The following is a 1,103,237-nucleotide window of genomic DNA, read 5'->3' on the forward strand; positions in this document are numbered from 1 at the left end:
CTAACAGAAATAAAACAGCAGGAGAGTTCAAAGAAGATTGGCACATTTTAAAGCAAGCAGACTGATTATATTTATGCAGGAAACCACACAGCTCACAGAGGAGCCTTGGCAATAGCCAAAGGTCACCCCCGCTGCATGCTGATGTGCCCCAGGGGGTACTGCAGGCGCTGGAGAGCGGATAGAACATCAGTGCCTTCAGGGTATGCTTTAAGCTGAAAGCAAGCAGGATGTTCTGCCAGGAAAACTAAGCTAAGAATATGCTTTCTGAAGGCAGGTGAGGAAGAAATAGAGACAAGCGGACAAATGGGAAATAAGAGGTCACTAAGTATTCATACCAAAATATCACAGGCAAGAGATCTTCAATCGTCCTCATTAAGCCATTGAAAGAATTAAGTAGGAAGACTTGGCCTCCTACATTTTAGCTGGCATGTGATTTACCCTACAGAAAACCTCTCTTTAAAGAGACATCCAGAAGCATTTTTTTTAAAATAAAAACAGAAACTGACAGTGACATCAGAGCCAGTGGCAGCATAGTCATATTGAGGCTATGCAAGTCAGCAGTATCCTAGAATGACATTAATTTGAATTAACTATCAACTTCTATATAGCTCTTCAACTTTGCAGATAAACCCATCTGTAGACATAAAGTTCAAGCCTGGATTAGGGGAGAATTTGCAATGTAAAATGTAACTATACTGAATTTTTTTTTAAGCATAGAGTTACACATAGAAGACAAAATCATGAGTGATAAGGCCCCAGGAAGTGCAGTACAAAGTATATGAGCCAGATGCCTTGCATAAAGCCAGGACGATCAGAATGGCAGAGAAAGATCAAGGTGACTTGATAACAACTTCCATTAACATGAATGAAAATAATCTAGAGGTTGCTTTGACAAAAAGATGTACATCTTGACAAAAAAAAAGGGGTCCTGTAACTACATCAGATTATTTCTCCCGTATCTGTGTTGAAAAATCATCTTGACATCTTTACTGAGCTATTTCTCATTGAAATTGTCATTGAAAGGAGAATCACAGAAATTCCATGTTACTCCAGCTAATGATACCACAGTTAGCTCCAGTGGAGATTCTGGTATTACACTACCCTTCACCATTCAACCTCCTAATTGAAGTGTGTCATTCTAATAACTCCAGAGCACATCCAGCAGTTTCAATATCAACTGCTATAATTTTGAGGCTGACATAGGGAGCATGGCATGGAAATACGAGAGCTCAATTTTAAATTGGCTAAAATAAAGTTTATTTTACTGTTACAATATATAATCTCTTATCAACACAACTCACAAAGTGTTTACAAAATAATCTCATTTTCTGCTGCATTTTAAACACTACTTTTATACAAACTTTAAAGGAAAATAGGAATTTGTAGCTAGAAATGTTTTTGTTACTTTTTTTAAAAGCATCACAAGAATTACTTCAAACAAGACTTTTTTTTCTTATGGTGTCACCTTCACAGACAAAACTGTATGTTTATTGTAAAGACCTGAGGAGGGATTCATGACAAAGGATGTCAGTCCTCTTAGGCTGACAGCAGCAAGTGCATTTTAGCTAGCTTAGGTGCTCTGAAACGCCTTACAAAGAAATCTCCCTTTCCCTACAGTGACTACAGGGAAGGAGAGAGCCTGGTGCACAAGGGTGGTGTTCATGAATCCCCACACTGATGACCTAGTATGCAGCAAGACCATAACACACAAAGCTCTGGTCCTTAATTCTGTGCAAGAAACCATGGGAATCTTAAACAGAACAAAATTTGAAGTATTACAGTTGTCACAAAACCTAGTATTTCAATATGTTAAAGTTACCTAATGTCTCTGTGAATCTGCTAGTAACAGGCAAGTATTACATGACTCAACCCTGGTCTCCACTACAATGCAGTAATACACATTAGAAAGAGTGGAAAAAGCCACCATTTTCATGGCTGCTAGAAAGATTTGTGCTAAAGTGAAAGGATTTATGCTCCTGCAGTCAAGTCAGTTGACAGATTTTACATGACAGCAGAATCAGGCTGACAGTGATTATTTTACATACATCAAGCAGGTAGAAAGAGGTGCTACTTTTTTTTTTTTCATGCATAGTTTAACCAGCTTACAGCCAGCTCATCTCCATTAAGACCAGAGATGCATGATCCACCATTTGGTATAAGACAAACTACCAGCAACTATATTTCCAGTGCAAACAAAATTGTCTTTCTTTGAGAAAAACAACTAAATTTAATGCTACTTCTCAAAAAACAATGCTTACGGTGTGTCATTTTCTACCTATTTTGGTCTGCATTTCTAAAGTTCCCTTCCTCTCCCCAAATCACATCCGAAGACAGATGATCACAGTACACTTTTTTAGGGAAATGACTGTCTCCTCCCCAGAATAAATTATACTGCCCACTGAAGATCATCCCTGAGAGCACTGTACTAGCTAGACACTTCGAAAGCAAGTAATATCTCATAGCTTAGAGGAAAAAAAAGGCTGTTCACGTCGTGAGATCTTGTGGTTTTAGAAAGCAAAAAAATGCAGCTACTCTGAGCATTTAAATTCCCTGAGCTGAGTGAAATTGGAAGATAGTAATTTGTAACACAAAGCATAGTAACATCTATAGCTGTACTTAAAGAAGCTGTAATTTTTTACAGTGGTAAAGTCAGACATTAAATTACAAGCATACAGCAGTTAGTGGTGGTTCCTTTTACTTGCTTCCTGTCACAGGAAATACGATAGCCTTCTTTGGTGAAAACAGCAGTGAAGAAGCTTGATGACTTCGGATTCTTTTGCCTTCTGATATCGTAGCAATCTTTAAGCTACAGGTAGCGGCGATACTACCAGGCCATAGTGCAGTACAAGTAAACCATCCTAGAGAGCAGAGAAAGAAACTGTATCATCATACCACTTCGCCTTCTCCGTGAGGTGTTTCTGTCACCACCAGGTATGACAGTCACTGCATGGCAGAACCTCAGCTTCAGTCTCACTCACCATTTTATACCATGCCCCTTCCATATGGTGAATGCAAGTTTTGAAATATCAAGGCAAATAATTATATCCCCCTCTCTTCAAGATAAAGCAGGATGTTAAAAAGAAGTATAATCTTTGTTTTTATTTTAAAGTTATAATAGAATTATCTTCATACAACAGGCTCTTGTTTATAACTCATGCTGCTTTCCACATGATACTGTGGGGCAGAAAAAAAAGTAATCAATTAAGTAGTTCTAGAAGGTGCTGCCAAAAGCTGTACTGTAAGAGTCCAGACTACCACTACATATTTATTAAGTAATGAATACAACAGATTAAAAAAAACAACAAAACCCCCCTATTAGTTTATTTCATGTTTTTCTTCTTCTGAGACTGTTCCACATTAAAAAAAAAAAATTTTACCTGTGAAACAGGACACTTCTGACTCATTAGTCTTATGTAATTTAATTCACACACAGTTGGTGAAAGGTCTAGCACTTAAGTCTGCTTTCACCACTGATCCGTCGGGAATCTGACTTGTTGCATTAGACCTATTGATATGGACAGGCTTCAATAACAGTGTTCTTTTGAAGAGAGAACTACATTAATCACAACTGACATGTTAGAACTTCTACCATATTTTGCTTCTGAAGTTTCTGTCTATTAACATACAGGATGTAAGATAATATTATGTTCCAGAGAAGTTACACAGTTCTGTGTGAGGTGGTATAACAGCATATTAAAAAGTTAATTACAAAACCAAACAGTAACAAGACTTTCACCCTTTACAGGCTCTGTATTCTAATACAGTAACAACAGAAAGTACTATATTAGTCTAAACACAGCATTTTGGAAAAATATAGATTTTTTTAAAAACAATAATTTGTTATCTGTGTAGAAATGCTTTTCACTGCTTGGTGTGGCCTCAACTACTCAAAAAAATCTGAGCCATTTTACATTGGAGGAAATTTAAGATTAAGAAATTGACCTCAAAAAGACTCAAGAGGACAGAATGTGCTCCTCCACACCTCTGTGACATGCTCTTTTTCTTTCCTTGGGAATTCTTTTCAGACAGTGCCTATCAACACTTCTATGTTCTGTCTGGAAGATGACCTCTTATTAGAAAAATAGCGTTGTTTTGCCTCTAGTGCCACAAAGCTCTTTCAGCAGAAAACCACCCTAACTGCTGCTGTGTATAATTATTTCACTCTCTTCTACCATTAGTTTCTTTAACTTTGGCAGCTAAATGGTGCCACTGGAAATAAAGCTACTGTTCTGGGGGAAAAAAAAAGTGCAGTATGTTATTCTCAAGGGAAAAAGAAAGTGGAAGAGCTATGGGAGTTTTCAAATGTGATGATGAAAGAAAACAGATTCCTAACAAAGCAGGAGAGATGTGCAACAGCAGTACTTTGATCAAATTAGCCAACATCCTCATTTAGTAAGACCTGAAGCTCTGCTTTTGGCTACAGATTTTGTGATTTATTTAAAGAGGAGAATAATATTCTAAGTCAGGAAAAGAAGACACCAAAAAAGGAGGCAAATAAAAGAAAAATTTTGAAATGTAAGGTCCTAAGAGTGGCCATACCAGGGCAGTCCAAAGGGCTACCTAGCCCCACGCTGAAAGCCTAATTAAAAATACACGAGAAGGGAAAGTATACTACCTCTCTATACAATTTTCCAATTTCAAAAGCTTTTCTCAGAAAGCTCCTGAGCCCTAAGTCAAAGTAGCTTTGTATCAAGTGTCTTCTGATGACTTTTCTTCTTTTTGAATCTACTAACTTCTGGCACCCACAAGTCAAAGCTAAGGGAAATCAAATCCAAATGCTTTGTATCACTGGACATGGTGATGTCAGTCTTAAGATCAAGGCTGAAGACCCAAAAAAAAGGGATTAACATGCAGGCACTGAGAAAAGTGGATCAAAGTGTTCTTTTATAAGAACCAGAAGGGTCATACTGGAAAAGAAGGATGGCACATTAAAACACCTACAGAAGAAATGATGGTCAGGCCACAGCAAATGTATGTGTCCCCTAACTCTACAGCTAAAGGTGATACAAACAACTTCAGAGCAACAGCCAATGTGCTCTGAGTCTCATGCAGCTTCTCTTTCGTTTAAATGATTCTTACAATGACACATGAGAGCCTAGCGTAGGGTGGATGCCAATCAACCTTAACTTCAATGGACGGGAATGAAAAAAACCTATTTTATTTTTATGTTATTAGTGCCAGCTCACTAACCTTCCTTCATCTTCTCATCCTGTTAATAACCAGAAATCCACTGCTAACTCCTAAAAGAACACAGGAGGAGACAAGAGCTTTAACTCACGTACTCAGTCCCTAGCATAAAGCAGGATGACGGCGTTGTGATATGAAGACAGGTACTGTGATAGCGCAGGTACTGTGAAGTTACTTATGAACCTCTCGGCACATAGTGTGTTGTTATACCTTCACAAAGGTATACTTACTCCTTGTGCCTGTTAGCTACTTCAGTAGAGAAAGTAAGACACATTCAAGCTTCCTTTTTTGGAGAACTGTGGTCAAAAATCAGTTTTTCCTCTATGGCAGAGTTTCTTAAAGGAAAGGAATACTTACACAGGAAGAAAATGCTACAATGTATTCTTTGATGAATGAGTTTTCAAATGGTACCTTTGGCAGTAGGACATTTAAAGAAATTATCTATCTACACAGGAAATATCCCTACTGAACCAAAGGCCAAAACCACTGCAATCCTTTCTGTATAAAGAGAAGCTGAGAATTAACCCTGTACTGGCACTGCTTACTCTATAATTATTCACTTTTAAAGTATTATACATTTCTATACATGTTCAGCTGCTTTCTCTAGATACTGTTCTTAAAAGGAAATCCAAACAGAGAATGAGCTCTCACTGCTTATTACAAATCTCAAATCAGGCTAACTCACATATACCCAAAAGAAAAGCAAGACTCTCCAAGCATTCTTTGCCACACATTTGTGAACCTGACCTAAAAAAAAAAAAAAGGAAAGGATTCCACCTGTTACTCCACCAACTTTAGAGCAGAACTGAGAGACCTAAACATCACAGTATATACAACTTTGGATGTTGCAAAAGCAGCAGCAACACAAAGTGCCCCACTATCCAAATTCAATATCCCCACAGCAAAGAGTAAAACACTTCCACAGCAGATGTGGGCTAGAGGGTCACAGTAATTAAATTAGATCACAGCTCTTACTGCCCAGCTCAGGAGACTAAAAAATACAATAGCATTGGGTTACAAAAAGGTGAGAGTTACAAAGAGACCATTATAATCTGCAAAACCTCTGTGGCAAGGGCCAAGGACATAAAGGAAGCTACTCTTTTTAGCTTTTCCCATGTGTGAGCTCATTACATCCATCAGTGATACAGGGCTCAAAGAGCCAGCTTCAGACAAGTCAAAATAACTAGCAGCTTGGATCATGTTGCATTTGTGCAGTAGAGGGGAGGAAGGTAATACAGTGAAGAAATTATATTCCCATATAGTTAGTAACAAGCTTCCTTCCTCAGCTATTTGATCAAACTCTTCATTACAGGCAGATCTCAATGCTTGATAACCAAGTTGAGCTTTTAAAAAATGTCTATCAGTGTCTTTGATCTCTCCTTTCATTAAATTCCACAAGTTTTACAGTATTTTAAGAATTAAGCAAAATTACTTTTTATATAAATTTTGTGTAGCAATTTTGGTTTTGCCCTAAACAGAGCTAGAAATCTTATGTTCAGCTAATTAGAAAGATTCAACCAACCACTCAATTTCAGAAATGTTAAAATATCTTGAGATCAACAAAATTAAACAAGATTTATTCCAGATTTTTTTTAGCTTTCTATCAACTACTCAGAAACTAACATGTTAATTGTTTACATTCAACCACTAAAATTAGCTACCTACTTACTCCAATTAAAACAACCCAAACACGTTACTGTGGGGCCAGTATCAGGAATATTTATTTCACCATCAGATCACACTTGATCTTCCCATGCTTGTTGGAAAGGCACATAGTTACTCAGAACAGCTAAAATCCTGCTAGCTTGCACCTACAGACTTCAATTTACTGAGGCTCTAAGACATCATTACACATTGTTACTCAGTAAGGAAAAAATCCCAACACCCAAAATCTTCTCAAAACAATCTTGAGCATTTAAGAACCATTCAGAAGGAATATAAAAGCCCCTAAAAAGTCACAGTGGTTATGATGCACTGCATTGGAAGAAACTTTCAATGTAAATGCTGTGAAAGGATGCATGTTAAAATTAATGCCTTTGGCAAAGAGAAACCTATCTGCATTTTTAGAATCACTTTTCTCAGCAAAAAGGGTAACTGCTGACATGAATGAACTTGCAAGTGAAAAATGCAATTCAGAAGAGCACTTATTTTTCTTCTCTAACAGGGCCTGTACTCATCTAAATAAATAACTCCTATGTTTATTCCTTTAAATGACTTTGCATTGCGTAAGTATGGAGCATCTAGAATGAATCTCAAACTAGTAAATGAAACGGCAGTTCTGAAGAGTGTTTCAGCATCCTAGTGAGAGCTGTTAGGGGCATTCCAAGCTCCAGCACTGGTTTGGAAAGGTTGGAAGGTCATAATGACACAAGATACCCTTGGAGCTTAATATAAAATCTATCAAGTGTTCCTCTGTAGTTGCACTCTCACTGGGCCAGGACAATCACATCCCTCAATGAATTTCAGGCCTTGGTGAAAAAGAAACAACCCTTACAGTTTTTAGACTTGATCTATTTTTATTTTCTGAATAATTATCTAAAAAACATTTTCCAAAATTTTTTAATCCTAGAAATGCATCCTCTTGATTTCTGAAAAATAATATGAGACTATAAAACATGAAAATGTCACAATCATTTCAATATCAAAAAAGGAGCAACTGTGGTTCATTTTCAACATTTCTACTGTAACTATTTGGCATCCTAAGAAGTTTTGTACCAAAATGAAGAAAAATTAAGGAAGTGACTATGAAAGCGCAAGACTTCACAAAAACCAAAGATCTTTTTCTGTTTGTTTGCCCAAGAGAGCAGGCTTGTGAGAATTCATCACTAGCATACTGATTCTGTAATAACGAGACTTGAAACATCACTGGAGAACGTATCCTGAGACAACTGTTCTCTTTGAGGAGCTGCTGACTGGTACTTAGCCACTAAACATCAATCAGGCAAACCCAATTCTGACAAGAAATGAAAGACCCTAAACGTCAACTAGGCAGATCCATTTCTGACAAGAAATGAAACTGATGCAGTTTTCCTTAAAGTGCTTCCCCAAGAGCATTTTTCATACAACAAAAGCTTTCATGCTAAGATGAAGTCTAAAAGCAGGTACCTTGGACTATAACCCTGGACTGAGAAATAAATCATGCCCCTGATACTTACTAAAGCTTTTAGTGGAGGGCACTTACACCACTATGTGTTGATTGCTCTATTTATCTACAACGAACTCATTACGTTAGAGCAAGTTTTGTTACCAGTGCCAGCTTCTGCCTCATTTCTATCCCCTGCTCCCCAAAGCGGGTTAGGGTTACATTTTCATTTTTAATTCATATTATTATATAAACAGCTAAGACATCAAGTATGGCATTTATTCCCTTTGACCGCAGAAACTGAGGTACACACCACAAGCCTCAAAGATTTTTAATGTCTGCCAACACTAGCATGAGCAGCATATATCTGCTCTGACTGTGGGATCTCTCTTAGTTATTCAAATCAGGTACAGGTGATGCAATGTCCAAGATATCTCGAAATCACCTTTCCACTTCTTGCTCCTGACACAGAAGCCCTCTTGTAGCACAAAAGGGCTCAGCAGGAAATTTAAACCTAAAAGACTGTGCCTATGTGTGCACAAACAAGTCAAGAGAACTGAATTTGACACTATTTTAGCCCTTCTTCCATCTGCTTAGATTGCCTTCCAAATAAAATACCAATCTAAATCCTATTTCTTCCCACTATATTAGATAAAACATCAACTTTTCAGACTTCCAAGTTTAGATTAATATACAGCTTACCATACATCATGATTTTATATCTGTATCTTACTATGCACTGGGCAAACTACTTCATTGATTTTGCTGCACTTCTAAAATGGTGTGACCCTTCCTATTACAAAGATGCTTGAAGAGATTCCCAAGGAAATAAAAAAAATGCTTCTTATTTGCAGAGCCAGCAGCACTTAACACAGTAAGTTATCAGTAAGAAATAGCTGGCTGTACACTCATGGTGCGACCAGGACTGGCATAATATACATCAAACATATTAACTGCATTGGCTACTCTGTACCTTTGGTTTGTGCTTTTATGAGTGCTTATTCCCCTGACCAGTCACAAGGTTAGTCTTATATAGGATGCTTCAGTCCTTTGATTTCTTGCAGAGGTGTAATCACCAGGGAGGAAAACAAGGAACATTAATTGAAAGAAAGGCTGGTATAATTTATCACTGATAAGATAGCAACTTGTTTCAGAATAGAAAAAAACACCACAAAAAACCTCATATCCAGAACATCAAACCATTTAACTCATGGTATACTTCTCAACTCTATTTACAATATAAAAAATATTTTGCAGAATCTGGAGAGATTTTCTAAGTGACTTCTTCAGGCAAGTTGGTCTTCCTGGTAGCTTAGTGTTCTATTTAGAAAAGAAAACCTGGAACAAAGCCCCAGCTGCCCCACATACCTGTACTGCACTCTCTCCTATGACTTGGCGAATTTCCCTCAGTGTCTGGTAGTGTTCTAGCAGATGATCACCACATATTATGTCCACCTGTGAAAGAACACAAACATGGTCAAGTTCAACCTACGTTTGGACTAGCAAAGCAGTATCCAAGTCCTTTAAATTTGTTTAGAAGAGTTGAATTCTAGCATATTGGGCATTAAAGCCACCTTTACCTTTGTCGTCCAAATGTATTTAGCAGGCACAGCACTACTGCACTGCCCTAATGCCTCCCACCCCATATCCCTGACCTGGGGCTCACTTCAAACAGAGAGAACAGTTTATTGTTTCACTCCCAGTTTGGTGTGTCTGCTGAAAAAAGCTGTTTAGTAATAGCTGTGATGAATTTAATGGGAATTTAGATCATGTATTAAAACTATCCCACAAACATCCAGAGTCATTCATCAGTTGCAAGAGAGGGCAAGTTGTTTGTGCCACTGACAGAAAACAAGCCATTGCTACCCTCATTCTTATCTTGAGTAAGAAAACACATGAATAAGTCTGCTTAACATGACTGTTTGGAAGGAAGTGTTTTAACAGAGAAGAACAGCTCAACAGCTCACTGTATGCCACTGTCAGCAATTACATCACACAGTCCTCCTTCAAAATGCAGTCAAACTTCTGTGATGCAAGTGAAGGGCATACTCAGCAATTCTAAGCAATGTCCTCTACTGCAGCTAAACTATGTCAATGATGTCTGCAATTCCGGAGGAGGCACTTGTGTTAAGTAACTGCCCATAAAAACAGTAACTTTGGGGAAAAAAAAGGAAATCATAACGAGGTATTCTGAATTCCTTGCCTTGACCTTGAAAAATAAGCTTCTCTGTAAAGTTACTTTGAACTTACTGTGCATAATGTAAATCCAGCCTCTGACATTCCGAATCAGAGCAGTTAACACAGCACCGTTTCTCTCTCAACTGCAGCTTGGTTACATTTTCCTTATGAGCAATTTCGAGATATGGAAATGAGAGTGCTCTCATCTGTGAATTACAATGATGAAACCTCAAAATTAAAGTTAAATGCATTGACAATGAGCTGCTCCACAGCTTTCTGCAAGGAAAATGTCTAAGCTCTGCCACTGCAGTAGTCAGGGAGCATACTGCAATATCATTACATATTCTCTTGTATGGCCACTTTTCACTATAGGATGCAGTCTGCGCTTCAGCTATTCATTTCCCCTGGATTTATGCTCTTCTGCATGCTGAGCCACTATCTCTCTCTTGTTCTTCATTAAAAGATTTAGGAAGATTTATGTCTCATGCTGGCAGACCGCGTTGTTCTGAAAATCAGAAACACAGGAATTCTAGTCCTTAGAGGCTCAAAAAGGGCTAATTTACTTCACCATCTGTATAGTATGAGAACAATGTAGAATACTCTGTTCACATTAGATTGACTCTTAATGTGCAGAAGATGCAAACTGCTTAGTATTACTCTCCTTTTAGCTTCTAGGAGGAAACCAGCAAGTAAAAACTAATCTGGATGTAACATTAAATATTGATCCATACACAGACCTAAATATGTTTAACATCAACATTTGATGTATTTAACCCAGAACGCAAAAGAAATATTTCTTTTTCTTTCTGAAAGTCAGTTACAGTTATTTCTGCCATTTCCCATGCATTTTAGCCTCTACAGTTATTACTGCAGGAAGACAGATGTCTGTTTTGCTTTCCAGTGATATATGAGTTTAATGACTTCTGCTTTATAAGCTTACTTTTATAATTTTATACCACAAGGCATTGAAAACTCAATCCTGCTCCCACTGAAACATATAAACATATACATTTTATATATTCTACAGAAATAGAAAATCTAATATATTTGCCCAATAGAGGATGCAAACATAGTGACAACTACTGACAGTCTTTCAAAAGAGAATCAGAATGCTTGTTTGAAAATATTCCACTGTTGATCCTGCTGCTCCCATTTCAAATGGTAGTCATTAAAGATCCAGTGTCTTCTAATAAATTGAGAAGAGTTTTCCCCATTTACTGTGTTAAGAGTGCTCTGAATACCAAATGCCTAATCTCCTCATTCCAGCACCAAGGTCTGAATTTCTGTCTGCTAATTGTTAGGCTAGGATTCATTCTATAAGGACAAGAGAATAAAACATACAATGAAAAAAATCCCAGTTCAGCGTGAAAATCAGATGTAAAATGTGTCTCAGAGGAATCCTTGTGCCATACAGAAATTAATATATTCCATTACAAAAGAGTCACCAGCAACACAAGTGCTATGAATTTACTACAACTTCAACCAACTGGTAAAACTGAAGCCAGCTAGTACTGAGAGCTAGTGAGACGGCAGTAAATACAGTTTGACTTTCTGCTGAAAGGAAATACGAAGGTGTAACTGCTGAACACTCAACCACTTCTGTTAAAATTATTAAAATAAAGTAGCCATTCCATTACGCCATTTATTTTCTTTAGGTGGCATGTTTGTGATTAGAGCTATTTCTCTAAATGACACTATAACAGACAATTATAAATTAATACTCACCAAGGAAGACAAAGATAAAAATGGAAAACTTACTCATGTAAGAGACATCCCACATAAGATTGATCCCAAGGGGGAATTTGGCCCAGAAAGCAGTAGACCTCAATCAATAGTTTCTATGCCTACCCATACTATCCAGGGAAGGACAAGCAAAACACGAAGTTTTAGAGATTAACATGAATATTTGGGCTAGTTATTCAAAAAGCTGGCAAAGCTTCCCATTCCCTCTAGCTGCTTTTTACTCTTCAAAGGTACCAGATACTTCTATACCAGGGTCTAAGACTGGCATAAAGAAACTGCATCAACAGCTACACTGTATGAACACAGAATTTCTTCCAATCTTTCCCCAGGCTGCAGTTTACACACACACACACTTTCAGGAATGTACATCTGATTACGGAACATTTCTATTCCATAAACTACATTAACGCATTCAGACCAGCCAAGCTGCAAGTCTTTCAGCAGTCTCTCTCGTCCTCACAGAATGAAAGGCAAGAAAGGATAATGCTGCTGCAGGATGACCTCAAAGGAAATAACACTTTAAAGAAAACTTCTCATTTTCTCCCCACTCTTCAGCAGAACAGAAACTATACAGATGGACATCAGATATCGAAGCCAAGTACATAATGGATTCCAAACACTATAGACTGTATTTAGCTCAAATGTTACCTACTTAGCTATTACTAGCAATTCCAGTTGCTCAAAACCTTTCACCCCCCAAAATAATTCCAGCAAGAATATTAAAGAGAAACCTTGTAATTAGAAATATATATAAACACATACAGAAAATTAATTGTTGCCCAAAGCATAGGGATCAAAACAAAGCACCAGAAAGAGTAAACTACAGTCTGTCAGCTCAAGTGGTAGATGAAAATAAATGAAGCCTTAACCTTTCAGATAAACTAGGAAATAATCCCCTTGCAAACTCAAATACAGAAGTCTGGAAATAATTTGAGGCTTCAGATTAGGAAAAAAGAACAAAGGCAGTGGCTTCAAAACTGCTTTTTAGACTTTTCTATATACTGTCACACAAGTCAGATGTCTTATTTCATTTTCATTAACCTCAATCCAACCCACTTGTGCAGGTCAATGAAGAAGGGCAAATACTAGCTAATATTCCACACAAACAAATTAAGTCAGAGGTCCAAGTACAGTCAGTAGTTCAGGAGAATGAGTAACATACTTTTTATCACTTGGTCACTGAATCAGCTTTAACAGGGAACAAGTAAGACATTCTCAAATAATACTTTTACAGACTCTCAAGCTAAGACGGTATGCCATAGGAACTGACTGCATTCACAAAATAACCACACCGAGCATCCTTACTAGAAGTTTCAAGTCTCAGGTAAGGCACAGTTAAACACTGTGGCAGTTAAGTTTTCTGCACATAAATGTGGGGAAGAAGACTATGAATGCAGTACATTTTAGCTCAATAGTGCCCGAAACGTGTTTCTGAAAGAAATTTCCCAGCTTCCCAAGGAAATCTAGTTCTTGGACTCCAGTCCCAAGTTGAGTGCACCAAACTCATGACATTTATATAAAAAATTGATTATTTCAGGTAATGAAGAGCTGGAGAGAGTTAGAAATCAAGACTAAAGAAATAATATTAAAATGAAAAGCTTGATGTCCTAAGTTAATATCCATTTCTCCTTTAACATACTTTGAGGAAGCCTACGGGAAATGAACCACTGCAGTCCTCAACTCCCTTCAAAATTTCTACAGCAAACTAAAAAAGCAGCCAAGCATCATCTACATTTATATTCTTTGCACGTACGGTTTACAACCTATTTCCCTAAATTCTTCTGCCTGTGCTAATTTACATTCAGGTTCTTCCTAATTTTGTTTTACATTTTCTGTTTTATTAGCCATCCTTGGAAGCTGGAGTAAGACATGATTCATTAGGTTTATTGATCTTCAGTGACATATCTGACACCTCTTTCACTTTCTGCATGTTTACCAACAAACCATCAGCTTCAGTTCTGCACACTACAATGAGAAGGTGACAACTCAAGACACACACTCCTTTAATCTTAAATCCCCATATGACAAAGAAATGATCAATCAGGATAGGAAAAATACTTCCTGCTTCATTTCCCTAATTCCCTGATCTTTTAAAAATAAGCCTGAATATCTTCAAGAAATGAGTCATGATTTGTGGCATGAAAATCAACTACGGGTTTTCAGTGACCAAAAAAAATACTCGCTTAAAAAAAAAATGGGAGCAGATCAGAGGGGAAAAAAAGCAGCAGCCAAAGGATCTGACTGTAGAAGAAATCAGATTTAACATTTCCTCCATACAGACAGGGCTTGCACAAAAGAGACCAAGAGATTAGCGCAAGCCAAGGACTGTACCTTACTCCAGAATGGCAAACTGGTTACTAGCAGAGACAAAAGTAACTGGGCCAGCATCAAGCAACATCTTGAGAAAGGAAGTCTATGAAATCATCAGCTTCTGAGACACAGTAACAGTTACCCACTAACAGCGGATCATATCCTGTCTGGTGAAGTCCAAGCAGAAAGTAACTAATGGTGGAAAAATTCTGAAGTTATCTCTATTATGATCTCAAGACTGCAAAATCTGAAAAACATCCAACACACAGGCCTAGCTTGATTTTGAAAGATGGGTAACTGCAGTTTCCGTTATGGATGTTCAGTGTTCCTGAAAATTGAGATTCCAATATATTACTACAGAAAACCCAAAGAAACAAAACAATTCCTTCCTCTCAAATAAACAACTCCTCAATTAATGCAAGAAATTTCTCCAGCCTCATTTTGAGGATACTTTTATTTGTTCAGAATATCAAGTTGCCACCACCTAAAAGCTACAGAGACTCTCAACTGAGAGGCAACTAGCAAATAAAAAGGCATTACTTCCTCAGAATGATGAACAATTTATATCTGATTTGCTTTGTCACCACTGAAAAGGCAAGCAGCATGAATAAATACTCTTTACTGAGGCACACAGTCATGCTGTACTGTCTCAGCCAGCTACTGCTGTATGAAAACACAGCCTTAACTCCAAAGCCACCACTTAACTTCCACCATTTGCCTATTCACATCAGTTTGATTTACCAATAATTGATAGCTTTAAGAATCATTTCTACCAAAATGGTTGAGAAATATGAAGTTAAATTATTTTGTACCATATTCTGCTCCTTTGAATTCTTATTTGGAGGCATATGCCTACATTTGCATTCATACCTTTCATTTCAACGCATCCATCCACAGTATAATTCTTTCTTAGCCCTTGTTTGCTTCTTCAACATTCAGTTAAATTTTACTGTTATTCAGCTTCTACCTGTCTCTGCCTTCATATCCCCCCCACACTCACACACCTTCCTGTCTACACACTCACGTTTTATCTTTGAAAGAACAGTTATCTTTTGGTTTTGAATTTCACCTACTGAAATCTTACGTGGCACTTTAGAAACTCTATACAAATATAAGTATTATAATGAAAATCTAAACATGTTGCAAATGAGTTGGGAGAGTTGTTCCTTGCAGATCACATTTCAAACACTTTATTTTCTAATCCTACTGCATTAAAAAAACCTAACATTACTTCTAGACTCTAAAGAACAATGGAAACGTTCTGTCTGAAGTGCAGGCATTACATTGATCACAGTGAACTTGTAAGTGCCACTACAAGTGGCATACCTGACAAGTAGGGTCTAGGTCCATTTTTCTTCTGAGGAATTTCTCCACATGTCCAATTGTTGCCTCCCCTGAAACACGCACAAACTTCTTCTCCAAAGGCTGCAAAGAATAAATGTAAGATTTTAAGACAACGTACATTTTTAGCCATCATTCATTGTAAACCCCAAACTCAAGTGAAAGCTCAGTTGAGGGACGCAGCTTAAATTTTTGGACCCTTCTCCAATTTACTTCCAGATTACCTCATAGGGAAAGGACTAAATATGTACTAAGACTTCAGGTTCAAACTTCCTGCTGTTTAAACCAACATTTAAAAATAACCAGCTACTGACTTCAGTCCTATTTGACTATGGAAGTACCAGAGAATGATATTTGCTATTAATTCTGCATAGAAATTAGCATTATACAGCAGTTTAAGACCTTCTCCCTCCACAAGCATTTACTCATCAGAAGCACATGAACTATTTCCTAAAGTTTCCTTATTTTCCCCAAATCAGGCTTGTATATCATGATTCAGATAACTAAACCATGTAATTTTATAATGCAAGGAGCTTAAGTCCTTTAGCACTCTAGAAGTATTATGGCTTGGGCTGAAATCAACTTAATAGTCCACAAAATTCCAGAATCAATTAAAATAAACTATGGAGAGCACAATGGCAAGACTGGTCTGAAATCTTTTTGTATCATTTCTAAATACTTTCACAGTGACAACAACAAGACCTTTCTTATGCCAACCTCAAAAATCTTAATGGCTTTCTCGTCTACGGATAAAATTTTAAACAGCTGACTGGTGATATGGGCAGCTAAGCGAAGAGGCACAAAGGCAGAGCAGATGACTGCATTCAGTATGATAAATGGATTACCTTTTGTGTCAATTAATTGGATTTTTATGTTGACTTCTGGACAGCTGGGATTTACTACCCAGGTTCATCATATTCTTTCAATTTGAAAGAAGGGTCAGAGGGTCGTGACTACCCTTGAATTCAATCATGAATTTAAATATGTATTCATGATAACCGTGGTTTTGGAACAATAGTTTCAGAGGAAGGGACAGAGTGAAGCATGGGGTTAACACACCGCAAGGAATTTGAAAATGCTGTAGAAAAATACCAATTAAAAGATGAGGTACTTAAAACTCACATAGATGATATGGAAGTCTAAATATGCACATAAGCTGAGTGGCACTTTAGTCTATGGATAGCAGGACTATTTGCAGCGCAGAACTATTCACTGTAAGTAATGGTGGGCAGTCTTTCATCTTCAACATGCTTAGAACACTAGAGTTAAAGTGAGCAGGAATATTTATGGCTGAGAAGGGAAAAAACCCAACCAAAACACACACAAAACACCCCAACCTTTCCTGAATCACAAGCACTCCTTAATAATGTTCAAACCAAGTACCTTTTTTAAAAGGCAAAACTACTCACATTGGAGTGGCATGTTTCAGAGGAAATAAGTGTCTAACAAATTTTAGTATTACAACACGTAAGTTAATAAAATAGTTGAACTGTCCTATAGTCATTCTTGTGTGGCCCAAAATGTACACGATAAAAAACAAAGCAGAAAGAAGGGCAAATATGAGACAGGAAGGATGTGAAGTGATACAAGGGCAAGATGATGAAAAAAACCAGTGTGAAATGTAAGGATAAAAAGAAGAAAAAATGCTGGGTAGGTGTGGGGGTGTAACAGATGAAGAAAATTGACTGCAGACATTTTCAGGATCATTGCCCCCCTTCTGCAGATTAATTCTGTTTTATGAAACTATACTGACACTTCAACTCTTTGTGAAAATTCTTATTTCTGTATTTGAAAGTTTGAAATTGCCTACTGAACTCTGCCATAACAAATGTAATTACTATTAAAAATAGGATGAATAACTGCAATCAAATCTAACAGTTCAGACTTGTGCCTGAAAATATATCAACTCAACTGAAAACATGAAGGAAATTAGTAAAATGGTACAATCAGGACAATTCATATTTAAGTTACTAACACACTTTTTTCTCAAGTTCTTCAACAGTAAAATTTTCCTGCTAACTGTACCAGTTAGGTGTCTCTTATATTCTATTATTCTGCACCATTCCATCTTTTGAGTCCTACAGTTCCAATACAATGAAAGATTAAATGCAACATATACTAAGTAATTTTAAATTACATCTCCTTCTTGCCGATGAGTAGTCTTGTTTTCTAAATGTTTAGCCAAAATAGGGGAATGACACACTCTGAACATCTCTAACTATGGCATATGAAATCATGAAGCCAGCAAACAATGTGCAGTTCCTCTATGAATTTGTACCAAAGCAGCTCAGTAAGAAGATCTGTACTGGACAAAGAGCCGTATTCTTTAGCAAGGATCAGGAACGCTGTTGCTTGTTTAGCAGAACAGCCACCGTTCAAGACAGCAAACGTTGTTAGTGAAGGGAAGGAGAAAAGAATAAGCTTTCTGCTGGCTAAGGAAGTATATCGTGCTGTCTAGACAATTTGGTTGGGTTTTTTTTTTGTTATATGTTTAAGCACATAGCAATTTATTATACCGTTGCTATACCTCAGGCTATGCTTCCTCTGAATAACTTAGGCAAGCTTTCCACTACAATCAGAGAATCTTCTTCAAAAAGCCAGTATTTTAGACAATGTCTATACCTTTGTTTAGGATTCCAGTAAAAGCCATAGTAGTGCACCTTTTGGAGAGATGCAAGAATAACAAGCTTGAATCACCTAGATGAAATTTCATCAGTATCATTCCCATTCTCCCAGCAAAACTTTGATTTTTAGCCTCAGAAGCATTCTTTTCCTATTCTGTGATGCTATACAACAATAAGTTTGAAAGTACACTAATCCAAGGTTGGTTAGTACTATGCTGATGAAAGTTCAGGCTGCACTCCATGTAAGAAAAAAACTAAATTAAATACACTCAGGTTATACATATTTCTGAAGTAAATCATAAGAGAAAAATGCAAATTATATCTGTACCTTAAAATTCCCTGTGCCTTCATTAGCTCTGAAAAACAAGAGAACAGTAAGCACAGTCAATATTGCTAAGGTTAACAGTTATTAACACCCTCAAGCTCTTTATTACAATAGTGACTTACTGATTTAGCAGTCTAGCATATCAAGCTTATTTTCCTAATCAGACTCTTCCTTTCATTAAAGTCTAATACATGAAGTAATATTAGACTGAGTTTATGTATCTTTCTCCTCCTCTTTATTTGTACTTCATTTTTCTTGTGAATTCAGCTATTTATGACTTTAAAGTTTGTCTACATGAAATGGAAAAAACACTCAACACAGCCTAAAGCCATTTTTAAACACAATATAACATTCATTTCCATAGAAGTAGGTTGTAGTATTAATGCTGCTTAAACATCCATACTTCATCATCCTTGATATTTGGAACCTCAACAGACAGTACCTAAGAAGTTGCTGACAGAACATGCCCAACCAACAAAGAGGCTTTCTGGGCCAGTTTTTGGCCTTCCAGACTTATTTATATCACAGGATTAATGCTAATGCTATATAGGAACTCAGGAAAGCAGCAGGTATTTCTCTGGAAGGTGAAATACATATAAAGGTGGTAAATGACCAAATTCCCAGTTGGCTTCAACAGAGGTTCACTGATTTGCACAGTCTGAGCATGTGATCTACTACTGATCATCTATACTCCACACCTCCATCTTGTAGTGCAATGTATAAATTCCACAATTAAGCAAGCCCAATTCATGATATTTCACTATTTTTGCATTGCATTAGCATGTATGTACATGAGAGGGGGAAAAAAATGCAGTACTTATTGCACTGGAGGGCAAAAATCAAACATCACTATAGATCAGCCATACTTCTACTGACCATTTGATACAGAAAACAAATGTATTTGTAATGTTTGTGCAGACCACACATTAGCATGGCACTTCAAGTTACTGTAATTGAGTATTTTCACCTCTAAATATGTACCAGCTATCAGGCAAAGTTAAGTAAAACTATCATCAAATTCTGCCACTGAAATGAAATTTAAAGTTACTAAGAAACAAACACAGAAAAGCTTTTCCACTACAGCTGTCATTTGCTTTGATACAGCTCCACAGCTGACTAGATAATATACTCTAAAGACACAATATAGACAGTCAGACTAACAAAGTAACAATTTCTGCTGGCTGGTCCAATCTATTCCAAGTTTTCTTCATCCAAAATGCTTTCTTAATCTCTCATCACCAAGATAAATTCTTTGATTTTGACTACTGAAGAGGAAAACATATTAACCTTTAAACATATAAAGCATAAAAGAACATCAAAGGTTAAAAAAGCCACTAAAATAAAATGCGAAGTAGGTGCTGTCAAGCCATCATCCTTGTTTTGTTAGAAACATTCTGTGCTTCCCTCCACATGAGTAACAAAACCAGTGGAGAGTTTCACATAGTATAGATGGTATTTGCACAATATTACCTGCTTTGCTGCCAACACTGGAATGGAAGCTTGAAATAAAGCTACCAGAAAAACAAATACAACACAGATTCAAAAGTCATCTCGTGTCACAGACAGGCAGATACATGTTTACTAGTTTTGAGGTTTAAGTTGCCTGACATATTCCTCTTGCTTTGACAACATACCTGCTGAGAATTACAGGACGGGGGAAGGTAACCAGGAGACTTTCACAGTGGAGATCTAAACCATTTTCACTACAGTGAGTTCAAACTGTATCTAATCCTGAAGTCAAGACAACCTAAGGAAGCTTTCCTAGAGTCATTAAGTGTTCCAACCTGAAAGGGACATCCTTGGTGCTAAAACCTAATTCCTGTTTTTTGACGTAATTTTCAGTGAGATTACCACCGAGACAGACGTGTGGCTGTCGGTATAAAAGCATGCTCCTATGCCCCTGCACTCCACGTGCTCCCTCTGCCACCTGCTGGGCCAGCACAGCAGCGGCCGGTACCCATCACCGGCATCCTCCAACCCCCCACCTAGACGGGAACTTCATGGGATACAGTCACAGCCAAGGCAATAAAACAACCGCATACACATTCTTAACCCAACATCAACGCAGGGTAAATAGCATTACATTTACTCTTTTCTACTGAGATTTTAGTCAAAGCATTTTACCTTTTGTCTGTATATATCCATTTAATCACGTTTTACACAATGGGGTAAAAAGCATGCTCGAGCATCAGGTCACTGGGATCCTGTACTAATTACATTCGGTTTATACCACATTCATTAAAGGGAAAAAAGCCTTTATAAGTACAATTAAAAACTAAATTAAGTTTCAAGTGTACAATACACAATGGTCACAGGCTGAACAGCTGTATAACGTCTTTGCTTTCCTCTCCTGTTCAACACATGGCTCTTGGCTCTACTGCTCTTAATGCAAAAGCATTAATTTCCTCAGCTTCTTCAACACATGAATGTATTCCCATACCATCCCGCTCAGCAGAATGGCAGTATTAATACCTTGTTTAAGAAGAGGAACCAAAGACAGTCTGTGTTGAAAGGTAACCAAGAACTGCAAGTGCCAATTTGGGACATCAAAGATTGGATTTGTCTGCAGAACACTTGATACTCCAGTTTTAGTCATGACTCTCACTGCTTTCAGCTGTGCTTGTGAACATTCAGCACTTCTGCAAGTCAGGCATAAAGAAAATGAACACCCAAATTAAGTCTGGTGTGTGTTTTCACAAGGATATTCTATAATATAGTCGGGCATTGTTCCTTAGAGGCATAGCTCCAAAACCTCTCTTTTCTTCCTGCAGTCCCACTCCTTGTCCATTTAAAAGAAATAAAGAAGCTGCGTGATGGGCAACATAAAAATAAAGCAAACAAAACAAAAAACCACACACCACCATCTACCTGACCAAAATTTACCCGTGGAGGATTACCCACGGAGGAAATTTGTTCTGTATTCTGAATAAAGTGAGACACAGTGGAGACACTGGACATAACATATAAAAAGACTAGGACATGATGTCTACAAAGTGTGAGCTGAATCAAGATAGTATGCTTTGCTGCTAGAATTTACCAATTTCTGAGGGCTTGATTTTACATCATTTGTGTAATAGTTTGCTATGACTATGTACTGGAGTTCTCTGAACATTTTGTTCAAAGTCAGGCCAAAAGCTGGCACAATCTGGGTAGAGGGGTCAGAGTTGCACAAAAGTCAAGCTGCTTCCCCCTCACAATTGATGTTCTGCACTGTGTGGTGCTAGCAGAGTAGTTACAGCTTTCAAACCTTTCTCAATTATCCCCTCTCAATCACTAACATACAAAACTGCACATGGCCAAAGCAATACAATTTCTCCTTCCTGTGTTCCTGAAAACAAATCAAGTGTTTGGGCTGGATTTCACCCCCACAATCCATGGCTAAAGGTGACTTCTCATACAAAAGCTTCAGCATAATTCATTAAAGTCTGGGAAACTGTCTGGCAAACTTAATAGCAGATCACATTATTATCCTCACCACTTAGGGGAACACTACTCTTGCTGCCCAGGTTGTAGTTGCAGTCCCTGAGTTACATGAGCAAGTCCTAGCATAGTCAACATTAAAGGTGCTGCCACCTATAGGGACTAAGGAAGTCTAAGAGACAAGTATTTCATCATTCAGTTTACTGAGACTACACTACTTCGTTAAAAATAAAATAAACACATGTAAATTTTAAAACTACACTTTTTAGGAAGCTGTTTTCATAGGAAGACACACATTTAATTATCTGCATCATCTAGCTACGCATAGTTGGCTATCACTATTGCACTCTAAGTTAAAACCAGCTCCCATTGCTATTCAAGGTGGAGGAAATGCACATTCAGTGAAAACTAAGAGCCAGTTAACCATCCAACACACACAAGCAGCATCCTCACGTCAGCCACTTGCTCTTACATTTGCCCACAACTCACCCGATGAATTCCAGAAGTATGGAGATGTCAAGTTCTGGTGGGATCCGGAACATAGAGCCCAGAACTTTTCGAGGTCTTCCTCTGCTCACTGGAACTGGCTGTGGGACAGCTAAAATATTCAAATAGCCAAAATGCAAACACAACTTGAAATAAAAGCAGCATAAAATGCTAATGTGCGCCAAGCAAAACAGATGAGCTCATAAGGAAAAAGAGCCCGTGTAATTCATCCTATTTTTTTTTTATTACTACATCAGCTCTTCATACATTTCATGCTGTGTATTTGAACCAGCATTTTATTAGCTTTCAGCATAGCATTTCTCCAAAGAGCTGTTTATTTGATAGTAAGACAAAAAATAATTAGAGTAATCCCTCATCTGACAACAGACTTTGAAGTTCTTATTTCTACTCCTTTGTAATATCTATTATTTATTAAGGGCCAGAAAATAAAATTAATGCACATTTAATATACATTTCCTGCTTGTAGGCAAAATACAATTTTGAAAAAAAAATCCAACCACAATCTGGGTTTAAGTGCTGCCAGTTTCATCTGGTTTTGTAATCTGAGAACTGTGACAAGTTACAGTAATCAGACAACCAAGAATCTCATACTTCCAATACTATCTTCTTCAGTTGTGAGTGAATATTTCAAGGAAAGCCCTTAAAAATAAATGGTATAGTAAATATTTCCTTAACAGTGTTCTCTAAGTGATTACAGCTCACCTGGTTTGGGCACTTCTAATCCTCTTTCTTTATAGAAATCATGCATTTGTTTTTTCTCTCCTGAAAAAAAAAAAACAAACCACGATACAGAACAGATTGGAATGTTTTTTCAGACGCTGAGAATATCCATAGTTTCCAATGGTCAGAGCAGTAAAAACTTTCCAAGTTCCTACAGACCTTCACCATCACTACTATTCCACATAAGGCTGGGACACTTAAGATACCAGACTAAGAGTTTGTTAGAGAAAACTGGGAAGAAATGAGAGTAACTGGCCATAAATCGTACTGAAATAGCTGCAAAAACTAGTAGCCTTCTGGCTGTCATGACTCTGTTTTTATACCAGCTACAGTCCCTATATATTCACTGGATGTGCATATTTCACTCAGTCCACCCAGATGGACTGTGCAGATTCACTGGCTCCCAAAGTTCAAGGTAAATGACATGAGACAGTGAACACATCTAAAATCAGAAAAATAAATGGGGCAGTGAGGAAAAAATAAAAGCATTTTGAAAGAATCAGTCTTAGCAACTTTTTTTCAACTGAGCCAAGTGAACTTGGAACGATGTTTTCTGTACTTATACAAAAATATGAGGCACAACTACGAAATATTATCTGGATGTTTATTTGGATACAGTGATGGCTATGATTCATGAGATGGGGTACATACCACTATCCATAACAGCATTTAGCAGCCAGAAAGATGCCAGTTGTCACAGCTAATTCATTAAGATTTATAACCAAAAGTTAGAAAACTATTTTAAAGAGCCCAGAACAGAAACTGGGCTTTGAATTACTCTGTTTTCTGTTCAATATTTTCAATCTCTAGATGGTAATAAAATAAAGAAAGGGACTTACTTTCCTCCAAATTGACAACTAATTTATAGACTATGTCTTGCAGTTGCCGGTCCAGTCTATTAAAGAGAAAAGACATAAAGCATTTTAGGCACAAAACTGAATGGTGTTCATTAAATTGTAACAGAGATGCCAAACACACCGTTGAAATGCAACGTACATAAAAAGACGTGACAGAGCAGCAATTCTGTATCTGTCTAAATTCATGTCCTGACAGCAGGGCTCCAACAGAAGAAGCCATGTAAAGTTAAAAGCATTCAAGAATTCATGAACAGTTTGAGAAACTAAAACTCAATTTTCAGAGTTAATAAGCATACCATGCCAACAAAGCTTTGTCTAAAAGGAAAACAAAGCAAATAGTTAAGTTCTGGTATCTCCTGTAACACTGAGCAAATGCATAAAAATACCCAGGGCAGGGAGTAATAAACCCTAGAAAGGGATACAAACTAGGTAAAACAAGAAATTGAGTATTTTTATCTTTACTATTGAGATGAAACTTAAAGAACACAATGCATTTCTTGTAACTGTTCCTTCATTTGAAATAAGAAACCACTATGTTTGTAAAACAAAACACTTAAAAGCAAGCAGCAAAACTTGAAAAAAATTATACCTATAAAAATGGATGAACTTATTACCTGATATTATAAAGGGGCTGTGTCTGATGTACAACGATATTGCATTTTGGACATCTGTTGCTATAGTAGAAGTGTCTCACTATGCAGCTTTTACAAACTGTAGAGAAAATAAATCCCATAGAAGTCACATGCCCATGACACAATACCATCTGTTTAAGCAAGAGGAGCAATTACACCCAGACATCTCAAATAAAATTTCTCAGAGACAAAATGAAGTTGTTCAATTTTCAAACTCAAGTAAACAGCAGCTCTCTGCCTGTACAGGATATAACAGTCCTGAATATTCAATTAATCCAACTGACGCAAAGGTAGGTGTTCAATGCTGTAATTGTGTTACCCAGAACAAGAGCAGAGCTAAAACAACAGAATATTGACTGCTGCAGACAAAATGTTTGCTGAAAAGCATCCTACAAACAATTTCAGTAGAAGAACCAAGGTAAAAAATTATAATTCTGCCATTTTCATTGTATTTTACATGTACTTTAAAAACCTCAAAGGAAACCTAATGCGTGGAAATATTCAGAATAAATAACCTACTATCAAATCAGCTCCATACCAGGCTGAACACATCAAACTTTTCCACAACATTTACCAGGAAACTTCTAAGACACCACCACAGTTGCACTTGCAACATTATGCTGCCCTTGCTAACAGCTGTGCATTTTCCTAAATTACAAGCTGCAACAAATATTTCATGGTATATATCAAACTAGTAAGCAGTGCCCCATAAAAGAAGAAAAAAAAAAAAAGAGGAAAAAAGGTTTTCCCTCTGTGTAGTGTTTACAGCTGAAAGGAGTAAGAAGCCAAGATTCTTGGACTCAGGTAGGAACATGGGTGTGGCTGAGTCAGCTTCACAGAAAGGGTTTTATTAGCTTTGAGAGAAAATAGTTCCATTAGCAATGGAAAAACTGGTAACAGAACACAAAGATTGAGAGGAAAAATAACAAGACAGGACCACTGAAGCCAGTATTTTATTATCCATCTGTTTCTATTCATCAGATTATAGACTAACTGTTCCTTGGGTGCATATAACTTTCTGTATCTGAACTGGTACTTCCACACAGCCACTTACTGAGTTTTGTGATTTTACAAGCTCATATCAACAACATTATGAGCAGAGCCACTCAGCTTTCTTTTCTCAGTTATATACTCAAAATTCCTAGAGCCTACTTAAAAAAAAATTAAAAAGTATGTAGTAGCTCTATTTTTGCTTTACTCAGGCTTTATCTTTCCCTATATCTTCTTCCCACTTAACCTGCCAAGCTAAACTGACTTAATGATTGATTTCATAGTTTTCTGATGCTTAAAATATCCACAAATATATTTTCCTTAAGGAACAGAATAAACACAACACACATTCACTTCAAACAGAAAATTATCTTTGTGAAGCCAGCATGTCTCAACAGCTTTTTGTTTGCATTTGCAACTAAACTCTTACAATGACAATGCTGATACTTACAAGTGTGCAGACATTCTGTAATAGTTGTAGCATCAATGAAGTAACCTTTGCAGATGGAACACAGGATGTAAGGAGTCAACTCTGCAAGGTTTATCATACGCTAAAAGCAAAGACAGTTTGTAAGAGTTTGAATACACAGGCTAAGCCATTAAATTTCCTGATTGCAGCTTCTAAAACATCACAGCCTTAAACCATGAAAAAAGTCTGGATCAACATGTTACAGAAACGTTTTTTTCTAAGAGATCTATCATTTCTCATATACAACTCTTTTCTAAAGATTTTCATCTAGTCTTCTGAACTGACCTTTTTGTGAATGGCAATCCAGTTTGTTTCATGAATCATATTTTGAAAAGCAGATTATAAACAATCCTTTTGGGAAAAGTTCCTTCAGAGAAACTCCTTAACAGAGTATCAAATAATCAGCAAGCTTGAAGGGGATACTGGTAGCAAATAATACCATTATTTGAAAATGCTCAGCAAGTGTGTTGGTGCCCCCAGTCAAGATATATAAGTAGTGCTGTCTCTTGTTTCTACACGTAGTTTTGGATTATACAAATACATACTGAAGCAAAGACTGAAATCTCACTGCTCTGAATTCTGGTTATGATGTACATTTATCAGGAATGCATACAAGTAGTTTCACAACAATTGTCCTGTGGAAGTCTACTATTTCAAAAAAGAACAAATTTCTTCTATAGCAATGGTCTGAGATCTGTCTGAAAAAGGTAACGTTAGATTGCTATGTTCTACTTCCTTTAGTCTCAAAGCCAGACCAAGGGGCTTTCTTTCCCTCAATGACACCATTCACTTCACCTACATGCCACTGTCTACCACCCTCTCAGCTACGCCAAAGGTTTGTAAGGGCTTCATTTAAATGAGGCAGATAAAATTAAATTGGGTAATAATAAAAAGCCTATTACTATAGAGCTTACATAGACTAAGCAGGTGTCCAGATTCACACCTGGAAGTTTTCACAAGTCCCCAAAAGCTCGTAAATTGACGTCCACTTCTTACAGGACCTGCCTGAAAACCGCGGACGCCCGCGGACGCGGGTCCTCGCCTGAAGACGTTCCGCTTCACACCCGACAGCCTCCCTGCCTCCTCGTGCCCTCCTCACGTTCGCAGCTCCCGCCCTCACCTCGCAGCCGCCCCCGCGGCGCCCTGACCCACTCCGGAGCCCCCTAGGCCGCTGCGGCCAGGGCCGCTCCCACCATCCTCGCTCCCGCCATCCCGTCCCCTCCCCAAGCCGCGGCCGCCCCACCACCGCGGCGGCAGGGTGCGCGCGCCCCCGCCCCCAGCCGCACGCGCCCCCAGGCGGCGCGGGGCACGCCGGTAGCGGGGCCTGGCGCGCGCCGCAGCCGTTGCGCCGGCCGGTGCGTGTGCCCCCCCGCCGCCCTTACCTCCCGGTCATCGTCCGAGTCGAGCTCCCCGTCGTCCGTCCCGAACCGAGCCCCGGCGTCTCCCTCGAGCTCCTCTTCCTCCATCTCCTCTTCCTCGTCGTCTTCGTCGTCGTCCTCATCGCCGCTGGACTCCGAGCGGCTCCGCTCGAACTCGAAGGGGAGGGAGCGCGACCCCGAACAGCTGGGAGCCCCCTCCATCTCCTGGTCCTCATCGGCCGGACCCGCGCCTGTTCCATCCCCACCCGACAGCCCCGAGACCACAGAGCCAACCTCCACCTCCATGTCCATGGCTTGGGGTGGAGGGCGGGGACCAGGGCAAACGCGGGACCGTCTGCTGGCCGCCCGCGGGGGACGGCAGGAGCGGCAGGCCACCAGCGCGGCCCCGGGGCGCCTGCGCGGGAACGGCGCGGGGCATGCCGGGAAGTGTAGTTTTAGCGGGCGGGAGCGCGCCAATGCGCATGCGCTGAGGCTCAACCGCCTGGTAAATTTTACCGCCTACAGCCTTCTTTTCTTAGCTTTTTTTATACTCGTCTCTCCTCCAGCTAAGAATTAACTCGCTAATAGGACACAGGCAAATGTTTGTCAGGAAAGCGCGTCAATCACAAGATACGAGTTTCATTCAAAATAAGTCTAATATCAACGAATTCGTATTTACCAAACACGAATAAAAAAAGCAGTATTAGAAATACCTGGAAAACCAAGTTACCCATCCGTAAGTAAATTTAATTCGGAGCAAGGCCCGTAAGGATACCCAGTCCCAAGGCCATCCTTGGTCTACTCCAAGGAGGGCAGCAGTATTGGCTTATTAACACCAAATAAACCATTTCTGAACAAGGTTTCTCGCATACGCACACCGCAAGCACTGCTAAGCTCTATGACTCATATCCGCACGGTTACTACCCAAAATCACACTTATTTAATGCCAGGACACCCACAGCGCAGCAGCCGCCTCAGAACCGCTCCTCCAGACTCATGCCACCCCCGCTGCCATAAAGCGCTTCTGGCAGCGTCGCAAAACGAAGCCGCGAGTGCCTAGATAGGCAGCGGCAGCAGCGCCCGTCCTTTGCCCTGACTGTCGTAAGAGCGGCCGCGCCTAGCGGTGGCCGCCCGCTACCGGCGAATGGAGGGCGATGCAAGATGGCGGCACTACCTGAGGAGCCGGCGGAGGTGGTGGTAAAGCCGGACCCTGATGCGGGGACGCCACCGCAGCCCCCTGCGGCTCCTCCAGCCGCCGCCGCCGCTCCCGCCGCTCCCCCGGCTGCGGCGGCGGAGGGGGAGGCAGTGGGGAGTGGTGGGGAGGCGGTGCCCCCTAAGCCTGCGGCACCGGGCCCGGCCGCCTCCCCGGCGGCGCTGGACCGGCAGACGCTCGTGGCCGTGCTGCAGTTCCTGCGGCGCAGCAACCTCCGCGAGTCTGAGGAGATCCTGCGCCGCGAAGCCCGCCTGCTCGGCGATGACCTGGGTGCCGCTGCCCTCAGCCCCGCCGGCGCCGGGCTTCTGGGAGCCCCGGGCAGCGATACGGACTCCACCGGCGGCGAGGCGCTGCTCAGCCGGGTCACCGCCGCTGCCGCCATCGCGATAGGAGGCAGCGTCGCTACTGTCGCGTCTTCCAGCCCCGGGGTGGCGGCGGTCGCCGCCGTGCCGCCGGGGAAAGGTGGGGCCTGCTCGGGGACTGCGGGGTCGCCGCCCGGGGCGGGTGGCCGCCCCCTCCCGGCGAGACCCCTGGGGACTGGGGCCTCTCGCAGCCCTGGGGGCTTTCCGTGCTGCTGGGGCACAAGGGCCGATGTCAGGTCGTGCCTCCCTTGGGGTGGCCCTCGCTGGGGCAGTAGGTGAGAGTCTACCCTGGCCTTCTCAGGGGACCCCTGGGTGTGTCATTCCCTCCTACAACTCAGGAAGAGATCAGGATCTCCTGGGGGTGCCCCCTCCCTCTCCTCCCCTGGATCAAGGGACCAAGTATCCGTCGTATTTGCAGGGAGCACTGTCAAAGGGAGAGGTGCTTCCCCTTGTCGACTGACAGCATGCAGGAGGCTGAAGGCTTCCTTTATAGTTGGAGATGATGGTTCAAGATGTGGCCACAGGGATGAGAATGGAGGCCTGATGTACAGGCTGCATGTTGAAGAAGATGAAGAGCCATAGGATACTTGTAGAGGAGGCTTTTTACATTTCTGAATCGAGTTGCTGGGTACTTGAGATGTCCTTTGAATAATTTGAGTCTTAAGTATTTTTAATTGTGGGGCAGCTTTGCAGAATACTATTGTGCAATTTTAGGAACTGATATGTCTGTATTCCAGTGAATGTATAGTGTAAAGTCAGCTTGTTCCTGCTATCACCTGGTACGATTGTTTTTATATAGAAGACAAAACAATGAAAATATTTAATGACTGCTATGTAGAACAGAGTTCTCAAGTGTTAGCAAGTGACAAAAAGTCACTGCCCTGTAATGGTTGTGTAGTGGTCTTGGTGAATTGTTCACTTGATGAACTTAGTTTGCTTGTTTGCTAGAAGCAAAATAATTATAGTGGATATATCTTACAGGCTTCGAAAGATTCTACTCCTTATTTGAGGGTTCTAGCCTTAGCAGTAAAGATAACTTTGGTGATGTTAGTGGCTTCTTCCTTTACATTTACAATCCTAGCTGAATTAGGCACTATGTTAAATAGGTAACTGTTGGTGGGGAAAGCGCAAAAAATGGCTGAAGGTGCTGGGAGAATTGGCTGCTGGACTGATTGGAGAGGATGTGCTACCCTCCTCTCACTTGTTGTTTAAACTTAGTGCTGAATAAGCACAAGACTTACCGGTGGAGTTGTTAGCCACTGTATATTTGCCAGCTCTTTCAGGCTGTCTTACAAGCTCTTCTCTTGTTATTTGCTAATGTTTTTGCAGTTGGAGGCGGCGTTGTTGTGGAAGATCAGCCAGATGTAAGTGCAGTATTGTCTGCCTACAATCAACAGGGGGACCCGACGCTGTACGAGGAATACTACAGTGGATTAAAACACTTCATTGAGTGTTCCCTGGACTGTCATAGAGCGGAATTGTCTCAGCTGTTTTATCCTCTCTTTGTGCACATGTACTTGGAATTGGTCTACAATCAACATGAGAGCGAAGCAAAGTCTTTTTTTGAAAGGTAATTTATTTTCATTTGTGCATTTGCATTAGTTTGTGTTTGCTACCTTGATTCAATCTGTAAGCTATAGTAGCATAGGTTTTTATATATATATATGTATTATTTTTCTTCTCTAACGTTGAAGAGATTTGGCATCTGAAGTAATGGTGCCATGGATTACAGTAACTGTTCTTAAATCGTTTTCCAGTCTCCCATGCTAGAAAGATGTGCTTTTGAACTATCCATGGGCAGATTTTGAACAATGTTTATGGTGAGCTGATGGGCTCCTTACTGCAAAGGTATCAATGAAGAGATGCTGCTTCTTTAGGAAAAAGACTGTGGGGTCATTTTTTAGCACTGGAAAATTACTCTCAGATGCCGAAGTGGTGTATGCTCTAAGTATTTGCTAATGTCATAGCATGTATATTCAAATTCTTCAAATTAAAGGAATTAATTTATGCCTATTCTATAATTTTCTGTCCTCAAACTATGTTTTACTTCTTTATCATTTGAGCAGAAAATTAAATTTAATTTGTTTTCTGGATTCAGACCAGTTATGAAATATTTCAGTCCAAAAGGATAACTTTGTCTCCTTCCAATATGATCAGCAAAAATGGTTCCTGGTTAAAATGTTCCCTGCCACAACTGTTTCATAGCATGGTTTGAGTAAAAATAGAAAATTCTAGACATATGTTAGCTATTACATAATGCAAGTGGAGAGTGAGAAACATACACTGTGAAATGTGCATATTCGCATAATGAATCAGATATAAATTCATCCAAGTAGTCTTGCATAATAAAAAATGCCCTGTACTTTATGATACCACAAAATAAGGTTTCACTTCTGTAAATAAACATGTTAGTGAAACTATTTACTTCAGGCGAGAACCCTTTGGGTGTATGAAATTCTGTGAGGTTCCATTTGTGTGTTCGCTTCACCTTGTTTTTTAACTGTTGACTGCTCTTACTGTATGCAGTAAGTCACTGGTGTGTCTTCCCCAGGGTGAAATTTGTTTCAGGAGAAAAATAATTCCATATGTAGTCAGTAGCTTCCAAAAGGTCCTTGCATAGTTGTTTCCTGTTAAAGTAATGTAAATAAGTGTGCACTTAGGAAATAATGTTTCTGTAATAAATCTTTTATCATATCTTAAATGGTTTCAATAGATTTCATGGGGATCAGGAGTGCTACTACCAGGATGACCTGCGTGTATTATCTAGCTTAACCAAAAAAGAACATATGAAAGGTAACGAGACCATGCTGGATTTCCGAACAAGCAAGTTTGTGCTGCGTATTTCCCGTGACTCTTACCAGCTCTTAAAGAGGCATCTTCAGGAAAAGCAGAACAATCAGATCTGGAACATTGTTCAGGAACATCTTTACATTGATATCTTTGATGGAATGCCTCGCAGTAAACAACAGATAGATGCTATGGTTGGAAGCTTGGCTGGGGAGGCAAAACGAGAGGCCAATAAAGCAAAGGTAGGGGAAAAAGGTTGTTGCACTTTTATAATTCTCCCTAGTTTTTCAGGGAGATACCTCTGGTATAGGCTGACAATTGTCACCTGAGATCTTAAAAGACATCATGAACAGAACAAAGGAAGAGAACTGTACAAATAGTTGTTGGCAGGAGTAGAGAGATCAAGATGTGTCGCTGTCTGGTAGAAGAAACTGTTGAACCTCTTTGAGAGACAACCTTGTATTCAGCCCACAGAACAAAACTTAAACTAACCCATTAATTACTCTGTGGTTTTAAAGTGGACACCTGACTTTGGCTTCCTCTTTTGTACAACAGATGTAATTCTTACCTACTGCTAGTTATTACTGCAAGGGCTGTTTGTGTAGATCTTGACAGTGTAGTACCACAGTGCTCTACAGATAAATTAAGTAAGCTGTAGGGATTCTGCTTTAAGGAAGTGCTGAGAGAGGATGCAAGAACTTACAGTTGTCCAGATCAGTTGCTGGGTAAACCAGCAGAACATGTAGTACATTTGTTACGGGCTAACCAGTAATGCATGCAGTAATATTAAACACAGTTTTAAAGGGGCAGCTCTATTGCTTGGACTATTATGTTGAAAAGTTCCCATTAAAAAAATTACTTGTCAGTAAGAACAGCGATTACTGTTTTGTCTGACGTGTGTTTTACTGGTTTGCAGGTTTTCTTTGGCTTATTGAAAGAACCAGAGTTTGATGTGCCTTTGGATGATGAAGATGAAGAAGGAGAAAATGAGGAAGGAAAGCCAAAGAAGAAGAAACCTAAAAAAGATAGTGTAGGGTCAAAAAGTAAAAAACAAGACCCTAATGCTCCTCCCCAAAACAGGTATCAAGGGAACAATGTGTAGAGAAGTCTTGTTAAATCCAGTCTTGTCATGTCAAATCTGCATCGCTGTTCACATGACATTTTTAGCGTTTTGGCCATTTCAGCTGTACACAGCTTTAGCCGTAAGACTTCTAAGGGAGGTAGTGGAAAGCTTAGCATATAACCTTTTGTCTTTGCCCTTCAAGTCAATCTAGCTTTCCTTTGATAAAATTTTACTCAGTTACTTAGTAATCTTTTCAGGTTATACTCAATTATTTATCTTGTTCCACTGCCTGTCTGAAATTCTTAAAGCTACTGGCTCTTTTTCTCATCAGTTAATCTTCTACATAGTCTTCCATTTTTTCTAATTCTCATTTCATGTTTGAATATTGAGGTATAGGGTTGCATGCGAAGGTTTCACTTTCTTCGTTTAGATTAGAAATATGGAAGGTGCTTTTAGTTCGTAAAAATGCGTGCTTCTTGTAGAATTCCTCTGCCTGAACTGAAAGACTCTGACAAGCTGGATAAAGTAATGAATATGAAGGAAGCTGCAAGGCGTGTGCGTCTTGGTCCAGAGTGCCTGCCCTCCATCTGTTTCTACACGTTCCTTAATGCTTACCAGGTTGGTAAAAGAAGAGTTTGGGTAATATGGAAAAGGGAATCAAAGTTATAAACATCACTCTTAATAAAGAAAGAAGACTTAACAGCATTGGCAATGGTTATTGGAGTATTTGGAGTAAACATTGCAGAGTTTACGTTCCCAAATGTTCAAAATTCTCTTTAAAGACTCCTTAAACTATGTAATTTCCATGTTCCTTGGTTTTGCTCTGATTTTTCCATAATGCCTTCTTTTGCTTTTCCTGTGGGGCCCTAACTGTATTCTACAGAATATGGTAGATGTTTTGCACGAAAATACTGAAGAACAGTACTGTTTTGTCACTATTGACTGTGCTTCATCCATGTAGCTTTATTTTTAATGGTGCAAGAATTTGTGTGTTTATGTCTATCCTAGAATAATTCCCTCTTATTTGTGTAAATAAGTCGAATTAATTTTCTTATTAGTACTTAGGATTTTGTAATATTTGAAATGCATCATGAAAGATAAAAACGATACTAATGGATATTTTATGTATAGGGTCTGACTGCAGTGGATATTACAGATGACTCTAGCATGATTGTAGGAGGCTTTGCTGACTCTACTGTCAGAGTGTGGTCTGTGACTCCGAAAAAGCTACGTAGTGTGAAAACAGCAGCAGGTAATTAAGACAATAACACTTAACATGAGCATGAATAACTTGTGACACCTGGGTTTTGCATGAACAAAGATGTCTGTGGCAGGAGAATTGTTTTCAGCAGTCATATGCTTTCATTTTGAAGAAAAAATATGTGCACAGATGTATGATCCCATCTTCTATACTACCATTAGAAACATCTTTAAAGGGATGAGAAATTTAGCTGTGTACACCTGCTGTGAGGTGGTCAGTGCATGGAGCTTGGAGCTAGCCATGACTAGTGAGGAACTAGCCATCTTGCTTCTTAACTTGCTGGTGGCTGCCAGGTGTAGTAGACAGTTGGGTTTAGGTGATCTAGGGGAGAGACTAGAGATACCCTGGGGGAAATTATAGGAGGGAACTCTGACAAGGGTGGAGGAAAATGTCCTGTAGTTCAACACCTATGCAAATTAATGGAAACCAGGCTTCTTTGATTCTGCTGTTTATGTAACGATGTGTTGCGGTTGAAGCTGGATACCACGCAAGTGTTTCTTAATCTTGATATATAACTGAGATGTGGTCATGATGTTCAGCAAACAGTAGCCTACAGACTAAAAGTTATTTTTAAGTTGTGCATAGTGGGCAGCTGTCAAAACATGTCTGCAAAGCATGTTTGTGGCATATTAACTTCCTGGGAAAAGGTGCGAAAATTTGGCATCTCTGTCAAGAAGATGTGTTTGGAGACAAAACAATATATGTATGAAAAATAAGACGTCATGATTAATTTATTTTAGCTCAGTGAAGACTTAAGAAAGAGTGATTATTTATGTAAAGCATTATTTTCACCTTTTACAATGGTAAAAAATATTTTAACTGCCATTGTATATTTCAGACTTAATTCCCAGGTACTTTGTCACATTCACATTATACTTGCCTCTTTTAGAGATAATTATTATTTGTTTTCTTGTTCATGGCATTTATCTTTGAACTTCTGACAGTTATGATGATACATGAACTTTGAAATATTGCAGACCTCAGTCTCATCGACAAAGAATCAGACGATGTTTTGGAAAGGATCATGGATGAGAAAACAGCAAGTGAGTTGAAGATTTTATATGGTCACAGTGGACCTGTCTATGGCACCAGCTTCAGTCCCGATAGGTAAAATAAGTTTACAAGCTAACTAGTTTGCTTGGCTTGAGTTTTAGTTGTATGCTACTGAATGCAAACATGTTCTTAATGCAGCTTTTTCTGTAAGGTTAAAGCAATTCTTGTTTATACAGCTTACAAGAAACTGTGTGCGAGCGTAAGTGCAGTGTTGGGCACTGTCAGCTGTTACTGAAATCAACTGGAGCTGAGGATGCCAGCACCTTTTTTGAGGTTCAGGACTTAGATGACAAAATAGACCATCTTTTTTGCAAACTGTACTTTAAGTTGGGTTTTAACTAACTGGATTGTAGAGAGGAAAAATACTGCAGGATTGATTTCACTTATAGTATTGCAAAACATAAAACCAGGCCGAGTAGTGTATCATTGAACTTCTTCAAGTTTCTCATATTCTACTGAGACTTCATTTTCAAAATGTATGGAATAGTATCTTTAAAAGATTTAAAACTGTTAATTCATAATTAATTAACTCATAATTATATGAGAGTCTGGACAGTAGAATGGAGGTTTAAATGTCTAAAGTTTTGCTTTTGCATGTGTCTAGTCAGGAAACAACCATCATAGAAACACAGCTTAGAAGTAAACTTTGTATGGAACATGAATATAGAGTCTATAATTATGAATTGAGAATGTGAACATGATATGAATTCTCTATTAGGGAATCCTGAAATTTTGTTTAGAGTTATATTAAAAGATTATTTTTTTTTTCATAGCAGTTTACTAGCAATTTTTTCATATAACTGGAATTCCTGAATAAAGACCAGCTCTGTGGGGGTGGTGTTTGTTTGTTTGTTTTCCCCTCCCCTCAGTATTGCTGTGAGTGTCATCAGAATTAGTCATCAACATCCAATTGTCTCTCTTTTTTGCATAAGGGCCTAGGACTGGATTATGCTTGAATTGGTTGTTGTTGCTTACCCCACCAAAATGCTGATTTATATGTGACATGCTAAACAGATGCTGTTCAGTGGACAGTTTTTCTTACCATAGACATCTCACAGCGTTTATGCAATAAAACATATTATACAGTCTGTGTTAAGTTTGGTATGTAAAATGCTATACTTTCTCCTGTGACAGGAACTATCTGTTGTCCTGTTCTGAGGATGGCACTGTCAGATTGTGGAGTCTCCAAACATTCACGTGTTTGGTGGGATATAAAGGACACAACTATCCAGTATGGGATACACAATTCTCTCCTTATGGTTATTACTTTGTGTCAGGGGGACACGACAGAGTGGCTCGGTAAGAAACTGGATGGGTTTTTTACTTGCTTGCGTCAATTTGTGGTGGATTAACTTTGAAAGCAATTAGCTCATATACTCTAGTCTGCCCTATTACTGGAAATAAATTTTATTTCATGTCAGTTAACATACTGAAAAAATGTTTTAATATAGGGTTATTTTTCTATTCAACACACATCAGATTATCTCATGACTAAAGAGATGGTGTCCTCTTATGTGACCATCTGATTAGAAGTATTCTCTTCTGGTTGACAGAATATTCTTTATTTTTCCTTTCTGAAAAGTATACTTTTCCAAAACAGATCCTGTTAATTTAGTAAACTGACCAGAAAGAAACCACTGCATAATTATTTCTTTTTATTTCTTACTGTGCAACAGATCATAGAGTCATAGAATGGTTTGGCTTGGAAGGGACCTTTAAAGGTCATCTAGTCCAACCCCCCTGCCATGAGCAGGGACATCTTCAACTGAATCATGTTGCTCAGAGCCCGGTCCAGCCTGACCTTGAATGTTTGCAGAGCTGGGGCATCTATCACCTCTCTGGGAAACATGTTCCAGTGTTTCACCACCCTCATTGTAAAAGATTTCCTCTTTATATCTAGTCTAAATCTACCCATTTTTAGTTTAAAACCATTAACCCTGGTCCTATCACAACAGGCCCTGCTAAAATTCTGTCCCCATCTTATGAGCTTCCTTCAAGTAGTGGAAGGCTGCAATAAGGTCTCCATGGAGCCTTCTCCAGGCTGAACAACCCCAACTCCCTTAGCCTGTCCTCATAGGAGAGGTGTTCTATTTCTCTGATCATTTTTGTGGCCCTCCTCTGGACCTGCTCTAACAGGTACAGATACTGAACTTCATTAGCATTCTTTTTATTAATAAAGCTTTTCTTTTCAGTCTCTGGGCAACGGATCACTACCAGCCTTTACGGATATTTGCTGGCCACCTTGCTGATGTGACGTGTACCCGATTTCATCCAAACTCCAACTATATTGCCACAGGCTCAGCAGACAGGACTATACGGCTCTGGGATGTTTTGAATGGGAACTGTGTAAGAATATTCACTGGACATAAGGTAAAGGCATATCACTCACAGGGTGAAAGTGATTTCAATTTCTGTGATGTGATTCTGGAGTGTAGTGTTGAATATGGCTTGACTGGCTGAACGTGAGTAGATTTAACTGTCTTGTTTGGTCCCCCCCAAATGTCTGTTCTAGGGACCAATTCATTCACTGGCATTTTCTCCTAATGGACGATTCCTGGCTACTGGAGCAACAGATGGAAGAGTTCTGCTGTGGGATATTGGACATGGCTTGATGGTTGGCGAATTGAAAGGGCACACTGACACTATCTACGCGCTCAGATTCAGTAGAGATGGGGAGATTTTAGCATCAGGTAAAATTCACTGGAAACAGTGAAGTTTCCATTGTGCTCCATAAGTCTGAAGAGGAATGATGTAACTGATTCCTTAAATTGAGGAAGACTAAGGAGAATCACTTGTTTAGTGAAAGCAGCAACTTAAAACTGCTGGTACAAGCCAAGTACTTCACTGGACTGTGAAGCATGACCCCTCGCTCTTCCAGGAGCTGAAGGAAAGGTGTCACGCAATTAGATGATAGTGAAGGCTGGGATCTGGGTACGGTGCTGGGTGTGCAATCTGAAGTTAAAAGTAACTCTAGAGTGGACAAGAAGTGGCTGACTGGAGAGGTGCAGGATGCTGGAAAGGGAGTGGGACACGCAGCAGGACTAAAAAGAAGAGAGAGGAAGAGACGGAAAGGAAGATGAGTTATCCACACCCTTAGTATTTCTTCATGGTAGATTTTTGATACAGAAATGTGCGTGTAATATTAACAATCAGGTCTATGAGCAGCAGAACTTGTGAGCCTGCTTGTTTTTCCTGCCTGTGCACATGGATTCTCTGGTGCCTAATATAGCAGAGCTCCTTTGCCAGCTTTCCCTTCACAAAGGCACAAAGTTTTGTCTCTCCTTATTTAGTGAACTGCTTTCTTAAAATGTATAGCAATTTAATGAATTTGAAACTTGTTCCGTCAACTGGTTGAAATTAGCCAACAAGTTCAAGTTACTGACAGAAGAAATGATGAACAGACTGTAATTACATCAGAGTAATTTCCTTATGAAACCAGGCTAGGAATATTCTAGATTTATTTAGTAGCACATTCCTGCATGCAGTGCAGTGAGAATCCTTGGTGAGCCACTACTGCAGGAGTGAAAGCTAACAGACACGGTACAGGTTTGATCCAGCCTGCTTGGTGGTTACTTCAATTTATCTACCAACACTCTGGTGAAAGCACAGGCCACTGGGCCTACAAAATTCTGCCGTTCTCCTTGTATCAAACAAAGAAACTTTTATTTTGTGACTTAAAATCATAAACATTTCCTGAAATTGACATCTAGCCCACTGAGTGGTCCTGCTTTTCCAGTGCTAGGTGATACAATCCAAACGCAAGTGTTTTGAGAGAGTAGTTCTTTGTGCTTCATCCACACGGAGTTCAGGTTAGGGTACAGAAAGCTGAAATCCTGGTAAGTTTAATGTGTGCATTCAGTATGTTAGAGGCTTGTTAAAGTCTGTTTCCTTGCAGGATGAGGGCATAAGTCTACAGTTAAGAGCAAACCTGCTTTTTGATCTTAAATTTCTAACTTGCTCACCAGTAATTTTTCTATTAATAAAAGACTTCAAACTGTTGTTCTTTTGTTTTTTAGGTTCAATGGATAACACAGTTCGTCTGTGGGATGCTGTGAAGGCTTTTGAAGATTTAGAAACCGATGACTTTACTACAGCCACTGGACATATAAACTTGCCTGAAAACTCACAGGACTTGTTACTGGGTACATACATGACCAAATCAACCCCGGTTGTACACCTCCATTTCACACGCAGAAACTTGCTGCTGGCTGCAGGAGCATACAGTTCACAGTAAATGGGGAAGCGCTAGGACTGACTGTGCCAAGTCATTGCAGTAGTGACCTCAGGATGTGAGATGAGGAGGAATGTCTTGTACAGATGGATCCCACTAGTTGCAGGAAAACCAGAACTATGTAAACTAATGCAAGGAGTGGTTTTCAATTCCACTATTTCATATTTATCCACAGTTTGAAAATGCTGGAGATTGACAAGACATCATGGCTGTAAAAGAAGGAATTGTTCATGGTGCTTTTGATAAAAAAAAAAAAAAAAAAAGAAGAAAATGACTGTCTCCTCTCAGAGATGGTATTGAGCTCTGCTGAAACTTGTGGAAAGTTAACAGTCTTGGTATGTGTTCTCAAATGATTTTTTTTTTAAAGCACTTAATTTATGGTTAGCAAATGTTTAATCAATCTCAAACACAAGCAAAAACTGTTCCGTTTCAGAAAAGAAGAATGTAGTTTAATCCACTATAGCCTGAGCTGGGCAACAGGTATGGTGAGAGTATCACAGCAACAAACAGGGCATTGAAAGAGTTGGTCCTACAGGCAGAGGCTTGTGGGGAACTCTCGGGAAGTTACATGTCTGGGTTTTATGCATCCAAGTACTAAGTCCTGAAAAGATTTCAAACTCCTGTGTTTTTCTGAGGTATCGGAAACACAGATCTTGTTACTCTGTTTTCACAGGTAGCCAATGCTCTAAGTGTTACAAGCAACCAGAAGTGCAGTGTGAACTTTACTTTCATACTTTAGTGTATGGGGCGGGGAGGAGGGGAGGGGAGAGGATTGAGGCACAGCTGAAATACCCATTATTAAAAAAGCAGGCTTAAACCCTTTTATGTTGTATTAGATCTAAAAGAACTTTAAAAACCCTTCTGCGTAAGGTTTAGTATGTCAAAATGTAAAAGAAATTGAAACGTAGTGCAGAGTAAAAGGATTAATCAGTCCTAAGTGTATTATCAGTTTGCTTTTGAAAGGCCAGCTTGTCTGCTGAAGTGACAATTTCCACCCACAAAAACACTGTACCCCGGTAAGTCCTCCTCGACAACCAATAAAGCTCAGTGCTTTATTTCTAAGGAAGAGTAAAACATGGAAAACACTGGGAAGTGTAACTTCTTTCTGGGTCTTCAAACAGAAAACACCACCACCAAAGGACAGGCCAGTTTGGTGTGGTTTTGGCTTTGTTTTGGTTTTTTTTGTCCTTTTTTTTTTTTTAAAAAAAAAGTATCTTACAAGCTGTATACAGGGAACTCTGCTTTGTGTTCCTCATTACTTCCTAGTAAGGGCTTGGACACTTGAGCAATCTGCTGGCTCTCTAGTGAAAATAAAAATCAAGACTTTACATTTCTAAGGTAAAGTAAATGGAGAACTACCTCCCCTCTCATCCCTTCTCTGAATCTAACTCTTGGAATAAAGATATATTACAGGCATTATACATCAAAATAAAGAGTGGAAAATTCATTAGGAAGCTCACGTGGAAATTTTCTTTAAAGCAAAAGGTTAAAATTAAATTATTACGGGTTTTTTTGCATAATGGTACTTCAACAGAATTTCCTAGCTCTCAATATGACCAGTTGGATTTAAGTACAATTATGGTGAATCAAACAAGTTACCTAAAACAAAGCATGTAGACTTTTGACAGTTTAAAGAAAACACTGCCACATTCTGCCTTTGTATTTTGTACAGTTTTATACTTTTGATATTATAATAAATACTAAAACCACATAGTTTGTGTCTTATCTGTTACAACAAGGTATTTTCTTCCCATCATGGCTGCAATGGAAGCAAGAGCCGTGTTTGTAACTGTGAGTGTTCTGCTACGAGAAACAGTAATTCAGAAACAGTGATGTTGAGGACTACCATTTCATGTAAAACTTGTTCTAAGGGCAGGTGATGGTTCTAGGTAATTAGATCTATTTACACTGTTACAACAACAATTATTCATCTGGAAAGTTGTATACATCAACTCATAGGAGAGGAAAAGGACTGTATTTATTCAGACGGCCCAGCATGTACAAATGACTCTAAGAATACATGCACTAGAGTGAGTGAGCACAAAGACCCTGTAATTTCTCTCTTTTTTTTCCAGCAACCTTGCCTACCTCCCGCTGCCCTCAGTTTGAGAAGTACATTTGCATGCTTTAGCATCAGAAGTCCCATGTTCAACCCCTGCTGCTGGCACCCCTCCAAGAAGCAGGGTGCTGTATGATCACATCCACACAGTAGCACTAATGTGACATCTAAGGAAGGTGATGAGTTTTAATTGAGATACAGAAAGACACTGTGGAGGACATGATAGACAAGTTTCAGTGTTGGACAGGGAGAGGGGGCTGCATATATCTAATTGTGGTAGGAACATCTCATTTATTAAGAGATCATGTCCAAGAAAAATAAGCACTGTTTATGAACATGCAGAGTTATGAAAGCTTAATATCAGCAAAGTAAGCCATTTTCTTTCTGGCAGTTACCTCTGCAAGAGAGGCCAGTAACAGAAAAAGCTCAACTACCATAATTTGATCAATCTATTTTGGGAGGTTTTTCATCAAAACCAGATGGGTTCTACGCAAAATGCAAACAACAGGCAGAAGTTTAATCTGCATTGCAGTAATAGTAGTGAAGAAGTCACTGTTTCCATGTAAGCTACTGGTTCGGAATGCAAAAAAATGGGAGTAACTAGGTAACTGCAAACCACATGGAAGCGTGGAGATGCTCTGATCAGCTCTAAGCTCTGGGCCAGTATTATCGTCCTGCTACTGACGTATTTCCTAGGTTACTACCAGGTGCTCAGAACACTTTAGGATGTGTTATAACAGCAAAAGAATTTAGTTAAGATAGTAGTAACAGAAATCAGCTACTCCATCACTACTACAAATAACTATTTTTGACAGAGGGAAAAAAAAAGCACAGTGCCACATTTTATGCTTTTTTGCACCATTTCATATTTCCAAAAACCTGAAGTAATTACTTATATTTTATTAGCCACAACAGGTCATCAGCTTGCATTACACTGACACAGATTCGAGGTTCGGACATGCTGGCAACCTGCCGAGAGAGAAAAGAATCAAACATAGCAAGTCTTGCACAGCGGTACTAGTAACCAAGCATCCCCCTTCGCCAAGCCCAAACAATTTTAGGCATGAGCAGGCAAATTTCAGTACACCCAGGAAGAAATGACTGATGTCGCTTTAGCACACAACAATGGTGCTCAAGATTATTGTTTTCTACCCCTTTTTGCAGACTATGAGGACAGCCCACAGGTTTTTTCAAAATGCCATGTCAGTGGCAATTTTGTATTTGAAAGTGACTCTAGAATTTTGTAACACTTGGTTGTTGCTTTACAAGAACAAGCCCAATCACTTCCATACGGGCCTTGCATAATCAGGTGTAACTGCAATATATACAGTTCCACTGTATAGTGCTCCTTTGTTCAAAGTAAGGTTTTAACAGACTACATTAATCTCTGCTTGGAATTCCATAATACAACTAAGAAATAAGGCCTCAAGTACTACTTTATTATTATTTCAATAACCTACAAGGGAACAGTTACCTCTATTTTACAGGAAAAGGACAGACAAGAGGCACCTAATAGTTGTAGGCAAAGCTTGATGTACCTAGATGCAACATCCTTCCATTCCTCTTTCCTTGCTTACTCTTCCTCTCTGCATGCTGTCCCTAGTCCCATTTACCATGTCAGAAGAACAAAAAGAATACTGGTATCCCTATTTTCTGCATCCCCCTTTAACAACGTACTTCATTCAGAATGCCCCCAAACAAGCTGATGCAATAGCTTAGCTGAGGTTTAAAACAATAAATACAAAGGTCATGTGCCCGTCTTTCTCTCTCTTTCTCTCTCCAAATACATTATTAGCAACTTGTCCTTTGTCACTCTTTCTTCCCGGGCTAGCATTGGAACATTTTGGTCCCAGAAGAACACCAGCCACTTACCATTTACTTATCTGCCACAGCAGGAGTTTTCTTTTTAGGTCTAAGCTTGAAATACAAGATGAGCATTGCAATACTTGTGTACGTTGCTATTACATACTGAAAAACATAAAAGTTAAGTTTAGTTTCAGTCTAAAACCCAGAAAACACCATTATTCCAGACTACAAAACTTAATATACATAATACATACATTCCTCCTGCCTGTGATGGTATAGGAATTGAAGTATTTCTGAAATCCAGTGAACTGGTGTTGAGATCCCGAGTCATGGCCAGCCATGGCTGCTTGTCCTAACAAGCAATACAGGACAGTTAATGAATTTAAAGTCAGTTGGACAGGATCAGTAGAAAAGTCAAACTAATCTCTACACTGAACTTAGTAATTTCATTGCCAGCTATTAAATCTGCTTTCAGGACATTCAACAGACAGTGCATACACAAAAGGAGCAGGCACACTCAGAGCACTGTATGTGAAGGTACAAAACAGGTCACACAGGAACAGATAAGCAAATGTGGGGTTCTGAGGGGAAGAACATTTATGATTTTCAGAATTCATTCAACCAACTTTAAACATGGGGAAAAAAAAAAGTCAGGATAGTAAAAGGGAAAATTCCTGAAAGCACTTATAAAGAGACCCTCCAGTCCTGCCTACACAACCATCCAACACAGGCAAATTTCTACCAATTAATTGTTCAGAAATCTGCAATACCTAATAAAGATAAATCTTTACTAGTTCAGCTAAGAAACAGCTTCAATTACATACTCAAGAACCTGGTGACAAGATTCAGACTAGACCACTACTCAGTTTTGTGATTCAAAATGCCACAACTTTTACACAGTATTAAAGTATCATTAATAAGAATTGCCCTGCTCTTGGTTGCACATTGCTATTGCATCTTGCCCACCTTGGTATTCACAGATCTAGGTAAAAATATACTTTTTTTTCCCCCTTCTGTTATTTTTAAGGTAGATCAGTAAGTTACTTGAACTAGCTACAAAGCCTCAGAAGTGCTTTCTCAGAAACAACAAAAACACTGAGTACAGGAGGGCACACTTCTGAGTTTTGGCTGTGTCTGGACCAAAGTTTCAGATCTACTGTAAGATGTTCATTAACACTAAAGCCTGACATGGCTACAGTAGCATAATTGCATATTCACTGAATGGTTGAGGTTGGCTCTCTAGAGATTGCACAGTCCCCCCCAACCTGCTCAAAGCAGGGGCAGCTATAGCAGGTCACTCAGGAACACATCCAGTATGGCTTTTAATTTTAATATCTTCAGAGATGAAGACTCCAAAACTGCTCTGGGGAACCTGTTCCAGTGTTTGATCACCCTTGCAATAAAAGGGGTTTTCTTTTTAATGTTTAGAGATATATTTTTGTTATGTTTAAGGGGGTTTTATGTTTAGGACAAACATTTGTTGTTATCTTGTAACTCACCCCAAAAGAAGCACACATGCCATACAGCTACCTACCAAACCAGGCAGATGCTGTAGCCATGCAGGTGCTACATTCATTAACACAGCTCTTATGCAAACCAATCCAGTAATGTATCTCTGGTGTATAATCCAGTGTGACTGTGACTGAACTGACTATGTAATGGCTAAAAATCTTAATGAAACAAGCACGCCAAACATTTGCCGCACATGACTTGGAAAGCCAAAGTCAACTTTTCTTATGCCTGACCGATGCAAAAGCCAGGAGAAGGGTCACTGCGTCCTTCCGAGGACGGCTCAGAGCCCACGCATGACAATACAAGTCTTCTTTTTCGGAAGAGCCCGCTGCCCTTGCCAGGTGCGGCCCGCCCCGCCTGCTGCCCCAACACCGGGCGCCACCAGCTGCCGCACTCGTCCCAGCCCCACACAGAAGCCAGACCCATCTCTGAGGCGCAGACAGCCGCAACCCCGGGGCTCCCTCGCCTCAGCTCACGGCGAGCCGAGGGAAGGGACGCGGCGGCGCCTAGTACTCAGAGAGGAGCGACGCCGCGGCTGAAGGTCGCGGGCGCTCCAAGGGACAGCCGCGGCTCGGCGCCGCAGAGAGCCGCTCTCCCGCCCAGCAGTGCAGCCCTACAGGAGGAGGCGCGGGCCATGGTCTGCGGCCAGGGCGCGCACCCTCCCTCACGGGCACACAGGGGTACCTCAGCCGCCGCCGCCGTCCCACCGCCGCGCTCTGTCCTTCGCCAGCGCCCTCCCACAAAATGGTGGCCGCCGAGCGCCGCGCGCAGCCACCGCGGGCCGCGCGGATTGGCTGCACGGCCCAGAGAGCGGGTTCTCTCCGCCCCCTTCCTTCTGGTTGACTGAGAAGCGTGTTCGTCACTTCCGCTTGCCCCTTGCCCTTTGCCCCACGTACTGCTTCCGGCTGGCTCGCCGCGCTCACCGCGTGCGGCTCCCGGGCCCCTTCCCCCTTCCCGGGCTTCCCCCTGGCAGCGGGTGAGGGGCTGCGGGGACCAGAGCGGCAGTGGCCGAGGGAGGTAAGGCCCTTGTGGGCAGAGCTCCAGCTCTGCCTGGTCTAGCTGTGTGCCGTGGCCGGTGCAGCCGGCTCGGTTACCGGTTGGGTTACCGGCTGTGGAAGGTGGCTCTGTTGCTTAGCGAGCCCTTTGATGAAGTGTGCCTTGATGAACTTTAATTTGTTATGTGCTTTCACATTTAAATGAGCTTTATATGTTTAACAGACTACTTTAAATTTGACAGCATAGTGCTTCAGAGCTAATTTATGTAGAAGTACTGTTCACTAAAGTATTAAATAGCATCTGAACCGTCACCTAATAAATAAGGTATTGGTTACTGATTGAAACATACTGAGGTTAAACATACCTATTAAATTTTTATATATATACAGCTTACACAAAGATACATCAAATTATATTAAACTTTAAGGGTGGTATCCAAAAAGTAAAAATGCAGACCAAGCTTACATAGTGTTTCACTCACAACTCTTCCCTTGATGGCCGAAGCTGGTAATTTAAGCTTGTCCTCTGAATATAATGAAGGTCTGTTTAGGAAACTTATGGTTAAAGCAGTTTTATTAATATCTATGTGATGCATCTAAATGCCTTAAAAAATAATACTTAAGTCTAGTAGAATTGGGCAATAGTAAAAAGTGTTAGGGATTCAGATATTTAGATGGACCATTGCAACACTTCAGTGTAGTCAAATGTTAAATACATTTGGACATGAGTTCCTGTTTCATCACTGGCTAACTGTAAGGTAGCCATCTGAATTCTTAGTTTGGAGGTAGTTTACTCTTACGTTTCCAGTGTTTGTGAGGATCGAGCGTAACAACTGCACATTTAATCACTGTTTTGTCATCTGTCCTATAGAAGTGAAAGTGTGGCAACCATGGAAGAAAACTTTCCTCGAGGAGGCATCCAGAAAAAAACCACAGAGGGAAAACCCCCCAACCCAAAGTTAGAGCGGGACAATTTGTTTGATGTATGTTGTTTGTGTGTTCTTGATTAACTTTTTTCAGAGCTCTTCCATTGTCAGAGTATGACCTGCAATCCTTCCTACCCCTTACCTCTATAGTAAACTATAGAAGGGACTTCCAGAAAGAGATAACTGCAGACATCCACCTTTCTTTTCATCTCTTAAAGATCCCTGATGTATGATGCATGTTGAATGTTATAAAAATAAATGTTCAATCCAAATTATCAATCAGACTTTTAAACTTTCCACAAACATCTTATCCCGAGGTGCTTGTGTAGTGAGGCTGGTGGTAGTGCATATAGACTAAGTTTCATCTTTCTTTTTCTGTTAGTAGAGTGTGGTGCAGATCACTTGCACCACTCATTTCCATTCCTAAGATTCACAGTTTTATAAATGATTAGCCCCAGCCCAAAGGAGATATTTTGGAAGACTTACATGTAGACGTATAGCAGTTAGCAAGGTTGTTCTCTTTCTTTCTCCAATTCTAGTATTTTCTTCTAATTTTATTCATGGCAGCAGAGTTCTGCCTTAGTGCAAAGTTCATCTCTTTATCTGCTTTTATTTTTTTCTCTCTCTGCTTATTATCTGCTTTAGGTTCATCATGAAGAAAAATCCCAGAAAAGAAAAAGGAGCCAAAGGGATCAAGGAAAGCAGAAAAAATTCAAGGCAGACAAAACAGTTGCTGCTAAAGACAGTGTTTTGAATATTGAACCACTCACAATTGAGGTTTGTGGATAAATGTTTGATTTTGTGTGCATCTCTCTCCTGGGCTAGGTAATATGGCATGTTCTTCCTCACTAAACCTGTAAAATATATCACTGATTTGGGGCAAAAGTGTATTTACCACTCTGTCACCACTGACTTGCGGAGATATCCACAGTATGCTATGCTTCTTGCTTTCCCAGGCGCTCTGTGAGGGGATGCTGCTCCTTGGTTGTATAAAAGAGGTCAGTGACTACGAGCTAGTCATCAGCTTGCCCAATGGACTTTCAGGATTTGTACCAGTCACACAGATCAGCGATGCCTACAGCAAAATGCTGAGCAAGCAGGTGGCCCAGGGAGAACTCCTGGAGGTGAGACCTTGGACTGGGACTGTGATTTGTGCCTGGGAGCTAGGGAGTGTTAATAATACCTCAGAACCAACCCTGAGGTCTTGCGTAGGAGCCTGGTTTCTGGTGTCTCGCAGCTGACTTGAATGTGGTTGCATGCAGCGCCTTAGCCTTGGCTAAAAATAGTCCTTGAACTTCGTGGACAGGCTGTTGAACATGGAGGGATTTGTGTTGCGTATCTACTGCTGAAGCTAAATGCTGATTGCTGGCTGTAGGCAATGATGGGAAGAAGTTAGTGAAGTGGTTGGAAAATGATGTGAGAGTGCAAGTGTTTCTCAGGGCATGGGGGAGTAGCATGGTGCTTGCAGTTTAATTGTGTGTTGGTGCATGCAGTGTGCTGCTCTGTAGTGCTGATGTAGATTGATCTTGGTTTGGAACTGGCTTTTCCAAGCAAACTCTGCAATTTCCTGATAATGCTGATTGCTAGAAAGAGGATGGAGTAATTTGTTACTCCGTCTCTCTGGTGTCAGCGCTCCATAGGTTTTCCCAAGGTGATGTGGAACGTGGGATCTGCCAGGTACACTAGCCTTTTGGTGGAGGTGTTTTTCTCTGCTAAAGAGGGAGGTGAGGTTAGGGTCACTGTTGGCTCTATGGATGTTTCCTCAGCTGCAATCTCCTGACTCTGGCCCACACAGTATTCTTTTTTAATCAAAGCCTACCAGTCTTGCTAACATCACGTAGTGTCATCCCTGCCTCTATATTGAGATCCTGGTGTTTGTGGTATTTCCTGCCTTTTATTGTAGTGTTGACAAAGAAACGTGACTTTCCTATGGGATTTTGATTTCAAAAGCTACTTCAGTAACAAATTATGACTTCCTTCTATTATTTAATACTGTAAAATTTGTATGTTTCTCTCCTGATCATCTTGGGCAGGACCTGAATTCACTCATGGACATGTATTCTCCAGGGACACTGGTCAGGTGCATTGTGACCAGTGTTGAGAAAAGCGCTGATGGACGTCGCAGTATCAAATTATCGATTGACCCCAAGAAGGTCAATAAGGGTCTGAACGCTTCAGCACTAACGTCGGGCATGGTAGGTGTTCTGGGTCTGCCACAGCCTCTCTAGGCTTTGGAGGTGTCTCTTGCACAGTGCATGGGGGAACGTTTCAGTTTGTCCTTGCATGGGATCAGAGCAGAACATGTTGCTGCTCCCAGCATGGAAGAAACCTGGGAGGAGAGGGCAGTATTGTGCCATGGTTCCAGGTTGTCACTCATGAAATCCATACACCTGATTCTGTTTCGATATGTACAGGTTATTTAATGATTTCTTTCTGGGTAGGTTTCTTTGTTATTTATGCAGAGAATAATATTTAACATGCCTTGCAGAGGCGCTTAGTTGTTTAGTTTTTGTGTTTGCAGCTGTATGTGCCTGCAATTAGAGCTCCTGCTATTTTTGAGCATCCCAGTTTTTTTCTCTACTGGTTTGTGAACTCCATGTATGCATAGTTGGATAAGGGTGGAGTTGAGAACCCACTGCCAGATGGGCTGTGTTAATAAGAAAGGATGTAGTGTTCTTTCTGCTTCTCTGGAGAACTCAGTTCTCTGTCCTTATGGAACACGTGAGTACTTGGGTGGGGAATCTCTTACCAGATGTGCATTCTTTGAAGACCCAGCTGTTTCATCGTGTTACTGAATTTCAGTGCTTCCCTCCCAACAGCTGCTCTCTGGCTTTGTGTCTAGTGTGGAAGACCATGGCTACCTCATTGATATTGGAGTCAGTGGGACTCACGCTTTCCTGCCCCGTCAGAAAGCCCAAAATTACATCAAAGCAGTGAAGAGAGGTAAGAAGTAGTGCAAGAGGAGCTGCTGGGGTTAAAATGGAGGTGAAGAATGACAGGGATTAAAGCTTGTTGTATCTGTGGCATGAGTGCACCTCAGTGAGATTGGGTCAAGGTGGAGTCTTTGCGAGTTGCTGAATACAGTAGTTTTATGGCTGGTCTGCAATAAGCTGTTGGGTTTCAGCCTGCTTTCTGACAGACTATGTTACTGTTCCAAGCCTATCCATCCTTGCTGGCAGTAGAATTCACTTAGACTGAGAGGAGTTCTAACTTCCTAAAATAGAGGGAACTCTGAAAAAGCTTTGGAAGGAGTGCAAGGGAATCTCTGAGTGCTCCTGGTGGAGGTTTTATGCTGTGACTTGTCTTTGTAGGGCCTGACTTGAAAATAGGCCAGAACCTGAACTGCGTCATTGTGGAAGCAAAGAACGAGGGAAGAGTGGTCCGTTTGTCCGTTGATCGATCAGAGGTTGCTGCATCCCTTGCAACAGAGCGACAGAACTGGACGCTCTCCAATTTATTGCCAGGGCTGGTGGTGAAAGCTCGAGTGCTAAAGGTAAGCTCTGGTTTGGATTTGTTTTGTTGGGTTTGGTTTTTGGTTTTGGTTTTTTTGAGCCTTGCTGATGGCAGGGAGACAGGTGAAGTAGAGATGGAAGTTTATGCCCTGGACAATTTTTGCCTGGGCTCAATTACTGTACCCTAGCAAACACTATTATCTACTAGACACTCCCTCCACTTCATTCACCTAAGCTCTGACCTCTGTCCTGGTTGTGATGCCATGAGTATAAATGCTTCAACCTGAAGTTGGTAATGAAGCTTGAAGGAGAACAGAATCCGTTTTGCGCTTCTCTGGTGTTTACCTAGGTAAAGTGTTCAACAGGTTAGCAGTAGTCTTCAGAGTACACACAGCATTATCAAAAAACTAAAGGGATTATTTTTGTGAAACAATTTAGAAAGCTGAGTTGTTAGTGGTTTTCCTGTCTCTTGTGATGTGTTTGTTGATTAGCACTGACAGTGCCTTTTCATGAAATGTGTGAATTGCTCTCAGTTTGAGCTGCATGAAAAGTGAGTGCAAATTTTTTTTTGACATCTTTTCCTTCCTCTTTCTAGGTGGCCCCACTTGGGATCAAACTGAGTTTTCTGTCTTCCTTCACTGGAATTGTGGATTTCATGCACATGGACCCAGAGAAATCCATGAACTATTCTCCAGATCAAGTGGTAAGGAGGGTGAAGGGTGGCTGGAGTTGGTATGTTGCTCACAGCATCTCTTATCTTCAACATTTCTGTGGAATAATCTCTGAAATCTTATTGATGATAACTGTCTTTCTCATTTTTTATTTGAATTATTATTATGGCTGCTTTAGAGCTGTAAAGAGCAAAGCCATTTGTGGGGTAATGGAAGACTTATTTGGGAAGCATGAGAGACTTGTGAGTCATATTAGAATTACTTGTGTGGTCATGTTCCCCTCACTACTTTGGTACCGGACTAGGCTGTAAACAACAGGCAGAGCAAAAAAACCCCCATTTGTGAAGCTGTTAGAAATGGAGTGATGTTTTAATAGTAATATTGGAAAGTGTTTGTACGTGGACAAAGAGTTCAGGTACCAAGCATAATGTCTAAAAACATGGGCAATGTGCCTTTCTCCTCTTTTGTTTACAAACTTGCATTTAATGAACATACTGTCTTCTCCCAGGTGAAAGCTTGCATCCTCTCTATCCACCCCACCTCCAAGGTGGTGCGGCTTACTCTACGGCAGGCCTTCCTCCACCCTGGGGGATCCCCAAACCAGCTCTCCAGTGATCGCATGGGGGCAGTGGTGGAGGAGTCGGCAGTGAAAGCTTTCTACAAGCAGTTTGGTGCCATCTTTGAACTAGATGATGGCACTCTTGCATTTGCACGGGTAAGTGCCAGGACGATGAGGCAAGTCCTCCATAGCTGTCAAAGCATCCTGGAGAAGGAGGCTAGGAGGAGGTTTTATTTTCTACCTTTATGTTCTACCTTTATGCTCTTTGTGAGACAAATACAACAAAATTAAGACAATGTCGAAGGTGTTTGCCAAATCATACCTCCCCTTGTTCAGGTTGGAATGTAGGAGGGTCATTGTGGAAGGACTGGTGAAATGTGCTACACACAGAGTATGTTAGAGGAACAGTTTTGTCAGATGCTACCACTTCAACCTAAGGTCTATATCAGTGCTTCCATCTTCCAGTCACTAAATTGTAATTTGTTTTTTCTAGTTGAAACATCTTTCAAAAACCAGAAAATCCTTTAAACCTGGGGCATTTAAGACAGGATGCAAACATAAATGTCGGATCATTGACTACAGCCTGATGGATGAGATGTGTATTGTATCTCTGAAGTAGTAAGTTTCATAGACTTTTCCAGAAAATTGGTTGAAGGATTAGAAAGGTGTGGCTGAGAGTGGAAAATATGACATTGCTTTGCTGGACTGGAACTTGCCATTTGGGGTTTTTGGCTTGTATCTCTATTGTCTCACATCAGGTTGTCTGGGCATCTTGCATATCCTCCCCATACTATAAGGAATTGGGACACCATATAGTTGGTGAGCTGAGGCACAGGGAGGCTAAATTACTTCTGCTGAGATTGTGTCAGAAGACTGGCTGAACAGGAAATTGATCCTTGATCTTCCAAGTCCCAGCCCATTTTGGTCCTCCCTCTTAGTATTTTCATCTATGCGACTTTAGGCAATGCAGATGGTGGGTTCCCCTTTCATGGAGCCATGGCTGGTGGCCGTAACTGTGACTGTCACCTAGAATGGAGCCTGGTGAACCTCCCTATACTTTATGTCTGGAGAGCTCTTTTGGGAGGTGGGTCAGCTGGAGTAAAACACAGAATTCTGGAGTTGTAGAGCACTAGTGTGTGGGATAATGGATATTTGGGATAAGGCAAAGAGGGGACTGTCTCCTCTTATCCTGGCTTTCCTTCAAGTTGGCTGATTGGTCATCTCTTGCTGTGTCTCTTTCCTAGTCAGATTATTGAAGCACGGTTTCTGCAATACAAGGATATCCACACAGGGGATGTGGTGCAGGTGAGTTTCTGAAGACTTACACAGCACTGTCTGGCCATTATACTTAGAACAATGATCTAGCTAATGTACATGTCCTCTGCCTAATATGCATGTTAAACTTCTGATCCAGGCTAGTGAGATGAAAATGAGGAGGAAAACCTCTCCTTGCGGGGCTTGATTAATGGAATGTGATACTTTTCTGTCCCCACTTTGTTTGGGTTTTTATTCATGATGCTGCCAAGGCAATCAAATTTTAGCCATGGTCAGTCATTTATTTATGGCCATGAATATGTTTTTAGAAAGACTTGAGTGAAAGAAACTAAAACTCGCCTTGCACTCAAAGTAAAAGTTCATGTATGGACCATCACAGTCAGCTGATGGGCAGAAAGTTACTCAGTTATGGCCATTCTTATGTCTGAGTCATGACTGTGTTGAATATATCTCTGGAAACAATTTTAGTTTGCCAGTGTCTATAGGGATTTTGCAGAAGTAGCCTATGCGTAAGGAAAAGAGGCTGTTAAACAACTTTATGGAATGTATAAAAGTTAATGGGTCAGTTTGGTTGGGTGGGTTGGACTAAGATTTTGTTTTTTGGAGGGTGATTAGATTTGGTGATAATAGGTGGTGCAGTGTTTTGACTGTTTCCTGCCTGTGCATGATCTGCTTTTCATGCCGAATTTACTGATCCTTTTCCCGATTTTCGGTTCTAGGGCAAAGTGTTTGCTTTGAAACCCATTGGGATGCAGGTGAAAGTGACTGATGGGATTAAAGGGCTTGTGCCATCCATGCATCTCGCTAATGGGATCCTGAAGCAGCCTGACAAGAAGTACAACATAGGAGATGAAGTCAGGTGTCGGGTGAGAGCTGCCAGACAAGGTCTTCAGCTGCTTTGCACTCTTGTTTTGAGTATTTAGCAGCTGGATTGGTCAGGCAATGGCAGATGTGCTTTTTGAACCTTCTTGTACTCCATTCTTGTAGGTGCTAGAGTGCAATCCTGCAGGAAAGAAGCTGATCCTTACTCTAAAGAAAAGTCTTGTCCAATCAAAGCTTCCAGTCCTCTCCAATTATGAAGATGCAAAACCAGGTCTGATCACACATGGCTTTGTGGTGTGTGCGAGGGAGTTTGGCTGCATTGTGAAGTTCTACAATGATGTCAAAGGTCTGGTACCCAAGAATGAGCTGAGCTCAGAACCCATACCTTTTCCAGATAAAGTCTTCCATGAAGGCCAGGTAATTAATGTACCTATGCCATGCCTTGTGTTCGAACGCAGAAGAGAAATCTGCAGTTGAGTTGGCTCCAGTGTGGGTTTTTCCTTGGAGGAACCAGCTACACCAAGAGATGTTTATGTCCTTTCACTTTAAGTAATAGTTGTGCTCCATTTAAACAGATTAGGCTGTGAAAGGGACAGCTCTCTGAGTATTTCCCAGGCCTGTCTTTGTTTTCAGGCTCTCTCTGTTCTGGTGTGCAGGAGGCACCATGGTACACAATATGGGGACTACACTTGGTTGAGTTACTGAGATCTTAGTAGAATTTTGGGGTTCTAGGCTGCAGTTTCTTCTGAGGATGTTAAAACTCTTACCTACAGAATCAGAAGGATGAGATTTTCTGCATTAGTATTATTCTGGTTTTCCTGTTTGTTTCAAATCCTGCACATCTTAACCAGACACTCTGGGAATCATGCTGTTCACCAAGTTCTGGTCTTTGTTGTGGGCAAGCTTGTAGAGATTTCAGCACTCTTTCTTATCTTTTTTTGGTGCTTTTGTTTGTCTTTAATCCTGCTGTTTGTTCGCTGGCTAGGGATAAGGGTAATTTTCTAGGCAAGATTTCTGACTGCAGATCTGGAGATCTGAATTCTCAACTCTGCTACAGACCTGCTACATACTTTTAGCAAGTCATTTAATGATTGTGTACTTCCATTTTCCATCTGTGTGATCAGAAGGATGTTTGTCTCTGGTTGAACCTGTTAAGTTACAGTCACTGGCCTGATATCCTTAGGTGTGAGGGAAAAGTATACTGTGTGAATTTCCCTGTCTCATTCTGTAGGTGGTAGCACACTGAGGAGGAGGATCAGCTGATTTAAACTTTTGTTTTAATCTTTCTTTGCTGCAGGTTGTTAAAGTAATGGTCTTAAAATGTGAGCCCCAGCAGGAAAGACTCTTGTTATCCTTCAGGTTATCAAGCAAGACTGCCCCGGAGGACAAAAAGGAATGTCCTCCAAAGAAGAAACAGGAAATGAAATATCAAATAGGAGAGGTATTGAATTCAATGACTACTCCCTTTTTGCCTTTTCCTACTTGCTTTCCAAATAATTTGGTAGCACTTTGAATGGCTTTGCTTCAAGAAAAGCTGTCAGTCATTAGGAACTAGCATTAAATGTGCGTTTCTTATTGTGTGATTGGTCTCCTGGATCAAAAACAGTATCTCTATTGTCAGAGGTCAGGATAAAGAGGTCACAGGACTGTCCTGGAGGTACCAATTAGCACTCCTACTCCTCTTTCTTCTAGATGCTGCTGATGTTCTCACTCCAAAAGCAGCTGCTTTTGCTCCTTGGAAAAAGACAACTTCAGAGAAATGTTTTGAAATGCTTCCCTGTTGTCTTTGGAATGAACAGTTTCAAACACCCTGCAGATATTGCTAATGCAAGAACAGGACAGTTTTAATCTTGTTTAAATTATTCCCTTCGCCCTTCAAATAAAAAGTCACAACAAAGAGAATGTTTCTAGCTCTTGATTTCTCTGGGAGCTGAGAATTACTTTTTATTTTACTATCCATGTTGGCATGCTTTTTAGGCTCAGCCCTGCTGACACGAGATTTTTGCATATATAGCAGGGAGGCGATGTCAGAGTCCCTGCAGCACAGCATTTGGTACCCTATGCATCAAAAGGGATGACTTCAAAGACACTTGGAATTTTATATCACTGTATTTGTTCTCTTTTCAGATGGTTGATGTGAAAGTCTTGAAGAAGAAAGATAATGGGCTAGAGGTTTCTATCTTAGAAGATGAAGGCAACGTAATAGCCTCGATTCCCACCGGGCACCTTTCTGACTTTGTTGCTACCTGCAAGCTCCTGTGGCATTGTCTTCAAGAGGGAGATGTCCTGCCCCGAGTTATGTGCCTAAGTGTCAAGGGAGAGCATATCGTATCCTTTGCCACCTCAACCAGTCAAAGCAAGCAGGGGAAAAGAGATACCTGTCAGGAATCCAGAGTATCTGCAACAAACAGAAGATATACTAGTTAGTGTGTTGAAGTGGAAGTGTCTGTCAAGCTAGCGATGCTTCAAAGAGTCATTATAACTTGCTTGTGTTAAAAGTGAGACTCAGCTGCTGCTCGAATCCCATCAGAACCAGGACTTGGTTGTGAATTGACTGATCTTACCCATCCAGCTTCTGGGCTGTTAATCACATCACAACCTTAGCAAAAATTTTGCTGGTTTTATACCAAAAATCAGAACTGAAATATTAGGAAATTGACATTTCTGCTAGTGTGAAGCATGCATCTTTAATTCTGAGCAGCTTCAGAGACACTGGTTGCTAAATTTTAATGTAGAGAGATCAAGACAGAAGTTGTAATTGCAGGACTTTGAGCTCCTGTACTGTCTAACCTGCAAAAAGTGCTCTAGCCCAGTGGTTAGCAGCACCAAGAAATTTGCTTGGCTTTGGGCTTCTTTCATTCACCTTTTCCCATTGTTCCTAACTGGTTGTTCAGATGTTGAGCAGAAAGTCTGCAGTGATTTCTGCTGTACAGGAGGAGCAAGTTGTGAGAAGTTTCTCTGAAATCCAGCCTGGGATGCTGTTGACTGGTTATGTTAGGAATGTGATGCCCTTTGGAGTGTTTGTGGAGTTTCCTTTTGGTGTGACAGGACTGGCGCCCAAAGTGGTGAGCAATGGATTCACTTCAGTAAACAGCATTTGTGTAATCAGGCATGCTTGAAACAGGGCTTTTGGCAAAGATAAGGTAACAAGGAGGGAACAATAGAGCTGCATTTGCACAGCTTCCTCCAAGTAGGGTAAAAGCTGCTTTTAGGTTTGTGTTTTAATTTGCTCCAAAATGAAACAAAGGACTTTATTCAAGTGAGTTTAGGCATCACCAAGGATTTCATGTGACTTCAGTAATTCATTTTAATTGATGTTTTTTTGTTAGTCTTTGTTAATTTCTCTTATGCATTTTCATGAAGTCTTAACTCAAACCCTACTTCTGAACAGCACTGCAGGTGGTTGATAGTTAGCAGCTGTGCTCAGTAACCCTTGCCCCTTTGTTTTCTTTGCACAGAGCATGAGTGACAAGTTTGTGACAGACACCAAGGACCACTTTGTGGTGGGACAGACTGTGATTGCGAAGGTGATGAGCATTGATGAGGAGAAGCAGCGTGTGCTCCTCAATCTGAAGGTGTCAGAGTGCAGCTCAGGCGATTCTGCTGCAGAGAGCTTTGCCCTGCTGAGTCAATATTTCAAGGAGATGAAAGAAATCAGGAACTTGTTGAGAAGAAGAGGTAAAAGATGCACATATTCTGCTGAAGGGGATCATATCACAAAAAAGGGGTGCCAGAGTAACAAAAAGGGAAAACCATTTTGTTTTAAGTGAAAGAAAGGTCAGTTCAAGCAAAGACTTGGCTTCCAAGAGGAGCTTATTAGGAGAAGGATGTTTGTGCAGTGTCTGCCATTGACAAGAAGAAACAACAGCAGAAAGTACAAGGATAATTACACTGCCACTAAAGTGCGTGTGATAACCCAAACCTAGTAGTTGCATGAGGATGAGTTTGTACAAATAGATTTGCCTGCTTGTATTACAGGTTTGTTGAATGAGTTCTCCAGCAAAGGTTTTCTCACATGCTGTTTTCCTAGTGTCAGGAATACTGGAAGTATTGCAGTTGATTTTTGTCAAAATCAATCTTTGCCTTTTTAGGTTCTTTTTATATCCAGTAGCATTTAATGTTCTGTTTCCTATAGTTGTGAAGTGACAGGTCTGTGTTGTGTTTTTTGTCTTAATCTATCTTGCTTTCACCTTTTCTATATGCGATGCTGTATGCCACTGTAAGATTGGAAAATGTTCTCTCCAAAGTTATCAGATCCTTAATGTCACAAAAGTATTTCTGCTTTGATTAACTCTTAGAATTTACTTTGTATTTCTACAGATTCAGGAGCCTAAACTTTGTTTTCCGTTATGTAGGTGAATATAATGCTTGTGCACTCTTGACCAAATGTGAAGGCTGTCTTTGTTTTGCAAATCAGCAACACAGGTAAAACTGACTTCCCACTTTTTCTTCCCTTTATTTAGGGGAGCCCAGCATGGCCCAAGGCCTTTGTGAGTTGGTGCCTGGGAGGGAGCTGCAGCTGGTCGTGCAGGATGTGAAGGAGGATGGCTCAGCACTGTTCAGTGGCAGCTGTGTCACAGGCTTGACTGTAACAGCCACTCGCTACCATTTGGGAGGTGAGGGTCTTTGCTTGCTTTGGTCTTCACTCTTGTATTTTGAAACCTCTGTCCTGAAATGAATTCTGCTGATGAGGAACTAAGACAGGAGAAGACTGATCAGAGTAGGGATGGGCTTTAAGACTAGTTTAGTTTCCTGATGTGTTGCTGACCCATTTGTGTGATTTGGAACATATAATTTAAACTTACCTTGCCTCTGTTACCCCATCTGTAAACCAGACCTAGTCCTGCCTCCTATCTTGGGCATCTTGTTAGGGTCTAGCTTGTGCTCTGAGATCCATAGTTGAAGCATACTGTATATAGACAAAGTATTAAGACAAGCTCCAGCTTTCTCGGCTTTTTTTCTTCCTACTTTAGAAATATGTTCCTTGGAGTATGCTCTATCTGTAACTGCTGTTAATTTTTCTTTTAAATCAATGTGACTTTAAAACAGGACTGCATTTTGTGTACTTTGCAATTCAAAAATTAAAGCAGAGAAGTGCTGTATTATGCAGAACCAATCAGTACATACTGAGATAATGAATAAACCAATGAAACCAATATAAACTGCCAACTTCAGCAGGAGTAGTGTCCCAGCACTTCTGTGTTCAGAAGAGTGTCTTTGTTTCCTCAGCAATAGACAGACTGATGATGGTTTTGTGCAAATGTTAACATAATCTTTTTCAAAACCCGTATTACCTTGAATTTGTGTTTAGTCAGCCTTGTCTGCATTATTTGAGTTGCATCTTCATAAATTCAATTTAGTTCTTTCATGAAAGCATCAGACTCTTCCAAATAAAAGCCTGCTTTTTCTTCTTTCTTGCCATTAATGTTGGAGGAATCTGTTCTTTTTTTAAAGAGACTTATTATATATTTGATACTAAGTTGACTTTGTTACAGTAACTTAGTTACAATTAGTAATTATGCAGTCTTTTTATCACTGTGGTCTTCAGGAATTAAACTGAACCACATGCAACCCTTCCTGTCCTGTCATGTGCCCCTAGCTCAGTTGCTGAAAATTCTTCACTGTCATCAGGAGATAATCTCCTTATTTTCATTTGTAGACAAAAATATTGTTCCTGGTGAGAAAACCAAGGCATTGATTCTTCATGTGGATGCCCTCACATCCAAGGTGTATGTTTCTCTTCGGGAAGAACTGTTAAAACAAAGAGCCAAGCAAGTATGTGTTCAGTTTTTGAATTTGTGTGTTTCTGTGCATCTAGCAAACTCTAGGCGATTAATTAATTGGGGGGGGGCTGTTTCTTCTTTTAGAACTGTGGGAGGTAGAGTGAAGGGAATCAAAATCTCAGCAGGAGAAGTCACTATCTCCATTTCTGTCTAGCAGCTCAAAGAGAACTCCCAGCACTCTGCCATCGTGCAGCACATAGCAGAAGAGTTTGCTGTCGTGTCTTTGGAAACAGGCCAGCTGGCAGCTATCCCCACAGCGTCTCACTTCAATGACACCTTCCGCTTTGACTCAGAAAAACTGAAGGTGGGACAAATAATCTCTGCAACCTTAAAAGTAGTGAAGGTGAATGACCACGGAGTCTTGTTAGCAGTTCAAGGCCCAGCAAAGAAGAATGTTTTTGTAAGGGTCCGGAATGAATCTGAGACAGCGTTAGAAGAGATGCTTGCTGTTGTGAATCACTCGCTTTCCCTGGGGGATATTGTTACTGGTACTGTTAAATCTGTCAAACCAACCCATGTCACAGTTGCTATTGATGACAAGCTGACAGGTTCAATCCATGCATCCCGGATTCTGGATGAAGTGCCCATAGGCTCTTTTCCAACGTATACTCTGAAAGCTGGACAGAAGGTGACTGCTCGAGTTGTTGGAGGCAGAGATGTGAATACTCACAGGTGGGAAAACATACATGTAGTATTATTTCTTGGGGAATGCAAGGGGTGAAACAGTTACTCAGTTCAGATGATCAAGGCTGTTCCCTCTGTCAACAGATGCTGTTACTGCTACCCTTGCTGGAGTAGTTGAGGCCTGAGGAAATCTGCTATTATATTCTTTCCCAGATCCAGGTTTCAGTGAATTAACTCTCTACCTGTGTCACTGTATTTATCTTGAGTATAAATTGCAGTAAAAAAATATTTCTAAACTTTTAAGGTGCAGTGGAAGCTTTAAATACAAGCAGGATTTGGCCCCAGGAGCTAAATTTGCTGGAGTATTTTGGTTACCTAAATTGCTACTGAAATAGTACTAGGAAGAACTGGAACTAGAAGGCTTTGGTAGTTTTAGAGGGCTTACACCTGAGGTTTTTTGCCAATGCAGAGGGATTATTACAGGTGGGTGAGTAGGGCCTGGGGAGATCATGAGAAACTTTGATCCTTTTCCTGTTCTTTAGGTACCTTCCCATCACCCATCCGCACTTCACACGGTCCATTCCAGAGCTCAGTATTCGACCAAGGTAAGTGTTGGCCTCTGTGCTGTCTGCAGATGCTTCACAGACCTTCCCTCCCTTCTTCCTCCCATTTGTGAAGGAGCTGGCCATGAGGAAGGACCTCCACATGTATGCAGTGTGGCAAGGTCTCTTACTCTCTCTTTCACACTAACTTGGGTCTGGGAGCTGTGTTAAACCTCACAGTGCTCTCCTAGCACGTGATTTCCTTTGAATGTCCTTTTGGCTTCAGGTTCTGCCAGTCTGGACTCTGGCATATCTGTTCATGTCAGAAGGATTCCCTCTTAAGCCCAGGGAAGAATTAATTCCCTGCAGAAGGATGCATCTGGAGAGGGGATGGGGGTGAATGTCACAAAGGCATTGTCACAGTAGTACTGGCTCACCATAATCTCCTGGGTTTCTAACTTGTATCTTCATCCAGATAGACCAAAGCTGTCTTACTGATGTCCTCTTTCTTTGTTTGCAAACAGCGAAATAGAAGGGAAAGTCACAGCAGTGCTGAACCTTAAAGAAGACAGTGCCCTCAAGAAACTTGGACTCTACACTGTTGGACAGACAGTCACCTGTTTTGTGAAAAAGGTGAGGTCACACTCTTCGTAAGGAGTGTGCTGGGGGAGGCAGCAAGTGAGGGTAATCTCAGGTGCCTTAGTTCAGACCTAAACACTGACACTACTATGGTCTTCGTTAACTGTGAGAGTGGCCCAGGCAAAGTGCAGTGTCTTACAGGGAGAGTAGGAGAAGGAAGTCACGTTTTCTATACTTGACAGAGTTGAGCTGACTCATCCTCTTTGACATGCCTGTTTGTTGCCAGCTAATGCTTCCTACCCTGCACTCTACTAAAATGGACTCTGAGAAATTGCATATGCCACCAGCACAAAGTACAGTCACTGCTGATCCCCCTGTGTGCACTTGCCTGTGAACCACAGCAACATTAGGCTTGTAAGAGTAGAAACCAAATCACCATTTTTGCTTGGTGCAAGAGCCAAGGCTGTAGAAGTTCTTTCTAACCTTAAAAATTAGTGAATCTACCAGAGAGGGGTTTTTTCCCAAGGTCTCATGCTGTCTTCTCTGGTTATTTGGTGTCTTCTCAGTATAACATCCTCAAAAATTGGCTGGAGGTAGAAGTGACCCCTGACATTCGAGGAAGAGTTCCTCATCTGCTGCTGTCTCTGAATACCAAGGTAAGAGGCCATTACAGATAAGCTACACAATTTTGTTTTCCGTGCACTTGGCTGCAAGTAGTGACTGCAAACACTTCTGACATCCATGTGAACTCGTAATCCAGTGCTCTCCCCTTTAGGCATCACTGTCCCTCACTGACAAGCAAGTGTTACGCCCATAGCTATTTTGGCTCAGGATAGCAGAGCCATTGAAGCAATGCTGAGCTGTCACTCAAGTGTACACATCAAAGATGTGTATAGAAAGTGTAAAACTTCACAGGAGACTGGACAATGCTTCTTTTCTGGTAATAGGTGGAAATCTGTCTTTTCTTTCAGGTCTTAAAACACCCAGAAAAGAGCTTCAAAAATGGCCAGGCAATATCAGCTACAGTGACTGGAACAGATGTCACCGAAACAAACCTCTGCTTGTCACTCACAGGTAGAGTGGAGCCTTAACAGCAGGACCCCACCGCATTTGATGCTTTACTCAGAGGTGGGCCTGCACTGACCCCTCAGGTGAAGATGTTATGCTCCAGAGCCAAGCTGTACCTCCCTGTAGGACAGAACTAACCCCTGGGACCATGACCCAGATATAATGGCAAGCAAGGCGAGAGAGGTCAAACTTTAGACTAAAGAATTGCTTTCCTACTGCCTCAGACTGAAGCCTTTCTCTGAGCCTTTTTGAATGTATTCCCTTCTCATCTCAGACATGAGATGGTACATTTGGCAACATTTGTCAGTTATTCTGGATCCTGGAACTGTGCAATGAAGGGACCCTGTGTGGGCTACCAAGGCAAATGTTGCTGTGAACTGAGAAGAGTGCATAGACTGCACCTTACCAAAAGTTGGTGGGTTTGATATGTGTCCAGACAACTAAAATCAGCTTCACTGACTCATTACCCCTGTTGCTTTGGTTGTGTACTTTTGAAGTATTATGAAGCCCTCTCCCTCCTTCACTTTTTCCAGGAACTCAGTCACTGGAGCAGGGCACCATCACTGTGGGCATGGTAACAAAGGTGACTCCACACATTGGTTTGACCATTGCGCTGCCAGGTGGGAAGACTGGCAAAGTCAGCATCTTTCACCTGAATGATATGTACGCGGAGAATCCTCTGGGTGACTTCAAAGTTGGCAAGATTGTCAGGTCAGTAATTCTCTTTCTTGTTCCCTCAAGCTGCAAGGCTTAGAAATATCTCCTTTTGGTGACAGGCTTTTCGCTGCCATAAGGTAATGCCAGACCTGAAAGGTTCAATCTGTAGTTAAGAAGTAATGCTGGCTCATGACCTTATATGCATTGGGGTGAAAGTCTTGTATTTTCCATGTATGAAGAAGCCCATTTTCAGCTGCCTTCTTGGACTGTGTTTTGAGAGTAGCTACTCTTAGCTAAGGTGCTAATGGGACCGAGTGAAGCCGGTTATCCCAGCTCTGCTGTCGTTCTGTGGGCTGTTTGGCAAGTCAGTTGTCTTTACGTTTGTAATGCACAAGTAATTGCATTTCCCTGCTTCACAGACTCGTTGGGAATGCTGGAGAGTGCAACAGGCCAAGTGATTCAGCTGTAACAGTCTTTAAGTCTTTTGTACTAGCAATAGGGACTGGGTAAAGCAAGTAGATATGTTTCAAAAAGCCCTTTAGCTGTTTTCATGAACTGTTGTGTCATTCCGGTTTGTGTTAGACAGGAAGTGTTCCAAGGGACAGAGTGGTTTGTTTCCTCTAGGGCTTCATTCTGCTAGTGAAAATATCTATTTTCTACATGTGGCTTTTTTTAACAGGTAAAAAAGCTTTCTGTTTTCTCCCCTTACTCTGCCACGCAGGTGTTACATCCTCTCCAATGAGCATGGCAAAATCCAGTTATCTCTCCGGCAATCCCGGTATGTGTCATCCCTCCAGTCTGCTGATCTCCTACTAGTGAAGAAAAGGGTAGTGAAATACAGTAACTGTTGGTTTGGGCAGTCCAGTGTGAACTGTTAAAAGGACAAGGACTACATTTTTTTAAAGGGATGAGACTTGTTCGTACTTCAGAAAGCTTTTCCTGTGTATTGGCAAAGGTGGAGGTGTCTGACAATGTAGAGCTGATCAAGTGGGTTCAGATTTAATTTCTGTTTATCACAGTTTCTAGACCTGACTTAACTTTTTGTTTGTTTATTTGGGAAGAAAGGGAAAGTTCCACCATTGAATTTGCAATACAAACATGTTTCTTTTCAATGTTCATCTGCATTTTAACCATTTTGATTAAATAGCAGACTTAGTCCTAAATGTCTCTTAAAAACTGAGCCTCTCGCTTTGTCTCCTCTATGGATCAAAAATGCATAAACCATGTGTAATGAAGTATCTTAGAAATAAGTGGGGAAAAAAACCCCAAGCCAATGCTGTGCAGAATTTCAGACATTTTACTCTCCTCATTTTCTTAGTGCCACAGGAAGCCAGGCTGATCTGTTTTGTTTGGCTTTGTTTACAGCAACGTCTATTCCCTAATGCTGTGTGTAGCTTGGCAGAGAGGTAGATAGTCCATTAGTACATTTGAATAAACTGAAGGGTGTCTCTGATCTGATATATTTTCCAGAAAGTACTAGCTGTTGTTAATACTGACTTATTTTTTTGATATCCAAAGCAGAATGTGGATTATTTAGACAAGTGCTTTAACTTCTGACCTCTCTTTTTCTTTTAGGCTAAACCCAAAAAGCAACAGCAAAGTGGAGGATGTTGAAATAACATGTGTTAAGGATGTTAAAAAAGGCCAGCTAGTGAGAGGCTATGTCAAATCAATCACTCAATCAGGTGTATTCTTTGGGTGAGTAGCATAAGAAAATTTTTCTGGGAAATGAGGGGTCTTGGAGAACTTTGAATGTATAATTCTGGAGTCTTGTTTGGGGGTGGTCTCTGGCATAATGTGTCACGAAAATAATTTCCTCCTGGGAATCAAGATGTCATTGCTGCTTTCTTGAGCCTATGAAATTAAAGTAGGGAAAATTTGTGTGATGCTATATAGAAGTGGTGGTGCCACAGATATAGTCACTGCACCCTTTTTTTTTCCCCCCACTATGGAATACTTATTTTTGGTTTTCCTCCTCTTCTCAGCTTGTCCACTTCTATTCTGGGCCGAATCCTGTTCCAGAATGTTTCCCCTTACTTTGTACAGAAACACTCCTTATATGAAAAGTACCTGCCTGAAGGAAAGCTGCTCACTGCCAAGGTGCTTGGGTAGGTCCAACGTTCTGTAAAAGGGGCCATGAATTAGTAGAAAGGAGATGGTGGAGGAGGAGAGAATGGAAAGAGGGAGGATAAAAGCTGGGAAGATTTGAAGGAAGTTCATATCCTTGCAGTCATTGTAAATGCTCTGATTTTATTTTTTTTCTCGTCTTCTCTCCTGTTACTCTTGGCAATGCACCACAGTGTAAATGGAAAAGAAAAACATATTGAGCTCTCCCTCCTGCCCGAGGACACTGGGATGCCAAGTGTCTTGCCTGAATCCCTGGGCCTACCACGATATGGTGCAGAGGAAGAGAAAAGAGAAGCAGATGACAGGGAAAAGAGAGAAGAGCTTAAGCTGAAGACAAAACGGAGAAGAGGGAACTATGAAAGTGAGCAGGTATGGATGTGATTGCACAGGACATGCTGAATGACCTGGTTGGCCCAAATACTGAAGGGATTAGGAAGATCCACTGGGGTTAGGCTGAGGAATTATACAAGGTAGGAAAAAAAGATTAAATTGCATTGGAAATTAGCAAAGATCAGAAACTATTCCATTTGTGTAGGAGTTAACTGAATTAGCAGCCCAGTTGTGTTGCCTGTGTGGCCCATCCTGTTGGTCTTGGCACCATATGTAGATGAGTATGGGTTTATTCTCTGTTGTCTCTGTTATGTGAGAGGATAATGAGGGATGCTGTGCCAGGACACCACCCTCCCTCTGCTGCCAGGCTCTTTACTTAGTGATCAGAATTGCCTTTATGATTCATCCCAGTTGTTGCTCTCCACCATCCCCTCACTTCCCCTTGTTGCAGGAGGCGAAACCAAAAAAGAGGAAGATCTGCCCAGCAGATGAAAATGACAGTGGAATTGAGGTGTATTACCGGGAGGAGGAGGATGATGACCAGGAGGAAGAGGCAGCTGAAAAGAAGTCTAAGGTGAGAAGTTTGGAGAACCTGAGCCTGAAATGACTTTCCAGCCCTATTGAGATGTGTCAGTTTTGACTTGGATGACAATAAGTATCACTGCTGCAGATAGCAGTGACACAGACTGGTGTTTGTATCATCTGAAAATGACTTGAGATGGACTGAGTTTAAATTACAGCAAAGGTGACCAGAGTTTTAATGTTTTTGCTGGTGGGCTGTTTGCACGTGTGAGAAGTCAATAGTACTGGCCACAGAGAAACTACAAGCAAAGACCAGTTGTCTAATCTCAGTGTAAAAACTTCAAATTAGGGCATTCCCTGTCTTCCATACAGGTGAGGAAACTTGGAGAAGCTCCCAGGCTGCAGGTTTCTGTGGGCTTCACCTGGGACGAGGACATGAATGCAATGGATATACCCGTGCTGAGTCAGAAGGAAGAGAGCTCAGAGAGTGAGGAGGAGGAGGATCCACAGGCGAAGGTACCGTGAACTAGTGTTGTCTGCACAGGAGACACCACATGGTGGCTGTAATGTGATGTCTTGGTATTTGCATGTCTGTCTGCCCCGTAGCAAAGACTTTTAACCCAAGGGAACATCTCTGACAGCTAATACAGAACTTCCTTAACTACTCTGAGCACTGGGCTTATCAGCAGAAATGTCTGAAGCACAGAAGAAAAGGCTCTATTTTAGCATGGCTGCATGAAAATAGGGCTTCTCTTGTTGATGTGCTAGAAGAGTAATTATTTAGGGTCAAACAAACATTTTCATGAAAATGAAATTTTTGTATTTGATGCCAGCTCTGTTTTTTATTTTTGAGTGTTATAATTCTACAGGAAAACCTGGAGATGAAAAACCTTTTCAAATTCTAGTCCCCTTATTTAGAAAAACACCAAAAAATTCTTTTTATATGCTGTAATTTTTTTAGAAGAGTTTTCCAGTGTGAGCAATTCAGAAACAAGCTCATGAATTGCTTTCATGTTTGCTCTTCAGGATTTCCCCTGTCCCTCAAAACTCACCTCTATAAAGGCCATGCATGGTGGATGCTTTGTTGCCCAAGGTATAGCTGCCTTGTGCAGAGAGCTACAGCACTGTCAGTTCCAAATTTAGACCTGAGTAACCCTAGTGATCCAGCAACATACTCCAGTCTTGCACAATTTCTCCCCGTGTATCCTGGATTTTTACAGAATGGAGGGTGGTGATGAGCACTGGCTAGGAGGGTAAAGATGGAAGAAAGAGAGGGAGGGTTGAAGTGTGAATCCTGCAGTTGGGGTGCAAGACTAGCAAAGTATTTGGTGCCTCAATGTATTTCAGTAAAAGAAATGAGATTACACTTACTGCTGCTCTTGGAGGTGTGAACTGTGTGTGAAGGGGTAGGGTGTGTACTGTTTTCCTCCTCTTAAACAATTGGCCTCATCTCTTCCTGTGAAAACACTGCATATCCTTGGACATACTGAGGTCTGGCTGTGCTTTAGCTGGGCCTGCCTATTCCCACATGAAGTGCCAGCTTTTCCCCAGTCCTTCTTTTTTGGTCTTTCAGCTGAAGAAACAAACAAAGAAGGAGAAGGAGCTAGAGAAGCAGAAGAAGGAGAAGGAGCTCTGCAAATTAGAGGCAGCTCTGATGGACCCCAGTCGACAGCCCCAGTCAGCAGATGACTTTGACCGCCTGGTGCTGAGCAGTCCCAACAGCTCCATCCTCTGGCTACAGTACATGGCCTTCCACCTCCAGGCTACTGAGATTGAGAAGGCCAGAGCTGTGGCAGAGAGAGCGCTTAAAACAATCTGCTTCAGGTAATACTGGGGCTCTGCCTTTCTTTGCCCCAAAGAATAAATCATGGTGGCATAGTTGTGGTAGGAGAAGAGCATTGGTAGCGTCATTGGTGTGTGTGCATGTGTGTGTGGAGTGGCAGAGTCTGTTTCAGTGAGCTCAGGAGGATTAAATGGTAGCAATTGTCAGCTGGCCCTTTGAAGGTCTGGTGTGAGTCACCACAGTTGGCCTGCAGCTGACTTGCTGCAGCTCATGAGCGCAGTAACTGCCCAAGTTATCACTGAGTGCAGGGACCTACTTCCGAGCAGTCAGAAGGGTTTGGAAAAGCATAATGTTGTCCTTAAATCAAAACATGAAACAAACTGTGAAACTCTTGTCACTTTTTCTGTAGGGCTGCACCCTTGTGTATTAAATCATCTCTACAGTATGATTAAGTATATTGTGCTTTCTTGAATCATCCTTGTGGTTTTTAATTACAAACAACAGTGATCAAAAGCTGTAGTGTGAAACAACTGCTGTGCTTTATTCCAAAAGCGGTGTTTCAGTGAGCAGTATGCCCCCTTCCTTTGTCCTGGAGGCAGGCTACAAGTCAGTGGCTTGCAAAAAGCTGATGAAGACTGGTAAAAGGCTAAATATTCTTGTTCACATCTGCTTTAAGGGAAGAACAGGAGAAGCTGAATGTCTGGGTAGCTCTGCTGAACTTGGAGAACATGTATGGTACTGCGGAGACACTGATGAAGGTCTTTGAGAGAGCTGTTCAATACAATGAACCTCTGAAAGTCTTCCAGCATCTGTGTGACATCTATGCCAATTCTGAGAAGTACAAGGTAAGACAGTGCAAGCAGGTCCCAGACACGTGTCCCATTGTCATGCCAGTAAGCTACCAGTGCTGGCTGTATAGGCTTCCAGCAGTCAGATGTTAGGCTGATCCTGTTCCTAACTGGGATTAATTGTTATGAGCTACAAGGTTTTATTATGAATCTGTGTGATCTAACCCAACTCTGCCCTTCCAGCAAGCTGAAGAATTGTACCACACAATGCTGAAGCGTTTCCGTCAGGAGAAATCTGTGTGGCTGAAATATGCCTCTTTCCTCCTGAAGCAAGGCCAGACTGAGGCTACACACAGGCTTTTGGAGCGTGCTCTCAAGGCTTTGCCCACCAAAGAACGTAAGTATCTCTTGCACATCCTTAATGCGGGCCATGTGTTGACAGGTCTCCAGTAGGACTGCTCTCTGATATCTCTGCCTGTAACAATGTTTGTAATAAGTGAAAAATGCAACCAGTTGGTGCTGAACATGCTGCCCTTGACTCTCAAGGGAGGGGAAATTTCAGCCTGGATATCAATGCTAAATTCTCCTGTAATAGAATTTTCTGTGATGGGCAAAAGCAACGCACCCAAAGCAAAGACACCTCTGCGTCTTACAGCCTTCTAGAAGAGTTCATCTGGTCTCATCCCAGGTTTGTGGGGCTGCCTGTGTATGCTGCAAGATGCATATTGAATCTAAGAATAAACTTCTCGTTTCAGTTCTCTGCAGGACACAGAAGTGAACTGTAACCCTTTTCTCTCCCACTCTGATCCCACCTTGGTCCAGAACCACTTTACAACAGAGACATTTGTCTCTGGGTAGAGATGCTGCTGTCTGTGTGTCTGCCTCTGTTCTGTGTAATTATCACTCATGTTTGTTCATAGGGAAGAGAGGTGCTGTGATACCCTAACATGTCATTACTTGTTCCAGATGTGGATGCCATTTCAAGGTTTGCACAGCTGGAGTTCCGTTTTGGGGACTCGGAACATGCCAAGGCCCTCTTTGAGAGCACCCTCAGCAGCTATCCCAAGCGGACAGACATCTGGTCCATCTACATGGACATCATGATCAAACATGGCAGCCAGAAGGAAGTACGGTGAGTTGTGCTACAGCAGGTTGGGAAGGGACAGAGTACAGTGCTTGAAGCAACACCTGAAAAGAGCAGAGGTACTCTTCAGCATGAGGTTGTATAGGGCTTCCCAGAGCAGAGCAAAAGAGAATTTTTATCACCTAGAGAAAGAAAACAGGTGTGTGGAAGTGCTTATCCTTGCCAGGTTTGAGGAGATTCCAGGGAGATCCATAGGGCAGAGGGAGGCTGATTTGTAAGTAGTGTCCTGCATGACAGAAACTGGAGGACTTGCACTGAGGTTCATCTGTCCCTCTGGGGGGATTGCCTTTTATCTGATGGGTGAGATCAAGGCCTTGTGTATCTTGTAATGTAAAAATGGAGAAACTTTTTTTTTTCCCTTTTCCTTTTCTGAGAGTTGACAAAAGGAAGTCCAGCTTCCCGCACTATGGGTACAGCCACATCCACTTAATGAACACAGGGTCAAATACAGTCACTGGATCTTAGCTTAGCTTAAAGTTCTGCAAGCAAATAGAAGGCTTCTACTTTGAGGTTTTGGCCCGGAATCTCTTTCTTCAAACACAGCACTTTGCAGCAGGTTGAATGTCTCCCCTGACTTTCTGTTCTTTGTTCAAAGGCAGGATACAGGGCTTGTACTGAGTGCTGTCACCAACACAGCGATCTGAATCACTTTGGTTTCTTGCAGAGACATCTTTGAGAGGGTCATACACCTGAGCCTGGCACCAAAGAAGATGAAATTCTTTTTTAAACGCTACCTGGATTATGAGAAGAAATTTGGCACAACAGACAGTGTCCTGGCTGTTAAAAGAGCAGCACTTGAGTATGTGGAGACCAAGAGTTCCCTTGCTGACACCTAAGTATGGCGCAAGTAAAAGCAGAGAGACTCAGCTGTCCGTGCAGTGTGGGAACTGAGAGGTGTGGAGTTCTGCCGTGGGTGTCCATGGACAGTGAGTTTCTGGAGGGTATTAGTCTATGACCAAACTGGAAAGAACAATCAATCAAAGGAAAAGATTTGATAAATGTTTGCAGCTTTGTCCAAATGTTACAAATAATTCTAGTCTGTTGATGACATTGAAGACATTTTTAAATATAGACTGTTTTATAATCAATACAAACATCAGTCATACCTTTTCTACTTCCCTGGGGAAATGGTGCAGTTATCACCCACTATTTTTAAGTACAGCAATGTCTTATAAATTGATTTCTCTCTGTTAAGATGGTAGAGAAGACTCTTGCCTTTTGGCTGAATTAACACTTTGAAAGATTAATCTCAAGTGCCTTTGTGCTCCTAGAAACTGTGTGCCAATTGTGAATTGTGGCATAGTTGAAGTTGGAAGGGACCTCTGGAGATCGTTTGGTTTAAACCCCTGCTCAAAGCAGGGGTCAGCTAGACAAGGTTGCTCAGGACCACATCCAGTTTGGGTTTGATTTCTCCAAGGATGGAGACTCCACAACCTCTTCTGGGCAACCTGTTCCAGTGTTTGGCCATGTTCACAGTAAAAAAAGTGTTCTCTTACATTTAAATGAAATTTCTTATATTTCAATTTGTGCACGTTTCCTCTTGTCACCGAGCACCACTAAGAGGAGTCTGGCTACACTTTTAACATCCTTGTGTTAGGTATTTATATACATGGATAAGATCCACCTTGAGCTTTCTTCTCAGGCTGAGCAGCCACAGCTTGCTCAGCCCCTCCTTGTATGATAGGTATTCCAGTCCCATAATCATTTTCCTGTCCGTCAGCTGGACTCACTCTAGTAAGCCCGTATCTCTCCTGTACTGGAGAGCCCAGTACTTGACACATCACCCCAATTTTCTCACCGGCAGAGTAGAGGGGAAGGATGACCTCCCTCGACCTGCTGGTAATGCTCTGCCTAACGCAGCCCAGGATGCTCTTGTCCTCTTCAGCTGAAAGGGCATATGCCTTTAAAGTCCACATCATCCAGTTGCAATGGATTCCCTGATCGCAACCATCTGTCATAACAAGTTGCCAGGGATTGATGACAGAAAAAGTAGTGATTTTCAGTAGTTGTTATCTCTTAAGAGAAATCAGTGAAGTCAAAAAACAAAAGTGTTTTTTCTGTGCTGAAAAAAAGTCATCCCAATCTAACCTTCTGCTTAGAAAAAGCCAGGTATCTTGGGTACTTATGTAAGCTCTGTCACTGGTGTCAGTGCCTTATGATCCGTATTCTTGTAACTCTCTGGTAAGATGTGGATGTGATCATCCACGTTTTACAAATGAAGAACTGAAGGCAAGGGGAAAAGCAGGGTGTGCAAACAGGTGTGATTATCCAATGCAGACACTGTCAAGTGGGTGCCCAGTTTTGAAATACCAAACTTGAAGAGTCTTACTCATTGTAGGTACTCTGAACTCAAAACCCGAGCTCTGCAGGACCCAGCTCTTCTGCCTCTCTGAATGCCCAGTGCTGGCAAGGCTGAATGATTCAGCATTTAATTCATTCACCAGTCCATTGGGATCCAGAAACAAGTAATTTCATTTCTTGCCCCCAGGGAGAGCAGGGTACCTACTCAGATTTTGCTTAATGCTGTTCTAGAGGAGGAGGCTGCTTGCAACATCCAGTAGCAGCTGCTGCTTTTTTTAAGAACACAGCTGCAATGATGGTGGCTTTTTCTTTTAGATTAATTAGTTATGTGCTAGAATACATAAATAAGCGTTGCAATAGAAACCAAGATCCCTTTGAGGTATTGTTTCTTCTTGACTACTGGGGTTATTATAGTCTCTACAGTAGTCAGCAGGGAAAATGAAAATCCTGTGTGTAATTTTCCATACTGGAGGAGCCTGGTTTGAACCCAGGTTGCTGCTGGGAAGTGTGCCCTAACTGACAACCTGTAGGCTGCTCTATGACGGGATTGGTTTTGGCCTCTGGAGGAAAAGCAGAGAGCATGCTCTCGCAGCCTGCATGATCCAGCATGTCAGGAAGACAGGCAGCTCGATTTCCCTCTTGGCATTTTGATGGGAAGCCTAGCCTGGTTGTTTGTGCTGGTGTGTAAAGCCATGTTGGTTAACATCCCTCACGTCAGCACCATCGCTGGTGGAGGATGAGTGACAGGGACAGCAGGGATATTCGTGAGGGTGCTGATGGGCTACAAGGTCCAGAACCCAGGGCAGTCTTCAGTGGGGGCCATGCTCAGGGCAGCAGAGGAGAGGAGGGAAAAAAATTAATCCCTGCAATTGCAAGCAAGTATTTCTGAGTGTGGTGGCTTTCTCCACTCCTCAGTGTCAGCTGTCCACTCAAACATGCCTCTCCAACAAGAAGGAGGGAAAATGGACAAGCTGGACGAGCCCCTAGCCCCTCCCAGCACATGGAAAGTGGCTGGAGTTAATGGAGAAGAGATGGGAGGTAAACAGAGCAAAACTGTTTTGTGCATATGGTTTACTCTTAGGATAAACAAATCCGTTCCCAAGCATTACGTGTCTTGCCCCTTTCCTTCAAAGGAGGGAAGGGGAGGAGAAGGAACTGGAGTGGAGGTGGTTCAAAGGAACAGCTAGGACTATCAAGGAGGAAGGCAGGGGAAGTAAAGGAAGTAAGAGGAACGCTGCTTTGTTTCAGCAAGTTACCTTGCATCTGCTGACCTGTGTGCGGGGGTGGCATGCGTGTCTGCATGTTCTCACTCGGGGCCAATGAGAAGAAATGCAAATGAACTCTCTTTCATCTCAAGTTAATGCAATTTCATTTAACTTGCATCTGATCGTTCCTGCAGATTAGCTGATGGTGAGGCTGGGAGCCAAGCCTTCCCACAAATGCAAGGCAAATCTGTAGAGAAGCTCAACAGGGATCCTGGGATACCTCACCCATTAAGCGGTGTTCCAGCCCCTTTATGCGAGGGAATACCCTCCAGCTCTTTCTGGCAAGGGGATGCATTTGTAAAAAAGTTTCTAAATACGTTTTCTATCCTTTGCTGCAATTGTGGATCCTGATGTACAACATTCGTGCTACTCACTGTAAGAATAACTAAAAAGCAATGTTACCAACTGGTAATATGTGGTAATACTTTTAAATTTCACATTCTGGGGTCATGTGTATAGGAGAGGATCTGAATGTTTAATAGAAAGAAAAAATAAGTTTCCAGTCCTTGAGTTCAAAGAGAATGTTAAAATTATGCCTTTTGTGCCGCCCTAATGAAGAAAACCTCAGAAGGCAATGAAAAATAACTCTCATTTAATAATTTATTTAAAATCTCCTTGTGTGTAAGCCCCTCTGAGTTCTGTGGGTTTGAATTGCTTTTTGAACAACTTAAGGCTTTTTGGTAAGTGGCACAGTGTAAAAGGAAGTTGTACCTGTAAAGAAATAGTACAAATAGGAAAAACAAACTTCATTGTCCTCCCAACTCTTGAAACAGTGTTGGGTACATAGGGCTGACCCTCAGGAGAAAATGGACCGTGCAGTGCCAGAAGAGCAGCCTTGAAGCTATAGTCAGCACAGTGTCATGGTGAGGGCAATAATTTTACACCTTTTTGGCTTTGCTTTCTCAGGGTATGATCAAGTCCATAAAAGAGACCTTCTGCGGCAGGGACCATTTAAGGCAGTGGAAAGAGTTTAAGAAAATTTAGTGGTAGAAGGGTAGGGAGAGGGTTGCTCCCCCCATCCCGTTCCTACTGTCCCCCACTGTCACTCCAGGGCTGCAGTCCCAGTGCAGCAGATGGGTGCATGTAATGTGGTCTTTTGTCTGGTAGCTTTCTCATCCCCTTTCCCTTGAAGAAAGATGCTCCATTAATACAGCTAACTAACTACAATTACATAGTATATACGCGCTATATATATATATCTGTATATATACATATATGTAAAACTAATGCTGGTTGAGGTCTCGTTGCAACTCACAACCCAAACAAGCAGGACTCATCCAATGGTTGGATGAGAAATGCAGTGAGCTGCAGACAGTGGTGTGGCTCACTGTGGGTACTGCTTCCTCTCAGCCTTCACCTCGCCTGAAAGCTATTCTGCTGATGGTGCCATCTTCTGGGTTTATAAACTCATGGCTGCGACCATTTGGGCTCATTAGAGAGTGCCAGGCACTTCAGTAAGAACAAAGGAAGTTTGGTGTCCTACCCAAATTCCAACTTGGTAATTACAGAGCGTCTTTCTGAATACTGAGAATATTGGTGATTCCTCTTGCCTTAGTCTCTCAGTTATTTGGTGTGCTGCTGTATTACTGACCCATTCCTTCCCAGGTGCTATTGCACCCCCTTGCCACAGGAATTTACCCACTGCTTCCCTCTTTTCCCTGCACTGCGAAGTCTGTAAAGTGCTCCGGGACCTGCCTGTGTAACAGGCACCGCACAACTGCGTAAGAAAATAACAATGTCAATAAAACAAGCAGGTGTGCAGGATGGCTGGGGCCGACCCTGCCATGGGGGACACAAGTGGGACTGAAGGAGTCACAATTGTAAACGTCGTGCCCATCTCTTGTTCCCCAAGGCTTCTGCTGGTGCATCAGATGGCAGGTTGCACTGGCAGCCTGGAGGTTAGGTGTGCATCTGCTCTTTGCTCCCCTTGTGCCTCTGGGAGCAGCAATGAGACGGTTGTCTCTAAGGGAGGGGTTCCCCAGCTCAGTGTATTGCTTATCAGTCTCTACCTTGAGGCTGTTGATCCCTATTTACCCACTGAGAGAAGTAATCCTGCTGGGAGGAATATTCCCAGTGAATCCCTCAGCCACACACCGATACTGGTAGGCCTGCCAGACGGTCTGGGGAACTGCTGCCAGTGTCTCACTGTCTTAGGAAGCCAAAAAGAGCATTTCGTGGCCTTCTGGGCTTGGCCCGTTCCCTTCCACCCCTTTGGCCCATTTGTGAAGCCGGCTGTAGAGGGGGAAGCCCTTGTTCTCCCGGTAGATGTAGACGCCTGTGATGGCGTTCCACTGGGGGCTCGGCTGGACGCCTTCCACCGGGAACTCCTGCACCAGCTCCTTCTCCTCCTTGTCCAGCGCCACGAAGCCAAAGAAGTGCTTCACATTCTTGGCTGCCAGGATCCTGGAGTGGACCTCGGCCGTGCGTCGGAAGAGCTTGTCCTCGTTGGAGCGGTACTGGGCCCAGTAAGCCTCCTGCCGGTAGCTCAGTGGCGAGCAGCAGTGCTTCAGGCACTTGGTGAGGAAAACCAGGACTGCGACGATGCCGATGAGCAGCCAGCCAAAGAGCTGAGAGAGAAGAGAGAGGCTGCGTTAGGACACAGCAAGGTGGTCTTACCCACTCCATGTGGCTTTCTCCCCAGCATGCCTACCTGGGACTCATATCTCAGCCTCCGCGTCACCTCGTCCCTGAACTTGGTGAGGTTCGCCGGCACATCTTTACAGGGGAATCTGGCCAGCACTTCGGCCCCATACTCGGCCGGGAACTTGTCGAGGGAGGATGGCCTGACAAACTCGCTGAGGGCGCAGATGTAAGCCTCCCCGCGCAGCAGCGAGATGACTGACCAGGTGACAGGCGCCACAGCTGCCCGGCCCATGATGGAGCCGAAGAGGAGAAAGGTGGCGGCAGCAGAGAAGTTCTTGGTGCCACGCTTGTGGCACTCAGCCACCAGGTTCCAGGTGTGGTTGTTCCAGATGACACCGATGAGGAAGAGGGCGAGGGCCGGGACACCGATGGCAGCCAGCCCATAGATGTAGTTGCGGGCAGGGGAGCAGGGGCAGTTGAAGGCAACAACCGAGAAAAGCTCCTCGCTTCCCACTGTGCCCAGGGCCACCAAACCATTGAAGATCATCACGTCTTTGCTCTTGAAGAACAAGGAGAGGAAGCGGAAGTTCTCAGCAATGAGGGCGGCCATCTCTTCCTGGGGGCAAGAGGAGGCACGTACTGCAGCAGGGGGCCGTGCTGGCCCACCTCCCAGCACCCAGGGACACACCAGTGGGGGGTGAAATGGCCTTGAGCTGGCTGATGTGCAAGAGGCTGCTCCAGGAGCACGACACCTTCACTGCTGTCCCTTCCTCCCACCTGTGTTCCAGCCTCTGGAACTGGTTGCTGATACCAGGTATACTTCAAAAAAGGCCGAAGAGAGATTCAGCATAAGCAATGTGTCAAACCTCAGTCATTTCAGCTTCCCACTAAGCTCCCAAAAAGCGTCTCTACAGTGAAGATTACCAATGGGACAGCTGTTCCTGCCCGTCATTTGCATGTTCGTTGTCTTTCCTTCTCTTTGGTTTTAGTCACCTCCCGCAGAGGTGATTACTGTCAGCGTCACTGCCAGACACTCGAAGATCTCCCAAGCCTACAACGAAGGAGAACGCCGTGTTACTGGGAAAACTGGACCAGAGCACTGGCACTAGGTTGTGTCCCCATCCCTGCCACTGACTCACACTAGCCCAGGCGCACGCGGCACGTGCATGCTGATGTCGTGCTGCCTTGAAGGTGCTGTGTGTGGCTTTCACCTCCTTCTTTAGACCTGATGAGTTAATATTTAGTAATAGGCAAAGGTATGTCAGGGAGGCAGCAAGAGGTGCTGTGAGATAGCCCAGCCGGTTTGCAGGCAGAGAGATGCAGCATGGGAGGAGCAGGCAGGAGCAGTCTCAGCTGACATGGGTGAGGGGATGCTCAGAGGCCGTTGCTACCAGCAAGAGAAGTTACTTTCTGGGAAAGCTGAGCTTATCTTGATGACCAGGATACAAACACCAAATGCCGATAGAGCTCGGTCAATTATGTAGGAGGTTTTGCTAGGATTAGGTGTGGCAGGATGATCTCCTCTCCCAGAGTCCTGGCTCAGCCTCTAACTGATGGTCTGAAATTGAGCCCCTTGACCTGTGTGCCTCAGTGCCAGAGATGCATTTCACTGCCCTGCCCCTGTGTGGCTTCCCCCAGCCCCTGCTCCCAGTACAACACTGGTTATACTGGGATGCCCATCCCACTGACAGGGCTGGGCTGTGTGGACTGCAGGCACTCAGGACCAAGCAGGGGAAGGCATGTGCCCTGATTTTTTTTGAAGGACAGGGAAATAACTGGGGAGTGTATTCATGCCCTCTGCAGTGATGCCCATTCCCCCATGCCACTTGCAAGCTGCATTTAATTAATTTCTTAGTTGACTTTCCATCTCTGCTGCAACCCCACAGGGTTTCATCTCAGGAAGCCCCAAGCACCTTGCTAGCTTTGGGAACCCTCACCCAAATGATGAAACCCGCAGGCCTCAGAGGAACTGCTGCCACTGGGGTTTGCTGGAGACAGGAAGGACCTGAGCACCCAACTAACCATCTCCAGCACCTTGCACAGTGCCAGCAGCATTGGTGCATGTCTGGGGCTCTTTAATCCTTATGCTCTCTTGTACAAATCTTGCTCATGTGCTATGCTTTAAATCACTACTCTGATTCGGTTCATCTGCTGCCCCACCACATCCTGTTTTACCCCCTTCCTCTATGGGGCAGTGGAGGGGAACAGGGGCAGAAATTTGGTCTCAGTTCCCTGTTGTCTCTAATCCAGGACAGTCCCTTTAAAGTCACTGTGGTATCGCTGAGTTCAAACACAAGCAGCTCTTAATGTCTTCCTGCATCTTCCCAGTTTTCCATATGCAAAACTCCCTCAGCAAAAGAGACAAACCAGCCAAAAACTGCAGCCACGTGACGGGGAGCCAGGCCTCCATCTCCGGCTGCCGCGCTTTGTGGTACACCATGTTTGCAGCCAGATGTTAAACCTGCAAACTTGTTCTAGTGCATGGGGTTCAAAAACCTGTTATCAGAGTTACCAGCAACTAGCCCTGATAAACAAGGCTCTGCGACCTTCCTGACAGTGCCTGGCAATGGGCAAAGCAAAAATAAGAGGAGCTGGCAGAGGGGAGTATGTCATTCGGGGCGGGGGGGGGGGGGGGGCTACTCTTCCTCTTCTTGGTGGTTATGGTGCCTATCTGTGAGAGAGAGGGGTGGGTAGGAGGGGAGGGGAAAAGTTATTTGCAGCAGATCATTTTTTAGCAGCCTCTGTTAAAGTCTTTCCCCGAAACACACATGAAAGCAAGAAAAAATGAAGTCACTTACTTGAAAAGTTGTTGAAAACAGTTCTAGAGCCTTCTCAGCTACTTTTGTGGTTTTTGCTCAGGCTCCAGCTGCGGGGGGTTCCTGGCAGCGTGCAGGGCTGTGCAGAAGTGGGGATGTGGCAGAGGCTGGCCTGATCGAAGTGAAAGCTGATGAAAACAGCCTTAAGAGTTTGGCAGCTTCCTTTTTCAGTCTGCAATGTGCCTTCGGCTGTCGGCTTTTGGGAGGAGGGAGGAGGTTGTTCTTGGGCCCTGTGCTTGGGTGGGGCGAAGAGCAGGCGCTTGGATTCTGCTGGGTGCAAGGCTGAGGTTGTGCCTTTAAAAAGAAAAAAAATAAAAAAAAAGGAAAGGAAAGGCTGAGAATGAGTCACTGGAAAAAGCACATCCTCCTTTTTCAGGCCTGTGGTGCAGCTGTGCTAAGGCTGGCTGGACAGCCTGGGATTTGCCTGGAGGATGGAAGCGATGTCGCACCTTACTGGGGTGCAACGGGGAAATGCTGGAGCCCCTCAGCCTGGGGGGTGGATGCAGTCCCCACAGTCCCCAGGGGATGCAGTCATGCATGGGAGAAGCCTCTGATCCCACATGAAGGGGCAGGGACTGCTGCTTTTGTGCATGGGAGCGGACTGAGCCAGCAGGGAAGACGTCAGCCTGGCTGGGTTTTTGGGAGAAGCAGAAACCCACTGTCACGAGTTGTGTGGGGCAGCCAGGTTTTGTTTCGCACAAGCTGGGACTGAGCATTGGGGCTGCTGTGGGGGCTGAGCAGGGCTGGGGGAGCCATGCGTGCGGGGCTGGGCACAGCCTGCGATTTGGCGAGCGTGGTGAATTCCTGCCTGGCTCAGCTTTTCCGCTCGATTCTTCCTCTGCGGAGTGATACCTGTGAGGCAGTCAAGGATGCCTTACTTTCCCCTTGCGTTGCTCCCTCCTCTCTGCCATCTGTCCCTCAGCTCAAGCTCCTGCCCAGCCTGTTGCAAAGGCCAGAGGCTCCATCCTCCTTCTCCAGCCTCCTCGTCGCCATGTCCCCAGGCTTAAACTCAGCCTTCCTCAGAGAATGTCTTCAGCACAGACAAATCTTCAGCAACACCCACATTCCCCTCCGCCAGAGCAAAGCTAAGCTCAGTCCAGTGTCAGCTGTTCTGCTGAGATTTTCAGACCGAGTCCTCCTTCTTACCCCCATATCTGAGGTCCCCGAGCGGGTTTCTGGAGCTCCCAGGTGTTTGGGTGTGGTGCACCCCTTGGCACTCCCACACCTCCGCGCCTGCCTGGGGCTGGCTCCCCTCCTGCCTGGCGCCTGCCGCCTCGGCTGGGGACCCCGGGGCTCGATCCATGCTCGGGGCACTGCCGCTAACCGGGCTCAGCACTGGGACTGCAGCCAGGCTGAAATCCCAGGGGCTGTGTGGAGTTCCCTACCAAAGGCTCTTCTCCCGAAGGTGATGAACGATGTCCCCAAAATCTAGCAGAGAGAGGACAGCCTGCCTGCTCTTTGGGGACTTTTTGCGACTGCTGAAATTGCCGCATGGGTGCAGAGCTCTGATCCTAAAAATCTAAATTAAAAGTCCAAAAGCTTCTCTTTGCAAATGCATGTTACTTTTTTTGGAATCTTAATGGCTCTGCTGTGGAGCCTGCCAGTCCTGAATGCTGCTCACCATTGTGGGTACCCTGAGTGGGCCTTTCTTGGTGAGCCATTAACAGTGCTGAACTGCAAATAATAGGAGTGGAAACTGCCTTTATCTTTTAATCTCCTTTGCTTTGTAAATCAGGTTTTGTGCCTACTAATTTCTGGGCAGGTGCCTTAATTAAAGTTTGGGGTGTGAAGATTAATGATAAATCTGTGTCACGCTCCTTTCTCCTGAGAGTCAGCCAGATTCAGCCTGCCCTTGACTATGGGCTTGCTAAGGCTCTCTCACAGCAGCTCGGAGAATTTCCTCGTCATTTTGGTCCTTTGTTCTCTCCCCACAGCCTCTGTGGAGTTACACACTGATAATTAGTGTTTATGCAAACGACAGTCACCTCAGTTACCAGCCAGCTGTAATAAGTCGGTTTAAACAAGAACGCGGCAGCAGAAATTTCAAGGGGATGAGCATTTTGAAAGGGACGCGGCAGGGGTAAAAATCATCTCTCAAAAGGGGTTTTCTTTCTGCGTATTGGTAATAAAATCAGGGCTGCTGGGGAACACTCTTCCGGGCTGCAATTTCCATAGTCAACTCGAGGGCCTGCATCCCGTCATCCTCAATTTGTATGGAAATGGGCAGCCACCTGGTATTGTGTAGGGTTGGCGGCACCTCCCCGGCTTCTTTTCCAAGGGACAGCTCCAGCTCACCGCTGGCTGCCACGCACAGGCAAAATGCACCAACTTGCATGGCCTCAGCACCCCAGGCTTGGCCCAGGGCCCCCCCATCCTTTTCATTGCACTGAAGTAAAGAAACACCAACAGCTTTTGTAAATAGCTTTTATAAATCCTTGTGCCTGAGCACAGAGCTTGAACAATAAGCCTGAATTATTTATTTGGCTCCTTAAACAAACACCCAGGTGGGTTTTTAACATCAGTCTTTGTGTCAGGGAGGAATCCAGGTAAAATGGCAAGAACAAAGTGTCCTGCAGCAAATTTGTGGCAAGGAGTTGGCCTGGCTGCCACCCTCCATGCTGCTGAATGATAGCTGCTCTGCTGTCTGGACAGTCCCTTTGAGGACCATCTCTGTGGGCTCCTCATTGAATAGTACCTGTGACACCAACCACGCCTCTCCCATCATGTGTAATGCAATATGGGATGTCTCTTCACTAGCTCGTTGCTTGGATCAAATTTATTTTAAAGGTTTTCTTGGCCTGGAAGCTGTGTGCGTCCATGGGGACATAGTGTGTGGAGGAGTAATAGGGAGACTTTTGGGGTTTCACAACTTAGCATGAGAAAGGGGCACCCCCAGCTTGTTTCCCACAAGGGGATTTTTAATACAGCCTAAACCCACATGTTCTGCCCAGTGCTGAGCACGTCGTAAAAGAAAGGAAGTTTTGCACATCTGGTAGTGTCTGCCTTGGCAACTGCAACAGCACAAACCTGGTGCTTGGTGATGTGAGATACATGGCATGTCTGTTTGGCTGCCACATTGCACCCTTCGGCATCCCCAGGGCTCGTCCATCATGACCTTGAGTAGCCCTCTGGCTCAGCACAAAATGTTGCCTGAATTACCAATGCTATAGGATTGGATGTGAGAGCAGATGAGATCACACTGGCACTGCCGAGCCCTTTGGATGTCTGTCCCCCTGCAGCCCCCATGGCAGTGGCCCTCACCTCTGTCCAGCTTGGACCTGCCTGTCCACCCTCTCTGCAGCTCCTCTCCCAACAGCATGACTCTGCTTCTGCACAGCCCTGCACCCCCTCACACCCGGCTGTAGTAGGCAGCCATCTCCCTTCGGGGCACGGCGGGGTGCGCGGGGGGCTGTTCTTCCCCTGCCCAGCCGTTGCCACTGGGGAGGGCAGGCGGGTGGAGGTGCAGCGGGGGCTTACATCTGTGCCAGCTCTTCAGGGCTGTGTTCATGGTGCCCTGGTCGGTGATGCCCAGGAGCTTCTCGGCAGCTTCCCCCACATCTGCAGGGGCTTTTCTGGGCGGGTGGCAGCGAGCGGACGCCAGGTCCGTGCTCATGCCCTCGAAGAACTGCTGGATGCAAACCTTGGCAAAGCTTCTGGCATGCTCCGCACACATCTCGTCAAACAGCTTGCGCTCGATGTCGATGTAGTGGGACCAGTACCTGCTCTTCAGGAAGGTGGCTTGGGTGAAGCAGGGCCGGAGGGATCTGACCAAGAAAGCCAGCGTGGTCATCAGCAGGACAAAGCACCAGCCCAGAGCCTGCAGGGACGAGGAGGGAACCGGACCTGTCATAGGCAGGCAGAGCACCCGCCTGGCACTTCCCACCAGCCGGCAGGAGCTCCCCAGGCTGCAAACGAGCCTGGCTCCACTTTGGGCTGTTTGACTTTTGGCTGCATTTACACTGCAAAGCTGGATGAGGAGACCCTACATACCATATCAGTGCATCTGCGCTGAAATTTTGTTCGCAGCACCCACATAGGCAGCACCTCTCCACTTCTTGCCTTGTATAGCATCAGCAGGCAGTGACCATAAATAACACCAGACTGAATCCTGCACCCATCCCTCAGTCCTGCCTCTGATATGACCACGCCTCACCTGGGTCTAGCTGAGTCCTCTGACTCGCAGCTAACGTTGTTTCAGATGCTCCCTGGTTAATAAACACATATTGGTTGTTTCCATGCAAGTGTCAGAGGCAAGTGGCATAGATGCTTATTAGCTGATTGCTTGCACATGTTGTAATAACCAGCAAGAGCAACCGTGGGCAACCAGTGGGTTATGGGAGGGGGTGACAGCTCACCGGCCAGGCAATAACATCCACATCAGCCCCTTCTGGATGCAAGATTCTAAACGAATCTCTTCATGCAGCTTGGCTTTGTATTGCTGCCCTGTGGCCCCAGGCTGCCCAGGCAGGACGGGGGACCGAATTATCAGGTGACCTACAGCTTCAATCTCTGCACCATACTGGAGGCATAACTCTCTGGAGCTGAGTCTGAACACCTCGTACCCTTGCAAAATCACCACTCTCTCCTCCTGCAGCTTGATTTCAACAAGGAGATTCCCTCAAGGGAAGAGCTAAGACTGGCAGTGCTTAACCCTAAACCACCAGCGAGGGCACAGCCATGATGCCTCTTACCTGCGAGATGCAGCGCAGGTACCTGACAGCCACTTCATTGGCTATGAGCTCCTGTCCATTGTAGATCTCCTTGCAGGGGATGCGGGCGAGGACCCGCTTCATCTCTCCCTGGGAGAGGCCGGGGTGGCTGGTGTTGCCCAGGGTCTCCACAGGCACCGAGGTGCAGAAGGCACAGGTGATGCACTTGCCATCCAGCAGCGTCACTGAGACCCAGACCGCTGGGGCGATCATGGCCCTCTGTGCCATGGAGCAGAACATGTAGCGCAGGACGGCTGGGTCCTTCCCTCGCTGGCCCTGGGGCCTCCTCCACTCCTCTGCCAGCATGGAGACATTGTTGTTCAGCACGAAGCCCAGCAGGAACAAGATGAAGGGGGGTACCAGGAGGATGCCCAGCCCATAGGCCAGGTTGTAGTGCGGCAGGCAGGGGCAGTTGAAATCAAAGGCTGAGTACATCTGGGCGCTGGCGAGGGCCATGATCCCACAGATGCCATTCATGAAGGATTCCTGGTTGGACTGGAGGAACTGGAAGATCATCCGAAACTTGTCCATCTTTCCTTGATGCGATTCCTTCCCCCACTGGGGTCTAAGATGTGGCCTCAGTTTACTTCTTTCTTTCAGCTTCCCTCTTCAAAGATGGGCATCAACAAGTCTCTGTGCAGTTCACTGATTTATTCATGCACTCTTACAGCCCCAATATTTAAAGCAGAAAATTAAAACATTTTCTGCAGATTTTGCTGCTTGCAAAAGTTCAGAGTTTGCTTCCTCCTGCTCTTCTTTTGGTCTGTGGGACCTGGGTTGTTTCTGGTTTGCTAAACCTGGCTTCATTCTTCTCCACATCTCCATTTCTGCAGTCTCCCAGCCACTGGTCCCCTTGCCTGGAGGGTGCAGGTGTTACCTGTGCCCTCCCCAGAGCAATCTGTACCCTGGGCAGGAAGGGGAGTTTGCTAGTTGGCCTCTGTGAACCTGTTTGCAAATGCAGGAGGTGGGTGCTCCTCCCATGACTGAATGGGAGGCCTCACCTCTGCGGTGCCAGTGCCAGCACACATGGAAAAGCGGGATGCCAGCGCTTCCCCCCTCCCTCCATGTCTGCGTCACATCAGCAGCATCTAATATAAATACCGTGCAGGTCTGCCAGCCCTCTCCTCTGTATCTGCTTTACTGGGAAATGCTTTTTCTGTTTTATTCTGCGGAGGGAAGGAGAAAAGGAAAGGCAGAGGAAGGAGGGATAAAGCTCTCAGTGCTCTGTGATGTTGTATCCGTATTGCCAAGATCTGCAAACATCCACGTTTCAGCCTGACTTAGAAGATGACACTTGTAGATCCTTGGTTTTCATAGCTCTGTGCTCTCAGGGCTTGCTAAAATACCCTACAAACTGTATTTTGGCAACATCCAGAGGCACAGTGCTTTTCCTGGCTTTGGGGCTAGAGAAAAATAGGCATAGAAAGGAGAGAGGGCTGCAAGGGTGCAGGGGATGCATGCTGCTCCGCAGGTGGGTCCTGCTGAGAGCACCTGAGCCCTGGGTACCTCTGATTTCTCAGGAGAAGCTCCCTGACCAGCAGAGCTCTGAGATTCAGGTTTTCCCCTGAGATTTCTTCTTTTCACCCACTTTCAATGAGCATTTCTGAAGGCCTTGAGTGCACTTTGCTCTGAATGACAGTGATGGAGGCTGAACAATTTTCTTGCAGCTGCCTCTTGTGGGTATAATCCCAGTCCCTTGATAAATTTGGGATGTGCAGGAATTGGGAATACAAGGAGGATGGGTAAATCCTGCCAGTGACCTCCCTGGCCCAAGGGCAGCCGCTGTTCCCTGAGGGACTGTGTTTCCCAGTGGTACCAGATCACCTGCAGGCATGGGCGGTGCAGAGCCCTTACTGCCCATCAGGCCAGCCAGTACCAGCAGCCCCGGGGGCTGAGGGTGCAGTGGAGCTGCCACTCCTCTGAAAGGGCAGAGCAAGGACTACCTGAACCAGCAATGTGCATCTGTTTAGCAGGAGAGGTTGGGGCTGGGATCTGGCCATATGCCTTGACCTGAAGCTAAGGTGTCTTAAGGGCACATTTCCTATGCAGCCAGTGCATGGTGCAGGGAGGACTGAGCTAGCTGGGTGCTGGGGTGGCTGGTCTGTACAGCACAGGGTTGCTGACAGTTTAGCCACACCACTTTACCTGGGTTTATTAATTCAGTAGCAACACCAGGCGATCTGGATCCAAGCAGACCTGAATACCTGCATTGCCCTCCCTGCTCTTTGTGCACCAGAAGCAGCCCAGGGCAGAGCCAGCTCAGGTCTGTGGTGGACATGTCCCACTTGTTGATACCGGAGTGCAAAGCTTCCCCATCCCTTCTGTCCCTCTCCCCTTTCGCAAGGACACAACTCAGTTCAACTCATTGCTGTCAGCTCTGCAGACCTGGGCATGTTCTGGTGCAGAGATCCTGGGCACATTTGCCAGCACAGAGCCGACCAGACAGACTCCTCCCCAGCTTGCCAGAACTGAGATGAACACTAATGCGATGTGATAGCTATGGCTGGGCCAGGCTTAGCTCCTACAGCACAAACCTAAAAGAAGGGGACTGTGGTGTTGGTGCCCTCCTGCATCTCTGTTCCAGTTCACAAAGCAGCTTTGATGCACTAGGTTCCTCCCTCAAGCTGGCCAAAAGATGGGGGAATATTGGGACTACAAGTGGCCATAAAACAGATGGTTGCAGTATTGATCACCTGCAAGGTGTTCAGTCCCTCTGATCCAGCACCACCTGTGCTGTTGACATGAGTATCAATATACATCTGACTGTCTGGGCACCAGCGTGGCTGTGAGACACGTCACCAAGGCAAGCTGTACATAGGTGGGTGGCATGTGGGAGATACTTTTCCCTAAGGTTTTGCAGTGTGTCAGTACAGAGGTAGGAAGCCAAACTGGGTGTTTTGATCATTAGTCAGCACTGCAGTTTCTGATGTCTCCCCCCACACCAGCCCCAGGGCTCAGTTGATAATACCAAGTTCACCCTTAGATGCCACCACACAGGTGAGCACAAAGCATATAGGTAATATCTGGGCAGTCTTAGCTCTGCCTGCTGTGGAAAGGTTAGTTGCATGATCTCATCAAACGGGAAGAGATTTGGCTGCATGAATATAGATGAGGCTTATAGTATTGCTAGCTAAAAGCTCAGGCTGGCTTCCCTGTTCACCTGGCGAGTGGCTGTTTGAAGGGCAGTTCACATCAAAGCCTGCATGAATCAAGCTCGTAAAAAGCAGAGAGCTTTTTGATCTCCAGGAAAACTCTGCCTTTCATTAAACATGAATGAAGGGTCTGAGCCTTCTTGGTGTACAGTACTGGCAGTCCTCATTGAAGCCAACAATAAATCAGTGGGATTCAAAACAGAGCCCATAGAAGCCAATGCCTGGGTCTTTCTTTCTGTGTTTCCTTGTTAGGGGGAACCTTGTTTTCATGAGCATGCCAACAGAAAGTTCACTCCAACCAATTTGCAAGAGAAGGCAGAGCCGGTGCTTCCTCCCATGATCCCAAAATGCTCATGCTTTGAAAACCAGGTTCTGGGAAAGATGGCACATGCCCAAGTCCCTCCCAGCATGGGGTCCTGCACCCAGATGCCAAGACAGACAGCAAGCCAGGGAGTCAGAGAGGGCTTTGCATGTTCCAGTCAATGTAGGATATAGAGAGGAGGGACATGAAAACAGTCACAATTCCTATCAGAAGAGTTTGAGAAAAGATTGGGGAAGTTGTCTTTGCAGCCAGCCTTGCTGTTTCACAGGCTCTTGGCAGGTGAGGATCACTGAGGACAACAGACATGTCTATAGGTCAGGTATCAGACCAGCCCTGAGAGACAGAGATCTTCTAAAGTTTGTGAACGACCCTCTCTGCTCCCACATCCACAGGAGGGTACATGCTCCTAGCAGAGCTGGTGGGAAGGGACCTCTGGAGATTATCTGGTCCACCCCCCCTGCTCAAAGCACACATCTAATAGGGTTGTGAATATCTCTATGGATGGAAGTGCCACAGTCTCTGGGCAGCCTGTTCCATCACCCTCTAAGTAAATAAGTGTTTTCTTCTGTTTAAATGGAATTTTCCGCATTTTGGGTTTGTGCCTGTTGCTTCTTGTCCTGTCATGGGGTGCCAGATACTGTTTTCCACGATGGAGAAGAGTTCTCTGGCTTTAAATGGGAACACAGCATGGGACTTGGGGAGACTGGGAGGATGAAGTCTCGTCCAGCTGGAGCTACTCCATGACCAGACTGCCCATCCCAGAAGTGTGTGAGCCTTTGTAGACCTGCAAAAGTCTATGGCAGCACCCTTAAATCCTCTGGCTTTCTCCCTCCCGATAGAGATAGCAAATCTGTTCCTCTTCCCCTTTTTTGCATTTCGTTTTGTGGCCACTCTGGGATGACTTAAAATCTGAGAACATGGAAAGCAGCATGCAAAGGGGAGCTGCTGACCCCTGCTCTGAGCTGGTTAGGAAAATAGCCAATTTGACTGGCGTGGAGTGGTGAGTCCAAACTGAGTCTCAGCCTGAGATTTGTGATGTTGTGTCTGATAAAAGTACACCAGAGATGAAATTCAAAGTGCAGTGCTGATTTCAAAAGAGAGCTTGTTAGAGAAGCTCCCTGGACCTAAAGAGCTCCTGGTGGGAAGACCACTGTGTTATTCCCAACCAGCAAGCATCACAGCTGGCTTTGTGCCCTCTCCGAGCACATCCAGGGGGCTCAGGGATTCGGCCGGAGCTGATTTTACTATGCAAATAAAAAAAGATCTGCAGCCCATCCCTCTGCACCTCATAGCTCCTGGCTGGGCCTCGACTGGCAGAGGAATGCAGCTGTCCACAGGTGGGCCATGGAGTTATTTGGCCTCCCTGTGTTTCGCCCAGCATCTCCTCCCTCCTTGACCCCCTGCACACAAACATCCTGGGGAGGAGGTGACCCACCTCCCAGCAGCTTGACAAGTAAATCTGGGGGATTAATATGTGTTTTCAATTCAACCCCTTGTTTTGGATTTAGTCACAAGATGGTGGCAGGTTTCTTTGCTCCTTTCCCACCCTCTTCTTTCCTCCTGGAGGCTCTGCTTGCCCCATCTATCCATGCATGGCCAAGGAGACATTTCTTCTTCACCCCCCCTCCTCACAGCCCCTCCACCTTGCACCCCTCACTCCCAGGGACAAAGTGGGCATCACTGTGAGCCTCAGCCTGGAGGAATGTATGTGTCTGTAGAGGGTTAGTTTGCAGTAAAGAGTTTAATGCATCCAAGAGGCAATACTGGACAGAAATATCAGTCAAACTGGTAACATGGTTGACAGGGGCTGGAAAAAGGCAGGTAGGAAAGTAATTAGCATTAGAGACTAAGAGATAAGGTTACATTCAAATAGTTTTGAAACTAAGGATGGAAATGCCCAACTAGGTGATGCAAGGACAATCTTCTGAATAGATCAGTTTGTACTAAAATCTAGCAGGGGAGTGTTTAAAATCTGTATTCAGACTTCTCAGGCAGAGTCAGTGTGTCCTTTCCATGGCCCAATGCCAGTGCTTAGAGCAGTCACCTGAACACCAGCACAGTCCTGTGGCTCTGGATATGTTAAGCAAAGCTTCCATCTCCTTTTCCTTCTGTAAATCCAACCCAATCCAGGGACACTTATCCAGAGGTATTGACAATTAAATTTATGCTGCTCCATGAATTTCAGTGTGTTGCCATATTTTGTTTTGAAAATGCATGGAAGTATTGACGGGTGTTAGAGGGAGGCTGAACAGTTTGGCAGCTGGGCTGGGGGCAGCCAGAGCTCTCAGCAGATGGGAAGACGTAGGAGGTGGTTTTGCCTTTTTAAGTAAACATGTTGGTGTGGTACTAAAAGAGTTGCCAATTAAATAATTTCAGTGACAGCACTGCAAACTCTCTGAACTAGGTTTCACTGACACAGGCAGGAGCTCCTCACACCTCTGTGAAGCTGCTGCTTCAGTCAGTTTGCATACGCAGCCAGATATTGCTGCCTTGGTTAAATCCTTCCTGGAGCCAGAAGGGTTTTATCACAGCTGTAAGGAGCTTCAAACAATTTAATATGACAAAAGTGCTATGCAGAGCCCTTGGTTGAGAAATGTCATTAACAGCGATTCTGGGACCTTTGGATTTTCAAAGCTATTTTATTTTGGAGGTTTTGCTAGCCACATGCTGGAGTGGAGCCTTTGGTGTCTGGGTTTTGGAGGACGATATGAACACCTCTGTCATCTATCCACTGGTACTTGCTTTGTGCAGACGTATGGCAGTGTTCCTCCAGCGTCTGCAGGACAAAGCCCCCTTCACACGCCAGTGTGCTGGGAGAATTTGTACTGTGTACACTGGTCTCGCCCCAGGGGATGCCTCTGGGTTGCCTGGCTGACATTCAGCGGAGGTTTCTCATAGTACCACATTTTCAAAAGTTTGTTCACCTGGTCCTTATTTGTGATGTCCTGGAGAAGATTTTCCTCTCCTTCAGCCCCCTCTCCCTCCCTAGGCAAGCTGAAGCTGTGCAGTTTCATCTCTTGCCGCATGCTTTCGAAGAAGTGAAGGATGCATTTGTGAGCAAAGAGCCGGCTGTGCTCACAGCACGTTTCCTCAAAAATCTTTTGCTCGATGTCAATGTAGTTGCTCCAGTGACGTGCCTGCAGGAGGGTGGCCTGGTTGAAGCAAGGTCTGAGCCAGCAGGCAAGGAAAGCTGCTACAATAAGGATCAACAAAATGCTCCAGCCGAGTGCCTGGGTGATAAGAAATAAGCAGTGGAACAGGAGCAAGACAGGCACAAGGACAGGCACGAGCTGTTTGCCTGTATCACTGATCAGGGAATCTGTGTGGCTGGAGGGGAGATGTGGCATATCTTGACTCCCATCCTTGATCTGTCCCTGAAGTCCAACACCCCCAAACTGCACTCAGAGGGTCTGTGTAATCTCCACCCAGTGAATATAGGACATTTATCTATGCAACAGTAGTTCAGTAGGGTCACTGTTTGCAAAGTTAGCCTGGAGCAGCCAGTCATTTCCTTTGAGCACAGGAGCACCCCAGGGGAAGGGGACTTCAGTGCTCTCCTTTGGTGCTCACTTATCTGCAGTGACATCTTCATCTGCCACCTACACTGGCTCCAGGGCCCAGGAGTCCCAGCAGCAGGGTGAAGACAACCCAGACTACATGCAGCTCCTTTGGTAAGAAGGAAGGGCTTTTCAATGTACTCCTACTGGTCCTAATCCCTGACCTGGCACTCCTGTACCAAGAGCAGGTGCTGGCCAGGCCTCCCCTCCCCGTCGTGTCCTATTCTATTGTTCCCGAGCAAGCTACTTTCATGTGTCTCAGCTTGCACTGTCCTTAAAACTGCCGGTCCTATCTGCGAGGTTGGCAGTTAGAAAGGTCTTCTGACACTGGACAGGGCCTTAGGAGACACCTATATTCCTTACAACCTACTTTTTATTATCTGGGTTTAGAAGTTGCTGGTTCTTCTAGAAACAAAGTTCTTTTAATTAAACCATCATTTATTTCCTTCCTTTTCCTTACCTGAGTGACTCTGGAGATTATCACTGAGGGTGACAACATCTTGGGGCATAAAGAAGCAAAGAGCAGTCTTGCTCCCAGCCTGAGCATGGTGAAGCAATGACAAATCAAGGAAGAGTCAGAGCAGATGGCACGTGCCCCAGGCACCTCACTGACATGGGGGGGCTCTGCCAGCAGTGACCTACCTGGGACCAGCAGCGCAAGTACCTGGACACTGCCTTGCGGGACGTGTTGTTCCTCATGAGCTCATCGTCCTTGCAGGGCACCTTGGCCAGCAGCTGCTGCACCTGCACCAGGCTGGCATTGGCAAAGTCCACAAACTTCTCAGGATCCACAGAGCTGCTGAAAGCGCAGATCAGGCACTTGCCATCCAGGAGGGTGACTATGATCCAGATGACAGGGGCAATCATGGCTCTCTGCATGATGGAGGAACACATGTACCTGGGGCAGGAGAGAGAGAAGTGAGTGGGTAAATGCTGGGAGCTTTCTCCTTATCCACAGTCTTGCTGGATGCAGGCAGCCCTATGCCAAGCATCCCTCCCAGACCCAGGGAGCTGAGTCCCTGGACAGTCCCCAGCATTGCTCCAGCTAATGCCTCTTCTGCTCTGGGATCAAAAAAACCTCAGCTGAAGGCAGGGAAACCACAAGGCTATCAATAAAGAATGACCGTGATGGAAATGACACTCTTTCTGCACATTTAAGTGGAAATGCCTTGTCTTTTTGCACGAGTAAGCTCCAGGAGAAGCCGTGTGTGTGCATGACAGGACGGGAAGCAATGCAGTTTCCCAGGGTGGCAGCATAAATCCAGCCATTAGTGTGGAGGCATTCCTCCCCTTGTTTGCTGGGATGGGATGACACTCTACCTTCGTTTCTGCTGTTGGAAATGCATTTACCATGCCTCTGCCCCTCCAGGCCCATGGGGAAAAGTCCTGGGAGCTGGGCTTAGAAGGAAGTTAATTACCAGGAGGATCAAAGCTATGGAGGCGAGACAGCTAAGCGGGAGGTTAAAGGAGGGACACCACTCCCAGTGCAAACCCCACCTGATGACAGCTAGGTCCTTCTTTCTGCACCCCTGCGGTCGCCTCCACTCCTCCAGCATCACCAGAGACTGTCTGTTGAGGATGAGTCCGCAGAGGAAGAGGGCAATGGGGGGTACAAACATGATCCCCAAGCCATATGCCATGTTGTACCAAGGCAGACAGGGACAGCTGAAGTCAAAGCAGGTATACATCTTTACGCTGGCCAGGGCTAACAGCCCACAGATCCCATTCATTACAGACTCTGAGTTGGACTGGAAGTACTGGAAGATCATCCGGAAACGGTCCATTGTGTTCTTTTGGCCAGGGGGGCTCCTCCTGGGAAAGCCCTGGGCTGCTCGGCACAGTCTGTCTCCCCTTGTCCCCGCTTCTGCTGCCACGGGGTGGGGGATGCAGCTCAGCCCACAGTCGGCTGGGGCAGGAGGATGGAGATGGAAGAGAGCTGCTGTGTCAGGGGGAAAACCCCGTGCTGAGGCTTCCCCACTGGCACACAGCTTTCACAGGTCTGTCTCTCACCCAGTGCTGATCTTCTAGGGCAGTTGGTAGCTTTTCTAGCTGAGCAGATGGATACAGCCTCCGGCAGATGTTTTTTCCACCCCGTTTTTCATTTTCAGGGCTGTCCCACATGACAACCAGTGACAGCCTGTGGTAGTGCTCGGTCCCTCCCTCCAGAGATGCTAATTCTCAATGGAGAGACATCGGTGGATGCCTGTGAGCTGCCCTGTCTGCGATTGAAGGCTGTTGAGCGATTCGTTTGCTGGGAGAAACAAGACGAGTCAAATGAGCTCATCTGTGTTACTGCTGTCACCCCATTTCTTTTTGGTGAAGCAGGTCCCCAGCCCTGAGCAGGGCAGGGGGGAGGCAGGGAGCACATGCCTGGCTCTGAGCACGCCACATCACCATGAGCTCAGATTTCCCTATGAAAATAGGCTGAAAGGACAAACCCTTCAGTCAGGAGGCTGTGAGAATCGATAGCTTTCAAAGCCTGGAAAGGCACTATGGGGCAAAGGCTGCTCTTGGCTGCACATCATACACATACTGTGACATTTGTACCATACCTACATCCATGTCCAAGGCCCTTGCACTGGGGCGCCTTCTTGCTCCCTGTCAGAGGGCATGGTGCAATCAGAGCAGCTGGCTCATTTGTCCCATGGGGCTGGGTTATCATCTTCTGTCCATTTAAAATATCCCAGAGGCAATTCCTCTTTTCCTCTCCAAAGTTTATTTTACAGATAAATACAGCTCATTGCCACAAGGAAGCTCAGTTTTTTTCTGACATATTCAACATAATTTTCCACTCCCCAGCTTTCATCTGAAAATATTTTCAGATTTCTTCTCAGCTTAGGTTTCCACATGCATTCAGGAAAGGGGAAAAAGAAAAGGTGTTACATTTACCTATTTTATTAAAAAAGAGAGGAACCATCTCTACGGAAGTACACTTGCTGCCAGCACTGAGGTTCTGCCCACGCCAACTCCCATTGCAGGGCTGATTGCCTTGATGGGATCACGCCGAAAGGCAGCAGCGAGAGGGGTACCTGTAGTTGCTCGCGAGCACGTACAGTGGGTGTGCGACACATGCTGACTCACAGGGCCACAATGTCATCTCCTCCGATCTAAGCAACGACTCACACAATTACTTTAATGAAATACAATTGCACCAACCATGATATTTGTGTTCTCCTTTAACAGCAAGTGGAAATGACTGTTAAGGTTCATCCATCAGCAATAAAAAAACCCGTGGCTAATCAGCTGATGTTTCCATTTTGTCATTACAGGACATCAGGACCCCTCCATTTTGCTGTTACAGGGCATCAGAACCCCTGGCTGAACTCCACAGGTGATTTTTAGCCAGGGTGCAGCCTGTCTCTGTTCCCAACTGCTTTAATGCTCGTTGAGTTTCTCATTTAACAGCTTGCATTTTTGTGCTGACTCGGGTTCAGAAAGTGTTGTGCACTCTCTGTAGAACAATTACTTTAGACAAATATTTTTGCCTTTCCAGCTCTCTTGGGCAAAAGCATAGTAAAGGCTAAATAGTTCCTCACAGCTCAGGAAAATAAGATGTAAAAAGAGTAGGAAGCATTCTCTGGATAGCACAAGCTACAAGGGAATTTTACTTCTCCCAAATGCAATCACCTGGCCTGGATGTTAGAGATCTGTAAAGGATGCCTCAGGGTGATTACTGCACTCTGTTGTGATCTGTGATCTCACCAGTAACTCAGAGCTGAGACACAGAGTTGTTGAATCATAGAAGAAAGGGAATATTCCTTAATTTGCAGCAAAAGATGTCAGGATCTTCCTGGGGAGAGAGAGAAAGGACCCTTAAGGTCAGTAAATTGCTAGACATGGGCAAATGTTCAGAATTATTCTCAAAACTAAACACATTTGATTATTCAGTTCTTAGGGTGAAACAAAGAGGAAACAAGGACTAAAATCATCTATCTCCTCTGCTCCAGCAAGGGGACCTGCCCCATGTCTCCAGCGGTGTAGTCACCCTTCTGAGCCTGGTGCGAGGCTGCCTACGACTCTCCTGAGCTGCTGGATAGGGGCACCATCCTCAGCAGAAAGCAGCTGCTCCTTGGCAGCAAATCTCCAAAATCACGCTGGAAGCTGTTGTTCTTCAGCACATCTTTTGGACATTCATGTTGGACAAACCTTTGCTTTTGCCTCAGCACTGCAGAACATGGCAAGAGGGAGTGGGACACCCTTCCCCTCTCCTTTATGGGAGTAAAATACCAGCCATAGGCTTTTTGCCTCTGATGATGGACAGGGTTCTGGGTACAGATGCAGGAAACCCTCACCCTATAGGTGAGAGCCCTTTTGGTGCATCACAGTCATAAGTCCCTCCTGCTTTGCAGAAAAGGTTGATTTCATCATCATCATCATCAAAATTTGGTCATTTGGTCATTTAAAATAGGACAAATTCAGCAGAACAATATGGTCAGTTTTGTGCCTGAGCCTGCAATGCTGGAGCAGCACTGGTGCTGTGCATGCAGCATGCATGCCTTCAGGGTGTGTGTATATCCAGAGCAAGCCCTTAAACGTATATTTAGGTGGGGAGCAGAGAGCCAGCAGTGCAGGTCCACTGTGTCTGGGGCTGCACCCTTGGTCTGTGCCACCAGCTCCACCTCACCATTGTGTCGGTCCCCAAAGGACAGAGGCAGGAGGGCTGTGGCTGTGCCAGTAATTCTGCTTGCTTCCTGGCCTCCCCTGAGCCCCAGCAATGAGTGAATGCTGGGGATATGTGTTGCTTTGTCACACTTTGGTTTCCCTTTTCTGTTCTGGGACTGGACCTTCATTTCCCAGGAAGGCCAGTGTTCAGGAGCAGACATTTCACCCATCCTGAAGCTTGCTCTGCTGGAAACAGGCCATTGCCACGAGCACTTGTCCCATCAGTGGGGAAGGGGCCTCAGGGCTCCGAAGGGAACACTCCTGGCCCATGTTGTGGGAGATGATGGGTTACCTCATTAGGAGCTGTTTGCAGTTGTTTATAACTTTGACAAATTATTTAATTATTCAGAGTGATTTTTTTCTGTCCTGAACATCTGCCTCAGGCAAAATATTTTTAGAAAACTGTTACATGGGTTGGTCAGCTGTTCCTGAGATGATGTAAGGGCAGAAAAAAAGAGTTATTTTCCCCTGTTAAAAAACAGGGGGTTGTGCAATTGATCTGCAAAGGCACAGCAACTCTGCCACCTGCCTCGAGGGCACAGCAGTGACTGTCCTGCTCCGAGTGGGTGCTGCAGTCGGGGTTGTCCCCCCCAGCACGGCAGGAAGCTGAGTTATCAGCTACCCCTTTTTGTGCCTCTGTTGCCAGCTGTGGAGTTACCCTGGGAGAAACCTGGATGGAAAAATGACCCAGCACATTCCCGAACTGGAGGAGATGGCTATGAAAGTAATTTAGCTCTGAATTCCTTCCTAGTTTCTTGGCTCATTAATTACTACACGAGGATGCCACCTCCACAGGGTGTTTGGTTAACATGAGCCCTGTATGGCCACAAGGAGCAGGTACCCAGCAATGTGTGTTCCTCACCTCAGTTCCCCTTTACAGGGGTAAGTGTGGATCCACATGGAGCCCCAAATCGGGTGTTGGGAGGATGAGTAAGTCACTGGTGAAATGCTGCATCCCTGAGGCGTGAGAGCAACTATGTTCTCCCAGGTCACCGCAGGAGGACTGTGGTCCAGTCTCTGTTTTCAGCACCTCTCAGCCAGTAAATTGGAAAACCCCTTCCACCTGTCTGTGTTTATTCAGAGGACAAGAGTTAATGTTTTTTCAAGGTTTAGAAAAAATACGTCTTCTTGTATTTAAGTGAAGGCCATTAACACCATAAATCACCTTTACCAGCAACAGTGCCTGCAGATGAACATCTTGTTCCTCTGTAGTTCAGGTGGGCCTGTTGCCAGTCCTTGGGCACACAGGTAGACACCCCTGAGAGCCTGCCTGCACTTGACCAGCAGGTTGCAACTGAGCTTTATTTTCTATTACCTTTTTCAGACAGTTTGGTGACCAGTCTCCCACTGGTATCTGAGGACAGTGGAGCAGCATCATCACCTTCTTTCTTTGCAAAGCTGGCAGAGGATTTTACTCCTTGCTGCCTAAAAATCTTTCAGCATCTTCAATTTATCATAGCAGAAGTCACCTTCCATTTCAACTGCCCATGAAGAAGGACATAGGCAGTATTTCCTCCCTCCAAACACTACACGAACTCCTGATGGTCACTGGCAGCAGAGACAAATTAAAGCACTGTTGGCTCTGTGGGGCAGGGACCACCTGAATCTGAGTATTTTTTCACAGTTGAGTACACTGCCCAGCCTAAGCAAATAGTGAGTAATGACCATTAAATGATTAATGAGATGCTAGCAAAAATAATGGCAGCATTGTGAAATGTAGTTTGTCTTCACTAATAATGTTCTCTGGAGATTAGATACTCCTGTGTTCTGCCTTGTAACTTCATTAAAGCACCAATATGCAGCTGACTGCCAGTGAGGAAATATATGGCTTAGTTATGTGTTGTTGTTCCTAAGAGCTCGTTATATATTGCTCTTCTGGCTGTTAGCACTTAGTTTTTTGGCTTACTTGGAAGCCCTGTTTCCTGATCTCTGCATTATCCCAACCTTGACCTAATTCACACCATTTCTGATTGAGAGAGCTTTTTGCAAGGCCATTTATCTGCTTGTCTTGGAGCTGATGCTGTGGTGAGATCATTTGAAATGGAGTCTCTTCTCATCTTGAGAGTGAATTAGAGAATAAGGTGGAGAATTAGGGAATCAGGCTGATCTCTTAATATCCTGGCTCAGTGATTTTCAGACTCTTTCTGATTTGCTAACACTCACATATCTTCCAACAGGGGTGAGGGCCTCAGATAGCAGATTTAAGGCTGGTGACATTTAACTAGCTTTTCTTGTTTTTTTTTCTCAGACTCTTAAAATTAAGCTCCAGCCTGGGGAGTCCACAGTTTACAGGCTGAAAACCACTGATAACAAACTCCTCTTGAGAGATCGGTTTGTGTTTACTTTGCAGAGATGTCAAAAGAAACTATTTAGGTGTTTAAAAGGAAATGGGGGTTGGGTGGGTGATGAAACACATCTCAGTGCCATGACCCTGAGCCTCTGCAGCTGATGGGGTTTGCGGCTGACACAGTCCTTGTCTGGTGTGACTACTCCAGGAAGCAGACCAAGTCCTTCAATAGCTGGATTTATGGCTTTTAAGCCAAAATATCTGTCTGCACTGTGTTGTTAATTCACCAAAGATGCTCAGGTGAGTTACAGTTAAAAGCTGATTCTGCCACCTAGTTTTTGCCACTGTCCAGAGATGCTCTTTGTTAGCAGGTGTATGAGCACTCAACTTGCAGATATTGGCTGCCAGTGCTGAAAGGCCACGCACAGGTTGGGTTACTGTCAGTCTTCTCCTGGCTGTTATGTTGACAGTAAGAAAATAAAATCTTTTTTGATATAACCATAGGGAATATGGCTTTATAAAATAACCTCCTGATTATGTTTCCATTTCTCATTATGAGTTGCTCCACATCGACAGTCAAGAACACATGTAATATACAAAGTCAACTTTCTGTTGACTCTTACCAGTGACTCAGGCAGTAACCATTTGGGGTACTAGATAAGGACTCTGGAATTTTAAAGATGTAATCCACAGCACAGATTTCTGAAAACACTCCTGTGGCTACAGATATGTTATTGTAACATGAATCTACCTGCACTGACTGTGATTGTGATTGAATTTAGTAATTCTGGGATGCACAAACAATGATGTATGAGTTCCCTAGAGACAAACTGATTAATGTCACAGATCTTTTGTAAAGAGTGAATCCTATATTTCTGTAATTTACATGTCAGGAATGGAAGAAGTTTGTAAAGGGAGAAAGAGAAATTTATTAGCAAATTTCACAATTCCCCCCCCCCCCCTTTTTTTTTTTTTTTAACTTGAGGCCTTAAGCAAAACTGACTGTGTTTTTGAGTCAGGAATAGAGTTACAAAGAAGTATCCCAGTGTCATTGCTGTACGTTCCGGTGCAGTAGAGCAGGACTTTAAAAATGGGGAGCGAGAGCTGTTTGCTCCCAGAGGGACTAGAGCTGTGGGGAGGGAAGAGAGGGGAGCAAAGCCTCTAAATGCCTTGGAAACACCTTTTCTTGGTGCAACACAAAGTGATGCACCAGTCTTATATAGCACATTTAAAAAGAGCGAGCTTGCATCCGTGTGCTGAACTTGCAGAGGGACCCATCACCACGGAGCGGTGCTGCGGCTCCTGCCAGCTCGCAGCCGCTTCTCCCCGCACTGCCGCACGCTGGAGGGGCTGTCTGTCCGTCCCTTCGTCCGGCTTCCCGTCGTACTCAGAGGCAAGAGGCAGATTTTCCAGGAATGCTGAGCATCCCTGGAAGTGTCGCCAGGCAGATGAGCACTGCCGGCCCTGCTGTGGCGTTGATCAGTGATACAGCTGTCAGAACTTCTGCGGCATCCATGTGATGCTGGAAGGTGAAGCACAAGCGCATTGTCATTTGGGATGCTTGGGCTCATCTCATTTTATGTATCTCAACTACAGATCTTTATTAAGTTTTAAGAGACATCAGCCCTTTTCTGGGCTAAAAGTGTGATAGAGCAATGTTAACTCTTTGTTATACACTGCAAATAAACTGGAGAGGTTGTACTGGTAACTGAGAGTGAAGCAATCCCACTGGCAGGGCTGGGTGGTCGTAAGGGTCTGCTCCTCTGTGCTGTAAACCATGAAACAGTTCCCAAAAAAAGTGAGGTGTGCATCAAGACACCATAACCAAACCACTACAGGTGTTTTCTTGTTACAAGAAAACGCAATCTCTCTCCACAGGGCTTAAAATTAATCTTGTCTCCACGTCCCTTGGTGCTGTGAGGTGGGAGATTTATTCTTCCAGTGCCTGGTGTAGTTATTTGCTCTTGTATACAGTGATGGTTAAAAACCCCTACCTCTGTGAGAGGAGAATGTGCATTCAGCGAGGCACGCTGTCTGCTTTGCAAAGGTGTAAGCCATCACACACAGCAGTATTTAATCTGGTCAGGGTTTGAGTTTGTCTCAGATTTCTTTCAGGCACCAGTGCTGACTCCAAACTTGCCTCAGAGTGAGTCACAGACAGAAAACTCAGCTCATTGTGGCATTTCTCTGCAGTGAAGAAAAAAAACCCAAACCCAAGCAGCGGCCATTTCTCATCAGAAGCTTTCAGTCACATCCTTTGACAGCCCCCTTTGCCAACCACCCTGGCCCCCGGCAGCACAGTCACAGGGGTGAAGCTTCAGCTGCTCCTTATCTGAGCAGACACGACCCCGCACGGGCAGCAGCTGCAGCTGCTGTCACCAGGGATGGAGCCCGTGTGGGAAGGATTGAGTGGCTCTGACATCTCTCTACCCCTTGCTGCTGCTGCTTTTCTAAAAGCTTTTTCTTCCAGATAAAAATCTATCTTGTTTTGTGGACTCATCTGGTTCAGAGTAGCTCAGCTGGAGTACAGATATCTTTTTAGGTGTCTCGTTCAAGAGTAGCAATGACAGGACTGCTTAGAAGCTGTGAAGAGGACATCTTAATCATCCAGGCACATATCAAAACTTTCTCTCCTAACTTCTCCTTACCTGCTGTGATAAAGGAGCTTTTTCCAAACATCTGGGGCTCAGACAACAGCTTAAATACGGAAGTTGTGAGAACTTGTTACCCAGCGTATGCACATACACACATTGGTTCCTCTGCTGAGTAATAGGTGGCCTCTGATCCTAAGTAAAATCCATGTTCTCATATGAAAATACCATTTCATTCTCACATTGATGCTGGGGCCACCTGACCTAAAACACATATCCCTGAAGCATTTAAAACTCAGTGCTTCACAGTAGCTGCAATTCATCTTTCAGCAAAATGAGAGTCCTGTTTCACAAGGTTGTCCTGATTACATTGTTAATCTTCTTCTCTATGTATATTTATGATATTTATATGGTGTTCGGTGTTTCCAGAATGCTGTGAGCACAAATGTGGTTATCTAGCTATGGCAATTCTGTCTTTCTCCCAGGAAAATACCAGCCTGCCTTAACCTTCTCAGGGGAGTCTCTTCCTTCCACCAGCATCAGATATTCTCTGTGATGACAAGGGACTTGTGAATGATCCCTGTGGCAGATTTCATCTATGCTTGGCCATGATAAATGGGAAACCAACAAATCCTTGGAATCTCAGGATGTTCAGACTCGAAGGTACAGTTTTTCTTTCACTGCCCAACTCTTATTTCTTCTGGCTCACACATTCTGATTTTGGAGCTTGTCTTTCAGCTTAAAAGCCTCAGAGCTTGAGCTCTAGCACCTTACCAGAGGGAAGATGGGAGGATAGAGGTGGTGCAGGTTGTGGGTTTACTGCTGCATTGCTGATCTCTGACATGTTCCTGCTCACTGTCCCTGGGTACATAATCATGAGTAGTAATTAATTCATGTCTTTAGAAGAGGCAGTCCCAAGAAAGCAATAAACTTCATCAAAAGCAGCAGGTCAGCTTATAGAAACTGTGTGGTAAAACCACCAAACATCCCAGTCCCCCCACAAACTCTTGTAGACAGTTAAGGACAAAACCATGCCATCATCAGAGACTGATGGTTCTTCACAAAACAGACTTTCCTCTCATAGTCCTGGTCCTCAGTGCAGAGCACAAAATACCTTTGAAAGACAAGATTATGGACTGCAATTTATAACTTTACTTAATACTAACAATCGTAGACTCAGCAGAAACAGTATTTTAAGGCATATTGCAATTTTCCATATTCTCTGTCCCAAGCTAAATCCTTGTGGTCCTACAGGCAGTAATTACCTGCTGTGCCTTATGTTCTGCAGAGGATAATCATCTTCTCACTTTGCCTTTGGTAACATCCTGTCTCTGTTTAACCACCCCTGCCTTTCTGAAGCAAATAGCTAGAATCACATCGTGTGGGTTGATAAGCAAATGGCTAGAATCACATCCTGTGGTGTCATAATAGCCACCCCTCTGCTCCTTTAGGTTTTATCTGCAGTAACAGGGCTTTGGGTATGGGCCTTTTCCAAGATTAATTTACAACAGCACATTAAATGCTGCATCAATCCCTGTCCCTTCATCAAGACCTTTCATAGGCAGACCCTCCTGTGCCCCCCGCCTCTTTCCCTCCCTTCTCTATAATGGGCACATGTCCCTTTGAGCCATTTCTTGTCTTTAAACCTCATTAAATTTTCCCTTTCCTTTAGCTGATGGCAGTCCACCTCTGCAAAATACCATGCTGTAGTGACTCTGAGGGGCACTACTGAAAATACTTGAATTTCATGTCAGAAACAATGATGGAGTGACAGTGTAGGTGAGTGAGAAGGGTCAGGACAACTGATCCCTCCTCGGCTTAGTCTCAGACAGGGTCCTCAGCAGTTAATGGCTGAGCAGGTTTCTTACAGCTAATTTCCCAACCATGAAGCATCACCTTCAGCTCAGCTCAGTGCCTCTGCATCATTTTTGGTATTCACCTCCACTTTCCTGGCCCTCTTCTTTTCATCTGGCCTCCCTGGATTCATTGCCAAGAACCACCCTTGTTCTTTAGGAGTAAATCATGTCTGTGTGATTGAAGCTGATTTTGGGGGGAACCAACACAGCACACAGTGGCCACAAAACAACCACAAACTGGCTTCACTGCTGCTGGTTACAAGCAGTGCCCAGAGCTGATTTAACTTCGATGTTTGCTGGCTTCCAGCCATGGCTTTCTGACCTGACCAGTGGAGCAGAACAATTAAGCCATATAAGTGCAAGGCAGGGATTATATTTTAGGTTATTTCAGATTATCAAATTCTCAATCTCTGTATCTGGCATAATAATTGTTTTACTGCCTGCGTCCTCTTTTAGTTAGAAGTGCGTGCTGGAAGCGGACAGAAGCATTGCAAACACAGCTCTTGCTATTGAATTCCTTCCCAAAATGAGGCTAGATTCCATCCTAAAGGGTTTTAACTACTGCAAAGATGGAGAGGGTGAAGATAAGAACTTTAAGAATTATATAAAAGCAAAAACCCTGCCTTGGCAATTGGCCTTAACTACTAGTAAGGCTGTAACTAGGACCTTGACCTGTTCAATTTGTGGAAAAGAAGGTTGAATGGTGGAACCACAGTTCATAAGTATCTACTTTGCCTGTTGGATCAAACAGAAAAACGAGCTCCACTGACATGGAACTTGCAGCTCAGCAAATTCAGACTGGAAGGGAGTTGTAAGTTTTTAACAGACAGCCATTTAAACTCTGCAAAAATTAGCCTAATAATTTAGTAGCTTCAATTTTAAAATTAAAGGAGAATTTGTTTTCTAAATGCCTCAGAGACACTGAAAATCTCATCATTAATTCACAGGCAGAGAAGCAAAATTTCCTTTTGAATCCAGTAGGTGTAACTCATGCAGAAGCTTTTAGAAGAGATAATAATGTCAGGAATATGTTCGTCAGTAAATGAGAGCTGAAAATCTGTATCTGTTTGTGAAGTGAGTAATGATGGGTGATGCTAGTTACTAGGCTCTAATGCTGCCTGCAGGATTTTAGTGACAGCATGAACAATATGAGTGGTGCAGTTCGAAATGGAGTATATATTCATACGGGAAGGGAGTGTTTAGTCCTTATGTTCACATTTATCAGAGCCCAGTGACAGTATCTGATTTCATATTGTGATCTGTTGTGCAGACTGGGAATTTTGAGAAAAGAACAGATCTGTCAGCAAGATTATTCAAATAAGCCCTGTCGGGGACTTGTGCTCTCCTCTGTTCCTCCCTGGTTTAGTTTATGCATTTCAAGATTACTGTTTTGAAATGCATGCTAGCTGTTCCTGCCTGTCAAGCCAAAATTAAGGCTGATATTTGTCTGTGGGGTTAGTCCTCACTGCTGGGACAGGACTGTACCCTTGGAAAAAGAAATAGTTGCACCTGTTTTGCTGAATTCAGCAGTGCCTGATATTCTCCTGGTGAGAAGTGCTTCCCATCATGAATGCACTACAAATCGTCTTTGAGAATTGATGGGGCTTTATGATACTAAACTTGACATTTTGAGTTTCTGGCTGGCTCCCACCATCTAAGTCAAGGAGCAGAGAAGAGAAACAGTGACTTCAAATGCTGCCAACAAGCTGCACATCCAGTGCCACCAGCAAGGCTCTGTAGACTGGGAATAGAAAGTTATTGTTGCAGTTTCCAGGTTATCTTTTTGAGATTCAGCCAACTTCAATGCAATCTGCTTGGGACTCCTCACAGAGGCCAGGAGGGAACTAATGAGCAGCCTGGTCAGCCTGCCTGGGGACCTCTGAAGGGTGTTCAGCTTCAGGAACTACACAGGGGCTGACCAACTTGGATGGGAGCTTGTCAGGAGGACAAGTACTGGATATGTCCTGTTTCTAAGATCAGTCTAAGGGTGAGTCTGATGTGGGAGGACCATCTTTCTTGGCTGGCTGTTTGGTACTGCTTTTGTCATGCTGCATGGTGGTGTTGGGGGGCTGTTTGCTGTCCAAGAGGTCTGCAGACTGGGGAAGAATGGGAAGTCAAAATCCAGACTTTTCTTATTTTATTTACGTTTATTTAGAGTTTGTAAACTTTGGAGACTGTGAAGCTGCACTGCTGCCCTGGAACTAGATGGTAAAAGGTTAAGGGGGTCTGGATGGGAATAGGATCAGGTCGGGCCATCACCATGCTAGCAGTGGAGCCAGGGGCTGTCATAAGCCCTTCCATTGATGAATGTGTTGAGAGGGAAAAGGAGCTGGACCAAAAAGATGTTAAAACATCACCAGTCCTCATGTGCAATATGGTTGGGAAACACTACCATAAAATAACTCCACCTGTAGGCAAAACAACATGTAGGATCAAGACATACTTAATACTTCGACAGCTGACTATTGAGAGGCATAGCAAAGCTGTTGGGTGCCTTCCCTTTGGTAATATAAACCACCATTTTAGGCATTGAGGATGTCAAGAACATTTAGAGGTACAGGCAAACAACCTTTAACACACTTCCCCTTTCTCTAACCAACCACGTTTAGTAAAAGTTTTTTTTTTCCCAATATTTCCTGAGGAGGCTGACTTCTCAGCATGATGTAAAGTTGGCTTGTGACGACCCAGTTAGAAATCTGGGCAACTCCACTGTTAATTTGGGCAGTAAATTTAATTAAAAGCAAATATTTGGATGCAGAAATAAGATATGAGGTTGGCACTGGCATCTGTCATCAAAGTCTTGATTTGTCTCTGCTTTAACAGAAACGCATTTAGATCTGCAAAAGAATGTAGGCAAATGTCCCTCAAACTCTGTGTTCTGCCACCTCAGTAGAAATATCCACCATCTTGACCAAGATGTGAAAGTGAGACTGAAAGGAAGGTCAATTATCCAAGAAAATGTTTCAAGGGAGAAATAACCCAAAAGTAAAGTGAATGGGAGAAAAAAAACCTGCAATACTGGTAAATCTATGGAGTTGGCAAATTCACCATAATGTGCCAGGGAGGAATCTCTGGCTCATATTGCTGGAAGAAGAAGTTCAGCCTGGCTGACAGACAGCGAAACTCCAAAGGGAAGAACAAAGGCTTGATTATTAGCTGTGCTAAATTCCTCTTAGATTTCTCTCATAGATCAAAGCACCCTTTAAAGAGGGAGGAGCTGATTCCCCTGGAAATATCCTCTGCTCAGTACTGGCCTTTCATGTAAGTCCCAGCTCAGTAATAAGATCTGGGCCTCTGGGATATGGCACAAATATGCCACTTGAAGCTTTCTGCTGTGGAAGGAAGCAGCCTTGGGGTTGCTCTAACATACACTTGGGGTTCAGCAGGCTCTGCCAAGTTTCCCAGTGTGAGAAGCACAATAGGCTTGAACCAAAAGGGACTTAAACCCTCCCCACCTAAGTATTGCATATTTGCATGCCAGATATTTGCATGCCAGAGCTCAAAAAAATATAAACACTATGTGTGGGAGAAATTAATATTTTCTAATCATCCAATTTTTCTCCCCTGTTAATAACTGTCTTCATATAACTGACTTTGAGCATAGTTCATAACAAATACATAAGCAACACTTTGAAAAATGGCTGCTAAAAAAATGTGAGGATTTCTCCAGCTTCTGCTTGTCAGTGCAGGGGTCAGGCCCTTGCTATGACCTCTGTCCTATAAGCAGGCTGACTTCATTCATTACAATGAAACTTCCCAAATGAATCAATTGTCCAAAGGAAGTGATTCTCTTTTTCTTGCTCTTTCATATAGTGCAGTTATTGGATTTTTATGTATTTCACACAAGCAGCTTCAGAGAGAATATAGCAACCAAGTGGAAGAAATGGAAAGTCAAAAGGTGATAATATAAAGGCATGTCTACAGCTGGATCTGGTTCTGGAAAACCTGTGAGAGGACAGGATTCCTTCATCTGTCAGATGAAAACACTACATGATGCCGGGCTTGGAAGTTCAAGTTAGCAAGCTTACAGTGGGACAGTATGCACACAATTTTAACTGTGAGGTCAACTGTTGTTGCTGTAACTTCTCTTGAGTATGAGATCTCTGTTATTGCACAGTGTTTTCAAGTCAGGGTGCATGTCTTCCTGAAAATGCTGCTATGGGTGAGCCCCACAGTGCTCCTGCGGTGGCAGGAATTGTGAGGTGGAATTTCGTATCCTCTGTGGAACCAGAGCGAGACGCTACTGGGATGCTGGATATCGTGTTGAGTGGTGGTCTCTGCACAGCTACACTGACTGCTGGGGAAGGCTTCCAGGGCACTGCAGCAGAGACTGTATTTGTTAATTTTTAAGACAGAGAAATGAAAATGGCTTTACTTACTTTTATGGAAAGTGTCTTCTAAACAGGAAGGGCAACATGAAAGAGCTGCCCTCCATAAAGCTGGTTCATGGAAAATTTAATAAGTGGTTGATACAACGCAAGAGATCTCAACCTAGCAGTTGCAGAGCATGAGAGGGAGGAATGTAGGAGGACTGGAGGAATAAGAAACCCTATGAAAAGTCCATGCAGTCTCTCTGTGCCTTTCTCTGTCTTCTTAAAATTTTCCCTTTCTGGCAGATGTGAAATAAAACATTGACTTTGAACTTTGAACATGGGAATGAGAGTCAACCAGGGCTAGGACAGGGTTTGCCAGAGCTTGTGGGGCAAGAAAGAATATGAATGGCATAGTGTGGGGTGCAGGGTTGGAAGTAGGCAAGAGGTTCAGGGTATATGAGTGGACTGGATGGAGTCTGTATGTAAGCATGGGCTAATTTCTACAGAAAAGGAGAAGGGGGCACAATGACAGACTAATGGATGCTGGCAGTCAGGGTTAACTAAAGACAGAAGTCAACCCTGTTGTCCTGCAAGATGGAGCTGGAGCTCTGAAAAGCTTAGTAAAGCAAGTCTAGTAGCTGGATGCCATCAGGAAGAGGAATCTGCTGGGCTGCACAAGCATCAATCCAGGAGAATGATTTTTCCAGCAGCCTCCAGGATGGATTCTGTGTATGTGTGAGGCACCAAAGTGTCATGTAAGCACTACTGTTGTTCTGCCTTGAGGGTCAGGCAGCAGCTTCTGCTCTCATGCAGATCCTGTGTTGATGAATGAGAGAACTGCTAATATACAGGTCAGAAAATAAACAGAATTAATCTGAAGTATCAAGCTGGCTGTACAAAACATGTTTTCCCAGTCTGCACACTGTAGAGCCAGTGTGTTAAGAAACATGGTCACTTCTTTCCTATCCCACTCAAAGAAAACAAATATCTACATTTCTTACAAAAGAGATGACCTAAGATTTAGCTTTCCCTGGGAACACCAAATTGGATGATCACCTGTCATGATCACTTTTTGTTGACTGCGACTAAGCATTTATAAAAATGTTGATGAGGCTTTACATCTACAGATCTGTTCCCCGTCTTCACTTTGAGCTAATAATTCTAGAAGTATCTGTGCAGACTGTGCTGGCTGCTGCTGTGAAACCTGTTAGACACAGAAACCTACAGGCAAGAAGTTGTTCACCTATGACTGACAGCAGACTCTTGTCATCCTCTCCTATTTTAATTCATAATGCTGAATTTGCTTACATCCATCTCTGCATTGGTTTCAGAGGTGACAGGAAAGGGGGACAAACCTTCCTGGTGTAGTGGCTGCAGGGCATTCAGTTTTGGGGTGACAGTGATGCATGTTCTGATCTGGCAATGAGCAAAGAGTCTGGGTTTCAGTGCAAGGACAAGTCTCTTTTTTCAAGTGAAACCAATCACCATCAAAAGATGAACAAACTCTATTTAGGTTTCAAACCTGATTATTCATGATACTATCATTTTGGGTGAAGAGAAGGAGGGAGCAATGAATTCTGGGCCACATCAAGAATGCCATTGGCCAACTGTCATTCAGGCAATTAAAAATACGTAAATTAGGAGACTAGCCCAAGAATTAGGTGCAGTGAATATCTCCCAATTGATCTTTTCTCCCTGCAGCATGCAGATCTGTACTTTTCATGGATAGGTGTGGCTTTTTCTTCCATATCTGTTGAAGTTCTGATGCCAGGCATTTAATTATAGCAAATCAAGCCACAGTTGACTTCTTTTGCAGATCCTTCTTCAATATATAAGGCAAAGAATTAGATTAACAGGTGTGTGAAATCAGCAGGGTCCAGTGTAACAAACCTTGCTCTGGAAAGGATGTGTGGCACATCCCCATCCTCAGAGTCTTTGCTGCTTTGAGTGCCACATATGCCAAATCAGCTTGTTGCCTCAGTTTCTCCATCTGGAGATGGAGGAAAACAGGAAAAATGAGGAAAACATTCACTCCTTTGGATTATTGTTGAGATTAATGTTTATAATGTGTGTAAAAGGTGGTCAAGACATGCTACGTCCAATTTCTTAGTGTGGCAGTGAGTGGTCCAGGCTGCTGGAGCCCATGAATTTCAAAGCCAAAAGGACCTGGGCAGCATCTACTCTCTGCTCTGTGTTTTATTCTGTGACGCTCATTCCCTGGGTCACACCTCCTGCTGTAAGCATCCTCTCGGGGTGTAAATGTGTAAATGTGTAAATGCATGTGTTTGCTCAAGTCTCTGGCAATGGTGGTTCAGGCTTCATGCGTGCTCCTGTTCTTGTGATTCTTCATAGTTAGACCTTGTTTGTGGTTGCCTGGTTTCTTGTATAACCCCTTGAGGGATGATGTACTTAGAAGGCACAAACGCAGGCTTTGCAAAGACAATTTTTAACCACATTTGCTTCATTGCTGCATAGCGTTTCAGAGATAGAGATCTTTGCAAAATACCCAGAGTGCTTAGATGCAAATGTGCTCATCTGATCTTGCCCCCTTCGCAGTCTGAAAGCATCCCTGTGTACCAAATCTAGCAGTCTGTCCGGTCATCTTTCTCCAGTGAGCTCTTTTTGCATGTAGATGCCACCCTCCAGCTGTCTCATGAATCCTCCTCCACATCCTGTCTCTCTCCTCTTTCACATATGCCTGAGCTGAACAGCTGGAGCTCATCCTTGCACCCGGCTTTTGGGTAAAGAATTCATGGGTGGTGTCGTGACTTAAGGCAGTAGATGTTTTTCCATGAGCAGATGTGACTGTGAAGTGCTTTCCTCCTTGTGTTTGTTCATAATGATAATTGTGATGTTAGCACCTTTCCCTGAGCTGATGCTCATCTCAGACGAAGTTCAGGGACTGACTGCACTGTCTCCATTGACTTCTAAGCACAAATTACAAATTAGTAGTCAGATGCCCACGCACAAATAGAGAAGGTGGAGAGGAATTACAATTCAGTGCAAACTCAATCTGCTCTATCACATGGCACGCTCTTTCCACCAGAACCCCCACTACCTGACAGGATCGATACCAAGAAATTTCATGTCCCTAATTAGCCAATTCAATTGATATCACTAATAGTAAGACACAAGGAATGTCCTGACTTACTGGCATGAAAGCCCTGCAGTTTTGGCAAGCTGTTTCAATGCTCCCTGTTGCTACAGCACAGGAAAAAGGCAAAAACCCAGAATCAGTGTGATCCTGTTTTGTCTATCAAGAGCATATTTCTCATCCTGCTCAACATTTTCTGCGGGAAGAGCTGACATAAGTTGGCAAGGACAGCATGCAGCCCCTCCTCCTTACTCCTTCTCCAACCAGTGTCAGGAGCAAATTCAAAGATTCTTTGATAAAGTGAACCAAGATACGATCACAGCAAAACCCTGGTGCTGTTCTGCATTCCTCCCCATGGTGTTAACTGCAGGCTACAGTGTCAGGCAAAATGAAGCCCATCCCTCACAGAAGCTGAACATGTTGCTAAGGCTGATCTATATGGCTTCCTCCTTTCCCTGATGTCACTATGCTTTACCTCAGTTCTCCAAGGTGAAAAGGGAGCTGGTTGAGCATATTATCTATCAGCCATATGGGGTATAGTTTAATATTCACACTACGGTACCAAGATTAAATTGGTGCCTGGTGTGTAAAACTCAGAGTGGATTTGGTGGAAGCAGAAAGCACTTGGTCCTTCTGGGAGCGGGTCTACCAGGCGGTGAGCTATCATACAAGGCATGATGCACGCATGAGCGCCTGTAATTTAATGGATGACTGCACAGAAATGTTCCCTGTGCTATTATATGGATGTCCCCTATGCCTCCAGTCCAAAACTCTGGTACCTTTCCTTTTCCAAGATCTCTTTTATACAATGGAAAGATGCCTCTTTCCATTAAAATTTGCCTTACGCTGACAGCTTTTTCTGCCACATAAAACATGAAGCTTCCCAGAAAAGTGACAGTCTTTACTCAAGACCTCTTACAATTGAAGGACAGGCACAGAAAGAGATTAGAGAAAAGGAATTGAGAAAGAACAGGGATTTTTTTGTTGGTTGCAGGCAATTAGGTTCAGCAGGATGGAAGGTATTGTATGATGAGGAGCTGGAGTTTTCCGTCTGAGGGCCAGTCTAGTCCTGCGTTTCTTCATCGGCTCACTGTAATGAGCTGGCTGGAAATACAATGTTCACAAAGGATTATAAATAAAGATGTGACTCAGTCTTACTTAATCTCTGTCCCACCTCTGCTCATGAGCTTCCTGCCTGTGGAGGTAGCTGGTCGACTGCTGGTCGACTTATCACGGGCCCAGAGCAGGACCCAATACACTGGGAGCACTGAACATTGAGAGGCTTGTGTCTGAGCAGGAGTTCAAGCCCTGCACTATCATGGCAGCACTCTGACTAGCATGGTCATCCCGTTCTGCTTCTAAGAGAATGAGAAAGGATGCAAAAACATGGTGCACATCTCACCAATATTGCAATCTAAGGCTGGGTAGGACGGTAATGATTCTTGAGCCCGACCTCCTGCATCACATGCACCAAAAGAAATCCTCATCCTGATTTCAGCATCAGATTTTGGTTGAGATTGTGAACGTTTCTTAACAGGTCTTACTATTTAACCTCAGAAGGCTTCCCCTTCTCCTCTGAAAGTTATGTACTTGAGTGGTTTCAGGGAATAGTGGGCCTTTTGGTTCTCTGAGTGGGGAAATTGTGGCAGTAACTGTTTTCAGGATGAAAATGTTCATGTGCAGTCCCTGACCAGGAAGGGCTTTTCTTACATTTACTAGGAGGTAGGAGAGGAAAGGGTGGAGGTGGATGGATAGATGGACAAAATTACTTTTTGGAAGGAAGCTGAATATTAAAGTTTTGTTCAACAGAAGGAAGGAAAAAGACATATTACAGCCCTCGACACAGCTGAACTGAAGCTGCCCTCAGTCTTCAGCATTTGCTGAAACTCCAGATGAAGCTTGTAAATGTGCGTGTCTCCAGAACATACAGTCCTCTTTAAAGACAAAGGTAATGTGAATGTGCAATAGACCAGCATCAGCTGTGGATTTATTTTAATGTGTTACCAACTGAACTCCTGGTCCTGGGTTGTGCTCATCATAGAAATCCCCGTATGGGCGAGGTGCTGCTGGGGTGAGGGCAAGGGGAACCTCACCACCCTGTACGGTCCTGGCTGCTTTTGTGGAGCAACTCTGGGTGGCTCCAGAGTGGGCAAGGCAGAGGGAAGCCCCACGTCTGGTGGTGGGCAGCCGTGGTATTAACCCAGGACCTCTTCTCTCAAGGCAAGAGAAAGCCACGTGGGCATGGCTTGTGCAGGTAGGAGTCAGTTTGTGTCTGCAGCCCAGCATGGATGCTCGTGAACACACAGCTGTGCAGAGGCTCATCTCTGCACAGAGGGCTCCAACCACACCGGGCGGTCCCAGTTCGTGTGGGATATGTTTATCTTGTAGCAGCTTTCAGAAGCCGTGCGTGCAGGCACTGCCCAGTGCCAGCACTTCCCCAGCACAAGCTCCTGACTCTCCACAGGAGACCTGCCAGTGAAGTGTTTCCCTTCACCCCGTTCGTACCCTACCCCACTTCCCTGAGCTTGACTTGGAGCCCCCCACTGCTTTGAGCCACCGGGGCGAGTAAAGCGGTGGGTGCAGGCACCCACCCACCTTGCTGGGTAGGTTGGGCACCAGTAAGGGACCTGCTCACCCCTCTGACTATCTGCCTTCTTATCCACCTGCCCCAGGGCTGGAGAAGGAGCTGCTTGCCCTTCTGCTTTGCTTTCCCCTGAGCGCTGCTGTGACATGTTTGCACGCGTGAGAATCCTCACTGCTTTAGGACAGCTGCATGCCAGCACAGCACGTCTGCCTGGTGGATGTGCACGCGTGAGGCAGCTTCTTGGAGGGGACGGGATTCTGGGGTCAGCCGCAAATTCCCTCCCTGGGAGGGTGCTGGGCTGGCCCTGGGGAAGCGGGTTTAGGGCCAGCAGGTGTGCGGGAGGCCCAGCCTAGCACCGGCCCCGGGAGGTGGAGGTGCCCCACGCCGCGAGGCGCTTTCCTCGTGGGCTGGGCAATAATGTCCCTGACCCTGCGGCTGCCCCTCGGGGGCGGTTTAAGGGGCAGCCGGGGCTGCGCGGCGCCCTGGGGGGGGGGTGGCCGTGTTTACCGCCCAGACCCCGGGGAGTCGGGACGGGGCGGCGCCGCCGCCCTCCCCGCGGGGCCCCCCGGTCGTGTGCCCGGGACCGAGCCGAGGGGGGGTGGGGTGGGGGTGTCCGGGGGGGTGTCGGGAGAGGGTCCCGCGTGCCCCCACCTGTCGCGCCAGCGGTGGCACATCTGGGCGGCGCGGCGGCGCTGCCCCCCCCCTCTCCCGGGGCGGAACAACTGTCTCCATGGCGACGGGCCGCGGCGGGGGGGCCGCGGTGCCGCCGCCCCGCCCCGCCGTACCGAGCCGCGGCGGAGCCGAGCGGAGCCGGCGCGGCCCCGCGGAGGGCGATGGCACGGCGGGGCATGGGGCCCGGCGGGCGGCGGGCAGGAGCGGAGCTCTCGGCGTCGGAGTGAGCGCGGGAGGCGCCGGCGGAACGCTGCGCCCCCGCCTCCCCCGGGGAGAGACCGTGCGCGGTGCCGCTCGGCCCGGCCCGGCTCGGATGCCGCCATGGGGAGCCGCTTCTCCAGCATCCCCGCGCTGCCCCGCGGCGGCCAGGGCCGCCTGCACCGCGCCCGCCACCACCACCTCAAAGGTACGGCTCGGCCGGCACCCGCGGCAGGAGCGGCACCCCCGGCACCCCCGGCAGGACGACCGCCCGCGGTACCTCGGGGCACCCGAAGCACCCGTGCAGCCCGGAGCAGCGTGGGTGCTCTGGGCACCCCAAGGTGGGATGGGCACCCAGGCAGGACACAAACCCTGGGCACCCGAGGGACCCCAAATTGGGATGAGACCCCTAGGCGCTCACAGCACCCTGAGCACCCCACGCCGGACAGGCAGCCCAGGCACCCTGGGACAGGCTGGGCTCCCTGTGCACTCCGGGCGGGTTGGGCTCCCGGAGCACCCCAGGCGCCTCGGGACAGGCTGGGCTCGCTGGGCACCCCGGGGTGGGATGGCTCCGTGCCTGGCACCCCATGCCCTCTGGCGCTGTGGGTCCCCCCGCTCTGCTCCCAGCCCTGCCGCTGCTTCCCCGGCAGTGCCCCATGGGTGGCTATGGGCGCGCAGGTCTCCCCGGGCAGTGGCACCCCGGGAGAGCAAGGGACAACATGTCGGAGGAGCTGGACCACTAAAGAGTCCCCAAGTGTTTCTTGGTGAACAAAAGCTTTGCTCTGGCGTATTTTCTGGGTGCTCCAGGAATGTGTGTGTGTGGGACTGTCAGTCCTATTTGGAAGAGGGCAGGGGGTGTTTGGGGCTCTTTATCCAGTTTACGTGGTTATTCTGTTCCTTATAAAGATGAAATCCCTTTTCTGAAATCCTGGGGAGCTGTTGGAACCAAATCGGATGGGGATGAGTTCTGTAAGGTGAGCAGGAGTGACTGCCCAAGGTCTCCTCTGTCCCTGCCCTCTTTTGCCCCCTTTGACTGTAAGCTGGGAGGGTGGTAGCAGAAAATAACCCATCATTCTTGAAAGGGATTTTCTTGGGCAGTGGTACACACCGTATGTGTTCAATGCTACCTGGGTACCTTTTCCCTAAGCACGTTTTCACAGCCAAAGGCAATGAATGATGCGGGTAGAGGATGTCAGACATCTCTCAGTAAGCAGGGAATGAGGGAAGGTGCTTCTCTCACAGCCATCTCAGATGGTGAAAACTTGTTGCAGCTTCTCCAGTGTGTTGCAGAATTTGCAGCCACCAGCATGGAAATAGGGATGTTGCTGTTCACCCTTATTTTTACTGAGCTTTCAAATGCTTCTTTGGCATGGTCTAGGGGACTGGAAATGGTTAATGATGAGCTGGGCAACTGGTTGTTATACTGAAGGACTTTCTGATACTGGCATTGTTCTTCTGTTACACCTCTCTGCTCCCTTCCTCCCTACTTGGATGATTCGGAACAGTTGCGTGAACTAAGGGTGATTATATCATGTCTTTTTTAATAGCCATGCAAGATGTTACGAATGCTTAGTGCTCTGTCATGGACAAAGTCAGTCAGAAACTCAGCCCAGACAATGGCTGTGCTTAAATTTAGACTTGCAAGGAGGGGGATGCTGATACCTAAATGGTGAACCGTCGTTCTCTATCAATTCAAACATGAAGGCACATGCGATGCTGTAGTAGTTGGTATGCAATTGTAAGCTGCCAGGGAGGATTTGTCTCTTAAGAATCATGCTGTCAGCTGGAAATCTTTCTGGAGCAACCTTAAGCAGATAAGAATTCATAAACTGGATCCAGAAGGGACACTGCCACTTAATCCATTATCAGTGGCTTACATGTGGTTTTGAAGATGCTCTGTATGGATCACCTTATTTTGGGGGGTGTGGGGTGTGTGTTGATGGCACTTTGTTTCTTTGTTTCTTCCTTAAATTTCCATTTTAATTAAATTCTACCTGTGTTGAGGCAGCAAGCAGAAATGTTCTCAGGACTGTAATGTAGCAGAGCCCTGAAATAATTGTGATTTGGAGTAAAGAGTTAACAAGGCATTGCCTTCTCTGTAAAACCCAAGCAACTGCCAGGGACAATATGTGCCTCTTCTGCCTTTTTTGAAACTGGTCTGCCTCAGGTCCTACATTTAAATGCAGAATAAACAAGTCTGATTGCGTCTGACAGGTTCTGGTAAAATGGTCTGGAGGCATAGCTGCGAAAGTATGAATGTCACACAGTTTTGTTACAGATCTGCCATTTAACATTTTGTGAAGTGTATTTTAATTGAAGATCCCCTGTTGTTCTTCCCTCAGTGTCCAGCTCAGTGTTAGGGATACTGTACTTGATAATTTGGCCACCGTCTAGTGATGACCTCTCCCTAACCTGGTGCCAGGGGTGATTTAGGCTCATTCTTGCTAAAGAAGCAGCTATGATTGCATTAAGTTTCCCAAGGTGGTCTGGGGACTCTGAAGACAGTCCCTGAACCTTACAAGTTCATCTCTGCTGTAGAAGAAATAAGACCTCTGTACATAGTAGAGCTGTTGCCCACATGTACTGAAAATTTTTATACTTTTCTGTTAGTCCTGCTAAAAATGGTCACCTTTAGTTAAGTAAATCTTCTGAAGACCATGTGATACTTTTGGTGGTATTGAAGGCACAACACAGAAATATCATTGAAGACTGACATGGCTGGCAGAATACTTGCTTTGCTTCTGATGATCTTGCATTCCTAAGAAGGAAAGCACCCAACTTGATTCTCAGACTTCAGCTGCAGTTTTAAAACCAGGTAGTTGAAATAGGCAGGCCTTGACTGAAGGTGCCTGCAACAGTAAACCTGTGACCCTGGGCTGATGATTTTAGAGTTGCTTTCAGAGTAGGACAGTACTTTAAAATATGATATGTCCAGCCCTTTATAAAAGGACTTCACATTGCTGTTGACTAGAAACTGCTAGGTACGAGCACTTTGGAATTACTGATTCCGAAGCAGTATGTCATGCCTGGATTGTTAATCCAGATTTTGGTGTCACAGTTGTGCCTGCAGACTTTGGCCGGTTTGGAGACAGTGAAAACTGAAGTCAGTGGAAACAGAAGTCCTCCAGGACTGCAGCTGATCAGATGCCATGGTCCTGATGTGTCTGATAATCTTAATGTCATGGCCAGTGGTTGGGAGGAGGTTGTCACTTGGTAATACCATGACGGGGAGGTTGAGGTGAGATTATTTTCAGCATTCCTGTGAGTATTTCCCTTCCCGTAACCCAGACATGGCTGTTTCTCTGGAGTGACGGAAGGTGATCCATTGTGTACTTTCCGAATGCTGAGCAAAAGATTATGATTATCTGGTAACAATCTCCTTAATGATGCAGCCAGATAAACTCCAGGAAATTTTTGCTGTCCACCCTCTCTGAAATATGGTTTGTGATAACTATCAAACAAGGTGTGTATGGCTGTTCGGAGTGGAACGGAATGGGAAAACTCCAGCCATATCTAATCTCCTGGATTCTGTGATTGAAAAGATCAACCTTTGCATCGGTGTCTCTGTGTACCGTTTATTTACTAGTGCCAGGGCAGTCTGGCTTGAACTGTTCCAACCAAAGAGATTTCTATTATTTCTCCAGACATACATCCCCAGTTCAACCCATCTCCCTGCTTCAGGGTTCTTCCAAAATAGTCTATTCAATCTCCTCTCTTAATTCTCCTTTATAATCCTGGTGTAGCTTTGTAAATTACCCTCATTGCCTACTGTTGCATCTTCCAAATCTCTGTGGCTGTTGCATTCCTTCCTACTGTTCAGCCTTGCTGGATGGGTTTAACTCTTCCTACTGTGATGTGTGGGCTGTGTACCCTGTTAGAGATTTGCTGGTCCGGGATGCTAGAAATGGAGTTTCTGCAATCCCTTGGGCCAGAGGTGAGGTACAGGACCTGAATGCCATCTCCCAAGCTCCATGCGCAAGCGGCTCTTTATCCTCACTTGTCTCCCTGTCCTTAGCTTCAAGAAGGCTTAGCCATTTCTGTGGACACCAGAGCAATATTACATTGTAAAAGCTAAGAAGCATTACTATCTTCTCTCTTAAATCCTTTCCTCCAGCCTCCTGTTCAGGTTTGCTACCCTTTCCTGAGCCCCCTCTTGCCTTGGAAGGTAGCTTTCCATGGTGAGTGACAGTGAGCAGGATTTCTTCCTGTCGGTTTTCTCACAGGTTAATGCACCTACGATATTTATGCACGCGCTATATTACAGAGACAGCCCGAGCTAGTCAGAGATACTCTTTTCAGCAGTGGCTGATTACTCATGGGTTATTCTTTATTATTTGTATTACAGTGTCATCTGGAGGCTCCCGTTGAGAGCTGAGTCGTGTTGTGCTGCGTGCTTCCATGGTCCCCTGTACTTAACTGCTCATTCATACAGATAGCTCTTACTCATGTGTCTGGGTGATCTCTGTGGGATGATTTGGGGTTTATATCCCCGGAGTATTGCATGAAGCAGACTGGCACCTTGGTAGGACAGTTCTTAGTCCCTTCCTTTGCTAGGAAACCTGAAGTCAGAGTCAGCAGTGGGTTGCTGAAGGGTGTGACTGTCTTTCTGGCTGCAGGCCCCCTGAAACACAGCCTGTTGTGCAGCCCTTTATCAAGGAGGCAGGGGCTTTGCTGCTTTTCCTGGCCCACGGGGGATACCAGTCATGATTATACAGTCTTTGCCTACATTTTTGCAGTTGCTGTTCCAAACTTTATATCCCACTGACACATAAATATGTCGGACTTTTTTATCTTTTCACTGGTATTTTATGAGCTTCTGAAATACATGCAGAAGATAGCAATCTGGCTGGTGTAGGCATTTCAATAATTGTATGTTGTTGATAGGAAAGACTATCCTGCTGCCAGCTCGATTTTGTGCACTCACTAGATAAAACTAAGTGGGAAGTAAAAGGACGTCAGCAGCTGATCATCATGGGGATTAGAAGTTGGGGTGCAAGCAGTGCACTGGGAGGCGATGCCAATAGTGATGCTGTGAGATAACCTCAGCTCCCACTGCTGTCATAATTGGTTCTTCTTTTAAGTGCTATTTCGTTTTCTTCCAGCCTTAGAGAGTTAGAAGTTTCATCATTCAAGGCTTTGAAGGATGCCTCCTGCTTCCTGCCCTTCTGCTTTCATTCTGTCCAGGATTGTGCTTGTTTCCCTCTGACCTGTCACTGTGTCTGGGTTGTAGGTATGAAATTTTTCCTGTCTGAGGTTCTTAGGTTTATATGACCTTCTTCCAAGTGCTAGATTTTTTCCCAAGCCACTGGACTTTGATGTATTGCGTTTAAACTGCCTAAAATTGCTCAGTGCTCCGAACACGGCAATTTGTCAATCTTACTTTTCCTTTCCCATTGTCCTTTTCATAGGGTGCTGAAGCCTCTTGGTGGAGCAGGTAATGCTGCAGCTTGTCAGAAATTTCCCAGAAAATCATGTGCTACTTTGCCCACAGGTGATGGTCAGTATTTCTCAAGGGCAGGAAAGGCTACTTTTGAAAACCAGTAGGAACCAAAACATTAGTGGGGTGATTGAGCTGAAAATGTTAGTGCAAGGCTCAGTAGCCGTTATAAAAAGCAAACAAATTACTAGAAATTATAAGGGAAGCCAAACAGAAGAAAACAGAGGCCATGACCAGATTGTTTTATAAATCTGAATATTGTGTGTAGTTCTGGTTCTTCCCCTTCTACCATCTTAAAACAGGAGAACTGGGGGTGGAGGGGGAAGGGGATTAATTTTATATAAAGAGTGATTGAATAAACTAGGACTCTTACCTCTGGAAAGAGGGACAACTAGGGTGGGAAATGACTGGCATGTAGAGAAGGGGCAGAGCTTCATTCTTCACTGTCTCTTCCAGAACAAGAATTAGGAGGATATCAAATGAAGTTGGTAGATTTCAGCTCTCTTTGAGTGAAAGGAGGCTGTAGCCATCTGCAGTGGCTAGTAGCTCTGTAGAGCTCATTAATAGTGGATGTTATGGATGCTAAAATGGGTCCAATTTTACGGGAGATTGGAGGAGGTCATGAAAGAGGAATCCTTTGAAGTTTGCTATATACAAAGACCACACACTTGCCCTGTTCGTATGGACTTCCTGAGGGCATCTTCCTAAGGCTACCTGTGTTTAGCTGATAAGGATAATGCTGAAATGAGAATTTAAAACTTCTTCACACCAGTGAAAGCTGGAGCTGGGTTGTTCAGACATTGCAGTGGTAGATGGAGGGATAGAGCCCGCTCTGGTGTTGGTTGGTCTCTAGATGGATCTATCCTCTTTTTCATGAATGTCCCTGCCCGGGTGTTTACAGAGCAGTTCATTGCCATGGCAGCATCAAGTCATGCACAGAATGTCCAGGCTTTATTTGGGAGGCAGTAGAGATTGTTAAGAGGTCCCTGTGCAAGCTTTCTCGGATGAGGCTGTGTCTCCTGTGTTTTGTGATTTTCACAAAGGTGCTTTTGCATTTGTGGGCTCTTTTGGAGTAAGAGAAAGGTCCTCTTTGCTTACATTGACCTCCCAAATGACAGAGGCCTGAGTAGCCCCCGCTTTGTTTCCTAGACTGTTGAAATAGCAGCTTTTGTGAATATCTCCATACCTGGGAAGATTTCTAATACAGAGGCTTGGAAGATTTCGGATTTGGCAGCTGTTCTTACCTACTGCTGCTAGGATAATTGCAGGAACCCGCTACTTCTGCATAGCTGAAATTGTTGCCCATGGCAAGTACATAAGTACATGTTGTTTTACTTATGGTGCATACCTTCATGGTGGCTACTTATTTCAGGCTGGGGATCCACACATGCTCTGACTTGGTCTGCTTTGAAATTTTAGGACATCTGGGTAATCCAATTCTGAACTGTCCTGAGGAGTGGGTCTTCAATGCCTGTGTTTCGGGATTGGCTCCATCCAGAAACGGTTGATCTAAGATTAACCTTAATCACAGCACTGTCTAGGTGCTCAGTGCTGTGCTGCGAACTGCCAAATCCCAAAGTAGTTTCTTACTTTAATCACAGCACTGTGCAGGTGCTCAGTTCTGTGCCACAAATTGATAAATCCCAAAGTAGTTTTGGGGCCAAGAGCTGAATTTTAACTGAAACTTAGCAATGGTTAAAGTTTCTGCTGTGACTGGAACATGTATACATGAACCTGAGCTAGTTTTTAACCTAGCTAACTAGGGTATTGCTAGCTGTGTAGCTGGGGAGGAGGGCAGACACTTGAATATTTACCCTAGGGTCTGGTTTGATGCAACTATGTGGTTAAATTTGAGCTGGGGTAGTTTTAATCTCCATTCATTCTTGGGGATCTCTAGCTGATAAAAGCATGTTGTATATAAGATTCCAGTTCATGTTTACATTACTGGTTATTTGACCTTCCAGTTACAGGATTAAGATAGGATTGTGTTTTAAAGGTATAGGGCTGAGGATGCCATGGTGGTATTATGTTTATACAATTCTCCATTAGTCTGCCTCAGCTCAACTCTTTGCTTGAAGCACAGGGAAGGATTCTCAGCTCTCAGAAAACTGTCTGGTTAAATCTCAGGGCTATTTTATGCAAAACTCTGAAAAGTAAATGTTAATAGTTCCCAGCCAGCCTCAGAGACAAAATACCGTGCAGGCTTTTTTGTCTTAAAAAAAATCCATTTAATGTAAACATTTTTTGGAAAAAACAGTATTAAAATTTTAGACAAAATAAATTCTAAAGTACTGACATTGCTTGCAGAGTTTCCTTCCTCAGTGTGTTCCTTCGTATTCAGTGTTTGGGTTTCATACTGGTAACAATGACACTTCCAGATGTTCCTGCGTGTGTGGGCTTACACACATGTGCATGGGCATATGCAGAGATTCCCTATTGACTGTCGAACTCATCATTTTTATGATAGGGCCAGAACACATCCTGTGCCTAGCATCAGGACTTGAGAAGATTGATTCAGCACAGCAATGGCTGGGGAGCTCTGTAACTGGCCAGTGCCAGTGTCAGTAACTAGTCAGTGGGGTAGCAAAGAAGGGGCCCAGCTTATGAAGAGCCAAGGGACCATGGGATGCTGAGCAGAGCTGGAAATCTGGGATCTTTTGTCCCAGTGGAATTAATCAGGGGCTGTTTTGGCATATTGGTTTCTTACTTGGGGAGATGGATGGGAGCATGAAAGTCTTCGTGTGCAGCCCCTGTCTGGACACCTGGCCTCACCTTTCTTGAAAGCTGTAGCTCACACCCTGACTCAGTCAGAAGAAACGTAATCATGTTATGTTTGATTCATTCTAATTTACATTGACTTCCCATATGTCAACATACGATTTAAAAACCCTACTGATTATCTTTTATCCTCTGTTAGGCATAAGCTCTGCTTGATTTCCCTTTAACTGCTACTTGGATGGAGACGTGACTGTTTTGTGCTCTGCTGCTCATCAACACCATCTAATGGAAAGCTTAGTGTTAGAGTCTTAATGTGCTACTGGACAGGCTTTTGCCAGATAAGCCAAGCAGCTGTAGATCCAGAGCTTATTTACCATCCAGATTCCAACTCTTCATCAGAAGGTTAGTTCAAATCTCCTCATTAAGGGATACCTGTTTAATATAGCATTTAATTGTATTGATAATACACCGGATTTCTTTGATTTGAGCAACCGGTGCCATTGTGTTTTTAAATATCTATCTGTCTATCTTGCAGGATCATTTTTGTCCATGATAAATGTCTGGTTTTTGTACTTAACAAGTATTTACTAGGTAGGAAGGGAAGAGCTGGTTTCCCATAGAAATATTGAGTCACTGTAGAAGACAGGATACAAATAACTGTAAATGGTGCAAACAGAATCTGTGTATTACGTGAGTGAGTGAGTCACTTGAATGGATGTGATAGAAAATGGCAAAGAGAAAATGTGCCTCACTAATTGATTATGTTGCAGCATTTCAGCAAGTGCTGAAAGAGGAGAAGTAGTTGAAATAATTTACTTTATTAAAAAATGCAGCAAACACATTATAAGAGACCTGGGTAACCTCTGATGTTAATACTAGACTTCTACATTCCCACTCCCATCTCTGTATATCGTTTAGTGTACCTGTTTAATGGTACAACCATTCAACAATTACATCCCTTAACAGGCATAAAATAAAATAAAGGTGCAGAAAGTTCTCCCTATTTAAATCCACGAATACCTTTTGGTTTTAAAGGTTTAGAGTTGAGATGCCAAGTGATAAGTACTGACAGTTGAGATCTTTGCTTCTCCACTTGACATCTGCCCTGCATCAGTTGTGGCAGAAAGTTCTCACCATCCGCTGGGTGCCTCCTGGCCTGTGGAGATCATCTGGTGTTCAGTGCATTTCCTTTGGACAGTTGCTCTCAGACCCTTTTGGCATGCACTGGAGAATTTAGCAGAGAGATTAAGAAGCAGCTTGAGGTTTCAACCAGAGAAATCCTGCAGGTGGGACCTGTAGCAGTGAATGGAGTGAGCTCTGGTTGCTCTTGCCCACGCAATGTGTGTTTGGTGACTGAGCAGATATTGTCAGTCTCCGGTTGTCAGTCCAACATGAAGCCCAGGAGGAAGAATTACTGAGCGATGGGTGGAAACAGAGACTGAGGGTAAACTCCCAATTTGAAATGTTAATGCTACATCCATTATTAATAACCCCACTGAGAAAGAAAAAATGCTTTGCTGCAAATGAAGCCGTGACACAGGGAAGTGGCAGGCAAAATTAAAATTTCATACTTGCCATGGTCTTACAATAAAAGGTTTGTGATACACACCCAGCAATGCCGCTATAAATAGTCTCGTTATCTAATCTTCCAACTCAGAATATGACAGAAGATTACAAGTAGGAAAACAGTTCAGTGTAGCTTTTAGCTATTTTCCCACTGCTTCCCTTGCTTCTGCTGAAGCATTATTGCTGTGCCCCTTGTAATTCATATGGAGACAACATTATTCAGAAGTACAGAATGTCACTAGGAGGAGGAGAGTTCAGATAAAACCCATAAGATTTATGACATTGTTTAGATAAGACCATGTAGGAACTGAGACGAGGGAAGTAATGATAATTCGCAGTCCAGTGGTGTTCTTTAGGGTGTGGTGAGAAATTCATGCCAACACCATTGGGTCAGATACGGAGCGGGGCATGTTTTAATAAGGTGCTCGACATGCTTGATTGCAGAGGGAACCCTTTTGCTAATAAATAATCCAGACACATCATACAGTATGGGCTCTGTCCACATGGTCTAGGACCTGATCCAAAACCAACAGAAAATCTTCAGAAAATTTCACAGGCGTAGTTAGTGCAGAGAAAACCTCTTTTTTCTTTTGATCTTATTTCCCATGGGAGAAGGAGGAGTCGGTTGGTGGCAAGGATGATGCCTCCTCTCCTCCCCTCTCTGCCTTGCTGCTGATGCAAATCCTCATTTTTGACCCTTCCTTGGAGCCCTCCCTGGCATGTTTCACACAGGGCACCTGAAGTCAGCAAGGAGAGCTGAGTCCTGGGAAAGCTCCCCTTGAGCAGGGGCAACTAAAAACGACCTTCTGCATCCTTTGTGCATGGACACAAATAACCCTTTCCCATGCAGGACTGTTTCCATGTAGGACTGACTCTTTCCATGTAGGATTGCTTTCTAAACCTTCATGAAGTTTTCTTGTGGCAGCTATGGGAGAAGGCACGAGGGAATACAGCTGTTGTAGATCAGAAACCCCGCGAGACTTGAGCCATCATCTTTTTGCTACGTGAGGGGAGTTAGGAAGACTTTGAGTATTTATTCAAACCCCAGCACTGCTTGCCCCCTGCAGGGTGGCTTCCCCACCATGTGGCTTGGAGAAGGCTCTCCAATGGCATCATGCTGGCGCATGTCCAGGCAGCTCAGCAGAGTGTGCTGGTGGGCACACACATGCTCTTCAGCCATGGCCACCTACAGAAATCTTCTGTGTCTCTATCACACCTTCTCATGGAGGAGCTAAAACAATGACAAAACATGAGGAATTGAGCCTCACCGCAGCTGTTGTGGAGAGGCGGAAAACAGAGCTTGACCCATCCCCTCATCCTAAAATAGGCTGATGTCTAGGGAAGTAAAATTATTTATATTTTGCACAACAGTTCAGCAGAAGATTCAGTTCATCTGTTGAACACAGTAGTCCTACATCCACCATTTCCCATGGAGTTCATGTGATCCAGACTCGGGATCCAGTTTTGCCTCCTAGGGCAATGCTGGGACTTGAGGGCTTCCCCCTGTGTTTCCAGTCCATCAGTGGAGCTGAGCAGGTGTTCACCTCCATCTGCCCACATCACCCCCTCCCTGCTCAGCAAAGCATCAGCAGCATCCTTCTGCAAGGAGGCAATGGTGTTCAGCTGCCACTGACTCACTTGGGCACTTCTGTCTCTTGCAGCCCTCTGAAAAGCATCCTTAAATATTATTAAAAGCACAAGAGCCAAAGGATATACCTGCCTGGCTGAACTGGGGCCCGATACTGCTAGCAAATTCTTTACCAGCCCAGATTCTGGTATTTCAGCTTAAATTCCCAGGCATAAGCAATTACAAGTGCTGGCAGGTGAAATGCTTTCTGGACATGGGCTTTTTCATGCTGTAGCCTATTCAGCAGGAAGGAGAATTACCTCCTCATGATTGGATTCTGTAGGCGGATCAAATTTGCTGTTGGAACAGAGGTTTTATATATAGTAAAATGCTCCCAGGTGTGCTTTTTAGTAGCGCTTCTGAGCTAAAGCAAGGTCTTATTAATAAAAGGCACCCAAACCATATTATGCACTGAAGCAAAGCTGGAACAGGGTGCTTTTGCTCTGATTTAGGGAGCTGATTGAATTCAGTGACAGATGCCAAGTATTTATGTCCTTGCCTGAGTTTATCTGTTAAATTTGAAAGTGTTAAAAGCAGGTGTTATTTTTGGAATAAACATATTAAATAGTGATGGAGAGTTCCAGCTAGGTATTGGTAGGATGGTGTTATTATGTGTGGTTGTCCAAAGTGTACTGCTCAGACCATCAGACTAGAAAGCTGTTGGGTTAATACATTGCTCTAGATTTGCACCGGAATATTTGAGTTGAGTTCAGAGAGCCTGGTGCCTTTGCTTGTGACATTGCTTGGTATCATGAAGAATACAATTAAATTATATTTATTGTATAGGTACAACTGCATATAATAGATTGTTATGCAATTGTAATATTTGCTGTAAAGTTCCAAACAGTTGTCCATATTTCTACATTAACTAGGGGGGGATTTTAATTTTAAGTCTGTTTTTTAGCATATTGACAACTGTCCAAACTCTAGAAAAGCTGTTACTTGCCTTGGAAACCATTGCAAACACACCTCTTGGTTCCTTTTGCTCAATCTCCCTTCTACCGGTAGTCTTTTGTGCTTCTTTGTTTTATTCTGTAACTTCACCTAAAATAGCCCCTGGCCTTTATTTTTGTTTATCGTTCTTAGTAGTTTTAAATTCTTTTGATTTTATTATCACCTCTCTAATGAGTGTTTTACCCTATTAGTCATTATTTAGCATTTTAATCTTTCCATGGGCCATCTTGAAGCCCTTGAATGGTGACTCTTTACAGCTGAACCAAGACTCAGAGTGAGGACGAACAGCTGATCCATAAACTTCAGGCAAGTTGCTGCATTTCCAGTGCCCCTGAGCCATCTTGTGCCTCAAAAATTAATGCTACTTACAAACTGCCTTCTGCCATGCTCCACCAAATACTAAGATTCTGTAATTATTTATGACAGTTAAAATTTCCTGATGTATTCAAATAAAAGCTAAACATATAGGGAAAACACATCCTGTGGAGGAAGGTTATAGTATGAAAGAAAAGATGGCTTGCTTTGTCTGCAGGTCACATTGACAGGCAAGCTAGAAATACATGGAAGAGATGGAGACCTAGATGTGCTAGATTTAAGGGGGAACTCTGTAGCTGCTGCCATTGGACTATTTTCAGGTGTTTGGATGAGTGAATGACCCAAAATTAGTTTAAGCCTGTGACTGTTTCATTTTAATAGCAATGCAAATAGGTAGGTGAAGTCTAAGAGCACTGCATCTAATTTAGCAGTGTTGCTTTAGCAACATCATGCAGGATGCAAATAGTCTCCTTGGTAACACTTCCTAAGTGTCATTAGATAAGCGATGGTTATAAACACGGAAGCAGATCAGAATGAGAGACATGCTCTTGTGCTGTGCCTTTTTATAGCCCCAGACATCACGATTAGCAGGATGGCAAAAGGAGAGAGAAAAGCTGTTTTGAGGATTGTAGTGCTTGTTAGTGTTTTATATATTGTGCTTTGGAAAAATCACGCTAGTGGTGATGGCGTCTTCTGATTTGGTTTAAATAAGGTTTTAAATAAAAAACCTTATTTAAACCTGCCCACTGATGGCACATGTCAGACACATACACTAAGTGTCATCGTGTCTCTCCGGGGGATGCAGATGTTAACCCTTCTGCCCTCTACCCTAAGGGCATACTCATGTCATGTTAATTTTGAATCTACAGGTTAGGAAGGGGAGATGAAAGGACACCCCAGAGCTCAGCATGAGTGTGGTCCTTCCATCTTCGCCCTGGAGATTGTGGAGGTTGAGGTGGTGGTGGAGGATCTGCTTCTGGGCTGGGATCAAGTACAGGATCTACTCTCCTGCTGAGCTTCCCCTGCCCCGATATCCAGATTTGGGTTTCTCTGTTGAATTCTCAAGACCCTTCCCTAGGGATCAGCAACACAATAGAGATGAAGGGGAGAAATGGGGTTACTTAGTGCTCAGAAACAGGGCAGCTGTTTCTGCTGTTGGCATTGTCATATAGAAAAGAGTCGTGAATTGAGGCAGCTTTTCTAGCTCTCGTGATAACTGATTTTTTTCCTAAAGCCTCAGCTGCTGGACTGAAGGGATTACATGAGAATCCTACCTCTTGTTTAAACCCCCCTCAATTTTCTATACTTCTCTGTTACAGAGAAAAGCTGCAAGGTATAAAAGGAACATGACCTAATGGCTCAAAAATCAGAAAGTGCACAAAAGAACCACCAATGCTTTTGTTTTCAACTGATCTTTATTTTAATCCCACTGGTTGATGCCTGAGGATCTCATCCAAGGAATCTGAATGCCTGATAATGTCAACTAGAGCACATGAAAGACAGGGGAAGGAGCCAAGTCCACAAGGGCATCAGAATAGGTTTACTCTGGTTTGGGATGAAAGTCTGAAAGAGCAGGTGGTTTTATTTTATCATGAGCTTGACCCTGCTTCAGTAGAGGCAGACAGTTGGTGGACTTTTGCATTTTTCCTGGAAATTCTCTGAACCAAAACTAAGCCAGACCCTTTCAGCCAAACACCTCCTGATCTGTGACCTTCAGGTCCACAACCCAAGTCCAGTGACTGGACACTGGCCAGTCCAAGGGTCCCTTTTTCATTCCAGCAGTGTTCAGCACCTTGCAATTTAGATAAGTGGCAAAAGACTGACTGCAATTTTTCCTATTCTAATGCAAAATGGAATTTAAATTACAGCAGTCTCTCTTTAGGAGGAAAACTCAGAATAAAAAAGCCGAAACAAAACAACCATCCCCCCACAGCCCTTTTTGGCTCCCAAATCCTCTTGGAATTCATCCATCTTCATATCGCTCATATCTCATGGCTTCCATTGTAAACATCAGTGCTAATTAATGAGACCTTGGTGCTCCACATAGTTAAGATGAGTAACAATCCAACGTTTGTTTGTGAGATGGGTGCCCTCACATCTCCCCTTCCCAGGGGAAGGCGCTGGGGCTGTTAGCCGTGTGTGTGACAAGCTGCAAGGGACAAAGTCCGAACCACCGCTCCACCTCTGGTGTCAAAAGCATGCAGGTGAAGCTCTCCTGAGCTGCGTGAGAAGTGTTTCCTAAACCTTTTAGAGATTAAAATGGAAAGTCTGGGGTCCCCTTACTGAATTGCCCCTATCCCATTCCATCTCATCTCTGTGCTGGGCTCCTGGGAACCCATTCAAAGGCAGTGGTGAGTTTTCTGCTTTGAGAAGGAGACAGTGGAGTTGCTGGACCATGGGATGCCATTCCAGCCCTAAGGCAAAATGTTGCTGCTTTCCCTGTGCAGCGTAACAGTTTTCATGCAGTGGGTCTTGGGACTGATTTGAAGGCAACCTTTGTCTCTGCATCCAAATTGTTTTGCAGTAGAGGGACTGAGCAGCTGTTCCTCACCACTATGGCCTGTGGCTTAGTAGGACATGGGAATTTGGACAAATGACTCTGCTAAATGGGAGCTCAGCCCTCTACCTGCCCTTCCTTCTGCTGTCTGCAGAATAGAGCGTTTCTCTCCAGGACAGCCAAATTGCTGTGCTTCTGCCACATGTGATTTGGATACTGAGTTCTTAAACATTTGCAGGCATCATTTTTTAAACCAGCTTGTGATAGGAAAATGATCTTTCTCCCCAGTATTCCTGGCATGTTTCTGCTGTAGAGAGATGGGATGAAGCTCATGCTTCCTAGGGAGAATCAAAGGGCAGGAGGGGTAAGTGAGGTTCTTCTGCATGCCCTCTCATGGCACTTTGGGATCTCCAAGTAAAAATGTATGAGGGACAAGAACAGACCTAAATCCTCTCCTTGTCATTGCTTAACACATGTCTCTGTGACTCTTCACTGAGCTCTGATTTTGCAAAACCAAACATATACAGGATAGTTTAGACCTGATTCTGATTTGGTCTAGCTGAAGAGCTGTCTGGCATTTTGTTCCCACAAACACCATGAAATGAAAAGCACTGTCATATGTGACATTAGCAGACTTTCTTGTTGGTCACAGCCCAGGGTGGAATTCAGCCTGAGACTCAGTTTCCATGACAGGTAGGACCACGCCGGCTCATCCGAATGCGTGCAGTCCTTTTTTTTACCTATGGGGATTTCAGGGGGGTACGCTGGTCTTGCCTAGTTCCCCCCAGCTCAGGCGTTTCTGCACTTGCACTCGTCTCATCCCAAAGAGCACCTCTGAAAGATGCCAGTTCACTGCCCGTTCAGCAGAAAGAGCAATGCTTTTGTATTCGCCGCCCTGCTTCCTGCAGCACCTGGGTTTTCCTTGGAGATCTCCCGTTCATGCATGGAGCCAGCCTTGCTTCTTGGGGCTGATGGGAACGCAGAGCCCTGCGGTGAGGCCGTGAGCCAGAAATCCCCCAACATCACCTTGCGCACCTGAGACCAGAGGGCTCTTGCTGTTGTGCAATTGCAAACTCCCTTTAAATCAGTGTTTCAATACAAGCAAGGCAGCTCTGGCTTTTCTGAGACCTTGTTTTATTTTTTTTTTGTCCATAGTGGGAATCAGGAGTTTCACACCCCATTGTGCCTTCCTAACCCACAAGGAAATCCCTTTTTTCCCCTCTTGATTAGTTAATGCTGTGGTTTTGCAGTGTAGTCTCAGTTAGAGATGGGAGAGCAGCGCGGGATCACACCATGGCTCTGACGAGGGATGCTCCGTCCCATCGGGGGCAGTGACAGACATTGCTCCCCAGCTCCTAACCCACACTGCTCCTGTCCCCTGTGCACTGGCTGCTCCGTGTCTGCCTGCCAGGCTCTCTGTGCCAGCCACCCAGGGCCGGACGCTGCCCCTCGCCCACCTCCTGGCAATTGGGGTGCTCTGTAGATGGGGACTGAAGTGTGTTCCCACAATAGGGGGGCATCCTTGTGCCCAATCCAGCAAATGAGACTCCTCCCTCTAATCCCCCCATTCTGACCTCTGGTTCTCCCTTTGCGGCTTGCTTCTGTGAATGTACTCCTTTTTGCATTTCTTCACAGAAAAATAGAAGAGATTGCAGCCAAAAATCCTTCCCAAGCAGCTGGGGCAGCCGTGGGGCAACAATCCCTTTGACACAGAAGTCCCTCATTCAGTATTCACCTCTGACAGTAGCTGACTTTTGGCCACTCTGTTCTTGCTTAGATGCAGGTGTTATCTGTAGCTTGCTGGGTGCTTCCTCTGCAGCTGGGAGCAGCTTTCACGCCCGTGCAGTCATCCATCGTGTCTCGGACTGGCACCCCTCTCTGTTATTTTTATATTTTTAGTGGCCTTCCTTGTGCAATAACATGAATTATCTTTTTTTTGATAAGAATCTTCTTAGCAGAATATTAATGTATATAATTAAGATAGTATTTGGCTCTTCAATCACACTGTTCATCCCAAAATTAGCTTAATTACACAGCTGCTTCTCTAGAATGAGACTGTTTGTTTAAAAGCTTAAATAGGGAGATAGGGGCAAAATTTCTTTCTCCAAGGAGAAAACCTCCATTTCAGATTTCTAGCTATGTTGAAACATGGCTTCTCTATTTTAAGGACGGGAAGAAGTCAAGGGAATGGTACTGCTGATTTTTGTTTTAATCCTCTACGTAGGGAGTGAGCCACAACCCCCCTTGATTTGTTATTTTGTTTGTTTGGTTTTTTCACTGCATTATTGAAGGTAAAAGCTTGAGGATCTTGCATTCCTTGGGTTGGTTCACATGCGATTCTTCTGGTTTTCCTCTCTCTCTGACATCGTGAAACTCAGGCATCCCTAACAGCCCGACAAAATCTGTTGGATAAGGCACATGCTTTTCACTAGCTTCCAGTTTGTGAACCATAAACCTAGCTTTAACAGCAGCCTTAACCTCTTGGAGTTACAACAACATGGAAGAAAAATGCCTCCAGACAAGGCTGCAGGATTACTTCAGCTTTCTGCGAGGCAGTTGAGAAGTTATGTTCAATTTTGCTGTCAATTCTTCCGCTTCAAACATTGCTGCTGTAAACTATCAGTCGCTCCTGCGAGTATGTTCGTGTTTGGAACTATGCAGTAAATCAGATTAGAGTGCCCTTTATTAACTCTGGTGCACAAGATTTTAGCAGTAGAGATTTGATTCAGAGAAAATGAATGAGGATAGTTAAAGTCAAATATAAATAGAGCTCATTAAAAAACAAACAAACCAGCCTCTGTTTCATTATGTGACTCTTAACTGCACCATGAGAATAGGAGTAGCTCTCATTAAAGTCCCCTGGCAGCCTTGTTCTCTTCATCTTCTGCAAACTTTCTCACAAACTCCTAGGAGCTCTTGGGGACATGAACCTAATCTGCACCTTGGAATGAGAGAGAGAGGGAGAAAGCAAACAGAAGAAGCCTGCATGCATGTGCACACAGTAAAATGAGCATAGCCCTGCCAGCACATCTGCATTCCATCCGAGCTCCTGTGTCTGTGCAGAGTACCACCGCTCCCCTGCACCTAAGACCCCTCTTCTATGCTCTCAGCAGCACCCTCTTCTCACCTGACCGGGCTAAACCAGAGGAGCCCCCCACTTTCTCCTCCTTTGCCCAGTGCCTTGGTTGGGGGTTGTGCTGTGGAGCCAGCTCCACGTTTCTCCTCCATGTACTGCTGCAGCCACCTGGTACCTGGGGATGGGCTGTGCAGTGGGGTCAGGATCGCTCCCCAGCTGGGGGGGAGAGCATCGCCTCTGTGCTCCCTTGACCACCACAGAAAAGCCCAGCATTGCCTCTAAAATGAGAATAAGCTCCTTATTCTTGAGCGCAGTCTGTGTGGACCCTCTGTCCTTTCATCACCACAGCTGTGAGAAAAGCTCAGAGTCTGATTTACACACTCACTGTCCGTGTGTAGGTGGGTTTGTTCATTTCTGGTGGGTTTTTAAGTACATATGTTTTGGGGGAAGGGAGAAGGTATAAAAGCAGTGATGTAGTCAGAGCATGGGAAAAATCCAGCTACGGTAACAAAATATAGTGTATAGCAGTCTGTGCTGAAGAAGGAGGGTTGCAGAATGGTACCCAGACCTTCCAGTTCACTAATATACAATCAACCATTAAATTGTTGAGGCTTCAAGCTGTTGCCTTAATGAATAGGACATGCTTACCTTCATGAGATCCTGAGCGTGCAGGTACAGTGAATGGGAAAAGAGTCCTGGAAAGGAGATTGGACAGCATTTGAAAGGAAGGCTTTTAGTTCTGGAAAAGGAAGCTACTTTAAAAGCAGAGTTAAAACATATTTTCTTTTAAAAAAGATCTATTAAAGAAAAGACTGCGTGAGTCTCATTACTGCTAGTGCAATAGCACAAGTGGGAGATTAATATCCTGCTTAAGGGAATAAAACTGCAGTATCTCTTGAGCAAACCTATTCCCACATGAGGGGGGAGCTCAAAAGCAAAGAGCATCTTTATGCTACTTACAATTGCACTCCTGGAACACATGTGGAGCCTGCAAGGGACCTGGCTGTAACAGTTGCACTTTTCTCATGATTTCCCCCTGTTACAAGCACCAGTTCAATCCCATCATTAAGGAGCACTGGGAACACGAGGTCATGGAGTCCTTGGTATTTTAAAGCAATGCATCATCTACTCCTGCTCCCTGCAAGCTTAACTGGCGTGATGCCTGAGCGCCTGCCACAAGGGCTCCCACCCTTCCAACTTTATGTGGAAAACCATTCCAAAGTTTTAATTAATTTTAATTGATGATTGCAGAGCAATTTGGTGTGTGCAGATGGAAATCAGTAGAGAAGTGTTAGTTCATCGTGCTTTAGTATTTTTTATGAATACATATGTTTTACAAAAAGAATTGCAGCTTACTCAGAACCTGGACTGGACTGTGCCCGACTGTTTAATTACTGCTCACACAGAAGTAATTTGCAAAGTGTCAATTTCCGAAATCAATGCACTCTAGTCCAATAAATATTTAATGCTTCCATCTGCCATTTTTAGGTTAGTTACCAACCCTGCTAGATGAAGTGTATGAAACAGTTGTCTGCTGTTGACATAAAGAAGGGTTTTGAGATCCAGCTTGCATGGAAACCTAGAAAAAGCAGATTTCCTGAACCCAATTATATTCTCTTTTCTATATTAAATATGTATAGAGAGAACATTGCATATGGAGACAGGTTTATAGCATGCAGGCCCTTATAAAATTTCATCTTAATTTTATGAGGGGAAATACATTGAGTCTTCCCTAGTGAGACTATGACTGCAGATCCTAGGTCTGAATTTTGGGACAAATCTAGCTGGAGCGTGCAGCATCTTTTCCAGTGGGAAAAGCCTCATAAGCAAAGGGCATGGTAGCCATTTCAAAGAGCAAAGAGGAGGTGGAGAAGCCCCCTGCCTGTGCAGGCAGGAGGGAATGCGTGGGGCTGCACAGGCAGCTGGGGCTCCCATGGGTCACGGTGGGATGTCGACCTCGCTTTCTGCTTAACTGGGGGTGGCAAAACTTGCCTCCCTCTGGCTGTGCGGCAGACTATTTAATTACTGATATTCATGGAGGATTTGGAACTCTCCGGATGGGAATGCCCTGTGCCAATGCAAATGTCACTGCTCGCGGTACAACACGGGGGCCTCGATGATTAGTTCTGTTTTACTGTTTTTCTAGTATAATTATGTTTAATTCATGTGTTGTTTCATCAAAATGTCTGTCACTCAGGGCTTGGCCTCATCTTCTTAAATAGCTGGGTATAAAATTACAATGTGTTCCTCCAGTGAGACCATATTTCCAGAACATCATGACAGCTTTATTATGACACAGGGCTTTCTGTTTAGCTGAACGGATACACTGAATTATCCTTTTAAAAAATCAAAATCTCTTGTGGTTGGATCATAAGACTTGTGCCATATTCCATACAGGGTTACTCTAAATCAACATAATAAGGATCTTGTGCGGTGGCCTTTAAGCTTTCTTGCTGGGTCATGGTGGACCAGTAGTTATGCAGGAGGCACCTTGCAAAGCACCAAGCAAAGCAGGGCTGATTTTCCAGCAGAATATGTTCTCTCTTTGAGTCCTCTCACAGCCCAGTGGCAGCTTCCAGGGATTATTCAGCAAATAGTGAACTAGTGGGAACGACCCTTGTGTCCCCACGGTGCCTAAAGCTCCTGTGGGAACCTGTAGGAGTGTTGCTGCCAGTACCACCACGCTTTGAATACCAGACCCCAAACCACCTGTGTGGGCTGGTGCGAGATGGGTGGAAGCCTGTTCCTGTAAATATGAATCTGTAGTTTAGATGATGATTTTAGCAATGCATTCAAATTATTGCCCAAAGCTATTCCCCACTATACTCTTGCATGTAAAAAGACCAACCTGTCTAAGCCTAATGGGACCCTAATGAAATTGTTTCCTGTAGCTTTATGCTGTGCAGCTGGATGTAATAACTCCAGCTAATGCACCAGGGACATGCAGCAGCAAAGTTCTCAGTGCAGTTGATGAAGTTGCTGCTGTAGTGGATGGAGGGCTTTTGGGATGAGTAGATGTGTCAATCGATCTATAATGAGACTTCTGGATTAAAAAAAATTGCTGGATTATGGAACAAGCTTTTGAATTGCTACTGTGATGGACTACCCTTGTGTAACCAGGTACCACAGTCTCTTTTTGGCTTTCATGTGGGTGGTGATGTGCCAGAAAGGGAGAAGAAAAGAGAAGCATGGGAAATTGTATTGGAAACATAATTTGCAGTATTGCTTTGGTACAAGTCCCTATTTTTTTTTAAAGATGGCTTTTAAACTTTGTGGGGCAGGTGCTGAATGGTTGCTCTATGGTTTGATTAAGCAGCATCTAACCTCAGGAAATCCCCAGTGTCTGGAAACAAATATTAGATTAAGCAATCCTTTTGGCTAATGGCTGTGCCCCTACTGCCAGTAAAGTTGTGTCCTGGGCATTTTTCTTGCTGCTTTTATCTGATTTCCTGAGGGAGCCAGGACCACTGCAGTCAGGTGAAGTGCAGGGGGCCAGGAACCATCTCACTGTTTCTTACTCTTGATTTCGACATGTGCATGGTGGTGGGGCAGTCCTAAAGAGCACAAGGCAGTTTCTGTCCCCATCATCTCCTTTGCAGCAACCTCTGCATGAGAACAGGATCTGAACACTGCAGAAATCTGCTTGTTAATGTAAGACAGCATGGTCTACTAGTCACAGCAGGGCTTAGTGGAGATAAATCCCTCTGCTTCATGTTCCCAGTTCTCCCATGCAGATACCAAGGCATTTCACCTCTCTGTGCCTCACAGTGCCTGTGCATAGGGACAAAGGAAAGAGAGACATACAGTTGCATTATTGTTGTTGTGGTCTAATTCTAACCAGAATCGAGCAGCAGGAAAGAGAGGCAGTTCTTGGTTCCTCCTGTCATCATTTAGACCCAAATTAGTGACTCAGTGTGAGTTCAAAGGAGGCTTGAGCTGATCAGTATGCTGCAGGCCCCCATTTCCTCCCCCACCACTGGTGGCCATGTGAGAAAGTTCATCTCTTTTGGTGAAAAAGCAATTCCTCTTCTCCTCACCTCTTATTTTGAATGGTTAGTTTTCAGCTGGATCAGCTCCCCATACGGTCTTGCTGTGCCATGTGATGTGTCCTGAGGCGAGGGATGGGGTGGGATGGTGTGGCGAGGGAGAGAAGCCAAGTCATCCCTGTGGAAGGATTATCTCATGTGGCTTTGCTGAAAATTAAACTTCATTGGAAGGGTTGTACTGAAGACTGAAGGCATGTTTGAACTCAGAGTGTGGGTTGTCATTTGACCAGCTTGTTGGCTTGATTTGATGAGCTTTTGTGTAATTTAGTGGAGAATCTCTTCCTGTTGACACCTCTTGTACTCTCTGTGACAGCCCTGTGCAAGCAGGACCTTCCTGGAGATCATAGAATCGTAGAATGGTTTGAGTCAGAAGGGATCTTAAAGGTCATCTAGGTCCAACCCCCCTGCCATGGGCAGGGACACCTTCCGCTAGACCAGATTGCTCAAAGCTCCATCCAACCTGGCCTTGAACACTTCCAGGGAGGGGGCATCCACAACTTCTCTGGGCAACCTGTTCCAGTGCTTCACCACCTTCACAGTAAACAATTTCTTCCTTATATCTAATCTAAATCTACCCTCTTTCAGTTTAAACCCATTACCCTTCATCCTATCCCTACACTCCCTGATAAAGAGTCCCATCTCATCTTTCCTTTAGGCCCCCTTTAAGTACTGGAAGGCCACTATAAGGTCGTCCAACAGCCTTCTCTTCTCCAGCATGAACAACCTGCTCGAGCAGGTCTGTGTCCTTCTTAGGATGGGGGCCCCAGAGCTGGACACAGCACTGCAGGTGGGGTCTCATGAGAGTGGAGTGGAGGGGAAGAATCACTTCCCTCAACCTGCTGGCCACACTTCTCTTGATGCAGCCCAGGATATAGTTGGGCTTCCTGGGCTGCAAGCGCACATTGCTGGCTCATATTCAGTTTTCCATCCATTACTGCTACTCCCAAGAGATGGCTGTACGCACACTGATTTGCAAGGCTGTCCCTCGCAATCTCCTGAAGGACAGTTTCCCAAGGCTCTGATTTTCATGTTTTTGTGAACCAAGAGTCCAGCTGTGCTTCACAAATTCACCAGATGAAACCAACAAGGCAGCCTTGTCCTACTGCTTGCATCCATGTATCTCCACCACAGGAGCTGATCTCCTGTCTTGCACAGAGGCTAGGCAGGACAGCGTGGTTTGTGGAAGAGCGGGCCTGTTGCAAGACACAGTACTTTGCCTCTTCATCATCTCACTACAGAGGCCTGATTGTGCCGTCTCTGTAAGCTTTAATTGAGGAACTGGCTTCCAAAGACCATATTAATATTCTGCAAAGAAAATGGGAGTGCTTTCTTCATTGAGTCAGCTCAAAGGACTAGTGTCTGTCAGCTGTTGTACGAAATAAAATGTCTGCTGGAAAAAATAAGCATTTTTTTTAAACTTATGTTCTGCACTGAATTATTTAGGTTCAAAAAATAAGTTGGTTTAAAAGGGTGGGGGCTGGTTCAGGAGAGCAGTACTGTGAGAGCCAGCAGCCCCCCACGCCTGCAGGGTGAGACCCCTGGGTACAGTTTGTAGTCTCCTGCAGGGCAGCCAGCACAGATCGAGCCTTGTGAAAGAGATAAGCAAAGCAAGCTGGGGAATAACAGCACTTCCATAATACTGCATTTCCTGGGTATTAGAGTAATTCTATGATACAGGAATTTAATAGTACAAATCCGGCTGATAACCATTTTGGTAAATAATAATGAAAGAGCTGTGACAGTTCAGCTCTAGCTTGACTAATGCAGTGATAGTATCTATCCTGAAGAGTAAAATGCAATAGCACAGAAAGTTCTTTTCTGCAATTTGCCAGGTCTGCAGATGTCATTGGGTGACATTCAGGTCTGTGTAAGGGACCAGCACACACTTATACACCTTTGGGTCTGTTTTAAACCTTCTTAAAAAACCCTGTTTCTGTGTCCTGAACCTTTATGCTTGATGCATTTCACCCACTGTATGGAAAGCAGCAGTTTCCTTCCCACATTTAATGTGGGAATTGCTTCTCTCTAACAGGTAGGAAAGAGTGAAATAACAACCCAGGCAATCTGTTTCTCCTTTACTACATTAATAGCATTTGCTAGTGTTAAGAGACCTCTGCAGCCCTAGGCAGCAGTATGGGTTGTGTGTTTTTCTTATTTAATGACCAAGAGGAGCCAGAGATAGGTGATAAACTTGGCTAAATATCAAGTGGTGAATGAAAGGGCTTAGCATCTGACCAGGTGGGAAATAGCAGGTTCGTTGTTGTGCCTTCCCATACTTCCCCAAGCATACCTTACATTAAAAACTTGGCATTATTTTGCTTTGGGTGGAGTTAATTGAAATTAATTGGAATGGGCTGCTGAATCATCTCCTCCAATCTGCATATTAATGCCACTTCACACAGTTCTTTCCCTCCCATCCAGTCTGAAAGCAGAGGGATGAGAAGACTGCCTGGCCGTATCTGCGTAGCAGAGGGTGGGTGTTGAAGCTCTGAGACCTGGCTTCCCTTGGCTGTGCGGTAACTGCTGGGAAATGCTCCCTTCCACTAACTTGTTTGCTTTAGGTTTGCCTCTTTTGGTTGTAGTTAAGGTACCCTACATCTTTCTCTCCCAGATAGACACTGTTGTTCTTGTGTGACTAGCTCAGGAGAGGTCTGCATTGAGCAACAAGGAGATGTTTGGAGCTCTGCTTTTAACTGCATGTGTGCAGTTCCTAATCTGTAGCCCAGATGAATTGTCAGCTGTATTTTCATTTAAATAATGCTTCTTAAGACAAAGAATAGAACACAGAGGCTAACCCTGCTCTCATTTACTTGGATGAGAACAGGCTGTGGCTTTCAAAGTGGTAATAACCAGTGTTGTTGGAGTTTATCTTATGGTAAGCCAGAAGTCCTAGCTAGGATTATGGTCCATGTGCCCTTGTGCAGTAAGAAATATGCAGGCTCTGTCTTGGAGAATGTACACCCTTCTTAAAATGGTCTCCTGTAGATTTGTATGACTTGCCTGCCAAGCTTTAGTTAGTTCTGTGTCAAAAGGAACAATTTTAAGTGCCCAGAAGTTCAGTTTCATTCTTCTTTCTTTTTGGTTGTTGTTTTTAAAGCATAATTAAATTAATTAAAATGGCCACTTAAGTAAGGTAATGTTATTTCCAGCTTTCTAAGAAAGTGTTGGAAAGGGAAAGTGAAAACCTTTGCTAGATTTGGCAGCTTGCTTGGAAACTCTATCACTGTGTGAGAGTGCATTAAAAATAATGCTCTCTGGCAGCTCTTTTGGAGCCTGGGAGCTGAAAGGTAGTAACCAACTCTGTATCGCGGACTTCTTGCATCTTCATTAAATCAGAAATCATGAATATCTCAGACTTACTACTCAAACTCATGGGGAGAAAAGCAGCTGGTCACACTTAATTTTAATGATGTTACAGTATTATGTTGTTCTTCCTCTTTCCCCAAGCCCTGCCATGAGGTGTTTGCTTTCATACAATAATGCAGGATGAACCTCACTAAGTCTCTCTGGCCAATTCCTGTGTGTAAGTTTGCTTGGAGCTTCTCTGCTGATGCCTGCTGCTATATTGTCTCTTCAGCTGGGACTCCATCCAAGTTTGTAAGCAGAGATGAGGCTCAGCTTCTGAGTTTGGACCTAGCTCTTGAGTTTTCCTGCAGTGCCAACTGGCCGAGTGTTAGGTACCAGCTGTACAACTCCCCTAATAAATCACATTATTCCGGGTGACAAAAATCAGTTTCTAAATCTAGGATACCAAAGAAAGTGGTAGCTGTTATTCAGTGGGGAAATAGATTTCCTCTCCAGTCTGATTTATACTAATCAGATGTGTGTTGCTGGAAACATCATCTTTATTTTTGTGTGTGTCTCTTTCCCTTATTGCATAAAGATTTATCCATTCAAAATTTATCACAGTGCAAGAGTATTAGTAAACATAAGCTTGTTGATATTTGGCATTCTCATGCTTGACTGGAGGAAAGATCTACAACTTAAAAGGGGGTTGGAATAATAAAACCCCAAGAGTAACCTATGTTTGGGAAATAACAATGGTTGATAATAGCCCTGAGGGTGTTGGGTTTTTCACTGAGCAGTGAAATGAGATCCTTGAATGAGAACTGTGTAACTGTGCTGGAGCTTTGTGTCTGGGGTTGTGGCTCCTGTTCGTCTTCAGTGTGACGTGTGACCTGAAGAATTGCTTTGCTAAGGACACTGAGAGGTGGTGATTTTACTGCTGTGTCTAGCTACAAGGTACCTCTGTGATATCCCTAAGTATAAGAATTGGTTTCTTCTCTGCTGCAGGCAGGGTACTTTGTCTTTTTTTTTAAACTGTTATCTTAACTAACAATGATAGATGTTTAACAGAAGCATCCCTTGAGGTCATGGTGTACCTCAAAAAACCATACTTTTCTCACTTTGCACAAATGTTTTATGTTAAGCAAGGCTGTGTGTGTGACTCTGGAGAGGAGCTGGAGAGAAGACACAAAGGCTGGCTTGACAATGTCATGCATGCAGTGGTTTAGTGACATGCACCCTGATTTCTCATGTTCATTATCCCACAACTGTTTCAGCTCCCTGGCACATGGCTTTGGGTCCTCAGCACGTGCTTTATTTCTAGCACAATGATTTGATGCTCTTTTGCAGTTGACTGCATTTAGTCTCTTGCATCAATTCTGGACACCTGGTTACTGGAAAGACTAACACTCAGAAAAGAATAAGTATATGGTTATCAATTGGACTGAAAAGATTGATTTTTAAGAGCAAAGATTAAAAGAGCTGAATATGAATATCTCTGCCAAATAAAGACTAGATAAGTAGGTATGTTTTTACTGTACTTGATGTGTGCAAACATGAGGAAGACTCATTCAAAGTGCTCACTGGATACAGCAAGAATGAAATGAGAGGGGAAGACTTGATGTGATTAGCATGTAAACTCTGAGATATCACTGTGCTATAGAAGTCACAGGCCTTGTAACACCAGACTTACTGATTCAGCTCTTGGGTAATAAATTCAGTCTAGGAACAATCCTTCTCTAGTAGAGAAAAATAATAGGTTTGTGCCTGTAGGAGTGATTCTGATCTGGTCCCTGCTACAGTAAGTCTTTTCCACCCTGAGTTCTCAGTGATGGTATGCAGCCAGGGGACCAATGCTAGCCTTGCAGGGAGTTGGCTTTTCCTGGATAGTAGGGAAAAAGCAATGAGATTTGTGGCAGAAAAGCACTGTATAATTGTCCAAGGTGGTTTATGTGCACTGCCCTACCTTTAGCATGTCCCCTGTTACAGTTTTCCTGGCTCTTGTGTGTTCTCAGCCTCAGCAGGTAACAGTGGGGAAGACCAGGTCTTCGGATTTTGATCCTCTTGGGATCTCCACAAGGGTTTAATGTTGCTGTCCTTTTCCCTGAGCTCTTGCCCAACCATCTTGCTTTGCTTTCAGCTTGAGTCCCTTTCTCTGCCCTTTGTGATGATGGGACAATGCAAGTGCTCTGTGAAGCAGAAAATATCCTAACCTCCTAAGGGATGGCACTGTCATCTTTTCCCTCTCTCCTCCTACACAGCTGCATGTGTACAAGGGTGTCAGTGCTTCTTTCCACACCCTCCATCACCCAACTGCCTGGTTGGGCTACAGCCCCTGTTAATTTGTGGCTCACTGCAGAGCCTCTCATAATTTAATAACAAAAAAACCCCACCCCAAAACCCCAACCAAACACAAAACCAGCCTGCAAAATAATATTTTTTTTTTCCCCCACCATTTTTCTAATTTTATTTCTAGGGCTCCGACTTTGCTTGCAGGTGGGTTGGGAAGCCCAGAGCCACCCTGCATGGAGCAGAGCTGTCATGTTGCTTTTGCTTCAGCAGCCTCTAGTGGGGAGAGAGATATGGTTAAAGCCAGGGCAGGATTCCTCCTGGGCTGTAACTCTTCTGACTTTGCAGACCCGCCAGGGGAGTGTTAGTGTCTGCAGTCTGAGATGAACTCTCTTTTAATCTGTGTCGTAAGCAAAGGCTGATGAGTAGAAGAAAAGGCTATTTTTTTTCCAAGAGGCCAATGTGGGAGATCTTTTTTTTTTTCATAAATTTCAAATGTGGGGGAAATAAAACTATCTGGAGGTGAATGAGTCACTTTCATGAGTCACCAATAGTGGGAAGAGGGGATTTAATATTTGTGAATCAGAAGCGAAAAGTACAATCTGTTCCCTGCTTGGTGTGAGAGAGAAAAAAGTGGACAATTTCAAAAAGCTATTTTCTCCCCAGAAGAAGAATAAGAATCTGGTTTTAAACTCTTCAGCATCTCAGGGTGAATGGCTGCCACCCTTCCTGGCAGGCACTTTGGTCCCTGGGCTGACTGTACCCAAAGGTGCTCGTTGCCTTGTGTGTTTTTCCAAACCTCGGGACTTCTGTCCCACTCTGCCGCTGGCTTTCTTGGTGTGATCTTGGGCATGTCTCCCCTCCACTTGTTGCTCACTTCTCCTTGATAATATGAGTACATTGCCAGTAAATTGAAGTTTATGAAGAGCCAGACATTGTGCCTTCAGCAGCCCATTTTCATCCCCACAGAAAGATGTGTAAGTGCAGGCGAGTGCCGCAGGGAGCAGGAGGGGTGGCAAGCGGGCTGCAAGGCAGTAACTCATGCCCTGGCTATGCTAATAACTCTTCCAAATGCCTGGTTGGTGCTGCATGTGAGAGTGTAACCACCAAAATCTCATCAGAGGGAGGGTGTACAGCCCTGGCGGTAAAAGCACCGGGGCAGGAGGGCTCAGGCCTGGGTGCTTTCTGCTCAGAGGGCACAGGACCCCAGGCACGCTGTGCGGTTCCCCTCTCCAACGCTTGTGGGTTTTGATTCAGACCAAGCAGAGGAGGAGGAGGAGGAGGATGCGTGGGGCTTTCCCCCCGTGTCCGCCAGCTGTCACTGTTGCCGCACACATCCGGGGTGACCGGTGCATTTTGTCTGGCTGTGATTTACAGCTGAGCCTTTCAACACTGACACCCCTCCACGCAGAACCGGCCCCCCTTGGGATAGACGTAAAATGGGCCCCTGTGAAATGCATAAGATGATGTTAGCTGCCCTGAAAGACTGAGGATGTTTGGCTCATCTGCGGTGTGAGAGTATTTAGCCTCATCTTAACAACCTGTTCCTAAAGCTGCAACTTTATTGCCTATTAAAAGGCTCTGTAAGAGCTCCAGAGATAATTTTAGTGCATACATATTTCCCCCCCTTTGGGTGTAACCATTTTAGAGTGGTTTTTTTTGACGGATTGTTTCAGAACTAAAACTCCCTCAAAGTGCTTCTCTGATTAAACAATGATTTGTAAAACTGAGGGGGGGGGGGGGGGGGGAAAGTAATAGTCAATTAGGAGTAGTGGTCCCAGCAGGATCTGGCAGGCTTTGGCAGCTGGCATACACACACATGGATATCCACATACCTATCTCTGTGTACATAGGCACTCAGCTTCTTCCACCTTGTATTCTGTGTGAACTTCCCTGATTTAGTTGAATTAATGAGAACTGCTTGTGCTTGTAAAGTGAAGGAGATGGAGTTTTGCCTCTCCAATGGGAAACAGCTCAGAGATGGAGGTGTTTCCGTGTGTGCTTGCTGAGGGCTGCTGTAAAACTACTTGTAGAAGCAGTTAGCATCTCTTCAAGGTATTGCACTTCTACCATCTGAGCTGATGAACTCAGAATTCAATTGGTACTCATCAACCTAAGACAAGTCGTCTGAAATTAGACTGACATTCACCCTATGGTTTAAGAGACCATATACCTATACTGTAATCAACTTTTGCTTGAATTCAGATATCCCAGAACTTGATACTTGAGAGGACTGAGTCAGCATAGTGTTACTTGAATTTACTATTGATGTACTTTGTGGTGATTATGCAGCAGCAAAACCCCACTACACCATGTTTTACATGTAACCTTGTTTTGGATTTGAGTTCCCAATACTTAATTGAACCAGATTCTGCTGTGAGAGATACAGATGTAAACTGGAAGTCATGCCATCCCTCAGTGGCGCTGCTCTAGACTTTCAGCAAAGAGCAGCATCTGACCTTTAAAATTGAATTCTGGTAAAAACAAGCAGCAATCTACACAAATGTCTCTATTTAGGTTAGATCCTGCCTCATACAAACATAATTCCGAGGAGAAAGTGAGCTCCTGGCAGAGACAGATGGATAATCCCAGCTCCTGCCTTGTGCTCACACACTTGCTGCTGTCTCCTTTTGAACCTGTGTTTTCTTGTTGGTTGTCTCTCTTGAAGCTAAGCATTGAGAACAGCAAATTGATGTTTTTCAATAGTTTTCCCAATTCCTGACTGGATTAGAAGCGCTGACTACAAAGGGGAAGAATTTGTGGGAACATGTGGCTGTGCACAGCCAGAGCTGTGTGAGGAGTCTCCTGGGAAGAGCTCGGTTGAGTTTAAAATGGATTTGCTTGTTTGCATCTGTGCTACTGTGTCAGTCAGACCTCTTCTGTGCTAGGTGGCTGTATGGCTGGGGCGGGGAGGGCATCTTTTCCATCTGCATTTCTGCTTTTAATTTGGCAGCGCAGAGGCCTGGTTTGCAGCCAGGTGAGTAGCTGTGCTTGCAGCCGTGCCTGCGCCATCCATGTCGCTGTGTGTCCGTACCACAGGCTTGGGAATGCAGAAGAGGCGAGTTATGATCAAAAAGGCCATTTGTTTCTCTAATAAGGTATTTACATGTGCAGTTCAAATAAACGCAACCAGAAATGAGGCATCCTGGTGTGTGCTTTGAAAACATCGCTGGACTTGGGGATGTGGAAGGAGGCTGATAAGGAGTTTGATCCTTTATGAGCTCTTCTTGCTGCCTCTCCTGCCTGCAGCTGCTGCTGCTCAGTGCTCCTCCAGACTATTTTTAATTGCTTTCTACTGATATGGTGACTTCTGACTAGATCTCCAGGGAGCCAGCAGCAACACAGGCTAGTGGTCGTGCTCCCTGCACAGCAGTAACAGTGGTCGGTCCTTAGCTGGGATGCCTCCTTGCTTTTCTGGCTACAACAGTCCTCTGCCTGCTGCAGCCCCAGTGCTTTGCATGTAGGGTGGGGAGCTAGCAGCCCACTGCACTGGGTTTTGGGAAGAACAAGGCCTCTCAATAGCTTAATTATGGGCGTAATGTATTTGTAGGATTGATGGAACTTAGTCTTGATTTATGCAAGAAGAGCTGGGGATGGGTTTCCTCTAAGTGTTGGTGAATGACTCATAGGACCTTCCCTTGTTTCTCTTCTGTCTCTCTCCCTCTTTGTTTAACCGCAAGCACTGTATTGAAATTCTGTTGGTGAATAAATGTCACATCCTTGGCAGTATTTGTTTTCCATATTTCTTTGCCACGTGTAGGCTTATCTTGTTTATCAGGTTTGAGTAAACAGCCTGTGGCTGTGCAGAGATGGCGAAAAGCAAAGGAAGGGTTAACCAGGCAATACCCAGATACTGTCAGCTGGGATGTGAGCATATGTCAGGCAGAGGCAAATTCAGTTTGCCGAGGCTGAACCTGAGTAAATAAGCTCTGCTGAGAAGTGGTAATATTAGGTTGAGCTCAGCACTGCACAAAGTGGTCATACAGCTTCCATGTGGCTTAGGGAACAGATAGAGTAAGGCTGCATTTGTTCAAGGGTGCAGCCTAAAAATACCTAAATCAAGCCTTGCTGCACTAAATAGCAGTCCTGATAGACAACTGAAACAGTTTAAGTAACGAGGGAAATAAAGTGACCTGCTCCTATTTACATTCATGACAGCAGCTAAAAGCAGGCGATATGGTGTAAGCTTGCTGCAAGCAGTGAAACTTCCCCAAATCTGAAATTTAATAGATAAGCTTAAAAAAAAAAATTATCTGATTTCTGCATTAGCAAAAGTAATGGGGAATTACAATAGAAAAACTGCCATGGGGCCACACATTAAGCCCGGTCCACATTGGGATAAACTGGAGGGAGATGGTGTGGTGGCCCCAAAGTGTGACTTGGCGCTTGCACGTCCTTACTCCTCACTGAATCTGTCCCAGAGACTCTGAAGAAAAAGGAGATAACCCGATGCCGTGTTCACTGTGGCGTGGTTTCCAAAAGAGGCCGCTAGCCGCAGGACTCTCCTTCATCTGCACTCTGGAAACAAACAACCAATTTTTCATTTTTAGTGGTTAATTCTGAAAATATGAAGGTCTGTTTAGTCTTGTCTCCCTAACATAAACCAGCCAGAACAAGGCAGCTTTAGGGGTTTGCAACAAGTTCCCTTATTTGGAATAACAGTCACTGCTGTAATGTGGCAGCTGTGGGACTCTCCCACCCCAGTGGGGCTCGGGGGGTCAGGCTGGTGTTGCGATGCATCACAGGGCTGCCTTGGGGGAACTGTGGCGGTGATGTACACGTCCTGAGCTCCGCCTGTTGGTTGCACCCGGTTTGTAGGAGCAGGTTGTGATGTGAATGGGTCCTGGAAAGATGAAATGCAAAAGAAAGTAAAATTTGTGTGGAACCAAACTTGTTCATCTAGCTTCCATGACTGATTTTCTGCTTTCCTTCTATAGGGCATAATGGCATCCTACAAGCTCTTCCAGGAAGAGCTGCTGTCCCTTGCCAGTCAGGTACTTTGTGGGCAGGTGCCGCGTTTGCAGGATCCTAGTGTCGTGGCCGTGAACACGCTGGTGCAGTGGCTGGATGGCTGTGGACCTGCCCAGCAACTCCCTATTGCTGCCCTCCTTCCTCCTCCTCCACAAAGCCGTCCTCACCCTGCTGCTCACAGTGATTTTGATCTTGCAGAAAGGACCACAGAGTGGCCCTTTTGCACATTATATTGTTCCTCATGTGCTCTCTTTTTCTCTACGAGCATCATATTTTCAGTAAGTTGATAATGGTGCAAAGTTGTAAGCCTTTCAAACTGAAAACTTTGTGTGGTCTGAAATGACATCCCTTCATCCTCGGCAAAAGGGGGAATGGTTTCTCTGAGCTCCTGCTGAAGGTGTGCTGGGAATTAGGGTTTGGTGAGCTGGGCTCTGCTTGAACTGTGGCATGTTCTTCATGTTTGAGGCCTGGTTACTATTTACCTTTGACAAAAGCAGAAAAAAAATTTAACATGTGCATTTCATTTCTCTATATGGCTTTTAAGTTGAGTTATTGTCACTTATGCTGAACTCTTTGTTTACACTCTAATGCTATCTTTTTCCCTTCACTGGTGGTATATAAGAGCCTTCTTTTGTTCAGCTGTTGATGGTGAGTGCTCTTTCTTTCTTCTATGTCTTCCACTGTTAAAACATCTTTATTTGTTCTCTTTGTTGGAACTGCATTGCACGTAATATTGTATGGCAGATCTAAGCACACTTAGAATATGATGATACTTGGATACGCATTCATCACTGAAAGAGCCTCTTTTTTATTTGTTCAGTAAAGCACTAATGACAAGTTCAGATCCCAGACAAATTCTGTGTCCTCCCAAGAGTTTTTGCAGTATCAATAAACTTTATTTTTAATGCAGCTGTCTTTTATTAAATCTGTTCGTAAATTTGGAAGGTAAACTTTCTTCTACAGGTAGATATTTATCATTTCATAGTCTTCTAACCAAATTTCCATAAATGGAGTTTTAAGTACTGTCTAAATTATTTCCATGCCATCTCAAATGTTTCACAGACCATTTTTGTGTCCTAATGATGATTTTAAGACAATGGAAATATGCATTGACATGAAGAAATGTTTCCTTTCGCACAGCTTTTTTTTTTTTTTTTTGAGTAGCTATAATAACTTGTATTCCTGCTCAAGGTGCTTTATAAATTCTGGATCTAGTTCAGCAATCCAACCCTATTTAACAAAGCATTTAAGTGCATATTTGAATTATACTGCTACAAGAGAATGAGTCCAAGTTCACATGTCAGGAACAGGAGAAGACCCAGAAGAACCTACTCCTTGGCCCTTGAACTGACTAGGGGATCTTGAGGCATTGCTGTGAGTGCAGTTACCTGTCCAGGGTTTCAGCCACATTGCCACTCACAGATTTCTTCTTGCATGAATTAAGATGGGATTGGGTGAGCCAGAGTTCATCTGAGACAGTCTGTTCAACACTTGTAAAATCAGTAAGTTTTGTCAGAATTGCTGCAGAATTGTTCTGTGCTTGGAGGATGGAGCAATGTGGGAGCTGCCCTTGCTCTGGGGATGGTGGCAACGGGGTGTTTCTAGGAGCTCCTTGGTCCTGTTCAGACTGTGTGGTCCCATGCCATTGTGGAGCAGCCAAGCTCTTTACTTTTGCCTTCTTACTCAGATGGGTGGGATGAGCTTTTGTAAATTTGCTCCTTTTTTAATATTTCCATTACTAACACTTGCTCTTAATTGACAATCAGAACCACAAGAGTTTATTCCCCCTTTCCACCCACCTTTCCCTTTAAAACTCCCACTTCCAGCTTGAGCAATTATTACAGATGCCTTCAGATTACTTTGCTCTCTCTGTAAACACAGAGCCTGACATCTGGCATATTTTGAAGTTACTTTATTGAATCTTGATTGTTCCTGTAACTAGGCTGTGCGTGTGTCATACCTCAGTGACAGTAAATAGATATATTTCTTCCTGCACAGACTGAATGGGAGATATTCTTCCAGGGAACTCTGTGGTGGCCACAGGCTGGAGGACTGATGGCCCCAGGGTTGAACCTGTGAAACAGGGATGGTTTCCACAAGAGTGGGAGGGTGTACACATGCTCATGACTACGTTGGTGTCAGGACACTGGTAGGAATGGATCATAAGATGGATAAGCAACACAGAAGAGACAAAATGCTGTTAGAGTTTATGGCTGAGTCAGTTTTGGGGGAAGCTGTGTTTTGGTAGACTTAGATAGGGATGGGCATGAAGCTCAAAGTATCTTTTCCAGATTTAAAACCTTTTTTTTTCTCCTGTGAACAGAAGTTCCTTGCTAGTGTAGTATGAAACTCTATAGCTTCCAGTATGAGCCAAGTGTTAAAGTAGGTTTTATTTTTACAAATTGGGAGATACTCTGCAAAGCTCCCCACATAGCTCTATAGTTGAAAAAACCCGAGAGCTTCTAGCATGATGGTGTGGAAATCCTATATGTATAGCATAAAATTCAAAGACAACCAATAGCATAGGAACCAAGAGAATGAACCTGATTTTTAATGTAAAGGTGAAGTCAACTTCTTATGCACATAGCAATCTGGATAATTGGTGCTCCTGGGTTTAAGATGGCATTTCCTGCCTCCTTATAGCTAAAAGTGGCCCTAAAAATCATGAACAGAGGCTATTTTCACAGCTTCCAGCTGATGTGAAAGTGTTGTTCCTAACTTACAGGTTGGGGAGGAGACAGAGGGAGGTGAAATGATTTGTCAGGGGTCATAGAGGAAGGTTTGTAGGATCAAGAATTAATCCCAGGTATCTTAAAGTCTCTTCTGACTTTTTGACTGTGTTGGGGAAATCAAATTTTCTGCACTTACTACAGGAACTGACAGAGGATAAATGTTTTTTTAAGTTACATTTGGTATAAACACAATTCCTTTTCAATACTTTGTGTTCGTGCATGTCTTATGACAAAGACTGAAATTTGTTATGAAGGGCTATAATTCTTGCACATTGGAGGGGGAGGAATGAAATATTTCACTTAATCTCTATAGCATATTCCATATTTTCCTTGCTTTGGTTACATTTTTTGTGAGGCGAACTATGAATTCCCTTGCCTATTATTAATTTATTGTTACTGGAACATAATAGTGCAGAACGCAGTTCGTCCAGGAAAAAGCTTCAGCAGGGAGTGAGTCATTGATGGTAATAAACTTCTGTCCCTCTCAATAGACCATAGGACCGTTTAGAAAAATGTTTTTGCCATGATTCCTGAATTGCTTGTGCTTTGTACAGCAGCTGGTAGAGATAAAACTGAATGGAGCTGGGCAGACTCCCTGTCTCCCCTCTATTACTATAGCATGTTTCTGAATCATACACAAAAAATGTTTTTGGTATGTAAAAGTGACTTCAGAAAAGCAACTCTGACTAGAAAACAGCCAGCGCTGCAGTGAGGATACACGATATTGAGTGTGATATCTACCATAGATATAGTGCTCAGGGAGTTAGCAGTGCATCGACCTACAGAGCTGAGCTCTCTAGCATTACCCTTCCGTGAGATGTGTTATCTCCTAGGAGCCCTGGGGCCTTCAGGAGGTAAATCTGAACTGAATCAGATAGTGTTTCACAGCTGCTCTGGTTAGGATGCAGCTTTGCACGTTACTGTCTGTAACCTCCATCTTGTTTGGTGTGCAAGACCTCAGCTGCAGAAGGCTGGTCTCTTGTTTGATGGATCTGTGTTGCATGTTCACTGCTCTGCTGGATCCAGGTACCCAGGAGCAAGTGCCCTGTTTGGGTCCAGGAGAGTAAAAAGTATTTCTGGCCATGATCCTTTGCTCTCCCCATGAAGAGGCAGTATGGTTAGTGACTGGGTAGATAATAAACATCTTTTGAGGATCTTGGATCTATTAAAAATGGCATTGCTGAGGTGTGAAGAGCATAAGCATTCCTCAGGCAGAGAACAGTTTCTGAGGCATGGGTCTTCAGTATGTGGTGGGAGGGGTTAAATGCTTTTAATATAATTTCCAGCCTTCTTCCATCAGAGTCCTTTCAAGGCTCCTGGTCCTCCAAGGTACTACCTGCATCCATAGGGAAGGGTGCATTGTAGCATTGCTTTCCAGAGTATTCAGGGAGTTGTGTTGTTATCAAGAACTGAGCATATAACCGCAAGGGCCAGATTCTGTACAGCTCATTAGATGGTGTATTTATGTATCTGTGCAGCAAGCTGCCCCCATCACATTAATGGGCTGAGTCACGTAAACATCATGACTGAAGGTTTTGCATCCCAGCCCTAAGTGAATGGGAAGGAGTTGGCGTAGCTGTCGTGTGAACTGTAGAGCTATGGCTGGACAGCCACTTTTAAAGTAGCCCAGTGCAAATGGGAAGCTACATTGCATAAACAGTAAATGAACCCAGCTTTGTCTGAATAATGCTTTTATTTCTAGTTTTATCATATGATGGCTTTAGCTGACAGATTTTATGATTCTAGCGAGTGCAATTGCTGTTATCCTTCAGGGCATGTTTTCTTTGTAAAGCCTGCAATTGGGTGACTTTTCTTGAGTGCTGTGGTGTTATCTGTAACACTGCCTATTGGAGTGCTTATACAAGCTTCTTTCCTTTTTTTTCAGTAGAGTAACAAGCCATATTTTATTTTTTTTTTTTTTTGCAGGAGATAATAAGGTATTATGAACTATTTCATCATTTTTATCAGTGTTTAACAGATTTCCAAATGTTCTTTCATTAGAAGCCTTGGTAGGTTTCACATATTTGCAAAAATTTTTCCCTTTATTCCTCCCAAGTGTCACACTGCTTCTGGAGTGGTGCACAGCAGCAGCGCTGCGGGTGGGGATATGCAGCATTCCCAGGTGAATGGCACACAGAGAGTCAGGCTATGCAGGTTCCCAGCCTGTCATTATCTCTCCTACAGGAAAGCTGTAGGAGAGATGCTCAAGTATCTTAGGGTTTATATCTCCTCTGCCAAAAGAAGATTTTTTTGTAATGCTATGACACTATCATGAGACTGGTGAAGCCTCACAAAAAGAACCACTTCCTTCCCACCTTCAGCAAACAAAGGCTTTTCCATATTATATATAAAGCTCCTAGCCTACAGTTAGGACTTGAACATCCTGCAGATACCCATGTACCTGGCCTCCTGTTATTTACTAGAATACACAGTCTGTATATCAGCATCCCGTGCAGGTCAAGGTTGCAGACAGACTTCTTGCCTCTCAGTCCAGAAGGTACCCTCCTAAATATTTGATGCTGCCCACTTGCTAGGGTTTTAGGCTCCCTCATGCCTGCTGCTGTGCTCTCCATCCTTGTTCTCTCCATTAGTATATTCAGGAAAGCAAATTGCCCATACATAAAAAAAGAGGTATTTGCGTTCACAAAATGAATGTTTGTTTGCACCACTGCTTGTCCTCTCAAATGCTTTCTCAGCTGTAGAAATGCTTGATACATCTCCACAAAACTGTGCTTGGATGTATCACTAGCTGTTGATGAGATAGATCCTCTAGACATGCAAATCCCACCTCCAGTGCAGAGCTGGGCATCCCAGCATTTTCTTGATGCAGACTCCAACAGCTGAAGACTTGGAGGTGACAAGTTTTGTGCTGTGCTACTGTAAGGGATCTTGGCAACTCACTGGAGAAGATAGAGCTGATGAGGAGGTTGCAGAGGTCAGAGCAGAGCTGGAGCAGATTGTCCTCAAAGCACCCAGCCTCAGCCTAGTGCAGTGCTGCCCACTGAGGGGGAATGATGTTTCTTGCTGCTTCTGCTCACAGAAACAGGTATCACTTGGGAGCTTCTCTGCACCTTGCTTGCATATGGTCCATCACGCTGCCTACTCTTCTTCTCTTCCCTAAGCCCAGCAGCCGAGCAGTGACATCCTCCTGGGATGTCTCCATTTCTTGAAACCTCCTTGCTCAGTGGGTGCCTGACTGATGCCTGCCTAAAATCTCATTGACTTCTGTGGAGTAATCCTGATTTGGTTTTACACAAACAAGATTGAAATTGGGCTGCAGCACACAGATTCTGAAATTGCAAATGAAATACGTTGTTCACTCTGTCTGGAAATCTTAGATGTTGTAGGTACAGTCAAGGGGGTGACTGGAGACCTGACTGCCAGGGGCTCTGAGCTCTTGGTCCTCTGCTGAAAGGGAATGGGAGCTGCACAATCACAGCACATTTAACAGTCAGGGACATCTGTGTTAGGTGCACAAATATTGTGGTTTTGACCAGCATCCAGAAGGTTTTTATTCCCTGGCTAGAACTGGCTTCATTTGTTTTATCATTAATTGTTTAATTTCTATTCTGGGACAGGCCAGCAGAGTATAAACAGAAGAATAATCCGAGTCACTGCAATTGTATTTAAACTGGTTGAGTTCATAAAGCAGAAGAAAAATTACTACATGTACTCCTGTTTTACCTAACGAGCTCAATGAGTGGCAGGAGAGGAGTGCACAGTGAGATGCAGGATGGACTGTGTGTGCTCCATGGTGGTGCTGATATACAGTTGTGTGGTTGTTTACGTATTTTTCAGTGCTCACATTTAACCACGAGACAACCAGGCTGAAGGCAAGGGAAGGAAAGGGCAGAAGGTAAAAGAAGACAGAGCATACCTTTTTTTGGACACCTGGATAACTGCTGCATTGATGTGCAGAAAGGGTTGTGCTGTGGGTACAGGGCATACAGTGTGTAAGTGTGAATTGCAAGTGCAGCGATACCCTCTTTCCCCTGGGTACATGCTGCATCACCAGGCAGTCTTGAAGGGGTTATCACAGACTCCTGACCAGCTGCAACAGGTTTGTAGAAAGCCCAGGAAATTCGGTGCCAGTTCTGAGTAGGCTAATGAATCTTAAAATCCTCGAGAGCTGTGTGGGGAATCTCTAAAGAAAATAAAAGTGGAGTGCTGCAGGGAAGGACGGCTGGATGCTGTCTGTCTGCTGTCCCTGGGTCTTGTAGGCTGCTGTATTCAACTGCCCTTGTAATCCATCAATCATCCCTGTTCCTATGGGATGTTCTCCTTCCTCGATCCCTGCTGACCACACTTGCAGGTTGCTCTCTTTTCCCAGCCTGTGCAAGCTCCCATGACCTCTTCTCGGTCACCCAAGTTCACCACACAGCACTGCTGCCATGTAATAGTAAAATGCAGCAGTGCCAAATCGAACAGCTATTGCATTGCTTGAGAGATACGAAAGTCCAAGGTCCTCTAGAAACATGGTTCATGCCAATGTTGTGGTTATACTGGGGAGCTTTTGCTAAAGTTGTGTTGCTCACGCTATGTTGAAAGAGCAGTCCATGCTATGATTTGGCTCCTCCACTCCAGACCCATAGCATGGGAACATCTACTGCTGGTATCGTACAAATCAGTGGAAATCTTGTCACTAAATTCAGCCCGGGCAGGGCTCAGCTGTAAAGTTCCTCCTTTGCAGGGAAGAAGGGATTTGCTAGGTAGACATTGTTAAGTTTTGTAATCAGATCAATATGTTTAATTTCTGCATTCTACTAAATATAAGGAAAACAAGTGCTGTCCTAATTAATTCTAGATAATTTTAGGTAATGTGGATATGTGGTGTCTGGCTTTGTTTTTTGTCTGCATAATTATTGGACATCTGGCCCATAAGCTCCCCTGGACATCTGTCCCAACCAAAAATTAGTAGGAAAGAAACTTTCTCCTAAATTTCATGTACTGCTAATTGAAGCCCCATGTATTTGCTTCCCTACAGAAATGGGATGCCTTTCTGATACAGAAATTACTTCTGTTGATTCTTATCCAATACAGATATTTTGCAGAACTTTTCTGTCTTCAGTGACTGGTATGGCTTTGCTATAAGCTTTTTTTTCCTCTCGTTTCCTACTTCTATGATTATCTGATGGCTGCAGCAGGCCATGGTCTGACTATCTGCAGTTGGTTCCCATTCTTGTACGTATTTTTATCCTTTTGAGCTAACACACAGCAATTGCTGTCATTTTCACTGAAAACTAAGCATACAAGTATCCATTGTTAGTTGTTCTCATTTGCTACCTATTCTTCAGAATAATAGCAGATGTTGAGAGATAGTTGGTGCTTAACACTGAACTCCATCGTGACCAAGTAGAGAGTGCTTGTAGGCTGTGAAAGGAGTTTGTGTTCCAAACAGCTTCCTAGTGGATGTATCTGGAGTTTACCCAGGTCACCTCAAGCTGTGTTGCAGGTTCAGCATAGCAGGTGTTCATTTAAAAGCCAGAGAAGTGATCTATTACATTTCATCGCAGAGCTCTTCCCTTTCAATCAAGTGTGAGTCGTACAGGATGGGTGAATAGTGGTAAGTTTGTATAGATATTGTGGAGAAGAGCTGCTTCTTGGTATCTCAGTTTATCTGCACTCAGAGGTGTTTTAAGCAGATCTGTGAGAAGTAGGTGTTGCTCAGTTTAACATGGCACGTTTGGTTGACACTGTGTTACATTAAACCTTAAAGAGGAGAATAAAGCAAAGTTACTGCTTACTAGCAAAAGCTGGGTTTCCCCCTGTGGCAGGCATCTCTCTCCAACAGGGAGAGGCTCTGTATTTTGTCTTTTAATGTTGTGTAATACACTTTAAAATCATTGCTTGCTTGTAAATATTTTACTGTTTGAATACACTTTAAAAGGCTGTTAATATTTAAATCTGCACCCTGAAATGTTTTCTGCATGGCAATTAGAGTGCAGCCAGAGAACAGTGCTTCAGCTTAATGGCTTGTGAATTCAAATTGTAGCAGTGCTGTTTTCTAACAAGTGTTTCTCTAATTTTCAACAGCAAAGACCAGTGAAAAGCTAAAATATTCACCATGTTGGAAAATATGTCTTTAATCAAGGAACTGTGGAATCTGAAATAATGATGTGTGACCCAACAGGACTTTATCGTGGGTGGGAGATCATTAGCTGGATGATATAAATTTAGCCTGTCTCAGTTGACTTCAGAAATAATTCTACTTATTAAATAAATATTCTTACAGATTTTCCACTCATAAGAATGGACTGGACTGGAAATTGCTGTACTGAACATATATTTCAGGTGTAATCACCATATATCATACATGATCACAGAGACCATAATAATCCACATCATCATATAGTCATCCAGTCCTCTGTAATGACTCAGGTCTTTGTGCTGGCCTCATTCACACTTGTATCGAATTTACTTTTCATTAGTGCTTGTTACTATTCTTCAAATGGGTAGGTTTCCCTTCCCCATGGAATTTATTTATTAGTGTGTATTTTCTTCAGGATGTACCACGTTTGTATCCTTGGGAGTCTGCTCTCCCTCTCCTGTCTTCTGCCATCTTTCCAAGTGTCTCTTGCTTATTTATTAATTCTTCCTAGTGATTACATTTCCTAATTAGTGTGTTCTCTCATTTCACTTAATGTGCTACGGCCCTCTTCAGGTGATATGACTGGATGTGCATCTGTCCATCAGGGATCTTGTGGATACCTTGGCTAACTTCCTCCCAAACACAGAGGCATCTGTTTTGTAGAGTGTAATTACTGGAAAACATCGTGAATATCCTCTTGGCTGCTGGTTTCTTCCTGTCAGCTCAGCTACTTACATCTGTTAATGGACTTGACTGATGGAATGTGCATTATTCTCAATCAGCTTTTAAAACCATTCCTCACTATTAAATTATTTAATAATTGTATCAAATTCCTTTCACCCACTTTTTCACATAATTTTGGATTTTAGCTCATTTCATTTATTTTATGAAACAAGTCTCTCTTTTTCTGAACAGGCTTTTTTCTGTAATTGTCACTTTTCTGACATCTGTTAAAATATATCCATCATCAGTCATATTTTTCCATTAATTCTCTTTCCCAGCTAATCTTGCTTGTAATTGCTTTCATTTTTGTGAGTTGGGTCTCTTTATCACATGCATTATTCTGTAATCACTGTTTTGAACTTAGTATATTTCACATGCCAAATGTAATCAAGTTGAGGAAGTGGAGCACCTGTCTGCTACTATTTTTATTCTTTAACTCCTCTTTCTGTGTGAAGATGAGATCTTATGTGGCATTTCTTATGCCCTTACTGGCAATCTCAGAAGGTGAACATTCAAATTACAGTTTAACTTCAATTAAACACTTGGGTCTTATGAGACATGTATAGGAGCATGTTGCTGATGGCATTGCTGGGTCAGGCTCTCACTGCTATGGCTCTGTGTTCCCAAAGCAGCTGCCAGCCAGGCACCCATACCCAGTGGGACCTTCCCTGTTGTCCTGACTGGAATCTCTTCTGCAAAAGTATTTGCTCTGTCTTTTCCCCAAATGACTTTCCTAGGCTGACAGCATCTGAGATCCTCACTGTGGATTTGAGGAGCCGAACACTCGGCTTGTGCTTTCCTTGCTGCAGCACCAGGAGTGCAAAAAATGTAGTGCTGCATCTGACAGCGTCAGGGGTGCTCTGAAATAGCTGGTAAGAAGAAATAGCCAGTAAGCTCCTTTGTTTTGCCTCTTCTCCTGGAGAGTCTTAAAATATTTGAGTTATTTGGTGAAGTAGTCTACTTGTCACAATCTCTCTGTATTGATTATCCTTTGTGTGATAATTAAGATGCCATTTAGGGCAGGCTCTTGATGCAGAAGATGCTTCTGAAATGAATATTGCTAACAAACCTTCCCTAAGGAATATAGACTCAGCTCCATGATGAGGGAAGCTTTAACATTTTACTGCATGTTTCAGCAAGCTGAGAGCTTGGACATCACCAATTAGAGTGGCTCACTTCCTGGAGGGTAATTAGTTAAGCAACTGGTTATGTGCCCGTGTCTTTAATCCTTTAACTGGATCAATGACCTAACCTAGCACAGCAATTCCTAATTCCTTTATGAAACTTTACTGAGATCCTGGACTCCCTCCAGTCCAAGAGGCTGCTGCTTTTTCATTAGTGGTTATCTAGGAAAGTGGCTAAGAGCAGCCTTTAGAATTGGTGTCAAGAGTGACGTTAAAGGAATATTTGTTCTTATTTGAGGTGCAATAAATCATTTTAAAAGCGATGAATTGGCCTGAGAAAAATCTCTCAATCGATCAAGTACCCCTCTGCTTGTGATATTGATCTTGCTCTGAAGAGACGAGCTCTAAAACAAAGATATGAGGTATGACTGCTGGTGATGACTTTTTTGGAAACTAATTTTTTCTAGTGACCTTAAAAATGGATAATTAACAATGTATCAATAGCTATATGTGAAAAGATTATTATCTGAAAAATGCCTGCCTGCGTGCTTTTAGTGGCTTAATAGCTGAGGCAGGCTTAAGTTCATACATGTCTTTGAAGGGAGTCATTTCATTTGAGTGAAATCTGCAGAAATGTAAGTGCAGTATCTGTTATACCAGTGGACCAGACCTGGAAGCTGCTTTCCTCACTAGAAGCTCAAAATAATCTTGATGATAAAGTTTGAGAAGTAATTTGGAGTTGGCAGATGTGACTCAATAGAGACAACAGCATAATGCTGTTCTCGAACAGAAGAATTTGTGGGTGCAGATGAATATTAGTGCAACAGGGATCTGGGAGGCAAATTCAGTGAGAAGTGGTGAGATTCTGCTGCAAAGAATGAAATCTTATTCTCAGGGGAATTGGCAGAAGCCCCAGAGCTAAGTGGGGGCAGTTGTTCCTCTCAGTGACAGGGTCTGATCTGGGATAACATGTCCAGTTTTGGCCAGCATGCTTCGAGAAAGATGTGGAAACACTTAGAGCCCAGAGGAGATGAACCAGAACAATGAGGCAGAGGGAGCTGTTTCCAATGAGAAAACTGTAGAAGTGGATTCATTTCTTTTGAGGAGGTGAAGGGAGGTGAAGCCTTCCTTGGAGAAGGCTATGAGAAAGTGCAGAGCAATCTCCTGTCCTTCAGCAGCAGAGAAGGGGCAACCAACTTCAGTGGAATGTTTTAGTCAAATATTTGGGAAAAACTTCTAGTGGTAATGGTAGATAAGCAGTAGGACTGGTTCCTGCAGGAGAAACCTGTTTCATGGGAGGTTTTAGTAACAAGTCAGACAACATCCACCAGGTCCAGCTCCTCACCATGCCTTGTGCCCTGTGCATGCTGCAGCTCACTCTGTCCCCACTCCTTCACATCCATCCCTGCATGCATGGTACACCCAGGCCTGTCCTACTGACGATCACAGGCTGAGTCCTGGCAGAGAAAATCCACCTCTAATTGGTGCAACAGGTATCCTGCAGGGGCACGAGTGGGATGGCCAAAAGGACAGTGATTTAATCCTGACCTGGTGGGACCACCTCAGGGGTGAAAAGGTGCTCAATCCTGTGGAAGAGTATTATATTATAGGATTAGGATTGGTTAGCATAGGGGTCAGTTGGGCAGTCCTGGATTTCTTTTAGGAAACCATAGGTGAAATCTAAACTGCAACTCTAGTTATAAAATCTAAAAGTGAAAAAGCCCCTATTTGTAAAATTCATAAAAGCAATTTATAGACACTTTGCTGATCTTATCTCTTGCCAATGGAAAGGAGGAAAAATCAAGATGGCTGGTCTACATGTATCTGAGTGTTCAAGAAGCTAAGAAAAGTAGAGAGGTTTTAGGTTTTGCCTTAGTGAATTTATTTTCCTTTCCTCTTCATTATAGATGTACCAGTTTGGTAGCATTTCATACCTCCATATGTCTGACACAATGAAGATTTTTCTGTCTGTGATATAGGAGTATATTAGGAATATCACTTGAGAGCTGAACTCTAAGGTTTAACTCATTTAAACTGCTAAATAATTGGTCAAATTTTCACAATCAAAACACTGCAGTCCTCTTAAATTCTCTCTGAGGCCTCAGGAGTTTGACTGCTCAGTGATATCCAGCCTGCTGTGAATAGCCAGCCTCTGAAAATCAGGCCTATTTGTTTATTTGCTCTGAGTGGTGCTGCTAAAAGTATTGCGTGATGGCTGAAGGTAATTGCTGAGCACTCAGAATACACCTGATCTGGTGCTCACCCTCCACCTGTATCCAACCCCCTGTTCTTTGTGAGCATCTGCATTATGCAGCAGGATCCCGTAATATGAGAAGTCAGGACCAAGCAGAAATGAGCTTTGTGAGAGCAGATAAGAGCGACTTGCACTGGAGCAGCAGTTGTGATTGTTGTTTTCTACAAGTAGATGATTCCCTAATCCTCTTAAGGACAGCCTGGGTAAAATCCCCTTTGTGACATTAGGTGCAGCTCTGGGACAGGTGGCCTCAGCTTCTGTCACTGGCTTCGTGAGCTGCTTTGCTCAGAGGAAACTCTCTGTGCTGCTGCTGAAAAGACACCATAGAAACAGCTGAGCTGCCAGGTGTGCGGGAAGAGCCCTGGGTAACAGCCAGCATCATGGTACAGCGAGACCTTTTGCTGAGTACAGCTAAGTGGTCCTGTGTGTTTTTAGGTCCTTAGAGCCTGTGGGTGTCACAGAAATGCTGAATGCCCTTCCTAGCAGTTACATATATAGGAGCATAGTAAAATATTGGGCAAAAATAAAAAGGGATGGCAGTGTGAGGTGAGGGATGAATGAGATAGTATGGGAAAAGCTTAATGGTGTGAGCTGAGCTGGCACAAGGAATATTTTGCAGCTCCCTCTGCCTTTCTCTAGGGAAAACCACACCTTTGACTGATGTCTCTGGCCTGTGCAGTTGCAGAGGAAGGTTTTTTCCATGTGGTTGGATTGTGACTAGTATGGTGAAGGAGAGGTCAGGAGATGGGATGGTGGTCTGACACCTGACATTATTTCCCTGTTATATCCTAGACTTTCTATGTGACCTTGGACAAAATATTTCATCCTGGAACATTGAAAGGACCCAAACTGTGTAAACAGTCTGAAACAAGGACTTGGAAGCTGGGACATTTCTCCCACTTGCCTTAGTTGATATTCCTTGTACAAGCCAGTAGTGACCTTTTAGAAAGTGTTATCGTCCATTATTTCATGCTTAATAAAACGTACCCTCATCAGAAGTCAAAACTCAAGCTCCATCGCATTGCTTTCCTTCTTCAGTGCTTTTCAGTACCCCTTCCCTCTCCCATCTCCTTGCACCACACTCAGTCACCAAAATCTGCATCTTGAACATTCCTCCATCTTAGCACTACAAGGAATGATGAAGACCCTGTATGAGTGTCATATGCCACCTTCGTATTTGTAGCATAATGCTGAAATTGCTGTAAAGATGAATGGCTTTGAGATTGTTGTCTTCCTTTCAGTTTGGTAGACACCACTATTTTTGTCCTTGCTGTGACTAGCCAAAGAATTTTGGTAAGCCAAAATTCATCTTTGGAATGACACAAAATGCATTGTGGGAGCACATCAAGGCTGTTAAGTTCTCTGGATTTTGGTGAAGATAATTTTGGAGGGTGCAATCCTGAGGTTTTTACTTGGGCAAATCTCCCACTGACTCATCCAAGACTACCATGTTAAAGTCATCAAGAGGAGATTATGAAAGGGTCTGAGACTGTACATGGTATGTTTCTGTAATACATTTTTTATGTGTCCAAAGCAACTGCTATTAGCTTTATTTTCATGTCTTCTGGTTTATTTTTAATTCCTTCACCACTCTTGCTTGTCTGTTGTAAAAAAGACCCTTCCTGATGTGAGAAAGGAGGCAAAAATTTCTGGTCTTGTTTCCTTTGTAAGAGATGGTGATGGCAGGGTCTAGGGTTGCTGGTAGTAACAACTTCAAGGGGGAGAAGATAACATTTTAGCCCAGTTAAACACAGCAGCTTTTCTGTGGTGACATGTACCACCCTCACTTAGTCCTTGTGACTCAAGATTCAATTGATAAAGCAGTTGGGGTGCTGGAAGCACGTCTAGGCTGGAAGATGTTCAACATCTTGGTGTCAGTCAACTACTGACTCTCTTCCACAGATTATATATGAACAATATTGTGTGGTTTGAGCCCAGAGGAAAATTGAGCACCACACAGCCACTCACTCACTCCTTCTCCCTTAGGAATGAGAAGGAGAAAAATACAACAAAAGGCTTGGGAAATGAGATAAGGACAGAGAGGGATGATTCACCCATTATGGTCACAGACAAAAGACAGACTCATTAGGGGAAGAAAAAGAACATCAATTTAATTAAAACACCACCACTGTTTAACAAACAGAGTAGGACAGTGAAAAGTATAACCACATCTTAAAAACACCTTCACCCCTCTCCTCTCTTCTTCCCTGGCTCATCTTTGCTCCCAATTTCTCTACCTCCTTCCCCGCCCCTGAGCTGCACAGGGGCAGGGGATGCAGGGATTGTGGTCATTCCCCCCTCTCCTTCCTCCTCCAGGGGAGGACTCCTCACACTGTTCCCTGCTCCAGCATGGGGTCCTTCTCACAGGAGACAGTCCTCCATAAACTTTCTCCCAACATGAGTCCTTCCCACTGGCTGCAGCTCTTCCCAAACTGCTCCAGTGTGGGTCCCTCCCGTTTGTCGCAATCTTCCCAGCACTGAACTACAACAGTGGAGGCTTCCCACAGAGTCACAGCCTTCTTCAGGCACAGCCATCTCCTCCAGCATAGGATCCTCCACAGGCTGCAGGTGGACATCTGCTCCACTGTGGATGTCCATGGGCTGCAGGGGCACAGCCTGCCCTCTCACCACAGGCTGCAGGGGAGTATCTACTCTGGCAAACATCTTCCCCTCCTCCTTCTCCTTTCTTCCACTGACCTCGGTGTTCTCATAGGTGTCCCTCTCACAACTCCAACTCCTCCTCCTAGATTCCCCTCCTTAAATATGTTACCACAGAGGTGCAGCTACTGTTGCTAATTGGCTCAGCCTTGGCCAGAGGTGGTTCCAAGTTGGAGCCAGGGACCTTTGAGAAGCTTCTCATGGGGGACTACCTCTGTAGCCCCCTCCCCTGCTACCAAAAACCCTGCCACACATAGAAACTCAACAGAAATGTGTAACATGCAAGATGTGTCAGTTCACGAAACAACTTTTCAGATACATATTGTGATTTGCTTGCTCTTTTGTGAGTTTAAAGAAACTTACCCATTTCAAAAGAGCTTCCCTCTTAACTGTGTCCTAACATCTGCCATGGAAGTCGATCCCCGTGGCCCAGTCATTCAAGCAGGAACAAACTGCCCTCTGAAGGTATTTTTCTCTGTTCAGTATTCTTCCTCAATGAAACTACTGTTTACAAAAACAGACTGCATGAAGGAAAGGAGTCTGGGGTCTGACTTTTAGATGTGGAAACAAGCATCTCATTGTTGAAATCTGGTTACCCCAGGACCTGTTCCTGGCTTTGAGGAGCTTCAGTCTTCCTGGGTTTGGGTGCATTTCATGAATAGGTAAAAAGATGATTAAGAAAAAAATCAAGGCAGTGTTTGTATCAAATTAGCTATTAACAAGCTGTAAGGCATGCGACTGTTGCAGCATTACATACTTTTTTGGCTTCAGTGGAGCTACTCCACATTTCAACTGATGTAAAGAAGATCTGAATCTGTCCTCTTGGCTGCTCCACTTCAGCAATTGATTCTAAATCAGCCTTGCTATCCAAACACGTAGAATTAAAGATTTGTTACTAATTATGTAGCTGCAATTCCTGACTATTTTTCTTCCTAGTTTAGTCAAAATCTTTCTGACATTTAGCAGATTGACATTCTCTTAGCATCTCCACAACAATCTGTCCAGTTTGTTTAAGAAGGCAACATTTTTGGAAGAAGCTGCAGCATCTCTGCTGGAAACTCAAGTACCTGGCAAGAGATGCTTGAGATACTTGTTGAGCTGGCCAAGTTCTGCTGCTATGCTTAATGATTGCAATGGACAGTTGTGTGACCTCATGTCTCTTCAACTGTCTAGGGTTCACCTTTTGTTTTTTTTGCTAGAAGGTTGGGAAAAAGCCATGTGGAGTTATAGACCACAGCAAGAGCCCTGTTGCCCTGGGTGGTTCATTCTCTGCAGTGCTGACTGCTCTCTTTGGTGAGAGGTGATTGATGCCAGCATGACACATGGTCATATTTCTAGTGTGTTTGCACATTTCCTCATTCCCGTGCTGGGGATAATGACTGCTTGCTGGTCAGATGTTGTCATCAACACTCAGTGAATATTTGACTCACTCACCTCAGGGAAGGTGTAAAGTGGTGGGTGATGGTTCCTGTTCCCAGAGGTCTGGAGAAGACTGGGGCAGGGGGAAAAGATTTCCATATTAAACTTGTCATTTTATGACTTTATTTCAAGGGTCTACCTAATTAATAATTAAATCTGTCCTAGGTTAAGGATACAGGACCTGTGTCCTCTGAAACCAAATAACTACTGAAAGGCAGTCATCACACTGAAAATAAACATGATGGTCAAACAATTTACCCCCTACCTGGGGGCTCCCAACTCTGCCTGGGGACTACATTTCTTCAACCACCCAGGCTGCTCTCTCCACTGCTGTCTAATAGTGCTCCAAGAGCCTCCTTGCACTCTTCCTTGTGATACGTGAATAGGTTTGCTCTGCACTTGATTTTTATTTCCACCAGTTAGTGGTGACGTCAAAGAGCCTTAACAACTGTAAAAACACTCTGAAGTGCATAAAAATACTTTTAAAGACTCATTCTCTATTGTTTTCTGTTGTGGGCTGCACTCCTCCAGGTGTTTACACCTGATACATTTCACATTTCAAAGTGATCATGCTGACCTCTGCTGATGCCTGTGCAGATCGAGATTGGGATGAATATGTGATGTGTGCTCAGAGTGAGGCTCAGCTTTTTTTTGTTCACTTGTTTGTTCTTTATTGCAGTAGTTTGGTGGCTGCAGGCATTGTTCCATCTTGTCAGGCACATCAGTTATTTTGCAGGATCAGCCATGCTCATCGTAAGGCAGAAGTGGATTGCGTCTGTTTTTTACATAATTTACTGCACAGCAACAATCGTTTTCTGTTGTACATGATGACAGGTACTGAATTCCAGGTTAGCCATATTGAAGTATGCACTATTTTTGCTACAGTCCTTTGTGGCCATTAGTGAAATGTAGTGATGACTTCGGGTGTTACCAACTGATTCAACAAGGGTTACTCAGAGTTCAGCCTTTTAGCAGATACTTAGCTTATCGGTACTTGTCCCTATTGGAAGATCACTGTTTATTCTCATTTTGAGCTCCATGATTTGGATAGCTTTTTACACATTGCTCATTATAAATTATACTTAGTGTGTTTCCATTTGGCCTGGATTCCTCTCCTTTTAAAAGCCTCTTCCAGGATTTGTTCACTATCTCTGTTTCATATTCAAGTGGCCCTTTTATAACCCTGGTGAGAATTTACATGTAATTTAAAGCCTTGTGTCCAGTTTCAGTTTACGGCCCCCTTTCATTTATGGCAAAAGCACAAACTTCATTCTGCTGTAGATACAGCAGTTAATGTTTTGAAAAGTGGTGAAGACTTGGTTGCAGAGACAACTTACTGGTAAACCAGTCACTGTCTTAATTTCAGAATGACAGCAAATACAAGGGCTGTGCTGAGCCAGAGCATCAGTGATAACACAGTAGCAATAAATACCTATCAACAAAATATTTGCTGATGAATCCCCGCTTGTCAAAACTTCGGGGTAAAAAAGGCTGGAATAGATAAAAAAGTCCTTTCCCTCATGTCTAGGGCTCTTTGTCTTTATCTAAAAGATAAGTTCTGCTTTGTTCTTGGTTGAAGAGAATGTATGACTTCCTTAGGCCTTGCTTACTCTGCCTGCTGCTTTGCTGTCTAAGAGGCCGTCTATTAAGTAGTACGCTGGCAGAAAATTATACTCTTTTATATAGCACTTGTCATTTGAAGATCTCTAAATCTGTCCAAAGTGGAGGAAATTTATCATCTCTATTTTGTAAATTTAGAAACTAGAAACAGACAGACACTCAAGGTCAGAAAACCATTGCCAGCACTGGAAATAGAACCCAGCTCGTTTGAGTCATGGTTTCTGATCTTGGTAAAATCTAGATCGCAAGTGGGGAAAGGAAAATGGTTTTTAAAACCACAATTGTTAATTTACTTCTGAACCTATTTTCTGTTGCAGTTAAGTTGCTAGGCTGCCATGGTCTCTTATTTACCCATGCAAGATAACAATATAAAGCTGTTTGTACAGTGTAACCCAAAACATTGCTTTACGTGCAGTGGCAGTAAACCACTGCATATCTTAGGAGTGCCCGTGCCTGCTCTGGGAAGGGTTGGGTCGTGTGGGCCAGCGTTGTCCTGTAATGCAGCTTCAGCTATAGAGCAGGATTCAAAGGAATAGGAATTGTCTACCCATAACTACGTACAGAGCCTGGCAAAATGATGTCTTCATCCTGCTTTGATCCAAGATGTTGCTGAAATGTAAATAGTATAATAATAGATTTTTAGATGCAAAGGCAGTGAATGTGTAAAAAGCAAATGGAAAATCCTCACATGTTTCAGCATCCAGTGAACCTGCTACGTTTTCTTGCTTTCTCAAGACATTCACACATACTGTTTCACTCACTGTTAGTGACTAGGAAGACACTTGCAAACCTAATTTGGAACCAAGTACAAGAGAAAAATAGTTCTTTGTGCAGAAGAGTTGCAGAGACTTTGTCTTCTGTATGCAGCTGTCTTGGAGAACATTACTGCTGCTTTTAAAAATACCAGATGCTGGCTTGCTGTGCGAGGCAGCATCTCCCTGGGAAAGACACTCTCCTAAATTCTACCAGTCCACAATTGGAGAAAAGGGTATTAATTTTTCATCCTGGTCTTTAGTGGAGTCATTTCCTTTCTGTGACTCACAACTCATCTCTGCTAGGGGTGGCTGCAGCCTTAACATAATGAAAAAATTTCAGTTGTATCTATGTTCATAGAATCATAGAATGGTTTGGGTTGGAAGGGACCTTAAAGACCATCTAGTTCCAACCCCCCTGCCATAGGCAGGGACACCTTCCACTAGACCAGGTTGCTCAAAGCCCTGCCCAACCTGGCCTTGAACACTGCCAGGGAGGGGGCAGCCACAACCTCTCTGGGCAACCTGTTCCAGTGTCTCACCACCCTCATAGTGAAGAACTTCTTCCTTACATCTAACCTGAACCTGCCCTCTTTCCATTTAAAGCCATTACTCCTTGCCCTAACACTACATTCCCTTGTAAAAAGTCCCCCTCTGGCTTTCCTGTAGCCCCCTTTAAGTACTGGAAGGCCGCTATAAGGTCTCCCCAGAGCCTTCTCTTCTCCAGGCTGAACAACCCCAACTCTCTCAGTCTGTCCTCGTAGGGAAGGTGCTCCAGCCCCCTGATCATCTTCGTGGCCCTCCTCTGAACCCACTCAAGCAGATCCATGTTTCTTATGTTGGAGGCCCCAGAGCTGGGGCCCCCCAGGTGGGGTCTCATGAGAGCGGAGTAGAGGGGGAGAATTGCCTCCCTCCACCTGCTGGTCATGCATCTTTTGATGCAGCCCTGGATACGGTTGGCTGTCTGGGCTGCAAACGCACATTGTTGGGTCATGTTGAGCTTCTCATCAACCAACACCCCTAAGTCTTTCCCCTCAGGACTGCTCTCAGTGTTCTTAAATTGTTTTCCATCACTGTGTTCAAACATCTGCTCCCTGGGGAAGACCATTTGCTTCAGTATTTTGATTTGGAAATTGTAGTGACGTAAATAGAAAGCAACATCAGATTCAGCATCTTGAATGTGCTTTCCAGTCTCTGCATATCTTTAGGCTATCTACTAGGAAAAAAAGATTGAAAATATTTCCAGTGAATTCACTTAGATGCTAAGTCATTTAAAATCTTAGACTTTTTAGCCACTGTTGCTACCAGACATTTGTATGATGGCACAAAGAAGTAGTGTTCACTGCTTCCCCCTCCACCTTCACCCCAGCGTGTAGTCAGGTGGGCTTGGGGACAACAATTTAATGGCATCCCTTTGTTAAAATGGGCAAATCACCTCTGAAATGGAAGGCATCTTAATCGGATTGGAGATGGTGGGGTTTGTTTTTATGGATTAATGCAACAAAGTGTTCCTGTGTCACACTGACGTAATAGACAACTTTAAAAATCCTTGGCTTGAAGGTGTATCAGGTGGCTGGTGCATCCAGCCACTCTAAGAGCGACCAGGAGCCTGAGAGGGAGCCTACCTCTTGCTTTTTTCTCTGTGACCGTGCTGGGAATATATTTTTCTAATTCTGAAATGGGAACTAATTGAATGTTGAAGACCATTTGTGCAAGCTGCTGCTGAAATGAGGTGATAAAAATTCCGGAAAGGTTTGTTAGTCTAAATCAAAGTGAAGGTGTCTGCTGTGCTTTGCTGCAAGATGTCCCAGCAGACCTGTTGTGTTAGAGATACCTTATGGAAGGGCTGGCCATCCTATTGTGTTGTCTTTTCTGTTTTATGTCATGTAACCTAAAAGTCTTTCTTTCACATTCTGTTGGGGTTTTTTGAGTTTGGGGTTTTTTTCCCCCTTTCAGTTTTGCCTGCTCTAGAAAGGTACTGATACAGGACACAGCGAGAGTAAAAATGAAATCTTGATGATCTGATGGAATAAAAGATTTTTAAGTTGAATGCTTGGACACTTTCTTCAATTAATACCCACTGAATTCCAAAATCCAATGGGCGGTTTAGATTCCTGACCTAGAGGTTAAATGCTTCTTGAATTCCCTTTGATTATCCTCATTGTGAACAGGCCTGGTGGCTGTCGGAGTAATTCCAGCAGCACAACCACCAACGGCCAGATTTCATACTCCTATCGTAAAGCTCAAAACCAAGCTGGAAACCAAAACAAGCCATTCTGTATTGTCCGGACTGCTGAAAGAATCAGGAACTGATGCTGTTCATGGTCCCACCTTTAGTGAGTGTTTTACAACTTATCAGTAGAATCTCTTTGAAGAAGTTCATTGCTCGTGTCCTGCTCATGGTCTCAGCTCACCTGATAGATGTGAAGGTATCTGGAAGGCTTTGAAGGACTGATATAACATAAGAAAAATAACATTCTGCTTGGGCTGGATCAGATAGTCTCTTGTATATTTATATGTAGTTTTTGTTCTGCAGGCCTGCTTGTCTCAAGGTGGATGCTGTAAGCAATAGTGAACAAATTTAGGACTAAGCTAAACCAAAGATGTATGTTTGGTGCTATAACTGTAGATTATTGTCTTAATTACTTCCAGCTGTGGAAGCATGTATATATTTGTAAGGTAGTGAGTACCTTGGTCTCTTAAGCTGTAAAACATTTAGCACCTGTGGGATTTAACAAATCACATGGCTCTTTTTCTCTCTGGCACATGTTGTTCTCAGTTTTATCAAAGTGTGAGAAATAGCTCATGGTTCAGAGGATGGCCTAGGTCTATTCTAGTTGTAGAAATAAGGCAGGTGTTTTCCATTGGTGCTGTATCTCTCTGTTTTGCCCCTCTAACTTCTCACTACTCATTTCCCAAATGAAGCTCCTGGACTAGAGGCTCTGGAGCTATCTGTGATGGAGGCACCCGCTGCAGAGGCATAGGGAGTAACATCCTTGAGATCAGCCACTAAACTCACTCACCTTAAAAGCAAAGTAAAAATGCTCTTCGTGTTGTGTTTTTCATTTGTGGGTTTTCGGTTTTTTTACCCTGCAATGAGCTTTTAAATGCCTCATTGAAATGTACTGCTTGGTGGGATTCAGCATCCACAGGATTCAATGCACAAGGAGAGGCAGGTCAACTGAACACACCAGGGTATCACTCTACAGCCTCCCCTTGACCTCAAGTCTTCTCATGCTCTTTCTGTAGTCACTTAATTTCCTCCATATAACTGCTGCTGGCAGCATGACCACCTCTTTCAGGCAATAGAAGGAAGGAAAGGCTGTGCCCATCTTATGTGTTTTCATCACCTCCGGACAGATCTGTTTATGAATAATATCACTAAACTCCCTACACTGTTCGCAGGGAGAAAGGACCCAAGCCCGGGGTGTGTGTCTGGAAGAAGGCTCAGTGTGGTGTGTTGCTTACAGTGTCATCCAGGGGTTGTCCAAAACAAGAATTACTCATGTGGTTTTATGCTAGTGTATATTTAGGAATCCTGAACTAGACTATGTGAGAGATATTCAAGCTAGATAGAGTATCACTGGCCTGGCAGTGCTGAGGGTAGGAGACATAATCGTGCTGGACTTCCTGCATCCTCCACTTAGGCAACTGCTTATTTTCTGCGGTCTCTGCTTTGCAAATGCTCCACTCTGCTTGGCAGGCTGCATGGTGAAACCTTGCTGTCTCGCAGGCTGCTTCCAAATGTCTGAGGTGTCAGATTGCAGCAATGCTAGCATTGAAAGGAAAAGTGTTAATCATGCTAATACCTACTGGATCTTTATGTTTACATACCAGAGCGTTGCACACTTTGCCTCTGTAGACCAAATGCATTGCATATACAGCAATTATTTATGGCTCTATATTCTTCTCATAAAGGTCCCACCTTTTCATCCTGTATTTTGGAAGCTTCCTGTACCCCTGGCTTAACACAAGGATTATGGGGACTTCTGAACAACATTTCCCTTCCTCTCCTTGCTCAGGGCTCTGTGTATCCCATGTGCCGCTTCCCACAAGTCATTGGTTTGTGTGGCCCCACTTCTCTCTCTCTATGGGAGAAGTCATGTAACTTGTGATTTTCCTATAAACTTTCTAGTGATGGGGGACAGAAGTGAGATGAAGAGTTGTCTTGGCCACCACTACTTGTTCATTTCATCTGCACGTAATTACAGAAGCAGCAGCTGTAGCGTCTGCGAGTTGGATGCAAACAGATCTGTGTTGCCCCTTTTTTTCCTTCTAATTTTTTTCTTTTCCCTAATGGTCCCCTCTGCCCCCAGTTGATAGCTTTCTGCCTTGTGGCGCCTGGAAGACTTCCTTGTATTTTGCGAGGAATCCAGCAGGATGTTGCAAAGTTGTTGTGCTCAGAAAGAGCAAACTGATTGCTTACGATCTGAGCAGAATAACTCGCTCTTCTCACCATTTTGAGTCAGGAAAGCTTTTATCTATGTGTTGTCCTTCCAAACATCTCTGACAGGCATGGGCTCTTGGGAGATGCTCTGGTGCAGTTTACAGCAATCTCTCTCTGTTGATGGGGAGCTGAATGAGGGATCTGTTTTGCTATTACTTATTTATTGAGCCATGGTAGAATGCTGCCTAGGAGCACAGAGCAGACTGTGGCACTGAGCAATGCAACTCACACCCACCCTGGATAATACAACGATTTAGAGGTGCATTTAGTTTCCGTGTCTCTTTTTTTATATGATTTAGCAAACAGTGCTCTGCTCCACAAATGTGAAAAGGCAGTCGACTCGGAGAGAAGGGGGCACGTGTAAGGAGCAAGCAGCAAGTGCTGTGGCAGCTGCCCCACTGCCACCTCTCCTCATGTTTGGAGGAGAAAGCTCTTCTCTCCATGGCTTTTCCTTGAGTCCCATTTGGATAGGGATGACCTTGTGCATCCCTGTCCCACCCTCAGAGCCACAGAGGGGTAAGCAAAGGCTGGTTTGGGGACGGGAGGAAAGTGGGCATGTGAACAGGCTCCGCTCCACATGGAGAGAGGAGCGATGACTGGTGAGCGATGACTCCATCTACAGCCTTGGTCTGACTCTGGCAACCACCACACCAGGCTCTGTCCTGTAAGAGACATTTTGTTCTTAAGCCTCAAAGCAAGAAAGTGCACTAGTCATGTTTTGCCAACAGCTGATGGTGTAAACACGGTGAAATGAGTGAGCTGCAGTTTAAGAGGGTGCTGTAGACACGTTATTCTCTATAGACTGAGCATAGAACAAACCCTGTAACTCTTACCAAGGGTTACAGCTGTGGTTTTTTTCAAGATTTCATTGCTGTTGACAGTCATTTATCCTCCAGAGTCCCTCTGGATGCTGAAGATAGCATATGCTGGCTAAAGTTGCTGTGTGGGTGACCCCTGGGAAAAGAGATTTTGCTTTTGATCCAGTTCCATTTTCACATCACAGGCAAGAAGAATCACCCTTGAAATTGCTGTTTTGCTGAGAGCGTGAGCAGAGAAGCCCAGGATGGTGGTGGCTACACAAAAGGTTTCCCGTAGAAGGTGGCCTGGGAACTGCGGGAAGGGTTTGCATGGGCTGCAGTGGCACCTCAAAGTGGGTGCACAGTGTGCAGTGAACAGCTTGCGTTGTCCCATTCCCTATTCCTTAATTGTCTTTGGTAAATCTGGGATGTTTATGTTTGTGTTTGTTATCTAAAGTTTGTCTGCTCCTGGTTGAACAATTAATTGCTTCTAACCTGTTAATGAGTTTTCAATCACTGCTCACCTCCCTGGCACATGACAGATCTCTTCAAGATAGTGCCTCTACTTACTGTTTGAGTGATTGTAGCTGTCTGGTTTGGGATGGGAAATACACTTTCTCCAAATATTCCTATTAGCACAGTTTTGCTTGTCTGAGCACTTATCAGTGGTGAATACAACTTATTTCTATGTATGGTGGATTTATATTTGCCATCAGTGTTTCAGAGCATTACAAATGTCTAAGGTCTGGTTTAGGGAGAATTGTGATATCATGGCCATGTTGTAAGGCTTGGGCAATGAGGAGAGGCATTCATGCTGTTTGATTTTTGCATTTTTTAACTTCAACGTAGGTTTAAAACAGTTGTGTTGTTTTTTTTTTTTTTTTTAATGCTATAAATACTATTTGAATATGAAGAAATAGCAAAAGAACTTGCTCCATCAGGGAAGCTTCCTGACGCAAACAGTAATCAGAAAAGATGCTGAACTTAAACCACATGAGATTTGCAATCTCTGGGGCTGGTAATGAGGAACTTGCCAAGTGTCACAGCTGGTCCATCACTAGTGACAGTCCATTAAAATGTTTGCTGCTTGGCTTGCGTCCCTTGCGCGAAGAGGGGCAAAGGAGCAAGCAGCTCTCAAGCACTGTGGTCCCAGTTCTGTGCATCTGGTGCTGGTTGCTTCTTCCATCTCATCCAACGTCTGACCCACTGCTGGTTGGGAATGGCAGTGTGAGGTCCCCAAAGGACTCGGGATCTGACCCTTCTGTGACATCCCTGGCTCTTGCTGGCCATGTTTAGATGTCAGATTCATCCAGCATTACTCTTCCTCCTCCACACCTTGCCTGATGTCAGAGCTCTCTGGTGCCTCTTCGTATTACTCCTTGCTTATTTAATAAGGGGGAAGAAAGCCAGGTGGTGTCAGGCTCCATTGTGCGTGTTGCGAATTCACCCTCTTACAGCCCTACTCTAATTTTTCATATGTGACTAAAGGGGAATCGTTCCATTACTGCTCCAAAATATTTTTCAGAAATTTCTAACAAGAGTGTAGAGAATAATTGATGAACCCTCACATTTTCTTCTTTTTAAGATGAAACCTCCACATTTTATTCTTTTGACTAAAAAACAGGAACACCTGACATTAGGTAGAAAACAGATGGCAGAAGCTTGAGGGATAGTGTGCACACACAAAACATCTGCTATGCAGATAGTATTCAGAAAATTATGATATCAGAGCCTGTTGCATTCTGAGGGTTGTAGATTGTGGAAACGTCTCTTAACAAACACAGTTCCCAGAACAGGACCTAACCCCGGATTTGACTGCCCTGAAATGCTAGACCTGTATGTAGTTGTGGTGACTTGATAATGTTCAGCTACTTACCCGAAGGTTAGTTGTTTGGGGTTAGTGGGAGATGATCCGGCTGAAGAATCTGCAGCCTTGAAGTTGGTGGCCAATCTATGTGTTAGGGGCACCTCTAAGGACAGTGTGTGAGTAGCAGTATGGGGGTGTCAAACAGGAATTTTAATAATTCAGTTGTGGACAAATTAGCAGTGTAGTTATGTGATTAGGTTTTTGTGGCCCATTCAATCTTGATGACTCTGGAGGGACTCTGGTGTGAGTGAGCTGTGATGGTGTAACCACCATGTGGATAAAGGCCCTCCAGTGGCATTTTACTGGCAGCATCTGAACAAGTGACTTTTTGGGGGAAAGGTGACACATCTTATCTACTATCCTGATCTCTCAAGATTTGTCTTTACTATGGGAATCTTGAAAAATATTTTTTTTGTTTTGTAGCTCGTCTTCCTCCTCATGGCTGGGGGATCGGTTGTCCTTGCTATCAGCAGAGACCGCTTGGCAGCTGCCTCCCTCCTGCAGATGCCCAGGAGAGGAGCCGCAGGGCAGACCCCATGCTCCTGGCTGAGACTTGGAGCTTCATTTACTGTGGTGATATGCTGAGTTTGCGCTGGGGGGCACAGGATGATTTCTTCACATCTCAGCAGTGTGGCCTTTTGCCATGAGGTTACCACTACATGGTAATGTTTGGGTCAGCCTCCATGCTAAGTGTAAGTAAGTGGTGCCTGTCTGGCCTCTAGCTTCAGCTAAACCCCCTGGTAAGTGAAATATCAGCAAAGATATAGCAGATAATTTTTAAGGATGTCAACCAACGTACAGCCTTGCAATTTTCAGTTTTGAAATGCTTCTAAATCAAACTATCAATAGTGAAAAAATGGATATGCTTAATGACTAGCACACTGCTGAATATCTTCTTGGCTCTGTCTCTGGGAGCTGCTACAATACCTGATGGTGAGAGAGATGAGCATTTCTACAGGTGCTTTCCTTCTGCAGTCATTAGGCATTTCCAATGCATCTGCAAAACTTCAGCCCTTGGAGTGATGCATCTGACACTTTCTGTGTCCTGGAACTTGGTCTGTGCACGTGCCAGGCAGACTGCCATTGCTGCCAGCCACAAGATGTGAAAGACTGGAAATACCCATGTGAGATACAGACTAGCTCGTGTTCATGTTGGTTTAAAATAAAAATGCACAAAATGTTGCTCAGTAGGAATCTGTGGGCCTAAAATACACTGAGCAAAATCTTCACTTTTTAAAGTAGTGGGAGTGGGACATGGAGGGTCGTGTTTCCAAGCATCTGCCATGCTGTCAAGGGTTTAATATTTGCAAGTCTCGTTAGGAAAAAGATTGGTGCCCCTCTTGCTGAGCTCTTTATAAAATATGACCTCCTTGTCTGCCAACTTGATGGGAGTCAAGAGCTTTCTGAAACGTGTCATCCCTCCCACCCCTTTTATTTCTTCTGTTATTTCTCATTCCTCTTCTTGCTTTTGGGCTGCTGGGTAAGTTGCTCTCCAGTTTCTCACCCCGTTCTTCTGCTGTTTCCCAGTGCGGGTCTGTTGCCTGCACAACTAATCTGCTGAGTATCCCTGGGTGTTCATGTGATAGTCCAAGTCCTGCTTCTCTGTTCTGCCTTGTTATCTTCATTATATGTTCTGTGCCCAGAGAGATATTAATTTCTGAATACCATGCTTTCCATAGTGACTGCTCAGCGGCCATCTCATTATGATCTTAAAGATACAAGTCCAGATGCTTTCATTTATAGTGGATAAGGAGTTTGCCTCTGAGGCTTATATGATCAGTTCCCAAACATTAATAATTTACAGAAATATTTTGCCTTTTACATTCCAAGAGCTTAAGTTTATGAGGGCTATTTCAACAATAAATTATTTACAACAAATGTTATCCAAATTTTTTTCTATTCTCGAGCATGCATCTTAATCTCTATGTTGTTGTGTTTGTTTTGTTTTTTTTTCCTCTCACATGTTCTTTTGTTTGGTGTCTTTATAGATTTAGCATGACTATCCAAATGGAAAATCTCTTTCTAAATATGACTCAGCATAAGCAGCCTTTACAAGCTTCAAAACTCTCCAGATCATGACACCCTCATACTGTGAAAATGGAAGTTTAAAACCATGCACTGCCTATGGTATATTATTTATCGATCTCATAGGCTATTAACTACAGCAATTTGTATGAATCTAACATAGCAAATGTCAGATGTTGTTTCCATTTCTGCTTTTGTTTTGCTTCACTGGCAAAATTCTTATTGATTTCAGTGGTGGCAGATTAAGCCCTGCATATGTTTCATTTTCATGAGCCAGCAAAAATGTCTTTCCTCTTTATTGTGCCCATCTCCTTTAAATATTTCTGTGCGTCTTTACACAACTCTCCCACTCGAATTTCAATGTCTTCCAAGACTCCTTCCTCAGCTCAAGTTGTCTAAATCCTGACAAGTATTGGCTCAGACTCTGGTCGTACCCAGATAAGCGTCCATCCCAGCGGTGTGATAGAGACACTGCTTCTGTTTACTAGAAGGTGAAATAAGGTATTGAATAAAGATACTTTTCAGTGACACCTAAGTTCTGAAGTCAGAGTGCTAGGTGTTTCACAGGCTTGCAAAGCAGCAGATAGCTAAATGGTATCAGCAATATACAGTAGGTTGTGCAGAAAGAAGTACAAGCTACTGATCTTTAGGTTTGCTTGCACAATATCCAGATGGAATGACCAACAAGAAAACTCTGGCCTCTCAGCATCCAGGGACAGACGGCTCCTCGCCCTCCTCAACAAGAGCAGCTGATTTGCAGGGGAGTTGCTGGGGTCACTGTGGTATGGGTTGCCCACATCTCATACATATTCTCTTAAATAAACCTCTGCCTTGACAGGTGGTACTGGGATTTGTCTTGAAGCAAAAACTTACATCTGAGAAGATCGTGAACTCCTCAGACACAGATCTTGAATAGACTTCTAACTGTTAAAAGGACCATCATCTGAAATAACATCATGTCCATCTAATGTACAGACCTGTCCTGCTAACACTGAACAAGCAGAGATATTAATCTTTTCATGACCATGTCTAATTTTCCTATCCTAATCTAGATGGATGAAAAAAGATTTATACTTCTAAGCTACTCTATATTAATGAAAAACGTTCTTCTGTTCTCCAAACACACACTGCAGCTGCAGCGGAAATAGTCTCTGAAGTGGGAGTGAGACCATGGTCAGACCTTGAATCAGGTCTTGGAAATGTTAGTGGTCTGAGTACATTGTATGTGAACTAGAAGTGAGTCACAGCACAATGTGATGAAGATCTGGTTGAAATTGGGGAGCACCGAGTGTCAAGTGTCTGTGTTTTCTCCTTGGAGGTGAAGGCTGGATGAGAGTCAAGTGGTGATTTCCCCTGGGAAGAGCAACAGTCTCCTATGGGCAAGGGCACACTGCTGCCTCCAAAGCTTTGGTATTGGCTCCTGAAGTTACAAGGCAGGAGATGTGTGAAAATGTCCACTTCTGCCCTGACAAGTCAGAAACGTTGGCAAAGAGTGTGGTGGCTGATCTACTTCCAGAGAGACACATGAAAATTTGCTTTAAACAGAGCAATCTAGCTGGATACTTGTTGTAAGCCTGGTTAAAGATCATATGTGCAATATGAAGTCTCTGTTGCTACAACTGTGTTGATAAAGCCATTGCAGATGGGCATTTTGTCTGTGTGGCTACAAAAAAGGTAAAGTGACAGAAGTTATTGTAGTTGACATGTAGCTGCACAGGTAAAAATGCTTTTGTGCAGATAAAACAACTCCAGGACATAAGAACAGCTGAGTTAAGATGGCCTGATAGGGAGGGAGGGATGCTCTGTTTGGGCTGATGTTGTAAGTGATGTCATTGCTGATTTTTACCAGCTTGGGGTATGGCTCACAGGTCACCTTAAGAAAGCAAATAGCTGCACAGAATAGCTTAGAGTTTTTGAGTCATCCTGTGGAACATATATTTTGGCCTTAATAAACAATGTTTATACCTCATTGAAACTCAAATTCTTTAGTTCTAATTCTGTGTAGGAATCACAAACATTATTTTTAGACCCTCACACTGAATGAAGCTCAGATGTAGTTTCTCTGTTCAGTGACCAGTTGTGTTGGGGTCAGATTCTGTCTATTATTAGGAATATGTGAATTTAATAAAATCTCTTGTTTTATCTAAGTTAACCATTTTTTGTTTCTCAGATAGGTGTGATTTAACCTATAATGTCCTGTATTAAAGACGTTTTCCTGTGTTCTCTCAAAAACAAATAATAGTTTGGGAAACTGAGAGAAAGAAGGGTGGGAAGAAGCAGACATCTAAGTAAAACATATGTTGAATGGGAAAAAAATCAGTCATCCTGGGTTCTGGGCTTGTGATTATTTCCACATGCCTGGACTGTATCGCTGTGCTGTGTGCCATTAATGTCATTAGATGCTTTATGCCAGAGTGGATTTTTTTGCATATGGTGATGAGATTGCAGGATTGGGATCTTGATGGGTAAAGGCTGCCGGTGCTGTGTCGGCACCGTGGGGGTGCGTGCTGCGTGTGGATGTCTGCATCCTTCCAAATCCCCTTCTTGTGCTGCATGTGTGGGCGCGTGCCCAGCCAGCCCAGCAGTCCCTGAGGTGTTGATAACCGCCTGGCTGGTTAACCAGCCTTTGGGCAGCAGAATTTGTCCTCAGCCCTTTTTAAGAAAAGCAAACAAGAAAACTGGCTAATCAAACCCCACCTTGTAAAAATGGATATTTTTAACTGGTGTTTGGTGCTGGAGGAATGCATAGTTAAAAATAAGCTTAATGTTCTTGTTCAAAGGTGCCTGTGTGTCGGGAAGAAATGCCAGCCTTTCCCCATCGTTTTTGTTGGGGCTGTTTTGTGAGAACATGAGACCTTGGGAGCCATTGCCATTCCCTTTGGTTCCTGGTGAAAGGAAAAGAGATTTGATTGCTCCCTCCAGATAAAAATACGGAGGAGTCTTCTAGGCCAGAAAACAACTTCTTTTTTTTCTTCTTCTTTCCTTTTTTTGTTGTCATTTGAGCCTGCCAGACTGGTCTGCTCTCTGCTCTCCAAGTGTGTGGGCGGCACAGAAGAGGATGCTGAAACAAAGAATGGGGGAGGGAGGAAAGAGAAGTGAAAAGGACCTTTGGATTGGAGGCATGGTGTATAGGAGGGAGAGAACGCAATGGCAGAGGCAGTGTTGTTTTGGTTTGCGAAAGTTTGCAGCAGATCAGAAGAAGCTGTGGTAGGTCAGAGACACTCAGTCTAGATGCTGTAGTGATGACTATATTAGCATGGTTTAGATCCTAGGCATAGAGACATTTTTCTGCGTTTGGTAATTTTATGAAGCTCATGTCCTACTGATCTCTCATCCTTCCTCCTGGAAATGAGGATGTCGGATGGAGGGAACATGACCATTCCTCTAGTCAGTACAGTATTTGCATTTTCATCTGCTTTGTGCTTTGATAAAGTAGGTCCAAAAGAAGTGGCATTTTGTGAAGGTAACACTCTGATTTTTGTACTGATTAAATCCTGTTTTCCTGAGCTGAAGAACCAAAACTCATTTCTCATTCCAATTATTGCTGCTCCCAGTCTACTGCATCTGGCCTGTGATCTTTCATGATACTTTTGTGAGACTGAGTTACATGCAAAATGTCTTTTAGTTTGAGTAATAGAAGAAAGGAGTTAAAAGATATAACAAGGGAAGAAGGGTAAATTTCAGATAAAGCTTGAAAAGCAACAGAGTCTAGGAAGGGAAGGTACAAGACAGCAGTATCTCGTGAGGCGGAGGAGGAGAACAGAGAAGGGTGAGCAACAAATGAACAGAGGGAGTGGGAAAGGGCAACACATGTAACAGGCATTACATGATTTGTTTTGTATTTACACCTGCAAGATTCATCTTGCCTGGGCTGGAAAATTCACCCTTGCTGTGCATTTTGCCCTTGGAGTATTTGACCTCCACCTCCTTTGGTTTCTTGAAGTCTAATGTAAAAGAGCTTGAGAAAGCAGCCCTGTGAGGACAAGTTTTGTAAATAATTCCCATTTCCTATAGGATGACTCTGTAGCAGGAGGCAGGGAAGCTTCAGGATGAGAAGGGATGCATGTGGAGTCAGTCCTGGGAGGGGATCAGGGACTTCCCTCTGTGACCCTGGGAGCCTTTCCAAGCCCAGGCTGAAACTTTGTGCGGGCACACACGGTGGGGGACATTGTCTCATGGATGGGTGGCATGTTCCTGCCTGCCCGTCTCACCAGCCTAGAAGGTTTCTTTTGGACCTCGCTGCCCTTCACCGCCCTCTCTGAAGGACTTTCAACAGGGTCATAAAAAGGTGTTTCTCTGCTAAACTAATATTTACATCACAAACATACGGTGCATTTGCTCGGTTACAAACATCGGTGCGTTCAAGTGAGAGGCTTTTCTCAGGAAGGGTGGGATGGGAAGTACAGAGGTTATTCTCTCCTGTCACGGTATTTGCTAAGAAAAATCTTTAGAAATTACACCTCTATGCCAAGGGAACATTATTAAGATTACAAAGTCAAGCTCTCAAAAGCTCTCATGTGCTGGAGTGGAAGTTGTCTGTCTAACCTTCATTTGTACCCTGGTGCTGTCTGATTACTTTATTTACCTCTTTGGTTTCACAGACATCCTGCCTGTGCTGTTTCCAGAAAGCATTGAATGAAGATTGTTAGAGCGAATTAACCTGTTGCTTGTAAGATCCTCGCTTAACTTTTTGCAGAAATTCAAAATATGCTTCTCTAGCTCAGGCAGAGGTGCATCACCTCTTCCTACAGGAATACTGTGAAAACAAATGTGGTATTTGCTCAACAGTCACATGTTAAAGGGAAGATGCCATAAAAATGCTGATGATTCCATCTGGTAATTTCATTTTTCAGTGCAGAGTTTGGATGTTGCCTATGATAAAGTGTGAATGAGCTACTTTATATAATATAAAAAGTATATACATTGTACCAGTATTCCCTCTAGCTCTGTATGGAAGAATACTATGCTTTTGTCACTAAAGGCTGTTGTAGTGCCTTATCGCATGGGATGATACTGTTTGAAGTTTCCAAACATTTAATAGCCACAGAACTGGGCTTGAAATAACAGATTTCTTGGTTCTGCCATGCTGTTGTTGTGCTGTGCCTCCAGCCAGAGTAAAAATACTCCCATGAGACTAAAGAAAATCTTTTCTTGAAGATAGAAACTTTAGTTTTCTTTCTGGTTCTTATGCTTGTTCTGAAAGCAAAAGTCAACTTCATCAGGTGAGTGTTACAAATCAGCATTTCTTTGTTTTTTTAAGTGACAGTGTTTCTTCTAGTGAGATGCTTTTTTCTTAAATTTCCATTGCATATGGATAGACCTAAGATTCTTTTGAATCTTGTTGTGCTTGAAGAGTTAGTCTGAAATGGCAGTGAGCAGCTAAGCTGCTAATATTAATTTATCATATAAACAAAGGTGAGGACTGGAAGCATTTGAAGGTGTAGTTGACGTCATGCACAGCATGATACTTTCCCTTGGGAATGGGCTTTGGGCAGATTCCAGGGGTATTGCCCAAAGCAGGCACAGGTTTTCTGTATCATCTAAAAGCTACTTTCAGAAACGCTGGTTAGCCCAATGCAATACTTTGTTGCAAGGCACATCTTATGTTGAATTCTGTCAATTCCAGTCTCTGCTACCTTGTACTGACCCAGAAGGTTTTTGCAATATATTATCCCAAAAGTATTCAAGGAGGAGGGGGCACTCTTGGCTTTTGGGTCATTAATTTCTTTCCTGACACCTTCACGCACTGAGTCACTGTCTTTGAAGATAAATCCAGCATCCAGTGGGGGCTTGCGAGCATTTGCATACTGGTGGAAAAATGTCATGCACCTTGGCCTGAGGTCAGTTCATTTCCTTGCCTTGGAAATCCTACTCATTTCTCAGCCTCTTGCCCCTCTCCAGCACTGCAGGCAGTTGCTCAGGGAGGTTATGATAAAATGCCGAGCACTGGCAGGATCAGAGTTAAGCTTGGGATGTCCGTGGCAGCTTTGGCTTTGGGTGAACAGGGATCACAGCCCCCGAGCAGTGACATGAGACCTCCGGCTCTCCTACCACTGCCGTGTCTCCTTCACCAAATCAATCCACATTCTGGACATCCATTACAACACCTTGCTGACGTCTTCATTGCCCTACCAAGAGGCAGCCTTTATCACTGTGCCGCTGCGGCTCCTGTCACTAAAGCAAATGCAACTGATGTCTCATTTAAGCTGAGTGCAAATGTGAGGTGGATAATCAGCCTAAAGATTTTCCCTGTCCTTAAATTCCCCTTCCTGCTGTGCCTGCAGAGACTTGTACTGGGATAATTGAGTGCTTGGGTTAGTGGTGTGGTGCTGTAGTTTGTAGGTGAGTGGTGATTTTGATTTTAAGAATTTCAGCCAGAATTTTGAATTTCCTTTGACTTACACATTGAGATTTGGCTTTCATCCAGAGCTGCAGCTTTATAATTATGCTTGATAATGACATAACTCATTATATTCTCAAATGGCTGCATAAGTGTCAACTAATCAGCATACCTTTTGCTAGGGCAGTATCTTTGCATTACAGATAAAGAATTGAAAGCAGAGACATGTCTTTCGTCTAAGCCCCCTCCATTAATGGCAATAAATTAATGTTAAAAGCAAGCATAGAATGCAGGATTTCCTAGCTCTGATTCCTGTTTGTTGTGCACTAGCGCATGCTGGTGAGATCTTTTCTCTTGGATGTTTTCCTGTTGAGAACATCATTTTTCCTCTGGAGTTAGAGTGGCAGAGGTTCCTGGAGGAAATATGTTTTCTGTACAGGTAAAATTTTCCCCTTGACAGCAGTCAGCGACTCATGCTGAAAAAAGACCCGAGAATATGTTCCTCTAAATTCTTCTGTCTTCCTAGATGATCTCCAGCTGTTTGCTGAGAGCTACTGTACTGAGTGAAAAAGGACAATTTCTAGTTAATCTGTTTGTTACCATAAAGTCAAGTGCAAGTGGTAATACAGAAATTGATGGCACATTTTCAAACATAAAAAGCATTAAGAGAAGATTCCATGTCCCTGGCAAATATCAGATTGATTTCCACAGCTCCTCCCTTTCCCCCATACTGATATTCAAGGAAACTTTTTGGACTGTTTCTTGGCGGAATGTGTCTACCTGCATCACCATTAAAGTTGGTGAAACTCCCACCAAGAGAGGTTTTATTGCTTGTTTTGTCATGCTTATGAAGAGTAAACTCCAGTTCTTCATAGAGCCAAATCCGGTCCCAAAAGAGTTTTAGCTACGTGAGGCTCACATGAACTGAAATTTCGTTTTCCTGTCCTGGCCTGTGTGTGTGTATAATCTTATCCTTGATCTCCATGAGATGGATTTTTCATTCTATCCTTCTTCCCTGTCTCTTTGTACCTTTTTCCTGTGTCTCCTCCTGTGCAAGGCAGGTCCCACAGAGCTGGCTTTCCCTGCCAGGGTTCCTTGGAGATATCTCTGCTGCTTTCCATCAGTTGGGGTGGAATGGGCTGTTTGGCCACATTGGGATGTCTTTTCCCAGATCATAGTGGGTCTTCGGCATCCTCCTTGCTGATTTCTAGCCTTATGACCAGGACACCAGGGAAGCAACGAAGGTGCTCATGACCCCTCAGCTTCATACCCAAACCCACTGCCCAATGACCAGGGCTGAGGGTTTTATCCTGGGAGGCGTGGGAGAGGTGCCCTGTTGTCTTCTCAAGGCTGCTTAGAATGATCCCAGGTTTTAGTCTAATACACAGCCTGATGACCCTGAATCTATCTACAGAAGTCATCTGCAGTCTCAGTGTCCTACTCTTGTGGTTAATAGGTATATTTAGCAAGATCAGACGCTGCCTCAAAATACTCCTGCAGCAGATTCCTCCTGGCTTGGACAGCAGCACTGCTGCTTGGCCAGAGTTTGCTGGACGCTGTTCATGAATGGGAATGGATTTAGGGGCTGGGTTTCTGTTGGGTCCAGCCCTAATACCTTTGTCAGTGATTTAGAAGGGAGCACAAATGGTGATGATATTGATTTTTATGCTTATTTTTATGCGTATTGTCAAGGGCAAAGAAATACCCCCAAGGGGACCTAGAGGGTATTGTCAAGAGAGAATCGTAAAATAGGAACAGGGTTATAGATAGGTTTTCTCTATGTCTAGAGCAAATCAGAAACATGAAAGACTGAAGAGGAATTTGGAAAAGGACAAGGTCTGAAATGGACTTGGAGGTGATAAGACCAAATCAGGAATAAGTTCCAGCGCAACATGGCTGTGAAGGGAAGATTTGCCATATGGCAAATGATCCTGGAGGAATTCTCATGGAACAGGTCAGATATAGGCTGTTTGACTACCATGGATGGCTCTCTTGTCTGCGTCCCCCAGGAGCTGCTCCACAGCAGTGGGGGAAGTTCAGGAGGGGGGTGCTGGATTTTTTCGGAAAAAAAGGGCAATTTTTAAATCTATTGAAATTGTTTATCATTTTCTGCCAAACAGGATGACTCATTCTGGCAGTCTGCCCTCTCCACCCTCCCCCTCAGACAAACAAACAAAGCCAATAAATTGCAAAAAATAAAATAATCTGAAAAGATAAGAATTCAAAATTTCCCTTTTGGTATATTCAAAACAAAGGGCTTAATGGTTTTTTTTAAGACATCAGCTCAGAGCTAGATTCAATGACCATAACTTGAAAAAATGAGGTAAAAATAACTCCAAAAATAAAATGCTTCATTTTGAGTTAAAGAAACATTTTGTTCAGCGAGATGCACAAAGCATTCAGTTTTGGGCCAACATGAAATGATTTTTTTTTTTCCCTAGCAATCTCTTGGTTGAGGCAGTGAACCAAGAAGTCAATTATTCACAGAGCTGTAGCAAGATTAAGGTAAGGATGGAAAGCAGAGCTGAAATGAGAAACTGAGGGAGAAAATTTGAGGTTGAATGACCGAGTAAATCTTCATTCCTCCGAGTGAAACATGGTAGTTGATGGCGTAAGCGCTCGGGACCCTTTGCTGTCAGCCCGAGTGCGTGGGCTGCCTGCCAGAAGACAAAACTGGCAATGTCCTTGTGGCATCCGTGGGTCCCCAGTGGCGTAGCAGGAGAGCAGGGTGCTGTGATGGGTTGGTGTGACCCAAGAGGTGTCCTCCACCTGTTGGGATGCGGGGACCATGCTGCGGTGCTCCTGGGGATGTGTCCTCACCCCGCACCACTGCTGCTGTAAATGCAGCATCGTCTGGGAGAGGAGGAGAAAAAAAAATAGAAGGAAAAAAAAAAAAAAGGAAGGAAGAGTCTTCTGCCAAGAAGCTGCCGTAAGCTCTGCAGAGTGTGACTTTGGGCAGGGAGGAGCGGAGCACTGCCTGCGTGCTGCTCAGCTAGGGAAGAGCTGCTGCTTGGCTCTGGGGTCCGGGTGCGAGTCTCCTCGGCTGGGCAGGCGGGAGCCAGTGGGTGAGCAGGTGGTGGTGCCCGGCTGCTGCTGGTGGGCTCGGGAGAGGCTCCTCTGGCAGGTTGGAAATGCTGGGCACAGCTTTCCTCACGCACGCAGCGTTAGTGCAAACACCCTGACTGTGCTTTACAGCTTGGGCTTTTTTTGCACTGCTCTTTTTTTTTTTTTTTCCAGAAGTGCTGAGACCTCAACACCCAGCCATCCTAAGCAATAATCCTTACAACACAGGCAAGAGAAAATCTTATTTCCCATTTTTCCGGTGGCAGAGTCGAGGCAGTGGGATGGCAGGATTTGCCCAGCACCATGGTAAGAGTTGGGAGGCAGAGCTGCACTTGCGGCTGCATAAGTTTGACTCCCGCTCCTTTGCAGAGTGAAGAGCGACTGCGGCGTAGCATAAAGATGCATGAGCTAGTTTTAAATGAGCCAACTGGGATATCCCATGGCCGGCTGTGGCAGCTCGGTGCCTGCTGTGTTAATTTGCCCTTAGAGCAGTGGACAGGAGAGATGCAGGGAGATGTGTGTGCGGGCAGGGGTATGCAGTGCTGGAGATGGAGAGGAGGGAATGAGCAAGCTCCTGCACGAACCGCAGGGTGCAGAGAGCAACCGAGGGACCAACCCTGGCTGCGGCACCCAGCGCACCTCCCTGCACCACCCTTGGCATCCCCCTGCTTTAGTAACACTGGCCGTTATCTATCAGCAGAGGTAATGAGCTGGAGAGCAGGAGGCGTTGTATCAGGGCTGAGCATGCAAGCCTCGCACAAAAGAGTTTACGGGGGGTAATGTTTTTATTATTACAGTCTGTGGCAAACCGTTCTGCATTTCAAGCACTTCTTCTTTGCTATTAAATAATTAATAATTAACCAGCAGAGGCCATTTGAAGACTCTGGTGCAGTGATGTCTGGTAATAATTTTTTTAAACTTTTTTTTTCTCCCCCCCCCCACTAATTTATTCCAGGGCTTTGCGCTAGGATACCGAACCACTGGGTAGCGAAAGTTTCAAATGGCCGAAGTAGTTTGATTTTATAAATGAGTTCTTACTTTTTTTTTTTTTTTTTTTTTTTTTTTTTTCAGTGGAGTTGGCACTGCCTCCTGCTTTGTTCGTGGTGTTGCCGGGCAGCCGGGTACCGCCGGGTTTCCAGCCCGGCCGGCAGTCCCCTCCAGCAGCACACAGCGAGAGCAGCATCGCGCGTGGATGCCTTTGCCCGCTGCGTCCTGCACTGTGGGACTGCGTGCGTGTGCGGGGGGAGTGGGGAGGGGACGGGGGTACACGCTGCATCGATGAAACGCCGGCAGCTATTTCAGGAAGCCGCGAAGTCTCCTCCTTCTTATGTAAATAAACATGACAGCTCCTAGGGCCGGTGCCGCGGCGGGAGGCGCGGGAGTGGGTGGAGGCAGCCGGCGCGGGGCAGCCGGTTCCCGCGTGGGCCGGGGCGGCGGAGCGGGAGCCGGCCGAGCCCCCGCTGGGCTGCGTGGCCATGGGGGGGCAGGTGACGAGGAGCCTGCTCTACGGTAAGGACCGAGCCGCCGCCACCCCTCCGCCGCGGCGCGGAGCGGGGGGCGGTGGGGGGGATGCGAGCGCTGCCCGGGCGGTGCTGCCGGAGCATCCCGCTGCCGGCGGCATCCCGGCTCGGGGTGTGCTCCCCGACTCGGGGTGTGCTCCTCTGGCCGTACTGCCGGGGAGGCGGACACGAACCTGCCGTGCGGGGAGCGCTCGGGGGAGCAGAGAAAGTGACTGTGTCGGGGTGTGCGCGGTCTGACAGCCCCCCCTCCCCCCGGGGAAACACCAGCTGAGCGATGGTAAAGGTTACTGCAAGGCAGCTTGGTAGGCTCTCGAAACAGTCACCTTATTTTTCCTTTCCATCACCAGTTTCTTCTTAACACAAATTCTGGTTTATTTCGTTTTAAATTGATACGGCTTGGAATGAACGTTGGTTTGAGTTGACTGATCTTAGACAAAGCTAAAGCCGTTGAGTGCAGCTTGCTGTCTGCGTTTGCTGGCTAATGTAAAGCGGGGGAGAGGGGGGAGCTGGAAAGGGTCTGGAATATCCTGCACAGGCCAACGTTAAACCAGAATTTGAATCTATAGGCAACGTGCGATACTAGCCATGTCCCTGTCTGCGCAGATCTCATGCCATAAATACTTCTGCAAGAATATTGTACTCCTTAATGTTAAACTTGCCTATTGCTCTGAAATGTTCCTGTTAACTCTGGATGTAGTAAATGTGCTGTGTGTTCAGTGCGGTATGAATGCATTTTCAGAGACACTTCCTTGTTACAGTAGTAAATATGGGTATGAAGGACGCAGGTAAAGCATCGCGTGGGCTTGGAGTATCTCGTATCCTTTCTCTGAATAGAGATGCATGAGGTATATATGCTTAGGCTCTGAATATTCACGTAACAGTCTTCTCATATTTTCCACCAAGTCCAAACCCTATAGTTTAAGGAACAAATGGACATAGTTAGGAAGTAGATTACTTTCTCCCTAAAGATACTTAGTAAGCATGTCTCAATAGAGATTTTTATTTGTTCGTTGTGTTCTGAAGTTTCTGTGGCCTGACCTTATTTCTTCTCTAATCTCATGATATACGTGTAATATGCAGAATGAGAGTACTGTTGGTCAACATGAAAAAAGAACTCTGGCTGTTGTCTTGTAAGTGCCTTTTCCCATTTGAAGCATTATTTGAATGAATTTGAAAAAAACCCAAAACTGTCTGGGAAAGAATAATAGTTATATATGTTTCCTGTGTGTGCCAGGGACTTGGCGTTCCTGCTTTCTCCTGCCTGCAGCCGACAGCGCACTGCACAGTAATCCTGCAACTTCTGCCTTTCAGCGATTCTACTCCAGCAAGTGTGCTTCTCTTTAATTTTTATTTTGCTGGGAGAGGGACACTAATGAGGAGATGTGGGTAATTAACTCAAATTTCCCTCTTCATACAGAGGGGCTACAGGCTGTTTTATACTCAGAGGTGATGCACTGCTGTGTTTAGCACAGTGATGCTTTAAAAAAAAATGGACATGCATTATATTTTTTAAAAAAAAATAACAAAAAGTCTTGTAACAAAGCACATTTAACAAAAATAGCCTGCATCTGCACTTGTGGTTTGTCCGTGGCTACTGTTCTTCCAGTTCCATCTTTCTGTTGAATATTTCTGTTTCAGATGTATCTCAAAATAGCTGGGGAAAGAGAACTGAAACCTTATCCATATCTCTGAAGCATAACTGAAAATGAATGTAAAGATACTGAAAGGAGTTGTATTGACAGCCCTGGGGGCTGCCATCCTTTGTTTTTAGAAAGCACAGGTAAAACATAAATTCATGTCCTTCAGACATTCCTGGTGACCTCTCTGTGTTGCAAGGATGGGCTGGAATTTTCACAAGTACCTAAGTAATTTAATCTCACTGAAAATTAGCTCAGATGGGGAGATACTGCACGGGCTGGCTGCTTGTGGCTCTGCTGAGCCAGTCCTGGGGAGGCAGCCTGTTTCCACAAGACGTGTGTCCAGAGCGGTGCCCCGGGTCCCTGCCTCCTCTGGGGCCCACCCTGACCTTGGCAGGGGTTGGAAAAGTAAATTGGGACAAAAGCTCCTGAAGTGGCTTCACGAGGGAGGCACCCTTTCAAAAAAGCGTAAAATCAGGGTGGTGATGTTTAAAAGCTGTAGGTGCTCTGATATAAGGACAGAGGTTTATAGCAGTTAAGTGCAATCATACACAGACTGTCATGATGAGGAACACCTGGCATCATTTTACCCTCTTTCACCCATGAATCTGCTTTCAAACAACAAAGCCAAGCCACGCAGCATTCCTGCTGGGCAGAGGACTCTCAGTATCCTTTGGCAGGAGGAAAGCCATGGGTGGGCGATGCGTCATGCGCAGGGATGTGTGGTCAGTGGTGGTGACGCTGGATGTCCCTGGGCCTGTGCTGCTGCTCAGGTCTATTGTGTGAAGCCCTGCAAGGTGGTGCTGTGCTGATCCCATCTGAGCCATACAGTGAGGTACATGTGTATTCACATGGGCAGGCATCTGCTTGAGTGAAAACGTTGCTTTCTCATTAATACAGTGGCAGTGCAGGAGAGCCACACTAGTCTGTCCTAATGGTGGAGTTAATGGGTGCTGAATGGCCCCTGAGTCACCTGAAGGAAGGTGTCCCACCTGATGGGACTGGGAGGAAAAATAAGCTTTGAACTTGGGTCACTGAAGGATCAGTTGCCTGAGCTTCCCAGGAGACGCCCACCTCCAACTTCATTGCTCACAAGCAAACAAACCCCAATGGGCTTGTACCATGAGAGGCAGCACCTTTGTTTTTGAAATGAGACATCTGATGGCTTGACATCTTGGGACATGGGAGCTGGTTGCTCTTCTCTGTGAAATGATGTGCAGTGCTGAAGTGCACTTGTGCAGTCTCCATCTGTGTCCCTGCACTTGGCACCGTGGCAGTCTCTGCTCCTATTCCCCATTCCCTCTCCCTTTCCCACCATCATCCACAGAAGCCCTTGGGGTGCTTTCCAGAGCTCTCCATGCAAAGAGAAGAAGAGTTGAGATAGGAAGTTCAAAGGTAACACAACCTTGATGGACAGGATGTTTACTTGCTATTTAAAAAGTAATATCTATACATATTTTAAACAGGAAATCTTAATATGATTGCTTGTTGTTTGCTTTAACAATATTTTAAACAGGAAATGTTAATATGGTTGCTTGTGTTTCATCTGAGGCTGGTTTCTTCAAGAATGACTGTATACTATGGTATTCCTATAACATAGGCAGAATTTACTAAATATTTATATTAAGCTACTTGCTACCTAATCATGCTTGAAACATATCTCTAATAGATGCATATATCATAATATGTATGTTCTTGTTATGAGTTTGATTCAACTGTCACCTACTGCAGTAATTTTTAATTCCTCCTTAAGGCTATGAGCAAGGAGCTATTTGCAGAAGATCCTATTCTTAATTTTAGTGGGCCAAATCCAGGAGTTTCTGTCTGAGGGAAAAGACCACTTAAGTATTCTTTATTCCTCTTTCACTCAGAACCAAACTGACACAAAGTGATGGTTTAGCCAAGAAAGCTGCTGCAATGTGCTGGAAGAGGGATTCAGTGTATGTAGACGTGCAGAGGTTAGTGATTGACTTGTACGCATCTCTTCAGAGGGTTTTGACTAGCTAGAGCATACAGTGGATTAATTCGTGTGCAGGGGATATGTGAGTCTGCACATTTGCTCAATAACCTTCCATCCTACAAGTCATAATTACTATTAAGTCCCTCATTGCAAGACTTCATTTTATTTTTGTTTTAATTACATCACAGGCATTCATCAGTGTTTTGCAGTGGAATAATTTTTACAAGAAGTGGGGAGAAATGTATCTCATGCCACATTTTCCAAACTGTAATTGTATGGCATCAATGTCGTTGCAAAGAAGTCCCTAGTGAGAGCACATCAGCTTTGTATCCTGGGAAGCGGTACTGATTGACAGATACGATTTTCAGTTTGAACGGCTGAGTTTTTAAGCTGCTTGCAGATGATGCTCTGTAAATTGTGGATACAATATAAATAATGGCTAGGGTGCCTTTGTGTGGTGTATGTAGAGGCTCATATAAGTATTATGCGTGGCCAGATTTTCCCCTTACCACATGTGTATAGGCCTGGTCAGCAGCGCAGCCACAGTTGCGTGGTTGTGCTGCAGAAGGGGAGAGGGAAGCAGGAGTTACAATGTGGCAGGACGCCATCCGTGCTGCACGGCAGTAACTTTTGGGTGGCTGGCTGGATTCATTTCCCATTTCATCCGGATCTTATTTTCCATAGACTTTCCTGCTTATTCCTGTGCAAAAGACGTGTGAAGCACTGGCATTGCCCTTCCTCTGTGTTTTGTTCTCTTGGAGAACAATTTCTGGGTCTGGCTCACACACGTTGGCGGGAGGTACCGGATGTTCGGGTGCTGTGTGGAAGCCCTCAGCCCTGGCGAGAGCTGCTGAGCTGCTGCTGTAGGGCTTTGAGAATAGCAGAGGGTGGAGGCCATTTCCCTAGTGTAAAATAGCTACTGTATGCAACATCGTTTACTCTTACTCTGCACAATAGAGCTCTATTTTTGTCTTTCTCTTAATTCATTGTAGTGTAGTGAATGGTATATCTATATGCAAGTTCTGAAATCAGCCCCATGCTTTGTTTCTCACTGTATATTCATTGTCTATACTGCAGTGACCATTCAAAATATCACGTTTCACGCTTGCAGTTAATATCACTAAACAACGTACTCCAGTCCACACTGCTGTATGCACCTTTGAATTTAATAATTTCCATCTTCTTATACCTAATTAAAACTGCAAATATCCCAGAAGAAACAAGAAACAACAATAACGAAAAAACAGAGGCCTGACAACACCAATCGTTAGTGAGATTTGTTTGCAAATTACTTTGTATTCTTATAATCTCTTAAATTATTGCCTAGTTTTTGGGGTAATTTATGGAGTTGCTGGTGATGGGATCAGCCTCACTAGGGGGTTAACATCTCCCATATTCTGCAGACAATTACTTGTTGAGAACTGATACAGAACTGGGGAGAAAAGGCTCTTTCTAAACTCACTCTGCTTTCAGCACAATTGGTATATAGCCCTGAAAGCAAATGAGTGTGTGTGTGTCTGTGAGAAATTAATCCTGCTCAGGGTTGGATTAACTGGTGCAGAAGACCCTGGGCAGGGTGCCAAGGCAGTGTTGGCATTTGCTAAAAGTGGGGCTTCCAGAGATTATTTCGGTTCATGCCTCTGACCTGTGGGTCACCTGCCAATGTCCAAGGTGGCTGATAGTAAAGTGTATTGACTGCTGACAACACTTCTGAAAATGAAGTGTGTAGTACCTCTGTATATAGAGTTTTAATGGGTAACCATGTTTATACTTGAAAACTGTTCAATTTATTGTGAAAAGCAAATGTCTTTTTCATTAGTTGTGGCAGTATTTGACTATAGGGGTCCTGCTACAAGTGGTGAGAGGAGAGAGCATCCCCGTTCTCATTTTGTCCTTTACTTTCATGGCCTTTTCCTGTTAATTTTTCTGTGTTGAATTGATGCTTTGTTCTGGTGGGACCTAGGGACTGAATGTTTTTTGTCAGATTTTGTTGTCTTATTTGTCTCGTCTTTGATCCTCTCCCTCCTCGATGTGGAAGCATTCTTACCTCTTGATTCTTCTTCACCTCTTCTTTACTTAACGCCTGTTTTCTTAAGAATTATGGGTGATCTCTTTAGCTATCATTCAATTAATTTAGAGGTACCACGTGTCTCTTCAGGAGGGTTTGTAGGATCCTCTGACATGTCCTAGGGAATCATTTGCATGCTTAATCAAAACAAGTACTCCCGCAGCCAGAAGATTCATGTTGTTAATAGTATAAAATAAATTTGCTAAACAAATACAATTACCATCTAGCAGGAATTAAGAAGAGGTGGCCTCTAGACATATATCTCAAAATCGATAGGACTGCTTTCATTTTATTAAAGAATTTTACATTAATGATATCCATACATGCAGATGGTTGCATTGAGATCAATCTGAAAAAGGATTAAGACTAAGGGAAAGGGAGTTTCCTGGAAAGTGAAAGCAAATCATTGATCCTGATCGATTGCCCTCGGGAATTGGCAGGGATTACTGATGGCTCAGCAGGGTACTGAACTGGAGGTCAGGAGAGATTTTGCCTCCCAGAGACTAAATAAGAGCGTGGCTGCCAGCTGCAAGCCTTGTGGTACAGGTGCCCATGGCCAGAGCATATGCTGCAGCCCTGCATATCTCTGTGCTGTGCTCTAGCGTTGCTCCCTATTAGCGTTGTTGTCCGTTCATTTTACTCCCCGGCCATCCCTCCTTCTAAATTATTGTTTTGCTTTGAAAATATATTTATCTGAGTAAAGCCGGTCCAAAATGAGTCAGAGCCACCTTCTCTAGCTCCTGAGTTAGTCTCTCCAATATTTCTGTTCCTTCATGCTGTCCTCGATTGTCTCTTGAAGGGACACTGTAATTCGCTGGCATTAAAAATAACATTCAAGATGACTGCAGTTGGTAGGGCTGAGGAGAGGAGTCCTTTGGTTTATCTGAGATTTACCGTGGGGTCCGACAGCACAGCAAGGGAGGTGGGCTCAGAGAGCCGTGATAATTGATTGGATGTATGAGCATATTTTTCCCGTTAGAAATGTTGATAGTACTTTTATTTTAAAGAAAAAGGGAGAATAGTAAAAAGGGGATGTAGTAAAAGCTGTATATGTTAATAAACATGACACAGAATGTAAACAGTGTGCCTCTGGTTGCCTTCCCCCAACAGCCAGTGTCAGCAGAAATCTGGAGTTCTTGCCCTGTCCATCAAGTTAAAATCACTTTTTTATGAGAAGCCTTTGTGATAAACCAAGGTCCCTTGCTATGAAAATCAGCTCCTTTTTGTGGTTCAGTTTACATCGTGTTCTGCCTATGCTAGTAAATACATCCTAATATGGAGGGGAAGCATGCGGGGTCAGGTAACACGAAGTACCCATGGTCTGAATTTGCCCCGTCACGTTGTACCTGATATGGCAGTTCTGTGCAGGGGCTGTGTGAGGCTGGTCCATGTGAGGTGACCTACCCAGACATGCTGGTTTAGCCCCCAGGGCTCAAGAAGTCACTCACAGCAGGCTTTGTTGATGAAGTCTGGAGAACAGAGAAAGACCCAACACTTGTCACAAGCAGGATGGATGTGCAGTGACCTCTCTATAAAATTTACCTGGATAGCAGAAACTGTTCCCATCTTTGTCTACCTTTGGAGTGAAATCCTTATGGATTGAAGCACACAGAGTCCTAACAAGAAAGTGCCCACAACTGACTTGCAGATGGCTCAGTGTGGCTCTGAAAATGCTGTTTTAGTCTTGCTGCAGGTAGAGTCTTTGGGTTGCTTGCTGCGATTTCATGAAACTTTCTCTAACACTGCCATATTTTCTCTGTGATAGACCTTGCTGTGCAGCCGTGTGGCACCGCATGGATACGACACTGGAAGTTTTTGGCCAACAGATTTGTCAGGGAAAGCAAGACCTGCTGTGAGATACCAGGGCAGGACTGAAAATGTGTTTTTCAAGGATCTGTGAGGCTTGTAGCCCGGCTTAGGCAGAGTTCAGGCATTAAGGCTGCAACCTCAAAAGCAGTGCTTGTTGAACGGGGAGGCGGTTTGAAGGAAGCATATGCCTGTGTTTGAGTTGCACCTTGGCAGGTCTGGAGGTTGGGGTTTTTTTGACTCTGACTCCTGCAAGGGCCTATTCTTCTGTTCCCTGAGGTGCTTCCTAGCAACTGAGCCCTTTGCTAGTTTTCTGAAGTTCAAGTATCCTCAGGCTACTGCAAGTCCCAGACCTGTGTAATCAGCCAGAGGGAAGCTGTGTAGCCTCAGGGAGGGTGGATGGGTTTGAACCTGGGAGAGCTCTTCCACCTGTGGGTGGGGAAGGTCCTATGCAAAGGCCTGCTGCGATGCTACCCCCTGCTTGCAAGTATAGAGGGGGAATTGAGCTGTAAACCACCCCGTGTCATGCAAAGAAGCCATTTTAATTTCAGTCTCTGCTGGAAGCACCACATGGAAAAGAAAATGTGATCAGTATAAAAAGAAATGTTTATGTTTCTAGGAGCAGAGACCTCCCAAATAATTAACATCACTTGACAAACTGCTGTTTAAAATGCAAGTGGTTTAAGTGCTGCAGCTCAACAGGCATTCGTCACAACTCTGGCCTAAATGCTGTGGATTGGTTGCTGCTTTAAAGAAGATTTCCGGTAAACACTTAAGGAAAATATCTTCGTGATTTTACTTTTTCTTGCTTGGAAAAGCTAAATGTTAGAAAACTGAACAAATGGCAACTTGATGGCAAGGGCATTGGGGATACAGTTTTTGAACGAGATAAATCCTGGATTTTAGCTTCTGTTGCACAGATCAGGCTTTCAGTCAGAAGAAAGACAATTGTCTTATTGGCTTTAGCTTTTGGGACGAAGAGAGAGAAGGGAAAGGGCTTTTGGGAGGAGAGTTTTGGAAGCTACAACTTCAGATCTGATCTGCCTATCTCTAATATTCACTAAAAGTACTTTAAATAAAACCTTACTTTTCTCTAGGGCTGTTGGGAGACTGACTGGAGTCGTAAGGATTGTCAAGAATTGGTATTTTTCAAAGGTTAAAAAATAGCAGCTTACAAAGAGACAGATAAAAAACAAAGTTAAAAGCAAAAAGTCTCTCTGGAAGATAGAAATATATGGGTGCCTATAATGAACTGAAGCATCCCAGATCAAAATGACTTCTGTCTTTGCACACCAAATAGAATCAGATTATCAAATATAAAATAGAGCCTTAAGAATCTAATTCCTTTTACAAAGACATTACTGATGCCATGAATTTCATGCAACTTGGAAAATTGCTCAATTTATTTTCTGGTTATCCTAAACTAGTTCAATGCCACCCTCTGATTTTTCACCGCCAAAGGGAAAGAGGCCGTCACTCATGCTGCTGCCTTGTTTTCCGATTCTGAGTGAAGCCAGGCATTTAGGAGGAGTGCAACTTTGGGAGTTCTGATGGGTGCTGGTCCATCTTACATGGAGCTGGAGCTGCAGCATGGTGGCATGGTAGGAGTTGCTGTCCTAGTCTTAATCCCTCTGTCCATCAGTGGCTTTGCAAAATTGTCTAAAGACACCTTGATCAAGTGGCACGGATGTGACAGGGTTCCTGGACAACCTGTCTCCTTTCTGTCCAGCCCAAGGCTTTATTGCTTGAGCAAGGGTGGGTGATTCAATACCTAGATATCGTGTCTCTGTATCTCATTGCCTGGATTTTGTGTGGTGACTGACTGTAAAATGATCTTACTCTCCTTGGCCTGTGCTATTCTGTGCATGGCTTCTAGCAGTCAGGTTTAGGTGGGAAAGGGGGCAAGTCTGTCTTTGGGATGTGGTAGAAGATCTTGGATCATGTTAGAAATGAATTCCTGAAATGGAGATGCAATGATTACAGCTCCCTGTATCATTCCTAGGCAGATGTGCAATGGCATTTGTCATACAAAGAATAAAACATTCAGGCTATCTATTTCTATGGTAGAAAGGATAAAATGCAGAGAAATATCCTGCAAATGTCCTACAAATAGATTTGAAAGAGTGTTAAAGTCATTCAGCATGTTTGCAAGAGATGACTGCAGTTCTTAACAATGCTTTTCACCAGAGATCCGGTAACCTCAGCCATTTTGCTGGAAGATGTTTCTATCCCATTATCTGTAAAGTGACTACCTGAGCTGTCTTTACCCACTCCACGGAGACTTTTCTGCTCTGAACCTTCATACAGCAAAGCTGCTCACTGGGGACGCCAGGTCATGCCTCATCCCAAGCAGATTGCAGCTTCAGACTGATCAGTGTGCTTGCTTGAAGGAGACCGAGAAATTCTTTAGCATGTGATAACTGGAATCTTTTGAGATTCATTGGCTATATATACATGACAATACACGCTTTGCATTTTCTCTTAATCCTATGCTTTGGGAAATCTGTGCTTGAACCCTTGTGGACAGACTTTATCCATTTTGTCTTTAGCGTGGGACAGAAGCAGTAGTTTTATGACATATATGTGCCTGGTACTGCTAGCTCAGTTGATGCAGGAGGAGGTGTGTAGTATTGTGTGGGCAGCTGTAAGAAAGTGTAAATATGTGCAAGTTACCTTAAATAACTTCAGTAGTCCAGAGAAGTGATTTTGCAGTGCATCCTCTGGGAAAAAATAAAAATTGATAGCAGTTCTGGATTTGTGCAACTTCAGTTTGATGACAAATATTTTGTCTTTTTCTTCTATGTACTGTATTTGCAGCAGTAGGTTCAGATTATGCATTGAGATCTGGTTTTAGGTGCAGAAAACTAATCAGGGAAATGCTTCATGGCCCAGAGGTCTGGATTTGCAGATTCCAGTTCAACAGCTGCATCTCTCTAGGAAGGAGCATCTGTCAGGGATGCAGTGTGGTTCTTATTAAATTATAATTTAGTGCTGTGGCTTAGAGAAACAGGTGGAATTACAGACTTAAAAAATAAAATCCAGTGGTCTTTGTTGTCAGAAGAAATGCCCCTTAGCTGGACAAAGACTAAAGGATTTTCCACAATTTTTCAAGCTACAAAGAGCAAGGAAAATGGATGAATGAATTGGCCTCCACACTTAATTGGTCCTTGCTCTTCTGAAATAGTGTAGGTGTCTTTCCACCAAGAGAATAAAGCCCCCTGAGCCCTTTAGGCTTGTTTCCTATTCACATATGACCTTCAAGGCAGTCACGCCATGAATGTGGCTACATCAGGAACAATGCTCTGAATTGCGTGACATCAAATTTCTTCCTCTTTCCACTCTTATCAATACCCCAATATGCAAAAATGCCCTTTTGCATGAATTTTAAAATAGTGTGTTGTTCCTATTCCAAGCTGGCTTGCTTTTCTAGCACATCTATCTTCCTTCAGCTATTTAGAAGTGCAGTCATGTTTTTATCATCATGATGTTGCTCCCGAGTCACCTGCTATATGTTACCCAACTTCAGTAAATGGAAACTGGTCATCTGAGTCAGGAAAGGTCATGTGAGTAAGTCTGCAGCAGTATAAAATGGCTGAAGACTGAATCATTGGGAAGTTTTCTTCTGCATAGCTTGCATACATTGATATTAACACAATTTCCAAGCTAAGGGTGGCAAAGTTTTCTCACAAAGTACCCTCTCACAAGAAACACTGGAGTAGTCTCCTCTACAATATGACTCCGTTACCCAAGTCATAAGAAAATAATAATGAAAGTTTATGGGAGTTCTATGAGGGCTTATAATGAAAAGCCTTTGAGTTTATAGTTTGAAGTGTATTTTTGCCTATGCAAATCTGAGGACTGGAGCTCTTTCGTATTCTGTTATGGTGACAGAAGTGTGGAGTCACCTCCCGCTGTCCTCTGGTGCAAGGAATTACATCGGCTGTGGGTATTGAACAGCACATGTTCTGACGGATTCATTCAATTCAACTGAAATTCAGATAAAATATACTATTACTTACAAAGTTATCTTCCTCTTAGTCCCATTTATTTGCTGGTTCTTTTCTTACATGCAGACTGTAAACAGTTTGGGGGCAAGACCCATCTCTTCTGTCTTTGAGATTCAGCATGAGGGGGTGGCTGCAGGTAGGATCATTTTTAAAGAAATAAAACATCTCTACATGCTCTTGTTCTCAGGCAATAAGGATTCGACAGCCTTGGTCTTTTACTGGCTGACCTGTTGCAGCAGATGCTAAGGAAAACAAGTTCCTGTATGGACTACTCCAGCAGCTATTTATAGCAAAATGTTAAGTAATAACTCCATGGGTCTGGCAGTGGAATTGCTAGGATGGAATAGGGTGATGGAATAGTATACATGCTTTTTCTTTGGAATAAGCGCCAGAGATGCTGTTTAACTTTGTTAAAATAAACTGTAACTTTATGCCCTGACTGGCTGTTGAAGTTTCATGTTTTAATTCAATGGTCCAGGTTCAGATGCTGGTCTGCTAAAGAAACAGGGTTAATTACTGGTAGAGGGTGTTTAAACTGGTGCAAGCATGTGCTGCAGAGCCAGATGAGAGTGGGAAAGTCAGTAGTTTAGATTCCACTTGTGACTGTGGTACAGAAAGTGCAGATTAATGAAGGAATGAGTGCGTGGATGGCCAAACTCTTGCGTAAAGGGAGAAATGTTGCCCTTTCTCCTGGTTTCGCCTCAGCAGTACTTAAATTATTTTCCTGGAAAAAAGTAATATTTTAATTGTGTGGTGGTTAACACTTCTAGTGCTACTGGAGACCTCTCTGGTCTGGGCAAAAGTTCTTAGTTATAACTTCTATTTGTGCAGCGAGAAGTTGCTGGAGAGCAAGGCTGGTGTCCTGCACTGGGCTGGCAGCTTTACTTCTGTGCCCTTGTGCCAGCTCTGCCAGGTAGGCTGGAAGTTTAACAGCTCAGTGGTGGGAGTCAGGTGTGGAGCTCCCAATGCTTTAATCCCAGCAATGCACCTGAAAAAATGCCATTTTGATGGCAAGCTCTGTAACCTTACTTAGTACCCAGTGCAAGTTACTTTGCAGGAATACCTCACCAATTAACTAGTGGGGGCTGCCAAAATAAATCCATCTGATTTGTGAGATTGGGGAGCCTCAGTTAATCACTAAGACCTGTTATGTTTCAGGAGAGGGGTGGTGTGTTTTTTTTTTTTAAATGAGAAGATACAAGGCATGTCTGTCTTGAGGAGAACAAACCAGGAGAGTGCAAGATTTAAAAAAAAAAAAAAAGGAGTTAAACGTAAGTGAGAGAGAAACGTTCTGGATAGGGTGAGGCCAGGGAAGGAAGTGGAAGACTTGAAAGAGGAAAGTGGCTGAGAAACTTTAATGCTTGTGACAAGGGAGGTGAAGGAGGAAGATGTTTTGGTGAGGAAGGGATGGCAAAGCAAGCAGAGGGGAAGGTTGTGTGTTCTGTGAGTTTTTCTCAAGGAGAAATGGGCAGAGTGAGACATGAGAGAGAGGAAGGTAAGATTTGAATAGAGAAATGGTGGAGGAGGAATTCAAGGAAGCACATAGCTCCTGTAGTCCTGAAACATTTAAATGTGTTAAACATGGCTAAATAGTAAAGGCAATAGTAAATTTTCACCTGCCTGATAAGTTGCTAGCTCTAATAACCCCATACTTTAAGGATTTATTTGCTGCCATAGTCAGGAAAAAAGCCACTGGAATCAGTATCTTTTGGATCTAGTCAGTGTGTAGCAAGACTAGAATTTCAGGTGCATTTTTCCTTTGTGAGCTAAGAAAATTCATGTTCCATTTCACAACAGCATAAACCCTGCAGCCAGGAGACCCTCGGCAGATGTATGTTTAAAAAACTTCCCTTTAGGATTGCTTTTGGACTTTATATTGAATAAAAATCTTTGATATTTGGGTAACTAGTGTGGGTGGAAATAGTTTGGAGACTGCACTGACAACAAAGTGAGCAGTACAATTTTCTTGTGCTGAAAAAGAGAGTTTTCTGTTGATCAGAAAGAAATGAGAACAGACAAAAAAAGACGTAGGAAAGACATACTGGGTGACAGTATATCTACAGCCACCGGTCTGCAGAAAGGAAAAAAGGCAATGGCCTGAATATGAGGACATCAACACCAGAAGGTTCTTGCAAAAGATTCAGAGGCCTGCTCACACAGCTAATTGTCCTTAGACAGAACTAAATGCTCACTCAGCCGGCTCCTGGAGGAACGTGGGCTGACCCTGAGTCCCAGTTGATGAGAGCAATGCAGTTGCAGAATAGATGCTGTGGTGGTCTGGAAATTCTTGGTGTCTCCATTGAGGAGTGGAACATCTCCATCACAGGACCATCTGTAGCTGGACATTGTCCTTTGGCCAAGCTGTCACCTGGGGGTGTCCCCATCTGCTCTGTGGGAAGGGGAGCGCTGGCTCTTGGATTTGGAGGCCAACTGTTTCACATGCACTTGCAGGCAGACATCAGTGGAGATGGTGCAATTAAACCACTGAAAGGAGGGAACAGGAGCATTTGGGCAAAGCACCACTTGGGCTCCAAAAAAGAATCACTACATCTCAGAAGTGCTTGTTAAGTTTTATATGCGGATGGGGTAAGGAGCTGCTTCTGGCAGGCATGCTCTCAAGAGACCCTGCAAGGAACAATAGCAGGGGACTTCAAGAGGAAGAGTGTGAAACAGGTATGACTTGAGCACTGCATTTTTAAACAAGACTAAACACGAAATGACCCAACTTTACAGTACCTCAAAGTAACTCTAAAGGGATGGTTTATATTAGGAAAAAAGGCACACTCCAAGTGTAAATGTCATGGATGTTAGAAGAAAAACTGCTTCCTGAGATTCTTTAGAAGTGGCATTCTGGCATAAAACTTCATGGTATGTGGTACTGAATGATAAACATAATCTACACTGTCCAGCTGGGTAAGAGGAGAAGTAGAAGAACAGACTCTGTGATATATATCCTGACCCATCCAAATGCTAAATTAAAGTGAGGGCATACACATATGACATTTGCAATAAATTCAAGCAGCAAAATGCAGAAGAGGCAATGAAGCCACTGGAGATTTCACAACTGCAGTCCAAAGTTTTCAACAGTGTTTCTGAACTGAAAGGAATACTAACATTCTGCTGTAAGGCAGGAGCACATCAGGGCTGTGCTGGGTGTACCTGTGCTGTGCACAGAGATAGGTATTTGCAAAGACACAAATAGCATGTGGATGCTGAATCCCCAGTGTGACTGAGCCCATGAGCTCTTGAGGAAGAAGCTCTCTGCTGTTCGTTGTGGTCTAAGCTCACCTAGCATGTTGGTCTCTAAGCTTTTTGTGGCTTTGAGAAACTGATAGTATTTGAGGGTTAAATTGCTATAATCTCAGGGATATATCAGTTAGTGCAACTCCAGAGTTTGCTGTGAGATGAATGGTGCTGGCCCTGTCTTGGAGTGTTTTCCAGGCTCTTTCTAGAGGCATCCTCCAGCACTCTTTGTTCTCTGCCTTGGAGCTACAAATAAGAGTCCAGCACCCATACCACCTTCTTGCAAATGTTGTCTCTGCAGAGATGTTCCTGCTTTCTGTTCTGTGTTGGGGAGCCTGTGCTATTCCAAGGTCTTACTGTTTACTTGCCTTATTCCAGGGACGCTTGGCAGAGTCAAAATTTTTGCAGAGAGCAAGGTATGATGGTGTCTCCAGCCTAGGACTTTTGTCTTTCTTGATGAGAGGTGGTCTCTGATTAGAGAGCTGTGCTAAACCAGACTCTTAGGATATGGGAGGTGAGAAACACAGGAGATTTTTGGCCACAGTGTTCTGCATCCCTAATGAATAGTCTCATGCACTGGGATGAATGGTAGAGCAGAGGAAGAGCATCCTCCTGTTGATGATCCAGATGAGAAGCATGATTCAGAGATGCTCTCCATTCAGAGATCCTCTTAAGACCCTATCTCTTTCCACTGGTGATAGAGGGAGTATAAAGAACAGCATCCTAATTTAGCTCATTATATTGTAAATATGCAGTGTGAGTAGCCTGCTGTGGGCCCAATTCAGCATCTTGAGTCTAGAGGGACATATTTGATTTTACACAGGTATAACTCAAAGCTAATTCAAGGTCTTGAGTTCAGAACCACAGCTTCTCTAACTTGCGTTTTGTTTGCATGCCTTTGTTGGTAGGCTACACAATTTTCTACCATCTCTTGGGTTTTGGTTCTACAGATCCATTTGCTTGCCTCTACCACTCTTACACTTGGTTTTTGCTGCTCGCCATTGCTCCTGCCTTCCTTCTTGTCCTGACAAATACTTAAAGTTTAACCTTGACAGGTTACTTCTCTTTCTGGTGAACTCTCAATATTCAGACTTCCAAGCTATTGCGCTGTACATGGAAAATATGCCCAGGATAGACTTTCCATTAAACTGTATTTAAATTGGAAGAGAATGCTGGCACCTCTACAAGTATTCCAGAATTAGATCCCAAAATACTGAGGCTAGTTAATCTTTTGGAAGAACAAAAACTCTTACTGATTTATATTTAGCAGAGGGAATGCATTTTAAAAACACAGTCTATATGAGGCCCCTTGAAGAAAACATCTTTTACATTGATTTGTAGTGCATGGAAATACTACGTGTCCATAAAATATTTGCAGTCAGGCTCTGCTTTTATGTAGCTACTTCTTTCGCAGTGTGAACTGTCATGAACCCTCTGAGAGTGGCTGCTCTACTGACTGTGGGCTGTGCAGGGCAACACGGCAACCTCTGGGGCAGCAATTTAGCTGGTCATCACAGCTGTGCCCGGTATTGCAGGAGGGGAAGGGAAAAAGCAGCTAGTGCTACAGTGGAAACACTAGCTCAATGAGGATGAGGCTTTGGTTCAAAACTGATGCAAGGCTTGTACATGTACTGCACCCTGGGACCTGTCTAGCCCAGGTGCCTGCCTCTGGCAGGGGCGAGGGGATGGGCAGAGCACATGCAGAGCCACGCTTTGGCCTCCTGGCAGACCCACAGGAGGACGTGAGTGAGAGAAGAAGCTGAACTTTCCCTCTCTGTATGCTTGTACGAGATTAGAGAGGGGTGGAGGTGGTGTTGGCCCTAATCTCAGCAGCACTGCTCTTAGTTAAATGTCTACAATAACTAGTTAGGCTTAGTTTACATGATTATAAATTAGGAGGAACTCTCTAATGTTAATGCAGGTGTAAAATGTTCTTGTCTAGTTCTGATCTATACTAAGAAAATGAGTAACTGGAATTACGGTAGGTGGGAGAGTTCTCTGGCTTGCCCCAAGTGGACAGTTTCTGGAAAAGGAGCTATGGCGGGGAACTGGTTCATTAACGCAGTGGGGCAGAGAAGCAAACATAATTTACTTTATAAAGTACACATAATCTTATGGCAAACAGTGTATCTGCTTATCTTTGAGAAGATAAGGATTATCAAGAGGAGGTAGCATGGAAAATTTTGGGTTTTTTTCTTCCTTCTGTCCCGCCATCTGCAGCACAGACAGATCAGCCATCACCCTGGACAAGCTGTTCCTCCTCCTCCCGAAGCATCAGATATTAGCAAAGGAGAAGATTCCCAAACTGCACATTCGCCAAGAGAAGGATAAACAGAATTTTTAAAACATCCCTAAATCTTAAACTGAACTGGATTTAATCTTGCTTTCTTTTGTTAGAAGACATAAATACGTTTTCACATTTCTCATTAGACTGCTGACAGACCTGACCTGATCACAGCAGAGCAAAAATGCTCTAAATCAAGAAAGATCTTGGATGCTTCCAAGAGCACAATTTTTTACTTTGATCTTCTCATTTCTTACTCAACATCTAACTTACGATGCCTTAGAATGATAATAAAGATGCAAAATTACCAAGATGCAAAGAGAGTAAGGTCAGAAGTGCCTTTCTGCTCTCTAAATAATTATATGGCATATGCAAGTCGCTCCTGCCTGTGGATCAGAGGAGCTGCTAGAAGATAGTGTGGGGAGAAGTGGCTGCTGCTGATGGAGGGATCTCAGTCTCCTTTTCATGGTCCTGGCTGGACCCTGAGCGTCGCAGCTTCTGAGGCAATTCATCCTGCTGCTGCTCAGCATCTTTCTGGGGGGCTGTTTGCTCCCTCTCTCCTTACCCAGCAGATGGGAGCATATGGCTGCTTACTTATGCTCTTGCTCTTCTTATGTGCTTAGCGGACTTATGGTCTGCAGGGGCTCAGGGGGATTTGCACAGGGAGAGGGCGAGGAGGGCGCCTGCAATGGGTGGGCTGCACCACTGGGAAGTGAAGCAGTGCTGGAGGTCTTGTGGCCATCCTCCGTGGCGTGCCATGTCGGTGACTGAATTGCTGTGAATGGCTGTGAGAGATGCTGAGTAAACAGTGCCTAATTAGAGACCAGGAGATGGTTAATGATTATAGAGCATCATTACTGAAGATGTGAAGTTTAAAAATTAATTTAGAAGGGGAAGGGGTTTCTCCTTGACAGCTTTATGTGCGTATAGAAATACTTATATGTTCACGCACGTCTCTTCTGATAGCTTCACAAAAAAAGGGTGCTTGGTATTTTTAAGTGCTTGCAGTGCCGTCAGCTGGATTGTTCCTCCTGTAGATGGTGTGTGTGAGGGTTTGCCTCCCCAGCTCAGTCCTGCCCTGCTGTCCTCTCCTTCTGCCTCTCCTGCGTTTTGAGGGTCTTCCTCACCTTCCTTTCCACATCTGACAGTCTCCTCTAGGCTCTGCCCAGGAACATCTTCTCATCTCTTTCTGTGTAATTTCAGCCACAAACATTAGTTCAGCCGTATCCTTCCTACAGTCAGTTAACAGATTCACCTCTCCTCTGTAGTACTTAAATCTCCTTTGCCCAACTTAAATTTTTGCTCTGGGTTTGTGTTTTTTTGTTTTTGCTTTTTTAATAAAATATTACAAACAACTCATGCTTAATATAACTGAAGCAGAGCTCTTATTCTCCTGCCACTCCTCAGCTCTTTCACCTTCTTTTTTCAAGCTTTATAAAAATTGCTACCCTCCTGACCTTTACTCATAGCCTCAGCATCGTCTTCAAGCAAGCCTTTGTAAAGCCTCACATCCCAGTTGTAACCAGGGACTTGTAAGTCAATGGGTTCAGCTGACTTTGCTAAAAAAGCCCCATACCCAGGTGATCCCTGGCACTTCTGCATCAGGAGTGACTGTTGAACAGGACACATCTCTGCTCCTCAGCTACTCCGCTGCACATGATGGAGGGCAAATGCACATCCCAGCTGAGCAGAGAGGCAGAGGAAACGGCAATCTGTTTCAGCTCATCCTTATAAGTCTGCTCAAACACATCAGTGTCCTGAGTCTTGCAGATTCTGCCTGCATCTGTCCCATCTTCAGGACACAGCCTTTCCCCTTCCCTTTCCTTTCTGCAAGCCTCAGAGTCTTTTCTGTTGTTGACAAAGTCTTGCCACACTTGTATTTATTTCAAATTTCTGCTCTCGTACCTGTTTTCCTGCCCTCTGTCCTTACTGTCACTTTTTGCATCTCTTTCACTAATTTTATTTTTCTCTGTGAAATTAAAAATTGGCTTCTTCACTTTGAAGGCACCTTGCAAAGTGACCACTCCCTACCACCCATCAGTCAGGTTTGAAAGATGGATGCATTGTAGATCATCCTTCAGTCAACTACAGCTTCTACTGCTCACTTTTTATACTGGGCCGGAGCTTCTCATGAATGTCTGTAAAACCACACTTGTTGTCTTTCAGATCTGTTAGTTTAAACACAGCTTTGCTTTTTGGTCTTAAAAAAAAGGGCACAACTCCAAGCCCCACCCTGACTGGTATTATCTCCTTTCATGTGCATGTGGTCTGTCTGCACCTGCCTCTTGTCTCCTAGTTTGCAATTTAAATGGAAAATCTTACACTATGTGCAAACTTACTCGCTTGATACATCTCATCACTGCTAAAATAGCACAGATGAAAATAAGTTACGTTTCAGCTTTGACTTGTTTTGGAGTCTTGGATGGGAGTGCTAGATCTGACCTGCTGGCTGAGATCCACCTTGTAGATATGTCCCTAATTCACTAAAGTTTAACCCAAGATGCTCTATAATTTCAGGTGTTCTGGATTTAATGCTCCAGAATTAATCCTTTGCATTTTCTATCATTGAATACCCCAACACCGCAAAGCTGTAGTCTGTCTTCATGGAAGAGCAAAGCTTTGCTTTTGCTTCCTTGTCATGTCGTCATGCCAAGATGAGTAGTTGACTGTGGTGACAGCAATCTGATTAGGGTCATTATCATTATAACAGGCACAGTGAGAGTTGGATATAAACTGGAGATACATGATTACTTATTCCTTCAAGAACAGCAAACACGTTTTTTAAAGGCAGTGAAGAAACCCTGTTTTTAATTTGCATTAATTTATGGTTCTTTTTCTTCTGTGCACATGCCCTGGGTCAGGCTGCATGTGAGAAAACAAGGTTTGCAACCCCTTTTCAGTTTCCACTGGTGTTAAGCTAATATTTATTTTTAGTAAACTGTATCTCAAAGTATGCTTTTAAGAATCCATTTGCAAAGCCTAGCACAATGAATTCATTATGTTTTTCTCCCTTTGAACTTTATTAACAAATGTAAAGGATTAGTGTAACTAGTTACACTGTATTTCACTGATAATTCTCAAAAGTATGGGACCACCTCAAAAAGTGGTAAGACTTACAAGCATTCATCTCACAGCTGTTCTTTTTCCCCCTGTGCTGCTAGTAACCACCCAGCTTTGGAAAGGCTGTGCAGGTACTCTTCCAGGGCTAGGGCTTTTCTGCTGCACCATGCATGCGTCCCTGGGTTCCCCACACCTGAAATGGTTTCCTTTTCTTCTCACAGTCCTTCCTTTTAAATGCTCACACAGTAAGGCTACTTGCCAGATAAAGCACTGTCTGTCAACCTCTTTTGATAATGTAATAGTTTGGAAACCTTTTCTCCTTTCATAGTGTGGTGTTTTGCCCTGTCCACTCTTTTCAGTGTCACTAGCCTGCGGGACAGGTATCTCTGTCACCACCCTCAGACCTCTCCTCTCCTTCTCCCCAGGTGGACAGGGATTTGTCATTCCCACTTGCTACTGCGTGTCAGTCCCTGGGCACTGTTTTGAAGTCTTCTTTACTCTTTCTTTCCATTCTGAATGCCACTTATTTCACATGCTCTAAGAAGTTTATCTTAAATACCTTGCAGTTAGTTTTCAGTCTGAAATGAGTTTTGACAGTATTCTGATAGGTGCCTGTCGAGATTTTTTTCAACTGGAAAAAATGTATTTTAAAAAAATTAAATCCAGTCATTTCTTGCAGCATTTAAGAAATCCCAAGCCTTTGAAATTATGCCTCATGTTTGCAGAGCATGAACACTTCTGGTGAAAACCCCTAACAGGCTTTGGGATGCATTTTGCTAAGCTGAGAACATCTAGTGCTGCCTTTTATATAGTGTGTTGATGTTGCTCAGGCCTTGAGATTCAGGACACCAGGGATATCTAATGTACATGGAGGGAGAAGTGTGCCACCTTTGAGGCTGTCTCAAACAGGGCTCTGAAAGGATGTACTTAGGTGTGGAACACGGACGGCAGAGCGGTTCAGACTGCTTCATGTTGCAGTTCATGTTAATGCCGCCTCCACCTTGGCTTACTAAAGGTTTCAGAAGATCCAGCCCACGTGCTTGTGGCTCAGGGGAACAAGTACTACGTTACCAGTTTTGCTGCTCTCTTGGTGGGGTTTATGGTATGAGGGGCAGGTTGTGTTCATGGTTCAAACAGCATCTAGTGTTGGGCGTAAATTGAAAACTGAAGTCTGTCCAATTTTTAAAACCATAAGAGTGAGCAGATGCTGTTCTTTTGTGACCCCCAATTGTGAAACCTGGAAAGCTGTACAGGGGTCCATGGTGCATCTCTGGATTTGTAGCCCTTTGACACAGAGGCTGTTTTCAGACAGGCTTGATTTTGCTCTTGTGACTTTTGTCACAAGATACCAGTTTGCGTAGTTCTGGCATGTTGTTACAACTCCTGCTTGTCAGGGGGAAGTTGTGTTATGTTGTGGCATGGAAAACTTGCAGTGCCCTTGAACATGGTCTCATATATCAGCCTTCTTTCAAATATTTATTTGTTTGCAATTTTTATTTCAAGCAATTACTTCACCTTTGTTAGGTGACTGATAAGTCAGGTTGTGGCAGAGGAGGAGTCTGGAATAGACTCTCAGTTAATGGAGTCTTGCATGATTGCTGTGAAATCAGAAGAATTTTTGCCTATTTTGCCAGCTGAAACTCTGGGTTTGTGAGTTTCACTCAATTCTTTTATATAAAGGAAAAAAATTGAAACCTACTGTAAGGGCCTCAGCTGTATCATACCAGTATTGCTGGTAGCAAAGGCTGAGGATGTCAAAATGTGTAGTAGTTTAAATAAGGGCATGGGAGAAGACTGAAGTCCAGGTCCAGCCCAGTGAGAACAAAAACTTTAAGCACATGATTTATTTTATTTTTAGCTGGCCAAGCAAGGACAGCAATGTATCTCACCAGCTTGTGTTGCTAAAGTGTCCCTATCCTTGTCTAAGTCCAGGCTTAGGTGTTTGTGTTGCCATCTGAAATTGCATGGTGTCTCCTCCTTTTGGAATGGACATGCTGCCCTGAAGAATTTGAGCAAAGGCCTTTGTATTTGACCCGTTGCTTTGTAACTTATTCAACTATTTGTAAGGTGTAAAACTCCATTATTAAATAGTGCACTTTTCAAAGATTAAGACCTTTTCTGGTCCTTACCTGAGTGTGTTCATCATGCAGGAGTCATTACTGTGTAAGATCATTTGGGAGAAAGAAGGAGGTCTCCCCATTTGCATTATCTGCCTCTGGAAGCTGGCCCTGGGGTGGTTTCCTCCATTCCCATAAAGCATGGTTGCCCTGTGTTTCAGCTGTCTGCGTGGGGGGCACTTGTCCTGCAGGCATTGGTCTGGCATGGGTTTGGCCCATTCTTACGTAGCAGTGTGGAACTGTCACAACAAATAAGCATTCCTCTAACATCCTTCCCCTGGGGTCAGGCAGGACCCTACGGCTCCCTAACGTTGGTTCAGCAGATGCTCTGGACATATGCGGTGTTGTTATCAGAGCCTGTTTTGAAAGCTGTGGGTCAGTTTTGGTGTCTTCATTACCGCATTTTAAAAGGGCACGATGTCCTATGGAGAGGTGCGGCAGCTATTATCACAGCCAAGTTATCTGGTAATATTAGAGCACTGAGATATGCAAACAGGTTAAATTTTGTGTGCCTTTGTGCTGGACAAGTTTGTTTTAGTGAGTGACTGCTAGCAAAAAGTTTGAGTGACAAAATTCAGATCTGGATGCAAAGATGGCATGCATTGAATGTATATTCACTGCTAGTTTATTCTCTTTCACATATATGCACCCCTAGAAACTATCAAAGAGTTGTTGAAAAGAACAATACTGGAAATGACCAGAAAAAGTTTTTCATATTTTTATATGAGTCCCTTGACTTTAAATTATCTCAAACAATTGATTGTATCCCTCAATATATGTCTTGTTTCAGAAATGACTGTGACTTTATATGTATTTAAGAGAAGCTGAAAAATTTAGGAATGGAAGGTTTTACACTAGATGTTTATTTTTAGTTAGTCTACCTGTAAAAAAGAAATATAGCAGAAACAGAGAAGCAGCTAAGAGATGAGCAATGAGGAGATCCAGCAGCCTGAAAAATTTATGCCAAAAGAGAGGCTGGGATGGTTTGCTTTGACCATCTGTCAACGGTCTTGTCCCTACAGACCAGCATGACCCTCTGGGGAGGTGGAGTGGAGCAAGGTTAAGTTGGCCACTTTTGCTGGCTCTGGCTCATAATCATTTGTGATGGTGAACAGCATCAGGTTTGTAGTGATAAAGGAAATACTTCATTGCAAAATACCATTAAGCTTGAGGGAACTCATCAGCAAGGTATCACTAAAGCCAAGGGCTTAACAGGGTTCCAGAGGGGTGATAGTAGAGAACATACCTGGTTTGGAAAAAAGCTAGTGATACTGGAAGGGCTTCAACTTCCTGTTCTTTTGGGCATAAGACAGCCTCTAATTAAACAGGTCTTAGGAGGTAACCTCAGAAGATTCTACCTGTGGGGCTGCTGCAGCTTGTGTTGTCTTCTGACCTCCCGGTCTGGACTGTGGGAAGAGACAGGGTGCACTGCCCTGGATCAGTAGCGTGCCCAAAGGGAGAAAGTCAAGCTTACATGAGCACCTTATTTCTCCTCCTCCATGTGTGAGGAACAGGAGAAGGAAGATGATTTATATTCCACATAATTTTAAACATCAAATAAATCTCAGTTGGTTCATCTCTCCCTTAAAGCATTAATGAAAGTATTTGAAGGTAACAGCCTTGTTTGGCCTCCCTGCTCTGTTCTGAAGGGATAGCACTGTTGCTGAAAATGGGAGAAAAAAACATGAAAGAGATGAGAGGGGAAGGCTGGCGTGACTGATGCTGAAGTTGAATTAAAATGTTCTCATCAGAAACCAGGATTGTAAGTTTTGTTGGTAGTTATTCAAGCTTGCCCTGATGATATGCCATTCCAACTTCACGTAGCTACAAGCTAAAACTACCCCAAAGGCTGGGAGGAATAGGGTCCAGGCTTTTTATTACAAAGCCAGAAGTTGCATGAGAGGTGTAAGCATTCTTTTATAGTAGGTATATAAAGACATAACTGTCAGCAATTAATTTCTGTGAGGATTGTATATAATTAGTTTCTATAGTTTGCATGTTTGAGGAATAGAGTTTTTAACCATAGTGTTTAGTCATGCATCTTTACAGCGCAAACTGACAGACTGTTAAGGTCATATTTGCTTTTGTTGCATCCCTGACACTATCACAGAATAATCCTTTGTTCTGTTGATACTCTGTTTCCAAATCTACGAGTATCTCCTCTCAAACATATGTGCATAATGGAGTGTGTATGTGCATACAAGGAAAAGGAAGCAGATGACTTGTGTTCAGTATAATGATTGTTTTGTGCTTGAACTGCTGCAGGCTCCCTGTTGAAAAGAAACTCATACATCCATTTGTTCATGAACAAAGCTGCTGTCATGATTACGTTGATCATGCATTGACTTTTTGTGTAGGGCCTTGGTTAGAGAAAGACGTAATCTCCTCCCTGTTTCATAGCCTTTCTCCCTCTTTGCTTTCCTTACTGTAAGTGTAGCGTGCTGATCAATGCCTTTGTGGTAAGTGGCATCTCAGATCAGGTTCCCATCAGTGGAAGAGAGAGGAGAATGGATGGTGGTTGGTGGAGGAATCCAGGTGGGTTATTGCTGAATGGTGTTTGAGTATAAATTAGCAAAGTATGTGCCTGACCTGGCACTTAGCACAGGTGGATAGGACAGCATCCAAACACACAGAGGCAAGGATTGATGGAGTTGCTCTTGCAAAGGAGGAGTGAGAGAAATGGTCAAGTTGTGTGGGAGTCCTCTGGAAGGGGAAGATTTTTCCCTGAGTGTGATGCTTTGATATAGCAACTTCACACATGCTTTCCTCCAATTTTGGAACCAATTCTTGCCTTCTCTTCTGATATGTGGCCACAAGGTTGGCCTGTGATTTCAGTGCTGAGCAGACTCTGTACCATCAGACTGTCCAGAGGGGAGCCTTCAGTATCCTCGTAGCCTTTTATTGTTCAAGATGCTCTAGAAACCCTTAGTGATACACAGAGTGGGGATTTGACTAACTTTTATTTTGTTCTGTAGTTCCCCTCTGAAGTACCCCTGCTTGTTTTGCATTGGAAGTTTTTTACTTATTACTCAGAGCAGATTTGAAACCCTTTTTTCCCCATTCTGCTTTCAGATTCCATAGGTGGATCGTTTTCGGCTTCCTCCCACCGATGCCACCACAAGCAGAAGCACTGTCTCCCCATCCCACAGTGTGGAGCTCTGTCCATCAGCCCTCTGCTTTTCCATCCTCACACGAAGGGATCCCAGATCATCATGGACACAACTCAGAAGGCAGTGAAACGCCAGGCTAGCTTCTGCAATGCCATTACCTTCAGCAACAGGCCCATCGTTATTTATGAACAAGTCAGGCTTAAGGTGAGTAAATGATACATTCCCTTATTGCCATGGGAGCTGCTGTGAATGAATGTTGAGGTGTACCAACCTTTGGTGCCTGCACCAAATCTTGAGCCCTTCTGTGAAAAGCACAGTAGTCAGATTCTGGCCTTAAAGATCTGTGATCTTTGTTGGTACTTCTGCTTTTGTCACTGTAGTTCTTGGAGCCATTTGTACAGACCACTGTAGAAACTGGGAACAAAAGTGAAATCCACACTCCAAAGGAGCTTATCTTGGTGTTAGACAAGGAACAAGAGATTAAGTTGAGATTGCTTGGAAAACAGGAACAAAAAAGGGCTGTATTGGTCATTCTAAAAGGCAGCCGCCTCAGTATGCCTCTAGCCAATGTGTCCTCTAGGCTTTGCATGCATCCTGCAAAGGAGTTTTACTGGGTGGGCTGAGGGAGGGTGAGGAGTTAGTTAAATGTTCAGTTCCACAATGAGCACTTTCCTTCCTGTAAACAAGGCAGTAATGAAGGCTGGTCTGATGGAGGTGAGAGTCAGCCTCTCCACAGCCAACAGATAGGAGGTGTAAAGGACCTGGAAGTGAAGGTGCTTGTTCATATGCTTGGCAGGGAAGATAAAAGGATTTGGCTGAAAGGATGAAAGGAGCTGTCTAAGAAAAGTATCTTTCTGGCAGTCTGCTGAGGACTTTGTTGAATCAGTTGCCTGATAACATTAAGGTCAGAGGAAAGAACATTGCAGGCATCACATTTTTCTTGCTGGCAGAGGCTTTGTGTCTGTGGTAGCCAGAAGGATGAAGCTGGTACCCCTTGTGCTGCATCTGGCATGGGAAGTTGTGCTGGTTTTGGCTGAGATAGAGTTCATTTTCTGCGCGGTAGCTAGTATGGGACTGTGTTTTGGATTTGTGATGAAAACAGTGTTGATAATACAGGGATGTTTTCGTTACTGCTGAGCAGTGCTTACACAGGGTCAAGGCCTTTTCTGCTCCTCACCCCACCCCACCAGCGAGTAGGCTGGGGGTGCATAAGGAGTTGAGAGGGGACACAGCTGAGACAGCTGACCCCAACTGACCAAAGGGATATCCCAGACCATATGGCATCATGCTCAGCATATAAAGCTGGGGGAAGAAGGAGGCAGGAGGACGTTTGGAGTGATGGCGTTTTTCTTCCATGTAACCATTACACATGATGAAGCCCAGCTTTCCTGGGGATGGCTGAACACCTGCCTGCTGATGGGAAGTTGTGAATTAATTCCTTATTTTGCTTTGCTTGCGTGCATGGCTTTTGCCTTGCCTATTAAACTGTCTTTATCTCAACCCACGAATTTTCTCACTTTTACACTTTGGATTCTCTCCCCCATCCCACTGGAGGAGAGTGAGCGAGTAGCTGGGTGGGGCTTAGTTACTCTCTGGGGTTAAACCATGACAGAAATTCAGCTTCTCTAAGACAACATGCCTCTGTATGTACTGGGAGCTGCTTCCTGATGAAGAAATTCATCAGCCCCCTTTGGAACTGAAGCACTTTTTAGGCTCTCAGCACCTTGAAGGTGCTTGGGGCCTTTTAAACTTCATCCACAGATATTTTGCAATCTTTATGCCCTCTAGTTTGTGGGACTGCATTTTTCCATTCTTAGCTGATTTTATGCCTCTCATTGGCACAAAGTAGGTCATCTTCTTTGACAACTTTAGTTCATGGCACACATGAAAGATCTGCCTGCAAATCTTTCATTTACGGACAAGGAGTTTTCCAGGGGTTTATCTGCAAATAGCTACTGAGTCTGAATGATCCTGCTGTTGCCCATTGCTAGAGATCCCAGAGTGCTGGGCCCTACAGCAACGTATCAGCTTTGCCTGCCTCTTCCCTTAGAGCCAGCAAAGGAGCAAGAAATTAGGAAGATGCCTCCTTTTGAAAATAGGTATTTCCTTTCCTGTAGAGGTCTTACTGCTTCCATTCAGACTAGAAACCCAGCAAGACTCACTCATGTTGCCTAATGGGATCTTTTTCCATGTTGGCCAGCAGTTTGGACAAACAACCACAAAAAACGATTTGGGAGGAGATGAAAGGAACATTTTGTTTTCGAAAACACCATCAAAGATTTGAGTGGGTTTAGTGGTTTAGGCAAAGTTTCTGGGTTATTTCTTCCTCATTCTGAAACAATGTAGCTATATCTCTGGAAATTCACACTTGTTTATCACTGTATATTTTAGGATTTTAGCTTGCATAACATATGTGAAGAGTATGCATGCAAATCTGCACAGGGGATTTATGAGCAGAGCTCCTGCTGAGTCCAGTGGGAAGGTCTCATGGGAATAATCAACAGGCTTCAGCAGAACTTGTACTCTAGGGATGAATGGAAATGTGAAAATATCTTTGCTTTTCTGATAAGTCCATCCTGCAGTTGCCTTGTTAGTGTGTGTGCCTGTGGAAAATGGCGTCTTAAACCTTCTTACCAGCTAAAGACTAACCATGAACCCCATCATTCAGGTCCTATAAAGTCTAAACTCTCTTTGGAAAAATAGAGGAAAGAAGTCAGGAGATTTCATTCTGTTTATTAGGTATTGTATCTCAGGTTTTATTCTGAGATTTCTTTGCAGCTTTGGGAATACCATCAAGCAGTCAGATTTCCTCTTTCTTTGCCTCTGAGGTATATGTCCTAGTATGATTTCTCCCATGTAATTCAGGGGACTGGTAGAGAGTGGTGTGAGGCTCAAAGGTGACACAAGGCACAGGGCAGTAAAGAGTAGGAGCCTGAATCTGTGGAAGCAGCCACGGCTTAGCAGTTTGGATGTAGATTGTATCTTTTTCCTCCCCTTCTGGTACCCAGTGGACCTCCCAAGCTTTTCTGCTAGCAGTGGCTGCCGAAGAGATAATTTGGTCCATCATTAACCATTGCCTTTTTTAGCAAAACTGCGTACCCTTTGTCCAGCTGTGTCTAATTCTTGGCAGGCTTTATACTAGATTTTAATTTGGATATTAATTTGCCTGTGGTCAGATGGTATTGAGAACTGTTTATAGGTTCTGATTAATACATGGAACATGTGCAGCCTTCATTACCATATGAATATTTACTTCATGCAGCCTGTGATTGCTGTGAAGTATTGGCAAGAGACAGTGAAAGAGTAAATTGTACAAATAACAATGAGGCCGTATTTATCTCAGACCCAAAAACTTTTAGGGCTTGCAGTAAATTTGCTACAATAAATAATCCAGGCTTCTTCTTGGAATGTGCGTATATGCCCCATTTTGTTATGTGCACATCCCATACACCCCCTTTCCGCTGGGGAGATGCATGATCCCATGTCATCCTGGCCGGCGTATAAAATAGCAAATCTGCTTCAGTCCTTTTTGGTGCCACCCCAGTGTCCATCCCGCAAGCAGGAGCTTCCCATAGTTCCTGAGACTGAGGTCAGTGCTCAAGTGTTTTATGTAAACAGTTTAGGTGCTTGGCTGAACTGAGTAGGGATAAAGAGCAGCACTCACTTAACCAAGGAACTGTCTGTTGATGACATTTTTCTGAAGCTCTGAGTTATTTTCTCTGATACGCTAATTATAAGGCAGAAATCTCTAGGCTTTGAACAATGTTTTTGTTGTGAGATTGTTGTGCCCCCAAGGGCACACGTTCCAGATCTGCCTTGGAGAGAAACATGTGAAAGAAAAATGCAATATTTACAAATGTGATTAGAAGAGAATTCCGAAGTCCAAAGAAAATGTCTTGGAGAATGCCTTGTTGAAAATCCTGTGCTTCCAAGCTGGGACACGAGGGGCTGCTGCCAGGCTTTTGAGGACAAAGTCCTGCAGTCCTGGGCAGTTCAGTCTCTGGCACTGCCACTCATCTGAGCCATTAGCAGTTTGGCAGAGCAAGAAATTACAATAAGGTAGCAAGTTTTGTGTGACATCTGGTAGGTGGTCCCTGTCGATATTTCTGCTGTTGTCCTTCAGTCAAGAGTGAAATTGCTTGAGGCTGCCAAGGCTTTGATGGAAGAGGGCTATCTCAAGTGCTCTCCTGTTTGCTGCAGGTTCAGTGCATGAGCAGAAACACCAATTACGTGTCAGCTGGCATGCAGGAACTGTCCTGGCCCCACATCAGGACTGGATCCAGGTTCCTTAGCTCTTTCATTTCATAGTCTGTATGCTGACAGGCTGAATCCCTTTGAGAGGAACAGTTCCCAGGAGGTTCATACTCAAACAACAAAATGAGAAGAAAAGTTCTCCAAGGGCATCATCTCGATCTGGGGACCATACTAACCCTGCTTCCATGGGAATAAAGAGTCCTTGTAACTGCGTGATGGTTTAGATGTGCTGTACATGTTTAGGACCCGCTGCCTGCTCCCCTTAGATCCCCTCCAGTCCAGGGCTCAGATCGTGTGAGAAGCCGATGGCTCTAGAGGCATCTGTGATCCTTTGTCCTGCTGTCTCTCAGGTGCAGAAGGGTGGATATGACACATGCACCATCCCAAAAACTATAGCAGATATTCTTGACCCCAGACACACTGAGTAACCGCATACTGACAGGTGGGGTGTAGATGTGCACAACATATTTTGAAAAACACCACTGGCAGCTGAAATAAATAGGTTTTCCCCAATCACAAGACAACATCTATCTTTGCCTCCTAACTGTGTGTTTAAATACAGTTAAATACTTTAAATTGTGCTTTCCCACACACAAGTTCTCTGCTGCAAGGCTGTGATTTCATCCAATCTGACAAGCTAAAAAGGGGTAAGACTGTCTTTTACTTGGCTGGGAAACCCAGAAAACCCTATGGTAGTGGCTGTGATCCTGGAGCCAGTGCTTTTCCCTCAGGTCATGAGAGACCCCATCATCCGAGCACTATGGGGGTAGAGCTCTGCTGCTGCAGGTGCTGAGATAAAAGCTCTTATGGCCATTTTTGGCACATTTTGTGAGAGGATGATTCTCAGGCCGAAAGGAATTACCCTAGAAATAGAAGTGAGTCATCATGCAGCTGTAATTACATTTCATCTCTCCACATAGATTTAATTTGATATTTTTTTTTTTAATATGTGCATTGTATCCTAAGTGTGCAGCATTGCTGCTTGCAGCTGAAAAAGCTACAGCAGTGTTTGGTGGGTAAAATGCTTCCTAAATCTAGTGGGCTCAGATGAGCAGTGGCTGTTGGTGCTTGATGGCATTGAGCCTGTAGTGTGTAAATAGATGTTCAAGTGCCAAACGTTGTTATTGCTTCTGTTATCTTTGCAGATCACTAAAAAGCAGTGTTGCTGGAGTGGGGCTCTTAGACTCGGGTTTACTTCCAAGGATCCATCGAGGATTAACCCTGACACCCTGCCGAAGTACGCGTGCCCTGACTTGGTTTCCCAGAGTGGTTTTTGGGCCAAGGCTCTTCCAGAAGAGTTTGCGAATGAGGGAAACATCATAGCCTTCTGGGTGGACAAGAAAGGACGGGTTTTCTATCGGGTGAACGACTCTGCTGCCATGCTTTTCTTCAGTGGGGTGAGGACAGCAGAGCCCCTCTGGGCTTTGATCGACGTCTACGGACTCACCCGTGGAGTGCAGCTCTTAGGTGAGTACCTGGGTCCAAATGCGCAGGGGTGATGCTGAGCTGTCCCCGGCAAAGGGCCAGCCTGCCGCTGCCTGCCGCCCTTGCTGTGCTGGGACAGGTGCAGGGAAACGGCCGTTGTTCCTCCCCAGAGGATCGCATGACCTCAGCCTGGATCGATGGGTGTTTGAAACTTAGCATGTAAATATAACGTGAGTGGGAGGTGGGAAACAACCACTACAGTATATCACTAGAAGCTATCTGTAAATAACTGGATTTCTGCTCAGGGGAGTTGCTCTATCACAGCATAGTCTGGAGTGTGGCATATACCTTGTAAAATTTTCTTTTTTATCTTATCTGCTGCTTTCCCCATGCTGAAGTGGGGAAATACATTTTACGTGTTATGGATAAATCCTTCCTGGATGGCGCTATTACGATTTTCTGGCTGGTTTAGTGGGCAGATTTGAAACATGGATATCTTCCAAATTACCTGGGAGAAGACGTGACTGTTTTTGCCAGAATGTTGCTTTCACAGAGGAGTTTGATTCCTCCTCTGGAGCCTGAAGGTTTTATGTGCAGTTGGGGTTGGAAGATGAGGAGTGCTGAGTGCCTGTGTCTTCTGCCATCCTCAGCTGAAATGGAGATAGTTTGGCATTCATGAGGACTCAATTTAGCCCCAAATGTGCAGGCTGTCAAGGTTTGGGCTGTTTGAGTTTATACATCTTAGAAGAACTGAAAAGAGTCTCCAAGGACCCAACTTAAGGGGCAGCTAGGTTGCTGGGGGACCAGAGGTGTCAGCATGCAGCCTTAGAGTTGGCTTTGCATTGTCACTGGTGGGCAAATAATGGCACTTCTTTATGTAACAGTAGTTTCATGGGTCTTGTTTTCGCCATGGAAAAGGTTAGATTGTACCTGCAGACCGTCATAAGCTGAAGTTCCTTCTGAAGATGGGATGATCTTGCTAGGCTGAGAGAGATCCTGGCTTTTTCCTGTTGTGCAGCTCTGTTAAAATGACATCTTCATGCTATATATCAAAAACTTGAATTAAGCTTTTCTGACAGTTCTGCCTCCTTTCTGCACTGCTTGCTTTATTAAAAAATGTGGTGGCAGGACTGTCTGTAGCAACCTACACGTCAGGGAAGAGGGATGTGGGTTCAGGAGGTGAAGAAATGGGACTGACCTCTTCTTGCTGCAAAAGCTACCAGCCCAAGATAGCACAAGGCAAAGGAATCAAACAATTTCTCATCAGCTTTTTGCTTTCTTTTAAGAGCAGAAAGATTTATCTTCTGTTGTGAATCAGCTTGAATCGGAGCCACTAGGCAACTGTTTGTAGGCCGAGGTGGTGATATTTGAATTGGGATCTAGAATTTGGGCAAATGTCATGCCAAGGGTTCAGTTAGAAAGAGCTGACAAATGACTCCAAGTCCTCCAGCTGTTCTTGTGAGATTTGACACCTTGGGACTCCTCTGCCTGATTAATGAGGGCCCATAACTCTGGATTATGTGTTTCCTTTCAAAACACCCAAGAAATCATTTCCTATTCATCATCCTCCCCTGCATTGTCCTAGCATCTTCCACATCTCCTTTCACAAGGAAAATGTGACTCTTGCCAGTCACTGCTTTGCCTCTGGTCTAACAGGCTTCGGACTCTCTGGTGGGTATAAAGTCCCTGAATGAAACAGGCAGCTTCTGAGTTTACACAGTTGGCGTGGAGCTCAGATACGTATTTATAGTTAGTTCCAGCAGCTTTCAGCAGGCTTTAAGCCTAGCAGTTGTGTAGAATGTCTTCGACTTGAGTCCTCTCTATCTCCATTCATTATTACACAGCACTAAAAGTCAGAGCAGGGAAGTAGTCAGCTGTGTTGCCTCTGGATCCTATAGACGTACCCACTGCAATGCTCTGCATGCCTGTTTTAGTGTAGCAGACCACACATATAGTACAGGACAACTTGCCAAAACCTCCTGGACTTGACAAATGAATTTCATAACTTAGCTACAAACATATGGTTGAATTCAGCCTGGTATGGCATGCAGGGCATCTGATGGAGGGTGGGGATGCTGGAGTGGTATGTTGAACAGAAGAGCCTAACGTTTCAGATTCCAGTTCAGTGAGTTATTCTATCCCCCAACCCCAAACATTTTCCTTGTTCTTGAGCCTCATTATTTTCCTAATGAATGTAGGGTTGCAGGGCCATACTGCACCTCTGCACTGTCTCTATTTGCTTTTGTGTGTATTTCAGCCAAGAATTGACCAAAAGCTTTACCATTTCTGGTGTCTGTCATTTTGTTTATTGCAGAATTATTCCATTCCCACTCCCAATAATGCAACTTCACTTCCAAAATCAGACTTGCCCCAAGGAAAGATATGCAGCAGTAAGTCTTGTGTCACTGCAAGATCCCAGCTCTGCAGGGGAATGCACAGGGTGCATTTGTGGCCCCAAAAGTCACAACTTCCAAAACATCACATTTGTGTTTCTCTTATCTGCATAACAGTAGCAGTTTCAGCCAAAATAAAGGTCCCAGTAAGGCAGAGCAACGACCAAGTCTAGTGACACTGTCTTACAGATTTAATGAAGAGGGACTTGAACAAAAGGGAGCCCAAAGACCGGGGGAGTTAAATGATTAGCCAGAGTTTATAAAGCAGTGTCACCTGATTCAAGGATGCTATCAGCCTTGTTGCCCAGCTCAGTCCTGCCTCCCTCTCTATCAGTATCACAGGCATTGCACAACACTCTGGCATCACTAAATTGTACCTGTGGATGAAAGAGAAACAGCTGGTTTGTACCTTAATTTTTTCATTTCCTTCTTATGGCTTTAGCCGTAGCATCAGCCTTACTGATAGTTACCCACATGTCATTACTGCTGTCAATGCACAGATTTATGTCGCTGTTGCAGATGTTCCTGGGTCTGACTGCCGTTGTTATAACTTCAGAAGCAGAGCCCTTTAAGCAGCATCTTTGCCTGCGTGATTTTGTTCTGAAACAGGTAGAAAGGGCTTGCACGGTCCACTGCATCTCAGCCGAGGGGAGGTCGGGAACTGAGTTTGGACCACGTCTTGCCTGTGACTGCTGGAGTGAATCAGAATGAGAGACTGGCTTAAATCCACCTTGAAGTGCCTTCAGTGATGAGGTTGACAGTGCTCACATGCTCAGTCACAGTTGAGAGGCTAGTCCTTGCTCTCCTCGCCTCTACCCATGTTATAGAGATGAAAAGGCTTAAAGTCACCCAGGAATCTGGTCTCCTCTGATCACATGGTCTCAGCTCGTTTCCTGCCACAATGTAAAGGCCTGCATAGGTGAGGTTGTTGCAATCCAGTGCATGCAAGTTCTGTGTTTTAGGGCATGAGTTTCAGTGTAGATGCAGGCTTATGTGACCTGTAAACATGCCCTTATACAGCAACTCTCCTGCCAACATGCTCAACTTGCAGGCAGGATGGTTTACAGCTCTGCTTCCCTTTTTGGGCAGCTAGTTTTGCACAAGTGCACTTTTACATTCCAGGATAATTTAAAGTAATATTTACTAGAAATGTGTCTTAGCCTTATGTTATCACTTCAACATACACACATGCTCATTCACACTTTAAAAAGAGTCCGAGAAAAATGGAATATATGCAATCTGCTGCCTCGCTGCTGTGATAAAGCATCAAAAAAGAAAGGGAAAGGACCAGCTGTTTAAATCCTGGGGTCCTCAGAGCCCTGGAGGAAGGATGGCAGCTCATGGGAACCAAATGGTGGTGTCTCACAGTAGCCTGCTTCTTGGCTAGTTAGCCTAGCATAGATTAAGAAGTGTTCATGTACACTTTCTGTGGACTCACTGCAGGACAGCAAGGGTGACGACTTTCTTCAGTGATGTGTACGTTAAAGCATAATGTGTGTTTTCAGCATTTTCCTGTACCTTTTGGTGGGGAATTCGAGGTTTATCTGTTCTATGGTGCCTTTTTGAAAATGTCACCATTTTTTTTGGCAGTGACATTGTAGCCCAGGATTGCAGAATGGTTAAGATTGGAAAGGACCTATAAAGATCATCTAGTCCTACCATCTAGTGTCTTTTCTTTCAAAGCACAACACGTGCTCTGAAAGTATGGAAAAATGGGACTGCAAAGAAATTATGATTTCGGTCCCCTCTACCCACCCTGTATTTCCAGTGGTCCCATTCATTACTAGCATGGTCGGCAACCAAACCCTTTTACTGCTCATTACCCTGTTCATGCTCTTCTCCCATCCATCTCTATTTTCATTCATGCAGTATTTCAGTGTAGTCTTGGTCTTTTACCAGCACAGACTTGAAAAACCAAGGATAAGCCACTGAGAGGCACCTGTTGAAAGCAAAGCTTCACCACCTCTTGTAAATATAAAATATGTGAAAAACTAGTAAGGCCTTGCAAACTGAGAAAATTTTAAATGCATATGTATTTATATATGTATTTAAATACATACATTTTTATGTATTAGATTTACCTGAAGTAGAAACAGTATAAAAATATACTTCAGTCATAAATGCATATACTGATCCTTGTAGAATTAAGTGGCAGCACTGTATATTATATTAGATAGTTGGGAAATCTTTTCTTTCTCCATATTCTCTTCCTAGCTTCTTATTGCTTCATGTTTGCGAAGTATCAGAAGTCAAGATGTGAACTGATCATGGATGGAAATGTTCCCATCTCAGGACTCAAGCTAGTGTATATTTGGCAAGGAAGTTGCACATTTTGTAGGGAAAGAAGGAAACATGTTTTTATTTCTTCACTCCTGTCAGTTTTTAGGTAAATTGAATCTCTAGCTCCAGGGCACCTTTAGAAGAAACATTAAATAAGCCTCAAATGAGGTGGATTTATGGGCAAATTTCAGGTGTGAATGGTATAAGACTGATGATAAATTTGATTTATTGCATGCATCTGGAGTTTTACCATGTGGTTATTACCATTTTATTTTCCAAGTGCAAAACTTATTTTCCATTGCCCACAGGAATCCATTTTTGTTGCTATTCTGACACATGCAAATAAGCAGACTGATCTGCTGAGAGTGCTTCACACTAAACAAAATTGGATAATCAAATATGACTGCAGTGTATTTTTATAGTGTACTGTTGAAAGTGGAAGCTATAAACTATTTACCCTCTCTGTGGAAGTCTGTGACTATCTGATGGAAAAGAATAATATGTGTTTAAACAGAGTCCTACTTAATGAAGGCAAAATATACACGACCTGCAAACAGTCAGTTGTCGTTGTTTCTCCGCATCTCCTAAGGGGAGAGAGAATTTAAATTGCTCATAAAGTTTTATTGTCTGTAGCTGTTATCTCTATGGCAGCTGCAGGAAGCTCTCTAACACGGCTAAAAATGTGAAAACATCTTAATAAATAACTCATCTCTTGCCATTTTAATTAATCCCTGCTTTGCCTTAGCACCTCTGGAGGGATGTATTTTTCCAGATGTGACAGATACCCAAAAGCCCACAGCCCAAAGGCAGGTCCTTGTGCTTGAAAGTCTGTCTGTCCTCCAGGTCTGTCTGTCTTGCTTATGATGATAAGGCTGCTGGACACAGCACTTTCAAGCAAGCCAGAGATCATCTTGGCCACATCAGTGCAGTGGGGTTTTTTTCTCTCTTTGCATTGGGTTGTAAACAGTGGAGAATTTGTGCCCATGAGCCTGGGCTGGCCCGAGAGCATCTCCCTGGCCTTGCCTGCTCTGCCCTCCCGCTGCCTGCGCTGGCAGCACTGCGGGATTCAGGCTGTGCAGTTGAATGGCAAATACCAAGTAAGTCAGAACAGCCAGAAGCCAAGTAAAATAAGGTCTCTGAGGGATCATCATTTCAGGCTTCACCAAGTCTTGATGAGGTGATGAATTGCAAAATTGCACAGAGGCTGTGTGTGTTACGTACATTTTATCAGTGTTGCTCGTCGGTGTACCTGTTGCTTTCACCTGAACCACCATTGCCTTAGCGGGACTGCTTGTGGAGCTAAGGCATTGCTGCAGGTGAACAGAAAGGACAAAATCAGGCACATGGTGTGCTATTGGGCACATTATATCCACAAAATGTCCACATCCATGTCAGAAGAGCCTGCAAGAGGACCTGGGTAGGAATGAATTTAAGAGGGATTAGTCTGGCTATTACTGCCCAGACTGGGAAAAACGAAGACTGTAACAAGACAGAATGACCAGTGGAAAAATTAATTCTGTGCTTTATAAAGTTCCTTTAGTTCTGGTAAGCTGAAATATTGTTCCTAACACAGGCAAGAAGGGCTACATAATAATATTTTCCATGTTACCCATAAAAGCCCAAGGATATATGAAAACTCTGACAATTGTAAGTGGTGTTTACATTATGGGTATGTGTACACTGTAGCTCAGATGCTGACACTGCAAAGATAGGCCCTTGTGTTAAAAAATGCGATGTCTTCATATTAAATATCTGCTGTAATGATGGATTTGGCTGTTGCTTTAAGGAGGTAAATATTGCTGGTTTACAGTAAGAAGTTTATCTTGCCTTTGCTAAGTGTTGTTATTTTTTAACAGAAGTGTGGAACCTGTAGTCTGGAAACAGAGATTCCAGTTAAAAGGGCTTTGACCTTCTTTTACTTCTATTAAAGGTATAAACTACTGGAATAATTGAATATATTACACAGCGATAGTTACAGAAGTTTCTGGTATAGACAGGGCCTTAGAGAGTAATAGCACACTGCTAATGGAACAGTGTATTCTTTTGAGAAGCATTTCAAAGAGTTCCTTATGTTAGCAAATATTTTGGTGTTCTGATTTAAACCATTACGATAAGATATCTATGCTGTTTTTTTAAAAAATGCATTCCCTTAACTGATACTTAACGCCACATATAATTGTATTTTCCTTAGTTTGTCTAATGTGATTCCTATTGTAATTCTGTACTAAGTGTCTTTAAAAAGAAAGGTGAAGAGAATATCTTGGTACAGGGTATTAATCTTTGCAGCTTTCTTAATGCATTTCTCCAAAATATTCAGCAAAATAATTTAAACTGTACAAACCTTGGTCTGTAATGCTGAAACCTAATTCTTCTTCATTTATAAAGCTATAGCTTGACAAAAAGAGTGCATTTACTCCAGCGTGAGACAGTTGGAGCTGGAAGTAAGGTTTGGATGTGAACTGAGTAGATGATATGGTAAAAGTATAACAACTTGTGCTAATCTTGCAATTCCAGCTGTTCCAGCTGTGGAGGCCCTTTCCCCTAAGCCAGTATGACAGATGATGGCTAAACATTGCTTATATGATAAAACTAAACACTGTCTCTGTACAGTATGTCTCTGCTGGTGTGAGATAGCACTTTGTCATTTCAATGTCTAATTTGCATCACGGCTGCTGAATACCCAATTTTCTGTACAGAGAATATGATTTTGTTATCCCTATAGGTGTCTGGGTTATTAAAAAAGTTTGTCACCTTTAATAAAATTAAATTGGCTTTTCCATCCATATCAGCAACACAGCTAAAAAAGAGATTATTTTGTACTCCAAAGTCTCCTTTTTTTTTTTTCTTTTCCAAGCTGTATAAGCAGAACTGTTGTTGGGCTCCATCTGGAAATCCTTACCTGTAGCCCAACTCTACTCTCAGTTTTACCAGCCTAAACTTGGAGCCACCTGTGGGGTCTCTCTGGTTTTACACTGTGAGCAGAATCTAGCCTTGGGTTTTTGCTCATTCATCACTTCTCTTTGGCCAAACACTGAGCAGCAGAAGCACCTCCAGACCTTGCCTGGCTTGTCCCGAAGAAAACAAAACATTTTGACTCAGGGAACCTGTGCTGATTCAAGCCAGGACCTCTCCTTCCATGTACCGTTCTCCAGTCCAGGAGAAATGAGCCTCTCGGGGTCTGTGTAACTGTAACTGTTCACAAGTGGCTGAAAGATGGCAAAAATGCAGGTGGCATCATCTGCTTGTGCAGACTCAGATCTTTCACTAGTGACTCGGGTCTGCACTCACTGCAGGCTGCTCTCCCAGCACTGATGGACTGGTGCAGCAATGCGCAACCCGGTCAAGTAAGCAGTGCTGCCTGCCACAGCGTTATATCGTGCTATCGATAGAACTGTTGCTAAATTCTTTGATACAGTTGCCCACAGCCGCCTCCTAGAGAAGCTGATATGTTACGGTCTAGACAAGTGGTCCATGCAGCAGGTGGGGATCTGGCTAACGGACTGCACCCAGAGGGTGCTGGTAAATAGTTCTTTTTCAAACTGGCAACATGTCACAAGTGGGGTCCCCCAGGGATCGATATTAGGCCCAATGCTGTTTAGTATCGTCATAAGTGGTCTGGATGATGGGATCAAGTGTACCCTGATGAAGTTGGCTGACGATACTAAACTGAGTGGGGAAGTGGACACTTTGGAAGGGAGAGCCACCCTGCAGGAAGACCTAGATAGGCTGGAAGAGTGGGACAAGAACCTGATGAAGTTCAACAAGGACAAGTGTAAGGTTCTGCACATGGGAAAACATGATCCAGGAGTGCAGCACAGACTGGGATCTACCTGGCTGGAGAGCAGCTCTGTGGAAAGGGACCTGGGGGTCCTGGTGGACAACAAGCGCAATAGGAGTGAACAGTGTGCTGTAGCAGCGAAGAAAGCCAATGGGATGCTGGGTTGCATCAACAAGGGCATCACCAGCAGAGATAAAGAAGTCATTATCCCACTCTATTCAGCGCTTGTCAGGCCACACCTGGAATGCTGTGTTCAGTTTTGGTCCCCACTATACAAAAAAAATGTGGACAGGCTGGAGAAGGTCCAGAGAAGGGCCACAAAGACAGTCAAGGGACTGGGAAGCCTGCCCTATGATGAAAGGCTGAGAGAATTGCATTTATTCAGCCTTGAGAAGAGAAGGCTTAGGGGACACCTTATCACCATGTTCCAGTATTTAAAGGGTGGCTACAAAGAAGATGGAGACTCCCTTTTTACAGGAGTCACATGGAAAAGATGAGGGGTAATGGGTACAAGTTACTCCTGGGGAGATTCCGATTGGACACAAGATGAAAATTTTTCACAGTGAGAACAATCAGCCACTGGAATAATCTCCCCAGGGAAGTGGTGGATTCCTCAACATTGGACGCTTTTAAGATTCAACCGGACAGGGTGCTGGGCCGCCTTGTCTAGACAGTGCTTTTGCCAGAAAGGTTGGTCCCGGTGATCCTTGAGGTCCCTTCCAACCCGGTATTCTATGATTCTAAATCGTGGTGCATTCTTGCATCAAAAAGTTATTGTCCATGTGTGATGCGTAAGAGTGTGCCTGATACCTGCTACCAGTAACTGGCCTTAGACACTAAGTTTCACACTAAATTATGATGATAATACATGGGCTAGAATGACCCATTTGTCATTTATGCCAAAAATATTAATTAGTTGGGATTTCATAGACAGAAAAAGCCTCTCTGCTCATCAGCTGTATGTGACTTTTCTGGTGGGTACAAAATGCAATTCACATGACTGTGTGTCAGTACAAACAATACAGTGCAACTTCGGGGTTGTCTAGATAGAGGTTGTATTGAGTCAAATGAAAGAATTTCTTAAAAAGTAGAATTTTCAGTGGTGCTTCTAGGGCGGGCAAATGCAAAGGTGTCACTGGTGCTCTGGGGCAGGGGTTGGGGTTGGGGAGAATGGGAGTGTGCATGGAGGAGGGATCCCTGTGCTGGCCCATGTGTGTGTGTGCTCTTCCCTGCAAATTTGCTTCACCCCGTGCTGGAGGCAGAGCCTGAGGCTGAGTGGGCCCTTGGTCTTGCACCACTCTTCTGTTCTCAGCTTGCTGCAGTCTTGTTCTCAGTCCCAGCCTTAGCTTGGGACACACACACTGGTTCACTGAAGGTCCACTGACTCCAGCGTCCTATCTCTGACAGTGACCAGCATCTCTAGGTCCTCCTTGGAAAAAATTTCTGCAAGTACAGGTGTTATTTTCTCCTGCCTTTCATCTTTAGTCATGCTGAGCTACTACTTCTGTTCTCTAAGATATACTACCTCTGTTGAATCAACTCCTGATTTTGATGCAGATGTTACATCAGCTCTGCTTATGATGCAGCTGGTCCTGCAAGGTGCTGTGCTCAGTGAGATGCTGGGCTCCTCTCTCCTGCTCAGACATTTAGGAAAATTCTTGCATTCTTCTGTCACACTCTTTTAATCACATTTTGACAATAAGTTCTTCTGACATTATTACATGTTTCCCCTATGTTGTGGCATTTGGTGAAAATATTCCATTGTACTGACATGTACTAGATAAATGCTTCTTCATATTGTCATGAAATTATAGCAGGTTACTGTTGGCAGAACTTTGCAAAATTTATAAAAAGCATTTCCATGTATGTAGGCTAGAACAGTATGTCCAGTCACAAGTTTTGATTAGCATAGTTTTTGTTAAAGGCTTTTACAGAAATATTTAAAAAGAAATTTCCACTCCATCTGCTCCTATTAGATTTTGAAATTAAACTTATTTGGGATTGGTAAATTTTTAGCCTGTAGCTGAGGATAAAAGATTGATAAATCAGATTGCTTGCCACTGAATCAAATCTTGTACCACTGACTATGGCTGGTGTGTTTAAGAAGATGAAAATCTCTTGTGATTCATCTGGCCACAAGTGTGACCCTTCACAAACAATTAATTCTCTTCAGGGAAAAAAAAAAAAAAAAGTGCTCTATCTTCTTTTAAGAGGATAAAGACCACTCCAGGGAAAAAGCCTTTAGAATCCAATAATCCTATTCTTGCACTGGTACCATGCCAATAGATACTGCACTACTTGCATGGAAAGATCTGAAGCCTCCGAAATCTTTAATGCAGTGTTCCCCCTCTCTCTGCATGCCCGAGTCCAGAGGACCCCAGCACCTCAGAGCCATGTAAGTGTTTACTTGAACCAAGAGACTGATGACAATTTGTTCGATGTGTTTCCATAGACATTTGCATTTCCTTCTCATTGTGTGGTGGTGTTTCCCTGGTTGATTTTCTTTGCCCTCTTTGGTGTCTGTAGGGAGCAGCCATCACTCTCCTGAGCCTTTCACAGACATCAGCAGACAGCTCTGTTATCCCAGCATGGCTTGTGTGAAAGTATGTTTTTGACAAAAACACTGGTCCTGTTGGTTTCTGGTTCTGTTTCTAGGCCTGGTTGGTTCTAGCTGGATGTGATTCAGTGACTCCATACACAGGAGTATACTCACGTCTGAGGTGAGCCTTGATGTTGCCAGCATTTGTCAAAACAGTTTTTTATTGCTTCTTTCCTAACATGGTAGAGTCTGCAGATCTTGACCGTAATGCTGCTTGACCAGGTGGAAGGAAATTGGCCTCATGCTGAAGGTCAGTGATAGAAGCAGCTGGAAAGAAAACTGAACTGATGGAGAATTTCACTGTGGAGCTGCAGGGACTGGCAATTGCAACTCAGCCTAATTGGTTCACTTAAGAGAAATACATAAATAATTCGATCTTGGGCCATAAACACTATTACGACTATTTGTACGATAATTTCTAGTGCTTCAGTTTTGGATGAGAGACCTAAAAGTCCAGTGCTCTATAAAAACTAGATAAAGACTCCAAAGAGTCAAAGTAACAATCTATTGGTGAAGGGTGCTGTACGTTTGCACGCTGAGGGATGAAAGCTGATGGAGGAGAAATTCAAGTGGGAAGTAAACCACTATTTTTTAAAGGTGTGTGGTTTCCAGCTGGACAGATTACCCATTCTCAGTTGCTCAGAAAAGACAACTGCATAGGCTGCAGGGGTGGTTAACTACTAACCATCAGCAGGATGGTTAACTACTTACCCACCTCTTATGCATATGTAGTTGTATCTGGTATGCCAGAAATCAGGTATATGCTTGAGTAAGTATGTTAATTCACATTCCTAAAGATAGCTATGTGCTTAAGTGCTTTGCTGGATCTCTTTCTTTGCCATCTGCTTGTTACTGGGTTCTGTGCAGGGCTTGCTAGGTCAAAACCATTGGTCTGTGGTTAATCAGTAATCAATGGTTATGCAGGGATTAGTCTCTGTGCTTAACGTTTTTTCTGAGAAGCAAAGACTCTTTTAGGAGGAGAAGGAAGAGGAGAGAGATGAGCATGAGCAGGGGAGTGTGGAATGCACTGCTGAGGTTGGAGGGGAGGTAGAGAGGTTGCCTCCCAGCAATGCTTGCTTTTCTTGAAAAACATGGCTAGTTTCTGTGTAGGAAGGTTTAAGAAGGGGTCCAGAAGCATGAGGGGAGCAGGAAGATGAAAGCATGGAAACAGGGTGAACTGCTGTCTGAAAGCAATGGAAGAAGGACAGGTTTGGCAAAGAGAGAGATCAGATTATATTGATGGAGAAGGCAAGAACAACAACCCAGTGACCAAGATACCATTCCTTTCTTGCCTCGTTTCTGCACTCATGAAAGGTTCAGTTTACACCTGTAAATCACTGGCTCATTTTGACTTTGTGGTGATAATTCAAAACCCAAAGGCTTTGGTTTCCTTTTTTTTTTTTCCTTTATCTGGATAGCACAGGGTGTTAGGTGTGTTTGAAGTGTTTTGCATGGGTCACTGTGGATGCCTGGCATATTCCTTGAAGATAAGTGAGCTCTTTTATCAGGTCAAGTACATACTACTGACACTCTATCAAAGGGATCGTGAAGATACAGGAGAAAAATGACACATGGGGAAAAATCTGAGTCAGATGTGTTTCTTACGTCCCAAATTAGACTGGTGGCTTTTTGTTCTGCTCTTGATAACACCTATTCCTCTTTGTGCAATGGGTCTTTTCATCATATAGATAATTTATTATAGAAGTCTTCTGCTAACAACCAACATTGACAAATCTATCAAAGGACTGTTTTGGATGAAGGTGAGCAGGCAGTGTGAGGAGAGAGGAGATACTCTTTTGTTTGGCAGTGCTTTGCAGTGGGGATTTCACACTCCTTAGTCTGTGTCTGGAATTTGCTGCCAGATAAACTCCTGTCTATTGAGTTGCACTTTAGAGTCTAATCTTCCACTTAGTAGCATCACTAGCTTGCTTGGCTGAGAAAAAAAACCCCAAACCTTGTTAAAATATGTACTGAGTGCAGTATTTTCCTGCAGAGGGTTTAGTTACAATGGACAACCTAGAAAATTAATGCAAATTAATTGCAAACATGGCTTTAAAAAGGACTAGTTATGCTAACCTGAATAATTTCTGTGGGCAAACATTTAGAATTGAAATAGCCTGACTTTGGTTCAGCTAGATTCAGAGTGAGCTCAGCTTTACTTTAAGAGTTTTGCTGGCAACCACAAAAGTGAGGAAAAAAAATCTTAGCCCTTCTCTGAGATGGGCACAGGGGTAATTGGCGGCCACTGGAGAAACCCAGGCATCCATCTTTTCCTGGCTTTAGCCAAAGGGTGAAAACTAGCAGTGAATGATAGGAGCTTCTCAAACTGTTCTGGGTAGACCTAAAGATAACTTCACCATCACTCCTGGAGATGTGTCACTGTTGGTTATTTTGGCATAAATGCAGGCTGGGGCATATTCGCAGCCAGCAGTCCCAGATGCTTACAACTGCTGTCCCCTCCTCAGGATGTTTCTATTGGCAGCTATTTGACCAAGCTATTATTTTATGGTATATTTAGTTCTTTTTTATCTTTCCTCACTGTCAGTCTCTCCAGCCCAATAATCGTGTTTTCTTCTTTACCACAGCCTCCATATCCTGCTGTCATTCTAAAAATATTTCTGTGATGTTAAATCTTTTCCAGTTATATGATGAGAATTAATTCATTCTGACACAGCCATGAAAATCTGATTCAATTCCTTTTTTTGGTATCTCAGTCACAGTCCTTGATCACAAATCAGCATGAGTCAGAATTTCCCAGGTTATTATTTCCTCAAAAAGGCTGATTGCAGCCCTGTCTCCATATTTAATATCCTTTTTCTGACTGGTGGAGCCAAGCAGTTGAGGCTGCAGTGATTTTGTTTGGACATGTGTCTGTTGTTCTGACATTCAATGCCGCTGGTGGAAAAGGTAACACCAAAGAGTATCCCAGACCAGTTTTAGTGTTGCAGTTTTCCATCATCAGGTAGTTGAGTCCGCACCGGCTCTACAACATAAAGAGGACTACAGAAACTAACAGGATTTATTCCTCTGGAAACTAAGAAATCTTGGGTCTCAGGTGGGGAGGGAACACAGTGGCTTTATCAGCTTGTGCCAGGACATGAGAATTTAGTAATGACGGGTTTTCAAACTGGCCATATTGTGCTGAGATCTTCTGCCAAAACAGACTGTCCTGAAATGTTTCAGATATATAGGGTTTGAATCCTTTTGGGTTCAACTGGTTGAGTAGCTTATCTGGAGTTACTAAAAGTAGACCGCAATGAAAAACAAGTGAGAAATACTCTCTTTGGGGCCATTATCATACATTTATTCTCTCCAATACATATTTGTCTCTCAAATTTTATGTCTGGAGGCCAGGACCACGTTGGCTGCCTATTGAAAGAGCGGAGTGCCGTCAGTCTGTTCAGCGTTGGGCTGTGCTGTGGCCAGGAGGGTTTGGAGGCACGAAGGAGGCTTCCTTTTCCTTACACAGAGCCTCTGCCTCTGGAAGCAAACACAGGAGGAAATCCTGCTTCCACTTGCTGCTGTACTTCCCCTTATTCTGAAGGATGTGCTGTCAGCTGAGCAGCAGCTGAAGGGGCTGCAGGAAGGAGTAGGCATTGCTTCTTGCAGGTCCCAAGAGGCAGGTGAGATCCCTGAGCCTGCCCCAGGGGGTTTGTCACTGCACAAATTCAATGTCCAGCTTGAGGACTAAGGAACCATTTCCATGTTTTCTATTGATTGCTGCAGTTTCCTTTTGCAGTTCTCTTGGGTTCTTCAAATAGGGCAGTAGTAGCTTTAGTACCCACTTGGGTTTTTTGCTTGCTTGTTCGTTTCCTACCAAGCTCTAGGAATATTTCTTTTACATGAAATATAAAAAAAATGCCCTGACAGATTTGTCCGTTATTTTTATGAGGGAAGACTATTTATTAGGATTTAATTGTGCAGGAAAAGCAACCAAGCACTGCCTGCAGGGGAAAGCCTTTACACACTGGTGTGAGTATATCAGATCAATAACTAATGGTTAACAGGCAGGGACAAAAAGTTATCCTTAATTTTAGTGGTAAAGGATTCGGCTCCTGATTCAGGCTCAGGTTGCTCATCTTCCTGAGACAAATCACACAACTGCCTGCTTTCTGCAGGATAGAGATACCACTTTTCTTCTTGACAGGGAACTGTGGGTTTCAACTCCTCTGAGTTATTGGATTCCTCATGTGCTAAAGTGGCCAAGCCAAGCTACTGGTCCAACTGAAGTGCTTTATCTTTGTTTGACTTGCGTGCCTGGTGAGTGTGTCTCTGGCAGAGACTTGAGTTACTGTTTCATGATTCGATTTTGTATTGTGTTGCACATGCCAAAGGCTGCACTGTGATGCTCCTACCCTGCTTGACACAATGGTTATTAAAGCTTAGGTGAGTGAACTCAATTTCCTCTAAAATTTCCAAACAGTTCTAGGCATTATTGGTGAGGATAATTAGGATAAGATGCTGGTACGCTGAGCAGAATGTGAGCCTTTGTGAGACTCATCCATTATTAATCAGCCATGTAATTTCCCTTAAGTGACAAGGTGTGATTGTTTTTTTTTTAAGGCCCAATTGCATCTTCATGCTATGAGCAGAGATGAAACCCTCTCGCCTGCATTATTGTGAGTTACCCATTTGGGAAATGAGGTTGCCGTAGGTTGGAGATACTGCCTGGGAGCTTGCTCGTGACAGAGAGACAATCAGATGCTGAAAAAGCAAGAAATTAATTCTTCCTTCCCTTTCTCCTTTCCTCAGAAGAGATGGGTTTGTTTTTGCTGGAGTTTTGCCTGCGTAAAGGCTGCAGTATGGCGCGAATGTGTGCTGTCACACTTAACCTTTGGCACTTTAGAAAGCAGTTTATGGTGGGGGCAAAAAGCTTTCTCTGATGGCAGTATCTGCTGAGCGAGCCTGCAGTGTGGGGGGGACTGGGGGGAGCCGAGTGCAGGGGTACCAGCCGCATTACATTAAAACATTGGAAAACAAACTCCTCACAGATGAAACAAATGTACTGATTTAATACAACTTAATAGTTGTGCTTCAAATGACTTATAATGAAGAACAAATCAGCATACTCTTTGTTAAAAACAGAGTGATAGCATAATAAACATAACCTTATTGAACTCAAGGAAGCATAAATCACTTGTAATTATAAAAAATAATTATGATTCACTGCTGAACTCTGTTTTACAGTCTGTGAAAACTTTTTATGTTTTGCTTTCAAAAAGGCATTTCTCTTAATCAAAGTTGTTGCAATTAGAGGGAGTGGTAATGATCCAGAAGATAGCTGAGTGATGTTGCCTTTTGAGGATCTCTACAGCTGCCATTTTCATAGCGTGACTAGTGATGCTTGGTGTTGGCGGAGAAGCTCCCATGGATCAGAGCTCCAGCAATGGGAAATGTTGTGTTTTGCAATACACCCCCATTCCCCCAAACCTACCATGATGTTGAATTCCATCCACTTAAAACACAGCCTATGTTTAACAATAATTTAAATCATTACCCTGCCTGTCAGCTCGGAGTTAAGGGGCTATGCAACTGTGATTCTCTGTTTAGAAACTGCCTGGAATAATAACTTTCAGATGTCTCAAATATGCACCACTTATCTATAACATCTAAATACAAATGTCTCCCCGCTGAGCAAGCCCGACACTGTTTACCTATCGTGTCCAAGCCATTCCAGAGGGTTTGCTTGGTGTGGAGCGGAAGGCCCTACATCCGCAGCTCTGACAGCGCTGTCAGTGTAACGTTTTTCAACTCCTCCTCACCTTTAGGTGATTGCAAAGAAAGAAACATCCTAAGCCCAGGGGTGACAAGTGAAGAATGTCCCTGCATGTGCATGCCCCCCTCCCACCCCCACTCCAAGGGTAAAAGTGCACGCGAGCCAGCCCCACGCTCTTGCAGACGGGATGATGCTCACGCCGTTGGGTCCCTGCCAGCCTGCTGTGAGATGATCCAAATGCTGGATCCCGCATGCCCCGGGCGCACTGGGGCTGGGCAGAGTCGAGGCGCTGTCGCCGGCTTGGGGGCCCCAGGCTCTTTCTCCATGTGCAGACCTCAGTGGGACCTGTCAAGTCTCATTGAACATCAGGCTCCGCAATTGGCTTGCGCCATATGCTCCCCCCAGCTATGGTGTGCCGAAGCCGTGTGCCGCGCAGCCGGATGGCTCTGCTGCTGCCTGGGGAGCTGCTGTGCTGGATGAGGGCACTCAGCATGTCCCTCACAGGGCTGCAGGGGTGAGGGTCTGTGGTGTGGGGCTGCCCCTGCAGCTCATCCATGAGTAATCAGAGCAGGGAGAGCTGAAAAAACCCTCCTTGCCTTGCTGTGGCTGGCCTGTGGCTTGTCATGGGGGAGCCCCTGTGAATTTGGAGGGCTCTTGCAAAGGCTGGGAATGTCTCACCACCCACACCTGGAAAGAGAGGAGCTCCATTGGGTACCAAATGGAGCTGGCATTGGGTACCAAAGGCCTCTGTACAATGCTGTGCAACCTAATGGGACATGCTACTTAGCCTCCAAATATCCCAGTGCATCCCAGTGAGCCCCATGCAGTGCTTGGGCTTTGCTTCCCCTGGGCACACAGAGCACCCTTAGCTGGTGTGCACTGTTGATGCAGCCTTTGAAGGTTAAGTAAGGAGAAATGAGAAGCATTTAACACATCTTTGCGTCATCTTTGGTCTCTAGGTGAAGTCTTTGTCACAGCTCTTATTTGGTATATCAGATGTATGCAAATGTTATTGACATTCTTCCTGGGTCTCTTATCCCTTTGCTCTCAGTTAACTCCTGCATTACCTGTTGTCCAGCCCCTGCAGCACTGCTGCTCTCCTCATATTACACAACAGCAGGATGTGTGAAAGGTATGTGTTCTGGGCATTGAAAATTGCTGTTATTTTATTAGTTTTTATAGAAAGCATGAAAGTTAGACTGTTAGCAGGGGTCAGACTTGGTACCAAATTATTTTATGTGGCTATGGTTATGGAGACAGGCCTTTTGCTTTGTCCAGTTTAGACAGCAGTTAGCATGTGTGTCCCCCCGCAGCCACCCAGGGCTGCCACAAAGGAGCACTGCTGATCTGCTGCCTCTGTGGCCAGGTTGAGCTCACGATAGTGTTTTTCAGAATAGCTGCAATTAGTGAAGTGTGCATAGCATTGGCTGAGCTCAGAACATGGTTTCTTCTTCCTTTTTCTTTTTTGAATACAGGCTTCCTTGTAGGGATGTGGCTTGGAGAGGAGTCCTTTATAGCTTGCTCTCAGCCTGCTCAGGAAACTAGATCAGTGAGGCTCAGTATCTGATGGCTTTTTTTATGCAGCATGCCTGCCTCCATGCACATGAATATACAGTCCAGTTTGCTTGCTTGAAATGCCCAAACTGTGTTTCTGTTCTTCATGAAATATTCATCTGCTTGGATGTAGCAAGCCAGGTTTTTCTGGTGGTGGCATTTCTGGACAGAAGCATGCGCAGGCACATGGCTCCAGTGCCCGCTCAGTTTGCTGGAGCTGCCTGTCCCACCTACCAGTCCAGCACGGTGGTGCCTGGGGAGAAGCTCTGTCTGGCGTGGCTCTGCCACACTCAGCTCTGAGGCCACCTTCCCTCCATTCATCCTCCCACTCTGTATGGTCCAGGGCTCCATCTTTATGGGCCTGTCCTCACATATGCCAGTGTCGGAGTGGTTGGGGAGGGGAGTGAAAGCAGCATGCAGGACCCACAGGCGCTCTGTCCTCAAGCTGGCTCCTCCTGCATGCTATTACACCAGTTACTTTATCATCATCTTGTCACCTTCTCAGCAGCTCTTCACTGACTTTCCCACCATCAGCCATGCCAGAGGGCCTGGAGCAAGCTAGCACAGCAGGAAAATTTAATACATTTAACCTGTTTATCCATTGCTTTGCTGTGTACTTGCACTGCTTTTGTGTGACAGTTGAAAGCTACCTATAGCACTTACACAGACTATCATCTTTACCAGGCGTTCTCTGATAATGGTTTGCAGCTTGGCCATGTATGCAGAAAAATAATTTGCCGGTACTGGAGTTGCCTTCGTGCTGTTTGTTGATCTGAATTTGTACTGGGTGTTTGCTGCCTGAATGAAGGCTGCAGTCCCGGATGCTGGCATCTCAGATGTCTTCAGCGAGAGATGACCAGTGACATGTTTATTCCAAAGTGTCATCCTGAGGTGACATGACAGAATGACAGACAGATGGTGTTAGGTTGCACAAGAAGCACTACTGGCCAAAATGGTATAAGCAGCTAGTGTGAAGCCCTGTGATCAGGTCCAGCCATTCTCTGTAAGGAGCCGTGGCTAGTTTCATTTATTGGGGGTGGGAATTGTTTGCTATAGTAAACTAAAGGTTCAAAGCTCAACTGAATCTCAGCTCCTCCAGAACCCCCAGCACTCTCCGATCTGGTGTTTTGATTACCTGAGCCCATTTTAAATGCTAGCTCAAGCATCAAGCCCTCAGATTTCCATTTAGCTGTTCAAGGAAAACAATTTTAATAGCTACCCGGCTATTCATCAGGATTAGGCCCTGCTGGACTAGTTTGGATAGCATGCAAGCTAAGTGTAGTGCAGTGCAGTCCGAGCTTAACTTGGAACATCCAGAGGCACGGAAAGACATTTGCTTCAGTAACTCAAGCGCGTTCCTCAGCCCCCACTCTTCATGCCGCTGGCCATGTCCCGGTACCAGGAGAGGAGGGGCTGGGGGAGAGCCCACTCTCCTGTTATTCCTGGCCCTGCTGGAAACAGGGAGAAGCAGAAATATCAGCAGGAAGTGTGCACTTTTGCAGCTCCCACCCCCGAGTCGATGTGGATGCAGAGGAGAAAAGCATCCTCATACTTGGGTGCTTACCTAGCTGTCCCCCATGGCAACAGCACCTCTGCCCATTGCTCACTGTGTGCATCCCCGCTGGCCCTGGCATTGCAGCATGGAGCACAGCAGCCTCCCAAAAGCACCTCTGGGATTCCAGTGGAGCGGGAGAAGTTAATTCTGTATTTATTGTCTAAGTTTAGATAGCTAGTGTACTGCTCTGCCAAGTGTTGAGGGAAAAATTCCTTGTTCCATCTTATATGTTTCTTGGAGTGGACCGTGCTGAGCTGAAAGCCCTTGGTCAGCCAGCACTGAGCTAGGTTCCATGTTGGCGCTGAAGATGCTGGTTTGTTGGTGGCTTCAAGACTCAGGGATGCATGCGAGTGTCCTCTCTTGTCCTCGTATCTTCACACAGTTCTGCTTACTTAATCTCCAGTATTTAGTGGGAAAATGGTAGAAAGTGTTCTTTTTTAAAAAGAAAATTAATAGAAGTTGAATAGATTACCATTGTTTCCATGCTGTAGCTGCTGGCTGGCTTTTTCCTATCCAGTCTTCACTGGAAAACATTGGAGATTCCTGCAAGAGGCTCAGGCACCCAAACAAATTTGGGCATTTAATTGCTGCGGTGGTGGGGACCTGTCAAGGGTGATACTGGCTGCCTTCTGTGTAATCGTTGAGATTTGGAAGTGGGAGTTGGGAATCCCGTAAGAATCTGGTTTCTTTAAGTGCTTTGACCCTTTGGATTGGCTGTGGAGGCTCCTGGGACAGCAAAATTTATGCAAGACATTTTGCAGTGTCATCTTTTTTTTTTTAGTTTTAGGAAATGTTGAGGCTGGATGGAGTTCAGCAGGGTGAAAGAAACGGTTCTCTTGTACTTAATAACTGCTGCTGCTTGTTTCTGAGGTGCGCTGGTTGCTTTACAAGAGGAGGCAGGATAGTATCTGCTTTCTATCTGGTAGGACAGCGACCATTTTATTCACAGAATGGCCTGAATAAAGATAAATTACTGAATCTCGTAGAAATCCTGATGCTGAGACAAAGCCCTCTCACTAGCTGAAAATAATAATGGATTTTTGAAAATCTCTATATAAATATTTACAGCTCTCTCTATGTATGTATGTAAAAAACAAGCAAAAAAAAACCCCAAACAAACACTGCACAAAGACCAGAAATCTTCTAGACTTTCACCATTTTCATGAAAATCAAGGGGAAAGTAATACATTAAATTGTTCACCGTTTTTTCAGTTGTCTAGACAGTGCTACACTGAAATAACACAGTGTGTCTAGTTGAAAAGGGAATTCACTTAGGACTGCGGATCCCATGCAGACAGCAAGGAGGAATTGTTGAAAATCTTTGCAGAACAGTGAGAGCAAGCTGCCCATTGTCCACCTGGGCGTTACGTCTCAGAAGAGGTGCTGCAGCTGAAAATGGCTGTCAGCTGTCCCTACTGCTCAGTGCTATCCTTGGCACCGTGTCCGTGGGAGGGAGCAGGAGTTCAGCTGGGACCTTCAGCACATCTGGAAAATACAAATGATACGGGAGAACGGGCCTCATCTCTGCTTCTCTTAAAAACAGAGAATTACCCATATTGAAAGTAAAATTACAAAGGAAGGAGTTTAGCTCTTACAGTTTATTGCCTTCACAATACTTTAAGGATCTGAAAAAAGGAGAAGAGTGAATTTGTTGTTGCTTCTGTTGTCATGGGACTGTTCTCCTGGCCCTGTGCTTCCCTGCCTTGCGCAACAAGCACAAGATGCAACTTCTGTATAGGGGGAAGTGTGGCAATTCCCTTGAATACTTAAATACCTCTTGATTCCTCTGTTGGACATGCAACATCATGCTCTTGTTGTTCTTTCCATCCTCCCCTCCCTGCCTCCTCAGTCAGGGAGAGACCCAACACTGCCAGATGAGCCTGGGCAGAGCTGGAGCTGTGCAGAAATATTCAGGCTCTCCCACCTGGGTGGCTCTTACAGCAGGAGCAAGTGTGAAGACAAACATCTTCTTACTGACTATGTCCTCTCTTCACCTTGCTTACCTTCAGGCATGGGATGAAACCTTTTCAGTTGAACACATGCAATGTAGGAAGTAAAAATCAGAGCAGGATGTGATGTGTTTGAATTTTAGGCATCCTAGAGTTTTGTAGCTCATAGCTACTCTATTTTTAATGTAGGCAGAAGATTCAGCACCATAACTCTGCCTACCAGTACAAAGTCCATCACCTATGGCAAAATGATCTACCAGGAGAACATTCAGGTATGAGCGGGGTAGACCCTCATGTTGGGAAGCACATTAGGAGCACTGCAGTATAGGATGGTAGATGCCCTCAATGAAGAAGCACTGAAAAGCTACGCCAAGTGTCTCCTTTCTATCTGTCAGCATCATCTTAACTGAGCAGCAATGTGTTTAAGCCAGTGCTTTGTATTTCTCTTTGGGGAGCCAGGAGATACCTCTCTGTGTACCTGCTAAAAGCAGAGACTCAGGTCTGAGCGTTTGAGTCATCAGACATGACGTCTCTGATGATTTTACTTAGATACTGGATGGTGACAACAAATTTGGCCGTTGTGAAAACTTAAAAACAGAGTCCTGGCTGGGGAGGGAGAGCTGATCCCAGGTTTCCTCCAAAAGTAGGGAGTAAGTGTCCCCTGCAGCCCTGGGAAGGCTCACAGGTATGTTGAATACACTTCATACTCAGCCACAAGAAGGCTGCTGAAGCAGCAAGGATGGGGTGGATTGTAAGTGACTGTCACTATGCAGTCTACAATAGATTTATTTAAAGTTTTATAGGCTGTGTTTCCCACTTAAAACCACACAGATTTCCAGGAGAAGTTCAGCTGCTGGCCATCTGCTCCTCAGAGAAATGCTTAAAAGAGCCCTTTCTCGCTTTTAACACCTAAAACATTTCAACATTTAACAAGGCATGCGTGGGATCTGTCACTGAGGGCTCCAGGACCTTGGTCCCCACAGACACCTGAGGGCTATTCAGAGCATCGCAAGCTCCTTGCAGGAGGAGGACTCAAGTCACAGATCATGGAGATGAAATGACCTCCAGAAGGCTTTGCAGGGAGGACAAACAAACAGGAATAGAAACTGGGGAGCCTGACTTTCCACCTCTTATTCTCAAGCACAATTAAAGCACAACCTGTTTACATGGTGCAGTTAGTGACTACAGATGTGGTGGGAGAGCAGTGGGAGGGAAGCTTTGGACAGGGGTGGGATGAGGAGAAGTGAGAAACAGAAGAATGGGGTGAGACGGAGGCAGATGGTTGTGGGTATGGAAAGAAGGGAACCTTAACGGTGAAAGCAGAGGTATAAACCCCACCAAAAGGGTCATTACAGAAAATACTCAATTTACTCAGTTTGGAGAATCCATAAATTGTTTTAGAACATGGTCACAGGACAACTCGCCCAGTGTTTCTAATCTGAAATCCTGTTGTCTAACACGTTTTTGGCTGTTAACATTTTCCAATCTATCGTGTAAATAGATTCTATTTTAACATTTTGGCAAACGGCTTCCTGGGAAAAGCCCGATTCCTCTGCCACTCCTCCAGGGTCCCATTGTCCGGGGTCTTATTTTTCCTTCCTGTTTCACATGAACGTGCAGAGCTTTGACAATTGCATTTTGTAGTCCTGAAATGTGAATGCCTTCCAAGGCTGGAAGAAGTCTCTCAGTTTTTGAGACTGACCTTTGATTTCCAGTGACAGCCAGGATAGATTTCTGTGATTTTTCATGTTGCCCAGGGCCTGACATTGACTAATAGGACTGGATATTCAGCAGGAATGGCAGGAAACCCTCAGTGATGAGATTTATTCATGCTGTCTATGCATAGTTTCAAAACTGTAGGGCTAAGTTCCTGTTTGGGGTGAGTAGAGCAGTGTTACAACAGGGATCAACTTAGACCATTGCTCCTGAAGGCACAGAGCAGCTCTTTCATTCAACCTCCCCTCAGATCTATCCGATCAACAGCAAGCAGTCTGTGCTGCTTCAAGTATTGCAATAACGACATGCAAAATTACATGGTTTTCTGTTGAAAACCAGCAGCGATCCCAATGCGTTTGCCTTTTGTTTATCTTTCTTAAGAAAACAGCGGATTCTGCCTAGTTTTACTGGAATAGTCCCTTGCTGGCTGGAAATTACTAGCTATAAAAAAAAAATGTAGCAAGATGTAGCTCACTGTATTTGAGAAAGGTTTCTACAGAGCTTCTGCACTGACTAAACAGGGGGACACATGGGGGAGACAACTCACAGGAACTGGGGGGCATCTGGAGAAACTATTTTGCGTTCTGGTTGTGTTTTTATGGCCAACTGGGTTGCCACCAGCATCCTCGCGACCCTCTCCCTTCTCCCCTGGATGGTTGGACTGGATGATCTTCAAGGTCTTTTCCAACCTAGACAATTCTGTGATTCTGATTCTGTGCTACAGGGCAGCTTCTTCAGGGCACCCAGGAGGGTTGTCTGTGCCACCAAAAAAAGGAAGGTGGCCAAGAGCCCATGCCATCCATGGTGGGGGACTCTGCGTGGTCTAGCTTCACCTTGGTGCTGCTTCATCTTTCCCAGTGGAGCAGATGGGGGCTGCAGGGGAGAGGAAAGAGAGGTTTTTTGCTCTGCAGTTAGTTGGAGATCTCTGAAGCTGATTGCAGTTGTAGATAAATGGGGTAAACAGGCCCTCACATGGAGCTTGTCTGCAGAGCACTGGTGATATAGTAGGACCTGGTTACATTGGGGTTCCTATTTTAAAATTCTTCACTCAGATCACTAAATGTCCATGAGTATAACTTCACATGATTAAAACAAAACTGATTTTAATAATTGATTCATTCTTACCTCTCTTCCATGCCTGGGGCAGGGAGAGTAAATGAAACTTTTTTTTTTTTCTTCTCCTGTTCGCTAGTTAACCTTTGCATTTAACCAGCACTGGTTGAAATTAGGGGAGAGTTAGATTTTTGTTTTTATATAAGTGAAGCAGTTTGTGAAAACAGTCCTCATTTACCTTAGGTTTTGTAAAAGGCTATTGCTACTTTTTACAAAACACAACTTTTGGACCGAGTTTGATCTGACAATATTGTTTTCAATCCAGGATTGCTTTGAGCCAGCCACTCATCCTCCTATGTCCTCAAGGGCACTGTGGTGGTTTTCACAGAAATTCAAAATCACATTTCCATCAGTTTAAATACTCTCAGCATCCATTAGGGGCTCTAACATGGCTCATCCCTTGTGCAGCAGCCGATGGCTTGTTTTGCTTTCTCCCTGCTCTGTATCACCTGGCAGGCAGTGTCTGGGCTGTGAATGCTGAGCCAGGAGGGAGGATGTCTTGACTGTCCCTCTGCAGTAAAACCCAAAGGCAGCACTCATGAAGCACAGCATTTTGCACCTCTTTGCAATGCTGCACGACCTTATCCTTTCTTCGTGGGTTCTGGCACTGAGCATCCTCCTGGCCTGGAGAGCATCTCCACGCTGTGAGCCAGCCTGGAAGCTCAGCAGTCCCTCCCAAAAAGGTCACTACTAAGGCATCAGCAAGCATTTTTAAGTGTCGCTTTCTGCCCCTTAGATCAGAATTTGACCCTGGTTCAGGCAAAACGAGAAATAAGCAGCTGCTTCTCCAGCATTTACAGCAGTGCACGAATTTTAAATCAAGTTCAAAATAAAGACGTTCAGATGACAATTCATTTGGGCATAAACATCACTCACCAAAGAAAGATCCTCAAAGAAATTTGGCTGCTGAATCCTTGACCTCCAAAGGACCCCTAAATATAGTATTGTGTGCAATGTGCTGCTTCTTGTGGGTGAGATATTAAGAGCTTATTTATTTATTAGAAAGTGGTTTACAATGTAAGTAAATTAGTGAGTTCCAAGGCCCTCTCCCAGCTGCCAAATGCTGGGAGGATGTTTATGGCCACTGTAAATAATTTCATAGCTTAATACAAATACATTTTGAGAAATCAAGGGCTGATGGCTTCATGTTTATGGTGGAGTTGAGGATTTTTCAATTCCTCCAGAACATGAGAAAGAAAACAAACAGTATTTCAGATATTTTAAAAATTCATTGAAAAGAAAAACTCCAGAGGTGTTCCTCATCCACGGTGCTGTGGGCTCAAGTCTGTACTGCTTTCACTGAGCTCTACCAAGTCTCATCAAGTCAGTGAGATCAGAAAACACTCAGCATCCTTCAGGACCCAGCCCATGCGTTTTGGAGACTGTGAAGCTGGAGCTTTAATGGTACAGGCAGGTTTCCTCTGCACTCAATATGTATTTGCAGATCACTTTGCAGCTGCTGAATGACCTTTGCCAAGGTCATCTTTAAATGACAGAAATCAGATCCTTCAGTCAGCAGGGCAGCAAGGTGGAGCAGCACAAGGGAGTTGCTTTATATTGTGGTTAAAAGGTAGTAAGGACTGAGCAGCACCTGTGGGTACCAGCAGAAGGGTGTCTCTGGAGGGAAACCTGCTTCCCAGACAAAAATAGGACATAGAATGAAAATGGGGCTGGAAGGAATTTCCTTTTTGAGGCATGTGTGCAGCGAGGAATTAGAAATTGGTGAGGTGACGTCAGAGCGTATGTGGGATGCTTGGTATGATTTCTGTGAAAAGTCTCGGTGCCTTGGGGAGGATCGGGCAGAAATGAAGTATTACAGATGCTTCATTTGAGCTTTAGGTCTATTTTCAGCCTTTGTGTGGATGGCAGTGGAGGGCCTGCAAATATCAGCAGAAGCTGTGGGCTGCTTCTGCCATGCGTTGTGGTGGCTGCACGTTCCCATGCTGCGCTCTCCATAGCAACATATTTTCAATGTAAAACCACAGAACCAGATGAATAGTTATGATGATGATGTTGAGCTGCTGTGAGGCTGAAATGGTCCTTGCTTTAAACTGCAGCCTAAGCTGAGCTTTAGGTCTGGAGTTGAAATGTAGTTTGATGATGGGAGGTGCTTAGACGCATGCACTCACAGGTGCCTTGTTCCTTTTGGGGAAAAAGTGACCCTCTTCTTATTACCTAAGAAGTCCACCAAGAAGCCCCTTGTTTTGGGGGTAGGAGACTGCCACGGGTCTACAGCAGGCCAGAGTTAGATGGCTTGACACAACAAGGTTTGCCCAGGCTAATGGTGTCAGTGCTAACTACAATTAATTCAGAGAAAAATAGATTTTTTTACAGTTTGAGATATCAGTGAATCCCAGTGTGACCCTGCCCCAGATCCAGCGGGCTGAGATTTGGGTACTCTCATTGCAGCAGTGTAATTTTTTGCAGCGAGTGTTGTCTGGCACCATCCTGAGCCTTTTCCTTGACGGTGCTAGATTGCCCACCTTGAATTTAGCTGCAGGGGCTGCAAGCTCCAGCAAAGCAGAGGTGGCTGTGCAGTGCAGACAGCCAGGCAGTGCACAGCCATGGACATGGCACCGAGATGGCCAAGGAGGTAAAGGGAAGGAGCCTGCAGGTCTCAGTGGCTAATCCTGGCCATGCCTGGCTTGCTTTTGTTTGTCCCTTGAATCATTCCCCTCCTGCCAGTTTCTGAAACCTGGGATATGTGTGCTGGTGATGGCTTTGAGGTGGTTTGGCAGGTGCTGCAGCAGCAGAGCATCCTCCGAGTGGGTGCATAGCTGCTGTCGAAGGAGCTGGCTCCTGTGGCTCTGCCTCCAGCCGCCTGTGGAGTAGACACACTCAGCAGGATGGCAAAGGCACAGAGACAGTGACAGCGTTCGACACGCCTTTGCTGTATGACTGGGAGTGCTGGGGAACAAGACTGCTGACCTGGAAAACAAGCCAAGATTAAGAAATGTCAAATTTCTGGGGAGAAGAGGGTTTCCCGGAGGGCTGAGAGGTAGAGAAAGTAGACTCTGGAGGTTACTTGGGATTGCTAATTTCAAATGGACCATGAACCCTGTCGTAGCACTGGTGCCTCTGGGAAGGACCACACTGACACCCTGAGCTGGGACTCACCTCACAAAACTGGGCGCTGGGGCATGGGTGGCAGTCGGCAGGAGGACAAGTGTAGAGGTGAGTGTGTCCTCCTGGGGACAGAGCTGGAGGGTGATGCCTTCTAACCAGCAGCCTTTGTGGAGCTTCTCTCAGGGTTACTGTAGCAGTGGACAGAATGAAGCGGGCACATGAGCCACACTGTCCCTTCTGACTTGCACCCATAGGCACTGCAGCTGGCTGGGCCCCAGGCAAAGCTGTCATGTAGCAATGAACTGGCACCCTCAGCTCTGCAGCAGCTTTACCTGTAGTTAAAAATCCTGCTAACCCCGTAGATGTTTTGATTGTAGTAGATGTAAAAGTGAACCCAGCAGCCATCCTGTTACTTGTTTCCTTATTAAATTCTGTTTTCTTCATGTTGCCCATAAATACGAATTTTCAAAGTACTACAAACCTCATCTGGGAAGGAATTGCATGGGCGACTGCGGTGGCTTTAACAGACCTGAGTGAAATGCTTCTGGCAGGACAAAGCATGAAATGCAGTGAATAGCAAAGTTGTCATTTATCACCATTCCTCCAGATGCATGCCACAGTGGCGATATCTGTTCATTTCTCTGCAGACAGGGCAGTTTTTCTGCTGCGGGCAGCTCTCCCAGCTGGCAGCACGGGTTGGGTGAACCTCACCACTCCCCGGTGGGATGCAGGGGCTTGGGATGCGCCACGCTGGCTGTTGACAAGCCAGCAGACAGAGACAATTTCTGTTCTCAGCACTGTGAGTCTGGCCCCCCTGCTAGTAAAATTTGAGTGGTGCATTGGGCGTAAGGAGAAGGCTATAGTAACCTGGAGTGTACATAACTCAGCTTTCTCTTTGCTGTTAAGTCCTGTTGCTCTCAGAACAAGTTCAGGCCTACTCCAGCAGTCCTTATGAGCCTCGTAATTTCTCCATGGCAATTCAGGGACTAAATGCTGCCCCCATTTCCCCCTAGATGCTAGAATGTGTTGGAAATGGTAGGTCTGCTGACAGCAACCCATTTGACTTGCCTGCAGTACAGCACTGCGACCTAGGGGAGGGACAATGCTTGGCCAGGGGGGATTTCATGGGCCTGGCAGCTCCTCAAAAAGGTTGTTTAGCTCCAGTGTTGAGGGTCCAGCTTTGCCTGGAGAGGCCATGGAGCCTGTCCCAGCCAAGGCTGTGTCATCACTGAGTGGCTGCAGCATAACAGACCAGCAGGACACGTGCAAAAATGAGCGGGGATGCAGAGTCCTTACAGTGTTTAATAGGAAGAATGAAAGAGCTGACAGGGTGTGTATGCAGCATCTCACCATCTCACCTTGACCCTCTCTTCCCTGTGTTTATCGTACCCTCTCGCTGTGTTATGTCTAATTTGGGCTGTAAGCTCCCCTAGGATGGGACTTGCCATTTTTAACTGCCAGGCGCAAGGCACACCTAAGCCACCTTATAAATAATACTTCTGTGCAGAGGGAAACTTGACCCTGGGACGTAAAGGGGTGGCTATGGCAACAGCTGTCCGGGTGATTTGTGTCTCCTATGGACACAGAGCAAAAGGGCCTGGTAACACTGCTTCAGCCCAGGCTGGAGCAGAGTGTGTATTGCTTCCTGGGCCCTTTCTGCCCGTATCCACTGGCTTCCTCCTGAGCATAAGTCATCTACACTCCTCTTTGGGATTTTTTCTTTTTTTTCCCCGTTGCTTACTTTGATATGAAAAAGAGTTACAGAATAGAAATACAGCCAGTAGTAACCCTTTCTTCTCTGTTTTAGATATTAGGATAATTTGAGCACATCATCTGCTTTTTATTCTCATCTAGCTTTCAGAAATGTGTGGATTTTTAGCTCTGCGCCTTCCCAGTACCATCCTGTGGTGGGTAAGAATGAATGCTAACATGAATTCTCCAGGCTTTTGCTCTGATGACTGGACTACATCTGTCTTTGGAAACAAAGAATATTTTCGCAGTTGTAAATGAAAAAATCAAGCATACATTTTTAAAGTCAAAGCTGTTATAGTACCAGAAATAGTGGGATCGTACTGAGCACAGTGGAGAGAGGCACCATTTTCCTCTGAGAACCAGGTCCCAGACAGACCTGGGATAGGTCCCAGATTCCTTAGGGTGAGCAAGATATCACTGGTGCTGGTGATGACATTTCAGTTGATGTAAGCCCAACAATTTTTATTATTATGGAGCAAGGGTTTGATAGTTCCCTACAACAGTTCAAAGTATGTGCAGAAAGGTTCACAATAACATTCTCACCAAATATTGCTTTAAACTTTGATGCTGAAGGAGGCAGAAGGTGAAGAGAAATTAGTCTGTTAATGAGATGAGAAATCCTTGAGTTTGGGAGAGTCACCCCTATATTAGTTACCATCTTTCTAGCCCATATAGATCTCAGAAAGGTTCTTGCCTATAATGTTGCTGTACTGGATCTTTTTGTTGCTGTTTATACCCAGTTAAGTCTAATCTTCAAAATTAAGCTTGTTCACACATTCTGAAGCTAAACTTTACCTTTTACAAAGGGTTGAATAGCTGTTTCCCAAACCAGAGAAGTATAGCATCAAGGGTTCAGGTAAATAGAGGATACAAATAAAGACGTGGGAGTTTAACAGATTGAAACTGGGCAAGTGGATGAATGAACACTGGTACGCATCCCTAGCCAAACTGGTGCAAAACCAAGTAATTACCAGCAGGTAAGTAAGATTTAGACCATGTGCCAGTCAGAAAGAGCGACCGTCGGCATAAACTGAAATGTTAAATCCTAGTGAAAATGCTTTGACCGTACAACAGGGCATCATGTGGCAAAAGTAAGCTGCTGAGAAAAGGCAGACATCTATCATGGCAGTTTAATGAGAGGTCAAAGAAGAAAAGGAAAATCACCCTGCGTAAAGTGAAAAAACCCACCTCACTGCATTTTTAGGTGTCTGTGTCTTACCCACCTCCCAACCCCTCCTCGAAAAGTCTCAGGGACCATTAATAGCACAAAACCAGTTGCAAAGTCAGACATCTCTCCAGTGCTGTGCTTATAGCTGGCACTTCACTGGTGCAGTGTTTTTGCTGGGGAAGCTGTGAGATGGTCAGTGCCTGGCTCTCATCAGACAGTCAGCTTTGTCCACCACAGGGGCTGTGTCCTGGTTTTAGGATCCAGTTTCCCTGAAAGACCATCCTCCCTCTCATCCCCAGGATCCCAGCAGGACCAAGCTTGTTCGTGCATAGAGTGTCGGGTGGGGAAGGGAGAAAGAGGAGGAGGAAGAGGAAGAAAAGCACAGTCCTGTGGGGACTCAGGGGGAGCAGGAACCTTTGGGAACCAAAGCCTCAGGTGTCCTTCATCAGGGGAGCGAGGAAGATTTGGTTACTGGGGCTGCAGCCGCATTTACCATCTGGAAGCGTACACTGGACCTTGTTCTCTGTGTGAATCCTGTGGCTTCAGCAAGGTTACACTGCCCTGACTGGCAGCCAGACTGTGGCCCTCTGGCTGATTCTTGTTTATACTTTCAATTTGCAGCTTCAGAAAAGCCTCCTGTCTTTCTGTCTAAACCTTTTGAGGCCACATCCCATGATCTGTACATTTAAATTAGCTTTACTGATGGCCAAGGTGTTGAAGCTTTCCCTTGGGGTAAGTGAGAGCAGAATTTGTCTTTTTGCTTGTTAAGGAGTTAGCTGAAGCTCTGGTATCAAGGTTCAGCTCTTTGGTTCCTTTAGATCAGGGTATCAAAATAATTCATAAAGAAATCACAAGCCTAATGGGAACTTGCTGTGGCAGAACATATGAAGAATTTATTGAAGAAATGAACTTTTCAATTATGTACCTTGGCAGAAGTGGGCATTAACTCTCTCTTTGATTCCCCCCTAGTTTTGTCCAGCTGTGACAGCTAGAGTGACTGATTTAGGGTTAATGTTTCAGGAAATCTCCTTTACTGTTCATTCCACTGGCACGATCCAATGGGACAGTGATGGAAAGTGGAGTTTAGCATAAGAACTTTTTGTTTTGACATGGAATGTAGTTTTTAAACCTTACCCTGTGCCCCTAATTTGGGACTATTCATATGCTCATGTGTACATCCCATTGCCTTCAGTGGGATATAAATACTTGTTTAGATGAAGTGGATGTTTTAAGTGCTGTCATGAAATGGACCAGACCTAAACATGTGCTGAACTTTTCTGAATTGGTGCAGACTGCAATAATTGTGCTATTTTAAAACAAGCTCATAAAACAAAGCCTTGATTTACTGTTTCCGTGCATAACTGCAGAGTGCATCTTGCAGACTGCACCAGTGGATGGGGTGTAATGGCTGCACTTTTATTTTGTACATGTGGAAAATAAATCAGAAATTTTTTGAGAGCTTCTTCATGCTGGATTCTGGGATGGAAATTCTCCAAGAAAGAGATATTAAAAGGAATTAAACCAAAATATTCTGGACAAGTAGCATTATGTGCATTCCTTCAGAAATATAGTTGTTGGATCTTTAGGTGGGGAACCAGCTTGGAGAAGAAGAGATTATATGTAAACTTAACTAGTTATGGCTGAAAAATTGAAACACTTTTGGCAAACTCTAGCTGTTTTCTTTCACTATTTTCAAAATTATATATTTCAATTTTAAGTCTTGAAATAACATGTTAATCTTGAAAATGGCAACAGTGATTTCCAGACAAGCCCCAGAAATCAACTGGAGAAACTCTTGGTCCAGTATTGATATGCTTTTATAAAACGAAGTAAGATAAACTGAGCACTTTGTTTCAGGTTAGCCTGAACTACTGTATCTTTCCAATTTATTTTACTTTTTTTCTTCAGGCAGTTGACTGAAATACTACGTATTGTCACTGCCCTTCACAGGTTGCATCTAGAAAATGTGCTCTTACCTCTGGCTAGTGAGGTAGCTGTGGGACAGCAAAATCCTTGCGATGTCTGGGCAATTTATCATTTAGCAGTGCCTTTGGGCAGCTCTGCCAAACCAAACAGAACTGCAACAAGCCCAGGAAGGTGATTGCCAGCAGTGTTTCTGAGTTTCCTAAGGAAAAGGGGGAAGACCCAATGATGGCGTTTATTCAGTGTAGTAAGCAATGGTGCTGAGTAAGATGCGGGACCCTGGGGACACCTTGGCAGGGATGAGGTGACTGGTGGTGGGTTGAATTCTCCCTGAGCAGCTGTCTGTAAAACTGTCAGTGATGGCAGGAGCCTTTCACTGGGAAATGTGGGGAGAAGTTGGAGAAGGAGTCATCGTCTCCATGCCTGCATGAAACCACAGCGGGAAATGAAAGCAAGTGAAAAAGGATAAATGCAGGATACATAAATACCACAGGAGAGAGGATGATGGATGGGAAGGAGGAAGAAGTACTTCTTTTGAAGAAAATTGCTGTGAGATAATTCAGGGGATAAAGGGATGTGTCTGATGTAGCTTGGGAATTGGCTGTGAGCACTGAGATGCTATGGAAACATTCACACAGTAACGTAAGGAGGATTGGAAATAGAGTTGTTGGAGGGCCCACAGCAATCTGCAACAAAGTACGTGACGGTAAAGTTATGGGCTTAACACTGCATGCAATGGTGAACTAGGTGAGACAAGAGGGTCAAAATTTCTAGGAGGAAAGGGGTGTAAAAGGGATGATAATTCCAGGAGTAAGCAATGGAGTCACTGGGTGTGAGAAGAAGGCTCTATAAAGTTGTTAGACAAACAGGAATTGCAATTACTGCCTTAATTTCCCATAAAGAAGAAAAAAAAAAGAACTTTTCTACAGAGAAAGTTACATCTTAAAGATCAGGAGGCATCAGATAAAGTGACAATTTACAGTCTCCAGGGAGAATTAGGTCTTGCATGGGTAATTAAAACAAGTAATAAAAGACTTGCCAGCTGTAGAAAGAATACGAGGAAATGGAAAGAAAAGGTGGGGCACTTTACAGAGAGAGACAGGACTGAGATTAAAGTAATGTCAGTATGGTCCTAAAAGTGATGATTGCTTTGCTGTGATTTTCAAGATGGATAATAATAGCTGATAGGAATAGTCTAGGAAGCCTGGGGCAATGGAGGTAGAAATCATTGCATTGGCATGGGAGTAAAGTTCAGAGGCTTCATGTGTGTGAGTGAAAGATAGATTAAAGAGTGAATAATGGGGATTAGGTGGTCTCCACAAAACCCAAGTCACATGATTTCTGCTCAAACCATATGTCTCTGACTGTGCGAGGAGTTAGTAAACATCAAATGGAAAACCCATGAACGCAATAGAGGGAATGAGGCAAGGAGGTGCCGACATACAGAGGTGGTTGTGGCAGTGGTTAAGCACATCTTCAACCTGAAGGACATTTGTCAATCTTGAGGATCGCTGTCTGAGGAGGATGAGTTTACCCTGAACAAAAAGCCATCCTGAATGAAACCCAAAATGTGTTGTTTGTAACACAGATGTTGCCAGCACCCTGCAGACTCTCTGAGCATTGGTTTTTGTAGAAAAGAAAACAAATCCACAACTGTAACACGCATATGGAAGTTTGTTCTTCATAATCTGTCAGACTCTTTCGGAACATCCATATTTGCTAAGGAAAACAGTAATTTATTTCAATTTTATGAGGCTAGTTATGCTTTTTGTGCCATTTCATATGTGCAAATCAATTTGACATGCTTACAGATGTTAGGCATAATTGTATGAATATTTGTTATGAACCAGACTGGCTCAGAGCACTTTATTAGATAGCACATGTCCCAAAACTACAATTTATCAGTCAGTACTCAACTTTTGTACCTTCAACTGCAGTCTTACTCATATATGAGATCGTATGCTTTCATTCCTTAAATTTTATTGAAGAATATGCAGATGATCAATTCAATTACTAAGCTGGCCTGGAAACTGCAATTGGTCATTCTGGCTTAAAAGGAGCTGCAATTCCCTACCGTTCAGGGGTTTGTATTTTTCCTTTCTGAATATTTCAACTTGGAGACTGGCAGTACATGAGCTCTCATTCTTTTAGAATTTGGATTTGTTTGTTTGTTTCTGATTTGTTTTGCCGTGATATTTTATCTGTACTATTGGTACAGCATTGACCATCCATGACAAGAAATCCGTGATAATCCCAGTAAGCCAAGGGAGAATATTTATATCCTTAGAAAAGTATCCTGAACAGATCCCAAGGGTTTCGTGAGATTCACCTGGGAGGACACCAGCTGCTCTGTGCCTAATGGGACAAAGGCACAGAATCACAGAATTGTCTAGGTTGGAAAAGACCTTGAAGATCATCCAGTCCAACCATCAACCCAACATTAACAGTTCCCAACTATACCATATCCCTCAGCGCTATGTCAACCCTACTCTTAAACACCTCCAGGGATGGGGACTCCACCACCTCCTTGGGCAGCCCATTCCAACACCTAACAACCCATTCTGGAAAGAAATGCTTCCTAATATCCAGTCTAAACCTTCCCTGGCGCAACTTGAGGCCATTACCTCTTGTTCTATTGCTTATTACTTGGTTAAAGAGACTCATCCCCAGTTCTCTGCAACCTCCTTTCAGGTAGTTGTAGAGGGCGATGAGGTCTCCCCTCAGCCTCCTCCAGACTAAACAACCCCAGTTCCCTCAGCCGCTCCTCGTATGACATGTGCTCCAGACCCTTCACCAGCTTCGTTGCCCTTCTCTGGATGCGCTTGAGTAATTCAATGTCCTTTTTGTAGTGAGGGGCCCAAAACTGAACACAGTAATCAAGGTGCAGCCTCACTAGTGCCGAGTACAGGGGTAAGATCACTTCCCTGTCCCTGCTGGCCACGCTATTTCTGATGGCACCATTCCCTTAAAGCAGAATTTGGTGATAAATGCCCACAGGAAGCCACCAGATTTGCACAATAAATGTATCAAACACCTAGCAGTTGATAAAAACTAAAAGACTAAGTTTATTCTCTTCCATCCCATTTTTTATCACCTCTCCCAAACTGAATCATGCAAACCAAATAGCTTTAGTGCTCAATCTCCCCCAAAATGCCTGGATAGAAATGCTGATTTTTATCCAAGCAATTGCAAACACAAAGCAGACAACTCCAGTGAGATGCTTGTTAAGCAGTGTTGATTTTCACTCATTTCTGTTAAAGTGGCAGATGTTTGTAGCCTTGCAATTGGTTCCACAGAGTCAATGGTCTGTCTTCTTTTGTAATCCAGCTTTAAAATCTGGTGACAATTTTTAGTGTAAACATGAATTATATCTCCCGCAGACAAACTCCAGCTTTGGGCTCTTTGTAACCCTTGGCTTGGACTTTGACTTCTGCCCCTTGGTTATAGCAGAAATTCTCTCAAATGCTTTCAGCAATATTGGAAAACCACCTGAGCATCTTGTCAGAAAGCTAATTTGGATTGTGTTGATCACAGGCAAACAAATGCAGCAAGTTGATTTAAATATCTGCCATCCCTGCAATGAAAATGGCTGTTATGAATAGCACTTAGCTTGCCTTCCAGATTGCAATGAGCAGGAAGCCAAAACTTGCATGTAGCTATTAACTCCTGCTTTAACCATGTGAATGCACACAAAACTATGTTTGCTCTCCATTGACTGTGTGGTGATACCAAGATGGTGTGTTGGTGAAGCAGGGATTCTTGAACAGCGTTTTCTATACTGACCATGGGGATCCCATAATGGATGAGGAGTCCCAAGTATGTTGAGTTTTGAGGTGAGAGGAGCAACGTGCACATGGAGGCAAAGGATTAGCAGGTAGAGAATAAGGCATTGAATGGAGAGTTAGGAAATGAGAGGGTGCACTGTGACAAGTGGGCTGGTTTTGTTGTGCACTAGGCTAAACCCCAAGAGGTTTCACTTAAGAGCTCTGCTAGAGGAGTCATCTATCCCCTTGGACTGCTTACTCCATCCCACGGTATCTATAAAATAAGAACATTAATTCTTCTTGCCTCCCACTCACCATTTATATATCCTTTCTGTTTACATGGTGAGCAGTGTCTTCTGCTGCAGAGCCCAGCAGCTGAGTCCTGATCTCAGATGCTGTTTGCCCCAGAGCAGATTTTACTTAAAGAGCAGCCTGGGCATCTTACATGTATAGCTGGTACAAGTGACATTGTCTGTTGGCTGTAGTTTTGCATATTTTCCTTTAAGTGTGTGCAAAAAGAGAGGAACCAGAGCAGCAAGAGCAGAAGGAAGCAGCTTTATTTGAAATGGGGTATTTATACTGTCAATGAAATAGAGACATGCACATATGCAGGTATTGTATAAGTAGGTATTTACTTAACTGATGTCCTTTATTTGATGTGGGTGTTTTCAAGGAGAAGGAATGGTTTATCTGAGGCAATAACTCAAGCAGTTTGATTTCTCGGTTGTTCATAAAGGGAAATGTATTTTGTAGAAGTGAATTCCTAAGTATATGGCAAAGGAGTTTTTTAGTCTGAATCATTCCTTTGAGGGATTTTAAACATTTGCCTCCCACATGCTACAATAATGCTCTGAAAGTGGCTTCGTTGTATGATCTGAGAAGCTGCATTCTGGCGCCTGATGGTTTATGAGAAATAAACACAATGGAGTGGTCTTGGATTATATAAATTCAAGATTTATCAGTAACAAGCAGGGAGTGGAGGAGGAAACCTGTGTGCAGCATCAGAGCAGAAGCATCCACCCAGGAGCATGGTCTCTGCAGCGTTACACTGAGCGCAGCAGAGCCCAGCCTTCTCTCCAGACCTCACATGGAGAGTGCAAGTTTGCAGAAAACCAAATAATTTTACAAGTGTCTGCTCAGACACATTGCCAGCAGGCAAGAGCACTTTGGACATGCTCTATGAGGGGAGCTTTGCGTCTTAATGACTGTGAGCATGGCCTCGGCTTTCTTCACTTCTCAATTTTTCTCCTGTGTTTATTTTAAGTAAGGGCGATTTTCACTCTCCTGTTTGCTTAGCTCCTCCTGGTGCAATAAAACAGCTAAGATACACGTGGCAGAGACTCTGAGAGAGCCTGGAACAGAACATCCCACGGTGGTGAGGACATCTTTAACACCATGAGTACAGCAGACTGCATAAATATCTACTTTCAGTCGCCCTTTAATTTGGGTGGATTTTGAACCCAGGGCCACACAGTGGTCTTTCTGTTAGTCCCGGACCCAGTCACAGCTTCTCTTCTTCTTGCCAGTGGAGGTGATGCTGTCATCCTTGTTTTAGGAGGGATAAATGAGAGTCTAAGTTGTTTCCATTTACCAAATTTTCAGTCCTCAGTCTCCTTAAAGTACATAATAAATTGAGCTATAAACAACATATAGAAATTGGTCTGGCTACTTCTGTGCTGAAGCGTGGCGGTTCCTCAGCAGTATACATCGGCTTGCTAGGACTGAGTCAGCAAAGGAGCAAAGATTGCCACAGCACGACACGGACAGAGTTTGCAAGGCAAGCAGCTGAGCTGGGATTAATACCTGCACTCCTACGATGGGGAGTACGAAGCTGTGAGTGACAGAAGGTTTCCAGAAGCACAGGTTTATTTCTTGTCTTATGACTGATTGCTTTTCCCAACTGCCTCTGAGTGTAGTGTTATTTTATGGTGTGGTACATCTGCATCATATTTCAAACATGTCTCCCAGCAATGACAAAGTCTTGCCAAATGGACTGTTAGCTGCCTAAATCTGCTGTAGACCGTGGAGGAGATAATGCCAGCTGTCCTCCCTGCATAACCTCTTGTGACAGGTAGCGTTGGTGGTGGCAAAAGGAGCCTTCATCTGCATTCCTGAGTAGGAATGGAGCCCCTCCAGTGTGATGGGAATAATGCAGTATACATCCTTTTGCAGTTGTATGTTTACATAGAATATTCTAGTAGGGGACGCTGACTTCAATACATCTTTTGGTAGCTTAGCACCTCTGGGGTTCCTTGGTCACAGAAGTTATACAGTGAGCACCAGTGCTCACTAAAAATACCATTACCCAGCAAAGTGAGGGGTTAAGAGAAGAAAAATGCACTTGTGAAGAAGTAAAGCAAAGAACAGAAGGAAGGAGAAACATGAGGCTTTGCATGGGAAAGGAGGGAGCATGCCAGCAAAGTTCTGACCTTACTGGTTTTTTATTCTTTGCTTAGTAGCTGAGGACAGAAATGTTCACCAGGTACAGGGAATCACTAGGTTGTTCCTTGACTTCTCAGCATTTCTCTCTCCTGGGAGGGAACATCATTAGAAATGGGATAGGTTCTTAGGTTATCAGTCTGATTCCCCAAATTTTAAGTTATTTTTTGTAGTAGTAAGTCTCAAGATTGGTTTATTTATACCAGGTCTTCCACAGCTCATTCTGGGGAGTGCTTGCAGCCCTCATACTTTGAGGAAGTACAATTCATGTGAGGCCATAGGATTGCACCAATTTCAGAAAAGTCATCGAGAGAAGGGCATCTGTGTTCCTAGAGCTTGCAGCTAAATATTGGACTCTGCAAGTTTCCAGCATGTGTGTGCATGCATGTTGAGTTTGCTCTGCTTTCTCGGATCCTTTACAGGTGTGTGAATACTGGCTGCTCATGACCTTGGAAAGTCAAGCCTTCAGGCAGGAACAGACAGTACTGAAAAAGAGGAATAATGATTTGACTCTCTGACAGCAACACATCCCCTTCGGGTTTGTGTAGGGCTGAGATCATCTGTGCATGCTGGTGGTTAGAAATGCATTTGTGTTTGGATGTGCATGTAGCTATATTAAATGTGCACGTATGTGATATCTATAGTAAATATGTATCATACGTATTATACATGTTTAAGGAAATGGATGATTTTAAGAAGATAACATTTGGCAGTGGTTCAGAAAAAAGGTGGTAGTGAAATACTTCTGATCTGGATGCGGTGATTACAGCTGTATCTGGCTGCTCACCAGCTCCTTGTAAGTGCTGTTTTAAAGTGTTACTGCAGTCGCATTGAGCCTGCATGAAGTGAGAGGCTCTTCCATGCCCTCTGAGCAGTAAAATGGAGAGCTTTGAAGCCTCTGGTCTGAGGAAGATACTTGAAGTTAATTGACTGTGTAAGGAATCAGCTGAAAATCTAAATTTTGCAGATAAACCCCGCTAAAGAGGAGGAGAAAACGGAAGATGGCTGAACTGCTCAAGTGCCCTTCATTTCTACTTTGCTAAATTAATTACTCCTGCTTGTTTTATTTCTTAAACTAAGCCAGAAAAAGATACAAAGGGATTTATGAAGTTAGGCATCCTTTACAAAAATTCAGTGTCTCAGATTCTCAAACGGGGGAGCAGACAATTTGTATTTAGTAGAAATCCTTTCACTTTGGCTATGTCTGTATTGCTACTTTAAGTCTCTAAATCCAGCATTAACATCATAACTGCACTGATGCAGAGCTCAGGAAAACCTCTCTGGAAAGCTACCTGGGCAGCCAGCCTGCATCGAGCTGCTGTGGTCACGGCCAGCTCGCTGGTGGTACCCCAACCAGCTGGGTTAAAGTTTGCTCTGGTGACTCAGTGAAAGCTGTGGTCTTCACTCACAAGTCTGTCTAGTCTCACCCAAGGAGGTCTCTCACCAGCTGACTTTTCCCAGAGAAACACTGTCAACTGCCTTATAGAGGAAATTATATAACTTTGAATATTTAATGAGAAGGGACGATTTCCAAATTCTTCAGGCTGAAGTTGGGCGATCTCCTCAGTAATGTACTGTTGGACCTGTTTTGTATTTTACAGTCTCGTCACATAAAGTCATTCCATCTTTTTGATGTGTGCTCCAGGGTTGTCTCTGCAAATATAAAAGTGCCTGAACACTCCTACATGGAGAGTCCCTCCTTTGTAAGCACTGAAAGTCAGTTGTAAATGTTCTGCAGGAGCATTATGGTTTAAGCCCAGAGGACAACTGAACACCATGCAGCCACTTGCTTACTCCTTCCCCCTCAGGGATGGGGAGGAGAAAATAAAACAAAAGGCTCGAGGATCAAGACAAGGACAGGGAGGGATGTTTCACCCATTATGGTCATGGGCAAAAGACAGACTTCTTAGGAGAAGAAGAACATCAATTTAATTCAAACACCACCACCACCACTTAATATACCAATCAAAGTAGGACAGTGAGAAATACAACCACATCTTAAAAACACCTACCCCCACCCCTCCCTTCTTCCCAGGCTCAGCTTTGGTCCTGATTTCTCTACCTCCTCCTCCTGCAGCAGCACAGTGGGGCAGGGGATGGGGGTTGCAGTCAGTTCATCACCCATTGTTTCCGCTGCTCCTTCCTCCTCAGGGGGAGGGCTTGTGACACTCCTCCCCTGCTCCAGTGTGGGGCCCCTCTCATGGGAGACAGTACTCCATGAACTTCCTCTGATGCGAGTCCTTCCCACAGGCTGCAGCTCTTCATGAACTGCTCTGGCATGGGTCTCTGCCATGGGCTGCAGTCCTCCCAGCAACAGACTGCTCCAGCATGGGCTTCCCTCAGAGTCCTGGCCTTCTTTGGGTGCAGCAATCTGTTCCAACATGGAGTCCTCCACAGGCTGCAGGTGGGCATCTGATCCACTGTGGACCTCCATGGGCTGCAGGGGGACAGCCTGCCCTCTCACCACGGGCTGCAGGGGAGTCTCTACTCCAGCACGTGTGTGTGTGTGTGTGTGTGTGTGTGTGTCCCTCCTCCATTCTTCAGCTGACCTCGGTGTTTGCATAGGCGTCTCCCTCACAACTCCAAATCCTCCTCTCAGGGTCTCCTTAAATACGTTATTGCAGAGGTGCAGCCACCATCAATAATTAGGTCGGCCTTGGCCAGAGGCAAGTCCGACTTGGAGCCAGGGGAGCTTTGAGAAGCTTCTCACTGGAGCCACGGCTGTAGCTCCCTCCCCTGCTACCAAAACCCCACCACACACACAAACCCAGCACAAGGAGTAAGGCTGCATTACGGGCCACTCCAGCGTGAACAGCTTGGTCTGTGTTTAAGAAGTGACAAGTGAAGCTTTAGTGGAAGGAAACACTAATTTCTGGGCATCTTCTGGTGAAAGAAACAGCTCAAAGTCACCTCATTTGTTTCACATTTCACCAGAATTGTTCATTCATAGCCTTTGGCCATTATCAGTTATTCTGGATAAATGACATTCCACAGCTCTTCCAACTTACCTACTACCCAAAAAGATTAATCCCACTTTTGATTTACTTCATATTCAATGGGATTTTTTTTCTTCTTTGGCTGGGTATTTTGTGATTTATAAAAACATAGAGCCCTGGAGCAGGCCAGCCTCGCTTAGAGATTCATCTCTCTAAATTTTCACAAACCTACTTCAGATACCAGTAAACTGCAATCCTTTCTTCCATGGGTATTTGCAAACATTAATGAACTAAGTGTCACAGCCAATCCCATATGCTTGAGACATCTTATCCCTTAAGAGGCTAGGCATCTGAGCTGCCGATGGATTTAAGTAAAACAGTTGAATGTGTAACCCTGGTTTGCTATCACTGCCATGTGTCTTGTCTGCAGAAGAGCTCCATCTCTCTTAACCTCTTTTCAGATGGAAAAAGATATTTTGTCCAGCAGCCAAAGGGAAATGCAAGCATCCTGGTGGAAAACAAGCTGTTTCAAAACCCTGGCTGCAAGCTACCCACACATCACAGTTGTCAGCCAGGCTGCACATGCATAGTTACAGGGAATAAAATAGAGAGGACCTTCTGTTCCTATTCAGAAAGGTCTTTACCCGTTCACCTACACCAAAGGATCGTCGTCGACTGCCAGTATTAATTTGTTCTCCTATGTAGGTTTCCAGCCAAAGGAGGGTAAAATAAGTCTAATTCAATCCAGCAGGAGCACTTGCAATGCAAATGCTAGCCCATGTATTACAAAGCATTAATGCGACCCACTTCTAGATTACTTGGGGTAATTTCTGATTTTATTTATTCCTCCTTTTCTTTAATTAACTTCTGGGAAGAGAAGCTGAAATATCAGTATGGGGAAAATAAAATATGAGAAACAAAGCCCATTTTTATTTTGAGACTGTGCTTTCCTTGTAATAGCAGTTTATTTAAAGAGGAGCCTGGAATAATCCAGTTTAAGCAAAGCAAAGAGCCCTGCTGAAGCCAAACTGTGTGTGGGTGTACTCTTGTCAGGGCTCCCAGAAGAGGAGGGCAGGAGAGGCTGTTAGTCAGACCTCAGATATGGCAGGAGATGTTGGTTATTCACTAGCTGGCATTTTTCCTTGACATACCAGTACAGAGCCACTACTGTGGTGCACTGGGAGAGGGTACATCCCATTGGGAAAATCCTCAGATAACCTAAGGTCCTGCTTTTTTGTTAGTGTAAAAGAAAAATCCCAAGGATACATGGCTGGAAGAGATGCCCACTGCAAGGGCCTGGCAGGTGGGCTAGGAGCAAGTCTCTACTCCTTGGGCTCTTCTTGTTGTTCCACATTGTGCTGTGTTTGTGGCAGGTCCCAGGCTGGGGTCTGGTGGTGTTGCTTTGTGCTACCTGCCCAGGATCGTGTCGTATGGGGTGGTTCCACCTCATACCATTTGGAACGAGGCTTGAAGCCACAACAGTCTTCAGGCATAGTTCCTGCAGAGGAACAGTCAGTATGGGTCATAGCTTATTATGTTTGCAGAGAATTACCCACATGCTGAATTTTCTCACAGTGAATAGTGTCTTGATGCTACGGGCTTCACAGAGTTCAGAAAGTCAGGCATAAGTATAAATCTTTGCATTATCTCGGCTTACTTTTATGATCTGTTTAAATACTTTTTTTTTCCTCAGTATATTGCTCTTTAAAATTTCTATGGCAACAGCACAGATAAGGATATGTTAAATAAAAGTAATTTAGGCATTAAAGGCAAGTGGTTATGTTCCTTAGAAAAAGAATCAACTAAATTGATGGTTAGCTCTTGAAACAGCAGGTGAGACTAACAAAGAGGATAAGGTGCAATTCTGTTTCCACTGATGGATTTGAATGTGTAAACATCATCTTTCTTTGTTACATATCCATGGATTTGATTTTTAATTATTTGGCTTGGAGATAATAAATGATTGTATGTTATTTATAGAAGACTGCATATTCCCAAGTTCTGCACTGTGAAATCCATATCTGTACTGGTTTGCAGTGAGCCCCAGAATACTAATGATAGTTATATACAGAAATATTAACTAAATTTCAAGTGATCGTAAAAAATTTAGAGCTGAATATAGCAATTTTTTTTTTTAAAAAAAAGTGTAATCAGATATTTATTTCCTAGACCTATGAGAATTACTGTAGACAATAAAGAGGGCATGAAAACTTGGACCAGTAGATACTGATTGGTATGTTCAGGGTATATTTCAGATATTTGCCCTCTGCTTCCCTTCTCCAAGGAGAGCCTCCCCTGGTCAGTTCTTTCCATCGATTTTGAGTCTGCCTGCTCAGAAGCTGAAAATGCTGGTGCTGGTGGGAAAAGTACAAGAACCGCAATCGATTGCAAATACATTTTTTGATACTCTGCTTCCATATTTTAAAGGGGAAAATTTATTAATGGCAGCAGCTCTCCGATTGTCCCTTTTAAACTATCAATCAAAGCGATAGCAATTTCCGAACTCCTAGATATTTTAATTTTCTCTGAAGTGACCCCTTTTTTGTTTTCTCTCTCCCCACAGACAGTGAAATCATTCCTCCTGACTGCCTGCGGCCCCGCTCGTTCACCGCCATCCGCCGGCCCTCACTGCGGCGGGAGACAGAGGACACGCGCCTCTCGGTCAGCCTGTGCGACCTCAACCTGCAGGAGGAGACCTTCCACGTGACAGCCACCACGTGTCCCATCCCACAGAACTCCCTCAACTCCCAGCACTCCCACCTCCTCCCCTCCCAACTGGAGAGTGACCTCCGCTTCCACCACCTCCGGGGACCCCACATCAAAATCCTCGACGACCAAACCGTGGCCCGTCTGGAGCATGCCCGGGAGGAGAGGACTTTGGTTTTCACCAGCAGACCCCTTCGGATCAATGAAACCATTTTTGTCAAAATCAACAAGTCCAACGCCGTGCGCACAGGGACACTGTCCTATGGGGTGACATCCTGCGACCCCAGCACCTTGCGCCCCAGCGACCTCCCCTATAATCCCGAGTCCTTGGTTGACCGAAAGGAGTTCTGGGCCATCTGCCGAGTCGTGGTGCCCCTCCAGAGCGGAGACATCCTGGGATTTATGGTGAATTCGGATGGTGAGCTGCACTTGAGTCACAATGGTGCTGGCACTGGCATGCAGGTCTGCGTGGACTGTTCCCAGCCCCTCTGGATGTTCTTCGTTTTACATGGCGCAGTCATGCAAATTCGATTGTTGGGTATGTTGGACCCCCTTTTTCCAAACCTCATGCACAAGAAAGCAAGGGGGGGGAAACATCACAGGGGAAGGCTGGAGGGAATGAATGGCTGCCTCCTTGCTCTAGGCTCAGGTACAAATTTTGGTTTTATAAAAGGAAAAAGAAATAAATACAAAGGCGCATAGGTAGCACATGGATATGAGTTAAAAGACTTACCTCTTTGCACTTCTTCACTTGATGGTCTCAAAGCTCTATTCACATAATGAAGCCTCAGAGACCTCCATTAATGTACAGATGAGTCACCACTGACCTAGGGGAAGCAAGGAAGGGGGAGAAGAGGTGCTTTGGGCTGAGCTAATGTAGGGCATAGCCAGCAGGAAAAATGAGATCTGATGCACTTTTCTGTCTGTTAGCTATCTGGCATGACCAATTCTCAAAAAGAGCCATCCCCTTGCTTTCCCCAGGCTTTTATGTGAGAGACAGGCTAGCAAGCAGAGAGGAATCCCTGTGCCTTATGATCACAGCGGTGCACCGAGCATGGCACTGATCAGCTCAACAGGAGAGGGGTTTCCTTGTCCTCCAGCCCTATTTAAGGTAGTGTAGCTCATACAGGTTGATGGATCTCTGAAGAGCTGTCCTCTTTCTCTTGATATATTTGCTCTGTTTTTAAGCTCTGTTAACTGAAGTACTTAGTTTAAATGCTGAAAATCATGTTTTGAAGGTGTGGAGGGAAAAGCCTTGAAATAGCATTTGCTCAGGATCAAATTTACTTTTGTGTGTGTGTGTGTGTATTGGATACAAGTGTAGGATGTGTTTGGCCATAAATTTGGACCATATCATGGTTCTCCTGGTGTCAGTGTCAGAAAGTAAATGATGGATTCAGAGAACATAATGTAATTCCTGTATTCCTCTAACTGGAGATGATTTTAAAACGCTCCTTTCTTGTTTATACCATTATATTCCTTTTTGCTTCAAATCCTCACTATAAAAATGCCCCTATTACCCAACAGGAAAAAAACCCAAATCCAAAAACCAACCAACACCTCCTTTTTTAGGATTTATAGACAGTCTTTGAAGATGAATTGTGGTGAACACACACATCTGTCTGCAGGGTCCAGTTCACCTAATCACAGTATGAAGTGTCCTATATGATTTGCTTAAAGTTGACCATAGGTCTATGCTGGGAGTGTTCTGTGGCTGTTAAAGGCTCACAGATGACAAATGTAATACTGCAATTTATTTCCAGGAGCCCAAGGCTCAATCCCTGATAGTTCAGCCTGATTACATTTGTTGTGCGTACTGTACATAATCCATGGCTAGCTCTCCTCTCCACCAACATGTCATTGTGATAATGGTAGGTGAAGTCAAACAGATCCCATTAAAGTAGGAGATTAAATGCTCCTGTATACATTAGAAGGAAAACATCCTCAGGTCACTGAGCTGCTGGTAAAACTAAGTTATCGACCAGTGTTTCCTTTCATATGAGATCACTAATTGTGGCAGTTTTGCACAGGGTGAATAGCCTGCTTGCAATGGGTCCTGAAACAGCGCAGCGAGGATGTGCCTCACCAAAGGGACGGAATTGTGTCCTCATACACAATTCAACAGAGCACAGACTTGAACGCAGGCCTCGTGCGTCCTGGGCAAACCCCCTGCTGCGCATACCCTGCGTATGTCCTCCCTACCAGCTCACAACTTCAGTCCAAACCAGTACACTCCCAGTGCTTGTTTTAGATAAATCTGCATTTAGATCTGTGAAATTAAATCTGCTGAGTTGGAAAACTACTCAGTACCTGTATTTCTGACTATATAAGAGACTTTTCTGGCCTCGGTGACTGGAAGAGAAGCTGAAAATGGGCTATTGTTCTTAAGTGAGATCTAAGTGAAAAGAACCGGACTTGCTGACCTTGCCTCTCTCAGGGAAAGGGTAGGACCCTGCAGGGTGTACAGCTTTATCCATGTCGCCTTGGGCAGCGAGCTGCTGTCTCCCAGTTAAAAGCTATGAAATTGGAGCTTGCCTATAATATTTAACAGGTATTAAAATACAAATAGAGCTTTTCAGACCTATGTTTCCAGTATAACAATGCTGGGAGCAGCGTAGTCCCCGTATCAGTACAGTGCAACTGCCCAGAGAAGAGCACTGATGCTGTCCCAACACTGCACATCTCTGCAACTGCAGTAATTATATGGATCACCAATATCCTGACAAAAGGCAAAGAAAATAATGAACTCCCATCTCTAACTTTTGCAATGTTATTAGGGAGGTGATGTGCACTGTTTGCACTGCAGTGGAACAGATTATGGTGCTTTCTATAATATCTGTCATCATAATATTAGAAAATGTCATCTTTCTAATGACAAGCTCCATCTTCAGAATGCAAACGAGTAATTTTGTGTGATCTGTCTTTTGTAGTTTGAGCTTTATATCACAGGAGAAGACATGTTTATAGTTATCTTTTTCTAGTTTTAATACAAAAAGCAAAGTTCCATATCCTTGAAAGAAATGAGACACAAATACTGCAAGAGGCATAATTGTACCAAATCTGCCTTAAATAGCAGATGTCATTCTATTTCTGGGGGCATGCCATTATTAGATTAATCAAAGCAATGTTATGCAGTGTTAAGGAAATGTCAGCACTACAGACAACTATAAAATGAGATTAAAGTTACTGGTTTTGCTTCTTCTCCAGCCTTTCTGTTTCGTTTGGAGGATGGCAAAGATGGAGAGCAGCAATGCCACTCTTGCACTTAGTGAGGATTTATTTTTGACTCAGAGAACAAGATGGCTCATGGTATTGATCAATGGCTACTACATTTCACACCTTGAGATTAGTTATTTGGTCCTGACCCAGAGCAGGACAAAGCTCAGGTCTCTCCTGTCTTGTGGCTTTACCACAGAAGCTGACATTTGCTGACTGCAGTTATTCCATGATGTTGGGGATACATTTATTTCCTAATCTAAATATCAGGGGAGACCATCTCTACCCAAGGCTGATGGTCTTACAGAATGCTGTAAGAGAGGAGGGCAGTGTGGGGTTGGTTTGATAGTAAAGAATTCTGACTTCTGTTTCCATGGCATCATATACTGGCAATATATTTGCTGTAGGAGAAATAAAAAAGCAGAAAATAAAGATGAGGCTGGAAACACTATTTTTCTTAATGTCATCCCAGCAAAGGGGAAATAATTAAACCCAAGCACCACTATAACATGGTGAGAGGCCACAGTCATCTGTAGTGGGAGATGGAAGGATGTAAATTTGTTGCAAAGGATAGGTTAAAAGGCAGCTTGACCAACATAGAGGGAAGATAAATTGAAGAGGAGGGCACTGTAATGTAGCAGATAATAGCATAAAAATATCAAGCTGCTGGAAAATGAAGGGACACAAATTTAAATTAAACATAAGTGAGGGTAATTAACTACAGGAACCAGCTATTGAGGGAGGCAATAGATCTTTTTGTCAGGATTGGAAGCCCTTCTAAATATTTTATATGTAAAGTGCTGGTCTTAATTCAGAAATTCTGTGGGTTATGCCCATAAAGACAACCAAACAGAAACCCAGATCATTAGGCATGTAGAAATGAAACAGTCTTTGCATATCCTTTAGGAATTCCATTAGTTCAGGCTTGGGTTATTTTTTTTTCAGGCATCATTCTTGTACAGTCGACAAAACCAGCCTATTAAATTTGATTTACTGCTTTCAGTTTTTGCTGGTAAGCATTTCAGCTCACACACAGTTTTATTGACAGCTCTGAAAGGTTGAAATGAGCCAGTCTGGATACATTGGTCTGGTTTTGGTCTGGTTTTGGTGGTGTAATTCATTTATGAAGTTAAACTGATTGACCCCATAAGGTTTTAAAATGTATGACTCATGTCTGGAGGAGCTATCACAGCAATAAGTTTATATATTTAGTATTTGGGGATCCAAATGGTTGGGGAGATTCTTTCATTTTCTTTTGTCTCAGAGTGAATCACCAGCATGTAAAACATCTTCCTTCATCTTTTTTTTTTTTTTTTTTGTGTGGTTTCCCTTGTGAATTTCATCCTTTCCAGTAATATTGAAGTTTCGTTTGAGCAATGAAATAACATGTTCCATCAATAGTCATACTAATGAGGCTGAGTTGCCAACTTATCTGTGTCTTTTCTATCCGTGCACTTCAATAACTCCAGCCCCACCAGAACAGCTGCACAATATTGCAGCTCTCTGGATGTCTCCTAATGCTGGCCAAGAGCCAGCATTAGGCCTGAAAAAAACAACCCAAGAGCCAGCAGTGTGGGCAAGTCTGTGTTTACATCCATGCTGTATAAATGCAGGGTGTGCGGACTAAGCTCTCCTGCCTCCTTTACTGTGAGCATAATGAGCTGGGACTCCTGCATAGCTGCCTATTGAAAATATTTAGAAAGCAGTTGTTGCTGAGATTTCCATCCTTCTTTCAGACTTTATTGAAATTGGTCAATGGGCTCAGAACTGGGGGGCATGAGGAAGTTAAAGAGCTGACCAGGGACATGCAAACAGAACAACTATGAATCCTTGGTTTCTTGGGATTTCTGACAACAGCAGTCGGCAAAGGACCAAATTGGGAGTTAGTACAGCAGAGTACTGTGGGACAAAAGGTGCTGGCAAAAGGCTCTTTAAGTCAACAGTGAAATTTGATTTGGAGTGGCCTCAGGGACAGTGTGTAGAGGCAAACTGCAGTCAATCTCATTACAGACAGGCTTACTCAAAGCTGTGTCCAGTAGGACTCTTAGGTCAATCCTAGCAGCCCTGGTAGTGATGTCCATGTTGCAACAGAGCCCTTATCCTGAGGAACCAACTAGGAAAGAGTTGCAGTTTCATGGGTGAAGGAAATAGTGTCCTGCTCAAGTGACACAGAGCAGTCAGGGGAAATTACTTTGCCTCCTTCTGTGCCGTTCATCACGCTGCTCTGTTTGGTTTTCTTTGACTTTAGCTCCATTCCAGGTGAGTGGCTAGTGCTCCATGGACCACTAATGATTCACAGGCCGTATCTGAGCCTTGAAGTCCACCCTCTCCTTTCTAACCAGGATTATTCCTCTGCACCCCAGGATTCCTCACATCTTGCAGATACAGTTCCTGTCTCCAGATTATCTCCAGGGGAGACTTTCTCCTCTTTTGTCTGGTCTCTGCTGCAGCAGCACTTGTATGGCCTGATCCTCCTAAGAATCTGTAGGGAGCCGATCTCATCTTACCCCCTCTCTTCCCAGGCTTTTGTCCATTCCTATGTAAACAGTTTTCTTAGCTTGTGGTTAGTCTTTGACTGTCCCAGGACTCCAGCATCCCATGGCAGAGTATCTGTCCCTTCCAAAAAACCTCTCCAGTCTGGGCACAGTTATATACTCACTTTGCACATACAATTATTGCAGCAAGCATACAAAATATTTAAATGATAATTGGTATGTACAGTTGTTATACTCACTGTCCATGGCACAGGCAGTAGGTACAGTTTGTAGAAGAGTATCTCACAGGAAAAAGAATCTGTGATCTTGGTTCTCCGGCTCTGAATTTATAAGCTTCTCCTGTTTGAAAGAAGATAGTTCTTTGGAGTAGTAAATCACACACCCTCATCTCTGAGCTCAGAGGTGGCTAGTATGTTACCCATTTGGGAACTTGATCCTTCTCCACCTTGGTTCATTCCAGTGATACGGAAATTGCTTAGTTAAACACAGCACAAGAGAAGCCTGGTAAATGTAAAACATTGTTGCACAGAAATGCATGTAGTGAATCTCTTTCTTTAACACCCATTCAATTAAAAGTACCCCAGAGTTTTATCCATGGGGTTTTTTTTATTATTTTGGAAATACTTCCCACTTGTATGGAAAATGGCTTCATTAAGCTGATTGGGATCTAACAGGTCTGTGTTGTGTGGCACTTAACTGCCTGGAGTCACTATGTACTGCAGGGTACGTGGTATTTTATGGTGTTAGACACTAGGGGGGAAAGAAAAGAGTTAATATTCAGTGCCTCTTGAAAAAAAATCCACTGTATTAATTGATGCCTCTCCATAAACCCGCCTGTCATGCATGGTTTTGTCTTTCATTGCAAATGAAGTACACATTACTGATGTTAAGTTATAAGAGCTGCACAAGAGCATTACAGCGTCCGTAACTTATGGGCTTGATTCTAGCACTGCACAGGGCTCTCCATTCACGTCCTGTTTTATATTCACTGTTTTAAAGGTGAATTAGCACAAAGAGAAGCTGTTGTGTTAGAGAGGACAAGTTACTTTATTACTTGTGCTTTGGAAAACTGCATGGTCACAGACAGTTGGATGCAGTCAAATGCTTGTCCCTTGTGGTCAGTGTCAGCAATGTCAGAGTTAATACCTGCTCATGGCACCTTTGTACCATCCCACTAAAGATCACAGGTGACACATAATTAACCCACACTTGCCACGGGTAAGTCAGTGAGCATTAGCCTGTGTACTGAGGTATCAGCCAGTGACTGGGTAAAGACTGGGTAAAGCAAACAGACCTCCTCTAAGTGACAGCCACAGGGCTTGCAAATGTCTTGTCCTCTCCACACTCTCCTCCACAAGAGCGGAAATGATTATCATCACTAGAATAATAAACTATCCCTGGCTGCAGTGAGATGTTCGTAGTAAGTGATGTATAGATCTTCCTTATCTCATAACGCCTTTGCCTGCCTACAATGAATATACAGGATATGGGATCATATTCCAGCCTCTTTGAATTGCAGCTTGGCTGTCAGGTCAGATAAAATCTGCCTATTCTTTGAACTAACACTGGCATGAGTTAGTTATTCTGGCTACTGTGAGAGTGACATAGCAGACTAAACTCTTTCTTTTCCTTCTTTGTCAGATGCCTTTTCGTCCAGCAGTGTCCCATAGAAATTCAGAGCAGTGCTGGCCAAGAAAAGTGAAAGTATTGGTTTCCTGTATGCATCTACCACCCTATTTATACATGTCCCTCCTGGAGAAGCACAGAGCTTGGAGGTGCTGGGTTAGGCAGTGATTTTCCTTTTGCTTACAGAACTGCTTTTGCTGTGGTCTCCCAAATACTCTGAGTCAAATGGCCTTTTTGAGATGGATCTGGAAAAGGTGCTGTTTATGAACAGAAACATTTTTGGTCAGGGTAATTAATACCTGTGATCTTTCAGAGGGCTTTTTGTTTTGTTTTTCTTAAACAAGATGAAAGCTCTAACTCTTGATTTTTCATATGGTTCAGCTCCTAAATCCAGGCTTCTCCTTTTACCTCTTCTTGATCTAAGCATCTGTCTGGGTGCTTTGTTGGTCTAGTATTTCTCAGGTTGAGAGATAGAGCTCCATTAGAGGCTCTTTCATTTCAGTTCAGCTAGATGTTCACTGTGTGCTGTCCAGGCCCTCAGGATTTTGCAGGATGAAGTGCTGAGTAACTGCTGAACTTCACCTGTCAGGTCAGGAAAGATATCCTGTAAGTTTGCTGCGTGCTCTTTGCTTTCAGACAACTTGGGCTTGGGCTGTGAAAGTTGCTGAATCAAAAACTTCTGTGGTGTCTGGAGCTTTCATGTTTCTCCTGCTTAGCTGGAATGTGTGTATGACTGCAGGAGGGTAATAGATGGGCTGGTGCCCTGCTGGACGCAGCAGACAGCAATGCTCCAGTGAACTTCTGATCCACATGAAAGTCTGAACTGTTGTTCTCCATGTGGCTTGGATCTAACTTTTACTTCCCTGAACAGTGGTTGTCTGACAGTCATCTGCAAACACAGGCCTTATGGATTGGCATGCGAAATCTACCAGGCTGCTTTTGACCTATTTCCGGACATTTCTGTAGCATCCCTTATGTTTTCATGGGCTTGTAAAGATCAAAATGTAATATTGTTCTATTCAAAACAGTTTTAAAATCCTCCACGAGATACTTGAATGCAAAGAACCCCACGGATCATCAACTGATGTTGGTCACCTGAGAGGCAGAGATGAGCTGCAGCACAGAGGCTGGGCTCTGAGAGCATAGTTGGCAAAAAATCATTGAGCCCAAGGGGAAGGAAGCTCTGGTTTCTGGTCAATGCAGTATTGTTCCCATCACCATGGGAACATAACAAATGGCTGTATACATACATGTATTTTATACCATTCAGAAGTGATGGATATGCTTACATCCTTCCCTATCATTATTGTTGATCTTTAATTGCCGTGTGCCCAGGCAGCAACAGGTGCTTTGTTCCTTTGTTTTAGCATGATGGATTCAAACGTCCCTGTTGGGCAAGACCTGGGTGGCCCTTGGGGACAGAATAGCTCTCCTGCAGCCTTGGCTGGAGGCAAGAAAATGTGGAAATGCATATGACTGCACTTTGGAGCAGAGGACATGATGTGGGGAGGGCTGTCATTTTAGCATTGAGACTATCTTGCTGAAACCGTCTTTGGTATTTGCAGCTCTCTATCTCTACGTTTGGTGGAACATTTGCAGTAGTAAAAACCAGTTACTGAAATAAAATGCAGAAGGATTTAGCTCTCACAAAGCTTGTCTTGATAAGACCCATCTTTTAGTGGATGTGCCACTGATGGAATACCAGGGTTTCTAGTATCAGTGTCAAGGGAGAGGCGTTAGTCTGACATCTGCCTGGGGAACATCCAAAGACAGAATCTTCGTCTTTCTGAGAGAAGACAGAGGGAGGAACCCAGGAGAGCTCAGTGCACTGTGTCTTGCCACTAGGTTGCAAGGTCAAGAGAATACACATTTAGTGTACTGTTCCAGGTTCCCCACTGCATCTTTGATATGGGCTTTTGCTCTTGTAATATGCAAAAGAGCTGTGTAATTCCACCAGTTTTCATTCTCTAATAGTTAAAAGTATATCTCTACCTTTTTCTGAAATGGGTGAATGAATACAGGAAAAAATAAAGTGGGAAAGTTCTACACAAGCTACATCCATGAGCAAAAAAAAAAAGGACTTATATACAAGATTTTTCAGTAAAAAAAAAAGTAAGGACCAAAATTGAGGTCCCAGTCCTACCAGTATTGCACATGATTATTTATCAAGGGTGTTCACATACTAATGGTCACTATAAAGCCAAAGTTATTAGTAGATTAGTTTAACCAAAGATATGACTCTTACAGGGTTTCTCTAGTATCCAGTCTCAGTAACATCACCGCCCACTCACACTGTAGCTCACGTGTTATGGGACAGACCTCCTCAAGCAGATGTTCATATGAGCTCAGTACCCACAATTGTGACAGAGTTTTGAAAGAACCTTGATCCTATTTAGATAACAAAATCAAAGGCCCTAATACATTGAGTGTTAAATGTGAGAATGGATATTGAGCAGTTTCTGAGATAGGGGAATTATTTTAGCTGACAGGGTTAAAAATCTGGCTCCTAATAAAGGGAAATCAAGTTGAGAGTTTTGAGGGAAATCAAGTTGAGAGTTTTGAAAGACATCTAAATGACTATGACTGTCAGGTGCCCAGTGCTCACTGGACTAAAATGTATGAGAAGTGCACAGCTCTCTTGAGCACCCTTAAATATGCCAGCTGAAGGCTGCAGCCAGATTTCAGCAGCTGTTCTAATCTTTTCCACTGTGTGCTGGAAGCTCTGGGATTTGTGGATGGATGGAACAAAACTGAAAATCTGTGATTACTATTGGTAAGTACCTGATCTTTATTAGCTGTCCTATTTATGCACCAAATCTCTTTTAAAAAGAGAAGGGGCTCTCAATGTTCTCAACATGACACTCAGCATATAGGCAAGTCAGTATGTTGCATAAGACTTTATCTTCCTTAGAAACTATGGCAGGAGGCTTCCATATTTTGTCTTTCAGGTACAATGTTTAGTTAAGATCCTGTCATAGTCCTTAAGACGGGTATGGGTAAGGAAAGCCCATTAAAAAGGTGAAGATGATCAAACTATGTGGACTGTGAGTTGGACAGTAGTGGTCATTTACTGACAGCATCCTGTAAGCCAGGAAAAACAAAGTTTAAGTTGAATGGGTTCAAAGGGGGAAAAAGGGGATAGCTCTGGAGTGCAGACTGAGTGGTTATGCATTATTTTTATAAATATAGAATTACAGAATCATAGAATAGTTTGAGTTGGAAGGCACCTTAAAGATCATCTAGTTCCAACCCCCCTGCCCTGAGCAGGGACACCTTCCACTAGACCAGGTTTCTCAAAGCCCCGTCCAACCTGGCCTTGAACACTGCCAGGGAGGGGGCAGCCACAGCTTCTCTGGGCAGCCTGTTCCAGTGTCTCACCACCCTCACAGGAAAGAATTTCTTCCTTACATCTAATCTGAATCTGCCCTCTTTCAGTTTAAAGCCATTACTCCTTGCCCTAACACTACATTCCCTTGTAAAAAGTCCCTCCCCATGTTTCCTGTAGCCCCCTTTAAGTACTGGAAGGCCACTATAAGGTCTCCCCGGAGCCTTCTCTTCTCCAGGCTGAACAACCCCAGCTCTCTCAGTCTGTCCTCATAGGGGAGGTGCTCCAGCCCCCTGATCATCTTCGTGGCCCTCCTCTGAACCCATTTGAGCAGGTCCATGTCTTTCTTATGCTGGGGACCCCAGAGCTGGCCACCATTCTCCAGGTGGGATCTCACAAGAGTGGAGTTGAGGGGGAAAATCACCTCCCTTGATCTGCTAGCCACACATCTTTTGATGCAGCCCAGGATACGGTTGGCTTTCAGGGTGTGAGTGCACATTGCTGGCTCATAGTCAGTTTTTCATCCACCGATACCTCCAAGTCCTTCTCCACAGGGCTGCTCTCAATCCGCTCTTTGCCCAGCCTGTGTTTGCGCTTGGAATTGCCTCAACCCATGCGCAGGACCTTGCATTTGCCCTTGTTGAACTCTTTGAGTGCGACCATCCAGCCAATTCCTTATCCACTGAGTAGTCTATCTGTCAAATCCATGTCTTTCCAATTTAGACACAAGAATGTTGTGCGGGACAGTGTTAAATGTTTTGCACAAGTCCAGGTAAATGACGTCAGTTGTTCTTCCCTTGTCCAACAATACTGTAGCCCCTTGTAGAATGCCACCAAATTTGTCAGGCACAATTTGCCCTTAGTGAAGCCATGTTGGCTGTCAGCAATCACCTCCTTATTTTCTATATGCCCAGGCATAGTTTCCACGGGGATCTGCTCCGTAACCTTGCTGGGCACAGAGGTGATACTGACTGGCCTGTAGTTCCCCGGGTCTTCCTTTTTTCCCTTTTTAAAAATGGGGGTTATGTTTCCCCTTTTCCAGTCAGTGGGAACTTCACTGGACTGCTACAGATTCTCAAATATGGTGGATAGTGGCTTAGCCACTTCATCCACCAGTTCCCTCAGGAGCTGTGGATGCATCGCATCAGGTCCTATGGACTTGTGCACCTTCAGGTTCCTTAGATGGTCTCAAACCTGATCTTCTCCTACAGTGGGCAGTTCTTCATCTTCCCAGTCCCTACCTTTGTTTTCTGTGTCTTGGGCAATGTGGCTGGAGCACTTGCCAGTAAAGACTGAGGCAAAAAAGTTGTTGAGTACCTCAGCCTTCTCCATATCCCGGGTAACCAGATCTTCCATTTCCTTTCAGAGAAGGCCCACATTTTCCATAGTCTTCCTTTTATCACCGATATACCTACAGAAGCTTTTCTTGTTGCCCTGACGTCCCTGGACAGATCTAATTGTATCAGGGCTTTGGCCTTCCTAACCTGACCCCTGGCTGCTCAGACAATTTCTCTGTGTTCCTCCCAGGCTACCTGCCCTTGCTTCCACCCTCTCTAGGCTTCCTTTTTGTGTTTGAGCTTGTCCAGGAGCTCCTTGTTCATCCATCCAGGCCTCCTGGCGTTTTTACCTGAATTCCTCTTTGTTGCGCTACATCGCTCCTGAGCTTGGAGGTGGTGATCTTTGAATATTAACCAGCTCTCTTGGGTCCCTCTTCCCTCCAGGGCTTTATCCCATGGTACTCTGCCAAGCAGATCCCTGAAGAGGCCAAAGTCTGCTCTCCTGAAGTCCAGGATAGCGAGCTTGCTGGGTGCCCTCCTCACTGCCCTAAAGATCTTGAACTCCACCATTTCATGGTCACTGCAGCCAAGGCTGCCCTTGAGCTTCACACTCCCCACCAGCCCCTCCTTGTTGGTGAGAACAGGATCCAGCATAGCACCTCCTCACTGGATCCTCTATCACTTGGAGAAGGAAGTTATCATCAGTGCATTCCAGGAACCTCCTGGATTGCTTATGCCTTGCTGTGTGGTCCCTCCAACAGATATTGGGGTGGTTGAAATCCCCCATGAGGATGAGGTCTTGTGAACGTGAGGCTGCTCCTATCTGTCTATAGAGGGCTTCATCTGTTTGGTCTTCCTGATTGGGTGGCATGTAGCAGACCCCCACTATAAAATCTCCTGTCTCTGCCTTCCCTTTAATCCTGACCCATAAACTCTCAGTCAGCTCCTCACCCATCCCCATAATGCTTGTGAAATAAACATTAAGATCCTAGACAGGTAATGGAAATAGCAGGTGAGTGAAACACCTTAAATGGTGTTTGGCTTTGCCAGAAAGCATTCTGGTGGCAGAAATCATGGTATTCATTCCTGTTTGCAGCCAGCAAACACTGGATATTGCTAATTAGTTTCTTTTCTACCTTGGAAACAAAGTCTTCAACTATGCAATACCGCATTTCCACTTCAAAACAGCAGGTGTTTTCAGACTGTGGAGCCTGGTTTCTGCAAGACTTCCACAAGCACAGTCCCAGTGCTCTGATGGAAACATTGTGCTTGCAGACCTTTTCTGTTAAGATCTGAAAAAGTGCAATAGGTCTATATATATAATGTTGAATTTAATTATGAGGGGGAAAGGGATAAGAGAGGGAGTCAGAGATTTAGTAAGGTGGATTGAGTCTTGCTTTTGACTCCTTATGAACATGAATACTCCTCGCCCATAGTGGGACAGTATGAGGAATGCCCTGGTCAAATCCCAATAAGTTACTGGGTACCTTTCACAGGCTGATGGATGTTTTTCATAATCCCATGGGAGTTCAACCTGTTGTCATTATTTGAGTCCCAGGAATGGCTCTGCCCCCCTATCACCTCTCTTCGGAATAGATACCAGATAAAGAAATGCGTTATGAACACCTTAAACTGGCAGTTTCCCAACCTTCAGTGATCCAAAGTCAACAGTAATAAGGAAGCAACATACTCTTTGGCAATACTCTACTTTTCTCTCCATCTCAGCTGTAGTTTGAATCTGGGAGTGTTAATATACTGCTTGCTAGCACCGGGTTGGGAATAGCTGCAGAACAGATTCATGGCAGCTACTCCCTGCTCTAGGCCACAGAGACGCCCTGGGGATTTACTTGCATCATAGCAAATGCTCCTAAGTATATTCAGAAGGAAAATGCAGACAGCACATTGCTCTTCCCACCTGGTTTTGTTGTTGTGGTTGTTTTCTGACTCCCTCTCTGGAGCCTACGCAGTAATAAGCAGGTCAGCATAATCACTTTGTTATGAGAAAGAAATGTAGAAATAATATTTTTATAAATTAATTAAGGGGGAGAGTTAATTGAAAAATTTCTGTATTTTTAGGGTGTATTGACTTTGTATCCAGCCTTCTTACCAACGTAAGTCCTTCAGCAGTGTGGCTCTCCCCAGACAACTGCCATTAAGAATGATGCTTAAAAGTTGGAACAGCCTCAGGAGCTATCCCCTGAGAGTGGATTGCAATGTTCTGGGAAACTACCCTGTTCACCACAATAGACACAGAGAGGCAAAAGCATCTCTGACAGCCACAGCTGCTGTATTTTGGTCACAGTCAGGACATTCTATAAAAGGGCAATTATGGATACAGATAACTTACTCTCATAAAAATCGTAAATGCTGGATGGGATCCCAGGAGACTACCTACGTCACCTTCCTGTTCTTAAAGTGCTCGAATAGGGGAGATGCCATGGTCTCTCTAGGAAGTCTGGTTTACAGTGCTTCACTATCTAGATAATGTCTAACCTGAATACCTTAGGAGTCTGAACACATGATTCATTGTCTTATCCAGAACTTTCATGAAGAACAGATTGTTTCTTCTCTCCTTTTAGCAGCCTGTGAAAAATATTGCCATCTAAAAATCATAGAATCATACAACATTTTAGATTGGAAGGGACCCCTGGGAATTATCTAACCCAACCTCCTGCTCAAAGCAGGGCTAACTTCCAAGTTAGCACAAGACCATGTCCAGTCAAGTTTCCAGGGACAGAGATACTACAGTGCCTCTAGGCTCCTGCTCTGGTCCTTAACCAGCCTCATATGACCCTGGATTGGTGCAACCTTTTCATAACAAGACAGCATTATTGATTTATGATCATCTGGTGACCTCCGGCAATCCTCAGGCCTCTTTCTGTAGGACAGCTGTATTTCTAATTGGATGGACTAATTCCCCATCCTGTATTTGGGTAGCTGCTTATCTCTGCCTAAGTGCTGCGTTTTGCATTTGATCATATTGAATACCATCCCATTTGTTTCTGATCCTATTTCCAGTTTGGCAAGACCATTTTGAATTACAAATCTTTAGCATACTAGCAGCCTTTCCTGGAATGATGTTGCCTGTACATTCCATGGTAATGCTCTCGTCTACTGAAAATACAATACTCTCTTTCCTTTTGTGGGTGGACATATAGGTTCATTCATTTGCACTTCTCCCAGAGCGATGACAGAAGTGCAGAGAAAACGTTGATCTGCATTGGATTTTGCTAATAATTGGACTTTGCAAAGATAAAACAGCAAATGGAATTGGTTCAAAATCCATTTAAAGGTGATTCCAGTGTGTTCAGCGTGTTTGAGATCAAGCGTGAGACAAATTAGCAGCAGAGACAATTTATCTGGGGACTTTAGGGAGAGGAAGAATGTTTAAATTGATTTAGAATTATTTAACTTTTTTATATCATGGTTTGAAAGCTAGCTCTTGGTGGGAGCTCTGTGCACACAATGAGCGTGTTTGGCCTTGAAACATGTATCTGGTTTTAGTTAAGCCAAGCTGGCCACACTCATTCCACCCTGCACATGATCTCATTCCATGTTCCTTGTCATGTATCTGCACACCATCCAGCAATGTATTAACAGCATGAGTAACGTGTCTTACGTTGATTATTCTGTCACCAAGGGAGAAGTGTGTCTTGTCTGGTAGGGAACTCTGATTGTTTTAAACAAATCTCTATCCTTATGCTGGAGAAAAGTCAAGAGCTACGCCTTGTGTTAGGAGAAAGAATTGGGAAGGTGTGTGCTGGGTCTTGGGTCTTGGGTAAGGCCATTTTGTGAGTCAGACCAGCTACAACCAGAGAAGATTGTGGTTCCTGCACTGACGAGCTCTCCTTGCACTGTGAAAAGGCCATTTGCACTGCTGCCAACATGCTTCAGCCATTCATACTCCATGACACTTTGGGCACCTCCAAATTCTCCTGTTAGGCACTTTGGGCATCTCCAAATTCTCCTGTTAGTCCGGGAAGAAAAATGCTCCTAATAGTCTTTATTTTGCATTTAATGAAATGACCAGGTTGGTGTTAGAAATGCAATGTGCTGTGTGTCAGCCAAATGGAAGAAATGTCTCCAGGCTGCAGGGAGGAGAGGGAAGGCTTGAAAAACTTGTTCAGCTGCTCAGTGTTCATATTTGTTCTGTGTGCAGTGAACAAGCTGAAATCTGTGCCCCTGCTGGGCCTGTTTGCAGTGTGTGTTACCCACAGGGCAAGTTTTCTGCTACAGTCATCTGTCATATTGGAGAGGAAAGGCCATTGCTAGTGGCTGTCATTAGAGGCTGCATCATTCTCTTTGCATATTTACTGAGCTAAACTCCAGCCTCAGCTCTCATCTGTGTGATAAAGGAGGTGCCTCTCTGCCTCTCTATAGCATCTCAAGTGTAAGAGCCCCAAAGCCCTTTATAGAGGCTAATTCAACTTCAGATTGTGCCTGGGAGAAAAGCGCTCCTCATTTGAAGAGGGGCAAAACCAAGGGACTGAAGGCTGAAGCTAATTGCCTCTTCTCCTATATGCAGTTCTCAGAACAGATTTTGACCCAAACATCCCTGCACCCCCCCCCCCCCCCCCCGCCCCAGTCCCTGTGCCACACTTAAGCTGCTCAGTCTTGTTCTGCTAAAAAGGGAAGGAGAATCTGACATTGGCTGCTGCTGTGCTTTTGCTTTTTTTTGCACAATCCACAGTTGGCATTTGGAGTCCTGGGTTCCCAGGTTTGGTCCTCCTTGGCTTGGCAGCCTCCCTGCAAATAGGAGCTGAAGGATCTTTCAGGCACATGGGGTTTTCCTGGCCTCCTACTGCTGCTTTTTCTCTGGAGAGTAGCCTCCGACTCATTGAGGACACTGCAGATCCAAACCCTCTGTGTCTCTCGGCTCCTTATATGGTAACATGAAGAAGTCTTAGCGTTTGAGTTCTGATTTGGAGTTACCCTGGTTGTCCTCTCAGCAGGGGAACTAGAAGTTTTAAAACCATAGGCAAACTAGTTCTTACCACCAAGAAACCATACTTTGGTTCATGCGCATGTATGCTGCTGTCTCACCACTATCTTACTGAAGACTAGGCTGCATCACTAACAATGAAATTCCCCTACAAAACCTTTGCATCAGCTAGAGTTTAAGCATTCCCATTTTTTCCCTTCTGGAAGGAGCTTTAAGGTACTTGTTGTTGTAACAGCAGAAGAAAGAGGCTGAGATGGAGGGAGGGGCAGAGCTGGCTCTTCTGGAAGACAGCACATGAACATAGAGGTGATGGTGGGCAGTGAGAGCGGAAGGTAATGGAGCTGGGGACACCCAGAAGGGACTTGAAGGTGCTCTGCACTTGAGCCATCACATTCAGACATTCAGGGAGTGAAGAGAATGTTCCTGAACATGGAGAGAGTTGTTCTTGTTCATCCCAGAGCCAAATACATTTTGGTGACTTATCCCCACCTCTGAGAGAAGCCACCCTACAAAAGAAGCACAACAGTGAGCAGAGCTAAGTTTTCCTGATTGCCAAACCCTTGTATTTGTCTCTGGGAAGTCCTTGAATGTCTTTGCGTGAATTTGTTGAAGCCTGGAATTATGCAGTTTTGCACTGGGTTAGCAAAGAGTGCTTTGACAAGGTGACACATTCTTGTGCTGGAGTCCAGCCCACCCTGCTGCAGGCTATGTCCTTTACTGGCTACAAGCCCATTGCTGGATATAGTGCTGAGGGTGCATATGAGCATGAAACCATAAGGAAAGTAACTGCACTTAATGACTTGAAACACATTTAAGGGCAGAAACAAAGGGTTTTGATGGCTAAAGGAGCTCCAGCAAATTTCAGGGGCTGTGGGAGCTTGATGTCTCTTCAGGGCCAGCTGCTAGCACTTAAAAAGGCATATGAGGGGGTTTTTTCTCCTTTTGCTCTTCCCTAGATTTCATGCTGATGAGACACAAATCCTGACAAGCACTGAGAGCTGCACTCCCTTGTCAGCCCCAATTTTTAAAAGTAACTATAGGTTTCTTTTCTCATGGTGCAGGTTCCACCATATTAGCTGAGCGGCTGGGACTGTCCACACCAAGCTCGCCCACATCAACACCCAATTCCCCCACTGTTCTCTGCAGCGGCGTCTCTGACCCCATATTGTCTACATGTGGCTCTGGCCCGCTCTGCAGTTCTATCAGTGGTAAGTGTGGTGGGATCCCCCCCGCCTTTGCCTCCCCCTGCCTGCTCCTGCACTGTCTCCCTTAACGGTCTCACACTTGTCTCCCAGAAGGACTTTAAAATCACAATGATCAACAGAGTCTTCTGTCAGCTCCCTTGGGGATGAAGGGAGAGCCTCTGCAAATGCTATTTTCAGTCTGGTTTACGTGGAAGCTGCTTAGATGCCTAGACAGCAATATTTCTCCAACCCTTTTCATCATGAAAGGTCCCAAGGGAGGCAGCAGGGTTTCTGTTATGTAGCATGGCCCTGTGACGCACAGCTCCTTCTGGAGAGCTGTGTGGCAGTGACATGTTGCATGCTAGCTTAGACTGGAGCTACGGGTATGCCTACAGCCCCCCTTTCCCTCTCCACACACCTTCAGTACCCTCTTCAGAAAAAGGCAGTATTGGTATTTCTAATATGCCAATGAATTCCAGTGAGAATTAGATAAAGGTACATGCAGTAGAAAATTATAGGCTGTTCAGCAGCGTTTTTAAAACCCCAGGCACCTGCATGATCCCAAGGCATTGATGGTAGGATATGTTACTTACCAAATCCTTTTAATTGTTGTCCAAACCAAGAGTGTTTTTTCACTGAAGGGACTTACCAGTCTCAAGTCTAATAACTGGTGACAGCAAACATTCAGATTTGTAATGGGTTTTAGGGAAAAAAAAATAGAATTTTTCTCATTGTCTTGCTACCTCATTGGCTTCATTGGTGAGGCCTCATTACAGGTGTGCCATGAGCATAATTACTGCAGCTCCTCATAGCTCTCAAAGCAATGACCCACTATGAGCTACATGCTGTCCATGCAGGTACCACCCCACCAGTGTCCTGAAGGATCCACACAGAGTGATTTGTAGCCAGGCATGGTGGTCCCACATCCCTGGATTGGCCCTAGAGAAAAGTGCTGCTTGTCTTGGGAGTTGCTGCCACCATGTGCCACCCAGCTTCTCCCTTTTCAAAGCAGGTGTCTTGATCCATCCCTCCTGATTTTTCCTCCTTTGTTAATATTTAGACAGTGGTTTGAAAACGTGAAACTGCTCTTTGTCCCTGCTATGTGGGAACAGCTCTCTCTTGGTCTGCTCTGCGTGGGCAGCAGATCCCAGAAGATGCTGCCTTTCTGCTGCCCTGAGCCTTGGCATGTGAACCAGGACTCAGCGAGTGGGACAGTAGGTCATAGGAAGGACCCCTGACCCTGGAGCATCCATTTCTGCTAGGGCATGGTTCCTCCAACTGCAGCTAGCTTCAGGGCAGAAATTACCCTGGGATGTCAGGAAGCCTTTTAAGCAGCATGAGTGACCCTGTTCTTTGTGTTTCAGGCACGGCTCCCAACTCTCCAATCAGCTTGCCTGAGTCACCCATCTCCCCATCCGTCTCAGGGCCCTGGGGAGATGAATGCACCATCTGCTACGAGAACATGGTAGACACGGTCATCTACTCCTGTGGACACATGTGTCTCTGCTATTCGTGTGGGCTGAAGCTCAAGAAGATGGCCAATGCTTGCTGCCCTATTTGCAGACGGGCCATCAAAGATATCATCAAAACATACCGCAGCACTTAAGAGCAGCAGCAGATGCTGTGGTGGGGACTGGGCAGGTGGGGAGGAGGCTGTGAAACAACACAGGTCTTGGTCTCTATTAATTATCCAGGAGATTCAAAAAACATCACCCACCACCACCCTGATCCCCTTGTCTGTGGACAACACATGAGACAAGCTTAGCTGCTCTTCCTCCCTCCAAGCAAGCCCTGGGGCTGAACTCCAGTGTGTCAGGGAAGTTGTGATGGACTAATCTCCCTTGTGGATTTTAAAATTTATCTCAAAAAAAAACCAGCTGGTGCAATCATCCTTTTTCTGGACCATGCACAGTGGAGGGGAGTCTCCACTGTTTAGCAGGGACAGCAAGCAGTAAAAGGTTCAGTGCTACACATTGCCTTCCAGAGACACCCCATGTGCAGAGGACAGCTTAGCAGAAGAGGAGAAAAGCTGGGGCCAGTGCAGAAAAGGACCCAGGATTTGTGAAGTGAAACCCACCTCTTGTCCATAGGCAGAAGAGCAGCCCCATCAGGGCTGTCCCCCACTCCTCCCTTGCTGTTTTCTGGCAGAGGCATTCATGGTGGGTTTGGCAGCCAATACTGGCACCGGTCTTGCTCCTCCCAGCGGTGTCCAGCCATCTCCTGTTGCCATCCCATTGCATGACAAGCAGCTCTCAAACCCCATCACCACCACTTTGTGTGTGGTCTCCACGCAGCACAAGGGATTCAGCAGCATCTCTGCCCCCATGGGCTTGTGGGAGAGGGAGATGTGTCTCCCTCACCTTTCCTCCCCTTACCATCCAGACAGCACTTGTGAGGGAGAAAAATAAAATAAAAAAACAAAAACAAAGCCCCCAACCCCACTGGGGAAGAATGTATAAACCCACATGTCTGCGGGTTTCATTTACTGGTAACTTTATCACTGTGCTTTAAGACAAAACCAGCCAGGTGGTACTCAGCCCTTCAGAGCCAGCCTGACAGCAGGACATGGCTGTCCTTAGTGTTACAAAGAAAGAAAGGAAAAAAAAAAAAAAACAAAGTAGCTTGAGGGGTTTGGTTTGCTTTGGTTTATTTAAATAAATCCCCTTCACTCCTGCCCCATTTGGGAACCCCACTGTCCCTGTGGCGGGTGCCTGCAATGGCAGCCCCCACAGTTGCTGTGATAACCACAGCTCCACCTTGGCCACTGGCCTGGCGCAGGGCTGCTGGCCCTTGGGCCCGGGCAGGGTGGCTCTGCAGCAGCAGGAGCTGCCTGTCTCCTCTCCAGCCACATCCTGCTGCCTTCCAGGGCCACACGGGAGGTAGAGATGGTGTCTGGGCCCTGAGGGGTGATCAGGGCTGGGGTGCAGCAGCAATGGCATTTGCCCCACCACGTTGCCCGCCAGGCCAGGCCAGGGAAGGCCATGGAGTTGTACCCCTTCTGCTGAGCCTTTTCCTACACCCCAGCATATGGCTGCTGACAGGACATGGGGGAACAGTGTGACATAGGGATAAAAGCATTTAATATACACAGCTGCTCGCTGCAGGGGGCATCATGCTTCTCCCACCCCCCCCCACAGGCAGCAGGTGGGTGAAAGCACTAGAAGAGGCTGCTCCCAAGAGCACCTGGAAAACATGTCCTTGCCCCATCCTCTTGAGGAAATGAAAAAAAGAGGCTACTACGAGCTGGAGAGCGCATTGTAGAGCCTTTTTCTAAAGGCACCACCATCACTGCAGCCTACCACAGGGGTCTGCAGCTACCCCACCCCCCCCGCCCGCCCCGGCGGGCAGTACTAACTTGAATGCTGATATTCTGGTTACAGGGATTTACGTTATTTCTTTGCATACCTCTCATGTACACCCCTAACACAACCCAGCCCTGCACTCCAGGCTGGCTGTTGAAAGCCCTAGAGCATCATGGCTCCTGTGCCCAGATGCCCTCACTGAGGGGTGGGAGGAGGCTGGGTTGGCACAAGTCTGTTGGAAGGCACAGCAGCCATGCCAGGAGCACAGCCAGTCCACAGGCACACAGCCAGCCTCCAGCTTGCTCGAGGACAGAGCCGTGACCAGCAGACACAGGGAGCCTGTTTCAGTAGTTACACAAACTCCAGTGCAAAGATTTCAGAAAGGACAAACCCAAGGGGTAGGAAGGCGTCAATGAAATAGTGGATATGGGGAAACGTGCAATAAGCAGCCTCCCGAGCCTTCACTACACCAGAGGAATCGGTTCCCCTCGGTGCAAGGGGTACACTTTATTTTTCAAGAAACTCTATCCATGGGTACCAGTGCAGTGGTGTGAATTCCCTCTTCACCTTTTTGAATTCAGAGTGTTTTAATATATAACTGTGTTTGTTTTACTGTGGACCAAACTCTAGGAATTAGTAGAAGCTGAAAGCTCCCCCATCATCAGAGCTCAAAAATTGGGGTTAAGTCCTGCTCCCAGCATCAGCTGGCCTCCAGTTGTGAGCAGGGAGGAGGAGAGCAAGTCTCTCTCCAGGGAGAAAAAAAAAAAAACCCACACAGCAAAAGCAGTAACAGTAACAACAATCCTAACCTTTTGTTTTGTTTGACTGGTGTAGGTTCCCATGTACCTCCGTGTTCTTGTGTCATTTGCATTTCATTGCTTTACTTTAAGATGTTTTGTGTTCTGTTTAAAGAAAATAACAACTCATTGTGAAAAATTGGATAACTGTGATTGTGAATAAAGTTGATTTAGGTATCCTGCAGCAGTATGGGCGACTGAGTATTTACCACTTCCACAAGCGTGGCGAAACATGATGGGCAGTGCAGTGGCGAGAGGCTGAGGTAAGAGCTACATTGGCATGAGAGCCTCTTCCTTGTGGGGAGCTGAGTGCAGAGAGCTCAAGCTTTCCTTTAGTGCTTGAAAATGAGGGGGTGTTGAGAGCTGGATAATGAATAGGCTCCTGATGGACCCCATACAAACATAAGGAGTAAAGGAAGTCACAAAAGTAAAAGCAAGGGCTAACTGTATTCCTGCAAGCTTAGGCCCCATGCTCCTGAGACTCTTCACACCCTCCCCAGAGAGAAGCCACAGCTTCTTTACTCTCATTGCCTTGTTTGCACAGTCTCCCAAGTGAGTGCCTGTAATCACAAATAAAAGCCCTCCACCAGCACAAGAAAGAGAAAGCATACTGTGAGGAAATGCAGGACCATTCTGCTCAGCCTGGTAGGGACCAGGTAACGTGGCTGAAGATGAGGCAGAGCAGTAGCAAAATTGCCTGGTGTCTGCATCCCAGCTCTGCAGAGATATGACAGTCCAACACCTGACAGGAGGATCCCAGCCCTGAACTGAGCAACATGTTGAGAAGGCCCACTGACAAACCATGGTCTGGCCAAGGGAGATGCTGGGGCAATATGCAGATGCTTCCTCAGCATGTAGCAAGGGACACAGGGACCCAAAGGGGATTTGGATTCTCCAGAGTCATGCCAGTTCCCCCAAAACCCAATAGGTCCTCTGCTGCAGGGATCTGCTCAGGAGCACACCTACACCACCACTGTGTGAGATTTCCTCCTCCTTTTTTTTAGCTATTCAGCAGATCAGAGACTGGCTGGATCACTCTCTCTTGTCACAGGACTGTTGGTATCTTCTCCCTCAGTGTGGGTACTCCATCTGCCAAGGGACAGGGACATCCCAGGAGAGGTGCCCTCAGCCTCTCCAGCTGAAGCTATTCCACTCTAACAGTTCCCCAGTGGCGTAAACCTTTCCAGGCTCGGTAAAGCAAAACCTCTTCTACAGCCCTGCTTTCTCCGACATCACCCTGAGGAGCTTTCAGCAGCTGTTGGGACAAGCCAAGTCTGCAGCACACACCTGCACTGCACTCCAAGAGCTGTGCCCAGCTTCTGCTTTCCAGGGACCGGGGGACCTCCAGTGGGTCTGGAAAACTCAGAGAGGCCACAGCCCAGCCATGGGAAGCCTCATCTCCTTGGGAGCAAGGGATAGAGCTGCACAACACAGACTGCCCCTAGAAACTGGGGACACTGACCTGCCAGACAGCCCCGCCAGGCGTGCTGAGCCCAAGCACTGCCACATATTAGGACAAGTGAAGTGCTAATGCTCTGGGCCAAACTCGGATCCTCCCCTCCCTTGGCATCAGCAAGAAGGACCAGGGCAGGTACCCTGTGTTTCCCCTCCAGCAGCGACAGCCTATTCATTCCCTCCTGCAGCTGCCATGTGCGATAGCCCCGGTGAGCTTTGCGTCCTCATCTGCTGAGCATCGCTGGGGTCACCCTGCCCTGACCTCCTTCCCCAGGCCATCACCATCAGCTCACCAAATCCAAACCAGATCTGCAATTTCACCATTGCTCCCAAGCTATTCTCCACGAAGACCAACCATGGCGCAGCACAGACCTTCCTTGGCGACGAGGCATCCCACCGCTGCAGCCCTCCCTCCCGCTGCGGCCAGGGCCATCCCCAGGGCTCGCCCGGCGGGGGCCAGCTGCGGCACAGCCCGCGGGCCCCGGGCCCACGGACCGCGCTGGGGCGGGGGGAGATGAGCAGGACTTGGAGGAAGGAAGGAGGGAGGATGCTCCGACAGTGGTCCAGGAGCTGCAGAGCTGGTCCAGCATCGCCACCTGGTGCTCCGTAGGCGGCACGGCACACAGCCTCTGCCTCGCCTTTCTTTTTTTAGTTTTCCCCCTTCTCCTAAGATTGATTTTACTCCTTTTCACTAATACTACAAAGACACATAAGTAGGACCAGAAAAATTTAGTCTTGAGTGCAGAACAGCTCTGGTAGTGGCTCTCAGAGAAAAATGAGGAATGAAGGGAGCAATTAACAGTGCGTTACGATATACAAGGGGATACATTAGTATATGGTGATTGCACCAGTCCGGAAAAACCCTCTCAACCCTAAACTGGAAACCCTCTCAACCCTAAACTGGCTGGTTCACTCTGCACACAGGGGCAGAGGGGGCACTGTTCCTAAGTCACTAAGTCTGTGCCTTAAAAAGCCCGGGATGGTGCGCTGCCTCAGATCTAATTCCTAGCATCCTTCAGAAAGCTGGAGTGCCAAAACAGCCCAAACAGACTCCTCACGCACCAATCCACCTATGTGCCAGCATGGAGGAATATCTCATGGGCACTGTCAGCAAACGCTGTGTCTCCACTGAGAGTTGGCTCACCTCAGGGCCTGGGGGTGACTCGTTGCTCCACAGGATGTTTGTGAAGTGCTACAGCACATGGTTGAAGGCATAGCCCCATGCTAAAATGAGGGATGCAGTCATGCAAGGTCACTCTCTGCTGCAGGAACAAAAAGTTGGGGATGGGCAACACCCTTCTGCAGTCCTGCCTTCCAAAGTGGCAGCCAGGCACTAGGCATGACCCCCCATTTACCTACAGATTTGCAAACTTCTAACAGACAATAAGGAGATGGACAACAACTTCATAGAGCGGTCCTATAGCCAAGTTGGGAATTGAAGTGCTAGAAAACACTTCTCTACTATTCTCTACTATTACATCCCCTATTACAACCCGCTCACCCATTATATCCCCTAATCTACTACCTTCTGCATGCCCAAGAGATGTCCCACATAAGGAGTGGAGATCCATTAGGAGAAGCTCTTCAGTTTTACCTGGCTGCTGCTTCACACACCAGAGAACTTCTACTTGAAGTATTTGAGGCCTCCAACCTTCAAACCTGGGTAACAGGAGTCAGCAGGGCCCGGCAACCTTGCAGGATCAGACCTTAATATCCCATGTTCACACACTGCCTGCTCTGCAGCCTGCATGCAGGGGTGTTAAGGGCTCACCCCAACTTTCAGAGCAACCCTTTCATCACAGAACCAAAGGGCCACTCATGTAAAAGGATGCTTTTCTTATTATTTTGGATCTGGTGCCACATCCCTCTCCAAAAAACATCCTGACAGAGTATTTTAAACCTTAAGACCTTGCTCAACAAGGACAAAAGGTCTTCATGTTTGAGGACAGAGGTGAGCAGTCCACAAGACTCTGTGGATTAGAAAAGAGACAAAAATACATCATACAGTAACAACTCAGGGCCAGGGGACAAGAGAAGCTCCTTTATCCATTTAAGCTTAAGCTGAAATTTGCAACTGCATGTATACATAAGTTGTAAGTTATTCTGCGAGAGCTAGATTCGGTGGTTTGACAAACACAAGTGGAATTAGTACTGAAAAACTTGAAAAAAAACCCAAGCCAACTGGATCACAATTAAAAAGGTCAAAAATTTATTTTTCCTTAGGGCGTAAGAGGCAATGTAAACAAAATACCAACAAACAAACAAAAAAAATAAGTCACAAGTCAATTCTTACAGTCTGCAAGCATTTGAAGATAGAGTACCCTTTTCCCACCTCCCCCCAGAACACTGCAAGCCTGCTCAAATGTTAACAAGCAACAATTCTGGACCCTGAAGGTCCAAGTGAGTTTTGCCATGTCCCAAGCCAGGACTAAATTTGTCATGTAAGAAGGACACTGCATCTGTTTTATCAAACACTTTAAAAGTCCAACAAAATATAAATATTACAGACAAAGATTAGATTTAGCACCACCTTTGGTCCAAGCAATCAATGAACTGGGAGATGACAAGTACAGTCTGTTTTGCAAGTCCTTTCTGCCTGAGTCTTTGAAAACATTAGAGGTTCACATTGCAAGAACTTGTAATAACTCTGAGAAACAGCCCTCAAACTCTGGCAGTCCCTCACAACCTCCCCAGGTCCTGTGCACAGGGAGAGGAGAGCATCACCACTGTGCAGCAGTGCACAGCGCCAGTGAACATCACTCAAAGCGCTTGGCAGAGCTGAGCTCGGCTCTATGGGACACAGTAAACACCGTGCCAAGGGTCTGATCCTGCTCTGGTGCAGCAGAGCTCTGACTTTGGGCATGGCTGAAGAACAGGAAGCACAGTGACAATGTGCCTCCTGAATTTCCCTTTCCACTAGCATTTGCCACCCTCCAAACCCGGCAGACAGCAGCATCTGCATGTTGTCAGGGAGTGTGATGGCAGATGACTGGAAGGAGCTGAAGTTGCCTAAATGCAAGTTTGGAATATATCTGTAACATGTAAATCAGAAGCTCTTCTATCAAGCTTAGTTTACTCCTTTTTAAGCTCATCTTTTCCAATACACACATGCCCATCACAGATGCATGGCTATGAATTTTTGCAGAGAGGTGTCACTACCCAGTTGCTGTGCCACAGTGCTAGTGTGGGCCAGGATACAGTTACAAGGATCTGTGACCATCCTAGAAGAAAAATTAAGTTCATAAATCACCTGGCAACATTCTACATTTATTGCAACTCCCTCTACATGTGTCCAGAACTCAGTTTGTCTTTTATTTTCCTCCAAGAGTTTTTGAGCAGTCTTAATTAACCATTATTAAATGCTGTTCAATTCCAAGGTAACACCAGCTCTAATAAATGCCCTAAGAGAAATGCCACGAAATACTTCTAGGCACAGCAATCTGAAGTTTTTGCTCTGCATCTTCACATGCACAACTGCCCGAGACAATTTGTGTTTCTCATTCCCTGTTGAGAGACCCATGCAGAGTTTTCACCTTTACAGGCACAAACATGATTACAATCCCCCAAACAAACATTTGCTTTCACTTCAATGCTTTACAATGTGCTGCTCTAGGGAAACCCCCCAAACCTCAGTTGCTTTACACTGTTTTGCAGTTCTCCGAGCAAGCACTCGGGCATGGCACGTGGCCGTTCGGCAGTCACAGAGAAGAGGGAAGCCCTCCGGTATGCAACCCCTGTCCCACACAGGGCAGCAAAACCCCAACCCAGTCACCCACACCTGTGTCATGAGCAGACACAGGCTGATCTGGTCATATTCAACCCCCTGTTTACTGCACTTGGCCTACGACATAACTGCGAGGACAGCTCTGAAACCAGTTCTGGACTGGGCACTAAAGTCAAGTAAAGTCTCCAAGTCTGGATGAGGGGGAAGATAATGCTTTGTGCAACTGTTTCCCCCCACCACTGTCATATACAGAGCAAATGAAAACATTGTGCTATGGTAATTCCATTAATTCCCACTGGGACATAGACACATTTCTACTGTCCCAGTCACAGAACCAGGCTCACAGTACCGTATGTATCAGCTAAATCATCACAGGTCCCCAGGTGATCTGTGCTAAAGCTTGAGGGACATTTCTACAGGGTCACTTGACAAAAAGGAGAGGTATGTTTTCTCCACTGATAATGCATCTTTTGTGTTAGCCCGTAGAGAAGTTACTCATCTTTGTTAACTAGTACTCTAATCTGTATCAAATCTACCATATTTACATGCAGACTCCAGGACTGGTCACAAAAAAGGTCTTCTGTTTTGTGCCAGTCCAGATTGGGGCATCTGACCCCTCATTAACAATAACTCTTGCCATCAACGGCAAAAGGTACTGTTAAGTGCAAAAAATGTCACTTTTCTGGGTTTCGATTTTACTGGGATGACTGAGAAAGGCAAAATTTTCCATCATGAACATGATTTCCTTTTCCAGGAAAGCATCTCAGAGACCCAAGCACATCTGGACCCTTGAAGTAGCTGTTCACTGTACAAACAGTTTTATCCAACTGGTCACCATCTCAAGTTCATTAAACAAAACTGGGACAATGCATGAGGCTGCAGTTACTATTTCTGTCTCTAGCTCACATTTGCTGTAGGCACATTAAGAAGTGATGCCGTGAATGTCAAAACACCTGTGAGCTCTGAAAGAATCAATACTTAGCCAAAAGCTCTAACATCTGCATGATGAACACTATTTATTCCACTACCTTCAGTGGAGCTAGATCGGCCACAAGAAAATATGGTCCAAAGCTGTTACCACAAAAGAGGGTTTCCACAGACTCATTTTCTTCCTCTCTTGGCTTAACTTGCAACCCAAAACAAACTGAATGGACTCCTGCCCATAAACTCTCTTAAAAAGAAAAAAAAAAAAAAAAGCTCTGTTATTCCTTCTCATATACACTGCAACAGAAACCACACCAACTTCTACACCTTTTCCCAAGCAGAACAGACAGAATGGTTCCCATGTTAAAAAGAAAACAAACAAATAAAAGACAAAAAAAGTGTCACCAACCTGACCACACACACTAAGACCAGCCACACATTTCTCTATCTCTGGTCACCGACATACTCTCCCAAGCTCCCACCAGGTACGTTCCCACCACTAACCACTAGAAAATGGAGTGCTACACCAACACAGAAATGACAACAGCTTCTAATATTCAAGGTCACATTAAGAACATCAACCACCCAGGAAACCCACTGCAAAACCTCACTTAGACCAGGCCTAGATTGATTTTTTTTTTTTCCCAAATACAAATTTGGGACAGCAGAACCTATAGGAGTTTCCAGTCCAGACACGTGCAATTGCTCTGCTAATGGAGGAGCACAACTGCTCAAACAGATTTCAACTTTCATTCAACAAGTTTAGGCTCCCAATAACTGCCTACCCACCATTTCCAGAGACAATCTGGGCTAATTAACAGCTCTGGAAACAGCTACAGATGTACATATTCAGCTGAGCTGCTTTCAACACCCACCTTGAGTTATCTGCATCTGACCTTTCGCCTAAGCAGCAAACTGCTGGCAAGACTTCTCCTGACATGAAATTTGATATTGAGTCTTAACTGAGGAGGCTCATCTGCTTGCTTCTCCAAAAACACTGCAAGCAGAGTAATGAGGACTGCTGTCTGCAATTAAATCTGCAATAAAGGAACAGCACTGATGTAATATGAAGTTAGCCAGACAGCAGAAATGCACCTACTCTGTACACTATTGACCCCACAATACTCAAGTTTGGACCCTCAATACAAAAAAGTCATTGTAATGCTACACACACTTTGCTTTTGCAGTACTCCAGGTTGGAACTCATCATGACTAATGAGCAAGTCTTTTCAGCAAGCCTATTCAGCATGCTGCAGAAAAATTCCTCCTAGAGACTGGAAACAATTATAACCCTCCTCCTGCCCCAAAAATCCGAGACAGGAAATAGTTAAGTCAGCCATTCACTGAAATATTTCATTTTTTAAAAGGTTTTTTTAAAATTCCTTTTTTATTTGTTCCAGTTTACTAATTGTTACAGGCTAATTCCAGTGACTGCACTATTCTCTTCTGTCCTGCTTCTACGGGACGGAAACAAACTGAATCTGGATGCTTTGGGGGACCCAGAGTCTGAACAGGATTTGATGCTCCCCCCCCAGTCTAAACCCCAAGGGTTATGATGGGATTTTGTTTATTACTACTTCCCCAGTGACCCAGAAGCAGTTCAAGAACAAGCTCTCAAACCACAAAATAACTGTTTGCACAGAGAAAGCTGCCATGTTGCTCAAATTTCAGACATCAAAATACAGAGTCACTAACACAACTTTGAAGGGGAGTATCTGCAGAAGCCTGAAATATTTAATATTAAATATTGTATTTTAAAAATCCTCCTACAGTGCCAAGTGATTCTGCCTCTCCTCTGTTTTTCTCCTCCACCAAGCAGGGACCAAGAAAGACAGATACCATTGTAACCAAATAACCCTGAGCATCAGGGAAAGATCACTAAACCCACCATTTTCCCAGAAGTGCCACTAGCGCAGCATTGTTTCACAGAGGGACAATGCGGGCAGACCTGGAACAACCACTCCTGCCCGCTCCATCAGCTGAGCCTCAGTGTATGCAAACTCCCAGACACACAAATCGCCTCAATTACAACAAACACATAACCCATGTTTGTCTTCCTTTGGTGGATCATTACCTTCAGGATACAGACTGTCATAGTATATCATGGAGTGACAGAACCTCAACTTTTCTCAATAATGAAAAATCCTAACACAGAGCAGTGATGTATTAAAACCATCTATACAGAGAAAGCACCTGCAGTGTCAGACCCAATAATTTATGGCCTTATTAGAAACATCTTTTTCCTCGTATTTTATCCATCTCTCCCCTGCCAATATAGTTACCTCTCATTTCTTTCCAAATTATCAACATAATTCCCATTATTTTGATTCAGTAACAAACAGGAGTCTCAACTCAGGACAGTAGTGGCTTATGCTGACAAGAACAGGTCTGTAAAACGCCAGTGTGAAGCTTTAAACCAAATTTATTTATTAAAAAAACAATCACAAAACAAAAAAAATTGCACTCTCCAACTAGAATCAACGCTACCTTGATGCAAGAACAAATGGAGAACATTATTGATGGGACCAGCCCAGTCCTGACATTATAAAATGGGAGACACTAATTTGTTCTGCCTACGCCAGTCAGGTCCGCACGCGGTGCGGCGCAGCTTTCGCTCCAGGAATCACTGTGAAGCCCTAGCCCTGATGTGAGGGCACCCCAGAAAAAAAGATCCTCTCATTCCACCCTTGGCAATGCATGCACACCCCACAAAACTGACACCCCAAATTAGAGTTATGGGTGACTTTTTACAGACATCTGTGCTTTGCTCCAAGTTGGGTCTAAGATGGAGGAGGAAAAGCAGTAATAGCATGTCAACCTAAAGTCAACTGACTGTGGGCGCTTCCGGATCTGGCCCTACATACAGTACTTTATTTGAAAATTACAAACACAACAGACAAGACTACTGAGCAGCACAGAGGGAGAGAAAGAGAAATACAAGCACTGGGCAGAGCTAGCAGAGGCCGTCAAACAGTTCAAGTGTGCAGACATACTCCCCATGCATTGCCGCATCGGTGGTCCCTGCTTCTACCAAGCAACTAAAAGCAAATGAAAATAAAATAACTTACACAAACATTTGCTCTCAGACCATCAAATTGGTACTGTTGGCAGCTATCAAACACTGCATTTACACACAGCACTTTGCTACATGGCTAAATAGTATCTGAAGTTGCCAGAGAAGGAGCTGCCGGTGATGGGAAGCCACCAGCAAATAGCAGCAAAGCTCCAGTTGGTTTTAAAAAGCTGAAAGACCTGCAGAGAAGTAGATCATGGCATGGCAGCACTGCAGCTCAGCAGTCCTGTGCACCCTTTGGAGGTGTAGGAACCGAGCGCATGGCGCTTGCTTCGGCCGAGAATGATCCATGCTGAGCGTCCGTGAGGCGCTTTGCTCCACTGCGGGTTTTCTGTCAGTGTAACTCTACTGATGCTCATGGACTTCTTGCCAGTTTAGACAAGAGTACGTGAAAGAATAAAGATGGCTCCTCAAAACCAGATTCATTTCTAATTAGAGGTTTTTCAAAATTATGTAATTGACACTATTTCAGTACAGCTGCAGAATTCAGTTTTCCTGTTTGAATGCAAAGGTCTCTGGTAATATTAAGGCTCTTTGACAAACTTAAGAACAGCAGGACAAAAATTAAGCAGAAAGATGAGGTACATCCCCTCTCCAGGGACATGAACTAGAGCCACAGGAGATGTACTTCCCAGAGCTCAGAGAATCAAGTGCTCTGGCTTTCACATTTCTCTTCCAACTTACAAAAACAGTCCAGTTTTTTAAAAGGTAGTAGTTCCTGCTGCTACCTGGAAAGTCACATTATTTTGGACAGATGGAAGTTCTCCTTCCATTCAAACAGAATTTAAGACAAAACCTCTTCTGAAGAGCAAAGTTTCTGCCCAACTTTATTTTGGACCTGAGAAATCAGCCTTTGCAAGCCAAGAAATAGGAAATCAATACCCACATCAGCTGTGAAATTCTGCAGGTGAGAACTATAAAACGGGGACTTTTTTTCTTAGGTTAACAATAAGGAAAGAAAAGAAATAAGGACCTGTAAAAATATTCCCATAGCTCTTGCCATAAATGCAAGTAACGATACAGTATCAAAACTTGGGACTGCACCAGCAGAATTATTTTCCCTTCTGAAGCGTAACAGAGGACGTAACCAGCAGAGACACACCAGAAGACAGTATCATGCATGGATGACATACAGAGTGTTTCAAGCATAGCTCAGAAGTCCTGTATTGATAATGCACATTCTATACATAACCCTGGCAACATGCTGCATAATCCTTATACTTTCAGTAACAGGTCATGTTTTTTTTGTGAAAAGCAGCCATTCCCACCCCAAACCACCCCAGCTATCCGTCCCTACCTACCTAAGGGTCCTGTTTTCATTCAGCCACCCCCTCCCCTGCATTTCCCCTTCCCCTAAGAGTGCATGAATAGAGAATTGCAAACATTTCACACTGCACGTTCCACTCCAAGTCCTGGATGAGGGGCCTGTTTATTCTATGAATATTGCACGTATCCACTCATTGGATTTGTTTTTTCTCAAGAATGCAGAGTATTTGGGGAAAAAAATAGAAAAAAATAGTAGGATACAACACAGGGAAATACGAGTTATTAACAAGCTAGCTATGAAGACCTAAAATTAAATAGTACTAGTTCTATTCTGTTAATACTAGTAATATGAAAATAATGAATGCTTTATCAAATTCCCTTGTTTTTCATATAAGATAAAAGCAGTAACTTTCTTTTTAACTGAGGAAAGCAATGAATATATATTACAATAAAATACGATTCATTAAGATCTGAAAGTGATGAAAACAATTATATAATGCCTTCGTCAAACTTTATAGCATCATAACGGAAGGAGTCTTTGGGGAGTGTATCCACAAGAGCCAAATCTATTTTTTAGCTATACCCGTGCAGACATGAAATTCACTTTTTAAGAGTTTAAATGTGAGCCAATTTCAATCCTTGATAATTGTGTATTTGCTATTATTGTACACATCGATTGAAAAACATCCTGTTGACACATCAGTCAAGTATCCTGACTTGTGCCCCATCATATCTTTTATCTTGAAAAGTTTGTCTTGCAAAGGACCGGTACATATGACTACACCCACCCACTGCAAGGCATGAGAGCTAAATCAGTTAATAGGAATTGCCTCCCACAGGGAAGGGCTGCTAACAAAACCGTATTACTCTTGCTGTTATGAGAAAGTGTTTTGAAAGGGGAGACAAGGGAAACCAGCAATGAAACTTTTCAGGCATTATATAAACCTCAATAACGAACTCAGAAGTGCTCATTATTATTAAAGTTGCAGTATACAGCAAGACACAATTTTCACATTCTTAAATTTTGTTCTCTGGCATTGGAGTCTGGATTTTCTGCTGGTCCAAATTCAAGACTTTATGGAAAGCACGGACAGCGGGTGAGAGCAACGTGGTGACAGCAGCCGCCTCTCCCCCCGGAGGAGGGCCCCCTTCAGCTGCAAATGGCTTTGCCCAAGCCCTGCAGAACTCTTCCTCTTAATAATCTGGTTCAAGAATAAACCAGAAAGAGAAATTTAAACAGTACTATTGATTTCTGCATTGAGTGTTCACTGAGGTGTACATTACATTTAAATATTGCTCTTGATCCAGTGTCAGTTTCGACAAATTTAGTAAATAAAGCTTAAGGCAACATTAACATTTTAGAAAAGAGCTAAAACACTTCTAGTACTACACTGTCCTCTGAGGCACCCTGCCAGGTTTTCCTGCCCTGCAGCCAGCTTTTCTGACATAGCTTAAGGCCTTGCACTCTGTTTCACAGCTAACAGTGGAAAGAGCTCGCTACTTCAGGTATCAGTGGAGCTGACCAAAACGAGCTGCTCACCGATGGAAAAAATAATTATTTTCCTGATGTCTCTCAGTTGAAAGAATCAAAAAAGAGATCAGAGAGAGATGCTGTGACAACACTAAGATGGGAGGGGGGAAAAACTGCACTGGGGAGGATTTGCTTTAAAAAGTGCCCTTTTAAACACAAGCAGTCAAAACAGCCACCAAATAAAGGGAAGCCCAAAACAAAGCTTTGGTGGCCCACATTCATTTCTAGCCCCAAGGAGGTAATTTGCACCCTTTCCTTTTCGCTGGTGCAGTTGGGGGCAGAAGGAGGAGGGAGGCCACGAGCGTGGCTTTGCGGCCCATCTACAGGGTCTGGCCTCTCCTCAGGGGACCACGAAGCCTCTGAGATAGGACAAAGGAGCAATTGAGCCATGGGACACCGAGCTGCTGCTTCAGAAAACCCTGGCAGTACTGCAGGCACCCTCACTCTGGGTCATCTCCTGCACTGCTTGGAGCTCAGCAAGCTGCCTCCCTGCAAAAGCCAGAGCTGGAGAAACAAGCCAGCAAGGTGGGAAGGGAGCTGTGGGACAGACCGACATCTGTTACAGAGCTGGCCCACGTTTCACAGGTAGATCCTGAAGCCCTCACACTAACCTGAGCCTCACAGCGAGCCTGCATCCACTGGGGACCAGCCTCATGCAAGGCACATGGTAGCTGGGCACCACAACCATCTGCCAAAAACAGCTTTGCCACCCCAAACCCTGCAATGACTCCTGCAGTTCAGAGGTGCTCTGGGCTCGGTTTTGCTGGATGCAAGTGCCAATATTTATAGTAGTCCAGGCTCTCCTGTCTGCGTGCTGCTTTCCTCTCCCTGGGTAGGGGCTCACGTCACACCACACCATACTCAGAGAATTCAGTGGCTCAATGCAGAAGATCTGGGAGCTGTGCTTTTACATCCCCCCAAAGAGATGACCTAGTGGGAATGTCTTTAAACAACACTTTAGAATATTTTAAATAATAAGTTAATTCTTAATAAATATGTGCTTCAAGAAAATGATAATTATATACTGCACCTTTAAATAATGCACTTAGTTCTCTGCATTGGCTTCCATTTTGGTTTCTTTTATTGTTAAAGTGCATTAATTCAAAATAATGAACCACTTCCGCATCATTATTGTTAAAATAAATCATAACATTAATATGAGTCACTAAGTCACTACTATTAGTACTGCAATCTAGCAGATAACTCTATGTATTGCTCTATTTAATACTGTCCAGCAGAAGAATATAATACTTCTATTATAATCTCACAACAGCTCCAGCAGTCTTTTATGGCTGCTACCATATTAGTACAACTAAAAATGGGGAGAAGTATGAGAGACAGGGCCACAATGCCTCAGAACACATCCAGTAAGATGTAGCTAACTGGACATATGCATACATATTATATGGTAAGACGTAAAGGTACAAAGAGGACCCTGCACACTGTGATATGAGCTGCTGTGCAGATACACCTCCTTCTCCTGCCACCACAATTTAAAGGGATCCCAACCAAACAGCCTCCCTCCCCACCTGGATGCAGATTGCTGCCCGAACCACAGCAGTTTGCAGCCAGTTGTGGCACCTGGATGTTGTTTCAGCTACCAAAAGGACATCAGTCAGGTTAGCCATAGGCAACTCTCTCAATATTACCATGGAAATTAATAAAAACCCCAAACCACAAAAAAAAGAAGACAAGAACAACGCATAAATTGTGTAAATTTTTTTTTGGCAGAGAAACATCCCCAGTAACACATGATATTGTTGTGCTATTTTACCCAGCCTCTTGATCCCAGCTGTTTTAAAGTCTTTATAACGTTTACCTTCCAAGCCAAATTGGTATGAAACTCTGGTGGAAAAAAGGGCATGTATCATTTTGTGTAAACCAGTAGTGAAATGGTCTGCCCCCTCCCCCTTAAAACAGATTTACAATGCTGCCTATTATTTAAAGGAACTAGATATTGATCTTGAGTGATTAACAAGGCAATTTTTTTTAAAAAAAGCATGACTTCCTCAAGTACAGTAGGGATTTAGCCAATGATGTTTACAGTACAAGAGTCGGCTACCTCATGAATAACTCCATATTCCTAGCCTTTTCCAATGGATGCCTCTTCCATTTCCTACCACGCTACCCCACCGTCTGCCATGTTTCAAAGCATGAGATAAGAAAGGCAAACAGAAATGGAACTAAAAGAGGCAGCTTCCTGGTTAGATGCATTGTAGACCTAATTGATTTGACACTAAATCTCTGAGCCTGAGAAGCTCAGGCACACTTTCCAGTACAAATGTACTTTTTGGATTCAAGTGGGAACAGAAACACGTATTTGGCTCCTACTTCAGTTTTAAGTCTCTTCTGGTAAAACAAGACAAAAAAAAAGTAAACCCAGAATGCACAGAAAAGACAAAAACAAAACACAGAAAAACAATTCCCCAAAAATATACAAATTAAGGATGTGCAGACTGAGTTTGATGGCTTTTTTCCCCCCCCCCCTTCATTGTAAACACTGATGTTGCAGAAGGTTACGGCTATTTCTAACTAATACCTTGGTGGGCCCTGCCAGCAGTCAGCACGCTTGGATTTGGACCAGATCACAACGAAGTAACACATTTGACAGCTTTGTCTTTAGTGTCTTAAGGGACTTTTGTACATTTTGATATTATGACAAGTTTTGAGAAACCCAACTCTGGGAAGAGAATCAACCAGGATCACCTGGTAGGAGTCAGGCACAGAACTAAATATGGAGCCTACAAAGTCATCGACGTGCTTAAGCATGGGGTTCGTAGGTTTGTGTTTACAAGCACCATTAGGCATCGCTGCCCGAGAACACCTGAAATCCCAACTGAAAGAACAAGACAGAACAAAAGGAAACAAAAAGCCCCCAACAAACACCACCTGATTGCCTTTCGGTGAGTTAGCAGTAACAACAAAACACAGCTGAAGTCAGAGACCAAATCTCTCCACGATGAAAAGGCTCCAACTCTGGACCAACCAACTGTTGAGAACATTAAAAAAAAAAGTGAACATCTCCAAAGGATTAGAGTCCCTCTGTGTTTCAGAAACTTCCATTTGCTTCTCACTGTAAGTTGTGGAAATGCATCCAACTCTTGGGTATTCCACGTACAGACAAGAACAAGGAGAAAGGGAGCCAAGATTGTAAAACAGAGTTTGGCACAAAACTCCCCAAATAGATGCATGTGTATTTCTCTCTCACAAAAGGCACACATTTGGTTTCCTATCAATAACGGGAAAGATGGGATGTCATACCCTGTTACACATACAAGATTATTAACAACTTCACAAAAAGGCATTTGACTATGCTGCATCTTCCTCATAGTTGCTTACAACACGTTAACCCCACAAACCTCTCCAGAACATGGCAGATTTGTCCTCAGCATAGACTCCTTTCTCCCTTTGTACAAACTGGAGCACAGGGAAACGTCTTTTTGTGTAGCAATTGTTTTTTCCACATGTACACAGCAGGAACAGTATAAATTAGGGAGGTTAAAGATATTGCAATTAGTTCTTTTTCTCCAAGTAATTTGAGGGCACCCAGCCTTTGAATGGCTTCACACCATTCATGATCTGGCAGTACCACCAGCCATTTGGGTTCCTTTCAAGGACCTCCATGCAGACACCTTCCTGAAACCCTGCAGTCTCCTCATCCCCTTCATAGTCTGCAATGGAAACATAGATGTCCTTGAGATTGTTGTGGATGAACTGGGATTTCTCAATGGGTTTTGGCCTGACTGTGGACACAGGAATCCCATTCCTCTGGGTAGGGAGGTTGGAGGTGGTCTCTGAGCCCTCTGTACCGGACCGCTCAGGCTGCTTTCCCTTTGCATCACCAGGCTGTGACCATGCGTTGCTGAAGGAGGAATTCCGACGGACGGTTCTAAGATGATCTGTAGTTGTTAAAGACTCATTTCTGCGCAAGGAGCATGACAGGTTGTTATCCTTTGGTGGTGGAGACACAAACACTGACTGTGGCCGGACAGCAAGCTGCCTTACACCATTCCTCATTTTGACTGGCCCTGATGGTTTTGAAAAACCACCAGGAGGTTTGCTTGGGATGGGTGGTGTTGCACGTTTGCTCTGGTTGATGGTGTTCAAAGCCTGAACCCTCTTCTCTATCTTCTCTAAACTGTTTGACTTGTTTTCATTTTTCCTGTTCCTGGCAAATGAGGCATCAGTCTCTGCTGATGTGGTTTCTCGCTGGTTATCAGGGAGAGCCAAATAATGGGAAGGAGCCCAGCCTTCCATGTCTCCATATTTCAGGTACCACCATCCACTGGCTTGCTTTTCCAGCACTTCTACTTCTACTCCTGCTGGGAAGCAAATTTCAGAATCCTGTACCTTTTGATATGAGTCAGTGGTCACATAGAAACATTTGGACTCATTTTCTTGCTCAGTCTTGACTGGATGGCTAGAGCAGAAAATGCCACGGGAAGGAGCTGTAATGAGATCAGCCGAGCTCCTCCTAACAGGATCGTCTTGGTTCTCAGCAGCTGTGTGTGGGGGGCTCTCAGATTCTTCACTTCTTGAACCTTTAAGTCCACCTCTGAGTTGCCCAGTTGGCCTCAGCTGACGCCTTAAAGTGCTGATATCCATCTTTTCTTGGCTCTGAGAGTCTGCCTTGTTCAGGAAGGGTTTGGGCCTAACGATTGGCTTTGCTCTAATGGAAGGACTCTGCCCAGGCTCTTTCTTCAGGCCTGTTCTTGGCATGCTACGCAAGCCAACATCTGAAGCTGACCTTGGTTTTGTCTCCTCGCTCCTGGAATAGTGACATTTTCCAAGATCGGGCTGGATGTTTTTGTCTGTTTTGAGCTTCACAAGTGATGATTTAGGAGAGCTGGAACAAGGAGAATTCCTTCGGATCAAGGAGAGAGAGGAGCTTTTCTGAGAATCTGAGTCTCCACTAGATTCCTTATTGGACAAAGCATCTTCCACATAACGCCTGAATCCCTCATTCTCATAGATGGTCTCTTCTTCGTGAGCAACATCTTCTGAAGACTCTCCTACTTTGAACTTTGCTTTCTGAAGTGATGACACAGGAGAGGGCTTGAGGGGCTGAAACAGTCGTTTTTCAGGAATGCCCTCTTCACGATGACTTTCACTCACTTCACACTCTGAGTCAAAGCCAAAGGCAGGCACATCATACTCAGGTTCTTCATATTTCAGCTTGTGGGGAGAGTCCTGGGTATCTCCTGAAGAAACTGTTCCAGCAGTTGTTCCTTCTTCAGAGTCTTTTGGTTTACTGGGAGGTGCTGGGGGAGGAACTTTTGGGCGGGTTAAAGTACTGGTTCTTCTGTTTAAATTAGGCTTCTTCCTTTTGTCAATGTAGGATGCTGGAGCCCATCCTTCCTTCTCTCCAATCTGCACGTACCACCAGCCGCCAGAGTTCTTTTCTATAACCTAGGAGACGACAAGGAACATGTTACTTAGACAAAAATCTCAACCAACTGCTTTCCACTCCTCCCCTTTCAATCCAGTCCCCTGCAATAACCAAATATTATAATTTTTCCAGCTGCACTGCTAAGGCTCACCTCTGCTTTTTGTCCTCCACGAAAGCTTATGCCATCAGAGATACATGACTGGAACTCTGCAATGGTGTAGTATTCCACTTCTACAGAGGGTGGCTCTGGTGGTTTGGGCAACTGAAAACCCTATGACAAATAGGAAGTTTTGTTCAATTAAACAGCAGTCTGAGAAAACATTTGCCTTTATTCACTAAAACTCTTCCTTCTTCCTGTGCTACTTCCTAATGATAACTTCCCAGTTCTCCAGAGTGGAAGCTGATGTACTGAGATGGGCCACAAGAGAGAAGCCTTTCAAAATACACACTGTTCATGCCGCCTTCACCAGCTATTAAAACTGTGATAATCTTTACCTGAACAGTAAAACATTTTACTGATGGGCCCTAAAGTGTGAGCTGCCATTCCAGTCACAGTAACAACAGCCCATTTACTCTAAGATTTTGTCCCGAAAGACTCAGTTCTGGATGGCTTGCCACAACTGCAGAAAACTGCATTGCAACAGGCTTGTAATAGATTCTGCCTATCATCAAATATGCTAATTTAAAATTTAATCCTAATGAATTATTATTAATCTGCTGCTAGATTTTTAAACAATCTGAAACAGTCAGTGATATAAGATAATGGGCTAATCTGTTGTAGCAAGAAACAAGGATAATATAGACCCCTATGAAGAGCTTTGCTCAGCTCAAGCGATAGGAGTAAGAAAGGACTTTACTATAGGATCAAAAGATTCCAGTTCCTCCCTGTAACAGAGACCCAGAACCTCTCTCAATCCCAACAACCTACATTTAAATTGCATAGAGGTTCCATGAGAAGCAGGGTACTGCTTTTTACAGCCATTCTGGCAGCATACCAGACTCCCCTAAAAGCTAAGTGCCTTTACATTAAGCTGTCACATTTTAGAGTTTGTTACATTTATTTTTAAGGTGATAAATGGGATGAGAGTCCTTTCAAGAATATCAATATCAAAAGCTTTTCAGATTGTTCATCAACAGAATGACCATATGATGCTGGAACTTCACAGCTTCTGCACTTCACTGCTTATGGTTCTAACACAAGAACTGCAGTATGTCAGGATCTCTGGAACAGAGGTCAGACCCGACAGACAGACACAGGACAGCCAAAGACACAAAACGATCCTAAGCCATTAATGGGAGAAAGGCAAATTGCATACTGTGCTTTATCCACATGCTCCTCCATTTCTAAGATATCCTTGTAACTAACAATCCATGTTTCATCACACACAGCACGTGGCATTTCACAGAGAATGCATCACTGCACCTTAGGAACCGTGTCTAACAATGTTATAATTGGATATTTCTGCACTATAAATGCTGAAATACAGCAGAAGTGCAGCATAATAAAATGCCTTCAGATAATAGGATGGTTTGGATTAAATGAAGATAATTGGAAACAGCAGACATGTTCAGGGTTTCACATATATTATCATTGTTATTTTTAGCATGGGATTAAGTGTAGTAGTCTTGCCAAAACAAAGTCTAATTGAAAATAATGCAAAGAGAAATAGGAAGAAAATGCTAACATGCTATTCATCTAGTTTAAGAGGCATCTCAGATGACACAGAAAAATTACAAGTCACATACTGCTCATAAAGGGTACGGCAAAGATTAAATATTATGTATTGCCTAGTCATAAACAAGTTACTAGCATGACTTTTGTGTAAATAGACTACCGAGTAGTTCCTATCTGAAGATGACAGTCCTAATCTCAAATTGGTTCATACTTCCAAAATTCTAGCTTTGAGGATAAACAATCATAGGCGGTCTCATTCCTGTAGCATACATTCTTCCATAGGTCACTTTAAACATACACAAGAGCGAAGCTTAGCCACCTCAGAGAAGGTAGCAATGGAAGAAGGGAAGACGTTCCCAGTTAAAGACAAGAGAAGGTCAAAAGATCCAGTCTGGGCTAAGGACACCCAGAGATCTTTAAACCTTCTGGGTCAACCAAACAGGCTTTAATGCTAATGCACATAACACAGTAGCTTTAGGATGCTCTCCCTTCAATTTGATACCTGCTTAGTTGGGGCAACATTTTTAAAAACAGAAAACCCCCAATTAACATTAGGATGTCCAAAGGTTTGCTCAATACTTAAACAATAAAATGAACAGGCACACAAATAAAAGGATCTCTCAGATAACCCCCACACCTTGTACAGCTGTAGAAAGTCTCATAAAGCACCCACACACCTAACCCACTGCTAACATATACCATAAACCAATACAAACCAGACTGGATTCTCTTCGTGGGGGCGGCCTTGTTCTTAGATTTGGAGAACCTGAGAGGGAGAGGGAAATGGAAGAGTTTATTTAACTTTAAGTACTGCTAAGCATATTTTTCAGCAGCTCTCTGCTGTTACACAGTTTGAGAATATTAGAGGTCAGTATTTGCAATATTTAAGGCATCTCTATGAAACAACATAGGAAACTATGAGGGTATATTAGAAATACCAAGGTAGCTTAGCTATTCATCTCAGCTAAGCCAGCAAATTTAAGAGGAAATCACTGCCAGAAAGTAGTGGATTGTATTTTCTGCTGGAACTGACCAGCTCCATTGGAGATTGGCCAGCAAAGAATTGGCCTAATACTTAGTTTTCCCCCCAGCAGTAAAAATAATCCACTAAATTAATAACACTCACACTGTCCTCTATCATAGTATCTTGCCATTCCTTGCACAGACTAGCGTTAGCATCTGCATTTTGCAGACAAAGTAGTAAAAACATTATAGTAACTTGCCCCCAGGAAAACAGCAGACCAAATGCAAGAGAAGACATAGGTGGTCTCTGACTTTAACACACCATCACATCACATTTTAGAGTGTTCAAAAGGAAAAAATCTTGTCTGGGAAAAAGAAAAAAAAGTAAACAAATACTGGCTACAATAAAGAAGAACCGGCCAGCCCTTGTATAAATTTTAATTTATACAAAGTTAAAAAAGTTAAATTTTATCGCTACTAATGAAGGCCCATATCCTGGAGTCCCTGCAGATCTACAGACAATGCAAAGACCTGCTTGTGTGGACTCAGCTATAAGGTCAGGACACATGGGACCTTAGCTGACAGACAATGCCAGGCCCAAAAGGCAGAAAACAAGAATTCATTGCAAGCCAGTGGAAACCCAGACTACTTTACCGCCTTACTTATTTGAGCTCTTTGCGGTGCTATCCTTGCTATGGCTGGGGATCCCTGGGCCAGTTTGGAAGCCTGCTTGTCTGGGGTCATCATGGCATTGCCATTAGAGTCATTGCACAGGATGGGCAAACTGATTTCCTTCTTGGTGATATGGGTTTCTGGAGTCTCATTTTCTGCTTGAGTTTCCTTGTCAGTGGATGATTTCTTGTTCAGCAGGTTACTGATCTCCATGATGTTTCCTATGATTTCCACTGGCCCAGTTAAGTTCTTTTTCCTAGATGGAAGATCATCTTTAGCCTTCTTCAGGTATGAAGCTGGGGCCCAGCCCTCTTTGCCTAGGTACCTGCAGATGCAAAAGGAAACATCATCACATCAAACACAGCCTTCTCACACATTTCAGGTACAGTAGCTAAGGCAAAAGTGATGGATGATAACATAAACCAAAATTTGTGGTTCTTGGATAAGCTTTTGTGGTCTCTGTTCATTTATTACGTATTGATTAGACATCTCAAAGTCAGCTGAGCTAGCAGCAAACTGTGGACTTCTGTTAAAAGCCACTAATCATCCTAATGAAGGAGTCTCTCTGGATAAGAAACACAGTTACTCACAAGGCAAAGGACTTCACCAGTTTGTTTTATGTCACACTTAGACAGTACCAGGCAAACTCAGTATTTTCCCCTACAGCAAAAAAGCAAACCAGCGAGTAAAACATTTTAATAGTTTTAATACTTCCTAGTGGTAACTCAAAATGGAAAAGGGCTAGAATAAGAGCCCAGTACAGTACAGAGTCCCTACATCTGCAGTTTCTAAGGCCCTTGTGCAAGCCTTCCCCCTTGCAATTATAATGAATACTGCCCCTCCTCCCCATAACTCCCAGTCCTGTATGATCAGCTTCCCTCATGAAGAATAGGGAACTCAAACTACTGCAGCTTCCTCTAGCACTGCAAAGTCAAGGAACAATTTGACCAAGTAAAAATGGCTTTGATGTAGACTCATTTTCCTGAACAAGCTAGTGGCTATTTGAAGAAATAAACTGGGAAATCTGAACAGACACCTGAATCCAGTATGTGTTCCCAGAGCACCAGCCTGATCTGCTCATGCTACACTTCAAACTGAAGTCATTCTTCCACAACTGGGCTTTTGGGAAGATGGTTTTTCTAACTCCTGCCATTCCTAACACTTCAGTAGGGATTTCAGATTACAATCAGACTCCAGGGAGGACCACGCAGATGAACTCTGCTTTCCCTAATGAAACCCTAACTTGCTGTGGAGTGAGTCACTGAAACTCTTCTCTCTTTAATCTCTCAAGATACCCAAAGCAGGCGCTTAAACTGTAAGCGGGAAAGCAGGCACCATTAAAATCCTGGTGCTCAGGAAATCTGCAGGAAATACAAAGGTTAAAACAGTAGGACTCTAAGGTTCTTTAATGAAAATGGAGACTTATTAGACAGGAGAGGAAGAAGATGGGGGTGGGAAAGGTGGAGGAGTATCAGCAAATCATTCCCTGGCAGATGAGCAACTTTGTTATGTCAACGCTTGGATTCAGAGGTTTGCAAGTGAGATTTCTACCCTGGGCTCATTTACCACATCCAGACACTCAAGAGTGGCACTGGGACTTGATGGGGAGAACAGGAAAATGCAGTGTAGGTTTGCTTCCCTGGACTTCTGCATTACTCTTCCTGTACAAAAGTAAATACAATTGCTGTACTTCTAGCAATGACCACAAGGACCTTTCTGTCCAAAATCTTGCCTTTTCCTCCCTTCCCATCTAGATCAGCCAGGACAATAGGGATGCTGCTTCTCCCTACATACCTGCCTTCTGTCACATGTGAAGGCAAAGATATGGGATCTCCCCTGCTCAGAGAGTTTAGCAACAAGTTTTTTCAAAGATTCTGGTGTCAAAGGAAAGCATCCAAACATCTCTGAGCTTTGTTTGCTGCATGGAGACTAACAAGTAGTAGAAAAATGGTAATGACTTGATTTGACTTCCAACAAATACACAGCATCCAGCCATTGATACCATGTCAAGATACAATTTGGATCTATTCAATCCTGTCCCCTTTGAGGCTTTTCTGATAAGCCTCAAGCCAACGCAAAAAAAGAAAACAAAAAAAAGGCCTCAATATGTGTCATTTTCTAGCCCCAAAGACTTTTGGCTTTACCCCCTTTTGCAGCAGATGGGCCTTTTGCAGAGCTATTGACCAATGCTTTCTGCTGCCTTTGCATCAGGGAAATTTTTTTAAAGGACATTTGTAACTTTACATGATCTGGAGATGTAAAGGTTTTCATCTGCAAGAAAGCCACACTGGCCAATGCACTGAGCATTCCAGTTCCAAAGGTTACTTTCAACAGAGCTTGATTGTGCAAAATCAGCAAGAAAGAACAGTTTACATCCATCTTAGTTTGTGGGAAACTTAACATGTTTAAGATTAGAAAGGCAGCTACAGACAGGTTCTGTACTGGCTCGTTAGTTCTCCTGTCAATGATACGTATTTGGATCAGCCCATATAACCCCGCTGCTTCAGACACCTCCGATCTTAACATAGTTTCTCCCAATGAGTAGTAGCACCAATAGGTGGACAGTTAATAACTGTGGGCAACATACCCTCAGTAGAAAGGCTGTTGCTAGTTATTTCTTCCTGTGAGTTAGTAAATTCAACCTAAAGTTAATGCTGAGCAGTAGTTGCCAGCAACTGCCAGTTTATTTGTGCAAAGTCACAAATAAAAGCTACTTATGTAAATCAAATTGGCTTACATTTTTCACCTTAGGCCTTGAATTTGGTTATCTCAAAGCCCTCCACAAACATCACCTTGGAAGACTACTTGATCTCCCCATTTTATAGGTGAAAAATCTAAGGCAACTGCTATCAGCTTCAGAGAAGTCCTGAGCTGGTAACAATCTTCAGTTCCGTCTAAGAGTTGAATCACAAGTATCCTTCCTTCATTTATATTCACAACCTACTGGAGATATTTCAAACCTCATCCTAGATTCCTCCTCATTTCAGTGCCACTAACACCTCCCAGCTGCACATCATTCACATGGGCTTAGGCTCAGAACAAACCACAAAATGAAGATGCAGGCAAATAACAAAAACTTTATTTAGCATATTGCTACTTACTTGGCCTGCAATCCACTGGGGCACCATGAGATTACCTCCAGGTGATAGTAACTTATACAAAGCAAGATCTAGGTAATGGATGCTAATGTCAGCTACAATCATACCAGGAAGCACAGAGATACACTGAACTCAGCAGAACAGTAAGAAGGATCCCAGGTCAGAGCCTTTCTTTCACTTCTTCAGAGTCCCAAGGACTTTTTTAAAAAGTGTGTTTTGCCCTGTGTGCATTATAAGGAAGACACCAACACTGCCTCTAGACTTTACAGCATTGAATGGGGAGGGTCACAGAAATAGGTGCAGTGATTTGGTTCCTCAGTGATTCCAAAACCCTCCCTGTTTATATTACATGAAGGAAAAAATGGATTCAATCCATAGGAATGTTAAAAAAAGTCAGAAGTGCCTCTGTGAGTCTGAGTCCGAGAGTCACATCTGCTTTCCAGCTCCAGAGCACTGGAATTACTCCAGAGGGAAGCAAACTAGGGAAAAAGAAAAAAAAAAAAAAGAGAAAAAGAAAAGAGAAAAAAAGAAAAAGAGGGACAGGAAATGAGGATCAGCACATGGCCAGGAATTTGGGGAAATTACATATTTAAGGTGGAACAAGTTAATGTCTTTAAGGTGGATTCCATTTGCAAGCTGCTGGATTTGTTTTTATTTCTACACATTGATGTGTGTGTTCAGTCTCTGCTACCCAGCCCAGCAGACAAAGCAGCAGGATTCAAGTGCAGCCTCTTCCTGCTCCCCCTCCCCTCACTCTCACTGCAGGAGTAGATGCTCTTTTTAAGGCACTCAATAACTCAGACATATTGCTGCAGAAGAGGAATCATTTTCTGAGTGGTACCTAACAGCATTCAGAGCAGTTTAATAAACAGCACAAGAAGTTGGAGACCAGCTACCTAGGCTGCAAAGTACCAGCTTGCAGTGATGGATCACTGCATCAACATTTCCAAAAGTGTTGCCCATGGGTAAAAAAGAACCTGTTTCTAATAGCAGGTTGATCCTTCAAGACTGCAGCATAGTGCTCCACAGCAGCAGAGAGGCTGATGGCTGACACCCAACACACTTGTCACACACATATAGGGAGCACCTAACCCACCTTTCAACAAGAGGGGTTGCTCAACTCAAAATGCCTCTTACAAAGAAGCCAAGGGCACACTCCATTCCCCAGCTACCACAGCATCCACTGTCCTTCCAGCAGATCATCATGAAGAAGCCACTTAAACCACTGCAGCAAGTGTCACTGCCCACCAGAACGCACTTCCGCTATATAGAAAAATGTGTGTTTTGGGCTGGCCTAAAGGAGCGTGCAAGGAAAAAAAAAGAAATTCTGCTTATTGTAGAACTGATAGTATGGCAAAGAGGAACCTACAGTAGTAATAAGGCTGCATTTCAGGAGAATATCAAAATAAAGTAAAAATGTCTTGCAATGTTTCTCCCCTCAGAAAACCTATGTGCTCTTGATTCCTCTATCTGCAACTTTGAATTCCACTTCTGTGAATGATTAAAGGAGAAAAAATGTGACCTGACCAAACCCAGGCATTTCTGAGTTCCTCCTATCTAGAGTGCCTTCCTGGCTCCACTGCTATCTTTATTAGCCTATTCCCTCTATGGGAGCATTAGATATAAGAAAGAAAAAAAATAATCAGTTTTCTAAGCAAGGGACATCAAGAGAAACAACAACATTGCTTCAGTCAGCATTTTCATAGTCCTCATTCACAGCTGATAAATCAAGCAGAATTCAAACAAAAGCAAGTTATGGCTTGGGGAGGGAAAGGGGAAAAAATAACCACTATAAATACAGGCTGAATGAAAAAAGATGACTAAATGAGATGTTTTGCACTGCCTGAGAGATAAACCTCTGTTTTTAAGCCACCTGTTGTATCATGTCTTGTTCAAAGAGAAATGGGATGTTACAGCATTGCCGGATTCACACATAGATACAAAACAAGGGGCAGAATCATAAAAGACCAGTAAAACCTAAGTGCTATGTGAACCTAGATGGAGAAAGCTCTCATTAAGTACTCATCCTGACACCTTGTATCACTGACACATATCTAACCTACATTCTCCCCATAAGCATTTAAAAACGGGATTCTTAAGTTACAAGTCTTCTCTATCACTGCTGTTTCAAATATATAAGGAAGTCTGATACACAATGATAACTTCGCTTGCCCTTGGAAACCAGTCCCTCTACATTAGGAATATCTAATGTGGACAGGCAGAAATCAGGCAAATTAGTTGAAACCATCAGTAAGTCTGGAAAAGGGCTATAGCCAAACTCATCTCTTATATCCCTCAAAATAGCACTACCTGACCCAAACAGCTCAAGAGATCACAATCAGCCTTTCAGCATTGCTATAAATAGATTTAAACATGTTGCAGAATAACTCTTATACTGAAAACACAGTAAAATTACATACAACAGAAAGCCTTGTTAGGTCTCACAGACCTAACTCAGATATGGGCTTTTAACTTGAAGGAAGAAAAAAAAAAAAAGAAAATCTACAAGTTCAGGAATTTCCCCACTGGAACGGTCCACAGCTTTTGCAGACACTGTAGTGTTACTTTAATCACCATTGTATCATCTTAGTCTTTTCTTTACATTTCTTCAAGAGGCATTATGAACAATTTGGTCTTCCTTGCCCAGCTACAGAATTATTTAAATGCTAAGATTAAGTGAATGATCAGAAAAGCTCATTGTCACAGGTTCTGCAGCAATCTGGCTGCATGGCTTCTTTACCTTATGTACCACCATCCTTCCAGGTTCTTTTGGATGACCTCCACGGTGACCCCTTTTTCGAACCCAATCTCATCCTTCCCCTGGCTGGCGTACGGCTGGATAGTGACATATTTCTCTTCTAGTGAGGGGAAAAAAGGCAACATCAGTTAGGGTCAGAATTAGTCCAGCTGTTTTTCTGTTCTGCTTGCTTTTAAACTGTTATGCAGTGATTACGTGGAGCCATTACAAAAGGTGGAGCCCTGCTCAGGGGCCCACTGATTATTTATGCTGACGACATGATAATCAGCCCCTTGCCACTATCCTGCTGCTGATAATCACAAAGTGTTTTCATGCCAATAATGACACAAAGTCCCCAGAGAGCTTCCCCCCCTTCTTCCAGCCCCCCCTCCAAGTTCCTCGAGCGGGTAAGGGAGAGGATTTGAAGCTGGACTTAACTCCCATACTGTAACTTGACAGAATCAACCCAGCTGCCAAATCAGCCAAGCGTCACTGCAGGAGCTCCAGCCAGTTGGCTCTTTTGAACATGCACATGGCTGCACAAAGCATTGTGTTACTGAAACTGGAGCCCTGCATCCTGAGAGGGACTGATCCTCCCCAACTCAGAGGGGCTGGGCCATCATGCTGCTCTCCTTGCACTTCTTGAACAGCATAGGTCTACAAAAATGAGCTGGAAACAGTATTTAAAAAGTGACAAAAGAATATAAGGGGGTTGCATTTGACAGGAGACCATACAGCATCTTGCATTTGTGGGTTGTGAAGTGTTTTGCAAACATACTTTTGCTAGACCTCAATCCAGAGAAATGCATGTGTAGCAGTGGTAAAGAGGGCCAGAACTAAGATACATAGTTCAAAAGCACAGGCTAGACCTCAAGTATGGTGGTTGAGCCAAAAACTTAGCATCCCTATTCGTCTCCAGCATCCCTTCCCTTCCCAGGCCAGCAGAGGTGAGCAGACTTGCTGAGAGCAAGCCAATGGGCAGAGCAGAAGAGACACTTTCTCAGCATCTTCCTCCACCCACCAGGAGTCATTTACTGCTGCATTTCCATCATGCTCAAAGTCAACCTCTTCCTCCGTTAGCTTAAAAAATTACAACTGGCATTGAAAACGTGAACTACCAGCCTTGCTCTGCAGCGACAGACATGGAAAGTGTTACTGAACCCCTTTCCTGAACCCAAGCTACAGCACATGTAACAGCATGAGTTTCTGTAGCTAGATCAAAGGCGGGGAAGGCAAGCAATAAAGCACACCCCAACTGGCCTTCCTAGCACTTTCTACTGGCAGTCACAACAAGGCACAGCCAGGAACAAATAGAGGGTTGTCAGTGCACAGGAACGGGCAGGAAATTAAGTGAATCCAGAGCTCCTGATCACTGCAGAACAAAGGAGCTATGAAAAGGTTGCAGCAGCTTGAGGCAAACACTCATTTGGAGAGAGAGTGAAGCAGACCCAACCATCTGTTTGGTTTTGTGGCTCAACTGCATTTTGTTGCTGGGCAAAGCATGGAAACTTGAAAGAAAAAAAAAAATCCTTACTGAGACAAAGTAAGAAATAATACCTCAGAAAGGGGAAAAAAATGTTGGTAGAGCATCTGATGGCAGAAAATCCAGCAAAGCTACATCTCTGAAGTCAACTGCCCTTGACAGGTCACATTTGGATCCTTCTAATTCTGGTGAGGTAAAACCTGTCAAAACCTTTGCCTCCAAGAGGAAAATACTCTCTCCTGCTCTCCCCTAGGAGGGCTGCTTTAACTGTCTTATCACTGGTAAGGAATTCCAGCTAGTTTGTAATTCGCACCATTAGGACAGGACATCTTCCCCACAGAAATACAAGATGACAAATGAAACCTGGCTTCGAAGTCACGGGACAGTTTTCCTAGCTGGGTTTCTGCTCTGTGCAGTAAGGGTGGACTCATTTTTCCTCTATTTCAAGTGACTGCTGCTGAAGGAGTTATGCACCCAGTCTCCACTTCATGCAAAGCCCCAAACACTAAACTGAACTGAAGAGGATCCCTAGGCAGCTAGATCTCGTCCCTGAGAGGAGAGGGCCAAGGGAAGGTTCAGGTGTGAAGGGCTGCACTGTCCAAATACACATTGCTTCGGACACTTCCAGGGATGTTTCTAGGACAGTAATAAAGAGCTAAGCCACATGTTTGCTGGGTGTTGGAAAAAGGCCCTGCTTTGTCTCTCCCCCATACCAAAGCTGCTTTATAACCCAGGCTATCAGAGTTCACCATTGCCACTACAGCTACAACAGAAGTTTCTCTATTTCTTCCACCACATAAGCAGCAGTCCCTGCTGCAGCCAAAGCCAGCTATTCAGCTCCTTTTGCTGGGCAGAGTGGTCTCACTCTTCAGGGATGTGACCTCCACTCTTCTGCAGAGGACAGGGTAGGAGGCTGAGTGAGGTGCTCACTCCTAGATTTCAACACAGCTTTCCAAACTCTTGTTCCAGTAGGACTTCTACAATGTGAGGAACTGAGACCGTGGTCACTCATCAACCCTAACAGCATTTGAGCCTGATCGTTCAAGGGAAATCAAAGCTTGGGGTGAGGGTCCTTTGCAAACTAGGATTCAATAACCTTCCAAACATTAGATCCCTTCCTGTCCCACACAAATCCATTCTCTCAATTCCAAATATGGATGAGTTGCTTGCCAGGGAAGAGGACAACAGATCCACACAAGCTACAATAGCCAGCAACTTCTGCAAACACAACTTCTGGGCCTGCAGCCCAGCTGCAGCATGTGGGCACACATCACTGCTCTACCTGTTCATTACCACCTGCCTTCATCACAGCCGCTGACCCCTGGACTTCCCTTCCAGTTAGTTTCAAGGTAAGGCAGAAGAGCAGAGATATCCTCCAACTCCTCTCACTCTGGCTTAAACAGGCCAGGAAGGACTGACCATGCTGTTGAGGTGGCACATTGAAAAAGCTGCTGCCAGCTGTATGGGTAAGCCACATCCTCAGCTGGGAGAGCTACAGCCTCCTTTCTGAGCTTTTCACGACTGCTTAGGTTTACTGAGGAGAGACTCTGCTCTTGAGCAGCATTCTACCCCCAGTACTGAGATTACTGCTTTGCCTGTTGCTGCTCTCACCTTGCTGCCTTGGACACAGCACATTTGATACTGCCCATCAGTGGCTCTGAATGACCAGAGACACTGGCCCACTCCAGAAACTGAAACACCGAGTTGCTAAGAAGGATGGAACTCCATCCAAGTACCATGACACTGGGATGCACGGATAAGGCTCTTCTGAACTGCCACTGTCTTACTCTGCCCATGAACACCTCCGTTATTTACACCTTCAGTCCTGTGGCTTTCAACTCAAGACTACTGCTCTTTGAGAGGAAAGCCCTTCAGGTCACACCTCCCTACATGAAGAAAGGGGGAAAAAAAAAAAAGAGACTGCATGAAAGTAGGAAGGGAAGAGAGAGAAAAAATTTTCCCATGAAGCAAGACAATCAAAAGTGTTAACAATCCACTTAGAAAAGAGGGTCCTACAATGTTTTTGCGTAGCACTTGTATTTTTAAGCCTATAGATCACAAACAAGAAGCCACCATTACAATTTCCCCTTGCAAAGTGCTTTCACAGCAAAAATTACAGCCATTTCCAAGATTACATACGTTTGGTTTCTTTCAGTGGTGCAGGGGCTACCACAAACATACATGAGGTTTGCAACTTAGACAGTGTTCTGGAGATACAGGCCCCCTTGCAACCAAAGTGTAATTCCATTTTGTTTCTCAAAGACTCTAATCAGTGGATGTTTTGTATGAACCAAGATTTGCTGTCAAGGGAGCAGTGGAGCTTTCAGTGGATGTGTCACTTAAGAGGATTGATGTAGCATTCAACATATCAGATTTCTATTCAAAAGTCTTTAGGAGAAGATATTTGCCACTTCATGACTGACACATAAAGTTACTGGAAAGACTTAACACAGATGAATGGTTTCCATGAGAGAACCAGCAGAGCATCAACCAGTAGAAAGACACTGCTCCAAGTTACTGACAAATCATGCTGGTTTCATTCAGATACTATGATAGGTAATGGCATGAAACACAAGTCAGTGAACCATCCCAGACCTACCATCATAGTTGTATTCCCACATCTACAGAGAATACAAGTGTTTCATTTTGATTCATTAAGTTTTGACTTAACAATTACCAGAAAAAAAAATGCAAAAAAAATGCAAACAAAAGTATAATTTGTATTCCCCAGCTGCAGCTTCCATTACATCAGCTTCACCACTGAGGTCAAGTGGGCTGAATAAACTTTACTACATGCTGCAAAGCACATACATCAGCTAAAAGGCTGCACTTTGGAAATAATGGGATAAGAGTCCTGCTCCCATTCAAGATGAAAATGGCATAAAGGCACCTCTGTTCTTAGCATGTGACACCCAGAGATCTGTTAATAGCTCAATTAGCCAACTTTACTTATATTTCTTTACCTCTAACTTGCAAGTCAAAGATACCTTCCCCAGCTGAACTGAGGTATCTCTATTGAAAATTCAGCTGCACTAGTAAATTTGAAGAAGGCACACATAAAGAAGCAAAGCCTGTTTGGCTCTTTTGGCAAAGAGCTATGACACAAGTCTGTCGCATCACGCATTACCCAACTGCAACCCACTTAGCTTGGAAGGAAAGGATTAGTATGTGTCATTCTCCCTCCTCCCCAGACACAAACACTATTTAAAACATGCACAACAAGAATTTCTGCACTGTTTGGACTACCCAACTCATACCACCCACTTGTAGCTGTGCTCTGTCCAGCCCTCCCAGACACCCTGGCAGCCCAGTGCTCAGTCCACTAGCTGTTCCAAACCCTCACTTCCCTATCAATCTTTCTCCTCTTTCCTTTTCTCCTCCCCAAAGAAAGGCAGGCTTCTCTTTCTCTTTTACTCTGTTTCTACCTAAAGCCTCCTGAAGAAAGACAGTAGAGGCTTGGGCCAAAATGTAGAGGCAGATCCTGGTGGATCACTGGGAACAGTGTGGACAGCAGAGGACAGATCCCATGTCCTTGTAACAGCCCACAATACTACAGAGAGTGCTTTTTATAGCAACTGAGATTTCCCTCCCAGCAACTGTAGTACAGGTTGTTGCAGTCCAGCTGGGAGGTGTGCATATATACAGAACAAAGCATCTGAGCTGTACAATGCCCTGCATTGCAGCTGTGTATAGTATGTGGTTTGTACAGATGTACACAAGCGTGTTATTTTCAACAGACCAGGTAGAAGTGTTAGCCAGTGCTATTTGAGAGTTATGGGTCACTCCTTCACAAGCAACAGACATCTAATGCCCTTCCATGGCTGTTAGAAGAGGGGAAAAAAAATAAACCCCAAACCAGCAACGTAACAGTGTTCTGCCAAGCTGAAGCCTTTTCTATACACAAATAGCAATAGTTTTAAAACTAAAAAGCTGCTTTAAAACCAGTTTTTGAATGCATGCCTAGGGCTGCAGTAGCTGAGACCATTCCCTTTTCCTTCCTTCATCCTGCCTCACACCCATCACCTCTCCTTGCACAATTCGTGACTTTTCCATGAGGTGGACCTGAAGCCAGTCGGGCCAAGGAAAAGTTAGTATGACCCTAAGTCTGGATTGGTTTACTGCAGATCTGCACGAGCATAAGGGAGACGGGAAGATGCCGGGTAAGGTGAGACTGCTTCTTTTAGTGGTGGCACCACAAACTGTGTGAAACACTTTCCTGCCCTAAGCCAGGCCAGTTTCAATGCAGCTTCACTTAATTTTGAGGAGAAAGGACTACTTCTGAGACTGCTGGAAGCAGAGTCAAGGCAACCCATATGAAACTTGTTCTAAAACCAGGCTAAGATAGTTTAAGAGTGCCCACACATCTCCCACCCATTTTAAGATAGAGCTTAAAAGCACAACTTTTTGCATAAATAGGATTTATAATACAGCTCTTACACCATCATATGATTTACAGCACAGCAAGATGACCTGTAGCACCTTGGCAATGCTCATCACGTAGTAAAACATCACCTTTGCAGAGATAGTGTAGTTGGGACTGAAATATTTCTTCTGTCTCGCTCAGCCTGTTCAATGGCTACGGTAGAAGATACTGGCTGCTGAAAAACCAGGGACACTACATTTAACTTGTTAAATTTTAGAAGGACAATGTCAATGACATTTATTTTTGGATAATGGCAGACCATGACAACAGTGCTTTGCGTTTTTCCCTTTTGTGTAGGATTGCAGCTTGTCATTAAAGAGACAGCAGACACGTCCTTTTCATCACACTCACTTTAAACAGCATATACCCAAATAGGTTTTCTTCTGTTTCACCTGCTGTATTTCTGTCTATTAGTAAAAAGGGAATCTCAAAGATTTTTTGAGGGCATTGGTGATGGGAGTTTTCCGTATCGTGTGACCCATTAGGACACCTCTCCCATGGGAAAAAACCTCAGAACAGCTAAGATGAAGCTCCATCCATTCCTGAAGAAACTGTATCTAATGTCTGACAGAGCAAGACACTGAACCTGACAGCCTGTGAGGCTCCTCCAGTCCCATCTGTCAAACCAGAATTTCAGATTTCACACGTGCGCTCGTGCACACACATACTACACATTAAAATTACGAGGTGTCTTGAGAAGGCAACTTGGTCCCTCCTCTGGCTGTCTGGATTTATACTTACTGTCAGGTCAAGGAAAGCAGACCTATGGTTTTACTGCTAGAGTTGTAACGTAGAGCTTCAGTAGCGCTTTCCAAATCTTCCTTATTCAATCTTCCCGATTCCCTTGGCACTGGTTATTTCAGATTCCTCCTAGTCTATCACCAAGGTAACGGTTCCTTTCTCCAACATCTTCAAAATCCTTTATCACTGCTGCTCCTCACTGCTACAGCCCTGATCTTGCCTTTCAGCCTCTTTCACAGACGCTACAGCATCTCCTGCCTCCTTTGCTCCCTTCCCAGCCCTTCAGCACACTGCTCTTGCCGAAGACTCTTGGCACAGCAGCACTCTAGTACTTCAGCCAGACTCCTACCAAGTGTACACCCAATTCAGTTGTCCCATCTTGAATTTTCAATCCTGTGTGCTGTGCCTTGCTTTAATATCCTACTATACACTCTCACATGTTCTGCTCCCTTTGGATCTCCCACTCCTCCAAATCCTTTCATCTTTTCCCACTCAGCCCCATGCCTTTCTTATGATGCCTCATCAACCTGAGCAGGCTCCCTCCTCTGTGGTATCAAATAACCTGAAACTCTCAAAATCCTTCCTAAAATAAGCCTTACCTACCCTGACTTCCTGCCTTGCCAAACAAGCTTAGTTTTAGTCCTTCTCTAAAAGCTTTTAAAAATACCAAATAAATATCACTTTCCACTGTGAAAAACCCTTTGGTCGAAATAAGATGCATGCCAAATTGCCACTTGCCCTGGCTCCTTTGAGGCACAGATCTCCTTCTCTTTGTTTAGGCTGTAAACTATTTGGGACAGGAACCTTGTCTTTAAGCAGCTAAAATACCATGCAGGTTTCCAGCCCTGCATAATCAGTCTCATCTCTCCCAGGCAAAAGGCCAGCGCTCGTACATTTCTGCTTCCAAGTTCTGAGCGCCCTGTTTCGCATACCTCTCCTTCACCTATGTAAGTTTGTTCTTTTCTGCCTCCATAAATAAGTGTGGAAGTTATCTGCAGCACTTCAGGAGCCAACCAAGTAAGGGAGTAATTTCCTTTGCTCAGCTGGTGTTTGTACATGCCCCCAACTTTCTGTGACCCCATGCTTATTTGATATGCCGGTAGGGTGGAGATAGGGGGGGATTGGGCTAGAAATTAGCCAATTAACGATTTCTCAGCAAAATGCAACAGCCCCAACCCTACATCTTCCAAACCACAGAAGAATTTTCTTTCAAAATACTTTCCTCTCAGTCAGCAGTCTGTGTTTGCCCTCCCCCACTCCTCCGCTCCACCCCCCCTTTGTCAGACCTGCTTCTGGAAAAACTCTCGCTGTTCCAGAAAGCAATGCATTAATTCGACATTGACTTTGTTTTACTTGTCTAAATATTCAGCAGAGAAAATAACTGTTCACAGTTATCAAATGTGTTCATCTGCAGACAGGAACTCTTCAGCCTTTGTCGCCCTCCCCCCCCCCCTTTTTTTTTAAATAACAGAAAACCTCATGCCAACAGATAGAAAAGAACAATGACATTTCTTCTAAACAGTTCTGTATTGCACATGCTCTTTCTTCAACCAGCAAGGGGCAATAAACATTTACTACTTTCCTTGGAGCATAGAGGAGGGATTAAAAAAAAAAAAAAAAAAAAAGAACAAACTAAGTCTGAAGCTGCTCTGTGCTGGTTTGATTTAGCGCAGCAAAGCAACCTTGTGCTCTTGAGTGACAAACATTTCATGAGCATCAAGGACAAGCAGGGGAAAAGAGTGAAAACAAAGGGAGAAGTCCTGTGGGTAATGAAGGGGCTGCCAAAGAGGGCAGAGCAGCTCTGGTGGGTAGCAGGAAAGGGTAACAGTGCACAAGCACACCAGCCAGGCTGGATTACCACTACTGATCAAGGGCTATTTCCACAGACAGAAAACTGGCTGCAGAACAACCCACCCAGGCTAAGAGATGGGGTTCAAGTATCAAGACCAACTTAAGATCGGGTTCAAGTATCAAGACCACTGGGTTACACCGCTGCCTTCCCTCTACGCCCCATCCATCTGTCCATCTCTCCCCATCAAGCTCCCTCTCTCCCTGTTAGGCAAGCAGTAGAAAGACCTATAGTTTCCAAGTTCTAACTTTAACTCTTTCATTGAATAGGTTATTTCTTGTGCTAAATAACAGGCTCATGTGGCAGAAAATCAGCCCATATGTCACTATATTGTTGATATGAATAAAGTACTTTCCTCCATTGTAACAGCTTCATTTGAAAGTGTTGGGCACAAAACCAAAGCAGCAATAACTTATGTCAAGATATCTGGCATCTAAAACAGGCATGTAAACCCCAACTTTTCACAATCAAACTGTAACAGCACAAATGACTTCTCATGAAATTAGCCTGTAAACAATCCTAAATCCTCTTCCAGGGGAAGTTCCAAATAAATGCATGTGTAGAATTAGCATTTTACCCGGTACAAGAGAACATGAACTCTGCAGCTTGCAGGTCTAACAAGTGTCAGGACTGAGGAAAGCTACAAACATTTAGGCTTCTCCTCACAATCCATATTTGTATTATCAGAGTTTTGTAATGTATAGACAAAAGTTTAGAAAATGTACCACATCTAAAAACATTTAACATTTAAAAAAAACAAGCTCTGCAGCTACATAAGAAACATAAACCAATGTAATCTCTTAGATCTGGGCACACCACAGACCATTTTAAAGAGAAACGTTCAGCAACAAATGTCATCTGTTTCTCTTTGTAAAAACAGACTACAGCTGTTCTCTTTGCAGATTTTTTCAGCTTTAAAAAAGGAGCATGATATTCAATAACTTGTCTTTCATGTTTCTTATTCACAGACCCAGTAACATTGCTCCCAAATATCTCAGGTTTAGGGATGCTTAACTTCTTTCAAATGGCTTCGGAAAGGGTGGAAATAAACAAACCATATCTCACCCCTGACAATTCTCCCCCATTAGGCAGTCTGTAACAGGGAAGCAAACACCCTTCCCTTCTGCATTCAGGCTTTCCCAGTGTTTTTAATATCCAAGTCACTTAGAAAATCCTGGCCTTCAGAAGCAATGCTTAATTGCTTCAGTTCTGGCTTTTAAGTGATTCTATCATAGACCTAGTTGGTAAAAATGCTTATTAGTTGTACCCAAGCATAAATATAAAGGGAAGCATCCTTTCCAGCTTTCTTTTAAACTCCAGTGAACTTTTGGAGCTAACCCTTCCAATAGCAGGGACTATCTCAAGCAGAGTATCTCTGGGTGGGAGAATTTCAGCCAAAATGTTTAATTGAATTTATTTCCAAGAAAGAGGCCAAGTGGGGGAGGGGAAGCTGTTTTGCCTGTGTTGCCAATTCTGGCAACCTCCTGTTTGAGCAGCTCTAGTTCTTCTGTGCTTTGGAGTGGGGACTTGAAGGTTGGCAGGGGGGGTGCTTGTGTACACTTCATGCATTCTGTCATTTCAGTGCAAATCCACCCAAATTTGGCCTTGTTAGAAGTCTTTTGGGCTGGGATGGGAGGGAAAGAAGGGAGAAAGAATCTCTTCTGACCTCACATAAACTGTGATCTGTTAGAGAACAGCAGGCTGAACACCCAGAGAGACTCATACTTTCAACAACTGAAGTTTGGAAGGCATAGATGTCTGTACAGGCTACAGCTATGCCAGATGATGAAGCCACTGTCTCCAACCTGTCCCCAAGTGTTCACATCACTCTCTTTACTTCCAATGAGCCTGCTCTTGGAAGAGCTCCCTAAACTACTATTTCAGTTGACATTAAACAGCTTATTTTTAGCCAGCCTGGCTAGCTGTGGCTGAAATGCATTGGAGAGAGCTTATAGAAACAGCTCAGCCATGGAGGGTGCCCCAAACCTTGAGATGCTGCAGTTTGTGCCAAGTTCAAGTGCTGAGATTTAGTTTGAGATAAAGCACATATTCTCCAACATGCTCAAAAACCCAGCATTGCTTAGGCCTAATAGGGAAGAAACTGTTGTGGAGAAAGAAAAGGGCAGGAATGACTAGGGGAGCCTGTGGTGGGGAAGACTGACAGGGAAGACACTGTGGCACTGGTCAGAGGGCAGGTCTGGAGATGCACACAGATGGTGGGCACAAGAGTGCAAGAGGGAAAACCTGGGAATGCATCTTAGGTCCTTGAGTCTTACCAGTCAACTATGCTAAGGGACTGATCATGCAGTCTCAGTATTTTATGGAGCTTTGCTTGCAATACTGTATGAATATGAAAGGATATATTTGTTTAAACTACTAAACAAATTGTTTAGAAAACTGATTCTCAGAAATTAGCCCACTTAAATTGCCAGGAAGTATCTGGCAGAGTTTGACAATGCAAAATAAGTAGCTCCCAAACTCTTGGGTTACAGAAATAAGCACGAATTCATTCTCACAAGCCAGCATGTGTGCTTATGGGGGGTTTTTTGGTGCCTTCAGGCTGCATTTGGTGGCTGAGAAGCAAGACCTTGTCTTCTGAGGGTAGTTCCAGTTGCTGGAGGGTCAAGCTACAATAGGAAGAACACCCCCTCTTGTTATTTTGGTTTCCTCAATAATAGTTTGAAGCAAAGATAGAAGGTCACTTAAAATTTGTATGTGCACATAGAACCACCACCAAATCCAGGAGAAGACAAATTTGGTACTTTAAAAGTACATTCTCTCCTTAGTAGGAAAAGGCACGTTTTTCTCAACTGGGAAGCTTCTCTTGTGCTTACATTTGGTTCCATTCCCTCAGTAAGATTGTCTGAAAGTTACACAGAGGTGCAAATGGTGCTTCCCCCCACCTCCTTCCTTTCTGAAGTGCAATGAATACCACATCTGGACAAACTTGCAAGAAGGGGACAGAAAGGGGTACCTTTACTCTGGGAAAGATGATTCACATGCACTGGAGAAATGCTTGGTTTGGAATATTCCTCAGATTTTACACAAATGTGGCTTCAGAACACAAGGTGCTCCCCCCCCCCCCCCATGTTCCCTGTGAAACCAGCAAAGCAAAAAAATTTTAAAAATGCTGCTACTAGTGATATTTTAAACATCCAGGACTGACACCAAAAGCTCCCCAAAGTTCTGAAAAAGTCTGTCTTTAGTAGCAAGCACTCCTCGCAAGGAAGAGAGGGGACTGAAACTGGAATGATTCTCATCTTTCCACACCAAACACTTTTCCAGTACGCACATCTCTGACCATGGCTTTTTGGCATTCTTCTCATTTTAATAGCCCTGAAAGTATCACTTGTCCTTACTGAGGTAGGAAAGACTGAGTACAACTATGCCCAAAGTTAAAACACAACAGATGTGAGCTTCCCCAAGCAGCACGAGGAGTCAGACTGCAGAGTTACACTTGGTTATTAGCCTCCAGCTCTTGGGGTGCCGAACCCTGGCTCCAAGACACCCTCAAGCTGTCATGTATGAAATCTGCATCTGAACTCTGGAGCTTCGGCCTCTCTCTACCAGAGTGCCAAAGATGCAGATCCTGGTGCACAACAGCTGAAGCTGCAGCATGGCTTTTGGTGCACCCTTAGAGGCTGGTGCCATAGAAAGCTATTAATTCACCTCGACTCTGCTGCCTGTTGACTATCCCGCCTAGCGTCCATCGCCGGTCCAGGCGTCTCAGGTGAGCCTTGCGTCGCTTAGAAACTAGTTTGGAACATGGATGGAAACAAAAAACAAAAAACAAAAAAAGGGAAAAAAATGATGGGAGGGTGAGGAATAGAAACAAAACATGGCATTTACAAGCACTGGTCTTGTTAGCAGGAATGGGTTAGCTGGGATGCAGACATTTTGGTTTAGTTTATATATTACAGTGGAACAAGTTAGCTTCTTGAGCCTGAGCAACATGAACCACCTCAAACTGTCACAAATTGGCACCCTTGCTATTGGCTTTCCTTAAAAAACCAAAAACATACACACACCCCAAAACAAGCTGCACAACAGAAGACAACTTGTCCAAGGAGACTGCAGTGGCAGTACAAATCCACATCATTCCTGATGCATCTCCTAGTTAGGCTACATGATCTTTGAAGACTTCATTCCATTGTATACGACATCAAACCCAACAGGGCTCTAACCCTCTCTAAACAAATTATCACACTATAAACAAAATCCAGGAAAAAAAAAAAAGGCAGCTTCTCTTATGTGAGTTCACTTCTAACAGCAGCATTCAGGAACAGTGAAAAGTGTCTGATGTCTCCTTGTTTGCAACAGGTGACTCACAATTGCTGCCACAGCTAATTCTCATGATCCAAACATCTAATATACTGATTACAAATATAAGGAAAAACCTGACCTCGAAACTATTGAGCAGGCTCAAGAAGCTAACAAGCCAGAACTGAGAATTAGTTACACAATGAACCAATAATTTATGCTAAAATGTAAACAAAGACAAGACACCTACGGAAATGGCATTGTGAGAGCAGCTGTGCACAGAGGACACACTTGTTTTCTGGATTGTGTGAACTGTACTCACTTCCTTCTGCTTGTAAAGGTGTGAACAACACAGGAACCATTGGACTGGCACAGAAATACAAGCACTTCCCTTTTTCCATTCAAGGGCTTCCACACTAGTTTGGCAACTACTGCAAGGGTGCTTGGTGCTGCCACAAAGGAGTGCAAAATGTTACACTTCAGCTATCACTAGGGTGCAAACACAATCATTTTGCTAGTGGTGCCGGGAAGCTGTTCATAAACTTTGATATCACATCATTAATAATCACTCAATTCTGCTTATGCACACTCATTTGGGGAATACACCCTTATACTCATAACAGCAGACACTACTGTCTTCTAGAACTATGTTCTGTAGACCACCAGGCATAGCAAAATTATTTGATTGGGGAATGATTAGCAGAGCAAGTAAAAAAAAAAAAATTAATAAACTTCCCCAAAAAGTGGCTTTTGCCTTTTGCCCTTTATATCCTCAGGGGCTTAGATCAGACTTCAGCACCCAGCTCACTCACCTCAATTTCTCCTTTGCTTTAAGGCCTAAACCTTCCCTAGTCACCCTAAGTGGAGGTGTGGTGAGTGGTGTTGAACAGGCACCATGTCTAGTTTGTGGTACTCTGTACCTCGCCTTTGATCTCATGTAGGTCAGAGAAGAGCCAAAAATTTTCAGAGGAGTTGTATTTCAAGTTTATAGCTTGCTGCGTTTTTGGCTAACGGAAATCAGTGATCCTGTTGGAAGCCCATGGTGGCACAGAAGATGAGCTGTTTTCACTCCTTACTGGTAGTGTCTTTCTTAACAATAGATTGGTGGCTTTCTCAAAACCAACAGGATATTAGACTGACAGTTACACACACACTACACAAGAGGCAACACAGGACACCTCACTACACATACAGATTATAACAGAGAAAAGCTAAATTCACAGTAAGGCTACCTGCATTAGGAGGTTTCTATAGAAGAAGGGAAGAAATGAAAGATGTTGAACTTATAGGCTTGCAGGAAGGAGGGGTGTGGAGGGATAGAAATTTCAGGTGTCAACACAGAGCAGTCACCCACAGCTCCTTGCTTGCACCAGGCGTTTGGAGGACTTAGCCATCCAGGAGCACCCCTTGAACACAGTGGGTCATGCAGATCCACCACTCTGCATCCTCCTCACAACATATGACTATCCCCAGTGATAGACCTTCTGTATGCTTTTGTACGAGTCAGATTTTTTTCTCCTCAACAATCCTGGATTTTGCCATTTGATCCCAGACTTGGACTTGGTTGGTCATGCCATAGTTAGTCACCAGAAAGGTTATTTATCAACAAGTATCTAAACCTTTCCAGAGACCATTTAAAGATGTTTACTTTAACAGCTCCTGTGGCTGTGAATGTTTCTTTAGATTGCTTTCTGAATGTTTTCCAAGCCTTGTAAATTGGCGTTGGTCTAAACACAGGCCCAGGTAGCAGTCAACTGTCTACCCTCACCCTGACAAAAGACGTTGTGCAGGCTCAGACGCGGGGAGGAAACATTTTTGTCTTTCTCAGGGAACAGACTATTTAAACAGAGACACATGGAAATATTACTGCTATGTAGAGACAGCATTGTTATTAAGTTGCATTCAGTACCTCCTTATCTTTACAAGGGCCTGCCTCGGCTGAGCAAACCTCTGGGCCTGCCTGGCTTGTGGACTTGTTCCAGGCCTGCTACAAATGGAGAGGGCCAAGAGGCTGATACAGAAAGCTCCCTCCATTAGTGCTTCTACCTCTTCAAAGCAGGCAGAGCACAGATTGCACAGCTGCAGGAAGTCAACATCTCCAGGAGTCACTCTGAAACTTGTATGAATTCTAAATTGAGGGGCTAGGGCACTTAATCCACTTAAAGTGCCTTCCTCAGTTATTTTGGAGCCCCTTTCTTCTGCCTACTGAGAGAGAGTTGGCAAGTTTTCTGTGTAGGTATGTTCACTTTTACACACTTTTCTTTAAGAGAGAGAATCTGAGTTGTTCTTTCCTCTCTTATGGAATAACTATTAGGAGAAGAATAGCCCAAGTAAAGAACTGAAGGGGGGGAAACAAAGAACAAAAGTCTCAGTTTCTGGGATTAATAACATAAAACAACGTTACTGAAAACCAAGCAAAAGCTGGGGCACATCAAAGCAGTTACGGAGGTAATGCAATTAGATTTGTCACTGAGATGGAACTGAACAGAAAGGGAAGAACAGTCTCAGGTTTCAGCGTATCTGGATTTGGAGTAAGGCAGGGAGCACGACTGCTGACCACAGCTGAGGATAGCAGTGTAATGGATTAAAGGGGACTGCGAGGAAAAAGATAAGGAACATTTGATGGATTTTCCATTACTCAGGAAAGACTGCTGTGTGGCAACAGCCCTGCGCAGAGTACACTCCAGAGGGCAACATGAAAGGCGGAGAGAGCTTGAAATGAAAGCAGTTTAAGCAATAAGGCTGTTAAGCATGCACCATATATGAGTCAGGAAAAGGGAGAAAGCTACAGACCAACAGACAAGGCATTCCTCTTTCAGAAAAGAGCGGTAAGTTTTTATTCTTTACTAACAGGGAAACTTTACTAAGTGCTTTTGCATCCGCTAAGACATTGCATCATGCCAGACTGGTTCCTGGCCTACCAGCCTACAGCCAGTCTGTCTCTAAACCCTAAGTGACCCAGGATATGGGTAGCTTTGAGCAGGGAAAAATGAGTTGCAGAGCCAAAGATTTCAATAAGCCACAGATGTCACCCTTGGGGCTCAGCACAAAGTTATGTTTTGCTTGTGTGCTATCTTAATGGGCAAATGGTCACCTCAACACATCTCTAAGCCTCCTGCCTGTGCTAAGGAAAGGTCAGCTGAGTTTCCACATACATTTTACATAAGTGTCACATCAAGAGCACCTAGAAATCTAGCAAGAGATTCATTAGAGTGGAGCAAATCATAATAGTGTCCTTTGTACACAGTTGCTACATGAGAAGTCCATTAAGATGTGGTTAGTCTTTCATAATGGAACAGAGGAACATGTGAGGTTGTACTATTCCATTTCTGGAACCTGAATTAAGCATTTTTAGCCAAAAAACAGAGCCACTAAATACATATACATGACAAATGGCATCTCAGTTTTAGTAGAATGAGACCACACCAAACAAAAATACCTTTCCACACAATCACAGACCACAGCAAACAGCAGTGAAAACTAGTTTCAAGGATTAATTGGAAAAAAAAAATTGTAATGAGAAGCAACCATTAAAGTTAAATCTCACTCCTCTTAATGGCCTGTGGCTCTAACAAGCATCTTCTTCCAATTAAAAGCTCTCACTTGTATAATTTCTGCAAACAAGCCATGCAAGTTCTCTCCTTCCATGGACATGAGAGTCCAGGACCTCTACCGGAACATACTGCTTGGACTTGCACATAAGTTGTTTGTATGCTTTTTAAGGGTATTGAAATGAGTATCATTTCAGCTTTTGAACCTTTCTTCACACTGATAGCCCAAGATGGTCACAAAGGGATTCCAGGCATGGCCCTTCACTCCAATTTCTTCTATAACAATTTATTTACTGATACAAGATGGGGGAAGAGTTTGCTGCACTGGATTAACAGCCACAAGTGGCAGCAAGAATTTTCAAAGTTTTCCTATGGGGGGAAAGCATAAAGCAGTGATTATCAGTTTCCCCTTGATAACAAAAAGCTTTCCATACCTTCCCCAAGTTTGGATGTGTTGATGTCAGAGTCATCTCTGGTTCCATTTTGGGATTCCAGGTACGTAGCAGGGACCCAGCCCTGCTCCTCTGCTGTGCTCACAAACCACCAACCTACAAAAAGAAGTAAAAGAAGTTGCTCAGTCAACATTAAGAGGAACAAGAATAGCAAGATGCTACTGAGAAGGCATCACAGAGTGAGTAGCTTCAGTGCAGGTTTGAGTTATGCTGCAGTCTCCTAGGAGGGGGGAGGGTTTAGTCCTGTTATACCATTTCTAACAGATACTCTCATAGTGGTAAACAGGCGTGCAGGCCTCATATCAAAAAGGTTGCAATGAAGCAAACATCAGTTTATTTTAAGAAACCTGAAGTCTATCCATGACAACTCTGATTTGAGTTCTCCAATTCAGTTTCTCAAAGCAAATCTTGCAACATGTACATCTACAGTATCAAAACACTTTGTATGTATATATGTGAACATATGGGTATGCACAAATGTTGCTCAAATCCTAATATGAGGTATCACAGAAGTCAAAAGACGGAAACAGGAAAGACTTAGTAGAAGGGCACAGATTTCAGAACAGGATGCAAAATAAATGCTTCTAGAGCACTTGCCACCTCAGCCAGTGTTTAACAAACATGACTCAAATTCAATGTCCTGCGAAGCTGGAAAGTACTGCACGGAACAGAAATAAGAAGAAAAGCTAACTGAAATGTGTCTTCAGGGCATAAGTGCCAGTTATTTGCCCTCCCACATGAACATCCAAGTTTCTACCACTATCTATAAAAACGTTAAGTATTCATCAACCATACGGATATAACCTTTAGGTCACATCCATGGATGGATGAATAAAATTATAGCTGAGCCATTTTTAGGTTAAATACATCACAAATATGATTATCTTTGCCTCTTTTCTTGCTTGGCTACATTGATTTATTGAATCCTCCACTGGTTTTGATGTAGGCTCACTCACCCAAGAACTTGCTGCTCTCAGATACAAGCCCAACTAGATTCTGCTCCATTCAGGTAAGGTCAGGGTTAAGATACAGGACAATAAAGAGCCAAGCAGGTAAACCATTTCTGTTATTTTCTACAATCTTCCAGTCTCCCCAAAGAATGCAAGTTGCTTTGTCAGGACAATGCAAACTATTGTTCAACACCAGTTTTTCAGCCTCCCCAAAGGCAGCTGAGAAAATAGCTATTTCTGTACATGCACCTCAAAACAGTTTACAGACTTTAATGGCTATCATAAACCCAGTGACTTTCCCAGAGGCTCCCAAGCCTGCCTGTGATAAGCAGAGGCAGGGATAAGCCAGCTTAGTCTGTAAACAGACAGGGAAAAAAAACTAGTTAATTTATGGTGGGCAAAGCCCTGAGTTGTGCGATGGCCATGCGGTCCTCCCACAGCTGGGAGGCCGCAACTCTGGGGCCGGCGAGGGGAAGGGAGGCTTTGCTGGACTCTGCCACCATGCAACATGCAACTTTCTTTAAAGAAGAAAAAAAAAAAAAAAACAAAACAAACCAAACAGAAACCAGCTGAAACAATGCTTAAGTGTTCATGCTAAAAGTCACCCAAGTTAGTTCCAAATCCTGTCACAGAAGATTTTACCAGAGGACAGTAGTTACAAACATTCATTTTTCCTGCCTGAGGCTAGGAGACAACGTGCCCCAAGCAACAAACCCCTCACTTGACACTGCACAGCTGCTAGGTAGCTCTATTTATTTACTCTCAAAACTCAGACATGGCTTTCCATTTGCTGGCCCAGCAGAGGTTTGGAAACTTTGCTTCACAAGGCTCATGGTTGGAAAGTTTAAATTTAGTTATTCCCCCTCAGCAGGAGGTGGATTCTCCTGCCACGAAGCCCACAGCATTGAACACGCAGGATCTGCCAGACCATTTCAAAAACACATCTTCATGGTTGTTCCTTATTTTACTAGTAACGTATCAACATGGGTAGCAAACAGTTTAACGTACACTTATAATGAGGCACAAAATGTCAGAAGCTGGCTTTCAGCTGATACCAATTAGACTGAAATAGTTTATGTAAACTCTTCCTCAGAAAGAAATTAAATGCAATTGCACAAAAAGGACTTGCCTACACTTAAAAACGTGTGCTTGGGCCAAATTCAAACCATGGTAAAACCGTCTTTGGAGGGATGGATTGCACAGTCTTGACGCAGACCTAGTGCTAGCCCATTTCACAATACAGCTCTTCTGGTTTGGCTCACTGAGCTGCATCGTGGCCTCAGAGCTGAGTTTAAGGTCTTGTGTTTGGGGCCATAGGGTAGCTGAGCCTCCATCCATCTAAACGGGACTCCCTCTCACCTCCATGCCTGCACATGCATACACATGCCTCCCCCCTATCACTGGGCCTCCCTATTGCCATTCGGCAAGGGGAAAACTCACAACTAAGGCCTCGGCGGGGAAACCTCACAACTCCACTGATCTTACAAACAGGCTCCCACATACCAGTTGGAGGTCAAGTCACATTTGAGGCAGGTTAAAGTCAAGTAACTCAACCAAATCTATTGCAACATGGAGACAGAGCACGTAACAGTCTAAGTGAGGTTTTAAACTGCTTTGATTCTTCAAGCCATTACTAAGATTAAAGCTCCTAATCACCATAGAGCTCATGAAAGTTATCATTTCATTCTAAAGACTGGCTTTATAAAATGTGTGCAACTGAGAAGTCAGCAGCATCTTTCTAGGTTCAGAGAAAACCAGCCCCTGCTCTGAAATTCTCTTCTCCCATTTCAAGCTTGCTTCTCAGAAGGACATAAGAAAGGCTTTAATGCAGGTCACTGGAATAGCACATCCACAGAAAAAAGTATGTTTTACTTAAACAGCCTGAACAACTGAGAAGCCTGAGAAAGTTCCAGCAGCACCCCCAGCAGCAAAGTCAAAAATGGATGCTCACAAACAAGACATGCAAGGTCTTAAGAGTGACTGAGCAGACATTGCAGAGGCAGCTCACTCCTTATGAGGCAAAAATCTGAATTATGATGGCACATCTAAGCCATAACCTTACGGAAAGGAAATTACAGCATAGTGCAAGAATTGACAACTCCTAGCAGAAAATGGCTGAAGCACAGACAAGTTCCACAATGCAGTCCATGCATGACAGCCACGAACTGCAGAACTCTGCCCAGCTGATCATAAAGTACTTGCTCTGCACCATTCCCTCATTAGAAGCATTAAGGCAGCTGCCATTCAGTCCCACCACCCCTTCCCCCCCAACCCCAGGTTCATGGGGGTTCATGGTTTGCAGAGAAATTAGTCAGATTTTCCTTTGTTTGCAGAAAGTCAGGGCTATAATGGCGCAAACTATCTCTTGTCCCCTCCCCTACCATCTTTCCCCACCCAGAGCATCACAGAAACGTTGTTAGAAAACTTGCTTTTGAAACACAGAAAAAAACATTGCATTTATTTTGAGTTCTCCCTCTATGCTGGAGTTGAGCTCGACTTCACAATTCATTATTAAAACCATTCTGCAGCAACATCTGCAGGGAATTATATAAAGTTATCTCTGTGCACTGCCAAGCCAGTCTGAGGTTAGCTCTTGCACTCACACCATCTGTAGAAATTAGGCAGTTCTTTACAGCCTGAGTTAACCCTTACAGATGCCCCTATCTCTCAGGCATCAAAACACAACTCTAAAGCTGATGTGGCATGGATGTCTACACTGCGACTCGTCAGCTCTCATTCCTGACGAGGATTCAAAGGGAGTTTGAGCCCCACAGAAGGCACACAGGGACTTGTAGCCAAGCTTTGCTGCATTTCTCCAAATCCTACCTTAATACTAATCCAAGAATATGAATTTTTAAGGTAGGAGTGTAATTTTCTCCCCACCTATGTTGACCCTTTGGTTGGCATCTGTCAGCATCCCTAGCTGCAACAGCCAAGATGTCACTACACTCAGAGTCCATCTAGGCTCTGATAACTCTCAGGCATTTTCCGCCTGAGAGATGAAAGGTTCCACTTGCCACGCATACATACACATGGCAAGATGACTGCCAAATAGATTGGTCACACTAAATAGTGAATAAATAACAAATACTCTGACTCTAAAAATCATGTTCTTGCTTTTACAGTCCTCTCCCCAAAAAGCTTTAAAAGAAAAAAATCAAAATAATTAAGCAAGTGTTATCCACAACCCACACCATAGGAAACTACTAGAACATAGTTAAAGGACTATCTTTTATGCAAGCTTTGCTTATGTTTACATGCATCCTCACCCATCCATGCTTCAATATTGTCTCTTTCTCCACACCAACAGGAAAATTAGCTATTCCTATTGAAGTCTGCCAAATTGTAAGATGCTACAAATCACTTTAAAAAAAAAATAAATATTAAAGTTGCAGGACCTTGCTGAACTTTAGTTTCTAATTCTCCCCTCAGCCATTAATTTCTCTGTAGACTTTGAGTGTCAATTTATGAGCTTAACTAAAGTAAACAAGAACAGGAACACAGTAAAAGGGAATGGGAATCTCTCCTGCATGAGTGGACTACACATTCTTCTAAACAAATACTTAAATAACACTCCACCTCTCAAGAGTCTTGGAAAAATCCCACTCAAGCAGCAGTTTGGTACATCTGATGTGCTCTTCGGGCTTCAGATTTTTAAATCCTTCTGCCTTGGAACTATCTCTTGAAGGTTTTTTTTGATTCAAGAACTTAAATTGTCCTACAAAGCAGTACTAGGTGCAATCAGGTCACTTCCAGACCTGGCACACAGACCTTTTCATGCCAACAGATGATTACTTTCCTTCAGAGATGCTATCTGCTTCATTAAAAAACAGCTAAGGTAAGAGTATTAGCTGTGCAGGTGAAGCTCTTCCCACACAGTACATGTATATTTGATACACATAGGGAATTCAGTCATAATTGCCTTGGACAGACCTCCAAAGAATACGCAGAAATATAAAGGCACCAGATGTAGCATTTTGCAAGAGGGATTTTCTGCAGTAAGCATATTCTCACACCCACTTCCTAAAAATTCACTACAGTGTCCGTACACTATCACTGTACATGCTGGCTCTGCTTTCTGTAAAAGGTTCCTTCAGTTTCACACGCTTGGCAAAGGCACTGGGTTGAAAGCATTGAATCCATATAAAGTCCAGTGTTTGATTTCTGAGCATTTTGTCCTTACAATTCACAGAAGAGGCATCTTTCTTTTAAATATGGAGATATATGCAAGAGGTCTTCCTAGCATGGAGGGGATGATAGGGGTACAGAAGTCTGTGTGTGAGTCACTGCACAGCAGACTAAGGCTGTCATCTCAGGATGAATTATTAAAGTTGGTGAAATATTAAAGGCAGCTTTCATCTTTAAACACATGATGTTTCCCAGCCTGTGTGCACTGCAGACTTCACTGCAGCCACTCAACCACGAAACAATGTTTGTCTCGTTTTAAAGATGGAAGTGTAACTCAAACAAAGACATACTCAAGGAAGAAAGATGTGCCTATGGCAGACATCCTACCTGAACACAATTAAGATCCACAGCACAGGTTCACAGCCCTTTATGTGCCATACCCAAAGCAGACTGGACCACACATTAGGATTCCAGCTCAACCGCATGTCATGATCCTTCCAGCCAGTTCACGTCCTAGACCTGCCTGCTAGGAGCATGGTTCACATGAGCAACCTCACTTCCCATGGGAGCCTCATTTTGCAAAGTGTTGCAACCCGAAATGTCTGTGCCTGACTGCTCTCACAGTCAAGAGTGAAGGTTGTTATCTTGCTTACAACTACTGTGGTTGCACTCTAGGTACCGAGTACTACTACAGGAATTCAGGAATATAGCTCACCACCCCAAGTTACTGCTTAACTCCAAGAGGTTTTAAAATTTGCTGATGAAATACCCCAAGAGCCCACAGCACTGTGATGGGGCAGAGCTGTTAGCTTTCTCATGTGAGAGAAAAGAGGAAGAAGGATCACACCTTCACTCCTTTCCTGGTTGCACAGCATGGAAATTGGAGTTTCTATATGGGTTATCAAACGGATTTTCTACCATAGCATTAAAGCTGAATGAAGAATTACAAACACAGAAACTCTGCTTTTTTTTTTTTTTTTTTTTTTTTTTTTTTAAAATTAACACGAGCTTCTCTTCTTGAAAAAAATAATTTGAAGTGTAACAAGCAAACATTTTGCTCCTGGTACCAGATATGCCACAACATCTGACAGGACATACATTAGCAACCACACACCTGACTGCTGTTCAGCAGCAGTCACACAGCCACAAGCTGCATTCTGCCCAGCAAGCTACCCTCAATATTTAAACTGGAGTAATAGTTTTAGTATTTAGTGAAGAGAGAACACATGGAACAAGGAAGGAAGAGAGGCTGCACACTTCTGTGCCTTGCTCCAGCATTCAACTAAAATTTACAGGAGTACCTACAAAGACACAATAGTAACCTGACTTAAGAGCATCACTTAGGAATCCTGACAACCCAACACACACACAGAGCGCCCCCAGAAACACTCTGTTTTCCCTCCTTATGGACAGTCTGGAAACTGAGTTGTGTTCTCATCAGAGTACAGGCTGCAGCAGTTTTTGCTTAATTTGGTGATGGAAACAACACTGAGAGGAGGGCTTCCTGAAGTGAGGGAGAAGATTGGGAGCAGAAGGTGGGGCCTTCTGGAAGACTGGACTCTGATATAAATTTTGGGCTATTAACAGAACAGCACTTTACCTTATGGAGCTAAAAGGCCAAGAGCTGAGACCACGGTTTGCTGTTCTCCACCAATATTTGATAGTAACTGCAAATGCTTAGGTCTCAGCAGCAGCACAGGGAATTGCATTCCTTGCACTGCTTTAGGAGTTACTGAATTCAAGGAAAATAGAAGCGAACCCCAGAGTTTGGGTGCTGTAACATATGAGGGAGAGAGCTAAGTTCTTTCCTGGAATGACTGGCTATTAAAGGTAACTAGTTGTTTCAAGTCTACATGGTTATGGATTTGCTATCCTAAATCTGTCTTCTTCCTCAACCTCTACTACTAACCTTGTGGTGTTGGTAAATGGAGACTTCTCAGCTGTGCTCTTAGCATACCCCTTTGCTGCTGTACTCCAGTTCCTATGGTTGCAGAGCTGGCTGGCACAGAGGGCCCACTACATATCTTAGTTATTGCTGCCACACAGGTTTTTCCTGGACCAAAAGCAGCTGACTAGGTGTGTATATAAGTGCTCAATACAGAGTCCCAAAGTGCATCTCAGATTCTGGCTTAAACATCTAGCTTGCTTGGATTGGTTTCACATCACATTATATGCATAAACACACACGTATATATGTGGAAATTCACACCCTGACCTCTGCATTCAAATACATATTACCCTAGTCTTCTACTGGGATTGGAACCATGTTTCCTCATACTTCTGGAAAAAGTAGAAGTGTTCAGAACATGGGAAAAGTTCATGGGAAAAGAGAAAACTGGATAATATACAACTCAGCTCTAATACTTTATGGGTTACATCACTACTAGAGAAGATGGATATTCAGAGTATTAAGACAACTAGGAAATACCACATTACTGTATTTGTTCAAATCTTATAAGCTAGTAGGTGACAAGCCTTCCAGAGGTGCACATTTTGCAAAATACTTATATATTTATCTGTTATTACAGTTGTGACTTCTTCTGCATATATGTGTGTGTATAGGCTAGGTGGAGGGGGGAAGATGTTTAAGTAAAGAACACAGTTTATCTTTGCGTTCTGATAATTCAAACTGGTGGTTACAAACTCCAAAGTGCTGTATCTGCAGCTATTTGCTATGGCCCAATTGTTACCCAGGGGCTTCCCCTCCCTGTTTAAAAAAAGGACCTCAGATTTGTGTATTGACACAGCTGGAATGAAGGAATCTGCCAAACACGTTTTCAAGAACTGGCACGTACATCCACAAAGCCATCATATAATCCAGTACAAATTACACAAGTTGTGTCCTTAAAGCAAGGGAGTAAATGCACTACCTATTACATTAACAGCTATGGAGAAGTCTTGGACATTGCCTGTAAACCCCAGATCAAATCCCATCACTCTCCAGGTCACCAGCTTCCCCTAAACTGTCAAGTACCCTGGGCTCCCCAAGACAGAAGCAGAGGTAAGCACTACTTGCTAAATCTGCCTATGGCCAACTCCAAAACACACACAGCCAACATGCCCAAGGTGTTGGCCAGTATCCCCAGACCACTGAAATTAGGGGATCCACAAAGCAATGAAGTTAGTCAGTACTACAGGCCAGTCATCACCCAAGAAGGGGGGGGGGGGGGGGAAGTTTGCCAAGGTTCAAACATCCTAATGCCTTCTAAAAAGTAGTTTAAAATAATCTTTCTCTTCCTGCTTTACTTGATTTTAAGAACACCTAACAGTGAAAATGTCTGTGCAATGTGAGCTGCATTCCACATAGCTCAACATGTTTGCAGCTCACAGCTTTTGTTCAGTATAGAAACAAAAGAAACTAAGAGAGGGAGTTCCTTACTCATAGGAAATATCTCATCAATCACAACAAAGAACAAAGCTATCTTTAGGTGGGCATACTGTATTGTACAAGCAGCCTGGCTGCAGCTGTTAGCCTGTGAATGCTGAGTACTGTAGAGTAATTGGAGTAAAACAAGGTCAACCCATAGCCCAGTGGCTTTCAGGAGGTTCCTGACTTGCACTGGTATACTGGCCATCATGGTCCTGCCATCCAACCCACAGTACCAATTCAGTTATTACAGAAAATACCTGTTTACTGATCACAGATTCTCCTTTTCTCATCTTATCTGCTTAGAAAACAGGATTTGCTGTCTGACCTCAAGTTCTGGTCACACTACATATCAATTTTCACCTTTTCTTGCAATCTTATTTTCCTCTTGGAAAGCGATAGACTTACATGCATCCTTCAAAGATGAAATCTTTGTGATTTTAGTAACAAGGCAAGGTAAGATTGCTAGAGGGCACACAGACTTAACAGCTAGGGCAACAAGTGGTACTGGACAGTATCTTCCTTTCTTCTTTCCCTTCCCCTAAAGTTTTGTTTACTTCAGTAGGTCCCAGAAGTTGACCAGTAAGGATACTGACTGCTGCTAATGTCTTTCAGTACAGCTTCCCTGATCATGTAACTTCATGGGGAACCTTCCTTCCTCCCTGTTCAATTACAGCCCAGAGCCTTTCATCTTCTACTTCCAAAAGGACTTCTGTCCTGTACCTCCTTTAGTGTTTCTACTGTTAGGAAGATGTAGATCAAGTAGGAAAATTAAGCAATAAATTCATCTGTCACTGTCCTTAAAGCCTGTCCCCTCACCTCCTCTCCAGCAGCCCATCATTTAAAGGTTGAAATCTATAGGTCTGAGGTTTTAATAAAGCTGCCAAAGTGATACTGTATGCACCATGTTTACATAAAACAATAATTTACAAGAAGTCCCAACCACAAACGGGGTTGGCTGGGGCATGGACAGAGGAGGACTCCAGCACAGAGTGCAGAATATACAGAAATCAGGTGGGCAAACCCAGCCTGTGGCAGCAGACAAGTAACCCACTACCTTCTGAAAGGCTACACCAGCACAGCCAGCTCCTGCAGCAGATTTTCCAAAGCCACGAACAACTGATTACAGTAAAGGCATGCAAACAGATGGCTTTCCACCCCACGGGGCATGGGGGGCTCAGCCCCAGGAGCCAACGCAGACTCTCTACTAGTCATTACCAGTCGCGGGGTTGTGTTTTCTGTGGTCAGACAACAGGGTGCACAGTCAAGCTCACAAGTAATTTCCTTTACATTCACAGGACTTAATCTTAAACCAAACACATTTTGTGTCCAAGCTTTCTTTAGGAAAACATGAATAAGCTTCAAATGGGCCTCATAGTAATCTTGTCCAAAGATTACAAATTACTTCCTAGTGGTTTAAAAAAGTTATAGACCCCCAGCCCCAGTTGATAGGAAATGGCCTTCACAGGCAGCACAGAATAGCCAATCTTTACTTCCTGCACAGATTGACAGAAGTTGCTTTTGTTTTAATTTCTTATTCTATAGTCTGTAGGTGTTGGAATGGGCTGCCCAGGGAGGTGGTGGAGTCCCTGGAGGTGTTTAAGAGTAGGGTCGACATAGGGCTTAGGGATATGGTGTAGTTGGGAACTGTCAACGTTAGGTTAATGGTTGGACTAGATGATTTTCAAGGTCTTTTCCAACCTAGACAATTCTGTGATTCTGTGAACGTGGTGTCAGTTGCTTACTGAGAAATCCTCAAAACCACATGGAATCAGGAAAAATACTACGGACTAGGAATAATCCTAGCAGAGTAACAAACAGCATTGCAGGTGATAGAGTCAAAATCATATAGGAATCCTGTATTTCAGTTAAGATGCATCTGTCGCCTCCAAGGCAGACTTTGATTGTCTCAGGACAGAACAGAGCAACACTGGAGAAGAGCTCAAATCAAGGAACAAAGGCTATACTATATGCAGCAGAAATTGGAGGATAAAGCAACCAAACAGTGATATTAGCTCAGCCTGAAGCCCAGCTGACTCACCAGATTAAAAACACTGCCTCTTACAAACAGCTTTTATGGGATCCTTCTGAACCGCAATAATCCTGGCTAAAGGAATGGAGCCACCTCAGGTTGCCGGTGCCCAGCACAGTGTGCAGGGCACCACTGCTCTGCAGTGCCCAGATAACCATCTCACAATTTGCTATTTCCATATCCTGGCTGTTCCTTGAAGCTCTGCCGTCCAAATACAACTTCTGTCCAGCTCTATTTATTAGCTAGATCTGGCAAGATTGTAGCCCAGATGGTACATTATCACAAATACTGATGTGAAACTGAAGGCTCTGCTCTCCCTCCAACATCGCTCCATCGCTTTTCTCCTGTGCTCCATTCAAGCTCTGTTTCTGCAGTGACCCCGGGGAGCTGAGCCTCAAAGAGCTGCCTGCAGAAGGCTGCAGGAAATGACAGCTTCGGAAATGAGTACCAGAGTGATGAATAGCAGGCTACAAGAGCAGCCGGTGTGTTAGTGGGCTGCCAATTAATGAACTACATCATACTGAACAAGGACATACATGGGCAAGTAGTAGTATCACTGACTCTCCCCAGAAGAGATTACAAACCCAATCCAGTATTTTCTGAAGAGTTTTTCCAGGCTTTTCTAAAATTTAGACGCCTACAGACTTGTTACTATGTTTTGTTCATCAGGAGGCTGAAACAATCCCATTTTGAACAGCTTATGGAAAACAGAGAAAAAAAAAATGGGGGAAAAGATGTGCCTTTTACCTTTATCCATCATGAAAACCTGGACAGTGAGAACAGCCTGTGCAGGTGGAAACAGAAGGGGATATTCACCTTTACAAAGGGGGAAACTGAGATCATCCATGTAGACTTCAAAAAAAGCAAACAGGACTTACTGGGGTATCTGGTTCCATCAGCTCTAACAAAAAGGTGCATCAGCAGCATAAGAAGAGAAGGTGAATACAGGAAAGTTACTAAGGCAAAAACCTCTTCGCAAGATGCCTATTTCCTCCCCCTCAGCAAAAAAACCCCTGCTCTTACGTTGCAGATAATACTCTGCACACAGCCAGGTAACTAAGCACTATTCATTCTGGACTACCTCTGGATAACAAGGCTACACACTTTGCTTAAGCATCTTTGGAGGTTTTTTGCTACATGGTAGTAAGCATTTGATTTCCCTGCAACTTGCATGGGTGTCTCACTTGAGACATTGACTTTAAAGATGGATATTTAGCCTTTGGTGCTCCTTACAGAGTGGAAAGGCAGCTTAGACTCAGCAGAGAACCAAGACTAGAAACACCTCACTAAATCTTGCAATATGGGAACATCAACAGCAACATTCCTATTAACACCTTCACACAGAAAGGCTGGGTTGACAGCAGCCTCAGTTGCTGGTCTGCCTCCAGGAAGGCACCATTAAGTGTGCAATAAGTCAAAATCCCAGTATTTAAACTATTTAATTTTCTGACTCTCTTTTCTGTCTTTTCAAGCTTAATCAAACAAAGCCAGAGCGGGCAGTGAGCACAGATTTGCTGGCAATAATCAGTGAGGCTGATCTACTGATGTTAAATAAAGGTTAGCAAGGCAAATTAATGATGTGAGATACAGGAGAGCTGTCAATCTCCACACATTTCACAGAGCTGAGACAAGACAAATATATCATTGTGAGGCTTATTCCTTTCCATTAGGAATAAATCAACCATGAAAAAAAGAGCAAGAATAATGCTGTCCTTGGGTGAAAAGCTGAGATTTGCAGACCCTCCATTACACACACAGATGCATTACACAATACAGCACTATTTAAAATAAATAAGCAGCACAGTAAGGGATTACCTAAACCTGTCAGACAGATGATATAGAGGCATAGTGTTTATCTTTTCAACAGGGAGTCACTTAAGCTTACCCTATGAGTGCATGCAAGATTAAACCCTTCCCTTTCCCCAGTACAAGGCTACCAAAAGAGGACATGCTGACTGCCTGTAACTACCCCTGACCAGACTCTGCTGCTAGTGCTATACTTTCCATGTGTATTTCTTTCTTTGCACAGGCAACTGCTATTCCCCAATCACTCTAATGGTAACGTCATAGAAAAACCTTGGGTTCAGGCATTTTGCAACCTTGTAGTTTTCAGGATCTCACTCTTGACAGTTTGATGGCATCTTCTTTTTTTCCTCTCCCCTTCTGTTTCTCCTTCCCTCAAAATGCATTGATTTCCCCTTCTTATTTTGGGAAAGGTCAGTGATGGAACACAGAGACTACATGTTCACTGCAAGCTGAAAGAGAGGATGGTCCTGCTGCTGGGAAGTTAGCCTAGCATTGGAAAGTTCTTCGTAAAAGAACTGAGAAACAAACCATTTCTTTTTGTGGGAGGAGTTTTTCCCTCCCCAATTTACAAGTCTTTGTTACTTCCCTTCCCCTCCCCCACCACCCAAATTTGAACAGTGTTTCCTTTGTCTGTCCCTCATGTAGACTTCCATTCTATGGAGACAAGGCCTGAATGTCTAGCACAACAGGACCCTGATCTCAGCTGGGCCTTAGGCACTGCCATAAAAAACAAACAGAGATCACAGAAGCATGACTCTTGTGATGTAAAACAGCCTGGCTAGTAAATAAGTCTTTGGATAGGTCTGTTAGCTGACATACTAATTACAATGTTGGAATGCTATGATTTAACAAAAGCTTATATGGCCTGAAGATTTAGTCACTAAAGGGATGTTTTGGAATATGTGTGCATATTTGGAAGGGCAAGTTGGAGTTCACTACAGTATTAACGTGATGTATATACAACAGTGCACCTCCAGCAAGACCAACTGGGCTACCAGCACATTTTAGGATGACTAATGAATTGAAGTTTCCTTGGCATGCTTCCCTCCCAAGGGCTGTGGTAAGGATTACGGAGTAGAAGGAACCCAACCTGGGTAGAAATAAAAGTACATACTCTTGTAGCTGCTAAATCCGTACTGGGGAAGGGGATTTCCCATTGCTTTTCAAAGAGATCTATCCCCTGGCCTTGTTTGCGTGGGCTCTTCACCACACACCCTATATTCTCAGACTTCAGCTCAGCAAAACATCATGCAATGCAGCCTGCAGAAGTCAACCAAGACCACACATTTTTGAGAAGGACAAACATCTCTTCCAAAACCCCTTCTAACTTATGCAGAGACCCTCAATAGCAGACATGAGGGGAGCCACCTCCAAGACACACCAGTCCCTTGATGAACTTCTTGGTCAATCTTCTGGCTACTGACACCTCCTAAAGCTTCAAAACTGCCTCCTGATGTTCCTCAATCCCATTATAAAATGTAGCGCAACTCCTTTGTGTCTACAAGCCATTTTCATGGAGATCATGCTTTCTCCAACTGACTTATTTGGCACCAGTTGCTGACATAAGTCAGTGAATGGGGTTGCCTGGTACCAACACACATAGTATGGGCTACAAGCACAAAACAAGCTTTTTGATGTACTTATTTTGGGAATAGCCACACACTATACTTGCAGTAGTTCATGTTAATTATTAGTTACTATTAATTACACAGGATTAACTTGTTAATTTTATTTCTAAAAAAAAAGTCTTCCCAATGTGCCCTGATGATGAACAAGTTCATCCAGGTGACAAACAATAATAGGAATTGGTTGAATAAAATTTGGAAGTCAGCTTTACATGGTGCTAAAATTAAGGACTTAATTCTCTGTCCTACAAAAGTTTAGATTTGTTGGTCATCTGCCAGCATGTACTGTCTCAACTCTTAAGCTATGCCCCTACTTGCTAGTCCACACTTGAAGCTGAAGGAAAAATTAAGATTCAAAGGAGATTCAACATCTAGCCTGCCTTCTTGCATCTCACAGGCCATTAACGCTACATCACCTGGCTCACAACTGCTGTACCTAATTACCTTTACCAGACTACTCATTCTGAGGTACATGGCTTTTTCCGGTAGCTGAAGTCTGGAGGCTATTCCAGAAACACAGGCACTGACCACCAATATCTGAGGAATTATCATATAGACATCTAACCTGCTTCCCAATATACTTGTTGAAGATTTAGGTGACCGAAAGGTGGAAAGATTCAACCTTGCACCATTCATCTAGTTAGATTTTAATTTTGTTTTTCCAATTTTTCCCTGCCACTTCAGCTTCTGCAGTTACCTTGGCAACACATTCCAGGAGTCCCAGAAAAACTTAAGGATGATCCAGACAAAATCTCAGATATTTCTGTCAGCCTATCACATCAGCAAGTGTGGTCAGAGTGACCACGTCAAAGCCTTGAGCATCACAACCACTAAAATTTCAGAATATGGTTTGCCTTCATGACCTGGTTTTTAGTTTGATCAAAACACAAATTCATATTTTCATATTCTCCCAAAGCCTGAGAATATCTAAACCCTATCAGAGGATGTGATCTGCTTCTACTTGGACGCAATAAATGAGATGTGACAGAGGGAGGGGATCTCAAGAGCACCTTCCCACTGCAAGAAGCAATTAATCAATTTTGCTCACAGTTGTTTCTTTTAAGTCCTGAAATCTAAGGAGAAGATAATACTCATTACAGTAACCTTGGAGCTCAGTATGACATTTGACACATTTGCTGATGTGACTTACAGATGTCAGCATGGCTATGACTTACTTCCAGGAGCTGTCTCTCCCCCTGCTCCTTCCCTCAGGAAACGCAGAAACCCCACACCCCTTTTGTTTCTGGTATCTCTCTTCTATAGAAAATAAGATGGGCAAAACCATTAACCAGTTAACTTCACTTTCTTACCACTTTTGCCACTCCATCAGCAGGGCAGCCCCATACAACATGGGAGTCAGAGGAAGCTGAATCTATCTTCAAGCAGAGGCTGTCTCTTATTTTTCTGGACTGTCTTCTGTCCAGAGGTAGCTCTGGTGCTTGCCAGCACTGCTTCTCTGCCACCACAAAGGAGTGGAGTTACTCATCTTTCATGCCATTTCCACCTCTGTTTTCACAATTGTAAAAAGGTTCGCACTGCAGTTTACTGACTTATAAAAACAGGAAACTTTTTGACCTGGATTATCCAAGTAGGCTGCAGTCTCCTATTCGGTAAAGGTATTTAGTAGGAAAACAGTGAAATGTCCCCAAACCGCATGTTCTAGTCAAGTGTAGGCTTAAGCACTTTGCTCAGCTGAGGAGCAGAGCCAAGGAGTGAGCAACATCTTTAAAAGATAAAAACCCCATCTGCGAGGAGCCACTTGTTCCTTCACTGAGGGCGATGCCTGTACCACAGTGCCATTATGCTTTTAACTCATCACAGCTTTGTGCTGTCACTTCCAGCCTCGCTCCCTTTTCCCTTCCAACTATGTCTCAGGCCTTTGGATGAGCCTATGCTTATTTATTTGCAGCTCAGCTTTCAAATCCTGAGCCAAAGCCAGAGAAGCAGAGCAGCCTCTCCAGATGAAGTCCTAGAAATTAGCTACAAAGGTTTCAATACAATGAAATAAGAGCACTGCATTTGCTTCCCCTCCAAGCTAAATGAGGGTGTGCAAGGGGCACAGGTATTGCACAGTAAATAAGGAAAAAAAAGCAAGATGAAGCCTTTATGACTGGGGAAGAAGTCAAAAAACCTGCTTCCAGCCCAAATACATAAAAGAAATTTAAAATATAGCTTATCTACCTACCCCAAACATTGGGCTAAGGTCAGGGACTGTTTCCAGGCTGGAGTTCAGGGGATTTCTCATCTGCTGCTTAAAGCCACCCCTTCCTTCAACAAAATGTTGGTAATCCTATCCAGTTGCAAAGTTAACAAGCAGCAACAGAAGTCAAGAATAAAGGGTACCAACAGCCCTGCCTTCAAGCACTGCTAGCATACCTTAGGGTATGTCTCATAGCTACACAGTTAAGTGCTACGCTGGGTCTTAAGACTCTTTTTGGTCTTCTGAGAAGCATTTCTAGGACAGACTACTTCAGTGATTTTTGTTTATTTATTTTTAAACCAGAAATAAATAAGCAGAATAGTGAGTGAAGTGTGACCCCAGATCATTGTTTTTCTGTGCCTGTAGCTATACCATTTAAAACGAGATCAATAGAAAGCCCTACTTTGCAAGCAAGATGCCTGTCTTTAACCAGAGCCAGAAGTCTCAGGAGAAACACATTTCATTCAGATATAGCAAAAGACTTCTTACGACAGAGATGAGGTATTGATTAAAAAAAACACCAAAAAGAAAAGCGGCTGACGCACCCCCTGCCTGCTCAAGCAAGCTGTAAGTTTGAAGAAAAAGAACAAAATGAACTTTGCTTTGACTCCTCTGTGCTCGGAATTACTCTGTGACAACGATTCCCTGCTGCCAACACACACTCCGGCTCTGAGAGCAAGGATGACGGCGTCCAAGCCAAACACATGCGTGGCTGGAGAGACTTGCGGCAGATTAGACAGCTCTTCTTTGTACCGATACATGAAATACATCTGGGGCACCCCAGCTATATTAAGGGCACATTCCTTGGCTGAACCGATGCTTGTTGAGCACTGCTGCAGGCACCAGTGACGCTCATCTCTAGAGCACTGATACAGCACTTCCAGCAGCTCCCCGAACTGGTAGATGGAGATGCCTGGGAATGAGACTCGTGAAACACCCCTGAAGGCTTGATATTCTCACTCAGATTATCTAAATCCCAATGTGGAAAACATGGCAAAAGCATCCTTACTCTGAATCACAATGAAATGCTCAACAAGAGGCAGGATTTACAGAAAGCCAGCTGCAAGCAAAGGCAGCCCTTGGACATCAGTGTCACAGGCATCTTGAGGAGTCCACTCAGATCTACAGATACAACTGTGTGTGCAAGTCAAGCTCCTACCTCAAAGTCCAACACATCCATCATGTTGTGCATCTGGAATCAAGCTCTTGCCACTCCAGGCACAGTACCTCTCTAGAGAGCCTGTATCCTCCAGAGACACAGGGCTGCAAATGGCCCCATTTCTCAAGGGGTTTTTTGTGGTTTTAAATGTCTTTTTAAAAGGTGGTTTGTTTTTTTTTTTTTAAAAAGGGAACAGAGATATTAGAAACTGCCATTACTGTGATGGCATAATCTAGTGAGAAAATAAAAAAAAGAATATGAAGCTCCCTTATTATCCATTTCATTAAGTATTAGCACTCTTTTAGCTACTTTATAACTGGCCCATGAAGAAAGTATGAAAATTTACATTGAATCAGAGTTTAAGGACCAAAACAAAAGCAAGCATACCAGGCTCTCTTTCAGGTTTATATGCCATGGCTTTTTCATGGATTTAGCACTAAAACTTTCAACTGTATAACGTGAATGTCCAGTTTAACATTAGTAAGTATTAGTAACATCACTGTTCATGTAAATCAGAGGTTATTTGATGGGGCATCAGAAGATTTAGGAAGAGAACAGACATCTCTAACAGCAGCAAGCTCCTACCCATGCAGCACAGTCTGGGCCAACAAGAACTCCAGCACCTCCCAGCCCTCCTTGTGCTAGTCTTGCCACAACGTTCACACTTTGCAGTTGTTTCAAGTTTCCAAATCAGAAGCTTTGCTGGATTTCCAATTTCTAGATATCCCCATGCCAGCAAAAAAGGATTCTGAAGAATTTTAATTTTTCCAGACTGCATACCAGGCTTAATTCCTTACTCTCTGTTACTATTGTCTACGAGTTCACTTGACAATTTTCAGCTCTTCAGATTTACAGCCATTCCTAGCAAAGTATTTCATCCACAAATAAACGCAACCATCCTTTTTCTGAAGGCAAGGGGAAAATATATAGAAAGCACACAGATGTTTGGCAAGTACATCAAAGCTAGGCTACTCAGTACAAAAACCCACCCCAAAAACCCTGACGTTCTCAGTGCTTTAACAATACAATCAAATTTTAACTATGAACAGAGGGGGATTCCAAATGGGTACATAATATCTACAATAATAAATTAATTGGAAGTGCACAGAAACCTGGACTACAGAAAGCTGTACACTCTATTAAACATCTTCATGTGCCATTTCATTCTGTGAGACCAATCCCACTGAGTCTGAGCAAATCTTTGTTTTTCACATTAATATGAAATTAGATGAGGCTGGGCAGTGATATCAACTCCTGGGCAGTAGGTATCAACTTACTGTCTTTGGCAAAGTCACGCTCGTGTTCTCTGCGCAGTTGGAGAATACAGTCTTTGAATCTTCAAACCCTGCGATTTGCTGCTGACCCATGGACGTTCACTTAGATGCTCTTGGATCTTTGGAGAGCAGAGAGCACCTTCCCCTCTGACAATATTTCATAACTTCAGCACATAATACCTTTTCCAAAGGAGGACAGATGTGCAGGAGTAGTTTCAGTCTTCCAAGAAGTTTTCCATTAGTATCTTGATTTTTCTCTAGCTGTGTAGTCCAACAGCATAACCATGGCCCCTGCAAGGCTGGAGACGGGAGGTTGCTGCTTGAGCAATATTTGCTGCAAGCAGACCATCCAGCTGAGGTACTGCTCATTTGCTCTCCAGGTTCAGAGATGCCGCTGCGAGGAGGCCTGCCAGCACACAGCTACTCACCCTTTTCTGGGGAGCTTTGAAAAGGGCATCACAGAAGAATAGCTTGAGCCAAGTTTATCTTACAAGGGAAATTTCAGCCAGAAGCCATTATGTCAAATGTTCAGGTTTTTGAGAGGTAGAGAGGGATCATATGGGATGGGGGCGGGGGGGGGAATGGCTCTATTTTGCTTTCAGAATACTGTATATATCCTAGTTACAAGAAAGAAACCAGCAATAATGCCTATCCCACTCATAGTTCAGTTTTTTTTTTTTTTTTTTTTTTTTTTAGTTTTGCAGGCTTTGAAGAGGAGAGGGAGGAAGAGGAAGATCCTGAGCTCCAAGAATCTCACTCTTGGCATGCCAAAACCATCAGAAGAAATGCCCAGATTTTCCACGATGACTTGGATACATGCCACAGTAAAAGAAGCCACTTCATAGTAAGCTCCCATCCATGAGGAGACAACTTCAGCTCACTCAGCTTCAGGGAGAAGGGGCTACTTCCCTTCACTATAGGGACACCCGATCTGTATGTGAATTCCTGCTGCCCAAACAGCCATCTGGCTGTTGAGTTAGCCCGGGGTACTAAGGGCAGAAGCAAGTCTGTTGTCATATTCCACAGGAAGGCATCAAATCCATCATGTTAAGGGTGGATTACTATGGGCTAAAATAGTAGAAACCCTACAAAAAGCAGAAGGGAGAAGGAGTTGATGGAACAGAGGATGATTGTATCCCTAAAACTCCAAGGGAATGTCAGGTTTTCAGTAGGGATTTGGAGACTGGGAGAAGAAGGACACCCACAATTTAACTTTTTGATACCTGCATGCACCTTAGGAAACATTTGTTTATACACATTTCTATTAGGACACACTAGGTTTTGCTTACTCTCCAATTTTTTTTGCCAGGAAACCCTGATGCTGCTGTCACATGATTAAGAAGTTGCTCACTAATTCAGCAGAAACCCGACACTCCAGTGTCTTTGGCTGTAGCCACTGCACAAAGAGCATTTGGGATCCTGTGACATCTGACAGTTTTCCTCTCCTCCAAGACTGACATTAACCAAAAGCCTCCTATCCAAAACAACAACGCTAGACAGAACACAACCCACATTCCTCCTATTTTGGGAAAGTCTGGATTAGAAACCTAATTTCTCATCTTGAACCCATGTGTAGCTGTTTAAGTGTAGTTCAGGAGTCATACAACATTTACAGTTTATTCTGTGAATGCTATAGAAAACTAATAAAAGAGTGAGAATCATCAGCAAAATGTACTACAAAATGCAATGCAGAATAAACTGGAGCAAACACTGTGATCATACTCATGCCACTGCTGCCCACGAGGAATCTTCTGCTGCACAGAAGAGATGTGGTGTTGGGAAAAGACAATTTAGTGACAAGCTGAAAGCTTGAAAATTAGTTTTGTGAAGGGAGGCTGGGCACTCAGCTCCCACTTCACCCCAAGGCTGCTCCTCATTTGCACAAGAAACTGCACTTGGATTTTCCAGAGTCTCTGCCACCTATTCAGAAACCAGTCTTGAGCAGAAATGGCATGTTTGCACTGCTGCCAGTTCTGCAGTCCCTACCTGGTCACACCATAAAGTCCTCTGCCTCTCGATTCCCTTCTACCAGCCTTCAAGCAGTGATTTCTGAACACTTTGGGGCAAAATTCCACCTGCAAGATACTACTGGTTTTGAAACAGAAGAGGACAGACAAACATCCAAATACAAATTGAAAGCACTTGCTCAAAAGACTCCCTTAGTGTCTCAACAGTTCCTGACTAGGCAACACCTTACATTTTTATTTTAAAATGTATTTCTACTATTGTTCTTGGTCCCCTTAAATCAACACCAAATTCCACTATGGATTTCAACTTTGCAACGTGACTCCAGTTCTCCAAGCACAGAGTAGGAGTCTTGTGAGAAGGTTTTGCTTCTGCCAGCATCCACTTCCAAAACCTCCAGCTCCGGATAAGAGAAACAAAACAGGATAGCTGCATAACAGCAGTCAGCCTCCTACACACTCAGGAGCTTCCTGGCTACTGCTGCATTACGAATTTCATGAGCTGTCAAACAGAGCTAGGGCCAACTGTGTGCCCACTGGCTTTGAACTGCACAGCTTGGGGCACCACAGGCCGCACGAGCATGTGACAGGAGGTGCAGCTCTGTCATTTCAGGGAAGATTATGAAGCTGTACACATCCAGCAAAACAAAACCTGACGTGGTCCGTACCGAGAAATAAAGGTGCACACAAATATCAAGCCCAGTTGGGCACCCAGTTATAAGATCAGGAACTATTTGCTGACTTGAGCAAAGCTGTTATTCACACCCATGGCAAAGCTGTACAAGTCCAGTCAATCACTGCCTCAGTGTTGGCATCCCTAAATGTAAAGCAGCAAAAGACCAAAGAAAGATGGATGGAAAACATGACCAGTCACACAACTCGCTTTCTTGCTCCATACTAGAAGTTAGCACTACCACTAGAGAGCACAGGAGGCAAAAATTAAATAATAGAAAAAGGGGTGCATGACAGAGGGATACATTTGAGTAGCAGATGTCAAAAAAGAAGCCAATTTTAATGTTCCTTTGCTTTTCAAGCCACAAGGCACCTCCTGTAACTAATGCACCTGGAGCATTTTCAAGGATGCTGGCCGCGTACTGCTCACAAACTTCATGGGATTAACAGTACAGCCTGTGAGATGAATCACTCCTATATCTTTCTTTTTTTATTCCACATTAAAATCTCAGAAGGAAGAAAACTGGCTTGCTCGTAACAGATTCTCTCTCCCTACTCTCCAAAAATATGCGAAGGACTTGTTGCAAACTGGATATTGCTGAGGCTACAGGTATATTCCAGAAGAGTATGCACCACCAAAATAGAAGCACTGGAGTCACTTCACATGGTTAGCTGTGCTGTCTTCTGTCATTCTTTTCATTCTTATTTGTTATATCACTGATGGAAGTGGTCTGTCTGAAGTGCAAGATGGCCACAGGTAAGCATTCAGTGGAACTTTGTTATCTCCAGGAACTAGCCTTTACAAGTCCACTTTCTCCCAGAAAGAGTTTCTGTTCAGCTTCAGAAGTCAAAGATAAGCAGTTCTGACCTCTGTCATGGGTCCAGTTGAACAGGGGTGACTACAGTTGTGATATTTGCTTTCTTAAGTGATGGCTGCTTTTACCAATCTAGGTCAGGCTCAACTACAGCAACCAAGGCTCTTTCCTGCCAACTTACTTGCAAGAAAAACACTAAGTACCAATGGATGGTCTGACTCCAGAGCTCTACCTTATAAGTGCAATTCTAGTCCATCCACCAAGACCTGATGAAGGCACAGCTCTGAGACAGCTACAGAAAAATGCCTCAGCATCACACTGTTGAGGTTAAGGCAAAACTTCAGTCCCACAGAAACACGGGATTTTGATTTCCTTAAACTGATGAACATGCTGTGTTATATTTCCTTAGATCAGAATGTGCTCCTGGCAAACAAAATTAGCAGAGGATTTAGCTATCACAAAAGATCAAAAAGCATTAATCGCATGAGATTCTCTGCATAAGGTATAGCAGATCAATGGAAAGAACCAAAAATCATGTAAGAATAAATGATACCCAGGAAGGAAGTCGCTAATCTCCATCTGCGTTCAGTTATCCTTGTTTCAGGCTTCCTCTCCTGCACATGCTTAAGTTTCTACCAAATTTACGTGGGCCCAGTCAGATGGTCCACTCAGGACTCTGCTTAAACAAGAGGCAAAGAAGAAAGAGGAAGGATTATATCATTTGGGGATATGGAGAAGAATTACTAGTTCAGGCAAGTTTCAGCTGAAGCAGATGGTGTTCCTGATGTACCAAGGACCTGGCACTGTTATCTTGCAGAAGCCAGAGTAGCTCACCTGGCAGCCTGCAGCCTTTGTGAAGGTGCAGATGAGTTTGTCCCAGTCGCTATTTCTATTCCTGTCACTGCATTGCCCCCAAGACACACTTGCCAAGGGCAAGCGCACGCCCAGGCACTCAGCTTCTGCTGTGTCTGCACATAATCAGTGGAAAAGAGGCCCTTGTGCAACTCAAGGAGGTCTCAACACTGTCATCTATCACAGCATTACAAAGGGTGGCTACAACTCATCTATAATGGAAGTTTCCCTGAAACCACCAGCATTTTCCCTCAAATGCCACTACACAACAATTCCTGGTAGGCTGAGCCAAATTTAAACCAGTGTCAGCAAGCGTCTTGCAAGCCAACCCCAGAACCGTTCAGTTCCCAAGTTCCCACATGCACATTCTGCAGACAGGGTCCTCATTGGGGGATGTTGGTTTCTGTTTAGGATTGTTTGCAAGGGAGACTCTGGGGTGGCATAGGGTGAGCAACACCCTTTCATGTGGCTGGCTCTCAAACCTGGATACTTCTGCGAAAGAGATACTTAACTTCCCAGTTCTCAGTTGAGTGGAAGGGTTCACATGCCAACCCCCAGAGGCTCACTCCTTATTTTAAAACCAACAGACTAACAGCCCAGGAAGTGTATAGTCAGCTCCAAAAATACACCAAAGACTTCTGGAATGACCAAGTGTGTAATTTAACTTGTAGCTGGTACAGGAACCAGTTCTGCTTGCTGTGCTCAGGAGGAGCAAAAGAGGTATTTTCTGTAGGGCTCAGTTATCCCATTTGCCTGGCGATGGAAATAGCATCCAATTTCTGGTGATTCTACTTTTATTCAAGGACATTTTGGTCACAGAAGGTTCACTTGAAGCAGGGGAATAATTTGCAAGCTCAGCCTGAGCATACAGCCATCCCATAATTTTGGTTCTTCATACTCTGCAGAGTTTCCTTCTCAGTAATAGTAAGGCATTTTAGTCAGGATTAAGAACAAAACCTCAAAGAAACTGTCTCTCAGGTTCCTGATCCTGTTTTCAGGCAAAGAAGCAAGTTTCACCTTCTCTCCCATGAGTCAGCATGTGTAGTCTTCCCCCTGCCCACACCCAGAAATGCAGGTTCTTCAAAGTGGTTTGCTGGACACTGAATAAATTGGCCTTGAGTTTAATCCTAGGGTTTCTAACGGTCAGTGATGGATCTTCCCAGGTTCACATCACCCACCCTGAATCTCCAGCTATACTCAGTTAAGATGAATGGGACAAGTCTCTCCAAGCAGCTCAGGTTTTCCTCATGCGGGGAGGCCTCCAATAACATCCAAATGCTATAAAAGCCCATGTGGGAGATTAAAGTGCTATTTATGAATTTAACAATGTTCAGGTCAACGATTTGGGTTTAATATTAGATGTTGTTCTTCCAGTTTTAGGATCACCACTGCATGGAGGTTTATCCTGTGCACACACATACCCGCTCCATATCATGTTTGAGTAGGGACTGTGTTCAGGGCTTCCGTAACTTCATTTCAGTTTCAGCACAGTGGAATTTGTTACTCCAATTTCCAGGTTTTGTATGCAGTCACCTAGACTCCCTAAGAGCTATTGTCCTTTTAAGAAGGATACATTTCACCTGCACATATGGTCACCATTTGAAAGTCAGCACAGTGCCTCAAGACCTGGACATCAAATCATGAAGGTGTTATCTTACACTCATCAGACAGCACAGACGTGTGCCTGCCAGCGTTAGTCTAGCTAGTCAAGCTGCTGCTAATCATGAAAGAGCAACAACTTATTTTCTCTTTTATCCAAGTATCAAACCAGTCTGGGATTCTTAAGCAAACATATGGCAGCTGTATTAATATAGGAGCAAAGTGAAGCTAGGTCTGCAGCATGAGTGCACCCAGCATTGCCCTTACCCTCCAACCACTGGGAGATATGCTTTCATTGAAGCCCATCCCACCAGCATGCTTACCAGAAAGGGTGTGCACACACGATGGGGGGGAGAAAAGATCAGCAGGAGGTAGTTCTGCGAACAGAATTGAAACAACTTTTCAAAACAACAGGCTAGGGCTTTCCAGCATGTGTTTGCATTGTGGGGAGAAACAGGAGATACAGACTCAAGCGAGGTCTGGGAAATACTTGACATTATCACTAAACTGAAGTTTGACTACGTTGCCAATATAACTGCGGTCCAGTTTCATTTGAAATAAAGTGATGTCCCATTGCATGTGAAACTTTCAGATGAAGTCACACAGTATCAAGATACCAAAAAAAATGAACTGGCCAACAAAAATACTAAAGAGAAGCCAGCCAGTAAAATAGAGATCCAAGAGAGCCCATCTCATCCCCTGCGTCTTCCAGAACTGCTTCAGTTAATCCAGCTGTGAGCCAACATCTTTCTACCACAAAAATAATTAAAGTCTCCATCAAGAATGCTGGAAAGTCTGATGTCCCAGCCTGAAGGGTGGGTGGATGGGAAGAGCTGACATACACCCCTCTGTCAAGCCACCCCTTAAATCTGATTGTATGATGAAACTCCTAAGCAAGACAATTACTTCTATAGGTTTTGCTTAACCTGAAGATGGACAAGAAATTGCTTTATGGGGAAACTGAACTCTTTTTAACATGAAAACCAAAAGTAAGGAGTTATGTTGCTATGGTTGTAACTGAAACGCGTCTGCTAATGATTACAGCTTCCATTTTACTGCCAAAGTATTATTAGAACTGCTTATTTGCTGTGCAGCTTGGGGAAAAAAAAATCTCTTACATCCTTTATTAATCTTGTCCTCATCTGACACAACAAAAATGCACCATCAGTCTTTTGCTTACTTTGAAAAATGGGCCTGAAAGTCACCACAAGAGCCAAAGTCTTTGTGTATAATTGCATACTTGATTAACTAGAACAAAGGGCAGAAGACATCACTTACTATGCATTAAGTTCAGTATTTTTGGGGCTTATTTAAAGCCATTTCAGTGACTTTCTTTCCTGAAAGAAACTTTGATATAACAAAAACCTATGAAAACAATGCTTTTTTGTTTTGTTTTTTTTTAAAAGGCACTCACATCCCAAGTAATGTAGCCCACAAGGTACCTACAGGACTCATTGGAAGGCCTCAGTAATATCCTTGTATCGTCTTGGCCTCAGGGAGTTTCTTGCAGCAGTGTTGAGCTGGTGACCTATTTGGCTGATATAGGAAACTCAATCATTAGAAAGTTTATGTATTCTAATATGAAAAGCAGATTTTCCTTGGAAACATTTTCTTGGGGCAGGTTTCAGGGTCCTGAAACTGGCAGTGACTGCATAAACAGAGGAGGTAATGAGTACAGGCTCCAACCAGAGATGCTGTGTAGAATTTTTTCCTTTTTAGCCTGCCATCCTGGGCTCCAAACAGGGTATACAGTGGAAACAGAGAGAATTTAACTATCTACCTGAGTATGAAGTCTCAGCACGGCAGGATTAGATGAGAAGGGAAAGAGGAGGAAACTTGCAGGCAGCTGGAAATTTCAGAATTGAAGTTTTCAGAGGCCTGGTAGAGAGTCTGCTATTCAGGAGTACCTGGCTGTGTTGTAGTGCTTGCTGTCCTGGCTTCTCCACGCTTACTGATGCGCCCTGTTCGTCTGAGGCTAAATTGCCTTTATAGACAGCTAAGTCTTCAAGTCTGTGGTTTCAGTGGTCATATTGCAGCAGCCAGACTAACAGGGCAGTCTCAGAAGTCCTGGAACAGATTTCATGCCCACAGCTACCAAACAAAATCCAGACATGCTTGTTCCCTCTCTTGCTCCTAGAGGGTGTCTTAAGGGTCTCAGCCCCTTGGGTATGGTGAAGTCAAAACAGCTGCAGGTAAGAAACAATCTTTGCTGACATTGACTTGCTCCCCCTCTGAACTACAGTTCTTGTGGTTTGGAGACAAGAGAAGTCTCCATGCATGCTGACCTGGCAGCCTTGTTGGATCTCTTTCAACCCAGCCTGTGTAAAGGCTTTGCCCCTGCAAGTGGGCTTGCTCTGCTGGTCTTGCAAGGCAGGGGAATTCCTCTCTCTGGGCTCCCATTCCCATTTCTTGAGAGATTAGAGAACTGTAGAACTAAATGGGTAGTATTTTGTTCCTCTTCAAGCCAGGTGGATGGAAGTTTAAAAAGGAACTTGTTTACTTCAGTGGGATGCTTAGAAGACAGCAGATGGGAAGAACCCAGCCCTGAAGCTCCTTATTTAATATATATGGAGATTTCGTATTCACAGCAATAACCCTTCCCCCTAGCTTAGGGAAATTTGGGGGTGGGGAAGAGTTGTCCCACAGAGACATGACATCAGTAAAAGAAAAGGCAAACGAATGCAAAAGTCAAAGTGGTTGGACTTCAGATGTCTCCATAAAAAGGAAAAAAAAAAAACCCACATAACTGAACTAGCCCTGTCAGAATACCAATTGCCCAAGATTAAGACAAACAATGGGAACGGGACTAAAAAAATGAATACAAGCCACACACTATAGCCCAAAGAATTTGAAAAAAAATATGCTCTAGAAGGACAACTTCAAATTCAGTTCAGTTTTATTCTGTCTCTATCTGGAGAGATGTTCCTTTAAAACCAAACACTACATAGAGGGGATCTGATACGTACTATTAAAGAGGAGAATGCTTTAGAGGAATACAACCCCATGACATTTCTTGTGTCCCATTACTTGTTAATCATGCTCCTCCCTCTACAGAATGAAATGAGGCAGCTTTGCTTGGAAAATAGTCATTTCTTACTACACTGAAAACTTCCATGATGAACCTGACAGAACAACGTTACTACTTAACTTTAGCAAGTCTTTATGAATGCACTGAAGGTCACTTTAGAATGACATTTAACTGCTCCCAACTCAAGTGGGGCCCAAATAATACAAGCCACCAATCAACTCCTCCATCACAACAAGCAAAACATCCCTACTAGCAGAGCTCCAGAGCAGTCTGGAGGTGTCCCAGGAAAGCTTCATCAGAATTAGGCACTGCAAAGGGCATAGTGTCACCAGACAGTCATATTTCAAGTGTTCATAATGAGCTTGTCACCAAGAAGTCAGAGCAAGTACGCACTGCAATTCAAAGCCGGGCAAAGGAAAGCTAAGCAAGGATGTCTATGAAATGCGGAAAGGCTTCCCAGAAGAGATGGAAATGTCACAGCACAATTAAAGGGACAATATCTCCTTGTCACAGGACTGGCATACGTGCAGTCCTGTGACGTTTCCTAGCAGAAAAGCAGGAGCCCACCTCAATCCCTTTGCACACTCACAAAAATGCAGGTATTTCAGAGGTGACAATGGAGAACAATCTCATTTTCCACAGTGACAGAGGACAACTACAGACACCAGAGTATTAACAACCCTGCTTTGGTTCCAGCATAGAGAATTACCTTCCAAGCTCTTAAACACAGAAACAAACGTCACTTGCCATGTAAGTTACTAAGGTGGGAGAGGAAAGCCATTTAGACATCACAAGAAAGCAGCATGAATATTACAACACATCTATAATTCAAGCATTTTGCTTTATACAGCAACCTCCCAACCTCAGCTGAGATGATGTGGTGATGCTGAAGCAATAGGCAGGTCTAGAAATATGAGTCCCAAATAGCTTATCGTTCAAGCCTATGTACCGGGCAGCCTTGAACTGCAGCTCAGAGGTAACTGCTTCAGAAATGTTGCGGCATGCTTCCTTTCTGGGCACAGTAAATCTAAGTTAAATTCTTGAAACTCAAATGACAGGTTCAGCCATACCAACACCCTTTGCCTGCTGAAAGTCGGTCAGAAAAAGCAAGCTGCCACCACTTCCTTACCCTTGCAGAGGCACACATTTAAAAATCCAATCAGATCAGAAAAAAGGCAAGAGGAAAAGGGGTCAGAAAATAGCTTACAAAACAGAATCACCAGAGAGGTCAGGGTAGGCTGTCAAGGGCTGCTTCCAGCTTAGTACAGCTGCTAAAGTCATTAGATAGTGTCACCCCACCCTTGGGCTCCCAGGGGCAAGGGCAGAGGAAGGAGTGCTCCTCCTCATCTCCTGCTGACCCGCCTGTTTCTGGTGTGAGTATAAATTTTCTCCATCCATTCAACATTTTGCAAACAGGCCACTGGAAGAGGGAGTGTCTGTTTGCAGGGCTGGTCAGGCACTGTATTCCCAGAAAGGAGCTGATCTCCAGTGAGAACTTGGCAACAGCAAGTCATTGCAGCCAGTTTTACCTCTATGCTCTAAGCTTGTCTCAGGCTTCCCTTGGAGCCAGCACAGAGCCTGAATTAGTCTAAATGTTCCTGTCCATCCTATCAATGGTCCATTGACCCCATTTCCATTGATTACTTTAAAACAAGGCATCCAGGCTCGCACCATAGACACCAGCTTCCAGACAACTAAAGTTTAAAATAAACCCCACACTTTGCAACCAGACACAGCAACAGGATGCTTTGATTACACTGTTGCAAAACAAAGCAAGAGAACAACCAGCTTTGATCACTACCTCCAAAAAACCTGAAGAGAAAGACACCGCTGCAGTGAGACAAGCAAGTGCCACTGAGCATCCTTACCTTCACCACAGATGTCTCTAAAACTCTGCCTGCCCAGAGAAGCCCTTCTCCAGTCCCTGAGCTGCAAGCATTTGAAGGAGAAAAGCATCTCTGCTTTGCCAGCATTGTCTCTGTTTGGAGGGAAAACTTCTACAAACACTGGTTTTTAGGACATTAAACAACTTTCTAGTAACTCCTAGCCAAAAATTCCTTATCATCCACCCTGCCTCCTCAGATGACCTATGTCTGTCTGCCTTAGTGCATGCACTGGGCAGAAAACTGCAGCAGGACAGGAATTTATTCATAAGTGGATCAAGCACCCCTGCTGCAGGGCTGGTGACAGGCCCAGCAAGGCAGGACACACGGCAAGGCAGCACTGCGTTCGGAATAGGACACTGGAGTCTACAGACCTTCGTTTTTGTAGAAGGGGTTGGGGTGGTCCTTTCTTGAACTCAGCTCTGCTTGTTAGAGAGTTACAAACACTGGTGCATACAGCAGTAGTTACACAGGCTATCCCAGGTATTTAGTGGTGGCCACTCACCTAAACCTGTCCTCTGGGATGAAGCCACTGGTGCTAGGGGAAAGGGATTGATCTACGTAAGTGTTTGTTTCTCCTCCTCAAATTCCAGGCACAGCTCGAGGACTGATGAAGAGAAGGGGCTGCTGTATGAGGGAGTATTTACTTTTTATATCACGACCATGGTCTCTTACAAGGTTTAACATTCAAATACACAGCCATGCTGGGAAGAAATGGAAATGCAGAGAACTGAAGTAGCTTTCTCAGAGCAAACAGCAGGGCAGGGCTGAACGTACAAAGAGAAATCAAGTCCTGCATCACATCTGATGGGCCACGCTCTCTTGAAATGCTTTGTAAGGAAAAAAAGAGCTTTCCAAGGAAAGCCAGCATGCACAATTGCACCTGAAATAAAGCATGATGTTGTCAATTAGGTGTACTGTGTCTGGCAACACATCTGACCAGTGGATGGAAAGCTAATGACAATTCATAAGCAAACATAGTAACTGCATTTGCAATTTGGTGTAGAGCTACATCCACATTTGAAGCCTAGGAAACTGCTAGCATGTCACTTGTCCATTAGAAGAAACAGAAGCGTACTGGGTTTTGGCCAGCTTTTGCAAGATGATAATATTAATGCTCAAAGACATTTGCTAGCAGTGCACACAGTGCCATACTCCCCCCATGTACAAAGGAGGGATCATGAAAACAACAACATCCTAGAGAACAGTGTAGAGCAGCAGAAAGCAGATAGAAGACAGGAACACTGGTCTTCACAAAGTGTAAAACAAAACCCTCACCAACACTAAAGAAAGGACCAAAAATCAATGCTACTTTCAAAAACAGGCACAGCAGAGGGAATGGAGGGGTGAAAGATTGATCCATCAGTTACAAAAAAACTCACCACGCTTCCCTGTTTCTACCTGGAAGACTTTAAGGGTACACCTTTAGCCAAGATGCAGTAGTTAACCACAAAAGTAATCTTGGCCTGATTTGGTACCAAGTAAACCCACTTACTTAACCCCGAAAAGCAACACCTTCACATAAAAGGGGCTGTGTTCCCCATGAAGAGGCAGAAGCCTAACTCAAAAAGCCCTCAAGCTAATAAGAGGGAGTTTGCAATAGGGAAGCCAGTGCGCCCCCAGGAATCAGTCTCAAGAGAGCTGTAGCCTCTCTATGTCCCTCTCCTAGATCACAACTGCAGCCAGTGAGCAGCCTAAGTGAAACCAAATAGTGTAACAGAGTGCCTTGCCAGGCACACACTAGTCTCCTGACACTGTGTGGACATCCAGTAAGTCTCAAGACTCCCAAGCCAGGTCACCCAGATAAGCAGAGACCTTCCTTATGGTGATACTTGAGTAACCATGTCCCACACCCCAGCTAGGCAGGGAAGAGCAGCCTCCCTTCCCAGAGATCCCTTTGAGTCCCAATAAAGTTACGCTAGCCATAGTAGCTTTGTTTTACATATTGTGTGTAATATAATATTGGAAATTGGTCTGCAGTTATGTAATTACAAAGAAAATGGCTACAGTCCTGCTCAGCCCAGCAGAAAGTGCCATCCCACGATGCGTCCACTGTGGACATAGCTCCCGGCGGCTGCAAGAGAAGAGTGCCCGTCCTGCCTGCGAGCAGAGCAGCAGTGGGGGCAGAGGTGCTTGGGACTATGCTTATACTTCACTGTCTGACAGGTTTTCCATTGCAAACACTGCTGCCACAGTTTATAGCTTGACCATTTCAAGCCACATCCACGCAAAACTTGGCAGAGAGGGAGCTGCTCTGGCCCAGTCCCTCCCCCTTCTACCTTAAAGAAATCTGTGTCGGATTCCTGCTTTAAAGTCACAGCATTTCTTTTCTGCAACAGAAATACATTTTTAAGTCATTCCACAAGTCTTTTTTGGTTAAGGTTTCAAAGAAGCCTGTGTACTTGACAGACAAGCCTCGAGTCAACTATTCACATTGTTATTCTGAAACAGCTCAGAAATGTTTAGACAGTGTTGGACAGTGCAGGTTGGTTACACAGTGCCTTTAAACAAATCAGTCACTTCTAGCAAGCAACACAAGCGTTGTAACTATAGCCTGTTCCAAGACACCATCTGTAGAGACCGTAAACCTCTGTTTTTCTCCTGAAGCATTTGTGACCATTGCTACGTGCAGATTTTCCTCCTCAGCTAAGGAGAAAAGAAAGAGATAAATGTCCATCACATACATCAAGCACACTGTGGGTCTTCTGCTCATGTAAGCATAATTAAGGTTTAAAGGACAATTTTTGTTGAGCCAATATAGGTATTTGCTGCAAAAACCAAGTGCTGAACTCTGAGAGCTAGTACATTATTAAATAATTTGCTCTGAAGTATAGAAATCATACAGATTTCTTTCAGTCCAGCAAGGTTTGCTTCTGTGGCAATCGCAGCAACAGTTGTGTCACAGTGACCCGTGGGCTTCATAACCGAGATGAAGAGTTTCAGGAATTATTCACCACATATGCTACACTGATCATGCTTTCAAGTCATAATACTGAACAGAAGCTTCAACTTCAAAATGATGTCCAAGTCACAACTTTCATTGGCACAATAATGAAGGTAACCTTATTCAACTCTTTTAGTGAAACAGAAAACAAAGTATGTGACAAGGCCCTACCAAATGGGCTGGCATGTATCTGACTGCAAGACTCCTTAAATACCATCTCTTGTATGGGAAAAATAACCCTGAATAATACTATATAGTAAATACAACACACTTATTTAAGATGAAGTTAAAAGTAGCTTGATGATAACCAGGTAAAACTTCAATAAATCAAACACCAGACTTTTCTCCCCTTTTACTTCTGCCCTCTACACTGGCCTTTGAAAGCAGAGCTTCCTTCCTTTCAGGGGGGCACACAATTTGAGGCAAACATCAGAGGAGATGGTAACTCTAGCTCACGCCCTAGACACCATTGTTCGGAAACTAGTTTTGAGCTTTCTTGTGTAAAAAGCATAGGGCCATTTGACCAGTAAAGAGAAGGTGTTTCTTCCCTATAAAGCCATGCAACAGAGCCAAGTTAAGGTTTTTCCCACTCCAGGAAACAGGAGAACCATTTAAGTGTCCCTAGGCATTAGCCAGCAACTCTATTCAGGCAAGGTTTGCAAATCAAGCAGTCATCTGTGCCTTTTCATATCTAGCTTCCCCAAAGTACAGCTAAAACACCCCCAAACCAGACTTATGATATGCTATACACATGTATACACACAAGGAAGTTTGAGATACTGGCCCAGCAGCACATCCAATGCACACTGTCCAGTCTGATGGGGCTTCTCAGACACACAGCTAACGAGCTATCTAGCTGTGCTTCCTTCCTTTCATGGAAGAAACTGTCCCTGCTGCAGGTGACATCCGTAACACCTTACATCACCTTTGTCTGGATCAGGAGAAGAATGAGTTTAATTTATACAATCACAGCTATAGTTTCACAACACTTATCAAGCCAACATAACCAGTCAGATGAATTACTACACATGTGCATAGTTCAATAATCTTTTCTTGAAAAGTATATCCCCATGTCCTTAGAAGTTATAACCACATCTTCTAGGCTTGCTTGCCTACTCTAAACAAGATACCCAAATTCAAACAATGACTCCTGAGTTTTAAAAACTGACACTTGAGAAACTTTTGCTAGTTTCATTACATGCCATTCATAGTAAAGTAATACCTGTGGTATCCCTAACCTAGGAGAAAGTGAGAGTATGTTTGGAGTCCTGTTCTTGGAACAACTAAAACATCATTTCCCTGCCAGAACAGTTTAGACAAGCATCCAAAGCAAATGATGCTCTCTCCATCACCAATTTGTGACTTGTTGATATGTGTATTTAAAACCACCCCATATCTTTATTTTATACATATATATAAAGGACAAGATCATAGATGGAGTTCAGGGCTTCAGATTTCCTTCCTTGTTTTACATGGACATTAAGAAATCCGGCTGCTAAGCATCAGAATATGGTCTTAAGAACTGTAATCCAAATTGAAGGATGTTTCTTTAGAAGAGTCACATTTCTGGACTCCCTAATTAAATTCAGGCCCTGACACTCTCCATTTGTATCTCCACATACCATGTGGTTCAATACAATATGATGTGAACTGTGCAAGGCAGAGAGGCCACATTAAAAGAAAACACAAAGGAACTGTAATTTGGAATTCAGACACTTCTTGCATTATTTAACAGCCCAATTCCCTTGGTTCCATAAACCATTATCCAAGACAGGGATATCATGGATATGAATATAAGTTGCCACAATAACCAGGCTTGTTCTGACAGCAGTAACACCCACTATTGACAATGAGGAGCCCTCAGGCTTGGAAGGGAGGATGCTTGTCCACTAGCCCAGCCACAGTTAAAGAAGTTAAGACATTTTTCCCCCTTCAATCATAACGATTGCTTTAAAGTGGGGCAGATGAGCATTTTGGCCTTTACTAGTTTTGCAAGTGATATGGTCAGTACCCAGGAGACAGGCATTTTTGTTCACACTAGCCAGTGCATTTCCACACACTATCCTTTTGGACACCACACCAAATCACTGGCCAGCAACTGACTGTGTCACTTTGAGCCAAACAAGCATTAGGCTTTCATACAGCAGAGAAATTATCACTCCATTAAAAGAAGGAAAAAAAATATAATGCATGATCATCATTGTGGATAACCTGACTCAGAGCCCTGAAAGATGGATTTGAGTCCCAGATCAGGGCGCCCTGGTTCCCCCAAGCTCTGGCGTGCCCAGCACGCTCCAGAGCCAGCCGGTCGTGAGAGCCCAGCATGTGAAACTACGACGACGTGAGCCTCTGCTTGAACGGCTCCAAATGCCAGCAGCTCCTCTGGATGAGGACACACAAGTCACGAGTGGGCTGGAAACCAGTCCTGGACAACAGCTCTGGATTAATACACAAGGAACGCTGGAGAGGAGGAGGGGGAGCTGCTGAAGACAGGCAGTTATTCAATCCAGCTGCTAACCCGCTCCAACCACTCACATGTACAGAGTCTCCTGCGTTTGTTCAGTCTGACTCAAAGCTACCACGCATCCAAGAGTTAAAGTACACAAAAGACATCTATACAAACACTTGCCAAAAATCTCATTTTCCAAGTGGAAGTTGGTTGTTCCATGGATGGCAGAAGAAGGGATTTCATCTTGCTTTTACATGACAGCCTCTGCCTCCTTGCCTCAAAATTCCCCAATTAACACTTCTGCAAGAAATTTTGAAACTGTGCATGGCCACGTATTTATCTACGCACATTCTCTCCCCTCCCTACTGAGTTCTGGGCCACGGGCTAAGCTGTCAAGCCAAGTTTCATCCCAAGCAATTTTTAAACACTCATCCTATAAATCCTCTGAAAAGGGAGTTAGTAATGGAAATGCTGACAGAGACTTGAAGAGACAGCAGGGCAACTATATCAGTCTACTATACATCAGCTTCATTAGCTGCAGATCCTTCTCTCCTTCACCTTCGTTTTCCATTAGCATACTTTGGCTAATTAACGCACAAAACCTATGAAACATTCTTACAGTAGAAGGCAACATTTGGCCCCCAGCCCAAATCAACATTAAGAAACTTCAACATCCTCAGCCAGACATAGTAACTGTACCAGATGGAGCTAACGTACAGCTACAAGTAGTGACGAGGAAACTGAAAGAAGAGGAACACATGCAAAAAGTGGACCATTGAAAGAGGGAAAAGCAGCAAACGTGTCTTACCGCTTTCGTTTTTCTCTATGACATCCACAACCTCTCCAGCCTGGAGGCTGATCTCAGAGTTCTCCTGCTTCTCATAGTTGGACACCACCACATATTGCTCCAGGATCATGGGTTCAGAGTTCGCATCAGCACCTGGGGAAGGGAAAAAGCAAGCCGTAAGCCAGCTTCCAGCCATGACTCCTTGAGAGCGACCTCCGTCCATCTGATTCACGACAGGCCAACTTGTCACCAGAGCCAAGCGAATCAGCAAACAACCTTGGCTCGCAGCATATCCCCAAATGGCTGGCCATATAGAAACAGCCTCCTCTGGCCCACAACCCAGCAGCACAGAGGGACATTGGAGAGCAGAAAAAGAAAAAAGGGGAGGAAAAAAAAAATACGAGAAGGAGCCGAAAACAGTGAATTATTTGCAAAGTTTCATGATGGATTCTGAAAATAAAACTCTTCCCAACATGGTTTCCACAATCCTTGCTCCCATCAGAGAGAAAAATCCTGGGCAGAAGCAGCATAAATCCACAGCTGAGCCATCCCCCCAGTAAACCCAAAGAAAAAAAAAAAACAGCTCTCCCCTTGGCAGTTCAGCTCCTTCTCCACTCTAAAGGCTTGAGCTGAAAGTCAAGAGGGGGCTGTAGATGCCAATCATATTCGTCTGCACTGCAGCCCTTAAATAGAAACACATGAGCGGGATTGAAAGAGAGGGAGGTGGGGTGGAGGGAAAGAGGGGAGGGCGGGGAAGAGTGTTTACTTGAAACAGAAGAAGAAAAAAAAAGTTATAGCGCCAGATCCTTGCTCAAACACGGCCACCCCCCGCCTGCCCCCCGCCAGCTCCACAGTTCCGCATTCCCTGCAGCAGAGCAGCCCCGAGCGGGACAGAGGCACAGCGTGCTCCGGCTTCCCCCTCTCCATCACCCTTCGGCGCCTTTTTGCAGCCCATGGAGCCAACCTCTCCAGTTGTTTGGTTTCTCTTCATATTGAGGACTTTTGGCTGTCAGAGACAGTTATGAACGAGAGTAGGCTCTTGCACAAAGAGGGGAGAAAGAAAGTGCGAAATAACTGTTCTCCTCCCTTCCCCCACACTCCTGGAGTTTCTCGTTGGTTTTTGATTTCTGACTTTTCCACCCACAAACTGAAATCGTGCCTGTCGGGGTGGAGCTGTGAGGCAGGCATGCCGCAGTGCCAGACATGGAGGGAGACCTCCTTGTACTGCTGCCCGCCGTATGAGATGCATCTCAGCTCACCGGTGCAACATAAACACTACAGATGGGGGCCTCCGCACTCCAAAGCCCAGGCACAGACCAACTGTGCTCTGCCTGGAAACTGCCTTGAAAAGTCATGAAAACCTTTAGGACATCAGGGTTTCTTAATCTGCCCTCATTTATACACTCTTCAAAGTGTTAGACCAGAGCAAAAAGCACCTACAACTTCTGTCTAAGAGCCAACATGCCTAAATGCAAAATTATTTTACAGGTTTCCTGAATTACAGCAGCATGTATTAGGGCAGAGCAGTCCAGGCCAACAGCATTATTATACATTTTACATGTTAAGAGGCAGTTCCTGTGTCTCTAGATTAAGGCACAGACAGAAAGGGGAGACAGGAGCAGATGTATGATTTGCTGAAAGTCCCATTTCACGTGATGGGTGCAGAGCCAGGAGCAGACTCCAGGTCTCCTGAATCTCTGACGACAAATTGGCTACAAGAGACGGGAAGGAAGCAGCATGGTTTGAAACTGTCCACCAGACAAGTCAGGGGACTGACAGCCAAGCACGAGATGCTCAGTGCTGTATTTCCAAACACACCATGTTCATATGCGTTTGGGCTGAAGATGCAAAGTGATTCTACAGACAAATAATTAGCATCCCTGCCAAGAGAGAGGTAAAGAATGCATCAGCCATTAAAACAGCATCCTGTGAAATGAAAATCCTAGAACAAAAGGCAATTAATTCAACCATTTCCTGAAAGGAAACGCTATCACAATGCCTCCCTTTGGACCAGATTTAAGAAATCCAGAAAATTAGAAGACTTACTTGCTCCCTAAGCGTGCCTCTGACTCTCCTCAGGTTACATAGGTTAATTTTCTTTAAAGACGAGTCATCTCCTCTAGAAGTTTGTGTTTAAGAGATTTAGCTTTTCTATACATAGTTGAACCACAACCAGTAGCAGGAATAGGGGAAGAAGACCATGAACTGACGACACTGAAATTTATAATAAGAATTTTCACCATAGCTGTTCATTCCAAATAAGCATCATGTTTCTGTTCATGATGAATGAACTTAGCTTGCATGTTTAGGTTTAAACCAGTGCTAATTGGGTTATTTAGATTGTGATGAGATGCCTTCCACTGTTTCACACTGCTTCCCACAGAGTCCCTTCTCCAGTCCAGAATGGGGCGGCATCATCATCTTCCTTCAACCTATTTATGCAAGTAACAACCCCTACTTTGTTTTAATCTTCTTAAGATAAATATCAGTTCTCTCACCAGAAACAAAAGCTGTCATGGACTGATGTTTATGCATGTGCATCAGCAGAGAATTCCGTCTGTGGAAAGGCAAAAGGAGAGACCAAACAGCGGCAAAGGGAGCAGGGGACATGCAGGAAGCTACTTCCTAAATAGACACCCCAAATATCTTCTTTCCTTTAATCTCCTAGGCAGTTTTCATGGGAGTAGAGTAAGGAAAAAAACAAAACAACTTACAACCCCACAGTATTGGCTTGGTGGCAGGAGCAGTGCTCATGTGATGCACATGTCCCTGCTGGGAACAAGGAGGGGACCAGGCTGGAGCACAGGCTGGCAAACACCCTGCCATCAGCCACCACGGCCAAGCAAGGGACCATGTGCCAGAGGAGCGCCCTTGCCAGGAAACCCAGAGAAACAGGACTTCAAATCCACCTCCGCAACTCTGGCTCCAAAAAAAGTTGGTTTACAACAGGCCAGCAAGATAGGTTTTATCTGCACTCACGTATCCAAAACCCAGCAGGACTTTACAATGCCGTTTACTCTGTCCTGCCTTGGATAAGGTACTTGCTGCAGGAGGATTTCTTTGGCACTACAATGGCTGGTGCAACATATACAATTAAGAGACTGTTTTAACAGAAGCTTGTGTGTTACAAGATTCCTATTAAGACAAAAAAAAAGTAAGGTAATAAATTCCTTAGTCTAGGAAGTAACCAAGGTCAAACAAACTTGTTCATTTACAGCTACAGCAGATCATGCCTAAAGGATATCACCCTTTGGAGGGGTAGGGTCCCTGTGGCTCCTGGAGTGATGCTCACCCTGGATTAGGCACTGCACAGCGGGGAAGATTTCAGTAACAGCAAAGGAGGAAAGAAAGGAGGAAAGAGAGAAGGAAAGAAGACTGAGAAGCAGCTCCTCCCAGTAATCAAAAGCCTTAAACATTTTGTGGGTAGCCTGGTTTAGGTTGTTACTATATTCCCTTCAGGCACAGTCAGTAGGGTAAAAAACTTTAACCCTCCTCAGCCTTCCATCCCCCACAAGCATCTTTAGATGAATTACTCCTCAATGACATTGCTGGTAATTGCAATTGTCCCCCACGACATTGCTGGTATGTTATGTCAGACTGCAGGTTTTCCCCCCAAAGGGGATTCAAAAGAACAAGACAGGCAACACCACAGAGAGCACAGCACCAATTACACCCGCCACCGTGGGCGCTTCCGCATCCCTGCCAATTAGTTCAGGTCTAATTTGTAACACAGGACACAGCATCGCATTGAAGAGTAATAGCCTGCTCAGCATGAAGCATGTCAGAGAAGAGAGATGCAGGTGGCACGAGCTCCCCAGCAAGCTCACATGCACCCTACAATGCTCCCCTGATGTTACAGTCCCACTTTTTTAAAAGCGTCTTCAGCCCAGGCAGGAGAAATGGAGAGCAGAGGAGAGTAAGGCTGATATGCCAGGTAAACTTGCCCCCTCCTCTCCCCCCAAAAAAGCAGAATTAGTGTTTTGGTTTAGCTCCAAATTGCAAGCCCTCCCCAGAGCAGAGCACATGATATAGATCACTGGCTGAAATAAGAGTTTGCTTGCCTCTCCGTTTCTTTTTGCCTCGAGTCCGTTTCCTGGTTAAAGTCTTGAGGATACCCCTCCTCCTCTCCATAGGGCTCCACTTTACAATCCTCCCGCTCCTCACCTCAGCGATTCCCTTCCTGGGGCTGGGCAGAAATGTCATCGGAGCTTGTCCATGCCCCTCACAGCTGGCACTATTAAGTGACACAGTTGCACCCTGTCCCGCTCAGCAGGCAGCGAGGAGGGAGCATCATTCCTCCTGCTGTACTCTGAGACCAGCAACTCCTGTGAAAGCCTCCTAAATAAGAGCTCAGAGCACCCGTTCCGAGCAACGTCTTCCTCCTCCTCCTCCTGTGTTGCAACAGCTAAGACCTATGATGGTTTTGCAATAGCCAAAAATGAAAACCACCAACTGGACTCCAAAAATAAAATCATCTGGATATGGAAATCTGAGACTCCTGATCTTTGCCAGAGTACTCTGTTGTTATCAGGCTATAAACATGTCTACTATTTCAATCCATACAGCACACAGGCTTTTATATTGCCCTTTTATGATTATCAATCAAGTGTTTACAGATTCAGACTAAATGAATTAGTACTGGGCTGGTCAGTGGAAGTTTTGTAGAAGAAGCCAAAACCACATAAACGGTCAGCGAACGCCATAAGGATGATTCAGAGCTGAACAACCAATTGGCAGGTAGTCCAGCTGTTCCGACCTGGGCACAACTGCCAAGGACACGTGCAGGGTCTGCATGCAGGGGCGTCTGGCAAAAAGCGTCCCCAAGTGTCATGGCTTTTCATATGATAAAGTCAGAGCTTCACACTTCACATAGGGAGGAGTAACTGTGGTAGCTTGGATCTAGAGCTGTGGTTTCTTGTTAAAGCCAATTCTTCAAGTGTAAGTCTTTATGTATCTGTGGAAAACTCCTTCTGGGGAAGGATGAAGAAAAAAAAAAAAAAAAGAAGAATACCCAGAATAGCAGCAAGCCTACTTGCAATCCTTAAATCAGTCCATCCCCTCACAACAATCAGATGCCCAGCTCTAAACACAGGGATTTTCTTCCCCTAAAAACTTTACCTCTTTTCTTTCTTATCTGAAGGACCACATCACTATGATAAATAAACATGTTAAAACTGCATGTTTCCTTTGAGCCTTCCACCAGTGATTTACCCTGAAGTATTTTAAGATAGAGAGCTTACATCTGCCTAAAAATTGGGTTAAGTATCTATTGCACACAAAGTAAAAAAGAGACTACCACATAAAGCACACAAGATTACAAAACAGCTCACAATCTCACAGGGGTCTCAAAAGCAGTTCCTAAAATAACCAGTTTCTAGAGTAAGCAGTGGGATAAGACTGATGAAGCTTCCTACAAATCTCCTTGGGGACAATATAGATTCAGATCAAAACCATGTTTCTAAGCCTAGGATCTCTCCTCTATTTGGTGGGGGGGTTTGTTTTGTTTTGGGTTTTGTTTGTTCTTTTGGTTTTTGTTTTTAATGTGCCCTAAACAAAACAACCAGGCCTTTGACTCATCTCCTGGGCACTCCTTCACTCCAGCCTGCCACTCTTCAGGCCCCTTCCCACAATTCAGGCTATATTTGCATGTCAATTATTCTTGGAGGTAAAAGACCACTCACAGCTTGTGGCAACAGGAAAGGAGATGCATCTCCATCCCTTCTGCTAGACAGGAATCCTCCCAGTCCTAACAGGGACTATCAACAGCTCTTGGTGTGGCAGTCCTGAGCCACAAAGCTCTAGGGACAGAGACAGAAGTTCAGCACCACCCATACTAACTAAAGAAATTCAGTACAAGTCCAGTCCAGTCTCCAGATCTTAGCAATAAAACAGTACCAACAAAAATCCCTTTGCCTCACTATAGACAAAAATAAATACTTGGATAAGTCTATCAAATGGGTTATTAATACACTATCATTTCTGTAGTTCTTTTCTGAGCTTGGCCAGGTAGCTCTTTTATGAAAAAAAAAAGGCAATTCTGTTGCTTTTTCAGAAAAGAGTTTCAGAAGCAGGGGACACCCTGCTATTTGGCAGAGATAGGATTTAAAGCAGAAACAGAAGGGATTGGATCTGACCATGTAAGTAATTTAGGAGACTCAAAGCTAGAGAAGTTTGGCCTAAAACCTTGACCAAATCCCAAAGAATGCTCAAGAATAAAACAAGGTTGAGCACCATCCACCCAGTGATGGCCAGATCAGCATGCAAACCCTCTCATCCCAGGTTAGTATCCATGATTAATGTATAAGAAGTTTCTCCATAAGAGAGTATCCATACATACACCTCCCTTAACTCCACAGCACTCATGTGCTCTGCAAGCCTTTCAGTACATGGGGCAATAGCTTCCTTGAAGAGTAGCTAAACTCTAGTCTTTGTTACCTTTCTGGCTATACACGCAGAAATCTGGTATAGATGATAATGCCACAAGCTGTATTAACTCCCCCTGGGTTGCTGCTACAAATAGCTACGGGGACCAAAGCAAACAGCATGCATTGCCACCAAGAAGGGAATATGACCAGCAATCATAGCAGCAGAAAATTAACCTGATGCCTGGATTCATTCCGGAGTATAAGACCTGCGTAGTATATTCTAGAGCTTCTAAGAACCAAGATCTGGATAAGCCTTCAAGAGTTTGGGACAAGTGACAGCTTTAAGGTAGACTGTGGCTTCCAGCACTGGAGTACGTGTCTGACACACAGCTAAAACCAGCAGCAAAACACAGCCCCCACGGAGAGTGTGTCAGGAACGAGCTTGGCCCATGGTAAATGGCAGGCACTCTCTCAAGCAAGTGCTCCAGTTCAGTTTCTTCCTTCTTTAGAGTCCTCAGCCACATTTCCAACAAAATCCTGACAAATGGAGAAATTCAGTGCTGACCTTTGCCAAGTGGAGCTTGTTAGTCTCAGGATTTTTATTTTTTATTTTTGATCTGCTAGGTTTTAAGACAGAGCCAAGAAAAATTAGAAGCAGGAGGGTAAAAGGAAAAAAAAGTTGAGTCCTCTTTCCACTCCTTCTCGGAAAATTGGCTCTCTGAACGGTGATTCCAACCAACTAGGTTACAGGTAGTAACAGTTAAGAAAACTGAAGTATTTTGCACACAAATCTGTTAAACTGCTTGGAGATTTTCACACAGCTGCTAGACAGTGTCTTCCACCAGGCTGAAGTCACCTATATACTCTGGCATTCACCCTAGTCCTGCTCAGGGGTGCAACCCATTCACATTACTCCATATGGCATGAAGCAGACTAGCCAAGGAATTTAGTGGCAGTTGGGGCGACCCAAGCACGAGTACCCCACCACAGCACCTCGCAGGATCTGACTGTATGGCACCCATTTTTTTCCAACGTAGGAAATTAAATCACTTTCAATCCTTGGTTAGACTCTCCACTTTGTGAGGAGGCTCATGCCCTTGGCTGGAGCTTGGTCAGCACCAAAATGGCTTCTGTTCTAGTCTCCAACCCCCAGCCTAGGGCACAGATATGTACTATGTGGCTATAGATCACGTTCAAATTCAAGTCTGCTCTGTCAGCCTGCCACATTACGATACAGTCCATGGCAGGTCTGGAACAAAGAGTAGCTGTGTTGGGAACTGGGGATTCATTTGGATGAGAAAAGTGAAAGGCCACATGAACTGGACAGCATGGGGAGCTAAGAACCTGCCAGAAGACTTCTGAGCAGGACTATGTATCAACATTCACCTTCTCAAGCACCATGCAATGCAATTAATCACCCACATTTGCCCTATCATCACGTACATATTTTTGAAGTCAAACTAGAAACACGCATTTAGCTAAAAGCAGTCAACAGAAGGGAAGAAATTTGTATCTTAAAGATTTCTCTTCCTTGCCCTTCAAGAAGGATGAAATCCTTAGCATTCAATTGTCATTTTACATATAGCAATATAAAACAGTCTCAACAGATGTAGAGAGCCAGAGAAACCCAACCTCACACCCCAGCCAGGTAACCTGAGGGCTTCTTGTCATTCTTCCCAAGCAACACCACCTCTTCTGTCTCCTCCTCAACACATTTCCCTCCTGCTTAGTCTCGTTCTGTTTCTCTGTTTGAACTCCCTGGTGATCTATCAACCATGAGGCTCCTATGACTGAATACTTCAGATATTTCTGTGCTTTTATATCCAGCTATCACCCTGAAATTAGACCCACTCTGCTAAGATTGGGCAGAACCCCTCAGGGATATATTCAACTGCTGTCAAGGATAGCATTTCTGAAATCACAGCACTCTTGCTTACCTCAGACAAGCAAGCACTCATGCATTGAGGATGGTGGGATGTTGTTCACATACTTTGAACAAGGGCATGAACTTTAATCAGGTATGGAAGGCAGCAGGGGTGTTTCCATCTTTCCTTGCCCTGAGACCTATGGGTGGCCTTAACCACCTGGGTAACCAGGCCAGCATCCTGCACAGACACAGGGTCTACGGCTCATGATAATTTTTGTTAAGTTTGAAGGAAAGACTTCTTCTCTGGTATTCCACATCAGGTGACAAATGTTTGCAGAAGAAATTCACTGGTTACGCAGGGGAAGTCCTGATTCCTTAGACTATACAGCTTAGTTCTTGTATTGGACTGCTTCTCCCTAGACCCTGACACCTCACCTAGAAGTTATTTCCCCGCTCCCTCCTCCTTCCCAACTGCTTGTGACAAGAAGCCTGATGCTCCATGAAAATTTTGCATCTTCCTCAGAGTCCCATGTTTTGCATATAAAACCCTTTCTACTTACTGTGGAAAAGCAAAAGAGCATTTCAGAAGAACAAGAAGCACGTAGTCATGTTCCTTTTCTTAATCTCAACCCACAAGATTTCTCACTTTTGCTCCTCTTCTCTCCTTTGTCTCACATGGGATAGCAAGAGAGCAGCTGTGCAGGTACTTAGCTGTGGCCAGGGTCAACCCACCACAAAAGGGGAAGCTGCTTTGGATTGTAGCTTTGAGTTGGGCAAAGAATATACAACAACAAACTATTATCCACTGCTAGCAGCAACATCAAGATGAGGCAGCAGTCAGAAAAGCAAAGCTCTTCCTTATCAGAAATCGTGCATCATGAAAAACCAACATCCAAGTAGAGGACAGATTCTGGATACACACTGTCAGAGACTAACATTCAAGACAACTCCAAAACCACACCTAGTTTGAACTACAGACTTCTCTTTTTAATAGCATGCAGAACACCAAGACACAAGATTATTTACCTGGAGCGACACTCTTTTTTGGAGTCTCAGACAAACTGGACATCCAAACTTGAAATCCAAGAAGAGGGCAGCCATGAAAAGAGAAAGTAATTAGAGAAACAAGAAAACAGTCATATCAGACAGTTTGAAAATTAGCCAAGACAGCTTTGAAAGAAGCGTTTTTCTTAAGAGGGGTGTTGGCATGATGGGGACTCAGTTAAAGGTCAAGTCATAAGAACTACCCAGCTAATTTTTACATTTTAAGAGACTTGCAGAACTTATGAAACTGATCTGTAGTGATCCAATTTTGAGATCTCGGAATAAGATATGCTCTGAGCTTATTCCCCATAGGACAGGGAATGCATACCAAGAGACAGTTTGACTCATTAAGCCTCAGACCTGCAAAAGTATTTAGTTTTGCAGCTGTTAATGATCCCCAAAAGACCAACAGGCGACTCACAGAGATTGAGTTTAGCAAAAACATGCAAGTTTCTACAAGCATTTTGTTACCCTGGAATAGTATTAAGGAAAATAACAATTGACAAATAATGCTCCATGGAAAAGAGTACAAGCTCCAGTAATGGTACATTCAAAGTATAACTAGAAATACCATTTTTCAGCCAATGAATAGGAGGCAGAAACCTGGTTAAGGAGAAGGCTAATAGAGTTGCTACCAACAAGGTCAAAAGATTTCCCTCCCCCTCCATGAAATGAGGTGTAAATACTTGGCTTGGGATTCTGGGAATAATCTTCAAATGTTAAGTGTTTTGTTCTTTTTTTTTTTGTTTGAATATACTGGAAGCATGTTTTAAAAGTTAGCAGGTTTGCCCCTGTTTCAAAATAAGAACCAGCAAACATTCCCCTTCTGTGGGATGAGGAAGTAGAAGGGCAGCTGTTACTCTCACATAGCATGGAAGAAGAGACAAGGAGAGGTGTTTATATGATAGGCTAAGAATTGCCTAAATTCTGACAAACAATTCCAAAATGCCATTTTAAAAACTTATTTGCAATGGGGAACCTAGTTCTGGACCCATCAGTTTAACAACAGAGGAGATGCACCCTTCAATCACTTGGAGGGGCAAGCTATACTGGTGGCCTTGTCTGTTTGACTTGTTACTGTGTTTTGACCTGCAGAATATCATAAAGACAGCCAAAAATCAGTAATAGATTCCCAGTACATATGTAACTGAGAAATTGCTAGCATGATACAAAGCATAAGAAACAGCTTTCAAACCTTCCCACTGGAAACCAGAGGTCCAAGAAACACATTGCTGCATTTCCTCAGAGCTAAGGGAATGGCGAGGTTTTGAAATCCTTTCTTTAGGTCAGGCACACAATTTTCATTGCCTTAGAGCAAAACTGGAATTCAGATAGATTCAGTATTTTGCTTACTTTTCAGTAAGTTCTCAATAGTGGCAGTCTGGAGAAAAACCTGAAGTCTTCCAACCATCTAACTCCCAAACCCATGCACTGCACTGTCACAACACAATAAAAAATGCACTATGATAAATAACAATAATTTACTTTGGATTACCATTTAAGAAAAAAAGAAAAAGGCTCTGCATTGGTAGACTACAACAGGAAATCATCTGGCAGAGTAACTTGTGCTCTAGCTTATGGAGGGAATATACAGCATGTTTCTATTACAGACTCAGGGCACGCACGGGAAAGGGTGTGAAGGAGTTGTTGTCAGCAGCTTGTCTACTAGCTTTTGAGTAGACTTCCACTGCCTTCAGGAACAGGATTATGAACTTCAGTCAGCTGTCAGATCTTTTTCCAGACAGAAGAACCTGAATATGGCAGCGATAAATAAAGCAGAAGATGTATTGCAGGAGCAACTGGGAAGATTTCAAACAGTTTGCCCCAACCCAAGCTGGCAGCAAAAGGCTGAAATAGCTAACAACTACAGATAGAAGGAATAATCTGCGCTTAACACAAGTTTAGGACTACCCTGGATCTGCCTGCCCAAGAAGAGAGGGAGTTTAAACCTAGATCTGCAGTAGCCATATCTACACAGATACCTAGTGTGAGATCTCAAGGAACCAAACTTCACCATAAAAACCAATTCTGTTAGCTACTATCATTTTTTTTTTTTTAAATTTCTTTTTAAACAAAGTATTTCCTCTCCCTGTCAAAACCACTGGTCTAAATCAGAATAAAAGGGCAATCTACGTATTAACTGGTAAACAATCCCACAGGTCCCTAGTGTGGGCTCCCCAGCACAAGAAGCAGCACAAAAGCAGCACTTCTCAGCTGCCCCAGCCTGACAGCAGCTAGATGTGGATGAGGTTGCTTCTGAAGCAGAAGACAGCTAGCATATTTCAGCTGCTCCTGCACATCTGCTTAGCATTAAACTTCCTTCTTGGGGATTTTTTTTTTTATTCCAAGACGTTTAAGCTCTAATTGCTACCAGCTTCTAAGAGTTCCCCCTACAAATAATAAAAATATCAGACATTAGTGATGGATTCCACTTCACAGAGAGCTCAAACGAAGAGCCGCAGAGGGAGCCATGGTACGGGGAGGAGGTCAAAGGCCCCAGAAGCACACTGTGCCCGAGCCAACAAAACACAAGCTTTGAACAGCCCCGGGTTTCCCCTTTAGGACAGAGTTTTACTGGAATTCTGCATGGGGCTTGGAGCCGGTTTCCAATGGGATTCATAACGGTAAACGAACAAACCCTCGCTTCCTGCCTCTCCTCTCCCCTGTCGCTGCACGGCCAAGTGCCGGCTGGTCTCAGATGACTTGGAGGTGGAGGGGTGAATCTCAGTATTTGGAAGGGAAATTAAAGTTGCCTGCTCAAAGCAAGCCACTCCTAAGGCAACAGCATCCCAATTCTGCTCCTAACACCAACCCCCACAGCCCTTGTTCGCGGCTTCAGCTGGAGCCAGAATAAACCCCTCCAATAGGAATTATTTTTAAAAGCTCAAAAGAAACATGGGTCCATAAATTACAGCTAAGCCATGGGCCGAGGCTCCCCATTGGAGCCGCACTGCACAGAAATAGCAGTGGAGCAGGCATGTCACTGGAAGTAGCCACTGAACCCCATCCCATCTGAGCTGCCACCATGGAGGTGGGCAAGCCCCAAGACGGGTCAGCTGGGCTCCTCAGGTGGGGAAAGAAAGGAAGGAGTTGGGGGGCAAAGGCTTTAAAGACATAACTAAGCTGGTTGCTGTGGTTAACAAAACACATGAAATGAATGATTTTAGATTTCACCAGAAGCTTTTCTGCTGTCAGTGAGACTGTTTGGTTTGCTGCTCCTCCCACCACTGGTAGGAGAACAGGCACCAGACTGCTGGGGACCAATGCTTTACACTTGCGATACAGCCCCACTCATCTAATTTTAGCAGCAGATTGTGTCTTCCATGCTGTTAGAGCAGAGAAAGCTTCAGGAAAACCTACAAAAGCTAGAGTCAGTCTAGAGTCAAATGCATGAGCTCAATGCTCTCAAAATCCAGGAGATGCCACATTCATGTTTCACATTGTATTGCATATCCAGTGGATCCCTGGTTCAGCAGGTGCAGAGAAACGCCTCCTCCACAGGCATTTTATCAGTAGCTACTGACGCAGGTTTATTTTTCTTTGTAACATCGCTTAAAATTTTCAGTTCAATCTTGAGTCCGGTATTCATTATTTAACACTGCTATAAAGGCTAGAAGGAACACCCTCCTAAAGATTCACAGGTTGCTTATTGCTGGGGCTATCAGGGACATTTATAACAATTTTTTTTTTAAAAATAGTGTCTGTATAGCTGTTCAGTCTGTTAAGCTACCTATTTCCCAACAATATTCCTGCACTAATTCTGGGGAATTGGATCACACTGGTCATGAGTCTAAGCATGGTGGTAGTTCTGGCCATATAGCCCTTGCTGGAGCACATAGCTGAGAAGTTAGCATGGGCCAAAGACAAGCCCCAACAAGTGGCCTGGATGTGGCTACCTTGTTTTGGAGGGTAAAAAGAGTTTAATTATACAGGCATGACCTGTTCTATGGAAGTTGCCTTCCACAGGAGATAACAGTCCTAGCTCCATTTAATTAATAAGACTCTCATTCTCATGAAGCCCTGCCTTAAACATTGCCTGGAAATACTGAAGTCTCCCTGCAGCTGTTAAGGTACACCTTAAAATACTAAGAAGAGGATTATAAGAACAAGCAGCCATGCTGAAGAGATGCTAATATCTGAAAAAGACTGCCCCTTTCCAACAGTGATCAATTCTGCAGGTCATTAGTCCTCTCCATAAGGAGGTACTACTGACTCAGTTATTTAAGGAGCACAGTGGCAAGTGCAGCTGAACATTTTGCAGATTCATTTCCCAGACATACACCCTTCCTGTCCTAACTGGAAGGGTGAAAAGAGACTAAGCACTGCAGTCTCAGAGTAAACTGAAAATACACTGGCTTCCTGGGAAGCCAATAGTCAGTGCTCCACTCAACTTCAGGGAACTTCACTGGTGGTCCAGTAACTGGCAGTGATTCCTAAGACTGGAGCTGGGGGAAGTAAATACTGCTTCTACTTATCACTGTTCAAATAAAAAGGCATTAACAGAAGAATGGGGATGTTCTCATCCCAGCAGTGGTATTTGGTAAATCAGCAAGAAGTGGGCTGATAAAGCTGTTCCTTAGAAGTGTCCATTTCTTCGAAGTGGCCTAGAACCTTGTTTGCTGTAACGTTCGTCACATATGGCAGAACAGAAAATAGAAATTAAGCCTTTATTTCAATCTAGATTTTAGAGGTCAAGCTTGCCAAGGAGTTGGTACAAATGAAGTGGCTTGTAGTTGTTGTCCTGGGCACTCAGGTGGGACACCTTGCTACCCAGAGGAGGTAAGGAACCCCAGCAGGCCAGGCTTACTCTACTCAATCCCTTCTCTGGCTCCTCCAGAGCTTCCTGCTGGGCTTTTGTCTCCACTTCTCCCCTCATTGCTTCCTTTCTGCCCTCTTCAGACAAGCTGAGGAACAACCTACTCTGCCTGACCAGGTCAGGCTGGCCACCCATACAACCAAGAGCAGGGAGCTCAATGAGGAACCCCAAAACTGTGGGGCTTGTTTTTGCTCCCATCTGCAGACAGAGCACCATGCTTGGTGTTCCCCCATACCCTTGTGAACCATCTCCAAACCCTTCATCCCCCAGACCCATTAACCATTCTTTATCAGCCTGTCTCCAGGTTTCTCTCCTCTAGCCCCTTCCCCTTCAGCTGGGGCTTGACACTTTGGTTAAAAGGTAAGGCAGTAAGATGCAATAGTACTAGACTAGAGAAGGGAGAGAGAAATACTTGGTGTTGCTAACATTCCCCAGGAATGAAAGTACTTTTATCAGAGAATTACTCTGATACAGAATCTACATGTAGCTCTACAATATAAAACAGCTTGGAAAGAGGAAAAATGCAAGTAAGGCTTAATCTGAATTGGAACTATTTTCACACATTTCTGGCTCACACAATTCACTCATTCAATTAGGCGGAGAACAACAGATAACCAGAGAAATGGGAGGATGGCACAGAGATGTTGCAATTGTTTTGATCTATTTCAAGCACTACTGCTCAAGGCACCCTGTTGAACTGTACCATTGATGTTTCTCCCTTGAGGCTCCAGAGGGACCTGAACAAAAACAACATTTGTGCCCAGTGCCTGACCCAGGGTGGGCCTAGTCAGCCGTTACACTTCCTAGGTACCACAATGACAGATTTATTTGCTACTGTAATTGCTGGGCAAGCAGCAGTCACTCCAGTCCCGCACCAGAGCGGCTTAAATAAGCTTTTCTTACTCTTATGTCTGTGGGATGCTGATGCATCATGTTAAAGCAAGTGCTTTAAGACAGCCCCTGAAGAATACAGCGATATATTCAATTTTTTACCCACTGGGAGACTGCATTTTAAAGTAAACCTCTCATCCCTGCAGAGATACATCCTCTTCTATGCACTTGAAGCAGAACATCATCTCCACTCCCCATGCCATCTGTTCAAGAGGCAGTATCTTAAGAGCTACATCTTGAAAAAAAATATTTGACTAGGACATTATCAAACATGCAAATCCAGCTAAAGTGCATGAGTAAGAGGATTGGCAGCAGGCATTAAATAAGGCCTTTAATTTTAGTCCTGTTCACCAAGTTCAGCCCCATCATGGATAGCCTGTGCAGGGCTTGTACTCAGGAAGAGGTGCTGCATTTGTGCAGGGAGTGGGGGCAGATGTGCTGAGCTGCAGCGACGAGCCCAGCAAGCACCTTCCTCTCTCTGGCAGAAGTGGCCATTCCAGGAGCTGCTGGGGCTCCTCGCCTCCCCGGCACCACACTGCAGACCAATCTCAGACCACTTCCACTTGCCACGTAAGCAGAGCTGCCTGGCGTATGCTAGACCCACACACACTGCTCGGAAAATGTTCACATCTGGCTTTCACGTGACTTGAGCGTGCCTCAGAAATTCATCATCTGGATAACTCACTCCTGCAGGGGAGAAATCCACAACCACTGAGCCTTTTCCCGAGTCAGAATGGAGCAGTGGGGCAAAAGGATCTGTGCTTGACAAACTGCACAGTGACATGCTCACCAGCTGCATTTCCACAGCTTCATGCAGTCCTTCGTCCTTTCTAAAAGTACAAACTTAAAGAAAACTTAGTCCCAATTTTCTACTCTGTTTACTTCTGCAAAAGCCCGTCCTAATCCCATTCGCAGACCCAGAAGTATCCAACATTGTTTAGTTTTTGTTCTGGCAGCCATAGCTCATATTAACTCTTTCCACATGGCAAGCAAGGACTGCTTCCCACATGATCACTGTGGTACAGCCCCTGCACATACAGTTTTGTAGCAGTTCCCAGTTTTGCTGGAAAGTGCCTAGAATATCTGAACACTAATCCACATCTACAGCTGTACAAACTGAGAGCATCACCCCTCTGAGGAAAAAACCAGCCTCCAACATTGCCAAGGAGGAGGGGCAGAGAAGCCCCAGCCATTGCACTTCGAAAGTCACAGGTACACACAGTAGGGTTCAAAAAAAAGAGCAAGAGTCAAATCCCAGCTGTGAAGAAGTCATGCTGCCAAGCACAGAAATTGTACCACTGCATCAACATGTCCAGGCAGCCTGTCTTAACTGGCAGCAGACTGAGCTGGCCAATTGATGCATACATTATAACTCCTGCTGAACACCTTATAAGTAATGCTTCCCCCACTCTATCCAGAGCAGACTGGTGAGGATTTTGCCTATCACACAGCCCAGATGCAGGCCAGCCAGAAAGCTGGAGGCACTTAGGGAGCACTATTTTAGGGGTGAGTACTCTCAATAGCCTAAGGATACATACTCTGCCATCCAGGTTTCCTTCTGACAAGAGAGATTCAAGTTTCAGGTGCTCACCGACCTGAGACTAAGTTATCTAAAACATGCAGGTAAGAGGTCTGCTCCTCTCAGCCAGCCAGACCCATATAAGCCACATATGAATTCCTGCAATGGCTGAGGCTCATCACTCTCCACTCCAGCTCTCAAGTGCATTTCTCACCTGCCTCATCTAACATGCCAGAGTCAAAATCTGATACGACACAGTTCTCTCTGTGCAAGAGAGGAAAAACCCACACAGGCAGTGTTAATACCATCTGCCACCAACAGACCGAGGAGGAAGGCAGAACAGGAGCAGATGGAGAACAGAGGACTCCTTAAAACCACGAGAAATGCCATTACACCCCCTAAGGTATCGAGCGCTCTCTCAGCGCTCAGCTGAAGGCTCTCCGAGGCATTCACAAGGGTGCATGCTGTTCTGCCACTGCTGTGCTCGAGCCACACCTCATACTTGCAGTCCTTCCCTGCCCACCCAGCCTCCCTGCCCTCTCTCCCCAACGTGGGGCTCTACACAGTGTCGACAGTGACCTGGGAACAGAGAAGAGCACAAACACATTCCTTTCTCTAATCCGGTACCCTGTCCCCACACTTCAGTTTAAAAGCCAGGCAACAAACCAAAAAACCCACACAACATACAAACAACTCTTCCACTCTTATCCTGTCTTCTTCCCACCCCAGCATACAGGCCACCCAGAAGAAGACAGTGATCCTATACATCCAGTGGGCCACATGTCTTGTCAGCAGAAAACTGAAGCAGTGCAGAATAAAGTCTCCTATCTGCTCAAAGCATTTCAGTTTAAACAGTGACTTTAAAAATATGGTATACAAGTAGAAGTGTGAGATCAGTTTCCTTCTGTCAGAATACCACAGACTGGATTTGGACTGCGGGATTAGAGTGGACAGATTCACATCTTGTCTGAAGATGGAGAACTGGGTCACACAAGAAGCCACAAGGAGATAAAGTCTGCCTGACTTAGCTGAAGCTCTTCCTCAAATCCTGTGCTGTGCCAGCGCACCTGAGCACAGAGCGATAGCCCCGCTTTGGATAAAACAGAGTGGATGTTCCTTCAATTATATGAAGAACTTGTTAAAAAAAATAAAAAAAAAGACTTACAAGCTTGTTAAAAAAAATCCCCAGGAAACAAAATGAGCTGTTTTGGGAATTACTGCATCAGTCAAAAGCCAATAAACTAAACAGAAGTTAAGAGTTTAGCAAATTCACTAGTTGAGGAAGAATAATTCTCCATCATGATAAGAGGAAGCTCCATCATCAAGGACTGAACTGAGGATGCACACTGAGATCATTAACTACTAACTCCTTCTAGAACCAGGCCCAAGATGTACATCCCCAGTAATTATATGCTAAGGTTTGTTTGGTCCTCAGTTGCTATGCTTCTGCCTACTCTACCCTTCTTTTATTACTAAATCCTTTATCCTCCTGTGTTTTTTTTTTTTTTTTAAAAAAAAAAAAGCTATGTGAGAACCAAAATGTTCTGCCAGAATCTGCTGTTTTTAAATTCCATGCAGTAATTAGTACATACAGCCAAGAAGGTTAATGGTATGATGGGGAAGCAGATCCTGATTTCTGATCAAGAGCAGTCATGTCAGTACATGCTTGTGAAGTTACAAAATAGCGCCTGGCAAACCACCCTGTCCAGCCATCGTCATCAACAGGCCAAATGGCACCAAGGAGCCAGTCCACTACTGCTGCTTCTGCACTAGTTGTAGAAAACAATGCAAGGAACACAGCACGCACGTGTGATTCATCAGGACACAAACAAGAGCACATGTCTCAGTCTGCAGGGATCATGTCATACCACAGATTTCTTACAAGGATTAAGACACCAAGCCCAAGCTGCATGGTTTAAGATGTTCCTGGGACCTTGCCATGGGCTTGGACAAACTTAGATCCCCATTCACCACCTTAAAAAAAAAAATTAACCTTCCAAGCTGAAGCTTTCCTTTCAGATGGACTATAGGGAGACAGACTTCAGAGACAAACACCACAAGAGCAGAATGACTCAAACTAACATTTGAGTTAAAAAACACATTCTAGCTTTGCTGCTATCACCTGGGCTCAGATTCATTAAGCAATAACCAACTGCCCACTTCATTACTCACACACTCCATGTGGGTAGCCCCAAGACATCTGCTGCAGTCACCACCCTGACAGAAGATGAGTTGCCTCATGCTGGGATTCACCATGTTAGTTAATTGGTTTTTTCAACATCTTTAGTAACGCTCTTAGATTTGGCCCCTTTGAGAACCCATTTAAAAGGTTCAGGCTTCCTCTGACTGAGAAGGAAAAATTGAGACAGATTTAATAGTCAACTGAATAAGTTAAGGCGCACACTTGCAGTTGAATTCATAGCTCTTCTAATATTAAAAGGGCACCCACCACTCCAGGTGACATCCCATCAACACTGCAACAACCTTAAGGCAAAGGAAAGGCAGGACCATGCCTCTCCTGGAGACGTTCTTCCTTCTCCGTCCACTGCAGCCATCTCCCACAAATATAAAATATGTGCCAGGGCTGGAGGGTCTATGTTCCCTCCCTTCCCTGTACCCACATGTAGCTAAATGCCTGCTGCAGAGCTATGGAGCTTGTAGAGAGCTCCACACTGAGCTGCATCAACACAGCTTTGTCCCTAGGGTTGGCACCTCAGCCCTGCAACAGGTAGAGCCAGCTCCAGGCATGCAGCCTTGCTGGTCCAGCTAATGGCTCACACATTTGTGACCCTGTTGAATGATTAAGCACAGAAGGGCTAGCACACACCATTCATTTTCTCCATATTGCCTCAAAGGAGGCAGTTCAAACTGAAGTTAAGAAAATAAAGCTCATTTATTAAAAAAAAAAAAAAAAAACAACAAAAAAATCCCAACAAAAAACGAGACATGCCATGGAGCAGTAAGTGCAGGCTAGACACATGCAGTGTAACAGGACCAGAAAGGTTAAACTCTGAAGTGATGAGCATAGCTCAGCTGTAAAGACAGAAAAAGCCAAAAGTTAAGCCATTTCCTTTCATAATTACAAAGGAAGCAGAAAAAAAACTATCCCTGATAACTCAAAGAAACGGCAATTAAGGCATCCCCCTGAAGCTGACAGAGCACGCCTCAGCGTGTGAGAGCAAGGAAGAGGGTTTCCCTAGTAATGAAAAATTAGGCTAAAGAAACCACTCTTGCTGTCAGCTCCACCCATAAGCCCAAGGCAGCAATCCCACAAAGTGATCAGCCATGAGGGCCCTCGGTGTTGTTACAATGATCCCCTTGTTTCTCACTTGGAGGCCCCACTTCCGTCATTGTTGCAACTCTCTCAACTCTACTTAATTTTCCCGTTGAGGGAAAAGAGCATTACAGATGTTTCTATAAAAAGTTTGTGAAGTAGCTTCCAATGGACTCTGAAGTTTTTATTTACTTGCCAGCAGATACATCCTTCCTAGTTTTCGATTACAGGAGGGAAAGGAAGCAGAGATTGTTGTCTAGGTGCTGCCATATTCTGCTAATCCAAAAACTGGACGTGGGAACCAAGTTGAAGGGTAGTTCTCTTTGCTGAAGAAGCCAAGCCTCATCAGCATCCTCACTGAGGCAACACTGGCTTGGACCAAATTGTTAAGTTAATATTCTAAGTGCTTAATTACAGGGGCTATTTAAATAGACTTCAGCTGGCAGACTCAGCCAAAGTACAGCCAGCTTGATGCAGGCAGGATCCATCTGATCAACTAGAGAAAGGGGACACTGCAGTACTGATGGAGCCATAAACTTTTTTTTTTTTTTTAAATTTATTCCCCCTCACTTGGAGGAGCATCCTACTACATAGCAACAAGGTTGCAGAGAAAGTCACTGAGCAGCAGCTTGAAACCAGCTGTGTTCCCAGCAGTAAGCAGGGCAGTCAGAGAAGTGGGAGTGAGCAAGCAGTGGGTTTTTTTTTTTGTTATGATTTCAGAAGGGGGTGTCCAGCAGTGTTCCTGTTAGTGCACACAGAAAGCAGTAAGCACAAGGGCTTGGCCACCTACAAGACAGATGGCAGATATCCATGCTTTAGCTTTGAATGCAAAGGCGAAGCAGCATCTCTTCTGCCTGGTCTGACCCCACCATTAGCAAGGAGAACCCTCTCAGTAATTGAGGAGCACTGAGACTTAGTGTGGAAAAGCTGTGGAACCCACACCAATTCCTCACTGCCACCAAACACCAGGGCCTAGATGCTTGCTTCAGCTTCATGACTGAGGACCTGACAATAAATGGCATGAAACCAGCCAAGAAAGGTTCTCAGCAAGGGAACAGGGCAAGATTTTCTTACTCCAGGACTCTGAAACTTGCTCTAGCCAGCAAGGGATGTGTGTGTGGGGGGGGATGTCTTTGGGGAGAAACATATTCCAACTGGTTTTACAAGCCACATCAGGATTAGCAGATGTCTCAAGGGTTAATTAGTTCACCATGCACAGATGGTAGCTGGTAGGTTTGCAGAGTGGATTAACCTAATTTGTGGTTTGTAATGTACCATGCAAATATCCATTACTAGACTTGCAGCAATTCTGCCCTTATTTTGATTTGAGGAGAGAAAACCACGCAGCGGATGCTTGCATAAAAGTAATGCCTATTTGAGTGACAAATGAGTTGCTGTTCACTTGGTTAATGTGATCGACAAATTGGAGTCTGAAAAGTAATTCCTTCCCTTTTTGCTACAGAGGGTCTTTGGAGAGACCTAGACGAGACCATTTGTTGTGAGTGTACAGAATATGCCCACAGTAACCACTCCTTACTGAGGTCTCCTTGGCACTGACAGATGGTCATACAACAATTGCCTGGAAATATGAAGGCAGCTTTCTGAAGCAGCTCTGCAGCATGTCAAGTAAAGCCCCACAAATCCAAGGTAACAGCACGTGTGGCATTTCAGGCCACAGCAAATGCCCATGCCTACACAGAGCCTCAGCTGCTTCAGTGAAGCTCCAAGTCCCTGAGCTGACTGCAGATTAGATAATATCCAGGTAAAGAGCTACATGTTTACATAGCACTTTGCACAAGAGGAAGCCTGGCTCAGGGCTGGCATGCAGAGATGCCCCAGATCAGCACAAGACTCTTTTCTGTTTAGCTAAGGATATGCCATGCTATTGCATTTGGTTCAGAAGGTCTCAAATGTTTACAACCAGTATCAGCTGCAGTAGTAAGTGTTTCCATAACTCCTATTAAACTCTGAACTTATCCAATTTCTCCTTGCTCTAAGGGGGTGAGCACAGGATGAGCTAGACACGTACTCTGGCAAGGCAGAGGTCAGGGCAGAGGTGATGTTGGCTGTCAGAGGCATTCCCCAAATGTTTCTGTGATCGGCCACGCTTGTGTTGTGCCTGCACATGCCTGAGACACGGCAGCTGTAGGATTCCTGCCGGACGGTGTGGGACAGCCATGCTCACACCCAAAAGCCTCCTCCCAGCACATCTTTGGTCAAGGCAGATGTGTTCACAGGTCTGATTTGTTAGGAGCTGCTTACATTTAAAAGTGCCTATTTATCTCTTGTTTAAGGACAGAGTAGTGTACGTGCCTATGGAGAAAACAACATTTCAAAGCTATTTGTTACCTTAAAAGACTCTCACAGCACACCCTGGAAATCTATGCTTATTTACCGCATTGCTTGTTCAAGTGTCATAAAGCTGGTCTTTGTTAGAGGCTGTAACTACCAACTCCCTTGGCATATTCCTTCGCTCATTGTGTGCACACTCCCACAATATCCAGCTCCAAACAGAAGGAAGCATTCCTCTGCCGCTCTAAAATCAGGCAAGAAGATCGCCGAGAACAGAGTCCCTTTATGCAGCTCACTTTGGTCAGAGAGCTGCTTCACATTCCTCTTCGTACAGGGTAAGTGGAGAAAGAGCGTCCGTAAACCCCACTGTTCCCAAGCCCTAGCCATGCAAGCAGCCAAGCACCAAGAGGCAGAGAAGAGGAAACAGTCCCAAAAGGAGACCTGGCAGCATGTGGAGGTGGGACAGCCAAGGGGAAAAACCAGACCTGAGCATCCATCACTCACAGGGATGGATGAGCACATCACTTGGGATGCTCAGGGCAGGAGGCCAACAAAGAGCCCAGCAGGGCAGCATCCAGAAATGGCATCTCAGCTACACTGACTCAACTCCTCTTCCCCCACCGTCCTGGCAGATCAGCTCCAACTTCCCCCCAGAGCCACAGGAATGGAAGAACAGCAGTTTCCTCCTATTCCCAAAGCAATTCCTCCCATCTCTTGAAAGATTACCGCAACTCCTGTGCATGTCAACTGGTGCACTGAGCCCAAAGCTCTCCTGGTTTCCTAGTGCTGTTCTAGGTCAGTGCTAAATCAGGTTGCCCCAGAGACTTCAGCAATGTTTTTCAAAGGTCTTTACATGGCCTGAAACCCCCCAGTGCTCAGGATGTGGCACTGAGCCAGGAGCTCCCACACATAGCTCTGCCTTCTACTGAGTCACTTGGACCTTTATGGTCAGTCCCTCTATAGAAAGTGCTGCTGCCAATTTAATTCACAGGCCATTGTGAACAAACAGTTCACTTAATATTACATTTAGGAGGACCTAGAAGTGCAACCCAGACAGAAGCTTTGTAGATTAGGAAGATGAAGCATGCCCTAGTTAATTGTGTTGGGCCAGCACCTTGTACCACCTTTGCCTCTTTATTACCACAACCCACCTCAGGGAAAGGGTACCAAAAGTACTGGCCTGCAAAGGCAACAACCATTTGATGTACAAGACATCAGGGTCAAGTAACAGCTTCACTTTAGTGCATCACTTAGCTTATTACAGGACTGCAGCTTAAAAGCTCTCGTAATTAACCAACAAATCAATCTAGGCAGTGACATTCATTGGCGTCCAGTATGTTACATTCATCTTCCCTTCCTTCCCAGAGATTAAGCTGTTGCAGTACTGCTTCATCATCTTAAAAAGCAAGAAGAAAAAAATCTTCCCCTCCCGTCCCCTGCACACAGGCCAGAGTTTTCCAGCAGTTGCTATTGGTTTGAAAGGCCTCTCTTTGGATGCCCTGAATGCAATCTGGAGCACCCAAGACTCCAAAGTCAATGAGAGTTGCAGGTGCTCAATGCTGCTTGGGGAAAAAAATAAAAGAAAAAAAAGAAGAATAAAAGAGAAAGCCCTGACACATCCAGCTTAGAGCAGCCAAACCCAGAGGCCCATAATTACATGTCCCTACTGAAAAACACATCTGTAAAAATCACTAAGAGCTACAAGGGGAGGGGAAAAAATGGATTTATATAGTCTCAAATCAGGGTTTTATAGGACATTTGAATCCAGGATCTTAAAAACAAAACACTGAGCTAGAGCTTTTGAGGCAGCCCAAACCCAGACACAGGCACTGAGAACATTTTGCATCAGAAGCCTCACCAGAGCCTTTTGGAAAGGCAAAAATAAATAATAAAATAATTCACACCAGAACAGAAAAACATTCCCTTCCCCTCCAGAAAAGAACCCCAACTCTCAGGCTGCATTTTGACTGTTTGCTCAGGTAAAGACTGACTACAGAAAAAAAAAGAAGAGAGAGAGAGAAATGTAATACAATTATCCTCTCAGACTGGAGAAGGAGCTGTATAAATACAGTCAGAGGAAAGCAGTCATTTTAACTGCAATAATATATAAAGTGGGTTTCTTCTCTCTAGTGCAAAGGAAAGAAACCAATGCCTGTCTCTAGCAGGCTTCAGCAATAAAAAGTTAAACTGCTACACAATTTCATGCAACACAAGATAAAGGGAAGGGGGGGGGGGGGGGGGGGGGGAAGGAAAGTCCTCTCTGTAATCATGCAGTACATAGAAAGGCTGTTATCTTACCTGATTTTCTCTTTGAAGATCCATAGTCCCTGAAAAAAAGACAACAACAAATAGACATGGTTAGAGCTGGAAATGGTAGTGAGAGAAGGGATGCCTCCCAAATTTCCACCCATATGCTCAAGGGCTGATCCTGTGCACTCCCTCCTTTAAAGAGGCGGCCAGGACTGCGAGGCATTGACAGGCAGGGCCGGACCCGGGCAGCACCCAGCACCCAGCCCCAGCCCCAGCAGCTGGGGCTTCTGCAGCACCGGGGCTGGGGGAGCATGTGATCAGCGAGGCAGAGCAAACCATCCACAACCAGCAAGGCAGGGGAGAAGGGTGTCATTTTTTCCCCTTTAAATTGAGCTATTAAATGCACAGCTACTGAATTAACCCCTGACGTGCCCCTGGAGAGGAAAGGGAATATTAACTGTTTGCTGCAGGGGTGCGGCTGCTGCAGGCTTATCTGGCATTGCTTGCAGTCCACTCCTTTCAGAGGCTAATTAATTTGTGAATAACCTCCAGACCTCTCCTAGTTATCTCTGACAAGCACTTGTCTTCTTCAAGGGGAAAAAACCAAACCCCACACTTCGTCCTTTCTTACAGAATGGGGAATGCACCCTTACTTTTCTATAGTGATTTAACGGGTGCTGGCACCTTTGCTCGTTGCAGAACAGCTGAAAGCTCAGACAGCTGCAACAGAAGTGGGAAGAAATTACAGAAGGGAGCTGCAACAACTGATTGGGATAAGCAGAACCGAGGACAGAAATACTTCACTATGGTTGTGCTTCTTCCCGGCACTCTCTGGAGCCTCTCAGACACAGCTCTGAAATGGTCTGCACAGGCAGGAGCCTGGGCAATGACATATCGGGCAGGGACAGCATCGCTGTGCGGGCACAGCACCTGCAGCATGGTCACACACACTGGGAAAATCACATGATGAACCCACTGTAGAGGCAGGCTGTGTTTGCAGGAATCCCACCAGAGGGGCAGGCAGCAGCCTCTAAACTTTTGGGGACCAAGCTGTCAGGAGTGAGGTTTTGTCTCTTGCAGCATGCTGTGTACTCCAGAGGAATCGGAAAAGGATTATCTCAAATTATTCATTTAATCCCAAAAGAGTTTGGGGGATCATCTGGAGAAATGACATGTCTTCTGAGGGCAGAGGTATGTCTATCCATAAATTCTGTTTCTCCCAGCACTTTGCAAGCATCCCATGCCTTACATGTCTAGGATTTGCTTCCAGTGAGTAATAACTACTTGGGAGTTTTTTGCACCCTCTTTGAATTTTCCAGTGTTATTTCTACTTCAATTAAATGGTTGTTTTCTCAGTCATGTCTGTAGTTGTATTTGATGTGAAGATGCTACTGCTCATGAATAGGCTGCTTCTTCTACAGAAGTGATATCATATGCAAATATAATGCCTGCTATATGGTGCCCGAAACAGAGATCCCTCAGAATGAGCCAGGGAAGGCACAATCCCCAAAATGTAGTCCTCTGCTCTGGCTCCGCTCCCACGCCAGCCTGGAGCTTTGTGGTTGCTGTCAATACAGCTCTCTTGGCATGTGAAAGTCTGTGTTTGGTCCTGCCCAGAACTCCCTCTCTTCTGGCAGTGCTAAATGGCGAGAAGGTGAAACCCTGCTGAGATCCACACATGTACTTTGCTTTAACGTACTATCTCCCTTGTGCACATGCTTGATGATCACTTCAATGCCTTCCGCCTGTTCTGGCTTTCTGCAGTGAAGCTCTTGGACCTTCTCAGTACTACAGCTTGGAGCTGGGATTTCCCCCTGCAGCATGTTGTGTCCCCACCTCCCTCTGTGTTGCACAAAAAGGCTGTGCCCGACTCTTGCAAATGTTAGTACCCATGAGGACCCTGGGAGGATGGTGTAGCTATGAGCAATCCCTAGAAGAGAAACACCATCATCCTTCCAGTCTTTGCCAGAAGGCCTTCGGCACACATTTTCAGGGCAATCTCCTACCAGCCTAGGCAGTGACATTCATTGGAGTCCAGTATGTTACATTCATCTTCCCTTCCTTCTCCTACTGGAGACACCCCACAAACATCCTAAGAGAGCTTGTAGGTGAACAGAGTATGCACAAAAGGGTGAAGACAAGCAGCATTAAACAGAAGCGAAAGAACCTTCAGCCTGATTGAAGTTGCAGAAGAAAACCCAACTCCTTTTTGCTACTTTAAAAAAAAAACCCAATTTACACCATTAGAAGTGGGATATTGATGGACCAATACGGTTAATAAGCAACCAAAAATGGATAAAGATGTTGCTGAATGTCTTTGCCCACCAGATCAGGCCAAATTTGGTACCCAGATTTGGAAATTACAGTAGATGATTTGGCTTTGCTCTCACTGTACAACGGTAGCAAATGCCACAAAAGGCTCAGAATTCAAACCTTCACCCTGGATGCTCTCCCACATCTTTCAGCCCAATCTCTAGCTAGTTTTAGAGTTTGTGTGAGTGACTGAAGTAAAGTTTTAAATGAGGCTTGTTTTTTTTTTTTTTTTAAGCATGACTCATCCATGCAATTTAAAAAAGGTAGAGATTAAAAAAAGGCAAAATTTTGAAACTGATTTTCTTTCTACACGCAGATCATGGGATGACAAGAGATATTACTCCATAAAGAACTTTTTCACTTTTTTTTTTTTCTTCAGTTCCTCATCTGGCTGGCATTTCTTCCACAGCAAAGCCCCTTACTGTCACTGAAAAGTGCACTGCAAAGCTGAGCAATTTAGTGTCAGGTGCAAGAGGATGAAGCAGCAAGCAGCTCTCAGTGATGTCCCTATGAGATGAGGACTAGCATCATCAGAGGATCCAGACTGTATTCAAACTCTTGAAGGCAACTGAACGTACAACTTCTGGTCTTAGCTTTTAGTCTTAAGCATATCATCCTTACAGAAGAAATTGAATTATCACTACAAAATATTCATTTGAATCACCACTGCCCCCCAACTCATGAGGCTTCCTCAAAAAACAAACAAAAAGAAGCGCCAACAATCAACTTATTGGGCAAGTTTTTCATCTTTTCCTTTAGTTTTTCTGTAAGTTTTACAATCAAGTTTTACAGGGTTCTGATTTTGGAGTTCCTGAAGCCCATGCACCCTGTGTCTCCCTGTCTTGTCACTTCTTTGTACACCCACATTTCAGTCTTAAAATCAGGACAAAGCAAATATCAAATAAAATGGAGCTTGAAATATAATCCTCATCTCCCCAGTGAAACTCTAAAAGCCAAAACTTGTTCCTCCCAGCAAGGATGGGGGAAAAAATCACTGCTGAAATAGAAAGCAAAGAAGGCATACCAAATGATCTCTCTGGCTGTGTAAAGTCCTCTTTGTATACAAACTCTTTTCTGCTAATGAAGAAATCCTGTGCTGCTGCTTTGCCATAGCAGCAGCAAGGAGCCCTGCCTGACTCCATGTTTATTTTTATGTGCTATTATTCTGCATGTGATTCACTGATGTCTTTTCCCTCTCCCAAGTGACAACCTATAAGGTGAATACCTCTCAGCCTCACTATTTTCAGAGGAACATTAATGTGAGGCTGAAGTATTGGATAATGTCTCCAAAACAATACGGGAAATTATTTAATGGTTTCTCTTAACTGTAACAACTTCCAAGTAGGAACTTTGATCTTCTCCTGCAATACAGACTGCACCTGGCACACTGCTAGCCCTTAAATCAGACAACACCTGGCCTTGCAGAAGAAAAAGGGAAAGGTACAATGAATGTCACATCTGCAGCTACACAGGGAAGCTCACTTTCTCTTCAGCTCTTGCTCTTTTTATCTTTTATCTTTACATACACACAGATATTTCCATTCTTCTTCCATTTCTGTATGAGAACAGACACCACCATCCTAATTTCCCTTCCAGCCATAGCTACAAGAATAGCAGTGAAACCATCGGGTGGAACTAAAAATAGCTCTGGCAGGTCCCCTCCTCATTAGCCAGGATCACTCCATACAGAACAAACGCCTTTCACAAAAATAGCGTATTTCTAGCCTTTTTCATATTACAATATAGCAATTTTGTCTAAAGTCTTCCTGTGGGGCACCACCTTTAGCTGACACTGAACCTCATTACTGGCAAGGAAAGTATTTCCTGCTGCTAACGATATTAAAATATTGCTGGTGCCAAGCACGTCGCATAAGATGAACACACTCTTCTTTAATGACAAAGGAGAGGGAGGCCGGATCTCCTTTCTCATCAGCATTACACCAGGATAACATTACTCATTTGAAATCTAGCAATGAATGTGGAAGGAAGACCACGAGCATTGCTATACAGCTGATTGCCTTGTTATCACATTAAGATATCCACAGTCATTCTGGAAATCTGTGAAAGATATATCCTATGTAATTGAATTTATATGTCACTTGCCATCTAATTTAATTATGAAGGTTATATTAACAATGTTTTGGAAAAGTTTTATGGCACATCCTTTCTTTAGGGACTTACTTTGCTGCTGTATTCAGTAAGAGTTAATAAACATTGATGAGCACGTGAGTGTGTTTTCAATCTATCTAAATACATACAGAAGCAAGCAGTGGCACAACTGGAAAGTTGTTTAACAAATGAAGAGTATCCTGACATTTGTTCAATAAAGCCTAAGAAATGTTCCAAGTGGAGGAGAAGACTGGAGGTGACTAGGTGAGTCTGTGATGGACTGTGCCTATCTCTTTAGCTGTACTTCTAATTCAGTTTGATTTGTATCTGGTCCAGAGGGTTTCTCCTGCATCTTCCACGGAGATCTGGCAAGTCAGCAGAAGCCTTTTGCGGGAACCAGCAGAGTTTGCAGAGCAACACTGCATCAACGGAGGGGCTGCAAGGCTGCAACTTGGCTCCTGCACAGCTCCCCCTTGGAGGTGATGTATTCAGTCAGGGGACCTCACCCCTGTGGTACCCGTGATGCAAAGGCTCTTTTAAAAGCTTCTCTACTTTGCCACAGGACAGCAGACCCAGCAAGCTCACACTGTGGGATTCCTCCTTTCTCAGATACGTCACCTTTTAGTCCAGGGCCTCTGCCTTTCAGTAAAGTAAGGCTCGGCTTCAACTCATTTAGCAAAAATTTCAGACAACCATGAGTTTCAACTGTGAGAGAAAACAGTGCCTGCAAAGCATGAGGAGCTGTCAGACCCATGGAGGAGCATGGCCAGGGGAGCTGCACAGCAGACATTTCATCAGAGGAGACAGAAGCTAAAGGGAGAGTAAATCATCTTTCTGTCTGTTTCTCAGTGTTTGCTGTCCAAAGGAGATTTGACAGTGACAAACGCTGAGTAATGGAGGTTAATCTGTATCCTTTAGAGTATTTTTATACATAAATTAAAATTGTTCTTTATTTGTTGGCTTTTGCTAATTCATGTTTAAATACATTGCAGGCGTTTATGTTCCCATGCTCCTTAATTCCTAGAAGTCTCTAGTGGTGTGGGCAGGCTGCGGTGGAGATGTATGACATTTCAAACAAACAACTTGAATTATCATTTAATCGCCAATGATTTGCCAGGCAGATTAAAAGCACAGTAATGTTTTAACAAGAAAGTCCATCCTCTCCTTCCCAACACTCATACAGTTTTCAGTCAGTAATGAAGACCACTTTTTCACAAACTATTTTTCTTAGCGCTGCTATCAGATTCTGTGACTGTTTTTAAAGTAAACCAATACAAAAATACTTTGCTACTGCTCTTTACGCGTACAGAAACCTGAGCCTTGAGAACATATTTGCATCTTGAAACTCTCCTGAGTTTCCTCAACAACCAGACTGACCTTTTCTATTTGAGACAAGGCACAAAATCAAGCATGACTGAGAACTGTCACTAGGTGCCTGCCTGTCACCAAGGCCTATGGCTGCAGGAGCACCTGAACACCTCAATGCAAACACACAGAAGCTATATGGAGAGTGCAGAGTTAAAATTAACATTCATAGTACTCAAAGTTTAACCATATGCATGAAGATATCTCCATTCCCACTGAGCTCTGAGACCCATATGATATGTAATTAAGCAAAATTAACTCTATACATTATGCATCTCCAGGAACACAAACTCCAACACATGGATGCATACAGCTATACATTTTCCCCCTCCAGCACTCCATCCTCTGAAATCATAAAAGCATAGCTGATCTCTTCCCCAAGCCAAATAAACAGATGAAGGCTTTTTTCCTTCTTCTTCTTTTTTTTTTTTTTTTTTAGAAAATATTCTGCTCATTTCCTGATATAAATCGTTGCATTGTGGAACACTCTCGAACATGAATCTGTCCTTTCTGAGCAGAGGTCGAGCTTTCCAGCCCCGTCAGAAAGGGCCCCATTGTGGTGGTCCTGAGACTCCAGAATTCCGTGCCGCGGGCAAAAGCGACTTGAGGGGCAAGAAGAAAATCTGGCAACCTGACTTCAAACTCAGGCATTTCTTGCCGGCTGGAAGTGGTCTCTGCTTGCTGCTAAGAAGGGTAAGCCACTGTTGTGCAACCAGCTCCTTGAGAGAATGAAGACAACACAAAAGAGAGAATTTTGCCTTCCTGCCACCTTTCTGTTGCCTTCACAGTGTGGCTGTAATGCTGGCATAGAGCAAACAGCACAGCTTTATATACTATATACTTCTGGTTAGGCTGCAGTGATTTTCTCTGCATCATATAACAACAGTGGCTCAGTTTGGCTCATCGAGAACCAGCTGGAGGTCCTGATTTAGCACTTACTTCTGACAGCTCCCTTGAACCCAACAAAGTAAAAGTCAACCCAAGTTCTCCCTGAGAAACTCCAAGCACAACACTAGAAGCTCATCTGTAAGTGCAGAAGAGATCTTCCCTATACCTTATATAACCTTCTTGCACAGAAAAGTCAAGGCTGGAATGAGATGGACAATGCCTCCTCTACAGCAATGGTCCCTGCACCTGAATCCATGGATTTGTATCATGAAGGAGAGGTGCAGGACAAGGAAAATCATTGTTCTCTGCTCTGTACTCAGAGGATCCTGGAGATTAGCCCCACACAGCACAACTTGAGCTCTGCCACCAAGTCCAAAGTGAAGGGGATGCAGACAGCTCCAAGATAAATGACATCTCCATGGAACATCTCAGCCTCATGCACACCCACAGTATTTAGGGGAGAACTTTGTAGAGTAGGGCTGATGGTTGGACTCGATGATCCCAAGGGTCTTTTCCAACCTGAATGATTCTATGATTCTATTTGGGGGCAGCTGTCATTTCTTTTTTTGCATAGAAAGGGTGCAGAAAGACGAGAGATAGGCTTAAGGCATCCCACCCCTTCCCTAAATGATTGGGGAATATCACTGATTTCTGTCCCAAAATTCCTCAGCAGTGAAGCTGATTGCTTGGCTCAAGTGCTACTTCAGTATTTGGCTCAGGCTGAAGAAATGCAGAATTAGACTCTTGAATTTTTCACAGTTGTGTTTTTTCATGAGGAAATTATCCTTCTGGAGGAAGACAGGGCTTTGGAATTGCACATTCAGCGTTTCACCAGGCTGTGAGATACGGGGCAGGGCGATCTGACAGCAAAGCCCAGCCTCTCCAGCACCAGGGAGAGACAACTCGGTACAACCTGGAAGCTGCAGGACACTGGGGCAATGAGCTAACACCATGTGATCCTCTACTGCAAGGCTTCAGCAGCCTTCAAAAAGACAACATGAATGTTTATATCAAGTTTTTTCCTGGAAAAAAGTACAAAAACAAGATCTTGCCTAAGAGTCACATCCTCATCTGTTTTTGTTTTACCCTGTTTATTCCTTCAGATGGCAAATTTCTCCGCAGGACAGAAAAATGTATTTACCTTCACAAGAACTCTGGGTAGAGGCGCTCTTCACCTCCTCTAAACTGACCTTACTTGTCCCTTGCGGGGAGACCAAATTTATCTCTGTCTTACAATGACCAAGCATGTGTCACTTTATTATAGCCTTTATAGCATAAATGCTGAGTGATAAAAACAAGGTAATAAAAACTAATCATTCTCATATGCAGCTTTTTTAGTTGTGCTCTTCACTTCGGAATTTTATTACACAGATCTACACACAGATACAATATATGTTTAAAAGATGCATCTAATCATAGTTACAAATCAAGTAGTGAATATCAGAATCGTAAATTCAAATGTACCTTATAAACTAGTCAGGCTAATGAGCTTGCATATATATCATACAAATCTGATTAAGATCTTAAGGAGGCAGCACAGGCTTTGAATCTTTACTTCATTTTTTTGAGCCCTTCCTGATTTAAGGGTGGGCCCCTCAAATTCTAGTTTCCATAGGAGATTTGGGTCCAAACTCTGATTGGCAACCACATGGTCCATCTGGGTTTCTAAATTGCAGCCTGAATGGTGATTATAAGAAAAGGCAGAGTCCTTTGCTGTCCTTCTTCAGGGACACCTTCCTTCTGCTGTTTCAGACTAACTTTGCCCGGAGCTACATGTATGGTGCATGGCCGCTGTCTCCTCTATCCCACAGTGGTGCTGTCTCCCTACAGATAACATCTCCAAAAGGAGACATTGCCCACTGCCCACCAAGCTGTGCCTGCCCACGGGAGGCAGGATACCACCACCTCCGCCTGAGCATGCATGGAGACCAACAGTGTCACCCCCAAAACTCTTATCCCACACAGTCCTTGGAAAAGGAGAGAGGCAAACAATAGGAAAAAACTTGCAAGTTACCTATTTCCAAGTCTCAACCCCAGGTCCAGACGTATCTTGTGCAAAAAGGCTTTTGCCACTGAATTACTGCACCAGGAAGAATAGTTGGAGCACAGCAGTTTAAATCAAACTAAGAGAAGAGCTTCTGCATGAAACGCAGCTGAATCATGGCACTCACTGGTGTTAGCCACGTTGTAATCACCACAACTAGGCATGGGTTCAAAAAGCAATGAGATAAATTCATGAAGCAAGGATAAATGGTGGCTATTGTACTCCATGCTCTGGATGCTTTGACCCAAAAAGTCCCATAACTGCTGAATGCCAGAAGCAGAGAGATACACAAGGGAAGCTCACTCTGTATTTGCTTTGTTTCTTGTATTGGCTGTAAGCCACTGTTGGAGACAGGAGGCCAGATGGGGCCCTGGTCTCACCTAATTGTGGCCTTATAATATATTCTCCTGTAAAAGATCAGACTGGATTAGGATAAATTACATCCAAATCACACTGCATTACTCAGCACATGAAATTGTCCTTAATCACATACTTTGATGGTCTAGATTCCTGCTTAAATTTACCTCCTGTGCACATTTCTGTGCCTATTCTGTTGAAACCACTGCTGAATTTCAACTATACATAACCAGGCTCTAATGAAAAGCCAATAAGGCTCTTTGATCGAGCTTTAATAGGACTCATCATGGGGACATACTCTGCTGTGGCAAAACAGTTTCCTCATCCTGTCTCTTTCAGAAATGTTTTGTGAGCCTTTAAAAGCAATTTAGCCCTGATTTATGTTAGCTAAGTGATTTCTGTTGCACATGTGAGTTACAAGAAAAGGGCTCTCATCTCAATTTGCTACACTGTTCAGGAAATCAGTTATAAATGCTGCAGTGCCTTCAGTGTCTCTGACTTCAATGCAGCGGAAACTAGCAATTTGAGTAAATACTTCATCATTCCCAATTCTCCCATACACTCCCATTCAGTACTTGACAAGAGACAACCTATAGGATATTTTCTTTGGTAAAGGCTACTGAGCTTCCCTGTCTAAGCTGTTTACCTAAGCTGTTTCCAGAAGATATTCAAGGAAAGAAACATGCAATTCTTTAATAGAGAGCATATGAAACATGTTGATGACTATCTAATAAAATCAAGCATGCATTCAATAGAAGTGAGTCACCTCATCACAAGTTTAGAGATGATGGATGTAGAAATGGTGACTAAGCAAGCTCATGCAGTAAGCCAGGGGTGCAACAGCAACCCAAAAGTTTGGATGGCCTGACCTGACCTGCCAGTGGCATCCAACCAGTCAGGGCATAGGTTAGAGCAAGACTCTTCACACCAGGGGACAGATGCCAGTAGAAGGACAGGAGCCACTGCACAGTGCCTATGGTCAGGAGGTGTATTGCCAGTGGCGACAAGTGCTACAGCCACTGCTGCTGCTTTGGTTATGGCGTTGCTGAGCAAAGAAACACCCCAAAATTGATGAATCCCTGAAGTAAAGGATCTCAAACAGCACATCAACTCTTCTCCCACATTTCCATATGCCAGAGACAATAATCACAGTAACTACTAGGGAAATAAGGAACTATTTTCTGTGAAGTTGTCCAGTTTGAATCTCCCACACCAGTTTGTGGCCATTGCTCCTGTTTTTACTGTTTGCCACTCCCAGCAAGAGTTTGTTTCCAACATCCTTGTAACTCCCCTTCAAGAAGCTGTAGGTTCTTATTAGGTCACCCTTTTACCTTCCCTTTGCCAAGCAAGTAACAGAAACACAACAAAAATATCCAACTATTTTTTCTCCCATTTCTTCATTGCTCCTCATTTTGGGGCAGAGAGACCCATGAAAGGAGCAGCAACCCAGATAGGCAAAGCAGAAGAGCCTCCTGTCTACCCTTCCCCTTTTGACTGCCCAAGATGTGAGGATACCCACTCACAGCCTCCACCGAACACTCTCCTTTGCCCCATACCAGCCACAAAACCACCCCCCCAGTGGGTGTCAGGAATCAGTGTCGCTTCCTGGGATTCCCCACAGCACATCCCTGTGCATGGCACAAGTGCTGGCACCACCCACATGGTGGAGGCTTGCACAGGGAATTCCCAGGCTGCCACTGGCATTTTTTACATTTTAAAGGCTCTAAATTAGCAAAGTAAGAAATTAGTTACAGGCATTTCCAGACATAGCCTGGGCCCTGCTAGACCTCTGAGCTCCCAGTATAAAGGAGAGCATGCCAGATGCTTGGTATTATACAATTTTGTGTTCCTTTCTGGTGCTGTTCTTATGGTGTCTAGCACTTCTCTGTACACATCTGGCTTTTTAGCAACATGCTGTTTGGACCTCTCTGTCTTGCTGCTCCTGCTACGTGTCCAAGGGCAGTAGGACCTGAAAGACTGTGCATAGACAGCAGATGGCTATTGCATCTGTACTTACTTTGCACTGCTAAATACCCTATTGCCCTAGCTAGTTTTACATCCCCTTTAGTGGTAGATCTCTCTCCTGACTTTTTAAAATCATCTGTTGTACATATGGCCCTAAGAATGGTAAATAATTTTTCCAGGAGAGGTAAAAACTTATGATGCATATGGGAAGACAAGATCAAGCCCACAGTATGAACTCTGACTTCTTCATCTGGTGACTGTAGTCTTTCCTTTCCTCATTACATTTCCTTCAGTTAGAACAGTGAAATTAAAACACGGCCGCTTCCCAAATCTGCCTCAGCAGCATGTCCTCAGTTAACTGTCTTGCAACATCAAATGTCTTTCCAGCATACTAAAAAGTAATGTAGTTCTCTATAAGACACCAATTTTATATACCTTGGAATTGTTTTCTGCCTGTTTCTACAAAGCAGCACATGGAAAGATCTTTCAATTCATCAGGTTCTTTACTAGTCAGCGACATAAATCATGGCATGTAAGATATACTGTGAGTTCATGAACTCTAGGAAATTTTTTTAATCACTGTCCTTTGAACTGAGCTTTTTCAGAAACTGTAAAACTCCAAAACATATCTAGTAAGTGCATCTAATAAATTTTGCTGGATTGGCAAGTACTAAAAGCAGACTTGTCTTCCCTGATTATCTACCAGCATCAGGCAGTCTTAAAACATCCTCTGTGATTCTAACATGAAAACATAAAAGAAAAAAGAAGACTTAAACTTGTCTTGCCCAATATAACTGTTGGGATTCATTAAATGATTCCAAATTATCATTGACAGGCACCAATTAAGCCAGAAAAATATAGACAACTTCCCAAAGATAAAACCTTTCAAACACTAGGGTTACTCTTCAAGTTATTGACCATAACCCCTTCCAAATACCCAACTCTAATAACAGGTCCCACTCTTCTCTGCTCCCCAAAAGGTTAAAGACCTAAATTACATGGCATTTGCGAAGAAGCATCACAAAGTTTCCCCGAGTACTCCACCCTTGGAAGTATCAGACCTGGTGAACAAGGATTTACTGAGCACCCCATGAGTGACTGGTGATGCTATTTTTTGTACAGTGGGTATGAAATAATAATAATAATAACAATAATAACAATAAAATGATGATGATGATGATAATAATAACAATAATACCACCACCTATACTTCAAAATGGTGTAAGAGGTTGTTTCAGTCTCAGTGCTCAGTTCATTTTGAGAAGGAAATGAAGAAAATAGCACAGCTATTTCAGCCTAGACCAGTATAAGATTCCCAAGACTAGAGATGGGAGAGATACCCTAAGTTTTATAGACCCATACTCAAAATTATCAAAACTAGTAAATTTTGCTTGGTTGGTATTTGATCACACACTTGTAGATTATAATACTGAACTTAAAACTCACTTTGCAGAGGCAGATGATGTTTTTGCTAGTACAGGTACGAATCCATACTAATACTTCCTTTTGAGCCTTACCCAGTTAAAAGGACAAATCAAAAAAATCATGCTGACATCAAATATATGCCTATATACTTGCCCCAAAACACCTCAAATCATGTCAACTGACTTTCTAATGTGACCAGCATTAAATAACTTTGAAAAATAAAAGAAAATACCACATTTTCATATGCATTTAAAACATATGCAGATTGTAGGCATCAAGGCACAGAAGTGCTGTCACACACCATGAAATAGTGTAATGTCTGAATAGGCCAAAAATTTTGCAGTCCAGTTCAGACACAAATTTTGATGTTTTTCAGACCTGAGCATGCAGAAAACTGTAAACTTCTCCTTGTTCCTTTTATGTAACTCCTGTCCAATTCTCAGTCCAGACATTAACTTTTAATTCACCTCATACATCTCCAAAGGGTGTGTGTGTGGTATTTCCAATATCTTTTTCCATGTTCCAGGTTCATAAAAGTGAAGAGGCATAATTAATGAATTTAATTATTTCCATCCATTCAGCTGATTATAGAAGATGACCTTTTATTTCAGCTAAAAGAGAAATTACTTGTTCCTTCAAAATGAACACTGATTCCGGGGGTATTTCTGGCCTGCAACATGAAGGATCTCTATGTTTTCAAAGCTAAATGGCCACTGGTAGCTAATTACTGCTGTAACTGTTCACCTTATCTGATATATAGATATCACATGTGGGCGAAGGGAAAATGCCATCAATTGTCAGGAATTACACCCCCTCCTTTTAGGCTGTTGATCTCACTCACTCAGTAATTCACAAGCTCAGAATATCAACGAGGTTTTGCAAATGTCGTGCCCTGCAATCGGCTTTTGTGCACTATTTTCTCTCTTTGTTACCTGAAATGCCAGAAGCTGGACGGTAAGAAACAATGCTCTCAGCAGGAACATTGCCCTTCCTATCAGGGGCTTGCGGTGCTGTGCCTGGTGGTGAGCTCCTCCCCGCGGAGCTGCATCTACCACAGGATGACAAGAGCATCCTTGAGATTCTGGGGAGGTTTGTGTATCCTGAAGTCCACACTGCGGTGTCCAGCCAAGCAGATACACTGAATATCATACTATACCACAATCATGCTGCATAAAAGCAACTGTAAATGTGAAATGCAAAGGTCTGCCTTGCTCTTGGCTCCCAGTACCGAGTCTGAATTCAGTGCTATTTTGAATAATCTCTCATTGTTGTAAAATACTGCAAGATTCAAAACTAGGATCTGGGCACACGAGCCATGAAATGCAGCAGTAGGGATTATGAATCAGAGCATGAAATGGAGTGTCCTGCTGCCAATAACCTACTTATTAATGATTTCTTCCCCAGTCATCCTCTGGAACTGAAGCTAATTCCTGGAACCTTCTGCTTTGCCTCCGCTGCCTCTCTGGCACCAGCTACCCACCTGTCCTCGCTTCTCCACTTTAGCCTCGACCTCTTGTTCCCTCCATGGCTGACTGCCTCCCTCCCCTCCTTATAACACACACCTCACCGTAATGCAAAATCACTCTGATCACTGCATAAACATCTTGGATCCTGCACAAAACCCAACTCTGACCTACCTAGCAACAGTGTGTGCAACACCCGAAGCTCAGCTCTCTGTCTTACCCAGCTAGAATAAAAATCCTTCAAGCTCTGCTGTGCATCCCATCCATTAGTGGTGCCTAGGGAGCTGTGCAGAGACCTACCTCATGATTAGATAAAAGCTTTTCCTTCTAAATCACTGCCCAGAAGAAATCAAGGGTCTGGAAGAATGAACTCCATGCACATTAGAGGCCCGGCACATCCCCTATGCTGGTTATTTATGTGTCTTTGTTTTATGCTGAAGAATGGAAGGTTTTGTAGTAGGAATAAGTTGCTTCATTTATTTACCATGATAATGATGCCAAGACCCTTTTCTCAGTAAAGACACAGAAAAAGGAAAAGTGTTCCAGTTTTACCCAAGAACAAACATTTTTTAAACAATGTTGCGAAAATCTTAGAGCCCTATGTGTACTAAAACAAATCTGGGATGGTGATGAGACGGAAGGTCGGAGATTTTGGGCCACCTCTCTTCCCCCACTCCCCCAGAGTCTGCAGGCCACCTCATGTCCAACAGATCCCAGAACTGCTCTAGTCAGCGGAGAAACAGCCCAAAATGCAAACATTATACCCTGTCCCTGATCCCTCTTTTGCCTGCCTGGAGAGTCTTCAAAGGGCAGGTGAGGAATCCATGAAAGCTGCCGACCTCCCGGAGCACATGGCACAAGGACATGCAGAGAGATGGGCTGCACCATGTGCATGCCCCAGGGCTGTGGCTCACCGCCAGCTCCAAAGAAAGACCATCTCCCAAAGAAGACTTGAAAAATAATGGCCATGACAACAAGAGAGCTGCAAATGTGGCTCCAGGTGCAGTTTTGCTCAATGTTTAAAGTCGGGAACATCTCAGGATGAAAACTGCAGTTCAGGCTGGGAACAGACCCTACCTGAAAGACCTCAGAGCATCCAGTTGCTAATACAACTGTGGCCATGTTATCTTCACAGCTGAGCACCCAGAAACTTGGGTGGATCTCTCTCCTCAGAAGCAGGGACAAGATCCTATTTCACAAGAAGAAAGCTGAGCAAAGAGCTCCTGGCCCAAAGTCGCAAAGGAGGAGTGGAGGCAGGGGTTTCATTTCTCGGTCCCTCAAAGACTCAGACTCAGTTGGGCTGACCTTCATCTCATGCCATAGCGTGAGGTTTAAAAATACACTTCTCCTCTTAAAAATGTGTCACAGCTCTTAGAAGCAGGAAAATCAGGTTGTGGGTGGGAGTAACTGCACAGTGTATATATATATACTTTTGAGCAAGTCTTTTAAATTCCACTTTACAAAAAGAAGATTTTTTAGCACTTCAGGAGTTGAACACACAGTTATTATCAGAGGCTGGAAGCAGAACTGTTTTAAGAGGTAAGGGTCACTTTCTACTAATTTTTAAAGGAAATATAAATTTTTTTTGCAGTTCTGTTTTTTAAAAAAATAATTATTTTATAATCAGTCACAGCTTTTCATGGGTAATGTCATGCCCAATTTAGAAGATATGAACACCGAATGATTTGGCATGGGGATATACTCAAACAAAGGAAAAACAACTCCTTACAATTTATGATATGCTTTGATAGCTGTGATTTAAAAATGCCAGTGTTTCATTCCAGCAAATGTTACAATAACAAGCATGAGACTAATGACCTGATGCCTTGTCAGAGATGTTCACAGGTCAGATAAAACCACCATGTTATACCTGCAGGATTCAGCGTTTCAAAGACAGCCCTGTTTGAGCTTCTCCTGGGCTTTGATCCCCGCAAGCTGTACGTCAGCACTATCCTCCCAAAAGCTGGCCTCACGCAGAGGGTTTTTCTGCTGACACACTTTCAAACCTCTGAAATACATTCGGGCTGTCCTACCTCCCATCTGCGGCCATCTGAACCACCCGAACGGTTTCCTGCATTATGAGGAAGCAGCGAGAGAAGAAAATGTTCAGCCCACATCAGGCTTTGCCAAACAGCTGGTGAGGAATAACCTTAGAAAAACTGGTATTTAAGCAACTGTGGAGATTTGTCGATTTAAGAGGAGCAGGGTGAGATCATTCATTGCCTTCTGTTGTCTTTTGGCTGAGAGCAACCAATGGACAGCTGGATGGCCCCTGATCCCGCATTTAAACACAGTTGCAGAAATATTTGCATTTCATCATCATGTTGCATTCTTCTCTTCTTCTCACAGGCCTTCTCTCGGCTCACTCCAGGGTTTCCAAGCCTGTATCACATCCCTGCACACCTGCTGTGGTCTGTTCACATTTAACACTGAGCAGAGCATGTGAGCAGTAACGAATACTTTCCTCAGCATATTTAGGATCTCCTTTGTTCAATAAAGTTTGCAATTCTTTCAGAGTTCCCCATTACTTAAAATTCTAAACTACATAATCTGGGGAAAAACATTGGATTGTCCATAGGTAGGGTGCTCTGAGGATGTGATTGCAGGAGCTCAGAGCTGTGGTAGTGAACTGTACTAACACACTGCAGCACAGACTTACGCTGGCAATGCTGCTCATGGATCAGGACACGCATGCAGGATTTCAGCAGCACCTGTGCGTCTCAGTCACTTCATTTGCTACGGAAGATGCTTAATTTCCCGGAGACTCCTGCAGCACTTGGAGTCCTTCAGGCTGCCAGCCCATGTTACCATTGAAGAGGCTGCAGAAAGACCGTGCAGGAAGCTCTGTGTGATATGAAGGGAATTGCTGCAGTTACTTAAAATAACCTGACAGAGAAATGAGGTTTTGCTGGGATTCTTCCACCTGTCTTTGCACAGGCATGGTTGAAATTCCTCCTTGGGTGCTGCAGAGTGGCAGCAGCACTTGTTCCAGCCCTTGGGGTGAATTGCAACCATATCCTGGGCTTAGGCAAATTGAGTTTCACCCTTTACAACTGACACTTCTCCCTCCAAAAGAGAGAGACACATGTACAGGGTGCATTTGCATGTAAATATTACACTGTGATATGTTAGGTACCAGAACATATGGTCTTTCCAAGGCCCACATGCTTGCAAGAACAACCTTTGATATTCATAGAATCATAGAATCATTTAGGTTGGAAAAGACCTTTAAGATCATTGAGTCCAACTGTTAACCTACCACTGCCAGGTCCACCACTGAATCATGTCCCTAAGCACCACATCTACACATCTTTTAAATACCTCCAGGGATGGTGACTCAACCACTTCCCTGGGCAGCCTGTTCCAATGCTTGACAACCCTTTGGGTGAAGACATTTTTCCTAATAGATGATCTAAACCTCCCCTGGCATAACTTGAGGCCATTTCCTCTCATCCTATCACTTGTTACTTGGGAGAAGAGATTGACACCCACCTCGCTACAACCTCCTTTCAGGTAGATGTAGAGTGATAAGGTCTCCCCTGAGCCTCCTTTTCTCCAGGCTAAACAACACCAGTTCCCTCAGCTGCTCCTCATAAGACTTGTTCTCTAGACCCTTCACCAGCTTTGTTCCCCTTCTCTGGAGATGCTCCAGCACCTCAATGTCTTTCTCATAGTGAGGGGCCCAAAACTGAACACAGTATTCGAGGTGTGGCCTCACCAGTGTCGAGTACAGGGGGACAATCACTTCCCTAGTCCTGCTGGACACCCTATTTCTGATACAAGCCAGGATGCTATTGACCTTCTTGGCCACCTGGGCACACTGATGGCTCATATTCAGCCGGCTGTCAACCAACACCCCCAGGTCCTTTTCCGCCAGGCAGCTTTCCAGCCACTCTTCCCCAAGCCTGTAGTGTTGCATGGGGTTGTTGTGACCCAAGTGCAGGACCAGAGCTGAGCTCCTCTCCCTTCTGCTTTTGCAGAAAACATAATTCAAGGCCAAATGCATCTTTGTTTTATAAAGCATTTTATGGATCAGTTTGCCAATCCAGTTGGATTTTCTGATCTGCTTTGTCTATGAAGCGACTTAACAGAGGTTGCCTTACAATATCTGATTGGGAGAAGACTATAGACCAATGAGATTAAATGGAGGTATCAGAAGAAGTTAAGGCACTAAGTTTATCGAGCAACTTTTATTGCAACACATGGTACACCCTTCCCTACTGGGACCCATGTCTGCACCCTCTCCCTGGACCCACTGCACAGTCAAGTCTGTCAAGAGATAAACACCCAGAGACACAGCGATGCTCATCTTCCTTCTGCAAGATGCTAAAGCAGCTGATGCCTTGACAAAAGCAGGCTGCTTAGGCCTGACTTTCCACCCAACTTTCACCAAAAGGGGCTTCCCACTCCTCCTCCTCTGTATTACTAAGAACATTTGCATGAAGATTTAGCAGATCATTTTGTTATGATCCATCTACTCCTCATGGCTTATTTCCTGTTCAATACTTCAGCATAACTTGCAAATGATTGCAAAATGAAGGACAGGGAGTCAGGCAGAAGCTGTGCAACCCTCAAAATCGGACAGTAATCCTATTTTCCTACAAATGTCCCTCAGAACGAGGCACACGAGGAGAGGAACACAGAAAATGGAGAGATGAGGCACAAGGGAGGCTCTGAGGTCTCCAAGGAGCAGGGGCTGACATGCTGCTGCCCAATGAGGTTGGGGCACAATCACTATTTCTGCTCAAGCACTACAGCTGTGTCCGCCGCCACGTTTTCAGCTGTCTGACAACTGGTGACAAACACACATCCCCCCTCCTGGCAGTAGATTAAATTTTCCCTGCTGTGATACATGGGCTTTTTAACTATGCATGGCTGACTCCTGCTATGACCAGCTTGCTTTGATCAATAGGTGGTAAACGCGCTTCATCCCTGTCCCTGACCATAGCCTCTGAGTCCCTGTCACGTGTCGAGGGCACTGACCTTCACCCTCTGCCCACACAGTCCCAACAGGGTTCATCTGTTGCTGGTTTCTGCTCAATTTCAGGCTCCTTTCTTTGACACACTGCTCCACACCTCCTTCTCTCTCCTGTGCTAATTGCTTTGGATCAGCTGACCCACAGCAGGGTGAGGGTCAGTGTTAACTTGAGTGAGCACTCTTAGCCTGGCTACTCTTGGTTTTCAGACCAGATATCACTTTTCAGGCAGGTTATGGCTCACGACGAAGTCCTGGCAGCACCCAGCTGTCACGGGACAGGGGCTCAGACACATCATCATCTCCTGCATCCTCTTCCCTCTCCAACTGGAGTCAGCTGCAACATGGACAGGCCCAAGCCAGACCTATGGGGACACCAAGCTTGGGTTCAAGCCCAGACACCAAGGTTCTGCTTTATCTCTGTCTCAGAATGGAGCATAGCAAAAAGCAACTCTTGGGACACTGCAGTGACCCATTAAAATTAATGGGGTTAAATCATCCTGGTGTAAGCCACTAACTTCAAAAGAATTACACAAGGGATGAACCTGGAGCCATTATTTTTCTTCTTTGTGCCTTTCAGAAGGATGATCTACTTTCCAGACTGCTATGCTCAGCCAGACTTTCTACAGTAAACTCTCTTGTTGGTCTCTTACTCCATGCTTTCATCTACTGTCCAAGCAGTTCCAAGAACTGCTCACCTGCTCTGGTTTTCCCCATGCAAAACAGCCCTCGTATAGTTCCAACTGGCCTAATCAATTTCCTCTTTGAGGGGCAAATAAAAAAAAATAGGAAATAAAAAAAAGGAAAACCAACCCCAAAAGCAAACTTTCATTAAAGAAACCAGGAGGGTTACATACCTACATGGCATATTTCTTCTCTACCCTAGGTTGCAGCAGCAGGTAAAGGAGCAGGTACAAGTGCAACACTTGTACCCCCCTCCGCTTAAAACTACAGTGCACAAAACCTGACCATGAGTGATGAATGTCACATATAGTTTCCTGTAATTGGAAGCACTTGCTTGAGCTAAGGAAGTGCAGGAGACCGACGAGACAGGCAGAGAAACCTCACATGTAAAAGATACAAGCTCCCAGCTACTCTGTGATCTGGAAGCCAGTCCTGCTCCTGAGGTGGCTCATTCAATAGCAGCGTCAGTGGAGATGGCCTTCAACTCTTTCAGCAAGAGCTCAGTAACCTTAAAAAGCATAAATCAAAACTGTTAAAATTGGCAGATGATTTGATAGGAAGAAATTGCCTTTTGGGGACTGCTTTTTGTCTGCCAAATTCACCCAGACACAGATCCACATATGGATTTCTAACCTATCCAGGTTTCAGTGGTGATTACAGCAGCGATTGCAGTATGAACCATGCTAGACATATTATTTTGGGAGAGCTGATGCATTAGAGGTAGACAATGAAAAGCTCAAGAGTGTATTTGGTCTGTGAGTTAACCCACCTCCATAGTTCCCAGGTATTCAGCTCTGGGGGTTTTGGCACAGGAAAAGTAGACTTGAAATTCAGCTCCTGAACTGGTTTCAAACTTTGCTGAAAATCCGGAGGTGTTCGGATCTGGGATTTTGACTAGTAGCTCCCAAAAGAGGCCGCTAATTTCTCAGGGTGAGGCAGCAGAGGATGGGAGGAACTAGTGTTATTTCACTTTGCTCTAAATGCAATGCAACCATCTGTGCAGCCGCTAAACCATGCGGCCTTGAAGGAACTACAAAGAAGTCTGAGTGTAGTCTCAGTCACTGAGAAACAGCCACTGCCGGGCTGACACAGCCTGCTGGTACTCCTCAAACCCCTGGAAGAAATGCTGCCTGACAGCTGCTTTCTATCTCCCATACTTTGGCCCCATCGTGTCCCCACTAGCGTCTTTTACAGCCACAGTTAGACATATACCAATGATGTATCAAGATGAGTAACGGACTAAAAACAAAAATACAGAGTGATCAGGAGCTCCGCAAAACTGCTTGTAAATCTACTAAAAGTGGCATGTTTCCATAATAAACAATCTGTTATCGCATTGCTCTGTTCCTACTTAGCAGTCTGCTGAGAGAAGGGAAGAAAGAGGCCGGTTTGCAGGGTGCTGCATTTCATAGGAGACAAGCAGACAGTGTGCAATGGTCCACACTCCCTCTGCCGGCTGCACCCGCGGCACCCAGCACCCTCCAGCTGCTCTCGGAGGTGATGCTTCTCACTCCGATGAAGGCCAGGCATGATTAATTCCTACTTGCACAGTGGCAACATCTGTGCAGGCACTGTCCGTGAAGTGAGACCCGCTCTGCCAGGATTTACACAGATAGGGAATAAAAGTGACAGCACCTATGTGAAAGATGCTGGGCTGTGGCTGGCACAGGGCTGGGGAAAGCACTCTCCAGCTGGGACTGAGAAGACCTTGCTGTCGACTCTGTGAGATGTGATCCATCACCGTGCACAAAGCATGCACAAGGTACGTTGGGTTCAGTGGGTGGGAGGCACTCTGGGAACCAAAAGGTTTGCAATTCCATTACAGGCAACATTTTCATTTCCCTTGTCCTTTCAACCTCTTTTGCCAGTATTCCTGGACAAGCAGAGCTCTGTAACTGCAAAAACCATCTGCCTTCCAAAAGGTCTGCTGGTGAAATGTATTCGGCTCAATATGCTTGATCATGCCATGGCAAAACTGGCAATACTTGAAAATACAAATGTATACAGATACATGCAGCTGGCAGGACCAGGGATGGAGCATACACATATGTCCATGTATTTCATGTTCATAATATATGTATTTCCAAAGCACAGACTTGATGATGTTACCCTGTCACCAGCAGGACTTTGGAAAGTCTGAATCAGAGAGCACAGACTGTGTTACCCATCAGCCACAGGTATCGTCTACTGGGAGTTGGCCTGAGAGCTAAAATACAGACTAAGCTGTGCACGGTGAGATGAAGCAGCTCCTGTAAAGCAAATCTGCAGTAGAGAGAGAATACGAATTCAGGACTTCTTAACCCTTTCCTCCCACTCATCCCATGAGTCCTGCTGCAGCCCTGTCTGATGAGGCTCCCACCATGCTGGCTACGCAGAGCGCCTGCCCACCCAACAGTGATGGCAGGCAAACCTCCATCAAACAGCCTGCTTCCTGCTAATTACATCTTGAAAGCTAATGAGCTTTAAAAGCCTAATTCCAGACTTATTTTTCCTATGTCACTTTTGATTTGTGAGCAGAACAGCTCACATCATAGTTTCTAAGGTATCAGGCAATTTAATTTCTTGCTTCTCTGCTGATCTCTGAGCAGACATAACCCTTTTGATGTCCTGCCCCATGTTTTAAAAGGATGTGACAATCATGACAGTTTAGAAATGTGCATACAATTACAAATGCTAATATAATTAACAGTGAAAGACTCATACTTGGATCACAAACCCAGCTCTCTTCCAACTCAAGCTCTCCTCGTAGGCTTCCAAGTAAATGGGTCAGATGGCAGTACAAAACTCCAGATAAAGAAAACTAATGCTTATATGGAAAAAAAGACCAACAAAATTCTTCAAAAAGCCCTGACTAGGCACTGTCAGAGAGATTAAAAATGGGAGCCGCTCCCTAGCTATTGGATGGATCAAATTTCATGTAGGGTAACTCGAGGCGGAGTTACCCTGGGGATGCAAAGGATTTGGATCAGCAGTGAACTACAAGTGGGTTTTACCCCTGTGCTGAGTGCAGCTTCAGGACTAATGCCTGTACCCCCTGCAAGGCGCGCGCGCACACACACACAGAGCAAATGATGAAAAATGCATGATCAAGTTTATTGCAAAACTCCCACCGAGGATCAAAGCTGCCGCCCCCAGCAACACTCACTGGCCCCAGCCGGCTTCACATGCTGCCTTTTTGGATTTTCTAACATGGGAAAACACATCAAAAGCCTTGAAAGGGAAAAAGGACATCTCCAGGGAACAGCACCTTAAGCGGGCAGGCAGTATGGAGAAGCAAGGGGGGTTTGTCCTGGTTCTGCAAATACCACAGGCACAAAACCAGCCAGTTTCCCAGAAAAGAAAGAAAACTCCACGTGGCCAAATCCAGAAACAATTAGCCCAGGCACATCCCGTTTGAAGCTGGCACTGCAACAAGGGAAGCCCCTGCCACAGCCAGGAATGCTCAGCACTTCTGAGAACAAACCAGTTAGTACAAATTTAATGGATTCAAGTGACTGGACTGAGACTGGTGCCTCTTCTCAGAAGCTTTGAGGAAATTTCTCTTCCCAGGCCCGGGGGACCACAGGCAGATGGCTCAAATCAGAGCCTGGTCAGCCCACAGCACCGCAGGCTGGCTCAGCATCTCCACTACAGGGGGCTGTTCCCAGCTTCTCCCCCCTTCCCAGGTCACTGACCCACCTGCATAGGGTAAAGATACACCTTGCCCAGGTCCTGCAACCCCAGCTCCTCTCCTGTGAGGAGGCACCCTGTGGCCAAGGCAGACACTGCCCAAGGGGGCTTGGCTGGGAACTGTTCTGGGCACTGCTGACTGGTGGGAGGCCGTGAGAAGGGCAGAGACCCCAAGTCTCCCTACAGCAGCCAGACATGGCTCTAAAACCTCAAGAGCAGTTGTTCAGGTTTTTCAGTTCATAATTGCAAATGTATTTTTCTCTTAAGACCATTTTACCAATAGTTCATAACTCTGTGGCTTGCAAATTGCCCAGCTCTGGGTCGGATGGTTGCTTGCAATTGTAAAACATCAGAAGTCGCTTGATTAAATCAGGTTAAGGAGGTCCCAGGCCTCTCTCCCCTTCCTCCAGAAGCAGTCATTCCTTCCTTTACTTGACTGCTTAAATCTTTATTCTGCACCACTCCTGCCCTTGCACTCAGTCTTCCATTTCACCCACAAATGAAGAACAATTTTCCTTCAGAGCAGCATTTGGAGAGCTCTGATGGGAAATTTGTCCTTGTTCCATCCTTCTTCAAAGGCTTTGTGGTTCCAACCTGCTCTCCACTCTGGGTTAAAAGGAGCAACGTGGACAGCTGTTCATCTTACTGCAAGGCAGGAGCAGGGCCTGGCAGGGAGTAACTCAGCCTGGCTCAGAGCTGATCAGCTGCTGGCTGCCAGATTCCTGTAAGGACTGTACGTGGTCTGCAGATATCACTGTGCTGGGGAGGGAGGGAGGGAGGGATGGGAAGCATACAGCACAAGCAGGAGCAGTCCCTTCCACCTAGGGAAGAGCTGTACATGGGAAGCTGTGGAAGGAAAGACCTTCTCTGAGCTTTGCTAAGGAGCATCAGTATGATTAAGCAGCAGCCCAAAGGAGCCTCAGCAGATGTGGGGTGGGGTTTAATCCTTCCTGGGTCAAGCAAGCAAGCCCAAACCTGGATTAATATACAGTGTGTCAGGCTGCACATACAATGTACTGGCAATACTATTTGGATGACAGCAAACACCCGGATTAGGTGCTGACAACTCCCTTAACAGGATCACGCATGAAATCTGGCTGTAAGAGCTGTCACTCTGACTTTCACAGCCAAAAACACGAGCAAGCCAGTGACACCTTCCACACTGAAACCATGCCGAGTGCCCCGGCACAGCCAAAACCGAGGATGAGAAAGGCTTCCCTTTCCAAGTTGACTCTCTAGCTTAGTGGAGCGGGAGCAAGGAGAGCCTGGTGATCAGTACTGCTTCCCAGGCCTGGGGAGATGATTCAGTCCAGTACCGAGTATTAAAGACACAATTAGATAATCTTCAATCTCTTCCATATGCTTAGAAATGCCTGATCCAGGTGTGGTTCTGGAGTCGTTAGTATTAATGTCCAAGACTGCAAGTCTACTTCTTTCCCATTCCCTCGTCACGTCTTAGATGCAACATTATTAAATACAAAAAAATGACTATCATAAGACCAACGGAAAAAGATAGGGCTGTAACACCTAATAAGAAGCCAGGTGGAAAAGCTATTTCATATCTGTTCATAGCAACATGTCACAGCTTTCCCACTGTTGTCTGGAGAATTCCTGCTCTGGGAGACACGAGAGCCAAGGGAAAGTCAACTTTGCCAGACGAGCATGGCAAGGGGGTGAGGCAGGGCACATCCCCAGAGAGAGCAGAACGCACATGCCACTGTGTCCAACATCCACACAAACCAAAGGCATTTTTTTTCCCGCTCAGCTTGTGCTTTTGGCGGCACAGTAAATGCATGTAAAGCATCATTTCTCCACGACGTGGCAGTAGCTGCCTGCAGAGCCCATAAGACAGGGCCTTCCCATGACCTTGTCATCAAGCGGAGCTACTTACACAGGCTGCAACAAGCCATGCAACAAATACGGCTTTGCAAGAGGGTGGAAGAGTTCTGCAAAAACCACGAAGTGCAAACCTTAAAAATTTTAAGTTTGCGTGTCTTGTTGGTGAGGTTTTTTGGCCACGCGGATCTGCAGGTTGCCTATGAAGCGCGAGCGTTGCCATTCATTTTTAAATAGAAAGTTAGATATAGGGATGGTGAGCTATGGCTGTGGTAGGACTGTACACATCTACACGTATATACACACACACACAAAACCAAAATATTATTCCCTGCATCTAGTAGTTTTTGATACATAATGGACTTTCGGATAAGTTTTCTGTGAAAACCAGCCAGAAACCTTTGCTCTCTGGAGCAATGTTGAACATGGAGCATTTTGTGGACAAGGGGTGGACGTGCCTGTTAACGTCCCTGGCTGCCCTCCAGCACGATGAAGAGTGCTGAGAAGTCCCTCTCCTGGCTTTCTGGGAAGGGAAGAATACTGGACAGGTGAAGCCCTGCCCACCCTGCTGGGAGCCCAGTTTGCTGTGCCAGCCATTGCTAGTGAAGAACAGGGTGTCAGAGTGAAATGGCCTCTCCCAGGGGAAGCTCTCCGTAAAACAGATACCACAGATGGGAGGGAGACACTAGACACCAACTCAATTTCACTGCAGTCTCAATGTGGTCTGCAAGGAGGACAGGACACACTGAAAGAGCTTGTGCAAGGCTGGGAAAATAAGCTGTTCCTTCCCTACTGGTGAGTCCTCCTGCTGGCATAAAGGGTCCAATTCATCCCGTCACATGGTCTCCAAGAATACAGCCTTCACACTCCTGATCTTCATGCTGTTCTTCTCACGAGTCCTCCCTGCAGCAGCACTCATGAGATCAGCCCTCTCCTGACACTGCTCCTGGAGGACACCAAGGTCCACCCACACCTCAGGCTCATAAGCAGTGCCCTTGGGTGGCCCTACACTGGATCTGCTGGGAGACCAAATGAGCTGTGTCACCACTTACAAGAATAACTGTTGGAATGAAGGGACAATTAAAAAAAAGCAATAGAAGAGACAAGGTGTTCATCAAGGGGGGATCCAATGGCAGCAGCTGAGTCACATTAGATATCACAGCATTTGCCTTCAAGTGATATTAGTTCAGTAAATGTTACAGACCTTGGATTCCAGAGCCATCTTCAGTCAGCAAGGTTCATAGAAGAGGACCTAGGGACAATCCACTGCTCCTCAGGCTTGGGGAGCAGTGACGTGCAGGCAGTGTCACTACCACCTTGCCCAGGTAGCCCAGGCGCTGCCACTCTCACACTGAGGTTGCTGCTACACACTCCAACTGTGGCACCATGCTCTCCTTTTAGAGCTAAGGAGCCTTTTGGGGAGTCCATCCCTAGACTAGCAACACGGGACCATGCAATGCAGGGACTGCTCTGCCTTCAGTGGGAGCAGCACAATTCACTTTCTAGCTCCTGTGTAACCTGCCCCTCAGGCAGGGGGTTACTCTCCCACCTGCTTCCACTTAACACCAGAGACATGAATAATGACTGAAGTGTGTTGAGACAAAATTTGGATAGGGTCAGCCCTGCCTGTTAGCCTCTGGTTTTTGGAGGAGAGCAGGGTCCTGTCCAAGAAGCCAAAACCTGGCTAGTGCACAGCAGACGTAGCCCAGACAGGAGGTGAAGCTACTCACCATAGCACACACAGCCCGACAAGCTCCCCAACAGGCATGGTTCAGTTTTCCCAACACAAGACCTGCAGCAGCGGGAGCTGCTCCACGGGCAGCTGTGCTTCCGGGCAGCCTGGTGCTAACTTGCCTCTCCCTGTCATGTGGCTTGGATGGCATTTCCCTCAGCGCTGCCAAGCCGTGAGCCCTTGTATTTCCCAGGTGCATGGGTATCGGCAGGCAAAGCTGTCAGGGCCACATGCTGGAGTCAGCGAGGCTCCTGTGCTGTGGGCGAGCTGCAGGGCAAGGGGCTCGAGAAAGCGGGACAGGCTCCTCTCTGGCTGCCCCCATCAGGGCTGTTTTCTTGTGATAAGAATTGGCCCTCACGCTTGGCTCCACTGCAGGAAGTTTGTTCTTGTCACCCCATTTCCCACCTCCCTCCCCTCTCCCTGCAGGTTGGCAATGTTGCAGCCCTGGGACATGCAGAGGAAGGAGGCATGCAGGAGCAGGCCGCCCCTGCCATCCTCTTCCCAGCCGGCCCCTGACGCCTGCAGCAGGACCCACCAGCAAAGCACTTACAGGGAGGAAAGCCTAAGAGCAGCTCTGGTGGTTTGGTTTGCCTTGTGAGCACAAGCCTGCAGCAGGCTATCTGCAAACAAACCAACCATACCCACTGTAAATCCTTTATTTGTCCCCCTTTCCCACCCTTCTGCCAGAGGGTTTGTCCCCTGCACTGTGCCGGGCTGCACAAACAGCTGATTCAACATCCAGTGTGAGAGTGGAAGAGGTGGGAGCCCCAGAGCCACCCGTGCTTGACACAGAAGGACTCTGCTGGCAAAACCAGCTTCTTTCCACTTTGAGAGCTCCTCTCCAAGCACATCTCCCAGAAAAGTGGATCCGCTGCATTCCCTGATACTCCTTCATGTCCTCTCTGTGCTGCAGAGCAGCAAATGAATGTTTCCATTCCTTCTCATGTGGGCAGCCAGTGGAGAAATCCGAGCTAGGAGAAAGAAGCAGCAGGCAGAAACAAGTGGCTGGGGATGAACATCTTCAAATGACAATAAAAGAATACATTGCTTTAAGCAGCCCAAGAGTAACTGCAAATGGCTTAAGGGAACACACCGCATGCTTGCATTCAGACCCTCTGCCCTCACTCCTGCCTTTACGCAGAACTGAGGAGAACCCAAGTGGCTGAAACAGCAGCATGTCACTCCAGGCTTCAGGTTTCAGCATCCCACGCTGAGGCTGTCTGACAGAGGGGCAGAGAAAGGGAAGCTGGTGGGTTATTCCAGCAAAAAGCCCTCTCTATGCCACTTCTCTTCCACCTACTCCCCTGCTCTCAGATGTGCTCGAGACATAAGTACGGTGCCTACGTGGCAGCGCTGATAATTGGCATGGATAGATATTGCAGGCGAAAGGAAGCTGCCAACAAACTGTGTGACCATAATGGCACCTTCCACACTTTTGGCAGTTTCCCTGTCAGAACCTCCAAGCTCTGATGGAGCCAAATAGCCAGGTGGGCTCCCAGTAAAGCCTGTTATTTTCAGGAAAGTTGGATGAATTTAGCCTATTCTCTCAACGTTACAGACAGGCAAGTCCCAGATATTTAAAATACTGAATTAGTTCAAGGTGTCCCCCAGTTCTGTGTGCTGTCACACACCCTGGGATCTATTCAGGCCTTACAGCATTTCCCATTAGCAACACACTTTTAAACATCTTCATATAGTAGTTGATCAAGTGGCTGCAACACTTCAAAAGTGGCTGCAACACTCCAAGACTCTGGAATTTGCTCTCCATTTTCAAAACTACTGACTTTCCAAACCTGGGAACAATCAATCCGATAAATGGATCCCCCTAAAACCTGTTTTCAAGTATCAGCTCCAGTGGCAAAACCTGCTGCTGCAATCCCACATCCTGAGTCCACCTCAGATTCAGATAACATTCATCTCAGTCTCTCTGCTCACAGTCACCATTATTTTTTCCCTTCCAGAAAAAGCAGTGTCAACCACAGGTTTTGGGAAGCAGCTGCACATGGAAGTGGAATTAGCATTGTAGCTTTTAATGGGAATAGCCTGCTGAGGAGTCAGTGGGCTGAGCAAGGAGAGAGAGAAGGTTTCTGAGCTGCCAAGTCAGCACTTTGCAACACCTCTGTTTCTGTGAGTTCTGCACGGGCAGGTTCAAACCCTTCCTGCAGGTCAAAGCAGCACCAGCAACAACAGAAGTGCAGCAGCGGAAAGCAAGGTGAGCGCCGCAGCGTGGTGCAAAGCTGAGTAATAAACTGTTCCACCTCTTACCTCCAAAAAAACCTAAGAACTGATCCCCAGCGTAACTCAGCTGACATCAACAGTGTTACCACACATGGTGTCTGCCCTGTAATGTTATACAACCCCTAAGAGGTTGCTTGCTGTGCTGAACACCACGCAGCCACCCTTGCAGCAAGAACCAAGAGTTTGTTGCAGGATCTTCCCTGAGTGCTGGACTTTGCTGGTGCCCTGTGGGGAGGTGGTTCACAGCCTCTCCCTCACTGCAGCCTGAGGAAAGTCCTCACAGCATGTCACAGGGAGAACTTCAGGTGCATGCTGGGTTTGGCAGGCCATTTGCATGCCACAATTATTTTCCTATTATTTTCCCAATTCAACTGGCCAGGGTGAAGTGAAGCTGTTGGCATCATGCAAGCTGTAGCCCATCACAACCAGAGTGTTAGTGCTACCCATTGCTTACATTTATCCTTCCTGTGTCTCTGTTTAACCCAAGAGATGTTAATAGCTTCAAGGTCAAAGAGAGAAGAGTACAGCAGAAGAGATTTCTTCCATAAATGACCTTGCATCAAACGTATTCATGTTTTAGAGGTCATAGGAAAAAGCTCTATATGGAGCAAAATGGTTCTGTCAAACCCAACAGATGCCCTCTTTCCTTTCCCTCCTTCTTTCAGGTGTCAAAACACTTCAATGCTGTTCAGTGTCCCCATGCTCCTGAGGAGCAGGGTCTAAAACATCAACACTTTCACACCCAAGTAGATTGCAGTATGCGCTGTCACTTTTTCTTCCTGCATGTGGCATCCAGCATCAGGTACCTAGCAAAAGGAATTATCTAAATGTAGTCACGGTAGTTACCTGAGGTTTTGCTCCTATCTCAGCATAGCCAGCAGTAACCCACATTTTAATCCTCAGCCTAAAGCAATGGGGAAGGAAGAGAAAACCATCCATTTTTATAGACAGAAGCACTCTAGCTCCAGCTGCAAATGCACATTTTCTCCATTTCTTTCTTTTTTAGCTATTTTTCCACTGGCGCAATATTTGAGCCAACACAGAGAGGATATCTGAATTTTAGTCTCAGTAAAAAGCAAACTAAGAAGTAAAAAGCAATCAGAATAGATTTTGCAGTGTCAAATTCAGCTCTCCAGAGACAAAGGACAACCTCGCATTCCTAGTGCTTCTGGCCCTCCCCCCATTCCTCCCAGTCCCATGTCCATCTGCCTCCTCCATCCCTCTCCCGTGCCTCTGTGAAGCCTTCACTATTTCAGCATGTCCCTCAGAAGAGAGCAATTACTGATGGTATATGTTACACCAGCCCTAATGGCCAACCCAAATGAGGGCCTGTATGTCTGCTGCAAAAACACAAACCTCCTTGTTTCTGACCCAAAACTTGCAATCTGAATAGCCAGACAGGTCAGGGGCGATGGAGCAGAAAGCCCAAGCTGAAGAAAGCCAGTGTTAGCAGCAAGCTCAACTACAAGCCCATTATTTTTCTGGGCCCAGTGTGGTTAGCGGTGGAAGTGAAGTGACGGTGCTAGAAGGAGAGCTTGGAGCAGAAGGCCAACTGGCCAAGTGAAAGAAAACCCACAGCTGAACTGCAGGACATTCTCTGAAGGTCCCAAGGTCTTGACTTGACTGCTTTTACAGCAAGGGCTGTAAAGTTAGGGCTGGCTAAAGCCTGGCTGGCTTTTCTCTGCAGTTTCTTTCCTCAATGCAGTTGGGACAGAAGAGAGCAAGGATGTGAAGCAACAGGACCATGGCACTCTCCCAGCAGCATGCACACTCCCTGAACGCTGCTGGGGCTACGTCACGAGAGGAAGAAGTGGCCTGGGCCAGGTACCACTTTCTCACTGCCGTCCCTCAAACACAATGCCTGTTTCTGCCCCTTCTCTCACCAGCTGGAGTCTGGCTGGCTCAGTCTGGCTAGCTCATGTTTGATCTCCAGGATCAAAGAGGAGCTGTAGGCTTGGAGGGGCAGGGAGTATCCTCTTTGCCATCTATCTGAAGAAACAACACTGCCTTGGCTCTTATATGGAGTCTGTAGTTGTTTCCTCACTTACAGCAATGCAGGTGACTTTTGCCCCACTATGATTCCTTGAAGGTTTCTCCTGAGTGCCACTGGCAACAGAGCAGAGCTTGCCACAGCAGCAGCACAGAGGAAATACAGCAAATACGTGCAAAATCCAGTCCTAGAGTTTCAGAAAGGGGAGATTTGCTGCAAGAATCCTGGACTGAAACCAAGAAATTGCAACTCTTTGCTTCTTATTTCCACCCTGCAACCTCAGATCAAGTGGCATTTAAAAACCAACAGAACAGGGCTGAAGTCACCAACACGGGAAAGCTCAACCAAGAAACTCATCTCCAAATGCCGGCAATGGCTGCCCCAGCTCTAATGATCCCCTTGGAGGCTCTTCTGCATCTCAGCTAAGCACAGTAATACTGCGTTACATTTATTCAGACCATATGTAATACGCACAAGAGCCCATAAAAGCTTAAACAGCACAATAAACATTTGGAAAAGCACAGTGACCAGATTTACGGGGTTTGGACACCTGCCAGCATGACCCACCAGGATCAGATCCTTAAGTTTTTGTGTAAGCCCAAGACACACACAGAACACAAACACGAATGTGCTGTTATCCTTGGAAAAAAGATAAATGCCAAAGCCCATCCCCAGCAGTGGAATATGATGGCCTTCCACTGTGTCTGATTGGACTTATTTTAAATCAAGGCTATAAAGAAGGTCTTGGCAAGGAGAAATAAATGTAGCATGACAAAACTTCACCCCAGAGCACACAGTAAAACTGAGAAGGAGGGAAAGACAAAAAGATTTAGAAACTTAATTTCCATTAAAGGGGAGATGAGCCCTGCTGCAGAGAGCCGTGCTTTGCCAAATTCCAAGATACATTTGTGCTAGTTTTCCTCCACAGGGATGATGTGTTATCTCCTGTGCCACCTACCAGGCTGGAGGAGGGGGGTCATGGCTCAACAGAAGAGAAGAGGTGTGAAATGATGATGGAGTCCAGGGGGTGCAAAACATTTTGTCCCGAGAATCTGCAAAGACCTTGAGCTTTCATTTGTACAAAGCACTTTGGGAAAGTGGGACAGCAAGGCACCGGTGGGATGTAAAAGTTCTTCTATTTCCCAAGGTGAAGAGTGGAAAAAGTTCCAGTTTCCTGGTTTCTTGGACATTTTGTGGCACATTTTTTTTCCTCCTTTACATTTAATAACATTTATGGCTAAACACAGTATTTTGCATACCTAAAGCCCCTTCCAGTTCACAAAGGTACCGTGCAAGCAGGATTTAGTACAGCCATGAGTATCCAGTGCTCAAGACAGAAGCCAGGAGTCCTGGCTCTGCATTTTGTGCTTTAAAGCACATCCAGGGCAGAACCCCATCTCCAGACTTAAAGCAAAAGAAAAGAGATAAAAGAACAGCACAAGATACTGCTTTTGAGAAACCTGCCTCATTTATTATGATAAAGGAGAGTATTACGGATTAGCTGGCAATACATGGAAGGAGTTGCCCACCTCCCACGCATAATTTCCCAGAAAACGTCTTTACAAGTTTAAGACGAGCTGCTACATAAAGTTATACAAAAGAAAGACTAAAGCCTGATGACAGATTTACTTACATGAGGCTCAGGACGTGAAGATGCCCTTGCTGTTAAAGAACCGGCTCAGAACTGCTCCGCTTTGCTTATTAAACAGCAGAAAAAGGCTGTTTGTGTTTATCTGCTGCTCTGGGAGGTGGGTTGTACACTGAGAACAAAAGCTACATGCAAGGGCGCATTCTCTCACCCACTGGCACGGGTACGTTCAGGGACAGCTCTGCATAGGACAAGGTCTATCTTCAGCACCAGTGGCCACAGAGGAGGACAGAGCAGGGGGCCTTCGGTCAGATTGCTGCACGGTATGAATTGCTGGAAAGACCACACATTTGGTGACCGCAAAATCTAGTGAGGAGGCACAGAGCAGTAAAGGGTCCTGCGGGAGGAAAAGATGCACTGAAACAAGGGCCAGGATGGCGTGGGTAACAGAGCACACACCAATGGAAACTCTTAGTAGCTCCTGAGGGGGAGGTCAGGCAGTTAAAGGTCTATCCAAGGCAGATGTGCTCATGTTAGCTCCCAAGTCAACAGGCACAAGAGTTAGGGATGGGAAACAAGATGGGACAGGCAGGGGAGAACAAAGCCAGTGGGAAGGACAATGCACTTTTGACACATCCCTCTTCCACCAGCCTGGGGAGGTAACTCGGACCTGGAAAGCTCTGCTCAAGCTCCAAACTACACAGCTGCCTGACTGCTCAAACAGCCCCGTGGGGCTGGGGGCATCTCCAACACAAGCTACTATCAGCAGACGCTGCAGTAAGGGACATAGAGGACAAACAGTGGAGGAGGCAGCTGAAGCGGAGAGCAGAGGACATCAAGAGACACCCAGGGCTGACTCTGGACAAGGACTTGCAGACAGAATAATCCGGCCAAGTGTCACAGGGAGCCGAGCCTGCAGCCCCGAACAGACTGATATGCCAGCAGCTGCAATAGAGTGTAGGCTCCTGAGCAATTTATTCTTCTACAGCAGACTGTGCTCCCAGTACTTACAGAGATTTGGTTGAGGAAGAAGAAGGAGACCCAGGGAACCATCAGCCCTCCTCCCTTCCTCCACGCTCACACTGATCCTTTCCACAACTGACATGGGGCAGAGTCTGTGCATGAAAGCAGTTGCTTCATCCACATCACCGCTACAGCCCATCCTGCTCTCTGTGCTGTCCTGGCGTATGAAAAAGCATGGACTAGTCTTTGTGTCTCTTCTGCACAGGTATCTGCTGTTCATCTCAGGAGAGGGACTTTAGGTGAGGTAATTCACCACAGTTTGGGGTAGGAAGACAACAAGGTGAGGTTGATCTTGAGCTAAAGATCCCCCTTCACATGCTTACAAGCAAGGGGTGAGTCTTTGTTTGTTTGGAGGACTGGAGGGCCAGTGGCTGAAGCAGAGAATTTAAGGGCATCCTGAATCCTAGTCCTACTGTAACCTAGGGCAAACTAGTTTGAAGTTTCTTTGCTGCATTTTCCTCAAATATAGCATTTTCCAAAAATTGATATGGAAGTTGACCCACTCCTGCGATACAGGGAGTTTTATCTCAGCAAATCAAACTGCTGATGCGCTAGTGATGTTTGCAGAGGCAAATAATGGAAAGTATGCTGAGAGTCACAACAGAAGCTAGAGTTCAGACCTCGTGGCTCCTGTTTCAGCCTTGGTGACCTTTCAAGACTACTTTTGTACTTTTGCTTCCCTAGTTCTAAAATAAAACCTGTACTTCACAGTCAAGTTGAGAGAGTGGGTTCATGTTTGGCTTGTACCTCAAGGTTTATGGTGAGGTAGCTCTATAGAAGGGCAGTGCAGTACTATTGCCATTACTACTGCTGTATGATTCACACGACACTTTCTTTTCAGTAATATTCTTAGGAACAATCCCTGGGAAGATTCTGGTTTCACTAAAAAAGAAAAAAGATAGATTATAGGCAGCTAGGGACAAAAATAATCCCATTCCCATGTGGTTTGTGTTATTTAAAGGGACATAATACCTATTTTTGAAAAGATCAGTTTCAGAAGACAAACAACAGACATCTGACAGCACCAAGAAATTTGGAAAAATAGACATAATACCGTTTTCCAAAAGCTTTAGGTATGCCTGAGATGACCCAGAGTATGGGAGCAGGGGGTGGAAGCATGCCCTGTGCAACACAGCCCAGCCACCTCTCTGGCAGAACATGAGCAGGGAGTAGTTTTTCTAATCAATTTTTAGAGGAGGATCTTGGTTTCAAGCCAGGAGGTTGAAGGGTGAACTCAGTAGCAGAGGACCAGGCGTGCAGGGAGAGTATTTTGTCCCATGTTCCCACATTTCTGTTCACTGTCCTGGCTACGGTCAGGTGGGAAAAAACACAATGTTGTGTATTCAGCATGAATTGCAATTCCATACAACAGGCCGAGGTCTCCTCTGCTGAATTATCTGGTGGTTTGACAGAAGCCACCGAGCTAACAATATCTGTGTCTTGCAGGCACCAAGGAACTAGCAGACGGTGGGAATTTGCCCCAGACAGCACCCAATAAAGCAGGAAAGTCTTATTCCTCCTGCATTCCCACTGCATCTTCCATGGCTGTCTGCTGGGGAAAGCCATCTGCCGGGATCCAGAGGTGCGAGGATGGGCTGAGGTGAGTGCTGGAGCTGAAGGATGTGAGCAGACAGAGCAGGGACTGCAGGAGGAGCAGAGAGATGCCACTGGGAGTACTGGGATTTCACAACACTGAAAGCAGGGCAGGATCACTTTTGGTTCTGGCATGTCCTGACCCTCATGCAACTGCTAGGAAGCATTAATCTTGTCCTGCACTACAATCTGGAGGTAGCTTAGACATGACTGCAATGTGGAAAATCCCAAGACACAGACTCTAGAATTAGTTTGGGTGCATTTAGATCTATGTGTTTTGCTCTGGGACCATCTCAAACTGCAGCAAAAATGTTGGGTAAAGAACCAGCCAAAAGAAGGACCACATTCAGTTTGTGCTGGTGCTGCCCACACACTTACTGTCACTAAACACTGGTGGGAAATCAGTGAGAGATGTCTCAGACACAACATCTTCAGAGGGAGATGCTCAGCACATCATCCACTGCTGTCGCATTTATTCTGAAGACTTAAAACAAAAGGTTTGGGACAACTGCAGATAGGACAAAGCTGAACACAGAAGAGTAAACTTGCTTTTGTTTGTCTATAATATTAATTGGTGCATTATGTAATTTCCTTGGCTTACTGATGCAGCAACTCTGGTTACAAGATGGGATGGGATTTCCTTGAGGTCATTCCCCCAAACTGTGTGAGTTGTTATTTTCCTGGCTCACCCACAAACAGAGTGGTTTGCTCTTCTGAAACACTAATGTCCGACTGTTGAAAGGTTTTGCCAATCAAAACATTGTGGCCTTACCCCGTTTTAATAATCTAAGGCATCAATCTCCCCCTTAGTATTTGTTTGATGTGTTCTGCACCCTGCTGAAATATCCCCTCCAGACCTCCCTGAGCTCAGGCTCTGATTGAAGAGAGATGCCATGCATCAGGCCTGCAGCTTTCTCTCTGAAACATTTAGCAGGCGATGGTGGTAAAATGTATTTATTTTCATGTATTGAGGAAAGACCATATATTCCAGCCTCTTTTTTTTCCATCACTCAGAGATGGGCCTGAGGCCAAAACGGTGCTGCTAAGCTTGTTTTCTATTTAAAACCTTCATTTTTATTAATAACCCTTTACAGCCTACACACCAGCACTGCGGGAGTTGCATTTCCGTGTTATGTCATCGTGAACCGTTATGTATTTAATTCCTGTACCCACAAACCCATATGGACATCATTAAACACGCACCGTACAGTATTAAAACTGTGTTCCATAAAGTGTGATTTAGAAAAAAAAAGACCTATGAAGTGCAGAGTTTTTTTTTCCTAAGGTCATGGGAAAATGAAGAAGTAGGGGAGAGAGAAAAGGTTCAGCGGTGCTGCGGGTTAGCTCATAGCGCTCCATGCCTGGAGACCGAAAACCCATCCCGCCTTATCCACCATGGAAGATTAATTACCCAGTAACTTCAGGCCAGGGATGACGAATTTCTGTTTGGCAAACCACAGAGACAAGTTCTACAAAAATTACAGGTTACAAACCAGCACAAGACCTTGATGATTTTATTTCTGCCAAATTAGGTTTCCATCACTTCTCTTGAAAGAAGCTGCCTCTAGTGGAGCAAAAGAGCAGGTTTCCCCATATTGCTGAGGGTTAATTATTAGGGCCACTAACACAGGTGCGGGTAGACCCTTGCCCTGAGCATGATGCATGTGTGGCACAAGGGTTTACTCCCAGTTTCTGTTATGGCCCCAGATAAGCTTGTCCTGGCTATAGTCTATGCTAGCAGCAAATCCAGCCATCAGGCAACTTCTGCAAGGCAGTGAGGGCCCACTTAGCCTCAGGATCTCACCTGCGTCCAGGACACTCCTGTCACCCCCTCTGTTATCTCTTATGTGGGATTGGGGATGAAAAGATACGGGAAAGAGAAAAAGTGATGGAAGAAATACATCAGAGAGCAAATAAATCCAACTTACACAGTACCAGTGGGACAAATAGAAATGAGTGTAGCAATGCTGGGGGAAGCAGGACAGAACATACTGAGAAGGAAGAAAACAATATCCAAGGGACATAAGGATAATGAAAAAACCCAGAGACAGTTAAAAACAACACCAAAAAAAAAATGTCAATATAAGGCAGAAAAGCTGATGCAGTCAAGCATGGTAAGAAAGCAAAAAGAAAGCAAGAGATAAGAACTGAGCACAATCTTCATGTCCGGTACAAGATTTATGTATTTATGTAAAATAGGAGACAATAAATCAATTGCCTACAACACACACTGGACAGCTTACAATGACCTAGTCCTTTATACTAGAGACCTGCAAAACCTTGTTTGATGGCTGAATTCCCTCTGATCGTGGAGCAAGTGCTAGCTGAAGCCAACAAACCACAGTGAAAATGTAGTTGTTTTACAGCAAGTACAGCCACAGAAAGGTATTCTGCATAGCCTTGTGCTTATTGCTTTGCCTCAGAGCAGCTCCATTCCCTTATGGAGACTATTGGTGCTCCAATTTTACAGCTACACAACTAAAAGGTCGCCTCAAAGATACAGATGAAGACACATACCTAAATTGCTTTCAAGCCCTTTTTGGTTTTCTTTATGAAATATTAGTAAAAAAAAAATGCATAAAAAGAGCATTCAGGGCACACACAATTTATCTGCTATATAAAATCTCTAAATGTTCATGCCAGTTGAGCCTCTCCACTGGTTTTGCTGTGGGACATCTGTGTTTAGGAGTCTCTGAGAACAGATGTTACCTACCCTCATCCCTTGAAAGCTCGTGACTTAATTCAAGTTAAATTTGTTGTGTTGGCCCCAAAGCCTGTGTGCGCATACTCCATACACGTCCATCTCCAGGCAAGAGAGAAGAGTTAACATGATTTTCAGAGGAGGTTACTGATGAATAAACCTCCTTTATATCCCAGCCCTCTTCAGAATTTTTCATTCCCATCAAACAAACATACACATGAATACACACACAAATAACTTTGGGTGCACGTGTGCTCCCACTGAATTCAATACAGTTATTCACTGTGTAGAAAACTACCCGCGTGCATAAATGTTTGGAAGAGCAGAGCCACTCTCGGCATGAGGCAGGCATCAAGTTGAATGTTACCTAGCTGCATTGCTCTGGAGGTAAAACGTTTTTGACATGTGTCTCTGTAAAGCTGTGTCCTACTTCATTTAGAATCAGAAATTTGCTTTGATATTTTGAAAATAAAGCCTTATAAGAAATAGCAGACACAACTAGCAAAACTTCTTCAGGATACCTGTAAAGAACCATGAGAGCCCCAAGCTATTAAATGGTCTATTTTGGGTCAGTGCTCTCTTAAACTGATAGTCACTACTTCTACTTATACAGTTCCCTGGCACGTGAGCATATCTGAACTGAATGTATCTGAAATGGAGATAAGATTGGAGATTTTCTGAGCATATATTAGGATAGACAAAATAACAGCAGAAAGCAACATTTACTTGTTAAAGCCAAAAATTCTCTGTTTGCTGATATTAATTCAATCTTCTCTCAAAAACACTATTTATCCTGCCAGAGACCAGGACTTATTGGACAGTAAACCAGGGCTCAGTAGTTTATATGCCTGTCAACAAAAAAATTAAATATAAACCACGTGTCATAAATCCGCACGGACAAAATTTTCTGATTTATGAGGATGCTGAATGATTGAGGCAAGAGTGTATTTTTAAAAAAGCCTTAAGAGAAAGTAGACAAAAAAGGAAGAAAAAAAGGTAGTAATTCTATAATGCACTGGAGACCAGTCCTCCATAAGAAGAGGGGGAATGCGACTCCTCTTACGATGCCTATTTCATCCCTTGCCTAATAATCCAAAAGCACCTAACTTTCAAAGTACTGCATTTTTTCATAGGCTGGAAGCACCACAAAGCATCCTTCATCAGCCTGGCCTTTTGGCAGTTCTCCTTCTCCAAATGCAAATGCTACATCTGGAAAAGGCAGGAATCCTCTCTCCTGCCTGAAAGCCTCCTTTTATCTCTGTCCTCTGCAGAACTCCTACTTCTTGCAACTACTCACTCCAACATACTACTTTATTGAAAGGATTCAAGGCTTTCTCCCCTGCTGAATGTCTGCCTCTTCTTAAAGTCCCAGCTCACCTTTGGAGCCTGCTCATTAGCTAGTGTGGGTCACCCTGCCATCCCTCAGCCAAGCATCCGTAAAACCACCCCCTCCCGAACACACAGATGAGCATGAAAACGGTAACAATGAAGATTAACAGAAGCTTATTTGTCAGGCCTGGCAACAAGAGCATCTCATTAGCTGGTATGGCCTGTGCAATTCAGCCGCCTTGGGTTCCTCCTCCCCCCAGGGGATGACACTGATGCATCACGAACATTAATAACATTGTTAGTGCGCATTCAACAGAGCCCTGCTTTGTGCATTGAGACGACCCGGCAAACAATAAGATACTTTTCCACTGACCTCTTGCTGGAAGAGTTTAAAGCTGTTTGCAGGGATGTGAATGACTCTTGCAACTTTCTCTAGTTGCCCCTGGCCCTTAGCTTCACTATAAAGATATGTATGGGGGTGAAGGAATGAATCCAGACCCAGCAAGATGCCTCAGCACCCAGGTTACTGGCTACAGAGACTGCAGAGGTCATGTGCAAGCTGAAGAACCTTATTATTGGGACCACAAAAAGGAAAGCACTCAGTTTTGTTACCCACACGCTTCCCCAAATTTGGGAGCTGTATTGCTGAAGTGTCCCATCCTGTAGGAAGAAATGCAGAACACTGGCAACATGTACTGGTCCCCACTATAGAGTAAAAGCTACCCCAGTTACTCAGGCTGCGTACCTTGCTTGCATTTGCCTGTGTTCTCAGGGGGTTGATGACAGCCTTACACCCCACCTTCTGGTCCTAAGTTCAAAATAGTTGAAATCATTCTCGTCACCTGGGGTGAAAATTCACTGTGCCATTGCTGGCGTCACAGCGCTGTGGCTGGGATTTTTCACAGTGAAACCCTTCCTGCACCTCTTTTACTTAGCAAGTATTCGTAACGCCCTAAACAAGTGTTGCACCAGGGCTTGCTCTTTAATGTGTTCATGAGCCCTTTCTTTGTTTGCCAGATGCTGGCAGGGGAGAAAGGGATCGGCTACGTGACTGATGCTCTCCCAGAGCTGCCTGCTGGAAGAGTGAGGCATTAAGTAGGCAGGACCAGACACACTACAGTACAAAAAACGACAGATCAAGTCCCAGCCACGCAGCACCCAGAGACCTGAACGCCATTGCAGAAGGGGTCACCTGCAAAGTCATCTGCTGGATGTCTCTGTACATGCCTGTTCACTCTACAGCCATCCCGCTGCTCAGTAGGGCTGATGAAAACTATCCAAATTCCGGGTTTTGGGACCACATTTCGACAGGAACCGAGAGATCAATTTTTGGTAAAACATTTTCATAAAAAGAAAGCTCTTTCAGCCAGATTTAGAGGATAACCAACACCTCCACAAAATACTGCATTTTGATGGAAATAAGAAGATTAATACAATCTTAACATCCTCAAGAACTCTACAGCTCCCCTGTGACAAGAGAGGACAACATTGGTGAGGTTCTAATCATTAGAAAAAGGACAGACCAGCAACCTATCCAACAGGGAGCAGCAAAGATGGCAACATTGCTAATTTACTAGTGAACCAGGACAGCTTCAAGTCTCTGATGAATGCTGTCTCTGGTATGAGTCATTCACACTTCATTCCCAGCATGCTTGGATAGGAAAGGAAAAGGTTTATCTGTTAGATATGGTGCCCCTGCTGTCCTAACCCCACAGTTGTTGCAATGGGTCTCTTCTCATAAAGCAAAATAGACATTTTCTGGCCCTCAACATTCAACATTTTCTTCTTCTTTTATATTTTCAAGCACTAGGTATCTCAGGTTACTAGTGATTTTTTGCGGTGGTTCCCAAATGAGCCTGAACTACTCTGATTTTTCAAACCCACAAGACTGTAATTGAAAGCAAATGTAATCAGACATATACAATGTTCTGAGGTTCACCACAGTGCACTGCAGTCAGCATTGCTGGAGTGGCTATTAAAACTCCTTGGAGCTGGGAAGCAAATACAGCTTGCAAGGATCCAGCAAATAGCCAGCATTTATTAGATTAAACTAAAGTATTGCAAAGCCACAGTCAATCCTCTATTCAGAATATATCCCAGGTCTGTTTAAACGAACATCTTTCCTGAGCTTAGGCCAGTTGTTTTAAGAGATGTGAATGGAAACAAGGAAAGAATTTTAATTTTAACACAACAAATTCTGCAATCCTTACATCAGTGTACATTTCGAATAGTCCATTACTGTCAGCAGGGTTGTTCCAATCAAACTCTGGCATAACTGGAAAAAGAAAGTGGCCCAAAGACAAAGGGTATCTTTGAACCCAGACACACAGCTCTAGCTAGAGATAAGCAGTAGCAAATCCCTTCCATAAACCTCCCAAACAAAATGCAAGCATTAAAAGGCAGGGGGAGGGTTTTAATTGAATTCCCACTGCACTTGAGTCTGCACTTAAAAGCAGGTCTAGGGTTATCTGTGAAATTTCAATTAAATCAAAAGCTTTGATAACATGATAAGTCACTCCAGAGTTTGGAGTCAAAACATGTTGTTATTTGATCCTCTGCTTGTGTTTCTGGGAACAGCACGCATGAAAGACAGTCAGCTGCAGATCAGTCAAGAAGATGGAAAGGGTGGAAATGAATCTACCAATAGATCACTCTGTCTCTTACAGCCAGAGACACTTGAGGTCTGGTATTTTTTATACATCCTAAGTCCTAAAGAAGGCACCCCATTCCTCAAGAGACAGAAGGACAGAGCAAAACTGATCATCTTGGACACATGAAGCATGCCAGGGGACAGTTCCCTACTGCCACAAATGTTTTTTTCTTTCCAGGCTTGCTACAAGTAAGATTTTAAACAGTAACAGCATTGGGAGCTGAATGCAAAACTCTGTGGACACCAAACACCAAGCCCTGTGTATGTACTGAAATTGATTTCCAGCACAAATCCTTTGGTGGCATGGGGTGAACAGATGAAGCCAGGTGCACTGAAAAGTAATTGTCTAACATGCTGTTATGATACAGCCAAGCCAGAAAGGAAGCCCAGCTCTCCTCCTAAGTCAAAGCAGGAGGCTGTGGCTCTCCAGAGAGACCTGGCTTGCTTTACCTGTTGCTCAGGTAAACTCTTTGATTGCTAAGGCTTCCTCTTCTCTCTTCAGTGGCAACTGCTGGATGCTAAGGGCAGTACCAGAGACTCTCAGAGTTCAAAGTCCTGTTTACTGAGGAACATCACCTCTACTTCCCAGTGTTTAGACAGAGATGCTCCACCTTAAATAAGTGTGAGATGTCAGTTCCACCTGGCTTGTAGTCAACAGCATTAAAACACATTTTAAGCAATGCCTTCCCTTGTAACATATAGTCCAGTCTGGTAAAACCCTACCAAATGCAATGGGATGTCTTACCTTGTCCCCAACCAGTTCAGAATCGCATATAGGTTTGCACTAGGCACATGTACATGGGAAAAATGCTCTTTTTATAACCAGCGAGGCTACTGATCCTCAACAGCATTAAAAATAATGGGACTCTCCAGATAAGCAAAGTCAAAATTACATAGTGATCAACAATAGGAAGCGCAGAGCTCTGAAAAGTCCCGTCTGACCCCAGGCACCACTGGGGAATAATTTATCACCCTGGCAGCAAACACCCTATTGAGCATGTTTGGCCCTAGTACCCTCCTCTTCAGAGTGGAAAAAGATCTTCGTTAAACAATAGTGCGACCATATTAAACATAGACATAGCAATGACAAGCTGCATTATACAATTATATTGGCAACATAAGCTGTCTATTCTTGTTTTTCAGAGACATGACACACAGAGGACAAGATAGGCTATATTCAATTCTGTCATGTCAGTGAAAAGAAAAGTCCACCCCATCTCCCTCTGCCTGGCAGGTCATGAGTCAACAGTGACAGATATCTCAGCGTGTGCAATTAACCTGCTAGCAGGGGCTCCCCAGAACAAGAAATCCAGATAAGAAGAGGAAGTCCCCATCCCTCTTCCTTTCCTCAGTTCCAGGCTTATCCACAAAGCACAGCAGGACTGGATGCTTCTCTTTTTCGTGGACCTAAAGATCTCTTTTGTGTTTACCAGCATGGGTGATTCAACCCTATGGGCTGGCCCTATTCTGGGGTGTCAAACCAAGCATTGCCAGTCTTTAAGCAGAGACTCTCAGAAGATCCTGTGGCACTGAGCCAAACATTTCTAGAAATGAGGGCTCAAGGATAATGGGTGCCCCAAATCCTTCACAACAAGCTTGATAACCTCTGAATCCAGTTATTTTGGTTCTGCTCCAATCCTGCCTCATTAGACCAGGTTTCACCCACTGCCAGATGAATAAATTTGTTCTTTTGACTGCCTAGCTGGTTTTGCATATAGAAGCACCAGCAGAACAGGCTTTCATGACAGATTTTTGGAAGTAATGTTTCTTCCAATGCTGACTGATGATTTTAAAAACAAATTATTTTTCTAACCGGTCATTTCTAGAATTATATTATGGAAGGAATGGGGTCTCTGTACCAGAATCAAATCCTCTTAGCAAATCTCTGAAACCATACCTCTGCAATCATACTGCAGATACAGCCAGAAGATGTAAGAGGCCTTTCCAACACCACAAAATAAATCAATGAGACAGTAAGGAGCAGATTTCTCAATCCACTGCATTAACCACTAAACTTCTCCAGAAGGAAGGAATTTTATGGGTTAAGTTAAACATTAAGCAAACTATTACTTTGTAATCTACAAAATAGGTATTGGCAAATTATCAGCAGTGATTGTTTCTTTAGGATATGAACAAAAATTACTGGACAGGAAAAAGGCCCTCGAGCCGACAGGCTTTTTCTAAAGGCAACATCTCTGCATTTCAAAATACCTCTTCAGTCCCAGCTCTTCTACAGAGAAAGAAAAAAAAAAAAAGTCTTGAACTTGTGCTCATAAACAGTAAACTTTTACTAGCACTGACACTACCGTTGTGTTTGGGCCCAGCAAGGCAGTGTCCGGTGCCACCGCTAAAGCAGCAGCGTTACGGCAAGGCTCTGATCTTGGTCACATTCAGATGGATTTCGGGTAAGTCTGGTTATTCTTAATCCACCCTGTGCCCGTGACAGCATGCCATTTTTAAACTCTGCAGCGTGCTCATAACCAATCCAGGCAAAAGCTATTTCTGTACACTTGGCCGCCAGTCCCAAGTGTCAGTACATTAAACTATCTTTGCTCCTCTCAGCCCCGTGTCCTTTCACAGTCAGACCTACAAAGCACAAGCAAACCCAAATGTGATATACAAGGCAAGGAATAAAAGCTCTTGCTGTATGGTAACAGCAGTAACATATGCTGTTTCAACAGCCATTCTTCTACATCTTTTTTTGTGGTTGCTGAACCTATTTCATTTAACATGTTTTCTGTTTTCCCCCAGGTTTGTTTGATATTTATCTACATATAATTTCTTTTTTCATTTTCTGGATGAGTAGCAAAAAGATTCAAATCTTCTCTAGGAAGGCTGAGCTATATGCTGGTATCACCAACGCTGCAGCCAGTAGCAAATTTCAATATCCCCCAAATCGTTTATATGTTGCAAACAAAAGGGAAAGTCCCATGTGAAACTAAAGAAGAGGACAAATAATGCATCTGTTATTTCCTTTTCTTCCATTCCTAGAGACTCCTCCATCCCTGCATTGGCTTAGTTTATTTAAGATAACAATCTCCAAGCGAGACCTTCCCAAAGATCATGATAATAGGCATTGATGAAAGGCAGTGTACACTGTCGGGGTATCTGGAGCGCCATCTGACAACGGCTGGGACCCAGAGACTGAGCTCCAGCTCTCCGGGTCAGAGGGGGCACAATGGGAATCAGCCACACTTCACTCCTCTAGTTCTGGGGCACACGGCTGACTGACCTCTGAGCCACAGATTAATGACAGTCCCACACTACGAGCAGGATACTGTTAAGCACTTCTATGATTTAGAAGCTGAAAAACCATTTTCACAACAAATTTAGGTGTTGAGGCCAAATATTTCTAGTAAATACAGCCCTAGAACAGGCACGTTTGAAAAAGAAAACACAGGTGCTCTACTGCACTCAGATGCTCAAACAGCCATGGGACCTAATTCCTGCTGAAATCAGTGAGAGCTGGATGACTAAATAGGAGTAGCCAAGCAAGGCTCTTGGCAAACTCAGCCCTAATAGGTTTGCATCCTTAGCTACCTAAACCTCAGTGAAGCTGATTAAGTCATTCTTTGAAAATACTAACGTTTTCTTCCCTTCAGAACAGTGGATCTTAACTGACTTATCCTGCCACCGTGTCTATTCAGAGCTTTTCCCGCTCTGTGTTTTACAATTTACTTCCCAGCTGATAAATCACATAAAAATAAAACTTTTTCTCATTTTGCATTTCTTACGGAAATTAATTTCCATTCTACATCTCTCAAGTGGAATGAATTTCCCTAATAAAATGCATGCATTGAGCAGTCACAATACCACTGCCAAGTGCAGACTGTAACACCGACTGCCGTAAATGTGCTGACCACATTCCTAAATGATGTGCAAATTATCTGTACTGTAAGTCCTGTAACAAAGAGCAACCACAAAAAAAAAAGAAGAATGACAACTTCCTCATAGCGCATCTGCTTGGAGACTCACCTATCTTACCTGTTGGGAAACACAATTCTAAAGGGATGAAATATAAGAGAAAGTATTTGCATAATATCAAACAAATCAGAATAAATATAGATATTTTATAGATGAAAAAATTTCCTCCTCTACCAATAGGCAATCGAATTGTTATTGCAGGACAGATCAAACTACATTTGGGAAACAGAAATAGTTGTATGTAAACAGAGTCATGCATATGATAGAAAAAGCGTATTAGGGAACTGTGCTTTAGCACTGGTAGACTCATAAACTAAAGCATGCTTCCTTAACATGGTCACTGCATTACCCTGGCAACTTCTTTCCAGTTTCCTTATCAGAATTTTGTTAATATGTGAAGAATAAAGGGAGAATCCAGCTTTCATTTTATGGTGGCTGCCTGGCATCTGAGTATCCGAGTGTTACACCAGTATTTACATGATAGAGATACAATCAGTAAAGCTCATGGCCACAGACCACAGTAAAGGATTTCTGTTCTTCAGTAAAGGCACCTTCAGCATTAAGTCTATTTTCTGCATCAACCCTCATAATACTATGCTGTATACCTAGTAAGTTCCCTAGTTTTCCTGGATTTGCATATTTTTTGAAAATTGTTTTATGATTCTTACAGGAAAAATATTCTCAGATAGTGGACACTGCTTTAAATTCAGTTGTTAATACTATTAGTGGTGGTTTAGACAGAAATATCGTTTGAGCCTGCATGCACTTCTGCAGGGGGAGTACTGGAGAACTGAATCCTTGGCTCTTGATCCGCTTTCTAGACTGGTTCCAGACCCAGAAAGAAGAAGTAAACTCTTTACATGAGTGGTCTGGCTGTGATATTTTGAACCTAACTGCAAAAAAGCCCTAAGAGCAGTGGACCATATGCAATGTCTAATTGATTAATCCTACTCTTTGGGTACTTCTGTTATTTCTAGTAAAAAAGAATCATTAAAAAAATGGTTTCTGAGATTTTGTGTGTTGACTATGAGCCCTGGCCTGACCTCAGCCTTGAATTTAAATCCCCGGTAGGAGTCTGAAATCAATCCACCTCTGGCTTAGTTATCAGTAATTATAATTATTAACAGAAGTACCCAGTAAATGAATGGCTTTCAGTGACATGGTGTTTTAACCTGGAATAATAGATAAATAAAAATGCATTTCCCTCTTACCTTACAGTATCTTTTCCCATAGCAATGCAGGATCTGGTCTTTACATGGGCATGGCGAAAGACACAAGCCCAGCCATTTTCCTATACATATATGCATTTGCTCAAACACTAAAATTTCACATATTACAAACCTAAGCAGTTGAAAACTGCTCCTCCTGTACCAGAGTTGATGGTTTGAAGCTTGCTTTCTCTGCAGCTCATCAGCAGAGCAGGGCGAGAGCAGCAGAAGCAGCTGCCCTGGGAACACTGGCACTGGAGCTCCAAACCCTGCCTTGCACCTCAGTGTCTCCAGTGCGTGCCGGCTCCCCTGCAAAGGCCGCATGCGAAACCGTCTGAGAGAGCTCCCAGACAATCCCATGGAGGGATTTAGTGTCCTCCTCTGGTCTCTCCCATGCAGTATGAAGGAAGCCTGCTGTTGGGAACTATCTGACCTGGAGCTAGCTCCACCGGCAGGAGCAGACTCAGAGGAAACTGTCAGCCAGTTCAAACGCTGCGATTTCTTGAGACATTTCTCTCCAGCTATCTGCCCGTAAGCTGCTGTACCCAGAAGAGGTTTAATGGGGCTGAAAGGAATACTTTCTGCCTATTGTCACAGAACTCGAAAGCCTGGACCATCATCAAAACAGGAAACAGAAAACCTAAGCTGGGAATCCAACCGAACAAATTGGCTGGATTATAGCAGTGTGGGGAAAGCCCAGCTTTTATTATAGCTGGATTGCATGCTGCTCAGCACTGCAGGCAATCAGAGCACAGCAGCAGTAGGAAATGACCCTGTAGGGAGCAGCCTGGAAGCCAAACATGGCATAACCCGGAGAGGACAGTACACAGAAGCAGGGAGGAGGCAAGGGTAGGGCGGATGAAGAGTTATAAGGAAGAAGCCAGGAACACATTTGTAAAAGTGCCTAAGGGACTACAGGGAAATGTTGGTTTCTTTCAGGACAATAGGAACAGAAGTGAAGGACACAGCTTTGCAGCTAAATTACTGCAGTAATACATAAATTACCGCATGTGCATCATCGCGAGTCATGGCTCAGCAATTAAGGGTGTGGATACCTCTCCGCACATCCCAGCTGTGAGTTTTTGTGTCTCCTCCCTCCAAGTTTAAGCTTCCATATTTTTTCTGGCTGGGAGCACATGCTCAGTCACTGCTCTGTGGACATGCAATAACTCGATGGACTCTCTTGGCTCAACAGCCCAAATGCCCATGGGATCAAGACTACACTCCTGAAAATTAGTTTATTAAACTCTAGCTCAGGCTTTATCTTAGGGTGATCTGCTGCAGAAAAACAGAGCAGGTGATCATGAAACTAAGGACCATCTCATTGTGCACAGACAGAAGCAGCACAAGCAACTCCATTCTGCCATCCTTTGGTGGCTGAGTCCCTCGCTTGGCAATGTTTGTTCTTTAACCCAGACAGTTGAATGCCATGTCCATGCTGATACATCAATATATGAACCACCTCTGCACTGAGGGCTAAAAGAAGCAGCTGAAGAAATAGATAAAATAATTAGAGTAGTCTAGATCACGCCCTGAGGCTACATCCCTACCACTCCCAGTGAGATGAATGATGGACCATGAGGTCCAGGGAAGACTGAATTCACAGGGCTTGGGCACCGCTGGCTCACTGTTTGTGGAGGGGCTTGACAGAGTAGCAAACTGAGGGAATGAATCGGGGATTTCTCTGGCTGATCGTGCTCCTTCCTGCAGTGGCTGCTGAGGCTGAGAATCGCCCTGGAGGTGTCCTTCCCCTGGACCCTACACAGTGGTCCAGTGAGCCCCAGATCTCCTCCCTCCCCCCTTAGTTCACAGAAGAAAAACACTAAGATGTTTCTGTTGGCTTTTACATCATCTTTTTGTAGAGACTAATCTTCAGATTCAACAATACATCTTTTGTGAAGCGCTCCCAGCAGAAACCTTAGACACCTTCCCTAAGATCTGTTTGCTTACAGAAGACGAGGTAGGATTTGTTTAAACCCAGCTAGATTAATGTCTTGCAGACATTAGTGAAGTGAGATTTAATCAGGTTATTGCTCTACATTTTCCAGAGAAATAAATCACTCTTATTACTAGGTTGGAATAAGATGCAAGGCTTGGGCTGAAAAAATTTAGTCTTTTTTGGTTTTTGGGGGGGGGGAGCAAATGGATAACCTGAAAATTGTTGCAACGCTGTCGAGCAGGGAGCTCAGCAAAAGGCCCTCAACAACTTGTAGGAAGCAAAAGTGAAAGAAGGCTGTAAGGGGTAGTGCCAGCCCAGGGGTGGGCCTTGGTCTCCATTCCCTGCCTTGCCGAAGTCCAGTCCTGACTCTGTTTTACTCAGGCCTAATGCCGTAGGGTCTGTATCAGTACAGAAAGCAGACAGGAGTGTAAAACACATTTAAAGCAGACTCCCAACGTCCATTTGAGATCCCTGGGGACCTCACTTCTGGGTGTCTGTTTCCGCTTGGCACATGGGGATGTCTCCTTGCATCAGAGAGGTGTTGTGGGATCCAAGCAACCTTTGCAAACCTTCTTACAGACTCTACATGGAAATTGTGATGGTCAGCAGGTCTCAGAGTGTAGGCATATCCTGCTGCAATGATTTCAATGGTTTCAAAAGTTTGCAATATGTGTTCAGCAATGAACATGCAACTATATTTATTCACCCCAGACATTTTTCTGAAACAAGGCTGGCTAGAAAAAAAAAACAAAAGCAGCTTCTTCCAGACCTTTGATTTAAAAACTACTCTTTTTCTCATTCAAAAAACAGAAAAGACTTTGCTCTCCAGCTATGCTAGCGGTGTGTATTTAGTACAAATGATAATACATCCCCTTGTATAAAACCACGTATGTGCAAGAGAAAAAGTTTGGGAAATCAAACAGCAAAGTTTCTCTCCTCTACACCATCACGGGAACAGACAGCTGAAGCCAATACAAATGTTTCTGCTAACTACAGGTCTGCATGTGCTGAAGTGCCCAAACCCCAGAAGACTTACATCCATTCCCCCTTACCCAATGGGCTGTGCAAATGTTGGAGAAAGCATATGACGGTAACACAGCCTATAATCAAGTTTCAAATCATGCAACAAAGCAGCACAAAACACAATGGGACCAAGTCAAAATCTTATTGCGGAGCACAATAAAATATATCCTGTTCGGTATGAAGGAGAAAAGGAAATATCAGGCGAGGCAACACAGTTGCTTGTAAATACCCTCCTGCCAACGCTTTCCCTGGATAAATTAGTCCTCTGAACCCTGACTGCATCAGCATGAATCAGCCTGTCTGCTCCAAGGTAAAGGCTAGGATTCTGTTTGGTGTTCAATGGGAACTCTTTTCCCAGCCTTTTCTCGCCTTCCTGATTAGAAAGAATAGACTCTCCAGAGACAATTTTGCATCTGGACCACAATCTTGCTCCCTTCAGATAACTAAGTATCTCTGGGCAGGAGTACATTTAAAGAAGCAGCTGGTAATTACGAGCCAAGTGCTTACTGGCAGGATTTCCCCCTGCTGCTGAGCCAATGCTTTTGGAAACTAAATGACTCTCTGGTGATAATTATCAGGTAAAACCCACAAGCCAGGGGAGGTTCCCTCATTAGAACTATCAGCAAGAAACAATGCAAGGGTGGGCGGAGGATGGCTGAAAATTGTGTCTGAGGGTTGCTTGACTCCCCTATCCTCCATACACCCGACATGGTTGTACGTAATTGCTGGGCATTTTCTAGGTAGTGCTTGAAAGCTGCAAAATCCGTTCCCACACCTACAGCAGTAATAAAACCAAATTACCTTTCCCTTCCAGCTAATCAAAATGAACTGAGCAGCACTGGAAATCCATCACAGCACTTACTCTTTTGGAGGGTTAAGGTCTTCTGGGCGAGCCTCGAAGAACCTGAAGACTTCATCGCACTGTGAAATGTGAGGAGGAAGTCGAACCAGCGCCTGCGAAACAAAACAGGAGGGAGAAGCACTTAGAAAAGACAAGTTCAAAACATGGCCCCAAACATCTAAACTACCAAGCAAGAGGAGGCAAAACAGTCCTGGCAGGGGGATGGTACTACAAAAGGAAAGCATCATGCCTGGCTACTTACCTGAGAAGAAAGTAAATAGCATGTCTTGGCTGCAAATGTCAATTAAGATGCAATGAACTGAGACAAGCAATGGTTCTTAAGAGCCAGCCAATGTAATCTTTTTGCCATGTTTAGAAGATCAGAATTTGGTCCGCATGTGCAAAACCGTAACACTGAGTAGGTAAGTGTTCTGTGGCTGGGACAGTCTCCGTGACATGTTTGCACAGCACCTCAAACAACGTGGTTAGGACTTACAGGCTTTATGTGAACGCACACAAATTCAAGCAGTGAAAACCTACAGACTCAACACCCACTAATACAACAGATTAATGTGCTCCATAAAGCTTTCCATTAAGCACTGTCAACAGAAAAAGCAGAGTTCGCTAAAAAAAAAACCCAAACCAAACATCAATTTGCTCCTAAATTAACAGGAAAGGAAGTCTGATTAAGTGTCTGTGAAAAAAAAGGCAGAGAGGCTATTTCTGCATGAAGAAGGCTTCTCAGCACATCCTGGCTAACAACGTCCATGCACTCTGCAAGGCACAGGTACACAGCGCTTGTCGCACTCAGCAATAGTTAGGCACAATTTGGGAAGCAACCACGTTATGTTGAAGTGCACTGTAAAGCGAGACTTCAAACCGATGAGACAAGCATGCAAGGCAGAAATGTGCTATAAATTCGTTGTTCAGAATCCAGAGCTTGATGGTGCCAAAAGAGGCCAAAAAGCTGTCCCCAGCCCACAACGACGGGATAGCAGCTCTAAGTGACATGACTCTGAGATTGCCTCCAGAAATGACCAGCAGGAGAGGAAAAGAGGCTGGAGTTCACCTCCTCCTGTGCTAAGTTACACTGAAAATAGGCCACAGGTAAATACAGACCAAGCTTCTTAGAGGTGCTGTAAACCTGTTTGACAAAATGAGATTGTCTGGCTCTTCTGCTAATTGAAAGTAGGACAAACAATCTTGAAAGACAGATGAAAAACTGCACCAGAGCTAAATGAAGGTGCATTAGGGCAAACTGGTTATACTAACCCGTGAGACATCTGATTGATCTTGGTCAGACACACCAGAAGGCCCATGCATGAAGCATGAAGGCAGGACAGGGCAGTTGGTTACCCTCACAGTTGTTTTTAACCAGGCTTTAGAAGTGGCCAGATTTGTTTCCAAGACCACTCCTACTTCGGGATGAAGGAAAAGAGCTGAAAAATGAAAAAATCCTGCTCTGAAACTGCAAGTCTTCATTATTAGATGACAGGGTCTTGTTTTGAGGTGGCCTGAAATTCAAAGCCAAGTGCTCCACCTAGAGCTCCCCCTTCCCTGGTGGAGGGATGTCATAAAAAACACAAGGAAAAACCATTTGATATTAGCAGGCCTGTGAAGAATGAGGCCCTGGCCTTTGGTCATGTCAGACTGCACTATAGGGCAGAAAAAGTTACCTCACAATAAGGAAGCAGCATCAGATGCAGAAGCTGGGCAACAGGCTGGCAGTTCCAAGTGCCGGGGCATACATACAGAGCACTACTGCTGCACTAACACAGGATGAAACATAACAGGTGGAGAACTCAAGTGCTTTAATCTGAATGAAGGATGCTCTGGTCCCCACCGCTATCCACTCAATCTTGCCTAAAAGCTTAACACAGGTGTGAGTTCTCTGTCCTTATTCCTAGTGTGCATAAGCACATGCATCTAGCTGGCAAATCAGGACTAACACTGTGCAGTCAGGAACTGCCTGGGTATAGTAACAATCACAGCATGTTGAAAGAGAAAGGCATTGCCAGCACAGTCTAGCAAGGACACAGACAACATTAAAGCACGTTTTATTCATCTGCATCTCAAGCAGGAGGCAGACTTACATAGAGAAGTAATGCTGTCTAACCAACAGTGGATGGGGCTGAGATTTAGTGATGGCTCTATTACTAACGCCCTTCTCAGTTTGGGCAGGTTACTTAACCTCTTTCCATCAAATTCAGCAGGGATATATCTTCAGTTACCCATTTACAATGCTGAGCAATAACACTTACCTAATCCACAGAAAGGTTATGAGGCTCAGATATTTAATATCTACAATGTGTTTTGAAATCTCAAAGGGCTTGATCTTGTGCAGTCAGTGGGGCAAGAGCAAGCACTGCAAATGATATGTATCATTACTAGAGAAACACAAATACCCAAGTTATACCTATCGCAGGGGGTCCTGGAAATCAGATGCCTTCTCAAAGAGCCACCACTTCCCTACAGGTTGCAGGTGTTCACCCTTCCCAAAAACCAGGCTATAGATGTCCATACTGAGCTAAAGCACAGAAAGTGGGTTTTCAGTGATGGAGGAACACAAATCCTACCAAGATGCCATGGAGAATTGTGTTTCTAAATTAAGGGAAGCTTTAGGAAATCTGAACTCCCTGAACTAGTGGTCCGCTGCCTGGAAATCTCCAGGAACACTGAGGTCCTGCCGGGCTGAAGAGGGATAACTGAAAAGCACCTCTGTGACTCCAGGCTTTTGCAGGCAGTGGATAAAAATCAAAGCCTTTTCTACACCCAGCCATCCACCTTCCCACCCTAGGGCAGGGCTGGCTTTCCTGCTTCTGAATCACTGCCCAAAGTGCTGCAATTTTCAGCCCTGCACACAGAGGTGGAATGAAATCCACCAGGTAGTAACTTGCCATCAACATGTTTTTTGGGGAGCTCAGGTGTAAAGTCTGCAGCCAGTCAATTTTTACTTGTTTTTGTTAAGGAACAAAACCCTAAAAAGCCATAAGAAACATTAAGAAAGGGTCAGAAAGTGCAAATGAGGGTGTAAAACCAGGCAGAGTGGGTCTATTGATTTTGGACAGTGGCAGGGAGCAGCAATGCTGTTCTGAAAACAAATGACTCTTCAGCAAACACACAACATCCACTCGGGAGCAAGCCAAATCCAATGCAATTTCAGCGAGCGAACAAGAAGTGCATTGAGGAGATGAGGGACACAGCTGTCACTGCAAGGGGAAAATGCAAGTTTCTGGCATTTCCAGCAAGACAGTTCCAGGGCAGAGCTGCAACAGCCTGAAGGAAAGACTGCAGGGTCAAGGAAAGAAGGGTAAAGAAAAAGAGGAAAAGAGATGGTAAAAGGATGGAAAGGACAAGGAAGTGACAGTCTTCCTGGGATGTGCAAACCAGAAGTAAATGCACACAGTTGCAAACAGCAAGCATCCAGAAACAGCAAGGAATTTGCACAGGAAAGGTGACAGATAAAAAGTGCCAGTAAGCAGAATTCAGCCTTGCACAACCACCGAGTATTATCAGTAATAACATGTTTCCTTGCTCAGCATGCAAAGGCGGACGTGCACTGCTCAGACCTCACATGCTCCTTAGAAGATATGCTTTTATGTGTTATTTCAGCCTGTAAGGATGTCTGTCTCTCTATATTACAGGTTTCAGACAGTCTCATGGAGTGGATGATTCGAAAAGCTATTAAAAAAGCTGTAACGTCAGGCAGGACGTGAGCAAGCAGCCCTTGGCACTGGGGATGGCCAGCTACTCACACAGCACCAGCTCATCTACAGGCAGGCTGCTGCACGCCGCACATGGCATTGGAAGCAAAGAGAGCACCAGGCACTGGCAGGGGTTCATTGCTTAAGGTTACATGAAGTGTAGACCGCTCCATGGGACTACAGGCTCAAAGGCTTCACAAAATACATGCACGTGGCTATAAAACCATGCAGGTACTTGTAAGGATGCACTGAGTGCTGCTGTGTGTTGCATTTAGGCAGATACATTTATAAAAAACAGATGCACAGACATGTATATGTAGAGATATACAGCGCACGTGTAGGCGTGCGTGTATATACACACAGAATGATATTCATCCTGCTGAACTTTATATGTATAAAATGGGGGACTGGTCACACTCGTCTATCAACTTGTATAATTGCTAGAGAAAGACCAGCACCTTCAGGGCTGCTCTGTCTACCCCACCACCTACGTCTAGCTCTGGGTGGGGTGAATCATTGACTGTCTCTCTCCACAGCCCATTGAGGGAGTTCAAATATATTGCTCTTGGATCCCTAATGTTCAGTGGGGTTAATCCCAGCTCTGCACACAAATACACAGGCAGCTGACAGTACTGCATGGTTAGGACTCCCAGACTTCTCATATTAAGTATGCTGTTCTCAATTGTTTATCACTTTAAGTTTAGTCATTAGTGCCAGACATTTGGGAATGACAATGAGTCCAGCAAGGGGGAAAGTGCAATTAAAATAGTTCAATTCTCAGAACAGAGAAATAAATTGTTTCACTTATGTGAAAACACTTTCCATTTTGAGAGCCTCAAGTAACTCCAGACAAAGCACTGAAGTGTGGAGGTTGGAACCCAAAGCACTGAAGTGTGGAGGTCTGACTGCAAACACCGAGTGTCAGAGACATGGATGAAGAGTACATGGTAGTGACTCAGGCTGGAGAAGTGAGGAAATGTAGGAATAAATAAAGAGCTGAGGGAAGGAGAAAAAGAGGGTGCAGAGTTTTGGAAATAACTGGTACATAGTTCTGGTCCTCTGGCATGAAAGTACCGTAAGTCAATGGAAAGAGAGACTCTACTCCAGGTGCTGAGAGGCATTGCAAATAATTAACTCTCATCACTGTAACTGGTCTAAACACATCAGGATTCTGAAATTTAGATTAAGAAATGACAGATAAAGTTTGAAAGTTTTTCACTTAAACTCTTTCATTCTTAACCAGGACTAACTATTACTCCACTCCATCTTCAATCAGCACTAGCTTAGTTGTACAATTGATAGAGACTGAACCATCTGTGTGTCTGTCTTGACAGGTTCAAGGATTAAACCCTGAAAGAGAGGCAGGGCTGAGAGACCAAGAGGGAGGTAATTACGTTTTTGAAGTGTGGTCTCTCAAACTGTGGACTTAATAAAAGAATGACCAACATTTCCTGGCACTGATGTGACTTGCTCATCTAATTCTTATTTAGGTGGCATGCATTTGTGTACTCAAGCCTCACTACAGAAAAGCCTGTAAGCCTCTACTTAAATCCACCGCCAGCTGGGACAGCATAAAGGCATGTGACAAATTCAGGGCACTGTATATGACAATAGGACTTGACATCTTAACAGCTTCCCTGCACAAACACGCTTCCCTCAATTAGGACCAACATGCACAAAGGTGCAAGTCTGCAAATGCTGTCCTGAGTCTTCCCAGAGGGCTGCATAGGGAGAGAGCGGTGGTTTTGTGAACCACCAACCTGAGAGGTCCTTCTTCAATACAGGATGGTACATACCGGACAAGCACACACCAGAGGTGTGTTTGGGAGATGAAAAGCTTAATAAATAAAATGCCCCTGGCAAGGCAAGGCTATGAAGTTGTTCCTTCTTTCACATTGGCAAAAACTCATAAATAAATTAATCAAACCAGGCCCAATGAGCCCGGAAGACCTTAAATCACACTAAACTAATTCCAAGCCTACAGTTAAGAGGGAAATCATCCAGACATACTAATTCCAGTGGGCAGCATATATTTACTGGCAAAATGCAGTTTGTTTGGTAACTCGCTCAGATTACCGGTAAGGACATCCAGACTCTGCACTTTCACCCTTACAGATGAGAAAAGTCCTGAAAATCTTCCCCTGTGTGTCCTAGTCCTCTGTTTTTCATTGCAACTTTAAAGTTCCTTGTGGCCTTAGCAAAAACACTGGCCTAATTACCTCTGTGATGGCATTTCCCTAAGTTGGTACAATGCAATGAACAATCACCCAGGCATGAGGGGTCAGGAGGCCTGTGCTGTAGGGTCCAGAGGGCTCATGCCCCTGATACAGAACATTTTGCAGACCTCCCCTTATGGCCAAGTATCCCCACAAACTCTCTGACAGCCTCTGCCTGTCACTGCTACTGTGCCCAGTGCAGGAACCACAACACACCCAAACAGCAGAAGTCAGACCTGCTTCTCAGCCATGCAAATCACCACGCTCTGTCAGAGACAGTCTGCAAAACCAAAACAACAAATGGTTGAACATTTGCACCGCCCATTTGTCAGGGCCCATCTGTGCTTTGTTTTTCCAGGGCAGGTGAAATGGATGGAGAATCCTCATCTGGCAAAAAAATTACCACAAATTTTGCATCTGGACCTGCCTCCCTCCTCTGCTTCCTCACAGATTCCAGTAGACAAAGGTTTATTGTCTCATTTATTCATTTTATTATCCCAAGTCAGATTTTCTCCATCAACTTCACCCACATCATTCCAGCATAATTCTCTAAATTTTTCAAAATTAAGCATGTTGTCTGCCTACTCATTTTAGGACTAGCATGGGCCATAAGCTTTGCAGTCTTTTATAGAAGCAGGACTGAACTTGTCAAAATGATGTTCTTCCTCTACAGTTCTATACAATTCTCTAAAGAGTCAAAACATCCACTGCACAGGGGAAGAAATGCAAAAAACCGCTAACACTTCCAAAGAGGTGGGCATGATCCCGCTCTCAAGTCACGCATATGCACCAGTGGCTGCTACACAGTAGGAAACAGTAGTGAGTAATATTATTTTACTAGAAAAAAAAAAAACCCCTAACGTTTTCCCTTCTTACACCAAGAGGGGATTCATTGCATTTCACTTCAGCACTCCAGAAGTTAGCATCAGAGCTAAGCGAGTCACTCAGGTTTTCTCTGTAGTTCCAGCTAAATGGAGAGAGACCCTGTGGCCACTCTGGTTTAGACTCACCACCTAATTTTCCATTCCCAGTTCACAGCTTTTTGTCATTTGTGGTTAACTTCACATAGGGATGGAAAGATTACAGTAAGGTTATGAAGGTCATGTTCCCAGAAACCTTGTAAGTGGTGACCTTCAGCAAAGGTGGCGAGAAAGGGACATCCCAAGGGGGGTGGATGAGTTAGCCAGGGCCTTCTTTCCTTAAAGACCTAACAACCCATGCAGAAAGACACTAAGGAGGATGTAGCTCTCTTGAAGCACTCACAAAGACATGAGATGCAATGCCTGCTTTTCAGTGACTATGAGCCTCGCTCTCCAATGCTATCCAGATTTAAACATCTTCTACCGTGACGTGCAGAGGCAAATTAAATACAAATTACAGTAAACTGCAAATGAAATAAAGACACTACATCAGGCACAAGAAACTTCTGAGCCAGAGATCACTGGAAACTGGGATAATATTCTGGAGAAGTCACTATAGGTTTGTCATGCACATTGCTGGGCACCACTGTGGCTGCTGCTGGAGGTGGGAAATACTGGCCTGGGGGAAACTGGGCTAACACAACATGGCTGGGTCTATGCTCATAAAAGCAGCACCTATTAATAAACAGGTTAAGTAAACAGCTTGGCTTTAGGCAATGTCTCCAAGCTAGGCATCTGCCCCGTATCATCTGAACCAGAGTGAAACCATGCTATGATTCTGTGAACCGAGCCAGATTTCTCTAGGAGAGAAAATAGGAAGTGAGGAGGAGGGTGACAATCACAGTGCCATGGTGTCAACGAACATGCCAGCGGCCGACACCACAACATATCCCTTGGCTGTGAGCGGCAGGGCGCCAGCAGGCCCAGCCAGGTCAGGTCGGGTCTGTCTGGGGTGCAGACAAAGGGGTCCCAGAGAAGCAGCTGCCCCCGGCATAAATCACCACTTTTCCCACCACGCATCTGCTGGGTGAACCCTGACATCAGCCCTCACCGCTCCTGTCGCAAGCAGTTCCTGTCTGAAGGAGGGCGGCTGGGGATGCAGTAAGACCCTACATATTTTAAAGATGTTTGGCCACTGGCAGGAAGACAGTGCATTAATTGTCACACAAGAAAGACTGATCTCATGAGATAAGACTTTAATTGCAGTTTCCTCACCCGGGGGGTGCAGATGGCATGGGTTTCACTGCCCCCCCTGCAGCATGCCTCAGGCACTTCAGCGATCTGCTCCCAATTTTGGATGAGCAAATGTCTGACTGGAGAAGTTCTTGGGAATGTATTTTTTCCCCTCCACCTGCTCCTCTGGCTTTCTAAAAACGGAAAGAAAACCCCACAGGAAATAAGAGAGGAAGTCTGGGGTTTAAATTATGTACTGACTGACGCGCTCGGTAACTCTACAAAAACTGAGTATCTGCCTTGCTTAGAAACGACTTTTAATCTACTTTCAGAGGATTAATTATCATAAAATCATAAACTCTAAGCTAGGAAGGAAAGATTAGGTGACTTAACCTTCTTCTCAACTCAGCCACGCTTTTCTGTCCTGCAATACATTTCCAGTCTTTCACTCATCAAGGTAAAGCACTCCTGGAGGCCACCGGCCCACCCCCAGTGCTGCCCCAGCCGGCACTGTCCCTCGTGCAGCACTGGGGGACAGATGGGCAGGGAACAGAAGAAAACACCATCTTAGTCATGCCTCTCTGCTTGTTCAACTCCTGCATTCATTGAGGCTGAAGTAGAAATAAAATCCACATTTTGGGCAGATGAGGCTTACGGCCTTTACTGAGTAAAGGAGGCACCAACCTGGTGCATAAAGTTTGCAGAGTAAAATGCTGAGAGGACCCTGGGAGCAAACAGCAGACTGTTTTCACCTGCCCTGTTAGTCTTGGTGGTGTTTGGTAAGGACCATCCTTCCTTATGATGGACACAACACAGATGAAGCTCTCTAGTATCCATCAGGAAAGCCCAGCGCTGGGGGGCTGTGAGCCCCCAGGCAGCAGGGCTGCCAGACACCTTCCCCAGAGCTCTTACCCTGCAATACTCGTCGATGGGCTTCAGCCTCTTCACAGCTACGTCTCGGACATGGCTCCTCCGGAACAGGATCTTGCCTGAGGAGGGAACAGATGAAAGGGGAGGGTTAGGGGCATCGTCTGCCATGCAGGGTAGCACAACAGCACCAAGCAGAAAGGTCAGCAGATGGGGTTTCATCCCTGGCTCCAACCACAGCTGTCAGCAGCCCCAGTGGCTGAGCTCTGCAACCCCATTTTGTCCCCATCAGAGGAGTCCCAGTACAGGAGAGATTTGCACAGCAGCAGCTTTTTGTGACTGTGACACTACATTGCTACAAGACAGATGGGACGGCACACTCGGAGGAGGTGTGAGCAGCAGATCCGCTCCTGCCCTTGGAGCAAACTGCACAGAAACATGCTGTGGGGCAGGCAGCAGAGGGACGCAGGGCAATACCTATTAGAGAAGCATGCATGGCACTTCTTGCAGCTGGATGCTGCTGGTCTTAAGTTTGCACAGGAGATGCAGCACACAGCCAACAACTACCACAGGCACAGCAGCTCTGTGAAACCTCAGTAACTGTCACCAAAGTCCTGCTTGTATGAGCCACTGAAAGGGGACCACTGTGACTCATGGGGCAGAGGGAGTTTTTCTGATTTCATCCTGTACTTAACGCAAAAAACTTTTGGTTCCCTTTTAGTGATGGCGTTATCCTGGAACGGACCGACACCATGTTATGACTCCCTTCTACTTCGGGGCTGCTTTGGCACATCCATGCTGGCAGTGCAGCAAGCATCGCTGGAGTGGGATGCAGGCTCCATCTACACCCCATGCCTGCCCACTCAGCTGCCTCCCACTGCAGATGCTTCTGCCCTTGCAGGCAGACAAACCACACAGTCAGCTCTCGAGCAAATACAAGGCTGTTGGTGACAGAGCCCTTGTAAATCTACAGAGGGAAACCAAATAATAGAAGAAAAGTAAACAAACTCTCTTTTTTTGAAAGTGAAAAAAAAAAAATAACCTCAGTGTCCTTACTGGATGACATTTCTGCAAGCAGTTAAGATTAAATAAACGACCGGGTTTTGTGTGAAACTGATTGTAACAAAGTTTATCAAAATAATCTAGGAGCTGAGTTTCCCCCCACACAAGGATGTCATAGAGTTGGTATTTTTTTGGCTAGAAGGGATTATATCTTCATATCCTTTTTTGGTGGTTTTCTTCCCTTTTTCTTTTGTGCTGTATTTCTTTTAATGAAATGAGACAAGAATAAATTATACGTTCTCCTTGTGGTGGAAGAAAACAGTATCTGCCAGCATTATTTAGTGCATGAAATGTCTACATAAAAAAACCACTGACATATATACCACCCCCTGCTCCAAACTTCTTCTGCCAACAGGCAAATAAGATACTCATCCATAGACCATGGGATAAGAAAATGGAATAGGAAATGAAATCAGATCCAAAATCTGAATATGTGGCTTTGATTCTGTCATGATTACACAAGCTGAGAGGTTAATGAAACAGCAGCCTTTAACAGTCCAGTAGCAGAGGCTCTAAACCCTCCCAGACTCTGCCCCTTTTGGTTGCCTTTTCCTCCATAGCTGCTAATCTGGAAGGTGTTAAGGCCTTTTGTTTCAGACAGGAGAAAGTGGTTTACCTCCATCCCCAATTCTGGCAGCAAAACAGTTTGTCCTGTGAGGTAAAGTAATTTCCTAGTGCCATAAATTTATCTCTCTGGGTTCCCTGTGGTTATCTCATTACAAAGCTGGTGCTGAGCCATCCCTGTAGGACGTGATGGCACGCAGTCACAGAGCACAAAGGAAATCTTCAATAGGTGTCTGAGATGTTCATCTGAGTTTGAGCGATTTAGCCAAAGGCTGCTGGAGAAGGAAGGTGGCACTTCCATCTCCCTGCACCAAACAACTTTGGACACACCAAAACCTTGCTGCTTTCCTGCTTCTGTGTCTGGAAATGGGGAGAAATACCTGCACTTCCGAAACATTTATTATTTCTAATAGCCTCCAGGATCACATTGTACTTGTACTGCTTAACTGCAGTAAACCACTTTTTTGGGGGGCAAGGGGTTAGCTGTAGAGAAAAGACTAGTTCCTTTCTCAGTGCTCCAGAAATGCTGGTGTAGGAGATCTTGGTATTTCTCTGCAAGTTTTATAAATATACTGAGAAGAGAAAGCGACATTTTGGAAACATTCTCACTTTCTGGCTTTCCTGTTTTCAGTTCAAGCCATGAGTCGAAAGTCGAACTGGTGACCATATAAAAACATAAAGAAACCAAAGACTTAAACACATTAAAGATCTCCTGTAAATGCAATTCAGCTTTCCTAAAAAGACAGTTTACAGGGAGGCCCAGTCTTCAAAGTAACATAATAAATGAAAGACTCAAACATAAGAAACAAGATAAATATAATAAAGAACGTTATATTAAACACAGAGTACAAAAAAGACCCCAGGATATGATGAGTCTTAATTCAGTCCTTAAATGGAGATGGAAAATATCAGGATGACTGTGGCGTTAGGACGAAGCAAAGCCCAGAAGGTGCTTCCATTTTTATCCCTTCAGAAAAAGGAAGATTTTCCCTTTGCTATTGGAAGCTGGAAAAGGCTTGATGAGGGCTGTGGGCAATATCTGTAGCTGCCCAGTCCAGTATGGTATTCAAAACTGAGATCTGGAGAAGGTTGAGTAGTTTAGAGCACCATGGAGTAGCAGTCAACAAAGATAAAAGCAAGAAGAAAAACAAGGACACTCCGCAAGCACATCCAGTTCTGGTGGGCAGGAAGGAGGGACCTCCTCACAAATCCTGGGGGTCCTCAGGCAGAGAATTCTCATTGCCAGAGGTACAGAAACACCTCTAAGAAGGGACAACTTCCAAAATGCCTAGCTCCTCCCCTCTTCTGGGAAGACAGACTGTGCTGACAGAAGCTGAGCCAAAGCTGCCACAACTGACCAGCAGGAACCACTGCAGATCCAGTACGAGTTACTACTACTTTCCCCCATTTCTACCAATCTTCCTCCAAAAGCAGGAGAGGTCCCATGGGACTGGAAAAGGCAGATAGTCCAAGAGACACACACTGTAACTCTTTACACTCTTCAAGTGTGTGCACTGGACACAGACCCCCTTAATGGAAAGCTTTGCCTAACGAGGTAGGTTTGGTCACCATAAAGAAATGAAGAGCAGGCAGACAGCCAAGCAGTAGGGACACGTAAGAGCCAACGAGGAGCCCTCAGAACGCCAGTGGAAAGGAGCATTTCATGCAGTGCTAATGTGAAGTGGGGAAGTCCCGGGGTGGCCAGTAAACGTAGAACAGCCCAGGCAGGAGTAGTGGTTTATGTGCCGCTTGGCTTTTCCTCTGGGTAGTTTCCACATCTCTAAGGTAGGGATATACTCCTGTGTGAGTACATACAGTGCTGCTTCCTCTCTCCTGGATTTTACTGCAGCTCTTTTAAGCCTCCTCAGGCACTACACCCCCATTTTACAGAAGGACGAGCAGCTTTTTAACCATGCTGCAGCCCAGCTAGGAAGTAAACGGGAAGTCTGTCTCGGACTCAGATGGGAAGCTATAGGCTACACGGGATGGTGCTGCCTCATGAAAATATTTCATTCACCAATGTGCCAGGCTTAGACCGGGCCAAGGGAGGTCTGGCATGTTAGGAAGGACTCCGAGGACTGCAGCACTGGGAAAGAAAGACGTGGGGAAGACACAGGGCTCCAGTCCTGCTGCTAATGCAGGATAACAATATTTATTTTTATCCTTTTTTCTTTAAAGAAAATATTATTCCTAGGAAATTAATGTGGATAAGAGGCAAAGTATCAGGTTTAGCATTGTAGGGGCATCTTAAGTCATCCCTTCATCCCTCTGTATATATAAATGTAGTCTTTAATTCCACGACCACACACCTCTTCTCCCACAAGACCTCAGTTTCCTCCTGTATACACAGTGGGTGCACAAAGTGGGAATAATAAAGCTATGCAGGAGACTGTCTATCTGGCAGCTGCTGATTCTGCAAGCTTAAAGGTATCCTCTGAATATCACATTATTCCTGCATAACCCCATACTTAAGAGTAGCACAGATTGTAACAAGTGTCATGAATCCCAAGAACAAACAGGCTTAAAAGCACCCCAACTCTCTGGTCCTCCCATTAGCCTACAGGTCTGTGCTTAACAGACGAGAAGGCTCTACAGCCTAATGCTTTGTAATAGTCAAGGACGTGGTTCATGCAGAGAAGAAGCCCAGCTCCTGGTGGTCTTGGTGACACTATGGAGCACAGTCTGAAGGCAGGACAGCACTGGGCATCACTAGGCAGAGAAGCACTGGAAGTCCCTGAGGGGATGCCAAGCAGGAGAATCCAGTCTTTCCTCTTCAAGGGAGGGGGACATAAGCTGTACAGACCCTTCAATCACAGCAGATGCCAGCTGCCACAGCACCTACTACCATGGACTAGTGGTTTGTAAACTCTAAGCTCTGAAACAAATCTCGTAATCACACCTTTCACTGTCAAGGAGATGTGCTGCATATCTAGGCCTTGAGACCTTCTGGAGATGTCTGCATGACCACCACAGCGGCTCAGTCCCAAGTTGCCAGCTTTGCTGCTCTTTGGAGCCAGCAGTGAGTGGGAGCTGTGGCAGGGGCAACAGCGAGGCAGGGAAATTGCTGTTTAGCTCCTTTACAAATCTACCAGAGAACAGATCCACTTCTTGCTCTTATTCTCTGATTGCTGAGCTTGAGTCTCCTTTCAAGGGACATCTGGGTGACAGGTTGGTCTAAGGTCACCAGTTGTTTCATGCCAGGATCATCTGTCAGAGGTTAGGAAGAGCCCAAACCCACTCTCAAAGGGACAATGGTCAAATGCATATTCACATTTAATCTACTCAAGTACTGTCACCACACTTCAAGGGGCAGTACATGAAGCAAGCCATAGGATAAATATTCAACAGTGGACAGCCTGAAGATTAATGGGTGCATTAAAAATACTCCAATGTCTCATCTGATCTATGTTTAAAAGAGACATGTGCTGCCTCTGACTACAGAACCTCCAGCTGTGGAGGCTCTGTCAGTCAGCTGTCTCCTAAGAGCAGGGAAAAGCTCCTGTTTCTGCCTCTTCATGTTCTTGTTACTGTGCTGTTGGTTCTCTCCTCTCTACTTGAGAACCTGGGAGGTACCACGTCTGTATATATATATTGCCAAGCAATGTGTTCAACCTAAGATCAACTTCTCAGAGACAGAGTCTGCTTATGAGATGAGGTCAGACTCTTTTTGCAGTTACATTGAGATTGCATCAGTAAAAAAGTGTAAAGAATTTAGCCCTCATGAAGTTACAGGTTCTCCTTTTGGGGTAAGCAGCTTCCTCCAGTGTAACTAAAACCATCTGGCTACTCAAGTATTTTTATGAAGGCTTCTACTTCTTACACATAGCTGTTATTATTATTTTTATACACTGAAGAAGCGCAGATGTACAACCAGGTATGACACAAATGCCTTTCAACCTATCTAAGCTGTGACATCCACCTCAGGGTCCTGGCCAAAACTCTCAGGCAGCTGTCACACAACGTAACTCCCAAATCGATCACTTAAATACACACTAACACCTTGCAATGTAAAACAGGTTATTCAACAGCACAACACCATGGGATAGAAGAATAATTTTGTATTTCTCATGGAAGTATGTATGCTTGTCAACCAGATGGCAATCTGAGAGCAGCCAAAAAAGAGGTGTGTTCCTTAGAAAAGAATGTCTTACTTTTACATGGGTATCCCAGTTTCCATGGATTGTTTCGTCCATTATTTCCTGGAGTCAGAAAGTCAGTGCCAGGGTCCTAACACTGATGGCATTTGCTTCTGACAAAGAAAGGGGAGGGAAATGATTCATAGTGTTTCCACTGGTGGGAGGGGGAAGGACGCTTTTAATAAGTAGAAACTCATGACAAAGTCAGAACTGTTGGCTGAACTTGGCTGCCAAAGAGACTCAGTTGATAAAGGCCTTTGCTAATCAGCAGGAATTACTATGGAAGGTGACAAGAGGTGATGGAGACAGATGGGGCAGCCAGGAAAGCCAACACAAGCACTAACAATACTGCCCTGAGATATGGGCAATGAAGGGGAGGGTGTCCTTCTGCACTTGGATCCTGTTTTTGATGTGCATAAACTGCGATGTTAAAAAAAACCACCAAGAAGCAATAAAGCATGGGAAATAACATGGCTTGTGTAAAAGAATATCACCAGGAAGAGAAATCTTCATCCATTAGAAGTAATAAGCAGAATAGGCCCTTATGTGAATACTTATAAGGGGAAACCAAAGACAGGCAAGAGGCGAGGCTGGGTTCCCCACCAGCAAAGGGTTCCTACCTCTGAACCTGGCTGTTTTCCACTGTCTGTAGGGGCAACTACGATTCTCCAGGGACAACAGCATCAGCTCTAGAACAGCTTTGCTAGCACAGACTTTGGGAATTCAAGCACCAGGCACAGCTGGACAAAGGAGAAAAACCATGAGCACCGATGCTGAAATTCAGGAGTGACGGATGGGGGCCACGGGGTGCAAATCTCAAGCTAACAGCTCTGTTACTGTTTGTACAATGTTTTGCATAAGCCAAGAGCTACTTCATGTTGCTCTATGTCCTGCTGCTACCACCCAAACAACCCATTGCTCCTGTAATCTCCTCTTCAGCTGCCCCAGCTGCAAATCTCCCACCTCTCCAAAGCAAGTCAGGAATCATGATGCAGGAAAATTATTCACTGTTAGGTCTTGAAAGGGCAGGCAAAACGTCTACAAAATAATCCTTTTAATTTTCTTACTGTGGGGCAGCTCTTTGTGCATTGGTCTGTATGTAACAGCAAACATGAAGAGATCCATCCCCTTGCTTAAACCAGCTTTACTACCAGAGTACAGCAAAGTAAAGCATCTATCCCATACAAGAGGATCTCACTGTGAGCACAAGTCCCCAGAGTCCTTAAAACCGAACTTCCCCGTCTGTGAGCGGTTGCAAAATGCTGGGAGTGTTGACTCAGTGATTAAAGTCTTCAATTTGTGCAGTGAAACTGGTGCCTCCTCGAACCAGGCAGCTCAGCTTCCCCAAGGTGGAAAGTGAACTCATTTGTAATTACTGGTTGCAAGTGCTACATTAGCCTGCAAACAGCCAACTGCTTTTAATTGCAGAAAGCAGTCAGTTTGTCCGAGGGGAGTGGGAGAATGGTATTTATACCTGCAGCCAGCAACACCAGCAACTGGCACACCCTCACCCAGAGGAACTGACCTGATGACAATTCCGAGTTCTACAGAGACAAGGAGTCAAAAAGGGTCACGTTTTCAAAACATCCGAGAAATACTGCCTTAGGAAACAGCACAGCTTCCTCACACAGAGGATGCAGGAGTGTCCCTCTCTTTGCATACAGTCTTTGCTATGCTGGGAGCAAAAGGCACGGAAAACAGTAAAGCCTATGCAGATCCAAAGCATCACCCTTGCCTATGCATACTTGTCCCCTAAGATAAGAATCTGCACACTTAGACATCCACTGCACCATGTGTTTGTTGAACATCTTCCAAAAAGATCAATTTCCAGGACCAAGTCATTTAATATGCAGAAACAGCAAAGCTTAAATAATGATCAAACTATCTAGACCCTATACCAAACTGATCATAGAAACATAAACCACTATGTCTCATTCCTGAAGCACTTGGTTTTCCTCCTGTATCAGCTGACGCCAGTGTCCTGTTTTCACCTACGTAGTTAGTGGCTCCTGACCTGTGATCTTAAAATCACTAGTGGTCCACAGACAGTCTGCAGAACTGTGTTCAAGAGGACCTTTCATTCCCTGGCCAGTGTGGGAATGACATGGATCCCTGTACATTGGTCCAACGTGTTTGGGAACCAGCAGCTCCTGCTTTTATTACATATTTGCTGGTGAACATGCTTGTATTATCTGAGCTACTCGAGCTCCTGACCCCAGAGTGAAAAAAGGCAAGAGCCTCTCAAATACCTCTGTGTCACCTTAATCATGAAAAATGTTCTTCCTGAAGGGCAAGACCATGTCCCTGTAGCTACATTAACTAAACTCTTCCTCTGCTCTTTCCAAAAACTCATCAAATACCCCCTTGCTCACTGGGGTCTCTTGAAGTCAATAGGAGACTTTCTATTGATACTCGGTGGTACACCCAGGAAAGGACCATATGGTCCCACCTCAATCTTTTAAAGCAGCAGCCTTAACGAATTGAGCCTATTAAAACATTTGCACTGTCTTACAAGCTTTTATGAGACTTGTCATGAATGTATGTGCTGTTGTGACACTAAGCCTGAGTCACTACCTCACAGACACTGGGCCAGCGCCAGCCTCACCGACAGGCTGCCTTTGAGCTACATCCACTGGGGTCAAAGACCCTGCAGCAAGGTCACTGGAGGGAGATGGATTTGCACCACACCCTTGCCAAACTACACTGGGAAAACATAGTAAGACCCTAGCCACATCCTCTGGCGGGACTGGCAATAACACTGCTTCGGAGACTCCACCCTTAATCTGGCTGAGAACTGGAGCTATGAATAAAATAATATTTGCATTCACACCACGTAGATCAAAGTTATTATTACTAGGAGGTAGGTCATGCAATAACACGGTTCTACAGCACATACTCTTACAGGAACATTGCAGGTAGAAATTGAGGGGTAAGGATGTGAAGGTGGCTTCACAAGGTCACAAAATGAGCACATGCTAATGAAAGCAATAAAGCTAGTCCCTAGATCCCTCTGCTGATTGCATGCAGAGTGAAAATATATCTACCTTGGCATCTGGGGCCAGAAAATCCTTCTGTTCAAATATTTATTCTAATCAAAAGCAAATCCTCCATATCCACCATAAATGAGGCAAAATTCTCTCCTGTGGAAGACCTCGATTAAATCAGCTGTCAGGTACACGGGTCCCACATTACAGGACGTGAAATTCAGAAGTCAGATTGGCAGGGACAGTGCTCCTCAGAGCAGTTGTGGTATTTGGAAGGCACCAATTAATCAGAAATTAAACAAACAAACAACATGGCGGCAAACATAACTAGGTGTCTGTGCTTGTCAGAGGCTGGAACTTACCAGCTAGGGTTTCAGAGAGCACTATTCAGAAACAAAATCCCCTGTGCTTTGCAAAACAGAGCACTGTTCTCTTTTTCCAAATGGAAGTGCTCTCCTGGAGTCCTCCAAGCGAAACCTCTGACTAGTTTTAAGCTGGATTTTCAGTAGATGACAACAGGCACAGAAGCAAGCCATTGAATGACAATCAGACCAAAGCTGGCTGACCTCCGAGTCAGGAAGCTCATCTGAAGACCAAGACACCATCTCAAACCACAGGCATCATTCTCCAGTTCCAGACACCTTTTTTTAGTATGTCTTACCTTTTTGTGTCATTAAGACAATCTCTAGTAGGGATTTCCTCTGGGCCTGCTCTGATCCCTGGTAAAGCTACTATTGATGAGCATATGCTTTAAGGCAGGGATGGCTGATTTCTGTGTGTTACAGGACAAGAGATGGGCACTTTTATTTCCATATGTTGGGAGTCTGGCTGGTGCAGTCATATTTGCACCTCCCTGCACTGACTCTGAAGCCAGACCTGCACCCCTTTCCCTGCCTCCTCTGAGCCTGCTGTGCAATGACCCAGCTGGGACGAGCAATGTGGTCACATCACTTGACAAACCAGCCTTTGGGTCAGGTCGGTGGCCAGGCCATCCAGCAGCACCTCCTCTTTAACTCTTGACCATGAAACCTCTCCTATTGCCCCTGCCCAGTTGATGGATGGATGCAGAGCTAACCTGCTCCTTTGATAGGCAGTGGACATGGTGACCCACGTGGGCACACGTAGCCTGCACCAACACGAGCCAGTGTCCAGTCACTTGGCCTCCCAGGGACAGCAAAGCTCTCTCAGATCACCCCACCTCAGCTGCACAACTAAAAGCACTCATACCAACAGTTAGCATGGCTCAGACAATGCATAGGAACAGAGAAATTATTTTATAATTACTTAGATAACGAGCCTCACTCATACCCAGCTCCTCCATGTGTAAGCACTTCAGTCATTTCTAGCTCAGACCACTTAATCTAAACTACACTCACATGTCACTTGGCACCAGCAGTGCCTGCTGATACCAGAAGACAGCTGAGGACAACCTCCCTGAAAAATTCTTCTCGATTCCTCCACATGCAAATAAACACAATGTTGGGGGTGCAAGAGCACCTGGAGGACAGAGCTGCTGCCCTGGAGCTCAGGGTAGAGTGTGCTGAGCACCTCCAGCTTTCCAGGGCCACCTTCTCCTGCGTTCAGCAAAGTGTCTATGTCTGATCAGAAGAGGAAATGGCACTGTCAGATGTCCACAGCTTCGCCCACTGCAGAATAAAAAGCCTCTTTCAGGGATTAATGCTCTAAGCAATTACTTGCCCCATGAAAGGAAAAGTCTTCAGCCAAGGTGACAGCAGGACCCAAGGACTATGCACGCTTTCGTTCCCTTTCACGGTTCATATGGACTTTTCATTTCCCAGGGAGAAGAAAAAAAAGGTGAACTGGAAAGTAATGTTTTGTTATTTCTTATTTTTAATAAGGATCACTGGGCCAGCAGCATAAAAACATGAAAAAAACCCCAACTTTATTGCTAAATTAAAGAAAAAACAGTAACATGAATGGGCACAGAAATCTGAATTAGGAATGTGAGCTGATAATTACCCTTTCGGGCCCTGATTAATTGCATTTGAAGCCACAGAGACACTGAGCAGCCAAACAGGGCTGCCTGCTAACAAAATCCACACCACCAAACAAACTGGTCTTTCTCTCCTTGTGCCACCACACAGGAATGGCAGCTCCCCAAATGCTGTTTGCCTTTGTGTCCTGGTGTGCAGTGCTACGCAGGGCTGGCCAGAGGTACAAAGTCCCACTATTGGGTACCTCAGACAACCCCTCTGAGGTGGTCCAGCTTGCAGACTTGTAGTCTCCAAGTAGAAGGTTAAGAATGGACAGATGCCATCTCCTCCACTTCTAGATGGAGGGTCATCATCTATGTATTTAAGCTGCCACAATTCAAGAATGCAGCTTCACTGGCAGTTACAATACAATAAAAAGGGACAGAAGATTTAGTCCACTTTGCTGCAGCAATGCAAGAATGCTGCATTTGGTTGGGTCAAAGATCTCTGCAGTCCAGCTCTCTGTCTACCAGAGTGGCCAGTAAACGATAGGCAAGAAATTCAAGAACAGGACATGTGTAATGGGATCCTTCTCCTGATACACGTTTCCCATTCCTGCACCTCAGTGGTTAGACTTTTTGGGGATTGGAAAATAATTTTTAGCAACCAGTGTTGGCTCCATCCTACAGAAACTTCTCTAGTATGATTTTGAACCCACAGATATTGTGGTCCCTATAGAGTCCTCTGGAAATGAATTTCATAATTTAATCACATGGCATGTGATTACACACTTCCTTTTGTTCACTTTAAGATTGCTTTCCAAATTTCACAGGCTGCATCTGGTTTTTGCATTCTGAGAAATAAAAAAAATCATGTCCTACTCACTCTCTCAAATTCTTTGTGATTTCACAAACTTCTACTCTATCCCAACCATCACCTTTGTTCCAGACTGAAGACTTTTAGTGTATTTATTCCCCTCATACAGAAGCCAATTCACCTCTGTAATCACCTCTGTCATCCTTCTCAGCACCTTACTTTATTATATATCCTTTCCGAGAGGCAACAACCAGACCTGCACATGGTATTCACGACATGGGGAAATCATGGATTTCCGCAGCTGAAGCTCTGGGTTTTGTTCCCCATTCTTTGCCTAATTCTTTCTAACACCACATTTGGCTTTCTGACTGCTGCTGACTGTTGAGCTGCAGTTTTCAAGGAAACATCCTCAGAACTACTGAAATATCCTTCCTAGGTTGTAAGGGTCCTCCTCCCCCCCGCACTGTTTTGTGCTTACCAACACCAAACTGCCTTTTTACCATCAATATCATGAGATCCTCCTCCAACTTTTTGCAGTCAGCTCCAAATTTGAGTGTCCTAAGTAAAATTCTTCATCAGCTAAGTTAGTTATATCACTAGCACCCTCTTTAGCAGATCCTGGGTTGAACACCTCAGATTCTAGAACAGATCCTTCAAGAATACTTGCTGCTAAAACCATGTTTCTTTTTGGATATGAAGTTTTTAAGTCTTCATCCCCAGAGGATACACCATTTTAAACTGCGGGCTCACATTTGCACCTATTGGCTTTCAATCCCTTATTTTAAAAACGTTGCTGTAACATTTTTAATTTCAAATGTCAGAAACCAGGATTGTTGTTAATGTCCACAAGTGGCAAAGCATCCATCCTTAAATAAAGGCTCCAATCTGGCAGAAAATAAGCTTACAGCCTATGTCAGTCATACATCAAATAACAAGAAAGGCTGTTAATATAATTATCTTCTTATTGCTATTTTGAGAGGCACAGTAGATTTTGATGAAGCTTGTAGTAATAGGATCTCTTATGCCATAATTTACAAGCATGTCGTCTTGAACAATTTTCCACATGGGAAATTAATCACATTCTGCCTAATGGGAGGAAAAATATCCCTTTGCAGTTTGAATTGGATTTGCCATGGTCAATTGGACATGGGATTCTTCTTCATCCCTGCTGATAATCTGAGGTGTAGTGTTGCCATCCAAAATGCCATCCAAAGATGGAGGTACTTCACTGATGGGTGATACTTCTATGCAATGCTCACAATGAAATAAGTCAAATATACCAGCATGGCACAGACATAAAATTGGATAGTGCATATTTCAGGTATTGTAGATAATTATTGCAGAAACTACCTCCCAGTAAATTTCAATTGCAGCTTCTGTATAGTCCAAACATACTTTGGTGTTACTTCTGTGAAAAAGAAATACTCAGGCCAGATTTAGGAAGCAGGCAACACATCTCTCCCCACCACTGGACCTACACAAATCACCTGGAGCCAGGCCAGGATGAAACACCAATCTGGCTTTGCTCAGGACCGCACTAGGTGATGCAGCTCAAGCCACCATTTTACAGACCCATATTCTGATTTGAAGGTGTGAAACAAGTTCCTGGGTCGCACAACTACCTAAAACGTTCATGGTCCTCCCTCTGATGTGTACCTGTATCTTGGCGGTACAGCAGGAGTGAATTTATCTAAGGCAAGGTGTTGCATACTTGAAATCACAACACCAGCAGCTCCACCTGGCACAGGAGTGCAAGACCTCGCAGCAGAGCCACTGCCCATCCAAAGACGCACCACCGGGCATGAGGTCCCTGGAGACGTGACTGGATGCTGAAGGTCCCTAAACACTGGGGCTGTGCTGCAGTTCTGAGTGACACAGGACAAGGTATCAATGACAGCTCAAGAACTCACAGGTCTCACTCAGGTGTACAACACAGACGTTTATTCCTGGAGATAAACTCCTGCAAGAGACCACAAGGAATTGAACTGAAGGTTCCCTATGTGCCAGGCTAATGACTCAACTGGAGGCTGGCTGTTCTCCACCAGCACTCAAGAATGAACTGTCCAGAAATTGGGGCTGGCCTTCCCTAAGGTTTTTATTGAGATAATTTGCCAAATTTCAGGTTCGGGTTTTGATTTTAATCCCCTCCTCTCTCCTCATCAAATACCTGGTGTGCAGAGCAAATGTCCTGGTGCTGATTCATCTCTACTGTGTATCTCAGAGATACACTTTAGTTGAAAAATCCCAATTTTGTTTTCAGTTCCAGTGGAAAAGGAGCAAGAAAGAGAGACTCAGAAATGGTAAGGGAAAATAAACTAGAAAACCAACACTTCAGCTAGCACCAGAGATAAAGGTGTTTCCAGGTAGCAGGAAAGGAAGCCAAAAAGATCTGTGTCTCTGGGATCCCTTGACTTTGCCATTAAGAACAGAACACAAAATTACTCAATGTTTCTGTAAGGCTGAAAGACTAAAGGAAAACAGGATGGCTTAAAGTAAAAAGGAGTAATCGTATGACTGGAAACTATGAGTGCCCCTAGCCAAGCACCCAAAGGAACTGAGTAATGTTCATTAGTCAGTGACTTTATTGGTACTTGGGACTTTCGACTGCTGAGCAAGATTTAAACCAAAAAGATATTCTGGGGCATGCTACTCTATTTATGTTTGGACAGAATTCAGCCTCACCCCACGTAATGTTTTTCCGTGTTGAGCAGAACAAGCCCTCACTTTTTCCCTGGACAGGGTAAAAGTGGGTCCCCTCGTGGGATCAGCGCACTGGAAATGTCACTTCCCGACGAGCCGTGTGAGGGCAGGGGGAGATAGCTGGAGAGGAGTGGTCCCTTCTGCAAGGAACCTGAAGATATTTTCCAAAATATTTATTCCCAGAGCAGAAACCCACCATCCCAGACACTGTACAAACACAAGACAGTGTCCCAGATTAATTTGTTCACAATCAAAATGCTCAGTTCCACTGTGGCTTTTGACCAAGTTAATACATAGCAGAGAGCTGCCGAGCACCTGAATTAACACAGGGCACCTGTGCAAAACAAAATCCAGGTCATACACCTCAAAACTACCCAACTACAAAAAATACTCAGCATTAAAGGCCACCTGTTCAGCAGCTTGGTGATGCGGCATTTGCCACAGCAACACTGGGTAAGATTCAACCACTGGTAAGGTCCTGTGTATGAGGGGATGGAGATGAGGAGAGAAGGGAAGCAGGACCGGTGGAGCCCAGCAGATAAATTCCTCAGACCCCAACAGCCTTCCACTGCACTCATTTGCAAGATGCACAAGAGAATATTACCTGCTGTGTTACATAAAACTATGTTGTTGCAAATGGGTTTGAAAGATTGGGCTTTTTCCTTATAGATGGAGAAGAATGAGGAACTAATAAGTATTTCTTGCAACTACTACAACAGTTGGTCTGCGACAGGAGACTTCCTGAATGCAGTGCTCATACGTGTACACTTCAAAGAGCACATTCAACTGAAGGACTGGTGTTTTGGTGACAAGAAGTGTACTGGTGCCACTTACAGATCAGAGGGGTGTTGTCCAGAAATCATGGGGTTTGAATTAAAAACCTGGAGTAGTTTAGGAAAACATCAGATCTGGAGAAGTTTTTACTACTGGTAGACTTAAATTCTTCTTTTTGAGGCCAAGATCTTACAACCACAAACTACTGACCCTTCATGTCCAATTGCTACACACTCTGAATTAATCTTCATCACAACCTTTTCACAGTGTGGCTCCGAATAACCAATCACAGAAATACAGCACTGGAAGGGAGCTCAAGAGACCAGCAAATCCATCACCCTGATTCATGGCACAATCAACTTTACCTATGGTACTGTTGAAGAAGCCTCTTTAACTTGTAGTTATGGACCTCCAGAGATGGAGACTCTCACCTCTGCAGGCAGTTCAAACCCAAAATCACCTCTCCAATGCACTACAACAAGTAAGGAGAGTGCACATTCAGTATATTTAGGACACAAAGAAAAGTTTAGGCCTGATTCACCACTGTACTTCCCCCTTTCACCTGGTGTAAGCCCATGGTTTCAGTAATTCTACCTTAGCACACATTCAAGTAATGACCAGTTGCAATGACTTTGTTCTCCAAGGTGAACCTGACATGATGAGGAACACACACAGCCAGGAGAAGACTAACAAGGGGCAAAGGACTATGGGCAATGAGCCTGATCACGTGTTAAAGACCTTATCCAGCATGTAGAGGAATTAAAAGAACTTCTTCCATTCACTCATAAATGCTGTGTCAAGCCCTAGCTTACACACACATCTCAAGCATTTTATAAGTATGCACTTCTTAGTCTCCTTTTTTCCCCTTCTCTTAAAGGATAGCCATCTGAATCCCAAGCAGATCCTTAAATCGCTCTGAATCAATACACAAATCTCGTTTCAAGTACCTCCTTTTTCATGTTATTTACCCAGAAAAAGTACCAGATGAGTCTTTTTCACAGGTGTTTCTTTTGTAGTTCAGTGGGTGGTTTTTTTTAATTTTTCTTTGGATGACGGTTTTCCACATTGTTTATTTTAACTTACATTTTAAAAATTATTTTAAATTTTAAATATTTAAAATTATGTACCATGAGGGCAAGACAGGTGCATTTAGATATTGCATTGGTGTTTAATTAAATAACTATTACTTGAAAAAGAGGAAACTGAAATGAGCTTTTTGAAAATATTCACAAAACAAAGAACCTTATTTCTGATATTCTTGAAGGGATACAGAACATTTTGTTTTTAATGACAAGCAGATCAATCCCCTGCAGTCAACTCTCCAGACAGCTCAGCTGCCTGGGAGTGATTCAGGAGGGTCACTTCTGAGTCAGCTCAACAAGTCAGGTTGCTTTAGATCATCTTATAAAACCCCCAGGAAACCTGTGTTAGTAACAAACCACAGAATAAACCCAGAGCCCCCAAGGAACCCCAGGCATCACAAATGGTGAAAAGAAAAACTCTCTTGGCTCTTCCTAGGCATTGCAATAGGGAAACACTGCAGAAAGGGAAGCGCACATTTCCGAATGAAAAAGCCATTAATTAGAACAGAGTCTGGCCCTGGGACTAGCACAGACCAGAACCAAACTGAGTGACACTGGAGCCGATGTCTCACCGCTGTGAGTGAGAACCAGACCGGCTACACCACAAGATTCGAAACATATGTGGCATCAGTGAGCCTCTGGGGGACAGCAAACCATTTCAGGCTATAGACGAGAGAAGAAAAGAGAGGTGCATGGCAGGAACAGTCCCTTCACCACATACTGACATTGAGATGGACCCAAAGGACTTCAGAAAGGGACACAAACACCCGTGCTGGCTACTCTGCAGCATCAGAAGGACGTACATGTGGCTCAAGGGGCTGAGGAAGCCAAGAGAAGCTGCATCCTTGTGCCAGAAACAAGCACCATGCAAGAAGGACAGAAGCAAGAGACAGCAGTTAATGAGACTGAAGAAGATTATCCACTCTCCCCAAGGACCCATGGGTAAATACAGGTTTTTCTGCAAGCATACTGATGCTCTTGACACTCAGGGTAATAGCTTTCCTTCCATTGTATTAAAATAGCTAACCAATTTGAAACAGAAGTCAGATTTCCAAACACACACACACAAACACACACCACGAACACAGTGACACTTTGGAAAACAGGAGCTGGGGTCAGATGACACTTGGGCTCTTCTGAAAGTTTCCTGCTGGAGCCTTTCACGCTGTAAAACTATCCTGAAATAATTCGAACACTCCAGGCGGAAAAGCCAGCTGCTTCCCTAGGTCAGCCTAGGACCTGCTCATGAGATCCTTTGCTTGCTCACCCAAAATAATCACATTCTTGGGAAGGAGGCTTTTGGTGCCATCCCCAAGATCCACAAAAAGTCCAGTCTGTGATCCCCATATGCCAATGGGAGGTTCCTATACCCTGTCTGCACCAGCCTCTGTTTGCATGAGGCTGTGTTTTATGAGCTCAAGCTACTGCTTTGAAGGAGGACAAAATGGGAGTGAGAGACTGTAAATCACCTGGAGTGCTAAGTACTGCTCTTCCCCTGAGCTCTCAGCCCTACACTCTTACCAAAGTCAAGAAAAACTGTGCCTTGGGCAACCTAATCCAAATCACTCTTGTGGGAAGCAGCCAGGCACTGCCAGGAGGAGAGACTGGGCTCCCACCACCTCCCCTCCTTCACACCATACCACAGAAGCCACAGATCACCCTGCACTGCCCCACCAACTGCCTCAGCCCTTTGATGCCCCAATTCATATTCCCTCCTTACACCTGCCACCCTCCTGTCCTCTGTGGATGCAGCGGTGGACCATCCTCTCTTAGTTACGCTACTGCACATGGCAGCAGCCAAGAAACAGCTTTTCCTTTACAAAGATAATTTCACCATAATGTAGTAATTTTACTCCCCAATAATTAGCTTAAGCTCCAACTCACATTTCCGAGCATTTTCTCAGAAGGGAGGAAAACTAACAAAAACATTCATAGCCATCACTAGAACCACCCCCGTGAAGGGCCTAATTCCCTATATTGCTTTAATTAAAAGCAGATGAATAGCAGTCTCCCAGCCTAGAAACCTTTAAGAGAAATAAAGTCAATCTATAGGCTTATGAAAATAAAACAGGAGGAGGGAAACAAACACAAAAGTCCTGCCAGTTTTAGGGCTTACCAGAGGATTACAACATCTAGGCTCTCGTTTCAAGGGGAGGTGAACCAGGGAATGGACGGTATGGAAAGGACACAACCACCTCTTGGAGCGAGCACCACGCACAGGGAGCTGGCGATGGGAGAAGAGGAGCAGAAAGCCGCAGAGAGAGGCAACACCCTTGCCCGCACGTTTTTGTCTTCACGGCTGCTTGGAGGAATGCTCCTATCTGCTGACACCACAGAATAAAGGATCTGGTTTAATTGCAAAAAAAAAAAAAAAAGGGGGTGGAGGGGGGCAGGGGAGAAAATCCTAACAGATGATGAGTATAGCTGACCCTCAGTGAAACAGAGAACAACTTGGTGAGGAATAATCTAATCCATAAGAGCAAAACATTCATCATCACTGTTACAGCAAGAGACCACCCTGCTCCAGAGGACATCTGTGAACAGATGTGAGCGTGGAGGCTTTAAGCACGGCAATAAAGGCACCAGTCAGGCATAGGTATTTACAGAGGACTTTAGTGCTGCACTGTTTGAGTGCTACAAAATGTTTTATGGATTTATTCTTTTAACGCCACAGGGCGATATGGCAATTCTAGTTTGTCTCTTTTTTTTCCCCAATTAAAAAAATGAACAGAGTCCGGGCATAAATTTCGACCCTCTATATCCCACCTGAGTCCCCAGATCTTCTGTTTTCTATTTGTAAAGCACCTCTGGCAGTGGGGAAAACCAGGGATGAGTCTTAGTCAGAATTAATGACTAAACATGGGCTTAAATGATGATTCCCAAGATTGCACCCAATGGTTGGAGGACAGAGAGAAATTGAAAACAAGCCCCTAAGTGGGCTCCAGCCACCCTCACCTGTTCCCACATGCGCAGGGTAAGCCCATGCATGGTGGTGGGTGCGGGACGTCATCTCCGGGACTCCACAGGAGCAGTATTGACACATGCCCAGCATGCACGCACAGAATGAACCAAATTCAATTGGTTTTCCACTCGGGCCAGAGGAAATTAAAACCTTGTGAAAGTCACTTTGTCTTAGAAAGAAAGCAAATTTACTTTGCTTAGCTTTATTACATCTTAGCCTTCTTATCAGTTTGATTTCATTCTTAAGTTATTTTAAACCCTAGTGTCATATAATCTGGCAGCTACAGCGATGGGCTTTATACAGAAAAACACAGGGAAAGGGTTTTCAAAAGCACTCAGACCCGCTGCGGCTGCTCCTGCTGAAGTCAACAGTAAATCCAATGATACCACCGGGAGCAGAGGTCAAGGCTGAGTAGGCTTGATGCTAAAGAAACTTATGGGTGGGATTTTCAATCTCTTCAAAAATGATTACTAATAACAAAGTATATTAAAAATAAAGAGCTAAGTTGTGACCCTGAAAATATTTACATATGTGCCTAGCTCGCAGCTTGTAAGTAATTACAGGGGGCCTGATTTCTCTCGCTTTCTCTAATGTAAGCCAGAAATAAGAGTCCAGATGCGTGTGGAAAACCTTGGCTCAGGGACAGGGTCAGCTACAGTGATTTTGGTGAAATTACTCATGCTCTGCAGAGCTTTTGAGCACAGGTCTGCACACAGCAAGACTCCTTAGAAACACCAGGATCTTCCTAAACCCACTGTCACACTGACATGTAAATATACCAAATGTGAAATGGGACTTTTCTGGCTGTGATAAGTGCTGAATATCTGCAGAAACACCATTAATATCCACTCACTTCTAATCAACCATAGTAAAACTTGGATCTGAAAATGAGGGCTAGCTAAGAAAAACTGGGGAGGGAAAAAGTGTTTTACTATTTGTGCAGCTCTGACACTGTGACATGAATTAACCTAACTTCAAAGGATGAAACATCATTACAAAACATTGCATTAAGTATAACCATTTTCAGGCTACTATGCAAACCCAACTGAAATAATATTATGGGTACAGGATTATTCTAGTTCCCTATTAATCCCAAAAGGAAGAGGGATATGACTTATTTTCTCATCCTGACAAATCATCTCAAGACGCTGCTGAATCAGACATGCTTGCAGCTTAAGAGGAAATAAGCAAAAATGTCCAGCTTTTATTACTAAGTTTGAAGATTCATTAATGAATGCAATGAATGTAAAACTAAACCTCATTTTAAAACCCTCATTGTTCACTGTACAAATCCTTAGATTGTGTAGTTACTCTGGAATGGAGAAAGAAAAGAGCTAGAGAAGGTCACCTCCCCGGCTATTCGTTTCCAGGCAGTTTCACTCCCAGGTTCCTGCACAATACAGCAGTCTTCACTGCAAATGTTTCAGGGGAAATGCTTTCCTTGCATAAAGGCTGCAACTGTTCCCACTGCACTGAAGCCATAAAACTATTGCAATTGAACCAAAACCTGATAACAGCTTAATAGCATAAAGCAATATTTGGACTAAATTGAACCTGATCATATCACTCTAAAATTCTTTTCAAAGTTAAAAGGCTTTTATTTATAGTCTTTACTTACACTCAAGAGACTCTGACATATTTTAACTAACCTGCCTTCCTTGTCTTCTTAACCTTGGTCTCTTTCCAAGAAAAAAGATGTCATCTGACCACAGATGGGGCTTGATTTTCAGCAGCAGAATTAACCCACAACACAAATCCCTTGTGTTTATTCACTGAGTGATGGGGCATGTCCTGGGGAGTGAGCTTAGCCAATATTTCCTTGATGAATGGGGTGGAGGGGAACAGGCTTGAGGTACCTCTGTTACCACATCAACCACTTGCATGAAACAAATCTCTGAATCCCACCTATTCCAACTCTTCTGGTTTCATAGACACCACTGGGAGAGCAGAATATGCCAAGACCCACCAGTGGATCAGTGTCACTATTACTGGGACTCTTTGAATCTCCCTACATACAGGTTCCCCTGTGTTGACACAACCTTCGCAGTCTGCCATACTGCAGAAACATGGCTTAGATGGTGCAATCCTGGCTACAAACACAGACTAATTGGACCTCAGGCAGAGCACACCGCAGCCTGCCCTCCACCCACTGAGTACACACGGGAGGGACTTCGGAGCTGCCCCTGCAGTCAGATACTGTGTCAAATGTACACAGCATCTGCATGGCACTACACCAGCCACCCGGGCTGAGCAAGACTAATAAAAGGACAACTGAGCAGCATTTATAGACCAGAGAGCGTCAATTCACCCTCTCTTTGACAGGGCTGGAAAAAATAACATTTTTGTCTAGGGTGAGGGAAAGAAATTGAAAACTGGAGTTATACCACAGGTTGAACAATGCCATGATCGAAAGAAAATCTTTTCCCCATCTCTGAGGGTCTTTTTTTGACCTGTGTCTGAGCGTCTTTTTCCGTCAGGTCTCCAAATGCCTCCTCTGCATACAACATGGCTCACATCTGCTCCAGACCTGGCTGGCGGTGGGCATGTGATGTGGTGGTGGCCTCACATGAGATGTTGCAGTCCTCAGATCCTGGACACCCCATCTGCCTGCAGGAGCACTACCCTGAAAGTTTCGTGCCTTCATTTCTCCAACCCCCTTCCCAGGGTTGCTCTCTGGGAAGGAGCAGGGATATAGGGCTACCTCACTAACTTGGCTTTGTTACAGCAAGACCAAGGAGCAGGAAGAGAAGCCCAGGCAGGTGGTTCAAGAAAGCTCCTGGTGGTCCGGCTGCACATCCCTGGCTGTGGGATGCCAGGGAGCAGGGGAGTCAAGCAGGGCAGTATCACACTCCAGCAGAGCAACTTTTGGTTGGCAGAGAGCATGCTCCTTCCAGCTGCGGGCAGCCCACTGGTGGCTGTCCCATCCCCTGTCACCACATACCAGAGCCAGTAGTAAGCAACCCCTTCTTCTCCCAGCCCCTGGAAGAAGGGGGTGGCTGGGACATTGTGCAAAAGTAAATATTTACGTAGCCGGGGCCTTCCTTCCCCTGCCCTGTATTTTCTCCCCTTCTTAAAATGTCACAGATCAGCTGTTTTCATAATTGTGCAGGAAATGAGTTCCCTGCTGGCTGGCAGCTTAACACCCGCATGTGCTGGGTCTACTGTGGCTGCACCGCTCATCTCTGCTGCCAGTTCCTGCATCTACCCAGGATCTTCAGAGGATGGATTTGGCCAGAGGGGAGACAGGGCAGTCAGGAACATGGGCACAGAGCTGCATAACTATGGTAGAACTTCTCATAGCTGCAGCTTGGAGGGACCCCCAACCCCTGGTCCACAGATCAGATCAGGATCCCAGGAGACCCAACACTCTGTTTATGCCACTTCAGAGCAAACATCCAAACCAGACTAACACAACTTCCTGCCTGCACGCAGCGGCGAGTGCACTCAGGAAATTCAGGCATATTTCAAGCTTGTGACTTTTTCTTTGTTCTTTGGACAAAGCCTTGTTCACTAGAGATGTTGCTAAAAGGATTATTATCTATAGGAGACTTCTCTTCCCAAGAGGAAATCTGCTAAACACACAATTCTGCATTTGCTCTGTTTTGTAGGACCTGGGATTAAGATAGGAGTATCTTCCCTTCTGTTCCCTACATCTAATGATTTAAATAGACCAGCAGTGACGCCATTGCCTAGTGGGAATAGGCACAAATGCCTTTACCCTGTACTCTGGTCTGAGGGTTTTACTGCTTGCCTGAGAGGGTACCAAGCTATCCTGTGTTTGATGGGAACAGCTGCAAGAATTTGGTGGGAATCACATCTAACAGTGCACTCAGTGAAAAAGTGAAAGTCTGCCCACCAGCCCGAACACCTCCAATAAAACACCATCAAGGGCCAAACCAGATTGCAAATGCTTTGCTTATACCAGGTCAGCCCTGTGCTGTTCAGAGCCCTGAATATGAGAAGGAACCTGCAAGTCTGAACTTGCCGATGTTTAGGATGTAAAAGCAGACGGAATGTAATTTTCTGCTCTTTATTTAGAGGTGGCAAAACCCTGATAGAAAATGACATGGTGAAAGTGCTTAACTTCAGACCCAAGGAAATTTGAGAGCAAACATTAATTACCTCCATCCTGAGTACAAGCCTGGGGCCCGTATTAGCACCTCTCTGAATGGAAGAAGCTCAAGAGGATTGAATTTCCCACTTCTAGGACTTACTTTCTTTTCCTCATCTACCTACCCTTGGTTTCCTCTTTCTAATTCCCACGTTATTTCCCTCTCTCCACCTCAGCTTTCCCATTAAACAGGACCTCAACTCCAAAAAAAATCACAGAGGGGGCAGACACTGCCATGGGTTATTTCATTATAGTGGAAATAGATTCAGTCTGGCAAATCCCTGCCTGTGGTATCCCCTCACTCTGCTCCTGAGTATAAAGATCCCCTTATGAGTAAGGACAAATGTGTTCATGAGAGCCTGAAAGTAGCTGCATTGTGGAGCAGGGAGGTCTGCAAACACACCACACTTAAGAACATCAGAACACAAAAAGCTTAATCGATAGGGAGAATAAAGCAGGAGAAATCACTTGCGATCAAGCAGCAGATACCCAGGTTCATTGTTTCCAATCCACAGGAAAAAAAAAAAATCATAACCTATTTTAAGCATGTGAGTATATAAATAAACCAGCTGGCCCAGCCAAAAGGTAAAGCGGCCTGAAAACAGATTCAAACAGAGGTCTAAGACTATTATTTAGCTGCAAAGCTCAGCTGGGCTCCGTTCTCCTCTATTCCTTAGGCAGTTTAAATCTGAATAGAACAGACAAGATCAGGCAGAGAAGTAGCATCCAGAGGGAGTATGTAGAGTCTGTGGGGCTGCAAAGCCATCCGAGTCCCTGGCAAGCCGACTCCCATGTTAAAAAGCACTTTCATTATATGGGCCATTTGTTGATGGATTGTGGGAAAAAGTCAGATTTCAACCCAGAGATGAAGACAAGCAAACCCTTATATAAAGCCACCCTCTCCCCAGCCTGTGGGTTGAATGCAGAATGCTCTCAGACTTGCTACATACCACCCACTTTAGATTACAGACTTGCAGAGTTATTTTTAAAAAGTAATTATAGTAGTAGAGGGTACACTCATCTGGAATGGCTGCCTGAGGAAACGACGAGCCCAATGCAGCTCAAACTGCTTTTCAAGTCTATAATCGTGTTTATTTATTGCCTTTAAAAACAAGAATCAAAATCCAACTAATTTCTGAGTAAAAACGTCTGTATATTTCCCCAAGGAGTCCAAGCAGCTATACAGCACTGAAAACCTGCCCTGGCCTTTTCTTTCTAGCATGGAGCGCTGTAGGAAAAAAAAAAAAAAAAAAATCCCCATTAGCTCTGACTTCAAGCAAAACCAAACCAAAACCCCCTTCCATTCTTTGCTTTCCCTTGAAATTGTGGTTTGATCATTACAAAACTCTCATTAGGAGACTCACATGATGTAATGAGAGGTATGTCATGTTCTGCATATGCTGCTTTCTGCCCAGAGGTAGTTTCTGGTTGAACAGAATACCAGCTCTTAACCTATGTGAGAAGAGCAGGTAAAAGCCCCAGGAAAATATTCTGTAGGTTTTTCCTATTCCAGCCCCTTGTTTCAGCTGCTGGCTCGTGGATTTTGGATCTGTACACTGAGAAAGGACTCAGAAGAGACTAAAAGAGAGGGAAGAGGACCAGGTACTTGGGCAGATGCCAGCATCTTTTTTTCCCCTCCTTTTTCTCCCTTTTGTAACGAAATCAGGCCTTTGGCTCATGCCCCATTAATGCCCGAAGACCTCCAGAAGGCCTGATGACACCTGTGAAACAGGCTCAGCATGCAGAACCAAAAGCCCCCCCTGCACTCCATTACGTGGGACTCATTACAGCCCCTTCCTCGGTGGGCAGCTCTGAAAGCTGGCAGTCACTGGCAGCTGCCTTTTCCACAGCTTCTTCAATAGGAAGCAGCCTAAGGGCATCCTATGACCTCATGCTTGACAGCTTCATCTTTCAACCAGAAAAGACTTAAACCCTAAAAATATCTTCACGGAGCCCAAAGAAAATAAGACGCCTGCCTGCCCCCCTTGAAATCATCAATCCTCCTGCCGCCCCGCCAAGGAACAGCCACTTCCTCCCGGCAGCCCCTGCTTTCCCTTCAAGCCCAGAGCCGACAGGAAATCCATTCTCCTCTTGTGAGAGACAGGAGATGAATTTTCCGCAACAGCTCTCCTAGCAAGGCAGAAAATAGAAAGAAACAATAGAAAGCGCTTTCTCAAACAATAGGAGCTGCTGAAGAGCAGCTCACCAGAAGCTCGGCATCACCCAAATCCTAAACAAACTGGAGTGGAAACAAGCCAAGGACCTGTTAGCCATCTTGCTAACATACTACCCTGGCTCAAATATAAGTTCATTTTAAACTTGGAGGCACTTTCCCCTTTCAAAGAACAGGCAGGAAAACTGAAAATATGTATACTAAACGGAAATTATATTGCATTATGGAGTGGTCCCCAAAAAGCTCTCCATAGCTGTTCAAGCCCCCGGCATCGCATGCCGCAGTGCCATGGGTCACCTCCTCACCCCTGGCAGTTCCTCTGAGGTGGGGACAGGGGACTGTGATGCTGATTTACTGCAGGTGGGTGGAAGGGGATGGGGGGCAGAGCCCCTCTTTCTCCACCTGAGAAAGTTTGCTGCCTCATATTCAGAAAAGCCCAGCAGAATATCTCGGTTATGTTATACAGGTGAGGCTCAGCAAACCAGATATCTCAGACTCTGTGTGTGTGCCAATCTCCCCTGCAAGACTACAGCTGCATATTAAAGGAATGCCATTTATGATAACTTAATTCATATTTTAATCTAAAAAGATATGACTGGATCTAAGATAAAGATAATTTTGTCTGATCTCTCCTTTTTTTACTCTTTAAGCTACTTTTTGACTGGCTCTGAACTGCTGCAACACTTCATTTCTGTGTAGGTCAGGAATTCAAAACGACTCCAGAGAAAAGTTAAAATCACTTACTAACAGCTTGTTGCCCTGGCTCAGAGTGCTTCAGGAGAGGATAATCAAAAATGGAAAACAAATCTGAAATTAAATATATTTTTGCACATAAAATCCATCTAAGAATTAGGACAGGGAATGCATTTCCCTTTAAATGCCCAGCTAGCAACCAGCTCTCCAAAGGAAAAAATAGCCTACAATAAGAATATCTCAGAAATTTCTAAGGGTTCTCCTCAGCCAGCATGCTCCTTACAGTCACCATGCCCCCTGACTCCTGAGGTGGGCAGAATAAATATTGGAAATACCGTGCATGCACTGACTGCCATTGAAATGCAGCACCTTTGACAAAATTACACGTGGCAACATCCTAATTTTCCTTGATTTACGCAGGTGCAACGTGAACTCCTGGATCCGAAGGTCACTGCGGTGCTGGTTGTTAGGATGAGGTCGTCATCTCTGTTTCAGCGCAAGAGTAACTGCCCAAGATCTCTGAACAAAATGCTGTTTCTCCTCCAGCCCGCAGCAAAACAAAAGGAGCAAAGCTGGAATACACACAACCGAGAGGAAAAAAAGCTGCTCTCATCACCATGGACAAAATCCTGCTGTTGCAAATCTGCTCAAGCCTTTCTCCTCAGCTTCCTCTTCCCCAGAAACAACACTGGAAAGGGCAGGAGAAAAAAACCCCAACACACCAAACCGAAACCAAAAAGCAGACATATCCACCTGGAATGCAGTTCATTGGCGGATCTCCTTCCCCACTGCAGCCCACGAGCGGCAGAAACGGAGGCAAGAAAGGTCCCGGCCAGCGTTGGCGAGATGTTATTCCCCATCCTCCTGCATTGTGCAAAATGGGGAGGCTCCCGCCCGCCACCAGCGCTCCCCGCCTGCCGGCACCCCTCGCCAGCCCCAGGTATCTGGGCGGTGCTGGGATGGCCTCCCGCGCCCTCTGTGACCGCACCTCTCCCTTCCCGCAGCCCTCCTGACTCACACATGGGGCTAGGCTCGGCTGGGGCTCACACCCATGGTTCCCGCTTTGCTGGGGGAACAGCCGCCAGCAAACCTCGGGCCGGGGGAGGAGGAGAGGCTGGGGCTTCTCTGGGGAACCGGGAGCCTTGCCCAGAGATTAAGCAGTCGGGCAAAGCCCTCCCAGCACAGAGCAGCTCACCCCACTCCCCACCCACCGACGCTGGCACAAGCCATGTGCCGCAGCTCGCAAGCAAAAAACGGGGCCAAACCTGCAGTACCTGCAGGGATCTTCCTGCCACCCTGTATTTTCTGCCTGTCCTTAAAATGCCTCAGCAGTCGCACCATGTGTTCCTGCTGCCTCAGGGCCGAGGAAGGAGAAAGGCCCAGAGACCCCTTTGAGATGGTGCTGGGGCACGCTTCTCTTCTCAGGGAGAAAAGCAGGTCATCGGGGGCACAGAGTGGCCAGACAACGGCTGGTGACATCTCACCCACGACACTGGCATCCTTCCCAGTGCACCGGGATGCAGCTGGCAGCATGTGCCCTGAAAAGGATGGTTTCTCGCCCTAATCAAGGAAGGAAAAAAATCTGAGTGGGAAAGAAAGGAAGAGAGAAGGTGCCACTCTGGCAGGGTCTCCCAAGCGCTGGAGGCAGGGACTGGAACCAGGCTGGGGTGTTGCTTCTGTAGCTGCCTGACCAAGATGGTAGGGCAGCCTGCACCAACCCCTCTGGTCCCCTGGGATGGGACTCAGCTTCTGAAGAGTAAGGAAAATCAGGCAAACAAAGCAGTCTCCTTGAGCAGGATGTCTCCCTCTCCAGGCAGCAGGGAAGCTGCAGAGCAGGCACCATGTGAGGATTTTCCACTTCCAGCACAACCTATGCAAAAACCTCCTGTTTTTTCAGCGGGGGTCAAACCTGGTTTGAAGTCCAGGCAGGGACCAAGCTGGAATCTGGGCAGAAAGTGCAAGGGGCTGCCATCATCATTGCCCAGCCGTCTGTGCCATGGAAAGCCCAAGCCTCTCTCCACAGCAGGGATCTGCAGCCCAGTAGCCAGCACGATGGGATGATTTCATGCCGTGCAGTGCATTTTCCCCAAGGCCGCGCTTTGTAAGACATGGTGGAGAAAGAAAAATTGACATCCCTCCAATTTCAGCTTTGTGCCCGGATGGCTCTTCCACTTAGTGCCAACAGAAATGAAGAACAATGCAAGCCCTGGAGTCTTGGGTCAACCACTGCAAAACTTAATCCCAGAGTTACATCGCCCTGTCTTTGCCATTTGTATTTGCCACCATGACCTTCAGAAGCTCACCAGACCAGTCTTCTCTCTCCAGCTGCAGTTCCTTCATTAATTACCTCAAGATCCCTGAAATAGGGAGCCCAAATCCATAACCTCTTCTCTCTGCTGATACAGATATAAAAGTATCTGACAGGGAGGGAGCAAAGCTTTGAGTTCACACTCTAAAGATCGCTCCTCAGATATGCAGCAGGAAAGGTGATGGAGAAATCAGTGCATTTCAAATGGGCTCAACCAACAGCCTCACTGGTACATCCAAAGAGCACTTTTCATCTGTCTTCTTACAGTGACAAACCGTCTTTGGTCTAGAAAGGAGTTTTTCCAGCAAACTTTATTCTAACTCTTCCACAGTCTCCCTCCATCCTTGCAAACAAAAATTTCATACCACCAACTACAAAAATGCTCTCTGGCCACCCCACAAACAGGGTTTCTTATGTGGTTTTCTTCTGCCTCACCTCCCCTGATGCAGACTTTTCCAACAGTAAAAAGGAGAATCAGGGAGAAGAAAGGGAAAACTCATGGAAATAAGATAAAATAGGGAAAGAGGAGGAAAAAGATCAGTTTTGTCCTCTTGGCATGGTAAAAAAACCCCCAAAACCTCACAGAAAAACTGAAGGCAGGATAGTGACTCTCAAAAAGTAAAACAAAACTACAAAATTATCCACCGAACATCTTTTACAGGACTACCTGTCACTGCTTATTATTTCCTTGCTCCTCTTCATGACACTGAAAGCTGTAGAGTCCTCACTTGTGTAAGAGGGAAGTGGGGGAAAAATATATATGAAGAAATTGATAAAAATAAGATAAAGGTGTCTAGAGGAAGGAAAAACTGCACTTTCCTGCTGTTGAACCCAATACGGTCTCTCCTTGGAGAGCGAGGCTCTGAACTCTATCACACTTTCCTTGTTTTTTACAGGTAAAAGTCTTCCAGCACAGTCAAATACTGAAGCTTGATTGCCCCAACAGGGAGGCACCTTTCCCAGTAATGTGCAACCACATAACAACCCCAAACCAGCAGAGGTGAGTGCAAAGGGAGCTATCATCTGTGCATAAAGCAAAAATCACAGCCAACACATAACACGTCAGCAAAGCCATAGGCATCTGCACCCAGATGGGGATGAAACCTGCAGCAAAATACTTTCTAGTACCCAGGGAATTTGCAATCTGTGCAGACAGTGGAAGGGAGAGAGATGTACAGCTGGGAGCTGAACAGGGCAGTGGGGCAACTTTTGTCTTTCTCATAAATCAGGATCGTGCACCACCATCCCTGCTTTGTGTGGGGTAAGCTGAGACATAGCATGACTGTGCCCAAGCAACAGGACCTGGACTGTCCAGCCTCTTGTTCCAGATACATGGCCATGTGGTGCTCCTTATCCTACTGGGGTGACGGCTGAGCACACGTTAGCCCCTTCCCTGGGGGAAGGAGGCGTGGGAGTTTGCTTTCACCCAGTGACACCCTCTGCATGCCCTGTCTGCCATCCAGATGATCATAGATAGACCAGGAGGGTGTCCCAAAGGCCATTCATCTCTTGGTTTAGGTATCTTCTCTTCTCCTTCTCCACACCAGAAAAAGACCCAGCATCCTGGATTCCCCAACCCCTGCTGCGACTGCTAAACAGTCAGGGTGTAGAAAGGGGGAGATTGCACTTCTCCTTCAGGACCCACAGCTGGCCACCGCCAGGGCTAGGTGGCCCTTTGGCCCAACCTGCTGCAGCCATCCCTCAGTTCTTCCTTTCCAGTCCTTCACTGCAGCAGGAGATACAGGTACCACCACCACCTACTTCTGCTTACGGAGCAGCGGCTGCATGGGCTGCTGCTGTGGCTCCACCACACTATGGGTAACGGGCCAGCCAGGTCTGTACACACCCTCTGCCACGGCAAAAAGACCTGCAAAGGTGGCTCCTCAAATCCCAGGCTCAGATCATGCCTTTATTTCAGGAGAGCACCATAGCATTGCTGACACATGGGAGCTACAGGCTGGCATACGTTGACTTCCTAAGCCAGACCTGATGGGGGAAAGTCGCCCAAGCCTGCAAGTGGGACAGGCAAACCCCAGGCTCTCAGAACCCAGCACACAGAGTCACTCCAGCTTGGCTGAATCAGGTCCATAATAAGCAAGCAAGATCATAACATATTCATAAAACTAGGATTTAAGTACAAACATCTGCCCTGCTGTTTTTTAATTAAGACAGTTTATAGCTAGGTATTCGTTTCAGTAATCCCCGGCTCCAGCTGCAGAAATGCCATGCGTATTCTAATTATGGCAGCTAGTTTATTTAACAGAGTTTGACAGTGTTTGACATTTAGCTGAGTCACCTTGTTCCCGGGTAAAGCAACAAGGGCTTTGCAGCAGTTCGACAAGAAAGAGGCAGAGATTTGATATCAAAAGTAGAACGTATATCACAGAAATTTTAAATTAAATACAGCTGAGGTCTATTCTATTCTGGCAGCTTCTCTCTTTGGGACACTAAGTCAACCCAAATGTTTTCCATATATAACTCTTCCCCTCAAGGACACACAGCAGTACCATCTCCCTCATGTTCTTGGAGGGTGGGAAGGGTAGGAAGTGATGTATCTCATCCTCCGCAAATATCACCCACCCACGTATCAGGACATCCATCACTAGGAACTGCACACAGCCCGAGCATCAGTCACCTGCATTCAGCCAATATTTTTCTAGGACAACATAAAAGAAATGGGCCATTGATGGTCAATACAGGAGGAACAACTGTTACCTGCAGATAGATATTTTCCTACAGCACCTCACGTAAAGCCATTTGGCTCCTGTACAGTGCTTTCCAAAGGTCTCAAAAGGCTTTACAGCAAGAAAAGCAGACCAGCAGTATCCATCCTCATCGTACAGAGGTTTCACAAAATGACCTGTCTATGACTTTGTTGGTGGCACAGCTGAAAAGAGAGCCCATGCTTGAGCTCCTCTCCTCATTCCAGGTTGGAAATGGAGGGCAACACCACCTCCCCCTGGCTGCAGAGGGTCTGGCTACAGCACAGAGCACTGCAGAGAGCAAACTCCGATCCTGGGGCTGCCTTCCAGAAGGTCCGTGGAGGCTGCCAGGCTGCTGTGCTGCCCTGCTGCAGCTCCGATGCTTGCATCACGTATTTGCGCTGCTGGTTTCCAAGTCCCTGCTTCCCTGCTAGCCCTGGAGCTGTGCTCTCCACACATCTGGAGCAGCTGCTCTGCCTGCAAACAGCGTCAGGGACCACAGCATGCTCCTGGAGAGGACTAAACGCTCCCATCCCAGCGTCTCTTTACAGACCTTTGGGGAAGAGCTGGGATCTCCTTTTTATATTTAAAGACAGAACAGACCTTTTAACAGTCTGAAAATACTCCGTTTATTCTGGCAGGCAGTGCAGTGAGCCAAACTTTAAACCAACAGCCAGAATCGTGCAGTCAGACAATAGAGAGCTGGCCCGAGCACGCATTTCCAAGAGCATGCTGAGGTCTGGCTCATCTCCCCCATGCCATCCCTGCAGTCGCTGCTGGAAGAAGCTGTGTGGAAGTATGTGCTGTTATCCTGAGGAGAGGATATCCATCATGTCCAGGCCCTCTCTGAAAGCTGTCAGAAGGACAGTGGCTTAGGCCAAAGATATTTTTACTTATCTTTTTGGACAGCATTGCAGAAATCCCTGTTTGCATTTAACTTTCTTTCAGTTCCATTTATATCCCAGTGGCAACTCTAATTATTAATTCTTTATTGTACAGTAACAGTGTCTGCAGAGCCATGGCATCCAGAAGGGAAGACGATGGTGTCTCTGGTCTCTAGTGGCCTCCCAATTGGTGGTCCAAGTTCAGGCTGTCTGGTTGCACCCTACAGGCACAGCCCCCCAGAAGCCATCGAATCACTTTGTGTGGCAGGGCATGAGCCAACCTGAACCTGAACAGCTGATGCAAGACCCCCTGGGAGCCCTAAACGCCATGCCAGTTATTTTAGGAGGAAGTGGAGGTCTGGTATCACAAGGCTGCATGTACGAGCTCCCAGGGAAAAGGCATTTGTAAGAGTGGAAACTGCACTCCCCAATTGCTCTCACCCATTTCATATTTAGGGCTTTCCCCACAGCATTACCTGGTAGAAAAGGGATGATTCTTTGCTTGGGGTCTTTCTGGCCTCCTTCAATAGGGAACTTGTCCAGAAGCTGCATCTGCAAAGGAAACAGACAAACATCTTAGGGGGAAAACATGGGCTGGCCGCATAGGGACCAGGGGATCTCTTGGTCTGTGTGTGGTTTAAAAGAGGATTAGCAAAGCAAAGCAACTGCAGGAATTACTCTGCCTTGTTGCAGAGGAGTCTGTACATAAAAAGGTATGATACAGTTCACTCCAACAAAGGGAGGGCAAGTTTCTGGCAGCAGAGAGGAGCTGGGACAGGGCCCAGGCAGACATCCGAGCCTGGCCTTACCGCTGTTCTAAAATTAGGCTCTCATTCTGTGTTACAAAACACACCCCTTGTCTCTAATCCACAGCCTGCCCGCATTGGTGGAGAGAGTTTTTACCTGTCCGTGTGACAGACCACCCGCCTGGCTAAAAATGCTGTTCAAGCAAGTGGATTAAAGTGTATTTAACAAAACACCCACTCTTCCTTCTTGCTGGCAAGGCACTGCTCACTACCCTGGTCCAGTAAGAGCACTCCTGCTTTCCCAGGGAGAAAGAGATGGGGTTTTGGGGAACATCTTTCACTGCAGTCCCTACATGGAGATGACAACAGAGAAAGGGCAGCAGGGAGGGAGGACTGGGAGAGCAGAGCATCCCAGAGAACACCACCACCACAAATGGCCAGAAAGCAGAGCTCAAGGTGGGTGTGCTCTCAGCCCATGACAAGCACCCTTCAGCACGTGGTTATGGACCACCTGAGCCAGAGTCAATTAAGCCACCTTAGCCACATCAACTAAGATCTTGTCCCACCAGCTCCTAAACCTTGTCTACCACAATCACCTGTTTCTAACACACCCCTATGGGCCAACCAGGCTCAGGATCCTGTTGTACTGAAAAGCCGCAACCAGCCTTCAACCCAAGGAGCTCACAGGAGTATTGATGGCTATGGCTAGCTTGCACGGTGGAGGAGACTGCTGATCACCAGTGACCTTCTATGGAAGCAAGCCTAGGAAAGCAATATGCTGATCTGATGTTCCTAAATGATCCCTATAATTTCTCTTTGGGTGATGAGCCTGGATGGACCCGTGCCACTGAGGCTGAAAGTGAGCTGAAAGGCCATGCACAACCTCAGCCAGAAAGAACAGAAGTACCTGCTCCAGTGGTACCTTCACAGACCTGCCCAAGACCATCCACAGCCCTAATACTGCCAGAGCCTCTCACCTCTCCCATTCACTCTCTGCACCCTTTCACTGACATTCAGTCTGTGGTGCTACGAAGATAAATAGCCAAATCTTCATATTCTCCTTCATTTTCTCCCACATTTTAGATGTACAATGCAATGCTCTATGTCCCTGTAGATCCTACACAGAAGCCCCAGCTCCCTTGGGCTGGGGGAACACTGAAGCTCCTGCCAGCCCAGTAACTTGTTTCCAACAGACCAGGAGAGATGTCTTTCAACCCACAGTCCACAGGCCCTGTTGCCTCTGAGGAAGGTAAGGAAGGAAAGCAAGTGGTCCTGTTACTTGACCTTGCAGGACCCCTATCTCCTCACCTGAACTGGATCTACAGCTCAATACAAATACCTAAAGTGGCAGCAAAAGCTGCAGGGGCAGGGGGAGCTGGTCAATCAGCGTTTAATCTCATCAATGCTATATGTCCAACAGTGAGGGTGTGTGAGTTAACAGTGGTTTTGCTAGCTCAACAGATTTCCTTTAAAAAATATTTTTTTGCTAACATGGGAAAAAAAGCAGTCAGATTTTTTTTTTTTTTTACTGTTTCTGTTTTAAGCACACAGAATCCTTCTCCTCTTCCATCGCACACAACATCTCCAGCATTTTCACCATATGGTACAGCAAACCAAAGATCAAGAGGAAACTTGCGAGTAGAAGGAACATCTGTGCAGGAGAAAAAGTTAAAAGATCCCACATGTTTCCCCATCAGGGAGTCAGCCTGGTAAATAAATAGAACATAGCTGTGCGGATTGTTAGCTAACTCACTTTTCTGCCTACAGAGACATGGTTTTTATTGAAAATGGGAAATTTTGTTTTCTTGTAGGTAGAGCTCCGGGTGTCTGAGGTCAGGCATGGGCAGGAGTTTTGTTCAAAGGAAAAAAAAAAGAGGGGGAGGGAATCCCCACCGATTGACTTGAAGTTTCACTGTTGCTACACTTTTAGCCGGGAAGGCAATTCTTACTTTACTACATGGTGACCGATTCAAGCTGGAACCGATACAGTCAAATTCCCATGGTTATTCTTGGAGTTAGATTAGCTTGGCTAATACAAGCCTTTTTAACCACATCAAGAGAGTCACAATGTGTATAACTTAGTGCTATTTATCTAAAGGGTGGATATCAGAAAAACAGATACAATAAACTGCAGCTGGAAGAGTTTGGCTAAACTTCCCTAGACTACACTTTCTGCCCCGGCTCTTGCCTCTGCCGCGAGGGTCTGGATGGCAGGGAGCTGGGGGGAGGCAGAAGTGCTTGGGAGGCCACCAATGCAATTCATGGGGACACAGCCTGTCCTAATGCAAAGGCCCCGGGAAGCATGGAAGATTTCTCATCTTCTTTGATATATGAAACAATATCCCAAAGGGCAACATGCACATCTTTGTGCCGAACTGAGACAAAGAGTGAAGTTGCTGCTCCTCTAAAAGGACATACAAGGTTGGGCATCCATGGAGGAGTGTGACAGTCCCTCTCTAAGCCCCTGACCCCAGATAACACTTCCGCTGGCTGGTGGCTCAGCCCCCAGACAAACAAGTTGGATCTCATGTTTGTGCTGCCCCAGCAGGAAAGACAGGTTGGTGTTGGGCAGCTGTGCAGCAGGTTCAGGAGAAAACTACTGGCTGAATCTCACGCATGACATGGTAAACCCAACAGGCCTAAAAAGGATCTGAGCAAGGACATAAATGCAGCCCAACAATTATGCCCCTGCCTCTATGCTTGGTTGTTCTCATTAATGCCTAAAAAAGCACTCCCAGTGTGACAATGTCTGTACGGATGAGTACTAACGGCACGGAGAACCTGCAACACAGACTGGAAGGTAATGATTGCCCTTCAGTTCTGCAGCACAGGAAACCCTTCAGGATATTAAAGCCAAATAAAGAGCAGCAGATGCAGAGAGCCTTCCTCAGCACTTCCCTGCACCCAGTTCTGCCATTCAAAGCCAGTGCAAGTTAGATCTTAAATCCTGGAAAAGCAGGATTCTGTATCCTCCCCACCACGGAGAAGGATGCGAAGCAGAAGACAAGGAAGAGATGGATGCAGGGGAAAACAAACAGCAACGGGCCTGAATGAAACATCCCAAATCTCCCAGAGATGATGGGGTATCCTGAGCCAATGCCTAACAGCCCCACTCAGTCTGGCTTTGGTAAGAGTAGACACTAACCATGGAGATAAATGGAGCAGCCAGAAATGGAGGGAGCTAAGGGCTGAACCACAGAAACTCCTCCTGGTAGTCACAGCGCTTTCCCCATATGGATGATTAACAGCCAAAGACTAATAAACAGATTTTCAGTTCACTTAATTAGATGTCTGCAGAGCATCTGAAAGTTAAAAACTCTTTAGTCTGTGACAAATGTTTTTCCACTAAAGGAAATTATTACTGTTATTATTGCAAATATCCATATGATTGATGAAAAAAATTCTTCACTTGATGCCCCAGGTTTCTCTGCTCAGACATGGGCAGTCTCCATAAGTTGTTGCTCACATCTTTGATACATGACATTTAACTTAGGGACAAGATATGCTGAATGAGAAAGTCATCCCATCACCTAGAGTAAAACCATCCCAGCATGAAGGGAAAGAAGGGAAGTCTAGATGGCAACTCCCAAAGAATGGAGAGTTAGGGCTGTGGCTGGCTTTGGGCAGGCAAGAAAACCCAAGTGGGCAATGCATTTTGGCTCATACTCACTTCATCTGCTTACAAGTGTTAATATGTGAATCCCACCATGGGGGAGCTTCCAATTGTATGACCAGTGTAATGAGCAGAAAGAAATCCGTTACCATGTCACTGTGTCACAGGGTGGGGGATCCGTTTGGAAACAGGGTGGGTATATGGAAACTGGGAAGCGAGCTTCCCACCCATTAAGGCAGCATGTCTGGAGTCAGGCTGAACAAACACATCCCACTCCTGCTTCTGGCACAACAGATGCACATCCACAAATAACTCACCCCCAAAATCACCTCCCCAGGCTTTGTCTCTCCAAATTACTCTGGGCTTGCCAACAGCTTTCCTACGTAAGTCCTGCACAGAGTCCTGCCTTCTGCTCCAAGCAGCTTCCTTCTTGCTTCTGCGCTAAACTCATTTAGAAGAGTTGCTATAAACCTTGTGGTCCAGATATGACTTTCTTTTAGCAGTCAGCAAATGACCATGCAGTTAATCACATTAAAAATCAGGGGAATTACTTGTGTGAGAGTTGCTGCTCATTAAAATGAGAGGATGCTCAGAGCACTGGCCCACTCCACTCCGTACTACTTGCACATAACCATGAAATCACTTGACTTGCAAGAATGGAATAGGAAGATTCCAGTGGTACAACTCTCATAACTGGCCTTTTTGTTGAAGTCCCAGCTCCTGGAAATGATCAGTTGTTTGAGAATTAGCATTCACTGTAAAAAACAACCAACCAAAAACTACTTTAGCTTTTATGGTGCGAGGCATAACTTTGCAAACATGACCCTATTCATTGTTCAAGGTCCAGAAACTGAAAGGCAAATAACATAGTCTCTCTACACTTTTGATATAAATGTAGGGAGCTCTGAAAGCTGCCTCATGCATGTAAATGGGAAATAAGAGGTGTAGCCAGCATCCTCACTTACAGCTAAGCTGCTACTTCATAGAATCGTAGAATCATTTAGGTTGAAAAGGACTTTAAGAGAGTCCAACCATTATGCCAACACTGCCAAGTCCACCACTAAAACATGTCCCTAAGCACCACATCCACATATCTTTTAACTACCTCCAGGGATGGTAACTCAACCACTTCCCTGGGCATCTTCCCTCTCATCTCTTCTGCTTCAGGCCACCTTTACCTAAGAACACGAATATGCCATGAAGAAAGAGATGCTCCTGCACACAAGGACCATTTGGGTTCAGCCATCACCAGCTAATGACATCTGCAGTCACTTCACATGAGTTCTGCTGTGAAAATAAACTGCAGCCCCTGTCTGCCTTGCGATGGTACCACCTGATTAAAAATCTTAACAGAGAAAAGAACAAGCACCCTTTGAGATACTACAAGTAGCATCTCTGAGGATGAGAAGCCAAGCATCTTCCTGATAATTATTTACTTACTACATTTTATTTATCTTGGTTAGATTTTCATAAAACAACATTTCTTTCTGGTTTAGATATAAGGACTTAGAGCACCTGAGATTAAGGAGTGACTTCTCTTTTGCAAAAGAGGCTTTTACTCTGCTGTAAGCCAACCAATGCAGGGGACATAAATATATATACTGTTCAATGGCCTGATACTGTGGCATTTGCCAGTGGGAACTTTGTTCCTGATTTGGTCTTGAGGTTTTGGAAGTTTGGGACCAAATCTAACTCCCGGAAATTAATCCACTGAGATAATTACCTGACCTCCACCTGTGCCTAACACACAGACTCTAGCTGGAGCTTCCTGGGGAGGTGTTCGTTCCTCCCCTTCCTTCCTTGCAGCAGTTTTAACTCTCCCCTAGTCAGAAGAGTGAAGTTCTCCACATCTCTTAAAATGATCAAATTAGGACACCCACATAATCTCTTATCAGCATGCAAATCTTGCTGGTTCCTTTTCAAGTGGATGTAGCCACGTGCACAGATAAAATCAAAGCCCTGCAGGAGGTCAGCACTGCAATCATGGGAGATTTAACACACAAAGACCCTGAGGATTACTTTCATCCAAACCCTTTACCTTGGCAAGTGAAACAACATCCACTACTGCAAAGGGACACAGGACTCCAACCTTCTGCAGAGAGAGATGAGGCCTCGCTCCCTTTCCACAGTGTCTAATTTCCTTGTGTCCCAGAGGAATAGTGGATGAAAATCACACCATGACCAAGAGACTGAGCGCAGCAGATTTTAGGCAAGGTGCCCTCAGAAACCCCAGCGAGTTTGCCACCTTACTCTAGGCCACTCAAGTGGTCCCAAGGCTGTAACTTCCTACAACTAATGCCAAGAGGCATATTTTCCAAGTTCTCATTAGAAAATGCATTTTTCCTTAAAAATGAGGCAAGCCAACAATCACTTTAATTTAGCCACTGGTGGACTTGAAAGGTAAAGTACATGAAGACAGTCAGGCATCAGGCACATGGTGATCCCAGCTCTCGGTGGTCCCTTCTCATCAGGCTGATCTGAGCACAGAGTGCCAAGGAGGAAAGAGGGGCTGCAGCCAACTGAGAGCTAGAGCAGAGGAGCAGAGGCATCTGTATGCATATGGGGTAGTGTGCACATTTCTAAGAGAGGGCTGCCAAAGAAACTGGAAGAAAAGCAAAGGTGCTACAAGGGATCTGAAACTAGTGATGATGGAACTCACACCCTGAGCAGGAGGGGTTCAGGGCATCTGCAAATCAGAAAAGGTTGAAAGTCTCTGATGTAGATAACGAAAGCTCAGATGAGAAGCAGGGGGTAAGATACCAGAATAGAAGAAGGGCCATTAATTAAAACCCTGAGGAGCAGCAGCAATTTCCTTTCATTTTGAAGTTGAAAACCAGCTGCGCTGCTCGCTGACATGACTGATGGTTACAGCATCATCAGCTCAAAATCATCATATTTTGAGTTATAAACAGTGTAATATGCAAGAAAGGGAAGGGGTGGAATCGGGCTGAATTCTGTCATCTGCTGGAGTTTTCCCATGGATAAACCTCTCTGGTCCTGTCTCCTTTTGCATCTGCAAAATGCAAGACAGAGGTCTCAGAGAGGTGGCATGAGATTTAATCAAGAACCATCAAACACTCTGAGCCTTATGCTGCAGAGCAGGAATCAGAGACTGAATTCAGAGGAACTGCACTCACCTAAAATCAGCAGGACAGAAGCAAATGGAAGAAGTATTATCTGTGGTTTTCAGATATGCTTATTCTCCCATGCATGTACTTGTCCATCTGTAGCACATTCCAAATCCTGGTTAACCAGAGCATCCAAGGGGGTCTTTCACTTAAGGAAGATGGTTAGCCACCATTTCCAGCAAATGGATCGCATGCTATCAGGTAACATATCAGCATTTAAATGTCAGCAGGTGAAAACAAGCAAGAGAGTGGAGAACACAAGAGCCCATCTCCACAGATTCACCTTCTATATGCCAGTCTTCAATGGTTTGATTTCAGGACAGGTTTTCTGCTAAGGTTAATCAGTGGAGCATCCATGACATAAGTGGAAGGACCTGATTTACTCCACCCCAGGACCATACCTGGTGAGATCAATGACAGAAGGACATGCATGATGGGGAACAAAATCACTGCCCTTGGGGCAGATCCCTCTGCAAGATATAGCTGTTGGAGACTTTTCTCTAGGTGTGGGTCATCGCACTGAGCTTCTTTTTATTCCTCCTCTGCTTCACCCTCTCAGAGAACAAAAACCAGTTTGCTCTCAGACACAAGACAGCAGGAGGTCTGTCTAACTCCCACCCCTTCAAAATTAGCCATAACAGAGCTGCTCCTGAGCACAATATCAATTAGCAAAAGTTTGCAAAAGACTTGGAGATCTTTGGGTGAGGGCATGAAACAGACTGAGCACAGCACATCTGTTAGCCGCTCACACGTATAACTGACATCTTATGCAGCAGAAGGAGGTGAAACTCCATCTCTTCCTAAAGCAGTAACGGGTTCCACAATGCAGCAGGAATAATTATATCAGGCAGCCAGTGACAATGGCTCTCTCGTGGTGTTACATGACGCCACAGTATACAAGAGAAGTGCATTAATTCAATCCCTGAGAAGCAGCAGCAACTGGCTTTTCTTTTATTTTGAAAAAAAAAAAAAATTAAAGCAAAAACCATCCGGATAACTGGCTGACATGCCTGACAATTACAGCATTATAGGATATGTTCTGAATTAAATATAGTGCAATCCGTGAGAAAGTCAAACAAAAGCAGGAAAACGCATATAAAATAAAGAGAACAGACATTTACAGCATGGTGTAATCCCCAAAGGGAAAATGCCTTTCTCAGGTCTGAAAATTTCCACCAGAAATCTTGGAAATCTTACAAACCTCTCAGTATCCAACTAAAACAGCCAGGGGAGAAGGGAGGGAGCAGAGACTGGGGTCTTTCCCCAACATGATCCATCACAAGAGGGAATGCTGTTTCTCAGCCGAGACATTTGGTATTTTTCATACCGAAATGCAGCTTTCTCTAAGGCTCCGCAGAACGAGCCCAGCATTTGTGGCTAACACAGAGTGGCAAAACATTCAGAGCTGCTGGTTTGGGATGACAGAGGCACTTGGTGCATCTCTGAAGAGCTTCTCAGAAAGCCCACACTGTCCTTTCACAGAGCAGCTATTGATTCCTCCCGCCAGAAGCATTTTCTTTCCCCACTGCTAAATTAGACTGGCCTCATCTGACTGAACGACACTGGAAGATGCTTGGACAAAAGCTACTTCATACTTTTCCATCTATGCATGGTGATTATATGACCCTTGTTATTCCGGTGTCTACAGTGGATTTGTCCTGACAGCATCCCTGAGAAGTAAGGCCATACCATAATGCCTGTTTTAGAGAGGCGCAGAGAGATGAATGCTGTAGTTGCGTGGCACAGCAGGGTTGTGCAGAGATATCACAGCCATGTTGACGCCATGCCTCATCAGGTCAATTAGATTCTGATGAAGGCTCATAATTTTGTGATGGGGTGCAAGCATTTTGCCTCTTTTGTGTTGCTGGCACATCCAGAGCCAGCCCTGGTGCTCAGGCTGCACAACCTGGGCATGTCCCAAAAGGCTCACTGCAGGCCACAGTGAAAATCCTGGCTGGGGAGAAGAGCTGACCTCAACAGAAGAGCATCTTTCCTTATATCCTGCAACTTTATATCCTTACAAAAATCACAGGCCTCACAGTGTTTCTTTAGGCTGCACATAAGCAGCAAGAGACCAATGTGCTCCAGTGACAGACACTGCAGTAATAGTGACAAGTGCCCTTGGACATCAAAGGAAGCAGGACCAAGCTCTCCCATAACACTGGCCTCCAGACAGCAACAGAACTACATTTGACAGCACTGACAGAGCAAAGGTCTCATTTTTAAATACAATTACAACTCTAAGAGCTTCACTGAAAGGGAGCAAGGCACCAAGGTCACTTCCATTAATCACTGTTTTCTACATCACCTGGGAATTTTAAAAAATATTTACCTCCCATCCTTTAAATTTCAACCCTTTCAAGCCAACAATTGAAATACAGCATAGCCCCATTGAGCTTTTTGGATTTATCGGTGCATTAACCTTACTGAGCCACTCCCAGGGCCTCACAATGCAAAAACCGCAAGTGCCTATATCCTGCCCAGGAGAGACCCTTTGTGCAGGCAGGAGCAGCTCGGCCCAGCACAAAGGCAGGATGGGTTGGTGGGAGGCTGCAGGGCTTCAAACCCTCTGGTCCTTAGGAAACCCCTGGTAGCAGTGGCAAACACCGCATTGCAGCTGCAAGCAAGGTGCTGGAGGGTGCATCCTAAAAGCAGCACAAAGCCATTAGCAAAGTCCTGCTATTAATTACATACTTGCTGTTAGCAAAAACACGCACCAAATATTAAGGTCAGCACAATCTGTAGGCTGGTTTGGTTTTGCCCTGCTCTGTCCAGTGCTGCCAGATTATCCAGGGAACAAAACCCATGACCTGCTTCACAACATCACAGATTTAGGATGACATCTTGCAGGGGAGGCTAGTTCTTCATTTAAGGGTCACCTTGTGTGCCAGCATGATTCCTCCTGGGTCCAGCTGGTCCCCCAAAGCAATAAGGGTGTCAAGGGCAGGAGAATCATATCTGTCTTCTTTCCTTCCTTACTCCTTTCTCAAAGATGTAACTGCTGATGTCATTAGTGTTTTAGGCAGGGACTAACCAGCCAGCCAGACCCAATCTTCACAAATTGATTTTGTTTGAACTGTGCAAAGCCTGGTGCAGAAATGCTCTGAAACCTGATCTATACATCAGATGGTCATTGATCTTGCACCCACAGAACCCATCCTTAGAGAGATTGCTGCTGCTCACACAGCTGTGACCATGGTTTTAACTAAACCTGCTTAAAAACACACCCTTTGTTAAACTGGTAGAGTTTCGTGAGCCTGCAAGACTACTCCCCTGCTTACACTACTATGAGAGAGGAGACTTCAGCTCCAAGTGTATGAAACTTAATCCCTCTGTTTTCATAATCTACATCTTCTCTACAGCCTGTTAGCTCTGCTTGATATATTGTCCCCTGGAAACCACAAGTAACTTCAATATTGAAAACAGAAACAATAGCTCTGAACACAATGGCACATTTTACTTCAGAAACTCCATCTGAAATGGTATCTACTCATCTCCGTAGGACACTGCTTGTAGCTCTAGGGAGACGGGGGAGAACGACCGCCCAGCTCAGTACAATGAAGAAACAGAGCCAAGCACAACATAACCACAGGTTTTAACTCCACACTGGGAGGAGACTCCTTTGTCTTCTTTTCTCCCTCTCTCCCTACCTCCAAACCCCAAGATGTTTTGCCTGCGTATCTGATTCCAAGCGCATGTGTCTCTTGTCTTTGGGGGGATTTAGAAAGGAGTACAGACAACAAATCCCACTGCCCAAGAGGGTAGATAGAGCTGCACATGTAACAGATACCTTGCTCCGGACCTCGAGGGAAGTAAGCAAGCAGCCATCAGGACAGGCGGTTTCCAGCAGTCCAGAGCCAGCTGCCAGCCTTTACGCCCCCAGCCCCAGCATGGGCCCTTCAGCTCAGCCCTGCCCAGCCCTGGGTGCCCAGGATGCTCATGTGGCATGCAGGAACAGCAAAGGTGTTCCGTGTACAGGAAGGACAGACTCCAAAGCAGGGTTACCCGCTTGGGCTTTCAATGGAGAGAGGGAAGGATTTACATGCTAGAATATAAGAACAAACCCAGGCTTGCAATAATCTGTCCTTACCTGTGCCTACTGCCATGGCATCTTGTGGATTGGTTTCTCTCTGGGCAGGGGACACAAAGTCCACAGGTATCAGAAAAGCTGTTTTAAAGAAACCTCCCATTGCTAAGCACAACCACACAACACAGGCACCTTAGCTGGACAGTCAAACCCACGCCAGCTCCTTTCAATCACTGCCCTGACGCACAGCATGGGGCATGTTCTCTCTTTAAAAAGGGGGATTTGGGTAACATCTGAGTCCTTCAAGCCATGCCCAGAAGGATCCCAGGGGACCCACACAGCCATCCCAAAGGACCTTGCAGATGGACCAGACCATGACGCAACACCGCACTGGAAGGAGGGACAACATATCCTCCAGGACAAATCCAAGCAAGACCCCTAAAAGAAGGGAGGCTGGGACTGAAATCTTATTTTTGTAAGTACAAGTCTGCCTGAGGAGCTTTGTTAATTTAATTGAGAATGAAAGCAAACCCTGGGAAAGTAGATGGGTTTGGATGGTGGCCATGGCGGCTGCATGTGTGCTGCTCGGAGCAGGGTGAGCACACCGAGTGTTTACGGGGCCTCTGTGTTACGCTCTGCATGCTTGTGTGTTACTCCAGGATTTTTCATTCAGATAATAATCATCTGTCCCTGGACGCACCGCTCATGGACCAGATGGTATTCTGTGTATTATACCAACTAATCACATGTAATATTTGGCAGCATATTAAAAGCATTGATGGAGGTCTTTGACAATGGTAGTGGGTTTTTTGGGTTTTTTTAATCTCGGTAGCTTTTAAGTGGTGCAGGCACAATGTCAAGAAACACTGTCAGGGCTGTGACTTTTCCAAACTTGTAGATGATAAAACTGCTACAAGTTGTGAGAGACAAAGAGCACACGGAGGCAGACGTCTGTATCCGGGAGGAGAGGCACTCCTTCCAGCTCCATCCTACCAGAAAGTCTCCAGCTTGTAGCCCTGCCTGGTGGCATCTGCGAGACCTGGCGGTGGGACCATGGTCAGTGGAACCAGGCACAGGAGGTACCCGGTACGTTGCCACGTGCCACAGGCAGCATGGCACTGCCCTGAAAGCCAGAGCTGTTGCACCCATGCAGGAGATGCCTCTTCCATCTCCGTCAGGGCAGGGGCTTCCCGAGCTTTAATCCGAGGGTGGCCACAGAGCCACCTGGGCGGCACACCAGCATCCCTTGCTTCATAGGCAGCTGGCTACATGTCCACCTTGCCAGTCAGCATCCATGTCTGCTCTCCTCTGGCAGATGCTCTTCCATGAGATCTTCCTCACATGAGGAGAGGTACATCACCAGGGACCGTTTGTACATAACTGGGCACATACTCTGCTGTAAAATGAAAATGCTCCAGCCTGTCTGGCCACACATGCAATCCACGGTGGCCAGGTAAAGGATACACACTGGTTATATATATGATGCAGGTGTGCTTGGGCAATGCAATGAAAGGGTCCTGGGGAGAGCAAACTGCAGGGAATAGGTAGAAACAACTCATTCCATCCAGCAGGCTCCTTCCTAAACACTTCTGAAAGGCTTTCTGAGGGGAAAAAGGTGACCTATGAGCTGCTTTGGTGGCCAGGGTGATGTCCGTCTAGGGCAAGACCAGTGAGGATGCAGATTTCTATGCCCTTCCATGTCTTGTGACCAGCTTTAGAAGCTGGATGGGGCAGAAAGGCAGGCCAAACAAGCATGACAGTCATCTTGCACTGACCCTGCTGGGCACTGTGAAGGCATCCAGGGCTATTTCTCATCCTCCCTGTGGGTTTCCACTCGCCTGTTCTGTCCTCCTCCCCATCACAGAAAGCCACAATAAAGAAACATCAGAAGGATGCCCAGATTGTGGAAACATTCTCACAGATGTGTTGCAAAGTCCAAGTCTACCCAACAAGCTGCAGGTACCATACAGCTCCCTTCTGCCCTAGCCTCTGGCTCGGGCAGGGAATTAACATTTCACAGATCCCCCCTGAAATTACTTGATGATTCTTTGTCACAAAAAGCATCCAGGAACATGGTAATTTGCATCAAAGGGATTCAGGCCACATCCAGGCCCTGTAATTCCCTGACGAGCAGCAGCCAAGCTGTCTGATGGCACTGTGGTATCTAGACCTGGCTGCTGGTTTTGTGAGCCTGCGTGATCCTCATGTGCTCCGTAGGGTTATTTATTTGATTAGCCTTTAGTGCCTCAGCATTATGGCTGTAAGGGATCAGGGTGCAGCTTCTATAGGGAATTTCTGCTTCAGCCATCCGTAGAACCTAGCCCTAAACTTCAATAAAAAAAAAAAAAAGGATCCGAAGAAAGAAGTGAAGTGGGGAGGAGGTGGGAGGAGGAATGACACATCAATTGCTTTCTACCAGGACACAAGCAACTTCAAAAATTAGGTCCCATGTATGTACCCTGCTGAGGGTAAGATAGACTATTTCAGAGCACAGAATGGCCCATTTTCCATCAGAAAGCAAGACACTAGCCTCATTGAAGCACAGCTACTGCTAACCTCCCTTCATTATCAAACAGGGACAGAAAAGGGCATGGGAGGGCGGCAACTACACACCTGCAGCCAGCACGCATGCGAGCACAGTGAGCTGCTCTTTGCCAGCAGCCCAGATGTAAAGTTATCTTGCTTAATTAGGGCTTCCTTTAGGGGGGAACCTTGGCTCAAGTAACTGAACAAATAAATTACACTACCAGACACACACGCATACACACAAATAACCTATTTTGCTCAGCCAGGTGCAGACAATTGTTCCTAGCCCTTCATCTGGGGCTGGTGCATGTCCCTCCATGAGGTCACATGCAGGAGAACGTCACACTGGCCAGGAAAGGAGGAAAACCTGAGCACGGCTTAAGAAAAACAGAAACAAAACTCAGAAGAAATTTTCCCTGCTCTAACAGGTGCAGAGATGTGATTATACGTGATTCAACACACGGACTTTCAACACAGCCTGAGAGTCACACTGCAGATCTAACATGGTTAAGGAGGCTTTGAAATCTCACCCCTGCTTTGAACCTTGAAGATTAGTATCAACATGGATAAGGATTTGAAGCTGGAGGAAGATGCTCATATTTCGAAAGCAAGCACCAGCAGTTGAAGAGGCAAGCAAAGGGGCTGTTCTCCATTACAGGCAGCAAGAGCAGCCTAGGCAGACAATCCCCCTGCCTGGATGTGGGACTGAACAGCATTAAACAGTGCAAATACAACAGAGACTTGAAAACAAAACCAAATTTCCTTTCTTAGCCGTATTGAGGCATGCAACAAGGCAAACCACCAGACAGTTTCACTTGCCTTTCTGTTACAACTGAGCAGAAGAATATGATTCAAACATCAATGTTTCCAATGACAGATGGGCTGACACTGTAATACTATCTCATCTACTTAAAAGCATCTCTCAAATGTCAAAGGTGGAAAAAGAACTCCAAACTTTATATCCTGAGTCTGAATGTGTCCCTCGAGGTACTGCTTCCAGATTTGATCCACGCAGAAAGAACCTATTTCGAACATCAGACAGGAATATAGAGAAAGGAGGAAAAACTGCTGAGGGTTTATGGGGTTGATTCTCAGCATAATGCTAACTTGCAGGAGTCCGCCAGGTCCAGGATGTGCAGGTGCCCTGTGTGCTTTGCAAGCCGATGAAAAAACAATGAAACTACTCAGAAAAGCAAGTGGAAGAGACAATTTCTGCAAAATCAATGATTTCTAGGTTGCAGAAGGACCACTTTTCCATGCTTGGGCACTTCAAGCAAAGGTGATTATTTTTTCCACGATGCCACTGGATTTTCAGGTACAACCAAATTCCCTTCCCAGGAAAACCTCTCTTACATTTGTCTTCCCAACTGGGAAATCTCCAAGAGCTATTACGGTGCCACTGGCAGCAGTGAGCATACAAGCACTGTGTACACAATGAATAACTACAAAGCTTGTATACTTTACTGAGAGGGTGGTCAAACTCTGGAACAGGATTCCTAGAGAGGTGGTCAATGCCTGAAGCCTGTCAGTGTTTTAAGAGGCATTTGGACAAAGCCCTTGATAACATACTTTAACTTTTGGTCAGCCCTGAAGTGGTCAGGCCATTGGACTAGATGATCACTGTAGGTCCCTTCCAGCTGAAATATTGTGTTCTATTACTGAAGACCTGTAGGATAGACATATGGCAAGAATGTCTGTATTTCTGCTATTCAAGATTATGACAATCTCATAAGATAAAGATTTTCCATGAATTTTACTGTCCTTGTCAAGAACCCAATACCCACAACTGAATTTAAAACTCCACATGAGAACATAATGATCAGTCTGAGTTTTCAACATGATGCCAGTCACCACTGCATCTGGGTACCTGATGGCCACAAATTAATTTATCCTCTCAAAATCCATGGGAGATGAAAGCTCTTGCAGAACAGGGAATCCAAAGCCAAAAATCTCTAAAACCCAGCTCTTCTGCTTTAGTCAGGGCAGGGCAAAAAAACCCCAACAAACAACACTTGTTCTTCCTTGCAGCCCTTGTGGTGCTTTAACCATCCTAAGAAAAGAAGACAGAAGGCCAATACACCTTACATGTCTTTAGACTATGAATTACAGTTTGCACCAGATGTAGAAGTGTGAGAGATCACTGTTTAACTTGCCATCCCCATGGAGAAAAACAGCCCCTGGGCTGGTGGGCTGGAGCACATAGAAGCTGCGACTGTAACCTTCCCGGCACAAAGCTCTGGCTGCTGGTCTCCCAAGGGGCACAGAGTGTCCAGCACAAGTGGCTTGATCCTGAAGTCTCACCCCAGTTGTCCCCATCTCCCTTCCCTGCATTGGTAAAACACTACTAGAAATGTAATGCTTTTATCTCAACGGAGCTCCCAAGCTTAACTAAGGCATAGTGAACAAAGGGATTACTTCTTTCAACTTATATTCATCAGGGCTTGCAGCTTTTCATGCACCTTCCAGTCCCTAACACCAGACAGACCTACCTCTGCTCAGAGCTAGTATGTGCTACTGAAATACAAATAAATTAACAGGTCACCATGAGGGAAGGAAAGAGTAAGTCTGAAGACTTACTTGAGAGACTGACGTATCTGAAATCAATTTTTAAATATATATTTAAAGGGCTCTCTTTTATAGAGGGACTTTGTTATGACGTGGAAAATTCACTGCTCCTAACATCAAGCCATGGGTGGAGGGAGTCTGGAGTATGAATTAAAAATAATGTGGCTGTTTGCAGAAATTAGCGGCACTGATTTAAATCCACACCCCCCTCCTTCCTCAAATAATCACCCTGTGAACGGAGGTGGTTTATGGAGTCCTCTGGAAAATGTTCCTCATGGCCTCCATTCCGAACCCAAAATAAAATACATCACATCGCAGCAAATACTTCACCAGGGTGCTGCTCTCTCTTCCCCCCAACCCACGCCTCCCATTTGTTGCTAATTAAATGAAACAGCAGGTGCTTAGACCACAAGCGCAGCAGGGCTGTAGCAAGCGCAGTGATTAAACCCCCCTGGAATGTCTTCTTGGAGAGCTGCATCTTTCCAGGGACTGGACTCGAAGAGGAAAGATGAGATTAAAGGCGAGGGCTGGGTCAGTCTTTGGCTGTGAGCTCCACAATCAGAGTGCACTTTCAAAAGACAGGTCACTAGAAACGTGGGGTTTCTGGGGAAGATGCTGGCTCCTCTCTTTGGTTTTGGCAAGCCACCTTTCCGGCATCCTTGCTACGGGGTGCATGTAAGATAGTGTGCTCTGCCTCTGGGCTGGAGACACCTCCCTTCTCACTCAAGACCCATCATCTCAACACAGAGCAGCCTCCCCCACACCAACACATGTGTGGGCTACTCAAATCTCCAGGCAACGATTAGCAAATGCAGTCCCCGAGGCAGGAGCCATCCCAGCCTAACCCTGGGTGAGGCCAGGGAATGGATGCATGAGCCAGAGTGTCAAGAGCTGGCCGGGAAGATTATCAACCCTGTCTGAACACATGACACATCAGGCCATGCTAATGAGCTGTTATTAGTTGCACGCAGAGCTAATGGGTGCAAGACCAAAGAACAATTTTGTAACAGCAGCTCACTCTTTAGGACCTGTCCTCACATCACAACTTCTGGCACACCCATTTACCTGCTTGCCTCCATGCTGCAATCCCATCCACAGGTACTCTGGGGACACAGCATGGACTGAACCTGCCCCGTTTCCTTCATATGAAAGAAAATGACCCTTGCTGCCACCAACGCCATCACCAAGCCTCATCTCCTGACACCAGAAATCAAGCAAATTGAAAGGTAATTGTGTTCTGTTATCAACAGGGGACAGACAATGCTGTAGGAAATGAATAGACATGTAGCAAGGGGCACTTACGGGCAGCCAGAGCTGAGCACCCCATTAAACCAGCTCTCCCCTGCATCCTGCTCTGGGGCACCACCTTGCTTCGCCCCAGCAAAGTCTTTCCCCTGCTTGCCATGCACCCTATCGACAGCCACAGCTCCCTCCCATCCCAGCATGCCAGTCTCACTATGGTGACTTCCCATCGAGACAAGCTGGGGTGACTTTAATCACCCAAAGGCCACCACCGAGTATTAACACAAGGGGATCCTAAACCATTTATCAAATGGGATAACATGGTACAAACCTGGAAATAAACTCCTCATCCCTTCTACAAATTCCACTCCTGCAGAAAAAGTCCGTGGGACCAGGACATAATCCCAGGAAAGAAAATCACTATTTATATTTCTGCTGAGCAGTTCACTTCTCTTTGGTCACTCTGCTGATGTTTCACTTCTTCACCAAATCCTGTTAGAAATGGCTGGGGGCTCGGGAGGAGGAGAGGGAACGTGGTCATTAAGGTCTGGCTTAGTTACTGTAATGCAACTAACATTTGGCTCTGTTAAAATGACTCCCAGCCGAAGACTTCAAAGCATTTTACACACATTAATGAATAAACTTTCTCCAGGAGGGCTGATTATAGCCCCCATTTTATGGGTCGATATTTCCAGATAACCTTCCTGCCACACCAGCAGTTCCCCACTCCTTGTTCCACACAACAGACTCCTAGCTCCTAATTACACAAAAAATATCCCCACACTAAGGCGATGAAGTATATTTTGATCTAAGAGTGGAACAGGATTTGACATGAGGTTTCTTAACAGCCACAGGCAGTAACCTACAGCCCTAGTGCTCCTGCAGCCCACAGCACACCCCTGCTCAGCTGTATAATCCAGGGCTGTCCCACACTGAGAATGACCCTGAAACTTTGCAGGGCTTCTCTCCACCCTGGAAACACTTTTTGGAAACCTCTCCCTTCGCATAAGGATATCCAGAGACCACCTTTGGGGAGCACACCATCCTTTACTGCTCCATCTGCCTTATTCCCAGACCCCAATGGCAAATGAATCTCTGCCACCTCCTGAAACATCAAATGCTAAATCCTACCCTTACATGCAAGTGAGATGTGTCAGAGACCAGCACCTTCTAACCCTCGCACAGTAACACAACAAGCATCGCAGATGGCTACAGAGGTTTTTGCAAAGCTGCACTAACAGCCACCAATACTCTAAAAACTACAGGACAACCTGGACTTGTTACAAGGATGCAGGTGCTTGCCATGTGCCATCCCGCAACATATTTTCTTCACCAGGAAGACACACATGCCAGTTTTGCTCAAGCAGCAGCAACACATCAGTGTAGTGACCAGGACAAGCTCGGACTTGAATTTCAAAGCTGCCCAGACCACAGAGAGGCCAAAATGTCCAACACACTGGGCTGCCAAAAGCCAGAGATTAACCAGAAAAAAAGAAAAGCCTGTGAAATGGTTTTTGCTCCAGGTGGGTAAGATACACTCCCTGTAAGACAAAACTTTGATCATTAAACTCACCTTAGTCCTTCAAAAGATTTTTTTTCTGTTATCATTTTACTTAGTCCATTTCTGGTTTGCCTTCTAATTCCTTCCCATTTGGCATTTTCCTCTCTCTCACACAATGTTTTTGTGGTTTGTCCTTCACCTCTCTCAAAACACCTGGGTGAAGGTAGCAGCTCAGCAAGTCCCACTGGTTTTCTTAACACACCCTTAAAAAAACAAATGCATCGAGACCCAGGCACACAGCTCCGATCTTAAGTTTGCAAAAACACCACTAAATTGATCAGGATCTGCCCTTGACTGCATTTGGTGAATCAGAGACATCTCTGCATTGACACTGATGCCTCATGAATGGCTTCAATAGAGAGAGAGCCCTGCTTGCACTGCAGATTTACTGAAATTACCTTAAACACACAAGGATGCTTTTCTGAGTCTCTGCTTAGTCCTTTGTGAGTTTGTTCACAGTTCTGCCAATCAAGAATTTGTCAGCAACTCGCTCTGCTCCAAAGCACAAACCTCCTCACAGGACTGCATCTCCCTGCTCTGCTGGCTTTGCACCCTCACAGGGTGCACCTGAACGAGTCCCACATCTGAGGACCCGCTTGCACCACGAGGGACAGCTGCAGCTCACACCAGCCCTGCTGCAGCTGCAGGACCCGCTGCTACATCCCTGTGGCTCCTACCCAGAATGAAGCTCTCAGGGTTTGGACCTGGGAACCAGGATACCCTCCTCTCACACACCTACCAAGGGACCATCGACCCTGCCATGCTTCTCCTGGGCACAGGCAGGGACGAGCAAATGCTAACCCAACAGTTAAATGGGATAGCTTCAGAAAACCACAGTTACGGGCACTTGTACAGGTAAATGCTCAGTAAAAAGTGTGGAATCAGTGGAATCAGCCCTGCCACAGCCAGGGCAGTGCCAAAGGATCTGACATGCTGTAAGAGTTCAAGTCCTCCCTTTAGATCCTACAGACCAGATCTCTCCTTTTAAATGAAAAGCAAAAGGTGGAGAGCAAAGCCTCCAGCTTGGCTGGGTGTGTTCTAACAGGGCACCCAGGAATGAGTGTGCATGAAGCTGGGCTTCCCCCAGAGCATCAGTATTCTTGCTTTCTGCATGACTTCACCACCCATCTGCTCAGCAGCGTGGCTCCTCTGTGGGTTTTGCTGCCCTGACCACTCCACTGGAAACACTCATCAATGCTTCCCCTGAAGGAGGGAAAGGGGAAATTGCGAAAGACAGTTCTGTAGTGGGAATACTTGTGTTTGCACGAGACATGAAAATGCTCTAGCTACACAAAAGGAGAAGCATGCCATGGCTCTAGGCAAGCAGGAAGGGAACAAAGCAGAAAACAAACTCCCAACCTCATGCTCTGTACACTGCTTCTGCAGAAAAGGTCAGTTATTCAGGTGCTACGGGGAAGAAGCAAATAGCACCCAAAGCTCATAAATCAGTCTGGGGTGAGCCTGACCAGGAGCCTTTCCTATGGCAGGCAGGACTATGCACAGTCCACAGTGGAAGAGACGCCAGTTGATGCTTTTGTTTGTCCTGTAAGCAAAGCCTGGTGTAACAGGACCAAGAGCTATGGCTCCTTCCAGACACAGCCTTCCCACATCTGAGCCTGTAGGAGCAGAAAGCTGGGAGGGGTGAGGTGACAGAGAAAAGAGCCCTGACAGAGCCCTGCATAACCTTTCCATTATGGCTGGGCAATTTTCTATTTGCACTTAAACGCAATAATGTAAATAAACTCCCCATAACCCTTGCAGGGCTATTTAGGACGTTTGCGAAAACAACCAGCTCCTCTCATCACGAGCCAAGGGATGCAAACACAACAGGCACTTCTCATCTTGGTCTCCACACACTTAATGAAAGTGAAGGATTGTATTCCCCGCACAAAAGCAGAATTGTGTTTCAGGGCTGGGGGTGTGAACTCCGTGCGATTTTCCGGCAGTATAAATAATTGAAAGCTGAGTATGATTAGGGGAGAGTGGCAAAGTGGTGGAGGGGGTGGAATTGTCATTCCTGAACTTTTTGGGCTTGGGTGCTTCAGGGAAAAAAGGCCATGGAAAAATCCCACCGAGGAATTTAATTTTCACACAGAGATTCCAGAAAAAAATAAAAAGGCTGATCTTGATCTGTGGTAAAAGAGGAAATACGCTAATAAAGCGGCACTTGGAGAATTCACTGCCTGTGTGAGAGCAGCCCCAGAGACATAGCTTTGGCTGGGGCCGGTCCCACAGCTGAGCTGCTCTCCTGTGTTTTATTGTTCCAGCAAACAAAACCTGGAACAAGGTTAACAAACAAGTGGGCTCCTCCCAAGGCTGAGCTTTAAATCCTGCTGTGGAGACCTAATGGGCTATCCTGAGACCTTCTAACACCAGAATAGTGAAGATGGAGGTGGGATAACAGGGGAGGTATACGCTGATCCTTGACATGCTCTGCTGAAGAAAGACTTTCAGCCCAGTTTTACAACAACTCTGTATAATCCCTCGAACAACATATTATCCAGGGACAAAACCAGGAGGCATGGGCCCAATACCAACATTTTCCATCATGGTTCAGAATTTTTGGCAATTTCAGGCATGTTTTTCTAAACATGTGCTTTCAATTAGCATCACAACCTTGCAGGGACTCATGCATCTTGATGCATTTAGATTTTTAACATTAAAAGCAGCAAACAGCTATGAAATAGATATGAATCCTCCTCAGCTGATGTAAGTCAGCTCAGTTCATTTGGGAGAACTTGCTGCTTTTCCTCTCTGCGGCTGTATCTGGGAGAGCCCTTCCCACATTGCAGGGTCTCCACCATCCTCAGTCTCTGGGTCAGCAAAAGGCATGGGATTACACAAACCAAACCTCTAGAAAGCAAGGGAATAATCCCCATCAAATAACCCTTTTGAGTAATTACACTGCTTTCTGTGTTGCTGAAGGCCTGGACATGAAATCTGATACTCTTCAGATATTCCTTAAAGGATCTTTGCACATAACAAGTGTATAGCTCAAATAGTGGATGCAGAGTATCTGACAGTTGGATATAAGATAACGTTCCTGTTCCCTAACAGAGTGGCTTTAATGCTTTATAAGTCAGGTCCCCACTCCAGACAATGTGAATTCATCCTCTGGGAAATCTGTTATCCACTACAGTTCTGCAGCGCTCCCTTGAGATTTTTGGTTTGGACAAACCTGGTCAAGTTAAAATCTTTCCAGATAATTCATAACTTACCTGCAAAAAGCAGGTAAAGCAATTTGTTTATAGGTTCCAAATAATACCCACAGAGACTTTTTCAGTCTGTCTTGTTCTAAAAAACCTATTCCATGAATATGTGAAAATCTGGTAACGTGGCATTACTTCACAGCCATCAGATCCAAACTAGAGAGAGAAGCTGAACAAGGAACTGGCATCACAGCCAAACTTTCCCAGATCTTTCCCAAAGCTCACACAGCTTTAGGTCAAGAGCCTTCAGTGCAGGCGTCTCTCATACTCCAAGTCCACACACCCTCTAAAAACCCCACCCCACTGGGCTCTTAATAAGAAGTGAGAGTTCATCACTGTTGAGCTCTGCCACTCATTTAATTTCTGAGATTTCCCTGACTGTACCTGTAACTCTGCAGCCAGGGGAAGCCCTGGTCCAACTGCTGAGGCTCAGAGCACTTGCTGGGGGCTCCTAACCAGGACACTTTCCAGGGCCACTATTGTGGAGATCAGGTCTCCCAGGGAACTCTGCTTTATGAGCTCTCACTCTCCACCTGAAATTGGAGCCACTTTGTAACTCCACACTCCCCTCTGAAGCCCCCAAGGCCTTCCTCCATGAAGTGGAGCTGGCAGTCATCGCCATCCCAGCACAATCACACACCTCCGAGATGGACTTCACACTCTCCCCTGGCTGATGAGATTAACGGGGAACTCAGTGTGGGATCCAGGCCTCATGAAATCATGCAGAGCAAAACCCAACCCTTAGAATTGTCAGAGGCAGCAGTTTCCAAAACACTGCCCACCTCGGATCACTCACTGTCCAAGTGCTGCACTCTGCAGCTGCACGACACTTTGGGGAAGCAGCAGACCGAAAACCCACAGGGGCACAGGCTCGTCTCTTGACAAATAAAATTTATCTGCTGGCCAAAAGCACACAGTTGAGCAATTCTGATTCCAGCAGTGATCAGGGATACTCTGTGTGCATACACACACACACGCTGCCTAGAGTGATGATGGAAGATGCCCTTTAAGAAAGTGGAGGAATAGCAGTAGGTGACCATGTGTAAGAGACCATGTGTACTTAAAATGATGCAGTAAAGAAGTCACTTTGTGATACTCCCAATCACTCAAAAAAAACCAAAACCCAAACCTACTCATTTGTCTAACTACATGTAGAGCCTGTAGCTTAATTAAACTTTGTTTTACTTCTAGGCTCAGTAGCCTGCCTAAAGAAGAGCTACAGATTGAATGCTAACAAAGATCTGCCAGTGTAGAATTTCTGCTCAGAGGCTGCAAAAGGCAGGAAATGAGCGGAGACAGTGAATTCCCTTCAGCAATCAGAGCAGATCACTAATTGCACAGCTCCTCTGGAGCGGCTCAGATTGTCACAGCACAGCACACAAGGAGATCACAAGGATGGGGGGAAAACCTCGTCTTCAGAGCAGCCTGCCACTTGATGTCATACTCCTGCAAGACCTTGGAAGTGAATTAGCATTTAGTCTGGGTCAGGTAACGTGAAAGCTTCTTGAAGGTGTGATGAAATGTTTCAATACTACTGATTTCACACACAGGACACGAACACCATGGAAATAAGGACTTGTCGACATACAGAAGAATATCAGCATTGTATGGAACAACACCCACGTGCTGCGCAATGACCCCAAACAGCATCCATCACAGTCATTGATGCTATGGTGGGATCCAGGACCCTGGTCTTGTGTGGAAAGGTAATGGAGAAGGGCACAAGCCTCAGAGATGCAGCTTCCAGAGATTTCTGTTCCACAGTGGGGGCAGGACAACCACAGTCCCAAAACCTCACTCCCACCTTGTCCAGAAAGTGTAAGACTCCTGTGAGCATTCCTGATATTGCAATACCTATTGTGCACAGTGAGAGATTAAGATGGTGCTATGGGGCACCGGCAGGAGACTCACCTCTGACTCACAGCAGCCTCCAGACAAAATAAATCCCTTAATCCTTTGATAGCAAAATCAATTCATTATCTCTTCAGAGGGGCATCTCTACTGAATCTACAGTCCATCGAGATGGGGTAGTGTGGGTACCCTCTGCTCTTGCCTTACTGCCAACACACCCTAAGAGGCTGGCTAAGTCATCACATCCCTTTCTAAGCTCACCCCATGTTCTGGCCAGACCTGCAAATGGGGCAGGCTGGGGACTGTATTATATTGGTGCTGAGCAACAAATATCATCCGGTAGCCACCATGCAGAAGACTCCCATGCTGTGGTCTATGGGCAGTATTCAAGTGTCAGTTTATGTCTCAACCAGCACCCAAGTGCATAAGTACGAAGGCAAGGCTTCCCGGAGGCTGGGTCCCTTTCTCAACTGCAGGTTATTTGCCGTGTTCACTGAATGTGGCCTCTATTGTAGCATGGCAAGCACTTTGCCATTTCCCCATCATGGCCCTCATCTTTGTCTGATGTGTAAAGTCTCTTTAGAAACAAATACTGGAAGCTGAACAGATTGTTTTGCCAAGCAAACATTTAAATAATGATGGAAATAAGAATTGTAAACAATTCCATTTATTCATTGAAGACAAAAGATACTGCCCCAAGCCAGCTGGTACCCTAAGGCACTGACTGAGCGCTAAAAGGAAAAATGGTATTTAAATAGCCTTTAAATCTGCTGAAACAACCATTCCCAGCTCAATAACCATATCAGCTATTCATTTTTTCCAGGGGCATCTCAATTCCCCCAGCAAGCCCTGTTACTGGCAAGCTTGCCGCTGAGCTATTTTCCTAAGGGCAGGCACTGGGGGATCTTTGCTACTAAGAGCAAAGTCTTGCAAGTGTGACTGCACGAGGAGCTGCCACCTCTTACACCTACAGATGCAAGGCCCACATTTTTCTTGCTGGAAAGTGCTTCTGGAGTCTGCAGGATGGGGATTTGCAGTTGAGCGTGTGCACAGCTGCCGAAACATGGGAGGCACGGTCAGCCCTCACAGCCAGCGGCTCAGGGCTCCTCCTGGAAATCTGATTTTCTGCATCACCTGCAAACCTTGCCATGGCTGGCCTCTCCACACAGTGTCCGGAATAGTGGCAGCAGACAACTGGCCCGTGTTTACTCGGAAGAAAGGATGTGCCATTTCTCCCCAAGGAGCCAGCGCTGACCTTTGAGAAGTGGTATGTTGACAGAGCCACATTCAGATTTCCTCTGAATTTTCCCAGGCTTGTTTCAGTTTCAGTCCTGCTCTTAAAGAAGCTGCTTTCAAACCAAACCCTACATCCCAACTGCTGGTCAGTCCCGTGACTATCAGGGATGGCCCTGAAGCCAAGCCCTGCGTCTGAACCTCATGGGTCAGGTATGGAGCCAGGCCCCTGGTCTGGAGGATTTCACAGCAGCTCTCAATGTCTACAGCAGGGCCAGGATGCTGAGGCCCAGCATCCCTCACCAAGGGAATGGGAGCAGGAGACATTTGATCCTTGCAACCCAGACCATCCTGGCCAAGGCCAGCAGAGCCCAGAGCAGAGGAAGGCACACACTTTGACTGCAGAGCCCAGATCCCCTCCTGTCAACACAGCCCAGTAGGAGCAACGCCAGTAAGTAAAATCTTTCCTTTCTCCCCCTTCGCCTTGTGTTTCACTGTGCACTTGCACCACAGCTTGATGCAACAACCCTCTGCCATGCTGTTCCTCCCCACATCCTACCCTATGCAATCCCACCTTCTCCTCCAGCTTTCCAGCCTGTTTTCATACGCACCTTCAGATGCATACATGTAGCCCAACAGAAACACTCCCTGAGCTCGTCAGAAGCTGGGAATCTTTTTAACGCAAACCTCCCACGCTGCGAGAGGGGCAAGCTGCATCACGCATGGAGCCACATCAACAGCCCTCCTTCCCTTCCCACAGTGCCAGCAGCTACACGCAGGGTGGCACCTATGGAAGACAGCATCACGCATTGCGGAGTGACCCTACTGCTGTGGATGGCTGAGAAGATCAGGCTGAGTCTCTACTCATCCTGCCAAAAAGGCCTGGTGGGTTGAGGGGTAGGAGTTAGCATTGGCAAATGCAGGAGCACACTTGCCCCATTGTGTTCTTGCCTATACTCTTCACCACTGATAAATTTAGTGCATGATTGAGCTTGTCCATTCACCACTCCTGCAGAGCTAAAAGCATGAACGTTACAACACGAAATATCATAGGTCCTACAAAAACAGTCATTAGTGAGTTAGACTGCACTGGACCACCAGATTTAGGACTGTAAGTCACCACTTGGGCAATTAACCCAAATTAACAGATGGAGTGAACATACACAGTTCCATCAGAATCACATCAGGCACCTATACTGCAAGCACCCTGTGCCAATTCCCCCTTTGCTCTGCCCCAGAAAGCCTGCACCCCAAAGCCACCAGGTCCCATTTCGAATCACAGTGACCCGGTGAAATACAGGGTGCTCAGGCACATGGCACAGTTACAACCACTGAACTGGAAGTGAGCATGGATGTTACAATATTTGTTACCCCAAGCTGTATCAGAGAAAGGGATGTTTGTACAGAAGAGCATGTAACAGAAGAATGATCAATAGCAGCAATGTTCAGATTAACTCCAATCTGAATAAGAGAAGCAGACATACAGACTACAATTACTGGTTTTTATAGTACCATTTTTGTTTAATGTCCTCTTCAATGCTCAGTTACTCCATTACAGCACTATAAACAATCAGGATGACCCTAGCAATAACAAAATGAAGCTCTTGATGTTTTATCATCAGCCTGGAAACAACTTATATCTCTTTCCGCTCCCTAATAAAATTCTTGATATTTTTTTTTTTTAATGTTCTAATTGGCTGCGAGTGAGTTCCTCTTTCTGTACCACTTTGAAGAAAACCTGCTTAGATCAGCAGACCACATCAGGCAGATAATTTTTTGCTAACTGATACACAAAGTGAACACTTGAACAGAGCCTTGTTTATTTGCCTTTTCAAAATTGTGACATTTCAGATGTCTCCTTGCAGCCAAAACATCTGTGTGGGTCATTGTGCAGAGAGACAGCGATCTGCCTACCTAACATTCCTGCCATGGCTCTGGCAGGGACGTCGTTCGCCTCTCACACAGCCAGAAATACAACGTGGGATTATGGCACGCCTCTAAAGCCAGCTGTTGTGTTTTGCCTTGGAGAAAGCTGCATTTTGCTATTGTGAGAAAGGATCTTCTGCACATGGAGACCCAGCCATCCTCACGGGTGCAATGGAGAGGCCAGTATCTGAATGTAAGGTTTGGTCCCTCTGCTGAGGCTCTTGTCCTGTTCATACTCTTGACTCCAGGCACCAAATAACACAGGCATGAAATCAGACCAGAACAGTTGGAGTTGCTGGATAAAATGCAGAAGATGAGCCACTGGTGATTCAAGCTAAGACACTGGGCACTGAAGCTTGGTCACATTTTCCCTGCTCACTTTGACAGGGGCAGGGTTTCTCAGCAGCAAAGAGCAGCACCCAACTGGGGTCATAATACCTATAAAAAGCCCAAAGTGGCACTGAGCTACTGGAAGGGTGATATGGGGATTGTGGAAAGAACCACACTTTCATACTTGCCAGCTGCAAACTTTGTTGCTGCTTTCCAGCCCAGCATGGTCATTTGGAGGGTGAGCTGGCTGCACCCCCACACTTCTCCACCTTATGCTTTGGGTAATTATGCACATACTCTATTGCAAATTCCCATCCTGCTAACACCCTCCAAAAGCACTCCCAGCAAGAAAAATGTGGGCCTTACATCTGTCTTTTACTGTAGAGTGGAAATGCCCAGAGTTATCCCAATAAAACAGTGTCCTTTCTCAGCTCCTTTGGGGACAACAGGAGCATTGCTTAGCTACCAGCTCAGGACAGGATTCTGCTACCACCACTAGCAAGTCCATCAGCAATGATGGGAGACCTCAAATGGCACCCAGGGAACATGCCTCAGTGATCCACCAGCCTGCTGTGAGGGTCAGCACTACCACATCGCTCTCCTAGCGATGGGCACCTCAGGCTCCCCTGTTCTGCATCGCAGGCAAGTGCACTTACAATATTACATTACAAGGTGGCTTTGACCCCATGTGGTGCTCAGGTGCAAATGCCTCCCCAGGGTGAAAGAAAACAGATAATTGGACTTGACAAGCAATTTATCAAAATGCTTTCATCTATGCAGAGATAATGCAATACTTTCAATCCTATTTACTGAAACATTGGCACCCACATGTGTTCTGCTGCCATCATCTGACCCATGCTCAGCAGCAGATGTGACTTGGTTGCACAACTAAATGATGCAGCAACACCCTGATTTAATTTAAGCCCATATTCATAGATCTCTAGCCCTCACTGAAGCAGCACAGGGCTGACACCTGGCTCGTTGCAGTGGGTTCTGTTTCCTGTACTTCTCACACCTTCATGGGGCAAACTCCAGCTCCCAAATCCCATGGTATGTCCAGTCTCACTGCATTATTACTCATCTTGAAAACAGCCTGACTCCCAATTCAAGCATATGCACTGCTGAAATAGCACAGCCAAACACTTTTGGGATTTGAATCCTTGGGACAGAGCAGCCTCTTACTGCCTGAAGTGCCTAAGAGGATTTGCTAGGAAGTGTTTCAAAAAACCCAGTATCTAGTAATGCAAGGGCTCTCAAAACCACTGAGCCACTTCCCACAGAGACAGTCGTTTTGGGAAGGGTGGGCTCTTTTTTAAAGAAACATGAAATTGCAGTAGTGAAATTAATTATCTATATTCCTCCCTCCTTGCCCCTGGGCAGCCCCCCATGTTTCCCCATGAGTCCTATCCAGTGACACTGTCAACGCCAAGCATTGTAGCCCTGATTAAGTCATTACAAGTCAGTCTTTGTTCCTCTACTTCCAGTCAAGAGCAAACGAGACACGTGCAGGCTTTGGAAGCCCTGAAGTGCAGCTCTGTTGTGGACACAGTGGGATGAGTGCAGTTGGCAGAGACCTGCAGACTCCAGCTGTTTTGGACGTGAGTGGTGCCCATGAATCGGCTGAGCATTACTCAATGAGCATTTGCTTGATTTTCTGCTGGAGGTGCCATGTGGTGATAAGCAGGGATGTTATCAAAGTAGACTAATTATGCTAAGGCCACATTACCATGCACGGTATCCGGCCGCAAAACCTAGGTCCAACCAGTACTAGGTTAGAAGTTCAAGCTTCCATCAAAAATCTGGAAAGCACAGGTCATCCCCTTATACAGAGCAAATTTGCTATCGAGCAAGAATCACTGCACATCAAGCCATAGGTTTCCCAAAATGCAAGGGCTTACCGAAGTGCCCTAACCTTCCATTTGCTTTTCCAACTCCCTTTGCAGGCTTCATTAGAGTTGTAAATACAAGTTGAAATTCAAGACCCAAAGCGCATTTCCCTTGCCTCACCTAGGAGGTGTTCAGGCAGCATCCAAAGCCCAGAAAAAATAATAGTAAGAGGGGAAAAAAAAAAAAGTCACCCATCACCTCTGGGAGTCTAAAAGCACCTTATGGCAGCCTGAGCACATAGGGCCTTGCCCCCATCTTACAGCTGGGAAACTGAGGCACAGATCGCCACAGTTATATGCTTACAGAGACACGACAAGATTGTGGAAACCCCAGGTGAAGACCTCAGTTTTAGTAACATGCACCTCACACTGCAAGAGCTAAAGAGGCTATTGCAGAGGGCTGTCACTGCTCACACAGTGGTGACCCTGACAAAGATCCCTGGGAAGGAAAAGGGTTAAGGAAGGGAATTTTGTTACTTTCTTGTCGTATTTTCTCGTGGGGGGAGAAGCGTTGTGCAAGCAAGAGTTTTCCACTGGCGCTAGGCCCCCTTGCACTTATCAATGGGACCTTTCAGGACTCGCTCCCTGATTGAGACATCATTTCCTGTCCAACACACTAACCCCATTGATAACTCCACGCTTGATGGGAACTTTTCAAACCTACCAGGAAAGGCCAGGAGACCCACATGAAAACAGAACTGGGGCAAAAAGAAGAGAGAAAGAAACAGTTTTGGCCACAATCCGCATGCTGGCAACAAATGTTTGTGATTAGAGAGCTGCACATCTTTAGCAGGTACATCAGACACAGGGAAGCCACTGACAGGCTCTTCACAGCAGTGGGACTGGCAGGCCTTGCACTTCAGCCCAGTAAGAAGTGGAGAGGGGCACAAGAGGAAGCTCAAGAACATCCCTCTTTTATCTTCCAGCCACACAACAAACACAGAAACCAGGACTGGCCACAGAAATGGTCCCGCTTTCCACTGGAAAAGCCAGGAGGCCATAACCAATACAGCTTGCAAAACAGGCTAGAGAATTCAGATGTCCAAGTACCAGAAATGACACATAAATAGGAGCAATGATGAAACTAGGACTTTTCAAGATATCTCAGATCAGGTACCCAGGGGAGGAACCCTTTTTTTTATCATTTATCATGGCTAAAGGCTCAATGTTATCTCCCAGGATACAGCCCAATCAGCTGCGTACATCCTTAATGCTGGCTGTGAGGACTCACTTGATATTCTAACCACAGCCCAGCTCCAAACACAAGCTCCAGCCCAAAATCAATATTTCCCCCAAATTTCAGGAGTCTGTCAAACCACAGCTTTTGTTTTCACCCCAGGCAATTACAGTTTTGCTGCTCAAAGACACGATGATACAAAGGTATCAATGGATCTGGATTACTGCTGAACAGGACATCAGCCAGAAAGCTGTACCTACCCCTGCAGGTGCCTGGGAGACATACCAGAAATGAAGTAGACGATGTCCACACTGAAACTTTGTAATTTGGACTCTTTCCCTTTCCTGGCTTCAGACTTTGGTCAGCAGCTATCCAGCAAGAAAACTTTCTATGAAATTTAAATATACAGGCACAGAATACAGCAAAGGAGCTGTACAAAACAGCCAGGACACCGGCTGGCTGGGTAGATGGTTAGGGGGTGGCTCTGGAAGGTTTCCACTACCATCTCCATTACTGAACTGCTGTGGGAGTGTGCAAAAGCTCTGTTGTGTTCAGCGATTTGGGTAAGTAGTTTCTGGGGGCCCAAAATGTAGCACTCTCTCTGTTCTAAGTGCATCTGAAGTATTTAAAATTAGATCCCCTCGTCAATAGGAACTATTCATGAAAATGTCAGCTTTAAATGTCTTTACAGTGCAAGTTACTCACTGTGAGCATACCACCCACTTATCTTATACCCTACAAGGACAGAGTCTGAAAAGTTTCAAAATCATGATATGTAACAGACCAAACAAGCACAAAGCCTTATTTAAAGGCACTATTAACTTCCCTGGAAATACAACTAGAAGTGAGAGTGGAAATAATATTTCATGTTAGACAATACAGGCTTACCTGCAGGTCAAAGAACTTGCTATACCTCCGGTAGATGATCTGGGAAGTCAGGTCAGACCATGTTACATTGATGATATAGACCTGTTCAGGGAGAAGGAAACACAAGTCAGTGGTCAGTGTGAGCCATGGAGCACAGGATATGTCCAAAGGCTGAGCAGTCAGCATCGGTTAATTCCACATCTCACTGGCTGCTCCCGCTCACAATGAGGAATATAGCCCTGGGTGCAGGACTAGCTTAAGTTAACGCCATTTCCCTGTTGCAGCCTTTAGCAGAGGTCTCAGGAGAGCACCCAGTGTTCTCCCACTCATCCTCATCACCAGCTTCCACCAAATTTGCTCTCCCTGGAATTAATGCTTTAATTGAGTGATGACACATTTTCTGGTCTGTGACAGCACCCTGCCCTCTACCTCTGCCTGTCTGAAGGTCCCAGGGCCTGTTGCAGACATGGCTGGGAGAGCTATTCCACCCCTGAAGCAACAGCCCACGGTGGGCTGCTGCTCTCCAACCTCATGCTCCAGGTTTTCCTTGTATATGGAGAGGTGACCATGGCTCTTCCCAGGCAAGACATGGCTCTAGTTCAACAAGGAAATTCAAAGGGAACTCAGCTCCAGGGTGGTTGTGGGATTACAGTCATGCAACACAGCTGCTTACGCACACCCATACATGCGCAACAGCTCAACCCCACAGCGCACAGCCCTTGCTGAGTCACATCGTACCACTCAGCACCTTTGGCACCTATCAGACTGATTTGAAGGTGATGTAAAGCAGGTCAGTAAGAGTGACGCTGTTTTCTTACATCAGTGGAAACACCAAAACAAGCCCAAAACAAGCCCAGGATTTCCCTTGTCCAGCCCTAGTCCACCCCCAAAGCAATCATCTTACAGAAACACTGTTTTGCCGGAAGCTGTGATAAAAAATTATTTGCACATGCATGCACACACACATATATATAACACTCAAATGTTTTCTTTTGACCCTAGTACCTCCAAAACATTTTTTAAAAAAAGGAAAAAATGAGCCAGATTCTGCTCTCTCATATGCTTGCCTTCAGGCCAAATGCTGGTCCTGTTGCCTTGATGACAGATACACAACAACACTTCAGCAAACACAGGATGGAGGCAGCAAGGGTGACTACTGAAGGTGACTACACAATGCAATGTAAGGGAAATCACAACTAGGTCAGCTCCTGGGTCTTTAAAGTAATTTCCAGGTTTCACATATGGAGTGAGATAAGGATCTGGCAGAGGAAATAGGAAAGCATCCCTCCTCCCTCTGCCATGGATGCAGAAGTGAAGCGCTCTGTCTCCAGCCATGAGGGACAGATAAACACCACCATCTTCTCCACCTCTCCCAGGACACTCACCCATCTTCCAAGGTGCTGATGCACAGTAATTGCTTCTATGTTTTTAACAATAAAAGGTATTGCATGAAAACCCCTGGAGGGATGTTGAAGAACAGGCTTAACAATGCTTTTCCAAGGACTGCTGAGGGATTTTTCCCTTCCTTCGGAGAGAGGTGACATCTGGTGTCCTGGAAACCATGGAGGCCTGCAGCCTCACTTTCCTCTCTGCTTGTTATAATCATGTTCAGTCCCCAAGGCAGTTTGCTCCCCATCTCCTGCAGCCTGGTTTCATGGTATTTGAGAACTGAACATGCTGAGCACAGGCTGTTAAGGAGATCTGGGGCCTTTCATTGAGTACTGAGGGTAGGACTAAGAGCCTGAATTTGTCTCAGTTATCGCATGAAACCACCCACCAGAGCAGAGACCATCAAAGCTGGCAAGGGAAAGACTGTCCAGGGGTGAGACCACGACTGTCAGAAAACCCAGGTTATTCCTCTGTTGCATCTCACATTTCTCCTGGAAAACCAAGCCACCAAACTCCCTCCCGCAGCACCCATATACACAAGGGTGACACCAGCACTGCCCTGCTTCATGGAGTGGAGATAAGACTGCATAACATGAAGATTTCAGGTCCCCTTTAAAGATCTTACCCATGCAGACAAGCCAGAGGAGTCAGAGCCTGTGAAGGAAGCTGCTGTTGCCGATTTTCAGGCCAGCCACACTACACTGAAGAATACTTTTCCATGTGTTTGTTGTGAGAAAAAAAAAAGAGTTTGTAGCTCCACTCTGAGATAATTCACAACACAAATATTTGTACTCGTTCTCTTACCCAACAGCTACTTTCAGATGGAAAACCCATTCGATTAAGAACATATAACAACAGATGGGAGCCGACTGGAATCCAAAAGCAACTGCAGATACTGTAATTCTGGGCCTGGGTTCTCACAAAGGGGACAAGACAGGGATAAGAGAAACATATTGTACATGCAAATAAAGATTATATTTTTCCTTTAATTATACATTTTTCCTCCAGAAGCTAGAAACAAAACACATATCTCACTAACATCCAGGCTTTTTGGGTTTCATTGCACTTCAGGTTTCCCCATGCTACTCTTCAGAACCCACAAAAATCATGTGTCCCTGAAATTTTTAACAGCCTGCAAGGCTGCTTGATCAAGATCCTGTCTGGACAGGAGTTAATCCTGCTTTAAGAGTCCAGCATCGTTCAGCGGCACAACAGCTCCATCACAGGAGAGGGGCAGAGCTGGATGCAAAAGGATATTGTGCACAAGAGACTGGATGTGTTCAGTGCAGGGAACAGGTATAGGAACAGGACTCCACTGCACAGTGCAGATACAGCCCTGGATCTGAAATCCAGGCTCTGCAGGAACGGAGCTGCCATTGACTTCAGTCAAGCCAGGATTTTGCTGTACATTTAAAACAGCAATTAAATTTTTTTGAGTCTTAGGTCTCTTCAAGCTCAGCAAGTGATGAATCAGGCAGCATGTAGATGCACTGACTTCTATTTCATAGGAAGATCACGGCAGGAGCAAGAAAAGCCTTTAATCATAACCCAGAGCTCTGTGAAGCGCAAAACGAACAGGCTCAAAATCTGCTTGGTGGGACGCAGGTGCAAAATCTGAAATGGCTATTGATTTTCTTTGCCTGTTTGTGTAAATCAAATTGCTTCTCGAAAGCCACCATTTAAAATAATGGGGAATAACTGTTTGCTTGAAAAAGATCTGTAAAATGCCAGATTTTGAAAGCAAGGTCTAGAGGTTTCAAAAGCCTTAGATATCACATTTGTCTCCCTCAGAGATCAGAGTTTGGTGACTATTCGTTTCTGCTGCCTTAGTCGGGCCCATAACCTTTTCATGAGCAGCAAACATTACATCAGCTTACCTCACCATTTTTTTGCTCAGATCTTAAAATGGGTTGCTGTGAAAGCAATCAACAATATCCCAGGGGAGAATGAGAAAAGCAGTCCTGGGGGAGCCCGAGGTCATGCAAACTCAACGGGACAAGGAGGCAGCAGGAAATATCAGATAAATACGGAGAGCTGTCCCACGCTCGGCAGGCCCAGCATCGCTCTCGTGAGCTGCCCGCAGAGCTGAGGGAGGACTTTCTGCATCCGGCAGCTCCCCAAAACTGAGCCATGCGAGTCACCGCTCCAGCATGCAGCTAGTCCTACCCACGGGAAGTCCCAGGTACTCAGCACACTGTTTCTTGATAAAAGAAGGTAAAACCAAAGCATCTTGTATGTCTTGGAGCAAGCTCTTCCATGCAAGTACAGTATTTTCCTACAGTCCATACACGCACAGAACTTAACTTTGTGACTGCAAATTACAAATTACTACAATTAAGGTAAAAATATCTGCTTTATGTATCTGCCATGTTTATGGAGTCAAAACACAGCTGCTATTCAAATGCTTCACCTTAAAAATCCTTGACAAAAAAATCCTTAACAATAAATAATAATTGAAGTACAAATCACAAACAACTCACTGCACAATAACTGGGTGCTCCAGTCACTAAGAATGTTCAATTTTTAATTTCACAAATCCAGTCTTTTTTAGTCTACTATGTATTTTAAAATAAATCCTTCTTCAGAGAAACAAGAAGTGGGCCTGTACAAACTGGAGAATATTAATCAGGAACTGAGCTTGATAAGCAGCTCTTAATATTCATGCTGGATGAAAGAAGGTGCAGGATGTCAGGGGGATTTTATCAGCTGCTAATTATTGTTTAATTCTAGCTCTAGGAAACTTCCATTTTACCCACCACAGAGCAGAAAATTTACTGCAAACTGAAGTTATTGCTCTCCCTTTACTGCCTACACCAAGCAATGAGGAGAGGTGACTTCCTACTACAAAAAGCATTCATTCAAATGTCATTGGGCATGACTTTATCATTGAATGTCTTGTTTTCAATGGAAAATATCCAGTTCCAGCTGGCACAAACCCCCGGGGTAAAGAATTCAGGTTATTCTCATGTGACCGATTTTTCAATTGGCTTTTTAGAAGCTAATGTTTTGGTTTCTACAGCCAGATGAGCTGGTGTGGAAGATAAATGCCTGAAATGAGCAGTCTGATGAGACCAAGATAAGAACATCCACAAATACACAAGCTATTGGCAAAGACAGACAAGACTGAAAAGCAGAGACTAGAAATATCCCTGCACACATAAGAGAAGGTGCTGTTAACCTTTAATAAGTAATTACAGTAAATACCACCTATTAAGAAAGTTTTATGAATGCAAAAACCAACGCTATGGTACAATTTGTATGCAGATACCATCATGATAGCCCCTTTTATCCTGGAGAATGTCAGCTTCTTCAAAGTCTCCTATTAAAGTGCTGGATGTTTGTCCTCCAGTGAAACACGACTGAGTTGGAAAAGACACTCTTTTTCCCCGTATTCAGATGCTATCACTGCCTATGAGCTGGAAGCTTTCCACCAGCACAGCTCAGCATGTGAACGCTCCCTGGTCTGCTTCCATGCAAAGTCAGCCCAACTCCCGCAAGGCTTGCAGCAGTTTCAGCTGGTTCAGTTAGCTGGTGGAGTTTACATTAAAACAGCTCAAAAAGCAGCCCTCCACAAAGTCAACATACATCTGTGATCTAAATTACCAGAGCACAGGCACTGCACTGACTTACTGCTTGCGTAACCATTTTAATGCCAAAGATGTTCTGACAAGCACATATCAGTGCTGGCCCAGACCCAGATTTGGAGTGATAGCAGCCTAGAGACAGCACTTTCGGTACCCATGAGGCCACAGCAGCAAAGCTGCTCACCTTCCAGAAGCAGAGTGGTTGATTTTAGGTACCTTCTTCCGCCCTACAAGACACCGGCACCAGTAGCCAGGGTTTCCCTAGTGTCCTCAATTCCTGCCCTATACAAGAGCCAGGGTGGCAGCAGGGAGAGTAAAACGTCCCAGGAATAAGCACGGAGAATGTAAGAGCTCCTCCCACACATATCACCTGCGTCTTCACTTGGCTTGGATGGCATTTGACTCTGGATTCAGTGAGAACAGCATGGGATCCTTGCCCAGCTCACCAGCATCCAAAAGTCTGTGAAAAGCACTGTGAAATCTGGGAAATTCCCACAAAGATGAAGTCAGACCCTCAGCCCCAAGCCCATGGCGAGTCCAGCACCGGTGCCTTGCAATGATGTCACCTTTCAGCACGACAGTCTCCAAGGGACCACAACTCAGCTGGGGCAGGGCCAAGGAAGAGCTATTTTAAACCCCAGTCTAGAGCTGTTCTCGCCCCAGGAATTTGAAGACTAAGCTGAGAAACAGAGATGAGGCTCAGAAGAAACATGAAACTCAAGCAGCCCCAAACAGGAAAGCTTCTCACAGGGTGGTTGCTGCCATGGCAGGGTGCCTTAGAGCAGTCCCAAGCACAGGGGCTGGTGCAGGCTGCACGCAGGTGCGGGGTGTCTGGCTTTTTCACGAAGCAGATGTGGTTTCACGGACATCCCTCTACCCAGCTCATGTTTCCATTACCAATGGGGGAAACTGTAACTGAGAAAAAGCCAAAACGACCCACAGGTCTCATGGACAAATGTTGCACATACCTAAGTTTTGGAAGCAAAGCAGAGTTACAGTATGCTGGGATGGAACAAACTGGACAGCCCCAGTATTCGCCAGTTCTCATCTGTGAGCAGCTACCAAACAGGCAATTTAAGCAGGACACAGCATTTCCACTTTGCATCACAATTTGCAAGCTAATTTACAGTCTAATTAAACATACGGGGGCGGGGGGAGAAAGAAAAAAAGAAGGGATAGGAGAATTTTCCTTCCTTCCTTCCACGTTTTCTTCTGTGGATCTTGTTTCAGCTCTGAACAGCAATGCAAGAGGATTAATGCTGGATTAATGCTGCTTCTCTTTTCAGCCATATCACATCAAATCTGTTCTGTGTACAAGAAAAACTAATTTCTAGCTCTGAATCCAGTCATACTCTTGAGACTCTAGCACGGTCCTTTCTAGTTTAGAAAACTCCACCACTACTGCATCCTGTATGGGCACAAACCTTCCTCCTGGTGGAGAATTAACCAGGATGAAATCCATTTCTCTTTGCCAAATCCTGGTACTTGAACACAAATGAGAATAGCAAACATCTGCCTCAAGCCAGCCAGCAGACACCCCTGGGAACACAGGAAGAGGAACTCATTTGAGTATGGAGGCACCTCGCTAGATGTTTTTTTGCTGGTTTCCTAGCTTCAGGGGTACAGACCAGACAAGTAACAGGGTTGTGTCTGACTGACAAATCCAGCTTATCGTGTTTACACAGGCAGAGTAAGACAATACTTAGCCTCCCATATTTTTCTCATACATTGATGAAGTTTCAAAGCCCATGGTTCAAATTTCTATTTAGTCTCATCATCACCCCTCAGGTTTTTGGCATTTGTCAAGTTGGGTTTCTACACAGGCCTTCCCAGCACCTTCCTGCTAAGAAGATGCTAAGACGTCCCACACAATCAGGGCAATAAGCCAACAGGGGAGAAACCTCCCTGCTGCATTTCTTTCCATGGTCATTTGCATGGCCATGAGAGACATAAAAAGGTAAAAAGCAGAATTTGCACCCATGATTTCCGACAATAACTTGACCAGCAAGCTGCAGAACTGGAACCGCAGGGAGCCCTGCAGCTCTGTTACAAACCACCTCCAAGCCTCTTGCTGAGCTTGTTTTATTACTTCACTTAACTTCATTCTTAGGGGTGTGTGAGCAGAATATGATGTGTATAATTCTCGCAGACATGCAATATCTGTGTTGCATTAGCAGGGTTTGGGGTTTTTTTTAAACTGATATCCTGGGTCACTTCAAAGACCTGTCAAGGGTCCTATCTTACCTCCAACATATCCAATAACTGGAATTTATGGAAAGAAAATAAGAAAAAAGGACCAGTAAAGACTGGTCACTCCCCTGCTACCACCTCCCAGCTTTGGGAAGCAGAACAGCAGCTTCCCTGCAAGGAAAGAGCACACAAGGGAAGCAGACAACATCCACCCATTAGATTTACATATATGCATGAGGGAGGGAGAGCATCTGTGCAGAGTACAACATGGGCTCATATTTCTGCTTCCAATCTCTTTCTACCCACCTGCATTTACTTTCCACATGTGATGGAACCATTTGTGAAGCAGAATAACCACAGGACTGAGTTTCTGCCATTTAAGAGTTGACAGATGATTAGAAAACACAACATCTAAGCCTACAGAGCATTAGAATAGTAGTGGCAAACGTAAAATGGAGAAAAGAACACACAGGCTCTTTGGGAAACCTGGCTCCCCCATGGCCTTCTCAAATACCCTACCTGGATCTGAAAGAGACTATCTATGGTAAGCAAACAAAAATAATTCAGCTACACTTGAAGGCAAAAAATTTTCAGCTTATTGCCTCCTAAATCTTGATGCCACCTGAATTATAAACTATTTTAACCCAGTGCTTGTGTCTATCTCCCAAGAAGGTGGTTGGTGTTTCGTGAGGACCCCAAAATATGGGAATGTCCTGGTGGAAGAAGAGAAACTCCATTCAAAAAAAGAAAGGGAATTGAGAAAAGCAGCAATCAACAGACAAAACAGACCCCTGAATTTCAAGTCCTTCAAGGTAGTTTCACTGAAGGATTTTGAACACAAAAATTGCATCAATTTTACTAAATTGGTTTTAGAAACTGATTTGTACTTGAAGTTGTTCTGAAAAGAAACATACCCCCCCTGAAGAGTATGGCTCAACGTAGAAGTCCTCAGTGCCAGTGCTGGATGTGGAAGTGAGGTGAAGGTCCCTCTAGCCAGTCACCTCTCACCTCTTACAGTCATCATGTTTGTCATAGGGTAAAGAATAGACACAAAGGGAAAATGGCACTTTAAAAAAATTATTTTCAAAAATGAAAATAATTTCATTCCCCTGCCCTTATTCTCTACACAGGAGCAGATCTGAAAAATTGACTCAAAACTGGCTTTATCTTGCTTCCACTGAAACTGGTTTTAATAGGAAAATACTGAAGCAGGCTATAAGCTCCTTTAAAATCTCTCCTTAGTTTATAACACATCTTTCTAGCTTCAGCTGTAAGAGATCACTCTTCTGTCTGGTCAGTGCTGGCACCATTCAGATGAGGGCAGTGTATGTAAATTAAATACAGCCCTGGTCCAAATGGGTGCAACCTGCATCTGGTTTTGACTGCCATTACAGACTCATCAGACCCATGGAAGCCAACAGCAAGAGTTTCATTCCCTTCATGGCACTAGATCAAACGTCTCATGAAAGTGGGATTGCTAAAATATCAGAAGGATGCTGCCAAATCAGTGAGACTTAAGAGAGAATCAGTTGAATGGATACTGACACAAGAGGAATTGGCCTGGGGGATGTTCAAAATAGGATGAGTGGAGCTCTGCTCATATTTAAGGTAAATGGATTTTTGCCTTCGAGTGCCCTGGGTCCAGGGATACAGGAATAGCTTGGTCAAATGAGAACTAACAAGAACCTGCTTGCTACTGTGTTAAATGCATCAAGATTGACGAGACAGAGAGAGAAAACATGATCTGGAAATCGCTGTTTTCCAGTTAACACCAAATCTCACACATCTTTTCACAGAGTTATTTATGCCCATGAGAGATCTCTCCAAGTACCTTTCTTTCTGCTCTGAGAACAAGGGCCTGTCTACATCGTACTAGCAGGGTTGTACTGATGCGTTTTCCCAACAATGGAGCTCATATACAGTGCTAGAGCATACACAGCTTGTGGCCACGTGAAGACAGAGCACACCATGATATTGCTCACTCTGTTTCACATACAGGCACAGAGCAGATTTGTGCACGCTGTAGGTATGTAGCCTTACTTGCACAAATGACAAAAGCTCCCTGTGCAGTCAGCCTTACAATTGCAAGGAGGCGTTGCTAAAGTCCAACCTCCTTTTCAGCTTCTCATGTTCGGGATTCCTGCTCTGCACCAACGCTTGCATGTAGTTTATATTAGCATGCAAATCTTCCAGCTTTTATTTGTAACCTTACATATGACCCCCAGATGCAGTGTTGGAAAAGCAAAGCAAGGGCCTGGGAACGGGAGCAAAACTCCTCCAGGCCCTTCCAGAACAATGACAAAGCTCTGGGACATTCTTAGTGCAAATAATGGAAATTCTCCTGGGATTTTGCCATAGAATAGTGGAATGATTTTTTTTCTTCTCATTTTGAGTAGAGGGAAACAAAAAGTTCATGTAAACCAACAGACCCTTGGATTCACAAAGCCAGACCTGAGGGGTACAGTACTTTAAGTGTGATCTACAATCCCTGACAAAAAACAGCTCTGAAACACTCTGCTAATTTCTATACAGTTTGTGCAACTACATTTTTCATGCACGACTGAAGGATAAAACTTGAGGTGAAATCAACTAGATCAACCAGTAAAGCATCACAGAACTGCCAGCATAACATGCTGACAGATGAGTATTTGTGTTTTAATTGCAAAATGCTAGAAGAGTGACTGAAAAATAGACCTATCCTCAAAATGTAAACACCATTCAACAAACATGCAATGCATGTAAATCTTTGATTACACTGCATGACCATATATACATAAGACTGAATGTAATTGTTCTCTACAGGACAATCCTGACAATGTGAAACCAACTCTTGGAAAGAAGGGAACAAACTTCTACAACCCCAGAAAGATGCAATGCTGAAGTCACTGGAAAAATGTCTTTCACTACAGTGATCTTTGTTTTCAGGCTTTGCAGAAATCCATGTTTCGAGTGGGAAGAAGAGTCAAAAAAGAAAATGATTTTGTGTCCTAGTCTCGTGAAGAACACCTGAATTTCACTGTGGAACGCTAAAGAAGAGGCAAACGCAGAGCACCCTCCTCATTTCCTGTGCAGAACAGATTCCCTCCCGTCAGGGCACGGCACTGAATTAAACATAAAATTACCTTCTGCCTGTGGAAGTTCGGGTTTTCAGGAAGATACTCTGCCAAATCCTCACACCTTCAAATCACTGCCTCTTCACTAAATTGAACTCTCTGCCCTTTCCTTCCCTCCTACTCACAGTCATCCTCCTTTTCCCACGCTTGGCTTGCTGTCTTCCCACTTGCAGGAACACCGTCTCCCACCCCAGACGCATAGGACTATCACGGACAACGTAAACCCATCCCTCTCCAACTCTGCAATTTGCAGCCTGGGCCACACACAGACACACACACACAACCACCCTCACTGGTTTCCAGACTGCATTTATTCAGCACACCAGGTTGCGGGTACTGCAGATAGGCAAGCATTGCTCTGCCCTGCAGGGATACAGGGATAAGGAAGAGATGCTTTTTCAGCCTGGAGCAATACTGTGTTTTTAGGCATTTCTGCTCAAAATGTCACTCCCCCTTTAAAACCTGCAAATATAAGGGTTCTGTGGTAGGAAAAATATATTTAACTGCTGGGCACAGGGATGGCTGCTGGACAGGACAGTCACACTGTCTCACCTTGTCCCCAGCTGAGGAGTTGGGAGATGAGTCTCCAGACTGTACTGCAGCCAGAAGAGAAAGTCCCCAAGTTGTGCTACTGACCTGCACTGCCCACCAAACCAGCCTGCTTCTTTGCAGACTGTCCATGGGGTATAAAGGAGATGAGCCCCTAAAAGATGTAAAATTTGGGGATGCAGCTATCATCAGTAGTTGTGACCATACTGCCAAAGTTCACAATCACTGAATCAGACCCAACACCTGGCTCGTACCGGCACAAGCCATTGCCTTAACTCCCTGCCGTAAGCCTGGACCCTTTCAGTGTGGGGAAGAAGAATGTCCCCAGGGATTTTCAATCAACCTGGACTGGGCTTTGTCACTCACACAGCTTTCCCCCTTCGCCCCCCATAACAAACTCCACATCTCCTCTGGAGACATGCGCTGCTGCTTGGTAATGCACTTACTGTCAGAGCTGCCAGGGGTGGCAGTGATGGTGACCACACTAATTCCTTCTCGTTTACCTATCACAACCCAGCCACAAGCCACAAATACCCCAGGAGTTACTCATTTTTGGAAGGAGAGTGTGTGGCTGCAAGTCAGCATGTGTCACCTTAGAAATAAGCCTTTTAGGGCCATGCCTGTATTATATGTTTTATCAAAACCAGTAATAAAAGATGAATCAGCAAAATGACTGTATGCATTTACATTTCTGACAAATTCCGGGTTTACAGTGCCTTGGAACAATAAACAAACCTCTTCCTTTCAATCCCCAAGCCTGAAAATTCTCCCACTCTTAGCCACTTAAATGGAATTATTAATGTTCCGTAGAGAGAAACTCTATTAAATCTGCTTAAGTGACCACCCAAAGCCCAGAAAAATTACAGTAACAGCATGCTTTCAAGAACTAATACAGCTGCACTCGACACATGCAGCATCTGGAGACAGCAGGAATTTTATAGGCAGGATTTGGAGAAAAAGTCCTAGTTTTATGCATCCCAAAGTCAAGATCTCAAACTGGTCAAAGCTACTCATCTCAGATTCTTCTCTAGGTACACGGCTAGGATAGACATACATCTCTGGAGGTACCTCTTCGTCTGCCTGCAGGAGGATCCTATGCTAGACAGGTATCTAATGGCTACAAGACTGAAGTTAAGGTAGATAAACAGTAAGGAAAGATCTACATGGTGCAGTGATGCCCAGATTGACACTGACTTGTGTCTCCTCCGTGATGCAGCACTATCAGTCCATGGTGATCCACAAAGCAGCTTGACAGGGTCAGCCCCATTCACAATGGGCATGTTAGTTCTGGCACAGCATCACTTGGATGAGGCTGCTCTCCTTGATGGGACTTCTGAACACTATACATCTCTGTGACAGCCCTGGACCCAACTGCTAGCGATAGAACACTTCCAAGTGCCAGATCTTTTTAAAAAACAAGGATTTGATTCCAATCCTCATTGAGAGGATTCAAAGTTTTTCACCTGGGTCCCCAGAGCGATTTTAAATTTCAATTTATGAAGTGCTAACACAGGAAAGAGCTGCAGGCACCACTATAATTTACCATGAAGCAGATATTCAAAGATAATAATATGAAACAGCATCCTGACAGCAGGCCAGGCCTGACTGCCAGTGCATCAACGCCCCACGCGGGCACAGCATGGATCAAAGTCAGTTCATGTGTTTCGTGACCCTGGACAGGCAGTAGCTTGTGCTCATAGAGTTTGGGAAGAGGACAGGCATTATTTTTTAAGAGATGCTTCCTCTTTGACTTGGCTCAGCTGCCAACTTCAGAGCAGCACTCTCAACATACACCTGCTTTGCCAACACGCCCCCAGGCACAGGCATATGATGGAGCTGATGGGCTGGACAGTCAGTTTGGCCAAAGGGCACAGAAGCGTTCTGCCACCCTGCAGGTGTCCTGAGAGACAGACAAGCAAGCAACAAATTTTGTCCCACCCAAGGGCAGCAAATGGGACATCCCTGAAGTGAGCTGCAGGATGAATGCATCTCCTGCCAAGCCTTTTGTTAATAACGATCCGACTTTAAAATCCTTTCCCTAAGCATTCACTCTTACAGAACGTATTTGAAGCACAAGACAAAGATGGATGTGCTCAACAACTTCTTGATCCATTTTAGACTTCAAACCTTGCTTGCTGCTCCCAGGCACCAACCCTTACTGCCTCAAATCTTTCCAGCAGGTAACAGGAGCAGTGCAGACACAACAGAGCAACGTGCAGATTCTATAGTACCTAACATGTCCTTGTTTTTTTCCTAGGACCAGGGATCTGCTTACAGGTAAGGATACAACAACGCTGGCTTGGATTAGGGAGACGCAAGGTCTGTCCCCAACAGCCACAGCTTTGGTTGCCAAAGGCAAAGACAAAATAAAAAGCAGCTGAGGGAGAGCCAAGCCCTGCCGCCACCTCCATGCAGCCATCTCTGCTTGAGGGCTAAGCTGGCCAGGGGGCAAGCTGGGCCGAAATCATTCACGCTATGTGTGCTGGGCATAAAGCAGTGGCTGAATGCCACAAAATGCATGAGGTGTGAATTACAGCATCATAACTCACGCCCTGAAGTGTCTTATTGCAAAACGGCTCAGGGCAAAGCTAGGATTTTTTTTCAGTGTTGTAATTCCCCTGCCTCTTTTCTCTCCCCCGCAACCGCCCTTTGAGTAGAGATATGTCCAAAGAGGATCAAATCTCACCCTCCTCAGCCCTGTGAAATGTGAGCAAAATTAGCAGGGCTTGGCCCACTGTGCCTTTTCTTAAGGCTTCAATAACATTAAATTAATACTCTTTAAATATAAACCACTCGTTGCCTTGGAACAACATGAAGACAGACATAAAATCACCCAATTCACAGACGGGTGCTATCAGCAGGCTCTGGTAAGAGCCACGGCATCCCGTGTTCTAACAGAGTGCCTCCCTTTCCATCCGCCTCCGTGCACCACTCTGTGTCAGGAGCAGATGGGCTGCTATGCAAATCAAGGCAAGGTGCAAAGGAAAGTCTCTGGGTTCAAGCCCACAATCTCCATGGGCCCAGTTCTGTTTGCAGCCTGTTGACGTGAGCTGGCTCTCCACCGGGAGGTCCCCGGGCAAAAATAAACCCTTGACCACACACCAGTAGATGCAAGACTGTTAAATAAGAGGGGCTGCCCTCAGCAATGCCACTGGGCCACTTGCTTCATGATCTGCTTCAGGTAGAAGGAATGAACATTCTGGACATCCCCTGGGCACAGTGATGGGGCAATTCATTGCTCTGGAGGCCAGTGGGATAGCTTCCAAGGTTAAAAAAAAAAAAAAAAAAAATCTGGGGGAGGGATCTGCTCCCAGGTCAACCAAATCCCACTGGAAACAGCAAGCAGGGAGGAAGTCTCTCGCAAGACACACCAAACCTTGTCTGACACAGCCACCACAGCTAGCTGCTCTCATTGGAGGGAAAAGACAAAGTCAGACAAAATGAAGGCAGGAGCTCTTCTAGATGAGAAAGCCACAGGCTTGGGTGCCAAAGACACACCAATGGGACCCCACAGTCTCTCCTCTCTGTTAACCATCCAAATTGCTCTTGAGGGTAAGCAAAGGGGGCCAGCTGGAGAACTGACTGGTAGTTTTACTTGAGGATAACCACCAGCCCTGAGACATAGCTGACCACAAGGCAAAACCACTGGTCCTAATCAGCATTCTCCAGGAGTGTCTCAGCAAGCCCAGGACCGCCCTGGATGGGATAGGCAAGAGCAAAACCTGGGTCTGCACGTCCGGGACCCATGTTGTCTGTGCCCAGAGAAGGCAATTTCTGCTTCCCTGAGCTGCCTGTGAGTCTTCTCCACCAGCAACACAGACAGTCAAAAAGTTCCTCATGGCTTGTAAACACAGAGGCAAGTCTCACCTAATAGTGAGATGGTGGCCTGATGTTTCCAGTTCTTTGTGGTCCCAAAAAAGATCTCCCTAGCAACCATTCCTTTTCTAAACACTGAGGTGATGAGTGTTTTGCTTTGGTCCCATGGATAAATGTTGTCATCTTCGGAGAGAAAATCTTCCTGGAAAGAGTAGGGCAGAGACTGAACAGTATGTGGAAGTCACAACAGTGAACTCTTGGAGGCTCAGTCTGCCAAGGCACTGAAGGACATGCTACACATCAAGAAAGGGCCTAAATTCCAGAGATTTCAGTGGGATTTAAGCCAACTTAACTCTGTTGCTGACTTGCAGCCTGTAACTATCATGGTCTTCCTCATTGTCACTTTGTCCCAAGAAGTGACAAATTACAGCCCCTGGACTTGTACAACTGTTGATTTGTGGGCTCTCTTGAAAATCCTAACTCTTGGTGACTATCACCCTTCCACCATAATTTTGGGCTTTCCCAAAAACAGGCCCATGCAGTTGGTCTATAACCCTGACCGAGTATGACAATGCTCTTTCAGCCTTGCACAGATGAGCAGGAACCCTCCAGCCTGACATCTCCCCAACTCCAGCACACATGAATTGTTCCAATACCCTCATTTCACACATCAGTTACATCATGCCAACTCTCAGCTGGAGATGACTGAATCCTCTCCAGATTGGCTCACTTCTTGCCACAGCTGCAGCAGTCTACACACATTTCCAGCCCTTGTTAAATCACTCTAGCTGTGGGTGCCACTTCACCAGTCATGCAGCCCCTCCACAGCGGCAAGAAAGCCAGGTCGTGATTGCAGTCACTCAGCACCAGGACTCCTTGGAGAGGCTGCCACTCAGCTTTGGTCTGTCAACTGCACTGCCTCTCAACTTGCAACCACAAAGAGCCACAGCCAGTGAGCATGTCACCAACTCTCCAAGTCAGCAAATCACTAGCGCAGCGAGAAATCATGCATGCAAAAATACAGAAAACAGAAAAATGTCACACCTCTTCTAGCTGACTAGCCCCATTTCTGTCCCATGGACTTAAGGAGCAGGACAGGCGAAAGAGGCTGAAGGTTTTTTCTGGAGTTCAGAGAAATCCCATCTATAGGAGAGGGGTACCAATTCCTGCCTGCAGATCTGGCCACTCAACAGGTCCACCAGCCCACTTGGAAACACCTGCCAGGCCGAATGGAGACCCAGCTGCCTTCTCATTGACATGGGAGCCCTCCTTAGCTCCAAATCTGACTCCAGAACACCGCTGAACTGCAAATCTCCTTGGCAGGGTAAATTATTGAAGCATGATTTAAAAGTGAGCTCTGAAGCTAGGGAGCTCAGCCAACTGCTGCATCTGGCCACAATATTGAGAGTCAATCCCCCAGTTAATAACCTCAGACTCCATCGAGGTGTGACATTAAAAAACAATCCAAATAATATCCCAGACATGTCACTTTATTCTTTTTCCCCTTGAAAGGACATCTGGCATGCAAGGCTTGGGTTTTCCCTCATCCCAGGGAAACCAGCAGCAACGTTTTCCAAAGGTCTCTGTTCCCTAACCAGGGAGTGGAAGGGATGCAGTCAGTTCATGCATGGCTCCTAATGTTTTTCCAACCAGCTAGACTCCCATTCCCTTCTCTTCTCCCACAGTGAAACACAGTTGCTACAATTAGCCTGGAGGTGGGGAGGGGAAGAAAATGTCATTCCTGTCACTCCAAAATCAGAAGCTGACAGTGGCAGACTGCAATGAACCTACAATCTCCTTTAGGAAGGTAAAAGCATCTCTCCCATCTCACATACAAAAACTCTCCAGGAACAAGTGTCTCAGCCTGGACATATCTAGCTATAATAACAGTCTGTAGATCTGTTCCTGAACAGAATTCAAGCAGAGCTTCTTCCATGTCCATGGTCTTCATGTACCTTTGTGACCCTTTAGAAGAGCAATTTCAAGACCGCTCTGGTAAAGCAAACATTGACTTCAGCTGCATCATACGAGGGATGCAGGTCTCATTTTCACAGCCTTTGCTGTGTACTAGCAGGCAACAAACATGGTAACAACAGAAAATATTTGTGCACCCTTCCCTGCTTTTAGGTTAACACAAGCTGAAATTCTCTTCCAACTCTGTTCTTGTGATTTTTCCAGCTGCCTAGAAACCATCTTTTTGCCAGAAGGAACTGTGGAAACGGGCTTGAATATCTATCACAGCTCCAGCAACCTTACCAAACTCCTCACCACAAAAACAGGTAGGACTCAGACCAACCCAAACAGCATCTAGACTTTTACTGCTATCCTCAAGTGAGCACAGGGCCAAGGGCCATTGATGCCAGTGGGATGGATATGAGGATGGAGCCTGCAAGAGGCCCAATCTGAACTGTAACTGTGAAACGTTACAGAGTTGTTTCCCAAACATGAAAACATGGCCTAAAAAGAACCATAGCATGCCCAGAGGAAAATTGAACTGAAGCTACACCACTGAAACAGAGTCATGTTTGGAAGCTCCACTCCAAGAACATATACAACCGTGTCACTGGCTCAAAGCTGAGGGGATAGCATCTAGAGGTGAGGGGGGTGGGAGAGGCTTTTTCAAGAAAAGAAGAAAAACACTTCAGGAAAAGCTTGTGCTTAGGTCTTAAAGACAAGGAGGTGAAATGCAGAGGGAATTCACAAGCAAACATCCCTTGGGAATGCCTGCATTGGCACACACAGCTAGGACAGGTAAACTTTGCTAATGCCTGGCACAAGACAGAAGAAAAAGTGTTTTGGAGGCAAGATTTTTTTTCCAAGAAAAAAAGAGTAATATGGCTATAAAATAGTGCATTTTCATATCAAGTTTATTTCGAGCCTTGGGCTGCAGGCAGTGCTCTCCTACTGACTGCCAAGCTGGCTACTGTGTTCCTCTTTACTCTGCAATACTTATTTGATTGGCAAGATACTATTTCAGAGCCATAAAACGCTCCTGGAACATGCTCCCAATAAACTGAATTCCTCTTCTAATTAATCATTTTATTTGCCTAATTATTGGCAGTACTTGGAACAAATTAGACACCACAGGCAGAATCCAAGAGGGTTCAGTTCCTGCCTAGCAGCTGCCCTAGGACAGACCAGGACTGAGGCCTCCAGCTCAGCTCCTCGTGCTGAGGCTGGGCAGCAGAACAAGCAGGAGGTTACCAGGAGCATACTGGGGAGCTGCCTACTGTAGGGTATGATGTATTCCCAAGGTTAATAACATCTGACTCAACTGCTATGTCTACCTTGGCCTAGAAAAGATGCTCTCGGGTACTTGCCTTCAAGTAGTAGTAAGTCCTGTCTACCCAGTTCGACATAGGCAAGTATGCTCTTACGGGGTGCAACATCCCTTCATTGTGAAGAGGTTGCCCTTTGGCAGGAATGAGGCAGAGCAGTAGCTGTAATTTCCCTATACAAAGCAAACAGAAAGTATGTTCCCTGCATTTCTCTAGCAGCAACTGGATGCATAATCTGGATGCAGTATCCAGGAGACTGAACTGCTCATACAGAAGCAGCACTGTAAGGGCGGGTCTAGTTAAACCCAGATAAAACCCATTCTAGGAGTGCCTTAGAGCAGAGATTAAAATTCAGGAGTCAGAACAGTTATTCACAGAAATGAAGGGCGAACAGCTTTATGAAGCAAGTATCAAGGGCACACTTATACTTAAATTAACAACCTTTCAGATAACACTGAAATACAACTAATACACACCAATATTAAGAGGGCATGTTGCTGAAACACAGCAGCATAGCAGTGCACCCCACTCAATCAAAGCTGCCCCTCCAAGCAGCAGAATAAACTTGCTGGAGCCTCTTTGTGGTACACTCAAAATCCTACAGGATATAAAAAGCCCGCTGACTCGCCTGGCATGGGGGGGACAGCAGCTCAGTCACGCATAGGGATTTTCTCTTAAAACACTTCCCATCTCCCTCCATGTGCAGACATACAGACACACATGGTCTCCTAGCCCAGCGGGGATGGGATATCCAAGTATCAAATGCTTCAGAAAGTTCAAACGCTAGTCACGTCTGATGGGGAGAGCAGCACAGGCTTCATTCAGCATCACGGGGGAAGGAGGGTCTCCTAGGTCCCAATCCATCTCCTACTCCATGTCCTCTTCCATGGAGCCTGAGGCAATACTCCCACTAAAGTCCTGTGTTTCCAGACGCCCAGGTTTGAGGCCCAGGACAAAGGCAATCGTGAGACGAACCTGCTCTACACAACGTGCAGAGGGCAACAGAGACGTCCCCAGAACAGGGAACATGAGCTTTAAAATAATCGGGGGGGGGGGGGGGGGGACACGACACACGACACGGACAATATCCTGAAGCATAAAACCACTTTAAGCACATTCGTTTTGCAGTTGCTAGAATATAAAGCCAAACCCTGGAGCTCTGCCAGCCAGTCAGTATTTTTATGACCATATCAAAGCACATGATAAAACCAAAAAGCTTAAGGGTCAAACTCAGTGCCAGGATTAGTAACTAGAATAGCATGGTACCAGGTTTGAACAGGATCCTCTGATCACAGGCACTTAAAACACATTTGTTTTTTCACTCAGACAGCAGTCATACCTGAAACCCATGTGCCAGATTCCTCCTTCAGCCCGTTCAGGTGGGGAGGGCTTTGTGCAAAATCTCTAAACCCTCTCCACCAACAAGTACCAAGAGAGTCTGCAGCTGCCTCGTGTCACGTACATCACCCAGAGGAGCACACTGTCCAAGCCGTTCCCTCATCGCTATTTCGGTCGCCCACTGCAGATGCTGCCCCTGCCAGGACTGCTCCCCACAACAGTGGAGCATTTCCAAATATCCCTGCGTTAGGCACTACCCAGGGTACGACATGCTTGCAGGTTGGAGCCTGCAAGCACCAGGAGAAGAGGATTCCCTTCTGGATAGACTTCAGGTTCTCACCAAGAGGGCTAAAGACAGATATTTTTAATTTATACAGTACAAGAAATCAGCCAACTTGTGCCGAGAAATTTAACAGAAGAAGCTGCATCAGAGATTAAGAGAGACCAAGGGGTCCTTTCATGCTACATCAGAAACTGCTTGTTGAGAAAGGGCATCCATCACAGAGCAGGAGATCCCAACCCCTGCATCGCCCACAGAAACTGCCTCTGTGACCACCGGCAGCAGAGACACCCTGAGCAAGCCACCTGGGAGCCCTGCTCAGACTGTGGCTGGTTTCCCAAAAGCCAGCACAGTCACTAGAAGGTTACAAGATGGTTATATAGCTGGGACGCTACTTGCTGCCATGCTGCAGCTCAGAGCACAAAGGGTTTGCAGTAGCTCAGAGCTGAAATGTCTAGAAATAGAAACCATCAGACACACCTTCTCATGCCACGGGTATCAGCACTCTGTGCCTCGGTCACCTCTGTCCTGAGAAGGCAGGAGGCAGCAATGACGGGCACGTGAACCGGGGAGAGGGATGAGGGCGCAGGCAGGTGGTGGCATGTCCCCTGCTGCTTGGCAGGAGCTGAACAGTTCCAGCAGGACATGGTGCCACCTCTGCCAGTGCAGTCCCCTTCTCCATGGCCACAGAGTCAGGGCGTCCAACGCAGACCTTCCTTTCAGCTAAATTTCTCTTTTATCCAAGGAGACAGGAGGCTTCCCTATCGAATAGTCTGCAAGTGTGAATTTTAATGGAAGAGATCAGAGAAAAGCTTAAAGCTTGGGTTGTTTGTTTTAAACACTGGATGTTCCCTTGGCTTGGTTATTTTGGCCGTTGGTTAAGCTCCCTTTTATGATACACATAGAGATAATTTCTTCTTTTCTAGGGCAAGGCTGATCAAAACTGGGAGTGATTTCCTACCAAAATATTTTTTTTAACTAAATAAAATGACTTATTTGTTGCATTCAGTATTTTTCAACAGTGCTTTTTGCTTCTGCACAAGATGCAGCGTTTGTATTCCAGAGGATGTAGATTTTTTCCAGCCTTTTTCCACCTGTCTTTCAGCAGGGAAAACATCCTTCTTTAAGGTATTAGTGTTGATTGAACATGAACTACAATGACAATTCCTCAGTTTGTGTTATTTCACTAAAACAAAAGTTAAAAATGCACATTTTTTAGCCACAGTGGTTTTAACTGCAGACAGGAGTTCTCTCACAACAGAAATTAAGGACAATTTGGGGACTATATTATGCACAATGGAGTTTTTTGATAAGTACATGTCACCGTGACCAATTTGCACATAACAACAAAATTACAGTTGGAAAAAAAGCACTGAGGGTGGGAATAATTGTGACTAGGAAGAGAAAAGCCTGCTCCCCCTTGTTCAAGCTGTCCACCACCCATCATTGATGTACCTAAGCTCTGACCTTATTTCACACAAGCTGCCAAAAAGCTCTCATCCTGCAAAGTGTGAGCACACTCTACTCCCACACACCTCTCTCCATCATGAAGGCTTGATGGATTTGGGGCTGAGGCTCAGCCCCAAAAACACAGGGAGATGGCACCAAACATCACTTCTAGACTCTCCCCCAAACAAACTGTAATTTTCATTAAAGCAGCAAAATTTCTAGCTCCCCCAAGCAGCCCCAGCTCCCACTCAAATTTTTCTTTTCATCCATCTGATCCCCTTAAACAGATTTTTAAACAGCTAACGGTGTCATCTTCTCTCCTTCCTGACATCATCTGACCCACAAGCCTTGGCTGGGGCTAGACTCAAAGCACATCATACAATATTATGCCACCTCCGATGCAATGTGTCTCTGTGAGAGATGATGGGGTTATACTGTGTCTTTGCACAAAAGCGAGAAGCAATTTTGGGGAAGAAAACACAAAGAGGAACTTTTCCAGGAATAAATTAACAACCTGCCACAAACAGCATATGCAATAGTTTCTCTATTTCCAGCTACAGCTTGTCTGATGGAGCAACTGAAAAAGCAGTTTTTACACAGTGGTTTTGAACTTCTCCCTTATCTGAAACTTCAGCTGATATCAGTGGGAGGATCACAGGCCTGACCACACTGCAAAAAGGAGGTGTAGCCTTACCCCAGAATATACTTAATATCTAGTAAATCCCAAGGCTGCTGTAACATGTGTCTCCAGAAACCTGGTGTCACTGCTATTACATCCCCAATCAAGGACAGCTGGGCAGGGATCAAATCTAAACCTGCAAGTACTGTCTCCTTGTGACCACACACATCACTTGTATGACCTTATGAAGGCACCTTCCATTTGCTAAAAGATGCTGAAAGCATCTTACACAGATGGAAAAACACAACTATATCCCCCAAAACTGAGGTAGGAAAAAGACAAGGAAAAGGCAGTATGTGTCAAGCTAATAAACACCAGTGGCCACCATGGCCTTTATTAAGGTAACTTTGCAACTCTGATTTTAAAAATAAATAAATAAATAAATAAAAATCAGACCACAAGTGATTTGCTAACAGTCACACGGCAGTCTGCGGCAAGGGTGAGGACAGAAGCCATGCCTCCTGACACTCGAGTTGCTATGAGAGATGTTTCACCATAACTTTTTCCTTTCTGCAACTGAAGCTCCAGTTCAAATATCCCTCATGTCAAGGGGCTGAAATTTCAAAGGAGATGAGCCTTTCCTGGCAAACTCATCCTCAGGTGGTTGTTCTTGCTGTCTGGAGGAGATGATGCTGCTTCTATCTTAAAGGGGGACATTAATAAACCAAAGAGATTGTTGAGACAGTTTCCACATGTCCATAGCAGACCAAACTCTGGAGAAGGAAAAGCCAATGTATTTTGGGTTGCCTGCCCAACTGCAGGCTTTGAGCACAGAAGTTTGGTTCTGTGGACCAGTTTGTGAATCCCAGAGACAGAATGACCATAACACCTTAATGACATGGCATGGGGACAGGCAGCCCCAACACAGCTCAGAGGCAGGCAGGCCCAAGCTGACCTCAAAGGGGCAGGATAGATACTGCAGCACAAACCACAACGTCCAGGTGAGAAATTAAGTAAATACACCAAGGTCTGTGCTGTCCCAGCTACACAAACACAGTGGCTAAAGCCAGCTCAGACACCTACACAAGGTGCTGTCATGGCCAAGACCAAAAGTTCTTTGTTCTTTGCCAGCAACAAAAGTGAAAACAGTTAGTCTTTTCTATGACAATTTTTAATGCTCAGCTTTTATAAAGTCAGGTACGTGAGAGTCCAAAGAGCTGTTTCAGGTCACCCCAGAGGTGTGCCAAGGCAAGGACCCCCAAATTTGACAGATGCACTGAATTACTGTCCATATGAGACTTGCGTTTACTTCCCTATCTTGCCTCTTGGACCACAGCTATGGAGTATGTAGCAGGTGCAACTCAGAAGATGTCAATTTATAAAGAACTGGCTCCCAAACAGACACCTTTGCACTGCGGCTACACTGAGTACCACCATGGAGTGGGCCAGAGCCTCTGACTGCTTTCAGCCCTCCTAACCAGAGAGTCTGTGAGGATGCCCACATAGGATGTGCAATCATGTTTTTGGCACTAGGGAAACCTTCTCTCAGACCATGCAATGGGACAAACCTGCATGTACACCTCAGCCAGATCAGATGGACTGAGGGCACCGATCGCTGCCTCCCATCCAAAACAGAGGAGAAAATAGTATTGACCCTTTAAATTGTTCTGAGGGCTAATGAGCCATGTTATAGTGCAGTGCTGAATTTGACTGTTACTTCTTGCTAAGTCTTTTTCTGACTGTAAAATTAAACAGATCATTTTAAAAGCAGTAAGATGACTCCCACTTCAGAACACAGCTCTCAGGGGAAAAAAGAAAGTTTGCAATTTCAGCAGGGTAATGCATGATGTCTCTTAATTACCAAAGGAAAGGCAGCTGGTTCAGTTCCTGCTATCTTAATAATTTTCCTCTCTTTGATGTCTTGATCACATCTTTTCAACAACACGCTTGAAGCGTAACACTGCAGAGAACACGTATTTTCATAATGAAAGGGAAATATTTTGCTCTATGCATAATATTTAGCTATCCTGATAGGCTGCATTGATAGGGCTTCATATATTTTTTTTTCAAGATAATGCTGAGTTTAAAAGAGGCCTGCAGGGTAGTGCAGGACGTCTATCTAAATGATAAATATGTAATCGGTGTATGTGTCTAGCATCCTTTAAAGTGATATCAAATGGTTTCTAATAAGAAAGATACAAGCACCCAAAACTTTCTTGTCCTAAGGGCATAAAAAGGAAATTCACTTGTTTCCCATTTTAGTTTTAAAAGTTACAATTTCTAGGCCATATGAAAATGACATTAAACCTTTGCACAGCATGACAAGATATCTCCTGTTGTACAACACACACAATCAAAAACTCTCTCCACTTCCCACAGACACCAGAGACTGCCAAAAGTCTGGAGCAGTTTTGAAAGCTGCTGATAGAAGAATGGGATTTTGTGAGAGTTGCAAGGATCTATAGAAAATATATTTGTATTCTGCTTTGCACTGCGCTACAGGAAAAGCTGGAGGATGACCCAGCTACACGTACACAGCACCAAATTCCTTGAGAGGCAGTTGGCCACGCGTGCTGGGATGGCAGCTCTCTATGGCTGCCTGCAGTTAGGAGCTCTCTTCTTGATAAACGGGCCCCATTCAAGATGGGCTGCGATTCAATTTATCCTAACAGTGTAAATCATAATCTGAAGTCAATGAGGATATCCCCATCAGGCTGCACACCAGAGTAAGGGGTAGTGAATAATGGAGAGGAACTTGCTAAAAGGATATTCAGAGACAGGAAAAATGTCTCCAAAACATTTATGACCTGGGCAGAAAGTTCAGAGCTATGGCAAACACTCAGCCTTTGCTCTAATTCTCCACATACAAGCTGAGTCTTGATATTACAAGTTACATTCAATCTATCTAAACAAAACCTAGCTGCGGAGGAGTGACTTCAGGATGCAGACTTTATTTTAACCATAACACCCATTTCCTCACTCTTTTCACTTTAAACCAGATGTTATTATATTTGCGTGTGTGACATTCACACTTAACAATGCAGACTCTGGTCAGATTTGCTGAAACAGGGAACAAAACCATGATTAAACTACTTCCTATATGCAAAGGCCCTTTGAACATCGTGTGTGTCAGAGACTGGCGAGTCAGAGGCACAGCCGCTGCCCGGGTGAGGTCAGATACTTTGAGCTGCAGCTGAGCAGATGTAGGAGGCAGCTGGCCACCACTCACCATCACCCATCACTGCCCCTTCCCTCCAGTGGTTACTACCACCTCACATTTGCCAGAAGGACCAGGTGTGCCATCCCTTGAAAATCCAGATGAGAAAAATCCTACTAGGAAATGGGCTCTAGTTAATCGCTGCTGTTTCGGGAGAAGGGAGGGTGCCGGGGATCAGATCTGTGGGAGGATGTGACCTCTGGCCAGGAGCAGCTGGACGTGATGACACTTTACCTCGGCACAGGATAGCATCCCTGAGCACAGCCCCAGGCTTCCAGTGGCCAACAGAACTCTTCCAAAAAAGGAAATAATTTTGGAGGGTTTTTTGCTCCCTGACTTGGCCAACTGTAGTCTCAGAGAAGTGCCAAGACAAAGAGGGTGCAGGGAAGAGGACCAGGGCTCTTTCAGTAGCAGCTGCCCCTGGCTCAGCAGCACCATCACCCTACACAGCAGGAGCCTGACTGGCTCTGGGACCCAGACCCATCTGGTCCTCTGGCAGAATCTGCATGGGGTATTAGAAAAGGGACACATACCATGCTCCTAGATATGCAGCAAAACCTGAAGTCATTCACACCAGCAACACATGTGAAAGCACAGGGAAATACACATTTTTGAGCACCCCGGCCAGCTCTCAAGAAATGCAAGTTTAATTGAGATTGAACTACAACAACAAAATTAAGAGGTTAAAGTGCATCAGTGGCACTGCGGCTGGAGTCACGACCCTTGGAGCAATCCTAACCAGGTCAGAGACTTGTCCGAAACAAGTCAAGGAGGAGTGGGACAAAGGGAACAGCCTACAACACCCATGAATCTGCAGAGGAGGAGGTCCTTCACAGCCATTGCTTTGGTGCTGCAATGCAGGGGGCCCTTGCTGGGCACGTTACAGCCTTACACAGGGGCAGGGCAAGATCTCTCTCCTGCACTCTGTTCACCAGTCCACTTGAGCTCTATTAGCAACCAGCAAGCTTTGGACACACTTAGAGACAGCTAAGACTGTAGCTGTCTCTAGCTACCCTAGCAAAATTTTGGACCCATTTCTACCCACATCCATTCGATAGTTTATTCCTTGCCCTTGTATTTGCCTCACTGCAGATCAGCTTCCAAAATCTGCTCACTTTCATCTTCAAAAAAAACTTTCTATCCCATTTAAGAATGTTGCAGAGACAGACCCAGGCTGAGGACAGCCCAAAAGCCAGCCCAGGTTCCTGCCTCAGTGACACTGGCCTCCCATGCTCTACTCGTCCTTTCTCCAGTGAGCTCGAAAGACTGGGACCAGCATTAATACATACCAGCTGAGCTGGTGGGAGGCAGGGGGAGGGTAGTGCCTGGGTGTGAGCAACACTCATCCTGCCCTTAGAGGAATGGTGGTAAGACAAGGTCACTACCCTTTGCAGTCCTCCTCACAGGGAGCAGAAGACACACACATGTCCCTTGGCCACAGTTTCATCCTCTAATTTAGCACTGCACAGAGGACAACTCTATCCAGCCAGCCTCCAAAAATAAAAATAGAGTGAATTTTGCTGCTGGGACACACCCCTACACTCACAGAGCCAGCAAGGGGCTTTTCTCTGCCCCAGTGCTGTCCCTTGACAGCTGAGCTGCCAAGGAGTCAGGATGGGCTGAAGGAGCCATCACAGCTGCAGGGGCAGCTGAGAGCCCAGGAGAAACCAAGACAGTGCGTTCTACAAAAATTTATGAAACAGTTGCTCCAACGACTTTAGTTTCTTGCCCCCTACATATACATCTCTTCCCCAGCACCAGACAGCCCATGTCATTTTTATCAGCATCAGTTTGTGCCACCTGGGGAACGCTAAGCATGCAGCTGAATTCTGATTTTAAAATTCATGTTTATTAGAAAATTACACTTCTAGTGAGCTAACAATCTATTTCACTAGAGAAGAGGAATTTTAGAGCATTCTTTGAAATATTACTGTATCTCTAAATAAGACTGAAGAGAGACATTTGGTGTGTTGAAAATTTGGCCAGTTTTCAGCAACAGTAATGATAACAGTATTTATATCCTGTTCCTCCTCCTTCCAGCATGAAGGAAAGCTCTTACAGTCTAAGAGGGCAGCAACAAACACAGGATAATAAAACCACAGATTGTTGAAATACAAACACACTCAAATCAAATTAGGAGTTGTAATTTGAGATAGGGAGGCATCTCAAGTTGTAATAACACTCTTCTGCTGGCAAATCTATAGCACTCCATGGCCAGAATCATCATTAGCATGGTCCTTTACAAAAATCAATTAAACCAGGGCAGAAATTAAAAGGCCTCCCCAAGAAAACCCAGTGAAGCAGCAGAACTTCTAAGAGACCTTTGATTCACCCTCAATTCACCAGATGAATCATTTCATGTTGAACAAACACCAAACCACACTGAAGAGATGTAACCAAAAGCTCCCAATCCCTGAAGCCATTTCAGATGGCTCACTAAATCATGCAACAGATTGATCAGACACCAAAGTGCTACGATTTCCCTTATTACATGCATTAGTTAATTCATGGCAACTTTGCATAAACCTTGACCTATACTGCAAGACAATTTGACTCAGTTTAGCTGCAAAGAAAGCAAGTTTGCTCCACCATGTATTTGAGCAGACTGTGAGTTTGCAGGCAGGGTGAGCACCCCACTACTCATGCACTGTTACTTATTAAGTTGCAGTAAATTGCCTGTGCAATTTAAACCGAGATCAAAGGAAGACCAAATCCTGCTCCTGTAATTTTGGCAATAGCATCTCTTTGCAAGATCAGTGTTGAGCGTGTGGAGTCAAAATCAATATTCCAGCTCACTGCTCAAGCATGAGGAATCTCCATTCCTCTGCCCAGCAAACCCCCATGGACACAAGCAGGAATCCAGATGCAGCAGAGCTAATTGGTAAGAGTCAATTGGGTTTCTTCCTCAGCTGCGCCCTCCCCATGCAAAAGATCTACCCAATTATTGAAAAATCACCTGGGAGAAAAGACCACAGAGAGAACAGTTTTGCAATAAATGTTCATAATTTTAACCCTCTTTGTATAATCTTAAAGTATTACAGTAACAACAAGCCTAGTAATTATTTTATAGCCAGAGCTACACTGCTGAATGTTAGCCTCTTTTCTAAAGTAACTGACAGCTGTGGCAATCCCCCCAACCCAACTCCTCCTGCTAATATCCATCTGCAAATGGGGTAACATCACCTCAGGAAATGGGCCCAATATCTCAGGCACCTTATCATTAATGCTGTCCCACCTTACTGCTTTACACTTTGTTTCCATGCCTCCATGGGCACAACATCTCTGGGGTGGCTGGAGGGGGAGCCAGGCATCAGCTGTTTGACCCAGGTGCTTGTAATTGCATCTGATACAACATGGCTCATTTTACAGTGAAAGGTCCCAACTGTGTGGCTGCCCAGGAGATGTCTTGTCTTGTGACTGGTCAGTTGGGAGCACTGTCCCCAGTCCCTCAGGCTAGCAGCTGAAATGATGTGCTCCCTAACATGTTCAGCAATAACCTAAAATAACCTAAGAGATAACTAAGGATAATCCTTGTCCTCACCCCTGAACATCTTCGGGCAGTCAGAGCAGGGTTGGAAAACCAGGGTCACACCTGATACTCAAGACTAGCAGAAGGGATGTTGGGTTGGGCAGCCCAAAAACTCCCAGAACAGTCCCGTTTCCAACACACAGGTATTCACCACCTCCTGAGAAAACAGATCTCAAACAGGCTTTCCAAAACTCCAAACAAACTCCAAATTCACTCTCTCAGGGCCACCCTTTCCTAATTTCACCACTGATCTGCTCCGCAACAACAGGAAATTTGTGCCAGGTCTCCCATCTTGCAGGCAAAAAAACGTCTAAGACAGATCTGTACCATTTTCCTTGCAGGGCTGCACAGAGGTTTCACCAGCTGTGCATGAATTTTTCATGAGTCTCAGAGAAGCAGTGAGTTGGAAGCACAAAGCATCACTGCGCTCTCGCTAGTAGTCAGTCCTGGTTCCTCCCCACCAGGCATTTTTTAGCCTCTCTACACATGAACCCTTTACACAGAAGCTTTACAAAGAAGCTGCCACCAAACAGCCATCACTATCCCACCACAAACGTCTCGCTCCATCCAGAAAGATGGCTTGCAACCTTCTTGTTTTACCTTTAGCAAATTACATTAAAGACTTGTAACAGTTTCCCTCTTGATCTCCCACACTGCTACCTATTGCTGACACTTTCACAGTAAGCACATGCTCCAGGGTGCTTCTGTAGTTTCAGTAACGCTTGCAGAAGTGCAAAGATAGCAAATATAATTTTAACAAGTGGTCTCTGCACATTTTTCATCCACTGAACAGTGAATTTAAGCCTAAAAAGGCAAACCTACTCTCGTTATTACTTTTACCAGCGCTTCTGAAACAGGCCACAAGTCTCAGTGTGAAAACTATTGCCTTAAAACATAAGACACTGCGTTCCCCTCTTGGGTCTCCCAAAGAAATCAGCTTCTAAGACAGAGTTAAACATCTAAAGAGCAAATAAGTCTCAGACTGCTTTGATGAAGTAAGTTGCAGCCATCCCAAAGCCTTCTTAGTTCACTGATAACAACTTAGTCCTCCAAGATGTATAAAAACTGGCACTGAGCATGCCAGTGAAGACACTGAACAATCTTCATGTCATGTCCTGGGAATGTTCCCCAGCAAAGGAGGATGGAGAGACACCAGCCAGGAGGATAGCTGGCCAAATGCCCAGGGTCAAGGATAGCTTTGGAAGAGGAACTCATTATTTTGGAGCAGAGTCAGCACCCGGCTTTGTAAAGGGGACAACTTCAAGCAATGATGATTTTAGTGGCAGCAGATCTATAACTGCACAACTCGGACTCATGGGGATTGAAATCCCAGGGGCTGCTATGGCCTCTTTCTTACCCCAAAGACAAATGCCAGAAACATTAAAAAAAAGCAGATATGGAAGCTGAAAAGAGAGAGCATTTGTCGGAAACATCCCAGCATCAGTTTGATATCATCAGCATCATAAACCAAGCCACAAAGCAGCTTGCTGATAACTGCCCAGCTATCTCCACCGATACACGTGTGATGTGGCATGTCATTTCTGTGCTTGCCAACACTACAAGCTCCAAATGTGACCCTGGCTCTCTTCCCCAAGCACTGAGAAACTCTTGTTATGCTTGGCTCCCCCCTTGTCCTCCCTTCACAAAAACAGCACGCTTCCACAACATCAATCTGGAATTATTTACTGTTGTTGAAGCTCAGACAGAAACCACAAGCCACCTCTTCTCTCACCCAAGCGGGATGCACAGAGGTTGCCCAAACAAGAGGACTTCACCCAAGCTCTCTAGGATTCCTGCCAAGCATCTCATTGGGCAAGTTGCTGCCCGCTAAAATGATGCCCTTCATCTCTCCGCTCCGTTCCCAAGACCTGCTAAAAACTAGTTTATCTGTGCTTTCGGAACATTAAATAGACACCATCTGCTTAAAATTACCCTCATTAAAGCTAACGTGGGAATATAATCAGTGATGTTTTCTCTTCTCTGCTTTTGCAAGTGGAGTGTCACTTGCAAGGTTTTGGGACTCGCTCTGAAACTCCCTGAAGAGAAGAAAATGAAACCGTGAAAGAACCACAAGTTGCTCTCCAAAAAACATCCTCCTTCATGCTGACACAGCACACAGCTCAGGAACAGGGCAGACCCAGGAGCTAGTCTCCTCCAAATCACACCTGACTAAATCTGGCAAACCAACCCACTGAGATCAAACTTATTCCCAGGCAGCTGCATGTAATGGGCATGGGCAAGGCTGTACCCAGCAGTGCAAATTAAGCCACTACGTGCTTGAAGCTGCCCAGGCTGAATTGTTGTCAGTGCCTAGGCTAAATAGCTCACTTGTATTCAGTCTGCAATGACTGCAAGAAGTGTGAGGCAGGGAAACCTGTTTGCTATGCACCTTTGAGGGTGCCCTTTTCTACAAGAGGAGGCTAGAGCAGCTCAGCAGAATGCAGGCTAAGAACGGACACGATCATTCTCTACAAAATAGTGGAGAGAACTGGGACGGGAGGTCAAACCAAACTGAGAGTTAAGAGACCTGTTTATGCAAAAGGACAAAACTGGTGTGAGAACAAACAGGATTCTTGTGAATAAAAAAAAAAGTCTACACTGGAAGTCATTAACCTGGAATTAAAATAAAAAGTTTGAAGCTTCCAATCAAGCTAACCCAACCACCCTGAAGGTTCATATGTGGGAATGCAATACATTTGCACACCATTAATGACCTAGGTCTGTCCAAGGCCTATGTTCTACAGTCCCATGACCCACTCATAGTACTTTCAGCCATAAAAGAAAAACTTTTTTCCATCAGCCCAAATTATCCACTAGTCTGGTGATGGCTCTGAGAAAGCACTTCTGCCAAGAGATATATTGCTGCAAACATAATGCTCTCCCTGTCTGATCTGCCTACCTTGGAAAGAGGTGCTGACACAGAGTGTTGGAGGATCCTTGAATGAAAGGAGTTAGATAAGTACAAAGCCTGAATATATATTAATAGTAATACCAGACATGATATCTCTACACAAATAAATTGCCACTTGACCCAAGGCTGGGAAGCAGAAAGAAGCCAAGGCCCAGATGGGTAACACTAGCCCATAAACACGTGATGGTGTCCAAAAAAAAGTGTATGGAGCAGAGGAGGGAGCTGGAAGTGATGATGGGAGGCTCACTTTCTCCCGACATGCACTGTGCTTCCTAACCTCATCTGGTCAAGACTCAACAGCTCCCACTAATATTAGCAATATGCAGCAAGCCTCAGAAGACTGAGCTAGTGCTAGTTAAGGGGCATCTGGGAAAGCATCAGAACTCCTAGGGTCAGCCAAAATGAAGTTGTATCTAAGCTCAGCACTCTGTTTTTAATGGAGCTAGATAGTAACTGCTTAATAGGAACAAAGAGAACACAGCGTGCTTAGTCTTAAGCAATCGCTAGATTACAGACTTTCTGACTCAACCACATATCTTGACTGTTGTGTTTAATAGCAGTCAGACTTGTCCCCAGAAATTTGTCAATTCTTTTTTTGAATCATTTGTACTTTCAGCTTTCATATCACTTTTCAGCAAGGTGTTGCACAGCTTAATTACATAGTGGAGAAAAACCATTTAATTTTATTCCACCTCATACCCAAGAATGTTGTCATTCCTGCACCATTGCCAAGAGGCTGAACCTGTTTCTCTCCACCATGTCTCCATGCCTGTATCAAAAGAATTCAGGATCTGCATTCAAATAAGCATCCCTCTCTCCTTTTTCCTCTGCTTCTAGACTACTTCAGCTGATTTGGGATATCATTACTGACAGGTCTTAGTATGAGCAGGATTGGACTGTTGCCAGCCCCAGAAAGACCGACTAGAGCTAGGGATGGGAGTCTTGTTTGTTTTAAGCAGACTAGCTCCCAACCACTGAAGGTAACTTTATAAATCTTTCATATCCTTTGCAGAGACAGTTGGAAATAACTAGAAGCAAAACAAGGAACAATAGTTACAACGTTATAAATGGCTTTATTTCATTTGTGGGGAGTGTTTTTTGTGAAAGCTAAGGAAGTTAATTTATAATATTAGCAATTTGACAACCTGTTTTTGTTTTAATAGAAACTCAGCTATTGTGTTTTGCAACAAACAGAAGCTAGCATGGGTGTGGTATCACCCCTGGCTATGACTTGGCTATTATTTTATCAATTAGGAGCAAGGCTGGACTGCAAATCCCTTCACCTTGTTTTGCATGCAGGAACTCATGAATCCAAGAGTCTGTCTTGGCTAAAAAGTCACCAGCAGATGAAGCTTTACAAACCAGGGCATCTTTGCTAAACAAGAACAAAAGCCACATCTGAGACAAATAGGTTGGCATGTGTTAGCTGGAACTGCTAGACCCTACACATTTCCCATAAAGCATCCTAGGCTTTTGATGGACACAGAGACCAGAACACAGGCAACACTGGGAAGAAAGAGCCTGGGAACTCAGATAAAACCCCGAAGTGAATGGACGTTTGCTGACGACAGCACTGTAAAGTTGGCTTTGGTGCTTGGCTCCTGGTAAAACAATGACATAATGCTCTGTTTACTAGCAGGGAAATCTGAGGGTTGGAAACAGGTCTGTAAAAAAGCCACTAACAGGTTTTTTTGACAAGCCAATAGATTAACATCTATTGTCACTGGGGCAAGGCCAAACTCAGCTGGAAAATGTCCAGGAGTTTGATGTCACCGAGAGGCTCACAAGGACGTCAGCTAAAGAGCGCTCCCATGTCATCTCAGCATTTACTGCTGTGTTACTGCCTAAAGCAAGCTACTAGCCACCATCACCTTCTGTTTAACTCTTTCTGTCATAACATGCAGTAAAGACAACATGTTGGCCTTTTGGCAATAGGGGTTTGACCCAGATCTGCTACAGCTCATGTTAACCAGACTGATAAAGGACCAGGCAGGACAAGGTGCTGGCAGATAAAACACATTCAATCAGGTTTGGACTGTCAGCTCTGTGCTAGTACTAAGTCTCTACCTTTCTACAAATAGAAACAGTGGTCATCATTTCCTCATTTGACTTCTTAGGATGTACTCAAGTCCCCCGTGATCCAAATCACATGGCCAGTTGCACCCTCACCCTCATCTGGGTAAAAGTTTTTATCATAACCCATCGAACACCTCTCACACACAGCAAGGCAATGGCCAAGAAGTTTCAGCTCCTCACAAACAAGATCCCAACACAAGGACACCTGGACTCCCACAAATCCCAGCGCCTTCTAGAGAATAATCTCACTCTACTCATTAGATGATTTAGAGCCCTGAGGGCTTAGCACCGCTATAAGGTAACATGGGGGTCAGAGCCCCACAAATCTCTCAGCACACAGGGAAAGCTTTGTGTCACCTCTGCTCAGGCTTAAAGGCTGCAGCAAGCACATCAGTGCTATACTCTCAGTCCTTCTACAGACCCTCAAAACCCAGCAGAAGGCCCTGGTGACTGCCCACAAGATGCTCTCCAGTCCAGCCCTACTACATCTGGAAGATCACTTAGAACTCCGGAATTAAGACAATGGGAAATAACCCCATGGTGTGGGCAAGATTAGAGCTTGTCAGAAGAAGGGTTAAAAAATGAAAGAATAAAAGAGTATTTTCTTTGGGTCTGGCCAGAACTGTGGTATCAGCTCCAATGTGACCTAAAGATCCTTTGCAAACCTCTGCTTTCCACCCCATTTTTTTGACCATGCCCTTTCCTTGCTCAAATGCTGATCAACACAGAAGTTAAAACAGAAGCAAAACACATTCATGCACACACAGACAAAGCCTCAGATCAAAGCCCCAATTCCTACCAAACACCTGCACACTCATCCAACATGAGAAGAATTATGTAAAACTAATCCCATTGTTCATCCTGGCCAACACCATGGCACACAGATACACAGCATTACTCACAGCTGAAAGGACCAGTAGAAAACCCAACACTGCTACAGCCAAGCAATTTGGCCAACACCTTCAGTGGTGAGGCCGAGGGTCTGAGCTGCAATGCCCTGCTCCCATCCCCAGGCTGTACGTCCTCAGGTCCCACTCCCTTGGGCCAGAACCTCAGTTCTTTCAAAAAAGGGAGACTCCCTCCAAGATGGGGGTGCCTCACACACCAGTACACACTGTTACTCTCCAGTGCCACTAGCAAATTGCCAATGCTATACCAAAAGCCACTGGTCCTTATGACAAGAGGACAGACAGACTGATGGACTCTTCTGCCCAGATCATGACTACTGCAATCTCCAAGGGTTGTTATCCATGCAAATTCACTTAAAATATTTTTAGTCTAAACCAAACTATTTATACTTATCTTTACAAATCAGGGATGTCTTTATTAAAGGATGAAATGCAAACTACAGCTGCCCAGCTTAGAAACAGGTGGAAAGCTGCTTCCCCGAAACAGTCCAGAGTTTTGACAGAGACTGTTACAGTCACAAAGCAGCAAAAGATTAAACAGAAAATCTCTTCTTGAGCAGTAACAGCCGGAAGACTCTTCTGTATGCCTCAACTGAGAGGATTTTGGAGGTTGGCTACTGTGCTAGATTCCCTCAAACACCTTTTGCTGAAGCATTAGAGGAAAACTTACTGGATTTAGGGAAAGAACTTGTTAAGGATGTCCATGGCTTGTAAAATGGATAAGATACATGATTGCTACCCCCTGGTATGTGGAAAACCAGCATGGATGTTCCTCTAAAATCAGTCACTTTTTACTCTACTTCAGTCAACAGCTCTAATCTCTTGTTATTAACAGAAAATAAGCAACCCTTTTGTTAATCAAAACAGGTATTACCACCAATGCTGCTTCAGGGATTCTGACAGTTTCACCTGATATAGATCTATTTATAACACACACACAAAGCTTCCCTCCTATTCCTGGCTTTCCTCTGTCGCGTCCCAGAAGCCAGCTCCAGAGCCTGATTTAATCCCACTTAGGAAAATGCTGAACTCCAGTCTTTCTTCCTGTGACATGTTTGGGAGATGGGAGGAGGGAGATGCACTTCATCTGCTCTCTGTGGCTTTCTTCCAGGAAAATACTTCACATATCCTTGTTTGTTTGTTTTTAAATTCTAAGTGATTTTAATGCTGGTGAAAGTTGCTGGAGTGACAGCCCTGGGAAACTGCAGGCCTCCTACTTACGCACTAGCGGGGGCTGTGCCAGCTGCCCTGCTTGTGCTGAACACTGGGAGCTCGGCTGCCTCTTGTCCATGAATAACTATCCCTCAGCTCAGGCTGCTTGAGATGAGGCAGGTGTCAGAGTGCCAAATTTTCAGGCAAAGGAAATATATTGAGCTTAGAGACAGTGCAGCAAAGCACTCGCAGGGCAGGGAAATGGAAAAACATTTAAAACTGATTTTCATAGTATTTTGCTTGGGGTCAAGAAGGGTCTGCTGTGGGCTTACACCTGCTGGAGAGGAGAAAATCATGAATAACCTTATACCCACAAAAAACACATGCATGAGTTAATTTATAAATAATAACAGAACATCCTGAGCCAAAAAGTAGGAAAATCTCATGGCGTGCTGAGGGAGCAATTAGAAATCTCATCTTCAGAGTTAGGAAAACAGTAATTCAGATGGTCTCTGTTGCATCAAAACCCCAAGGGTACAATGCGTGGCAAGAAGATTTCATCTCTGCCAGTAAGCTTTCCTAACAGGGAATACAGAGACACTGGAGAGAGATCAGACAGCAGCAGCTAGCAGCCTGCTGCCAAGGGCCTTGCTCCCAAAAAGACTATCTCCATGCTTCACCTCAAATACCTCCACAGACCCTGGGACTCCAAGACAGGAAGGAATGCCCTAGAGGAACAGGCTCACAGACAGCAAGCATGGCTGGCGTCCTAAATGTACATTTCCCCAGAGTGGAACGTCGCTTTTATATCATCCCATTCATTACTGTGTCTGCTGAACGCTATTAGGGAAGCAACGGTCTGACTCTCATTTCCGGATAACAACATGACCTTGCCATTCCGCAACCGCTCTTCCCAGGGGCAAACCTGCTGGTAGAGGAATATTACCCAAACTCAGGTGTTTCAAAGCCTATGTTAGCAGTCAGCCCTTAGGTAACACATGTGTCTTTACACTTCATGAAAGGTGAGCAAATCCTGCTGGCTTTGCAGCAGAGCACACCGAGATCCAGAGAGGTTAAACAAATGATCCAAGGCCACACCACCAGTAAAGAGGACACATGAGCTCTTCTACCACACTATACAATGTCTTATGTGTATCACACTGGACATTAGTTCAAAGCTTTCTGCATGATTTATGAACTTTATACATTAAAGTTTGCATTTATAGGCATGTCCTGGACAGTGGAGAACCACGCTTCCAGTATTTCAGGGGCTGCTACAGAAGACTTCTGCAAAGGAGACAGAATGGCAGTGTGGAGCTCCTGTTTAAACACAGCTATGATTAGTAGAGGTTTGGCATGTTTCTCCCTATGAACATAGACAGGGATGTTTTCCTTGCAAACAAGTTTGCATCAAGCTTATAAAATCATGCTGCTGACTGCTGAGAGCATAGAAGCCTAGTGCATCACTGGGTTTAGCTAGCATGGTTTATAGGAAAACTAAAACATACCCCATTGGTCAGAGAAACAGTGCCAGCAACATATCAAAACAGTTATTGCTAGTTAGGTTTCAAACACAGTATGTAGAGGACCACACACGTATTTATGGACACTTAAAGTCTATGAATATTTTATTCTGTCCAACGAGTCAACCATCACAAACTAAAGAAGTTGTATTATAATAATGAATGTTAATATACAGCATTACAGCCTTATTGTGAAGCCATGGTACATCCAGATCCTGTGCTAGAGTAGCCAGTGACGATTAAGACCAATTAAGAATACACTGAAGCATACTAGTGGAGTATGTGAAATTCTGATGAAGACACAGATTTGGGGATGTTTATTCTGGCTACAAAAGTAGAATTCTCCCAGACTAAGGACTTGGATAGTGACCTACACATTGAGCTCCTCTTCCAAAAACTGGAATAAGGAGGAGCTTTGCCAAAATCAATAACTCAATAAAATCAAGAAGAGCATCTTTATGATTGTCACAAAGGTCACCCTAAGCATGAAAGCACCAGGACAACTTAATGTTATTACATTATCCTTCTTCATGTCTGCTCTTTGAATGATACCTAAATGAACACCAGGCAGTAGCTTGGGTTACCATTACATTGAGACGATTACCTGCTCAGCTAGTTGATATTGTCTCACTGCCCCCACCTGCCTGTATCTGTGTGTCATCGCTTGTCTTAACAGCCCTGGGTAGAGACCATCTTTCAGGTCTGTCTGCACATGTTTTAGTGCAAAAGCATCCTTGCTTTGTAATAAGGGCTCTAATGCATTCCAAAAAAACCCATATTTATAAATACTTACAATGAGCATACCATATTACTGACAGTCAGTGAATATGAGTTTGAAAGACTGACTAGATTATTATCATATATTCACCTAGAAAGTAGTACAAAGAGTAAGTGAACAAGCTGAAGTGGGAAGGTTCTAACTAGGCTGCAAGGTGTTCCACTTTAAAATCCTCTCAGGTGAAGAAATATATCTCGTTTCCTTTTGCCTTCCCCCCCACCCCAAATGTGATGATGTCCCTGCCTAGAAGAGGATAACAAAGACATCCAGGAGACTATATTTTTGCTTCTATAATAAAGACAAAGGAAGATGCAGTGTATTAAAAAACATAGTAATTACAAACTTCTCAGCAAAACTTTCAATAAAGCCTCTTTCTAGAAGTGTGAGCCAAGGCCCAGGGAAGGGAAGTTACTTGGAGTTTTTTTTCTGTTGACTTGACTGTATTTGGTTTTGACACAACCTGATTAAGCAGCAGACGCCACCAATTTCAAACAGTACGCTACTGTGCAGCTCTCTGCCTTCTTCATGTAATATTTACACAGCACGCTCAGGACGAGAAGGTGTCAGCTCTAGCTATAAGAAAGCATTCAGCTTCACAATACCAAATGATGCACGGTGCTGTCAGACCCCTCTAATGATCTAGCTCTTCTCTGTGGTTACTGGGGACCAGTTCCCTTTGCGTGAGCAGGCACAGATTAAGAGGATACGGCATGAAAAAGGAAGATCAAAAAAAAAGAAAATCATCTCACATTAGAAGGTCCAGCTGTTTCCTCCCAAATGACTAAATTAGAGAGCTTTGTACGTCACCTCCTCCCTCAGGTAGGGTCACATTGAATCCCTCTTCCTGTTTAATCCATATAAAATGGGAAATGGGTTTTGAGGAAGACAATGACAGAATATGAGAGCAGTATTTTTTCAGGCTATGTACTTTTATCAGATAAATTGCAAGACTGCTTTGGAAGCCAGAGAAAAGAATAGAAAATACTGCCACATGTTTCACAGGTGGCCTTGGGCCAACTACTTAACCTCTCTTTGCCTCATCTTCCCAGTGAGGATACTGGCATATACCCCACCTCACAGGGATGGGAGGAGGGCAATACCTTTGAGCTGCCCATCTCTCTAAGAACTGGGTGTGTGGGTTGGATGAACGGGCTGAACGTTGGATGACGGGCTGCTCTAGGATGCAGGAAGTCTGGGCTCCATTTCCTATTCCATCACTTGCTTCCTTAGGATGTCTGTTCATCTCTCTTTCCAGTCACCCCTTCTGGGAAAAGGGCATGATTTGGTCTCTCCATTCCTCTCCCTTTTAGCTCAAAGCAGTGAGACCGGCATAATTTTGATGACAACCCATCAAGCTGTGTTGCATAAGGGGGGCCCAGCACCCTCCCACCCATCCCACTCAGGGCTCTTATGAAGCCAGAGGTCACCTGCAGCTTGCAGCAGCTGAAAGCATTTGTGTTGTCTCTTAGGACAACACCTCCCTGGTAAGGAAGTCACAGTGAAAGTCAGTAGTGGCATGTTCATCACTTTTAAAATGGAACTTGGAGGCTTCTGGAGCTGTTGCCCCCAGCTCGTGGGCTTGCTAAAAGCTTTTCTCTGAGCCTTCTTTTGGCTGCCCTCCCAGCACACTGCAGGATCAACCACAGGAGAGCCAGTACAGGCAGCCTGCCAGGACATAAAGCCTCCTACGTTACTTCATTCTGCCCTGACCACAACAAATCAGGACAACTACCTTGTCTCTCTATTCATTTCTAATCTACGGCTGGGGACAGCTGTTTATTTTGTACACTGTTGAATTTAGATACTACTATCTCTTGGCTGAATGTTACCGACCCACCACTCTGCTGGAAGAAAGGACTCAAGCTCAAGGGACTGTGCCTCTTTTGTGCACTTCCTAAGACAAGGTAACATGGAAAAGACCTCCGAGAGAGAATCGCATGCAGGTATAGCACTGGAAGGCTAAGAGGATGCTGAGAAAGGGAAGAAAGTGAATCTCTCAAGGCAGTGAACAGGAAAAACCTGCATGTTCCATTGGCCTCATAAACCAACAGTGCCCAAAAAGTAAAAAACCCAACAGGACACAGCAACTAAAACCTCCACTGTTTGGGAAGAATTTCACTTCAACAAGCAGTATTTTTATCAAGAACTGGTTACAGTGATAAGGAAGAGAGAAGTCCTCTGAGAACTAGTGGGCGCAGGCAGCTTTGGACTAGCAAGGTTTGATCTCTCCCTCCTGTTATCCCTGCTCCTTTGGCCATTTGGGAGCAGGGGCAAAGAATTTAACCAACCTGCAGAGAACTGTCTATCCATAGTCAATATTACAGAAATATTGACTTCTTTTCTTCCTGACATGTTTCATCAGACATTAAAAAACAATGAAAATTTTGTAGTCTGCAAAATCATAAGATTTGCATCTAAAACGGACAGAACAGTGGAAATTATCCTTAAAGACATATGTCTACCCCAGAAGGGTGGCGGTCTACGTACAGAGAAAGCCACCACAAGGGAGAGGGAATGTTTTGCCCCAATCTGTTTTCTCCTGAGCTCTCTGCTCCACACACAGGGGATCACAGCCACTTTTGACATAACACTTGCCAACACACAGAAGTTCAGTTCCGAGGAATGATGAAATCACTGAGTAGCCTGCTAATTTTTGGGCACTTTCCCAGCACCCCAGGCAAAGATAATAGTAATAATAGTTATTCAGACCAGTGAGTCAAGCTGGATCATGGCCCCTGGAAGGAAAGCCACACAGGGTGTCCTGATGGGGGGGAAGGGGAGAGCAGAAAATAGATCATAAGTCCCAAATAGGTACTCCATTTACTCATCTAACACTACCTTCTGATTCACATCAGGTCCCTCACACTTCACTCTACCCGCAGGCCACCAGCCATGTGAGCTCCAGGTACATCACATCTTGTTCACTCTGGAAGAGACCTAGCTCACAGTCTCCAGCTCTGCTAATTAAAAGGGTCAAAAAAAAGCCAGGCTGAGCCTTTCCTACCCATGAGCTGCTGGTACTCCTAGCACAACTGGCATACGGAGCTCCTCAACTCAGACCTGCAGGCAGGATCACACTGGACAACCCACTTGATGACCCAAGCAGGGGGAATCCAGCTCCTTCTCCCATGGTATCAATGAGGGACCAATACAGGAACAAAGATCCTTGCCACTGAATCCATGACATGTCCAGACCCTCCCCATCAGTGCTGGCCTTTGTATAACCAGCAGCTTGTAATAAAGAAAAATAAAGCCATGGAGATGCCTGATCACATCTGAGTGGCTCCTGAGCAGTAAGCAGGAGCAGCTAAGACACAAGGAACAGAGCTTGACCCTAGCAGCAAAAGTTTTTTCTTCAAAGCATGCTGACATTTTACAACAGGTCACTTGTGACAAGCACACTGACCTTCTGGGAGCCGTGCTGAAAGCCAACACAGCAGGCCTCAATCCCTTACAATTCAACAATGCCAGTGCCCCGAGGAGGTGAGCAACCATATCCATGCAGCAGAGAGATACCTACAAGAGCAATCTCTCAAGACATTCAGAGATGTCATTAAGAAACAGCCTGGGGAGGAACTGGGACAGTATGCAGGCATCTCAGATGACTAAAATCAGCAATGCACCTCACTAACTGCAAAGAGACAGGGAAGTCACTTGTAAAGCAAGAGCATTTTACCTTCCTCCATGCTGTACAAAGCTGAAAAACACACAAAGCCCAACCACAACAGGAGTAGAGTAGTGCTGGAAGAGGAAATCTGTACTGATGTATCCATCCCTGTCCTTGGAATAACACAGGCACAATTAGAGACCTCAGAAATGACCTCAAGCATATAAACATCTAGTGAGATAATGCACATCAGTAACTACTCAGTCCTCTACAGAAGAGCAAGTGGTCAGGGAGGGGGGTGGGGGATCCCATTCATTTGGCTTCTAATGAATGTTTGCCATCACCCAGGTCCTTCAAAGCTGTGAACAGGTGAAGGTGCTAATTCCCTCTCACCTCCCTGAGAGCAGGAGCAAGCACATCTGGGAGGCAGAGGCTCCCTGCAGGGCTTCTAAAGGAGTCAGACAGTTGGGTAAACAGTAAGCGATCTGCCTAATGATAACCTGGAAACAGAAAGAGGGGAGAATGCCTTGTTTAAGCTCCTCAATGGATGGTTAAAGGAGGCACATCAACAGTGGGTATTTTTAAACAGAGAATGCTTTTCTCGTTTGGGATCATTTCACATTTAATTCAGACAATCAAAACTTCAGACTAAATGCCAGAGAAGCTACCCCATAAATATATCAACTTCAACAACTGAGAAAAGCGACTTTCAGACTATTTAAAACTTAGCAGGGGCTGGAAAAGGGATTTGGATTTTGTTACCAGCTTTTTCTCTTCAGAATGATTAACTGACACCTTCAACCATTAACTGCAATGTCCTAATCCACCCAGCTTCACCACAGCATTGCTCAGCCAATGTATGACCCCTGTTGCACCAAGGGTCTTTCCAACAAACCCAGACTTGACCTTCCTGACATTGTTCTTGTTAAAAGAAAAGGGAAGGGGGAAACCAAGAAGATTTAACATTTTTGAAGTATTATCAAGCACAAATAAACTTTTAAAAAGACATCAGTATGGAGAAAGAATAGGAAATTAACCTGGAAAGTCAAAAGCTGTAAGAGCAGCAATAGCTTGTATTAAGGTTACACCACACAAGAGGCACGTGGTTATTGATCCAACTTTCTGTTTATTCTTTCACATGCTGCCATCCAGGGCCCCCAGGCAACTGGGTGGTGTTGTGCTACCCAATTGCTGACAGGGATGCAGAGGAAGGCACTGCAGATTCCTTCCCTAGTAGCAATTTCCAAGGCAGGGAGAGAGCTGGCTGGGTTCCTATCAAATAGCACCGGATCCAAGATGTTAATCTCTTCCCACGTGCAGAGCCCTACAAACCTTCCAGTGAGGTATTGATCTCTTCAGAAGTTTCATGCACAGGGATCATAGCAAAGGATATGCAAAGCCACTTTCTTTCTTTTACTTTCTTGAGTCAAGGCCACAAAAGTTATGCTTATATCATGAAAGACATCTGCTCCAGGGAATGAGTCCTGGCATCTAGGCCAAGCAGAGCAGGGGCTACTCACATTTAGCCCTCTCCACAAGCCCACAATGTCTAAAACTTGCCTTCATCTCTCCAGGCTCTACCGTGGCCCTGAAAGACCACCATTAAAAGGAAAGGGAGTCACGTTAAAATGTCAGCAATACCTAGGTCACCACCCACCAGAGAAACACATTATTAATCTGATGCCAGTATGTGTCGCATGGCCTTGAGGCACAGCATGAAGGTGTTTACAGATGTTGGACGTAGAAAGGCTTTTTGGTATTACAGAGCCGTGTAAGGCACCAACCTCTGCACTCTCCCAAACTATCCACAGGCAATGCAGAGAACTAAACCCAAAGTCACGTTTATATTCATTTCACAAGAAAATAGTTATTTCACATTAAAAAAAGAGCACAGAACCAAACTAACAGTGATCAGTGGATCAGATCCAGGGAACGAAATTCTTTGACAGTGCAGGTTCACCCTCAGTGAGTTACTCCAGCCAACGCCAGATGAAAGGCTGCAGCACACGCATCTGCAGCACAATGCAATCTAGGAAACGAAAAAGAGTCCAAGACTTTTGGACCTGTGGGCTAGTTCAGTCATCTAAAAGAAAGAGACACACAAGGACATGGATGACTATTATTTTTGACTGAATTACTCCAATGCCTGTTTGTGAGTCAAGACGCTATCATGCTGCATACTGTATAGCCAGAGACTGCGGGTAAGTGGGACAAAAAGGCAGACACAACGCTAGTCACCCAACAAACCATTTAGTGATTTTAGTTTGTGATTTTCTGGTTAAGAACTGGACACAGAGGGACATGGAACTGTTGTGCAGAAGACAAAATTAGAAAAGGTGCATGGAGAGAAGGGTGAAGAGCAGGAAATAGATTTGCCACCAGAAGCATTAAAGAGAGCTTCTTGGAACAGTTTAGGTTACTGTTATTAAAATGTAGCGACAATGATCACAAAGGAAGTACAGATGTGTTTCTGTAGGAAAACACAGGAAATAAGTTCTTTCTAAACTGTAAATACAGGATTTAAATCCTTGTTTTCTGCTTATTTTGCAACAAATAAGAAATTAACTGGGTCAATTTCTTCTGGCAATTAGGAAGGTCTTGTTACCAGTTATTTTGTGTATCTTTGAGCTTGGCAGACATACTTCTCTGATGCTGAACTGCCACCACCTTTCAGGTGAGATAACAGCCTGCAGTGCTGTCAGCCACAATTCACAACAGCAGCTTGCAAAAGCTAAAGGAGCCTTTCCCGCCTGGAAGCGGTGAATGAGTAATAGACTGAACACACAGGTCCAGCTGGCAACCTGAGAGGACACGAGATCTAAAACTTCCACTCCTATGAATTGGGCACAAGATGCTTAACACCAGGGTAGGTGAGAGCTCAGCTTTACATCTACAAATCAGCATCTCTCAGCAACATAGTGCCCTCTAGCCTTAAACTGGGTTATGGTTTAAGCCTTCCAGGAAAAAGCTCAGTGATATGAAATACAAAGCTTTATGCCCAATCTCCAGACTTATCTTTCAGGCAACCCATTCAAATGCTGACCAGCTCTGAAAATATCTGGCAGACATGCAAGGCCGGAAAACACAGTATATTCAGAGTGATTTCACACCAGACGCACCACCCCCTCAGGCTTTTCTTTACCAAAGCTGGATGATTTACCTTCTCTATACACAAAATCCAGCTTTCTGTGTATTAAAATAGAGGTTGTATTTTGAGGAAACAGTTAAAGGATTTGGTGCAGCTAAAACCCAGAAACAGACCGAGAGAGAAGAAAAGATGCCTTCTCTACTTAGGTGGATGGGCAAAAACTACTCCACTGTATGCTGCAAACTCCTGCAGGCAAAGGCACTTCCACATGACACCCTGCAATACTGGAGTCTGGGCAGGCTGTTAAAAATCCTCCTCTGATGCCACTCTGTTGGCAGTGAGGTCTGAAACGAGGATAGCAAAGGAGAGGTGAAAGAGATCCCAAACACTGAGTCTGCCTTGATAACCATGCAAACCAGCTCCCCCCTCAAAAAAGGTCTTAATGTAATTTAGGGGAGAAAACGAGTGAAGATGCATTCAGCACCTCCAGCTCACCGACCCTGGAAGCAGCAGAGCCTTGCTCCGCACCCCACTACGTGCTCTGTAGTGCCGTGGCCAGGATGGGGACAAACCGGAGAGCCGAGAGACCTGTCCCATCCTGCACTGGACCTTGCTGAGCAAGAAGGAAAGATCCACCTTCAGAAGGGAAGGAAACTTCAAGATGATACCAACAACCAAATTATAAAAGCCAACAGCCAGAGGGGATGAAAACGGGCGAGGAAGAAGAGCGGCGTTTCCACAGTCAGCTGGTAGCTGCGGGTCCCGCTGTCCCCTGGCGCCCCGAGGGCGCCTCACCTGCGTCCCCCACAGGGGCGAACGGGGAGGGCGGGTCGGCAGCCGGGGCTGCCCCGGGGCCAGGGCTGCCTCAGGGCCGGGGCCTCGGCCAAGGTCAGGCGGGGGACGGCTCCCCGAGGCAGCACCTCCCGCCCGCCGGGGCGGGCACCGCGCTCCGGGCACCGCGCTCCGGGCACCGGCCCGGCCCCTCCCGGCCCGCCGCCCGCACACGTGCGCCGCCCCCCGCAGGCAGGCAGCCGGCCCGGGGACTCGGCCGGGCCCCCCTCCCGCCACTCACATAGTGCTTCGAGGGGTTCCTCCGCTTCTCCACGTCCACCACGTTGGCGTCCAGCACGCTGTAGGACAGCATCTTCGCGCACCCCGCCGCGGGGCTCCGCCGCTCCCTCCCGGCGCTGGCAGCACCCTCCGCCCCGCTGCCCGGCGCGGCGGGCGGGCGGGAGGATGCCCCGGTGCCGGCTCCGCCCCGTGCCGCGGCAGCGGCTCCCCCCTCACGGCGGCGGCAGCCGGGCTGCGCGGCCAGTGCGGCGGCAGCGGCGGGAGAGGCGGGGCTCGGTCCCGGCCCCGCCCCCAGGCGGCCCCGGGGGGCGCCGGCGGGACGGGACGGGACGGGACAGGAGGGGACCGGGAGCCGCCGCCCCCGTGTGGCGGGGGGCGCGGCCTGCCCTGAGATGGCGGCCGCCCGCGGCCCCCTCACACCCCGCGGGGCGGTGGCGGAGGCCGGGGCGACCTCTCCATCCCCTCCCTCCCGGAGCCGCCCCCACACCCGGCCCGGCCTCAGGGATACTCCGGGGGAAGGGACCGCCCGGGGCAGAGGAAGGGCGGGATGCCCCCAGCGCCCTCCATCGCTGCAGAGAGCGTCCGAAATATCCTCCCCGAGCGGCCGGCCGAGGTCCCGCCGGAAACCCACTAGCGAGCGGCGCCGAGCCCGCAGCCCACCGGGCTCCAGCCGGGAGCTCAAGGCCGGCCACCGCCCGGGGAGGCCCGCGCTGCCCGGGCCGGCGGGGCCGCGGGAGGATGGGAGCTGGAGGAAGGTGGCACAGGCTCTCTGCCGCGGGGATTTTAGAGCGATAAACCCGTGTCGGCCCTTTGTATGTACATATAGAGATGGACGAGCATCGTCTTCCCCAGTCACACTTCGAGTTTGCCCTAGAAATTCCAGGGTTTTTTTCAATAATGCATCTTTACTTTGCATACAATTATTTGAAAGTTACATCAGAAATGGGAACTTACACGTGATCTTCCAGCCTTCAGCTCGTTTCATGACATTCATTAGTTATTCGCCAAATTAACTGAAGTCACTAAGATCTCTCGTTCCTCTGAAGCCTCTTCAACAGCAGCGATGCAGATTTTCCAGTAAACTTAGAGAGTGCTGTGACAGCTCCAGACCTGCAAGCCTAGGAGCGCAGGAAGGTCCCAGCTCCTGGCAAAAAAAAGCCCCATATTTACAGTGAGAATGGTCAATCCCAATGTGATTTCATTATACGCGCTATAGGCACAGTTTCTGAATCACAACTTATACAAGCGTTATTAGCCCTGAAACAACAATCATGAGATAGACACCAGAGTCACATCACTGAAGGCTGATGTTTGAAAGTGGTTGGTTTCAAATCATAGCTGGTTTCAAACCATAGCTGGTTTCCACAAGCAGCTTAAAAAAAGAAGGAAAACCAGGAGCAGCGCCATCAGCACACAGCTACCAGATGCTGCCAGGTGGGAACCAGGTACCTGCTGCATAATGCCAGGGAAAGATGCTGAGACAGCCTTCTCCTCCCTGCTCAGCTACTACACACAGTTTACCAAAACTAGTGAACTGACATAAAATGCTAAAATCCCGGCGTCCCACCCTAGGAAGTGCGCAGGTAAACATGAGACCAACTTTTGGTAACACGGAAGGCAACAGAGAGAAACAGCTGATGTGCCCACCTCTTTGTCACTTTTCAGGCTTGTCTTTCCTCCTTCAGAGCACCCTCTTCCCGCCTCTCATTTGAGGGACTTCCCACCTCTAATCCTCATGCATGACACAAGGCAGCAGAGCAATTATTTACATTAAAAACCTTTACTGTTTAGACTGGCCAAGAAGTCCCTGGTGTGCAGAGCAAACAAAGAAGATTCTTTCTTGAAAATGTAAATATTCAAATAACCCATTGATAAAAATATGCCTGGCGTGGCCAGTCTTTTGGCTCTTGGATGCCTCATCCCTGTGAGCCCTTATCAATACACATCACACATTTCATCCCCTTCTTCTATCACCCTATCCAAAAAGAACAAAGGATCCCCTCCATCGTTAAAAACACTCAGGGTTTGTTTTAAATCAGGTTTCAAAACATGTCATTGTGAGGGAAAGAGACAAAATACCTCATTCTCCAAACACTCTGCCCCATCCTTCCTGACATTCTTACTAATTGGTGTTTTTTAACTGATATTCTTCTCATCCGCTTTTGCAAGGAAGGAGCTATTTTCAGTCAAACCTGGTACTTTGGGGTTTGTGCTCCCTTGCAGTCTACCCCATACTTTCACGACATCTGGTCCACTCTTCATCTTTCTTCTATCCAAGACAACTTGATTCTCCACTGCTCTAGACAACCTTCTCCAGCTGCAAAGCCCACCCAGCCCTTCTACAGCTCTGGCTCCCCTCCTCCTGCATTGTCTGATGGTTTTGTGCTCACCGCCACCTTCTGCTCTCATTGTTTGTTTGCTGCATCCATCCATCCACATAGGAAAAATGTATGTTGCTAGGGGCATGGATTGTTCTTTTAAAATATGTACAACACCCAGTCTAGTGGGAGCCCAATCCCAGACTATTGCAAGACTGGCAGAAAAATAACTGAAATCCCTTATTATGCTGCAGGCTTGGGAAAATCTGCTCCTCTCTTAGGCAGCAGCTGGGAAAATGAAGCTGACGGTGCTTCCCAGCCTTGTGCTGGAGAGCCAGGCTCTGGCTGCTGGGACTGAACGAAAGAAAGACTGAGTACGCAGTGAAGAGTACAGCAGGCTTGTTGGGTGACCAACCCCACGTGCAGAAGAACCTGTACCTGATGAGGACCATGAACACACAGGCTGAGGCACTGCAAATTTGTAGGAAAATAACTAACTCTAGGGATTTTAATCCTAAATCTCATAATATTTATATTTTTTTAAAGTTTCCATTACTTAAGTCCTATCATTACATGGGAATATCACTGCTATTATTAACAATTTTGATACATATCTTAGTATCAATATTAACAGTTGATTTAGTAATTCACCTTTACGGACTCACGCTTCCAATACAATTCACCTGAGGAACACCCTGGGAAATTCAGACTTCTGAAGACTGAGATAAACCAGCTATTTTAAAAAGCTTTTTTCTACTCATTTGCTGGGTGGGTATTTGGGCAAAGATTTTTCTTTTTTTCTTTTTTTGACCAAACAGGTAATCACATTAGCCTCACAGACCTAATACAGCTACAGCCCAGCAGCGTAGACTCTGCTCCAATTACAGCAAAAGCTGATGCGTGACAGAATGTGTGTGTGTGACAGTCTCAGAGCTAGAGCATGACTTGAGTTTTCATATTTCAAGAGGACTTTGTGATGCTGGCAAATTTTTTGTAAATAAGCATTTGAGTTGTAAATTGAAAACACTTGGATCGTGAAATCAGTGAGAAAGTAAAACAAGGGACAGGCTTTTCTGTGCTTCATTAGAGCCATTTCTAATGCCTCTTATTAATTCATGGCATATCACTGTAGATAAGTAAAATCCCCTGAATATTAACCATACTATTGTCTAACAGCCCTGTCTATTGTGTCTGGAGTTGTTGTTAAAGATTACTTTTCTTTCTTGTTTTTGCTTTTTTGTTTTCTGGCTGGGCAGCCAGGTCGAACACAACGTTTTCCTGTCCCACTAGCAAGGAGAGGCTCTAACGGTGCTCAGCACCCTGGGGGGAAGCAAAGTGCCCTGTGAGCTCAGCCCCTTGGGGGAAGGGGAACGTTGCAGTGCTGTGCATGACAGATTAGCCACACAACTCATTACTGGCAGCTGGAGTTGCATGCATAATCTACTAGACATGGTACTAGAGATGTGCCCCTTAGGGTTTTTTTGGCTCTGATGTGCCACAGCACAACACAGCCTTTGTTACACTCCCATCTCAGCTTCTGTACTTACAAAACCTCAGCTTCTTAAAAAGGCTGCTTTCCATGCAGTCCTTCCACTTCAGGGTTTCAGCATACACGTCCTTTGATAGGATCGACAAGAATAGTAGAGCCTGTCTGGAATTCAAATCTCAAACTCTGAAACACAAAGCACGATGCAATCTTTTTTTCCTATTTTTTAAAAGCCAATTGCATTTCATCTTGGGAGATTACTGCTCTTCAAATCAAATTCACTTTGGAAAGAAATAGGCTCAGCTAACATGGTAGAAAGGAGCCAAAGAAACCAGTGGCAATCCTGGCAGAGCAGCCCCCCCAGCATAGTAGAGTGACCCTTCCCCTCCCAGCCTCCTCACCAGAGAGTGGTGCTTTATCAGCCCCTGTGTGCAATCTAGTATAATGGAAAAACCAAAATAATCATTCCCCCTGCTAGCAGTGTACATGCTTTCCCAACAGCATAACAGCTTTTACTTACATTATGAAAGAGCTGCTTCACCCTCTTGACTTAAATTATAGATTATACTTTTCTCGAAGCAGCTATTTTACAATTTAACCCTCTCATGACTAATGTTATTTTTCAGTTCTCTCTTACCACTTGTGGATGAAGGATTTCTAACTGCAGTGTGTGCACTGCATGCTCTGTTTAGAGTAGTAGCAGCAAATTGCAGACTTTTTCATCCATGTATGCCTTGTACTTTTCCATTGTTATGATGGCTTTGTAGATATCTGCTGACATGGTTAAAAAAAATAAAATAAAGCAAGCCCAAACCACACTTTATGTACTATATACATGTCAGACTCATGTTTGAGACAGCTGAAGTTTATCAAACTGATCACAGGTTTGGATTGGGATTCCCTAGGTTTCTTTGTGAATGCTATCCCTAACTTCAGTCACTCTCACTGTTCTCAAAACAGCACTTTTTGAGACTGGCTTCTGCCTCATAATCTGCAAAAAATTTGTCAATCCATTATTGAAAATGCAGGCTTGTTACAAATAAAGTCAGTCTAGGAAGAAGTAGTCTTTCTTTGTATGTTACCTCTAAGTATATACATGGACATCAAGTCCTCTGTATTAGCAGATTAAAAATTTCCACCAAGTGCTTTTAAATCTTGAATTTCCTTGTTTGCTATTTTTACTTATTCAACCCCTTCTAAAACCAAACAGTAATTTTATTTGGCTGCACATCCCCTAGAGAAAGTAGAAGAGTTTATCTGGCAATATCCAAACCAGAAAATATTTGACTGATGGACTGTGAATTATAGAAATGTATTAGTAAAAACTTATGAAAAGTTAAGTCATGGAACTGCATTTAGACCATAGATGACAAAAGCACAAGCTTGACACTAAGAGAAATCTGTAACATGCAGTCTCTACCACTCAGCAGCAGAGTGCATTTTTTTTTTTTCCAGTTACATTTATGCAAAAGCAAAGCAGTTTTCTGAACAGAAAGACTTCTTTAGGAGGAGCACTTTTGGACCTCTTCAGCAGCAACATCATCCCACAGGTAGACACAAACAGTATTTTTTCCCCAGTCATTCCCAGGTTAGACTTTGTAGGGCAGTGGTGGAATGCCTCAGTCTTTAATAGTAAGACCAGTTGTTCTCTGGGTACCCAGCCCCTGAGCTGGAAGACAGGGACAGGGAGCAGAACGAAGCCCCCATAACCCAAGGGGAAATGGTTAGTGACCTGCTACACCACTTAGACACACACAGGTCTATGGGGATGGATGGGACTCACCCAAGGGCACTGAGAGAGCTGGCACAAGTGCTCACCAAGCCACTTGCAATCATTTATCAGCAGTCCTGGCTAACCAGGGACGCCCCAGATCACTGGAAGTTAGCAAATGTGACGGCCATCTGCAAGGGCTGGAAGGAAGATCCAGAGAATGACAGACCTGTCAGTCTGACCTCAGTGCTGGGGAAGGTTACGGAGCAGATCATCTTGAGTGCCATCACGCAGCATGTACAGGACAACCCAGTGAGATCAGGCCCAGTCAGCATGGGTTTATGAAAGGCAGGTCCTGCTTGACTAACCTGATCTTCTGTGGCAAGGTGACCCGCTTAGTGGATGAGGGAAAGGCTGTGGATGTTGTCTATCTAGACTTTAGTAAAGCCTTTGACACCATTTCCCACAGCATTCTTGTGGAGAAACTGGCTGCTCATGGCTTGGACAGGCATATGCCTCACTGAGTAAAAAACTGCCTGGGTGGCCAGGCCCAAAGAAATGAAGTTAAATCCAGTTGGCAGCTAGTCATGACTGGTGCTCCCCTGGGCTCAGTATTTGGGCCAGTTCTGTTCAATATCTTTATCAATGATCTGGATGAGGGGATTGAGTGCACCCTCGGTAAGTTTGCAGATGACACCAAGTTGGGCGGGATCTGCTTGAGTGCAGGAAGGCTCTACAGAGGGATCTTGACAGGCTGGAGCGATGGGCCGAGGCCAAATGTATGAGGTTCAACAAGGCCAAGTGCTGGGTCCTGCACTTGGGTCACAACAACCCCATGCAACACTACAGGCTTGGGGAAGAGTGGCTGGAAAGCTGCCTGGCAAGCTGCCTGGCGGAAAAGGACCTGGGGGTGTTGGTTGACAGCGGCTGAATATGAGCCATCAGTGTGCCCAGGTGGCCAAGAAGGTCAATAGCATCCTGGCTTGTATCAGAAATAGGGTGGCCAGCAGGACTAGGGAAGTGATTGTCACCCTGTACTTGGCACTGGTGAGGCTGCACCTCAAATACTGCGTTCAGTTTTGAACCCCTCACTACAAGAAAGACATCAAGGTGCTGAAGCATGTCCAGGGAGGGAGTTGGTGAAGGGTCTAGAGAACAAGTCTTATGAGGAGTAACTGAGGGAACTGGGGTTGTTTAGCCTGGAGAAAAGGAGGGTCAGGGTAGAAACCTTATCACTCTCTACAATTACCTGAAAGGAGGTTGCAGCGAGGTGGGTGTCAGACTCTTCTCCCAAGTAACAAGTGATAGGACAAGAAGAGACAGCCTGAAGTTGTGCCAGGGGAGGTTTAGATTGGATATCAGAAAAAACATCTTCCGAAAGGGTTGTCAAGCATTGGAACAGGCTGCCCAGGGAAGTGGTTGAGTCACCATTTCTGGAGGTATTTAAAAGATGTGTAGATGTGGTGCTGAGGGACATGGTTCAGTGGTGGACTTGGCAGTGGTTGGTTAACAGCTGGACTTGATGATCTTAAACGTCTTTTCCAACCTAAATGGCTCTATGATTCTATGAGAACCAAATGCCCTGTAGGGTGTTTACAGCTTGGAAAAAGGAATGAGATCATCCCAAACCAGAAAATGTCTTGTGGAAAGTAGAGCTATAGTTTCTCTAGCAGGGCCTGGTATGTAATAACGGCCACATAATTCCAGGTATCTATTTGGATCCAGGCATGTGTTAAGCTATGGCTGTGCAGCACCAGGGATGCAACCCTAAAGACCGTTTCCTTGATGGGTGTCATTCTCAACCACTGGTCTAGTGACTGAGGCACACAGAGACCACCTGTGAGACAAGGGCAGGTTCTCCATCACAACTGTTTCCATCAGTTAGGAACGGCATCTGGGTAAATAACAATTACATGGCCCTGAACATCTTGATCCTCAAAGGCAGTTTGGTGGTCAGCTCTTTAGCATCTAACTTCGAGCATCTAAGGCATTGGGATTTTAAAAAAAGACAAAATACCTTGCAGAACAGAGGAACTGTTAAAGGTTAGTATAAGGAAAGCAGAGGAAGAGCATATAAATGTTACTGTGCTCTATATAAATTTGTCCAGCTGTTTATGATAAGTGTTCTCCTACTCCATTTTTTCCTGCTCTCATTTCCTCCCCTGATTTCTAATTGCAGAAAATAAAATAGTACAAGTCCTTGCTTTCATTACATGCAACACCTGCTGCAGTTCTAAAGCAGATGTCTAAAGCATCATTTGGCAATTATTTCTTTAGTCTTTTTCAGGGGGACTAATTTCAAACATCCTTGTGCTAAATCCTCCTCCCTCAGCTTCCTCTGTATTTCTCATCCTTTCTTACGTTCAGAGTTCCAACAAAAACTCTTCTCTGTATCAGTATGCTCCTGTTATGTTTGTCCTGGATCACTGTACTCACAGGACAAAGAAGGAGACTATAAGTACTTTGAACCAGGAATTAAGTTCAAGAGATTTTACTGGGGAAAAGTCAAGAAGGTGAGGGAAGAAAAGAATGAGAGAATATTAGTCAGCAGTGTAAGTTTCAGAACAGCAGCTGGCTTGTAGTAGCTCTGGGTTTTTTTGTGGACATTACAACATAGAAGAGTTTTACATGCACATAAGGACAACTCCTACGCTCTCAATGTGAATGACTTAAATTTTGGCCATATGAGAAAACCCCAACTCCAAGCATCCTTTTCATTTCCCTAGCACCTTTGTACCTGGCCAAGAAAAGCACGTTAGAACCAGGTAGGCCTGCAGGGCTTGCACAGCTCTATTGTTGGGGAAGACATCTGAGGGCACCAATTCCTCCCTCCTATTTCCAAATACCAGTGTAATATTTGGATGAGGTCTCCACTCCTGGGAGGAGCCATGCACTTCCCAGGTCAACAACAAACTTGGCACATGATTCATTTAATCACATTGGCTGTTACACAGTGACATACATTCGCTATTTATCTTACCTTGTTCACAGCAGAGATGGGATGACTTTCCAGTCTGCTTTACTTTTAACTTGGGGAAATTAAAAAGAACAAAGGAGTAGATGTCTCATCCTAAATCTTCTATGGAAGCAGTGGCTTAGCTGCAGCCACTTCTCCAGTTTTCAAGCAAGATGAGCATATGTTTTGGCCTTTACATGCTTGTAGATTCACAGCTTGTTCATCACAAGCTAAGGTGGCAGAGAGCTCCAGTTCTAGCTTGTAGGGAAGGAGCATTCATTCTTCCAATCAATAATGAAAAGCAAGCTAAAACAAGAGCTATAGGACATGTTGTGCCAGGTTAATTGGCACTGCACTGTTCGGTGGTTCAACACTTACTGAAAATCATTCCTTTAGGTTATTTCTTTCACTAGCAAATTCCTGGTTATGTTATGCACAGGCAATCCTGTTAATCTGGGCTGGTTTCAACTTGTAAATTACTGTGACTAGAGTAGTATAGCCTCCACTGCACATTTAAAAGATATTAGTGGGAATGGGTTGGTGGCATCCCTAGCAATCAGTTACTCAACTTTGTACCCTCAGCAGATTTTAATGGTTTGATTTGCAGTTTCCCATCACAAATGTCTGCCTTGGTGTGATCTCTGTGAGCAAGCCTCAGGAAAAACAGTTCAGTCATTTCTTAAGAGCACTGCAGAACAAGTACTTCTTGTGGCAGCTGCAGTTACTGAAGTTACAAAACCAGGTTCCTTGGGGCTGTCTCACGTGTGCTTTCTCTAATGTTGTATGACGTGATTTTCTTCCTTCCCCTTAATGGAGGCACTAATTTGGGCTCCCCTCTTCTATCAGTGCATCCATCTTCTAAAAATGTGCAAGACCATAACAGCTCAGGGTCCTTCACCCCTCTTAACTAGCCAACAAAGTCACTTGGGGTGGTGGGACAGAAGTTGACAAATGCCCAGACACATGGTATAGTCACATCAGAGTATAATCCCAGTTTCTCAGAAAAAACAGGCTAAAAGGAGACACAAACTAAAAGTCCACATGAACTTTACAGATCATGTCTGCAATGAAATCTGCAAGGACATGAAAGTGGCAGGGAGGGGCAGATAGCTTCTGTCTGGGGTGTGACTTGTGCTTGCTCTGGTTTGGGCAAGACACAAGTGTTTTATTTTCTAATTATATTTATTTTGTACTTGGATATCTGCAAGAAAATCACCACTAGAATCTTTGAGGGTGCTACTGGGTCTTTGGGAGGGTGGGGTGGAAAAAGTGTTGTTTTCCTAAAATTACAGCTCTTTCCTGCTGGAAAACTGCATCAGGAAGAAAGCTCAAAGGTGAAGTGGATGATATCTGCCTTCTCTGGTGCCTAGACAAGGCACGAAGCACAGCCTGCTGGAACCAAAGGGGCTGTGAACAGTGCCAGGTCAGTTAGGCAAGGGGATTATACTGAAACTTTCAATTGCCAGATGCTGACAAGGATATTTGAGTTAGGAAAGAAAAAGGGAACAAAGGAGAAAGGAAAGAAGGTTTGACCAGGATCCACAGTGCAGAGATGAACCATGAGACTGTGAATAAAATGAAAGGCCTGAGAAATGAGAGTTAGAGGAGAGAGCGGAGAGCAGAAATAGATGAAAGAAATTAGGGGGAAAGCCTCTGTGCCTGACAGGGCATATTGCTGGGAATGAAACCCAAGATCTTTGGCTCAGCATTTCCCTGCTGCCAACAAACATCCACAAAAATGCTTCTGTAATGCTGGGGCTCGTAGAGTATGGTAACTAATTATAACTATTCTTTTATCTTTGCGGCTGAACTTTTGTTTGCTCGCTAGCCTGTCAGGTTGGGGCAGGAGGTCTAGAGACTATGCTGAAAGACGGCAGTAAAGAATGTAGCGCCACAGTGACAGGAAGTTTCAAAATTCAGGTTGCCCATGGGATCTGAACTTGCTCCCTTCCCGTGTAGAGGTAAGTATAAAGATACAGATCTTTGCTAGGCACATCTTTTCCCCGCAGGATCAGCTTACTCCCAGAGTAAATCAAACTGCATTTCTTTGACAAGCAGATTTTCAGTACTTTGTCTCATAATTCTCCATGTGGCTCCATGCCTCACTGGCTGCTCGTTGATGAATTCTCATTCTGAATAATGAATTATCACTGGAATATGCAAGTATGGACAGATCCACAAAAGTAACAGTTTTCAGTCATGTAGCCAATCTTTAAATTTTTCATTTATTATTGACAGAAAGCTTCATTTCCTGTGTAGCTTGTGTAAAATACATACCCTCATGGGTACAAATTTAATATCCAAAGATTTGAGAACAAGAACACTCAGAACTCATTTATCTTGATTTCTATTTTTAAGAATTCATTTCAGAAATCATAAGAGGGAACAGGATTCCAGGATAAATATCTGATACAAATAACAAGGAGACCACCATTTCCTCATAGGACCTGGAGGGCAAAAGATAAGGCAGACAAAGCAATATACATGGAAAGAGAGGCAGAGAAAGATAAAGCTATTAGCAGCAGCGGGGCTTGGATTAGAACTAAATCCCACTCCAGCATCCATCCACTCACCCTCTCCTAGACAGCCGCAGAGTTCTCTCTAACAGCTCCCATTGACAGATCTCAAGAGATTTTATAACTAACATTAAGAACAATTGAGGTTTATACTCTACATAGGAAACTGTATTATCCCCAATTTACAAAAGAGGGAAACTGAGGCATGAAGCAACCTCATCTCTTCTCTCACCTAAGCAGGTGGAAAGGACCGAAGGTAGAGTTGTTCGTTTCCTCACCAGAAAAGCAATCACCTTGCATGTTCCTAGAAAAGAATATTTAAGATTCTTTGGTAATTTTTCTTCTCAGAAGCTGCATTTCTATGGAAATATACCCTTTTAAGGTAACATAAAAATGCTGACTGCTTTTAAAAACTCCAGTTTACTTACCTGCCTTTTACTGCCATAACTGTTTCTATGGAAACTGGAACTGGCCATGAAGCAGTCCTACAACATGAATTCTCACTTTAATGTAAAAGTGCCACCTTCAAAATCCTTTAATAAACCAGTAATAATTGTGTTGCCTAACGAGTTTTCAAATTAAACAAAACAAGAAAGCGCACTTTCATTGAAAGTTCTGCACAATATTTTGTAGGTGTGGTCTAAGTCTAAGAATTTTAACAGTGTGCATGATATGACTCTTTTGGTTAAGGATATGATCTTTAAACAGAGAGACAGTTTATTAGCAGTAAAAGCCCTAGTGTGTGTAGTTAGACTTACATAAAGGTGACTTATACCAATATGGGTATGTCTAGACTGCTGTCACAGAAGCATACTGTAGAGATACTGAGTAAATGGGTAAATCAGCCTACAGTGAGCTCTGTGCTCCCACAGCTAGCTGGGGTACTTCTGTGCAGGCATATGCATATGGTATTCCCTGTAGGTACAAAAGAGGGAATGCACTCAACCAGAGTAAGTGTTAGTCTGTGTTGGGTGGTTACCGGGGAAAAAATAAAGCATGCAAGCTTAAGGCACAACTATTCTGTAGTTATTCAGAATTAGAATCTGTGTAATTTAAATCAGGCACCTCCATTAATTTTACCTTAACCTTTCACTCTTGTAAAAACTGTAGGCTCCCTTGTGTTCATTCATACTACTTCCCTGAGTTAACTCAAGTGAGAAAAATTCCTTTTTCCTGTTCTTGGGGAGCAATCTGCAACAGAACACACCCTCCATCACAAGAACCCAGCATTGCCACCAAGGACTAACTTACAAACTTCCAAGGACAGGTTCTTTCCAGAGTGACTTATCTGTCTTTCCTGAGAAGTTCCTCCCACCTCACCTCTGAGGCGTCACAGTTGATCAGTGCTTTTAAGTTTCATGTCTGCATCAACCTCCAATGCACAGAGAATAGGTAGCCAGGGGTTTTAGGCAGACTTTACACACAGAAACACATCTAAAACACAGGAAGTGCAAAGCTAAAAGCAACAGAACCCATTAGAAGCTGCATGTATGACTGACTACACAAGCTGCAAAGGACAAAAATGTCATCCTGTTTTGGTATGAATTTATTTTAAAGAGACCCTACAGAGCAAGATGATCTCCAGACTATCTTTTCCTCCAATATTTAGCTAAGCAGAGCTCCTCCCAAAACTCATCCAGCCCCCACACTTGGCTGACATTCTCAGGAGAACCAGAGTCTGTCTGTCTTCTAAGAGAAATCACCTTTCCCACCAAACTAGCAGTGTTCTTTTAACCCTTTCCCAGCAAAATCAGCTTCTGCTAATACAGAACATTTCAAGAAAATGGCCAAGCCAGACTCTTAAATTAGATGCCATGCTCTTCCATATGGTCCAAGACATCACACACTTTCCTTTAAAAAAATCCTCAAACTCCAAGTTGGAGGCCAAGTAGGAGACTTGTCCATAATCAAACAGTAACATACACTTAACTCTTGAAGTGAGTTTGAATTTAGGAATCAATATTCCAAATTACTCTTCCATAGATAGCCTTTTTTTTAAGCATCACTTCAAACTGATCAGTAATCAGAGCAGGAATCTGAAAAGCAAATCTCTCCCGTGGCTAACCAGATCTTTTTGTAGTCATAAAGTTGCAATTCCCCTCCATACCACTTCACTCAGAATTTGGACTTCTTTCCCTGATTTCCAGAGACATTCATGGCAGGAGGAGGATGGGACAGGATGGGGACAGGACTTCTACAATTCTTTCTTAATCCTCTTCTATTTCCTTCGGCATGAGTACATCCTTTCAGCAGCTGTTCAGGCCCACATTAAGATCTGACTAGAAGTTACTCAACTCAAAACAGAGCAGCAATGCTAGAAGTAGGGCAGCCTGCAGGATAATCAACTGTTGAGCCCTGCAGCAAGTAGGGAATTTACAGCAGAAGAGCGATTCATACATAGTTTTCCTCACTACAGGCAAATGCACCATCTCTAAGGCCAGAGTTTTCCACGGGCCTCTGAATACAAATGCCAAATATTTTGTCATGCCTTTCTTTTAGCCTATATCTCACTGCAGCCAGGGCTTGGAATGAGGTATATAATATAACAAACCAGAGACCTGGCACTCATGGGGCTACTCACTGGCTTTCCTCATGCTTATGGTTTATTTTTTCCTGCTATGTCAATCCTTGTAGGGCTTTACCACTACATCTGCCTCCTGGGAGTCTGCTATTTTAACTGTTACAGGGAAGGTGCAGAGGAAAGAGGAAGGATACATTCAATCCTTTCCACTCTTTTTAAGTTAAAGGTCTCACTTCTGTGCCATTAAACAGATTCATTAAGCAGACAAGCCCCTGCTGCAGCAAGCCCTCTCTAAGGAGAAATACTGAGCAGATTCAGGCTTTGAACTGTGGCACATAACAGAGTTGTGATTATTCCAGATCAAACACCTCGCATGGTAACCTTCTTTAGGCCAATGTTATTTCATCAATGTCTTGTGTTCCTCTGCAAGCACAGATATGGACAGTATTTTTCCCCAAAGATCACAAGGAATAGAAGACAAAAGGCAACAGGGAGCATGGAGATTACAGTGAGTCTTGCTGGTTTTCTTATTTTCTTTTCCAAAAATCTGATTTATGGTTTACCATTTGTGATGTCGGAAGCAATTTAAAAATAAACACCAAAATGGTGTCTGATTTTGAGAATTCTGGCCTGAACAGCAACAAGCATCAGTAGCACACACAGTAGTCAGGGGAATGCAGACATGCTTAACAAGCAGTGGGCAAGGCTACAGGATGGGGAAGGGATGCAGGACCTCATTCCTGAATATTACTTTTCAGAGAAAGGTGAGGACTGCTTTAATGCTGGGAAAGCTGTGCACATTCAGGAATACATATTTACAGACATGGGTACACCAACACTGCCAGGAAGGACAAGTAAATCTTTTGATTGTTTGCTTGCATGTTCTTTCTCTAGCTATTATAAAATACACATAAAAAGAAAGATCCACAGCTATTACCATATGGAAAGATCACAAGATCAGTCTTTAAGCCAGAAAAACGAGTCTTGACATGACCACTGCTGTAAACAGTGCTCTTTAGCAGTGACTTTTCTTTAGGGCTCACTGGATTTAAGTGAGAGGATGGCCATGTCACACGTACTGCAGAAAAAGAGCCCAGGTGTTTTTTCAACTCCTCTGCTGTATTAGGATGTGCAGAATCAGTTTGATACAACTTTCACTAGGAGGAGCAAGGAAATCAGCAAGAATATTAAAACAAGTATTTGGACAACTTCTCTGGAGCTGGACAAGAACAGCATTTGGAGATTAAGAATGCTCTTGTTTTCCCCATCCAGATCACACCAGCTAATAGCAGCTTTTCAGGGTCACTCATCCTTTCCTTCTTCCCTCCTTTATCCTGAATGGACCAGAACAAATGTATCTTGTCTTCTCTCTTTAAAATACCATATAATATCCTTCCATAGTGCTGACAACATCACTGTTACTCTCTAGCAGTTCCATGACACGGTGCATCACCACTTCAGCCAGAGAGGGATTGTAGCTTTGCCGAACACAGCTCAGGACATGAAGGAAATGGCAGCCTTTTTCAGCATCTGCAAAAGAAAAGGAAAATGCACCCAGGCGTGGAGGAAAGACTTCAGTCTAACTGCCTCTTTTTAACTACTATAATCCATATTAATCATGAAAAAACCCATAGTTGTCAAAAAGGAAGAATGCCCTAGGCACTAAAGCAGAGATGCATAGTATTCAGAAGGAAGAGATCCAGTCTGTGTCTACAGTTCTCCAATTATCAACAGTTCCCACTGACTTTTCTGGGAAGTGTCAGGGCTGTAACACTAATAAGGGTGAAAGATGATCAAGTCTTGCAAACTCTAATATACATGGCTCATTCAGTATGACCAGATGATGAGGTTAATAACTTAAGGGTACCTCCACTGTCCACCTATGCAAGCCATCCACTTGAAGAAACCAAATGAAAATCCTTTTGCTCATACCCAACTTCAAAAACATCTAGAACAGAAGGAAAGTCCGCGGCCAGGATGTGTAACTGCTTGCCCAATGCTGGCATCTTGTGGAAAACCTGCTGCAGTGCAACTTTCATTCACCTAACAATGCAATCCCATATCCACAGACTACTCAGACAATTACAGGAGTAGAAAGTCACAAAACTTCAGTATTAAATTTTATCTCCCTTTAAGAGGAATGAACCCTGAAAACCTACAAGAGAACAGAAATATAAAAGTAATCCCCTTTCCTAGAGGGAAAGCCAGAGACAAAGCTCCTTAATGGCTGCACAGCTACTGTGTGCCTGGTAGAGCCATCATTTAAAGCTCAGCTGTCCCTGTCAACATCTCCATCTCCAACAGACCCTGTACGCCCACTGATCATCAGTGCTGCAGGCTCCCAGTCTCCCCAGGTGCTGAACTCCACAACAGATTTCTTTCTCCTCTGTGGCTAACAATGGAAATCTAGCATAAATGAAACACATTAGCACAAATGACTTTCCTCCTCTTCAGCCCTCAGCTCACATGATGAAAGGTAAGTTTTATAAGGGTACTGAGAAATTGCCATGGGCCAGGAAGGTCCTTGTATTTTGTTGTTGCTGCCTTTGTCTTTATTTTTGTTGAACTCTAGAATCAGCTGAGTCCCAGAACTGCCTTAGAAGTTGCTGAGAAAAGTCACTGGTAGAGGAGGCAACGCTGAGTACTGGTAAATAAATAGCTCAGCCTAATTCCTATGAGGCTGTGAATCAAAGATATTTCTTTAGAAGTCAGATTTTGACTGGTAGCCAAAAATGATTCCACCACCCTAGGACAAGTGCAGAAAACAGAACAATGCCTCTACCTGGTTATAGTGACTGCTGTTGCAAACAATGTGGGCAGCTGCATTTTGCATTAGTCATAGGTTTGTCGTAAGAAGGCCAAAGTGCCCATCCCTGATCTACAGTAACTTAAGTCTTGATGAGTTAGATTAGTGTTACCCAACAGTACAATATATACTTTCCTCCTAATACTGGTAGAAAATGGCATTTTGGGGTAGCTGCTGGTGTGTACAATCATTAAGTAACCCAGAAACACTCCTAGTCTATGGCCCAACTTTGAGGGAATACAGTCCCTGCAGTGGAGTGCTGCTGTCCCTCCTTCACTGACATACTGGGCTTCAGCTTTTGTCCACCAGCTGAGGTAAGCCAAGCTATGATTAACTGTCTTGCCTGACTACCAATATTAGAGAGGACAGAGTTATAGAACAACTACCATTTGACCACTGTGGACATCTCACACAGGGTCCTGACATATTAAATTTAACTTCAGTGGTTTTGTTCTCTTCCTTTCTGTTGTTAGCCTCATCTAAGCCTAAAACCAGAGCAAATTTGTCAGAAAAAAACCCCAAACAAATCTGGACTAAGTCTACCATTTTGCAGTTCAGTCTGGAGTCAAAGTGCACCGTCACCCTTCTCTGGCTATCTTAAGCCTTTAGATAGACCCACAGTGGCCTCGCATGAGGGCATTTAAGATCAGGCTGTTTGGAATTACAGCTGGAGCCAAGGACTAGAATTATCATGTAGGCATATTACAGATCAGGGTTTGTGGAGCTCTGACTAGGCATGCTGAGGATTTTTATTTGTTCCAGGCAGCTGGGTTGGGCCTGAGAACGTGCCACAACTGAAGCCATGGGGTGACGCACTGCCTTGAAAACTGGCAGAGAAGTAACTCATTGGAGAGATGAGTTTGCTTTATCATAAATCAGTCTTCCTGTCATGGAAGACTAATATTACTCTTGAAGGAAAATGGGTATAAATTTCTTGCAAACAAGCAAAAGCCCTTGAGGTATTACCATGTTCTTAATTTTCCCACTAACAAGCCTGCTCACTAGTCAAGGCCAAGGGGGTGGCTAAGTGCCATCCCACCAGCAGAGGGGGTCCGACAGTCACACTGAGCTCTGTGCTCTTGCATCATTCAGTGACAATAAAATATCCGCAGCACCCTGTTGGTTTTGATTAAAACTTCTAGGCTTTCCTTCTCAAAATCTCTTATTACCAGTGACCAGAACATTGAAACTGTCCTTCTGAAAGCTAGTAAAGAGACACTGATCTGGAAACTGTCCTCTTTACAACAGGAAACTAAGTCGGTAGAAAGCTTCTAGGAGAGCAAGAGGCTTTGTAAAGCAGTTGTTATTTTTAACCTGTTCAGCACGGAAAACATGGCTTTGAGGACTCAACTCTTCAAAGTCTTTTCTGTGACTGATCTACAAGTTTCTGTCTGCTGTTGACGACTCCTGACCAGGAGAAAACTTCCCAACTTCTCATGGAGCACACGTTACCAGTGTGATAATGCACAAGTGGAGAGTTAAACACCAGGCAGTCAGTCACTCAGTGCCCTGTGTCAACTGTATACAGGTTCTGGCCATTATAGTAGCACAATTATTAAAAAAAACCCAACCAAACAAAAACTAACAGGTTCCCAGGAGAACTAGATGATGTATAAAATTGGCAGAGGAATAATTTTACTCTTACAGAGATGTTTGTTAATTGGATAAAAGACAATAAAACAATGATATGGTAATTTGTTCCACTAAAACAGCCTCAGGCAAATAAGCCTATCTTCACCTGCATGCCCATAACATCTAGTCCCTCCATCCCCAAAGATACAGAACTTGTACCTCCACCTACAAACCTTTTGACAGTTGTACCACTGCTTAAGGTAACCAATTGAAAACTCAAAAATAATACTTTACTTAGCCTTTTTTCACTGCAGGATAACCATCATTTACCAGGTCCTACAAGCACTATTACAGTTATGATAGTATAAGGACACGAACAATTTAAGATTATATGCCTTATGTTCTAATCAGTCATTTATTCTGTACTAAAGTGCATTCTACCCCACAAATAGCTGCACTCCAGCAGCAAGTGATCCCTGCTGACATTCTGCCCAACAAATTGAAAGAAACTCTATAGCAATATACCTATGTAATCAGCAAACATTCAAGTCAAGCACAAGCTATTGCTATGGCTGTTAAGACACAACAGGCTTGAGGGACAGGGACAACTTAGAAGCCACCCGAGGTAGAGTATCCGAAAAGAAGTGGATTTTGTTAGACTGAAATCCCTACCTGCAAAGAACAACCATCTGAGCTCTACCTGAGCTAAAATCTACAGAGAATACTCTACTGACTTAAGTAACTTTTACTGTTGACTTAATGGAGGCAGGGATTTCACCTTTCTGTACGGTCACTTTTGAGTCAACTCCCCTTAGAAACTGAACTAGCAAGATTTGCTACTTAGCCAGAGTGCAAAGCAACAGCTGCTAGGTGCTGACATAACTTCGTTACGTATGGTTCCTCCCAAAATTTAAGTATTCTCAAAAGATATAGATCTAAGATAATGGCTGCTTATTTCAGATCCAAGAGGTTTGCTTTCTGCTGGGCACACCTGCTTTTTCTCTCTCTCCATGCTCACAGAAAGCTGCTCTTGCACTCCGCTTTTAGCTATACTGATTGCTACACAAGCAACTTAGCTCTGAGTTCAAGGGTAAGGACAAGAAGCATATCTAATCCAGCAGCAGCAGGAGATATTGCCATCAATATATCAGTACCAGCTCATCAGACCCCCAATCACACTGCTACTTACGCCTGGGTTTTCGACAGTCTTCTTTAATCACGTCAAGGGTCACTTTGAGAAGCTCCTTATCATGGTCAGTCACCTGGAGAAAACAGAAGAAACTGGCAATTTATAGCAGTCTATTTAACAGTAGATGGCATGGCTGTTGAAAAGCAATCCAAGTCCATGATGTATTCTAAACTAACACTGTCATAACTGCAGTCTGCATTATATACTGCCTCTGAGACTAATAAAGAACATTAAATCTTCAGTTATTATTTTTAGTACCATTAGCAGCATCCATGAGTTAGATGAAGAACATGATATACCAGAATTCAACCCAAAGGAGTGACTGACTCAGTAGAACACGAAGTTTCAATCCACTTTGATAAATAAAAAGAACTGTCCCAGGTCCCAGGCTTCAGTGTGCTCAGCTGCATCAGTGCAGTTTGGCAATCCAGTGAACACAGGCTGTGCTTGAAACAGCAGCAGTGCGTAAGTCTGGTGCTGAATTACAAAGAGAACAACTCAATGGGCGATACAGAGGTAAAAGCAACAGTGAAGTAAGCTGCAGATAAGACTTCTGAGTAAACAGACAGCACTTGGATGTCCAGATACTATTTCTGAAACATTTCTACTGTTTCTACTGACTATGAAAGTCAGTAACTTGTTTGCAACCACAGCTCAGTTCCTTACATGGTATAAGTCCATGGAGCTACTAGGTTTCTGGAAAACCACTCCTTCTTCTTGTAGCATCCTTATTGCTTCCCTAAAAACACTGTGAATCCTTTTGGAACTGGAGTCACTTTTTGACTTCACCTGGATGGGAAGAAAGGAATGAAGCACATGGTGAGATATCTCAGCTCAATTAAAGTTATCAGCAAAAGCTCCAGATGCTTTCCAGAGCAAAAGGACTTCAGGTGATTTTGTTACACATTTTTCTTCATTTAGTTATTCACAAATCCTATCTGTTATGTATGAACTAACTAACATCCTCAAGCTTTAAAAAACAAACACACACACCCCCCAGAAGCTTGTGCTATTCTTAAAGAACCACAATCTCCTAACTGCCTTCTTTGTATTTAGCAGCTATTTGATTATGTACTGAGAACTCCTTTGGAATAGGCTTGTGATGTTCACAGAGCATTTGACTGTTTAGCTAATCAAACTTTGCTCATATTCAGAGTTTTCCTGGTAATAAGGGTAGGAAGATAGGGAGATCAGTGCTTTGTAAGGTGATATTCAGGAGGAATATCTGGGGACTGGATTTCTATCTCCTGATCTGAAACTGAGAAGTGTCCAAGGAAAAGGAGAAAACTGACAAGAACAGTATTTGTTTCTTGTCCTCTTCATTTCCAAAGTTTTACACACATTCTGGTCATGCTCTCAAGAGTTTCTCCACAGTCTAATGAAATGAAAGGACAAAGAACAAGAAAGAAATTAAGACAGGTATATGAGATAAGGGAACAGAGGATTCAGTTTTGAGGGCAGGTGGGAAATGAGCCTCTTGTGAAAAGAGAACAATATGCCTGGAAGTCCATAACTGAGGACGTTAATTAGAACAAAGGGTTCTATGTTGGGGACACATCTAAGAGTAGGAAGGAAGGAAGGGGAGAGAAAAGAAAAACCAGGCAAAAGCAGCATTTGTTTGGATGTAGAGCAGAGCCAGGACAGTGTAATGACAGCTAGGGAAGTGGAAGGAAATAATTGGTTGTGGAGAAGAGAAAGTATGGGTAGATAAGAGCAAGACCGTGACTTACTCTTCTCCATCTCTATCTGTCCTACTATGTCCTTCAACCTCCCATTTATCTACACAGAATGCTTCAATTCCCCAACTTTTGTTTCCTCATCTACTGGGAGCATACTGTGTTCCCTGTGGTCTTCTTTGAGAACAGAGCTAAACTGCTTCCCACAAACCACATGTGATAACTAGAACCACACCAGAGCAACCAAAGCAAGATTTGCCAAGCCATTTCTTCAACTATCACCATAAATGCTCCCACCCTGTTCTGAACAAAAGTATCAGACTTCACATATCCTACTTCATTCACCAGATGCACTCACAGAAGCCTTGGGAGTAAAACAGGCAACCACCATGCACTAGAATTAATTCACATGAATATGTGAAACAGGCACCACATTAGCAATGGAAGAATATATTTTCACAAAACATTCATTCAATCCATTTGCAAGTCTCAAGTGAAACCCCAGCTGCTTCTAAGCCTAGAAGCTGATGTGCCTAACTGGGAATAGTTCAGAGATCCAAGAGGGATTATTAGTGTTAGCATGCATCACAAGTTTCTCTATCCCCTTCCTCCCGCTAATCCTCAATATTTCAACAAGCCATAATCACATCTCTCTCTCTCTGTCCCACAACAGCTAACTATCTTTTTCCTCTCAAATCAACAGTCAAAAATAATTGCCTAATAGTTCAAGATAATGAACACAAAACAATGGCTATTATTCTTTCTGTTCCAGACTGAAGGATTGCAGTGCCCAAAGGGTTGTCTTGTCTGTCCTCCTGTCCACCACAGCTATGTTAGTTTGGATAACAACAGACAGTGCTTCTAATTACAAACTTGACTGTACATCTGGACACCATTCCAGTCACAGTGTTAATACCACTATCTTATTTCTCTTCACAGTGCCTCCCCTGATGAAATGAAGAAACAAACATAAAATGTAGCAGGAAGGGTTAAGAGTGCATATTTTCACACGAAAAAGCACATTCTCATAGCCATATGTAAAATGAAGACTTTGCCTCTCACTCAAATGCAGTAATAAATCCTCAAGAATCTAAGAAACTGCTAGCAAAGCAACCACCTCAAGACTCTGATCAATTTTTAATGTGAAAGCAAACATTTGGGGAGAAAAAAAAAGATAAAAATATCTCCAAAGAAGCACGATAATTATTCAGTTTGGCTTAACACTGAGATCCCGTCAGAAAAGGGAGATAATTAAAAACAGACTCTGTGTGAACTGACACACAGCTCAGTCTGGATGGATACTGAAACAGAATCACTAAGAATGCAAGTCAAGGCATTGACAGAGCGAAGGCAGAGAGGCAGGCTTGGGAGCAAGAAAATAAGTAAGCAGCTGCTACATATCAGCACCGTCTCATACGTGCTGCAGTCTCCAAGGGAAAGGGCTCCATGGCAGAAAGACTGTTCCTGAAGAACAAATAAAGGCTCCTGCCTTCCTCAGGGGCTTTAATATTATCATGAAATGACAGAAAAACTTTGGGTTTTTCCTAGTGTGCTCTAGAACATGCTTCCTCTCCATCCCTCCATGTAAAGCAACAATTGAGGAGTTTCTTTGTGAATACAATCTGAAAGTACTTAATCTGTTCTTCAGCAGCTCATCCTGCAAATTCATAAGTCAGTAGTACTTCTTCCCAATACCTTATCACTTTCTTTTATGCCAAACCAAGCTCTTATTTCCTCTGGACTTGGATCCCCCCTCAGACCTTGCGGTTTGTCTACTCAGCAGAAATCTACAGGAGACTCAACATGGGGCTATACACAGAGAAATGTAGGACTATGAAATCCTATGTGATTTCACATCTCTGCTTTTATTTCAGGAGAAGATTGAAAAATGCTTGCATTTCAACAGCTACAAAGATGTATTGTAGCTGTTAACGTAGTTCCTTCTGAGTCACAGCTTATCAGCCATCGCTTTACTTTTACAAAGCTCTTCATCTGAGAAATGCAGATATTAAGTAGTTTAACTGCTGATCCAAAGCACGCCAGCAACATTTAAATTTGGATTTTGAATTTACCTCTCAATGTTCAGACCTTGTTTAGCAAAGTGCCCCCCTTCAGCGTGCCTTAGTTTCAGGGTGCACAATTTCAGGTTCCCCGAAGTGCTGACAGCAGGGATTCCCCCCTCTCTCCCAAATTAGGTCCTTTTCAAATAAATGAAGCTGTACATCCAAACACAGGAGCACCCAAAAATCATTCATCACATATGCAAAACATGTTCCCCCGCCCCAGGGAGAGAAGTGACTATTAAATAGCAATTTTACCATTGCTACCCTCCCAAGTCCAGCAAGGATTCTGTAGCAAAGTCAACAGAAGAATCCGTGTCTCCAGAATTAAGCTGGTATTTTAATCAGTATATTCCATCTGATGGGTCTCACACAGCTTAGTGGGCTGGTGCTGTGCAACCAGTTATTCTCGGATCTTTAAAACAAGACAAACTCTCTGTACAATCAATAACAGGTCAAAGAATGAAGTGGTACAGGAATTAGTCTGTTCAAAACACTGAAAGTATGTAACCTTTGGCTCATTATGAATCACAACACACCCTGACGGTGTTAAAGTTTCCTGGTATAACTATACACGTGATTCGACTCGTGGAATTGCCCTTTGCAATTTCACATGCAATGTTTAATCCTTGGCTTAGACAGGTGACAATTTTAGTAATAGTGATTCTGGACATGTCAGTCCTGAAGTCCTATAATAAGCTTTGCAATATACATATTTAAAGTACCAGTGAAGCTTCCTCAAGAGCAGGAAGACAAGCACATACCATCAAGAATGTATAAGGCACTATGTTATACCTACAGTACAATGTACAGGGTATATACGGTAAGTATGAACAACACTGTAAAAATCCCTGCCTTAACTACTTGTCACTGCTGACCTTGAGATAATACTCAAATCAAGAGAAGTTCAAACAGCAGAGTATGGAAAGCACAATCCGAGTTATGTGTCCAAGCTAGTGACGTACACAAACTGGAACTGTAATACTAAAATAGCACACAATATAGCTTATGCATGGAAGAAGTGCATAAAAATGGTTAATGAAGACTGGCTGGCTGCAAGTCATATTTAATCCAGTTGAGAAACTGGATGGATCAAGTTCACGTGTTTTGTTTTTTTTTTAAAAAAAGGAACCAAAGGCTTGTTCATTTGCCAAATATAATTGCCTCAGTTCAGCAAGTACACTCTTTAGGTTCTCTAAGCACAAGATCACTTTCTTTTTTTGCTTGTAGTCTTCCTTGTGGTACTGACCCCTCCAGTCTCAAAAGTAATTTCTTTTAAAGGGATAAGGGAAAGGCTGCAGCTTAGGGATAGAGGGGACACAGGTTATGTGAAGTAAAGTTCCACTGATTTTAAAAATTGTTACAGATTTGTTAATTTTTCATTATTTTTAAAACCACCAAGGCTTCCAATTCTCTTACCCATCCTCTGTAGACTGTAAAATTAAGTGTTCCCTTGTATATGTCTGAGCAGAGATGATGACTTGAGTTCTGCCACGTGAATCTGCTAGAGGGAAATTTATTCTGGAGAGCCAGAAGACTGCACTGCTGGGGAGCCATTCGGACTGGACCTAGGTATTGCGGGACACGTATGGGATGTGGACAGGGCTCAGGTACAGTAATGCTGAAAGGGAACAGAGATGCCGCCTACCTCAAGCTATACCAGCTACCTCCTTCCATCTTCACCCCCTGCTCCGCTCCACTGCCAGTGACTCCATAGCAGCTCACCAGCTCCCTGGAGAAAATAGTCCATGAGGAGATACCCTCCCCCTATGATGAACACTGTACAAGTACTTTAAGAGTTGGGAAAGAGGTGAAGGGGGTGCACCACAACTCCTAGGATCGTAGGGAAAGGAAGAGAGAGGCGAGAAGAGTTTAACAGCAACTGTGCACTAGAACACTGGAATCAGGATAAAAAAAATAAAGTTATACATCCAAATAACTCATCCTTTCACATCCAGGAAAAGTACAAGAAGTGAACAAGTGTGTATATTGTGGTGGGGCCTAATTAGTTTGACCCACTCATCTAGCTCCTGCCTTGCCAAATAGGCACGAAATAACATCGTTCCACATTAGCAGCACCCTTTACCCTTCTGATTTGAGGGCAATGCAAACCAGAAGACTAGAGAGGGGAAAGAAAAGGAAGAGGGACAGAAATCAGATCTATTACACATATTTTTGTGGATCAAATTGGGTACTTGACCCCTTGCCAATTATAAGAAGTGACACCTTCAAGAGGCAGAGCAGAGGAACAATGAAATGCATTTTCAGAGCATTACTAGGCACTCTTCTTAAGGCATTCAGGTCACTTGACAACTGCAGGTTCTTTCTTATGCAAAGATATATAAGCCTCTTTGCAAGGAATTAATACCAAAGGGCAATAGGGAGAGCTGCAATTTCTAAATAAGCATCTGTGTGCCCAAATTCCTGGGACATATACTCACACCCTTGCATCAGGGTCAGAAGCAACTATTAATTATTATGATAGCTCCTTATGACTGCTAACACCACTGATGCTACATTTGTTTTTTTCGTTTGTTGTTTTGTTTTTTGGTTTCACTTTTTTCTTTTCTTTTTGGGCCTTTCTGTGTTTGTTCTGCACCAGATCCTTCTTTGAATGGTTTTGCAAGTTACTAATCTTGGTCTTTCTATAAAAATGTTGAAACTTCAAAGATGGAAGTTTCCAGTATTAGTCACAATGACCACTATTTCCTTTAATGTAAAGTGTTGGGGAACTTTTAATGCTATTCCAGCTAGTTTAGAAAAATACCCTGTCCCATGTTGGATATTCATTCTAGTATCAAACTTTTCTGTCAAAATGAGAGTAGCTCCTGTTATTATTTATATCCATGCTTGCTTTAAAGGAAAAAACAAAAATGCCTTTAATAAAAAAAGAAACAGCTACCAAGAAGCAGCTATAAGAAGCAATTCCATGAGGCTAACAAGAATAGAGATACTTTTCATTATTATTTGACCTCATCTACAAGGGACTGGTTTTTGTGTTGATTTTTTTTTAAACATCAGATGTTAACATAACACAGCACTTAACTTTACAGTATATATTAGAATCAGGCAGTGAAAATGACTGCCGTGGATTTATTTCTCTATAGAAAACCAAAAAGTAAACAAGTGAGTCACAACACTCCAGTTTAAGTTTCAGTTGCCATTGGTAACATGATAAAAGCCATTACTGTTACTTTTGCAGAAATTTACCACTTCACACCAGTTGAGAATCTGGTTTGTAACTTATCCAAATAACAGCGTAATACATTTTCTGTTCTATTTCCCATTCTGTAGTTGGATCAAAAGCATATTATCTCACTGGAAAGTTTCATAACAGTTTGGTTACAGGCAACTACATGTAAACTGATTTCAATTAAATCCCACCTTCTGATCCTCTCAATCATGGCCTTTCACAACAAGGGTTTTCCAAAAAGAGAAGGATGTAGCAGGCAGCACTGTTCATCCACTCATTATAATCTCCTTTTGAAAGCTACATCTCTATTAATACACTGAGCTTCAAATGAGAAACAAGACAGACTTTGCGCTCCCTTCCCCTGATCAAATTCAGGATCTCAAAAAATCTGTCCCAAACAGCTCAAGCACCTTAAAGGGATCTCCTTTTCTGACACCGCCACTATTTACAGATCTAGATAAGTTAGTTCCCATTGCAGATTCTAAGGTTACTCAGCCCCAATACAAGATTACCCTTAACAACAGAACTTTTTCATATGGCTTTCTTCAGTTTTATATGTCTCATATAGACAAGGTTTCCTCAAGCTCTGTAAATAATTCATGCATAAGGCTAAAGCACTTGTGGATTTTGAATCCTCTGAAGGCACCAGTCTCTTATCTGGTTGTTTCTGCTTTAAGAAGTACATGGTATTATTTCCCCCTCCACTAAAAACTTTAAACAGTTACATTCACTTACCTCCTGACCGCTGGGACTGGGTAGAGGCACGCCAGCCAGTGACACCAGAGTATCAATTGTTTCCAACTCCTGTTGGTAAAAGGTCTGAATTTTGTTTTCTAATAGAAAGCCCTTCACTTTCTCATGCAGCATATTGATTGAGAAATTCTGATCTTCCAGGCCACTACAGGGATACATAGAACATGTCAAAAGACAAAAAATATACTACTAACATTTGTTAGAACAATTACCTAAAGTTAGTCTGCTAGACTGGTTTTCAAAGGTTAGGAGGTATTTCACTCTCCTTAGAGAATCTGAATTTAAACACTTAAACCAGACCATTTTTATATGCAACAAACATCCAACTGTTCCTCTTCAATCATTTGCTGTAACAGTGTTATGATTTTAAGATCTGCAATCTCTGAAACCACATTACATGCCTCTGACCTGCCAATAAGCATTCAGCTACCCTTAAACTGAATACAGGAATGGGTGTTTGACTCATCTTACTGAAGTTACATATTTGTGATTTGATGATGACAAGGGCAGAAGTTGAGAGCATTTTGATGGAACAGCTCCTTATCCTTACACTTAAAAAAAAAAATCAGGCAAGGACACTCCATCTAATCTCTTGACCTCACCCCCAAATCTTGCTCAAAACCCCATCTTTTTTTGCTAGATGTAAGAAGTCTGTACACAGTGTTTTACTACCTTCCTAATACTCACTTTGGTTCAGCATTATATTTCTTTTCTCAGAATATGGACAGGTACCTCATCTGTATGGATCGTCAATTATTTGGGAGACAAGTAGGCTGTTACTGTATGCTTGTGCAGAGTCTAAATCACAGTTGGGTCCTGTTCTTTCTCCACAGTTATTACAATAACAAATAAACAATAATAAAATCCTACACTTTGCCCCAAGACCAGCCTGGGTATTGCGTTTACCTCTGTCCCTCCTCAGGGCCTTGGAAAGGTTTATCATAAACTTCTCTATAGAGACATGGGAGCTCCAGCATTCTTGAAATCTGAACATCACACACAGGATCATCCACTTTATCTGGAGCGACAAGAAGAACACACATACTTGGCTGGGACTGCCATACCCATCTCTTAAGCAAGCATTACCTCCGGCAGCACAACAGAGCTTCCCATGCCGGTATTAAATTGGCAAGTTTTGTTCAGTGTTGTTTTTATAAAAACAAAACCACAAAGGCCACTCCTGCTTTTACAGTTTACAAGGAGGTAAATGACCTGTTGTGGTACATTGCAGATTATGCTTTTGTCTGACAACTTATTTAACTAGAATTTGGTACATTGCAGATTATGCTTTTGTCTGACAACTTATTTAACTAGAATTTGGTACATTGCAGATTATGCTTTTGTCTGACAACTTATTTAACTAGAATTTGGTACATTGCAGATTATGCTTTTGTCTGACAACTTATTTAACTAGAATTTATGACCTCTATTTTACCTTTCAGCAGCCTTTATCCATTAGACAAAGGTAACACATAGTAAGGAGCTTTATTTGGGCCAAAGGGAAAGCAATTTAGAGGTTATTTGAATTGCATGGCTCTTCTTTAATGAAACAATGGTGTTATTACCAGAAGTAATAAGTTATTACCAGAACGGGTTATATATTCATAAATCTGTCCGGAAAGGAGGGTTGAACTCCCTCTCAGATTTTAGCTAGAGCTGGAAAATCTAGAATTTTTATCTGAGCTACACAGAGTTTTTAAAAGACAGGCTTCCCCCCACCAAAGGCATCATTTCAGTATTGTCTCTGAAAGATTTCACTGGGGAAAACCAACGCTTACGCAATAGCACAGCCACAGAGAGAAGCAGTTATGTAACTGGAAGCTCCTCGGATGCAAACAGCAGACTGCAGCACCCTGCTGCCCAAAAAGCTGTCAGACACAGGAGCAGCACCTCATGCAGATCAGTGCCCAAGGGACTGGAAGTGAGGAACACTTCTCAGTCATTCTGCAGAACCAGAGAGTTCAGGAGAACCTGAGCTTCAGTGGTACAGTGTGCCCGTACACTGCTGTCTACTCATGCAAGGGATTATACAGGCTGCGACAAACAGCAACCATTTTTCCAAAGCAGCTAGTGCTCTTGGTGAAGTGTGACATAAAAGGTTATCAACTCCCTTCCCACGGGCTTTGGCTGTTCTACTTCAACACAAAGAAAATTGAAGAGTAAGTCACTCTCACAGATACCCAACCACAGTATCTGCATAGTATTCTTGTATGCATGCTAGTCATCTTTTATAGATTTTCCAGGAATGCCTCATTTACAGGCTTCTAATCCCACACTAAGTAGTGTCTTCTAACCTTACACTGCTAAAATTGAAATAAAGACAAACAGATGAACATCTCTTTAGAAAAATGAGATGCCAGAAAATGAAGTGGAAACTATTCAATAAGTTACATACAACTTAGATTTTCTCACAGATTCAGACAACTAAGTTACATATGTAACAGATCCATAACACTCACAAAAACATGAAGCCTGAATTTCTCTTTGTTGCCTGTAGGTTCGGATGTGACCTCTGACCCTGACAACATCCCCAATCTCCAGCTTGATCTTCTGGATCACCATTTCTTGGAGTTTCTTCATCTGTTCAAGCACAGCAAGACTGTTGGGTGTGCTTGGACGACCTGTAAGAAGTGAGGAAAAGGAGATCAGGCATTAAGGCCAAGAGGGCTGTCCTTTTGCATTCATCCAAACACCTAAGCATCACAGGAGTCATATGACTAAAAAAAGGGGTAAGGTCCCAGGCACTGTGTGTCCTTGGTAGCAAAACTTTTGGGTGACAAAGTTAGTTTACAGTATTATATTTATTTAAATAGGTCACCTGGGGAAAGTGTGAAAGGGAAGAGATACTGATTTACCACTGAAAATGTCATAGACAGGTTGCAAAATTGAAACATTTATTTGAAATGGGTTTTGTCATTTTTTAATTTTGTTATGTTAAGATGGATGAGAGGGGAAAAGTCAGCTGAACTTTTTACATAAAAGAAGAATGAGTCATCTGAGGTGGGGCCAAAGTATTCATGTGGTGCAATTTGATGTCTACACCAAGGTGAATGCAACTTGACAGAACTTCACATTGATGTAGCACACCTTTGCAGGAGAGTAAATTCTTCATAACTTAAAACCTGATTAATGATCCAAGTATCCCTGATCACAATTACAAAAGGCTGAAAGTTTCCTGTGCCCCCTAGGAGCTGTTTTCTTTAGCAGGTACAAATTAATTGATTTCCATTAATAACATAGTGTCCATTCAAGCACTACTGACGTACATGTAAAAGAAGAACATAAGGCTGAAACAAGCATTCTGGGTCCTCATTCTATTTCAAGCAGTAATTCACGCAATTGCTTTAATGAATTTAAGTTCCTCATAAAAACTGATTTGGTTGTGGGTTCCCTTTTTTTTTTTTTAGAAAGCTGTGCCACAGCGTCATCTCTCAAAGTGAGAGCTGTCTTCTAGATTTCAGTTGGGATTGTTTATACCACTTGTCATATAATTGTTAAATGTAAATAAGTATGAATTATCTATCTGTATAAATGGGCTTGTTCCACAGACACCAGTTTTTAACTTCTACATCAAGCTTTCCTTTCCCCATTCTGTGTGTATGTAACCCTAAAACTGACAGATGACACTACTAACATTTATCTCGGTAGGATTTGATCAGATCCGTATCAGGGTTGTCAATCTACTACATTAGCTTTCAGGACAGTCCAAAGTAGAAAGTATTCCATACTTTGACCTATGACAAATGGTGGGAGAAAAAGCAGAGAAAAAGCCAGACACTAGTGAGTTCTTCTGTTATTGAGTGCAATAATAGATTCATTTCAAATGCACAATTTCTGCACATTTAGAACTTTCCCAAATTGTAAGAGATTTCTGGCATCCTCCCACTGTGATTTAAGCTACTTTTGAGTTCATCACTGACAGTATATGCATGAGCAGGAGGAGATATGAATGCAAACAAAGAAAAGATGAATATTGAAACCACTCCATCACAGGGGTGGGGAACGTATACCAGGTTGCTGGTCAACGGGTTGACTTTGGAAACAGAAGTTGTGACATGTGGCAGATTTCCAGCCTAGTTCCTCACAAGATGAAGTCACTAAAAGAACCATAAGAGGATTCTCTGAACAATGTCACAGCATAGAATTGAAATACCAGTTTACTCAGATAAGGAAAAAGCATGACAGGTCATAACGTAGCGGTTTTATTGACATCACCATTGGACACAACACAAAGTAATATGAAACACCTAACGTGGCCCAGGCTGTAGAATGTGATGGTTTAAAATTTAAAGAAAAAAAAGTTGCTCTTCTGCAAGTTTGATCATTTACTAAATTACATAAGACAGACAAGAGCAAAAATGTACAGCCAAAAAAGGCATTATTTATTTGATAAATTACCTGATAAAGATGTTTCTGCTACCAGGGGATTTTTCCAACACACACAATTTATAACTCCAGTACTATCATCCACTGTATAAAAAAAAAAAAAAAGGACAAGAATTACAGAGTAAGAAAGCAGGTAGCGATGTTCCAAAAAGTGAACATACATAGGTATGTAGGGAGATAACTGCCAAGGGTATCTCATTCCAACCAGTCTGAGAGGGAAAGTGGGTTCTCAACCCCTACTTATATCTCTGAAATAAACTCCACAGTCGTTTCAGTCATGGAGGTTGCTCAGCACCACATACCATGCTTATGTGCATGGTCAGCAATCTAACCAGTATATTCTCAAAAAAGATCAAGCACTAGTTTAAATCATGAGGCTTCAGTACATATATTGGATACTAAAGGGTTTTAATTTCATTGATAAGGTCAGAAGAAGAATCAGTGTTGAAACCTGAAGCCAGACAAATTAAAACAGAAAACCAGGAACAGAACACAGAATCATTACTGTAACAGTGAAAAAAACAGCATTCAACATTGGGGAGTACAGTCATGTGAATAGACCAGGAGTGCTACTACCTCCAGCTGCATTGGTTTCCACACCAATATCATGCACAAAGTCTGCCGGCCTTTCCCATGCAAGATGTTCCAGAGAGCCAGGAAGGACAGAGGACAGCACATGCTTGTGGTTCTGCTCTAGGCCAGGAATTCCCAACTTAAAGTATACGTACTGGTGGCATGCAAGCCACTTCCCTTGCTGAAAAAGTTTAAACACCTTCTCCTGAGCAGGGGAGCTCTCTAGCTCTTTCTGTATTGCTAGTACCCAACCCAAATAAGTTTTGCGATTTTTGCCCCAAGCACTGCATTGTCAAGGACAGCAGAAAAAGGCAAAACCCTAAGAAAACTAAAAAAATATCAGTCAAATCAATTGTTCTACAGATCAAGAGACTGTATATAGATGGCATGTCCAACAAACACTCTCTAAATAAAAAGGCACTAAATGTCTGTCAAACCACAGCAAGTATCACACTTCATGTCCAGCTAACACTCCAAGCACCTTACTCCTTGAATGTAACTATCTCCGAGATTGAGTTTCCAGTCTTCACAAATTAGAATCTGCAGTTTTCTTCTGCTCCTTAAACCAGATCCATGGCTACAAAAGTAACAGCAATGTTTACCAGGAAGGTGTTGATTGGTACCTGCAGTCACTTCCTCCAAGAACCATAACATCAAAGCAAAATGCCTTTGCATTGTCTCACATGTTTTGAAACAGTCTCCCTATTTGGGGGGTCCAATTTCAAATCATTGTCTTGCCTTCCTGTTTCCCAGTATCTTAGCTGCACATTCCTAATAACAAACATACAGCATTTATAAGATGTAGGCAATTTCAAATTCCGTCACAAAAGTATGCTCATCTGATTGCCATCCCCCTTTTGAGCTGCTGTGTCCGCAATTATTTCAGAAGCTTTAATTTTGTACCAGTGCATAGATAATGATCTAGCTGGCAGGATTTCCTCTCCTTGGTATAGACAAAACCCAACTATTTTAGTAGGAGTCAGAGCCCCCATATACCATGCCAAGTCACGCATGCAAGCCAGCAATGGCAATAAGAAACAGGGCAGATGACATTTCACTGTTTCATTACTGCAGCTTCTAGATGTTCCAGCTTGTGACTGGCTGTTGCACCAACTGTGACAGATATGCTTCCCAAGAAGGGCTTAGAAACAAAACAAACAAGACTGAAGGATTAGGAGGTCAGACTCCTTAGTGTAACAGCTGAAAATGGGGTTCTGGATAAACTGAGCTGTTCTTGACCACACAGGGAATCTGGTAGCAGAGCAAGGCTCTGAAGCAAAGTTTTCCCAGTTCACAAATAAAAGATTTAAGCAAAAAGACAAATAGCTCCTGAAGCACAGATCAATGAGAACTCTTGTAATTGTATTCTAATTAGACAGGAGAATGTTAATCTATTTTAAATGCACTCAAGGGGTCTACAAGCTTTTGAAAACTTCCTGTGCTCCCTGTGCCACCCTTCCTCATCTCCCTGGGTTTAAACTTTTGTTTAACTTTTTGTGGGTTTGTTTTTTGAGTTTTTCCGTTTTGTTTGTTTGGGGTTTTTTGACTCTTACATTAACTATTTGAGGGGTAGCACTTTAAAGCTACCTGGTAAATGAAAGAATTGTGTTCAGTTTTATTCTTTATAACAAAAAGGGTATGGTTCTTGTAGGGCCTCTGTAAGCCTACTGAGAACCCGGAGAGATTTTTCGGGGGTTTTTTTCTTGGTTTTGTTTTTAGTTTTTTTTTAAGGCAAGTGCCTTTCAGCCTTTCAAGACAGTTCTGGAGTTTAGGGAAAACTACATGCGATGTTTGGTTTCATTAAAAAGGAAAGGGAAGAGGTCAGAAAGGTGCATTAGGTAAAATATGAGCTTGCTCAAAGATATACCTTAACTATCCTTCTCCTAACTGATCATATTAATAGCAATAAATAATCATATCAAAGCATCAAAATCAGGTTTTACACAGCATGTAACTTTAATTTATTTTTTTAAGCTAGGAAACACTCAATTCACTCTTTTACAATTATTATTTTGACATCAGTTCTGGCTGTATGGTTTTCAGCACAGAGAAGACCTAAGATTCTCTTAAAATGAGCAGTGTATATTCTGAAGTAGACAGATAGGAAACGAGGAGGGAGATAGTGGCGGTGACATAAAGACATTTCAGTTCTCTATCAGAGAAAAAGTACAAAGGGGGAATTGCTTTGTAAGTCACTTTTAAGCAGATGGAAAGCGAGCAAGTACTGAGCAGTGTGTGGCACTCTAACTGATGCAACGCCTGCTCTATGACTCACCAACCATAGTCTGTTGAACTGAGAGATGCAAGAAGTTACAAGCAGGAAACTGTCTAAGAAGTTACAATTTTGTGCTGGCAGAGTCAGCCTGCCTGAAAGGGAGGGCAGGCTGGGGAGGGGCACCTGGCAGGTAGCCTGAAAGCTCAAACCAGGAACTGTTAGAACAAAGAGTGGAGTTGGATGTGAAAGGACAGCAGGAAGCCAGGCTCACTGAGAGCTGTACTTAAAGGTCGGCTGATCTAACACTGAGGCCTTAATTCCACTACTCCGCAGTTTCTTTTTATTTCTATTCCTCCATTTTCTGCCCCAATCAAATATTTCCAACAAGTTTACATCCGAACTAATGCCGAGAGCAGCGTGGGAAACCCTTGGCCATAGAATTGTTTTTGCCGTGGTAATTTTGACTGTCGTCCTCTGTTCTCATGAAGTGATAACAGCATTTACATACTAGTGCAATAAAAGAATAATAGCTGACATTCAATTTATGTTTCAACACTTCATTACCTCACCAATTACATTTCTGTCTCTTAACTTAGGTGCTTGTTTAGTCTGTGCTGCTTCAAGTGCCAGAGAAACTTGTGCTTCAAAATATTTACTGTCCACTAGTTATTTTGCATAATGTCAGGGTAGTAACAAACATCCAGAAATTAAACTTTAAAAAAAAACTAACCTAGAAAATATCCACTCTAAGAAGCTTGCAGGGACATTTCTATAGAGCACAGAGTCAACTCGAAGCAGCTGCATGCAGTATGGGGTATGCTATATGCACTAGCTGCTAGTGCTACTCTGCAGCAATATGATGTAACTGCAGGTGTCGTGGAAGGTGGGACCTGGTTAAGCTGTCAGCTGTATCTTCACAATACTCCTGTGAGTCAGGGAATTGCTGCTGACTCAGTTTTGTAAGTAAGGGAATTAGGTAAGAAGAGGCCCTCCGTGACTTACCTTCATCAGGTGGAAACCCATGGCACAGGAAGACACTGGACACGAGTCCTTCAAGTGCTTTGATAGGATCTATGCATTTGGCTTCCCCTTCCTACTGTGAGATGACCTCCCCCCTTTTGAAACTTGCCACATCACCAGTACCCCGCTCTGCTTTTTCTCCAAATGAAAAAAAACAGCTGAACAAAATAACAATCAGATGTTGCCATGTTAATAAAATAGGTTGAATACTGGGAAAAGCCATAGGGAGGAGAAAACTCCCAGCTGGTGCTGGCAAGGACTGGTACTATGATGTTTGAGTTAGATTTGCTAACACTCTTAGCATCTAGATATAAACAAGCTCCTAACTGCTATTAACAGCTGGCTCCAAGATACCACAACACATACAAAAAGTCAGAAGGGATTTCTAAGGTTCAAAAAAGAGGAAGTAGCCTCCTTTTGCAGGCACTGTTAAATCTGTTTATATCTGACCAAAGGAACTGCATATATATATATACACACAAGAGGAAGATGGTGGAGTCCTGTGTCACAGCAATAACCAAAATTAAGATTTGCTAGATGACCCCAAATGAATCAGTTAATCTGTTTTAACTATTTGTTTCTCTACTTTTGAAGTGGAAATAAACAGTAGCTTCCCCAAGTTTGCTAAGTAATCTGAGCTGCAGATATACATTATATTAGGATAAGAGCACAGTTGTTCCAAGAACAATGATCAAATAAGGCAAACTTTAAGTTCTAATGGTAACTAAGATTAGAAGGCTGATAAGCATAAGAAGAAAGAAAAAAACCTTTTCTTACCTCCATAATTATAAAAGGCATCTCGCTCTTTCATTTGAACCACTATCCCGACAACATCCACCTGTCTTACTGGACGTCCATTATAAAAGAATACACCTAGAGACAGAACATTCATAAGTGTATCTATTTCTTTCAACATCCTACCCTACATAGTGACATTTATCAGTAAAAACCATACTTTCATATTTAATATATCTTAAATTATACAATGTCAAGTCATGTGAAAAATCCCCTGGATCAGTCAGGACGGGAGATACTGGAAGGAAGAAGTACCAGCTCTTACTTAGCTTGCTTTTGTAGAGTGTCAGAACTTTATTAATCTCCTGTTTTCTTGCACATTTGAATCTGAAAAACAGTTCGTTTGCTGCAGGCATTAGAGTTTTTTTAGGGTTTTTTTTGTTTTGTTGCTTCATTTTGGTTTGGTTTTGGTTTTGTTTTTTTTTTTTTTTTTCCCCCACATCTTCACCAGGCTTCAGAATAAATAATAGAACACAATGGAAGCAGTTTGGGCTTCTCACAATGCAGCTGTTCCTGATTAAGGCAGAGCCTCCAAAAGGAAAACTAACATAATTCTGTCTTTCATTTCTAAAAGAACAGGAGCCATGGGGGGCAGGGGAAGAGAAACAACCCTCTTAGATTGCAGAGTACACTATGCAGTCATCATGAACAGCACCCTGAACTTCAGCTTCTGAAATAACACATTCTAAAAACATCCCTTCAAAGCTATTTTTGTGCATCTATAAAGATGACTTGAATAACATGCAAAAACATGTCCAGAAAACAGTGAGGCATCAGAGCCCAGTGGACTTCGACAGCACTGAGGTTGCTGCATGCTGTAATTCCTTTCAAGAGAGTGAAAAATGTTGTTAACAAACACTGATGTAAACATTATACACTGAGGCTTCAGAGTCCACTAGCAGGAGGATAATAGGGCAATAAACTCCAGATATCCTGGGCTAGCTAATTTTCAGTCAATATGTCTTCCTCAGTTTTTGAATATCACCGCTTTACTGAAATATGCCATCTGGGATGTTCAATAACTGTCTTCTAAAAACTAGGTAACTCAAGGGACTCAGAAGGGAACATTTGGCTCCATACACTGTGGCAAGTCATATTCTTACAAAGGGAAAGAGAAACGCTGCAGCAAGGGAGTCAGATGTTCTGTATAAAAAAAAAATATTCAAAACCAAAATCCCAAAATAACTTGTCCCACATAGCTGGCAGCCTTAAATGAGCCTGGAATTAACTTTCTTCACACATAAAGACAAAAACCCCAAAGTTTCAGAAGAAGTCACAGGTGATCAGTCAAGCAGCTCATAAACAGACATTTTACTCATAAAAATCCACTGCAATGTTTTGAGGATGCATCTATCGCTGTCATCTTAGAGCTGGCTATACTAAGTGCTCAGTCACTGGTCAAGTCTGGTGTAGAGAATGTTTAGCAGGTCTGTCCACTTTTCTCTCATTCTATTTACCAGGACACCAATAAACACTGCTACAGAAACCCTCAAGTGAGATGCTCCCAGTATATACAATTATTCACTAAACCTTATAAAATCTCTATAAAAGGTGGTCTGGGTCAGTTTCAGGGTAAGTCTGTGGAGCTATATAGACTCCAAGTTTTTGAGTGTGCAAACAAGCAATATGTTATCATGTTCATTTCCCAGTTAGTAAGCTGAGTTTTGGCAGATGACAAAGACCAGCTAAAACTGGTTCTCTCTATCTCCATAAACTCACATAGAACTCCACCCTTACCCTCTGAGAAACTACCTAAAATCATCTGAAAGGTGAAATTACATTTACACTATTCAGAGTTGTTGAGCTTGACAACTTCAAGGTGTAAACTGTTTCTCCTGCCAGCTTATTTGTTCAAATTATGTTCATAGCGGTAGCAATAAAAATATACTAAACATTTGAAGCTATGTGCAAGTACATTCAGTCAAGCTCCGAGTAACCCAGTAAATAACACCTGTATTAATATGCTCTTACCACAACAGGAAGCCACAGCAGCAGTACAGGGGGCTATAGATACAGACCTCTCGAGGGCAAGTTCTGGTCATGTGTTTACCAGCATTACTGAGCACTGAGCTGTTTGCCTTTGCTTTAATTATCATTACCTTTTTTTATGTTATTTGTAGCTTCCCTGACTTGTTGATAAGCTGTCACAATGAAGTGGTGCATGATAACTGAGACAAACTCATTTCCATGATGTGATTATGTGTTACAACTGTGTTTGACACCCACTCTCATTTCAAGGCCTTTAAGACAACACAATTGCTGTTTTTATCTGGGAGGTTTTCCAGCCTTCTTGTCACCATTTATAGCAGGAGAGTAATTGGCTAGGTTTACTGTTTTCCTCTGCGTTGTTTTAAGGGATTAGTCATTGTGGCATCAAATCCTAATGCTTAAAAGTGGAAAGAAAAAACTTATTAGGTCATTCAGTCCAATTCCTCAGGGCCAACGCAAGATCATTTTGTACAGTAAATTCCTGGCAATCTGTACAGTCAGGATATAAACAAACCCAGTGAAGGGCATCCCACCTTCTTCCTGGGAAGGCTGCTCCACGGTTTAGCAGATGTCATTCTAAAGATGTTTTTCCTGACATTCAGTCTGTGTTTCTTTCAATTCCTCCTAGTTACAACTCTTTGTTTTGCACTCATTCATTCTTAATTACCATTACTTAATGACTGATTTATAGCCAGTCATATACTTAGCTTCAGATGGTCTTTAACAAACCCATTAAAGGCAGGAAACATTGACAGCAAGAACCTACCTTCTTCCTTCCCCAAAAGATTTTTTTTTTAGTGTTTCTGTTGTGCTATCATTTGTTGCCAATAAATAAGATACGCTGAAAGATGTCTGGTTTGGTATATGCACAGCACCAGGAAAACAAACAAAATTCAGGATGTTTGTTCTACGAAATTTCATTTTATTCTTTAAAGTTGGTTTAGAAAATGATACAGGATTGCAAGCAAGCTTAGTTGTGCAAAAGCCAGATGCACAGGAAGCGGAGAAAGCTCGCATGCACCAATTTTAAAGGCTGATATCTTGACATAACAGATACCACTTCCTTAATATTATCTTAGATAAAAAAAAGTAATATCAAAACTGAAAGAGCTCCTTAAGCAGAAGAGAACTCACTTAAGTAGAAGAACAGGAAGAGAAGTGAGAAGGGAAATTCAGGTAATTTAGAGGTGAAAAAAAGAGAGCAGGATTGTACTTTATAGGACTGTTCCTGCTCTTCTGAAATGTTTGTTGACATTTGTAAGTTTAATTCTTCTGAATACATTTTTGCATGTGTATGTTCTAATGTCCAAGTCTACACTACAATCCTATTCTGCTGACACTGAATTGTTTTGTATTTTGTTTGAAAACAACTAAAAGGACTCTAATTGAAGCAGGAACAGTTTTTACCAGATGCATCTGCTACACCAGTGCTACTATAAGACTGCACACTTTGAAAAGGCCTATAAGGACTACTCACTCTAGTACAGATATCAACAACAGACTGTAGCTTAATTCTTGCAATGGATTTAAGACAAACCTCTCTCATCATGTTAAATATATACCTCTTAAAGAGGTATATATACTGGGCTCTGCAGTTTGTGAAGTCCCTATGGACATAAAAATGGTTGCAAAAAGAACAAAAACACCCCCCAGTCCTTCATTTCTGTAATAATAGCACTGCTGTTATCCCTGCTGTTAAAGAAAAATAAGAATAACAAAACCTACAAGGCAGAGCATGTTCAAAGAGCCAAACAGATGCACCTTGTCTTTGTGGAGAAAAAAGCAAAAACCCAAATAAAACACCAAAACCAAACCAAAAATCACACTCTGCTTAGGGTTCTGCTTTTCCTCATTAATTCTAAATTCCTTGGGTTCCTTCCTGATAATCTTGCACCTTGTCAAGTTTCAGTTTGGAGTAATGAACCACTCTACAGCAGAAAACATACTGCAGTCTATTTCAAGTCTTTCTAGTGAAAATAGAAATTCAAGGTCAGACCCATGTTGCTTTAGACAATGTACACATGTGGGTGATATTGGCTGAAGACCAGCAGGAAAAGACTGCAAAGCATACAATTCCTAACAATGGTTAGGAAATAAAAGGTGTGGTGTAAGATTCAGCACAGATGCCAGAATTTACAATAAGGTTATTCAAATGTACGGAGAAAGTCATATATCTATCATATATAGAAATTAAGCAGACAAAACCTCAAAACCTGTGTCTGTTTTATAATATATTAATAACCAGAGGAAAAAGCAAAAACACATACACCCAGCAATGTCATCAACTGTCATAATTTTGCGACAGAGAGGGATAACATCCTTCTCAAATGTTACAGAGACAGTGGAAATATGTAACACATATGGCCAGAAAAGACCAGCATTTTTAGAATTAAGTTTATCAGAATATAACAAGCACTACCATGCAGAGGAAACACACTACCTTAGTGCAAAAGAGGTTCTGTATATATATAAATGAGAAGAAGAAAATCCATTACAATGAACACATTTTATTTTTCACACATTTCACATACAACCTGTTGTTCTTCAAACTGTTAAAGATACTAACGTCACTTAGCTTAGGGGCATGGAAAATTACTGGTGCTTGTGAAGCATTCTGCAATCCCTCGATAAAGAGCACAATATAAATCAATTTTAATTCTGTGTGCATTATAAGCTGCATATATAAGTACATACCTGGCACTTGTTTGGATTCTCTCATTTCTTTTATATCTTTAATATAGAGTCTTGCAAAGGCAGAAAATATAGGATCCATCCCCCAGTGCAGAGAAGGTGTCTCTTCTTCATACTTCTTGGACTCAGACTGCATTCAAACCCTGTGAATGTAGAAGAACTTGTAACTATTTTCTACACAGGTAAAGAACTGTTCACATATGTTCCAAGTGAATGAAACAGTAGCTGGTAATTTTATACACAATAACACAGCAGAGTTGATGAAGACACGGGAACTTATCTAATACAATATTATCTTTGTGCCACCACATGAAATACTCAAAGCATCAATACCGATGATTTACTCAAAGTACTGAGACACAACAGCATTTTACCTGGCTCCATCAAATGATAGATAATTTCAGGAATTTCTCCCTCTATGGACCCATAAACAGAGAACCAAATACAACACTTCTTTAAAATAGCAGAATTGTGGGATACTAATTGGTTACTTTCTGTACACTTGATTATTTTTTCCCCCCATCATTCTCTTTCCCTTCCATAAGATATTCTCCTCATTGTTCATCCTGTGCTTTATTGCAGTGTGGGGGAAGCTTATTTTGTATAAAACAAAAGCAGCCAGCCCTTCTTTATTTTGGACATACAGTCTCCAAGAACTTTCTGATTGTTACTTTCCCCTTTTACATCTTCAGATTTCCCTGTTTAATGCCTGTTATCTTCTACCGTTACCAGAGCCAATTCTCTGCTTATCATAGAGTTGATGTCAAAAGAAACAGTACTCAATTCAGGAAGGATTCTTGTAGACATTTGGAAGCCGAATATATTTTTTAGTAGCTTCTCCTGTATATACAGCTAAATTATTCCCATTAAGCTTTCCAAGTCAACCTTGAATGGGTGTCAGCCACTTACAGCTGTAGGGCAAGGGTGGTAAGTGGACTGATTTTGAATAGTGAGTAATAGGGCTGAGATTTGGCAGCTACAGTCTCCTGGGAGGGAGTAGCTCCCTGCTACAGGTTGCTAGTGATCTCTGTGGTCTGCAGGAGACACTTCTAGCTACTGAAGTAGAGGCTGTAAATATCATGATAGCATCCTGCTTCTTTGAGAAACAACAGAGCTTGGATCCTGCAGGATTTCTGTTTTCACACTTAAAGTTTAATTTGGAGCAGAAAAACAGTGTAGCACAACATGTTAGAGCATTGCTGACATCTACTCTACACTGTGAAGAGAACTGAAGATGACAGTTCTATTAATTTCCAATTTTGTTTATTTTTTATTTTTTAAAAACAACGAAAGATTACTTTGACCTTCCTTAGATTGGTCATTTTTTTGTGAGATGTTGAGAGTATTTGATTTAGTCAGTTCCACAAGTCACTTCACCTTTGAGTAACAAACTAGTCTTGTTTATACCTGGATTTATGTCTCTCTCCCTGCTACAGGCAGCTTTTCCCAACCTATCCCCTTTGCACATGCAATGTCTACTCAAAAACGTCTCACCACCCTTTTCTCGCTCAAGCCTACCCATGAAGCACACTTTTTCTGCTGCTGAATTGCAGACACTGCTCAGTAGAAATTTATAAACTAAGCTGTTAACTGTACGATCTTAATAATGCAAAGTTGCTATTCCTCCATATGGCAGTTTTCCAGTTGCTTGCTGTAGTCTATGTCAAATTTAGACCATAAATTTTCCCAGGCAAACACATGGTTTGAACTTGTATTTTACTTAGTGTGCTCATTTTTATAACAAAATTAGTCTTCCCCATCCCTCTCTTTCTGCTTACAATCTCTAGCATAAAATTGCCTGCATTGTCCCTATGCTACTGTGCTTTTATAGCTTCTATAAAAAAAATTTAACCCAGCAAAAGGTCATGGCAAATGAGAAGAGTTCACACGTCAATTCATAACCTTAATTGACTAATGCATATGTTTAACACATAATGAGTTGGAATAAAGAGAAGCACTACTGGTCAGTGTCATCCTGCCTCCCACCTGCAAACAGGAACTTTGAAGATACAATTTTGTCCTTAGTGGTGCTACTGTCCCTCAACTATTTCCTTTTAGTGGCACTTCTCCCCTGACACGAAACATGGGTACAATGGCAGTGTTGTTCTCTAAACTGATCTTTTACAGAAAGTAATACTCTTTTCTGCACCTTGCCCCCCAATGTACTCTGCGTGGTTACAGTCTGTCATGCTCAGTACCCATTTCGTCTCCTACACAGATGGCAGACTGAGCTAACAAGCCAAAAAGAGAGAATCAGGTAACAAGCCTGTCTAACTTTTTGTATTTCGCATGAACAGCCTCTCATTGGAGTAGAAAGCAGAAGCCACCCCTGCACGTGTGTACATCTGAGGGGAAATCAATGAAGCAGCACCACTGCAAATTAAAAATATCTGCATTTTGGTATTTCAGTATCAGTTGTCAAGTCTGAAATGCCCAAATGTTAACAGATCACTAACCAGAAGTCCAAACAACACTTCCTGCTTAAATGAAGCATTTCCCCAAACCTTTTACTGCTTCCCTGTCCTGAAGGGAGAATGATTTCTACAGGAAAAGCTCTTTCCCTATCTCAGAAACTACTGGGAGTTAAATGTCAAATTCTGGAGCTTTCTTCTAGCTCCCAGGCCTTGTTACAGCTCTTTACTGGAGAAATGTACACCCATCACATCTATCTTCATCTACAAAACCACTCTGCTTGGTTCAAGTCTGCTACAGACACACCAAGTTTAATCTTACAGATCTGGCAAAGATTCCTTGATAAAAAGTAGATCATGCCCCCAGCACCTTGAAGTCATCACAAGATTTCTTGAAGTCCATGGGACAGAACTGCTCAAGTCATGAGTCAGATATTCCATCCATACCATGCTGGGACAGTGCCACCATACTCCAGCCACTCACTCGCTTTCAGCAGTGTCTGACAGGCACCTGAAGAGCATTCTGCAGGGCAGTCTCCCCTGGCCCCTTCATGGTCCCAACAGCCCACCCAACCCCTGCCACCACCCAAAACCAAACCCATTTTCTTTCTTCCCTCCCAAGTGGCCACTCAGTAGCTACATTTGAACAGTGACCTATTTAAAGCTAAAAGCTTGTGGCCTGCTGAGAGGAAAAGAGATTTACTGCCTCCTGTACTGCTTGCCTCCACACACTCCTATTATAAGTCCATTCTTCTGTTGGTGTTAAGAGCAGTTGTCTTTCTGCTCCTACAGCAAAGGAAGATGTTAAGTCAGAGAAGCAACCCTTTCCAAAGTATCTATTTTTCAGTTAGTTTCCAAGCCTGTTTCAGGCAGATTGATAGTATTAGAAAATATAATTCTTACAAGGCAAATAAAATTCTTCCAATAAATTTTTCTTTTGCTATATAATAGTATCTTCCCATAATTTTTTCTTAAGTTGGCACAGGAAGCCTCTCCATCCCAGGCAGAATATCCCAGGGGTTAATTAATTAGTGAGTCATCCTGGCAAAAGTGGAACTTTCCATTATGCTGGAAGTGTTTTCAGCTCTTAACTGGTACCATTGGTGATATGCTATCAGCAAGGAAGATAACAGCTACCCTGTATGATGACGATCCAAGGGGCAAACAGCAGGCATTGTGGAGATGCACAGCACTGTAATCAATGAGAACACAGATAGCTAACAATAGACAATTCTGAGCAGATACTATATGCACAAATGTTTAAGGCTTAAGCTGGCTTTTGCTGAAAGATGGTGATAAGGCTTAGCAATACAAACAATACAGAGTCCTAGCAAAAGGTCATTCCTTTCTGCATCTTGTTTTAAATGCAGTGTAATGACTTTACTGGTGCTGTACAGCAAGAAATTCAATCTTCCTACAGGAGAAAGAGAGGCAAGAGAAGCATCTGGTCCAAAAGTTTATTAGATATAAGATATCTGTGTTCTATTTTTACCTCTCTAGAATAACTCCAAAGAAAGGTTATAAAGGCATAATCAAAAACAAAAATAGAAATTCTGCTATCTGGACCACTTCTTGGGAAAACAATTCTGTTTCAAAGGCAAAAATCTAAAGTTTACACTAGTTACCTAAATACAAATAAACAAAAAGCCTCAGTTTGAGATTATTCTAGACACTAACCTATCAAAATAAGGCTGGCTCTTTCACCTACTGCTATCAATGTTAGCATGTTAGCTTTCCTGACTGGAGTGAGAATTAAACCAAGTCCATAATCCCCAGAGTTAACTTGTGAGCTCAGCAAGGTATTATCCTAAAAGGGAAAGAAGGGAAACCAAGGAAAATTAGCAGTCTTCCCAACAACGCCACCACCCAAAACCAAGTCCATTTTCCTTCTTCCCTCTCAAGCAGCCTGCCTGGTAGCCACGTTAGAATAGCTCCCCATTTAACACCCAGGTGATTTGTTCCAACAGAATCAGACCTGGCTAATAAATTTCCTGGCTCCTATTCCTGTGTTCACCATGAACCTTTTTCAAAAATGGTAAATGATTAAGAATTGGTCTTTTACAACCCCAGTGAAATGGAAACTCCAAAAAAGAGTGTGTTTTAATGTTTCTTGTTGTCTTTCTCCAGATGTGACTAACAATCAAAGCTCTTGGAGAAAATTGCCTTAGTTTGAGATGAATCATTTGGACCCGTAAAAAAGGTATATTGCCAGCAGTTGTCTGCAGCTACTCTGCAACTGCTGGCAGATCACTGCAAAGGTGTGTTGTTTTTTTTTCTCAACTTAGCTGTGAATCAGAAACAGAATATTTACCCACTGATACAGGCAGCTTAAACATCCTACCAGGCATTCACTCTTCTCCAAAGACTGCCACTACTATACTAGCACTGATGATTTACACAGGAAGCTGCTCCTGAACTGTTAAGAGTTGCCAACCCAGTGCATTAAAACAACTTACAGTCACCATTGGTTTACTTGGATAAACCAGGCTACAAACCGGGGCTGTTCAAGAATTGCTTCATGGGTCAGCCATCCCTGCCACAGGGAAAGCAGCTTGTGGAAAGAGGAGCAGAGTCAACAGCTGGGTTTTGTAACAACCTCTGTCATCTGAATTCAACTCATCTGTGTTTCAGTCAACACCCTACATGACAAATGAGTACTATTCAATTCTTCATGATCAGCAGAGGCAATTCCAGCATGATACAGTTAAAAACATCATATCTCAAGACATGTTTTTAATTACCCAAGGCCACATACAACATTTTAAATTAAAAACAAACAAACCCAATATCGTAGTACACAAGTAGATCTTAAGAAGCTGGAAAATAAAGCCTTTGGTTACAAATAATATGGAGTAAAGATTCTAAAAATGAAACTCACCCACAGATTCTTTAAAAATACATAATTAAAAGAAAGTTTTCAACACCAGTAACAAGACAAAAACCATCACCAAGACCAAAATACATCACTGAAAGAAAAAAGGCTCCTGAAAAAATGTGTATTGTTATCAACTTTATAGCTGTTAGAAAACTGTCAAACAGTACGATAAGGTCAGTTTGGATCCACTTTCTACCTATCTGGTGATTCTATTAAAAAAATCAAAGTAGGGTAAGCACTTTCAGTCTTCCTTAATACACTACCTTCTGCTGCTGGTCATGTGAAGTGCTGTAAATTAGATGCTACATGCTGCAACAAATATCAGTCAGGGCACTACATGTCCTGTAGGTCTTATATACAAGACAAATACAATTCCAATTTTAAAAAATGGTTTTGAAATAAAATTAAGAGAGCTAGAACTGCTATGAACTTCCAGAAATGTACAAGTAGCATTTAAGGAACTGCTAAAACTGTCTAACCCCTGGAGATAACACATTTACAAAAAAGAAACAATTACAGAATTTTCCTTAAAGATACTGCTTGAAATTTTAAACATCATATGTTCTGCTTGAAATTTTAAACATCATATGTTTTTTAATTACATTATATTACAATATACTTCCTTGGCAAGGGAAGAGGGTGCAAGACAAAAGACCCGTCACCACAATCTTTATCCAGTAGAGAGTCTACCAACAACAGTGAAAGGTATTGCCTGCAATGTCTATAACAGTCAGGATATAGACAGGCACAAAAAAAGCCTTGTTTTGTCAATAAACTGACACCACTACTATGTAATAGTCTTCCAGTGGAGTTAATGTCTCCATGTCATAACCTGTAATGTACTTCTATCTCTCTGTTTTTCCCTTTCCACAGCACTACCTAGAAATCCCTCTGGACAGGCCCATGTGGCTGCAGGAGACCAGACAGACTGGCTCCTCCAACATCAACAGTCTTGGAAGGAAGGGGGACAAAGCTTGCAGTTCTAGATTGCCTTCTTTGGCATTGCAACTTGTTTTATATGCAAGTTAAACCTTGTAACAAGGTTTTGGCACCCAATTTTCCAAAATAACAATTCTAGAAAACTAACAAGGAAATGTGCAATAACATAAACAGTAGAAGTAGCTCATTCTGATCCTTGCCCCATGCATTAGTCACAAGATATTTTCCTAGGTATCAAGAAATCAGCAAACCACTCAACAGACCAGTAAACTAGCTCTGTATATTTATTTCTCATGGACAGCTGTAAGCTTACCATAAATAAGGTAGTAGCAGTCACTACTGATAGTCAGAAAGCTTCACTTGCTGTTTGTATTTTAAAGCTATTGGATAATCATGCTGAAGCACCTTCTTCAACTAATTCTTTAACCTGTCCCAAGTGAGGGCAGGAGGAAGTCTATGAAGACGATTAATTCTCTCTGAAAGCTCTTAATCACCCACAGTGCTGCCAGAATGAGCTGAGCTGCTGAGAAGACATTCTTGCAGAGAAGGTTCTCAGTTATTAGTGTGAAATAAAAACAAACACAACTAAAAATAAATTACTTCTTATAAATAATAAGTTTGCTGCTTGGAAAAACAGCAGCATGGAAGCTTTGATAGCTAGAGGATTCCAAACAGGCTCTTGGCAAAGGTAATTTTTTTTGACAGATACATGCAATTTATCAATCCGACATAAAGGAATATTAACTCATACAAGTTAACTAACAAAACAAAGAGAATAAAACCTAATTCACCCCAGCCTAAGGCAACACAATTAGCTTTCCTACTTTGGTCTACTGGTGTAAAACAGATTTAGTGCTACTTCTTGAATGGACATTTTCAAATTTCAGAAATTTGGGTAGAAGTGGCAAGCATTGGTTGATCGCTTTCTGAAGCTATTGGGCCTCTGAACTCCATGACAAGGTTGAGTCAATATCTAGAGGCAAGTTTTCCTGCCCATTTCCCTCTCTCCCCTTTAAATTAGTTTATGCATCTGGTGTAATTTAAAATAGCCTCTGGAATAAGATCAGAATTTATATGAACATTCATAGCACAACAGAGCACTCCATTACAACCAGAAACTTCAAAATAATTAACCTACCATTTGGTCTAGGTGCACAGTTGTGATAAAGTTTTCAAAATATTCCCAGCACATACCAAAGCATTAGATTATGACAGGCTGCTTAATGTTGTGAAATCAATTTAAGTTTTCCATTGCTATACAAGTGAACCTTTTAACTGTATCAGAACACTGTGAGGCTGTGCTTGAAACATGGTGTCCAAACAGCACTGTTGTTGGTATATACAAAAGAATTCAAATCAGAGTAACTATGAAGTCTCAGATCCAACTAGGACCATCATGTATTTTGTGAGCATAACTAGAGGCTGAGATTACTCATTTTGAGCTCTTTTAGAAGATTGAGACCTAACTGTTAGTCTTCTTCAAAAGATTAATACAGTTAGCTTGACACCGATGTCTGTTTCTAGACTGGCTGCATTTGTTCTTTGATTTTATTTTTTATGCTATTCCACAAAATCGTTATTTTTCTCCTCCAAATAAATACTCATACTGCTTCTTGTCTGAAGGCACTTCTTATAGAAAAACGTTTAGACATTCCAAAAGACACACCTGTGCAAAATGAAAGGCTGAAGAAAAAAAAAAAGCATTGAGACTATATATATTATTCTCTCCTTTATTGGGTGAATATTGAACTATCATCCCATGTAAGAACAAAGCTTTTGTTACACTTTTCTAATGCTCCTCACACAGATCCTATCAGCCAACATCTAGGAAAAGTATCAAAAAGGGTGGGGTTTTTTTGTATCAAAATTGGTACAATTCCCACTCTGCTATTCTCTGGATTTCTTTTGTAACTGTGCCTCCTTTCTGAGGACTAGAACTTTTATACCTGAAATCAAGCAAGGGATTTTTTAGTCACAGACTGCTCTGACCTACAAAACCAAAAAGTTTTAGAAATGCCAAAGATGTTTAGATATGTCTTGATTCCTTAAGACTAATTGTTCTGCATAGTCTTACACTGCATTCTATGAACTCTGAATAGTAGTGTCTTCTCAGCTAAGAAAAGCTGGCTCATCATACCTTACCTTCAGCTGCTAAACTCCATTAGGACTTACTAAAAATCCAGACTTTATCCTCTAACTTTTGGGTTAGCAATTTTTGTAATTCTCTGAGGAGGTTCTGAAATAATGAATATCTTATATATTCCCTCTGAGGTCTGTCCAAAACTCATCACTGAGAGCTGATACAGGACTGATACAGAACAAACCCAAACTGTCCAGGAATACCTGTCCAGCAACATGAATATCTCCTTAGTAGCTTTCCTCCCTACTGAGCAAAGAAGGCTAAACTTCTTTGCTAATGATGATTTTTACTCACCTTTAAAAGCTTTTTCCAAATCCAGTAGGAAGGCACCAAATGGACATAACACTATCAAGATTCTTGAAAGAAAATACCTCACCCATGACTGTGGCTGCAACTTCTTACATTCCCTGCATGAATTGCTGTCACAGATACCATGTTAAAGTCACTGCTATTTCCAACTTCTTGGTATGTAAAAAAACAAACAGCCTTTTATAAACAGATTTAAAGTGTCTCCTTAATTGCATTTGAATTTGAAGAGATGCCACTCCCTACCTCCTGCTTCTGAAAATAAGTCACTCTTCTATACTGCATCCAGAACAATATATTAAAGCTCAGCCAGAAGCCACAGGAATTATTTTTCCTATAGGTAATTTTATTCTCTGCTACAGAAAATTCAGTCCACTTAATGTAATGGGCTTTTTTGGCTTATTTCATAAATATCACATGGTGTACTATAAAACATAATTTGTGGATTAGATATTAAATGTCCCTTGTGTCAAAAAAATAAAGATTCCAGGGCACTGAAGACAAAAAGTGCATCACATCACAATACTCTCTTTTCTAATAAGCAGGTCCTACTGCCCAAAGTTTGCATATACTATTGTTGAACACACAATAGCTGCTGTTTGCCTTAACAATTGACACATTATTACAGCTCCACACATTGCTGCTGTACCAAGAAGAGATCCTACATGAAACCAAGTTCTACTTTACAACACATAGTAAACTATTTTTTTACCTCAAAAATGAGACTTACACAATATCTGATAAAAATCTAGGTAAAAAGAGAAGAACGTTACGCATACAGAAACTATTTTAAACATGGTTGTAATATAAAAATAACATTTTCCATGAAACACTATGCTGTTTGCTCAGTAAAATCAGTTTATGTTTTAAAGTCTGCCTTTGCTTTAATAACCAGTTAGTATCTCACATTATAAATGTTACTTCCCCTTTTTGCTAGTAGACACATCTCCAGCATTATCCCACTGCTATGTCTCTGGGATATTGCTAAAGAATAAGTAGTTTTCAGTGATATCTTTTTGTCAGATTGTCCTTTTTTGTGTGTGTTTGTGTGTGAAATGTTGCCTACTTTTCAGTACGGTATATTTTAAATAATAGCTGTAGAAGGCATAATAAACTTCCTGCTTATGCTTACCACATAACCAGGATTGGGTCTGCTGGGTGGCTGGCCAGCCATAATAAAAACCAGATTTTAAAATAACTCATTTTCATATTACAGAACAAGTTATTCAGTCCCAAGATTCCAGAGCTGATCAGGATCACAAGACAACACAACGTCCATTCTGGAAAAAAAGTGTTCCTGGGAAACAGAGGAAGAAATTCAGGATTTGCAGAAAGAAAAGCAGCAATACATGTGGGGTTTTTGTTCAAACATTTTTCGTGCCAGTATTGACCAAAAGCAATACTGAGATGCAAAGCTATCTTTATCCCTTAATAAATTTCTAATCCTAGCTGCTATGTGAACTAATGCAAATTTGAAAGCCACAAACAAAAAGAGCAAATCGGCTCGTGACTGCTATGCAAGAGGAAAAGGTCTAATTACCATCTGGAGGAAAGACAAACATGGTGAAGCATTTGTAATACATGCTTTCATGTGACTTAACTAAAGCTTCTAATATCCATCAGATGGAGGGGGCCCTGCAAGTTTTAAATACTTTGCCTTGTGTTCATGTACAGTTTTGATCAAACACATTTTGCTTTAAGTGACATATAATCTGAAATTATTAAAATGGTTAGAAAGAATACAGCATTATAACTAAGAGTAGTAGTATTTTAATTGTACATTACTTTAAAATAAATCAATAATCTACTTATTCATATGAAAGATTGTTATAGTCATCAAGACATGGAGGGAAAGAATTTTTATTAGACTAACTACTGTATTTAAAAAATACAGCTATCTACCAATGCAGCGCAGTATTTTAATACTACTTGAAAATTCCTATGAAAGGAGGTTTCAGTTAAATACAAAGTGTCCAGACTTCTTGAAAAAATCTTATCATGAAAGGGGACCTGAAGTTTTTAATTGCATTAATCAGTTAATCAATAAAGAGAATGAGCTGTGTAAGTTTCAAGTTGTTGACACCTTCCATTAAAACTAAGGTTTGCTTCTCACTCAAACAAGTATAAAAACACAACTCACCCCTCCAATTATATATGACTGTGTTTCCAAATATCAGTTTTGAAGATGGTTTTCTTGCAGATCAACAAGAAGCAGTAAGAAAAACTTAATTATTTTTTGCAATAACTTCAGGGAAGTTAACACATTAAAGCTTGAATGCCTTTGAGTTGATATGTTTCCAAGAAATATTCTTGTACTACTTGTTGAAATATTTATCCTTATTCAAGATTGCTACATTATTGCTTTTTCTTCTGACATTTGATTTCAGATAAAGCCTATTTAATAAAACATCATCAGTTTACTTGGAAACATTCAGGTAATTTGGCAACTTTTATATTTGTTCTGTCATCATTCTCAGAGGTATTGCCCGACATCAACAGAACTGCACTCCATGAATTCTGGGGGCAGCGATATCTCCCTGGGTAGAAAGAAGAACCCCCATCATATGTTTCCAGGACAACTCACCTCACAGTTAAATACTGTGTGATAAAGTTAAGTGTCTAAAATGGGAAAGGATGACTTACCCTCTGAAGATACCTTTCCCCACTGACTACTGAAAAAGCTAGGCCAATTTAGACTAAACACACAGATTTTTCTGAAGCCAAAATTAGATCAGTCCTATTCCTAAACATTTTAACACTTTTTTTTTTTTTACTGCAAACATCAAGTAATACCTTTATATGTTGAAGCTTCCAAATGCCACGTGTTTCTATGGCAATTCTTAGATTAACTGGTCCTACAGTAATGCATCAAAAAAAAAAAAAGATGTAATGTATAGTGTCCAGGTTAGTGATAGGAGCCTGAATGTTGATTCTGGCTAACGACATATGGGCAAGCTCTTGAGCATCTAACCTCTAGCATCATCATTTTTTCCTGTTTGTATTATATATGACTGAACTATTCCCATTACTCATATTAGAAATGCTCATAAAATACTGAGTACAAAAGTGAGTCTCTTTTGTGTTCCTTTATGAAGACAGCTTTAAATTTCAAATGCAGAACAGAAATACAAGTCTCTAAGCTACAGATCTATCAACTGTACATTTAACAGAAGGGCTTTAAGAGTGCTATACACAATATGGTCCCCCCTCTCAAGGCTTCCAGTAAATGTGTAACATGACTTGATGCTCCTTGGAGGAAGACGTACAGTCTTTTAGTCCATCCTCTTACATCATAAAGAAATAAAAAGGTTTTCTAGCCATCTTCAGTATTTCTTTCTTCAACTTGTCATAAACATGGGCTATTAACTAATGATACTACTAGCTCCTCTATGGTTACAACAATTACTTAGAGCATTAGGACACAGGAGTCAGGTACAACACAGCAAATGTAGAGGGGTCATAGAAAAAGCACAAAAAGTTAAAAACTTGGCATGTACACAAAGAAGATGGAAAGGTCATAGAGGGAAGAAAATTAGTATCTTTAAGGTCAATTTACAAGATTGAAAGAGACTGAAAACACCATGGTATTTAAAATCCACTGAACTGAGATGCTCCTATGAGAAGACACCACATTCAGAACAGTAGGAAAGGAAAAATGTCTGATGATGAACAGGAGAAGGGAGATAAAGGTCAGGTATGGGAGAGTCACCAAAAATTTCTCATTAAGCCTGAAGGACTGAGGAAAGTTAGTAAAGCTATAGTGGTACAAGGCAAAGTATCAGAACTTAATTCCATAAAATCCTGAACTCGAAGGAAAGAGGAGTTAGATTCAGAGCAAAGCAACACAGCTTTTAGAAATAACTTCAGATACAGAGGCTGGATACACAAGGTCTTGGCAAAAACCAAAAATGCAAAAAAGGGGAGGTTAAAAAGGAAGGTAGTGGGTTAACTAGAGGAATCTAGAAGTTACAGTGGAGTTTAGAACTGAAATTAGTCCGATACAGCAGAAAATACTAACTTTGAGAACAGAGTAGAAATTGTAGAGTCTATGGAAAAACACCACCATACAATTGAAAAATATCAATGAAAACACCACATACATGAAGTAACAAAACCAGAAGGGACAGGGCTGAGTCCTAAAGGTGACAGACAGATTAAGACAGATGAAATAAGAATTATGCCTCAGATTTAACCACAAACAAGCCACCTGTGACCTTACAGCGGTTCAATGAACTCAGACATCAGAAAGAAGATTGGAGGAGATCAGTGAAAGCGTGGGTGGACAGAAAATCAAGACAATATAAAAATACACCATTAAATATTTTGAGAGAACTGAAGACAGGATGTAGGACTGCAGTGAAAGGGCAATATATGCTGTGAAGAACACATTTCAAATTTCTGAAGCAAGTGTTTATTTTAAATGAAGAGAAACTGAAGCTGAGCAGTTTAAATGAAACAGAAGTAGAACTTAAAGAAGGAGTTAGGAACAGTAGCAAGTCAAAGCGATTAAGTCAGTGGGAAAAGATGGCGATATTAAGCAGCAGAAAGTATAAAGGAGACTTCTAAATCTCAAAGAGGTGACAAAAATTGCAGTTAAGAGTTACAGCTATTTTTAAGCCAGTATATTTGATGCACAACCAAGATAGTTCTTTAACATCTTTACTCTGACATTTTAAGCAAGCATTGAATTTTCAAAATGCATTGCATTAAACTCCTGAAGGAGAAATTTTAATATACTTATAACTCACTTTTACCTTTTTATCCTTACCATCTGGAAACATTTACAGTTGCTAAAAACTCCTGCTACCAGGGAAAGAAAAAAAGCCACACACAAAAACTCCAGGCTTCATACAGCCTCCTCACCAGAAAGTCAATGCAACTTGGGAAGGATTTGCTACTATCACTTAAACTTCACCTTAGAGAGTTTATTTTTAAGATTGAGTGGCAAGTTGTAACTCCAGAATGAAAGCATAAGGGAAAAATTGAGACTGAGACAGAGTTTTCCTTTTCAGATACAATGTTTTAATCTTGAAGTACTTGTTAAAGAGTAAGCAAAAAAAAAGTTAAAAGCAAAACTTTATCACTAGATTAATTGCTCCTTTCTTGTGTCAGCCTTTCATCTCATATTTTCAACATTATATGAATTAAAAGCTCTCTGGAACAGGAAGACTGTCTTTATAAAAGACTAAAGCAACACATCTGTAGTACCTAGTAACATTTAGCCATTGGTAGGATGACCCTACTGTCATCTGCTCTGCGTGAACCTGTTTTACCACACACATGTTCAAAGCAAACTGATACGTTATATAGATGCTATATGCGAACTACTCATAATCAAAAGTTAATTTACCAATAGAACTGAAAAATAACCGGGCCCTGGTATCCCAGCTCCATAACTGCCAACCTTAAGGCAGCAAGCTCAACTACATTTGATCATATATAGCTCAAGAAGTCTTCTTTTCGTTTTCCATTTATTTCCAGTTATTATTACAAACTCTGACATGCACACATACAACATCAATACCACCTCCCCACCCTATGACTTTAACCCTGAAGCTAAAGAAAAGCTAATCGGGCCTAGATATAATGATTTCATGCTATGGCTTTGGATTCCTTTTTTTCACCATCATTTATCAATTAGTTCAAATAACCAGATGGAAATTAAGTCCCAAAGTACTTTTTATCCAAGAGAAAGCAAGTTAAAATCAAAATATTCCATTTAAAAAATAAGTGATTATTTTTAAAGCTATTATTGTATTTTAGCATCCAAACCAAAGCTATCATCCCACCTGAAGGGGCACCAAAAAAAAAGTATTCTAGAAAGGAAAAACAAATGGAATTTTAAAAATTAAGACTCCAGAAGCTAAATCGCTGCTATTAACACTGAAGAAACCTTATCAATCACTGGCTTTGTTACTGTATTTAATACAAACTATGCGTATGAAACTTGCAAATTAAGTTAATAAGCACAGCCAGCCAGATCATAGAGGAGAAAGGAAAACAGTTCATTTGGATTGCAGTTGTTTCTTAGTAAAAATAACAGTCTCAGCTCTAACACCCTCCTCAGCATTTTTACATTTTGTGGCAAAGCTGTCAGTACAAAGAAACCACAAAGTCCAAGATCACTTTTTAACAACAAATGCTGATTATTACAACAAATCAGGACTGCTACCAGGTTAGCAAGAGTACTTGTAAGGCTACTAATAGAGTAGTACTACCCTTGAAACTGATTTTACACAGATGAAAGAAATTAACTCATGACACAACATTGTTGTTTGATTCATAAACTGTTTGTGGCAGGGGCTACTTCTTTGTTCTGTGGCAGGACAGTGCCTAGCACAGTGTGTTCCTGTACACTATAAATACTATTAGCACCACTAATTACTCAACATACAACACCAACATACTCTTAAAAGGATTCTACCCCAGTGTGCTTCAGCTAAAAAACATCATTAATACATGATGCAAAGTTCAGTTCCAGGCTATTTCTATGCCCTTATTTCCTTCTGAACCACCTTTCTAATCTTTATTACTACAAACACCTGTATTATTAGACAACTCATTTGCTGAAATCCCTTTCTTGACTCAGCCCAGCACCTTCTAGTCCTTAAAGTCATGCTTCTTTCAAGGATACTGTTGAGGTTGCCATATGATCCCCATAACCAGCACATCTCAATGCCTCATTATTATTACTGAGTTTACATATGGCCTACCCTCCTTAGATAGCAAATTACTGTCATGCTAATAAAATGGTCTGAGGACTCATACACACCAGAGGCTTTATCTTCAGAAGCTTATAATGCAGTTTAAATTAATGGTAACTGCAGGCACTCAGGTCCATAGGAGGATAAGGCATTACATGATTTTCACTGGGTGTTTGTCTCATTGTCAGATCTCTTTTCGGTCCCATATCATTACGTTAACTGTAAGATCAACTTCCTGCCTCCTGTCACAGCCTAAACTTCATCTCCAAGATGTCTGCTAATTGCCCCTTATGCAGGCAATGGGAACACCTCTTGCTTTCATGTTAAGAAATACCACACATTCGGTGGCATATAAACAACACAACTATTAAAATACAAGCATACTTCAGGCTGACGAAGGAATGACTGTGGGAAGAGAAGGTTGCGAGATGAGGAAATTCAAGCCTGTCCCACAGATTAAATCTCACAAGATACCAAACATGTGCAGCACATTAACATCACACCCTGCTACGATTGAACGCTGTGACAAACCAGTAGCAGGTCTAGGAACAGCACTGGCCCACAAGCGACAGAAAGTCTTCAAACATTGCCTTTTTTTCTACCAACACCTTCCTCAAAGAGCCACTCCCAAGCTCAAACCCTCCAGGAGGCACCACCTGCCATCACAACGCTCCTGATTGACAAAGAAGGCCTCAAAACCCCTTCAGCTCCCGCAAGCAGACCTGGGAAGCAACGCAGGGGGAGGAGGGAAACTGTGCAGAAAAGAGGAACTCAAGGTACCCAAACAGGCCAGAAGGGCAGCCGTGCCCCTACCTAGAAAACATCTCCCTCTGCCACAGGACTGGCGAGACCTTTCCTACACGGGGCAGTTGAGACTAAACAAGAGAGAAGCAGGGCATCCCTCAGGATAAGCAACTCAGCAGAGAGTAAACGATGCCTTTTCCACACAGCCCCTCCCATAAGGCTACAAGAGGACGAAAGAGAAAGGAACTCCCTCTCCCCCCCAACTGCGAGCATACAGCCTACCCCCCCCAAAAAAAAAAAAAAAAAAAAAAAAACAAGAAGAAAGGGCGAGAACTCGCACACCCCAAACACTGCCTCTGAGACCCTAGAGACAGAAAAGGCGAGAGGGAAGGGAGCAGCCCCCTCCATCTTGGGGTCAAACACCAACTTACCCGCCGAAGGCCTCCGCGCCCTCTTATTGGCTCTGGCCGCCGCGTCACGTGGGAAGAGGAAAGCCCCGCCTCTTCCCCTGCCTCTGCCGTCGGAAAGGGGGAAGGGGGCCGGCTGTCGGTATGGCGCGTGCGCATGCGCCGGGCGAGGCGCTGGCGCGCGTGCGCTGGCGCGGTGGCGGCCGCGGCGGCCGCGGCGCGAGGCGGTTCCGGGAGCGCGGGAAGAGGGGCGGGGGCACGGGGCGCGCGCACGCGCCGGTGGCGGGCGGAGGAGCAGCAGCAGGAGGAGGCGGAGGAGGGAGGTGCCGCCCCGCCCCGCCCCGCAGGAAACGGTGCCGCCCGGGCCCCGCTGTGCGCGAGGGCGGGGGAGCGAGCGGGAGAGAGACCGGGAGGGACGCGTCGTCTTCCTCCGCTCTGCCGCCCCAGGACGCCGCGGGGTCCCCGCTCTGTGAGGGCACCGGCCGGGAGTCAGGAGTGGGGCAGCCCTCTCCGCTCCCTACATCCGCCCCGTCCTCCGAGGCGGGAGCGCCCTCGGCGGGCAGCGGGGCCAACGCTCCCCCCTGCCCGGCGCGCAGCCGCTGCCCGCTTCCAGTGGGAGCCGTGGTCCCGTCGCCGCCCCTCTTCTTCTCCGGCTCCGTCCTCTGCCCCGCCCGCCGCCGCCGAGCCGCCTGTCCCGAGGAGGGAGCCCGGCACTTGTTGCTGACGCGATGGTCACCGGCCCGGCCGAGTAGGCAGCGACCGCCGAGCCCGTCGCGGGAGACGACCGCTGCGGCTGGCGTTGAGGCCCCGGCCCCTTTGGGGGGCTCCGGGGGGGCGGATCTTGGGGTGTTGTTTCCTCTCCGTTCCCGGCGGTGACGGCGTCCCAGGCGGCGTGAGGACTTTCCTCGGCCCTCGTGGGGATCGCGCCCGGCAGGACCGGCTGGTGGCGGCGGGCTGAGGGGGCACCGTCAGCCGCCGCTCGCCCCCTCCCTCCGCCTGGTCGCCTGGAGGCTGGCCTCCCCCGGCAGGAGGAAAGATGTCCTTCTTCAACTTTCGGAAGATTTTCAAGCTGGGTGGTGAGAAGAAGAAGAAACAATACGAGCACGTCAAGAGGGATTTGAACCCTGAGGAGTTCTGGGAAATTATAGGAGAGCTGGGAGATGGTGCTTTCGGTAAAGTGTTCAAGGTAAGGGTAAGCGCGGGCGACTCGGGTCGCTTGTAGTATTGCTCGTAGCTAAAAAAATTACTTGTCTTGCTTCCACGCTGTCCGGAGCTTTGCCTGTCCGCCAGCTCTGTCACCTTGGGGTACCTGTTGTAAGCATCAAGTTTGCAGAGAGCTGGGCTCGGCAGGTGAGGTGAGCGCTGCGGCCCGCCGCCGCCGTCCCGGGCCCCGCCGTGCCTGGGGTGGAGAGCAGAGCCCGCGATCCAGACGCCTCATGAAACTAAAGATAGAAAAGACCTATTAGGTCATTGTCCCGCCTTCTGCTCCACCCTGCCCCTTGCTGAATCGCTCGCTTCTCCTGTATTTTGTTTTTTTGGCCTCGTGTACAGTGTGGCTTCTAACCTTACAAAGACTGTTTTCTTAGGTGTGAAGTTCGTACTTCTTTTTTTAAAGTTTCTGTACGGAAGGAAGCCCGTGAACAGTAAAATTGACTTGTGTGCCTTGTGCATCGTTTATAGGGCCAAGCTCACGTCACTTTTAATGGGCATTCTCCTATCTTGTTCCACGTGGAATTGAATTAAATACTTGCATTATCTTGGCTTTCTTTACGTGGCAGAATTCCTGTCTTGGATCTTCTGACTTCTCTTAGTTGTTAGATCTTTAAGTCTTTAAGTCTACTGATACAAGTTGTCTTTTTAAGGATGCTTATCCAGAATTTACAAGCAGAGTACAGTGACCTAGATATAACGCTGCTAGTGTTTGACAAGGCTGTAGCTTTCAAGCAAATTTTGAGCTACTTTTCCTTTTTCTAAAAAGACAATAATGCTTCATGTTTGGTTTAGGGATAGTGTGGAAAAAACATCATGGAGGATAAGCATGCGAGAATTGGGGAACTGACATGAACTGAGACTCTGGAGCAGGTTCTTGAGTAAAAATAAAATAGAGAAAGCATAGCATTTACAGTATTTCTGAGAGCTAATTCGGTCAAGAAACATTTATATTTAGAGTACTGCATTTGAGAGTTTACAAAATCCGGATACTCATGAAACCGGTGCTATTTTTAGTAGAAATTATTTTAGTTTTTATTGTACTGTGGTGTTACATGTTTGTAAATTCGAGCAAAAGTGCCACAATTAGTTCAGAATGCTAGGTGGGGTTTTTTCACCCTAGGAATTTCTGTCAATGTTCTATTTTAAGAGCATCTAGTTTATTTTGATGTTGATGTAATATGTGGTCTAGTTGGTGGTTCCCATGTCAGTGTGGAAGATTAGAGATTTTTTTTGATGTAAATGACTGGGAAATATGTCTGAAGTTGCTCTGTCATAAAGCTTGGTGACTATAAAAACATAATGTCTCTAACGGCATTTTCAGAATATTAAAGTTTTTCTTCAAACTTCATAGTGGAATTTTGATTCCCTTTTTGTCAGTATAATGCTCAGTCCCATAGAGGTGACTGGGGAAGTCTCAAAGATACAGTACTTAAATGTGTTCTCCTTCTCTTCCGCATGCATTTCCCCTCCTGTCCTCAAACCTCACTTCATGTTTATCTATAGGCTTGTGTGTATTAGCAATACTCTGTAGAGGAAGGTGTCTGAGCAAGGTAACTGGTAAATTTTGCATTTCGGTGTACTTTGTGTACAACGGGAGAGTTTTTTCCAGTTAGATTTCATTTTTCACTTTGAGATTTATTTCTGAATGTGAAATGACAGTGTAAACCGTTGAAATTAACTTTTTCAAAATTTAAACCCTATTTTAAAAATTGTAGTAGTTAGAATTACACATGCAGTTACAATGATAAACTTGAACATAGCACCTGTGAAAATTAACAGGTACTAGTATTCCTGGGAAAAATTCCTATTTTGAAGAAAAGTCTCCTACTGCATGTATTCAGCAGCATTCATTTTGTTTCCATCTACTTTGAGAAGGCTGATTATGCACAGGTACTAACTGTACATGTGTTGCTGCATCTAAGCATGCTTGGCAAGAAGCTGTTTCGAAACCAAGGGTGTGTTAGGTTGTTCTTTCTTGGATATACACCTCAAACGAGAAACTTCAAGAATAGCCATTCAATACCTTCTCAAATGTTGGAATCCAAATTATAAGCTAGAAGAAAACTGTCAACACTTGAAGACTTTGTCTTTAAGTAATGTAAGTGTGTGGGGGGGTTTGTTTGGGGTTTTTTGTAAAACACCCTAGTGTCAGTTACATTTGCCAAAACTATATTTGCCTTTGTTTAAGATCTAGGAGTCTGTGTATGACAAGGTTTTGGCAGATGCATGATAAAATGGAATTGCCAGATAAATAAGGCTTTGTATACTTTGGACTTGTAATAAAAAATAGGTTAGCTAGGTTACATGCTATGATACCCTGTAGATAAATATTTGGTTTAGTTATGTAACTCATCTTCTGGACAGAATATCAAATATTTAAATAAAAACTCAAAAGGAACTCTTAAATGATTCTGACAGTACTATGAAGCCTAGCTGATTAAATTATTTACATAAAAAATGCTGTCTAGTGATAACTAGTTTTGTATGCAGAAGTATTAAGGGTATTGGAAACTCGTGCTTCATTCCCCTTGTTCCTCTGTCAAGTACAAGGGTCTTGCTTATTTTTTCAAGTAACTTAGCCAAATTACTAGAAGAGCTTATTTCCTTTGAAGCTGTTTGTTCTAGTTTTCTAAAGCTTTCTTAGCTCTGACCGTACATTTGTATTCACTAACTTTTAAGTAATGTTTAATGTTTAAATATTCTGTTTCGAAGTGTTTCAACTGCTGGTGCAAGTCTCTGGTGATCAGAGGAGCTGTGTAACTGCATACTACTGATGGCAAAGGTTGATGGCAAAGTTTGATGGCTGTGTAGGACTTTTCATTGTAGCCCTTTTCAGAATCTTCAAAGAGGCCACTTGTAGGCTGTTTCTTTTCTTTTTGCTCCTGGCTAATGAATAATGGTGTAGTTTTCCATCGTTTTTCAATTTCTAGACCTTTGCAGTACTTCAGTATCAGGTGATGGCCCTTGTAAAGTGAATTTCGAGGTTGCTGATGATAGACTTTTTTCCAATCTCTTAATTGCCTTTCATGGATTATTTAGAATTACTGAATGGACTGCCAGGGTTCTGACAGCCCCTGAAGAAGCATAATATTAGCATTGTAGGCTGATTTCAACTTTGAAATTTGGCAGTTAAATCACAAACTTTTTTTTTTTTTTAAAGACACATATGCCTGGTGTGTAGTTTATAGGGCCAAGCTCATGTGGGTTTTAATGGGCATTCTCTTATTTTGTGCTGTAATAGAATTAAATAGTTATGCTATCTTGGCTTTCAGAATTAAATGGTTGTGTTATCTTGGCTTTCTTTACGTGGCAGAATTCCTGTGTTGGATCTCTTAACTTTTTGTTAAAAGGAAAAAACGAGAGACAGTTTAAAACTGCTCTTGATTTGATCAGGTTAAGTTCCCTGGAAAATCTTAGTGTTAAAGTTAATTGTAATCAGTTTGCTTTAGAAATTAGGTATATTATTATATCATGTTACTTCATTGTGTGTTACATTGCTCTATTGTATCAAATATCAGTTCAGTGCACACAGTAAACATTAAAGGTAAATCAGTATAATTAAGTGTTAAAGACTTTCATCAGCTTTAAGCTACTTTTTAAATTCCCAAACGTTCAGATGGTGTGAAAACAGACCTTTAAAATGCCTAATGTGTTCTGTGGTTCTTTATTGCTAAAGTTCCTGGTTGAGAATCTTTATCATAAAGGTGCACATAACTAAAGAAAATGCAGATATCTTCCGAAGTTAACCCTTTGAATGAATTAAAGTGCTGGGACTATATTTCAGTAAAATTTGCCAGCCTTTTTTGGTAGCAAGAACATTGTACACAAATATAAGAACACTTACATTGCAGAAGGGCATTTTCTTAGTGTTTAGTTGGTGTCATCTCTGGGATCTTCACTAGAGGATACTCCTCCAAGAAATTCATGGGGTTTTGGACATAATTGTGATAATTATGGGTACCATCTGTACAAATGCACTAATTTTAAGTCTTCTGTAGGAACAGATTCTGTAATAGTAGAATATATGTGGAAGTATACTGTATAAAATATAGGATATCTATATACGGTATGTGTATAGAGAAAGAATGTATAGTGTATATATATTTTAGTAGAAACTGACTATTATTAGAGAATCCTTTGTATTTGTCTAGGTTTGAATTGCATTCATGCTTCTTAGTTTGTATTGGAATATTCTTCCCATTTATAGTATCCCATTTATACCCTGATTCTAAGATGTTGGAAGCATTGTGTATACAAGATTCTCATAGCAGTTTGGAAAATCAAATATTTGTATTTCATTTAAAGTTACTAAGACAAGTTTTCCAGCTCTCTTAATTTAATTGGTGCTTAGTTTCTCTTTAGGTTCAGAGAAGAAATGTTGTGGAAGCTGGTAGCTATAATCATGGTGAATAGCATTACCCAAATGCATTATCTTCTGAAAATTACAACTACATTAAGTATCCATATATACTTCTATTTGCAATAGTGGCCAGTCCAAACTCACCTCTGGCTAATGATAGTGGACTTTATAAAAGTCCAGTAAACTAACGATATTGCCTCATTTAAGTTAAGCTTTTGTTTGTGTATTTAAAACAATCTTACCTGTAACGTACCTATGTGACTTACAGGAGAGCTTGTTTTAGCCTTAATGTCTTCTACAGCAGGTAGAAACACCTGATTTTTAAATAGTGATTTAATAAGACTGGACCAGTTACATCATGTAATGATAGTGCAGCCTTAACTCCATCTAATGCTAAAATATGAACTGACAATTGGTGGCTGCTTAGAGGTACTTTTTGCATACCACTAATATCATAATTTATTTTCTAATCCTAGAAAATACTTTAAATTAGTCTGACCTGAAAACAAAATCAGGGCAGAGCAAGGAAAATTTAAATTTCCTAGTTTCTGTGGCCCTGCAGCACATTGTTCTAAATAATTCTTATAGTTGGATATTTTAACTTGAAGTTATCTTACTGATAATAATATATCATGTGGCTTGCTAGGGTGGATATCTTTTACATCTGTAACTTAGTAGGAATTGATTTTGACCACTTACTATCTAAGCTGAAGCACTGATTGACTGTTTTTTTGTCTGCTCTTCATCTTTTTGCTTTCCTGGTGTCATTAGCACCACTAATTCTTTAGAAGAATTAGAGCTGTTGAAACTCATGAACATTCCTATATAAAAGATACAGTTCCCTGGGAAGGATATTGCTTGAGTTCGTCTGAAATCCTGTATGTTTGGTATTAGTTGGAAGACGAATTCACATTTGAAAATTTCCTGTCAAATAACTGTGTTTTGTGAACCTGAAGTTTCATATGTGACTGCCCTAAGCCTAGACCTGGAAAGAAAAAGCAGGTGAAAATGTCCTAAATTGAATTTTAATACATGAGAATGAATCTGTGCAGAACTTTTGGCAATTTTTCTTAAAATTGTTTGCTATACTAAATATATTTTGTTCTAATCTATTTTCATTCATAATTGACTGTATAAGTTGACCTCTGATTAAACTGGAGCAGTAAAATAGTGCAGTTGTCCTCAGGAGATCTGAATTAATAATAATCACTTAAATGCCATGTTGCTTTGTTTAGCCATAGAGGCATTAGTAGAGGAGAGAATTGATCTACTCTCAAGAGCCTAATGTATAAGTTGCAAATGTTCAATTTCAAATATTTAGTCTAAGTAAAATAGAACTAAAACTTTACCTAAAGCTTGCTAAGAACAGTAATTTCTGTAAGAGTAGCCTGAGTATTTTAGGGCTGCTTGTGTTATGGTCTAGATGAAAAAAGATGTGTGACTGTTCATGGAAGACAAACGATTTTAGTCTTGCTGATCAGCTGGGTGAGTTGCTCTGTAATGTTATCTTTATTTTGACACTATTGCAGTTTTAGCATGTTGAAGATACCAGATAAGGAAAAGGCAGTATCACTGTTTTAAACCCTGGGAAATGTGTCAAGGAGAAAGCTTCACAGAGCTCTTTACACCTATTGTCACTCAGTAGCTAAGTTTTCTGAGGAAATGGGTAGTGCAAGAAAGTTATCTGTAGATTGTAAATTGAGATAATTTTCTTGTTTTAAATGGCTATTTGCAGAAGTTCATATCTCCTTTCCATTTTGTCTGTAGCAAGGAAATATTCTAAAGAAGTAAGAAGCATAGCACGTGTTTTATGTCTTACTTTTTGGACATCTTTAAGTCACGTGGCTTAGAATCATCATCACAATACTTAACTTATGAGTAATGTATTGTCTGTCTGTTGCACACAGAACTAAAACTGCAGACAAGTTTGTGGAGGATAATTATAGAATGCTCATGATCGCTCCTTGGTAAGGCAGTCGTCTTTTCCAAGGTGTGAGCACAGTTATATAAACTGTTTAAAACTCTTCAGTAAATAGGAAATCATTATTTGATTTTATTTATCTATGTTTATAAAAGTTCCTATTTTTTTTCATGTCATCTGGTATTTCATATTTCTTAGCTAACTGTTTGTGTAAATGCTTGGACTGTTGGTTTCTTGTCTGGAGACTAAAACTTTGGATTTCAGGCATTAGCTAAATATGACTGTTTTATGTTGTCAGATAGACTGCAGAATGAAGCAGCTTTAGGCTGTACTAACCTGGTGAAATAATTCTTCATCTCTATGTCAGATGCAGTCTATTTAAATAATTCTGATACAGGAGCTAAAAAATGTACTGGGTTTTGTTATGTTGTTTGGGGATTTTTTTTTTGTTTTTTTTAACAGGTTTTCTAGACAGATTGATTAAACCTTTTGAGCTTAATGTTTGGCAGGGAAGTAGTCCTCTAGTAGTGCAATCCTCCAAGCAGTAATACATGCTACTGTTGCAGAGCAATAGTTCATAAGTTTCTTTCAGTGGTGTTTTGACCACCCCATAAACAATATTGAAGAAATAATTTGTTGGGTTTGTATTTGCAAATGCCACAATCCCCAGTTTGAGATTTTTTTTTTTTTTTTAAATTGAATACAGTTGTGAATGGGCCTTACATATTTCATGGGCCATGACCTACGTTTTGAGAATCTCGTAAGATTATAAACATCATTCTCCTTTAGTGACAGTTGTGTCTATGTAAAAGAGACAGCATGTAATTAAACTCTCTGGTTTGAGATCTTAAATGCATTCCTTGAGACCCTGGTGCCTGAAGTGTCATTTACGAATACTTTTTTGGTCTTAACCTTTAATTATATTCAGATTATACATGGAATTGACAAATTCATATTGTCTCACCTCTTTTGCCTATTGTCTTACTTTACAGTAGCTGCCAAATTACTCAAATAAAATGCTTGTGCTGTCTTTTCATTTGATACTGTTTGGATTGTTCCAGTTTTCAGTGTTTAGTGATGGAAAAGCCATGAAATTTACAGTTAGAAAACAAAGCTGACTGAATTAATAGCACAGAGTAAAAAAAAAAACCAAAACAACAAATGATGTTTTATAATTTTTCTCCAAATCTGTGTAAAATACATACTGTAACTCTAATTCATTTTTAATAGCTTTATAACATGATTACAGCATGGAATGCTTGAAAGAAATTTTAACTGTCAAATATGTCATGTGGAAACATTTTTTTTTTCCACTCAGAAGTGGGAAAGAATCTTTTTAGGGAGAAAGAAGACCTAGTACTTGCAGGATATGTTTGAAGGATGTCAGGCAATAAAAATTGGCTAAGTAATATTCAGTAAAACTATTAGGCTACCTCAAACCACTCTGCAATGGTATTCATACTTTAACAGAAAATTAAGGCTTTACTGTAATGTTAATTTTCCATTGTGAGTTCAAATTTTGTTAAATATGCTCTGCATTCCTGATACAAACCAACTGAAGTACATGCAGCAGCAGATATACCTAAAGCAAAAAATTCACAATAAAATAGTAATGGAAGATTCTTTGTATATTTAATACAGCTACTTAAACTATCATACTTGGTTTTAGGAGGACATACTGTTTCTTCAAGCAGTTCTAAATGTATGTAAAAGCAAATTATAATACTAAAGTTAGAGGTTTTTTCTTGTTTATTTTTACTCTTCTGGACTAAAACTGGTTCGCACGATTCTGGGATTGCATGTTTATGTAGAGAGGTTAATGTAAAACAGCTAAACATGGATGGTGATTTGGAAGCTAAGAGAAAGGCACTAACTTTTCCCCATGTTTATGTTTTTGAGCCATTTTCTGTTTAGGTAATTACCTATAGCCTAGAGCAAAAAATTACTCAAGCATAGATTCATGCTTGAATCAAGTTCCACCCAAAATCTGACTTTAAGAAGGTTCTGATTACCTGAAGCATGCTTCTTAATTTTTACTGATTTTTCTGTGGAGAAGAATACGAAGAAGTGAAAAAGTAGGATCGTACTGCAATTTATTGATTAACATTTAAAATTTGCTAAATCTCTCCTTACTACAGAGGACTAAGTGACTGTTACTTAAAGTATCTGTTTTAAAAATTAATCTGTTGGTTGTTTTAGAAAATCTGAAACTGAAGGAGACCATGACAAATAAAGGGACTCTATTATTTTCAGAATTTTTCTGAAATTGCATTAATGCAGTTTAAAATGAGTGGCTGAGCAGAGAGTAGAAAGGCAACTGTACAGTCTGCTGAAGTTTTTTTGGTAACCGTTACCCTAGAACTTAAGTTTGCCTACATTAACATTGTTCTACTTAGCATGGGGATTCACCATTGCTTTCATGCTAAGGCGTAATTGTTTTTTAGTCTGTCTAGCTTGATAATGAATTGCAGAAGATTGTCCCTTTATTTTCTTCTCATTGAACAGTATTTTAGATCTGTCTGAGACCTTCTTGTTTAAGGAGGACTTTAAGGAACTGGGTTTTGTCTCTAGAAATGTTTAGTCATAACCATGATTCAGAAAGCAGTGTTGTGAGGGAAGTTATTGTAACTTTGTTAACGATACAGTAATAACTTGGCAAGACCTTTTGCACTGGAATTTATTCTTTATCTTGTAGGTAATGGTTCTCCTACTACAGATTCATGCTGTAAAACCAAAGCTTTTCTCTAGCACGTGTCTAGATTTCACATTATAGAAGATGACTTTTCACTTTTAATTCTATGCAGTGCTTTATCAGGAAAAGAGTTAATACTTTGTAATCAGAAGGCAGTAAAACCTTAATGGAGAAATGTCTACTGAGTGCTTCAGCAAGAATTTGCATGTTTGTAGTAAACCCTCATCTCCTTCACAGCCTTTGTCTCAAATCAGGCTTTATTCAATTCATACGCTGCCTTTTTTTATTTTGTGAAGTTCAGTCATGTTCCTGCCCCACCTTCAGCTTTTCCTGTTTGAATTGAAGAGGCCCAACCTTTTTAATCTGCCTTTTATAAGACAAGTGCTTGACCCTTTAATGATTTGATGGTCCTCTCATTCTGTTACTTGCTCAACTTCTGCGGATGCCACAAATCTTTCAGTTCACCATTCAGGCAAACTGTTCTGTTTTTCAGTGCTGGATAGTCATGGGTCAGAACCACGGGTCTGTGCAACTACATTACACTGTGAAAACTGTGAACAGTGGTCATGGCTGGGAAATGTGGTCAGAAGAGCTTGAACAGGAATTATTCCCAAAACGAATTTGAATCATTCCAGTAATGTGGAGAAATGGGTACTCTTAGAGTTAAGCCAAGCTTGTTTTTACTCTCACCCTTTCCAACTGATTTTTACTACTAGTAAATATGCACTAACCGAGTTTATAAGTAACCTGAAAGAAGGAAGCACTGTCTGCTATTTTTCATCTCTCTGGGGTGGGGATCACCATATAAACAAGAGTACTGTCAAGTGTTTCCTATTGATTGACAGGGATAGCTGGGGTACCTGAAAATACCTCCTTTGCTTTTGGCTGTAGCAGTAACTTTAAGCTCTTAGAGGCAAACTTAGATGTTCTGGTCAGCTTAATAATCCTAGAAGCTGTTTGTTAATTTAGCGTTTTACACTTAAACAAAAAACCACACACCTCCCATAGCATTTAAAAGTGAAATATAAAAATGAGCTAGTGTACAGACTTGTTAACTCTCCTATTTGTGATGTCTGTTTCAATATTTATTGATGCTTAGTCTTTAGTGGCCCAGCATGGGACCTCACCTTTGAGCCAGTGCAATATGAAGAAGATTGTTTTGAATCTCTGAAAAGCTCTAAAACAGTATGGAACTGTGATACTAAGTCAATAATACATCTTCTCAACGTGGTGCATTTCAATAGCTTTAGTAAGTACAGAAGTGGCTTTTGAATGGTAAGTGGCTGGGTCTTTACCAGGACTGTTTTCCACAGCAGTTTCTGATGATGCAAGTCAATGCAGCCCAAATTCTGGCAGTGTATTCCCATTCCCACCTCCTTCTTTGTGACAGGTCTGGTGCTTGCCAACCCCATGATCATCTGGTTCAAGGAACTAATCCACAGAAAAGCTGATTGTACAGGTAATCTTCTTGGCTCCCCAGACCAGCTCACGGGAGGGCCAAACAAGTAACGGTGCTGATGTAAGGGAAAAATGACAGGGCAATGTCAGCATTGGCTTAAATAGCTACAAAAGGGAAGCATCAGGGTGGCATATCAATAAGTTGTTAAGGTATGTCAGATTAATGCTTTTTGTCAGGACAAAAGGAAAAATAGACATAATTGTGTTGTATTCATCTGCTGTTAACAACAGTAGTGATAAAAAAGGCAGTTTTGCAACATGCTGCAGTTGGTATTGTTATCAGCTGGTAGTTCTGTGCCTTTGCACCACTGACACCCTTGCTAGAAGAATTTTGTTATGTAGACATATCTTTAACTGGCAATTTACTAAAAGCCTGAGTTCCCAGTTTTGTTTCAGGTGGTGATTCTTTTCTCTACTTTAGGCATGCTACATAATTACTAGAAAAGAATGAAAATTTTGTAAGACTTCTTATTTGGCACTAAATTTACCTATATGAGGAAAGAACAGAAACTGAATTGGATTTCAGTGGAGTGTTTTGAAGCAAGACATGGCTTAGATAATCTTCCAAAAGGAATGGAATCCTGCATTCCCTTTCACTGTACAAATACACAACAAAAGATAGCCCTCTGCTTCAACAAGCTTTCAACCTAATAAAAAAATAAAGAAAATAAACATGAGAGAAAAGGAGGAGTAGGAGAAAGGGGGAAGTCTTGTCAAAGAGAACACTACTTCATCTCTAACAGCCATGCTGGTACATCCTCATTGCTGTCACTTCTTGGGGACATGGGCAAAATAAAGGTTTCATAATTCCATTAAAAGTAACATTGCCACACTATTAAGAGGCAAGAACAGTACTTCCTCTTGAACATCTTGTGTGTTTAACTGTTTGCAGTGTTTAACGTTATCATGATACTCAGCAGTTCTATCAGAGGAAGAACATCGTTCCTACGTTGAAAATCTTTTACTGATAGAAGCTCGTAAGTTCATTAGTTGCAAAAGTCTGAGTAAAGCAACTGTTTTCCCTTTGCATGTTTTGTGCAAAGAGAGCTGAAGTATTTTATCTTGATTTGTTTACCTGGATTTGTTTTTAATAATTTTATCAAGTAATGCAATTATTCCTATGCCTATTTGTACTTATCACTAGCATATTAGGTAAATTCTGAATGAATTAGACTAATCAGTAAAATGGCAAACAGCAAGTTCATAATTTGAAAAAGATTATCAACAGCATGCTTCTAAATTAAAATTTCTTTTGAAATCGGCTGATAAATAATAGGATTGGCATTCATATAGTTTCCCAGAGTAGTCAGTGTTCTTAACTGTTTAGTTCACCCATTAAAAAACAAAACCGTTAATCTGAAAGGCAACATCAGAAGCAACATGTTCCACTACTGTGCTGAATATGAATGAAGTTTACTTCCAGAATGCAAGACACTATTTTTGTGGCACTTGAATAGCCAATTTTCAAGGAATACCAAATGTTTATTCAGATGGCTCTTTCTCATCTCTTGAAATGTCATACTGGCAGCACAAAGATAGCTAGATCATTATAAACTGTATGTGAGGCAACCTTTCTAACTTGCATGTCAGAAGATTTCACTTTCTTTTCATGAGATGGTATGTAGCTTTAGCGTCATTACTTAAGGCTCATAAGAAACCTACTGGCAAGTCACAGACTGTACAAGCATTGAATAGCATACATCATAGTGAATTTTGTAATTAATAAAGTTCATTGTAGAACTGACTTGAAAGTAACTTTAGAGAGCTGAAAGACACTGGCTTAACTATATTGATTTCTTTTTTTGCTGTTGCTGTCTTTGCAGTTAGTTTCTGTTATATTGTTTTAAAGATATGTACATAAGGAAGCAATGATTTTCTTCTAGAATTCTAAATTTCCCGTTCTTTTTAAAATATAGTAATACCATAAAAAGAATATGAATTGGTTTCTATAACAATTTTACTTAAAGAACAGGGATGATGTGCAGCTTTTTTATGAAAGCTGTCAAAAGCTACTCACTTCCTTTTTTGCTACTTCAGAAATAGGGGAAGTTTCATCTTAACAGACTAGAGCATGCATGGAGCAACAGAATATATGCTTTGATAGTTTTGCAAGAGCTGTTGCCAGTCTTAATGTGATATTGATGTAGTCATGTTTCATTTCCCAATGTTAAACCTGTGTCTTTTTGTAAAATACTGAATCTTAAACTGCCTATATAGTTTATATTTTTTTCCCTTAAAATATATGAAGTATATTTTATTTATTGTTCATTTTAGCAGGACAAAGAATGAAATGGGGTGATAATGCTTCATCTTGTTTCATTTAATCTTTCCCCTCTGGCTATGTAGCTGTGCTTATTGCAAATCTTGAATGTGGTTCATATTGCAGTATCAGATTATACAGAACCTTTTCCCAAATTGCCCATATTTTTGAGCTAGTAAGATGTATACACTTTAAATGACAGTTAAGTTACATCTGTTATATCCCATCATCTTCTACAATAAATACATAAAATAAATTGTCTTAATACAGGTCTTTAAATGCTATATGAAATGTAGAGCTTTTAATTCTTTACTTTTTTGACGGCAAGTTTTTTTTAACTTAATAACTGTGCCACGTTTCATTTCTATGACTATGTAGTTTCCCTAGTAACATGCCAGGAGGCCTTTGTTGAAGGGTTCTTGAAGTCCAAAGCCACTTCATTTAAAAAAAAACCCAAACTCTAGATTGATACATGTACATCTGAGAATCCACACTATGTAGTCTGTAAAGTGCCAGTAAACAAAATGACTTAGTGGTACATGAAGCCAAAAGGCTCTGTGGAATATCTGTTTGCAGAAAGCTACGGAGTTAGCTTTTACAACTCCATAGATCTCCCTGGGAAAAGATGTTAGCAGGAGTAACACTGGCTCTCTGAGCTCAAGTGAATTAAAGTGTTGTTACAGATGTTAAATGACTAGAAGCAAGATTATAACAGAATCCTTCCAGGTAAAGGGATCGGAGGTTTCTTAAGTCCTGTGTCCAAACAAATCATAAAATTATCAAGAGCAAATAAAATTCTCAACTTACAACCTGACAGCATGAAAAAACAACAGTCTGGAGACAGCTTCAACTGTGGTTTGTTGGTTGTCTTAAAAGTAATTCTAGTGAACAGCTAGAATTAGCAATTGTTGTTTGATTAAAAAATATTTCTTGATATTGTTTCTTGGAAGCATTATTAATTTATGTCATCTGGAATAAAGGTGTGTTTACTGGAATAAAGGCTTAATTTTAAGATGTAGTGAGTGACTAAAATAAACTTGTGAATTAATAAGCAGTAAGCATTATGGGTTTTTTTCCTAATGATACAAGACTGAATAAATAACTATAGGGTATCTGGAATCCAAGATGAAGATACACTGGGCTACTGTCTTTCCTGGGAAATTGTGAGTCAGTTTGGGGCTGACATTGTCAGGTGCTGGATAAAATGGAGAAAACCTCTGCCAGCAACTGTTAGTGTCCCTGCAGATGAAAGATACTGGCAAAGCAGCTTAGCACTGCAGGGATAAATCTTAATTTGTTACACCTCCCCCTTCTCAAGTATAGGAGTTGATTTTAATGCTGAATTGTGTATTTTAATGCTGCTTTTGCAAGTAGTATGTACAGTTATAACTGAATTTAGGAAAAAATACCAGTCCTTTGCACTTACACCTCTGATAACATATAATGCTTTAGTTACAAATGTTTTCCCAATATTGTCAGCTGGTTTTCCCTGTTGCTTTTATGTGAGCTACCACACAACAAGAGAAGGGAAAATAAGAATATGTTATTATAAAACAGCATAGCATATTTTTGAGATTTTCTTGCCAACATTTAGCAATTATTTTTTTTACTTATTTTTACTCTGTTTTTTAAATGGATTTGCTTAAATAAGAAGAATGTTGCTGAAATCTGATACAGTCTCCTCTGTTAAGTTTTCTCTAAAGAACTGTTTCAGTTATTTCACACATTTGCCAGTCCAGCCCTGTACTTTTCAAATATACATATAAATATTCCTTCTGATTTCAGTGACACAGTGTGTGTGAATCAGGATGGGAACTCTGCATAGTTAGTATACAAAATACCACAGGATTAATTAAATACGTGAAGGGAATCATGAGGTTAAACATGGAAATTATATTCCATACCACTCACAAAAATAACTTGTGGAATCCTCAGAAAGCAACTGTGGAGGAAGCAGAAGAACCACAATAAGTATGAAGTACAAGGATAATGTTAAAAGAGTGAAGTTGTCATGGAAACCTCTCCAAAACTAGTATCACCACAAAGGCAGCACCAGACCACAGTATCATAAAGATGTGCTTCAGTAGTCTGGGTTTGAACCCTGGGCTCCACTTTGTTAGTAATAGTATTTGCTCATAGGAAATAGAGGCCCTTTTATATACACTTCTATTTCAGTATTTTTTTCCCTGGCATTAAACATTTCTTAAGTAGAAGAAACAGCATAGTAGGTAGTTATGCAGGCAGGGAAAATTTTTGGCTGATCAGCTATGGTTTAAGGGTGTATCACCTTTGGTAGATATTATCCTTTCATTAACTTTTGAATTGTTCTTCTATAACAGTCATTTCAACAAGTTTTAGCAGGTATAGCTGAAGTTAGCTGGTTTTTAATTCCTTGGACCAACCATATCTATAATTAAACAAAAAGCTGAAATTCTTTGTAGTTTGGGTTTTTTTTTATTACTACTCCATTTTCAAACATTGTGCAGTGAAAACTGGTGCAAAATAATGTAGCTTCTTTGAAATGACTGGCTCGTCTTAATTTCCAGAAATCTGTGGAGGTTGCCATCTCCTTCATTGGCTTAACTTGTGATTTATTGTAAAAACTGTGGTTTAATGTTGCAGAGTGAGCTGGGTTGCTAAGACATCAAGGACTTTCCAACTCCCCGAGTCCTGCCTGTGTGCAGGTGTATGAGAAGCTGCGAGGGAACACAGCCAGAGCAGGCGACCCAAATTGGCCAGTGAAATATTCCATATCATGTAACATCATGCTCAGTATATAAAGGAGGGGGGGTAGGGAAGGAGGGGGTTCTTTCTCGTTTTCGAGATCTTGTTTTTTTGGGATTGCTAGCCGGGAATGAGCTGGGTATTGGTGGGTGGCGAGCGATCACATTGTGCATTACGCATTTGTATTTTCTATTATTGTTATTATTTCAATTATTAAACTGTTTTTATCTCAATCTATGAGTCTCCCTTCACCTCTCCAATTCTATCCCTCGTCCCCCAGGATGGGGAGTAGGAGCGACCGGCTGTGTGGTGTTTGGCTCCCGGATGGGTTTAAACCACAACCCAGAGGTAGCTATTTGCTCTTGCAATCAGACCAGTACTTTTAATTACATTTCTCAACATTTGATGTTAAAATTAATGCTTACTTTTATCTGATTAATTAAAGCAGATTTTTTTTCTAACATTCACTAATAAAGAACACCTTTTCATGTTTTGAAAAGAAGTTTGAACACTTGATACTGGTCAGTGATGCAGGGTTTTTTTTAAGTTTCAAAATGCACGGGACAATGTTAAATATGATATAGTAAATTTATATAAGTCAAAGCCCAGTGTAGTTTTTCCAGTAGGCCACACTACTTCTTACAGATTTATTTGATCAGGCTGTTAAAAGAAGAAATTACAGGAATTTTTTTTCTTGATTCATATATTTAAGAAAGCCTGAGATACACTGCTTTCTGGTAGCTCTGAGAAGGAATTGCCTTTGTCATACAAGGACAGTTTTTCAGTACTGATTACCCAGACATCATCAGAAGGCATATATGGAGCTAGATCCGACAATCCCAGGTTTACATGAAAGTGCAGCTTTTTACATGCAAAACCATCTTTTTCTGAATAGGGGATGTGTGTATTTTTCACTTTTTGGCAACCTTGATGATCTATGATTATGACTACAGTTTTGTTGAGAAGAATGAGTCAGAAAGGAAAAGCTGCTTAATTGATTTGTTTTGCTGCCTGCAAAGCATGCAGTGTGGTTATATAACATCTCAGAAGAGATCAGGCATCAGGAAGAAAGGTGATGAACAATTTTTTTATCTCGTATCTCAGCTTTGTTTCTGGTTGGCTGAACAACAGATGAAGGACATACTTTTTTCAGTTGTAAATAGTGTTTAATTTTTAGATGGCATCATGCTGCATCGCAGTAAAAGAGCTGCACAGTTGGGAAGGAAACATTTACCGGTGATAGGAAACTGAAACAGCTCCTCACAACCAAGGCTGAAACTTCATATTGGTCATCTAAAGATGAAAGACTATGAGTTATCTCTGAGCTGTAATCCTATTACTCTGGAACGGTGGCTCTGCTCTCCCTGCTGTCCATGGCTGGGAATATGCAACTTCTTGGCTGAGTGCCCAGACAGTAAACCTGCCTTTTAATATTCTGCTATCAGTCTCTTTGCAAAGCTTCTGGCTCTGGAACTTACACAGTATCATATAACCAAATATAAAAATCCAGGATTGATAGAGAGGAGTCACTAATTTCACATACTCGCAGATCCTAGTTTTGTGTAGAATGGTTATTCTTTCTTGTTAGGTTTTCAAATTTCTACAACATTTTTGTGCATTAGATATTGCCATTTTAGTGTGAGGGATTTAGGTTCAGAGAGAAAGTAATTTGCAGGTTCTAATTTACAAGGTCATATTTATTCTATGCAAACCTGCAATCCATCTTTCTAAAAGTACTTAATTTTAGAATTAGGAGAATAAGAGTATTTTGCTGTGTTTTCTGCTAATGAGGCTGTGCTATGCAAGAACCATGCTGTAACGTACAGTTTGCTATTCCCTTGTTCATACTGTCTCTCTGTAAGTTAATGTTTGCTGCAGTAACCTTAAATATATAATCCAAATAGAAGTTTTGGTGGAAGAATTGCAATATTTATGTATTGTTGCATATAATAGTTAATAATATCTATGTCATATTGCATTAGTCAGATCTTGGGGGAATGAGTTGTTCCAATTCAGTTTTCAATCGTTGTATGTATGACTCTTTTGAAAAGATCAAATTTTATTGATGCAAAGAAAGAAGATCTTTCTCCCCCTTTATTCCTTGTCTCCACATAAGGCAGGATTGAACCATAACCATTGAAGATGCCAGTTTGAATTTCTTAGCGTAGGATTGAAGCTTAAATCACCTGTCATGGAAGCAGAATCAAATGTATTTAACCAAAGCATTTAGAATAACTTGAATGGTAGTTGAGAGCAGGAAGAAACTGCTGTGCTACTGATACAGAACATATTTTGAAAGGGCTGAACCTCTGAGTAACATGAATGGTTACTTGACTTGAAATGTTCATGTACCCAAATGCAACATAAGTATATGCAAATCAAGACTGCATCTACACATACATTTTGGGTCCTGCTCTGACCTTTGGAGAATGTTGTGTGGCAGAAGAAAGACTTCAGCCAAAGTCTAGAAAAAACAAACATGCCCACACAAAGCTGTAAATGCTTTTTGTTCCTCTTAATCCAAAGGTTTTTTTTTTTTCCCCGTACAATACAGTGCTACATAAATCTTATGCATGAACAGTAAAATCCTTTCCTACACAGTTCAAAAGACAGCGTATTTCTTACATACTTCTTACAGCAAGTCACATAAATGGCTATTTATTATGGAGTGCATTGTGGGGTGGATATGTATAGTGTCTTATTCAAAAAGAACTTTTAAAATCATGTTTAAAATATATAAAGATTTTTTTTAAGGTGTAACTTGATGTATACTGAAAATGTCTTATCAGTTGTCAGAAACACCTGGTGGAAATATGCGAATTCTAAAGCTTTTTTAAGAACTGGAAAAAAAGTCTGGATCTAGACCTACAAAATTTTACTATCTCAAGTCAGAACAAAGGCGAACATTTGTTTTGTTTATAATTGTTTAGATGCTCATAAAGATAATCATACTGTCTCTATAATCGCTTCTGGTTTTTAATGAGGTATTTTAATAGAGCTACCACAAGGAGGAAATAAAGGAAACTTATTCAAAGCAGATTTGTAGTTACTTCAAGCAAAAGGATCTGGGAAAAATCAAAATATGAAGTACTGTGTCAATAGAAAAAAGCAATATATGCTATAAATGCAGCAAACTCTGTAGCATGTAATCATGCATCCTAATTTACCAATGCCTCTCTCTCTCTCAGAGGTGAAACTAAATCTGAAAACAGTAACATCTGTTATTGTTACCTGATGTAGAAGGTTAAAATAATTTTATTTAAACAAAATGTTAATACCATTATATAGTTTACATGCAAATTTGTCTAAAAATAAATTTCAGAATTTTTTTAATGATTTTTTTTTTAAGTGTCCTTCTCGTAAGATACATTGGAGAGTGTGTGGCCATGCATATTTCAAAAAAGCATATTTACAGTTTATATTCGATTTCTCTGGAAGGGTGCTTTAACAACCATTTTTCTGCACATGTAAACCTACCAAGTCTAATTCTGTTGTGGATTCAGACATCTGTTTCAGCTTTCATGTTTAATTTACAGTGCAACTCTAAAATAGGAAGGTTGGTCTTTCATTCTTGCTATAAAGCATCAAACCAAAACAAATGATGTTTGTGTTATTAAGCAGACCATTTTCTTTTTACTATTAGAATGTGTGTTGGAAAACTTCTCAGTAGGTTGTTTTTGAGTAATGTTATACAGATCCCTTATCTTTGTTGTTAAAAATGGGAGGGCAAATATTGAGGTTGGGAAGATTGCTTGTTTTTTGTTTTGGAAAGAATATTGAGATAAAAATAAATGTTACAGAAAACCTTTAATGTCAACATAAGATGAATCAGCTAGGCTATGCTTATAAGCGTATTTTGCTGTTACTGGTGTTTTACTGAATGTTATCATAAATGTTTATCTTTAAATCTTTTATTCTCTTTTGCCACACTGAGAGAATTATTTATGGCTGTGAAAGTAATAATATCTAGACCTTGGAAATCATTCTTAATAATTCTTACTTTGCTGTGTGATATCGGCTTTTATCAGATACTAGTATAACAAGATTAGGTGACCAAAGTCAGGTTTTGGGATTGTTGCTGTGTCCTGTCCTGGGTTCACCTCAACTGGGTTTGGGGCCAAGATGCCCATGAACCAGTTGCACCAGCAGAGAGACAGGATGAACCACCATGTGAAGCAGCTTCACATCATGAGTCAGAATTGCCCCTGCAGATTCTTGTCTTTTGCTCTTCTGGAGAGCCGATGTCCCTACTTCTCATTTAATTTCACTGGAATGGTGGAGTAATTTCATTGGAAAGCTAAGTGGAGTAAATCTAGGCCTTTTCTTCATGGTCTTTACATGTAATTAGTGTAGTAGACTTCAGTACTACAACTTCATTTTTTCAGAGGCAGAAGGTAACCACTGGAAATGCTTTCACAAACTATTGTTTTTATGATGGCTTGAGAAAAATATACCTTCTTGTTTCAAGTTTACTAAATTCCAAGTTACAGTATTCCTTCAAACAGAACTTGGAAGAGAATTACTACAAAGTGTGTTTAATTGTGTGTGTGTGTGTGTATATGTACGCACACATATATAGGCTCTGTGTTTAATATATGCTTTATCCCCCACATACACATATTAAAAAAAAAAATCTCACCTTTCTTCGTTTTGCTGGATTAGTTTCTCAGCAATATTCTGTGAATAACTATTTACAGTGACAGGTTTCTGAAATTTTTTGATATTTAAGTAATGGTCACCCTAATTGCTTGTAATTTCTTATGTTTAAAAAAAGCCAAAGAATATTTAAATGCATAGCAGAAATGCTTTTTGTTTTTTCCTTGGGTACCCAAGCTCTTGTTTTCCTTTTGCTTTTCAAGTCAAAATCTTACTTGTTCTCCTGTTGACCTTATCACTACAGCAGTTCTAGCTCCCTAGTCTTAAGGTGTGTACTAATAAAATAGAGGCTGGCAGAATATTCAGTGTGGCCAACTCCAGTGAGTAGCCATCTGTGGAAGTCCTCCTTGATGTCTGAAGCAGAGTAAAATGCCCAAATTAATGATGACTTGGCAGCTTTGTGATACGGGAGCTTGAATACAGCCCCTGGCTGAAGAGCATAACCTACTAATTACTGGTAGAGGATTTGGTTTTCTGTGTGGCTTTGCAAACAGCTGTGCTGCCACAACGTGGGGAGTGTCAGAAGGGCAAGAATGTGCAGTCAGAAATGAGAGGGTGGAGGCTACTTCATACTCCTTGCCAAGTATAAATAGGTAAGTTTTTTGAGGAGTGGCACAAAACTTCCTCTTAGCAGTACAAAGTAGTAATGACCCTAAGCTATGGCCAGTTTAAAGACTGTGACGCGAATTAAGTATTTTTATATTCCTGTCTTTCGTTGTTTCTTGATCTTGAGAAAAGTTATTAAAATCTAGCAGAAAAAGGGTTTATCTAGTTTTTAATATGCAGGTATTTTTGTTTTGTAGAGAAGCAAACTAAAGGCAGGAGAATAGTACAGAACTGTCAAGAGGGTGTTTTGTTTTGGGGTTTTTTTGCTGGTGACAGTTGTCTGGTGAAATTCATGTACGTATGTTTGTTGTGACTTTTATAGGCTCAGAACAAAGAAACGAAGGTACTGGCTGCTGCAAAGGTGATTGATACTAAATCAGAAGAAGAACTTGAAGATTACATGGTTGAGATCGATATTTTAGCATCCTGTGATCATCCTAATATTGTTAAGCTCCTAGATGCTTTCTACTATGAAAACAATCTGTGGGTAGGTATTTTTTCTTCTGTAAATGCTTTTACTTATTTCAGAAGGTTATTGAAATTATATTTTTTTCCTTGACTTTATTGAAAGAGCATTTGTCAATCACATTTCTTCTGGGTTGTCACTATTGGGATAACTATTCAATTTCAGAAGTAATTTGTAAATTGTGAGTATGACTTTTAGGAAATTGCTGCTGTAAAATTGAGCTACACTTAGTCATTTGGTCAGGAGTGTGAATCTAAAATTTGGAAATTAGCAGTTCATTTTGGTGTATGAAGAGAGTTCTTAATGCTTATTTGTAACAGCAGGACTCAGATTTTAATTACATTAACACAGTTTAGAGCAAGATTCAGAATCTGCAGCTGAAAAATAAATAATGTGCTGGAAAAGTCAGCCTGTGAAGTATGTATTTTAGATATGGATGAATTCATTTGTACTTCCAGGAAGAACAGTTTACCAGGACTTGAACCATAATTAATTTACTTAAAACCTGGATATTTGTACACAGAAGTATAGTGGCCATACATATGACTGTACGTCACTCTTCTGCTATATCCTGTGCAATGTAGCTTTAGCTGTGAAAATACAATTTTTTCTTTTAGGTGATTCCATGCAATATTTATAAGTGCTTTTGGAATTATACAAAGAATACATCTTTTTTTTAAAAAGAAGAATTTATAATTTTACAAGATACCTAAAACAAGTAAAAGAAAATTTCCTTGGAGTCTTACAAATATGCTTTATCCTTTAAGCATGAAAACAATGGAAGTGTAATACTATGTTTCCTGATGTAGATTTATTTTGATGGGCTTTGTGAAAACTGTGTGATCTGAATGCAGAATAAAATGATACTGTATAAAACAGTGGAATAGTGAGAAAAGTTTCATGCATAAAGGTCAGCATGAAAGCAGGTATGCGTAGAGGCAGAATATGAAATGGAGTGGATAGGCTTCAGTGGCAGAATAAAGATAGAAAAGGAGTAAATAGTTTGAAAATAAAATCGTAGATATATAGTTACAGTGAAATGCAGAGGCATGAAAGCGACAAAGGATGTTGATGTGTTAAGTAAACAGAATTTAGTGGAGGAAGAAAAGAATGATAGTTGGACAAAATTGCGCTTTTGCTTTCCTGTTTTAGAAACACAATTTCTCTACCAAAGAGACCTTTATCAGATTGTCAGATCAAACAGCAAATTTTAGAGACAGAAATTATTTCTTTACGATTTCCCACACTTAACTTACTTGGCAGTAGGTATGTAGAAGCATGTAAATGGAAAATGGTTTAAAGGATTTACAAGGAGTTGCATTATATAATACATTTGTTAGTACCATTGTTCTGAGGATTAATTATGTATATATAAGTGTTATGGTATAAGGTATAATTTGATGTTTCCTCTTTTACGGGCAATTATACTCTGATTCTAAAAGTACTCTGAAGGAAAAAATTAAGATATTATTTCCCAGAATATTGGCTGTTGGGATTCTGACAAGAAATACTTATTAGCTGTCAGACTAAAAATTATAATTTAATGTGTAAAGTTCAAAATAAAGAAGAAAAAAAATGCATAAGGAAGAGTGAGGTGTCAATCTTGGATGACCGTTCCTCTTTATTGCTCTCCTCATTCCCTTTGTCTATCCTCTTTCTCCTTTGTATATGTTCTTTCTGTCCTACATGTCAGCATAGTTTGTGCCCCAAAATAATTGCAGTTTATTTTTGTTTCAAATGGAAACTAAGAATTGGAGATGGAGTTCTAGTATTATTAGAATCTGGCATAAAAGCCTCGATGTATCGTAGGCATCAGTGAAAATGGAGGAAAATGAATGTAAACGACTGAATTTAGTAATTTTCTGTAACTGTTAAGAGTATTTTTCCGTATTTTCATCTCATCTGAAAACAATACAGGAGATAACATCTGCTACTGGAAAATCATATAGCTCTTATACTTGGACTTTTCAGTCAGAGAGATTATAGTATAGAAATACAGTTTAATAATTGAGAAATGAGTTTGCAGGGGTTATGTAAATCACATTATGAGTCAGATTCAAAATGACTGTTTTATTATGCAATTTTATATTTGGATTAAGACTTTTGTCTAAGGATCTCCAAGCATTTTTCAAATAATTTCCTTGAGCAGCACTTAGCTAGGCAACAGTACCAATATTTTGCAGAGATTGGTGAAATAATCTGTCAAGACCAAATAGTCTGAAACTCTGGTCTCGCAATAATGCTCCCTTAATCAATGGTTCAGTTCAGTGGAACTATTTAATTTGTAATTTGTGTATTCTTTTGTTTATATACAGATCCTGATCGAATTTTGTGCAGGTGGAGCAGTAGATGCAGTAATGTTGGGTAAATAAGTTGTTTCAAATAATAAACTTAACATTTTAAAATTATATATTGTAAAACTTGTTTCACATGTAAAATATTTGCATTTCAAAACAATTATGTAATTGATGTGCTATATGTGTTTAATGTTGGGTTTTTAAATTAGCATTTACACCTATATCTATGGACATTATAACTTCCAAGTTTAGATTAATTTTCTCTCATTTTTGAAGTGTTTATTTACTGTTCAAAACACATTTTTGTCTTGATCCTTTAAGTGAATGTGATGAGTTGTTCTCATATGCTTATGGAGCTCTCTGTTGTTAAAACATAATCTATATGAGCCCTTTTCAAAATCTCATTCTTCCCCTTCCCCTGCCACCTTCCAAATTAGATTTTGATATTTTTTTATATTGCATCAATCTTAAAGTTAGATTTTTCTGTGCTTATTCCTCAAATTGGGTGAATGCCAATACCAGTAAGTAAAGGATCTAGTCTTTAACATCTCTGTGTACCACACAAAAGAACCAATCTCTAAACTATATAGCTTTTTCACAGTTCAGATAGGTAGGTATACATAGTTCATAATAAGGAGGGCTTTGGGTACAAAGGATGAAATTTTTACTGAAAGGGGCAGATATTTTAAGGTAGAAGTTTTTTGACGTATGATGTTCAGAATCTGTCAGATTAATTAATTTTCCCATATTGCTATTCCCTGATTGCTATGAACACATAACAAAAATGCAAAAGTCTTGTGTTTATTTCTGTCTCTTGTAGAGCTTGAAAGGCCATTAACAGAGCCGCAGATCAAAGTGGTTTGCAGGCAGACGCTGGAAGCATTGAACTACTTGCATGAAAATAAAATCATCCACAGAGATCTAAAAGCTGGCAATATTCTTTTCACATTAGATGGAGACATTAAATTAGGTAAGATCGATGCATATAAAAGTCTTTCACAGAACTTTGCATGGTTTTATAATTGTATTTTCCTTAGGCTGTTGTTTGTCAGAGTTCAGTATTTATCTATTTAAATATCAATCTAACAATTAGAGTTTTTTCAGTTGTGAGTGGTTTGCTACTATGAAGAAAGATAAAAACCAGCCTCGAGTAAATGTCCTAACAGTTCTTGGCACATCTTTCAGACTTCAGAATCAGCAGGGGTAGGAGTCATATCAACATCTGTACCAAGTTGCCCAAAGTGAGACACAAGTCCTACTGTTTCTTAGTATAATGTTCATAATTATACCTATCTTTACTATGGTAACATCAGAACCTCCCTTTGAAGTTGTTAGTTTAGAAAATGAACAACCATCACTATCACCAAAAACCAGTTCCTAGTACTGTTGTGTCTTCTATTATTGAGAGAGAGGAGTAATAATTACTCAACTCAGTTTCTTCATGCCTTTTTTAATTGTTCATTACATTGAAATTAAGATAGAACAGTCTGGAAGAAAATTAATACAAGCTTACTATTGTTGATTCCTATTTTTTTTATCTGAATTTAAGCAGTCATCCACATTTTCCCTCTGATGTGGTAGGGAATCCATGAGGATTCCTCCATGAAGAACTGACAAAGGACTGCTGGTGGTGAATAGCATCCCTTCATTCAGCCAGCAAAAGATAGGAGTTGTCTGGATCCACCACTTTGTTCAGGGCTTCGTCAGGGGCAAATGTGTATAAGATCGTCAGCCTTTACAATGCTCTACCAGTGTCATAGTTCCATGACAGCTTGTGTTCAGGTTTCAAAAACTTCCCTGTACATGATGTGTGGGATTAGTTGTATTTCTTCGGATGCAAGTTACACAGAGGGTAAAGGTAAGGAGAACTGGAAGATCACCACAGTGAACTGGGGCTCTAAATTCCCAGCCTTGCTACAGAGGTTCCTTTCAAATGTAAGCAAGACGTGTCCAAATTCACAAATACATCTACTACCTAACTCGTACTGATCGCAGTGTCTCTGCAAGGTATAGTGCATCGTCTCTGTTAAGAAGTCGAGAATATTTAAGAACCTGCTTTGCTACAGTGATCAGTTAGGTATCTGTGTGTTTTGCATGGATTCCCTTGCACAAGATTATTGTACATATAATACTTGCATGTGCCTTTCTCTTCATCCTCAAAGTACGGGTAACTTTACTGGTTTGGCTTTTCTTGGAAGCCTGATGATTTAGTGGTGGACTCAGTCTCAGAGGTCTTATTTATGAATGTAATAGAACCTCTACCTTAGTTTCTTAGTACTACTGTAAAAGAAATCACAGATCTTAGCAAGAGTCTCATGGACAGAGAGAGAATCGTTTGTTTCTGTTCATTTTAATTGCCTTATACAACCTGGCTCCTGCTCATACAGACTGGAACTATTTTAAGGTTTTTGTCCAGCTTAGCTGATGTATAACACTGTGCAGGCTGTCAAGATACTACTTTACAGTTCAGACCACTGGGAGATTTCTTCCACACATACAGTTAGTGATGTATTCAGATTTGCTAATTAAGATTTCTAAAAAAAGATTTACTTCAGTTTTGTAAAGTGTACAGCATCCCTTGAAAGAGCATTTTACTCCTTTTAAACTATTTGCATTTTAATTCTGGTATATACAGAAATGGGTAATTCCTTGTGTTACAAATATGTGAATGGCAAAAAAATTTCCTTCATTGCATTTTATTTGTATGAGGATTTGAGTTCTATTATTTCAGTATCTGCAGTCCCTCAAGATTTCAGATTTTGCATTTGAACAAATAGCTTTGTTCTTTTTTTTTTTTCCCTCAGAGCAAAATTAGGCTTTTCGAGTGTTGAGCCCATCAAGTAATTTTGTACAGATTAAAGACCGCAACATGTGCCTATTTTGTCCCTTTGCTCTAATCTCTAGATCTTCATTAAGAAAGTTACATCTATAATAACCACATAATGTGTATTTGAATGTCATACTTTTTTTCTAAGTGAGAAATGTAGTGCTTTATAGACAAAGTTGCAAAGATAAAGTTGATTTTTGGTTGGATGTTACATCAAAGGTGCATATGCAAGCTTTCAGGTATTTAATATAAAGTGAAAGGTCATGTGGAAAGAAACCCATAAGATAAAGGGAAAATGTACTTTCTGAGAATTTGAATCCTGAAATTTAAAATTGAATGAGTTGTTGAATTAATGAGAGAGCTAATGCTGTTTCTGGGGAATACAACCTTCATAGGCTAAAGAAATTATTTTCTAATTAAAATAATTTAACCCACTTATTCCTACAGTAAATATATGCATTGCTTTTGTCCCACACAGGTCAATAGTAGCATTACTTTTTTTTTTTTAGAAATGGAGAATAATGGTTATTCAGTATCTTATTAGAAATGCTATAGAACCTTGGGACTCCGTTATCAAAACACAAATATTTTTATCTAGTTTTGAAGTTTGAATTCTGCAAAAAGTTTTCTCTGGACCATATAACATTTTAAAAGACAGTTGTAAGATATAAAAATACAATGTTTTCCACCACCCAGTTAATAGCATTTTACTGTTTGCTTTAAGCGGATTTCGGAGTATCAGCTAAAAACACAAGAACAATACAAAGAAGAGATTCTTTTATTGGTACACCATATTGGTAAGTTCATTGTTTTACTGACTACTTGCTAGTATGAACTAATACTAGTTCTGTATTTCTGTACACAAAGTAATACTAATATTACCTTGTTAATATTACAAGCTTGATACAATGTTGTGTAAATACATTGAGAGTAGAATGTGCTTCTTAAAATGCTTCAGTGAATTTATCTATTTAGAACCTTTTTCAGAACAGATAAGAGAGCATTTTCTAATCTGGTACTTCATATTCTCTTTGCAGGATGGCTCCAGAAGTAGTAATGTGTGAGACCTCTAAAGACAGGCCTTATGATTACAAGGCTGATATTTGGTCTCTTGGCATTACTTTAATAGAAATGGCTCAAATAGAGCCACCTCATCATGAATTAAATCCAATGCGAGTGCTTCTGAAAATAGCGAAATCTGATCCGCCTACATTAGCACAGCCTTCAAAATGGTTAGTATTTTATTTACAACTTTCCCACCCCAGTTTTAGATTCTGAGTATGAGATATGCCAAGTGGTATATTTACTAAACTTATGTTCATGGACATAAACCTGTTGAACTTTATGGGACTAGCTTTATGCATAAAGTCAGGTACATATTCTATGTGTGTTTGTACATATGTACATACATCTGTTTATCTCCTTATACAATTGGGACTATGGTCTTTTTGTCATAGTTCTGTATAGAAGCTTTCATACTGAAGTATTTTGCAGATTTTGCATTAAACGTATGCAAAATAGCTTTTTCTATATGCAGTAAAAGATCTGAAGACTATTTGAAAAAGAAAATCAGGTGAAAGGAGACTTAAAGTATTTTTATACTAAGAAAACATTTTCAAAAGCCGTTATCTCTTTGGTCATTTTAATATCCTTATGAGGTTCCTTTAGTGATATAGCAGATGTGATGTATTATAAATCCAGAGCCAAAAGTAAACTCTTCTATTAATGGACAAATGTTTTAAAGATTGTATTTGTGCCACATTGGTCTTTGCATTCCTGTGCTGTCTTTGTGTTTTCCTAAATCAATAGAAGGACCTGGAGTTGCAGTGTAGATGCATGTGAAAGCAAATGAATATTTCACTGTGCACTAGTCTGATGTCAAGACAAAAGAGGAACCACTACCTGTTTGCTTTTTGTGTAGGTCATCAGATTTTAAAGATTTTCTGAAGAAATGTTTGGAAAAGAATGTAGATGCAAGGTGGAGTGCAACTCAACTTCTACAGGTAGGAAGAGTTAATTGTTCAGAACTGTTGTTTAAAGGCAAGCATATTTTGTATTTTCCAAAAGCAGAGCAGTATTACAGTAACTATTTAAATAATTTCTAATTAAGTGTTCATACACAGTCTGTTTTTAACGTTGTTGCGTTGTTCCTTATTTGGTAAAATCTGATTAAATGATACCAAATGCAGATCAAATTATTTGTTTACTTATTTTGATGTAATGTAACTAATTACTTTGCATAGGTATTTATACTTTGATACTTCTAACTGAGGAAGGAGATATTTACATAAGTAATCAATTGCTGACAGGTGTTTTAAAAGCTTTAGTGCTCAGCCTTCCTCTGTAATGCTGTCACTGCAGAATAGCTAAACAGGAGTAGATGTGACTAGGTATGTTTGAGTCTGTTTAACGTCAGCACACATTTACTTTATCCAGAATACATCTGGCATATGTTGAATATATATAAGCAGCAGGGCCAAGCAGAGAGAAGATTCACACAGTAGAAGAAGAGGTAGCTGTTTCTTCTTAAAGAAAAATGTAGAATTCTGTGTTCTTGTTAGGAAAAATTGTTCTAAAGGCAAAGCAGGGTTTTTCTAGAAAGAATATTTCTAGATAAAGCTTATCAGGAAATAATTTAACTGAGGAACTGAAAAGAAGTTAAACGTGTTTCCAGGAAAAATAACCTTTAAAAAAATCTTTCTAATTCCATTCTTTGGATTGTGAAACATGTCAGTATAAATGAATTATTTGTATTTTTAACAAGTTGTTAGACTACTTACACAGTATATTTGAATACAAATGTCTTGATTTTTAAAACTTCTGCAGGAAAAAATACGTTAGGACAGTTATGATTAATGTTAACTGTGAATCTTCAAGTTTGAAAGAATCAAAGTAGCATTTCTCTGAAGCTATATTTCTTGCAAGTTATGATTTTCCTACTGCATACAATGAAGTCAGCACTTAATATTGTGCTTATTTTTTATTTTCACAAGCATCCATTTGTTACCGTTACTTCCAATAAACCAATAAGGGAATTGATTGCAGAAGCTAAGGCTGAAGTTACAGAAGAAGTTGAAGATGGTAAAGATGAGGATGAAGAAGAAGAAACAGAAAATTCTCTGGTCAGTTTACTTTTTTAAATTAACTTTTTAAAATTTGCTTTTTTAAATATGCGACTAGTTTCAATCACCAGTTTCGTATGGAGAGCTCGGTTTCTGATGTACTACCCAACTTTTGCATCAAGTCCTCTAAGAATAACAACATAAACATACTCTAACCTTATTACAAAATAAGTAGTCAGCATTTTCAAAATCAGCATGTTCTTAAACTCCTTAAGAACTAATAATAAAGAATATTATTTAATAAATAATATTATCTTCATTTATTTTTGCATGTGTATGTAGTATAGATTTTAAAAATCACATACTTATTTTTTATATAAATAGTTTTAAGTCAAAATAACTAGATGAACAATTAAACATATATTTGTATTCCATAGGATGCTTAAAACATTAAGGCAGGTATGTCACCATTATGCTATAAGTTTGTGATTTTACAGTATGGCTGTCAAGGAAAAAACCAAACACAAAAAACCCTATATTCTACCAAGACAGGTTTGCATTTATGAATGTATTTCTAAAGATGCTTCAGAATCTTACAATGCAAATTCAGTTTCTCAAAGGGCAAAGCCGTGAAGTTCAGTGATATGGTACTAGGTTGCAGAGTATACAGGTAGTGTGCTGTCTGACTTAACTGGCTCAAGCACTATAAACAGGGACGGTGACCAGTACCACCAGTAGCTGCTATTACCAAAATGCATGTGCACAAGAACCATGCCTCCATTTCCTCCTCACCCCTCACCACCCTAGTCCCATCCCCTGGCCTTCATACCACTTTCCCTGTCCACCCCAGCAGATCTCCAAGTATGCATTCCCACCAACTTCCTCCAGGACTTACTAAGGCATCACCTACCACCTCCCTCCGCTGATCAGCTGCTAAGCCATCAGTCCCCAGGAGGGTTGGAGTGAAGTCCACCCTGTTACTCAATTAAGTGTCTCTGCATAAGCAACAGTTTAGGAAACTGTGAGGTAGATGCATTTACATTATTTACTTGTGGTAGTTTTAAAAACTTCTTGGAGATCAGCACTAGGCTTCCAGAACTATTACGTGAAGAAATCTTTTAAATGCACCTTTGACTTAAAGGGAATTATTGTCTATATGCTTAGGAAAACATGAAGGTAGGAAATGGCGCGATCAAACCCATGCTTGCTTATGATAACTAACCTAGTATGTTCCCAATGGCAAATCAGAAGCCTGATCTGCAAATTACAGGGTTCTGACAGTAAATATAGACAGAGGGATATCGCAATCACTTTGAAGAATGAAAGGACAGTTATGGTTAAAATTATATTTTATTGGTATATTCTTTTGTATGTCTGTATGTAACTTGATAACATTCATTCATATTCCAGCAGCAGCAATTTCTACAGTTACGTAACTGTTTCTATTCTAGTTCCGTATTGCCACTGAATCAGATCTGCTGGAGCCCTTCACCATTTTAATGGAGTTTCACAGTGATTAAAAAACAGACCAAAAAAACTTCAGGCATTATTAACAAAGAGCACAGGGAAATATATTCTTTTCGATGAAGCAGAAGAAGGTCTTACTGTTGCATTTTATCAGTGCTGCAGTAACTAATGTTACACAGCTTCTTCCTAGCCAAACTGGCACAAAGACGTGTCTTTCAAATCCAACTAACTGTAGCTGGGACTACCAGGGAGCTGAACTAATAAACAAAAAAACAACGTGATTGGGAAAAGCCTCTTGAAGACTCTGTTAAGCGTGAGGCAGAGGGCTGACCATGATCCCTTTCCTTCACTCACAGTGTGTTTTATTAAATTACCAGAGCTGGAAGAGAGTTCTTGTGAAACTGTTCTGTTCAGAGCCTGTCTGCAGTTCATACACTTGTTCTGTGGTAAAACCAAGTGAAGTACTCCGAGATTATCAAATTCATATAACTCTGCCTGTAAATACATATTAATCTCTATTCAGGTATTCATCAGTAGAACTGTACTTTAATTAAGTTAGAAAATGATTAAATACTTTTCTTCCTTTAAATTTTTAGCAGTTACCTGCAGAGAAGCGTGCATCCTCTGACCTTAGTATTGCCAGCTCTGAAGAGGATAAACTTTCACAGAATGCTTCTGTTTTGGAATCTCTTTCTGAGAAAACAGAAAGTAATGCAATTGAGGACAAAGCCAGCACTCTACTTCCAGATGACAAAACAACTGGAGATGAATCTGAGGACATTAAATTTAAGAAAACAGCTGATAACATATGTGATACTACTGTTAGTGATATGAAAGTGCAGAATGGTTCTGTGCCAAGTGGTGAAGATGAGCAAGGCAAAATAGTGCCAGCTGAAAAGAATACAGAAAGCCTGGAAAAAGCACATAAAGATACAGAACCCCAGAAAGGAGGGAAAGAACTTGATGTGGTAACAGAATCAGAAATAAAGGATGAACCCAACCTAAAAATAGAGAAAGAAAATGACATGGGAAGTGAACAGACGGAAGATAATAAACTGAAAATAGTACCTACAACTGAAAATAGTGTAGAAACTGAAGAAGCCATTTCTAGGGAAACTGGTGAAAAAGAAGAGAAGGAGAACAGAAGAGATCTCTCAGAAAGTAAGGAAGAAGAGGTCCCTGCAGAAGATACTACAGAGCAAAAGGAAGATAAAGACGAAGCTCAGAAAGAGGCGATTATAATAGACACCACTACAGAAACTCTACCTAATGCTGCAGATAAAGTGGCTGAAGAAAAGGAACTAGTAAAGGATGGAATTGACAACATTAGGGAGATAGGTGGTATTGCTGAAACACAGATTAGTGATGGGGATAAAATACCTGTGACGGAGGATAAGCCAGTAGAAAGCCAGGCTAAGCAGGTCCATGAGATAATGAGCTCCGAAGAAACTCTATCGGAAAGCCAAGATAAAGCAATCAAAGTAGACAAGAAACTGGCAGAAAGTGAAAATGAAGATATTAGTAATATAAACAGCATGGAGGAAACGGAGGTCAAGGACTCTGGAAAAGACGACATAGACCAGAAGGTAATACAGAGCAAGCCTGAGGATATTTCTAATAAAGTGGTAGATAAAATGACTGATATGGACCAAAATTCAGAAAAGCACAGACCTGAGAATATCCAGGAAAACAATATTCAGATAGACAAAGAACATTTGGAAGTTGCTTCTGATGAAATAATGAAGAATAAGCTTCAAGATACTGTCAGTGAACAAGCTGATGACTCTGAAGTCACTCCAGTCCCCAGTATTAGTATTAGCACTGAAGAAAATGAGGAGAAAGTCAAAACAGATAATCAAGACAATACTGAAACTTTACAGCAGCTAGAATCGGAGAATTTGAAGGAAAACGATGCAGATTCAGGCACTGGTTCTACGGCTGATAACAGCAGCATTGATTTGAACTTGTCAATTTCTAGTTTCCTTAGTAAAAACAAAGAGACAGGATCAATATCTTTACAGGTAAGTATAAGTAATCATATACTTTTATATAAAATCCTATGTGATTTTATGTGTGACCCTAATACTATCTGCAAGTTTCACCTTTGCAACAAACAAAATTATTTGGTGAGAAACTAGTATGACAGTGTGGAATATAAAACTTTGTAGAAACCGAAGTATTCTAAAATTGCATGTCTGGATTTTGGGCAGTTATGCAGCAAAGCTAGAAGCTACAGAGCTGCTAATTATTTTCTCATTTTATTGCATAGTTGTATTTAGAAAATGTAGACTAGCATATAACAGGAACTCTAACAATACTAAAGGTGGAGATTTGTGAATGGTTGTAGTTCAGAGCTGATATTCAAGAAGACTAGTTCAGTGCCTTACTCTGCACAGAATCCCTGTTTAACAGGACAAATCTCTTATAACATCTAATCTTATATTGAGTTCCTGTCCCTTCCCTCTTCTCTCTCTCTGGTTAGATTTAGAAGAGCTAAGGCAGACAGTCTCTCAGGTTTATTCCGAACAGTGTACTCCCATGCTTGTAGTATATCGATGCAATTATGCCAGTATGAATGAGCTTATTCAGAGGAAGCACATTCCAGATTATTAACTTTATTTATATCTTTATACTAATATGATTATAGCCATACTATTACAGTAATTGTGTAACCATGGGTTTGAAGAAAAAAACCCCAAACCCAAAACTCAACCACAACAACAAAAAACCCCACCCCAAACAAAAATCATAGCTTGGCATAGCTGTGCTAAGCGTGACTTGAATGTGTTTGCTGTAGTCATAACACAGTGGAGACACAGTTTCAGCTGGGGTGTCTCTTCTCTTCTGATGAAACAACAGCAGCTCTGAGAAATTAGATTTCTCCGGTTCTGTTGGAAAGATCATCACATGATTTTTGACTAATATAAATGAATAAAAACCACCAACTTGCTAATTTAATTTATTGCCAAAGCAGAAGTAAGTAGGTGAGTAAATTGCTATTCTGTTTCAGTACTGTTTTTCAGAATTAAATATCTTTTTTGGTGACTGGTAAAATTATGGTCAAAAGCAAAGAATTGCAACTGTTTTCAGCTCTCGAAAATAAAACTGCATCAGTTCTGTTCAGGGTTTATCTAGATTTTTTTTTTTCCCTTCTGTCAATTTAGATGACCAATAATTAGTTTTCCTTTGCTGACTAGAGAAAGTTTCAGCGCATTAGAATTTTTCAAGTTCTCACTTGATCAGTAAGGTACCTGATAAGCGAGAGGAACTCCTGATTTTTATATGGTAGGACTTCACAGAAGTATTTGAAGTAATTTAATCTTAATAAAAAAGGGAAAAAAGGATGTAACTTAAATAAGGAAAGGATAACTTACCAATACTTTATTCAGGAAACTAGAAGACAGAAGAAAACTTTAAAGAAAACTCGGAAGTTTGTTGTTGATGGAGTAGAAGTGAGTGTAACCACATCAAAAATAGTTACTGAAAATGACTCAAAAAGTGAAGAAATGCGATTTCTACGGTAAGTGTTTTTAAAAGTAAAATTTAGAAGAGGTTAGCAGCTAATTTTTTTCTCTTTGAATAAAAGAAGGAAGCTAATGATCTTATTTCTGTAATATTTGGGGATTAGTTTCAATTATTTTGTTAGTAGAAAGGAATGTAAAGTGTTCCTTAATAAGACAATGAATTCAAATCTAGTTTTACTGGACCCAAGTTGTAGATGCGTTTTTCATCTTTTGTAATTTTGTAATCAATATTAAGTGTTCTTTTTCATTATTAGACGTCAAGAGCTAAGAGAGCTAAGACTTCTTCAGAAAGAGGAGCAGAGAGCCCAACAGCAACTCAGTAATAAGCTTTTGCAACAGCGAGAACAGATGTACAGACGTTTTGAACAGGAAATGACAGTGAGTTTCTGGATTTTGGTGCTCTTAAAATAGGACCTCTTGATGGAGTAGGCAGAATACTACTTGGAGCCATCAGGTGTTTCCTTTTATGATGGCTATAGCTAAGTTTTCATTCTTGTTAATAAATGGCAATATTTTCCATTGTGGTGTGCCCAGCTCGTATGCTAGAACTCTCCTGCCAGAACAGTTCATCATGGCCATCCCCTGCTGTGGTACAGCACTTCACTGAACAGAATTTAGTTTTCTTAAACAAGATGCCAAATTATTTTTACAGAGTAAAAAGCGACAGTATGATCAAGAAATAGAAAATCTAGAAAAACAGCAGAAACAGACAATAGAGCGCTTGGAACAGGAACACACAAATCGTTTACGAGATGAAGCAAAACGCATCAAAGCAGAACAGGAGAAGGAATTGTCCAAATTCCAGAACATGCTGAAGAACAAAAAAAAGGAGGTAAGAGACAATGATGATAATATAGAAATTAAGAAGTGTGGGCATAGCAAACAGGTGAGATTAGGTCTCCCAGAAGCCTCGTCAACCTCATGTGCTATACTGAGTTGTGGAAGGGTTACTAGCAGTCTGTGTTTTTGTTTTATTGCCTAAAGTGAAATACAAACAGCTAACAGGAAGATGTAGGTATTGATTTAATCTAGAAAACATTACCAAGTTAGAAGACTTTACTTTTAACAGAATCTTTAGTAAAATATATTTTCTCTCAAATATTAAATCAAGAAAAAGTATTTTCTTAAAGATTGTGAAAAATACTTGAGATTTCTACTTTAAACAAGTCCATCTATAGCGACTGAGTAAATACTCATCAAATTAGAATTTCAAAGAAAAGAATATGGTCTTGATTACTACTGAGGACCACTTAAATTCTAGAGGTTTTTTTGTTAATTTGTTAGATTTTTATTGAATGTGCACTGGCATTGCTTAGAATTTCTTTATATGAAGTGACAGCAGATTCAGTTTTTTAACTCAAAAAGGAAAGCCAGGAGCGAAAAGTCTGGATAACCTAAAATATTTTACAGTAATTTCATACATGTCATACAGTTAAGGCAAAATGAATGACATTTGACATTAATTTGCTTGCATTAGAGTAAGAGAAGGTGATGTGTTTTCACATGGATTTTGCATCGTAAAAGCTGTTTTATTTCATTTTCAGATCAATTACGTAGTGCTCGTTTGTATATAAATAGCTCTAGTGTTTGCTCCAATAGTTACTAGACTCACAGAGATTTCTTTAGAAATCTGTACTATCCATGCTTTTGCATAGAGTGATCCTGTAGTACAAAAGTGCATAAAAAAATGTAAGTTGTGTTCAGTTTGAACCATGTGCTCATATGTAAATAACTTTTTTTTTCTTTTGCGGTACCTCTTGCATTTTTGAGTCTCTCTCTGTTTACTGGTGATTGGGTCCTACATGGGAAAGCGGGAAGAATTTTACGCATTTCTCTGAGCTAAAAGCAGTTCTTTCATGGAAACAGGAATAGCATGTGGTGATTTGGACTCTGTTTTCTGATGATGCTTCCACTATTAAACAAACAGGCATTTGTTTTTGGGTGCATAGTTTTGTATTTAAAGCTTAAGAAGGCGATTTACAGTTCAAAGGAATATGCAGCTGGTGCTCTAAAAACTACCCGTGCTATATTGGAGTGTGCAATTTTAAGAATGATAAAAATGTAAATCACATCAACAAAATTAACAGATTAATAGTCAGTTGATTTAGCCAGGTTATATTTAGAATCTTTCTACTAATCTAGTCTGATGCACCTTGGACTGAAACACGTTCCATTCCAGCATGTGTGTCATGAAAAGTTTCTTGAAAACATACTTAGTTATTGGTGGGCTTTGCTTTTAAATTCCTCAGAACCAAACACTTACAAACAATTAATATTTTATTTGCTTTATGTTTATTTTAAAGGCATAGCCTGTGTAGATGTCATTTATGGTTGGAGACACTAATAATGGCATCTTATAAATTTGTGTTTGAGACAGTGTCAGAAATAGCTGGTTTTCAGTGGAAGTTATTTTAAACTTCCAACCTTTTTTTACAGCTTTACCATGAGGTAAACATACTCCTGTAGTCCTTTTGCCATAGCACTTCAAGAAAATACCACTTTTGCAGGTGGTGGTTTTCTTAACTATTGACTATTCTAGCTGCTGCATGAAAACTCAAGCAGGAGACTGCCATTTCTGTGAGCACTGGGCAGTATTTGCATGCAAAAAGAGGCTGGCATATACCTCCTTTCTGCACTGCGCTGGCATACATAAAGCACATATTGTTCCTTCTCTTTTCATTAAGCTCTTTTCACTAAACTAACATCCCTGCCACTGAAGTAATGCATGCTTCCCAGTACCTCTAGTGCTTGACCTGCATGTCCTACATTCACAGTAATGCTTGCTGTGGAGAAAAAGTGTACTTTTCGCCACCTTCTGCATGCTTATATACACTGTAGGTTTTATGTGAAGTGGAGAAAGCACCAAAAGAGCTGAGAAAAGAGCTCATGAAACGCAAGAAAGAGGAGCTTGCACAAAGCCAGCATGCTCAGGTAACAACGGCAGCTTCAAGCTACTAAAATACAAAAGGCAGCAGTATTCACACAGCTTGATGATGTCACTTCTTGTTGTTGTTGAGTGAATATGGAACTTAACTCAGACTAACCCTACATACTGCTCTCTTTCTTCAAGCACTGTCATATCACATCCCATAGAATATACTGTGTAGAAATGTAGGAGCAGCATTTTCACGTTTGTGCTGTTAAGCATAATAACTTGTAGGATGTACCAAAAACGAATGGTATTTTTCTACGGCAAGTTTATTTACAGTGCTTTTATGAATGGTAAGTACCCCGTAGGTCCATCACATTATAAAGGTTACAGTCAGAAGTAAGTTTTGAGCAATATAAGTGCAGGGGAGGAAAATGTGTATAATACATAAGCAAGAAGCATCTTGTAAGCAGAACAGATGAGGTAAAATGAAGTTATTTAAATGTCAAAGTGTAGGTGTATGGAAACTTTACAAGACATCTATAATTTTACGCCTTCAGACTTGCTTCTTTTATATGACCCAGCTAGAAAGGGGGCTAGTATTTAGAACAATGTAGAAGAATACTGACTTTTTGATGGCCACAGCTTGTACAGAGTGAGTTTGCACCAAAACAGAGCAGGTTTGGATTGATTAAGTTAGAGATTAAATGTTTATGTGAGTGACCTAGTAGAAAATAATAGCAACTTTATTCGATTACATGTTTAATTCAAGAGAGGATTTCCCAGGGTAGAATGTGATTGAGTTGCAGTGCTCTCCCCATACCAAGGATACCTGTCTCTGAACTTTTTGAGGCAACAATGAAAAACCTTTGTAGTAACTTAGTTGGTTTCCTTTGCTGGTTTCAGTTTGTGAAGGTAAGAGAGGTGAAAGAGACAATTGTAAAGGTGAAATATCCGTACTTGGAATGCTAAGTATCTAGAGCTCCTGTCAGTGACTACTTTTGTGTGATTAGCCTTGCCATTTTAAATGTATATTACTAATGAACAGCAGATCTAATTTCTTCTTTTTTTTAAGAACAGAAATATATTTCATTATATTATGACATAGGAAGTACATTGTGTCCCACAGGGCGTTGCTCAGGTTATGATTCAGTCTTTTCAGTTGTCTTCATGTACACTTTTCAACGCACAAATGCAGGATGTAAGTCTTAGTATGCAAAACAACAAAAGTTTTATTTCCCTAATTTTCCAGATGCGTGTTTTCTCTTCTCCTTCTGCTCATATGTGCTGATCAGTGTCACAGTTCTCTCTAAACTAGTTAGCACAAATTTATGTAATTATACACTATTCACGATAAAAAGATAAAAATTACAGTAGTTATTAACTCTGGGCAAGACACTGAAGTTTCACACAAATGCAATATAATACTGTTCTCTGGTGTTTATTACTTGTTCAGCACATGTGAGAAACAATGTGTGACTTCTATGCTGTGTGTGCAGTGAAACAATGTATTTTAAAGATACGTGAGTTTATTTTAAGATACTTACTGAGCAAAACCAAGTGATAATTTTGAAAAGGTGGACTGCCTTGCAGTGTCTGCCCTTTAACCACTCAACATGTTCTTTAGTAAAGTCTGTGACCTTTATTATATGTGATACTTGAGTAGATGTGGGAAGTGGAAAGGCTAGAGTGTTTTCTGAGATTGCCTGGTTTATCTTACAGTGCTAGCAATTATAAAACTTCTTAAGATTTACCATGTAGAGAGAGCAGCAATGATGTTTTGATGATTGAGTAAAGCTCAAGCATAATTGCTTTTTGACCATGACTACACTGGAACAGCTTTCCCCCCACGCCCTCCAATCAGAAAATTCCTGGCAAATTAAACACCGTGTTAATTATGCATCTGTACCCTCAGAATAATAAACTTGTAGTTTTCTTATCCTTTTCACCTAGAGAGGGAAACAGGACAGTATTTTTCAACAGTCCACATATTTGATTAGGTATGTCTGACTTCATTTACAGACATGGCCATGCAGTTCTTTTTGTACCCTCAGGTCTGTCACTGTCAACTTACTCCACCTCTGGCTTTCTGTTACCTGTCTAAGTGTAACTCTGTTGTCCACTGGGAGAGATGAAAGCCTCATATATTAATAACTTTGTGAAGATGAAAACCAGTGTTGTCCTGATCATAATAAAAAGTACTTTTAATGAACATTTAATTCCATACCTTGCTGACAACTTTTTTAGCAAGTAGCACAGGTTCAGTGAAAAAGTAAATATACATAGCTCAGGAGACCCTTCCACTGATCATCTGTAGCCCAATACTGTTTTCCTGCCTCATCCCATCTCCCTTCCAGTAGACCATCTTTAACGTTGCTTTGTTACGTATAACAGCAAATGCTTCAGCTGCCCACCTTGGCTCTGATAGGACACTGTCATCATCCTTTCTTTTGACCGTTTATATCATGGTAGAAACATCTGCTTTAATTTCTTGTTCTTAAAGAGTGTGTGTGTGCATGCTTGCATGCTTGTAGATGCTTTTTTTTTTGATAGTTGCAAAAAGAAAGGCAACGGTATGGTCTTGGGGCATGGGAGGGGGATTCTTACTGCTGCCTGCTTTTCATGATGTGATGCAACAGAGCGATACACCCTGGATAAGGGGAAGATGCAGGTGATATGGGGACTGCATCAGGCAGATGGCGAATCGCTTTGCGAGGAGCCGGCTGAGCTCTGCTGTGACAGGCTTTCAAGTCCTGCAGAGTGCAGTTCCTGCAGAAGCCATTGGGTGTCTTCACAGCAGTCTTGCAGAACTCCCAACCTCGGGATCTTTGCGTTCATGACAAGATAAGCCACTCAAGATTGAGACACAAATCTAAAACGCTACTGTATAAATAAATAGCCTTTAACTAATAATCCAAAGCAAAATAACCATACATATTTTTATTTTCTTACATCCATGAATAATTAACCTTGATTTTGAGTACTTGTCTTTGCTACATTTGAACCTGCAGCTTGTTTTGAGGAGAGACGAGATGGAATGAATCGCAGATTGCCCGCTAGTTTGTTGCCTTTGGACTTATTTATGAAGTATTATTTAAACAGTAAATATACTCTTACTTACTCTCTACATCAAAAATACAAGAGATGCATAATTTTATAGCCAAGGCATGTTAGCTCAAATTTTCATAGGTGTATTTGTTTTCTTATATAGCTAATGCTGAGAGAACTGGGAGTTTCATTAAAGTGTGGTTAGAAGAACACAATTTAATTTACTTCTGTTGGTTTTTACCAGGAGCAAGAATTTGTGCAGAAGCAGCAACAAGAACTGGATGCATCTCTGAAGAAAATTATTCAGCAGCAGAAGACAGAACTAGCCACTATAGAACGAGATTTCCTCAACAACAAACAGCAGCTCATGAGAGGTATCCAGCATCAGACTCTCTCTTTGAAAGCAGACATTTGTGTTGTATTTTAATAAAGCAATAGTCTCTCTTAAATTTATGAAATTTAAGAACTGTAGTAAAAACATATGCTATGTGTTATGCAGTGTTCTTAAAAGGCACTTGTAGGCCACTTCTAAACATGCACTAGCAGGTAGATCAGAAAGTATTGTATTGCACTTTCTGAAGCACTTCCTTTGGCTTTTCTCCAGCTCGCGAAGCTGCAATCTGGGAGCTGGAAGAGCGACATCTACAAGAGAAGCATCAGCTCCTCAAACAGCAACTCAAAGATCAGTACTTCATGCAGAGACACCAGCTGCTTAAGAGGCATGAAAAAGTTAGTGTTGATTTTGACGTTTTTGCATATTTTGTGTATTATAATATCCCGGGTTTTTTGTCAAATAGTCTTATGATCTCTACTGGTTGCTGTTTGCTTGCACAGGGAAGACCCACACAGGTATTTTGAAGCTGTATATGTTTTGTTGAAATAAAAAAAATCTCAATAATCTTACTTTAATAACTTAGTAACATGTTGAAGTATAAGTGGTCATAGTTTTCCCTTTTGTTTCTTAAAAAAACCCACCCAACCACAACATCAATCTTTCTCTATTAAAAACACTGAATTCTGCTTATACACCAAAAAGAGTTTTGACTTGTCTGTAAATAAATCTACTCATTAGCAAATAATTCTAGAATTAAATGAGCAGAATGAACTGGATTAGTTTTTGGGCAAGTAGCTGACAACTGTTTCTTTATAGCTAAATCCTATAAAAGCCTAGAAGACAACACTTATTTTCCACAAGGCATTTTGTTTTTTATAGAATACACGAAACAGAATAGTTCAGTTTTTGAAAATGTAAACCCAAGAGAGAAACTGTTGGATCTCCTTGGTGATTGGAGCATGAGCAGCCTCCACTGAAGGCTTGTTTCTGTATGGTTTGGTTTATTGCCATGACGACAGTTGCTTTCACCAGCTTTTGCAACACACTGACCCTTCACAACTGCAGTAGTGGAAGTTCAGTTCCACAAAAGTTTCTGCATTTGAATAACATAGACTTTTTTAAACGTAATTCAGGAGTTGAACAACCACTGGTAAAATATACATGTATTCATTAGAGCATTAGAGAATTTCATCTGAGTTGGGCATGATCCAGAGCTCTCTGGAGTAAGTGGAAGACCCCCTCCTCCCCATTGATATCTCTCGGACAGGGACTGGTTTCTGTTGAAAGAAGTAAACTCAAACAGCATGCTTATTGATGAAATGAGGTGCAAATAGTCTAACATAATAGTTACTCTGTAACATTTCCATATGATTAATGTTTTAGGAAACAGAACAAATGCAGAGATATAATCAACGCCTTATTGAAGAGTTAAAGAACAAACAAACTCAGGAAAGAGCGAGACTGCCTAAAATCCAGCGAAGTGAAGCAAAGACTCGAATGGCTATGTTTAAGAAAAGTTTAAGAATCAATTCATTAGCCTCTCCAGACCAAGATCGTGAAAAAATTAAGCAGGTAATTAATAAAAATTGTTTTAATAGTGTAAATGCTTAATGTGATGTAAACAGGAGGATGGGATATAGAGTGCACTCTCAGCAAGTTCGCAGATGGTACCAAACTGGGTTGATGCACTGGATGAGGTCAGAGGAGGTCATCCTTCCCCTCTGCACTGTGAGACTCGTCTGGGTCCAGTCCTGAGCTTCCCAGTACAAGGCAGACATGGATTTACTGGAGTGAGTCCCTCAAAGGGCCTTGAAGATGTCTGAGGGACTGGTGGGTCTTGTTATAGGAGGAGACGCTTGAGATACGCGGGATGCTTCAGCCTGGAGGAGGGAAGGCTCAGGAGGATCTTATCCATGTGTATGAGTACCCAAAGGGAGGGAGTGAAGAATGTGGAGCCAGATACTTCTCAGTGGGGCCTGGTGACAAGATAAGAGGCAGTGGGCACAGAAAATCCAACTTAAACATAAGAAAACACTTTTTTAGTGTGAGGATGGTCAAACACTGGAAGAGGTTGCCCAGAGAGGTTGTGGAGATACTTAGAACCTAACTGGACACAGTCCTGCTCTAACTGACCCTGCTTTGAGGGGGGGGTGGGGGGGGTGATCTTTGCAGGTCCCTTCCAACCTCAACCATTCTGTGATACTGTGAAATATTTTCAAGAATACTGGATTTTTGTGAGCTTTTGAATAAAACTGGAGGTATTCGCTCATTCTTTAAAAGGGAATGATGTGAAGAGGTTTAGAGGTTTGCTTTCTACTGATGCACAAAAGTCCCAAATCATGGTTTCGTATGGTGAGCACTGGAAGGATAAAAAATCTGGAAAGTACAGTCTCTTGTAGCTGCATAACACCAACCTTAACCGACACTTGTAGCAACGCTGCTGTGTCACTTGGCGTCAGAGGGAGGTAATTTCAGAAGTCTGCATTTTAAGGAAAAATTAGAGTGTGGATGGAGAAATGGAATGATAAGACAAAACTTGTGAGGGCATTCCCTTTGTAAGAATTTTAAAAATGGAAGAATAAAGAAAATACAGTTATTGTTTAAATCTTTTAAAACCATTCTTTTCAGTTATGCTGTTAGGTTGTATGTATTCAGGCTGTTACATACAGTTTTTTGACTCATGTAAACTGCTGTATCTAGAGGCACAATATAAACCATCTTTATTTTTAATTTTAGTTTGCTGTTCAAGAAGAAAAGAGACAGAAGAATGAGAGACTGGCTCAGCATCAGAAACATGAAAACCAAATGCGGGACCTTCAGTTGCAGTGTGAAGCAAACATCAGAGAACTGCATCAGTTACAGGTTAAAAATAGATGATATTGAATGAACATTCAGTGGGAAGACTCAGGTTAATAACAGATGCAGGCAAAGCAGCAGAAACATCTTTTCCTTCATTTTTACTGATTTGTGTAGTGGTTTTTTTCAACTTTGCTTTCACAGGCTTGCAGTATACTGCTTAACCAGATTCATATACTTACATCAGATAATGAGAAATTATTTTAAATGCAGAAAGAGCATTAACCAGAGGCAGATGATCACTTCTAGAATATCTGTCAAGTTCCCAGTGCTATTTTCTGTAGGCACCATTTCCTTTTAACCTGATTTTGCTGAAATATCATTAATCAGAACAGAGGTAGGCAGCACCAGGCATTACCTGCAAGACATCTGTGGCAATACATGGAGTGAGGGGGTTTTTACAAAGTGCAGGCTGCTGTTTATACTTGAGCTTTTGGAAGGTCCTTAGAATTCTCGTGATAAGGAACTATTTTGTCGGTTTTGGTATGCATTTTGTAAAAGTTGCTGCTGTGTACCAGAGGCCAGATCTCCTTTATCGTTAAATCAGCTTTTCCTGTTTCAGGGACACAAGGCAGTTTTAAAGCATTAAATGATCATTTGCTAATAACCTTTGCGTAGAGAGATCTTCCAGTGAAGCTAGTTCTACTCTATTCACTTTCTTACATCCTGCAAAAACAGCCCCTGACTGTGCCACTAATAGGCGTCAGTAAATCCCCAAGTACTGTGGGAGTCTTGTGAGAGTTTCAGCTCAAGTAAAATTGAGCAGATTAGGGCTACTCTGAGATTCATCGAGAAAAATTGGCCACTAACTGCACTCGGGTCTAGCCAAGTGCTTGTCATTTTTGTTCCTGTGTTTTTGTACTCTGCATCAGACCCAGTTGGGACTGGAACCCTAGAAACAAGAACATGGGGTTTAGAGACTGCCATTGCCAACTGCTCTTAAAAATCAAAGATCTGATGTAGCCAAATACTTAAGGTTTTTCTTATCATGTTTTGAAAGTCCTCTGAAAGTTAGGGCAGATGCACGTGTACCTTAGAGAGGAATGTGAAGTTGATGTGTGGTTTGATTATGCTTTTCCTTTTTACAGGGTGATTCTGAAGCTGCTTCTGCAAGCTCATTTCTCTCCTCTCTAAGCCCCATTTGTTAGTCTCAGCTCCTTGGCACCAAGAATTGAAATATTTCTGAAAAATGACCCCTTTTTAATGTGATTGATTTTAATAAATCACACAAACTGTCTTTAGAAGGCAAAGCAGAAATGCCGTATGACCTTGAAACACATTATTAGGCAGTGAAATGCAGTTTTGAGTAACACTGTCAGCTGCTGCCTTAATGACACTCAACAGTATATTTGGATTTACCGGGTATTTCTTATCTCAGTTGGTTCTGCTGTAAAGATCAGCTTTTGATAATGCAGCCTTGTAACATACTTTTATCTTGTAATTATTCACGTCACTATTTACACAGAATAAGCTAATTAAAAAGAATTAGAACAACATATGTCACTGTACAAACGTTGAGTTGCCTAATCTGAATTAGTTTTACATAAGGATTATCTTTATCTTGTTTTAAGAATGAAAAATGCCATCTACTGGTTGAGCATGAGACTCAGAAGCTCAAAGAACTAGATGAAGAGCACAGCCAAGAACTGAAGGAATGGAGAGAAAAATTGAGACCAAGAAAAAAGGTAAATCGAAGCAGTTTATGAATCAGAAAATAATCAGGAGTTGATTCTAGCAAATACAGACAATACAGAAAGTATCACAAGGGAGGAGAATCAAACTACTGTACAAAGCTGCTGTAGTTCACTGAATAATAAAAGATGTTAGAAAAAATGTGCAAAAGCTGAGCGAAGGGCCTGTGCAACAAAAAAGGCTTGTGTGTTATCAGCCTCTTACTGTGTCCCCTCTTGCAGTGCGTGTGTGCTTATTTGCATATAAAACTTCTTAGCTGGAGGTAAATCTGGTTTTCAGAATATATTTCAAAAGCCAGTAGGTTACTACAAAAATTGACTGCTAAGTAACAGATAGAGGGGTGGTGAAGGTTGTTTTGGGTTTTATATTTTGTTTTAAAATGGAAAGTACTAGATTTTCACACAGTTCAGAGAGTATCCTCCAGGCAGATGATGTGCTTAGCTTGCTGTGTCTTGACTGTCTTGCAATTTCATAATTGCTAGGTGGGTTTTTTTGTGATGGTGTGTGAAGTTGCAATGTTAAATCAGACAATACGTCACCGGTATAATAGGTTTCTTGTACTTTGCTTTGTAATCCTGTGACAATCTGATTTTCGTTTTAGACGCTGGAAGAAGAATTTGCCAGAAAACTGCAGGAACAGGAAGTTTTCTTTAAAATGACTGGAGAATCCGAATGCCTTAACCCTTCAACACAAAGCCGGATTTCCAAATTCTATCCAATCCCCAGCCTTCACTCCACTGGGTCGTAACTCTGGGAACTGCTGTAGGTTTTTTCATATTTGGAATTCTCCATGCTCATTGTCTAACCTGACTTAATCAGCGGTGTCCATCAAAGGACCTAGCGCTTTCTGTTTTCAGTGGAGACAATCAGTGTCCTGATCAGTTTCTTTACTTCTCTGAATGGAAGAAAAGAAAAAAAGGTGTTGGTGTATAATGGTAATGTTATGTCCTTCAGATGTTTCAAGAGTAAGTGGTTTTTTTTATCTCAGTCTCAAAAAGTACGTTATCTATGGTTTTGACTTTAAGCCTAAAATATTAATTATACTCTTTCTGATCTGAAAAAAATGGTTTCTCATGTGAACATTTAAACAATGAAATATTAGTTCTGCTACTGTGTTTCTAAGTGTCTGATTTCTCCACGAGAGAATTCCACAACTGAAACTGCCGTGAGAGGTTTAAAATTTTGTGATGTTGAGCAGTGTCTTCACAGCAAGGACTGAAACTAATTACTCGGAACATGCCAATACTCGGAAAAATAAACCCTTATGTTTAAACATGATTGGTAAAAGCAAAAGCCTTTACAACTTCTTCAGAAAGAAACCTCTGGCATAAATTAAACTGAGCTGATCTCCATGACATATTTTGTCCATTAGTTCCATAATGAAATGGGGTGCTAGTTTAATTAATACAGTGCCTGAAACACTTAGATATGCTAATCCTGGCAACAGGATAGTGTTTTGTCATTTAAAAAATACTCCTTTAGCATTGTTGTTACTGTACAAAACAAGATTTCTTGCTGCTACTGCCATTTTTGTTGTAAATCCTCACCCTAAAATATTTTGCACTAAAATATGTAAAGGTGAAAGAAATGCTAACTTTAAAATGCACAATTTATTATTTTCCTTAGCTATTACAGGTGGTTAGTTCTACAAATTGAGAAACTGTAGAATGTATTTTTTAGAAAGCGGTGTGCAAAATGCACGTGGTTTCTCTAACTGTACCTGGAAAGGGTAGAGCCATTTTTCTGTTCTTACCAAAGCCTGTTCATTTAAACTCTGTCAGAAAAGTGGAGGCGGATGGTCATATTTATAAATAACCATGGCTAAAGTCTGATTTGGTTAGAAGTGTTAGATTTGATTTTTTTTTTTAATTTTAGTCATTTTATTTTATAGAAAGATTTAAGTTAAATATATAGACAAACTACTTTATGAATCTGGGTTTTTTGCTTTTGTGTTGCCACATACTAACATAGGCAGTTTTTATTTTTCAAGTTCATAGATGTACAATAAGTTATTTACCTGACTGATCTGCAGTGGAAAAAGTCTGAAATGTTTCTCATATAGCTGGTAGGGAAATACAACTGTAGTAGGTCACTTTTACTGCACTCCTTGTGGTGGTTAGAGTTTGAGTCATATCAGGACAGTATTGTAAGCTGTACTTTGGTATGCTGGAGTTCAATTTGTAAAATAGTGTTTACTTTCTGTCATTTGAGGCCTGACTTCTTAGTCTCTTTGGGTATCAACTGTAAGCGTTTTGTTTTGCTAGCTTGCATTAAATGCGCAACTGGTGACGATTACATGATGTTCATTTCATGGGAACAGTATTGATGCATGTGAATGAACTCTTAACATAGGACTTTAATCAGATGTGGTTGAAATCTTGGATGCTGAAATCCTTGGACATTGAACCAATACCTTCTCGATGAAGACACTTAATTTACAGCACAGTAAAAAAAAATTGGAAAATGCATGTTTTAATTTAAATTTTGTAACTTTTTGATAGCATAATTACTTTAATAGCTAGCCTTAATTTCTGGCATTTTATTGTATAAATGTGTATTGTGTACTGTTGTAAATTCACATACCATATCTCTAGAATGTTGCTAAATGCAAATTTCTTCAACTTGTTTATTCAGTAGGGTGAAAAAGTCTTTGAAGGCCTTTTACTTTTTAAGCTCCACCATCGTAAATTGACTGTTACTAAAATAACATTAAATCATCTTCATCTCTGTATTTAACAGAATTTGTTTGCAGTTTTGTATGAAGTAGGCTCAGTGCTTTACTCGGGGAGTAGGCAGGGCAGGCAGATTTCTCCTTCTGGATTATCTCTACCTTCATCCACATACAAATCTTCAGAGAGCAATGTTAATCTTCTTACATTTTTGGCAGTTTCAGTGATAACTTGCTAATATATATTGGCGTACTGTTTACATCTGTCTAAATCTTTTAAATCTTGTATTTGAACATCCTTCTCACGCAAGCCCCTGCAATCTGATCTCATTGTAAATTGTACAAATAAGTAACTGAGTTCTGTGATGAAGGGAGGAATCGAATGTAGCGGCTGAAGCCTTAGCGGGTGCTTGGTCAGGTCTCCAGGTGTGCAGCACTGTTCAGCAGTTTTGCAGCCTTGTGAACTGGGCTGAGAATTGATAGCAGGTGTGAAAATGTGTTTTTCTGGGGGGTAACAGGAACTAGCATGGGTACTTACACATTTAGACTGATAAAATTGGTTTTAAGTATTGCAGAACACGAGAGTTGTACAATATTATATCAATGTCAGAAAATTCAATTCAAATGAATTTAGTTTCACATAGGCCTGGAAGAGATCTCCTGAGATACAAAATCCAATCTCTCTGTTATCACATGTCACCTCGCTTTAATAAATATTAGATGCTCCATCTCCAAGGTAGTTAGGTGAATTTTCCTTAGACAAAACAATGTGCTTTCTTACTGAGTGTGTGGCAGATCTCATTTTCCCCACGTGCCCTTCAAAAGACGACCACAAATCAGTGTTTGCTCACCTTTGTGTTTCACTACATCATAAATACTGTCCACGGGAAAATGAACAAAGGCAATAAAATGCATGAATTGCAGTGCAATATATTAGTTGTCCTCTGGTATTTACAACTGATTCTCACAAAAAAAACTGCCTGTGGATTCAGACAGGTTCTGACAGATTCAGACCTCACAACTTGTTCTTCCTGAGCTCTGAAAGCAGATTTCAGCGCCCGCTAAGTCAGCGGTCTTGGGATAGGGCCTTGTAAGAACAGGAGCCAGTGGCTCTACTCTCATCCTAAGAGTTACTAGGACTGCACTGTTTGCAGGATCTTGTAGTCCCCTGCCGGTAGCCCCAGGAGATCATTGGCTCACCGAACCTCAGGTGGTCCATTGCCCCTGTTCTTACAGGATTCTGCATCTTGAATAAATTCTGAGTCTCACCTGAATGGGGCTGTCTGAGGCAGGGTTACCAGCCGTGGAGGGAGGGGGCTGTGTCTCAGCCCTTGGCCTCCTGCAGTCCCCGGGGAACTTTGCTGTTTGGTGAAGGGGAATACTCCAGCATTTGTTCCTCTCTGATTCCCATAAAACAGTTTGTTCCTTTTTCCAAGCACTCTGCTGTCTCTGCTGAATACATGAGAAGCATATGTGGCATGAAAAGATACGATACCGAGGTGGTTATGATTGATTAGATAGATCCTGATTTATTATCACCTTCTAAAGGAAAATCTTGAATTCAAATTCAGAGGGGGCAGTACTGCACTGTCCTGACCAGTGGCATTCACTCAGAGTGATTTTTCACATCACTTTTAAAACACTGATACTCATTCCGAGCTGCATCCTTTTTTCCTGACAATGTTTTAAGCTAATGTCCTTTTAAAATTACATTCATGGGTATTCAATATCTAATCAATCACATGGTTTAAAAAATTATTCTTCTGTCCCAAAGGACTTTCTCTGTTATAACTCCATGCTGCTGATTTTTTTTTAATAAATAGGAAACTTAGCACCTTAACTAAGACAGAGACAAGCAAAGCAGTAATGTAATTACTTTCATCACACCACGATGTCTTTTATGATGGCAGTATCACATAGGAAGTTTAAGTTGGTTCTCCACCTGAAACAGTATCTGTCTTGCAAGTATTTCAAGGATGCTTTGGTACAGGAAAGACTTGAATAAGGTTTTATAAATTCAGGCACTTAAATCCATTTTTAGGTAGCCTGATTTTCAGAGCTGCTGTGTAGCTGCAGCAGCTAGGACCTCAGAAACATTCATCTTTGCTGAAAACCTGGGAACAGACTTAGATGTGCAGTAAGCTCAGTGCTAGTTGCTTCCAATAAGCAGTTGCTTTTTGGTTAATCTGCCATGGGGAAGTGGGGCAAGTTTTTGAGGACAGTGACTACATGGTCATTGGAGGAAAGGGCAGGGAGGAGCATTTAGGGTGGTCACTATGTAGATAACTTTCTGCTTTTTATGTTAGCATTTACAATCTGGTCATTTTACTTCAAAATCTATTTGCGGATCTCAAACTTCCTTGCATTGCTCTGTCCACGCACGTTTCCCATTCCTAGACTTCTGCCATCTTAACTGCAGGTACGAAACAAGGTCAGAGAATTGACCTTCCTCGTTCACAGGCAAGCCAAGGCCAGGATGCCCTGTCATTTCTCTGCCTTACAAAAGATGAGAACAGATGAAGGGAAGGAGAAGACAAAAGAAACTTTACAGTGTTTCTCCATATTGCTTGCAGAGCTTTTAGTTGTTCTCCATCCCCTTTCTCTTGCTTCAATCCCCATTCTTCATTTTTGTAGCTACTTCTGCGCTTCTGGCATTAGGGCAGTCAGTGGTGGCAGAGAAAGAAGACAAGCTCTTAAATAAGAACATGATCAAAAGCAGCTCATGTGCTTCCACTGTACTGAAAGCAGGAGTGGCTGAACCCAAAGATGCTCTAATATTCAAAAGTATCTTCCACAATTACCAAGCTAGGTGGTAAAGCCTCTTCCTTATTGATCATCAATCCTAAAATGGTGGAAAGAACAGAAACGAGGAAGGGACATTGAAGTCTGTAATGTTGAGCTGTCATACCCCTGTTTTCTGTAAGACCTGAGCAGGGTGGTCTTCTGTGGTAAAGCACACGCATCTGAGGCATCTCCAACCTCGTGTTGTCCCAGCAGTTTGTTGAATGTTTTGTGTTAACTGCAAACCAAGTTATTTTTGCCTTACAGAAAGCAACCAAAAATCATGAGATGGATGAATAATTGGCTAAGGGTCTCTGTATGTACAGCTTGTGGAAGTGAACTTGCAGTAGCAGCCATACAACAGGGTTTTTTTTTTGGTCTTGTTTTTAAAAGTAATTTGATTTCATGGCTTTCTGTAGAATATTGTAATAATTCTGCTGTAAATACAATAAAATCTTGTTTGCTGAGATGGCCTCTGTTTTGTTGATGGAAAATTTGCATGCAATACAAGTGATGTTTGAGTGACTGGGGCAATTCAGAATTTTTAAAATAACTGAGTGTAAAAAGTATGTAATGTGGTACAATGTGCGGCTCCCTGACTGGCACAGCCCAGGGCAGGAGTGCAGACTTAGCACAAACCTAAAAGGTCGCTGTTTTCAGTGACTGCCCTGCCCTGTCAGTGGGGATTCATCTTGGGGTTGTAGGAGCTCCAGTTTGTGCCCCTCAGTGCATGGGTCCGCCCTCATGACAGCCAAGGTGCAAGCACAGGAATGAGCCCCCTGAGCAATGGTCCCAGCGCTGTGGGCTGGGTTATGAAGCAAATGAGAGGTTGTGGGGTGGTGGCGCCTCAGATGCTCTGGCCTGCCTCACCCTGCCCCCTGACACAACCTGCAAGCACAGTACAACGGTCCTGAGTAGTTCAGGGATGGCTTCAGACACAGAAACCAGCTGCTGTGCTCAAACATAACACGTGCATTTTGTTGTTTTTCAAAGACCATTAAAAGGAAATATCTCGGCAGAGCCAGGTGGGGAGCATAAATGACCCAGAAGGACGCAGGCTTTATTGGAAACACTGCAAGGGGCTGTGTGCTCAAAGCTGACCTGGTTCCCACAGACCTTTGCTCTGAACTCCCCTGAGCAATAATGTGGGAAGAACACCAAAACTTGACGTGGCTGACACTGGAAATAAAAACAGACAAGGGGTGTTTAAACCTGGACTGAAAACAATCAATCCAAGCAAGTTTTTTTTGCTATAAAAATGAGCTGCTGACCTGCTTTGACCAATAACCTGGAACTAAAGTAGCGCTTCAGTGTGTGTGCATGTGTGCATGGCCCATAAAGGGTTTATGGACACCATAAAGCTGACGCGGTGTCACGCAGGCAGTGACCAGGCACTGTGTGGGGCTGCCAGCTGCAGCCCTGGCTGCACCCCTGTGCCAAACGCCGGCCTGTGCCCGGCCGTACCCTGCAGCCCAGCCCTCACCTCGCCACCAGGCTCCCCCCCCCCCGCCCCCAGCACTAAAATACTTCAACACTCCGAGCAAGGAAGGTGGCTGTGGCACCCTGGGACAATGTGCAGAGGTGCCCACTAATGTGACTGGGAACCACTGACACCTGAGCAGCAGCTCAGCATCTGCTGGGGTCACATCGGAACAGCCACCACAACCACGAGGTGTGACAGCCCGTGGCCACAGCGAAGCTGGTACTGACTGACCGGTAACACGGATCAGGCAAGTTTGGGGTGAAAAACACACTTTAATTGGGCTGTTTACATTAAAAATTATTTTTTCCCCAATGTTTAAAAACCAAAAAAAATACAAAAATATTTTTAAAAAGATCAACAAATTCTGTTTAAAAGTGCTTCAGTTCGGTCCCTGTTCAGGTCGTGTCCCGCTGTGCCGCTATAAACAGGCATCGCTAAGCACGTGCTGACCCGGGCTCGCCGCGAGGTGCTGGGGTGTGCTGTACCCCACCGCAGCCTGAGCCCCTCCTGGGCTCGGGAGGGGGGGGGTTACTGCACACGGAGCACCAGAGCATCGCAAAACTGCTGAGCCAGGAGGGCATCGCTGTCCGAAGCAAGTCACAGACCAGGGTGACAGTGGGTGCTGACCCCAGGGGTCCAAAATCAGCAGTGGGGGCGGTGGAGCAGGCAGCAGCACCACCATGCAGCTGCGTGCGGGAGGCAGCGCCCGGCCACTTCTCCCCGTAGCGCCTGCTACACTGCAGCGGCAGGGCTGGGCTCAGCGGCTCATGGGGTCACTGTTTGGAGTGCCCCTGCCAGAGCCCCGCGAGCCACAGCCCCACTCGGCACCACCAGCACCTGCTTGAGCAGGTCCCTTCCACTCGGGGCTGGCACAGCAGAGTAGTGAGCAAGCTTAGTCCCAGGGTTTCTTACAGGGCCTTTTGACCTGGGGGCTGAATCTGATCCCTGAAAACTCATGCATTTGGTGGGGGAGGAACTGTGGGTTTTTTTCTTTTTGCTGGATAGTTGCTAAAAAAAAAAAAAATGGTTTTTACATGGCTGGGAGTAATACAAGAAACCTGGACTGGGTGAGACAGGAAGCCCTTGTGAGCCTAAAGACATACAAGGCTGGGAACTCAGGGGCACTAAGCCAAACATCAGCAACAGGAGCAAATACCCACGTTAGAGCCATGCTGGACACGCAAAAGAGCCATTCAGATCTCAGCAGTGACACTGAACTATCAAGTGGTTAGCTGATGGGCAGGGACGTTTTAGCATTAAGGCAGTGAAGATGCAGGCTAATTCTCTATAGGCTGCTGGGAATGCTGCCCAGTGCAGAACTGAGTTGCCTCTTTCCTTAAACCCCAACACTTCTCCTTTTTCTTCTGCCAACATACACTTGTTCACCTGGGGACGAGAAAGTCAAAAGGAGTGTTATTTGAAAAGGTCATGTGGGGTAATAAAGGCAAAAGACCTAAAACAAACCAAAAAAAAAGGGGGCTGGGTGGGTTTTCCAGCAGTTCCCAGAGATGGGCCGGTGCCTGGGGAATCCTGCACTCCCTGACAGGCAAACCCTGCTCTCCTGGGGACGGCAGATGTTCATACCTTTCTCTCCTTTCTCTCCCTTTGGTCCCCTGTGCCCTTGGCGTCCTGGTGGGCCCATCGGTCCAGGGTCACCTGAAAGAAGGAAAAGACCAAGTTTGCCCTTGAGCATGACTGGCCCACGAACAGGGACAGGCCAGGGCCAGGAAGACCAAGTTAGGACGATGCTAGTGCTGAGACCTGAAGGTGCTGCCTCCACTGGGGGCAGGCTGTGACCCTGAGCAGCCCCCTGCCAACTCTCTTTGTGGGCACGGGGCTGCTTCCTGGGTGTTACAGGGCTTGAGAGGGGAGGGATGGCAGCCTTACCTTTGGGTCCAGGATAACCCCTCTCCCCCTTTTCACCGGGTGGCCCCTGGATGGTTCCATATGCTGAAGAGGGAAGTGAAAGAGAGGATGAATGAGTGGGACAAACAACTTGCAAAGGGCTCTGTGCTCACTTAGAAAAGCATCAAGTCAGACTGGAAGGACAATCTCTAGGTTAGATGGGATTGGACTGACTGAGAGCAAGTTTTTCAAAAAATGGTTTTGGTCCCAATGAAGTCCCAGGGGCAAGTTGTGATCTCATTTCACCAGCACAGCTCTGCCACCCTCTCCGGCTGTCCTGGCTGTCACCAGGGCTGGAGCTGGCCCACGCTCAGGGAGGGGAATTTGAGAACAGAGCAAGCAGCTCTCTCATGTTGCTCTCCATGTGCCAGCCCAGCCATGTTAAAATGGGCCACGGGGGTTGCAAGGACTGTGGCCTTCAGGGTTTGGGTTGAGTTTCCCACAAGTAGGGGGAAAACCCGATGTCCTTCCTAATGATGAGACTGCATCTCCCCAGCAAGGGAGGAAGGGGTTGGAAAGACTATCCGCCTCCAGCTTTGTATCTTGACTGCATTTTTGCAGCACACAAAGGTGAAAAGCTCCCTAAGTCTATGAGAGGTTGGAGAGATCTCGGGCATGAGCCAGAAACACCAAGTCAGTATGTCACTTACTTCTAAAGAAGTCCATGAGGTCCTCGGTGACATTGCCATAGGCTGCAAAGACCCTGCTGATGCCAGGGGGACCAGGAGGGCCTGGGGGACCTGCGAGTCTCTGTGCGTTGTAAGACATCAGGTCCTGGAGAATACCTTGGCCTGCAGAATTAAAGATGTCATTTGAAATGAGCTCTGGGAAAACTGTGGCTGGATGCTGAGGCAGGAAGGTGTAAGGGAGAGCTGTACGTAGCAGGAAGGGTGAGGGAAGTGAACAGCATGACACCAGGCATGGGGGGTTAGGAGCTGTGGGCTGGGACAGGGAGGGTGAGGACAAGCAGGAATTCCACTCACTCTGCAGGTTCTCTGACACGCGGAGTGCCAGCTCGTTGTAATCCAGGGAACCAGTGAAGGAGCTGCTAGAAGATCTGCTTGACCCTGTTGATCTCCTGTGTGATTCCTCCTCTGTCAGCAACCCGCCAAAAGCCCCATCACCGCCCATGGAGGCATCATAAGAGCCATCGCTGCCCATGGAGGCACTGTAAGATGACATACTGCTCATGGAGCTGCCATATGAGCTGCCTGTGCCCAGTGATCCCCCACGGGATCCCTCAGCCCCGAGGGATCCTCCATGCAGCCGCTCGGAAGTCCGTAACCCTTGGTATGCTGAAGACATAGACCCAGCCACCAAGCCGCTATCCCCTTTGGGTCCTGGTGGTCCCCGTGGCCCAGGGGGCCCAGGCGGCCCCGAGATGTAGCTTCGAACTTCATCACCTGCAAAATACAAGAGGGGGGACTTCAGGGACACTGGGGTACCTGGGGCCCCCCAGGCTTGGCAGAGGGCCTGAGCTACCACCTGAATGAAGACTGGAGTGTGAAATTCTGTCCTGCCAATCATCGCGGTAACCCTCACCCAGTGCCCTTTCTCAGGCAGCAGGCACATCTGTCAACCTTGATCTCTACAGATGGCACGACGGCCTCCTCCTTCCCATCTCTCCTACAGTTTTGTAATTTGGAAACATGCCCACTCATTTTGCAGAAGGGGGCACTCCTCTGCCAAAGCAGACATTCTGTGACCAGTCTCCCAAATGTGAGGGGATCCCCATGTTTTTGAAAGGCTGCCCTAGATGACTTGCCAGCATGAGAGCTCAGACCAATGCTGCTTCACAGCTGGCTCGGTGCTGCCCTCCAACCCCTACATCATCCACTGCTCTGTAGGCTCGTGTTTGTCAACAAAAATGCTCTTCCCATGGCAAAACTCTTCAGGTGACCTTACTAGGGACTCGCTGTTCAGTACAGGCCAATTGTAACTGCGCAGCACCTGTGCCTTTTGGCTCGCAACACAGACTTTTGCCTTGCAAGGAGACAAGCCTGTGAGGTGTGGGGTAGTCCTGTGTAGACCTGGCTGCAGAGATAAGGTGTTGCTGCAGCCCCAGTTCAGGGAAGGCACCTACAGGACTGCCTCAGCTGTGGCAGAGCCAGCAGCCTACACAAGGCAAAGCATGGCTCAGGGTGTGTGCAGGGAGGATGGATGGTGTCCCCTTACTCTTCAGGTACTGGATCAGCTCGCTCCTGAACTCGTCGCTGTGGGTGATGTCAGCATAGGACAGGAGGCCGGTTCCTGAGAAGCCTGGTGGTCCTGGAGGGCCAGGAGGGCCAGGTGGGCCCTGGACTCCAGAGAGGGAGGAGTATCCCACACCTTGAGAGAGAGGAAGAATTATTTTCCAGCAGTGAGAGGACAAAGAAATCACATGTCTGGGGATCTTGAAAGTTTAAAGTCTTCAACCCCAACTTCCATCCCTTTCCAGCTGATATTGATGAGATTTTTTTTTTTTTTTAAAGTGACCTTGTTCTCAGTGGGCAGTCATGCCCCTGGTAAGCTAAATCTCAGCCTCAGTCCTCCCAGCATCTACAAACAGAATCTCCCTGCCAGCTGTGAGAAACGCAAGTGCTTTACTTTGTAGGTAAGCAGAGACGTCCTCCAGAGTGGTGCCTGGTGATCCAGGGATCCCTGGAGGTCCCTGGGGCCCTGCAGGACCAGGTGGACCGACAAGACCGCTGAATTCAGAGTCTGTAAGACACAAGGGAAGAAAAGGAGTCATCCAAACCACCACAGCCCTGACGAACCTCACTTCCCTGCTTGTAGGCATCACATTGGGAAGTCAAGAGATCCCAAAGAGGGTAGAAGTCCCTGTTTTTTAAATATACTTTTAAAAAGTGGCGTAAGAAATGCCTTTATGCTGCAGAGTTTGGAGAAGACAAAGGGCTCCTCCATCCCCATCCCCAAGACAGCACCTCACTGCTGCTGCTCTCCACAGGAGCACGGTGATCTGTCAGCAGCCCCTCGTGGTCTGTGCGGGTCCTGGCAGAACCCAGGAGACCTGCAGTGCTGCTAACTGAGGCAGAGGGACCATCAGCGTCTCATAGAGGGTTATTTGTCGTGATGGGCAAAAGGGGAAATTCTGTGACTAAGCCTGTAAAAATAGATCCTGAGGGTGTGTAGGGACCTCTGGCAGGGGAGTAAAGAAGTTGGCTCACTTCGCAGGTATGCTGTCAGGTCACTGTAAGATATACCAGGTGTCCCTGGAGGCCCAGGTGGTCCAGGGATCCCAATGCTCATCCCAGAGCCTGCAAAATCAAACAGATCCAAGAGTAGCACATTATCAAAACAGGCTGTTACAGTGTGAGCAGACAGGCTGCAGGGCTTGTTCACAGGCAGCCTTGTTCTGGACTTGGAGTTAAAGCTTGCCCAATAATCCCATCACAAGGGCACCTGCAGACAGGCAGGCATCAGGCCTCTATTCTTGGCAAAAGTTCTGCAGACCTCATGAACCCCTGACATGGGAGGGGGAGGGCACCCCAGGATGTGCAGCTCAGCCGTGACCCACTGGCTGATGCATGTGCTGCTCAACCTGTGTCTGTGCATCTGCAAGCAGCTCTGGTTCTAAACTTTGCACCTTTGTGATTTGTTTTAATGAAATGTCCTCGATGATAAAATGCAGCTGTCCTGCTTGAGCTGTTGGGGTGCTGTGGTTAAGTAGCAATTTCTTGCTTCCAGAGCTAAAGAGGAAATTCCCACCATCTTTGGGGCAGCCCATTAGTGAGATCTGGTCTCCAAGGACAGTTCAGAGAGACTGAGCATGAATCAGGCTGTGCTTTTAAGCAGAAAGTTGCAGCTACGAGGATTAGGCATTTTAGCACTGCTGTTGGGGATGCTCCAGAGTCCTTTCTGTTCGACAGTCCTTACATGCCATATCACCCCTTTACAGATGGGAAAATGAAGCAGACAGGTGGGATTTGTTTCAACTACCTTTAAGCTTCTAAGAGTTTGTTGCCAGAGCTGCCTTGACATGAAGTGGGCATATATCAACTCTTCCATAGAGAGATATATCCTGGCCACAGAGCCAGTAAGAAAAAGGTTATGAAGGCTTTTGAAGATGTTGATGGGCTTCTAAGATGGCTAAAATGAAATTATGCTCCTAAACTCAGTTTTTAGCAAAGCAAGAACTCATTACTAGATTCTGTGAATAGTTTCTTAGCTACAGGGTATCTGTGTTCTGTTCCAAGTCTCTCACAATCCCTGAGAGGAGGTCTCTGTACATAGAGATTCACACAGTCGACACTGGAGGAGTTTTCACTGACAGCAGAAGCTTTCTGCTCAGCTCCTAAAGGAACAGAGGGAAATACACACTAATAAAAAAACATTACTTTTCAAGTAGCTGATAAACCGTCTGGTCAGCTCATCATAATCCAGTGACAGAGACATGCCATCTCCCCCTGGTCCAGGAGGTCCTGGTGGGCCCCGAGGTCCAATTAGATACTGACGAATTTCTTCTCCTGGAAGTGAAAAATGCATCTTTTAAGGCTGTCCAGCTGCTGCAAAGACACCAGGTGTGAGGAGTTCCCAGCAGGTCAGCTGAGCCCCCACCACTAGGGAGACCACCAAAACCTATGGATGCAAAGCTCCTTTTCTGAGTGTGAACTGCCCTGTGTATGGTGTCAGAAACATTTGTGACAGGGCTGGAAACCTCCTACAATCCAGGGTTTGAGGTGGGTGAGAATTTGGATTGCTAAAGGGACCTCCTTGTGCTCTGTTTCTTCAGAACACCCTGGACAACATCTTGGGTAAAGGGAATAAAAAGTGGCTCAGCTGGGAAAGACCATGCTGAGCTCTGTGGCATTTCAGCAGCCATTTGTCTATTTGGAACGTGGAATCTGGTTGATTCCCCACTGGATCACATAGGAGGAGCGCACCTATGGCAAGCCTTTGCCCTCTGAAGCAGCTGCTGGTATCTCCGGTTGGAGACAGGAGACTGGAAGGGAAGGGCAGATCTCCAGGCTGCTGGGATGCTTTACCCCAACCCCCGTATTTCCCTTGAGGGTCACTTACTCTGCAGCATGTCCAGAAGTTCTTGGTACAAACCAGATGTAGTTGATACAGAACTGGCAAATGACTGATAGCGATCTGAAGAGCCTGTGGGAATGAAAAGGTTTTACAGCAGGCAGGATGAGACAGAAGATGAAGAGCGGTCGGGCAGGGACAAAGGAAAGCTGAATTAATCCAGTTTAACTGCTGGGATGGACTTCCTGTGCTCCCAACCATGAATCAATCGCTGTCTCACACATTCTGGTCATCTCCACAGTTGTGTGGTCTGTGCTCTTCTGATTGAAATTCCAGGCTACTTCCAAAAGCTCTGTGACTTTAATCTACTTTAGGAGGGCCCCAAGCATACAAGACAGCCCCAGAATACTTGAGAACACATATACCAAATAGAGCCGCCTCTGTTTGGGTCTTGGGGGCATTACAGGGTCTAATAGCTAATGTTTAATGTGAGACTTTTAAAACAGCAGCAACTGTTAATTAATCTAACCATTTAAATGGGACAAGGCTCAGAGGCCATCTCAGCTGCGTGAAGTCCTGGGACAAGACTGCAGAAGATGAATAACTGGGGTGCTGCTATTTAAAGACTGTTGTTTCTCCTCTGGTTATCACCTCCTAGGTGTTGACAAGCTCAGCCAAGAGTGTGACTCAGTACAGGAAGTACCGACATGGTACTTACTTGTCATATAGCTCATAACACGGGTAGCCAGCTCTGCATAATCCAAGCTCATCCCATCTGCAGTGGTGATGACTCCAGGTGGGCCTGGAGGGCCTGGAGGCCCTTGGGCACCAGTCAGATAATGTCTTACGTTGTCACCTAGGTAGGAAGCCCACGATATGCCCACATCACTAGAGGGAAGACAATGGCCATATGCACAATTACTGGACCCCCTTCCCCTGGCAAAAAGCAGGTCAATAGAAGGACAGTTCTGCAGAGGCCACAGTGGGCAACAGCACTTACACAGTACTCAATAGAAATAAGGCCAGAGCAGTAGGGCTGCTGTTTCTAAAGGGAGAGTGACAAGGGGCTCAGGGAGCAAAAGAGAGATAGGCATGCATCTGCTGACCCATGGCAAAATCTCCTCGTACTCACTCTTCAGGTAGTCAGTGACATACTGCTGAATCTCTTGAGATGAACTTCCACCTGGGCCAGGAGGACCGGGTGGCCCTGGAGGTCCTGGGGGTCCCTGAATTTGTCTGGATCCACCTATAGAAATCATTGTAAGGAGAAGGAGTGTTTTTGGCATGGTTGCATCAGACCAAGCGATGCTAAAGTGTGCTTGCATTAAGCCCTTCCCACAGGTCTAGAAAGAGCTTTGGGAACAGACTCAGACTATGCTATGTCTGAGCACAGGCCATTAGGCAGTATAACATCTTCAGTTAATTCAGCAGTTTATAATTCAGCAGCTCTGCAGGATTGAGTCCAGAGACCTACCCAGCTTTGTACTGACAGACCCGGTCAGTTTGTGCACTAGAGTGCAAAGCTGTGCAGAACTATAGATGGAGATCCATAAAGCTCTCAGGCTCATTAGGCCAACCTTACTGCCCTGCTGCTCCCGATCCCAGCCAGCCTGGGCAGCACCAGCTCAAGAACCTTCTCACTCATCTTAGGTGAACTTGAAATGTATCTCAGATAAAGGTGGGCCCTGTGTGACTCCAGTCACGATGGTGTCGAGTGACACCTCATGCTGTTTAAGGTGTCTGTCTTCCCAGCACCCTGAGGTAGTATTCCTAAGACATGATGCAGAGAATCTGCAAAGGGCTTATTCACGTGGGGGGACACTTAAGTTAATCCATACGCACTTTTTGTGAAACTGCATTAATACCCTGCATACTGAGATGCTCTTACTCAGAATGAAAGCAGCTTAATTCACATGAATCCACCTGAGGGTAAAACTGAACAAAGGGCACTTTTGTTCTGAACAGAAGTTTTTCCACTAGAAGGTTCAATGCAGCTTCCCTACTCCCTTGTGGAACATGGTTAGCCAACCTGGAATCCCTTTCTTTCATGTCCCATGAGGAAAAACTCTGGCTCGGAGGATTCCCAGTAAGCTGGAAACAGAAAACTTGCAGTTCTCAAATTGGGTGATTTAAGGTAGGCTGTGCAAAAAGAGGTTTTGCAAATCCCATCAGCATTAGGTTGGCACCCACACTTGTAAAACCCAAAGGAGCTTTTTCAAAGTCTCCACCAGGGTGTCAGCATTTCTTGATAATATCAGAACAAGGACGGTCTGGCCTCTTACCTCGAGATGCTCCTGGGATGCCAGGAGCGCCTGGAACACCTGCATCACCTGGAAACAGGAATGAGGGAGACAGACAATTGTTATGGGTGTCACTGCATGTTGCATACTTGGTCATGTAAAACAGTTTAGCTACATGTTGTCAGGGAAGCAACTACCCAGCCCTTGTAAATGACTGTCTTGAATTAGTAGCTTGCTGGGGAAGAGCAGAAGGAAGAGGCCGTAGCAGCTTTCCCAAGCCTTCTGTCACCTGCCCAGGTGCCTTGTGCTCAGAGCAATTCTTTAGCCATGGTCCTGCTCTGCCTGAAAAGGCAGGGGTGAGCACAGCTGTAGTTCCCAAAGGACCAGGTTGGCCCATCCTTTAGTCTCAAGCACTCTTGGCTGTGTAAGGCCACCAGCAGAGAGAGAGAGAAGGAAAAAGAGAGAGAGAGAGAGGGAAAAAGAGAGAGAGAGAGAGGGAAAAAGAGAGAGAGAGAGAGGGAAAAAGAGAGAGAGAGAGAGGGAAAAAGAGAGAGAGAGAGAGGGAAAAAGAGAGAGAGAGAGAGAGAGAGAGAAGGAAAGAGAGAGAGAGAGAGAGAAGGAAAGAGAGAGAGAGAGAGAGAAGGAAAGAGAGAGAGAGAGAAGGAAAGAGAGAGAGAGAGAAGGAAAGAGAGAGAGAGAGAAGGAAAGAGAGAGAGAGAGAAGGAAAGAGAGAGAGAGAGAAGGAAAGAGAGAGAGAGAGAAGGAAAGAGAGAGAGAGAGAAGGAAAGAGAGAGAGAGAGAAGGAAAGAGAGAGAGAGAGAAGGAAAGAGAGAGAGAGAGAAGGAAAGAGAGAGAGGGAGAAGGAAAGAGAGAGAGGGAGAAGGAAAGAGAGAGAGAGAGAAGGAAAGAGAGAGAGAGAGAAGGAAAGAGAGAGAGAGAGAAGGAAAGAGAGAGAGAGAGAAGGAAAGAGAGAGAGAGAAGGAAAGAGAGAGAGAGAGAAGGAAAGAGAGAGAGAGAGAAGGAAAGAGAGAGAGAGAGAAGGAAGAGAGAGAGGGAGAAGGAAAGAGAGAGAGGGAGAAGGAAAGAGAGAGAGGGAGAAGGAAAGAGAGAGAGGGAGAAGGAAAGAGAGAGAGGGAGAAGGAAAGAGAGAGAGGGAGAAGGAAAGAGAGAGAGGGAGAAGGAAAGAGAGAGAGGGAGAAGGAAAGAGAGAGAGGGAGAAGGAAAGAGAGAGAGGGAGAAGGAAAGAGAGAGAGGGAGAAGGAAAGAGAGAGAGGGAGAAGGAAGAGAGAGAGGGAGAAGGAAAGAGAGAGAGGGAGCAAGGAAAGAGAGAGAGGGAGAAGGAAAGAGAGGGAGAAGGAAAGGGAGATTTTTAGCTTCACCTTTGGGTCCAGGTGGGCCTGGCGGACCTGGAACTCCTGGAGGTCCCTGCACGGTAATTCTGTCATCTGCCAATTGCAGAAGGAGAGTCAGAGATTCACAGGAATAAAGCATGTGGACAAAATCCTGGCTCCACTAAAACTAAGCTAGAATCACTGGAGCAGGATTTTGCCCACTGGTTTCAGGCTAGGGACAGTGAATTCAAAGATGGAAAGGGGGCACAGACTGACCATGGGAGAATGCTGAAAGGCCAGGCTCGCCCTGTTCTCCTGCATGGGACACAGAAATGGAGGAGCAGTCATATACACAGGCAAGCTACCCTGAACCCCACTGATACCTCCTGGAAGCTTCCTTACCTGTGAATCCTCGTGGACCTCGTTCACCTGCAAACAGGGGAGCAGAGGAACAGTGTTAGCATTTGTTTTGTTCTGGTCTGAAACATCCCAGCCCACACTGCAGAATATTATCATGGCCTTCAATTTTCAGGGCAGAAATGGGTAAAGGGAGTAGGTCCTGTGTTTTCCTGCCAGCTGAGAGCTGAGCTACACTTCACAGGGCAACCTCCTTGCACTGACTTAGACAAGTCCACACTGCATTTTGCAAAATGATTTTTCCCCTTTAATGGCAAATCTGAAGCTCTGAATGCTCCTGAATCAAATGGGCTTGCAAAGTTGGGATCTGAATACAATGATTGCCTTGATGACAGTACTGCAGGCTAATAAATTTCTCTGACAAAGACTTGTTTTCTGTCAGCAAAGAGAAGTCCTATTTAATGACCACTGTGCTAGCTTTCTTAAAGCCACAGAAAGGCAGGACACTTTCTGCTTCCAAGCCCTTTCTTCCTTCTTTTCAGTCTGAGGTGCTGAGATCTATCTAGTATCTTGGTGAGGCAGCAGGATATACCCACCTTGGTCTCCCTTCGGGCCTGGTGGTCCTGGTGGACCTGGTGGGCCTGTGAGGAATGTTTCTGTAATTAAAACAAAAAGGTTTCTTCATGACATCCAACAGAACATGATACAAGTTTCCTCTGGCTCCATCTGATCCTAGCCAAGGATGTGCTTTCTGGAACCCCAACAGTCAGGACATTCCCAGGGCACAGGTGAGGGAATGAGTGGGAAGAACCTACCTGAGGTGGACATGGAAGATCCTGGTCTCCCTGGCGGGCCTGGAGGTCCTGGCAATCCTTCTCCTAGGCAAAGGGATACAAAAAGGCTTTAGGAAGGATGCGCCTCAGCAATGTAAGCAAATGCATGTCAGAGCTGCTACATCTCAAGTCATGGACATAGCTCAAATATTTGTAAGTGTAAGCTAGTATTGTTTTCTCCACACACATCTATCCCTGTTAGTTATTTTTCATTATCTTTTGCCACCACAGCAGACATATGACAGAGAAACTCCTTTCTTTGTGGTACAGAGTGCCTATCCCAGCTGCCCTTCACTACATCGAAAGGGAAGGTTCATTTCATCACACACCTGACCTTCTCCCCTTTGCTCCTGAGCAGAGAGCAAGGAATGGGGTTATGCTCCTGTCTCGTGTACTCCTGCACTTCCCCTCTGTGCTACAGGAAGTGGAGTGGGGATATGCTCCTCATGATAAGAACTGCGCCATCTGTCCCCAGCTGGAAGTTAAGGATGAACAAGTAAGAAGTAAAGTTGGAACTGATTGCAGTTGCTTCCTTTGGGGATTTGTGAACATTGAGCGTCTTTCCAAAAAGTATGGCTTGTATAACTACTACTCTGGCTAGAAAACCTCTGCCAAAGCAAATCTCCTCTCTTGGGCAGAGTCTTGCTCGTGTTAAACTATATTGCAGTGAAATTGTGTTAGTAGGACCCCACTATGTGAAATTCTGCTTCCAGTAAAGTCAGCCCTACTAACTTCCACCAGGTCCAAGATTGCATCTGGGATACCGCAAGGCACAGGATAGACGCACTGGAAAAACCTCCCACTTTCCAGGTTTGTTACAGAGAAACAAGCTCTTACCTGGTGGGCCACGAGGTCCAGGGGGTCCCTGCACAGATTCACCTGATGACAAAAGAAACAGGGATATTACTCAGCAAACTGCACAGCCCAGAAACATGCCATGTGCGTTAGTGTCCCCCTGCTTACATACTGAACTCTGCTATATTACGTACCTGGTGGTCCAGGGGGACCTGGTGGTCCTGCTCGCCCTTGTAAATCTGCCAGCACTGTGCAAATGAAACACACAAAAAAAGGGAAAAATTATTGCTATGGAGCTACTGCTGCTATGGAAACACTGTTGTTATGTTGCTGTTAGAAGCTACTACAAAGTTGGACTAAGGCAGGACCTGGGTGATCTAAGCCAAAGTTGAGGCAGAGAGGGGAGAGGAGAGATGTGTTTGGTTGCCAGCACGCAGGTTAGGACATGGAGCAAAATACAGTGCTGAGCAGGCTGGCAGCATGTTGGAAACTGAGAGGAGATCTCTCTGGAGAGTAATGGTTGCTGAGGGAAAGAGCAAAGGACTCAAAGGCTAGAGAAGGAGGGAAAGAACTTTCAAGGAGAGGGAAGATTTTCAAAGAGGGGCAAGTTTGGGGAGGAGAACATCATACAGTCATTATTTAACAAGTAGCTGCACTGTGTTATCTTGATTGGAGATGTATCCTCACCTCCAAGCTGAGGCATAAACTCAGTGATGCTGAGATCCAAGAGTCCTGAAGGGGGGATGGGACAGTACTGAAGCACGGTCTGGATCAACACGACCCCATTCAGATAGTGACTGGGCAAGGACCATTTATGCCCTCCTCTACCTTGCCTCTCCTGCACACTTCAGAGGTCCCAGACTCTAGGATTACTGACTGTAAGTGCACCACACATCTAGTATTGCACAGAGCAAGCAGACACTTTTCTTGGGATGCTGCTAAACCATTCTGTTCTGCTCCACTTATTTTCATCTTAAAATAGCATTTGTTCCCCTGTGAATTTGTCCTCTAATTCATAGAGAGATTTTGATTTCTGTTGCTCAGACTAATGTGCCTTTTCAGACTGGTTCTCCTCTTACGGATGGCTCTGTGTTCATATTACATAGGGAACTGCCCTGTGCGAACACAGTGGTTAAAAGGCCAGCCTGAAACCTCACAGCTCTATGACCATCTCTGCTGTTAGGGACTGTTCACCAGTCACCATTCCTTAGCTTTCCTCTCAGTGACATGGGCCTGATGCCATCTACCTCCTTTTGAAAGCACTTTGGGATGCACAGATGAGAAGGAGGGCAGGAGAGGTAGCTGGTATTGCTGTCCGACCACCAAACATACACACACACGCTTGCCCTACATCACGTTGAGCGGAAAGAGGTAGAGACATCTCCTGTTAGCTGTGAGCAGGCCTTGAGGCCTCTGGCACCTCTCCAAGCAAAGGAGTGGAAAAACAGGTCCACCTACTTTGAGATGTTAATGATGAGACTTCTGTTTTGATAGTTTCTATCACAGCTTCACCTGGGGATCCCTTCTCGCCCCGTGGACCTTTTTCAGGAAAAAAAAGAAAGTGAATTATGTCACAGAGAGGGTGACATTTTATACCCACTCCTCACCCCCCTGACAACAGGTTCAGACTTTGCTTATGTGACCTGGGAGCATGAACTCAGTTCCTGGCTCTGAGGGACACTATTCAAATGTGGAAATTACTGCACAATTTGCTCTATCAGGATCATGGAAAACTGGCTAAGAAAGGTTCTTAGGAGTCAGCTCTGTTCAAGCCCTTCCAAACAGATGTCTGTCCAACTGGCAGTGGTTTCGCAGCGACATTATTCCCAGTTTGGCTCTAGTTTGTTCTCCCACCTTTCAAAATGGCAGGAGGTATCCAGCTGGGCTATAGCCCCTATCACAGAAAGGCAACTGCACTTGAGAAGTGCCTTAGAAATGCCAGCCTCCGGAAAAAATAACATAAGAAAAAAGACATTTGCAGCACCCACATCACACTGGCTCTTACCACCCACCTTATTTCCCTGGGAAAGAAAAAGAGAATAGAAATTCTTTTACAAGATTAATTAAGCCAAATAATGCAGTAAAATGAACTGAAAGGAAGAAATCTGCAAACAAAAGGGAGAGGGATTCTGTCAAAGGCTGAGAGAATTAGAAACAATTGAAAACTAATTAATTCAGTTCTCTTAAGAAGCAGAATCAAAGCTGATGGAGAATGGTACCTTGCTGTCCAGGGAGACCAGCTGGTCCAACAGGACCTGGTTTCAAAGGGAAAAAAAAAAAAACAGATTGCATTAGATTTTCCTGGTTGTATTTTACAGTAGCAGGAAAGAATCAATAGGTCTTTTATAAGAACTGAGGCTATCAAATAATCTATTTGTCTGCACAAGTAAATGGATTGCTATGGGGTATGAATTCATCAATGTCCCATGTATTATTTGAAGCTCTAGAGAAGAGACTTATTTTCTATCATATGGCAATTAAAGTGCCTGGTGCATCTTATGTTGGGGAAATAATCAGAATGTCACTGACGACAATAGAAATGCAATAGGCCTAACCCTCCTCTCGCATTCCCTGCTGCAAATTGAGGCCAGCTCCACCAAACCAGCTCCAGGATTAGCTCCAGCTATTCAGCTGGGAGGGGCACAGGAGTGCCATGGGAACCAGGGCTCAGGCACTTGGCTGCCTGACACCAGGGTGCTGGAGGGCGGTGTCTGACCTGGGACAGAGGTGTCTGAGGACCAAGCTCATGCATAGCCAGAGTCTGTGTGTGTGTGTGTTGGTGTGCAATATTTGCAGATGCTCTCGTGGGATTTCTGCTGTCTTGACTTCAAAGCTAAAACTGGAAAACGAGCACTTCCTGATTTCAGTAACAGTGCCAGGAAAGGGATTAGACACAAGACTGCTTTCCTGAGAGGCAAAAGAGCTTGATTCTACTCACTGGATTTGACCTATCACTACCTTGTACTCATCAGATCAAAGCACAACAGTGTTCCCCATTTCTCCATCTTCCCGGCCCTCCCTTCTGTCCTTCCCCCCTGTGATCATATCCCTTTTCTCCCTTGAGGCTGCTGCCTTCCTAACTCAGTCTGAGATCTTAGTCTTTCTGCAGGGAAGGGTGAGGACTGTGAGTCCTGCCTGAGCAATCTTGCCTCCCAGACAGGGCAGCCTGGCAGAGACAATAAACATCACACATTAAATTAAGAACTGGATGCACAGCAATGCAAGCTGCCTGCAAAAACCACAGAAGAGCAGCTTCCTCACCTGGAACACCTGGGGGTCCAGTGGGGCCGGCTGGGCCTGGGGGACCTGGTGGGCCTGGCAGAGCAATAGTTGATGAACCCTCTGAAACACAAACACACACATAGAGTTGCACACACACACATATATACACACATTCAGCAAATGTGTAACAAATCTATCCTTAGGGAATCACATATCTACAGTATATGTATTCTCCCAATACAGGGAGCCCCAGTAGTACAGGTCTGACACACAGTCGAGATGAATTTAGGAGCCATAACAAAAAACAGAGAAAATCCTCCAAAAGCAGAAGTGTTTCAACTCCCACTGCACTACATACCAGCACTTATGACTTTTCCTGGAGCTCCAGGTTCTCCTAAGAAAACAAAAAGACAAAAAATGAACTTCTTTTTTGGGGAAGATCTGTCACTAGCTCAATGACACTGGCTTATTAAACATGTGATTTCTGTTCTTTTTGCTCTCGATCTTGTCTGAGAAGTCATAGCACTAGGTGATCATGTGGGAAGCAACAGAGCTCAGCTAATCCAGAGATATCCTCTGATCAGCTTTCCAAGCATGACATCTGCCAATATAAGCAATAGGCCCTGATTTATCCAAGGCAGGCACACAGCTTCCACTGCAGTCACCAGGCATCATACTCATATACTCAGGGCAGAACCAGGTTTGCTAAGGTCTCAGTGGAGAACTCTCATGCTGGGTGCCTCAGCAGATGCCCTGCCTTTCCTGTATGCTCAGGGAGGCTTTGGCTACTGTCTGTTTCTCAAACATTCCCTTCCTAAATCCACTAGATGCCACTGTTGATTCAGGGACTGGTCAGCAGAGCAGATAATCCTCCCTAAAATGAAGTGCTTAGAGACAAAATGAGTATTAGGGAAGAAACAAAACTCACCTTTAGCCCCTGGTCGGCCTGGGTTGCCTGGAAGTCCTGATATGAGGTAGATGAACAATTTAAAACGATTAGTGCAAATACCGTTTGCTCTATTTTCTCCAGTTACTCCAGTTGAGCTTCACTTATGGGTTTATAGAAGGAGCTCCCTGTTTAAGACCCTGGCTTTCAGCATTTACAAGCAGGTCCCTGACAGCAAGTGGAGGAATTCACAGTGGACTGTAGACTGAGCTGGTAGTGTCCCTGGGCATAGTTAAGGGCTTCCCTTCTCCCACTGCTCCCTGGATGATGGCACTGCTCCCCAGATTTATCCATAGCTTCTCCCAGGTACTGCTCCCTGTCCCAAGGCTATTGGATAAATTTCCTCGTGACTTGCCCCCCAAACCAGCTCTGCTTGCAGACATCACATCCTCTGTTTCCACCTCTGCTGCTACATCCTCTCCACTGTTTCTGCTGCTGATTAGAAGGACTTTTCAGTGATGCACATGAAACGTTATTTATTGCAAACTATGTTTTGGGAAGAGGCAAATTTTCAACACTCCGAGGCCCTGCATTCTGCAAAAATTACACACCAACAACAAAATCTGCCTCAAAAGCCAAAGGAGGTGCAGAAACCTTGGGATATCACTTTGGAAGCCCTGAGCAGCACAGAGGGAAAATTACAAGGATTTTTTGAGCCCATGTCAAAGTGTGTCATTGATAAATTGGTATATGGTGGAAAAGCCTACCTGGTGGTCCTTGCGGTCCTGTGAGACCTGGCAGAAAAAGGCAAAAATTCCAAGATGTCTAAACAAATTTCAGGTGGGGAAAGGATAGACAGGGAGAAAAAGTTTACATACACTTGAAATTACAAGACACAGTCCACAAGTGGTGTAAACTGGTGTAGCACCTGGTGTATAAACTGAACGTTGGCTAATAGCAGCTCATGTTTGCAGTGTGTGCAATCCTGAGATCACAAAGGGTCTAGATTCCCTGGGTGTTTTCCTTTCATCATCATCTTACAGTACAGAGATCCTCAGCCAGCCTTAACTTCAAATTGACTGGAAATTGTTGACAAAGACATCTGTGTTCCTGACTGACCAGAAAGTATTTTTGTTCTCTGTATGCTTTACCTGGCTGTCCTGTGTCTCCAGAGGGTCCTGGAGGGCCTCGGGCTCCTGGCATTCCCATAAGACCTGGTTCACCTAGGGATATAATCACCATTAACAAGCCAGAAGTCACTGACTTCTTAAAATCTACCAATCCATTCAAGCTTGGCCACCAGCCGTTCTGCAGCACTTTCTATCTATTGTATCCTCATAGCCAACTGGTCATTTTCAGCATCAGTGTCTGGGAGGTGAACATCAATGACAGAAGAGTTCTGTAGTGAGAACTCTGTAACAAGTTTATAGCCAGCTCCATTATATGTCTTAGTTCCATGCTTACGTGGTTGACTCTTCAGTTCTGAGACGGCAAGATCCCAGAACATGAATCTGCTGCTATTTTCTCCAACCCCTTTTGCAAATAAACCTCCTGCCAAATCACAAAGTACTTGACTTCTACCTGAAAGGAATCCCTTACCTTTTTCACCTGCCTGTCCATCACGGCCAGCTTGTCCTGTCCAAAGAAAAGAGATTGTTAGGGACTGCTGATATAGTACCACAGTTGCCCTGTCCTTCTACTAAGCAGAGCACAGCCCCAAACACAAGAGAGTGGCTTTTCATCATACTGCATCTGAAAGAAACCTTGGCTGCAGTTACTGAAGATCCAGAAAACATTTACTTGAAAATCAGCTGTAGGACATCTTTTCTGAGCATACAGACTAATCTTAGCTATCTAGAGAAAACACCTAGGATCACAACAAGTATGATTCCACTCTCATATTGTTTCCTTGTCTGTGCTCACAGAAACACACTCTGGGTGCCTCACATATAAACATGGCTGTTTCCTGTTACCCACCTACAGGTCCTTTAGCCCCTGGCTCTCCTGGAGGACCAGGCATTCCTCTTGAGCCTTGTTCACCTGTAGTAAAATGGTATGAAAATGAATCAAACAAATCTTGGTGAAGATACAGTTTATGACTGTCAGCAATATTTGGTGCTTTGTAATTGAAAAACAGCATTGACATGATGTTCAGGCCTCAAGACTCATGACTGTCTCTGGGTATTAGAAAAGCTCAAGTGACCTGAATACAGGGCACGGGAGGGAGAACTTCCCTAAAGCTAAATACAAAGATCGCTACCAAGATTACTGGAATCAAGAATGGGATCTATTTGTTTAAAACTTGGGTGCAAAAATAAAACTCCTATAACCAATAACATCATAATTTTTCAGAAAGCTAACTGGGATTCACTGGGCTATACTGTTATTTGAAAACTCAAATAATACATGTGTATATTAGATAGGCTGTTACTCCAGGAAAACAGTCCACTGACCTGTCATTCCACGAGAACCCTTCTCACCCTGATCACCTGTGGTACAAAAAAAGGGAAGGATTCTGTGAGATTGTTTTATTCTAAAATGTTTCCATCAGAGAAAATAAAGTCTGCTTTAGCAGCCAAAGAAGAATAGGGTTAATACCCATGAACAGTATCCACATCTAAAGGAATCTAAAGAAAATATCCACAAAAGATATCTAATTGATACCTTTAGGTCCAGGGGCTCCAATGGCTCCTTTCTCACCTGAAAGATATATGGGTGATTGAAAAATAGTAATAACAAGTCAGAAGAGAAAGGAATTTCATGCATCAAGGAAAAAAATCATAGGGAAAATACAGATACTCTGATGCCAGACAAATGCAAACTTGAAATTCCTTTCCTTCAATACAGCTCCATCCATCCAACCATGTTTCCTCACCTAGACTGTTCTGTTACCTCTGTGTCTCTTACATTTCTCAAGATTTGCCTGCAATCATTGACTAAGTTTAGTTCTTCCTCCCCTTTCCTCAGTCTTATGCTCTTCTTTGCCCCTAGCATAAAAATGCTACATGTTCATGTCTGCCACTCAGAGCAGTGCTAGAAAAGCACATCAGATAGGGCTGCTGTAATTGCTGAGGGGAAGAGAAGCTTACCTTTAGCACCTGGGAGACCTGCTTCTCCTCTAAATCCTTGTAGGCCTGGAGGACCTGCAGAAAAATGAGATGGGGGTTTTAACTCATCCCACTCACCATTATGTATCACTGAAGAATAAAAACTATGAGAAGCTGTCATACTGGTTTTGTTTTCTCTAGTCTATAGATGCCATAGCAAAGGAATGCAACACTCACCTGGAGGACCTTGTGGGCCTGGAGAACCCATCAGACCTGTGAAAAAGGAACATGGATTTTCTTTCAGTAATGCCACAATTAAAATATGAACAAATCTATTTTGGTTTGCCCAACAGCATCCATAACCCAACAGCTGTTTAGCAGATTGGAATCCCCCCAGCCACTAGAAGAACTTGCATCACTGGCATCCTCAAAACAAGGACAACAAATCTACACAACTTAGTTCTTGTGACATAGAGGAAGTGGTTTTCCCTAAAGTAAAGAGACTCAAGCGTTCCATCTTGGCTGAGATGCTGGGATCTGTGCTTCAGCTGGGACCCACTTTTTTATAGTGCAATTTTTATTGCAGTTACATGGATTGTAGAGCTGTAACTCTGTTAGAAGCCTGTTAAGGATATGAGTTTACCTTATTATTTCTGAAAGCATAATAAAAACAGCTGGAAATATCACACATCTTAAAGATCGCTGTTTTGAGAAACCTCCCTGCCAATCCTCATTCTTACTAAAAATCTCCAAGAATTTATTGCACTAAAGGTTATGTGTACCTATCAAAGTAAATCTTAGCTAAAATGAGGACCATTAGTTCACTTTTCTGATTACTGCAGTGCAATACAAGTGAAACAGGAAGGCTGGAATGTTCATTTACCCATAACTAGTCTGCTACGCTCCCTCTGTTCATCTTCATATTTACCTTTAAGGCCAGCAGAACCTGGGGGACCAGGTGGCCCTGGAGGACCTGGCTCACCAACACCACCTGCAGAGTAAGAGCATGAATAGATACTGTAGAATACAATTGTGATCCTATTTTTCCATTATCCCATCTCCTGTTATTCTTTCTCTGGCAAGTGTCATGAATAATCTGTTGGTCAGTTCAGAACACCCAAATAAGCATGCTTGTCCAAGAAAAAAATCCCATCTCACTGGGCTTTAGGATGAGCAAGACAAATCCCCCAGATTTGGTGACCTGGATAACTGGGAAGAAGATGACCTTGATACTACGTGCTTTTGGTTCTGCCATACTCAAACCTGACTGGCACTGAGACCTGGCAAACCAAAACAACCCTTGTTTACGCACTGTAAATTTGGCAGAAAAAAATCCCTTAGGCCAGATTTGTCTGTGCTGGGAAATGTCTGACATGAAAATTGGTTTTGAATAACCAAATCAAATTCTATCACTGAGGTGTTTTATAAACTGGGACCAATCTCTAGCTTTTGTCCATATCTATTTTATCCAAGAATGGGACACCTAGTTCCTACCTCTGTCTCCTTTTTCTCCAAATCCAGGTGGTCCAGGCTCCCCTCGAGGTCCTGGTAGCCCTTCTCGACCTCTTTGTCCCATGGGACCTTCCATGCCAGGATCACCTACAGAAGACAAATGACTGTAAAAAAAGGTGTCTATGGGAGGCCTTGGGCAAAAGGATCCATGGCCACCTCTGTGGGGGAAGGAAATGATCACACCAACCTGGTGTCTGTATTCCCATGTCATCTGTCAACCAGTTGTGAGAGACTCACAGCACTGACAGAGATGCTTACCCATGCTGCCTTTCTGTCCTTTCGGTCCTTCTGGTCCTTGGTGCCCAATTGGACCAGGAATGCCTGGAAAGAAAAACACAACAGATATTCAGGATCCTTGCCTGTGTAGCATGAAAGAATAACATGCAAATTAGGGGAGCCTGAAGCCCAGAGGGATTCATCAGCTGGGGTAAAGAATATATTATTTCAAAGGTGGGTACTTGAACAGGGATCTCTTAAGAACACAATAGATATAAGAGCACAAGGAAGTTGGGCCAAGTACTTATGCAGCTGTGGGACTCTGTCAAAGGTAGGCTGGGATCTTCACAACCCCAAATTAGGCATGTTCAACTAAGTGGAAGTCAGGCTGAGGCCTTGCTTGTAACCAAGTCTCTGAGCTGTGTCTGTAGCTCAGCACCGATGTATTAATCAAGTGACTTAGTCTACGCTAAATATTGACTCTTTAGAGAACCACCTTGAGCCAGGTTTGAGCAGTGCAAAACTTGTTCATGCCTACAGTAATGTCACTAAATGTCCTCCGTCAAAGGGGAGCTGTACTACTGCCCACCTGGGACACCAGGAAGTCCTCGCTCTCCTGTAAAGAGAAAGAAATAGAGTCAGTGAGGAACAGGTCTTCCCTGTTTGACACTTTGGCTGACACTCACCCCCCATAAAAAAGGAGTTTATGTTCCTGGTGTGTTTACAAGTTCTACTGTCTCCAGGAATGGCACATTGGCCCCCTTGTATTTATGCAACGGATTGAACAATTTACACCACACAAAATCCTCTGAAGCACTCTGTGATCAAACCAGGTAGAACTGGCTTCAGGAATGACTTTCATGCAGGTGAAAGAAATTTCTAGATTCAAAGTGAGATCTGTCATCTCTTCTACCGTGAACTCTAAAATTGTCTTTGCCTGGAAGAAGAGCAAAAAAACCCAACCACCACAACAATATCTGAACTACAGAATGCATCAGCTTCTCTATCTAACTTCTGGAGTAACAAAAATCACTATTCACTATTCAGGCCCTGTGGCAGGCTGCCAATCTACCTGAGAAAGCAGGTAACTCCAGACTCACCTCTGGGACCTTGCATTCCCATGTCACCTGAGAAAAGAAGAAAAAAAAATAAAATCAGGAGAGATCCTGGAGATATTTCCAATGATTACTCATTCATTTTGTTTTTCGAGTTGCTTTCCCACCTTCAAAGAAAAATGAAGGAGTTTTGGGTGAACAGGGACACTTCACACTTGAATAGTGCAGGATCAGACCCATCCCACTAGTGGCAAACAGGATCTGGCCTTTCATACCAGCACAATGCAAGACTGGGCCTCCTGTATTAGTTCTGCATGTGATCAGGCCCTCTACAGTTTATGCAGCAAACCAGCAGTAGGGAAGTGATTGTCCCCCTGTACTCAGCATTGGTGAGGCCACTCCTTGAATACTGTGTCCAGTTTTGGGCCCCTTGCTACAAGAAAGGCATTGAGGTGCTGGAGCATCTCCAAAGAAGGGCAACAAAGCTGGTGAAGGGTCTAGAGAACAAGTCTTATGAGAAGCAGCTGAGGGAACTGGGGTTGTTTAGCCTGGAGAAAAGGAGGTTCAGGGGAAGCTTTATCACTCTACAACTACCTGAAAGGAGGCTGTAGTGAGGTGGGTGTGAGTCTCTTCTCCGAAGGAACAAGGGATAGGACAAGAGGAAATGGCCTCAAGTTGTGCCAGGGGAGGTTTAGACTGGATATCAAGAAAAATTTCTTCACTGAAAGGGTTGTCAAGCATTGGAACAGGCTGCCCAGGGAAGTGGTTGAGTCATCACCCCTGGAGATATTTAAAAGATGTGTAGATGTGGTGCTTAGGGACATGGCTTAGTGGTGGACTTGGCAGTGGTAGGTTAATGGTTAGACTCGATGATCTTAAAGATATTTTCCAACCCAAATGATTCTATGATTCTTTTTGTTCAAGTATAAACCAGCTTCATCTTTCTCACTTGACCCCTGTGGCAACATCCACCCCAAACTCGTGCATTGCCAGAGCCAAGGAATAGGACAGGGGAAGAAGAGGACTATATGGCTGTACCTTTCTCACCAGGTTCTCCTCTCTCCCCTCGGAAGTAGCCTGTAACAAGAAGTGAAGAGGCTGTTAGAGTGCATTATACATCAGAATAGCTACTCGTTTCACGTACAAGGATCATTCTATTTGGATTTTGAGGCTGCAGGTAGCACAGGCTATCAAGCACAGCATGGCTTTGTAAGTAGTTTCCTCAGCAAATTTGCTTTTGCCAATCCATGAAACTTCTGAAGCTGGCTGGGAGAATGTAGGCTCTTCTGTTCTTAACCTATTCCCATCATCTGCTAAACAGAAGTAAATCATCTTTCCCTTGCTAACAAATGTAGCATGAGAAATAAAGTGTCAGTTCATTTTTCTGTGTAGTTCTTTCAAAATGGAAAACTCACTTGCTACAGCAAACATGATACATCCTGGCACAGGATGGCATGTCTACAACCTCCTTTCTTCTCCCTTTTCTGCTGGCTTTAAGGGATGCACCACCAGTGTTAGTGGCAGCACTCTGAGCTCCAGCCAGCCTGTCTGTGAGGACAGGTGAGGGAACTAATTTTGACAGAGTTCACTGCACTCTAAAAGTCCTGGTCTTTAGGCCCTTGGGCAAGGAAATCCTCCCACTCCCCTTTACATAATCTGGTCTCACACAGCATCACAAACATTGACTCTGCTCACCTCGTTCCATTTCCTTGTTCAGTCTGTTCTTCACCATCAACCAGACTGACTCTTCATTTTCATAAGTGAAGGTTGAGGAGGGTGAAATACCATGAAGAAAGTCTACTCTTGAAACATCCTTTTCTAATTTTGAATTCCCTTGGTTAATTGCCAGGAGGCCGCCATTGATTTTTTCCAGGTTTTCCACACGAGATTTCAGTTTTCTCACTTCTTCCACTGGAAAGTTAAAGTAAAATGCTAGGGAACATGCTGCCACAGATGCATACCTGAAATACCTACTTCTAATAGCAGGGACAAGGCAACACTGTGTCAGATAGCTATGGCCACTGAGTTTTGCAGGATTGGTCTTTGTATCTTTTTTTCTAGCAGGGATATCTGGAGTTTAAATGACAACTTCGGAATCCGTTAGTTTCTGAGAAGTAAGACCTCAGATCTCAGGAGTTTTCCTATCCTACTCACCCCAAGACTATATAACCCCTCATCAAAGGTTTATATTCCTTATCCATTCTTCCTGTCCATTTGTAATATCTTAGTGGCAGTCACCATCGAGCTGAATGTGCTCCTCCTCAGTTCTCTGGCTTGATATCTCTGGTACTTGGTCTCTTTGCCAGCTTATACCCTCTGTTTGTTGTTCTAACCCATTCAACATTTTGTTTCTCAGTTATTTCTTACCCAGAGCAATGAGTCCAAAAAGCAATCCAAGGAGAAGCAACCAGGCCAGAAGCAAACCCAGGAGCCACTTCCACCAGCTACAGCAGGTACGACAGGGACACCAGGATGGTGCTGATCCAATTGCACCCCCTGCATCACCATTTCGTATTTCTGGAAGAGGGAAGGGGCAGTCTCCTTGTTAATGAAGAGTTCCTTGATTTAGAGTCAAGAATCTCTTAGAATAAGGACACCAAGGTTTGATCCATTATACAAAGGGCTATAGGGAAAAATTTTTGCACCCTACTCTGCACATGGTGGGTGTATTTCTAGTCCCTGTGGAAGCTGAGAAGAGCATTCCCAGTAGGAATTCCAACAGGGGACAACACTCAGTGTGTTTTAAAATAACAGCTGAAAAATGTGATGCCCTTGGGGTCAATGGTTTGTACAGTTTTAAGCCATAAATGACAGCAATAGCCAGCATGGTTTGTGTGAGAACTCTCTTCTGCATAAATCTGTCCTGGTAGCAGGATGCAGCTGTACTGTCAGCTATCTGATTTTCTCCAGCAACAAAAAAATACCCCAACTGCCCACTTATCCACAAGCAAATCACTGGTACCAATTTTTCCAACATGTGCTCTGCTCATTACAGAGTAGCCTCCTGAACATTCCCCCCCTGCACAGAGATCACCCATGTCACTCAAGAACAATTGCTTTTTTGTATATTGTGCTTTGGTGCTTTTCCCAATGAATGTCTGAATTGCATCACTTACCTGCATAAGTTGCTTTGTCCCTTGTTGGCACAGATTTCAGTCCTCCTGTTTTAACAGGAGTAAAAGAGGTTTTAACAGTCTTTCCATCATGATTAAACTTAGAGCATGGTCTTGAAAGGGGAAGGTAATAACGGAGGCAGAAAGAGAAAGTTCTATTGCATTTTCACAGGGACAAACTTACCATTTGCATCTGATTTTAGGCCAGTATCTGTAGCATAAGAGGAGGAAAATCCCTGCTTCTCTTTCTTCAGGGTGTCTTCTACAAAGGATCCTGAAGAGGAACCAAATATAATTAAAAACATTACACAAGGAGTTCAAACAGGCCTGTCTTCTTTCATTGGCAAAAGGCATATATTTTTTATTAGGAAGACACAATAGCTCTTCCTGTTTAAACCAGATCCAGATTTTTGCTTTCAAAGCTCCTGAACTTTGTGAAATATTCCAAAGCACACTATGGAGCTTCAAATACAAAAGCTAGACCTAGATTGCAGCTGACATGGTTAAAGGGTAACTGCCTGCCAGAGCTTCTTGTCTGGCTTGCAGGGGTTTGAGTCAGGTGTAGTGTCCTGAACTCTGAACTCCCCATATGATCAGTCCCCACTTCTCTGCCCTCAGCATATCCACGTGTCCTGAAGAAGAGAAGTTACCTCCATTAAGCCCAGTGGAAGAGGCACTGAAGACTTTGCCACTGTCCTTTGTCATGATCAAGAGCTCCATCTCCTTCTTTGCTGGGGCATTCTCCTTCTCCAGCAGCAGGAACTTGCAGTCTTTGCGCAGAATGTCATCTCCCTGGGAGCTCAGAACAGTTCCCCCTAGAATATTGGTAAAGAATGGGAAAGAGGAGGAGATGAGTATGGGCCACTGAGTCATAACTATAAGCCACAACACTTGTTCATTAAAATAGTTAGTCCCATTGTGATTGGGGTTGCCACTACTATAAACACCCAGAAAGAGACACACTGGTCCCTGAAGCTAAGAGGACAGCTGTGCGTGTCATTAGATTTGTTTAGAGGTGTGTATTTCACTAGCAGGGGAGCAACTGCTACCAGAAATTGAGAGCATCTGGAATTCAACTACATATAGAAATTATTTGATCAACGACCTCTTCGCTTCTCAAACACACTTACTATAGAATCATAGAAACTCAGTCTGAGACAGACATTCAAGGGTCATCAGAGCCATCACAGCTCAAGCTGAGGAGCACCTTTAGCAGATCTACTCTGTCAAGCTCAAAGCACTCCATATCCTTGGGAGCCAGGCATGCTTATGAGGCATTGAACTGTAGCTTACTGAGGTTTGGCACAGGCCAAAGAGGGCTCAAAAAACATCGCTGTGTTCATCCTTCTGCCATTAGGCAGTATCAAGTACGCCTGGAATGGTGCACAAACTGAATTTGCACACAAATTGACACAACTCTGAAAATTAATATAACCAGAATGGTATTATTCCATTATTCTAGCACAAACCCAGAGTAAACCTGTATTAGAAATGTTATCATAACTTCTGTGTTAGTTACATCTATTTTTAAGCCTCATCTTTGGGAGTCCTTAGATTACAAAAGAAACTTGGCTTCCCTTACACAAAAAATAAAAGACTAATTTATATCTCTCAGAGTTGCAGAAAAAAGCTGGAAAAGATGAATCCCAGCTGTTCAAGGACAAAAGGCCAGTAGGAAGACCTCAGCTTCTCTCATTAAAAAAAATCATCTGATGATTTTTGAGTGGTTGAGGCTGGTACTACTGCAAAATGATGTTTAAGAGCAACCTTGCAAATGTTTTGGCTTCAAATGAAGCACAATTTCACACGTGATCTTCTATCCAGTTACCTGCTTATTGAGCAGAAATAGGTGCAATTAAAACATCATGTTACCACAGAGTGGGGCAGATCTGAATCAGACCAGCTCATTTGCTCGTTATTAGCTTCTGGCTCATTTGCTTTCTTTTCAGAAGGGTACTGGTAGGAGACTTGTCTAGTGACAAGTCATGCTCCCAAGGAGCCAGGTGTTAGTGTCACTCAACTGGCTGAATCTCTAACTCATTTTTATCATGATATGCCTGTACAAGGCCATGCCTAAACAACAGTGAATGACAAACTCACCTGCTGAGGGAGACACACCACTACTTGCCATGGTGTTACTCTGAGAAGTGTTCTTCAGCCCATATGCTGCAATGAAGAAATTCAAGAATGAAAGAGAGGAAGGATAACAAGGTATCTACACACACCAGCCCTGGGCTCCACACAATTTCAAAACTCTTTTCTCATTCAGGGTACCTAGGACAACTCAAACAAGCAAGGGCTTTCCCAGCAAGCAAATCTCTAGTGCTTACATAGGCACTGGGAGCTGTTCCTGCACATGCAAAGCAGAGGAAATGTTCCTCAATATCCCCTTATACCACATTGCTTCACACAATAAGATGATAATGAAGGAGCCTCTGTCAATATAAACTTTCTAGTCACTATAGAAAAGGTGGGAGAGGCAGCACACAATGGTGACCCTCACACTTTCTCTAGGCTTCAATTGTTGCTGACCTGCGGAGGCTGCAGTAGCATTCTGGGTCAGGGTTGAAGAGCCTGGAGACAGGTTGTTTTGAACTCCAAACACTGCAAAGAAAAACATTACAATGGGAGTTATAGGAATCCTGCAGTGCAGGTGGTATTCTGGCTAAAACCAACACAAACCCAATGATAATAATGACAAACTCTCCCATGAAATTTTGCCAGCTAGCTGGAGACATCACAGGCCTAAGCATTTCTGTTCAAAGGTCTTCCTTACAAAATGGTATTTTCGCTAGATCATTTTGCTGTGTAAGTTATTGTTGGCCCAGGATAATAATGGTGACCATTTTAAAATACTATCTCAAGTTAGATTGCAAGGCCACTCTCATGGCTACATGGACATTTCTGCAGGTGGGGCACTTGGGAAAAACGTAATTTTGGAAAACTGGCTTGGTCTGACTAAGGGAAATTTAAGCAGATAACTGCACACAGTATGTGTCAAAGTACTGTCCAGACAGAAGCAAATGGCTTGGAAGGTGGCACCTTTGGTGCCAGAATCTGTGGCAATATTGGTGCAGTGTACAGACTGCTCTCATACACCCTGCTCTCTTTGCAGGCCTAGTCAGAGACCCTGTATGATGGCACTGTGGTGTGTAGACACAGTGTGTGTGACTGTGAAAGATAAGTGGTTTAGTGACATTGAAGACAGTCTGCCAGAAGCCCCAAGTCAGGTGAAGCAAAGGGAAATTACAAGGAAAACTGACAGAGGAGTAATGGGCCTTTATAGATTAGGACCCATGAGTTTATTTTTTAAGGCATTATCCTGAGCGGTTCTAGGGAAGAAACAGGCTAGTCTAACAGATGTCTTTCAAAAACCAAATTATTCTCCTTGGAAAAATCTCTAGTTTTCCCTGCCCCCCAGACACAAATAGTCAGGAGTTAACACCAGCTATACTGGGCCGACTCAGAATAAATCCACTGTAACCAAAGAATAACTGGGGTATGCAGAGAAGCTGCTGACATTAGATGAGGAACAGAAGAGAAACAGAGTGATATAGGTATTATTCCATTGTACATGTCTGTCAGGACTGTGGTGCTGTGAAAGTGTGAAGGGAAAAAGAGAAAAATCTGACCTGTAGAGGAAGTGCTCAGGCCTGCGTTCAGAGTATGATTGCTGGGAGCCAGGTTATTTGGAACACCAAAAACTGCAAAAAGAGGAAGTGAAATGTTATTTCTTCTCTGGAATCAGAAATCCAGCACCCAAAGGTCAGTGGCACAATCACAGAAATTAAGTCACTTGGAAATGCAGTTAGTGAAAATGCACAATAACTGCAGAGAGGAAGAAATCTTGAAAATTGTGACAGCAAACCACCCTTTTAATGAACTGACAAAGGGGAGAAAATCTCACATCAGACAAGTTGCAATCATGAGACAGTGTGAGAAAGCAAAGCTTTTAATAGTATGCTATCATAAAGCTTCCTGTGTTTTTTCTCTGCAGCTGGGAAATGCAGCGTCCCCAGCATTTAGAAGTGGACCTTACAAGGTGTAAGCACACTCAACACTTATTGATTACATCTTTAGTGTATGAGGACTGAAGGGTTAGGCCCAGTCGTTCTTACAATGGGCCAGGATAATCCAATGTTAACTAGAGTGAAACTAGTTTTGATAGGGAATGTGAGACTGATCTTATTGATAAAGCTATCGACAAAGTTTAGCGACAGATCAGGCAGTCAGGACAATAGATCTTCACAAAGAAGGATTTTCAAATGCAGTCAGTTTAGAAACAGAGAGCACCAAGTTACAGAAAACCAGAGAAAATTCAAGCATATCTCCTGCCATCTCTATTCTTCCATCATTTTAGTTCTTGCTGTGCAAAAAAAAAAGCACTGCTGTTGACCCAGTTTCAGTACGGAGTTACATCCTTCAAGCCTGGGTGGTCCAGGGAGCATACCTGATCCTGTAGAGTGAGACATAGCATTGATCAAGGAAGAGCTGTTGTGGTATCCACCAAGGGAAGATCCAGCAGGCAGAGTGGAGGACCACATATATGAAGGGTGGCCAGTATTCACTATGGTTGTATCATATGTCCCTGACACTGTAAAAAAACCAAACAGAAGTGGTTTTCAATGAGACCAGGCTTGTGGCTTAGCATGCATGACAGTTTTACCTGGCAAAGAACTTCATCTGCCTTAAATTTCAATTATCCTTGTGGAGTCAACACAAGGACTCCAGGTTAATGTGGTATAACCAATCTCAAATGCCAGCTGATTACAGCCCACCTGAACTTTAACCAATTGAATAAAGATGGACCTGATAGCATGATCATTCACAAAACACCTTGAAGAGATTTCATTTCTTGTAGATGCTATGATAACAGAATAAAACACTTTGGTCCACCATTCTGTCAATAAATTATCCTGGGCCATGGGACGTATGACTTTTGTTTCCCACATATGGCTCTGATACGTTCACTAGTGTATTGGACTAAAATTCCCAGTTTTAGACAGGTTTTGAGCCATGTGCAAGAAAAAAGGTATTGCCTGTTCCTAGATACTGGTGGAGGACAGTGGAGTGAATGTGAATACCACTGCCTCAAGCACTGTGGTGAGCCTTATAAATAATAAAAGCTGGTTATAGTATTTTAAGTACCACTTTTGTTATTATCATATTCTAGTGATGTCTGAACCATGTGGTGTGACCAATAAATCAAACAGGCACTGACCTAAATGTTGTCTTCAGTGCTATTTCCATCTTGCTTGGAGATAAGAGATCAAATCACTCTAAGACATATTTGCCTAGAGCTCTTGTCTCTGCCAGAACCACCTCTGAATTAAAGCTGGTGGTAGCAGGAACTGGCTCATTTTTATGGAGATTAGACAACTCATTAGAAAGCTACCCAAGATGGCTCTTGTTAGGGCAACATCTTGACAGCCCTCCTGCATTCTGACCCTTTTTCTGTATTGCCACCACTGTCTGGGACAGAGACCATGTATTCTTACTCGGATGTTCTTAGCAACTGAGTATTTTTATGGCGCATAATGTTTGGAATGGCTTCAGCATTACTAACCATCCTCTGTCAAGTACCTGACTGAGAGCTCTCAGTAACCATCTTTGTCTCCACCACAGCCTTCTTCGGTATCGGAAGTGTACTTGATGGTGATCGGGTAGGGCTGCAGCTGGCTGATCGACTTCCTTTCAGCAAACGTTTCACATCATCCAACTCTGTCCCTGTCAGGAAAAGCAAGTGTCCAGACTCACCCAAAAGCCACTGTTTCATTGATCTGTAATCCTGCCCTGGCTAAACCATTCAGTAGAATTTACCTGTGAGTGTCTATCATGTTGTACTTTCTGGGGGTGCCACTTAATAACAAAGCTTCAGGGCCTCATTTCTGAGACTATGCATAACTACATCCTTGCAAGACCACCATCTAACCCACATCATGCTTCCTTGCTCAGAAAGGGGGAGATAAATGAACGTTCTTAACAGGAAAAAAGGAATGACATGCTGCTACCTGTCATCGTGAAGATTGGGTCCCAGAGACACTGCAGACATACCCAGAGCAGCAACACCCTCTCTCTTATACCTGATCCCCCTGGAATAAAAGCCATGGTACTTACATCTGCCAGAGGGAGATGCGCTCTGCAGTCGGACTCGTATTTCACTCTCTGGGAAGAGAAAAAGCAGATCATGAATATGGAGCAATATGTATTTGTGCCCTGGGCTGGGAATGAATCTTTAGGTTGAAGTGAATTCCTTCCTTCTTGCTGTCTATGTTTGATCTTACTGTCTTGCTGCTTGATCTGAGCAGCACTTATGGCCCATGTGAACCGGTTCTAAATTGGTTTGAGTGACTTTTTGTTTTGGGGTCATATTTTGCTACTTTTAACTCCAGAGAGCTATATTTTACTCATTGAGGGCCTCTGCTGAAGACAATAGCATTGTTACTGCCTGACATACAGAAGGCCTCATTATGCAGTCCTCAATCACATTGATATTCCCACTCATCACTATTATTGTTATTGTCTTTCTGGACAAAAACTTAGAGAGCCAAAAAAAAGCTTACCTAAATACACAAATTCCCTACTACTTCTTGGGTAAAATTCACACAGTCATCTCTATAATGGGCTGTATGATTTAGTCTCTTACAACCTGCTGACTTCTGTTTTGGCTCACTGAATGTAACCAGGCCAGTTGTAAGCCAACATTCTCACCAGGTACTCGATTCTATTACTGACTTTTACTGCCCAGCACAAGAGGCTATAGAGTTAATGTGATTTGGTTGGGGCAAGACTTTAAACTTGATGCCCACAAGCAAACTGGTCAGCCAGGACACGCGATACACACTCCTCAAGATGAAATCTGACAGTGTGTACACTATAAAAGAAACACTAGCTTTGGCACTCATGTGGAGAAGCTGATGGATTGGAATTATTTTCTGAAGTAATATGAGAAGCTGGAGCTGATTCTCTGGTGTCTGTTTTATTATGTATGGCCTAGTTCTGCTGGGAGCTCAGGTACGTAGTGTACTAGAGGAAATTGTGAAGATCTGAGGTAGAATAATTGGTAACTGTGACACTCCAGGAGGAGTGTGCAAGAGCACACTTTGATTTATATCCACTGCTAAAATTAACTTGGATAAAGTGACATTATAGTTTTCTCTTCAAGCAACTGGGAACAGATATTACACTCTTACAGAGCAATATAATCCTGCTTTCCCCAATGCTGTTAATAAATTATTAGAAAAGCTGAATGATTTAAACAATGCAGAGCTTTACAGTGAGCTGGCTAAACAGATCACAGCAAGTCCATAATTTCCTCACCATCTCTTTACTACCAGCATGAGATCATTTCTGGGTATTGCCTTATGGTTTGTAAGATAGATTGCAGTAGGAGGAACATGGATACAATTACTCTAAATATGTCAGAGGTGGGTCACAGAGCATGGATGGACTGAGTTTATGTTAGTGAACAGACAAGATGGAAGACTGCGTCCTATGGCCCCTGATGTCCAGGTCCCCAGGTAGATCCTCCTTTCTGACACAGTCCAAACCACACCATGACCATCACTAGGGTCAATTTTTACTCCAAGCTTGTTTAAACAATTGCTTACAGATAAATGGTTCATATCTGCAGTGGTGTAAAACCATGTACCTCATCTGACTACTCTACACTTAAAGTAGCTTATTCCAGCTAAGGAATAGGTCCATTTAACACACCTTGAATCATACTGAAGAAAACAAGGGAGGCTTCTAAAAGAACAGCATCACTCACCTCGACTTTGGCTTCTCCCTCTCGTTGAGGCAGATGCTGTGAACAGCAATGAGAGAAAAGCAGTATTAGGCTTTACTGCCTGTGACATCTCTGAAAATGAACACATGGATCTTGCTCAGAGTGTTCTGATTCAGACAGTAACCTTTACTTGGGGCACAATGGGGGGAATTGAACCCTTAGAGTTTTTACCAGGCCCCCTTTAGACCATAAGGTATCTTAAAGAATCAGTAGCACCTTTAGCATTTCTGGACCAACTGCTGTTTCTTTTTGTACACATAAATGTTCATAAATGATCTCCCATTTCAACAGGCCAAAAGAAAGCTAATAGGCCTGTTTACCCCACTGACCAAGGTTGGACACTGTGAAACCCTGCCTCTTCTCTGAGCCAGAAAGACAGCCTGATCATATTGTTTCTCTATGCACTGAGTAAGACAGGCAGCTCAGAGTCCGGACAGGGCAAGCTCACTTCTGACAATGTTCGGTGTAAATATATCACTCGATAGACAGTTCATCTTTCCATGTAAGCCTGTTGAAGCCTAGAAAAGAGCTACTGGAAAAGTATATCCAGCAATGGCTCAAAATCCTAAAAGTCTGGGTTTTCTTGCTTGAAGCTGTTCTCCCAGCTATGGCAGGGCGGGGGGAATGTTATGAAACATCCCATGTCTATGTTCTCCTGTCCACATCCGATGCCATATGGGGAGCATTACAAAAGCAGTTGAGGGTAGCAAATATACAATATGTACCCTCTGTTTGAGTATGTATCAGCTAGAGACCCTGCTGTCAGCTGTTAATGTAAATCCCAAATAACTCCTCCGAAGTCATGGAGCTGTACTGGCTGCCCAACACAGAAGCAGTATAGGTAGAGCAAGACACAGCAATGTGCAAAAAGCCACCGTAGTCACCAACTCACATGACCTTGCCATAATGTTCAGAGGAACAGCTCTAAAAAGAACATACCGAACTCTTTTCTGGGAAACTCAGGAGAAGAATTGGCACTGGAGCTCCCTGCAAAGAACAGAAGGTGTTCATTAATACTTTGCACAAGATCATTAAAAGCTCTCAAAACATGTCTTCCTGGTAACTGTCTAATCCCAGTGGGCAACAAACATTTACATTTAAAAAAGGAACTATTCAGGCTTACATGAAAGAGCTGCTAGTGTCTTTCAACAAAAATATGCCACAGCTCCTTTTAGGAATGAGCATTACTATAAATAGGACTTAATCATTAAAATGTGTCCCTGATGGCTTATTTCCTAGCAAAACCACAGTGGGATTCTTGTGTTATTTGGGACAATCCTTCATTAATGTGACCTCAGAGTGCACTACACATTGTCTCCTTTCTATGGCATGTTCTGTGATACCTTCATATGTTGCATGGCGGTTGACATAGGTTTTTCTTTCAAATGTTGAGCCAGGTGATTTGGTGAGAGTAGAGCTGGGAGACTGGGTTTGTCTGTAGCCAGAGGATGATGATGATGAATTCAGTCTACCACTTCCACCTACAGGTAAAACAAAACACCCTCAGCAAATTGAAGATATGCCCTGGATGTACACCCTGGATCCCCTGAGTGCTTTATGTTACTGTCTTCTGAGCTGGACAAATTTGACTTGGTACCTCACAACTAGAGATGGGCAAAGAACCACATTTGGGTCTAACTCTGACTGTCCTCAGCATTTATTGAAGAGAAAAGTATTGGTTACCTTTGTGGTTTCAAAACAAATCTTGCCAATGATATATATGACAGCAGGTTTTGGCCTAGGGGGATCAATGAGCCATCTTCCCTAAGCAGATCATTCAAACCAACATCCCTATTCAAAGCCCATAAATCTGGTTCTGGATGGTGCTGGGTTTTGATTTGGATACAGATTTCCCTGTAAACTCAAGTGTTATATGACACAAGCCACAAAAATTGGGAGATTGTTAAGCTAAACTCAAAGTGCTGAAGGATGCAGTTCATGAGATAAGGAAAAGCAGAGATGAGTCCACTTCCATTCCAAAGCAGCTATCCACACTCTCACTTAGTCATGCCTTAGTCAGTCCATTTTCTGGAGAAGTGATTGAGGGTGTCAGGCCCAAGACAGCCTGAAGGTTTTTAATGGCTCTTATATTTAGCCAGAGGAAATAATTTCCCTTCCTAATTCACATCAGTCCTGTGGAGAAAGAACTGAGCAGTCATAATTAGTGTGTTCATACTCTTGTATGAGACCTAATGCTGGAGTATGATTAGAGTGCAGCAAAATGAGAACCCTGTGATAAAGTGTAACATATCCATGCTGATCAGCAGGATCAGACTGGGTATTGTTTACCCATCACTGCAAAGAGAACATGCCCTTTTGATCTCAACAGAGTATTTTCTTGCTGAATTTCCCCTCTACAAGGACCTATCTTGTTCGGTAACTTTTCCACTTAATTCAGCAGAAAGAACTACTGCAACAAGTAGGCCTCTGTTGGAAGCATTCTGCAAGCAGAGTGGAAAAGCAGAGATTAGAAAATGCTCTGTGAAACTTCAAGAATTCATTATCTCTGAAGTTCAGATTCTTTTCTCTTCCTCCACACACTGAAAAGAAATAACAAGGGAGATGGCAGTCCTGCAGAGTCATCTGAGTTTGCAGGGCTTGGTTCAGTTCTCAGACTGGTGCCAGTCCAGCAATTAGACTGACATCTGCCCTCAGGCAAAGTGATCCCACACTCTGGCCTTTAACTGGTATGGAGGTGTCTGTCAGATCTATTGGGTATGGCTAATTCTCCTGTCGATCTTCCAAGCTACACTTCACCCCCTTTTGTTTGTCAGCTCTTTTGGAGCATGGAGAACATCTTCTACAAGGATAGTTATACAGTCTGTCCCACTGGGGACAGAGAGAGGGGTGTGCCAGAAACCTGGCTAGGAAGCTTATTCTTCAGAAACCTTTGCTATGACAATCTAACAGATGGGCAAAGAATGCTGTCAGAGAAGAATTATGTTTTTATGGAGTAGACAGCACATACAGATTTAGCATGTCCAGAAAATCTGGCAGACTGTTCAGAGTGCTAAAGCCATGGACAAACACACACAAGAAAATATTCTCTAGGAAATTCTTTCATAGTATGCTATCCTCAGCAAGATCAACAAAAAGATCAATCAAAACCGTCTTTTGAACAAAAATGGTCAGAAAGACTGTGATTTGGAAATCCTGAAAGAAGGGAAATTTTGTTTCCGAATGACTTCTTAACAACAGTGGGAATGGCATTTTTTGTTGTTATTCTCCAGAAATCAAGTTTTCCCTGTGGAAAATGGGAACTTTGCCATTTACTCACCCATCCTCACACCCAACTTCAGTGAAGGAATACCTTTGCTTTGAGTATTTGCCACTTTTACTTTCATAAACCCTGTTTTCCTTACCTCTGGCTCACCCTACTTCCCTGCCCTGATGCTCTCCTCAGACCATTTAGGCCACATTTGCTCTCTGTTTCCTCACTGTACATTGCTTTCATTCCTTACTTGAAGTCACATAGCTGCTGCCATGGGTGTAAGTCCTCTTTTCCACTCCGCTCCCTCCAGTGTGGGATGACGTTTTGAGCCCACTGCTGCTCCCTCCTTCTGGAAGAGATAAGCACAAAATGAGACATTCTCTCAGGGTAAAAGATGAGAAGAGCAAGGACACTGCAAGACTGTCCTCACACTCAATTACAAGTATAGCTTCATGTCTAGGAGATATTAGAACTGCAGAGAAGTGTCCTGGCAGAGCAGATAAGCATTCACACTGCAGATGCAGCAGGTTTGTATTCAAGTTTTTGCTCCATGGACTGAAGGATACTCCTGTTAACCCTCATCATAAATGAGATGATAGTGTAATTCCTTTCCAACCCAGCTGCAGAAAGCTAACCAAGAATATGTGGTATAAAGAGCATGAGGGATTCTTCCCTACTTGGTACTTGTACTTCCCTACAGAGGTAGAAATCACCCTTGACATCTGATATTACCCAAAAAGAATCAATCACTGTTGTCAACCGGATAAGATGACAGGAGAATACACCGCAGCCCCAGCAGTGGAGGCTGCAGACCCATCACTTTTGACCCTTGTCCCCAAGAGACAGCCACCACTGGAGACCCTATATCTGGGCTTAAGTCCTTGAAGAGTTTGGTTTACCAGTCTTAGTGGACTGTGCAGTTTTGTTTCTGACAATACCCAGACAGGTCCCCACATACTGCTCCTTCTCTCCACTAATAAGTATTTTGGGAGAGACATTTCTGAAAATAGCTTCTCTTTGGGTGCAAGTCTTTCTGCACCAAGACCTGCTGCACCCAGGGGTTTATGGAAATAATGTAGTCAAATAGCATGGAAGGGGACAGAATACTGAGCAGAAGTAATGACTGACAATTACTTACTGGGTGGCAAGGACGTCAGTCTTGTGGTTACAGTCTCTGTGATAACTGAGGAAAGAAAGTATAGCCAAACAAGATCAATGTTCTACTTAATTTCCATCGATAAGCATGACTCATTCAAAGAAGATCAACTCATTTAAAGGAAGTCCCTTAAGACCACACTGCATGAGGGCTGCAGTCTCATTAACACACAATGCTGTGTGTTTGTTTGCAGGCCTTTCTAACTCTATAGTAACTAAGAACATCACTGCCCTGAAAGACTTTTTTTCTTTACAAGATCCCTGTAAAACATGGAAGTATTATTATTTCTGGGCACTTCTCAACCACAGCCATTCCTGTACCAGCAAAGCCCATGGTCAGACCTGTTACTAGCTTCCTACTAGCTAATTCTCATAATGCCAGCAAGAAACTTATTCTCAGTTTTACACACAGCCAAAAAAGATATGTAAAGAACATTTTCTAGGCCATGCAGGGCATTGATAGGTAGGAGGAGAATCCAAATGTCTGCACTACTGGCTAGAAATGTTACCACAGGGCAATCACTTGTGGTTAAACAACCAGGTCATGCTACATGTCCCTAAATGTCTGATCTTGGCCCATTCTAATCCTTATTCTGACTTCAGCAGAGAGTCCAAGGACAGGTGCAGAATTTAGTTCCAAGCCTCTGGTCAGCATTCAGTCCCTTACAAAACAGGGCACCCGCTTCTGGGATTTTTGGGGTGTGACACAAAAATAAAAAATGTTCTCCTTACGTCTTTCAGTAACTTCTGATCCATCTTGCCTCGTTTTCTTTGTTACAGAATCCATACCATTGCCACCTGCAGGGAAAGCAGAGAGACTGCACTCAGAACTCTGTGAATAGCAGGAGATGACAACAGCTCCCCACAAATCCCACTACTTTTCTCCCTTCAGCTGGGGACTAGACTGTCTGGAAGACATCTAAGCCAGGGATTTTACAGTGCCTTTCTAGAGCCACGTGACTATTACTAATAGATCAGCACCACTTGCCTACAAAACTGGATGCTGCACAATGCAGCAGAGCTGAAATAGCAGGAGGGGTTGTAAAGCCAACAGGTGAGGTAGGGGCAATTGAAGCAAAACCACTCAGTGCTGGAGAAGTGTAGACCTGGATTTATATGCAGACTTTGTGTCACTACGCTATGGTGTCCAGTTGTCCTCCTATAAAGGGTTGCTCAAAACCAGAGAATCCAAACGCCACTCCCACAAATCTGCTCTGGGCAGCACTCAACAGTACTGGGTTAGAAATGGAGGTAGTTGCAGGAGTAAGCTACCTGCACCATGCCAGTACTGCCAGAAAAACCTAAGCAGAGATACTGTTGCACTGTTGACAGTAATACTGTGCATTCTCAGGGTACATTGATGCTAAACCCACAGCACTGACTTTAGCAAAGCAGAAAAACACTGGAGGTACCTTTAAACTAGCTATTTTTGGCAGCAAGGGACTTAAGGTAGGAAGTGCTTTATCTTGCTTTACAGGCAGAACAGAGATGGTTTGGAGGCCATGTCTGCGGCTTTGGAATCTGATCTAACTTAATGCCAGCTCAGGTCAGTCTACACAGGATTGGAATCACTGCTGTGAATGCTGTGTATACTCTTCTTCATGACTTGGATCCCCCTCTAGTCAAAATTACAGTCTCTTGCAGAGGTGTGACCGTCTGTCAAGGCAGGAATACCACAAAGAAACATTGTGATTGTGGAAAAGAAACATCAGCTAGAAGAGAAAACACTTCTGTCAGAAGGAAGTATACAGTTGCTCACTCCTAGTCTCTCTAAGATAACATTTCATCTTGTGCAGCCACAAGCAATGAGAAGGAAGAGATTTTAATTTACACGCAAGGTGATAATAGGCCAAAATTCTCCACTGCATTTGAAGACTCCTCCTTAAAACTGAAGGCCCAGCTGTACCAAAATCTACACACTTCACAGTCTGAGTCTAAAGAAAAAGCTTTGTGCAAAATTCCTTCCAAGTTTTAGAGCCCAGCTTGAGGCAGAATGCAAGACCGTGCCTTCCAATTCAGCTACTATTTGAGTTTGATCCTCACCTACCCCATTGCAAAGTGTCTACCAAGCAGCCCCCTTGATATTACACTTGTACTGCCCATGCATAAATAATGACACAAGGCATGATGCAGCCGAGAATCTGCAGGAATATCTGAAGTTCAGATTCAGTTCTGTCTTTGAGCAGCTCCTGCTATTCCCAGAGCTGGACAGGAACAATTTGAGTGCAGAAGGCACACTGTCAGTCAAGCCACTTTAGCCTCCTATCACAGACTCAGCTGAACTTTGCAGAGAACACCCACAGTGCCCACAGCCCTCACTCTGTGCACCTCAGACCCTGGGCTTGGCTAAACAGCCCTGTAAATGGGGCTCCTGAGGTCACATCCAAGTCCTTACACAACCTTGGTGGCAGGGTACTACCCAATCCTTACAGTGCTTGCTAACACTGGGGATTTCCAAGGGATTACCCAGGGCGTTGGTTCCAAGGCATAAGCAAGACTGGAGCTATATGCGTTAGGAGAGTTCCTCCTCCAGCAGGATGACAGTCCCCTGCAATGGAAGGCTTCCTGGTCACTCACTCCAAGGAAAAGCAATATCTTTGCTACTCTTCCTTATTGCATCAGCAGTGGAAGCATCTTCCAAGCTCCTTCCATTAAAACAGATGCTGGAAGCTGTTGTGTAGATGTCAGCACTGTTGGCTTTGCCAATGTTTTTGGCAGGGAACACTGCTTTGTATTTGGATTCTGCTTTCCTACTGCTTTGTAGCCCCAGAACTCCACTTTCATTCTGCTACTGGGAAGTGGTGCTGGTTATGGATGCTGGAAGGGGGCCAGCACCACCATGGAGCGAATACGTCTTCTGCATCTTTGCCATCCCTTGAGAAAGGGGAATATCTTACTCTGATACCAATCCGAAAAAAAATAACAAGAAGATAAACCACATCTTTGAAGCCACACATGCCACAGCCCAGCCCTAGCACATGGTGAATTTTGCATTCATGTGGCATGTCTGTTTGCCACATGAATGCAAAAGCCAGCCCAGGCTCCAGCAGGCTGACTGAGCTGGATTTCCATTATCTGCCAGGACTGACTCACTTCACCAGCTCCTATCTGGATTCACAAAGACATAGCTGTGGGCTACGTCTGTGGCAAAGCAATAGTGCTGTTGAATCAGAGAAGCCATCTGCAATCATCTCTGAGCAACAAGCAGGAACTTGTGAAGTGGTATCAGTCTCGAACTGTGCAGGCAGCATAAGACAGGGCTTTATGGCTGCTTTAGCATAAACTAGGGGGCTGTAGTGAGCTTGTGGCACCCACAAAACCAGGGAACTTTTAGACCCTAACGGCACTAGGAACCAGGAGAGGTCTAGCACTGCCACACTCATGCACACTGCTTCCTCTCTGTACAGCACTGAAAAGCAGGATAGTGATAACTGCCCAGCTTTGCAAGGATGCTTAGATCCATGCTTTCCACGTAAGCCCAACACTGCAGGGTGTCTCCTGCACCCCCTGAGCCACCTGACTGCAGTGCAGCACACTGACAAGGACACTAAGCCAGTCTGAGATAGGACATTCAAACACCTCTTATTATTTTAGAATTTCGGTATTGGATGCAATGGTAATAAAGTTTATTATAGACATTTTTCAAAGGGGAGTGGAATAGCCACAAAGACATATTTTAATGGAAAAATGAAAGCAGGCACATTTCAGATTATTTTATTCCTCCACAATGTCCTTCCAGTTTTCATGTCAGAATGCTGTTACACTCTCACAGCACAGCATTTCAGCTCTCTCCTCCCTCCATTAACAAGGCTCCTGCTGTGAGACACTCCATTAGGAGAAAGAGGCACCAGTAGGTGCTGAGATTAATAATATTTAATGTCAGTGGAACCCTTTGATCATGAACACTCTGAGACTCAGTTGATGCCTCCAAACCATGTCACTGACTATGTTAAAAGCAAAGGCCATGTCTCCCCTCATATCAAATATCTCTTAGGGTGTCCCTTCCTCTTAATCAAGCCTTTCAGGTGCCACTGTCCCAGGACTAATAGAACTGGTTAAAAAATGGCCCCTTATCTCTCTTTTACCCCACAGCCTAGGAATCTGAGCTTCTCATTCTGCTTTAAAAACTGTTCCTTTCCAGTTATTCTACCAAAACTAACACAGTCAGAATTCAATCAACCAAATCACGCTTCCAAATCTACTCATTTTGTAGACTCACTGAAATGATGCTACTGCCAGGGAAGCAGGTTAGATGCCCAACCAAAGTTTGGATGTGCTGTAGGAACCAAATTCTGCTCTGCCCATAACCTGTCCTGGCTTTTTTGACACTAATATGTGCTCATTTCCCAGGGCACAAGCAGGAGCACTGCCCAGACTTCACTCTGCCCTGCCAGGTGCCTTCCTTTCAAAAATGTGTCCTCACTGTCCCTACTTACTGTGTTACCCAAAGAGAAACAGGCCAAAGCAAGGCCATTCTGACCTGCACAAACTTCTCGCCTCTGGCACCGAAAGAGAGACAAACAATATGGTATTATACAAAACATGTTGCAGAACAGGAAAGTGCTGCTGTCACCATTTCACAGATGAAGAAACTAGTCACAGAAGGACAAGTAACTTCCCCAAAGTCAGTCCAAAGACAGGAAGACAGGTCTTTTACCTTATGTCACTATGTTCAAATTGCTAGACCTGCTGCAGAAAGGATTCAAACTGATTCTCAAATCAGACTTTTCTGACTTACTGTGACAAAGCTTCAGAAACACCTTACAGTGCCTTCTAACCTATGACAAAAATACGGCCCAACGTCCATAATCAATGAGTCACTGCTGATAAATAAACCCACCTGTCTGAGACAAAGCAAAGCTTGTCCATAGCAACACAAACTTTCACTCAGAACCATTCCAGGTGTTCTCAGGACTAGAAATCAACTCCTTAATATTACACCTTGCACCCACCATCTGAAGCTCCAATTTACAATCATTATTCTTCCAGCACATTACAGATCTGCTCAGTTCTAAAAACAGCCAACAGATGATCTGCATTTCACCATGGTGGTACCCTTGCGGAGCAGAGAACATTCAGCTAAACTTTATCTATTTGCACAGTAGTTTCACAAAATGCATTAAAAAGGTACCCAGAGCTTGACTTCACATTTCTTATCTCCCAGCAGGTATACTCCTTTCACTTGATACTCACTTTAAAAGAGCTGTATTCACTGACAAATACAAAACCAAAATGACCCAGCTATTTTTACATTGTATTCCCCACAGAAAAATGTAACACCTCCTCTATTTTGCCTGAGAATACAGCCTTGTACTTCAAGGAATCTAGAAGACAGAAAATAAAGGATACTTTTTTCTTCTCTTTTTTTTTAGTAATGTAACTTACCTGGAGTGCTTTGGTTACTGAATTGAAAATCTGTTTTTCTCCTCAACCGTTTCCTTTCTACCAAAATTTGCCACCTACACTTTATATCATGGCCTTCCAAAGGTGTGTGGAATCTGAGTGATCATCCAAAAATGTTCACCTCTTCTTTATTTAACCTGTTTTATTCTCACCCTTCTTCTGCTTTTCTATTCCTGCGCTCTTAAACAAGTCCCAACAAAGGCGTGTCGTGGTTTCCTGCCTCACCCTACCCTCCCAATTATCTGACACTCACTGGAAAAAAAGATCTGCCTCCAGGAATCAAACTTTATTGAAAGAAAAAATGCTCCTACCTATTTGCTTAGGTAGATTAACTATTTAGATCCCAGACAAACATGTGAAGGCTTACATCAGCGAAAATGAATTGTTATGGCAGTACTTTCTGATACATGACCTGAGTTCTGTTTTGGCATTTTCTTACAGGAAGTTAAAAAACACCTGCTGATGTCTCTGCAAAGCTGGCTGCAAGCTAAGCATATTTTACTGCTGCAATACAAGGGGCTAAAACTCCGAGCTGAAACTGAACTGGCTGAAAACCACTCAAGTCAGTGGTCTGAACTGCCTTGCCAACCCCATAGATATTTATGCTCTATTCAGAAGGCAGCACTATTAATAGATAAAAATACACCAAACTCAGTAAGTAACAAAATTTCTTTCATGTATACCATCTACAGACTTCTCACTGAATAGGAGCTAGAGCACAAGAGCAGCCGTAGTGGGTCAAAAAAAACCTCCATCTAGTTCAGGACCCTGTCTTCCACCATGGCCCCTTTTAACAGCCCTGGGAAGACTATGTGAAGAGGACAAGCATATTCAGATATTCTCCTGGTGTACGCTGGAGACTTCCTAAGTCAAAAGCAGCAGCATTGCAATCATTTCTTGATGGGTATTTTCTGGTAACTTGTCCAATTAGTTTTTGAATCTGTACAACATTTTAGTATGTACAGTGTCCTACAGCAAAGACTTTTACAGCTTAACTATGCCTTGTGTAAAGATTTTACCTCCTACTGAACATGACAGTGTCATTAAGTGCCTTGTGCTTCTTTATAAGAATCAGAATTCACCTTGGCTTCTCTCACCCTATACAGCTTTTGACACATTTGTACCACTGAATGGGAAAGAACTTGATGCTTCATGGGTATTTTTGCACAGAGCTTTTGAGGGATTGTAGCTTCATACTTGTCAAGATCACACTCTGTTCTTTTAAGTTCCATATTGGAAATTTCCAAAGTTGTGTAGGGACATGACTGCTATACAGAACTACACTGGCACCACTCCAAAGGCTATGTCCCGTGTTTGATGATGGGGATCAAGACTTCTTCAGAATTCATCAATGCATCTCCTAAATCCCAGAACTTGTACTTATATTTATCTTTAGTCAGACAGATATTTATGAAGCATAATTTCTTTCCTGCATGGAGGAAGCATCCATGACTGTGCCTTCTGAACACTAATCAAAGGACATTTAGTTGTCTAAACAAGCTGCATGTGGTAATTAAGTCATTAAGAAGTGTACAGCTCAGCCTGGAATCTAGCCAAACTGTACTTGGCTTAAGCCTTGACCTAAAGGATAAAAGTGGCTTTAGCTTTTTGGCCTACACGCTTTTTGAACATGACACATTACTGTCCCTCTTATTATCAACTGCACTTTAAACCTGCACTTTGGTCGCCTCATTTTATGTCTGCTTCCAGCACAATCCACAGCTGTGTGCTTCAGACATAGCGTGGCTGCTCACGGACAGGAGTTGTTCAAGAAAAGACAGCACTGAATGCACTGGGCTATTCTAGCTCTGTAAGACCCACCAGTATGAGCAAGACTCACTGGAATGGCACACAGACTTCACTGGAGCAAGAGATGGAACCTCACATTTTAAGATAACATCCTCAGGACTAGAGGAATTTTCTCCCTCCTTTACCTTTGTCTACCAGTTTTCTTTATATATGTATAAACAAAAACTAGTCATCACAATTTTGATAAAATAAGAAAATTACAATATTTTAATCCCTGCAATGTCATCAGTGACAAAGATACTGGTTTAATGTTTCTTGAGAACAAAGTGTTCACAGAGCATCTCTTCATGAGTCATTTTGCCAATTTCTTACTGGAAAGAAAAAGAAGGTGGTGGTGGGGTATGACATAGAGGTGCCTTAAAAGGAAACTGAAAATGAATCATGAGAACCACTGACTCTACATTTAAAAGGGGAAATTTAGGAGAAGATGAAGTTGACGATGCTCTGGATGAAACACACTGATTAGTTCACTCAGGTTCCTAATGGGCAAGTGTCAATATCAAGGACATAATTTAGAGAGGTCCTGAGCTGCTTCACCTTTTACTGAAGTCAGTGGTTGCCTCAGGTATGCAGAGCCCCTGAAAGTCAGGTGTCTAGCTGGCACAGTGCAGACCCAGCATCAGCTGCCACTTCTGCAGTAACAGTGGTGGTGTGTGGGCTGGTGGTTGGTTAGAGCAGGGGAGGCAGCTTGAGCTCCTCTTGGAGATAACAATCACCATCCTCCCATTCCCCCACCTGACCTGCTCAATTTTGCTTGTAGAAGGTGAAGTCTGTAGAGATGGAGTCACGCTGCTGCTGGGTGTACCTGGGAATGTTCTACCAAATGCAGTTTGCTGCTTTCCCTGTTCCCAGCACAAGAAGCAGCTGCACAGACCTTGAGCTTTCAATCGATGCCTCAATCTGGCAGATACAGAGATCAAATCATAGTTGAAGACAGCACCATTTTCTCTGGTGAAAGATGCTCCAGAAGTTTACAGCAGCTGATGTTGGCACTGAAAAAGTTGAGAAGATGAGGCAGAACTCTACACTGCACATTCACTGCACCTGGAAGGGGGCTGTGCTATAGCACATCTGAATCACCTCTCAGTCTGCAAGGGAAGCTCAAAGATAATGAGTCTCAAAGCTGAACCAGATGGTTTTATCATGGCTGTCCTCTAGCAGCTGAAGGTGTGTTCACGGTTTAGAAACAGCCAAGTGATGTTATTGTTATCTTCAACTTCAAAGGGAGCTGTGGAGCACAGGATAAGGGGTACGTTAGTCTGATAAGTCTGTCTCGACTGACACATAAATTACATGTCTAGCGAATCAGCCAACAAGCTGATTGGAATAGTGCAGGTCCACACAAGGATGGTTTGCACGGGGAAGAAGAAACCACACCTATTTCTGGGTAGCAACTGCAATTCCCTCTGTGCCTTGGTTTTACACAACAGAGCTGGGCAGCTACTGAACCAACCAGAGCCTCCTGAGTCACTCCCTTGACTCAATGCCCTGAGTCCATGGTTTGCACATCACTTGAGAAACTCACTGTGAGTAACCTCGGGCATGAATAAAAGACTTGTGGGGACCTGATCATTGCTTTTGGGGTGCTGGGAGGTAAGTAATGTCAGAATGCAAAAAAACATTGCTAACTCAATCTCCCAGGTCCCAAGAGACTTCAGTGATCAAGAGAAGATGTCTTGCCTGTTTGTACTCATTAATATAAAAGGTGTACAGCTAAGGACTGTCTTTCCTCTCTCCTTCTGGATTTATATAGCATTCCACAAAACAGTAGGCTTGATACAGCTTCTAAGGTTTATCACAGTGCAAATAACAAATAGCAATAATTATAATAGAGTTATATATGCATATGGAGCATTATAAAACACTGATCCTTAACAGTGCAGGACAAACGGAATTGCACTGGTCCAGAAAGGAGGACCTGAGCTGTTCTGGTGGGAGATGGAGACTGGGAGGAGGTGGCTGAAGACTTGGACTTGCTGCTCTTACTATTACGACACAGATAGGAGGAGTGGGTCTCTTCAGCAGCTGTAGACAGCTGTCTACCTCTGCTCAGAGACAAGCCTGTACAGACACCAGGGCTCTGATGCTGTCTTGGTACTCCACAATACAACTGCCTAATAATTACTAGCAAGCAGCCCAGTCCAAGGGCTGGGGATGGACACGTGCATTGTCTTGTGTGTCTGGGACTGCTCCTGATAATGTTAAGTTTTGGTGAGAGATTCAAACAAAACATGCCTGTGACCTGTTAAATTCCACCCATCCTCCATGCAGTTTTTTATGCGCACTGATGCTTGGGCACATTGTACATCTTGGTACAGGTCAGGCTGCACAGCAGGTGTTGGCTGGCAGAGCCAGGAGTTATTACCCATGTCAGACTCACCTCTAATGGCATCAAGGCTGGGACGTTAACAGACCTGTTTGCAAAGGTCACCTGCTATCATCTCTCCCCACCTCCTCCCTCACCCATGGCAATTAGGGAGCTACCCCATCTGTCCAGCAAACCACAACATCTGCCAGGGAACACAGCCATGAAGCAGATGGTCCCAATCACCGCTGCTCTGAGGGGCATAGCTGTGAGTTTAAACTAAGTAACTTTCATCCATAAGACTCCTCTCTGTCCCAGTGCTGGCATGATGAATAACTCCTTTTACTTTGTCCTCTAAGTAAGAGTTGCCTACGTCACCTATTGCATACAGCAGCAGAGCTATGAGCTGGACTGAGTTTCTTGTTTGATGCCACTAGTTACTCACAATTAGACCACTGCCCGATCTGATTGGTCAATGTCAAAGGAAACAAGTCCTTCAGTATTTTATTTAAGAGAATACAAAGTATGATTCACAGGATCAAATAATTTCCTGTCCCCTATCTTTTAGAAAACTACTGACTGTTTGCAAGCCCACCTGTGAACCCTTAAAACAGTTTTAGCACCGGTGTCTTTTAGACAAAAAATATGCACCAGAAAATGCATTATTTGCTAACCTTGCACATCAAATGTTTCCCCAGGCAGCAAAGGGACACAACCAATGCCAGATGACCTGGCTGTGGTGCTTCCAATATAAATAATGGAGAAAAGTCAAAGCAAACTGTTTACAAAGAACTGGCAGGATGCAAAAAAAAGCCCTTTTTGGCAGCCCCAAAGAAAACAAGATCTGATTTGTGAATTGCTCACCAGCCATACCCATGGTCGAAATTCCAAGCAATTAGTATTTCAAACAAACAATTCAACCAGTTCTACCTCCTGCCAGCCCAAAGCCTGCAAGTTTAAGCACCATTACAAAAAGCAACCCAGAGAGAACTGCAGTGCAACAGTGCTGGAGACAACACTTATCTTGGAGATCTGCCTCAGAAAATGATGAGTGTTGGCAAATAAGCCTGATTTCTGTCTACCATCTTGACAGAAAATTCAAAACACATATTGGCAAAAATATCCTGATGGAAAATCTCTGTCAGGCTCAACTATAGCTTGCACCAACTCACCTCATATACAGAGGGAATGATTCTCATTAGCAGGATGGGAAATGCATGCGAGGGTGACTGAAGGGTCTCAGAGAGCAGTTTTCTTTAGCTCTCCCCTTGTCCAGGTCTATACATTCCTGCCCTGCAAGTCCTTTTCCCCGTTAAGTTTCAAAGGGTCATTTTTGGATCAAGGATTATTTCACAGCTCAGAAAGGATTTTCAGGAGACTTTAGGAACAGAAGTGCCACTGATTCTCTGTCACTCAGGTGAGTTTATACATAATGCAAGAACATCTCGTGGAAGTACCTAGGCACAGAGAATGAAATTAAACACAAGATTGTGCATAAAGCCCATAGCTCATACCTAGTCCAAGGAACCTGGCCAAGCACTGGGGATCACTGCAGGGGCAGTAAGTGAAGAAAGTACCAGAACTGTTGCCACAGGGACAGCTGAACTGCAGCTGAGTCTATACTGTTTGTGGTGTGTCTTCTGTATACCATCCCCAAGCTCTCCAGCCATATCTATATTGTCAAGATCTAACTTTGCTTTCATAATAGATTTCCTCATTATCCACATTGTGTATACACAAGCTTGTGCTAAGAGAGAGCATTAGCCTGAGATCCAGAACAGCTTGGGGGCAGGCCCAGAGCATAAGCAGTGGCCAACACTCATGCAGTCCAGATTGATCTAACACACACAGTTAAATATAAGCAGGTGTCACTAGTTTTCACATACCCCAGAAGGCCTGGTAGTCATCCCTAAAAAGTTTTCTAATCAATATGCAAGGGATATTGCAGTGTACCTTCTCCAGAACTTGGCTTGTCCTAAATGCTCTACTGACACAATGAACTCAAACTACCAGTTTCCTAGACCAAGACAAAATCAAGTACGTGGAGTGAAAGTCAATGACTTAATGGATGTGGCAAGTTTATATTCACTCTTGAAGTGGTGCTTGCAGTGTACGTAGACCCGGTATGGCCCTGACAGGTGCAAGAGAACAAAGGGATCTTCATGAGAGACTCAAGTCAATGAAGTGTAGAGTACCATGTACAGCTTCTCAGGCAGTGGGGCTCCTGATTCTGGTGGGGGGATCCCCAGTACCAGAACAAGCACAATAAACATATCTTCTAATAAATTTATCAATTATATAGCCTTGCAGGTCACCAAGAGGAAGTGCTTCAAACACCAGGGGTTCTGATTTAGCATAGAAGCAAATGATCACCAAGGGAAAAAAAGAATTGAGGTATAAGGACATTTTACACTTGTATTCAATATGTTCATTTTTCTGTTTTGTAACCTGACAATATGGGGCCCATTGTGGATGAAATACATTTCACCACCATTTTCAACCACAGATTTTCTGAGGAACCTGTGGTAAGTAAAACAAGCATATTGCCAAATTATTTTAGTCTACAATGGAGGGATTCCCCCTCCCTTTAAAAATCGTTTGAAGTCTGCAAGTTGAAAAAGGCTGGAAACTATTGTATCAGATCAGAGAAAACATGCTGAAAGCACAGAACATGCAGCACAGTAAGTATACTATGTATGGTTTGATCCCTTCTGCAGGGATCTTTCTGAGCACATGGAAAGTATCTGGCAATTTTGTATTCGGGGTAGAAAGTAAATGATGATTCAAACTCAGTCTGTTTTATTAACACAGATCTTTACTGTGGCCCATCTACATGGCATGCCAATCTGTCACTTTAGGAGACATAAAAGCATTTAAAGAAAAAAAGCCAAATCAAGTTCTACATGGCATGCCAGACTGCCACTTTAGAAAACATAAAAGCAAAAAGCCAAATCAAGTTTTTGAGCTTTTTGGTTTTAATGTTTGCACACAATAGGCTTTTCGCAGTCCCTGGACGGTGTGTCTGCTTTGTTGGTGTGTCTGTGCACATGTGTATGTTGATCATGAAACTACCTTTGGTTTGAGTTTCAATTAGAATACAAAAGGGCATTGAATACAACGGGCCAAGCATGGCTTTGTACTCCAGCAACTTTCTTACAGATTTTGTGCAGCTTAAAGAGGGATAGGTTTTTCCTCAAGAGTATATGGCAGTTAAGGAGAAAGGGAAAAGACAGATCCAGAACCAAGATAATCTCTTAATTGTTTACAACAGAGGAAACAAATGATGGAGCAAAATAATTAGCTGGCTGAAAATTCTCCATCAATTTTGGTTTTTACACCACTTCTATAGAAAAGTTTACAAGAAAAAATTACTTCTGTTTCCAACAGAGTTTGAAAATAACAAAAAGTGGAAAAATTCTTTTTTTCCCTTTCCTCTTTTCTTTCCAGGGCAGTAAGAAGAATCATTGGGAATACAGGTTTTCCCAAAATAAACAGTTTTTAAAAAAATTCAAAGCTTTTTAGAATATTTTTCAACACTTCTGGTTTTTATACTTTAAAATGAAAATCCCTCCCACTAAGAATTAAACAAAGAAAACCATACATTTCTTCCAAAAATGTTTGCTTAAATAGATCCCATTTATGAACTCTCTTTGCTAACTTTTTCAAGGTGGAACTTGAAGAAAGTCACTGCTAAATGAGGCTAGTACAATCTAAGCCCAGAAATTATACGCATAAACCAGCTGATTTTCCAGATCTGAATGGCGGCAACACTTGGACATTGTTTCCACATAACATTTTTCTGGGATCCCTCTTTATAGCAAAGGTGGGGGTGAAAGCACAAAACCGTATTTCCACTTCTTTAACAGGCAAATAAAAACATTTTAAAAACACACATTTCATATATAATCATGAGGCTTGATTCTTCACTCAGTTCTGCCAGGTTTACATAGCTAAGATTCAAGAGTAGTAATTCATCTCTCTGAGTTTCTAACTTAATATTTGAACTCTCCTGAGATCAAATGATGTAGCAGATACTGTCTAGCTCTGCATTAATACTGATGGGGTAAGAGTCTCCCCCTAGCTCGAACTCTGTGTCAAACGGAAACCAAGGCATTCCGATTTTTTGTGGAGAAGCAAAAGAACAGCCCAGTGGTGAATGTATTCACTTGGAATATGCAAACACCTGTATAGCGATTTAAACCTGTGATTTTCACATTGTTGTCTCTAACCCTGTGATCAGACAGTCTGTCCAGGGCTGAAGGGGCTTTGAGAAAATGTTTCCTTTAAAGTAATATCTCTGGGGGAATTGTCAAGCTTAGGTAGCAATGTTCCTGATGAGAAAAAAAGGGCGTTTGTACGAACATGTTAGAATAGCTGTGCTCTGTATATCGTGAGTTCTGACTGTCCTCCAGGCCCATGCATGATGAAGACTGAGGCCATTCAGCAAATTTCCTGAGTCAGACTTTGAATGGAAGATTTCTGTTCCAGAGATGGTCCCTGTCAATGCGATCCTTCTCTTTCTTCGCTAGGAAGGTACTTCCTGTGATTAGGCTCTCAAGCATTTCAGGGTGGTGCTCACTTTTCACTGCCAAAGTAAACAACCAGCCCTGCTGGGCTACTAAGGCGTTCCCTCTAAGGGAACATGCTCTCTTGTGAGCCCTGTTTATTGCCATTGAGCATTAGGGATTTATCATGGATTGGCATTTATCACAGTAAAGATCTGTGTTATTAGGGATGGGCATTTCAGCTTACATCAGCTTTCTGTTCTCCTCAGTTCTTCACAACCATAAATCAATTTCCAAACATATGCTTATCTGAGTATCGCAAAACAGTTTTAAATCAAGAGACTGGTTTTCATTAGGGTAAAGCTGGATTGTGCTTGTTTCTGTTGCATTTGTTTAGGTCTGGATGAACATTACACACTATAAAAGGAGCAATCTGGATCTTATTTTGGTTCTGAAGGCAACATCATACCACTTGCTATAACTGCTTGTGGAAACTGGTTTTATTCCTATTTCTACTTCTATTTATTTGCTGAACTGGTCCTCAGAAAGACTTGAATCCTTCTGCCTGGCTGCTGTCATGCTGCACCTGCTTTTCCTGGGGCACACAGCCTCACCTGCCATGTGCAGGCTTGCAAAGCCCCAGTTTAAGTGGCACTCCTTTACTAAAGGATACATTCCAGAGGCATAAAATATTATTATCCAATATACATGGCTAGAAGACTGCTGATCTCCTGGAGGACTGCAAGCACAAGATGGGACATGAGACTCTTGGTAAAATCACTCTCCAGAACACACCTCATGTGACAGCTGGAAGCTTTGTACATGTTCTCAGTACTGAGATTGGAGACTGCCTTGGAGACCCTTCTTTCTCACACTGTAAAAATTACTGAAGTATAGAATGAGCTAATAATCTCATTAAGAGCTAGTAACACTTCTTCAGAGTTGTCTCTTCTTTGGAAACATTCTCCTACATTACTGAAACTATGCCTCCATCACTTGTTTCCTCTCTTCCCTTCTTCAAGAACTGCTAAGTATCCTCTTCAAGATAGAGATATTAACTATCCTTTCTATTCCTTTCACAAATATTTGCCATCTTCTCTTTTTAGTGAGGAGCTATGGAAATTTATTAATTCCTAAGTTTTGTGGTCATAGGAGGGAAGGTGTAATTTCAATTCACATGACTGGCAGCAGAGCTGTGTGTTTTCACAGCAGAGCTGTGAAGGTTTTCAAATTTAGTACCTTTCCCTGGTCTATTCAGTTCAACTGTGTCTTGAGCTACTCCTTATTTACAAAAAGGAACTGCTCATTTAACTTGCAGTGCATTGTTTCCATTCCTTGATTTAATACCCGAAGCTTTAATTTACAAGTGCTAAGATTTCTAGCTTTCCTGACTATTTTTTCCAAAACAAAGATCACCATCCTTACTGAGTTCTGCTGGAAGGACATTCACTCCCTTGAGGCAAGCAAATGCACCATCAGATCTATACTGAGGTGTAAGTTGTCCATAACACCTGTATCAATAAGCATTTACTCATGATAGAAGCAATATTCATTTATCCAGAAATGTCAGCTATTACACTAGTTACAATATCAATTTCAATTTAAATATGTGTTTTGTAGGCTACTATGTATACCTTTTCTAACTCATCCCTCCCCCTCAAAATCTCTTCGGCTCAGTAAGTACTGATACTATGAAGAATTGGATTATTGCAAATAAGAAGTATGTAGTTTATAGCACCAATAAAAAGCTGAGTCCTGAATAAAATACTGATACTACAGTTCTAAAGTTGGGTTTTTTTTAATGCTGTTTTCAGTAAGCAAAGAGGCTATAAAGTCCAAAGCTGCTATATTCTATACTGCACACAGGGCCCATGGCAAGGATGCAGGGAGAATATGTGAGAGAGTAAGAAAAATACTTCATTTTTATTGCACCTTGAATAAAAAGAGAACTCTGACTGAAGTTCTTCAAAGCAATACAACCCAGAAGCTCATATCCCAATTCCAATACTGCATCCACAGAAACTTTGATCTACAGATCTGAAAGCAGGACAAATGCTTTTGTCCTCAACAGAGGGATGGGAGGCTCCCGGTGGAAGACATCGAGCTAGGCTGTGATGGATTTGGTCACAGGTTCTAAATCACTTGCATACCAGTACAGTGAATCTCTCCTCCTAATTATGTGTCTTTAATCCATATAATGAAAATCTTAAGCCATTTCAAATTCATTAACCAATTTCTTAGGAAATGGAGTAAGGTGGATGGACCAAATGATTACACAGACTTTCAATCTTTCAACAAAGATAATGATAGATGGTATAGAACAATCAAAGTCAACAAGTTTTAAACTATCTGTCATGAGTAATAAGAGCTACAAATGCCATAGCAGGGGATGATAAGCAACCCTTGACTCCACAAGAACACATCATAAACAGGCAATAAAGGAGTCATACTGTTCAGCAGATCTGAAGCTGAGTCAGAGTCTTCTAAGATCTCTTTCAATAGGGAAGTTACAGGTGTCTTTATCTAGAACATGCTTTTATCTTGACTTTCAAGGTGAACTGTTTGTTTACAAAATGACACTTCTATATCAGGTTTGCAGAAAGCACAGCGGTCTTTCTTTGTTCAACCTGGCCATTGAAAAGGTTTGGAGAGAGTAAATTGTCTACAGTGTGCTGCCTGCTGTGTGGTGGTTATCCCACAGGTAATACAGATCTTCGCTCTGTTCATGAGGAAGCTGACACAGACTGAAACCGGGATCCAACTTTTTTTCACATTGGGATTTTTTAAAGATCTTGGCCAAAAGGTATAAGGTCTATCTTTCTCAAATTCTGTTGTTATATATGGATTTTTATAAATACTCATTATTTATCTCTTTCACAGTGCCTTTTGTCTGTATCTTGTGTTGAAATTAATTATAGCATTTGTGGACTTCCTTCTATTTTGATATGCCAGCACACCAGTAACCTTGATCAAATTTCACATCTACATCTGACACCCTGGCACAGACTTCCTGACCATACAAACATTCCCACAGAGACAGAACAACAGACCAGACCCACAGGGAACAGTTGCAACACAGATTCAACACTTCTCTTCAGAAACCATTCAGAAAAGACGGATACAAGGGTTAAAATAAGACCGTCCCTGCACGTTCTTTTTTGCATTGACTCTGAGTTAATTATGAACAGACATATATAAAAGCCATTTATCAATAGTTAGAAGGAGAGTAAATATTTGAGCAATGTTATAGAAGTCAAAAGCTGGCAGCTCCTTAACAAGTGGTTTTCAATCTGTTTTATGATCCCTCACTCTTCTTTAATCTAGAACATCTTTTAGTTTGCAGCTTTCTTCTCATGTGGGTTAAAAGCAGTATTCAGCACCATTCACGGTTTTTTTCTTTATGCTCCCATTCCCTCACACCTCTCCAAGTTTCTTGTTTCTCCAAGCAAATCTCTAGCCAGACACACCTTTGCCATACAAAACCACATGTGATATGCTAATTTTAACCAAAAACTGTTTGTTGAAGGATAAACAGAGAGAAGATTTGTGGTCCAGAATAGAACAGAACAGATCAGTGCAGGTCTGTAGCTCTTTGATATTATTTATTTCTGCTTCATAAGAACACAGAGGTACAACGCAGTCTGAGGAATACCTACCCACGTTTATTGGTGTAGTAGTAGTAAAAATAGTAATAATAATAATAAATTCTGTAGAAATTATGGAGCTCTTTCAGTTACTTCATGCACAGTTAGAACCCAGATGTTGCTAAGTTGCTGCATCTATCACAATTTATCTAATATTCGATCCGTAACTCATTGTTACAATCAAAATGACAATGTTAAGGTGACAACTGTAGGGCCAGCTCCCCAACATGCCAGACCTGGTTGGGAAGTTTTTATTTTCGGCAGGACTTGTATTTCTATGGAGCTGGGCAGGAATACTTCTTCATTTTAACTGCTGACTTCTTTCACACATTTCTCCTGATGGTTATAAGGAAAAAATGATCCTACTGACCTGGCTGGGGTCACATTGCTTTGCACAATGGCGTTTCTCCTGGAATAGCTCACCATTTTTGCAAAAGGTAAGTACTACAATTTCATTTGCAATGAGCAAAACAACAAAGATACAAACACAGAATATTCAGAGAAAGATAATGAGCAGTAGCCGGCTTTCCTGGGAAAGCCTCTACATAATCTGGCTCCTAGGTTTACTCTTTAACCCTTGCTCTCCCCAGTAATAGCCATCAGTGATTCTATCACTCCTTCACATAATGTTGCCTGCAAGAGGATCTCATTTTACTAACCAGCTTTTCTCCAGTGCCAAGAAGGTATTTAAAATCAAAAGTAAAAAGAGAAATGGTGGCATGATGGAAAGTACGCTGTGCTCCAGCTGCTCAGCTGGTAGGGTGGAACCATGAGGAAAAAGGAAGCTTTACTTTTCAGTGCCTTACTTATACAAAGGTTTGAACACTGACTTCAGACTACCAGATTATTTTTTAAATAGTTCTGAGTATGACATCGCAAGTGAACACTCAAAACTTGGATCCAAGCTATTTAAGTCACCTCTGCTTCCAGTTTCTGGCAGTTTTTCTAACTTGGCTCTGAACCTTCTGACTGTGCTCATCTCTATTTTCATGTCTCTGCTTGAAAAATCCCATTTCTTATCCAAAGCACTAAAGTATTGCCTTTCCCAAAAGCCAGGTCTGTTGTGTGTCACCTATTCTCAGCAAGATGACTGGCTGGAAACTTAGTTGTTATTTGAACTTTTCATTTCACAGCGATTCAGATTCTCATTAATTTGCTTCCATCAAAAGTTCTGCTTGTGAGACTTGTGATAACACACAGGCTTCTCTTATTAAAATCACGGCACCCTGGGCTCATCCTCACTCCATAAGTTACGTATTTCAGATGTTCCTGCTGGCATGGATCTTTCTGGGTGTATTTATTGTTATCACAGGGTTGCCAGATGTGTGTTACGGTAGCTGCCTTCCTTACCCAGTGCCTGCAAAACAACTGCTCTTTGGATTCTACTTTAATAACATCCATGATTAAAGTTGTCAATTGAAGGCTTTGTAACCACAACACCTAAAGATGTTTTTAGTTTCTAGCGTAAATTAAAGAGTCCAGAACAAAATATTTACCACCACCACCACCACACACACACACCCCCCCCCCATTAGAAATCTGTACTAAGAAAATTGTTCTGTTAGGCACAATGGCAAGATAAAAACAATGGATAAAACACAGTAGAGGTGGTGATCTGAAGTGAAGAACCCTCACTAGCAAGTGTGGGTATTTTTTGGAGTTTGGTACATTGAGTTCACTGAATCCAGTTTTTTGGAAAGATGAGGTACCAACAGGGAGCCCAGTAAGAACACTGATGCACTGGCCCCCCTTCTGACAGAATAAGATTTGCCCAAGCCTATAAAGAACTCTGTGAGAGTCTTTATACATTTTTTCTGATGTACATGTGTAATTTAAGCACACAAAATTATACAACTGTAGAAAATAAGGCTGAAAAGGCCTTCAGTTAGGTATCTTGTCCATCTCTCTGCTCCAAGATCCAGCTCCTCCTTAGCTACTCTTGACAGATTTTTCTTTAAAAGACTTTTAAAAAATTCCACGAAGTTTCAGAGCCTCCCAAGGTGATCCGGTCTGTATCTCACCATACTTGCTGTTAGAAAATGTCTTGAAGTTCCAAAACAAGTATCTCCTGCTTCAGCTGAGGATCACTTCCTCTCTTCCATTCTCAGTGTAACTTATCTCCTTTCTTGCCACCACCTTTTACATACTTGAATGCTGTTGTCATATATGCCATTAGGGTTTTCAACAGCAGACTAAGCTTTTCCTGTTCCTGCAGCTTTCCTCAAACACTGTTTCCCAGATCTCTAATCACCGAGAACTGCCGCTAGCCTTCATGGGGACTACCCACATGCTTAAAGCTACATGTCTATTTAAGTCCTGTGCTGAACTGGGGACTTCATTCCTAGCATTGCCCAAGGCTGTCAAACACACGCTGGCCTAGTTTAATTGCATGACACTTCAGTTAATTACTGTTTTGATAATAACAATCTGGTAGTTTTGCAAATGTCTTTAAACTTGTAACTGCAGGTAAAAACTACCATATTTTGCTGGTGAAGGACAACCGGTGCCAAATTGTTATGAACCTCATCTACCTGACCAGCAGTCAGTGTTTAACTTACAGTTTCTTAAGGCAATTCCTTAACAGTGTAGGCATAAACAGTGTGTATTGGAAACTGGTGTTCTTAATATGTCTAGAAGAAAATTCTTTTGCCAATAAACAGCCACGTCCAATACCTAATGCTTACTGAGAGAGACACTGATACACACATATATCCCCATCTTCATCAATAAAGAGGTTCGATCCCCTCCATCTGAGTACACACAAGCAGACAGAACAGCATCTGTGGTAGCTAATGCACACCAAGCATATGCAATCAAACAAAACATAAAGAAATCAACACGCCAATATACGCACATAAAATATTATAATGAAAACTTAGGAAGACAGAGACCAAGTGGGAAGAAGATGGAATGGAAACAGAGACTAAGTAATTGCCAGAGTCAAGAGCAATCAGCTCACAGGAGGGAAGGCACTGAACTATGGTTGGGTTGCTGTTAAAGGGGCTATTAGAATTACATGCTCCTACTTCTGATCTGTTTACTTTACTGCAGCTATTTGCAGTGTCAGTGGAATCCTTCAGCTTTTCCTAAAATGAATGCAGTGTCTGCACAACTGAACAATAACAAATTAGTGAAGAAAGACCAGCATCTAGAAGCAATACAAGTAAGTGTACAATATAAAATCGTAATGTATATATAGCTCCCAACATATAAACAACTTAACAACAAACAAGCACATGATCAAATACAAGAGAACTGTTTGTTATGTACTTGTGTGCATGTGAAATATTCACAGAATATTTCTGTGTCAAGTATTCAGGAACTGCTAGGGACAACTGCAAACAGTATCTTAAAGAATTAGAAAGAATATGCTAAGAGTGTCCCTTCAATGCATTTTTTAATACTTTACCTAGGATCTGCATTTTTAAAACATCAGTGGGAAAACACAGTCAACATTCATTTGTGGAATATATTCTAAAGATGCTCTGATTTGGACACATACCCATCTCTTCATGAAAGAGACTCCTGATTTGGTGACCACCTCTTGGGAATCCTCCACCTGAGATGATTAACATTAAGTCACAGTTTAATTACTTACAGCATCAGTTCAAACATGGCTGCATCTGGCAGGGCATAAATGTAAAGAGAATCTTAGACTGCAGTTGCATTCAGTCTAGTAGTAGTTTTAATAGGTCAAAATACTGAAGAAGGCTGCATCTCCCACTTAGCTGCTTCCTACAAAGAAAGCACTTGAGGAGTTAATGACAATCAATTAATTACAAATTAATCTATTAATTACAAATTAATTAATTACAATTAATTAATTACAAATTAAATGAAATTAGTTGTTGTTAGAAAATCATCAATTCCCATGAAATCAGCTAGGCTAAAGATTGAATTGGCCTGTGTGGTTTTGCTCTTTCAAAAATAAGTGCAGCAATAATTATTAGCAGTGATAGAGTTTATCACGGTGACTGCAGGGTGTGGGGTTTGATCTTCCACATTTTGGATGATAAGTCATTGCAATGTCTCCATTGTATTTGTGAGGATGGCTCCTGCACATGTTTACTTAGAAAAGGCAAAGTAAATATTTCTGTGTAAGATACATATGTGAGCCACATTCTTACTATTTTGTTCTTCCCCAGTAGTATTCCTCCTATGCTTCTGGTGACACACCCAAGTCTTAAGAGTGCATCACTGAATGACTTCAGCACTCTGGCCTGCTTCTGAGATCTGGCAATATGAATGGCAATATATCTTTGGTGGACTCAGGTTCATGATAAAAGGAAAATGTATGAATTCTTTAGCTTCTTGAGGTCCTCTCAATCTCTCCACTGCCAGGTGGACTCTTCATAGACCTGTACCTCAGGTTGGTTGTCTGGTGTCAAAATTAGACTGCAGGCTTGACTGTTAAAAATCCATACTACATCTGGAATAATGAGACTGACAAAACTGAGGGCCACTGCCTGTAGCACTGAGCAGAAAGGGCAGCATCTTCATTTGCAGTTTTCCCAGCAGTGCTATGCAGTGCCTCTGATGTCACAAGCCAGCATCAACTTTCAGCATCTCACCAGTGTTGGGTTTTGAGACATATTTGCACTTCTCACCTGCAAGATGTACCCATGGCATAGCTGAGAAGCTGGAGATTGGTGAGGATAACTATTTATTTGTTCTAAGTGGAACTGAAACCCCTTGAGAAGGCAACAGCAAAACACCAAGACCTTCCAGTAACAGGTACTGGAGATCCTCCTCTTTGTCATTTCCAACCTCTAACTATTGTTCTTTTTTTTTTTTTTTTAAACACATCTTTAGAAAATCAGCAGTTACAGCAGGCACACTAACTGGTAATGCAAAGTAGTAGTAGCTCCTGCATTATAGTGATATTTGTGAGAAAGCATGTCTCTTTAGATTTGAGAGAAAAGCTTAGGACAAGGAAGTGTTAGACCAAAGGTAGTTTAACAGCTTCTAGGCTTGGTTTTAGAAAGTGAGAATCCTGCTTTAAGGAAAGAAAATTCTGACACAGAATTCCTTGCTGAAATGGAAAAGAAAGATGTCACCAAACAAAATAAACTGCATGGACTAAATGGTGATATTCTTGATTACTCTTTGTACCATGTATCACACATTATTAAGTAGGGTGCACCCATATGTGCACTGTTGATCCTAGAAAAATGAATCCCACATAGGACTTCCTATCCAGACATAAATGTGGACAGTTTTAAGGTTAATCATGCCCGGTTTCACAGACTCAAAAAGAGGCAGGGTATATGCTAGCTGAAATTCCAGGGTGATCTGTCTGCTGATCTAATTCCTGTGGAGTCTTTCAAGAGAAAACTTGTCAATGCATACCCATGTGTTGAGTTACCATCAAGCATTTAACAATGATGAAATAGCTTATTCTGGCATATGTTACCCATAAAATGCTTGTAATTAACTCAAGGAAAAAAATGCACTAAACTTTAAAACATCAAAACCAGAATAACTCTTTCAGCTGTGAATATACTGGGAGATTTCCAGTTACAGGAGTGCTACTTGAAGTTGTATGGCATGGCTGTCATCAAAGAGGTTGGTGACGAAGAGAGCTTGTTCAGTCACTATCAATATGTGTGATGGAGGTCACAGTTGCCAGGACACAACCTCAAAGCTACGTGGACTATCGAGGGGAAAACATCCCCAGTTAAAGTCGGTAGCACTTGCTAATCTGGTTCACCAAAGAATTTTCTTTCTTCACTTAGCATCAGTTCAGCATTCCTGGACCCCATTTAAGATAAATGTTTTTCACCCAAAATACAGTTTCCTTAATGTGTTGAGAGGGAGACTGGTTGCCTTCTCACACATTAAACACAGTGTGAAACACTTATGCTAATGCACTCAGCTGCAATTCCTGTATCTCAGCACCACATGAAATCATACCATTAGCTCACTCCATATGCCACACTCCTACTACCTTCCATCAGGATAACATAGTTCTGCTTCCCTTCAGTTCAGTAGGAACTTTCTCAATGGCTTCAAATGTCACAAGGGCTAAGCTGCCCTTCTGCAGCAAGGCAACATGACAACAGCAAAAATAATGTAAGAATAACCACTTCAACCCATTGAGGTTGTAAGAAAATAGTACACACTCATCAGTAAAGCTCTTTCTCTATGACTATGTAGAGAAAGGGACTCAAAATACAGTTATTTCAGATATGAACGTGAGTAAAAAATTTGCACTGGAACTACTTTGGAAATAATTGGAACAAAAGCAATACAGCTCACAAACACTGAAATATCCATTTTGAAATGACCCATAACTGGCATAAACAGCACATTTTACTCAAGAAACACAAAGTCAAAAAGCTTCACTGCACATTTTACTTGCTAAAGGAAATAGCACAGAAGACATTCTTGTTGCCTTCTCTATAGCTATTTTGAGAGGAGGGGTGATAAGCAAGTATTTATTAAGTTCCCATTGTCTGCGAGTACCTTGTCTTTTGAATTTGCTTCAACCTTTGTATTAAAAAGTGAGAGTTTCATACTTTTTTACAATTCTTGGTGAATTGCCTGCCTCACAATTCTGAGGCAGCTGTCCTTAGACCTGTGATTTTGTTTGCATGAATAATACACATACGTATCCCCCATACTACAACAATCATGCACACTTAAAACATTATATAAGTTACTAACTGTATGACCAGGAAAACAGGAGAGAGCTTTAAGCCAGTGTATTAACCTGTGAGCCTGGTTTGCAGCATGATCATGGTCAGTGCCTGACATCATTGCCACACTGAAATCTCAGCCCTCTAGATGTGACTTTATTGTCAGCAGTATCCAGAAATGGAAAACTCCCATGAACACCACATTTGTATTTCATCCTTAGGAAAAGACCTCTAAATTTTTACTTTATAAGGCTTTCTCTAGCCTCAGGTAAATGATCTAATTTGTTTCTTAACAGCAGGGAGGAAGTAAATTTTTAAATCCTGCCTGCTGATGCTGCAGTTTGATAGGGAAGGAGGTGTGCTCTGTAGAATGGTTATTTGTTCTACAACAAAACAATAAGCAGTTATGCTGCTGAAGTGATGGACATTCATGTCTACACTCAGAGCAACAGTGAAACCCCCAGGAGTCCAGGAAAAAGATGAGGTGTGAATCTCCATCTGTGCTTACCTGCTCACTGGATGACTTGTTTGGCACCCCAGTTTAATCCACTGGGTTCACCGAAGGCCTCCAGACTATGGGTATCTGCCCTTAAACTAGCTTGTCTGCACTTGCAAATAAATCACGTCCACTTTTTCAGCTTCACAAATTTCAGCAGCACAGATAAATGTGAGCAACCTAAGAGTTACATGCACGCAGCATGAAACAAACTTTTGTATTAAATACGTGAGAAAATGAAATGACTCTTCAAGCTCCACTACAATCCAAATACCTTTAACACAAAAATACACTCAGACCAGCACAGATGACAAAGGCTGAACCAGGGACTAGTTTGGGCTTAGATTTAAAAGGCTTGAATGTTTTTAAAATAATGATCGATCAGTTCTCCAGCAAAGACAAGAACACTGAAGGTCTGTTTATTGCTTCCTTTGTCTGCAACAGTCTCATAAAGACTTCAAACTGTAATTTTTGGCATGACTATGTCAGAGAAAATCCCACAAGCAGACACAAAAATAAGAGACAGTCTTATGCCTTTCCCTTTTATTAGCACTGTGCCTCACCCACTCAGTTATTCACACATCCAGCAGCGAGAACTAGGAAGCGCATCTCAGCTGGCTCTTATCTTTTGTAATGGCAAATTGCAGTGTCCCTCAGCTACAATAAATTATGTCAGTTTTTCTTTTCAAGACAGGCACCTTGAAGATTGAAGTAAAAAATAAGGGATAGTCTAAGCAAGCCCCAGATGTAAAGCAAAAAAGGCAACAAAATTTTACTTTGCTTTAGCTTCATGCTGATGTCATTCTAGTGACTTCACTACAATTACTGGACATTTACACCATATGAGAGCAGAATCTATCTCCCAAGGACAGGTTTTGTTGTAGCAAACTGGTTTTATTCCAGGAATCCGATCTATAAAGACATTCCCTCGATATATTTACACATCTATAAGCAAGTCAGAACATTTTTCTGAGGAGTGAATTGCAGCCAGCAAAAACACAGCCCTAGGCCCATGCTGAAGTGGGTAGGATTTTAAAAATTTCTGCAGCAGTTAGTGGTTAGGCACATAAACACTCCACCCTCCTGCCTCAGGCAAGAGAGAATATGCAGACAGTGCAGAGTGTACTTCATGCGTCAGGATACATCATTTGGCTTTAAACAAGATCAACAGATTTCAGAAAAATAAGAGAAGGGGGTAACACATATGTGCCTTAAGACTTAGAATGTAGACTTAAGACTTAGATGTTGACTAACATCTTAGTTACTCGTTGGCAATATTTAGGGAGAAAAGGCCTGGCTGTTGTGCCCAGCAAGCTGTTAAATGGAAGTTTTGTGATGCTCCTGGCACTCGAAGAAAAGAACCCCTAAAGGTCAAACTGGAGTCTCTAAACCCAAAGTCAGTATCTTTTACTATTACTTTCCACTTTGGCTTTGCTACTACAGATGATGCCCATAGGGGAATAAAATATGTTCTTGTCCTGTCAGTGCTGATGTGTGAGCCCTAGTGCTCTTCTGGTAATATAAGATTAATGAAAGAGATGATACATAGAGAGTATCTTTCAATTGTGCAGACAAACTGGTGTAAACTGAAAAAAAAATAAAATCCAATCACTAAAATGTCACCACAGAAACACCAAAGAAAATAAAACCAGTAAGCACATTTTCCTTCTTGTCCTTGGGGAAACAAGTTTCTCTGAAGGGAAGCAATATGCTCAGCAAATAGAGCTCAATAATTTTATTACCCAGTGCACAATTTCTTATGCATTTTTTTCTTTTTTTTTTTGCTTACCCCAAACTATTCTGATCACAAAAGGAATAAAAAAAAAAATCAAACAATAGCATTATAGTGCTTAATAAAGACTGTATTGCAATGAACTTGCTAGCTGTGTGCATGTACCACTGAGCTTAACTGAATAGTATGAGAAACATCCTACAGTGTGCCATAAACATGCCAGTATCAATAACACATGGATAATCTCTTCTCCTCAAAGGGAACAGATGTGCACTTTTTCAGAGAAAGGTTTTAGTCTGCCTCCTGTTTGCCATCATTAAGTTGTGGATAACATAATATCCATCACTACTGGTTTTCTGTAATAAAAGTACTGGATAGTCACTGGTGTCCTGGTTTAACCAGGATAGGGTTAAGTTTCCCCAGCAGTGGGGGGGAGCTCTAGCCGGGTTATTCAGATACCATGCGGACGTCACATCCTGGCAGGTCACATTTTCCTGGCGCGGGAGCGCGGTGCACTCGTGGTTTTGTACATCGTGCTTCAAACTGCTGTATTTGGTAGCTATTTTGCTCTGTTCATTGCTATCACTATTACTGTTATTGTTTTTGTTGTTGTTGGTTGTGTTGCTATTGCATTGTTGTATTAAACCTTTCCTTATTTCAGTCTTGGGGCTTTGTATTTCACTCCCTTTGTGGGGGAGGGGCAGCGGCCGCGTGGTCTCAGACCCCGGCAGGGGCTAAACCACCACAACTGGATAGTGACTGATGACACTAGTTCCCAGGTCCATAGGGGCCTCCTGCCAGATCTTTGACAAGTCATGTTTTTGCAGTATTACATGTAAACACCAAGTAAACCCATAGGTAAATGTGGTAAACACAGCTAAACAATACCAACCCAAAACATTATCTCTTCCTAGAGTGATTACCCATCAGTGAATACTGATGATAATATTTTCTTTTCTCTATGTGTAGTACATTAAACTCATAAACCCAACGTGTGAAACTGTCTTTCTATAGTCACAGTCTCAAACAGACTATAATCCTCGCTCCGGGTAGGGCATGTGGGCGTAGCCCTAATAAAGCAGCAATGATAATGCACAGGATGACTTTTCACGTGTTATGTTCCTGTAAAATCTTACTGGAATCTCAGCTGGCAAATGATCTAAAATCTCAAACTTTCTGTTCTTGTGCAACTCAACTGTTAACATGTCTGTACAACAGAGCATGAGTAATTTAAAGCAGGGACCATCCTTGAGACAGAAGGAAATATGTTGTGAACTTGGAGACATGCCATCTCAAAGCTCCAGCGTATTTGAGATCCAACCGACTTGGTAAGTTTGCAGCAGGAGTTCCATTAGCACTTTTACTGTTGCACTCAGGAGTCCATTTTTAACATATTAAAAACTTAAAACACTTATGACATTAAATTAGCTGCAGGTATTAAAATAAAAATTTGAAAAAGGGGCAGGTTTAAATAATGCCTCCAAACTGCCTCAACAGTTGAGGTATTGTGTGAGCTTTTTTGCTAGATGGTTACAAAAGATCACACAACTTAGTCACATAGATACATCTGCTACTGAGAACGTTGTTTCCAAACAAATTTCACCCATAGATAGTCAACTCCTATACAAGGAGAAATCTAAAGGCCCCCAGTTCTCAGATTTCCCAAAGTGACTCGTTCTAGATGGGCTTTGAACGCTTGGACACTTTTTTACTGTAGGAGAGAAAAAGGTTGCTGTCATTCCTGTGAAATTCTATTTGAAGTGAGTGAATCTACATATACTTATGGCCAAAAGCACAGCAACTGCTAACATACTATCACACCTACACTCAGTGCTTACTCACCTTTCAGTGCAAGAGTGTGTCTTGTCTCAATACAGGTCAGAGTTACACAAGGTGAAGAGAAAATCGAGCATCCTCATCTGTGGTTGTGAGGAGGAACCAGGCAGGATATTAATGCATTTCTGTCACACAAATTAAGGGTGTGATCTAGTGAGAGCATGTGGGTGCATGTATTCTACGTGCAACACTCAGCACAGCTGTGCGAGGCCTTGCTGCACAGCATGCAGCAGTTTTGCTGTGGGCAGTGCTGGAGGAACCACTGATACACCACCCCTATGGGCTGGGAGCTGTCGCTGTTATGGCTTCCACAGCTCATTTTCAGTCCTGACAGTTACATTGGAAAAACCTTTTGTACAAATCAGTTTTGAAAAACGTAAATCCACGTGGGAAAACAATGTCTGCAGCATGGAAGGGAAGTTTGCTGATAAAGATACCAAAATCACACTTGCTTCAGCAGTGCCTTTGAACTTCAGGGCACTCCAATCCTACTCTGAACTGCATGACCACAACTACAGCTGGGGCTGCTCCTTGTCACAATCACAATCTAGATGCCTGTTTTTCAAGTTTTTTCATTTTCACTTCTTTCTCCTTCCCTCACAAGCAAGTCAGTGCTGTTCAGAATCCACTTCTTCCTGTGGGTTCCTCAGGCAGAGTTTTTCCCCTGCTGTGAAGAGATGGTGCCTGAGGTAGAGGTGATGGGTGGCTTGAGCTACAGAGTTGTGGTTCCCTCGGCTATCCTGAAGGGCTGTGCCGAAAGGCTGGGCCGGGGCCTGCCCTGCCACTAGTGGTGGGGAGCCTGGAGCCTGCTCCGTGGCACAGGGACACGTGCAGCAAGATGGCGCCTGGCCTCAGGCAGGTCCCAGCCATGGGGTAGCAGGCCCATGCTGGCCGAAGGCACATGGCACAGCCTCACGTGCCCAGCTGCACTATAAGCGCACACGAGGTCCCTGGGGCTGGGGGCTCCAGAAGCCCTGCTCTGCCCAACACCTTTGTGGCAACGTCGGCCAACCCCGTATTTACCGCCCGCCCGGCCACAGGAACCAGCTTCGCGCGCCCGCCCACCGCCCCGCGGCGCCCCGCGGCGCCCCGCCCTCCCTTCCGCGCATGCGCGAAGCGAACTGCGCCGACGCAGGCGCACTGCGGGCGCCCCACTGGCCCCGCCCCGTTCCCCCGGAAGCGGGAGATTGAAGCGCCGAGGCCGGTGAGGCGCGGGCGGCTTTGGGGAGGGCTTGGCTGGGCTTGGTTCTTCGCTTTGTTCCGCTCCGCTCCTTCCCTGAGGGCGGTGGGTGCCGTTCCCTACGCCTCAGTGGTGTTGGCATGGGGACGGAGGGGAGAGGGTCCCTCAGGGCTGTCTCCTTCCCTGACCCCCACCCCGGGGCCTGGCCCAGCTGTCTCCTAGAGGCGGGCGGGGCCTTGTTAGGGCTGAAGGCCTCCCCTCATCCACGGTGTGCGAGCAGCCTCAGGCTTGGGCAGTGGTTGTGCTGCGGGTCTCTGCTGTGCTCCGTTTCTGGGGTGCCTCTTGGCCCTCCAGGGTGCAGCACCTCAGAAAGAGCTCCCCGGCTCTGTGGCTCTGCTTAGGGGCTGCCCAGCCTTCTTTCTACTTCTTTGTAGGGTGGAAAAGTAACCAGGCAAAAGTTGTTTTGGAGTGTTAACAGAGCCTTCGGTTGGTGAGAGGAGAATATAAAAGGTGTGAGTGCTGTTACATAATGTGGCGGTAAGCAGGCAAACTGAGGCATGTAGCATCAGAGACTTACCCAAAGAGCAAAACTAAGTAAGTACTGAAGTGCAAAATTGTCTTTTCCCCTCCTGGCCCAAGTTTTCCTTACTTACTGGACAGAATTATTTTTCTGTGTAATAAATAGCATCACTACTTGAAAATGTAAAGAATTTTTTGGCTGAGATCTTGGGGAAGGATTTTAAGAGTGCAGGAGATCTATATGAATGTGCTGCCAGAGTTCAAGTAACAGCATTTAGTGAACCATTGGAAAAAGTATTCGTTGTAGTCATGGTCATTTGATGACAAATAATCTGCATTAGAACGTAAAGGCAGAGAGTCATGGGATTTTTTTTAAAAAAAGTTGAAGTCTGTTGAAGCTAGCTCTTAGGCTTTGAATAATTTTGCTGCTTAGTAAGATTTATTACATATTTGTGACATACTGTATACATAGGCATGATGTAGCTTTTTCTAGGCTCCTGCTTACATTAAGAAATAATAGTGATAACTTGCATTATATTTAATGGGTGCTGCGGGCTTCCTGTTTAATTGATAGATTGCTAAAATATCCAATTAATTAGACTTTCTTTACTAAAGTCTGTTTGTTTTGGTTTTTTTTAATAGAACACAATGTTGAATTTTGAACAACTGGGGGGAACATTGACTTGTAAGATAAATGAGGATGTGTCCTTTGGTATAGAGCCAGGAAGACCAGGGTTGCTGGGTTTGTAAACTTTGGCATACTGAAGCTTTGCTACGTTTCGTCTCTGAAGAGGAAGCCCCTTGTGCCAGTCTTGTGTTGCCTAGTGACTTATTTGCAGGTTTTTATTTTTAAGAGGCTTCCATTTTGAAACTCCTAATTGCAATTTGCAGGTACAGGAAGGTGTAGCTGAAGCTGACGACTTTCCGCTTGCATTTTGGTCATTAGCAGGTGGTTCACAATTGCCAAACTAAGTTAAATATTGCCAGATCAATCTGAAGTTGGTGCATGCTGGGAGGTATGATTTATCATTTTAATTAAGATGCTTTTCTGAGTGAACTGGGGTTGCTTACTTTTAATCCAAAATTTTACTTGTGTGAGTAATTTCTTTTTTTAAGCAGCATCCCCAGAAGGATCAAATGAGAGTGGATTATTTTCACAGATCTGGGTACCAAATTACTTTGTTTTATAGAAAAGATTTTTTTATACATATAAAAATCTTGTGGCTCCCAGCAATCCTCTTATCACTACTTGGGATGCAGTTAAATTAAAGGACTGGTTATTCGCAACCTGGCTTAGTAAGGATTATTCCTTTGAGTTAGACAAGCAGTGAGGGTCATTCAGGTTAAGAAAATACAGTTTGTTTGGATTGAGTCTTTTTAATGAGTTTGTTGCAGGATCTGGATTTATAGGCATACTATAATGGGTTTGATTGCTTCATAAGTTGTCTGACTCCTTTTTAACACTTGAAAGGATATCAGATAGAAAAAAATATAATGGGGACTACCTGTAAGACTTAGTATTATTATCTTTTAAAGAAAAAAATCTGTAGAGCTTTGAATGAGGGAGAAACAATATACAAAATTCAAAGCAAGATACTTTGTATCAGCTAGTAGTGTCATTCATCCTCTTGAAGAAAAGTCGTTTACAAAGCAAGCTGCTACTTAGCACATGAAACAGTTGTGTAACTTACGCAGATGTCTTTTTTTGAATTTATCAATTAGAAAATAAGCCTTAGTATTTCTTATGAGAGCTTTTTACTTCTTTCTGCAGCCACATGGCTCATTAATACCAGGTGAAAATGGCACCATACATAATTCATTCTGTCTTTTAACAGAAACAGCTATCCATCTCGAGATGGAAGAACCAATGCTTGATAAATTGCCATCTCTATGCCATACTCCAAAGGATTCTGGGACAGCAGCTCCACAGGGGACTGGTTCAGGGAAACAGGTATGGAAACTTACTTGTTTTTCCAATAATGTGACTCTTCATAGTAACAAAAATGCTTGTGAAATCATCAAGTAGTTGTAAGTCACTGAGATACTGTTTGCTGGAAGGCTTAAGATAGGTAGCTTATACCCATAGCTACAAGGTTGTCCAGGTAAGGAATGTGCTTGGTATATTTTGCTCTGAATATGCGGATGTTTGCTGTGAATACAAAATGATGGAGCAGTATAACCCAAATGCCATACTAATAAATCTAAATACTATTTAGAGTTTGTGGTGGGTGTTGTTGTTGTTGTTTTTTTTCTAATCTGTCATCTTTGTTTTTTTCAAATCCTAGTGTTCTGGGTTGCTGTGTATGCAGAATGACTTTCTGTGACTTCTGCTTGCACTTGAACAAAGTACACTGCTTTCAGTTTGGGTATTCTCCGTAGTGTTGAGCTCTGCTTTGGTGTTCATCCTAGCATGTGTTTTGGTGATGTTGTCATGCTTAGCATACAATCATACAATATCGGGTTGGAAGGGACCTCAAGGATCACCTGGACCAACCTTTCTGGCAAAAGCACTGTCTAGACAAGGCGGCCCAGCACCCTGTCCAGCTGAATCTTAAAAGTGTCCGGTGTTGAGGAATCCACCACTACCCTGGGGAGATTATTCCAGTGGCTGATTGTACTCATTGTGAAAAATATTCCTCTTGTGTCCAATCGGACTCTCCCCAGGAGTAACTTGTACCCATTACCCCTCATCTTTTCCATGTGACTCCTTGTAAAAAGGGAGTCTCCATCTTCTTTGTAGCCACCCTTTAAATACTGGAACATCTGTACCTATGCAGCATAGGGCTAGTTTGCAAGTGTTCCTTAACTAATCCCTCTCTCCAATATTTTAGTCTATTTTCACAGGTAAAAATATTAGACACAGATTGTAAAAAATAATTGTTAACTTATTTTGAAGAAAAAAAATCACTTTTTAGATGCTTATCAGTGAAGGATCTCAAAGCATGAACAAGTCAAAATTGTATACATCATTTCTAATACTCCCAAGTAGAATACAGGTGCTTTATACTAGTGCTAATGCAAAAAGTGTAATTGTGGTGGGCTGGAACAGTAAAAAAAACCCAACCGTTATCTCCATTAAACTAGAGGGAGAAATTGAACTTGGACTAAAATTAGCCAGGTTGAAATACGCCGTATATCTTCTGCACAAAGACTAGAGGAGTACGTTTGCCTCAGCAGAATACAGGATTTGCTCCTAGAAAATGTGCAGGTACATCTTTCTATATCTTGCAGCTGTGTGTGCAAATATTTGTGAAAGGAAGAAGTTAAGTTTGAGTTTGTGAAAGCTATAGAGAGAATTAAGTCTGGCTTTACAGTGATCCTTACATATGTGACATTCTAGGTAAATAATAACTAGAGTAGGGTAAACAGTTCTTTGAAATTTGATCAAAAATCAGGTTATTCTGATCCTTCTGGTTTTTTTGTTTGTTTTTTTTTTTTTAGCCAATGAGTGCAGCTCTGAGGGAGCGATTAAGGAAAACAAGACGTTCATTTCATGCTAATTTTACAGTGGCAAAGCGCCTCAAAATAGACACTGAAGAAAAAGACTGTGCTGATGCTGACAAAGGGTGCCTGCTAAAGACAAGTACAGATTGTTCCAGATTACAAGACGGCTCTGAAAATCTGGAAAGAAACAGCACTGGACGTACATGTTTGAAAAGTCCCTTACAGGAGAGTGGTCTCTGTGGATCAGCAGCGAATTCTGATGTGCTGCAGGTTGATCTTAGTCAGCAACAGTCCCTGGAAGAAAAAGTAAGGCTGGTGAAACAAGTGCAAGAGAAGGAAGAACTACTTCGAAGGCTCAAACTGGTTAAGATGTATCGGTCCAAGGTGAGGCAAAACTCCAAAAAAGCACGTTTAAGTCATTCTTTGACACGGAATTCATAGTGTACTCCTCAGTTATTAATTTAAGCAATAATACTGACTCACTTTTTTTTAATGTGTGGTGTTTGTGTATTGTCTCAGTTTTAAGGCATTTTATAAAAACAGATCTGCAGGGTATCAAAAACCACCACATTTCAGCAATTGACAAAATTTGTTTTGTTTTGTCCCAATTTCAGAACAACCTGTCCGAACTGCAGGCTTTGATAGTGAAATGGAGAAGTAGTACGCAGCTGATGCTGTATGAACTCCAGTCGGCCTTTTCTGCTGATGGCAAGAAAGTGAGTCTCACTCAGCTGATGGATACTTTCGGGTTAGAAGACCAGTTATTGCACTACAGCAGAGCAGAAGAAGATTTTGTACATGCATAATCTACAGGTGCAAAGCCTTCAATTATACAAGCAGAAAAGACTGACTGAATTCTGATCACACAAGAATTGTTGATCAGACAGTGGACTTTATGTGTTGAGGTTAGGAGGTTTGCTCAGGAGATACTGTAAAGCTAGGTACTTAGATACAGTAGGCACTGTAAAAGGCATTACCTAATGGAAAAGATCGAACTCGTGCTGTTTTGGAAAACCTGGCTTAATAACTTGATCAGTGAATTGTTATTTAATAAAAATAAAAAATAACAGGTAGAAGGCAGTGCATGTTTTGATTAGTCTTTGCTAGGTGACTTGTCTTGAAATAATGAACTCAGATTGTTATTTCTGTTGATGTTCAGAGGGGGAAGAGTTCAGTTCTTTGTTCAGATACATCCCCATTTTACAAATGTCTTCCTGCTGCCAGTCAGTTAATGATAGCATTTTGCCAATTAAGTAAAGATAACTAATTTTCATGTTAATATTCTGAAGCTGCAATGAGATGTTCTCAATAGCTTTAATTATTACTGAGGGAAATGGGCCATAATGCAGTCATTTTCAGCTACTGGTCCACACAGTTGTCTTCAGGGAAGCTGTCTCTTAAGCATTCTGCCACAGCCTGAGATGAGAGAAGGGAAGGCAAGAAAATTGCAGCCAACATCTGTCTACTCTACTACGTCGTGTGGAGCTGAGGTTTTTCTATCTTCAAATAAATAAGAAAAACAACGTCTTGTCTAAGGGGAGTGCTTCAAATATAGCATCATAAAGCTGAATAAAACTTCAGCATTTCATTTATTCTCCAATAAATGTTCTCTTTTTAAAATTTTTTTTATCTTGACTTGAAATTGCGTATTTTCTCATCCTGGCCTATGCATATAGTGTGGTGACTTCTTTCTGCTTTTATTCTCCTTAAAAATCACTGCTTGTCAAGTGTAACCATACATTAATCCTAACTACTCTACAACTCTCCCTGCTATAAATATTGTTTTATATGCAATCACATTCCTTATTGGTTGTACCTTAATTGTTTTGTTTACAGGTAGCATATACTGTTTCCTTCATAAGGGAGTAATTGCTTACATATCTCATGGGGAAAAAAATCAAAGATTGTACAGATCCTCTTAACATTGATAGGGCTCATTAGACTTGAATCTGTACCCACAATTTTCTCTTAAGAATACTGATTGTTGCTGTCCACGGAATTAATGAAGAACAACCTTTATTGCTAATCCCATTTTGAGTATTAAGACACTTAATTCTTCTGCCACTTTGGGTTAGTAAAAAAAGATGATCGTGCCTGGTGAAGGGGGTGGTTCTCTTCCCTGAGATCCTTGGCAAATTTGGAACTCTGCTGCTTCTAGGGGAGTTTCAGCAGGAAGAAAAAAGTCTTGCAAGAAGAATGGAGGTGTAATTAGAATTCTTACAGACCCCAGTTAGAGATGGTAAAGCAAAAAAAGAAGTGGTGTACAAGATCACAACAGAAGTAGTTTTCCTTACAAGTGTAGAGTTTTGTTAAACTAAGGTATCAAAGCTATTAATGCTCTCATAATGGAGTGAGTTTAGGTTTTATGTGAATTTATGAAAGGAGGAGAAGAATCGATATGCACCATGGAAGAGGGAAATAAAAATCCTTGAGAATGCTTGAGTAGGTAGATCAGTCTCCAGCAGTAGTTAATTTTATCAAGGGTTCTTGGAGACATCTGGCAGGAGATCAATGTGAGGGGGTGGGAGATAGCAGCAACTGCTTCAGGAGGCCAGGGGCTTCCAAACCTGTTTTTTCTGTGATTCTGGCAGTGGCAGCAGCCATAGCTACTGGTGGCTGTGGGTGATTATGCTATCAGCAGCAGCAGCTTTCAAGACTGAGCCAGGCAGCACACGTGGTCATGCTGAAGCATATCTTCATCTTCTCAGCAACCTCCACCTGTGCCATCACAGGTGTAAATATATTTTAAAAAGCAAAATGAAGTCGAAGCTGCAGACATGAATTTTAGCAGATACAAACTCATAGATATCTTGTAGTACTTCACTTTCAAAATGTTCTACAACTGCATACTGCAGACTAAGGCTATACAAATATGTTCTACCAGTCTAGTTTCTTGTACCCTTTGTTTTCTGTAATAAGCTATATGGTTTATATAATCAAACCAGCAGACATAAATCTCATGAACTGAAACATGATGGGGATAAGACTAGGTATAAAATGTACAAAACAGACAAACATGCATCTTTCAAACTGAAGTTATTTTTAAAGTAATTACAGAAGAAATAATTTGTGGAAAGAAAAGTTCAGTGAGAAAAGGTAGATGTCCAAGCTCTTTTTCTTAGACCAGACCATGGTATTTTACATCTACCTGGACTCTGATTTTTAAAGAGCAGGGAATGTTCGTGATCTCAGTCTTTCAACTTCTGCCTGAAGAACTTCAAACTCTTCTTCCTGTTCCTTTACACGACGACGCAGGTGTTTCTGCTTCAGAATCTCTCGGTAACGCTGCTTTGCCATCTTTTCAGAAATGTGCTGTGTGTCTGCATAAAACAAAATATAAGGGTTAGCCTGTACTTGTAGCGGATGTACAGTCTATATTGGACCTGTCCTGGGGTTATTCCAAGTTCTGTATAAAATAGGCAAGCATTTTAAAAAAGGCTCACAGTTGGGTTTAAGAGTCTTTATAGTACTGAATAAAGAAAAAAATTTCAGAAAGGCCCTGGAAACTCTTCCTTTAGCAAGTACCCACTATTTTGAAAATCTGTAACTGTTTTACTAGTGGCATGATCTTTACAGTTTTCCTAATAGCAAATACCCTTCTCAGCTTCACGTTACTTCCTGTTCCCTTGGTTGGGTGGAAAGAAGTGGGTTGAACGGTTTTGAGAAATAATGAAAGCGTATTGCCTAATGAAGGTATTAATGACTGTAATATTTTGAGTTAAATATTTTCAGCAATTGTGTCAACTTTGGTTATAAGACCAACAATCTCTAGGTATGCTTCTAAGTAAACAATGTCAAACTGTTGTGCTAGAAAGGGCACTGTTAATTGTGCACATACAGTAATAAATAGGTGCCCCTTGACTGATGCTGATGGAGAACAGGACTGTCTAGTCTTGGAGATATTTTCTGAATGTTCTTTGCTTGTGACTTAAAATGCATTACTGCGACTCACCGGCTGCCTCAAAGATATGCCTCTTTTCTGAAACAGAGACAAGCATTTCTTTCAGCTCCAGGCTGAGCTTGTAGTTTGCTTGTTCTTTTAAACTGATGCACTTCTCCAACTCTTTAATTCTTTTCTGATAGTTCTTCACATTCTTCTCATGCAGCTGTCCATTTCCAAATGAATAAAGCAAATATATGAGATTATACAAAAGCTGTTTAGACAAACTTATGATGGAAACCTATAATCTTAAGCACTGCACTGTAGCTCAGTAAACTTTCATGTCTTTTGATTTGACTAGTAGCACATTCTAGCTTTTCTTTGTGTGGTGTCTTTCACAGGCACTGTATTCCAGTATGCTTTATGGAGTTCTAATATAAGTAGCAGACAAGGAGCAAAGAGGTACGGGTCAGAGAGAGAGATATATTAAAGGTAAAACTTGAAAGGCAAAGGGATGAAAGGAAGTCAATGGAATCAGTGTTGAGAACACTCTTGGCTGCTAGGAGCTGCTGAAGAAAGGGTGGTTGTGTGGAAGCTGTCAGGCAGGCTGTAAAGGGACAAGATAAATATTAAAGCTTGAAGGGGAAGAGGAGGCTGATGCCAGCTAGAGCAACCTGGAGAAAGTCCAGTGGTATCACATAAAAACAAGGATAATCATTTGAATGTTAATAAATGAGGGAGCCAGCAAATCAGACTGTTGTGTGTCTGTTATTTTGAATATAGGGGGGTAGTGATATTATGAACAGGCTGGCACTCCTGGAGAGAAACATTAAGCAGTGAAGTCTGGAAGAATGCTTCATTAGAAATGGAAGAGTGACTTTTATAGGCAATGCTGTGTAAGAAGTGATAAGCAGATCTGCGTTCAGATGTTCAGGAAGGAAAGTATTCAATTCCAGCAATAGAGCAAGTAGATTTCTCTCTGTAGGGTTGATCTATGCAGCAATCCATGCATGATGACTGCTTCCAAAAACTTTATTGCTTTAGACAGCTCAGTGCAAGTTGAAGAAACTATTGAAAGCCAGACGAATAAATACATGGATATATATATTCATCTGTGTGTGCTGTTATGGCTGTGCTCCCACAGTCCTTGAGTTAGCATGCCTGTATCAGTTGCACTTATTCCTTACAAACACCTCTTGCCAATGAAGGAGAGGAGTTGCATTTAAACTAAGGATGTCTCTCTCAGATGTGGTGGTTCACTTAGGATTTACCTTATCCATGAGGCCAAGAGTCTGCTCCATCACTGAAATGTGGCGGGCGATGTGGCTGTCGTGGTTTGGCACAGTTAGGAACTGAAGAGTTAAAAACAGAAAGAAACCATCTTACTAAGCCTGTTTGTTCTCAACAATTCCACAGTTCTGTAAAGACAATCATACTAGAAACTCAAAAAACTAGAATTCTGCACAGTGGAAAGGCTTACTAGTGATCATAAATGAACATTGTAAAGATATTCTTGTAAATATCTTGTAAATTTGTAAAGATATACTGTGTGAATACTGGACTGTACAGCTGTTAAAAAGGATGTTACCTATTATGAGTTAATGGAAACAAAGACCAAGAAAATTTGTTGTGAGGTTGTCAAAAAACTCAAGCTCTACTTTTGTTTATAAGGTAGTCCAAGCTAACACACCTGGAGGCTGAAAGTGATTATTTTGTCAGGTGGCTTCCTAGTAATTCTTCTTTTATTGTTCTTATATCTGCATAGTAATTCAGGTTTCAGAGAATTTATTAAAGATATTTTCTTGGGCACACTGCTACTAAAATACCTCTTTATCAAATGACAAATGGTAGAACTGCCCATAATGGGCAGTAGACAGGTTTCTGTAGATGTAGATTCATCCTTCCAGAGTACTTTCCCACCAAAGTGACAGGTAATATTTTGTGGACTGCTCTAGTTAGAAAAGGAGAAACAGGAAAGACCCAGCAGGCTCCTTGCCTACAGCACCAAACTGCTTTCACTCACTGCTTTATTAATAACCCTCATTCCAGGTGTTCTCAGGTCCTTGCCCACACACATTTATCTAAGCTATCTTTCTGTTCCTATTGTTGGGGGTCTCTGTTGCCTTGTCTTTCCTACTAATCCCACATTTCTACTCAAAAAGTGAAATCAAGCCCCTCAGAGGATTCAAATTCTGATTAAACTGGTATATGCTTTTGCTACAGACAAGTCTAACTCTCCCTGAGGGGCAATAGTTCTGCTCATCAGTTTAAATGAAGTTTGAGCTAACAGCAACATTCAGGATAAATCTGCAGGAAGAACTTTTCAGTGTGTTGTCACATCACCTCTTTGGAAAGCTGTTTTGTTGGTGTTAGTTATGGAAGTTCCTTGGCTGTGATTCAGAAGTGAACAAGCCATTTGGACAGCAGCAAAACAAATGAAGCCTGAGCAAAACACATTTTGGATTTTGTAATCTTTTGATTGAATTGCAATATCCTTACCTGCTCTCCAACATTCTTCATTCTCTCTGTGCTTTATATTCTCCCCACTGCAGTATCTCCAGCCTACCCATCCTCCGACATCCCTTACTCCAAACCTTTATGTCCCCCACCTCATCACCACAAACCCGTCAGCTTTTCCTCTACATCCCATACTGCAATGCCTTCAGGCTTCCCCTACAACCCTTCTCCTTCCTCCTCTCTTCTCCCACTGGTATCCTTGGCTCTCTGCCACAACCTTTACCTATGTTTTCTGGCCTTCCAGCTGGGCCTGTTCAAAGCTATGTGGGTGCTGCCTTGCTGGCCAGCTGCTGCCTCTTGCCTGCCAGGCGTGGCAAACAATTCCCTGTCATTCTGCTGCTGGGCCAACAAATGGCAGTGAGCTGGGCTCAGTGAGACTCCTCTGGGAACGCTCCATCTTTGAATACTGAGAAAAAGTTACAGTATTTCTGTGAGATACCAGCTGGGGGCACTTCAGACCTTTCACTTAAAAGGAAGTTATGGTGCTTGATTTAAAAGATCTGACCCTTGTGGCTGCACAATCCCGATTCCTTACTCTCAGTGCCAGTTCTGAAACACTGAGAGTTAGGGCTAATTTTGCCTTCATTTACAACTGAACATCCCAAAGAACTTCATCACTGATCAATCTTGAAAGTAAAACTTACCTTTGAAAGCTGAATTGTTGACCTATTGGACATCAGGTTTCTCCATAGTAGTAAGAGATTTACAAGGTATAAATGATCTTACAGGTATAGGCAGCAAAATTTTCTGCAGTCAAAATATAAATTAGAGAAAGTAACTCACTAGCTGACGATCTTTTGTAATAGGTAGTGTTACAATATCCCGAGCCTTCTGCTTCAGATCTTCTATCTGCATTCTCATTTTCTTGTGTTCCCATTCTAGCTGAAACATCCCTTTAGAGAAATCTTTATATTCCACCATGCTAGCAATTTTTTTCTCTCCTTGAGCCTGAAAAAATAGATTAATCTTAATTAACACACTTTACAGATTATGGAATAATTATTTGCAACAAGAGGGGCAAGCAACCCAAATTATAATTTTAGTAAGGAAAACATGCTATACTGCAGTTTCTTTCCAGGCTTTGCTCCAGATTGTTATCTTTTGTGGAAATTTGTTCGCTTTTATGCTCTGTGCCACAGCCTTGGATCATAGAAGGAGATGAAGAAAATTACAACTAACCTCTCTCTCCATCCTTCTATCTTTTATAAGAATGAGAAGGCATTTTAGCTTTACAAAATACAAGCTTGCTCTGTATAAGGTATTTTGCAGCTGTTACTGAAGGCTTTGTGCAGTAGCAGTAAGAAGCATATTTTGTACAGCTAAAATGCCTAAAAAAAGAACGTTTAATGAGAGTATGAAAAACTTTTAAGTATGATCACCAAGTTCACTTTACATTACAAAGTGTAGTATTTTTTTTAAAATCTTAATGTAAGCTACTGTTCAAATGCTCCTTAACATGACTATAAGTTTGTCTTGAAAGAATTTTCAGACTGGTGCCCAGGATATTAGCATTTTCTATTTACAGCTTGTAAGTGATGGTGTGTCTAAAAACTGTTGCCATTTCATTGACCTGAACTGTATTGATCAAACATCAAGAAAGCAGTCTGTACTGCAATCTTTACATCATGGTAAGAGACATTACAGAATTCTTAACAGCTTCTAGATTACAATTGAGCCTACGGGTGTGTAGTAATGAATTGAAACTGGATGTCAAACTGGAGAAAAAGCAGAGCCCCTGAAGGAAAGTATCTTTGTCTGAAAAGCTTAAATTTTCTTCAGATAACGTAGATTATTACCATGATAGAGCAATTCAGTTCTTCAATAATGCTCTTATTAATGAGAAGGGCATCAGTGTAGTCTGGGATCTCAGTACTTTCCAATTCCACCTGTCCTTGTTTTAGCAAAAACTGGATAGTCAAATTCAATTCAAGTTTCATCTTCTCCTCCTGCACCCTAAGATGGCAGAAAACAAAAACAACCTCTAGTGATTTCAACAGGATTGTATAAATCCTCTCATGATTCAGAAAATGTTTATATTTATTATATGTTCATGTAGGGGTTACTCTTTGACAGCCTGTCTTCTATTTGCTCCCAAAATGACTACAGTATTTTCAACTTATTTCCATACATGAAGTTTTCAACCACTGGATTCAGTTTAACATACTCTAGCAGATGTTCTGAAAGAAAGTGTTGTTACTGAACAGAAATCTTAACAATTGAAAAGGAAATGGAGGAGACTCCCAGCCAGCACCTGTTTTCTTGTATAATTTATCCTGGGGTTTGTTCCTGAATGGCAATGAATGTGAAAATTATGTCATGTACATGAAAAAACGAAATATTGCAATTCCAAGCAGCTCAGTGAAATCAGGTGTCATGTGGCATACTGCAATTAGGAGTGATCCACTGTATCTTCGGCCTACATGAGCAAAATTTAACTGAGCTAGCTAGCATATATTGTGACCTTGAAGGCTTTGGGGGCTTCACTGTATGAATCCTTTTAGCTTTTGGGGCAGTCAGCTTCCATTGAAGACCATGCTGCCATCCTTACTGATGTTGTTATTTAAGATAGTAGATTATGACTGGTTTGGCCTGCTCACATAACCTCACTTCAGAAATACTGTAGGTCTCTTAGATGAATCCTGGATAAAAGAGTGTTGGAAAACACAGTTGTGTAATTCTGTATGTAACTTTTGGTTCTGTGTTGGTGGAGTATTAAAATGTAGTTGAACATAGGAAAAGAAACAAAATTACCAAGTGAGTTCTTGGAAAATGTTTTCTATTTCTGACTTAATCTTCTCATTGTCATCCATTCTTCTCTGGAGAAAGGCCTGCATGTCTTCCAGTGTTAGGGCCTTCCATTTCACCTAAACAAGCAACATCGTGACATTCTGAACTTCTTCAACTTTGTTAGTATGTCAGGGCAAGCCTCTTCAAGAACAGAGATGACAAGTTCTTAAGAAGATATATGTATGTATAGATATGCAGCCTGGTATTTTGAGAATCCCAATAGAGCACATGAGACATAGAGGTTAAAATCCTTACACTCTGCTCAGAAAATTATTTATTCATTTATGCATAGCTTATTCACATGAAGGTAAATCATATTTCCTTCTCTCTTGGTCAAAGGTCTCTGTCTCTGGATAATTCAGATTTACACCTTCATGCTTTAAACTGAACAAATAGCTTGCTAGAACTTTCCAGCAACATTCTTTGTTAAGAATTGCTCTTGACATTCTAGAAAAATATGGGAATGCATTTGTGCAAATGTAGAATGCTAACAGGAGAGAACGAACTCCAACAGATGATGGAAATCAAATACCTTAACTTTTTTTGGTATGGACAGAGAAAAGGAAAATGATCCTTTTTTTAAATGAAACCGTATCAAAGTCACAATCATTCTGATCAAATCCATCCACATTAATATGCTAATTTTTCCTCTGAAGGAGAACTAGAGCTGGTTTCCCTTGATGACATTTCTATTCTGAATTGAATGTGGCCAGAAGCAACTTTCAAACTCAACTGCAGCTTATGTATGCTGCATTGTCATTTCACCACTAGCTTGACCTACACTTGAACTCCACGGATGTTTAAGACCTGAAAATATCAAGTATACTGGCAAAATAAAGAATTTTACATACCAGCTCCTCACTCTCCATTTTATTTCGTCTAGCTCGACAAAAACGTTCCCATATAGACAGGTCTAAGCCATTAGGCCTGTGCTCAGGACTATCCAGTTCATCCATAGCTTTCATTAAAAGGGTAAGTGCATCTTTGTAATCTTCAGCTGAGCCTGGACAATCCCCATACGGATTAGCTGTGTCAAGGAGCATTTCTGTCACTGGAGCCCTAATGCACACACATGGTACATACAGTATTTACTTTTTATTTTCTCTTGCATAGAAGAAGCTCACAAACAACTAAGAACATATCATATTCTCAATCTCTTGCAAAGAGCAAATAGGTAAGGCTGCATCTCACACAAAATAAGAATATATTTTTTGAGACCTGATGATTATTTGGATTGCATTTAAAATAGATCGTGTGAGGTGAATAAGGAAATGTAAGTACTCAAAATACCAATCGTTAGTATGATAGGAAATCAACCACTGTTAACTATCCAATAAAAAGCAGGCAGTCTACTGATTATCAAATTAATTTAGACTATTGAAAGAAATAGCATTCTCATTCTTGACTCACAAGATTATTAGTATTTAAACAGATGGAATCAGGGGGGATCTTACTTTGGTCGATGTTTGTAAAGTTGGAAAAGTTCATCAAGGAGATTGGCAGGTACATCAGCAAACTCCTTTGTAAAACCACATTCCAGATTCTAGGAGGGGAAACAGAATGCTTTCTTGTTACCACAATGTTATTTTAAAAAAAAATCAACCTGCCCATATCTTAGGAATACAGAATATGGTGCTCTTCCAAGTGCTCCCAAGCATCATGGGAATCTGGACTATTTCATAAATTCTTCTATGCACATAGCCTCCTTTACTGCTTAATTTCAGTGACCAGCACGTTGACCAGAATTCATTCCATGCTTACAGGGAAGCATGTACCATACCAAGACACAGCATTAACATTTTAATTTCTGAATCTCTCTGTATTTGTTGAGAGTCTCACCTTATCTTCAACTATTGCATTTTCATAGGTGTCTGTGTAAGTCTCAATTTTATTTTTGGTAGTCTGGATTGTTCTTGCAATCTTGACCTATAGCAAAACCAAAAGATATCAGGAATGAAACTCAGCCAGCAGAAGCACTAAATGGCCATTCATATACACTGATGAAGCTGACACTTTCTTATTTCTAGAGAAAACCTCGTGAGCTATTTTTACTAACAATATAATGGCTTCTTCAGGCCAGGGGGTTACTTGTAGATACTGCTAAAAGGTGAGCAGGTGCAAAATTAAATTAGTTCAATATTGTAACTATTGTAAATATTACACTTTGTAAATATTACACTTTTCCTAAAAACAGCATTCCAAATGATAACTTACCTTTTCTTTCTCCTTTTTCAGAAGGAAATTACGAAGTCCAGCTTCTCTAGTGTTCAACTCTTCATCCAACATTAAAGCATAAGTGAGATTGACTATTTTGAGTTCTTCCTGTGAAATAATTGTAATAAAAAATATTAACATTCCTGCTGCACAGAGGCAGAGATGAAAAATTAATATTCTCTGCAATACCTGATAGATGACCATCTCGAATTTCACTTTCTTTTCAGAGAGTTTGCACAGAGTGTCATCAAAATTTTTTGTTGTTTCCTGGATGGAAGCTTCAAGTTTCTTCAATTCATTTTCCAGTGCCTGGGGAGGGAAAGAACAAGAGCAGCAATATTACATCTGGAGGAACAAACAAGCTCTGATATAGTATATCAGATGCTGGACAATGCATAATATGGAACTGTATCCTTCAGCCAAAAGGTCCCAGAAATTACTTATTTGGAAGGAGAGAGCTGCCAGGCTACCAAGTTGTGTTGTCCAAATACCACTTTGAAGGATAAATGTAATTGTATTATTTGTGTATGGCATCAGCAACTCTGGGAATGGGACCTGAAAAAAACATTTTAGGAATACTGGTACATTTGTGAGGGAAAGTTACATTTTGTCAGATATCACAAGTTTGGCACGTATTAATTGGTATAAGTAGAGATTGCCTTATTTTACTGTTTAACCTAGGACTTATTTAATATGCCACATGGTTTTTGTTCTTCATTTGTTCTTCTTTTATTTTGTTTATTATTCATTTTTAGAAGTAACTCCTGAGAAAGATCAGAAGCTTTGGTCATGAGCACTGTGAACGAAACCACTCCTTTTCTCATTTTAATTTACCCTTCTGTACTTCTCTTTTTCTTCACTGAGCTCCTTGACTTTTTGCTCGTGTTCTCTAAATATTTTCTTTTCTTCATCATTCCAAACATGCTCAGGCTTGGATATAAAAGGAGGTGGAGGAATATCCTGGAAGTATTAAAGACAAATATGCTTCAAAATCAATATTAAGTCTTCATCAGCACACTAAGAAACTATAGCATGCATCAAATTTAATGAAAGGTATTTCTTAGTGTACGTAAGGTTAAGTTACTTAAGTCTAAGTAATATATATATTCTGTTTCTTTGGTCAGTTACCTGCATCAGTAGTTCTGGTATATATATATATGTATATATTCTATTCTCTCTCACTTGCTTACAGGAATTCACTACTGGATCTTGTAAAATACAGGTGTTTTGTACTCAAACATACTACTGCCAGTATAAGATATACACCACATTTTATGTTTCAGAAACCCAAATCTAACTCCATGCAAATGTATACTTCTAAGTGGAGTCCTAATTTTTCAAAACAGATCAATTCCAGGGAGAGCGCTTGGGTCTTTTTTCTGTGACACTCCTTCACATTCTTTCCTCCCTCTACTACTGTACTCTCTATATTTGCTGAGTTAAATGGAACACAGTGTTTTTCTGTAAGATCACAGTCATGGATAATAGACCCTTCCCCCAGCAATACAGTTGTTGTAATGATAATACTAGATTATGTTTCTATAGTATTCCACTGTGATAGGGACAGGTGTTGATGGGTAAATCATATGCAAGCACTAGAATCTTGTGGGCTCTTTTGAGCCCAGTGTACGGTCTCTTATGTAGTCTATCTAGGTATAATGCAATTCTACAATTCTGTGACTTTCTTCTATCACTTAGGTTGGAAATATTTGCTAGCTGAATTTCACATTCCCTTAGAAGTCCACGACCTAAATGATATGGCAGAAACACATCTTACCATTTTCAAGATGTCTTCCTTTTTGACTTCCAGCACTCCACCCATCATGTCATTAAGAGCACGCAGTCTTTCATTGTCCTGGGAATGACCACAAAAAATATTTTAGGGTACAAAAGGAAGTGCAGCAATTGGAAGTTTGGGAATGATAATAGGGTAGTTCACCTCTAGATCACCCATAAGATTATATTGTGTGTCACTAGTAGATTAATGGTCTTCAGTGATGCATGTGAAATATGGTAAAAGTCTCAGAGATTTTTTCTGGTAGACAGATGTTCAAATACCAAATAACTTACTAGAACTGCCATTCTGGCAGTTTTGGAAAGAATACATAGGCATAGAATACTCCTGGCCAGTTGGCAGGCTAGGATGAAGGAAGTTGTAGTGTCACTGCCTCATCGTGCATCTCTTTTTGGGCTAGAATCACCTTAGGCTTTTCACAGATGCATTTTAAAGCCACGGGAGAGCCTTATGATCTTCTAGTCAGATGCCTGAAGAACAGAGGTTGCTCAGTCAATAAACACATCAAGCACAAAGCTCTTGATTGAACAGTAGCATGCATTTAGAAATGTATCTAGTCCTCAGTCACCTGATATGGTATTTTTAATTACCACTAAGCACATGTTTTAAAACTATGAGCCTAACACTAAATCTTTGCTTCCCCTAGCTGGTCTATGTAGTTCTAATCATAAACAATACTAAGAGGGAAAAGGTACACATAATTACCTACCATTTTTAATTTATTCTCCCGTACTACATTACTGGAATATTCCAGTGCAGCGTTAACTAAATAAGGCTAACCAGAGACAAAGGCCTATTCAGTAAAAAGGATACTGCTTTAAGTACCATAGCAGCAAGGTGTCTTTCCGCTTCAGGCTTAGCCAGCATTTCTTCTTTCTCTATCTCTTGTTCAGTCAGGTATTTTTCAACTTTAATCTGAAGGAAGAAAATGAGGTTCAGATGAGGGTTCTTTTCTCCAAATGTGATAATGTGTGGACTAAGAACATTTGGAAAGATGGTGTAATACTAATTCTTAATGCTAGATACATAGTTTGAAGCTACTTAGTTTCAAAATGGTGCTCAGAGAAAACAAAGAAACCCTTATTTATGGAAGTAATCCCTGCAAGACTGATTTGAATCTTATAGTCAGGAACAGGGGGAATTTCTACCTGATTTATGGGCAATTAAAAACTTTTAACAGCAATAAATTAAGATTGTGTACATTTTATTCATTTCAGATTGACTTATTAAGAGCTTTTTCCCTAAAAAGGGAAGGGAAGTAATAGAGTCAAAAGGATGATTTTAAGTACACAGACACATCTGTTTTAAAGCTTTTCAGTACTGACACAATGTCTGGAAATTAGAAGAATTAGAGAACTGTATTTGAGTGGGTGCAAGAGAAAGATTTTTTTTTCAGACACCTCTGAATCCTGAACAGTGAGTGCTCGCTCTGGTATCTCATCATCTGTAAGAGCTGGCTCCCACACTTCCACTTGGAGGTCAAGTTGTGCCAAGATTTCTCGGATCCTCACATTTCTTTCTTTCACTCGTGCTATCTCCTGCTCCTTTTGTCGTGCAACTATGTCAAATTCCTTATTAAAAGCAGTTTTCACTTTGTAAATGATGTCCTGAAATACCAAAAAAGGAAACAGCAATACTGCACAGGTCACATGCATCCATGGTTATATACCACTCCTCAAGCCATCAGAATCATAAATGTGTGTATTTGTACACACATTTGTGACAGGGAGATAAACTGGAAAAAGCCCTTTTGTGAAAATCATAAAGGCAGGGCTCAAGCTTTGTTAAATGGAGGTGAGCAATTTTTTTCCTTTTTTTTTTTCCCTAGTTTTTATTCCTTTTCTTCTATGTATTTGCAATTTGACAAAAATTCTGAAAGAAATACTGCTGCCAAAACTAGATAAAAAATTAGGCTGTCTTCTATTTGCTGTTTTTTGCACTCTCCAGCTGAAAGAAGAAAGGGCTTCAAAGAAAAAAAACACTTGATCTGTAAACTTAGAGATTGTAAATCACAGGTACAAGGAGGCAGAGTTAAGGACACACTTTCATGATTTTTAAGTGATGAAACCTGCAGTTTCAATATGCTTTCATGTGATTTTCTGTCTGACATGTGTAAGTAAAATGTGCCCAGTAAATAAACAAACATTGGAAACTAATTTTTTTAGAACACCTGAGACATTATAATGATTTTACAAAGCATATACTCCTAGTGGATTAGCATAAATAATTGATCTTAACAAAGAAAAGTAGAATATTGTGAGAGAAAACCATGTGTGTCTCCTACTGTGTCAATTTACTAAAATGAAACATGAAAAGGATTTCAGTTCTATCAACAAACTTCACATTTTGAGATGCTTAACTGATTGCAATTTGTATTACAAATGAATATTTGTGTCCATGATTATTTTGTTAATTTCTAATATAATAAGAAGTTAGGAAGTAATAAGGCAGGATGGCAGATAAGGTACAATGTTGCTGGGAGAAAAAAGGTTGTGCTCAAATGTCTAGTGAGCCAATCTAGCTCTCAGCAAGCTCACTGCATTGGCCAACACTGAAGATATATATACACTTAGATATTCGTCTTTAAAGCCATACAGTAGAACGATCTTGATACATCCAAGTTTACATCTAAAGGCACTCCTTGTGTTTCTTCCCCATCTACTTTAAACACTAGTGTATCTATCTACTAGATTTTATGTATTACAATGCATAATCATTGAGCTCTGCTACCATTTACAGCCTTAAAGAGCTCTGAGGAGGCAATGCTTTATAGTACTTTAACCACTTCTACCCTTGTAGATCATCTTCATAAGAAGCCTATTGTGTAGCATGTTTACTACTTAATAAACTGGACAGGGCAAGAGAAGTAGGAGAGTCTGATAGTAATGAATAATAAACAACAGAAACATTGAAGACTCCAAATAAAGGGATGGTAAGACTGGGGAGAAAGGAAATGGTGCAAGGATCCAGCTGACTTTTCATTAAGCAGCAAATAATAGGGAAAGTGGTCCTGTTTTCACAGGGCATGCTGAGATGTTCAAGCTAGCTTGGGCTATACAAACTCTTAAACTGAAGCACCAGTGGGCAAATACAGATACCCTCAAATTGGGTATCCAATTTCATAAAAGTGTTTTTCTTCCAGACCCGAGCTGGCAAATCCACATGGTGTTCTACTGCACTATGTGCATTTATTAGCTTTCATCTCAGTAACTCAGAGACCTGTGCAACTCCCCATTGTATAGTGTCAGTATGCCCAGAAACTAACAGTGGCTGTGAATGCTGTGAGAACCAACAGATATGAGAGAGTCACGGCAGTAATACAAATTTAAGACATCACCTTCAATAATACTATCTGATTGACTCTCTGTTCCCTGGTGTGCAAGTCCCATTGGTGGTATAGGATAGATGTGTCTCCACCATACTGAGAACTCAGACTTCCAGTCAGGCAGTAAGATGCACTACCATCGGCCATTCCTTCTTCTGCCTTCTCTCCTTCTTCCGTAGATAATACAGACTCAGAATCAGTCTCAAGACTTTTCTTCTGAACCTGAATATCACAAACATGATAACTGTTTTAATTTTGTACACAATCCAGTGGCACATCTGAAAAAATTCTAGAGGTTGTATTCTGCAATTAAGCTCAGTGATCAAAATAATACAAGTTGAAATGATCATACCTGGAATATTGGGTCCATTTGTAGGTTCCCCAGTACAAGAAAGACATGGGCATACTGGAGCAAGTCCAGTGATAGGCCACTAATACAATGAAGGGTTTGAAGGATCTAATATGCAAGGACAGGCTGAGAGAGCTGGAACTGTTTAGCCTCAAGACGGAGAAGGCTTAGGAGGATCTTAGTAATGCATATAAAAATCTGATGGTGGGGAGCAAGGACAACAGAGCCAGACTCTTCTCAGTGGTGCTCAGTGACAGATTGAGAGGAAATGGGTATACATCGAAATACAGGACATCCAACTTAAACATAATAAAACACTTTTCCTGTGAGGGTTGTCAAACATGGGAAAAAGTAGCCCACAGAGCTTGTGGAATCTTCCATCCTTGGAGATATTCCAAACCTGACTGGACACAGCCCTGAGTAAATTGCTCTAGGAGGGCTGGACTAGATGATTTCCAAAGGGCTCTTCTAACCTCAGCTATTCTGTGATTCTTTAATACTAATACATTTGTTCTGAGTAAAACCACAACATTTTGTCCTTATTTATCTTTTTAAAATATTTTTTGACAATTTCTACAGCAAGAAAACAGACCTTAGAAATGTAACTATGTAAAGAAGGGTTAAAATGCCAACCACGAACATCCTGATCTGAAATGCCTTTATGCAGTACCTCAAAGAGACTGTACCTTAAGATCAGCTGTCTCAATCTTCTTTAACTGGAGAACTTTCTCCAAAGTTTCCAGCTCTTCTTCACTACGTTCCTTCAGTGGATAATTCTTCACTTCACAAGCCATATGGAAGCACTGTTCAAATTTTTTAAAAAAACACACAAAAACCCAAGTAAAAAGTTCTTCAGAATGCATCTATCAATTCATTTTTCAATACCTGAATACTAAACAGTTATAAAAATTTCTTAAAACCAGGAATAAAATTGAGGATCAATTAATATAGACATCATAGTGAAAATACAGGGGAAAGAAAAAACACTTGCCTTTTTGGTAATGAAAATGGTTGGTTTAAAATTTTCTTTTTCTTTTTCTTTTTTTTTTTTAATGTACAGAATTCAACCAGAACTAGATTTTTTGTAAAATGACTTGGTGTTTCACCACCCCTGAGATAATCCAGTATCATCAATTTGACTAATCTCGCTCTGTTTAAAACAATCAAAATCAGGATTAAATTTTGCCTTTATGTTCTGTGTAGCAGAAGTCATACTGACTGCAGGAAAAGAGTATTTACCTCTCCTAGCAACACTGCATAAAGATATTCTCTGAGATGAAGGAATTAAAGAATTGCTTATTTGCTTATCAGCACTCTTACCCACCTTAGAAGGTAAAATCAGCCAGGCTCAGACAAAACAAAAGATTTGCATTGGCCCTGGGAAGATGTAAGTTTTTTCCCATACCATAAGCAAATCAGAAATGTGTTACACTTCTATTTATTTTGTCTCTGTACCTTAAGGAATCAATAAACTGCAGAAAATGAAGTAGAAAGCAGAGGTTACCTTAACTGCACGTCCTTTTACACACATAGCATCCCAGCATTCACGTTTGATGACATCCTGCAAGTAGCAGTTGGCTAAATTCTCCATCTCAATCTCCTTCCTCACCTTTCAAGATACAGAAAAGAAAATAACAAGATGTGGTGCAAAATAACAAGATATGGGCAATTTGTATTGAGTTATGGAAGGAAAGCTAACACGTGAGATGAATTACCAATATTTCATCATCTTAGACTATCACAGCTATCTTCTCCAAAACCTATATTACATACTACTGAAAGGCATAATTTTGTAACTGAAGAAAAGCATTCTAGAGCTTAAGCAACATGCCCAAGGCCACAGTGTCAGATTTATAGTTTCTGGCACAGATCATATTCCAACTGCCAATGTCTGCATCAGCAGCTTCACCTGCTTCAAAAAGTGACTTTAAATACTTTTAAGTGTTCCTGCTTCTCAGCAGTGAACAGCAACTTTGAGATCATCCTTTGTTCTTCAATCATTCTTTCTCCTTTTCATTGATAGTTCTAAAATATTCTTCCCCCATTCTATCATACCCTGGCTACTTCTTGTTCAGCCTCTGCTTGTGCTCTTTCCAGTTCTTCTATATCCAGGTTGAACTCGTGCTGTTCCAGTTTCTCAATGTCTGGCACCTGTTCATTTTCATGCATCATTTTCTGAATCTGTTTTTTTAAAAATAAGTATAGGGAATAAAAAGTCATTTGAATGTGAATAGAGGAAATGCTATTTTAAACACTATAGAACTTGATATCAGAGAAAATTATTTTAATTGCCTCCACTTTTAACTGCTTCATGGTAATTGGTAGAATGTGCTGCCTGTAGCTAGTGACAGAGTACTATGTGAATATATTTCCTCTTTTTATGAAAGTTGATTTGGATGTTATATGTGAAGTTGTGTATATTTTCTAAGAACCTGTAATACACAGTGCTTTATTCTGTTGTTCTGAGAAGTTTATTAAGTTATCTATGTCATGCAGTTCAACAAAGGGAACTGCAAATTCCTGCACCTGGGTAGAAACAGCCCCAGGCACCAGGACATGCTGACTGCTGAGCAACTGGAAAACAACTTTGCAGAAAAGTAGCTGGGGGTCCTGGTGGACACCAAGTTGAACATGAGTCAACAACGTGCCCTTGTGGCAAAAAAAGCTGACAGTATCCTGTGCTGTATTGCTGTGTTACTAGCAGGTTGAGGGAGGTGAGAGACATGGACATACTGGAGAGAGTCCAATGAAGGTGATTATAGACTGGAACATCTCTCATATGAGGAAATGCTGAGAGAACTGGGACTCTTCAGCCTAAAAAAGAAATGGCTTGGGAGGAATCTCATCAATGTATACAAGTACCTGAAGGGAGGGTGCTAAGAGAGTGGATCCAGGCTCTTTTCAGTGGTGCCCAGGGACAGGACCAGAGGCAATGGGCACAAACTGAAACACAAGAGGTTCTGCTCAAACATCAGGAAACACTTTTTTACCATGAGGGTGACTGAGTACTGGAACAGGTTGACCAGAGAGGTCATGGAGTCTCTATCCTTGGAGATAATAAAAATCTGTCTGGACATGGTCCTGGGCAGACTGCTCTAGGTGACCCTCTGCTTTATCTTCTTGCAGATAGCAGTATTTATGTAAGGAAACAGAAGGAAGATGAGAGGACAGTAGTTTCTATAATGGAAGGTTCTTAGGCAGAAACTAGCCTGCTGAAGGAATAGATTGCTCAAAGTATAAGAGTAGTATAAAATATTTATTTGGAGCAAAGAAAACTGAGAACCAGACAGTAGTTCCTGGCATGTTCAGCATATAGTCCCTGAAGAAGCACATCTCTTTTATTACCTGTCTGCTCAGAGTTTATGACAAGAATGTAGCAGCACTAGAGCTGATAGCCATAAAGGAAGTGTACTTGTAAACAAAACTGGTAAGATGAGCCATTACCCTTGTAAAGAAACTCACAGTTTTACGTAGCTTTTTAATTCCCATTTGCAGCTCTTCCTTCTGGTTAGAAAACCTCTGAGTCTCTTCTCTAATGACCTGACATACAACAAATATATTATTGAAAGACAAACATAGACAAGAAGAGAAAAAAAGATTGAAATAATCTAAAGGAACATTATCCGTACAGAAAACAAAACTCCAAAGGGATTAATAACTGAAATAGATATAATCCTAATTCAATACGACAATTCTTAGAATTGCTCAAGAGAAAAAAGATTTTATAACCAGGTCACAATGTAAACAGGTTGTACAGCAATAGAGCTTAAAAGAAAGAAAATATTAAAGAAAGAAGTCATTAAAAGTGCAACAATTACAGACACACTGAACTGCATAAAGCCTACTGCCAGAATTTGTTAAGTGTTTTATATTCCTCAGATTTTTCATTGTCACTAAGCACTTCCAGTGGGATATTTAAAGACATGAGTAAACTAACATCTGTTACTCATTCTGGAAGCTGTGAAATTTTCTTTGCCCCTACAGCCTTGTCAATTCATCTCTTAGGGAAAATTTCACAATTAGTCTGCACCTCTGCTTTCGAAAATAAGTTTACAATTTTAAGTAGGATGATGACTATTGATTGAAAGGGAAGGGTGTATCATTATGACATTGGACAGACTCCATCCTCTAAAAGTCAGACGCAAGTCTCTTAGGACATTAATGAGCAGCTTAAAACAACCTAGGACCACATTGCTGCCTTTCAAGCTTTGCTTCTCATCACCTGTCCCTAGCTGATACTAATAGTTATGTGGTACTCACGCGTATGCACAGCCTCACGGATTTGCCAAAAAATTCCACTAGAGGCACTAAAGTATGAACACTAGCATCAAAACAGAAACAGGAATACATGTCTGGGAGAGTGATGGAGAAGATGCCACTTTCAGTGGCAGTATGTCTTAGATTGACTTGAGCCTCTTGTGAAACTGCATCATAATTTGGAAAGTCACTCCTGAGATCACCCAGAAAGCAATGATACTTTGATTTGTTCTATCACTGAACCTCAAAAGCTGGACAAAATACACAGCTCTGGCTCATATCAGAAAGAACATCCTAGCATCCATAAATTCATATTTCTGGGGAAAAAAAAAAGTCTATACTAATATTAACATAGCAGTTTCCAGGTTCACAAATGCTAAATCCCCTCTGTAGACAGTTTTACTTATAAAAAACTTTGGTTACATAATATACTCACCTCAACGTTAACCTGAAATAAACCTCTGGGGTTTTGTAATTAATGTCATATTGCTGAGTACTGATTTATCAGTGCTGTAGAATTCATTATTCTGGTCCTTGGGAAGAAGAGAGCGCCTGCTTGGTTTCTGATAATAATCTGTGCAACTTTTTGACATTTAGAAGTTTCCAAAGGAAGACAATTTCTCTGACAATTTTTTTTTTTTTTTTGGTTTACTCCTTGTGTAGAAGTGGTCTTATGGTCTTTAGAGCTCCTACTGCACTAGGTACCTTCTCTGATGTACCTTGACCTAGGATTTCTAAGTGTCTAGATCACAATGCCTTAAAGAGAGGTCCAAATGTCAGAAAAGCTACAGAAACTAGATTCCTTTACAGTGTGTAATTTGGCACCCCAAATCACTACTGACTCTTGAAAAGTCTGGCTTTGATTAATACTTGTTCTATGAAAGTACCTTCTTTATTTTCTGACCTATCCATGTCATGTTATTGGTACTGGCTGAATACAAACTGGTGACATTTCCATCTTCTTCTGTCATCTCTACATTGGAAGATCTAAGTGGTGCTTCCTGAAATTAAGGATATAAACATCCATCTCAGGTACTTAGAGAGAATGAAAGACAGAAATTAAATAAAAAATCGACTCACATTAGAAGCAACACCACCAAATTCCAGAGTGTTACAACATTTTTATTCCCTAACTAGTTCCCAGATTTGGTCCTGAAAACCCCTGCAAAGCCTTTTGACTCAAACAGGCTGACTGTACTAATCTCTGTAATCACTGCTTTGCTTGATTTCAACAGAAAAATATACGACTAGTAACACAATGTATAGCAGTAATATCACACTGGGAATGACACACAACTTTACATGAGGAGAAACTGACTTTCGTGGTGTTTTCTGTGGCTGAAGAAACGAAGTGAAATTGAAGATATGAACGTCATCTTCCCATGACTATTTCATTTCTTTGATAATACTATTCTGCAAATTAATAATCAAGTATATTCAGCCCATCTTCAGGGTATTCTGTTTTTAGCAAAGGATCAGAGTTCGTTTTGAGGACAGTTTTTATCATGTGTGATTTTAGGATAATGATCAAACTTTTTTTCCCCATAAAAATAGAGAAATCACCTCTTCTGGAAGTGATGCCGATGTGGATTCTGGGTCAAACTGCCATTCTGCCATAGATTTTAAAACAACATTTTCATTTGAAGTAGACTTGTTCAGTATAGCAAAAAGAGATTGCCAGTGAGAAGCAGCTTCCTTAACTTCAATTTTCTTTATCTTCCTAGTAAACAGAAATTTTTTGTGTGTTATGGAAAAGGACAAAGTATTAAATATTCTTTATAACACAATTATTAAGTTGCTTTAAAATGCCTATTTAATATTTTTAAATATGATTCAATTTTGTTTGAATTCTAGAATTGCATAATTAAGTGAAGTTTCCACAGAATTAGAAATTCTGAAAGATTAATTACCCAAATTAGAAATATTGCTCTGGCGGAGTCATCTTTAATCTATGCATCTACCTGAACGGCTCTCTATAGCCACAGTTGAATTCCCATTAAAGCTGTGATGTCTCCTAGTTGCTGAGTTAAAATAGTATCTCATGAGATTACATCCCTTACTTCCAGAGAGAGCCCCTTCCAGATAGTTTATATGAGAGTGATAAGCAGCTCACTATGGGTAATATTTATCAGAAGATACTCCTATATCTTGTATTGCAACCATATCCAAAGTACAAAACTTTTCATGAGCTAGGGAGACCACCACTAAAGATGAAAGGAGTGATTTTATTTCTATCCAATTCTTCTCCTTACTTTGAGACTAATAAAAAGGAAGTCTAGAATCACAAGTAGATGCAAAAATTAGTCTGTCAGGATGCAAGAAATTACACCATCAATACTGGTCTGCCACTTTATACATACTTCCATTTCAGACACACCAGGGCACCATCATTTTTGCCATTAATGAGGATGAATTTGCCATCCAGTGAAAATACCATGGATCTGATTCCCCCTCCTTGATATGAGTGACAGTGCTTTTGAGCAAGTATATCCTAGAAAAGTCATAGAAGCAGTATCAGCAAATACATTTTTCTAATGTCTGTAAATTCTGCTTCTTTATTTTAGATAAAAGTCAATCCAAAATGTCAATAGAAAGTACATAAAAGACTAGGAATTATGAGTTTAAAATTTTTTACTACAGATGGGGCAAGTTTGTAGTATATTGATTTTGCAGGAGATAAAGAAGAGTAGTAAAATTATCCACCCTAAGATTTACTGGAGAAGAAAGTAAGTAGTTTGTATGATCATATATATATTCATTATAAAAATAGTTGTACTGTATAATGCTATGTCAGTTCATGTTCAACATAAATTTTTCTGAAACACCTTACATTCAAGTGAAGAAAAGCTTACAGTGAAAGGAAATAGCTTCACACCTCTTTCTCATGTGAACTAAACAAAGCCTGTGCCTGGATGCCTCCCTACCATAGTAAAGGTATGATAGATGAACAAAATGCCATCCTTTGCTGCTGACGCCAGCCACCGGCTGTTGGGTGATAAACGGAGGAAACCTGATCCAAACTGCTTGCTAGGAGTCCTCTTTTCTGATAAAAATACTGATGGATCTTCCAACATATTCTGCCAAACAAACACAATATTAGTAGCAGTTCAGATGATAGAAATATCTATGCCATTTTGAGACTAATGAGAGCTTTGTGGGTTATCCCATGCATTGCAATGTAAAATATTGTTGGATTACTGAGCTCAGGAAGCAGTATCATTGCTACTCACTATGTTTGGGCCTGGAGTTTCTTGGCTCAGAAAGTACAGGACTCGTCAAGGAGGAATGCTCACCTTTGGAATTCACTGTCTTGCGTGACCTAACTCTTAAACTGAGGGAGACCAATTAGCTGCAGAGAGCTCCCGTTCATCAGCAGGTACTGACAGTGGTTTCCTGAAGCCCCCAGTACTTCGTTGTGAAGCAGGTCTGGGCTGGGTTTACAGTTGTGTCTTAGAGTCATGGGCTCACATTGGCTCAGTTTCTTCAGTAGGAGGATATTCAGGTTACTCAGCAGACTGTACAAAAGCACAGCTCCAATAGAGAAACTACATGGGACGTACCTGCAAGCTGTATGAGTTTTAAGAACCAATATTTGGCTTTCTCTGTAACAGAACAAGGAGGTTGCTTTTGCAAGGTTTCTGAGCAAGTGCTAGGATACTGAAAGTTGATGTATATGGATGAAGTAGGTATTTTTAGTGCAGAGAGGATTTCTTTCTTTTATATTCACTTCATCTACAGCCTTTGTTCGCTGGTAATTAACCACCACCAAAAATAAAGCAGCTTTAGAGAATTACCTCTTCAGAGAGATGGTATTTACAGATGAAAGGTGCACAGGCACAGTAGCCATACACAATGTTATCCTTCAATCTAACTGCTGAGCTCAAAGGGTAATCCAGATCATATTGCTCCTCTTTAATGGCATTAGCATTAAGCATTCCTTGTTCATCAACATACTTGTCATTATCTAAGATTGAAAAAAGAAACAGGGAGGAAGAGGCATCACTACCACTAATGCAGGTGCTTCACCTATCAAGTAATTAGGAAAACCAGTCTCAGCAAGGAGCGAGCATGATGTGAGTTTTCAAGGAGGAGACTGGGAATTAAGATACCTAACTTTAACTCTGTGGGTTGTGCTGATGTAGCACACTGCAGTGAAGCAGAAAGATAGTTCTAGCAGCTCTAAAGAAGTACTAGAAACAGTTTAATCACAGTGATGTGACAATTTGTATACACGAATTTACCCTGCTTCTTGGGTATTACATAAGCAGTGCTAATTAGTTTGCGTGGAAGTTCATGTCATCATCGCCTTCATCTAGACTTGTTTAGGCATCTCAGCCATGAAGTACCACACAGTACATACTGGGTGGTATTGGTTGAAACACTTAAGTTCACATCTACAAAAGGGCCTTTTATTCTTTTTGGTTCCTTAATTTGAGCTTTAAAGAGACACATTAAATTAAGACTGATGCAGTAACTGTAGATCTTCAGCAACATTGAAAATCAAGCTCCATTTTATATGTCTAAAAATAGGCACAAAAAGAAGCCCAAGATTAGTGAATATTTAAAGAATATACTCACTGAAAACTACTTTTTAAAAAGTTTGTAAATTGTAAGACCTTTTAAAAATTAAATATAAATAACTAGAAAATCTGATACTAGGCTTACTAACAGTTTGACAGAAGTTTTCTCCACAAAAAGGCTTTGTTAGTAAATCAATTGCATATAATGTGAGCAAAATGATACAAAAATATAAATGATGTTAGTAATGAACATAGGCTGCCTTTCATTGTAATGTGATAGATAGAAGACATCGCTGAAACCTCAAACTATGTTGATTTGGCAACTCTTAGGTGGAAGAGACATAAAACTGGAAGTGCATGGTGGGATACAAGTTAATCCTTTTTAAATACAGTGGATTTTTTCCTTGGTGCTTTTATATAGAAAACCTATAACAAAGACAGGGAATCATTATTGTTTGAGTTATATCAACCTTTAACCTCTTTCTAATGAGCTGTTATATACCTATAATAATTCTTTGAAGAGGTTGGTGGGATTGATTCCACTCTGAACACCTGATATGCTAGTCTGCATACAGGTGATGCCGAGCCCAAGGCCTCTTTGTGGCTGGCTTTGGGCATTGCCCACACAGTAGTAATAATAACAACATCAATAACAACAACAACAACAACCAGTAGTAGTAAAGTGGTGGCTTTATGATTCTGCAAGTGAATTACTTCTTCCTTCCTCAGCTTTCTCTCAAAATATCAGTCCTTCTGCTAAAATGATTCAGCTGACTATAAGTCTATAGACTGCTGTATGAGAAATGGTGTCCTCAGAGAATGTACAGATGTGATGAAGAGATTAAGACTGTTAGTATTTTGTGTTAAAGCAGGGCAATAATATGTTCTTGCCTTAGAAAAATATCACATAGTATATATTTCAATTCTTACCTGTTGTGAGTCCTGAAGATAGACAAAAAATTTCCAGTCTTGCTCGCTGGACTTCTGCTACATTAAGAAGTATCATCACTTCAACTAAGTCATTCCTGAAGTCAGAAACTACAGAAAGATCCAGAACTTCATCTGTCAGCACTGAAGCAGGTAGGGAACACCAGTGTAAATTGTTACTGAAGCATGGTAACATTGGTTTTACTAAGATATCACGTGAAACAAAAAGACATCCCTGTTCAGAATCCATGTCAGGTCAACCACACAGTTCTGAACTTGCATTAAAATGTCAGACAAGCCACAACCTGGTTTCAGAAAGTGCTGCATGCACACAACTTCAGCTTGAGGCATCAGGTGCTGAGAATGCTAAGCACCAGAGTGTTATTATTACACTAAACATTCAAATCTGAGTTTACATCCAGCTTGAATTGTAGCAATTTTGAGGCTGTCTGCTGATAACTAGCAGATAAAGCACAGAAAAGCCCTACTTTAAGAAGCCAGTCAGACAATGAGAACATGATCAGGCAAATTCTGAAAATTATCTAAGGACATTTCATTCTATATTTGTCAAATTCATATAAATAAAATTATGATGAAGATCTATATGCACAGATGTGATCTGTTAAGTATAATTTTATTGGAATTGAGAGACTGTATAAACAAATTTACAAATTTCAAAAGAATCTTTTTGTGAGTTAAAATTCCATCATTTTTTATTCTTCAGTATCAAACAGCAAAGTTGACAATTCCAGCGGTGCCCATGTTAAAAATGTCTGGGATGGACATTTGTTACAGGAGATTTCAGTCAGCTATCATGACCTACAGTTTTTTAGTCTAAATTCTCATATGGTGAGCCACAAAGGTCTTAAGTTCTTTGCCAGCACTATTACTTTTGAGCTGGAGCTGTGGTTGGTCAGTATATCCATTCTCTTCCCTGTGATTTATACATGCCCTGGGAGAAAAGTAATATTGGTGCATTTGCTAACTCAAACTACAGAGAAAAGAAAGAAAGAAAAAAAAAGATTGTCCAGGATAAAATATGCTTAGGAAACGGGTGGGAAAAATATGTTTAGTCCTCCAAAAAAATAAGTAGAATGGGGAGTTGCTTAGTCTGACCAGCAAGTATACTTAAAATATAGCAAATAGTGAAAACACAATGTAGTTAATGTTGTTGCATATATTACCTATGTATCCAAGAACTTGGAATAATTTTGAAGGCCGGGCATCTAGAATAAATATGTGTCCTTCTGTAGCTCTAGCGATAAGAAACTGGCCACTCTGATCATAACTAGGTAAAATACAAATCCAAGTAGAAAACAGTTCAATACAGTCAATAAAAAGCATCAAAGAATTCCATTCTCATAACTCTGTTGACTTCATTGAGGGCATAAACACAACCGAAATTTCAGCTTCTAGGTTTACAGGGTTAGGGCCTGATATAAAGCCCAGTGCTATGAGTGCAATTTCTAATTGAGTGGGTGGTCAATCTAAACCTAATGATGCTCCCTAGCAGTCTAGTTAATAACTTCATTAAATCTTTCTCTGAAATTCACTTTAAAAAAAAATAAAACTACTATACAGATTTTGATATTATTTTGAATAGACATGTCTTTTTATTGATTTGACTTTGAATAAGTTGCTTTCTGTATCTATTTTTAATGTTTTATCTTAGGTAACTGTGAAAAGAGATCACACCTGAGTCTCCAAATAACAGGCAGATTTATAATAAAGTTTAATAGTTCAAAATCCATTCTATTTTTTAAAAAGTAGAAGAAAAATACTCTCAGATTTTGCAATAATTGAAAAAAACCCCACCAAACAAAAAAAGCCTTTTAGATCACTAAAGCTAATTACAAGAGGACTAGTAAATTCTGGAACTGTAAGAAAATGAATAATTAACAATGGTAATAAAAATCCACCATATAAGAAAGTATGACCAAAAGGCTTAAACTTAACTTCACAAAACCTCAAGTGAGAAATAACCCTCTAAATTCAGATACATGGAATTGTACATAATTACTGCATATAGTGATCCATCAGAAGGGATCTTATACATCAGTATCTTCAGTACTCAATTAAACCTTCTTAAAATACAGCTTTATTATATTTCTCTCATATAAATCCTGCTACTACTCCTCTTGCAAGCAATTCAGAATATGTTGGAAAAAACTGAAGTTGTTAAAATATTTTACTTTGCTATTTTTAGAATAAAATCTTTGATTTTTTTGTCCAGCTAACAGCATTACTCAAGCAACAAATTGACAATATTCCTGCCCTTGTTACTACATACTTACTGCAAAGATAGCACTGGAAATTTGGAAAGAAAAATTCTGTGAACAACCCGTGGAGCTTCAACTTTGGTAACATCAAGGAAATAGATTTGACCTCTTTTGGTCCCTACAGCAACACTGTTGGAGGAGGGACAGCAAGCCATAGCAGTTGCCTAGTTGAGAAGTAAAAGATACTTAACAGTTCCATATTTTTTTATATATTATGCTATGTGCTAGTATGCAATTTCTTTTACTATTTGAAAATCCCCAAAATTTTGAGAAGAAACCCCAAGTGGTTTATCTAAAAAACATTTTTTTTTCAACAAAGGATTTTAGAGACACTGTAGGAATTTTACCTATGTTCTGTATCTACATCTCGAAAGCTAATTCTGCACTCTTCAGAAAAAAACCCCATTATATCCACTATCCAGATTTTAAGTGAAAGAAGTTCCACCTAAATAAAACAGTGAGTGCACTGTTATGTGTACATCTGTTATAGAAAGGGCTTTCTTTTCCTACTATGTCAGTTTTCTGGGTGTGAATGCATCTTAAATCAGAACAAAGCACTAACAGTTTGAAATACTCTTATCAACTTAATTCTTAAAACCTGTTTTTCAGATCAGTCAAGGCATTTAGTTTTTATACACTTGAAACTTTTCTTTTGGTTCTGACACTCATTAAAAATAAAATTTTAATAAAGTAATATAATAAAAATTTAGATTGTTATTTACAAATATGTGCTTAAAGACACATCACTACAACATTAGGTTGAAATGTTTCCTCTGCTTTATGACCAAGTTAAATACATAATTAGTTCAAGGAAACATTCTCAAAAATAATATTTTTAAAATCTCTTTCATGGGTTGTTCAAAGACACTACTGAGCTTTCCTCAGCACTGGTTGATCCAAATCTGTGGAATATTATGCTATGAATTGAAAAGTATTAAAGAAAATTTTAAGTATCAGTCACTATATAAATTCCTGATTACATGTACCTCAATATCAAGGTTTAGCTTGCTGAGGCAAGTTCCATCTTCCAGGAGCCAAACTTGTACTTCACCTGAAATTGTTACAGACTGTTGAACAGAGAAAAACATAGTCAAAAGAAGGTAAAATAACCAAATAGTCTGGAATTGACTAGTGATCTCCTATAGAATATAAATTCAACTAATGTTTGAGCATAGCAGATCAAGGGTTACTAGTTTTGCTTGGAATTATCTTGCTTTTTGTTTAAGTCCAGTTGCTGCAAGGTACACCTAACTAATGAAAACATTTAATATTTTTTGTGAATTGCTGCAGCTACAGGAATGGTCTTTAAGCAGAATGAGACAATCTAGGGTAAAACATGTAAGCTTGATCAATATTGGCACTCCCACCATTCAGCCAGCAATAGAAAAACCTGCTTAAAATTTTCTTTGCATAGGAAAGAGCTTAAGGAGAAGTCTTGTTTTCTCACATGAAAAATGATACATATCATAATGGTGCTTGAGTTCTTATATCCAGGCAATTTTGTAATTCCACAGTAAAGCATGGCTAGAGATCAATCAATCCTCACATTACTCATTCAAAGTCAGGTAAAATTTATTGTTCCCATGCTAACGACAAACAAACAGATTCAGCAAACCTAATTGATTAAGACCCTAGGGTTCCTAGGCTGGCTACTTGAAAAATTCATGGCCTGGAGATGAATCAGACTTGCTGGCTAAAATATATGTCTTCCAGGTGTTAAAGAGATGGGAGGAAAGTAAGGAATTTCTCAGAATGGACAGATCCATGAGTAAGGCCTTCTTTGTCTCTGAACCCAGGACAGAGGCATCTCTCAGGCTGATCCAATTTGTGCTGAAGGCTGAAAAGATCAGTAGGAAAGTCTTGTTCCAACATCTATTCTCTGAACTCCACTTTTTGCTCAGCTATGCTCCTGAACAATAGTGAGACACACAAATCAACAGCAGAACCAAAATGACATTTTAGCAATCTGTGAATTATCCGCCTGTGTTCTAGGGCAAGTTCTGACCCTTTTATAGGCCATACCTGAATTAATGCCATTTACTTCCTTAATGAGACGTTACACAACTGTAACAAATATCAGAACGGCCCCAGTCTCTTCAAGGCTTTTGATTTTGACTTAGCAACATATTGGTTACCTGAAAAGTGCCACTATTATATATAAGAAGGAATGCCATTTCTTACCACACAGTACTTGTTCCCTGGAGTAAGAAAATCAGCTGCCAGAAAACAACTGCTGCATGTGTCCAAGAGTTTGACAGTTTCTCCACTGCGGGCAGGTTTGTAAGTATAGACTGTCCCCTGACAAATAAAGAGAAATAATCCATCATTGGGCTATGAAACTTTTCATTAAAAGCTTTTAAAGACTTCAACAAAAAATACCCATCTTTCTGAGCTTCACTCTTCAAAGTTTTATATTTGACTCTAAACTGAGGTAAAAAGTGCCCAGTAGAATTCAGCTGAATTTACTGGATTATATTAATTTACACTAGCCAAAGATCAGGTTAGTTCATTTTAGAGTGATTCAGCTAGTCACATTTTCAATAAGTTTTGTTTCTCAAAATTGCTTTAATAAAATAATTTAAACCCACCCTATTTCATGTTACTCCAGGCATCAATAAATATTCTAAAACAGCATAAAAGATAAATCATAAATCTTAAGCTTTAAGAGTTGTTTTTATCTAAAGAACTCAAAGCCTCTTAGAAACAATTCATAACTAATGTTGACAAAAATTTTAGAATTTCTCTACTCATTTTACAAAAGGAGGATAAAATCAGAGAGTGTGACCAAAGTTACCATTGCACTGCTGTCCTGAACACAGAACCTCCTGACTCTCACACACACACAACATTTTAAGAGCTTTAAAAATGTCAATTTAAGTTATTAAAGGTCTGGAAAAACAGGTGGAATTTGAGAATTTTGGACTCTTGTGTAAGATTTCTGGACATCAGGCTGGTCGAAGAAGAATCTTGGACTGGGTTGCCAGACAAATTCAGGTACACGTACAGAACAACTCTACTGGATAGTCACAGTAGGTCTGATGTACCCAAGCTACACTTCTCTTACTGTGCAGGTACACATCAAGTCTAGAGCTCACACTCAGTAGGTCCCATGTGACCTGGACACACTGAAGACCCTGAATATGTACTCCACTGTACACACACAAGTATTTCCGTTGGGAAATCTCAGCATTAGGTACTTTATAATACACCATCTGTAGGAGACAATTGTTCTCTGCTTCATTAAAAGCCTTTCCAATCTTTCATTAAAAACACAAGATGGACTAAGTTCACTTTTGATATAATTTGTTAACTTGTGTGATTACATTACAGACATTTCATACTAATAGTATCAGCAAACATACAGAATCACGGGAACATCCCATTATGTTATGCTGTTATCTCAAATGCTATACCTGGTCAGTGACAAGCAGAAGTATGGTGTAATCAGGAGAGAATATGAGGCTGGATATGGGTTGTAAGATATCAGCGCAGATTTTCATCTCATACTGCAGACCTTTGATGTGATAAAAGAATAAAATGCCCTCCTGTGCAAAAAAGTACAAATCCGCATGAGGTCTAGGTCACTCTGGCAAACTGAATTGGAAGAACTTCTGAAAATCTCTAAAGTAACAGTGTTTTACTGTATCCCATCACTAATGGTCTCATTCGCTTTTAGTATGTTTAAATTCAGAGGGCTCTTACCCTGGGTAATGAATCTATTGGAAAATGAAGGTGTTCTTTAATACAAGTCTTAATAACAGTCCATGTTTGATAACAACAGACTCTCTCATCAGTTAATGCTTAAGATTTCATATTGGGTTTTTTGAGACAGTATAAGAATTTGTCCTACTCTTAAGCAGTAATGTACAATGGCATTGTTAGTTTGGGTTAAATATTGAGTTAGATTTTGAACAAAACAATTTGGCAATTCTCTTGGCCATTTTCTCTCCTTTCCTATGTTTTGTCCATCCTTCTTTTCTGTTTCTGTAGAATATTCTTTGTCTTTTGCTAAAAATAGCATTGTCCTTTTTTGTTGCTTCTTTGACCACAAAAATGGAATCTCTTCCCATCCTGCTCCCTTCTGATTTCTTGTCTCAACTCTTAACAAAGAAAATATATACAACAGGGAGGACCTTTACAGTTCTGCAGCCCTCCACTTCTTTCTAACTCCTGTCTTTGCAGTGAACTTTGCAAATATACTCCATCTGAATGTTCTTTGATTTTCATACAATAAGAGTAAGTTAAAAGCATAAAGGATGCCTTACACTTCCAGCTGCATACAGGCCCTCCTTACAAAATTCCATGGCAAATAAAACTGGTTTTTGCAGATTCTTTGTCTTGCCACCTGGGAGCACAAAACCAACATATCAAATTTAATTTATTGTAACAATGTGTCTCAACTTCGATCTGGGGTGATTTACTATTTGTGAATAAAAAGGCTCCTTGGGCTATATATTCTTTGGACTTTTTGCTGTGATAAGGAAGGAGAAGGTTGGTATACATAGTCTGAAATGACAGTACTACTGTGGTCTGATGAACTAGAAATTAACTTGAGAAATCATTTGATTTTGTAAACGTTGATAAATAGCCACATCAGAGTTCGTCAGTAACAGAATCATTGAGTCATTTAGGTTGGAAGGGACCCTAGAAGTCCTCTGATCTAACCTCCTGCTCAGCACAGGGCCAACTTCAAACTCAGAACCAACATCAAAGTTAAATCATGTTGTCCAGAGTCATGTTCAGCTGAGGTCTGAATATACCCAAGAATGGAAATCCCATAGCTTCTCCAGGCAACTTGTCCCAGTGTCTCACTACCTTCACTGTGAAAGGGTTTTTTTTTTCCTAATATCTACCCAGAATTTCCATCGATGCAAATCATGTCCTTTGCCTGTCTGGTTCCAACTTCTCTGTAACCTTTCATTAGGTAGCTGAAGCAATAGCAAAATCCCCCATTTTCTTTTCTCCAGGCTGAACAAACATAGTTCTGTTCTCTTAGCCCACCTTTGCATGTCATGTACTTAGACTCTGCAATAATCTTTGTGGCCCTGTGCTGAATGTCATCCATTATGTATCTTTTTTGCACTGTGGAGTCCAAAACAAAGTGTTTGAAACAAACCCCTAAATCCTACCTCAACTAAATTACAAGTGATGTCAGTTCTAAAAAAAACTACTAAAGCTAAGCAGTAGGGAACCTATTCTAGCATCGCTTATTCCAATTTAAATTAGAATAAACAGAAAATATTTTACTGCCACTGTTTCTCCTGAGGCTATTCATTTGGCTGTCTGTTAGCACAAAAGCTATTAATCATTTGTCATGTAAACATATAACAGATTGCCATCAATGTGTCTTACAGAGGCCCGTGCAAACTGAGTTTTTCTAACCAGTGGCTTCCAGCTGTACTCACTTATTATTACTACTGGACAGCACTGGTGCTGCCTAAAAATCTATTAGTTTGATCTGAACATGGAAATACCTTTACTTTTCTGTACTTCTCTACGAGCATATGACACCACGTCCGACAGTTTACACATGTATTCTGGACAAAAGAAAACAATTTTATAACATCAACTTTATTTATATGTCAATATTGCAATAAAGATCGGTTGTACTCCAGTCTACTGAACGAAAGGCCAAGTTCAGTATACTGAATCAAAATGTGCATTCTTCCCCAATATCCACCATTTCTGTCATTTATGCAGCTGAACAGGCACAATCTTTCTGTGATTCAGCTTACAGTTGTAAAAGGGAGATAGTAATACTTGACATAGAGAGTAAATGCAGATTTATCTATGTTCTAATGCTAAATTCTGGTATTGTTACTTCTAACCATTATTTTTTTTTATTTGATGTACATATGAAGGAAATTCAGTCAGTCTGAAAAAAATGCCCAAGTGAAATGTTGTGGCTGCTTATGATTCTGTTTGCAATGGCATAACAGGAATTTAGCAATGTGCATAAAGTTGGACATGCACTTAAGCATTGTGCTAAATAGACACAGATTGCAGTATGTTTTAAATTAAGCAGAAGCTTCAGTACAATATGTTACACAGTTTTAGGACAGCCCTCAAAGAAGAATATACAGGCCAAGGAAAAAAGCCCTAATGGCAAATATTCTTGTTGCCTTCTACTGAACTGGCAAAAACATTTCTGGTCACACCTCAGCTTTTTATTTGTTGATGATTTCCAACTCTTGATTTGGTAAACTTAAAACTCGGATAATTTCAAAAGCAGAGAAATAACGCTGGTTTGTTGGGTTTTTTAAGAGCAGTCTCTGTTTCTGTGTTAACAACTGGAACTGAACAGAGTTACAGTACTTTGGAAAAGTCAGGGATACTTGCTGCAGCTTAAAAAATAATGTATTACATGGCAAAAGAAGAAAACAAAATTATCACCAGCCTGTCTATTGACAGTGATTCAGTGGTTATTAGAGAAACAGTTTTATGCTGGTCTACAACAGAATATTACCCAGTTCTAGTGCTAGGGAGAAGCATGTTCCAGTACTCTTAGACCTGACTGAACCAGTGAACTTCATGTGCACATTAGGACTGACACCTTCCATCCCTGCAAAGGACGAAAGAGTGCAGGTTGCCATTGCCAGAACACTTTATGCTGGCTGTGTCTCACTGTCCTCCTTCCTGGGAGCCCTCTGGATGGGCACAGAAGGGTAGCATGTGACAGGTAGCACAGGAGAGACCTCAGGATTCCCAGAAAAAAGAAGGCATGGAATGGGCTGCTGTTGCCAGAAAACTTTAGTCAGTCACTACTTTGCCAAAGGTCCCCATGAAAAAGACAGGTGGGAACATAGATAGGGCAGACAAATTGCCTTGGCAAGTTGCAGTCAGTGTGAGGTCCTCCCATTCTAGAATAAATTAAAAGCAGATTTCTTTGTTTGAAGCCAAAGACATCTTCTGTTCATTCTCTGTGCTTCATACTTTCTGTAATAAAGCCTGATAGTCTTTACAGCCTTGTTGTCATTAGAAAATAGTTTATGTAAGAGCTGACCTTAAGGAATTCTATTAAGCAACATTACATTAAATTCAGTTTTGTTGTTTGAAGACTCATCATGAGACTTCAAAGATGTGTTCTAACATTATCTAACATACCAAATGAGGACAATCCAATATTTCATGCAAAATAAAATAAATTATTGGTATTTAACTAATAGTAAAAAGACTGCATATAGCTCATACATTCATAGTTTAATGTTAATCCAGTAAGGCTGGTTAATAAGATCTGGGCTCCTGAAACTATTGTTCATTTTATCAGTTGGATGTATTTAGAGCTTTTTGTCTTTTTTTGCCAAATTAAAATGAAAGCCAATTATTGGGTGCTAAAAAACCCACACAGAAGTTCAAAAGACATTCCCAATTGTTTATTGTTGAAAGAAATATGGTTCTACGGTATAGCATTATAATTTCTGCAAGGTATACAACAGGAGAACGGAAGAAAGCAAAAAAAGCTTTCACCTATCCACTTTCTTCCCTACTTGAATAAAATACACAACGCAGCTATTTTTTACCAGGTAGAGGTTTTTGTTGAAGAACAGAAGCACTGCATCTTTCAGCATCAATTGCCAAAACATATCCTTCTTTACAGCCCATGTAAATTTCTGAAGTTGCAGTCCAGCAGTGGGCAGTGGGACGCACTGAAGGCTTCAGGTAATCTCTAGGCTTCGGCACAAAAATAAACAAGTTCAATCAACAATTGACAAACATCTGTACAAGCAGTTACATACATTTTAAGGCAAAAAAAGATCATTACCTCATAAAGTCTGATCATTTGTATAACATCAGCCTTATTTTATTCAGTCATCCCTTCATTGAGGCTAGTAACTTGAGAAACAAGAACATTTTCCAGAAAAGTCTATGTCTGGAGATAGTGGTGGAGAACTCACCTCTCTCCCTAGAAGCTTGTTTAAATTATGAACTACATTTTCATTGAAAAGTTATATATTCTAAAAATTTGAATTTATCTGGATTTATTCTCCAGCACTTGCATCTGTTACAGCTTTGTCCTCTAGCTTGGAAATCCCTCCAGCATCTTCCCTACCCTCGCAAAGATACTGATGCACTATAACCAAGTCATCTCCCAATTTTTTAATTATAAAATTATGACAAAATTCAACACATTAAGCCCCTAGTTTTTAACATCAGAATAGCACTGGAAGCCCAAATTGAAATGGTTACCCACTATGACCTCACACCCTGACAAATGTTTTCCAAATTGCTTTTCAGAATAGTCTTCCACTTTGCAGACATAATCTGCACATGTGGTCTTGCATACTTGGCAGTACTATTCACTTTCTTTGAATAGTTCATCTTATCATATAATTCAAATAGCTCTGTAAAACAGCTCTGTCAACCTTTGTCATCTGCAAATTAGTTCTAGAAATATCCCTGTCACAGACTTCCCATGTACCTTGAATTTCATTTCACTAAAACAAATCTCATGAATCCATCATCCATAAAACAGGAATAACAGACCTTCTCCACCAAACATTATTAAAAGCAGTGACCCGTTCAGATACAACAGTAACAGGGGTCATACAAATACCATGACAGAAAGAACCAGATTGAAGAGAATTTGGGTAGGGGTAGAGGGGAACAAACCAAAAGAAAACCTTGGGAGAACACTTAAAAGAGAAGATTCAAAGAACCATGCGTGTGAGCAGAAGTGTTGAGGAACACTAGACAACATGATGGATGAAAAAAAAGAAGAGTCTATAATTCTGTAAAACACGTGCTGTCTCACTAAAGGTTCTATAAAAAGAGGAAACATGGATGGACTTGTGATGGAAACATAGGACAGAGATTCATAAGTACCTAGATTTCAAGGACTTGCTATATGATTCTGGGTTAGTAACTTACTCTCTATTTATGCTCACAAAGAATTTTTAATTTCTCAGGGGGAAAATGCTACAGAAATAAAGTATATTAATATTTACTTTATAGATCAAATAGGACTAACAGTAATAAATCTATAACAAACAGGGATTTACATCACCCAGAGAAATATTTAATATAGGCTTTTTCACTGATTTTATGAGGCTTGAACATCACAAATCTTTGGGGAAGTTGTAACTGAACTACTGTGAATGAGAAGCTTCCTGTGTAAAGAAACTTCTGTAATGTTCCTTTGCACCTGCTGTCACGACTGTGTTTACACACAAACTAGATAAAATATGCTAATCATAGGATGAGATTATGTAAATCCCAAACCATGTTGCTTCTTGAACTGTGCATTGGTACAGTGGTGCACAATAATAATGCTGCTGTCTTTTTTTGAACTTCTCTCCTTTTTGAGTAGCACCTCTTCAGGGAAAAAAAAAATCCATGATGGATCCTTGTCATGAAAAGTTTTCTAAAAAGACAATGGAATCAAATTGGTACTGGGGACGAAGTGGAGTCAAGTGGGTTTCTTATGATAAAGCATATTCAGAAAATTCAGGTCTCAATTGTAAGAAATTTTGAAACAAAACTAAATCAATCTAGTGCAAGAAAGAAAAGGATTGAAAGGTGTAGGATATTTCAATTACTTTCACTCTGCTGCCACATTGTGGTTACACTTTGGTACATACCCAGCCTTAGTATCTTGTGGAGTATGGAACCCTAACACATTTCAAAGCAGCAGACAAGTGCATTGGCAATGTGCTCGATTTTCTTACTTGCCTCTCACACATTCCTTAGGAGTGGGCTACAGCCTCCAAGGACCATGGACTACAGGTTGAGGACAACTCCTTTAAATAATAGTCTAAATAAATGGTTCTCCACTTTGGTTACAACAATGTGAAAAACATTGATCTTGACTGACTCAGATTTAGTGATAAAGAACAAAAATCCTTCTGTCAAATTCTGCAGAGATAGGAAGGGCTTAATCAGTCCATGATACTATTCCCACTGCATTCAACTGAATGCATCTCATTAACCACCACAGGAGAAGCAGGTTGTCTCTTACTAATTGAAAAAGCATTGATGATAGTAGAGAGGAAAATAACTCCAAGGTATTTACAAATGTCAAGGCACAGATTTTATGCCAGAGTCATACAAGTGCTCATAGACATTTGTAATGGTATACAAATCATCAGTGATAGTAACCATTGATACATCTGCCGCAGCAGCCTATCAATTTATAAAGACAGTGAAGAAAACCTCTATTTTGGACAGCCTGGTCCATTACAGCAACTGTAGTCCGAACATATCTGGGTATCTGAGGAACACAGCAAGTTCAGCCATTTCAATCTCTCTCAAAGTTGCTGCATCATATCTTCTCCTGCTGTATCCTTGCTGTATCATATCTTCTCCATCAAGTATATTCTGATCAACACAAGCAGGAATTGCATTGCCAAAACCATATATTCCATGTTGGGGTGCTGGAAGGGAGTGCTTAACCTGACAAGACACATGCATGTGATTTCCCCCAGTGTGGGGGGATACAAGATCTACTAGGGGCTCAGTTTTTCTGCTAGGTTAGAGATGGAGCATATGTACACTGGCATGCGTGGAGGGGAGAATTAGTGCTGTAAGGCACAATAAATGCAAGTACTGCAAAAAATTACTCAGCTATCATAGTTTGGAGTGAGGTGAAAACATGCCAGAAATTGATTCAGTGCCTCCCGGTGCTAAACTGTGAGTGTAGCACCTCACAATTTATTACAGAGGAAACAACATATCACCACCACAACAAAAGCAACAACACCTTGTATTTCTGCATAAAACTCATTTCTAGATAACCTGATGTTCATTACCTTGTCAATATTCACAACAAAAATACACCCATCTAGGAAATTTGGACAGTAAATAACTATCAAAGTATTTACCATGTAATTTGAAAGAAAACGAAATCTTCATCAAAGACTAGTAGAACAATCTACTCTTACTTCAGGAATATTTCAGTGTATAAGGAGAACACAATCACCTTGAAGGTGCTAAAAAGGTTTTTCTGAAGGCAGCTGGGAATGCAAAGGCCCTATACTGGTATCTAGTATGGTTGAAGTGGAAAAGTTAATGACGCGGTTCTGCAAGTTCAAGCATAATAACCTACCATTCCTGAATGGAATAGCGTCCATTCAAGGACAAATTCTATTAAACCTCACAGAGGTAATATGGCAGTTGTTTTTTCCCCAATACCTCTTGTAATTCACTTTACAGGCTAAAAAACAAAGTGTTTTTTGCAGTTCATCATCTGCACATAATATAAAAGGCAGTAAGGCGGAAGAAAGAGGCAATGCCCCTGATAAGTATATATTATCTTAATTTTCACTGTTCTAAGTGATATGAAATATAAGCAGTTCATGTGTAATCAGAACCCGTAGAGGACATTTGTTTGTAGTTATTGATTGTCCTGGAAACCAAGGGCATCAACAGTTAAACACCTCTGTGAATTTGAAGGCATGAAGGAGGATGAGGTCATTCCCTATTTTTATTCTGCTTTATAAGAAAAGTTCATGGCAGAAACCTGTGGTGTACTAATCTGGTAATATATAACTCACACTTGTCCATCGAAAAGGTGTAGTATAATGCCAGTATCATCTTATGCATGGTACTTTTGGTGTCTCATATATATCATAAGCCACCAAATAGAAATTGATGGTCTTAATCTTAGAAGAGAATCCCAGATTTGCAAGTTAAAAGTTTTCACAATGGCAGATGCTTCTAGTTGGTAGTCAGGTGAAAGTAAATTTCAAACAAAATGAGAACACTTTTGAAGCCTCTCAAAAGAGACATCTCAAGGGAGGCTAATGAGTAAACGATGAAATACAAGTGAGACAAATGGGCAGGTCCAACACTGACAGTGGTGTGGGAATGTACTTCAGAAGCAGGGTTTGCTTCAGTGTTTCCATAGCTTGAGACATTTTCAGAGTCAAAAAGAAAACAAATCCCAAAGGAAGGATACCTGAGGGTTACTATCAGTTTAGTATCAGAATAGTTTTCAAAGGTTTCAGCAGGGCATATTATCTTGGGAATGGTTAAATGCTGACATGCTGATACTGCTTCTGGGGTACGGATTAGTACCTCCACTGCACAGATATATATCACTAGGCTAGGACCTGGGTCAGAAATCTCTACATTGTACTGCACTGTGCAGTAGCAGCATGCCTCCTAAGTCTCCTGTCAAAATGCATTTCAAAAATATTGTTGAGACAACAGATCTATTTACTGGGTGTACCTGTTTAACTTCTTTTATTAATTTATTAACACCTACTTGCATAAAAAGTATAATGATTTGGAATAGTAAAAAGGAAACAAACCAGTAACTACCATGAATGTTTCTGCTTCCTCTCCTACCAGTCCAGCAATGGCCGAAACTGGCAAATCGGGGCCATGGTATGGATCTTCACTATGAGAAACCGGGAAAAACAAATCCTTATGAGGACTCACAGTCCCTTGTCCATCAGGGAGTTTCACAGGGCTGTGAAAGAGCAAGAGACAGTGTCTGAGGAGAAGAAATATTATGCTGATACAAAACCAAGAAGCATGTTTTCAAAACTTTGAGACACCAACTCAGTTAATGGGCTTTACTTCTACAAGAGTAATGGAGGATTGTTGTAGACAGCCATTCTACATGGCACATGTCATTTCACTGAAAAATAACAGTAATTCTACTACAAAAGAGAAATGTTCCTAACTGGCAGAAACGGATTGTCGTGTTCTAGTTCCGTATCTTTTCTTGTTGCCTTGTATAAACAACTATTCTACGTTACTGTTTCCTTATTAACCAGGATTAATAACCTAACACCTAACTTGCATATAGTACGAGGATTCCTGCTTAATGTTTATTTGGAGACAGTTTAATGATGATGAAAGATTATTAGTAGTATTTGTCTGTTGCACTCTGGTAATCAGTGTATAAGTGGCTGTTACAATGCAGGAGTTGTGGATTCTATATTTTACAAACTATGTTGATTTATGCCTTGGAAAAAAATTATGTAACATAAACAATTCTCAGTGGACGTTCAACCTCTACTGAATGGAATGAAAAGTGAGGAAAAAGGAGTATATATGTATTTTCACATGTGTACTCTATAATGACAAAAGGCAAAAAAACCCTTCAGTGTTCTTTTCAGGTCGCAAATTAAAGCCTTGTCTATGCTTTCACTAGTATAACTGTGTCGGTGGCAATATGTTGGTTATATTAATAGTTAATGACATTAAACACACTTGGGAATTGTAGAATAGCTGCCACTGAAACAGTATAGGTGTTACAGTGTTATACTCCAGTTTGAATGATACATAATACTTTTATACCAGCCTCAAAAAACATTGTAGCATAAGTAAATTCTAAGTTTGTTGTGCTCAGTGAATTGCATTGACAGAGCCACCCTGCCTGGACCTGTAAATTAGCCACACAAGCTGGAAATCACACAGAAAATGATACTGGTTTTGGTAAAATTTGTGATTACAGCAACATATTGTTTAACTACGCTTACTAGGAAGCAACTCGATTCAAATTCAGTGGTTCCAGAGCTGCAAAAGCCACTTGCAGGAAAGCAGTCCAGGTACTACTTTAATTCAGTCATGCAGCACTTGATAGAGCCTGCCAAAGCAGCTGATTAGTATTAGCTTCATGATGTGGATAATCTGGACATGTGAGTACTAAGAAATGAAATCATAAATTCAATTCACTTGGTTGACTAGATAGATTCAGACTGGTTGTGATTTAGCAATTACAGATTGCAATTGCTAGGTGAACTAAATTGGATTAAATTATTTGCAAACAGATGTAGGTTGCTAGTCTTAGTTGTTAAAATATGCATCTAGATTTTTCTATTAACCTGAAGGGTATTTCACTTACTTTTGCTTAAGGTGATGCTCATCATTATTCCTTTCAATATGCCAGATAGAAACGGAACTCTCAGTAACAAAACACAGTTGTTGCCAATTCATAGGGTTAAAACTTAAAGAGGTTGCTGTTACCCCTGGCTGAGACTCACTGCACAGGAGGATATTTTCTTGCCAGTTCCTTCATTAAGGAGAGCAAAAGAAAATCAAATCCATTAAATAAATCAAAAACATTCAAGCCAAAGATCTGGATGTGATTATGACTGACATTCAAGATCAAATTTGGAAAACAAATATTTTGTCACTGACAAAAAATTTCTGCTGTCAAACAAGTTAGATCCTCTTAAAGATGAAAAGGAGGTGGTTAATTAGCCACACATAAAATTATTACTGCTACAAAAAGACTGAATAGTAAAATAATTTTGAAAACTGACATTTTAGAAACATTATCATGCACTTCCTTTTGTGAAAAGACCAACAGTCAGGAGACACGGATTTTTTTTCACCAGTTCCATCAGTGACTACTTGAATGGGCCCAAACAATTAACTCTTCAGCACCCCAGACCCTAGCCTTGCTTTTCCGATCCATAAAATAATGATTATAGTGCTTGCAGTTGGAGGGTATTATAATTAGGAAAACACAGTCAGCCCATGATTATCTATGGATGAATTACTTAGGTAATACAGTAATTGTGCTGAGAATGCAGACAAACTATGGCTGCCTTAACTAACTTGAGCACAGGGCACAATTTGTGTGGGGCTGCTACGTATAGCTGACACAAGCCTGGGAATCTGCTTTCCACTGACTTTTCTTTTGTCCATTGTAAGCTACTTTATGTTCTCACCATCTGATTTGGATATTTCTCCATTATCCAGATTAATTCTTGACTGCATTTTTATTTTTAAGTGCTGTCGAAGAACTGATTAACATCATTTGAAGAAAATGGTTTAAAATGTTTCTTAATTTCTTGGACAATATATCTGACTTAATCTAAATAACATTTATAGCTTTAGTATTTGGCATTGCTGCTGAGAGGAAAAAAAAACTAAAATGCATACACTGCTGTAAATGGATTTAGTATAATCCTGTTGTTCTGGGCTGTAATGAATTCACTCACAGAAAGAGATCAGGATGCAAGACAATGGTTAATATTGATAGCATATGCAAAAAATGAGAAGTATTCACACATACACAGTAACTTTCATTAAAATTACAGAAAGCTATAAGCTGCAATTCTGACTTTAAAAGATATCAGTGTTGCTCTCTCTCTAAAGATCTGTCAGCATGTTCTCATCTCATACCTAACAGATAGTGCCAACACTCTTTTATAGTAGATAATTTATTAAGATCTGAAACTATATGGTACATATATCTGAAGAAGAATCTGGCATCAAGCCTTTCTTTTGAACAGAAAAGAATAAAGATCTAGGGATAAAATATCTCAGATGAAAGGCAGCTTTTAGTTATCCATAAGCTTTCTGTATTTTGAGACTGACATAACTTTCAAAACATCTCTGATTCCAAACTATCTGCTTAAAATACAGGAACTGTGCAATCATCATATTGTAATGACACATTAAGAATGCTAAACATGGAGATTTCTTTCATTCGTACACACACTTTTTTACAATGAATGCACAAAGAATCCAATTGCAAAATGAAGGTCCTGATTTCACAGTAAATTCACACACCTCTGTTCAAGTTACTATAAATTCTAAGTTTAATATTGTAAGGTAATTCTATTACTACATTCTTTCTGACTGGAATCTAGGATGGTTCCTTTATGACAACTAGCTGCTGATAGTCATATTCATGCTGATTCAAAGAGGTTTAAATTGTTTGGCCTTGGAAATTGCCACTACTTTAAAGCATTTAAACATTTCTAGATATTTCCATTTTTAAGAATAATCTAGACAAGTCTTTCAAGATGGTGGATTTTTCTTTAAGTGCACACAATGAACACATTCGACCATGTGTGTTATATATGTGCCCAGGGAGGTGGTGGAGTCCCCATCCCTGGAGGTGTTTAAGAGTAGGGTCGACATAATGCTGAGGGATATGGTGTAGTTGGGAACTGTTAATGTTGGGTTGATGGTTGGACTGGATGATCTTCAAGGTCTTTTCCAACCTAGATGATTCTGAGATTCTGTGATTCTGTGATTCTACTGTGATATACACACAGACATCTTTCCGGAACTACTGTGTATGATCAGAGTTCACAGCAAAGATTAGTCTTCTTCATACGGGATAAAGAAGAGGCATCTGTAATACTATCTACTATCATTACTAAAATTCTGAAGTTACAGGAGTTTCTGCCTCTTCATTAATCATTGTATAAGAGAAGGTCATCATTAAATTGGGAGTATACGGAATATTCCTTACATGTCCTTGCTTGCCTTTCTCCTACTCCACCCTCCCCATTTGTTTTGAAGAAGTGCTCAGACTCCACAGTCAATGCAAGCTTGCTGGCAATGGAGGCAAGAGCAGGATTATACTTTTACAGAACACTTAAAAAAGTAAATATTCTAGCTTGATGTATCTGCACCGTATTATATAATTTTTCTTTACATGACAATGAGCAGAAAATTATGATCTAACCCAGTGATCCATGGTAGTGTAATCACTGAGCAAAACTGTAAGACAGAACTAAGATGAAGCACAAGTAATTAAGAGGACCACTGAATAGACCAGCGGACAAAAAAGTAGAGATGAGCTTTAGAGTGCTTTTCCTCTTTTCAGCAGGAAACTTTCTTTAGAGGTACTCCAAAATACAAAATTTCAAAGAAGGTAGAAGATAGCTGTAGCAAAGTAACAGTCATTCTGACTAGTGGCTACTAATGCTAGAAAATAAACGGCACATTTGGTACAGAAAGTTTGCAATCAATGACCAATCAGAAAAAAAAAGGAGATGAAGGCAACCAGTGTGTCTTCCACATTTGTTAACTTAATATATGCTAAAACAGCACACACACAAAAATATGAATTAAATGTAAATGATATTAGAGAATTGGTTTTTTACTCTTACCATACTGAAAGAACAAATTCTGGGAGTGAAGAGTAACTGGCTAGATATGGGCCTCTGAAACTAAATGCAAGTAAAGTGTAGTCCAGCTGCACATTACCTGAAATGTAAAAATAAAGAACATGATCTTTAATTGTCCTGGACTTTACTGTATACTATCACAGACAGAGTAGTCGTCTCAGTTCCTTTATACCCACTTTAACTCTTCAAAGATATTCATCAGGCCCCTGATTCCTTTGCTTCACTTCAGATTATTGTTTTGATTTGATCATAAAAACATTCCCTATGGATCACTGCTTGGAATTTTTTCAATTTTTTTCATTATTACCTTGAATTTGTAAAGTATTTTTCCCCAAGTACCCTGAAATCCTTTGCAGTCATAATTTAATTTATATACATGACATAAGCAAGTATTATGATCCTTATTTAAATGGCAAGGAAACTGAATCATGGATAGGGAAAGCAAAACTATGGAGAGAAATGTTATGAGGCAGGCAAAAATACACATTAGATCCCAGACTCCAAAGTTTAACCTGCAAGAACTCTTATTCCTCTCACATTTCAGATTTCTCAATGTGGCTTTCAGCAGTCTGCTTGGAGCCTACTGCAGTGTGATTTTTTTGGTTATTCTAACTATATTATCCTCAAATGAATTCCATTTCATTCCATTTGTTTTCACTTTAAAACAGATCCATTTTGTATTGTCATATTCCTCCCTAGTTTGAGCCTAACTAAAAGTAGTACAGTGGAAAATTCCTTCCGCTGCTTTCCATGCATCTTGTCACGAGACAATTTCCTGTCACACTGTTTTTCAGGTCTTATCAAAAAAACCCTTCAGAAACTGGATGATTTAAGTATTGTTTTAATGAAATGGTGACAGGGAGGGTTACCACATCCCTACCTTTTAATTCTGTCAGTTTACTCAGTTCTGGAAAGGTGTAGATATATATGACAGGATTCAGCCTCCGGTCTGAAAAGGCCAGCACTTGCCTGTTCCCATTCGCAGCAAAGGCTCCCACCTGGCCAGTCTGGCACTGCAGTACCGTTGTCTTCTTTGTTTCAATGTCCAGGAAGAGGATGTAATTGCCACAAGGGTAGCAGACAGTTTGATTGCTGATAAAGCCGAAGTTCTTGTTTGAGAATCCCTGAACCCAACTTAAGAAAAAGCAACTGAATGTTAAAACATTAATCAAAGACACACATTTCTCAAAATACTGTGATAAAGGGAATGTTGTAGCCTAAGTTACATTGAACTGATGCATGGGATTTGTTAGACTCATCCTCATACCAATGCTGCAAAACCACAATAACTTCAAGATCTAGTATTACGAATCACTAGTTCAGTGTTTCCAAAAACACAGGTTCAATCTTACCCTGATGGAGCACAAATGACTGTCATAAGAACCTGGAGAGATGCTTATATTTCTTTCAGTTTTCACTAAAAATAAAGTTAGCAAGTTCACAGGCTCCGTTATTCCATATATCATTGTAATAGACTATACCTTTATTCTGAAAGAATTACACAGGTGCAATCCATACATCAACCCAATTGTGTTTGCTTAACCTTTTTACACTTTCATAGTTATCTCATCCCCATAAAATAAAAAACACAAAGGTACAGCTTGTGCTTATAAGAACTTAACCAGGAGGACTGTTCTGATTTAGAGATAATTTAACATGGTAAAACTCTGGAATGTAAACAGGATGTGTTACAAAAAGACTGAAATAAATTACTGAAGAGGAGTCAGCTTATGAATTTACAATGTATCAGCAAATCCATAACTGCCTGCAGATGTTCCTACCTTTCAGAAAGTGTGTGGATAAACATCAGGGTCCTCTTATCAAAGGGATTTGCATTTACCACTAAGTGAAGATGTCTGACTGAGCCACAGCTTACCCTACTAGTACCACAGCGTACAAGTTTCAGCAGTGTAACAGATACCCTCTGTGTACAACACTGCCGTTAGCACCTTCTCTTCCAATTTCTATTCAGAAACTTTCCATCTCTTGTCTTCTTCCAAATAAGAGCATTTGACTGGAAGAGATCTTTGTCCTCTGCAAAATTGCAATTTCATGAACACGTCAGTCATAAGATCCACTCAGCTGCTGATCCTCTGTACTCTTACTAGAAGATTGTACTACAGCCTCAGCACTCTCATAGCTAGGATCATTTTTATACGCCTAGTCTTAAGATATTTATGTCCAGCAATAACTTTTAGTTATTTTTTCCGAGTAGTTTCTGCTCTTGGCCTGTTTTGCTACACATCAGAGGAGTAAGTGTAGCCAGAGGGGAGTGGGAGCACATCGACCATGTGCTCCTGCAGTTGAACTGAATACCATGGCAACAAAGAGGAGACATTTCAGCTGATGAATGTTTTTCCAGACCTTTTACACAAGAACTAGATGTATGATATGCCATGGCACGTAAGCAGACCTTTATGAACATGCTTACAGGACCATAACAGATTCAACAACTGATCTGACTCAGTGAAAATGATGTATATTTAACTTCTCTTTGCAGGGGATAAAATGAAATCTAGAAAACATGTATGCACGGATAAATTAATGAGATGACAGTGCAATTTATTATCCTTACACAACCAGTAAAGGCTGAAGGGGACAAGGATTCAGGCTGTTATCTGATGTCAGCTATGACTGGTGCAGTACATGCAGAGTCAGGTAATTAGCCATGGCTCACTCACATTTTCCATGCTGTGTCTGTCTCCAGTTCTATATAAACACTGTGTCAGAAGTATTTCAGTCATAAACTTTGCCAGCTGGTGAAGTGTAGATGGGGCAAAATAATTAGAGTTGCTTGGAAATTTCCTTACAGAGCATTTTGCCACTGAAAAATGCTAGTTCATACAAAACAGATTATATGAAACCATGAGTTTTGTCAAAGCTCTGTGTTTTCTGAAGACACAAACCACAGCATTCGAATTGCCCACTGCAAAATAATTTTTGTCACTTTCTTCTAAAACTGATATACATACTACTACTGCTGACATTAATTTACAAGAAAGGCAAACTTTAAACTTTTCTATTTTGTGGGAATGGGCTTTGCTTCACATTCAAAATGGCTTAATTTCTTTTTTTATTTTGCATAATATTTTTAGTTCATAATGGTGTTTTCACAAAGCAGAAAACCTAGGTCACAGCTCTTCCAAGTAACCACAGTTAGCACCATGGACCTCCTCTGAAGAGCAATGACATGCCTCAGATGGTATCTTTTTTACTCTGCAAGTAGCAGAATGGTTAAAGCTGAAGCCTGTTTCTCCTATTACTAGAAAAAATTACTAGAACAAATAATTTTCTTTCCACTGAAAAGTGCTGCACCTATAATTTTGGATCTATATTGCATACTAGCCGTAAGCATTGATGAAACAGCTGAAATACTAACAATGGGCAAGGGAGTTTAAACATCTGTCCCATTACATAGAAAAAAATGTCTGAACATCCCAAGATTTCTGTGAAAGTCTCAGCCAAGATGGGGCAGGAAGGGCTTAATTCATCTACAGCTCCTACTTGTTCAGAACCAAAAAGCAAGTTGTTGGATTACTAAGAGCTCTGGAAGAGAAATGTTTTTCTATATATAGTGTGGGTTATGTTTGTGGGAAATTGAAATCTGAAAGTCCCTGACATGCAGGTTAAGATGCTGAGACAGAAGGACAAGAGTGAGGCCTTAGAATACCAGGAAAATTAAGAGCCATGGCAGAAGATAATGACAGTGGGGTTTAGGAGGTACAGAACAGCCAGGGAAATTCTGGAGGTTGAATTAGTCTGGGTAAAAGATGTGGCCATGAACAGAACTGAAGTATATTGGTTGATAAGGGCAGGTACTGAGAAGAAAAGCATGCCCCAAGAATTCATCAGAATTGCATGCTGCCAGAAACATGACACAGGAAAAGACAACTCATGCCACACTTCTTATCAACTCATCAAGCTCCAGTTTAAAACTAGTCAGGGTTGCTTACTCCTCATTTCAGAGCCCCCCTGTGCTAAGGGCAGAGAAAGTAAGTTTGATCCAAATCCATCAAAGGCTCAGTCCCTGCTATATGCTGCACTGCAAGTGCCTCTTTGCCTCTTCACCCCTCCAACTACCTGCCACCCTAACACAGACCCACTGCACAGCAGTCTCCCTTGCTTGCCCTGTTAGACCTGCCCTATTCTCTGACGGCTGCAGAAAGCTGACCCGGGGTGAGAGATGCTGGGCCCCGGGGACACCGGACAAGATAGCGGCACCCTGCCGTGGCCAAGGGGCTCAGCAACGTGTGGCGTGTGCGAAGGCCCGAAGGGCACAGGCTGTCCCAGCCGGCCCTCACCTCACTTCCAGTGCAGCCTCCTCGGCCGAGGAGCAGCGACGACCCCCCAGGGCCTCGGGGCGAGGCTCCTCACTGGCCGGGTCCGCACTCTGGGCCTCCCTAGCCGCCGCCATCCGCCCAACGCCGGCACCGCTACCAGCCCGTTTGCAACCGTCTCTTAGGAACAAGAAGGGCTGCAGCCATTAGCTGACAACGCCTCCCGCCAGGCTTAAACCAGACCGTTGATTGGCCTGCGCCCGCGCGCCGACCAACCGATGAGCACGGGATTTAAAGGGCCAGCAGCCCCGGGGCGGGGGGGCAGGTTCCTGTTACTGGATAGAAGAAGCTGTAGTACAAAGTAATGAGGCGATTTCTCTGTAGCGTACCCAGCCCTTCTCACACAGGCACTGACCTATGCCTGTTGGGGTAATTCTGCCTGGGAGTCGCTGGTATCTGTGGCCTTTAACCCGGGTAATCACTGCTGCTGGGTCTAGAAAGCAGGTGGTGTTATGGGGCATAGAAGTGAGGCAGCCTTGGGGGAGTGACCGCAAGGTCTCTCCCTCGGCTATCGCACGAGCCCTTGCTGCGGCCACATATTTGCTGCTTCTGTTCCAGCAACATTTGCCCTTTCACTTAGTGAGGCAGCTGTACCTGTTCTGCCCTTGCTTCTGTCATTTTTTCTTTCATGAGGTACCACAGTTCTTCTTGCGATGTGTAACACAGCACTCCTGAAGCTTCAAAGAGAGCTGAGGAGAAGCTGACCACTGGAAAGAAGAGAAAGTACACTTACAGTCTTTATATACTTACAGCTTTTAGCATGGTAAGAACCTTTCAAGTATTTCCAAAGCAAATGTAGCTATAACATCACCTTTTCCCTTTCCTGAAGAGAGAAATGTTATTTATAGTGTCTAGCTTGCTTGTGTGAGTTCGTTATTACTTACCTGTAGAGTGACAGTGTGCAGTTCTGCGATACTGTCATGCACTCACAGCACCATGGAGCAATGATGGAGAGTGGCACTCCTGTCCAGAGGCAGCAGGACAAGCCTGTACCTTATCTCTTTTCTCCGCCGGTGCTCTGTATGCCTCACAAAACCAAGATAGGATGAGGGAAACGGTTTATTTTTCCATGTCGTCTTTGAGGTGCTATTGTAGCAGCCAGATCTTGTGATGCTGCTTTGAGATCCTATGTGCCTGTCTCTGGGCTGTGAGTTAGCAGACCGCCTGTGGTGTTCTTAATTGCAAAAAGAAACTTCAAATGAATTTTCTCTTTTTTCATCACCCAAAATTTTGCTGAATCTTTCCTAAGGGCAGGCACTCAGAGGAATGAGAAATATGTCCTCTAACACAGTTTTTTTTTAATGTCAGGAGAAATTATTTTGTTGGCAAAGGACATCTTATGTACAGCTTCTGTTTGCCTAGGGCATTGCAGGCTTGTGCAATGAATTACCACTCCCCTTCACTGTTGAGATGCATATTAATTACATAATGAAAGAGCAATGACTTCACAAAAATCATGTTGTTCTTCTATTCAAATGGATAATGGTGTCAGGTTCATGGTCACTTTACATAGTGGCCACCTCAGTGTTTGCTTGCAGGAGAGATCACCACAGAAAATATGGTCTTTGTGACATGATGTCTGAGGCCCAACTCCAGTAACGAAACAAAACCGAAAGTCACCAACAGGCAAAACTTTCTCACTGTGCAAGCATGGATCCACTGATGAGACTGGCGAAGCTCCCATTCCTCTATTAGCCTTGGGGGTTTGACAGACATGTCCATCGCCAGAAGGGCCAGGAATTTCTCTCCTTTTGGCAAGGGCTGCCCCAGCCCCTTGGTGCCTACAAACGTGTTCTTTCCTAAATACTGTGCAGCTCTAACCTGAAGGTTGAGTGGAAGTGTGTGGAGTCCCAGGAAGGGAAGCATTTTACTTCTGGGACCATAGATCAACCCGGGCACTGTGTGAAATGCATTAAGAGGAAAGCTCTTCTGTTTCTATTATTATATCCCAGGAAAGGCTGGTACAAGGAGGGCCCTGGTGCCCTCACCTCAACTGAAGAGGAAGTGAAAGGGATGGAGAGGACTTCAGTCCATACTTTGGTTCTCTTTTGCTCTGTGCACATACTGATGGTCCCACTGGTCATGATTGCAGAAGCAAGCATGAATCCTTCTATGATTGCAAGGTAGTAATTAAATTAAATCTAATGTTTGCTGCACCCCCTTTTCTGTTAGGTTATCTGTTTTCCCCTCTCGGGTTTTCATCATGAAGCAGAATAGCTGCAGGAGAGAGAAACTCTTCTTGTTGTCCTCAAGGTGGGATTGGATTGGGTTTTGAAGGGCAATAGGTGATGCAGTGCTGCCGTAGCATGAGAAGGCCCTGCCCGGGGAGGAGGCAGTGAGGGAAGCGGAGGGAGACCTGGTGCCTCACCAGCTGCTGGAGGTGCACTTGAAAAAAACCAGTCATAAATGGTGGAGTTTTTGCCATTTAAATGGAAGTGCCAGCTGGGGTGGGTTATGCTGCGGTTATAAAGATGAGAGCATTAAGAGCAGCTTCAATAGTGCCTGTCCCAGCGAGCGGGTCAGCATCCCCAGTGGGGACAACAGTCAGCTCAAGGAGGGACCACCGGGCTGCACGACGCTCCTGTCCCCGAAACCCAAGTGTCGCTTTGTCGTCTCTACAGCGACACCCAAGCCTTCCCCTCTCCGTGGGGACCAGTCACCTGAGGCAGGGCGCCGACAGTCCCCGGGGGAGGGGCGCAGCCCGGCACACCGGCCCTACCTCCCGGCCGGCTGCCCGGGCCCGCGGCATCGGCCCGCGCCCCCTGAGGGGCGGTGGTTCCCGCCCTCCCCACGGCCGCCCCCCGCGGGCGGGGCATGTGGCGGCTGGGCGGTGGCGGGGCACGGCGCGGCACTACAGATCGCGATGGCGGGCGACCACTCTCGGAGCCTGGGCAAGGGTAAGCGCCGGCCCTGGCGGGCGAGCGGGCGGGCTGCCGTATCGCCTCAGCTGGGGCTGGGCGGCCTGTGGAGGGGGCGCGGGGCTGCGCGCGAAGCGAGTGCCGGGTGTAACGGTGTTTTCTCTCCGCAGGCAGCGCGGCCCCGGGGCCTGTGCCCGAGGGGCTGATCCGGCTGTACAGCATGCGCTTCTGCCCCTTCGCCCAGAGGACGCGCCTCGTCCTCCGCGCCAAGGGCATCAGGTGAGGCCTTCCCGGCGGGCCGGGACGGCGCGGGGCGCGGCTCCTCGCCGGCCGCGCTGCCCCTCGGCCCCCTCCCGCGCTGCCGTGACCGTCTGTCAGGGCTCGCACGGAGTGGTTCAAGCTGCCCCTCCTACCTGGGTATCTTAGATGGTTCTTCATTAAGCATCCCTAAAAGAACAACGAAAAAGGGTTTCTGTGGTTTCTACAAAGCTTGAACTTTTTAAGACTCTTTTTCGGGGGGGGTGGGGGGGGGTGTGTGTTTTGCTGAAGTGGGAAATAAATAGGCTGTGTATGAAATCAATTATGTAAAGGCTCAGAGTAAATCTGTAGGGAAAAACCCCAAGATTATTTTTTTTTCTCACGTGTCATTCTGAATGTTTGCAATAATAGTATTTGAGCTTGTCCTGGGTAAATGTGAGTAGAGTCTTAACGTATGCTATTGTTTGATTTTGATGTAAGCTGCAGTGAAAGTTCTGGGAGATATGAATATTCAGCGTTTCTGTGACATTACTGCTTAGCAAAACACAATAGTGAGTGAGTGACCTTTTTAAAAGGGGATATGTATTGCGTTCCTGTAACTTCTGATTCCTGTGCAAATTCAGTACTCAAAGGTACTGAGCCCTCAGGGTGGGATTCTGTTTCTTACTTTACCACCTGTTCAATGTGAGGCCATAGGTGAGGACAATGAGAGGGTAGGATGGTCTCCTGATTTGGTCTTTGATGTAAAGTCAGATTAAAATTCAACTGCATTTCTTAATTGGAGTGTAAGTTAATGTCGTTCAGTACTTGCGTTTCTTTCTTTTTCAAGACAGCCATGTCATTTCAGTGTTTTTAAATGAGGACTAATGCTTCTCTCAGTTTACAGCTTCAAAGTAACATGTTTTTCCACCTTTTTCTGATTCCCACTAAGTCAATAGTTTGTTAACCAGCACAGGGCTGAGAGTTCATGTTAGCATAGTGAACGCTTACCACTCAGTTCTCCTGATAGCAAGATGAGAGCTGGGTTGGTTTGTTTTGTTTTTTCTAGGCTCTTTTTTTGGAAGAGTAGGTGCCTTAAAACTTACAGGTCAGTTTAATTCTGTCCTTATTTAGAGTCTCTGGACTGATTTTGGAGCTGGGGGGTTGTTTTAGTCTAGTGATTTTGGATGGGTTTTATGGCTACCTAAATGTGGTAGTTGCCTTCTGGTAACCTTTCAGTTGTTCTGAAGGTTCAGTTGTGTTTAGCAGACCCTTGGGCTTGCTAGGAGTTTTCTGGGGTCACACATATAACACAGCATATAATTTATGGTTTTTGAATGTAACAGACATATTTCCCATGGGGTTTTTTTTAATCAATATCTATTTGCCTTTACTCTAAACACCTGTTCAGTGTGAGGCCATAGGTGAGGATGATGAGTAGGTAGGATGGTCTCCTGATTTGGTCTTTGATGTAAAGTCAGATTAAAGTTCAACTGCATTTCTTAATTGGAGTGTAGTTTATTTGCAATCAAGTGCTTCTTTCTTAGAACCTGCATGTGATAAGAGTGCTGCATTCTGAGCTTGTCCTTTGTTTTTAGCATGACAGTAAGGGCTGCCTCTGTGCTTGCAAACTGTTGATCTGTCTTTTATTAGTTTAACAAACAACTTACTGTAAGTCAGTGCTGATTTTCTCCATCAAAGGGTAGTGCCCACGGCAGTAGTGTCAAGTAGTGTCAAATGGTTAATCCTGCAAAGGACTTCAGGGAAGACATAGGGAGAGCAGGGGGACAAGGATTCAGCCTTTCAAGTACTGTAGCAGTTGAGGTGCAGTGACTGCATTTCATCATGGTATGGAGTGGACTGGAGCAGAACTGAGCCTGTTTGGTGTGGCAATTGAGGCACGGACTCTCCATGAAGTGCAGAAGGAAAACCCCTTTATTATTACAATAGTACGTACTTATGCTCTCGCCAAAGCTCTTACTTCATAATTAGCAAATCAGCAATTAGATAGCTATCACCGTTTTCTCCTATCAGCATAAGACCACTCTCACACGCGCTGTGCAGACCAATCAACTTCTTGTTCACGCGCTGTTCATGTGGCGATAACTTCTCACAGTTCAGTATTTTCCACAGTTCAGTGTTGCAGCTGTCTGTTGTTTTTCCCTGCCACCTTGGCACAACTCGGCAGTTTCTTATCTTTCTCCCAAGGCCTGTTTTTCATCCAAAGCCTAGCTGTTTCTTAGGGGCTGCGCAGAGATGACAGGCCGATGTTGATTTGCCTGTCTCCCACACTTTGGGTCTTGTTTCTTTTGCTATTTTAGCCATGAAATAATCAACATCAATCTGAAGAATAAACCTGACTGGTTCTTTGAGAAGAACCCCTTTGGGCTGGTTCCTGTTCTGGAGACCAGCAAGGGCCAACTGATCTATGAGTCCCCAATCACTTGTGAATATTTGGATGAAGCATTTCCGGGGAAGAAGTTGATGCCTTCGGACCCATATGAGCGAGCCTTTCAGAAGATGCTCTTGGAACAGTTCTCAAAGGTACTGAGCCCTCAGGGTGGGATTCTGTTTCTTACTTTACCATAGCACCAGAAACTGCAGCTCTCTTGCCAATGCTGCTTTCATCCTTTAAAGCAGGTCTTATGTCTGGGAAAAGCATTTAACTAACCAGAGGAGTTATTTGGGGTCTCTTACTGTGGGCACATACAAACCACTGTGTGTCTGAATTGCTCCCAGCATTTATGCTGGGGGATGGATGCAGGAAGACAGCTGAGCTAGTGAAAGTGTATATGCTGAGACAGGATTTTGAGCGTCCTACAATAGAGCAAAGGTTAGTAGACTAAACCAGCTGAATGCTTGAAACCTAGGCAGTGACAATTGCTGTATTTTAATCTGAGTCTTTCTGTCGAAGTACTGTATGAATGCGGAATGTGAAGAGTGCCTGACTGAGAGCCTACAACCATGGACAAGAGATGGCAGGTGGCTGTAGACGTGGGACCTGTATAAGGAAACTGGTTTTGGCTCTCAGTAGTGGTTGGAATTGGGCACTGTGGCTGACTGGAAGTAACCTCTCTGTACAAGCATGTGCTTTGAAGGGTCTAGGAAGTGAAAGAAGTGAGCTTGGGTATGAGGAAGTAATGGAAGATGCAAAGAGACGTGGACAAAGAAGGGGAATAGAAGTGAGGATATATTTACAACTGGCCTTTCTGAATAGGCATGCTAGGAAGAGGGTTACAGGGAAGCATGTTGCAAGAAACAAAACATGCAGGAATGTTGGTTGTATGAATGACAAGATCTTAGAAAAATGTTTGTCTATGAGCTTTTGACAATATAGTTTAATTAAGCTTGGCCAATGGGCATCTTCCTGGTACTATATGCTTTTCTCTGGCAATTACCAAATTAGAAAATGCACAGGTTTGTAGAAGCCTGCATATCCTAGGCTGCACATCTCTTTCTAAAAAGTACCTTAAATGCTGATAATTAAAGTGCATTTGGATTTCAGAAATATGAAACCAGGAAAAGAGTACCACTCTGCACCTTGCTACTTTTTTGGTAGTGTGTGCAAATGGGAAATGTGCTCCTCTTTCCATTGTTCTCTTATTACAAAACTAAAATTCTTTAGTATTTGCATTTGTTCTTCCTTTAAGCCTTTGGTTACCTTTTCTGAACAATAAAAGATTTTTGGTAATGCATTTTATTTAACTTTAGTATCTTAACATCTTAAGCTCTGAGTGACTTGTATTATTGTAATAGGAACATTAAAAACTTTATACTTTCCTTTGTATAGATAACACCCATAGTTTTCAAGTATTTTGTGGCAGTCAAAGATGGACAGGACACCACGGCGCTGAAAGCAGAGATTGCTGAAAAGTTTGGCAAACTTGAAGAGGTAAGAGTATTTAGTGATAATGAGCAGGTTGCCAGTCATTGTGTGATCCTTTTTTCTTTCATGCTTTGGCCTTTGGAGCTAGATCTCTTCTCCTTCAGTTGGTAGTTACAGCAAGGAACAATCTTTCAATTTACTCCCCCCAGCCTAGGATGCACACCAGCAGCACCACTAGAGTAAATTCCAAGTAGCTAACCTAAACTTCATCTGTATGATGAAGGCTGTGTGGACTTGTGGAATGTTTTTTTAAGTTCCAGCTGACTGCTGTTGTCTTAAATATCTTTGTTGTGCTTTAAATGTAAGGAGCCCTTGCAGCATGTTCTAAGAGCAGGCCTGAGGAGTCCGAGCTGCTGAAAAGTGCAGCTGTGCTGTAGCTCTGCTGAAATCAGTGCAGATACACTGGTGATGAAATAAAATATTTTTTGTTCAAGAGCTTATCTTTGGGGGGGTGGTGGGAAGCAGAATGTAATCTGTCCCTTGCAGAAATCCAGCCCTGGGCTGTGTTCTGCTACACACGGTGTAATGCACCTTCAGCAGAGCTCTGGGAAGTGCCAGGTGGCTTTGATGCTGCATTGGGAAATTCACAATCCTGATTTAGTGTCGGTAGTTGTTCTTGGCTAGTCTGAACAGCTGTCAGACCTGCCTTTATCATAGCAGCCACGACTAATGCTTGTCTGGCTCAATCAAGAAGCGTTCCTCCAGAGTGCTTCTCTTCAGGTGCAAAGCTACTAATAGCTCTCTAGTACTTTCCTAATTCTAACAGTGCTGTGCATTCAGCTTACCCACCCCCCTGAGTTGCCAAAGTAAAACTGTTTTCAGAGTAGTCTTGTCTGTCTGATCAGGCTGATTCTGGATTAGTGCAGATGACAAATGAATTCTTGGTTGAAGCCGTGTGTGTTTCACTTCCCTGAAATACAGATCTATTAAACAATAAGGAAGAATTATCTTTCTTCGTGCTTTATTAATGCTGTGAAATTCTTGCTGCTCCTTCGGTGTCTCTATTTTACCATACCCTGAAGGATTTTACAGCAGCAGCTGAAGGTCAGCTGAGGATGGGAGGAAGGAACAGAGCCATGTAAACCTCGCTCAGCCTATCGCAAGAGCGATTCAAGAAGGGAAGTGTTTTGAAACACTTCTGTATTGACTTTGCTGCTACCCAGCAGAGGGAGCTGCCTTCCCGTCTCTGCAACCGTGCAGTGCTGGGTTGTGTTCTGCCAGACACCTGGTAATTCAAACTGCTTGATGCTTCCTGAAGGCTGCCTTAAAATTTCTACTAGATCATGGGGGTTAGGGGACAGGGAGTAAATGCCATAGGAGTATAGTGTTGTGTGTCCAAAAAGACAAATATTTGTGAGGTCTCTCAAGTTCTGCCTTTAAAATGCTGATGTGCCTGAAAACAGAGGGACTAGTCTTATGAAAGAAGAGACCAAGCTCTGGAGGTTCCTTAAATCATGTTCAACTTGGATGACCACCGCACTTGAAATGTATCAGAAACATAAATGTAACTGGAGAACTTGCTTCATTCTTTGTGGCCCTGCCTTCTGTGCTGAGCTGTAGGGAATCTCTTCCTGGTGCGTGGATGTTACACTTGCTTCCTGTTTCCTTTGCACCTGGAATCAAATCCTGTTCTAGATACAATGTGTTAAATGCTTTCCTGACATCACTTCACCTCAAGTGCCATGGGAAAAGAGTCCATGCTAAAACAGTGCTCTGGTTTATCTAGATGTTAAATTTAGCTGAATTTATTGCTCAAGAAACGCATGTGCATTGTTATGTGTGATTAGTCTGTGCTATTAATGCTTTTTGTCAAGTAAGAAATCACGAACTGACAGATTCTGAGAGCTAAATTCCTTTTTGTTTGTGCACAAGCTGCAGCTCACTAGTGATTAATATTTTGTGACAGTTTTTGAACCTCTGGAGAAGAGCTGGACTGAGTGAAATATTTAAGCTTGATACTACAGCTGCTTTACTGAGTAGCTCTGACTCCTCAGATATTGCGTGCAGAGGAGAACTAAACTATATCTCCATCATTTCCTGTCCGATCCCTTCAGTATGCCTGCACTCCACTATGAAGTGGCCTTTTTGTTACTGTTCTGTTGTGGTAATTTTTCCTTCTGAGAACAATTGTCATCTTTTACCCCTCGCAGATTCTGTCCAAACGCAACACTGTGTTTTATGGTGGAGACTCAATCTCCATGCTTGACTACATGATCTGGCCATGGTTTGAACGTCTGGAACCATTCCAGCTGAAGGAGTGAGTACCTTGCCTAGCTTCTAGTGTGTGCTGAAGTGCCTCAGTATAAATATTCTTTCCATACACTCTACAGCAATGGGCCACCCTTGGGGGGCTGCTGAAGAAAGTTCGTATTGTGTTACAGTTTGGGGGAAGCATCTTCTCAAAAGAGAGATGAGTTTTTCAGGGTCTTCTGTAAACAAGCTTTTTTTCATCAGGTCTGTTTTCCTACCAAATGATTTTGACAGATCTGGAAGAAGGGGTCAAAACACAGGACTTTCTCTCCATTCCTAACGTCATAGATGAAAATGGTCTTTATTTGAAGGGGATGGAAGGATGGAAGCCTAGTTTCAAATTTCTTGGTCCAAAGCCTCAGACTTGAAATGCAGTCTTCTGCTCCTCTTTGGAAATGCCAAGTTGACAAAGGAGTGTGAATTGAACCATTATTGGTCCTGGTGCCTGAACAGTTCTTGAAGAACAAGGCAAACACAGGGAATCCTTAGCATTGAAACTCAGGCACTGTAAAATGAGGGCTCTGCCCGTGGCTTGCTAACCTACTTTGTCTCCTGTGTGGTCCTTGATTGAAAGGGGAAATATTACAAGCAACATAGGAGCACAGGTCTAGAGATGTTAAAGTGTTTGAATGACTGAGGATCTGAGCCATTGTATGTTAAGAAAAGATGCTTTCTGGATAAGGGCTAGGAGTTACCTGGAGAAGTTATGCATTAACTAAACTTGGGAGTTGGAAATTGTAATGCAAAGTACTTGGGTCAGTCTGCCAGAAGAGAATGAAAATAGCAATTTACATTGTTAAGCTTTTGGTTTGCCACATGGTGGGGTTTTTTTTCAAATGTGTCTGAGTGGGTTTGTGGATTTAGTCTCTTAGTCAAATCCTCAGTCTTCAACAGACTGCTCTGCATTTTGAGCTGCTGGGTTGCAGGGCAGTACAAACTGCACAGCTTGTCTCTGTATGGAAGAGAGAGGAGAGAAGTAGTTCGTGGGTTGTGGAGGAGGACTCAACCACTGCACACAGCACTTGCTTCAAAAATCACCACTGACAAAGCAATTCCAGAGGGAGGCAGTGGTGCGCAAGTCTCTGCCCTCAACTCAGCAGATGATAAGTAAGAAATGTGTCTTTTGCGGCAGGGATGACATAAGCAGAAATATGCGGATATCTTGCACAATGAGTGCTCACTTGTGTTTTTGCTCAGCTTTGCAGAATGCATTAGCTCTGTAAGAACTCTTTCACTTTGCAAATGCTAGTCTGTCTTCTGGTGGTCTGATACGTATTTCTGTCACCTGCTCTGGGCTGAGCATTATACTGGGAGGGAGAAAGCAAAACAAGCCATAAAGTAGAACTCCTCAAGCTGTTTTGCTTCCTTGATGCCCTCCAAGTTTCCCATTTGCGTTACTTGGTCTCTTTCCTTTTCCTGTAGCGCTCTGAGTCACACCCCAAAGCTCCAACGCTTGATGGAGGCCATGAAGGAGGACCCTGCTGTCAAGGCTACAATGACTGACCCACAGACATTCAAAGATTACCTCCAGCTCTATTTGAAGAACAGCCCTGAGGCATGCGATTATGGGCTCTGAGGTGCCAGTAGACATATGCTTGCTGAAGTGTCAGTGCTTCTTTTCAGTGTGAGCTGTGGGGACCTAGTGTAATTTGGTGTGGGCTCTTCTGTGGTTGCATTTCATAACGGGAGTAAATCTGTGCTGAGAAATCTGTGAACTCCTCTCCTTCCTGTGAAGGAGGAGGATATGCTGGCTTCAGACAGGAGATGGAAAGTCATTGCTGGCTATGTATATTGCATGAAGGAAAATGTTAGTTTTACTTAGAGGTGATGTTCTCCTATCTCTGGCCTCTTTGCAGGCATTGCTGGTGGGCAGTCCCTGAACTGACCTTGTTACTTAAAAATTGTAACACTGATATCTTGAAAATAAATAAAAAGCAAACAGAATTGTCTTTAAACACAGTTTTTCCTTCCACTTTCCAGGTGGCTGTTAGTCACTGGACTGGTTGTGCGGAGAGGGGTGCGGCACTGTAAAGGCTAAAACAGATAATGTAGTCTCTGCAGTTAAGATGCAGTTACCTAGTGCAAACTGTCATCCTCTGAGACAGCACTACTGCCAAACCACTGAACTTGTAACGCTGCACACTTATCCCTGCTGAAGTCACGTTTGCAGAGACTGTCTAATAATGGCTTCCCGTTTGGGCTAGACGTGCTAGGGGAGTCTGTGGTTATAATCCTTCTCTGTCCTTCTGAAGTAGGGTCGTGTTTACTCTAGGTCCTAACCTCAATTATCCTAAAGGCTGGAGTAGGGAGTAATGCTAACAGAAACCATATCCTGAGCAGAAGGACATTTATTTTCTGTTCTGCTCCAGAACTCAAAGCGTTGCTATATAAGTCAAGATGTAGGTGAAATCAGAGAATGGAAGTAGAAGGAGTTCAGTCAGAACATTATGTACCAGTGGTGTCTTGCTGCTGGTGAAGGAATGAATATGTTCTGTTCCAGCGAGTAAATGGAAGGATCAGAGCTTTGCAGCTGGACATCTTTTGAAGCTATCCTATATACTAATATAGCAGATTGGGGACAAGATTATGTGGATCAGAAGTAGTCACAGGAAAGACTTCTTCCTTTCTCTTTTTTTTTTTTTTTTTCTTCTTTTTTCTCTCCACAAAGGGGATTAAAAGAACTCTGACCCATTCTGATGTTGCTCAGCTGTGTATGTCTTTCTCTGTCAGACCACTAAAAACCCAAACTAGCCATAATTCCCGGGAATAAGCATGCAGAAAGAGATATGGTAAAGCAGTTCAGGGACGGGGCTGTGGTTCTGAGATACACAGGAGTGTTCCTATCTGTCTCCCATTGCAGTGAGGTCGGGTAGCCCAGCAGAAGGTAGTGGTTCATGGTTTTCCTGGTAGTTGAGGCACTGAGTGTCTTGGAGCTTTTCTGGAGGAAAACTGGACTAATCCTTTTTTACCTTTAACATGTTCTACTCCAGCGCACTAACTGAGGAGGTGCATGCTTGTGTAACTTCAAGTGGAAAAGGAGACATGAAAGACAGATTTGATGAGGAAAAAGAATTAGCAGGAACTTAGTCTGTCACCTTGTGGCTATTGGAGGGGATAGTTTATGCTCTTACCAGCTTTAATTCATATGATGCAGCTTTTCCCCTCCTGTTTATCTTTGTGGCTTTTAAACACATCTGGCACTACTTAGAGAAATACTAATTACTGTGCTGTTCCTTCCAGAATGCTGGTATTCTTTAAAAAATTTCCCAGTCCAGATCTGATGCTGTACAAGTTTCATAGATTGTCATTAGAGAACCCAGAGGAAGCATAAAGCTGTGAGGTGTGTTCTAAGAATGCAGATCTAGGCCACTTCATTAGATGAAAGCAGGGTTTGAGCCTGATGAAGCTACTATCTGTGAAATGGTGTTGGTGGGATTTCAGTGGCAAACTTCCAAGGATTAACTGCAGAAAATCTTGGTTTTATTAGCTGCTCTGCTTTTTGTAGGGCTTGTTAAAGCTGTTAGTATAGTAGGCTCTAAATTAGCTTCTATAAACATGCTAGGAATATGTTGCCATTTGCTGCAGTGTATTATTGGACACTAGTGGGAGATGTGACATTAGGGACATCCAGTAATGGGTTCAGAGCAGAGACTGGCATCCAAAAACTGAGCTCGTTAGGGCCAGACCACGGTAACCCGTAGACTGTTTTGTCCGAACAGAAAGATGTGCTCTCCCCATCTTTATTTAGTGGCTGTAGAATGTACCATTATAAATGTGCCTCTTCAGCAAAAAAAGTAAAATGAAATATTCTGCCTTATAATTTACTATTAAATATCAGTGTTCTGAATCCCCAGGCAGACAGCCGGGGTCCTGAACTCATTACAGCACACCAAGAAATGCAGGCCTCAGGCAAAGTGTTTTTAATGTGGTAGTGAATATGCAACACTTTGGCCCAGTCTTCAAAGGAAAGGAAAAGTTATGTGGAATGGACTGGCTCTCTCCTTTCATGGTGGATGAATGTAAAGGATACATCATATTAGTTTAAAGAGGCCAAGAAAAGAAAACATGTATCTTCATTTTTGGTCAACAGAGGGGAAAAAGATGGAAGTCAATAATGAAAGGATCAAGCAGATGAACAGCTCTGCCCTTTGGTCAGAGCTCTCCTTGAAATCTTCTGTGGATCAGATTGTACAGCAAGTACTGTATTTACTCACCTTCTACTCCGTATTTTGCCTTTGAAAGTTATTGGTGGTGCTATTGCTTTTGAAAACAGCGTTGATTTTTTTTTTTTTTTTCCTGTTACTGTGCCACCACATATAACTGCTGTCAGCACAGGTTAAAAAAATAAATTTGGTATCAAGCAAAAAAGGATGGAGTCTGTCTTGTAAAAATAGTGAGTTTAGGACCATGATGGATAGATACTTCAAATTGGCAAGACATTGGGCCTCATTCTGTCCTGCGTTTGTAGCATGTCCCTGTATCTTTACTGATGTGCTTGAGATGGTGGTTGGTACCATAATGCAAGATGCGGTCCAGCCTCTTGTTCTTCATTATGATTTTAGGATTGCTTATATTGAAGCTAAGAGCAAGGTAGAAGGGAGCCAAAATGGAGGGAGGGATGGGGATCCCAGGCTATCATATCTGGGAAGGTTTGCTGAGTTTTGGGTAAGTTGAGTGGAAACTTGGGTGAATGGGACTCTGTCTATGACAGAAGGTCCTTGCTTGGGGCAATTGTTGACAAGAGTCTGTTCAGGGAGGTGTTAGAAGGGTCTGTGGTTCTTGTGCTGCAAGCGGAGATACTGGTTTGAAAAGTCTCAGAAGTCACATACCAGGGACATGTGAAACACTTGTACGAACTCCATACAGATGCCTGTGGCTTTGTTGCTTTTTCTAATCAATTAAAAAGGAAAATGAAATACCAGCTTCTTGCTGTGTTTCACTTAATCTCAGCTTCTTGCCATACTTTATTTAACAGCTGTCTGTCCTGCTCCTCAGAGGTGCCTGGCTGTGTGTGAGTGCACGTTCTAGGCATGTGGTGTTGGCACAGCATAACATCTCCTGGGTCTGCTCTGCCCAGTTTTCCACTGTTGAGGCATTTGTTGTGTTCCCCTGCATTATCAAGGTTTGAGAACTGGCTGTTTCTTACCCTCTCTCCTTTCTCTGCTAGTAGACCGATTATTTCACCACTCTGTTCCTTGGATATTGATTTCACTTGGGAATGGCTGATGAAAACGCAGTCTCCTTACAGGCATGAGATCAGAGGCAATTTTACAAAGTCATCCCCATTTTCTAAAAGATGGAAATGGTCTTTTCTACTGCTGGTCCAAAGCCAACAGCAATGGCAGTTACTGATTTATCTGAGTAAATTAGTAATGCCATTTGATGTTGTTAGGATTTTCCCTCCTAAAACACTGTGATTTGCTAAAACAGGAATTTTAAAACTTGTCAGTGAGGTGCAGCTGTGTCTGGGGTGGTGTGACAGCTGTTTAGCAGTGTGCAGTAACACTGTATCAGAGTCCATGAGGAAGTTAGAATGCAGCTCGTACTAAGGGACTGAGCCTCTTCTGTGCCTTCCACAGCCATCTTCTGATGCGCAGGAGGCAGCCTGTGAGAATTACAGCACGTGCTGCAGGTTTGTGTCAGAACGACCACTCTTGGCAGAGCTGATGGAAAAAGCCATCCCTCCAGGGGAAATGGAGCCAAGAAAAGGGGCACTGAACAGCAACAAGCTGAGCAGGGAGCCAGCGGTGTTTCCTGTAAGCTGCAAACCATTTGTGTGAGTCACCTATGTGGCTGTACAGCAAGGGCGTAGGAGGGCTGGGGGAAAAGGAGGAAAAAGCTGTGAACTTTAGAACACCTGAAGAATCAATGAGGACCAACAGTGAGACATTATGGTTTAATATTGTCCTTCCCGAAGCTCTCAGCATACATTCCCATTTCCCCAAAGGATGCTTTTGTGCCCTTTCTCCTGTCACTCAAACCATCCTCAGAAGGGAGCTCTCAACAAGAATGTGCTCTGGGCCAATCCACAAGTCGGAGTGTGGCTGGATTTTTCTCTCTACATTCATCACACAGCTCTTTGTGCCTGTTTAAGCTTGGAAGCAGGGTCTGTCTCCTCTTACTTCTAATAGCTAAGGCATGGTGATTAATCAGCTGTTTCTCCATGTGGGAAGACAGCTCTGATGTAACCCATGCCTTCAAGCTCACAGGTTTGGTGCCTCTCAATTCCTCTTCATACGCTTTATGTAGCTTGGCTCTGTTGTGCTGGTGTATCTCTGCTCTGGATCAAACTTTTCACCTCCAAAGCTATGCCAGGCATGACTCTGGCTGGAGAGAGTTGGTGTGGGGCCATTGGTAGAAACCTGCATGTGAACAAGCCTTGCTTTTCTCTAGTTTTGCATACAGGAGCTTCGTAATGCTGACATGATGCGACAAATGTGAAGGTGAACTGAACTGGCAGGACTCTGGTGCTGACAGCACAGGTGGCCTCATGTCCCGTGGGAACGCCTGTGTGACGGAGGCCAGGCAGAGCCGCTATGCATCGCTTCTGCTTACAGGCACAAGAACCATCCAGGGCTTCCCTGCCCTGCCTGGTGCAAGTGGGCAGGGATGACACCTGGAACATGTTAGCAAGCGAAGTACTATCTCCCTGTGGATGTGGGAAATCTCTCTGTGCTGTTGGATTCCCAGCAGAGGGCTAGAGAGCAAGACTGAAGGTTAAGAGCAATATAATGAATTTCTCTCTTGATACACCTGGGGAGGTGAAGTGACTGATGAGTCCAGCTGTGAACAATGTGGTTTACTGATCCCAGTTCTGCCTGACTCTGCCCGCTGTGCCTGTACTGCACTGTGGTAGGTCCTGAATGTTAGACTGTCTACCAAAAGGTGTCTAATTGGATTTCCAGTGACATTGTAAGTGTCATGGCACTTCTGGAAAGCAGCACAATACAGACAGAAATTTAATCTTGGCTCTCTACACATGATTAAGTCTTTGCTGAGTTGAGACTGTTAATGGCTGTGGGCCTGTTGGTAGATTTGAAGATTGTTTTGCATCTCAAATCAACTCCTTTTCCTGCAGAGCACCTAAGACACTTTTAAGAACTTCATTGGGGTTTTAATCTTCATTCTTGTGCACAGTTTTTAACAATGCCACAGTCAGACATTTTACAAGCACTCAAATGCCTAAAGTGAAGGCTGTTTTTAAATGTTTCACCTCAGCACCTCCTGCACTTCCATCTCTGAGCATGATCAATAAAGCTAAGATAAAGCTTCAAGGCAGAAATTGCTCATCTTTTTTTGTTTTTCTCCTCTAAAAGTTTGGATAAGCTCTGGTTTTAGCTAGACCTATTCATAATTAAAAACTCAGTGCCTTTATTCAAAGGCAGCACCTCTGCAAACAATAACTGAAAAGCTTTGCTCTATAGAGTCCCTCAAGCCTCTGCAGCCAGAGATTTTGCTGCTAGCAGCTGAGGAGTCCAAGATGACACTCCTAAATGTAATGTGGCTAGAAAGTGAAGTTCCTTTTGAAGAACACTGTAACCCTAATTGATCACAGCATGGACTTGTTCAGACTTCTGTTTTGGGACTAGACTTGTCCAATAGACACAAAGGGAATATCTGTTTGTTTGGTTCCTTCCTCTTCTCTCAAGGCTCTGCTACTATGTTGTGCGGATCATTCTCAGAGTAGCAGTAGCGATACAACCCTGTTTCCTCATAGCTCATTTCTTCAGGTCTAGGAAGGCATGAGTACCAGCTGGCTTTTACTGCACTGGGAATATTTAAAAGATCTCTTGAGCACTTTCTCAGCATTATGAGAGTCTCTGTCCTCTAGCCATCTGCCTGCTTGACTCATATGTATCATAGCTGAGTATTTCTGAGCTCTCTACAGATCTGTCAAATTGGTCAAAGTTGTTTGATGGATTGAAAAGTTATTTGACAGGAGATGAAGGTATAGACCCTCCTCTTCCCCCACTTCCCATATGCATGCACACAACTGACTGCATAGGAAACTGGCTAAAAATAGCCTAGTTTATGTTGCCATAATGAATTAATCATTTTAGAAAAAGGCAGGACTGCCTGAAACTTTACTTGGAAGGGGTACAACAGGTTAAATGTTTGGTTGGAGTCACTGAACCAATATCTTGAGAAATCTTTCCAAACAAATGCAATCCAGATAACTACCAGACAGTTATCTGATACTGTGTCAGTGGCACTTGGGGACAGACCTGAGTTATCTTTTAGACCTGCAGGCAAAGAACCATAACACAGAGTTGAGCAGAGAGGATGAAACCTGCTCAAGAAGTGAGCAAATCCTGAACAGCATCCCATTCTGAGACCAGTGTTCCCCGCTTGATTGTTAGTGGTACCTGACCAAATTAATGTTAGCGTGCCTGTAGGTCACCATATCCTCTGAGGTTGCTCTTGCTTTTTTATAGCACAGAGATTTCTGCCTACTTGAAATAAAGGAGATTCTGTCCTTGCTTGTGGATATTCCATGAGTGGTAAAAGGTCATTAGATAAATTATTAGCTGTGAATTATTCTCCTGGCTTCACTGGCTGCCTCTCTGGATGACTTAAGGCTTGAAAAGTGCTAATTTGTATCAACACAAACATCACCCTGATTTGCATAGTAGCAAAACAACATTGTGCAGAGTTGGGAAACAGAAATACATTCCTGTGTGGAATAAACGATTTTTCTAAGGTCTGTAGATGTTCAGTATTACCCATGCATCGGAATTATGTATTTGATTACCATGAAGGTGTGAGATACAGGGGTGTTTTATGTCAAATCCGTAAGAACTGCCTAATATAACAGTTACATATCCAGGCAGTGCATAAAAGGAGATCTTTTTCTTGTTCTTGTGGAAAAGGCTGCTTATTGCACTTGCATGTATTACCTGGCCAGTGAAATCTGTGAGTGTGCTGGGGGACCAGGAACGCAGACTGGACCCACGTTTATGAGCTTTTCATGAACTGATTTTTCCCAAAAGTCAGGTATCACACAGGGGTAACCTGATTTCAGTCTTAAATGTCACAGGGAAACTTGTATAGAGAGAGGAGGACCAGGCTGCCGGAAGTACAGCAGCTCATCCCACTGGAGAGACGTGCTACAGACATCTGTGCTAGTACATTCATCCAAGTGCTGACATGACTCAACTTGAGCAGATTGGCAGGACAGTCCACCTGAGAGAGCTCCTAGTAGACAGCAAGCAGCTGAAACAACCCCCGTCTGAAGGAACTGCTCTGAGAGGTGTGTACCCCTCTGGGTTTGCAGAGGGTTGCTAAGGATGAACTTCAGTGACTGGGGAATTTTAGGAAACTGAAATAATTCTGAACTGTGTTTGAAAACCTTCATTAAAATGAAAAATTTCACAGTTAACATTATATCTGCTATTCTTGTGTTCTTCTATTTGATGTATTTCCAAATTTCCAGCATTTAAAATGCTGTTTTGAAGTTTTCAAATGAAGTGGCAGTCAATGCCTAATGTCACAGCAACTTTATGGGGCCAGATTGGAGGCCCTAACAGAATAATAGACAGTTGCTGTGACTTCTGAGTTTATGGCTTAGAGACACAGATATAAACCAACAAAGTCTTTAAGTGTTAGAAAGAGACTTTGTGGGAAGCTTTTAATGACCAAAAGAGGAGTTTTATTGGACAATAAGGGAGAAGGAGGTAAATGTTACTTGTATTCTTGCCCCAAAACAGAAACTATAAATGCCTAAGACCTCTCCCCATAATTATTGAGTCAGCTTCTGCCATCTAAACATTTAAACAATAAATGCACAAGTCTTTAAGGTCTGATCATCTACTAAACTAGGGCAGTGGAGATACTCTGCTACATTAGTTGTTTTAATCTTGCACTCACTCTCCCACACAGGCCTGACAGCACCAGAAGCTAAGAGCTACTGGAGGTTTTCTGGCATGTGACGACAGACTTGATTTGCTTTGTGTAACTTCCCCGTATTCATCTATTTATTCCCAATGTACTGAAAAAATATCAAAGTACACCACCACAAACTCATCTCTCTTCTCAGGGTTTATTTTAAAGTGGTAATAAAACCTGAGATTAGAAATGCCTCTAGCTGGAATAGAGTGTGCTGCTTTCTAAATCTAAGTAAAAAATCAGTCTTTTTCTGTGAAGTTTCTCCTGGGAGTTTTGATTTTAGAAGAGATTGAATGTTGAAGGGGAGAGAGACCTGGAACATGACATAGAGCAATTAACCATGCAGCAGTGGGAGGGAATGACTGGTATGCACACCATTTCCAGGTCCACGACCCAGGGCTTTCAGTGCACAAACCCTGTACTGTGCTGGTGGGGTACAATCATTAATAAAAGGCAGCTCTTTTTTTTTTTTTTTTAATATAAATAGAGTTACAAGTGACAGGCAATTGCATATTGATGAGACTGAGAGGACAAGACCAAGAGGTTTACTGTCAGTTCACATTCATGCGCTCATTAGCCAAGCTTGGGCTGGTCTGTCCCTTTGCTTGAGGAGCGAAGGACTTTCCAGGACAGTGACTTTACACACAAACCAGGCATAAACAGATAGCCACATTGATGTGAGCTAGCTAAATCTCCAGCTATAAAGCATATATTTAAGGTTTGAGCTGCAGGGTGGTTGTTAACCTCAGGAACTTTTGTCCATCTCTATGAATGTTGTCTACAGGTGTGGGAAGCACATTTCTAGACTGCAGTGTAGCCATAATTATATGCCGAAACTCTAGGCTGATAGACTTCTGATGAAAGCCAGCACATTGGAATCAGGGCTTTAAGAAAGCCTAGAAATAAGGAAAACACAAGAACTTGAATCTCTGAAGAAAGAATCCAGATCAAAGCCTAGAGCCAAGCTATTTTACTACTAGAAGAGGAGGCCAAAACCAATCTCTGGTGGCTGGGGTTGGCCTCTCTCTGTCTCTAGATCTGCCTATTCTGTGGCAGATAATACTGTAATAATGGCCATGGCATGGCTCAAAAGTCTGCTAATTGCCCTTCTGAAAAAGGATTTTGTTACATAGCAACACAGAAGCATAAAAAATGCTCCAGGAAACCAACAGCTCAATGGAGAAAATGTTGCTGAGCTTATCAGACTGAGTTTTAAAGCACGGTGCATTTATTTTGAGGGTTTCATTTTTTTGTTTTAAATAACAAAGATGCACTAAAACAACCAAGACCTCTGATGATGCAGGGTCACAGCACTCACAAGCTCCATTTACCGCAGTCTGTGGTTGGCCCCCGGGAAACTGTAACTCCTGGCTAGGCAGACTTGTGCTGCAACTCTTAAGCCAGATGCTTCTCAGACCTGTTCAATGCCGATTCAGCCCCAGCGATCACTGGAAGGCAGAGTTCTTAATTAAAGGTGTGCAGATCATTCTGTGGGGCTGGAAGACATGTCACCAAGGAAACAGTGGTGCTTTTATTACATGAATTCATAACTAGCTTTGGATTTCCTTCCAGAGCCAGAGCACATTAGAATATTAACAAGGAGGTGCCATTCCCTTAAACCAGGGAAGGGGGTTAAGCAGGAGGCTAAGTGGTGGTGGGTGGTTGCTGGAACTTGGCTGTGGGTACCTGTAAAACAAGCAGGTAAAGAGGATTCCTCTAGCTGAACTGGAAATTCAGGGGATTTCTGGTTCAGCCAATAAGGGCTACCAGCAATATTTAGCGCTTGCCACAAAAGGGGTTTTTTTTTGAGCAGAGATACCCAGAATAATTATTTTGAATTCCTGTGGATTCATATTCTCATGAAGTCTCACATCCCTGGTGTTATTCTGGAATAGCTATTCCACTTTATGTTCACACTGCATCTTATTCTGGAACAATTTCTACAGGCAGTCGGAAATCACAGGGAATCTTGCTGTTGTGCTCACTGTGCTAGGAATGCACCGGGCATATCCCCACTCCATCCTTCTGCTCTCAGAAACATTTTGGGGGGGACTAGAAACAAAACAGATTTCACACTTTAGATTTCGCACAAGACTTCCTTTATTATAAATAAAGCTGCATGAGAAGATCATTACAAATTCAACAGTGTCCTGCTATAAAAGCAGCGGTTTGAGTACAGCATTGTCAATGAAGGAAGACCTTAGTTTGGAGAGTTTTGGTGTTACCGTCCATCTCAGCCGCATTGCCAAGATTGATCTTCATACTATGGTTTTGCTTCTGAGCTAACATATTACACACACGCCCCCAATCCTAAAAAAAAAGACAAGTAATAAATAAAGCTATTTACTGTGTAGGATCCTATGAGAACTAACCCCTTAATGACCAGCAGCTAAGCTGTTACAGGTGGGTAAAGTCTCATTTCTTCACCACAGAGAAAACGTTGCAAAGGCTTTGCATTAAAAATGTCTGGCGAACAAGCACCAAATCCTACTGCTTGAATACTGGATAAAGTTTTGGATCAATTTGCTGAAATACATCTTTATACACACATAAGACCTGTATACAGAGCAACTCGAAGGGAAAGAAGCCATATTCTATGGTTGCCACATACTAAAGGGTGAACTACCAACAGCTCCCCTTAAAGATGTTCAGTTCCTGAACAACAATAATAACCTTAGACCATGACATTTCCTAAAGGCAAATGGCTCCTAAGGCTATGTTGTAGATCAGTGGCTGCTATCAAGCCACCACTAATTCCATTGCTTTGACAGAGCCTATAATAAAATATTAAAACCACAAGTTGAGGGTGGAGGGAGTGGCTGGAAACCAGCAGAAGGCGATAGGAGTTCATCTGTTAAATTCACCTGGTTAGCAAATAGCAAGAACAGCACTGAGACACAAGAAAGGGGTCTGGCAGTTTACCCTTCCTTAGGATCCCTCATGGAGATAACAGGCATTACCAAAGAGATGTTGTGTGTTTGTTACTCACGTGTCATATGCTGCTTGGTTTTAAAAGCACGTTAATTCATTTCAAACCACAAAACCCCATTTCCACCCCCACCCTTTAAAGCTGCTTCCTATGAATGCCCAGCCAGACTTCAATCAAGGCAGAACTAAACATGGGCAGCACTAAAATGTCTTAGGACATTTTTAGTGGCTGACAGCTGATGGAGCTGAACTGTCTTATAAACCTTTTTTATTAAATGTTAGTGTGGCCTTTTACTGATATGGCTAGTACTTGGTGGGCAAAGATTTAATACAGGAGAGACAAGGCAAGCCCAAGGAATGATGTGCTTCACATCATGGCCTCCTTGTACCACTGCAGAGGTCTGATCCAGAGAAATGTTGTGTACCCACATCACCACAGATGGGACACATATATACCTCTGGTATATGGCTTACACAAAGAAGATCTCTGCCCTGAGGCTTATTGGAGCACATCTTATATTCACAGAGTGCTTCTCCCCCTGGATAGGTGTGAGTTGGTTCCCTCACAGCCTAAATGCACAGAAGACTTCTTAAAAGGTGCTCACGGCAAAATGAGCATATTGCATGTAGGAAAATTAAGCCAAGCAATTTGTTTTCAGGGGAATCAAATCCATAAATTCCTTGGTTCAGCTCCATCTTGGGTTCAACTAAACCCCATGGGAACACTTCAGGGTCAGTTTGGGCTTAAGAGAGAACAGGCACACAAATACAGAAAATGAGAACAAAAGATTCAATCCACTTAACAGTTTAGGTTCCATTTGAGTCTGAGCAGCCGTGCTCAAAGCTGCCTAAAGACGTGTTTAGGCATGTTTACAAGCCTGTAGGACTGGCGTTACAAAGCTTTGTTCTGACATTTTAAGAGGGGAGTTAACTTACTCTGTTTAACAGCTTTTTCTTCTCATCCTCCCCTGTTCAACCTTATATAAAAGTTATTTTTCAACTCTGAATGTCATTTCCTGAGAGACCTGAGTCACAAATTTGTTTCTGTTCTTTGGACAGGCTAAATTTAGACTCCTGGCAGGAAACGGCAGAAAAATTTTTATTTTTCTCTGGCTGGGCTGGGAACACATTTAGAAGCAACTCTGACCACTGCTGCTTCAGCACGACCTGCCTGCCAGCAGCCCATGCAAAGCTGGATTTGCTACAGGCACTGTGCAGTAAACCTGGGCAGGTAAAAATGGCAAATTGCTTGGGTTTGCAAATGACTTACACAGCTTCCAATGTAGCCTCCAGGCTCCAGTATTCACCCACCCTCCCCGTACCTCTACTTGTCACTACCTGCTTGCCGTGTCCCCTGAGATTGCTCCTGCCCTCTTTCCTACTGAGGAAGGCTTGCTTGGTTGTGCTAATGAAAGCCAGGGGCTTACAGCACTCTTTAGCGTTAGCAATTAGTCCTGCCCTGTTGCTCTGGCAGCCCTGGCAGTCTCCCTGGCACTCATCATCAAGGGCGTTGAAGCAAGCACTGATGATCCAAGGTTCTTTCCTACTGGCATTACCTACCAGCCTCTTCTATCCCATTTTGCTTTCTACCCCTTACCTTCTGCTCAGAAATATTACTTAACCACCCTATAACTGTGATGATAAAAGTCAAGGGGAGCAGCAATTTGAGCAAATAGCTAAAGAGCTGTCTGTATGCACCTGAGCTTTCTTATAAACCAGGTGTGGAAATGGGAGTTGCAGCTTTCTCTGCTTTTGTGCATGAAGTGCCCCTCACTGGTGGAGGGACAGTCAAAAGCAGAGATCAAGGAGGTGGTGAAATGTTTTTTTACCAGGAAAAGGGAGGACAGGACATGTCTATGGAGAGTTTGCTTATCAACAAGCTGGATTATAAGCCTCATGCTGTATGCTGTCCCTAGTAGTGATACAAGATTAAATCTCTCTGACGCATGTGATTGATAGAGAAGATTGATAAAAAGGGACCTGTAGAGTCATGGTAATACCATCCCTGATGGGTCCCACCACGCAGAACAACTACCCTCTTGTAAAGAGGATTCAGAGAAGCCCTAGTGTAAAACATTTCAGGAAATCCCAGTGTAAGAAAATGGCAGGAAAGGCCCCTTAACACTGGAGGCCAGGCCTCTGGGACCAGCACACAGCAGATCTGCACTGAGGCCCTCGGATCCTGCACGAAGGAGGGTGAGGAGGTACTGAGCCCTCTCCTCCAGCAAAACTACCTCTCTGGGGCTGGGCAGCCCACTGGTACAGCACTAACATGCTACTTCCTGAGGGAGTTCAGGCACCTCCATGTCTGCATTGGGTTTTTTAGCACATGCCTTGAGATCCTCCCCTGGCTTAAAAGCCCACAGAAGCTGTTATTCTCCCATTGTGCTCCCAGCTCAGCAAATTACAGTCTGCTAGCAGCAGCTACTCAGAGCCTCATCAGAGCAGCAGTCTTTAAAAGGATTGAGGAGACCCTGTATGGAGGCAAACAGGTAGGTTTTGCCTGGGCATCTGGGAGCAGAAGGGATACGACACAGACAAGGCAGCTGCAGAGACAGCACTGCCAAGCTCGACTACATGTGCACCTCTTTCATCCCCTCCTCCTAACTCAGAGCCATCCTGCTGGTCTTGGCCTCATTAAAACCATGCTGGGAGAGTCACGCTCTCATTTGGAGGGTGATTGTTCCCTCCTGCTACCAGACTGCTGGGATTGGCTTCATTACAGGATAATTTTGGAGAACTGCTTCTTTTATTAAAGCAAAACCTGTAGCAGTCCTTTCTTTTTTGGTTGTTCTCAGCCTTGCTGCCCCAAAGTAAGGAAAACAAACAAATATACCAAAATGCCAGAATCCAGTAACAGTGTTTCTTTTATCTAAGGTAAAAAATGTTCCTGTCCATTTACCCATGGAAAATGGCCAGGAATATAACCCATTAGCCATGTTACCATGAAGAAAATGGAAGACTCAGATGAAATGGTCTGGAGACACAGACCCTGCTGCCTGCTCTGCTACATCCTCCCCGGGGAGAAGAAATGTGCAGGGATGCTTTTGAAGGACAGGACAAGCCATTTAAACTACCACTGCAAGTCCTATCAAGAAGGCTTTTTTTATAACTACAGTCCCCTTTTGATTAAAGAGCTACAGTTGATTTAAGGATCTCCATCCAGTCCAGATCTTGTGCATGACCCTCCTCCCCACGTCAGCACTGAGTCTTATGTTGTGCTTCCCATCCGTTGCAGAGCTCCTGCTGTCTGCAAGCAGGCAGACTCCTGCAATCGCAAGATCCTGTCTCTGATTTCTCCACCCTTTTCTTATCTCCCCGTTCCAAAGGAAATGAAGTATTTGGCCACCACCACCGTTTGCATTGCAGGCATCTGAATAAATTAGTCATATTTGTTGCTCACCACCACTGTAGCGTGACTGAGGCACAATAGAAAAATATATTCTTAGCTGCATAAAACCCAGCCAGCACACCAGTGGAGCCGAAACTTACTTTTATACCATGTCTTCCAGTTCCTCCCTATACTCCCCCCTTCCCCTCTCCCTTACTGCAGGAACCATGGCCCAGGACTGGTTCAGCTGCAGACAAGAATCTGTACTGGCAAAGTCAGTTGTCTCCAAGAGGCTTCGGAAAGCTGCCCTCTGGACTTGTGCTTAGAGGAACAAGTGTTTTCCTGCTGGCTTTGGTTAAAGGGATTCCTTATGGATCCCATTGGCGTGTGCAAGGGGGATGTGCACTGTGTACTCATTTATCAGTGCAGACGTGTTCCTGAGCATCTCGTGGAATGTGTCCACTGTCTTCCTGTAAATGGCCCTGCGTAGCACAAAGGGACGGAAAAGGTTGAGAGGCTCAGCCCTCTGGAATATGATGGGGAAGCCCAGCTCTGCTGGTACCTTCCCATTGCCAATGAAGAAGTGGTAGAGCTTCTTCTCATGCAAACATTTCTCCAGAAACTTCAGCATGTCCTGTAGACGGGCCTCCAACTTCTCTGGGGCCCAGTCCTGACTGGGACGTGCCTGCAGAAGATGCAGCATTACTGTCTTCAGGTGGTAGTTGGTGAGCCCACTTGGACCTGTGAGGCTGCACTGCTTCCCATGGAGGAAGGAGAGGATCTGAAGGCAGCTGACATGGCAGGCATTAGCAGGCAGCGTTTTGGAGACCAGCTGGATGAACCTCCTCTCATACACTGCAAAGGTGAGAAACCAGTGAGTGCTGGAGGGGAGGTCTGCTGCCAGGCTGCTCCGAGGAAAATGAGAGATGAAGTAAACATCAGAGTTCTCGTACTGCACCACAGGGGTGAGGTTAAAGGCAATCGATTTCCCTGACTTAAATTTTATCTTCAGGGCTCCTGGGGAGTCCAGGAGGCTGAAGCAGAGGTCAAATTCATACTTGTGGGAGATTCTGTTCCAGGCCTTGGTGACTGCAATCTGGAACCACTTCATGACTTGGTCAGCATCCAGATACTGAGTATTTTTGAAGCACAGGAGGTCCTCCATCTCACTGCTGGGCCTAGTAGTATTGGCTTGGCTATGGAGGAGGCACAGCATATCTTCCCCTAGTTTAGTCTTGTCACAGATGCAACCTGTCACATCCTCATTTGCCCTGCATACCTTGATAGTGCCATAACCTTGTTCATCTGGGGGAAAAGAGTTGCCAGAGCACCAGGTCTGGGACCGAAAACAGTATGGCTCTGGGGGGGCAAAAGGCACTATGAGATCACAGACAAAAGGTTTACGCACTCTCCAGTTCTCATACATGCTCCCCACACCCATGCAGTCCTCCACTTCCATGTCAGCATCCCGGTTACAAACACTCCTCAAGGCTTCCAGCAGGTCATCTGCAAAGCCTTCCACCATCTCCCTCATCCTGGCCATGTCTCCAGTGGTACCCAGGATGCGCTTCTCGTAGAAGCTGGCCAAGACGGCCTTGTCAGGGAAGGCCACACCTTTAAAGGCTTTCCCCAGGACAGCCATGTCATCCTCTTCTCCTCCTGTGTCCTGCCAAATCCCTTCCTGGAAATCCTGCCTCCAGAGCTCGATCAGCAGAAAGATGATCATGGAAAGGGCAGTCCACATATCCCATCGGACCTTTTCCTCTTTGCTCTCCTCCACTACCTCTGCAGCCTTTTCCAGAGTCTTCTGTGTGGCTTCCTGGTCTGCGATTTCCTGCTCCAAGCGCAACTGCTCCAGCCGAAGGCTCTCCTCCCGCTCCTTCATCTTCTGGATGATTTCTTCCGCGTTCTCAGGGACAGTGCCATTCTCTCTAGGAAAGAGGAGCGGGTGGTTGACTATAGCTGTAATCACCACTAGACACACCCGGAAGATTCCCACGGGCATGGCAGTTCCTTCCCTGGAAGAGAAAAAAAGGCAGAATGACCCATAATTCAGAATATATTCCCTCAAGAAGAAAAATGAAAGGAAGTCCCCACTTGAATAAAAGCTTTGGCACCCTTTCTAGCCCTGAAAGAGTCTAGAAGCTCCTAAGCGCATGCCTGTTTCTGCATGTTATTAACCAAGCTTCCCAAAGAGACTTTATCAGTAGATAGCAAGGATGAAAGTGTCCTCTTATCAAATTAATTTTGAAGAACAGAATTGTGAAGGCACTTGCTGCTGTTGGGGCACTGTGGGAGGGCATGTCCTTCCTCCCTCCTTTAATGTTCCCCAGAACTGAAAGAGAAAGAAGCAGGCAGGGTGTAAAAAAGCAGGACTGGAGATGAGCACTGCTTTCCCTCAATATAAGGCTAATGTTGCAGACGTGACAATGGCGCAGGCAGGGATGCCCTGGCCACCTTCCACGTTACGCATGTCTGGGGACCCACGCAGCCAGCTTAGATCAGGGCAATCTTCATTGCCAGTGCTGGTATGTGCACCTGGGTGGGAAAAAGCCTGCAGAGTTTTCTGCTTCTAAGCAGGCACCACAGGCAAAGCTCTTCCTATCTGAAAGATAGGAATCAGGATCAGGCTGTGGCAAATCTTCCCGGTCCCCAGGATGCCCTAGGATGCCTCATGACTGCGGTCCCTGGAGAAAGGGCAGAGACAGAAAGACTGCTAAACCAGAAAGGTATTTCTAAAGGGTTTTTTTTAAACCCAGTGGTTTTAAAAGCATTGGGTTGTTTATTTTTGGTGCTTACTCCACTATTAATCTGTAGAAGATGTTAGTAAACACCACAGCTTTGATCTAAGCCATCTCCCCAAAGCACCCCCTTAACAGCTGTGCTTGCAGCCAGCTCGCTCCCATTTGAAGTGGCCTCAACATGGCTGCAAGACACATCCCAGGTCTCAGTGTCAAGGCGCTTGCCACAGGCAGCCATGTGCCTGCAACAGTCCCACATGTCATCCCTTGCACAGGCCCTTGGCATGACTGAGACTGCTCTGGTGTTTTGGAGTTGCTTTGTGTGGCTACTGGCTCTGCTGCTTGGACCTCACACTTAATAAAGCTTTCTGTGCCATGGGGCTCATGATGAAAGAATTTAATTCCTAGCTTTCCGCTACACAGTCCCATTGCTGGGGCCTCCGCCTGGCCCTGACGAGGCCTCCCAGACGTCTGGGCCAGAGGGTGCTCAGGCTAAAACCTGGGCTGTTTCATCCCAGGTGGCATTTCTGTTTCTGGAGGGCTGGCATCGCTATCAAGATCCCAAACGCCTCATCAGGGCAGGACAATCTGAAGTTGTCATCCACTGCTGAGACGTGACGAGCTCACCATTTCCTCTTTCTAGCAACATCACCCCTCAGTCCTCCACAGGGAGATCAGAAGGACAAGATGGACAAGCAGCAGTATTTCTTCTTTCAGATGGAACTATTTTAATGCTGCCCCTTTAATGCCTCAAAAGTGTGCTTGAGAGAGAAGGGTTTCTGTTACAGAAATAAAGCCTATCCATAAAATACCTAATCAATCAGAGCAGAAATAGTAATTTCATTCCTAACAAACCAATTCATCCTGCTGTTGGAATGAAGCCGTTTCACAGAGAGCCAAGAGATGGTGAAGCACTGCGTGTGGACTGGAACTGAGGGCTGTAATTCCCACCCCCTGCAATAGCTCCTTCCTGGCCTGAACTACCGTGTTTTGGTGCCACAGCAATTCTGCTGTCCCAGCGTCTGGGCAAGGAGAACATCTCTAGCAATCTCATTTATGCCTCCACAGGGCACGCAATAAAGATAGATCCATCCCAGTGGGCCTTGTTATCATTACTGCACAACAAACTGCTGGCTTTCCATTACAGGAATCTAGATTTCCTCGATGTGAGCACTTACTGTACACGGGAACTCTATCCTTTGGCGTGCAATTATCTTTGCTTACAAGAGGGCTGGGACTGGAATAACAAGGGAAGGGAACAGGATTGAGATGCATTGTCCAAGCAGCAAGAAAATTCACACGGTGCTCAGGATAACGCTATGTGCCCCTCCCTGCGTAACATTTACTAACTACCCTTTTTTTTAGATCACATGTACATGCATAGGTGAACGCCCTCATGCAGACATTGCTCTGGAGATGGTTATGGGCCTTTCTTGTCCTTTTTACATTTACATTAACTCTTTAATTGAATGAATTAATTTAAATTAATTAAAGGTGAATTAATGCCCAAAGCTGGCTGTTCCATTTATTCTGTGTGCTCCATGCCTGGCCACATTTTAAAAATACACTGGGGTCGCCCTGGATTGCAAAGGGCTCTATCAGTTTGCTAGGGCAGGGCAGGAAGCACTGGTGAGTTCCTTTCCTTAGTGCTACGCTCTTGCAGACCACGTGTGCTTTCCAAGCTTAAAAATAACATGGCCAGGAGCCAGATGCCTCCTCTTGCATTCTTGACCAGGATGACATTGCTGCTCTGCCCTGCTAGACCTCTGTCCCTATGGATGAAATGTTTTACTGTTAGCAGATTACTTCTTAGATGCATAAGGCTGAAAGAAGTCAGCTTCCTTCGGATCTTCTTGTACCCTTCAAGACTCTCTTGTGCTCAGCTGCCCATGGGCACACCACTTCCAGAGGTTACCTGCCCCGAAGCTCTGCTAGCAGAAGGGGTTAGGCCAGAGATCCTCAAATCCATCACTGGCTGGCTCACCTGAATTCATTCTGGGTCACACTGACAGTTTAGGCTACCCCAGCTGATATTGCAGGAGTAGGTTAGGAAGCATGCACACAACCTCTTCCCCCAGCAAACTCTGCAGGCCTCTGGAAGAGAGTCAAGATGAAAACTGGAAGTGACAACATCTTCAGGTTGCATGAATTTGTAAGAAACATGTCTGTTTTCAGCCTGAACAGAGGAAGCGCTCCTGGCCAAGACTGCTCTTTTGCTATTCACATCAGAAAATGATGCCAAACATTAACCTCAGTTAAGGCTTAAGGTTAATGATGCTCAGTGACCAAAGTCAGTGGAGCCTGGCCTTGACAGCAGCAAGGGCAGTACAGGCAGAGCGTTCCCACATCTCACCAGACACAGCTTTCCTGGCTAATACAGAAAGACTAAATAATACAGGTGAAACCAGTAGCACTGCCTGGTAGGCAGTCCAGCCTTCCCTGTAACAAAGGCTGCTCTTTTCCCTTGCTTTTAACTTCAACCCAAGCAATTTAAGTCTGATAAAAATATTTATGCCTGCTCTGGCTGAGACAGCTTTTGTGTGGGGAAGAGGGAGAGTTCAAATGTTTCCAAGCTGGAGACTAAGAAAGAGAAAAAATCTTTGTTTCATCTATGCATCAAATTTAGCAATGTTTTGAGTATGGGGGGGGGAAAAAAAAAGTATTCATGAGTTTTTAAACAGTAAGTTCCCAAAGCAATCTTCCAACTTTTTCCAAATTTCTGGCCTTGCCAGTTTTTCCCCATTCAAAGTGTAGACGATGTCCAGACTTGGTAACAGCTTACATTTACCTACCTTCTGCAGACCCTCCTGCAGCAGTCCCAGGCTCCAAAGACCTCCCTAAGGGAGGGTGCTGTGGTGCCACCTTTGCAAGCAGAGGAGCCTGCCCTCACCCTGCTCCCTGGGCCAGGGCGTTCCCAGGGTGAGACAGCAGAGACCCCACCTCTCGTGCTCTTGTGAGAACAAAGCGGGGAGAAGAGCAGTGAGACCAAGGAAGCTGCTTGGGGAAGGGAGGACAGGTGGGGGCAAAGCGGTATGTTGAGCCTCACCGCCTTGACACAGAGCTCTGTCACTGCCCAGCATGTGATGCTGCTTGTTCAAACCTGTCTCTAGCACTAGAATTAGTTTCCTTCTGGGCTTTTCTGTGGCACTGCATCAGTGACTGGGTGCTACACCAATTTTAAGGCTGATGACAGCTCTGACAACCCTGGGAAGTGAGGGGGCAGGCACCATCCCACTCTCCAACTAGGGAGTGAGGGCTCAGAGATAAAAGCAGCTGATTGCTCTGCTGCCCGATTAGAAACAATGATCAGCAGCATCCTGCAGCACTTGGTATGTTCAAAGGCTTTACCGAGAACACCCACACCCTTCCACCCTCAGCTCCCAGGCAAGTTAGACCTCATCCTTTCAGGCCTGAAGCAGCCTCCCCAGCTAGAGGATCCCGATCAGCCCCACAGCAGGTCCTGAATGACACAGGAAGCCCTAAGAGTGGAAGGGGAAAGATGATGCTGCTCTCATGCAGTTCAGGTTGGTGCCATGAAGCTGCACGCAGGAGAAGGCCAGCTCTCACACTAGCTGATCTGAAAGCCCTTTGTTGCACTAATGTTTCATTCACGCGCTTGCCTGGACTATGATTACAGGTAGCATGTTGCAAGGAAAGGAAAGCACCACATGAAGCTCACAGGTAAGTAAAGCCTTAGCACAGCCAGTCAGCAGCTTGCCTAAGGTCAAGCGATGGCTGGAGAGCAGCCTCTGCATGGGGACTTTGAGAGATAGCTGAAATCCTCTTGCATACATGCCATAAAAACCAAGGGGTGAGTATGCACACAGAGGCTTGCCCCAAAACTGCCACTGGAAAAGACCCTTCTCCTTTGCCACATTTGGGCAGTGCCAGCCGTGCCAAAGGCTAGAGAGGAAATGGGCTGCAGCTCTGAAAATGGTCCCCTAGGTAAGACTTGACTCACCAGCCATGCTCAGACCCTTGGCACTGGAGCAAAGGCAGAGTTGCAGCTCCTCACCAGCACAAATGCAGCCTTCTAAGCTGAAAAACTGGCGCTGAGCTCTGCAAACCACCACTGCATCTCTGCAGTAACTGTCTCTGCATCACCTGTGCTTACAACCTGGATCCCTCCATAAGTGGCCTTGAAAGAAAAATCATCTGCAGAGACTATTGCAAGACAATATAAAAATAGCCATTGTACTGTTTCCTGACTGTAGTCAGCCCTGAAGGTGAATAGTACTTGCAGTGCACATTAGCACAAGCAGATTTGCTTACTGGTGTTTTATGTGGCATGGGGGCAGAGCTTGGTTCTACTTTCAGCTTCTGCCTTGAAGACCTCCTCCTCACCTGGGAGTATCACAGACCTCATCTGGTGTTCATGTAGGCTGAGTTGGGACAGCCACTGCCTTGTGGCAACGTGTGCTCTCCCCCTTCCCACCAGTTACCCTGTTACAGAGGATTTCCCTGCACGAGCAGCAAAGTCCTTTGCAGAGATGATGTTGCTCAAAGCTATAATGCCCCATCCCTTCCAGCTAAAATGTGCTCAACTTCTGATGTCCCCAAGCCTTCCTCACACCCTTTTTCACAGCAGCTTCAGAACCTTTTGCCTCCTGCTTAGTCTAGCAAAGGAAAAGATTTAAATGGCAGCTTGTAACTTGCCTCTGAAGGCTGCTCATGTGCTCTGAGCCCAGAGAACCCTCCATCTTCTCTGAAGACACAGGAGAATATTTCCCTTTCATTAATGGCCCCTTTCTTTCCTCAAGAGTTCCTCATACAGCTGTATTTTTTCCACCTTTTTATTCCCTTAAATTTTGAATCATAGGATGCAAAGCATGCTCTGGCTGGTGTTCAGCAATAAACCAGATAGGAGTGAGCCGAAGCTTTGATTCTTAAATTAGAAAAACCCAAGCTGAGCCACTGAATGCGATTCACTAATGCACTGGAATACGCCAAGACATCATTTACGACATACTCGATTGCTTCCTGTGATTTGGCTGACACAAAAGGCACTGAATAGGTGGCTGCTACATTGTGTTTTGCTTTGGTAGGCTGCAAGAAAAGAGGCAATTTGAAGAGATGATAGAAACTACAGCTGGTGGGGAGCTTTCTTCATTGAAAGCTTCCAAGTTTTCAAAACCAGAACTTTCATGGGAACAAATATGATTTCTGAGACTCTTTTTGGGAAGGTCCTTGAGGTCTGGAAAGGACTCCACTGCCTGTTTTGACTGGAGAGATTAATAGCCCAGAACAGCCACTAACCTGCACTTGGGACTTTCTTACTGGGAAGATGTGAATCTCAAGCCCAGGGGTTTCACGCCCAGACCAGCTATACTCCCTCATGGCTGAGCTTCTGGGAGCTCCATGATTCCTCTCCTCGCTGTAACAGAAATCACCCTGTTGAAGATATCACACTGGTCTCTGCCATTAGTTGCTGGGACTTTATTGTTCAAATTTTGCAGAGAAGAATGAGAAAATTTTCAAGTTTTAATTTTATATGCATATATTTAAAAACAGTACATGTTTATGCCCTTATAGTCTGATCGCTTGGGATGACTGAAACTTCTGTTGAATGCTCTCCAGATTGAGGAGGCAGTAACAGTAATCTAAGCTTTGGTCTCCTTCCTGGCCCCTGAGGTCACTGCCCTCATCACTTGGCTGCTTTCAGGTCAATGCTCTGCTCTCCAGGGTTGACCTGGGCTTTCACAGGACTTGAGGAATTGGTTTTGGCAGGACTTCACTCAAATCTGTCTTGTTCTTGAGACTATTTTTACTGAATAAATATTTTATGGGGTGGGCAGGGGAGGAGTCCTGTTTTGGTGAAGAATTTCAGATGAGAAGTGAGTGAGGTTTCCTCCCAGGTCAGCACCACATCGGGCCTGGGGGTTATCCAGGACCCCAGTGTGATGGATGCTGCCAGCTAAGCCAGCTCCTAGGAGACATCATGGTGAAGCACTGCATCTCAAAGCAAGAATTTCCACTTTCACCTGAGTCAGCAAGGTGGGGCTGTGGCATCAGGTGGGGCTGACAAGGTTCTGGACCCTCGGTGAGGGCTGGAAGGCCCTTATAGCCAAAGCAAACACTCAAGAGTCCTTGTACTGAAACACACCCCAGGGTGACTAAGAGTTCATTGCACCAGTCTACCCTTCCCACCTCACTGTGTATGCATTAGCACATGTGACCCTGCCCAGCTTTCACCTGGCACAGGCAGCAAGAGCCCAGATGCTCAGATGAGGATCCTCAGATGGTTTCTACCCTCCAGGATGAAGACCCCACTGCTGCAGTGAGAACATTTCCCCAGACCCGTAGAGAGTCATGAAGACCCCCCACTTCCCGCTCCACCATCAGCTGTGACAGCACCCAGCACAGCCCACCCAGAGATCATGCAGCATAGGGCAGGCAGGAGAGGCTCCTGCCCTCCCATCTCTTGAGCACACAGTCAGCTGCTGCACACACAGCCCAGCCAGGAAAATTAGAAGCCACAAAAACACAATACAGAGCTGGAGTGGCATCAACTTGTGCTGTTCTTTGACCCCCTATGAAGCTTGCGTGCAGGACGTTGGTGTGACAAGCTATCGATGGAGACAGAACAGTGCCAGCCACAGCGGCTATAACTCATGCTCTGACTTGTCTTTTTGAGCATTAGATTAGTGCTACAGACAAAGTACCACATTCCAGTTGCCAGCACAATTACAGCTGGTTCAATACAGACTGGTGGGATTGGGCTGTCTTTGGCTCTCTACCAAAGCCACCAGCGGAAAGGACCAAATGCACCAATGCATGAGATGCAGAGGCCTGGATGTTGAGACTGGTACTGCAACCATGTTTAAAACTAGAACAAGCCAGCTGGCCTGCTCAGGACTACAAAAGGCAGGTATGGCAGAGCAACCGCCTTCCAAAACATGCCTGGAAGCCCCACCCCAGATTAGCTGCTTGGCCACAGGACAGCAGTTGGACAAGGCCACTTGCCTGACAACTATTGTTTTGCCATTTGATTGAGAACACGTTAGCCTTTCGTAACATCTCTGACATCCTGTCCTGGGCCTGCTGCAGTGCCAAGGGGGTCAATCGCGCAGCCCGAGTCGCACATCCTGCCCAACAGGTCTGCTATGCATTTTCGGAAGCAATATTTTCCTCCCAGGGTCACCAGATCAGGTATTTCCAAGGAAATGCTGATGCTCATCCTGTGTACAGGACTAGGTAGCCCTCCCTTCCCACGGACAGACAGATTCAGGGTGGATAAACATATGAGGGGCACTGACATTGCTCTGGAGGCAGACGCTACCATTCAGTCCCAGGTCCAAGTGAGGAGTGATTTTGCCAGGGTCTCTCCAAGCAGAGGAGTGCTTCATTTGTGCTGGGAAGGACAGTGAGTCTCTCTCATGTCTTCCAGTCATTCACTACCTTTGCCATCAGGAAGCTTTTTCTCATGCCTCATTAACTCTCCCTTGCTGCAGTTTGAACCTCTAACTTGCAAGTGACCACTGTGGGCAAAAGTAGGACAGATTGTTTTCTTTTGCAGTAGCACACAAGGAGTTCAGAGGTCTTCCCCTCCTGCCTCAGCTTTCACTGCACACAGATGCATTTGTAAGATGTTGCCATAAAATCCTGTGACCTCCCTTCCCCCAAAGCTCAGACAGTACAAAATTTTTTTTCTGGCTCAAAAGCACTCACTTGCCTTCTAGGGCTCTTTTCCAAAACCCAAAGATTTTCAGTTTTATCAGCAAGTGGGGGGTTTATCTGGGTATTTCTAAGTCACTATTTCTCAGTGCATATAGGTATCAACCCACTAACCAGAACATGATTCTGGCTCCCTCTTCTTACCCCAGAAAGCCAACAGCCACTGTCAAAGACAGCTGTAATAACTACGAAATAAGTGCAGAACCACATCATGCCCCCAAAGCACTCACTGTTTATTCACTGTAAGACAGGACCCAAGAAGGGGTGCCCATGGAGACCAGGAGACAAAGCTATCAGTGGGAGGAGTGTTTATCAGCATTCTGCCCATTGCCTGAATGTGTTTTTTTGCTTTTTGACTGTGCAAGCCAGCTCAGCTCTTGTCAGCAAACAGCACATGGGCAGTCCGTGTAGAGCCTCAGGTTCCCCCTGCTATGGCCAAGAAGGGGTTTTACAAATTGGAACATAGCCCTGGCTGCAAGGGAGGCAGGAGGAGAAAGGTAGGAAGTGTGCATGTGGCTCCCACCCACGTACTGAGCTGTTGTGGTAGGATCTGGGCCAGAAACAGCTTGGCTTTTTAAGCCAAATAAATTTTGTCTGTTAATTGGGAGGAAAACAACTGGAGTAAACTGAACTTCTATGTGTTTTTTTGTTTTTAGGAGGAGAAAAGACACACACCAAGGAAAAAAAAAAAAAAGAAGGTTGGCTTACCAACCTCACCAGCTCCCTCCTCTTCAAACCCAACGTGATGGGAGTCCAGGCTGGTCCCTTGCACAATCTTTCATCAGCACAGATGGACACAAACCCCCTGCTGCTTTACCAAAAGCCTGATAGTGCCAGCCACAATGTATGGAGCAATGTCACCACACAGATGCTCTCTGGCCTCCACGTGGTGCTCACGCTGGGAGCCGCTCTGGCTGTCACCCTGTCAGCCACATGACCTCCCCTTGAACATGCAGGCAGCCATGGCTCATTGATCCGGTCTGGCAGTCAGCTCTGGGAAAGGTGGTGAGAATCAAAAGAGTTCAATTGCCAAGATGTTTGCTTAAATCTGCCCTCCTTTTCCCCACTTAATTCTCAACAAGGTGGTGAAAATCACACCAGCATTGTTAAATCAGGCAGTGGTTACTCTGACTCTCCTCATCCTAAGGTGAGCATATGCTCTACATGGCTACACATCCAACTTAACTGTCTATTGTACATCCATTGAAACGAATGCTTTGGTATCAAAAGGGTTGGTGGAAACATTATTAGAAAGTTGATTTCCCAGCAGGGATACACCACTCCAGCACATCTAAGAAGAGCACATGGGGATATTAGCACAGCTCAGACATGACTTGCAGAATGATTATGTTTTACATGTGAAACTGTGAAGTTCCATTTCAGTCACGTAACAAGGAACACTTACATATTACAGACAGTAGAAAGCACAGTAGTTGCCAGACACTTCCAGAAACACTGAACAAAAACAGCAAAAAGAAATTGTCATTGCAGGCTGGGAATTTGGTTGATCTGAGATCTTTTACTCCATCACACTCTTGACTCAGTGACAGTCACACTCCTGTATCAGAAGACCTGCAGGCCCAAGTATCTGCTTAAACAGGACTCCAAAACACTGGATAGCACTGGAGGTTTGTGTGATATTGGACTATTGTTTTGCTAACTAGTTACAGCTGTTTGTATTCTAACAACTGGGGAGGAAGAGTATTTAAAAGCTGACTATTGTAGCCAAAATGTCACCACAGAAATGAAAAGCAATGCTTTATTCCATTGCCTGAAATCTCAGCTTTTTTATAAAACACAGTATCATTCCTTAAATAAAGTAAAAAAAAACCCAGACTGTGAAAGCCCCTGCAGGGATGGGTAGAGGGTGTGGAAAGAGGAGAGAGCAAGAAAGAGCACTTTTACTGCAATGTCCCATTTTTCTTGACTCTCACTAGGATGACTCCCTGATCTAAGCAGAGGCACTCTGCATTGCACACCAGCATCTGCAGGAAGAATCAGGCCTTCTTACTTCATTACCTCTAGAAAAGAACAGGAGAAACAACACAAATGTTTTGGGAAGCAGTAAGCCCAGTCCTGGCTCGCTAGTCATAAACCTAAAAACTGCCAAGAGACAGGCATGCACACAAATATGTTGGCTGCAGAGTACTGCTGGCTAACTCTGCTTTTCAAAATCAGTTTGAATAAATAAAAATCAGACGAAAAAAGCAAATCCATACAAGAAAACAAACTGCCCCACTTCCATACAATATTTCCACGAAGGTCATCCTTTCAGCACCCGTGACCACCAACTCAGAGCCATTTTCACCCAAGGGAGTGGCTCAGAGACCAGTCTATTGCCACATACACCCATATTTAATAATTTTCATGTGCTCTTTGCTCGGTCCCCTCTGCTTACAAAAGAAAACATCTTTAAGCTGCTTCTTTCCCTGAAGGGTTTGTAAACTGAATGCTGGGAAGAAAAACTCTGAAAAGACTCAATGGGATAAGAGCAATGTAACATGCACTGCTGTAGTGAAAGTACCAAACACACACATAAAGGCTGTGAAGCCACGTGGTTTTCATTTGGGATGTGTGGGGTGCACACATAGCTTGCTTTCTTTATAACATAAGCACAACAAAGGAAGGCTTTGTTTGAAAGCCAAAGGACAGCCTCTCCGCACACTTAAAGGCTAAGTTACAACGTAATGGGAACTGTGAGTCATAGCTGTGGGGCCCCTGCTCTTAGACACAAAAATCCCCTCTGCTGCAGCAGGCAAGGAGCTTAGCTTAGCAAGGAGCAAAGACAGCTTCCAGCTCTACATGGGAGACTGAAAGCATCCAGGACTAGCAGCAATTACAAAGCTGAGCTGAAAGCACGTGTTGTGAATGACTTAAGATGCAAACACATCCCTTTCAGTTGACATTTCTTCCTGTAACTCCTTCAGCGCTTGAGATCATAACCCTGCAGTTGTTCTAAGAGCATGAAGCAGCTATGGCTCCACAGGGAGGTGGGATGGATGTCAGCCAAGCACCTTCAGACTGTCTTTTGACTTTGGCTGCAGAAGAGTGTGGCCATGATAGTGAACATAGCCAGGTAGGACCACTGTACAGCTCTATGTCCTTAAGTCACTTAATGTGGCAGATAATTTATGTCAGCGTGTGTTACAGTAGGGGAGAGTCAGCTGATGGATTCCAGCTACCCAAAATACAGACACTCATCTCATCCTTGCCCACACTAGCCTGGGAGGAAAAGATAAGGGTCTTCAATTCAATGGGTTCATTAAATTGAATAGGTCTTCAATCATGAATGGGTTGCAATCTGCAGTGCAGAAGTGGCTGTGCTGCAGAAAATCCAAGTGTTTTCTCTCACATTTCCAACAGTCCCAAGGTATCTGTTTGCTAAATCTCCAGAGGCCTTTAGATATCAAACTCTCATCTGAAAACAGTGTCAGTCAGGTACCTGAACATCCAGGAGGAAACAGTTTAGGATCTAAGCATTTTGGGTGCAGATACACACACAAGCACAAGACCCTCTGGGAAGCACTATACTGTGAACATCAAGTGTCACATTTTAAGCTTGAGAATGCTCCTTAGCTCCATCTCTGGTATATATTAACATTCCACAAGAGCTTAAAAAATAAGGAAAAAAAGAGGTCTGAAAATGCAATATAGTCTCCACAGCTCTGTCTACACACATGGCCTACACTGCGCCTTAATGGTTTCTGGCAAATCTTTGTCTACTTTGTCCTGAAAAGCTTCCAGCAAATCTCCATCTCTGCCTCCCAAAGCAGTCTAGACTACTGCTTAACTACTTCTACCTGTAGGAAAGTCTCCTTATCACTGTATGTGCTTTCTCCAAAATAAGCTGTAAGCCCTGATGGGATTCTGGCACATGCAGGCAGCATCTTGTCTTACGGAGCTACTTCACTCCCTGCAGGCAGCGTGGGAACCGTTTGCTCCCACTCCTCATCAGGTGCTCCCCAAACATCACCAAATCCTCTGCAATTTGGGAGAACTGAAACCAAGGCACTCTGAAGCTGATTTTCATTGTTTTCATTTGCATTTGGCCACAAACTCTATCTTTTCAACTGACAGCGCCCACCATTCCTTGAGGCAACCCAGAGAAAGATGCAGTTGGTCACACAGGAGGTTCAGCTGCCACCTTGTAGCTAATGTCACTTTTCTACTCAGGTGCAAGACCCTTTGCTATGTATTCTTCCCCCTGGTTTCAGAAGCAAAGGAACAGTACAGTTTCCTTTGCCAGGCAACCGAAATAACCATATGAATCGGAGACTCTGCCTAACGGGGCTTACATTTTGAAACAGTTGGCCTCAATGGTTCTCATCCTTGCCAACACCATGCTTGGTTTTTCCAACCCACATGCATGGCAGTGGGGTGCATCAGATGTTTTCCCTATAAATGCTGAAAAAGCATCTCTGCCTTAAGGCAAATATCACTGATATAAATATTGTGCTAGATCAGCCAGAAAAACCTGCCTCTGGAAGAGGGATAATAATGAAAGACGGTGGGGGGAAAGGAAAAAGAGAAAGAGCTTAATTTACACACAGGAGGATGGCGATAGGCCAGCTCTCACAGCTTTGACTGGGGCTGGCTGGCAGAGCATGCCAGGGAATACTGTGAGCTGATCTTTGCTAGAGCAGAGCAGCTGTTTGAACTGACTGGAATGGGAAGAAGGGGACAGACACCACCCAACAGAGACACAGATCCAGAATAAATAAGAAAAAAAAAAATCATATGGAGTACATGAAGTAACAGGTACTCAGAGCTGTAGCGGGACATTGTGGCAGCCAGGACTGCTGCTCTGGCAGCTCCCTCTGCCATCAGCTTCAGTTCTTCCCTTCCCACTACTGCTACCCACAGAGCCTCCTGTTACACGTTCACAGAGTGGCACTGCCAGACATCTGGGTTTCACCCAGCAGTTCAGCTTTCAGTGGGTTTTTCAGGGGGTTTCATACAAATATGAAAACTCTAAATATTGCTCCAAATAAAAACCACAATATCCCCTCAATCCGGCTGCCTCTGCTGTCAACCCTGATCATCAGGAGGTTCCTGATCATCAGGAGGTCATCCAGGTACTTCCAGGCCTTTACTCTTCCTCTAACACCTGGAAGAGGGGGGATCTAGTGCTTTCCTGGTCTGGGTAAGGTACCCCTGGCAAGTTCTCCTGCACAGCAGCAAATGCAGCAGTAGCTGCTGTCAGCAAAGCTTGGACCTCTTGGTTCCCTTCTGCCATCACTCTCTGACTAGACCCCAACTGTACCAAGTAGTCAGACAAAAGCAATTTTATACTGAATGCCAAGAGAGACTTTTAACACTGATCTTCTAAACTGAAGCCATTTCCAAATGAAATCTTCACAGTATTGCTACTTGCGCTTTCCAAGTGTTGAGTGATCCTTGCTGCTGGGAACATTTACTAAAATATGAGCCATACCACTTTCCTTCTGGCATTTCTGCTGCAAGGCTCAAGATCTTCTAGTGAGAGCCCATCAAGAAGCTTTTATAAATCACATCAAATCTAGAAGGAAGAAGGACCCCCAGAGCACTTACCTGCTACACGACTTTGCAGGTGCTCATTAAATTTCACATTACTACTATCACCGTGATGCAGAGAAGACTATATTCAGTCACCCACCACTGAAGCACAGCCAGGAAGTCTGTAAAACACAAAGAGGATGAATGAGGAAGTTAAGGTAGAAGATGCAGTTATCTACATTAGGGATTGATTAAAAGAGAGATTAACTCACCCCCTTACCTAATAAAATGATCATAAAAGCTCAAAAGACCAGAAATAATCCGCTTTGAAGTGATCAGGGAAGAGTTAAAATGCTGCTTCTCCGTGGAAAAGTCTGCAATTCACACCGCAGGTCTGTCAGTGTTGAAGACATCCCAGCAAGCGAGGATTTCCCTCCTCTGACTCCATCCTCACCCACCAGCCCTCTCCTTTTAAAACGGATTAGGGTCAAATTAGCAGCCGCATAAGTGCAAGGGCTGGGACAGTTTTGTCTGGGATTGGTTTGTCTCAGAAAAGGCATCTAGCTGCTGTAAGCAGCTTGCGAGGTAGAAATACTTGCTTGGGGAGCTGGGTTTAGAGAGCTACTGTGAGAAACAGAACACACAGGAGAAAAGGCAGGAAGTAAATCTATGAGCATACAGGAAGATGTGAAACACAGAACCGCAAAAGATAAACTACCGTATTTTAAGAGAGAGAAGTTAAGAAATTTTAGATGAAACAGGAAACAAAGCAAAATCCTCCAACCAGAAGGAGGAGAGGACAGCCTGACAAGGTAGTTGCAGACAGACAAGGGAGATGTTACCCAGCTGCACACACATGGGGTGGGAAGCAGGAATCAACCGCCCTCATTAGCAGCCACTATCACCACTTCAAACCCTCCAACTGTCTTGATCCAAAGCCTGATGAAATCATGAAAAGTGTGGGCTGAGCTGGGTCCTTTAAGGGCTCAGCATTAGGTTGATGCGTTCTTACTCTCCCCAACCCCTTCACTTCAGTAGCTGTTGGGGAGGCGATGGCTCAACTCTTCCTCCTCCCACGTACCTGCTTTGACCAGACCGTGTGTACAGTTTCACTTCTCCATTTCCATCTTCAACCAAGGCCAAATTAAGCGAATGGGCTCTGCCCTGACCTCTCAGCGCCTTGAAGCCTGCAGGGCTGCTTGTGCCTCCACTCAACCAGCACCATGACACTACCAGCAGCAGCACAGACTACCAAGCACAGGAGCAAGACAGCCCAATACCAAAAGGGCTGGATCGGCACTGTAATTTCCCTGTGGATGTTTGTTAGCCCTTAGGGCTGCAATGCCTGGTCTCAAGGTGGCTCAGGGCCAGCTTACAGCAGGTGCTTCTGCTTGGAGGAAAGGAGTCATGGAGTGCCGTGTGGGAACTGCTGCTATAGGACTTACACGCTCTCACTTGTTAAAATAATTTTTAAATCTCAAAAGAGAGAGTTTAAGTCAGAGTGTCCCTTTACTATATGTGTATAGATGTTGGACAGACCTTGATTGAACCTTAGGGGATGGTCTAAGGTCATGACAAGAAGGTCCCTCTCAGCAGTGGATGTGTCTGCAGTGCATCCTCACATGCTAGGTCAAACCTCCTCTCTTGTTCCCTTGGAGGCAGCTCGAGCAACACAGCACAGCATTTGTTATGGGTCTGTCCTATACGAGAGCCTCCTCTCCACACCAGAAATCAAACTTACCCCTGCTCCAGTGAAGCTCAGCAGCTAGTCTGGCCTTCAGGTCACGGCAGTAAAACCTGTCTGTTTTGCTGAACTGCCAGTCAAGGTTGGCTCAGCCAACTTTGCGCAGCCCACATGTGCATGGAAATCAAAATAAGCTAAAAAAAGAGCCCTGTTGCAGCTGCACCCCTGGGCCAGCTCCTCACCCCTCAAGCTGCTTGAAGCTTGGCTACCCACCTCCCTTCCTATTGCCCACACTGAGGGCTGAACAGGCAGAAGGTTTTGCTTACACAGCTGAGCCCACATCCCTGCAAAACCTGGAATTCATGGTTGGGCACACAATGATGCCACCCAGCACACACCCTGGCCACGCTCCCTCCTTCCAGCCTGAAAACCAGAGTCTCTACCTCTCTCCACCACTTAGCAATTACATGTGCTGATGGAAATATGCTGCCTGGCAGCAAACCTGCTTTTTCCCCAGTATAATGGATTATAATAACACTTGGGAGAGAAAGAGCTGGCCCACCCAACAGCCCATTTTAAAGGGGATCTGAGGGAACAACCCAGGAGCTTTTTTTCCAGCTCCCATCTCCGTTGCACCATTGCTATGGATTGCAATTGCAATTCTGTGGAGCAGAGTGTGCAGGACAGGACAGCACAGGACAGCAGGGAGACTTGTGCAGTCTCTTCATGGAGTTCATATACTTTATCAGTGCTCCCCAGAACAACTGCTTCTGAATGTTCACCTTGTTGATAGAGGCTGAATTTAGCTTAAATTTTGCCAGGACAGTTGTTTTAGAGGGATGCAGATGTGTCAATAGAAAACAATACAACTGGAAAAATAAACCACCCCTTCTGCTGTGTACACATTGTGCTCAGGGAACTAATTTAAGCTCTTGGGGAAAGAAAAAAAAAAAGCACATCACAATACAACCCACTAAGTGTGTTTCCTGATATTGCACTATTGCATTATTTGCAGGCAAGCTCCAAGATACTGAAACAAGTCAGCAAATAGACAGTCGCAAAAGCCAGCCTAAAATTGTCGTTTTTGACAACTATACAGTTTTTGCTTAAAAAACAAACTCAGAAATTAGTTAGATCAGCTCATGGAACACCAGTGTTGGGTTTCTGCGGGTCAGATTCCCTCCCTGTTACTCACTGCCACGTAAGGAGGATCACAAGCACTGGCATCCTTCTGAGACTACCGTGCAGCAGAGGCACACAGGAGCCCTTATTGCCATGGAGAGAGCCAACAAAAAACAAAAGGGGAGCAGGACATGCAGCTTCGGTGGCCCTAGTAGTCAAACGGCCTGAAGCAATCACTCAAGGAAAACCAAATCCCCCAGTCCCTGACCAGGCCTATTTACTCTGACTTGCAGGGAGAAAAAAAGAAAAAAAAAAAAAAAGCTGTTCTTCGTATATTGTAATGCTCCAAGCAACAAAAAGAGGAAGACAGTTAGGTGGGGAGGGGCCACCGCCTGAGCTCTTGATAAACAGGTACAACGTCTTTGGTGTGCACAAGTCTTTTCTTCCTTGTAGATGACACCGGTGCAAACACAGATCACTGTGTTCTGCACACTCCAGTCATGCAAAAAAAAAAGCGTCATCTACCAGCTGGAAGGCAAGAAACCCTCAGGGCTGATCGCAGTACTGACACTGGCTCTCTGACCTTTGGTAAATCACCTTGCTCCACATCTGTGGCAATCACACATAATATGTGCATTTCCCACATGGAAGCAGTATGAAGCTTCTACTGTGCTGAAAACAAGGTTGAAGAGAAGGCTTTAAGTTTCCATTCCTAATTTCCATTCTGTGCTTTTCCTTAAGGACTGAAGGAACCCCTTTCATGCATATTAAGGAAAAACCGGTTTTAAAAGCAGATGCCTATGAAGGTAGACAGAATCACTTTAGTCAGAGCTGCAGAAGAGCATTATCATCATCACCAAACCGAACTCAAAAACCTCACAAAACAAGCCATACTACACTACAGCTGCTCTCCTGTTCAGGTGCTGCTTGCCTGGCAGCTCAGGTCCTTGTCTGGCAGCTCACGCCAAACACTCATGCCTGAAGGAGATGTGCTGGGTATGGTTTAGGCCTACAGCGCTCATTAAAAACATGTTAATGGTAATGCTCTCTTAAGACACTGCTGGTGCTCATCTTGCCTGACCACATAACACACACCAATAGCAACACGTCCTATTTTCCTGAAGGATTTTAATATGGCAGTTCCCAAGAGAAGTGCTTCAGTGGGAGACTGCCAAGTTGAAGATGCAAAGTCCACTAAGGCTCTGGTCCTGTGTGTCAGCCCATGACTTCCAGCACCCCAGTCCTGACTCACTCTGATTTGAGCTAAAAATACCTACTGGCCATCATCTAAGAGATGCCTACACACATGAACAGCAGCTCTACAAAGAACGCCGCGCCTTCTCTCTGTACTCAGTAGAGTACTCTGCATCTCAGAAAAAAGGCAAAGAAATTTTGTAACAACCTAAGCCCAAGCCGGTAATACTGAACACGCAGCAAAGCTGAAGCACGCGTTCTGCACGGCCTGTACGCGCCTGAGGTCACCACCGGCCGCAGGACCCCACGGGCTGGTGTCACCAGCAAAAAGAGGTGGCCGCGGGGTCTCTGTTCAGCCCGACTGGGTCCCGCAGAGGTTCCCCATGCACTCTGCTGAAGAGGGCTGCGGCCAGTCCTCTGCCGCTCACGGGGCCCCCAAAAGCCGGCTGCCTTCTGCTGCCCGCGTTTGGCTACTGCCTGCGTTGCCGGTGGAGCAAAGCTGAAAGATGGGTAGAAACTTCGGTGTGCACAGTAATCTGCCTCAGGGCCTGAGCCGGCCCCGTGCCCGAACACCCACCCAGACGAAAATTTCGCGCAAAATGGAAAAATTACTCTGTACAGAGAAACCGGGGAAAAATCACTCCAAGGCGACCTGTTGCAGGCACACCCCGGCCCCCGGCGGCTTTGCTCGCCCAAACAGCCGCGGCACACGCGGGCGAAGCCCCTCCCGAGGCGGCAGCGCGGGGAAGCGGCGCGCCCCCACCCCCCGACCCTCCGCCGCGAGGTGAGGGGTCCCGGACGAGACTTACCGGGCCGGGGCCGCCGCTCCCCGCGGGAGGCGCGGGCAGACCGGCGGCTGTCGGGGCGGCGGCGGCCGCTCCCCGAGGCGGGGGGGTGTCCCGCAGCGCGGCAGCTCGGCTCGGTGCAGGCGAGTCCGCCCAGCCCGGCCGGAGCGGGTTTCCTTTTCTCTTTGTTGGTTGCTTTTTTTTTTGTTTTGTTTTGGTTTTTTTTTTTTGTGTTTGTTTCTCTCCTCCTTCAAACCACCCCCGCCAGCCCTAGAAGCCGAGCCATCCTCCGGCAGGCTGCAGTTCGCTGTCTGGGCTCCCTCCCGGCTCCCCCATTAGCGTCCCGGATGGTTTTGTACTGAGGGCACGGGGAACGGAGAGGAAATGCGCTCATTTTGCTTCTCGGGTGTATTCTGACCTCCTGGTGGTCGTGACTGAGAGTCAGGAAAGCAGCTGGAACACATAACCTCGCTTGCAGTCCTTATCAAAGCAAAGGAGCAGATCCCAGGGACGTGGAACCTTTCTCCTGCTCAGAGCTGGCACAAGTAGAAACTTGTGAATCTGCCCAACATCCTTTCGAGGCAGAGAAGGGGCACTGGTTTCCGGGGGGGGGGGGGGGGGAGCTGCGGCGCAGCAGGGTTAACTAAACCAATGATAAGGGCCACGGTAAGGGATTTTAAAAAGTGGTTTCTAACACTGCCCTCATTCTAGTTAAAGGGCATTTTCTTACAGATCTAGCAGAGAAATAAGTTTGCTCAACAACTGTCACTTCCACAAAGAAGCTTAAGGGCACCAGGCCTGAGCAACAGCAGAGTAACATCCATCCAATTCAAGGGAATTATGGATCCCTGTATTGCACCCTTCCTCCTTCCACAGCATTGCAACAATTGTCTCGTATTATCACTGGTATGGCACGTTGCATGTTCACCACCGCTGCTTTGATTCTTTTTTAAGCTCAGGTGGTGGACATGTGCTGTGGTGGGAGAGCCAGCTCTGTGTTAGGTTGCACTAAGGCTTTGCAATATCAAGAGGGCACCAGGTAAAGGTGGTGGCGCAGCTTTACATTGGAGCTGTCTAGCTCTTGAGTGGTAACTGGGACTGTTAAATCAGCCCGTTCTTTGAATTTCCTGAGTGCTTATTGAGTTAAGAAACAGTTTTAATGTTATTCAAAGGGTTTGGGTTCAGTAAATGTGTGTGTATGGGCATTATTTCCTTAGTGTCTGAATCAAGTTTATTCAGGTTTATTTGCAACCTGGGTGTTGTTAGTACATTCCTTTCTCATTATGCTATAATTCATGAAAATAATCTCTAGCAAGAACAGTACTGGAATCTCCCTGCTTCTGCGCTGCAGGACTCAGCCTGTCTTGGTGCATTATTTATTTCCCCTGGGAACTTCACAGCAGCGGCAGGAGAGAAAATAGCTCCTTCTCCAAGATCACAGCTATTCATCACCAAAGCCAAAGGAAAATGTCTATTAAATATCACCTGCATAAAGCCTGACAAGATAGTAATTACTGATTCTGGTGATGTGTATGTATATATATACACACATTGGACAATACAAATCACTATAGGTTATATTGACTAAAATTTACATTCATCTGCAAAATTTCCCTGGGATACAGGGAAAAGGCCTGAACATTTTTCAAAGAAAGGCTCAAATCCCAGCAGATTATATTACATATCCACCATCCCGTTCAGGATCTACTTTCTGTGCCACCTAGGATGGTATAAAATTATGATAATAATATGATACATGTAAATGGAAAAGTCAAACCAAGAAACATTCATTTGATTTGTATTAGGTTTTTTGATGCAGTTCAGCAGTTCGAAAGAGGAGGGAAAGCTAGAAGCACATATCCTGACAACTCCAGCACATGATTCATTGTTTGAGTACTGCTGCACTGCAGAAGGCTTAAGATCATTGTCTTGCTAAAGGTAGTAATTTATCTGATAATGAGCCAAGCTCCGCTAACCTTGCTCAGATGTTGGGCAGGACCTGGAGCTCTGAGCAGTAGAGTAACCGTACCACAGTTCTGTGCACACTGGGACATAGCCCGTGGCTCCGTCACATGGCTGCTACTGCAGCAGAAATTAGATATAATAATATTATTTCTAAAATGGACTCGAATATGCCATCAGCAGGAGCAGGACAAGAGCAAGATTTGGGCTGAGAGTTAAATTCTAGATATCTTTCTTAGCTGCTTTCAGACATCTTAGAAGACTGAGGATTTATTTTATTCTTTCCACTAGTATTTCTAATCCATTACAAAACTAGCAGCATTTCCTTAAATTATTACAAGCAGTAAATAAAAAAAAAATCATCTTGCAAGATCTACAAAAGAGAAGAGGGATATGATAGAGAGGCCATGGGTAGGCAGCAGCGAAACAGGTTCTAGCACAGCTTCCAGCTGTCACCTTCACAAGGAACACAGGAGACGGCTGCCAACCTGAAGCACACAGAGGGATCACATTAACACGTAGAAAGCAAGAGCAATACATTTGAGTCAGGCCTTGCTGAGGCCCTACCTTTTATACTGCAAGTGGCTGTCTTAGCCTAGAGGAGACTGCAGCAGGACAGTATTTTAATAGGCACAGCTCAGCGTGACCCAGCAGAGCAGGTGGACAAGCAGCCCAAGGGGAGAAGGGAGTGGGAGACTCCCTTCCATCCATGAATAATTCACACCTCCTAGCTGCCATACAAGGAAATGTGTAGGGGGATTGGGTCAGCTCCTCACAGTTTACCATATGATGTCCTCATCTACCCCCTTACACCTGACCTTATAAACATCTTAAGTCTCTGTGATTTCTATAGCCTTCCCTGGGTATTAAGAGAAGAGGGATTTTTTTTTAATAGCATCTTCGTTCCAGAGGACTCAAGTGTCAAGTAGTGAAAGATGCCAGATGAATTTTCAGCTAGAGAAAGATTTGGTGGTTGAGAATTAAAAGGCTGAAGAACAAAATTTGATTGAGGGGAACAAGAGTCAGAGATTAGGGCTGGATTCTGCTGCTGGAACAGAAAGGCGGTTGGAAAGCATGGGGGGAAATTGTTTCTGCTAATGAACACATGATGATTCTAGACATATTGTAACTAATTTCTAAATAAACCCAAATGTTCATCACTGGAAAGACACCCATGGATCACAACTGGTAAGCAAGTAATGGAAAGTGTCCATTGAAGAAACTGGAGTGCTGTGCAGGGACACCTGTGTTTATGTTACTTTGTAGGCTTTTCTTCATAGCCTCTCTAGGGATTAATGATGCTGGGCAGCCAGGATGAGAGGGGGTCTACCAGACTTCCTCCAAATACATAGGAGGAAGAGTCCTGCCCCATCACTCTCCAAAGCTGTAGGTCAGATTGGTAGCAGAAACCATAATACTGGTGGTGGTAAGAGCCCACAGTGGGCAGCAGTGGTGATGGGGATCTGCAGAGCTGCTTTCCTCCAGCGGTCTTGGAAAATCCCTGGGTTTGACTCAGAGAAGGGTGGAAGAGAGGAGTTTTCTGACAAGCATGGCAGGCCGTTGTAATGCTAGTTGCAGAACTGGGAGGAAAAATTGGAACAGGAAACTGTTCTGCAGTTTCAAACCATGCTGGGGAATGGCAAGTTCAGCTTAGTTCCAGGATTGTTGACTTAATTTTTAGTTGCTTTCCATAATTTTAATCTATTTTACTTTTTATGTAGAGCATGTAATTGTACGTTATACACAGACCACTTGTCAGCTTTAGCTTCTGTCTCAGAAATAACCAAGTTCTTTATGTGGGTGTTTCTATTAATCAGAACATTTCCATGCTTTAATTTTTTATGAAAATGTTAATGAGATACAGTATGTTTCTTCCTCTTGAGATCATTGGCTCAACTCTAGTGCCAAACATGATCAAAGGTTACTGCTATTTGAGGTCTGTTCTGTGATCTTTATGAACAAAGTAGAAAGCCTCAATCCAATTTAAACTGAACAACTGTTCACATTATAAAACTATCATTTAGTTTGAAAATAACAGGAGGAAAGGACAGTCAAAAAGAATATAGTAAAAATATCAGTTGGGTAATTAAGTAATCAAGGCCCACGTAGCGTTTCCTTGTCACTGGAGAAAAAGAAGTATTTTTAATAAGCTCTTGTTCCTTTTAGTACTGCAAAACTGATTTAACACTTATAAAGTAAACTAGATTCTAGGGTACGTCCCAGGATGTCAGCCCACTGACAGCATCTGTAGCGTCACTGGTGTTGGAGGCAAATGATGTTGTGACGGATTTCCATACTGCTGGGGCGATTACAAGACTTGCAGTTAGATAAGTAATATTTATGTAACATATTTGTAATATGTGTAAAATAATATTTTAATATTAGCAAATTGTTAGACAAATTTTGGGTTTGTTAGTGGTACTCTCCCACCGATTATATTATCTGAGTAAATTGAGCAAAATTGTATGCAAATACAGGACCTCATCCATGAACACATGTTCACTGAACCATTATGTCTCCATGTGTTAATTAATATTTGCAACACGTTTCTAAACCAGAAAAGCTTGTCAGGGCTGCAAATAGCTATTGGGGGGAGGGGGGGCGGCGGGCGGGTGTGGTGTGTGTGTGCGGTTTATCAAGCCACTGTGGTGGTGTAGTGCCACCTAGTGATGTTCTTCCTTACAACAGCGTGGTGTCAAAGGAAACCTATTTCAACACCCCACCCCCACCCCCCGGCTTTCCTTTATCAATTCTTCTTATCGTTAACTTCCAGTGTCCACAAGGTTCATTTTACACTTCCCAGAAGACATGTACTGTCATGGTTCCTGCCCCAAATTACTTCCATTCTCCTGGGTGATGTTATGATGAGATTTTATTCTATTTATTTATACCTCTGCAGCAGACCATAAATCCTTACACTCAGGAAGTGATGGCTTATCATATTCATGCCACTACAGCTTAAAACAGGCATTAAATTAACTGCCCGAGGGTTGTGACCTCAAATAAATCAGTGAGCAAATATTTCTTCTCTAGTAACCCTTTCTGCACACACACAAACACACCCGACTGATGCAAAACTCTCTTTTATGCAGCTGGTGAAACAGGTGATTCTGCTTATTTACCATAAAATGCGGGTGTCTCTTGAACAAAATCAGATATCCAGGGAAATAAATAACAATCTTTTCAATGAACTGAAACTTTCCAGATCTGGCTTGTCCCTGCTGTTAATGGAGATTTATTTATTTTTATTTCGTGGCTGTGGGAGTTTTTTTCTCTTACTAACAGAAAGGTTTTCCTAGAGCTGGGAACATAGGCTCAGCTTAAAAGGGAGTGTTAAAAAGGGATCCTACTTCAAGAGCTCCATCTTGTCTAGAGGTTCACTCTATGACATGAGCACATCATTTATAGCCATGGCAGTCACAACACTATTGCAGGATGGCAGATGTGGTTATTTCCACTTTACTGATGAATAGAAAGCACAGGGAATTTTAACTGGTTGGTCCCAAGCTACAGGAAATTCTTGCTAAGGTCAGAAACCCAGATGTCCTCTTGAGTATCAGTCCAGCTCCTCGGTCGTGAACCTGTCAAGGTGTTCTGTAGGTTTGTTGTAGAATTAATTCAAAGTAAATATTTGAGTCTTGTCACAGATTTGTGTCCTGGCTGCACTTAAAACCATGCGCTATGAGTTGTGATGTTTTAAGGCATAGTGGCTGGCTTATCAAAAACAGGCTTTAGCATGAGTTATCACGGACTCCTAACACAGCCACCCTACTATGTCTGCACTGCAGTCAGAGGCGCAGCTACCATGATTGAGAGCTTGTCAAATTTGAATGAATTCAGCTCATATAGCACTTGTCATGAAGACCAGCCTATACAGTCACCCTTAGAGAGTCTCACAGGACACAAATCACCAGGAGTTTGAAAAACATAGAATAGAATCATAGAATTGTTTGGGTTGGAAGGGACCTTTAAAGGTCATCTGGTCCAACCCCTCTGCAATGAGCAGGGACATCTTCAACTGGACCAGGAAGATCATGGGAATGCCTCAATAAATGGATATCACTTTTGGACACATTTATGCTGTTACCCAGAAGCACAAGCATGAACCTAAATCAAAGGTAACTACCTCCCTTCATAAGTTTCCACTCCTGTTTTGTTGTTAAAGCCATAAGGAAGAGTATAATAAATATCAAGGTTATATATTTAAGATGTAAATTTGAAGTTTTTTTATCATATAATTTATTTTCTTAAAAAAAAAATCTGAACATATCCCCTTCTTCCAGCAGTACTTTGCTACCAAAATTAAAATCATACCTTTTGATATTTATTTACACATGCAGCTGTTGTGTTTTAAAGGTCTAAAAGTTTGGTCCTCTTGAGAATGTGAAATCCTAGAATAAATGAATTTATCATGATCATCTTCCTGGTAATTTTATTATGGAAGAAACATCAGTACAAGAGAAAATGAGGAAAAAGCAGAGTGCAAAACTTAGAAAAGGAACTTTATTGATTTTTTTATTAGAAGTGTGCTCTGAAATGATTGAAACTATGTTTCGGTGTGTAGGATATTTTGTAAATTAAGTCATACATATAGAGAATACATTATAAAATCTGTATTATTCTCCAGTTCTAATGGTAAAATCAGACCATTTGAAAGCATCCATTTGAAATTGCCTGTTTTGCCATGTAATCAGTAAAATGAAGTGCTACAATTCAGGCTTCATTAAACCAGGAAGAGAAGAAGTTTTCCATTTCAAGTGGTACTTTAAGGTCATAACCAACATCCATTCTGCTAGCGAGCATATACATGGTACAATGCAATCCCTGCCCTAAAAAGCTATCAGATGAAACAATTTGTGACCTCATAGAGATAAAGCCAACTATTTCAAGGGTTAGCTGGGAGCGGAGCAAACAGCAGCAGCTGATAGGTGAGCACAGCTCTTGAAGCACAGAGCTGCTCTCCTGCCTTCCCTTGTTCTACACCACGGTTTCTACGAAATCATTCACACGCACAGACTAGATAGTGTGAATATTCAGGTGCAATGAAATGACAGAAGCCAGGCTCCAAATGTAATTTGTGCCCCAAAACAGCACAAATCCCCTTGTGTCACCTTCGACCGGGCTCTGCCTCCCGCCGAGCCTCGAGGGGCTCTTTGACTCTTCCTGGTGCAGCTCTGATCACGGAGCGGCTCCCGGCCTTTCAGCTCAGAGGGGAAACGTTCCTCAGCGCCGCTGATTAAAATCCCCGGCGGCTGAATTTCAGCAGCGAGACGGACAACTTTAGAAGAAAAACCTGAGGCTGACGGGACGGGGTTGGAGGTGACCGGGGTCTCTGGGCCCACACGGAGCGAACCCGGCCTGCCCGTCCCAGGGGGGCCCGCCCCGGCCCGGCCCCTCCCACCGCCCCAACGGCCCGCCCCGCCCGCCGCCGTTGCTACGACACGGCGCGGCGGCCTCCACACGGCCGCGGCCTCGGGCCGCCACAGCCCCGGCACCGGCAGCGACCCCCGCCCCGCTCGCTGCCGCCCCTCGCCAGCCGGCAGCATGGCTGAGGTGAGACCCCCTCACCCCCCCTCCACTCCCCGCCTGTTCCTTGGGCAGGACGAACGCTGTACTTCAGAATAAGCCCAACATCATCATCTACGTATCATCTGTATCTATATACCATAACTACGTGTCGAGTTACTTTTGTCAGCAGAGCTCAGTTAGATCCTGTGTGGAAAGTAGGAGCAATTAAGCTACTCGTACATCGGCAGTAATAACACTTAAATTCTGGGAACACCTGCTGCTTTTAAGATGGTGGGTGTGATACCTCCCCCACTCCTCGCCCCCATCGTTACTGCTCTTCTTTTAACTCTATTTATGATCACAAACGTGAACGAGATAAAAACTGAAGGTTTGATGTTGGAGAGGAGGATGACATAAGAAGAAACCCAAATTTGTTGCTGTGAGCGCCAGAGCAGTTTGAAGGGGTTACGCACCAAACTGGGGCCCTGCCGTGCAGACCGCCCTCCCACACCAGCAGAAGCGTGGGTTTTCATATTCAGGTTGCCTTTGCTGTTTTACCACTGAAGTTTCTGACACAGAAAAAAAAACCCTCAAGTCAGCGCCTTGGCAAGGAGGGGGGGACTTGGAGCCGGTGCCTCTGCCTCAGTGTGTCACAAAGCCTGACCTTTCTTTCAAGTCGTAAGGATCTGGTTTTAGCCTTTTAATTTCAGGTTTTCCAGGTAGCGTGAATTTATGTATTTCTCCCCCCCCCCCCAAACAATGAAACAAATGAAATGTGTAATTTTCCTCTCAGAATTTATTTTTTTTTAGAATTTTGAAAATTCTTGCCTTTAAACTGCTTATATTCAAATGGTGAGTTGGGGCCTGAACCATTTTTGAAATAGCAATCCATTGGTTTGTGTGGGGGAGATATGAAGGCAGATTTTTAAGGTTGTGGGAACTGTGCATCTCATTGCCTACCCTCTGTGAGGGAGGCTCATCATACATCCATGGCTGGCACCTAAACAGGAGAGCTGTTTTCCTATCTGAGTGAGTCCACCTCTGAGATGCGATTATAAGGATATACCTAGACTTCAGATTGCAGCGTAGAGATGTTCTGGTCAGTTTTGAGCAAGCTTGAGTGAGCGATGGCAGCAATGTATCAGTGACAGCATGAAGTGTCCTGTGGGCTGATACATGTTGCTCCTTAGCAGATCAAGCTGACTCCTGAGAAGTGGCCACGCAGTCTCCTCTTGGTATGATTGTGTTCTGCTGAAGGCTATAATGGAGGCTTATTTTAGGCTGTTTTGAAAAATACTGGTAGAATTTGGTGTCCAGCAACTGAGCTGGCAAAATTTGGCATCAGAACTGAGCTAGATCAAAAACATCCCCTGTGAAAGGTTTAACAGTAGCATTTCCTGCAGGGGAAGGATTGGCATTACTGGAGCTTTCAGACATGCTTATCTGCAGGTGATTTGCTGGCACTATCTGCATAGAAAGCATAAACTAATCAGACTTTAGAGTGTAGAGATCTGGGAAGAACTGGGGCTAAAATACTGGGCTTCCTGAATAATTGATGTATTATTTAAACACTATCACAATGATGATATTTTATAGACCTATCTTTAAAGTAGTTGTAGTACTCAATTACAGGAACTCTGACTGTTAAAGCACAAGTTATTTCAGTAAAATCGGGGGAGATCTGTTTGAAAAATAGCCTGCAATGTGCATATCATATGCTAGCAAGAGAACTGTTACTTCAGGAAATTTTGTCATGATTTCTTAGTAGCTGTTACACACCCGGTGTATTGCTTTTTTATATTCTGGGGTCGTGAGATGTTGAATTCCTCCTGTTTGTTGATTATCTATCTCATTTCATTCAGGAAAAGTCTGGCAAACCGTATCTGGAAGAAAGTGCATTCGATGCACTGGAAAAAGACTTCCAAGAAGTCATCAATCTACTTAAGGGAGATAAAACTCTGGAAAAATTCCGAGTAGAATATGAGAAGCTCCATGCTGTTATGAAGAGGTCTCATGAAAATGAAAATCGACTCATGGAGAAATGCAGGGAGTTGAATGCTGAGCTTGTGGTGAATTCATCTAAAATAGCTGCGCTCACAAAGCTGTCTAAAGATGATCGGGGAACTATATCATCAATGAAGACGGTAAATTTGAATAGAATTAAATATGATCTGAAATTGTTAATGAAAAACATGGTAACAAGAAAAGCATCTACAAGAACACTTTATTTTATGTAGAGAACTAGCCAGAGGACTAAGTATAGAGCTGGCATCTCCAGTGCTTCAACCTCTGCTTTGCTACCTATCACTTTGTTTCCTCAGTCTGGTATTTTTACAGGTCCCAATCAAATTCTGTGTTTATTTGCACTAAACCAACTCCATCAGCTTTCAGGTACTCATTAACAGTTTTTGTTTCAGCTTTTCCTCTATAAAATAGCACATTTTCAACTTAGTATACAGGTTTTGATTAATTAATTTTTTTGAAGGGCTGCTTGGATGTTAACTATTGCCAGAACATTAAAAAATCAACTTACTTGCTGAAATATGGATTGTAGACCAGGGAAGTGTCATCAACTCATATAAATAAATGTTTCATGGTGTTTTTGAAAAGGAATCCCATATAACATTTCAATGTGATTTTGCCAATTTACGCTGATGTGTTCTTTGTTATTATTGATTTGAACTCTGTCAAATCAAAGTGCTTGACTTGCTAAAAACAGTCCATCACTTTAGCCTTACAGTGAGGTTTGACTACCAGAAACCTAAAGCTGCCAAATGATCAGAAGACTCTATTTTGAACTTTTTTCCTTCTGATGATTTAAAAACTTAGGCTATGGTATCTAGACAGGCTTTAATTTAGCATTTAGTTGAGAAACCTCCATGCCTTACAATAAAGTGTTTTGTTCCAGTAAAATAAATTCAGTGTAACAATCCAGAGTGATCTATGAGCACTACAGAAATAGAAGTTCTTTGAAATGAAGTTTCTTGTCCTTGGAATTAGGAAGAAAATACACTCAGGGTAAATATAAATAGCAGTGCTGTCATCCGATGGCTGCAGCTCGCAAGGCCATGGTACTGCTCAAAGCATCCTTAAGGAGGAGGAAAACCGCATAGAAAATCTTGTTGATTTTCACTGCTGCTAATCAAAACCTGGTAGGTGGGTGTCAGGAACTGCAATGATCCTTATAATTTTCTTTTTGCTATTACATGGCAATACTCTGAGTGTGAACAGTAGCAGAGGCAATCCTTTAAGATGTTCCCAAGCTGAGGAAGCATTGTCCTAGCAATGTTGTAAAACTGAGGAGCCAAAGAGTAGGAAAAATAAGAGCCTTTCCAATTTCAGCAGCTAATCTGAAGCTCAGGCAACGTATAGCTTAACAATACCACCTACTGTTGAACCAGCTAAGAGATTTTGTAGGGGAAAAAGCTGCTTGACAATATGATCCTGTTAGAAATGACGTGCAATGCATAACATCTGACATTTCAATTCTAGTGGAGTGCTGTCAGCCAAGTAAACAGCACTGATACTTTTTCAGTTTGGTTATGAGAATTAGTCTTTTCCTTAAATGTTCAGGAATTATTTGGATATTGTTTAAAATGTTCCTGTCATGTTTTGGGGTTTTGTTTGGTATACCCTTTATATTTCATGTTATTCTCCTTTCTGAAGGGAAGTTCCGTTACAGCTGTAGTTTTTCACTACAATTTTACTAACATTCAAAAAATGTGTTTTGCAAGTGCCCAAGGCAAGTGTTGAGGAAAGTTCAAGTGCTAAAATAGCAAAGATGATATTCTTCAGTGCTAAATTAAACAATCTGTTTCACTGTTTTATTATCCTGGTAGGGCTGTTCCTGTAAAAATGGTATAGTTGCTTCAAGTTAAGGCCCTAATCTTGGTGACATGATGGGTCATCAGGATAACAGGTGTACAGTCCTTCTTCTAGCTTCATTGTTTCATATACAAATAACAATTAGAGAAACAAAATTTTTCTCCATGTGAAGCCTCATTGTAATCAGTAGGGTTTGTTTAGAGGCAGGGTTTAACTGCACAGATTGGTAGGACCCAGGTCAGTAATAATCCATAGCTGTTAACTGTCTGATGGTAGTTCAGTGCTCTGTTTTGTAGTTTTGATAAACTGGACATAATAGTCTGCTGTTTACAGTCATATCAAAGGAGCAAAGGGGCAAGCTGAACGCGAGAGACCTTCTACTGCCCTGCTTGGAATTACCAAGGTTTCAATTTCCAGGGGTATCAATCCAATATACTAAGAAAGCATTTCAGTAATTCTTGGTTTCTGAGCAGTGAAAATGATGTGATCTTTTGGGGTATTTAATGGAAATAAAGTAAGGCAGTCACACTTTATGAGTTCTGCTTCAGAATTTCCAGAGTTCCAGTACTTCTCCAAATTTTTTTGAATTATTCCAACTGCAAACATCCAGTGTAATTCTGTCTTTAATTATAGAATCATAGAATGGTTTGGGTTGGAAGGGACCTTAAAGATCATCTCCTTCCAACTCCCCTGCCATGGGCAGGGACACCTTCCACTAGACCAGGTTTCTCAAAGCCCCGTCCAACCTGGCCTTGAACACTGCCAGGGAGGGGGCAGCCACAGCTTCTCTGGGCAGCCTGTTCCAGTGTCTCACCACCCCCATAGTGAAGAACTTCTTCCTTACATCTAATCTAGATCTACTGTTCTTCAGTTTAAAGTCATTACCCCTTCTTCTATCCCTACATGCCCTTGTAAAAAGTCCCTCCCCATGTTTCCTGTAGCCCCCTTTAAGTACTGGAAAGCCACTGTAAGGTCTCCCTGGAGCCTTCTCTTCTTGAGACTGAACAGCCCCAACTCTCTCAGCCTGTTCTCATAAGGGAGGTGCTCCAGCCCCTTGATGATCTTCATTGCTTCCTCTGGACCTGCGTGAGCAGGTCCATGTCTTTCTTAACGCTGGAGGCCCCAGAGCTGGACACAGCACTGCAGGTGGGGTCTCACAAGAGCAGAGTAGAGGGGGAGAATCACCTCCCTCGACCTGCTGGTCACGCATCTTTTGATACAGCCCAGGATAGGGCTGACTTTCTGGGCTGCAAATGCACATTGCTGGCTCCTGCTGAGCTTCTCACCAACAGACTGCAATGCATGTTACCTATCTAACCATGTACTGCAATTACTCAGTGATGCATTCTTTCAGTTCCCCTCTGCACTGAGTAACAATGTGAAAATTTTGTCAGAGAAGGCTTCCACCATCAGAAATTTCCTCCTCTTTACTTTTGAAGTTAAAGGAAGCAATCTGATGATCTGCTATTCAAAGTAAGACACAACCAAGAAACAACTACAATGAAGCCCAGTTTTGTTGATGCTGAAGTCTGTAGCAAATTCTTACTTAGATTTTGCTTATTAATGGGGCTATCATCTGTGCCTGCTAAATTTATTGATAAAAATTGGTTTTACCAATGCAAATTCAAAAGAATTGTTTTTACACTTCAAAAGCAAGATAAAGTTCCAAAAGCACAGCTTAAGGTGACCTGAAATCACTGCTTATCTGAATTGACTTCAGGGGATCATTTTTGCAAATACTCACCAAAACAAAATACTCACTGAAGCCAGTAGGACCTCTCAGAGGGCATATTGATTTTATTCACCAGTTCTATCTCCCAAAACTCCAATCGTAATGATTTAATTCACCAATTTTAATCACAGTCTAATCAGCCAGCAGGAAGCTTTGATTTAAGTAATCAGCTTTAATCTTATTTTCCATTTGCATTTTTCTAGAGAAAGGTTGTTTGTCTCTTATTGGTTGGCAAATCTGAAACATGTTTATTTACAGCTATATTTTATGCTTTTCTGCCTGTCAAGATGATACACTATGTCTTCATGCTATTATTTCAGCCTAGTGTGCATTTATTTAAATTTCATAATTGAACATTTTTATGTAAGATAATAATGAATGAAAAATTTATTATTTACTAGATGATACTTAATACTTTATGTATGCTCATTGCTGCATTTGAATGAAAATTAGAACTCAGAATGTATAAAACATAAAAATTGACTTTAATATTTAAAACTGTTTAAATATGCTTGATACATAAGTGAAAAGCACATTTTTCAAACTAAATTTAAACTAAGTACTTTAATAAGTAATAAAAGTACTGTTTGTAGGTAGTGAATTTAATTGACTATAATATCCTTCAGAATATCTGAGCAAGTAAATCCTACTGTTTAACTCTTTATTAATAGGTTAGGAAAAAAAGAAGAGCAAACATTCCTGATCTTTAAGTTCCAGATGGTTTCTCAAATTTAGATATGCTGAACTAATTGAATAAATAAAATGAAAATGTATTCCCTCTCCAGTTTGAAGAGGCTGCAGATGTTATATTTTGTGTTATCTTTTAAGCAAATTCTGGTAGCCTGTTACTTCTGCTAGTTTAGTAGCTTGAATTTTTAATTTAGGCAGCAAACAGCTAAGTACATTTATTTGATTTAAAAGAGTTCAATAAATATATTAACAATATACCATAATATATGTGTCATCATTTTGAGTTTAATGTTAAATAGGGGTTTTTTTGGAACCAGAGATGTTAATTTCAGTAAAGAACTGCTGTCAACAATTTGATATGAATTAAATTATTTGATATTCTTCATTGTGGAGGAGTTTTTAAATTATTTTCTCCCTGCCCCATTTTCATATGCTGCAAGAAGGAGTTGAAAGGGATATTATGGCCTGATGTAATGATGCTTCTATCTGGCTCTGCTTGGGGAGACCCTAGAGCTAATGTAGAGCTGCACAGCCACACTTGGAGTCTAAATCTGTACAAGTCCATCAAGCCCAGAACTCCATGAGGAGCCAGCTGAGAAAAGAGCGTGAGAGAGAGTACATCATGCTGTGATTTGCAGCTCAGGGACTTCTAGTGTCAAAAGTAGTTTCTTCATTATTTACTGAATCTTTGGGAACTTTTCTTCCAGTCCAGTTGCTTTCTGAATTTATGCATTTTTTTAGCACAGGATTCCAGAACTGGCAGGAACTTGGTTTGAACCTGGCAAGTGTTGTGTGTGATTCTTAAGGATCTGATTCAAGGGAGAGAGATGCAGAGGAAGTTAAAAAATCAAGTGAACTCTCCTCCCTTATCCTGTTTATGGATATCAAACACTGGACTTGTGAGAGGTACATGAGTCTGTCATTCAAGTAATTCTATGTGCTGAAATTTGGCAGGAGAATTGTGGGTTGTCAAAATATATAGTTAAAATCAAAATACACTAGGTCCTCACAGATGAAAATGAACAAGGAGGGAGAAAAGCCCCAAGTAACATCTTTTTCTCATCCAAATCAAATTAGATGTTCATTGTTATAAGAGCTAATAAGATTTTTACAGATGTAAGTGAGCTATTTAAGTAGATGGTATCTTTGTGGGCACTGAATTTTCAGTACATTTCCAGATATTACTGGGAGACACATGACCAAAATCTCATAGAGTGAGATTTGATAATGTTCAGACCTATGTGTTAAAGAAAATGTTTTAGAGCTTTTGTGGTATAAATTGACATAGCCTGAATGGTTCAAAATGTTTGCTCTGCTCTTGTCCAAAAGAAAACTGGTGAAGAAAACTGTTGTGAATCTAAGCATGAAAAGGCATGAAAATCTATTTTCTTAATTAACCAAAATGCAAGGCAATTAATTTTTTATTTGTTGTTCATTTTTAACCCAATTTAATTTATTTAGTTGTTTTCCATTTTGTTCCTAGGAGCTTGAAAAGGCCTGGAAAATGGTGGATACAGCCTATGGAAAGGAACAGAAAGCGAAGGAAACGATTAATTCACTGCAAGAGGAAATTTCACGCCTAACTAATTTAGTGGAGCAAGGATCTGGACTATCCCTGGGACAGGAGCACAAGTAAGTTTTCCCTAGGGAGGGGGAAAGCCTGATCTGATTTTCTATCATTCTACATTTTGTTTAGCCATGTAGACACTACAAAGACACTGGAAAAAAGAAAGAGAGGTCTTTTCTGCCTTTTACTTTTCTCATGAGTGCACATTTATTGGTCTATGTGTTTATGCAGTAAGCAAATATAGAAGCAAGCTCTGCCTGAATTCATTCAGCATTGGATTAAGCTGAGAGATCAAATAAAAATCAATATTATGCACTTTCTCAGTAACTGTTATATTGTTTTATCTGAGTAGCATTTCAACATACTCTGTCTTTGAGAATAGGGTCCTGTCAGCTTTTTTACATGTGATGGCAGCAGGGTCAACTAGATAAGGAAGCAGGAGACTTGATTTCTCTTCTGTTCTCAGCTTCGTTATAAGGCATTATCACTATCTCTCTTCTTTTTTGTATTTTATATTTATACATTTTCAAGACTATGAGTTTTTTTTAGTGAACACTTATGCATAGAGGGACCTAGTCTCAGGTGGAGCCTCTAGCTACTACAGTGTGCAAATAATAATGATCCTCAGGAGTTGCTCAAAAGCCCTCCAAAAGCTAGTGCTTGTTGTATCAGGTCCTCAGACTGTACTTATGCTGTAAGATTAAGTGTAAACTCAAAGATAAGATTAAGTATATTGACCCTATGACCTGTGTACTTTCTATCGAGATTGCTGATGGCTGGGCCAGCTGGTTCTGGCTTGAAATTTTCACACTGTGTAAGGTATTTATTTATATTATGCATTCAGGATATGTATGGGTCATGTTCATCTCCCCATGCACTGTGTATCCAGGCTGCATAAACAAGATTTGTGTCTGTGAGCAAGGCCTTTAGTGTGCTCAAACATTTCCCCTCCAAGGAATGTGCCAGCACATAAACCACCTGGATACATGAGAAAGCCACTCCTTCACTTTTAGTCCCTGAAATGTTCTGGAACTGTGTAACAGGTTTCCTTGGATCTAAAAGCTTGGTTATTAAGCCTTCTCCTAGTACAACTCTCCCTAAAGGCAGCTCTCTGGGGTTGTTTTTTTGCATTTTCCTGCAAGAGCCAGGAGCCGTTACTTTGCCAAGACCTCACTCCTGCCATTTCCAGCTGCTGCCCAGGCTGCTGAGACTGGCCTACTCAGATTTTCTTCTTAAAGTTCCTTCTGTATTGCCCTCCAGTTCCGTGCTTAAATACTCTGTCTAGTGACAAGGCTGTGGGACTAGAGAACTCTTTTACAGGTTTTCAGCCCTGTAGGGCTGTAACCCTATAGTCTTTTAGAACTGTAAGGCTGGTTTTTAAGGTTGAGCTTGAACCCACACTGCTTGGGCTTTCTTTTGAATTGTAAATGTGTCCAAAGAGGGAGTCTGTTTTATTCTTACATTAGGTGACTGTAAGACATAACCTAACTAGGTGCCCAGTCAGGTAAGCTGCAGAGAAACTGCTTACAACAATGTAATATTTTTGGTCCCTGAGTAATTTTGCAATGAGTGGTGAAGAATTTTGTTCCCTGTTACCTTTTTGGAAAACTGAAGGTTTCTTCAAACCCATGAGGATGTGATATAACAAGAAAGAGTAATTTATTGGACTAGGTTAGCTTTTAAAGCTGCCTATGATGATGGTGACTACGATCACAGTAGATAGAGCATATAATTCAATTGACCAACAGAGCCTTAATCTAAGAGGAGTTTAAAATGAAGCAAATTACTTTTAAACTCCTGTTTCTCACAAAAGATCTTGTTCTGGCATAGGAAGAAGAACAGAAATGGCCTGTGACACTGCTTGACTATTATTTCCTTGCTTCCAGTATCCAGGATTTGCTAAAACTTAAAGAAGAGATAACAAAGGAGCGAGACCAACTGTTGTCAGAGGTCGTGAAGTTACGTCAAAGTCTAACTCAAGCCACAGAGCAGCAGCAGGATACAGAGAGGGCAAAAAATGAGGCAGATCAATCCATTATGCAGGTCTGTACAGATCACCGGGTGGTGATTTTAGGCTTTGTCCTGAACCATTCTCCACTGTTGCAATTAATCTCCATTGACTGGTATGCTACTACCTGTTCTTTCACATCTCAAACATTTTCAGGAGTGCTCAGAAATGAGTCTGTTGTGAACGATTTTTCTGTTTTTCTCTACTTCTATGCTATGTCTTTTGCAAAGTGTATTGTCATGTACCAGCTGCTTCCATAGCTCCTGAATGAGGCCAAGGTTCCTTTGCCTGAATCATAGTTACCTTTCATACTGGAGATGTGGGTTTTTTTGATAAATCCTTATGCCTCCAAAGAACCACTTAGAATACAGACCTGGAATGGAGATCCTAGGTCCCTTGCTGTTGGCAGTGGTTGTCATATGATGCCATACCATCATTTTTAAGAACATATCAAATTCTGACTTAAAAGCTAACTAGGCTATTTTCTCCCCTTTTTATGAGAAGCTTTTCCAGAATTCACTTATCTAATGGTTAGAGACCTCCTGCTTTCTTCTTCACACTGATGCCTGCCTACTGTTTTTCAGCTTAAATAATCTGTCACCTCACCAGTGTCTGTAGAGACCAGTCATATTCCATCTCAGCTTTACTTTTTTCTGTCTCCTCTTTAAGTTAGGTTCGCTGTTTTTCTGACCATCTGAGTAGACCTTCTTTACTGATCAACATGTATATCTTCCTTTAAATGTGTATAGCAGCTGGAGATACAGAAGGATCAATAGGATACCTACTGAATGGAGAGAAAGTAGAAAAGGATGGAAGATGGGAAACAGAACTCTGATACACCAAAATATAAAAGCATAATAATGAGGAATAAAAGAATTTAAAGCAGAATATAAATAGGGGCTGGAGCAAGACAACAGGAGAAAGAAAAAGCAGAGAAGAACACTTAGAAAAAGAACAGAGAAGAGATAGAGACAGCACTTAGCTTATAGTTTTTTATTAATCACAGATAGAAAAGTAATGATCAGCCTAGGTTTCATGCACAGAACTCATTTCTGTTTCTGAAGCAGATGGATGGGAATGTGTTACAAGAGAATATAAATCTTTGCTTTTCTGACAGCATTGTGGGCATGGGTGAAAAGAGAGAGAATTGAAACTCCCATCAAAACTTATTGAATCTTGCCAGCCTTAATCTTCTGATACTCACTTCATCAGCCCTTAAATTTATGGGATTGTTACAGCATTTGTAACCACCTCCCATATGAAATTATTCTCCACTTCAGACTGCTTAAATGACAATGTCTTTTTGAAGATCCTGTTGAAGATCCCTGTCAGTTCTAGCAACTTCTCATCTGTGGGCTCAGAGGATTAGCAATCTTTAAGCAAAGAACATATTTTAATTTTTGGTCCCTGGCTGAACTGAATATTTCCATGGGGATCAAGCCCCTGTGTCCCCTCTCGGCTGATTCTGCTCCATCATGTTTCTGGGGAGGGTGAGAGCAGAAGTCACGAGACAGTCTATTAAATATAAGAGAAAGCTCCTCAGAAAAGCTCCTGCAGAGGAGCTTTGAGAGCAGAAAGATTGAGAGCAGTTGTGAAAATGAACACTGGTCTGACATCTCTCTTCCGTTTAATGTCAGTGTAATGAGTGTTTCTGCTGGTGAGATAGAAAAATCAAAATAAAAAGCCTTGCAATACAACATCAAGCCCTAATTAGTTTTAATGCTGCATTCAGAAAGTACCACTTTCAAGTAGCTTACAACTAAAAATACATTTGTGCCACTGTATCTTGAGAGGAATGCTTTTGTGTCTGAACTGTATCAGACCCGTCTGTGTGGGTGAACTGACTGGTGCTTAACAAATTCTTGCCATGAATAAATAGGTTCCCTCGTGCAGGATTTTTTGTTCAACCACTAGAGAACATATTTACTTCTGAGAAGATCTGGCATATTCCATGTAGTAGCAGGGATAGGAGTATAGAAGCTGTTGTTTTCAAAATCAGTGATAGTAGAGGGAGAGGTGAGAGGCCTTGTTTTCCTGAATAAAAGGCAGCAGAACTTAAAACTTTTGTCTTCTCTATTATTATAGCTTCAGCAAGAAATCCAGCTGCATCAGAATGAGGCATCACGAGAGGCTCGAAAGAAGGAAAAAATGGAGAAGGACCTGAAAAATCTTCTAGCTGAAGTGGATAACAAGGAAGCTGAGATCAAGAATTTACAGCAACATATACAGAGGAACAAAGAGGAACAACTGAATATGGAACAGCATCTAAAAGACCAGAAGGTAGGGTACATGGCACACGGTATTCATGAGGTCTAAGATTAGGGTCAGATGTCAAAATAAGAAGAAAATGGATTTTCCTGAAGGGAGAGGGAGGGAGATTATTTTAATTCAATAATTTTGATAAATATTTATTTTAATATAAATACTACTTTACTAGTAAATAAATATGTAGAACTTGCTGTCAGATTTCACATAGATTTCCTCACAGAAATCAGTAGTGAGTTGCAATGATACTGTTAGAGAACATCTTTAAAATATCACAGCAAATGAGACAAAGGCTGTGAAGAGCATGGATGATCTAATGACAGTAACAGGAGGCTGCCGGGTTGGACTTCTGACGTATATTGCCAGTTTTGCCACTGATTGACTGTAGTGGCATTGGTGAAGTCATTTTACCTCCCACCCCTTCTTTCTTCTCTGTCACAATAATTTTTATCTACCTCTCAAGCCTGTGGAAGAGTTTCTGTGAAAGGGCAGAGAACTGTCTTCGTAAACCTTTTTGATTGATTTTCCCCATTCTGTTTCTAAAAACTTTATCTGGAAATGTCCTAACATAGTGTTCTGCAAGTGTTTGAATTTTCAGGTTTTCAGACCATTTCCCCTGACTTTGAGAAACTCTCAGAGAAGCAATTTCAGTAAATGGCAGGGGAGATCTCATCACTGTAAAACAGTCCTACCTCAAGGGAAACTTCTTTGGGAGTTGTGTGTATCTTGTAAATTTATGACTTTTATGGCTTTTTCTTCCCTTCAGGTCCCTGAATTTGTGAAGGTAGAGGTCTGTGACAATTTTTTGTCAACACAGAGTCTTAGTAAAATACTTCACATAAAGAGATACAGAAGAGACTTGATATTTCTCTGAATATCACTGATTTGATGCAGCTTTTGAGGGCAGCTCCATGATCTGACAGGACAATCACATTGTTTTTAAATAGGATATCTACAATTCCTGGTTTTGTTCCATTCTTCCTCCTCCTTTCTGTAGTCCCTTTCAACCTTTTTAAGCAAATATTTTAGGGGCATTCAATTGTCCAAACTATGCTGGAAACCAATAGTTCACATGAAGTGCTGTGCCAAGGCTAATTAACCAGACTACTGCACTGTCTTTGTTGCCTGTGCTAGCTTGAAGGTGTCTGTGGAGGCCCTGCATTGTCTTTTTCAGAAAGTCTGTCCAAAACACAGGCTATCCAACTGTGCAAGAGTCAGGGTAGAGATCTGCAAGAGAAGGTGACTCAGGTTATTGTTTCTCAACTTAATTGTAGTTGGCTGTGATGCCTGCTCTTATTCCTCTGAAATTTCTAGTAAAATATCCTTGCTTGCATGACAGTGAAGATGGTTTGATACAGCTACTATAGGCTTCATCTCACCCGTGCCCAAGTCTCAATAAAGAATTGCCTGAAAGACAGTGCTGTCCTGACATCTGCCACAGAAGAAACAGTATGCCTTGTTTTTACATTGTCTTTGCTTCTGCATGCATTCAGAAGAGGGAGATTCCACTTCTCTTCCTTTAATATTTGTTAAGGGCATAGTACATATTGACTTTGTCAGTTTATCACTCATTAATGCTTGAAGTGAAAAATATGATGGTTGTTCTTTCCTCACTTAAGGAGTAATATCTGTTAGAGGAAGTCCCATCAAGCAGAAGAAAAGACTGGCATCTCCAGTATTGAGGTATATGTTCTCCATAGAAACCATGAAACTGCTGTTCTGGGCTTTTGACTGAAGATAAATTAGAGAGGAAAATGGTTGTGTCCTGGTCTCAGCAACCCATGTACCCAGAGAAATGTTATCAGCATATTAATGTAGGATTTGCTTGCTAAGAAACAGAGCTCCCCTGCCCTCTGCTGATTGAAATAATTTGAATCTCAAACTCATTTTCAGTAATTATATGTAGCAAGTTGTGTTACGTGATGCTTGCCAAATGCCTAACAAGAAGTAAAATATTTATCTACCACCTGCAAGAGAGACCTGCTAAGCTCCCAGAAAAAAAATGACACTGACTGTGTTATTCATTAGAAATTATCATTTCCCCTAGTCAATATGAACATGTATCATATTTCACATTAGTAATTTCATCAGCAATGAAGAGTGAGTTTTAAGCAGACAACAATCTGTAGCAACTTTTATCTCCTGGGGAGATGGAAGGTTCTATCTTCATGTATATGTAGATATTGTAATGAGATTAAAAAGAATTAATAGGATTGTTTTTTAATCTAACAGATCTTGAATGAAAAAGCTGGTAAGGAACTTGAGCAATTGCAGATGAGAAATAATAAGCTCATGCAAGAGAGTGAGCAGCACCGTGTGATGTTTAAAGAGGTGATGCAGGACATCCAGCAGAAGACAGCAGAACTGAAAGTAAGTACCAGAAGGTACACACATCCTATCAGCCATATGACTCTGACGGCAGTCTTACCACTTGGGACAGGGATGGCCTCGAGTTTTGTGCTGATAGTTCCCTAAGGGTAGTTTCGGAGGAAATCTGAGGAGTTTTTAGGAATAAATCTGGCTGTCACTGGATGCCATTCTTTCTGTGGCAGTACCATGATGCAGCCTCCAACTCTGTCACCTGACAGTGTAGTACCTGTCCTGTTGGAGGAGCTGTGTTTCATAAAACACATAGAATCATAGAATGAATCACAGAATGGTTTGGGTTAGAAGGGACCTTAAACATCACCTCGTTCCAACCCCCCTGCCCTGAGCAGGGACAACTTCCACTAGACCAGGTTTCTCAAAGCCCCGTCCAACCTGGCCTTGAACACTGCCAGGGAGGGGGCAGCCACAGCTTCTCTGGGCAACCTGTTCCAGTGTCTCACCACCCTCACAGAGAAGGATTTCTTCCTTACATCTAATCTAGATCTACCTTCCATCAGTTTAAAGCCATCACCCCTCGTTCTATCGTACATGCCCTTGTAAAAAGTCCCTCCCCATGTTTCCTGTAGCCCCCTTTAAGTACTGGAAAGCCACTGTAAGGTCTCCCTGGAGCCTTCTCTTCTTGAGACTGAACAGCCCCAACTCTCTCCGCCTGTTCTCATAAGGGAGGTGCTCCAGCCCCCCTGATGATCTTCGTGGCTTCCTCTGGACCCACTCGAGCAAGTCCATGTCTTTCTTAACGCTGGGGGCCCCAAAGCAGGACACAGGACTCCAGGTGGAGTCTCACAAGAGCAGAGTAGAGGGGGAGAATCACCTCCCTCAACCTGCTGGCCACACTTCTCTTGATACAGCCCAGGACATGATTGGCTTTCTGGGCTGCAAGCACACATTGCTGGCTCATACTCACTTTTTTGTCCACTAATACCCCAAAGTCCTTCTCTGCAGAGCTGCTGTCAATCCACTCATCTCCCAGCCTGCATTTGAGCTTGAGATTGCCCTGACCCATGTGCAGGACCTTGCACTTGTCCTTGTTGAACTTCATGAGGTTTGCACAGGCCCACCTCTCAAGCCTGTCAATAAACCAAAATGCTCAACAAATTGTGTTCATAAAGGATGCATGGTACTTTTGACAAGAATAAGGTCTTTTTTTTTTTTTGATTGTGAGATCTTCAGATAAGAGCAATAACTTTCTTTCTTACAGTGATTAACATAATCTGAATGTTGCCAAAACCCACTGAAAAATGTTAATAAATTATAACGACAGCATCCTGGATAGCTTCCACTGTAGGGAGTTACTTCCAACAGTAAAATTTTCCGCCACAGTATCGATTGGGGAAGTTAAATATAAGTAACCAAGATGGTGTTTACTTTATGAGCTAAATGGTTTTCTTGACTGACTTTACATTGTTTAACAGTTGTTTTGTACTACTCCGAAGCAGGTGAGTTTCAGTTGGGGAAGGACTAAATGATTCCTGCACATGTTTTTTAGAGTAATTTGAGAGCATTTGTGATAAAGGGTAATGTATAAGTGTTAAATGTTATTACTCTGTCTACCATATCTTGCATTTTGTATCATCATTGCAGTTAAAACACTAAACATTAGAAAATTCAGGTAGAAAATCACTATCTTATCAAGGTTTAGTCAAGTATAACCAATTCACCTAAATAAAAAGGTTGTTTGCCAATAGAGAGCTTTTTTTTTTTTTAAAATGGGAACTGTTAGTCAGAATGATAAGAACTAACCACTAACAGATTAAAGCCTCTCTTCATAAGTAATATAATACAGATGATTCTGATTTGGACCCTTAATAGGCTGTATGGTAAGAGCTTGTTTTCTGTTGTATTTTGTTAGGCAGACTGGAGGATATTTTTCTTACCAATTTGAAAAACAGTCTTTTTCAGATTATCTGGTTTTATCACTACTTCTGGCAATACCATCATTGTTTAAAACTTTACAAACAATGTGTTCAAATGTGACTTACATTTGGGGCTCTAGAGTGTCAAAAGGAGGGTTTTGATTCTATGATCTTATCCTAACTTCAAGAAAAGTTGATGGAACTTGTAGTCAAGCATGTGGACTTCTAGGAACAAAAAGATAGAAGATACTGCCCAGTTAGTAATTAAGCCAATTGCTAAAGCTTCTAAGAGCCCCAGTCATGACCTGAGATGCCTTTTTTGTAGGCACAGTGCTTGCACTTTTATCCTGCAGTGTGCTGAGTGCCTCCACTATGGTACTGGGCAACCTGAGCTGGGAAAGTACTCATAAATCTCTTGAAGGTTATTGTCAGTAAGAATTGAGGAGATTCACGTCCTCCCAGAGGATACTCACATAGCAGGATTCACCATCTCACAGAATCAGTATCTGAGGCTGTAAGTGGAACACTGTAGTCTGTGATGGCTGTAAAACCTAACAGTGGCACTGAATTATGTGAGGAAGTTATATTTACTTCTTAAAAGGAAAAAGACTAATCTCTGTTGTGATTATTGGTTGTGTTTCCTGGTAACCAGTTATGCAGTGTTTTGATTGATTATTTTCTCCTCTGATTGTATGGCAAATGAGACGAACTCTACATTTTGCTTTTTCTTTAAAGCCATAGATTATAAAAGAGATGGGGATAACAGATACCTGCTATTAGGGACATGCAATCAGACCACACTACAAATATCTTTCTCATCACAGTCACTATCCTTAATACTTCAAAGGAAATTAGAGCTGCCGGTGTTTAATCTGCAGGACTAATTGGGTAGGACTGTGTGAGGTTTGCAGCTGGGGATTCTTTGACCATCTTCAGCTCTAAAGCATAAGATATGATTATCATTTTCCTTGCCCTAGCTGGCTTTGTTTATATTATTTTTAATATTGTTCAACTAGCTAATTATCTTCTGTCAGGTGACCGACAGCACTTACACCTTTTCTTCCTGAATTTCATGGAATAAGTATATACTAAGCACAGAGGCATTTTCTTTCTGTGGATACCTCTCTCCTCTTTCCTTGTTGCTGTTTTGTAGACCAGAGATGATGAAGTGACTCAGATGCGCCTTGAAATTTCAAAGCTGAACAAAGTAAGAGATGTTCTCCAGAATAAGCTGAGTGTTGCAGAGGAACAAAAAGTTAATGCAGAACATGAGAGAAACACCCTAAAAAATCAAATATCTGGACTAGAGAGAGGTAGGTGCCTAGCTGATGGTTGGATCTGTCTTCTGATTCATAATTTATTCATTCAGAGTATATCCTCCTGCTACAATCATTCTCCTTTAGCGTCTAGTGTGAGACTGCATAAATGACAGTTGGACTCTACAGCAGCATTTTCAAAACCTTGTTTTTAAACCTTACAAAGTTTTCATAATGTAACATATGTGGGGTGAAAATACAGCAGACATAACTGAACTTTGTGGTGGCCAATTTGTGCCATGTGACATAGTCGTCCCCAGTGCACATTCATTGCTCCTGCGCTGACCTGTGAGGGAGGAGCAATCTTAGAGCTTACTGAAATCAGACATAGTTAGGACACACTTTTTTTTCCTGCTTTGATTCTGCTAATAGTTACAGCCTGGAAATGCGTATGTGCAAGCGAGCTGATAAACTTATTTCTGGTATGTTTAGGAGTTCAGCTGGTCAGTGTGGATACTATAGCTGACCAAGTATTGACTTTGACTTGCTAGTAGATCTGGAAAACTTTAAGAAAAACCTTTCAACGTTTTTGCCAAATGGAAATTTTGGAAGAAAATACCTTAGGTCTAACAAAATATTTTGTTTAACTTTAAAAAACAAATTTTGGGGTATTTCTGAGTATTTAAAATGACTTTATTTTTTTTTAACAGTAAAATGCAAATAATTTTCAAAATCAAATATGCTTTGAAATAAAAAGAAACACATTTTTAAAGAGATTTTCAGAAAAAAACAGGTGGTTTTGGGTTTTTTTCCTAAAATAATATTATGAAGTTGGCTAAATATTTGAGTTGATGAGACTTCACTTTTTGGGGCAGAAAAAAACCCCCTTTTCTATAAACTTCATTTAGTTCAGGTTGCTGTATACTGGCATAAATGCCTCTCCCTGCTCTTTCTTGTTTCTAGCTCATGTCCTGAAAAGACTACATATATGAGATATGAATCCTTCCATATAACTGTATTTATGGAAAGTTGTGTCTGTTTTTCATGCATCTCTGTGAGGGTGGAAGAGCTTTCCCAGAAGCGTTTTGTTAGTAGTGCTTAAGGTCATGCTTAAGTCATCTGTACTAGAAAGGAGAGAGGAACTTAGGAAATTGAAGTCTATACTGGAATGCCTGAGAATGGCTACTAATAACATGTCTTTTTGTGATATTTGACACATATAGTACTCCAACGTACTGCTTTTTCTGAGTTGCAGTGTTAGTGTAGCAGGTTTTAATTAATTTTAAAATATAGTGAAAACATATGTCTTCAATTTTTAATATCTTTTTAATAGTATATATCCTGTGTTAATCTTGGCCTGTAGCAAGTAGTTTTAACTCCACTCAAGGCAGTAGAATCTCACTGCTTCAAAGGAGAACTGGATTTCACATAGAGAGGTTAGGATAATTGTGAAAGTCCCTGTTTTTGAAAGTGCCTCAATTTTTGGATGTTCACACTGAAGCTTCTTAGAAGGCTCTGATTTTCAGTGTGCTCCATGTTTTCTGAAAATACAGCTTCTTTGTGGTATCTTGGTTTGAACACCCAAATATAATAAGTCCTCATATCATTAATTACTGTGCCTGAGTTTTAAGTACCCAAATAAGTATTAACATCATTAGGTGATACCTGAGGTTGCAAAACTTTGTCACAACTAATTGAACTGTTTGTGTAATGTTAAGGCTTTTTAAAAAGTTCACTAAGTTGTCTCTGCATTTTTAACAGCTGTACAGTTTGAACCCAGGATTTATTCTCTTTCCTCCTTTTCTCTAGATTTGGAAGCTGCCAAAAAGCAGGCGAAGATTGACAAGAAAGCTGTAGATGAGCTTATGAGGGAAAGGGATATGCTAAGCAAGGTGAGTTTGCACTGATAATGCTGATAAACAGATCTCACAGTTTGAGAATGAAATGTCTGTAGTTTAAACACTCACAGCAATCCAGAAATGTTGTAGAATAAATAATAAGTAAAGCATTCAGATTTCCTTAAGCAGATGCTCACACTGCTTCTTTTCTGTGCATTGTAATAGTGTTAGTATCCATAAACACACAAAAGATTTCTAAGTTTTAACATATAAACCGTCAGGGAGTTCAAAAATGCTAAATGTGTTCACCTTTATTGCAAACCCGTTATTAGATATCCAAAGAGTTCATTACATCTGTGCTTTTACACTCTGTAGCATATGAATGTTAATATTAATGTAGGCAAACTAAGGCTTTGCTAGTAAAAGAACAAACTGAAATGCTGGTTGTTCTGCACCACGTAGCACCACGTAGCAGCTGGCAGGCTGTATTAATACTAATCCTTGCTTTTAGATCCATTTCTCATACTGATCGTTTTCCATCAGTCCAAGGTTCTTGTACTGCAGGATAGCATCTCATGTTTATGGGCATTCCTGAAGTGTAATCTAGTAAATTCAATGCTAAAAAATGATTTCTGAGGTGCTTTACTTGGTATAGATTCACTGTCCTGTGTCTTGACTCTAGCAGAGGCTCAGATTTGGCAGGTAACAAATATTTGTTTTGAATAGGGAAAGAAATTTCAAAGTGGGACCAGAAGGCTGATTTTGTAAAGATATCTTGGTGTTTTCTCTTTAATCCTTATGCATAATTTTAAACCAAGCTTGGTTAATTTCCAGTTTGAACTTGCTATTTAGGGAATGAGAAGGAAGGGTGTTTGGCTTTATTATTTATTTTACTGGCTATTGTCATGCTTTACAATCTATATGCCTTAAAGCTGGTAAGGTTTTTCCAGTCATTAGTTATATCCACTTGTAAACAATCCTATCCATTTTTTTTGTAATTCAGACACTACTGTTTTAACTTCAGATCAGAAAAAGCACTATTCAGCAGCTCTGTTAGATCTGATTTAAAAAAAAAATCTCTGAGGCTCAAGTATTTCAACTGAACAAATTAGATAAGGGGTAATAACATTGGGAAGGTCATAATCCACTTAGAGAATGGCATGTTTTTGTCATAGTGGTGGCAGTGTTGCCTTTTCAGCTCAAGAGTCATTGTGTTCCATGTAGAACTTGGTCAAGGCTACCAGTGCCACTCAGAAGCAGATCAATTTGGTGAAGCTCCATGAACAGTCGAAGAAGAACTTGGAAGGAGAAATTCAAAGTTATAAAAATGAAGCTCAGAAACAAAGGAAGATTATTTACCAATTGGAGAAGGAGAGAGATTGTTTCATCAATGATAGCAATGAGCTCAAACAAAAGGTAGGAACAGTGGTTCTTTCCTGTCTTACTCTCAGAACTGTAAAGATGTTAATTTCCTAATGTGCCAGTGGGAGGAAGCTTACAGCAGTGATATTCACACAGTTTACAAAGATTTCTCCTTGTCAGTGCATATTGCCTGCTACTGTTTCAGGTCTCTCTGGGGAAACCTCATCAATGGGTGTGTATTCCAAGAGAGACTTGGGTAGAGTCATGTGTTTCTCTTATTCAGTGATCATTTGGGAAATGAAATGTGAGCTGGAGTTCTAACCAAGGCCTCTGACTTCTTATACCCGAGTCCCACAATTGAAACTGTCATATGCAGTTGGAAATTACTCTTTGATTGTTCTGTCTGATCTGCACAGGACATTATCTTGCATACTACTAGTGTCCTCAAATTGAGGCCAGTGAGAGCTGACAGTGCTCGACATCTTTGTAAGAGACTTAGCATTTTGAAGGATTACTCCCAATATGTGAAAACATCCAAACATGTTCAAGCTAGTCTGAAAAACAGAAGTTTTCCAGGAACAGCTGCAGAGAAACACTGCATAAAATTGGTGTTTCTTGCTGCCCATTATTATGTACAACTTTAATCCTGACGGCATACTCAGGAACATGATTGTAACATGTTCCATTAATTGCTGAAGATCACATTGAAGGGCCCTCCCAGAAGCTCATTGATTTACTGGGATTATCTTTCAAACTGTTTCAACTCACAAGTTATTTGCTATCTTTTCACCTTAAAATTATCCTTTCCAACTTGATGTGACCAGGGGCTTTTAAATCATTTTTTGAATGGTATATGCTCCCTTGTCTGGAATATCTTTTGTCATTTCCTTGGAATAATATTCCACGAAAGTGAGATTTGTCTTTGTTGCAATATTTTGCATCTTTCCCTCATAGTGCATTTCTAACAGTATAGGTATGAGTTAAGAATATTGTAAACAAGGGCCAGGCAGTCATGCATAACACTCAGAACTACAAGGCTCTTGCTTTCAATTCTGATTAGGGTTGCTCACAGTATTTGGAGGGTGAAAATGACAAATGTTTGCTTGTTTACTTTTTCTTTTTTCCCCCTGCCACTTGGGGTGCAAATTTTCTGTCACTTCTTACAAGGCAGAGCCTCAGTAAATAGGTTATGACACTTGAACTGTTTGTATAATGATGCCTGAGTTGTGATTGCAAGTCTCCAAAGGACTTGCATGCTTCTGTCATTCACTAAAGGGGCAATTCCTGACTCAGCTTGCAGGTGAAGAGCAGCAGGAGCAGTTCTGAGCACAGGAGTATGTGGAAAAATAGTCTTATCCCTGCAGAGGTTCCCTACATGAAACTACTCATTGTTTGAAAGGATAAGACAGGGCAAAACACAGGGTAGAAGGAGGACAAAGGATCAGTATTATTATATCCACTAGGTAATATTTAGGGTCACTGTTTGACCTATGCAGACTTGAGAAAATGTGGAAAACTACGGGCGCCATTTCACAACTGGTGGGGAATGAGCTACTGATGGGCAGCAGTCAGTGCTCTTCAATCACTTTTTACCACCAAGCCGGCTCTGTAGAAGCTCACTGCACATCTTCTGAATTGTGTAAGAGCTGGTAAAGAGCCAAACTCATCTAAGTCCAAAGACTTCTTGAAACTCCTGCAAGACAGACAGAGCCATGCTGGCTCTGAAAGCTGTCTGGTTATTTACAGTAGGACAGAATCTATAGAGCTACAGGATTCTTCTTGCAAAATAATCATTTACTACTAACTGATGAACAGAGTCAGCAAAATTATATCCACAATAGTAAAAGATTTTAGTGGTGAGAATTCATGCTAGACTTGCTTTTCTAATTATTGGCCCGGCTGACTGCTCATTTGTACCATTTTTAAGCCAGTGTCACTTGTTGAATAGTCCTAGATTAGCCAACGCAAATGAGGAAAAAATCTGGCTCTTTGCTCTTTGTTGTGTAGCCTGTATTACCGAGCTACAAATGTTAGTAAAATATTTATTTTTAAAATTGAAATTCTTAGATTATGAAATCTTAGTTTCCCTGTGGAAGGTTTAGGCTGCTGAAAAGGAAGCAGTGAAGTCTACCCTTCAGTCTCACCTGAAGTGTTCCCTGACTGTGCCTTATGAGAGGTCACAAAACCATATGTTGGGTTTTTTCAAAAAAAACCATTTACAATGTTAAGTTTACAGTTTAACAAGATATCCAGGGAACTTAAAAAAACATATTTCCTTTTTCAAATTCACATAATGTTTGGAAAACCTAATGATCAACTGGCATGTCATTAAGACCATGGTAGCACTTTTTGGAGTGGCTGAATAAAGGTAAGCAAGTAAGGAAGGCACCGTTACCGAGATCTTGAGTAGGTTCACTGAAATAAACAGGTAACCAACAGTAGGTGATAGTTAGGTGTACAGATAAAAAAATCTGTGAGGGTACAGAAGAAAACTATGAATATCTAATACTCTCTGCTTAGCTTTGGCCCCTCATTGCCAAATCTATGAGGTGTAGTGTGCTATCAACTAAATCAGAACTGAGGATGCTCAACCTCCCACGGGGCTCTGTTGGGAAACATTGCATGTATCTTTTCTGTGTTTATAAGGGAGAATTATTTAGATTTAATCATTCCTGAAAAAGCAGAGTCAGCATCCAGCCTGTGAGCACAACTCAGAAAACTTAGTCCACAAGCTCATTGCACTTACTGTATCAAATCAAAGTAAAAAATTTACAAATGCAGTGACCTACTTTCAAATCTTGCTCCAGCTTACGATCACCACAGTGCAGATAGAAAACATGCCTTATTGATTTCTTCTCCCTGCTATTACTATTGGCAGGTTGTTTTAACAGAAAAGGAAAAGGCAGGAGTAGGTTATAAACTGGGACTGTGTTTTTGTATTGCACTGTAAGCAATTCCTGGGATCCTCTGCAGTCAGCTACAAATGTGCTGGAATTGTATTCCTGTTGCTGTAATAAAATTTTCTATATTTAGCTATCCCCTATCTTCAAAGTTGGTTGGAGGCATCTGGCAGAATGATCAATTAATTAAGCTCCTGCCCCATAGTTAGACCTCACAAGGCTTTACTGCTAAGCAAGGTACCACGTTGTCATCCGCAAACTTTGCAGTTACTGACTATTTGATGTAAACATTTTTTTTATTCCTCTGCTTTGACATATGAACATAAATCTTCAAACTGCTACCTTTGGAAACAGAGTCAAGAGAACTGGATATGAAATGCAGTTGTAAATGGGCTTCTGTCCTGGATTTTGTCCATGTGATTCCTCAGCTTTTTCTTTAATGCTTGATCTTTTCCCAGCTTTAGGTGTGGCATTGTTTTGTCCCCCAGGCAGTGAACCTGAAAAATTATGTTCTTGATGTGTGTACTCTGTAGTTTTCTTTTTATTTCTTTTAATCATCTTTCTTTGTAATGATGGATTTTGTTTGAATATTGCTTTTTGTGCTCGTTGGTTTTCAACTTTGTACAGCAGGAGGAAGGTTCTTATGTTTTAAAAAACATAATTAGGAAGCCCATCATAAGGGTTAGCAACTATTTGTATTTTTGCTCCTTTAATGTAGTAACTTTTATGTATTGTTATGGTGGTAACTGTTTAACAAAGGTGTCTATAAAATTTTGTATTTTTGTTTATTGATACTGCATGTGATCATCTTCTTTCTGTGGTCTACAATATTCCATTCTCTTTAGGTAATCTTCACATCATTATTTCTAATCCTTCATAGAAGGAACTAATGATGATTACCTGCTTATTTAGATCAAGTGTAAGTTACATTACCTGACTTTCTTATTGTTGTAATTATATATCAACAGTTTGAAATCATTAACAATTTGTGATCGTGTGTTCATTTTAAAAAAAGTTGGGTTGTTAGAATACAGGAGTACATGTTATTCATCTTATCATACAGCTGACATCAAAAACAACATACAATGCCTAGCTTTGCGCTATAAGTAACCTAAGGCTATTCTTGATGAAAGCTATTTATGCTGACTTTATTGAACCTGCTCAGTGGCAATATTTTCAGTAGTATTCAGTATTTTAAATTAAATATGTGCCCATCTGTAAGTTTTAGTCTTGAACAAAACCTAGGTATCAGATTAAAATAAAATGTTGTCCCACATAAGCAATCCAGAAAGGTTAAACTTGTTCTTGGGCTGAAGTGATTTTTAGCTGTAGCTAAAACTTCTTATCACAGGGATTTAAACTTGTCATCTTAGAAGAAGATCACAAACTCTGCCCCATCCTTATAATCTTGTGATGATGGTTTAATTGTGTTCACTTCCTTCTTTCTGTTCCAGGTCCTCCAGAACCTGAAAGATCTTGAAATACGGGAAATGCAGATCTGTGACTATGAGAAGAAAATAGAAGAGTCTGGGATTAAATTGAAACAGCAACAAAACCACTGTGAAGCTGTGAGAACAGAGAGGAACCTGTACAGTAAAAATCTGATTGAAGCTAAGGTAGAAGGATAAGTTTTTCCTTGTGTTTCTCTCTCTGCTCTTGTTGGTTTTTTTTCCAGATCTGATTTGAATTTGTTAAAAGGAAAGTGCACTTGTTAAATGGCAGAAGTGGTTTCTTCATTCCTGTGTCTTTTGGGGAAATGAATGTTTTAGGTTCCTGATATTTTATTTGGACAGTTTGTATTTAGACTGGAAATCGGAGTCCACAGTCATCATGTGGCAATATTCCTGTTTTAAACCATGCACAAAACCATGGTACACTGGAATCATAAAACCTTATCAGAGAAGAAACGTTTTCCTTTCCATCCTGGCTTCACTCTGTTTTATCCCTTTAGGAGTTGTCTGCATGTATGGGAAATAGGGTATAAGGGGAATAAGATTGCCTCCTTAGCCCTGAATGAGTATGCACATGATCATGAATCATGATTTAGAAAGCAGAGGGAACACTTTCCTAGCTGAAGAGGAATTTTCTTACAGAACATAATGCTTCCATGTCACTTGTTCCTTTCAGAGAGTGTCGTTTTCCTCAGATAATGATTCTCTCCATTCATATCTCTTTCTTGGGGATCTTACTAACAATACTAGAGGAAGGATCACTTAAGGGTACATTCTGCTATTCTGATGTAAAGATCTAAAATACTACACAAATCCTACTGCAACTGGCAGAGATTGGGACCTTGGATAGCTGTGATTTACAGCCTTGGGTTATTTCAGAGTAAGGAGTTATAACATAAACCTGTGTAGTAGATTACAAATTTATACTTTGGTTTGAATAGGTAGGTGTTTTGCTTGAGAAGCAGATGGGAATGAACTGTCCAAGCTCCTATCCAGCTGTGTGCTGAATTTGATTATGAATGAACCATTTTGCCATTTATATGGGACACTTTACTTGACTTTTGTGGCCTTTCATCAGTGGATGCAGTGTTGGGATTCTCGCTGCTCCCAAACAATTTCTCAGGAGAAATAAGGGTGAAAAATTGCAACACTGATGATTTTTAAATTTTTTTATTTTTTAAAGATACAACATAAATTTGCTTACCTATAAACAACTAGCATCTATGTGCTGAGTTATAAAATGAAGCAGTGAACTCATCAGCCTTTTCAGGTTTTGAATATTAAATGGTGGTATACACAATGCTGTTCATGGTTCCAGTTGTTAGAGGCTGGCATTTAGACTTTAATAGCTTACTTTGCTTACCACAAAAATTTTTTGGTAAGTCCTGTGTGAGAAGATAGCTGACTCCAAAAGATCTTTTGGCCAAGGCAATGTTATGTGTAGCAGTGAAAAAATAGCCATTCATAGTTCAGTAACAGGTCACCCAGCCATGAAATTAAAAAAAAAAAAAAAAAAGAGTGTTGGGTTAAAAATTATGGTAAATTCTTTTTTCCTTTTGGGAAGTAAAACAAATTTGCACAAGCTTGTTTAGATAAAGCTATATGTAAGTGTTTCTGGATTGCTTAATGTGGAAAGATCTCCTGTTGCCCACCTTGCTAGTGGTCTCCAGAGTACCATAATATTCAGCTCAGTAAAATCTCTTGGAAGAGACATGCTGGCAGGCTGTTGATATGAGATAATATATGATGCTTTCATCCCTGGGGTTTCTTTTGGTATTAGGAGCTCATTTGTTTAAGCAAGTTGATTAGGAGACCTGTTTGCAAAAATTGTGTGTTCTTACTGTTCTTCATTAAATACAGAATTAGGAATGTATTTGGGTATATGTCTGGGCACCATATTTTAAATCTCTCTCATCTTTTACAATATTGATGAGATTTATAAGCTATTTAGCAAAGATAGCTTTTAATATGACTTTTGCATTCACAGGAGTGACTGAACATGCAAACAGGTGGGCCTAACAGCATATTGCTACATTTATTTCCGGTCCATTTAATTTGCCAAATAGGTGTGGAATCCATGTATTTTATTTTTGAGGGCTGTCAGATTACTAATCAGTATTTTCTCTGTACTGTTTATGAAGACTGCCATGATTCAAGACCTTGTTTAACTATGTTAAGCATTTCATGTAAGAAAACATCACTCATTTGTCAAGTAAATCCACACCTATGGTGGACAGTGCTGGAAGAGCTCTAAGCTACGCTGGTTTTGTACTGAAACAGAGTATATTCACATGAAAGGTTATGATGTCTTCTCTATGAGGTGGCAGCCTCTGGCAGAGAAGTAGTATCTTCTAAAGCTACTTTCATTAGATACAGAAAAGCATGTCTGTCTAAGCATTGAATTTATTAGCTTCCATTTCATGTCACAACATGCGCTGTCACTGCAATGAGTTGAAACAGTTTCTTAATTTTGTACGGGCAGGCAGCTCTGTGCCGTGAGTAGAAATATTCCTATTGACCTGATCTCTCTGTAGTGCTACGAGGCTTTTTGATCTGTGTTTTGAGCTTAAAACATATGCTAAATATTCACATATCAGGGACTTCTCAATCTCTGAGCACACTGTTTCCCCCCTTGCACCTATGTGCAAGAGAGAATGGAGATAAGCATTTCCTATGCTCCCTTGCAGGCATATGGGTTTCTTACTTACGGGTATGTTCATTTACACAAAACCAGCTTCTCTCCAAACATTTGTGCCCAACTGCATACAACCTTATTGAAAAACACATTACTAGAAGCATGAAAACAAATGAATAGGATCAGAATCTTATTAATTTCGATTGACTGCTAATTCTTTTCATGTGTCCAGCACTTTAAATGGCTTGTTATACTCATAATTGATGGTCATTATTTTTGCCAATGTATCTTTTAAAGGCTTTTTTACTTCAATATCATGCTAGCATAAGCAAGAAGTTGTCATTTAATGAAACTGGTTTGGTCTGTTGGATTAAAAAGTAATGTCTTGTGGTATATAAAACAGACCTCCTCTCAAGCACTGTGATTACATTTTCCAACATCAAAATATCCTGAACTCCTAATCACAGACTTGCTCTTTTTTGATCCCTCTCTGTGATCACACTTCTGTCCTATTAGGATGAGATAGCAGAAATGAAGAGGAAACTGAAAACTCTGACACATCAGGTGGATCAGCTGAAAGAGGAGATCACAGACAAAGAAGCAGCCCTTGTGAAAGCACATCTAGAACATCAGCAAACAGAGAAGGAGAAGGAATCATTGAAAGTAAGAGCCTTTACATATATGCCTTCTTACAAAGGATGGTTTCAATATTTTTGCAGACTGCATTATGTTCCTAGTCTGTGGTAGTTGTTTTGCTGTATTTTGATAAACTATTCTGTAATTGAAGCACAAGATCTCAGTACCCTTCAGAGGTATTAGTTACACAAATCTTCCATATATCTGACAAATTTAATCTCTCCCTATAATTATAATCAGAAAGGTCCTGGATTGTCTATTGGAAGCTTTAAATCTCGGTGACTGAACATTTTTACTAAAAAGTTCCATTTTGCTTGCAGAAATGTGGATTTGGGGGATAGCCTGATTCTAGCAAACTTTTTAATATAGACCCTTATAATTCAAGTTTTTATTTTTAAAAACTTTTTTCTCTCTGCTGTTTTTAAATGCAAACCCCATTATGTTACACTTCACAACCTTGTATTTCTGTGTGACTAGCAAGCATTAGTCTTCTGGGAATTAGGCAGTGCGTTTTAGTAGGTCCCTCTGCACAGAAAGTTATTTTAATATTGTGGTATAAAGCAGAAAGAATCTGTTTTAAATCAAAGGAAATCTGAGCTTGAAGCTCTGGTGGTTCTTCTCAGCACTGGCTGCAGCCCATCCTTAGATAAGCTATTAGATTTGTGGCGATATCTCAACCCCATTTGCTGCACTCTTGAAAGATTTAAGGAGTTAGTGTCCACAGCAGCTGATTTTTTCTCTTCACTAAGCACTAGAAAAAAACCAAAACCAGGAAACAAACAACAGTCCCCAAAAACAAAAGTCCCCTGCCACTTTCCACAATGTTTTCTTTTGTCAGTTTATTGCTATGCTGCAATGACTCCTTGAGTTTTCTGCCCCTCTCAGCACATTACAGTTATGACAAGATGTCAATAGAGCTTTGTAAAAAGGTGATGAATTTGTGTTCTTGTACCTGATCTGTCTCAGAGTTGTTCTATCAGTGATGGAGAAGTCAAACAGCGTCTCATTTCCTGTGTGCAGCTTTCTGCCTTAACTAGTCCCCAATTTGGTCTCATCACCTCAGAACTGTCTGCCATCTGTTTGACAAACATATGATTGCTACATGGTTTACCCACTCAATTATTCACTAGCAAGTATGTCCATACACTGACATCACATTACTGACTAGCTTCAGGGCACTGTGGTCTTCTACCTGAGTGTCTCTGCTGAATGCTAAAGCAGAAGAGAATTCAAAGAGGGAGCCGATTGACACAGGCACAAAAGAACCCAATTATTTGTGTAGCAAGCTGGCTTCAATTTGTCCTGTTTGTGCTTATGTGAAGGAAGCAAGCAAGCTGTTCCTGGGAAATCAGTTTAAAGAATGTGCTAAATCATGGAGGACTGGGATTCATAGGAATGAGATTATACAGTCATTGGATTTATGCTTGCCTCAGCTGGCATAAAGGCCTTAAAAATGTGTAATCATGGTAAATAAAACAGAGGATGCCTGATGCAAGCACCATACAATGCCATCTTTTGGTTTCAGTTGTCCTTCATACAGGCTTGCGAATCACACTGGTTTGACAAAGCATCCAAATGTTGAAAAATACATATCTGAAAGCTGTAAGAACTATGGCCCTCCAGGTTTGAGCTACTGTCAAGTGCTTTTGTATTTTTTTGTAGATGTTCATGCATGTCTTTTTTTAGCATTTTCTAGAAATCTGGATGTAAAATCTGACTTATTGTTATTTCAGCATTCTGTGTCCAGCCCCAGTTATCTTCTATAGAATTCATATTTTCCTCCCACCTCTAGAACAAATAAAAACCCCTCTTCACTTACGCTAATATTTCAGGATCTAAACAAGGACTTGGTTTGAATTTGCTTTGAGATATTGACATAGGTCCCATATAAATTCTTCTTTCTTACTGACTGTTTTTCAGTTCTTACAAACTCTCTGACCCAACTACTGATTTACAGTAGTTTCAGACCTGACCGTTTTTCTGCTTCACAGTGACTGTGTTTATTCATTTCCTTTTCTCTTACCTAATGTACACAGACCCTCATACTGTTGTTTTTAGCATATTTAATCTACTTGAAAGTCCTGTTAGCTTGTGAGGCCTTTGTGTGGCTTAAAGTATTTATGTTCTTTACTATACAAGGCAGTTCAGATTTATTTTAACTTAGTGCATTCCAGTGAGGAGATTTGTTTATATGAATGGTTGCTGCCAACATCTAATGCCACTTCTTGTTTACAACTCATATTTTTTCTGACATAAGGAGAACATAGAATTTTGATATATTAAAAAAATATTATCCAGCAATGCCAAACGCATGAGCAGTTTTACATTTGTAGACAGCTTTTGCACAGTGTTGATTGCATTTCAATATGAAGTGGCTTGCATTTTTATTCGGATGATGGATTCCGATGAACATCTAACACTGAGTAAGAGAGATATGAGTGTTGCACATATGGGAAAATGAGAATTTTATTAAAGAAAATAAGAATGGAACAAGCTATTTTATTATGGTGATGGAACTGTTTGTCTTAATGTTTTTGTGGATGCAGCCTCCATCACAGCCTCGTTCTTTCAGCATTGGATGATGCTCTTTCCCAAAAAGCAGCTTGAACATCATCCTTTGTAAGGGTCAGAGTTGTGGCAAAGTCTTTGAGTCAAGGCTTGAAAGTTTTCTTATCTGTGAAAATGGACTGTAGTCAGCTAGTTCCATCTTAGCTCTAATTGCCTAGCAATGATAGAAATTTCCAATAATCCAGGAAGACCTTATTAGTTTTTATCTACATACATGCCTTGAATTATAAAGTTCATGACAGTGGGATAGAATTATTGGGCACATTTTACTGTTAGTTTATGTTAGTGGTCTGCAGTAACTGTAACAGTGTGTTACTTCTCCTGTGTTTAGGGACAGCCCCTCTTTTCCCAGTCTTCCTCATCTACACATCCACTAAAAAAGTGCTAAAGCTCTTTAATTTTGCTGTTCCATGCCTGGTTGCCATCTTCTCCACCAATTCTGTTATTCCAATCTGAAGCCTGGCCTGAGCTGATGCTGATTTGTATTACATAGCATAGATTGTTGCCCTTTCCAGCAAGGAGAATTATCCTTTCTCACATCCCAGACTGACTTTGAACTTCGAATAACAACACCATTGAAAAGCTTTCCAAATATGCCCTATTTAATTTTTAAATTTTTTTTATTAAATGACACATCCCTGAATTGCAACTTGAACCGTTGTCATAGATAAAAATCTGTTCAAATTTCTAGTGTGTATAACACAATGATATTAAAATACTGTTTCCAACATTTCTTTATGGGTCTTCATGATTTCTTGTCTTAGTGATTTATTCTCAAAAACTAACAAAATATGTACGTCTCAGGAAACTAAAATAATGTATGAGATTTTATTAAAATTCTAACTTTTAATCCCAGGTGTATGTAATGGGAAGTTGTTACTAAATGCAGTTTACCTATATTCTTTGACTCCATCAGACTGAACTGCTTAAGATGAAAAAACAGGCTCTGGAAACCAAACACTTTATAGAAAATCAGGAGGCAGACGAGAGAAAACTCCTAAAAATCATCGCTGAAGCTGATGCTGAGAGGCTGAAACAGAAGAAGGAATGTGACCAGGTAGGAATCTCTAATTTGGCTTTTCAAACACACTGCATTCTGTTCCCTCATTTGTCCAGTGTATTTTTGAGATCAGTATCCTCAGCTACTGTAAATGTGGTACTACTAAAGCTTTATAGTGCTGTTGAAACAAAAAAGTTAATATACTGAAGTGAACGGAATACATAGTTTATCCTATTCAGTGTCTGAACCCTTATAGGGGAAACTATTAGGCCCTTGCCATATTTCTTTCACTGGTAACACCGAAACCTCTTAATGCACATGATTTTGACTGATGCAAATATAGTCATGATACTTTGGATTTGTACTGAGGAACTGTAACTAGGATTATTGCTGTGCCCTGCGCCCTTAGATTACCAATGAGAGAGATATCCTGGGGTCCCAGCTTGTTCGGCGCAATGATGAAGTGGCTCTGCTCTATGAAAAGATAAAAATCCAGCAGTCCATCTTAAACAACGGTGAAACCCAATACCAACAGAGAATAGAAGACATCCGACTTCTCAAGCTGGAGATCAAAAAACTGCGGCGTGAGAAGGCAATACTTGGCAAGAGTGTGGCTAATGTGGAGGAGCTCAGGTAGAAAATCTGATTGAATACATTTCCATAGTGACTGCACCCATGTTTCTGTGTTTGAGACAGAAAATATGTTTTAAGCATGGTAAAGATTTACATCAACAAACATTATACCTTGGAGAAGGGGATTGTTTGGTTTGACTTCAAACACAGACTGGATTAAATTTATGAAACAATTTATCAGCAATTAAGAAAATTAAAATATAGGAAGGAGAAAAGGAGGAAAAAAGACATCTTGGCCAAAGTTGAAATAGTTTCTGTATTTCCCCTTGTACTGTGAGTTACTGCCTACAGAATAAACTTGACAGACATCAGCAGAAAAGGTGTTCATAGTTCAGTGAGCTACTTAGTGGTACCCGAGGCCCAAATTAGTGGAACTGCTTTTTATTAGGCAATCCACAGAGGATGGGGAATACTTGACATATTTATAACAAACCTCTGCACATTTTCAGAGCTCTCTCCTTCCAGATTTATATGCAGACTTGCTCTCTGAGAAAGATTTAGTTAAATTTTCATTGAAGGTTGTGTTTCTTTGAAACAGAAGTTTAATAGTCCCAGCCTGATTTATCTTCTCTGTCTCTGGCTTAATGCTTTCCTTCTTTTTTTACTCTCCTATATTTGAAGTGTAGACTTTGCTGATGGGAAACTGTTGTAATTTTCTATAGAATCAGTCTTGGTTTATAAGGAGAGGCAGCTACGTTTTTAACAGATAACAGTCATACTAATTCTATGTAGCCACCACAGTTTTGGGTGAGATCTTTAGCTTAACTGTATCAGTATAATTCCATGGCTTTCACCAGAGCAAATTAACTTCAGTCTGTGGTCAGTCCCATTGACTCCAGTGGAAGTATGCCAGTTTGATTTGGTGTAACAGAAAAGAGAACTGGGTACAAAACATTAGCAATTGCAGTTTTCATCGACTGACTGCAGACAGGAATAGGATTTGAACTTGCTGCCCAAATGCATTCAGCTGAAAGTCTGTTACTGTATTGAAACTCAGTGACGGAATTGAAGTATACTGCGATGCATGCCATGATGGGTGGATCAATTCTTGCTAACTGCAGCAGCAATCACAGACTTTAATGAAGTCCAAAACCATCATGAAAACTGCCTGTCGAAAGACTCCATTTATCACTTGTGCTGCTAATTAGCTTTCTTGATTTGCCAATTGGAGATGTGGGTTTTTTCCTCTTCCATAACCTTGTCCAACTCACAGTTAAAAAGGCCTTTTTCTCTTTAGTGAGCTAAATGCAACTCTGAGCTTATCAGGAAAAGACTCAGTGGTGGAGTAGGAACATGGTGATCCTACACGCCCTTTCCCCTTGGAGAACTTACATAATCCACCCACTAAAGTGTAAGGGTTGGACCATTGCAAAACTTGTCTTTTTTTTCCTGCCCCTCAAGCCCCCATCCCCACCATAAGAGCTTAGTTGTCAAAGCATCTTGGGAGTGCTCAATTAATTTTAGATTCAGCAGTAAATCACCCCTGAAATTCCTTGAGGAGAGGTAATAAAAGAAATATTTGGGTTCTCTAAAGAACAGTGTCATCATACTTAAGTCCTAGAGTGTGTTTTATTTACTGGATTGTGTGAGCCACGTAGATTTAAAACCATCTTTCAAGCACAAGCTGTTAGATTCAATACCAGGGTAACGGGGTATGACTCCATAACTGATTTGTAGGTTATTCTAGACGAATTAACTGTCCTTCTGGCCTTAATGTGTATGGGAAGATGTGGCCAGTGAGATTCAGTAGGCTGTGGAATAGAGTCCCCAGGAACTGATGAAAAGTCCCTTTTTTGAGCATTCCTACTAAAGCGAGTGAAGATGTCTAACTGTGTTATCTTATGGTTCCACCTGTTCAGTGATATCAATGTCGACTATTAATCACCAGAGTCACTTTGCCTGTGCTGTAGTGCATGGGAGAATGATTTGTTAATGTCCCTATTAGAGCTCTGGTCACACTGATGTGGTTTTGGTGTGGTTTTTTTTCTTTTTGTTTTATGGTGGTCTTAAGACAGGAGGTTCATCACATGCGGAAGGAACTATTAAAGGAACAAACTAGGTGCAAAGTTTTGGAAGAAGAACTGGAGAATCCCTTGAATGTTCACAGATGGAGAAAATTAGAGGTGATGTGTCAGCGTTTCATGTTCCCAAAGCCCATATTACCAAATCAGTGACATGGCACAAAGCCTATTTCGTTTACTGTTATGCAAATTATGTGGAGGGGCAGGCAGACCGAAATTTCCATAGTACCAGTCAAATGGTTAACTGCTGAATGGTTTCCTTGCACAATGCAATCAGGGTTATTTTTGTGTCACTTTCTCAATGAAAAATTGCAGAGGGATTTGTAGAGCCAGTCAAATGCTAAAGGGAATAAGAATGCATAAGGTGAATTTAGGAGGGGGTGGTTCCTTAAAATGGATGATGAAAAAGAGGATGATAGGGGAAAGATACAATCCTACCCTCCCCGATTAGGGAGATATATATGGGAAGAAACCCAGAATTAGAAAGGCTCATAGATCAGGTAGACTGGGGAATGGACAGACATGAAGTCAAAAGGTAACTTACATCTGTGAGCAAAGGGAGAGTCTCCACATAAACAGTGGTGAGCTCCCAAAGATATCCATTCCAGGTAATGTGAGTTCAACTGTTACGTAAACAGCAAATCTAAATTTTCACACTATTTGAACCTGCCAAATGAAAGGGAAAAAAAAAAATCCATCAAGCACAGACCAAATATGTGAACATCAACTGGCATCACTGGATATTTTCAAAGTAAGTTAGAGCCAGCTGAGATTTTTCCGTTGCATGGATCTCAGATCTGATGCCAACTTGGGTTGCTTAGCTGCTCTAATAATGAGTGGTAACATGCTAGTCCCTACAGAAGCAGAGCTGAATATTTTGGCTGTGCTTACTAACATGACAGTTCATTTCTGATCTTTCCATGCTGAGATTAAAGCTGATCAGTGTGCTTAGCTGTTCTCATGGAAAGGAAATAAAATGCAGGAAGCTGATCTAGGTTAAAGACAGTTAGGTACAATCTCCAGCAGCACCTTGCAACAAAGGAAAATCAGGCCAGTCAAAACATCCAGTGCTGTGAAAATTAATGTATGAAGAGACCGATAAAGAGAAATTACTTCATTCCATTCTAGGTCACTGGTCTGTATTTGGAACACAGAAAGGCCAGCAGATGGCAAGATCCATATGAAATAATCCTCATGGGGTTTTGGTTCAATTCCTAATGAACAAACACCCTCATATCAATACAGTAGTCACAAATTGGTACCATGTTTGGACAGTGCTATAAAAAAATCAAGGACTGACTGGGTCGTGAGGACTGAACTACTTTTTAGCCTGGTTTCTCAGGAAATGATGTTGTGTTGTAACCGCTGCATGTGTATCTGTGTTAGTGTCCCAGTTACACTTGAATTGATTAGTCAATTTAGATAACATCAAACAAAAGATTAAGAGCCATGAGATACCAAGTTCCTTATAAGCTCAAGCAAATTATACAGAGAGCAGGACTTTATTGGAACCTGCACTGCAGTGTGAGTTTAATCCTTATGAGACACCATATGAGAGAGGAGAAACCATGTGGGAGAGAGGTGTTGTGAATCCCCAAGTGGGAAAAAGCTTCAGACAGTTTGCCCTTTATTAAAGGATTCAACAAGAAGATCCAAAGTGGTGGGAAAGTAAGCTTTGCTGGCGGCTTCTCACAGAATTATTTGTTTGCTCCTTAGAGCTTCCTTCAGATACAATCTGTGACAAAAGAATGGAAAGGGAAGAAGGAGAGACAGACATCTACTAGCTCCTGGTCTTTACAGGCTATGTAGATAGAGGGCAGCAGGATAGTGCCTACAGTCCATCACCTTTTTAAGCACTTAATTCCATTGAAGAATGAGATTCCACACGTATGGACACTTTAAAGCCTCATAATAATTCATCAATGTACACCCATAATTTATTCCTCTTAACTTCTCAATCTGTTTTAAGACTATATTACTCTTTCTTTTGTTCAGGAGAAAAATCTTCCTCTTCTTAAAACTCAATTGACACTGTTTGAAGTTCTTAAAATAGTGGGAAGTACTTGCACTGCTCTTCATTTGTCAGTGGGCAGTTTCAGTTTCTGCTAAAAATTATATACTGACCTCCTTTTCCTTCCCTGCCACGTGTTTCTACCAATCTTTGTTGATTTGAGTGTTAAGCTGTGAAGGACTCCTATTTATATTAACTGTTTGGAGGAGGATTCATGAGGGTAATAGTGTTAAACATGAGCATGCTCCAACTGATCTCCAAGAGGCAGACACTCCAGTTTCAGGACTGCTTGTATACATGCCATTTAAAAATACACCCAACACTCCCCCCCGCTTCCCCCCCATTTTATATTTGTCACTTTTGAACAATTAGATATTATGGTTTTCATTTGCAAGCAAGAAACACTAACTTGTTATAATGTATAATTTTTGAGACTGCTTTGCTCTTGTCTAGGCCAGTGACCCAAGTACCTATGAGCTGATTCAGAAAATACAGAGACTACAGAAGCAGCTTATCAGCAAGACAGGTGAAGTGATAGAGAAAGAATTGCTCCTTCAGGTACTGCAGCATCATTATTTTGTTGTATTTTATTAATATATTTGACTTACCTTGCATTCTCTGTCTACTCAGATGTGCTTCCTGAATGTTATTTAGATGCATGACTTTAAATTTCTTTTGCATGCCCCTTAGATAGCTTTAGATGGCAGCACTGACTCACCGAAAGAGAACAAATAGCATCTGATTAGTTGATTTTTATATTCTGGTTACTGGTACCTGGACAACTCTGGAAAATAAAATTAAAGGTCTGATTTACATTATTCATGTCATAGATCAGTCTTCAAGTCAGTGTTAGACTTTTAGAAAAGCTTTTTGTCCTTTTAAACATGCCTGTTATGTCCAGGACATGAAGGAAAATCCTTGTTTGATTCCATTTGTGCTCAGCATGGCTTTTGGCAGAATGAATCCTACAGAGTTTGTGTGACTTAAATATGTTGCTGTCTGGGCCATATTTGACTTCATGGTCTTTGTGTTGAACTTTGCCAAAAAATAATTTTTGTGATACTTACCTTTTTTTAACTGTATCGGATGTCCCTTAACCCTAGTGATACCAATAAGATCTATGTTGTAGAATCAAGGAGAGACTATATTCCTGTAGTGCAAACATTGCCATCAAATATAACAAAAAAGGACTGTCTTTGGGCTTCAACCTTAGATGTAAAACTGGGAAATTTGTCTCCTCTCTGGTGACTGTAGGGATAGCTACAGTTTACCAGCTCTAGGTATGATTTTAACATCTTGGTCTTAAATACCCTAATAGTCTTGATGCCTATGTTGGGTGTTGCTCAATGGAGAGTAGAATGTGACCTGAATCTCCTTCTGTTTTGAGAAGAAGTTCAGCAGATGTTATCAAGTCAGGGTTTGTCTCTCTTTATTGTTTCGTAGGAAAAAGTAGATCTGCAATTTAATTTGAAGGTAGTGTATGGTGTATTATGCCTTTGTTTGGAAAAATGTAGTCTTTGTTGCATAGCACTGAAATACTGTCAGTGAAATAGTTTTTTAGCTTAAAATGTAGCAAAAACAGCTTCAAATTTACTGTGCTTTACCCATGCACAAACCCAATTTGTTAGATTTTTACATTGCCTCTATTGTGTATCTTTCCTTATCGTTAGTGTGCTCCTGTTTAGCTATTATCCTTATTTAGAAGTGAAGAACTGAGATATAGAGGTATTAAGTTGCCTGCCCAAGAAAATGTCACTGTACTAGCCATTGGCACAATCTTTCTGTCTATGCAGCAGTCCTTCTATGGCAAATCTATTTTTATTATTTTCCTAGATTTAAGTCAGACTTTGGCTATATAAAATTTAATTATTATACCTAGAATTGCTAATGATATCCTTTGCACCAATTTCCCGTGCAACAGTGCTGAAATGAAGGTCTCCCTCAGACTGATGGTAAAGAAAAGACCAAAAATACCATGCTCAGGGCTTTATTATCAACATATCTGAACTCTTTTCTGTTTTACCACAGAGTTTTTGAGTCCTTCACAATGACTGAAATAGGACTCTTTCATAGCAGGGCGCAGGTAAGGAGAGGTAACCAGAGATGGAGGATATCCCCCAGCTCATTTCCTCAAAGGGCTGTATGTCCTACTGCATAGGTCGTTGGTGTAGGTCTCACAAGTTAAATGTACTAGCTGAGCTGCTTCTGCTAAGTGTCTGGATAACCTTGTACAAGTAATTTTATTATTCTTTGGAGTGGGTTTCCTCGGTATGATGGTAATATCTGTTTTGTAAAGTGATACTCTGATACTCAATAAAGCAAAATGCTTGCTAATAACTTACGAAATTGATGCTATCATGTTCCAAACTCCTCTGGTGAAAGACCGAGCCTGAGGAACACCTGCAGCAGAAGGAAATTAATGGACAGCAATAATGTTAACCTTCTGTAGGGAACCCAGCCGTATGCACCAGGATGGTTGCTTCACCAGACCCCATTTTGGGCAGTGTATCCTTAGAGAATGTAGGGTTTGATCCTCACTGAAATGTAGAATTACAGAAACCAGCAGCAATTTAGCCCCCATTTCTGGAATTTTTAATTTTTGTCATCCCAATATAATTAATCTTGCTTCGTGAGTTTGCTGTCTGGTTAATATAACAGCCAGTGTATAAGGCACTGCTCCCCCATAAGGTCTGATAATTCCTTTTTTTTTTTTTCCTTTCTTTTTTTAAATTCTGGTAAATCCCCTCATGCTTAAAGGCATTCAACATCTTTTTTTTATGGAAGTCAGCTCAATTCAGTTCAGTCTCTGCTCATTTGCAGGAGTGGGGGATTGCTGATGACTTGGCCTGTGCCTAGTTGGTGTAACATCCCCTGTATTCAGAGTCAGAGAGTGCAGGAGCTGAGGGATACTTACTAGGTCAAAGGACTACTGCTTTCCCCATGTTGTGTCTGCTTGCATAAGTCACACCTCCTCACTCCCAGTCTTCGTCCACATCTTACTCTGTGACAAGGGCATAGCCATTGCATGTATCTGCTTTAAAACAATCTTAATCTCTTGCTTGCCATACATAACTGTTATTATATGTGTATAGCCATCATGCTGGCAAATAGGATATTTATTGAAGGTGAAGCTTGTGAGTGTGTGTCTGTGATTTCTGTGTGTGAATATTATGTAACTTAAATTCCCTCACATCAAAGTGTAGTAATAAAATGGAGTGCAAAAAACTATGTGGATTGAGTATTGAGTATTAAAAACACCTTTGGAATTTAGAAATAACCCACGTCTGGAAATGGTTCAGCCCAGTGTCAGCAACCTGCAGTTTGATTTGTTGGGTATTCACCTTGCTGCATCCTCATGCAATGCAGAGCCATAATGTTTGTATAAGGAAAAAATAATTCCATTTGTATTGTATGCAGTGTAGTTTTGTCTTCTGTTGCTCTTCTTTTTTTTTTTTTTTTTTTTGTAAATGGTCTCTTAAATAAAAGCTGGTTTATGCAGGGAACAGTGTTTCAGGATGAGCTGAATATATAAATGGAAATTTTTGCTAAGGATCACAGTATATAGATTCATGAAGAAAAGCATCTGCTTACTTTACGTGCTCCTGATGTGTATTTGATCATATCCTTTTTATTAGCTTTCTCACTATTTCTCACCTGTTAGTTCTTTAAAAATGATGCAGCTGTAAAAGCATGCTATATCCATGCTATGTGATTAAAAGAATGATTCGCTACATTTCAGTCAGAAATTTTTGATTGCTGACAGTACAGGAAGAACCCAGCTTGACTCTAAAATCCCATACAAAAATATCTCTTAACCTGTCAGCAGGGCACATTTTTTGTATCAGACATTTGCTGAGAGGTATTGAATATGCAACATGATGAATGTTGGTTTTTTTAGAGTGACTTTTCAGAGTTGAACACTTTAATAAAGGTGTAGAAAGATGTCCCATGTTATAGAAATTATTAAGCTCTTTTCTTGTTTCTGATTTATCTGTGCCCTGTAGCCACAGCATCTTGGGTTATAACCTATCAACTCTCATATACCAAATAAGTGTGGACATCCTGAGACTTTGAAGACTAGCTGCAAAGCAGGTGGTCATACTTTCTCCTTTAACTCAGGCATTCTTACAGTTGTGATCTGCAGTGCTGATGAAAAATGCTGTCTTAAAAATCAGATCCAAACCCAAGGTCTTGAATACTTATGGTCAATAAAAATCCAATGGCATTTTTGCCAAACATAGGAAATGTTATTTCAGGGTAAGCCAACTTCCATGTTTGAGTCATTACCTTCCTTCTGAATTTGTGCAGTTAAAAGATACAACATCTTTTGGTTCTTTTCTAAACCATTGAGCAATACTGCAGGTCTTTGTGGAGAAATACGTTGTGTGTTAACCAAGGGATTTCAGTGATGGGTGAAGGTCTTTGTGAACACATGTGGTATGAACAAAATGTGTTGTATGGCCATAAGGTATAATTATTAATAAACAGAAGTGCTCTGCTGAACAAATTCCCACTGCAAAAAAAAAAATACTTGCTCACTTTGCATGTGGGGCAAATCCCTCATGTGACTGAAGCTCTGCTGCTCTACTGCATACTGAACAGTGATGTGGTAAACTCGTAATGTAATGTATTATCTTGTTAGGATTATGATTAGTGTGGTTTTAGGAACTTATCCCATTAAAAGTAAATTATGCACTGCTTTATTTGTTTCAAATTTAGTTCTTTCTCTTCAGAGTGAACTCCTCTAATTTGATTTTATGTCTGACTGAGCAGAATTTTATTCAACTGAACGTTTTGGAATGGATAACAGTGGGAAGATTCACATTATATGTCAGTTACCTCCATTGTCAGTCATCTCAGAAGACTGTTCATAAATGTAAAAGAGAGATGTGCAACCAAGATTATTTGTGGAGGGAGGCAAAGGCAAATGTATCTTATTTAAGCCTTGCATGTAGTAGTGAAAGTACTGCTTTTCTATACATATGTATTTTTAATCACCATTGTTTTAAGTTGTCAACAATCAAAGACGAGACAATGGGCAGTCAGGATGTGATGCTTCCAGACTGTTAGCATCTTGAGCTCATAGTTTCAAAGAGTGCAAGGGCAAAAGGCATGATTAGCTCATATATCTGACTCAGAGATTACAGCCAGATAACACCCACATGTCCTTGTATTGAGCCAAGTTTCGAGCTAAGTTTCAATCCCCCCAAGAACTGACGGTCCCACTGACAGAGAGTAGGAGGAGTAGAGGGGATGCTGCTGTCTCCAGTATAAATCAGCCATTTCATTTTGGGTATTGTAAGATACAGGGAGGAGAGAGCGAAAGAGACTTTCTCTGTGACCTTGGGCAGGTTACTTAGCTTTTGCGTGCCTCGTATCAAGTAAAAAGGGAATAAAATAATTCCCACTCTTACAGTGGTGTTTGAATGAATATATTAGAGATATGACTCAATTCAGTAGTAACAATAGCTAGCTAAACACTCAAAATAGGCAGATGTTTTATTTCATTCGTGCTAACTTGGTAGTAGAGCTGTTCTATGCAATTTGATATGCTTGTTGCTATAGTGTCTGAACATATACATAACCATCTTTATTTCTCAAAGCTGGTACTATAGTTTCATAAAGAAATCTGCTTTAGAACAGTGTGTTACCATGTGGGTTTATGCAGGCTGGCAGCTACTGAAATCAAAGTTTTCTCCCAACTAATGGAGGAGATTTAGGATTTGCTTCCATATATTTGTTATACAAAATTTTTCTGCCCATTTATTATCTAAAATACTATTTTTTTCAATCTTGTATCATTTTTTTCAGCCCAGTACATGAGAGCCTAGTCCTTCTGAAAATAATTTCTTTCCCCAGCTTGGCAGTTTCATGAAGCATGCTTCTACTAGGTTCTTCATTGCAGTGCTCATGTAGCTTCCATTGTACATCACGTAATACAGAAAAGTGTGCTCAAATGACGAGTAAGGGATTTTCTCATCGGAGAGCCTGCTAGGGAAAATAGAATACTCTCCTATTACCTGCCTTTATTTTGATATTCTTAAAGACCAGTTCAGTTTTATTTTAGGTATTACCTGTACATCTTCAAAATGGCTGAGGTTTACTTTACTCTCTCAAATTTGACATTTATATATTTTTGGAGTTGAGTATAGATTCCACTTGGATTTGAGAGTGTAACCTACTTACATGTTACATGTAGCATAGATAGTCTGAGTTAGGAATTTTTTTGGCAGAATTGTCTATTTTCATAAAAATAACTGCAATTCACTTCAGGAAACTAATGACTGTAGAATCCCTAAGAGTCTGTTTTGACCTGCCCATTATTGTTTCTCTGTCATCTTGCCTTTAGAGAGATTTTAGCAGAGGTAGTTTGGGAGAGTGCTTTGTATGCACTGAGACTTACAGGTGAACTGTAAAATCCACTGCCAAAATACAATCCTTTCTTTACTGCTCCTTTATCATTTATATATAAAGTCAGCCTTTTGAAGGGTTTTTTCCATCTGAAAATGAAAAAGGAAATTTTCTTTTTGGCTTTTTATACTTTACTGGGACTTGGCTCTTTTCTATCTCTATTTCCTGGAGGATTTGACTTCCTCTGGAAGCACTGGATTAATGCCCTATCTTGTGGCTGAAGCTAGCGGTTCTCTCAGCCCTCAATTAAAGGGGTGAGTATATTGAGCTTTAGTCCTTTTCTACTCTTAAAAGTACCATTCCTACTGGCAAAAAGTCACTTTTCTGATTTAGTTTATACCAGCTCTTGAATGGCAGAAGACTTTCTTGCCAGTATGATCGCATCTAATTGCATAGCCAGTACCTGGCATAGCCATGTCAGCACAAAGAAATTGCACCACTAACAGAGAAAGCTAAACTGGCAAAGCTTCTAACCATTGATGAAATGATTCCTGACATGGAAAAAAAAAAAAGCAGAAAAATGCTTTCCTGTCCTTAATAAAAATCTAAGGGTTGTTATGTATCTTAAGGAAGAGGAGAGACAGAAAACAGTACCTGGTGGAGTGTGGTTTTTGAGTTTATGACTCCAGTTCTAAGTTGGTGGCCAGAATTTCAAGGGATTTATATTGGAATATAGAAATGAGAAATACAGTAAGGACTCAGGCCTAACATTTACTTTTTGGCTTTCACCTGGGTATGAATCATAAAGAAAAACTTTACTTCCCCAGTACCATGCAGAACTAGGCACTGGTGTGTCAAAGACACACTGTAAGAATTGCCTTGATTTAGAACTGAACTCCGAAGAGAATTTCTGTTCTTTTTTTCAAATGAAAAAAATGTATTCCCATGAACTCTGGCGGTAACTCAGTTCTAACAAGTGATGAACAAAAAATATCTAATTATCAGCACAATGTTTTGATGCATAACAGTCTACTGAGTCAGTGCCATCAAATTAATTTCAGTCCAGTGCCTTGAATTTGATTTCAATTGGAGTGTCCAATGCAGTATGAAGTGACATATGGAGGTACTTTATGCATTGACTCGTCCTTCAAGACTACTTTCTCAGGTTCTTTCCTCCTCATGCTGTCCTTTTATTTTCCTTTTGTTGTGCTTGAAATGTTCATTACTGAGCTATGGCTTTGATTGGGGATTTTAACTTTGTAAGTGGAAATGTTCTATATTTTAGTACTGGTGTTAAGTTGAAGGATTAGTGTCTTCTAGTGATTTTATGCCCGGCATGATGATTTCTCCATACAATTAGAGTTTCTCTAGTGCCTTTTGTTCTGACACTGATATTATTTTTCCAATTAATTTAATTTTTTTTTTTTTAAGATGGTTGTGTATCCAGTAGGGTTCTGTGAGTGGGGTAGAACCACTCACACTGAGAAAATTGTAGGATCATTGTGTTTATTCTCAGTGCAACTTACCTAGGCTCATATGCCATCCTGTGATGATGTAATGAATAATCACATCTCATAAACAGGAAAGATAAGAGTCACCTGTGTGAAGGTCTATTGAGGGTCTACATGCCTACCTGAAAGTTTTGTGTAAGCCTTAAGAATTCAATAGGGATCTGAGGGATGTTCTGTTCTGGCCCTAGCTCTCCTCAGAAAGGAGTTGATTTCTATTTCTGCATATTTTGAGTATACTTCTTGGCACATTACTTTATTTTAGCCCTTCTAATCTCAGTCCATCTAGAATTAGAAGATGTTCTATGCTATAGAAATTTACAGCGTGATAAACTGCTCTTAAAAACACACTGACATTTACATTCTTTCCCTCCTCCCACATATGCTGGAATACAAATGGAAGAGAATAAAGTCTTCCTAGGAAAATGGCCGTTTTGGTTTTGTTGGGTTTTTGTTTTGTTTAGGGTATGTTTGTTTAAACAGGGTTCTGAAAAAATGGGTGGAAGAGGTGCTGATGACTTTAATGTCATCAGGTGGAGATAACTGGCTGCTCGTTAGAATAAGAAAATAATTTTCCAGTAAAAATAGTGCAAATATTTCTGGTACTGGAAAATGACAAGCAAAGCAGATTACTTAGCAATCAAACAACACATTTTTGATGAAGAATCTTCTTAGTGGAAGAGTTTAGTTTTTACTGAATCTTTATGGAACTACATTGCCCTCATAAACAAAACAGATTTCCCATGATAAATGGTTTTGGACAGAAGCAAGGTTCAAATTTATTTGAGAAATTAGAATAAAACATTAAAATAAGTTCTGGGGATCTGCACTATTTTTAGCTGCTCTAATGGTGTTTTAGTCAGAAATATTTAGATTCCATTTACAAAGATGAGGAAGTTGCAGGTGGAGTAAAAATCTCTTAGTTTATAGGTGACAAATGTACATGAATGCGTAATCTGGTTTTAAAGTTTTTTAGGAGAATTTATGTATTTACTTGAGTTTGAGCTTCAAAGATAACTCTGGTAGGTCATCAGATGCCATCCTTCCACATCATGCAAGATTGATTCAATTACACAAGTACATCCTTGGTAGGTGAATGTCAAGTATAGATTTGTTTTCTGCATTCTAATACACGTACTCCCAATCATGAATTTCAGCATGCATGAAGAGATTGTTGGCTTGAAGTATACTTGGTTTATGGTTGTGACTTTTCTCCCACGCTTCTAACCTGCTGCTGTAGTCTAGCCCTGGTGTTTCTGAGAAGCAAGGAGCAGACATTATAGGTTTACTCAGCACACTGGTCCTGGGAGCCTGGGGGACTGAGTTTCAATTCTGTGTATCTTTCAGGAGTTTTAGTGAACTTTGGCAATTCATGTAGCAACTTTTTGTGTCCAGACTTCTTATAGAATGAGAAGAGGATCACTGCCCTGGCTGGAAGCAGTACTTCAGCATAAGTACATTAAAGATTTAACAGCAATCAGATACTAAAAGGAGGAGGCCATATAAGTACTCAAGGTACATCACCGTTATCTGTAATCTGCATCAGAAAAGCAGAAACAGTGATCATCAAAGTATTTTATTCAAATGCGTTACATCTGGTTTGAATCCAGAAATCCTGAGCATGGATATCTTGTGTCATTAGACTTAAAATATTTTGTAAAATAATCCATTCCTAAAGTTCTTAGTCAAAATTGCCATTAGCTTCAATGATAGTTCTCTAGAATAAAGCTTGAATAAAAATTTCAGGAATTGTTCCAGTAAATAACAAATAACTGAAAACAAACTTGTTTACTCCTCATTCCTGTATTCAGCATGTATCTGGGAAGGAAATAAATCTGCTGTGCACCCCAGGGTAAAGTATATTAATCAACCAGTTATCTTGTTAAGGGAAAGTAAATGACTCGCTGTGCTGACTGAATACATTGCAATGCACAAACTTTGCAGTGCTGTTAGCAATCCGATACTGACTGCCAGCCATCCAGAAGCTGCTAGAGAAGTTAAAGTACTGGAGGAGTGCAACAGCAGTGTAGCAATACATTCACAAGCTCATATTATATAGTGTGGCCCAGAGCCAGCTGCAAATCTTTATTATTCAGGTGTACCCTTTGGCAGGCGCTCTTCCATTGAGGTAAGGGTGTTCTGCTTGTCCCTCAGCAGCAAGATATGGACAATCTTCAGCATCTCATTCGGTGATGGATTATTATTTTGTATGATAGTTGCAACAACAACAACAACAACAAAAACCAACACAAAAATACATTCTACAGGGACAGACTAGATTTTATCTATTTCAGATCACTTATTTTCATTCTTACAGGAGTGTGGATGGTGCTGTTGTTGAGAAAATGTGCAGAAAGATGCAGCAGCGCTAAGGCTGTTAGAGGCAGGCAATTAAACAGCATTGTGTTGCTGCTTTTTTAAAAAAGGTAGTTTAAAATTGGACACATGAAGACACAAACAGGGATAGAAAGAACTGTGTTCCGCCAGGCCTCACTCTGAGACAGCCAGACGAGTGCATGGGAGCCATGAACGCCACACAGGGACACTCTCTGCCAAGTAGGGTGCATCAGTCAGCCAGTTGCTCCACATCCTCTAGGCTCAGAGCCTTCCCATGCCTGTGTTAGTAGATATAGTTGTAATCTTAAACAGGGGATGGCACACTTGGGCACAGCAGTTGTCTTTACATAAACATTAGGATTCACTATCTTTCCCCTTCCTTTAATCCTGTTTCTGTTTCTTTCATTTTTAAGAAGCAGGCAAGGCAAGCTGAAACAAAACTCCTCGAAGGATAGCAGAGGGTCAGCTCTAATTACACTGAGTCTGAAGAAAGCCATATATTAAAACGTTCATGATTCCAGAACTACCGTGTGTGTTTCTTAGATGTGCTGTTATTTCTTAATAGGTTCCAAAGTGTAACAGGAGACCACTCTTCCTTCCCTGAGGTACTTGGCATATGCAGGAAAACTCTGCCATCCTGTCAGAAAGATGTATGTAGGCTTTACTGCCTTGTTAGACAGGTATTTGTAGGTTTAAGTGGTGGCTTGACTTTGAGACAGCTGTTCAGAGGTAGCAATTCCAGAACACCAAAGGACTTGAAGCTAAGTGCTCTCATCTTTCAGGGAGATCTAAGGATCTAAGTCAAGCAGGTGATTAAAGAGATGTAGGTGCCTAACTTACAGATAGGTATTTCTAGAAGCAGCTCTGCAGTTACTCTGACCCTTCGAGGTCATCTGTCAGATCAGTCAGAAGTGAGAGCAGAAGCTGGGTCTGCTGGGAATGCCCATCCCAGGGCATTAGCTGCAGCAACAGCTAATCATTAACAGCAGAGCTGTGATAATTCTCCTTTGATTCAACTGATATTTTTAAAATCCAAATGGCTATTGAATAGCTAAAATACATGCTCTTACGCTGATGTTAAAATACAGAGGTTTTAAGTCAAATAGCGTACATTTGAAGAAGATACTTTTTTGGGGGGCTTGAAACCCTGTATATGGTAATTATTAGCTAGTGAAAGGCTCCCCATTGTTTGCCTTTTAGACTTACTCACTTAGAATATTTAGATTCCTTGTTGATAAGATTTGTATCAACCTCTGAATCTCCTCCAGGATACTTTAAGACAAGCTGCTACTAGAATGTGAAACAAAGGTTTGTTTAGAGCTCTCTTCAGCCCAGCTGTCAAGCTGCAGGCACTGTGGAAATAGCTGGAATATTTACATCAATCCATGCCAGGGTAATTCTCACCTTCAAGGAACAGCTCACTTCTCTTTTGTGTGTATGTATGTGCATGTGTGTTCCTGTTCACACATATAGAACAGGGGATTATTAATTGATCATTGTCTGCAATGTAAAGTATAAACACTGTGATTAAACGAGCTACTCCGATTAATGATTTTATAAGCTCTTGTGTAATGTCAATAGTAAAAAGGGGATTGCAGCTGTTATTTCAGCAAGAGGCATCCATGCCATTTTCTTCTGATTGTTATCCTTGTGTCAGAGTTCAGAAGTTGAAAGGAGGAGAGGATATGTAACCTGTTTGTTTGTCCAATGGAAACCCCCCCCTGTTTTCCCATACACTTCCTCAGAAAGATACAATAGTACAGGTACCTAGCAATAATAATAAAAATAATAGTAAGTTGCAGTTGCACTTTAGCTGGAAATGTTTGTACTTTGCTGTTCCTGGAAGATGGTAATAATGCAGCACTCAGCTCTTACTGTTACAAAAAAGAGTCAAGGGTGAAGACCTTAGAAGATGCTCCAAGGTGTTTTTTCCTCTCTCATTAAGCTGTTTTGAAAATGCCAGTCAATTTGGTGCAGTCTGCTTTGTGCCAAAGGAAACAGATTTGCTCTTGAGAAGCATTATTATCAACTGGAGGGATAAGTCATGACAGGTTTAATTTCATTCCATTTAGAGTGGTGCAGATTTCACCAAAAATGGGGACATTATCCCACCCTTTTCTTCAAATTGGTGTCAGCGTTTTAACAAGAAAACCCAAAGCATCTCATGCAGTGTTAGTATTGCCACACCGTGAAAGGGCTTCAGTACCCTGTTTCAAACCTGAATTAATTTACCCAATAAAAACCCCTCACATTAGACAGAGGAGGGTCTAGATGATGATGAAAATACAAGCTGTTCTAGGGAACTGCATGCTTGCAGAGGTGTTTGCTGATAGATGTGGAATACACAAGAAAGAGCAGGAGCTTTTAAAAAGTGTTTATTGGAAAAGTTTATGCTGCACATTTCTCACAGTGCTGGAGGCAACTTGCTTCTATTGTTATAAAATTTGTGAAGGTTACTGTATGCTAATTTTTTCTACACCTCATAAAACTTTTAATCATAGATGTCCTGAGCCAACAGCTACTGCGTTAGGCATACACATACACACAAATAAACATGCAGTTTATACAGGTAAAATGCCTATGACTAGATGTGTATGTCTATGTATGTATGTAATCCTGATTTCAGTGTTCTGTTTAACACTTCTGAAAAGGGATCACAACCCCTTAAGGATGCTCTGCTGCTGCATGGCATCGTAAACAAAATGGCTCTGGAATTCAGCATAGCACTGACATTTTGGTTATAATGCCAATAAACAAGAAACCCCCCTGTGACACGTTGGCTGACTTGTTTTCCTCACCAAAGCTGTGAGGAACTGTAGTGTGCTTACAGAGTTGTGTTGCTTTCTTCACCTTACTAATTAAAATAAGGATTTTTAGCTAGGTTAAATGTTTTGGGATTTGCCACCATAAACTACATTGCACACTTTAGCTCTACATTTTTAACTTGTTGGGTTTTTCCTTTAGCTCAATTGCTGGACACAGGAGCTAATGTAAATGAAATTTACTTTGAGTCAAAGTTTTGGGGATTTTCTGTGTGTGAATTTTTGCGTGGGTTTTTTTTAATAATTTGTGTGATAGAAAGATTTTGGTGCACAATAGGATTTTTGTGGGTCTGGTGGAGAAGGCTGTTGGTGTGCTGCTATGTCAGGTAAATTTTTTGAATTATCTATTTGGAAAGACAAGCTGATAAAAATGAAGAAGCTGGGGCTTCATGGCCTTTTTCTGCTGTGAATACATCTTCATTAAATGTACGGTCATCCATCGTCTCTGACTCAGAATGATGCCCTGGGCTAACTAACAAGATGGGTCATTTCAGGAGTTTCCTGGTGTCATGGTGAGGGAGAAGATGAAATGAAATGGAGTCACATCTTTAGAGCTAATACCAGGTGCATTGGTCTATCCCACCATTGGTGACTGCCTCCCACTCCTTGTCAAAGCAGTGAAATGCCTTGGTGTCACTTTGTGAATGTGCTGATGGTCTTTCTGGCAGGGAAGAACAAGCAAATTGGGCTGTGCTAGTCAGCAGCAATAGCTTCTTTTGAAATAGGATTGTGCTGGCAAAAGTGATTCTTCTTTCTGTAGACCGAGCCAATTCGTGACCACTGGGTCCTGAAGGATCAGTTGAAATTTGCCAAACATCAGCCAGTTTTCTGCAGAAGAAAATTCTCAATTCACTGTAGAGCAAGCAGGCCCGGAGGACTCCGGGTTCTGGCTGACAGTAGGCAGTTAAATATAGGGGAAAGCACCACTCACCTCGCTGCCCCCCACCTCTGAATTAATGAGTGAGAGACTTAGGGATGCAGAAACTTATTGTCATGGCTGAGCCTAAAGGCAGATCTGTGGGCTCCTTGGACCTCCCCTGGAAAACAAATCTAAGACACGAAGGGCTGTTCTAAAAATAATGTGGAGTTTTATTTACACAATTTTTATAGTAGGTATTCACAGAGGTGCTGAAATTCTCTTTGGAATGCCAGAAATTTGACTGTAACCCTCAATCTGAGTCTCCCAGTGTGCCCTACATACACAAAATGAATGTGCCCTCATCTCTCCACCATCGGCTTGGTTTAGTTTATGTCATAAACCAGTGAAGCTGGCTGACATTATGGGCTCAGTCCTACAGTCAAACACCTGCTGGATTCCATGGGAATTTTGCTGTGGGAAGGATGACATAAAAAGCTTTGGTACTGGACTAGGCCTGATCTGAAGACATGTACATTAGTCTTACCAGTGAAGGCTTAATAGCATGGAGTTACAGAGAGATCTGATGGATCTTCCTTCACCTCCTCAAGAAGAATTAGTGCCTTGCAGTGTGTCTGTGACTTTAAGGTCTTTTCATCTCAAGAACTCGTAACTCTGGCAAGATGTATGTCGTGACTGCAGCCTGGCATGAGCACAGAGTGGAGTGTGAAGGGAGGCAGTTTGGGACAAGCCAACGAAATCCATCTTACACATGCTATAATGAATTGACCTATTCCTGCCCAATGGATGTAGGCTTTCAGGTAGCTTTTTCTCCAATGTCATCTGTGCAGCCACCAACAGAAATAAACGTTAACCGACTTCTACTTTGGACAAAATAGTGTTAACTGACTTCTAATAGGCACCAAACAGATCAGCTTACCCTCTTGTTTTTGAATTACTGCTACACTGCTGATCATCACTGCTGACTTAGATTTTCTTGTCAGTGTCAGGATACCATTGTCTGGACCCATTGGGAATTATGCATTAAGGAATGCACATGCATTTTAGTTGTTTCCAAAACAAAAAAACCCAATATAGATCCATCTTCTGGAGATGTTAGTTGATACACTACAACTGAAAGCTACTTTGAATACAACTCACACATCAGACAACCCTACAGGTCTTTCTATGTGTTCTACACTGTATCTGATAGCTGGCTATTTATAAGATATCTGCATGTAATACACATTGTATAGCTTATCTGTCCTTTGCATATAGCTAGAGTACTGTAGAAGCCAAAATTTTTCTTTATTAATTTGTGCTGATTTTTTTTTCCTGGGCGTTCCTGATTTCCTATGTGTAGAGATAAAAGTATCTGCTGTAAGCAATGCATTTTTGGTGGTAATATCACATGTACTTGTGACTGACTGACTTAGATTTACTATGGTGTTGCTGTTTTAAAATTAATAGAAGTGAATTGGTTTTGGTTTTGGGGTTTTTTTTGCATCTTGGGTTAAAATGTCAGAAATTATAGAAATGCCAACCTGTGAATATAAACTTCTGCTGCTGAAGAAAGAAGTATCCAGGTTTTTCTTTTAACATTTTGCTGACATATGGTGCTTCTAACTCAGTGACAAATTAATTGACTAGATGTAAAAGAGATGGACAGCGCTTAGCAAGGAAGGACAGTATATGCATTATAAGACAGCTGGTTCTGCCTCTGTTGGATTATGGAGACAATATACATCGGACAGCTAACGAGTCTCTGTTGCATAAGATAGATTCTCCTTATGATAGAATTGCACGCTTTGTCTCTAAATGAGGTTATTATACACACCATTGCACAATGTTTGAAGAGCTTGGTTGGCCCTTGTAGAGGGTTAGGAGAGAAATAAATTGGAAAACAATTGCACATAAGACCTTCAATCCATCAACAGCTCCATATTTATCCAAATTACCATTACACTCTTCCAAAATACAAATCTGTGACACATTCAGGGGTGGAATGTTAATACTGACCAGCCAGATTTTGACAAGGCAGATTTTTCTTTTGGTGTTGTTTTTAACTTGCAGTAAAATCTTGCTTCCTCAGAAAGAAAAGGTGGTGGTGGAAACCTCTTGTAATGACATAACAGCTCTCTACTGAGAATGAATTCTCAATATAATTTTTGCCATTATGCTAACTTCGAGTCTCAGGAGGTTTTGATTTTTCCAGAGATAAACTGTGAACCACTTCATTTATAAGGAACCCTTCCTCAGTAATATTCAGAGTTTAAAGGCAATGCTTTCAAAAGTAATTTATGATTTGAAGTGCTTCCATTTTTGGGTCCCAACTTGTGACCATTATAGTGCATGGTTTCCAGAAAGTGCTCAGGTCTAAAAGCTCCAAACTCCTAATGCTCTTGAAGACTGAACACCTAGAATTTTACATGTTCAAAATAACAAGCCACTTTTGAAAATCCTGACTCAACCACTGAGCAAGGCCAAATGTAGCAATTCTAGGTGATGGGATGGCACTCTTTCCCACATCAGTGGAAGAGTTCTTTGGTAAGAGTTGTAGACAGAGCTTATAAAAAAAGCAGCAAAAAGGGGTTTTGTCAAAGCCAGTGTAAATAATCCCCCATCCTATTTTTGTCTTCTTCAGTTAAATCTTTTGTCTGCTGGTCTGTCTCTCCAGGTACCACACAAAGATGGGATCTTGCTAAATAATGTTAAATAATAATAATCTTGGTCTGAGAGGGTAGTAACTAAAAATATTGTAATGTGCAAAGCTATGAAGGTGGCTTTGTTCAGAGCTTTATTCCTCAGACTAAAAACAAGTACATTCTCAAAACACAGCTGAAAGCAGCATTTCAGTACAGAAAGTTATAAGTGGGTTCATGGTGTGGTTTCTGTTCAGACATGGCTATATCCAATTCCCACAAGTATACTGTTCCAACATGAAGGAAGAGGAGACACATGACAAATTAAAATTACTTGGTGGTAATTGTGCTAGTCATAGTTATTGCTGCTTATACTTTTCCTTTCCCAGGGCCCCTGCAGTGAAACTGAAAGTTTATATATGTATATGTGCGTGTGTGTGTGTGTACATGTGCTTTGCAGGATTTTCTTTGGAAGAAGTAGTTATTCTTTTGTACAGTCCTTCCCTGACATTTCTATAGCCTGCTCACATTCTGTTGGGTGAAGCTATGATCCTTAATGTAAGGCAATGTGGCTCATAAGAAGAAAGATTGCAATAAGCACAGTTACTAGTAATTAATTTCCCACCCCTGGATACTTTTCCAGTGACTGTTTTATATTCCATGTGGTAGAGTGTGCTCACTGATGACAGTGTTTAAGAGTATTTCATTCGTGGTTCGAAGTAGCTGGATGTTTCTCTTAATGAGCTCTCCCACTGCTATCACAACAACTTTAAATACCTTATGGCTAGTGAGGAAAGACTGACACACAGGCAGATTTGTTTCTGCAAATATCTTCCTGATTGAGTTGTATTTCAGTGAGGTTGATTTCATCACAGGTTTTGCTTGCTGCTATAGTAGTTTTATAAGAGCTCTTCCTCTTGTCTTTTTCTTAGGAAAAGGAAAAACTGTATGTGGAATTGAAGCACATCTTGGCCCGGCAGCCTGGGCCTGAAGCCGCAGAACAGTTGCAGCTCTACCGGCACACTCTCCGAGAGAAGACTAAACAGCTGAAAGTAAGAGATGACATTTTGTTCTCTTTTTAACAAACTAGTGGGAATATATTGAGAATCCAGTCTTAAATTCTTGTTATTTCTCTTGCAATGTATACACATATGTTAGACTTGCAACTTTTATAGGGATGACAGGAGTAATCTGTCCTAACCCCTTGTCACTAGAAGGGAGGGTTTCCTGGTTCTGAAGGCATCTTGTAGGAAACTTTGAAAGCATGACATTAAAAAGTGATTCTTTGATAGAATAAGCTGATCTTCCCTTGTTCTTGCCTGCATGAAAGATCAGTCTCTGCAGGAGTTCATCTACTTCTATAGCTTCTCTCTTTGTTGAAGTCATCATCTCCTGTTCACTGCATCATAATCACGTCTATACTAACCATGAGGAAAAAAATGCAGGAGCAGATGGGCCCTTAGGAAACAAAGAGGCTGTTATGCAAATCTTAGCTTTCCGTTGAGAAGAAAAACAATGTAGAAAATGTAAAATAGAAGCTAAAGTTTAGCTAAACTGAATGTGATTTGAAGTTTTCCATACGGTTCCCATTTGTCCTTAATGCAGTCAATTGCTACTGTGTATTTCAGGCACAGTATGCTGTAGCGTAGTGGCGTGCATGCCATTTTGTGGTGCCAGGTCAAGCTATTCTCCTTCTTAACAAAGGAAAACACACTGTGCATACTCCTACTTTCCCTAAAGTTTAGTGATTTACATGGAAGCAGCATTGTGTTCATATTTACGCTGCCTGGTACTACTTCGCCTGTGTGGATTGAATTGCTTCACGTAACAAAGTGGATCCCCGTGACTAAAACTCATTATTATTAAATAAATCCCTGCTTTATTATTTTTTAAAACCTTAATTTTGGGTTTTCACCCAAATTTGTGTCCCAGAACATTAAGAGCTAATGTATGTATTAATACCATTCCCATAATGCTTGGAGCATGTTTTACATGTTTTATTGTTGTTAAATGGTATAGCCTTAATTTTGTAAATTGTCCTTAGATGAGCAGAGGTGATCAAATGAAACATCATGATAGAAAACGAGATGTGGTGGAAAATGGTGATGTCTTATATCATCAAATGTGAAAGGAAAAAGTGCTTGTAAAAGTACTAACTTATGTGTAAGTGAAACTAACATCTGTTTCTGCTTTTTGCCTTTTGTTTGTTAGGTTTTGTCCTCAGAATTGAATATGTATGAATCACAGAGCCAAGAATACAAATATGAAATTGAAAGACTTGCCAACGAGCTTCTGAATGTGAAGAAGAAGTATCTGGCTCAGAAACGCAAAGAACAACAGGCCAAGTATGGGAAAAGAACAGTTTTGTCTACACAACTTTCTGCATAAACTAGATTTTTCTTAGAACCTGCTTTACCCTATTGATCAGAATGTGGCCAGATTTGACTGAGGTGATGTACTATTGTTGCCTAATTTTCCTGAATGTTATCCTTCATATTACTTCCGTCTGGTCTAGATTTACCATGATCTTCAAGGCCTAGATTTACTGTGAACATTCAAGGTCAGACTGGATGGGGCTCTGAGTAACATGATCTAATTGAAGATGTCCCTGCTCATTGCAGGGACTCTTTAAAGGTTCCTTCCAACCCAACTATTCTATGATTCTATGATTTGACGTGAGAAACCAGACACTAATCTGTGTCCTCTGGGCACCATCTCATTGATATGAATAATTTAACTGGACTGCAGAACATGCCAGCAACATCTCTGCTGGATGTTCTTGTCCTGGCCAGAGTAGAGAGGGAGAATTACCTCCCTTGACCTGCCGGCCATGCTTCTTTTGATGCAGCCCAGGATACAGTTGGCTTTCTGGGCTGCAGGAGCACATTGCTGGCTCATGTCCAGCTTTTCATCCACCCAAGTCCTTCTCCATAGGGCTGCTCTCAATCCCTTCATCACCCAGCCTGTATTGATACTGGGGATTGTCCTGATCCAGGTGCAGGACCTTGCACTTGGCCTTGTTGAACCTCATGAGGTTCACACGGGCCGACTTCTCAAACACATCTAGGTCTCTCTAGATGGCATCCCATCCCTCAGGTGTGTCAACCACACCACTCAGCTTGGTGTCATCTGCAAACTTTCTGAGGGTGCACTCAATCCTACTGTCTATGTCATTGATGAAGATATTAAACAGTATTGGTACCAAGGACCCCTGAGGACACCACTGGTCAGTGATCTCCATCTGGACATTGAGCTGTTGACCACTACCCTCTGGATGTGACCATCTAACCAATTCCTTATCCACCGAACAGTCCACCCATCAAATCCATATCTCTCCAGTTTAGAGAGAAGGATGTTTTTGGTTTTGTTTTTGGTTTTGTTTTTTTAAGGGTCGTTTAGATGAGATGCTGGGGGATATGGTGTAGGGGAGAACTTTGTAGAGTAGGGCTGATGGTTGGACTCGATGATCCAAAGGGTCTTTTCTAACCTGAATGATTCTATGGTTCTATGTTATGGGGGACCGTATCAAAGGCCTTACAGAAGTCCAGATAGATGACATCTGTAGCTCTTCCCCTGTTCACTGATGTAGTCACTCCATCACAGAAGTTGGTGAGGCAGGACATGCCTTTGCTAAAGCCATGCTGGCTGCCTTGAATCACCTCCCTGTCCTCCATGTGCCTTAGCATAGCTTCTAGGAGGATCTGTTTCATGATCTTCCCAGGCACAGAGGTGAGGCTGACAGGTCGGTTGTTCCTAGGGTCCTCCTTTCTACCCTTTTTTAAAATGGATGCAATGTTTCGCTTTTTCGAGTCACCAGGAACTTCACCTGACTGCCATGACTTTTTAAATAGCATGAGAGATCCTCAAGCATTATGAGGACCTCAGTGCATTTTACAAGTTAAAATTGTAATGAAACAGCATCTAATATGGGGGACAACCTTTCTTCAAGTGTCAACTACATAATCCTGGTGTAAGAACAATGTCGTTATTTCCAACATGTAGTAGTTGTGACTGATGAATATCCCCTTTTGGCGGCAGATCCCCATTGCAGATGGTTGCAGGGAAGAGCATTCTCCAACCGCTTCTTGTTCCTTTCCTACCTCCAGATGGAGGAAAGTGAGCAATGCCGAGTCTGGCTTTGTCAGGTGTCTTACTCCTTTGATGGTAGAGCCTAAGAACTTTCCTGTAGGTAGTTATTGTCTCTCCTTAACTAGTAGCAGTTTGATGGCACCTCCCTGCTACTCTCAGTCCACAACTGAGCATTCAGCTGCTCCTCTTGATTAAAAGAAGATGACTAGCATCTTTGTTGCCCAATTTGTGGCCCATTAAAGTGACCTAATCTGCAAAGTCTGAGAGATGAGACTATTCTGATAATGGAACTCCAAGCTGGGACAACAAAACTATTAGTCACTTCTGAAAATGGAGTTATTTACTTTAAAGAGAAGTTTCTTACATTTCTGCAGTCAGATGACATGATCTGTTACCAAGTTTTTCTGTGTATGCATTTTGTCTTTCCACCCCTTTCCATCCTCAGCCTGTCCCTTCCTCACACACTAAAGCCAACAATTCTCTGCGTTGCTGAATATAATTCAAAGCTGCCTGTATCTATTTCTTCCTTAATCATATTTCAGCCAGCAAACAGTTTTGATGACTAAATTAGCAAAATAGTCAGTGATAAACTGTGACTTTTGTCCATCTGCAAATCACATAATGTTTAGAATTAGAAACAATTGTGCAGTGCTAATGGCCTTCCTGGAGCTTTAGGATCAATATGTGAGGCTACCATAACGCCTGATAATCCATTTCCAGCAGCTAAGTATCCTCTTCACAATAGTTTTAATGTTTCCATTTTGGACCCTTGCATCACGTTTCTTTCTGTTCGTCAGATGAGAATAAATTCACCCATGTTTTGTTGTTATAGCATACCTAGAATTAATTCCTGTCATAACTATTGAAAAAAACCAACTTGTTAGGGGCATAACTGCTTTAAAGTAAAACAAAAATATTGTGCAAGATGATGGTGACTGAACTTGGGTCTGGTAATCATATACAGTGAATGGAATTTTGTGTTGCAGGTCAATTAGTGCTGGACTTATCACACTGTTTATAGGTTTGGGATAGATATCTACCATTAGTGCAGCTTTTCACGTTGTTGTTCTTGTCCGATGAGCATGGAGTGTTTGTGACATCTGTGTTTTGGAAGTACATTCAGATGCTGTTAGTAGTGCTTCTGCAGGTTGATAGCATCTCATTGCTCCCACGTCAGGCTCAGAAGCTACCAGCAAGTCAGTCCTGAGCTGCGCTTCTCTTGTCTTTGTGGCAGCCAAGAGGTGGCCACAAAGAGGCCCAAGAGGCTGGGCTTTGCTCTTCTCTGCCCCTCATTGTTTTGCTCCCCAGTCAAACCTGTTGGACTACATCCTGCTTTGAAGAATATGCACACCCCAAGGCATAACTGGGTGTATCAATCCTGGATAACTGCAGCTTCTGTAATCTCTAGACTGCGCTTAGTGTTACCCAGCAGCAGTGAAAAGGAAACAACCTTGTTGTGCAGCGTTCCTTCTCCAAACTGCCAATTGTGCAAGACACGTTTTTTGCTTTCTGCAGTAGAGAGAGCCTATTGTGCAGCCAGATCCCTCCCAAAGGAGTCCTTCACCCCTGACATACAGCCATTCCACAATGTTCCTGCCACAGACTGGGCTGGACAGGCACTGCCTGGTGTGTAGATGCTAGGCAAAGAGCTGGGCCATTTGATTTGTACAATCTCAAGTTGCTCTAAATCCCAGCTGACACTAAACCACCAACTTGATCACTATGATGTTAACACCATGTCGGAAATAAATGTGGCTGTTTTTGCTAATAAAAAGAGGATGCTGTCAGGACAATAGCATTAATAGCATTATTGACTACCCTGGTATGAAAGAGAATTAATACTCTCAGATAACCTCACACAAAGGTATCATCTAAAACTTTTATTGATTTGCACAAGACAATTCTGGTTTGTGATTTAAAGTCTTGATACTGAACTAATGCACCTTTCCATGGGATGCTGAAGGAATATAATGAGTGACAACAAGAATTTAGCTTTGTGTTCAAGCTGAAATTCCAGTGTTTAAGATTTTGGTTGTGAATTTGAAATCCTCTTTTTCTGCTCTTTGATTCTGAATGTTCTTTCCCAGATGTCTTAGGCTTTCTTTTTCTCACTCTTCCCATTCTCTTCTTCTACTTCTCGCACACTTTCTGCTTCCCTACTTTTCCTAGTTGCTTCTAGCACCAGGGTTCCAGTTTGACCTTGATAAGGATTGGTGAGAAAATATGAAGCTTAAATCCACACCAGAGACCTGATCCTGCAGTCCTATATATGTAAATAACTGCACTGAGAGATGTCAGTAGTAACTCAGAGCTTTTGCATGTGGCTGCTTGCACATTAATTCTGCATAATATATTACAGTATTTGGCTGCATAGAATTTTCCATACTGATGAGCACATCTGTTGGCTGTCTCCATGGGAGCATGAAGAAAGAATGAGCATGGACTCTGGATCATTTTCTCTCCCCAAAGTTGGAAGCCCAACAGTTGAGATAGGATGAGCCATCTAAATATAGCATGTTAGTTTTTAGAGCTGTCAGCTGGCACATCCATTAGTGCTATATTGATACAATTAAAAACAGTTATAAATGGTTTTCATGGTTAAGTTAATCTGTGCCATCTTTTGCCTATTCTCCTACCTCCATATGGGTTAAATTTGGAAAAGGAATCTTAACTAGTCATCCTACAGGGTTTCTCTGAACTTCCTCCTCTCCCAACAAAGTTATGTAGGGACAAAGAGAGAAGTATTAATTCTAGGAAATGTTTTCTTTTCTCTTACTGGGGACCGAGAAAGGGTACTAATGTGACAAGGCTAGATTTTGCAAAAGCGTGGTTGCACTCACGTCTGTGTCTCAGTCTCAGTGACTGTAAAATAAAAGTAATGTCACTGACCTTCTTTGTAAAGCCTTGAGACCTCTGTTCTTATGATAAACTAGTACTTCATAAAGCTTCACTTGGTTAATTCTAAATATCTCAGGACCTTTCTCTGAAACCTCCAGGTATATCACAGTGAGTTTGAAATGCTGCCCTTTGTATTTGTTGTGCTGTGCTTACCTCCCCAACCTCATAAGAGTGGAACCAGATAACCCTCGTTCCCTCCTCTTAAGGCCATCAAATTCAAACCCTCCTGGATCCTCAGATGCAGCAACTTCCAGGGGCTGTCAGTGCACTCACAGCACACTGTTAGTTTTCTGCAAATGTCACAGGCAGGGTAATTATCACTAGAACTTTGTTAAAATGTGAAGACAGATCACATCATTCATTAAAATTCAACAAAGAAAAAATATCTCCCTTTGATGAATGTAGCTGTTTGTTTGAAAACAGGCATATACTTGCTAGAATGAGGTGGTGATTAGAAATCTGAATTCACAGAGCTCAGGTACAAACTTGCTCTAATGAGGTGCTCTGACCATTTTGGGGAGTAGCACGAAGAAAGCTCATTTATTTCTGATTTTTAATAATTCCAAAAACCATCAGTAGGCTTGTAATTAGATCCAAACAGACACCTAGTCTTGTGGTTTAGCCTAACAGGCTTTAATCAACATTTTTTTAATGATCTCTTGATAGGTGGTTGCATCAAAGAAACTTTGGAGGACACAGATTTCCTTAGTTTGTAAACATCACTGGGCTGCAGAATGAAAGATGTATATTCCTTTTCTTTGTTTCTATTTAAAGGGAGAAGAAGCGATTCTTGACTGACAAGGAGCCTGAGCTTCCACGCCACAGGTCTGATGTTCCTCGCTTCACCGGAGGTGGCTTTGCTCTCAGCAGACCCCTTCCCAAAGTTACAGCTTAGGAATGGACTCATCACATTCCCATTCCCAGTTTCTTGCTAAACTCTAATTGTGCTGGGTTGTTTGAGAAACTGTAATTTTAAAAGAAATTCAGAATCAACTTTGCCTCTGAAATCACTGTATTGCTTCCAGGAAATGGCATTTAATAGTAGAATTTACATAGTTTTGATTTACAAACTGTGGACCAAATCTGCCCATATGATGCCAGCAGAAGCCTACACTGGTGTAACTGAATACCGGAGACCATGCAGATATTTCTTCAATACTGTGTCTCTATTTAGCACTGTAACACCACAAAATGCCTTAATATGTAGTTATTTCCCCTTAATCTACCTCTGTTGTAAGCACTCCATTTATCTTCTGACTCAAAGCACCTGAAAGAAATGAGAAAACAGAAAAGAAGAAAAATTAATAGGCTGATGTTTCAAGCCCTACTGAGCAAATGCAAAATTAACAAGTCTTTACTTAGATGTACACATGTAGCAGTTCTTTGTGCATGTAGTATATAATAGGGTTTATGCAGTGTTTGCTACAGTTGTTAGTAAGATCAAGGAAGTTTGTGGCCACAATGTACATTATTAAGAATGCGATTTTGTTTACTCCGGTAGACACAATGTGACATAATTATGTCTGTGCAGCTGGGGAGACTGTACACACTGACTGGGACATGCTGTTTGCCCACATAAATCCTTCCGAGCTATTCAAACTTGGACCTAAAACACAGCCAACTTTACTCTTTAATTTCTAGACACTTGGGCATTTTTGTAACTTTCAGAAATTGTTTTTGTAATACAGCAGGAGCCCTCCAACCTTTTCAGCCAAAAGAGATTTAATTACCGTTCATTAACAAGTGAAATAACAAAGTCACGGCATGAGGTGCTGAAGTATAGAAAACTTTCAAGCTGTAAAATAAAATGTTTTGAAACTGATTTGTACATGGAAGCTTTTTCCCAGCCTGGGGGATAAAAATACTTGTCCAAAGAGATATACTGATAAATATTTCACATGCACAAAAAAACCTTTGCAAAGATTTTGTTCTTTCCTTTGGTGGAATACATAATTAAATATTAAAGCTACTGTGGCAAACTTTTAATGGAAGTGTTTAATTCAAAGGAATCAAGTTAAATACGACAGGGATCTACTTTGCTTTTACACTGGGGACCAGAACACTTAGTCATCAGATCCATTGTATTTTGCTTTTGTTCCCAAAATAGCTATTATTGCTTTTTCACTGTCAAGTGCATTATGCTAAAGTTATCATTTTAGGGCAGTCATGCTGTCTGAATCTTGTCTTTTGTGTACCTGACATGTCCTTATAGTTAGAATAATTGAGAGTAACTGACATGGGCACTTGAGTTTGATGGGATCCCAAGTAGGTTTTACTGAAGCTTTTAAAAGCCAGTATTTGTTAAGGTCCTGAGTATCCAGCCTGGAGCTGGACTCTGCTATGCTTACTGATACTGGGAAGTCATTTGTACCCAAATAAATCATCAAAGTCACATTTATTAATTCACATGAATGAGAGAGGCACAGTTAGACTCCCCGATCACCATCACACCGTAGAGAAGCAACTTATTTATTAAACTCTGAACTGTACAACATACCTCCTAACTTATCCAGAGGTTATCCAAGTCTGTGTACATCTTTCTCTCTGTTTGTTATCAGGGTTTAGAAGACAAGATGTTACAGTGGTCAGAGCAAAGGAAGGGGAGCCAAGCAGATGGAATCTGTTCCCTAATTGCATATATTTTTATGAATACACCAATACAGATTCTTTTCTATCTTTAGATGTACTTAATAGTTGCTTGCATTACACAGATTGGACTATTTTTAGAGTAAGAAGCTCCATCCCTAAATGATTCTTGAGTTTTCCAGTCTCTAAAATGGGTGGGATAGTATTTGTCTAATGACTTGCAAAGGTGAATTCACTTATGTCTAAAAAGCGATTAGTCTTCTAGATTAAAAAAAAAACAACATAGAGAAGTGAAAAAAAAATTGTGATTTTCTCATACAATACATTCTTCTAGTCTGAAAGGCTGGGAAGTGAATACAGTAAATTCCACCTACAAAGTACAGGAGCTTTTACTGTGTTCATCCACAATTTCAGGCATCCAGATGTGAATGTGTTGGCTACTATCTCTAGTTCTATTGCATTATTTACTTACTACCAGAAAAACTAAATTCACAGATTAATTTGGAAAAGAAAAAAAAAGGGGGGGGGGAGAAAATAAAGTCATCAAATTATTGCCAGTAACTTTCAGCGTAATCAGGAATAGAATAACTGCAGCCAGCTTAATTTATAGCGCTAGAGAGTGAAAACCATTTCTGAGTTCATATAATAGAATGGATTAAAGCACACCAAATCCCTTCCCCCCTGGTCTATAAAAGTCAGGGAGCTTGAAAAATTGCTCTGGATGTCTGTGAACCCAGCTGATGCTGAGGTGCTTTTAGTGTTCAAGGATTTGGCTTGCACAGCAGGGAAAGGCAGCGCGTTAATGAGAGTATCATTTGTTCAGTTGCTTCTGCATTGTGAGCAACAGCTCTGAAGTGCTTCTCCAAGTTTTGTTGCAGAAAAATGTTAATTGAATTCCAGTCTGTGCAAGATGTAAGCCTAGAAGCAGGAAGCATATCTTTAACTTCTTGTTCCTGTAAAGATATGTGAAAAGATGGAGGCGAAGGGCTATGATCCATGGCACTTAAGTTAGAGGAAATCTTTCTTCACTTTAATTGGTTTGGATTGGAGCTGTAGTAGCTTACACAGTAAATCTATCCTGGAGTCTTTTTCAGTGAGCAAAGTATGTAACATTGTTCATTTTCAGAGCTCTTGCAATATGTAGATAATTTTTTAAGCAACTTCACATCTAACAAGCTCTGATCTTGTCTGGCAGGTCTATATTCAGTGTATTGTACAAGTAGGACACAAACAAAACACTACACTGAACTTACCAAGTTCAAAGGCACGACCCTTCTGGGATCACCTGTCAGCTACCAAAGACATGGCACAAAAATCCAGTCCTTAATTTACATTTGCTTTGTGAATTCAGAGCAGCAGGAGCACATACTACACACCCAGTAACATGTCCTGCTGCTGTAAATCTGGGAACCCTTTACATCAACAGCAGTGGAAAACAAGTCACAGATCAGGCTTTGTTGTGTTGAGAGCTACAAACTCCAGGGCAGGTTGGGCAGGCAGAAAGAAAAGGTGAGACCTGCAGACTTACCAGCACCACAGAGCAGAGACTTTGCTGTGAGTGCAGCCACAGGTGCTGGGCCCTAGGGCACTAATGGGCCTTAGGGGCCTTGATCAGCTCCACCTGAGCCCAGGGGCACCATTTAACAAGCTCAGCCCTGCAGGTGAGTTTCTTGTGGTTTCCTGTTTTTTAGGGAGCAGCTGGCTCTTGCTCCACCCTGACAGCAGGACATAAGAACAGTTTTAGTGCTATCTTCAAAGTACTTTCAAAGACTAAGGTGCTACAGGATAGAGAGGGATGTATTGCACAGGAAAAGGGGCTGTGGGTGTTGAAAGCCCAGGTGAACAAGAGGAAAGGTTTTCCTCCCAGATCCTGTGGACAAGGAACTGCTACAAGTGTTCAGCTGCATGTCCCAGAGCACTGCCTGCAGGTGGGTTGCTAGTAACTGTGAGTACACAGTGCCAGATCTCAGGCTGCTGTTTCGTATCCCTGTGTTAAACTGTTGTGCCCTAACAAAGTTGCAAGAAAGAACAGAGAGAAATAGATCTTTGACTTCTTCTCTATCACCCATGTGAAGCTACCAGAGGGTAAAGTTTGCAGGAGAGTCAAGAAGAGAAGTGAGGCAGCAAAACCAGCGCCTGCCATCTCTGAAGCGTTAATGAGTCTTCCTGAAAGTTAGCCCATCCCAACTATCTCTACCAAAATTAGAGTCTAAATCATGTACGTTTGTACTTAGGCACTTTAGCAATTGAGTATTATTTTCCTAGCAGGTGGTTTAGCTGTTGTGCCATCTCCTCTAGCAGAATGTATTTTTAGTGTGTTTCTAAAAGCAGGAGCTTGATTTTGATGCTCTTTCTGTTCCCTACTTGGGCACTTTTTAAGCAGCCCCATGCAGATCAGCTACTTGTGCTGTTCAGCACACAGAAAGATGTCAGGATCTCAGCCCATGGGCTTCCTTAAGGAGTCTCATTTTCCAAGGGGAAGGTGAAGCTGTGCCTGTGGCACACATGGGTGTGGGGGAGTAGGGCAGGATCTGTAGGACATGCTGCAGGTGCCTGAGGTCAAAGCACCTGCCTGCTCTTCTGCTCAGCCTTACGCTTCAGCTTGCTTTCCCTCTGAATTGGAGTACGTATGTGGATTTATTAAACCGATATACTTTTTTAATCCCTCTGCTGACCTCAGTGGGTTTATATAACCTCATCACAGGTGTATAGAGCCACCCAGTCAAGTCAGTATGAGTAAGGCTGTGGGAATGCATCTCTGGGGCTGGAACAAGTTCCAAACCTGCTGACATCCTCCCCTGCCCTTTGCTGCCTCCCAGCTGGTGAGCGCAGGGTGCTGAGCTTTCTCTTGGGGCCTGTTCTGCCTTCAACAACCTGGTCCCTGCAGGCAGCCGCAGGAGCAAGGAAGTTTGGAGGTGAAGCTGCAGTCTTGCCCTCAGTTCACTCCAACGTGAAGAGGCTGAGTAGGGGTCTCCAAATATTGAGCAGTTGCTGTAATGTGGCCACCCCCAGGTTAGGACCTACACTGTGGCTGTCTCACGATGCAGCTCGGGAGGTGAATGTCCCCACCCGGTGCTAGTTGGGTAGTGAGTGACCATAAGCAGCATGCCCAGGAGGGGAAGAGGCATTGATTTTTAGGGTTAAGGGGGTGTTATTGAAGGGAGCAAATTGAGTGCTAAACTCTGCAGACTTCTCTGAAACTAAGGTGAAGGTAGGCTTTGCTCTTGTGATCTACCTTGGCTGGAAGCAGCATGTTTCTTAGGCTGTTGCATCTAATCCCAGGACCGGGGTGACCACCATTAGTGTTGGCCTTCTGTAGGTTGGCTGCTGTTGGCCAAGGCTTTGGCAGTATGGGGGGCCCTTCCGCAGAGATGGTTTTAACTTGGTTTTCAAGAGGAATTGGTATTCTCTGTGCCTTTGTGCATCCAATAGCCCTTACTCTGGTTGCTGCTGGGGCTCCTAGTTTCTCTGTTGCCTTGCTGGCTTGTGTGGTGCTCATCTCTCCTGCAGCACCTCCTCTGAGAGGGCAATGAACCCAAATGTGTAAGTTATGGGCAAATTGTGGAACTGTTTCTTAATCAGAGTGTATTTGTGGATTTTCTGCTTGGGATCCTTCATGTCTTAGCCTTAGTGCTTTCAAGGAGACCCCATGGTTTTCAAGAAGGTACTGCATCCTCCAGGGATGATGAAAGGCTGGCAAGGCTGACCTTGTCATGGCTAGTCAGAGCTTTCTCCTAACAGTGAATTTCCTGGTTGCACATCCTATGCTGGCTTTAATGGCAGTCTTGTTCCCTTTCTGTGAAACCTAGACCAGCCATTTTCTTTATTTTTACTATTCTTTGTTATTTTGCAGATATTGTTGGTATTTCCTCTTCTTTTTTTTTTTTTTTTTTTTTTTTTTTTGTGAGCTCTTCAGCTTACTTAACATCCAGAGAGAAAAAAGGCTGCAAAGGTTGTTTTGAAGGATGTTATTTTTGCAGGCTGGATCTTGGCAGATCTGAGTTTCCCTCCAAGATGGCCAGGAGCCTCCCTTTCTGGTGGTGGGCACTTTAATCTGTCCAGGTGTGAAGTGGATATAACAACTATGCTTTCAGCCAGTCTTGACTATTTAAACTTCACAGTTCTTCACAGCAAGAACCATTTCTCAGGGCCTTTTCTTGGCAGAAGACTAAACAGTAATTTAAAGCCATTTTAATCTGAAATGAGAATCTACACAGGGTTTGAATGTACTTAAAGTGAAGTATGTATTTGCAACTTTTATTGATACCTCTTAATTTTCCGAGTGTCCCTGTAGAAACAAGGTATGTTTGCGTAGCAGCAAAACATGCTGATAGCTTGGCTTCGTTGAGAGCTGTAGGGTGATAAAAGCAAAAATAGTAAGGGAGTGGTGTATTTGGGATCAGCACTGAATGCAGCTGTTTAACCATTCTTCCCTGCAGAAAATATAAAGAAACTGGTCAATATGTGCTCCTGTCTCCCCTCCCCTGGAACACCCTGAAATTTTATGCTGAGTACAGTGTACCTTTGGAGGAAAAACACGTTTTGTTTAAAACATTAAAAAAAAAAATTAAAAAAATGAGTGCTGTGTTCAGCTCCTGTGGGAAAGCACAATTTTCTAGGACTGCTCTGACATTCTTGTGATCACAAGTGATCATGCCAGAAGCAACCCTGTGGCAGCTGAGCTGCAGGAATTGACCACAGATAATTGGCCAAGTTTTTAGCTGACCCCAATTGCAGAGTAAAATGTGTTTGCTTAAACCATCTTTGTCACTTCAAATGAAAAGGTGCCTGAAGCAGTAGTTTAAACAAGCCTGTTTTACTTTGCAATCAGGGCAGGCTGTGAGCAAATACTCAGTTACTGCATCTCACCTGAAGGGTGGTAACTTCCAAATTTGTGAACACCCTCAGAATTTCTTGGTGCCTCATTGCAGCCCCCTTTGATGAAGGATGTGCAGAGGCACGTGGTATGGTTGAATGGCAGGTCAAACTCTGGGGGCTGGCTGGGTAATAAATGTTCTCGATTCCAAGTCCCTGTTTGAGCTACCTCATCCCCTGCAATTTCTGTGTTATCGTTCAGATGTATTCCCTCTTGGCAGGTTAGGAAAACTCATCACTGGAGTTTTATTTTAACTGAGTGTACACAAGTCTTCCAGAAATTACCAAGTCCCTTGCTGATTCAGTTGCTGTAGAGGAAAAAGACAGGCCGATCTGAAATGTCTCAGACCAGCCTTCTTTCACAGCCCTGCATTGCTTTATTTGCTTAGTGGTGAGCTATTTGCTAAGTACTGATGCTTGCACCGGTCCTGAATTTGGAGCACCTTCAATAGTCAGCTTTTGCCAAAGTTACCTTCAAAATTCCTTAAAACAACCTCTGTTGTGGTTTGGTTTTGGAGTGGATCCTGTTGTCCTTGTTGCAGAAATAAGTGTTTTGATTGGTATGCAGCACAACAGATGAGTTAAAGCTACGTGTATTAACTGGAAGAAGTGAGCAATTAAGTGAACTTTGGTTACAGAAGTCAACAGATCTCTGCTTGAGTACATTAGCTGAGGGTTTAGTGTATTTCCATTTGCATCTCATCAGGTGAAATTCTTTCTTTGCTTTTAATTTGATGTGTGCTTACTGGATCTAAGTCTGATTTTATTTTCTTTTCTTCTGACTTTTATCATTGATATTGAATGTTGATGGCATGCAAACCATTTCCAGGCCAATTCCTGTCCAATGGTCAGTAATACAGGATAAGCAGCCAGATGCTCTGGATGGATACACTGGGGGTCTTCCTCAGAAATGAGGTGCTTCTGTTTTACAGGAGTATGGGGACTCTGGTGGGGTTTCTGGTGGGCTTAGCTGTTGGTAGACTCTGTGGTTGATTCTGCAGTAGGGAGGTGCTAAGGGAGGATGGGATGTCCAAGAAACTACTTTGGTATTCAGACAATGTTTGAACACACACTCCCCTCCACCTCTGCAGCTCACACCCATCTCTCGTGGTGTGGGGAGGTGTCAGAAGGATGTGATTCATAACCTTGGGAGATGTCATATTTCTGGTGGCAAACCTGATTTTTGCCTAATATGGGACAGCTGACTGTCCCTACAAGGCATTAGCTGGTCCCGGCATGCCCAGCTCTGGTGGGGAGTGCAAAGGCTGGATGTAACAGGGGATGAGCTCTGTCCTCCTTCTCCAGCCAGCAGCAGAGCTGGCACCAAGATACTCATGCCTAAGGCTGTGAGCTCTCCTCCTTCTGCATGGGAACAGAGGCCTGCAGTTTCCAGAGCTGTGGTTTCCAGAGCTGTCAGTCATGCACCCTTCACAAGCACTAGAATTCAAATCGGGTGATATCAAGGGGAATTGCATGCCAACATCCCTTATCTGATCAAGAGATTCACCTTGTGCTCTTGAGGGATGTGTCTTGTAACTTACTTCAAGCTGAGGGATAACTGATTTTTCTTTCCTATCTGCTCTAGTGCAATCTGGCAACAAACTACCCAAACCCTCTGCTGCCTGGTGCATCTCCCCTGTCCATTTCCTTTGCTAGCAGCATGCAGATTTCTGCTGGGCTTTGATCAAGTTTTGCAGCTGTGGCCTTGCTTTCTTCACTCCCTTTTATTCCATGTGCTGGCAGTTCTGGTTTCCTCAGTATTGTCCCAGGGCTGCACCTGCTTTGCCCTTGGTTGACTCCAGCTTCTAAATTGATGCATCCAAACAGCCCAGGGTCTGCCTGGGGGAAAAGTGGTGACACTCACTGCTGTACCATGGGGCCTGGCCTCTGCTTTCATTCAGGTACTTGCACTGCCTGGGTTGAAGCTGAATTTGAGGAAAGAAGAGAAGCAGGCACCAAGGGCAAGACAGGTCATGGAGGATTTTTTTTGCTGGAGTTGAGGATGGGAACCTGAGACTTCTAGTGCCAAATCTTGAGCTAAAATTCTCCTGAGCACAGCATGGAGGAGTACTGGGGTCTGTGTTACAGGTCTGTGTCCTGGCACCAGAAAAAACAGCTTTCTCCTGCTCTTGTGACACTGTAACCTGCCTGATTCCCTCCCATCACCTCTGCCCACAGCCTGGTGCATGCATGGACAAATCCTCCTGGGTGAGCTGGGCAGGACTGCTGGCCTATTTTTCAGAGAGCCCCTCTCCTCCCCTCTTCCCCCAGCTCACTGGGAGAGGCTGAGTTTGCTGAGCAGCCAGTGAGGTTTAATTAAATATGTCATGAAGTGCAGCTCTGGGAAAGGCTTCCCCCAGGGCTGCGGTAGCACAGGCTGGCTGGCCTTGGGAAACTGCCTTTGTCAGCTACCTGACGGGAGAGCTGGCAATTGGAAATTCTAGGGGGAAAAAAATCAACCCTTCCATGGTTTTTACTAGACTCTTGGAAAAAAATAAGACTGATGTGCTGATCAATCCTTCAACTAGGAAATGTTGCCATTTAAAGCACAGTCCATATAACAACATGCTGTGGGCAAAATGTTGCTCAGGGAGCAGGGGTATGCTGGGAGCTGAGATTCTTGGGGTAGATGAGAGGCTGAAGTGTTGTCCCTAATTTGAGTGTGTCTTACCTTCATCCCTCTCCTCTCCAAGCACCTGTAAGGCAGAGGAACACAGAAGTGTGTTACCATGCAAGGCTTCCAAACCATGGCTCGCATCTTCCCCGATCTTGTCCTGGACCCGTGCTGAGGCTGGAGAAGGCAACTGGGAATAAAGGTGTTGGGTTAATTGCCTGCTCAGAGAATAGCTCTTGCCTAGGATCATAACATGCCATCACCACCAAGTTGTTCACCTGGCCATTGTAAAGCCCTTGAGCTCTGCTGAGCTTTATCTGCCCCTCAGATTGTCCAGGGAAACCTCTCCACCCCACTGTTCTCTGCTTCAATGGTGCTGCAGTAGACAGTGAATTTCAGAGACTGCATCTGGCTCCAGATGTGATGAGGTCTGTAACAGTATTTCACCTTTTTCTAGCACATTCCAGATGAAGACTAAAAGGAATGGGGCCAACACAAACCACATCATAACAACCCTGCTCAGGAGAGACACCCACACCACATCTCAGACAGGCAGCTGGAAGTGCAAGGTGATTTCTTCCCAGTCACGTCTGTGGCAGAGTCCCTCAGAGAAGTGTTTATGGTGTGCAGGATCATTGAGTCAGCATCCAGGCATCTCCCAATTTTTAACAGTTTCCCAGCACAGCAGTGATGGAGACAGGCCTCCCAGCCCTGGCACACAGATGGGGCAGCAGAGCAGAGCTGGGAAGGGCATCTGGGAGATGCTTCACAGCCAGGACATGAGCCAGGTCCCCCATACCAAGCATCCTGGCCCCAGGCATTTTTCCTCTTTGATTTGCTCACAAAAAGAACCCTGTTCCAGTGCCAAGCCTCGGGCAATTCCTTGCTGGATTAGGATATTACAAGCATGGCTGCAAATCTACCAAGGAGTTTTTCAAGTCGCTGCTTTCCCTGTGGAGTCAGCACAGCAAAAGCCATGTATAGGTGAGATGCTTCATCCCTTTTTTGAATTTTTTCATCTAATACCTTTGTCAAAGACTTGCAGGCAGATGCAGCTCAAATCATCCTGCATTTTTCTTGTGATTGCTTTGCCTGATATCGTGGTGAGCATTTGTATCAAGTCAGTGCATGATAGATGGTTAGCTTTATGCAGTATGTTGTGATCCAGGGGTATAAATGTATTTAAGTGACTTATTCAGTTTAAACACCAGCACTGTCTGCTGCTCCTTCATCAGCATTACAGGCAGAGAGAGATAAAATAGCAGTGGTAATTGTGGTGATGGAGTGTCACTGGCAAATAATATGAGCACAAAGACCACTTTCAGAGACAGAAGTAGTATAACTCCTCTGTAATTTCTCTTGAATTATTTTTTGAGTGGGACAGACTGAAAGCCCCTTGAGGAGAAGGGTGGCATGGTTCGTAGGAAGGGGTGGAAGCCTGAGCAAACATTAGGACTTCTGCAGTTTGATGCTTATTAAAAAACCAAAGGCAGAGAGAGAAGAAACCTAAAAGTGAAAGACACAGCAATCCCAGAAGCACGAGCCATTTTCCAGGGAAACTGCTCCCAGAACTGGAGCAGAATTTAGTGAGAGCCGTGGTGATAAATGCAGCTGGCTGGATCATGGGGTTGTAACCACAGCTCAGGGCTGGGGCTCTGCATAAATCACTGTCATGCATTTACGGCCCTTTTATGGCATGTCGCTCATTTAAACTTAATTTACTGTGTGGATCAGGTGCCAAAGTCCCTTTGCCCTCAGCTTCCGGGGCTTCCCTGCTCTGCTTGCGGAGTTTAGGGGTGGCAGTTCAGGGGTCCTCCAAAAAGACTTCACCCCAGGGCTCATCATGCCTCCAGGCTGGTGTGTCTGCCAGATGGGTTTGGGCCATCTATCTTTTGAATGCCTTTAACAACTCTGCTGCTCCTTGCCTTTTACTTGGTGCTTTCTTGAGGGCAAAGTGAGCTCTGAAAACTGGGGGTGCTGGGAAAGGGCCTCAATGCAATGGGTATGAAGCTGCCCTGGTCCCCATGTAATGGGAAGGTCTCTGGGATTCCCTTCTTTGGGAGCATGTTGGTCATGTCTTGCTCCACAGAACCACTAATAACCCAGCCTGTGGTTTTGTGCTGGCCCAGGGCCAAACCCTGCAGTAGTGAAGTCCACCGAAAGTTTTGAATTATTTTTTTGTGAGTTTAGGGTCTTGTTCTCCAAGCTATCCTGTTGCCTTGGCTAGTGAGTGCCGTGTGGGAGAAGGTTTTATGCAGTTTTAGTGGGAAGGCTTTCTTATGGCCCAGTGTGATTCCAGGTGCTGAGAGGGTGGAGGGAACACACGGGGCTGGACTTGTGCAGAAGTAACAGCAGAGAACAAACAAACCCCCAAATCCAAATGGTGTCAACAGGGTAAGTTAGAATAATGAATGAGAAGGACCAGTGTGGTCAGTCTTTCTGGCACAGAGTGAGTGTGAGGGAGCAAACGTGTTTCCTCTGTGATATGTGGTAGCTTTCTGACAACTGGATGACACTTTGGCTTGCTTGGTGAGCAGGGGATAGATTAATGAGGAGCTAGAATAATTTGGGATGAAAAGCCAGAGACTCCTGGGAGACCCATGAGGAACATTTGCATAATCTTAACATCTTCCACTGGCCCAAATCCCCAAGGTCTCCATCCTGGGAACTTCACAAACTCTTCCTCTGAATGCTGCTATAACAACACCCTCCTCTCCCCTCCCTGTGCAGCCCCTGTTTGCACTTGCATAGCGCAGCAGCATTGGGTTTGTGTAAGGGACTCTGCTGCTCTGCTTGCTCGCTGCTTCTCCAGGTCTGCTGGAGAGGAGCCAGAATTGTGACCGTGACATAGCCCAGTGCCTGCTGTTGATCCAGCCATGTATGCATCAGGAGGCCAGGCTCTGGGCAGGAGCACGAAACCAGGGTTAGTGCTGCCTTGGTGTAAGCTGGGGTCTGCTGGGATGCTCTTAGCTGTCACTGCTCCTCTCTGGAGCCACTCATGGTGGTGCTGGCTGGATTCTGTCTGAGTGATGGGTGCCCTCACCATTACACCAGGTCCTGAGCAGCTCAGCTGCAACCACATGAGCAAGAGCTGACCTTTGCTTGCTGGAGGCATTTCTGGGCAGGCAGGCACTTGGTGCAATATGATTGTTCCTGAGCTATGCCCAGGCTTATGGCACTTGGTAAAACCACCCTTAGGCAGGGAGAGCTATGTCTGTACCTGTGCAATAGCTGAATTTGATGGCAGCATTGGCAGAGACGCGTTATAGGAACAGGTGGTGCCCGGTGGAGCAGTGGAAGTCCTCCCCTGCGCAGGAGGAGGAGGAGCAGGACATGTGGCTCAATGTGTCTCATGGGCTGAGTTTTGAAAAAAGTAGGGGCCTGGTCTTCTTGCAGCCACCTTGTGTCCCCTCCCCAGTGTCCCAGCTCAAGTGTCCCGGGCTGATGCCTGCAAGCACTGAGCCTACATTTAACCAGACGTCATGGGATGCGAAATAACAGATAAGTTGATCCTTGAAGCAAATAGCATCATTCTTTATCATTAGAGGAATAATATTAGTAAGAGTCCCAGATTGCCTCGCATGAGAGCTGTTGTGCCAGGGCAGGCTCTTCCCTAGCTCTGGGGTACAGATGTCCCTGGTTCCTTCCTGTGGGTGAGCAGTGGCAACTGGGGACTTCGAGGCACCCAGGACCACTGAACACTCTCAGATGAGAAATGACTGCACCATGTCGCTACCAGCAGGACGACTCCTCCCTGGCTGCTTGGGCAGGGGCACAGCACACACTTGCTCTGAATGTCACTTTCCTTAATTCAACCAAAAGTGGTGTTAAGAACGCAAGGAAAGCAGCACAGCTGTGCCAACACGCTGCTCTTCAGCACTGCTGTGTGTTCAGGATGGGAAAGCTGTTCTGACAGACAGAGCTGAAGGTATATTTTCCCCTCTTCTTTCCCCTCTTCTTCCTAATTTTATTTTATTTTGTTACATTTTTGCAATTATCCCCTCTGGGGCTATAATTTTTGTTTAATATCTAATTCATTTTTAAAGGCAAAGTCATTACTGTTTTGGAACTATGGGTAGGTTTTATTTTTATTTTTTTAATACAGCAGCCATAAGCAACTTTAAAGCAGTGCTTTACTATATAAAATGATCTTCCCTTATGATTTGACATTGATACTGCAGCCTGATTTATTGCGGAGGACTGCAGCAAATGGTATAAATGCTTAAAAGATAATAGTGTTGGTGATGGACGTATGGGTAGCATACGCACAGCACATATTTAAAAGATAGGATGGCAGGGCTAGTATTGTTCTGCTGCCAAGATTTCCTGATGTATATGGGTTATAGTGGTAACTACATCAGCCTGCAGGGGTTGTGATCTTCCAGCCTTGATTTGGGTGCTTGACCCAAGGTCAACCTGGTACCAGATTGAGAGCAGATGGGCAAAGTATTTGGATCCTGCAAAGTAATGGGCTGTGTAGGTGGCTACAAGAGTTTATCTCAGGCCCAAATGTGGAGGATTTAGGAGAAGAGGTGGGAAGGGCAGAGCTGCAGGAGGACAGAGGGCAGCAATAGACATTCAGGGCCTGTGGCAGGAGCCAGGGCTGCAGGAGTGACCATATGCATACAGAGGGACCCTGGGCTTGGTCCCCCACCTCCTCCTCCATTGCTTCCTGTTGCTGTGCTGCCTCCCCAGGCAGCAAGGCTGTCCCAGAGATGCTGTATGTGTGCGAGGGGTCCCCACCTGTTCCCAGGCTATGTGTAGGACTGTGGCTTTTTTGTGCCAGCCTCTGTGAGGTGCCTGTACCAAATGTGATGTATTTTAACACAGGGAGCTCAGCATGTTCCTTCTCTAATACATAATTGGTATCTGGATTAGAGAGGGGAGCCTTCATCTCTGCATCAAAACCAATGAGGACAACCTAGCAGGTAGTAGGAAGGCTTGCTGAAGCTCGGTGAAAAGTGTTCAGAAACCAAATACTGAAGTCAAAAAGAAGCAGTAGGCCTGGCTGGACAACAGAAGTTTGGGTCAGGAGACTCCACCTGATTTATTCCCATGCCCATGGTGCTTGTTGCCTGATAACCACCTCAACAGCCTCCTCCAGGGCTTTTGTGCCCTCATGCAGCCTCAGGCAGTTCTCTCTGCTGTGCTTTGCAAGTGCAATGGGTTATGATCCCCGCTTTCCTGCCGGTGAGGGCACGGGATACCTCTGGGATGGGCAGCCTGGGCCAGTGTGAAACACAGAGGTGTCAAAGCCTGGGTGGGTCTGAGGGTGCAGAAGGAGCTGACTGAAGGAGATGCTCCTGTATGAAGTGGGCTGAGGCTTTTTGCCATGCTCCTCTCCAGCACATGTTATCTGAATGGCATCAGTCAGGACTGGAATCGTAGCAACAAGTTACTCTGCTTTCCTTCAGTTTTCTGATTTGCAGTGAAGGCATAAATTGGTCTGCTCTAGTCCTGCTACTGTTGCCCAGCCCTGTGCCTAGAGTCCACCTTTGTCCATCACCATCAGTCTCGTGCCATTTCTCTGAAGGAGAGAAGCATGGGTACAATTGTGGTGGCATCTTATTGCTGGACTCTCCTCCCCCTGCTCAGCTGAAGGGTTTTTCTTTGGATGAGGCCCAGAGGATGTGACTGTAGGGTCATTAAATAGACCAGACACTGGGATAATGTTAGGCATTCAAGTACCACCACACCAACAAATGTTTTGGTGGGCTGAGCTACTGTACCATCATTAACATCTGATTTGTGGGGAGATAAATGTGGCTGGCACCAGTTATCTGTATGAAAAATAAACACAGCTTTTATTCAATAATATAAATGTTGTGCTCTCTCACAGTGTAACTTGTTGGGGAAGCCCTGCTGCCAGTGGCCGTCTGCACCCCTCTGCTGTCCCTGTCCCTCTGCTATCCCTGTAAGGGCAAGAAGGCTGGTTTTATTTCTTCCTTCTGGAGCAGGACTCATGTCCTTATTTTCTGTCTCTGCTGTCATTAATGTACAACAAAATATAGTCAGTTGACTGGAAGCTGCCACAAGAAGGGTTCGGGGAAGGAGAGGGAAAGAGATGATGTGAGGTGGAGAGTGCAGTCAGTAGAAGATCAGGGAGGAGCAGTATAGTAAGAGAAGGGGATGAAGATGTATTCAAGCAAGCAGGAAGGCTACTTCGTGCCTTTGCAGTCTGACTGCAGAGATGGTGAAGGAGACTAGCCCTCCAATAGTGCTGCTGTAGGGGGCTGAATATCACTGCCCTTTGCAGGGTAGGGTTGTGCCACCACTGCGTCAGGTGCCCCTGGGCCAGGGGAGGGCTCAATGCTCTGTCATTTGGTCCCCACTGAAGTTGTTTCTTGTGAAGTTTCTGGAAGCCTCTCAAGTAAACTTTTTTTTTCCTCCCTCCTGGTGGATGAAATGCAGACCAGGTGATGGATGTGCTGGCGATGTGTGTGTTTGAAGTTTGCAGCAATCCTCTTTGGTCTGAAAATCTCAAGTGCAGACTCCTCTCTGTGGCCCTGACCAGCTTGGAGTGTAGTGAACTGCACTGAGGTAAATTAGAAAGGTTTGGGTGATGGCACTCAGTTCAGCATCTCCCAGGCTCAGCTGCCTGCCATTCCAGAGCCCCCAGAGAGCCCCAGTGTCTCCCAGTGAGGAAGGGGCTGACCTCTTCAAAGAGCTGCGTTCCTGTAGCTTTGCTGGCCCTCCCTTCCCCTAACCCAGATTTGTCTCCCTGTGCTGGTCATCCAGCTGCTGCACTGAATATCCTCCTGAGCTTAGTCTGCTGCAGCCCTGTCTCCTCCAGCTTCTGTGGTGTGATGAATTGAGCAAGGAGTTAACCTCCTCTGCCACAGCCCTAAGCATCTCCTGAATGGAAGATCTGTGCAAGGAATTGGATGTGTCTCCTGCTGCTGACATAACCCTGAGCAAAATCTGTTTTATAGCCAAAGGGCACCTTTAAAAACTTTTTACATATGTATTCAGGGCTTCTCCATTGGAAACAGTGAATTTGCATAGGACAGTAGTGGACACTTCCCTGTCTTTGTAGAGGATTTATTTTTTTTTTGTAATGCTTCAGACTTACACTATGATAAGGGGCAGGACTACTGAAACAGAAGGACGAATTCTTGGCTGCCTCCCTGTGAGGTGCTTCAGGTTCAGTACAAACTGTTTAAGTAATGGGACACCTCACACAGCTGCTTTGTTTTCCTGACTCCCAATGAAGTGAGACAGTGAATACCTCACCAACCATGAAGGCTGTGGCAGTTTAATGCAACATATCTAAGGATGGTTAATCTGGAGAAATAGCTTGGCAATTTAGCTAGCTCAGGTTCTAGTTGCTGTATTGGTTTGTCTGGGGTGTGCAAAATGTAGTGCAGTGGGATTGTAGCCAGGGCAGGATGCTCAGCGCTGGTGTCAGTGCAGCTCTGCTGACTTGCACCAGCATAAAATCCAGAACAGAAGGATGCTGGCCAAAGAACAGGGAACGAGGGTGTTGTGGTGTCAGGGGTGAACATCCTGCCCAGTGTCCTGCCTGAGTCAATCCAAGCCCAGGAGCTGGGCGAATGTTGAGGAGCAGCCTTTGTGCAGCCCACAGGGGAAGCTCTTCTCAATCCCCTACCAAACAGCGCCAAGGCGTGTGAGTGCATTGCTGTCCAGCTCTTCCAAATGTTTCATTTAGCTCAAGGGATTTGTTTACACCCTATCAGACTGAAGTAAAACCTGTAGCACTCTGTTCTGTCTTTTTTTTCCTCTCCTTCTCCTGACCTGGTGCAGCTGGACTCTCCTTTCTCATGTCCTGCCCTGTATGTCCACCTGAAAGGAGGATTTGGACAGAGGTGATGGATAGTGCTTTCTAAACAAGGCACCCTGGGCCCAGGCAGATCATGAGCTTTGTTCTGAAACGGCTGTGTACACATTGGGTGAACCTCACTGGAGCCCTGGCACAATCCTCCTTTGCCCAGCATGTCAGAAAGGCTGCAACACAGAAGATGCTCTGTCCCTTGCTCTGGCTTCTGTGGCAGTGGCACATCCAGGACAGTGACTCATGGAGGGTTGCAGGAGCACCCTGAACCTTGGGGCTGCAGCAGGAGTGAGAGGCGGACAGGCACAACTCATGTTGTCCCCAGATGCTCTATTTTTTTTTTTCCCTCCAGTGACACCATGCACAAGCACAGGGGACTGATGCCGCGGCAGATCTGACTATCTCCAGGCTCAAGGCAGGTGCTGATCTCACTGCTCCAGCAGGGTTGGAGCCCGCGGTGCTGCTTTTGATGTTAAAGATGTGACAGGACTCATCATGGGGAGCCTGGGTGCTGCGAGCATGGCAGGCGAGGAACGGCTGAGAAAGGCCGCGTGCTGGGAAAGAAAATAGCTGCTGTCTGTGCAGCAGCTGCTTTTCCCTTCACCGTCTGGCTCAGGCACTGCTCCCCGTTGCCATGTAGCACAGCAGACATGCTCTGAGCTCCCTTGCACTGTGCTCAGCCCTAAGTGCATGGAGAGCTGAGCCCATTTTTGGCTGGGAGGAGAGCAAACCGAGAGGCTTCACATCTTCTAACTTTATTCTCTTACATGCCTTGTTGGGGAGCTGTTGGCAGATTAAGACTGAGCTGCTAAAGCAGATGATTTCATAACTTCTACAGGACCTTGCCCTTTACTTTGATTTCCTCCACCTGAAATATCTGTCTGGGGAGAGGCTATTCAGCTATTTGAACCACTGTTTTGATGTGTTGTGCCAATGCCTCTGTTGATAACTTGTTTCTGTGATGCGAGTGCAAAGAGAAAGCAGAACCACTCTGCTTCCCTCTACGACTGACTGAAGGAAGCAAAATGCCTCCATCTAATTGCTAGAGATGAGTTTATTCTGGGTACTCGTGGGGGGCTCATAAGCTTCTGGACAGTCCCTCAAATGTGTCTGCACTCACAGAGACCGGGGAAGTGAAACAGGAGCCAGGGAAAACAGAGTGTGAATCAGAGCAACCTCCAAACGTGGGCAAACTCTGGAGAGGAGGCTCTGCCACTAAGCTCTGTGCTGCAGTGTGAAGAAGGACCAAGCTGCTTTCTCCAATCAGCCTGACTGTTTTGTTACTGGCTTAGCTGGAAGAGCCTGCAGAAGGCATTTGGGTGCAGACAGGAGCTAATTGTGCTGTTTTTCTCCTCAGACCACCTAATCTTCTCCATTGATGCTCCTGCAGCCTTCCCCTTCCCTTTTAAAATTAAGGCTATTGTTTTTCCTGTTGAGGAACTGCCACTAAAGAATGCAATCTTGGGGGCATATAAACTTTTTTCTGTCACTTTCTAATGTAAAAATACAGACAGTCTTTATGAATGAAAAAGAAATTTCATAGAAATGTTGAATGCTATTACAGCTGGCTGGGAGTTTTCTAACGAAATGTTTTTTAGCAGAATATGCTGACTTGTTGAAACTGAAACTCTTCAAATACATATGCTTATTTTAACAAAACTTGCGATGGCAAGGTATTCTTGGTTCCATCACAAAATTTCTGGCTAGAAATGGCAGTGAAGGAGCTGGGGCAGCTAATAATGCCCTGGTGCTGGGGTGTTTGCTTCTAATGTGGGATGCTCCAGCCAGACCAACTACTGTAACTCTGGGTGCATTGAAGAACTGGCTTCGTGGTGGGAGAGGAGTGTCCCCTTCAGCTGCTGCTGAGCCTTGGTCCTGTCTCATGACTTGTCTCTCATGCGCAGTGTCTGTTGTAATGTAATGCTGAACCAGGATATATCAATCCCTGGAGTCCCTGTGGGTCTTGTGGGGGGAGCAATTAGCGGGTCATGTGCAGCTGCATTGCAACATGCCAATTTCTATAAAACAAAGATGCTTTTTAAGGCCAAACTAAATTCTCTCATGAAGAAGGGATGAAAAGGAGGCAGGGGCCAGCTGCAGCAAGAATGCCACCGGAAAGGCTATTCTTTGATTTGGGGTTAAAAGCAGATTTCTGTGCATTTCAGCTATAAGCCCCGTTAAGTGCAGCTCTAGGCAGTCTGGAGCTCTGTGACAAGCACTAATTTTGAGAGATTGTTCTTTGCTGGTGGACGATTACACACCGATCACAGCAGGAATCTGAGCATGGCTAATCTAAATGGCCTGGCATTTTGCTATTCAGGAAGTAATGTTTTTTGATTTGTTAATGTTATAGAGCATTTACCCTGTACAATAAAAGTTCAAATGTTCTCCCCAGGTTTCATTATTTCTCAGGTTTACTCAATAAAGGCAGAAATGAAATACATGGGCATCAACGTTGTTTACAATTAGCAGAAAATTGCCATTTTACTGTAGCTAATCACTCCTGCGCATGCCACATATAGCACTGCAGACAAGCTCCTGTTAGAGGCATGTTCCTGGTGGGTCTTGAATCACTAAATCTCTGTGCTGAGCTCTGCTGAGTCCCACAGACCAACAGGACCTGCTGATGGCTGGCAGCCCAAGGGACCTGCATCTTAAACAACAAGCTCTTTGTGAACATGGTGTCCTTGGGACTGTGCATTTGTCATCGTCAGATGGAAGCTGTAGGGTAGGTGGCAGAAAGAGAAATTAATATGTACTGAGGCATATTTTTTCCTGGTAATGTACTGTAGGAATGACCGAGCTGTTTGGTGTCTGTGTGTTATAGCTGAGAGCAGTTTTGAATTTGGAGGTTGCTCTGCACGTGGATTGTACAACTTCTCTCACTGAGCAGCATTGCCCAAAGGTCAGTGCCATCCACTACAAGTGCAGTACCTCAGCCAACTTATGACGTTGCTGCTCAGTGCTGTGAATTCAGCTACAAAGAGTATTTAGGAGGCATTTGACTGGACAGTTGCCTGGAAATCAGCCCCTCTTCTCTCCCTCTCTCCAGGGAGTTAGTGCTTGGATCAAATGTGTGAAAATTTACTTTGAGTTGCTCCCAGCCCTGCTGAAGGCAAAGATGACACATGGAGGTATCCCACTGCATAATTGGCCCTGGATCCTCTGGTGGCGAGTGCAGAAGAAATGTCGGAAGTGAAGGGCAGTCACTGTTATGCTGTGCAATATGGTGTCTTGTTCCTACTGTTGCTGCATCCCAGTACTGGATGAACTGGGATCCAGCATAGCCACACATGATTAAGCAGGCTAGTCAATAAATCCTTGGCTAGTATATAACAGCTGATTTCAAGAGAGTTGCATTTCCTTGCACCAAAAAATCCAGCCATGAGCATCTAAATTCATCTGAGAGCAGCTTGTTAGTAGCACCTAGATAACACAGTAATTGGTGAGCTATAAATACCGAAGGCAGACATAATATTAAACAGGCTGTGTCATCAATTAGCTAATGACAGAAGCATAGAAACGTTGGATAAAAATAACCTGTAATAGCACAATCCTTTCTTCTTACCACCCTCCTACTCTCCCTCACCCAGAAATGAGCAGCTCTGGGACACCTCATTTTTTACTATTAATAATTTAGGAGCTGTAACGTTCTGTGATGAGCAGTGTCTGATCTGCAAAACATTCACTTTTTCAGATTGCTTTACACTACCAATCATTTGCAAGAAGCAAAGCTGGTGAAAACAAGAGCATCTGATGCACAGGATTCTTTCAGGTAATGAGGTGGAGCATGTGGTGCAGCTTCTAAACAGAGTTTGTTTAGTTCAGTGACATTATTGTGATGGCAACAGCTGCCCGTTGTGCCTCAGTGTGGCACAACAAAGAGCACACACAGGCACAAGATGTGGAGGGGGCTCCCAGAAAAGAAACTTAGTGTTGGGCTTGAATTTGCAGCTGTGGATCAAACCCCACAAATGCAGATCAATAAAAACTTGGACTAACCCTGTCAGAGACAACATTGTGTCAGAGTTCTGGGTGCTGCAAGTGGGCACATGCTGTTATGGGTGGAGAAATCTGGCTCCCTGAAGAGCACTGGCAATAGCCCCTCTGTTTCTCCTTGCTTATGCTCGTGCTTCTGGGCAGAGGATGAGGCTTTGGTCCCCACATCAGCCATGTGACAGCTTCTTGGTCCATAGAAATGCAGAGGGGTTGAGAGGACAGACTGGCCCATCACCAAGGAACAAAACTCCTTTCCCTGAGCGCAGGCTTTGTGAGGCATAGATAATGGCAGTCATAACTGCACGGCTCTGGTAAGGGCAGAGAGCAGATTTCCTTCATCAGTTTGGTTCAAAACTGACTACCAAGCTTAAAAGGTTGTGGAGGAGGAGGATACAAGGAAAGGGGGGTGCAGACAGACTGACCCACAGATAGTGTGAGCATGCAAACCCTCTTCCTGAAGTTTATCATCCTGAGAAAACCCCTTGTCAGGTTACCAGAAAAAATGGAAACACAGAGAGCTCTCCTGAGTCTGTGTCTCAGCCATTAACCCCCTTATCAAGCTTGTTCTTTTTGGCAAGGAAATGTTCTGGATGTGCGAGGCTGACCTGAGAGCTAGAGTCTGAGAACCTTTTTTCCCCTCTAAGTTTCTTTCTGTGATTTAATAATAGCTCAGGATCCTTTATATAAAACAGCAAGACAAATGAGCCCTGACTTTCTATTGGTGTTTAAAGTGGGCTCAGAGCTCACTGGCTCTGGTTGCTGGGTTGCTCCCTGTCTCTGAAAGCCTTGGCCCTGCTGCATGTCCGTGCCACCGCTGAGCTTGTCCCTGAACTTCAGATGCAGCCCTGGGCTCCCCCTTCCCCCTGGGCAGGGAGTGCAGGTGGCTCTCGGGGCATGGAGAGCTGCTTTTAATGATGTTTTAACTGAAATGGTGCGTAGTATGGTAATGAAAGTGGTTTCTGCTACTCTCTGCTCTGTCCCAGCTATTTTTGTTTTGTTTGCATGAGAGTGCTTGAGGCAACAGTTTAAGATTTGGGCCACGTGGATTAAGCACTGAAGCAGACTTTGTGTGACACTGGGGACAAGGATTCACAGAGGTAAACTTTCCACTAATCTTTCCAGTTCCTTTTGTAGTCAGAGAGCAGCCATCTCTGCAGGGTGATTCAGAGAGGCTAAATTAAGCTCTTTCTCTGAATCAGCCTCCTGGGCAACTCACTTTGCAGTTCTCATCTCTACAACAGTCTTGAGTGCTACAGCTGGGCCAGAGCTTGAAGGCCAGAGATGACTATGAGAAACAGGGGTCTTGGTGCCCCAACTCTGTAAGGCTGGGGCTGGACCAGCCCAAGGGAGGCACCTGTCCCTCAAGGAGGAAGGTCTCGCCACTGCCACTGTATGTGTTACATGCTGCTGGGTTGGGGAATCTGGAATTCCCCAGAAAAACTGTGATTTGGGGAACTTCTTGATAATCCTGCTTTATTTCTGGGAGGAGTTATGAGTTGGGAAACCCCTGCAGAGCCAGCTGCATGGTCAGCATTCCTCTAAACTCAGTTGCTCAAGAGGCAAACAATGGCAAGAGGGAGAAATGCTGAATCTGATCTTGAGCAGAGAAGAGAAACTGTCCTGATGCAGCTCTCATCTCTGCTGAAATTTCCTGCTGTTTTTTAGCAAAGTCAAAACCAATTTGTTTCTATTTAAATAATGAAATTGCATTGCAAATGTTGAAATTCAAACATTTTGGCTTTTCCAATTTTCAGGTTCATTTCCTGCCTTTGTCTTCACATCATTTTCTCCCTTCCAGGTTATGAAGATTAGGATAAGGTTTGATGCGGATATCCTGAAATACCTCAGCTTTTGAAAATGGAAACAAAATGGGTTTATTTTTTGTTTGTTTGCTTGCTTCTTTGGGAACTTCTGTTAGTCTTTAGAAAAGAAAAAAATCAACAACTTCCAAATATTCCATACTACATGCTCTGTTTCTTTTTCCCCAGCTGTAACACATGCGTGTGTGCAAGAAGCAATGCCCTTGTCTAGTTGTGGGGAGCTTGTGCTCACTGATGGGCAGGAAAAGCCTTTAAAGAAAGGCTCTTACTAACCTGTGCTGTTGGGAATACCCAGACTCATAGCGAAGCAAACCAAGACAGTGAAAACAGCGCTGAATAAGTGGGAGAAAAGAGCTGTGACAGGCACAGATAGGGAGGATGAGGAGATGGAGCTGGCCTGGAGGGAAGGCTGGGAGGGGAGCAAGGGTGAGAGGGGCCTGCTGGGACTCACCTCTTGGCAATGGTGGGAGCTACAGCTCGTTCCCAGGCGAGCAGGTGGTAACTCCTCTCGCGGTTCCTTCTTCCCACTTCTGGCTTTTGTGGAGCTCTAGAAATTGCAAGCGGGGGTGATTTAGCATGTCACTGCTGAACATGGGAGGCTTTGTGATAATTATCTTACTGCTAATTAGGAATATCTTTGGGTATTTCTCTGGAAGAAAACACTGATCCATTTATAACAAATCACCACTTGCAGAGCAGTTGCCTGAAATGTTTTTCCCTTTCTATATAAAAAATAAACTTTTTAAAATTTTTTAAATCAAAATAGAAGATGCCTGTCAAAAATGATAGGCCTTTAATTTAAATGTTGCAAATGTACCCTGTGAGATGTCTGTGATAAGTCTTGGTTTCATTAGTTTGGAAAAAAAATCAACCAAGAAACCCAAAACACAAAAGAAAGTATGACTAACTACTCAGAGTATAAAAGGGACATTTTATTTTTCTAAAACAGTGACAAACTTCTGAAAGCTGAAGGCTTCTGCATACACATTTCCATGTAAATACCACAACACCTGTGGATTTTTTGCCTCATTCTTTTTTACTGTTGACTTCTGTGACTGGCTGCATGTACAAGTGATGGAGGTGACTGGTCTCTTCTTGGCTTGATTACAAGAAAAAGGTTTAATACAGGTGCTGCTCGCGTGTGATACCTTTGGATGCCCAGCTTTGTTGTCTGCTATGAATGTTGGGCTGTTAAAATGTGGATGTTTCACATGGAGCCAAAAGATGGAAATAGAACTGGTGTCAAAACTGTTTTATGTGGAGTGAGTAGAAATTACTTTAGTGAACTCTTACAGTGAAGCAGAAAGCAATGGTAGAAGTGAGGGACCAAGACAGATTTTTAAGCAACAGAGATTCATGGTAGAGCTGAAAACTGATCTGAACTGTTGTGTGCACAGTGTCTGAACCTTATATATTCTTGGATATCTCAGTTGTATTAAAAATATCCTAATCACAGAGGTCTCTGCTCTTCAAGTCAGCATGGAGTGAGGGTAGCCACTGCACTGTGGCCACTTACGGTCCCTACTGCTGGTCCCTTCTGCCTACTTTTTTCTGTGCATATCCAGCCTGCCTGCTAGAGGCAACAGGTTGCTATTTCTCATTTTGTTCGTGGACTGTAGAGACAGAGCAAGGACCGAGTCTTTGGCACAACTCTCTGCCTCTGCAAACTAAGCAGAGCAAGAGAGGCCAAGGTTTGCTGGGATCAGAGGGGCATCAGTGCTTCAAGCTCTGCACTGGAAACATTTCTCCCTGTGACTTGAAGGGAGGAAGCTAAATGCCATCATGGTTTCTGAACTGTTCTAACAGTGAGGATGGCGAATTTGTCTGAATAAATTGAAAGATTTGAGAGCTTAAAGGGGGATGAAATGTTACTTGTGTTTATTTTAAAAAATACATACCACTTTTTACAATATTTTCACGGCTCATTAAGTTCTCTTTTATTTTAATTTCCTTCCTAGAAACTGTATGATGTGCTACTTATTGCTCAAACTCAAAATGGGATTTTTATCATTGGTACTATCTGTTTAAAATACGTTTGACAGATAAATCCCTCTTATTTCCCCTTTTCTACCCACCCCAGGGCTTAAATAGCTCATAAACAACAACAACATCAACAAAAATGGTTTTGTTATTCAAATGAGACTTCTTTTCCCCACTGCAAATTCCTTCCTCCCCGCAAACTGTGTTTTTTAACAATAACAACTGCCTAAATCTCTCTGATTTTTCTTCATAAGCAATCATTCTGGCCAAAACTGAACAAAATAGGGAGCCAATTAAGCTAGAACCTGTTTTGCATACACCTGCAATAATTATTTAGATATGCACATCAAAGTGAATAAGCTGTCGCACAACGTAATCGATTAATTTTGATTATGCAGGAGCATCATCTTACTGCATTGATAAAGGAAGCTCTTGTAGGCTGGACAGTCACTGGTTAGAAATGGGCAGGGTACTTCTGAAACATAGGACAGGTACCTGTGAGGATAGGGGGGGTTTGCCATCTGTCCACAGATACTTTTGGTACTTTCCTACTTGCTAACCACCTGCCTGTTGCTAGAGACTTCTTGACGTACTCAATCAAGGACTGGCACTCACAGAATTACTGATGATTTGCCTATGTGTGCTCATATAGCAAATATCTAAACATCTTCAAGTGCATTAAAATAATTAACTAAACCTCACTGCAACCTAGTGAGATATTATCAACCTCATTTGACAGACTATTGAATGAGATATGGAGAGTTCAAGTGATTTGACCAATGTTGACTTGTTCTTGCAGACTTGGGTTCAGAGCTGCAGTGTAATATCAAGACAGCTGCCATCCCACAATATCTTTCTGTGCTTCTGAAGCAGAAAAAACTGAAACAGTAATGTGAACCTTTTGCAGATTGGCTCTTCTGGTGGCCAGGTGGTGCCGTGGCAGCTGAGAAACCAAGTAGGAGAGGGGAGATCCTTGTAGAAAACATTGAGGAGGCCAGGCAGATGGACTGGCTGCTCCACTTGCCTGACCTCTACAGTGGTGTGTTTTGAGGGGTAGGGGGTAGCACAGAGCTGGTGTTCCCAAAGGGAAGACCCTACTGATGCCATTCTGTCTACCCTACTCTGGCCCGATGTTGTCATCAGAAGCTGGGGTATGGCACCAGGTGTCCTCAGATGGTAGTTGCTGGTGTTAGAGATGGGGGATGCAAGTTGCTGATGTGGGTCTGCATAGGGATGTGGCTACGGGGAGGCTTGGTGCCACAGTCACAGGTAGTGGAGAGTGAATGGGTTTCATCGCAGTCAGTAGCCTGAGGAGGGCCTGAGTCACTGTTTTCCAGACAGCTTGAAGAGTTTAAAGTGCCTTCTGGATAGGAAAATGCTTTCATTTACATCTGCTAGTCTGGGTGGCAGATATTACCAGCCCTGTTTTCTACCCTTTGGAGGGATGTGACTGCCCCAGCCCTACTGATGGAAGGGCTCACCTGAGCTCTCTGACCTGCTGCATGGAAGGTCTACCAGCCTGAGCAAACACAGCCACAAAATGAGCTTGAAATTCCTCAGTCTGATTTTTCCATCAATTATACTAAGAAAAACTTCAGAGACCCCTGCTGTATTGCACAGGCATGAGAGCTGGCAGGTGGCAACACAGCCATGGGATGGCAACCTTTTTAATCAGCATGTCTGCCTGCAGAGAGCACCTGTATCCAGTGATCACAAAATGACAGAGTTTTTGATTGTTGGAAAAGTAAGAAAGGGGGGTCAGCAGAACTGCTACCTTGGACTTCCAGAGGGCAGACTTTGGCCTGTTTAGGAGACTGGTTGGCAGAGTCCCTTGGAAGGCAGTCCTGAAGGGCAAAGGAGTCCAGGAAGGCTGGACATTCTTCAAGAAAGAAATCTTAAAGGCACAGGAACAGGCCATCCCCATGTGCCAAAAGACAAGCTGGCTGGAAAGAAGACCAGTCTGGCTGATCAGAGATTTGGCTGGAACTCAGAAAAAAAGGAGAGATTATGACCTTTGGAAGAAGGGACAGGCAACTCAGGAGGACTACAAGGATGTCATGAGGTTATGCAGGGAGAAAATCAGAAGAGCCAAAGCCCACCTAGAACTTAATCTGGCTACTGCCATAAAAGACAATAAAAATTGTTTCTCTAAATATATTAGCAACAAAAGGAGGGCTAAGGAGAATCTCCATCCTATATTGGATGCATGGGGGAAACACAGTGACAAACGATGAGGACAAGGCTGAGGTACTTAATGCCTTCTTTGCATCAGTCTTTAATAGTAAGACCAGTTGTTCTCTGGGTACCCAGCCCCCTGAGCTGGAAGACAGGGACAGGGAGCAGAATGAAGCCCTCATAATCCAAGGGGAAATGGTTAGTGACCTGCTACACCACTTAGACACACACAGGTCTATGGGGATGGATAGGACTCACCCAAGAGCACTGAGAGAGCTGGCAGAAGTGCTCACCAAGCCACTTTCAATCGTTTATCAGTAGTCCTGGATAACCAGGGAGGTCCCAGGTGACTGGAAGTTAGCAAATGGGACGGGCATCTACAAGAAGGGCTGGAAGGAAGATCCAGAGAATGACAGGCCTGTCAGTCTGACCTCAGTGATGGGGAAGGTTATGGAGCAGATCATCTTGAGTGCCATCACGCAGCATGTACAGGACAACCCAGTGGGATCAGGCCCAGTCAGCATGGGTTTATGAAAGGCAGGTCCTGCTTGACTAATCTGATCTTCTATGACAAGGTGACCTGCTTAGTGGATGAGGGAAAGGTTGTGGATGTTGTCTACCTAGACTTTGGTAAAGCCTTTGAAAATGTTTTCCTGCAGCATTCTCCTGGAGAAACTGGCTGCTCATGGCTTGGACAGGCATATGCTTCACTGGGTAAAAAGCTGTCTGGGTGGCCAGGCCCAAAGAGCTGTGGTGAATGGAGTTATATCCAGTTGGCAGCTGGTCACAAGTAGTGTTCCCCAGGGCTCAGTATTGGGGCCAGTTCTGTTTAATATCTTTATCAATGATCTGGACGAGGGGATTGAGTGCACTCTTTCTAAATTTGCAGACAACACCAAGGTGGGCAGGAGTCTTGATTTGCTTGAGGGCAGGAAGGCTCTACAGAGGGATCTGAACAGGCTGTATCAGTGGGCTGAGGCCAGTTGTATGAGGTCCAACAAGGCCAAGTGCCGGGTTCTGCACTTGGGTCACAACAACCCCATGCAACACTACAGGCTTGGGGAAGAGTGGCTGGAAAGCTGCCTGGCGGAAAAGGACCTGGGGTGTTGGTTGACAGTGGCTGAATATGAGCCATCAGTGTGTCCAGGTGGCCAAGAAGGCCAATAGCATCCTGGCTTGTATCAGCAATAGTGTGGCCAGCAGGACTAGGGAAGTGATTGTCCCCCTGTACTTGGCACTGATGGAGCTGCACCTTGAATACTGTTTTCAGTTTTGGGCCCCTCACTACAAGAAAGACACTGAGGTGCTGGAGCACATCCAGAGGACAGCAAAGCAGGTGAAGGATCTAGAGAACAAGTCTTATGAGGACTGACTGAGGAAACTGGGGTTGTTTAGTCTTGGAGAAAAGGAGGCTCAGGGGAGACCTTATCACTCTCTGTAATTACCTGGAAGGAGGTTGTAGTGAGGTGGGTGTTGGTCTCTTGTCCCAAGTAACAAGCAATAGAACAAGAAGAAATGGCCTGAAGTTGTGCCAGGAGAGGTTTAGATTGGATATTAGGAAAAGTTTCTTTACTGAAAGGGTTGTCAGGCATTGGAACAAGTTGCCCAGGGAAGTGGTTAAGTCACCATCCCTGGAGGTATTTAAAAGAGATGTAGATGTGGTGCTTAGGGACATGGTTTAATGGTGGACCTGGCAGTGTTAGGTTAATGGTTGGACTCGATCTTAAAGGTCTTTTCCAACCTAAATGATTCTATGATCTTTCTCCTCCATATTTCCTATAACCACTGCAATTGATTTCTTGGCAGCTGGAAACTCTTTTGAACTCAAGTTCTTAACAAGCCAAAGGAGAGTGCAGCATCAGGTAAGTGCTCTTGATTAACCAAACTGTCCTTGGGGTTGCTATACGAGTAGCAATCATTCAGGTCTGGCCATAAAAGCAACCCTATTACTAAGGGGTGGGGTGGGGGGAGCCCAACCTTGAACAAAGCTAAGGCAGTTGATAAAAAGGCAGCAATACTAAGACAGATGGTGAAATCGATGGCTATAGTTCACTGGTGTTTCACAAGTGAATAGAGTTTCCCATCACAGACTCACCTCCTGGCACAGAGCTGTGTGATGTTAGCTGCTGGCTGGTCCAAGGGTGTTGTGCTGAGGCCCAGCTCCAGGCAAGATTTTGGCTGCTGTTGGGCAGAGGAGCAGATTGACTCCTTTGTACCTACGAAGGAGGTCTGGAGGCTAGGATTGAACAGATCCTGAGCAGGGAGAGCTGAAGTATGTGATTCAGTTTTCCAATCATTTAAACCCTTTTCCCTTTCCTTGTTCTGCTTTTTGCAGAAGAATAGGGCTCTCCCTTGCTCTGTGGACAAATGACTTCAGCTGCACACAGACCCAGGGACTTTTGGGGCGCAGAACTGTGAAATGTGGGAACAGGCAAACACACCCAACTAAGCCACTGATTTCACCAGTACAGTGATTTTCCCTGCATCTTTGTGTCCCCAGCCCCAGTGGGCGTTATGAGCTGGGACACATGGAAAGCCTTTTCCCTGAACCCAGGGGACATGTTCTAGCCAAGAAGAATGTAATGGTGAAAAGGATGAGGAATTTCAATCCATTTGCTGAAAGGATGGGAAAAGGGAAATCTTGCCTTGACTTGCTGTACATGTTGTCCCAGCTGTGAGAGACACGAGGCAGTCCTTTTAGTCTGGGCTAATCCATGAGAAGAAAGTCATGCTCTGTATCTCTTTAATGTACTATTTTTGCCCTGGTTGGTGGTGGCATGGAGGAGAGGCCTGGTTAATGACAGAAGGGCTTTTTTATGGTAATCCAGAAGGCAACTGCCAACTCACACAATCTTTTATGTTTTGGTTATTAAAACCACATGTGGTAGTGGGGTGGATTGTGAGGAGGGTGAACATTTGGGAAGAGAGTTTTCATCTGATGTTGCACCAACTGCTTTTGAATGTGCACTGTGGCACTTGGGGAAAAGGAACTGAAATTTTGGGGTGTATGCTGACCCCACAGCATAAGCATCTTTACACAGTGTTTTGGGATTTCTCCATTGACTATTATAGCACAGCCCTGGACCTTGTTATAACTCTCTTTGAGCTATTCTGTGTAAAGTACCTTGATCTATATCTAAAAATCACTATTTAAGAGCTAGGTATTAGAATGATGTGGTGGTTTTTTTTAAAGCACTCAATTCTTCTAGTCCTGAAGCGGAAGATTTGAAGTGTGACATGAGAAGTGGTACTGCAGGAATTACTCTCGACACATCTGAATCTGCAGAAGAGAGCATATCTAGACAGCTGAGCCTTGTGGGCTCCTCCAAGGGGGATTTTTAGGCTATTTGAGGTTTTCCCACCACTCCCTTGTTGGACACTGCATGGTTAATGCAGTGAAGGTGAGTCACTTCTTGCAGTTTTAATCATTGTGCTTCCCTGTGAGGTTTGGGGTGGAAGGGTGCATAAGACTCCAAAAACCTGTGGTAAAGGACTGTGACAGGAGACAGGCTCTGTGCTGGGAAAGCAGAGCTGGCTCTGAGGTGTAAGGGGTCATAGATGTGCAATCCTTGGACATTGTTCCTGGAAGTTAGGTGGGTTTTGCAGTCTGGCAGGGAGAAATGGTTGTTTTCTCTCTGCCTCGGCTAATCCTACCACTGATGCTGTTGCGGGAATTGTCTTTATGTTTTCCTGAACGGGCTGTCTGGTCTCTCTAATTGGCACAGGAGAGAAATGGCACAGCCTGTGACTGCTGAAAGAAAAGGTCTCAGCTCAGGCAGCAGAGTTGTGTGGCCTGGGAAATGGACCTCTTCAGCTTTATCCCTGCCAACTGGCAGCTTTTCCACTGCTCCTTTTCTCTTTAGTGCCCCAAAATCCCCAAAGCACGCCAGCCTGTCCCTTGTCACATAGCCTCTACTGACCAGTGTGCACGCTCAAAGCGGCACACATAGCCTGGTGTGACTTCAGGGCATGAAGCCACATGTGCACTGAAGGGCTTTGATGGAGCTGTGAGTCCCAAATGCTAAATGCTTGTCCGTTGCTTGATGGCTCTCTAGACTGACTGTAGTATTCAAGGAAGAGGTGGTGAGAGGAGAAACAAGCCCAGTGTTCATTCCAGAATTGTGCAGAATAAGGCTGGAAGGGGCCTTGAAGGTCATCTAATTTTTCTTGTGCAGGATCAGTTTGACCTAAAGCACCAGCTATATCTGAACTGAAACCAAGTCATGTTTGCATGTAAAGAAGCTTGCTGAGAGCCAGGATTTCATTGTCTGAAAGTAGGCAGAGACCCAGATCTACTTTGCTGAAAAAGGCAAACTGTATTTAAAAAGATGTTCTTGAAAATTTAGGCAATTTTCGCAATGCTGTGCAATGTCTCAGTGTAACTTCAAAAATCAATTATTTTCTTTTACACTAAACAATGATTAAGCTGTTCAAACCACTTGGCAAACAAACAGCTGCAACATCCAGAGAATGAGAACTTCTGGAAAGGATCATAATGATTGCTTAAATACTTGCCTTAGATTAAATTAGAAATACAGATTCCCTGCCCCCTCTCCCCGCCCCCCCCCCCCCCCCCCCCCCCCTTTTCCTCCAGTTCTGAGATGGGTTATGCAGGAAGCTCTGAACTTGTATTTTACATTCTTGTGCCTACCTCTGAACCCCTCTTGTAATAAATATTTGAAAGTTTGACTTAAACTGCTCCAAATGGTTTCTAGATTCCCAGATGAAATGTTAAATTGCCTAAAAGAGGAGCCTGAAGATGAAACAAATTCTGTAGTAGAAAAGCAGACCTGAAGGTTACGTATTTCAGTAATTGATAAAAGTGCTGCCTTTTCAGACCCTTCATAAAAGAAGGGACCCATGTATTAATGCTCCAGATTATCTGGGCAGACTCTGTAGCCATAGAAATCAAAGGCAAACTGTCAGTTCTCCCTCTGTTTTCCTCTCCTTTCCAGTTGGTGAACTTCTCTTCAAAAGGAAAATTTTTCAGTGGGATCCTGGAAGGAAATCTTGGAAAACAGAGGTTAATATCCTTGATGTGCAACATAAAAGTAGGGGCAGAAAGCAAGATATTCAACTCATGCAAGGCTGAGTAGTCTGCAGGTGGGAGGGTGGTGGGGCCCAGACATTGGGAAAATAACTCTTAATTCCTCACCATTTGGTTTGGTGGTTTGGGAAGGAACATGTGTCTCTTTTCCTTGTGCTAGAAGGTTGCCTCCCTGCATAAATCAACTCCATTCTCTTTGTAATATGGATCGTTTTTGTGAATGCCATGGTTGTGTTCGTTTTGTTTCATACTGGGATACAAGCCTGGGTTGAAATTTAGGTAGAGCAGCTGCACATATAGGAGATACAACAGCAGGTAAGAGTGCTGTCACCGAGGGGCTAGGGCTGTGCAGGGGATTTATTTGGAGTAACCAAGAGGGGATGTGTAAGTTGGCATTTGTGTTTCAGGACCTGTCATTTTTAACACACAATATGTTCTTGCTCACAGGCTTAATTCTTGCTAAGAGGCAGGGCCTGCTTTAGTCAGGGCATTTTGAAAGCCCTGTTGCTACGATCTTCCTATAGAAGTGTTTGGGAGTGGTTTTCTGTAATTTTTATGATCTTGCTGCTCTCTAGCTGCATGGGATGTCCTGGCTGCATACAGCAGGGGTTGAATGCTGTGGGTCACATAATGCTCCGCATCCAGAGGGGTTGGCATGGCTGTGGGGCCAGCTGCTTGGGACAGTGAGACACCTATGTTCTGCATGTGACAGCCCACCTGGTCCCCATGCTCAGACTGTTGTGGTTTCAGGATACCTTTGTGCCTGCCTTTGCTCTGGGGTTGACTAGAGGGTTGTCTGTCCTATGGAATTCAGAGCGACCTTGCTAGCAGAGTACAGTGGTGGCAGGAAACCGGGCCACTGTAGGAGACCCAGACCCTGTACCACAGCTCAGCACAGGTGCCTGATGCCTGCAAAAGGCAAATGTGGTCTCGTGGTTTATCATGTGATGGTGTACAGCCCCTGAAATCTTATTCTTTTTGTCAGTTCTTTTTTCCCCTCTGGGTTTTAACTTTCTGCTGCTACTTAACTTTGTAAAATAATAAATGGCAAAAAATATGTTCTTAGAAATTCATGCCTGAGGCTGGGGCTTTTACTAAGTGGTTTTGACTCTTCAGAGGGAAGCTACTACTAAGCAAAAATTACCATAATTAACTATAGTAAACTGCCTACCATTTGATGTCTGAGACTTAAAAGCTGCTGTTGGGATCCAGACAGTTTTGAAAACAAGGCCTCAATGGCCTAATTAAAAAAGAAAGCAGAGGGGGTGGGGGGGTGGGCATCAGGAAAGCCTGGTGATAAATCTAAACAAATCACAATGAGCTGACAAAAGGAAAAGTAAATGCAGCCTCACTTCTTGGTCCAAAAATATATCCTGGGAAGTCTGTATTTTGTCTTGCCCCAACATGCTTTTCCTCTGAAGCAAATGGTCCCCATTCCTCTGGATCCACTTCAGTGGAAGGGAATTTTGGATCAGGGTGCCGTGTTTCTCTGAGCATGCAAAATACACACATCCCCTTTAAGATTTCCAGTCTTGGGAAAACACATCAGATTTTAAGTAAGTTCACCCGGAGGCAGCAGCAGCCTTGTGATAAATGTGGGCAACACAAATATTTGTAGAGCAATTAACTGTGCAGTGCAATGATAATAACACAAATATGTTTTTAGTGCTAGTGCTTATAGCAGTCTAAATTGTGGCTGTAAATACATTGATTTCCCAGGAAGCAGGGGTATTCACACCAGCAGAAGTGCACTCTCTGAGCTTGTAAGCTGTTATACTGCTACTGCCTTGGTGGGGGGCAAGGAGGTTTCAAAGGGCCAGTGCTGATGCACGACAGAGGTCAGGCACATTGCACCAGGGAAGGGTCTTCCCTTGCTCTTCTGCATGTTCAGACTGCTTAGCTGCTCAATGAAATGTGAGGAGGTGAGGCTGCTTTTCATCATCTTGTGCTGGAAGAAGACTGGAAAAGGAGTTCATGTGGACAGCAACCTCTAGAAGTGAGTGTGGTGGACTCCTGTTGCTCTCTAGTTACTTTCCAAGGGCTCTGACTGACAAAATTGGTTTGTGTTCTCGTGTTGGAGGGGATTTCCATTCCAGTGCTACTGGAGAAGCTTGTGGGTCACTTCCTGAGCCCAGGTCACAGCCCTACAGGGCAACACCAGCGACATCCTGGTGTATGTCTGTACCTGGTGGGAAGCATCCGTTGAGGTTTTGAATTACAATGTCGCAACAGCAGCATTTTGCAGTGCCCCCAAGAATGTGGCCAGCTTTCTCACAAGGGAAAAGCTTTTCCTGCGCTGGAAAAGCTTTTCTTCTGGGATATTTGGTGCAGAGGAGCTTTGGTGGTGCTGTACAGCTGGAGTATGGGTGCGTGTCTGGCTGCTTTGAAGGCAAAATGCATCACGGGGGGAGATACCACCAAAAATAAGGGTGTTCTATGGCTTGAGGACCTCATGGTACCTACTCATACTGCTGTGCATAGAGGGAACACATGTACAGGCTCCAGCCTCAGGGGAACAGCCTGTATCTAGCCTTACAGGTACAGCATCCTGGGCTGATGGTGGTGACCTTGCATGGACAGAGCTGTTTGTCCATGCAAGGATGTTGTTCCAGCCATCTGGCTACTGTTGAGAGGGAAGCACTACCTTCTCAGCTGCTGCACCTTGTACATGGTCATGCAGCACATGCAGGGTTGTGCTGTGACTGTGTCATGTCACATTTGTGAGTTGGAGGCTGACATAGGTGAGCTGTGTCTCCCAGGCTGAGCTCTTCTTTGAGCTCCTCCTGCAGCCTCCTTCAGTGCTGCTGCAAGGAAAGATGCCAGGAGGTATGTGGGGCCTTTACAACCTCACAGCTTCTGGCTGAAACAAAATAAGGAGTAAAGAGAACTGCGTGAGGGAGTTTGCACTTCTAAAAGAATAATCAGACTTTGCCCTCAAGGAGGAAGTGCACTGGATTGCAACTGCTTGCCTGCTCTGATGATGACTAGATATTTCCCTAAGCCTTTTAATGACAATAATTGTGCTCACCTTTCTCAAAACCCTGATGTGATGCTGGGTTTCCTGCCTGTCCCTTTTGGCATTTTGTGTGGTGGGAGAAGCAATTTCTTTTCCTTCTGATGTTGACTCATCTCCAGTTGTGGCTCTCTGATGTACAAGCGAGCTTTTGAGTTCGGATCCATGAATCCTGCTGTTTTCCCCAAGTCCACGAATGAGGCTGTAACCATGGTAATTCTGTTGCCGCTCAGACAAACTGTCAATGTGGAATACTCTTGGTCTGACATACTTAAAGGGAAAAGCAAAGCTCTCTTTGCTATGAGAGCTCAAAGCAGAAGAGAAGGAAGGGGTCAAGAAAGGTTTCTGGTCACTGTCTGTGGCTGCAGAGTGTCTAGGCTAGACATGAAGACAGACCTGGCAGGTCAGAGCAAAGATCTGTGATGATGCTGTGCTGTCACCAGCAGTGACCAGGAGCAAACACCTGTGCAAGAACAGGGTGAGCAGAGAGTGATCTGCTCTCCTCACATTCGTGCTGTGCTTCTGGTGATCTTAGAGGCTTCCAGAATCAGGTTGGTGTCTCTGTATGCAATAGCCCTACAATATGGGCTAAGTCCCATTCCAGCTACAGAGAGTTTGTAAAAGCTTTGACAAATGCTTCAAGCCTTCATTTATCTATATGCTAAAATCCTGGGCTGGGTTATGGTTTCTCTAAGGCTGTGTAAATCCAGTGTGATTCCACTTACTAAAAGGGGATCACCTTGGCAGTCCTTTCCCATGCTGCTACCATTACAGATGTCATAGCTGCATCCTGCCAAACTTCCTCAGGGAAAACTCCAAGCACAAATGAGAAAGAGCTACTTTTTTGGCCAGTAGAGCCAAGCAATCCAGCAATGAGAATAAACTAGACCAGTGAAAATATAATTTCTTATATCCTGTGGGCTATAGGAGAGAAATCACCTATTTGTCTAATACAAGGAAGTCCAAAATAAGATGCTCAATGTTTGATGGAGGGTGCAGTTCAGTAGTGCAGCTGAGCTGATCGTGAATATTTTTACTTTCTGTTTGTATGTCTTTGGTGGTACAGCTATTGTGAGCTTTGATTTTGGTTTTGCCAGTCAGCTCCTGCTGAGACGATTCAACTCACTAAACTGGCAGAAAAATAAACTTGGCCAAAAGTTTTTGCCCAGGATAGAATAACGGAAGCGCTTTGTCAGATTAGTGAGCTGAACTGGCTCTATGAAGGGTCTGACACAAGGACAAAGGAGGGAGTGGGACCATGTGACTGATAATCAGGTTGGGGAAAGGGAGGAGGGAGGGGTAGGAAGACTAGGACTGACTTTTCTGGTGTCAGAAAACTTTTAAATAATCTTGTGTGTGGCTGAAACATGTCATTAGCTGTGTCATATAGCATTACAAGAGATTAATCCCGTCTACAGATTTTCAGCCACAGTGACTGGGTCAGTTGTCTGTGTTAAATACAGTGCAAATGCCAAGCATGAGGACAACATATCTGCTTTCTGGGGAATAGATGTGGTTGGAGTTATGAATGATTTTGTTTGAAATTTCTCCTAGAAAGCCTCTACAAGATTGTTTATGTGGTTGTGCCTTCTTTAACCTAATTAGTCAGCAGAAGCCCCACGTGGAGCTGCAGCGTATGCTAGCAGAAGCAGAGGCACTGCTGGTAGACCTATTTTACCTTCCCAAACAGCATTAGACATGGCAAAGAAAGCAGCTGTCTATGCTACAGTTGTTACAAGCTGTTATTCCCGCCTCCTACCTATACTTTGTGATGATAATGTCTGCAAAATGCTGCAGTATACATACAGTATTTATGTGCTATAAATTGTAGTGCTTACTGTGAAGTGCACTGTGGTGATGGAGCTCCCTTTTCTCGTTCCCTGTCTATCTGGGAGATGTATTGCATAGCTTGGTGGAAAGGGCCAGCAGCAGCTTACACCTGCAGCAGAAATTTCTCCCAGGAAGCCAGACACAGCTCTAGCTTCAGTTACAAGTGACTTGGTAGCTGGAGAAAGTGGGGTGGTGGTGGTAGTGGGAACCACTGGGGCCTTGTGATGGCCCTGGATCCTGGAGACCACTCATCTTTTCATTGGATTGGGTCAACCCTCTGGACCTGTCTCTACCATTGCATGGAAAACAATGTGGTCTCCTTGTTGCATTCATGTTTCCTTGTGGTCCTGACAAGCTGCCTGGTCAAGAAGGCCTTTCCATGAATAGTAAAGTTATTGCTTCCTGTTCTGATCCCACTTGCTGGGTGCAGAAATGAAGCAGTAAGGAGACCTTGCAGTGTGATGCTATTGTCTGAGGAAGGATGAAAGGAGAGAGATATATGATGGTAAAACAGTGGGTCAGGGAACTGTACAGGAAGAAGGTTTAATGTAGTTGTAGGTAATCCGGTGATGACTTAGGCATTCTCCCCTAATGAGCTCCTTGTTGCTGGAGTGAATTGGATATGGGAGCAAACATGGCTCTTGCTTTCTCCTAACTGTCTGCTGGGGGCTGAATAAATTTCTGTGGCTTTTAGTCTTGCATGTTAACAGTCTTGGGTGGCACAACATGTGACTGACAGTGTCATGGGCCCTGTGGGATGTCTGTGTGTGATCTTGCAGACTAGATGGTCTGTGGGCCTGTCCTTAGGACACAAACAAGCCACCCAGAGTAGAAATGTAGTCACCACTGGCTCCATACATAGTCAATGGTGGGAAAAGGACATACCTTCAGCACCTTGGCCAGGCATCTGGACCTGAATAGCCATCTTACGACTGCTTGGTATGGCAGTGTTGGATGTTCCTGCAAATGCAGTGCTTACTCTGTGCTTTACTGTTACGTTCTGCCCATGCCTTGCTTTGGAAGAGACTTGTCTTGTGCTTCATGCCAGCAAATGCCCAATTACAGCACTAACACAACATGAACTGCATGTTATTAACATCAGCTGGCTGCAATTTCACCAAATTTGAAACTTCAGGAGCCAGGTGCTGGGCTGCCTTCTCCATATCACTCTGCCAAAGCACCTGTTTCTGAGCACCATCTCTTCCCTTCTCAAGCACCTCATGCCAAAGGCCATGCTGTCTGCAACCCCTGCTGCAGCTCCCTAAGGTGCAGACTGTGCGTGGATCTGTCCTGACACCTCCTCTTGCCTCCTCTTCTAGCTTTACGCAACTCCCTGCCCTCATCTCCTCTCATAACTGCTGCTTCTCTCAGCAGCTGAAATAGCAGGAGTGAGTGGTTTGTGAACTCTGGCTGAACTGACAGGATCTCTTCATAACACTCCACATTTCTGCAATTAGTTTTGGGGTTTTTTTAATTTAATTTTATTTATTTTTAACAGGCTCTGCTCCCAGATTTACTGAGCTGAATGCAATTGCTTAGCTTCATTATTCTGTTGCAATAGGTCTGCTGGCAAGTTTATTAAGCAATAAGGGATGAAAGGCAGCAAGTTTCTAGGTGGTTATAGTGTGTGTTGTGTAGTGTTGATAAGGCACAAGGTCGAAGGCTCACAGCTTTAATCACCAGAGAAAAACACCCTGGAGAGACAGGATCTTATTGGTATAATGACATGGAAGTGAGTCATAAAAAAGGAACTGCTATAAAAACTGCCGATTCCTCTTTGCCTGGAGAAACTGATGCTTAGGAGAGATTGTTTGTAGAATTGCTCTAATATTAGTCACATCTCCAGCTATCTTCCCCTCAAGGATTATGGACCAGGTGTGAACCTGAAATGGAAATCCCTTGAACCAGCTCCTTTCTTTATCTGCTAGTCAGAGAGCGCTCCAGTTTTGTTGATGAAATTCATGCAGAGGGACTTTCTCCCCCTGCAGAAACCCATGAGCTTTCTGTGTCTGCAGGGAACTTGTCAGATCTTATAAAGTCTGGCAAACTGCTGCTAGTGGCCCTGTCGGTGTGGTTGTGGCTTCAACTGCTGCTGCTTCTCATCTGCTGGGATCTCATGAGTGTCCTGCATGATTGTAGAGAAACAGCATCTTCCCTGGGCCTCAATATAGCTGAAGGTATGTCATTTTGTGCATGTGGACTCCAGTTTCCCTAAACAAGCAGGTCACGGACTGCTGTCTCTCATTCTTTCTTATCCTTACATGCTGGTGTGAAATCCAACTTTAAAATCTCTGCTTGTGTGTCTACTTTGTCACTGGTCATCAGTGTGATGTTTGGCAAGTCATGTCATTGCTACCAGACCCCTGGCCTTACACACACCCTGTCTATCTGGGCTAATAGTTCATCCCAACATAATACAGTAATTTTAGGATGCATTAAGAAATTTTGGAAGATTAGACACATATCCTTTAGAAATACTAAGTAATAATATTGTCTCCCTGTGGAGGCTATTAGAAGTTGAAAGATAACATCTAAGGGAAAGATACCATTATAACAATGTAGAGAAGCCAGACTGGCAAGTGATCCACACAGCTTATGTCAAGAAAACGGGAAGCATCTGTCTCTGTGGGGAATGGAAGAAATAATTAATGTATCCATGTACAGCCTGGGAGATTGATAGCTGTAATTTAGCAGTGGCTGTTCAGCACTTCTATCAGCAATGACAAAGTGGCCTGCAGTGTTACCTGTTTCTTAATCAATCTCTTGATTGCAATATGGAAGGGTCTGGAGTTACTCTCTAAAGAGAGAGATCTTATAAAGTGAAGCAGCAGTGACACACAACCATATGGGAGACCATATGTGAGGACAACATCTGCAGAGGGCTTCATCTTTTCTTTCTCCTTTTTTCCCTCCTTCTCATCTTAATTAATTGCAAAGGGTTATTGGATTGATATGCAGATCAGCTCAACAGCCATAGATGAAGAGCCCAATACTGTGAATCAGACTCCTGTGGCAGGGAAACGTGAGCAGTGGAGTCCCGTGACAGCATCAGAGAAGTAGCGGATTGCTGATTTAATGCCCCAGTGTGCAAAGCCTGCTCTTGTTGTAAGGAAGGGAGGCTGGAGGGGAGCTGGTCTCTGGGATTAATGCTGAATGTTGTTGTCCATTACCACTTCAGGTCAATGTAAATTGCTGGGATTACAGGTGACTGTAAAGTGAAAGTGCTCATCCTTCTTTTGTAGCTCTCCATCAGTAGTGTTGTAGCTCCAGTGCTCTGGTGGCTGGAATAGTCTAAGCCTTTTGTAGGTGGGGTGATGTGACAAGGGTTAATGTGCTCAAGAGCTTCTCTGTTTCCCCCACCCTACATCCCAGGTGATTTAATGTGAGCGATTACCTCTGACTGCTAGTGTTGTCTCATCTATACAACATCTTGCAGTGCACCAAGTTGCCTGCAGCATGCTGCTTGCTCAGAAAGTGGACCTTCCAGAAGTTTCCTCCTCCTGGGCTGTGGGAGGAAGCAGGGTATGGCAGAGCTCAGTATCAGGAATAAGGAGTTGCAGGTCTGCTCTTGACCCTGGTTCCTTGTGGCAGAGACTTCAGGGCAGGGGGTTTGTAACAATGCAATGAAGAGAGGCAAAGCAGAAAGATGAGAGAGGGGTGGCCAGGAGGGAAGCACCCAATGTCATGGGGTCCAGTCCCTGGACCTCAAATGAAGGTTTTTTTTCCACAGATATTCACTGGTGTCAGTGCAAGGTAGTCTGAAGACTGACTGGTTAAGACACAACCTAAAAGTCTTGCTAAGGAACAGCTGTAGTAGAAGCAAGGATGGAGCCCAGGCCTCTGAAATCTCATACCTGTGCTGTAGTCCTTGGAGCCAGCTTTGCATCTGGAGAAAGGACTTAAATGATGGGCTGAGGTGACTGGGGGGGGCTGGGCCCATCAATCTATCAGTAATGCTTCCTGCTGTGGCAAGCGGATTATATCTGACAGGTCTTGTCAGGCTACGTCTTTTTTCTTGTCTAAGTCAGCAAATGGGGGGCCTTGCCTTGCACCTGACATGGCCCACAGATTTGAAATCCAGTGTGGGAAATATTTACTTTGAGGACAGAAAATTGTGTTTTACTGTTTTTTAAGTCTGATTCTGTGTATAACACTTGTTCTGTTCAACTTAGTGAAACAAATTTTCATCTGGAGTAAATAATGTAACTGTTCTGTCCAGTGGAACTGCGATGATTCACACCAGCTTGGGTTTGGTTCCACTAACCTTAACTCCTCAGTGTAATTTACTAACATAATTGCCCTCTCATAACAGTGTTTCACATCTCTGAGACTACTGTGATGATTTTTCTATAGCCTGGGATAAATTCAACCCTGATAAAACTTCTTTAAGGTTACCCTGCTTCTGTTAGGGATGGAGATGCTCTTTTGATCCTTATGATTTGTCAAGCCTGATTTTCATATGACTCAAGCTGGCCAAGTGCATAAGGTTTTTAGTAGCATAGTAGGTACCTGACATCTCTTTGCTTTAGGCGCCCTGATGCCACTGGTAGTTTAGTGTGGTGCCCAGGCTTAGCACTGTTACTCCAGTGAGAACCCCTAGGGAAGACTGTGGTGATGGCTCTCTGGCTGAACTGTTGGAGACAACTAGGTGGAAGGCAGTTTGGAAACAGTCTCAGCACCTGCATCTTTTAATCTGACACTTTGCTGCTGTGGTTAAACTGCAAGGATTTCTGGACAGGGTTTATACAGAAATGTGGACATTCACCCTGCACCGATCATAGTAGGAGAGCTAGAACTAACAGAGGGTAATAGGGAAACACAATGTGTTCTGTATGCAGCTTGAACAGCAGCTGAACTGCACTGATCAGTTCACTTTTCTTGAATGTCCTGAGTCATTAGACAAGAAGGGATATGAAAGAAAGAGGTAGCGAATTGACATTATGGCAATGGATACTTTATTGCCCCATCATCTGGTTCCTGCATCCAGCTTGAGTCTAGTTGTTCATCACACAGCCCTTTAACTGAAAGCTCTATCTTGCCACATACTAGTGTGATGGCTTTGTTGTACATGAGGGTGTACAATGGATCCTTCTGTGGCTGCTGCAGTGGCTCTGGTCAAGGATCCATGCCATGGATTTCTTGCCCCCGGAAAAGATTAGAGTGAGCCAGGGAGAGGCAATGAACCCCAGTAAATTAAGCCTGTGAGGCACTACAGAGCTTTCTTGTCTCAACATCCTCCCTTCGCTGAGGAAGGCAAAGTGGCTTGGTGATGGATTTCATGCAATGGGACACCTGAGAGCAACAGCTGTTTGAGTATAGAGGTGTGCTTTATGGAGAGATTATGTTTTTGTTTAAGGTTGCTTGGATGTTGAGATGATAGCTGTGTAGAGATTGTGTGGACAAATGAAGTGAGAGCTAATGCTCAGCAAAAGGGATGCAAGCTTCCCAGGGGGTATGGATTTGCAGTACAACACAAAATCGGATTTCAGAGATCAGCCGTGCTGAAAAGGTATTGACTGAAGATAAAATGCAAGTACTTACCTGCTCATTTTCTGCAGTGCTTTATTGCTCACTTTTGTTTGGTTTTGCACTAAGTAAAGGGATCTTTGTCTTCTCTCTCAGGCAGGGCTACCCTTTGCAGGCCCACAGAGCTCATCACTCTTTCCTCATATAGAAAAGGCTGAATTACAAAGGAGAAGGCAAGGCTTCATTTTCTGAGTACACTAACAAACAAAAATTTTTATGATTTAGCCTTATCTGCCACGGACTAATGTGACCCCCTTCATCTCTTGAGAGTTTTTGGCCTCATTTCCCATTATGGGGTGAGAGAAGAAATGAGGACAAGGAAATGATGTGTCTGAGTGCTGCCAACTGTACTGTCCCTGGCAGTGTAGGGGGATCATCTGGTCCCTCACCCACAATCCTGACCATGAACGGGCGCTGTAAAGGGAGCTGTGTTGGTGAAGGCTCTTCTGTGCCATGGAAGTCCTAAATGTTTAAGTTGGTTTAAATGAAAATTCAAAGGTCAGGAATTCTCCAGAGGGCCCCAAGATGATCTGCTGAGGAACCTTTCCTGTGCCATGGGGAACCAACAGGCATGTGGAGACTGAGTGTGGCTGTTAGCTGTGAACCACCAATATTGCAGAGGCTAGACTGCTGCAGATCCAGAAAACAGGGGAGAAGGGCTGAGACAGTGACTGGGGAATTTGGGCTCTCAGTTTTTTTAGACCTTCATTAATACTCAGGTGTGTGAAAACCAGAAAGTTTTTGAGATCTTCCCTGTTCCCATCACAATTTAACTGAAAATGGAGAAAATGGACTGTCTGTTTGGGATGAGCAGATGGATCTTGTGGCCCTATACTGCTGGATCTCATGCGTTCACTGTGGTTTAACGCCCTTCTGCAACCTATGCAGTTCCAGTTCAACTCCTTGTGATGAATGTCTCCTTTCCAAACACTTCTGGGGTTGAATGGACAAGGAAATTGAGGTTTTCCCCATCAGTCAGGGTGGATGGACAGCATGGACTAAGGTTGTCCTGTACCCCTGTTGTAAGGACAGGAATTGATTCCTCATGTTTTCAGCAGTCATCTTACACTGTCAATAAATTCCCTTTGTAAAACACTGTGGAAATGCAGGCTGGTTTCCACTTCCTGCAGGCTGTGAAATCAAACTGACTCCTCTGTAAAAGAAAGCCAAGATATGGGCACAGGTGTTCAGGTGGCTGCAACCTGCTCTCTGCCTCTTCCAAGGCCTCTAGGTGAGAAGCACACCAAAAGGTGGGCAGAAATCCAGAGCTGCTGAAGCAGCTACAAAGGAAATTGTGTGTCTCTGTGTGTGCATTTATCTCTCTGCCTGTCTGTTTCCCTGGATTTGTCCTTTTCTTTCTGTGTTCAGAGCTGGTTGACTAAGTTAAAAAAAAAGTGCATAAATGATTTGCCAATCAAAAATTATAAATCATTTATCTAGAGAATGTAATTTGTCTCTGAGCTAGCCAAATTGCTGGAAAATGGATTTTCCATGAAATTAGTGACCTATCAACAGTCTAAATGCTGGGGGGGACATTACCTGTGAGTGCCAGCAGGCAAGCTGTTGTGCACTGCTGGTGCAAGAAGGGTAAGAGCAAAGTAAAAAAAACAGGTGAGAGGGTGTATGATGATGTGCTTAATAAGTGATTCTCTTATTATTATGTCTTTTGATCTTTTAAATGATTTGTTTATTTAGCATATAATCCTAAAATACCAGATATATATAAATGAATAGTTTGAAAACCAGTATTAAGCTGTAGGAATCTGCCTAGAGAAACTGTGGAGGCATTGCAGCTATAACAGAATCCAGCATGTTGGGCAGAGCTCTGCCTGCTAGAAGTGTGTGCCATGCATGGCCATAGTATCACAGAATTATGGCTGTTCATAGAAATGTAATATCTTGTACTGTACAAGGGATCTGTAAATCCCAAAATACCTTGGACAGTGAGATCTGCTGGTAGCATTCCCATCTGGGAGATGGCAAAGTGGTGGCAAAGCTGAGAAGTGGTTCTAGGTCTTTTTCTCTCTCCCCTGGGATACTTTGTTCTCCTTTCCCAGGGACCAAAAATGTGTTCATGAGGATTATATCCCAGGACACAATCTTGCTTTGTGCAGGGAAGGAGGTCTCTATGGTTGTCTGGACCATGAGATCTCTCACATCAGGGTTGTTTCGCAGTAAGAGCTATAAAGGTGTTCTGGGTATCCTAGAAGACTAGTCATCCTCGACGTATTCATCTGGGAAGTCCAAGATCCTGCCTATGTTCCTGCATTTGTTGATTCCCTTGACAGGAAAAGAGGTTCATGACTCTATTTTCCTTGAAGCTGAAGGAAAGCTACTGTTGACCCTGGTAATTGTGAATCAGGTATTCCTTTTTTCTGCCCTGCAATCAGGGCTTCCATCTGCTCTTCCATAAATAGAAAGCACCAATGGCCTCAGAAAATCCTATCCCCACTCTTGACAGCCAGGGTCATGAAGGACTCATTAAAGAAAGTAAATAAAGGATGTGGCCAGGCCTGGCAGCAACAGCTTTCTCATGGTGCCAGCAGGCCTTCTGCCAGGTAAAGCCAGACTCCCAGCGAGAGCTTCTCAGAGCACCTTTGGGATGTGTACAGAAGAGTTCTGTGGTGAGATGAAATATTTAAAACTGCTTTGGGTTGAAGCGAGGTGGGAGAGCAGCAGCCTCTTTAATCTGTGCACAGTTTTAAGACTGCAAGTGAATCATTGATGAGGAGGGCAGAGTGTTTCTAAAGCTTTGGCAGGTCATTAAACCTAGTGATGGACTCATTAAACAGGGAGCTGCATGGAAAGCCCAGGACAAAAGTACTGGAGTATTTCACATGCATTGCCCTGTGGAGTGCCAGCACTTTTTACTTGTGACTTTCAGGGTATCATTGCAGTATTTATTAATAAAGGAAAACATCTTAGGCCAGTGGATTGTGTTGCATAAGAAGAAATGTATGAAAGAAGCTCTTTGATCTGTCAGGCAAAAGCATAAGAAGATACAATAGTTGGAATTCAGGACTTGGGGTGTTTCTAACATTGCACATGGGGCTTGGGTAAATCACCACTGCCAACTCTTGTAACTAGGACTTAACTGGGGCAGGGGAGGTGCAGGAGTGTTGCAGTGTTAGTGCTCCCATGACTTTGGTAGAAGAGAAGTAGGAAATGCCACCTTGCTAAGCAGTGTCCTCAAGCCCATTTGTGTTCACCGTTTCCGCTGGCCTCAGTGCCCACACCATAGTGCTGTTTGACCTCTACTGTACCTGCTGTTCTGTGCCTCAGGCTTTTTCTGACCCACCTGCAAAAATTGTACATGCTGTTCCAGCCACTGCAATGACAAATGCAGCATCACATGATCCCTTCAACTGGTTTGAATTTTGTTCTCTTCTGAGAGAGTTTTGCTTTTCAGTAAAACTGTGCATAAGTGCTGGCCATAGACCTGAATAAACCTGGTCTTATTGCTTACAGCCCCTATGCTTCATCTCTAATTGTTAATTACACAGACCTAGATACTTGGATGGTGTAAACTGGCATTACGCTTTTGGCTTCAGATAGGTTTACAGGATTTGAACAGTATCCCCTGATTGTCTTACATTTACATAGCTGTGTTCCAAAGCACTGTGCAAATGTCATGCAGAGGAGATGATATGGGCCTTCCTCAGGGGGCTGGACATTGTCCCTCAGCTGGCAAGCAAGCAGCAAATGCCCTTTTCTGCAGAAATGCCACAACTGTGTGCCCTTGATTCCCTGGCCCTCAGGAGAGAGTGGAAACAGCTGTAAAGGAAAAGATCCTTCAAATTTGCAACGTGGAGGAGGAGCAAGGGGTTAGCAATGTGGAGGATGCTTCTGAGTTGAGAGCTTCGAGTTCCTCTTTCCTCTGCTTCTTGGTTGGGGTGAGAATGAAAGGAGCTGGAGGCAACTTAAAGGAAGGGCTTGGCTGGCACAGCAGAGGTGTGGGGATTTCTTGCTCAGATGCTGGGCTCATGGCTCAGGTAAGTCCATGCACTGCTTGAAGCCACAGGTGGTGAAAAAGCTCCATCCCTCTTGCTGGACATGGTAACTGCACCTTGATATTTATGCTTTCTATTTAAACTTTTGTTGGGACAGGTTACTTCTAAAATGCAATTGCCTTTGGCAGAGTAGAGAGCTGATTGCTGCTTACTACTGCTTAGGAGTCCATAAGAGGAAGTGAAGAAGAATTAAATATGAAATTCACTCTATGCTGCATATAAAGGTATCAAAGGTGCTCTAGTTTTGTCCTGAAGTAAACAGTAATTGACTTGTTCCTTTTGCTTTTTTTTGTTTTATTGCTTGAAACAAATAAACTCTCCCTTGAATGATCCATTTCCAGAAATCCTGTAAGCAGCGTGCTCAGTGGAGGTGGGAAGAGGGGTGTGTGCGATGGCTTGGGAATGCGCAATTGGGAACACGGAGTGCAGTGGGAAAGAACAAATGAATTCTGACACTGTAAGTGAAGATTAAGCAGTGAAGAGAGTGCAGTTTCAGCTGGCAGTCATTGCATGAACAGCTTGGATATTTCAATAATCAGTTTAAAGTTGAGTTTATCAGGCATGCAAAAAGCTCAGCTCTTCAAGGTGTGTGGTTGTAGCTCAAAGCCATTAAAAGTCAAGAGAGATTATGATGGTGTGGTGTAAAAACACATTAATGCAATCTCTTCCATCCGTTGGAGGTAGAGACAGAGCTGGCATAATCAGGAGCAGATTTCGGTTGCTTGTGATCCTAAACTCCTCTTCAACTAGGAGCGGAGAAGGAGGAAGCTGTTATTTATCCTCTGTAGAAAGCTCAGTGCAGAGCTAGTAGTCTGTGGCTCTCCAGTCACATGAAAGCCTCTGTTTTCTTTTCCCCTCCAGATGAACAAAGTGACCTGCAGTGGACAGACACAGAAGCATGAGCTCATTGTCCTGCTCATCCTTGCCCAGATGTTCTCTGGCTGATGCATGCCACTCCCTCTGAAGTCAGTGGGGCTGTGGGGAATGACTTGTATGGCTGTGCTCTCCTGGCCAGACCTTCATCAGATACAAATCTGCACAAGCTTCTTGCTTCAGTGGGACTGGAGTAATTTGTAGTGTGTTTTGCAGTATTTCTACTTGGGCAAGCCAGCAGGCAATTGCCTTGAGAAGAGCTGGCTCCGCCGGGAACCTCCACCGGGGATATCTAGTGGCCATGCTGTGCTGTCTGTGACACTCCTCTGCCTGTAATTACAGGCAGCGACTCTGTTAGATGCCATGCTAAGAAATTACTCTTTATATCCTACTTAAGCAAAAACATCTTGTAAGAACTGTTTATTCTGTTTTGGGGCTCTGTGGTGTGTGATCCCTCTTACCTTCAGTCCCTCTCTGATTTCCAGCCCTCAGATTGAAAGGGACTCTGTCTCCACTCATTCTTCCAGCATGTAGCCAGCCTCTGGCTGTGCTTTTTGGCATCTAGCAAGGGGCAGCCCCGGCCCAGTCCCACAAGTGATAACTGCAGCTGCTCTCGATTTCTGAACATGGGGAAGTTGAGACTTGACCCAGAGACAGGACTGGTGCTTTGAGATCCAAACCTCTGCTGTGGCTGGATGTAGTAATGGTGTCAATATGGAATGTGCTTGCATGGAAATGTCTTTTCTGTGCTCATGCTTGCCTTTTTTCTCTGTACCAGAAGTTAGCTTGATCCTTCTGCTAGGCAGGTAAAGGTGCACTCAAAGGACAACTCTTGCCAATAGAGGAGTGAACAGCCAATCTCCCATCCCGTTGCTTCACCAGAGAAGAAAAATATCTGTGTTATATTTTCCCTTCTGAATTTGGTGCAGTTGATATCATTCCATAGTCTGCTGTGCCCTTTTAGTCCTATTTCTTTCAGCAGATCAGTGTGGCAGTCTGAGCTTTTTAAATACAGTGGGACAGCAGAACATAGAGACAAGTGGGAGGGAAGTTCAGGGAAAAAACATCCCAAAAGAAGCTGCCACTTTTCCCCAAATCTAAAGGGCTGGAAGAAGATGCGTTTACACGGCTAGATGATAAGGAAGGATGCATGCACACATGTAGAATGCGTGCTGGGGAATGGCCTACAAAGCAGGCCACAAAAGGTTGTTGAGAGCAGTAATGTGAAATTAAGAAAAGGGGAAACTGTAGGCTGGAAAGAATTGAAATTGTCCTGGTGAGAGATCTTTAACAAGCTCTTGGTAATTTCCTCAAGGGAAGTGATAGACTCTTTATTGCTGGGGTTGTTTAAAAAGTAAACTGGAAGAAACAGTAAGAAATATGCTCTAAGGACTAATCTTCTGTCAAATTGATGGATTAATGACCTAATCGGTCCTTTGGTTTCCTTCCATCTCTTATGCCTACTGTTCTGTGAGCAGCAGCTTCTAGGCATAAGGAATAAGACTAGATGAAAAGAGTAGTGTTACTGAAAATATGCATTTACTTTCAGTGATTTGGTTGTCTTCCAGAGATCTTGGCCATGAGAAGGCCTTAGTGCTATGGAAGATAGAATGGGTGTGGGACTCAGAGTCCTGAACTGTAACTTGCTTTCTGCTTTCTCTGTAATGCCTTGAGTTGTTTCTGTCCCTCAGACAGGATACTCTTCTGAGACCTGGCCCAAAGCAAGCTATTCTTACAAAACTATGGTAATTCATTGTTGCTCCTACATCTGTTGGTTGGATTGTGCCAGCCTACTCTTTCTGCACAGTCCCTGGGGCTTTTTCAAGGCACAAATAGACATCAGGTGTCATAGTTTTGGGCTATTTGGTGATGCAAAACAAACGGGAAACTGTGAACATCCTTCTCCCTTCCCCACATATTTTCCATCTACTAAATTTCCTGTGCTGCTTAACTTCACAAATGTCCCACCTAGGAATCAGGCATGTGGTCAGGGAGAGGAAGGGCATGATGTCTATGTTTGGGTATTCTAGTACCATGCATTGGAGGAAACTTCAGGAAGCTCAAGATACTCAAGAGATCAGAACCTGCCCTGCACTAAGAGAACATCAGAGAAGTTGGAGGTAAACACAGCAAGACACAAATACAGCTGGGTCTTGCACATATCTCATTTCATCCCAGTTATGATGAAGGGCATCCTTTTTTCTTCCCATTCTCCTTGACTGTTTCCCTTTGACTCTTTCTCTACTGTTTAAGATATGTGGATCACAGCTACATCTACTGTGACACTATACTCAGGATTGCAAGTGCTAAGAAAATTGTCTTGCAGTGTTTCCTTGTCATCCCTTTCCCTTTGTACATCTGCTGGTAAAGCAGCCTGGCAATAGACAAAACTTTAAATACATTAGACAAGCATTTGCATTTGAAGAAGGAAATAAAATATACATGACTCATCCTAATTCAGACTTGCAGACTGTTTCCAGATTACCTTCCTGCAATCAAAATTTGACTCCTTAAAACAATTTTAATCGCTGTAGGTTGGCTTGGGGTTTTTTTTCAGGTTTAAATGCTGGAGTTCTCAGGGCATTCAATGAAAACTTCCTCAGTTGATAGAAGCGATCTCTGGATTTCATGATTTCTTTTCAGAGTCTTCAGATCTGGTCCCTGTGAACTTCTAAGCATCATCAGTCCCTCTAATCTTGGGTGGGGTTACATAGGCTGAGCCTTGGTTGGTATTGGTCCCAGTATTTTCTGTGTGCCTGAAGTCAGCTCAGCTATAGTCTTTTTCTTGTCTTCTTTTAATGGTTTTTCTTCTTAAACTGCTTGCAGATGTATGTTCCCTTGGAGTTTCTTAGCAGATTGCATCTACTGTTTTCAACTTGACCAGCACAACCTTGGCAAATGCCACTTGAAGCTGCAGCTCCTGTGCCTCCCCTTATGTTTTACCTTTCATTGTTTCAGTGCTTACATGTTCTGTTCAGTATTACCCAGTTGTAAAATTACCAGAAGGAAATGACAATGGAGTAGGATCAGTGATCTGTCTATAGTTCAGGCTAAACTTAGTCCATTGGCATATAGAGCACAAGCTTTATTCTAAAAGGGGATTTCTGCAGACTGCATCCCTAGCTTGTTCAGTGTAACACAGGATTTATGCATGTATGGGAAGACATGTGGTTGCACATGTGAAGACTAGTGCAGGTCTTGGAGTCCTCTGAGAGAAGTAGTAGTGAGGTTTTCAGCCAGTGAAGACCAGTGATGCAGGGAGATGAAACTGGTGACTGAGTGATCTGTTAATATTAAATGCTAGAAGATTAGAAAAATAACAATGTCTTCTGAAGAAAGTGGACTAAAGTCACTTGGAGGGGAATGGTATGTAGTCCTGGCTGTGGGCAGCGATCCCAGTCTTTGTTATCTCCAAATAACTGGGAGGGAAATTGAGGAAAGAGGTCCTGGTGAGGAATGTAAAAAGTTACTTTAATAACTCTGGAAAGGTTCTGAACAGCCAGTTATTCAGCGTCCATACTCAATCCTTTCTTGAGCTGCTAAAACTGAGGAAAAAAGTAGAAAGGCTTTCAACGGATATTCATTGGCAATTATAAGGGAAATATCCACTGTGCTGTGTCTGTTTCCCTTGGCCACTTCCACTTAATGAATGCCCTTAGAATAGCAGCTCTGCTATTGAGCCAGAACAAATTCTGCACCGTGTTGGTTAGTTATGTGTGCCCTGCAGACAGAGAACAAAAGTGCTAATGCATGATTTATGTATCAAACCAGCACAGTAACATTAACTAGGGAAGCTACACAACGTGCCTGTTGAATAGAGACTGCATCTCCATAAGCTAAAGTGCTTCTCACCCTGACCCATCTGCTTTACTGAGGTTGTTCTAGCTGTTCCTCCCCCTACCTTTGGAGGTAAAAGCATCCTCTGTGCTGCTGCTGTGATGCTCAAGCACAGGGAGGAAAACTCTCTGTGCTTAGCTGCTGTACAACAACTAGGATGCAACATTATTAATCATGGGTGCCACAGAGCTGAGTGTACCTGCTGAACTGGGGGAATGCAGGAAGGTAACAGAAGGAGTCTCTCTAGGCAGGTTTATTGCAGTCAGTTCCTTGATGATAGGAATATATAAACTTCGGGGTTAATATTTGCATAGCAGGTTTGTGCTTCTTCCTTCTGGATTCTGCTAAGGCCTGACTGAGCAGGGGTGAGGGAAGGGAGCATGTAAAGAGACTAAATCAGAACTGTAAGCCCAAGAGGTGTGGGACAGTTTGACTTGGAAGTCAGATCATTTTCCTTTTTCCTGGTTTTGTATTTTTGTGCCCTCTGTTCTGAACTTGTCTACAGCTCCTGGTTCTGTGTACAGGTGCTGCCTCTTGGAAATGCTTCTGGGGCATGGCCAGCTATATGCTGTGTCTTTAAGCTGTGTAGGTTTGTGGCACAGGGACAGTAGTACATGAGATGCAAGTAAATGGTGTGAGTACCATGTGGATAACAGCTATTTATTAATAATATCTATTCTCTGGCTGCCATTTGACAAACACAACAGCTGGACTGCTCTATAAAGAAATTCAAATGACTTCTAGGAATGGAGACATTCACTTGCTCAGTGAATTTTTTGTAGAAGGCACATTACCTGCAAGGGTATGCTATTTTCCCCTGTCCTTACTTCTTACAGTTTTATTTCTATTGTTGATTCATAGCGTGAGGTCTAGGAAAGCCTTGTGTAACCCAGTGGGTGGTTGTCACCTTTATCTTGTTGGCAAGGTGTGGCAACAGGATAAAAGTTAGGAATAATCTTCTCTATTGGCTTAACATAACTTCTGTTCAGCAGAGAGCATGCTAAATGCAGATATACAGCTCTTCCTGGCTGCGTGGTCCTACCACCCCTTAACGTGGGTGATAGTGAATAGAAATATCAATCCTAGCTGTCAGAGTGCTTCCTCTTTTGAACCTGTGCCATTGTGCCATGTTTTAAAAAGTGTGAAGGTTGTTCTTTAGTGTCTCTGGTACTGTGTTGGCTCAGTTAGAAATCCCAGCTTTGGGAGGCAGTCCACCTGTGAATGGGGAGATTGCAGGAGAAGGAAATAGCTACAAAATGTCTTCCTCTTCTTGTGGTATAAGGATGTTCTCTGCTGTGCTCACTCAGCACCCAGGGTTAAGTAGTAGACTTGTTCCCAGCTAGCTGAAATGGGACAGCATTGCGCAGAGCTTCTTGATCAAGCAGATCTCGGTATGAATCAGTGTTGGGATGTTATACTTTGAAGCTCCTTAGTTTTATTTGCTAATGCCCTTATGATGGTGATCCCTGCGAAAGAGCTGTGGTGTGTTTGGAACTGGCACGGTGCTTTTCATGATCTTAAGTGTGCCTATTAAAACAAAAAAAGGCCATATTGAAAATCAATTTTCTCCTTGCAGGTCTTGAGCAATTTTGTAAGATATAAGAAGATGAGCAATCTGGTTCTGGCAGTGAAAAGAACAGATGCCAAGCTATAATTTCCCTTACCAGAAAATGCTGTGGAGTCACTTTGTGTTGCAGAAAGAAGAATCTGTGTTATTAATAGAGGACAGTTAAAACTTGGAGTCCTGAGAGCATGCACTTCATCTGGTCTGTGCCATATGGAGGACGGTAGGCAGGGACACATCCTGGTCAGCCAGGAGAGAGATGACAAGATCTTGGAGCATAAGAGGTTGTCTGTACCTTGACTGAGTGGTGGAAATTGTTGGGTAACACATCCCATAGCACCAAGAGGTTGTGTTTCTGACCATAGCAACTCTTGCTTGTTTTTTTTGTTTGTTTGGGATTTTTTGGGGTTTTTTTGCAGGGCCAGTCTCCATGGAGGATGGCAGAGCAAAGCTAGCATTGCTCATTTGCACAGGGCTGGTAGCTGTGAGGCCCTGACCTGGGTCCTTTGTGTACTTCTCAGCTGAACAGATTCAAGGAACTGGCCAAAAAGGAAAAAGAAACTATCTTGGAAGAGTGCTGAAATTTGCCTCTGTGAATATATTCTTTCTCTTATCTCTAGAAATATCCTGGGTCTATTGTCATCACCTCCTTGTCAAGGTCAGACACCAACCAGCTTCTGGAACAATACAACACCCCTGCCTACTTTACAGATATGGATGTGCATCACTTTTAAAGCAGGTGCTGGCTGGTGCAGGGTTACAGGGGTAAATTCACACCTGAATTTACTACATTTTTATGTCCCTGGGTAAGCAAGCTCTAACTCATCTAAACAGTCTTCAACTTGTTCCCTACTCTGGCCAGGTCTCTCATATCATTAGAATTTTGTTAAGTATTGAGTCACAACTAACCTTTTTTTTTTTTTTTTCTGGAGGCTGTGGCAGAGATTATGTTGCATTCTCAGCATCATCAGATTTGTTCTTCTCCATTAACTGATGGGCTTATGCTTTTCTTTGCTCTCCTCTTACTTTTAATGTATTTATAGAGCCTTCTTTGTTGCCTTTATGTCCTTGTTAGTTGTAATTCATCTTATGCCTTAGCCTTTCTGATTTATCCCTGCATGCTTATGCTATTTCTTTATACTCTTTCTTAGTTGTCTGTCCTTGTTCCCACTTTCTATACAGTTGCTTTTTGATTGTTCAGTCTTTAAAGTGCTCCTAATGTAACCATATTGGTTTCAAGCTATGTTCACTATCTTTCCTCTGTACTGGGATAGATTCCTATTGTGCTTTTGATACAGTTGCTTTCAGCAGTATCAGATCTCCTGCATTCCTCTGTACCTTAGATTATCTTCCCAAGAGACCATGCCTCACAGTTCTGAATATGTTGAAGTCTGCTGCTTTTTTTTTCTCTTCATTTTGTTGAAGTCCATTGTCCTCATTCTCCTGGTCTCTTTTCCCTTCCTCTGCTGTCTTATGATCACTTCCACCTCCATTGCCTTCCACCTCTCAGTCCTTAACAGTTTCTCCTTACTGGAATAAAATCTAAATATCCACCTACTTACTATAGTTTTCTTCACCTTTTAAAACAAAAACTTATCACCATCACAAAGAACTTAAACTCTCTGTGTCCTAGTGTACTGTTTCTAGTAATCAAAATCGTACAGGAAAGGTGGTATTTCTGCTATTTACCCAGAAATGACTCATCTGCTTGCTTCTCTTTGGATCATCCCCTCCTCCCTGCTTTCTCTAGAACAAGAGATCTGAAATAAGCCCTGACATTTTTCCTGTTTCTGAGCTTCAAGCAAGCACTGCTGCCATGGAATACAGCACCCCTTCCCTTTTTCTATGTTGTTATTCCCTTGAATATGTGTATGTATATATAGCTTTCCCTATATTTTTTTCTGTGTGGCTTTATTTCTGATAACATCATTTTAAGTATGGAAAAGCCCCAAAGTTACAGACCAAGTAAGTGAAAGCAGAACAGGATCCTTTATAACCTATTCCAGAAATTGCTTTTTTCTTCACAATGAGCTTTGAGCTACTGGGAAACATCTCTACTCATTATTGGGTTCCAATACAAAAGCTGGTAAACTACTGCTGGCCTATTACAGCTCTGCTTTGAATACTGTTCTCCCCTCTCCTTAACATGTATCAAAGGATGTATTTACTATGCAATTTGAAGCCTCTGATACTACTAACAAGTGATAGGATGACAGGAAATGGCCTCAAGTTGCACCAGGGGAGGTTTAGATTGGATATTAGGAAAAATTTCTTCACTGAAAAGGGTTACCAAGCATTGGAACAGGCTGCCCAGGGAAGTGGTTGGGTCACCATCCCTGGTGGTATTTAAAAGATGTGCGGATGTGGTGCTTAGGGACATAGTTTAGTGGTGGACTTCGCAGTGTTAGGTTTATGGTTGGACTCAATGATCCTGAGGTCTTGTTCAACCTAAATGTTTCTGTGATTCTACTTGTTTCTCCAGAGCAGAGCTACCTGGTAAGATAACTCTGGGAATCAAGAGGCTACATGAATTCCCATTTGTCTTTTCCCCTCACAGTGTCTGCAGTCGGGCCTCTTTTGGCTTTCTGTGAAAACAGTCAGTCTCTTTCACAAAGAAGGCATGTTTGCAAGCTTGGCTGGTCTCAGGTGAAGACTGTTGTCACTGGTTTAGCAGCAGAAACAGATAAAGGTGCATGTGAAAAGAGGCAAACATTTTCAGTAGAACTGATGCATAATTAAATGAAGGAAACAATAAAGATGCAGAATGATAATATCTTTTTATTGGACCTACAACCCCCTGCACTATTTGACATATCCATTAGTGCTGTCCACCAGCACAGGACCTATTAGCTAGGTATTTATGTGTATAAGACCCAAGAGTGTTCATGCAACATCTGGAATGTTTACCACTAGAGAAGAAACACCTGTCGTTCCCTTCTTTGGTAGCAACAATAAGTGATTATTCTGGACCAGTGGCAAAGGGTGGCATGATGCACACCTTACTATTGAGGGCAAATGTATTGAAATGGGAGAAATGAGATGCTTAAAAGCCTCCTGTTGCCCCGTGCTTAGGGCTCTATGTTGGTGTTGTACTTCATTTTTTCAGTGAGTCAAATAATTTTCAAAATGTTTCTAGTGATAGGAAGGGATTCACAAAACAGTTCGAACTGAGGTCTGGAAGGTTTACATTCTGAATTTCCTTTTTTTGTGGTTCCCCTCCAGAGTTGCTTCAACTTGTAAGTCATTTGCCAGAAAGTGAGGGGGACAAAGTTTTTTCCAGTCTCTGTTACAAATAACAAAATTGACAGATTTGCCTGGTTAGTACAAAATTATAATTCTAGGTACTTAAACATGTTGCATATTTCAATCTTAATCACAATGTATAGCCATAAACACACATTGTTCCAATGTTGTTTATTACAGTGGCTTTAAAACAGCATAACATTTAATTCAGAGTTTTGCTCATTTTGGACAATTTCAGAAAGAATCCTCTTTCACAGGTCATGTGCTATGGTTTCTTACTGTCTAATTGTGAGTCATAAGGCACCCAGAATGGGATGCTTATATAAGTGTTTTGGCTTTTGATTTATTTGGCACAAAAAAAAAATAAAACCACAGATGCACAGAAAAGCTTGAGATTAGGAATTTTAACAGGTTCAAAAGTCAGAGTAACTAGAGAGTTGGGATGCATTATCTATTTTTGATCCCATTACTTTTGAAACCCACTTTTTTCTTTGAGTTCTTAAGCTGTAAGTATTAAGACATTATATTAGATGCTGCTGAAGTCTTGATTTAGGATGGTTTCCAAAAGGTTGTTTGCCTCAAGTGAGAAAGAAATGTTTCCATCATAAAAAGCTTAGCAGATTATTTGCCATTCATGTAGGTTGATTGGCTGAGGTGGCACAAATCACAGATGAGCAAATGGTTTGACTACCAGTTGGGGTAAGAGTGGTATGTTCAAGTTTCTACTCTGCTCTAGAGTTAATCCATTACCAAAATCAGAGGTGTTCAGTAGCATAACTCTGAACAGGGGTTAGAGATGCAAGTGTTTCATTTAGATATCACAGTCTCTGAAGTCCCCACTTGTTAAAGGCATATGTAAATACCTCTTTCTCATGTTTGGAGGCCAGAAACTTTAAAGGTTCTTTAGTAATAAATAGCTGGGACAGAGCTTGTCTACAGAAGTAAACTCAAGGGAGGTACAGGCTATCAACTAATGGAATAAATTAGCCTCCTAAGCTCACATGAATGTCCTCATTCAGAAATAAAGTGGCCTTAGATTAGAGGAATGAGTGGCAGGGCTTGAAAAACTTCCAGAACAATGATGTCCGTTTGGGATTTTAAAGAACTTTAATTTTTGTGTGCTGCCTCCATGTCACTTGCTGATTCACCTCATCTTTTCTGAGAATTCCCATGATGAAGTGGGCCACAGTTAAGTCTCGTACTCAATTATCTGAGCATAATCCTAAGGCTGAGGTTTCCTTTGCAAACACTGATAGCAACACATTCAAAACCTGTTCTCCACAACTGTAACTGTTGTCAATATTTCCCCTCTCTAGCAGCACTCCTGCCTGAAGCCTCATTCCCTCCAGCTGTGCTATTCAACTATCTGTGCCAAGTTAAGAAGATTTCTTTGCATCTTGCCATATCTGTATGTCTCTGATGTATTTTGAACCTTTCGCCCTGTCTCACAGGGACATCCCCATGAGGCTGCATACCTAGGCTTGACAACTGCAGCAGCAGGTTGCATAGATGTTGAGCTGAAGTGCAAGGCCTATGTACTGGCCTGTTCCCAGGAGAAAATTAACAGTGAATTGGTCTTCATATTGCCTTTTGCACACCTGGTAATTTTTAACCTAGACATGAAAACAAAAGCTGCTTTAATACACGCTCTGAACAAACCGAGGACAGCATTCAGCTCTGAAGGAAATAATTTGTAGCATTAACAAGAGAATTATTAGGGCGACCTGTATCATCGCATGAAGTGTAAACTTGCCTTCTGTGTGCAACAAGATAACAACCGGCTGTCCAGGGATCTTTAACCTCTAGAGTTGACAGCATGAGGATGAAAACAGAACAGCCTTCCTGTTAGAGCAGAGGGATCAGGGGAGGCCTGTGTAATTACTAGTCATTAAATAAAGTATGTCCCTATGTCTTCAAATGCCAAGGCACATGTATAATTAGCTGATAAACTGTAAATGAATAATTATCCAGCAGCAAAAACCAGAGGAGTGAAGCGTTGCTGTTCAGCTTCTCTCTCTTCTTGCAGGGATGAGTGCTATGTAATTTGCTTATTTTAGTGAAAAGTTGGTTATTTTATGTTAAATGGCACAATGACCATCTGAAATGGGAGACAGCATTTCATAGCTGGCCCCAGGATTTGCTGTTTTATGAACCGCTGGTGAGATTTATGTAGCTGGGAGATGGATGGTGGTTGCAACTTCAGTTATTTCATGTGGGCTGTGTTTGCACACAGACAGTCTGAGGGATCTGAAACAGAAGCTGCTGCTGAGCTACCTGGTGGTTGCTCTGCCCAGGGAGGTTAGCAGCCTGGGGATGTTTGTAGGACTGGAGATCAAGTCCATATCTGCAGGATGGAGATTGGGTTTTCAGCTGCCTTGTGCTGGTGCAGTGATGGTGATGTGAGAATTGCTTCAATGTGCTGATTTACACCACTTGTGATGTGGCTGTGAGGTACAGTTCCTCATTCAGGTTACTGTGCTGAGTTAACTGCATATCAGTTGAGCTGTGGTAACTGTCCTTGACTACTGGGTCAAAAGAAAAATAATGCAATTAATTTTAATTTCATTGCAGTCTAAACTGTGCTAGATAATCTCACTCTTTCTGTGATGTAACAGTGGTTCCATGGATGTTTACAGTACCTCAGATATGTCATCAATTAAATGACTGTATGAGCCTCTCCTATCTTCATAATTACTGAATCTCTAAAAACAGTTTTCCTCTAGGCACGTGAACATTTGTAGATTTGGCAAAAATGGCAATGAAACAAATAGAATCAGACACAAGGAACTGAGGTCATATTTTCTTTCAACTAATGCCCCAACTCAACAATTTTCAAATTGCAGAATATAGATAGAAAGGTATTGATTGTCCTGAGTATTTCTCAATCTCAGCAGGTTTAGTAATGTAACTCTGTGCCTAATAATCTGAAGCATACTTATTGTTTTGTGTTCAAGGAATGAGCTGTTGAATGGAATTACGTGTTTGCTTGCAGTATGTTACTCAGCCTTTAGATGTCTCCTCCTGCTGAAAACAGTTTGGAAAGGGCACTCCACGGTTAACAAGAACAAGAAAGAGCGTAAGTTTTGCTGAAGCCTCTTTCTGTTACCTTTAATGGTTGTCTTCAAATGTTTTTTGAGAAAATATCTAATTCCATATACCATGGCAGCTAACAAGGGTGGGTAGTGATGCTTATAGTTTCCAAAACAGTTCACCCATTTCTTTCTAAAGCAGCTTTTTTGAATTTTGAAGCTTACAATTATGTCTAAATATAACACTTCAAGTAAAGTATGTATGTATTTTTAAAGTTTGAACACATAGAAAGTGATTCATGATCATAAAATAGCAAAGATGTTTTTTAACATTAGATTAATTTATGCTCTAGAAGAGATAGCATTAACATGCTGGAAGTGACTTTAGAATTTGCTCTTTTAATAAGTATGTACATAAAAATTATTTCATATGCATAAGCTTTTCCTCTTAAAAAAAATCATAGAATGGTTTGGGTTGGAAGGGACCTTAAAGATCATCTAGTTCCAACCCCCCTGCCATGGGCAGGGACACCTTCCGCCAGACCAGGTTGCTCAAAGCCCCGTCCAACCTGGCCTTGAACACTTCCAGGAAGGGGGCAGCCACAACTTCTCTGGGCAACCTGTTTCAGTGTCTCGCCACCCTCACAGTAAAGAATTTCTTCCTTATATCTAACCTAAATCTACCCTCTTTCACTTTAAAACTGTTACGGCTTGTCCTGTCCCTACACTCCCTGATCAAGAGTCCCTCCCTATCACTCCTGTAGCCCCCTTTAAGTACTGGAACACTGCCGGAGCCTTCTCGAGGCTGAACAACCCTAACTCTCTCAGCCTGTCCTCACAGGGGAGATGCCCCAGCCCCCTGATCATCTTTGTGGCCTTCTCTGGACCTGATCAAGCAGGTCTATGTTCTTCTTATGTTGGGGGCCCCAGAGCAGGACACAGTACTCCAAGTGGGGTCTCAGAGAGTGGAGTAGAGGGGGAGAATCCCCTCCCTCAACATGCTGACCACAATTCTCTTGATGCAGTCCAGGATACGGTTAACTTCTTGGGCTGTGAGCGCACATTGCTGTCTCATATTCACTTTTCCTTCCACTAATACCTGCAAGTCCTTCTCTGCAGAGCTGCTCTCAAGCCACTCATCACCCAGCCTGTATTTGTGCTTGGGATTGCCCCAACCCATGTGCAGGACCTTGTACTTGCCTTTGTTGAACTTCATGAGGTTTGCAGAGGCCCACCTCTCAAGCCTGTCAAGGTGATGGCACATCCCTTCCCTCCAGTGTGTCAACTGCACCACACAGCTTGGTGTCATTGGCAAACTTGCTGACTCAATCCCACTGTCCATGTGGCCAACAAAGACGTTAAACAATGTTGGTCCCAACACTGACCTCTGAGGAACACCACTCATCGCTGCTCTCCACTCGGACATCGAGCTGTTGACTGCAACTCTTTGAGTGTGACCATTCAGTCAATTCCTTATCCACCAAGTGGTCCATTTGTCATATCCATGTCTCTCCAATTTACAGACAAAGGATGTTGTGAGGGACAGTGTTTAGTGTTTTGCACAAATCCAGGTAAATGATGTCAGTTGTCCTTCCTTTATCCACCAATGCTGTAACCCTGTTGTAGAAGGCCACCAAATTTTTCAGGCATGACTTGCCTGTAGGGAAGCCATGCTGGCTGTCACCAGTCACCTCCTTATTTTCCATGTGCCCTAGCATATTTTCCAAGAGGATCCACTCCATGATCTTACTGGACACAGAGGTGAGACTGACTGGCCTGTAGTTCCTTGGGCCCTCTTTTTGCTCTTTTCAAAAATGGGAGTTATATTGCTCCTTTTCCAGTCAGTGAGAACTTCACCATATTGTCACAACTTCTTAAATATGATGGATAGTGGCTTAACTACTTCTTTCAGCAGTTCCTTCAGGACCCACAGATGCATTTTGCAGATCGGTGTACTAACTAGAGCCAGTGAAAAATCAAACATTAAATGCAAATTGAGAAGTGCTAAGTTTCAGAAAAATTTGAAGATTTTGAAAAAACTGAAGGATTGCTCCAGCAATTGTTTTAAAATGAAGTGGGTTTTATTTTTCTGTCTCTGGTTTGCATAAAACTATTCCCACCAAAAATACATTTTTTTTCTACAAAATTTTTTTGAGAATCTGTTGTGTTTTGATTTTTTTTCTTTATTTTTTTTCCCAGAAATACAGCCAACATGAGCTAATGTAAATGTGACGGTGCTGAATATGGCAGCAGCTGAACAGTGAGTGACTCCATCACACATTTAACTCTGGGAGTCAAGGCTATGAAATAAGAAGCAAAAACTGGAGGAAATTTGGGAGAGCTGTGGTTCAGAGGGTTAAAAACCTGTTTGGAAGTGTAAGGCTTATGCCCCACCTCTTTCAATCAGTGCACTCCTCTTCTGATTATCAGGGTTAATGATCTTTTAGCTCTCAATCAAAGGGCAATGTCTCCAGTGCAATTCATTTCTCCTACTGAACAGTTGGTTTAGAAGCCATTAAACTACCTTCAGAATCTCCGGTATTGCTAGAAGCAGCTATGATTGAAGTTGGTGGATAGTTTCTGGTTGGAGTTGATTAGGTAGTTTCTTCATCCCACTACTTTTTTTTTTTTTTTTTTTTTTTTTAAATTCAAAAGCTTTCTGCTTTGAGAACTTTTTGGATGTACTGGTGACAGAATGACCAGTGTAACCTGGTGGAAGGAAGTGTGTGTAATGAGTAGGCAAGAAAGTTCCCCCCTGCAAATCATTGCAGAGTGTGTGACCAGAGCCTGTGGGGCTTTAGGTCAAAGGCTTCAGTTGCCACAAGGATCTCGGCTTCAGTGTCCCCCATATATGATGTGCTTGTGAGGACATAGTTTCCATGTCTCTGTTTCTCAGACTCTTTTCTTTGTATGAAGAATTAGGCAATCCCTATGTGATTCTACAGGCCAGTAGTTGAAGTATTTACCTGCAACAAAGATGACAAAGGTCTAGGTCTGAAATGGACACAGAAGAGACCTCAGCACAGATTTCCCACACATTCCCCCACTGGTAGGTTATGATGTGTCTTGGGTTGCATGCACATCCATGTCTAGATACTGACCAGAAATCCCAGTCTTGTCAAGATAAGTTTCTCCTGAGAAGAAAAAAAGTTTGAATTGATGATTTCTTGTGGAATACAGGTTTTGACTCAAAAATTCCTGCCCTGCTTTGGTTTTAACCCTGCTGACTTTGTGAGATCCTATTCGATCAAAGTACATACCTACATGGCTGCAAGTACAATATAATCTGTGGTGAACCTTAAAGTGCACAAAAGGAAGGGAAATGAAACTCATTTTCTTCACAGTAGGCTTCCTGAAACACTTTAGTATGTAAAACCCAACATTGTTCATAGTCATTTCTTATCCTCAGGGTGCCGCTCCTAAATTCTGGAGGCCTTCAGAGACACCACACAGCAGTGTTTGATAAGATACACCTCCTTAAAATTTTAGCTGGGGATCCTCCTACTTCTCATTGCCATTATCAAATAAAATAAAAGGAAGGGGGGAAATCCAAGTGCTGAATTCACTGGGACCAGAGAGGAGGTAAGAGGAGAAAGCTTTATTGTGAAGTCTTTTCCAGCTTTTTGAACTGTGCTGGACTAGCATGGAGAATATTTGGTTTTACTCAAAAGCAGCTAAATTAATTTTCCCTATATGCTAACATTCAATATAGAAAGAGGTATTTGGTTCCCAGAGAGTAAGGAGAACAGAAATAAGACTGTAGTGCTTGAAATAATTTTACAAATTAAAGATTGTGTTCTTGGATGGTACAAAATAGCATTGTCCACTTTGCATCCACAGCACTGCAGTGACAATTTGCTGTCTTTTATTCTTCTTAGGCTTTTGTTCAGTGCTAAATGTCTCTGTTTATATGGGGAAGTTCAGATTGGTACAAGGGAAGTTTCTAATTAACCTCACTGAAAAAATAAGAAGAAATGTTTGTCATGAACAGAGGGCTCATTCACTCTTACACACTTTCATATGAAGTTTCCAATATTGGTTGAACCTCTGAGTCTTTATGAACCAATGAAACTACTCTATAAAAGAAGAAGAGGGTGGAGTAAAGGACTTCTCCAAGGTCATGAACTGAATGCACTGAATTCTGACTTAGCTGTGAAGAAAGCTCTTATTTCAAGATGCCACTCTTCATTAGAAGTATAAAATGTTGGAAGTCTTACAGGAGGGACAGTTCTTTAAAGGGCTCTGATCTAACTTTTCACTTCCAAAAGCTTTGGAAGAAGACCTGTTTCTGAACAATTTGAAGGATGTGATTTTGGTTTTTTTTACATCCTTAAGAAAAATTAAGATTTACTGGGATTGGTTTAGATTAAAGGGGTCATTTCTGAGGGCATAGAAATTGATTAGACAAGGTCATTTGCTAGCTGTGTCTTCTGTAATCTTGATTACTTCTCATTTCATACTGTATCCTGGGATGTGAAAATTTAGATTGGAATATTTGGATCTTCTCAGTGATTTTCTTGCTCACTCTTATTATGGCAAGGTTAGTGCTAAGAAGCACATTGCTGGAACATGTTACATTGAAATGTTAATCAACTGACCTCTACAGAAGACGTGATACATGTTACTCACACTTTTGAAGTTATGCCTAACTTTTAATTTGTCTTAATTTTATTAAGTCTTAATTTTAGAATGACCTAAAGAGACATTAAATGCTAATTTTTAATTACACAAGCAGAGATTAAAGTGTTTAAGTATTTAAAGAGTAGCTGGGTTAACTCATCGTACTTCTCATGACAGTTTGATCTTTTCTGTCAGCTACTACTGTCTTTCTAGTAGTTTTAACTATACTGGAAGACTATTGTTGATTCCCTTCCTGAGTTCTCTTCTTATCGAGAAGAGCTTTGCACAGTTCTGAAATATATATGCAGAGAGAGGGAAGACTTCATGCTTAGAAAAGTTCTGTTTAAGAAAACCACACAGTTTTATTTACCCTTGCTTTAAGGTCTTCCAGGCCAACACTGTCAGTCCAAAGCTTCTAAGATCATGGAGTGAGATTTTCTAATGTTGCTCACAGTCATGAAAAGTTCAGGAGTTAAAAGTGAAGTTGGGGCTGTATTAAAAGTTGAAGGTGCCTTTTAGGATTTCACTCTGAGATCGTGACACCAAATAATTGTATAAACAAAGTAGCAGGACAACCAAGTGCTTGATGGATACTGCAAGCTGCATCAGCTCAATAGGATTGCTGCTTCTTCAGTGTCATGCAGAAGTGAGAATAAGCGTAAATGTTTTTGCCACTGGTTTTCTGTGTGATGCTTGGCTAGTCATTTAAGATTTCTGGCTATAATCTCCTACTATGTGGAGAATTGAAATTGCCCTTTGTGTCTTGGATCTTTGGCTGGAAAAGTGAGGTTTGGGTTCAGATCTTGACCACATTAACAAATGTTCCATGCTGCTTCCTATGCAATTGTCTTGAAGCAAAGAGATTATATATGTTGGTAGATTACCCTCCTCCTTCAAAACGGTGGACAGAAAATTACCACAAAATAAGCTCTGTCAGTTCTACTTTCTTCAGGATCAGATTTCATTCAGGACAATAACAAACTTTCTTGCCTTCAGCTACAGTGTCATACTCTAGCTGAATTGTAGCAAGCAATAGGATTGCTTGGGCAGAAAAGAGAGGAGGATGTGGAAGTTTTGGTGTTACCTCCTTGTATTGAGTAATGCCCTTAAAAGGAAGTGCTTCAGTTTGATTTAGGGGAAGGTGTAAATAATTGCAAGAGGATGATGTCCCTCCTGAACAGATTCAAGAATACTTGACAGCCACAGGCGCTCTGAATGGGAGTGCAAACAGCTTGTAGACAAGTGTTACGGCAGTAATGAGTATTATATGTACAGAGATGCCAACAACAGGAATCCAGAAATTGATGGGGGCAGTCTCTTCTTTTGTAGGTAATGCTCTACAGGTTTTCATAGATCAATACTTAAATCAGAAGTGAGAGCAGGACTGGGGTCTAAACATCTGGCCTCCTATAGACCCTATATTATGAAAGGTAAGAGGAAGAGAAGGTTTCATCTTGGGCTTATCTCACTCTAGCTTTTTGCCACAGCTAGCTCCCCTGGTTTCCATAGTATATCTTGTTGATTTGGTCACACACCACTCCACAGGCTTCAGGTCTCTTAATCTCATTTTCTGAATGGAAGAAAATCCATATTATTATTTTGTTCCTCATTCCCTTATCTGTCTGGATGTAGGGACAGTCAGGCAAGCCTTAGCTGAGCTCAGCCTATGGTTGCTGTAATTTGCTTTAAGACTACTTTCCCTTTTAATTCCAGCCTGGGGATCTTGGAGCTGGCAGTAAGCAAAAGATCACAGGTGAGGATGAAAGTCCTTGGATGACTGAAATGGCTTCTCATCAGTGCCATTAAAAAGTAGGTGGCATGAGGAAAGCAGGCTGAGACCTCCAAAGTACTGGATTAATCTAAACCAGTGCCATGCTTAGGGAATACGAATATTTGCAAATGGTTCTACTGGGGACTGAGAAACTAGTTGCAAATCACATAATGCATCATACATGCACTTTGCTGTTTGCTAACAGAGCGGTTCACAGGGATGGCCCTTCACTGCCCAACCTCCAGAGGGGCACAAACAGGACAAAAAAGCACTGCATGAAGACCTACTCAACAGAGGCCCAAAGCTCCAGCTGCCAGAGGAGATTGCTCATTTTTGCATTGCAGCAGAGTGAGATTTGCATTACAAGAAAAGCTCTGGAAAAGAGCAAGTCTCAGTGGCTTTGAAAGCCGTGCTTCCATGGAGCTCCTTACAGTGTTTTCAAAGCAAGTTGTCTTAGGCTATTTCATGGGTGCTTGTCAGCCCAGAGAAAGGTTCTGGAGAAAGTTTTCTGCCTAAATTGCTGCCTTTGTTAGTCCTTTGGCTGCAAAAAGTCTTGTAAGAATCTCCTTGGAAGGCTTTTCTGGAGATAAAGGAGGCTTTAAAATCTCCAGGAAAATGTAGAAATTTGTAAATGAAAAAATTACCAAGCCTTCAGATAGCTTATGTGATTGGATCCTATAAATACACTTTATAAAAAGCCCCTGTTATGGCAAAAATCCATCACAGTACTTCTCTTCATGAATTTCTGAGGCTGACTCTGGAGCTTGGTGGGAACTCATCTGGTGGTTGAATCCCTTCTGAGAGACTGCAGTGACTTGTTTTGTGTTCACAGGCTTTTGACCGCTACTAATGGTCAGACAGCAGGGAGTTAAGAGCAGAATGTTGAGGAGGATGCAGAGGAAAGGTCTTTCACCCTGTGTTCCTGAGGTTGTCTTAATTAGAGTATAAAGGGCAAGCAGGTTTTTTTCCTCTTATGCACGTTGAAAACAACTGCTTGTATGTGTCAAAAACATTTCATTCCCTTCATGGCCTTCTCCTTTTATTGATTTACTCAATTAGTAGCGCATGGCATGTTTCTCTTTTTAACAAAACAGTGTGGGGTTTTTGACATTTAAAGGGTTGGACAATGCACATGAAACACATGCTGTTTAAGACAGTTTTGGTATAGAGATCCCTAGGTCTTTTTTTCACTGAGTACTTACAGCTTCTACAAAGCACCCCAACCTTCCCATCTTTACAAAGTATTTATGGCAACAGAAACATACTTTGTTTCCTGTAATTGATGAGACCCTTATAAGGCACTAGCTGCAAGGAAAACAATGAATTATCTAGAGAAAAAAAAAAACCAACCCCAACTTTAGTTGGGTTTTTTTTCTGAAATATTGACATCAAATACCAGACATCAAATGAAGTGAAACAAAGCCCCTAATGTCTTGGTTTTTTGAAAAGATGTAATGATCTCTCCCTCTCTAACAGGCAATTTATTTTTGGTCACCTTCAAAGCTCTGTTTCCTTTGCTCCTGGTAATGGGAAGATGTGTCCCTGAAATGTGTCTGTATGGAACAAGGCTGGAGTTTGAACTGAACATTTTAAGAAGGATAATCAAACATTTGTGCTGCGTGCTGCTGTGTTTTTCCCACTCTGCCAACTGCGAGCCAGAGATACTGCTTGATCAGAGCACAAGGGCTGTGGTCTGGCCTGCTTGCTGACTTATTGATTGCACTGCCATATTGACTCTGTCATACTATCACTTTGTGCCTCTGTTTTCTTTTGTAATGTTGGGCTGTGATTTGCCAGTTTTTCTGCCAGATTCCAGAGGAGCTTTCTGGGCTCCTCTTGTTTCATTTTCATTGCCTGGAGCTTGATGTTTTATGGGATTAATATGGTTTCAAACTGGAATGGGCAAAACATTTAAAGAAGCTGTAACAAATGTTGGTCACTCACTTTTCCCTGTTACCTTGCTGTATAGGTTGCTCACTTGGAAGCTCATGTTAGTGGAGAAAACGGAACCTGGATGTTTCTGTTCTGAAATGGCAGGCTATCAGAGTAAAGCATAACCTAATATAGCTCTTAGCAATATGAGGGCTGTGATATTGCTGTCAGTAAGAAACCATGCTGATGCTTGTCAGCTTGGCATAACTCAGTAGGGATGGCCTTGTGTAGTTAAACTCCATGTGACTCGCTAAGCAAATTTTGCCTCAAGGTTAAAGTGCCAAACTTGAGTAGAATTTAAATATCTCTTCGTAGGCATCTTTGAAAATCTCAGTCTTGGTGACCTGCTGGGTAGCTTCCATTTATTGTACATTGTTTTACCTGCCCTTCTGCTCTAATTTTTAAAAATAAACTAGGCTGATGCTCATCAGAAATGAAATATCTGTTTTCTTGACAGAGACATTATGATCAGTAATTTAAACATTTTCCTTGGAAGAGGGGGGAAAAAATTAATTTTTAAATTTAGTAGGCCTTTGTTAAATACTGGACAAAAATACAGGTGTTGAGGGAACTTATCTAGTCCAATTTGGGTCCTGTAGATTTTGTGAGATGTTTACTTATTTCAGGTTGGTCTATACCTGGACTACTAGTTCCTGATTTGCTCAGTGTTTAGTCAGTATTTGAGGTCTTAAAGATTGTTTAGGTTAGGTGAAAAAAATGCTGGTGGGATGAAGCACTTCCCTGATATAATTGCATTCATCTACAGTGACTGTATGCAAGCCTTTCCCTCAGCAGTCTGCCCCAGAGCTCCCTCTTTCTTTTGGCATATGTACTCACTTGTAGAGCCTCCCATGGGTGGATATACAGTCAGTCTAGTTTCTCTGTCATAACTTCCCTGTCTTTCACTCTCACTAAACAAATGGATGTTTCATGGTTCCCTCATTCCACCCAAATGGAAGCAAGCTACCAAACCAGTCTTCTGCAAAGTGATGTGAGTGCCTATAGATCAAAACAAGAGAGCAGTGTGACAGAGAAGCTCAAATATAACCATATTTGGACCTTGGCATGCAGAAAATTAATTCATTTCTAAGGTTTTGTTTAGGTAGCATATCAAAAATATTCTTTTTCTTCCCACTCAGAACATACTTTGTCTCATCCATTTTTACTGTGCCCCTGCTTTTTGTCACAATGCGCTGAATAGTATGTGGTCCCCAGCAGAACACAGGGTAGAGTTCTGTTTTCATATTAGCTGTGAAGGAGCCCTGAGATTAAATTATACAGTTAGAGATGTTGCTGAGTGCTGATTGGTTTCTGACAGCTTGCTCAGGAAAGGAATAAATTTATTGAGATGTATTAAACTCCTTACCTTCCCCCTCTGTTCGTTGAAAGGGTGGTCCCCTTATGACTACTGAAAGACAGCACTGTGAAATGAGGGTGTTCAGTGTGTGAGGTAGATACTTGCCCCAGCTGTCCACCTGATAGTAGCAGAACTGCTTGGCTGGGTTTCTTTTGTTCTGCACATCCTACCACTCAAGAGGGTTCCCTTGTGGATTTGAATGCCAACTGCAATCAGTTTAAAGTAGAAGGTCTAAAATCCCATACCTGCCGCTGCCCGGGTGCTTGTAGCAGGACTCCGGTCTGTGTGCAGGATTAAAGTGGCCTCAGGCATTTTACAAGGGCCATATCCTAAACTGCTGTAACTTTTTGAGAGTCACTGGGTCTATCTGATTTGTGAGGATCCAGCCCTCTTTGTCATCTGAGGGCACTTCTAGCCTGGTGAATGTCCAGAACATGGCAAATTCATACAGAAGCCCATGAACTGCTTCACCAGAGCAAGTCATGTTCTAAAAACAAAACTGTACCCTCTTTAACTGGCAGACCTAGTATAACACAATGACTCAGGTGCTCTTGGGAAGCTTCACTCAATCTTCTGCTAAAGGCGACTGTTCATTCACTCTGCAGCATAATTGCCCTATTTCAAAGCTAGAGCTACCTTCCCTTGGGACAAGTTTCACCTTTGCTCAGCTGAGCATGTGTAGGAGTGATCCACAGGAGCACATGGAAAGCAATTTAAAGCAGAAAATTCCCTGCTGCTTTCGGAAACTGTTAAATCAGGTAGTTCTGGAGTGAAGAGAGGGTACAATGCAAGAAATTTTCCCATTCTGAATAGGCTTTCTGTTGTTGTGAGCTGACATGGCTATTTTCCTCCAATGCTAAATTCTTTCAGTATAAATTTTTCAACAAGGATTTTCTTCTTCCTTAACAGCAGTGCTAAAACCCCACAATAAAGGTGGGAATTTTGATGAATATGTTGTGTATTTGTAGCGTGGTATTTCCTCTAGCTCAGTAGATCTGTGATAAAAAAGAGGTGCAGATACAGAGGACTAATATTTTTCCCACTTGTTTGGCACTGATTGATGGGGAGGCTACATCTGGCTGTATGTTCTATCTGGAATGATAGAAATAGGTCATGAGACTGAGTGAAGTTAATAAATGATAAAGGGTACTGGTCAAATTTCTGCATGTCTCGTCCCCAGCAAAAGAGTTTTAATTCAGGCAATAAACCACCTCATCTGGTTTGCCTTTGACTGCAGTGGGCTGTGCTGATGCTTCACCTACAGAATCAGGCAACTTATGCTATAGAAATGAAGGTCTTTGTTCTGGAGCCTGCTGTAGGTCTAGTGGAAGTGTTCCTCAGACACTGCTCTGGTGAACTCTTTCCATGGCTTCAGGGTGGTTAAAATTTCTCTGTTAGTTGAAGGCTTCAACATCCTTCAGTTCAGGGTTGTTCGTGCAGCTGAGATTCTGCTTGCTCTTAGTCCTTCACAATGCCAAGTAAAACAGACTTGGGTAAAACGCTCTTCAGTTAAAAACCTGGCTTTCTGGGCCTCTGTTTTGCTACTTACTGCACACGCAGCAAAGCCACAGAGCTGATTTTATACATGGCCTGGTGGGCTTAATTGCTTTGATTTTCTGGGGATCTTGGAATATTTTTACCAACATGAATTAACTCTTTCTGCTCTCTGAGATTCATAACTCTTTCTGTTGTGCTTAGGAGAAACACCCCAAATAGTTTGAAAACAGCCATTCATGGAGGATCAGTTTTAGACTGGTTATTGTTGTTCATCTGTGATCAATGGATAGACAGCATTTTGCAAATGAGTCACCCTGTGCGACTTCTAGAAGTCTGTAGAAATCATCTGCTGGATTTTTTGTTTGATCTATTTTACATAAAATTCCCAGGCAGTTTAACAGATATTAAACCAATAAAGTTCTGTGCCAATAAAATACCATAAATTCCTTCCAACTTTAATAGAAGAGAGAATCATCTTTGGATTTTAAATTTTATATTTTGCTAGCTGGTAGCACTTTTATTACAGATGTCTCTGCTTTAAAATTGGACAGAAATATATTTTCTTTCAATTATTTTTAGTCACACTTTAAGTTTCCATTTATAAACAGTTCATAAGCAATTTGTTTTAATTAAGCGATTATTAAAACATTATCTTTTTCTCCAGCAGGTCAATAGGACATTCTCCAGAGGTGTGTGTAGCCACCCGTAACACACTATATTCAAGTTCATAATAGGCTTGCGCTGTCCATGGCTTGGCTATGGTTTGCTAGTGGTTAAAGCCCAGAGCAAAGATACCACATAAAATCTGACTTCTGTTCCCTAACCTTTTGCCTCCTGTCTATGCCATAGTTTTACCCATCTTCATTTCAGAGATAATCATATTAACTAACCCTTTATAAAGAAAGCATTAGTTGAGAACTGAGGATTATTGTAATAAATTACATACGGAACATTAACAAATACTGTGGGATCTTAATGAATTTTATGTTTCTCACAGAGTAATTTCTCTCTGTACTCCTGATAGTTTCAATCATTAATATGCTCAAGTCATCAGCATCTTGCAATAAGGCAGAGGGATTAGCTTGGAAAACTCCTAGATACCAGTCAGTGGAAAGAGATGGGCACAATACCTAAATTAAGCCCTACTGTAGCTTCTCATTTATCATTCTTTCAATTTTAGACACCACAGTAGAACTCTGAGAATTTTTTGGTGCCAGAGGAGGTACTATGAATGGGGGCCTGTGTGACCAGTTTACAAGAAGCCCATGTTACAGGAGGGAGGTGAAACTTGATCTCTCAAGTCCTTGACTGATGGGCTAATAACTGGGAACTTGCACGGTTTCTGTCAATAACTAGCTTTGGTTCTTGTTTTCCATCTTACAGATAGGGAAAAGGGAGGTTCACAAAGGAGAAGTTATTGCCCCCAAACACTTAAGATGTCAATGGCAGAGCTGGCACCAGCTGCCAGCCACAGAAAGCTTTTGATGCAAGATGTTGCCTCGCTGTTTTTAAACATGTAGAACTAAAACTACTCTGAGTTAGTGCATCTTTCTCTTTTGTCTCCATTATGTGCAGCTTTTCACTGTAACCGCTATACAAATTGTCAGCCTGACCTCTCTCAGAAACCACTCTGATTGGAGGATGATGTTTTGAAAAAAACCCAGCCTGTAAATTCATGCCTGCAAAGCCCTTGGAAACAATAGTGGAGTGATATCTGCCCACCTGTCTTCCAGACTCAAAAAACCAGGTAGCCTGTCGTGAGAAGCCCATGTGTGTTTCTGTGTGTGCTGATTCCTCTGTGTACCCAAATCCAGGGCTGAAGTTGCACCTTTGAAATCACTCTCACAGAAAGTGTCTTAACTTTCAAGAACTTGTACCAGGAGCAGCAGAAGGTATGAAGACTGCTTCCCAGTGTGGCTGTGACTCTTTCTTTTGGCCTTTTCCATTTGGGCCAGGGTGAGAAAGGGCTGAATTTTCTGATTTCTAATAAAAACACTTCCCAGGAGGAGACATTAATTTGGGGATCTCTCCTCTGTCCTATTACTTGTACTGAAAGTCTTTTTGAGGGAGTTCGTAACTCTGAAGCCTCCGTTTCATGAAAATGGTTTGAAAATGATGAGTGAATTCAAAAGCAATAGGGTGGGTGGGAGGGACAGGTGGCCAGGCACTCCCTAAGGGATTTCCAAATTGTAATGAGCATGTCAGAGGGCATATGGGTGGGTGAGTTAATACCATTAACCTGTACTACCCAGAGTAAGATTTGTATGAGGATACTACTTTCAGAACGAGGGAATTTTCTTCTCCAGATATATTGGTACTGGACTGTGCACTTAGAGTGGAGATATTGGGGTTTACTGTAGCGGCCTTTGCTCGATACAATGCATTGCTGCAATGTATTTGCTGCAGAGCCGTTACAATAAATTAAACTGAATTCCTGAGAGCCTCTGCTTGCTGGGATGACATGAAAGTCGACCCTGGCTGTTGTCCCAGGAGATGTATGTGGGAGCAGGTATGTCTGTATGCTTTTACTAGTTTACTTTGAATTAAGCACTAGAATTCAGCTCATTTTGCTAAAAGGAGAACACGTTGCAGCACTACTGTAACTTGAGAGATAATAAACAGGCTAGCTCTCAACACTGATTAATTGGGAGGCCCCTTCTCTGCCAGAGCAGTCTTTTAACTGTGCTGCGCCGGCTGCCTTGCTCCAGAGGGGCCCTCACAGGACTGCTAGATTGACTCTTCTACCCTTGGAGTAATGCACCAGACAGCTGTTTACTTTTGTGAGCAGTATTGCTGGAAATGGTGGGAAGCTGGGAGACAGGGAGGACTTAGTGGAAATGTTACACACATGACTAAACTTTCCCCTTAAAGATAGGGTGTCAGTTATGGTCTAAGTAGTTACTCAGTTAATTCAAGTAAGGCACTACGTAGATCATAGGAGCACGGGCTTTGGTGGTATTTACAGACTACATGCAGTGTTCAATGGATACAATGAAAGTGAGGTTCAACCTCTTCCAGCAATTTGGCCCTGCTAATCTTTTAAGAGGTGCTTGTGCTTCAGCAGCAGATGTCGTTATAATAATTTTATTCATCCCTGTGTATTCACTTTACAACTGACACCCAAGATGGACCAGCTGTGCACATAATCAACTTGTAGATTTTGAAAAGACTTGTTAAAAAAAAGAGTCAACGTTAAAAAAATAGTCAATGTTTGGTTCTTGGGGTTCTCATATAGAGCAGAAAGGAACTTTTCGCTTGTCTTATTCTGAGAACTGTTTCTCCAAACTCTCTTCTCAGAGTTCTTTTCTGTTCCTTACTTGATTGGGAAATGGAATAAGCTTGTGCTATCTAGTCATAATTCTAAAAAAATCTTTTCCTCCTCATTTATGTTATTTTAATGAGGAGTCTATCTCTCCATTTCAATTGTTCATCATTGATTTATAGTGATACAACTGTTAATCAGGTGAATTAGTTCATCATTTTTCTCTTGTATCTTTATGTTGGCAGGATAAGCAACCTGGATTGCTTCAAATTTCCTACAGCAGGCTTCTCCCCCAGCCAATTTTTGCTGTGTTTTTACCTATGTGACTTTTTTATTATTAAATTTTGTGTTTAATGGGATTTCTTTTATTAGCAGCACTGAGAATAGGATTGCTTTACCCTAGGTTAGGGACAGCATTATTTATAAAAAAAAAAAAAAAAAAAAAGAAATCGTCCAAGCAGAAGAAAAGCAACATGTTCACACTCAAAGAGCAGAGACAGTTGGCTAACTAGTTTTGCTTGGCACATGGAGTCCTTCTGCCTGCCACCAGCCTGTACTCTGCCTAGAAATAACAATCTCGCTCCCATGTCGCACCCTGATTTGGCTCTGTGGCTCTATTTGGTAAGATACTGCTGGAGTATCTGACACCACTCTTAAGCCTAGAACATAACACTCCTGTGTGAAATGGCTCTCATTCCCAACTCTTGCTGGGTCTGGTCTTTGCTGCTAGGCTATGTGCTTTTATTCTGCAACTTGACACTAAGATCTGTTAATAAATATATAATATTGTCCTTCATATAATTATCTTCTGAACTGTTTTTCTTCAATATATCTCATAAATGGCATGCCATAAAGGAGTAGGAGGACAAGTTTTAATCATTCCCTTACTTAAAAGTCAAAACTCCCAGTGGTGAACAATCCAGACTTTTTATTTTATAAAATTTTATTTTATTTCCCTCTTGTATCCAATGGACAATAAGCACCATTTCTTGATGGCCAAAGCTGAAACTTTTATGATCATACCCTAGAGATGTGCTGCTCTTCAGTTTCCAGTTAAGAGTGATGTGGCTATGGTGTACTAAGTGCGTGTAGCTTCTTGTTCTTTAAGAAGAGAGGATTTCATGAGGTATTTCAACAACTGTGTGTGTCCAGCCAGAGGAAGCAGGACCTACTGTAGCAGTGGGGTTTGCCGAAGTTGGGCACAACACACGGAGGGCAATGGTGTTTCAGATAAAGAGTGGAAACTTGACATGAGGGGGGAAAAACCTACCAACCATCCTGCAGCCTAGCAAGCAATGAGGTGAGTCTATACCTGTGTAGGAACTCCTTAGTAATACTATGTAGTGGTAGAATGCTCCTAGAGTGAATGTAGCTGTATGGGCACAGTGCACTTTTACAAAGAGTAAAGCAGAATCCTGGAAATGTTCTCTTTGCTCAATAACATACTCTTTGCTCTACAGGTATTCATTGTTACTATTAAGTCAGTCTATATGACTGGAAAACCATCTCCTCCTCAGCTGTAGACACTGCAACACAGATGGATCTGCTAGGCAGGCCAGCTGCAACAGTATGGTATTAAAGAAATCAGTGCAGCTTTGACAAAGCACATGGTCTGGTCAGCCAATATTGATTCACTAATGACACACTATTACATAATCCTCTCCTATTTGAATCTGATGGTTTCTAGACGTGATTGATTTCAGTGTTTGCAAGGAAGCATATAAGAAAGAAAGAATATAAATTATTCTGTGAAAGTTGGTTCTTGAAAGTAAAAATGTTTTGAACATCAGAGGGGAATTCTGTAGCAAACTGGCAGATTTGTGTATCCTCTTCTCATACTGTGAATCTTAATGCTAACTTAGGAACATGTGACTGGATGGTCATCAAATCCAGTTGCTTCTACTCATAGCAAATGTTATAGCTATTTGCTCTTCAGGGATGATAGAAAACCCACTCTTCCTTCCCATCACTTCTCCACAAAGACTCTAATTCATTGTCCCACTTTTGGTACTAAATACCCAGGTTTTTTGAATGGCAAAGTACCACAGAATAGAGGAGACCTCAAGGGCTTTGCTAAGATTCTATGTCCCTGCAAAAGCCAGGAATTGAAAGTGCTCAAAGGACTTCAAGATGAGGACAACCTCTTACTTAGTGCAGATTCTTTCTGGCAAAGGGCTGAGAAAATAGTGGAAAATATAAGGGCTGAAGACTGTAATCTCAAAGGCTTCCTTTCTGTTTACTTCAGCAGATTCTAAGAAGTTTCTACCTGGATTATTTCAAACATTGTGCAGGACTTGGTTTAGCAGTTCTCTGCTTTGTTGCTTTGTACAGTTTGAGGAACACGCAGCTTGATCCATTTTCCAGGGTATATTTTTCATTTTCAAACTACCTGTCAATTTCTTAGTTTCAGATTGTGTTTTCAAGGAAACTCCTAGTTCAGACTTGTGTAGCCATTCATCAGGTAAAGGACATGGATGCAAAATCTATATAGAAATAGCTTAATGTCTGTCAGCCAGCTCCTTCCTTTCAGGCACCTCATTAAGACTTTTCATACAGATATGGTCTGCACCTCTGAATTTCTCAGATTTGTGTGAGGGCATGTTGGGAATTCTGTGAAATTGGAAAGCAGATAGTGAGGGAATATAAAATGGAAATATGTTTGTAATTAAGTGTTTCCAGTGTAACCAGAATCTCAAAAGTAATTGTGTGCATTCAGTGCAGAATTTTCTGTATCTGTAACAGCTAAAAGAGCAATTGTTTTCTCAGTTCAAACCCCAGCCGGGGCATTATTTAACTGTATGAAACTCTTCAAAGCAAATAGGAATGGAAACATTACATCTTGGCTTAAAAAATTCATTCAAAATGGGTTTCTATTTGTAAAATATTTAAACATTTGCCTGCAGTTGTAGGAATACAAGCAAAATTATTCTACTGCATGAAAATCTTATGAACTAGCACAGAAATGGAGGTCTAGATGCAACTGCATTTTAGTAGATGACTCATGTATGTAACTGTAAATTATTCTCTAGAAGAATTACTTACTGACAAACACTTTATTTTATGACAATTTCATAATGGTCACAAAGGAAAGAAATACATATCTCTATGCACACATATATAACACTTCATATGATAATATTCTACAGCAGATTTTTGAACCTGCCAAAACCAGACCAGGGCTCTGCTTCTACTGAACCTTTCTTCATCCTTCTATCCATCCCTGCCCCTTTGACCGGGACTGTAGTTTGTGTGCTTTTGCGATGTGTAAAATTTATGGTTTCTGTGCTGCCAGCAAATGAAGACATTTTGTGTTCAGGAAAATATTCTCCAAGTACTGTCTGCCTGAAAACCTTTGCAAAAGTTTATTTTTGACCTGACTGGAGTCAGGGTTTTTCCAGCTTCTTTCTTGCTTGCTACCTAAACATGGACACAAGGGAACACCAGAGCATCCTTCTTTTTTTTTCCTTTTTTTTCTTTTTTTTTCTTGAGGAGAAAAATTCAGTGAGTGGGTGTGTTCGGGGAGGGAGTATGTCTCAAAGAAGGCACGAGCTGGATGGGAAGTGTGGCCAAGGCAGACAGTTGAACACTACTCTTTATGGCCAGTCCTCTTCAGATCCAAGTGACCTGGGCCACATTACTGACCTGCCAACGGCTGTACAGCTGTTGGAATGGCCGCAGCAGCCCCTGAGGGACATGTCCGCAGTTGCCAGGCCTCCATGGCCTTGTGGTTTAGCGGTGGCCCAGGGTGTGTTAGGAGTGTTGTGTGGCTGTGGCATTGGTGCCAGGTGTGCGGTCGTGGTCCTTGGGGAAGGCAGAGCAGGAACCCTTTCCACCAAGGTGTGTGTATGTGTTTGCAGCCGAGAGTTGAGGCCTCTGTGCAGCTCTGCAGGACAAGGAGCAGCACAGAGTTGGGTGTATTAACATATTTATGCTGTTCTACAGCCCAAAGAAGCGAAACTATGATGTGCTAAAGCTACTTATCTGTTGCTTATGACTACTGCACTACTTCTGTGTAATCAGCCAGAAAACTATCTTAAGAAGCCCTATTTTGCTTCTCTTGATGTCAAGAAAAAAATCCCATTTACAGCAGTGATACAGAAACAGGAGCAGATGTTGGAAAAAATTCATTTGAAAATTATCTTGAAGAGGGAGAGAGAGAGAGGGTGCAGAAGGGACTATAGAATAAATTTACCAGGTTTGATGAGGTATGTGACATAAAAAGCACAGAAAATTAAGAAGTCTTTTAACAGGTGTATTTATAGGGCTGTAAACACTGAAGACTAATTCCTGAGGACTGGGGATGACATTATATAGAGTTTCAAAATGTAATGGATCTGGGTCCTCTAGCAGGTGCTGCTGGGAACCTTGTGGTTCTTCAGTGATGTTTGTCCATACAAAGGTGCCACAGGGCTTAATGTTGTCTTCTCCCAAGATGTGCAGGGATCCTGTGTGTGAAGTGGTCAGTGAGCTCCGCTAAGCATTATGGCAGGGCATGTCGACTTTCAGCTGCTTCAGCCCTGGACAGAAGGCTTTGGGATGGAGGCAGGACTCTGCACAACTGTTGGGAGTGAGTGTGCAGTTGTCTGCTATCTGTCTCCTAGCAGGTAGGTCACTCTGGAGTGGCTCACTTACAGTACTGTTGTAGGGCAGCAGTGGGGCTGCTGGAAGAACAGTTCTTGTTATGTACACAGGTCAGTGTCCAGGTTGTGTGGAGGATACTACACTCATCCTCACATGGCTCCAGGAGAGACTCACTTTCTTAGGAGCTGCAGCACACTGCTGCAGATCCGTATTGTGCTGACAGTGTTGTTTCTAGCTGGGAAGAGAGAGTAGGATGGGACCCTGGTGAACAGTACCAGACCTGTAACCCTCAGCTTGGGTCTCTGTAAGCAACAATCTGCACCTTTTAAGTAAAATTCCCGTGTTCTAGGTTCAGCCCCACAGTCTATGCTCCAATTAAAGGGAGTGTTATGAGGACTGCATCAAAACAGGGTCATTAGTGAGGATGCATTGCAGTTCCATTGCCTGCAGCCAATGCAATTCTCCTCGGCATTCTCCAGGCTTCTGTCTGTTCTTTACTTTTGGTTTGAGAGCTTATAGTTGCAGCTCTTTGACCAGGAGGCAGCATCTGTGTGCCTATAATTGTGCAGTTATATCAGGGCAACAAAACTGTTAGTGCTGTCAGTAATGGCCTGCTATCAAGCTTATAGGCTTGAGTTGGGTCCTCTGGTTTGGCTGGGATGGTGGAAATCCGGGAAGTCATCATGCCCCTCTCCTGCTGTGCAATCTCTCATGCAGTCTGCAGGCTTGGTGCTGTGTCTGCTGACTTGCTTGCATGAGACCTGCATGTGGGCAGTTCTCCAGGACTATGACTCTGGCTTTAAAGAAGCTGGCTGCTAGAACAGTTGCTCCTTTGATGCTTACTATCACGCTGTGTCTTTAGTGGTGCTAAATGCACTCATGCATGCAGAATTAAGTGATTGCTTTTAGCCAGATTACAACAGTTCACACACCATGCCGGGTTCACAATTACTCTGTGGCCTGCTGCAAGCTTGAGAGAGGCATTAACTTTGCTGTGGATCTCTTTTTACTACATGAGCATTGTGCCCTTGTCTTATCTGCCTGCTCCTGGGAGCAAGGGCCAGTCCAGCTGTATTTCTTTCACTGTCTGTATTGACTTATAGTTAACGTTTCTCAAGGCTTTTTAAATACAAGTAAAATGTAACTCCTGGGCCTTCTGGGAATACATGTCTGCTATTTCAGGTTTTATCTTTGTCATTGATCCCTTTCCAGTTACTTCAGCCAAAGGTGAGGAAGTGATGTGTGAATGATGGAGCAGCTCTTTTTTGTAACTAGGCTGTATGAAAGGGTCAACTGTTAAGCTGGGATTCTTACAGAAGCCTCAGAAATAGGTTCTCTCTGCTTTTGTGCAGCCAAGACAATTACTCCAGGGAGAACGTGCTTCAATGCACTGAATTCGCCTTTTTGCTCTTATGCTTTTTTTCTATTCCCCTCCCCGAAGGTGAACTGGACAAAGACTACATAAGGGATGTATCCTGTGAGGTCAAACCTATTGCAGATATTTAGTATGGCCTCCACAGTAAAAATTGCTCAACTCAAGTTGCAAGGAAGTGATGATAAATGATTCCTGTACAGGGTTTACTTTAAAAGCATTTGAAATTGATTCTGAGCTGACTTGAAGTAGACCATAGAAGAGGAGAATAACTGATGCTTAGTTTCATCTGATAAGGGTCTTCAGGTCATCATGACATGGTAAATGGGTCTATAATTAAGTGGTGAACACTAACAGGGCAGAGAAAGCCTCCTGTCCTTAGTTGTCAGTGACACTCTAGCATTGCTTGTAGTTACCCTGTTCCTTTTTCGATAGTCATAATGTGGGCTGATAAAAGGCCCAGTAACTTGGTGGACCAATTTGTGGGAGTATATACATCTTTTATGGTGCAGGCTCAAGAGGAAATGAAAGTTTTTCCAGAAGTCTTCAAGAAATATTATTTTCAGGACATCATTATGCCATCTGGAACTATTATCCTTCTTATATATTTCATAATTCAGAGAGAAGAGGTACAAATAAATGTGCAAGAAGGTTACCATTCAGTGGTAAGTTCCAGGTTTGTTTCTTTGGTTAACCAGATACCACACTATCTGGACAATATTTTGCATAAAAGCATAATTTCAAATCTAGGAAACACAACTGCCAGACTTCTGAGCGTTATAGAACAAAGTAGATGTACATAGTTGATCTGCAATCTTGCTGAGGCCAACCTTCAGAAGCAAACCTATCCTTGAGAGGGAAGGATCTAGACATGTTAGTTTTCTGGTTTTTGGTGGAACAGATGGCTCAACATTTTCCTACTAATAAGGAAGACCATAATCAATGGAGAGGTGTAGCTATGGGATAGAGGAAGGTCCTTGAACCCAGTGACAAGTTTTTGGGCAGCTGACAAGTAGTTCTCAGAGATGCATGAGGTCATGTCAATGTGCACTATTACCTGCTCCCTGTGTAGCAATACCAGAACAGATTTACATCAAAGCTTTAGGTGTGATGTAGGTACATGTTAAATCTAGTTATGACGTGGTTCTTCATCAAGTGACTTCCTTGCATTGTGTAGCTACATGGACTGCCCCATGTGTTTGGTCTTAAAGCACAGACTGCTACTGGTTGAGCAGAAAATATAATTCTGCTTCTCAAGGCAAGATTCACCAGCCTCTGTCTTTGACCTGCAGCAAATAGAGACATACTAGCAATGGAAGCCCTTCATTAAAAGAACCTTTTGGAAAGTATAGACAAGGGACAATAACATTTTTTCTCCATGGTGTGCAGGTACAATGTGAATGCAGAGCATACCTGAACAAGGAATGTGGCAGAGTATAATAATATCATGAGGATCTAAGTGCCACACACTTGGGTAGAAGCACTCATTTCTGAGGAGATGAAATCAAGCCTGCTTTTGGCTACATGTCTTGAAACCACTCTTGCAGGTCCAGGATTACTGGAGTGTAGATTTAATGCTCCCTTACTGAGGTTTTCTGCCAATTGATTGATTAGGTAATTGACAGACTCTTAAAGAGAAGGATCTAATGAGTAGAGATGCATGGCAAGGTTTCCCTATTCCAGGTGTACTGGAACGTCACGCGGGGCAGCAATGTAGGAGATGAGTTCTCGTGACCGATGTTCAACACCAGGGCTTGCACCAGAGATTCAGGTTCCCTCATACAAAATGGCACATATGGGGCTTAGTGCTTCAAGGACCTAAGGCAAAATCATGCATGTCACATGTAAGTAGGGTACTTGGGATAACCTACTGTCACCTGTTTGGAAGGTCTTTTTTCCCACCTACTCATCAAAGTCCAGCTTAGACTGAACAGTCTGATTCTTTAATGCTTCTCCATTGCTCTTTAGGCAGTAGTAATTATCCTGGATGCTGTATGATCATCTGCCTTGTAAAACATTCTCTGATATGGGTATGAGGGCATAGTCAAACAGAAAATTGTCTGGGAATTGTAGGCAATCTGCAAAACTGAATCTGAGGTACTGGTCTGTTATCTTGAACAGTGAAGATGGCTGGTGGGATTTCTGGCCCTTTTTCCCCTCACAAAAAGGACATTTTTAATTAGGGTAATTTACTTGTCCAGTTTCCAGCAGAGCCCCACGAACAGCCTTATTAGCATACCTCAGAAGAAGGTGAACCATCTCAAGAACTGGAAGAAATAGAATTGGTGGGGTAAAGAGGGGAGCATTTTAAGCTGGCATCAGTGCCAAAAATGTGATGCTACTTCCCAGTATCTCCACAAAGTCTGTGGAGAAGCATAGATGCTTCAAGAGATGTGGAGATCCTTAATTCAGTGCCTACAGTAGATATCAGCAGAATGTCAACCCCAATGAGTCTGACTCACTCCTGTTTTTTTAGTCTTTGTGCCTGGTTCTCTAGGTGCCCTTTAGTTTTCAACTCTGCTTGAAGATGTAATTTGATTGCTAGGGCCACCTCCAATCCCTCCATTCTCCTTTATGTGTGTGGAGTTCTTCCACCCCGATTTGTTCCTCCCACCCATCCCTTTGTATAGAACCGGCGAGCAGCCTCCAACACAATGTGCCCAAAAAAGGATTGTGCAGTTGTAAGGTGCTTGTCACCATCACACCTCGTTCACAGCAGGGAGATGACTCAGCTGCCACCCCACATGGCTGGGATGTGTCACCAAGTGAACAGTGACATTTTCAAAAGCAGTGGAATTTGAAAGTGGAGTAGAGGGGAGAGGAGGAGTTAGGCTGTGGAAGGACATTGGGGAACATCAGTGTTTCAAATAATCTGAAGAAATATGAAATTTAGAGAAGTATAACACTGTCATCTGAGCATCTTGCTATCTATTCTTTTATAGTGAAGGACAGGCTGGTTCACTAGTTAGAAACTTTGCATATGGCTTGAGTAATCCGAGTTCAACTCTGTTCTGCAGTAAAGTTCTTGGATCTCTTACCCCATCTCTAAAACAAGGTTGAAAATAGTGTTCCCCTCATGAGACCATGGGGAGATTTCAGTCACTGTCTATATACACTGTTGTCATGGGGTAGGTCTGATTGATGGACCCCGCTGATGCATTAGTGTTTGGGAAGCATTTGGAGCTCTTCTGATAAGGACATGGACCTGTTGGAATGAGTCCAGAGGAGGGCCCCACAGATGATCAGAGGGCTGGAGCACCTCTCCTATGAAGACAGGCTGACACTTGGGTTTGTTCAGTCTGGAGAAGAGAAGGCTCTGGGAGACATCATAGCAGTCCAGTCCTTCCAGTACCTAAAGGGGGCCTACAGGAAAGATGGGGAGGAGCAAGGGCATGTAGTAACAGGACAAGGAGTAATGGCTTTAAACTGAAAGAGGGTAGATTTAGATTTGATATAAGGAAGAGATTCTTCACTGTGAGGGTGGTGAGACACTGAAACAGGTTGCTCAGAGAGGTTGTGGCTGCCCCCTCCCTGGCAGTGTTCAAGGCCAGGTTGGATGGGGCTTTGAGCAACCTGGTCTGGTGGAAGGTGTCCCTGCCCATGGCAGGGGGGTTGGAACTAGATGATCTTTAAGGTCCCTTCCAACCAAAACCGTTCTATGATTCTTTGATGGGTAAAGCCATGAAAGTGCAAAATTTTATTTTAGCTATGGTGGAGGACATTCACTACTTGTGGTGGCATAGTTTGGACTAAAAGTAAATCTATTGTGTTTAAATGGTACATAGACAAATGGATCTCAAGGCTCACATGGAAACTAATGTAAGGAGGCAGCTTGTTTTGAAAGAACAGGCTCCTTGAGTGCTTCAGTTACTAGAGATGGTAAAATAGATGTTGTTGAAACCCAAGCAGTTAGTCTCGGTTTTTGTGTAGAGACACTTTGTAAGTATGGGAGGTTTTCACTGCCATGGATAAACCTCATATTTATTCTTCACAGCAATGGGCAGCTTCGTGAACAGCTAAAGGAGGAACATCTAGACTATAAACTGGGGTTCAATCCATCACAGATTTCCTTTGCTACTATGGGGAAGTCACTTAGACACTCTAAGCCTGTAAACTGAGAAAAATAGCCTTATCCTGCGTCGCAGTGGTCCTAGGTCCTAATGCTCATTTATCAGATTTTTTTAAAGACCATTTATGTGCCATCCTGCTGTCTGGGACAGAGGGCCTCATTTGGCTGTAGCCTAAAACAAAGTTCCCTGATGATTCAGAGACATTATGGGACCAGTTGTTGGTGTTAGATGTGAAGTCCTGGACAGAGTCCAAGTTTAGTGTAGTCCCAGCCTGTCTACCAGAAAATCTCCTTTCCATGTTCAGTAGGATATGCTCTTGTCTGTTATGCATGTCTATTGTGTGCTGTTAAAACAGCTGACACATTTCACCCTAGAGGAGCTGCATGCTATAATTGGTAAATCTTTTTTTTTTTTTTATAGTAAAGCAGTGCATGGCATTTAAGTGTTTTGAGATTCCTTTTGAGAGAAAAACCTATATAAATGGATGAAAGAGCATTCTGTTTAGATGGGAAGTGCCTAAATATTTTCTTTCTTTGGTAGAGCTGTAATCCCATATTCAGTACTTAATGAAAAGATGACAATGATAAATGTTCGAAGAATATCATTATTGAACAAATGTTTCAAGCCAGCAGGTGGAAACATGGATTCAGTTAGCGTTTAGAAGTCCAGAAACATGAAAGCAAAGGCATGGAATAAATCTTCCGTGTCAAGAAGTCCAGGTTTGTGCTGTCAAAGACATTAACTGTTTCACTGACTGATTAAACTCACTTTAAAATAGACTAGGAATCACTGCTACCTAACAGTTGTTTCATAGTCCAGCACTTGTGGTTAGAAATGTTTCTTTATTCCTCAGCTTAAATGTTAATGCATGTGAGTTCTTTCCTTAATGTTAATCACCTAAGATTTGTATGGGAAACAATCATATCCCTTTTCCCTTTAGTTTTTCTAAACTAGGTTCCCCTTCTAGGATAGATTTTTCTCTTTCTGATCATACTGTTAGCCCTATTTCATACCATGTCTGATCTTAGATCTTTGACTATAGGTGACAGGAACTGTCTTCTTTATCCCAGGGGAGAGTTCTTGTAATGGCCTAACAGCTTCCTCTCTTACTGGAAAGGCAGGACTTCATGTGTTGCAATGATGTTTTTTTTCCTGTTCCTGCTTTTTGTTGGTGTCATCTGCTGAGCAACTAATACAACATGCTCTGTCTTTTCTTTTGATTAGCTCCTGACTTAAAGCCACAACTCTTATTAGTTTAACTGCTTGCCTTGACTGTGTGATCCTCCAGTGTATTCATGATGATTCTTCCATTCCTGCCTTTGGCCAATTTCTGTTACATTTTAAGTGTAATTTCATAAGCGGAAACACAGAGCAAGACTGGTGGGAATCTGCTAGTAAATTCCCTCCACCTTCATATTTCCCTGTTCAGTACTACCTATTGTCATTTCCCCTGTCAGCAGTTCTTGCAATTCCTGACCTAACCCCCTTTTTTTTCAGCTTGACTAACAACTTCCAATTTAGCACCATAGCAGCTGGTTGACTTCGAGTCCAGGTAGATGAGATTTACTCCAGTTCCTTTGCAGGTTAGCTTATCAAACAGTTATTGTAATATTCTAGAACTAGTTTTGGGAAAGTCTACCTTTGATTTATCTTTGTCTTGGATTTTTTTTTTTTTTTTTAAAGATTGTGAAATCCTGCACATGGGTGAGGCCAAAATAACCGGCCTGTAGCTGCCTAGAAACAATTTTGAAAATCTCCTTCTAGCAGTTAGATAATCAAGAAACCAACTACAAGTCCTTGAAGCCAAGTTTGTGGATTCATATGTGGATTGCCCAATCTCTCTGACTGGCACAAACCAAACAGGTAGAGTTTTACTTCTTTGCCATGAAACTGGTAATTTCATGTCCTCTTTGTATTTCCAAACATTATTTTGATTCTATTTTCATTATTATCATCTTTAAGAAAAACTGAGGTAGACTACTTATTCTATTTCGAGGTCCTATCTCAATCACTGTAAATCTTTACCTCGTGTTTGTTGTGGACCCATTTCTTCCTTTTTTGCTTTCCTTTCAAACATGGAAAAACCCTTTCTGTGAAGTCCTTGGTTTCCATTTCTTTTGCCAAATCTAATTCAGTTTGATTTTGGAGAAGTCTTGTATTGTGTTTCTGAACTACCAGATCCCAGTACTCACCACTGCTTCTTGTATCCTTCCTGAAGTACCTGTTCAGCCAGCTGTATCCAGAACCCTTCCCTATGACCCTTTCTCTCCTCTCTGAGGATACATGATTCAGGTAATCCTTTCACTGTCAGTTTAAAAAGTAGTTACCAAATATGATATGGATTAAAATTCCTGAGATCTCTGGCCCTGGTAACTTTACTCATTCTCTTTATTTCTCCAAGTAAGATGAAGAAATAAGGTTGCTTAAAAGAGAAAGGTGCACTGTCCCAGGAAAAGCTTATGTGAGCCTGGAATATTTTGCACCTAAGTAGAATAGCCTACTTATAGAAGAAGTGTAAAGCCTCATATTTATGTGAAATCCAGTGACAGGGCAGACGATTTCATAGAAAATGCCAAATTCAGTAGAACCAGAGAAGCCTGTGTGCTAAAAGAGGTAGAGATAGAGAGACATGAGCTGTCCAACAGGATGAGCATATAGCAAAACATACCAAATTTCCCTGTAGGTGTCCCAGCAACATTGCAGCAGAATTGCCCTAAGACCTTGATTTCTGGTAGGCTTCTACTGCCAGTCTGGTTATTTTGGGAATTATTTTCTGTTACATTTTCCTTTGAGAGTGAAATGTGAGAGTCCTTGTCCTCATGTCCCATTAATCCATGCATTAATCTGACAGAGTGGGACCAGCCAAGGAGGGACACCAGTTCATTTTCTGCATGCAAGAATTCTGTTTGGTTGCTCCTGATGCCATCATAGCAGACTGTGACCTGGATCTTGAACTGGCATAAATTGGGAGAGGCTTGCTGAAGTCAAGGAAATTGTGCTGGGTATAACAGAGATGGATGTATTCATCTCTGTCTATGTTCTAGGGCTGGTCCAAATCTGCAAACAAATATTGGGCCAATTCTTATTCAGAAAGTCTTTCTATGACTTAATTGTGTTGGAAGATGAAGTCATATTTGCCAAATTAAGAGGGCTCAGACTGGGCATTCCACAGCAAAAGAGTACAGATACAGAGTAAAAAAATCATCCCTACAGGGAAAAGCTGTAGCAGACTAGAATTCCCTCTGAAGGTAGGCAGACACACAGCATTGTTTTCATTTGCAACCTTTATTGCTGACAAGCTAGATTATTTAAACAAAGGAGTATTTGTGAAGAAAGCTGATGTGATATAGTCATGTCATCAGTTATTCCTCACTACTGTCATGTTTAGGCTATTTCCCCTATAACCTGTCCATGTTCATTTGTTGTCTTTTGTTTTAGATTGTAAGGGTACCTTATTGCTTGCTGTCTGTATAGTGCTTTACACAGTCCACATGCAATAACAACTGTCACATTGCTCAAGCAAGCATGGGAGGACAGAGATGAAATATTATATTATGTAGATCAATACAGGGAATTCTAACAGCCTAAAATGGGGAGTTGTGGCTGCAGTGTATATAATTTCATTTTTCTGGTAGGATAGTTTCACTTCAAAATTTGTCATAGCTGCTGAAATGCTGTACTTGGATTGCAAATTATGACATGCACATAGTCCCACTGAGTGCTGCCCTGCTTGATAAAGATGCTTCTGTGGACCCTGAGCCTAACACAGGATATTATTTGATTTTGATTTAAAACCAGAAAAACTAGAAATGATTGGCTGCAGTGCTGGTAGTTCCCTCCCTCTTTCCCCTTCCCCTTCCCTCAGCATAAGCAAGTCACACTGAGGTTAGTTAAGATGTGGATTTACAGAACATCAGCTCCACTTCCACTGTAGGATAAACTACCTCATACTTACAAGGTAAAAGTCTGTAGACAGGCAGCAGCAACAGAGTAATCAATATGCAGTAAATCTACATATGATAACTGGCTTCCATAGGCACCACATCAAACTCTTGTCTCCTTCCATCCCCTTGGCAAGTAGATTCAGAAATTAAATAGCTGTAATTTTGTAAATGCCCACTGGCTTAACTCAATAGAATCAGCTGTAGGCACTTGCAAAGAAAAGTTGGGAGCTTCAATGTCACTAATTTGGCTGCTTTAAGCTGTAGACCATTCATCCTCCTAAGTTATGTATGTGTTTGTCACTCACTAACAGTGGCTCACCTGTGGAAGAGTTCCCATCTGGATACATTGATCACAGAACATGTGATAAATGCCAGATGGGAAATTGAGGCCCGAAGCTTCCTGGTCAGTGCCACAATTCACTAGCAGCTCACACAGGTGAAAGCCATACTGTTGGCTTGGGGTTGATGGAAAAAAGGATGTTCAGCAGAGAAGAAAGCCTCCTTCAGCTACCCTCTTGCTACACTCAGGGTGCCATTTGCTTTCAGGAGGAGACTTGTAGTGTGGGTTTTTTTTTTTTTTTGTGCTGCCCCAGGGCTGCCGTTCAAGTCCCTCTGGGGAGGATGAGTTTCCTTAAAATGAAGGATGATCCAGGACAACAACATTGATGACAAGTAGCCCCTTAGTGGGACACAAAATGATTGCCCATACTAAGGAAGAGCTCTGGTTTTGGTGGAGTCCTACCTGTACTCCTTACTTAGCACAGCTATTGGGGACAACCCATCTCTCCACTGCCCCTACTGATAGGAGTTATCTCAGCCTCTCCACTACATGACTACCATTCAGGAAATGTTTCATTGCATCTGTTCTCTGATCCTTCAAATTACATGGCTCTGCTACTCTTTTTGGGAGAACCTCTAAGATAGCAGTTTTCTGTAGCTCACTTCTGTCCCGTTTTTCTCTAGGTTATGCCCTCTGGCATATCTCTACTTGAAGCCTTTGAAATCCTGGTACTTCCTGATGTACACTACCATGCTGAGGGGAAATAAATAGAAAAGGCTGGGAGGGATCCTTGAACTTGTTTACACTAATATGCTGTGCAAAATTTCACAGTGGATTAAATTTACTTTCACTGCCTTCCTGTGTATGTGAAAGGTTGAAGCCTAGCAGCTTGATCACTGGATGGAAACTGGGAAGATGTGAGCTATTTCTGATTTTTGGCCCAGGCTTCCCACCAGTCTGATGGGTGACCTTGTCTAAAGCATCTCACCCCTGCTTCCCTTCTACAAAATTGATCTAATAATGCTGAAAAGTGTTTTCCTTTGAAACATGTTTTGAGGTTTACTGATCAAAACTGATATTTACTGTCATCTTTGTGTGTCATGGTTGTTTGTATAGCGTATGTTGCCCACTAGAGTCTTTCAGTAAAGCCATAGGTGGTAGGAAATTTGTCAGTCTTCTATGTCTGCCCCTTGTGCTGGCAAAACTGAGTAGGGCTTTCTTCATCACAATGACTACTGTCAGCTTATAGCAAAACTCACATGAGGGAGACAGAAGCATCCAGAAAACACTAGTGGTAGAACTCTTGATATGTCCAGAATAGAAATGGCTTTGTGTACAGAACAGCCACCACTGGACTACAATTTACTGCTTATGTCCTGCCATCCACATAAGCCTTTGACAGATTATGTAACTGTGGGGCACTGTAAGTGCATACACTATCATTTCTAATGTACTTAGCAAGCTCTGTGGCTGCAAGAGTTTATGGTCTAAGCAGGCCTATCCAGAGACAAAAGTCATACAAACAGTGGGTATACAATGTGTGCTTAGCAAGGAAGGCTTCAAAGATGGAGTGAGACCTTAGTCATCAATCGAAGTGGGTGCCACACTGCCATGAATTTAAGTAGGGGTTAAGTGTTTGCATGTTTCATACGAAACCAGCCCTGGACTTTAGTAGACAAGGGATGTGTCATGGCTTTTTGAAGAAGGGAAGGCATCATAAAGTAAAAAGAGAGAAGGCTACTGGAGGTGTGAGGTGAAAGTCAAGATTGAAAGACTGAGAAGGAATGATGAAGATGCCTGACCTCAGCATGGAAGAAAACACATCACTGCCTAATGTGAGACAGTGCAGAATCTGAAAGATATAAATGCAAGATTTGGAAAGCAGATGACCTCTGCAAATAGCCACTCTAATTGTTGGAAATTACCCAGAAGATCTGGCTGTATTTTTGCATGTTACCTCCAATCACAAAGTATTTTAGTTATAAATCTTGCTTCATGCAGACATAAAAATTCTTCTCAGGACTTAAACTGTTAAATGAAATATAATCTTCCTGTCATTGTCTGCCAGGACCTCACTGTGCATAACTTGTTCCTAAGACAAGGCCTTTATTGCCAGGAAACCAGCAACAAGGCAATGAGACATTTCTCAGAGTGCAAAAACCAGTTATCCTGACAATTGCTGAGGAAGGTTGACATTGCAGTGTAATAATATGTAGCCCCTCACTATGTCCTGTAGATTCAAAAAAGTTTTTAAGGTGTACATGCCTGTTGTCAAATTGCCTCAACACCAACTTCTTGAGCTTCAAGCTATATACAGCACAGTAGTAAAGAGATGTCTGGGGGAGGAACTCGGGTGCTTTTGAGTTAAGGTAAGATAGGTTCATGTCCACACAGCATTCTGACTGTCAGACTTCAGTCGCTGCTAGTCAAAGTTCTCTGATGGAAAACTTTTTGCTGAATAGTTATTTTCTTCAAATTTGCTTGTGAAATTTTTAGTTGCTTCTAAAAAACATAAATAAAATGCTGTTTTCCATAAAAGCTTTCAAGTAAGTTCTCATTATCTCCTGAAAAATATGGGTTTTTAAACCTTCTGAGAGGGGTGGGAGGAGTGAGATACTTTAATGCTTTCCCTATTCTTTGTGTAAATAGGAACAGACTGCAAGAAGTGGGAAAAAATGGAAGCAATCAGAAAAACTTGTTGTAAAATTATTGCCATTTTTAAACATCCATAGCTTAGTTTTGAATCTTCTTTATGGGAAAAACAAATTGCCATTGGTTACAAATTTGAAGTGAAAATATGCATTTTATTTAAAATTTTGAAAATACATTTCTCCCAAACTAGCCCTATTTTTTACCAAAATTTCACAAAAGGAGAAAATGTGGCAATCTATCTTCTCAAAGTAGCACACTATGAATTAGAAGTCTAAAATGCAGCAAATGCTGAGCAGCAGCTAGTGGAACCTGATCTGGAAGATTGAAGCCTGAAATCTGAGCTGTCTCTGAGATGGGGCAAGGAAAATGGTGCTTGTAGAATCTCCTGCCTTCTGTCTCTGTTGCAGCTCTGGCTGGCAGGCTGCAGTTTTGTGGCAGCTGTGATTGAGACGTGCCTGTAGCATGGGGATCTTCAGAGCTGGAGGGTGTCTCTGGCTGCATCAGGCAGGCTGGTGTAGGGACAATTGTATGCATTTACCCTTGGCTTGATCCACAACTGGTTTTAAACTGTAGGACAAGCAATTATCAATAAATCTAATAGTAAAATTAACTCAAATTATTATTAATTGCATTAATTATTAATTTCTCCCCTTCGGACTTCCCAGTAGACTATAATGCTGGTCCTTGACCTCGGGAAAGTGGGGGAAATTACATAAGTCCTGGTCCTAGCATTCTGCTTGCTTTATAGATCCACCACCTCTCCAGCCTTTGCTGATGCCTGACCGCAAGCCAGGGTGCTGCATGCTTATAGCAAATGACTATTAACATCTGGGAAAGGAAGGCAGCTGTAGGCTTGGAGCTGCCATTTTGTATCAGAGCTACAGGCTGTAATTCTCTGCCTTTGAACATGTGAGTAGGTTTATTTGGTTCCTGTTATATTCCCTTTACCTCCTTACTAGGGAGGTATAACATCCTCCTAAGATACCCAGTTTCTGAAAATGCTGTTATAGAAACAGTTGCTATGGTGGAAAACCACTTTGCCCAGCATCCCCACACTGTTTCTGCTAGAATCTGCCTCCTCTGCTACCACAGGCACTGGGAGCTGCAGATGCAGACCTGACATGGAGGTGCAAAGTTCCTCACATCCCCTGCCGTTACAGTGTATGCTCCTTAGTTTGCCTGATTGCTCTGATTGTGCTCCAGGAGTCACAATCAAAGAGGTCAACCTGGAAAATATGATCCTCCCACCACAAACCTTCCTAAGAGTATTGAGGTTGGCTTAGAAACCAGTCTACAAGAGTTTAGTATTAAAGAGTAGGGTTTTGTGTTTAGATTGTTGGGAATTCTTATCTCTTTCTGGTCTGACAAAAGAGTTTAACTCTTGTTCTGTGTGGTCTGGCATCAGATACATGGGCTAGTGGAAAGCGAGGTCACTGACTCTGACCTCAGTGACAGGGAAGGTTATGGATCATCTTGAGTGCTGTCACATGGCATGTACAAGACAGCCAGGTGATCAGGCCTGGTCAGCATGGGTTTATGAAAGGCAGGGCCTGCTTGACAAACCTGATCTGCTTCTGTGACAAGGTGACCCACTTAGTGGGTGAGGGAAAAGCTGTGGATTTTGTCTACCTAGACTTTGGTAAAGCCTTTGACACTGTTTCCCTGGAGCATTCTCCTGGAGAAACTGACTGCTCGCGGCTTGGACAGTTATGCGCTTTGCTGGGTAAAAAACTGTCTGGAAGGTTGGGCCCAAAGAGTTGTGGTGAATGGAGTTATATCCAGTTGGCAGCTGGTCACAAGTAGTGTTCTCCAGGGCTCAGTATTGGGGCCAGTTCTGTTTAATATCTTTATCAATGATCTGGACGAGGGGATTGAGTGCACCCTTACTAAATTTGCAGATGACACCAAGGTGGGCAGGAGTCTTGATTTGCTTGAGGGCAGGAAGGCTCTACAGAGGGATCTGAACAGGCTGTATCAGTGGGCTGAGGCCAGTTGTATGAGGTCCAACAAGGCCAAGTGCCGGGTTCTGCACTTGGGTCACAACAACCCCATGCAACACTACAGGCTTGGGGAAGAGTGGCTGGAAAGCTGCCTGGCAGAAAAGGACCTGGGGGTGTTGGTTGACAGTGGCTGAATATGAGCCATCAGTGTGTCCAGGTGGCCAAGAAGGCCAATAGCATCCTGGCTTGTATCAGCAATAGTGTGGCCAGCAGGACTAGGGAAGTGATTGTCCCCCTGTACTTGGCACTGATGGAGCTGCACCTTGAATACTGTTTTCAGTTTTGGGCCCCTCACTACAAGAAAGACACTGAGGTGCTGGAGCACATCCAGAGGACAGCAAAGCAGGTGAAGGATCTAGAGAACAAGTCTTATGAGGACTGACTGAGGGAACTGGGGTTGTTTAGTCTTGGAGAAAAGGAGGCTCAGGGGAGACCTTATCACTCTCTGTAATTACCTGGAAGGAGGTTGTAGTGAGGTGGGTGTTGGTCTCTTGTCCCAAGTAACAAGCAATAGAACAAGAAGAAATGGCCTGAAGTTGTGCCAGGAGAGGTTTAGATTGGATATTAGGAAAAGTTTCTTTACTGAAAGGGTTGTCAGGCATTGGAACAGGCTGCCCAGGGAAGTGGTTGAGTCACCATCCCTGGAGGTATTTAAAAGAGATGTAGATGTGGTGCTTAGGGACTTGGCAGTGTTAGGATAAAGGTTGGAGCTGATGATCTTAAAAGTCCTTTTCAACCTAAATGATTCTGTCATTCTATGAAGACTGTGATGTGTGATGCTTGTTCCCACCCTGACATAGTGGTTCGTGTGCCGTGTTAATATGAAGCTCTTTAAGCATGGATGCGCGGGACTAGACCCTCAAGTAGTGTGCACTGCGCCTGGTACCTGCTGCTCCCACTGTGCATGCAGTATAAAGCTGCATTTGCTCTCCAGCTCCGTTAAGACAGTCCTGATTTGGTGGCTGCAAATCATTAATTTATCTTCCTACCCTTTGTATTGTGTGCTTAACATGAAAACAGGTTTTGCCAATGACAATCTCTGTACCACATTTGATATGAGAGAGTCCCAGATGTGGTTGCAAAAGTGCTGTTGCAGTACCTCTACTATTGAGTTCTTGCCAGAGCTACTAAACTAAATCCTGTGGATGAGGGTGTATTTATATTAAAAGGAAGTTCTCCCTCTTCTTCTCTCTTAACTTGGTTTCCTATTTCCCAAAGCCAATGCTGACATCAGGTATATGTATCTAGTCACACAGACAATGGCTCCTTCTCTAAGCTGAACTATTCCTGTCTCAAAAGAATGGAGAATTTTGTGACTTACCCTGGAGCACTGCGGTGTAGCTGGCAGCAATAAAAAAAGCTACAGCAGTGAATGAAGGAAGGTCTTTTCTAGACGATTGGGAGTTCAGGATGCACTCACAATTGAGCTTTTGTTTGCTGTTGTTCTTTTTAAATAACTAAAAATTCAGGGAGTGTTTTGGGGGAAGCCACTTTGATATGTTGGGTGCTCATCTATCCGGGAGGATGTGGTCTGAGCAGGGTGGACAATTTCCTTCTCTGCACAGAACAGAGCAAGGATTGTCTGAGCATGAGAAAGGCAAAGCAGTGATCCTGCAGGCCATGGCCTTATTACTTTGAGCTTTTATGTTTGGAATCAGGAGTTTCTTTAGCTCTGCAATTTGTACTGTGCTGTAAGGGAAAATGGATGAAAAACACAGTCTAGGGAAAAGACTGAGGCTTTCTTGGGTTTGCACTGATGTTGTCCCCTTGATATATTTGTTTTTTCTGAGATTTACCATTTCTTTGAAAGTAGGTAGGGAGGTCTGGGACTTTGCTTTCAGAACCTGGGAGAGACTGGGCTTTGAAGGAATACATACTATCACTCTTAATATATGTAATAATACAAAGCTGATTTTTTCAATGTTTGGCATCACATGTTGTTTGATTCTTACCTCCATGACACTCCATTCTTCCACTTAAGAGCAATGCACAACTTACTTTGCAGCTTTGGTGGGGAAGGAAATCTATTTCCTTATGATGTAGCTGATAGTGGCCTTCTTTTAGGGGCAAAATAGTGAGTAGAAGTCCTGGTAGCTTGACCTCATTTGGCAGACTCCATACTACAGTGATGTCAATGAAAGGAGACATGGAACCAGACAGCATCCCCAAATTAACTTCTGTCTGTGCTCATATTCAGCAGTTCAGTGAGCAATCTCTCTCCCTTACACCTAAGGGTTGTGTTGAACTGCTGCTGTGGTGAGGTCCCCACATCTCTGCACAAGCTGTCCACCTACCCCTGCAGGATCTCTCCTCAGTTTGTGCTGGTGAGCTGCTCCTGGCTGGTAGCTCTGCCTCAGGCCCTTCCTGTACTCTGTTCAAATGACAAAAAAGGACAGAGGAGTTATTCCAGCACCTTCCTTTTTTCTCGAGGCCATCCTGACTCTGCAGGGATTTTGAAAGCTGTACTGTTTTCTTTTTTCTCCTAGAAGCCTTTGTGCATGTTTTTCCTGTTTGCAGGGGTTTGGATTTGCTAAACCAGTTGCCTTGCTGGTGGGCACACCTTTTTGTTTTTGAAACACAAGCTGCAGGATACATATTCTATTTCTTTCATCAACTTTGTTAACCACACTGCAGGAAGATGAGCTGTGAAGATAGTGCTGGATGAGGTAAATGTGATGAATGGCATTTCCCCCTCTCATATTCAGGCAAACATTCAGGTTTGTTTCATTTTTATGGAAGTAGGATGGTATAAACTCAAATTGGGTGTTGCTTTCTCTTGATTATTTGCCTAGTTAAGCCCTTATTTTCCTTGTTTGTCTTTCCTATAATTACATATATTCTTCTTACCTTGACACACATTAGATGTGCCTTGATAGATTCAGGTCCTGGTGTAAATTTTAGGTAACTGCCTTGATTTTAGTGGAGCTGTTTTTTTGGGACAACTCTCACAGCTCATGCAGTTAGAACGATGTAAGCCAGAAATGAATCAGGGAACAGTGTTCTAGTAGCTTTTGACCTCCCAGGAACAGATGTTGGACCCATTGCCTTTCCTGTGCTATTGGCTTAAAGTTGCTCCCTTTCACTCTCCCCTATACTTCAGGGATCACAGTCTGACTCTCTCTGCTGCCTCTTATCTAGGGCTGGTCCAATGCCACAGGAGAGTAAAAGGAGAAAAGGCAGGCACACCCTAGAAAAACACTGCAATTCTGTCCAGCTTTGAACTTGGAGTCTTTTACCCATGTTTCTAATGTGACTTTTAATTCGGCTACAGCCAGTCACATTAAAGGTGAGCCCATGCCCTGCGTGTTACACACATGAGTTCAGAAGTGACAGATCTTCCTGGGAGCTTCTAGCAACAGAAAACACAGAGCAACTAGAGGCTTATGAATGAATGAATGATTTATTGTGGGGCTGGGTAATGCTGTTATTGTGGCATGGGACAGGAGTATTTGATGTGCTGGTCACTAATTCAAGTGCAAAGCCTCAAGCATTGATCTGTGTGGATTAAATGCATGCTGAAGATGTTTTCTGTACTGTGCCACTTGAAATTCTCTCTCATGATGCAAGGCATTCAAAGCAAATCATTTTCCGTTTCCCATTTGCCAGTGAATGCATACCATTTAGTTTGTAATTGGAACACAGCATGCTGCGTGTGTCTTTGCTAGATCATGAAAAGTGGTCCATTTTCTGAATTGTACAAGTATTTGTCACCTTTGTTTTAAAATGGGAGCCATAAATTTTATGGGGCATGTGAATACATATATTAGTTTTCTCACACAGGTGAATCAGTCGTATTCTGATCTGACATGGGCTTTATGACGCTGCTCAGGTTACATTCTGTACTAAATTTTGTCTGTTGCTTCTCTATTTAGATTTTAGCTTTGAATATTTTTTAAGGAAACGACAATTTGGAAAAAAGTAGACATATCAAAGGGACTGTGTTTCTACATGTTATTCATATGCCAGGAGGTTCAACGAGCTATGCGAATTTGGCATGTTGAAGATGCTTGACAGTCCATTTCTTATTAAATATGGTACACTTAAAAACTTTGATTTTACACAACTGTGGATCCGTTTGATTAATGTGTTTTCTAGGGAGTGTTTAAATACTTGTATTGGCTGAGAAAAGTCCCCTAATGCTTAATGGGGCATGACAGTGGCCTCAGCCTAGCTGTGATGTGGAATGTCATCTGATGGGAGAGATGGAAAGGGTTATGTTCCTAATGTTACAGGGGATAAAATGCAAATGAATTAATGGAACAGATTTTCTTCACACTTCTGGAAATACAATTTTTTTTTAGGTCAACAAACATTATGAACGCCTTGTCATCTCTGCCTCTGAAGAAACGTGTGCCTTTCAGAAAGTGAGAACGAAACTCCTCTTATTTTTTCCTTTTCTGATCCTACTTTTTCCCTTGAATATGTGGGATTTTTTTGTTGTTTGGTGGAGAGACTGGGGGAGGGAAATGGGAGCAATCTGCAAACAATGTGACTTAACATGACACGAGTTAGTCAGAGTTCATGTGCAAAGCCAGCATTACTCAAAAAAAGAACTGTTGCTCTTTCTGGGAGGATAAACATCTTTGTGCTCTTTGGCTGTCTTTGTATTTTTTGGGGGGGGAGAAAAAGGATTCCAAGAAATGCTGTAGGATTCCTGTCTGCCTGTGATTTGTAATATATATGGCATCTGTAGTGCAAAGAGGACTGCAAAGTGCAGTGCAGAGAAAAATGCTGTTGCAGAGTTGAAGTGGGGTTATCTGAAGCACCTAATATTGCTCTTGGTGCTGTTGGTGAAAATTTTTACTGTTGCTCAAGGAAATTGAATTTAGGCCACTGCCAGGAGCTGCTGAAAACCCCATCATGGGCTAAGATCCCTTTTCTGAGGTTAACTCAAAAGGAGCTTTGCCATTTTGTGAAGCAGGATTGAAACCAATGAGGAAATAGGAAATAAGAGGAAATCTGGAAATGCTCAGAGTAGTTAATGGGTAGTGAGGCTGGGAGATTGATTGTAGAGGGAAGCTCTCTTTTCAGCCCATTGGACTGAGTGGTGCTAAACTGAGGGGTGGGGTGATTTGCAGGACCAGTTGTATGTTGGCTGAAATAAGTACAGGGATTACAGAGAGATTGACCCTGAGCTTAATTCACTTTTGTTCTCATGGACTGAGTAGACAGGCAGTAGGATCTTATTCTCTAGTGGATTTGTTGGTCTATTTAAAGCATAACTCTGTGCTTATTCCTCTGGGATTCAGTAGTCTTATCTCAATATTGTTACTTATCAGTAAGGAACAAACTTGACTGGAAATATGGGTACAATATGCATTCTAACATGACAGCCTTTAGATCAGGATTGTATTATGTGGAAGCTAGGTTTACATTACATCTAAATAAAATATTGTCAGCGTCTTGCTCTGCCCACACCAGTACATTTTCTAAGATTCAAAGACAATTTCCATCCTGTTGCCATCTCCTCTTGTCACCAATAGCCAGATTTTCACAAGAGAGTGTCACTTAGCAGGTCTCATTTTCACATAGACCAGTTTCCTGTGCATTGCTTAGGGTGTCATAGTATGACTGTAATTTACATCCATATTAAGGAGGCTTTACTGTATATTTAAGAAGCTTTAGCATATGAGAGAACCAGACAAACTGATGATTTGACTTCTATTTTTCCAAATACACAATATGCAGAGGATTTTCTGAGCCAGATGCCCAAGGAATGGTGAAACCGATTCAGGCAATGTACCTCTTAACACTCAAAGTGTGAGTCAAGAATTCCTCCACACTCTAACTGGCTTGGAAACAAGATGTTGTGCATAATTCTTTTCTTCATGATACAAACCAGGTCATTCATCTCCTCACTTATCAATTAAAGAGTTGCTTTAGAACACACAGGTCTCACTAGATCTGGAAACTAAACGCCTTGATCTATCATAAATGGTTTAGGATTAATATGGAGGAGGCTAGCTTTCTTTTAGTACTTCACAGTTTGATTTAGCCTAGATAGTATTTCCCAATGGAGAAGGAGTTGTTTACTTTAGAAATATCGTAAGTGATGGAATATTGACAATCAAGCAATCATTGCCTTGATGCTTACACACAGGCATCACTGAGATGCAGGGATAATTACAAAATGTAGCGTTCAGGTAGAGTCGCTTAGAGAAGTGGTTTGTTTAAACCTCGTCAACTAATGAAGAGTTGAATCCATAACTAGCAGCTACTATGAGTGCATTATGAAGGAGCCATTCTAACTTTTGTCTTTGAAAGGTATTGTATCATTCAGAGATATCAGGGTGTATAAAATTATACCACCTTTGTTAACATAAAACTTGTATCTGTCTGACTCAATTCCATGTGTTGCCAATGCTATTGAAAAGCCCATCCTTCAACTCCTGGAGAGTTTCTTTGACGTGGTGCGATTTAGAACAGGCTGTGGTTCCAAGTTTCTTTCATTCTCATTTGCTTATATTGACAACCAGTATAAATCTATGAGGGCAAAGAGTAAATTTGTTCTCCCTTTAATGGGACCACTCATGCAAGGGCTTTGGGATTAGATCTTAAATTGGCACCTTTTAAATCTTTGATACAGTTACAGACTCAGTGAGCCATGTAGAGCTCTCACCTTTCTTACAGCTAGAACTAGCTGGAAATTACTTTTCTCCTTTGTCAAAACATGTTTTCTAACAAACACTTAGCCTGCCTGCTAAAAACAGTGCAAAACACTGAACAACTAATGTAGTTTAGATGAAATTATTCAGCTTTATTTCCTGTTCTAGAGAAACAAACCACAGACAAACAAAAAATAGCTAGGAAAAAGTAGATGACATCTGGGGATAAAATCTATTGCTGTGTTTAAAAGAAAATCTTGGGGAGAGGAAGGAAGAGGAAAGAAGCACCAGATAAACAGTTTTACGATTCTAATCACCAGTGTGATTAAAGACATACCTTCTCTTTGCACATCCTCCAATGCAAAATGGCAAGATAGACTAGTAAAAATGTTGTCTGTCCTCTTCACTGTCCTCAGGTTTCCTTGCACTATCTCTTCCCTATAACAAGGAAAACAGTCAAAGAAAAATAGCAGATATATCCCTACTGTTGTAGCGGTGAGATAACTGCTCTTACAATGCAACTGTTGTGGTGACAATCCAAACTGCAGGAGGGCAGATGCAGTGAGCATTCTACAAGGAAATGGACAGCTTCAGTCTCTGCTGGGTTTATCCGGGGTTTGCACACCTAGAAATCAAGGTAGCTTTCATGTCTGAATGTGTTGTCTCTGGAAGAGTACTTTGGAGTTTCTCCCTGTGAACAAGGGTGGGCAAGCGACTGGGGGTGGGTTTGTGTGGCAGGGAAGTTTGCGGTAGAGAAAGTTTATACTGCCACAGCCATGCGTGCAATGTTAAGTGGTCATGAAATGGCTTGATTTTCACATTGTACCCTGGGTGTTTGAGTCTTCAATGTCTCAAGGCTTGGGTTGCAACTTGTATTTAAATAATAGTGCTCAGATATTTAAAAAAGATCCTCGGCAACTTCTAACACAAGACCCTTTTGTTAGTGACACTATTGTAATAATCCAGTCTTTAATATTACATCTGTTGGGAGACATTGACAAGGAATTGTTGATTATACTTTCTCTGAGTACACCCTTGTAATTAGTTGCTATGCAAAATAGTATTAATGCTAGTCCTGCAGGCACCTATGTCCTTCAGTCTCAGCAAGAATAGATCAATGCACCATGCAAGATGAGGAGAGTTGTAGAATATGTGTAAAGACAATTTGCAGGCCTAAGAATGAATGAGACTTCTCGTCTGAGGCAGCAGAGTTGGGAAGGGGAGCATATAAGTGAGGAGAAACACCCCTTTAAGACGAAGTGCAGTCCCTGTCAGAAATAAGTAAGTTTTAGACCTCTGCTCAGGGCAGTGAGTGAAATGAATTCCAAGTGCTGAAAACCTGACCATACATGTGTCAGAAGGCAGAGCAGTATCAAGGATTCTGGGCTTTTTAGTTCACTTTGCCATTGATACTATCTTAGTTGACCAGCTGAGTTGGTTCTAACTTTAAATCCTTTAAATCGTTAAAAAAAACCAAGGTATGACCTGCATTCCGCTTCAAGAGTGATATAGTTTGCAAAACCTTCTGGGATCTGCTGGAAGAGGGGTAAGAGTGTCATATATGTTCTGTTGGCTCTTCTCATGGCAGGGTATATTCAGAGCAGTTGGGGTTGCTAACTCACACTTTCATTCTGGAGGTATTTGTTCAGTAATGAATGAGGCAGAGGAGAAGACCCTGAGAAATCTGCACTCTCGGACACCCTGCTGAGTCTTCTCAGATGGTAATGTAGAATGTCTGTTCTCTCCAGGGGTGTAAAGCACACCATCAAAATGCAGAAAAACAGGTCTCTTAGAAAAATTGTGCCTGTAAGTACAAGGAAAAGGGAGAAATGAAAAATTAAATGAAGCCAGACTTTTTTTCCTCAAATGAAGACAGTTCTCACATTGCAAATGATGAGAAGCCTGCAAGATAATGCACCAGTTGGGGGCTTCTGTATAGATTTAACTGGAAAGAGGACAACTAGCAGCAGCATCCTAGCACTGGTTTGTAAGAAGGTTGCTAATAATCACATCCCTGCATCAATCATGAGAAGTAGAAACTAGGAAAAGAAGGAAGAAGTTAAAAGTCAGCAATCTTCCTTACATCTAAAGATGTGCTCTTGGACATGTTCTTTCTGCTGGGATCTTCTAATACATCCAGATTCATCCTTGGTGCTGCGGCTGTTACAGACTTTTATTGCTGTGGTGCTCAAAGACAGTACCTAAGTTGGGTTTCATAGTGTGAGGACTGTAAAGAACTACAGTAAATAATCACATCCTCCAAAACCTCTTCTGAAGAAGTTAGAACAAAACTAGCTTTCTCTCCAAAATTTACCTGACACCGCTGATGTTAAAAAAAGAAGGAAAAGGTAGAATAATAGGCTACACTGTCAGTACCTAGTCCATTCTTTATAGAAATATCTGCTGAAATAAAATGATGTGCTCTTTTTGGCCATAGTCTGGCAAATGAGCAAACACTTAATCTTGGTGTCTGCTCACAGTTGCTTGACTTCAAGGTGATTTCATCAAAACCTTCATTTAATTGTATGGCAAGCAGCCTCTAGGGCTCCCTGACCTCCCGTGTGAGATGTGAAAACAGCTGACAACAGCTGGTATCGGCTATGTCTGTAGATTCTCCCTTTAGTGAATTAATTTTGGATGCCTGTAAGAATTTATTTTGGATTCTCATGTTCTGCTTCATTTATAATGATGAAAGTAAACTTGGGTTAAATTACCAGATTCAAACATTTTTATTTTGGTGGATGAAATACTGGACATGATCCAGCAATGTGTGGTCGCAGCCCAGAAAGCCAGTCATATCCTGACCTCCATAAAAAGAAACATGGCCAGCAGGTTGGGGAAGGTGATTCTATCCCTCTACTCTGCTGAGACCCTACCTGGAGTCCTGTGTCTGGTTCTGGGGGCCCTAGCACAAGAAAGACATGGACCTGTTAGAGTGGGTCCACAAAAATGATCAGAGGGTTGGAGTACCTCTCCTATGAGGACAGGCTAAGGGAATTGGGGTTGTTCAGCCTGAAGAAGAAAAGGCCTTATTGCAGCCTTTCAATATATAAAGGGTGTTTATGAGAAAGCTGGAAATGAACTTTTTACCAAGGCCTGTAGTGACAGAACAAAGGGCAATGGTTTTAAAGTGAAAGAGGGTAAGTTTATATTGAACATAAGGAGGACAGTTTTTTATGAGGGTGGTGAGACACAGGAACAGGTTGCCCAGAGAGGCTGTGGCTACCTCATCATTGGAAGTGTTCAGGGATTTGAGCAATCTGATCTAGTGAAAGATGTCCCTGCTCATGGCAGATAAAAGGTCCCTTCCAATCCAAACCATTCTATGATTCTATGAAATATACTTATGAAGGGAAATGGGAAAGAGAATCAAAATAAGGGGAATAAAACCTGTTGTAGAAAGGAATATAAAGGGTCAGTGGGCATTACCTTCATGAGCTTTGCCTAAGTGGCTGCACAAATAAAAAAAGCCTCCATGAATAGAAGGAAGCCCTGCTTCCTCTTCCCCATGAGATGGCTTTTGCTGCACTCATGGACTCATGAACTGAAAGTTCAGCCAGGAGTACTAAGAGCAGTGTTACATTACAGGTGTATGTGCACTCTCACCTGTGATTACCAAATTACGTGAGCAAAGATTTCATCCCTCTGGTCTCAACTCAGCCAATGCTGCTACAAATTTTCTATTTCTGATACAGAGGAGGGCACATATCTGCTGCTCTGCTACCTAAAAAAGGAGACCTCTATTCTAGCAGGTGTGCAAATCTAAGTCCAAGACCTAAAGGAACCTTGAATTGAGGATTAGAGATGTTAAATCACTTTGCTGAAGGGAGAGATGTAACCTCAGTGTGAACGGGGTTGTGTGAGCTCCCTCCTGTGTCTACTTGTGTGATAAAGGTGGACCTCAGTGAGAAACCTAGGCAGAGAAGACTCTAGTTGCCAGTTTAAAGTATTTCTGAATCTCCTGTGCTGGTAATGCAGTGATAATGGCAGAATAGGGGAAAGTCTAGTAAGAGGAATAAGAAATATTCTGTTCAGTCTGGGTTGGGAAAAGTTAATTGCAACATAAAAATGCTGTTATGATATTAATGAGAAATCCACTTATCAAAAGCACAGTGTCAGGCTGAACCTGCTATTTGTATAATTTACACAGCAATTCACTAATTCTAATCTGTTTCATTTAGTAAAAAACTTCAGTTTAAAAATTCTTTAAAGAAAAATGTAAAGATTTAAAGAAAAGACTGTCTCTGTTAAGGTCTTTGTGATTTTTTTTGTCTCTCCTCCCTCTGATTTTCACTGAGACCAGAAATCTCAGTATTTCAGAATTTCGGATCAGTGGTGTTTGAAGATCATATTTTAACCTCATTTTGTCCCTTTTTTCTTCAGTATATGATAGAATATTGGAATGAAAAACTTCCAGCTGATTTCTTGTTCTGTTTCTGTGTTACTTCCATTGTTTCTTTGCCACATTGTCAAGCTTCCAGGGGTGAAGAAGTATTGAAAAGTTGCAATGTGAGGAGAGGAAAAACATGCACGCTCCACAATGGAAAAATAACAAAAAACCCTGAAATCTTCAGTTTCTCTGGGTTAAAATGCAAAAGGTAGAAAGGAGGAAAGAAGGGAAGAACCTTTCCTTTCCTCGGAGTAAGAAAAATGAACTGGCAATGATGTATGGCCAAATGAAAGGTTTGTGTGCCTTTAAGCTCCTCTTTTTCTCAAAGTACCTTGAGTGATCTACCAGAAGCTACCACTCCTTTCCAAGAAACCTTGCTTTCAAGTCTCAACTGCTCATAACTTTGATCTTTAAAGAGTCAACAAAAAGCTGTGAATGGAGAGCATATTCTATCATCGGATAAAGTGGGGTCCAGGTGCCCTCAACCTCTTTTTTCACCCAGATCTGATTCAGTGTTGTCCTATTTCCAGCCAGAAGGCAAGTGAGTGGTGTCAGTCACAAAGTGTGGTCATCAGTCTTGTAACTGGGCTGAGATAAATCCCTCAGGTATCAAGGTTATGTTTCTCGATTCCTTACTCAGGACATCTCTGAATAATTTAAGGAATAATTTAAGCAAAGCTGTTGTGAGGAACAGGACAGTGAATGCTTTCTGTGGAACATATAATTGTATAAAAGGGTAGGAGGCACAGGATGGCCAAAACCCTGTTCAGAACTTTGCCTTCAAAGTGGTGAGGCAATTTCATCTCCATTTTACAGATGGAAAACTGGAAAAGAGGTTTTAAATGATCAGCTCCAGGCTCAGAAGGGAAAATCAGCGCTGGTTTCACCACTAGAATTATGATCTCTATCTTTGTTTGGACTACAGTCAACCCCTTATGGATTAATAATTGTAATAGTGCCGTTCAGCTTTTATCAGACCATGTGATTTGATCTAACGTGTGGATGTGAAGATGAAAGGTTAATCCCTCAGGACATTTGCTTTCCTTTACCTTTTCTGTCTGAATGCTTGTTTCCTTGTCTTTCCTGCCCATTTTTGGCATATATCTCCTGATGTCTCATAACACTAATACTGGTTTACATCTGACTCTGTGCAGAGGACTGCAGCCTCTTCGAACAGCAGCTGCCTATTTAGAGATGCTTACGAGTTTCCTTTAGTATTTCCTCTCCTCTCCTGGCAACTCCTCTCAGTATGATTTATGAATAGCAAGCATAGCTGGGGGTGATGCAAAGTATCAACACCTCTGAATTCCAGTGATAGGAGCTGGGGTAATTAATAATAACAAACCAGGAGTGTTTGCTTTGCATGGAGATCACGTAGCAGAGAAGTGTTATTCTGTATTCTTTGGGAATGGGGGAAGTCAGTCCTAGCCCTTCCCTGTGCTGTTAAATCTGCATGTCATTTTCTTTAGATAATTAAGTAATTCCAGCCTTTCAAGGAGAGAGACTCCCTCCTTTTTCCCTGTTAGCTTGCAGATGTAGTACATGTACCTTGCGGCAAATCAATGCTAACTATATTACCATGCATTATTGCAGTAATGGAGTAGAGTAAGCCCAAGGAAAAATGTTCAACCCTTGCTGATTGCATTATGAGCATGAGGCTCTTTTATGTAGCAGACTTATTAATTGCATTTTCATTTATGTCCCTGAATTTTAACCCTTTTGTGATTGCTCTTCAGCTCCGGAGCACCACTAAAATTGCCGAGTGTTGGACAGGTTCCAAAAAGGGAGAATGACAAGAGTGGTCTCTGCTGTACTGCACTGGAACCAGGACATCTGTGACAATAGATGAGGAATAGATTTAAGCCACCACCAAAAGAAGGCAGCTGTTAAATCACTTAATAGAACATAGAACAAACGTACTCTGTGTTTCAAGCGACAAATGTTGTGATCAGGTGCTCTTAAGGGAAGGGAAATGAGGGGTTTTGGTCCCTCTGCCTGTGTACCCGCTGGCCTGCTGCATGCTTTTGCATTGCACAAAACGCCTATACAGGTTGTTCCTCCTCCCTCCCCAGATGGACTCCCTGATTTGCACCAGCAGCATTTTTATTATGTGAAGATCAACCTCCTTAGCTGTTCTCGTTTGCACTCTGCAGGCAGCGGACTTGTGTGTTGTCTGCAGGTCATAATCTAAACGTCAGAGTGGGGATTGTTTCTTTGCTGCATTTGTAGGCCTTTTACTGGAGCCTGATAGGAACTCTAGGCATTGCTAGAGTTTAAATTATTATTAACTTAGTAACTGGCATTTGCATCATGAAAGTGCATACAGCAGTGATGCCTGCCTGGCCTTTGCCATCCCACTACTGAGCATCCATTACACTGTGTGTGGGTTACATGTTGTTCTTTTCATTGTATTATTTTTTCTAATTTCCTGTGGTTATGTGAAACTTCAGTTAGTCCCCTGTGAGTTTAAGCTATCAGCCAAGACAGTCTAGCAAAGGCTGTAATAGCTGCCACTTAGTTTTGTCCTACTTCCTATTTTAGAGGTGTTGGGAACATAAATTTCCCTGAGACTCCCCCTTTCAGAACGTTTTGAACTCTATTTACATGAGATTTGATCCAACCTGGCTCCTTTTAGGAGTAAGTTGTTGCTGAATCAGTGTGCAGGAGATATGGGGGACTGCCAGGACTGGCTTGATAAGAAACACCTGCCTACAGCCAACTGCTTGTTGCTGTAGTTCTGTGTTATTTTTCTCTATATTAATACTTCCTTTTTGTTTTGTTCTTCCCCACTAAATATACACTTTTCCATTGTATAAAGTCTTTCCTGGTGCTGTAGTTCATTTTCTCTCTTGATTGGCGTTGTTCTTAAAAGAAAGGAAGGAAATAGCCATAGGTGAGAATCTTAAAAGGTGGTGTTTGTTGTGGGAGAGAAAACAGCATCAAGCTGTGACAGGTTGAACATTCTCCTGCAAAGTCCCACCATCAAAGCTGGGGTCCCTGCCAGACTTGTTTCTCTCTAGCTTGCTAAGAAAATTCTGCCTTTGCACACACACACAAATTGCTTTGGATTTAGCTTGAGTAGAGAAGAAACAAAACCAGTTCCTTCCCCTTCCAGGTCTGTCTCAAACTTTGGGGGGAGGGGGGAGTGAAAGAGGGAAAGATTTGTCTGGAAGAGGATACAAAACGGAAAAAGTACCTGGGGTGAGACCAAAGTCTTAACTGTAAAGAACTGCTTTTGTGTCACTGACCACATCAGCTTCATTCTTCCAGTATGTTCTCTGTGGGGTGGGAAAAGGCTGTTTGTGTCATTTTTCTGTCTTGTTTCTGATTTCTTACAGGAGAGTTTTCTAAAACATCTCCTGTGCAGTAACTGGTTGGCTGAAGGCTGTCAAGGCAGTTTTCCATCCTTGTGGATTTGTGGGTTGTTGATATTTCTTCTGCCTTTGGGACCTGTATGTGGCTGATGTTTGGTGTCCCTCTTTATTTGAAGCTACTAAGTCCTTTGAGTTTCTTCCCTGAGGCCTTCTCCCCCAGGCAAGGGGAGGAAGTAAGTCTGCTGGGATTGCTGAGAACAACATTATCTGGCTGCCCTGGGAGCTAGCACTGTGCTGCATGGGAATGCTCAGAGAAGGCATGGTCATCTGTGGTCAGTGACACGTTCCTAAGCTATCCCCTTAGTTGCGGTTTGTGTTGTATGACTTGTGGCCTTGTGGGGACTTTGGTTTACAGCACTGAAGGGCTGATTAGTCCTTAGTTGGCTTTAGGGATGTCACTGTTGCAATCTTTGTATCATAACAGTGATCTCTGCAATAAGACAGTCCTAGAACTCCTCTAGAAGGGAAATCTTGTGTCAAACAAAAATCAGTGGGTCTTAGATGGTAGCATCTCTTCGTGGAGACTGGAAAAATACAAGTGATATTGCACACCCCGCTAGTTACACTTGATAATATTTGTTTTTTCTTCAATGACTGGTCTATAAATAGGATCCCAACCAGCAGATGCTTGGGAGTCATGGAGATTTAATCTTTTTGAACTGAAGTGGGAGCAGCTGACTTTTTTGAGCCTACAATCCATGCGAAGCCTTGGAAATTTGGAGCCTAAGGAGATGTTCAGGGCAGGAGAGGGTATAGGCTCTTGAGGAGTCCCATCAGGATACAGGATGAACATGGGATATTTTCCATTTCTTTCTCTTGCCTAGAGCCACCAGCTGTTGCTATCTTTTTAGTGGGATTGTTGAGAGGTTGGAAAGATGGGCTCTGGCAATAGACCTTCCACCACAATGCAGGGTGAGGAGGGACAGTTTGAGTCTGATAGAGCACAATTTGTCTTTCATTGGCTGATTTCACATCTTCCAAAAATCTCTTTTAGCTGAGTCTCATCCTACTATTTTAGCTGTGATTTTCACATTGTACTGTGCTTTGGTTTAAATGCAGTTGAGGCTGTTTTAGCAAAAGATAAATTAACTGTGTGACCTCTCAAGGTCCCAATTTTTGAGGGTTGTATAAATGCTAGTCACTTCTGAAATAGTCTCACCTTAGTGACTAGTGAAATCTGGTGGGTTTTAAACCCTGATTCAAAGCCTGTGCTTAAATACAAAGTATGTTTGGGTTACAGGGACAAGTCCTGCTCTGACAGTACAGTCATCAACTACTTTTTTACTGCACCTTCAGATATGCCAGCTGAGCTCCTCCATTATCCCAGACCTGTTCCAGCCAAAATAAGGAATAGCTGAAATGGTGACTGTTAACGTGGGTCACCTGGACAGCTCAGGCAGGAGGGCTGAACTGGATGGTAACTGGTTGCCTCCAGCAGGCACAGTGGCTAAGGATGATTACATCTTCTCCGAGCACAACAGGAAGGGTGTTTACCCAGCATCAAGAGGTGGAAAGATTCAGCACTGTGTTTTCCTTCTACCAAAAGTTTGTGCTAAACCTTGCCCTGTTCAAGGGCCTGAAATCACAGTAGCTGTAGCTACTGCTGTCCTGTGTGTTAAGAGAAGACCTGAACCTTTCCAGATCCCACTATGCCCTAGGGAAGGAGTGGAACAAGCAGAAGTGAAGTTTCATGTTCTCTCTTTTTGCACAGCAAGGCAGTATCTATGCTTTGCTTCTTAGCAGAAAAAGCCACTCCTAAACAATCATAGACATGAGGCTTCATTAGCAACCAGAAATGAAAAGCTAATGAGAGGTGCATAAAATTTCTAACAATAAGGAGGATTCATTTTCTCCATGGAACCTGCAAGACTGAGGCATACCTTGGGATGGAAAGGGAGATGAGGGTCATTGACTCTTTCCGAATCAATGACCGTGCGAATATTAGTCACATTCCCTGTTTTTAATCAGATTTTCTCCAAATGGGATATCTTAGTACTCATAGCATGTTTTTTGATATTATAACATCTTAAGCCATGATTATGCCTCTCTTCATTATACATGGTGCAGTTGGACCAGGCTTTTTAGACGAGATATTTGAATCCAGAAGACAAAGAGCGGGGCTGCAGGTTTGAATGTCCTGACCCAGAGCTTTCTAAGAGATGCTAAGGAGCATACTTTCAAAAACTTGGCAAATGCTTCTGAAAATCTAGGATCTTATTGTGGTCCTGGATGATTTGAAATCTGGGAGACAGGGGATCCTGTATTTCTGACTGGGGTCTCCAAGACAGAAATATGTGCAACCTGCAGTATACAGTGAATTCAACACAGTGAACTTGTGTGCTGCACAACTTATCTTTGTGTATGCTGCAAATCCATGCACTTATTCCATTCTGATAAGCTCTTTGGCATTCCTGATGATGCTGATTATCAGCAGAAGGGGATTTTCTTATCTTGGCTTTAGGACCAACATCAGACCCCAACATTAACTAGGAGCATGATCTAAAACCTGCAGAATCTCCCCAGAGCATTCAAAACACCTCTGCCTTCCCTGTGTGTTGCCAAGTCCTTCACCTGGGCTGTGCAGGTTGTGCACCTTTTGGGCAGCCTTAGCAGTGGGTGAAGATAGTGGAGCTGTCTGAGCATTCCTGAATGGAAAGGGCTCTTCTGTCTCCCACAGGCATGGTGTTTGGATAGAAAAAATCAAAAGCAGGGGTGCAGACAGGCTGATCACCAAACCTGGCATCGCATCTGCTCACGCTGGTGAAGTTGTGAGCCTGAGGGTGAGATCCGCAGAAGTGGTTCTTCACTCTGCTAAACCTCTACCTGCTGCAGTTCCAGTGTGGCCTGTGGCACCCTCTTCTGCTCTGGGACATTGTGTGGGTAGTGTTGAGCAAGAGGATAGTGGTGCTGTGATGCAGTGAGGGGACTCACTACTTCATGAGAACCCTACTCCAAGATCAGCTGTGATCAAATTGTCCCACTACTGTCCTGTGACCCAGGATGTGTAAAACACTTCCCTTGGCATGCCGGAATGTGGTACCCATGTTGCATGCTTATGTGCTGGACTGCCAGACTCGCACTTCATCATTTAGTGCAGGAGCTAGATTCCCTCTTGCAGCACCTGCGCAGTGTTTTTTTGCAGCCCCTGCTTGGGAGCTTTGCAGCAAGTCTGGCAATGCGAAAAGTTCCCTGCCATGGGCCTGCTCTGCTTCAGAGGCAGACTGTCTGCTGCACCCCGACTGGCTGTGCTAGGAGAAAATCTGTCCTGTAATGGGGGTGGTACTGTACCAGCAGAAATGGCGGGGGTCCTCCCTGCAGGTGATGTTTAGTCTGAAGATATAGGGACACTTCAGCTTTTAATGATTTTTGTTTAGGTAGATTCAGGCCTTTCCTTAGTAAACAAGACAGCATTATCACAGAGCTGCTTTGTTTTCCAGTGACTGGTCTCACACATAATAAATAGGTTATAGTTAACTGAAGCAAGCATTGATTTTTCTCTTAGTACATGTGGGATTTCCTCCCTTGGGAGGGCTTAAGTAGTGTGGCAGACCTCCAGAGGAGGGTGTATCTGTGCGAAGAGAATGATGTCTAGCCAGGACATTAATTTTTTTTCCCCACTCTAAATTTTCCTCTTATGGTCTCTTCCCCAACTCCCCCCTGCCTTTCTTTCAGCAAGTAATATTTCAGCTCCCACTCAGAAATTTCCTGGGGTGATAGTGACTGGGAGACACACTCTGGGCCTCCAGGGAGACCTGGGTGTGTGAGGTCTTGCAGGAGGAGAGAGGCACGGAGCAGTGCTGGGCAGAGCTGGGCAAAACAGAAGGGATGAGGATACTGGGGAGCAGGTCTACAACCAGCAGTGGAGGTAGTGATGGTGAAGTTATTGATATGCGTGATAGGAGTTAACTGTTTGGTTTCATAATTTTTTTTCCTATATGAAAGTCACAGAATAGGGGGAAAAAAATATGAAAACCTCAAATGATCAATGCTGCTTTAGAAGGCTTTGGCATGAAATGGTTGCCAGGCTTTCTTTCTTTCTTTTGGTAGTGTCATTAGACTTCTTCCATCCAAATCATCCTCTCCAAATGTAACTCCCCCAATTGTCTTTCTCTCCTTAATTGAACCCAGCTCCCCCTTGGTTATAGCCATGTTCTGCTGCTTTATATTTGTGCCACAATTTGCCTTCTAGAACATTTACTTACTTGCTTACTTAGAAATCTACTGCATTGCCTGGTGTTACGGCATATGTTTGCCTTACATCAATTAAAAATCAACATGGTCCAACAGAATATAACACCAACCCCTGCTTCTTTGAATGGCTGTTTGCAGCTGGGTAGGGATTAAAGCAGATTGTAATGAATTAGACCAGGGATTAAAACAGCCTGTAATGGATACTGTGTTGGACTATTCCATCTCTATTCTTGGATATAGACTGTGCAAATCTAGGGTTGTCAAATGACATCCTGTCACCTTGTCATGCAAGAGGCCAGGTTTTGAAGCAAACCTGCTATTCCTGCAACAGGGTTGGTACAAACTAGAAAAACCCCTTTTCTGTGTGCTGGTGATGGGCACGCAGTTCGCGAATCGTGCAGGAGATGGGGGTGTTGCTCACGTTACCTTTGTATTCTTGAGAAGGAAAGGGATCAGAGAGCACTGCTGCTTCTCTCTCTGGCACTGAGGCCTCTGCTAAGGGCCAGGAGATTTTAATAGACAGTCCCACATCATCAGTGGGACTTCAGCTGTGCATCCTATTATTTAACAGTAATAAGCAGGCTCTGATGAAGGGTTTTTGGATCTTCTGTAGAAACACCAGCCTTTGCTGTGGGTATGTCTGAGAAATAAGGGCCTGGGGTAATCTTGCTGATGTAGTATGAACTGAACATCTGAGACTGTCCCTGAGTGCGGCAGGAATGGATGATATTCACAGAGGGTGATTTTAGTTGCAAGTAACACCTCTTCAGTCTGCAGGGTAAGAGAGACCTGCTACTGGGGTGGTGAAAATACTGCCCTAAAGAAAGTGTTGGTGAACACTCCTGTGCATGAAGCCCGTCACATTCTGTGCCATGTCCAGCACAGCTGGGCGCTTGTGATGACAAAGAGAGATGTCGTGGACACAAAGCAATGCCTTGTGCTGGCAAGGAAAGAAGATGTATCCACAAGTCCTGTCATGGTGTGGGTAGGCTTTGGTCATGAAGTCAGGGATGATGCTGCACAAATGAGTGGCTAATCCAGGTGTGAATGAGGACTAGGTCTTAAACAGTGACCAGCAAGGCTGAGAAGATAGATGGGACTGGGTGGACTGCACAATGGCTAAGCAGTGGCAATTCCTAGCCCCATGGTAGCTTTTACTTTGTGGTGACAGGGGTTGTGGACATGCAGAGATCTTCAGGAGCAGCAGCAAGCTGCTGCTGGGTCCAGAGGGACTAGAGAAACTTTAATCATAACGTAAGGACAAGTTCTGCATGTCACAGCTGCAGCCTCGCTGTAGGAGGATGACATGAGCTGGGCAGTGCATCCCCTCGCAGTGCACAGCAATGGCAGGATCCAGGGGTGGCACGCGTGTCGCTGATGCCACATACCTGGGGACACTGTTCTTGTAGCTGTCGATCCGGGGAGGCAGCTGAGGTCCTTCCCGGTCCCCATACCATGTTGTTCCTTTACAGACAGCAGGAGGGTGCAGTCTCGGGGCTGGCCCTGCTCTGTGCCGGCAGGGCAGCGCTGCCACAGGTTGTGGAACTTGTGCAATCCCCTCGCCCGCGGTTTTATGGAGCGGCTCTGGCTGAGGCCCACGTCACTGCTCCCACACAAACGAAATGTCATCTCCTAAACATCTTGGCAGCGTAGTTTGAAAAGGAGCCGATTCCAACCCAGAAATAACATCCGTTGGGGTGGGGGCGGGTGATTTGCTTCCCCTGCCCCCACCTCCCCCTTTCCCACTCTGCGCCGGGATTTGCGGCTCAAGGGGCAGGGCTGTGCCCGCGGGTAGCGGCCCGCACCGCGCCCCGGCTCGCTCAGCCCCCCCCGCCCCGCCTTCCCGGACCTCTTAGCGCTTTTTCTCTGCAAGCCGGCTGCCACCTCGGACCCTCTTTTCACTCCCGCAGGACAACCGTTTAGCGACAGCCCCCCCGTTTGCAACAGCCAGCGGTGTTTGCAGTGTCCCCCCTCCTTCCCTCCTCCTACTTGGTTCTCGCTGTCCCCAGCGGCAGCCGGGCTGCACACACCTCCCCGCCCCAGGCAGCCGCTCTGCAGCAGGCGGTGGCGAAGCGCGGGGCATCGACAAGCAAGGAAACCTCCCCCAGCGCGGGCACAGCCATCCCCCCCTTTTCTCTGTCCCTCGGCTCCCGGCTGGGCTGGGAGACCCACGTTAGACGGGAGAAACTGTTCAACCGTCCCCGCTCTGGGGCTGGCGGTGGAGGAGCAGAGGGGCGGGGGGGGGGGCGGCAGGGAGAGGCGCGTAGCTGGTGGATCCGTCCTTGGACGGCGAAGGATGGCTGGTGTGGTAAGTGGGAGGGTGGGACGATTAACAAAACGCTAATTATTGACACTTTTCAAAGGGAGGAGGAGAACGGGGGAAGGTCGACCGTGGGTTTGATGTGAAGAGAAAGTGCCGACGTGTTGCTGCAATGAATCGCTCCGGAGGGACGTGGCACAGGCACGGACGGCTCTGACAAGGGTGACCCCCGGGAGGGTGGGGGACGCCCCGCAGCCGTGGGAGGCGGCAGCCTGCCCTCTCCCCTTCGCACCGTGCGATTACTCACACCTTTGTCCGGGGGCTGAAGCTGCAAAGGCTCCTGCCAGCAGAAAGCAGGTGTCCTGGCCGGGGGAATGTTGCGTCCCTGCGGTGGGAGCGGGAGCGCTGCGCTGCTACGACCTACAGAAACACATCCCCCCGCTCCTTCTCCCGACTCGGTCCCGACATGCAGCTGCAGTGAGCTGCCTGTAGATCCTGCCCTTTCTCGCTTATTCGTCCCCCCAATAAATCCGGCTAGTCTCCCTTCCCGGACGGTGGCAAGGTTGCTGGGATTCCCACGCACACGCGCGAGTTCCCACGGCCAGGAGGCTCCGCTCGGGACGGGCACATCCCCATGCCGGAGCCGGCTCTGGAGCGGTGCTGCCGGGTCGGTGGGTACGCTATTACACACGGGGAGTCACCCCGGAGCTGCTCGTCCCAGCCGCGCTGCCCTATGCCCCTTACCCGTGCCCAGCCTTTGTGCGTACGCACGCGTGCACACACACAGGGTGAGGAGCACCTACACTGCCGCAAACACGACTGTATGTAAATACACACCAGGAGGAACAGTGGGTGACGGCTGCTTTGTCTCCGGCAGGAGCACACATACCAAATCAGGAGAACAGGCTGGGTGATGCTCCAGCTGATTCGGTGCGGCGCGGTGTCCCGCTCCCGCCCCCGGCCCCGGCCCCGCTCCCGGCCCCCGGCGGCGCGGCGGGTGACTCGGTGCTGTATTTCAGCGGCGGCGGCGGCGGCTTGGCAAGGCTCGGGGCTCCTCCCCCCGTGTGGTGTTACCCTCTCACTTGATCAAATCCTTGAACGTGAACAGTTTCACTGAAAAGCACTTTTCAAAAAAAAAAAAAAAAAATCCACCAACAGTAAGGAACAGAATCCAACTACCGGGGAGAGAGTTTTTTTTTTCTTTTTTCCTTCTTTCCTTTTTTTTTTTTTTTTTTTTTTCCTGGTCATCGTCTCAGAGGCTGAGAAAGGGGGAAGAGAAAGAAGGAGAGCGAGAGAAAGAGGAGCCTTTTGCAAATAATAATTATTATAATTAGAATCCGGCCCCTTTCTCCTTAAAAAAAAAAAAAAAAAGAGCCCTAAACGCAGCGCCTCGTCCCCCCTCCCTCTGCAAGCCCCCCGACTCGCTCCGCAAAGGCATGGAGAAGGGGACCAACTGCTTTCCGACCTGCCACACCGTTTTCCTCGCCTGGACATGGCTCTTACTTCTCTCTTGGTGTTGCACCGGCGCCGAAATAACTTGCAGATCCTGCTCGTCTCCATCGCCCTCCTGGCCGTCCTCCTCGCCTCGCCTTAGGCAGGAGCAGCGACAGCCGCCGCCGCTGCGAGGATTACGGAGCTGGCCGGGCGGCCGAGCGCGGGGCTCGGCCGGGGCGGCGGCCGCCGCGGAGCAGCTGCCGGGAGGGGAGCCGGGGGGCCGCGGGGGGCCGCGGGGAGCGCCGCTCCGCTCGGCGGGGGCGGGCGGCGGCGCGCCCGGGGGCCGGGGCCCGGCGGCTCCGCGGACCCGGCGGAGCAGCGAGGGGCGCCGGGCGCTGCCGGCGGGCGGCGGCCGGGGGGTGCCCGCGGCCGAGGGGCAGCGCGGCGGCCGGGCTCAGCCCCGCGGGCCCCCGGAGGAGGGGAGAGCGGCGCGGCTGCGGGGGGCCGAGGAGCTGCGGCTGGGCAGCACCACCTTCGCGCTCACCGGGGATGCGGCGCACAACCAAGCCATGGTGCACTGGTCCGGGCACAACAGCAGCGTGAGTATCGCCCCAGCGGCCCGGCCCGGCTCGGCCCGGCTCGGCGGGGAGGCAGCAGTGCCGCGGGGCGGGTGGGGGCGCGGGGAGGCGCGGGGCGCTTGGCGGGCACCGTGCGCTCAGCGCCCGGGAGAGGGGGACGGGGAGCGGTGACCGCGGAAAAGGAGAAAAGTTTTCCCGGGGAGAGATGAAGGAGGCTGGGAACACCTTTCACCCCCGCCCCCGGGGCAGAGCTGTGGTCTCCGGGGTAGCGCGGTCGGAGCTCGCTCCCCTGCGCCGGGGAGAGCCCGGCTGCCCGCTCCTGGCTGTCCCGTGTGCCCGTACAGCCGGGTCCCCTTTCTCTCTGCCTCTTCATATGTAATATACACGTCGGCACGCTTCGCTGCCTCTGTGCCAGGGGATGGATGATGTACAGCGGTGGTGGAAAAGCCCTCCCGTTCCCCCGCTCCGCATGCTGGCGACAGGAGAGATCCCATTAATTCATTAAGGGGTGGAAAGCCCCCCTGCACGTTAAGGGGCTCTGGAAGGAGGCACGTAGTGCAAGCACAGGGAAAAGTTTAGAAAAAATCAGCGGCGTCTCATGCCTTTTCCCTGAAGTCAGTAATAACGAGTCACTGAGGTGTCCCTGGAAGTCTGTGGGATTGTGTGTGGAGTGTCCCAAAAGCCCCCACACCATCGTGCTGGGATAGTGCAGGGCCCTCCCTCATACCCTCCTTTGCAGCGCCCGGCAGATGGCTGTGGACAGAACTTCAATTTTCTTTTAACTTGGTATCACAAATACTATTTCCCCTCTGATGTAAAGTCTGTGAACAGGTGGAATTGAAAGGACTCCAGGAAACCTTTATGTCTGGTGACAGTATTCCCATTATTCTGATTATTGTAGCTTGTCACTGCCTTGAAAATGCCTCTTTTATTGTTTTGCTACTATTGGAAATGGGCATAAAGCAATTAACAGCATAAACCAGATTGCCTAGATTTTCAGATACATTCTTCACGAAACTTGCTAGTCATTAAAAAGCAAATTGTCCATCCATCTATCTGTCTGTCTACGGATCTATCTGTGCATCAGCTATAGCTTTATAATGTGCAATTCAACTACCTCTTAATTTCTTTGACTAGAAGTTTTTTTCTCTATTTATTATTACTTAGGCAATAATTCTGACAGCAATGTAGATGTTACTTTGATTTAACCAATTTTTAAAGGCAGTTGTGTTTGCCAGACATGAATTCCACTCTCATTAAAGACGAAAGCAAACATTCAAGAGAAAACAGCTGCATGGTATATTTTAGCACTACACTCGTCTCTAGGATCATTTATTTTTAATATAACATGGCATGTAATGAAAAAAACAGCCTATATGCCCTCTCTTGTTTCATTTCAGTGCTGAATCAAGGGGTGCTGGGCAAAAGAAGCTAAAATCCCCCCTATGGATTTCCAATAGTTTTGAGTATTTCTGGTTAAAGTAGCAGAGAAAACTCATTCTGTAGGCATTTGCAGGGGAAGGAAAGGTTATTTTTTCTGAAGTGCAGGTCAGAAAGTGATTTTCACAAAATTCTTCCTTGGTCTCTTTTACAGAAATACACTATTTAGATAACTACTTTCCTTTATTCTTTAACTCCAGGTGACTGAGAAGGGTAACATTTCCATTGTTCACGACTTTCCACTAAGATTTTGCACCTCAGGATACCATGCATTGAAAGCTTCCAACTCAAAAGCACAAGCAAAAGCAAAAGACTGGTGTTTATTGCCAGTGCGGTGTTTGTAGGAAGGAAAAACAAGCGTGTTAATAAATACTAGTGTTATCTTTTTGTGATTTTTCTAATATGAGGTTTAGCATCTGGAGACTTTTTCTCTCTGTCTCTTGGAGAAAACACACTGCATTTAGTGATTAACTGGATTTTTTTTAAACAGTGTAGGGGGAAAGTTAAATGCTTGAACCTGAGTCCTCTAATTTATCAGCAGAGAAGGCTGAATCCAATGCCTGTTTTTCTGCTGCAGTTCAGTTTTTACCTAATTCTACTGTTGGGGTGGCTGTGGCACAGGACCATCAAGCAATTGGTACAAGGTCACTCAGGAAAACTGTGGCTTCTTTTGCCAGCCACATTGGTTCCCAGTCTCTCACCTCAAAGCATGTATTTTCTTAGGTTACAGTAGACGTAAAGCAGCGGGAAGTTGTATTGAAAATGGACAAAAGATATTAACTCGTGTCATGATTATGCCAAATGACCTAGGAGAGCAGGTAGGACATGTCTATATGCTATTGTTTTCAGGCTACCAAAGCAGTAAAGAGGCGTACAGCTTGCTTTTACCAATTCCCTGTTACCTGAACAGACTTAAGAACCTAAGCTTTTGTCACTTACGATTTATTAAAAACGCGATCAATCAAATTTCGTGCAATGAAGCAGTATATTTCAAATCAGACATTAGTGGTGAGGGATTCCTAACAACTGGATGGATTTGCAAAGAAGAGGAAAGCATGGTAACAAAAGAATCAGGTTTTTACTGGGACGTATAGCTCTACAGACACTCCACAAAAGGGAGATCTTTGCAACTGCTGCATGTCGCGTTACCTAGAATGTTAAAAACCTCCTGTGGTTTTTTTTTGTTATTTTAAGAGTAACTCCCCCTCCGTCTCCTATGCCCCTTTTCTCTCACGTCCCTCAAGTCTCAATTTAACTTATTAAAAAATAATCCCTTCCAGGCAACAAACTTTTGTTTTCTCCATTCGAAGATAGTGAGGTCAGGATTTGGACAGAGGCAAAAGGCTGGTGAGATTGGGGAATGTGGGTTCTCTGCTTTGTCCTGCCCAGAGGCTTTTTCTGTGACCTTAGGAAAGACAATTAACCTCTCTGGATCTCCTCTTCCATATTAAATGAGGATAGTACTACTTAGCTACCACAAAGTGGTGGTGTGGAGCAGAATTCATTTCTGCTTTGTACAATACCTGAAGGTCTTCAAGTGGAAATTGTTAGGAAAATGCAAAAATACTATTCTGTGTAGAAATGAGGTTTGTGTTCTCTGTGTTCTTGGGAAGGGGACTTGGCTTAATTTGGTGTGTCTGATATTAGAAAAAGGAGACTTGTATTTGGGCTTCAAGTATCAGTCTGCCCTGATAGAAACATTTATTGAGAGAGGTCACTGAAGCTCTTGAGGGACTTGGTAGAGATCAGATAAAATGTTTTCTGGCTAAGGCTTTTCTCAAGGAAGGAGAATTTTTAGTGAAAAATGCTGTTATTCCCAGAAGATTTGCAAGCCATTCTTTTTTCAAAGCCATTCCTCTCTGAACACACACTGTGTAGAAATGTGCCATTCAGTAAGCAGTTGTATCCTCTACGCCTGTTTTCCCTCTCTTTGGATGGTTATGTTATTGCATGAAATTTGTCCTCATTCTGCTCACCAGATGCTCTCTCCAACCTTCTTGTGAAGATGATCTGATTCCTCAGATTATCTTTTCTTCCTCCCTCTCTCCCTGATTTTTAGGATAAGGACCTGTAGAAATAAATAGCAACACCTTTAATGCTGTTACAGCTTTAAGTCTCGCTATCTTGTTTCTTGACAATAGTTTTTTCAAGAGATTTCAACAAGCTACAGTGGATAAAACACACTTAGATTGCTCTCCTGATATGATCACTGGTGGAATGGTAAATGGCGACTGTTGTCATTAGGTTTCAGAGTTGTCACTCTGATGAATGTAGCTGTTTATAAGAAGTACTTAATTCTGTCCATGCTTTTTCCATGATGGAAGTACTACAAATTCTGTGGTGTTGTGGGTGGGTTTTTTTCAATATAAGAAGCAAAGATGCACATTTTTAGCTTTCTTTTAGCCTCTAGAAGACATTTTCAATCCTTTATCTATGGAGAGTCCCCAGCTTATGATCACAGTGTGCTTTAGCTATCCCATGTATATATACATCCTTTTGCCTTGCTAGTAACCAGAGGCAAACTTCAGACATAAAGATGAGGAAATGCACTATAATGCCACAGTAAGAGAAGGAGAGGGCGTTTGTCTAAGGCATGTACAGTATTGCAGGTTGTTTCAGCCAGGCCAAGTTCCTATATGATCCTATGGGTTGGAATTTTCATACTGTAGGAAAAATGTCAGAAGTACATATTTCTATCTCAGTGCAGTGCAGCAGTGCAGAAGATAAACCTGGAGAAGTATAGTGTGCCTAGTGTGCCTAAGTGATATAGCTGCTACTTGTGCAGACCATGCAATTGCATTGATGCTTATAGTATGAGCCAGGCTCTGAAAGCTGAGGAAGGCAAGATGGGAGCTGGTGAGAGACTGGACTGGGGCCTTGTTTTATCTTGTCAGCCATGCTACACTGTTTTGTCCAGAGGTCCAGTCAGCCTGTGGAGTCTTGGAGTATGAGATGTCTTTGGGACAAGACTCTAGTAAAGAGGAGGCTAATAGTACTACAGTAGCCTACAGTCACCTGAAGTAGAGTCAGAAAGAAGATGCAGCTTATCTTGTTGGTTGAAGAGGAAATAACATGTGGCAACAGCCACAAACATATGTCAGATTGGACATTAGGAAGAGTTTCTTCTCAAAGAAAGTGGTGCAGCGAGGCACCAGAAAGTTTTCTCTGCCTTTGGAGATTTTCAAGACTCGTGTAGACATGATCTGATGGGAACAACTCCGCGCTGAATGGTCTTCTGCAATTCTTTTCCTCCTGCTACCACTGATCCGACTCCTTTACCCTGTGCAAGCTCTGACAGCTGGCAGTGAAAAGCAGGTTGTACAAGTTCTCACAGTGAAGCCTGTCTCTTCCGGGAATGATTCTTCTGAATGCTGTTGGCAGCGTTATGGTGTGATCTGCTAATGTACTGGTGGTTTGATGCTGAGACATTACTCACTCCCATGGCGAATTGCAAGCTGGGGAGGCTGATGGGCTTGCTGTGTGCCAGGTAGTTTTTCATTAAGATGCCTAGCAATGCAGTGTGTGATGGGCAGAACGAGATGGGCAATATTTGCAATTCCAAATAGACTGCTGTGCTTGGAAGGGAGGAAGGGGAGAAAATGAATCTTTAGGCAGGCAATGCTGCATTTAGTTGTTAGCCATGGGTAACTGCTCCCATAGTCCAGTTGGATTTCGGTCTAAAATGTTTACTCCTAGAGTGCAAGATGGTAACAGAGCAATCATATTAATTTCACTGCATTTGGTAGATATTTTAATTGCTATTATAGACTGCTTCTTTCTCAAATGGCTCCCAGCTACATTGTGGTCTCGTTGCCATTGAAGGTAGGCCAGTTGTGTCACAATGTCTCGATGCATTTCCACTTCTCCACTACCTTTAGTAATGAAGTTTACCACTAAATTCCTTCTCCAGGACTTTACCAATCAATTTTTAATTAATATTCAAATAGAAGATGGGGAAATAAAAATGAAACTCTTGCATGGCAATTGCTTTTATGGTTGTGTTGAGTCAGTAGAGCAGGAAGAAGGTGTCTGGAAAATATTTTTGGGGTTATTTCTCCCCCGACTGGTTTCATTGCAAAGTCAGGTCGGTGTCCAGTGGATGGGCCTTGATGTTACTTGTGGATCCTCTGAAGCTAGCAGATTCCCTGGGCCATTACCCTGCCTAGTGCAGCAAGCTGTCAATGTTCTTGTAGCTCCAAGTTCAGTAGCAGAACTGCTCCTGTTCTAGGTGCCTGTCAGCAGTTTCCTTTCAGGCCTCGGTACTCAGACTTTTTCATGCTCAGGGATGAGGCCTAGGATTTGTGGCTAAGCTTTCACAGTGATTTAAATGCAAACAGAAACAGCTTTGCAATTCTTCAATTATTTTTTTTTATGGAAAACATTCATCCAATTAGATGACAAAGTATTCTGAAAATGGGTTTGAGCTGATAATTGATGTTAGGCAGGAGAAATTTTTCCCAAAAGGGAGGTGAGATGAGACAAATATTTTCTTCAATGCAAGGCTGTGAGAAGATGAAACTTTCTGAGAGTTTTGAAATTTATAGCTGGATTCATAGTAGAGATTTTAGAAAAAATATGAAAGCTGTGTCATCTAATGGGCAAAGCTCAGGTTAAGGACCTTTGATGTTGGTTGTACTAAAGGATACTGGAAGCCAGTCTTGCAAAAAGGCAAGAATTTACTTAAGTCATACCATAGTGTCATGCTCCTTAAGCTTCCTGGATGTCTGTGGATAGAATGGAGGAGAGCAGAACATGCTCACCTGAGTCAGTACTCTCTTACAAATCCAAAATCATTTCAGGATTGAAGACCAAGCCTGAGCTTATGGTTGAGATTGGTTCCAGGACAATTGCAAGGAACCTGTCAGTTACGGAGTTGAGACTTGGCTTTGGCTGGGATCTTGTCAAGTTTATCTTCTAGTGGAAATCTGTGTTTGAAGGTGTGGAGTCCAACCTGCCTCTAATCAAGACAGTAAATTAAATGCCATGATCCTTGCGAAGCATTGAATGCTGTAAATGCAGAAAGTCCCCAAAGCAGCAAAGTATTTGTTGGATCCTTAGTGTAAATTGATGTAGGACTGATCTAGGCCAGTTTACTGTAGTTGAGAATTCAACCTGCATTATCCTATAGCAGTGAAAAATGCAAGGTAAGAATGAAAAAGGAGTACAGAAGCGAGGAAAATGGGGAGTACAGCAAGGAGACTGTCGGCCCTTTACATTCTCTGAATTACAGCCCCAGGGCTGTGGGTGGATGAGCCTCCTTCTCTCTTGTGCACAGCCCTTCCCTCTCTCTTGCTTGGCTCTGGGAGGTGGGAGTTTGACCCCCCCCACTGTAAGCCATGCTGGAGACTGATCTGGTGACTTACTTGGCAGAGCCCAGTAGGGGTTTTAAGATGAAATAACCCTTAGTTGGAAAATACTGCTTTGCTGAAGCCACACCTTTTCATGCAAGTTTCTTGGTTTGTTTAAACTCCCTGCAGGAATCCAAAGCAAACAGATTCCCAAATCCAAACTTCCTCCTAATGTCCAGGGAAAACCTGCAGCATCATTGTTAACGTTTCCTCCTTGCAAAAAGAAGGGCATGGCAGTATTCCCTTTCCTGCCTTTATGGGGTGTTGTGAGACTGAGGGAACTGAATAAAGTTTGCTACATGTTTGAAGAGCATGGCTGTGTGGATTTTAAACATATTTGATAAATAATCTGCTCTGGAAATTTTGGGGTCAATTCCCAGCCCTTGTGGCCAGCAGAGTTCCAGCATACAATAAAAATCAGAAAAGATTGATGCTGAATAATCAAGCCTCTCTTTTTTTTCCTCCCTCTCAGTCCTGAAGGAGACGTGATTGTTCTCTCACTGAAATGAGTGGCAGAGCCCTCTTCAAGGAGGGTCCCTGTCACTGAGGCTGTCACGGTGTTGTCTCCCCTTCGTACTCTGATATGCGACACAAAGGCTGGCCAGGCAGACCTGCAGAGCACTACAGGGCCTCTGTGCCCAAAATAGCATCACTTTTAATTAGCTGTAGCGTGATTTGGGCACCCTGGGGTGCCCAGGCTGTAGGGAAGGGAGGCGGGTTGCCGGTGTGTGGAAAGCAGAGCTGGGCGCTAGAGGGAGCGTGGGCATTTGCTAAAGGAAGGAAAATGCTGCAACGGGTGGGGAGGGGAGCTGGGACCTGGGAAATGCACGCTGGAAAGACAGACGCTGCTGAAATATTGATATGAAAACCCGCTTGGAGTCATTGACTCTGTGAAATTCCTGCTGTCTGGGGTTCCCTCTGCGAGAGAGGAAAATAATCTTAGCATGCACTCGGCCGTGGTAAAGCATTTCACCCCCCCCTTGCAGCTGATACTATCTTCCTTTTGTGTCGCTTCTAATTGCTGTCAGGCTTTTTCCTGAAGATGGGAGTCCCAATGCCGGGGTCTCTCTTCTGCTCCGGTCCCTTCCAGCCTGCGTCATGTGCCTGTAAAGCCACCAGCATCCCCCCAGCAACTGCCGGCAGTGCTGCTGGGTTGGGAGAAGGGACGATGTTAACCCTTCCAGTGCCAGGAGACAGCAATCTGAACCCTGGCTGCTCCTGACTGAAGCAGTGTGTACTCTCCATCTCCTCAACTGCCGTGCCCCGTTCTGTCTCCGGGACTAGCCCCGAAGGATAGCTGTTGATTGACCCACTTTGCTACCGATCTTCTCCCTCTTCTACACCAGTTATAGCTGGTAGGTGAGGGCAGGGGAGTTGCGCTTCATCGCTTTTCTCCCTGGTTTCTGATCTGCAGAGGATATGCTTGTCCTGACAGGTCCCTGCTACTTGGGACTCGACAATATTTTGACCACCTTGAGGATGTTGCACAAGCATTTCTGTTCCCTCTCTCCTTTTATTTCTTCTGAGTGTGGGGGAACAGAAGGCACTGGAAATCACCCCAGCCACTGTATGGTGGGACAAAGTAACATTTCTTCCTGGGAAAAGTGATTGCACTTACTGGTGTCCTTGGGACTAAAGTGGATGTTTGGGATTTAGAAAAACTAGGGCTGAGCCACAGAAAATCACTTAGGTCAATGATGGGCTAAAGGCCTCTGGATCTTAAAAGCAACTGCTTTGGCGCTGCTTCAGACACGCCGCCAGTCTATAACGTGCGGGTACTGCTGGTGCATTTTCAGTGGACAGTGATGCTGCTGATACGTTCCGGAAACACGTTGAGCCCCTTGTGGGGACTCCAGTGAGGGGTTAGTGGAGCAGAAGGCTTGAGCACAGAGCTCCTGCTGACTTGCAAGGCAGAGAGAAAAGCATAGGTTGAGTTCAGATGCGCTTCCTTGGGGTGCCAGAGGAGAGCAGGCTGTGCGTGCAGGTTGTCTTCATGATTTTTGGACTTGCCATTGTGCCCCATGACTTGGTTTCCCCATCTACAAGGAAGAGTTAACTCACATGCAGGGCTGTTGCTGAGGCTTAAAATGGATGGATATTTGCAAAAGCTGTTGGGTGGAAGAGAATGTATAAAACATGATTATTTAGCTCTTGCCAAAAGTGCTTTAGGACCTCATGGGTGCAGGGAGGAAGGAATCTGAGCGCTAATTGGTTGTTAGCCTTTCCCTGCTGTTTGTGCCTGATTGGAAAATATCCCCCAGCTGTGATCAATACCATCAGGCACAGGCAAACAGGGCCGCCTGTCTGCAGTCCTTACTTGCCTCTGTCAGAAGCCCTGGGGGGAAATTCTTTCTTCATAAGGTGAAGGGTTGGATGATTATCTATTTGTGAGCATTTCTCTGCTTTAGGCTTCCTGTCCTTTACCAGCAAACCCTGCCAACTTTGTGCTTACAGGGTGACAGACATGACTGTACTTATAAAGCTCTTATGCTGCCTACTTTAGGTGTGTGTGTACTTCAAAGGTCACTAAAAGGAAGGTCAGTATTATTAGTCTTTGTTTTTTTTTTTTTTTTGGGAAACTGAGACATATAAGAGAGGAGGGGTCTGTTCTGGGTTGCGCTGCTGATCAGATCTGAAGTTGGAAGGCAAGTTTTCTGACTCCTGTTCCTTATTGATATGGTTTCTTAATGACAAAGGACTTATTTTACTTTGTCTGCCACAGCTCAGATGCTGTGTGTATTTTCTATTTAGAAGAGATTGCATGAAAGAAAGGAAAAAAATAAGTGAGAAGAGGAGCTAAGAGGGGAAAGAACAGGACTCTCATTAATAACAGAAAGCAGAATGTGCTCAGCTAAAATCATTAACAGATTGATCAAGCAAAAGCGCTGCAGAGTTCTGGCTGAAAGTGATTTAAGAGTGTTGTCTGCTGTTCTAACCCTTTACCAGTATGGCTGCACAGATTGAGTTATTCCAAATTGCAGCTCCTTTTGAGCTGGATGAGAATTGACGTAGTGAAACTGTGGGAGCCATGAATTTGGTTTCCATCGGAAATACAGAGATAGGAGAGGGGTCACATCTGTCTGCTGAGGGGGTTGGGAGTTGGCTCAGAATTATGCGGCTTGTTTGTAATGGGTTGGAATAATTCAGGATGATAGTCATAGCAGGGCACATGTAGGTCTGTGTGCCTGTTTGTGCAATCTTGTCATGGGATAACATAGTAGAATGCAAAGTTCAAGGGTCTTGTTAGCTTTTGGAATCATTAAGGTGGCTTCTCCACTCTTTCTATTACCCTTCACAACCCAAGGGGAAACATCTCTGCCCCAAACCAGGTGCAGGTGGAGGACTCCTGAGTGAGTCAGGGCAGTTAAGTCTTCCTCCTGCCCTCCTGAACAGGACCTGGGCTGGGTGTCTCCATGTCAGTCTTCTGCAAGGTGGAGGGCTGAGGCAGTATGTGAAGGGTAATGTCCTTGTTCTGCCACCCATAATATCTTCCTGGCTTTGTTCCCAATCAGCAAAATGTTGGTAGCACCTGACACTATAGTGGGAGTATGGATGGGGGTGCAGAAGGGTACCAGGGACTGAGGCCCTGCACTCCTGCACAGACCTGCAAGCTGAACCGGCATGAACTCTGTGTTTGCAGTGGGAGAGGGTTTTGCTTCTGTTTGGGTATCAAAAGCCTGGTGGAAGACAGAAGACTGATGAACCTGCATGTAAAGGATCGTGATGACCTTGTGCACGGGAAGCCTTGCTCACAGTGTGTTGTGGCAGAGGCAGACAGGCAGACCCGTGTATCAGGCAGGAGGTCTCTGAAAACCACATTTGACATCTCGCCTGAAAAAAGGTTTGCCTATGAGACAGTGAGATTGCAAACCAATATGATAGCCATTGCTACTTGAGAGAACAGTTATTTTAGATGAGAGAGAATCTTTATCCCAGTGTGCTTTGGCAACTATTGGAGCAACACCAGGAGAAAGCCCCATGCAGTCAGTGTATCAGGTGTTACAGAGATACAATTAATAGAGGTGGTTCAACTATCATTGGACAGACTTTTCTGTGTAGCTGAGCCCTAAACAGAAGGGCTTTCAGAAAAGCATGGGATATGGGATATAGAATATGTCTGAGAGAGATCTGGCCAGGGCACCCCACGGGATTATGATTTCTGCTGAGTGTTTTTGAGGCTCTGCCCCAGTAGCTGCACTAAACAGTTATCTGGCCTGTGAGAGCTGTCTGATCTCTGAAGGATCAGAAAATGAGTAAAATGCCTGGTGATTTTGTTAAGCAACAGAAGTTAGCCATCCCTTAACTGTTTGCCCTTCCAGGACTTTTCTATCTCTCAGTGTTTTCTTTCATTTCTGTCATGATCCCTCATTCTGCTGCCCATTTGGAGGAGTAAATAGTGGCACGGGGTGTACTTGGCTGAGCATTACAGGTGTGCTGGAGGGCTGGCTGTGGCCAATATGCTGATCAGCCGGAGACCTGCCAGCTATGAGAATGGACACTGGGTGGCTTATGGTTCAGGCCAGATACTATTTTGGGACCTGCTTCTTCACTCAGATGAGTTTACAGGAGCATGGTATACCTGTGACCATTTTTCCCTGTTGCATTCAGTTCAAATTGGTTAATAGATTATCCCTCCTATCCCAAAGTTATCCTTCCTCTGGTCTGTTGCATCCACAGCTAAAACATTATTTCTTTTTGAAGTCAACTTAAAACACAGCTACAGCATCAGCCCTGAGGAGGCCTTAATTTACAATTAATATTGTTCACTGTTGTTTTTTGCCAGCCTGCCTGGGAACTCTGTTCCTTTAATCAAAAGGCAACATCGATGGCAGCTTATCATTCTTTGTTTGCTTGCACTGCATCTGTTTGTTGCAGGCTCAATTCTACCCTTCCTTGCTTTTAATTAATTTAAGATTATCTTCATTACTTGTTCCTCCCTCACATGCTACAAGTAACAAAGCCTGCCTTTCGGAGTTGCGCTGAGGTTTTGTTTTGGTGGGTCTTCAGCTGTGTGCTTTTAAAATTATTTTATTTATTTGTGCTTCCTGTAGTGCTACTGGAAACAGGCAATAAACTGGATTGGGGTGAAGGTGTCTTAGTGAAAACTCACAGAAAGGGGAAAGAGTCAGGTCTAACTACAGCACTGAAGAATGAGAGCAAATGTTAGGTGGTAAAATAAAATACTGGATCATTTGAGAATGCTACATCTTCTGTAAAATGTGAGAGTGTCATCATGTTCCCCAAAGACAAAGATTAAAAGTGATGACAGTCACTGACTAGGGGAGGCTCTTCTCAGACTGGGGCCTGAATGAGCCGCAGAGATTTCTTCATGTGCTCATCCTAGTGGATACAAGGGCAAGAGGCAAGAGCTGATCCATGGAATGTGTGAGGACACAGGAGTGAGTTGATATGTGCATGAAAACATGCACTGATGTTGTTTCTGATTCATGGCTCATAGGGAAACACCTTGCCTAACGCTGTGCATTCTTACCTGTGAGAGCTGTCTGTAAACATGTATTGCCCTGTGTAGTGAACAGGTTTATCAGTACAAAACTTGCTATACCTGTGTTCATCAAAGTGAGCTGCATATTGGTACCTGAGAGGAGGATGGGAAGGGACAGAGTGGAGCTTCTTGGACTGCTTATGTCTTTTAAAATTCCATTTCAGTCACTGTGTGCTTATAAAAAAAAAGTGTTTTTAGAAGCATAGAAGATACTATGCCGATGTAAACGTGTGTAAGGGTATGTGACCTGATAATTATGGAACTAGGTATATAGCTATTTAACTAGATGTAAGTACCATGAAACCAGAGATGATTTGGGGCCATAGTCTGATTCTGCCTGCTTTTCCTCCGTTACTTCTCTACACTCTTCTGTTGTAGCTCATGTGCTCCGATCTCTTTATATGGGATTGCAAGTCCCTTCCTTCTCCTTTCCTTGCTATGGCCTTTGGACAGCAGCAGCAACTCATACAGCCTATGGCATGAGTCAGGAGTGAAGGTTTTTTCTGTGCCTGGCATGGTTGAATCTTGGCATCCCTCAGTTATACACCAAGTTTCTTAGGTTGAATGTGGTTGTTCCTGTGCTGGATTTGGAGCTCTCATAAAGCATGTGTGCTCCTTGCTCATTCTGCTCTGGTCTCAAGTGTAGATCTAACTGATCAGGAGATGGGAGGGAATGGTAGCAAGGTGGAAAAGAACTGGCAATTAGTTGAAGTCTGCCCTTGCAACCTTTTCTGTCCTGAGCTAAAAGTGTTTTTTTTTTTTCAGAAAATGCCTGTGGAGTTGTAGGGTTTTGAGAGAGAAATAGAAAACTGTGCTTAATGGTAAACATTTGGGAACAAGAAAGGCTTTCCCCCCCAGTCCCTTACGTGTATGCACTGCATCTTGCACCAATCTTGTGTCTTTAAAGGATGCTGTATTTAATATGGGTGGCATAACCTTTCTGTTTGTTTTTGCCTGCATACATGGAATTTGAACTCCCTGAAGAGAAAGCAGCATGGGCATTCCCTGCCAGCCTGTTCCTACAGACCACAGATGATCAGTTGTGATGGGGAAGATATGGCCTTTTCTGTTTCTGTCTTTTTGACATGGCCTGTGCTAGTCTCTGGGGTGGCACACTGGTCAGTTTTTGCTCACTTTCTCTCTCCTGAATGTGGGGCCAGAAAATGTTTTGCTCTTGCGTGATAGTCCCCTGTGGTGAATTTGTGCTGACAGACAGTGCTGGCTACAGGGAAGCTGGTAGCTATTTCAGGTTCATTCTTTATTTAAATGTTCTCCCTCCAGAGGCAGGCTTGTGCTTGACTTGTACTGATGTGTTTTCCTTGTGCATCCTTCTGCTAAGGCAGCTCCTGCCCAGGCAGGGACAGAGAATGAACCTAATGGAAAGAATTAATACCAGAAGGAAAAAAAAAAAAAGTCTCCTGAACAAGGCATGCACAACTACTGGGAACTTGAGCAGTATTTTGATGCTCTGCTACTTTGTGGTGAAGTCTAATCCTCACTGGGAGAGAAGAGAGGAAAGTGATTATTTGGAGTCAGTGTGCAAGTGTCTGGGACATGGTCAATTCAGGTTAGATGTGCCATCACTGAATGATACCTGGAGTTGTCTCAGACAAGAACTGGGTAGAGAAATGCTGCCAGGAGGCTTTTCTCCTACTTATTTAGGTCGATAAAGCTGAGTGGGTCATTCTCACTTGCCAGGGTGCATAGATTGCTGTCATGCAAGCTAAAGCTTTAGACCAGTGGTTAAATGGTCTGTCCTGCCATTAACTGAAAGGAGAGGAAGGATCTCAGTAGATACATATTACCCTTTGGAGGGATACTGCTCAGCTGATGTTCATGGTCCAAAATCCATTCTGGTTTATGGTGATTTTTTGCTGGTGTTGCTTCAATAGACCTTGATTTATACTAGTGTGAACAGGACCTTAGTGTGAATATTTCTATATGCAGCCTTAGTTTTGCAAGTGTGGGTCTTTATGTATCTCCTTGGCTTTGAGTTTTTTAAATTTATTTTGTCATCCTTCTTGGATTTTCTTTTCCATTGTCCTGAGCTTGGGACAGTGGAAATGAGTTGCCTGATTGTGGGGAACATGACTAAGTCTGCAACTTGAGGGAGGAAGATTGAGATATTGCCACAGTGTGGGCAAATATCTGTCTCCCTGTCTTGCATTGGTGGGAAACTTGGATTGGATGTTCAAGTGCAGATTTGCTGGAGTGCACTAACGTGTGCCTGTGTTACTGGTATTAGCAATGCAAACATAAATGTTTATTTGCTACCAGTGATTTGGCCACCTTAAGGGTGAGAATTACTGAGCTGGACTTGCCAAGTCTCTGTTATTTTGGAATATTTCTAATGAAAACCTCAGTTGAAAACATATTCTAAATGCTAGTGTGCTGGTTCAGGGAAAAGACAGGTGTCCATTTCTAGCACTCATGGGATTTCTCAAAGTCTTTCAGGCAACTGTGTGCTCTCAGTTCACTACTTTGCTAAATATCTTCACTGCTTATGAGAGGCTATTTTTTTTGAGATATTGCAACCACCTTCCTCAATGGAAGTTGTAGAGAAGGAACAGTTTGTAATAAACTAGCAAAACAGACTTTTAAAAATTGTGGTGTGCTGTAGCCTTGAGCTGGGATTGCAGACTCTTCTACATTTGCTGGAGAAACAGCTGCTATGAAGAAAATTTTCAATTTTCTTTTTTTTCTTTTTTTTTTTTTTTTATGGCTGGGTAGATAAATAGTACACAGAGTTGGCCAGACAGCCCAGGTGCTGTGAGTGATCCCTTTGCCAGACTGGAAATGCTGTTCTAGATCCTCACACTTCTGCTTGGAGTAACTTGTCACTGGAACCTTTTGGTGTCTCTTTTGCTCTCTCTTTAATGAAACTGCTGTGCTTGTTTTAAATTGTTTTAAAAAACCACTTGCCTTGATAAGGACCCTAGCCTGACGAAGCAATGGCTTCTGTCAGAGCAGCATGTTTTATTTCAAGGTCTTATTTTTCATCTTCCTGATGCTGAAGTAGGACAGCAGTAATACCTTCAAAGTCAGTGGTGATACACTGATGGAGTGTCAGCAAGATGAGAATTAGACCACATGTGCCTTCCCCTTCTCTGGCTGCTGGCAGGCTTGCACGAGATGGAATCTGAAAGTTGCTTCCGTCTACATGGCTGTGCTTCAACCTGTGTTTCATAACACAGCAACTAGAAAAGCATTAATGTTATGATAAATTACCAAGTGTCACAAGTCATTCAGCTGCATGCTGAAGTAGAGGGTTGTCTCTTGAAGGGAGTGAGAAATACAGGAATACAGTCCTTTAGAAGTAGCTTTTAATAATGATGAGGGCTTTGATTGCAAAGTTCCACAAAGCAGTGTCCAAACAGTATGTCACACAAAAATGATGCTTCTTTACTGTCTTAGTGGAGACCACCCTGGCCCGTGATGTGGCACATTCTCTTGCTGCTTTGCTCATTGGCTGAGCTCTGAATCACTTTCCCAAGTTCCCATGTTGGCAGTGACCATCTCCTGCCATGCTGTGCTGACCCTTCACTGATCCTGGGTTTAGGTTCACCACTAGCTCAAGTGTTGCTGGCTCATCTGAGGAGTGCAGCCAGTCCTTTATAGGGTCTTGGTGAAAGCTTAGAGAAATCATCTGGACTTTGGCTCAGGAGTTAAGGCTTCTTAGCTCTTAAGGCTTAATGACCTAAAGCACAAATAGACAGTGCAGTAAAGGTGGTGTATGTATTAGAGCAAGTTCCCGTTAACTCTTCTCCTTGACAGGTTAAATATCTCTAGCTGTTCCTGTCCGATGTCATACAAAATCTGACTGAAAGCCAGTGAATTCTTTGCATTTGTATTGAGTTTAATGGGTTTTGGACATGTGCCCAGGAACATAAGATCAGATGTGCTGGATGAGACCAAAAGTCCATGTATTCCCAATGTCACATATCTGACATTGCTCAGTAGTGCAGCTGTATCTGGCATTGAATTGTATCTGGCATATCTAGCATCTATCTGGAATCAAGCATACGTAGTACACAGAACTCTACAAATAACTTACTGCTCAGCTTGGTGTTTTCTTGTGTGTGTGCAGTGGTTGACAGAAGGGGAATAATTTGGGTTTAATTCTTAACCCACATCTCCACCCTGACAGGTCTCCTCAGATTCTTATTCAGACCAAGCATAGACTCATTCTGATTAAAAAAAAAAAAAACCCAACCCAATCAAATAAACACTTCTCCCTAATTTTTAAGGACTTGTTTAAAGGATTTTTTTTGTATAGAAAAGCTGAGATTTTAATTTAAAAGGTTAAAAAGAAATATTTATAATTACGTACTTATGAAAGCAAACTCAGCACAATTTAGGAGGTATAAAATATGCTGGCCTTATTAAGATGCTACTTTACTGTAAAAAGATGCTTGAAAATACTACCTTTGATTTTCAGTGCTATGCTGTATCTTGGTGTAAAGTTGGTGAAAAGAAGGTTGCAGTGTTTATGTGCTCTTGCTGGAGGAAAGCAGTGAGTTCCATCAATAAAAATAGAGAGTATAGTATCCGATCCAGGCCCTGCTAGTAAGACCGTGTTGCTTTGTTTTAATTACAGGAATTACCTTGCTGATGTCACTTAGTCAGTAGGGTGGGTGCTTACATGCTGTTCTGGAGATGACCAGAAAGTAACAGTTACTTTAGAGAGTGGGGTTTTTTGTAGTTTTTCTTTTCCTTTTTTTTTTTTTTGGGTTTTTTTTTTTTTTTTCCTTCTCTGTGGGAGAAGCTTTTAAACTGAAAAATTCAAACTGAAAAGTATGTCTCTGGTTTTGGTGTTTTGGTGTTTTGTTTTTGTTTTTTAATATGGTTTGGTAACATGTTTTGCTAATAATAGCAGTTGACAAAAACTAAAATCAAATGCCCTCTTCTTTGTCCTGGTTAGAAACTCACCAGTTTATGGCTGGGGAGGTTGGGAGGTTTTTGTGTTTGAGAGTGGAGGGGCAGTTGCACTTCAGGTCTAGATCACTAGGTCCCATTTCTGAGATCCAAGAAAATATTTTGGCAAATGCTTTCATTTTGCTTAAAGGGCTGGGGTTTTTGTTTGGTTGGTTTTTTTGGGTTGTTTTTTTTTTTTAACCCCAAAGTTAAGTTGCAACTGAAATGGAGTCATGAGTGCCTTTGGAGGCAATGGGGTAGAGCTCATGTGCTAATGCATCTTGTGCATGATGGTGAAATATATATGAGCTCATTCTGTAGCCTTTACATTAACTACTGACAAGCTGTTTCCCTCTGTGCCTCAGTTTCCCCATCTGTGAGATGAATGTGATCTCCTTTGCCAGGTCCTTTGAGAGTGACTGATGAAAAGCAGTGGATAAGCAGTGTTATATATAGCTATTGGCAGCTGAGGTTTGGACTAAGATGTTTTTTCTTTCTCCTTCGCACAGAGAATCAGGCACTGGCCACTGTTCAAGGCAGGCAGTAAATGCAAACAATTCTATTGTATTTTTCTAATCTTAATTTTAATGGGTTGCATAAACAGCATAAAAAAGTTGCGAGGCTCGTGGCCTGTTGGGCTGTGATCCCATCAGTCTTCAGGGGATTGCAGTCTAAGAGCTGCTGCTCTAAGAGATGTTCCAGTTGAATTCAATTTATGCTTTGCTTTTTGAAACATTACATTTCTAAATGTGGAAAATGTATGGAGCTGGAGATGTGTCCTGGTGCTGGGAGGAGAGTCCTAGTCTGATTATTTAAAATGAATTAGTTCTGATGAAATATTTAGCCTTTAAACAACACATTTAATACAGTGAATTGCATTTTATTTATTAATGGCTGTTGCAATGAGATTTGGAGAGGAGTTCTGCTAAAATGCACTGTTGTGATATTGCAAAATACAGTAATGACTATAATATTTTGTTGAATTATTAATATCCACTGTGCTTACAGAACTGCATAAGAGTCAGATTTCAAAACTGTTTTAATCCAAAGATTCATGTGTGGGCATTGTTTTGCTTTTTTTGATAGTTTTTCATATTTTTTTTTTGTTGTTAATTAAAGAGACAAAATGAAAGCAGGAAGGAGAGTCAGGTGTTGTCAGTGTTTAACTCACCCCCATGAAACATGTCGAAGATTATTTCTCTCTGCCAGAGCCAGGTCTTTTTGCAAAGACAGATTCCTTATAGTGGAAAGATTGCAGTTAAAGGGAATGGTGTGTGGAAGAGTCAGGTACAGGGCTGACCGAGACTACTGCTTCTTTAGCAAAACACCCTTGTCTTACTGCTACCTTCTCTACTGCCAACTTGGTGATTTGTACACATCATCCATCCCTTGGTGGTTGTTGTCAAAGAAAACTGGGCAGAGCACTCTTACTCTCTGTGGACCAGATTTTCTTCCACTAGGACAGACGCTAATCTGTCAAAGGTTTGGCTCCCAACCAGTGACTCTGCTCAGTTCACTTTGTGGCTGTGGTCCTGTGAATGATGGCAAATTCTGCCCGTGGGACCCCAGTGCCCACCTCAGGAGGGATGATCCTTACCTACCACATTCCATGTGGTGCCCAGGGAGGTGCTTGATGTTGACTGGTGCATGCTTGGCATTCACGAGTGTGGGAGTGTGATGGTTTTGCTGTTGGTGTTCCCCCAGCACAGTTGTGTCCCATGCCAGTCTACGCTTTCAAACAAACTCAGGCCTCATTTAAGGACAGGGTAGCCCAAGGATGTTTCCTTTTGGCACCTTGTCTTGGGGAGGAAGGACATTTAGCCAGATGGAGGCAGACCCTGATGTGCCAAGTGGTCCCTGGACCAACAAATTGGGCCTGTGTCATTTTCTAATATGGGCATAGCAAATGAAGGGCAAAAGTTATATGAAGGTAAAGGTGTCTCTTCAGCAGTTGTTTTTCCACTGTTCCCTTCGAATGGAATAGAATTTGTCTGAAGTCTCCCTAGACTTTATTTGGGGCCTGTAATACTGGTACAGAATAGTCAAGATGTGGGAATACACCAAAGATTTCCCTTATCCACCTAAAGCTACTGCTCTGGAAACATCTGGTTAAGCTACACTTGATCTCTGGTGTGACTTTCTGGGTTGCCAAGCAACTGGGAAAAGCTTGCAAGGCATACTTGTTAATTACTGGCAACCAGAATGTTTTCCTCTTCTTCCCAGCACCTCTCCTATTTTATTTAATTTTCCAGCTGAAGCTGTCTATCCAAAGGAAGTATTTCTGGATATTTGAGTGTATCCTGAGTCACTTTGAAAAATCTAATTTGTAAGTCTGCACCTGGAGTTGTTGTTTTGGGTTTGGCTGGGATGGAGTTAACTTTCCCCATAGCAGCCCTCATAGTGATGTACTTTGTATTTGTAGCTATAAAGGTGTTGATAACACACCAGTGTTTTGGCTACTGCTGATCAGTGTTGGCACAGCATCAAGGCTGCTTCCCCCTGCACCCCCAAAAGCCAGTAGGCTGGGGGTGGGCAGGAGGTTGGGAGGGGATATAGGCAGAACAGCTGGCCCAAACTGACCAAAGAGATATTCCATACCATGTGACATTGTGCTAAGCAACAAAAGCTAAGATGGAGGAGGAGGGGGCATTTGTTAAGGTGTTTGTCTTCTGGAGCAACTGCTATGCATACTGAGGCCCTACTTCCCAGGAAGTGGCTGGGCATTGCCTGATGATGGGAAGTAGAGAATTTTTTTTGTTCGTTTGCCTTTGCTACCATGTGTGGCCTTTGCTTTTCTTTATTAAACTGCCTTTACCTTGACCCATGAATTGTTTTTCATCTTATTTTCTTCCCCCTGTCCTGTTGAGGAGGGGGGTGATGGAGAGGCTTGGTGGGTACCTGGCAGCCAACCAAGGGCAACCCACCACAGATATATATAATACACATATAGACCCTATTTGATAATAAATTAGAAACTCTTTGAGAAGGAAATTCAAGTAGGAAGAAGGTGAAGTACTACTAGCATTCTGGGCATTAAGGAGTACAGATCTTGAGGATAAACTCCTAGCTGCATGTCTTAGAGTAGAAATCTTTAAGGTGATCCAACAGATTTCAATAAACCACTTTCATGTGTCCAAAGTCACCTGGATTAGGATGACCAACTTAACTTTAGGAGCCAAATGTCTGAATCATTGTTCAGGAGCCAAAGGATATGGATTGCAGAGAATTGGTGGGAGAGGGAGCTCTGGACTTCAGATGAAGGTGGGCAATGACATCGCTTTTTGCAGGCCCTGCCATGGGATAAGGTTGGACTTCGTGTGCCAATCTCAGAGCTAGTGAAGTCAAGAGAGTAATTCTGAGGAGGATAAGGCAAAGCCAGCGGGAGCAAGGGCAAAATAAGCTTAGGGTTACATATGATTCCCAGGAAGATTTTTAAAACTTTTGATTTATTAGATATTTTCTTTCATCTCATATTTGATAATGGCTCTTTGGCTTTCAGAGAACACACTTGAGTCTTTCAGCACAGCTATGTTTATGCAAACGGAACTAGTCCTAAAATAGCATCTATCATTAAACTGTCACAAAAATGTATTGTGGTAGTAATACTAAAATGAATAAATATACCACCTTAACCTTGTTAAGAGGGACATTAGTCACCATGCTCTTTTTCAGACAACCCTTTAGTTGTAGGTAATCTACTGGAAAAGAAGGCATTAGCCCAGTCCTTTTTTCTAAAATCCTGCTGACAAGATTCCCCCTGTTCATCCACAGGGGAGCAAGCAGCAGTAATCTAATGGCTAAGTCTGGAAAAGAAGTTTTGCATTAAGAGGGATGCAGCTGCCCAGGCAGGTTTGCTCTGTGCTTGCTGTGATCTGTGGGACTGCAGTTTGTCTTTAAAGGGGAACTTTTGGAAGACATCAATGAAAAGGCACAGTCAAGCAGCAGTTGGAATGGCACCAGTCCGAGCTCACTTTTCATTGTTTGTGAGATGATCAGGAGTACAGTACAACATATCAGGGTGACTAGTTGTTGACTCATGTACTGCAGGTAGGTCTTGACAGCAGGGTGAAGGTGAACATTTTCAAACTGTGGTGCTTTCTAGCGGGATTCTTCCAATTCAAGGACACAATCTCCAGGGAAGGCTTGTGAATTCAAGGCTATTTGTATTCAGACAAGAATCTACATTAGCTTGCTCATGGAATGGAGCTTGCCCAGATATGGAGAAGATGCATCTAGTTGTGGTGGAAGCATCAGGCTTAGAGAGAGAAAAATGGGACTCTTGTGAGAGAAAGATGTTTTAGAGTGGCAGTATTCCAGAAAGTTTCTCTCCATATATCTTCAAGAGCCCAAGTACCCAGGGCCCAAATCCACACTTTGCATTATTTTTGTTGTTCTTGACCAAGATGAGTTTTTCCCTCTGTTAGCTCTTCCATAACCCATTGACCTCTTGGACATATTTGAACCATGGGCTGGCCTCAGTGTTCTGGGCACCATCCTCTGCAGCCTTGGACACCTACTTTGCCCCGCTGATGTAGATGCAGTTACCCTTGTTTATATTAATGTATTTGAAAGTCTGTGGTGCAGAGGGACTCCTGGGCACTGGTATATTGCTCATGGTAGTAGAAGAGTGTGGAAGTGACAGTGCTTGGTATTTGGGAGGTTGGTTTCTCTCTGTTCCTAAGTATCCTGGACAAAGGGGAAGGAGAGCCAGAATTAATGGAAACAGACACAGTTGAAACTCATCCTTGCTGTAGCAGTGAAGAAGATCTGCTCAGTGAAATCCAATCCTTTATTAACCTTTAGGGTCTTTGGTTAGAATGCTCCTCACTTACAGAGAAAACATGACGGAAACGTGGTTTTGTCTTCCAATGACTGAGACTGTGGATGGATTGAGGACTGGTCCTAGGCAGAGTTTGTCAGCCTCCACGGGTATGCCAGCTGTCCCCTGACTCTTTGTCTCCTGCAATTGAAATGAAATGATGGGAATAGGGAGGAGACATCCAAACTTGCCTGGGAGCTGGTGAGAATCAAGTCTGCATGTGACTGGTTCTTCCTTCTCTAAGTTCAAACATACTTGAGAGATTTACTGTCAACAGCCAGCACAGGCATCTTCTCCCTTTCACCTTAGGCCAGACAGACCCTTCAGTTAGGGGCCAGTGTGGTCAACGGAAAGCAGTGGGATTGCATCAGCAAGAGGGAATTGATGGAAAGGGCAATAATAGCAGGCAAAAATAGCTTCAGTTGTGAACACTGACAGGTAGCAGATAGTTCTGCATGGATAGGGTGTATGTCCAAAGCAGCACCTTTGAACTTTCAAGCACAAGCCTGCTACTTGCAAGCTACAACTGGGGCTGGATGTAAATTTTGTCAACACCCTAACTAAACAAAAGTTGCATGTTGCAGGCTTTTTTTTTTTTGAGTCTGCTGTGTATCCATTGCAGAAGGAGTGGGAACTGAGGTCTCTGCAGCAATGCAAGTATAGAGAAGTGGATTTTGCAGAGTAGGGTCCCCTGAACCTGACTGAGTTATGCTGTGAACTAGGCAGTTGCATCCAATAGCTCCTGTCCATCTACGCATCCTCTTTAATCCAGGTCTCTGCTGTGTTGTCTGTAGCTGTGGCCTGGGGAGCTGGTGATGAGGGAAAATAGCAGGCTTTTCTCCAAGGATAGCTCTTAGCTTCCCCAAGGCTTTCCACTGCCTGATTAGTTGATCAGCCTCAAAGCAGTGTCTAGGGAAGAATTAATGCTTCCACTGGTCTCCCTGGCTGCTGGTGAGAGGGTGCCCTGCATCACTGGGGGATTTGAATGAGACTAGTAGAATGCTGCAGGGGTGAGAGGAGGCAGGCTCTTTGGAGGACTTTTGGAGGATCATTCAGTTGGCTTTGAACAGTCCTACCTCAGAACCATGTACAGGAAAGGAAAGCACCAGGGGAGCTAGAGCTGACTTCAAACGCCTTTGGGTATTTAATCCAGAAAGAATACAATGGGAGGAGGAAATGCCCATTTATTTCCTGCCTATAATAATGACCTCTGGCAATTATCTGCCACCTTCTGGTGAGACAAGGGGAGATGTAATGGGAGAAAGGAAGGAAGAGGAAACTGGGGTCTTAGTAGTGGTTGGGTGGTTCAGAGAGGCAAAACACTTGGGAGCCAAGCAGGAATATGGGATCAGGGAGGCCAAGTGACAGTGAGATCTGAATCCAGTAGAGCTACTGAAAGTGGTGCCCAGAATAAGACTTGCTGGGCATAAACAATTTGACAGGACTCTTTAGTCGGCCATGTTAGGCAATCTTTGGGCCACTGTCTTTCCTCAAGAGTTTTGGTGTTTGAGGGAGGAACATGGTCCTTTTTTCAGCATAGCTAAATGTTCCTCCATGGTGAGGCTGTGGTCCTCTAAGCCGTGGGTGCCAAGCTCTCATTAATTACATAGGCAGTGAGGCATTAAAATCCACTGAGGAGCTGGAGTACAGAACTTCTTTCACTAGAAATTATCATGGGAGAAATCTTGAAGCTCGTGCTCCTCTTTAACCTCAGAAATGTTTCTCTGATGGTAACAAACATGTGCCACAGTGATTGCACAGAGGGACTACACAGATATTTGGATTTGTCTCATTGACTTTGCAGAGAGTAATAATCTATTGAAGAAGAAAACCATTTCAGCTCAAAGAGACAAAACTCTGTAGTAAACAAACTTTCACTTCTGTGCAGGGGTTTGTCAGAGAGAACTCATGTCAATAAATAGATTAATTGGATTTAAAGAATAGGTTATATACAACTTCTATCTGGGTTATACATAGAGGGATCTAAGCAGATGATGAACTGAGTGAACACACCGTTCTTGACCCCCCCCTAACTGCTCCAGGTAGCAAATGCTTCCCTCTTGCTTATTTGTAGATTTGTTTCTGGTGCTTGTTGCTTATGTTTTGCCACCAGACATTGGCAACCGGCTTCCACTTGCAGGAAGACAGATTTTTGCTTATCACTGCAAGAGAGGTGATGTAATTGTGACCACCCAAGGCTTAGTCTGAAGCCTTGCTTCCTGAAAAAATTAATGGAGGTTGACTCATCCTTGTTTAGGTTTCACTTTTATTGTAGTCTTAGGCTGTGAAAGGCATTTAGTGGTGATCGTTCCAGCAAAGATATCACCCATCTTTTCTGAATTTCCAGGTCATGTCTTGTTTGTTTTATATGCACGTTACTGGAAATGCGATGGACTAAAGTGATTCTTGCTTGATAGTTTTCCCTACTTAGGCTGTAAGGGTACGAACACAGAGGGAAAATGGTTTGCTTGGACGCATGAATTGCTTGGGAAGAGGGAGAAGGACCAGCCCCTACTATGTGTGTAGCCAGCTGAATCTGATCTGGATCAGGTTCTGGGGGATGACTTTGTCCCTCTGCAGTTCCCTTCATCTGTGTTAGAGCTACAGCAAGCCCTGAATGTGAAGAATATGAAAAGGTGACTGAGGATTGTAGTGTGACCCGTGCTACTTCTGATCTATTGAGCTATTCCCCTGTAAGTTAAACATCCTTTTTCAGTGGTGTTACCCAGCTGCCACTTAAATACTAATTTGAGTGCAATCTGTAAAGAGTTTGAAGTATACAGCCTACTGTCTCTTTGTGTTGATTCAGGCAAGAGAGCGCTAGGAGAGCTTGAGTTTCCTTGGGGGAAGTCTAGTGTCGATCTCTGAGCTGACTGAGAAGCGCAAACTGGATTTTGGGCAAAGTAAAGCAGAATGAATTTGTGTGGGTTGAGCCTGGCATGTTCTATTGACTGCTGGTGTTGACGTTCATAGGGCAGTAAACTGCAGTTAAGGAGCATGAATATTTTGTGAGAAAACTACATATTAAAAATTTATGCCAAAGTACTTCCCCAAAATTGCTTGTGTTATTTTTGCAGCTGGAAGAAGACAGAAAAAAGGAGGAAGGCACAATGAAAACCTATTGAAATGCTTTATTAATGTATTATCTAAAGTGACTTTGCTTTCAAAAGAATATTTTTTCATGTTTAGGTGATACCATTGAAAAATATTAGTCCTACTAAAAATTTATGGTTTCTATTTCATGTTGCTGTTTACTGGTTTTATGGAAATGTTAAATTGAGTAAGAATTTTTACTTAAAGTTTTCAACCTCATGTAGTTCTAGTTTTAACATGAGAATAAAATCAATACCTTGGGTCCCCGTAAGACATGGAAGAAGAGAGTGATTACAAAATTACATCAATTATTATTGATGTGTTTTTCAATGCAATCAGTTCTTCAAGAAAACTGAAAATTTCTTGAAAGTTTCAGCTTTAATCAAAGGATTTTAAGAATTTTTTTTAGGTCATTGCTTTGATTTTTTTTTTTTTTGTTGTTCAGTGCCGGAAAAATGTTTTAAGTATTTTGAGCAATTTTAAAAATTGTATGATAAATTTTACAAAAATGAGGAAAATGCTGAAACTTTAAATGGGAGCACAGATGATACTTTCCAATCAGCTCCAGTCATAGATAAATCTGTCAACATTTATAATCTGAGCCAGGAAGTTTAAATATCAAGTATCATGTGCTGAATGTTTATATTGAACTGCCTACAATCAATCCATAGGGTCAACTTTTAAAATGTCAGAGGTTTAAATAGTACGTGTTGACAGGAAGCTGAGATTTGCTCGGAGCACTCATATGCAGACCAAGATGCCATATTTCTCAAATGTGGTACTTTTGGCTGATCAGTTACCTGGTTCTCGCTGGCAACATTTCTTAAATTACTGGAGCTGTCTTTAAAGACTTTTGGTGTGGTTGGGTTTGGGGCACTGGAGCTGGTTCTCTGTTACTAACATATCACTAGGAGCTTTGGCCCTTGGTGCTTTTGGCCTTAGTGTAATTTTTTTTTTTTTTAATGCTGCTTCAAGAGAGGAAATGGCTTGCAAAATCAGGTGAATTAAGGGCTATTTCAAGGGAAGATCTGTATGTTCTTGAAAATCGGGAAAGAAATGAACACGTGCTTTCAGAGCAAGGCCGAACAACAGATGAGGAGAGACCAAGTGAGTTTTGCCTATTTGTGTAGCTGTTGAGAAATGAAGAAAGGAGAAAAGAAAGCTTAAGACATTAATGATCAGTTGGGAGATTTGGGTTTATTTAGACATCAAATGTTAGCAGGTTGCTTATGCTACCGCTTCCATTGCCTCTGGAAATGTGGAAATGCTTCCCTTCTTCCACCTGTTAGGGCTTGGATCAGAGATAGGAGTACCATGGCTGTAGGTGTAATGAGAGGGTTTAGTGAGAGTTGATGGGAGCGAGGTATGTTAGGTGACAGACATGAGGATGCAGGGACATGATTATGAACAGGGCTGACAGGGTTTGGGGTAGGGGACATCCCTTGCTCTTTGGAAAAGCAGTGTCTGGAATAATGAGAACCTGATCACAGTTGGAATTTCTGTGCTATCATAATATAAGTAAACCACCACAATACTGGGCTTCAAAGAGCTGACTTGTGATTCAGTGAGATAACTGCAATGTGCCTATCCTTTTTCTTTCCCCATTTGTTCTGTTGGAGCCATTCACTTGGAGAGAAGTTAAAATGCTGTTGGTCACTCTGGCTTCTGGAGAAAATATATATGAAAATCTGACCTTCAGTGGAATTGCATGATCCAATACATAACTGTGTTCAGGGAAAACAATGGTGAAAACCTGTGAATGGCAAGCTTCTCAATATCTCACCAGCCTCTAATCTTGAATTTAAAAGCAAACTGTTTGCTGCTGTGCTGATTTCTCTGTATCCACTTAATGTGCCCAGATGGCAAAGGGAATTTTTCTCAAGGCCTGTGGTGTCTGGGGGTCAGGTTGATGCAGCTGACAGTGATGAAAGAAGTGTCTGACTGGGGGACACCTGACTCCAGACTCTGCCACAAGTCCATTTGCAATGCTAGCCAGGACTCTGAGGGAGATGGTGAAAGACCATACCTCCCCTCAGCCTATGCTTTCTTATTCTGATCTCCTGGAGACAGGCTTGATGTCCAAGACAGGAAATTTGTTCCCTTTCAAGTGGTTCTGCAAAAATTGGATCATTTAAGTGTTTTTAAGGAAAGTTGTGGAATATTAGTCTTGGCAATAGCCAAGGAACCACAGTTCCTTAGCTGTCTATATTACATAAGCCAAACTCAGCTCCACCCTGTCAGCCCTTGGTGAGTTTGATTTGGCATCTGTGGATTTTTCTTGTTTGTTCTTCCCCCTGCCCCCCGCCCTGGCTTTTTTATTTTAACGATGCTTGTTAGCCAGTGGCTGTAAAAAAGTATGTTTATTAAGTTCTTCCTTATCTCAGGGTGGAAGATGATACATACTGAAGGTACCCACTGCAGGAGGCAGGCTTCCCCACAGAATGTGAATGCTTTGAGACTTGAAGACAGTAGTGTCTGTCCTGCAAAGTGTGATCAGGGGTTGTGCTAGTGCAGAGGGTGTCATTGTAGCCCATAGAAACACACCACTTCTGTGGGGTCACGCACTTGAAAATGGCCCCACTTAAATAAGCAGCTTATTGGTTAGCTGATAAAGACCTTTACAGGAGCTGAGAGAGCAGCCTGCTGATCAGTGAGCTGTCATCTGGCATCAGTATTTTGTGCCATCTACTTGGTGTTTTCAGACTCCTTGCTACTGTAAATCTGAGGGGCTCCTCACAAGGACTGAGGCACCCTGGTCCTTTGGGAATTTTGTCCGGGTTAATGCCTGCTGTGAGGCTGAGAGTTTATGATAGATCAGGCATGTTTGGGTCCAGCAATGAAACATGATTCATCAAAAGTGAAAGCTGAAATCTCTATGGTGAGAAGAGAAAAAAGGAGAGGAGAAAATAATGCAGTAAAAAAGTTTACCCGGCTTTTCTGGTTATTGTCAGTATTATTATTTACTATGTTAGTAGTTTAAAACTCTGACTTTTGATCCAGTCCTCTCTGCTTCACCCCTTATGGTGCTAATGTCCAAAGAGCCTTCCGTTCAAGCTTAGCATCCTGTGAATGAGAAGAGATCCCCCAGGCCTTGACCACTAGCTCTCCCCAGTGCTCTACAAGGCATGACGTCCTGGGTGCTGGGAGAAGAGCTGCCATTCAGGTATTACTCAGTGTGTCGTGGGCTGTGCACTGAAGGAGTTGAACTGCTCTTCTCTGAGTCTCTTGATGTTTGAGAACACACTGATTAGGAGCAGGTAAAAATAGCAGTGTAGGAGGATGCACGCTGAAAGACTGCCTTAAGTAGGCAGGAGAAAATAGAAACTTTGCTGATTATCTACATATATATATATATGTATATACACACACACCCCCCACTAGGAAACTCTGCAGGGAGTTGGAAATGCAGCAGCCTCTTGTGATCTGGAAGCAGCTGGTTGGAATATCCATGAAATCTGCTTTATGACTTCAGTCATCAGCTTCAGCATGTCTGGCACTGTCTTCAGGCTTTTTTTCCTCATCTGCCTGGTCTGACAGAACCCTTTTCCCACCCCTAAAATCTTTGCTTGAGGAGATAGTCTTCCAAGAAGTTCTTCCTTGTTTAGTCTTGGAAGCAAACTGTGCAAGTAACATGTCCTGTGCCAGCCTCATCCCAGTCCTTGCCTATATATGAGTCTTGTGCGCTTACATCAGCAAGTGTGGTGGCTTTTTCATATAGTACTGTATGATGCCATGGGACAGAAAATGTCCAGAAATTTCAAGATGTGTGTTCTTGAGGAAGGGATGTGCCTGGGCTTCTTAGGACTTCAGTGCACTTCAGACTTTTCAGATTGACACCTTGTTTATGGTGATGCCCCTGCTTGTCGTCCTGGTAAATCAGTCTCTGCATGGATCTCTAGCAATTACTTTCGCTCCCTTGTGCCTGGCAGAGCAGAGTATTGAGCTACAAAGCTTGTTGGCAGAGATGGTTTGCTGCAAAGCATGGTCCTCCATCCATGTCCACCTCCATCCTCTAATCCTTCAATCCTTACTCAATTTCTGTAGCAGCTGGCTGTTGTTTGCCAGTCTCAGCTGTTTTTTTTTAACGTGGAGCATCTACATTCCTTTGGTGGATTTTGATCCCTGTACTCTGACTCTTCATGGGAACTCTTGGGTATTTAAAAAGATTCTCTTAGTATGAATTTGGCTGGCTAGTGAGGTGTTTAGAGAGAGGCACTTTAAGAGTTAACTGTCTTCTAGACAGTTGTGCTGATTCCCTGGATCTCCTTCAAGCCTTTAACTCCATAGCAACCACATGTGCATCTCTGCCTCTTCCCCATCTCTCATCACAGCCTGATTGAAGTGTGCCAAAGGCAGGATGTTACTGAGTGATGAATTTGTAGAGTTGGTTCTTCTCATGTATTGCTGTGACCCATTTACCCTCTTGGGATTAGAGCTGACCCTAAAATAATGCAAATCCAGTATTTCTGGGGATGCATCCTCCTGCTCCCATCTGGTTGCTCTCATCTTGTAGCCAAGTATTGTGCAGTTGTTTTATGGTAATTTTCCTCAAAAATGTGAAACTTTTTTTTTCAGGGTAATTTACTGCAAGCAAGGGCGGCTGTAAGTCTATTTTGACATAAAACTAAAGGTATTCATATGTTCAATTTCTATGTCTTTCAAAAGAAAATGCATAATTTCAGGTATACTTCTGGGTTAATCATCTGGAGAAGGAACAATTAGCAAGTAATTCTGTTTGTTTTTTCCCTGCTGCATGTCTTCTCTAGGTCTTTAAATAAATAGCAAGGTCTTTGCTTCTGTTCAGAATGAAACTGGTTTTGTTTCTGAAGTGTGAGTTGTTTGCTGAGGTGGGACTTAAGTAATACTGACAAACTCTAAAGGTTTCACAATGGGGGTGGACAGATAACTTGTGGGTATCTTCTTAAACCACAGATAACAACTGATGCCTTGAACTGTGGTATTTGACCATGGTTGTTCTTTTACTCCCTTGCAAATAGATAGCAAAATGTGTTACCACAAAATACAAGTTAAACCAATTTGCTTGGCCATTGGGACTAGGCTGTGAGTGTGCATATGGCCAATTACCTTTGCTTATCTGAGAAACAGTAATTTCTTACGTGTGGTAACTTAATTGTTTATAACTGGCCTGTCTGTACCCTGTGATTTCAAAGCACCAGATAGATGGAAAAGCTCAAACTGATCTTTAAACAGATGTGATCCAGACAGCCAGCAAGGTTTTTTTACAGATAGATGGCATGCTGGATCTGTGCAGACGTAAGATGTTTTTTGATTATCTGGTTTGGAAAGGATAGGGACGGAGAGCACCAACTCTTGTAAGACTGCAAGACTCCACTTTACTTGCTGAAGACACAATCTAATAAGCCAGCTGTCCTTTAGGGGCTGTGCAAAGAGCAAAGGAAATCTCATGGCATTTCTGGTCTTGGAAACAAAGCCACTGCAGGTAGAAAGTCTGGGGTTTTTTGTTCACTTATAGTAAATTGTCATGCTGGTCTGTTGTAGCCTCAGTCACCAGAAAGAACTCAAAGAATCCCTTTAGTTGAAAATAGACAGATACTGTGAAAGTATTAGTGTTAATGCTATATATACTTAGCCTGGCCTTATTCTTCCTTAGGTGTCTACTAGTGGCCACTGTTGCAAAGCAGGATAGTGGATTAAATGGGCCCTTGTTCTGACTCAGTGTGGCCTTCCTTATGTTTCTGTGGGACTAGTGAGATAATTTTATAACAGCTGACATTCAATGAATCAGCTTCTTTCCTTTAAACAGGTATTCTTACGAGAGGCTCGTGGTCTATTCTCAACCAAATCTTTTACCTTAGTCGAATCCTCCTTAATCTGAGCAGGATCTGGACTTGTCCATCAAAGGATCTAAACAGGGTAGTGGGCCAAGAGCAAGGAAGCACATTGGAGAATAACATCTGCTTGTTGTAGGATGGTGACTTGCTGGCTGGCCTGACTACTGTGTTTGGTGGGAGACTGCTGGGATGTCAGGGAAGGCCCTTCTGAGAACACAGGTGCTGGAGGGTCTCTTAGAAGAGGATGCAGGTAGATTAAAGAAGTCTCATACCTGATGGCTCTCCTTTGTCTGGATCTTGGGACAGCACCAAGGTCCGGCAGTTGGGGCAAACATTTTGTCAGTCAACTTTTGGCTCAACCTAACTTTCAGCTAAGAACTGTTGTTGTATGGAGCAGTTTAGAGCCCTGTATATTCAGTAAGCTGTCATTGCCATTCCAGCCTGTGGTATGACAGTGCTTCATCTTTCTTGAGAAGCCATAATGCTAGTGAGCAGAGCATCAGTCCCTTCTGGGATTAGACTGATGTCACCTTAATGCCTTAAAGGATTAATTTTGAGGGATAAGGGGGAAAAGGATATACCTTTAGAGATGTTGTGGAGTAGAGAGGGAGAAATATGGTCCTTCTGCCTTAGTGTTTGCTCTGTACCTAGGAGATTTCCTAGAGATGGAGTATTAAAGTTATATCTTAAACTACTCCTTTTGGAAGGAGGACCCAAGAGCTTCCAGCTCCTCAAGCTTATTGCATGAACGTTGCTCACCTTTCCCCAGCTGTGTGTTCTGCTGTGTTGTCCATCGCAGGCTGGACTGTCACTAAAAAGTGCTATGACAAACCATCTTAATTACCCTTGCAAACAGTAGCTGAATTTTTTTGCCACTTCTAATGGTTTTTAAGGTGAAGTGCTGTTTAACAAATGGGACAGAGTCAAAGCCAATTTTTAACTCCATGCAGAGTTGGTGCTGGTGAGAGGAGTGGCTTCTGATTCATGCTGAGGTTTGTGCACATGTTGATTTCCCAGTTGCAAGTCATGGACAAGAACTAAAGAAAAGATGTGAGGGGATTCTACCCTGGCCACCCGCACCTTGGTTCCCCAGGTAAGCAGAGGGATGCAAAAGGAAGGGGAGCCTTTGTTTGTGCAAAGGAGGAGGCTGGAAAGGGAGGAGGGAAAGAAGCTCAGTGAAATCACCTAGGATCAGTCCTCAGGAGCAAGGGTTTGGGAGTGAGATAAAGGTGAACAACTTGACGGGACTTTCTGCTAGAATGCTATTGGTGAATTTAGGCTATATCTCCAAATGTTTGTGCCTGTTGTGGTGCAAGTTACTGGTTGTCTTTTGTGCCTGGATTCTGTTTTTGGCAGAACTCTTGCTGCCTGGGCTGCTTTTGCAACATGCTGACGTGGAAAGGGATTCTTCACACACTCAGGGAGTATCACCCATGTTGGAGGTGTGGGAGTGGAATAAATGCCTTTGTGGGACTGAAATGTCAGAACCACACCTGGGGAAGGCCTTCCTGTTGGAAGGTAGCTAGGCTTCTGTAAAACTGACTCTGTCTCTCTTGTTCAAGAGGTCACTGTTTGCTCTGAAGAGCTAAAGAAAAAAGATATGAAAAGATGAGATTCTGAGATAACAAGCAGCAGCGTAATACTTGATAAATATCTGCATTCTGGGTAACAGAGTTGTATGCTTCAGTGTCTGTGGGCTAACATCTTGCAGCCTCCTACTTTCCCTTTCTTTTCCTCCCAAAACTCCTTGGTCCATGTCTTCACAGTGTCTGAGAGCGGTGAGGACAATCATCCATATACACCTGATGCATTGAGATCCATTCCAGAGAGCAAGTCAGAGGAATCTCTCTCCCCTTCTCCAAAACCAGAATTTTCCTGCAGTTCACATTTTCTTTGACCATTTGTTTCTTCTCCTGCCCTGCTCACCCACAAGTCCCTAGACTCTTGGCAGCTACCTTGATGTATGGGAATGATCTAAGGCCTGCCTGCATGTGTGATGTTCTTGATGCCAAGATGACTTTGATATACATGGCTGTGATGTTGGTTCATTATTCTGATATATCTGTTTTGCTGCAGTTTGAAGATTGATTCCCGGAGGCACTAATCTTATTTCTTTGGTTTTTCAAAATGTTCCTTAATTGATCTGTTTAAGGTGTTTCTGGTGAGACATGCTCTACTACTCTCCTAAACACTAGTGGCTGCAGCAATGTAACACTGATTCAATTAAAAATAAAACAAAACCAAAATCTCAAACTGGGCAACTTTTATGAAGTACTGAACGCTGCTTTCTTTTTCTCTCTTTGCTAGTAACAAGGGTTTTGTGACGTTAATGCTGTCACAAATTGGTGACTGCCTACGGTTGTCATTATCTTGCAATTCTCTGTGACCATTTGGATTCCACTGCACTCACAGGGATCAAACAGCTGCATGACAAGAAGACACTTAGCATAAAAGAATCTCAGGGACACTAGTCAAATAGTTCTGATTTCCTCTACTCTAGAAGATGGTGGTCTAGTTATATTCTTGCTGATTCATTGTAATTGTTCCCTAGAGGAAGACAGTTTTCCTGATATTTGATTTAACAAAGGACTTGGTTATTGAACATTGAGGCTTTAGGGGTTATAAGATGTGGTCTTGCAATGAGATTTGAATGATTTAAACAGCTACTGTCCCTCAGCAGAGACAAGGTAAATTATTTTTGCAGGAGCAACCTTGCCTTAACTCGGTGTGAAGTCAAACAGGTTCTTGTATTAGCTAATTAACATTGGTGAAATGTTTAGCCAACTTTCCTTTGTGTTTCCCAAACTGATCTTCTAAACAACAGTGGTCTCCAAGGTACAGTAACTGCTCGTGGAACCCCACTGGTCAGCAAAAAGTGTTTCTGAGTTTGATGTGGCTGCTTCATGGTAACTGAAGGTGACAGAGTTGAGAATGCTCCTTTGACTCAAAGTTTGGGAACTGGCCACATAAGTGTGGGGAAAAAGTTGTCCTTAGCAAAATGTGAGACTACTTTCCACTCTGGAATGTAACAGCAGTAGCGTGCTGTACTGTCTTTTCCTAAGCAAAGAAGGAATTTGTTTTGTTTGGGGAGTTTGGTGACTGGGAATCTTAAAAGCTGGATTTTATTGTCTACTTGTATTGCTGTTGAACTAACTGATGCTTTGAGGGAAGTTAGAAAAACTTGCCATTTTAGGAATCACTCTGTTGCCATCTTGGGAGTGTTCTATATTTCATATTTTCTTTTTTTGCTTGTGAAGATATCTGCATAAGGATGGGATATCTTGCTTATGAGTCTTACCTACTTGCTCCAACTATGGCCAGCATAATCTCTGATGTAAAGAGCCTGAAGACTTGGTTCTTCAGGCTTTAGGAGAATAAAGATGATTAATAAAGAGGGGATAAACATGAGATTAAAAAAAGCTTTCCAGGGACTACTCTGAAATCCTTTATGGTGCTGTTGATGCTAATTTTGCAGAAGGAGTATCTTCGCATTACCGTGTGAAAGTCTGAGCTCTGGGGAAGCCCTGTCATGCAGTTGTGTGGGGACCTGCAGTATCTTCATTCCTCAGGTTGCACAGTGTTAGAGGCCAGCTGATGTTACTCTCAAGGCTTTAAACATGCTTGGATTTTGCAAAGTGCATGATGGAGAGAGCTGCCTGGGAGCTGTGCATGTTGGAAGCCTGAATAGTTCAAGCTCTGAAGACTTAACTGCATCATGCACTTTGCATTGTGCCATGTAACAGTTGATTTCTCCTGGCAGTTGGCTGAGGACTAGGAGGATGGCTTATATTTCAGCAGAGGGCTTGCTGAAATGGATATGCTCCTGCAAAACTTGTTCAGTTATTTTTTCTGGGGGGAAGCTATCAGAAACTTCTGAGCAACTGTAGTTGCAACATGCATATAGGGTAGGGATCATCTGGTGGTAGGAGTGGGGGAAAAGGAGGCATTCACATCTTATTTCTCATGTGTTTCGATAATACTGTTGGAGGCTGATTTTCTGAGTATTGAATTCCTGTGTGCCAAACTGCTGATATTGACAGGAGCCTTGTTAACCTCAGCACTTGGTGGAATCAGTGATTTGTAGAAACACAATGAAATGATTATTCTGTGTGACCCATATAGATTGCTTGAGATTGCAGTGATTCTACTGACTGGCTGGATTCCTGCTTGGCTATTGTGTCCAAGCATGTCTGATTCCCCTTTGCTTGTACCAGTGCTCTTAGGAGTAAATGATATTTTGCGGATGTGGTTACACATTGAACTCTACATGTACTTTGCTCAGCATTACAAGTTAAGGTTGTCACCCTATGGCTTTTTTGTTTCCTTAAGGTTACCCATGTTGTGCTTATTCCCTAAAGTTTGCAATCATCCCACCTGTAATAAATTACAGACACTTGATTTTCTGGTGAGCTGTCACAAGAGATATTGACGTAAAGATGGTTAATAGCAACAAGAGATGGAAAATGGAGATGAAAATAAAATGTTTTCAGGGAGCTCTTAGCAATTCCCTTGTGATCTTGCTGTTGATCTTGACTGCACAGAAATGACAGCATGTACTGAGACACCTTTTGCTATGTGGAGAAAAGTACAAATGACCTGTTTTCAGGGTGAACTGTGGAGGAAGGCTTGAATCCTAGAGGCTAGCATGAGATTCTTGTCTCCAGAGACAAGAGGTCAATTAGCTGTTGAAAGCTAGGCTTCTATATCCATATTTAAGCAAACAGAACTGCAAAGAGTTCTTTAGAGACATATCAAAATCCTTCCTAAGGAGAGATGAACAAACTCAGAGTGACTGAAGCTGTTGTTTATATTGCTTTCAGAGTTAGGGGTTTTCTGTTTGGTTTTGTTGGTGGTTTTTAAGTTTTTTTTTTCTTTTAAATCAGTTACAAGACACACATGTGGGCACACACACACATATATGCGGTCCTTGGAACTCAGAGCCCTCTGCTTGGAGCAATGGATTCAGATGCCAAAGCCCAAGTGAAAAGGTAGATACAGACACCCGTTGACCAGCAGCTAATCCTGTACCCTGTGCTTTACTGATTTTTCTCCTTTGGTGGTGGTGGAGGGAGGGCAATTAAAAGGAAGAGCTGGATTCCTGCTCTGAGCCACTGAAGCAACTGGTGCTTGGGAATGTGTTCCTGGGCATGTTCTGGCTGGAGGCTAGGATTGATGGCCTTTCATTACCTGACTCTCCATTTACCCAGTTGAGTTATAGTCTTTAGAGTAGAGATAGGGCTGTGGGGGTAAATCATTCCTGTCTGATGGCAGAAAATGAGATCACTGCAAGCACAGTTTACTTGGTATTCTTGATGAGTGCCTGTTAGAGATGGTGATGATTTCCCTGACCTGTCCTGTTCTCACAGCCCTTGATGCACACTCCCCATTGCACACCACAAGCCTTAGGAAGATGGTAAGGCATGTGGGAAAGTGATTCATTTCCTGCCAGATGAGGAGGTAGTTTATCCCAGAAAATTTTGTAAGGTCTTGCAGGCTCTGACTCTACCTGGTATCCAAGGCTTTGAGGGAAAGGATGCTCCCATCAGTGCAGGTAGCATTGTGTGACACCTTATGCACTGAACCTGGAATGGGAGCAGACAGGGACCTAAACTGAAGGTTTGAGTATTTGTTTCTCTTGTGTATTGCTGTTGTCCTGTCATGCATCAGAAGCAGGTCTTGCCACCTCCTACTTGGCTTCCCCTTTTGGAAAGAAGAGGGAGAAACACAAATGGATTTTGTCACCTTGCTGCTCTGGGAAGCTGTATGTTTTGGTGATTAGACAATAGCATGTAAGATCTTGGGACTTCTGATTTTTAAGATGTATCATTCCAAGATACAGAAAGACCCCTATGGGAAGCTGTATGGTTTACAATCCTCCTTACTCTTTGAAGTTATAGCTTTTTTTACTGTTTGTGTTGTCCTGCAGTTGATTTTTAAGCCAGGTAGGGGGAATTCCTTTGAGTTCTTTACTCTTTTTTTTTTTTTTTATTTTTTATTTTATGAAAAAGAAGCTATTCTTCTGCAGGGCAGGAGGAACTTTAAAAGGCCAGATTGGTAAATATACACTCATTTCACCAACCAGTCATTATTCCCATGGGTTTGAGTTACTTGCTGTTTCTTCCTTCTTTTTCTTAACTTTTTGGATCAGTTCTACTTAAGTTATTTTGGGGAAGAAAGTGCGAGGAGGTGAAAGCTTGTTTGAAATGCTGTGGGTTTTTAGCGGGGGTTGTTTTGTGGTTTTTTTTGTTTTAATAATATTTAACGAAAGTGTTCTTTTGTGTTCAGTTGGGGGCATCACTTTAGTTTTTCATGGCTGGGAAAAGGACAAAATGTTTAGATCAAAAGGGCAGAGAAATGTTTGTTTTGGTCAAAGGAATATGCTATTAGAAAGATGTTTGAAAGGAAAATTATTGACAAAGTCTAATATTTAGGTACTGAAGTGTTTCTGAGTGCTTTTTGTGCTTTATAACTCCTCACATTTATTGATCACTTGAGCTTTCTCTAGCCTTAGTCCTTCCAGCAGCTTGTCCGGCAGTACGTTACGTGTTGTATTCCTTTTAGAAATCCCTCACATAAAACATCTTAGCTTTGGGCAAATATATTCATAAAGCATTACAGCAAAGGACCTGAAAGTAGAATGAATAGCACTGTCCCATTGTCACTTCATTATATGTGGCAGTGACTCTAAGCCGTATATTTACTAAGCTTCAGCAAGACACAGGCTATTTGAATTCAGCATTTATCTGGCAGTTTTTTAGCGTGGACTGGATTTTAGTCCTGTTGGTTACATGGGGGTAAGATGACAGTAATAGCATTTTCTGTCTTGCAGAATAGTGCATTCAGGAATGTTATGAACAATTTAGTAGAAGGCTACATGACAGGAACATTTCTTAAATGGGGAAGTTAAAAGATTGTGGCTACACTGTGTTTCCATCCGACGCTATCTGCTGCTGGCAGAGACTCTTGCATTTGGCTCTGCCGCAGCCTGTTACCATGGTCTCCCCTGGGCTAGCACTGCAGTTGGTGCAGCATCAGCCAGGCCAGGGAGATGATCCATCATGTGGAGAACTCAAAAACCCCAAACTTGACTGTGTAGCTATCTTTTCTTCACCCTGAATTTATTGCTCATCAAGACTGACTCAAAGTTTGCAGTGGGAATGAATAGCTGGGGGTTGTCAAGGGACATATGACTACTGTTTCTGGATGCAACAGGGATTTGTGCTGCATCCAAGTGGCTGCATAACCAAGCCCTTGGTTTATTTCTGCATTGACCAGCCATTTGTGCTGTTTAGTTCTGTTGTACTTATATTTCAAAGCTTATCCTCCCTAACTGCCTTTTTAGATCTTCCACTAATGCTTTTTCAACCAAAGCATCTCTGGATGAGATTGTCCTGGTGTTCCCCACAGACTGAGAGTATGCTGTGTCTCAAAAGGTAGCACTCTCTTAATGATAGATAACCAAGAGCTGATGGGAATGGAGGAGAAAAAAAATAGAGAAAAAGGAAACATTTCCTGCTGCTTCTATTCATCTAGGTCTTATCAGTGTCTGGAAGGATGGAGGTCTTTCAGGCCCAAATGGTGCTGCTGCATTGTGATATGTGCTTATTTGAAGCTTTGAGTAGTCCTGAAAATTGTTTGCAAGTCATTTGAAAGTCATTACTTGAAGTTCTGGTCACCATTGGTAGTTTTTGTGTTACCCAGCCTGCCTGTCATGACCGAGCAGTAAGGAAAACTGGTTAAGAGTTTGGGAGTTCAAGGGTAACAATTTAGCAGCTGTGCTTTACTTGTAGCCTGGCTCAGAGCTGGTTAAGTGCAGCTTGACTCTTTTGATTTCACTAAGTGTTGCTCTGTACTTATGAGTGCTAGGTGGTTGTGGATCTGCTTCCGTGTTTTCAGCATGTGTGATGGGGGTCATGAGTTTCCTTCATTCTTCTGTGGCTTTTCAGGTATTTTTCAGCTCTCCCAACCTCATCAGGATCTACTTCCAGATCACACTTGGGCAGGAGGGGTATAAGACTATTATTACTTTAGCTGGACTCAGAACTGAGTCCTAGTCCTACTACAGCTGTATAGCTATCAGGTGAAAGAATTTGAGCATCTGGTCAAAAAAAGTATACTCTTCCCTCCTGTATGTTGATAACTATAAAATCCTTTCCAGACTGACTAAATGTTTTGCGTTTCAAGTAGTGCTGTGAAAACTGATCCATTTGGCATTATGCATTAGTTGGTCTGTTAGAAGATGTAGGATATTGAATGCTTACTACATTTCCTACCAGTGAATTGTGGGAACCTTTAGCTAACTGTTTTGTTACTCATTTGGGATTTAAGGGCTGGTTATACATATGGGGTCCAATACCAGATGGATGGGTGAGTCTCATGGGAGATGGGTACCAGTGCTGGCATGCAGAGAATGTTTACTTGAGAGGGTTTATTTTAGTTTCGTCCTGCAGGGAGATGTTCCCCTGGCTTTGATGTGACTGTAGGTAGTCATAAAACCTTATCCTGAAACAGATAACATGCTTGGCAGAACTGGGGTCAGTGACTGATGGCTCTAAGAAGTTAATTAGAACAATGTTCTTTGGCTGGTGGTCAGTCTTCTGTCAATAAGCTGTGTAGCACTAAACATGACTACAAATTAAAGAGAAAAGCTGTACAGTCCTATGAACACATCCATCACCATACCTACAGGTTGGCAAAAACTGTGCAGGAAAATAAAGGTAGTAAAGACTAGATTTTGTTCAGCTGTGTACACAAAACCTGTTGTAATAATCTATTGCATAATTTGGGCTTGGGTTTCTTCTAAGCCAATTTAGGTTGGGGAGGGCTAGATATAAAATGGTTCAGAAACATGGAATTTGGAGTATGATGTTATAATGTTTTGAGTGGCAAAGCTGGTTAAGGAAATTCCTGCACTTTCGAAATCCCCATCTCTGGGTGTTGTTCCTCTCAGTTGTGCTGATGCCACTGTTTGTGGGACTCTACTTGTCATGAATTGTTGACAACCAGATCAAAAGCAACACTTGAAGGGAAGGGAGGGTGAGTGGAACCTAAATCTAAATTTAGTCCCAGGAATGTCTGTGGGGATGGTAAGTCATTGTAGGGAGGGTGGGAGTGAACACAATGGGAATCTCTTAAACGGGATTTGCAGCCAGAGAGATTGTAAGGTGGAACTGTTCCTTTATGTGTCCCCCAAAAAGTTAGTGCTGCAAATAAGTTGTGCATCTGTCAGTGCTAGGTTTTATTGTGTGGTCTAGGAGTGGGAAAAGAGAAATAGCAATTGTGGACCACATGTTAGAAGATACCTTTCTTTCTTGAACCTATATGTTGTGCTGGAACCTTCAGAAATATTGCTCCTTGCTTTGAGGGACTTTGGTGTTTGGGGAAGTTTTGGTTTCAGGTAGGCAGGAGGTTACGGGTTTTGATATAAGAGGGCTGCAGGAGCCTCTACCTTTGCTTATGATGCTGGGACTATCTGGGCACTCACCTGTGGGGGGGGCAGATGAAAGGGTGTGGGCTTAAACAGAACAAGTGTGACTTGATGGCCAAGCAATGCATCTGAACAAAGGATTTTCTTAAATGGGCAGAAGAACAACTGATTTTTAAATATTTTTTTTCAGTGGGAAGGAGTTAGTGATCTCTCCTGATTATTAGGAAGGGACTGGGGGTAGGGGGTATTTCAGCAGCTGCAGGGGCAACGGAAGGAGTGGCTGTGTTCTCTGAACTGTCTGAGGCCTTAGTGTTTCCCACCTCCTTTCTTCAATTAATGATGAGTTTGTGGACAGTGGCCCATAGGAATCAACAGTTCTGCTTTTCTGCTGGTGTGGGAGGGATATGGGTCAGTGTGTGGTCTCTCTGATATGCCTGCAGTGGGTCTGTGAGCTAGGGGTGCTCGGGCAAGTTGTCAACTATTGGAAAAACTAAGGCAGCTTTATTTTGGTGGCACTAGATTTTCTTCTGGGGTATATCTCCAGAGTGTGGTGTTGATATACATTGCAGTAACTCTCATTAAAGTCAGAGACACCTTTAATAGAGATTCACATTGCTCAGCTGTGGCATGTAGACCACAACAGCAGCCCACTATAGGTATGTTGATGTGGCTAGAGCTGTCTGACTAATTCATAGCAATTAACTTCTTTTGTAAATTGAACGCGTTTTTTCTACTTGCATATTGTTCACTGGCAAATTGGGATTTTTCTCAGGTTTAGTCATTCTTCAAAATTATCTCCTATGTATCTCCTCTGACTCATTCTTTGTCCATGGCTGACTCATGAACTCCTTCATACAAGCATTTGATGTGCCAGTTAATTTGAATGGGCTTCACTGGTCATTTGACATTGGTTTGGTGTCTGATTTGACAAGTCCAAATGTTAGGTTCAGGGTCCTTGAGAAGAGTTCAATCTGTACATAATTGTGCTCCTATATACATATAAATTTGCTCTTTCTGTGAACTTTTAGACAGAAATGTGCTCATTGAAATTATTTTAAGAAAGATTACATCAAAAGATGCTGGAGCAAGATCAAGGCCAGATCTGTAGGTTGTCCGGGGAGACAGAATAATAGTACTGGACTAAATTTTTAGCAGTCTGTTGTGGTAAGTTTTCTGATCACTACATCAAGATTGGTAATAGGTGTTCTTCAGCAATACCTTATTCAACCTTCCCGTTTTGTTGTCTGAGCAAATCTGAGTGTAGGCACGTGCATGGGATGGGATGCCGTCAAGTTACACTGCTGTAATCACTTGTTACCTCTCATCTGAGTCTTCAGGACTGAATGATGTGCAACCTTTTTGTGTGCCACCGCTGAACTCTGGAGAGACATGCACCAGTGTCAGTTGAAGCCAGTAACTTCTGTCTCATCCTTCCTTCAGTGCGGGGTCATGCCTGTAGCAGAGAGGGCAGAAGTGAAAGTGTGTCATCTTCGCAGCTGCTCCTCCCTCAGGATAGGATGGTATGTGCTCTGAAAGAGATGTGGCATGTATGCTATCATCTGCAAATCTAGCATTTGTTGCATTTCATATCTTGGCATATTAACTTAAAAATTCTGTCAATCAGTAGGTAGGTCTGTGTGGCTCAGGAGCTCTCTATTTTTGCTGTAATGAGTGTGTCCTCTGGCAGAGGGACAGAAGAAGCAACTCAGGAAAGGAACATGTTAGAGCTGCAGGAATTGTTCAAGCTCTTGTCTCAGTACCCCTTTAATCATTTGTGATCTGTTTAACTGATGCATAAACTGACTGTGGGACAGGTCACCTGTACCTTAGCGATTATAGCAGCCCAGCTTAAAGTCTTTAGTCAATACACTTGATTCTGTTTTCATCTGGTATTGGCAAAAATCTAGCTTTGGCCTCTGACCCCGCTGAAGGTTCCTGCAAGTCTTGCTGGGGTTGTGCCTCATCGTGGCCCTGTCTGGCAGAGCCATGCTGATGGATGCTTGAAGGGAATTTTTTCTTGTGAAGAGCAGTGGGTAATAATAGCTATTTGCAAAAGCTGACTGTGTTAGTGAAAATGAAATCCCACCTGCTTGCAAGAAAATCTAAAATACTGTAGCAGTGCAGCACATTGGAATTGTGAGAGCAAGCCCATTTCCAAGGGCACTGGAGATGGCTTAGGGTAGACAGAAGGCTCATCCTTGACATGTCTTGTAGTCTCAGAGCTTGCCTGGATCTGTAACTTGCTGCTGGTGGCTTGCATGTTTTCCTCCCCACCTGTCTCATCCATCGTGGCTCCACCTGGCTGTGGGAGCAGTCCGGCAGGCAGAGGTGGGTTAAGCTGTGTCAGAGCTTTTTATTATTGAAAGCACGTTTAGCCTGTGGATGTTAATCAATGGTAAATTAGAATGCAATTGATATATGCATATGACACGCACATTAATTTTAAATGTGTTTCTTGTAATTAATGCTATTACAATGAATGCCAAAGGAAATGAGGAGTCATTAACCTCACGTAAGCTTTGTTATAATTTGTTTAAAAAGTTCAACTTTAAGATGAGAGAATAAAAATATTGCTGATTGATAAGGGGGAAAGACATAGGGGGATGTGTTTGACTGTTGTTTCCCAATGAAGTTTCTATGGAGCCTTTGCCATTCTCCTCTGACTTGCCCAAGTAACTCCTTCTCTACTATCTCTCTTTTCCTGATTAAGGCTTTAGGTTTGGATCTGAAAACTTTTCAGTGCAGAAGCTTCTCTACTCCTCTGTGATACTCTCTGCCTCTGTCATCTGCTGTCTGTTGCGTCTGATTTATAGGGTCTGCATGGGGCTGGAGTGAGCAGCTGTTGGGGTAGTCCCACCTGTCAGGGCCTTGTGTTCAAAAGAGCCTCAGAGGGTGACATCCTCCCCTGGTAATATATAAAATTAGGGTTTCTCCTGACAATACACAGCCACAATGGTGTGATCTCATGTAGCAGGGCAAAAGGAGGCTGAAAAGTCTGTTTGAAGCTTAAATTGTGTCTAGCAGAGGTGTTGACTGGAGTATCCTACTGGAAGTGACAGTGTCCCTCTCTGGTATCCCAGTAGTAATTCCTTACCCAGACTGTGTTGCTCTTGTTAGAAACCTTGCTTGCTCTCATCCAACTGGTGTTCCCCAGTGGGTGCTGGTCCAGGAAAAGAGATATGTGAGCCTGCCACAGATGTGGTGAACAGAGCTAGGACTTAGCCAGTGGGCTGGGGGAGGACCAAGACTCCCTGGCTTGTTTTTTGTTCCTGGCAATCTGCTTGGAGTGTGGTGTTAACTATGTCTTCTGCAAGTGCCAAAAAGGGTTGCTTCATTGTCGCTGTGGCCTGTCTGGTCTTGGTTAACCCTAGGGATTAGGCAAAGGAGAAACAAAAAACTGTTGTAGAGGTCTAGCAGAAACTTGCCTCAGACCAAGTGCTGTGGGTGACTCACTAAATCCCTCCTCCTCTCTGCCAGCCTCTACTGCCTACATACAGTCAGTTCTGCTGATGCATCCTCATCCCGGTAAACTGCATTCATGGTGGAAGTCATTCTAGTCCACCATATTAATAATAAATACACCAATAAAACTCACCACCACTTCAGCATTGTTATATAAGTATAAATCTATAAGTAGATCAGGCTTTGTTCCATGGACAAAAAACAACTATGAGAGCAGAAATTAAAGAGATCAAAGAGACTGGATATTAGAGATCCTTGCCTGCTATGCAAAAGTAGGATTGGCGTATAGCTGTGGGTCCCTGCTATTTAACTGATAGAACTTTGATCTTTTCTCTTTCTTTCTTCATGAAGTTCTGGTTTCCATGAAGACTGATTCTGTATTTCTGGGCATGCATATTCTGTGCAGGGACCTAGATCTGGAAGGAGCTGGCAGCTACCCAGCTATGTTGATGCTGTTGCAGAGAGGTCATAGTGGAGTGGTACTGAAAATATTTTTTTTCTCACAGATACACCCTGATCTGCTGTAGACAGAGCGTTTTTGGTACATGAAGTTGTGTTTTTGAAAAGGGCTGTGCATGTGTGTGGACTGGACAGCTGGGAGCTGGCTGTGGGGCTTCTCTGCTGTATCCCTTCAGGTGATGTTGCCATGTCCCAAATGTAATGACCTGTCCTGTCCTCTTTCTGCTTCTCGCCCCGCCCCCCCCCCCCCCCCCCCCCCAGTTGTGCCAATCTGTGCAACTCTAAAGAAAATATGGATAAGCATGTGCCTTTTATTTTTTTCTGCCTAGTTCTTCTGTCTGAAGGATGGCTGAAAAACAGCTCTGAAAAAGGGTGTCTTTTCTCTCATGTGCCTGTTTGTTTTCATCAATAGAATATAGCCCTTCAAGAATGATGGCAAAGTAATGACCAAGTTGAGAGAAGCCCTATGGAACCTCTGGTGGCTGTATCTTGGGTAAAGGGCATTGGAATCCCACCCTGCAGTTTAATTAGCTTAAGATCTTGGTGTTTGATATTAGTTGGGGTTCCCAAAATGCTCTTCATCTTCTCTACAGCCTGTTGAGAGGAAAAGGAAGATGTGTTTGGGGAAGAAATGTTTCAACTAGCTTGTCTCTACAGATTTCAAGGGTAGAGACATTCTTCGGGGTTGTCTGATATCCCCTGATAGAGGCCAGATGTTTACACTGATTTCTGTCTCTACTGCAGCATGGTTAGGTTTTACTTGTAGTCTAAAAGCAGTGACAATGTGTGGCTTCATCAGGGGCTGCTGTTCTTGATTACATGATAGCATGTCTCTGTTTTGGTCATGTACTCTGAGATCTTTGGTTTTGCTGGGGGTCAGCTTGTTGGGAATACATTTTGCTTCTGGGACAGTGTAAATAGTTTGGCCAGCATCGTGGCTTCCTGAACTTAATGACTGTCCTAGTTTTGGAAAGTATTTGTGTATAATGGCCAGCCTTCCAGACATCAGCTACTAATAGCTCATGTAGGAAGAGTGAATGTGTAGGAATTGCATTTGATAACGACTGCATGATGCTGTGGCAAAACAGCACTTTCACAAATAACTTTTGTCTGCTTGTTATCCATCATTTACCTTCAGCGTCCCAGGAGAGCTGCTTTCTTCACACTGGACTTGCTTGGTCTATTCAGTTTCCAGGGGAAACAGAGGTCACTCAATCCAGGACTCTTGAACCAATTTCTCCCAGTCTACTGGGGACATTACCTGTGAGTCATGGTTAAGCAGTGGTAAATTTGCTGGCTTTAGGGATTTTTTTGGTATAGGCCTTAAATATATTATCCTGGCCTATAACATGCTGGAAGTGAAGAGGCAGTTACTGATATGTGTTGCTCCCTTGCTGCATTAAGCTGCCTTAACAACTGTGGCTGCCGCTGTGGCAGACAGACATGTGTAAATGGATGCATCTGTCCATTTTTTGAGACCTGTGTTCTGGTGCTTGAGGTTTTGACTCTTGCCAGAGGCTCAACTGATTTAGCTGGCAAGATAATCCTCTGTGTTTGTGCTTCAAAATGGTAAATGACTGGGTCAGGGCATGAATTTCTCAGGCTTCTCTGTTGTTCTCAGTGTGACCATAGACTAGTATTGTCCACAGCCTCTGAGTGCTACATGGAAGCCAGGGAAGGATCTGCTGTTGTTTGAGCATTAGCTTGTGTTTGGCACTTTTCCAGGGAGATGACTATTATGTTTATGCTTATAGGGTATACCAATCCCCTTTGCTTTTTTTGAAAACTTTTCTTTTTAAAGTTTATTTTTAAACACATTGGTTGATATCAGCCAAATTTGGCAGAAAGGCAGAGGCATCGATGCTAGAAAGCCTTTATAAGTTTCCAGATAGAAGATGGCCAGAGAAGGGAGAGAGACCTTTGGACTGGGATGGCAGCTACTGTCACCCTGTATCAGACATGAGGGAATCTACATGGGGACCTCAGGCACTCTGTGCTGAGCAGCGAGGAAACACTGGACAGTAGGGACCAGATGTTTGCCCTGCCCTTGTCTCCTTTCTTAACACCTTGGTGTCAGGTCTGCATCCTTATGACTGGATGGTGGGAGCTGGTTATGCTGGGAGACTGGAGTTTGAAGATCACCACCTCATCTACAGGGATTATTTCACAAGTCTCAATAGAAAAGCACCCAAGGGTGGAAAGCAGGCAAAATAGCTTTGTGCTCAGGGAGTGACTGGGTGGTGAGCATCCCAAAGAAGGGGTATTCCAAGGAGTGGAGAGTGATGGCCCTGAACACACTTGCTTTGTGTTGTGTGGTAGGTCTGTCATGGAGGCAGTAAAACTGGGGTGTCTGCAGTGAAAGAAGTTGGGGCGTTTAAGAGGGAGAGTTACACAGCAGAGCGTGGAAGTGCTGTCTGCAAGCCCAGGAAGTGTCCATTGCTGCGTTACAGGCAGTTTGAAATACAGGACACAATGGTGAAGTAGGAGCACTCTATACTTTGAAGAACAACACAGACCAACTTACAGCCAGCTGTGTGCTTTATTCAGCTGATGACTCACTGTCCTGCTAAAGAGTAGCTTTTGGCTTTTAGTTTTAAGCTTGGAAATAATAACAGCATGTTGCATGAGTCATAATTGACCAGTAGGGAACCTGAAAGTACAGTACTGTGATCTGCTTCAGCCAGATTCTTGTACTGCCGTGGTGGGTAACTAGTTCAGAAGCTGACGGGGGGGGCGGAGCAAGGAAGGGTGGAAGACTGATGATGTGAGATCCGGATTCACAAAGGCTGGCTGTTTTTATAGCCATCCAGACAACACAGCAGTAGTTAATGTTCACGTTGAACATACAAATCCTTATTTTTGTGGTTTAAAATGGACGTTGTCAACTATTTATTTATTGCTTTTAATTTCTTACTTGCTCTTTGCAATATACCCCAGAGGTTCTTGAATTACATTTCTTTACCCACCAATTTTTCATCCTATTCTATTTCAAAAAGACAGACAGGATTTTTCCTTTCTTTTTTTTTTTTTTGTTTTTTCCCCCTTAAACCTTTTTGTCACGTCTCGTGTAGTTTCTGTGGGCAATTTAACCACTTAATTGTTCTACCCCTGACGTAGCTGAATAGGAAATAAATTGCGATTAAGTGTAGGAAAATTGTGACTAACAGAAAAGAACTATAAGAGATTACAATATTTTCCTTTCAAAAGAAAAATGTATCAAAAACTCCTGAATCCTTGAAAACTTCAGTGTATCAAGTCCTGTACATCTTTAATAAGCTGGACTATAGGTAAAAGAAAAATACCCTGCAGTGTGATCTGAAATTGTGTATTTAGCAAACAATGCCTTATATGATCTAAATGAGCAAGTGCTATGCAGTGAAGATAACTTAAAAATACAGACTCTCCCTTGCTTTGTGATTTTCATCAGTTATCAAAAGCATCAGTCCACATTGTGAGCTAGCTGCTGGGTTCTTTCTTGTAATGAGAGCTGAGTATGAGTTATAGAAATCTAAATGGAGTAATCAGAACCTGCATCTTTGCTTTTCCTACTTCTGCAACTTCTCTAATGGGACTGAATGGAAATAAATCAGCTTAAAAAAAATCCCACCAAACAACCCATTTCATTGCTTTTCTGAAAGCTTGCATGCTGGGTTTTGGCAAAAGCTAATTTTTTCCACCAAATTGTAAACCCTTTGGAAGGGGTGAGGAAGGGGCTTTGCAGTAGAAACAGCAGGAGAGATCCTTGTCTGTGACAGTGCTAATGGGTGCCGTTATCATTCTAGATAGTGGGAGCTGCCAGGGTGAGCAAATGATGCATTGATTTGAATATTTTAACCCAATAGTCCAAAGAAAGAGAAAAGGCTTCAAGAGAGAAAGGAGACAAGGAGACCCAGAATCAACTGCAAATGTGTTCAATGAGGGAAAGAAAACATGTTCAGCACTGAACAGACCTTTAACCTTTACGTATTTCTTCTCCGTCTGCATGTCCAAGGCCTGGCCTTGGACATGCAGACAGGACATGGCTGGAGAAGCTATTAGGATGGAGCTACTTGGTGGCTGCTGGTCTGTGGGGCTGTCAGTCTGTCTCCTTTAGCACTAGCTTGACTTAAATTTTGTTAATTATCAGGTTTCTTTGGAAAAGGGGGAAAGAGATCCACAAGTAACACTAAGACTTCCTGTTGCAAACAGACTACGCTGTGGAGGGCAGAGTAGAGATGTGGTCATGGTGACAGTATCTCCTTTCTCTTTAACAGGGCAAAGGTGCAGATTGATAGTGTTCTTTAGCATGCAAAGGTGAGACTGAAGCCAGCCTTGTGAGCACATCTTCTAATTGAATAATGACAGCATGTAACAAACCCAGTTCCTTATTGATAGGAAGAAAGGTTTCAGTCTTTTGAAACTTCATTAGACTCTCTGTAGTAATTAACCACTGTGTAAAGGTAGCGCTCTGCAATGCTGTCAGCTGGGCTAGTTCCAATTAGACACACTGCCTGGACATACCTTATTGACTAATCTAGGCTGAACATCAAGCTGCTTGAGAGAAATGGCTGGGAGAAAACATGCTTTTCTTTACTGTCTTGTTGGGTGAGGACCAGGTAATTTGTTTTTAAGGGAGCGGTGAGCCTGGTTATAAGAGTTTTTTTCCTTGTTTTGCTTTTTGTCATGCCAGGAGACTGAAGCCAAGGAGTTTTTCACAATGCCATGTGTGACCAGGGCTGAATGTGACAATGGCCATTTGGGACCAACCTAAAGACTATATAACTTAGCATCCTGGCTCCAGGGTTGATGGATAAGTAGAAGAGAATGAAAGGAGTGGGGCAAATTGGATTCTTTGGTTGGCTTTTGGCCATCCTTGTATTTAATTTTTTTGTTGGAGTCCATTCCTGTTCAAAAGACCTGTGACCTGTATAGTAAAAATGAGCACAGACTAGGAAAGGAAAGGCTAAGAGATGTACAGGAAGGGCAGTGATGGGACTGCAGGGTGTTAAATCCAAGTACCCTGGTTCTCAGATGCCTTTTCCATTGGTATATGTTCAATTTTGCTTTAGATCTACCTTTAGCATAGTTTGTCTATAGTAGAACGCTTAAGTGCACTCTGCGCCCTTTTATTCAATAGACACACTGTTCCAGTTGTGTCCTTGAGTCTCTTTCATTTGCTGTGAAAATGCGCTGTTTGCTCCTGCAAGCTCTGTAGAGCTAATATAGCTATAGGAAGAAGATGGATTCTGTTTGCCTCATCTATCATCAGCAGCATTGTCACCCATGTACGTTTCTGTTGCTGAGCCCTTTATTGCAGGTATGGAATGGGAGAATGCAGTTTCCTGGCAAGTGAGGATATACCGCTGGTGCCCTCTTCTGGAGGCACAGCTGTGCTCTGCTAGTGCTCGTAAGAGCATTCCCTGTCACCTTTTAGTGATTCATGGCTTGGAGAGTATAAGGCATCAAGATGGGGACTGTGGTGGGGGGATCAGGAGAATGAAGTGTGCAGTCCCATACCTTGTGACAAATGCCAGATGCTTCAGAAAAATGCTTGGCATCTGTTTGATAATACACGCTGCAGGGAAGTTTCTTCTTTATCCTAGTTTGGTACAGGCCCAGGAGTATGATGCTTTAGATCTGTATGTAGTGCTGTAATGTGGCAGTGGCATTTAATGTGATGAGGAAGCTTTGTGTGGCTTTCTGGGGATTTTCTGTACCATAGCTAGCCCATGTAGGATGTGGGCTACACTCTGTGCTCTGCTTTGGGGGTCAGGAGCTCGGAGCCTGTAGGGACAAGGTGTTGTTTGCTTTGTTGTTCTCAGCAGTCAGTAAGACAGTGGGAATTTAGCCACCAGAAATCTGAGAAGTCAAATCACACCATTGAAGGGCAAAACTGAGGGACAGTTCTGCCCGCCCTGCCCCACCCTGTGTTCTGGTTTTTGTGGCTCCCTTTGATAGACCCTTTCTGCCCTATCTGTGAAGCGTGTACAAACCCAAGGATGCTTAAGGCAGTGCATACTGCTGGACAGTGAGATGCCTCCTTGGCAGACACTTGCAGTGCTTATGTTTGTGAAGAGGGTATGGTGGCATTTCCAAGTTTCTCCTAGTGCTATAGGAAAGGCTGTATTAGAGGTGGGTAAGGTGGTCCCATTTTGTGTTAGAGGGCTAAGAAAGAACCTGTGATGCATTATGGAAAATACAGAAAATTGGCAAACTGAGTGAAGCCATCAGCTACCTGGCAAGGCCTATATTCATTTACTCTACTGGGATGCTGAATTTTTAAAACTAAAAAAAAAAACCCCAATAATACTGAGTCTCTATATTCCCAGCCAGCTGGCTGCAGTTGCTGTGATAGTCACCTCATTTGCAAGAAAACAATGAGTTGCCAGGATCTATTGAACTTTGAAACATCAGCAAAGACCAAAAAGTTTTGCTTTAGCGGACTCTGTGATGGGCGTGGGGCAATTTGACTGTTGCACCTCAAATTCTTCAGGTCCCTTGCCAGATACTTCAGTTTTCTTTAGAAATGAGCTCCTCTTCCCCTTTTTGTTTTAAGGCTGGTTTGGGTTTTTTTCTTCTCATTGTTTTGTTTTGAGACTTTTTTCTGATCTGGGATTTGAACGTTTAATTTTAGCTAAGTTTGTGTGTGTATATATCTAAGGTCATATTTTATACATGTTGGATATTTTATGTTTCAGAAGAAAATTTTCTTCTCTTCCTTTTACTTTGGGGAGCGTCTAGAAAGGGAGAGCATGTAGGAGGGAGGGACAGGACTGCAAAGCATATTTTGCTTTAAATCGCTGATTTCTAATGAGATTTCCCCTGTCTTAGACTATGTTGGTGGAAAGTCATTGAAATCATTTACTCTCGGAGAAGTCTGACTCTTGGGACAAATCTCTGGAGTGCATCTGAGCTTTCCATCTATTGAATTCTCCTTGCTGAATATTGATACTGTTGTCTGGGTTACAGAGAGAGATTTGAGCTTACAAGTTACATTAGTTCTTTGTTGCATCTTCTTAGTTAGGGCTGTATTTCATTTGTTCCTGAAGCAGCTGAAGAACTTTGAGTTTGAGTTGTAAAGCCATGACAGCACTTAAGAAACAGGTTTTTCTCTCATTGGTTCCAACAACCTGTTACTAGAGTGTGCAAGATGGGAAGCTGACATGGTCTGCTCTGACACTGGGGCAAAGCAATGCCTGGGAAGGGCTACAGTTCAGCTGGAGTTCAGCACCTCCCAGAGATCAGTGGTACATCCTGAGTGACTCAGGGTGTAGATGAGATTGAGCCACTGTAGCAAACTGTAGTAATCAATTTGGCAAAACTTGCTTTCAGATGAAACCTGGGAATATAGGCGTGTGACATCCTCTGAGGTCTGGTCTTGTCCCTTCCTCTTGTCAGGTATTTTTGTATTTCAAAAATCCTGCCTGGGGACTGAAAGTGGTTTCTGATATTTCGTGTGTACACGGGGAGGAGATAAGTTATCTTGCCACCACTGGTTTTGCTGATTTGTTTTTCTATTTAGCGGTCTGTAGCCAGACTAATGTAAGCACTTTTATGCCTTGGCCAGTCCTGTGTTGCTGTCAGTGTCTGCTTACCAGCCTCATTCAAGCATTTCCATAGCTATATGTAATCCTCGGCACAGGTAATGGGGTATCTTTGCTGGTGTTGAAAGCTTGAGCAAGGCTGTTCCCATTTGTGTGTTTGCAAAACTAACCCATCAATAATTTATAAGCACTAGAAAGATTTCATCTAGAAAAAAATGTATAATTCTTGTCAGCCATGTTCAAGGAAGAAGAATTGAAAATGGAACAAGATAGGCAGAGATGGGCTACTAAGATGACTGGGGAAAAGAGATTCCTTTTCATAAGAGGAGACTAAAAGCTCGTAAAACTGGTGGAAAGGATGACAGAGATGGGAAGTGCTTGTTCTCTATAAATGCATTAGGGTCACAATACTAGGGAGGGAGAAGAGCTATTAATAACAGAGGGCAGACTTGGTTCAGGAACAATCAGCTGTTAACTGTTAGTGAATGAGCTGAAAGTAAAATGGGAAAAAGGCTTCTGTGCAGAGCAGTGAGCCCGTGTAATGGCCTTCTCGGAGGTACCATGAAGGAAATGGAGCATTTTATTAATGGGAGGTAGTTGCTGATGATACTTTTGGAAGACTTTGATACACAGAAGGTCCCTGCCATTTGTGTGTTCCTAGACAAAAGTTGTGGGACACTTTGTAGATTTTTGGGCACCATGTTTTTTCTAAGATGAATTTAAATGGAAATGGTCCAGTCCTGCAAGAGTTTTCACTTGATCATACTGTTACTGTGTGCATGTGCAACTCTTGTGTGTTAACGACTGCTGCATTTCACTCCAGAACAGTTCGTATTTTAACCTGTGGAAAGTGTAAGTGGTGCTTTTGAATAATTCTGTACATCAACCTTGGCTACTTTCAAGGTGTTTTGGAGTGAACAGTGTTTCTGCAAACATAGGGAAGAGGTGCTTGCTTCAGGAGATGATGATGAAGATTGAAATAGCTCTACTTGTTGATAGCATAAAACTATCTTCCCTTCAGAACGGAATGATAATTGGAAAAACTTTCTTGGACATCTAGAGGGTGATCTGGGGCATTTTACATTATTAGCCCACCTCTCTGCAGAAGAACCTTCGATTTGTCTTTTAAGGAATAGGGCACAGTGTTTGCACTGACTTTGGATGGGAGCCCAGGTGTTCTTTTCTTCTTTTCTTTGCAAAGAGCAGGTGGAAGATGACAAGTAAATGATGACATTATTACGCTTGCACTTTAATAGTTTCCAAGGAACTTGCAAGTAAGGAAGGCAACACATGAAATATTCATGGTTTGTCTTTGCTCTCATACAAAAGGTTGAAAGCTTCCAGACCGGGAGTTCAGGGTACAATGAAGCATATGGAAATAGCACCTGCAGGTTTGCCTGAAGGGCTAACACTGACCTTTCTTGGAGTGATAAATAAGTTCTTTTATTTTATCTCAATTGAAAAAAGAGATCTTGTTTCCACATGGAGGATTCAGTCATTTTTGTCTGGAGCAGACTTCCCTCTAGATCTCTAACATCTCTCCAGCCACGCCCCTTGTTTGAAGTCAAAATAAAGTTTTGAAGGAAAATAATTTCTCTTGTGCCTCCTTTCCCCCCAGTTTATTGAAGGACCCCAACTAGAAGTGTGTCTCTGTAAATGAACAGAAGAAAATGGACATTGCAACAGCAGAACTTCTACAACTGGTTATATGCAAGAGAAAGCTCTACCTTTCAGTATAGCGCTACAAATCTGTAAGCAGGAGGAATGCCCAGCTTGCTCTGCAGGTGTTATGTGCCCATGTCTTCTAAGGACCATGCTTCTCTCTTACAGGGGTTTCTGGTAACTCAAAAGGCAACAGAAGTGTCTGTATACCTCCCTGCTATTTTCCCTTCAGGCCTTTCTCCGTTCCAGCACTTGATTGGCATTAATTCAAGATCCTACTGTTCCTAGTCAGCTGTAATTGACTGGCTAAATGTGAAGAGCAGGCATGTGAGATCATGCGGCTCTGATGGTAGGTGCTTGCCTCTCGAAGCACCCTGTGTCCTGCTGCTCCTCAGTGCTGCCCTGCTGCCCCTGCCATAGATGGAGAGAGCTTTGTGCCCCAGGTTGGAGCAGTAAATTCTTGCAGGTTTCTGCATGTGTAAGCCCCTGCAGGGAGCATGCAGGATGTGGAGATTCAGTGAATAGGTGGGATCTTGACACTGTGGCCAGAGCACTGTCAGTGGTAAATTAAGCCAAGGAGCACTTTGTCCTGGCTTCTTGTCATTGCTGGTGATATCTGGAATGCAAGAGAGAAAGGGAGACTTGCAGGTCCGTGATGCTACTTTCTAGGTGACTAGAAAACTAGTCAGGATTTTACCTGGGAGCTGGAGACGGATAATCTCTAGTAGCAGGGCTCAGTGCAGGACTGTTCTTGAGCTGGTTAGAGGTCTTAGAACTGAGAGGCAGCGTTTACCTTCTCATCTGCCTAAGTCCAGATGTGTACTGTATATTGCATGAGATAGGTACTGCTGTTGCTGTATTGTGTCCCCACTCTACCCTGGATATTTGTACTCCTGTGATGGGATGTCAGAAGGATTGCTTGAGTGGTGTGATCAGGGGCTAGTTGACTCCCTGCTGTCCATGTCCAGGGGTAGTCAGAGATCCTCTGATACTTAAAGCTGCTCTTACTGGTCCTGATACTGAGAGCTGGTAGCTTTAGTTAAGTGTGGGTGTGAGGTCCCAGGAGGTTAGTGGCTCCAGCCACAGTGTGCTGACTGACTCTAGAAGCCAATTCTGTGCATGAGCAGGTTCCTTCTGTGGGCCAAAATTCCTTGCCCAGAGAAGCAGTTGGTTCACCTCAAACTCATGTCTGTGGAAGAGGGCAGACAGTATTGGGCTGACCAGGTGCTAAAGGAATTGGAATAGGTTGTGTGCTCATGCCCTGAATGACCTCCTATAAAGGATGATCACTTACTGTATTATCAAAAGAGTCATGATTTATAGCCCTGGTCATCTGAAGCAGTGCTTGCAGCAGGCAGCTACACATATTTCTTTTACCTGTTTGAAAAAACCTTTAGCCATGGAGGTAGCAAACTAACAGCCCTATGACTTGTTCTCTACCTGCAGAATGGGCAGAGCATAGTACAAACCCTGGTAATGTCACTGGGAGCCTTCAATGACTTGGGTAGGGGGAATTGCTAGCACTGCAACCTGTTTTGGCTTGCAGGAGAGGGATCCCTTTCATGGGATGTCAGGGAAACGCAGCATAATTTTGAGGCTGATGTAATTAAATTAATTCAGAGACCAATGGCCTGTTGTTTAACCAGCATTAGCATCCAGCTATGACTGACTGTAATGGCTGAAAGTATGGTTGCATAGATTTTAATATTAGATTTGGTTTACTTGAAAATAACAAATACATTTTGGGAAGCTGAGTTCTCAACTAGAGAGTATCTGTACTTATTGCTGAAGTCTGGATTTCTTCTTGCACAGTAAAGTATTTTTACTTGCACAGGCTGTCATTAGTTGTTAGTTTGGAGAATTTAACACAGAGTTTTTTCTTCTTTGGATAATGACATATCTGCAGAGATAGGCCTAGTTCTTGGTACCTCCCTCTCTTCACATTAGTAATGCTCTTTAAAGGGTTCAACCACCCACCTACTCTTTTCCATGCTCTGGTGGTGTTAAAGGAAACCAGTAATCATGAAAATTTAGTATTTGGAGGTAAAATTAAAGGTGAAATAAGAATAGAATGAGTAGAAGAGTAGGTGGTCAGACAGTACATCCAGTGCAGTATGAGAGAAGTGGCGAGAGAGGACCAATGATACAGAAACACTGTATCTGTGAAACTTTCCTACATATAATTGTGTGGCTTGTATTTTTCCTGTGTTGGAGAACAGAGCAGTGATGGTGACTGGCATTAGTAGCTGAGCTGTTACTGGTGGGTGCGCCAAGGAAATTGTCATAGCCAGGAGTTGCAGAGGTTTGCAGATATTCCTCAGCACTTAAGATGTCAGCAGTTCTGGCATTTTATAATCCCACCTACCTTATTAATCTCTGCTGCAAGTGATTGATTTTTTTTTTTTTTTCCTTCTTGTGTACATATGCGTGCTCTCTAGTAATGCCCCATCACGCCTGCCCTGTCATCCAGTGCTGCACAGCAGTGGAGATGACATTTGCAAAGTGTCAGCAATCCAGCAGCTTGGAAAGGCCAGTCTGCTCTGTTGAGAGTGGATCTCACCTAAATGCTGTTGTTATAGCCTGCCCAGGAAGCCTGGCCTCAGAAGGGTTTCTTTAGCACTGATAAAGAATAAATCCAAAGAGAGGAATGAATCTGTAGAGTATTTGTAACAGGTGGAAACTGAAGCAAAGAGAAACCAACAGTGTTATGAATAATGTGGGTCAACAGAAGGTAGTTTCTAAATGGCAATTAATTTTGTTTCATCTGTATCCTACAATAGTCAAACCAGAAACTCGAATTAAGTGTTTCAATTGGGGGGGAAAGATACATTTTTATCAAAATGCATATGTTTTGTGAAGGCAGTTTTAGTTTGGAAAACAGCTTCCATTTCTGAAAAGTATTTAGGAAATAAATCCATTTGAAAAGTGAGTGGAGTATGAAGCAATTAGGAAATATTTTAGCTTGCTTTCACCTCTCAAAAGCAAAAAATTTTAATAGGCTATGAAAACTTAATGGAAAATTTTTTGTAATAACTTTGAATATTAATTTTACTAAAGATTTTTTTTTCTACTCGCCTGCCCCCCAACTAAAAGATTTTGAAAGCTTTGGCTGGTAGTACAGGCAAGAGTTTCCCAGTTGCCATTCCAGTACAGGATTTCAGGATTGGGATCCCAGTGGACTTTGCTCCCTCAAGGTTTTGAGTCCACTAGCCTGAAGCTTGGTGTTTCTTTTGTTGATCTCTATGCAGACTAGTTCTTCTGCAGTTTTGTTCACACAGTTAACATTTGTTCTGGAGCCTGGAATTTTGTGTAGTTTGGAGGAGGAGTAGAAGAGGTGGCATAGTTTAGCTGAGATAGAATCATAGAACGGTTTGAATTGGGAGGGACCTTAAAGATCCTCTAGTTCCAACCCCCCTGCCATGGGCAGGGACACCTTCCACTAGACCAGGTTGCTCAAAGCCCCGTCCAACCTGGCCTTGAACCCTTCCAGGGAGGGGGCAGCCACAGCTTCTCTGGACAACCTGTTTCAGTGTCTCACCACCCTCAGAGTGAAGAACAGATGAATGCCTCCCAGCTTTGGGTTCTGGTTGGTTTCCTTAATTTTATGGGTGGTTTCATTCTAGTAACAATGGAAAAAAAATAGAATATCCTTTAGGCTGGTACCAGAACTGGGTAGAAATTGCAGTTCTATCACCAGCATTTTATTCCTGCAAAGTGTGATTGTCCAGATATGTGAGTAATCCTCTGACAGCATGGCTATGCGTTTTGTTCTCTGATTTACCACCTAAAAGGCAAAATACCTCTGCTTATTAATTTTGGTATCAACACTGAAAGTGAGAAAATAAAAATTTAATTTTGTAAGTATTTGATGTGAACAATATCAGGCTCAATTCATCAGGATACTTGGGTGTATTGAAGTATGGTGAAGTGTGCCAAATCACAGCTGCCATTCTCCTTGGTGACAAGCAGCAGGAGGAATTGATGCTGAGTAACAGCTAATAAGCTGCAGTGCATGGTACAAGAGGGAGCACAGCAATAAACTCTGTCAGACTGATGGTAGCTCTAGCTACAAAGTGTGAGAATGAGGTGCTGAACTCATCCTATACAAAGCTGCTGGACTGAGTTGCCTCTGTTTGTTTGGTTTTTTTTTCTTTGAATGATCTGATGAGACTTATTTAAAGGTGAAACCAGATATAAGGAGCTATAGGAGGAAGCACTCAAAGCTGTGCTGTAACAGATCAGAGAAGGACCCTTGGACTCAGGCTTATCCCAGACCTGCAAGTGGTGGAGGGCAGATGAACTGGCTCTTGCTGTCATGCCTTAGTGTCCTGCCTTCCTGTCATCCCCATTGGAGTTCTCATGGACTCTCAAGGAACTTGCTTTCTGCTCTCTCACTGCACTGCTGGGTGGTGGATGGAGAGGGATGGCCTGCCCACTTCACTCGAGGCCTACAGCTTTTACTGTCTGCATACAGGCCAAGGTGGGTCACTGGCAGGTCTGTGGATGGGGGAACTTGGTCAGCACCTGAAAGGTGTCTGTGTGTCAAGCAACACAAAGAATGCTTTCAGTGGGAACTGCTGAGCTTTAGGGCTTTTGTAAGCTGAGAATTTATAGGTGCAGATACACTTTAATGCCTTGTTGTTGAGAGCTGTTACCACACGAAAGTAGGAGAGCTGGACTCTAAGCTTAGGACAGCCTGACCTGTCCTGAGAAGAGGTGCCGCGTGCACACACTTCTGGTGTAAGAAGCTGATCCTTCCAGTAAAATAACCTCTTTTGTGTTTAATCCTCCTAGTTTGGTTCAGTTTTGGTCTGTGTATAAAGGGCCAAGTGGCACTGCTGGTGGTACTGAGAGCTCTTCCACTTGACGATTTTTATCTGTTTTCTTATCACTGAAGGTAAGTGTGCCAAGAAAGCCCTGTGAACAGTTTTTCTGTGGCTGATGAGCTAATACTGAAAACTCATCATCCCCTCCTTCCACCCCTTTTTGTATGCATCTAAATATGTTTCTGGGGGAAGGATGGATTTGTCATTGTTATGAAGCAATGGAAATAATCTTAATTCAGACTCATGCTCTGATGTTTTCTAAGAGAAGTTTCGGTGTCTGTTTTCTTTGCATAATTGGAACTGTTCTGCATTATTACTGACTTGCAGCAGTGTCTGACCTATATGCCATATGCATGGCAATTTCTGTGTGGATACTAGCAGGTTTCATGTGGTGAAGATGGCAGAGGGGAGGAGGTTGTGCAATGTGGGAGTATGGTTGTTTTCATGTCAGTGAGCAAAGAGGATCAGGAGGGCTTTATTAAGGTGAGAGCAATCTCATACTGCCATTTTTCTGTAGTCAGTCATGACAGCTGGTTTGACTGCAGCATTCTCTTCGCCTTCACCTTTCCAAACTTTGTTTTTCACATTGTTAGCAGGGAAATGAACTGCATGGCACCTGTGTCCCCCAGCAGTCCCCCCAGATCATCGTGAAAGGGGGACACTGTGAGTAGTTATTCTTCTTGAGCGAGCGTTATACAAATCTAGAAGCTTGTTGATTAGGACCCGTCCATGTGCTAAGACTGGCCTAAGTTGGGGGATGCTTTTGCTCATGTCCTGGCTGCAGTCTGTTGCTCTGAGTGTTTTTCTGGCTTTGTGGTTTTACAGCCCTTTGGGTATGTCACAGTGGGCTTTCACCCTTCCGATATACCACTGGTGTCAGGAGTGGATATCTCTGTTTCACTAGGAACCAGTTCATATTTAGTGACTTGTTTGGGATCAGACTGAGAGTTTGGGCTGGAACTGAAAACTGATCTCTCAAAAACAGAGGGCTGTGAGGCATTCATTATTCTCATTTTCATGTCTAAACTTGCTTGAAAATAACTGCCAATGTCTCTATTACCCAGTATCAGTAAAAATATTGTAGCCTGGCCCCTGCCTCGTGTGTTCTCTCTACAGGTGTCCAAACCCAGCTGTTACATGCCATGATAACTATGTTACAGATGAGGAGACTCTGTGACAGAAAGATTAAGTGTCTTACTGGTATATGCACAGATCAGTGAAAAATCAGAAATGAGGCAAACTGCCAGATTTCCTGATCTGAAAACTATAGAAAAGAGCATTTGGGGAGCTGATCTGTTGAGGTATGCTCAATTTCTTTCAAACTCTCCCAGCTAAACATCTCTAGCATTCTCTTAGATTCTTCCAAGGTGTGTGTTTTGCTCCAGGGTAAATTGTGTCAGTACTTTACTAGCTCTGTGCATGGTGACATTTTCATGTCTGACTTAAGGGGTTTGGCACTGGCTGTTTTACCTTGGTTACTTCTTTAAGCTTGAGACAACACGAGAGCATCCTTGGGCTTGTCCTTTAGCTGTGTTACCACCTGTCCTCCGGTCTTTCTGCAGCTGGAAGCAGATTTTTCCCAATAGCATATGTTGTCACTAATTAACATGATACTGGGTCAGCGTAGTGTCCCCTCCTATAGAGGAAAACCAGCTGATAATGTGTGACATCTATCTAATGTAGCCTGAGCTGGTTGAATCTCGTATTTGTGCTCATGAACGAAGCTGCACTTGTGTTGATTAACAATAGTTTGGCTCCCTTGCTGCAGTGTGCAAACACCACACAAATTAGCAATCCTTAGGAGTCTTGCAAGGCAGGACAGGTCTTTCACGTTTTACCAATAGCTTGGCCAGTAAAACTAGGAAAACTGTGCCAGGCTTTATCTCTTCTCCAGATGCATGGGAGAGGGATGTGAACAGTCGTGGCTGAACTGCTGTGGAGCTCAAGACTTGCAGTGGGTGAGGACAGAAGATAAGGTAAGGAGCACTGACCAAGCTGTAAAGGGAGCCGACCCAGAGAACAGCAGAGGGCAACAGGCAGCTTCAGGAGGGAGGGGATGCTTCTTCCCTTGTGCCTGTTCTTTGGCTACTGCTATTAATTTTCCCATGTACTAAATGATTTACTCAACTACCTTTTTTTTTTTTTTTTTAAGAACCAATTAATTGCTTAATTTCCCTTTGCCTGGCTCTTCTGTTGCACTGGGGCACAGCAGGGAGGCTGTGTGTGGAGGAAATGCCTGCTCTATTGGCTATTTCTAGGGAATTAAAGACCCGAACAGCAGCTAATCAGTGTTTTAGCTGTAGTTTTCAATATTCTCTCAGTGTTAATGTTGATAATAGATAGCTGGCCCAATTAAAACAAAAAATTATCAAAGCGTGTTTGAAGTGCCCTTAGGTAATTCTGCATGCGTTTGTTGGAGAGCAGCTAGGAAAACAAAATTTGACCTTCTGCAGAACAAAATCATGTTACAGAGAAAGATGGAGACTGTGGGAGAGTAAGAAGTAAAAGTTGATGTTAAGTTGTGGAAGAGATTTGGCTCTACTGGATCATTTTGCTGGTTAAATGCAGCATCCTGCTTATGGATGGCACTGAGCAATAAAGGGATGTTATGTTTGAGTCATATAATCCTCTATGCTAGTTCTTCAGTGATATCCAGAGGCAAGGAAGTAGGTACCTTTCTGACCCTGAAGGCAGTTAATTCGCATTCTGAAGCATGAGGTTTGATTACTGTTATCTTAGCTGCTGCAGTTATTGACAGTAAAACTAACCAGCTCTTTTTAAGGTCTAGACTTGTTGTGAGTATACTGGCCATTTAATGGGGTCACCTTTCACTGATGCATGAGGCAGTGGCATCACAAGTGGGTAGAGGGTTGGATTTCTGCTGGGATTTTCACTCAGATATTTCCCAAACACCCAGTGCAGTTGGGCATTGAATTTGTGTCTATGCTTGCTGAGATCACCTAAGCAGAAATGGCTGATTGCATATGACAGAAAACCATCAGACACAGTCAGTATTTGCTTGTGCGCTTGGCATGCTGTGTGCTGTTGTCATAATGACATGCCCCCAGATGGTAAAGTTGCTTTGTAAAATCAGGCCCCTCCAATTTAGCATAGAAGTACAGATATCAAATTTGAGAAGTTCCCACTTTGATTCTGTGTGTTAAGCTGGGTTTGGGCTAATTATTTTCTAAGAGGGTGCAAACAAAGTGCTAGATGAAAGCAGGAGAAAGTGGTGGCAATTAAGAGAGGGAGACTTCCATTTTGAAGTCAACAGTAAGTTTTGATGCTGAAGATACCCTCTTTTGGATCTGATGTCTAGAATGTGGTTTAGCTCACGTGTCTTGGCTGTGGTCTTAACAAACAAATAGATCTAATCCTGTGTATTATGGTGAACCCTGTGCTTACTGTGTGCATTTTGTGGCACTTCGGTATCCTTTTAAACTCCAAAACACTAAGGGGGCTATCTGTTGTTACTTGGCTGGTCTTAATGTCATATCAGCAGACATGAAATGTGCCATGGTTATTAGCAGTGGGTTCTTGGAACTGGTCAGACAACGTGGACAATTGTTTGTACCATATCAAATCAAAGAAGCAAACTTAAGTTGGATGGCATAGTCATCTTTGCTCTATCAAGGTCTTAGAGTGACAAAGCTTTGCAAAACTGCCTCTTTCCACCTCAAGAGAAGGAGAAACAGAAGACTAAAAGATTTCTGTCCTTACAAGTTGGTGGATGAGTTCGAACATAGTTTCAAATTGTCTATAGAGTGGGTCAGTTTGAGTTTGCTGAAGGCTGTGAAGTTGAGGGTTGTGTTGTTGGGGTGATTTAGGAATGTAATACTAGTACCAGCTCTTGGAAGGACCTGCTTGTCTACTCAGGATTGCTATAAATGGTGAGAACTGCTCAGTCTGAGCACTATTATTTGAAAAGGAACTGCAGTACAAGTGATAAAGAGGAGGGATCAACTTTTTATTGGGTTGTACGACCAGTTTCATTAAAGGGAGATAAAGAAGATTTTTCCTCTAAACCCTGCTTTTGCCAAGACATTGTGCCACAGAGCAAGACACTAGGCTCAAATCCTCAAGGGGATTTAGGTGCCTGATGTCAGCTTAATGTCAGTGGCTGCCAAGTGCTTGAATGGGAGTTGGAGCTGTGTGAACCTGGTATCTCAGGCCCAGGAAAGTTGCTCAGTATAAGGCAGAGGTGGTGTGCAAAGAATCTGCAGCTATTTGTGAAAACGCCTTCATTGGACACAGTAATTCCAGAATAAACTTGTTCCTGTGGAGTGTTGCTACACTTATTTAAGAATGCATTTCTTGCACCAATCAGTTTCCCTTTGCAGACAGCCCATGGTCTCTCTGCAGCTTAATTGTCCACCTGTAAAACAGGCATAATGGCCATTTTTCTCATGTCATAAGGTCTTCTGGGGGCAGAGTCTGGCAATATTCTTACAAAAGACCCGACAATCCATAGGTTTGCTCCTGTTTGGATCTTGAAGTGCTATTTCTGTGTGAGCAATTACTTGCAAAAGTACAGTCCAGAATCTGTCCTCTTGTGCGGAGCTTCTTAGCTCTGACCACACAAGGGGAACCAAGTTCTCCAAAACAGTTTTCTCCAGCCCCTCTTGCTGTGTTCTGGAGCATCAGTCTATATGCTTGGTGTACCAAATGCAGCACTCAGAAGTAAGTGAAATGGCCTAGATACTGCAAGAGTCTTTAAATGTAATATCCAAAAAGGAGTTGAAAGAGAAAGTTTCTCAAAACCCCTTGTAGCTATCTTTCTAGATCTTCTACTCCTTAGCAAAAATGCTGCAGATTGAACTGCCAATACCAGCAAGTATTTTTCCTTGCATTAGCTTCTTTGGGGGCACGGCTTACTGGAGTCTATTAAAGCTGGTGCTGCAGACTGAAGAACAGCTGAGGTTTGCAAGTCTTGGACTCTGAACTGTCCTCTGTCTTCAGAGGCAGCATTATTTTTTTTGGGCTATACAACATTAAAATGCAAAGTGAAGATGTAATACTGCTGGACAATTCTGAGCTGCAGATGATGTATTGGCTGTTAGTAGATGCTTACTCTGCTAGCAGAGTACTTGAGGCCATATTTGTGGCATTGTGCCAAAGCCTGTGAGCTGCCTGTTATTAATGGCTAAAGTTCTTGAGGAAAGGGGTGCATAAATGCCTTTTGCTGGTTTCATTTCCCAGTTCTCTACAGAAGTACTCAGAACCTACTTGGCAGTTTGCAGAGTTGGATCCTGGATTCAGAAGGGGCTCTGCCTGGGAAACATTCTCTGTGTTAATAAAGGAAAAGATTTATTTGATAAGTCATGGCACAGAAATACTCCTTTCACCTTAGTCAAGAGGCCTGGCACAGTTTGTTCTGGCAGGTGGCATGAGCAAGAGTCAGTAGTATTAGGCACAATGGATTCGTCTGGGAAGGTAAAGGGCTTGACTATTTGGAGATGTGTGTTTGAAGAGGTATTGAGGGATGTGAGACAAAGCCCAGTTAGTTCAAAACCTGTCAACTGTACTTGAGCAGTGTTCAGAAGTTCTTATCCTGTGGGATTCAGGAATGCAAGTTCAGGTCTTGGCTTGGCTACTGATTTCCCATGTGCCTTCAGGGTGGGTGTTCAAAAGGGATTTGTCATTTACAGAGCAGACTAGTAGGTAGCAGTTTCAGTCTTCTCAGGTTCTATCCTGTGGGTTTCTGAATACTTCAGCTCCTTGCTGGTAAAACAGGAATGAATATACTTTTCAGAACACCTGGAACAGTTGAGAACAAGTGTATTAACACATAAGAGGGAAACCAGATACGATGATGATGGAAAGTCTTGAAATGCCCATATCAGTGTTCTCAGACAGATCAAGCATTCCTCCTTCAGGCAGAACTGAAATAACTACAGTGTTTCAAATATTAGATACCATCTTCCCAGAAGACAGATGTGAAACTGCATACACATGTATAAACAGCCCTAGCTTGAGCAGTTATTTATCTGCACAACTGGGTCTAGTTTTGAGCTAATAAACTCATTATGTCACTAAAGAAGGCAACACCTGTTTATCTTTTTTTCCAGGCTTTGAATGTTTGTCATATCAGCTGGAATGGATCAGATTTGTGGGACATTGTATTAGCATTTGGTGTTTTTCACATTGTCATCTCTTTCATTTTAATGGTTTGCAACCATTTAAAACAACAATATTAATAAAAAAAAACTTGAAAAAGTTTTGCTCTTTTCAACCCCACACATTGTCTTGCATTTTGCCTCCCAGCACCCCACCACTGCTTCTCCATTGACAAACCTGTGCAGAATCACCTGTATTGAGACATGGCATGAAGTACTTTGTGGGTGGTGAGCTCCATATGCTGATGACCCTGGGCTGGAGAAGCTGTTTAGATCAGCCCCTAAAGTGACATATTAGAGCCTTCTAAAAAAAGGCGGGGGAGTGGACAGGGGGAGGGAAACCCACACTCCTTTTTTCTTTTTGGTGTAGTATGACCTATTTAATTTGTCTGGTGGGTCTACATTTGTGAAAGGTTGCACCTTCGTGCTACAGAACTAGTGTCCGAAAGATCTGTTATCCTTGAAGCTTTCAGATATCAGAGTTTCTTTTGGGAAGTTGGTGACTTAGAGAAGAGCTCCCTCTACAACAACAACAAAAAAAGTACAGACATTGTTTTTTCTGTTGTCTTTCCTCTGAGCCCAAAGAGGAATTTAGGCTGCGATAATAAATTTAGGTCTGTATTTTGTCTGCTTTGTATAATCCCCTCTCCTTGTGCCTGATGCACTGATGGTGTTTAAAGTGTTCCTTTGGCTCATCCCAAGTATGATTATTATCACTTTTAATTATTGATGAAGTAATTATTGCCATAGAGTAATTTACTTTGACCTTTTTGGAGCCCAACTCTCCAAGGTGGCTGAGTTTGTGTTCCTTCCATGTTGTGAGGAGTAACAACTTACTCTGTCTAGCTGGAGAAGCAGCTGTCTATGGGTTGGAAAGCAGTGACTGTTATGTACCACCACTACTGAACAGCCATCCATAGGGTCTGGAGACCTCAGGAAAACTGTGGAGATTGGATGTTTGCATTTTGGTGAAACTTTCCACTTTGAGGATGGGGACACTAGCCACAGAGTCAAACAGCATCATTTGCTATCTTTGATACAGACTTCCCAGGGACTTTGGGACTCAGTTTTCTTACCTTTGCCCTTTCACTTCATGGATCTAAAGACCATGCTGAAGCTCTCTGAGGGTAGCTGGCATCTGCTTCTGACAGGATTTATTGTTCCAGTAAATGGGATAAAGCTGATGTTGTGAACCAACAAAAGCATGCTTACTGTGGGCTGTGGATGTCTGAGACATTTTTTTGCAAGGGGTCATGCAATGAGAGTAGTTTTCAGTGCTGTTCTGTCTCACCTCTGCTGACCCACTGCCACACTGAATCAGTAGTGCCGTTCCCTGGGCACCAGAGTCTTTGCTTTGCTGTGGTCACTGGAAGGCAAAAATGTAAACAATTGTAAGCCCTGTGCTATAATAGTCTATGTATTAAAACCATGCTGGAGACCACTGTATAGCCTTCATTACAGCAAAATCAAGGCCCTAATTCTCCCTTGGAGCAGAAGTAAACAACTTCAGATCTCATGAGCATTATAGGCCTTTTGGACAGATGAGCTAATTTTTGTTGTGGCAGAGCACTGTGTGACCCAGTTTCAAAGGATGTATGTTTTTCTTGTCTCCTGATGCTAGTAAATAATGCTGACTTGGACCACTTCTTGGGATGGCTTTCTGATATTAATAGGCCACACTTGCTTTTTCTCCCAAATGGGAAGGGAATGAGAACACATGCCTTAATTGTGTCTAGGTTGAAAGATGCTACCTTATTCTTAGAAGAGCATAAAAGTAGTAAATCCCTTCCTGTCTTCTAATTGAAGATACTAAGCAAGATCCATATGGAAACTGTTGCTGAGTTTTGGAAGTCAGTTTTGGACAAGTGACTCCTATGCTCTTCAACAGCCATCTTTCCTCTAGGGTTGGGTGAACAGATGCTATGCTGGTAGATTTTACTAGAAATCTGTGGGTGGAACAAATGACTGCGTCAGGCAGCCACCAAGCTACACTGCCTCCTGCTTGCTGTGGAAAAAGGAATCTGGATCTAGTTAATATCACTTAATTTAGGAAGCGTGGTGTGGCATGGCATTTTGCGAGAGGAAACAGTCCCTGCTTATGGCCTTTCTTTGGGTTGAGCTTTTGTTCACTGAGACTTTTAAGGAAAAGAAGCTCCTCTTTTGGTTAATATTAGCCCCTCTCCTGGTTGTTAGCAGGAAGAGCTGTGAAGACAGGAGAGAGCATCCTCTGTTCTGGCTGTGTATTTTATCCTTCCTCTTGTGGCAAAGGCAAATTAGGCAGTCTGCTGCCTCAGGCCCTGTTTTTGGGTTGCAGAGAGAAGCGTTGCTTCCATAGTCACTATCAGTTTGGACTTGCAATTCTGTTGGTAATATGAGATTACCAATTGCTTGTTCCTTTAGGCCAGCAAACTTTAGAAGATTGAATGGCACAGATCTCTGGTAGCTAGCTGTAAGTCTCGGTTTTATTTTGCTGAAGTTACGAGTATATGGGATGCAAGGTTTGCCAGAGCAGCTGTTGTGTTTACATGTGTGTGTGAAATCCCAGTATTGTCACCCTTGAGGAGTAAAATGCTCAAGACTCCTAACCTGATCCCCTCATGAGTGGCTATTGCATTTACACAGCTCTCCTTTCACTTGAAATGTTTGCTGGGAAAATCTATATTCTTCTACCTCTTCTCTGGGCACACATGCCCACCCTTGACCTAGACAAGTGCATGTTCAGAAGCAGCAAGTTCCTTCCATGAAAAACAAATGAATGGTGCAAGAACTGAGTCACCTTATTGTTAGGATAGTGACTTATTTAACTCCGTGCACATCATTTATCATTCATCACAGCAGAGTTTGACAGGTATACTAACCTCATTCAAACTACTGTTTGCTTGTAGGAGAACAGATGGGGGTTAGTCAGCTTCATATAGCAGGATGAAAGGCCTCAAACTCAATTATATATGAAACATTAAGGAGAATTGGACATTAAGGTGGAGTTCAGGCTGAGTTTTCTTACAAGTACGAGTAGAAGTAATAAAATGTACTTTTATTATTTTAATGACCATGGCATGGCTTGAATTGCAAAGGTCACTCTGAGATCTAGAGAAAGAAAAAAAAGAGTATGGTCAAGGGAACAACTCTTTCCATCTTCTCTGCTATTATCTGTAACCAAGGTTACATTCTTCTTGTGCCAAATCATTATAGCACCAGTAGGTTTGCAGTGTGATTTAGCTGTATTACTTTATATATACCTATGATTTTATTTGGGAGACAGGCAAATGTATGGGAAGGGCATCTAACAGATCTAGTGTGGACTCTTCCATGCAAGAAGATCCTTCATGCACTCCAGTTCAGGGTGGCATCCCTCCTTGCTATTGTGCAGAAGGATTAGGAACTAGCTGTCTTTCCGTAATGGTTGTATCTTGCTTGTGGTGTCAGGAACACATGCAACTAACTGTGGTGTCCTCCTGCTTTATAACTGCTTAGAGTTATTTTCTGGCCATGGTATTCCAGTGTTTTGTGTTCCTCAACACACAGGATGAAGTTCAACCCCTAGATCCTTTGCACAGGTTGAAGTACTAGCAAAAGGAAGGGAGGAAGGCATATAGTGCTGCAGGTAGATTCAGGTTCCTTTGGGATATCCAGCAGGACCTGAGATGCATCTTTAAAGTAATCCTTGGCAATGTGGTTGAAGAATGGCTGGGAATTTGATGTGGGTTTTTTTGTTTTTTTGTTTTTTTCCACCCCCCATGGCCCTTAGTGTGTTAATAGCTGGAGCAATCCTGTTTCTGTTTAGGGGGATTGCACTGCAGTGATTACAGCAGGTTAGAAATTTGCTGATGAGCTTTGTGTTGGATGCTATTTCCAGTGCCTGGTCTACTAACTCCTTTTGGGTTTTCAGTCTACCTGTCAGCTCCTTATTCATTATTTGAAGCTTTCTGTTCTCCAAATGGTGACCTTTTCTAAAAGAAGAATGTACAAAGAGAGCTGGCTTTCCTAAGAAGTGAGTTATACAATAGGAGTAAGATACCCTAAGGAAGGAGAAAGAGGAAAAAAAAAGTAAAAAAAAAATTAATTTTTGAGCATGGCAGTGAGAGAAGTCAGAAGGCAGTGTTACAAGCCTGGATTAAGTGAGAAACCAGCCCATACTGTGCTTACAGAAGGCAAATACTAAGGTTATTACATTAGCTACACTGGCAACAGAGCTACTCTTGCTATTAATCTAAGGATGTTGATATCACACTGGCTGGAATTTAGGTAATTGTGCCTGTGGCAGATGCTTCTAAAAGTTCATGCCTGAGTGATACTTTTGGGGGAGAAAGCCTGACAAGAAATGCATTACCTTGAAACTGCGTTCACTTAATAGCCAAGGTCCTATACATCCATCACTTACCACACAGCTTGTGTTCCTGAATCTGAGTGTGTGCTTGAGTTCTCTTTCTCATTTTATATGCATTTTTATTCACTTGCCCACATACACAAATATACATCTTCCTAGCCTTTATGGTTATGCAGAAAATGTCAGAATGTGAACTGAAGCATTAGCTGCCTCCACAGGAGTTCAGGCAGCCAGAATGAATAATATTCAGAGGTTTGAACAAGCTTGTTCATTAAGTGAGGTGTTAACCCTGGAATTTGCAGATGACCAATTAAGCACCCATAATGATTCACAAGTGATGATTTTAGCAAAAACACCCAGCTAATTTGTCTAGTCATGAACTCATCCTGTTGAAGCCCTGTGTAGCACAACACAGAAGTCTTTGGCTACTTCTTTTTCATCTTTACATGTATCTTTGGTACAGTGAAAACAGAATATTTAGGTAAAAATAAAACCCATGCAGAACACTCTGTGACTACAAATAGTGATGATCATTCATGGTCTTAATTTACCTAGTTAGATGGGATCTGAATTAATTGGATGATATGTGAGAGAGTCCAGAGCTTTTGTCACAGAATGTTGTCTATCTTGCTCTAGGATGTGAAATAATTTATTGCATGGAAACCTCTGCTCTGAATTGTCCATCTGTAGGCAGACTTGCCTTGATTACATGTGTGTGGTGGTTTGAGGGTGAATGAGCCTTGCCACAGTCCCTGTCCCTCAACTTTGTTATAATTAACACTGGACCAGAGCTATCTATGGCAACAATGAATGTCTAACTTGGGCCTGGCAAAACTAGAAAGATTTGCTGACTTGTGGTCTGTTGATTGAAGGTTGTGTGTCTTCATCTATAAAGCAAAGTGTTAGGTGGGTGAGAACCACCTCATGTGGAAATGGTAAGCTCTCATCTGCCATATGACAGCCTCATGGTACCATCTAAGGCGGGAGACCCATGTTAGGGTAAGGCTTGGCAAATTACTGTTTTGTGGACTGGAAATTATAACTTAATACTGAGAATGGAAGAGGAAGACCACCCTGCTTTCTGCTTCCTACCAGCAAGATTATTTCAACTGTCAGAAAGAAAGTCTATAAGAAAATTGAAAGGGAGGCTTAAACTAAGAGGTAGGAGGAGTCTGGTACAGATCATTTGAGTTAGAGAGGACAGAAACAACCATGAACTTAAGGGCTGTGAGTCAAATTTGCTGGCAATCTGCTCCTTATTTTAGTGTGTTTTTAAACTACTGACCCAAGACATTAGGTATCTTGGACACAGCTGCACATTTTAGTCAGGGAAGTAACTCTAAATGTGTTATGAAGGAATGTGTTTATACTTTTGTACAGGGATGGAGATGATTTACTCTGGAGTACTATAAGTAGCTATTTGAAAGAGGAATTTTCCTTTTCCTTTCTGTGTTTGGAGGCAAAAGGGAACAGGATATTTAAATGAAGATTGACGCATCCATTATCCAAGCCCTAGTAGTTCATTATGTCAAACAGGCTGGGAAAAAGCAATCAATGAGAAAATGCTGAATCCAGGCTTATTGTCAAAGCTCTGAGGTTGGCTAACTGCTCCCTGGAGCTCAGACTGGAAACAGGGGAACTTTCTGGACCCCATTGACTTTCCTCAGTTTCATGATTGGATGAATTGAGTGTTGGCTAAATCTTAAATGTGGTGTAAGCTGCATTTATTAATTTTCCTAATGGATTGCATAGAATTGATTGATTTCAGGTTTTCTTGTATTTTTGTCTGTTCCCTCACCTGTCCTGGGGCAGATAACTGCCATCAAAGGAACTGGGAACCCGGTTCTTAAGATGTTTGCTTTATTTTCTGAGTAGAGATAAACAGTAAAGAGGATCATAAGCCTGGAAAGGTGCGGTTTATCTCTTCTATTGCAAACATTTTCCAGATGAGCAAGGGTGGCCAAGGACAGTGCCACCTTGCATTCCTGGCTCCTTATAGTCAGAATTTTGTCCTGGTTGTCAGTGGGACAGGATGACACGAAGTGGCGGTGTGAAGGGCTGAGAAACATTTTTTTCACACCTGTAGTAGGCAACTAAGCAATATTTGCCCTTTAATTGCCACTAGAAACTTGACTAGCGAAGCTGATGTGCTAAATATATCACAGGCCAGATTCAGCTTTGGTTGAGGAGGACCCATTGCTGCTGAAATCAATTACCATCAAGGTAAAATTAAGTTCTCTGGAAGGAGTCAGAACAATTGGTTCAGCAACTAATTTTTTCTTTGGCCTATTGGAAGGCACAGGTTTTATATGCACATGTGAAACAGGATCACGTAACACCTGGCACTCCTGTGGTCCAGGGGATGGGCTTGCCACTTACGTAGTAGAACAAACTGCGTGGTCATGGCTACACCTTCTTTTCAGTGGTAACTTCACAGCCTCAGCCACCCGCAGTGCTGGAGCCTGGGAAGGAATTATTTACAAAGCTCATGCAACAGCAGCAGTTTCCATTCCCTCTCATGTCCCATTAGCAAAAAATGCACAAAAATATCTGATGTGTTACTATCTAGACTTATGGCAGTGCAGTATTCCTCTTAGCTTTTCTCTTTCCATCTTCTCATTCACTTTGGATGTTATATATGGGATATTAATTTTTGCCTGGACAGTTGCTCGGGAGATGGTACAAAGAGACACCAAACAGTTTGGTTGTCTCAAGGGGCTTGTAGTCTAAGTATAGAAACAGCATGAGCTAGGAAAATACAGGAAAAAGAATGTCACAGTTAATGCTTAGCAGGCCAGATCCAGTGCTTCACTAGTACCTGCAACCCTTTCTGTTGTAAGGTATTTTGGAGACATCATGGTAAAGGGAAGGTTTAAAAGAAACTTAAAAGAATTTATTGTGCAGAAGCTCACAGGGGGTTCCTTCAAATGACAAGGGAAGGGTACTGGGGGGATGGGCTCCTGTATCTAATGTGTGGGCAGAGGGGGCTGGCAGGTGATTAAGGACAAGTGACAGAAAAGTCAAGGAGAAAAGAAAGAAGTGCTGTGTGTTGGTGACGTAATTTAGGAAGAAGTAGTCAGGGAGAAATTGAAGGAATTGAAGAGTAACTAGAAAGGAGTTGTGGAAAGACAGGCATGATTTCAGAGTTGGAAGCCTTTGGGATGAAGAGTACATTTAGTATAAACAGTTGCAAAGCAACAGACAGAGGATGTAAGTCCTCTAGGACTTTCTCCCAGAAGTGAAGGGAGCACATGAGTGGAAGCAGCAGATGTTGAGAATAAGGGAAAACAGCCATTGTTGGCAAAGTAAACCAGAATGAAGGGCAAACCAGTTCAGAGTGCCCCACAGGGAAACCACAAAACTTATTCCTGCTACCTGGCACTGCTGTTGCAAAGTGCCTGTTGTACTGCTGCCTGTTGCCCACCAGCCTGTTGTTGTTCTGAAAACATGCTCTTGCTCTCAGCAGCAAGAGCTTTTTGGGAACTTAGACTGCTAAACTTGGTATGATTTGTCTCTTTCCATAATGTGAAGCAAGGAAGTGTATAAAGAGGCAGGAAGGTTTCAGATGAACTCCCTCTATTATAAGCCATTTCTTACCAGCCAGGACAGCAAATAAATGCCATTTATACACTGCATTTAATGCATACATGTGGAGTCGCCAACCTCAGGGTTCTGAGCAGCTTGATCTATTAGTAAATCTGTTCTGCACATTCCTCCACACAAAGTTAGATACTATAAATGAGACCTTTAGTAACTGTTACAGGTCCTCTATTTACAGTGGCCCTTTGCTTCTCAGAGATCACAATTTCCTTTTGCTTGGAGCTACATGCATTCACACAGTGAAAATTGGAGTTCATCCCCCATGCTTTTAGATGTGATTGCCTCCAGTGCAGGTTAAAATTCATCTAGCTGGTAAAGTAGGGGCTTTTGTTAAACCATTAGCTATGCTATTATATGCCTCTGGGAAAGTTGCAGCACAGGGAAAAATGGAGAGCACAAGAAGTATCCTATGGAATTTCACTCTTAAATATGTATTGAGAATCACTTACAATGATACTGTTTTTCAGGCTTGTTACCATTATGGATTTATGGGATGCCATTTTCTAGTTTCATTATATTTTTTTGTCAAGGAAAAGAAATATCTGCATTGGAACTTTAATACTTCATAAAGCCTGGAAAAAGATAACTATGAAGTATTCCTTTGGATTCCTTTCTTACATTACTTTCCTTTCTTCTCTTTTCTAAGTCTACTAACATGGCTTCATGTTTTGTTTTCTTTTATTCTGAACAGCCTTATTTGGCAGATACATAAGTAAATACATGTTTAAAACAACAGCAAATACTGTTATGCAGTTGTATGTACCCCAGGTTCTTCCCCTAGATGGATGTGTATTTGTAAAGCTATAATAGAAATATTCTTTTTATAATCAAATACTTTAAAAAGCCCTGATGTGTGCATGGAAATTAGAGCATAAGTTAAGAATTCTTGTCTACCTTTACTGGTGAAAGATTTCATCTTCTCTGGGTGCTTGCCTTGTATGCACTGGGTAATTGCAGCCTCAGAGGTGTCAAAGAATGGACAGGGCATCCGTGTGGAAAGAAAAAAAATACCAGCTTCAGATGTTTTGCTGATGGAAACAAGGTTTTTGTGGAAATTAAAATAAGGGAGTGTCTTAGATTGGATGATATGCATAGTTTGGGTCCATTTCCTAGTGGATAGACATCCGTGTGACAGAGTCTACCAGTGCAGTTGGTAGAAATAGTTGGTGTCAACAGAGAGATCGACTCTGATCACGAAAAATTGATTTGTGCTCTCACTCTTGGAGATGGGTCCCCCTGAGCCAAGGCTGATGGACACTGGCAGGGAATGATGCATAGGCAACTTGCCTTGTGCTGCATATCTGTTGTGATGGCAAAGAAACGGCTTGTTCTGAACTCTTGTCAGACTGACGCTTTTAATAAGCACCAGAGGAGGAGGAAAAAAAAAAAAAAAAGAACCACAATTAAAAAAATGTGGCTCGATATGTGTCATTTCTGGATTGCCACAGAGACTGTCACATTAAGGTTAGCTTAAGCTACCCAGAAATGAAAATTCAGGTACAGAAACTTGGGCTAAATTTATCACCACAAGTGACGGCAAGAACCAGAACCTGTCTAGTGAGTTACAGTGTCGCCTTCCTTTATGGGGATAAATTAACTACATTATAGTCCACATAAATTGCATTTATATCACACAGATTTGTTAGGGCTGTATATCAGGAAGCACTGTCTTCTGTGCTAATGACAAAGTTGCTTTGGCCTTTCCAGAATTTGGCATGTTGGAGCATAATCCAGCTATTTCTTTGCTCTTTCTCCAGCAATTGTCATCTTGTCTTTGATTGTTTTGCTTGTGCAGTGGCTGTGTTTTCTCCTTACTTCCTGCCTTCTTGCTTCCTTTCTATGTGAGGATAGGGTGACAGTGATTCTTGATACCTGCTGTATTTGACAGGGATTTTTTTTTAATACCATTGCTGAAATACCTGTACAACTATGTAGCATTGAATTTGTTCACTCTAATATTTGTTGAGGACTGAAAGGGAGTCAGGTTGGGTTTGAGGAGGGAGAAGAGGAACATAAGTCTAGGCTGGGCTCTCAGTTGCTTGCATGTGAACCTGTAAGCTTCTCCGCTGTGTCCTCTGGCTTTTCTTTTGGGCCACTTAGACCAGCAGACTTCACTGTGTCATCTTTTACTTCTGAAACAAAGCAGGTCAGACACTAATCCAGCCTCATTGTATTAGAAAGGGGTCAATAAGAGGACCCTGTTTAATACCCTGAATGCTAGGAAGTGGGCTTCCTGCTTTGAAGTTTGTGGGGCAGGCCCTTTTGCATTGTGTGTGCAGTGTACTTGATTCTCCTCAGTGCATGGCATGTAGTCTTGGAAGACTTGTTCTTCCTATGTACTTAGTGCACAAAGCCAGACTGGATTTGATTCTCACTCATACTATTTTACTACTATTACCTTGCTTCACCCTCCCACCTCTTACTAAGCTGGTTCTTTAATTTGTCCCATCCTAGAGGTGTGTTGTTCTTTTGTTCTAAGGGAAGCTCCTGAAAATCTCTCTCCCTCTGCACAACAGTCCTGACAGTGTTACCTTCTCTGGCCTGCCAGCAAATACACAAACATTTACTCCAACTTCCCTTCCCCTAGCTTGCTCTCACTCTTGTCAGTCTCTCCTTTAGCAGCTAAAATCTGCAGTGCACTGAAGGTAGGTCTTGCAGAGGGGAGAGTGTTTCCAGAAAGCAAATCCCCTGCTGCTTCAATGAGTAGGATTATAGATAGCCTGCAAGATACCCAAGTAATCCTTGCAATGCACTCAGTGCAAGTAAGGCCTCAGCATTAGCTCAGTGGCTAGTCTTAAATTCACTTAAAGATCAAGATCATTCTGAGAGAACCTGAAAGAGAAGAATGAAGATGCTGAAACACAGTGTAACCTGGCTTACAGGGAAATCTTGAATGGGTGGGAGTTGTTTAGCTAAGGAAGAGGAAACTGAAGAGGGATGATAAAATGAATGTAAAAGGCAGTTGTTAAAGGTAATAATCTTTTCCCTATATCTGTGAAGGATTGGATGAGAAATCATATGCTTGAAGTACAGCAAGAAGGAGAAGGCTAGTTCATGTGAAAAGGCTTATAATGATAAAGTGAGTAAAGCCTGGTATAGATCCTTTGGAGGCTGTAGTGTTTCTGTTTTCAGAGATCTTTAAAAACAGACTAGGCGAGTGTCTCTTGGGAGTGATTCAGAGAAGGTAGATCCTACCTGGGGAGTGGAGATTGGTTAGATAGCCTCTCCAGGTGTTACTATTTCAATTGTTCTACACTTCCAAACTGGAATGATCCTCCAGGTTTGTTACTTGTTGCAGTAGTGGCAGCAGGTTTTGGTTCCAGTTGCATCTCTCTATCAGTATCAGTGACATCTTGATTTGCAAGAATTGGTGTGTATCTTGGCCTTTCCTTCAGGCTTGTTAAATAACAAGAACCTTTGGGGTAGCTTGTCATGTTTTTTCTGATACAACTACATGTAGGCTTCTGAGACAGAAATACTTTATAATTCTGGCATATAAGACCTGGTATCATTTTCATGGGTTTTCTTTAAGAAAACATACAAGTACTTTCTGATTGCTGTACATATAGGTACAAGTTTTCAGTCTTTTCCTGGAAAATAGGAAGCACTTTAAAACTGGGTCCCCCTAAGCCACTGTAGCTAAAGAAAGTAATTGTATTTTTGCACTTTTCCCTGTGACAAAGTAATTTCTGGAGGATAACACCACAGCTATGGTGATTACATCTTTACTTCAGACTGCGGGAAGAGTGATAAGAAAAACAAGTTTAAGTAGGTTGTGCAGGAAAAGCTGCAGTGAGGACTAGATTAAGCTACCTACTGCAGGGGGGGAAAATGGAGACTGCCCTTGTGTGCTACTAAGTGGCAACAAGGCCTGGGGCGGGGGGGGGCGGGCAGAGGCAGGAGACTGAATTTCCATCTGGGGAGGAGAGCTGAACAATGTCAAGACAGCAAGAGGTGGGAGAGCAGTGTGTGACTTCAGCTGATCTTAGTGGAGCACAGCTCAGGGGTGAAGTCAGGTGGGGCTCTGCTTTCTGCCTTCCCAGCAGTGCTTGCTTCTGTTCAGAGAAGGGCGATTCCTAGATGTCCATTGGATCTGTTGGTATTTCCACTTTGTTGGGAGAGTAGTATCCTAGTCCAGGGTTGGTGAAGAAGGTTAACTCAGTTTACTGCCTTGCAGCTAAAGGGGGAAGCAAAAGGCACTGACATATCTGAACTGTAACAGCATGTAGCTGTTGGAGGTAACTCTTAAGCTGCTAGACTCAGTTTTGCTCAGGTGCCTGTTGCCAGAACTCATTCCTGACATTCAAATGTAATGAAGCTGGAACAGTGGCAGTGCACTGTGAAGTCCCCCCTTCTTTGTGAGTTCTACTTATTTTTGGCATTCTCTGCCATGTCTCCTCTATCTAAGGCTGTAGTTGCACAGTGTCCAGCTTGTGTTATTGCTATCTGATGTTCCTGTGAAGTCAACCAGCCACTACAGCCCCAGTGGGCTGGGCATCCAACAGCTTTGTGCAGGATGGCAGTACTAACTAGCAGGAGACGGATGCTGCACCTCAGGTCTTCATTTGGAAGATGATTGAGAACATCTGTGTAAGAAATCAGACATGGGCAAGACAGAGTGGACTTCACATTCCCCTTCTAATGACAACTTTTAGAAACAACTTGAAATTTTCAATACACTGTCATCTTTATGCATATGTTTGAAGTGTCCAGACTCTGCATCTCTAGGTGCTACATTCCTTATAGGGTAGTCCCAGAGTAATCTTGAGTTATGCAGCATCTCGATGACTTTACACGGTGGTAAAGGAGGTGTGATCTGACTTTAAAGCAAATTCACCTTAATCAATCTCAACACAGATTCCTCTTCGGAGGTAGTGCCCATGCTGGGCACTCACTTCTTGGGCTCTATAAAGGCAAGGCACACAGACAAATGTGTGTGTTGTCCCTCAGGAGTGACTCCTGTAGATGGGACAGTGAGTTGCAGTAGGTGGAATGGGAAACTGCTTCTAGGTTTAAAAGATGCAGTTTGCTGTTTCCAATGTATTTTGACAGGTAAGTGCTATCAGCCAGTCCTGGATATTGCCAGGGGACGCTTCAGGTATAATTAGGAGTGTAGGCTGCAGTTGGAAGCTGGCTATTGTTCACTTGCTCTGCTGCTGTGGCAGATGGGCTTTGAGTCACAAACACATTGCCAAGGTCTGTATTGTCTGTCCATATATCTCTATAAGGCATTGGTTACATGACCATGAAGCTTGCAACAGTTGGACATCCATCTACCTACTTCCAAGGCTGCCTCTTGCCACATGATCCATGGCTACTGCTCAGGGGAGAGAGAAGAACATTATGCTCTTGTAATGAACAAGATGGTCATGTTTAAGAATGCACTGAGGTGATAGATCCTATCCACATCTCAATCGTGCAACGGGTGAACTTTCTGGGCATGATGCAAAATCCACTTGTGTAGCAGGGAAGGAAAGATTTTGATTCACAGACTGGTTAAGTTTGTTGTCTGGCAGATTGGTTGCCAATAAACTGTGGTGAAAACTTGGCCTTCCTGAAATCAGTAGGGACGGACATTTTGATTTACACATATCTCTCAATGAATCACCTCTGTGCACAGATGTCCAGATACTCATGCTTACTGAACATATGCACTTCGCAGAGCCTCATTTATTGCACACCTTTAGCAGATTGAATTCCAGCAGCCTTTGAAAACTATAGTATTAAATGTGATATGGGTCAGCAGGGAGAGGGAGGCACACACATACGTTATGTGATAAGAGGTAGCATTTCCAAGGGTTTATTTTCTCATGCTTTTTTTTTGTTTACAGAAAAAAAATTGATGATCTGAAATTAAATTTGCATCTGCTTGATGGAATGAGGAAACCACTTTATTTCTGTTTTCCAGATTAAATTAAGTGAATAGGGTTTTTCGTCATTTTGCTTTTTATATTTCAGAGACGTGTTCCTGATTAAATTTAGGTGAACTTGGTTCTGAAATACAATTTTGAAACAGAAAATCCAAGCTCTGTAAGAAACCAGTGTGGAAGCCAGATAGCATTATCAACTGCCTTTTAGCTCTGACCTTATCAGACCTTTTGAAGCCATCGTGCTCCCAACCCTCAAATAGGAGAGTTCATTACTCTGGGCTGAAAATAGGACCGTTTCTGTACCAGACCCAGGAAGAACCTCATAAATTGGAGTTTTGGAGTACAGTGCAGAATTTCTGCTGTGGTCTAGTTCTGCAAAGGAAATGGTCCTAGCACAACCTTGTCTGCTTTGTGTGGTACTGCTGGGACAGTGCTGCCCTGCCCTGCTGGGCTGCCATAACTGGAGAGGATGTGTAGAGGTGTATATGTTGACTCCACATGGAGCTGTCTGGGATCTGACAGTTCATTTGCATCTCTCCCAAACTGTGTTACAACCCACTAGACTGTCTCCAGAAGTGGGTTTCCATAAATGAACTGAATGTTTTGACTCACCTTGACTTTTTTTTCTTGTATAGGAGGAATGGTGGTAGAGGATTTTATTTTTTTTAAAAAAAATAGTGATCAACCATCTTAAGTAAGAAAAGTGTATGGTGTGATAGACATAGGGTCCTCTGGCTTTACTGCTGTGTGACTGCTTGTGCTACTCATTGATCAATGGTGTTTCTATTTGAAGGGAGAAGAACTCATTAAATTGTAGAGTGATTTAGATTGGGATGGGGTGTGTGTCTTCTGGTCCAGCTCCTGCTCAAATCGGCTTCAAAGCTGGATCAAGATGTGAAGTTAGATCAAGTTGCTCAGAGTCTTGTCCAGTCAAGTGCTGAATATCTCCAAGATCAGAGATCCCCCAACCTCCCTGGGTCCCTGATGTAGCAGTTGATCACCTTAATTGTGAAGGACTTTTTCCCCTCTTTTATACCTCACTGAAAATTCCCTTGGTGCAGCTTGTGTGTCATTGCCTGCCAGCAAAGTTGGTGCTTGTTAGTGATACTTGATACCCCTTTTTGTGATGATGACTTGTAAGTATAGGGGGATCATAGATAAGGGAAGTCAAATAATGCATCCCTGAGCTATTACTATTTCTGAACAGGGCCAGCAGCTTCCAGTTTGAAGGCTGCACAGTGAAAGTAAGATTCATTTTCTGCCCGTCTCCCTGTTTCATTAAATTCCTGGTCTCAGCAACAGATTCATTTTGGACTATTTACTGTTCTTGTTGCCATCTTTGTCATTGGAATGGGATATCAGCATGTTAATGCCTCATATAACCTGTGAATGATGGTAGAACACTGTCGCTCTTTGACATTTTCAATGCTCTGTAATTTCATTATCTGGCCATTCTTCCCTTTCCCTGCAGTGTAGTGTGTCTGACATGGTGATTGCCACTTCTAATGTCTTTTTCTGCTACTACTTCCAAAGATTTTCCTGTGTCATTATGGGTGGTTCGTCTTTCCCAAAAGGAAGATAATTCTTCAGCTTAAAAAGAACTTTCTCTTACATCCTCAAACTAATTTTTTTCTTGTGGCAGAAATAATCAATTGCTGCTGCTTTGAGATTTTCATCCCGAAGGATTTTATAGTACCATGTTATATATATAAGCATCACTCTTCACTGTAACATGGTCACTTTCTGAGGAGGTCTATAATAGAGAACTGTTAGTTCTGCTCTTGTTCGTTCTGTATCTTATTTCTTTGCGTGCCCTGATCTTTACCTGCAAATGCTAACACAAGCCAAACACTTGGCAACTCTTATTGTGAAAATTCATTTTGGAAAGCATGTTAAAATAGCAGAATACTTAAAAAGTGTTTCCTCGTTCAGCTAGAGAGAAGAGAGATGTCATGTATCTAATGTGGTTTACTGCTCTCTGTGGTCTGCTTCAGACAACTGTCTTGGCATTTCTCAGACTCCTCATTATTGCAAGGATGGAGGACAGTGGCAGTGCCCTTGACTTTTCTTTTCATGTCTTTCTATGGTACATTACAAGATTTTTTTTTGGTGAGTTTTTCTTTGTTTTGTTTTGGCCTTTGCAGTGAAGGTCTGAATTTTGTCCAGAGGAGTTGTGAAGTGTCCTGGGATTTGCAGGGCGTGGACACATGAAGTTCTGTGGATTGCTCTAGACAAAATGTAGTCCCTTCTAGTCCTGCCTTTCTGTGATAGTGTAATGACCTCACGGAGTGAGTGTATGCAGGTGACTGGTTGAAATCCTGCTGGCAAATGTCTCTGGTTATCAAGGATAGTAGTGTTCAGGACATTTTAGAAAAGTGGTTAGCGCACTCATTGAATGCTTATACTAAACAAGAAGAATATGACCAACGTTAGCAACAATTCAGTTAATAGCCAGGGAATTTTGTAGTGTGTTTAAGAGTGGGGATCAAGTGGCTGGAAATCCCAGAGAGTTTCTCAGGCATGGACATGTCAGTTTTTACTAGAAGTTTTGGAAGAGTGGTAGAAGCTCAGAAGAGTTCAGAAGAAACTGTTCTCAGCAAAATAAAGTTAGAGATGCAAAAGTGAAAAAGCTTGATTTGTACATGCTCTTTTCCTTTGTTCCTGGCTTGGAAAACTTCTCAAAGCTGTTACGGGGGTCATTACTCATGTGCTGGTAACTGTTGTTACAGTTTGAAAGGGCTTTTCATGGAATGCTTGGGGTTAAGGGGCACCTTCTCCTGAGTTCCAGCTCTGTCTCGTCATGTGGAAAATCATTTCACCTTCTCATCTCCTGTTTTTTAAAAAGCAGATGGTAATATATACTGACCTAACATGTACAGGCTGAAGACTTAGTTTCGTCACTTTGGATCTGTAGTGGTTTGAGCCCAGAGGGCAACTGAACATCACACAGCTGTTCAGTCACCCCTTCCTCCCCATCACTGGGAAGGAGAAAAATGAATCAAAAGGCTCAGGAATCGAGATAAGGATGGGGAGGGGTCAATAACTTGTTTAATGGTCACAGGCAAAAGACAGGCTCCTTAGGGGAAGAAATCAAGAACATCACTTTAGTTCAAATACTGACGAAACTAACACTTAACAGACAGAATAGGACAGTGAGAAGCATTACCTTAAGCAATATCTTAAAACACCTCCTCCCACCCCTGCCTTCTTCCCAGGCTCAGTTTTGTTCCTGATATTTCTACCTTCTCCCCCAGTGGCGCAGGGGATGAGGGGTGCAGTCAGTCCACTGTTTCTTCCTCCAAGGTAGGGGGGAAACACTCTTCTGCATTCTTCCCCCTGCTCCACATGGTGTCCCTCTCAAGGGAGACAGTTCTCCGCAAACTTTCTCCGCCATGAGTCCTCTCCACGGGATGCATTCTTCTCGAGATGCTCCAGCGTGTGTCACCTCTACATGTTGCCATCCTCCCAGTGCCGAACTAAAACAGTGGGAGCTGCTTCTTCCCACGGAGTCCAGGGGGTCCTCCACAGGCCACAGTCAAATCTCTGCTCCTCTAGTGACCTCCATGGGTGGTAGGGGGGTGGCCCTGCTGTCTCACCATGGGATACAGGGGGAGTCTCTGCTCTGGGGCATTGCCCCCCCCCTTCCTCCTCTTTGCTTCCACTGACCTTGGTGTTTGCATAGGTGTCCTTCTCATTATTCCTCCTCAAAGTCTTCACCCCTCTCAGGTTCCCCTTCTTAAATACATTATCACAGAGGTGCGGCCACCATCACTAATTGGCCTGGCCTTGCCCAGACGTGGGTCCAATTTGGAGCTGGAGGAGCTTTTGAGAAGCTTTTCACAGGGGGCCACCACTGTAGCCCCCTCCCCCTGCTACCAAAAACCTGACACTCAAACCCACCACAGGATCTGTTGAAGTTCTAATTAGCGTTAAATGTTGCTGTTTCCACCCTTACACACAAATTTCTCATGATGGCATTACTGACTCTCCTGTGCACGAAGCAAGATGTCATTGGTCTTCAAGATGCCTGATAGTGACACCTGTAAGACTTTGGATTTAGCTTGGATTGTGGTATGGTTGTTACGATTCCTATGTCTGCAAATCTCCTAATCGCCTTCCTCCCTCCCTCCTTCCCAGGCATATCTGAGTTGTTCTTGTACACATATTAATTCTCTGTTAATTCTGGACTCTCCAAGGGGCTGATGCAGTGCATGGACATTTACTGAGTGGTGGAAATACAGCTTGGTATTTGGAGCCATGACTGATACTGGTTGCAGCAAGGACATTTAACTAGACACAGCCTTGTGCCAGAGCCCCTGTCCTGGTACAGGACACAGCGAGCTACTGTCCCTTGCACTAGAGCTGCCAGTCCTTGGGCTAGCAGTGTTGTCACATATGCCCATTGAGGTATGGCTGAAGTGGATGTAGTGCACAGACACATGATGGGAGTGTTCAGTGAGTTGGAAGATGCGATTTACTGAATGAATATTTAGAGTGAAATCCATATGTGCATATGTGGCCAAAGGACTTCTGAGGTGGAAAGAGGGGCATGAGTCTACATACCTGTGTAGTGAGCAAAGGGAAGAGGTGGTGCTTAGGGTACTGTTATGGACAAGAGCTGGCAAGGACTAGCTGGGTAGAGGGGAGATCAGTTTGTGAAGGCTGTTAGCCAAAGAAGATCAGTGTCTATATGCTGCTGCTTTGTAACAAAAAGGGACCAACTCTCCCCTCTCTTCACTGACTAGAGGGGAATCCAAAGGAGACCAGGCTCCTTGGACTAGCTTTAACCTTTTAAAAGAGAGGAAACATTTAAATTTAATGTCTAGAAAAGGCTTTATGGAACTGAGTTCTCAGCTACTCTTGAGTAATCTTGCTAAAGAGGCTACCTTGTTTAACAGCTTTAAATCTACTTTGCACAGAGTATTAGCAATTATCCCATAGGGAACAATCCTGTATTTTCTGGATGAGCTAATAGGCCTCTTGCATCTCTAATTTCTATTGTGCTGTGAAGATGTGGATGATTGTTATTAAAGGCCGTGAGAAGCAACTGGTCAGCTCGTTGCCAAACTGCTATAATTCATGGGTGTTATACATGGGCTGCAGTTTGCTTAACATTGCAATCTGTGTATTCTAAATTGTTTCCATAGCGCTTGGCCAATAAAATTACAGGTTTATTATGTTCGTGCGGATCTCTTGTTTAATCAAGAATGCCATGCGTGCTGTGAATGCTAAGCTGTTGCTCTAAAAATACCCCTTGTTCTCTTGATGTAAGAGCGTGTGAATCAAATTGGTTTTATTTTTCCTTTATGTTTGAATGTAATTCCAGAGTTCTTGAATGTGAAGGGCTCATGGCACCTGCAAGTACTGGCAATAGCTGTTCAAGAGTGCTCTGTGATATTCTGCCTGTAACACTGCTAATCTGAGGCATTTAAAACGTCCTGGGTCAATTTTCCATCATCTTTCTTGGGAGGAGAAAAAAATTAGTGCAATGGAGTTTAAAACTGTTATGTAGCTGCATCTATAGTAAGGAACAGGTATGTAGTTAGACAGTTGCTTCTACATGTGTGGTGTAAAAAAAAAAAGGAAAAAAAGAGAGAATATATGAGATGTGCAGTGCTTTGGGAAGTAGAAGTCAAAGACTTTAAATGGAGTTCTGAGTGTATTTTAAAAGTCACCCTCTGAATTCAGAAGAGTAGAGCTGAGATTGGGTTAATTTTGTTTTGTTGTTTTAAGTCATCACTTACCTTCAAGAGCTAGGGTTTTAAGAAAAACAAAATGCAACTGTCCATGAGAGATGACTTGAGCTCTCTGATGCAGTGGAAGACTCTGTGGTGCTCTGACAGCTTGGTTCAAGGCTGAGCCCCTGATACCTGTTTGTTGTAGCATCAGTTTTCTAATGAGAGCTGCTCTGACTGCAGTAGTCTCGGGGAGGGGTCTGTGGAGCTGTTGGAATCAGTCTTGTTCTGGTGTAGTTACTGGAGAGGCCTGTATCAGTTGCCTTTTGAAAGCCTGGAGTGGATAGTGACTTCATTCTGATGTGTTGTATATGTGAATTCACAACAGGTTACGCTGTTCCAGTGACTAGCTTTGCTGAAGATTTTCTTTGGAGCACTTGCTGTTGGTCCTGCTGTAAAAGGACCCAGAGAAATATTTCTGGTTTGAGAGGTGCTTTATAAGAAATAGTTCATAGATAATCATTTTTGTGAAAGGATAATCATCAAATCCAAGGGCCTGTTTGCCTTTGTTTTTTCTTTAGTCTGTCACAGCTACTTAAAAGACTTGCTGCTCACCTTTTCTTATGTGTGCATCTTGCCAGGTAAGACGAAGAACCTGTACAGAGTTGATACCCTGACACCATCAGCTTGAATCAGTCCTCTGTTCCACACCATGCTTCAGCCTCTGGTAACATTTGGAGCTCTAATCCTTCACCACCTCAACATTTACTCATGAAAAGCATGTTGCTGTTTGTCTTTGAACTTTATATTCTTGCTTTGGAGCAGGTACTTGTCGTGATGAACTTCTGCACAGTCACAAAGGCAGAACAGGAGACTTTTTGATCTAGCTTATGTTATAGTCCTCTGTTTGGAGGCTGTTATGCTTATTAGAATTATTCCTAATGATGGGTCTGCAGTCATCATATAATGAAATTTGATGTGGGGGATGAGTTTGTTCACTGAAGGATCACAGCACAGAGAGAGAACTCACACGGGAACTTGTGGAGATGACCTAGCTTTAGCTGGAGAGGAATTGGCAAATTTATTCCCTAGTGCCCTATTTAAGATTTTGTGCTCATATGTCATGCAAGAATGGGATTGAATTTCACCTTCAGATAAGTCTTGTCACCTCTCTCTGTCCTTAGTGCCATTCAGACTATTGCTCCTTTCTAGTCTAGGCTCTAATAAAACTGGACAAGTTGGTGTGCCTGGCCCATCTCCAGCCCATGTTTTTGTTTTGGAGCAGGTGCGAATCCAGTTTTATTGCATAGTCGTAACAGATGCTAGAGAAACTGTGTGGCAAGGAGTGACAAGGAGGTGGGGAGTGTCTGAAGTCCTGCTCCTGTGTTCATGAAGACAGAACCTTGCAGCATGGTTGGTGAGGGAGAGAAGAGGATATTCCAGTGGAAATCCAGGGCTCTTGAGATAGCAAAGAGAACAAAACTATCACAAACCTTGCATAATGGCCTTTACAGATCTTGTTTAGTCAATTTGCATTCTTCCTTTGTTTCCCTGCGCAGCCATTCCCTGTTATGTTCCTCAAGGGGCAGAAGAATTTTTGGAAGTTTTGAGAAACTTCTGGTGCTCAACTGAGAACATGCCAATGCAGGAATAGTCAGTGGGACTATTTGTGCTATTTAGAGCCCTTCTGCAGTGGTGGGCCATTTTTGATATCTCAGTACAACATGAAAGCCAACCCTACAGACCATGTATGTGAAATTCCTTGAAAGTCATCTGGAGACCCTGCAGAACTACACAGTATTTTGATAAAATATGAGACTGTTTCTTCTCCCTTTTCTACCTCCAGGTTTTGGGTCCCAGGTGTTCTTGTGATGGCAAACAGAGCCAATGCAGGTGCTGGCAGAGCAAAGCACTGAGCCTTCTCTTTAAATCTATCCTTTGTCATGCAAGAGTGACAGGGATCCATCTCCTAGGTTATAGCATACCAAATACTGATCTTGAAAGCAGTCCCAGTTGTCATAATCATGATTCTTATGAGGAAGGATACAGATAGTGGCTTGAAATGAAGACTGTGCTCCAGTTTCTCTATGGGCTAGAGGGCAAAAATTTTTCAGGTCCAAACAAATAAATTTTTAGGTCCCTAAGTAAGAGGAGGATGTTGATGTTGCAAGGTCAAACCTTTTGAAAGTGTTCTACTGCAGTGAGGGTTGCAATATGGAGTGACTAAGTATTTTCATCTGATGAACTGCCCCTGGGACCCAGTGAACCCTAAAAGGAGTTGCAGAAGTCACTAGTGCTTTGGATTTCTGCAGTGGTGATTTGCCTCTTTTCTTTTATACAGTCGGTGTGCATAATGTAGAATCTGTGCTTCTGAGTTTCCTACTTTTACAGCTTTGAAATTCTCAGCCATAATGTTGCATTAAAGGAGATCTGAATTCAAGTTCCTCTATTTTTCTCAGCTTCTTTTTCTTCAAGTAACGGAACACTTAAGTCTGTAAGAAAAATTGCCCTTGACAGCTTTAACTGCGCTGTTCCACATCTCCCTGTGTCGACATTAGCACAAGGTATTCCTAAAGTAGAAAAAATATATTTTCTTTCTTGCAGAACTCAAAAACAGATGAACGGATTTTTTTTTTTCTTAATTTGCCCCCTAAAATTGCAATATTGGGCTGACATGAAAAGTTATGATTTTATTGTGGTTCCTGACACATTCCTTCTTGCTTCTCCTTCCCCTCCCCTGCCCCTAAGTTGGTGCCAGTTCTTCAGCGGACAGTGTTTTGGGGCAGAGTGGGGAGGGAAGGTAGTGTGGGTTTTTGCCTCTTTTTTTTTTTTTTTTTTTTTTTTTTTCCCCCTTCCTACAGGGTCAGATTTTAAGCAAATATATTTTACTTGTCTTTAGGAAATACTCAGATGGGGAAAAATACTCACTCTGCGTTATCTGTATCATTCTTGCAAAGCTTCATTTCCTTGGCAGGCACAGAACTGGTAACTGGCTGCTTTGGAAGACAGGCTGTCTGGCTTGAGACACAAACCAGAGCTCTGAATTAGCAGTTCAGGTCCCTCTTCTGCCTTAACTCTCCCTCTCAGGCCCTGGGTATATACCAGGGCTAAATTCAGGGCCGTTGTAGCCTCTTGCTGCCTGGAGGAATCCTTAGCCTTAAGTTAGGTTCCCATGGTAGGGCATCTTAGGGGCCTGCTCTTTCAGCTGACACGGAAGGAGACATTCCATCAGTCTCTTGAATTTGCAGTTTTGAAATCTTCATGTGGCCAAGCATGAAGGAGGAGAAACTACGGTGTGTTCCTTCTGTTAGGCAGTACAGCACCTGCTCACATTTCCTGTTCTACTTGCTAGGAGGCTGCTTTATCTTGGGGTGAGGCTGTTTACAGGCTATTGTGATACAGGTCATGTACATTTTAGCTGATGTAGCTGCAATTTGAAATAGTTAGATGTCAGTTGGAGGCAGAGCTGAACCCCATGACATCTGCGTACTGTGAGTGTCCATCAACTGGCTTATATAGTTCTTTGAGTTATCAGGCAGAATCCAAACAACTCTGACCCCGTGGTGCTTAGGGTGGCTCCCTGGAGGGGATGGTGTGCAAGCTTGGATGCCTTATAAGGAAGGGAGAAGCTGAATCTTGAATTTAAGAGTTCTCTATCCTCCGTTCTGTTGCATAACTTGGAAGCTGTTGCTAGTGTCTTGCATAGGCCACTTTGCTGTTAACATACCTGTTCCTCTGGACTCCATAGGAAGAACAGAAGCTGTTTTAGTGCCCTTAGGTGGA

The 1,103,237-nt window shown here is 43.1% G+C and overlaps 17 protein-coding genes across 39 annotated transcripts; 7 read left to right on the top strand and 10 right to left on the bottom strand.

Annotated features, from left to right (window-relative positions):
• Window positions 1-1,233: 1,233 nt before the first annotated feature.
• On the bottom strand, window positions 1,234-28,157 carry PCGF6 (polycomb group ring finger 6). Its single transcript, XM_074875202.1, has 10 exons — window positions 27,768-28,157; window positions 26,368-26,467; window positions 24,909-25,005; window positions 24,277-24,332; window positions 23,420-23,479; window positions 22,700-22,808; window positions 18,794-18,821; window positions 15,827-15,925; window positions 9,638-9,724; window positions 1,234-2,858 (listed from the first exon to the last, which is right to left on the bottom strand). The coding sequence occupies exons 1-10, from the start codon at window positions 28,053-28,055 to the stop codon at window positions 2,802-2,804; spliced, it is 981 nt and encodes a 326-aa protein (XP_074731303.1). The 5' UTR covers window positions 28,056-28,157; the 3' UTR covers window positions 1,234-2,801.
• A 723-nt stretch (window positions 28,158-28,880) lies between these two features.
• TAF5 (TATA-box binding protein associated factor 5) lies at window positions 28,881-40,217 on the top strand. The gene is made up of 11 exons (XM_074875203.1): window positions 28,881-29,418; window positions 30,648-30,888; window positions 32,032-32,347; window positions 33,022-33,185; window positions 33,651-33,786; window positions 34,300-34,420; window positions 35,407-35,536; window positions 36,617-36,781; window positions 37,675-37,852; window positions 37,995-38,172; window positions 39,499-40,217. Exons 1-11 carry the CDS (start codon window positions 28,905-28,907, stop codon window positions 39,714-39,716), a joined length of 2,361 nt encoding a protein of 786 aa, XP_074731304.1. The 5' UTR covers window positions 28,881-28,904; the 3' UTR covers window positions 39,717-40,217.
• Window positions 40,218-41,669: 1,452 nt separating this feature from the next.
• ATP5MK (ATP synthase membrane subunit k) lies at window positions 41,670-45,918 on the bottom strand. The gene is made up of 4 exons (XM_074875205.1): window positions 45,775-45,918; window positions 43,833-43,930; window positions 43,645-43,740; window positions 41,670-42,741 (listed from the first exon to the last, which is right to left on the bottom strand). Exons 2-3 carry the CDS (start codon window positions 43,917-43,919, stop codon window positions 43,648-43,650), a joined length of 180 nt encoding a protein of 59 aa, XP_074731306.1. The 5' UTR covers window positions 43,920-43,930; window positions 45,775-45,918; the 3' UTR covers window positions 41,670-42,741; window positions 43,645-43,647.
• Window positions 45,919-45,977: 59 nt separating this feature from the next.
• PDCD11 (programmed cell death 11) lies at window positions 45,978-71,260 on the top strand. 2 transcript variants are annotated; one of them, XM_074875206.1, is made up of 36 exons: window positions 45,978-46,107; window positions 46,957-47,068; window positions 47,657-47,788; window positions 47,968-48,135; window positions 49,045-49,206; window positions 49,831-49,954; window positions 50,323-50,504; window positions 51,059-51,166; window positions 51,643-51,849; window positions 52,187-52,311; window positions 52,938-52,998; window positions 53,688-53,834; window positions 53,956-54,207; window positions 55,088-55,231; window positions 55,918-56,118; window positions 56,685-56,855; window positions 57,249-57,468; window positions 58,254-58,406; window positions 59,450-59,565; window positions 59,728-60,245; window positions 60,740-60,802; window positions 61,264-61,372; window positions 61,885-61,974; window positions 62,290-62,392; window positions 62,920-63,097; window positions 63,765-63,821; window positions 64,619-64,741; window positions 65,029-65,151; window positions 65,344-65,539; window positions 65,952-66,074; window positions 66,395-66,538; window positions 67,596-67,846; window positions 68,482-68,650; window positions 68,837-68,990; window positions 69,560-69,725; window positions 70,402-71,260. In XM_074875206.1, the coding sequence occupies exons 2-36, from the start codon at window positions 46,976-46,978 to the stop codon at window positions 70,571-70,573; spliced, it is 5,505 nt and encodes a 1,834-aa protein (XP_074731307.1). In that variant the 5' UTR covers window positions 45,978-46,107; window positions 46,957-46,975; the 3' UTR covers window positions 70,574-71,260. The 2 variants fall into 2 exon arrangements, with proteins under 2 accessions (XP_074731307.1, XP_074731308.1); XM_074875207.1 differs by having other exon boundaries at window positions 59,731-60,245.
• A 207-nt stretch (window positions 71,261-71,467) lies between these two features.
• On the bottom strand, window positions 71,468-79,155 carry CALHM2 (calcium homeostasis modulator family member 2). Its single transcript, XM_074875208.1, has 3 exons — window positions 78,685-79,155; window positions 75,954-76,937; window positions 71,468-75,870 (listed from the first exon to the last, which is right to left on the bottom strand). Exons 2-3 carry the CDS (start codon window positions 76,494-76,496, stop codon window positions 75,454-75,456), a joined length of 960 nt encoding a protein of 319 aa, XP_074731309.1. The 5' UTR covers window positions 76,497-76,937; window positions 78,685-79,155; the 3' UTR covers window positions 71,468-75,453.
• Window positions 79,156-82,051: 2,896 nt separating this feature from the next.
• Window positions 82,052-83,942, bottom strand: CALHM1 (calcium homeostasis modulator 1). The gene is made up of 2 exons (XM_074874040.1): window positions 83,394-83,942; window positions 82,052-82,519 (listed from the first exon to the last, which is right to left on the bottom strand). Exons 1-2 carry the CDS (start codon window positions 83,940-83,942, stop codon window positions 82,052-82,054), a joined length of 1,017 nt encoding a protein of 338 aa, XP_074730141.1.
• Window positions 83,943-89,680: 5,738 nt separating this feature from the next.
• CALHM3 (calcium homeostasis modulator 3) lies at window positions 89,681-92,226 on the bottom strand. The gene is made up of 3 exons (XM_074875689.1): window positions 91,940-92,226; window positions 91,085-91,340; window positions 89,681-90,115 (listed from the first exon to the last, which is right to left on the bottom strand). The coding sequence occupies exons 1-3, from the start codon at window positions 92,224-92,226 to the stop codon at window positions 89,681-89,683; spliced, it is 978 nt and encodes a 325-aa protein (XP_074731790.1).
• Window positions 92,227-112,674: 20,448 nt separating this feature from the next.
• Window positions 112,675-282,635, top strand: NEURL1 (neuralized E3 ubiquitin protein ligase 1). Of its 6 annotated transcripts, XM_074875214.1 has the most exons (7): window positions 184,855-184,898; window positions 186,144-186,237; window positions 210,164-210,405; window positions 215,601-215,922; window positions 260,145-260,825; window positions 278,230-278,376; window positions 279,717-282,635. In XM_074875214.1, exons 3-7 carry the CDS (start codon window positions 210,304-210,306, stop codon window positions 279,956-279,958), a joined length of 1,494 nt encoding a protein of 497 aa, XP_074731315.1. In that variant the 5' UTR covers window positions 184,855-184,898; window positions 186,144-186,237; window positions 210,164-210,303; the 3' UTR covers window positions 279,959-282,635. The 6 variants fall into 6 exon arrangements, with proteins under 6 accessions (XP_074731310.1, XP_074731313.1, XP_074731311.1 ...); XM_074875209.1 differs by lacking the exons at window positions 184,855-184,898; window positions 186,144-186,237 and adding an exon at window positions 112,675-112,907; XM_074875212.1 differs by lacking the exons at window positions 184,855-184,898; window positions 186,144-186,237 and adding an exon at window positions 183,364-183,695.
• A 13,493-nt stretch (window positions 282,636-296,128) lies between these two features.
• Window positions 296,129-554,660, bottom strand: SH3PXD2A (SH3 and PX domains 2A). Of its 6 annotated transcripts, XM_074875216.1 has the most exons (15): window positions 554,560-554,660; window positions 509,115-509,195; window positions 477,683-477,758; window positions 445,367-445,443; window positions 436,463-436,554; window positions 385,618-385,646; window positions 370,510-370,557; window positions 361,273-361,404; window positions 325,700-325,813; window positions 321,124-321,207; window positions 308,962-309,079; window positions 303,114-303,448; window positions 302,205-302,254; window positions 299,965-300,084; window positions 296,129-299,833 (listed from the first exon to the last, which is right to left on the bottom strand). In XM_074875216.1, exons 1-15 carry the CDS (start codon window positions 554,629-554,631, stop codon window positions 297,938-297,940), a joined length of 3,324 nt encoding a protein of 1,107 aa, XP_074731317.1. In that variant the 5' UTR covers window positions 554,632-554,660; the 3' UTR covers window positions 296,129-297,937. The 6 variants fall into 6 exon arrangements, with proteins under 6 accessions (XP_074731317.1, XP_074731318.1, XP_074731319.1 ...); XM_074875217.1 differs by lacking the exon at window positions 370,510-370,557; XM_074875218.1 differs by lacking the exon at window positions 321,124-321,207.
• A 10,573-nt stretch (window positions 554,661-565,233) lies between these two features.
• On the bottom strand, window positions 565,234-611,576 carry STN1 (STN1 subunit of CST complex). 3 transcript variants are annotated; one of them, XR_012629705.1, is made up of 11 exons: window positions 611,535-611,576; window positions 594,988-595,127; window positions 590,287-590,382; window positions 585,714-585,785; window positions 583,775-583,936; window positions 582,222-582,333; window positions 581,298-581,460; window positions 574,300-574,422; window positions 573,634-573,706; window positions 565,974-569,596; window positions 565,234-565,849 (listed from the first exon to the last, which is right to left on the bottom strand). XR_012629705.1 is itself a non-coding variant. In XM_074875222.1 (10 exons), the coding sequence occupies exons 2-10, from the start codon at window positions 595,118-595,120 to the stop codon at window positions 569,439-569,441; spliced, it is 1,092 nt and encodes a 363-aa protein (XP_074731323.1). In that variant the 5' UTR covers window positions 595,121-595,127; window positions 611,535-611,576; the 3' UTR covers window positions 565,234-569,438. The 3 variants fall into 3 exon arrangements, 2 of the variants coding, with proteins under 2 accessions (XP_074731323.1, XP_074731325.1); XM_074875222.1 differs by having other exon boundaries at window positions 565,234-569,596; XM_074875224.1 differs by lacking the exon at window positions 611,535-611,576 and adding an exon at window positions 592,404-592,690 and having other exon boundaries at window positions 565,234-569,596; window positions 594,988-595,083.
• Window positions 611,577-611,825: 249 nt separating this feature from the next.
• Window positions 611,826-663,757, top strand: SLK (STE20 like kinase). 3 transcript variants are annotated; one of them, XM_074875225.1, is made up of 19 exons: window positions 611,826-612,696; window positions 633,722-633,886; window positions 636,181-636,229; window positions 636,983-637,132; window positions 639,714-639,786; window positions 640,027-640,221; window positions 640,911-640,992; window positions 641,983-642,111; window positions 644,115-645,539; window positions 646,908-647,038; window positions 647,297-647,420; window positions 647,695-647,874; window positions 649,881-649,973; window positions 653,204-653,333; window positions 653,564-653,688; window positions 654,677-654,865; window positions 656,030-656,155; window positions 657,721-657,834; window positions 658,443-663,757. In XM_074875225.1, the coding sequence occupies exons 1-19, from the start codon at window positions 612,547-612,549 to the stop codon at window positions 658,587-658,589; spliced, it is 3,777 nt and encodes a 1,258-aa protein (XP_074731326.1). In that variant the 5' UTR covers window positions 611,826-612,546; the 3' UTR covers window positions 658,590-663,757. The 3 variants fall into 3 exon arrangements, with proteins under 3 accessions (XP_074731326.1, XP_074731327.1, XP_074731328.1); XM_074875226.1 differs by having other exon boundaries at window positions 644,118-645,539; XM_074875227.1 differs by lacking the exon at window positions 649,881-649,973.
• Window positions 663,758-666,109: 2,352 nt separating this feature from the next.
• On the bottom strand, window positions 666,110-703,198 carry COL17A1 (collagen type XVII alpha 1 chain). The gene is made up of 56 exons (XM_074874041.1): window positions 703,144-703,198; window positions 702,395-702,439; window positions 701,507-701,605; window positions 699,389-699,526; window positions 698,985-699,032; window positions 698,028-698,063; window positions 696,374-696,421; window positions 695,840-695,983; window positions 694,707-694,850; window positions 693,889-693,960; window positions 692,789-692,860; window positions 692,357-692,422; window positions 690,907-691,071; window positions 690,441-690,530; window positions 690,260-690,304; window positions 689,511-689,660; window positions 688,839-689,054; window positions 688,182-688,220; window positions 687,189-687,215; window positions 686,678-686,704; window positions 686,131-686,193; window positions 685,855-685,959; window positions 685,289-685,351; window positions 684,598-684,633; window positions 684,403-684,456; window positions 683,978-684,013; window positions 683,767-683,802; window positions 683,291-683,353; window positions 682,913-682,948; window positions 682,465-682,536; window positions 682,081-682,107; window positions 681,356-681,391; window positions 680,786-680,821; window positions 680,467-680,547; window positions 679,425-679,460; window positions 678,664-678,744; window positions 677,400-677,453; window positions 677,248-677,289; window positions 676,393-676,449; window positions 676,174-676,233; window positions 675,623-675,649; window positions 675,497-675,535; window positions 675,269-675,334; window positions 673,932-673,979; window positions 672,782-672,895; window positions 672,368-672,505; window positions 671,698-671,781; window positions 671,016-671,144; window positions 669,846-669,935; window positions 669,265-669,378; window positions 668,854-669,006; window positions 667,662-668,081; window positions 667,329-667,469; window positions 666,661-666,723; window positions 666,358-666,429; window positions 666,110-666,159 (listed from the first exon to the last, which is right to left on the bottom strand). Exons 1-56 carry the CDS (start codon window positions 703,196-703,198, stop codon window positions 666,110-666,112), a joined length of 4,548 nt encoding a protein of 1,515 aa, XP_074730142.1.
• A 28,732-nt stretch (window positions 703,199-731,930) lies between these two features.
• Window positions 731,931-737,555, top strand: SFR1 (SWI5 dependent homologous recombination repair protein 1). Of its 2 annotated transcripts, XM_074875230.1 has the most exons (6): window positions 731,931-731,983; window positions 732,394-732,553; window positions 733,370-733,494; window positions 734,314-734,429; window positions 735,920-736,306; window positions 736,537-737,555. In XM_074875230.1, the coding sequence occupies exons 3-6, from the start codon at window positions 733,485-733,487 to the stop codon at window positions 736,726-736,728; spliced, it is 705 nt and encodes a 234-aa protein (XP_074731331.1). In that variant the 5' UTR covers window positions 731,931-731,983; window positions 732,394-732,553; window positions 733,370-733,484; the 3' UTR covers window positions 736,729-737,555. The 2 variants fall into 2 exon arrangements, with proteins under 2 accessions (XP_074731331.1, XP_074731332.1); XM_074875231.1 differs by lacking the exons at window positions 731,931-731,983; window positions 732,394-732,553; window positions 733,370-733,494; window positions 734,314-734,429 and adding an exon at window positions 734,636-735,686.
• Window positions 734,217-786,033, bottom strand: CFAP43 (cilia and flagella associated protein 43). 3 transcript variants are annotated; one of them, XR_012629706.1, is made up of 40 exons: window positions 785,897-786,033; window positions 782,476-782,729; window positions 781,578-781,674; window positions 778,565-778,732; window positions 777,031-777,181; window positions 772,293-772,443; window positions 769,038-769,117; window positions 768,186-768,317; window positions 766,954-767,070; window positions 765,759-765,839; window positions 764,788-764,936; window positions 763,678-763,781; window positions 762,497-762,637; window positions 760,841-761,010; window positions 759,971-760,123; window positions 759,407-759,537; window positions 758,610-758,766; window positions 757,934-758,047; window positions 756,252-756,329; window positions 754,845-754,970; window positions 754,294-754,398; window positions 753,476-753,592; window positions 752,453-752,662; window positions 750,516-750,722; window positions 749,941-750,030; window positions 749,098-749,175; window positions 748,155-748,280; window positions 747,510-747,629; window positions 747,321-747,428; window positions 746,946-747,032; window positions 746,561-746,649; window positions 745,958-746,165; window positions 745,071-745,183; window positions 744,116-744,272; window positions 743,103-743,267; window positions 741,074-741,154; window positions 739,875-740,028; window positions 739,071-739,242; window positions 736,126-736,216; window positions 734,217-734,627 (listed from the first exon to the last, which is right to left on the bottom strand). XR_012629706.1 is itself a non-coding variant. In XM_074875228.1 (39 exons), exons 1-39 carry the CDS (start codon window positions 786,007-786,009, stop codon window positions 739,085-739,087), a joined length of 5,103 nt encoding a protein of 1,700 aa, XP_074731329.1. In that variant the 5' UTR covers window positions 786,010-786,033; the 3' UTR covers window positions 738,940-739,084. The 3 variants fall into 3 exon arrangements, 2 of the variants coding, with proteins under 2 accessions (XP_074731329.1, XP_074731330.1); XM_074875228.1 differs by lacking the exons at window positions 734,217-734,627; window positions 736,126-736,216 and adding an exon at window positions 770,247-770,309 and having other exon boundaries at window positions 738,940-739,242; XM_074875229.1 differs by lacking the exons at window positions 734,217-734,627; window positions 736,126-736,216; window positions 739,071-739,242; ... (3 more) ...; window positions 744,116-744,272; window positions 745,071-745,183 and adding exons at window positions 745,213-745,305; window positions 770,247-770,309.
• A 2,576-nt stretch (window positions 786,034-788,609) lies between these two features.
• On the top strand, window positions 788,610-797,118 carry LOC141946069 (glutathione S-transferase omega-1-like). Its single transcript, XM_074875233.1, has 6 exons — window positions 788,610-788,829; window positions 788,961-789,069; window positions 791,349-791,571; window positions 792,818-792,919; window positions 795,064-795,170; window positions 796,586-797,118. The coding sequence occupies exons 1-6, from the start codon at window positions 788,796-788,798 to the stop codon at window positions 796,737-796,739; spliced, it is 729 nt and encodes a 242-aa protein (XP_074731334.1). The 5' UTR covers window positions 788,610-788,795; the 3' UTR covers window positions 796,740-797,118.
• A 10,012-nt stretch (window positions 797,119-807,130) lies between these two features.
• Window positions 807,131-832,547, bottom strand: ITPRIP (inositol 1,4,5-trisphosphate receptor interacting protein). Of its 5 annotated transcripts, none has more exons than XM_074875237.1 (4): window positions 827,478-827,795; window positions 827,273-827,379; window positions 822,431-822,715; window positions 807,131-813,238 (listed from the first exon to the last, which is right to left on the bottom strand). In XM_074875237.1, exon 4 carries the CDS (start codon window positions 813,190-813,192, stop codon window positions 811,663-811,665), a length of 1,530 nt encoding a protein of 509 aa, XP_074731338.1. In that variant the 5' UTR covers window positions 813,193-813,238; window positions 822,431-822,715; window positions 827,273-827,379; window positions 827,478-827,795; the 3' UTR covers window positions 807,131-811,662. The 5 variants fall into 5 exon arrangements, with proteins under 5 accessions (XP_074731338.1, XP_074731337.1, XP_074731336.1 ...); XM_074875236.1 differs by having other exon boundaries at window positions 807,131-813,325; XM_074875235.1 differs by lacking the exons at window positions 822,431-822,715; window positions 827,478-827,795 and adding an exon at window positions 832,007-832,547 and having other exon boundaries at window positions 807,131-813,325.
• Window positions 832,548-839,455: 6,908 nt separating this feature from the next.
• CFAP58 (cilia and flagella associated protein 58) lies at window positions 839,456-900,489 on the top strand. The gene is made up of 18 exons (XM_074874042.1): window positions 839,456-839,497; window positions 841,315-841,596; window positions 847,183-847,331; window positions 849,153-849,309; window positions 851,360-851,554; window positions 853,772-853,909; window positions 856,934-857,093; window positions 858,846-858,928; window positions 860,099-860,290; window positions 864,591-864,752; window positions 867,739-867,885; window positions 871,343-871,483; window positions 871,836-872,059; window positions 874,071-874,182; window positions 876,545-876,649; window positions 893,540-893,659; window positions 894,819-894,952; window positions 900,369-900,489. Exons 1-18 carry the CDS (start codon window positions 839,489-839,491, stop codon window positions 900,487-900,489), a joined length of 2,631 nt encoding a protein of 876 aa, XP_074730143.1. The 5' UTR covers window positions 839,456-839,488.
• The last annotated feature ends 202,748 nt before the right edge of the window (window positions 900,490-1,103,237 follow it).

Source organism: Strix uralensis, chromosome 7 (genome assembly GCF_047716275.1).
Source record: "Strix uralensis isolate ZFMK-TIS-50842 chromosome 7, bStrUra1, whole genome shotgun sequence".
NCBI lineage: Eukaryota > Metazoa > Chordata > Aves > Strigiformes > Strigidae > Strix > Strix uralensis.

Coding starts and splice junctions, on each gene's coding strand:
- SH3PXD2A (XM_074875216.1), bottom strand. CDS start 554,631: ATGCTGTCCTACAGCGTGCTGGACGCCAACGTGGTGGACGTGGAGAAG. Junction 445,444..477,682: donor AATCATCCCTTTTCTACCAG/GTAATGCTGTGG, acceptor TTCCCTCCTCAG/GCAAGATCCTGTTCCGGAGG. Junction 385,647..436,462: donor GACCTTAACCCTCCAAAAGA/GTAAGTGCTGTG, acceptor TCTTTTTTTCAG/GGACTATGGATCTTCAAAGA.
- PCGF6 (XM_074875202.1), bottom strand. CDS start 28,055: ATGGACATGGAGGTGGAGGTTGGCTCTGTGGTCTCGGGGCTGTCGGGT. Junction 23,480..24,276: donor AGTTGTCAATTTGGAGGAAA/GTAAGTCCCTTT, acceptor TTTTTTTTTCAG/GAGAGAAAAAACAAATGCAT. Junction 2,859..9,637: donor TAGGAGAGAGTGCAGTACAG/GTATGTGGGGCA, acceptor TCTGCTCTCTAG/GATGGTTTACTTGTACTGCA.
- CALHM2 (XM_074875208.1), bottom strand. CDS start 76,496: ATGGCCGCCCTCATTGCTGAGAACTTCCGCTTCCTCTCCTTGTTCTTC. Junction 75,871..75,953: donor GGCTGAGATATGAGTCCCAG/GTAGGCATGCTG, acceptor CTTCTCTCTCAG/CTCTTTGGCTGGCTGCTCAT.
- CALHM3 (XM_074875689.1), bottom strand. CDS start 92,226: ATGGACCGTTTCCGGATGATCTTCCAGTACTTCCAGTCCAACTCAGAG. Junction 91,341..91,939: donor AAGGACCTAGCTGTCATCAG/GTGGGGTTTGCA, acceptor CTCCTGCCCCAG/GTACATGTGTTCCTCCATCA. Junction 90,116..91,084: donor ACTTGCGCTGCTGGTCCCAG/GTAGGTCACTGC, acceptor CTTATCACCCAG/GCACTCGGCTGGAGCATTTT.
- ATP5MK (XM_074875205.1), bottom strand. CDS start 43,919: ATGGCTGGCCATGACTCGGGATCTCAACACCAGTTCACTGGATTTCAG. Junction 43,741..43,832: donor CCATCACAGGCAGGAGGAAT/GTATGTATTATG, acceptor TATGTTTTTCAG/TATGTAATAGCAACGTACAC.
- CALHM1 (XM_074874040.1), bottom strand. CDS start 83,942: ATGGACAAGTTTCGGATGATCTTCCAGTTCCTCCAGTCCAACCAGGAA. Junction 82,520..83,393: donor ACCTGCGCTGCATCTCGCAG/GTAAGAGGCATC, acceptor TCGTCCCTGCAG/GCTCTGGGCTGGTGCTTTGT.
- SLK (XM_074875225.1), top strand. CDS start 612,547: ATGTCCTTCTTCAACTTTCGGAAGATTTTCAAGCTGGGTGGTGAGAAG. Junction 647,875..649,880: donor TGAAGAACAAAAAAAAGGAG/GTAAGAGACAAT, acceptor TATACACTGTAG/GTTTTATGTGAAGTGGAGAA. Junction 649,974..653,203: donor CACAAAGCCAGCATGCTCAG/GTAACAACGGCA, acceptor GGTTTTTACCAG/GAGCAAGAATTTGTGCAGAA.
- CFAP58 (XM_074874042.1), top strand. Junction 847,332..849,152: donor TCCCTGGGACAGGAGCACAA/GTAAGTTTTCCC, acceptor CCTTGCTTCCAG/TATCCAGGATTTGCTAAAAC. Junction 893,660..894,818: donor AGAAGACTAAACAGCTGAAA/GTAAGAGATGAC, acceptor TTTGTTTGTTAG/GTTTTGTCCTCAGAATTGAA.
- SFR1 (XM_074875230.1), top strand. Junction 734,430..735,919: donor GGACTGGTTCAGGGAAACAG/GTATGGAAACTT, acceptor TTTTTTTTTTAG/CCAATGAGTGCAGCTCTGAG. Junction 736,307..736,536: donor TTAAGATGTATCGGTCCAAG/GTGAGGCAAAAC, acceptor TCCCAATTTCAG/AACAACCTGTCCGAACTGCA.
- STN1 (XM_074875222.1), bottom strand. CDS start 595,120: ATGCAGTCTGAGTCCAAGAAGTATGAAGAAGAGACACCTTCTCTGCAC. Junction 581,461..582,221: donor GGCCCTGAGGAGGGACAGAG/GTAAACGCAATA, acceptor GTATCCCTGTAG/TGGCCTGGAAGATCAGAATT. Junction 574,423..581,297: donor CCAGTCCCAGCGGTCAGGAG/GTAAGTGAATGT, acceptor CTTCCCATCCAG/GTGAAGTCAAAAAGTGACTC.
- COL17A1 (XM_074874041.1), bottom strand. CDS start 703,198: ATGGATTCTGTAACAAAGAAAACGAGGCAAGATGGATCAGAAGTTACT. Junction 683,354..683,766: donor GGGTTCTCGTGGAATGACAG/GTCAGTGGACTG, acceptor ATTTTACTACAG/GTGAACAAGGCTCAAGAGGA. Junction 669,936..671,015: donor GTTTATCAGCTACTTGAAAA/GTAATGTTTTTT, acceptor TTGATTTTGCAG/GCTCTGGGATGAGCATTGGG.
- ITPRIP (XM_074875235.1), bottom strand. CDS start 813,312: ATGCCCGTGGGAATCTTCCGGGTGTGTCTAGTGGTGATTACAGCTATA.
- TAF5 (XM_074875203.1), top strand. CDS start 28,905: ATGGCGGCACTACCTGAGGAGCCGGCGGAGGTGGTGGTAAAGCCGGAC. Junction 29,419..30,647: donor CGCCGTGCCGCCGGGGAAAG/GTGGGGCCTGCT, acceptor ATGTTTTTGCAG/TTGGAGGCGGCGTTGTTGTG. Junction 33,186..33,650: donor AATGCTCCTCCCCAAAACAG/GTATCAAGGGAA, acceptor TGCTTCTTGTAG/AATTCCTCTGCCTGAACTGA.
- LOC141946069 (XM_074875233.1), top strand. CDS start 788,796: ATGGCGGGCGACCACTCTCGGAGCCTGGGCAAGG. Junction 788,830..788,960: donor CTCTCGGAGCCTGGGCAAGG/GTAAGCGCCGGC, acceptor TTCTCTCCGCAG/GCAGCGCGGCCCCGGGGCCT. Junction 791,572..792,817: donor TCTTGGAACAGTTCTCAAAG/GTACTGAGCCCT, acceptor TCCTTTGTATAG/ATAACACCCATAGTTTTCAA.
- NEURL1 (XM_074875209.1), top strand. CDS start 112,823: ATGGGGAGCCGCTTCTCCAGCATCCCCGCGCTGCCCCGCGGCGGCCAG. Junction 215,923..260,144: donor CCGTGGAGTGCAGCTCTTAG/GTGAGTACCTGG, acceptor CTCTCCCCACAG/ACAGTGAAATCATTCCTCCT. Junction 278,377..279,716: donor GCTCTGCAGTTCTATCAGTG/GTAAGTGTGGTG, acceptor TTTGTGTTTCAG/GCACGGCTCCCAACTCTCCA.
- PDCD11 (XM_074875206.1), top strand. CDS start 46,976: ATGGAAGAAAACTTTCCTCGAGGAGGCATCCAGAAAAAAACCACAGAG. Junction 51,167..51,642: donor ACTATTCTCCAGATCAAGTG/GTAAGGAGGGTG, acceptor GTCTTCTCCCAG/GTGAAAGCTTGCATCCTCTC. Junction 52,312..52,937: donor TGTATTGTATCTCTGAAGTA/GTAAGTTTCATA, acceptor TCTCTTTCCTAG/TCAGATTATTGAAGCACGGT.
- CFAP43 (XM_074875228.1), bottom strand. CDS start 786,009: ATGGCGGCGGCTAGGGAGGCCCAGAGTGCGGACCCGGCCAGTGAGGAG. Junction 782,730..785,896: donor GAGGCTGCACTGGAAGTGAG/GTGAGGGCCGGC, acceptor CTTTTTCTTAAG/TTGGGTTCAGGGATTCTCAA. Junction 753,593..754,293: donor TAAAAGGACGTGCAGTTAAG/GTAACCTCTGCT, acceptor AAATTTGAACAG/TGCTTCCATATGGCTTGTGA.